The sequence below is a fragment of the Callospermophilus lateralis genome, chromosome 6, assembly GCF_048772815.1.
Source record: "Callospermophilus lateralis isolate mCalLat2 chromosome 6, mCalLat2.hap1, whole genome shotgun sequence".
Classification (NCBI taxonomy): Eukaryota; Metazoa; Chordata; class Mammalia; order Rodentia; family Sciuridae; genus Callospermophilus; species Callospermophilus lateralis.
This window is the reverse complement of record NC_135310.1, coordinates 87889598-88742157: the sequence shown is the minus strand read 5'-3', so window position 1 is coordinate 88742157 and position 852560 is coordinate 87889598. Positions and strand designations below refer to the sequence as shown.

Sequence of the window (852560 nt, the reverse complement as noted above, 5' to 3'; positions counted from 1 at the left end):
TGGAAAACGTGATGTAGTATGGACCAAATTCCTTCTAATAAATATTTTGGTGTAGATTCCTACTGTGGGGCTGTAACACATGTAGACACTGTGTACACACTAGGTTTTAATCCATAGACATACTGCCTGCACCAAGTGAATTATTTATTATTATTTACACATGCCAGAATTATCTGCCCATCATTCCACAGGGCACAGATTGACCACTGCTCACCAAACTGAGCAGGAGGAGCTGAAGCATTGGTGCACTTCTACTAGATTCCGTTCTGTCTTAGTGGCCAACAATCAAATGATTATAATTGGATAGTATCTTTCTATTTTGACCACTTGTCTTAACACTCCCCTGTGCTTTTAAATGAACTTCCAACTCATGTATGTAAACATGTTTAATAAAATTTACTTTTCATGTCAGTCGGTAGCCATCTGTGTTCTATGTTTTGCCAGGTTTCCATTGTGGGTTCAATGGTGCAAAATGGGAGCCAGACCATGGGAAGGGGAGGCTGGGATTTGTTGTCTGCTGCGGACATTTGACTTGACTTGTCACTGCACTATCTATGTCTTAATCTACGGCCCAAAAGGTACTTTGCATCACATACAAGTTTTCACTTTGTCAGCCTGTCTACGTGAGCACATGACTATACTTCTGAAAAGTGGCATTATTAAAAACAATAAATCTCAGTAAGAATCAAATGGAAGGTTGTTTTTCTGCTGCTGTCTGAATGTGTTAATAAAAGAGACAACTCTGTTGTCCAGTTGCCAAATCATTTCTGGTGATGTGATATACCAGAATATCAATGCCTGCACCTCTCATCTTAGTACCTGGTTCCCTTTTCCATCTGTTCCTTCTGGATCCTTAACTAGTTTATAGAATCCTGCCTTAGAGTATGCCAGCTTAACAAAATGATCAATGCATTCACTCAGTCATCTTCAATAGACTCTTAGGGAATAAACATATCTGCAAAAGTAGAACAATAAATTATTAGCTTTATTAATTTAATTTCATGACCTCTAAATTTCTCTAAAAGTGTATTCAAATGTTTCATAATCACAAAAATCTTGGTAAGCACTAACTTTATGTCACATTATAATAAAAAAAACCCTTGAGATCTAGTCTCCACTTTCTATAGACCATACTTTATCTTCATAAAGTGAAATAATTCAAATTTGAGACAAGGCAACAAGATATGACACCACCCATCGTTTATAGTTTTTAAAACAATTGATTGACTTTTACCTATGAAGTCATCCAATTGTTTGATCTATAAGATGTGAAATTGTCAATAAGGCCAGGTCAATGGGAGGCCAAAGCAACTGATGGTTCGTTTAAAAACTGTCAAGAGTAAATCTGTGAAATATGTATGCATTAAGATGGCACGTAACTTGGAGGGTGAGGGCACATCACTGAAATGGGGGGTAACTACAGGCAGTTCCAAAATGTCTAGACAGGAACAGAGAAGCAGTGATCTCATCAAATCAGAGAAAGCTGCACGGTATTGAGATTTCAGAGTCTATACCATGGAAAGGCAAAGCAATTTGCTAGGTCTTCATAGTTTCTTGCACACTCTTGACAACTCAGTCCTTGAAATCTCAGCCTGAGGTACATGATTTGATTATAGTTAGCCAACATTATTAAGGGCTTCAGTGCTCAGAATATAAAAATTTTAAAAAAAAATTGAGTCTGTCTTTAAAAAGCTCCCTATTAAAAGATATCATTATAAAAGAAATAATTAAGATGACATATTTCATTTGTATATAAAGGATAATGGTGTTATATTTAATCCTTCACATAAATTCCATGAGATCAGCACTATTCTGACCCCTACTTTACACATAAAGATACGTAGCATAGAGAAGCTGAGAGAAGATCATAGCTCATACTGCTGAACTGTAATAGCTGGTTTGACCAACTCAGAAGCCTGCCTGCTACACAATCTCTGTGTCCTCCCACAACTGCTGATAGTTGAAATAGAGCTAAAGATTGAAGAACCTGCCAGGTGGAAATAATTTTCAGGATAATTAATCTGAACACCAATCCATTCTTCTGCCTCAAGGCAGCTCTTGCCTTATCTGGTCTCCTATGTATTACCTCAATGGCTCTACCATCACCATGGTGGTGAGAGAGTGGGGAAAGGGGGCTGATGGGCTCTTCTTCACCTCCTGAATCCCCTTCCTAAGGTTTTTCTCCTCTGTGTCCACTTCTCACCATATTGCATTTCCAAACATCAAAAACATCAGAGCTGGGCACAGTGGTGCACACCTGTAATCCCAGCAGCTCAGGAGATCTAGGCAGGAGGATCACAAATTCAAAGCCAGCCTCAACAAAAGCAATGCACTAAGCAAGCCACATCACCAGTCCTATTTTGTATTTTATTTAGAGACAGAGTCAAAAAAATAGGACTGGTGATGTGGCTCAGTGGTCAAGTGCCCCTGAGTTCAATCCCCGGTAACCTGCCCCCCACCGCCAATCCCCCTAAAAGAAAACTACATTGGATGCAGGAACAGCATGAATAAAGGAGATGAAATTTCCTTTATCAAGGTCCCAGACTTATCCTTTGGTTTAAGTTCTAATTGCCTTTTGAGTACCCTTATGTGACTTCTTGTCCCACTGCAACAGTACCCTTCCATTTTGTATCTCTTACAAATCTACATTTGGGTTTGAACTGATCAGGCTGGAATTCTAGTCCAGTAGAGTTCTGGGTATTTATTATGACTTTTAAGTTGTTTGCTTCCAAAATAGACTTCACCACTCTTCATCTCTGCACAGCTTCCCTTATCCTCAGAGGCACTGAGACACCATCAAGCCTTTACACAGCCTGCCTAGTATTCCATCTGAGGCCTCTCTCGAGGGAGTAACACACCCAAATCTGCACACTTCCCACGAGTAAGCAAAATATGACCAATGTCATAGCCATAGCATAATGACAATTCTATGATTTTCCTTATTTATGCAGGTTACTCTGAACTCAGATCTTGAGTCCAAATCTTGTTGTTGTTTAATCACCACAAAGAAGAAAAAGTTATTATTGTGCTACTGTGCCCAAGTATAGCTGAAATTTTATGTTATAAGCTCTCAGTATGGGAAGTGTTACACACACACACACACACACACACACACACACACACACCTTGAATATGTGTGATGGTCTCTGGCATTCAGAGTCAGGTCTTCACTGCCAATAGAACTCTTTCTAACTATATAGACCTTCCAGCTTACCCCTCTTCTTCCTTCATCACTGACTTTTCCAAAAGGGTCTTTCCTACCCTGCAGCCAGTGCCCTACCTGCATCTCATTTGTTCCTCAGCATTAAGGTTTGCCAGATTAAATACAGGGTGCCCATTAAATTTGACTTTTAAACAAACAACAAATTCTTAAATTTAAATGTAATTGTTAATTAATTATTTATCTGAAATGAAAATTTAACTGGTCATCCAATATTTTATTTGCTAAGTCTGGCAATGCTACCCTATTGCCATCTGGTCTGTGTTCCCACCATTTGCTGAAATGATCTCCTAAATGCTATCTTAACTGCTGACAAATGCCAAAAAAAAAAAAAAGTCTTTTCTCAGCATGGTTATTGATTCTTCTGTGTTTACTATGGAAGTTTTCCTCCTTAGAAAATTTTCTCTCTTCATTGTCCTATTTTCTAACTTTGAAGGAGGATGGATTTTGTTCCAAATTCATGCTTCTTCTAATAGGATTCTGCACCCATACCTGTTGCATGTGGTTTTGCAGTACCTCAGTAGAGCATACATTTAGCCACATGGTGTATTTCAAGAAGTTAGTGGATGTGACATAAGCAAAGGCCATCCTCCATGGGAAGGACTTTGGGCAAGTAGGCACTGCTCTTCAACCTGGACCTTGAGTGAAGGACATGTGGGACAGACCTGAACCTAACTCCCAGCCTAAATCAAAGCTGCCCCAGTTGACCTCCAAATATGAGGACAAGATTAAAAAAAAATATTGTGTCCAACATTACTGAGATGTGGAGGTTTGTTACAGAGCAATACTATAGCAAAACTACTACGCCATCCTTCTTTATATCAGGTCCTCTTCAGCAACCATGAGGTATAATTATTGTGTGAGGCACTGAGTAAAATACCAAGCTGAGTAAGTTGCAGATTCCTGAACAATCCTTGTATTTGCTTACCACAAGATTCTAACCTTTTCACCTTTTTCTTCTCCTTTCACATTTTATTTATCTCAAGACTTCAATTGTTGCCTCTATCTTCATCAGTAGACCTACAAATTCTCCAACTAATAGACTTAAGTACCAAACTGTTTCGACATCTCCCAATGATCCAACACCTCAAACTGAACAAATATAAAAAGCTATTGATTATATACACCCAAAGTGACTTTATTTCTGCTGTGTACCACCATTTTTCCAGGTTTCGAAAGATAATCATGTGCCACAAAACAACATTTTAGAACAGCAACGGATTGCAAAAATGACAGTGTATACCACACAGCCTAGGTGTATATTGGGTATACCATTTAGGTTCATGTAAATACACTCAATGATGTTTGCACAAAGATGAAAGTCTAATAATTGCATATCTCAGGACATATCCTCATCATTAAGCAACACATAACTATGTTTGGTTATTATTGAGATGGATGATAAAAGTAGTGACAGAATAAGTAAGGAAAGTCCAGGAGGAGTTGGATAAGGATGGATCCCCTTTAGAACTTATCCAAAAAAATTTTTATTAAATGTTTTATACTAATAAATCACCAAGTAATCAACCCTTTAATGTCACAGAAAATGAAAGGAGTCCTGCTCTAAAGGAACCTGCAAGTTGAGAGACTGGTGTGGCTAGATTGTGAAAGCTTTCTTAAAGAAGTAAAAATTGGAGTTGAGATCCATGGGATAAAGAGGAGTATAAGATGTTCCTAGCAAAGGAAGCCTGTGCAAAGGCGAGAGACAGAGATAACTAGCACACTAAGAATCCAAAGGAGGCCACTGTGAATGAAATACTGAGATCAAAGAAGCTAGAAAAGCAGGCAGGGACTGACTATGTAGTGGTGGGGACAGTTTGCAACACTCTATAGCTCTTACCACTTATAACTCCTTTAATAAATGTGTAAACCTATCTTCTCAAATACTTGGTGCTTGGTACGTTTTAGGAAGATGTATTTGTTGGGGGAGGGTAACCACTATAAAAAGTAGGGCCCAAAATGTATCAGAGCCCCAACTCAATAAAATTCATTTCTTCCTGGCAAACACAATTGGGACAGTGAACAGATGAACATAAATGGCCCTTTTTTACACACTATTTGGGGACTCAGATGGAAGGGGTCCCTGGTGTCCCTACAACATGACTTCTAGGCTCTGCACAAATTGGCTTCAGTGTAGCCATCTAGACTAAGAAAGCAGAGGAGCATGCTCTGATTACCGGCCAGAACTGAAGTGTCATATGTTAACATTCCATCAACAAGAATTCAGTCACGTGGCTTCACCTCATTGTGAGGGAGGGTGTGAACTCCCAGAAAAACGAACATGGATTCTAATGCGCCATTAACAGTGTCTGTCCCAGTGAATGAAGGAATGAAGGAATCAAAGTACCAAGTAGTAGCGTCTGTCAGAGCTCACTTTGAATTGGAAGATGTCTCTGCTCAGGTCTAAAAAGCAGAGACTTGTAGTTGCCATCAGAGACTTTCAATCTCCCAAGAGCAACACAAAGATGAAATCAGTCATGTTTTTCTTTTTTCTTTTTTTCCAAAGGACGAGGATCAGTCATGTTTTTCTATGCATTTAGTTTTCTGATTCATTTGATGGAAATTGATACGTTATTACCCCTTCAGTAACATCTGAGGAACTCATTTCTTTTCCTTTGAAATACTTTTGATGAGAGTTTTCCAAATTATGTTCTAAAGAACTAAGAGATAGTCTTTGAGCCTATCTCTAGCAGTGGTGGGAGGAGGAGAATGGAGATAATAGACAGATCCCAGAACCTTTACTCTTGCTCCAACCACAGTTCTGAATTTTAATTTGCTTGGTATTTTTATTGAGTTTTGGAAAAGGTAGAAGTAGGTATGGGTCAGTCAGGCAAATTCCACTTTTGTGAAAATTTACGTGGAGACTAAGGGTGATTCTTTTAATCTAGTAGTATCCACAGAACCAATCTGACTCTGGCCTATATAAATCCCCTTTCCCAGGAAATTAGACAATCAGAAACTTAGTTGATAGAGAGTTAAACAATTAAACAAAAATCCACACATTGGAGGTAAGGTGGCCTCTTTTCTCCAAAGGTAATAGGAAGCCAAACAGCAGGTTGGTTATTAGCTAGCATCCTAAAATTCTGACCCCCATCATCCCCTCACTCCAGAAGCCTTTCGGCTACCAGTACAGCACAGGGCAAACAGAGACTGGAAGACAAATTAGAAATTCAAAATAATATATCTAGCAGCATGTTTTCACCTCCTGGAGGTTGTATAATTTTTGTGCATTTCCACTGCTTTATTAACAGGCAAATAATAGTTGTATTATATGGCTTTCCTCAATTTTCTGTTTCAAAAGTAATCTGTCTCTCTGCCGCACTAAGTAAATGCCAAAAGCTCAAAATTATACACCAGGGTTTCTCAGTCCCCACCCTCTGTTGGTAAAAACTAGTACCATAGGAAACTAATCGGTGTGGTGATGCTCCCTGGCCACAAGATGGCAGCAGTACTTCGTGCAGCTCCTGGATGACTCCAAAGACTGATTAACCTCAGGGGGAAATACTACTGTGGAAGTCTTGGGTGTGGAAAATAGATAGGACTAAGCCTTAAGGCTAAGGACAAAACTTACAGGAAATAGCGTTCTTCTTGATATAAACCATATGCATTAGAGCCTAAATATTTCATAATTATGAACATGCCCAAATATTTTTCATCTTTATCTCCATTAAGAATTAGTCAGAAGTCCTTATTGTTGAATGAATTCTGAATTTTGGCTCTCCTTCCTTAAGATTAGAGCAGTTCATTTTCAGTCACCAAATGTGCTTTGTCAGAGAACCCCTATCAGTTCATTTATGTAGTTGTAAATTATTCCTGTCCCCAGGATCAATGTCACTTACCCCAAACACCACATAGCCAAGTATCTGGACACTAGCACAGAGTTCAAGAATCACCAGCACTGAGGAAGATTCTCAAGGCCAGATAATCTTAACTGTTGAAAGTTTTGTGAGAAGTAGTATACTAGCTTCCTAGGGTTGCAACAAATTATCATAAAATTTGTGGGGTAAAACAAACTTTTATCATTTTACATTTCTGGAGTCCAGAAATCCAAAATGAAGGTGTCAGTAGGACCACATTCCCTCCAGCTTCATTGCCTTGTGGCAGAGTCAATCCAATCTCTGCCATCATCTTCATGTGCCTTTCTGCCTGTGCTTCTCTGTCTTCTCCTATTCAGTCCCTTAGAAGGACATTTCTCATGGGACATAGGGCTTGCCCTAAATCAGGATGATCACATTTCAAGATCCTTGCCTTAACTATGTCTACAAAGAATCTTCTCCCATGTAAGGTCACATTCTGACATTCTAAGTAGACTTATTTGGAGAGGGGCTATTCCCTGACATCTCTGTTCTCATCAGTGTTATAGAATGTCAGTCATTCTGGACAAAAGTCAATAAATTTCAGGTCAGAGCAGCAAAGTCTACTTGATTATGAATGTGGAAGTTTCTGGAGATGCATCATTGGTAAAGAAAGACCCTTTCCACAGATATGTCTTGGTGAAGCCTTCTGCAACTCCGTAACTTCTAATGTATGTGCACTCGTGTATTAATAAGAGTCATAACAAAAATATTCTAGCTTGAACTATAATAATGACATTCTAATTAGATTAATATCTTGTGGGGAACAGGAATATATGTGTGTAAAAGTGCTTTAAAGTATATAAAACCCTACAAGAGTGAAAGATGTGCTTTTCCCTCTTGTTCACTCGGAACCTGAGCCTTTCCTACTCAAAGCCCAGTCCTCTGAAAAGCTGAGAAGCAGCAGCAGCAACCGTAGCATCTTGGGAACTTTTCAGAAATACAGAACCTCAAGCCCCACTCCAGACTGACTGGATCAAAATCCACTGTTTAAAACAGTCCCTGACTAGACACTAACAAATAGAGATGTCCTACTCCAAATGAGCCTTGCTTGGCCAGTTTTATTTGCTAAACAGGACCCTCAATTTTTCATTCTTAGTGCTTCTTAAGAATACCCCAGGTACGAACAGTGGTTGGCACAGGGAAAGAAGTCCTGACCCCTTCTTTGGGCCTCAGTAGGGTTCAGCTCAGACGACTATGGAAGATCAGTGGGGCCGCACTGATTGGAGAACTGTATAAAATCCTGTGATCTTGACTCTGGCTCTTTAGTTGTGTCATTTTCAGACAACTGAGAAGAGAAACTGCAAGAGAGTGCCAGGTGTATTGGTTTAAAAAGAAAAAGAAAAAAGAAAGGTGGGAGGAGATAAGGAGGACAAGGAAGCCCATTGCAGAATCCTTTGATTTTTCTTCAGTGGAAATAACGATGACATTCATCTCAACAAGGTAAGACCCATGCCATGTGTGAAAGCATTCCTGCTTTGAGGCACCCAGATGAAAGGTGCTCTACAAATACAAAATGATGGCAGCAGGGTTGATATTTGACCAGGACACAGAGTCTCCAGTGTGGTCTCTTACTATTTAAAAGCCAAGAGCCTCACATGGTCCCACTGTGAGTTGTTGAGCTCTCTGGACGGGCCCTGGTTGCCAAGGAAACTGCTGCAGGAGCAACTGGGGCTGTCTGGGTTCTTGGTTGACTGGTGGAGCTGAAAGCAGAATCTCACATGAAAGATGTGTTTTCAGTGACAAGGACAAAAGCAAATCAGGGTTCCTGGAAGGGATTCGTGTCTATCTTCTCCTCCAAGGGAACTCATTGGGATGGAATCTCTTAGCAAGAAAAGAAGAGCCTCAGGAACAGCAAATAGAAGTTAGAAACCTTAAATCTGAAGATATGTGCTCTTTAGAGAGCTGTTATCTTTTGGACAGAGACATCTTGCCATTTCTCTTGCAGACCAACCTGGGAATGCAATGACTAGTCCAGCCACAGGTGACATTCCTGCTTTTAGCTGACACATCGCTCATTAAGGACCAGAGAAATGCAGTCCTGCCCTTTCCCTTTGAGAAAGGGATACAGGATTTGGTGTGCCTTACTCATGCACATCTGTGAGCTTTTCTTGACAGCTTCCCAATAGAATTTGTTTTTTTCTTTGCTCCCATGGTATGATATTCAGGCCTTTATTATCACATTCTATTGTAGTTATTTTGGGGGTATCTGATACTATTACCAGTCAAATAATCTCCTTGGGATCAAAGATTGTCTTTTTTTTTTCTACTGCAAGTGCCCAGCATAGTTCCTGACATAGCAGGCCCTCAATTGTTATTGAGTAAATTGCCCTCACTCGGTGAAAGCTGAGAGAAGGCAGGACAGACAGAGCCAAGCAACCATAAAATTTTCCAGAAAACCTCATTAAAGACAAAACAATAAAAGACAATTAAAGGCTTACTGGTTGCCACCAATTTACAGAGTGATTGCATCTGGTTTTAATGTTTCCTCCACCCTCACCTGATAGATGTTGTTGCCCACAATTACAGAAAAGAAACTGAATCCCAGAAAAGTTAAATAAGTGACTTAGAAGTCACAACCATGAGTCAATATTTCAACCTGATTTGTCTGATGCAAAGCAATGTTCTTAGTCATTGCACTAGACCATCTCACAGCTGTAAGATGGACCATGTAGCATCTTGCATAAGGTGTTCCCTAGATCGTGAAGGACACAGACCTCACATGGGGATGAAACCATTCTAGGTGAGAAGATGTAAGCTTAGGTTCCAGGCTGATCAGGATTCAACCAGAACCTAGTGATGTGTGCGCAGCATTGCCAGCCTGGATGCCTTGGGGGCCAAATCCAAGCTCCAGCAATCACTAGCTTTGTAGCCTTTGAAGTAACTTAAACACATTGTTCTTCAGATAGTGCATCTTCAGACTGAAGTTACATAATATTAATTTTCTAAAAGTATAAATTGTGAGAATTAAATTAGACAATATATGCAAACTTGCTTAGTACAATTCCCAGCACATGGTAAGTGCTTAATGGAGTATCATTATCATCTTTATTACCAATACATCCATTCTAATTATAGATATTCTTTTTATTGTTAAAGTGGTGTTTTTGTTTTCTGCTAATTTGGAGTGTCTGTGTGTGTGTGTGTGTGTGTGTGTGCGCGCGCATGCGTGTGTGCGCGTGCGTGTGTGCGCATGGGCGCCTGTGCATGCACACATGCCTGGTGCTGGGGATTCAACCCAGGACATAATACATGCTGGCCAATGCTCTACCCCTGAACTATATCCCTAGCCCCAAAGTGGGTTTACCTTTTAAGATTTACACATCATGAGTATCATTTCAGAATCACTTCTTTAGAGGCTTAGAAAAGACACAAAGGTGTTACCAAGAGAAGAGAGAGGATTCTGTGTGGTCAGTTGATATTCTCATCACAGCCTGCCAGCAAATCATTTGGGATTTGCACAAGTCGTTTGACATTTTTTTCCACCTTTGCGAAAGAAGGTAGTAAAAGTGAAGGAGAATTTATGGAAGCACTTTGAAAATGAAAAGGTATCATGCAACAGCTCTTTTTCCATGTTAATTAAAATTCACAAGCAACCATAAGATTTTCAAGAAAATCTCATTGGAGAGGTTCACTTCAGTTTTTCTTCCCTATTGAACATGAATAGCTTGGAATCTTTTCAAGTAGCCTTACTTTCTTACCTTTCTACTGTTCCTACCAGGTTCTCAGGGTCCCAGACAGGAGAAAAACTGGTATTCTTTCCATGGGACTCATTTTCAATTACAGTTTTTTAAGGACACAATTTGCATTTAATGTTTTTTGGTGTCTTTTCTAGTTCTATGAATTCATTGTCGTATGCTAATCCATGTCTTCCTAAGTAGAAGATTCTCCGTGGCCTGGGAAAGCCTTGGATAACCCACGAAGCACACTTTGCTGGTTACTCCATAACCACTAGTTGCTAGAGGTCATGGTTCGAGCTGATCAGCAGCTGCTGAGCAGGAGCCTCCTAAGTGCCAGCCTGTAGTATTTGCCCCTGTCTGCCTCCTCTTTGATGAGGGTCTTTTGTTCTTACTGCTTAACAGCCACCTGTAGCAGATCAATAGCTCTCCAGCAACTACTGTTTTTCTGGCTGTTATAAGACCATGGTGTTGAGATGTCACTGTCAATGTTTGTTTTAATTGGACTTCTTGGTAATACCCACAGAACACAATTTAATTCCCCTGTGGAGTGGTGGCCTCCTGATAGCTCCTTGGCCACCACTATTTGAGACTGCTGATTTTTTTCATTGTGTAGCATAAATGCAATTTGCTCCCAAATGTTCTTCAGTTGATGAATCTGTGTAAACAGAGATACTTCAGCTCAAATAGTCATTCATTTCACTCAATTAACACAACCTTTACCTTTTCAGCTATCCAGTTGTTAAGATTACAGTCCTGCTTGAGATTCCTGCTGCTTTTCCATAGGCAATTCCAGAAGGGCTGCAGTCTTAGACCGAATTGTCTGAACATGCTCAGCCTACCCAGGCTATGTAGCTTTGAATCAAACAGGCTCATCTTGGCTTAGGGAAAGAACCATAAACAGAGACAGAAATGCAGTTAAAGCATTATATTTAGCATTGCATATGCTTAGGTCAAAATCAGACTTCCAAAATAGCAGTGCCAGAAATCTAGCTTAACTCCCTGAATGCAGTTGAATCCTAAAGTGCTAAAATCTAGGAGGAGATATTCATTTTAGAGTAAGTACATAGGTCTAGAAAGATAACATGACATTTGAGCTCATAATTCCTGTTAGAGGCATGTACAGGACCCAGGTGTTAAGCCCAGTATGACTGTCACCATTGTCTTACGGCCTCTTGTCTTTTTGTGTGTGCTTTAGAATAAAGAAACTGTTCAAACTGTTCACAGACATTATCTCATTAGATTTGCACACACGTTGAATTGATTTGTATATAACAACCTATTAAGGGAAATGGAAGCATCCTGAACTGATTTACAATTTTCTGTCCTGTGCCTCTGGAGTTCACTTCTCAATTGGAAAGATCTCAATTTGGATCCATTCCGGAAACATCAAAATGCCAAAAATCACCTCTCCATGTGCACAAGGTAGCTTTGCTCTCTTTTTTTTTTTTTTTTTTTTTTTTTTTTGACACGAGCTCAGGGATTCAGAGTAATCTGAGCAGACTCAGTAAGAATTATTCAGTGACAGATACACAAAGGAAACAAGACAAAAAGAAGACAGCACATGAGAGATTTGTTTTGGAAGAGATTCTTTGCTTGTTTCTGGCTTCTGCTGATATTCAAAGGGATTAAGACAAAATGAAGGGAAAATTACTAACATAGCAGCCTGCTCACCTCAGAGGGTGCAGTTATTTGGGGTCTCTGCATTGCAGGAGGGAGTGCTGGCAGAGTCCCTAGGGAGTTCATCCAGCAGAGCCACACTTGCCTGGACTGCTGGTGGTGAGAAGGTCTGGGTTCCTATCCAGCCTGCTAGAAGCTTGGGTACGTCACTCATTCCTTCAGAATCTCTCTCCCCACCATGGACATGAGAGAGCTGAACCACATCAGTGGTATTAAACATTGTTATTATTATTGTTGTTGTTGTTGTTATTACTGTTGCCATTATTATTGTTTGCAGAAGCATAAGACTTTCTTCAGTGAAAATGAACAGCTTAACCTATCAAAGTCATTTTTTTTTTCTAATGGAATTATGTTCATGGTAGGTGGGTGAAAAATATTTCCTCTGCAGGCCCTCCCCTGCCCAGGCTCTACATGCTCTGTTGAGCAAGTCTGAAGGCAAGGGTCTGATTTCTTAGGGTCTTTCATGTCTCACCTTATTATTTTTCCTTCCATGTCAATTTGTCCTCTGTGCCAAGTGCCTTCTAACACATTACCAGGAGGGTGAACAGAATCCAGATGGTTCACCTCATCCTCTGATCTCCAGAGTTAAAATGAACATTGCTATCCAGATGGCACTGAAAAGAAGAATCCTGTGCCAACCCTACTACTGAGTGGTTTAAGTGGTTTAAGACTTGTGGCTGACAGGTAGAACTTAAGAAGTTTTTTTAAATAGACCTGTAAATGCCTTGAACTTTCTAAGCAACTCTATTTAAAAAGGCTATTTCTCTTATTAAATACAAAACATGAGCTACATGTAAATTGACATAAAAGTCCTGTTTATTAATAAGAATGATGTCAAATACATGTATCTCTTGCCAATAAAAGTGCCTGGGCCATTATTAGGTCCTGCATTTTCTGTCGGGACAAGAACCTTGTTGAGTGCTGGGCACTGGCATTTTCCCCACCAATCCTGTTACTTCCATCCTTGTTTTCTATATTGGGTGTGAAAAAAGTTGAGTTCTGTATTGTGACTTAACAAAGATTTTTCTAGGCAATAATAGGCCGAGTGATAACAGGTAGCCTTTCCCCAATTCCCATTGATTTCTTTGGCTCTCAGTCCTTAAAATGACTTTGAGGCTAGTAATTTGTAGATACAAATTGTCAGTCTTTTTCTGTAGCATCCCATGTTTCTCTATCAGCATTGCATGTATAATGTTTGTTATCACCTAAAATGTGATTTTTATTGATTTCTAAGAGGTTTTACAAAACAACCAATAACACCATTTTATAATATATTTGCCTTTTTTTTTTTTTCATGAAATGTCATGGGTAACATTGCCTTAAAATGATTGCAAATACAAGAAGAACTAACTGTGAATTCCCTGTCCTTTTAGGATTTTGGCAGAGGCTCCACAGCTTGTAGGGAAGGGTGTTAAATATCTGTATGTATACTCTAAAAGGAGATACCAGAGAAACGAGGCAACATTCATGAGGGGTAATTCAAAACAGTTTGGTCACATTTAACCCCACACTCTTCATCTAGGGTATTTACAAAAAAAAAGGAGATTGACTATGGGAAGTTTAGGAGTAAAGATTTTCTCTGGGGAGATTGTTACAATGCAGTGCCACCCTTTCGAAGTAAGGAAACAGAACCTTTTTTTTTTTTTTTTTCAACAGCAAGGCAGGTAAGGAGAACTTCCAGAGACCCACTCATAGGACAGCAGGCACTTGCCAAAACTGGGGAGACCAAGTACCCATCTTGGAGTAATGGCCCCGTAATTAGCTGACATGTAGGGACCTGACTCTCCCCTGGGGAATTCTGTAGATTCCCTCAAGGTAAGGAGACAGAGAGTGCTCCATAATTCACTCCTGCTATGGGTCTCCCTGCTGTGTACAAATTTACTGGTCTTGAATTGCATTGTGTATGGACAAGGTCATTAAGGATCCCTCAGACATGTCATTATTTCCCCCTGGGAATTAGGGCTTCAGGATTCTGAAAGCCTGTGAATCCGTGAACAACGTAAACAGAGTTCTTCATTTGGATACCTCCCACATGCAGGAGAGCAACCCCTGCCAGATTGCACCCTTCTCAGGCCCTTCCTTCTTCCTTCTCTTCCCAGTTTTTAATACAGCCTGCAGCAGCCAGAAGCAACATAGAGCGAGGAGGAGTTGAGAAATGCGTGGAAACAAAAGAAAAACGAACCATCTGACCACGCTCCCCATATCTACTATAGATTTCTGAGCCTGCATTAGGGCCACATCAGCAAAGAATGAGAAGCATAAACCGGAGGAGAGGTCTCATTATTAGATTGGCTGAATTTTTCAAAAACTTATGGAATTTTCAAACATAGCAAGAGAATGGTATAAGGAACTTCCTTGTCCTTATCACCCAGCATAAATGTCTATCATCTATTTATATCCGCACTCACACCCTTCCACATACTAAGTGAAAGCAAAACTGCACTGTCTCTTGTAACACCTAAAAATGAAGATTCCATTTCTATGTCAGTGCACTGGCGATGTCCAGGCCCTCTGCTCCCCTCAGTATCAAGCTTTGCTCCATCCAGTAGTAAGCATAAGATGTTCCCTTCTATGGTCATTCAAGTTCCCTTTTCTGGTTTCTATTAGGCACTAGCAAATAGTATTGTTTCAGTGTTTAGTGGATGCCCAGTTCGGAGAAGGCTCAATCCCCTACTCAGTACCAGCTAGGACATTCAAATGAATGGTGACATACATGCACCCAAAGGGTGTGAAAGGTTTATTACTCATATAACTGCACTTTCTGGGGAGATCATGGCAGGTATCCAAGTTGTTCTAGAATGAATTGAGCCAAGTGAAGAGTGATTCTAATTTTTATTGTAATGAGGTTGAGGCAAAGCCTAGGTGAGTTTCATGCAGCTCAAAGAAGATCTCCGTCCCTGTGAGTCATCTCAGGATGTCTATGCACCCCTCCAGGCTGGCTGAGACAGAATTTGTTGCAGACAGTAGTTCCTTCCAGTGAGGGGCGCTGTGCCAAGATGCAGAGGCTATCAGTGGTGTGGCACTCTTCCCAGGATCAGCTCTCACTGGGAACACTTGATGTACATCATGTATTATACTCTTCACAGAGGAGTTTCTAGGAATTTTTTTAAAAATATTTTTTAGTTGTAGGTGGACACAATACCTTTATTTTATGTTATTATTTTAATATGTTGCTGAGGATTGAACCCAGTTCCTCACAGATATTAGTTGAGGGTTCTACCACTGAGCCACAACCCCAGTCCTCTAGGAATATTTTATTCCCTATTTTTTTACTGTGTGTTCTTCCCTACCAATGGATGTTAGAAGCCCTAATTGGCCCATAGGATAAATAATTCAGCAAATCATCTAATAACAATGTCAGAAATCTACCTTAGTCTCTCAATGTTCAGTTGGATAGACTCATATTCAACACCAAAATTTTGGAATCAGTTCATAACCTGAGGAACTATTTAGGTCCTCTTAGGTTTTAAATGGAACACTGTAAATTCTATCAAACAAAATTGCCAAAATTGCTTCTTCTCTCCAGACTTTTTTTTTTTTTTTTTTGAGGAATGAGACCCATGTACCAAAAGTATTATGGAGCCTAAACGTCTCAAACTTCAAAATAGTTTCCCTCTGAAATTCATGATTTCTCAATGACTAAGTGCCCACTGTGATGGGACACAAGTAACAGTGTGCTGGAATCAGTTTACAAGAACTTGTGGTTCACTCCTCTTCTCTGAGGCTCATTGAGAACACTGCAACAGATTGTCTTAAGAAGACAATGAGTTAATTTTGATCACATAAAAATTCACTATGTTTTCTTTCCGTTCCTTTTATGTTTTTGATGTCATAGTTCGGTGATTTGCAGTCACATATCACATATTCTTTAACCAGTTATGATGGTTATAGTTAGTTACAATAGTTTTGTCTGAACATTTATACCAGAGATATAAATGAGATGTATGTCAAAATTATGTAGTATTCTCAATTTGACTTTATTTTTTACCATTTTTACCATTGAGTTTTGTACTAGCATATGTTTTCATGTTAATTAGCATCCTTTCATTTCAACTTAAAGAGCTTCCTTTAGCATTTCTTGTAGGGCAGGTAGAGAAGTGTTGAACTCCCTTAGCTTTTATTTGTCTGGCAATGTATTTTTCTCTCCTCATTTTTGAAGGAAAACTTCCCACTTGTGCCAGTCTTGATTGGCAGATGCCCTCACTGCCCCCAGCACTTTAAAGATATTATCTCTACTCCCTCCTGGCTTGGGACATTTCTGTTGAGGAGTGAATAATTGTCTTCTGCAGTTTCCCTTCTGTGTGGAGGGGTCTCTTGTCACGTGCTGCTTTCAGTATTATTTGTCTTTAACTTTTGACAATTTGACTAGAATGTGCCTTGGAGTATTCTTCTTTGGGTTGATCTTGCTTGGGATCCCTTGGATTTCATGAATCTGAATATTAAATATTCCTCCCAACTCACCTGGGTACTTGAAATTATGGAGAATATTTACCCAACAGAAAATGGCAAATGGCAACTGCTACTAATCAATGTTTTTTTTTTTTCTTAAGCCAGAGAATCAGTAATTCAAAACGTGTTAAGGTAGAATGGGGAGAGGGAGAAGTAAATGAAATGCCATAGACTGACTGTAGCAAAATAACCAGGGGGTGACAAGCAACTTGTGTAGATTGATACAGCAGGAGTAGGAGCCGTTTATTGTAGGACAGGAGGGGTATATATACATTCCACACAGCTTATCTTAATTAACATAAACTAGATACAGCAGTCAACCAATAAGGAATCTCCACACTTAATGGCTCGCTGGTGTTACTTCACAAACCACTCCCTCTGGCAAAATGCCAGGCGCCATCTTGACTTGTTTACAGATCTTAACATTGAAACTTTATTTTACCTAAACACCGCAAAAAGAAAATGCATAACGTTTAAAATGGAATGACTTGATTTTCTTCACATTCCTTAGCTCTCACTTGACTTATCTTATAGCCTTGCTCTTTCCATATATGAAAATAAAATGATGAATTGTGATATATCTTCATAATTTTAGGTTTGATATAATATATGAGGCAGTATTGCATATGATTGGGATTTGAGTCAGAATTCTGGCTCTGACACTTTCTAGTTATTTTCCCATTGGAATTTTATTAAGCTTGATATATCTGAGTTTCCTTATCAGAAAATGTCAATAATAAGAACCTTTAGTTTGTGGATTTATAGTGAGAAACAAATAAGATAATGCCTAGCATGTGGTGGGCACCCATTAGATATTTGTTAAATAAGTGCTGTTGGTATGCATGTAAACTCATTTTGTCAATGTCTGGTATATACCAAGTGCTTAATAAATATTAAACAATACAAAATTAATTTCAGTTGCCTAAAATACCTTCAGTAATAATTTATTCATTTTCATATATCTTTCCACATACATATTAGTCTCTTAAAATGATAAAAGTCAGGATCTGTTTTTAAAAATTTGACAAGTTGCCTTGAGATAAAATAACACATATTTATCTCTCAAAACAAAAGTCCATTCACTACTCAAACAAGTTGAAAAAAGAAGGAGAGGCTAGATGGAAGAGAGCAGACAAGAACTGTTGTACCCACATGTAACAGCTTGCAAATTCTAGGCATGCTATAATATATTTTCAAATAATATTCATTAGTCAGCCCTTCTGTGCCTATTGCTTTATATATTTTGATCACATGCTCTTTTGAACATACTTATGGTAATATTCATTTTTATATATTTAAAATTTTAAATTCATTTGAGTACTCCACTGACTACTTTAGCCCTTGTTATCTTCAGTTATCCTAGCAATTTAAAAAATAATTTTTTAAAAATTAGCTAAAGACTAAAACTCTGCTTAAAATTGCAACATTTTTAAGTATCCACATATTTCTTTGAGTGTCTGTCTTATCTGGTATTGGGGTAGATTTATGCCTCTCTATAAAATTCATTGGAGAGATTTGGAGAGATTAATGGTAGCAATAACAGTTACAGGAAATAGAGACAATAACAACTATTTGCTTTGGCCAAAAAGAAGGGAAAATAGAAGCAAATTGAAAACTCAATGCACTAGTAGTCAGCTGTCAGAAGCAGCTGTGCTTTCATATACCAGTGAGTATATGGCATCTTATAAATCATATTTAGAACAGAAACTTCAAAAGGAAAAGTAACCAGAATTAATGAAGGTCTATACAAATTTTTTTCTGATTGATATCCCCACCACCACCTCCATTTCCTGTTTCTTCTCTACTAATTTAAGTGTCAGCAAATGAATTGCCTGAGCAGTTAATAGCCCCTTGGGCATGAAGATCTCAATTAATTTGTCAAGGTCATGCCCTCACTATGTTCCTGCTTCCTCTTTAACAGGCCTGTGGGAAACTGTAGGTAAGTAATATGCATGTGTTGAACATGTGCTCAGAATTTTCTTGGGGTGAACACTACAAAAGTATAAAACATGGTGTCTGATCCCCAGAGTTCACAATCTACATAGGAAATAGACTTAGAAACATGCCCTAACACTAAACAATATTGTATTACACATATTTAAATACTAGTTATACACAATTCTCCAATTAGTGAAATAATTCAGACAGAAGAGAAAACATTGAGACTATAGACCATCATAGTTAAGGTACAATTGAATTGGACCATGAGTAAGGGATATTATTTTGCTATTCTGAGAAAAATTGAAGAGTTGTGACCTAGGAAAAGTGGGGGAAAAAAGTGTAGGAAAAGTGCCTGTCAACAGAAGACCAGCAAGGTTCCTGGAAAGCAGAAAGACAAGTTATTTAACCTATATTTCAACCTTATGGTGGGTATGATCTGCAGAATAATTCTATGTCTGCAATGGATTCACATCTCTCTTTCTCAGGGGATAGCTGATCTCTTAGTTTATATTGGAACTCCTAAGTATTGAGTTTTCTAGTGCCTTCTATGTACTTAATACAATCTGATTACATTGCATTTATATCATTTTTACCTCTGTTAAGTATGGATTTTCAGGAGACAAAAGATTAGTGGAAATATGCTCTAGAAAATTAGCTATCTCAAAAAGCACCCATATTTCTCTATTTAGTACTTAAGATGTGTGTGTGGGGGGATCAGAAATCTCCTTTTACCTTTTATATAATAGAGTGGTAGTAAATATTCTGATTGCTTAATTTAAATATATTATTTTTAATAAATATAATGGTAGAGAAAATAATTTCAAACCATGTAGCCACCAGCCCCTACTGAAATATCCGTAAAGGTGACAGTGTGTTCTTCCAAACCAAATTCACAGTTGATAGACGTTAAGATGCTACAATCAGGAGTATGTTCATAGTTAGAAGCACTTTCTTTTTATCATCAAATCTAGCATACAATTTTCACAATGTAAAAGAGACTTAGGGTTTTCATTTGCAACATCAAGAAACATTGAAACAGTGGTAAAGCTGAGAATATTGGTATAAACCATAAAACCAAGGATAGTTGACTTGGTCAGAAAAATAGCCAAAAATAAATAAAAATAAACTTTCACAAGTGAGTGAGCTTTTAAAGCAGATTTAATAACAAAATCATTGGGAAAACTTTATTCTACTTCATTATCACAGTTCACTTAACAGATGGCAATTATAGAAATAAGTAGAAACTTAAGGGCATATTAAAGTGGCAACATTTTGAAAGTTTTTTTTTTTCTTTTCTTTTTTTTTGTAAAAGCTGTCCAAAATTTTAGTGCTTGCCAAGTTTACATTTTAATTAACCCCTGTTCAGCATATTTTGTTCCTCGGGGTTCTTAGTCACATATTCACATTCACGTGTGCTAAGACTGACTCACTCAACCCATCCGCTCAGCATCATTGACCAGTTTCTCAAAACTCTTAAACTACAGAGGTCCTGAGTCCAAATAGCTATTATTGTTTTTAAGTCATTTTGTGGGATATTTTGACTTCTTCTGTAGCCATCGCAGCAATCCTAAGAACAAGGCCTGGGAATAGTAAAGATCTTCTGGTGTCTAGATCTGGGACTCAGCTCCAAGGGTCTTTTTGTTTTTATTCAGCCATTTCTGGTTTCACTCCCATATGCCCCTAAGTTGCTATTCCAGTTCTCCTCATGCCTCCTATGCTAGTGCCACAGATTCTTGAATTCTTGCTATTTCCATATTGACACGGACAGAGTTTTTGTCCCACCTATGTTGTTAACCCCCTAGGGCCAAATGAGTGTGACACCATTTTCACCTAACACCTCTACAGTTGTAACTCTTTCTTTTCATTTTACTTTAGTCTATCAGGTCGTGAAATCTCTTCCTTTGGAATTTACCCCATATTGTAAACTGCCAGGGAAGATTAAGAACCCTCAATTCCCCAGTCTTTCTAAGGTTCTCCTGTGTCCTGCCATCCCTTCTTCCCAGAACATATCTCCAGAGGCTGATGATCTCTTTAGCCATTTCTGCCTTGAGAACCTCCACTATTAAGGAAATTAGTTTAACAGAAAAATAGGCATATAAACCGATACTTGAACTCAGCACTATAAACACAGAAATAAAGAGTGTACTATGGGAACAGAGGGCAAGAAAGTGCTGATTGTATCTAAAGGTGTCAGTAGAGGCAAGTGAGGACATTCACCACAAGGGAGAAGGAGCACAGGATCTAAGAAGAGAGGGAGACATGGGCAAGCCTTGGCAGCCCAAAGAACACAAAAGACCCCATAACTGCAAGTGAGAAAGTTGAAATCCCTTCTATATTCAGGGAAATATTGGGAGAGAACACCAGGAAAGAAAAAGACCTCAGGTTTCAAATTTTCTTTCATGTTTGGTTTTGGAATTTGGGTTTTAAACATCAGGAAAGATAGCTTTCTGGAATAACTTAAAAAGAGAAATGAGACCAACCTTATGTATTTCAGAAAGATAACTTCAATGGCAGTGTTAGAAATGTTATGATTTAAGGGTGTTTTGATATCAAGCAACAGGAACAAATGGACCACAATGAACTAAAACAGGTATTTGTTGCAAATTCTGCATTACCTCACTTCATTGGAGAAATTGTTAGTTAACAATGGACAGAACAAGAAGAGCTACAGAAGTCCTGGACAGTTTTCCTTATGGGATATCACTAATGTAAGTTAGTTCTACCAATTCTTGATCACTTTGTCTTTCTGTTCCAAGAATGAAAAATTCATATTTTAGGGAAAAATTTTGATTTTTCCAGCTTGGATCAATCATTCATGTACAAGAAATGGACTAGCTAATAGTGAAATGACCATTAATTGTCCTATGAGAGCTGTTAAGATACTTTCTATGAGACGATAAGCCATTTACCAAAGAGAATTAAAAGCAATTGTTCTATACTAATATGAAATGCTTGAAATCAAGGAGGAAAATACAGAACATATTCTACATATTGAAAGGTTAATAAAATAGGTACTTGTCACTCCGTTTTTCTGTATGCTTAACAAAACACTGTTGAAATCTTAAGAACTGTTTGCTAATCTTGTTCCCAAAATGTGCTGTCCCCAACTGCGAACTGTTTGCTAATCTTGTTCCCAGAATGTGCTGTCCCCAACTGCCAAACTGCAGAATGTAACTTCCCTCCCTGCCCTCTCCAAGGAAAGTATATAAGCTCTGCTTAAGCTATTCTCAGGGCTCGTTGCTCTATCTCTTTTTGCTCTAGTGAGCTCTGAGCCCCAGCATGCTGGTCCCCAAATAAACCCTTTGCTGTTGCATGAGATAGTCTCTTGGTAGTCTCTTCCTCCAACGCTCGCCCAACCTTTACAATATACTTGCTAGAAGCAGTGTAATTTTGTAAGTAATCAGATATGAGAAGCAAATTAAGTAAACTAGAATAGCCCCTTTAGTTTAGATAGGATAATGGAATTACTAGTCATTAATATAGAAAACAGAGAAAGAAGAGAGGTCTGCCCTTAACATTTTGAATTTGAGATGCTCAATGCCTGTGCAGCACAGGCAGGAGAGAGACATTCATGGAGTGTTGAGATCTAATTTGGGAGCTTAAGTGAAACACCCACTCTGGATCCCTGGATGTCCTCACTTTTGATGGCATGCCTGGAAGCCATGGAAGTGGACGTCATCTTCCAGAGAGACCATGTAGAATAAGAGGAGAGTGAACATAAGAGTCATAAACTATGATTCATGACATAAGGAAGGGGTGAGTAAGAAAGAGGAGAAAGGATGTTGCATTTGTTATTTAGAAAATAGTGGTGGCTTATGAGTAAAGAGATGGCACAGTTGGATACAGAGATGGGGACACAGGACTGAATATAAATTAGAAGTGAGAAAGTAGAAGTAGAGGATGTAGAATGATATCATTATTTCAAGATGTTTGTCTAAAGAGAGAGAAAGAAAGAAACTTCACATTGTTTTTGTATCTGGTGTCAAAGGCAATACATACAATCATAGAGGGTAGAAAATCATAAGACACATAAGCTGTACACTTTAATGATAGCTCAGAAGAAATGAACATAAGCATATTTATTAAGGGAGGAAGAGTCAATTAAAAAAACAAAGAAAATTGATGACAAATATTTGGAGGAAACAGTAGTGTTAATGAAGGATTATAGGAAAAAAAAATACCTATTCTTGTGAAGAAGGAGGTCAAGGGAGACAGATGATTCTTTTCAATAAAGTGGCAAAGGCCATCTGCCAGGAAGGATGGGGTGAGGGGCTTAAAGTAAGGTGTTGAGTTGAAGAGAGTAGGGCCCTGAAAGGGATCTTTTCAAGAGTGCGGAACACAGAGCAACACAAAAGGCTCAGCTGACATTGAAATCAGACATTTGTGCAAACTCCAATCTGAAAAGCTTTAAGACTTTAGCAGGATTCTCAATCAAGTCTTCATGCAGGAGGAGAAAAGAGAAATGATTAAGGCAGAACTGTGCTTTCACAAATCAGGCAGGACAGAAGCACAAGTTGACAAAGCTTTGCTATTAGGAAAGACAATTAAAAAACATAGTATTTAAGCCACAAAAGGAGGGAAGCTACTCTTCTCTTCAGTCATCAATTGGAATTAAAGAGAACCATCAACAACCTATAGGACTTGGTTAATTAAAGAGCAGATTTAATGGAAGCGGGAGAGAAAGAGGAGGGTGTGGTTGTAGAGAAAAATATCAAAGTTGTTTTTATTTTAACATTTCAGAGGAAATAATATTGATTAATATCAAGATAAAGATAATTTCATTTAAAATGATCTTGAAACTGAGCTTCGTCTATGAGATGGTTTATTTCCTTTGGAAATTAAATTCCTCCAAGTTTGTGGCAGGAGTTGGGGGAGGCATAATGACTGAGTTAGATATTAAAATCCTCAAAGTGTGTGCAAGAGTGACTTGAAGGATTGTGCATGATTATGTTGCTTGGACCAGAGAGTAGTAGAGTTGCATGATACCATTCCAGAAATAAATCTCTGATGTTTAAAGTAATGTGGGAAAGCAATGATCCCAAAGGATTAAAGAAGAACAACATGAATGTCTTTAAAATGCTATGTAATTATTGACATTCCCTATTAATAAACACAGCATTATCAAGAACACTATTTTTATAACTCCAGTGTTTCATTTTATATGTCCATTTAACATGTGGAAAATAGAGTAATAAGTAAATAAAACTAGTCTTTAAATATGAGGTTAATGGAAGGTTTGCTGTCTTATGAGGAAACATATCTATTGGGGTTAAAATGGGGAGTTATGTTAGCAATAGAAAAATATTCTTAAAATTGCAGAAGACTCGTAGTAAGAGATTGTAAAAAGGAGGGGGAACAGAAAGAGCAGGAAGAGAAGGAGAAAAGAATGTCTTCCAGAATACTCCTAAGGGCAGGTAGCGTTTCACTCTCCTCAGGTCACCATTTCACTTATTAGTTCCTTTGAGGTTTCTGGGAGATGCAAATTGGGGCAAAATAGAACACCAGGCTTTCAAGAATTGCAAGTCCCAAAGGACCACAGCTCAACAGCAGCCGTGTGATTTCTGCCTGAGAAGGGCTAACTAATGTTTATATTGGTTATGTTTCATAATAAAATTTTCAAAATATTAGGAAATCTCTTGATCAAGTACCCAAATATTAGGAATCATTTTTCAGGAAAAAAAAAGGAAAATAACACATGAAAATGTCAACAAAAATTATCTCTGACTGGTGGAATTACAGGTGCTGTTTTCAGTAGCTTTTAAATTCTCTACAATGAACATCTATAAATAGCTTCTGGAGGTCATTCCCTCACATTTTAGTGAATAGCAACCTCGGGTAATACATGTACAGAACAGATACTGCTTGAATTACAATGGAATTACATCCCATTGAAAATATCTAAGTCAAAAATGCATTTAAGTCACCTAACCTACAGAACATTGTGGCTTAGCAGCAAAGTATACTGGAGAGCATTGGTTAACCCTCATGATTGCATGGTTGATGGACACTGTGGCTTGCTGCTACTGTCCAGCATTTTGGGGCAGTATTTTTATTTGTTTTAATTAGTTACACATGACGGTAGAAAGCATTTATGCACTTTGATATATCATACATAGATGGAGTATATATCATTAGCACAGGGAAAAATAAAAATTCAAAATTTGAAGTGTGGTTTCTACTGAATGCTTATCACTGTCACACCACTGTCAAGTTGAAAACTTGTAAGTTAAACTATCACAAGCCAGGGAATGCCTGTATTCCTTTTGTCATTGGAATAAAAAATAAATGCTCCTATGATTAATAATAACAATAAAAAATTAATGTATGTATGTAGAAAATTGTTCCTGGATCAATAGGCTGATTTTGCAATACCAGCCAAGATTTACCCTAACTTTACAGTGTTTATAATACTTAATGGAAAAGAAAAAAAAACCTAGTTCAACAAACTAGGAGGTATCTATGAATGGTAAAACTTCTTCATTGGAAACATATGGGACTGGAATTATAGCTAGACATGTTGAATCTTTATTAACATCTCTATGAGCACTAATAAACATAAAATTTACATGACCTGATAATTTAGCAAATAGATCTAGAAATTAAAGTCTTGATTTCTTTCAATATAATTTATCAATTATTTGCAAATACTGGCATTAAGAAAAAGAAAAAAATGGGTGCTGGGTGGTAGCTCAGTCAGTAGAGTGCTTGCTTTGCATGCTTGGTTCAATCCCCAGCACCGCAGGAAAAGAAAGAAAAGAAGGAGGAGGAGGAGGAAGAGGAGGAGAAGGAGGAGGAGGGAGAGGGAGAGGAGGAGGAGCAAGAGGAGGAGGAGGAGCAGGAGGAGGAGGGAGAGGAGGAGGAGGCAGAGGATGAGGAGGAGCAAGAGGAAGAGAAAGAGGAGGAGGAGGGAGAGGAGGAGGAGGCAGAGGATGAGGAGGAGCAAGAGGAAGAGGAGGAGGAGGAGGGAGAGGAGGAGGAGGAGGAGGAGCAAGAGAAGGAGGAGCAGGAGGAGGGAGAGGAGGAGGAGGAGGAGCAAGAGAAGGAGGAGGAGGAGGAGGGAGAGGAGGAGGAGGAGCAAGAGAAGGAGGAGGAGGCAGAGGAAGAGGAGGAGGAGCAAGAGGAAGAGGAGGAAGAGGAGGGAGAGGGGAGGAGGAGGGAGAGGGGGAGGAGGAGGGAGAGGGGGAGGAGGGGGGAGAGGAGGAGGAGGGAGAGGAGGAGGAGGGAGAGGAGGAGCAAGAGGAGGAAGAGCAGGAGGGAGAGGAGGAGGAGGGAGAGGAGGAGGAGGGAGAGGAGGAGGAGGGAGAGTAGGAGCAAGAGGAGGAAGAGCAGGAGGGAGAGGAGGAGGAGGGAGAGGAGGAGGAGGGAGAGGAGGAGGAGGGAGAGGAGGAGGAGCAAGAGGAGGAGGAGGAAGGGGAGGAGGAGGAAGGGGAGGAGGAGGAGGGAGAGGGGGAGGAGGAGGGAGAGGGGGAGGAGCAAGAGGAGGAGGAGGAAGGGGAGGAGGAGGAGGGAGAGGGGGAGGAGGAGGGAGAGCGGGAGGAGGAAGAGGGAGAGGGGGAGGAGGAGGGAGAGTAGGAGGAGGGAGAGGAGGAGGAGGAGGGAGAGGGGGAGGAGGAAGAGGGAGAGGTGGAGGAGGGAGAGGAGGAGGAGGGAGAGGTGGAGGAGGGAGAGGAGGAGGAGCAAGAGGAGGAAGAGGAGGAGGGAGAGGAGGAGGGAGAGGAGGAGGGAGAGGAGGAGGAGGAGGAGAAGGAGGAGGAGGAGGAAGAGGAGGGAGAGGAGGAGGAGGGAGAGGAGGAGGAGGAGGAGGGAGAGGAGGAGGAGGAGGAGGGAGAGGAGGAGGAGGAGGAGAAGAAAGGTTCAGTCGGACTGTTGCTAGGATTGTCATAAGCGATTCCTCCTCTTCCTGCTCCTTAGCCCTTGTGGATGTTTCAAGGGGATCTTTATGCAGATACTTTCCCAAGTGTTCTACATGTGCTCACACACTTCCTACAACAATAGGAGGTAGGTTATAGTAATATCCCAGATGGGCAGAAACCAAGAAACTGAGACCAAATGGGTACAGCAACTTTCTGGAAGGTGTTGTACCAGCCTGATTGAGGGTACTAGGGTTTGAAAACGGGCAACCCTACTACTGACTCCAGCACTTGATCTCAATTTCTGTTGTCTGAAGAATGATTTAGACTTTTTCCCCCATTATAAAAGAAATTATGGGGCTGAGATTGTAGCTCAGCAGTAGAGTGTTCACCTAGCATGTGCGAGGCCCTGAGTTCAATCCTCAGCACCACATAAAAATAAATAAAATGAAGGTATTGTGTCCAACTACAACTAAAAAATAAATATTTTTTAAAAGAAATTATATACTCATGAAAATGCATATGTATGCAAACATAAGATTTTAAAATATTTGGTTATATTTCTTCAGTTTAAAAAATAGAAAATACCTAAAGTAAAGCTATCTTTAAGCCCTTAGTTCTCTCCTGGCTCATTTTTCAAGGGCAAGTTTGTCTCTCCTCTTTCCAGGACTAATTCAATTTGTTCTCAAATCCTGGCTACACTATGGCCTCAAATGTATCACTTAATTTAGCATTTAAGACTTGTGTTATTTTTAAGGGTAAAGGGTTTATAAAGCCACATACTCTTCTAGGTAGAAAATTATTCCTGGATAAATAGGTTGATTCTGCAATGTCAGACAAGATTTACCCTAACTTTAAATTGCTTTTAATACAAGTATGGGAAAGAAAAACACAGTTCAACAAATAATATACATCTATAAAATTATATAACTTCTTCATCATAAATATAGGGGGCAGTATATATTTACACACATACACATGCATGCACACATATGTGCACACACATTTACATGGCACTCTGTTCTTCTTGACATTTAACCAGACAAAATACTTTCCATTATCTACTTCCACTTCTGGATTCTGATCATTACCTTTAAAACCAAACCAGCTTAGGACTGCCTCTGAGTTGAAAAGGGCCTACAGGATGGATTCCCCAAAGGTTTAAATGAACATTTTGCTCAGGAGAAATATTTCCTTATTTGCAGGGTTAACTCATTTGCAGGACTAAGTGAAGATTTGTAAAAAGGTTCTTTTTTGAAAGAAACCTGTAGATATGCCTGTATTTCTACTTAGATATCAGTTTCTTTAAGACATGAAGAAAGGGATCAATTTTACAGCTTTTACATACAGTATCAATCAGAACATTTCGAGAACCTGTTTATAGGATGAAATAATTCTTTCTAGGGAACTTGCTGAAATTCTTTCCCTTGATTGGGCAACCAAAATAATAATCCTACGTATTTGTCTTTTTGACAGTCTGACGTAAGAATTGAGTTTTTTATCCTCCCAAAAGAACAACATGGTGCCTTGTTACTGTGCACAAGCATGTTATTTTATAAAGGAAATATGGATTCATTAAAGTTTTGTCTTTCAAATCACTTTCAAAAGGAGTAAGTCTTCATTGCTTAGAAGATGTTTGGGCATTTAATTTTGTTGAGTCATGTAGTCTCTAGAAAAGAGAATTGAAAGAGACATTGAAAGTTTAGATGGATCTGTTTTAGAATGGAGGAACAACATTTTTAAGAGCTCAAGTAAAATAGTAGGAGACATCCAGCCTAACGTGGACATGGTTCAGTTACAGCATTGGGGGTTAGAGAAAGAAAATTTCCCAACAGTTTGTGTCCCTGATTAGATAATTGGAGAGAGATGGGGAAATGGTCTTGGAAATTCTCTTGATATGAATGTAAACCCTTTTTGACACTGTAGTGAGCCATTGCAGTAAAAATTTAAATTGCTTTTCAATTTTCCAGGATCTCAGATTTGTGGCAGGTTTTTAATTTTTTTTCCTGCAATGGCTTATTGAAATTGGCTTATAGGCTGCCTGGCTTCATGCAGGTGGTACCAAGCCATCAACTAGGAAAGCTCTTCCACTCATACGAAACTAAACATTGGAGAAGATGTCATCCTGCAGATAATGACTCTGATGGCACTTCCACCAAGAAGCAATTTTCCAATGAGGAATTTCACTGTGTGTGGCTTTCTGGGGCAGATGCAATGGTGGAAAGGTCTTAGGCAAATATAATGTATAATTCAAAGGTGGGGCACCCTACCAGAAAGAAACAGAGTAGATGGCTTCAGCCCAGCCTCATCAGCAATGAACATAGGCTGAAACTGAAAAATCACATCCAAAGGGAGGCCAGAGGATGGAAAACTAAAAGTCACAGGGAAGTGCTGGCTTTCTGCGAAATGACCAGGTTCTTTTTTGGTACAATGAATTCCATTCCTTAATTGAATTTAATTAATCTTGATTCTCTCCTGCTGTCTTGTTGGCATCTTTCCATAGTAACAGATAGTTAAATTTCACCAAGGCTGTGTCCTTGTAAGAGGTGGCCATTTTCTCTTATCCTTCTTATTATTGAACCACTGAAGACATAGGTGACATGTTACAAAATAAACTGAAATTCTTTCCCTTGATTGGGCAACCAAAATAATAATCCTATGTAAATGTCTTTTTTGACAGTCTGACATAAGAATTGAGTTTTTTATACTCCCAAAAGAACATGGTACCTTGTTACTGTGCATAAGTAACAAAAGTAACTTTTTTCCATGGTCCTGTGATATTTCTTCCCTAACTCCCTAGGATGTGGCCTTTGTATTCTCCTGTCCCAAATGACTAACTCATATCTCTGCTTGTCCATTTTCTCTACCACATAACCCTGCCCAAAGGAAGCCTGCTGACATTCCCCATAAGGTAACTATTGACATCCTCAGCTCAAATGAAGAATGGGTTCTTTAATTTATCCAAATAGCATGAAATGATTTTTAAACATCACCAACAGGTCTTGTTGTTTTTTTTTCCAGAATACATATAATTTGGATAAGAGTCATAATAGAATTATCACAGATCATTAGCAAGAAGAGCATTTGGACAAAAGACCCATCTTCAAGGACATCAGCAGTTTTTGACAGGGTGAAAATAAAAGAAATACTTCTAAAGAAGGGAGAAAATCAAATGGAAGTTATTCCAAAAGAGCACCATATGGCCTACAAGATGCGTGGGTATGGGAGACTCATGTGCTGAGGGAAACACAGATTCTGGAAATCCAAAATGAAACCCCTTACAAAGTAGGTCATTCCCATCATAATCAAAATTTAAGACCAAATTTCTCATCTCATACTTCTAATTTAATCTACTTCAATTGACATAAGTGTGTTTTTTTAAAAAAGTGAATTCAGTTCTCCCCTCAGCACAGCTTATATTTCAGTGTAGCTAAGTGACTTCATCCTAAGGATGACATCATGGAGCATATGGTATTCAATTATAACAACATATTTTCATTTGAAAACAAAAAAGATGCACTCACTTTGGAAGCAATGTATGCAAAATTACTATCCTTTACAATAAATGTCTAGCATTGGCATAAAAATTGTGACTTCTTTAAGTAAGGTTTCTCAAATTTGGAACTACTGACATTTGGGGCTAGGTAATTTTTTAAATAGTCTAGATGGTTTTTTTGTTTGTTTGTTTTTAGAGAAGCTTAAAAGTTGAGCAGAAAACACACAGAAAACGCCTTTCCCATATACCATTGTACTCGATAATTCTTTCTGTAGGGATCTGTCATATGCATTGTAAGATAAACATTTAAGAGCATCCCTGCCCTCTATCCACTAGACGCCATGAGTATCTTTCAGTTTTGACAACCCAAAATGTCACCAGACATTGCAAAATGTCCCCTTGTGGTCAAAATCACCTCTGGTTGAAAATTTTTATTTCAGGTTGGCTTTACCCCCATAGGAAAGAAAGATGGAAGCTACATGTGTCTTTCTTCCAGTCTCTTCAAGAGTCATCTTTTTTTTTTTTTTTTTTTTTTTTACACTTACTTGACCAAAATGAGAACTCAGCTAGATATTTTATTAGTGTGTGATTTCTTCAGATAAAACTGTTACCATTGAAGAGTTCAGTTTAGGTCCTGGTCCTGGGTATTCCAAACAATGAATTGAGCAAGACACAAACAAGTAACAGGAAAAGTACAGATTTACTGAAGGTGAAGGTGAGAGTACCACTCTGTAAGGTAGACTACCTGTGGTGGGCTGAGGGAGAAAGAGAGGCTAAAGGCCTGTGTCTTATATGCTGAGCTGTGAAACGTTCTCTTTCTTATAGGAACCAGATTGAAGACCTTACCCCATTTGCTCCATTGGTCACCTTGTGATACCCGATTAGAATATTGTCCAACTCCCCTCCCCCCATTAGAATACTGCTGGCCGGGAATTGTCATGGTAACAGGACTCACCATAAACAGGTGACTCCCCTCTCTGTCTTGTCCTCCAGAGGCATCTTTCTTGTACTCTGCCTCCACCATCTTGGCATCTCTGAACTCCTACCTAACAAAACCATGAAAAACTTATGAATGTTTTAGAAAGATGAGACAACTGGGGCAGGGGAGAAGGGATTGGAAAAGGAGACCAGAAATGTTCCTTAAGAAAGATCCTCAGCATGGTAATCCAACATGTTCAGAAGCTTAATATATTTCAAAGAATTATTAAATAATTGATCAGATTCAGAGTCCCAATTCAAGGAACAAAGCTCACAAAGTATTAAACAAGAACAACCAGGATAATTTGTTAATTTGCAATGAGGTGCAACATAGTAAAAAGGAGCACAGTCCAGACTGGCTCTCTCTGCAGGTTTCTCCAGTGGTGTAGCCACAAGGAAGCTAAATTGCCTGAGGGCACTTGTGAGCATGGTGGGAGGGGGGTGTCAAAATCAGGGAAATAAAACTTGGGATGTGATTTTTTTAAAGGGCCATAGTGTTTGTGTAGCCTGATATACCCCTCTCCACACTGACACCCTTCCCCTTCTCTGAGCAGCTGTGCAGGGAGTCATGTCTGAATTAGTGCTGCAAATTAATGGAGCTTGTTAAAATCAGATTCATAGTTTCTTCCCCCACCCCCCAAGATCCTAATTTAGTAGGATTGAGGTGGAGTTTTAACAAACATTCCAGGTGCTAGTGAAACACTAGCTCATTGGTACCTTTGCATCTAGTTTTGCACTTTTGCTTCCCTGGGGCTCTGAGCAATCCTAAGCTGGTTAACAGACTTTCTCTGTATTTCCAGGCATTGCAGTTGCAGCCTGCCAGCCTGAAAAAGTCAGTTTCTGTAGGTAATGATGGATACATGGTTATTGATTTTCACTTGAACAAAACATCAGCATATTTCCTCCACTTCCTCATTAGGAATGGAAGGCAGAGGGGAAGGACACCAAGTTCAACCCCAGGTGATACATGCAAATACTAAAGCAATGTTTATTTGTTTTGTTTGTTTGAAGTATTGTTGAAGGAAATTAACTTGAGAAGACTTTTATTTATTAAGAGAATTGAGACATTTTTGTTGCTGGTTTTAGGTTATTGTTTTTAGTGAAATTACCAAAGAGGAGAGCAGAATACTGAGTAATAGACATCCCCACTTCGCTTCCAGTCCCCTAATTACTAAACTGAATGTCCTGTTCTTCATATTATAAGCCCATCTGTCCATTCATTCTGTAAACACTTATTGAGTGTTTATTATAAGGCAGCTGTGATTTTCAGTTTTTCAGACATAAAATTTCTGCTCTGGGGTGCAGAGTTGTAGGACTGGGGCTCAGGAGGGGGCAGAAAAATAAACAAAGGGAAAAAAGGAACCTAACTCTAATAAGGTAAGGTAAAGGGTGGGAGTAGAGGGGAAGTAGGCAAGGTTTCTCAGAGGATGTTATATTTGAACAGAATAGAGAGGATAAGGAGGTGCTCATTAAGCAGAACAAGGAAGATATGACATTCAACAAGATTAAATAGGATGTGCAAAGACAGGGTGATGTGAGAGCCTGGTGCCTCCTGAGATCTCTCGGTTGCTGGTTTGGCTGGAATATGGGGTACATATGGAGATGTGGGATGTGATGGGAGGTAAGCAAAAACTACTCCATGAGGGGCCTTGAACAAAAGGCAGAGGATGTTTGACTTCGTGCATCAGTGTGGAAATGAGCACTTAGATGCATTTAGGCAGGGGAAATGACATGAGTGGGTTTATGCTTATGAGAGATCATTTTGTAGCATAGTGGGGGTTTTCTGGAGTCAGACACTGAAGCAGGGGCTGAGAGTCTGGCATAAAGAAGGAACACGAACAAGGATAAGACATAGGATTGTCAAGCAGTGTTGAACATCTTGTAGCAGTTTTAAAACTTTCATGCTTTAAATAATCCATTTGCTTTGAGGACTTTTTCTAGCAACTCTCAGAAACAAGTTGCACAGCAGAAAAAAGATGATAGTTGAATTAATTCACAGTTGTCATGTGAAAATTATTTAGACAAAAGGGGTGAGTATTTTTATAGGTTGAACAAGAGACATAGTGGAAGAGAATGATAGATGGGAAGGAAGAAGAAGGAAGAAGACTTCAAATAATATGAAGTCAATAAATTTGAAGAAAATATTTGCAATGGTAATAATGAAGTGAAAATCTAGGGAGATAAGCTGTGATAGACACTGGATATGGAAGATTGATATTTAAGAGGCAGAGCAATCCTAAGTGATGAGTCAGCATTGTAAGTGACCATGGTAGGAAATCCCTGCCATAGATAGATGGCATTTCAAGTATTTTTCTATCCATTACTTTCTCCTTTTATTTTTACCCCTGAAACCATAGTAGGCAGAGTGATGTCCATATAGATACTGTGTGGCCCCCTTGACCAACTGGATCAAATCATTTTCTTATCCTTGGGGATCTGAAATCAGAATGTCAGATACTCCATCTTGCTTGGATTTTGGTACTCTGGGGCATCATCATCTTTGCCTTATGCCTAGTTCAACAGGAAAAAAAAAAAAACTAGTAGAAGAGGAGAGGAGAGAAAAGGGAAAGAGGGCAGTGGGGAGGAGGAGAGAATGCAAGCATGCAAAGAGAAACAGAAACAAGAACTGTTAAGTTGATGAGAGAGAAAGTCTGATTTTCCTGTTCTCAATTCATTTCCTTGGACATTCTTCTAACAATTTATTTACTTGGTCTGGTCCTCCCAGAGTTCTTTGGGGAAAATATGTGCACTTACACTCTTAAACTAGGCAGTTCAAATCTAAACGTTATTCACTTATGGACTGGCTAAATGTTACTGTTCAATAACCGTCAGCTCCCAGGAAGAGGTAGAAGTACTCTCATATTCATTTGGTAAGGAATATGTATGGGCACCACCTTTTTGAAGGGCATTTGGCAAGAGCTGTGAACATTTCATATATATATATATATATATATATATTCCCTTTGACACCGGGACTTGGTGTTGCATACCATCAAAAGTACACAAAATTATGTATGTATTATTCTATCCCTTGTAATATTGTTTGTAATAGCAAAAACAAATTTGAAACATGGTACATACCCACAAATGGATGACTAGTTAGTCACATACATTATGATGTAATATTTGTATATACTACACAGTTCAAGGGTGACAAGGATCTCTATTTGCTAATATGTAAATGTTTCTAAGAAATATAAGTGAATGAAAAAAGAAAAGTACCCAAGAGTGAGTATGCCACAATTTTGTGTACTAATTTTTAAAGTGTATATTTATTTGTGCAAATGTACTTACAACACTTTCTGACTAGATACGCCACAATCTGCTTACAGTGATCAATTTGAGGAGAAGGATTTGAGTGAACTAGGGGATGGAGGAGAAAAGAAAATTTTCTGTTCACTCTATGCCTTTCTGTACTGCTTTGTTCATTTGTTTAGTATGTCCATATGTTACTTTGGCTTAAAGAATAAAATACGCCTACTTTCTAATATGTGTCATTTATATAAGGTTACTCAAAGTACTGATCCATGGCAAACTCAGGTAAATGTGTCAGAATGCAAACCAACACATTGCTTCCATTCCTAAATAGTCTTCCTATGAAAACATAATGCCTGCTGAACTACACCGTGTTTACTGATGAAGTCAATTTACATTCCAGGGCGAGCTTTTTATCCCTCTCTGGCCAGTAGCACACAGTTCTCATGGGTTTTACACTGATTTATACTTTAATATGATTTTTAGGAAAAATTCTCACTTCTGCTAAGTGTATTGTATGTTATGGTTCTTTTCTTGCTTTGGAGAATAATAAATTTTTAGAAATATGTTTAAGCTATTTTCTATAGCAGAATGTTTTCTGCCCCTAATCCAACAGACAGGGACCCATGCTGACAGTGACTCTACCATCTTTAACAATAGGTTTTAAGAGTAGTACTGTGTATCAGCATTGGCAAGAATGAGGATACAGTCCCCCCTAGGGCAATCAGGCCTTAGATTTTCAGTCCTTTAGTTGACAGCTCTTTCTTAGCAAAAAAAAAAAAAAAAAAAAAAAATCACACTATACGCAGTGATATAATATCTGTCAGAGAAATTTATATTTTCTTCTCCAGCACTGAAATGCAAAGAAATGGAAACTAAATGTGCTGTTCTCAAATAAGGGTTGATATAATAAGAGTTACAAATCTGACCATTAACTTTAAGTACATCTTTTTATATACATGGATAAAGTGCCTTCCTTACGAAAACTGTGAAGGGAAATCAGTCTATGACATTTTGTAAAGTGTATTTAGCTTGAGAAAATAGGGCAATGTGAAAACTGGATGATGATGTCATATGATACAGTTTGCTAACTTCCTCTTGAGGTTGACATGTTTTCTCATTACTTCTCCAGTCTATTCGAAGACCCGCACACCCGCCCAAGTGGTTGAACCCTGAACTCTTATTTAAATTCCATAACCCAAACTTGTCCATTGCCTGTGGGGAATCTGAACAATCTGAGCCACTTACAGAGATGAAAACTAGTTATTCTCTACTAGGCTCTTAACCAGGAAATGATGTAGAGTTGGGCGAAGAAGACAATGTTGGCCTCATACACACAGAGAAAAGAAGTCATTGGGCAAAGAGAAGAGAATAATAAAGGTGTCCCACAGAAAGCAATGATAAGGAGAAGCTATGTGCACTCTGACAGTGAAGTCCACTGAGGAAGTGTCTGCATTGCAAGGGATCTCCTCCTTGTTTCTGTATCCCAAGATCTCATATTCCTTAGACCCTAACGATTAATTATCCCTTCAAGTTTCATTTAATAAGCTCATTGTAGGTCATTTACGTTATTTGCAAAGAGGCCTTAGGATCACTGTTTATCATTTATTCCTTTCAAATTTCTTCCTCTTATGAATTAAGGGGTGAAGGAAAGTCTTCACTGGCCCCATACAATCTAGATGTCTATAACTTCTTCAAGTTAGGAACCCTTGATTGATTTTTTGAGCAGTTAACATATAGTGGTCTGTCTCTTTATTTTTCTTATACAGACCTATCTCTTGCAAGAATGTGTGAGGCATAAAACACACAGTTGGTAATTCCACTTTTAAAAATACATTTTCTGCTTTCTTACACTTTCATCTCTTAAGGCACTAGTAGCTTACCTAGTACTTTGCTAGTACTTATTAGTACTTTGCACATAACTCTCAATAAACATCCTAGACTTTAAAATGCATGAGCATGTACTTAATTTTTCATTGGAGGCGCTCTGCCAATTGTAGATTCAGAGTTAAAATGTCCTCCACATTTTTGCTGGAATGATAACCAAAATCAAATTGCTGATTTTTTTTAATCCGTAAGTTATAATATCAAACTTCTTTCCTTCCTAGGCTAATTCTATAAGGGAAGAAAAATGTATGAAAAGCAATAACTTTGATTCTGTCATTGTCTGAGATCAATTCTTTTATATGAATCTCAAGCATGAGAACACTTTTCTATGACTTACTTGCCTAACTAGATGAGTATTGTCCTAACTACTTTCTTAGGAAATAACCTGTACTTATTTCAAATATGCATCCAATGATTGAAAAGAGCATCAGTTTCAGAACTTGATATTATAGACAAACTCCTCCTATAAAACAATATTCTCTCCTTATTTCATTCAGAACATCTATTTCCTCTTTTCCCATTCTGAATTTCCAGGGAGTCTTCCTTTTAGCTTGAGAGACCCTGAGAAGGTAGCTATCATTTGTATGAACAGGCTGATTTCAAATCATCATAGGACTTGATAGAAACAGTTCCATCAGTAACTTTGGTCTGCCTCTACAGATGCCTGGCCTGAGATTAAGGTGTTAAAAGTGTGAGCTTGGGAATGAGGCTCACAGAAAGAGGAGTTTCAAATCAGCATTATCAAAAAATGTTCTCAGTTCATGCTAATCCTTCCCAGACTTTTCCATTTCTCCCCATTTATGAAAATATGGTAGCGTTATCTTTTCTAGGAGAACTAGAGATTTTGTTAAGAATAGAAGGAAATCAGAAGTCTCTGGACAAGGCAGGAAACATGAAATCAGCCCTCCTTTAGCCCATAGCTCATTCATTTTTATGATGCAGAAAGACCATTGTTGTTGTTCAGCATTCTTACCTTAGGTGACTTTTTTTTTTTAATGACATGAAACCCTCAACACTCATGGAGAAAGAGATTCTTATTTTCTTAGTGGGATTTTACATGAATTCATAAAATCCAGCCTTATGGTTTCCATCCTATTATCATCTTTTGCCTCTCTGTCTCTTTCTTCATCTGTCTCCCAAGCCTGATCTTAATAGGGATTAGTGCAATTATCTCTTCCTTTTCAGTCCTTTGTGATGTTCTCTCCTTACTTCCCTGCAGAGCTGCAGCAACATAGAGATAGTTGTGTGGATATCAAATTCATTTATTCTAATGAAGGCTTTAATTAGAATGTCACTTGCTCTCAATCTTATGCTAAGTGACACGGTTCTCAATTTCTAAATTTCCTCTCTTCCAAAGCTGACTCTTTCTAGTCTTTTATATTTTATTGTTTTGTGCAATCGATAGCCTATTTTAAAAATTTCAACTCTTAAAATGAACTTCTTATTGACCACTTAAATGTGATGGTAATATGCTTAATAATTATCTTCTGTCATTTATTTCCATCTTTAAAAATTAACCAGCATCCTAATTAGTTTTTTGTAAATATTTTTAGAGGATTTGAAGTACTTCAAAAGGGATTTGGGTTTAGGGTTCATTCTCCCAGCCCATTTTACACTTCTATCATTCTTCTCATATCTTCTGATAATTCCTGGTGTGTTCTTCTTCTTGTTATTGTTTTAACTTCTCTAAGTCTCAGTTTCTTCACCTGAGAAATTGAGGTTATTGTGAAATAATCGAGGTTATTTCACAATGCCATTCCAATCCCACAATGCTCTTCACTTTGTTAGTAAATCAATGTTTTCTTCTTATTGAAAACATCTTTGGAATTGTCCCCACAGAGGACTAGCCAAGAATATGTTTAAAGATTTTGATTGATTATTGATTAATTTCTCTAAATGTCTTTTTCACATAGATAGAACTAGATGGTTTGTGGACCCATGTGGGGCCCTATGAGGCTGCTGTACATAGGATAGATTGTTACTGCCATATTAATTTAGGTTATTTTTGCTACAGATGAATACATGCATGTTTTATTATCACCAATAGCTCTATAACTTCAGTGCCTCTCCTGCATATAAGAACATGTAGAGCCAAATTCATAGTCCAACATAATATGCCAGATGCTAAGGCTAAGGAAAGTATCTGTTTCTTTTCAGATGGATTTTGTTCTCTATTATCTTCAAATGTCTTACTTGAGGGTTTTAATTTGTAGGTGTGAGCAGAATGCAAGACTGAAATTCAATTCACAGTACAATCTTAAATTTCAAGCTGATAAATTTTCAGATTCTTGGTTGCAAATTAATCTACTCACTTGCAGTTGTTCATCTCCCAGTCTGTTGGCAGAAGCTATGAGTGGAAATTTCTTCCCCCCTATAGGCAGATCTGTCTGAGGACTAAAGAGCCATTTGGAGGTATTGAAGTGTGAGAACATGATCCCATAGAGGCTGCCCATGGGGAACCAATGTGGGCAAACTATCCAGAGGCTGTAGCAATTTATGCAAAAATCACCTGCTCACCTGTGCTAACATGGAACTGCTTTGCATAGGCAGATCCTGCAGTTTCCCCAGGCCTGCAGAGTTCCCAATCTTCTACACTCCAGGGAATATCCCCAGTGCTGAAAAATATATTCTTATGTTGAAAACTGCAGCTATTTGGTTTCTTTCTAGCTCAGCAGGCTTCTTTCTCAGGGCAAGAATTCTTATCAAGTCAAAGAAGCCATATACAAGTTAATAGCTGCAGTGAACAACCTATACAACTGCCCTATGGAGTGCTTTCCATAATCTGATTCAGGAAAGCTCATTTGGGTTCCAACTTTCACTTTGATCAGTCTCACCATCACCCCCAGACGTCAATATGTTGACCCCAAAACGTTCAGAATGTTGGTGCTAACTACGGGAACTCTTGATAACTTTCAAAATTTCACAACAGATAATATTAACTGAAATTTGTAACCACAAATTTCAATTTGAATTACAAATCTCCCATACAAAAAAATGAACTTGAATCAGTAAAGAGAATAGGGTGAAGGAGGAGGGGACAGAAACGGGGGCAGGAAATGGAGACTGAATGGAGTAAACCAAATTTCATGTATGTATGATTTTGTCAAAATGAACCCAACTACTATGTATAACCATAATGCTCTGGGGGAAAAGAAACTTGTTAGGTAGCTCATCAGACATGAATGGTGGGCAAGGAAAGGATAATCAAGGTCACTGAAAACCACAGGAAGCCTAAGCCTATCTAACAGACAAGCACCTGGAAGAGGGGGGCTTGATATCTCGAAACCTACCCAGACATAATTACATCCCCTTAAAAAAAAAAAAAAAACAAAAAAAAACAATCTATTGTTTCAAGATCACGTCACACCTTACCAGGTGTCCTAGAAGCTCCCTTACACAGAATCTATGTCACAACCCCCAATCATTCTGGCAACCAAAACATCAAGACCCTCACAAAGAAAGTTTTCTGAGGACTATTAAAAGGGAAATAAACCAATGAAGGGGGTGGAAGAGTGAGACAAAAACAGAGGGACTCAATTTCCTTAAAAACTCCAAACTCTGAACAGCACACCACGCACACCACTTGTACTTATACAAAAGAATAAGTACACTCTTCCAGGCAATCAATACAGTTCCTAGGCTATTGAATAAGGATAATCAAGCATCAAGAATCAGAGGGATGGGCAGAAATTGAGGTCTTGTTCAAATGCAGGGACCACACCAGGGGAATAAGGGTAGAAACATTAATGGGCCCCTTCAAGGCCATTTTCATATGTGAAGACCAGGAGTCTTACCTGTGGGAACATTCCAGCCAACTCTTCTTCCAGAGCAGCTGGGGGAAAATGGAAGGTGGGGGTGAAGCCAGATAGGAGTTATAAGAAGAATTAAAACTCAGAGACTAAAGCACCAAGCCAATAGCCTTAACACTTTTCCATTGCATGTTTAACAGAGATTTTTGACCAATGGCTTTGGTACTTTTTCAATGCTTCCTTAACATAGATGTTGTTCAGTGCTCATACTCAAAATCCATATGAATCCCTAGGCTAGCACACCAAAATGGATTTTCTAGCTATCAGTTCTCTTCTCACTCAAATAAATCCTACTCTGTTTACTCTTCCCTTCCCTTATTGTTGGATTTTATTCTTCAAATATGCAAGACAAGAACCCAGAAAGAAAGTGGTGAAACAGAGACTCTAGTCTCAACTCAAAACTCTTATTTCACTATCAGTCAAGTTAAAAGGTGAATCTGGGTGAGACTGTGGAAACTACCTTGTGACCCCCTTAAAACTGAAGGGTGAGAGGGTTGTGCCCTCCTTCTCTCTGAGGACCCAATCTCCCTTGAGTGCATGCCCCTTTTCTTTTTCCTATCCCTTCTAATAAACTCATCCCTGCTACTCTGAGCAATACGTCTGAAATATTTCTGTCATGATCACAATAGGGCAACAAAGGAGCTCTTCATCTGCCTTGTCTCAGCATAGACCCATACCCTGACACAAACTCAGTGGCTAAAATGGGAAATCAAGTAATGTTGATTTGGGGGTAACAATTAACAAAATAGATATTAGTCATTTTTAAAGAATTCAAGAATTACTTAATCACTAGCAATTTTTAAAAATAATTTTCTAAAATAAGTCTTCATTAGTATCAAAAAAGCATATTTAATTTAATTCATAAATTTTATTTCATCTGGAAGAATTTAGTTTAGTTTAGATTCAGTTGAGCTATGAAAACATCCAGGGATGATGTGGGAATGCCAATCTGGATAGTCCTTAAAAAATCAGGTCAGATCTAAAAGGTGATTAAGGCCCCACATCAAGGTTAAACTTAGGGCTACAGAGATCTCTGCTAAATTAGATTTTCAAATACTTATGTTAATTTTTATATTTTTGTTTGCTATATTATAGTTTTAGGAGAAAGGAGTACATTGTCAAAGAGATCCTATTGATGATTTTGAGGGGAAGTTCTAGGTCCATTACTCATTGAATTTACTGCCCGTCATACCAAAAGATAAAGATTACTGAATGCTATTTGGAGAAGTAGTTTTCTAGCATATGAAGGACTAAAACAACTATAAAATAGTCAGCTGTCCAAGTGTACCATTTTTTTTCAGCCAGGAACAAGAAAACAGCTTGACTTAGAAGGAGTCTCAATAGTGAGAATTATAACAAAACAAACATTTGATCTGACTTCTAAGCTGCTTTCCTCATAACATAAGAATTTTGTGACTTTATGTGACCATATAAATGAGGCCCATGATCTCTAATTTGAAACTACTTAATGGAACACCTGAACTGGAAAAAAAGGTATTTGATCACAGAAATATTCCCCATCTGCATATTCTGTAGCTGCTCTAAACCTCAAGATTGCCCAGGCTTCTAATATTCTGAAGAGGAGTCCAGCATTGAGAAACCCATTCACTTTCTGAGCAATTTTTTCCCATCTACTCCACAAATCAGTGAACTGACCACATGGAGACCAGCATTCAGCAGTGCATCTTGCTGAGTTTGTAAACTCTCTGCCCTCCACCCTGCCTTATTTATGTTCACAGCACTTATCACTGTCTGACATGATTTAACTATTTGTTTACCTCTCTCTTCCAACTCCTTGTGGAAAAAGTAGGAAAGCATCAATGTGTCCATTGCTCTAACTGTAGCACTAAGAAGAATGCAGGATACATAGAAGTCATTGAATACTTTTTGAATAAAATGAATACAAAAGCTTTGGTGAGTTCTACTTGTGAGTAGAACTTCATTGGACACTGAACTACTTGTGAGTAGTCATTCTCTTAACTTGGGAAGAATCAGAAAGCTAGCTGAAGTGATCTAATTTTCATGGCACTTTGGGTAAATGCCAATGAATGCTTAATAGTTACTTTCATTATTTAAAATATCTTCTGTTTTCTTAAACATTTGCTAGTGTTTGACTTTTTGTTGCTTTTTTCCCAAATTATTGTCAAGGCCCTAATTGAAAGATTTGAATCCTTAATATTAAAACCTTAACTTATTTAAATAAAATATTTTATTTCATTTATCAATTTGGAAATATTATTAGCACTTATCATCATAGACAATCCATTATCAAAATGGAAACATTCAACAAAGCTAGACTCTGGGATTCAATTACATTTTTCGTTCATTGGACACTAAACAGTATTTTTATAAAGTGCAAAAAATTATTAAAAACTGGCAAGGTAAAGTTTTGATTATCATTTTAGCTGATATAATGAGAATTCTTTCCTAAATTGGCATTTATTTAATATGAGATTTTATTTTATTTACCAGATATTATATTTTAAGAATTATGATGAAACAGAATAACATACCTAAGAGTACCTATAGCATTAAGTAGTGGTTTCTTGAAAGATAAGACAAAAAAATTCCCTATAAACCCAGAAATTCCTCTGTTTCTTTCCTGTTATTCTTATATCCAGTAGGAGCCATTATCCTGAATTTTATTACAATCACTTCCTTAATTTTTCTTTAAAACTTTATCAAATTATATATCCCTAAGAAATGTAGCTTATTTTTTTCAAATTATTATAACAATAGAATCACACAGTATACATTCTCTTATGTACTTTCCTCAATATTATACCTTTAAGATTTAAAACTGTTTATGGATATGTAATTGAGTCTATAATTTATCAATGAAAAATATATTGCATTATATAACTGATGGTAATTTGGTTTGTTTCTAGTTTTGTTCTATCACCAACAGTGCTGCAATGAATATTCTTTAACAGGTATTTTATTGTCCTGAAGCACAATATGTACTGGGGAATTAAATTGTTTATTATGATTTGAATAACATAATTAGCTCTCAAACATTTGTCCAAATGGTTTTGCCAATGTATATTTCCTTTTAAAAACATTTAAATTATATTTTAACTTATATAAAATATAAAATTTATAGTATTAAAGGGTTACCATGTTATATTTTAATACACCTACATATAATACAATGTTTAAACAGGTTAAACATATTATCTCCCTAAATAATTATCATTTCTTTACAGTAAAACTTTTCAAAATCATTTGTTCCAGAAGTTGTTATTCAATTTTTCATCACTGTGATCAAAATACCTGACAAGAACAACTTAGAATATGAAAAGATTACTTATAATCTCTAGACCATGCCCCTAGGAACCTGCTTGCTACAGCCATACCCCATCTGCCTACAATTTCTACCCAGTAGTCCAAATTATTCTAACTCATGAGATTACAACTCTCATAATGTAATCATTCCACTTATGAACATCCCTGAATTAACACATGAACTTCTATGGGGACATCTCATATCCAACCCATGGAAAAAGTATAAGTACATTATTATCTATCATCCCCTACTGTGCAAAAGCACACCAGAAATTCTTGCTTCTAACTCTAACTCAGTACCCATTGCTCAATATTCCCTTCATCCTCTCCCTAGACTCCAGTGACCAGGATTCAATTCTCAACTTCTATGAGATCTACATTTTCGGATTTGACATATGAGTTAGATCATGAGGTACCTGTCATTATATGTCTGTCACATTTGATTTAACCTAATCATCATCAGATCTATTGATGTTGTCATAAAATTTCAGATTACCTTCTTTTTTACAGCTTAATAATAGTCCACTATACCACATCGAACACATTTTCTTTATCCACTCCTCAGTTGATGAACATTTGGGTTATTTCCATTTCTTGACTATTGTGAATAAGGCTACAATGAACATAGCAATGCAAATGTCTTTTTGACATCAGTTTCATTTCCTTTATATAAATACTCAGTAGTGGCATTGCTAGATCACATTGTAGTTCTATTTTTAATTTGGTCGAGGAACCTCCATACTGTTTTCCATATGACTGTACTAATTTACATTCCTACCAACTTCCACCAGCTTTAGGAAAGTATTCCTATTTGCTCTACATCCTTATCCAACACCCAGGAGTATATGGCTTCTTAAAATCTTTCAACATTCTGGGTGTTGGTAGTATCTCACTGTAGTTTTTACGTGCATTTTCCCATGATTAAGGAGAATGGGAACATTTTTGTTAATTGGGCATTTGAATTTCCTCTCTTGTGTAGTGATTTTTGCCCATTTTTCTTTGTTTTTAATGTATTCTGTGTCAATGTATTCCTGGTATGCTGTTTTAAACAATTTCGTGTACTACATATATATTTTCTCTCTTGTGTTTGCTTTTCAATGGTGTTTTCTGATGATCAGATGTTCTTAATTTTAATGAGGTTAAATTTATCAGTCTATTATGAGGTTAGTAGATTTTTTGAGTCCTATTTAAAGATCATTCCCCACTCTAACGTCATAAAGATATTATTCTTTTTTCTTTTAAAATCATCTTTATTTAGTGGTTATTTTTCTTAAAAAATCATATTTCTGAGCATTTCTTTTCATTACAATAGAATTAGTACTACATTCCAAAACTGCATGTTAATACTTTGTAAGGCAATTTGCTTTGCACATTATAGTGAAGTAGATTGTTCCTTGATAGCAATAATTAAGAATATATTATAGTTTTTAAGGGAAAATTTCAACTTAGTTCTCAATTTTTTGGTACATTATAGTCATAAATAATAGTGGGATTCATCTGACATATTCATAAATGCATATAGCATAATTTGCTCCATTGCAATCCCCAGATCTTCCCTTTCTTTCTGTTTCTCCCTCCCCCAATCTTCTTCCTCTACTCTATTCGTTGTCTTCTATAACCTATCACTGAGCTACATCCCCAGTCCTATGAAGATTTTATTCTACATTATTTTATAAAATATTTGTAATTTTGATTTTCACATTTAAATCTATGACATACCTACAATTTATTTTTGTGTATAGTGTGAAGTAAGGAGCCCAATTTTTTGACCACATATGCTCAATTGTCCCAACTCCATTTATTGAAAATGTTATTTCCAACAACTCTGGGTGCTGCTTTATTATATATTAGGCAAATTGCTCTTTATCTAATCTTATTTCATATTTTCTTCCTTTTTTTATCTTTTTCTTTTTGGTACTGGGGATTGAACTTAGGGGCAATAAACCACTGAGCCATATCCATAACCCTATATTTTATTTTATTTAGAGACAGGGTCTCACTGAGTTGCTTAGTGCCTTACTTTTGCTGAGGCTGGCTTTGAATCTGTGATCATCCTGCCTCAGCCTCTGGAGCTCCTGAGATTACAGGAGTACACTACTGAATCCAGCTTATTTCATACTTTCTTAGTTGCTATTAATTGCTTAGTTCTTCATTTCTAGAGGTAGGAGCAGATCTAGGCACTGAGGAACACAAAGTTTATAAAATTTTATGCTCTTTAGAAGAAAAAATTAGTAAATAATGATGAGTTTAAAATTAAGCACAAAAATAAATGAGAAACTACAACAAATTATTTATTGTAGAAAGCTTATGAAAATATGAAATAATGAGATATAGGAAAGCAATATATTTTTATTAATTGTTGCTTCATATGTCTAGATCATTTTTCTCTAAAATGTTTGGCTACATTTATTTGTCTTCATATGTTGACAATGATAATTTTGTAATGCAATTTTCTATAGCAAAAGATAAAGTCCTATAGCAGAGTTAATAAAAATTTATTTTTAATTTTTGTAAATTTAGAAAAGTTTTGTTCATCTTTTCAAATCATCATTGGTAAAGACTAGAATAATTTAGAATTTCTGTCAAATTTGTACTAATTTCTAACCATTTTTTTCATATATGAGGTATAGATATACTCACCATTTGTGTACTGCTACAACTGGTGTCCTAAAAACATAATAATTTTTGTAATTTCTACTTGGCATAGTTCCCATTTAAAAATACATGCTGTACTTATTATGAATGCTGGATTTTCCAGTATACTGCTGTAACAAGAGAACTTTCATTTTAATTTAAGCATCAAAAGAAAAGAATTTCCTCCTTAATATTTTATATATGTTGTTGGAAAAATTCCACAGAGTAGCTCTGGTCTCACTATAACTCCTCCACCACCTGCACACTTCTGGTGCCAGATACCATAAGGCACATTCCTAGAGTGATCTGGCCCACTGATCCCAATTCTTCAGGTCACCACACTGGGTGAGTCAGCACAATGGACTTCGGAGTATTCCTGGAAGACATTCTTACAACTGAAGGCTAGGAATAAAGTAACCAAATATGAAAGTGACTCACAGCCACAAAAGTATGTTACAATTAACTAGTATTAAATAAAAATCAGTATTCCAAAGTAGGAAACAGAACTAGGCAGCAATTCCTAATTTCCTTACAATAGAGAAAGGAGGCAGTGAAAGAACAACTGATCTGAGAGGTGGGTGACAAAATGAATGCTCTAAGACCCAATATCACAAAATCTGAGACCTGGATAAGCTTGAAGATTGATGACTAGAATAGAACCCTGAAACTGGATCAGAGTATGGAAAGTGGGGAAAGAAAACAGAGAAAGAGGGAGTGAAAAAGCATATAAGTTCATCCCCTTAACAACAAATGCAAAGAGTTGACAAGTTTAAAGCATGACAAGGGCAGTGGTGTCCTTAAAGTAGATCACGCAGTTTAAAATGAAATCCTGAATAGAAAACCTTGCCAGCTCCACAGCTAATCAGTCACCCTCTAAATCAATACGGCATCTTCTCACCTCCAGATATATGTAGTGGGATCTCTTAAGAATCCATCAAGAAATAACTTGTAGGGAGATTGCTACTGGCTGAAAGTTGATGAAATCCCCTCCCCCTTACCAGGAACAAGGGGAGCAAAGTGAAGCAGCCCACCTGGGAAATGCTCACCTAATCTAGTGCACTGCACAGTCTCTGCAGGAGCCTCAGAAGACATGGAGAAGAATTCCACAATTATGGCATAGAAAAGAGAGCTCAAATCTACGGTGGGAGCAGTTTTGGACCCAAGCAGAGGAAAAGAAATTTATCAGGTTTGCTGCCACCACTGACAACTGACACTAAGCAGAGACACAGTGAGAAGCTGCCTGAATCCTAAGAAGCATAGAGCAACTGTACCCCTGATCATGGCTGCAGACTGTGTGGGGCTTATCCAGGAAGGAAGCTGCCAAGGATATCCAATGACATAGAAGGAAAATCCCTGAATTCTGACAGCAACTGGTGGAAGGCCAAGACCAAGAATTTGCCTAAGTCCCAGGAAGTTTACCTGGAAGGTGACTCATCATTACCATAGTCAATGGGAGGTTGGACTAAGTAAAAATTTGTGTGGGTCCAAGGCAGCAGAGAGCAATGGTACTCAGTCTGACCCATGGCCACAACTGATGAGTTTTAGAGTACTGTTTGGACACTGTTGGATTCTGTCTCAGTCATCACAGAGGGAAGTAGAGCCTATTTATAACCTGGGGCAGTGGAAGCTAGAACCCACGCAAACCAGCTGAGTGTCAGCCAGGGGAAACAGTTCTGTACCATATGTCTCCCACAGAGAATCCACAATCATAGGACCTGTGCTTAAGACAAGTATCAGGCTCTATACCACTGTGAAAAAGATACTATAGAGAGGAGTAGTGATCCACAGGTGCATGGTGATCCACAGCAATATAGTGACAGCCCAGAACTCTGCATTCTGAACTCCTTCACACAATAGAAATGACCAATAGACATAACACCATACCCTCTGAGGAGTCAGTCTTAGGCTCCTAAACTGACAAACCAGAACCAGCAGGTGGGACATTCATAGCTACTTAAGGGAATGGCTTCTGTGTGTCAGCATCTCTGGAGGGATTCAGTGCCAAAGAATGACTGACATCTTCTAAATGTCCAAAATCCCAATGAAATCTAAACCAAGATTGAACAAGAATTTTCTTTCCTTTGGCATGGTTTACTATAAATAAATCTAATGTTAACTTTGATCATATATATTACTCTTGATTGATAGTTGTTACCCTAATAACCAACATTGTACATTCAATCCATTGGAATGTATTTCTTCTAGTGGTTTAAAGCATTAATTGAAATAACTTTCTCTACCTTTGTTTTCCTAGCTCTGGTTTATACTTACTCCTCTTACCACTATTCTCCTTCTTACAGTATCTGCTACTATTTCAAATCCTACCAGCCATTTTATTGTTCTTTTCTACCTTGGACTGTATTATTGTTTTCTATTTTTCTTTTCTATTTTTTTCTTTCTTTTTTCTCTCTTTTGCCCAATCTTGCTCTTTTCCTCCTTTCACCCTCCATATAATGTTGTAGCAATTTTACTATTTTTAAAAACAAAATTTTGACTTATTCCAGAACTTCACTATAAGCTTTTACTTGGACTAGAGGAATTGTGGAGAACAACATCAACAAGTTTTTTACTTTTCATAAAGTTAATTAGTATGTGTCTAGACTCTGAAATGATTGTAGTAAATAGGGTTCGATGGGGCTTCTTTCAAAGTGGTGTTAATACTGGAATCAGCAGAGGCCACACATTGAGTTAAAGTATCGATATTCACTCAATACAGGACTCTTCAAAGAAGCTCATGAACTAGTCCTTTGCTTAAAAGAAGTGGCAACCACCCAAATATATGGGTAGACATACAAGCAATATGAAAAATCAAGGGAACAAACCACACCAAACAACCCATAACACTTCAACAACTGACTCCGTCAACATTGCAGTGGCTGAAATGTCAAAGAACGAATTTATAAAACTTATAGTTAAAATTTTCAGTGATCTAAAAGAAAATGTAAGTAGTGAAATTAGAAATACAAGAGTGAAAGACCACTAAATAAAGGGATAGAGATTCTCAAAACAAATCAAATTAAAAATGCAATGTAAAGCATCACCAACAGATAAGAACACTTTGAAAATAGATTTTCAGGCCTTAAAGACAAAACAAATAATCTTAAAAATAAAGTTTATCATAAAGAAAAGATATTAACAGACCATAACCAGACTGTTCAAAAACTCTGGAATAACATCAAGAGACTGAATTTAAATAGATGAAAGCTCTGAAATATAAAATGAAGGATGCATAATATTTTCAAAAAATAACATTAGAAAATTTTCCAAATCTTAGGACTGAGATGAAATTTCAAATACAATGTCCATAGAGAACTCAAAATAGAGAGAATCAGAATAGGTCTTCTTCAAGACACTGTGTAATAAACATGCCTAATATATAGCATAAGAATAGGATTTTTAAAACTGCAAGAGAAAATGACTGGTCACATTTGGATGTAAATCAATTTGGATTTCAACTGGTTTCTAAACCAAAACCCTAAAACCTAGGAGAGCTTAGAATAATATATGCCACACTATGAAAGAAAATGTGTACAAACCAGATTACTACACCCAGCAAAATTATCCTCAGAATTTAAGATGAAATAAAAACCTTCCATAAAAAAAAAACAGAAACTAAAATAATTTATACCCATAAAACCTGCATTACAGAACATACTCAATGAAATATTTCATGAGAAGAAATAAAAAATGAAAATGAAAACCAGCATAAGAATGAATTTTAGTAGAAGAATAGTCAATTAAAGGAGAATCAAGTCTGAATTAAATATTACAAATAAATAAACATGACCAGAAATAAAAATCATCTTTCTATAATGACATTGAATGTAAAAGGTCTAAACTTTTCAATCAGAGATATAGATTGGCAAATTGGATTAAAGCACAAGACCCAACAATGCATTTTTTGAAAGAGACACACCTTACGAACACATCCACAGGCCAAAGATGAATGAATGGGAAAAGTTATGCAATGCAAATGGTACCCATAAACAAGCAGACATAGCTATTCTCACATCAGAGTAAATTTTAAGTCAAAATTAATCAGAAGAGAAAAAATCTTAACAAATACAAAAAAATATAGAGATAATTTCTTACATCCTATCAGATCAAAATGAAAATTAGAAGCCAACGACAAGATAAAAAACAGAAACCACTCTAACACCTGGAGATTACATAACACATTTTTGAGTGACTAATAACAGAAAAAAAATAGGAGAGAAATAAAAATATTCTTAGAAAGACATGAGAATAGTGAAAAAAAATATCAAAATCTCTGGGACAGTATGAAGGCAACTCTAAGAGGACAGTTTATAGCACTGAGATTATATGTTAAAAAAGTGGCAAGATACTAGCTGGAAATTCTGGCACATGCATGTAATATTAGTGACTCAGAAAATTAGACAGGAGGATCACAGGTTCAAGGCCAGTCTCAGCAACTTAGTGAGACCATCAGCAATTTAGTGAGATCCAGTTTCAAAAAATTTAAAAAAGGTCTGAGGACACAGCTCAGTGGTAATGTACCTCGCGAGTAAATCCCTAGTACCAAAAAAAAAAAAAAAAAAAGGAAAAAAAAATAGGTGCCAAACAATAAATAATTAATCTAGTATTACACTATTACACCTTAAGGACCCAGAAGGACAAGAAAAAACTAACACTAAAATCAGTAGAAGACAAGAAATTATTAAAATGAGAGCTTAAATCAATGAAATTAAGAATAAAAATAAATACAAGATCAGTGAAAAAAAGAGTTGGCTTTCTGAAAGGATAAACACTTAGCCAAACTAACTAAAAGAAAGAGAAGACACAAATTGACAATATTAGAAATGAGAAAGAAAGTATAACCACAGAAACTACTGAAATTCATAGGATCCACAGAAACTACTTTGAAAATTTATTCTCTAATAAGCTAGAAAATCATGAAGATATTGACAATTTCATAGACACATATGAGCTACCCAAATTGAACCATGAGGATATAGGAGACTTAACAGATCAATATCATGTAACAAAATTGAAGCAGCTATCAAAATCTTTCCTACAAAGAAGACCCCGGGACTGGATGAATTGTCAGCAGAGTTCTACCAGACCTTGAAAGAAGAACTAATACAATCCTTCTCAAATTATTCCATAAAATAGAAAAGATGAGAAGACTGTGAAGTTCTTTCTATGAAGCCAATATCACCCAGATAATAAAACCAGACACAACAAGGAAAGAAAATGTGAGGCCAATATCATTGAAGAACATAGATGCAAAAATTCTTAATAAATATTGGCAAACTGCATAGAAAAACACATTAAAGAGATAGTTTGCCGTGATCATGTGGGTTTCATCCTAGGGATACAAGGTTGGTTCCACATACGGAAGTCAATAAATGTAATTCACCAAATCAATAGAGTTAAGAATAAGAATCACGTGATTATCTCAAGAGATGCAGGAAAAACACTCAACATTTACAGCACCTATTCATGTTTAAAACACAGAGAAACTAAGAATAGAAGAAACTTAGCTCAACATTTGAAACACTATATATGACCCACACATGATAATAAATGGAGACAAATTTCAAGCATTTCCTGTAAAATCAGGAACAAGACAAATATGTCTACTCTCACTACTACTAGTTAACATAGACCTTGAAACTAGCCAGAGCAATCAGGAGAGAGTAGTAAATTAAAGGGAAAGACCCCAAATTATCAGTTTGCTGATGACATGATTCTATATTTAGAAGACCCAAAATATTCCACCATAAGACTTAGTAAACTAGCAGGAAACAAGATTAAATACATAAATCAGTTGCTTTCTTATACTCTAATGATGAATTTGCTGAAAAAGAAATTAGAAAACTACCCCATTTGCAATAATTTCAAAAAAAATTAAAATACCTGGGAATCAATCTAGCAAAAAAGATGAAGGACTTCTACAATAAAAACTATAAAATTGAAGAACACCTTAGAAGATGGAAAGACCTCCCAGGTTCTTGGATAGTCAGAATTAATATTGACAAAATTGCCATACCACTAAAAGCATTGTGCAGATTCAGTGAATTCCTCAAAATATGAGTGACATTCTTCACAGAACAAAAAAAAAATAGTTTTAAAATTCATTCAGAAAAATAATAGCTAAAGCAATACTGAACAAAAAGAATAATGCTGGAGGCATCACAATAACAGACCTCAAATTATATTAGAATTATGTTAGCAAAACCAATGTGGTATTTATTGGTACCAAAACAGACATGAAGACGAATGGAATAGAATAGAAGACACAGTTGCTATTAGACAAAGTCACTAAAAACATGCATTGGATAAAAGTTAGGCTTTTTTAACAAATAGTGCTGGGAAAAGTAGATATCTATAAATAGAAAGATAAAATGTGACCCCTCTCTCTCACCCTGCACAAAGTCAACTCAAAGAGGATCAACACCTAGGAATTAGACCAGAAACTCTAAAACTGCTAGAATAAAATGTTGGTCCAACACTTGGATATGTTGTCATAGGAACTGGATTCCTTAACAAGACTCATAAAACTCAAGAAATAAAATAGAAAATCAACAAGTAGGATGGCATGAAATTCAAATGCTTCTGCGTAGCAAAGACAAGTAAGAATGTGAACAGAGAGCCTACCAAATGGAAGAAGATCTTTGCAATCTGCTTCTCTGGGCATTGATGTTCAGAATATTAAAAGAACTATAAAAACTAAACATTAAAAAAATGATAAAGGGGATAAAAAAAAACTAAACAGACACTTTATTTTTATGTTTATTAATTTCTGAACTTTTATTGGTCCCTTGTCCCCTGAGAGTCCCCTGTTCCTGCTGCCTCAGTGCCTCAGCACTTGGGTGTCATTGGTCTCAGACACTAATTTGCCATCCACAATCCTGCTGGTGGTCTTTTGCATGGTTTGCGCTGAGTTGCTGCTGTTCAGGGCATCATTGAGATTGAAGTCCTCTCTGTCTCCCAACAGGTGGCAGTAAGTGGCGACCTCAGCCTCCAGTTTGGCCCTGATGTTCAGCAGGGCCTCATGGTCCTAGGCCTGGCTCTGCCCCTCTGCCTGGGTCTGTGCAGCTCTGATTCCAGGTGCAACAGGACCCCATGGAACTTCTCCATCTGCATGGTGTAGCAGGCCTCCACTTCCTTCAGACTGTTCTCAAACCTGATCTTCAGATTTCTCATCAAGTCCAGGTTAATTTCCATGGACTAGACTGCGCATCTCAGCTCTGTATCATCTCAGCAGTTTCCATCTCGACTGGCTGCAAGGTGCCCACTCTGGTGCTCTCTTCAATTTGCTGGGATCAGTACTTGTCCAGTTCCTCTCGGTTTTTCTGAGATAGCTCATCATACTGGGCCCAGATGTCTGCCAGGATCTTGCCAAGGTCCTAAGATTTGGGGGCATCTACCTGCACTGTCAACCCAGAGCTGGCAATCTGGGCTTGAAGGCCTTTGAATTCCTCCTCTTGGTTCTTCATGAAGAGCAGTTCCTCCTGGGGGAGGCAAGGGTGGAGGGTGGAGGAGAGATGGGTACTGGGAATTGAACTCAAGGCACTCGGCCACTGAGCCACATCTCCAGCCCTATTTTGTATTTTATTTAGAGATGGGGTCTCACTGAGTTGCTTAGCACCTTGCTTTTGCTGAGGCTGGTCTTCCCGAGACACTGGGATTACAAGCCTGCCCTGTGGCACCCGACTTGCAGCTCCTCCTTGAGAGTCTCAATACCCATCTCTAGCTGTGACCAAGTGATATTGGTGTCATCAAGGACCTTGCGGAGCCCATGGATGTTGCTCTTCTCAGACTGGCATATGGCCAGCTCTGTCTCATACTTGACTCTAAAGTCATCAGCAGCAAGATGAGCATTATCTGCAGAACGATGCGGGCATTGTCCATAGAATTTGCAAAGATCTGAGCTGTCAGTTCTTCCATGGTCTTGAAGTAATGACCCCAGTCTCTGATCTGGGGTCCTTTCTTCTCCAGATGTTCTGGGATTTTGCCCTCCAGCCTCTCATTATCAGCCTCCAGTCCCCTCACTCTGTCCAGGTAGGAGTCCAGATGATCTTTCAGGTCTTACATGGTCTTCTAGCTCTGTCTGTTTCCCATTTCTGCCAGACCATCAGCCATCCATGTCGTCTGGAGCTGGTGGAGCTCCGACATCTGGAAGCCTGAGCCCCTGGCACCTGCATATACACCGGCCTGTTGGTGGGTGGGACCCAGTGGCTGGGTGACTGGATGGACCCCAGGGACAGATAGTTGGTGGAAAAGGTGATGGAGTGGGTGGTAAAGCTCACTGCTATCCAGTAGGAAGGTGAGAAACCAGGACTCAGGTTCTTGCCCTAAACAGACACTTCCTAAAAAGAAATACAAATGGCTCATAAATATATGAGAAGTATCTACTATCTCTAGCAATTAGATAAATGCAAATCAAAACTACATTGAGGTTTCATCTCCTATCAGAAGGGCAATTATCAAGAATATAAATAATAGTAAGTTTTGGAAAGAATGTGAGGAAAAAGGTACACTCATACATTGGTGGTGGGACTGCAAATTAATGCAAGTACTCTGAAAAGCAGAGTGGAGAGTCTTCAAAAAACTAGGAATAGAACCACCTAATGGATCCAGCTATCCCACTCCTCAGTACATAGCCACAGAGTCTAATAAGGGGATGCAGTCAAATCAATATTTATAGCAGCACAATTCACAATAGCCAAACTATGGAACCAACCTAGGTGTTTTTCAACAGATGAATATATAAAGAAAATGTGGTATATTTATTTACACAATGGAGTTACTCAGCCATAAGGAAGAATGAAATTATGGCATTTGCCTATAAGTGGATGGAACTGGAGAGTACCATACTAAGTGAAATAAGCCAGACCCAAAAGTCAAAGGTCAAATGTTTTCTTTGATACGTGGAAGTTAGTCCAAAATAAGGGCCAGGGTAGAGGTGGAAGGGGAGGAGTTGAAGTCCACCAAAATATAAGAAAGATCAGTGGAGTAGGGGAAGAGGATTGACTGGGAGGGAGGAGGGATGGAATAAGGCAAGAACAGTAGAATGAATACGATTTAACTTTCCTATGTACATATATAAATATGACCCAGTGAATCTCACTATTATGGATAGTCATAAGACATTAATTATTTTAAGAAAATACAAGAACAGAAAAATCAGTGGAGTAGAACTAAGGAAATAGTGGGAGGCAAGAGGGAAGAGAAAGAGAAGTACTAGGAATTGAATTAGAGTAAATTATATTTCATGCTTTTATAATTATGTCAAAATGAATCTTAATGTTATATATAACTAAAAAGAACTGATTGAAAATGAAAAGCATAGGCCAGAGTTGTGGATCAGTGATAGAGCGCTTGCCTAGCACATGTGAGGCGTTGGATTCAATCCTCAGCACCACATAAAAATACATAAATAAATAATAGTATTGTGTCCATCTACATCTAAAAACATATTTTGAAAAGCATTTTAAAAAATAAAACCACAACTTGACTTTTCCTCGTTCAAATTCCTCAAATGCCTGTAGCCCTTCCAAAGTTGGCCAGTTGATGTTGATCTACAATGGACGTTTAGTTCAGTAAGGAAAGACAAGGCAATCTTAACTGACTATGATTAAATTATCTTATTTAACAAATTTTCTAAAAGCACATAATCATGTGAACAAAGTATTAGTATATCTCAAGGTCTGAAAGAAGGCATTTCAAGCTCCATGGTAAATCCGCTTTTAACTGTACCTTGCAATAAGATTTAATAAGCTTTAGAAGCTATGCTTACATTTTGCTATTTGTCTTCAAGAGTATCTATATTACTCTTGGCACTCTGCATTTCTATGGAAATTTAGATTCAACTTGCCTTGTCCAGAGATACATATATGGCCTTGGACCGAGATTACATTGAATCTATAAGTCAGTGTTAGGAGAAAATTATTAAATCTTCCAATCCATGTGTATATACTCATTTACTGTTAAAATTTTTTCTATTAAATGTGCATGAATTCTTATAGAGAGGTGTTAGACATATTTTCCTCATTTCATTACTTTGGGATATATATATTAGTGTATGATATTTTTAAAGTAATTTAATTTCCTAATATTTGTTGCTGGTATAGAAATATGCAGTTATGTGTATGAAGCCATTTTGCTAAATTCTATTAAAACTGGAAATTTATCTGTATATTCAACTGAATTCTTTCAAAATTATATACTTTGTTTAAAAACAACATTTCCCTTCTGATTCTTATATTTACATTATTCACAATAACATGTATATAATAACATATGTATATATAATAATGCTTATATATATTTGTTTGTTTGTGTCTTATTTCAGTTGCTTAGCTCCTTAGTACCCAGAAGAAAGGAAGTAGCAGTAATGAAATTCTTGTATTTTTCTCAAAATACACTATTAAGTACAATGTTTCCTATAGAATTTTTCTTGGAGACATTCATTTCAACTTGAAGAAGTTATTTTTTTCCTATTTTTAAATTGTGAATTAATGAATATTGAATTTTGTCAAATGCTTTTCCTGCAACTGTTGATATGATATCATAATTTACCTCCTCTAAGGTCTTAATATGGGAAATTATGTTGATTGATTTTTGAACGTCAAACTAATCTTTAGCTCCTGGGATTAGCTCAATTTAATCATGTACATTATTCTTTTTATATATTTTCATGTCTTTGATAGTTTTTGTAAAGGATTTTTGCAGTCTATGTTTATTGGTGAGATTACTCTATACAATTTTGTTTCCTTGTATATGTGTGTGTGTGTGTGTGTACACATATATATACTAGGTGAGTGCTCTACCACTGAGCCACACCCCCAGCCCTCTCTGGTTTTATATTCAATGTTATATCATTCTCATAAAATGTCTTGGGGAGTCTATAATCTTTTCTTTACTACTTAGAAAAGTTTTAGCAAGATTCATATTATTTCTTTAAATGTTTGGGAAATCTCACTGACAAAGCCATTTGGCTTGGAGTTTTCTATGTGGAAATATTTTTTATTTGCTATTTAAAAATAGTTGTAGATAAATTATTCAGGTTTGATTTCTCATAACAGGTTTAGTAAGATATTGTACTTTTAATAGGACCAACTTTTGAATCCTCTGATTCTCACTATTGTGATGGCTTCTATTTCATGACTTGCATTTCCGTGGCTTAATTTGGTCAGGACTTCTTGAGAAGGCTGTTTACTTCACCTATTTTCAACATTATTCTTTTCTAATAAGTGTATTTTTAATAAAAATATACATAATTTTTGCAGACATCTAATATAGGGTTAGTATTTAAAATAAATAAGAAAGACAGACAACTCAATAGCAAGCAAACAAATAGCTCAATTTAAAAATGGACAAAGGACCAGAATAGCATTTCTCAAAAGAAGACATACAAATCACTGACCAGTATATGAAAAAAATGTTCCACATTACTAATCATGAGAGAAATGCAAATTAAAACCATAATGAAATGTTATCCTCTTAGAATGGTCCTTATAAGCAAGGTGAGAGCTAAAAAGTACTGCTTAGGATATGGAAAAATGGAAGCACCTGCACACTGTGGATGGAAATGTGAATTAATGCAACCATTATGGAAAATAGTATGGAAGTCCTTCAAGAAACTAAAAATAAAACGGCCATGTTATCTAGTAGGTCCGCTACTGGTTATATGTCAAATAAAATTAAGTTAGTATGCTAAAGTGATATCTACACTATCATGTTCATTGCAGCACTATTCACAACAGACAAGAAACAGAATGAACAAAAGTGTCCATCAATGGAGGAATAAAGAAGATGTAGTATGCACAATGGAATACTATTCAGTATTGAAAATGCAGAAATCCTGTCATTGGTAACATGGATGCACCTGAAGGACATTACATTAAGGGAAATAAACCAGACACTGAAATGAAAATATTCTGTGATTTCACTGATATGTGGAAGCTTAAATAATTGAACTCTTAGAAAAATAGAGTAGAATGGGAGCTGGGGGTTGTAGTTAAATAATAGGAAATTTCAATTAGAAGGAATGAATTCAAAAGATCTCTTGTGCAATGCAGTGACTGTAGTTAAAAATAATGTATTTTATTCTTGAACGTCACCAAGCCAGTATTTTTAAAGTATTCACACAACACAAAATATTATAAATATATGAGGTAATATAAATTAGTTTCATTTAACAGTTCCATAAGATTATATATTTCAAAACATAGTGTACATGATAAATACATATAATAAAAGAAAATACATCTTAAAATGTTCTCCAGGGAATGATTTATCAACAAACTCTATGTTTTGTAATGTTCTATTTTCATTATCATCCATTTGAAAACATTGTCTAATCCATTATAGTGTTTTATTTTAGCCATATACTATTTAAGGATTATTTCTTAGTTTCCAAACATGTATATTTCCTAGTTTTATGATGCTTTCTATTTCTAACATAATCACTTTGTGATAAAAAAATACAACTTATAATATTTCCATTAATTAAACATATTAAGCCATGTTTTATGAGCAATATATGCTCAACTTTTCTAAGTTTCAGTAAATGCTTGAAGAAACTGAATTCTGCAGTTAGTTTTATGAACAAAAAATAATGGACTATCAAATATATCCTCATGTCACATAATACTACCAAAGATGGGAAAAAAACTATTCTAAGTCTTTCTGATTTTTACTGTGCTATGTTCCTACAGTCCTTTAAAGAAGCTGTGGATGAGATGAGAAAGGAGCCAATTGTGTCGACGTGTCGTTTTTTCAAATTTTCTCAGCAGAGAGGCTCACAGCCCTGTAGTTATGTCCGATTTATGTTTTATTTTTTTCCCATGAGCCAATAGACAGTTTATTTTTAGAATTTCAAATGTCAGTAAATAATGCATCTGGGAAAGAAAAGTTTCTTGTTAGTAACACGCACCAATTAATCCATAATGAACAACTCTCAATTTGATGCTGTTCTTCAGGAAGGCATCTCAAAGGGTAGTGTTTGATTTTATACTTAATCTGGGCATTCACTTTTAGTTTAACACTATTGCAAAGAGCATGTTTTACTTTCCACAAGATATTCTAAGAATCTTTCAAAGGAAAATTCATTTCAAATATTTTGTATTGATAACATTTCAAGAACACAGTGGTGTCAAAACAGTGAGAATGTTGTATTAGAGAAAAGCCCAGAAAATCAAACCACCCTCCAACGTTGAATTTTCAAGGAATTCATAGAACTAGAAGCACATGAAACACATGACCCTCATTGATGTCCAGGCAGTTCAAAATATAGTGATAGAACAAGGTTTTCTTTAAATGTTGTTTTAAGTTGTCCAAGTTAAGGTAGGAATCCCTGAAGACTGTAGCTTCACTTTTTATTATGCTTCCTATTATTTTGAATGAAAGGTCTTGAACTATATCCACCTAGGCAGGTGGTAGTAATTGAGGGGTGGAGACGGAAAAAAAAAAGTGAAAAGAGCTATTCCTATTCCTTCCTTTTGTGGCTGTATGACCTTGAATAAGGGGTTTAACCTCTTTTGCCTCAGTTTCTTCTTTTGTACAGAAAATCATACCTACATTGCAAGACTATTATTCATTTACATGTGAGCATTCCTACACGTAACTACACAATACATTTGGCTCATTCTATGCATAGAGCTTTGAAGATCAATTATTTCTAGATTAGTGGTTTCTAGATTAATATTAAATTTTGGAGGAAGCCAAGCCTGTGACACAAGGGAAGGACTTACAAGTATTAAGAGGCAAATGGATCTGAGCTTTTAAACACAGCCAAATCTCTCCTGATAGCTGTTTCCCCAAAGCAACAATTTCCATTTAAATCTTCAGAAATATAAGGTGAAGTGCTTTCCAAATGACAAGGTCCACTTCAAGACACTACTGACTATTACATAGACAATATCCAGATAATCAAAATAGCATCCTAAGCCTCCAGTCAGACATCATTCTTTTCTACTGTGGTTCATTTTACTTCTGGTACAGACATTGTGGTGTCATTGGGTGGCCTGGTTCTTTTTACATGTCTTTCACATGGAAAGGAAGATTATTTTCAGACAGGAAAAGCAAAATGCAACTAATTTATTCATAATTGTGTTCTGTTCAACTCAGTGAGGATATTTTTTAGCTTTGTTCTAGAAAAATAAAAATATGGCTCTCTTTGACAGAAGGATTTGAGAATATTGTTCGAATGTCATCCAATCAATCATTGTGTTACTTGGGATGAGCCACTTAAGTTCTCTCTAGCTGACATACTTCTGTAGAAAGACTGATAGAAATGATCAGATTATTTTCCTCAAGAAAAACAGACAAAAGCAAAGTTAGGACAGTAAATGGTAGCTAATATGTATAGATCAATACCTATGAGCCAAGTACTATTCCAAGCATGTCTTAGGTAATTAACGTTCCATCCTCACATCAACTTTATAGGGAGGCTTATAGAAATCTCCCCATTTTCTGGTGAGAAAATCGAGGCACAGGAAAGTTACATAATGTGCCAGGAGTCACAGAACTAGTGAGTAGTAAGTATTCAAACCCTAGTAGTCTATCTCAGGTCCACACAATCATACCTTGTGTGGTATGATTTTCCAGTGAAATGACAAATAAAAGGTCTCACCTCCCAAATCAGCATTTAGTGTGTCAACAAAGGTGCCAAACTTGTGGGTGGTGGTTTAGTCATCTTTTCCGCTGCTGTGACTAAAGGAACAGACAAGAACAATCTTAAGGAGGAAAAGTTCATTTAGGGGCTCATACTTTCACAGGTCTCAATCCATAGATAGCTGGCTCCATTCCTCAGGGCCTGAGATGAGGCGGAACATCAGGATGATAGAGTGTGGCAGAGGAAAGCAGCTCAAGACATGATGATCAGGAAGCAGTGTGATACTCAACTGGACAGACACAAAATAGATACACCAAAGGCATGCCCCCAATGACCCATCTCCTCCAGCCACACCCAACCTGCCTTCAGTTATAACTCAGTTAATCCCTATCAGGGGATTAATTTACTGATTGAATTAAGGCTCTCATAACCCAATCATTTCACCTCTAAGTCATCTCACACACACCTCATATCTACACCATAACAGGTGGGAATTATTCTACCAAATGTTTTGTTTGTTTTAAGGTAAGGTATTTTCCTCATGTAAGCAAAGGTGGATATATGGTTGTTTTTGTCTTCAGACAAGAAAATCTAGTTCTCTGGACTTATCATGACCTAAAGAGGCTGTACGCTTTACAGTATAACTCCTGTGTGGTCCATCCTTTGAGGTCTAAGGATGTATTTTGTATGCCTTCTCATAAACTATTTTTTCTATGTCTTGGTTCAGATTGACTTGCCCACATTTCAGCATTACCCACCCACATAGTTAGAATCTTTACAAAGCCAATTCCAGCTGTGCTTCATAATATTCTAGCAGAACTCCCCCTACCACACACACACACACACACACACACACACACACACACACACACACACATAAACACAGGCACATCTTGCTTGAGGTTGTTTTATTCAACTGAACCCAAAGCACAAACTTTTGAAACAAGTCTGCCAGGGCTGGGAAGAATGGAAACTGATGCTATCTCACTTGAGTCTCTTTTTCTATTTCATCTCTCATTCTGCTATCAGAGTAATCTCTCTTGAGTATCAGTTGGCTTTATTGATTTTAATTTTCTATCACAGAAACTGAATGGATCACTTTCTTCCAAGTCTCCTTAATCTCTATTCCCTGATATCCAACCTTGCTATGCCATCACTGTTTTAAACCCACTTTTCATATGCCTTGTTTCTCTTGCTCAATTTTTCTATAAATACTTCTTGAGCACCCACCATGCACCAGGTTCTGAGATAGAGGCTGGTCAAGAGTGGCTAACTATTTGTCAGTTCTTACCAATATTTCCAAAACCTCATACTCACTCCTTCATTTCTACTAACATCACCAGAATTCAATGGTCTTTATTAATTTAGATCTATCTCCTCAGTTGGGTTATAGCCACTTTAGGCTTTTAACCTCTGTATCTGTCATCACCCTGAGTAGATGCTAAGTGAACAAAATAACTTAAAAAAAAAAAAGCCCTTAGCCTTATTAAAACTTCAATGTAACCAAGGTCTTCAACCTTTACTTAGAAAGTGATGATGAATTGTTTGGAAACTGATGAATTATTGTTGCCATCTGTGCAGATGTAAGTGAGGAACATGGAGTCACTTTCGCTCTTTAAAAACGGATGGTGTTGATGTGTGTCTGAGGACAGCGGGGGTGGGATACATGGAGAGGGAAGGAATGTACTTTTATGTTACACGACCCAGTCAAAATCCTTTGGTTTTCTACCTTAGTATCTTTCCTCCAGTACAAAACTTTTCTGACAAATTGTAGTTCTCATTTTCTGCATTTTCTCAGCACAGAGTTAAGTATTCTTTCTGTTAGAATTAGGAATCAACCCAGCTCTCTGGCCCCTGCATTATAACTATAAAATCATACCTTCTAAAATTCTCATTTTATGCTAGCTCAATCCTAGCCTGGTATGCATGTGTTTTTTTTTTTTTTTTTCATTTATTTTATGATTTCTCTAGTCATTTCCAACATATTATCATACTGTAAATACTTTGGCTTACTCATTTAATCAAAAGCCCACTTTGTTCATTTTACTTTGTAATTCAGTCTCAACACATCTTTTGCAGCACAATTGTTATGAATTTTCAATTTATTTTTTTATCTATTTTTATATCTGCCACTTCTACAGTGTGGCAAGATTTTTTTCTTAACTTTAAAAACATCATTTCCGAAAGAAAGCTGTTCTAAAATCTGGCTTTTTCAGCAAACTGAACACCCACACAATGAAAATGAAATGACAGAAGTTAGAGGTGGAAAAGATTCATAAGGTCACCTTGCCTTTTTTTTTTTTTTTAAGCAAATACAAAGATGTGTGTTCAATAATGTTTGAGTTTACATAACTTCCCATTTAAGCCTAGAGAATGTTGTTGCCCCTCATTATATGTACTCTTATCTATGGGTTTTTCTAGAAACTTATACTTTGCTATAGTTCACATTTTCATTGAAATCAATTTGTATCTGTGTGGTAGAATGGGAGGCTGACTGATTTCAAATTTATTTTGCCTTTTAAAGGATAATAATCACTTTGTATTCTTCTGTTTTTTGGAGTAGTGTTCTTATCTATTGCTTCATAACAAACCAATTCAAACCCTTAATAATTTAAGATAACAGTTATCACTTGTTTTTATTTTGTTGTTACTTGTCAGAGAAAGTAGCTCAGCTCTCTGCAGCTACAATCAGCTGGTGGCTGCTGGAGTCGACTTAAAGGACATCTCACACACATGGCTCTTCTATGGAAGCTGAGCAGGACTGCCGGCTGGAACACCTGTAATTGGCTTCTCCAAGTGTCCTGGGATTCCCTCACAGCACCATGGCTTGTTCCCAAGGTAAGTATCCCAAAATAAAGATGGAACCATAGAGTCCTGTATGTCTCAGCCTCAGAGGTTATGTGCACCACTTTTACCAAACAAAAAAGACCGTGGGGGTGCAAGTGGGATGGCGGTGGGGGTTAAAGGTGAGAATTAGGAGAAGTGGGGAAACAGGTCCCAATTCTAGCAAATTCTGTAAAGAACACATGGGATAAAAGATACTCTTACTGCCATCTTTGGAAAACACAATCTTCTACAATATAATCAGCTCTTTATTAGTTTTAAATGGATAAAGAATTCAAACTTTTAGCCTACATTCCAGTTTCAACCTATTTTCACACCGAACTACTCATAGGTGCCACTAATAGATCTATAAAACTGCAGAGTCTTTCACAATACTTATTTTGTCTTAATGTTTCCTGATTACGCCTTTAAAGTTGGATGCAACCAATGAAAAGCAAAAAGAAGAAAAAGACTTGCTAATTCATATTTTGAATGATGGGTCCTAATCATATCATTCAATGAGTCCACATTATTTTCTACTAGCTATGTGAACTTGAACTTCAGTTGATTTTCCAGGGCTTCAGGATGGTTAAATTATCCCAAATTTTCTTTAAGCTCTAAAGTTCTAGAATTCTGAACTCTTACATTCTCAGGTCTGAAACTCTATTTTCATTTGCTAAATAAACATCATTACCAGTACCACTAGATAATTATCCAAATGAATGTACATGTTTATTTTCTATTTTGAACCCCTTGAAAAACTATGAAATCAATTATTATCACATGCTGCCTCTTCACAAATAAAAGGATTATGTTTCTACTTCAAGTTGAGTTTACCCAAATTATACATATTATTTTTCTTCTCCCTTTTATCCTAGTATTCTAGGATAAAAGGGAGAAGAAGTCTCAAAAATTTCCCTTGAAAATAATAATACTATTCCAGCAATATGTCCCCAATAGGCTAGTTGATAACATCTTTCTCTGTCAAACACGAACCTCCGCTAACAGGATGAAAGAAAAAATCTGGATTCTTTCAGAAGCATGAAACTCACACAGGAAACTATCTGGTAGTGTGTGGGACATTCACAACATAAAACTAAATTGAAGGATTTATAAATAAACAGGAAATTCAAATCTCCAAAACATCTACCCAAGCTGTCTAAATCAGTGTCCCGCAAAAGTGACAAAACAGTGATCAACATATATCCTAGTATTCTTTGTCAGTAATAGCTCATTGTTTTCAGACTTTCTGAATAAAAATTTGATTAAGTATAGATTTCCTCTTTCTCTGTCAGTTCGATTGAGAATTTAATTTACACTTTCCTGCAATTCCTAAGAGATTTTCTCCGTCCTCCAATTCAAATGATTTCCCTTCCCTTGTGGTTATCAACAAGATTGTTTTTCTAATCTCACCTTTTTTTCCCTCCCAATCAATAAGTCCTCCCCCCATCTTTTATACAATGTATTATTCTAACAGCTTTTTTTCCCCTTAATTTTACTCCAAATCCAAATTACAATTCCCGATCAAATCCTTTGGGAATCCTCTTCTTATACGTTTAGCTCTACTTACAAACACGTGTACTGGCATGTGTTAAACACTGCGGGAATATTGCTTATCTTCCTATCATTGTCTTTTGGTAGTTCTAGCATCAGGCTTGACCATGTCTTAGTACTGACTTGTGGGAGCCAAGCCAAAAATGGCTGAGGAGATCTACAGCCTTGGGTCTCCGGAAGCTGCTGATCGAGGCCAAGTGCACTGCTGGAGTGACACAGGCACTCATTTGAGAATACTGGCTATGAGGTCTCTCTTCCTTTGCACCACCATGACTCAGGCTCTTGAGGGAGAAAGTCAAAAGACTTGCTGGCATTTCTCTCCATCCCATGTGTGTCCACACTCCTAGTAACCACAACATTTCTAAAAGCAACTTCAGATTTAGGGGACAATAGGGACCCATTACTGAAATCACCACTGTGCTCATCAAAACCTGTCACACAAATGAGCATTCGGAATGTGGTTGAACTCAACACCCTATCAGTGAATACTGTTTACTTAATGACCTTATCCAGAAATATGTGGCCAAGAAAAGGAGGAGAAAGAGCAGGGCTGCTCTGACTCCAGGAACCTATCACATACTGCACAGGAAGGCCACCTACCACAGCTGCCACATACTGCACAAGTCCTGCTGCAAAAGGTAGGCCAGATGCCCTTGCAAACCACTGAAGCCCTAAAGCTGCATTTTCCTTGCTAGAAGAGACTACTTACTGAGCAGCTAACCAGGGAAAATGCAGAGTTTCCCCTTTCCTCATTTAGCCCTTAAAGAAAAATGACTGTTTTCAACATATAGGGGAAAAGGTTTAAAAATTAAAAATCAACTTTCTTCTTTATACTTTTTTTCTTCCATCTCCCAAAATTACTCTATATATAATGACCAATGAGAATACATAGATATAATAGGATTAAAAATCTGTTCTTCAAATGTAAACACTCATAGTGTGAGAATCTGTCAAAAAGAAAAATAAACAAACAAACAAAACAAACATGATCTTCCCAAAAAGCATGGTTAAAATAAAAACAGAGGCGGAAAAATAGAAGATATATGCAGCATTATGGACCCTAATTAAAATTCAAGTCAAAAGTATATTGGAATAAGCCAATAGGTCTGGCTAATGGGTATCTTCATCTTATCATTAGATGAATAGTGGCAAGAAAATGGAAATAAAAAGGCATTTAGGAGCCTTGAGAAGTAGCTACATTTTAGATAATTGTCTCTTCTTCTATAAAACAATATGCTGCATGGTCAACATGTTTGCCTTGGTGGGAGGAGGATGGGTGGAATTTTAAAATAATTAAAATTGAGTTGTCACTTTATTGTATATGATGGGGATAGAACTTTAAAACCAAGATATTGACTTGCAGATGGGGCCCTAGGCTGTTGGTAACTTCTTGGCAACCCAAGATGTTTCTGTGCGGCCCACCCTACATGGCCAATGCTGTGAGCTAAATCAATGCTTTGTTCCTTAGAATTTCAGGTCTGCACTTAAGGAGGCAGACAAGGGCTGGCTGTACCTTTGGCCAAACACATACTCACTCACCCACAGACTTGAGTACATACAATCTCTATGTGTGCAGGTGAGATGGGGTAGAGTATAAATTCACACATCACAAGTAGTCATTACAGCACTTCTCTTCCTAGTACTAAGAGCACTTTGTTCAAACTTTAAGATTAAGTAGGGTATGATATTTACTTTTCAAATGTCAAAATCGCCTAAGTTTGTATTCTTGGATGGGTTTGAAGATTTTAGTTTTTAAGCTAAAAAAAATACCCCTTAACACTAATAGATGTCTCAATAGTCTGTCTTAACATGATGGATGAAAACTTCTTACACAAGACAATTACACTGAAACGATAATTCTGTTCACTCAGAATTCTAATCAATTTAAGAAAATTTTATTAAATAAAACTTCTTAAATAACGTCTAAGTTCTGACCTATGTTTACAAGATGATTTCAGATTAATTTTTAAGACCCAAATGTCCTATATCATGGTAACACATGTCAGCCTCTTTAGAGTGCCCAATATGTAATGGTTAGAGTCTCTAAAAGGAGGCTAAGTATAAAACTGAAGTTCATCTGTCAGTTGCATCCATATTTGATGTCTTCTATCTCGATCTTCAGCCCCAGCTTCTATTTATCCATTGTATTTGGCTATGAATCTTCCTGCAGACCAAGGAAAGCTGACCATTATGAAAATATTTCTATAAATAACAGAGTGTGTCCCTGGAAGTTTCCAAAGCTGCCAGTCTTTAGAATGAGGGAGTTATCTGGATTCTCTGAAGAGTTATGGAGAATGAAATACTCTTCCACCATCTATCTTTTCCACCAACTCAAATTTAGCTTTGTTGTAAATAGTTTCTCTCCAGTGCAGTTATTTTTCTCTACAAGAAAAATGTGTTATTTTTTTCTCCCTTAAAATGAGAAAGGCACTGGGGACTCCATTTCAGCTGTGTGCTTTCCATTATCTATGTGTAAACCAAAAAAAGCAACTCAACCTTCTCAACCCCTGTGTGGAAACACAGAAGACTGCAACATTTTATCTAAAAATAAAACATGCAAAGCAAAGGAGATGCCCAGTATTTATCACTTTTACATGTAGAAAATAGTCAGAAGTTTTCAAATTATAGGTTCCCCTCTAGTTATACCCCAACCTCATCAAGGCTCTTGGTCTAATTAAAGCTATTTATAAGCTATTAAGCACTTATCTATTCACAGTACCTGATAACACATGGTCCTAAATAAGAACCTAAATCTTTTCATGTTGACTGTAGATTCTGACATGATAGATCCTCCTGTAGGAAATCATAACTCGTTGTTCCAATGTTTGCAAAAACATCACGATATGGAGAGACTTATCCTTTTCCTATGTGAGAAAAAAAAAAAGATACTTATACACAGATAATTCATTTCCAAGACATTACATAAATAATTATGGTTGTCTGAGGGAAGAAGAGCATAACTTTGAGGTTTTAAGGAGAATTCTTGGACAAACTGAGTTTTTACTTAGGCCTTGACAGGCAGCTACAGAAAGGAAGAGCATTATAGGCAGCCCTGACATAATCTGGTGGGTCAAAGTCATGGAGGAGTTGAGAGTGAGAGTGAGTTAATAATTGTGAAAGGACAATAAGAGAGGGATATTGTGAAAATTAAAGTGTTAATTGGTAAATCAAGTTACTGAGACACTGAGCAACTCCTAAAATATATGAACTTTATCTTCATTTAAGTGATTGCTAAATTTTTGGAGCAGAGAAATACTATGGTCAAACTTTGGTTTTCAGGAAAATATAAAACCTATGAAAAAAATAATTGATTAAGTAGAGAAAATGGGAGGGGAACAATGTATAATAATTTTCCACTAAAAGAAAGGGATATTTGGGTGTTGTGGCCCATAACAACAACAATTTGGAAGGTTGAGACAGAAGGATTGTAAGTTCAAGACCAGCCTTAACAATTTAGCAAGACTCTCAAAAAAAAAAAAAAAAATTAAAAGGACAGGGGGTCTGGCTCAGTGGTAAACTACCCACAGGTTCAGTCCCTAGTCATGAAAAAACCATTCATTGATTTTTTTTAAAAAAATGTCCCCTTACCTTATAGAAGAAGGGAAAAAAAATGATACATACCACAGACACATAGACCATCTTGGTTGGCCACATGACACCCACCAGCAATGGCTTTTACTAGGAAATGTGTACTCATCCCTGCTCAACTTTAAATATCAATTCCTTTTTTTTTTCCTCCCTTGGGAACAGAGCAAAGATGATGTATTGTGCAAATTACAAAAGGTTAAGTAAACTCCATCTAAAAACAAACTGCCTTTAATGAGTCTGTTTTCTCCAAATGGTCTCATTATTTGTATAATAACAACCATTGTGCTTATTTGATTCAGTATGGACTTGTTTTGAGACATATTATTTTGAACTGTATTATAGCACTCTAGAAATATTTTCAAAAGTATTGCTCCTTGGAATCAAGAAATATGTCACTTGGCCATAAACTTTGAGACCAGCTGAAAATTATCAATAAAATGCATGCTATTATTCACAGGAATAATTAGGGTAATCATGTTTTAATCAAGCAGTCAGTCTTTGAGGTACGCCTTTCCCCTGATGGTTTCATTATATGGTCAAGTAAGATAAAAGATGCCGTCAGTGAAAGGTATATTCCCTTCTCCTAAAGTCAAAACCTTGGAAGTGAGGATACAGGAAGGCTAAAATAGCCAATTTATTAACAGGAAATTTTCCTCCTTACCAAATTATTATAGCAGGACATAACTTCAGATTTGATTTTAAATCAAACTTCCAGTTTGATTTTAAAAGCACTTCTCATAATAAAGTCACTCACTAGTTTTAATCCCATAAATGTTGCCTACTGATTAACTCAAGATATGCACACTCATCATTCACATAGTTCAAGAGACTGAAAGTATTAGTTTCTTGATATCCTGCAGATAATCCTCAGGCATTTATTGGTGATTTTATGGCTTTTTCATAGCAAATACTTTCCCCATACAGCTGCGGTGTTGTGTGTCTAATGCCTTCATATAGTGCAAGCTCTATAAAAATGAAAAACAAAACAAAACAAAAATCTTAAACTCACAGCAAGTCATCCAACTGTGGTCTACTGCCTATTTATGTAGGGATTAAAAATAATCTAAAATAGTTTTTAGAATTTTTTAATTGTAGGAAAAATATCAAAAGAATACGATTTTGTGACAGGTGAAAATAATATGAAATTCAAATTTTAGTGTTCATAAGTGAAGTATTACTGGAACATAGTCACACCCATTCATTTATGTGGCAGCTTTTGAGCTACAACAGCAGTCAAGCAGTTGGAACACAGACCAAATGACCCACCAAGTCAAAAATATTTACTATCTGGCTCTGTATAGAAAAATGTTGTTGAACCCTGATTCAGAGCATTCTTGAAACAGAAACTCAAGAGTTCCGTTTTTTTTTTTTTTAAGCCAGAAAGTATCCGACAGCAAAAAGTTTCCTTTAACAAGGTTTTGGGCTGTGTGACAGTAATGCCAAAATTTTCACATGGTACCTGAAAGAATGTGATTTTTAAATTATGCAGAAAAATACGGGTAAGTAAAATAATACCTGAAAGGACATAGTGTGGGCCTGAAATCCCTGCAAGGCTTAAGGAAACATACTGAATTACAGAATGTGTGCCTCTCTGCGTTTCTTTCTGGCAGGCATGTAAAACTGAACTATTTATAGTGAGGCAGGCAATGGATGAATGCATGTTAGCTAAAGAACACCTTAGAGAATAACAGGAACTGTTCTTTGCAGGAGAAGGGGCAGAAAAGGCTACCTTAAACGACCCAGAATAGAAATAATCATAAAAATTTGAAAACACGGGAGGGCGTGACTTGTGCCCCAATTTGCAAACTCTTTGTTTGGATTCATGCTGCTGATCCAATGTCCCTTTCAGAGTTCAAGGAGCAGTGTTGCTGTTTCCATGCCCTAACCTGGGACCTTAAATACAGTCTAACACCCATCGCTAGTGTTCCCAATGCCTTTTTCAAGGCATTTCTCTGACAGATTGATGATATTTTCATTCAGACAATGTCCAATTAACAATCTCAGTTGGTAAATATATGAAGTTCAGTTTACAGCACAAGAGTGCTATAAACAGAAGAGGAAAAAAACAACCTTGTGAGGTGTCTGGTTTTATTTGCGATTCCCTACAGATCAAGAAAACAGAACCAATCTAAATGGCTTTAGGCTTCCATGGCAGCGTGTAGTATTTATTGGCAAGACAGTACAAATCAAATGAGCAAATAAAACCACTGCTGCTGTGAGAAGAGACGCAGAGCTCAGAGGGAGCCATTCTCTGTCCTTCAACATGACACCATCTCTCTTGGGCTTCTAGAGTCCTGTGGATGTACCAATTTGAGCATATTTTAATATACATTACAAGAATTTATCTTTCCTTGTTTAAATCAAGGGACCAGTTCTGCACCTTGGAAATCAAGGGACCAGTTCTGCACCTTGTCTGAGCACTGCCTCTATGGGGTTTACCTGGCATTATAGAATCAGAACATGCTGCATTGGGGGACAGCTATAGCTCTGGGGCCAGCAGCATATTATTGCTTTGCTCCCTTGGCCTAGCCATTGCACTTTCACTACCTTAGCTTTGTGGTGTTTTCTGATTTTTGATTTGATTCCCCTAATTCATTGTTTTAGTTTATTGAATCTGAGCAGCTGCACCAAGTTTCACTCAAACTTTTCTTGCTATCTTCTATCCTTGCCTATAGCTCCTTATTTCCTGAATTTTGAAAAAAAAAAAAAGGAAAATATTTTTCTTTTGATGAAACAAGTAAATTGTTCTGAACTAACTGCATAGGTTTAACCTGATAGATCTTATTCTCACATCAGCACTTCCCCTGACCTTGAGTCTACTATTATTCTGAGGTTTCTTGTTTTAGTTTTCACAACAGTTTACAGTAATTGAGCAAGAAACATGGTATAATTTAGGAATTCACTTGTAGGTGTGGGTTAACTTTTCTTCAAGTGTAATCCCTCAAAGTCTTAATTTCCCACTCACATGCTCAGTTAGAGCTTTCACTTAGAGCCATTATTTCATTGTATGAACCAGTAACATTTTTAGAAATGTCAGAAATTTGATAATCACTACCTAAAATGTAATGAAGATGAAAAAGAGGCAGTAATAGGAGATGAAGTAAGTGCCAGAAGTTAGCAATCGATAAAAAGTACTCAGAACATCATTTGTGTCTCACACAATAGCAGACAGAGTCTGAATAGAGAGAAAGAATTTTGTGTCTATTGGGAGCATTAGATAATATGTAATCGTATAGAATGCTTAGAAAGTATATCAATCTTATTTTAGAAAAACTTAAATACAGTTTGTTTTTTTTAAAGTTGACCGTCATCTTTTTGCACTGTACACTCTAAAATAACACCTAGAATTGGCTATTTTAGCAAAATATCCAATACGTGTTGATGGGTAAGAATTAAATTATCTCTGGGAAAAGAGGGAATACAACATATTGAAAGAAAGTCATTAGAAAAATCTCTCTTCAAGTAATCAGTTTAAAAGTGGCAAACAGTGTGGAGGAGGGCCTATCTGGACAACTGCCATGCAAGGTGTAACCCATAATAAACAGGTACTTGAAAACAGTCATGGCCATGGAAGCCAGAGAACACAGAATTTGGAATGCCTGTGCAATTTTGGACAAGTCACTTAAATTTCCAAAATTTCAGTTCACTCACCTTTAAAAGTAGAGGTATAAATACTGGCCTCTCCAGAGGCCATTTTGAGAAAATGAGATAAACACATGCAAGGTTTTTAAACAAGATCAAATTATACTTTGGGAGAAAGCACATGAAGGCTATTTTGGTTAGATAAACTTTGATCCAATGCTATTAACATTAGTCATAGTCTTTACTTCTTGATTCACATGTTATATACCAGGCCCTCTGCTAACGACTTGTCATACATTTTCTCTAATTTATATGACAACCTTATAAAGGTGGATATTGTTATTACTATTCTGAGATGACAGAACACATTTTCTATTGTCTTATTTTCTACTTATATCTATTTTCTACTTATATGTCTTATCTTCTACTTATATCTGCTGGATTACAGTTGTAGGACTAAGTCCTAGGCTTTATCTTTTTTTTTTTTAAATTGGTTCATAATAGTTACACAGAACATTAGGATTCATTTTGAAATAATTATAAATGCATGGAATATAATTTGTTCCAAATCAGTCCCCAGTACTTACCCTTACCCTCATTCCCCCTGTCCTTTTCCTCTACTCTATTGATCTATTTATTTACATTTTTTTCCCCAAAATTAGTGTCTTGTGGATAGACATAGTGGTAAGATTCACTATAGTATATTCCTAGGTTATCTTAATCATCTTTCAAAAACTGACTTGGAGCTGCGTGTGCTGGTGTGTGTCTCTAGTCCCAGCTACTTAGGACTCACTTCAGTCCCAGCCAAAGTGAGAGGACTGCTTGAGCCCACTAGTTCAAGATAAGGCTGGCAATATAGCAAGAACATGTCTTAAGAAGAAGAAGAAGAAAAAGGAGGAAGAGGAGGAGGAGGAGGATTGGTGGTGCAAGAAGAGAGAAGGGAGTGGGAGAAGGGAGGAGAAAGAGGAGAAGGGGGAGAAGAAGGAAGAAGAACTGGCTTTGTTGTCACCTGTAGCCCCAGGACAGGCCCTCTTACCTTCTGTGAGAATTTAGATTAATCTCATAGGGATTTGTGGAGGGAGGGAGAAAGAAGACCTCTTCTGATTTCACATTTGTTTGTTCTAGTGTGAACATACTTTGCTGAATGCTTCACAGACTTAATTCCATAATTTTCAGGAGAAAGATTTTTTAGTAATTTTATTTATTTATTTATTTATGTATTTATTTATTTACTCTAATTAGGTATATATGACAGTGGAATGCATTTTGATTCCTTGTACATAATTGCAGCACAACTTTTCATTTCTCTGGTTGTACACAATGTAGCATTGCACCATATGTGCAATCATACATATACCTAGGGTAATAATGTCCATCTCATTCCACCATCTTCCCTGCCCCTATGCACCCTCCCTTCCCTCCCTCCCCTTTGCCCAATCAAAGTTCCTTCATTTTTCCCATGGCTCCTTCTCCCCATTATGGCCCAGCATCCACTTATCAGAGAGAACATTTGGCCTTTGGGTTTGGGGGATTGGCTTATTTCCCTTAGCATTATATTCTCCAACTCCATCTACTTACTGGAAAATGCCGTAATCTTATTCTTTTTTATTGCTGAGTAATATGCCATTGTGTATGTATACCAAAGTTTCCTATCCATTCATCTGCTGAAGGGCATCTAGGTCGCTTCCACAGTTTAGCTACTATGAATTGAGCTACTATAAATATTGAGGTGGCTGCATTACTATAGCATGCTGATCTTGAATCCTTTGGATATAGATCGAGGAGTGGAATAGCTGGGTCAAATAGTGGTTCCGTTCCAGGTTTCCTAAGGAATTTCCATACTGCTTTCCAGATTGGCTGCACCAATTTGCAATTCCACCAGCAATGTATGATTGAGTGTGCCTTTCCCCCCACATCCTCTCCAACACTTATTATTGTTTATATTCTTTATAATTACCTCTCTGACTGGCATGATATGAAATCTTAGAGTAATTTTGATTTGCATTTCTCTAATTACTAGAGATGTTGAACATTTTTTCATATATCTGTTGATCAATTGTATATCTTCTTCTGAGAAGTGTCTGTTCAGCTCCTTAGCCCATCTGTTGATTGGGTTGTTTGATTTTTTGGTGTTAAGTTGTTTGAGTTCTTTATATATCCTGGATATTAGTGCTCTATCTGATGTGTGTGTGGTAAAAATTTGCTCCCAAAATGTAGGCTTTCTCTTCACCTCATTGATTATTTCTTTTGTTGAGAAGAAGCTTTTTAGTTTGAATCCATCCCATTTATTTTATGTCTTGCCCTTTAATAGTCTTGTTAAGGAAGTCAGGATAAAGATTTGGGCCTACTTTTTCCTCTATTAGGTGCAAGGACTCTGATCTAATTCCTAGATCCTTGATCCACTTTGAGTTGAGTTTTGTGCATAGTGAGAGATAGGGATTTAGTTTAATTTTGCTGCATATAGGTAAAGTTTCCCCAGCACCATTTGTTGAAGAGGCTAAGAAAGAAGACGGGGACACCATGCCTTAGAACAAACAACAGGTGGCGAGGTGTTCTTTCGGTTGGTGTGCTAAAGCAGGATTGAGGACACAGCCTCCAGGCTTTGCCTTGTAAAATGTGCTAATTTGATGCTGGTTCAGGAGTCTCCACCTGAGCCCCCTACCTCATGCTGTAGAATTTTGTTATGAAACAAAGCAGAGGCATACTGTGTTGAAGATTAAAATCCTGGTGTTTAAAAAGAAAAAATCTGTCAGTCTTCAAAGAGACATGAGGAGATGTGTAGAGAGAATAATAAATTTGTGAATGAGAAAATAAATCCACAGATAGGTGTTATTTTTCTCACAAATTACAGAGGAAATTTCTCAGGCTCAGTTCTGATAAAGCTAAACAATGCCACAACTGTTATCAAGGCATCCCTTAAGCAAGCAGGGCCCATTGTGACATTCATGAACTTTCCAGTTTTGTGATCATTGGTCCTTCCCTCCATTAAAAAAAAAAAAAAATCAAAATTACATTTCATGGCTGTATTAGTTGAAAGACGAGTAAATTAAAATTGCATATTAAAATACTCTATTTGATCTAAAAGTTCTTTTTCTTCTGATTATAAAAGAAATAAAAACATTGTCATAGGCTCCTAAAAATATGGTGGTTGCTAGTGACTCCGTTTCCTATGTCTACTCTTGCCCTGATATAATTTACTTTTTAAACGATGAATATCTCTAACTATGTTTATAAAACTAAAGTGGTCCCTAGATTTCTTTTTAATTAAGTTGCTTTCATCACATTTTAACATTAAGATTTTACTACTTTGGTAAAAGGTAGCAAAATATGGGAATTTTCCTTTTATTTCTATGTGTGGGAACTAACCGTTGCAAGAATTTTCTTTCTGTTAAATTAAAACCTACCTATAAAGTTGTTTGAGCCTCATTGTTTGAGGAAGAAAAGATCAGATTTTTCCCAATTCTTTCTTGGTTAGTAATCTATTCTGTGTTTTTTCTTCTATGTAAGCCAATTTTCCTAGAGAAGTATTCATGTTCTTAATGTCTTTACTTTTATTAGCTGGAATTCATGCTTCTAAAATTTTTATCTGCTCTTAATCTGTGATTGTCTAATACTTTTCATTCTTAATGTCCATATGTTTTCTTTCTTTTTTCATTTCATTTGCTGTGCCAGAGAGGCAGGTATTTTAATTTTCCACCAAGTGAGATCTTTGAGGTTTTTTTTAATTCCTTTTAACTTTTTAAAGAAGTCCTTTCTTTTGTCTTGGGTCAGATGGTCTGAGGATGTGACTTGATGGTCCAGGTTTTAGAAAAGCCTGAGATAATAAGGCTAGTTTACCAAGGAAACTGAAGTGACAGATGAAAAGAGAGTCCTGAAAGTATCATCCAAAGAGAAAGAGAGATACTACAAGCCAGGTCCCCATCTTTCCTTACATCACATAAGCTATTAAATTCTTTTAGTTAAACATGCTGTTATGATAGGTAAATACACCATTTTCATATCCATGTTTTCATTTTGGGTACTTAGTGTAGTACCTGTTCTGCAAATCACAGATACTCAATAGGTGTTTGTTAAAACAATAAATGTTGTTAGTCTTTCAGCTTCTATAGGTGGTTACATATGTCTCCTTATCTCAAAACTCCAGCACTCAACAATTGATCTGTTTCATTAATTTTCTCCTATGTTATCAAATAACAAATAAAGATAGCAGTTCTCCTCAAAATTTCACTACTACAAAAGTTTATAGGGTTAAATTAGGAAAAATAAAAATGTGTCTACGGCCAGTTCAGTATTGGCCACCTATCTGAAGTCTGATATCTATCCTGTTCTTCTTTATATCCATCCCTTGCACAACTCACAACTTGAAAAGAGTGGAAAACATTGTGGCATAAAAACCAGATGAAGACATCTTATGGCTTAGTTTCTGCCATGAGCCCTGGAGGCTGCTGGAAGCCATATAGACGGTGTGTCAAGTTCCGGGTACAGACTAAATTCCTCTATGAATTTACTGTGGGGCCTGCACAGATCATCTTGCTTTTGGTTGTTCACAATTTTCTTATTTGAAGAAACAGAATTTTAGTCAGATGATTTCTAAGTTTAGTCTGATTTTGGGAATCTTTGCAATGAAAATGTTTCACCAAAATGAACCTCATTGCGTGATAGTTATAGGACCATAGTATTTCTTCTATTTGTAAAGATGATTTGATATGATATGCATTCTGAAATAATTAGTACATTCTGTATCTATATATACTCTGATGTTTGAATGGCTAAGAGTACTAATTTCGTACATGGCAAAGGGAATATTAGCTTGGAAAAATGATTTTTTTCCTATAGACCTCCACATTAAAATAAAGGACTTGGCTTCCAGGAAAACATCACTCAATAACTTGTCAAGAATACTTTTGGCAAATAAGGAATTAAATGGTGGACTATCACATACACAGGACAAGAAACCACTCTATCTGAGGTGTTTTCATTTTGCTTTGAATACAAGTTCCTTTCTCTACTGTTAATAGTGCAACTGTGCCCTCAGAATTCCCCTCATCCCCGGAACCAGATCAATCTTTCTCTTCTTTTTACTATACTTGGAAATTATTTTATGAAGAAAGATATCAAAAAAAAGAGGATATGTGCATGTGCAATCCTAGGCACTCTTATCAATTATCATATTTCATGTTCACACAAGCTTTCTATTCATATTATTGTATAATGAAAGAAACTGAACTTCAGAAAAGCTAATGGACTAATGAATGACATAACAAGAACTGAACTCCAGGTGTGTCTGACTTTATTGTATGTCACATGTAAGATTCTAGAAGGTAATGTTAAAAGATCCTTCCTTTGTAATTGGGAAAGGTCAATACTTTGCTGCATGCTTTACAGGACATTTAAGAACCTACTACCATATTCATGTAGGGAAATAGCATATTGAATCCAATTAATATGTACAATTAATACACATTTTAATCCTTTTATTAAAAGAACCAACACTTGTTTAAAAATATATTTACAAGTTGATTTTTGTTTTGTGAATTTTTACTCACAATAAAATAGTTACAATTTAGCATTTAATGATAGTCATAGATCATACAAAATACTATATTGTTTATGATCTTATTTAATCTTATACAAAATTGTGCATTAAGAAATATTATTACCTTGGGCTGGGGTTGTAGCTCAGTGGTAGAACACTTGCCTAGCATGTGAGAGGAAATGGGTTTGATCATCAGCACCACATAATAAATGAATGAATGAATCAATAAATTGATAAAGTATTGTGTCCATCTACAACTAAAAAATTTTTAAAAATTTAAAAAATAAATATTACTATCCCATTTCTAAGACTCTGAGAAGTTAAGTAATTTGATTTATTCAAGAGGTACAGTTAGCAGGTGAGCCAGCTGGAATTTGAATTCAGGTTCTCTGACTCAACAGCCCAATTACCCACAATGCGATAATGCCAGATTAAAAGGAGAGCTGAGGTCTGTGCTGGTCTTCTAAAAACTCACTGAGAACTTTGTAACAATTTAACTTCTCTTGACCTCAGTTTTTTTCCACTCTAAAATTAACTAGTGGATATAGAGAATTTTGAAGATGCCCTTTTATTTTTTTAAACATTCTAGAATTTCTCCAGCCTGAGGCTATCTCAAATGTACAAGGTCAATACTCTACAGATTTGTCTTTTATTTTTCTTTGAAAATAAAATATCCAGCAGCTCGGGAGGTTGAGACAGGAGGATCACCAGTTCAAAGCCAGCCTCAGCAATGGTGAGGCATTAGCAACACAGTGAGACCCTGTCTCTAAATAAAATACAAAATAAGGGGCTGAGGATGTGGCTCAAGTGGTAGCGTGCTTGCCTGGCATGCGTTTGGCCTGAGTTCAATCCTCAGCACCACATACAAACCAAGATGTTGTGTCCGCCGAAAACTAAAAAATAAATATTAAAAATTCTCTCTCTCTCTCTCTCTCTCTCTCTCTCTCTCTCTCTCTCTCTCTTTCTCTCTCTCTCTCTCTCTCTCTCTTTCTTTAAAAAAAATATAAAATAAGTCTGGCTCAGTGGTAGACTGTCCCTGAGTTCAAGCTCCAGTACCAAAAAAAAAAAAAAAAAAAAAAAAAGAAAGAAAGAAAAGAAAAGAAAGAGATATGGCCAGCAATCTCTGAATTTAAAACATCATGTGGAGATTTAATTTGGGAAGTACCATGGGTTTGACACCTCCCATGAAACAAAGATTGATAGAATTCCTGACCCATTCTGAATGATTGACTTCCTGTGCACGTTTATAATATTTTATTAGGGAGTATAATGCTATCTGGAATAGGGAACTTATAAAATTATTAGTTCTTAAAAAAGCAAAGTGAAAATGGCAGGACCTACATCAAACTCAGAATGTTCCTTCATATAGAAATATTTGGATAGGAAGTAGAATAGTTTCCTTCTATTCTCATTATCCAAATTCTTGGCTGTTGGTAGAAATCACAAAGCATAATTTTGTATATTTCTTCTTGTGATTTTATTTTTATAAATTATGAAATATAAACACGAGCTTTGTGAATATATGTTTGATGTGTGTGCCTTTTCCATCTTAAGATACAGAATATGTTAGTAGCACCTTTGAATTCACCTGTGCCTCTCACAGATCACATTCCCCCCAGTAGCCTCCTATCTGATTAATAAGTATTGAGGGAGTATGTATTCATTATTTCTTGCTTTTCCATTGTATGAACAAACAATGTACTATTTAGGTTTGCTTGTTTTCAAACTTTATAAACTATATAAACGGAACAATCATACTGTTTTCTTTCTCCTATGACTTGTTATTTTTATTCCCTTTTATTCTTCTAAGATTCATTTACGTAGAGTAGGTAATGTTGGCATTTTGTCACAGGTGAATAGTATTCCATGGTATTATCATACCATAATTTATGTATCCATTCTGCTGTCAACTGTGAATGGATCTGTTATTTCTGTTTTGTTTGGGGCATTTTATTTTTATTTATTTATTTATTTATTTAATTTTTTGTGGTCCTGGGGATTGAATGAACCCAGGGCCTTGTGCATTCAAAGCAAGCACTCCACCAACTGACCTATATCCCCAACCCATTGTTCTGCTTTTACAAATTTTTTTTTAACCTACTTTCTAGTATATACATGCAATAATTTCTCTACCACTTCTCTAGCACTTATATATGGGAAAGGATTCATGGATCTCATAACATTTCAATGCTGTTGTTAGGTTTATTTAATTGATAATTTTAAAAAATTTAGAGTCTGGCATGGTGGCACACTCCTGTAATCCCAATTGCTCAGGAGGCTGGAACAGGGGATCATGAGTTCAAAGCCAGCCTCAGCAACAGCAAGGTGCTAAGCAACTGAGTGAGACCCTGTCTCTAAATAAAATATAAAATAAGGCTGGGGATGTGGTTCAGTGGTTGAGTGCCTCTGAGTTTAATCCCTGGTGCAAAAAAAATTTTTTGATTAATCACTATGAATATTTTACATTCTATAACACAAACAAAGGCATCATCCTGTTGTACTATAAAATCTGGATTCCTGAGTATAAATTAATCATAATAAAAGTATATTATGGTCTTTGATTGTGGCTCAGTGGGACACTGGGTTTGATCCTTAGCACCACACAAAAATAAATGAAATAAATTTTTTTTAAAGAACATTGTACAGTTTTGAATCCATCCCATTTATTGATTCTTGGTTTTAGTTCTTGCGCTACAGGAGTTTAATTAAGAAAGTTGGGGCCTAATCTGACATGATGGAGATTTGGACTTACTTTTACTTCCATTAGGTGCAAGGTCTCTGGTTTAATTCCTAGGTCCTTGAACCACCTTGAGTTGAGTTTTGTTCATGGTGAAAGATAGAGGTTTAATTTCATTTTGTTAAATGTGGATTTCCAGTTTTCCCAGCACCATTTGTTGAAGAGGCTATCTTTTCTCCAATGTACGTTTTTGGTGCCTTTGTCTAATATAAGATAACTGAAGTTATGTGGGTTAGACTCTTTTTCCTCCATTCTGTACCATTGGTCTACACGTCTATTTTGGTGCCAATACCATGCTGTTTTTCTTACTATTGCTCTGTAGTATAGTTTTAGGTCTAGAATAGTAACGCCACCAGCTTCACTCTTCCTGCTAAGGATTGCTTTAGCTCTTCTGGGTCTCTTATTTTTCCAGACGAATTTCATGATTGCTTTTTCTTGCCGCAGCCCGGCTGGCTGGGCAAAATAGCCGGGGGTGACGAGCAACTTGTGTAGATTGATACAGCAGGAGTAGGAGCCGTTTATTGTAGGACAGGAGAGGTATATATACATTCCACACAGCTTATCTTAATTAACATAAACTAAATACAGCAGGCAACCAATAAGGAATCTCCACACTTAATGGCTCGCTGGCGTTGTTACTTCACAAACCACTCCCTCTGGCAAAATGCCAGGTGCCATCGTGACTTGTTTACAGACCCTAACATTTTCTATTTCTATAAGGAATGTCATTGGGATTTTGATTGGAATTGCATTGAATCTGTATAGTGCTTTTGATAGTATGGTCATTTTGTCAATATTAATTCTGCCTATCCAAGAGCAAAGTAGATCTTTCTATCTTCTTTAATTTCTTTCTTTAGCATGTTGTAGTTTTTGTTGTAGAGGTCTTTGACCTCTTTCAATAAATTTATTCCCAAGTATTTTATTTTATTTGAGGTATTGTAAATAGGGTGGTTTCCCTAGTTTCTCTTTCAGAGTATTTGTCACAGATGTACAAAAATGACTTTGATTTATGAATGTTGATTTTATATCCAGCTACTTTGATGAATTCATTTATTAGTTCTAGGAGATTTCTGGTGGAATGTTTTGGGTCTTCTAGATATAGAATCATATTGTCTGAAAATAATGATAATTTTAGTTCTTCTTTTCCTATCTGTATCCCTTTAATTTCTTTAATCTGTCTAATTGTTCTGGTTAGAGTTTCAAGAACTATGTTAAATAGAAATGGTGATAGAGGGCATCCCTGTCTTGTTTCAATTTTTAGAAGGAATGCTTCCAATTTTTCTCCATTTAGAATGATGTTGGCCTGGGTCTTAGCATAGATAGCCTTTACAATGTTGAGGTATGTTCCTGTTATCTCGTTTTTTAAGTGTTTTGAATATGAAGAGATGCTGTACTTTATCAAATGCTTTCTCAGCATCTATTGAGATGATCATATGATTTTTATCTCTGAGTCTATTGATGTGATGAATTACATTTATTGATTTCCGTATGTTGAACCAACCTTCCATCCCTGGGAAGAATCCTACTTGATCATGATGCACTATCTTTTTGATATGTTTTTGTATTCAATTTTCCAGAATTTTATTGAAAATTTTTGCATCTATATTCATTAGAGATATTGGTGTGAGGTTTTCTTTCTTTGATGTGTCTTTGTCTGGTGTGGGAATCAGGGTGATATTGGCCTCATAGAATGTGTCTGGAAGTGTTCCCTCTTTTTCTATTTCATGAAATAGTTTGAGGAATATTGGTGCTAGTTCTTCTTTAAAGATCTTGTAGAACTTAGTTGTGTATCCATCCTGTCCTGGGCTTTTCTTGGTTGGTAGGCTTCTGATGGTGTTCTCTATCTCTTTGCTTGAAATTGATCTGTTTAAATAGTGTATATCATCCTGATTTAGTTTAGGCATGTCATATGCCTCTAGAAATTTGTCAATGTCTTTGATATTTTCTATTTTATTGAAGTACAAAATTTCAAAATGATTTCTAATTATCTTCTGTGTTTTTATAGTGTCAATTGTAATATTTCCTTTTTCATCATGGATGTTAGTAATTTGAGTTTTCTCTCTCCTTTTCTTCATTAGCATGGTTAATGAATTACCAATTTTATTTATTTATTCAAAGAACCAACTTTTTGTTTTGTCATTTTTTTCTTCAATTGTTTCTTTTTTTTTCAATTTCATTGATTTCAGCTCTAATTTTAATTATTTCCTGTCTCTACTGCTTTTGTGGTTGATTTGTTCTTCTCTTTCTAGGGCTTTGAGATGAAATGTTAAGTCATTTATTTATTGGCTTTTTCTTTAAGGAATGAACTCCATGCAATGAACTTTCCTCTTAGTACTGCATTCATACTGTTCCAGAGATTTCCATATGTTGTATTGGTGTACTCATTTACCTCTAAGAATTTTTTAATCTCCTCCTTGATATCTTTTGCAACCCATAATTCATTTAATAACGTATTATTTAGTCTCAAGGTGTTAGAGTAGCTTTTTTATTTTATCATTGATTTCTATTTTCATTCTATTGTGGTCTCAGAAAATTCAGGGTAGATTTGCTTTGTGGCACAACATATGGTCTATTTTAGAGAAGAATCCATGTGCTAAGAAGAAAGTGTATTCACTCATTGATGGATAATATACTCCATTCAAACTAAAAAGCTTCTTCTCAGCAAAAGAAACAATCAGAGAAATGAATAGAGAGCTTACAGAATGGGAGCAAATCTTTACCACAAGCACATCAAATAGAGCACTAACTTCTAGGATATATAAAGCACTAAAAAACCTTAACAGCAATAATAAATAAATAAATAACCCAATCAAGAAATGAACCATGGAACTAAACAGACATTTCTTAGAAGAGGATATACAATCAACCAACAAACATATGAAAAAATGTTCAACATCTCTAGTAATTAGAGAAATGCAAATCAAAACTACTCTAAGATTTCATCTCACTCCAGTCAGAATGGCAGCTATCAAGAATACAAACAACATAAGTGTTGGAGAGGATGTAGGGAAAAATGCACACTCATACATTGTTGGTGGAACTGCAAATTGGTGCAGCCAATCTGGAAAGCAGTATGAAGATTCCTTGGAAAACTGAGAATGGAACCACCATTTGACCCAGCTATTCCACTCCTTGGTTTATACCCAAAGGACTTAAAAACAGAATAGTACAGGGACACAGCCATATCAATGTTTACAGCAGCACAATTCACAATAGCTAAATTGTGGAATCAACCTAGCTGCCCTTCAGTAGATGAATGGATAGGGAAACTGTGGTATATACACAAAATGGAATATTACTCAGCAATAAAAGAAAATAAAATCATGGCATTTGCCAGTAAATGGATGAAGTTGGGAAATATAATGCTAAGTGAATCAAGCCAATAAAAAAAAAAAAAACCCAAAGGCCAAATGTTTTCTTTGATATGAGGATGCTGATTCATAATGGCAATTGGGAGGGGGTGGAACATAGGAGGAATGGAGGAACTTTACATAGAACAATGGGGAGGAAGGGGAAAGGATGGGGCAAGGGAGTAGGAATAATGGTGGAATAAGTTAGAAATCATTACCCTAAATACAAGTATAATACACAAACGTTTTGAAAACATTTTGTGTACAATCAGTGTCTTGAAAAATTGGGCTCTATATGTGTAATATGAAATGAATTGCATTCTGCCATCATGTATAAGAAATTTTAAAAAATTAAATTAAAAAATAAAATAAAATTTTGGCAATAATATTGTACATACTCACACCCAAATTGCTTTAACTGCTGGGCATGGAGACATGCTGGTAATCTTAGCAACTCAGAAGGATGAGGTAGAAGGATCCCAAGTTTGAGGCCAGCCTGGGCAACTTAGTGAGATCCTGTCTCAAAATAAAATATAAAAAGGGCTGGAAGATTTAGCTCAGTGGTAGAGAGCCTCTGCATTTGACACACAGTCAAAAAAAAAAAAAAAAAACAAAAAAAAAAACTTTGACCAAGATATTAGCAAACTTGATAGATAATTTGTATGAACTATAATAAAATTGGCAACAAGGTGGGGGTGGGGGGAATATGAATAAAGAATGAAGAAGGTTGCAATGGGAGGCTATGTCTAGACAGTGCTGTAGTCTGCATATGGTTTGACTGTGTCCTCCCAAAGGTTCATGTGATTGGAGTCTGGGTCCCAAAGGTGATAAGTGTGCCAGGTTCCTGGAACCTTTAAGAATTTAAACCTAGAGAGAGGTTCTTAGGTCACTGGGATGTGCTCTCTGGAAGTGGTTCTCCCTTTGACTTACAAGAGGGTCGTAATTGAAGGGGCAAGTTGGCCCCTCTGTCCTCACTCTGCTCTGGTTCAAGATGTAATCACTTGCTTGATTCTGCACATGCTGCCGCTATTGCTATCTACCCCACGAGGGGATTAAAACCAAGGGGCAGCACTCACTGAGCCTGCACATGCCATTTGGATATTCAGCATCCAAAACCGTGAACTAAGTAAGCATTTTTGTTTTGTTTTGTTTTAAGTAGCTTGTACCAGATATTTCATTATTAGTGACAAAAAGTTGACTAATACAAATGGGCATGTATCATTTCTTTTCTATTAATAATTAGGAATTTGTATTATTTCAGCCCTTGGAAGATGACTAGCATTCTGTGAATTCTCTATCAATAATGTCAGCTTACAAATCAGGAACTCCACGGAAGGAATCTGTATTAACTTTGTCTCAGTTATTCTTCTCCCTTCTCCCCCATGCCTCATCCTTCCTCCTTCCCGTCCCTATTTCCTTCTGTTCCAGTTCAGTCATTATCAGTTCAAAGAATAACTCTCTACTCATACTCTTGATGAAACTCCACAAGAGTCACAATGTAAAAAAGAAAAAAAAAAAAAAAAGGAAATCTCAGGATTTTCTAGGTAATTGACATCCTAAGGAATATATTCTCAGAAAAATAAAAGAAAATACAGAGTTCACATTTATTTTATGAGTGTGTACTTTTTTTCCATTATGAGATCTTTGGGGAATCATTTCAAATGGGGCTCAAAAAGAATTCCATGAATGTTCCTCCTCAGTAGTTGTCCCTACCTCGTATGCCATGGACTTCCATGGGCACTGAGAGCTCTCTCAAGTGGACAGTGACCCCATGAATGAATGATGAAGCACAGTGCATCTCAGGGGCCTATAGACAATGGCTTTTCAAATGTGTGCAGATACTGTGGTGATGAGTAGAGGACAGTTGTATTTAATACCACAAGCTAATCCCATTTGGTTTCTTTATCCTTTTAATAATGAATATATAGATTTCAACTACTGTCAAGAAAGTGGGTGAAAGGAAATTTTTTGTATTAAAAACGGTTTTAAGTTCTGTAAGCTTGGTAACCACTGCATCATAACATACATCTACATCTCTAACATTGTGTATGTGTGTGATTAGTTATATAAGCATACACACCCCTCTCTATATAGATATATTTTATATCCACCTCCAGGATGATAGGAGGATATTAACAATTTTTTTTTCTGTAGAGATGTGCATTCCAGCTTTCTCTGAGACAACATTTTAAATTATTAAACAGAATATTTAACATTTGTACTTGAGTATCTTATTTGTAAACAGATAAATTAGACAGCACCATTATTCAACAGAATTTTTCACATTGGAAAGAGGACAAAAAGTCCCTTTCAGTTGCATCTTTGTAAACATTACTTATAAATCACTAAATAAATAATAGAGAATCAAAAAGCCTAGCTGATTAAATATGAATCAGAAAAAAAAAGGACAAAGCAACAGTTAAATGGTAGTAAGTATCTCCTCTTGATTATTGTTCAGGTTTTGAAAAATTAAAGTTCATCTAAAAAAAATTGATGACTGTTCCATTACTCAAAACAGTTTCTTCCAGACCAAAGTAATTATAATCAACCCTGAATATACATGTGAGTGTACTTATTTTTTCTTTGTTCAAACAAAATTTCCTTGAGTGGAAGAGACTTTTTTAAATAGCATAAAAATGACACCCCCTACATACAACTCAATTTTATAATTGAATTCTTCAAATGAAAATAAAAATAACAAGAATGATTCCTCACATGGCTAAGACTTAGCATAAGGATTTCTTGCTAACTCTCCTCAGAGAACTGTTATGGAAAATAACTAAACTGGCTTCTGACAGTGTTTTCATATATAAAACAAAAACATAAATGACAGTATGTTCATTACTGCTAATAATGAAAATATTGGTGTCTAAATATTTATACTCTGGGAAAACATGAAATGAGAGCTTGATTGAATATTTAAAAGTAGGGGATGAAATATAAAACATATGCTCATCACTGAAATAGGGTTTTTTTTAAAAAAAAATCATAAAACAATCAGAATCTAATATCCTATGTGTGGTTTCATCTTTTTTTCTAATGATACTTAAGAAAGAAAGTCAAATTGAAAAAAAGTGAAACAAATATACCAAGAAAAATGATGGATTCAATAAAATTCTTAATTAGATGATTTACAAGATCCCTATTTCCATAACTCCTCATGGGTCAGTCAATAAATAATATACTTGAGAGAGTTTGTATAAATAGTGTCTTGGCACCAGGGAAAGGTAAGATTAGAACTAACTCCTGGAATAGATCCTGGCAACCTCACTGAGGCTGAGAGTAGGGTGAGTTGATACAAGAGATTCTGTGCAGGACAGTTTATCCTTTGTATCTGCTGTGTTTATAGATGTGAAAATATAGATACTGTGGCGTACATACAGAAGAACAACCACTTGAGAACACCAAATTTTTTCAGGCTTGTAACACAATTATTTCTTGCTTTTGCCCTTTGGTGGAAACTTTCCTATTACCATATGGAAACAAAATGTTGCAATGCAAAGACAGGCTAATGAGAATTAGCTTTTGCCTCTTGGCTGTTTGGAGAATAAGTGTGGCCTCAGTAGAAGCATTTGGAGTCTTGGTAAACCCTGTTTACTATTATATAGCAGATATCCATAAGGTCAGACACACTATAGGAGACTAATTCTTAATCTCAGTGGTAATTCCTCTAGAGGAATTCATGTATTCAGAAAAATATAATTTCCTTCTGAACAGGCTATTCCCAGACAGTAATTATTTCTTATTCTGAAAGAACAATTGAAATCCATCTCTTTTTTCCTCTCAATGCTTTCATATTACCTCTGCATTGCAACCAGACCCCTTTACCTATCAGATATCTATCTAGATTAAATTTCTTTGTACTCTTTTATCTACTGGATTAAATTTGTTTTTCTCTCCTGAAGCAAGAAGATGTATCTTATTACACATTCAGATTTTGCTTGTACTTTAAAAATATAACCTTGATTTACTCATCATAGATTTGAGTAGGCATAATGCACACCAAGACTAGCAATGCTTCACTTACACTTTCTGGAAGAGTATAGACAAGCAAACATCAAACCATTTCTGGTTGTCTTTGGCATTTGAGGTACTTGAGTATAGCAACCATGCAGACTCATGGCATTGCAATTTAGAATTTGTCTAAATATTATTTCAAATTGTACCGTACAAAGCTAATATGAGCAAAATAATTTTATTTGGTTTAATTGAATGCACTTGGACAGAGAATTCTCTAATTAAAATGGACTCATGTTGTACAGTCCAGTAACTCTTCTGAAGTGATAAAAACTTTGTTTCTTAGAAAAATTATTCCCAAAGAATTTATTCTTAAAAAATTATAGAGATCTTCCAATGAGCACATGGAAGGGACACCTTACAAATAAAAGAGGTCTCCTTAATTGATGGATATTTTCATAGTATGGATTCAGCTCCTCCTAGGAACTCTTGAAAGAACTTCCATTAGAACTTTGGATTATATGTGACAGAGAATCTACTCAAAGGGAATCCCTCAAAAATAAATAAATAAAAAGGAATTCACTGGTTCATATAACTAAAAAAGTCCAAGGAATGGGGACGGTTTTAGAAGTGGCATGGTACAAAGGTCAGTAGACATCTCCAAGACCCTCCCTCTGGTTCATACTTCCTGTGCGTTTTTTTTTTTTTTTCTTGGAAGCAAGATGCCTATAGCCTCTGTAGCCTCACATTCTTCTAACGTCAAGTCTAACCGAAGAGTACTGACGCTAGTATTCCCAGCTGAGCACTCTGTTGTGTTTGATTAGCTCTGCTTGTGTAACCTACCCAATCAATTACTGTGACCCAGAAAACACAAGAATTGACACACTGTTAGCCTTAACCACATATTCCATACCTAAAGCTGAAGATGGAAGCCCATTCAGAATAAAGAGAAGAGAATGGGGGAAATGGAACTGTAAACTAAAGCCCTTTGCCAGAAAAAGAAACTATAGGGTTCACTATTGACATTGTTGGAACCCTATACCATCAGATCATTTCACACAATCTCATCTCATCTAGATAGGTCTGTCAAGGATATCTAAAATGTCAGAGATGGAAGTATAACATTATAGATCTAATAAGCCATCCTCTAATACAATGTATCATTGGCAAAATGATTGACTATACTGAATTTAGTGTTAACACTCCTTAAGTGAGTTGTTCATACCATGAACAGTATTTGCAACTTGAATTCAGAATTAAAATTTTATTTTATTCAAGTAGACAAAAGCTAATATTTGGGTAATTTGTAATTGCATTTATGTAAGCAAAGTCATTAAACTCCTCCCTCCCTTCCATATAAATAATTACATGATGTTAACATTTAATTTCTTCTATTAAAGATAAGAACATAGGAAAACCAAGGATTAGTTCACATATATGAGTGAAAGTAAATAAAGCACATTACTAGGTACAAACACTCCAAATATTACATTAAAGTATTATCATATTTGATATCATATTAAGTACTAATTTTGTGAACAAAAAGAACTGTAGAGATCATTTTAATGCTAAAGTTTCCTAATGAACATATTTTTGTCAATACACTGTCACCTTTTTCGACATAAAATAGTGCAGCCAGGAAGATATCATTCACATCAGCATATCTCTATGAAATATATTAATTTGGGGCTATTCTATAAAGAACTCTCTGCTTATCCAAGTAGATGAAACTGCACTTTAACTCAGCTAATTCCTTCACAGGCTCTTCATTGATTCCAAGTGTCATTGAGTCTCTCCACATCCCAACACATTGTGAAGTGCTGAGATACAATGATGGACAAGATAAGTGACCCACAACCACATGATGCTCTAATGAGAAAAACAATCCTACTATTAGACGAATGAATCCACTATTGCATGAATGCATTCATCAGTACAAATTGTAATTGATTTTTAAAGAAAATTTTCAGTACTCCTGGTATATTCAGTACACTCTAGAGACCTAGGGAAGTTGCCTTTGAGCTAAGAATAAGAAAAGGAATAAGAAAGACTCTGATAACAGCACACCTATAGCACAGAGCAAGAAGAAGGAGTTTTGACGGGGCCAGGTCATGCAGGTTTTTAGACTGCAAAGATTTTAGTCTTTATCCTAAACTTCATCCTAAAATTTATCTTAAAATATCTTCAAATAAAGGGTGACATATCAGATGTGCATTTGAAAAGTCACCCTGTTTTATGTGTAAAGAACAGCTGTGAATATGGTGTAAAAATGATATGGGAATGTGTAGAAAGCCAACAGAGTGGTCCCAGTAAGAAAAGATGATGATGGTGGCTTGTCCTCAGTGGCACTGTTGGAGTGGAGAGGCTTCATGACTGGAGTGGGAGGCAAAAACAAAATTAAGAGGACATATTGGCTCTCACAAAATTTTAAGAGTTGTTGAGTTCCAGAAAGTTTTTTTTTTTTTTTTTTTTTGCCTTAGTGTACTTTCTGAAAGATCTCACAACCTGTGTCAGTCTTCCTAACAAGACTCAATAAAGACTGCCATGCTTTGACAGCCATGTTCCTTGTTTATTGTGATATGTAAATACCTCTAGGAACATGATGCCCATGCCCTAGAGCTTTCTGCTTATTCCAAATGCCTTTTGGAGGGTAGCCTGAATTTCCCATCTTGTAAATTCAAGGCTCTTTACCCTTGAATGAACTCATAGACACTTCATATTTATTTTTTTAAGGTAACAATCAGGGTGCCCATGTGCTTTAAAATTTTCTCAATCATATCATAGTTTATTTCTAAATTTGTCATCCTAACCTGATCTGGAGTACACTAAAAGCTGGCAAATTTAGCTGATTTGACTTAACATCCTATGTGGTTATTTTTCCTTAAGCAAATGCAATGTCCTGAATTTAAAATTCTAATTTAGGCTGAAATGAGGTTGGAACAATTATATTCTTTGAAAACATCTCCTCCCTTCCTGTGTCTGATTTTCCTCCCTATCTTCTTCAGTATTGGCTTTCCCAGTCTCATCATAGTCTCTTATTCCAAAGCAATGGTCCCCAAATCATGATACAACCTTTGGGCCTTTTGCCTTTTCCTTCAGTTAACAAAAATCTCTAAGAGCTTAATTCTATCCAAATTCCCATGAAATATCACCAAGGCATCGTCCTCCAACAATTCAAATCCACATATCTGAAACCAAGTTAATCATCAGACCTCCCCAGATCTGTCCTCATACTTGCAGTGTTCGGTATTTCAGTCAAGGTTACAAAGATGGACCTCCTATAGCTAGACAACTCATTGCTTCACTCAGTGCCTGCTCCATCTCCCCAAGCTCTTACTATCCAGTCACAAGTTTTACTGCTCTGCCTGGTAAACCTCTTTCCAATCCATCCCTTTTTCCTGCCTTCACATATAGGGACTAAGTTAACACCTCTTGAGTTCTGGTTCACCAAGTTCCCATTGGAATCCTTTCCTCTAATCTGGCTTCCCTTGCCAATCCATCCTTCCCATCTAAACCATCTGTTAGTAAGACTGTTCTAATTATCTCACTTTTGGATAAAACAGTATCCTTAGAAATGTAAATGGTGTAAAAATGATAAAGTAAGGGTAAAGATCCTTAGAAATGTGCTCTTTGACCTTTCAGTTATATCACACACCACCACCATTCTCCCCTGGAATCTACTTATAAATAAGTCCTTACTCTGCAGTTAGATAACATGTTCATATCTATGCATTTGCTCTTGTTCTACCTCTACTCTTCACTTTCAAAAGTCGATACTAATTTCATTTCTCAGCATAGGATTTTCAGCATCAAGCCCACATATATTCCTGCCATTGTACTTTGTCCATTTATATACCTTTAAGAACCCTCAGATAAGCTTCCTGTAAATATTTGTTCATACTACATTCTCAACCAAGCCTTCCTGCATGTATTATCTTTTTGTCCTCTAGAAATTACCACAGAGCATGACATGCAATAAGTATTCAACAAGCATTTATTCAATTTGTGCTGATAACTGTAAAACTTAAAAATAGGTAGTGATATAATGAGTCCCACTATTATTTATAATTATAAAGCATCAATAAAAATAATGCAAATTTTGAGTAGTACTTAGTATGCGTTGCATGTTTCAGCAAGTTTAGAAGAAATGCAGACATATACATACACACAAACAATTAAAACTTGAGTGAGAAAACAAGTAGGTAAATATAAAAACTCACTATGGGACTTTGCAAACAAAATCACTTTCAAGTATTGTTTTACAGGACCAATAACAAAATACATTTCATGTCATAAACCTTCACCATTCAATCATATATAGTGGAGGTAAACATTTTACAAAAATCAGTTTTTACCCTTACTTTATTGATGTCTTCTGGCATTTTCCCACATTTATTTTATTTCTAAAATACTAGCTGAAATCCATTAAATTTATTTTATGGCTTATTTGGGGAAACACTACTTTAGTACTTTGTACCATATTTGATTTATACAGGTTTTCAGTCATACAGTTTCTGTAAATAATTAAGCATACTTGAAAAGCAAATAAGCAATTTTGCTAATTTTAGGGCTATTCTCACTATCAATCTCGTCATCATATTTTAATAATAACAAATGACTTGTTATGATCAGTTCTGACGTATCTCATAAAAATTGAAATCATTGGAAGTAGGCTGAGTGACTCTGAAGAAGGATTTGTAATCACTGACTGGACAGTTCCCATTTTCAATCTTCTGTGTTGAGTCTAAATGTTGAACTCGCATTTTGTATTGTAAAAGAGTTACAGTGGTCTGAGAGTGCTCTTTCCACAAGGTGTGGTTTCTTTTATGTTTGTTTATTTGTTTATCTTTCAAAAAACTGCATAAAATGTAAGAAAGGGCTAATTTTCTTGAAGTGAATGGTAAAAATCAATTCAATATATACACATAAGGAATCATTCCATAATATTGTTTCCTTTCTTTCCTATTTCTGGATAATTCTATAACTGTGAATAAATTACAGATAGCTCTCCCATAGCCACAGTGTTTGGCAAAGAAATTTGCAACATTTTAAAATCAGTTTAGTGAGCATATATCTGCCAAATTTTATGTTGCCTCATGAGAAGTAATAAATATTACACTTCATATGTCAGCAATTCAGTGCCCCATAAAGGAGAGCCTGTTCATTGTTTTTCAAAATGAAAGAGCAAAAAAAATTTCAGAGGGATTCAGAAAAATGGAGAGATATTGCCAATGTTTTGCTATAGAAACATTCATCTCTTTAAAAAAAATCTGTTACAGGAACTATACCAGAAATGGGGATATTTATCATGATATATGCCTTCACAACTAAAGTTGTGAATATTTTAAATTGAGATTTTGAAGAGCACGCTTATATAAATAAGTGTTTTGTTTTTAAATAATTCATTTTTCAAAATAAGATTTAAGATGTGTTGAGAAATTTGTCAAAATTAAATTTCTATCCCTACCCTCTGCTAAGTATAGTAGCACAGCTGCCATGAAGCCTATATTTGAAGGCCCAACTTGTATAAGTGGGACATGGAATGCCGTTTCTCAAGTAGAACTCGGGGTCCTCTTGACATGTTTCATGGCCATGAATATCTTTCCCGCATTTAGTAGTTCTACTAAAACCGAAATCTTGAGAATGGTGCAGAGGAAGGAAGTTATGAAATATCCATATTCATATGGGTATTTTTCTAAAAGCATTTGATGAATTGGAGGATTGTTTAAACCAGGAAATGTCAAAACTATTTATTGCAAATTTTCCATTTTGTTTGATGTACTAAAAAAAAAACCAAGTGAGGAAGACAATCCCACATGGGGTGGGGAGAACAAGTAGGATGAGCAGCATATCCACATGGGGAAAGGGGCATAAATCTTCACTGGTACTGCCCAATACAGAGTACAGGTGTCTAAATTGAAAGTGACATGGGGGGATGGCAGCTACAAGGATGTAGGGGACTGCTCAGGAGACAGCAGGGACAAGGGCCTGGAAAGGAGCATCAGAGCCTGAATGGAATGTGGAAGGCATCCATGCAATGAGACCAACAGTAGGATTGGTTATATGTTTGCTGATCAAATACGAAAATGTGCTATGATTGACAGGAGACAGGTTTGCCATGGTCAAGAGGGGAGGTACAAATAGGGAAAGAGAGAAAACTAGAATGAATCTTGAGAGAACAGCAGAGATATAAATGTGAACTTTTGTTTTTCCATATATTTATACATAGAAACAAATGTAGACGTATATGTGTTTTTATCAGTCAGAGTGCTCCACAGAAACAAAACCAAGAAAGTTTATCATAAGGAATTAGATTATGAGATTATGGAGATTGACAAATCCCACAATCTGCAATCAGCAAGGTGGAAACCCAGGAGAGCTGATGTGTTTTTAGTGCAAAGACCAGAGACTAAGAACCAAAGTATAGCTGATGTTTCAGTTACACTCTGAAGGCAGAATTAATGCAGCTCAAAAAACATAGGAGAGGATCAGATTATCCCATCCTTATGGAAGAGTAAGAATAGTTGTTCTACTCAGGTTGACAAACTGATTGGATAAGACCCACCTGCATTCAGGATGGCAAAATGCTTTACTCTGTCCACCAATGTGAAGTCTACTCATAACCAGAAATACCCTCACAGAAATGCCCAGAATAATTTCTGAAAAAACAGATGAGAAAGCCCTGTTATAGTCAAATTGACACGTAAAATTCAGTATAACAATGTGAGTGATCTTGTGTTCATGTTTCAAATGCCTAGCACCCAGATCTTGGTAACTAAATACTGTTCTACCTTAAAAGGAATTAGAGAAATGGCTTAATCCATGGCTGGGCAGAGAAAGTACCAGATGAGCCTGAAACATTTTATTATGCCATAAAAACTGCTTGAGGAACGATGAGGACATGTCAAAAGGACACAGGAACCAGCTCCAAGAAACACCCACTGGCCAAATCCAGGACAACGTGAACATCAAAGCAATTAATAAGAGTAACAGATTGTAACATCAAATGTAATAAGAACCACAAGCCCATACTAAGTTCATTAATTAATTAAGAAGTTGATGGGAGATGAGATATTTACATAATTTCAAAGTACATTCCCATTAAATATGAATTGATTACAGTAGGAAAAATAGTAACTTTCCAATGGAGAATCCTGGCAAACACTACCTTAAACAAGTGACAAACATTGACATCAATAGTAACAGAACAAATCAAATCATGTACTGGCTGATTAAATGCAAAGAAATAAAGACAATATCACTTCTATGGTATTCCCACGAGAAATAAAATACATTATAGAGAAACGCAAGACAAACTCACATTAAGGGATATTCTACAGAGTGAAAACTGATCTTTATCTTCAGCAAGATTAAGGTCATGAAGCCAAGGAAAGATGGAAGATCTGCTCCAAATGGAAGGAGAACAAAGAGATAAGCCATGGTGACTAAATGCAACATTTCATTCTGAACTGGATATTTTTTGTCTAAAAAGGACATTGTTTGAATAATTAATATAATATAAATGAGGTTTGAGAGTTATGGGAGTAATATATTTGTGTTAATTTCATGATGTTGACAGTTTGTGGTTATGTAGGTAATGTCTTTGTTTATAAAAAATACTTATTAAAGTACTTGAGATTGATGGGCTGATCATCATCTCTCAAATTCAGGGGAGGGAAATCTTTGTTCTGTTTTTTAATGTTTTCTCCATATTTTAACTTCTTTTTTTAAAAAATACGTGAATATTTTATTACATTGGCCATCAAATATCGTGTTTCCTTAAGAATATAGCTCTTTCCCTATATCATCTTCACTCTCACATCTGTTCATCTTGATATGAAATGTCAATAGTTAGTACAACCCCATTATTTTGTAATTACTATATGTATTTTTTAAATCTTAGAAAACATTTTCAGATTTGGATTTTTATTTTGCCCAAACCTTAACAAATAATGGTACTAGAGTATACCACATCATAGGGAGGACATTCCCAGGTGTCCTCCTTGGATGAGTCTCCTTTATTGAAACTTTGTGTGGTGAGCACTCCCTACCACCTCAGTGAAACTGCCTTAGCAATTGTTATCATCTCTGTTAACTTTCGTATTCTTAATCCTTAGTTGAGGTCTCTGCAGCCTAATGTACTCTTGGCCTCTGCTTCCATAAATGTTATCTCACTTGACTCTATGACCGGTTCCTTGCCCTCCTCTAGAAATTCCTTCTCAGTGGTATTCATAGACTCTTTTCCTTCTGACAGTCCCTAAAATATCCATGTTTTTCTGGGTTCTGACCTCGTCTTATCCAGTCCCCCATTGCTCACATTTCCTGAGTCATCGCTTCAAAGTCTTTATCATCACCCACGTGCTGGAATCAAGTCTTTATAGCAGGAAGGCCCCACTCCCAAGCACAGATCTGAAGAGCCCACTGCCTAATAGATGCATATACATTTGAGTACCTTGGGTGTCTCAAAATGAGTACAAAACTGAATCCATCGCCAAATTCTGTCCTCCTGGAAGCTCTCCAAATAGTGTGGTGCTATTTTTTTTTTTTTAAATCCCTCTCAGTGAATTGCATCACCATTTACCTAGCAGCCAAGCACACAACAAGATCATTTTTAACTTCCTTACTATTTATCAGATCCCTACATTTCTTTCTCTCCTTGCCCACTTGTAATGGTTCGGGCCACCATTATCTCTTCTCTGGATTTCAACATCATATTTGGTGCCCTGGATCAAATTAGACATATTTTCACCTTCTCCAATCTGTCATCATGATAATGCAATGACAAACTGTCAGTTGTACCATGAAAACTTCTGGTTGAAATTCTGTGTTGTTTTCTCATCTTGCCTTTGGGCAAAAAAAAAAAAAAAATTGTAAACTTCTTTGCAAGGTAGACCAAAATAGATTTTGGTCTTTGCATAATCCCATGCAATCCCAATACTCCTCACCTTTCTAGCTTCATCTCTTCTCATTCCCTCTCATTACTGCCAAGCCCCATGCAGTTCCATGATGAAGTCATGCTTCATCCAGCTTCCAGACTGGAGCACACTTCAGGCTTCATTTGCTTTCTCTTTATTCACCTAATTACCTGTCAGCCTAATTAAAAGGCAGCACATTTTCCAAAGAGCCTTCACTGACAGAGCCTCTGTCACTAGGTCATTTCTCGGAATCCTGATTGCCTCTTATTTCTATCTGAACACTTATCATACCATATTATTATTTTCTGTTCCCATCCTCTAAACAAGCCTAAAACCTTTCTGAGAGCTTTGCACAACTCAGAATAAAATCTAATTCCTTACTGTGATTCACAAAACTAGCTTATCTGATTCCTCTCTAAATTTCCCACCTCATATAGCACCTTTCTATTTCCCCCAGGGTCCTGAAGTAAAGTTAGCCTCTTAGCCCTCAGGAATAAGGTGTTCATTTTGAGGATTGCCTGCCATCCCTGGTCTTTGTGTAACCAGCTCCTCCCTTTCTTTCATATCTTTCCTTAAATATCATCTTAGCAGAATGGCTCCTTGACCACCCAGTCTACTGGCTTCTCTGTCACTCCACATTCTTTTTGTTCTTTGCATAGTGATCAGCACTGTTGAACATTTTTTCTTAATTATTAATTTATTTTATTGGAGTATTTCAGCCAGAGGATAAATTCCAGGAGAAAATAGATTTTGGTCTGCCTTTTTCTTCATGTAGCCCAAATGCCAAGAAAAACACCTCAATAATTCCTTGCAGGAATGACTTCCCATAAGATTACAAGATTCCAAAGAACAGACACTATCTCATTAATCTCTGGTTTTGTGGTATCATCCTTGGCATATCAAAGCTGTAATTCTATTAATTTACTCAACAAGTATTTCTATGTCCACATCCATGGCACTGGATATGGATACAAGTAAGAAGAACACAGTCCCATAAGAAAAACTCACTCTACCAGGAAAGACTCCAAACATAGAATTGTGACCCATTTTTCCTTAGTTGCCAGCTTACCAGGATCCCTATTTATTTTGCTCATATAATTCTAATGCCAAATGAAATCTAGCACCTTGCTGATTTTGCTAGGAATTCATCAGGGGCATAGCAGTGATTGATTTCAGAAGGCATTTGTCACCTCTTTCTCCAAATCCTGCTCTAAGCTTCACTCCTTGTCTCTTTGTGTTGTCTCACTGTGGCTGTTGCCCACTATCCCCTACAGAAGAATGTCCTCGCCTTCTACTAAACACAAAGCTGGAATGTATAACTGACCTTTAGTGAATATTTGGGAGTTTCACTAAAATTATATTTCAGAAGAGAAAGCAGTCTATTATTGAACAGCAGTTCTGAATGGTCACAGACTTTCCCCAGCTAGAAAGTTCCCACTGCCCTTTCTCTCCAGCCTGCCACTACATTTCTAGACCCCCTACTCCTACCTACAGTGATTTTTCTTTCAGAGCATTCCCATTTTTTATAATAAAAAAAAATGTAGCTTCCTTTGAAGCACACTTTCTTCCCTAAATAAGTTCACATATCTCATTCATAAGAGGTGACTAATAGGTTTGGCTTAAAGCAAGCAAGCAAATAAATAAATAAATAGATCTGTCCACTCCCCCTTGCTGGGCAGTCACCCATTTGAACAGAAGAGGACAATCATTTCCCTTAAAAATGCCTAAAATTGTATTTAGTTTAGATTGAATGCACTGCACTGCACAGCACAATTGACTCATTGAAACTGTTCACACTGAAACTTTTAAGTCTTTCACAAAGGTTGCCTTTCAACACCTCTCTCTTAGTCTGCATCTATTTAGTTGGAATTTTGACCAAAGTACAGACACGTATCGCTGGGAAGTTTCATCTTATTACATTTGGCCCATCATTGCAGCCTGTCAAGATCTTTTAGAATCTTGATTCTGGCATGCAATCTATTCACTCTCCCTGCCAAATTCATGTCAAGTGCAACTTACTTAAGTATGTTCTCCATCCTCACATAAGCCACCAAAAATGGCTAACAGGCATGTGCTGTTTTGTTATAGGATTCCAAGTACTAAAAAGAAGTTAAAAAAATCACCAAATGAGACACGTAAGGAAAAATATCTTTAGATTGAGAATGAAGGTCTCATGTTCAGGCATGTGTCTTATTTTCTTCTTGCCACTTCCTTTACTGTTATTTTGAGATATGGGCTGATGTGGTGGGAGAATAAGGCCTGAAATAAGTGGACACCATAAAACGTTTTAACATAGCAGGGTCAGAGTGAGGGTAAGGCAAGTGAGAGGTTGAAGACAGAAAAGTTCAGGAGGTCTTGCAAGAGCAGGATGGTATTTGCAGATGCTGGGAGGGGGTGCCCTCTTAAATTTTGTATCCAAGGTTTCTCTCTTGCCTTATCGTAGTCCAGGCCCCATAACGTTTAACTTCTGAATTTCTTTGTTAGAATTTGCTCCTTCAATCTGCGCCTGAGCTGGCATTTTACCACCTTCCTTGTTGTTAGCAGAAACTCCACAGTTAATACCCTTAGCAAACATAGGTCATGCTTGAATTTGTTCTCAGTTCATTCCTCTAGTGAACCAAGACCAAGATTACTGAAGAGAGTTCTAAACATCAGAAATAATAAAGAATAAGTGTAACCACTCTTTTCTGTTAAAAGCATAGACCAAAAATGCCATTTTATTATTTAATATTTTGTAGCCCTATATTATTATTGTTTTCTTTGCTCTGCTTCCCTCAGTCTTTTGCAATTTGGTCCATCAACATTGTCATTTCCAGGAAAGCCAAGTTCAAAGCTGATTGTGGCATTATTAGAAGGGGTCCTGAGGTCCTCCTGGCAACCCTGTGGTCCACATACTGTGGAGATATGTTCAGTCATGCTCTCTGGGGGGTCTGTGCTGCTACTCTGTATCCACACCTCTGCTCCCAGGACTGAACCCAGTGGTCATGTATCCCCAGGTCCTAACACTCCTCCCTTTCTTGTCCCTTATGTGCCTCACTGTCATACTGAGTGCTTGTGAAGTTTGTGGTCTCTGCTACAAAATTAAATGTTGCTTTGCCTATGCTGTTTTTATATAGCTGTTTGCCTAGCTCAATACGCACAAATCCCACCTAAGTTCTGTTCTCTAGGAAATTCAACTTCTTTAGAGAAGTCCCTCCTGCCTGGGGAGCAAAACCTGCTTTCCAGAATGCTTCATGGAGGCTAGAAAGTATATGTGTGGGGATGGGTGGGGGTTCACTGTTCCCAAACAGATATCCTGTTATCCCCCCTCCTCTTAGACTCATGTCTGACTTTGCCCTTAATTGAATCCTGCATTTTTCAGCTCCAAATTCTTAATAAATTCATTGCAGATAAAGCTAAACATAAGCCTTTCTATGTATTACAGACTGGAAATTTCCTCTGAAGTAATTCACCAGACACCACTTCTTGACCTCTTTCTTTGTTTTTATTTGTTCAAATTAGTTATACATGACAGTAGAATGCATTTTGAAACATCATACATAAATGGAGTATAACTTCTCATTCTTCTAGTTGTACATGATGCAGTTAAACCGGTCATATAATCAGATATGCACATAGGGTAATAATGTCTGATTCATTCTACCATCCCTCCTACCTGCACACCCCTCACCCTTCACTCCCCTCTGTCTAATCCAAAGTACCTCTATTCTTCCCCAGGCTTTCCCCAACAGTGAATTAGCACCCGCATATCAGAGAAAACATTCACCTTGGGTCTTTGGGATTGGCTTATTTCACTTAGCATGATGTTCTCCAGCTCCATCAATTTTATTCACCACTTTTATATATAAATGCTAAAATCACAAATATGCTAAAATCTCTTTTTGTAGATGACCCATCTCCTTTTTCTAAAGAGTGGCTTATTAAAGTTTTCACAGAGGTCTTTGTTTAGATATGAGACTCCATGCATCTTTGACCAAGTGTTTTTTAAGTACAGGTTAATTCTGTCCTGCTAGTTCATAAACTCCAGAAGGTAGGGATTATGAATGTTTTTACTGATGTAACCTATTTCTGTAATACCTAATAATTTCTGGCAACATAGTTGCTGAAGGAGATATAAGGACTTGGGAAAATATCACAAGAAAATGCAAGAATACAAAAATTAAACTATTAAGTTTTAATTCAGATGGGTTAACTTGAAGGAGAAACATAATCTGCCTTACATAAACTAATGTAATTGATTTTCTCTGAAAATCTACCTTGGTGGCTTGTTTTTGAACAATGGCAGGTGAAAGTGACAAGATGGCTTGTTGTGTGACTTGCTGCCCTTCAGGCTTTACATTTACTGTGTGTGTGCTCTTGTGCACAAGGAAAGTGATAAAATGCTTTATAATTTTATAACAAGTGCTACATTTACTGTTTTTCTCTGAATCCCTGTTTTCCACTATATTTTAAACTTATTAATCATGATTTTGCCAACTAAAGCACTTAAATAAATCACTGTTTTAAATGGTGAGGAGTAGCCGTGTATTGTTGCCATCTGCCTGGCTCCCAAGTACTTGCCCCTGGTTAGTTAGGTTAACTGTTCATGTCATTAAATGACGGATTCATTAACAACCTTTTAGGAGGAACAGTTCCCTATGGGCAGGTAACCTTTGTAAGGGAGGAGGAGGAGGGGCAAGGGCTCAGTCTATATTTTTCCAGACCCAAATCAGCTTCCATTTTCTGGATCCAACCCAATTTTTTTATCATTTATACTGATTGTCTTTTTTGTCGCTTGACCTCACTAATTAAAACAACGATCACCAAAAATATTCACACATAGCATTCTCTCTTCTTTGAACATGCCATGATTTTTCCTCTCTGGTTTTAATAACTTGTCTACATATTTATGGCTCCAAAATTTCAGAACTGAGGAATCCCCATGTCATCTATTTTAATTAATTGTCTTGATTTTCAGTAGACTCTTTCAATTTGGAGACTTTAATCTTTTAACTCTGAAGATTTACCTTTAACTGGTAATTTGATCCTTTCTCTCATCTATTTTTACATGCTATTGATCTTTAGAGACTCTATTCTAGTAATTAAATGCTTAGCCTCCTGGACTGTTTCCTTCACATCTTTAGGACCTTTGTTTTGTAGCTGTATGGTCTCGTGGATTATTCTTTTTCATCTTTAAATTCATCAGTGGCCTTTTTGGTAGTGATGTATTTCACATATTGTTCCTTTTGTAGTTTCCTATTCTTGTTTTGTGCATTCCAAATTTTCTTGATTCTCTGAGGATAACAGAAATATTTTGGGAATTCTTTCTTTTTTTAAAGTTAATTTTGATGTTAATTTATTTTGGTCATTCTTTCATATTGAAAGTTTTTGGTGCTTTCCTGGTGGCTTTTTTTTTTTTTTTAGAGAGAGAGAGAGAGAATTTTTAATATTTATATTTATTTTTTAGTTTTCGGTGAACACAACATCTTCATTTTATTTTTATGTGGTGCTGAGGATCGAACCCAGCACCTTGTGCATGTCAAGTGAGCGCACTACTGCTTGAGCCACATCCCCAGCCCCATCCTGGTGCCTTTTGATTGTTTATTTTTTTTACAAATAAGCTGATAAAAATCTGGTATTTTTATATTTGTGGACTGTGGTAATTATTAGACAAATACTTTAGAATAGGGGATGGGAAGACATGGGAAGACATTCAAGAGGCTTATGTTCTGTTTTCCTCAATCTGTTGCAGTTTGGTTCATCGTCATCTCCAGGAAAGCTAAATTCAAAGCCCATTGTGGCATAGTTAGAAGGGGTCCTGGGGTCCTTCTGGCAATCCTGTGTTCCACATGCTGTCCACACTGCTCATCCGTGCTCTCTGGGCGTCTGTGCTGCTACTCTGCATCCACACCTCTGCTCCCAGGACTGAAGCCCAAGTGGTCATTTATCCCAGGTCCCAGCACTTCTCCCTTTCTCTTCCCTCATGCTCCTTACTGTCCTTCCAGTTCTACTGAGTGCCTGTGGAGTTTGTGGTCTCTGTTGCAAAATTAAGTGTTGTTTTGCCTAAGCTATTTTTATATAGTTGCTTACCTGGTTGTGTATTCGAAAATCCTACTTAATTTGCTTTTTAAAAGGTAAGTATTTCATAGATATTTAATGAATGGATGATGAACTAATGTGCTGCAGTCTGGCTGGGCACAAATCACGAGCCACTCAAGCAGGAACAAACTTTTTTTCTGAACTCCACCAGAACACTCCACACACGTTTCCCGGGAACTCTCCCTAACGCCACCCTCGCAGCTCCATCCAGGAACACACCACACACCAACGGGAACTCCCACCACCGGAACTTCACCAACCAACTCGAACTCTTCAGGAATCCCTGTGAGAGCTCAACTGGAACTCAACAGGAACTCCGCGAGAACTCAAAAGTCATCATCTTAATGGCTCGCTGGCGTCACCTCTCAACCACTACTTCTAGCAATATGCCATGCGTCATCCCAACTCCGCTGTGGCCCTCAACACTAATAAGAATGAACCATGAAAGAACTAGAGATACAACACTCCAGAATCCATGATTTAATGACATGAACAGAAAATGGGGATTCAGAGAAAAACAGTAAACGTAGCACTTGTTATAAAATTGTAAAGCATTTTATCACTTTCCTTGTGCAAAAGAGCACACACACAGTAAATGTGAAGCCTGACGGGCAGCAAGTCCCACAACAAGCCATCTTGTCACTTTCACCTGCTGTGGTATGGACCTACCATTGTTCAAAATTAAGCCACCAAGGAAGATTTTCAGAGAAAATCAATTGCATTAGTTTACATAAGGCAGATTATGTTTCTCCTTCAAGTTAACCCACCTGAATTAAAACTTAATGGTTTAATTTTTGTATTCTTGCATTTTCTTGTGATATTTTCCCAAGTCCTTATATCTCCTTCAGCAACTATATTGCCAGAAATTATTAGATATTACAGAAATAGGCTATAGGGCTACATCAGTGAAAACATTCATAATCCCTACCTTCTGGAGTTTATGAACTAGCAGGACAGAATTAACCTATACTTAAAAAAAAAAAAAAAAAAAAAAAAAACAACACTTGGTCAAAGATGCATGGAGTCTCATCTCTAAACAGAGACTCCTGTAAAAACTTTAATAAGCCACTCTTTAGAAAAAGTAGATGGGTTATAAACTCCCATTTTTACCCCATATACAGATTGCAGAATCATATCAGTTACAAATTCACGTTTTTACATAGTGCCATACTAGTGTCTGAACAAATAATAATAAAAAAATAAAATAAAAAAAGAAAAAGAAAAAGGAGATGGGTCATCTACAAAAAGAGATTTTAGCATATTTGTGATTTTAGCATATATAAAAGAGGTGAAGAAAATTGATGGAGCTGGAGAACATCATGCTAAGTGAAATAAGCCAATTCCAAAGACCCAAGGTAAATGTTTTCTCTGATATGCGGGTGCTAATTCACTGTTGGGGAAAGCCTGGGGAAGAATAGAGGTACTTTGGATTAGACAGAGGGGAGTGAAGGGTGAGGGGTGTGCAGGTAGGAGGGATGGTAGAATGAATCAGACATTATTACCCTATGTGCATATCTGATTATATGACCGGTTTAACTGCATCATGTACAACTAGAAGAATGAGAAGTTATACTCCATTTATGTATGATGTTTCAAAATGCATTCTACTGTCATGTATAACTAATTTGAACAAATAAAAACAGAAAGGGGTGAAGAAGTGGTGTCTGGTGAAATACATCAGAGGAAATTTTCAGCCTATAATACATAGAAAGGCTTATGTTTAGCTTTATCTGCAATGAATTTATTAAGAATTTGGAGCTGAAAAATGCAGGATTCAATTAAGGGCAAAGTCAGTCATAGGACTAAGAGGAGGAGGGAATAACAGGATATGTATTTTGGAACAGTGTACCCCCCCCCCCCCCGGCCTCGCGCCCCCATACACATAGCATCTGCTTGAGAACAAAGGAAATCTAAAATATATAAAAGGGGCAGAACACCCCCCACACACTTCTTTGGATATTCAGGTCTGGGGTCCCTTCTTTGTGGAGAAGTCTATTTCTTCTATCCTTTAAAATAAAACTTGCTTTCTAAGCTTGCCTTGGCATTTCTTGGGTGTTCAATCTTCACATCTGGGGAAAGAGAATTAGCCCCTGATTGATTTTCTTTCTTTCTTTCTTTTTTAATACCTTTATTTTACTTATTTATTTTTATATGGTGCTGAGGCTTGAACCCAGTGCCTCAGACATGCTAGGCAAGCGCTCTACCTCTGAGTTAAATCCCCAGCCCTCTGATTAATTTTCATCACTGTCAGTATCATTTGCAACAGTGAACACTGGAAGATAATGAAATAATGTCCTGGGAGCTCCAAGAGAGTGCTTTTTCTTGACTACATCTCTGAATGCTTAAGTTCTATAAAATGATCCAACAGAATTTTATAAATTTTCAGACATATAAGCAATAAAAAAATAATATTGCCAAACGAGAAGGTGAAAAGAAGTTCCGTAACACCAGATATGTATCAGATTCAGAGAACAAGTGTGGACAGGAGCTGAAGAATAGACATAAGTATGTATCTATGAAGAAAATAATTAAAATGTGCAGTGACATGGGATGTTTAACTAAATCATGGTTCATCCACAGAGCTTGATAAATGTCATCCAAGACTATTTCTGGATATGTTCATAGTGTCTTAAGTTTAAAAAAAAACTGATTAGAAGATAATTTACCAATAAGTATAAGTATGTATGTGGGGCTGGGGATGTGGCTCAAGTGGTAGCCCGCACGCCTGGCATGCGTGTGGCCTGGGTTCGATCCTCAGCACCACATACAAATAAAGATGTTGTGTCCGCCGAAAACTAAAACAATAAATATTGAAATTCTCTCTCTCTCTTAAAAAAAAAAAAAAAGAATGTGTGTGTGTGTGTGTGTGTGTGTGCGCGCTCTCGCTCTCTCTCTCTCTCTCTCTCTCTCTCTCTCTCTCTCTCTCTCTCTCTCCCTGTCTCCCTGTCTCTTCATTTTCATGCATAGAAACATTATGGAAGATGGACTCTAAATTTTAAATATCAATAGTACAATGGTATTTCCTTTGGAATTATAAGTGCCCCCCATCTCCTAATGAATATACATTATCTTTTATGGTAATGACACAAAGACACATTTGATAGTAGTTTAGTTTGCTTTTAAGTAGCCTACATATGCTGCCTCTGTTTCTTCATTCTTTTCATATCCTCTTCAACCCTCTGCAATTTAGGTTTTTTTTCCCCAAGTCTTCATAAAAATTATTGTCCACTGTGGTAACAAATGGTTTTCTAGGAACAAAAGTCAAAGGAGACCTCATTATTATTCAATTTTGTCTTGATATTTGATTTATTATTAGTTGCTCTCCTATTATTTAATTTCTCTCTTACTTTGGCTTTCCTGACCCTATGTACCCCTTACTTCATTCCTGTTACATTATAACTGTCTCTATAATGGACTTTCCACTTTTGCCCTGTCCCTTGGTATTAGGGACACCAAATAGTGTCAGGGAATTCTGAGCATTATTTCAAGCCTACAGCTATGTAAGGAGCATCTGCCATAGACATGCTGGGACTCACTAAGTTGCTGGCCATAAGGAACAGCAGCCACTGAAATGCTTAATCATGGCTTCTTGCAATTAATAAAGAACTGTGAGGGGCACTAACCATAGGCATGCTTAGCAATAACTGGTTACAGTTGATAGAGAGAACAGCTCTATGGACATGCACAAAGAACATACACAGTTGCAATTACATCACCTCACTGGACATAATCAATGGACATTGAATTTCACTGGGTGTAACCAATCACCAACTTGGAACTGTATTTATATTTCTGGGTCTGCCATATTGAAGAGTTTTGATCCAAGGACATGAGTGAGACTGGCTGCCTTACTGTCCATCCCTGGACTGACTCCACCATTCCCTGATGTCCAGCCATCAGCTGGAGAGAACCACCAGTCAAGGACAAAGTTTGCTCTTTTGCTAAGAGAAGTCACGTGGCATTAGAGGTATTTTGGGGCTCGGGTTTCTCTAGAATTGTGTGATTTGCTTATAGTGTTTAATTAGTGTGCATTGAATGCTAGTTGGGGTGCTCCAGCACACCCAACAATTTTGCATTAATTGTTTATATGTGATGATTGGCGTGATCCAATATATGCTTGCATTTAGAGACAATCTGCCTCTGAGTAATTATTAATAGTGCCTCTCCTGACAAGCTATTTCTGCAAAAATTGTACCAAGTGAACCAGTAAAAGTTTTTAAAATTTCAAATATGAGCAATAGAAAAAATAGTCTTTCCATCCTAGCAAGTGAAAAGAAGTTTCCACTCTTCTGGACAGCCTAACACCTCCCCACCCCTCCCACCCCCCTACCCCCATTCCGTAAGCTGAACCATTCATATGCTGTTTCCCATGAGCTAAAATTTACCTACTGTACACCTCTGACTCTGCTTATGTAATTTCAGTTCTGATTTCTTTTATGGTCTCCAAAGCCTAATGGAAAATCCCAACCAAATATGTCCCTGTGGATGTGTGAAACTGAACTTATTATCTTCCTCTTTGCCTCCATGCAGACATAATTCCTCTTCATTTTCTACCTTAGTTTTACATATAGTTTCCCACATCGGATATCTCCATCTGCATTTCTCTCTATAACCACTTTACACAGGTGAGTATAGTGAAAACACTCCTGATTTCCCTGGGGTTGGCTCCTCCTCACTGTTTGTAAGCCATTGTTTTTGTTTAGATCTTTCATTACCTCCTGCCTCTTGCAAGGTATTAGCCAGCATCCAGTCAGGTCCAAATTCTCATACACCTCCCCAGACACTGCAGCTCACATATGACTCTAGAGTGTTCTTCCCCCACCCCCAAAAGATTTCCTGTTCATTCTCTTGCTCTTTAGCATTTGACATTTCTCAATTGTACTCTGTAAAAATCTCGTACCTGAGAAACTCTGTGGTTTTATTCTTCTCTCCAGTCAAGATTCAACATATTCCCCATTGTCTCCTAGAGTCTAGATTTCTCTGGGAATTCTCCTCTACCTGAAAAGTTCTGCTTTTCTGTGTGCCTTGTCCACTGGGCTCCTCTTACTCATCCTTTTAATATCAGCTTGATCTCTTCCTTAAGGAAATCTTCCCAAATCTTCTAATTTATGTTTATTGGAAAGTTTCTTTTACTAGATTATGAAGTCTTCATGGAATAATCTGTATTTTCATTTCTGTTAGATTGAATACAATGAAATGGTTGTTGGCTTAAAAATATCTATGTCATATACTAATTTTGTGTAGCCAGATCACAAACACAATTTTGAGTAATTTGATATATCCCAACACTAAACATAATACCTGGTACTTGAATGCTGATTATATGTTTTTAAAAGAATGAATACTTTCCAAAAAAGGGAAGGAGGTTGTTACTCTTGATGTTTGGGATTGAGATTTACCTACATGATTTAGAAATGTAAGAAGGGTTCCATTATTATGGTATAAGACAAAAAAAATTAACATCAGAAACTAAACTGTCAGCATTTAAGTCAAGCACAATAATGATCTCATCTATATGACTGTGTTTAAAGCTCAATCACAAAATCACTCTTAGCCAAAAAATCATTAGTTGAATATAGGACCTACTAAAAATCAAACAAAAAATGTACTAAAGCTCTTAATGTCTAAATTACAGAGTTCTTTTTATTTCTGTGGTCTACATAAAGAGAACTTACTCATATGAAAGAGAGAGATAAATTTGTTATTGAATAGTCTATCTTTTGGCTTCCTGTTGCTAATTTTCAACTAACAGGATGTGGTAAAAATCAAACACTGTTTTTAGTCATTCTTCACTTACATGGATGTTTAAAAGAAGACTACCTGCTGAATTGGGAATGAAAAAAGTATTGATTGAACATAGTGAAATCGATTGGACCTTTTAGTGTTTCACATCTGTTTGTTTCCTATTAACTTTCAAATGGATTGACTAATTTTGATCAAATTTCCTGCACTACAATTTTAAGTACCACGATGAAGGCCAATATTAGGAGAAATTTTCCAGTATATAAGATTTGTTTTCAGGAAACCCCCCATCTTTGGATTAGATGTGAGCAAAATCATAAAATGGATCCAGTATGTCTCAGATAACCATCTGTCTTTATCTACATTTTTCCCCTCTGTATGGTGTCTCTTTTCCTTCTTTCATAAGATCAGACACATTTCTAGTCAGAAATGGAGAAGTCTTAATACCAACATCAAAAGCATAAGCATCTGCCATGCTCAGAAGAGGTATATATGCAGAGGCAGGAAGGCTTTCCCACCACTCCTGAGAGCATTGCAAATTTCACTGTACTCTGTGGGATGTGGCACTGCAGTACTTATGAAAACATAAGAAACTGATTTAACTCCAATCTTCTATTTTGTCACCCCAAAATGAACTAAAACACTCCTATCTTGTCAATTTTTTAATAATTTAAGAATCTATAATTATATATCATAGCAGAATACCTGACATAGTTCATACTTGATAGCTGTTGATATTACTTTATCTCCAAAAGGATGCTGTCTGCCTTATCACTTAAAATAAGAAACAAAGCTTCCACACTCTGACTTAAGTCCTTTAAAACTTTTTATTTTGAAATAATTACAGGAAATACATAGGAAGTTAAGAAAAAAAAAAAGGTCCTGTGAGCTTTTCATTCAAATTATAATGGTAATATTCTAACTCTTCACTGTGAAATCCAGGAAACTGACATTGGTACAATCCACAAGATGTGACTTAGTTTTGCCAGATTTACTTACACTGATGTGTGCATATGTGTTTATGTGTGCATGTACAGGTAATATGAGAGTCAACAGTACATCTTATTTTAGCCCTTCTGACAGGTTTAGAGGGAGATCCCCTATGGTTTTATCCACTTGCTATCTTTGGGTTTGAAGTAATATTCCTTGGTCTATTCGTGATTTTGGTGATTCATATTCTTTTTTTTTTTATCTGTCTTGCCAGAGGCTTGATCCTATTATTCTTTTTGAAGAAGTGACTTTCTGTTTCATTGATTTATTCAATTGTTTCTCTGCATTTAATTTCTTAGAATTTATACTGTAATTTTATTGTTTTTTTCCTTATTCTTGATTTTAGTTTATTTTCCCCTTCTTTTTCTAGTTTCTAAATATGGGAGCATAGATTATTGGTTTGAGATATCTTCGTTTCTAATGTAAATATTTAGTAGTAGAAATTTTCCCCATAGGACTGCTTTAATTGCATCCCAATTTTTTTTTCCTTTTCATTCAGTTCAGGGTACTTTCTATCCATCAAGATTTCCTCTTTGACTGAATTATTTTAAAGGCCTACTAACCAAGAAAAGCCCAGGATCAGACAAATTCTCAGCCAAGTTTTATAAGACCTTCAAAGAAAAATTAAAACCAATACTCCTCAAATCATTCCATGAAATAGAAAAGAAAGGAAGTTTTCCAAACTCATTCAATGAGACTAGTATCTCCCTGATACCAAAACCAGACAAAGACACATAAAGGAAAGATAACTTCAGATCAATATCCCTGATAAACATAGACACAAAAATTCTCAATAAAATTCTGTCAAATTGCATAAAAATATATCAAAAAGACAGTGCACCATGATCAAATGGGGTTCATCCCAGGGCTGCAAGGTTGATTTAACATATGAAAATCAATGAACGTAATTCTTGACTTAAAGACAAGAATCATATGATCATTTCAATAGATGCAGAAAAAGCATTTGATAAAATACAGCACCTCTTCATGTTCAAAACACTAGAAAAACTAGGGATAGTAGGAAGATACCTCAACAGTATAAAAGCTATCTATGCTGAACCCAAGGCCAACATAATTCTAAATGGAGAAACATTGAACGCATTTCCTCTAAAATGTAGAACAAGACAAGGATGTCCTCTTTAACCACTTCTATATAACATAGTGCTGTAATCTCTAGCCAGAACAATTAGATGAAAGAAATTAAAGGGATACAAATAGGAAAATAAGAACTCAAACTATCACTATTTGCTGATGATGTGGTCTGACTCCACCAGAAAACTTCTAGAACTAATAAATGAATTCAGCAAAGTAGCAGGATATAAACTAAATACCCATAAATCAAACACATTCTCATACATCAGTGATGAATCCTCTGAAAGAGAAATTAGGAAAACTACCCCATTCACAACAGCCTCAAAAAAAAAAAAATTGGGAATCAATCTAACGAAAAGTGTGAAAATACCTCTACAATGAAAACTATAGGACATTAAAGAAAGAAATTGAAGAAGATCTTTAGAAGATGGAAAGATCTCCCATGTTCTTGGATAGGCAGAATTAATATTGTCAAAATGGCCATACTACCAAAAGAGTTATACAGATTTAATGCAATTCCTACTAAAATCCCAATTACATTCTTCACAGAAATAGAAAAAGCCATCATAAAATTCATTTGGAAAAATAAGTGACCCAGAATAGCCAAAGCAATTATTAACAAGAAAAGTGTAGCAGTAGACATCACTATATCAGACCTTAAACTATACTACGGAGTCATAGGAACAAAAACTGCATCATATCAGCACCAAAATAGGCATGTAAACCAATGGCACAAAATAGAAAACACAGAGAAAAACCCACAAATATACAGTTATCTTATACTAGACAATATTGCCAAAAAAATGCATTGTAGAAAAGATAGCTTCTTCAACAAATGGTGCTGGGAAAACTGGAAATTCACATGTAGCAAAATGAAATTAAACCCCTATTTTTCAATACGCACAAAAATCAACTCAAAGTGGATCAAAGACTTAGGCACTAGAACAGAGACCCTGTACATTATAGAAGGAAAAATAGGCCCAAATCTTTACCATGTTAGCTTAGGACCTGACTTCCTTAATAAGACTTCTAAATGCAATAAGTATAATTAAGAATCAAAACAAATGGGATGAATTCAAACTAAAAAGCTTCTTCTCAGCAAAGGAAACATAAGTAATGTGAAGAGAGAGCCTACAGAAGGGGAGAAAGTCTTTACCACTTGCATCTCAGAGCATTAGTCTCCAGTATATATAAAGAACTCAAAAAAAGCTCAACACCACGGTCCTCATAAGCAAGCAGGGGTGGCCATTCTCATATCGAATAAAATCGACTTCAAGACTAAGTTAATCAAAAGGGATAAGGAAGGACATTATATACTGTTAAAAGGAACCATTCACCAACAAGACATAACAATTATCAATATTTATGCACCAAATAATGGTGCTGCGATGTTCATAAAACAAATTCTCCTCAAGTTCAAGAATCAAATAGACCACAACACAATAATTATGGGTGACTTCAACACACCTCTCTCACCATTGGACAGATCCTCTGAACAAAAGTTGAATAAAGAAACTATAGAACTCAATATCACAATCAATAACCTAGACTTAACTGACATATATAGAATATATCAACCATCATCAAGTGGATATACTTTTTTCTCAGCAGCACATGGATCCTACTCAAAAATAGACCATATATTATGCCAGAGGGCAACCCTCAGTAAATATAAAGGGGTGGAGATAATACCATGCATTATATCTGACCATAATGAAATGAAACTGGAAATCAATGATAAAAGAAGGAAGGAAAAATCCTACATCACATGGAAAATGAACAATATGTTACTGAATGATCAATGGGTTACAGACGACATAAAGGAGGAAATCAAAAAATTCTTAGAGATAAATGAAAATACAGACACAACATATCGGAATCTATGGGACACAATGAAAGCAGTTTTAAGAGGGAAATTCATCGCCTGGAGGTCATTCCTCAAAAAAAGGAAAAACCAACAAATAAATGAGCTCACACTTCATCTCAAAGTCCTAGAAAAAGAAGGGCAAAACAACAGCAAATGTAGTAGAAGACAAGAAATAATTAAAATCAGAGCAGAAATCAACGAAATTGAAACAAAAGAAACTATTGAAAAAATTAACAAAACTAAAAGTTGGTTCTTCGAAAAAATAAATAAGATTGACAGACCCTTAGCCATGCTAATGAAGAGAAGAAAAGAGAGAACTCAAATTACTAACATACGGGATGAAAAAGGCAATATCACAACAGATGCTACAGAAATACAGAAGACAATTAGAAATTATTTTGAAAACCTATATTCCAATAAAATAGAAGATAGTGAAGACATCGATAAATTCCTTAAGTCATATGATTTGCCCAGACTGAGTCAGGAGGATACACACAATTTGAACAGACCAATATCAGTGGATGAAATAGAAGAAGCAATCAAAAGACTACCAACCAAGAAAAGCCCAGGACCGGATGGGTATACAGCGGAGTTTTACAAAACCTTTAAAGAAGAATTAATACCAATACTTTTCGAGTTATTTCAGGAAATAGAAAAAGAGGGAGCGTTGCCAAATTCATTCTATGAGGCCAACATCACCCTGATTCCGAAACCAGACAAAGACACCTCAAAGAAAGAAAACTACAGACCAATATCTCTGATGAACCTAGATGCAAAAATCCTCAATAAAATTCTGGCGAATCGGATACAAAAACACATCAAAAAAATTGTGCACCATGATCAAGTAGGATTCATCCCTGGGATGCAAGGATGTTTCAATATACGGAAATCAATAAATGTTATTCACCACATCAATAGACTTAAAGATAAGAACCATATGATCATCTCGATAGACGCAGAAAAAACAGTCGACAAAGTACAGCATCCCTTTATGTTCAAAACATTAGAAAAACTAGGGATAACAGGAACTTACCTTGACATTGTAAAAGCTATCTATGCTAAGCCTCAGGCTAGCATCATTCTGAATGGAGAAAAATTGAAGGCATTCCCTCGAAAATCTGGAACAAGACAGGGATGCCCTCTATCACCACTTCTGTTCAATATAGTTCTCGAAACACTGGCCAGAGCAATTAGACAGATGAAAGAAATTAAAGGCATAAAAATAGGAAAAGAAGAACTTAAACTATCACTATTTGCAGATGACATGATTCAATACCTAGAAGACCCAAAAGGGTCTACAAAAAAATTACTAGAACTAATAAATGAATTCAGCAAAGTGGCAGGATATAAAATCAACACGCATAAATCAAAGGCATTTCTGTATATCAGCGACAAAACTTCTGAAATGGAAATGAAGAAAAACACTCCATTCACAATATTCTCAAAAAAAAAAAAAAATAAAATACTTGGGAATCAACCTAACAAAAGAGGTGAAAGATTTATACAATGAAAACTACAGAACCCTAAAAAGAGAAGTAGAAGAAGATCTTAGAAGATGGAAAAATATATCCTGTTCATGGATAGGCAGAACCAACATCATCAAAATGGCGATATTACCAAAAGTTCTCTATAGGTTTAATGCAATGCCAATCAAAATCCCAATGGCATTTCTTGTAGAAATAGATAAAGCAATCATGAAATTCATCTGGAAAAATAAAAGACCCAGAATAGCAAAAGCAATTCTAAGCAGGAAGTGTGAATCAGGCAGTATAGCGATACCAGATTTCAAACTATATTACAGAGCAATAGTAACAAAAACAGCATGGTACTGGTACCAGAACAGGCGGCTGGACCAATGGTACAGAATAGAGGACACAGAGACTAATCCACAATGTTACAACTATCTTATATTTGATAAAGGAGCTAAAAGCATGCAATGGAGGAAGGATAGCATCTTCAACAAATGGTGTTGGGAAAACTGGAAATCCATATGCAACAAAATGAAACTGAATCCCCTCCTCTCGCCATGCACAAAAGTTAACTCAAAGTGGATCAAGGAGCTAGATATCAAATCAGAGACTCTGCATCTGATAGAAGAAAAAGTTGGCTCCGATCTACATATTGTGGGCTCGGGCTCCAAATTCCTTAATAGGACACCCATAGCACAAGAGTTAATAACAAGAATCAACAAATGGGACTTACTTAAACTGAAAAGTTTTTTCTCAGCAAGAGAAACAATAAGAGAGGTAAATAGGGAGCCTACATCATGGGAACAAATTTTTACTCCTCACACTTCAGATAGGGCCCTAATATCCAGAGTATACAAAGAACTCAAAAAACTAGACAATAAGATAACAAATAACCCAATCAACAAATGGGCCAAGGACCTGAACAGACATTTCTCAGAGGAGGACATACAATCAATCAACAAGTACATGAAAAAATGCTCACCATCTCTAGCAGTCAGAGAAATGCAAATCAAAACCACCCTAAGATACCATCTCACTCCAGTAAGATTGGCAGCCATTATGAAGTCAAACAACAAGTGCTAGCGAGGATGTGGGGAAAAGGGTATTCTTGTACATTGCTGGTGGGACTGCAAACTGGTGCGGCCAATTTGGAAAGCAGTATGGAGATTCCTGGGAAAGCTGGGAATGGAACCACCATTTGACCCAGCCATTGCCCTTCTCGGACTATTCCCTGAAGACCTTAAAAGAGTGTACCAAAGGGATACTGCCACATCGATTTTCATAGCTGCACAATTCACAATTGCTAGACTGTGGAACCAACCCAGATGCCCCTCAATAGATGAATGGATAAAAAAAAATGTGGCATTTATACACCACGGAGTATTACGCAGCACTAAAAAATGACAAAATCATGGAATATGCAGGGAAATGGATGGCACTAGAGCAGATTATGCTTAGTGAAGCTAGCCAATCCCTAAAAAACAAATACCAAATGTCTTCTTTGATATAATGAGAACAACTAAGAACAGAGCAGGGAGGAAGAGCAGGAAGAAAAGATTAACATTAAACAGAGACATGAGGTGGGAGGGAAAGGGAGAGAGAAAAGGGAAATTGCATGGAAATGGAGGGAGACCCTCATTGTTATACAAAATTACATATAAGAGGTTGTAAGGGGAATGGAAAATAAACAAGGAGAGAAATGAACTACAGTAGATGGGATAGAGATAGAAGATGGGAGGGGAGGGGAGGGGGGATAGTAGAGGATAGGAAAGGTAGCAGAATACAACAGTTACTAATAGGGCATTATGTAAAAATGTGGATGTGTAACCGATGTGACTCTGCAATCTGTATTTGGGATAAAAATGGGGGTGCATCCCATTTAAATCTAATGTATGAAATATGACATGTCAAGAGCTTTGTAATGTTTTGAACAACCAAAAAAAAAAATTTTAAAAAAAAAGCTCAATCAATAAATGGGATAAGGAACTAAACAGACATTTCTCAGAAGAAGAAATATAATCAATCAACAAATATGTGAAAAATGTTCAACATCTCTTGAAATTAGACAAATGCAAATCAAAACTACTAGATATTTCATCTCTAGTCAAAATGGCAAAATCAAGAATACAAGCGACAACAAATTTTGGCCAATATGTGGTACACTCATACATTGCCAGTTAGGCTGCAGATTGGTGCACCAACCTGGAAAGTGGTATGAAGATGTCTCAGAAAACTTGTAATGGAACCAGCATTTAACCCAGCTATTCCACTCCTCGGTTTATACCCAAAGGACTTAAAAAAACAGAATATTATGGGGACACAGCCACATCAATGTTTACAGCAGCACAATTCACAATAGCTAAATTGTGGAACCAACCTAGATGCCCTTCAATAGATGAATGAATAAAGAAACTGTGGTATATATACATAATGGAATATTACTTAGAAGAATGAAATTATGGCATTTGCCAGTAAATGTATGGAGCTGGAGACCATCATGCTGAGTGAAATAAGCCAATGACAAAATATCAAAGGCTAGATGTTATCTCTGATATGCAGATGCTAATTCACAATAAAGGGGAAGTTAGGGGAAAATAGAAGTACTTAGGATTAGGCAGAGGATAGTGAAAAGAGGGGAGGGGGTATCTGGGTAGGAAGGATAATAGCATGAAGATAGTAGAATAGTAGAAAGGATAATACAATAATACATGTACATTATTACCCTATGTACATATATGATTACACAACAAGTGTGATTCTACATCATGTACAACCAGAAGAATGAGAAGTTATACTCCATGTAATTATGATGTGTCAAAATGCATTCTACTGTCATGAATAACTAACTAGAACAAATTGTTTTTAAAAAGAAACACACTGCTTAGTTTCCAAGAGTTTGGGAATTTTTTATTATATTTGTGATATTGATGTCTATTTAGATTATATCATGACAGAATATAAATTTTGATTTCAATTAATTTAAATCTTTTGAAATCTGTTTTATGGCCTAGAGATGATCAATCACAGTAAAGGTTCTTTGGGTTCTTCAAGGAAAATAAATTTTGTTGTTGTTAAGTGGAGGATTCCATGAAAACCAATCAGATTCTCTTGATGGATGGTGGTGTTGAATAGTCTTACAGATTTTCTCACTAATTGTTCTATCCTTATTTAAAAAGAAGTGTTGAATTACCTAATAATAATTATGAATTTGTCCCTTTTACATTTCAGTTTTTATCAAGTTTTCTTCATGCACTTTGCAGTTCTGTTATGTAGTACATACACACTTAGGATTCATTCGTCTTTTTGGAAGATTGACTTCTTTATCATTATGTAATGCTTGTGTCTCTCCCTGGTAAATTTTGTTGCCATGAAGCATACTTTATGTGATATTAATAAAGTTATTCTTGCCTTAGTATTTTTTCCTTTTCTTTTTTTCGCAGTGCTGTTAATCAAACTACAGCCTCATACATGCTAGGCAAGTGCTCTACCACTGAGCTACACCTTCAGCCCCAACTCTGCTTTATTTTGATAGATGTTTATATTATATATTCTTCTTTTCATTTACTCACAATTTGCCTATAGTGTTGTGTTTTAAGATATTTTCTTGCAGTTAGCATATAGTAATGTTTTAATCCACTCTGCTAATCTTTGTCTTTTAATCAATTTATTTATGTGTTGATATTCAATGTTACTATTAACATTTTAAGGCTTAAATCTGGTATTTTGTTTTTTGTTTTGTTTTGTTTCTTATTTCTTTTTATGTCTTCTTGAAGGTTACTTTGAACATTCTTTAGAATTTAATTCTTATTTACATGTAGAGTTTTTAAGTGTATTAATTTCTATAATTCCTGCAAGAAGTAAATTATATATGATAAATTATCTGTCTATTTGTGTCATGCTTCTACCAGCTCTAATAAGAATATTGAAATTAGGCTTTCCTTTATTCTCCTACATCTATAATATTCATATCTTGAATATTTTCTTTCTCCTCATTACATACGTTCAATATTATACTTTTTCTTCAACCATCAAATACAATTTTGAAAAGTTAAGAGGAAAAAAAAGCCTATTTGAATTTTACTCTTTCTTTTTTCCTTTGTTTCAAGGTTCCTTCTTTTATCATCTCTTTGTGTTTGACAAAAAATAAATCATTCTTTTAGATTAGGTCTTCTGGAAAGAAATTCTCCTGGTTTTTATTCATCTAAGATTATTTGTCATGCAATCCCAAGTTATAGGTTGACAGTCTTTCAGCCGTTGAAAATATTGTTTTACTTTTTTCTAGCCTCATAATTTCTGAGGAGAAATCCATCATAACTTGAATTGTTTCCTATAGGTAAGATTTTTATTTCTTGATATTTTTAAATTTTTTCCCTGCATCTTAGTTTTCAGAGGTAAGGTTTTTTATTTCTTGATATTTTAAATTTTTTTCCCCTGCATCTTAGTTTTTAGAAGTTTGATTATGATTTGTCCTGGCATAGTTTTCTTTGGATTTTTCCTGTCTGGCATTTTCTTAGTGTCTTGAATCTATAAGTTTATGTCCTTTGCCAAATCTGAGAAAACTTCATCCATTATCTATTTGAATACATGTTCAACCCTACTTTTTTCCTCCTTCTCTGGGACTCTGATAGCATAAAAGCTATATCTTTTAATACAGTTCCCACAAATTCTGAAGGCACTGTTCATTTTCTTTTCAGTTCATATTCTCTTACTTTTTCTTATCATTTCTCTATTTCTACGTCCTGTGTTCAAGCTCTTTCTCTGTCACATCTTTTCTGCTGTTAAGTTTACCCATTGACTTCCCTTATCTTATTTTTTAGTTATAAAATTTTAATTTGGCTTTTTAGTGTTTTCCTATCTTTGCAGTCTTTCTATTTCTTGACTGAGACTTTCTACTTTTTCAATTGCTTCAATCTTGTTGAAACATTTTTATGAGGACTGCTTTAAAATTCTTTTCATATGATTATCGGTTTCATGTTGGTGTTGTCATCTGTGCTTGTCTTTCTCATTTAAGGCGAGATTTTTTTTTTTTTCTGTTTCTGTTTGACACGTGAATTTACATTTTATCTGGAAATTTTGGTTATTATGTTATGAGTCTCTGGAGCTTATCTAAATAATTTGCTTTAGCAGGTGCCCTCTGTCATTGTTAAATCAGCAAAGAGGTGGACACTACCTTAGTATCATCAGGGAGCAGTGAAAGTCAAGGTTGCCCACCTAGCTGCATGATACACACCAAAGGAGGACCATTTTTTTGCTTTTGGGTTGGTGGGAAGTTCAGTGTCCCTGCTTTACTTGTGCTGGTGCCACCCTAATTTGATGGGCATATAATGTCCCATTACTGCTCTTGGCAAGACTCACACTGCCACTGTGTGGGTGGGGTGGTGAGGAGCTTGCTGACACTGGGAGGGAAGGAATATCTGGCTTCCCACCTATCTTCCCTGACCCCAACTCAGTGGTGAAGGGAGCAACTTGGCTGCAGCTTCACAAGGGCAGAGATCTTGGTGCTCCACTCCATTTCTGCTATTGATGGTATGTATAGTTACAATTTGTCCACGGTGTTTGCTGATTTAGAGAGGGGTAATACTGTCTGAGAGTTGTTGTTTTTTTCCCCCTTGCTAGGCTTGCCCTTTTCTTGTTCTTTGACTGAAGAATGGAGACATTTCTTGGGTTCAAGAAAAAAAAACAACTCATTGGAGTTTCCATGTTCCTTTCTCTCCAGCACAGAGTGAGGGATGTGAAATGAAAAGGGAAACCCAGGGAACTCATCAGAGTCTCATTTCTCAGGACTCAAACTCATCTTCTCTCTTATCTCCACCTTTCAAATCCTTTCATATTTGTTAATACATACATGCATGTGTATATATACAGACACATAAAATCGACATAACTGTAACTGTATACATACACATAAAACCATGTATGTATATATGTGGAGATATCTATCTATCTATCTATCTATCTATGTGTGTGTGTATATATATATATATATATATATATATATATATATATATATATATATAAACCTTGCTGTATATATAAATACTTTCCCCAAAGTGTTTAACTTTTACTTATGAGGAGGAATAAGGAGATGTGAATCTATTCCATCTTGTCCCCACAATTTAACTGTATTTTTCATTTTACCATTAAACTGTGTTTCTCTAATTGTTAACAATGCTGCACATTTTATGTATTTGCCATCTGCATAGTCTCTTTAGTCTCTTTGGTAAATCTGCCATGTCTTTTGTTATTTTCTAATTGGATTATTTGTTTTATTTTCTCTTTATTGCTGAGCATTGTCAAGAAGCATAGCCTCTGTCAAATGTGTGGTTTGCAAATGTTTTTTCCCAGTGTATAGCTTGAATTTTCATCCTCTTATCAGTTTTAAATACTTAGACTATTAAAAATTCTTCTACAAATGTTCTTTAATTAAACACATGTCAGGGAGAATTGTTAGAGATCTTTTTAATTGCCCTTGCTAAGAAATCTCTGGATTAAAAAATAATCATTAAGAGATCAGTCTCCTAAAAGAGAAGATAAGCTCTAAAACTGCTCACCTGGACATCCATCATTTATTAGATGCATGGCCTTTGGAAATTACTTATTTATCAATTTCTTCATTTCTCAAAGAAAGATAATAATCGGAACTACCATATAGAAATATTATAAGTTAGAATGTTAAAATATGTAAAGCACTTTCTGGAACCTAGTAAGTACTTAAAAAATATTAGCTGCTATGATTTCGGTTGTCACCATCATCATTGCTTCTCAGTCTACTACTTGGTGCTGTACAATGGACCTTGAGTTTCAAGGAGCCCCAGGTAGTCCTTCCTTTGTCTAAAACATTCCTCTTTGGCAATAACTTTCTTTCATGCTATTTAAGAATCTGTACAGACTGATAAAACCCAATTAAACCTTGATATTAAATAATATTTTATATATTGGAGAAAACTCATGTTATTTGTATAGGTTTCTCACATCAACAATATTTTATACTTTCTATTATCTGGACTAAAAATCATACCTGATATACTTAGAATATATATATGTATGTGTGTGTGTATATATACATATGTGTGTATATATGTATATATATATTCTGAGGATATCATATATAATAAATATGATACACACATGCATATAATTCCAAAGTCTTAATAGCAAATAAAGAAAAACAATTAAAATGGACAAGAATCTAAATAGCTGTTATCTATTTATCAAAATAATACAAACAAATGATCACCAGGTATATTAAAAAATTGCTCAAAATCACTAATCAAGAAAATGCAAAAAAAAAGATAATGACATATTGCATCATTTTAGTAATAATGTCTATTATCAAGATGAGTAATTAAAACAAGTGTTGGGGAGGATGTGAAGAAAAGAAACTCTTGCCCACTTTTGGTTGAAATGTAAATTTGTACAGCCACTATGAAAAATAGTATGGAAAAAATTAAAAATAGAACTATCCTGTGATCCAGTAATCATTCCATTGTGGAGGAATATCCCACTCCAAAGGAAATAAAATCAGTATGTTGAAGAGACTTCTGCAGTTCCCTGTTTATCACAGCACTATTCATAATACCCAAGATACAGAAACAACCTGAGTGTTCATAAACTTATGAGTGGGGAAGAAAATGTGATATATAATCAAATGCTATTCATCCATAAAAAATAATGCAATGTGTGCAACTTGGGTGGAACTGGAGATCATTATATTAAGTGAAATTATCCAGGCACAGAAAGATAAATTCTGCATGATCACACTCAATGTGAAATCATGTAAGTCAAGAGTAGAATGGTGATTACCAGAGGCCAGAAGGATAGGATAGGGCCATGAGAAAAGGTTGATCTATGGATACAAATTTGCAGGTAGATAGGAGCACTTTCTGATATGCTACTGCACAATAAGCCACCTACAGATAACAATAATGTACTGTGCATTTCAAAAACTACAAGAAAAGATTTTGAAAGTTTTCACTGTAAAGAAGTGATAAATATTTGAGATAAATGTGCTTAATCTGATTTAAACATTATACAATACATACATATATTGAAGCATCATAATGTACTCCATTAATATGTATCAATTTAATAATTTTATAGATCACTTTAAAATAAATAAAATCACATATGATATTCTTAACTTTTCATTAAAATCTTTTTTATAATATAGCAGTATTAAATAAAAAAGTCATTATTTTCATAACTGAAAAATTAGAAAATAAGAAAATCAAGGAAAAAAGTTCCCATAACCCCATGACCTAAATTCTAAAAATACTTTTAGCTATTTCCTTCTAGTTTTAGTATTTGCAAAGTTTTTGGTCTCCTAAGCAGAATTATAACCCATTTTAAAAATTATTTTAGAACATAAGCATTTTAATGTCATTAATAGTAGTTTAATAAGATAATTTTATTTATATTAATCCTCTGTGAGAAAATAAACTAAACAAAGTGACATGAACAGTTTAATGTCTCTTCTCTCTCTTAAACTCAATACACACAAAACAAAACATACACATATTGAATTGTCACACTGTACTCCATAAATATGTATAATTATTATTTTAAGTTAAAAAATAAGTAGTTAAATTTTAAAAAATAATTTAATATAAAATCATGTAGGTTATGACAGATGAATAAATTTCAGCATTTTAATTAGAAAAATGATTTTAAAGTGGTGTGGTTGAATATGTTTTCTTATAATAACTAATCCATTGTTTTTACTCTTGTGAATTGACTTTTCCTATTTATTTTTGGAGCCTTGTGGTCTTTTGTGTAGGAGGCTATAAAAAAAATATACTCACCCTTCATCCGGGTCATAGGTGCAGATGTTCAGGTTGTACCCTGAACTAGAACACCCTGCAGAGAAGGGGAACAGGGACTGAAGTCTAATTCATTTATGTATGCACCTGTAAGTCTGTGCCCAGATATATTTTTTTTTCTTAAACTGCATTAAGATATTAGACATCTACAATTATGTATTAGGCTTTTCTATTCCAATTTCAAGCTTATATTTTCAAACTTACATGTCCTTTCTCCTCTAAATGTTTCATAAACAACAACTTTAAATATTTCAGCACTCCTTTTTTTCCATAGAAACAATGTGGGACAAAAATGTTGATAGTTAAGTCTTTAATTCATGTGGATTTATTCTGATGTGATATGAGATACTATAAATATGTTTCTTCCTATGTCAATAGTCACTTGTTCCTGAACTATTTAGAAAATAAACCCCTTTTCTTATTCATTTTTTTTATTTTTGAAATTCCTTTTTTGTTATACAAATAATAAAATATTTTTCTGAAACATTTTCACTCAAGCACCACTGTTTAATTATTGAAATCTATTTTTTAAATATTTGCTATTAATACACTTATAATACTCACCTTTTAAAAATTGTCTTTAGTATCGTATTCATTTTTTCAGAGAACATTGAAATCATTTTGCAGATGTGAAAACACAAGCTAATTAAAATTTTAAAATATAAATTAATTCAATAATTCTCCACTTTAAATATATTCCAAACTTGCCAGAAATGAGTATGTCACTTCGCTGATTCCTTCATGTTTTTTTCAGTAAGCCATAATACATGTGCTATCTAGTCTCCTCCATTAAATTTACTTCTAGAGGTTTTGTGTTCTTTAAGTTCTCCAAGCAATGTCTCTCATTGCTAATAATTTCTTCCAATGAGAGGAATGGAGTGACACTACCCTATGAAATAAGCCTCTCTTGGACACAATTCTTAAAGAAGGGAGTGATGACTGGTTTTCTCCTTTCTGTGTACCAGAATCTTATTATAAAAAATACTTATTTATGTATATCTGAATATGACCCAATAAAACCAATCATTCTGTATAAATAATATGCCCCAATAAAAATTAAATTAAAAAGAATGAGGAAAGTGCACTGTTTCAGATAGCTACTTGCAATAATACCCAGAAATGCTATTTATCTTGAAAATATATGAAGCAATTAATATTTTGAAGCTTGTTGGACTCTCTATATTAGGAATTTACATAAACAATGTATTCCATATATGTGTATGTATGGTTTCCAGATATACATTGGTTTTAGCTCTGTGTCTTCAACTTTTCTTCACTAATGGTGACTTGTCCCATTTGTTTTCTCTATTTTTGCTCTGGTACACTGTTAAATTCTAGTGTACATTGCTGTATTCAGTTCTGCATGTGCAATTCGCCCTTCATACACAACTAGCTGTATTGTGTGGCAATTCTGAATGCTCACCCCAACTTGCCTTTCACCTTCCTGTTTGCTGAATTCTTTGGGTGGGGCTTTCTTCCTTATTCCGAAACTGCTTCTCTGGCATGGTATAACAATTTAGACCAACCCAGGATCTAACCAGAGACCTCTATTTGTATAATGCCATAAGACTTTCTCTGCTTTTCTATTAAACATACCCTTGAAATAGTTGCTCATATAACATTTTATTATTTTATATACAAGATCATGAGAATGGGCCTATACTGTTATCATTTAATGAATAATATATGATTTGGGGATAATTATTAAACTACTTAATAATCAATCATTAAATATGACTTTTTCTCTTATAAAATGATAAATAATAAGTACTATATACCAATAAACGTTAGGATTTCTTTGAGTGGTTAATATATAGAATCATGAATTTTCTAGTAACCATATTTAAGAAGTAAAAAGAAAGAGATAAAATTAACTTTTAAGCTATGTTCTGTTTAGCCATTTTTAGGTTTCCAAGAAAGAGAATCAAGTTGGTCTCATTTGTCCCAGTTTGAGTAGTATTTCTATGCCAGGCCATTTAGCAGGCAATTGTTAAATATATTTGAAAGTGATTTTTCCAAGGTACAGATTTGATCTTGGTGTGGTAAGACAAATTTATTTGTCTTATCTACAAAGTAGCTTTACCTGGGTAAACTGCTACCTTTCCAATCTGTTATATGTAATCCTTCTGCGTTTTAACAGTTACTGAGAATAAAAATTTATTTCTGAGATGAATAAAAATTTATTTGCAAGGTGCATGAGTCAGTACTTATTCAATTTATACCTAGTGATATTTTATACAATGAAGTTACACTCAGAGGAGAGGGGGAAAATCCATATGAAAAGTTGGTATCTGTCCATTATCTAGATTTCATACTTCCATTTACCATCCTGAGATACAAAAATGAATTTTTGATTGTGAAGTCCTGGCCTTTGCTTTGCTTTACTGAATCATAATACTCCAATGGATGGAGAAAGAAGGCACTAATAAATTCAAAAATATAGGTTCTTGAGAATTTGTCTTACCAAACCAAGATCAAACTTGTACATTGGAGAAATCATTTTCAAACATGCTTAACTTGACTTCAGAAATTAAATTAGGACAAAAACCCAGAGTATTCTACTAAATTAGAATACATTCATTTGATGTAAATGTTTGACAATTATTTTACACAATTTTATCCACACTGTAAGACTTGATCAAGGTATATAAAGCAAAACAATGTCTGTATGGATTTTTAGGCCTTCTTATTCATGCTGGGCTAATTTTTTTTAATCTTCTGCAAGGTTCACAGAAAAGGGAATTCAGGTAAGTAATTGTCACACTTAAATATTGAAGTCTTTCAAGAATGATAATATGATTAAGGTGGTTTTAAATACTTTGCTATTTAAAATTAATCAGCTTATTTTAAAATAAGACTTTATTTTGGAGACCAATAGAATAACAAAAATGTATCCAACAATATAATTTCATAATTGCTGGGATAAATACATCAATAAGTTTTCAAGGCCAAAGTAATATAAATGCATCCTTTTAAAGGTCTCAAAATATATAAATGGAAACTAAAACTTAGTGAATTGATAAAATTAGTGAATTGTTGGAAAAAGTAAACCAACAAACTCTGGGCTCAGGGTAGCAGGTAGAAGAGGAAACTGTTGTCCTTTCCCCTGATGGCTCTTCATATCTCCAGAGAATGCCTGTGTCAGGAAAGTGTAAGCTTAAACAAACTGACCCACCCCAGAGGAGAAACTTACAGACTCAAACATCCCAAATCTCTATCGAAAGGGACAGTCTCTCTGATCACACTCATAGAGACCTTCCAATTCGCTCTTTTCCAACTAACACTACCTTGCAGAGATCTGATTTCCATTTTCCAATGTTTATTGCTAATAAGATCCTTGGGTTACCCATCATTTCACTCCTAGGTTTTGGATTTTTGAATTTCCCAGGAATTTCTCACTATTTCCAAATATAAAAGCACAATTCACACCAAGCTTATGTAGACACATGCCTTTAGATTACCCATAGAATTTAACCCAAGGCCACCTTTCCCTATCCTAGTAGAGATAACATCAATGAAGAGAGGGAAGAGATCCCTTTAGTCATCAAGGGACTCTTGAAGGTAGATTAAAATGACAAATTAAGACAGTCAGAAGTGCTAGGGTCAGAATTTGGTCATCAGAAGCATCCTGTCCTTTCTGTTCTCTCTATAATTTACTCCTAAAGGATATGTGGACATACAAGCCAGGCAAAAAGAGAACATAGGACCTGGAAAAGCCAAGGCCAGAACTCTACCTCCAGCTCTCCAAAAGGAATATGGATCAAATGAAATTCGGAGCCAGGCCAGGTTTTTCAATGGAAATATATGAAGTCTGAATATGGATCTTCTTCTAGTCACTGTCCCTGGTGCAAATGAAAAAGGAGATCTGAGCTTGTATGTTGTACACTACTGCTATGGCACTCCCCCTACAGAACACTGGTCCTGTTAGAGGCGGTAGCTCTTTCTAACTATAATGGTAAGGTCATCTTCTTCATTCCAATTTCTGGGAATGATTCTTTCAAACCTCTCTGGGTTAAGATTATTTTTGTAGATGTTTCAAGGAAAATGTAAGGAAACTTTTGTTTGAGGGAACTAGTGAGCACCTGTCCATCTTGCTGGTGGTCAGAGAAAATTGAGTTATCTTATTGTATTGAGTATGTTTCATGTATTTCCAATTACATGATTTCCCAGAAAGTGAAATTTGTTGTGTTCTGGCTCCTAGAAGGTAGAATGTAAATAAATTCACTAATTGATTTTAAAACGTAAAGGAACAAAAACACAAAACAGTAAACAGGCCCAGTTGAACTAGCAAGGAGATGACAACCCAGAGCCCTTTGAGTATGCTCAGCCTGGGCTATGGAGTTCCCAACAAGATTATTATTTCTGTCTAGAGCCTAACCACCTGTGTGAAGGGGAGCTAATTTGAGTGCCAGCTTACTGAGTCAGTCCTAACACATAAGTGAGCCAATATGGTTAAGGAAACACTTCAAGGTATAGATACAGGGAACAATTTCCTGAGAAAGACTCTGATAGCTTAGGAAATGTTAATAAGAGTTGACAAATGGTATTATATCAAATTAAAAATTATAACTAATTATAACAAATAAAAAAAAAGTTTCTGCCCAGCACATGAGAACGATCAATAAAGAGACAACCTACAGAATAGGAGAAGAATCTTTGCCAATTATTCATCTGACAAAGGATTTAAAACAGAGAATATATAAAGAACTTAAAAATTGAAAAGCATAACAAATAATACAGTTAATAAGTGGGTTTGGAACTGAACATACATATCTCAAAAATGAAGAAATATGAATGGCAAATAAATATATGAAAAAATGTTCAACATCTTTAGCTACAAGGGAAATGGCAAATCAAGACTACATTAAGATTCCATCTCACTCCAGCCAGAATGGCTATGACAAAGAATACAAAAAATAACAAATGCTAAAAAGATGCAGAAAGAAAGAAACCCTTGCACACTGGTGATGGGAATGTAAATCAGGTCAGCCTCTATGGAAAACATTATAGAGGTTTTTCAAAAGATAAAAATAGAACTACCATATAATCCAGCTATTCCAATCCTGGGCATATAGATGAAGAGAATCAAAGTCAGCATTCTAAGAGATACCTGCATATCTGTATTTATCATGATGCAACTCACAGTAACCAAATTATGGAATCGATGAGGCTAAATGTTCATACCAGTGGAAGAATGAATAAATAAAATATGATTACACACACACACACACACACACACACATATATATACATACATACAACATAGAGTATTATTCAGCCATACAGAAGAACAAAAGCATGTTATTTGCAAAAAAACAGATGAAACTGGAGAAGATTATGTTATGTTAAATGTGTCAGACTCATAAAGATAAGTATCACAAGTTTTCTCTCATATGAGACCTAGAGAAGAAAATAAAATAGATGACATGAAAGTAGAAGGGAAACTATTAGGGAAAGGTAAGGGAAGCAGGGGCAGTGTGGGAGAAAGAAACAGATCAAAATACATCATATGCATAGATAAAATTGTATGCATGGATGGAAAGTTACTTTTTAGGATTAATATACAACAATAATACAATTAAAAAATAAAACTCTTTGAAAGTAGAAAACACAACAGTTTCCTTAGTGGGTGAAAAAAGCAAACTCACAGGTGAAATGGGCACAAACCCTACAATTGCTGTATGGGCTGCAGGCTGCTAAAGTGTGGTCAGCCACCAGGGAGTTATGTCTGCTCTAGAATTGAAATATATCAGAAACAGGTGTCCCACCTGACTTCCTGGAAGGAGCATTTTTCATACTTCCAGACCTAGGTTAGCCCCCATTAGAAGGTGATTTATGCCAGCAATAATTGCCCAGGAAGGTGTGGGGAACATTGAGGATACCCCCAGACCTAGTGACCTCATCAGACATCCATGTAAGGACTTGAGGGTAGGAGGGATTAGTAAAATATTAATAAAGTTCAAGCCTTTTGAAAAATCATAATCATCACCTAGTCCCTCCATGTCTTATCTGGTAGAAGAGAATAAAGAGCCTTGTTATCATTAGTTTTTTTTTTTAATTGTTTTGATTAATGCCCTTCATCCTGCACAAGGAACATGTGCGGGGTTAAGAAGCTGCAGGGCATTCGTAGTGCCAGTGTCATCTCAATTCCTCACTAGCACCAAAATATAGGCTCACCAACTCAATTATCTCTTTGCTGAATTAGGCAGGAGCCCAGGACTTCCTCAGTGTAAACCAATGTCCTCTGCTCCCTGAACTGTCTCCAATCCAAGGGTTTATGTAGTAATTCTCATCCAAGAGTCCTACGGACTTTCAGCTGGATGCTACCTACCCACTTCTGCAGCCAATACAAGGTGTCATACAAACGTAACCCAAAATTTACATTCACACATTTTTCTATCTTCCTGTTTGTCTCTCTTTCTCTCCCCTATCCTCTCCCCTACCTTGAGCCTGCCTGTCTCTGAGGAGACATGTTCACTGTCCCTAGGCTAAGAAAGGAAAATATTTCACTGGTATAAAGTTGTAAGTCACCAGGGACTTATCAGTTCAAGATTCAGCACAGTGACTCAACCTAACAGTGAAAACAAAACCAGTGTTCAGTCTTCCCCAGGTAACAGTTTACTTTTATCTTTGGTCACACTGCCTGCTCTATACATTTTTCCCAATGACTTGAATCAAAGACTGTATGCTGAGGCAAAATACTGAATATAAACAAACTGTCTTGGCAATAGGCTTTTTTTTTTAAAGAGAGAGAGAGACAGAGGGAATTTTTTAATATTTATTTTTTAGTTATTGGTGGACACAACATCTTTGTTTGTATGTGGTGCTGAGGATCGAACCCAGGCTGCACGCATGCCAGGCAAGCGCACTACTGCTTGAGCCACATCCCCAGCCCTTGGCAATTGGCTTTTATCTTCCAAAGGATTGGTCACCAAAAGCTTATTATTATGGGTATTAATTTGCAGTGAGAACTGAACAAATTTCAGGGTGATTAGAGGATATGACTATGATTAACAGAAGCTAGAAAATATGTATGAAAAAGAATGTAGTGTTTCTATATACTTTTTCTTTCACTTTTCTTGGTCTCTTGAGAAAGTTATAATGGAAATTATGAAGAGGAAGCTATTACTGAGCAGAATATTTCGGGGAACATTCTGATCTATGGTCCCTCAGAGGAATTGATTACTAACAGCCTTTAAGTTAGAGTGACATTCAGTACATTTAAGATAAGACTCCTAAAACCAAAGTTTCTCTTCAATTTTACATATAAGAGATCTTATGAACACTCTGTTCATCTAAGCAATCATACTTCATAAGAACCAGACAGACTTTTAATTCAAAGTATATCCCTCTTGGAAGGGAATCTTGAAAAGCGATGAGGAGAAAGCTCTATCTCCTGGCTTAAGTGCTATTCAGCTCCTGGAAGGATTTCTTAATATTTTATTTTGTGCTTTACTGAGTATTTCTTGGTTCTCCTAATTCCAAAGAAGTGTTTTTTGTTGTTGTTGTTGTTGTTGTTCACCCTCTGCTTTTTCTTCCCTTGTCAAAAAGAAATATCACTCCCACAGTTGTTTCCTTCTTTTCTGCAGGGAGAGGGAATTCTAAAATTGTTTCATTGTGCCAGGTGGTAAGGTCTTTTCAACCTCTAATGAAATGCTGTTCGTTCGAAATTAAGCCATTGTCACAAGATGTATACTACACAGATTCTTTCCCATTTGTGAAGTTGACTTTATTCTTACAATGTACCTTTCAACACTCTGTTTCTAGTTGAGCATAGTTACAAAAAGTCAAATAATGTTCGGATGGTGTAGGAAGAGCTCAGTGCTCTGGCACAGAAAACTGCAAAATTTTTTCAAATGCTAAATATCTACATATATTTAGACAAACATAATTGTACATTCAAATGTCAAAGAAAAGCTTATTTACACAGAGAAATTATGGTCACTAACTAGATCAAAATTGGGAGGTGAATGAACAAATTACACAAAAGGGACGTTTACTCTTTCTCTTTCAAAGGAGTCTAGCTATTACCTATTTTTCAGAATCTATCATTGATGAGCTTCACAAAAATTAAGGAAGAAAAGGCTTAAGTACTCCTAGATCCCTGAAAACTGGTCTTCCATCCAATTTTAAAGCACTTTTAGCAATTGAGAGCACTGTTTCCAAATTTCTTTGGATTTCTGGTGTTCCCATGATCACTTAAGAGTCTCTAAGTATAAACATATCAAATAGCTGCTGCTGCCACCCAAAATGCCCACACACTATCTAATCATTCCTCATAGCAAGCCAACATGGTTCTTCTTAAACTTGGACCCATTGGTTCTAGCTTTGCCTTATTAAACTACACCAAAGTAATCTAATCCATCTTCTGTGTAAAAATACTATATACCAAAAGCTCACCCATCACGTAATATCCTTCAGGTCTTCTCTCTATAAAGTAAACATCCCATTTCCCTACAGTCATGTGATATGGTTTCTAGACCACTGGCTATTCCAAATACCTTACTCTGGGTACACCTCAGGAATCTCTTAAACTATCATTGGGCAGATGATTCCTTGTGAGGTCTAATTAACAAACAATCCAGCAAGACCACTTAGACACTTTCTATAAACCTAGCCTAAACCACAGGAGCTTTCTTGGCAGACATCTGCTCCTTATTCGTTGAACTCATAATCAGCTAAACCAAATGTCCTTTACCCAGAATTGTGCAATTTAACTTGTGAACCCAAAATGTAACTTTGCATTTAAACCTCTTACATTTCTTCATACTATACTTATTTCAGCAATCTGGTTTTTAAAGTAAATTTTTATTCTTTATGCTTTGCATCTTCATCTGACATATTAGTTATTCTTAAATTTTTTAATCTTTGAATTTGACGGATGTGCCATAGATATATTTTTCTGAGTCCATTTATGTAAACTGTTGAATGGAGGATGAAGGAGTATTTTGTCTCTACAGAAACCTAATACATTGACATCAATCTAGTGGTCTTTCTCCCTAGGTATTATCTTTGTGGTTTAACTACTCCAGCCTGATCTTTATAAATAACCACTCCCCCCTGTTGATTCCTTTTATTAGGGAAGAAATAGAAAAAAGTCCATCAGCACTTTACCAAGTTTTTATGAACACAGGTATTCAAAGCCATACTAACCTACACAACAATGATTAAACCAATTCATAACATTTATGAAGAGCAAGATGAATACATTTAGGATTTTGTTGTTGTTCCAGAGTGTTTTGCATGGTGTATCCTGTACCTGTATTATCCCAGCTAGCCTGTAGTCTGTATGAGAAAAATAAAAAGTGTATATCTGACCCTAAATCAAATTTCATGTGGCTTAAAGGGGTAAAGCCAGAATCACTGATTTCACGTTTTAGGAACAAAAATACTGGCTTACTAAGAGGTATGGTCATTGATAATATGATGCAGTGTCCTTAGTGGAGACAGGTATAATATAATGTTTTTATACTTAGATACTGAATTATTTCAGGGAAGGCAGACAACATATATCTCAATGCATTTTATTGTATATTGTATTAATGGTAGCAGCTATTCCATGTCCAAGAAAATAAAGAGGAATCCTCATTCTAAAGACAACCATTCTACCATGGTGTCTAACCCTGATCCCTCAACATCAGATACTGTCATACACCAGACCTCATATTCAAATCAAGTGCTTATAGCTCACATCTGATATTCTCTTAAAAGATGAGCATTTTACTAAGCCAAACATATATACATTTGAATTAAGATATTTATGTTGACAATTAAAATACCAATATACCAACGCATATTTGCATTTTAACAAAGTCTGTCAATGTCCTAAACCAAACAAACAGATATAGAAAGGTTAGGCTCCCCCAAGATTCCTTTACATTATATAAGAAAAGAGTGATATTCATTTACTAACATGCAAAGCCAGCAATGAAACCAGAGTCATGTGAGACTGGAAAGCCAAGTTATATATAGGTGACTCTTCCAAAGTAAAATTAACTTTTATTTTTATTTTCATTTAATGCATTAATAACCAGTCCTGTTAACCTTTTTCAGTTAGATCTAAATAGAAAAAAAATTGTTTAAAACCTGCCTGGTTTAGTAAAGAGCTGAGCTATTACCCCCAAGGTTCAGTTTTCATCTATACTTAAAACATTCTAACTGAAAACAAGATGCTAGAAAGATTTCAAAAGCAAGACTCAGAAAGCAATTATCCACCAAAACAATAGTAATAGCATCAACTAAGATTCTGTAGCAACCAGCCCTGACTGTCAGCTTTTGTTTATAAATCTCAACTACTGCCTCTGAAGCTACACCCATCTCTATGTTAAAATGTAACCGTTTCAAACTGGCACAACAATGTGTGTTCCCAAATAGAAATTTACCAAATATGTATTAAATGTTTTTAATTTTTTATTTTTAGTGCATGCATTATAGTTACATGTAGTGTATACATATTCTGTTTTGTGAGATTCCCTTTTATCATTGCTTTTTTCTCTCCAGCTTCTACATATGAGAGAAAACATCTGACCCTTGCCTTTCTGAGTCTGGCCTATTTCACTTACCATGATGTTTAATAGTGCCATCCATTTACCAGAAAATGACATAATTCCATTCTCCTTTATGTTTGAGTAAACTTCATTGTGTATATATACCACATTTTCTTTATTTGTCTATCAATGGGCACCTAAGATGGTTGCATAAGTTGGTTGTTGCTATGAATATTAATTTGCTGGTATCACTATAGTATGCTGACTTTAGATCTTTGGGATAAATATCAAGAAGTGAGATAATTGGATCCAATAGTGGCTCCATTCCTAGTCGTTTGAGGCCTTTCTATACTGCCTTCCAAAGTCATTGTACTAATTTGCAGTCCCACCAACAATATATAAGTTACCTTGTTCCCCACATCTTCACCATCAATTACTGCTAATTGTATTCTTTTTAATGTATTTTTAGTTGTAGATGGACAAAATACCTTTAGTTCATTTTTATGTGGGGCTGAAGGTTGAACCCAGTGCCTCATGCATGCCAAGAGAGCGCTCTACCACTGACCCACAGCCCGAGACCATTGCTTTTCTGACTTGGGTGAGATGAAATCTCAGTGTAGCTTTAATTTGCATCTCTCTGATTGCTAAGGATATTGAACAATTTTTCGTGCATTTCTTGGACATATACAATTCTTCCTTTGAGAAATGTCTCTTTAGATCTTTCACCCATTTATCGGTATTATTTTTTAGTATTAAGTTGTTTTGAATTAAGGTATTTATGTTGACAATTATTATTTATTAGTCCCCTTCTGGAAGAGTAGCAGGAAAAGATTTTTCCCATTCTGTAAACTCCTTTATCATGCTTTTAATTGTTTCCTTTTCTGTGAAGAAGCTTTTTATTTAATACCATCCCATCTATTGATACTTGGTTTTATTTCTTGAGCTGGAGGAGTCTCACTAAGGAAGTCAATGCCTATACAAGGGGTTGGAGTACTGATCCAATGTTGATGTTGTTTTTCCCAGCAGTTTCACTGTTTCTGGTGTGATTCCTATGTCTTTGACATATTTTTAGTTGATTTTTGTGCAGGATTAAAGGTAGGGATCTAGTTTGTTCTCCTACATATGGCTATCCAGTTTTCCCAGCACCATTTGTTAAAGAGACTAACTTTCCTGCCACTTATGCTTTGGCATTTTTGTCAAGGATCAGATGACTGTACTTACATAAACTTTCTTTCTGTGTCCTCTAGTCTCTTCCATTGGTCTTTATATCTGGTTTTATGCAAACACCATGCTATTTTTGTGACTGTAGCTCTGTAGTATATCATCAAGCATTGTGATGCCTCCAGCCTCCTCCTTTTTGCTCAGGATTATTTTTACTCTTCTGGGTCTTCTATTCTTACATATAAATTTTAGTACTATCTTTTCTCATTCTGTGAAGAGTGTTATTGATATTTTGATGAGGATTTAATCGAATCTGTAGATTGCTTTTGGTAATGTGGACGTTTTTTTGCTATTAATTCAACCCGTTCTATCCATAAACATGGTAGGGCTTTCAATCTTCTAGGGTCTTCAATTTCTTCAATTTTTAATGATTTTTGTTGTTGTTGTTGTAGAGATCTTTCACCTCCTCAGTTAGATTTAGTCCCAAGGGTTTTTTTTATTTTTTATTGTGAATGGAATACTTTTCTTGATTTCTTTCTCAGCATATTCATTATTAGAGTATAGACGAGCTATTTATTTTCATGTGTTATTCTTGTATCCTGCAACTTTATTGAATTTGTTTACTAGCTCTAAATGTCTTCTGGATGAGTGGTTTTTTTTTTTTTTTTTTTTTTTTTTTTTTGGTTTTCTAAGTTTAGGATCTTGTCATCAGCAAACATAGATAGTTTTCTAAATTATTTATTTATTTTAATTAGGAATATATAACGGAAGAATGCATTTTGATTCATTGTACACAATTGCAGCACAACTTTTTATTTCTCTGGTTGTAAAATAGAGGTAGTTTGACTTCTTTCTTTCCTATTGGTATCCTTTTAATTTTCTTCTCCTGACTGATTGCTCTTGCTAAAGTTTCAAGAACTATAATGAATAAGAGTGGTAAAAATGGACATTCTTGTCTTGTTCCTAATTTTAGAGGAAATGCTTTCAGTGTTTCTCCATACAATATGATGTTGGCTATGGGTTTGTCTTGTATACCCTTTATAGAATTCAGGTACATTTCTTCTAAATCTAGTTTCTTTGGTGTTTTTAACATGAATGGGTACTGGATTTTGTCAAAGGTTATTTTTCTTCATGTATTGAAATAATTGTGTGATTTTAAAAAATTGTTAATTCTATTTAAGTGATGAATTACATATATTGACAGAGACCAGTATTAAGCAAAGAGATTAAAGTAGTAATTTTAAAAAGCCTTCAAAGAAGGAAAAGCTCAGGACCAGCTGAATTCTCAGTTGACTTCTAGCAGACATTTAAAGAAGCACTAATTCAAATCCTTCTCAAAATATTCCATGAAATAGGATGAGAAGGACATTCCAAAATTCAATCTATGATGATAGTAATACCCTGATTCCAAAATCAGATAAAACTGTAAACCAATATCTCTTATGAACATACATGCAAAAATTTTTAATAAAATATTAGCAAAACACATTAAGAAGATTATATATCATGATCAATGGGTTTCATCCTAGACCTTGAATGTGTTATAATACTTTTAACTGAAGCACAGATGTATACTTGTTCACATAAAATTTTTGGAAAACTTTATTAGTTTCTAAAAAGTTTTGTAGTGTTAGTAAGTTTAACAATGAAAAGACTTGTTTTCAAGGCTTGGCATCAAGAGATTTTTTTTTTTTTTTTGTACTAGGGATTGACCCAGACTCCTTTACCACTGAGCTACAACTCTTGTCCTTTTTATTTTGAGATAGGGTCTTGCTAAGTTACTTGAGGTCTCTCTAAGTTGCTGAGGCTGGTCTTGAACTTGTGCTCCTCCTGCCTCAGCCTCCTGAGTTACTGGGATTAGAGTCTACAATTCTTGGTGCATCAAGTATTTGTTTAAAAAAATTATCATTAGAAATGTGTAGTATCAGGCTGGGGATATAGCTCAGTTGGTAGAGTGCTTGCCTTACATCTACAAGGCCCTCAGTTAAATCCCCAGACATACACACAAACACACACACACACACACTCACACACACACACATACACACACACACACACACACAATGTATAACTACAGTGATGCAGCCACATTAATGTTTATAGCAGCCCAATTCACAGTAGCTAAACTGTGGAACCAACCTAGGTGCCTTTCAACAGATGAATGGAAAAAGAAACTGTGGTATCTATACACAATGGAATATTACTCAGCCTTAAAGAAGAATGAAATTCTGGCATTTGTAAGTAAGTGGATGAAACTAGAGAATATTAGCTAAGCAAAATAAGCCAATTCCAAACAACCAAAAGGTTAATATTTTCTCTGATATGAGGATACAAATTCACAATAGGTATGGCAGAGCAGGGGGAATAGAGGTATTTTGAACTAGATAGAGGGAAGTGAAGGGAAAGGAGGCGGTATAGGGGTAGGAATGGTAGTAGAATGAATTGGACATTATTACCCTATGTGCATATATGATTACATGGCATGGGTAACTCTACAGCATGTACAACCAGATGAATAAGCAGTTATAATCCATTTATATATGATGTGTCAAAATGCATTCTACTGTCATATATAAATAATCAGAACAAATAAAAATATTCTAAAAAATTTAAAAATGTATAGTATCAGGGCTTGAGATGTAGCTCGGGCTCGGTTGGTAGAGTACTTACTTAGCATGCACAAGGCCCTGGGTTTAATCCCCAGCACCACACACATACAAAAAAGTGTAATATCAGAGTGTTATGAATATTTAGAATGAATGTTGAAAAACCATCTTAAGCTATTAACTCTATACATTTAATCAAAGCTAAACTCATTGAGATGAGTAGTCTATCCTCTATATGGAGACTTATACAAAAGATTTCACAATCAAGATCTCCCACAGGTGCCTTTATCCTTGCTTTTTAGAAAAAATTCCTTAGTCAAGATGGAGAATCCCAGACCTCCCTCTCTGAAACTCCCCTCTGGTTATCCTGCCACTGGTGGACAGAAAAAGAGCAGCTCCTATCTTCTAATGCATCATGTACGTGGAAAACCTTGTTAGACTATCCTGAACAAGGGTTTTCTCAAACTCATTAGGGATCCAAAGAGAATTCGAGAAAAGATTTTCACAATTTTTACTCCCCAAAAGCTCTGTTTCTGTGGGCTGTAAGGTCTGTTTGTGATAATTCACTACGTCTCCAGTCAAACCTTGTGTTTGACAGTGACCTTGGAGACTCCCCCTAAGGGCAACAGAAAAACAAGAATTTGGAAGCACATGTGTGAGTTCCAGTTATTAACTGCTTATAATACTGGTTAATTTGGCAAGTCACGTAAACTTTCTAAGTTTATGTTTCCTCATTCATGAAATGGGGAAGATGATAAGGCTGCCCTGCAGACTTGATAATGGGATTATAGGAGTTAGCCACTCCTGTGTGTGAGAGCATTTCAGAAAGTGTATTCTTTATTCTCATCATTATCATTATCTACAGCAGCTAAATAAGTAACTCACCTGGGTCATAGACCCTTTCCCATACCATGCTGCTTCCATTCCTTGTAAGCTTGAACTCCACACACACATTTAAAAAAAGGACAAAAAATAAAATAAGCCAAGCATCACTGAAGAACCCTTAAGCTAACAAGTGGAAAGCACCATTGGTCAAGAACCAGCAAGGTCTAGTTAAGTGACTCTAGTATTATGCTGCCAATGCATCATTTCATCACACATGGAAAGACAATAAAACCTCCAATAAAGTGATTTCTCATCCAGCCTTCACAATAACTTACCTTAGATAGAGCTGGTAGCACAGGCCCTTGACCATAGGTGGAGAAGCCAAACGTCTGCCCAGCTCACTGAGCTGAGAAATATAAAACTCTGGTCTCTAATTAAGGTCTCCAAACTCAGGCTTGAACTTCAAGGCTTTTATAGCCACTCATTACTTTTGTTTCTTACCACAAATCACTTATTTGAAGCCTAACTTTACTTATTTTGTTTCCGTAGTGTTGTGTGCACAGTGGATTGATACTATTCAGTGAAATTGGACTTGTTACATTTCTCAGAGGAGGACAGCATGTATGTAGAAGATTTTATTTTTTAGATAAACGAGACCAATTAATTTTAAAATTGGTTGTCAAAAATTGACTTTTATTGATTGAAAATCATTTTAATGATTGAAAGCCATTTCCCTATTCCAAGTAAAGGAAACCCTTCTGAGTTTTATGCTATCCGTAAGTTTTCAGCAGGTGCTAAGTTGATGGTAATATTAGCCTTACTGCTGATCATGATGGATTTGGCTCACAATTTACCAGATATGCAGCCACAGCATCATTTTAGTCAGCATCTCATACTACTGCAGTCTTGGCCTAAACTGTGAATTTCCTAAATAGCTATTATTTGGCTACATGCCATATTCAATTTAGTGTCTACACCATGACAATTGATTATTTTTTTCTGCTACCTTTAGCAGCCTGTGTTTACAGTATATGCCACCCTCAGTAATTTTTTAGTACAGGAGATTTGCCTATATAAAGACTCTGTAAACTTAGTAAAGATAGATTTTTGTACAAAGTCAGATTATTTAGAGATATATGTAAGAGTGTTCACAAATGCATTTATTAATATTTGATGCACTTAAAAAACCAGAGTAGGGGAAGCATCTGTGGTGAGATGAACATATGTAGCAAGTTTGTTCACTGCTTGCTTGAGACTTTTGATATATATATATATATATATATATATATATATATATATATATATAGTAATTACTCAACTCTCAACTTGTAAGTGTTAAATCAGATGAATATGTTAAGAAGCTCAGTGAAGTAGAGTAAGTTTGTATCGAATAATAGAGACTATATATGTGTATAGAGAAATGTGTTCCCAAGGCAGTTTATAGTTACCCTTTTTCAACCATGGGGAAAAAATCTATAGATATAAATTGTTTTAGTCATCACTAGAGTTTGCAAGAAAAGAAGGGGAAATAGATGATGTTATCATTTCTCATGACAAATCCTTCCTGATAAATTCTAATGTTAGTTTCCAAATATTATGCATATGTACTGTGATCAATTTTGCAAAGAAACACAAAGTGTTATAGGACTATGCTAGGGGGAGAATGAACAAGGTATGGAAGCAAATTTAAAAAGCAATTTGGGGCTTAAATTAGGATAGTGAAAATAGATGTATGGTTATTTAATATCATCTTTACTTAACAGAATGATGATATCATAACCACATGAGAAATGTGCCTCTCTTAAAAGTCTCTATTTTGACTATAAACTACCCAAATTTTTGGTTTTCAAATCAACACATATACATGCACCAATAGCAACCCTATCTCTCCAAAGCCTATCTCTCCATTATCATATAAAGTTGTACTTTATATCTAGTTATTTTTAGAAAAATTTCATTCTTTGGCAGCATTGTATGGAATGATTCTTTAGTTAATCTTAAACTTTCTGTATTCACCCTAAGTGTTACTCTTGTGCAAATGCTTTGCAATTATTCTAATAGAATATGTGGCTACTTTTCAAGATGCTCTATTAGACCAATTACTCATAAAAAATCTTTGTTGGCTCATTCCACTTCACAAGTGGGAGGCAGTTGGAAGTCTATCACTACCAGATGGAGTGGAGAATATATGCCCAGCTTGGGTAATGCTACTCTGACATGGAGGGATAGAAAAGTTTCTAAGAGACTTTCTAAAAGTGGAGGAAAGTGCTCACTCTCCAATTATTATCATTTGTTTTGTCTTTCTTATATAGATTTTGTAGAGGAGATTATATTCAAGCAATGTTTCCCACATTACCATCCCTAACCAAGGGGTGGCAGTAATACTGCACCAACAGTACTAATCAGTGTCCTGGCGTCCCTCTTTTGATAGTGGAGCCCATGGTGCCTCACAATGGCATCATACCTGTTGAAGATTGACCCTGCTAACCTCTGTTGCCACAGTTATAATTTAGAAAAGCACCTCATCTATGCTCTTAGCCCCCTGTAGCTTCCTATCCTCTCTATTGGTACTTTTACTGCCTCTCACAGTGGTCAAAAATGAGAGGTGCTGAGGGATCCATCTTGAGTCCCCCAATCCCTCCTCAGAGCTTCCCCATCTCCTCATGAAACACTGCTGACACCTGACCATCTGGTTACTCACCTTCCTCTGATAACAGTGAACTTGTTCTTGTATCACTCTCTGGACCACTCATCAGGGGTCAGACTTGAATTTCATCCTGATATGCCTCACTAGGGTGATACCTCTTCTTGGCATTGCTCCAAGATGAATTTGCACCTTTTGAAGATTCACACATCATTTTTCCTCTTACATTTTAGGGGTTGTGCATCCTCTCTACTGAAGAGAGCTAGGGAGAACTCTTCTTCAAAATTGACCTCAAAATTTGAAATGGTTGGTTTTTCTCACGCTTCTTGCATGAGGTTACTTTCTATGACTTTGTGATTTCCTCCTGCTGCTCCTCAGCATCATAATCTAATTGTGCTTTTTGTCTTTTGAATTTGTTTCTTTCACTGGAAACCTAAACTATATTTGCTGAAGAAAAGTGAAGTTAATTCAGCTATCTAGGGATTAAATATCAGCAGAGAAGTGGAAAGGAGTGAGAAATGGGAAAGAGATGGCACAGTGACACCTCTTGTGACACCTCTTGGGAGTTAACTATGAATGGTCCACGGCCAGCCATAGAAATGTCTGTCTAGGCTTCAGAACCCATGTCTCCCTTTATGGTGTCAAATTTCTCCAGAAACTAGATTGTAGCATCTTCCCTTCTGTATTTTAAAGTGTGAAGCAACTGCTGTTCCTGATATTGCAGAAGTCTCCAGTTGGTATATGGTGAGTTACTACTGATCTGCAAATGTTTGCTTTGCCCTCACAGTGTTGCTTAATAATCTGAACTTTACTGCTTTTGGACAGAGGGTCAGGTTTTATAGATCTCCAGCAATTCCTATGATAGTACAGCTTACTAACTTCTCTTATTTGAATGATCTGGTTTTTTGACCTCTCTAGACCATTGAGGTCCCATGAAAATCACAATTACCTTTTTCACTGCAAAACCACAAGTATGGGCACACCAAAGACAATCAATATCAAATGGATGAAAACAATTTGAGAAAATATCATGGGAGTAAAGAAACAGATGTAAATATATATCATAAAATTTACTTCAATAATAAACTATACTAAGATTTGACAGCAGCTATTGCAGCACCAATACATTCCTCAGCATCTCTATGAAATTTAGTTCCTCTCTCAATATTACCATATTTTCCCATCCTAGTTCAGTTAGTTATTTCTTATCTGTGCTCCTTCAGTACTATATTCTTAAGGCTTACAGTTCATAATAATAGCTTATTTAGTTATCTGAATTCTTCACCAATTCAAGTTGCAAATCCATGGATGAAATGATCAAGGATGGGTTGACAAACATATAGAAGGAGAATTTTGCAATATTCTGAATGAAACAGAATGAGGACGTAAATAAAAACAAAGGTTATGGACCTGAAAAAACATTATTGAAGGACATCTGAATTTGGCACTAAATTGCTTTCACTGATCACTAACCAAATTCTTGTCTTCATTATCTGTCCCCTGTCTGTCAACTTGTGAACCCAGAGATCCATAATGGCTCAATTCCAGGCAATGTTTTGATCAAAAAAAGCTCAACACTGTGAACAAAGATATCTTTAATTTTAATATTGACACAAGGCACAAGAGTTTGCTTGCATCTTTCTACAATCATGAAGACAATGCAGCTGTATAGAGTTTAAGGAGCATGTTTAGATTCCACATCTCTCTTGGTCTTTTCCTCACACTTGGCTGCAGTCTTTCCCTCGAAATTCTCCAAATCCTGTTCCTGCAGCTCTTTCCACAGCCTGCTCTGCCTCTTGGCCTTTGCAATCCTTTACTTTGTTCCTTATCCCCAGCCTTCATCAACGCTCCCTCCACCATCCCTTTTTATTGATCACATGATTTCCTAAAGCTAGTTGGGCATCTTTAAATACTTTTTCAGAGAGTGAAGGAAAGGGAATATTTACTGGGTAAAGGACCAAGTTCCCTTTGGAGGCAGATTGTAAAAGCAGAGCTGGATTCAAATTTCTGTCCCAACAATGTAACCAATCTCTCTGACTTTCATTTCTTGAAGATTAGGTAGTACAGAGTGGAATAAGGTGGTGGGAGAGAGATATGGTGGGAGATTGCTCAGAAGGCTAGTAGAACCAAGAGCATGATGTTGATGTGTGGCTTATGATATTCCAGTTTACACTTGCAAGTGTAAACAAAAAACTTTTTGAATCCTTGTCTCTTGTCTCTAAGAATATTGGAACCCACTGCAATTCTCTGAGTGTTTACTTGCATATTATTTTAAGTATCCATTACATTTCTCTCATTGAGATTATACAGATTTTTTTAATATGGCTTCAGTATCAGTATGAGGGCTCCCTGTAGATATTCTGAATCCAACATTGGTTTTCACTACCTGTGTTGTTGGTAAGACTGCAGACTGGCACATTATCTCTGGTATCCTTCTAATTCTTTCCTGACTTGAATCTGCATCCTTAATAGCTACAATTACTTAAATAATGCTTATTACATATCAGTGATGTTTTAAGAACTACACATTTATTAACTTACTGAACTTTCACAAAATTCCTAGGAAATAGATAAAGGCATATTTCTATAATACAACATATGACTTGGGGGTGGGGGGAACCTCATGTTTGTAGAGTTACATACTAATAACAAGCTTTATTGGAAAAATAGAGGACAGTCGAAATCTGTGCATCATAGTAATATTATCATAGCAAAATTATCAGTATTGTTATGTATTTGCACCTGCCTAACTGGCTTAAAAGATTTGTAATTATTTGTCTTAAGGGATTGTGATAATCACAGAACCCTTTTGAGTCGATGGTTTTCCTATAAGACCAAAGTATCCGAACATCAGTAACTAGGACCAAGCCTTGTCCTTCAGCATGGCAGATGTGAAGTCTTTTGACATTTCTCTCTCATTTCTAATGTCCAATAAAAGTCCATAAAAATTCCTGCAGAGAACATTCTCTCCATTCCTGAAAATGTTACTGAGTTTTTCCGAAGGCTGCAGGAAGTTTCTTCCTGACCATGACAGCTCATCACTGAATCTTGGCATGTTTGCTAACAGGACACCAGTTGTTTCAGTGATTTTTATATTTTCAGAAATATCTTCTCTTCTATGAAAAAGACATCTTCCCTCTGTGATGCAGACCAAAATCTATGGTGTTCTCACTTTTACAATTTCAGGCCTAGAAGTCAGAGCTGGTTTGGCCATAATAACTGCTTCAGACTCTGTACCCTACCCTTACACAAAGATCTATCTTACTGATCAATAACAAATCTTGGTCTTGGCTTCTGTTTGTGGTTTGTTTGTAATAAAGTTGCCTTAAATAAAATTTTGAACATTCACAGATTTCACGAAGACTTACTAAATTATGTTTTTTATAATTTTTGAGTTACATGTATTTCATTCCAGAAAATGGAAAACAAATAAAATTACACTAGAAAAAAATATTATCCTTAATAACCTCAAGCTCTTAAATAATGCTTATTACATACCAGGGGTGTTTTTGGAGCTGCACATTTATTAGCTTACTGAACCTTCACAAAAATCCTAGGAAATAGATAAACACATGTTTTTATGATACAACCTATGCCCTGAGGGGGAAAAGCCCATGCTTGCAGAGTTACACACTAATAACAAGTTTTACTGGAAAAAATAGAGCTAGGACTGTCAAAATCTGTGTTTCATAGCACTATGTACTGTAACAGTAAGAGAAATGGTAATTGGTACCTTTGGGGACAGTTTGGACAGCCCAGAAAGGCAGTGCTGCGTGGCTGGAGGGTCTCTCCCAGGAGAATTGCTGACTTGCAGATACTGGCAATCCAGATGGGCATGAAGCTCCCAGCAAACGGTGATACGTAAAGGCATGGGAGGAAGTGTAACCTGCCAGGAGCCAAAAACTACACAACTGGGTACATGCCAATGATGTCAGCAAGGCCTGGGAGTTTCAGTGGGAGAAGTTTTTGATTACTAATTCAAACATTTTACTTGGTACAGGCTTGTTCAGACTTTCTTTTGAGCCGGTGATAGATAACTTGTGTCTTCCTGGGAAGTTTGCCTATTTCATTGAAGCTTTCTAATTTGCTGGTGTGCACTTGCTTGTTGTATAGTTTTAACTTATAATCCCTTTGTATTTCTGGAAAATTGATATTAATGTTCCCCATTTCATTTCTGATATTATCATTTAATAATCTCTCTCTCTCTCTCTCTCTCTCTCTCTCTCTCTCTCTTCCTCTCTCTCTCACTTCCTCATGTCATCCTAGCTAAATATGTGTTACCTTTGTTGATCTTTTAAAATAATCAAATTTTGGTTTCATTGATTTTTCTTTCTTGCTTTTCTGTGTTGTACTTAATTTATTTTCATACAAATCTTTTTTTCTTCTTTTTACTTGCTTTGATTTAGTTTGCTTTTCTTCTTTTCTTTCCAATTTATTTGTTTGTTTGTTTGTTTTGTAGTACTGGGGGTTGAACCCAGAAGAACTGTACCACTGAGCTATACGTATACCCTTCACTCTTTTTTTATTCAAACTTGCCATCCTCTTGCCTCAGACTCTGGAATTGCTGGGATTATTACTATGCTCCACCATGCCTAGCTTACTTTTATTTTCTTTAGAAAGTTAAATTATTGATTTTTTCCCTTTTAATGTGTGAATTCACAGCTACAGATGCTCTAATGTATACTCATTTGGCTCTATCATAAGTTTTGATATATCTAATGTTTTCATTTTCCTTCATTCCAGATTGTTTTTCCATTTTTCCTTCTGATTTCTTCTTTGACCCATTGGTTATTTAGGAGTGTGTTATTTGCTTTCTGTACATTTGTTTGTTTCTAAAATATCCTTCTGTTAATGGTTTCTGTTTTTTAATTTTAATAAAAAATTATACATTGCATGATATCCAACCTTTAAAATGTATTGACACTGTGACCAAACTTATAAATACCTTGCAGAATGCTGCATGTACACTTCAAAATATGTGTGCCTACTGTTGTTGAGTTCAGTGTTCTGTAGTTATCTGTTAATTCTGGTTAGTTTATAATCCTGCCTAGTTGTTCCATTATTGAGAGTGGATTATTGATGTCTCCCAACTCTGACTGCTGAATTGTCTACTTCTCCTTTCAGTTTTGTAAGTTTTTGCTTTTCCATTTTGGTACTCTGTTGTTAGGTGAATATAGACATCATATCTTCTTGATCATTTTTCATCACTTTCATCTTAATAAATGTCCTTAGTAACATTCAGTCCACTTTGTCTGGTGTTAGTATACCCACTAACAGTTTGCATGATTCCATCCTCTACTTTCAACCTATTTATGCCTTTGATTTTAATGTGCCCAAATATGTCTACATGTAATAACATATAGTTGAATCATGTTTTTGTTGTTGTTGCTGTTTGATCTTTTCTTTTTGGTGTTGAAAATTGAACCCATGGCCTCACATAAATGTGCACTTTGCCCCTGAGCTATAATTCTACCTTGAATCATCTTTCTAATGAATTCAATCTGCCAATTTCTGCCTTTTAGATTTAATGTGATTTTTCTATGTGTCTTATATCTTTTGGGTTCTACTAGTTCCACATTACTGCTTTATTTAAAGTCATTTGTCATTGGGGAATGACAAATTAAAATATCAATGAGATACTACTGCATACCTATTAGAATGGATATACCCCCCAAAACCTGACAATAGCAATTGCCTGGCAGGATGTGAAAGATCAGGAACTCTTATTCTTGTGAACTCTTATTCTTGCTGGTGTAAATTTAAAGTTGTATAGCCACTTTGGAAGACAGTTTGGAAATTTCTTAAAAGTTAAGCACAGCCTTACTAAGTAATCAAGCAATCATGTTCCCTACATATTCATCTGAGTGTCTTGGATACATGGATCCACACAAAACCTGACATGAAAGTATTTACTGAATCTTTATTCATAATCATCAAAATCTGGAAGCAACCAAAATGTCCTTCAATAAGTGAATAAATAAATAAACTGTGATGTAACCATACAATGAAGTTGCTGTTTTTAATGCCCCCTCTGAAACTCATGCTGATATTTAATTGCCAATGTGGTAATATTGGAAAGTGGGGCCCTTATGAGGTGAGAAGGTCATGAGAACACTGCCCTCTTGAATGGATTAGTTCTTTTCCCTAGAAGTGGTTTGGCTCTCATGGTAGCTTGTTCCCCTTTATTCTTTCTTTATCTTATCTATGTTCACTTGTCCTTCCATCAGGTTTTGATTCAGCATGAAGGCCCTCAACAGATGCTGATGCTTGAAGACATTTTAGCCTCCAGAGCCAAAAGCCAAATGAATTTTTGTTGTTTCTAAATCATCCAGTCTGTGGTATTCTGTTACTACAACAGAAAATGGATCAAGACAGGAATATGGGGGCTGGGGATGTGGCTCAAGTGGTGGCGCGCTCGCCTGGCATGCGTGCAGCCTGGGTTTGATCCTCAGCACCACATGCAAACAAAGATGTTGTGTCCGCCGAAAACTAAAGGAAAATAGATATTAAGATTCTCTCTCTCTCTCTCTCTCTCTCTTTAAAAAAAAAAAAGACAGGAATATTATTCAGATACCATATTTAAATGGCTTATAAAACTTAAATCACAAAAAGAAAGACATGAGTAAATCTAAAATCAAAGAAGCCAACCTTAAAAGACTAATTATGACACAATAAAATCATATGACATTATATTATATGATATAATATGTAAATATATGACATAATGAAAAAAGACAAAATAGAATAATAGTAAAATATCAGTGATTTCCAGGAGTTCAGGGTAAGGTGGGATGGTTGAACAGGTGAAGTGCACGGGATTTTTTAGGGCAGTGAAACTACTCTGTATGAAATTGTAGTGGTAAATGTATGCCACTAAATATTTATAAAACCACAAAGAGAATTTCAATGTATGCAAATTCCAAATATTTTAGAGGTCAAATGATCTCAGGGCATTTAATACAATGTTATTGAATTAAAAATGTATGAAACAACCCTACTGAAAAAGTAGGGAAAGAAGAAAATGTGCTGACTTACGTAATTTTGGAAATGAATAGTGTCTTTAAAACTAAACACAAAGAAATTGAGCATATGCACTGTACTTGGTTCAATGAACTTGTTTCCCGTGAGGTATTGGTTAACAATTCTGAGACCATTCTGAGACCAGTGTATATATATTGAACATTAAGAAAGAAAGATGGTAGATGGTAGGAATTAGGTTCTTGTTATTGGAATGAGAGGTTACAGAAAATCAAGAAAAAAAGGTTATCATGATCTATGTGGCAAAGGATCAGTGTTAGAGATTCATGAACATGAGCTCACATTCAGTTTAATATGCATACAGATGGTTAAACCCAGAAATATTTGTATACATTGATACACAAGTCAGCATATATAGATTTTTTTTGTGCCATAATACAATAAGTCCTAGAAAAAATACTATCCCAGAAACTTTTATTGGAGGATGGTAACCTCAGATTCTATTATCAGTTTCCAATAAAGGAACCCAGTGCTCCAGGGAGAAATGGCTGAATCTAGGACTAGGGAAAAGCACATGCCAGATAATAGTGAATTATTCTAAAATGCTCCAAAATTTCCACAATAATTTGAAGGTAGTTGGTTTAATAGAGTCCCTTCTGAATTAATGTTTCCCTACTATCTAACAATGTGACTTTATTTGGAAGTAAAGTTTTGCAGATATGGAAACAGTTAAGATGAAGTCATAGTGGCAAAGGTGAGTCCTATACCCTGAATGGTGTCCTTATAAGAAACTATAAACCCAGAGAGAGAAGAACACCTTGTGAAAATAGAAATAAAGTTTGGAGTTATTAATCTATAAGCTAAGAAATTACAGCAACCAAAGGAACCTGGAAGGGACAAAAAGAACTTTACCTGCAGTCTTCAAAGAGAACCTGGCCGTGCCAACACCATTGTATTGGACTTATTATTTCAGCATCTCTAGAAAACTGACCTAGGTGGTATGTCAAAAGGGCCCAGTCAACTAAAAGAGATAACAATGGCCAAAACTGGAAAAACCTAAGCCACAAAACAAATAAATTAGTATTAGAATACAACCTAAAGTATTAAATAAATAAGCATTAATCTCTACTTAAGTAAATCAATGACTGAATAAAATACATGGGAAGAAGATACAAATCTCCAAATGATTAATGCAGACACTGAGGCCGAAGGACAAAGAGACAATCAGTGTAGGTAATAAATGATGGGGTCAGAAAGATGAAGGCTGATTCAGGAGGAAATAAAATGTTAATACCGTCAGGACACTTCCCCCTCCTCCACCTGTTGCCAAGGTGACCAGTCTCCTGGAAATTGTTCCTCCCTACAAAGAATTGTTAATGACTGAAGCCCATTGGGCCTCTCCCTTCCTTTCTGTCCAGGATCACTCCACCTTTGGCCCAATTTCTGGTCACTAGTCAAGCAGGATGGGGGAAGAAAGGCCATGAGAACAAAGGAATTTTAAAAAGTATAAAAGGGGCAGGACATCCCCCACTTCCTCGGACACTCAGATCTGGGGCTCCTTCTCTGCAGAGAAGACTATCTCTGTCCTGTCCTTTAAATACAAACTGCTCTCTACACTTGCCTTGGCGTTTCTCGGATGTTTAGCCTTCAACATCTGGAGAAAGGGGACTTGGCCTGCATTGATTCTCATCGCCAGTATCAATATGACATTTTCAAGGACCTAGATCACAACTCCCCACTCCTTAAATATGGGATATGCATGGGATTTTATTCATTAGAGTACAGTGTAGAAGTGTGCGTGTGTGTGTGTGTGTGTGTGTGTGTGGTGTTGTGTGTGTAACTTTACAGTAGGGAACCATAACAAGTAATTCTTCAACTAGGTGGTTAACAAATCAACAGATGTAGATTTAATGTGATATGGTGAAACTGACACTTTTCCTTTGTGACATTCCTCCCAAGAACATAATTCCAGTCTACTTAGAAAAACATCAGATGATTACCAATCAAGGTGACATTCCACAAAATCCCTGATCAGTTTTCTCAAAACGTATAAGGTTACATAAAAACAAGGAAAGTCTTGAGGATCAGTCATAGCCAAGAGAATACAAGGGATATATGACAATTAAATGTAATTGTAGTGTTGCCAAAAGCTCAGTCCTTGTCCCCAAAGCCAATCCAATAATGAGGACACAGTTTTGAGAAAAAAGGGGAAAAAAGTTTTATTGCTTTGCTAGCAAAGAAGAAACACAGGGAGCTCCTGTCTCAAAGGCTGTGATTCTGCCCATTAGCAGGAACAGGGGCTTTTAAAGAGGTGATTCAAAGGCTACTTTCCATGTGTTCTCTGTCTGGAGCTGTATTCACTTGTTAATATCAAAGACAGTCATTTCTGAGATCTTCTGGTATCATCCCCAAAGTCTGGATAACTTCTTTCATATAGTGGGTGTGAACTCAGGGACAGATAACTCTGCTTAGGATGGGGAAAAAGGGAGGGCTGTTTCCCCTGAGATTAGAGAGGGGGAGAGATTAGTGAGGAGCAAGGAGAAAGAAACATGTCTATTTAAAAAAATAAGTTGTATTGGCAGAGGAACCAGGGTTGTATTCAAAGCAAAAAGTAGACCACTGTTACAGTAGCCCTGATATTATACTAGAACAAGAAAAGGACACTAGGTAAAAGCTAAGGACTAGACAAAGGAGAATGAAGAGAAGAGAAGGAGGATGGGAATAGAAAAGACAGTAGAATGAATCTGACATATCTTTTCCATCCTTATATATGAATATACAACCAATGTAACTCCACATCATATGCAATCACAATAATGGGATCCTAATTGGAATAAGTTATACTTACTCTATAATGTGTAAAGACACACTCTACGGTCATGTATATTTACAAAGAACAAATAAATAAATAAATTTTCAAAACTAAGGAAATCTTGGGCTGGGGTTGTAGCTCAGTGGTAGAGCGCTCGCCTATCACATGTGAGGCACTGGTTTCGATCCTCAGTACATCATGAAGATAAATAAATAATTAAGTAAAAGTAAAACAATCTTAATTAAGTATGGATTTCATTCAGCTAATGATAATGTATCAATATGGTTAAATTATTAAAATAAATATCTTATATTTATGTGAGTTTGAAATAATTAGAGAAACTGGATGCAAAGTACATAGAAACTATAGGCATTACCTTCAAGATTTTTCTGTAAACCTCAAAGTATTCACAAATTAAAATGTATTTTAAAAATTTAAAGGGCATAGAGAAATCAAAAGCACACTAAAATTAATTTTAAAATAAGATAACAATTTAAGTCTTAATATATCAATGATTATATTACATAAGTATTATAATGTAACCACTGAAAGAAAAAGACTGGGAAAGTAGATCTGAAAACATGACCCAAATATATAACTCAAGAAACTCATTTCAAATACAATGATATAAGCTGTTTAAAATCAAGACAAAAGAAAATTTATATCATGTAAATATTAATCAAAATAAAGAAGTAGTGGCTCTAATAAAATTACATAAAGTAGACTTTAGAGGAAAGAAAAGTATTTGTGTTAAAAAAAAAAAAAAACACATGATATAATACTTACAGGTTCAATGCACCCATACATCACAATCCTAAATATGTATGCAAAAGTAGAGCTGCAAAATATGTGAAACAAATTGTTATAGAACTAAAAGAAGAACTAGACAAGTCAGTAAGTACAAATAACAAATGGAGACTCCAACACCCCTCTTCTAACAATTGATAGCACAATGAGAAGCAAGGATATAAGTAAAAACCTCAAACAAACAAAAGCAAAACAACAACAAAAACAACCAATAACTAAAAAGGTAGAATGTACATTTACAGAATACTCTACCCAAAATAATAGGTTTAAATTCACTCCAGTAGTCATAGAATATTTGCCAAGATGAATTATGTTGACTGTGAGCAAAACTCAACAAATTACAGAGTATGCTTTCTGACCACAAAGAATTAAATAACAGAAAGATAATGGAAAAATTTGAAAATTCAAAAATGAAGCTCTAAACAATCTTGAGTCAAAGGAATATCAAGAGAAGTTAAAACATTCAACTAAAAGAAAAGGAAAATAATACATCAAAACTTGTCATTATGTAGCCAATGCAGTTCTGAGGGACATTTATAGCCCTCAAATGCACATATTAGAAAAGAAGAAAATATCAAAATAAGTCTTCTAAGTTCCCACATCAATAATATAGCAAACTAGCCAGGTGCCAGGGTGCATACCTGGAATCCCAGCAGCTCAGGAGGCTGAGACAGGAGGATTGTGAGTTCAAAGCCAGTCTCAGCAATGGTGAGGTGCTAAGAAACTCAGAGATTGTGTCTCTAAAGGAAAATACAAAATAGGGCTGGGAATGTGGCTCAGTGGCCAAGTGCCCCTGAGTTCAATCCCCATATCCCCCACCCCGCCCCCTGCCAAAAAAAAAAAAAAAGAGAGAGAGAGAGAGAGAGAGAGAGAGAGAGAATGTAACAAACTAGAGATTTAAGATGGCAGATTAGAGGAAGACTGCATGTTCAGTTACTATGTGGCTCAAGATTCAAGCAGTGGGAGAACTGCTTCTCAGCAAAGTGGGTGAAAAGGGGATTCACTGAAATTTAATATTCGACAGTCAGAGTTCTAGAGACTCAGAAATTCAGGTGCATTTAATAAAGAAAAAGAAAGAGTACATTGGAGCTAAAGTAGTTGCAATAGCAATGGCAGCACTGGTTCAGCACAGAGGGAGGGACAACAGAGAGAAACAGAATGGATAAATTTGTCATGGAAAAAAACTATAGAACAGAAAAGAAACCTGAACTTAAATGATCCATAGGCTGCACCATGAACTGTGCTTGAAAAGTGCTCTGTGTTTCTCAGATTGCAAGCAGAGAGCTGAGAGAGGAGCCATCTGATCATAATGGAGTAAAATTAGAAATCAACATAAAAAATCCTACTGAAATTATAGAAACATATGGAAATTGAACAATACATTTTTGAACAATGATGGGTGATAGAAGAGATAAGGGAAAAAATTCAAAATTCTTAGAATCAAACAAGAATGGTAATGCAACATACCAGAACCTCTGGGACACTATGAAGATGATTCTAAAGGAGGTTCATAGTTATGAGTGCCCACATAAGAAAATCAGAAAGATCCCAAATAAGCAAGCTAATGATGCACCTCAAGGCCCTGGAATAACCTGAACAAACTAATTCCATAACCAATAGAAGGAAGGAAATAGTTGAGATCAGAATCCAAAAATCATGAAATAGAGCATAAAAAAAAAACCATACAAAGAATTAATGAGGGACTGGGGATGTGGCTCAAGCGGTAGCGCACTCGCCTGGCATGCGTGCGGCCCAGGTTCGATCCTCAGCACCACATACAAACAAAGATGTTGTGTCCACTGAAAACTAAAAAATAAATGTTAAAAAATTCTCTCTCTCTCTCTCTCTCTCTCTCTCTCTCTCTCTCTTATAAAAAAAAAGAATTAATGAACTGAATTGGTTTTTTTCAAAAGATAAAAAAGACTAATAAACCTTTATTCTAAACTAACTAAAAGAAAAAGAGAAAACCTACGGTAGTAAAAATAGAGAGAAAAAGGAGATGTTGCCACAGACATCACAGAAATACAGAGAATCATTGGGGATTATTTTGAAAATTATACTCCAATATAGAAGGAAAATATAGAAGGATGGATCTATTTCTACACATGTATCACCTGCTAAACTTGAGCAGAGGACATAGAAAACCTAAACAGACCAATAATAAGCAATGAAATTAAATTAATAATGCAAAGTCTTCCAATAAAGAAAACTCTGGGACCACAAGTATTCTCAGTTGAGCTCTACCGGACCTTTAAAGAACTAATTATAAAGCTCCTTAAATTATGCCATGAAATAGAAAGAGTTGGAACATCATCAAGGCTATATATGACAAACCCAAACCCAATAGTGAATGGAGAAAAGCTGAAAGTGTTCCCTCTAAATTCAGAACAAGACAAGGAAGTACAGTCTCACCACTTCTATTTTATGTAGAACTAGAAATTTTCTCCAGAGTAATTATACAAAAAGAGAAAATAAAAGAAATAAAAATGGGCAAGAAGTCAAATAACACTATTTGCAGATGATATGACCCTGTGTTTAGAAAATTTAAAAAAAACTCCACCAGAAGCTTGCTAGAGTTAATAAAGAAATTTATACAAGTAGCAGGATACAAAATCAACATACAAAAATAAAGAGCTTTCCTATACATCAATGACAAATTTACTGAAAATGAAATCTGGAAAATAATCCCACTCACAATAGTCTCAAAACAAACAAACATAGGAAAAAAACAACAACCTAGGAACAAATCTAACCAAGGAAGCAAATGACCTCTACATTGATAATAGAATACTGAAGAAAGAAATAGAAGAAAACACTAGAAGACACATGTTCATGGAGAGGCAGAATTAACACTGTTTAAATGGTCATATTACCAAAACCGATGTACAGATTCAATGCAATAACTATCAAATTACCAATGATATTCTTCACAAAACTAGAAAAAAATGGTTATTAAAATTCATTTAGAAGAATTAAAGATCAAGACTAGCCAAAGCAAGCAAAACTGGAGGCATTGAAATACTTGGCTTCAAATTATTTTGCAGAACTGCAGTAACGAAAACTACATGGTACTGGTACAAAAACAGATACATAGGCTAATAGAACAGAAGAGAAGGCACAGACTAACACACACAGACACAGTCATCTGATCCTTAGCAAAGATACCAAAAACATATTGGAGAAAAGACAGTATTTTTAATAAATGATGCTGGAAAAACTAATTATCCTTGTGTAGAATAGCAAGTCTAGATCCCTATCAGTCACCCTGAACAAAAGTCAACTCAAAATGAATCAAAGACCTAGAAATTAGACCAAAAACATTTCAACAGCTAAAAGATAGAGTCAATATTCTAATACAGAGGCATGGGCAGCATCTTCCTTAACAGAACCCATAAAGCTCAGGAAATAATACCAAGAAATAACAAATGGGATGGCATCAAATTACAAAGTTACTACACAGCAAAAGAAAATTAAGAATGTGAAGGGAGGACTGGGGCTGTCAGTTCTATCCTCAGCACCACATAAAAATAAATAAAGATATTGTGTCCATCTACAACTAAAAAATTTTTTTTTAATATGAAGGGAAAAGAGAGAACACATATAATGGGAGAAAATCTTTGCTAACTACTCTTATGGCAGAGGATTCATATCCAGAATATAATATATTAGTATCCATTAATATCAGGAACTTAAAAAACTTAACGTCAGAAAAACAAAAACCCAATTAATAAATGATCAAATTAACTAAACAGACATTTCTCAAAAGAATAAATACAAATAGCCAACAAATATATGGAAAGATATTAAAAATGCAAACCAAATCTACACTGAGGTTTTATCCTGTTACAAGAGTAGCCTTCAAGAATGTAAACAATAATAAATGCTGGAGAGTATGGGGGAGGAAACAGAAGACTTTTACATTGTTGGTGGGATTGTAAATTAGTATAAGCACAATGAAAATCAGTATGGATGTTCCTCAAAAGACTAGAAATGAAACTACCATATGACTCCAGGTATACCCCGTTATATCATGTATATATACATGATATGTTGCAAGGAATATGTTGCAAGGAATCTCACTATTAGGTAAAATTATAATGACTCAATTAAAATATAGAGGAAAAAACTACATGATATCATTTGATAAGTCTTTCAGGCTGTTTAAATTTTTACTATTTCCACTTGGTTTTCCATGTTATTATTTCTATTATTTCTATAGCTCTAATTTCCGGGTTACTCTTAACTTCTGCCATTTCCAATTCGTTGTTAAACCCATCAGTGAATTATGTTTAGATATTGATTTTTTTCAGTTCTCAAATTTCCATTTAGACTTCTTCTTCAGGTTCCTTTTCTCTGCCAAGATTCCCTATCCATAAATTCATTGACCGGTTTCCTTTTCATTCTTAAATTTGTCTATTTTAACATCTTCAAAGTTCTACTTTACTAAGTCCAACATCTGCATTATACTGGAGACTTTCTCTGAACTGTTTTCTCCCTTCTCTAGGAGTCACATTTTTCTATTCCTTCATAGGTAGAATAATTTTAAAAACTTATATTGAATACTCTGGATAATCCATCATAGATGGATTCTATTATTGGCTTCAGAAGAGTACTGATTTCTGTATTGGCATGGGGCCAATTAAGCGGGACTCAAATACAAATTTCATTTTCCTTGCATCGTCAAAACTGAAATAACACACTTTTCTCAGACTTGTAACTCTTAGGCTCCGTGAAATCTCTCTCATGCTTGCACAATTCAGAGTTCAACCAAAGATTTAGATTTTTTTTTTTTTTTTTTTTTTGTATATACTTTTAGGACTCCTCCTCTGTGAATCCTTCCTTTTTAGCATGTTTCCCAAATTCTCTAGTCATGATGGCAGTATCAAATTCCATCCTTTCACCCTGTGGCCAATGAGTGGGTTTCTGTTCCAGTTGTATTGTAATGGATAACTAACCCAAGCCTGGATGCAAAATAAGCTAAGAATACTGTCCTGAGAATTAGTGCCTGGGAAAGGGAGAGTTCTCCTCCACTTTCTAGTCAGCTCCTTGATTAGCCCCCTCCCCTCCTACCTTTTGGGTTATAAATGACTTCCCCTAGAATCTAACTGCTTTTCTTTAAAGTGTAAATGCCCCTGTCAAGGCTCCAGGCCCAAGGCTAGAGATTTATCAAAGGCCTTGTAAAAGGAGACAGTTCTTTCCTTTATCACACTAAATGATTCCAGTTTGAAACACTGTGTACAACTATGTATCCTTTAGACCAGAAAATTTATGACACTAGATAGGTTATAAATGTTATAAAAAACTGGTGATGGGCGCTCAGAATCTGGAGTCTGATCTCCAATTCCCCCACCTACCCCGAGTGTAAAACAAAGTTTGGGGGTTCTCCTCCTCTCCTGCTTGCTACTTCTGGACCAGGCTGTTTCCTGCAACACTATCTACCCAGCATTATAGCTCTTCAACAGATAAATAGGAGGGTGATAGCTGGGTCAAATGGTGGTTCCATTCCCAGCTTTCCCAGGAATCTCCATACTGCTTTCCATATTGGCTGCACCAATTTGCAGTCCCACCAGCAATGTACAAGTGTACCCTTTTCCCCACATCCTCGCCAGCACTTATGGTTGTTTGACTTCCTAATGGCTGCCAATCTTACTGGAGTGAGATGGTATCTTGGGGGGGGGGGGAGGGAAGGGAGAGAACTGAACAACAACAGATGAGGTAGAGAGGGAAGATGGGAGGGGAGGGGAGGGGGGATAGTAGGGGATAGGAAAGGCAGCAGAATACAACAGTCATTAATATGGCATTATGTAAACATTGTGAATGTGTAACTGATGTGATTCTGCAATTTGTATTTGGGGTAAAAATGGAAGTGCATAACTCACTTGAATCAAATGTATGAAAGATGAAAAAAATTTAAAAAAAAAACAGATAAATAGGAATTTTCCCAGTTTTCTTTTCTCAAACATGATTCCCCCTCAAGTTTTTGCCTTTTCTTTTACTTCTGTGCCTTCACATAATGGTTTTTAAGAAGTATTTTATACAGTGTTTTAAATTGTGGTTTTCAACACAGTCAGAACACATAGGGCAAATCCACTTTTACCAGAAGGAGCATTTGTGCACATGAATGTCTGATGATACCTTGACCCTTTTTTATTTCTTTAAACATATCAAGCACACAGATTCTCCATTTTCACTTGATCATTTTGATTCTTGAATATTTTATAGGTCTTCATTTTCTTATGTTCCCTTTTTTCTTTCTTTATTTTAATAAATTTCTTATTATGCACAATAATTTATTGGTACTTTTTGCACTTGGAGTTTTATCTGCTTTTAATATTTTCTAAAAAGATCCTTTTTAGGAAAAGAATACTCTTCTTTCACTTTCAGTTCTTTACTTGTTTGGGCTAGACATAGAAAATGACTTTCCAATTCAACTTTGTGGTTTGTATTTAAACTAAATAAATTTAAACTAAATTTGAATTTAAACTAAATTCTTACTTTTTTGGAGGAACTAAGTAGTAAGAATTTTGGTCTCAAATCATTTGGAAAGTTTTCTTCCCTTTATATAGAGCTAACTCTGTGGGAGACTGGTTTATTCATTTATATGGTTCACTGGTTAAGCAGGGGTATTTGCCTTCAGGGGTTCTAGTGTTAGAGTAGGACATCTTGTAAAGGTGTTAGTATTCATTTCCATGAAAAAGAAAATTGAATGATATTCAGAGCAGTCATGCTTCAGTGATTGCTTACTGTACTAAATTTATGCTTTACCATAGTTTTTGACTTTTTACTTTTCTTCAATTTCTGCTTAGCTCAATCGGTCATTTAGAAAGATGCATTTTTTTTTTAAGCCAGTTATTTAAATGCTTGATAAGTAAAAAGTATTTCAGGATACCTAATATGTAATGTCAGAAAAAGAAGTCCTTTATTCTAGTTCCAAGTAATTTATTTTTTAAAGTTTTTTAAGTTATTAGTTGTAGATGGACACAATATCTTTATTTTATTTATTTATTTTTATGTGATTCTGAGGATTGAACCCAGTGCCTCATGTGTGCTGAGCAAGCACTCTACCACTGAGCCACAGCCCCAGCCTGAGTAATTTATTCTTAATTATCTATTTACATTTAGATTTAATCCAAGTGTTGACAAGGTTGTGGGAAAAACAATTTATGGTACTTAGAAGAAAGGACCTTGAAGGTTTTCTTCAGGCTATCAGCCTTTATTACTGTGCAAAGAAAAAATTTAGCACTATGGATGTTTCCATAGTTTCCCAGGCTGATGCTGAATTTTATGTTCTTCTCTGAAAGATAAAATGTGCTTATCAAGTATAGTCATGTTACTGGTTTTCTTGGAACTATATTAATGGTACCATCTATCTATAAAAATGGCTAAAATTAAGGCAGACTGTTAACGGATTAAATTACATTTATCTCAAGAGCACTCCTAAGATCTATGAATTCAGAGAGGGTTGTAATCAGAAGAACATGATTCAACTACTTCACTTAAATGAAAGAAAACTTGAGTGGTCATCTAATCCAGTCCTTTCTCTTAAGCAAAATGACAATGAAATTGTGACAATGAAATCGTGCTCTATACATGAGAATGTATTCTGTATAAAGGTTTCCAGAAAAAAAATCACACTTTAAACATGTGGTTGTAAAATGTATTGTCTCTGATGCTAAAAGAAGCTTCTTTCATAGATAGCTTCAAGTCCATTTGTCTTTTCTCTTAGTTACCTCACTCATCTTCTGACCTACTTGGAAAAAAAAAAAAAAGATAGCTGTAAATATTTAGGAAAAAGTGAGAATAATCCCTTTCCTGTCTTTGTCCATTAAACGTTCAAAATGGCTGTGACTGTAAAAGATAAGTATGGCAGGTTTGGGGGGTTTTTTTTGTTTTTTTTTTTTCCCCTATCTGCTACTGTCATAGAATTTACTAAGGAAAACCCCTCACGTCTGCTCAAATTGGCCTGTGCATTTTTAAAGAAGCTTACTAAAATGTGTCTGAGAAAAAAAAAAAATCAAGATAGACACAAAAATCCAGCCTTTTTAAAGCATTCTTTTATTTCCCCCAAGTTGTTACCTTTAATAAAGTGCCTGACTTCAGCTATTAAATCAGTCTTTAGTTTATTCTTCACTAGGCAAGTTGATTCCTATATTTTATTTCATCTCTGCTCAAAAATCCAGTCTTCTTATCCTTTAATAATGTCAGTGGCTTTTCTCTAAAATCTCCTCAAGACTCTGCTCCTCTCAGGATGAGTCATCACCAGCATCCCTTTCAATCTAAAAAAAAAAAAAAAAAAAAAAAAAAAAATTATTTAGTTATTTGCTAACTCAAATTTCAGTTGCTATAGATTGCTGTTGCTGAAACTTTTAATTCTAGGCTTAACTTATAGATTGATAAGTATTTCAAAGTGTTGACAGCAATAAGCTGAATGTTTTCTGATACTCAGAAGTATTCCATCTGCGACAATACCAAAATGGAAATAGAGTCATAGGCTGAGTTGTACAAGTTTGGAGTTGATAGAAACATATGCATGTGGTTTTCTTAATTATGCCATCTTTTTTTTTTTTTTTTTCATTTTAAGCAAAGTACACATGATGCACCATTTAAACCACTTTAGGAGAGTTGTGCAACTCTCACCACTGTATGGTTCTAGGACATTTCTATTGCCCAAAAAGAAAACTTGTCCTGGCTGTCACTAATTTGTTGGGTCTTGTGGAAGTTATTGTTCAATTATTTTAACTTATTGAAGAGCTGCCTTCTTTCCACAGTCCCAATATCATTTTTTTTTTCATTTAGAAAATTCCATTATTAATATTTTTATTGTTGAGCTGTAATTTTTTTTTCTAAATATATATATATTCTGGGTAAAAACCCCATATAAGATTCAAGATCTATAAACACTTTCTTTCTCCCATTCAGTGGATGATTCCTTCCCTTTTCTTCTGGGATAATTCATAGTGCAAAAGTTTGGGGTTTTTTTGTTTGTTTTAATCCAATTACTTTTTCTTGTCAGTTGTACTTTAGATACTATGTTTAAGTCATCAATACGTAATCCAGGGTCATAAAGAATGATGTCAATGTTTTTCTTCTCAGAATTTCATAGTTTTAACTATTAGGTATCAGTCTATAACTCACTTTGATTTAATCTTTGTACAATGTAAACGAGGTAAAAATTCTCTTTTGTAGGTGGATAGGCAGTGGGCTTAGCACCATTTGTTGAAAAAACATTATTTTCATAGAATTGTATTGACATTTGTGTAGAAAGTCAGTTGATGATTAATGTTAGGCTTTATTTCTGATGTCTCAATTCTAACCCATGGATCTGTCTATCTTTATACCAGTAAGTACTATTCTGTCTTGATTACCATAGCTTTGGAGTAAAGTTTAAAATTAATATATGAGTCTATGGCCTGTTGTTATTTTTTAAAGATTGTACTGTATATTCTGTATCTTTTGTATTTCTATATAAACTTTAGAATCAATATGTCAATTGCTGCAAAAGAAAGGAAGTGGGATTTTTGGAAGGAATTATATTGAAGCTGAAGATCAACTTGGAAATTTTGCTGCAAAAGAAAGGAAGTGGGATTTTTGGAAGGAATTATATTGAAGCTGAAGATCAACTTGGAAATTTTTCAGTTCTATGAACATGGGCTATCTCCATATATGGTTAGGTAATTTTAAATTTATTTTAATAACATATTAGTTTTTAGAATGCAGATATTGCATTTAACTTATTAAACCAACCTCTAAGTTTTCTTTCTTTTTATATTATAAATTGTGTTTTTATTAACTTAATTTTCAGATTGTTCATTGCTAATGCTTAGAACCACCATTGGTTTTTGTACATTTATTTCCTACCTACAACATTGTTAGATCATTTATTATTTTAATAGATATTTAGGGGCACTTCTTAGCATTTTCTGTATAACAAACCGCATCAGTAGCAAGATAATCTTACTTCTTACTTTCCAATCTGGATGCATTTTATTTCTTTTTCTTGCCTAACAGTATTGGTTAAAACTTCCAGAACAATGCTGAACCGTAGAAAGAACATGTATTCTTACATTTTTCTTGCCTTAGAAAGGGATTAAGCTATAGGCTTTTTATATATTCCTTTTTGTGAGGTTTAGGAAATTCCTTCTGGTTTGTTGATTGTTTTTATAATGAAAGAGAGTTTGATTTGGTCAAATTATTTTCTACTTTTATTGAAATGGTTTTGTGATTTTTGCTTTTCTTCTCTTGATACTGTGTGTAACACAATATCATTTACACTGCCACCTGTAATGTACCAAGATTCCAATTTCTTGACACACTCATCAGCACTTGTTATTTTCCTTTTTTAAAAAAATTACAGTCATCTTAGTGTGTGTAAAATTGTGCATCCTTGTGGTTTGCATTTGCCCTTCCCTAGTAACAAATGACATTGGACATCTTTTCGTGTGCTTGTTCCCTATGTGTATGCCTCCCTTAAGAGAATGTCTACTTAAATCTATGCCATATATAAATTGGGTTGTTTGTCCTTTTGCTATTGACTTTTAAAGTTCTTTATATATACTAAATACTAGACTCTTATCAGATATATGATTTGAGAATATTCTCTTCCAAACTGTGAGTTGTCTCTTGATGGTGTCTAATAATATACTAAAGATTTAAATTTTGCTGAAGTTAAAAGTATCTACTCTTTTGGATTTTGCTTTTGCTTTTGGTATTATTACTAAGCATTCATTGGACAATCCAACATCATAATGATTTACTCCTATATTATCTTCTAAGAATTTTAGAAGTTGAATTCAGAGTTTTGATCCATTGGGGGAGTTAATTATTATATGATATGACATATGAGTCCAACTTTATTCTTTTTTTTTTCTTTTTCTTTTTAGGCAGTGCTGGGGATTAACCCCAGGTCCTTGCTCATGCTAGACAAACACTGTACAACTTAGCTACACCCTCAGCCCCCCAATTTCATTCTCTTTTTGGGAGGTGTACCAGGGATTGAACTCAGGGGCACTCAACCACTGAACCATTTTGCATTTTATTTAAAGACAGGGTCTCACTGAGTTGCTTAGTGCCTCCCTTTTACAGAGGCTGGCTTTGAACTCACAATCCTCCTGCTTCAGCCTTGAGCTGCAGGGATTACAGGAGTTTGCCACAGCATCCCAACTTCATTCTTTTGCATGTATATATCCAGTTGTTCTGGCACCACTTGTTGAAGTACCTATTTTCTCCCCCACTGAGTAATCTTGACTTGTCAAAAATCAATTGGCCAAAGATATATAGTTTTATTTCTGAATTTTTAATTCTGTTCTGTTGATTTATATATTTGTTCTTAGGTCATTATCAAATTATTTCAACTACTATGGTTTTGTACTAAATTTTGAAATTGATGTGTATGAAACTTCTGATTTCATTGTTTTTCAAAATGATTTTGATTATTCAAGATAATTAGCAATTTCACAAGGCTTTTAATGTGGACTTTTTTTCATTTTTGCAGAAAAAGAAAGCCATTGGAATTTTGACAGGAACTGCATTGAATTTGCAGAGCACCTTGGGTATATCTTAATTATGTTAAATTTTCCAATCTGTGAATGAAGAATGCCTTTCCTTTAATAGTTGTTATTTGATTTCTTTTAAGATAATGTTTTAGTTTTCAGTGTATATGCATTTTACCTACTTGGATGAATTTATTCCTAGGGATTTTATTCTTTATGATGCGCTTGTACAAGCAACATTTTCTTATTTTTTTTAAGCCATTCCTTACTAATGTGTTAAAATAAAATTTTTGTGTGTGTGAATTGATTTTGTATCTCACAACTTTGGGTAATTTATTAGATCTGATAGTTGTGTGTGTGTGTGTGTGTGTGTGTGTGTGTGTGTTCTTCACAATATGCTCTGTATAAGATCATTCCTTCTATAAAAGTAGAATGTTTTACATTTTTCTTTCTAATCTGAATACCTTTTTTTTAAAATTCACCTTACTGTTCTAATTAAAACTTTCTGTAAAATGTTACATAACCCTGGCAAAAGCAGGCCTTCTCTTGTTCTTGATCTTAGAAAGAATGGATTCAATCATTCAAGTATGATATTAACTGTGGGTTTTTTAAAAATACCTATTATAATTTTGAGAAAATTCTCTTGTATTCCCAGTTCATTGAGTGTTGTACTCATGAAAGTTTGTTGGATTTTTGTCAAATTTGTGTGTGTGTGTGTGTGTGTGTGTGTGTGTGTGACAATTGACATTATTGTTTTTTCTTAATTCTGTTAATGTGATGTATTATATTGACTCATTTTTATATGTTGATAAATCCCACATCATTTTAATTCATAACCTTTCTAGGTGATACAGATTTGATTGGCAAGCATTTTGTTGAAAAATTTTAGATCTATATTTATTAAAGCTTTTGGCCTATCATTTTCTCTTCTTCTGATGGCTTTAGTTTAGGTTTCAATGTAATGTTGGCCTTATGGAATTAAGAAATGTTTTATCCTCCTCTGATTTTTTATTAGTTTTCTCAATTCTTTTTACATTCTGCTCCTCTAACAAGATAATTTCAACTGTCCTATCTTCAAGTTTGGTGATTCTTTCTTCTATCTGCTCAAACTTGTTTTTATCTTTCCATAAATTTTTCATTTTAGCTATGAATGTTTTTTTTTCAGCTCCAGAACTTCTCTTTGATTGCTTTCTATAATTTCTATCCTTTCTTGATATTCCCACTTGAAAATAAATAATTTCTCTAGTTTTCTGGGGTTTTCCCCCATTGTTTTATTTAGCTCTTTGTATTCATGTAAGACAGTCAATTTAAAATCTTTGTCTAGTAAATTCAATATCTGGGCTTCTACAGGAACAGATTCTATTAATTTATTTTGTGCATATAAATGTGTGATATTTCCTTCTTTCTTTACATGTCTCAATTTTAGTTGATAACTTGAAGTTTTAAAGATTATGATATAGTAAATTAGAAAGTCAGATTTCCCCCTCTCCCCAGAATTTATTATTGCTGTTTGTTTAATGACTTTTCTAAACTATTTTTTAAAGACTACATACCTCCTTACATGAGGTTGCTGAAGTCTCTAAATGCTTGGAACAGGGAAGAGAGAGAGATGGAGGAATAAAGAAGAAAGGAAGGGAGGGAGGAAGTGGGGAGGAAGAAAGACAGAATTCTCCTAGTCTTAGCAGCTGGGCTCTATATGTTTGTTGTTGGGACAATTTACCTGCAGCCCTGCCTTGCTTAAATTAATAGTATATGTTACATTCCTCATCAAACAACATGTTATCTGCAAGAGAAATGAAGACCAAAATGCTAACAAAAAGAACATAAGTTACTCCAAAGAAGGTAAATGTGTGATCCTTCCACAGACAGGTTCCTGATCTCATGGGGATAAAGGTAATTCCCACTAACTATAAAATCTCTAAGAACAAATTCCTATTAGAATCAGTCAACATGAACCAGTGGGACCTTGGAAGTTAGATGCAATTCTTCTGTCAGTCAAAAGTCAAGAGGTGAAAACCTTCCTAGGAGCCCCAATAAAACCAGAAGGCATTACGGGCATGTATGCCATCCTTCTTCTCTCTGTGAGAGTATACCCTTTTTTCTTTTTCTGTCCCTTTTAATAAACTAATGCCTGCTGCTCTGAGTGAAATCTTTCTGGTATGATTGCAAAAACATGTGAGAGAGAGCTGCTGTGACTGTCTTGGCTCCCACAGTAGGCCCTCGCTTTGTAACACTTGTCATTTTCTTCCAATTTGCATGGAGTTTAAAGTCAAGGTGAGACTAAAAAATGACAAAATCATGGCATTTGCAGGGAAATGGATGGCATTAGAGCATATTATGCTAAGTGAAGCTAGCCAGTCCCTAAAAAACAAATGCCAAACGTCTTCTTTGATATAAGGAGGACAACTAAGAACAGAGCAGGGAGGAAGAGCATGAGAAGAAGATTACCATTAAACAGGGACGAGAGGTGAGAGGGAAAGGGAGAGAGAAGGGAAACTGCATGGAAATGGAAAGAGACCCTCATTGTTATACAAAATTACATATAAAAGGAAGTGAGGGGAAAGGGAAAATAAAAAAACAAGAGAGAGAAATGAATTACAGTTGATGGGGTAGAGAGAGAAGATGGGAGAGGAAGGGAGGGGAGGGGAGGAAGGATAGTAGAGGATAGGAAGGGCAGCAGAATATAACATACACTAGTATGGCAGTATGTAAAAAAGTGGATGTGTAACCGATGTGAATCTGCAATATGTATACAGGGTAAAAATGGGAGTTCATAACCCACTTGAATCAAATGTAGGAAATATGATATGTCAAGAGCTTTGTAATGTTTTGAACAACTAATAATAAAAAAAATGTACTTTGAAGTAAAGCACAATTCTTCCTTTCATGCTGTTCAGGGGAGACTCACTCATCCAAACTGACTGCTGACAACAAACGCATGTAATATATAATCATTGGAGAGTGCCTACAAAACCCATTGGTACTCATCCAATTCCAGTTCAATTAATGCATACAGAAAACCTACAGCATACTAGGTACTGTTCTGATTTCACAGTAACCATCTCATTCAACCCTAATGCCTTTGTCAAGTAAATATTATCTCTTTTAGAGATGAGAATATTGAGAGGTGGAAGTTGACCTATCTAGGTTCATATAGTTTCTGAGTAGTAGTACTGGTATTTAAATCCAGGTCTCTAGATTCTAAACCCAGGTCTCCAGATTCTAAGTGTTTTCTGTAACATAATAAATGCCATTTTTTAAATAAAGAGTACAAGTCTGTGAAAAAATAAATAAATAAAAAAAAAAGGTATTTTAAAAATAATTCTTAAATAAAAGATTAACCTTTAAAAAGAAAAAAGATAAAGTCAAGGTGAGAGCTTAGGGTCTTTTCTTTTCTTTTTTTTTTTTTTTTTTTTTTTTGAACATGATTCCAATCTTGGGTATAAACATGACCTTGTAGACTCCTGTATCACATTAGAATTTTTCAAAGCCCTTATTTCTCAAAGGAATCTCTGTTCCTGCCTTTCCTTCCAAGCTTTTACCAGACCTTTCAACTAATATCATTTGTCTTATGAGGCATCATGAAGCTCATTCGCCTTTGACTATTTTGATCAGTGCCCATTGTATAGCCATGTTGCTGTTCCTCTGCCCTGAAAGCACTCTCAGTTAAAGAAACAAAGGCAATTCCTTCACAATAGGCTTCAAGGAGATGCAGAACAGTTCAAAACAGACAACCACAATTCTTAGGGAAGAAGATCTGCTCTGCTGCCTCCAGCCTCAGAGTCTCCAGTGTGAATGTGAGCTGTCATCTTCAAGACCACTGGGGCAAGTGGAGATGGTCTAAGGATGAGTTAAAATGTCTCAAGATCTTCCACCAATTTTCATTTGTCTTTTTCTTTATTTAAATTTAAATCTTTCACTTTTTTCCAGAGTTCTGACAAAGTTGATTTTGGCAGTTTTTGCCACATTTTCCAGTGTTTTGGAGACAGGATGTGTTCTTGGGGTTCCCTACTCCTTCATTTTGGCTGACATTATTTCTACTATATACTTTTAACTGCTTTTCCCATGTGAATAAAGTGAATTTGATTAACTATAGAATTGAAGTGTTTTTTTTTTACTCAGTGTACTTTTATTGTATACTATTAAATGCTAAAAAAAATCCTTAAAAAGCAATATATGACCATTAATAAGATAGCCTGAAACTTCATCTGAGGAGTTTATATGCTTCTGAAAACATGGCAAATACCAAAGCTACTAGATCAGCTAACTAACACCCCATAGACAAGCATCAGCTTTTGTAAACAAAGATTTATGGGAACACAAATACACTCTTTGCTTTGTGTGTTGCCTGTGGCTACTTTTGAATTAGAACAGCAGAACTGAGTAATTACTACAAAGCTGACAATATTTATTATTTGACATTTACAAAAAAGTTTTCAAGCTCCTGAATTAAAGTATAGATATTGAATTTTAAAAAGAGAAAAACAGTCCCTCTTGTATGAGAGAGTGTGTATGTACATGTTATGAATATGTTGCACTTAAAATACATAGAAAAGAAAGAATAAATTATTAAGGGATACTTACTCGACTTAAACATGGGAATGAAATTTCTTGATATAGGAGCCCATATGGGGAAATATTGAAGAATTTACTTTCCAATTAAATGTATCTACAATTCAACATTTGTATATGATTCTGAAATTCTTAATATAATCTGCACATCATTCTAAAACTTTCCATATTAAAAATTATAACCTTTTGGCAATACCATGGCCCTAAAATTTTGCAGCACCAGAGAAGATGTATTTCAAGTTTACAGGATAGACTTAACCACAGTGAAGAGAAATTATATGTATTGCCCAGAGAATTACATAACTTATTGAAATTATTTTAGAAGCATAGCCACTTGAGAGTAGTCTAGATATTGACTGCTGTACTCAATACTATTAAAAATAAGCAAGTCCACCCAGAAAGACAAGGAAACTGGTGAGGATTATCTCATTGACCTCAGGAAAGAAAAGAATGTCATGCATATTTGTCATTAACATCATGTACTTCAGGGAGACACAGTTTCACTTATTGAAAAGAAGACATCAATATTATGATTCTACAGGTGCAAAAATTGGATCTAGGAAACTGAGAAAATTAGTACTAGAAAAGTCATTTTAGCTGCAATTCTCTTCAACACACCTCTCTAATCACAATATTTTTCACCTATGGGCACAGAAATCAGAAATAAACATTATCTCTTTGCACCCTAGAGAATTAGTACCAGCACTAAACAGTTTCCTAGATGATTCTCAAAGTCACTCAGCTAAAATCTAAAAGCAATTACTGGAAAAGTATCTGAGCTTTATATTGCCACAAACCTCTAGGAGCATAAAAAGTCACAAACTAATATGTTTCATATTGTCTTCCTTAAGCTCAAAGGAATTGCTGATTTAATTAAAACAAAACCTGTCTTTAGAACAAGACTCAAATAATCTACATATATAAAGCAATATGTTTCAACACCTAAGGATACTACATTAACTTTGTCTTTGAACACACTGGAAGAATGTCATGTAAAATCAAATTAAATCTCAAATGAGCATATTAAATTCTCATTGGCTTGAAATATTTCATTCTGTTTATGGACATGTTCCTTCTTGAGATGTTTTGGTAATTATTAAATAATTCTTGTGCCTCTGAAGGTGAATCTATTCCTCACATGTCTACACTGCTTTCCAATCATTTCTGTGTGGTGAAGTTTGTAACTGGAAACCACGGGTGATATAAAATTGACAGAGAAGCTGGTCAAAGCAAGCAAAATACTGACACCTGTAAAATTAGAGACAAGATACCTTAACTAAGTGGCAACTGACAGTGGATGCATATAAATGTTATTTTTGTGGTCAAATATTATTCAGGCCTATTTTGAAAGCCTCTGGTTAATTGGCAGTTCAGCTGCTCAAATTGCTAATAATAACATAACGAGTTTACAAATTTACAGAAGGTAATTTCCGTTGGACTTTTAAAATATAAATGTATACTTTTCATGAAGTTTATTTCTGTTTACTTTTACATTTGTCCTATAGCTTTGAAACCAACAACAGTGAACTTGTACTGCATTGTTCTATGTTCAGCTCTCTGCATGAATCCTTCACTTCACTCTGCAGGACCTCTTATCTCATCAGGCTTCATTTGATGTGGGAAGCAATAGCAAACCTGCTGGGCAGGGAAACTTAAGAAATGTAAGAAAATAATAAGTACAACAATGTCTTCATGCTGTTGATGCAGGGCCAGGATGCAGAGCTTAGAAAGGTACACTGTTGCTTAGATAATAATATCGTAATAATTTATCGGATAGAGAACATAAACTGATCAAAGTTCACCTTCAAATGAAAGAGAAATCACAGACTTCAAAGGTGGTTTTAAATCACTTACTGATGATTTACTAAGAATAGCAGTGAATTTGAGACAGAAATAGGATTTGAGATATTAGGGGAAGGGATATAGATACTAATTAATTTGGGGCTCTAAAATAAGAGATAGCAGAATATCATATACAAGTTATCCACATTGCTCACTGAATTTGGAGTGATGGGGGATTTCAATAATACTCAGAACAATTAAGAAAAGGTGAATTTGATGTGATTAAATACAATTGAGTTGCACAAAACTCATAAGGAATAAACTTGAGATGCTATAAAAGGCTACCTAACATTATTGGATCTTCCCTCCTGGCCCATTTGAACCAAGCATGAGATTATTCATTTTAATCAGCTTTCACAAACAATAGTAGTTTGCATTCACAAAAATTATAACTAAATATCATGGAGAAGGACAGAAATCCTGCAACTGTTACATTAACACTAAAAATAATGCATCAATAGAAACTGACAGACAAAACATTACTGATGTTTTTAATGATCACATTCTGGATTGCAGATAAGAAAATCAAGGTGCAAAGTGGCTTGTGAACATTTTGAACCAAATTTACACTTACATTCAGGACACACATATGCACACACACACACATATATCTTGGCCCTGAAGTGTCTCATCTCTTACATAAATTTTAACTCTGATTGTTAAACCCAGTGAAAAAGATCTTTCAGAAGCAATTGTTTTCACAAATTCAGCAGGTTAATCTTGTTAGAACATATGCAAAAAGCAAAGAATCAAGTTTCTGTGCAAAAATGCACTTAAAATTATCTGAGAAATAAAAATTAAAGTTAAAGATTAGCATTTTAGTAGATATATAATTTAATGTTCACATACGTACACGCCATTTTTTTCTTTCTCAGATTAATATTTCTAAAAATAAATAAGATAAAGATACACAATATGATAGAGAACACATATTATCATCTCCTCAATAAATATTTCCCAGATAAATTTTGTAATAAAGCACAGTAAGGGTCAGTTATTTTTCTTTCAACTTTTACACAACTTTCTATGTTTTTTCCCATAGATTTAGATCCAAAGAGAATCTTTGAAATATTCTAATTATCTTACTTCAGATGAACCAAGAATTTAAAGGTAATTTTATTGACTAAAAGTCACTTAGCAAGGTTGTGATGACTTCGACTGGTACAAATGTGCTGATTGGCATATGTAAATGCATTTTCTTACATGAAATCAAGAAGAAAATTAAAATTGTTGTGAGAGAGGTAGCCATCACAGGAGTTCGTTAAGTATTTTAAGATACACCAAAACAAATGCTTGCTTCTAATATAGAACTTTTTATATTTTCCTGTTTAACAAACCTTGCTTTCTCTTGGTTAATCCTCAGCATTGCCCAGTGCTTCCTAATTACAACTACATTTCTAATGCTATTTCTTCTAGGTAGAGAAATATTGAACAAGTAGTCTCTTGCCAATTTCCCAATCACTCATTTTGTAAAATTGCTATTTTTTTTTGCCCTCCTCCTATGACTAAATCAAACCTATGAAGTTCTACTGAAAAATTCCCCTTCATCTTATGTTGAAAAGTATTCTTCTTCCTGTAACCCAACGTACAATTGAAAAATTCGAACTGCTAATAAACAGCATGGATTCCTAGGTTGGAAAGCAGACCATCTGTGCACCAAACACCTGGATGTAGAATGAAGCCTCCCTTTATTAATGATTCAAAACATGAATATGAAATTGGAGAAACCTGGAATATTATCAGACGATCCACTGGAAGGTACTAATAAATTAAAATCCTCACACAGTGCCTCGTAAATGTGCTTCAACTTCTCTTCAGTTCTTCTTTGCATTCCCTTATATGTAGATTTGCCAGAGTTAGCAAACAAGTGTATAAGATGTCCTATATTGTGTGGGACATTCTCCTATTAAAATTTCCTCTAATATTTTTCTGGAATTAAAATTTAGCTGGGTATTCCTATATTTTATCTGGCCAAACTGCTTATGTGTAAATGTCTTTGAGCTATTTCTAAAGACAATCTGGACTTTCCTATGAGTCAATATGTAATTTTCACGTGTTTGGAGGAAATATTCAGTGAGTCACCATACCTAAGCTTTACTTCAAGACCTGACACAGAAACTTGCCCAAGAGTGTATGGATTACCAGTAGGCAAACATTTTCTCAAAGGATGAGGCAGCAAACAGTTAAGTCCTTAAAGACCAAACAGTCTCTGTGAAACTGTTCTATTGTTCTTTTGTAGTATAAAATGAATATGGCTGTGTTTTAATAAAACTTTACTTACAAAAAGAGTGTTAGACTGAATTTGACCCAGAGGGTTTAGTTTTTCAATCAATATCACAATTGAACTGGTATTTAGATGATATTCCAGTAACATTAAATTGATCTTACTAGAAAATCAGTCCAACCTTACTGAGTATAACTGAGCTCACAGAAATCATCAAAATAACAAGATTATTAAGGAGAATGGAAATCAGAATTTTAAATAAATACTTTACTGAATCCCTCTGATATTAAGGAAAGATGAGACTGAATATAGGATAACTTGAAACATTAACTAGAACTAATTAAATTTAGCACATTGTACTATCATATAGTTGATTAAACAGAGAAACACTGTCATTTAACCAAATTATAACTTAAAAATAATGAAATATTTAAAATTAAAAAAGGTGGTGAGGGCTATCAATTCAAAAATAAAAATTTGAATGAGAAAAATAAAACTGAAGAAGGCAAGTATAAAAGCATCTCATTACACAAGGGCAGCTGAAAGGCAGACGAATAACAGGATCTGGCTGGAAGGATAGATAGACAAGACTTGAGTAGCTTCCATGATTCATTGCTGAGCTGCAGTAACCAGAGAGGCACCAATACTGAACCAAAATGAATACAAGGAAAGTGAATATGGCATGCAAGAGGAAGGACAAAAACAGTCAAGAACCAAGAGAGGAGGAAACAGAGTGATATCTTAGGTTACCTCCCTGATGAGATGTATGGAAAAGAAAGACACAGATTTGTTGTTTCTGATCTCTTGCCAGCTGCTACTTCTTTACAATATGAGGGTTCAGTCAAAGATGACAGTGTACCTGACAACGACAGGAAAGCCCTTTTTGCTGTAAATGTGGTTTGCTCTCCTAGAGGTTTAGTCTGGTAGAAGGGATTCAGGCACACATTTAAAATCAATCATGCATGTGGCAGCCAATGATGTATATCAGATAATCCATTGAAACAAATGTTTCTCTTGCTAAATTTGAGACACAGATACAGAGATGCAAAAGCAAATTGAGCAGAAAAATAAATCACTTTATTAAATGATTCTTTTTCCCTTTTCATCAGCATCTAAACCAGAATAAACCTGATACAACAATAACTGTGCAAAAGATTGAAATGAAGAGGATATTGTAATTGGGTAGATATCCCCATGGTAATAGGAACAGACCACAAGCACTAAAGAGTGGAAAGAATGACTGAATAATGAATAAACACAGTACGTATTCTGAGAGCTCAGAATCAGTCTGATGGCAGTGAGGTGCACCAGAAGAGACACACAGGAGTCAAGTTATCAGAAATCACTAACATTTGATTTTGCTAGAACTCTATATTCTGTGAGATAAAATTCTACCCAAGTTAGAATGCAAATTTAAAGTAATGGCCCAAGATACCTTTAGCTACTGCCTAGTTATCAAAATGTAAATTGGTAACTGAACTATCTTAACAGCATAATCTGTATACTGCGATCAAAAAAATTTTCAAGGAATCTTCAACTCCTATGTGATTTTTCTGCATTTGTCAAACTAAAATATATAAATATATCTTTATTCTAATGAAGTTCACTAGATATCCTCAAAGGAAAAAGTTACCTTGCTGGACTCACAATCACTAACTTTTACTGAGCAGTTTTTAAGTATTAGGTATAGTGATAAGTGCATTGATGTAAGTTTAAGAACAATTTGGGGAGCAAATACAGAATTATTAATATTTCTATTTTCATATGAAAAAAAGTGTGGCCCAGGTATGTTAAGTAACTTTCCAAGGAACACAACTAAGATGTAACAGTTCAGGGATTCTACCATAAGCTGTCTTACCCGTAAGCTTGGGTCTTGATCACAACTGTTTGTGAAAAGATTTTCTCTATGCCCAGGTTGAAATTTTTGGTCCCACACAGCCCAAAGAAACAGCCAGCATGACTCTGGTTAACTGGCTTTTGTGAATAAAATTTCCTATTCTGGGTCACAAACATCTCTCATCTCTCTACTTGTGGTACCAGCTTCTACCTAGGAAAAGTGATCCAACTGTGTCAGGTACCAGGCATGAATTTCCAGAGGTGATTGCTGAGCTTACTGGTGAGGCAGGTGTGTCTTTTCTCTCTATCTTCAGTCTTTGGACAGCCCTAGAGAGATCCGTTCTTTGGTCATGGATATTCATAGAAAGTATTCCAGTTCCTGGATTTAATTAATCATTGATTAATCATAACTGCTTAGAACTGTTCTATTCAAAGTACTGTCCTCAAAATTGCAGAGCAGTGATATCTAGGAGCTTTCTAGAAAGGCAGCTTCTTAGGCTCCATCCTAGTCTAATGATCTCAAAATCTTTGGAGTAGAAGACCAGGTATCTGTAATTTAAGAAGATCACAAGGCAAAATGTAAACATCAAAGTTTGAGAAATAGTAACAGGATGTCCCACAGCCTCATGTTAGAAGATTCATAGGTCTGTGTCTAGAGAGCCTTCCATAACCCACAATCATTTCTCTAGAGAGCCCAGGGAAGCCATTCCCAATTTCAGCCAATTAGAAATTCCCCTAAAAGAGACAGATGTTGTTTGCAACAACACTTGGAAATGTCTCTTCTTCAAAGAGTCATGAGTTGCATGTTTTCCTTGGAGCCTTAGTTCTCCTCTGATTCCCAAAGTAGTCAATGACACAAAAACTTCACTGTGGAATCAGACTTCTCTCAGCTCCCAGTTACTCTTTGGTTTTGGTGTGCCTCACTGTATGAAAGAGCTCCAAGCTGAGAACAACGGAGAAAAAAAGAAAAAAAGAAAAAAAAAATGCATAGAATTCTGCTTAGTGTAAGGTGGTGACAATCATGATAGCTGAAAGGGAAGTTGAGTGACAAACTTGTGACAGGGAAACACTACACCTGCCCTCCATTCTTTCACTTTATATGAGCTGCTATGGCAATTTCCATTCCCTGAATACTAATTTAATATTTGAGGGCTTCATTTAAATTAAATGTCTAGTGCCAGAGTTCTACCCTGCCAAACAAGGGGCTTATAGTCTACTTGAAGAAATGCCATGGGTGCATAAATTATGCAATGATAATATAAACAAAACAAGGCATTGGACAAAATCACCAGTTAGTTATACTACAAGCTGTGTGGAAGCTGTACCTACACAGAAGCTGGGTATTCTTATTCATTATCATGTCCCAGAAAATAATCCATGATTAAAAAAAGAAAATTTAGCTTGAATTTCAGTCATCTAGAACCAGGGATCCTCAGTATATATTGCAGACTGATCCAAACTCTTGGTGTCTCAAAAAAAGGTTAATATAGATTTCCTTTAAATTAAAAATTAACTTTCTTTGCATTATTTATCTTATACTAAAGATTCACCACCACCTGTCTCCACATCTCGCTTTTTCCTTGTCTATCTCTGTATTGGTCACTGTATCCTTGATGGTTTTGCAAATCTCTCTTGTGATCACACAACTTATTTTAGATCTGGCCAGAGTTTCTTCAGAAGGTTCCAATCCTAGCACCCAGAATTTAAATTCATTCCACATCCTGGACAAAACAGGAATGAGAAACTTGTACAGACATACGTGACATGAAGGCAGATGCCAAACAATAGTGAGTGCAGGAATGATAGATGTCAAGAAGAGACAAAATCCAAGTAGATCAGAAATGAATCAATACATACATAAGCAGAAAGCTAGCTGATCAGGGAGAATAAAAATCCTGTAAAAAAAAAAAAAAAACTATAGGGCTTTACAAGATTTAGAAAAAGGACCTCAGTGAATTATGATCCATGTACCTGAAATTTAGTACTTACATTTTACAGTTAATCACTTATAAATAAATACAATAATTACACTTTATAGTCATTTATGAATAAATAGAATAATTATGAAGGTATATATCTATACTTTTAAGTAGAATGGCCAAAATCATTATCTCAACACTTGAATTATATTTCATTATATATTATATTATATATTTTTTATTCATCAATATTCTGTTAACATCAGGAAAATTATTGCATAAACTCTAAGAATTTTTCAAAAAGCAAAGATAAAGAAATGCTTTTTCAAGTGGTTATGATAGAATAAATGGTCCTTAATTTAGTTTTCAAAGGCATTCCTACATCTAATGGTTGATCTAAGCAGAAGTAACTGCTAGTGTGCAGCCTGGTGATCTTCTAAGGGAAACCAGCCACAAAAGTCTCCATTTTGGCCCTCATGAGAGATTAAAGAAGTTTTATGTTTTGCAATATTTTTCTTACTGGTTTGAAAGCAGAGAAGACATCACTCTGCCAAAGAAGTCAAAGGATACCTATCCCTTCGGTTTCTTGGCTATTAATGAATGTAAGAATGTTAATTTTGACTTTTTTCAAAAATAATTCATAATTGACCTTCCCCAGAAAAAGTATAAGTTTTATGGATAGTCTGGAATTTACTTCAAAATGTAATGCTGGTCTTAGGGTACTATCTATTTTAATTCTATAATGTGACCAGGAATTAAAGAAGGAAATAAAAAATTCCTGTAAGGTTTGTTTTGTTTTGTTGTTGTTGTTTTTCTTTGGTACTAGGGATTGAACTCAGATGAACTCCACCACAGAGCCACATCCAAAGTCCTGTTTTGTATTTTATCTAGAGACAAGGTCTCACTGAGTTGCTTAGCCCCTCACTAAGTATGGTAAATACCAGAATTAAGAGAGAGAGAGGAGAGAGAGAGAGAGATATTAGTAAAAGTAATGTTGATGAAAAGATTACTCCAAAGAAAAACCAAGTATGATTACCAGGATGGTCTTAAAATTCCCTCACATTGACTAAATTTTAGAAAGGATTCATACTGACTCTAGGCCCTGACCTTTTCTTAGAACATTTACTTGAGAAAACTTTCAATTATGACTTCTTTCACTGCCCTTTTGAGATATAAATTTTCTCCCAGCCTCTTGTTAGTTTTACAACCTAAGAATGTCTTTTTCAAGGACCTGGGAGTAATCCCTGTGGAATACAGTCATCAAGGAAGATAGTGATGTTTTCTCCCTGTTTTGGAGAAACCCTGGCGTACCAACTAGCAAACAGAGGTGGCCTAATCTTAGAGCCTAATTATAGAACATTTGCAAATTGAAGAATAACTAATTTAATGTGCACAACATATCCCATTGATCAGCCTCCCCCTAACATCCTCCAGTACTTTTCCTATAGTTCACTCCTGGACCTAAAACCCCTCCAGCTTTTTGTGATTTAGCAAAATGGAATTCAGACTGAGGTCTCTCTTATATTACAATAGTCTTGAATAAAATTTTCTTTACCTATTTAACTTTCTCTAGTGCAATTTTTGTTTTGCCAGAGGCCTCAAGCTAAGGCTAAGGAGCAGAAAACCAGGCAAGAAACAAAGGTCTGGGCAGATGCCATCAACAAATACACATTTCCAAGTGCCTATTAGCAAGAAGCATAGCATTTACAGTCTAACATAAATGTACAATAATGCATTGTCACAAAATTACCACAAACGACTTTAGTTCAGAGTTGAAAATGAACAATGGCTTGAAAAAATCAAGTTCTATCAAATAATTATAAACCTTTATGCTGATATGAGAAACCAAAGGCCTAAGAAACAACAATAAGAGTAAGACAAGAAATTTTTGACATAGCTAATGAGATAGGAAGATAGGTCACCCCTAGGCAGCCAGGAAAAGGGACTCAGAGAAGAAAAGGAGGAGAAAAGGATTGGAAAATCGAGCTTTTTTTTCTACATTTTTTATTGGTGCATTTAGTTGTACATATTGATGGGATTTGTTGTTACATAATTGTACATGCACATGATATAACATATCGTTTGGCCAAAATCACTTCCCAGCATTTCCCTCCTCCCTCTTTACCTCCCATCCCCTGGTCCCTTTTCTCTACTGATCGCCCTTTAATTTTTAGAGGATCCACCCCCACCTTTGTTTTCCTTTTTTTTCTTTCTAGCTTGTGCATATGAGAGAAAACATATAACCATTAATCTTCTGAGTTTTACCTGTTTCACTTAACATGATGGTCTCTAGTTCCATCCATTTTCCTGCAAACGTCATAATTTCATTTTACTTTATGATTGAACAAAACTCCATTGTGTATATATGCCACATTTTCTTTATCTATTCATCCATTTGATGGATACCTAGGCTGCTTCTATAGTTTGCTATTGTGAATTGTGCTACTATAAACATGGGTATGCGTGTATGGTGACTTTAATTCTTTAGAGTAAATACTGAGAAGTAGTATAGCTGGGCATATGGTGGTTCCAAGCTTAGTATTTTGAAGAGTCACCGTACTGATTTCCATAGTGGTTGTACAAATTTACAGTTCCACTAATATTGTAAAAGTGTTCCTTTTCTCTACACCCTCTCCACCATATTATTTGTATTCTTGATTCTGATTGGTGTGAGATGAAATCTCAGTGTAGTTTTGATTTGCAAGGAAATCAAGTTTTTGACCCCAGCTATTTCTAGCCAGAGGGACAGTTCCTTAACAGCCCTTAAGCATGACCAACCGCAAAAGGTGCTGCTTCCTCTTGTGCCAACAAAACTTCACCCTTACACTTGTGCTAATGAAGGCTTAGAAAACACTTTTCTCCAGATTTTACTGAAGAAAAAAAAATATAGAGAGTTGATTGGCCCCTTTATTAAATCCTATATTTATATTTCATCTCACCAATCAACTATAGGGACAAATTAAGCCCATAAAATCCCATAGACAACAGACACCCATTGCACCCTCTCTTGGGGCCCCTTTCAGGAGCTCTGCTTTCTATAATTCTAATAAATCCTTTTACTTTGTTCTCATTCTTGTATCCATGGATTTCATTTTCAAATATGTGAGACAAAGAACCAACCTGACAACACCATTTTCCATGTTATGCTAATAGAGTGGCAAGAGCCAAATACCAGGCATACATATTAGCAGAATTGTTGAGTAGGCAACATGGAATATTAAGCAGTGCAGAGACTAGAAGAGCTTGACTATCTTCATCTCTTATTTAGTATGTGGTCACCACAGGGAATACACACACACACACACACACACACACACACGTATGTGCCAAAGAATTGGAGGAGCCAGGCACAGTGGTGCACATCTATAATCCCAGCAGCTCAGGAGACTGAGGCAGGAGGATCACAAGTTTAAAGCCAGCCTCAGCAACTTAGTGAGACCCTGTCTCAAAAAAAAAAAAAAAAAAAAAAAAATATATATATATATATATATATATATATAGAGAGAGAGAGAGAGAGAGAGAGAGAGAGAGAGAGAGAGAGAGAGCACTAAGGATGAGACTCAGTGGTTAAATGCCCCCAGATTCAATCCCTGGTACAAAGAGAGAACTGGAAGAAACAAGGACATCAACTACCTGCTTTAATGATATCAACCCATAATTGCCATAATAAATGCTTCACATACCTTATACCATTTAGTGCTTCCTAAAATGGGGAAGATATTATTGTGCCCATTTATCTGATAAGGAATTTCAAGCTCAAAGAGACGACACAGTCAACAGAAGGTGAGACTGACATTTAAACTACAAATGATGAGAAAAGCCACATACTTGTGTGATTAATCTAGTGTTCTCAATTCTAGCTAAATATTAGAATCTCCTGGAGTGTGATTTAAAATACCAATATCTGGATGCTATCCCTAGACAATCAGATTTAATTGGTTCATAGTAAGTCTCAGGCTAGGTATTTAAAAAGTAAAAAATAAAATTAACTCTTCTCAAGGTGACTGTAATATGCAGCCAACTTTGTGGCCTATTGTACTAAGCTATTCTGTTTCTCTTCTTACCCTTTTTGGGTAGAAATAATAGCATAAATCAATACATTCAGAGACAAAGCTGGCTTTTCACTACATCCTCACCTCTAATTCACCTTAGAAAGTAGCAGTCTGACTTCCACATTCACCATCCACTAAAACTGCAACATGCTAAGGCGACAAATTAACTTCTACCTGACAAATCCACAGTCCTTTAATACTCAATCTTCCTGTATTATTTGACACTGTGATTAGAGGTTTCATTCCTGAAACCTCTTTTCCATTTTTAAAATATTCTACTATGGAATTGTCCTGTTCTCCCTGCTTGATTTTCTTCCTTGGCTCCTCATTCTGTGTTTCTCACCCTCTACCCTTCTCTTTCAATACATTTACATTTCTGCAATTATCTCAACCCACTCCTCACATTATCAACTCCCTCCTAAGGAATTCCAGGTTTTCATGTCTAGCCCAGTCTCTCTCCTATACCTCAATTCCACATAGCCAGTGGAGTATTCAGAATATCTTCACCTGCTTTGTTGGAGACCAAGGGTTCCTGGATCTTTGGAGTTACTGCCCAGGAGCAAGGGGTTACTTTTCCATACCATGCCTGTTGTCCTAAGCATAGTGTGTGTGGGGTGGGGTGGGGGGTGGCAGAGTACTCACCAACACTTTAGCTCCTGGGGGTGTGGTGAACCCATTCAGCCTCCCAAACTCACCTCCTGAGGCTCAGAGGGTGTTTGTCCTGCAGGTACTAAAGCAAAATCATTTCTTAGAACATTATTTATGGAACACTGAGAAAATAGAGCTTAAGAGACTTTTATTCTGGCAAGTCCTTTGACTGCTTCCAGGTTCCTCTATGCACAACTCTTCTACTAACCCACAAGCCCAAGGTGAAATTGCTCAGAGTCCCAGGTTGACTTGGCTGTTTTTCCTTATTCCAACTCTGTTCTCGCTCATTCCCTGCATGGGTGAGGGAATGGGTACCTATCTGAGGGATGGGCTAGCTGCAAAATAAAAGCTATGAAAGCAATATATCAGAAATAAAGACAAAAGGCAAGAATATTTTTAAAGAAGGGGCATGACCTGTTGAGTGGCCAGAGGGGACTGGCTTCTAACAAAGAAGATGCCTTCACTTGCTTCAAAGGGGATCTGTAATTATAAGATTTCAGTGTGGGAGAAGTCTTGTTTTGGTGCTTGCTTCTAGGTGTGGCAGGGGTCTTGCAGTAAACACGTGTTTTTTTTTTTTTTGTTATTGGTGAATCACTCCCATCTGGAGGCTGTGTTTGAACTTGAGGTGTGAACTAGATCAGGGTTCCAGAGTGAGTTGGGCATTCTCAAACCAGGGAGTTTCTCCTGGGAGTTCCCAAAACAGCAACTTCCCTCCCTAATGGCTAGAACATTGCTCAGTTCACACATGGCTCATAGATGACCCCCCGCACTTTGTATTGCTAACTAAAATTTGTGCATTCAGTTTTTTTCCACTTTAAATATTTATGTAAGGAAATATAATTTATTTCCCAATTAGTTATGTATAGTTTGTGTCTTTTCCCTCATTTCTGAGATCACACTTGCTAAAACATGCTGCCTTCAATAATGATAAATCTCTAGTTACATATTCCAATTTTGTGATAAATTAATTTTCATTGATTTTACTAAATAAGGTCCTACTACTCTGAAATGAATCACTTTGTTATTAGTTATTTTTAATTTTATAGCATTATGCTTTATGGTTATAACACTGGTGATAATAGTTATAATAACAGGTAAGCTATTTTCTTTAGTGATTTTTTTTTAGTTTATATTATCTATTGTTAGGTCATCATAAAAAAAATTTATGTAATTATCAGTAATATGTCACAGCACAAAACTATTATAGTATCCCACTCTTTATTTTTACTAGAGTTATGGATGAGTAACAACTTGAAGATACATAAATTAAGCACCTGACTCAGTAATTGAAGTCCAAGTTTATATGAATTACAAGCACAGGAGGTGCTTACTCAATATTAAGTGAAAATTGTATGAATATATGCACCATTTCATTTGCAGTAAAATGAAAGATTTTGCAATTTATGCTAGACAAAAATCCAATTAAGAAGTTTGCAAATCTAGCCATTTCATTATGGAACATATAAACTTTGTCATATTAAAAGTATCTCCCCTAGGAGAGGTCAAATTTTTTAAATCAATTTCAGTCATAATTTTTTCTTGCTTACAATTTAATATGCAAAGTGTGCGTCCTGGATACAATAACATTCAACAGATTCCACCTTTTGCTTCATGAGATTAATATAAAACAGTATTTTCACATTGCTCCATGTAAGGCTTGCTAAAACTTGCCTTTGAAGACAGAGATTCTCAAGGTACTTTAATTTTTTATTTCCAAGTTCAAGCAAAGTCTAATTAGACTACAAATTATCTTATCTAAAATTTTCAGTTAAAAGTTAGAGATCGATTTTTACTTGTCTTTGCAAAGTGGAAACACAGTCTAATATGTAAAATAAAAAACCTTGTGATAAATGTGACTGACTAATGGGTTACAGTTATATTTCTGAGTAACAGTTTTAGGAAAGAACAAGAATTATCTATCGTGTGCTAGCTCTGTCAGTCTCAGAAGTCAGGCATTTGGCCATTGCCCACCTTGTTGTGAATTTCTATGACTCACAAACATTTGCATTCACTACCAAGGAGTCTGTCACTTTGTTTTCTTGCAGACTATGGGCCACAGAAATGCAAGAGGAGACATAAATTCTCTGAGATGTCATTGCAACATCTCCATCTTTGGTTATGTAGCAGGAATACACATCTGAAATTAATAGTTTCTCATATCTATCCCTGTCTCACATTACCCCATTAATGTAATCTGAAGTTAAGAATGGAAAATTTTTAGTTTGATACAGAGAGAAAATATTAACAACAAAATAAAATAATTAAAACAACAGAATTTAAAGGGTTAAGGCTAAGAGTGTTGGTATTCATGTGTATATAGATTAGAATCTTATAGCCATGTGCTAAGGAAATAGAATATCAGAAGATGGTTCTATGGCTCTAACCAAAAGATGTCAGGCATAACGTGCCTCTTATTTATGAAACTGAACCTTGAGATTGCTAAGGTCTTTGTTTTCTGTGAGGAAAAAAAGTATTTGGAGACTTCTATTAATTAAAAAAATAATCTATCAAGAAGAAGGTGAGTGCTCTGCATTCAATCTCTGCAGATTCCCTCCATTCTAAGCCCCTATCCTAGGTGCTTCTCCTGCTAGGTTGGTACAGGAGTTTTTGTTTGTTTTTGCTTGTTTGGGGTACCAGGGATTGAAACCAGGGGTGCTTAACCCCAGCACCAAGTCCACAGTGCTTTTTTGTTACTATTTTTTTTTTTTTTTTTAAATTTTGAGACAGCCTCTTGCTAAGTTGTTCAGGGCCTTGCTATGTTGCTGAGCCTGGCTTTGAACTTGCAATCCTCCTGCCTCAGCCTTCCAAGTTGCTGGAATTACAGACATGTGCCACCATGCTTGGCTGATCTAGGTTTCTAGATGTTCCTTACAGCAATTTCTTATACAATGGAGTTAGTATGATATAGTGGCTAAGAACATGAATGAACTTTAGAGTCATTCAACATGGAACCCGCATCATACTACCTATTAGTCAAGTAACCTCAGGAAGTTCATTTATATTTTACCAATCTTAGGGGGTTTTCTCCCCATCTCTAAAGGGGAAATAATAATACCTAACTGCAAGAGTTGCTCACAGGATTGATTCAGAGCTCATGTGCAAAGTAAATTATGTCTTGCATATAATAAATATGTACATAGTAGATAGACTGCAATATTTTTGTATTCTTTGATGATTTTTATACTCTTTAGTAAACAATAGAGTTGGGAAAGAAAAGACTGAGCCCTTTTACCATAATGTTCTCAATTATGACTTATTTTCTATCCCTGTTTGATTTTCTAATGACCATTAGAGGGTTCTTCCCATTCCAGGTGGTTGATTTTGTAAGTTCAAAGGTGTGCATGAGGTTGTCTCTTTAGTTCACCCTCACTGCCCCCTGCAATTTTTATTGTGGAATATATCCAATCATCAAGGGGAAACTTTAATTACACTTCAAACTTTAATCATACTTCAACTATAAAATATTTCTAATCCTTTCAGAAGAATTACTAGTGTTCTTCCTAGTAGTCTCACAAAGAGCACAGTATGCTATTTATTATCTTTGGTTGCTTGTGTATATGTCTCTCTCCTTTGATAGCCTGTAAGTACCTTAAGGGAGCAGACCATGGACTACTTGTCTTTATTGAACTTAACAGTGTAAAAACAGTTTTAAAATACATACTTTGGGAAAACAAATACTGAGAATCTTTCTGCCAGTGAAGTCAGTTGGCATTTGGAGAGCCACCAGGGACAGAAAAGTATGGTCAGACATTCTGTTTGATTTTCTATAGAAATGCCACAGTGAAAAGTGGCAGGGCATTTGAGAGCCCTCCTGGAGTATTGCATTTTGAAACAGCAGTTTTTGAGTGTTCTTTTAGGATACTTATTTACTCTTGATATTTTGTTTTTCAAAGACTATGCATAGAATATTATAAAACATCAGTAAGCAGTACTTCAATTCATTTCTTTCTTTTTCCCCCTGAAAAATAGCAAAAAGATATCTTCAGTCTTTAAGATGTTAGCAATAAAATTCTCAAAATTCAAAAATAAATTAACTCAAACCCAGCTTATATTTCTAAAATATAAAAACAATAAATAATTCTTAGTAATCATATTCATATAATTATCATAGTGCAGTCAATTCCATTAGTGATAGAAATTTGAATATTAATTTATGCTTACTGGATATGAAAAAAACAGCAATCCTTATTTTTGGTAAAACTTGTTTTTTAAAACATTATTGGTGATCTTGCCACTGACTCTAATAAATACTTTGTTTACATAAATAAAATCTTTATGGAGAAATAATAAGAAAATAAAGTTCATTAAAACAACTAAAGTAACCATTTCAAGAAAGAATGTAGCTTGTCTCTTCAAATTAAGAATTCAAAGATCATTCTGCTCTCAAACATAGCTTCATATTAATGCAGAAACAATGCAGTTGGACTGCTAGAACAGGTTAACAATTAAATATAAGATAGGGAAGCCATTACTATCTTCATCTCCCCTAAATACAACTTCTCTATCACAATTTAAATGAACCTACAAGTGAACATTCCAAATTAAAATTAAAATAGCTTTTGAATTTTAACTCAAATAAGCCCAACTTATCAGTACATAAAAATGGTGGAGCAAAATGTATGGTGCATAACTCTGAAGACTAATGACTTGCAAAGATGAAAATAAAACTTTTAAGGTTAAAGCACCATAAATTTACTGGGCTTAGAAAGATCTAACCAAGCTTCATGTGAAGAAGTCATTTTCTGCAAATAAAAACTATACTGAGGTTTCATTTCACACTGTTCAGAATGTCTGTCACCAAGAATACAAATAAAAATAAATGCTGGCGAAAATGTGAAGAAAAAGAAACATTTTTGGTGAGATTTTATATTAGTACAATCACTATGGAAATCAGTATGGAGGTTCCTCAAATGACTAGAACCACCATATGATCCATTTCTTGGTATTTATTAAAATAATTAAAGTCATCATATTATAGTGATACGTGCATATCCATGTTTATTTTTTTATTTTATTAATCCTAATTTGTTATATATGACAGCAGAATGCAATTCAATTCATATCACACAAATAGAGCACAATTTTTCATGTCACTGGTTGTATACAAAGTAGAATCACACCATTCATGTTTTCATACATGTACTTACGGTAGTAATGTCTGTCTCATTCCACCATAATTCCTACCCTAATGCTCCCTCCCTTCCCTCCCTCCCCTTTGTGATATCTAAAGTTCATCTATTCCTTCCATGCTCTGCACCCTATCCCCATTATGAATCAACATCCTTATATCAGAGAAAACATTCAACATTTGGTATTTGGGGATTGTCTTACTTCACTTAGCATTATATTCTCCAACCCCATCCATTTACCTGCAAATGCCATGATTTTAATCTCTTTTTTTTTCCTTTTTCTTTTTAAAAATTATTTATTTATTCTAATTTATTATACATGATGGCATAATGCAATTCATTTCATATTACACATATGCAGGTCACTGATTGTATACAAAGTATTTTCACACCATTCATGTCTTCATAAGTATAGTTAGGGTAATGATGTCTAACTCATTCCGTCATCATTCCTACTCCTTTGCTCCCTCCCTACCACTCTCTCCCCTTTGCCTTATCTAAAGTTTCTCCATTCCTCCTTTGCTCCCTAGTCTTAGTCATCTTGAGTCAGCATCTGCATATCAAAGAAAACGTTGGCCTTTGGTTTTTTTGGGACTGGCTAACTTCCTTAGCATTATATTTTCCAACTCTATCCATTGACCTGCAAATGCCATGATTTTATTCTCTTTTAATGCTGAGTAACATGCCATTGTGTATATATGTCGAAGTTGCCTATCCATTCATCTACTGAAGGGCAACTAGCTTGGTTCCACGATTTAGCTATTGTGAATTGTATGCTATAAACATTGATATGGCTGTGTCCCTGGAGTATGCTGTTTTTAAGTCCTTTGGGTATAAACTGAGGAGTAGGATAGTAGGGTCAAATGGTAGTTCCATTCCAAGTTTTCTAAGGAAACTTCATATTGCTTTCCAGATTGGCTGCACCAATTTGAAGTCCCACAAGCAGTATAAGAGTGTGCCTTTCCCCCCCACATCCTCACTAACATTTATTGTTGTTTGTATTCTTGATAGCTGTCATTCTGACTGGAGTGAGATGAAATCTTAGAGTAGTTTTGATTTCTCTAATTGCTAGAGATGCTGAACATTTTTTCATATATTTGTTGATTGATGTATATCCTCTTCTGAGAAGTGTCTGTTCAGTTCCTTGGCCCATGTATTGACTGGGCTATTTAGTTTTTTTGGTGTTAAGGTTTTTGAGTGCTTTATATATCCTAGAGATTAGTGCTCTATCTGATGTGCATGTGGTAAAAATTTTGCTTCCATTCTGTAGGCTTTATATTCACTTTACTGATTTTTTTTTTTTTTTTTTTTTTTTTTTTTTGCTGAGAAGAAGCTTTTAAGTTTGAATCCATCCCATTTATTGATTCTTGATTTTAGTTATTGTGCTATAGGAGTCTTATTAAGGAAGTTGAGGCCTAATCCAACATGATGGAGATTTGGGCCTACTATTAAAGAAGACCTTAGAAGATGGAAAGATCTCCCTGTTCTTGGATAGGCAGAATTAATATTGACAAAATGACCATAAACCAAAAGCACTATGCAGATTTAATGCAATTTTTTTCAAAATCCCAATAAAATTCCTTATAGAAATAGAAAAAGCAGTCGTGAGATTCATTTGCAAAAATAAGAGACCAGAATAGCTAAAGTAATATTTAGTAAGAAGAGTGAAGCAGGTAGCATCACTATACCAGACCTTAAACTATACTACAGAGCAATAGTAATAAAATCAGCATGGTATTAGTACCAAAATAGACTTGTAGACCAATCGTACAGAATAGAATACACAGAGGCAAACCCACATAATTACAATCATCTTATATTAGACAAAGGCACCAAAAACATGTATTGAAGAAAAGATAGCCTCTTCAACAAATGATGCTGGGAAAACTGAAAATTCATGTGCAACAAAATCAAATTAAGCCCCTATCTCTCACCATATACAAAACTCAAAGTGGATCAAGGCCTAGGAATTAAACCAGAGACCATATCCATGTTTATAACAGCATAATTCACAATAGATTAAGTATCCATCAATGGATGAATGATTAAAGAAAATGTGGTGTGTTTACACAATGCAGTTTTAATCAGCCATAAAAAATTGAAATAATATTATCTGCAGGAAAATGGATAGTACTATAGACCATTATGTTATATTAAATAAGCCAAACTCAGAAGGTCAGGGTTCATATGTTTTCTCTCATATGTGGAAACTAGAGAGGAAAAAGGAGAAGAAAGGTGGTGGGGAGGTGAGGATCTCATTGAAATCAAAGGGAGATCAGTCAAGGAAAGGGACCAAGGCGTAGGAAGTGAGGAGGATGGGGTAAGTTCTGGAACTGATATTGGCCAAATTATAATGTTATATTGTGTGCCTGTACAAATATGAAACAACAAATCCCATCATTATGTACCACTATAATATACCAATAAAAATTAAAAAGTGAGACAGAAAAGATCATTTTTACTTTACTTTTGTTCCTCAGGGAGATCTGTTAAAGCATGGAGTTTGAAAACCAACTTCATTTTGCTTTTGAAAGAATTCCAAAATATTCTATATTTTTAAATAACTAGAGAGAAACTGATATCTATTTCAGATAAAATGTCTTTACCTTAAATTCTTAGAACCATGATTTCTTTCAAAATTCTTATGGCTGGTGACATTCTTATCAATCTAGTTTTTTTCCTTTAAAACAAATTCTGATGTTGAGATATTTAAACAAACTATTAAGTCTAAATATTTCCATAGCATCTAAAATTTTGCCAGGAAGAAATAATCCCCCACAAAAAAAAAAAAAAAAAAAAACTTATGCCTAATGCTTTCCAACAACATTTTATTTTTTTTTTATTTTTTTTTTTAAAGTGTACTCTTTTAGTTTTATTTCTACACATTTGCACACAGGATTCCACAATACCAAAAGTAGGTCATTTCCACAGTAGGATCATACAAGACATAATATCTTTCAAGTTGACCAACAACATTTTAAAAGCATAACATGATAGAAATAGTGGCATTTGGCAACTTAAAAAATCTTTAAGAGCAAACAATAAGGGCAATCAATTTTAAAAAGTACTAAATATGGTCAAATTAAGCAAACTATGTAAATAATTGTTTTATTTTATGTTATTTTCAAAAATTTAAGTTACTCAGGCTCACCTTGAGCTCATACTCCTTCACTATCAGTCTCCTGAGTAGCTGGAATTATAGGCATGTGCTAAGAGCCACAGCCAAGTAATATGATGCATGGCATTTTTGGTTGAAAGGTGACAGGTGACGCTAGCAAGCCATTGAGATGATATGATTATGTTAGGATTTGCATTCATATGGATATTGGACTCTTGCTGTCCACCTCAGCCTGCTACATGACTCCTAGAGAGTTCCCATTGGTTGGGGAAGTGCGGTAGGAGGGAATTCCGGAGGAGGAACCACCTCTTGGGTTCTGGGAGAACACGGCATGGGTCGATCCATGGGTCCATCGGGAATCTTCCTGGACGCATACGGAGCATTGGCGGCAGTTTCAAAAAATAAAGTTTGTTTCTGCTTGAGTGGCTCGTGATTTGGTGCCCAGCCAGACTGCGGCAGGCATGTGCCACCACACCCAGCTCAATAATAATTTTAAATGTCAGTGATCTAAATACACTTACTAAAAGATCTATTGTTAGAGCAACCCAAAAAACAAGAGGCAACTAAATGCTGTCTATGAGAAATCCATTTAAGATTTAAAGAAAAATAAATATTAAAAGTAAAAGAATAAAGAAAAATATATCATTTTAACACTGATCAAAATTAAGTATGAGTAGCTATATTAATTTAAGATACATTAGACTTCATAGCTGTTAGAGATAGGAAGAAGCATTATATAATGATACAGGGATCAAAACTTCAAGAATAAATAGCAATCTTTAATGTGTGTGAATATAAAAACAGAGCATCAAAATATATGAGGCAAAAACTGCAAGGAGAAATAGATGAATCCATTATTATAGGTCCTTAAGCATCTTCCTTAAGAAGAGCAAATTAAATGTCTTTACCTTAAATTCTTAGAACTATGATTTATGTGAGAATATAATTAGAAAAAGAAGAGCAAATTAAATCCAAAGTAAGGAGAAACAAGGAAATAATAAAAATCAGAACAGAAATCAATGAAATTGAAAATAGAGAAAATTCAACAAATCAAAACCTGCTTCTTTTAAAAGATCAATAAATTCAGTAAGCCTGTACAAAGACTAAGACTTGACATGTACTATTAGAAATCATAATGAAAACATTACCAAAAATACCATAGATGTTAAAAGGGTAATAGAAGAACATTATGAATAGAGCTATACCCATAATTATATAATCTAGATTAAATGAAACAATTGCTCAAAATTCCATTTTTACCAAAACTCATATATGAAGAAACTCTCTGAATAGGTTCTTCTAGTAAAGAAACTGAATCAATAATCAATAAGCCTCCAAACAAAAAAGCACCAGGTCCAAATGGTCCATTGGTTAATTGTACTAAACATCTAATGATGAAATTACATTAAAATTCTACAATCTCTTCCAGATGATAGAATTGGAAAAATACTTACTAATTCATTACACTGGGCAATACCAAAAACTAGAGCTCATTATAAGAGAAGAAAATTATAGACCAATTTCATATATATATATATATATATATATATATATATATATATATATGAATGACAGGATATATATCCTCATGAAAATAATAGCAAATCAAATTGAACAATGTATAAATGAGCAGGAGCTCATTCACTATTGATGGGAATAAAAAATGATACAACCCCTTTGGAAGAAATTTTTCAGCTTCCATAAAATTAAACATACTTGATCAGGAAATCCAACAGCCACACTCCTTAACATTTACTCACATGAATTGAAAACATATTTCCACACAAAATCTTGCACATTAATCCTGATAGTGTCTTCATTCATAATTGCCAAAACTTGAAAGCTACCAATATGTCCATCAGTAGGTGAGTGATAAACTGTGTTACATTCAGACAAAAGAATAACCTTCAGCAGTAAAAATAAATGAATTATAAAATCATGAAAAGACACACCTGGATTTTAATGCATATCACTAAGTGAAATACACCAATCTAAAAAGGCTACATGCTGTGTGATTCCAACTATATGTCACTCTGGAAAAGGGAAAACAAAGGAGACAATAAAAGGATTATAGACTGAATGATATTAAGTTGGAGGGAGGGAAGAATATGAGGAAAACAGAGGATTTTCAGGGCAGTAAAACAATTCTGCTCAATATTAAAATGGTGGATACATTTCATTTTTCTTTTGTGCAAACCCATAATAGGTAAAACACTACAAGTGAAGATTAATGTATATTATTGACTTAGGGTAATGATGTATCAGTGTAAGTTCATTGATATCACCAAATGTACACTGTGGTGGCACATGTCAATAGTGGAGGAGGCTGTGCATGTCTAGATCTTTTCAGTTATTCTCTGTAGACTTGCACAAGTGAATTGCAGAAAATTTGAAAATGATGGCTTTAGGAAATTAATACAAATATGCTTCTCACATAAGATATAAAAATTTATATACACATTTCTCTCTTTCTAGTTTGCAGACATTTTATTCATGGACCAATGACAACTGCAAAATTGCTGTCCAGATTAACATATCTCAAACTTATTTGATACTGAAGGCATTTGAAACTTTTATATAATATCAGATCCCCAACAGGACATCTCTATAACTCATTAATCATTATATATTGGCAGATACCCAATGGGAACTCTTTAATCTATACATGTTTGATGTGTGATAAACATTCAAAAGATTATCATTATGTGTTTAAAGGATAAAAGCAGAAGATACCACGTGAGCAGACAGGCAATGTCAAATCTTCCAACCCCTGGGTGTTAGTGACTGCCGCCTCTACCTTAGCACATAGATTAAATGGCATGGTTAGGTGCTACCACCTTTTGTTTCCTTAGGAATGTTCATTCCTAAGAACATTCTTGGGAAGTTTTCTTAGAGATCAATGCAACGCAATTAGTTCTTCAAAAATATAAATAGGATTGATAAACCCTAACTAAACTAACCAAAGAAAGAGAAAACCCAAATAAAACTGGATATGAAAAAGGAGATATCACCACAGACATTTCTGAAATCCAGAGGATCATTAAAAACTTCTTTGAAAACTTATTCTCCAAGAAACTGGAAAATTTATAAGACATTAACAAATTTCTATTCACACATGACCTACCCAAATTGAACCAGGAAGATACAGAAACTCTAAACAGACAAATATCAAGTAATTAAATTGAAACAGCAATTAAAAGCCTTCTGACCAAGAAATGGCTAGGAGCAGATGAATTCTCAGGTGAGTTCCACCAGATCTTTAAAGAAAAACTAACATTGGTTTTTCTCAGATTATTCCATGAAATTGAAAAGGAGGGAACACTCTGAAATTTATTCTATGAAGTCAATATAATCCTGATACCAAAACAAGATAAAAACACATCAGGAAAGAAGACTACAGGCCAATATCTCTGATGAACATAGATGCAAAAATCCCTAAAAAAATATTAGTAAACCACATTCAAAAACATATCAAGATGATAATACACCATGAGGAAGTGGGTTTCATTCCAGGGATGCAGGGCTGGTTCAATATATGCAAATCAATAAAAGTAATTCAAAGTACTAGAATCATATGATCATCCCAGTAGAGACAAAAAAGGTCTTTGATAAAATCCAGCACCCATTCATATTAAAAATTCTGGAGAAACTATGGTCAGAAGGAACTTACCTCAACATTATAAAAGCTAAATATAACAAACCCAAAGCCAACATTACACTTAACAGAGAAAAACTGAAATTATTTCCTCTAAAATAAGAAACAAGACACGAATGTCCATTCTCATCATTTCTATTCAGTAGAGTTCTCAGAACTCTAGCCAGAGCAATATGGCAAGAGAAGGAAATTTTAAAAAATAGAAATAGGAAAGTAGTCAAATTATCTCTGTTGATGACACAGTTCTATATCTAGATGACCCAAAACCTCCACCAGAAGACTTCTAGAGCTGATAAATGAATTCAGCAAAAAAAGAAGAATACAATATCGATATCCATAAATAAATAGCTTTCTTATATTCCAACAGTGATTCTACTGAGAGAAATCAGGAAAAATATCCCATTCACAATAACCTAAAAAAGTTGTGAATTACTCAAATCAAGGAAGCGAAATAGCTCTATAATAAAAATTATAGAGCACTTAAGAAAGAAATTGAAGGACTTAGACAATTGGAAGACATCACATGTTCTTGGGTAGGCAGAATTAATATTGTCAAAATGGCCACACTACCAAAAGCATTATACAGACTCAATGCACTCCCCATCAAAATACCAATGACATTCTTCACACAACTAAAAAAAAAAAGTTCCTAAATTCATTTGGAAGAATAAGAAACCCAGAATAACTAAAGCAATTCTGAGCAAGAAGAGCAATACTGGAGGCATCACAATGCCGACCTCAAATTATACTACAGAACTGTATATAAAACATGTTTTACATACTTTACTTGTTAGGGTTGGCTGAAATTATTTAGTCTCTTCTTCTTAAAGATGAAGAATCTTCAAGAAATGAAGACTACTAAATTCACTGCTCAATACTCCATTTGTGTTATATTTGATAGATGGGGTTCTCAGGATCTCTAATCCAATCAACCAATGACTTCCTTCTTCCCTCTCTACAATCATCATGGAGAGAATATTTTCCACATGAAGAAAGGGACAAAAATTATATCTCTACAACAAGAGTCATATTTACTTTCATTAATATTATATATAAAAATTAGTTGATTAAAATGTTCAAGTCAAGACAAAAATCATACAAACCACTAGTTTTAGAAAGTATGCATGACAGTTCCAGGGGGTCAAGTAGAAAACAAAGTGTACTGTGACCACAGATCATTCATAGACACAGAAGGTCAATATATGAAGCAGGGTTATCAAAATGCTTTTGTATATCCATATCCTCTAATTAATAGATGTTCTTTTTTATTTTTATTTTTATTATTAGTTGTTCAAAACATTATAAAGCTCTTGACATATCATATTTCATACATTTGATTCAAGCAGATTATGAACTCCCATTTTTACCCTGTATGTACATATTGCAGATTCAAAATTTCAAGTCCTGAAAGAGGACTGTAAAAGCTATCTATCTTCCTGTCGTGCAATAAATAATTTCAAAAGTACTCAAGTTGTTTGGTTTTGATTTAAGTGTATGCTGTTGATGTGAGCAAAAGTATATAAAAGTTGTGGACAAAAAATTGATGTAAATTTGCACTGTGGATACAAAAAAAAATTTCATAAAAGCAGAGCACTAATTTAGAAATTTGTTTGATTTTTATTTTCCATTGCACACCTTAGACTTGTTCAGTCTTTTTCTATGGTTTAATAATATATAATTTGGTACCCCAGTGCATCATACTTAAACAATCCAATCTTACAACAAATATTAGTTTGCTGAAGAAAATCACAAGGTAGAGACTAGTGGTCTGTGTTAAAAAATTCTCCAGCACTGTTTCAAAGGAAATACAGAGAAGGAAGCTACAAAGTGAAAGCAGGGACAACACACTGACAAATAGTTACTTTGCTGTCTTTTGTGTGAAGCAATTCTTTTATCCAAGAAAATGACATCCATTTTATTTTATGCTTTCAAAAAATTAAAACAACGGAATGCATTTACTCTCAGAATTTTTAAAAAAAGTAATTATTATGGTAGCTCTCACTTCAGAAAGTTTCACAACATCCTAATTCCTGGAAGAGGCTCAACATGGCGTTATCTATATGTTTATTCAACATAATATTAACTATAATGTTTATTTCGAAGATTGTGTGTTCTTCTAAGTGGAAAGTACTCTATGTGGAACTTTCGGTTTCTATTGTGTAGCTTGCCAAGGTGGTATTTATTTAATTAATGTATCTCACTTTTAAGGCAATTTTCTGACCCTGTGGAGCAAGTATGGAAGACCTCTTGGCTGCTTTGCTGAATGTTATTAGTGCCATCTGCTGCATGTTTCCGGCTACTGTAGGAGACTACTGTAGTTAATAGGGGTTCATGGAAATAGAAAGAGCTGATGTCATATTTATTAATTTTTAGTCCATATGTGGAAAGAAAACAGTAACGCTGTAATAGCTTCTGACACAGAAAACTTTTTAAACTATTTTGAAACAGTTACCAATAATGAATAACTATGCGATTCTTACACTAAAAATAAATCATTAATGCAGTCTTTTTTTCTCTGTGTAAAATGTCTATATGTAATAATTTCATCTGATAAGTGATTTGGCATTAACTTTAGCTCTTCTAAAATGAAGCTTTTATCTTTCAGATTCCTCAGACAAGTAATGAATCTATTGTATTTGGAAGCAGCAAAAATAATTTAATGGTACTAATAATAAAGTTTATTAAATGATATTCACATTTTTAACTAAAAGACTTCTTACTTAAAAAAGAAATAGGACAGGGCTGGGGTTGTTGCTCAGGGGTAGAGCACTTGCTTAGCACATGTGAGGCCCTGGGTTGATTCTCAGCACCACATATAAATTAATAAAATAAAGGTCTATTGACAACTAAAAAAAAGAAGAAGAAGAAATATGACATATATAAAAGGACATTAAAAAGCAGATGAAACCATTATTCTGAAGAGCATTTCCAAAGATAGCTGTTGATAGCTAAACTATGACCCAAGTGGGGAGAAAAGATTGCTTATGATTAGATTATTCTTAAGAGTAGTGGAACTTGTACCCAAGTGTGCAGCCCTGACTCCTTAGGCAACCACACCACTTTGCAGACATGTTCTTCAACTTTGCTGAAGACTGGTACCATTTTACTTCCTTATTTAGGCTTTCTTTTCCTGATATCACATCCATTACTACAAGATCTTTTGTGTAAGCTGGGCACAGTGGCACACACTTGCAATTCAAGGGGCTCAGGACTGGGATGTGGCTCAGTGGTTGAGTGCCCCTGAGTTCAATCCCCAGTACAAAAAAAAAAAAAAAAGATTTAGTGTGACAGTTGTTGTCATGCTCTGTGTCTGTCTTGGTTTCAATCTGTCTCTTTGTCCTAATTCTGAATCCTAAATTTCCTTAAGATTAAAGAAACTGGGTGTCCTCCAGTAACTTCATTGTTCAATGAGTGCTGTTGCACTATTACCACTATTACCTCACCTTCTGTGTGATTCTTTAGATTACTTGCAAGGGGCATGGCAATTGCAGCTACATTTTCTCCTTGTTGTAATAAGCATGATGAAGTATATTCTGTTGAGATATTCCATCATTTAATCCTAATAGTCCGGTTTATTACTTAAAATATCTAGGTATAAAATGCCTGAAGAGGATTGCCCTTTTGACTCTTCTTCCATCTGTTACTCTATAACAACTCCTGAGCTAGTTGTTCTTTTTGTCCCCAAGAATTGTTTACCCCTATCTACTGACTGTTCTTATCTGGCAGACAATTATAAAATGTTCAAGAATTCTATTCCCCATAGAGTTCTAAGATCAGAGCTTCCTAAAAAATACACAAGTCATTTCCTCCACATTGAAAATGAAGCAGACTCTGTGGTAATGCAAAAGGTATTTAATTATGCATAAAACAAATAATAGTTCCAAAATCATGAAGAAATTAGAAGCATTGGGGTAAAAGACTGCAAAGACAAATATGAACAAAAGCACAGCGACCTAATAACAAGTACATTGCAAAACTGCTCAGAGTGTTAGGATTCTTGAACGTATTAGTCATTTTTCCTAAAAACAATTGATTGGGCTTGATCAAAATCACTGTGAAAATAAAATAGTAGATTTTTCTTCTTTAATCACTAAAAATAAATGTTATTTTGTGTACAAAGATATTTGCAGTATTTAATGCCAGTGTGAAGTGTGTTCCTTCCTAGAAATTCTTGTCATACATATCCTTAAATGATTAGGAAAGGAGCTATTCTCTTCCTAGAATGTCTACAATATCTACTTTGCTTCTTTCCAAGATCCGCCTTTTATTAGAACTACCAGATAAAACCATTAGTTAATCATTGCTTTCTGTCCCTAATTTATCTTTCTCAAATTGCATCCAATGTCCCAGGCTTTATGCTCTGCCAGTGCCTCTTCTTCTAGGCCCAGTAATCTGATAAATTTCTTTCTCTATGCTGTGCAGACTTGATGTCTTTTCTTTTGGGAAACTACACTGTAAGAAGCAGCTTACAAACAGAGCAATGCCTTCAAAACGCTTGCACATGCACAGTAAATCTGGTCAGGGGTATGCGACAGGCCAATCTACTTCCTACTGGGATTTGTTTTGATTCAAGAATGGAGTTGGACATTTGTAAGTAACTGGCTCACCAAACCAAAAGTACTCTTGAAAATCATCAGGAACACAGGAGAAAATTGCTTCTGAGAGAGTCTTTCCAGTATGTGTGCTGTACATATAATAATGAGGTCTTTTCTCTAGACATTATTCACCCGAATAATTGCTCATGAGAAATTAAGAGTTAAACTGATGATTTAACCCAAATCTCCCTGGCTCCAAAACATATTCCAGTTTTGTAGAACTGAATATGAAGAGAGCTTTATAAAAACCAGGGACAGCTCCAGGACATCTCATGATTTTGTCAGTGAACTATCCTCTTATAATATCCTCTAATAATATCCTCTATTGACCAAGACTTAAAAGTCTTTTAAAAAAGCCTACCTTTAGTTTTATTTTTCCACCTGCATGTTCATTAACTCTTTAAAGCTATCCTTTAACTCAGTCACCTGCCTTCTTTACTGACATATTTCACATCTAGTCTAAATTGAGGTGCATATTATCCAAGAACATTATTGTTGTAACATTAATGTTCTAGGCCCCATCTTAATATTTAATTCAGTCTTTCTTTCCTGACCCCCCCTTCAAGGCCCTCCCTTCTAGAAACTCTTTACTACATCTTTTATCATGCCAACTCCTCACTTACACTTCTTTTCTACATATCAGAAGAGGGAAATCTTAAAACCTTCCAAACACAAAAGACCTAAAAAGTTATAGCAACAAGTTCAGTCAAGTGAGGTGAATACAAAATAAAATTTGCAGAAATAAGTTGGGATAAAATAGAAAACAGGTTTGGGATTTGTTTTGATTGAAGAATCGAGTTGGACATTTCTAAGTAACTGGCTCACCAAACCAAAAGCACTCTTGAAAACCACCAGAAGCAGAGGAGAAAATTGCTTCTGAGAGAGTCTTTCCAGTATTTTATCAAGCATAAGATATGTAGTATCTATCAACAAGAAAGTAAAAAGATACTCCAAAAGATCTTCATTCTTTGTTCAATCTAAAGTTGAAAATTGAGTTCTGTCTCACAAGATCCTACACTCAGCTCTACTCAGAGGATTTGCAGGAAGGAGTCTTCAGCCCTCAGGAGAGATTGGTAGATAATCTCAAACTCTTCTGTGACCACAGGATCTACCCTGCTAGTTAAATATCAAAGTCTGCTGTCAGTCTGTAGCAGGATAAATATTCTTTGCCCACTAAACGATGTTGAAACACTCAACATGCCAAGGGCGAGACCTTCTGTATATTTTTTCATCTATTGATTATAGAGAATATTACTTCAGGGTAGTGTAGTTGCTTTGATTTCTTTTATGATACATTTTGATCACAATATTCATTCTTTTATTAAATAAAGTGGATCAGATTTTCATGATATAAGCAGTAGTACAGAACAGAAAACTACTTGTCCTGTTTTGTTGTATTACATATAACCCAATAAAATTTAGTATTGAAAGACATCTATAATCAGACTTTTAAAATTATTAATTGATATGCCTAAAAATATAAGGAATGCTTCCTGTATAAACAAGGGTATGAAAATCAGAGTTTTCACTTTCCATAGGACAACTTTTAAAAGCAACAGAAATAAAAACAAAAACCTAAATTGAGGTTTTTAGTGAAAACACGAGATAAATACATTTGAGACTTAAGATTCATGTAAATCTGCCCCCAAACAAATATTTTACAATATTATAAGCTGTATGTAATAGTTTCACTTCTTCCAAAACTTCACCAACACCTGATATAGTGGGTCTTTTTAATTTGAGACATCAAATAGTGGTGTACTAATTTGCTATCTCAATATAGTTGGTGAAGTGTCTATTAAAATATTCTCATTTTTAATTAAGTAATTTTTTTTTTCTAATTGGGCTTTTTGGATTCACATTTTACAAAACCAATGATAATAAAGTCTTGTTATCTCATGAAAACTTTAGCACTTTTATAACTATACATGAGATTAAACACTTTTTCAAATGTGTATCAGTCATTTTTACTTTTTTTTTTAATAAAAGTGTTTACTCTTTTATTTCGTCCATTTTTTCTTTTGCATTTTTCTTTTCACTGTTGATTTGCAGGAGTTCATTGTATTTTACAGGGTTGCATCTTTTATTTTTAGCAAATACTTTTCCCATTGTGTGGATTATCTTTTAATAATTTTATAGTACCTTTTGATGAACAAAATTCTTTTAACATAATATTTATTGATCTTTTCCTTCGTGTTAGTATTTTTGTGTCTTATTTGGGAAATATTTCCCTTCCCAAAATAAATTATCTAAACTTACTTCTTAAAGCTTTATCTCTTTGCCTTTGCCTATGCCATTTAGGTACTTCATCCACCTATGACCTGCTGGGATATAGAAATCCACTTTATTTTTTTCCACATATAATTATCACATTGTTTATTTTTGTCCTTTTACAGTGCTTGCTACTGCTTAATCTGATGTCTGTAGATGCTTGAATCCATTCCCTTTTCTGTTCCTCAGGTTATCTTAATTATTCTATGTTGTATAATGTTACTAAGTTTTGATATCTAGTAAAGATATACACTAACTCATCACATTGGATAAACTGATATATGTATCACTTTGCTAACTTTTTATGCCCTTACTCATATCAAATCTTCCATGTGGGGTCATTGTTATTAAGTAAATGCTTTAGAATTTCTTTTTAGTGCAGTTTTGAGGTGGTAAGCACATTTGACTTTTTATCTGAAGATGTTCAGTTTGGAAAATATCGTCACTTTCTCTCTTAGACTTTGGAGGATATTGGTATTCTTCTGACTTTTAGCATCTTTGGTTGCTATTATGGAGTTGGCTGTCAGTCAAGTTGTTCCTCCTTTGGAGGCAATCCACCTTGATTTTCCTGTCATGTGTAAGATTTTCTCTTTGCCTTAGGTATTCTGCATTTCCACTATCATTTGTCTACATGTTTCTCCTTTTAGTTCAAATTTTATTAAGATCATTATCCAAAGTACATGTATGAAGACATAAATTGTTGTGAACACACTTTATATACAACCAGAAATATAAAAAATTGTGCTCTATATGTGTAAGAAGAATTGTAATGCATTCTGCTGTCATTTATTTTTTAAAAAATCAATTAAAAATTACAAAAATAAAAAAGATAATTGTAGATTCACATATAATTGTAAGAAATAATACAGGACATGTATGCTTTCCCTAGTTTTCCTTAATTTAAAAACAATTTTTAAATGACAGTATAAAGGCACAAGCATGAAATTGACACCCATATAATCCACTAATCTAATTCGGATTTTTCAAATTTTACTTGTAATTATTGTATTATTAGTGTTATGACATTTTATTGCATATGTAAATTTCCATGTTCATTACTCCAGTCACAAAAAATAGTTCCAATACCACAAAAATACTTCATGTTATACTTTTGTAACCACACTTATCTCCCTCCTGTAGCCCCTTGGGGAGACAAACTACAAAAATCAATTTCTACCTATGTTATTTTGGATCTTTTCAGTCTATTTCTCTCTCTCTCTCTTGGCAGTGACTTTTTCATTTTCAATCTTTTTGTCAAAACTCATGCTGCATTCTGAAAATTTTATTCTCACCTATCTTACAGCGCACTAATTTTCTTTTTAACTATTTCTAGTCAATTGTCAAATTATTCCATTTAGTTCTTCATTTACAGCTTAGGGTAAGAAGATTGATTTTATCTTATAATCATTATCTGTCTTTACAACATTTTTGTTTCTCAAACTTGTTTTTTTAAATATATTTATGACTCGTATCATAAGTTGTTTTATAATAAGTCTGTTAATTCCAATATTTGAATTTATTATGGTTCTCTTCCTATTGACTATTTTCAAGAAATGGCTTCTTCTGGTTCACTTTTCACATGAGAATTCTGCTCTTTTCAGACTGAAGATGGGTAGAAAGTGATTTTTTGAAGTCTTTTTCCAGGATCCAGGAGGCTGCCTGAACCATAGTTTGATTCCATAGCTGTTTCTTTCAATAGACAAATACCCTGTGGGAAAAAGCTGCTTTAGTTTTTTACTTAATCCTCTGAAAACTAAGATTTATTCTAGGTTTTGTCCAGGTAAGAACTGACTCTCTGATTAGTTTACTTATTTGGGGGGAAAAATGCTTTAAAGAGTTTATTTGGCTTTGTTAACTGTTATTTTAGAATGCTGAGAGCTCACTAAATATTTTACATTCTTGTAAGTTCAAATCACATAAAATACTACCTATTTGGATCTCTCTCTCTCTCTCTCTCTCTCTCTCTCTCTCTCTCTCACACACACACACACACACACACACACACACACACCCCTATCTTGTGAAAGGATTCCAGAGATGCACTTGTAAGAGAGTAGTAAAATTGTGGAGAACGTTTTTCAGAGTTACCCATGTATGGAGTCTGTGTTTTGTTATTTACTTTTGAGATTTTTAAAAAAGATGTACAGATTGCCAAAATGTCTTGGCACAAATACAAGTAAAACAGAATGGAGCATGGGGTGAACTAGAACAGATTTATTTTCCATATTAATCACATAAGTTCATTTACTACTGAAAGTTTCTAAGGCAATTGAATTTTAAAATAGATTAACTGTTATTTTTTGCTTTAGTTTTAAAAAATTATGCCTTCAAATTAGCTAAAAGAAAAGGTGATAATGGCTACTGTCATGTTCATCTTCAGTAGCATGCTGAGCTCCAGAAAATTATCAAATGGTATCTGTGGAGAGGAGAGAGAAAGAGGATTGCCCAACCCCAGAAAGTTCATGGTTTGATCTACAATTAATTCAAGGCAGATCTTTAAAAGGGACCAGTAACAGTGTAGTTGAACAGCAGTAGTTTAGTGGATACTAAAGGAGGCTCCTTGGTCTGCAATTATGCCTTAAGCAAGGAGTGATAGATCATAATCTCCTTAAGAGGAAAAAACTAAGACAACCCGAACAAGAAAAGATATGAGGATCACATGAGATAGAGGGAAAAAAACCCCAAGGCTATGTACTTGACAAAGATGTTCCAGTTTAAACTCTGTCAAATAAAATAGCAATGTTAGATAGTTAACAATGCTTACTTCGAAACACTAAGGCATTTTCACACAAAAGAATTGTGATTAAAAATTAAGGCAAAGAATGGTGTGTAATGTCTATAAGTAAATCCCATTTAAAGTAGCACAAGACAACAACTCAGATCAAATTATGCTTTATCTTCAAAACCTTTTAACTTTACACTTACAGAAATATTTAGATTAAGAAGTCAAGAATATTAAGATAATTATTCTGTTGTTTACCTTTTCTCCCCTATCAAAAATGAAATAGTAATATCTCCTTTTTCATCTGCAGTTTTGTTGATTTGGGTTTTCTCTTTCTTTCTTTTGCTTAGTTTGGCTAATAGTTTATTCATCTTGTTTATCTTTCCAAAGAACCAACTCTTTGTTGCATTGATCCTTTATATTGCTTTTTAATCTTAATTTCACTAATTTCAGCTCTGATTATAATGATTTCTGTCTTCTACTGATGTTGTAATTAGTTTGCTTTTTTCTAGGGCCTTTAGCTTTAACATTAAACTATTTATTGAGGATCTTTTTATTGTTTTAACGTGGGGAATCAATGCGGTAAACTATTCTCTTAGAACTACTTTCAGACTGTCCCAGAGATTTTGATACATTATATCTCTATTCTCATTTGTTTCTAAGATTTTTACTTCTCTCCTGATTTCTTCTATAATCCATTACTCACTCAAGTGTATATTGTTTAATCTCCCCAAGATAAAATGGTTTTTGTTTTTTATCTTCTTGTTGATTTCTAATTTCATTCCATTATGATTTGATAGGATACAAGAAATCATCTCTATCTTTCTGAATTTGCTAATTCTTGCTTTGTGCCCTAAGATACAATTTATTTTAGGGAAAATTCCATGTATCACTGAAAAGATAGTGAATTCAGTTGCTGATGAATGAAATAGTCTGTAGATGTCTGTTAAGTTCATTGGATTAATAGTAATTTTGAAATTCAGAGGCCCATTAAAAACCATTTTGAAAATTTATACTCCAAGAAACTGGTAAAGATAGAAGACATTGACAAATTTCTAGACACATATTACCTACCTAAATAAAACCATGAGAAGATAGAGAACTTAAGCAGATGAATATCAACCAATGAGATTGAAGCCCAATTAAAATCTTCCAACAAAGAAAACCCCAGGACCATATTGCCAGTTGAATACTACCAGACATTTAAAGAAGAACTAACCCCAATATTCCTCAAATTATTCCATGAAATTGAAAGAGAGATAGAGATAACACTCCCAAGTATATTCTATGAATTTGGTAGAATCCTAATACCAAAACCAAAGACATATCAAGGAAAGAAAATTCCAGACCACTACCCCTGATGAACATAGATGCAAAAATTCCTAACAAAATTTTAGCAAACTACATTCAAAATCACATCAAGAAGATAGTACACCATGATCAAGTGGGTCTCATTCCAGGGAAGCAATATTGGTTCAACATATGCAAACCAACAAATGTAATTCACCATGTATACAGAATTAAAGATAAGAATCACAGGATAATCTCAATAGCTGCAGGAAAGTGCTTTGAAAAAAAATCCAGCACTTATTAATGTTAAAAATGTTGACAAAACTAAGGATAGAAAGAGGCTACCTCAACATTGTAAAGGCTAGATGTAACAAATCCAAGGTCAACCTCATACTGAATGGAGGAAACTGAAAGCATTTCCTCTAAAACTAGGAACAAAACAAGGATGTCCACTCACACCATTCCTATTCAGCATCATTCTTGAAAGTCTAGGCAGAGCCATCAGGCAAGAGAAGGAAATTAAAGGAATACAAATAGGAAAAGAAGAAGGCAAATTATCTTTGTTTGCTACTGACATGAATCCTATATTTAGAAGGCTCAAAGAACTTCACTGTAAGATTCCTAAAGCTGATAAATAAATTCAGCAAAGTAGCAGAATGCAAGATTAACATTCATAAATCAATCACTTTCCTGTACTCTAATAATGAATCTGCTGAAAAAGAACAGAAAAACTATCCCATTCACAACCTCAGTAACATAAAATAAAATACTTGAGAATAAATCTAAGCAAAGAGATATAAGATGTCAAAAATTAAAACTAAAGCCAGGCACGGTGGTGCATGCCTATTATCCCAGGGGTTGGTTCTGAAGGTTGAGATAGGAGAATCATGAGTTCAGAGTCAGCCTCAGCAAAAGTGAGGTGCTAAGCATCTCAGTGAGACCCTGTCTCTAAATAAAATACAGAATAGGACTGGGGATGTGGCTCAGTGGTCAAGTGCCTCTGAATTCCATCTCCAGTATGCCCTCTCCCCAAAAGAAAACTATAGAATACCAAAGAAAGAAATGGAATAAGACCTTACAAGATGGAAAGACCTCCCATTTTCTTGTCATGGAATTAATATTATCAAAAAGGCCATATTACCAAAAGCATTATGTGGGTTCAATGCAATCCCTATCAAAAGACAAATGGCATTCTTCACACAATTAAAAAAATAGTCCAAAAATTAATTGGAAGAGTCAGACCCCAAATAGCCAAAGCAAACTGGAGCTGGGAGAGTGATACTAGAGGCATCATAATATTCTGATCTCAAATTATACTATAAGAGCTATATTAACAAAAACAGCATGGGATTGTCATCAAAATAGGTATGAAGATCAATGGAATATAACAGAAGACACAGAGATAAATTTCCACATAGATACAGTCCTCTGATACTTGGCAAAGTTGCCAAAAACATACATTGGGGAAAAGACAACCTTTTAAACAAATGAGACTTTCTAACAAATTTATCAAAATGCTTCATCTAAAAGAATGAAACTAGATCCCTTTTACCTTACATAAAAGTCGGCTTGAAGTAAATCAAAGACGTAGGAATTAGACCAGAAACTTTGCAACTGCTAGATGAAAACATAGGCTCAATACTCCAATATTGGCACAGAAACTGACTTTCTTAACAAAATTCCTGAAGCATAAGAAATAAAACCAAGAATCAGAAAGTGGAATGGCATCAAATTAAAAAAGCTTCTGCAAAGCAAAGCAAACAAAAGCTAAAAGCCTACAGAATAGGAAAAGATCCTTTTCAACTGCTCCTCAGAGAGGGGATTAATATTCAGAATATATAAAGAAGTCAAAAAATTTAATACCAAATATTTAAAAAAATCTAATTATTTGGGCAAAAGAATCAAAGAAACACTTCTCAAGAGAAGAAAAACAATGATCAACAAATATATGAAAAAAAAGTTCTACATTTCTAGCAATCAAGGAGATGCAAATCAAATCTACAGTGAAATTCCATCTCACTCCAGTCAAAATGACAATTATTAATATATTGTACTACAAATAAAAGCTGGTGGGATGTGGGGGAAAAGTTACATTCATACATTGTTTTGTGGACTGCAAATTAGTACAACCACTCTGGAAAGCAATATGGCGATTTCTCAAAAGACCAATAATAGAACCACTCTATGACCCAGCGATTCCACTCCTTGGTATTTATCCAAGAAACTAAAATCAATATACTATAGTGCTACAAGCACATCATTGTTTATAATAATGCGATTGACAATAGCCAAAAACTTGAACCAGCCCAGATGCCTGTCAACAGATGAATGGATAAATAAAATGTGGTATATATGCACATTGCTATAAAAAAGAATGAAATTATGGCATTTGCTGGTAAATGGATGGAATTGGAGAACATCATGGTAAGTGAAATAAGCCAGACTCAGAAAGTCAATGGTCAAATGTTTTTTCTCATTTGTGGAAACCATACAAAAATAAGGGGAAAGGAAGTGGGTATAATACCATGAAAATAGATGGGAACTCAGTGGAGCAGAGAAATGAGATTGAAGGGGAGGAAGAAAGGATGGGAAAAAAGAGGAATTGTGGCGCTAAATTGACCAAATTATGCTTTGTACATATATGAGTATATCTTTATGTATATCTACAAACCACTAAAAAAACCTATCAATAAATAGAAGAAAAACCAGTAAAATAGAGGAAGGGGAAGTGGAGGTGGGTGGAGAGAAGGGAAAGAGAAGTACTGGGTTCTAAAATGGAGCAAACTATATTCCACGCATGTATGATTGTGTTAAAATGATTCCTAATATTGTCTACAACCATAATGTTTTAATAAAAGCATTTATTTTTTATGACATAGTGAGATTCAAGGGTTTCTACACTGAAAAAAAAAATTAAGAAATTACACCAGGGTTGACATACAAAATCAGGCCTATTCTGATAGCCCCTAGTGTGTCTCATAGGACATAAAGTACTGGGTTTCTCCAGTTATTGTATTATAAATGTGACTTTTCCCTATAGCACTTATAGGAGATATTTTTTCAATTATTTTCATCAAATTTTGAGTAGATACAAAAATTTATGTAAAATGTGGATAAAATATCAAAAATGATAAAACAACACCCCCCAAAACAAATGTTTATCTGCAACCCAGTTTAAGAAATACATTATTTCTATCACTTTGACTTGTAAACACCATTCTCCCATCTCATCCTGTTTCATGGCCCTCATCACCATCCCAAAAAAACATAATCATATTTTCTGTTATCATTCCTTTGTTACTGAATATGTTTTTTTAAAATAATTACCAAATATGTTTGTATATGCAAGCAGCACATTGTTTACTTTTGGATGGTTGAGTACTGTATATAAAAGGAATTTCCAAGTACAACAAAATCTTGAATTTGGTTTTCTTTTTTTGCTCCTGAGTTTTGCCAATGTTGTATATGGTTTTAATTTATTCATTTTACTGCCATTTACTGTTCCATTGGAGGAATATTTATTCAGTCTACTATTGGATTATTTCTAGTTTGGGGCTATTAACAAATGACACTTCTAAAAACATTCTTGCACATATTTACTAGTATCCATAGGCAAACAGTGTTCAGGAATATGCAAGAGTGAAATTATTAAGTCATAGGATTTATACATATTCTTCTAAATTGGAAAACTTCAACTACTTTTTAAGTGATGGTTCCTATTTACATCTCCACCAAGAGCACACAGTGGTCTGATGGCTTCACACTCAAGGCAAAATATAATGTTCTCAGATTTTGAAATTGCTGCCACTATAACAGGTACAAATTAACTTATCATGGTCTCAACTTCCATTCTCCTAATTCTTGATGAGATTGAATGTCTTTCTATTTTCTTTCTGTTTCTCCCAGGTAAAATGACTATTCAGGCGAATCCTCTCCCACTTTGTTCTTTTAGTCCCATTTTATTGGATTGTTTATCTTTTTTCTTGTAGATTTTTGTGATATTTTAAATATATTCTAGACCTGGTTTTTTATCAGTTACATATACTGCAAATCTCTTCTTCTAAAATTAATGTGACTTTATTTATTTTACAGATATTTTTAACAGAAGTTCTTTATTTTAATATACCATTAATGCATTTTGAGAGGTCTTGTTTTAAGAAGCTCTTGCTATATTATTGGCATAAAGATAATATCCAATATTACTTTATTCAGATTTTTTGTTTGTTTGTTTTAAGTCACTAAGTTTTAATGCAAAAAAAAAAAAAAAGAGAGAGAGAGAGAGAACCAAAACAAATTTCACTGAGGTCTCTGTGACTTCATCTCCATCATTTCTTAACAATTATAGAGGTATTTTTTTCTTGACAACTATGAGGTGTGCTTTTTGCTTTTCTCATCACTTGACTCTTTTGCTTTATGTTCTAGCTATTTGTATTTGCATTTTCTCTCTCCTTGAGGGTTGAAGACTCTAGCATTCTTAACAGTATGTACCCAGGAACTTGCTTTATTTGAGGATATGCTGGGGAGTGACATTGGGGAAAAACTGCAAAAGATCCAACACCCCAGTCAACCGTGATGTCCTCTGACCTCCAGAAGTTACAAAGAACCATGTACTTTTCTACTTTTTCAAGGTTTTTTATTTTTATTTCTTTTTTTAATTTTTTTTACGTTTCGTGTGTTTGTTTCCTCATATGCCCCAAGAGCAGAGATTGTTAAGGCACTATGGGGTTCTGCATCATATCTGGCACAGGGCAGGGCTCATGAAATCTACAGTTGTCTGATAGAGATGATTCAGCACTGTGATGAGAATGACAGGCTAGAGCAAGTTTTATAAGAGGACTCATTCTGAAGGGAGAGGGGAAGAAAGCAAACATAAGAAAAATTCTGGATTTAAAATGAACTCAAAAAATGACACTTCTGCAGTGAACATTATATGCAACTAAAGTGAGCAACCTTATGTAGAGTTTACAAGGAGATAGGCATATATTTGGGAATAAGCAGAATGATGTGTTGGATGGAATAAATTGAATGTAAAGCAATGCCTAGATGTTAGACTGGGAAGTCCCCTTGGAAAACTTGTTCAGTGTTCTGGACCTAGCTTGTTATTTTGGATTCCTCTTTATCACAACTACAAAATATGTGTACCACTGCCATTTGCACAGGTGGCTTTGCTGCTGTGAGACTAAATAAGGCTTCTCTTTAGTGTCCTGGGATCCAGATCTGCTAGTGGATGACGAAGAAGGGAAAGGTTGCTAGGAGAGAGATACAAGGTCACTTAAAATTCAGTAAAGCAATTCTTTAGCAAAAGTGGTTCCTGAATGATAAAGAAATAAAAGTCTTTGTAGAGGTGTTAAATTAAAGCTTACCATATACTTGCTAGAAGGACCAATCATGAAAACCTGTCAAGATTTCCAAATTCTGGCTGGGCACGGTAATCCACAACTGTAATCCCAGGGGCTTGTGAGGCTGACACAGGAGGATCGCAAGTTCAAAGCCAGCCCCAGCAAAAATGAGGTGCTAAGCAACTCAGTGAGCCCCTGTCTTTAAATAAAATACAAAATAGGGCTGGGTATGTGGCTTAGTGGTCAAGTGCACCTGAGTTCAATCCTCAGTTACCTGCCTTCACCAAAAAAAATTCCAAGTTCTGGATTGGCAAAAAAGATTGTTCCTCTGGTATTGCCATGGATTAAGAAAAATCCATTTTAATTCATATCAACAGGAATCAAGATGAGTAGATCTTGTTCAGTGTTGAGATTTAGTATTCTCATTTTTGTTCTCTGTTCTCTTTGTGTGTGTGTGTGTGTGTGTGTGATAAATGGTTAATCATTATTATTTCAAGGAACTAAGGTTTGGAATCATTTGTTTCACAACAATGGAGGATGGAAACAAAAAGAAATCTCTACTTTTCCTCGGGCCACTTTTATAATGCAAAAATTATTTTTATGGTTAGGTTTAGGTCCAACACAATTTCTCACATAGTCATTCTAATGCTTTTTTCTTAAAATATATCTTTATCACTGTTAATATGAAATGCCAATTCATTATTTGAGTTACATATGTTTAATTCTGTTTCAGGGTACTCTTTGGATTTGTTGACTAAATTATTACAGCTTATAGCTTTACAATTATTCTTCATGATTTATTTACAAAGGCACATTTTTTTCAGGAGTATTTCAGCTATTTGGGGGCTTTTTTGCTTTTTTAATACAGTGTTGTATATATTTTGGGTTCAGTGAGTGTGTCATGCTCCTTAACAGAATAAAAAACAAACAACAAAATTTTTTAGCATTTCCACTAAATTTGTATTAAATTTAACTAAAGAGAAAATTGTTGTCTTTATACTTTGTTTTGTAAGAAGGTACTTTATCTTCTTATCCATAAATATGCTGTGTCTCACATTTAGTTAGGTATTGGTCTAACTTGGTGATGTTCAGTTAGTTTTATAACTTTTCCCATTAATGTCTTAGATATTTTTGTGCAATACATTGTTGGTAATTTTTAAAGCATCACGCTAAAGATTGTATTTGATTCCATTTTCTAGCTCTTTGTTGCTAATGTGTAAGACATGAAGTTTTCTTTATTGATTTAGGTATCTAGGAGTCTTGATAAATATGCAAGAATTCTTTAGAGGTTTCTGGCTTTTAAAATATTATACCATCTTGTGCAAAATGATAGTTTTACTTTTTACCTTTAAACATAATACTTCTTTTTTCTTCCCTTGCTGCTCTGATGGAATGCCCAGTAGAAGTTATCAGAACAGAAATGTCTAATCTTCAAAGAAAAACTGTCAAAGTTTTACCATTAGGTACACTCTGGGGCTTTCGATAATATCTCCAATTAGAGAAGTTTTCCACTTTAAATTTCTAGTTTGATAAGAATTTTAACACAAACGAAAGTTTCATTTTATCAAATTCTTTATGTGTATCCACTTAGATAATTATCTATGTCTCTTTAATTTATTAATATGGTATATACTTGAAACTAATCTTATATTAAACCACCTCATATGCCCAAATGATTGCACATTTGTCAGAATATTAATCACTTTTAAGCAATGCTCATATTTTCTTTAAGATGTTAATATCTATATTCGCAAGTTAGTTTGGGCAGTAATTTCCTTATACCGTCCTTTCAGATTCTGGAACATGATAAAATATAGGAATATTTCCTCTAGTTCTATATTTAAGAAGAGTTTGTTGAATCAAATTAATTCATCTATTGAATGTTTGATAGAATTTACAAGTTTTTGAACTATTTGGAAGGGTATATAAGAAGAAAGACTTAACTACCGATTAGTTTCCTTAACAGTGAAATCAATATTCAGACTTTTTCTATTTCTCCTTAAGTAAATTTTCTTTATATTTTAATTAAGTGTTTTTCATTTTGGCTAACATTTTTAATTCATTGGCATGATATGATAACAATCATAATATATCATGTAAAACTGCAAAATACCTACTTATGTATTTTTTCACTGCTCAATCTTACTAGAGTTTGTCAATTTTATCATTCATTTCAAATAATTTTTTACTTTGTTGATCTCTCTATTGTACTCTGTTTTCCTTTTACTGTATTCTTTTGTTCTTTGCCTTCTACTTTTAAGGAGAGTGAATTCAGTTGTGGTTTTGTTTTGTATTTGCTCAATTTCTTAAGCCCATCATTTTGAGTTGGTAAAAATGTTTCCAATACAACCATACAAAGCTAATTCCTTCCAAGAATCACTTTAGCTTCATCACATGTTTGATATGCACCAGTTCCACTATCCTCATGTTCTCAGCACTTTCTAATTTTCATTGATTTCTTCTTTGACCTATGTGTTTTAAAGAAATATTTAATTTCCAAAGAGTGAGTTTTGCTGAGTATTTTTAATCGCTTGTAACCATTTCACTGTAGCCAGAAAATGTGTTCTGTAAGACAACAGTAATTTTAAGTTTGGTAAATGTTGCTTTATGGTAACAATGTTTGGTTAATTTGATAAAGGCCATAAGTGTCCTTTGAATAGAATGAGCATTTGCTGTTGGCCCTCATCTTCTAGACAAATGTGCTAGAATCTCCCACTTTGATATGGTATTCATCTTTTCCTTTTTTTGGTTCCATGCATATATACACAAAAGCTATACTAAAGTAGATGTCAAAATGAGTGAGAATTCTTAGATATTTCTAGTAAATTGGATTTTTTTCCAGCATGTGCTCTCTTTCATCTACACTGATGATTTTTGTACTCAGATAAAATAGCTGATATTTACACAATTTTGCTGTTCATTTTATACTATTATTAAATCAACATAGCTTTTTATTTTATTGGCACATATCAATTATACAGAATGGTAGGATTCATGAAGATATGTGTATATGTATGAATATATATGTATATATATATTTTTTGATCAATCTCACTCCCTAATATCAGTCCCACCCTCTTCTATTTCCTCACCCTGAACACCATCCTCTACCCTAATTGTCTGCCATCTACTTCCATGGCATGCCCCCCTTTCTCCCTCTAGCTTCCATATATGAGAAAATAAACATATAATCCTTTTTTTTGTGAACCTGACTTATTTTAATCAAAATTATGGTCTTTAGGCCACTCATTTTTCCTGAAGATAATCTAATTTCATTCTTATTTGTGGCTGAATGAAATTCCATGGTGTATTTATACCATATTTTCATTATCATCTGTTGATGGATACCTGAGCTGTTTCCATAACTTGACTATTGTGATTGTGTTGTGATAAACTTGTGTATACATGTATTTCTAAAGTATGCTGACTTTAATTCTTTTGAATAAATACCAAGGAGTTGTATAGTTGTGGCATAGGGTACTTCTAATTTTAGCTTTTGGAGTAACCTCCATACTGATTTCCATAGTAGCTGTGCTAATTTACATTCCCATCAACAGTGTATAAGAGCCCATTTCACCCCCACATCCTCACTAGCTTTTATTGTTATTTGTATTCTTGATGATTGCCATTCTAACTGGAGTGCGATGGAATCTTAACATAGTTTTTTTTTTTTTAATTTATAATTTCCTGATGGCTAAAGATGTTGAATACATTTTCATATACCTGTTGGCCATTTGTATTTCTTTTGAGAATTGTCTATTTAGTTCATGTGCCTACTTATTGACTGAGTTATTTGTTTTTTAAATGTTGAGTTTTTTATGTATTCTGTATATTAGTCTTCTGTTGAAAAGAGTAACTAACAAATATCTTCTCCATTATGTAGGTTACTTTTTCACTCTTTTGTTTCCTTTGCTGTGCAGAAGCTTTTAAATTTGTTGCTGTCTCATTTGTTGAGTCTTGCTTACTCTTATTTCCTGAGCAACAAAGATAGTATTCAGGAATTATTTGCCTGTGCCAATAAGTTCAAACATTTCCACTACTGTTTCTTCTAATAGCTGTAAAGTTTCTGGATTTGTACATAGGTCTTTGATTCATTTTGAGTTGACTTTTGTACAGAGCAAGAGAAAGGGATCTGGTTTCCTTCTTTTACATGGGGATATCCAGTTTCCCCAGCACCATTTGTTAAAGAGGCTGTCGCTTCTCCATTGTGTTTTTTGGCACCTTCATCAAGAAACAGATGACTGTATGTGTATTGGTTTGTCCCTGTATCTTCTATTCTGTTTCGTGCCCAAAGTGTTTTTGTTTCATCTTGCCATTTTCAGGCAGTAAACTGAAATTTCAGATGGGGTTTTCATTTTTAATCAAGAAAAAAACTCTTTTTCTTTTAACTGTATCATTAATTATATTTTTTAGTTTTAAAAATCAAATTAGGAAATGGAATAATAATCATATAAAAGTTCAGATCAATTTCTCCAAATATCACAAAAACACTCTAAAACTCACATAACAAGTCACCAAACACTTCTGCATTATGTAGAGCATCGAAAACTCAACTTATCAAAAGTTTTAATGCTTTTCTTAATGATCTCTTTATGGAGATTACTGTGTCTAGTGTCTGTGAGTATAGGATGCAAATTAACTTGGCTTTCTATACGTAATAACAAATATGTACTATTCTACAGGCAAAGAAATTGTATGCTAAATATGGTAGGGGTATTATTTAAATTTGATCTAAGTCCTAATGCCCCAAGATAACTGGCAGAAGCAAATATAGAAATTTAAACAAGGAAAATAACATTAGCAAAAGACAAAACATTATCAAGAAAACAGCTGAGATCCTTCTGTAAAAATTTTAAAACCTCCTTACTGAACATACATAAAACTTAACATTTTTGCTTATGCATAAAGAAAGTAAATCTTTAGCAAAACATTTGTAAGTCATTATTTTAAATATCTAACTATTTAAATATTAAGAGCTCAGAAGAGAGGGACATATCTATTTGTATTTTATTTCTTCTTTTCTGTTTTTATACTTTATATATCATCATCTCTCTCTTTTTTTCTTTTTTTGGTTTATTATTTGTTTTGTTTTTTATAAGTATTTATTGGAGTTTCTCGTATGAGAAATTGAAAGTTAAACATTCTATTTATATTCTTTAATTGGTTACCTTAATATTGTCAGAATACTAGTTAATTTATTAAAATGTGAAAATATAAATTTTGCTTCATTACACAAGGATTATATTAAACCAGTGCTTCCTAACTTATATGTAATGATTGGATAGCATAGTTCTACCCTATTTAAAACCCCCAAAGAAGTATTTTTGTGCATTCATTGTTGTTAACATTTACCCACATATTTACCACTTTCCTTATTCTTCAGTCCCTTTTGCATCTTCCCTGTGGAATTGGTTTCATTTTGCCTGAAGTACATCTTTTGAATTTTTTAAAAAGGGAGTATTTTTCTATTACAAACTCTCTCTGTTTTTATTCATCTGACAGCGCCTTTTTTTTAAATTTTTCAAAGTTATTCTTGCTAAGTATATAAATCCAGATTAACAAGTGTTTCCTCTCATCACAATATTCCATTGTTTTCTGGCTTTCTTTTCTATAGCTGAAAGGGTGATTATCAATCTAAACACAGTTTCTTTCTCTCTAGTGTTTGTTTGCAAAAATTTTTTGGTTAGTCTATAACATTCCTTAGTTTAAATGAGAAAAAGATTTATGTTCACTTATTTTCATTTTTTCTGTTATGATTCATGAGTGTATTTGATGTTTTTATCAGATTACCAAATTTCTTTTTCAATTTCAATAGTGCCTTTCTCTGGTTCTGTACTTCTAAATTACTGATTATTTAGGTTCTGTTCTACTTATCACTTTTCTGCCATATTTTCTCTTTTTTTTTCTCACTGTGCCACATTTCAGATCAATTTTTCAGGCCCTTCACCTAGTTCTTTTTTTTTTTTTTTTTTTTTTTTTTTAGAGGATTTTTTTTTAATGTTTATTTTTTTTTAGTTATCGGCGGACACAACATCTTTGTTTGAATGTGGTGCTGAGGGTCGAACCCGGGCCACATGCATGCCAGGCGAGCACGCTACCGCTTGAGTCACATCCCCAGCCCTTCACCTAGTTCTTTACACTTCTCATAATATATAAAATCATCCCTTAAATTTAACCATTATTTTTATTTCAATATTTTTTCATAACTTTCATTTTATTCCCTTCCAAGTTGTCTAGTATAATTTTATACTACCAGTAATTATATTTTATTCCACTTTTTAAAGCAATTGTTTTTAAATTGCTAAGTGTAGCTATTGTATAGTCTGATAAATCTCATATCTAAAAGTCTTACTAGTTCAATTCAGTTGTTTATTTACCCTGCTGATGCTCATTCATGTTGACCTGTTTCTTTGGGTGGTTGTGATTTTGGCAATAAGTTCCCATTCACCAGAACTTTATCTCCAAGTATTCCTTGAAGCCTAACTTGATATTGAATAGAGCGTTTTCATTTTCCTCTTCTAAGTCCCTGAGGATAATATCAAACTCAGACACCTTCAAACTAAAATACTACTGATAGCCTTAAAAAAAAACCAATTAAAATGTTCTTCACTGAGTAAGAACAAATATATAAAAGATAGTCTTAATGAAAAATCATGGGGTACATAATAGATGATAGTCTTCCTTAACCTTCAAGTTAACTGATTCTAACCAAATGAGGTTTTCTGTAAGGACATTAGAGTTCATTTAAATTCAGAGAAAATCACATATGGGTTCTTTTTAGTTATACATAACATTAGGATTCATTTTTACATAATTATAAAAGCTTGGAATATAATTTGCTCTAATTCAGTCCTCAGTATTTTCCCTTTCCCTCCTCTCCTCCTTCCCCCTGTGCCTTTCCCTCTACTGATCTTTCTGCTATTTATTTACAGGGTTTCTTTTGTAATTAGTGTTTTGTGGATGTACATAATAGTGAGATTTACTGTGGTATATTCATATATGAACATAGGAAAGTTAGATCAAATTCATTCCATTGTTCTTCCATTATTCTATCTCTTCTCCCTCTCCCTCAATTTCATGTTTCTACTCCTCTGAACTATCTTCTATTTTTATGAAATCCCCCCTTTTCTTTTATTTTAATCCCCTTATCATGGACTAGCTTTAGCATATAGGAGAAAACAGTCAACCTTTGACTTTCTGGATCTGGCTTACTTCACTTGGCATGATAATCTCCAGTTCCATCCATTTACAGGCAAACGCCATAATTTCAGTCTTCTTTGTTCATTCATATATTGAAGTGCACCTTAGGTTGGTTTCATAGCTTGGCTTTTGTAAATTGTTCTGCTGTAAACGTTGACATGGATACATCATTATAGTATGCAGATTTGGGATCTTTTGGACATATACTGAGGAGTGAGCTAGCTGTATCATATGGTGGTTTTATTCCTAGTTTTTTTTTTTTTAGTTGTAGTTGAACATTTATTTATTTATTTTTATGTGGTGCTGAGGATTGAACTCAGTGCCTTGCATGTGCTAGATAAGCGCTCTACTGCTGAGCCACAACCCCAGTTTTTTGAGGAAACTCCATATAGCTTTACAGAGTGGTTGCACCAATTTATAGTCCCACCAACAATGTATGAGTGTACATTTTCCCCCCTTCCTTGCCAACACTTATTATTATTATTATTATTATTTGTATTCTTGCCATTCTGATTGAAGTGAGATGAAATCTCAATGTAGTTTGATTTGCATTTCCCTAATTGCTAGGCCCAGATGATATGAAAATCTGCAAATGTTTATTTTCTTACCTATTAAGAATAATTAGTATATATCACTCCCCCATAAATCTAGTGCAGTTTAATAACAGGAAATTATTCCTTCTTTCTTTTTTCCTTTAATTGAAGATCCAGTCCCCTGGAATTCTATACAGGGAGAATCACTCATTAGATTCTACCTTGAATAGCTTTATCTCCCACCACTATCTGCCTCCAGCCTCAACATTCTTTGAAAATTAAATTTTACATTCTTCTAATGGTTAGTAAGTATTTTCAGGTGCTTCATTTACCTGTCAAAATTATCTTTTTCATTAGTATTTTTTGCTTCTAAGTGAGAATAGATTATTACATTTTATTCTACAATGCCAGAACCAGAATGTCAATAGTATGTTTTTTTATTATGTTAGTTAGTATATGTACCTTTAATCAGATATATATGTGTGTGTTTATAAAAATATTTGTTCTGTACTATTCACTTAGAAAGCAATATTATCCAAATTGCAAGTAATGCCTATATCTGTGCATAAAATTTTATACTTGTGTTCATTTAACAAGCATTTTGAATAACTTAGTAACAGCAATACATCCTTTTCTGGCATTACGCACTAATAACTTTACAATAAAATAGACCTTTTCTTATTTTTTCATCAATGTTTTTGGTAAATTATGATCTTCCGGTCCTGATTCCAAGAGACTGATGACATTGAATATGATTTTGTCCTTAGGCTTTAGAATTCATAGTCTGAGATTTGAGCTCTTTTAAGGAAGCATTCATAAGGTGTACCTCTCACTATTTGCAGTGAAAATTGATCATGTGTTCTGACATGTAAGTCTCTTCTTAAAGTTCTTACTTTCAGGAATTCCTTAATGTAATAGTGTAGGACACCAAGATAGAGGCAAAAAAAAAAAAAAAAAAAAAAAAAGAATTAGGATGTTCCAATTTAAAACTTTGATTGAGGGGTGAACAACATCAAAAAAGAGACCCAACTAAGAGCGACTGGAGTTATGGAGCTGTGTTTGTTTTAAGATCAGCAGGTTAGCTAGAGGAAACAACATGTTGTTGGCAACTGCAGTACAATAAAGAAAAGTTCATCCAGGCATGGTGGAACACTCCAGTAACCCCAACGACTTGGGAGGCTGAGGCAGGAGGATTGCAAGAACAGGCCTGCCTCACTACCTTAGTGAGACTCTGTCACAAAATAAAAAGTAAAAGGACTGGGTATATATCTCAGTAGTCAAATGCCCCTGAGTTTAACCTTCAGAAGAAGGGAGTAAGGGAGGGAGGGAGGGAGGGAGGGAGGGAGGGAAGGAAGGAAGGAACGAAGGAAGGAAGGAAGGAAGGAAGGAAGGAAGAAAAGATAGGGAGGAAAAGAAAAGTCTCATAAAATACAGATTTTAACTAAGGCATATTAATAGACAGACCAATTTTGCATGGTTTGGGTATTGTCCCAATGATTAGTCTTGGGCCTGGTACCCCAGTGATGTCTTCAATAATGTGTATAATACAATATTCTCTAAACAGACACCTTTTAATTAATCAGAGAGAGCTATTGCTTTCTTACCTGAGAACCAGATCTGAAAGAGATTGCTACCAGGAACACTACAAGTAACAGAGGGCCCAATCATGCACAGCCTGGAAAAGTGTCGATTCTTGATGAGTGGTAGTTAGCTATTTGCATGCTTGACCTGGGATGAACACAGTTTGCCAACTGAGGTCTGAAATGTTAAATGAAATAAACCAAAAACTCATAATAGTCTGTGTCGTGGGGCCAATTTTCTACTTCCAAAAAAGTCCTATGAGAGATGAGGTCAGACTAGGGCTAGCAGGTCAACAACCAGAAGGAAGAGAATTCTGCTTTCTGAAGGAGGAAGCTCTCTGTGCATGAAAGGCTTTTGACAAGGTTCTTGGAAGTTTATCAAACCATCTTCTTTGGTACCTGAAATGAAAGCTGATGGAAGAAGCAGTTACCAGTCAGTACTTTAGGACTAGATAGACCAAGCTCACAGTTCTTTCTGAATCAATTCTAGTAGGAATTTTCAGCCACATAACCCAGGTTGGCCACTGGCAAAGATCACAGGAAGGATTTTTATTATTTTAAACTGCCTCAAAGTATTAACCAAAGTGTAGCCAAAGGGCTGGAGAGATGATAGAAAAGTTTCATGGTTTGGGGCCTTATAACTAATGCTGTAGACCAGATTTCTGCCTTTGGTTTCTATCACACAGAATTCATTAGCAGCTAATACACTGGCCACAGTAATTATGTTTGACAATAGCCTGAGGTTGTTCGGTCCTTAATGCAATCCCAGCACCCAAGTTTATATCAACAGGAATCAGATTACTAGAGTGGAGCAGCCTTCCATGAGTACATCCTCCTTTGAGTGTGACATCCCTAAATGTGGCTGTGCTAATTAATTAGAAAAGTGACATTCCTCCAGAGGCCAGAAGCCAGGATAATGAGAGTTACTGTAGTTACAGAACAAAAAATTTTTCTCTTCCTGTCCAGTTCTACTTTATTCTACTTCTGCCACTCTGTTTTCCTTCATCTTCTTTCCTTAATGGAAGATGATATTATTATTATTATTATTATTATTATTATTATTATTATTATTATTTTGTCTCAACACTTCTATATGATGTGCTCAGGGCATTTATTTTATTATTTTATTTTTTAAAATATTTTTTTAGTTTTCAATAGACCTTTATTTTACATTGATACATGGTGCTGAGAATCAAACCCAGTGCCCCACACATGCTAAGCTAGCGCTCTACCACTGAGCCACAACTCCAGCCCTGCTAGGGCATTTATTTGGAAGCATCTAACTTACCAGTCTACCAGAATCCAAATTTAGATCTGATAAAGCAGAGTTCACCTCATCCAGAAGTATCCACTTTGAGGTTGATTCAGTACTTTGATGAGCTTTGGCCAGGAGAGTAGGGTGTGTCCTGTGGTCATGAAGAGTTATACAGATGAAGTTGGGTAGTCAAAGGGTGAACAATTGTAGTCACTATTTGTTGTGTATTCATTCCTCACTTCTTTTAATTAGGTGTATTTCAATTCTTACTTTTCAATGAATTCAACTAAAATAATTTACAATGCATTTAAGACTGTACATGTGGTAGTTCTGGTCAATGAGAAATCCCACAGGAGGATATTATTTCTGAATAAAAAGCAAATTGCATTTTGCCCTTGAGCCTTCCCTATTATTCTGATCTGGAAATCAGAAACAGTGTCTGGAGATAGAAAGCCCATGATTATGAGCATAAGAAATCAAAGACACATGCTAAGAAGGCAGAAGTGCCAGACAGAAAAGGTGAGGCCTTAATGGTTTAGCAGAGGGTCACCTTCTCTACTAAAGACTTCTCTGCTTGAAACAAAGAAAATGTACTTAAATTAGTGTTTCAGGGAAGTTTTCTAGTTGCAGCTAAACACATTCTTTTTTATTATTTGTCCTAATTAGTTATACATGACAGCAGAATGCATTTGGCTCATTGTACACAAATGGAGCACAACTTTTCATTTCTTTGGTTGTACACAAAGCAGAGTCACACCATTTATGCATGTACATAAGATAATAATGTCCATCTTATTTCACTATACTTCCTATTCCCATACCTCTACCCTCACTCCCCTCTGCCCAATCCAAAATTCCTCCATTTTTCCCTGTCCCCCACACCTATTATGGATCAGCATCCATTTATCAGAGAAAACATTTGGCCTTTGGTTTTGGGGGATTGGCTTATTTCACTTACCATGATATTCTCTAATTCCAACCATTTACCTGCAAATGCCATAATTTCATTCTTCTTTAAGGTTGAGTAATATTCCATTGTGTATATATGCCACAGTTTCTTTATCCATTCATCTATTGAAGGGTATCTAGTTTGGTTCCACAGTTTAGCTATTGTGAATTGAGTGTAGCTAAATACATTCTTAATAGATATACTCATCATCTTAAGGTACAGAATCCCCCAGGAGCAAGACATCTATACTGAGAAGTGACTAATTCTTCTCTCCTGGTTTTTAAAGACCTTCATCAGTGTTTTTGGGTCTTTGCATTTGTGTTCTTCGTTCTTTCAAATGTGGCTGTCAGTAAAATTCCCAAATAAACAATACTGTATTCCTAAGAGCATTTACATGGGAGTACATTATGATTTCATTGTTAAGATCACAGTCTCTGGAGTCAGCCAGTGTTTAAGTTCCTACTTTCCCATTACTGCTTGCTAATCCTGAATAATTGATCAACAGTTCTGAGCTTATTTCTACATCTCAAAAATAGGAAGAACACTAATACTTCACATAATTTTTGCAGGACAAAATAAAAGAAAACATTTAGAAGGGTGTATATTGACTTTTTTCAACAAAGAGTTAAAATTTCAAATATAGAATAAATTTTAAAATGCATGAATTGATTCAAAGGGTTCTAAACTCGATCTCAACTCTAAAATTCAATGGCTATGTTAAATATATGATGTGTTGTAGGAGACTTGGAACAAAAAGTTCAATAAAAAAACAGAATAAGAAGTGAAGATTATTTAAATTCATGTACATAAGTATTTTTATATATTTATGTTAATGTTTACTTTAGCTTTGGAACTACTAAAAACACGATGATTTTATGCCTAAGTAATGTTGAATTTGCCAGTTAATCATGTTCCTTCACACACAAAAAAATTTAAATAAATATACAATTATATCAACATGTTGTAACTCCAAATTTTTTCCCTAAAATACTCTCCTTCTCCCACCAATAACAAAACTGTAAAGGCCTCTTTAGGTGTTATTTAGCATTTTCAGAGCACCTACTGGTGTAAGGTACTTTGCATGTGTTATATAATTTATTTCTTTTCCCAGAAATCCTTTTTATTGTCTTCCATTTTGAAAAATTAGAAAATTGTGGAGCAAATAGACTAAACAATATATCCAAGTTTATTAATAGGTTAAATAGAGTTATTAGATAATAAGAAGGTAAAATCTCTGATTTTTCCAGTAGAATTCATAACAGAAAATTATTTAACACATGTTGAATCATTTTTGTCAAAAGCAAAAATTGGAATGTCATTGAAGGAATATTAAGGAAGTAGGAATATTAAGGAAGAATTTTTAATTCAAATTTGACAAGTAATTTATTTTCCTTAAAATAATAACTTTCTTTTCTAGAAGAAAGAAGTTTAATGAGTGTGGTAAGCAAGTGAAGGTAAAAATAAAGTCAATATTTTGGAGGTTCTATGTGCTCATATGTCTATATATGTATATACATAAAAAATAAAGAAGTCCAGAAAATAATCATAAATTTAGCAAAAGAGGTTAAAACAAACTTTGTCATAAAACTATAGGTAAATTTATTCAGTAAGAAAATGTATTAACTCACTTTTTTCCTTTTGATATTTTCTCATTCTAACAGATTTCCTTATGTTGTTATGTGTGAAAATTACTTACTATAATACATTCATATATTATTAACTGAAGAAAAAAACAAATAATGTGGGTTTGATATAACTTGTGATTACCACAAGAAATGTGTTTTCATTAAAATTCTCAAAAAAATACAGTAACCAAAATGGAAATATTTGCATTAAAATTACACTCAAATCAAATGTCCAATGATTGAATCTCAGAAAATATCTCTAGTGAATTGGGGAATAGTCAGCTATATATCATAGTTATTCTAATTTGATGATTGGCACTTTATTACCATTCTTATCTCAAGAACTATTGTATAAATTTATATGGAATTAGATAAAGTTTGAATAAAGCTATGGAGTTATTTGTTTTTTTTTTAATTTATTTATTTATTTTTTCATCTTCCATACATTTGATTCAAATGAGTTATGCATTTCCATTTTTACCCCAAATACAGATTGCAGAATCACATCAGTTACACATTCACAATGTTTACATAATACCATATTAGTGACTGTTGTATTCTGCTGACTTTCCTATCCCCTACTATCCCCCCTCCTCCCCTCTCATCTTCCCTCTCTATCTCATCTGTTGTTGTTCCATTCTCTCCCTTCCCCCCCTTTCCCCTCACAACTTTGTATATGTGATTTCGTATAAAAATGAGGGTGTCCTTCCGTTTCCATGCACTTTCCCTTCTCTCTCCCTTTCCCTCCTATCACTCGTCTCAGTTTAATGTTAATATTTTCCTCATGCTCTTTCCCTCTGTTCAGTTCTTAGTTGCTCTCCTTAAATCAAAGAAGACATTTGGCATTTGTTTCTTAAGGATTGGCTAGCTTCACTTAGCATAATCTGCTCTAATGCCACCCACTTCCCTGAAAATTCAATGATTTTGTCATTTTTTAGTGCTGCATAATACTTCATTGTGTATAGATGCCACATTTTTTTTATCCATTCATCTATTGAAGGGCATCTAGGTTGGTTCCACAGTCTGGCTATTGTGAATTGTGCTGCTATGAACATGGATGTGGCAGTATCCCTATAGCATGCTCTTTTAAGGTCCTCAGGGAATAGTCCAAGGAGGGCGATAGCTGGGTCAAATGGTGGTTTCATTCCCAGATTTCCCAGGAATCTCCATACTGCTTTCCATATTGGCTGCACCATTTTGCAGTCCCACCAGCAATGTACAAGTGTACCCTTTTCCCCACATCCTCGCCAGCACTTATTGTTGTTTGACTTCCTAATGGCTGCCAATCTTACTGGAGTGAGATGGTATCTTAGGGTGGTTTTGATTTGCATTTCTCTGACTGCTAGAGAAGGTGAGCATTTTTTCATGTACTTATTAATTGACTGTATGTCTTCTTCTGAGAAGTGTCTGTTCAGGTCCTTGGCCCATTTGTTGATTGGGTTATTTGTTATCTTATTGTTTAATTTTTTGAGTTCTTTGTATATTCTGGAAATTAGGGCTCTATCTGAAGTGTGAGGAGTAAAGATTTGTTCCCAGGATGTAGGCTCCCTATTTACTTCTTTTATTGTTTCTCTTGCTGAGAAAAAACTTTTTAGTTTAAGTAAGTCCCATTTGTTTATTCTTGTTATTAACTCTTGGGCTATGGGCGTCCTATTAAGGAATTTGGAGCCTGACCCCACAATATGTAGATCAGAGCCAACTTTTTCTTCTATCAGGTGCAGGGTCTCTGCTTTGATATCAAGCTCCTTGATCCATTTTGAGTTAACTTTTGTGCATGGCGAGAGAAAGGGATTCAGTTTCATTTTGTTGCATATGGATTTCCAATTTTCCCAGCACCATTTGTTGAAGATGCTATCCTTCCTCCATTGCATGTTTTTAGCCCCTTTATCAAATATAAGAAATTTGTAATTTTGTGGATTATTTCTGTGTCCTCTATTCTGTACCATTGGTCCACCTGCCTGTTTTGGTACCAGTACCACGCTGTTTTTGTTACTATTGCTTTGTAGTACAGTTTGAACTCTGGTATCGCTATACCTCCAGATTCACACTTCCTGCTTAGTATTGTTTTTGCTATTCTGGGTCTTTTGTTATTCCATATGAATTTCATGATTGTGAATAAAGCTATGGAGTTATTTGAAGGATCTATATTCTAATGCAATCAAGAAATAATGCTTCAAGGAGCCCTCAAAACCCTTACCGACTGTCTATTCATCTGTTTCCCAGACGATCTGCTTCTTTCATTTATATGAGAATGAAATTTTTAGGTAGAAAGAATACTGATACTTTCTTAACCTTCTAGAATAGTAGAGATAGATCTGGGACTTGTCAACCTTTCCTGGTATCGTACATTGAGGGATTTTTCTCTGAGTAAGAAAAATGTTTTTCATATGTTTTATATCTACCATCATTTCCTAGGCATATACTAAAATAAAATTCTAAATGCAGAAAATAATAGTATACTGACCAAAATATTTTATGAAATGACGGCAAGAAAAACTCCCCATCTCAATACCTTTAAATGTTATCAAGGTTTTTCAACTTTGGCACTATTGGCATTTTCGGTAGGATAACTCTTCTTGTGGAAGATGTCCTATATATTGTAGAATGTTTGGTAGCATTCCTGGCCTCCACCCACTGAATACCGGTAGTATTGCTTTCCCACACTCTCCAAACTACCTAGCATAGTGCTAAATAAAATCATCTCTAGACATTACAGATATTCTCTGGGGACTCAAATCATCACTGGTGTAAAGAATTAATTCTAGATGAATGAAAGTTTATAAAACATGCAAGTTTTTGAATTATCAAGTTTGAGGCCATCTTTGTAAAAAATCATTCTGTATTTTTATCATTATGTATTTACGTTTGCTTTGAAAAGGGGTTCAAGCTTTTAAAAAATTACAGTAAACAACAGACTACATTAGGAATAATGTTTGTTCTACACTTTTGAAACACAGCAGGACCTCAACAATTTTTGACTGAATTTATGAATGGATAAATGAATAAAATTTCACTGGGAGACTGAAATATGAGTCTGGTCTAAACTGAAGCAAAATTTTTCATGATCCAGCTAACCACTGTAGAACTGAACTTTGACAGTTCTATCTTTAGGAGCCCAAGCAAGGGTTGGGGAGAATAGCCCCACTGGCAGACTTCGGGGAGGAAACAGTCTGCTAAGCAGAAAGGTGGGTTTTATTTTTGACATAGAGTTATTCAGTAGGTTATCTAACACACACACACACACACACACACACACACACACACACACTCACATACAAAACATGATGCTAGAGTCAAGATGACATCCTGAGATTCAAGTGGGTGGGTAGGTAGACAGCTGACATTGTGAAAGCCAATAAATCAGGAGTAGGACTCCATCACCATTGTGGGACCAAGGGCCAACTCTTGAGGATGACTGACAAGAAAAAAGATGAGTATTTTCCATGACAGTGAAGCAATCACACAACAGTGGAAAGAATTTAAGCATAGAAATGACTATAATCCATTTAACAGAGATGAGACCCTGGCTGAAGATAATCTTCCCTCATACTGCATGGATAGATTCATGATGCTCTGTAAGTTTTGTTGGACAATATTTTAAAGCATTGAACTTCAATTATGTCAATACATATGTTTATATGTTTATACACTAAACTGTGCATGCACAGACACACACACACACACTTGAATTTAAAATATACAAACTTTGGAAGATTAATTTGGAATAGGAATATCATTACTCTGAGTAAATGTGCTCCTACACTATAACCATATGAAGTGAGTAATAAGAATTCAAGGACTCATTTTAGTAAGAAGAGTCATAACAGAGATCTAGAATTTCATTCTATAAATTCAAGGACTTTATGATGACCACCAACCTTGTTGTTTTAAAACCCCTTGATAGAAGTGTCAGGAAAGTATTCCTAATTGAAGTCGGGGAGAAAGAGCATTGGCTATTCCAGGGAGGTGAATGAAGTTTGGACAGTTATTCATGCATCATACTACCTTCAAAGAGAAAAGGAAGCTGGATGAGAACCCCTATGCCTGGTGCTAGTATAATAAAAATAAAAGATGCATTGAAGAGGAGAGGAAATATAGAGTTGCTGGCACTACTACTCTCTCAGCTCCAAATAGCTTGGACAAAGATGTCTTTTACTTGGGGGATGTTATGGTTTGGATATGAGCTTTTTGTACCCCAAAAACTCACATGTGAGACAATGTGAGAAGGTTCAGAGGAGAAATGATTGAGTTATGAGAGTCTTAACCCAATTAATTAATCCTCTGATAGGGATTAACTGAGTGGTAACTGAGGGTGTGGCTGGAGGAGGTGGGAATTGGGGCATGGCTTTGAGATACATATTTGTATCTGGCAAGTAGAGAACTCTCTCTCTTCTTCCTGATCACCATGATGTGAGCTGCTTCCCTCTGCCACACTCTCCCACCATGAACATTATGATGTTCTGCCTCACCTGGAATATCAATGGAGCTAGCCTTTTATGGATAGAGACCTCTGAAACCATGAGCCCTCAAATAAATCTCCTCTACAATTGTGTTGGTGGGGTCCTTTAGACACAGCAATGAAAAAAACTGACTTAAACATGGGAGGAGGGGGCTGGGATAATAGCTCAGTGGTAAGTGCTCGCCTTCCATGTGGAAGGCACCGGGTTAGATCCTCAGCACCACATAAAAATAAAATAAATGTATTGTGTGTGTGTGTGTGTGTGTGTGTGTGTATATATATATATATTCCAGGAGAATATCTTTGCCATCACTACCCTAACATTAGGCAGCAGGCATGGATTAAGATTCCATTTCCTGGGAATAGGCTGGGGTAGTCATCCCAAGACTTTGCCTTGTAAATCATTGCCAGGATAGTAAAACCTAACACTGGGCAGATCCTAATGACTCCTACGCCCAGGGTAATCCTTGCAGATGTAGTCTCTGAAACATCCCTGAGCCAGGCAGAGACAAACATCCGTAGTCCATTGGACTTCTGTTCAGCCCCAGTCCATTGGACTTATGTGGCTGGTTGCAGGGGTCATTGGCCATTAGTCCACCTCAACAGTGGGCACTCCTTAGCAATGTGGGCCTTGGTCCTGTCCCAGAGCAATTTATGTCTTTGTAAGTTGTGAGCTCAGGATGTAATACAGCTTTATAGCATTGCTGGCCTCAACAATGGCCCAGGAGCTTATGGCTAGTCCATATATGGTGATTCTGCCTAGTCGAGCAGAATAACTCAGTGTCTAACCACAGGCCGTGAATGTAGATGAGGCACGTAGGCCAAATTCAATCCCAGGGAGAGGCTTGAGGGTATCAACTACTCTTTTCTAGGTACTCCCTCAGGTCATGTTGTACAGCACACCAACTATGAACTTTAGATAAACCTGGGCTTAAGTCATCCTTTAGTAGTGAAACAGTGACAACATTCCAATGGTGAACTGATGGCAAAATTGGACTTAGGTGTGATCTAGTGCTGAAATAGCAGAAATAGTTACAGGTTCAGAGAAAATACACAGCCTGCTTAAAATTTCTGGCAAGACAGGCACAAAGAGAGATTACAAAAACTGGAATGAATACATAAATCCTTAAATGCCCAAAGGACATTGCATACCAAGCAAGAGCTTTCAGGAGACCATGACCTCACCTAATGGTAAAAATACAATGGCAGAAACTTAACCAGATGGTAACCAGTATAGATGAATCCTCAGATGGAGAATTTAAAATGCTGTTTTATGGAAACTTAATGCATTTCAAAACACAAATAATTCATTACTCCCACAGAGAAACTTTTAGAAATGGAGAAAATTTCATGTAATGATACTGGAATCCTTAAACTAAATACATGCTCAGTGAAATTTGAAACAGAAGATATCAATAGCAGGTACAGGAAGGTCCAAAGTTAGTCAAATGTAGCTCAACCAAGACAGGTGCTGTGGTGCATGCCTATAATTTCAGCAACTAGGGAGACTGAGGCAGGAAGATTGCAAGTTGAAAGTCAATCTCAGCAACTTGGTGATACCCTGTCTCAAATTAAAAAGGGCTGGGGATGTGACCCAGTGGTTAAGCATTCCTGAGTTCAATACCTGGTAGAAAAAAAACTGTTCAATCAAGTCTTCTCCACGATATGTTATAATCAAGCTCTCAAAGATGAAAGGTAGAGAAGATGCTGAAGGCAGCTAGAGGAAAAGACAAAACACAGGGGTGTACCAATTTGCCTCACAGCAGACTTTTCAGAAGGAATTTACAGGCCAAGAGAGTGGCATGAGATATTTTGCAAGACTTAAGGGAAGAAAAACCCTGCCAACCAAGAATACTATACTCAGTAAAGCTATTTAAATATGAAGGACGGATAAAGACATTCTCAGACAAACAAAAATTGAGAGAATATGTCTCTAGCAGGTCTGTCTTAAAAGAAATGCTAAAGGTAGTGCTTCAAACTGAAAAAAAAAACAATCAATAAGAATAAAACATTGGAAAGTGTAAAGCTCACTAGTAAGAGTAATTATGCAAAAAAATTCAGAATGCTCTTATCTTATAAACATAGTACATAAACCATTGATATCTTTAATATGAAGACTAAAAAACAAAACTATTCAAAGTAATAATAATGACTGCACTGGCAATATGGAAAGATATAAAATAGGATATTGAAAATTTAACACGTGGGAAGAAAACGAGTACATGTCTAGAATTTTTATTAGTATATTTTCTGTTTCTTTTTTTCTTATTTTTATAATCACATTAAGTTGCTATAATTTCAAAATAGTTTGTTATAATTCAAAGATGTTTGTATTCAGCCAGACCAAAAAAAAAATGAAATCCTGTCATTGCAACAACACGAATAGAAATGGAGATCATTATGTTAAGTGAAAATAGGCACAAGAAGAAAAGTACTACATGATCTCCCTCATATGAAAGATATAAAAAAGTTGGTCTTGTGGAAATTGACAGTAGAATGAATGTTACCAGAGGCTGGGGAGAATAGGGAGTAGAGAAGGGTGGGGAAAGTCTGAAAAATGGATACTAAATTGTAATTAGAAATAAGGAAGTTGAGGGCTGGGGATGTGGCCCAAGCGGTAACACCCTCGCCTGGCATGCCCGGGGCACTGGGTTCGATCCTCAGCAACACATAAAAATAAAAAAATAAAGATGTTGTGTCCACTGAAAACCAAAAAATAAATATTAAAAAAATTTTCTCTCTCTCCTCTCTCTCTCTCTCTCTCTCTCTCTCTCTCTCTCTCTTTAAAAAAAAAAGAAATAAATAAGTTGAGTAATTGTAGACCACAAATGTGTCATATAGATAGCAAATGCTTTTGGATGTTTTCATCATAAAGAAGTAATAAATGTTCAAAGAGATAGATATGTTTAATCTAATGGTGCAATATATACATTCAAAACATCACACTGTAACTTATTAATATGTATAATCTTTGTGGTTTTCTGTATCAGCTAAAAATTTAATTTAATTAAAAATATATATATGTGAGATATATATATATATATATATATATATATATATATATATATATATATATATATTTATTTTAAAGAGGTGGGCATGTGGCACATGCCTGTAGTCCCAGCTAGTTGGGAGGCTGAATCAGAAGGACTGCTTGAGCAAAAGAGTTTGAGGACAGCCTGGACAACATATGAGGGCCCTGTCTCATGTTTTTGCTAAGGCCCTTACATAAAATATTACACATAATTCTCACAAAATCCCATGATCTAGATGTTATTACCCCCATTGCAAACATGAAACATAAATAACTTAATTAATATTTTTAAGAAAAATATAATAATATTTTCATAATCTAAGAACCACAAACCCCAGGTTTTACTAATTATTTCCAAGGGTCAGTGAATCTTTGTTGTATGCAAAATTATAAGCATGCTTTTTTATTTTTCTAAGAATTACACCAATTCTCAAATCTCTGTCATCCAGAGACACTCTAGAATCATAAATTCACAGATATTCTGGAGTAATGAATTCAACCATATTGTCAGACATCTAAAATATATATTTTAAAGAGAAAGGATTACCACTTGAATATAGTTGTTAGAAGCAGAGTAACATCCCAAAGCTATATACATTAAGGTTTCCTTTGTTTTGTTATGCCTGGTAACATTTAATAAAATATATATCCATGAATGTATAGCCTGGTATATTATCAGGTATAGTTGCTTTCATTTGTTTTTAAACTTCACAATAGTAAATACATGCTCGGTTAAATTTAAGTACAATAGTACCCTGGAAGCAATCATCTGCAAAATTTTAAGTTTCACTTCTGCGTTATCGCAAGGTTTACTCTTTTTTTATAAGTTCATATTTCTAATCTTTTGTGACTGTTAAGTGTTAACATTTGGCCAAATGTTAATAATTAGAAAATCTGATGTTTAAAAAATTAATCAGCTATCATTTCAAATTACAGGCTACTCACAGGTTGGATCTAAAATAAATCTTGATAAGCACGAATATAAGTAGCAGTAGTCAACATTTACTGAGCACTTAGCATGTGTCCACATATTTATTTATTCACTTATTTGTAGTTGTAAGTAGACAACATACCTTTATTTTATGTGTTTATTTCTATGTAGTGCTAAGGATTGAACCCAGTGACTTACACATGCTAAGCAAGCGCTCTGCCACTGAGCGACAGCCCACTCCCACATGAGTCCACATTTTGCTAAGGCCCTTACATAAACTATTACACTAATCCTCACAAAATCCCTGTTGTCTACATATTATTATTGTCAAATGCATACTTAGTGAGATTTAGGAACCAGGTCCCATAGTTTATGCTTTTCTGACTCCAAATTCTGAGCATATTTTAAAATATCTTTAATGCACTAATTAAAATAATAATAAGGTTAATACTACTACTACTAACAATGGTGATCAGTAGAGTACATCAAGCAGGTCAGGTAAAGGCAAGAAGAGAAGGAAAAAGAAGGCACTAAGAATGAGATAGATCAAAATTATGTTATGTGCATATACAAATATGGCATAATGAAACCCACTATTATGTAAATTACAATGCACTAATACAAATACATTTTTTAAATACTTAAATACTTATTGTTATTTATTTCTCCATTTTCAATTCTCATTACCCAAAACAATATTGTGTCTACTGTTCCCTAGCTTCTTCCTCATTTTTGATCTTCCTATTCACATTAAGAAACATCTTCTTCCTTAAAATAATTATCAGCTTTGTCCCTCTATTTCTCAATATGCTTCAGCCTTAAGTGCAAAATATCATGCAAAAGCAAAAACAATTACCTTGAAAACACATTGAAGTAATATTCCCTCTACTTCATTGAACTTATCTTGTTATATCTTCTCAAAATTTTACACAGGCAAACTGCAGCTTGGTGGCAACCCCACTTTCCTCTGCTCTTCCTGCTAGGCATATTAGCCTCTTGCTCTAAATTAGCTCTTTTAACTAACAAGATTCCTACCAGAAGTTTGGTTTGTTCTTATAGCATTTTGATCCTAACTCTTGCCATAATCTACAGTCCACCCAGAGTGCTGTAGAACTCAGAATGGCCAGAATCTCAAGCCTGTCACTTCTGTCATTGGCCTTCTCCTTTTGCTCCAGTAGGCTATTCATCCTGTCATTTTATATATGAGCCATGACTCAAAAGGGCAGGATGTGCTACTCTAAGAATCCCAACAAACAGGCACATTCTTTTGTTGAGTGGTTTTCAAACATATTTTTTAACAACCTTTCTACTAATATAATTTTACACAGAAACTTCATATATAAAAGGAAAAAAAACTAAACGTTGAAACTCCAAGAACTTGAAAGGCTCTGCTTTTGCCAACTCCTGACCTACCTGAGGGACTCTGAGTATCTCTTCTAGCTCTTAGCAACACATTTTGATAACCCTGTTGAACAATTTTTTTTCCTGAATGATCCAGTCAGTTCCTCAGCCTCTTATTATAGCTAAAATTAAGCAAAAATGTACAGTTTATCCATCACACATTTTTATTCATGATAATTTAAACATAATAATGTGTTTTGATCAACTTGAACTTTTTGGAAAATATTAGGTATAAAATGGTGTTTTTTTGTTAAAAAATATCATACTACATATACTCAGAAGATATTTAAGTTGTCTCAAACCTCACAATTAAAAGTGAAATAGTATAAATCAAAATTGTCACTCAATTATTCAAATGCCTATGCTAACTCAGCCAGGACCTATGAGAGGGATGAAGCAGCCATTCAGGTCTTGGGTGGATGAACATTGTATTTTTTGTCTAGAGTCTTCTTCAAACCCAAGTGCTGGCTCTGCTTGCTACTTCCTCTTCCCTATCTTCAAAATAACTATCCTCACTCCCTCATCTTCAAATTTTTTCTCTCTCCACTCAACCCTGATTTGTATTTCTATAATTCGGGAATAAAACAAAAGCAACTTCTTCAAATTACATTTTTCTTGATAAATCCAAAATGCCAAATTCTTTCCAGAATTTTTCTTTTAAGCTGGAGCTGCTAGTTTCCATATCTTGAGTACTTGTGCTCATTAGGGATGGGCCTTCAGGTTTCTTCCTTTTAAAACATATTTCCCTCAGGTAATCTTATCTCAACCTATTGATTTCACCCTATAAATATGTTAATGCTTCTCAAATTTAAACTCACTTCTCTGCAAGCTGCAGATCTGTTTATACAACCATCAATCCATCATCTCAACTACCAATTGGCATCAAACTCAATGCCAATTCAACTCAGTATATTTTCCTTCCCCAGATGAACTCCCCTTGAATCTTTCCTAATTATGTATGTGATACCACCACCCACTCAGACACTCATGTCTGAAAACTGGAAGTTAGGTTTAGGATATGGGCTTGGATTGTTAGGGAGCTCTCACTAACTTTCAACATAAACACTGTACCATTTTATCTTTGATTCCCCTGTCTTAGAGAAGTGTGTACCTCTCATGGGTGCTCAATCCACATCAACATTTTCTCTGAAAGTAGAAATAAGAGTGTGACATGTCTCTTGCTTAAGATTCTCCAGTGGCTCTCAATTTGTCAGGATAAGATCCAAAGTTTTGCCCAGACCCTTAGCCATAGAGTCCTGTCCTACTTCTCCTGCTTCTTCCTTACAGATATATCTTAAAAACGTAACTGCACTCCAGTAGAATCCTACTACTCATCATTCTCAAAGCATGATCAGCTCTCCAGATTGCATGTTTCCTCAAATGTCTTCTCTTTGAGTGCTCTGTCTTCAGTATTCATCAAAATCTAATTATTCTTTAAGTCTTAGCTCATTTATTACATTCTTCAAGAAATCCTCCACAGGTTCCTATGAGATTTTGTATAAACTTCTCTGAACTCATCACCAAATTATAATTACTTACTTGTTTATCCATCTCTCACACTAGTCTGTGAATATGATAAGGTATATTTCCCACCTCTGTAACAGTCCTGATAGTATTGCACCTGATGATTACCGATTGCCCATTGAAGGGATGAATATGTTTTGGGAGCCTCATAAAGGATGCTTCCCTAACTTGGAAAAATAATGGTAAAATGTAAGTACCACTAGAGGGCACAGAATTATAACAAAATTTTCCAGGACACTAGCTCAGAGGAGATCTTCTGTTTCAACTTACTCAGTTTCTAAATATATGGATCTTAAAAAGATCAAGTAACTTATTCAAAGTACTTCCTGAATGATATGTTTAAATAGTTGTCTAAAAGATAGTCATCCTGTCATACGAACATGCCAGAAAAAAATTAAATCAAGTACAGACAAATACAATAAATAGGGTTTTATTAATAAAACAGAAAATAATATTAGGAAAAATAAAATGTGAACATAATCTCAAGAAATTCATACTGTGAGGCCCAGGGCTGTTTTTAAAATATCAATAAAAATAGTATAAACACATTGAAACCCTTATAGCCACAGGAACAGTGAAAAGGAAATTGAAGCTATTTCTGTGTTTGAAATGAAACCCCCAATTTTGCTTTAAAACAACACAGAGAAACTTTCCAATACTTTTTCATTTGTAAAGAGAAACTACAAAGATGCAGTTATTTATGTTTTAATTTCAAAAGTTAAAATAAGATCACTAGTTAAAATCTGGGTTTTATTTTTGTGCTAAAACTTTGCTTTGTTTTTGTACTAAATAATAATAATAATAAGTTTGACTGTATAGTCTAAACTCTTGACAGTTTCAAAAATTATTAACTATCTTAACCTGAGTTTCTTCTCCTATAAATTGGGTATGATTGTAGTTTATGCTTTTGAAGTTATTGTCAGAAACAAGTGAAATAATTATTTAAGCCAAAGTACCTACCACATTCTAAACAAACACTAAGTGTTTGCTATTATTTTGCTTTGAAAAAAGTGATCAGCATAATATTTTAGTAATTCTTAGACAAATAAATTTTGGCAGCCACTGAAATAAAACAGAAATTTTGAGGCTCTTTTCTTTCCTTCCTTCCTTCTTTTCCTCCTTCTTCCCTCCCTCCCTCCTTTCCTTCCTCTTTCTTTCTTTCTCCATCTCTCTCTGGATCTCTCCCTTCCTTTCTTCCTTCCCTCCCCCTGTTCCTCTTCCTTCCTTATTTTTAAAGAAAAATTTGTTATAGGTGATTGTGATTTAATCCAGGCACACTTTACCACTAAGCCACACCCTCAGACCTTTTCTGGTTTTTGTTTTAAGACAGGGTCTCACTAAATTGTTGAAGTGCTTTCTTTTTGAAGCACTATTTCTCTGCTCTCCTACCAGCATTTTCCTTACAGCTACACACATCCACATACACATTTTTTTCTGTATCCTTAGCGAAAATGCTGTTCTGAAGGGGTCATACCTCATTCGCTGTGTGATGTAGGCCTGAGATTCTGATTGTGTTGCCACCTTTGTTCAATCTGACCAGCCTCAGAGGATCTCTGAAATTGTCCTGGATTCTCTGTTGGAGAGACTTCTTGTGAAGCTTGTATCATATCTCTTAAAGATAACAATTCTTGATTGACAACAAAATAGTGGTACTGTGGTACATTGTACTGATACATTTAAAATATTAGGAGATGAATATGGATTTCTAAGCAAATGGTTACAATAAGATACCTACAAAACATAGCATAAGAATCAACAAGTGGGACAGCATCAAATTTAAAAGCTCCTGCACACACAAGTAAATAATTAAAAGCATGAAGACAGAATCTATGGAATGGGAGAAAATCTTTTGAAGGCTAATCCTCTGATGGCGAATTAATATACAGAATATAAAAAAGAACTCAAAAAACTTAAAACCAAAATAAATAAATAGATAAATAATCCACCAGATCAATAAGTAGGCAAAAGAATTAAACACACTTTGTGAAAAAATAAACACAAATGACTAACATGAAAAAAATGTTCAATTTTCCTAGCAATCAGGGAAATACAAATCAAAACTGCACTGAGATTTCTTCTCACTCCAGTCACAATCAACAATACAGGAAGTCATCAACAATACAAATAACATGGGGAGAAAAGTAAACTCATATATTATTGGTGTGACTGCAAAATAATACAACTACTCTAGAAACATTATGGAAATTCCTTTAAAAACTAAGAATGGAACTGCCATGTGATCCAACTATCCTACTCTTCAGTATTTACCCCAAAGAACTAAAATCCATATACTATAGTAATACATCCATATCAATGTTTGTAACAGCACATTCCCATTAGCCAAGTTATGAAACCAGTCCACTTGCCCTTCAACAGATGAATGGATTAAGAATGTATGTATATATATATATATGTATATATATATATATATATATATATATATGTATATATATACATATACACACACACACACACACACACACACACACACACACAATGGAGTTTTACTCAGCTATAAAGAAGAATGAAATTATGGTATTTGGGCTAATAAATGGATAAAACTGGACAACATTATGCTGAGTGAAATAAGCCAGACTAAGAAAGTCACAAGTTTTGTCTTATATTTAGAAACCAGAGCAAACTAAGGAGAAAAAATAGGGAGTGAGTGGATAAGGGTAAATGAAAGACCAGTAGAGTTGAAGAAAATGAAAGAGGGGGAGGAAGGAAAGACAGGAAAGGGGAGGAAATGTGGAATGAATTTGACAAAATTACACTATGTGCATGTACAAATATACCACAGTGAATTCCACCTTTATGTATATCTATAAATCACCAATTAAAAATAAATAACTAGATGGAAGGAAGACCAGCAGAGTAGAGGAAGGAGAACAGAGGGAAGTAAGGGAAATACTGGGGACTGAAATAGAGCAGATTAAATTTCATTAATGTATGATTAAGTAAAAATGAACCAAACTCTTATGCATAACTATAATACACTAATAGAAGCATAAAGAAGAAAGTATAACTGCTTTGCTTATTGGTTTATGATTTGATGGAAGGGTAATAAAGACTAACAAGAATGATGTAGCTTAAAGGACACTCTAGTTAGAAGTTTACAGTCTTCAATTCTACTCCAAGACTACATGGCAAATTGTTGAACAGAAGCCAACCATGAATTTTCATTTTTGCAACAGTTGATTATTTTTTGCTCTAAGGTTTAATGATTCTGTTTATTCTTACTGCTTTGATTAGCCCAGGAATCTCACACCATAACAAAGTGCCCCTGTATTACTTAACAACAGCACTTAGATAATTCACCTGTTCATCAGAACCATGAACACCACTTGATGGTAGTGTACATTGTGTTGAAAGGACTGGGGGAAATTGGAGGACATGGAGAAGAAAGAAAGAGAGGAATGGGGTCACTGACATTTTTGTGAACCCAGATCAGATCTAGTTATCCTGTCTCCTTTGCAGGCACTGAAACTCATGTATTGCATTTTCAATATTTCTACTCCAGAGTACCTTTCAGAAGATAAATACAATAGGGTACGAAACACATTGAAATCAAATATTTCTAATCATTATGCTCAATTGAAATCACCTTCATACAGACTTCAGAGAGTAAGTTTCCAGGATCATTAATTTCAGAAAGGCATCACACAATTTGTAGAAAAGGAATGGGTAAAAGTAAGTCCCCCTCAAAGGATGGGAAAGGCCCATGTAATCACAAACTGTGTAGTAACAATTAACATATGCCTTTGAAAAATCTGGTTTTCATTACCTTTACCTTTACTTCTTCATAATGCTCTAATATGATTATATGAATAGACTATATACTATATTGTTTTACTCATGGATCACTATGCCTACCCTCTTTACTGATATTTCAGCCAAAAAAAAAAATAATAAAAATCGGTTTCCTAGCAACATCTGTATTCAAAGGAACAACAAAAGCTTAATCACCAACACTTTATTTTCCCCCAAAGTTAATTCCTGTCTATCCAGGAAAGTTAGTGGGTGGCAAAGAAAATATGGCACAAAGAATCTCTCGGAGAAGCAGCCTCACTTGGCCTTTCTTTCCTGGGAATGGAAAGATAGGAAGGTTATGGTTTGCAGCTAGACCAGTCTTCCCCAGTGGAAGCAGGCAGAGGTGTTTGATGCCAAATTGTATGCTGTTTTGTCTGACCACCTCTTTTGAAGATGCAAACCTAATGGAAGGAACGTTTAAGGGGGAAGCGAGGTTTCTGGGTTCCTAGCAACCCTCACACTAAGTATTGGTGAATTCGGTGAATACGTGGGCGGATCCCCATCTCTGTGCTGTGTGTCTAAGCTCTAAATCCCTACCAGTCAGCGGAGCTAATTTTTTGAAGGTTTATTGGCATTTACTCAATCAGCATCACAATTTCACTAGTATTATTGTTGCGCCCCAGGAAAGCATTATTTGAAAAAATTAAGCAGCTGGCTCTCCTCCAGAGAAACATGTCCCTGTGCCTCGCGTTCCCGAGACTTCCTGCCCAACTGCGATGTGAGATGGAAGTAACCTGACCGCTGTAGTAGAAGTCTAACAAGGAAAACAGCTTGGTTTAGAGGAAGTGGTTTTCATTTTACTGCCTGCGAAAAACCTTGGTTTTCAAGTTTAAAGCGGGTACACGAGTCATTTTAAGTCTCTAGATCCTTCACCCTGAAAGCCCCTGCACAGAAACTCCATGAGGAATCTAAATATAGGAACAGCGAACTCCCCCCGCCTTCAGCTGGGGTCCCCGCGCAGCTCTAGGATTGGAAAGCTCGTTCCAGAACGCGATCTGCATCTGCCCAGAATGGCAGGGCACGGAGCAATCTCTCTCGCACCTCCACAGTGCGTGGGTGTGAAGTGTATTAGGGGAAAGCAAGAGTGGCTCTGAGTGTTGGTGCCTGGCTCACAGTCACGTGGCACCGCTGCCAGCTGCACGGAGCTGGGAGCTAGTGCCTGCTGCTCAGAAGCTTGGGGGGTAAAGCGAGGTCCTGAGGTGACCAGGAGCGATAAGAATAAAAAATAAAAGCAATTCGTTTAAATGAAGCTATTACCACAAGCAGAAAATAGTTGCCGCAGGCGTGGGTGTCTGTACAAGGGGGAGTTGGTAGAGTATTTATCTCGAGGAAGGGCGGGGATAGCTGAAGTAAGACTTTTGCCTTATTATTGGTTTAGATTTAAGGAAGGAAGTCACACGGAACAACCCACCTTGCAACTATCTGCCACAGCGCTGTGGTGGAAGCTTAGTTGGGCTTAACTTGGTGATTGTTTTCTTTCATATTTGAAAGGAAAGCTACTCTCTTGGAAGAAGTCCCCAAGCCTGGCATCCTTACGCTGAAGGCGATGTTTTATTACCGACACTGTTTTTGAAAGCCAGAGGAACTGTGGCCTCCCACTCCACCAAAAGCGTGGGTGTTGGGCCGCCCAGGTGCCAGAGGTGGTGGGAGACCCACCCGTGGCTCCTCACTGCACGTCTCTAACCATGTAAAATACAGCATATGGGGGTAAGGTGGCGCGCCCTGGGCTCCCACTCTCTGGAACTCCTCTCCCAGACACTGGGGCCACTGTCGCCACTGCAGAGACTTAGCAGTTTTATGACTTTCACGGGTTAAAATGGAAATTTCTTGACGGAGGGAATTGAGTTCATTCTCCCAGCCTTCGCTGTCAGGCGGAGCCCCGGGCAACTCGCTCACCGCCGAGAAGCCACTTTGGAGTTTCACGCCCCCCCCCACTCCACCCCACCCCCGAGATGGGAAGGAGGTTCAGTTACTCGCGGGCATGCTATCGGATGCTAGGATGGAAAGTCACAGCCTGCAGGCTGGAGTGAGCCAAGGGAAGTCGGGTCCCCGACTGGCGGACTAGGCAACAGCTTCTTTCGGTTGTGCCCACTGAAATACGGAAGACTTGCTCCCTGCGCGGGAGCCCAGGCGCCACTGCCCGGAGTGCTGTCCCGCTCTCCTCCAACGGGCTAGCTAGTACCTGGAGGGCAGGACAGGGCTGTTCCTGTTCACGCCCCCTGAAGAAGGATGTCAGGACTTGGCACGGCGGCGGCTTAGCGGCGGGTGAGCGCAGCGACCTGCGTCTCCAGTTTCTCCACAGGGGCACACGGCAGACTTAACCTTCCGGACAGCTCCAGATCCCTGGGGAGAACCAAATCAAACTCCTGCCCCGGAGATTGGCTCAGGAGGCCGGTTCTCCGTGGGGGGAGGGGGAAGACAGTCTGGGCGTGGGGAGTGGAAGGAGAGAAGAAAGGGGGAGCCTGCGGCCGGGTGTGCGCGCGTGGGAGCGCGCCTAGGAGCGCCCCTCACACCCCCGCTCCAGGCCTGGGGCCGCTTCGGGAAGGAGGGAGTGGTAGCCGCGGGAATGAGAGGGAGCAAGATAAACCCTCTCAAAGTGACGCCCCAAACACTTCGGATTTCGAATTCGAAGCTAAAGGCTACTAGAAATTGAGAATCTTCGGCCTCCTCCGCACACCCCCTTCGGCCCCCGCCCCAAAGACCCGGTGGTTTGCTGGCTGCCTGCTTCCCGCCCCCGGCTCGGAGGTCTCTGGCACGCGGGCGCCCCGTCGGCCGCCGGCTTCCTCCTTCAAACCCGCCGGCGCACATGAGGCCACTGCCCCCGCCGCAGGCGCTGGCACCCCCCTCCCGGTGCCCGTGGTGATGCCATGCCCCGCCACCACGCGGGAGGAGAGGAGGGCGGCGCCGCCGGGCTCTGGGTGAAGAGCAGCGCGGCGGCGGCGGCGGGCGGGGGGCGCCTGGGCAGCGGCATGAAGGATGTGGAGTCCGGTCGGGGCAGAGTGCTGCTGAACTCCGCGGCCGCCAGGGGCGACGGCCTGCTGCTGCTGGGCACCCGCGCGGCCGCGCTCGGCGGCGGCGGCGGCCTGAGGGAGAGCCGCCGGGGCAAGCAGGGGGCCCGGATGAGCCTGCTGGGGAAGCCGCTCTCCTACACTAGTAGCCAGAGCTGCCGGCGAAACGTCAAGTACCGGCGAGTGCAGAACTATCTCTACAACGTGCTGGAAAGACCCCGCGGCTGGGCGTTCATCTACCACGCATTCGTGTAAGTACCGGCGCCCCCCGCGCGCTCCCGCCACGCCTGCTCCGAGAAGCCCCTGCGCCTGGCCCCCTGCGGCGGGTTTGGCGCCCGCGCCCTGACCTGACGCGCGCGCACGCGTGTATACACACACACACACACAGACACACACACACACACACACACACACTCGCGCGCGCGCACACGTGGTGGTTTTTATTTCTTTGCACGTGTTTGTGGTCTTCCTCCAGGAGCCTTCCACCTCCCGCAGCTCCACCTCTCCCACCTCCCACTTTGAACCTTCTCCCTGAGGGCACCCAATGAAGTGCCCTGCAGCTTCAGGCAGGCACGGGGCGGGATCCTGGCGGATGCGTGACTTCAGCTTAAACAGTAATTGGGAGTAATTAGGTCCTGAGATACATAAACTTCAACTGAGCCAGGCGCCCAGGAGTTGGGATAGGCACCGGGGGAACACGAGTCCCTGTGAGGCTTGAGAGTCTATGGGAGAGGTTAGGAGGTGATGGCAGGATTGGACCGGGTTGAGAGAGGAGGCAGCGAGGGCTGGGTCCTAAGTCCTAGGGGCGGAGCAGGGGAAGCTGCTACTTGGAGAAAGCTGCTAGGTTTTAAGTGCGCCCGGAAACACGCCTTACCACCACCACAGCTACCACCAACGGAAAATCTGTCAGTATGTGTAGCCCTTCTTGCCTCAGAGAAGGTGGTCGAGGCCTAGAAGAGGCTAGCGGCTAGCGGGCCAGGCGAAGCAACGCTCCGGCGCTGTGGCCAGGGCTGGTGGCGTGGGCGATGGGAGACCAGCGGCGCGGTAGTGGGGCCAAGGTGCTATTAGCTGAAGCGCAAATGAGCTGTCTTTGACCGGGATCAGGCTGTGGGTTAGGTCGGCGTGTAAGGCGCCAAGTCAAAGCCTGGGTTTTAAGTTAGCGTTTGCCATCTAACAGAGAATGCTTAATGAGAAAATGATTGGAAGCAAATGTTTATTTTTCCCTTAGGCATTTAAAACCTTTCAGTGGCTTTAAAGTTTACTACTGTTTTTCCCACAACGTCCATTCATTCAATCTCCTGTTAAGAGTTAGATTTATCTGGACACTTTATGGTTGTTTTCATGCTTTCACACTCTAATACATTCCTTTTTTTTTTTCTTCTTTTCTTCTTTTTCAGTGTCCCGCCCCAATCCTTTATGTTAAAATGATATATAAACATGTCAGCCTTAGGAGACCCTTAGGGAAAGTCGCAGGCACTCACTGATTTGTTCATTGTTTCCTAATAAAATATGTTTGGAATACACGAACTATGTTTCTTTTAGAATGAGGTGTCTTATCCGTATATATATATATATATATATATATATATATATATATCCCTCATCTGGGATGAAGCATTGGCACCAATATTGGATTTTTTTTTTAATAACGTGGAAGAAGGGAATGGTTTTGTAAAGAGGTGAACCTGAAATTTGACCACGTAGAAATCAGGAAAATTGGTTGAGTCTACAATCTGTGGGGCCCTGGTGTCTGGAAAATTTTACAGTCCCAGACTGATATGAATGTGTAGGATTAGGTAGAATATTCCAGCCAACTTTCCATTTTACAAAATACACAAGGAGAATGTTGTGTTGCATCATTATTACATTAAAAGGTATAACATATTATTCACTAATCACATTGATTTAGATGTGGATACTGTAATTAATGATAGATGTAAAGAAACACTCCTGACACTTTACATGTTCATCACCTCTGGTTTGATATGTAATTAATCCTATTATTTAATCAGCCTAGTAAATTATTTTGATGTGTCGTGTCAAGATACACTAAAAATTTTTAGCAGTTATGATGCTCGATTTGGCAGCAAATATACACTGTATGGAAATGATTTTTAACAATGGCTCAAAATATACATTGCTTTGAATTCTCAATATGATACATAGCATGTATAGCCTTTCAGTTTTGGTAAATTATACACTATATAATTCAGAGAGGGTTAGAGACAACTTTGATTGGACTACCTACTTTGTATCTCCTAAGCATTGTTCTCCAACATGTATGAGAATTTCTCACAGTGCAACATTTTCTGTTTAATATCCTGGTGCTTAACAAGTTTTTGTGGGCTTACAGAAATTTTACACATTTTGATGAATTATTTTTTAAAAGATTAAAATTTGGACACTTCTCTACTCATTAGGCTTTATCAGTCTAGCTGTGTCTTTAGTGGTAGGTAGGGAATAAATTGTTAATATGGTGTTGCTGATGTAAACTTTAGTGTTATACACCTCTAGAGACTGAAGCTGTAATTTCTGAGCAGTTAGATAGGGGTGCTAGATACACATCAGCATACAAATAGAATGGATAGTGTCATATTCTGGGAGATTGTATGCAACTACAGCAGACCCTGAGGAAAAGAGGCCATCATTGGCAATTGCTGCTTATGAGTTTGAATGAGTTTTGAATAACTGGACTTTATACATATTAAATTAATAAAGCAAAGTTGCTTTGATCTATAAGCCTAATAAGATCATTAATTATACAGGAAATTTTAAGAAAATACTTTCTAGAGAGGTGTAACTAACTAATTCTTGCCAGCCTGGGAATCTCCAAATCTTACTTTAATAACAGTGTTTGTAGCATATTAAGGTTCCTGCCAAGAACAAGTGCATTGTGATTAATGAGGTACTTCAGGGATGAATTTACTTGGTAGATCAGTGTTTTCATTGCCAAGAAACAAGGGTATGTTTAAAGTTATGTTTCAGGTAAAGATGATTTCTGTTAAATATACAAAAATCAACATTGTTATTATTAGAGTGTGGCTTCAGGAGTACATTCCTAGCCTACTGATTGCATGACCATAAAATATGACTTAATTTAAATATTTTTTTTTCAATCTATAAAGTAGTGGAGTGTAGATCTGTACCCTTACTGCTGTTTACTGGTCAGCCATGTTTTCTATCTGTTCCTCATAGTTGAGCTATTGAACAATGAGGTTCTTTCGTTGAATGTTGTTTGTCCCTTTTTAATTTCCCCCTTTAAAGGAAAGTTTTAGAATAATAACTGTGGAGGCAGAGAAATACATGATGGGGTTCCATATATAAATTTACATTGATACAGCAAAGATGGTTCTGAGAAATTACACAGCAAACAATGTTGTACAGATATATAACTCATAACTTTGTCAAATATATCTTTGGCTGGTTTTATAACATGATAGTATTGTGAGTAAACTAGAAAAAATAGTTCAGCTACTCAAGCTAGGCACCTGAAGTCATCATTTTTTTCTCATATTTCTCATATCATTTTTCTCATATTTGCTCTTGTTAGCCATCCAAACAGACATTAAATTCTGTTTCTTCACTAATATTTTTGAACATATTTGCCTCTTTATCTTGCTATTTCTACGATTTTTCCTGTTTCTCTAAGCCTTTTTGTAATATTAATAATTTATAATATTCTCCTAATCATTTGGCATCTGTTCATAGCTTGCTTTCCCTCTGATACCAGTCTTAATTTTAAAATGCAAACCATATCATATCATTGCCTTTCCTAAAATATTTCTGTGACCCATGTTATTTACTTATTCATTAATCTATTTATCCATCTATAAATTTTTGAATGTCTAATGGTACTAATTCACAATTTAATGAGACAGAGGCCTCCACTCTCAAGGGAAAAATTTCACCATGGGGCGATTACAAACATGAGAACAAGTTTGAAACAGTATTACTGGTGCTGTTACAGAGGAGGCAGGTTAGAAAGATTTGTGGGTAAAATAGAAGTGTAGGAGAGAAAGAAGAAAGCTCAGCATAGTCATTGAAGGGGAAATGAGGCATGAGCCAAGTTTGTCCAAATGAGTTGTTAATTTTCAAGTGGAAAAAGCAAGGGGGAAATGAGCAATCTTGGTGGAGAAGAGATATGGAATTGTGAATCAACATATTTACTGTTTTAAGTATGTGCAAGCTGAGGACAGCAGCAAGAAAAGAGGGGTTAGGGAAAGGCATGTATGTGACCTTTGATAGTCTCAGATGCTGTCCATAGAGGCTGGTTTTTATCCTATAGTCAGTACTGGTCAATGAATGGTAAAGGAAAGTTTATCATGGGAGCAATCTAATTGAATATGAATTTTGGAAATACCTCCATTTTACCAGTTTGGAAACTGAACTGGGGGATTCAAAATGGAGTTGGTATGGACTATAATTAGGTGGTAGCAGTTCTGAAATTTCCATTCATTCTTGCATTCTTTTATTCATAAATTTGTTCTTCAGATGTGTCTTGGCTCTCTAGTATGTGCAATGGACTGTTCTAGAAAAATGGAAGATGATTGCCTAAGAACTAAGGCAGTTAACTGTGAAAAAAGGGTTTAATAAGAAAAATGTTAAAGATACAGAATTGGCAGATTGTTTTCACCAGTTTGATATGTGGTATGAGCAGGATGACTCTGACCTGGATTATTTAGGGAGTGGAAGTGTGCCCTTCACCAACATGAAAGGCACATATTCATGAAAATAGAGTTCACGTTTGGGAATGACTTGAAGATATTTTTGTGTTATTCAGGTGGAGAGTATTAGTTTCAGGAACATAGCAAAGAACTAATCTCTTTCCAGTGGGTCTTGGATCAGCAACCAAAACTATTCCTGCATAAAGGGTATGCAATAAAGATAATTTTGAATGAATGAATGCATTTAAAATTGGAGGTTAATCTAAATGCCTAATCACACATTTAGATTTGAAAGCCTGTAGCAGTTTCATGGTAATTAAAGCAAGGAGCAGAAAATATGAAATAGTCTAGGAAATGCACTGGTGGAGGACAGTCTTGGGAACATTAACATCAAATAGTGAATGGAACAGTAAGACTCCAAAGAAAAACCTGGAAAACCCATGATAAAGCAACCCAAAGGCCAAGGAAAAAGCCAAGAGATCTTATCTTTCTAAAAATAATGGAAATTTTGGTTAACTTTTCATTGTAGTGGTCAAAATACCTTTCATAAACAACTTAAAGGAGAAAGACTTAGTTGGCTCATGGTTTCAGAGATTCCAGTTCATGGCTGACTGGCTTCATTGCTTTGGGCTTAAAGTGAGACAGAACATCATGGCAGAAGGGCATGGCAGAAAGGAGTGGCAGAGGAAAGCTTCTTGCCTCATGGCAGCCGGAAAGCAGAGAAAGAAGAAGGGACCAAGGACAATATATTCCTTCCATGGGTATGTCCCCAAGGACCCACTCCCTCCAACTAGGTCCCAACTATTACATTTTCTACCATGTTCCAATAATACCATCAATGATGACGTCCTCAGTGGATTAGTATAAGAAAAATGTTAAAGATAGAGAATTGGCAGATTGTTTTCACCAGTTTGATACGTCCTCAATGGATTAATTAATTAATGAGGTCAGAGCACAGTTGATATTATAATCACTCCCCAAAATACCCACCTCTAAACATTACTACATTGGGGACCAATCCTTGAACACGCAAGTTTTTGGGTGGCACTCATATCCAAACTATAACAGAAGATCATACAAAAAGGAAGTTACGGTTAGTAGTTTCTGCTGCTGAAGAAAGGACTAAAAATTTGGGTAAGACTTCACTGAACTGTTAACAAAGAAGGCCGCCGATGGCCTTTGAGACAGCAGCTTCAGTGGAGTGGTGGGGTAAAAAGTATGATTTCAGTGGGCTGAGGGGTGCTTAGAGGTGGAAAAATGGACACAGTAGTAGTGTCAGTTGAGCTGCAGATTTCTTGGAACAGCTCAGGAGAACCTCTGCCCATCTCTTTGGCCTCATTCCACCCACTCTTCTCTAATATGCACCCTGGTCCCAAGACTTACTAAACTTCTTCCTCTTATGTCTCACCACTATTCCTTTATTCATCTGTGTTCTTGGACCTTTCTCATTTCTTGCACTCTGGCTTTCCAACTCCTACTGGTTTTCGTTTGCTTGCTTGTTTTTAAACAAAATGCAGGAATGGCTTCCTTTTGGGTACACTTCTAGACAGTCTTCCAGGATGGGTTAGGTGCCTCTTGACTCAGATTCCATGGCACTCTAGAAGTTTCATCATAATGATGTTTCCTACCTACTGTGTTATTATCATGGGATACTTTCTCTGTCCAGCAGGAGGCTGAACTAAAATTTCTTACTTATCTCTGAATTTCAAGTACCTAGTAAGTTCTCTAGTATCTAGTAGATCTTCAATAAATGGTTGTTTAATGAGTGAGTAAATAATTTTCCTTGGAAGCCTTACACAAAAGAGATTTGGGTGAAGGATAAGATGAAGGAACTATTAAGTGTTTTCAGTTTAGTTAGAGGTAAGCTACTGATGATTCATTTAAAGGGAAAAGATATGGGGCTAGAAATAGGACACTAATACTCTGCTCCCAGCTTTTCAACTAAGTAGCTTTGTGACTTGAAAGAAGACACGTTAGACTTTTGGTCCTCCTTATCTTCACCTGTGCATGGGCACAACAATGTGTAGGATCCAACCAACCGAGATGGTGGAAGATATTGTTGAGTCTAATATGCTAACATAAATGAAATGAGTATTTGGAATAAAAAGTTTCCTAGTATAGTTTGTGTTTCCCCTCCTCATCTCTGAGCTGGAGGGTTGCTTTCTAACCAGTTGCTCTCACTTCACTCTGAACTCCCCAAGATCTATGCTGCATAGTAGCCAAGGTGATTTTTCCCAAGTCTTCCTTAAGAAGAACACATTCCTCCTCTTCTTGGGGGAGAAAGGTGTTTATTGATTCTCCTCTCCAACACACCCAATCATTAAAAGCAGGATGTTTCTGTTCACTGCCATATTACTGTCACCCAGAGCAGTGCCTGCCACATAGAATGTACTTCATGCGTGCCTGCTGATTTACTGAGGGACACCCCAGATCTCCAAAATACATTATTGGTTCCCTCGTGGAAGATGGAATTTCACCCTATTGGCCACTCTACCAGAATGCATTAGATCCAATGAATTGCTTTATTATTTAGATATATATTCTGTCCTGAATTATGTGTGTATCTATAGAAATTGATATTTGTATTTTATTTTTGCCCCTGCATTCCTTAAAAAATCACTGATTTTCCTTAAGTACAGAGAAATCTTATATAATTTATACAGCTTTCTATTAAGCTCATAATAGGAACATAAGATACTCCACATCCTTCAAACCAATCAGTTTTTAGAAATGCCATAATATTTGGGGACTACATTGAAATTATTAATGTTGAAAGTGTTAAGATATTAGAATTGGGACTATTATGGCCTAAAAGAAAAAAAAATGTGAAGAAAATTTCAAACTGGAATAAAGTCCTGATACAAGAAACAGTATAAACAAAGAAGACAGCCAGTAGCTTTTGATAATTACTTGCAAAGAAGTAATGCCAGTTTTAATTTTTAATTGCAAATGGCTATTTTGGCAGATGAAAAATGCCAGCAGAGCATGTTTTATCCTAGCCCAGTGGTGTGAAACTACTAGAAGCCCAATTGTTGAATAACCATAGCTCATCATTGTGTTTAATGGTTTGTCAATGTTTCCATTTTAATTCCTTTTTTCTTTAACCATTTATGAGTATGTTATTTGAAGTTTTATTTGGTTGCAACCTGGGATACAGATTGGCTGTACAACTGTATTTTTTGATAATTATTGAAATTATTTGATGGGTTTCAGAGTTTCCAGGTGATCTTTTAAATGCTTTGCAATGATTCTGTCTGATGAATGAGTTTCCTAAATATTATTGAAGTTATCAATTTCTAAACTTAAAAAATAGTTTGAGCATTTCCATTGCATATATATATATATGATATTAGTGCATATATCTTTCATAATCACACACAAATACACAATGTAAACACACACTATATACTTAAATGAGAAATTATGTCAATGTAAATACTTATATTTCCCTTTGTTTTGCTCTTCTTGAAGTAAATAAAACACTTGAATAAGGTATTCAAATAAGAATTAAAAATAAAAGGAGTCTTAAATGTACTTTTGATAATATGAAAATTATATCATTTGATTATATAATATATTTAAATATAAATGGATAAAAAGAGACACATTATTTTTCAAATTCAGCCACAGGGGCCATTATTTCTATTTATAGTACCTATGAGGTAATTCTGCAATCTCTATTTCTTCTTCAGTCAGAGGCAGGATGATTCTTTTTATAATTATAATGTTGTAATCCATCTTTTCTCCTGTTTTTCAACAGTTAATTCAGTTTAACATTTAATTAACTGCTATTATATGTACCAGGTAATGTGTTAAATGCTGGTGGTTCTAAATAGGGAATGAGATGGACTGAAGGAAATTCCATTGAGAAATATAATTAGGTTCAGATTCAATTATCAACTTCATTTCTATTGATTTGATTTCTATAAGCAAGTTGATTCCAACACCAGTTTCTTACTTTTCAAAGTATGAATAAAATATTACATCAAGATATTACAGTATTATATATGAGATCTATGCAAATATCATACACACACACACACACACACACACACACACATATATTCCGTAATTACCATAGTGGCTGTTGATTGAAAATGGAGAGAAAAATATAGAGATAATGGGGTAGAGGGATAGATTTCCATGTTAAAGGACTAGAATTTTATTCTTTAAGTGATGGACAATCTTGGAGAAAGATAGGACTTAGGTTATAATGTCATTGGATTCTCATTTCTATGAATGATGGCATAGAAGGACCAAACTGAAGGTTGAGGATCAGTTTTAAAATTTTTGTTCCAGCTTAAGCAAGGGACGATTAGAACATAGACTAGGGTAGTAAAGAAGGAGAATAAACACAACAGTAGAGTTGAAATGTACTAATGAATGATTGAATGTAGAAGAGGAAGAAGAAAGACAGATTGTTATTTCCAGTTTTTTGACTTGAGTGACTATGTGGAGAGTGGAGCCATAACTTAGATCAATACAGGTAGAGTTGAGGGGAACAGTAGATTGAGTTTAGCTTTGGAGATACTGAACTACTGAACTGAACTAAGTGCTTGTGGAACTTTCAATTGTACATGTTCAGTAGCTTGTGGATGATGATTTGAAATATAAGACTTAAACCACAAGGAAAATATAAAAGAGAAAGGGCCTTGGGTCAACAATGGATACCTGAAGAATACCAGAATTTAAGGGGTGAACACAGGAAATGGGGAATGGAATGATGTAGACAGCAATATATAAAGGAACACTAGACAAAAAGATGGTCAGGTGGTTATGGAAACCAAATGTGCTGAAAAAGTTTCACAAAATAGTAAATTATGAAATGTAGAGAGAAGTTTAGCGTGATTAATGCCAGGGGTCTACCATTGCATCTGACAAGATAAAAATTTTCAGTTATTGTTTGACCTCACCAATGTTAATCTTTAGTGAAGCCAGACTGCTGTTAGTTCAGAAATAAGTCAGAAAAAAAGGCGGGGAGGGGAATAGTGAACTTAGACCATATATTCAGATAATGTGAGAATGATAAAAGAGTGATTGGACATCAGCTAGAAGATAAGATTAAGAGGAAAATCAAGAAAGGATAAGGCTTTATTGCCAGTATAATAGTCATATTTATTATGGATTTTATGTTCAATGTGATTCTAAATGCTTTATAAACATCAACTTTTTTGATCTTCAGAATAACTCAAAGATGTACTATTATTATCCAATTTTTCCTTAAGCTTTTCCCTAATTTATTACATAATTTATTGCTTTCCTTTTTATTTTTTTAATCTCCTGTAGTTTTTATTAACTGGATCATGTATTTTAGTCCTTATTTATATTATTGCATTGTCCTCTAATTGGATTTTTTTAAGAAATGAAGGAATGAATTTCTTTTATATACCTTTATTTTATTTATTTATTTTTATGTGGTGCTGAGGATTAAACCCAGGGCCTTGCACATGCTAGGGCGAGCGCTCTACCACTGAGCTACAACCCTAGCCCCCTTTAATTGGATTTTTAATCATAGTTTGTGAGTATCTAAATAAACTAAAATACTCTTTTTGTGTCTTCTATGATATCTAGCTAGAGTTGTATTCTTTATTTTTAACCAAAATTCAGTCTTGCCACTAGTAGGACTGCTGTAATGTTTTAACATTTTCTTTTCCAAATAGGAATTTCCTTACATTCTCCAAGTTTAAATTGTAAGACAATTGGATTGATGATCTAAACAATAGTTTTCTTAATGCAATTTCCATGAACATTAAATTTCAAATTTATACCTTCATTAAAAAATATCTAGAATTCATTTCAAAATAGCAGCAGTTGCTCTAAGTATATCGCAAAATGACTGAATTTAGGACATATTTGCTTCAAACTAATTTCACAGGGTTTTCTGTCTTTCTGTAAAATGATAAATAGCTCATGTTTTGTTCACATTAGTAGAAATATATTCCATTCACTTTTCATACTGTCTCTCTTCCCTCCTACATATATATATATATATATATATATATATATATATATATATATTTCCTGAACATGTCTATTTTTTCTCATTTTTTTTAAATTCCCCCTTTCAATTAAAGTAGTCCTAGATTTTTTTTCTCTTCCTTTCTGTGCATCTGTCTTGCTGGAATGGTATTATTCTTTATTTATTTTTGTTATGTTGTATAGTTTGATTTCTCTTCCTCTGGAAGCTGTCTGCTCTTAATCATAAGATGCATTGATCCTCTACTCATGTCTTCTAAGTGTACTACCTAAGTAGACTGATACCTAATTTACACATAACTCTGTAGTAATTAACAGAGATTTTTAGAAAGTTGTGGGAGTTAGAAGTAAAAGGAGAGACCACTACATTTTTTGTTGTTGTTGCTTTTAGAGTTTCATTTAGGCTAAATTTTCTTAATCTCAATTCATTATTTCTAAAATATATGAGTACTTAGATATTTAGCAAGTAATTTTTTTAAAAAATCATGCTTCCCATTTTGAAAGATGGTAGATGGTAGAGAAATAAATTAGAAACCAAATTTTATTTCAGATGGAATTATTTTAGAAAAAGGGATGTTAAAAGTCCAAATATATTTGTAACAGATAGATAAATAGCACATACTTAAAAATGTTTATCACATAGACTTTTCTAGTCACTAGGAGTTTCCTTGTTCACTGAGTCAAGAAGTAGATCTGTGATCTGGCATTAAAGAGGTGCATTTTTTTTTTCTGTGTAATTGGAAGGTTAAAGCATGACCTCAAAATGCAAGTATAATATAGGAAAATCTATGAGATAGAAAGCCACTTGTCCCCTTTTCTAGTTGGAAATTTTTCAAAACATAGACTCTGTGAAAGCTATTCCCATAAGCTTTTGTAGATAGGAAAGAAGTTTCAGGGCTCCCATTCCTCTTACCCTGTTATTTTTCACACCTGAATGCATCAGGAGGATTGGATGGGATTGAGATTTCGGAGCCTTCTCTCCATGTTTGGAGAAATTGGATACATTTTGCAACTTTCTGACTTGTAAAATCAGAATGCACATCTTCAGTGTTTGTTTAATAACCTTAATTCAGGATATGTTTAGACCCTGTGGTAGAAATTATTATATATGTAAATTATTATTATATGTTTAGACCCTGTGGTAGAAAAATTGAGGAATTTTTATTCTGGAAGGATATTAGTTAACTATTTCCTGAGCCACAGAAACCATCTCTATGAATTGACTTAGAATAAAAGGAAAAATGGGCCTTTCTCTAGCGATATTTAGCTACTGCTTCTATTGAAAGGATTTATAAGGTAAACTCCAGGAGTGCCAGACACATTACCATTGGTTGCCAGTTCTCTTGACCCTTGGGGAACTTTGAAGCTGGGTGTTGAGTGGCTGGTGCAGGTGGTTGTTCTACTCAGGGCATTCCCACACAGACACCAGGCACAGGAGTTCCCACTTTAAAAATTCATAGTAATTTTTAAAGAGTAGTAATTAAACTGGTTAAACTAAATGTTCTAGTTAATAAAACATTCTGAGTATGTTCAATTTGCTCCAAAGTATTTTGAAAATAGAAAAGAAGCTCAGGCCACATCATAATAGTGTGTTGGGGATGATATATTTTTCTCCTCGAAATGGCTTATGAACAATAATAAAAACAAAAAGTTTGGTTTTTTTTTTTGGAAAAAAATCAAATCAAATGGCTGTTTATTTTCAGTGCATACTTTTAAAGCTTCTGATATGGTGAACATTTTTATTCTTGCACACAAAGGAAAATATTACCTAGTCTTCCAGAGGGCCTAGAATTCACACATTTATTTATTTTATAGTTGAGTGTCCATGTCCTTGGAACACTTTGGAAATACTTCTCCCCATTTGTTCAGCTACCTACAGGGATATGGAAAATGGCTTTTTTTCCCCTCTCCAGCTAGACAGTGGTACTTCCCAGGATAGCTAAGGTCAATATCAGGAATGTATGTTCATTGAAAACCCTAATGTGTACTTTCTCCATCTCTTTAAAACTACTTCCTTAACCTTCAAATGAGTTTTTGAGCTAGATCATCAGTCAGCTTAAAAACATGCAAAGTAAGATTGGTTTTAAATTTTTCATGCCAGATGATAAAATTCTATATGTCTATTGTTCTGCATTAAATGGATAAGGAAAAGAAATTGAACAACACAAATAACTTTTGGGTAATACATTAGCTTCTTCAGGATAGAGTTGCGAACACAGGAATAGTTTGTTATTATTCATGTAATCCTTGAAAAGAAGTGACACATTGTTAGAGACAGCAATTTTAGCATCCTTAAATGTTCAGTCAGTCATCCAAATATTTTTCTATAGAAGAAAGCCAGGTAGGTTCCTTTAGATTCAGATACTCCAATGGATAAACAGAAGGAGATAGGTTTGAGTGTTCTCAAAGGAGCCAACTACTCTAGTTTAACACAGCCCTACGTTAGTCTTGTACTGAGATAGATGTGCTTGAAGTTCTTCCAAAATCAGGACAGTCAAGAGAGTAGGAAAGGAAAATATCCAGTTATCATATTTGTGCTGATCATATTGACTTCTAGACACTCACTAAAGCCATGAGTTTGGTTTACCCAGGCTCAGTAGTTCCTGTTGTCTTCTCTGTAGAATGGCCTCAGTCTACGCCTGAAAATGGAAGTGAGAGTTTCATAGTATGTCTAGCAAGAAAGGTTCCCTTACATGGTTTCAATTGTTGCTTCCAGTGTTGGCCTTGATGAGTTACTTTATAAATTACTGTTCTTAAACTGGTTGGGTCATGCTGCAGAGAGCTTGTGGTATGGAGTTTTATCCCAGGCTTCAGGGCAGGAAGTAGATAATAAAAATAAGTTTATAGATGGAATTAGGGGGGCTGGGGATGTGGCTCAAGTGGTAGCGCGCTCGCCTGGCATGCGTGCGGCCCGGGTTCGATTCTCAGCACCACATACAAAGATGCTGTGTCCGCCGAAAACTAAAAAAAAATAAATATTAAAAAAATTCTCTCTCTCTCTCTCTCCATCTCTCTCTCCATCTCTCACTCTCTCTTAAAAAAAAATAGATGGAATTAGGCAAGGTAGCCTAGACAACCATAAAAAAGAATAGTCAATAAACTCTCACATCATGCAGGAAAAAACAGAATATTCCTCTAAGTCAAAGATAGATAACATAATTCACAGTTAATCACCAATGAGAGATCATAGTCCCTCCAAAAAATGTCAACGACAAGTACCTGTTCTTTGTTGTTGTTGTTGTTGATTCTTGTTGGTTTTAAGTCCCTTTCCACATTGCAATCTTAATATAGATGTTCAAAGCACATGGTATTACACTTAGGAGACTTACCCATGATCAATCTATTATGTGTTTTTATACTTGTTTCAAGGGCTGCATGTAAAGTTAGTGAATGGTCACTCTAGAATACCATCTGACAGTGGGGTAATGACATGGCATGACAAGAGCCTGGCCTGGAACATTCACTCTGGGAATCTGAAGGAAGGGAGAATGGGAAAGAGTTCAAAGGGAGAGCTGGACTTATTTGCCCTTGATTGGCTTCTCATAGGCAGAAGAGAGGAAAGAATAAAAATTGTTAGGATTTCAAGGAAGTGTTACTGTTACCATGCAATAGTTGCTTAATCCTGTTTTATGTATAGACAGGATACACAGGTGAACATGTAGCCTGTTTGGGCTTTGAGAAAGGATGGAAGGTCATCAGTTACCAAGGTAGAGGTGATGAAAGAAGAGATAATAAAGGTGCTGGGCGAAGAGTGTAGGATAGAAGTTTAGGGAACACCAGCATTTGGAGATGAGAGGAAAAGAGAGAAGAGAAAAACTAGGGCAATACAGCATCTATAGAAAGACCTGATCTTGATGGTGTGAAAGCATTATGGAGAAGGGAGAGGAATATAAGCATATAAAAAGATATGCATATACTAATGCAGAAAGCCAGGATTAAAGAGGAGGGGCCAGAACTTAGAGGGAAAACTTGGCCATCTAGGAGTGGATAGCCTCTGTAGTCCCATATGTTAGTAGAGCATCCAACTTCAGAGAAAACAAACAAACAAACAAACAAACCTGATGTCCTTAGGGTGGGGGGATGGAATAAAATAACCAGCAAGTAGGTAGTGTACAGATAAAGTCATCAGGTTCTCAAAAGGCACCTCTAGGCTGAAGGGTGTCCCCTAATGTATAATTGTATAACTGGAATGGGACTTCAGGAGAGGAGGTGATAAGGAAACTCCCCTGCAAGCTGGGAAATCTGGTGAGAAAGCAGTTCCGCAGTCTGAAATAGAGATACTGATAAGTGCAAAACACTTCTAAAAAGTTTGAGATAAGGCACCAAACAGTGTTGGAGGGAAGAAGGAGGAGACTGATTAGGCTGCATAATTGACAAATGGGTGAAGAGAGAGGAGAATGGTAGATTACAAAGTTATCACCAATGAGAGTAAAGCTGCAGAGAAAAGCTAAACATTTTTTTTTTCCTCTCCAAGCAGCTAGGGGTCTTTGCAAACATAAAATCCCCAAAGAGTGCTGCCCTATAAGGGGAAAGATTCGAGTAATTGAGAGGAACAAGATACTGGATGAAGAGAGATTGGGATTTAAGATATCTAAAGGTTTGGAGTGGGAAAAAAGAAAAAAAATTTGAGATGGCAGCATTGGGATGTGCCTAAAAGTAGTGCTGGGTAATAACAACATCATACATTGATAACAGCAAAGACCCTGGTGGAGCTTTGGCATCACCATGTAGAAGACCAGTGTATGAGATTCTGAGAATTTCTAGAACAGTAGTATGTGGGAGAAATTTGAAAAAGCAGACGGAGCCACAACCTTGGAGTCACAACTCTGCAGCCATCAAGGGAAAGAGAATGTCATGTAAGTCACACACACTTAACATGTATGACCTTGGACAAATTGTGAACCTCTAAATTATGACCATCTGATAAATGTAGAAATAATGAGACAAGGTATTAAAGCTCATTAATATAATTGCAGATGCAAAAACTGTTAGTTTTTCTACTATGTAACCAAATATCTTAATAACCAAAGGAGAAAATACCACAATAATAGGCACATGTAAAAAAATGCATTTAATGAATAAATGAGTGAATAAATGAATAAACATCACAAGTATTTTACAACAGCATTATATTTGGCACCAAGATTATATAGCCACACATTTACTGTTGTGTGTACAAACTCTCTGAGCTTGAGCACATATTTTCCCCTAGAAATCTGGAAATATAATCTCTATTTTTGAATGCATGGATAAGAACTCATTCTTAAGGTTTAAACTTGAAACCACTGTCAGGGACTCCTGCTTCAACACATTGAAGCAAAAGGATTGTAGAGCTGGAAGGATGCTTGGGGATTCTACCTAACACTGTCCCTTTTTACATGGAAAAACTAATCTGAAAAAGTGATAAATAATTTGCTCGGGATCAAACACTTACTTGGAACCAGAGTTGGTGATCAGGGCTTCCATTGCCTGTAATAAAAAGGAGTTCACTTGTAGGTTTGTGACTTGCTTTAATCTTCCTCTCCTCTCCTTGAAGGTGTTGTATAGTTTTAAAAATGAATACTTACGTTCATTTAAAATACTATTGTTTATTCAACTGCTGTATGAAGGACATTGTATAACAAACGTATTGGTACTTTACACTGTGTATAATAGGAGGAAAAAAATTCTCCCTCTGTGAAACTCCTAATAAGCAGCAGAAGATACTAATTTCTGTGACTTTTCTTCCTTCTAACGAAGTTGAATTTTGAACAAACAACTTCTCCTTGAGTTAAAGCATATATTGACTTGGTCTTGAAAAGCTTTAATAAATGAATAGATCAAAGAAGCAGCAAGTCAGTATTCAATCCATTCAGTCACAGCACTTTGATTTGTTTTTAGATATGAAAATTTTGTGAGAGTTAGCTCCAGAATTCAAACAAGTAGGAGTGGGAAAGAGTATTATAAACACACACACACACACACAATTTCATTACACTTTGTAAACTCATTAGGGCAAGGCAAGTGAATTTATCCAGAAATTTAAGTGAGAACAAACATGTGTTTAAGTGTGCCATAATAAATAACCCTAATATCCTATTTACAGGCTCTCAGAGCCTAGGTAACACAGTTAGACATGGGCAGGAACAGCAAGAAGAACTATCTTTCTTTCTTTCTTTCTTTTGTGTATGTGGTTAAAATTAATTTGAATTTAGTTTCTATGCTTCTTATTTTTCATTTTCTATATCTAATATGCTTTTATTGTTAATATTGTCATTAAAAAGTAATAGTTTTATTAATGAATTATGGGGGAGAAAAGAGGTGGTGGCTTTAAATTGTTAGTCTCTAAATGCCATTTTCTGCCTGGGTCTTTTAGATGCATAGACAAATTGAAATATACGATATGTACTTCAGCCATTATCTTTTGATCTAGGAAAATTTTGAAGCATAGAAATGATTGGAGAAATTAGAGTGCTCCTGTTTGTTCACGTGAACAATTCAGCATGCCCTATTTCTCCCTTGATTTTTGGATACCTGTAAGATTCTCTTTGTCATCATTGGCTCCACACTGATAGTCCTGAGCTACTTCATTACTCAGATAGCGTTGGGGGCAGGTAAGATGTAAAGAAGAGCCTCAATTCCCGTTGGCATGTGGCTATTACTTTTTACATTAAGGAAGAGGGTTAGTTTGACACTACTAGATAAGGAACACTTTAAAATAGCCTCCCTTCTTCATAGGCAGATTTGTACACACAGAACACTTACCACTGGCCAGCTGAGGCAAAGAGGAACCCTGCAGTTATTAAACCTGACCTTACCCACCAAAAGAAAATCTATTTGACCTTTGTTTGACATCCTCGGCATGGTGCTGCTGTTGCATAACATAAACTCACAAGCCAAATCTATACCTTGTGTAGTAATACTAGTCTAATGAAAATTTTCAATGGTTCCTAAGACAGCCAAAGCAGTTGGATATTTGTTAAGGTCAGAATTTTCTTTAAATCAGAGGCCTATAGTTACAAAAAGCACAAGAATCTTACTTGAAGCATGATTTTGTTGTTTAAAACATCCAGAAACTATGTAAAACTAAAATCATTAGCAAGTAGTTAAGTCAATAGTGGCAAAATCATCCAAGGGAAAAGTGCATCCTTTGAAAAGAATGAGATAGATATGCATGACATCGTATGGCCTGGTTTCTAAAATGAGTCAAGGTATAACATAGTGTGCATAGTATACAAATACAAGTACCCACTTTTGTAAATGAAACATACATACACAGAGTAGATTCTTGTTATTTATGGTAGTTAGTTACTGTAAGATCATTGCAAATACTGAATTAGTGAATGCCGAATCATTGCTCATAGTGGAAATACAGGATTAGGTCTTGAAACTGGGATCATAACATTTTCAATAATCAACGAATACATAGCTTGTTTTAATTATGTTTCTGTTTAAAGACACATTATTTAATACATGTTGTTAACTTTTTAATGTAATTCATGCCTGAATAAGAAGTTTAATTTACATGTATTTTCTCTGTAAGACACATCCCAGCCCTCTTGTGATTTGGAACATCGAGGAGCCTTTCAATGGTTGCACATGTTCCCAAATGTTTACTTTTAAATTTTTAACTGCTCTGCACATGTCTACAAATGACTTCAAAATCACTATATTGAATTTGAGGGCTACAAATCAATTTTGAATGGACAAAGATGCAAATAGGAATCTGTGAATAGTGAGTATTAGTGTGGGTGCATGCATGGGCGTGTACCTCCTCCCATATATACATGTACATAAGTGGAAGATTTTTGGAATGAATACAAGAAATCACTCCATAAAAGTTACCTTTGGGGAGTAGGACTGTGGGCAGGAATGAGATAAGATGTACCTGTTATTGTCCTCTCTGTTCTACATGACTTGTTTACCATGTATGTACCTTCTTATCCTTTGTCCTCTCCCACCACCGACATTGAAATTATTCTTAAGCAAGACTTTTACATTTTTCTGGGGTGCTACAATGACAAGGTTTTATTTGAGCCAAATTGAGCAGAGTGACTACATACTGAATCAACTCTGGAAAATCAGGTTACAAAATTTTGCAAATGAAGACTGTTTTATAAATACTAAGCTTGACATTTTAGAACATAAGCTCTTGTGGTAATCTGTGTCAAACAATATTTCCCTATTTCCCAGGACCCTGGAAAGTCATGAACTTTGGTATACTTAAGGTCTTTCAAATACACTTCCTTAAATTCTTACCACTAGTTGTCAGTGGTAATGATATAGTAATAATGGTGAAGTAATATATAAAATATGGCATGGAAATTATCCCTGGTAGATTTCAGTGTCTGGGTTCCCTGCACCTCCTTTATAGTGTCAGAAGAGGTGATCATTCTCTTGGTTTGGTCCCTGCTGGCTTCATAAAGGATTCAATTAAGAGTTTTTGAGTCCCATCTCTCCCAGGATATCCAGACTCAAGAACATTCATTTCTAGCCTTAGCATATGTAGTGTCTTGAATTATTTTTGAAATATTGTCATTCAAAACTCATAACTTTAGAGAATATTTAATTTTTGTTTAATGTTTCCTACCTTGCATGTGTCATGGTTTTCTTTTCTTTTGTTGAAAGACAAGCCTGAATACAAAGCAAATTCTGGCTTCCCAGAAAGACTTTTTCCCCCCATTCAATGCATACATTTCCACATCCCTCCAAGTACTTTCTGTGGTGTACTTTATCCCTGGCTAAAAGCAAGACAAAGCTAAGCTGACATTGAATAAAGAAAAATATATATATAAGAACATGCCCATATCTAATCATACCTTTTATACCCATTAGTGTTAATGGCTTTCTCTGGACTGTCAGCTAGATTAGTCTGTAATCTGAAATAATTTAATTGTTTGTATAATTGGATTTTTGACAGCAGTATTCATCTATCATTCTATTTCTTATCAAATATTGAAAATACTGTCTTTTAAATATGTTTGTATGCATATACACATACATAATCAATATGTGTGAAAACATCCCTTTGGAAAAAAAATCAACAAGATTTGTAAAGAATAACTTTAGCAACAAATGGCGACTTTATTTTAAGAATACACTTTGTAAATGTATGTTCCTCTAAAAATAAAAATAGTAAAATTTCTAAAACATTTACTTTCCTAACTAAATACAACAGTACCCACAAGTAACCCAGATTGTAATTATTGTTGATCTTATCTCTGAAAAGCCACAAGTGTTCTTGGGGAAAGCATATATGTGTCTGCATACTTTACTGTTGCACCTGTATAGAGAGTCTTAAGTAAAACTAAAGGGACCTTTTATGATCAAAATCTGGTTGGATGCCCCACCAGTTCAGGCTTGCTTTAGATTGAAGGTACCTTCTAGCTGGGAACAAATTCTCTGTGACTGATTTTGTGTCAGTTGCTCTATGTGTATGCAATGTGAGGCGCACTTTTGCCCAAAGACAAGTGCCCATCTTCAATGCATTGTTTGCTTTACAAACCACCATCTTGCCATGTCTGTGAACATTAAGGTACAAGTTATTATTACTGTGTATGCTTTACTCATATTTGAAAGGGTTCTTTTTTTATTCATCCTATAACATTCTTAAATGAGTTACAACCCTTGAATCCATGTGACTATCCTATTCTTTCCCAGGAAGAAGAGCTATCTACAAAACTGAACCATCACCAGATAGATGATGACTGGTAAGCATAAGCATAGATCAATCAGGCTCTGGTCAAGTCTAATAGGCTTGGGGTCCATTATAAATAGTTGTATTGAAATACCATCATCCACATTTATTTATGTGTTTTCTTGACTGTTCTCATGCCACAATAGCAGGGAGGGGTAATTGCAATAATGACCCATTGCTCCCAAAGCTAAAAATGTTTACTATCTGACCAAAGCTAGAAAACTACATTTTACATCATGTGTCCTTGTGTTGTAGGCAGGTGACTTATGGAAAACTGGGATGAAAAATGAGCACGGTGAGTTAATCATCAGTAGAGTTGAAATAGGAAGGATACCACTAGTTGGATTAGATACTTGGTTAAGTGAGGGAGAATGAAAGGAGAAGTTATGAAGGTAATAATTAAGCAGAAGAAACTTGTCTGGAGACAGTAGGATGTAGAAAAATTCCAGGAAAAATGCAGTGGTACCTCAGGGAGAGATCAGATGGCCGTGAGACAAAGATTAGCTTGTTCCTCAAGCTCCCTGGGTTTCTGACAGTTGTCCAGCCCACAGGTGTACTTACACAACTCTCCTCTGTCTATAGAAAGCAAGAAGCTCTTTTTTGAAATCAAGAGAGTAACTAAAATAGAACTTTATGTTTTTACCATCATGGGGCAAATTTATTTCTCTTATTTCTAAGTTCCTATGGGAATAAATGACTATCCCCATTTATTCCCCAGAACTCAGCATGGATAATAAGCATGAATAAACTCTATGGGTAGAAAATTTACTTGGTGTAGTACACAAAGAATCATGGCATTAGAAAACCTAAATACATTGTTGACTACAGTTAAGATACTGCACACACACACATCATGTAATTAAATAACAAATAACATTCTCTTTTGATTTGTTCATTCACTCTAAAATATTGGAACCCCACTAAGTGCACAGAACTTATAGAAGACAGCTCAATGGATGAGAACATATATATAACAAATTCCATTCCCAGAAAACAGTTTCCTAAGAAAGTTGAGACCAGTATACTAACAGCTATTAATAAATATTTATAACAGATTCATTATGTACTAAAAGCATAATGAAAGGCACCATGGATACCAAGATGGATGAGGATGAGTCGTTGACATTGGAGACACTGTAATATTGTGCATGAGAAAAATGGAAGATCACTTTTGCCATTGAGATCAGGCAGGCCATCATGGGGCAGTGGGTAGATGGGTACATGAGATATATTTATAAAGCCCATTGCAACATTGTTGATAATAGTGAAAAATGTCTATAAAAATAACAGGTAAAGAACTTGCAGTTCCATGTAGTAAATCACCATACAGTAGTTGAAAGGAATGAACTAGAACTGCTTGAATCAATATTGATACATATCAAACCTAACGTTGAATAAAAAATAAAGGTGCAAAAGCATTTTTATGGTGTGAGAAAACAATATGATGTTCAAAAACATAGAAATCAATACTGTATATTGCTTAGATAAGTATGTGTATGCTACGTAAGTATTTTTCTTAATATTAAGAATTGATAGATACGTAAGTATTTTTCTTAATATTAAGAATTGATAGATATAAAGATAATTTAAATCCAGGAGTGGGAAGAGAAAAATGAGATTAAGGAGGAGTAGGCAGTGGTTCCAATTCTTTTTTTTTTTTCCCCAAAGGTGATTTAAGCCTGAGGCAATACTGCAAAATAGGTGGGGGATACATGGAAATTCATTTTTATCATTCTCAGACATTCTCTGAAATATCTCAGAAGAGAAGAAAAGAAAAGCCTACATGTGTTTGTATGGAGGTAATCCCAAAGAAAGAAGCATGAGTGATTTTACTCAATCACCTGAACTAGATGATACTGTTTTACTTCTGAGTGCCCAATTTTATTGTGTCCTGAATTGTATCAGTCAAGGTTAGCTTTATAATGGAGCCAAGGCAGCACATCCTGTGGTCAAACTAATAATCAAAGCCTGAAGATAACTTTATTTGAGCACTGACCATGCTCTGTTGACTGGGGTACAGCTGGATACGTGAACAGCAGCAGATGGATGCTGAGAACTCTGAGTGGCACATAATTCAGAAATCTCTGGAAAGTAACTATTGGTGCAAAGGCTAAGTTTACAAAATCTTTTGGGGTCATATCCCCTTTAGGAGAAGTAAAACACACCTATGAACCTTAGACAATCATTCACACATGTGTGCATCTGGATGCTGGTGGCATACATTTCCATAAGTTCATAGACCATCAAATCTGAGAACCTTGGTTTAGAGCCTCATGTATAGACATTGTCTTGGTTAAATTTGGTCAAGTCTTCTAGTGGAGATAGCTAAAGATGAAGTTTCTGTGTATATACTCAGGACTCTGGAGATGGACCCTGCAGACTCAATGAAGTCTGTTCAACCCAAGGAGACTTCATAAGCCAATTGATTTAGATACCCAGTTAACCACTATCCATCTTAGAGCACAAATGACCAAAATGTACAGAATCTGTCCTTACTTACTACAGTGGTTTTGTAATACTTGAACACTTCTTTAAGGAATGGACATGTTGGGCATAGAAAATCCTTCAACCATTTTTTGTCACCTCATGTGCCGCCATTTAGGATGGTGTAATTTAGCTGAAGCATTTTATGTGAAAAGGAAACTCAGTCAGATGACAAGTAAATTCTTGGCTTTAAACCCGACCACCAATACAGAATATGACTAAGGAATGAAACTTTTAGTGAAAGGTCACAGACAACATGGACTTCACACATTTTTATTCACCAGGTGGCAAACAGAAATGAAATCCCAGAAGCTTGGTTCGTTAAATAAATACTGCACTGACTGACATATCCAAGTGTATTTAATACAGACCTCCTTTCTCTGCAAGTGCTGTGCCTTTTTCCTGACTTACATATTTTTTTGTTCTTGACTCAAATATTTAATGACTTTTCTAAAAGAGTAGACTTAATTTTCCACTCTTCGGAAAGGGTATTTTTGTTGTTAATTGTTTTGGACAGATGACTAGAATGTACTTACAGGAGATAGAAACTAAGTTTCCTTTTGTGGCCTTCTTGTGATCCAGTCTGCATTAGATCATTCAACTAGTAACTGTTATTCTAATGATTTACCCTAACCATATTTTGTTCTCTGAACTGGCTGACTAGCTAGCTAAAGTATATAAAAATAGTGATTCATGGCTATTTTGAAATAACCAATATAAATAGGTGCAGTCTGGTTATGCCATCTTTTAAAACAACTTCCTAGTCAAGTGAAATATTAAAAAAATTACTGCAAATACCTTGAAGTGTGTGTTTCAAGCTGACTTTCAGATTAGGTCCACATTTATATAGCTGTGTGAAAAACAAGGAAAAGAAACCAGAAATTCCAGAATATTTTCAAACTGGCTAAGACATCTTGACACTTTATTGTTTTTTTCTGCCAGGAGAGTAAATGAGTGGTTTGTCTTCTGGGGAAAAATCCATTTAAAAGAGAAAATACTTTAAATTCTTACCTTTGTAGAGGAAAAGATAAAAGAGTACTTCTTAGAAATTGGGCGAGCTGTTATGTGTGTACATGGGAAAGCTCAGTGCAAGATGCTGGATAGTGTCTTCTGTATGGGTAATTAGTTATCCTAATTACCTGGAGATTGATTAATCTACTGGAGATTGATTTCAGGAATCCCATGAATACCAAAATCTGCTAATGCTCAAGTCTCCTAGTGATTGTATATAACCTATACACATCTTCCTGTGTACTGTAAATCATCTTTAAATTACTTGTAATACCTAATTCAATGTAAATGCTCTGTAAATTTTTGTTTCACTGTATTGAGAATAATGACAAGAAAAAAGTTGATCGTATTCAGTATGGATGCAATTTTTGTCTAATATTTTCAATCGGTGGTTAATTGAACCCAATATGCAGAATGACTTTTTGAGGACCCACTGTATTTTCTTTCCTTTTTCCATTTATTATTAATTTACATAATGAGCATTGGTGATATGAAGTTGAAAGAACCAGTCCTTGCCTTTGAGTAGCTTCAGTCCTAAGGGAGAAACTTCAGGACACAACAGTGTGGTGTCACCTTAGAGGTGCTGGAGAATGCAGTGTGCAGTTAACTAATTCCATGGAGCATGAGGGAAAGAATAGACAGCCTGGTTGAGGGGACAGTGAGAAGGAACAGAAACAGGCCAAATGGAAGAGAGAATATTTTGTCAATTACATTTGTGAATTGTAAGTTTTACCTTCTGTGTGGAAATGAGGTAAGAGGCATGATTTCTGCCCTTATAGGCTCTGGTTCTCTTACTTTCATTCATATATTTAATGAAACTGTTTCTTTTTTATACTGAAATCACCTGATTACCTTTTAATCTGTTCAAAAGTAGGAACATTCTGTCTCTATAACTAGTGTTTAATATAAGACAAGGCATCTGGTGGGTGAAAAATGACTGCTCTTTTGGTTGAACTGAATACATGAATGAAAGAATGAATGGATGGACAGATGGATGAATGGATAGATATTCTGTATTTAGAAAAAAATGTACTTGGGCTGTGACTCCTTCAGTGGAAAAAACAACACAGGAAATAGGAAAAAACTGTAACAAATGAGGTGTGGCAGAACATAAAAGAATTTTTACTAGAAACACTCTGGGACTTTATTATAAATTAGAAATTTTTTCTTCCTATGTCTGGACCTTCCAAAATTTCACATTTATGCGTACACTAATACACTTGTTAAATTATTGGATTAAAACTTCAATTGATTTAGAAGAGTATTCTTTCATTGAGATTTTTTTTAAACTAGTAATGAAAGTTTTCTGATTAAAACACTAATTTTGTGATGTGAAAATATATTGTTTAGTTCATTGGAGAAATCTTAATTCTGTTAAGCCCCTTAAAATGCCATAATATATCAAAGAGTACACCAATGGAGGAAAAATAAAATAGCTCTGGAGACACAAGGAGAGCAAGCAGGCAGCTGGAATTTTTGGGAAATGTCTGTGGCATTTGGGTTTACTTTTAAGGGAAAGAAAAATTTTCCATTAAATTTTATAACACAATAACATTTTAAAAACTTACATTCAATAAGAACTTTTATAGTGCTGATGTAAAATTCAGATTATATTTTACTCATGAATTACAGATTTATTTTTTGATGAGAGTGGATAGTGTAAGAAACAGGCTTTTATATGCTTCTTCCACCTCCTTTAATTACCTCCTCCTCCTGTGTCAATGCACACACTCACACACGAACACTCACACCTTTTTATTTTTATTTTTCATGGTATCTATGTGTAAACAACACCACACCACATATAAATTAAGAAACACTCTGAATATTCACTGGGACATTAAAAGGAAATCAAACAAAACATTCTGTAATGTGTAGGCAATTTTAAGTGCGGAGATAGAAGCAAAGAAGAAAAAGGGGAAAAAAAGTGAGAGAGGCTGTCTACTCTTGTGTCTTTTTTAGTTAGATGTTTCGGAAGATGAAGAAGTTTTAATTATGTGCTTCCTTAGAAGAGTGGGATAGTAATTCCTCTGAATCATTCTCTCCAACTTTGAGTCCCACTCTTATTTTTCTCTCTTTCTTCTTTGCACCCCAATTCCTCTTTTCTTTTCCTCTTTTTTTCCCCTTCCTTCCCTTCTCTCCCTTCTTCTGTTTCTGCCTTATTCAACCTGGGTATTATTGGATCCTTACTGATCTGTGTCACAGCCCACATCTCTCCCCCTCCATGAACAGTGTCAGGGACTTTGGAAAGGCAGAAGACATATTTGTTAATATCAAATATGCCGTATTTCTGTATTCTGGTTAAACCTTAGGCTAGAGAGGAAAGAACACTCAATCTTAGTCAGAAAAGAGTTCATTTCAGCCTCACAAGTTACTTTGTGATTTTAAACAAGGAAATCTTCAGGTCCCAGTTTCATCATCTATAAAATGAGAATGATTAGAGCCACATCCCTAAAGCGTGGTGAGGATCACACGAAATGTGATATAAAAAGCCAGACTCCCAAGTGGAGCCTAGTGCAGTTCCAGCCCTCCGTGCTCTTCACAACAGCATTCTGGGTGTGCTTCCTCTTTCAGTTGGTACTATTTATTCAATCACAGGTACCCATAGATGCTAAGAACCACACTAGTAGCTGCATACTGCTAGTTTGTTTATTCCCCAGGAGTGGCTTTGATTTATTTTGAAGAAAGAAGTGTCCCTTGGGTTTTCATTACAATGTGTTTCATCTGCCACATTTTCTGAAACTTCCATGTCTTGAAGCCCTTGTGTTGGTGTTTCATAACCAACCTGCAGGTTGTCAGAATCAGTGGAGCAAACCATTTACTCCTTGTCTTAGATACAAGAATGATTCCTTTTTTCCCTAGTGCTTCAATTTTCTGCTGTAAGGATCCTTCTTTGTTTGAGTAGATTCTTCATCACTGCCTGCATTTATAATTTTTATCTCCACTTCTAGTTATGATTTTTTTTTTTGTAGATGTGAATTTTCTTTCAGTACTCTTCAGAGAGGAAAAGATAATGGATGGCACTCCAACGAAGAAGCTAAAATAATACCTTTTTTCATTATTATCATATTTTGGTGATTTTAGCAACCTCATTAGTTTATAGTTGTGGTAATCATTCATAATGTTTATTAAAAATAGTTATTCAAAATTATTGCACTGATCTCAACCTCTGAATAACACTTGCCAACATAACCTTTTCTTTTAAGAGAACAAATATGTTCTAAATAACAGTTTATGTTGCTAAATGCGGTTAATTCTCTTGCTAAGGATACCCATTTATCAAATTAAAGTAATATTATCTTAATATTTTTCAGATACAATTATTTCTAAATATTTATTAGAGAAACTACTAGGGGAAAATTAAATTATAGGTATTATGTACTTAATTCTGAGATGGAAACGTCTAGAAACTTGCACACAAGACAGTTTCATATATAATTATATATCCTCATATTCAATAAATATTTGAAGGACTTCTCATTTGTAAAATATGAATAAAAGTAGCATCTTCTAATTGAGTTACTTTGAAAATCAATAAAAATGATGCATGTAAAACTTAGTGCAGCATCTGGCATATGGTGAGCATTTAGTGAATAATAAATATTATGTTATAAACATAGCCCAGAATAAGACCCTAGGGACATAATAACGGGAATAATTAACATTTAAATAAAAGAATACAGAAGGAAATAAACAAATAATTTTATTGTGTATATCATGCGATACAGAACAGGAATAGAAGGGAATTGGAGTTCAGGGGAAGGAAACTGGAAGATTTTGGAGGCTCAGGGTAAAAACAGACACACTAAGTTGTGTTCGTTATAGACTGAATTTAAAGTAATGGAGGTCACTGTGGTGAAGACATACTGTAATAAACCTCATGGGTTGAAATAGATCTTCTTTGCTGCTGTTGTTATTCATCTGGTTTTTCAAAAGATTTTTATAGTGGGCCAACTATTTACCAGATACTGTACATAGGTGAGAAACCTAGAATGGAAACAAGTTAGTTTGCTAGTTGATTTTCTGAGGGAAGGTTAGATATAGGGAAGAATGTGGTAGGCATGGCTAATGATCTCCAATACAAGAGAAAAAGGAAGAAGTCCCCAAGGAGGTAACCTAAGAGGTTGTGAACATACCAAGAGAGTGCAGTGTCAGGGCAAAAGACAACTTCAAATAATTGTAGCTGTTCAGAAAAAAATCACTTTTATGTGAATTTATTTATTTTTTAGAGTTTATATCATTCTTCGTATAGAAAATGAAGATAAGTAGATTTTTCTTGGCATTTATATACCTTAGTTACAGATGAAAACAACTACAAGTATCTATTTATTCCAGCATGAAATAATTTCATAAAATTAAAGGTATTGAAGCAGTTACTCAATTAATAATGAAAACTGTCTCATTATCTAAGTACTAATTAAGGATGCTTGAATACTGGAAGATGCTTAGTTCTGCAATTTTTCTGCACAATTTGTAGCAATCCAGACATATTTCTGAGAAACAATGCTTTTATCTTTTTTGTTGTTATGGTTAATATCCAGGATGCTTTTATTTGTATATTTCTTAAGAAAAAAAAAACTGGGTGTGCTTCCTCTTTCAGTTGATACTTATTTAGTTTGATGCAAGTGTGCAAACAAAAGGTGAAAAATAGGGGAAAGTCTTCAGAATAAACAGTGACGGACCTCAAGCTTTAGAACCCCACACCCAGTCACTAAAGGAAACCTCAAATACTGCTAGATTCAGTTCAAAGTGACAAATGAGTATTGAGCACCCATTTTTGAGCAGTATGTTAGATTCAACAAACCACAAGCTCACAGTCTTTAAGTGTAAGGAGATAACTATGTAAAGAATTTATGACACCAAGGAGGGTTTGTGGATCGCCATAAGACATTTCTGAAGGACTGTGAAGATTCACAATATGTTGACAGACCAAGGAAAGGTTCATGGTGAAAGCAGAGTTGGAGAGGAATGAGGAGTCGGGATGCAAAGGGGTGCCATGCTCTCCACCACGGGAAGGACACCATGAGTGAAGACGTGGAGACACATGTGGTGTGCAGTGTTGGGAGGCAATTATCATTCTGTTGGCTAGAGAAAACCAGACATGAAACTGGGGGGTTAGTAGGAGATTGGGATACAGCGTAAGGTGTGAGTACATACTGTTAGTACTGTTGTGAGGGAATTCTGATTGATTTGGTAGGCAATGAAAAGCCATTAATGGGTTCTAAGTGGGAGATAATATTACCGAAGCAGCGATTCACAAGACTGATATAACAGCAGTGCATAAAATGTTCTGGAATGAAGACAAATAGGAATTTAGGAAACTGGAACCTTTTGTTATGTCTTAGCATTTAACGAAATGGAGTGGGATGGAATGAAAAGGAAAGAATCTATATATGGATCTTCCCAAATGCTAATATTTGGAATCATTCCATATATTTAGAACATATGTCTGTGTTTTAAGTTTTCACATTGCCCTCGGATATTGGCAGATTGAGCTGTGGTGTGATTTGGCACAGATGATCTCAGCTGCAGAACACTACTTTTGTCCTGTATTGATGGTGTCTTCTCAATTTTATAAGGCCACCAGAATGGATGCATAAGTAAAATTAGTCACTGTTTCTACACTGCTTGTCTTGGACGCTCACACAATCAAATTTCATCAGGGATTCAGGACCTTACAAAATAGTATTGTGTCATGAATTGGTTTTCCCGGGGAATTTTAGAGGCTTCTTAATTACTTTAGAAAGGCAGCTGCTCTTCTCACCCACTATGAGTTGGACATTCCGTGCTTGTCCTCTGGGCCAGTCTTCAAGTGCCTCTCTACTTGGTATTCCATAGGGAGCAACTGGTATGGTTGAAAGTGTGTTGCTTTATTTATTTTTCATAAGGCTCAGTTTCCTACTCAGTTAACAGAATAAGCTCTGAGTGAAGAATATTTCAGTTACTGTTATCATGCTGTCTATTTATCTATTACATATTTTCAACATTAAAATACATTCAGTTGTGAATAAAACTTTTAACACAAATAACTATGAAATTAAAAGTCTATGTCAACCATTTTAGCCTTGATTTTCCCCTCCTTTTCACCTAAGAAAAAATAAATTCGGTATTCTACATCTATTCATGTAATAAATATCATAGACTCAATTTCCTGAGATTTATACTCCATGAAATTACTTCCACCATACAAGTGTATATAGACTGTGGGTTTATATTTCTTGCTGTTACACATTTTGGCCTGGACCTAATAATTTCCATTGACTACTATATCTAGAATACATATGGCTCTGTCACTAGATGCTTCAAGACATTATTACACAATATCATAAAAATATTATTTTATTTTTAACCCAAATCCTGTGATTGAAGGTACATTTTTTTAGCCTAAAGAATAATGAGTGGGGAAAACCCTGCTTTCTAAAATCCATTCCACAAATTAGTCTTATTTTCTACTCAAGTACAATAAGAAATCAAGTCATATTTTTTAATTAAGTGAGGTCTTAGAAATGTGGTTATAATTCTCAGTATTCAAGAGAGAAACTTCCATATTTGCTTATCCTCTATTGAAATCAATCCCCTGATTAACTCACCCACTTAATAAATAGGGCTTTTTCAGTGAAATAGATTTCAGTATTATAATGTACTTTCTCAGAATGAAAGAGGTTATTTTACTTCTGAAGGTGTTGGAGTTTGCCTTATGGACTGTTCATTCCTAAGGAAAGAAACAAGGTCTTGTTCACCTACAGCAATTCCTGGGAGATGCTAGAGAAATTTTCTCAGTTTCAGAATGTGCCAGGACTATTAAAATTCTTTCCTCATATTAAAGCCCATATTAAAGCCTTTGTAGATCGAAATTCATAGCTTATTTCCAAATTATGTTATTATATAGTTACAGTTAACTTTTATATTTTATATTTGTCAAACTTATGTAAGAATTTAACGCAGTCTCTAAAGTTACATTGGTTTATCTTTGATATTCTTAAATCTGCTCAAAAATCTGAGATTTTTGCCTCACAACTTGTCTAAGTACACATTTTGGGGGAAGGTCCTCAAATTTGATACTGTCAGGCCACATTAAGATATAAATGGTCATCAGACTTCTTGCAATATTTATTTATATTTTAATCCACAACTTAGGATTCCACTGTCATGGCTATTTCTGGTATCCTGGGCATATGTAGATCAGAAAGTAGGATGGACAGCAAGAAGTTTTCCTGAAATGCCCCAAATCCTTTTCTTTTTCCTTAGAAATGGATGAAGATCCAGTCTACATTCCAAAATGTCTGTTTTTTAAAATTGATTTAATTTTTTTAAATACGTGATGGCAGAATGCATTACAACTCTTATTACACAATTTTCATATCTCTGGTTGTATATAAAGTATGTTCACATCAATTCATGTCTTCATACATGTACTTTGTATAATGATGTCCATCACATTCCACCATCATTGCTAACCCCCTGCCCACTTCCTTCCCCTCCCATCCCTCTGCCCTATCTAGAGATCATCTATTCCTCCCACACTCCTACTCCCTACCCCACTATGAGTTAGTCACCTTATATCCAGAGAAAACATTCGGCATTTGTTTTTTGGGGAATGGCTAACTTTACTTAGCATTATCTTCTCCAACTCCATCCATTTACTTGCAAATGCCATGATTTTATTCTCTTTTATTGCTGAGTAAAATTCCATTGTGTATTTATGCCACATTTTTAAAATCCATTCACCTACTGAGGGGCATCTAGGTTGGTTCCACAGTATAGCTATTGTGAATTGTGCTGCTATAAAAACATTAATATGGCTGTATCCCTGTATACTGTTTTTAAGTCCTTTGGGTATAGACCAAAGAGAGGGATAGCTGGGTCAAATAGTGGTTCCATTCCCAGATTTCCAAGGAATTTCCATACTTCTTTCATATTGGCTGCCCAATTTGCAGTCCCACCTGCAATGTATGAGTATGCCTTTTTCCCCACATCCTCACCAACACTTATTGTTGTCTTAATAGCTGCCATTCTGACAGGAGTGAGGTGAAATCTTAGAGTAGTTTTGATTTGAATTTCTCTAACTGCTAGAGATAATGAACATTTTTTCATATATTTGTTGATTGATAGTATATCCTCTTCTGAGAAGTGTCTGTTCAGTTCCTTGGCCCATCTATTGACTGGGTTATTTAGTTTTTTGATGTTTAGCTTTTTGAGTTCTTTATATACTCTACAGATTAGTGCTCTGTCTGATATATGACAGGTAAAAATTTGCTCCCAAGATGTAGTCTCTCTATTCATCTCACAGATTGTTTCTTTTGCTGAAAAGAAACTTTTTAGTTTGAATCCATCCCATTTATTGATTATTGGTTTTAATTCTTGTGCCATAGGAGTCTAATTAAGGAAGTTGACTAGCCCATAAAGTTACAATTATCTTATATTAGACAAAGGCACCAAAAACATGCACTGGAGAAAAGATAGCCTCTTCAACAAATGGTGCTGGGAAAACTGGAAATCCATATGCAACAAAATGAAATTAAACCCCTGACTCTCACTATGCACCAACTCAACTCAAAGTGGATCAAGGACCTAGGAATTAAATCAGAGACTGAATCTATTAAGAAAAAAGTAGACCCTAATATTCATCAAACTGTCTGTTTTGAAAAGAGGGAATCTTTGGAAATAAAGCATGTTTGTTCTATAGATTAGATACATTTATTTATGTCAGTTTAAATCCTCAATTGCATCATGTTAGTGTTGCAAAACAGCTCAATTTTAAAAAAATAAGGATATATGGAACTGAATTGGGGGCTGAGAAGGAAGTAATGAGTTCCATGAGGAAGTGTCTTTCCTTGTATAGTTCTTCTTCCAGTGTGCTTCCCCATTCCATATTCTCAATCTCCTAAGAACCTAGATTCCTGTAGGTTCATCTGTAAAGTCACCTCTTTTCCAAAGTTCATTCAGAAACTTCATTTAGCCTGTGACTGGTTCTACCCATGTGCTTCTTCAGCACCCTGGGAAGGTGGTTAGTAGAGTACATGGTAATTTCTCACTCAACAATGTTAAATAAGCTCCTCAGGACTCAGGCTTTGTCTTTTCCTCTTCATTTCCAGTGTCAAGTGACTGAATATCCAGTTGAATAAATACTGAGTTATTAGAGAATATAACTGTATGCCTACTTCAAATTCAAGGAAGTTATTTTAATGTTTGAATCTTGCAATTAAGCAGTGATAGGTATGTCTTAGAGATAAAGTCAATATCTGTACACTAAACTGTATTCCCAAGTATAGGCCACTTCCTGTAATCTTACACAAATATATTTCATGACAAACAGTTCTTGGAATTGTGAATTTTTAAAAAATAATCTGTGTATTCAAAGAGTGTGATTTTTCTAAACATATAATAACAGCCAGACAATGTTAGTGTGATGCACTAACAATGTAGCAATTATTCACATATTTAAGAGTTTAAAAAAAATCTCTCTTGGGGAAAAATAGCTTATGTTATGATTAACTGTTGATTTGGAAGTGTCTTCTTTCAACTTGCCATATCACATTTGAACCCCATTATGCACAACATAATCAATAGCAACTCTGCTTTTAAAGCTCTAGTCAGACTTTACCTTTTGTTTTTGCAACTACTTCCTTGACATCTCCAAGGATATCTGATAGGAATCTCTATCTGAATGTGTATGAAACCAAATTCCCAGTTGTCTTCATTTCCTTATTACAAACCTACAACTGTATTATTGTCCCCATTTAAGTATCCTGTCACTCCAAAATCTGTCCTCCAGTCACTTAGGAAGACAAAAAAATTCTTCCATTAAAAAATTAATGAATATATTCCCCCATCTTATTTCATTTCTACTGCTATATCAAAATAACACAGCCTGGGTAATTTGTAAATAATTGAAACGTATTCCTCACTGCTCTGAAGGCCAGGGCAATCCAAGACAAAAGTTCCAGCAGATCTGATGTCTGCTGAAGGCTATTTTTCTTCTTCTAAGATGGTGCTTTGCTCCTGAGTCCTCTGGAGGGGATTAAACTCCACTTCTTCATGTGGCAGAAGGAACATTGGAGCAAAAAGGAAACTGGAGTGCTGTTTTAAAACTCCTTTAGAAGAATAACACCATGCCATTTTTCTTTTTTTGCAGTGCTGGGGGAGCAAACCCAGGGCCTTGTGCACGCTAGACAGGCATTGCACCACTGAACTGCATTGCCAGCACTAATCTTGATTTAAGGGCTCTGCCCTCATGACTTTTTGAAAGACTCACCTCTCAATATTTTCCTGTTGGTGACTATCAACCCAGGAATTTTGGAGGATCACATTTAGACCATAATACCCCCCACTAGAAAATCCAATTTTGAATTATCTTGACTCTTTCCTACAAAATCCAGGTCCAGTTAATAAAGCATCTTTGATGCTATCTTTCTAGCATTTTCATATGTCACCACTCCCTGCACTCTTATCTTGGTAGTTACTTTGATGGTTGCCTACCCAGCTTTTCTGCTTCCATTCTAGTCTCCTACAATTTGTTCTTAATTCTAAAGCTAGGGTGTGCCTTTTAAAACCCAAGATAGATCCTATATTTCCTCTGTTGGAAACCTTCTTGCAGTTATCACTTAAATGTTATGAGCATTGGTAATAATAACTTAGCTAATGTGTTGATCACTCACTGTGCAACAGATCCTATGTTAAAAGTATACAAACCTATTCTTGTTTTATCCTTACCACAACCTTTTATTATTCCTGGCTTATACATGAGAAAACTGAAGTTTGGCAACATTAAATCACTTTCTCAAGATCACTTGGATAGTACAGTGGCAGAACTATGCTTTGCCTCCTTCCTTTGTAACTATTTAAATAACCTCTTAACATGACATATTATAAACAAAGTCTATTTTATAATCCATTTTTATAGAAGAATAACCCAAAATAATATGCACTATATATATATATTCCTTAAAATTTTCAAAATTCAAACATAATAAGTGTACATATTTGTGGGGTATAGTGTGATAATTTGGTACATGTATATAATGTGTAATGATCAAATCAGAGTAATGAGTATTTCTGTCTCCTTAAACATTTATTATTTCTTGTATTATCATTACATTGCATTTGTAAATTATGTTTTTCATGAGAATCAGCAGGAATTACAATGAATGTAATTATAGGCAGAAAAAGAATTTACCAAATTAGAAAGTATTAGTATATTATGTCAGACTAATATGATGAATGTAACCAAAGTCATAATAACCTTTATATGAAAATGTAACAAAAACACTATTAAATGTATAAAAGGTTCATTTTTGTTGTTGACAATTTTTTTTTAAATCATATTTTTTAAATTTAAACAGGTATAAGTTCCATTTACCGTCCAGTCCTAATATATTTCTTCATTTCCAATATTTTTAAGGTACCTGGCCTAAATAACTGTCCAAAGGAAAGATATTGTAAATAGTGAGAAGGACATTTTATATATATATATATATATATATATATATATATATATATATATATATATATAAATAGAGAGAGGGAGAGAGATTTAATACTCTTACCAAAAACTAAGCCACTATTATGTTACTGAGTCCTTATTTTCTTAGGAATGTATAATTCTTCATGATTTATTATTATTTATATTAAAATTATAATTATCATATATTCTGAGGTTACTAATTGGCTAACAAAATAAAGTTGGCATGACTTTACATATAAAAATATTTTTAATACTTGGATAATGTATTTTTAGTCTTTATATACAGGCTTACCAGCTTTGTTAGCATGATCCCCATTTCAGATTTATATAATCAAACTCATCAAAAGAGAATGCCTGCCTGGAGGTGCTATTTGTAAATCAAGTGTTGCTCTTGGAAAAATGCTAATTTACTTACTATCCAAAATATTATCAAATTATTCTAACATAGTTAAAAGCACATAAAGGATTTTTTACCCCATAGGAGTTGGTTTCTTTACATATGATTCTGACTTAGCTTCATTTTTTTATATTGACTTATGCTTGGAAATTTAAAAAATATCGGTCTGTATTTTGAATGATTCACACACCATTGTGGGTCAGTCACTTGAATAGTGATATGATGAGCTTTAGAGATGTGAAGATTTAAAAGGCAGGTGTGTGACGTGGCAAGTTTTGTTGGCATTTTCATTTGGTCAGATTATTTAATCTCTGTATGTTTGTTCTTCCTGGGTTAATGTATGTAGAGTACTCAGCATACTACTTGCTAATAATGAGCTTTTTTTTTTTTTTTTTCGGATTTGTAGAATTGTGTCATGGTTTGGAATGAGCTTCTTAAGATGAAGAACTGAACTGCTCCCAAAGTACTTATTTATTCTTACCATCCAAAACCTGACATAGTACAGAGTGCCACGTTCCAAATGGACACACGACAGAAGTACCTCCATGCATGTGGTTTCCCTTGCATTGGACCTTTGTTCATTCAGTGCTTGCTTCATATTTCCTTCCCTATTATAAACCTCTCCTTTTGTATAATCTTTCTTCCTGTTTCTCTCTTCATCTCATGCCTAATTCCTGCTGAGAAAGTAGTCTTTATTATCACATCTTTTCCTCTCCATACAGTTTGTACACTGAGCCTTATTTTTTTGGGTGAAGTTGAGAAGAATAAGTTATTTTATTATGTAAGCACATTTACTTTAGTCACAATCACCATTTAACATTTTTAATGATTAAAAGTTCTAGGCATGAATATAGATATTAATATTCTAGGAATAAGAGAAAAATAAAATTTTATAACTTTGTTTTGCATAATAAGACATCTACAGTTTGTTTCTCTTTTCTTCTTTTAAGTCTCAGTAGCGGGGCAGTGATGTGATGACATAAATAACTTGTCTGGAATGTTTTTATTTATTGAAAAGCAGGTGTGCAGCAGCTACTAGATGGATAACCTTACACTATGCCCATGGGAAACAAAAAAAAAGAAATTAAAAATTAAATAATGCTCACAAATAATCAAACTGCACTATCAAAGCTATCAGAAACATGGGTTTCTTCCTGGGAAATAACATTTTTTTATATACCTAAGGGGATATTTTTCTTTTACCTTTAAAAAAGCTCTCAATGTCATTAAGTAAATGTAAGATTTTGAACAATTTAGAAACTGAATTGCTCTTCATTTTTCTAGGGGCTTACTTTGTTGTTATTGCTGTCATTGTTCTGGTTTGTTTAAACCCCTCTACTTATTAGTAAAAGAGAAACAAGGAAAACAATTTTTGACAGCTCAAACCTAAAACTAGGATGATCTGCAATAATTACCAAACAATTTCTGAACTTACAAGGGCATCTAGAGTGAATTTTGTGTTGCTCTTTTAAAAACCTTTCAAGATGGGATATTGTAAAGGTCTTCAGGAAACAGCATGCATGGAACAGTAGTAGTTGCCTAATCATTAAAATAGTCGTGTTTCCAAGGAGGCTTAAAGTTTCATTTCATTAAGATTTGTCAAGGATTGAAGCATCACATATTGCAATTATAATCATAGTTGGTATTTAGCATAATTTACTTCTTAAGGGATATCCTTTTGGGTCAGTAGTTTAAAAATATTTTATCTTCTGCATATAAATGAGGACACAGAGCTGTGCCAAACTGTATTTCTCTTGAGTCCTCTCCCTATTCTGCTCTTCACCACCCATGGCTTCCACTCTACCTTTGTGTTATCCCATCAGCAGTAGCAGTTCCAAGCATGGAGGTGATATGATTCCCATGAAGAAAATATAGAACAGCAGAATGGGGACAATTTCAGGATGGCAAGTCCTCAGCACCTTCAAGATCAAATAACATTTTTTATTTAGTTTAACCCCGCTTTCCCCCACCCCCACCCCGTGCCACTCATTTCTTTTTAGGTTGCTCTAGATTCTCCTAGAAGTATTCTGTAACTACTAATACTGACCAAAAATGTCATGGCTCATCAAGGAATCTCGCAACTTACCTAGAATTCACTCTTGAGAAACTTTTCCTCTCCGTCTGAGGAACAGAGAGCTCTCATTGGTGGGCTGCCTTGCATTATTTCATCACAGTCCAAAAGTGGAATCAAAAGAAAGCCTCATGAGCCATCACCACACCTGAATAGTGTAAGAAGGCAAGCAAGGGATGGTCTAATGGTGGGTCCTGTGGAAAACACTGCTTTGGGTGACATGGAACAGTAATACTGCTCTTCAGGGAGCAATGTTGTTTGAAGGCTTCTTGTGTGGCCTGGAAGAGGAAGCCTTGAAGTACATGGCAATCACTTGAATGTGGCTTAATATTACACTATAGATAGTTGGCATAAGACAGCCAAGCATATTTTGGTTTGGTACTTGACATTTAAGAATTTATAGAAGACCATTTTTGTAGGGAGAAAAATAACAGAATTTATAAAGTTTCTAAGTATTTATATGAAAGGAAATTTACCACAAAGTGAATGAAACTTAGTTTTATGTTTCCTCATATGCACAGCCCCTATTATTTAAAACTCAGTGGTCATTATTATTATTACACATATTATTAATTTCATAAATTTCCCCTGCTGAATGCATACAACATGAAGTAATTAGATATATACTTTATCAGGGAGATAACCAAATTGTGCTTTACTATGCGCAAATATATTTTTAGAGTAATTTTTAGAATAAAACAGAGTCATTTTAAATATCAGACCATATATTGTTTATAAATTAAAATATGATAGTATTTGTATATTACCTGCAGTAACAAACTTTCAATTTTTTGGCTATGATTTGAGGATAAAATTCAAAGGTTGAATGTTCTCTCTGATATATGGATGCTAACTCACAATAAGGGGGGTGGGTAGAAAAGAATAGAAGTACTTTGGATTACACAAATGAGAATGGAGGGAAGGGTGAGGGAATGGGAATAGGAAAAATGGTAGAATGAATCACACATTACTTTCCTATGTTCATGTATGAATATATGACTGATATAATTCCATATCATGTATAACCAGAAGAATGGGAAGTTGTACTTTGTTTGTATAATATATTTGCATAATACATTCTACTGTCATATATAACTAAAAAGAAAAAATTAAAAATCCATATGTATAGTAGGTAGTTTGAAATTACCAGTCTAAATCTCTGTTTTCATCATTTAGATCCACACGATTGCCAAGAATTTCATGAAAGAGAACCAGTACCATTTTTTTAAACCTCTAGCTACCTTTATGTGAATTATTCAAATTGCATATAGCCAGTAAGAAACCACTTTCCAAATCAGGATTCATATGAAGTCTTCTGAACCATGTTAACTTCACCCAAAACAATCAAGCTGTTTCCTTTTCATGTAATTATATTTTTCATGGATAGTTCACCTTTTCACATTTCTACTCATTTTTCCTCCTTGGCACACATCACTAAGAGCTGCCTGTGTAGGGGTGGTTATGGCATGCCAGAAGTTATGTAACCCACACCCTTGAGGTAATATCCAGGCAGCCACACTGGTATATACTGTCAATTGGGAGACTGCTTCTTAACCACATTGAATTGCCTTCAGAGTCACCTCATGAGTTACATAACAATTTCCATCCCTGGGCTTCTGGTCATGAATGAAATTAGCCCAAACCTTTGACCCACTATACTTAGCACTCTTGGCTTTTAATGATTTTATATTTCTTCCGATTATATAAAAAATTTGAGCTACAAATTCCATAAATGGGTTCAGCTGTGGGAGTACAACAGGAGTAATTTCATAGCTTCTCCATATGATAGTGCCTTATCCATGAAGATAGAGAACACCATTCTTTAAAGATTGATGAAGTTTTTACTACACTTCAAAACATAAAATTACATATTCATTTTTCAGAAGTAACAATAAATAAAAAGTAGAGGCATAATCATGATATTAAAAAGGACTTTAATGTTATTAACAAAAAAGTTCTAAACTCTAAACTTGTATTTATTTTACCAGTGTATAAAAAGAAAATTACAAATGAATAAATGTATATATCGATTTTGTGAGAAAGTCATGCCTTAATTCAATGTCATTATGTTGTCAACTCATCTTTACCAATGACATAAAACAGAACCCCTTAAAAATGAAATAGTTAAGCTGGGTGTGGTGGCATGCTCCTGTAATCCCAGTGGCTTAGGAGGCTGAGGCAGGAAGATGGCGAGTTCAAAGCCAGCTTCAGCAACACTGAGATGCTAAGTAACTCAGGGAGATCCTGTCGCTAAATAAAATACAAAATAGGGCTGTGGATGTGGCTCAGCGGTTGAACTGAGGTTCAATTTTTGGTACCCCACCAAATTAATTTTTTTACCAGATTTAATTGGCTGATAAGTGATTTACTTCTTTTTAATTTACTTAAATTTGTAACCTTGGATTTCATTTGTACTTTTTAAAAAAATTATTTAATTTCCTTTTGAATAACTTAAGTATTAAAATTGTACATAATGATTAATGTATAATTACTTGATTCAAAGTGCTTACGAATATGCCAGAAGGTGATCTGAAATATATATTTGTTCAACATTAATATGAAGTTATGAAAAATATGTTAATAAGGTAAAATATAATTATTTTATTATGAATATTTGCACTTAATTTTTAAAGTGTATTATTATAAATTTAAAGTATAGTGAAAAGCCCAATAAAAAATTTTGTAAGTGTATTCATGATATGGAGATGAACTCTTAATTCCAAATATATATATAATTAGTAAATTTTTATTTCTGTTTTCCACAATAATATATTCCATTGTTTATAGATACTGCAATAAACATTTTTAAAATATTGGTCATGATCAACCATTAAATATGTCAATTAGACAATTTTTAGAAAATACACACTATTATAATATTAGTAAAGAAATTAATAAGATACAGTTATGAAAAAGATATCAAAATAGCTTCTCATTAGAAATGTTCACTGCTTGCTCTACAACCTTCTGCTCCACATCAGTTTTCAGTTAAGTGTAAAGCAAACCTTTAAGCAGGCTTAGCTCAAAGATTGATCTCATCAAGTAAGAAAAGTGAGATGGACCACCTGTCAAGTCAGACATCAAAGCTGATTGAAGCCTGACATCTGCCTCCATGCTGGATTTGGGCACCATTAAGTATACTATTGTAGAGTTGTATTGTTCCTTCAGACTGTTGTCCCAAATTCACCCTTCATCTCATTATCCAGGGAAGTCTGGCCTTTGCCTTTGGTTTCTCTACAGAAGACTGCAATTGATCAGTTTGTTTTGAAAGCTGATAGTTCAGGCATAAGGAAAATTGAAAATCACAATTAGGTAAATACCACCAAATTAATATTGGCAGTAAAACCTGCCAATATATGCTAAAATAAGTGGATAGAGGGTGGAGGAGAAACAATATTTGAATATCTCCCCCAAGAAATTTGTTAATTACAAAGGAAAAAACAGAGACTTTACAGTAGAGAAATTCAACAGGAACCATGTGGTTATCTGGATAATGTCACCAGTAACAAGATACACCTGTGTGAGATGATCAACATTAATTTATAAGATAGCTCTATCATGCCCCTGATATGATGTAATAAGACAATGAAATCATGTATCCTAACATATGAAGGCATTCATGTTAGTTATGTGTAAGTTAATAAGAAAATATCAGAAAATAAACCAAAAGTGAGCAACATTCTACAAAATAATTGATCAGTAATATTCACAACTTTCAGAGTCATGAAAGACAATGAAAGACTAAGGAACTGTCACAGATTGGAGGAGTAAATGCAATGAGGAATTTTATTCTGAAACAGATGATCATTAGCAGAAAAACTGAAATTCAAATAAATCTCTAATTTAGGGACTGCTAGTACAATAATTTCTGGGTCTGATAAATGTCTAATTATATAAAATATATTAGAAAGGCTAGGTGAGGATTACATAGGAACACTCTTATATGCCCTATGATATGGGGCATATTATTTTTGCTTCTGTAATTTTATTTATTTATTTATTTACTTACTTAGTTACTTACTTACTTGCTTATGGTAATGAGGATTGAACCCATAGACTTATACATGCTGGGCAAACCCTTTATCACTGAGCTACAACACTGGCCCTTTAAAAAAAAAAAATATGTCTGACACAGGATTTCTCACAGGGTTGCTAGGGCTGGTCTTGAACTTACAACCTTCCTGCCTCAGTCTCTTGAGTAGCTAGGGTTGCACTATACCTGGGGTTTTTTTTTTTTTTTTTTCTGTAATTCTTGAGTAAATGATCTCAAAATTTAAAAGTTTTTTTTTTTTTTTTTTTTTTTTTAATAAGAGAAGTTAAAATAGAGAGGTCAACTGGGAGAGAATAGGCCCTATAGCTGTCCCTAAATCTGTCTGTGTTAACTCGGTACACCTTAACAAGATACCTTAGTGGTAATAAACAATAGAATCAATGGCTTAAACAACATAAATTCATTTTCTCACAGTTCTGTAGGTTAGAAGTCCCAGATTGAGGTGCCAGCCAATTCAGACCCTGCTTTCTTTTTGGCTTGTAGACAACTTCTCATGGTATACTCACATGGCAGAGAAAGAGTATGATATCTCCTTTATTAGAACTTGATCAGATTCCCCACCTTGTGACTTGGTTGAATTATAATTTCCTTCATAAAAGCTTTTTTATTAAGTTTGTAACAGCAGGTAGCCTTTACTTTGGAAAAGTGGGATGAATCATTTGCTGAGGGAGCAAGGAATGGAGGTATTGCGGAGTCTCATAGGGAGTCTAGGTGAGGGTTTGTAGGACTGTGTGAGGGCTTAGATGTGTTTCTTGTCAGAATAATCAGAAGTGTTTCCCACAGTTGTATCACCAGGATTTAGATAGTCTCAGTAATTAGGAATACTCAAGTTTTCACAAGCTTTATCCCAAACCAAATGCCTTGTGTTTTTTCACTGGATTTTGTTTTCTAGAGAGAGAAGATAACAGCACTGAGTACATTTTTATTCATCACTTTAAAATTGTGTTGCCTCTTGAGCTTAAATTTTCTAATATCATTTATTCAAGAAATTGCATCAATTTTGTACAAATGTAGTAATTTCATCTTTATACATAACAAAGTATATGAGGATTATCAAAAAAGTAACCATGACAACAGGCTTTCTTGCAACAGGCATGCAGATCTTTAGCAGAAAATATTTTTCTGTGGTTCTATGTCTCACACACACACATGCACATGACCTGAAAATTTTATATGTACATGGACATATGTTGATAAGTTTTTTTAACATAAGAAAGACCAACCAAGGTTCATTAAGATTGTATCATAGACATGAGTATGCAGCCTAGTAGATTTAGAAATAAATGAGAAAAGTTTTGGTGTTTGAGTTCTGGCTTCTAGTTTGGAGTTATTCATGTTTCAGGAAACTAGGACCTCCTGAGCTTTCCATTTCCTCATCTGAAGAAAATGTACATTCCATTCCCTGCCATACCTACCTTAAAAACTCATCAGAATCAAAAGACATTGTGCCCAAGAAAGGATTTTGTGAAGTGTTATATTTATTTCACTTGTTATTTCATTACCACATTAATTATTACTTTCTAATATTTGTTACTTTCAAGTTCCATAATTAAAGGTGATAGGAAAATGTCTGGAGATATCAGTGTTAAAATAATAAAAAAAAGAACAAGTGGCAAAAAACACCTGTGAAAGGTTAAATGAGCTGTAGCAATTATGCATGAGGAAGAGATGCCAACAGGTGATCTAATAATTGTGTTCAAGCACTCCTGAGAGATAATAATGATGAGCAGAATGAGAAAGGTCGGCATGAGCTATTTAGGCTAATTTAACAAGATAACTTTCCAATAGTGAAAGAACCCTTCTGGAGAGGCTATATGGTGCTATTTTGTGACAGCTCTCCCTTGAATGGGAGCAGTTCACTACCAACCTGAACTGGAGAAAGGGACTTGACTCCTCAGGCCCAGAGCTGCCTTTCAGTGTTGTGTCCTGTACTTCCATATAGATCTCGGGTGCTGTGATAATGGAAAAGGGGACTCTTATTTTCCGGGCATGATGAAAAAGAAGCAAATGATGGAAACCTACAAACGAAATACACAGCCTCAACTGCATTTCCTTCCTGGAGAAAGTGTCTAGTTTTTATTTTAAAATGTTGAAAACAATTTTATTTAATGAATATTTTAAATAGTAGAACATACTTCTTTCCAAGATTATGTTCATTAAAGTGATTGAGATGGGAAAGAAGACAAGAAAAACCGAGTGGACTAGGAAAAGAGAGGAGGAAGGAAAGGAGCCTGGGGCAGGGGTGGGGATTCAGATGGGCAAGCAGGATGACATGGAGGGAAGGGGAAGGAGGACATGGCGTTGGGAACAGTTCCAGTTTAGTGCAGGGCTCACCCCATTGTTCATGTATATTGTGGGGCTGGGCAGTGTCACCCTTCATGTCCTGCCTCCGCAAACAGGAGTTAGCTGGTTAACCTCTGACACCTTTACTTTAGTTTAATAAAACTTAAGAGGGCCACTAGAGTAGATACTGGAAATTGTTTTTCTAGACCATGTCAGCAGTGACAAAGCAGTTTTATCCAGATTCCATCAAACCAAAGGTTCTCCAACCAGAAGGAAGTTCTCCATTTCATTTCCAAGGAGAGGAGAGCATGACTCACTTTACACTAAAAGCACTGACACATTATTTACTTTACTCTAATGAAGCAAAATCTTATTTCTAACCTTAAAGACTTAAAGATTAAAGCTATAGAATGAATAAAATATCATCACTGATCCTTTTTTGAAGTGAGGGAAGAAAAATCTGTATATATCTATTCAGCAATCTGTCACCTGCCTACCTATTTATCTGTCATCTATCAGCCATTCATCTATTTATCTATCTTGTCACCTATCTTGTCATGTATCATTCAGTGTTTTTCAGAAGAAATTATTTTTCACTTTCCCAAAGTCTTGATAATAATTACATTTATTAGGTAGATGGATTAGAGAATGGATTCAAGAGATGACGCTTGATGGAAATTCTTAACAAAGTTGGAAGTGGGAGTGGCACATTGTCTTTTGATAATCTGAGAAAAGACTTTGCTGTCCACTAATTTTGACTCCAATTCATGGAATAGCTCCGTCTTGTTTAGTGAGGAAATAACATGTGTGAGCTTAACTTTGTGGATGCCACTAATCTCTTACTTTACGTAATGCAGTTATTACATGACAACTATTTTGTAGAAAGTTCTTTGCTAAGTTGTGCTTTAGATTTTTCATTACCACTATAGGTCAGTCTTTAAAAAGCCCAGTAGTTATTTTTGCTTTGCTCAGATCTTTCTGAGACAAACAAAAAACAATGTTTTAAAATCTTCTCTGTTTATATTTCCCAGAAGATGTTATATATTGATACCTGGGGACCACTTGTTTTTCAAAATTGAGTATCCAAAACAATCTTAGGGATACATAAGACTTAGTCATGAACCTACTTGTTAGATTATCAAGTTAATTATACTTTCTATCCAAGAGCTTTCCAAGAAATTATAAAATTGTTGTCTGTGTAAATGAAATTTTAATTCCCAGAGAAAATTAGAGAAAGCGGTCTCAATTATTTTAATTTATCTTGGAATTGAAATAATGTTTAAATTAAAACATTGTGCCCTTGATTTCTATTGTAGAAAGTCAGTGTTTATCTATGGCCCCTGATTTCAATTTTCAATTCTGGCCCTGATGTCTGCAGTCTTGCTTCTTATTTTGACAAACAACAGCCATCTGAGATTAACCACCAGTGGTTAGGATGGAATGACTGGACAATAGTGAGAACTGCCAGGGAGATAATAACCATGAACTTCCTTGGCATGCTTCTCATACCAGATTTGTGAAGGAATATGTCACAGTTTTCCAGAATGACCCCTAGTGAAACACTACCTTTATGGAATTCATCTCCTTTATTTCACTAAAGGTTGCATTAACCGAGCCTTCGCATTTTATGTTCCTGAAGCTTCGTACTATTAATTTTCAGGATTTTCCAGTGATTATATGAGATGAGAGCAATGATTTAGAAAATTGATCCATTCTAGAATTAAGGGAGTAAATTACTGGACATTTTCACCTAGTTTACTATAATAGTCTTTTCTTTGTTTTTAACATATACAAACTCTGAACCTCTTACTGATTTTGAAAAGGTGTGCTGCTCCTATTTAACTGAAAATTTTAAGTAAACAGAATTTTAAGTAAATTCTGAGAATTTATCTTTGGAGCTATGACCAGAAGATCTAATTTCATTAATTCTTACATACATCTTCTGACTTTTGGGATTGCCTCTGTGAGACAACTAAGCTGCCTTCATCTGCTGTTCATCCTACTTACCAGTCCATGAATAGGACTGGTTATTCTCTACTCTTATCTTGAATACAAAAATACCTCTGAGAATGTGAGCTAGGAGTAGGAGACTTGTGTGGGAATGCAGTCCTTCCAGAAAAACTGGAAATTTTGTCTTTTTTTTTTTCCTGTATTGTTTAAATATGGTTTGTTTGTCCTCATAAAATAATAGAATAAAAACCCCATCATAAAGTATTTCACCCTAGTATTAACTTTGTTTCACCAATCAGAATGCATCCATGGCTAATATGGAGGGACCGTGTCTTCCTGTTGTATGGTAAATCTATAATGAGTCAGGTTGGTAACCACATCCCTAGATTTGAAGTAAAGTTTTGGAAGACGCATTCTCAAACTTTTTTAAATGAGGGAAGAATATATAGATTCCTATTTGGAAATGGTAGAAAACAAGACTTGCAATTAGAAAAAATTTTCATATTTCTTTGATTGTAGTTGTAACATCAATTGACCATCATCATCATCGTCGTCGTCGTCATCATTATCATCATCATCATCATCATCATTTGCATGTTGTATGGTGCTGGGGATGGAATCCAAGGTTTTGTGCATTCGAGGCAAGCAATCTACCAACTGAACTATATCCCTAGCCCAACAATACTTTTCAAAAATGCATTCACTTAATTTTTTTATTGTACTTTAGTTTTTTCCCATAAATTTGACATTATATTTGCAATATAGCTATAATACTTGTTATACTAATTTTGTCCTGATTCTTTATAAAATGATAATTTTTAAAAACCTCTTTGAGGATATGAAATCAAGTTGTCTAAGACTTTTTTTTTCCCTTTTCATAAAAAACCTGCAGAATAATATAGGGTTAAATGTTAAGGGTTCTGAATGGTCTAAATCCAAAGCAGTGTTTTGGATAACAGGGAGTGTTTAGGACTGTAGCTTACAATTGCTTTTTTAGTTAGTATCTTTCTTTTCCATTTATTTTTGAGTAGTGGTGTATGTGTCTGCTTTCATAACAAACTTAGGATTTTAAGATTATCCTCTTAGATTACCAAATCAAATTAGTTCAGTAATTGTGGTCTCAGTTCATTTCACTTCTTAAAAATGGGTCAGCAAAAACTCAGTTCACAGAATCAATGCACATCCTGTCACAGGTCAAGTAAGCCAGGGCTTGCTCACATCACTCACTCCTGTCCAACACATCAGTAATCAAGGTGAAGCTCCCGGCCTTGCAGGTACCTTCTCTCACAAACAGGAGCACCAGCCTTCAGCCTTAAGATCACATATGAGATTATCTCCAGGAAAGGAATGGTGCTTGTGGGATAGTGCCCAGATGATTTGGGAACCTCAGGAATGGAAGGTTTAATGATAGGGTGACATAAAGTAATATTTCCCCAGGAGATGGAGGGATGTTGTGTTTAAATTAGTGTCAGTGCTTGCCATACCATGAACTTTTCTAAACTACTTATCTTAAGTGTAATCTGTGTTTAATGTCAGAGAGAATAAGTATATCTGGTATTAATGTTTTATTGATAGTAAAACTTACTTTCACTAAACGTTATCTTATAATTGAGGAGCTTGTCTATTTCTAATTCTAAATACAATATGTCTCAGAATAAGGTTTTCAGGTTTAGGTTCCATGAGGTTTAACCTTCATTTGTGTCTGTGACACCTTGCACAATGCTAAGGAATTCAACTGAATGGGAAATACATTCTGTGTAACTATGTTCAAAACATTAGGGAGTACCCAGAATTACTTACAGAATAGATGTAATGTCACTTAACAGTGAATCAAGCAAAGTTGAATGAGCAGACTGTTTGCCTCTTTTCATTTTTCATTACATTGACGGATGCCACATGTCTATTGTAGGTGATTTTTTTTTCCGGGTGACTGACAATTATTGCCATTATTATCTGTAATACAGCAGTCCTCAGATAGCAGCTCTTCTGCTTATAAGCAGCTGAATAAGATATTATGTTTGGCTTTGTTTATGGAAAAAAAAAGATTTTATGAACTTGTAGTTAGAGGCCTGTTAGCAAAAAGGATGAATGGTTTCTTGGAATTATAATTTGAATATTTTGAGAGAAACTGACAAAAAGTGTCTTACTGTGGGCTGCATTGGTTTGTGACCTTGCTTCTCTAGCTGAGATCCATGCAATCTATCAAAAGCATCACTGGAATGAGAAATGATCCTATAAAACTGCATTAAAAATAACTAAAAAAAGAAGAAGATAATGATGATGATTTTGATCATGGTGATAATAATAATGTCAGTTTATCATGTGCCTAGCATTATATTAAAGCACTTTAAATACATTAAAATATTGAACTCTTAGAACCCTATACTATTATTCTTATTATAAGAATGGAGAATTTGAAACCCAAGGAGACAAAGAAACTTTCTCAAGGGCATAACTAGGGGAATCAAGATTCAAATCAGACAGTCCAACTCCAGGTCTTGTGGTCTTAGCTACCATATTGCTACACATTATTGTCCAATTATTAAATAAAATCTTGCATCAATGCCACTTCCACATGCATGATTTTGAAAAATAAATAAAAAATAACGTTGGCTATATGAATGTGTACATTGTTTATAAAAATTAGATTCTTTTTCTTCTGGAATTTTCCATGGCATTAAGTTATTAAAAGGCCAAAATATAAAGCTTGGCATTTTTGCAACAAATGTGTATTATGTTCTAATAAGTGTTTACAATATCTTTGGAACAACATTTAATTTGCAAGGTTTTTTTTTATTAATGTGCTCATTTAAGTAATTATTTCTTCACCACTTTGGGTATATTCCATGTTTGATATTCTGCTGGCTTTAAGGAACCACACAATATAATTCTTATTTAATCCCATTTTGCCTCCACTTTGTTACAGAAACAAAGACAAAAAATGAAAGATGTGAAACACTTCTTTTATCTTATTAGAAAACCTGATAAAATAAAAGAATTATCTAACACATTTTTTTTTCAAAATTTAAAATTGACAGGAAATGTTGTTTAGAAGTCTGTGGAAACCAAATTGAAATTAACTTACAGGGATTTCGAAACTTGTTTTGCTAATGTGGTGTCACTCAGGAATTCACCGAACCTCATAAGGTAAACTCACAGGCATGTTTGGGAAATGATGATGACAGGCAAGAATTTTCTAGGTAGAAAATTGAGATATAATCCACATAGATACAGTTCATCCTTTTAAAGTATAAATCTCAGTGTGTTTTCCTACATTCAAGGAATTGTACAAGCAACACTACTATGTAATTCCAAAATATTTCTGTCACCCCAGAAAAGAAGTCCTAGATCCATAAGCAGTCACTATTCATCCCAGACCACCAATTCCCCAGCCCTAGGCAACCACCAGTCCATTTTTCATCTCTATGTATTAGCCTATTCTGGATATTTAATAAAATGAAGTCATATAATGTGTGGTCTTTTGTGCCTTCTCTTTTAGATGATTATTAAGACTTTTTAACATCTGTTTTAATTGTTATATATAACAGTAGAATGCACTTTGATACAGCATATGTAAAGGAGTGTAATTTCTCATTCTTCTGGTTGTACATGATGTAGAATCAGGCATATATATGACATAGCAGAGTATCCATTGTGTAGACATACCACATTTTTTATTCATGAGTTAGGTGGTGGATGTTTGGATCAATATATGTCATTCATGTTAAAATTCTGAAGAGTGGTAGATAGAATAGAATTCATGCTACTTTCTTACTGGAAGGAAAAATTAAAATTCATGACTTCTCTCTCATATTAAACAACATTAGAGCCTATTTTAAAAAGGATACTTTTAGAAAGAAAACCCCTGACTTCTGTGGACATTTAGCAAGTGGCAATAGCAGAGAGGTCTCTAGATTGCAATTGTATACTGCCAATCACAAGCTGCTAGAAATACTGTTTACTGATTGTACATTAAAGAGCTGAGTGGAAAAGTGTGAAGTGGCTGTGAATAATTTGCTCGGCCTGTTACTTGCTTCTGTAAACCATGATACATGTTGAGTGACCTGTGTGTTTATCACAGGTCACCCAGAAACACACAAGTCCTGCATGTTGGGGAAATTACAGCACTGAAGATGTGAGAAACGAACATGGGACTTGCTGTGTGATGATACTTGTCACAACCCTCATAATAACAATAACAAGAATGTATGACAGCCAGGTGCAGTGGCACATGCTTTTAATCCCTATAGCTCGAGAGTCGAAGGCAGGAAGATTGCAAGTTCAAAGCCAGCCTCCATAAAAGTGAGGCACTAAGCAACCCTGTCTCTAAATAAAATACAAAACAGAGCTGGAGATAGAGCTCAGTGGTCGAGTGCCCCTGAGTTCAATCCCTGGTACTCCCCACCATCGGGGGGGGGGGGAAGAAGAGTGGCTGTCATTACTTGAATAATTATTATCTGCTGGGCACTTTGTGACTATGCTTTCCCTCTTAATTTCACAACTCTCCAAGATAAGTTTTATTTTTACCATTTTATAGATAAGGAAAATGTATCACTGAATAGAGAAGTGCTCTCCCCTTGTCTCAGAGAGCTAATTAATAGCAGAGTAGGAATTCCAATACTGACCCAAAGGCTGTCTCTCTCTCTCTCTCTCTCTCTCTCTTTGAACCAGTTAAGATCTGGGGCCAGGAGTGTTTAATGTCAAGACTATAGACACCACATACATGCAACATTGACGAGATCACAGCTGCCCCTATAAGCTTATCACCATAGCTTATCATCATTATGCATGATCTTAGGACAGTCACAAGATGTGATTGAGTTTTAATGGAATTAACTCATGAACCATCTTCTTTCAGTAGCTTCAGCGCCCTTGTCTGACTTATAGAATCTTGAATCACTCTACAATATTTTTAATTTTTCTTGAGGAGTCAGTCTTTAGCTGAACCTTGGACTTGCTCCTTGCTTGCCTTGGAGAATGAGGGAGTTCTTAGCTAAGGGGGAAACTGGAAAGTTCCTGGAGTTCCCCAGGATTTCAGGATTTCCTAGAGTGTTAGGAACTAACCTCCTTCAGATTCACTGACCCAGATTTCCAGACTTTGGAGAAAAGAACCTCAGTTGACACATAGACACATTATAAAATGTCACCTTATATTTTAATGCTTAAGCAGTTCCATCTATAACATTAAAGGAATTAGACAAATTCCTCCCATAATTATGTTCTTTAGCTCAGGACAGTATTTTTTTTAAAAAAAGACATTAAACCCAGTGCAGTGGTGAACACCTTTGATCCCAGTGACTCAGGAGGCTGAAGCAGGAAAAGCCACAAGTTTGAGGCCAGTCTTGGCAACTTAGCATGATCCTGATTCAGAATAAAACAGCCATCCTGCTCCTTGGTATTTTCCTAAAAGATCTAAAAACTTTTTAGATTATCTTTTATACAGCAATGATACAGTCACCTCGCTGTTCACACCAGCACAATTCACAATAGTTAAATTATAGAATAAACCCAGGTGCCCATTAATAGAAGAATGGATTAAGAAATTGTGGTATATGTGTACAATGGAGTTCTACTCAGTCATAAAAAAAGAATGAAATTATGGCATTTGCCGGTAAATGGATGGAAATGGAGACTATCATGCAAAGTATCATGCTGGGTTTTCCCTGTTGGCCCCATGCTTGAACTATCCCTTCTTCCCCATCTATCCCATTCTTCCTGTCTTTCCTCCAGTGTTCAGACATCCAGTGGCTGCTGGCTATTTGAGGGACTGTCCATAGTCCTTCACACACACCTTGTCCTCTCTCAGTGCCTCAGCCTTTTTATTAAATGGACTCTAACTATGAAGAATCATGAAAATATCGGTTCAAACTGATTTTTACTGAGAGTAGACAACTCCCAGTATCTCTTGTTACCAGCAGGAAGAGAGTTGGATATGGGAGAGGAAATGCATCTGAAGTCCAATGAATCTTGAATCATCTGAAGTCCAATGTGTTCAGAAAGAGAGAAAAAAGAGGCTGTGGCCCCTCCCCACTTCACCTCCAAGAGGCTCCTCATTTTCTGGGTTGGGAGGAGGAGCTGATCAGTGCTTCACTTATAGACATCTCACTCCCTGCCTCTCTGGCACACATACAGCCCCTCCTCGAAGAACTGCTCTGCTTGCCACCGTGCATGACCTCAGTGTCTGCCTTGTCTCAGATGCAACAGATGGAAAATACTGTCATTGACATACTTGTAGTCAGAAGAGGGAGAAATCTACACACATATTCCTAAGCACTCCTGTCCTCTGGTCTTTATGTGAGCTTGAAGCAAGCTCGTTATACACATGTGTCACATGCCCAGGGATCGTTCCTGCACATGTGTTAGCTGTCTCTTAAGAATGCTCTTAAAGATATGAAAAATTGTGCTCTATATGTATAATATGAATTGTAATGCATTCTGCTGTCATATATAACAAACTAAAATTTAAAATTTAAAAAATAAAGAATGCTCGTACTGTACCTGCTTACCAGTTTACACAGTTAGGATGAGTGATTATGTCAGAGTGTCCAGATTAACACTGTTTGGAGCTTAGTTATATAATTATTAACAGGCTTTTCTTTAATGTTTCTATATAACTCATCATTTTCTGTTCTCACAGAAAATTTTACTTGTAAGAGAAACTTTAGTATATTTTTCTGGAAATGAGACTGAGTCTTAGAGTTTACTGTTCTACGTGACCATTGTCAACACACAGGCCTCCCAGTTCCAAACCCTTAAGTAAACTTTGTTCATATATGTCTGGTGTTATCATCTATTATGTACATGGCATGATCACCTGGTCTCTATAAAGCAAAGAAAATAACCCCACTGTGGCTCTCTCAGCACTCCTGTTCTGAATGACCATGTATCCTCCAGCCGTATGTACCAAGGTCCTTATTTATTTAGCATCCTTCCTAGGTCACAACTTGGATCTTTCGTTTGCACTAACAGAGACCACATCCTATATGTCCCAACACTGGAGATTACTGACAAGCTCCTAACCACTCTCCAAACCAAGTGAGAGCCTCTACTTATGAAGTATTTTGGTTTCTTCCCAATGTGTTACTTGACATTTGACTGGAAAATTCCACCCAGTGTGACAGTAAAAGTGTACAAAAACGTCAAACAGTGTCTTTTGGACAGATCTGCCTTTCCCACACATATTAATATAAGGCTTCTAGGTATTCTGTTCTTCCTCTACATAATTCTTTAAAAGCATTTCCCCTGGGCTGTATTTCTTGACCTAGAACATGATCCTTCCCTCTGAAGATTGTTTTTACACAGGGCTGCAAGCAAACAAGCCCAGCAAACACATAGAACAAAACAAGATAAAAGGTGATAAATATGAGATGAGGTAGGGAGGTATAAGGTGGACATTGTGCAGAATAACTGAATTCAGACAAATTCTAATTTGGCTTATAAAAATCTATTTTATCTAATATATATATATATATATATATATATATATATATATATATATATATACACACACACACACACACACACACACACACACACACACGGCAAGACTCTACCAACTGAGCTATATCCCAGCCCCCTTTTTATCTACTTTAGTAACCTGTACTTAAAAAATCTGGGCCTAAAGAGTTGAAATGAATCTAGTAATTTCTGAGATACACAAAGTTTCTGACTAATCAATAGTTTTCTTAGAATAAATCCCTCAGTTTTTGAAGCTCAATTTTTGATTAGCAAAATGATATACATTCCATCGCATATACTGCTCTTTTGCTTTGACTGTGTATATATTCACACAGATACACACACACACACATAACATGAAATTAATAGGAACCCATTGGTTAATATTGGGAAGTCACCTACTCATTCTTGTCCCTCCTGACAACTGGTTTCCTTCCCATTAGTACTACTATCTTGGCATTTTTGGTGCCCTTCAGACATGCTATATGAAAGCCAGGTGTGGTGGTGCATACCAATAACCCAGAGACTCAGGAGGCTGAGAAAGGAGGATTGCGAATTCCGGCCAGTCTCAGCAATTTAGCGAGGATTCCCTAAACAAATTAGTGAGACTGTGTCTCAAAATAAAAAATAAAAAAAAGGACTGCAGATGTAGCTCATTGGCAGGGTGTCCCTAGGTTTGATCCCCAGCACCAACAAACAAACAAACAAACCCCCCAAAAAACAGATGTTATCTGCATTATCATTAGAAATATAAATTCTACTTCTTATCATAAATTTTAGCATATCACAAAATCATATATACTGACTTTTGCCTTAGCAGTACATATAACACTGCTTAATTTATTTTTATACTACACAAAATTTCATCAAGCAGATTTATACTAATTTATTTAACCAGGTTTCAGTATTTTCAAAATTGCATATCCTATTTCTCAGAAAACACTTAGATGAATGTTATATCACTTGTGTGTTAGTGTGTTGAGAGGAGAGCTGCATATAAGTGTCTTAGAACAAAACAAAGGTGTCTTAGAACATGATAACCAAATGCTATAGGCTGGAAAGTTTAAATAACAGGACATTTATGGCTCATAGTTCTACAGACAAAAAGGCCCAAGATCAAGATACTATTGTGTATGAGCCCTCTTCCTAGCTTGTAGATGGCCATGTGATAACATGTATGCTCACATGTCCTCTCCTTTCTGTGCAGAGAGAGCCCTGGTATCTCTTCCAAATCCCACTACAATGATTCCACCCTCATGACCTCATCTAAACCTAATTACCTGTAAAGGTCCCACTTCTTAATATTGTCTCATTGAGGGGATTGACATATGGATTTTGAGGGGATGCCAGCATTGAATCCATAATATAACTGGATCAAAGAGTGTAAAATGTTAGTTTTTTTTTCATTGTTCCACATCGGGTCCTACCCTTTTCCAATGTAAGAGTAAGCTTTTGAACCTTTCCAACAATTTTTGGGTCCTTCTTGAGCTGACAGGTCAAAATGGTAGGACAGTATAGTTTTAATGTATATTTTCTTGTTAATATCTGAGGTTGAAAAATAATTTTTATGTTTAGTAACTATCAGGACTTTCTTTTCTGAGAATCAGCCAGTTATGGTCTTTACTCATGTTTCCATTGTGTTAGTGATCTTTTCCTTAGTTTCTAGGAAACATGTATGTGTCTTTTGTCACTGATATAAACTTTTCAAGTTTTTTTTATATTTTAATTTTTGTTAATGAGATTTTTTTATGCTGAATCCAAAAAATTATTTTCTTGTAATGAATATATCCAGGATGACATTACAAATTACTGCTTCCATCTTTACATTTAGAATATTTATAACTTTATTTTCACTTTTAAGTCTTTGGTACATGTGGGATTATTATGCTATGCATTCTGAGATAAGAAGCAATATTTTTGTTTTATTTTATTGGTCTTTTTTTTCTTTTCATGAGTCATGTATGTTCACTTTCAGCATTTCTTCACATCTATCTTTTCTTATTTGCTGCTTTTTATTGCATATTGTTTGGAGAAAACAGATGAAGCAACAGGTCAGAATTATACCTCAAAAAAAGAATTTATAGAATCTCTATGATAGATTTGTAGATGGAATTTCCTCTGACAAATAACAAAATGAGCTTTCGTGACAGAACATGTGCAGCCAGTTTTAATTGTCATCAAATCTGTTTAAGTTGTTGTTTATTTCTTAGCAATGCTTTATATAGTTGAATTTTCTGGATAACTTTTCTGGGTATAGATGGGGTATGGTCATACATAAAAAATAAAATATAAAATGTTTGCAGAGACATTCTTCATACCCTGATTAAGTTTGCATATTTATTGATAGACAATATTTATCATAGTTATCCAACTTTTTAATGTTATTTAATACTACAAAATGTCTATAATTTTAAAAAATGCTAGTTTATTTTAAAGTGTCAGTTTGTGGTGCATTGTTTTTTATTGTATTCAAGTTGCCCAAAATTATAAGATAAGTGACCTCCCAAAATACTTCATGACAAAATGGTGCACATATAAAAGTAAAATTTTAGTTGGATGAAGTGGCATATGCTTGTAATCCCAGCAATTTGTAAGGCTGAGGTGGGAGGACCACAAGTTTGAGGCCAGGCTGGGCAACTTAGCAAGACCTATCTCAAAATGAAGCTTACAGGGTGGGAGGATCTGGAGGTGTAGCTCAGTTGTAGAGTGCTTGTCTAGCATTCACAAGGCCCTGGGTTTGATCCCAAGAACCCCTTCCTCCCTCACACACACATTTAGAGAGAGAGAAATTTTGTAGAAATAAAGAGTTTTGACCAATAGTAATGTCACATTGTCGTTAAGCATTCTTTGCTCATTTAAAGTTCTTCCAATTGAGAACTGAATTTACTTATGGTCTGTCTGCAACTAATTTTGTAGTTTAGAAGGAACTTCATAGAGACATCTCTCTGGAGTCCTCTGGTTAGAATACAAACCACGCAACAACTCCATCTCTCTCTAAATGTGTGGAACTCTAACGTCAGAAACAGGAACAGAGTGAGTGAGGGCAGTGACGGGGGAAGTGACTAATGGAATGGACCTTCAGTCACGATTCTAATTCCCCCGTGAGCAAAGCTGGCCTTCACACAGGAAAAACAAAACAAAACAAAATCTCCAACAAAAAGAGACATTCCACAATCTCAGGCAACATCCCCAACTCATCCAGTCCTCTCACAAACATGACCATTCATTCAGAGAGAATTGGGTGAGAGAGCATCAACCCAGGAGGTCAAGGAGCATCCGGTGGATGGAGGTCCAGAGCAGTATCCTTGCTAAGAGTAAAATGCATTTGTGGCAGACCCACGCCAGATTCCAGTCCCCTCAGAAAACACTTTCCAGAGTTGATAGACTTTCTCAGAACTGAGAATTTGTGTTTAAATAAAACTGAACATTAAATATACTCCTGCTTACATGTCAAGTATTAAGCAAATGTTAGTCTGTTTTCATTGCATTAAGTATTTTTGTGAAGCAGTAAAATTTACATTCATGAAATACACTGCAACTCAATGACATTGCAAGCAGTTTTAAATTGGTTTTAATTGTGTTTAGTTTTTCTAGTTAAATACAACAGGTTCTGATAGAACCCCAGTGTGGCAGGAAAATGATAAAGAAAAACAAAACAAAATCACATAGTAAGTTGTCAGTATTCTGGTTCAGTAACTGATCTTCTTTTTGAAGACTTCATTAAGAGTAAAGAGATACAAGATTAAATTTATAATGTGAATTTCAAAACTCAATTGGAATAGCTTATAGAAGCATGAAAATAGGCTATTTCGGCAGAATATTTTTCTCAAACAATCATATATAGTTGCTGTTCCAGGTCTATTAATATAATTTAAAGATCATCCTCATATTTACAAATTACTTTCCATATATTTTTGACCTATTTTTGATTCTCTGTGCTTTGATTCCCACTCTTCTATAAGATAAATAACATTGGATAGAGATACATAAAATTATCTCCCTGACTAAATTGTGTGTTCTATGAACAAAAGGTTTATATCCTATTTAGAGTTTGGATAGAGCACTAATAAAATTTCATTGTTGAACTGAATTGACTTAAACAATGTAAAACATTGGTGTTAACAATTACTTGGCATCTTCCTACAAAAGAGTTATAATGAAAGAGGCAAATCTTGTGAAATATCAATGTAAGAGATGCCCTTAATGATCCTGATGTCAGCATTCATTTCTCACACACACACAGGGCTCTGAGACTCAGCCTGTGACATCTACAATCTGTTGTCAAAGAAGCCTAACAGTCCAATATCTTAGATTTCTTAAGGTACAACATTAGTGGAACTGTAGGTATTTTTCTGTAGTATTTTCATTCTTCATAGGAAGGATATTAATGTTTATGGTACATATGAAATGTTAGAGTACTATACATAAATTATTTAAAAATGGGGGTTTTTTAGTTGTAGATGGACACAATAACTATTTATTTATATATAGTGCCAAGAATAGAGCCTAGTGCCTCACATGTGCAAGCCAAGTGTCCACCACTGAGCCACAACCCCAGCCTCTAAAAATGGGTTTTAAAGAACATAAAGGAAGTTATATTTATCCTTTTTTCTCAATAATTTTCCTTAGCAAATGTTATTTTCATATAATAATTCAAAAATATTCATAGTCATTAGCTTTTTAATCATTTTATTTACTACTTTAAGAATAGATAGCAAATTTGCTCTGCCTCTTAGAATCAGTTCTTAGAAACTTGAACTCAAATTAAAAACCAGTGAATTCAAAAAGAGCTACAGTTTCAAAGTACTTGGCATAACATTTGAAAAAATTACTATTTCCTTCACCTATTTTTCTTTCTATTTGTGCCAATTAAGTAGTTCATCACCATAGCCTCAATAATAAGGATATTTAAAGTTGGAATGCTTAAATCCTATTTTTGCAAATGTCACTTAGAAACCTCAATTTATAAACCCCATGTTTTATGAAATATTGTGAACAAAACTCCTAATGTCATTGGTATAGTACAAATGAAAGAGGGTCTTATATTGAGCAATTTTCCAGTTTAAGACCTGCCTTTTACAATTGCTCTGCAGTTGACCCTTCAGTCCTATTTTGAGTAACCAGATGAAAATAAAGTTTCCATTCAAGTTGTGGTTGCTAAGAGCAACTGGTACAGATGCCAAAAGATGAATACTCTACCTTCTTAGTATAATGCCTACTTTGTAAACTAAATAAAGAGCTAAATTATAGAGAAGAAAGTTATATTAATGTGAAATATCAGGGAAGGAATAGAAACAGGAATATTAGAGATGTGGAAATAAGAAAAAGAATTATTATTGGCACATTTTTGTAACTGCTAGGCAGTTTGGATAGATTTCCTAATCTCTAGGGCACTCTGTATTTCCACCTGTCATACCTATGAAATTAGCATTGTTCACTGGGGCAAGTCTCTCTTTTTGTAACAAGAATTTATGTCCTTAGTTCTTAGGGGATTTTGAAAAATGAAAACAAGATTTCTATGAGATTGCATAGGGAAATATTTGCCAACTTTTTTAGCTTGGATTTTCAGGCAAAATTATTTGTGTCACTACAACTGCTTTATGATATCTGAGAACTTGTAGTGGATAGGGTCAGTTACCTCTAATTGCATTTTATGAACATGTCATTTTAATGAGAGAGACTTCATATCGAATGTTATATCAGCATTCATAATTTCTGTGGCCAAATAGTGCTATTTTTAATATAGTCATCTCTATGATTACAAGAATTCTTTTAAAAATGAACCTTTTCTTCATTGTGTCCTAAGCATTGCTGTTCTTGAAGGGTGAGTTCATTACTTCTTTATTGGCATCTGCTGTATGCCAGGTGTTCTGCTTATCTACAAGGAGCTCACAGACTGGGAAGATGGAGAGAAAATCAAGTAATTACATATAAATATGCTATGAGTTACAGTCAAGCCATAGACTAGATTTTATATACACATAGAGGAAGAAAATATTCATGGAATAAGTCAAATTTAGCTTGCATAATGAGCTGAATATATGAGAACCATTTGCCTGCAGCAGAGTTGCTTCCTCGATGACCAGGGTTCATGTGATTGGTCTGTTCTATTGCACGTCTCTTTCCTCCCTCTCCAGGTCTGAAACTAATTTGTTGGTTAAAGAAAGTAATTCAACTTGAAGAATAGTCTTCCTCGTGAAGTGAGGATCCTAGAACGTGGGTTCATCTACACAAGGCTTTGTAAATGCATTCTACATGATGAATGTTTTTTTTGACATTTTCTAAGATGACAGAGAATGGACTCTGTAGGTAGGCAGTTTGGAATGGCTTCTGCAGGAAAGCAAAGACTACGTTCCAGGCTTGTCAAGACAGTTTTGACTGAAAGAGACCTTTTACCCTGGTTTAAAATAAAATCTGCTTATCAGACTGATGAGGTCTTAATGCACTTGATCCTGGAAATATGGGCACTATAGCAAGAAACAGATGAGTGAAGAAGGGTTGAAGAGGTACTGCCGTGATATGCTGCAGGGTTATGAGATTAGAAAACCATATAGGGACATACATTAGATGGATATATATGTAACACTAAGAAATTTGGTCTTTATCACACAGGTCAGAGGAGCCATGATATTTTCAACAAGAGGCAGATTTTTTAAAGTGAATAATTCTAGTAGCAATGTGAAGAATTGGTTTGGATTTTTGAGACAGAGACTGAATTTAGAGATATACATTTATGGGCTAGTAACTTATAGTTCATAATTAAAATTATGGGAATGAATGAGAGTACCCAAGAAGAACATGTAGAATAAAGAAAATCAGGAAGAAGGGAGTAATTCTCAGAAGTTTATGTGATTGATGAAAAAAAAAAAAAGAGGAAGAACAAGCAAAGGAGACTGAAGGCATATTTAGAGAATTAGAAGATGTTTTAGGAGTGAAATGAGGAGAGCATGTGAAGATTAAGGAATTCATAAGGAACATTAAATGCTGCCAAGGATTAAGCAGAATGAGAATTGAGAAAGTATAATGGATTGGAAAGGAAGGTTGTTTGAACCCTTGTGCTGTTTGGGTTTACTTCATGACATTTTGGGGAGACATTTGCTAGAAGAAAAAAAAAACACACTGTTACTGTCAGAGTAAAGAATTCCTTGAAAGTCGGAGTGTGGGGGAAATTAATGGAGTAAAAGTTTTTCTTTGGAGGTAGAAAAAGAAAAGATTACAGAAAAATGAAACTAATCATATATCAGTTAAAAAAAGCCCTAATCATAGAATTGTAAAACTGGTTATGACTGGTTGCTTAAATTGTGCCATCACAGGCCAAGACTCTGCCTAAACTAGAGAGGTGGCTATTTTCATTGCTTATATTGAATTGTAATTATAAACTAATAAGAAGAGGTATTACAACTAGCACCCCACTGATTTCATTTTGAGAAAAACATATATATTAACTGTTTTTAAGACTTTTCTTTCTGCCCTCCCCATACCATAGATATTTTACAATTGGCTCTCAGATTTGAAAGTAGAATTGAAGTAAAGAAAGAAATACAGCTTCAGAAGTTTTAGTTTCTGAAGATGTCAGAAATTCATGTTTTCTTGTATTTATCCTCTTCACTGATTTTTGTAGAACATTGATTAACTTAAATTTTTAAGATTTAATTTCTTCCTTTGGGCCATTGCACATAAATGCCAGCTGCCTTCTGCCAAGCAAAAACTAGGACAGCCCCATTCCAGACTACCTTGTTTTAAGCTGCAGGGTTACTAAGGAAATAGTGAGAAATTATACATTTTGATTGTGTAAAATATGGATAATTTTTCTGGTGATTACCCTTTTCCATATTTTGCAGCGTATCATTTCCATGAAAAAATAGAACCCCAAAAGTATGCAGCATTTGTGCGCCTTAGATGGAGCATCTCCACTGTGACCCTCAGAAAGGCCAGCACCAATTGTGTCCTCTGCATGGACAGGAGGAGTCTGTCTGCAGATGCGCTAGCTGCATACCTTAAAATTTCTATCATTTTGTTCTGAGGGCTTGACATGGTAAGAACCTCATACATCCTCCTTATGTGTTTGTCCTTTCATATCATGGATTGAGAGATACAGAGTTTTTGTGGCAGAGTTAGGTGAGAGAGCCTAGACCTAGGAAGTATTCCTGGGTTCTGATACTGACTTGGACCCAGATTAACTCTGTAGTTGCTCATGGGCACATCAGTGAAGCTTGATGAGTTTAATTTCTTCACTTATATGATGGATTCATGCCAGTCTATCTCAGAATGGCTGTGAGGACCCAAGGAGGGAACACCTGGACATTGAATCTACACTGTTCTCTGTTCTAGGACAAGTGTTATTGAGATGGTTGTACACATCAGTGATCATTGTTTTAAAACATGAGTTTGCATTTCATGACTTCAATACCATTTCAGAAGGACATTAATTTCTATATAAGTTCAATGTTTTCATTTCTCACTTTCCACTAATTTTTTAAGCTCAATTACAGAAAATAATAATTATTTTTCTACTTTTCTCTTATATAAAATGAATTAACATTTACCACATTTTCTCCAGATTTTCTTACAAAGAACTGAAATTTATCAATGATGTTGGGGGTCCCATATCCCCATTCTATTCCCATTTCCCCCTCTGTAATGACATTTTCTTTAAATGGATGTCTGTTCCACACATGCATGTTTTTGTATTGTCACTACATGTGAGTTTTTCTATAAACTATATAATAAATATAACATGCATATTCACCTGTGTACACATACACTTGTTTGGGGGGGATTTAAAATTGTATTTATTTTTGTTTCATTCAAAAATAATGTTTTGAAAAATTTATATACATTGATACATATAGTTTTAGTTTATTTTAACTTGAAAAGAGAATGCAGGTTTTCAAGTTGCCACTAGATAGGTATTACGGTTTGGATCTGGACTTTCCTACTAAAGCTCATGTGATTGCCCAATGCAACAAGTGTCCAGAGGTGGGTCTTTTGGAAATTTATTGGAACATGATGGCTCAGATCTCATTAGTGGATTAATCTATTCGTAGTTGAACGGACTATTGGGAGGTGGTAGGCGCTGTAGGCAGATGGGACATGGCTGGAGGAAGTAGGTCACCGGGAGCTTTCCCTTGGGACTATATCTTGTCCTTGGCCCTTCCTCCCCTCTGTCCCACTCTCTCTCTCTTGTTCCTGGCGGCCATGAGCTGAGAAGCTTTTCCACTATGCTGTTCTGCCTCACTCAGGCCCAGAACAACGAGGCTGCAACCATAGACTAAAACTTTTGAAACTTTGAGCCAAAAATGAACCTTTTCTCCTTGAAGTTTTTTGTGTCTAGTATTTTGGTCACAGTGATGAAAAGCTGGCTAACACAGAGAGTCAACTTACAGAGTAATTTGCAAATATAGGACAAATTTGAAGGAATGTGTATCCTATGAGCCAGCAATTCCACTTTTCTGTGTAGTCTTGAAAATTTATCATGTATTTGTACAAAGATGTCTAAAAAATTGTTCATAGCAATAGCTATAAGAGTAAAATGTGGAAATAATCCATGGGTCCTTCATGAGTGAAATAGACAAATAGCAGTACACTGTGCAGCAGCTAAAATAACATTGTTATAAAGCAAATTATGATAATTTTAGAAAAATTAGCAAAACTATTAACGACATGTAGATCTAGTAAAATGCTTGATAAAATCTAGGTGTGAAAATTTTAAATATTAGACACTTTATAAATCAACTTATTTTCTTTTATACCCCGTTCATCATAATTTAAAACAGAAATAGATTTATTATTTCTGCTTTAAATCAATGTATTGGGCTTGTATGAGATAATTACAGTAAAAAAAAAAGAAGACATCTTCAAAAGTGATTCACATTAATAAATAGGCAAGATCTACTATTTTTATGCAATGCTAGGTGGTAACTCTGTATTATCTCTTAGTGGATCACAATCAATATCCTTTGAATTAATGTTTACCCCAGCCCCATTTGTGGAAGAAGCTATCTTTTCTCTGATGTATGTTTGTGGTGTCTAGTATGAAATAACTGTTTATAGGTGGGTTTTTCTCTGTGTCTTCTATTCTGTTCCATTGGTCTACATGTCTGTTTTAGTGCCAAACCCAAGCCATTTTTGTTACTATGAGTCTGTAATATTATGGAAGGTCTGGTATGGTGCTGCCTCCTGTTTCACTTTTCTCACTAGAGATTGCTTTGGCTATTCTGGGCCTCTTATTTTTTCAAAATAAATTTCTTGATTGCTTTCTCTATTTTTAAGAAGAATGTCATTGGAATTTTAATAGGAATTGCATCAAATCCATAATAAATAAATAAATAAATAAATAAATAAATAAACAAACAAACAAATAAATAAATCTCTTATAGATGGTCTGCCATTCTAGATTCCACCTAACAACTATTTCAATAACTTTATCTGCATGCCAGTCTTCATTCATTCATTTGCTCAATGAGTAACTATTGAAAGATCTTATCAGAGCCAGAAACCCTCAAGAGTGCTGGTTCTATTGTGGAGAATGTGGTCCCTGCTCTTGCTGAGCTCTAGTCAGGGTGAGAGACTGTTTGGGGCTGCTTGAATTCTGAAGGGTCAGTGATGTGCAGTGGAGCAGCAACAGTACTAATAATTTCTTAATTCTTACTGCAAAATAAGATTGGTGCTCTAAGATGTCAGATAGTAACATTATATAGCATGTTATAAACTATTCTCCATTACTATATTAAATACAATCTAATGGTTGAAAAATAAATAAATAAATAAATAAATAAATAAATTTGTGTTATCTAGGATGTTCTCTGCTTTAGAAAAATCTGCTGTGTTAAAACATGTACTTAATAATACAAAGCATATTTTTAGGATTTTCTAAAATAGGAGTATATTTGGATTTACATTGGGAAATACCTTTACTTAGGAAAACCCATAGCACCTTAAATATGATTCAGTATGGCAATTTTTTTTTCTCATTCTTTAAAAGTACATCTACTACATAAAGAGGAAAGGTATATCTATAGGTCAAAAGGTAATAAAATTAGCACTGAATACTGATTGACACTTCAGTACCAGATAATAATTAACAACTTTATGATAAGATGTACTGAAGCTGAGGATGCTGAGGATAATCAGGTTACCATTCAGTCTTCCAAAGCGTGATACCTATTTGTAGTCAAGCATGGCATCATCGTGATTTACTTCCATATTTTGCTAAGATCATAACTGTGAAGCTGAGGTAATATTGTTTTAACTTATTTTTCGAAACTGTTAAATCAGGTAATCATTGAAGTCAAACAGTATTTAGGTTTTTTTCTTGTCACTTGCTTGCTTGAGACAGGGTCTCACTATGTTGTCCAGGGAATGAGCTTAAGCATTCTCTCAGCCTCCACAGGTATGCACCCCCTAACTGGCTGGTGTTAAGTTTTTTGATTCCATTTAATTCAGAATCACTGACTCACATTTTCCCTGTAAAGTAGTATTTCAGAGAGCATTGAATCCATAGCTCTAATAGGATGGTTGTTTTAACAGGTCATTCATTTTCACCAAAGATCTTACCAATTATGCATTTTTAGGCACTATTTGAATTGTGGAGGGAACAAGTGGGATGCAGGGGTCGGGGAACAACCATGTAAGATAGTTATACAATCTAATAACTCATGGTTGGCCATAGCTTGGTTTATTTCAGTGGTTTCTTCTGCTGAAATTTGAAATAGAAATTCTAAATTTTTTTTTAAAAAAGCATTTTTCTCTAAACCATAGGCAAAGAAAGCCAAGGGAGGGTGATAAAATAAACTAATCCAAGATGGAATTTAAGAATCACGAAACTTATAACAAAATAAGATTTCTTAGACTTGTGTGAAAAATAAAGCAGGAAGTGATTAAGAAATATTTGATGCTGACTGCTAAAATTATCAACACAAAAAAAGTTTTAAGACATGGATACAGTTACTTCAGTTTTACATTGATGTTTGCATTTTGAACCATTTTATTAGTCACAGTGGTCACCTTTTATCTGTTTTATTAAAGGGGTTCTTTTCAGTTTTATTGAGGAATAGTTGACAAATGAGCATATTAATTGGTTTCTATGGTGATTAATTTGCAATGTGTACACATATCAAAATATGAAGATGTACCACTAAATATGTATAAATTTTATCAAAGATGTTGTTGATAAAGCAAAATTCTTTTAAAAAGTGTGTTCATAGATATCTGTAAATCAATTTCTGCTCAAAAATTACTGAAGTCAGTATTTTTAGGAAAAAGTTAGTCTTTGTTTTAAAACCCTAATGTGTAAAGCATGGCTAAAAATGAACACATTTACATATTTTTTGTTTTTGTTTATGTTGCAATTAAGGGATTCTCAAAGCACTATCTGAACATGTTGACAGATGTTTTTCTAAATGAAAGATCAAACGTTCCATGATATTCAGGGAATAGAATTCTGGTTGTTTTTTGTTTGTTTGTTCTTAGTTTTTATTATAATTAAAAAGGCCAAATAAAATTAATGATAACACAATGTCATAATTAAAGAGCATATTGATTTCTTATTGGAAGTGGCAGAAGGCACCCATTTAAACACTGTTTTGGCTAAAACTTGTATATAAGGATAGCTCTTTGGAAAAACTAGAGGTAAGAGTGCTCATTAATGGGAAAAATCTAGATCAAGTATTAAGACAGAATCTCTGAAATTTTAGATTCAGATCCACTTTTAAGGAATAAGAGGGGAAAACAAGGAAAAGTTGCTCTGGATTTCTTTTTCATATGAGGTAGTATTTATCATATAATATGAACTTGCATTTAAATTAACAATGATTAAACATTCCATCAGTGATTAAATGCTGACAAACTGTCATTTAGAAATTTACAAAATGCTCCAGTGAACAAAGAGAGTATAATAATTCTTTTTATTCATGTCAGCTGAGTAAGAACTTTCTTTTTTTTCTTGATCCCCCCAAATTTATGATTTAGGTCAAAAATTTTGTTTTTGCTATGGGAGTTATATTATCCTCCTTAACTACTTATATCAAGTCAATTAATTAGAAGATTGCCAAACCTCCCACTTTGTTGTGAATTATATAAACACCCAAACTGAAGAACAGATGATAGCTCTGTTCATCTTAAGAATTTATAATTTGATGAGTTGAAGTTTTATTTAATTTAAGAATCCTTAAACCACATTATTTTCATTCTTACCACTTACTTTGGTTTATGTTGAGATGAAATGACTAATTTGAACTTTGATTAATTTGAAAATTTCGCTTAATTTTGATCAGGCTTAAGTATTCTTATTTTGGAGTACTATTCATTACTTACACCATTGGTTTAAATTTCTGTAAGCAAAATAGTTAACATTTATTAAATCTGTGTTTTAGACATTATGCTTTCCATGCAACCCACTTTAATTTTCATGCATAATTAGTTATTTCTTAATTCTTCTTCTGTAAAAAGGGCATAAGAGTCAGATCCATTTCAAAGGCTTGTGGACTAAATGAGTTCATTTATATAAAACACTTGAAACAGCATAAACACTCAATAAATGTAAGATATTAATGCCAGCTATTTTGATAATCAGGGCAGTTATATTTTGTCATATTGTTATTATGTTTAGACATACTATTCTTATTCTAATTCTCAAAAGTACGGTTACCTCAGGCAGCTAACTGGCGGTAATTGGCAGATCTGAGGTGCAAATTGATTTCTGTTTGGTTTTGGGGCCCAGTTCCTTATCTGCACCCCAAAAGCTAAATAGCTGTAACAATTTTGCTTCAGTTTAACATATTCCAAATTTTTCAAACAATTTCTGCCATGATTAACCTCATTCCTATGATCATAGTTCTTGCTCAGGCCCATTTAACTCTCTCCCACTGAGGTTTTTTGTTTTGTTCTTTTAAGATTTATCAGGTTTAAGCAGTGGCTACTTTTACAATATCTGATTATGTGGTTTTCAACCAGTGTCAATTGCTAGGTGTCTCTTAATTAACTTTACTCATAACAATAAAATAGTACAATAAAGAGCTAAATTTTAAAAATGGCCTTTTAAATATAAATTCTAGAAGATCCAAGATAATTCCTAAACAAACTTCTATTCACTTTTACAATCATATGTGCTTCCTTGAGAAGGAAAGCAAGAGTGGAGTTGCAACCAGTTCTCTGGAAACCTTACACAAAGCACAGCCCAATAGTCTGCACATGCCCAAGAGAGGGTTTTGCATGTCATTTATTATGACTGCCAGGTTGAAAGACTGACCTACCAACCCTCAGCTAAATCTCTGTGGAGGTTTTCAGGTAAGAACTAAGTAATATCCAGAATTATATTCTGTAAATTCAGGAAAAAACATTGTTTTTATTCTTCTATCATATGACTACCTTACTATTTCCTAAATTCATTCATGGTTTCACTCATTTCAGAACAATAGCAGCAAGGACATCAGCAACAAAATTTCGAGGTTATACTCTGATGTCAAAAATATGAAGGGATATTTTAGTAGCCTCAGTTACTAAAATGACCCTCTGAAAGATAAATAAATTATTTTTGGTGCACTTTGTAGAGTAGGCTATTTGTTAAATACCAGATCAAGGTAAAAAAAAAATCTACAATTAAAGCTTTTGTATTACAAATTTTTTTTTCATTTTTTTTATTAGTTACACATGACAGTACAATGATCTTGACATTTCATACATTTGAATCAAATGGGGTATAATTTCTCATTCTTCTGATTGTATGGGTTGCAGAATCACATAGTTATACATACAGCAATAATAATGTCTATTTTATTCTGCTGTCCTTCCTTTCCCCCTTTCCCCTCCCCTGCCCTCCCCTCCCATCACTTCTCTCTACCCAATCTAATGTGACACACTTCTTTTTTTTCCCCTCTCATAACATCATACATGTATTCTGTATAATGATGAGGGTCTCCTTCTATTTTCCATGCAATTCCCCTTCTCCCTCCTTTCCCCTCCCAGCTCTCTTCCCTAACAAAGCAATTGGTCAGAGTTTTTTGTTTGTTTGTTTGTTTGTTTTGTTGTTGTTGTTGTTGTTTTTTAATGTAGTAGAGCAAAGGCCAAGTGAAGAGTACATAATGTTTAAGGCTTTTTACCCCAGCTTCAGACACTTTTTTTTTTTTAACTTTTGAAAAGTTAAGTTCCAAATATAATAATATCACATTTACAAAAAAATACTCAAAATTAGTAAAAAAAATTTGGTAATTTTATAAATAGTAAGTATACATTTTTTAGCTAGGAATAATTTTGTGCTTCCTGCATAGCAAGAAAAAAAAATCTTGTTGGCTGGTTTTTGATGAAGCCAATAAATTCTGTGTTACATGACACTATTTCAGAGAATGTTCAACAAATTGTTAAAATTTTTCCCACAGCACATTAATATTATAGAATACAGTAATTCAAAGGAAATACAAATTATTTTTTTGTCATTTGTCTTAGTTTGTACATGTCCTAGAATACCCTTTCAGAGGAGAGTTAACATGCACAAAACAAATGACTTTTCAATAAAGATACATTATGAGGGTGAAGTTGAGCAAAGATAAAATTTGAAAATCTGTTTAGCAGTGTGAAGGGCTGCTAGGATAAAAAGTGGAAGCCAAATACAATCACCAATTCATGTGGCTCAAGGGAAATAACATGGGCATTTTTGAGTTATTGGCTCAGCTTAAGGAAATACAGGTTCCTTTTTCTTTTTTTTCTTCAGGAGCATATGAAAGGGTTTAGGAAACAGGTACTTTTTTTTGCAATTGATAAAAAGTATTAAATTCTTGGAATGTTGCAATAAATAGCTATGGTTCAAGTAGAGAAAGATGTGTTTTCAAATTTCAAAGAACAAAACTCCCTTTGTTTGGTTCCACTCTCTGTGGAAATACTTTAAAACTCAGCCTGAGGACTGCACAGCATCAGATAAGCAGTGATGTTGTTCTCCCCTGTCCTCTACGTGTGACCTGTTCACATAGAATTTTCAACACAAACATAGGTTCTGATTATCAGGTTGTGTACAATTCCCCAGAATTTACTGCAAATGAAAAAAAAATTGTGACTTTACAGAATGATTTCACTCCATGAAGCAACACTTTTGGCAGATCCAGGTGAAATCATTCATATTTATTATCATTTCAAGTGTCTAGTCTCTTCCCTTCCTTGGGTTCAGTGTTGATTTTTCTAAAAAATATTTTACTAATCTTTCTCATCTTCTCCATCATTGCCATCTCTGACCTGCCTTAGGCCCTGTTCAACTCTGTCCCAGTCTCCTACTGGATTGTTCCACTCCATTCTGTCTTCTGCACAACCACAGGGTGGTTTACTTAGGATGCAGATCTGTAGATGTCACCCGCCTGCTGGAGACCTGCATTGGCCCCCTGCAACCAGCAGGCCCAGGACAAGCTCTAATCAGGTCAGACTACACCCCTTGTGGACAGGAGCAGTCCTCATTTCTCCATGCACTCTACCTCAGACTCTAAACTCCATTCCAGCTACCTTGAACTTGTGTTGTCCTGCTCTTCCCAGCCATCTGCCTTTGCCTATGCTGCCCTTAAATCTCTCTTTCCGTTTACTCTAACTTCTCCTTTTAATCCCAGCTCCATATCACCTCCTGAAGATATTGCTTAGGTAGCCTTTGCCTCTGCCCTGGGCATATCTTAATTATTACACTTATGCTTTGTTTTGTAATTATTTGTTAAATGTCTGTTTTCCCCAGGAGATTGTTAATTTTTGAGGAATAAGAATTATGTCATACCAATCCAACAAAACCAAAAGGACTGAAAATAGCTAGTTAAACCATTACTTTAAAAATATTTTATTTGGCCAGAGCTAAGGTACCCAAACTTAAAATTCTTACAAAGAAGCATTTGCAGACAAATCAACTCAGTCTATAAAGCAACAAATTCAGGTGGTTTAGATGTACTGTATGTCAGCATTTTTAGATATTTTCTCATTTGTTCTGATTTTTTTTAAAAAATATGTTTTCCATTTATCCAATTCTGTTTGTAATATGTGCTTTAATTTTCAGCTAAATTTTAAGATTGTACATGGGTCTGAAAAGGAAGTCATTATCTAGGATGAGGACATTTGATATATTTACTGTTCCTATGAAACTTTTAAAACTGCTCATTCTAGGAGACTTCCTCTCAAAATAAGGTTTAAAAAAGGAAAATTCAATAAATGATTTTGTGCCTGCTTTTAAATGTTAATATTTATGCTACATTTTTGCATGTCTTAAAATAGGCCCAAAACATATTTTCTATGAAAATAAAAGTGAATTGTAACTTACTTCTCTGAATTCTTATAATTGCACATGAGGTGTTGTTTTAAATTTTTAAATTTTTATTCAATAGTTTCAGATATGTTTTAATTAGGTTTTAAAAGAAGATTATTTCCTGTTTACTTATTTGTACAAACATAATCACAAATGTTAGAAAATTATTTCTTGATGTTTATGGAGTGATAGTGGAAGCATGTGAAATTTAATTTTTAAAAATGGTTTCTAAAACTCATAAAGACCAAACTGAATTATTTTCAAGTTCATTATTTAAGCTCTCACATAATACATTCACAACATTCATGTTCTTTTTATGCCTTTATAGACTTCTTTTTTCTCCCCAATTTCCCAGTGAGAACCCTGCAGGAATTCATGAAAGATATGCTTAATAAATTCTTTTAGACAAATGTAATAATGACTTTCTTCACTTAGTGTAATATATTAAGAATTTTGCAAAAATAAAATCACATGTAAAATGAAATCTGATAACAATTTTATAATTTGAGGGTGCCTTCTTAATTAAAAGAAAATATAATATGAGCTTAAATTGTACATACACCTTGTTTTTGCTTTTTAGAAATATCATCGTAGCTTTTCTGAAAAATTATCGTAAACAATGAAATGTTATTTCTTTTCGTATAATATGTATAATTCTTTCTTTTGGGCGTAAGAAAGTATTTTTGCAGAGTTTCTTTTCATAATTTTCACTTTTTAAAATTTATACATGACAGTAGAATCTTTTTTGATATATTTATATAAGCATTTAATATATCTTATTCTAATTAGGATCCCAGTCTTATGGATGTACAGGATAGTGAGATTCACTGTGGTGTATTCATATATGTACAAAGGAAAGTTATGTCAGATTCATTCATTGTCTTTCCTATTCCTATCCCCACTCCTTTCCCTTTATTTGCTTTTGTCTAATCCACTGAACTTCTACCCTCACCCCTTGTTGTGGTTTAGCATCCACATAAGAGAGAACATTCAACCTTTGATTTGGGGGATTGGCTTACTTAGCATGAGAGACTCCAGATCCATCTATTTACTGGCAAATGTAACAGAGTCATTCTTCTTTATGGCTGAGTAATATTTGATTGTGTATATATACCACATTTTCTTTATCCATTCATCGGTTGATGGGCTTCCAGGTTAATTTCATACCTTAGCTATTATGAATTGTGCTATTTTAAACATTGATGTGCCTGTTTAATGTGCTGATTTTTAAGTCTTTTGGGTAAATACTGAGGATTGGGATAACTGGGTAAAATGGTGGTTTCATTCCTAATTTTTTGAGGAATCTCTATACTGCTTCTCAGTGTTGCACTAATTTGCAGTCCCAGCAACAATGTATTAGTGTACTCTTTTCCCCACATCCTCGCCAACATTTACTATTACTTGTATTCTTGATAATTTCCATTTTTGTTGGAGTAAGATGAAATCCCAATATAGTTTTAATTTGCATTTATCTAATTGCTAGATATCTTGAACTTTTTTTTCACATACTTGTTGACTGTGCATATTTCTTCTTTTGAGAAGTGTCTGCTGGTTTCTTTGCCCAATTATTGATTGGGTTATCCATTCTATAACTAGAACTTTTTAAAAACATGAAATGGTATTATTTGATCTTTCTGTATCTTTATCCCATTGTACATCTCTGGATTCAGTAATAATACATAGAATATGCTATATCTTTTCCTTTTTCTTCCTCTACTTCACTAATCTTTTTTATTTTAAAATGATTATAATGCTATTGCATTAAGTCTATAAATGACTTACAGAAAACGTATTACAGTAGTTTTATCATGTACCTCTCAGTTCCGAAACTTAGAAGCAACCCACTGCCTTCATAATAGCTTAGCCTGCTTTTCATGTTATTTCTGGATTAACTTTTTCATGGTGTCTTTGTTCCAAATAAACTGAACTAGTCAGTATTTCTCCAGGGATTTCTATTCCTTACTGTATTTGCTTGATTTATTTCTCCCACCTGATATTCTTCCCTTGGTTTTTGTCCAATCCCATCTCTCAGCCTCATAAGGAGTAGGTGGTATTCTTGATACATGCTTTTGGAGGTGTCCTGATTACTTATTTACTTTAATCTATAGGACAAATTGTGACCACAGATATTCTGCTTCATCAGAGTTCCTTGTGGGTCAGTCATCAATTAGGCTAAAGAGCGGATTCTAAAGCTAGAATATAAATATGCTTGTACAGTCAGTTTACTACTTTTCTCGATATTTAACAAGTATGAATAGGACAGACTGCATTTGCCAAGGTATAGATAGAAGAATTACCTCTACAGAGTAAAAGAAACACTAGTTGCTTCCTTGTGGAGACTACTTTCTTAAAAAGAGGACAGTTTAGGTTCAAACTGAAATATTGCTGCATTTTTGTGTAACAATTCTTAAAAATAAGCCTAGAGGTTTTACTGTCAAAGGATTTTTTAATAAAATATAGACAATAAGATAAATGAAAATTTGTAAAATCTAATTTTTCTCCTATAAGATTTTGTGTACCCTTTAAAAAAATAAGGTGGGGGAGAATTTTCAAAGCAATTATCAAACTTAGTTTGATAATTGACATAAACTACCTGTCAGGTTTCATACCTAAATTGCTTCAATCTGGGAGGTAATTTGTTATATTGTTTAGTGTTGACAGGCTCAAATTCACTGAAATATATTATCAAAATACAGAGTCTAGTTCAAGATAATTTTAAAAATTTTTTTAGGTATTGTTGTCTTACAAAAAAAAAAAGGTTGGTGTGAAAAGTTGAACAAAAGAATAGAAAACTATTAAAATTAACTATTATGCTTGCCTAAATTGATATGAAATACATATTTGACAAATGTTTACTGTGTGAGGAGCTTGTTTAATTTACTTTGAAATTTAGGTTATATGTGACAGCAGAAATCAGAAATATTAAACATTATAAAAATTAAGTTTAGTTAAAATGCCACTCATAATGTAGTTGCAATTTCTCTTTGTATATGAATTTTGTTGAGTGGTTCAAAACAGAAACACCTAATAGGTCATTTTAAATATAGCTACTATGATCTTATTAAAGCAGAAACATAAATACACCAAGTAAAAACTGTGAAATGGAAAGAATATTTCCTGCATAAGTTTCAGGAATCTGGTAAATTTCATATCTTATCAAATATCTTATTGCAATTGAAATTTAAAATATGTCTTTTTTAAAGTAAGATAAAAATGATGTTTATATTCATCTGTTAGAGATTTCTTTGTGTTTCCTCTTTCCCAGAAACTGTGGTACACACTCAGAATGAAGAGATGAATTATAGCTATCAATCCTCAGAGATTCATAGTACAGAGAGAGTAAAGAGAGCTATAAGTGAATAAATGCAATAGAAGTATTTAACATATAGACGTGTGTAAGGAATATAGTAAAAGCACATAGACATCAGCCTTACTTTGCCCATGAACTTCTGGTGGATTCTAAAAATAAATAAATAAATATATATATTATAGTCATTTGAATGCATATACTTGTAGTTAAAAATATGAGTACATATCTGAATACATATGTGAGTATATATATAAACAAGCTTTAATCAGTTTATGAATATCAGTATATAACCATTTTTTCTTATTTTTTTCTATGCCTGAATTACTTTTTGATATTAGATCAAGTTAATGAGAAAGCATTATTAACTGCTTTAAGCAATAAATTCTCTATTTTAGTTAATTCCTCATGTGGCAACCTAAATTGGTGTCATGTTAGCCTTGAAAGCATCAAGGTGCCTTTCTCTTGATGCATTAAGCCAAAGCATAATTAACCAAGGGAAATATGACTACTGCAAATTCTTGTAAAAAGAAAAATACAGAATAGCTTTCTACAGTAAGCCATACCACCAGTGATTATAAAGTACATATTTATCTGTTCCCTTGTCAAAAAGAACAACTCTTAGAGCCACATGTAATAATTTTCTATGCTCATTCATATTCATAATATGAAGACACCCACACCAACATAATCCCTCTACCTGTATTATACTTAGGATACTTTTAGGGAAAATTTGTTAACTTAATTGTTTCTTGACTTCCATGCCAAGAACAGAGATGTCTAGTTAACATAGTCATACAGGGTCTCCAGTGGGAATGACAGTTAACTACTTCATAAAGACTTTTTAAGATTTTCATGCATATTACCAAAGCCACTGACTTTTAAGTGTATTAACCATTTCCATTACTGAATGCAAATATTTTGCATCTCATAAATGTGTCCTGTCCCACTAGAGAACTGTGTTGATGAATATTCCTTTAAATGTAAAGGCAGGAGGTCTTAATTAAATTAAGAAAGATCAGTATCAGTTCATCTTGGTAATAGAAGTGTTCTGTATGTGACTGTTAATCTCTATCTTCAGGTTTTATCCAGTTCTGGAATATATCTATGTTTATCTATATCTATCTAGGAATTATTTTAAAGCGACATACTTTATACCTTGATTCAGTAGGATATGATATGAAGTTTATGTTTGTTAAGTGAAATTAAAAATATTGAAAATCATCCAAAAATAGCTCTTGAGAAAAATTATAGCTAAGATAAAATGCTTAAGTGTTCAATTCATTCCATGATCCTTGAATCTCCTAGAATTTAAATTATACATTTGTCTGATAATAACTAATTTAGGATAGAATTTTAGCTAGATATCAATTATAATTTTATATGTGCATGTTTAATCATTAAGCAGACACAGAACATCTTAATAAATCTGATGAAAAAGATTTTGTTTCCACTAGAGCAGGTGGACACGTCTTCAGGGTCCACAGTCAGCATTCGACTATGCTGGCTTTGTGTAATCAGCCAGCATATTCAAGAATCTGGCCCTAACCTGGTCTTTTACCCAAACTCAGCTCCCAAGTTGTAGTTCTTCTGTCTTTAAGATTCAGAACTTCCAGGTCAGATCTAACCATAAAGGATGAAATTACGGCATTTTCTGGTTAATCAATGGAAACTGGAGAACATCACACTAAGTGAAATAAAATCAAGGGTTGAATATTTTCTCTCATATGTGGAAGTTAGACCAAAATAAGGATGGTGGGAGGAAAAAGAAAAAAAAAACCTAAGGGAAAGAAATCCCATGAATATATCAGAGAGATCAGTGAATTAGAGACAGGGGATTGAGGAGGAGGGAGATGGGACAGGAAAAGTGAAGAACAGTGGCATGAATTTGACCAAACTTTTCTATGTACATATGTGAATATAGCACAGTGAATTTCACTCTTATGTATATCTACAGGGCACTAATTAAATAATGATGAATAAATAGAAGGAAGACTAGTAAGAGTAGAGGAAGGGGAATAGGGAAAGAGGAAGGGAAAGAAAAGGGAGGTATTGGGGATTGAACTGGAGCAAATCCTATTCTGTGTTTGAATAATTACATCAAAATGAACTCCAATATTATGCATATCTGTAATGAAATGCTAAAAAATAAATTAAAATAGAAAAAAATTTTAAAAAGATTCATATCTTCCCCTCCATTTCTCTTTAATCCGTTCTAAAAATATAATTCCCATCCTTAATTCTTAGTTATTCCCATCATTTGTGGTCCAACTGCTAAGGGCTCCTCACTACTCTGGACAGTCTCTGAATCACTGAAATATCTATTATCAATAGGGGACATTTAGATTCATTGATAAGGTCTTCCATTGTAGTCTGATAATATTGTTACTTACCATGGACTCCATTTTTATTTTTAAATTTTTGGACCCTTCTTTTTAAGAGAAGAATCCATGACTTAGTCTTCTGTTGCTGCCCACGTAGAACACAAAGAGACACAGGTGCTCAGTAATGCACATTAAATTAGTAGATTACAAAGATCATTATGAAAATTATATGTCAATGGTCCTCAGTTAGGAATGATTTTGACTCCCCCAGGGCACATTTGGCAATGTCTGAAGACATTTTTGATTATCAGAACTGCAAATGAGTTTCTACTGGCATCTAGTGAACAGAAACCATGGATGCTACTAAAGGTAACCATCTGCCAGTGCACAGGGCTGCCTCACAACAGACGGTTATCCCCAACCTCCAAAATGTCAAGAGTGCCAAGGTTAAGAAATCCTGCTTAAATGGATGTGGAATTTGAGTGTAAGCAATGGAAGATCTTATATATTTTCTCCTTTTCCTCTTCCTCTTTCTCATTCTTTCCCCAACCCTTTCCTTTCCCCTCCCCTCACCCTCCCCTCTCATCTTCCTCCTCCTTCTCCTCCTTCTTCTCTCTTTCTTCTTAAGGAAGATCAGAAAAATGTTCCAGAGATAGCTAGATGTGATTTGAAAACTTAGTTCTTTAAACCTGCATTTGGCTTCCAACAGAAAAAATTCAAACTAACTCTATACTGTATTTATCAAAACACAGAGGGACCACCTTAATCCTGTGATAAGCAGCTATCCCGTTCTTGCTAAATTTACTCTATAATCTGGGTTGTTCATCAGTCTTTACTCTTTCTTATTCATACAACTGCCTGCTCTAAGGTTGTGGTTTTGTTTTGTTGCCAATGTATTTACTTAAATTCTAATTACAACTAAATGACAAAACATTTATGTATTTTATTTTTTTCCCAAATAGTTGTTCATATTAAGACATATTTTGTATGTATTAAGATGTGAAATGGAAAGAAATAGAGAAACATTTGGAAAAAATTTGAAACTTATATGTTCTTAAAGATAAGAACTAATTTGGAATTTTACCCTTTGGCAAAAAGAAAAAAAAGTTATACTTGAGATAATTTGTTTAATAAAGCAAATACTTTTCCCCCTTTTCTCTAGGTTAAGAAATAAATGAAAAGGCAATAGATATTTTTACCTTTTGGTTCATGCACTTTTCAACAAGTACTCAGATTCCTGTGAGGGTCTTTGGAAGAGAACAAACACAATTCTGTAAGGATGCAAATGTAACATATACAGTTTTAATTGGATTGCATCTCTTTTTGACCAATACCAAATAATAAATTAATTATAATATTGATTAGTTTTCCTTATTTTTAAGATTCTTTAATAATAATAATAGGCATAAAAACATCTACTTTCTTAGTAATATTTAGTTTAGGATAGGAAGCTTTCCAAATTTGTGCTTTTATTACTTTGTTTTTAACACATTTATTTCAATCTACACAAAACATTCAAATAATTTGGTCCTGGTATCCCATTCATTGGTGAACTTCAGTATCATCCATATAAATAACAATCTGGGATTATACTTGGTCCTTGAAGGGGAAATATTTCTAGAAATAAAAATACTGTTATTCTGTCTCCTATAATTTTCATAGCACTTTGATGGCAGTTTTATGGTCCCTAACAGAGATTTGGCCCAGAAAAAATATGCTTAAACTGAGGGCGTACCCCTGCTAAACCAAAATGAATTGTGAAATAGCTAGAAATGCTACAACTTCTCTTCATGTTCTGCAAATTATTTCAAGATGTTTTCTATAAACTTTCACTATTTTTGCTTTTTTAAAAAATTCATTCAGCAAATATTCACTGAAACCATACTATGTATTTGACACTAGGTTTTATGTGCCTGGCACTGGTGAGCAAACCAGACATTCTTCTTGTGCTATGAAGATTAGAATCTGGTGAAGCAAACAAATAGGAACCAACTAATCATACAAATAAACACATTTGTTAATTCATTCAAAAAAATATGTATTGAGTGCTCCCTGAGTTCTGGATCTGGTCTAGACTTGTAAGACACACTGCCTGAACCCATTGAGATGGGTTTTTATTCTGGTAGCAGATAAAGTGATATACAAATACAAAAACAATAGAAATTATCATGGCATGGGATACTATGAAGAAAAATAAAACCGTGCAAGGACATGTAGAAAGTGTTAGTATTTAGGATAACATGTTTGAAGACACAGTGTTTGGGGAAGGCCTCACCAGGGTGTGATATTTGAACATAGACCTGATCGAAAAGCTCTTGTCCTGCCCAGAGAAGAGGCAGGAAATACCTGACATGTTGGCACATTAGCAAGAGAAATGAAGTGAGTGAGGGTAAGAATGGAAGGAGATTAGATCATAGAGGTAGGAAGGGTCCAGATCTTGTCCATGGTAAATACTGTTCATTATTACAAACTCAGGAGAGTGCACTGCAACAAACACTGGATGTTAAGAGAAAAGATAACAGGGATTATACACTCCCTCACCTGGGAAGCTAGGGAAAGTTTCTCTTATGGAATGAAGTGTGTCTCCCCCCTCCCCCAAAACAATAAAAATTCATTTAATTCCCAATGTGAGTATATTTGGTTATAGGATGTTAAATGAAGTTATGAGGTTGTAATGGTAGTGCCCTAATCCAATAGGACTGGTCCCTGCTTCTAAAGAGAAGAGGTGTGGAGGATGTGTTTATATATAGAAGAAGCTACATGAGGACTCAGTGACAGGAGGGTCATCTGCAAATCAAAGATAAGAGGCCTCAAGAGAGACTAATCCTATCTGCACCTTGATCTTGGACTCCCAGCCTCCAGAACTGTGAGAAAATAAATGTGTGCTGTTTGGGGGCACCCAGACTGATTTTTATTTGTTTTTTGTTATTTTTATTGTGAAACCAATAGTAAACAAGTATAATATCTCTGAGGAGGTGACCTTTTGGTTGAAAAGTAAAGGTTAAATGGGAGCTAATCGCATGTAAAAATGTTTAAGGGAAGAGCATGTGTATAGGAGTCTACATTTGGAAAGTGTTCAGCATATTTGAGAATTTGAAAGAAAAACTTTTGTCTAAAACTGAAGAGTAATCGTGAGAGCAGCATGTGGAAAGATGAAAGAGGTGAAGGAAGCCAAGTCATGTCAGGCTTGATGGGCTCTGTGAAGGGTTTTGTTCATTAGCCTAAAGGGGTTGACAGGATCATATTTGCATTTTAAAAACATCTTCTGGCTGTGAAGAATTGGAGTAGAAAAGAAGTGGGTTCAGAGAGCTGAAGCAGTCTAGACAGAGATGATGGTGGTGGAATTGGAGCGGAATGGATTGGTAACTATGAATGAAGCTGGCAGAAGAGGGATTGCTCCCACATCTGTTTTTTTTTTTTTTTCTTTTTCAAATAGAAGGAAGTCAATGTCATTTTTGAGGTGAAGAATACTACTTATAATTTTACCTGCCACCTGATCAGTTCCATTTGGAACATGGTGAATTTGAGGTGCATCTGAAACCTCCAAGTGGAGAATCTGGAACTCAGAGAACAGATTGAGACTAACGATACAAACTTGGGGGCTAAAAGTATATGTTAGTCATCAAAGCCTGCTACGGTATAAATTCTTCATAGACAGGAATTTAATGTTTTTTTCACAGATTTAGCCCAAATGCATGGAACAATGCTGACATACAGAAGGCATTCATTCTATACCTATCTGTTGAATGAATGAATGAACAAACGAATGAAACAACTAACTAAAGAGGGCTTGATATGAAGAAAGAAGCAGACTTTGAATGAACTGGGAGAATGTCAACATTTTTAGGCTGGGTAGAAGGGAATGAGCTTACAGAGAAACAGCAAAGGAACAGTTAGAGGAAGAAAGCATTACAGCCTGATATTTGGAAAGCCAGAGAAAGAATGTTTTGAGAAAGGAGAATTTGTCCTTTGGAGTGAGTGACATACAGCAGCAAGCGTAGCACATGAATGAACACTTCTGAATCCTAACAGCTAGATGGGCTTTAAAACACTTGAACCTGTTTATCAGAGTTGTCAATCTTTAAGTCTAGGAGGATGTGATTTCTTGTGTGTAAGATTTATTCACATAATAGCCATTTGGAACTACCTTTGAAAACACATCTCTGACACATTCCCAGCATGGGTGCATACATAATTACATCATCATTCTTTGTATTAAATTATGGTTTCAGTGACAGTTGGAAAAAATGTGCTCAACTAATAGAATACCGATCGTTTTTCTTGGCAAGTTCACTTGGAGTATTCTCTCTGGACAAAAAGGCAACGTTTTATTTTCCTCTCCTGTCCTTTCACTTTACTCTGTGCTTCCCTGTGTTTTGGCACCTGAATTAACTTTGTGTATAACTACACGATAAATCATAATTAAGATCTTGCTGAAAAGCAAAAAATAATCTTATTTTGCCACCCTTGTAACTGTTTTTCTTTAAAAAAAACAGATGAACTGATTAAAAGAAAAAATGATTTTCTGGTAAGGACTGTAATTAATTCTCAAGGTTGCGAATGTAAATTGTCTAACCCTGGTTGTTCTCATATGGTTCTCTGCCTTGCAGCACAGCTGTGGGTCCTTCTGGAGACTGTTCTGCACACTCATGAGCATGCTTATCTCATAAATAAATTGGGGTCACAGCTCTCAACCTAGAGATTAAGGGTGTTTACTAAAAAGTCCTGCCAGCCCCTCTCATCTGAATGGCCTCTTCCTTGAGACAGATAATCCACTTGGGCTTTTAGATACTATTATCTGCAGTGGAGACACTAGGAGAAGAGCCATTAATTATTCCTTGGTTTAAACCTCAATTGTACCATAAATATTTAGTTTAAAGAATACTACTTTCTCTCCCTCCTTTCCATATTTTTCTTCAACGCAGTTTTTCTACTTGATATTTTATTACATGTTTATCACTTATTTGGCTTTGGTAAGTCTTCCCTTGCAAGATAATCTGCATAAGAACTGGAATACTGTCTCTTCTCATTTGCTATCTCCCGGACCCAAAACAATGCCTGACATATTGTAGGTGCTCAGTAATATTTATAGAACAAATAAATGAATAGATGCTTAAAGTCTGATGGCAAGAGGTAAATATAAAAATGTTGATTGGGTTTGCAATTTAGTTGGAGATGCAGCTCCTGATAACAAGTCAAAGCCAAACAAACATCTTTGCTTGCTAATCTCTAGCTGACTTGCTCCAGCCTCAGATTGGATGTTTCCACATGAAAGTCAAACAGGTACTTCAAACTCAAAAGTATTTCAAATGCAGTTCTTTAATTTTTCCTTTATTTCACCTCAAACCTTGACATCAGTTCCTCCTCGAGGCTTATCCTTATCTTTGAGGGACGTGTCACTTTCACGTGCTCATTTGAGTTACAAAATTTTTTTCTCTCCTCTCCATCACATGTCCAAACAGTTGCCAAATTCTGTTATTTCTGCTTGTACAATGTGTTTCTATCTACCTTCCAAGCTACTTGTCTTGGTTCACAAGGTGACTTCTTCGCTTTCTGATGCCTTCAACCTGTCTTTCATCCAGTCAGTATTCCATATTGTCAGCCAGGATTTGTTACAATGATATGATAATTAGTCAATGTGATATTCACTGATCAATAAGCAAGTCTCTTTTATGTGTCTATTCTAGGCCTAAGCAATAAATACTTCAAGTCCACGTAGGACTTCTTGTCTTACACAGTAGTGCAGAGATTCGATAGGCTTATGTCAGTGCCCTTCTCAAAGTTGTTCAAAGACTTTTTGTCTCCAGCAGAAGAAAACTTAACCCCGATATTCCCAGACCATTATGTGTGAATCCACTTACTTTATCATCTTCATCTCAGACCAGTCTCAAAATCCTAAACACAAATGTTCTGTAGACACCTACTGTGTCCTTTCCAGAGAGGTATGCGCTTCATCCTGGGTTGTTCCTGTTTTCTTTACCCCTTAACTGGAATGAAGTTCGCTTTCTCTTTATACACATTAAAAAAAAAAAAATCACATTTATTCTTGGAAGCCCAGCTTAAGTGTCAGCTTACCTATGAGCCCTCACCCTGCTACAGAATTAGCAGAATTAAACCTTTCTGTTTGCTTATTGACTCCATTTATTCCTCTATGAGAGCATTTACTTCTGTGGAATAGATTTTAAGTGCCTTAGAGAGATGCTCTGAGTGAATTTTTGTTGTTGTTGTCGTCTTTAAGGCCTCTTATTACTAAATCTTAATCTCTACCTAATTACCTGTTTGAGGTATCCAGGTCATACCCATGACTGCATTTCTAAGGAGTTTCCAGATTCCCTTCAGTATGTTCTATGAAGTGCAAGCCATGGTTATGCAATGCTATATAGTTGTTTTGCTGTTTTTCTCTCTGAAGTTCTCTGTCTCTGATCTATAACAACGAAGGAGTTTTCTGCAGCACATTTGGTAGGAAGGTTCACACCCTCCTTGGAGTTCAAAATGGAAATGAATTCTCCACTAAACTGAAAAAAAAAAACCAAAACACTTCATAGCACAGTCATGTAATGTCATTAAATGCTTTGCTTTCCTTTCCTCTCTGATATAGCTCAGGAGCAGTCACTTGTGTATTCCATGCTTAATATAGTGTGGGTTACAAAAGGACATGAAAATATCTTTTTATGGATATTTATGGATAGTGGTTGCCTTGGGTATTGTTTGATAGCTACTGTGCTTTCACTAATGACCATCAGACTCAGAGTTTAATTGTCAACTGCTACATTTCAGAATTCCTTCTTATACTGGCTAATTTCCATCAGTTTCTAAATGATAACTGCTAATGTCAAGTCAGTTCAAAAATAGCAAAAACTCTATTTCTCCTTAATATCCTGAGAATCATATTCATGGGCACCAGGGAGTCTAGGCAATAATTCTGATAGATTTCTTTGCCATCAGATTTAGAATAAACAAATTAATGCTAGAAATAGTTTTCTAACAGGAGATAACAAGGAAATGGGCAAACAAAAAGTCAACGTTTCAATGAGGAAAAATGCAGTCTCAGTGACCAGATTAGTGGTTTAATTTTTTTCTTTTGTAAACTGGATGGAACTTTTTAAATGTAGGCAAGAATTTAAAAATTATGCAATCTGACTAAATACTTGTCCTTATCTTTAAATAGTTGTCTTTCTACTGGGGCCAAATTTGATATTTAAATGTGTTTTATTACAAAGTAGCACTTGCAAGATTATTTGCTAGTGACTATTTCTTTAACTGGACTGAGGTAAGTGTGATTCATCTCTAGAGGAGCTAGTTTCAGGCAGGTCATTACAGGGTGGGTGTGGAGGATTAACTCCAATCCCTAAACCTGCAATGAGATCACTGAAGAGCTCGCTTGGTGATTGTGGTGCACAGTGTGGCCATGTGCCGGAGTATGTTCATGGTGCAACACACTTCCCAAATCTCTGGGCCTGACAAACTTTGGCTCTTAAGCACAGTTACAGAGCCTTGTACACTGTGTGTATATTCTTAATAAAAATTTTTGTCTTTTGATAATTACAAAGACTTTCTTGGTACAGAGATTCAGAAAAGATCATGATGTGTAGGTTGAAAACCGAGACATGAGCAGAAGGAGCCAATTCTAAACTTGGTTGAAGTCAGCTCCTGCCTTCATATAACATTGAACATCTTTGGTTCCTCATTAAAACTTAAAAAGGACAGATATGTAATTTACTTTGAAATATAGTGAAAGCATTTAAATTTTTAAAAGTCATAAGATTACATTTATAAAGTATCTTTAAATAACATTTGGTTTATAAAATACTGTTGTATTTTAATGATGATAGGCTAATAATCTAACAGCATAAAGTTCTAGTGATATTCTATATGCTAACAATGTTCTTGAAAAGAATAATTATTTCACAATATCTTAATATTCTAACATCATCTTATTTTTTATCTGTGTTAAGAAATCTCACATCTAAATGACTTTTTCCAGTATATATATATATATATATATATATATATATATATATACACACACATACATATATGTATATATATATATATATCAAAACTTAAAATTTTGTGATTGATTTTTAGGATATAATTACTTTTTTAGTTATGTGTAAAATTTTGGACATATATTTGAGATCTTAACATTTTTAGTTTTATGGGAACTGGTTTGCACCATGGATAGGTGATAAGTTCATTTTAATGTTCTCACACACATATGTCCTCAAAACTTTTGTGCTCTTGAACTTACCATATCCTTTCTGACCTTCTATTTAATACAAATCCTTTGTAACAGATAAGCACCTATTTGAAGACAATGTTATCATACTTTTAATAATTGATTACTATAATTCTATAAATGTCACCTAAAAAAGAAAATTCTTTTCTAAGGAACATCCAAATGATAAAACACCAAGGAGATGTGCTATCTGAGACTTGATATAAACAAATTACATAACAAACTATATATGCCTATTTGGAAAAAAAGACTTTCCGCTTAGAGAAAATGATATAAAGACTTAAATGTGGCCCAAATATTACTATATTAAATTTAAAGACACAGATGAGATCAAATGGGTCAAATCTTCCTTCCTGTTAGACCATCTAGAAGATATAGTTTCCATTGTGTTTTACATTTTGGCATATGTTATCTGCTTGTAGTGTATTTTAGTATTATCATTAAAATTATGTTTCTTTTCAAAATGTAGAGTTTTTTGGCAACATCTTACATGTGATTTCTTTAGGAGATAAAAATAATATAATAATAAGTTGATGAGATAAGATTATTCTTTATAAATGTATCTTTAAATGGTAAGTACGAAATACTGAGATCCAAGAGCACATACTTTTAATTTAGACCATGGGGATTTATCTTGACAATGACCAACCTAATAAAATTTCCAGTGGTTCAAATGGTATTGGTATTATTCAAAGATATTCTGAAAGTGTAGCTCAGTGATAGAGCACTTGCCTAGCATATGCAAGACCCTGAGGTCCATCTCTAGCCCAGTAAACTCTTGTTTTGGATTTGTCCTCTGATCAAATTACGAACCACATAAAAACTCCTAAGATGTTATAGATGTGTCTTATTCTTAGCCTAAATGTTGTTGTCCATCTTGATTATTTATATTATTTATCATAAAGGACTCCAAATGAATGTTACAGCACCCTAGAAATGAAATCCATCCTTTAAAATTATTCAAAAGAACAGAATACAGTTCTGAAGGAAATTAAAATGTGATTTTGAAATATTTAAATGACTTTTTATGAGAATAAATGTATAATCTCACAAAGTAACTGTTTCATGACACATGTAGGCTATGGTATGTGTAGTGTTATTGGTTTACCCATTGATTTTGAATGAAATACTATGGTAATACGAAAACTATTCTTAGCATCAAGGAGACATTTGAAATTTTTCTATTTTGTTTTAAGGTAATTTGGTGGAGTATTCGTTTGGCTTTTGCAGAAATGAAAGCAGTGGATAAATCCTTGTTTTAGGGGCTTCTCCTTGATCTTTAATTGCTAACTTCATCAGAAGCTTGCTTTCTTTTTAACCAGTTGATCTGTGGTGTCATATTTGTAAAGACTGCATCTAAGCCACAGGATTAACTTTATTTTCATATCTTGATGTCATGAATAAGTCCACATCTGTTTGCTTCACTGGCTGTATATAGTAGGTGTTTAATTACTGACTGTTGAGTGGATATTAGATGTCAGACACTCACCCAATCCTGTTTAGATTTCCTGAAATTTGAGAGAAGTGTTCAACTTTGTTGAGAGGAGAGAAAATTGCATTTTAACAAAAGCAACCTTCAGAGAACAGATTGTAGGGTTATTCATAAGTGACACACAGACCTCTTTCCACTTCAACCACTGTTATCCCAGTGCCATCTCAAAGCAGCAACTTAAATCTCTTTGTGCATTTGATTATTGCAATGTTTAGTAGGCACATACTACATGTAAAAGAGTGTTCTAGGGACTGGGAAAATAACACTACACAAAACAGAACTCTTGTGGGCTTTACATTCTGTAGGGGAGAATGACAATGATTCTCAAAGATACTATGAATAATTGTGAGCATTGTTTCTGATTATTGACCAAATGTGAGTAATGGTCTCTGTGTGGTGGAGTCTCACTGGCATAATTTGATGAGCTTCTGTAACTATGTCCTAGCAGGAAGTACTGGTTATCCAGATTTGAGCAGATCTAGACAAGTTGGATGCCTAATACCTAATATTCTTTTACTGATATTGTAAATGGACTGTTAAGAGGAATAGTTGACCACCCTAGAAACTCCTAGATTTCTCAGGAGTTATCAAATAACATAGGAGAATATTTTTGGATGATATGTGCTTTAAGAATATAATATCTGGGCTGGGGATGTGGCTCAAGCGGTAGCAAGCTCGCCTGGCATGCATGCGGCCTGGGTTTAATCCTCAGCACCACATACAAATAAAGACGTTGTGTCTGCTGAAAACTAAAAAATAAATATTAAAAAATTCTCTCTCTCTCTCTCTATATCTATCTATCTATCTATCTATCTATCTATCTCTCTTTAAAAAAAGAATATAATATCTGTGAAGTATCAGTACCTATTTAGGGGTTCATCTTTAATAAAGGCAGTGGGCTTGGGGGCTGTTGGTTTTAGCATTAACCACATATTCAAAGGGTAATAGGCACAACATCAATTAAGTTATTACTTAAAAATTCCTCTCTGTGAGGCTGCCTATAGATTTTTTACCATTCATCTAAACCACAGAAATAAAAATTTAGTAAATACTTTTGTTTGTACTCTTGAATGAGTTTTCACAAAAGCATGAAAAAGATTCATAATACTCAAGAGATATTTGAAATTTCATTTATTTTTTAATTTCATTTATTTATTTCATTCTCATCATATTCCTAATGTGAGCAAATGTATCTAATATCTTTTTTTATTAGCTACACATGACAGTACAATGATCTTGACAATTCATATATTTGAATCAAATGGGATATAATTGCTCATTTTTCTGATTGTACAGGTTGCAGAATCACATTTGTCATACAGTCACATGTATACATACAGCAATAATAATGCCTATCTGCTGCCCTTACTATCCCCCCTTTCCCCTCCCCTCCCCTCCCATCACTTCTCTCTACCCAATCTAATGTGACACACTTCTTTTTTTTTTTTTTCTCATCACAACATCATACATGTATTCTGTATAACGATGAGGGTCTCCTTTCATCTTACGTGCAATTCTCCTTCTCCCTCCTTTTCCCTCCCACCTCTTGGAAAATCCCATCAACCCTTAAAACCCATCAACCGGTGGGTGTGGCTACCAGCATGGTTCTGTGGCTGATCCAGGTACCCGGTTTCCAACTCCCCCACCCTTAGCTGCGATAACAAAAAATTTTTCCCACAAGCTTTTGGGGGGTGTAGCTATCAATGCAAAACAACAACTGTACAGGTACCTGGTTTCCATCTCAGAGACTAGAGTAGGGAGGCTACAGGTGGAAGCTCAAGTCCTTTCATTTATTTTAAAAAGCCATTTGTTTATTATTCACTCAGGTTTTAGAATACAGTAGCACCAACAGTAGTGGGAATCCTGCCTCGGAGTCTTCACCAGCATGACCTCACATGACTCCTCCCAGTCAAAGTCACATTACTCATCACTAGTTGTGTATCTCTATGACGACAAGGATTGTACTTTACATGTGTTTCCTTTTCATGCTCGGTGACCACCCCAAAGCATATACAATACCTCATATGTGAAGCACCCTTGCATCTTTATGAATTGAGTTTGGAGAGAAGCTGTGAAGAGCCCTTTCCTCTTTGCCTTATGTTGTTAAAAATTTGCCATGAGTGGCTCTTCTGAGAAACACACTTTTTCTAAATTCCTTTAGAGAGCCATGTTCTTGTAAGAGATTTCTTCCAAATTGATCTCTACGAGGGTACGAATAGTTAATCACGTTCTGAATGTGTGCCTGGTCCTTTGCGGGGCGAGTGCTCTGCCTGCCTGTTTTCCATCAGCAGTTGGTGGCATTAAGCGGCAGCTGCCTTCTCTTTATCTTGCTTTCTACTTGCAGATTTGGGAGGTAAGCCAGGTCTTGAGACTCTTCCCTCCTGCTCCTTCTTATGGTCTTATCTGAAATCCTTTTGCATATTTGTGAAGCTGAGAAAAAGGACTAAACAGAATGACAATTTCTCCTCTCTCCCCAATAAGAGTCCCATTTTAGTCCTGGTTTTGTATGTGCTCACATTTTATCAGTTGCTCTTTTTGAATTGAAATGTGAAAAATTCTAGCTTTATTTTCTAAAAATAACTCCTAAGAAATAGTTTAAACATGGTTGAATTAAAATGCTTTCATTGGAAAAAATGCTATGGGGATCAGAGAAGGGTGTTTGTTGGGCATTTATTTATTCTCTGGTTGAATAACTATTGACTGAGCATCTCCTATTTGTTAGGATATGTGGGATGCAAAATGATGAATAAGACAGAACTCTATTTCCTTAGAACATGCAATCTAAATGTAAAAAATTGTAATCTTGCCCTGAATCGGCAGGAATCCGAACTCCTACTTGGATGCTTAGACCCCTACTATGCCAAGTGTTCTGATGGAAAAATGTTATTCTGTTTTCACATTGAGGAGTAGTTTGAAAGATAACAAAGTGTGCATTGAGGGGATCAGTAGAGGCAGAGACCTGTCAAGACATTAGGCATCCTTGTGGTTCCATTTTACCTGCTGCTTCCTCCACTCAGAAGACCCTCTCATGAGTTCCTCTGATTGCATCTCAGATTTCATAAGTAATAATAAAACAAATGATTTTCAATTAGCCACTGTTCAGCTACATGTGAGTAACATCTCATTCAATTATAAGAACAATGAGATGATGAAGAGATTTTACTAGTGAAAAACCTGGGTATTGAATGTTCAAGCTAAACTAGGATTCAAAGCCACCTTTGTGGGACTCCAGGGCCATCCACTTTTAAAGTTATAACTTTGGTGCCTCCTACTTAGAGATCCTTCTCTGTGAAGGTGCCATCTGTTTTGGGCAATGGTAGCCCAATAGGCCCTTTTTGGGTGGCTCTCAGGTTCCTCTCTTAGGTTCCTCTTTTGTCTCCCTCAAATAACTCCTCAGGAATTGGACATCACTTTGTTCCCCTATTGGCAACATCTACAGAATACTCTAATGTCAGCAGCAGTTTTCTGGATCTCTTAAGGCACTTATTCAAGGACTGACGCTCCAGACTCAGAGCATCCTGGCTTGATGCCATACATCCAGAGTCTGTCTCCAGTATCCTAGACTCCTGAAGGTTTTGATAAGAATTTCTTCTGTTCATCATGATCCTTCCCATACCTGATATGTAGCTAAACTCTGGTGGTAAATCAGTAAATGTTGAGTCAGCATTAGAAATATTATCTTCGCCTGTCCACACAGAAGGCAGCGCTCCTTATCATCCTACCCTTTGTCCTTTAGTGGGAAACTTCACACATTTTGCTGTTGGGGTATTGTGTTAGCTTTTAATAGTTTTTCTACCTCCAGCATTGCCTTTATAGTGCACACTTCTCTTAACCTTCTGGTACATTTGCTGCTTCTAATCTGCCATGGAATGGATCATCATATTTTACATGGCATTTGCAGATTGTACATAAAATAAGAGATGACAGACCTTCCAGGGAAGGACTCCTATGTGAATTAGTGCATCCATTTACATTTCTGAATCTGTTTCCAAAAACTTTTGCTTACTCCATGTCTTTCATCTGTACCATATTATTATGTCCTTGAATTCTTGGTATGATTACTAAGGACATTACATTTGTTGTAGGGTATGAATCTCTTAGGCTTTTAGAGTTTGCTGTTGGAGTAGTACTCACACTACAAAACTGTGTGTTGGGCTGGGGATGTGGCTCAAGCGGTAGTGCACTTGCCTGGTATGCACAGGGCGCTGGGTTCGATCCTCAGCACCACATAAAAATAAAATAAAGATGTTGTGTCCACCGGAAACTAAAAAATAAATATTAAAAAAATTCTCATTCTCTCTCTCTCTCTCTCTTAAAAAATAACTGTGTAGGAAACACATAAAGGCTGCCTGGTTGTCTCTCTTTTCCCTCTTTTCCTCCTCCCTCCCTCCCTTCTGTCCTCTCTTTCATCTCAGGTGGTAGTATGAAAAGTTGGGTATTTAAAGTACTTTTGAAATATTGGATTTGGGAAGAATTTTTGCAAAAAAAATCTGTGATTCAATACATTGCCATTAATCATTACATTCTCTTACAACCCTTCATGCTATTTTGGTGCAGATGAGAGCTCTCCTATCACAGCTAATTTGAATTCATTTTTCAAATGAGATTTCATGAGCTCCTATGCTAAAATTAAGGTCTGTTATATCTTCTGCACTTCCTTTGTCTGCTAACGTTGTAATATGATTTTTAAATAATTGAGTTACTTCTGACATGCTTTCTTATTTAGAAACTTGGGCTTATTTGTAAGTCTTTTATCTCTAAAGATGTTTCTATATTTTATGTAGATGTTTTCCCTGTGGTTGACGCTCTAATTATTTTAGAGACTTTGAATCATTCATTTTTAAGCCATATAAAATAGCTACATGCGATCATGGTCACATGATACAAGAATGCTAGGAAAAACTGGCAGTAATTACTACTTTTATCATTAGAAAAGAGGAAGGCAAAAATCAATATAATACCTATGAGAAAAAGAAAACAAATACTTGCATATAATAAATTGATGCCTTGGAATTTACCCTTTATTATTACACTTAAAGCAAAGAAAGATTACCTTCTCTTCTTTTTCCTTTGGCTTCTTTTATTCAAAGAAATAATTTTATCAGTAATGTAGAGAACTAAATTTACCTGAAAGGTTACTGAAAATTTCCCCTGTGACCTGTTGTAATAAAATATTCTTTTGGTATTCTTTCTAGAATACAAAAAAAGGCAATCACAGCGGTTGTAGGCTAGAAACTGCCGAGTAGCTCAATGCATTCGAAAATTGTTCATTTTTCTCTGAGGAGACTTTCTGACTTAGACTCAGATGTACATCACAAATGTCTTTAGTATTAGAAATGGAGAACTCATTTGCTCTGTTGAGAGATTTATGCCCTTTGTTCCTCCATGACCATCGTGCATGAATGCCATGCATGACAGAGAAGTAAGAGTCAGTGCACATTGAAGCTCATGCTACTTTATAGACTTGGTGACATGTGATTTTACTCATGAATAAGCAATAGCTCATGTTTGTGCAAAATGTGCTCTCTCACTGTGGGTCTCTCTCAACTAAAGTCAGACACTTGAAATCAAATAGAAAATACATTGTTTAGCTTATTTGTAAACTTCAGTGCAGAAATACAAGTTATATTTTACCTTATAACCTGATTGCATTAGAGATGGAAAAACAATATAAACAACTCAATATGATCCTAATGCATTGACACATCTACAATGAAATTAACAATCAATCTTAAAGAATATACTAAAAATTGATTTATTATATGCTAAAGTAAGTATGTATTTTTAAATTAGTTATACATGACAGTAGAGACAATTTTGACATATTTATACAAAAATGGAGTATATCTTACTCTAATTAGGATCCCGGTCTTGTAGATGTACATGATATGGAGATTCATTGTGGTATATTGAGATATATGTACATAGGAAAGTAATGTAAGATTCATTCCATTGTTTTTCCTATTCCTATTCCCCATCCCTTCCCTTCATTTCCCTTTATATAATCCACTGAACACCACTGAACATCTATTCTTTCCCTCCCACAGGATGTATTTTTTTTCTTATAATTTTTCCTATTTTTCATGCAAACATAATTAATTTTTAGAAATTCCATAATTCAGATAGACATTTTAATGCATTAACAAATTAAAATCTGGTGACAAAATGACATTAAATTATACTATATTTTATGTTTCTCATATACATTTAGAGAGAATTTTAGAAAATATGTATGTATTAAATCTATAAATTTTTGATACGTTTAATGAATTGAAACAACAATAATTTTCTCAAAAACTTATTAATCATATTAATTGCTATTTTGAAATTTTTCAATAATTAATATAAAAGTAGCATATGTGGTATGACATGACTTTTCTCTAATAAGTATGGAAAGAAAAAAATGTCCTTAAAGAATTATTTTTAAATGTGGTATATATACACAATGGAATATTATTCATCATTAAAAGAGAATAAAATCATGGTATTTGCAGGTAAATAGATGGAGCTGGAGAATATAATGCTAAGTGAAATTAGCCAATCCCCAAAAACCAAATGACGAATGATTTCTCTGATTTAAGAATGCTGATTCACAATATGCTGCAGAGAGTGGGAGGGATGGGAGGATTAAATAAACTCTAGATAGCACAAAGGGGAAAGGAAGGGACAAAGGGGTAAGAAAGATGGTGGATTGCAATGGTTATTATTACCCTAAGTATATATATGAAGACATGAAGAATGTAACTCTACTTTGTGTACAACCAGAGATATGAAAAATTGTGCTCTATATATGTAATATGAATTATAATGCATTCTTTTATCATATATAACAAATTAAAATTTTAAAAAATCATAGAAGTAGAGAGTAAACTGAACAGTGATTACCAGAGGTGGGTTGGGGAGGTAGCATGGGAATGGGCAGGTGTTGATCAGGTGGGTGCAAAGTTTTGCTTATTCAAGAAGAGAATAAAATTTAGTGATTTATTGCTGTAACAATTCATTGTATATTCTAAAGAGTAGAATATATGCTAAAGGAGAAGATTTAAATATTTTCACCACAAAAAATCATTATGTATGTGGAGTGACAGGTTTTTTAACTTGCTGATTTTCCCATCCCCACAATGTAAACATGTCTCAAAACATCACATTATATCCCACAAATATATACAATTATTTGTCAATTAAAAATAAAAATGAATTATTTTAATCACCAAAGACAATACCATCTATTTTTTTTCTTATTACAAAGCTCCAATTTGGAAGAGGATATTTGAATTTTACAGTGAAAATAATCTGTGAAACCAACCATGCCTTTATCACATAGTTTACTATATAACCCAAAGGGATACATCATAGCCATAGCTTTCTTAGCATAGTTTCCCAAAATTCCTGACTCTCAAAAAAATCAATTCTATTATGAAAATTCTCATCTCACATAATGTAAGAAAAAGATTTGAACTTCAGTAAAAAATAAATTAACTGACAGGAATAAGTGATACTATAAGTGTATCAGAATAACAGGTATGACTAACTATAGATAAAATTTTATTTTTAATATTGCCACATTCTCACATTTCCCTTTATCTAATCCACTGAACACCATTTAACAATAAAAGACTTCCTTTCATAAAGTTTAATGTTAAATATAAACAAAACGCCTTTTAAATTCTTGTCAGAGGTGACTCAAATGACAAACATAGGCAGATCATTGGATGATTAGAAAAATATATGAATGTACAATAGATTATGAAATGTTATTGAACAAATACAAAGAAAATTCAGTGCTCTCTTTTTAACATTTGTATTAGTGCATTGTCATTTTGCATAATAGTGGGGTTGTTTAGACATATTAATGAATGCATATAACATAATTTCTCCATTTTAACCTGTACTGCTCTTTTGTAGAATGAAGGAACACTGAAGAATAAAACAGAGGGAGGATGCGAAAAGCAGGAGAAGACACGAAGGGAGACCTTAGGTTCTAAGGCATGTTTATAAAAAAATAAACTCCTCAGATTACACTTAGTTGTGACCTTCAGGAAAGTGATTTAAAAAAAAATAGAAGTCAGTTGATTAACTACTACAGTGTAATAATTGAATACTTAAACTGAAATGTTTCCTTGATATGGAGCCAACGTAACCATTAATACTTAACTGTGGTGAACCATATTTCCTAGGTAGCACAGCAGGGTTCTGGTGTGACCTGCCATGGATGCAGGATGGAATAGCAGTGTGCTTTGTTCTTAGCAATAATATCTCACATAGAATTACTTTTAGCTCATAGAATAGAGATTTCTCCTTTTCATCTTGATCAAAATTTTGGGGGAAATAAAAATTGCAGAAAATGTGAGCCCATCTCTGAGGTAATGGCTTCCAGTTTATGTAAAATTTTCATTTCATAATATCTAAACATTACTCTTTTTAAATATTTATTCATTTATGTATCTTTAGTTTTAGGTGGATACATTAGTTTGTTTTTATGTGGTGCCGAGGATTGAACCCATTGCTCATGCATGCTAGGCGAGCACTCTACCACCGAGCCACCACCCCAGCTCCCTAAACATTACTCTTAATACTAAATAAAATGTTCTCATATAAAATCCAATTATGGTTGTATTCATGTATTCAACATACCTCCCTCTCAGAGAATGCTCCCATGATTCTTTGTGGGTAGTCCCTCTAGTTCATAGTTTTTCTAGATCTTTTTGAACTTTTGTAGACACATTAATTGAATAGAAATGGTTTCCAAAAAATGCCTCCAAAATAAGTTGGAGTCAATATCTAACAACTGCTATTCCTCAATAATTCTTCAAATTCCCGGATTGGTATGTTAGTTAGCTTTTGTCCCAATAATAATGTTCAACAGATTTACATAAACCTGAGGGCCATTCAGGAAGCATTTGTTTCTTCCTCACAGGTTGTTTGGGTTGGCTAGCGATTTATGTTGCACTCAGTGGGGATTGGCTTTAAGTTGAAAATTGCATGTAGATCCTCTGCACCTCCTTCAGTCATCTTTGAATCAGGAGCTACATGAGACATCCTTACAGAGCAAAAAGCAGAGTAAATGCATAAAGTCAAACATGGTAAAAAACGTTTTAAAAGTTAGCTTATTTGTTTCTAATTGACAATACATATGCATATATAGGGCATAAAGTAATGTTTTGATCTATATATGGTGGTCACCGTGCAGTGCAATACGTCACTAAAACATTTTTCTTCTAACTGAAACTTGTGCTCTTTGATCAACATCTTGTCTTCATCCTGTCCTCATTTTGTCCCTTCCCCTCTCCCAACTTTTGGTAACCACCTCTCTACTTCTACAAGATTAATTTTTTTTTTTACATTGTACGTGTAAGTGAGATAACAGAGTATTTGTCTTTCTTTGACTGGCTTTTTTCACTTAAGCATAGTGTCTTTCAGTTCCATCCATATTGCTGCAGATGAGGGAATTTCCTCCTCTTATTCACAACTGTTCAGTATTCCGTTTCATTTAGGTTGCTTCCATATCTTGGTTTTGTGAATAGTATTGAATTGAACAAGGGAGTGCTTATATTTCCTCAATAATTCTTTTGGATACATACTCAGTATTGACATTGCTAGATCAGTGTTTGAGGAAACTCCATATTATTTTACAACATGGTTATAACACTTTACGTTCCTACCAAATTATATGAGGTTTCTCTTTTTTTATGCCCTTACCAACCCTTATCATTTCCAATTTTGATAATGACTATTTTAACAGGTAATATCTCATTGTGGTTTTGATTTGTGTTTTCGTGATGATTCTGCACAGCAAAGGAAACAACTAATAGAATGAAGAGACAACCCAACAGATTGTGAGAAAATATTTGTAAACCATACAGCTGATCAGGGGTTAATATACAAAATGTATAAAAAGCTGAAACAAATTAATAGCATAAACAAACAAGCTAATCCAACCCTCTTCTAATGGTTTTTCAGAGATCTCCCTCTTTTTTACTCCTCCTTCTTAAATTATTCTAGGTGCTGCTCATAGTGGTATAGAGATTCTGATAGTAAGAAAGAAGGTGAGAATGAACTTCAGGAAGGCAACTTATAGTCCTTGACATAAGGAGTAAACATTTTTTTTTCTTTCATTTTCTTCTCAAGTGTGTTGACAAGAAATAAGGATAACAAGAGGAAAATGGGAAAATAAATCAAGTGAGTACAGTTCAATTATTTTTAATGTCTTTGGATCCTTTAAGACATTCTGTTGCTCAGAAAAACTTTAGTTGTAAATCACTACTTTGCTATGGAGGTTTCTCAAATGATTAGGAATGGAACCAACATATGACCCAGCTGTGCCACTTCTCAGTATCTATCCTAAAGACTTAAAGTCATCCTACTACAGTGATATATGCATATTCATGTTTATAGCAGCACAATCCACAATAACCAAACTATGAAACCAGTTTAGGTGTTTGTTCATCAACAAACAAATGCATAAAGAAAATGTAGTATATATACACAAGGGGATTTTATTCAGGCATAAATAAAAATGAAATTATGTCACTTGGAGGAAAATTGATGGAATTAGAGACCATTATACTAAGTGAAATAAGTCCAATTCAGAAGGTTAAGGGTCCTATATTTTCTCACATACATAGAAGCTAAAAAGGAAAAAGGAAAAGAAAAATGGGGATAGGTCTCATGACAATCAAAGGGAAATCAGTAGAAGAAAGCAACCAAAAGGTAGGAGGTGGAGAGGGATCAGGGAAGTGCTGGGGAGTGATTTTGGTCAAATAATATATTGTGTGTTGTGTGCATGTACAAAGATGTAACAACAAATTTTGTCAGTCTTTCCAACTATAAATGCACCAATTAAAAAATGGGGGGGGGGAGAAATCACTGCTTTTATTTTGTAGTTTCTCAATGTAAAAATGTTTTCAAGAGTAATAAATCACATGTTCTTTTCTTCCTCAGAACTGAGGAACCTCAGTAAGGTGTGCAAATTCAATCCCACAGAAGACATACTTTTACAGGGTCAACAAAGTAGATTGAGACATAGTTCTTTCCTTGAGTGATGTACTGTTGAGAGCCACAGTAGAAGGGGCTCCAGCAAACTTTCAGACTGCCAGCTGATGATTGGCTCACAGCGGCCCCAGCAACACCTAGCTGATTGGCTCCTCTGTGGAGATGCTCATTGAGCTGTTTCCCTGCCCTTTCAGACTACCAGCTGATGATTGGCTCACAGCGGCCCCAGCAACATCTAGCAACATCTAGCTGATTGGCTCCTCTGCAGTGATGCTCATTGGGCTGTTTCCCTGCCCTTTCAGACCACGGAGCTGCTCATTGGGGGACTTTTTTGGCTCCGCCCATGCGACCCAGCCAATCGGCCTCAAGAGCAGGAGGATTGTGGGAGGAAGAGGCTGGGTTGGGGTGTGTGGCTTGTGGGAAGCCGGTGGTGGCAGTTGGGCTCTGAGGGTTTTTTCCTGAGGAGTGGTTTTGTTTGGCATGTGTGGTTCTAAAAATAAAGTTAGTTTCTTTTGACAAGTGGCTCCTGAATTGTGCCCAGCCAGACTGCGGCATTTGGTGGCCCGTACGGGGAACGAACCCGCGACCTTGGTGTTATCAGACCTAATATTATATCTTTTTATTTACTTGAGTAATGTTTATTTTCTGCATGAACCATGATTTCTCCTGTGAGCCATTCCAGCATAAGCTGTGAATATGTATTAACAAATATATACATTTCTATTTTTATAATCCATAGATATGCCTGTTTTAAATAATGTATATGTTAAAAAATACATCAGGAAAAGCCTTAAGGCAGCCTCTATTTAAAACTTTTGTTGCTGTCTTATCCAAATGTATTTATAAAAGTTTGGTAGGTCCACACATTGATAATAGTATAATGCTGCAGTCTGGCTGGGCACAATTCAGGAGTCACTTGTCAAAAGAAACTAACTTTATTTTTAGAACCACACACGCCAAACAAAACCGCTCTTCAGGAAAAAACCCTCAGAGCCCAACTGCCACCACCGGCTTCCCACAAGCCACACACCCCAACCCAGCCTCTTCCTCCCACAATCCTCCTGCTCTTGAGGCCGATTGGCTGGGTCGCATGGGCAGAGCCAAAAAAGTCCCCCAATGAGCAGCTCCGTGGTCTGAAAGGGCAGGGAAACAGCCCAATGAGCATCACCGCAGAGGAGCCAATCAGCTAGATGTTGCTAGATGTTGCTGGGGCCGCTGTGAGCCAATCATCAGCTGGCAGTCTGAAAGTTTGCTGGAGCCCCTTCGGCTGTGGCTCTCAACAATGTACAATCTAGTATAGGAGACAGATAAAGAAGTACTTCTAGGGCAAGGTGATGAGTGATTTGACAGAGGTGAGCACAAGGTGAGAGGGGATACATACAAGAGGCACCTGACTAAAACTGGGTAGGAGAGCTGTATCAGGAGGTGAAAACTGAGCTGAGTCCCATAGGACTTGTTGCAGGATACAGTATGGATTGGATGCATATGTGTGGAGGGAAAGAGATGGTAGGAGGATAGAACTCACTGGGTATTATAGAAAGCCTGCCCAACAAGAACACAACTCGAGTGAATTCTTAGAAATGAAAGAGAACTCTTTCATTTATGAGCTTTTCCGGCTCTATATACATTTCCAACTGGGAGTGACTGAAGAGATGAGAGTGGACAGGAAGCCACTAGGACTAGATCATGAAGCTACTTGTGCCACTAATTAACTTTTATATTATTCTTTAGGGGAGGACTTGGAGGACTGGATGTAGGAAGTGATGTGCTCAGATACTCACAGAGACATTGGTGAGAATGAGTTGTAGATCAGCAATATCCAAAGAAAGGGTAGTAAAGAGGCACATTTGGTTTAGGCAAGAAATGTTGAGGGTTTGAACAATGCAGAGTGGGCAGTGACAAGTCCTTAGGAGGGAGGAATCTATAGACTTGGAGCTCACGGAATCAGTAGGGAAGAAAATGGAAAAAATAAAGAGGGAGATGCCCTAGTTTCTGTTCTATTTACCTATGTGAGATGCATGATTATTCACAGAGATCTGAAACACAGGAAGTGAGGTAGATTTTTGTATGGTAGATAAGGTTTGTTCAGTTTATGAAAGATGAGTTTAAGGTGCTACTTAGACATCCACATGGGACTAATGAGAATTTGAACTTGGGGAAAATATCTGGACTGGATAAAGGAATTAAGGGTAGTTTCTGCCATGCCATGACTAAGCAAGGGTGAGTGTATAGAATAAAAAGAGGACAGAACTCTGAAGAACACAACACTCAGAATGAAGAGGATGAATGAATAAAGGAGACAGAGAAGGAACCAAAAATAAGTGGAGTAAAATTAGGTGAGAACAGTATTTAGAAATTGAGGAAGACATTTCAAATACTACAGGTATCAAACAAATTAAGAACCAACATATGCACTGAATTTCACCACAAAAACAACAGAGAGGACCAATGTAAGATAGCTTTGGTTGAAAGATAGTGGTGAGGAATGAATGAGCACTGAGGAAGATAAATATAAAATGCTTTCAAGCAGTGATGCTCATTGTATTAGGGAGAAGCAAGACTTTGTATCCATTTTTTACAATGAAGAGTCTTAGCCAAGCTTAAATGTTGATGAGAAAGAGAGATACAAAGATGGAGGTAATACAGGAGAGAAAGGCAATATTGAAGTGAGCTTCGAGAAGTCAGAAGAGGAATTTGGAGCATATGGAGAAACCTTGAAGGAAGGAGGAACAGATCTCTGCAGTGTCAGGGGTGGGAAGGAAACCTAGATAGGCATGATTAAGAGGCTTTGGTACAGAGGGAGCAGCAAGGACAGCCACTGTGATTCCCAACAGTTTCTAATGTTAATTAAGGTGACAACTAAGTAGGAACAGATTGTGAGGTTGGAGACTTCAAATTTGTAGTTCCTCTATTCTATGTATTTGTGTCATTTTCTGCATTAGTGCTCCATAATTCAGGTACAGGATAGATGAGTGGGTAATCTGATTTTCCTGTGGTTGAAATTCTTCCAAATGTGTCTGAAGAAAGGACAAAGACTTGCTGGTTTGGGCAATAAGATGGCTAGATTGGAAAGGGAATGAAGACAGAAAGAGATCAATCGAAGAGATCTCAGTCACACATAAGATTAGATTTTGTTGACATTTTAAAAATTAATGGTTGGGTGTGGTGGTGCATGCCTGTAATCCCAGCTACGCTCAGGAGGCTGAGGCAGGAGGATCGCAAGTTCCAGGCCAGCCTCAGAAACTTAGAGGGACCCTGTCTCAAAATAAAAAATTTTTTTAAAAAAAGAGCTGAGAATGTTGCTCAGTGGTTAAGCACCTCTGGGTTAAAAGATAATAATAATGATAGTCAAAATGAGGAGAGAGCACTGGAAGTTTGATTGCAAAGGGGCTTTGCAATACTTTGATATCTTTCTCAAGTTCAAGACTGAAAAGTGATATTTAAGTGAATATTAAATTGTCATAGCTTGCTCCATAAATTAGTTCACTTCAAATATGAATAGTCAAATATTATCATAAGATATTCATATTTAAAGCACTTTCTAAATGGCTTAAAACATAAAACTTTAATCAAGTCTAATAATTATAGCTGATTCCATTTGATGTTTGAAACTTTTAGCTGTGCTCTGGTTTAGAATCTCCCTTTTTGATATCCAGTATCAGTCATTCCATTCATAGGCATATAGAGACCAGCAAAATTGGTGGTTGGAATTACAATTTACACATCATAGACTACAATAACTTCAGACCCCATTAGATCATTTGAATAAAATTTTGTATTTCCAGGACTGTGTTACTGGGTTAAAAGCATTGTTATAATATTTGACTTCCCAGTGTTTCTCTTAAAATAATTATTCCTCTTAATGTTGAATGGTTGCTGCTCATATATTTAATTTCTTAGTACGTACCAAAGTGTCTTTAAGCTTACCTTTTTATAAAAAGTGACTGACATAACTATTTTTTCATTTCTTGTTAAAACTCAAACTTTTGAGTTTGTGAATTTCAAGTACTGTTCAGCTTGTTGATCCTTTAGGTTTAGAGTTCAGTTTTTTGTTGATGACTTTTAGTTAGAGTCCTCTTCTTTTAATAAAACTAAATTATTTTTATTTTTAAGGAATTTATGAATACAGTCTTTTTGGATGCTTTGAAAAATAAAGAAGTTTCTATATATTTTGTTATGATGTATCAAGTAGAAATTTAACTCATTTTGCCATGTTTTCTTAAATTTTATCTTTTATTCTAATTTGATATATATGACAGCAGAATGCATAACAATTTATTTTACTCATATAGAGCACATTTTTTTCATATCTCTGTTTATATACAAAGTATATTCATACTATTTGTGTCCTCATACATCTACTTAGGGAAATGATGTCCAACACATTCCACCATCTTTTTTTACACCCCTTCTCCTCCCAGTTCTCCCAGCACCATTTGGTTAAGAAGGTATCTTTTCTCCAATCTATGTTGGTTTTTTTGCCATGCTTTATATCATTTTGAAATAGTATTTAGTTGAATATTATTATTTTTGTATCTATTTAAGCTAAGTAACTGTAAGAAAGGAAAAATTTTTTTGGTGGTATGTATATACTCAATGTAGGAAATTCAAAAAATATTTCTGACTTTTTTCTTTCTATTGTTAGTAATTTAAAAAACATGAAATTAATAATTTAAGATTTACTTCACATATACATACACATACACATATTTTCCAATTCAAATTTTTAATACAAAGTTTGTGACCCTGGAGGTTTTGGTAGAACATATCCAAATCCATAATATATCTAATATCTTTGAATCTTAAATTATATTCCCAGGAATGTTCTCCAAGGAAATATTGCACAAGGAGAAAAAGTTTGTGTATAAAGAATTTTAGCAGTGTTATTTATAATGTTAAAAATTAAAAAACAATCTAAATGTCCAACAATGGGAACATAACTAAGTAAATTATAGTATAGTAGTAGTGTTGATTATTATATTGGCAAAAAGATAGTAAAAAAATTAGTAAGAAGGAATATGTATATCTTCTTATGAAACAATATTAAATGAGAAAACATAGAAAAAACATAATAGATTAGCTTTTTTGGCAGGGGGCAATACTAGGGATTGAATTCAGGGACACTCTAACACTGAGTTACACTCCCAGCATTTTTTAATTTTTATTTTGAGACAGGGTCTTGCTAATGGACCCAGGCTGTACTTGAACTTGTGATCCTCCTGACTTGGCCTCCAAGTTTCTGGGATTACAAGTGTGAACATTTATATGTAGATAAAAATTTTAAGGGAAAAAATTAAGTAGGCAATATGTAAAGGTGAAATTCTTATCATTTTATTTTTTAAATATTTTAAATTTTTGCAATGATAAGTGTATGTGTGGTATAGAGCTTTTAAAGTATGTTAAGCTGAGTGGTAAATAAAAGGAGTTTTATCTTAGTAGATTACTGATTTACCTTTAATAGATTATAAGCACTATTAAGTAGTGGTCAACTTTTACCACATGTTATTTATTATTAATGAAATATTTATAATAAATAAAGGGGGAAAATGGTTGGCTACAATAGACTCACAAGGCTTGCACTGCCTCTAACAGGACAATAAGGTACAGAAGTAGGAAGATGTGAATTTTCATTTCCAGAAATACAGCTGACATTTTTCTCTTTGAGAGCCACCATCAGCTTCTTGGGGATGCCCAAGAGAAGGCAGGAGGGAACATTGGGGAGTGATTTTCATCCTATTCATCCTGAGCCATTAGTAAGGCTTGAGATTAATTTAGTGCATAGAGAACTACCTATTTACTTTTGTTTATTTGTAGTAGTATCATTTATTTTAGGAAGTTTTTCTCTTAAAAGTTCAATTAAATGCTAACAATATCACCTTCAATATGGACTCTGTTATAGTTTTATAATCCTGATAGGTGAGTCTTATTTCTTGAAACTTGTCTTTGTTTTATTTTTAAGGGAAAGTAGAGGAGCCAGAAAGGGAGAGGTGGATGGACAGAAGGAGAGAGAATAAAAATTGTACTACTCATTATCTGGTAAAATATTTGGAAAAATATTACCTTAGAGGGGAAAAAAATCATCTGTTGACAGGAGAGGGCTGAAGAAGCTGACTTTGCAAGTCCCTAGGATTCAACAGCCTCAGACCCCAGTAGCCTCACTCACCTGGAGGAGCTCTGAGGTAGCTTTCAATTCTCAGAGACTTCCTTATAGATTTCAGATGTTCTAGTATATAAGACAATTTTATTCTCTAAGTGACTATGAGTATAGCAAAATATTTTGTCAGGCTTTAGATTATCAATCTACCCATTAATATTTTTAAATATATCTAATATAATATGCAAATAAAGTGGTAAGACTTTCAGGTCACATGTTGCTTGAAATACATTGTTTTTTTTTCATTTTTTTTAAATTGCCTTTTCTATTGTTGTATTGACTTATTACATTACTTCCATGGTCAATTATAAGAATTTGCATGGTAGCATAGAAAAAAAATATTTTTTAAAAGGAATTAGTATAACAGTTTCCAGTAAGGAGTGGATCAATAAACTGTGGTATGTCCAGAAAAGGGAATATTAGTCAGTAATAAGCAAGCTATCAAGTCATAAATAGACACAGAGGAGCCTTGAATGAATATTCAGGGCAAGAGGCCAATATGAAAGGGCAACATACTGCATGAATCCAACAAATGATATTTTAGAAAAGAAAGAACTACCTGGACAGAAAGACTAGTGGATTTGGGGGGTCCAGGAGGGAGGAAGGTCTGACTAAGCAGAGCACAGAGGATCCTCAGAGCACAGAAACTTTTCTGGTAGTATAATGGTGAATACATGTCATTACATATTTGTCCACACCCACAGAATAGACCATAGCAAGAGTGAACCCTAATGTAAGCTAAAGCCTTTGGGTGATGATGATGTGTCAATGTAGTTTCATCAGTTGCAGTAAACATTCCACTTTGATGGGGAAATCATCACAGTAGGGAATACTGTGACAGGGGATATGTGGGCTCTGTTCACTTTCTGATCAGTTTTTACAATAAACCTAAAATTGATCTAGAAAATATGATTTATTTTTTTCAAACTTTTAAAAGAAATTAAAGATTAATTTCTTATGAAGATTATTCTTATAAAGACTAATTGCTTATGAATTATGAAGAGGATAAACTTTGGGCATTCTAGAACTCAGTTCTTTATTAGTTACAGAGTAACTGCTGAAAGTCTATAACAACAGTGCTACTTTGCAATCACTGAAGCTGCCATTTGTGATACCGTGTGTAGGGCTGACAAATAAGACACAAGGGGAAAAAAATCTCAAAATTTACTAGTCTGTCTGTCAACTGCCTTTGTACGAAGTACTCATTTTGGTTTTATTCTGCTTCATCTCTATTGCTTATAAACTTCTTTCATTTCATAAATAAAACTCTGAGCTTTTGCCACTTCACTAAATTTCATTTTAAAACCCATTCTTTTTTAGAAATGATAATACATACACCACTTTTACAAACACATTTAAAGAAAGTCATGGTTCCCTAAATAATTTGTTTCTCTATCAGAGAAGGCAACAGAGCTACAGATGGTATGTTCAGTGAGCTGAGAATTTAGGACCGAGAAGCTATTAATTTTCACAGCAGCTCTTCCACTAACTATTTTATGGTCCCAGGAACCAATGTCATTCAAAGTCTGCTTCACATAGTATAAATCTATAAAATGAAAAATAAAGTTGATTCTTATATTTTAGGGATATTTATAGCACTACATGTTTAGGCTATTCTATTACTGGGTAACAAATTACTGTAAACAGTGGCTTTCCACAACATAAATGTATTACCTCACAGTTTCTTTAGTCAGGTATCAAGGCAAGGCTTATTTGGATTTTCTCTTCCATGACCTTCAGTTGAAACCAAGCTCCTTACAAGAGAAATTGTTTTTCTAAAATTTTTATTACAGTAATCCCATAGCCTTCTCAGTAAGTTTTAGTGTCTTCCCTGGATAGTGATGTCTGAAGAAAGCCACTGTAGTTTTTCCAGATACCTTCAGTTCCAGAATATTTATTGAGTACCTCTTGTTTTTAAGTTCCAGTCTTTGGAAATAAGATTGAGTCCAAGGCCGTGACCTCAGGGAATGTATGATCTACTAGTGAAGCAGACTGGGGAAAGATGTTAAGGAGACCAAGCTGGAATCATTTTGAGAGGAAGAAGGGAACTCAGAGTTACTGCCAGGATTAATTTGTCTTGAGAGAAACTTCCCTACTAGTGAGTAACTGGAAATTTCTCTGAAGATGATAGATTTGCTATGGATAGCTGTTGTATTCAGCAACTTATAAAGCAGTCTGCAGAGGTCATCTGAGTTGACAAAGGCCACTTGTTTGGGCAAAGCTAAAACAAGATTCTCAACGAAGGATCAAATCTAAGCAGCAATTTTGTGATACTGTAGAAGATGCTAGGGGGAGATCTCAGGCAAAGGAAATGCTGAGGAGGTACAGCCTTATTTTATAGGGAGATGTTTATAGGGAGATCTTTTATAAGGGAGATCAAATTCTGATTAAAGTGATGATGATTTTTCCCAGCATAGTTACGCAGATAGAAAGATTCTAGGAAATTGGATTGTATGCTATGTGAAGCTTTTGTGCCATTTTATGCTTTGAGTCTGAGATAGAACCCTAAGGACTTCACTTGCTAAGTCCTGTCGGCTCTTGTTTCTTTCTCCAGTCCTTTAACAGTGCCTCTGATTATGACTTTATGGATGCTTCAGTTCGGTATGGTTGAGGAGGAAAACCTAGAGATTATTTTGATTTGGGTGATTGTGGAGATCACATTTCAGTGCTTGAAGTATAATGAAGTTTGGTGCTAAGGGGCTCTAACAGGCTCTCTTTTCAGGGAGGGTTTAAAGGGGTGGGGATAACGTTGGCCACCCATAAATGAGGGAGGAATGTGCCTAATGGGAGTTCATGTTGAGGCACTGATGTCTTGTCCTTTCCCTGAGTGTGGGAGAGGAAGCTGCATAGGCAATGACTTGAACCTCAGTTGACTTGAGCCTGATGTCAGATTGCCCAGAAAATGGATTCTCAAGGGGAGTTCGTGGTTAACGTCTCAAGCATGGCGTCAGATCACACAGTGTTTCCTTTTCTGTGACTTGTCTAAATATCATGAGTACCCAAAAGGCTTTGCAGTTCAGTTAAAGAGATGATGTTCCCGGGCTGGGGATATGGCTCAAGTGGTAGCGCGTTCGCCTGGCATGCGTGCAGCCCGGGTTCGATCCTCAGCACCATGTACAAACAAAGATGCTGTATCCGCCAAGTACTAAAAAATAAATATTAAAAAATTCTCTCTCTCTCTCCCTCTCTCTCTCACACTCTTTCTTAAAAAAAAAAAAGAGATGATGTTCCTTGACTTTCAACCACTTTTAGAAGTTAGCCTATAAGAGAGTCCCAAAAGTAAATGAGGCTCTTTCTCACTTAAAGAAGTAAAGATGTGAATGCCTCCTAGGTCCATGTTTCTCAAATTTATATGAGCATATAAATCACCTGGAGGTTTATTAAAATGCAAGTTCTGATGCAATAGGTTAGAGAGGGAGAGGGGGTGAGAATGTGGAGAATGCGTACTTCTTAAGTTTCCAAATTATGCAGATACTGAGCATTAGAATAGGGAAGATCTACCTTAGATGATGTCACAGAGCCACAAGAGTAGAGGAAACAACTTATGCAGCTGAAGTAGGAATTATAGAACTCTTCAGGAATATTTAAAGATCTACAAGAAATGAAAATTCAAAAAACAAATACATTTGTAAAGCCAGTTTTTGTCTTCACTAAAGGATGTGTCATGAAAGAACAAGAAATGAGGTAGTTACTAGAGAAGTAGAGACTTGTAGCTGTTATCCCTTAACTCTGAAGGGTACGGTCTTCTGTTCTGTTTTAGGGTCACTCAGTGCTGCCTCCCAAACCCCACACCACAGCTTACTCCCATCCTTCCCTCCTTATGCCCTGCCAGTGACCTGTGCCTACCACTGGCTCTTGATTGCTTTCATACAATAGTGGAGCAACTGCAGGTTGGCTTGGGGATGAATTCTAGACTTGGCTCTCAAGTATTCTACAGTGATTGTTTTTTGGGTGCAAAGGCTTTAATATCTCTAGGGATGGAATGATGGTGGAGGGCTGGTTAGAAGGTAGTTTTTGTTTTATCTTTATAGTCATTTGAATATTTAATGTAATGTAATTCAAGCTCACCAAAATTTGTATCTCTCCTAAACTTAATAAAATGAAACTTAATTTGAATTAATAGAAGCTTTTGTAATGCAAGCTTGGAAATAGTTTTCAAAGTTTACAGTGGTTGCAAAAGTTCTACTGGATCTGCTCACATGCACAAATGTTTCTTCCCTGCTCCTCTTTCTATTGCTATTTATATCAGCTGTTCTACAGGAGATCAGCTTTCTTCTCAGTATCTGATATAAATAACCACAGTTCTCTAAGTATGATCTACTCAAGATTTCCAGGTAGCTAATGGACTGATATATTGTTATTTATATTCATCATTTGGTTTCTGTAACTAATATAAATTAATACTTTTTCATGTAAAATGCAATAAAAGTTGCACCTGACCTCAATGATGTTTTTATAAAAAATGTCACTATTAATGAACAGGTAAATGGAGTTTGTACACTGCAGTGACATTCAGAAATAAGAAACAGGGGTAGTCTTTGATGCCATACCCTTGAATTGAACTTTTCCCTGAGAATTACATCCAAATTCAGAAATGAACATGATGTACTCAACAGGGTGCAGCTTTCTGATTTGCTCTGTTTTTTATGATATCTTTCATACCTAGCAAGTGTAGGCACCTGTTTATTTTTATGCCCCTTACACTGTAACTAAAAGAAACACAAAATATTCTTGCTTATTTGAGATAAAAGGTGTAATATAGAACTCCCTTTTTAGGGGTGAAATCAACCAATATATTTTTTAGCTTAAAATTTCCCATGTTAAAGACAACTCAGTCTAGCTTCTACATAGAATTTTTCAAAACTGTTTGATCATTTTAAACATTTTAGATGTATCTTGATCTAAAATGTACCCTTGACTTTAGGTAATGTGATGGCAGTCATTAAACCCTTCCAAGATGTAAAGATCAAAGTGTGGAATAGAAATACAAATTTAACTATATCAATATAAACATTGATAAATAAGTAAGTGAGTTTAAATATTATTAAACCTACCCAATGAAATGTTTCATAATATAACTAATGCATTTTATTAAGTATTTTTCATAACATTAGTCATTGAACTGTAATTTAATTATGTTAATAGAATTTTAATGGGTTTAAGATATTACCTTTCAGCTTCATAATTCGAATTTTAAACTGAATTTATAGTAAATAAAAACCAGTTTTATTTTAATTTTTCACTGCATAATTATAGTGGATGAAAGTAGAATAAAAAGGTAATTTGTCAGGTTCAATTTATTAATGTCTCCGGTAGTGACCATACCAAGATTATACTGCAATAAACATAAGCTCTTTAAAATCTATCTCCCTCCCTTATTTTAGGATTATGCTTATATAACTTTATATCTATTACAGGTAACCTAATTAAGGCAACACTGTGGCTCCAGATTCAACTTCTGATATGTCTTTTACCAGCTCTGTTCACAATGAGCCTTAACTTTCTCTTTGGTGAACTGATGTATCTAATCTGCGCCTTGTGTACACAGAGCATTGTTAACTGAGGTAAAAATAAAGTATTGGATGTGATCTAAGCTTTTTGTTACTGTATCTTTCATTATTGACTAGGTCTTTCTGTATTAACAAACGGAAAAACAAGGCCCAAATCTCAGTGAACATAAGCCTAGTCCATATGTAGTTTATTTTTCATGCTTCATATCTGCAGGCACTTGGCTCGTTGTGATCCCTGAGAAGCAGGCCAGTGAACGCTCCATATTAGCATGTGCTTTCACAATCACCAGGTCAGGGGAAAGATGCTGACAAATCACACCCTGTCAATTAAAATGTTCTTGCAGAAATGACACTCCTAATTGAGCTCACATGTCATTGGCCAAAGCAAATAACACAGCCACACCTAATTTCAGAGCAAGTGAAGAAGTACGGTTCTACCGTGTGTCTTATAAGAGAGTTGGGCACACTTCTGATGAACTCTAATCATTATCATGGTGTATAAATGTGGAATGGTAATCTGTTTATCCTGAGATGAATTTAGTGAAGAAATTATTTTTGCCTTGCAATGATAGGACTGTTATATCATTTTCTGCTATCAATTATAGATATGGGCAGCCAATATCTGAGAAGGGAAGATGTTCTGATATGAAATAAAGATCAGGCATATGCACTATTATATTTCTAGTATGAGAAACATAAGATGAGAGAGAGATACACAAATGAAGTAGAAAAGTGGTAAGAAAGACAGAGGGACACCTGACTTGCAGGTGAATCCTATAGCTATAGTGGGGAAGGGTTACTGGGAAATGTGAGATAAAGATAATATTGAAGAACGGGAGGGATATTGATTTTCAGAGAGGATATGAAAAACTATAATACAGAGAAGTAGAATTCACACTTAAATTCTGATTTCTGGTCCATTCTTAATGAGCACATTTATTTATTTATTTATTTTGCTAAAATATCAGGACCTTTTAATCTAATGACTCAGGTTTTCTGTGTTTCTGTTCCTGTTGCATTTTGTCTTATCGCTTTGCCATTTAAAAGCCATGAAAGAAATTTTGGAAACTATGTCTCTTTCTATGCACACAATTGCTCCTTAAAAGTAAAAAGATCAGTTAGGATATTATTGGCTCCTTGGTCCTTCTTTTGTCGCCTCTAGTCAATTAATTGCTTGAATTGGGCTTTCTAGATTCAGCTCCTCTTATAATGTCAAATCAATAATGATTAAATGTCTAAATCAAGTGAGTGTAGCTGTGACACTTCTTGCAGTTTCTAGGAGCCACCCCCAAAGGTTCAAGATTGTCATTCAACAATAGCATCAATCAAGGCTAGGATGGGTTAGTGAATTTTCAGCTTTTACTCTTTTTTTCCCCCAAAGTTTAACCTGAATTTATGGAAACAATAATGCAACTGTGTGCTCTCTCTTTTTTGTTTTTTAATAAATTTTTAGTTGTCGATGGACCTTTATTTTATTTATTTATTTATTTATTTATTTATTTATTTATATGTGGTGCTGAGACTTGAACCTAGCATCTCACACATGCTAGGCAAGCATTCTACCACTGAGCCACAATCCCAGCCCCTAGCTCTGTGCTCTTTAAATTCAATGTATATTTTGTTTTGAGATTAAAGCTGGTTTTTTAAAAAAATATTTTTTTTCAGTTGTTGATAGACCTTTTATTTATTTATATGTGGTGCTAAATATGTATGTGTACTTTCATATCTTTTTTATAACTAGTGTGAGTGTGAGTTGATCACAAATATTAATTATTTAAATATAAAAAATTAATATTAATTAATTAAGTTAGTTAATTAAATATTTAAAAATACTTCTGAATACCATTAACTCCATAATGCATCATTCAAAGATTCTCAAATCTGACTTCAACCTATGTTGAATACTTATTTTCTATACTGAGCCCAAATCTCACAGATGGGTTCACTAACTAAATTCTGTATGAAATAGAATCATATTTGGCCATATAGTGTAATTTATATTATGAAATATCAGTATTGTGACTTTTTTTAAACTGAATAGGCTTATAAGGCATTATGTTATGACCTTTTGAAAACTTAACTATCCTTTAAAAAAATCATTGTTCTACAGCTAAGTCTATAATCAAAATATACTGTTATTTGATTTTATTGTTGATAAGATTAACAAATCACTAAGGACATTGATAATTCATTGAGAGTTATTTTAGCTGAGTAATGTTCAAGAAGCCTGCATTTCCAAATAAATTATTTTAAAATTATCTGAAAACTAAATTTCAAAATGACATAGAAGTTAGTTTCTAGAAAATTTTTATTTCTAAGTAATTATTACTTATCAGATTTCACAGATTATCCATTTCAGGGCATGTTTTCACTCTGGATAAGTGTAGTGCATTTAAACTTACATAATACTCTTTAGGCAATGTGCTTGGGAGTTCCCTTCTAGGGTTTGCCAATGACTCATGGTAGCCATGTTATGTGCTGCTTTGTCTCCATATATTAAAAAGTATATAAAATTTATATATAATTTGCCATGTACCATTTTGGATAGCATTTTGACACCAACATATACAGATCAAGGTTTTATAAAATTTAAATTCCAATCTATGTCCATTTCAATTAAAAATTGTAATCACTGAAGTAATTATTATTTTAAAAAGGTTTTTGCCTTTACCTTCTTTTTTTTTTTTTTTTTGGACAGTATTGTCCTTGTAATTATAATTTGGACCATGAATGGTCAGTACTTCTTGACAGGCTACTTTAATTTATATTTTTGCTTTTAATTAGATAGTGTTTCTGAAGAAATAAATAAAGAAGATTCTATGAAAAGAAAAACCAAATACCCCAATGACATGTCAAAAACAACCCTAAGTTGATTGCATAAATGGAAATAAAAATATTTTTAAAAAATATTGTCAGTGGCTGGTCAAGGCAGGATTATTCCCTATGTGGGCTATTTGTGCCTTGTATTTTTCCATCCACCTACCTGTGGTTGGACCTTTTCCCTGCCCATTTTCTATGGAACAGAAAGCAGAGCAAGGCAAGAGAAATAAAATGTAATGAAGTTCAAATCCTTCCTTTTGGCTACTTGTGAGCAATTGGAGGCAGTGGCTCATTGTGAGATTTAACAGCAGGTATTGCCTGAACTGAAGTTTGAGGAATATTAATGGTTTCAATTTGTCCACACAATTCCATGGCTAGATGTATCTGAAGATTAAGTGATTAATCAATGGTATCTAAAAGCATATTTATGAATGAGAATAATTCCTACCTTCAATTAAAAAATAAACACTAAGATAAGACACCCCTGGTTAGGGGACTTTAAAATGTAAATAAAAATCACCTTTCTAGTTGGCTGGATAAATTGATACTCTGTCTGAACTTTGAACAGTATTTCAATCTAAATACCAGAACAAGGATTTGCCTTTAAATGAAATGCTTTGGAGTGTTAAGAATTCTTTTTGTAGTTTATTCAAACTTCCCTGAATTGTAAGGTTCTATCATAGCAATGAGCAGTGAAGAGAAATATGAGGAGGAAAAAAATAAATATGTAATTTAGAGTTTGTTCAGGATCCAAGAGTTAACTCCCTTTATTCAAGAAAGTTGAGTCATGGGCAAACCACAGGTGGTCAGGGAGTGGGTGAACCATGACACATCTGTTTCTCATAAAACCCTACTGTGCCATTCTAGAGCCTTTACTTTTTCTGAATGAAATACATTCATGTGTGAACATGTCAGAGCCAGTGCAGGAAAAACATTAGTTTTGCCTGGCACACTATGCACTTCTGATTTGCCCAAGTGCAATATACTTGGGCCTTCTTGTTCCCTCGGAAAGTGAACTTTCCTGGGACGTCTGTGGTTCCAACAGGGGCTGTTTTTTCTCATACGTGGTGCTATGATGAAATCTCTTCCTAAAATCTTTAGAAACAAATGGTCTGATTTAATGAGATTTTAATTGAAAGTAATTAATAAATACATTTTTATTAGTATAAACCTCAGATCCCTTCATGAGGGTAGAAACAGCAGCTGGAAACTCCTTAAACCATGCAAGATTAAGTTATGAGAAATGTACAGTCATTTCTCAGTTAAAGTCATCAGTGTTCCTCAAACTTGACAGTGTAATTGTACCACTTGAGGATATTGTTAAAATGCAGATTCTGATTCAGTAAGTCTGAGGTGAGCTCAAGATTCTCATTACAGGCTTCCAAGTAAGTCTCTGACAGAACCTAGGACATGGGTCTTGGACAGGAAGATACAATCAAGCAGCTGATATTAAAGCCAATTTGAGTTTATCTCAATTTCATTCCATATCTTTTCCTAGTTTTTGTGAGAACAGTATTTGCATTTATGAATAGGTTAAGATTTAACAAACAATGACAACCACAGCCAATGATTACACATCTACTGTATTAAAGTTTATGGTCAGTAGTTACTTCCCTTCCTGAGATAGCTCTATCTTATATAACCAACCCACTTTATTCCTAACAAGCCATCTTACATGTTTAGTAAATGTGTAGATCACACACTTACATGCTGAAAAGGACAAGAGAGTTTTATGACAAAGAATTTTTTCTAAGGAAACAATGATGTGAAATGGAAAGTCCCACCAAACTACAATTTGGAGTAACTGATCATTTTCTTGCTTCATCTGTCCCCTGCTTAAAGAGAAGTCACTTTTATTTATTAACCTGATATGATCTTTCTTTACCAACTTAAACAACCCTGTTGATGGTATCCACTGAGTTCTTAAGTATGACAGTATTCTGAGAACATTTAAAAAAGCATTATACTAGTATAAGAAATCATTTTAATATATGATGTAAAAAAAGTGTTCTGTACAATTTACTAGACCACACTGTCACTGAAGACAAAATTATAATATACTTTGTTTTTATAATCCTGTATCTTTGGTTATTTAGTCCATTGTTGTTACCATGGGATAATTTTTAAAAGTTCAGATGATCAGATGATTAATGAATTGGCTAACTGAAAAAGAAATAAAGTTGTAGTACTTAATGCTAACATTTAAATATTTTAATCTGTCACTATGAAATACAAGGTACTAAAACTAGCAAAAAAGTTATTATCTAATTTTATGTCATGGGCCACTTTGGCAATCCTATGAAGCCTGGGGAAATATTTTTTATATAACCATTTAACATGCATAAAACATTACAATGAAATATTTAAATGAAAATGATAAAAATATTAAAATAATTCTTTACTAATATGTTAAATAACAAGATTTAGCAGTAGTTCTATCTAGTAGTTAATATAATTTTGAAGAGATGCTGAGTATATATTACATTTGAGATATATTCAATACCTGTGATGTAATTTAAAACTAATCTGTGATTTCTAGAGGTGCTAATGCAGCTTTGGTTTGTACCTTAAATATCAGAGTTAGTAAAACTAAAGGTGTAATTGTTTTTGTCTGAGTTCTGGACATTAGGTTATGAACACCTAACCTAAATAAGAGTAGATATTAGAATTATGATATAATATAATCTTTAAGAAATCTCAAAATCCATACCCTTATTTCCTTCCAAGCAAGGTTTAGAGTACAACATATTATCTTTTGTTACCATTATAAAAGGCTTGCAGTTCTGCCAGATAGAATCAGGTAGTTTTATGATGTTTGGTAACTACTACATTAGTATACACAATGTATGGTATGTCTTAATTTAACACAGGAATGCAATACAATATAAAAGGATGCTGTTGATTCTTGATTCATTATCTGGTGCTTTTGGATTTTAATACATTATCCTTAATGGAATTTTCTAACTTTTACCTCTTCCTTGCTCAAAATTACTTCCTTTACTCAAAATTATATTAATGTTACTTTGAAAGAAAAGATGGTGCTCTGAGATTTGACTTAGATTTTTTTAAAAAAAGCATTTAGCTAAATATATCCCATGTAGTTGTTGAAGAGAAAGAAGGAAAAATTCTAAGTTATCTTTGTTAAAAGTGTTACAACCCTTGGTTTCTTTCACATTGCTTCAGATTTAGTTCAATGACAGCAACCATTAGTAACTGTCAGCAAATCCCTTTCAGAGGAGGGAAAGAGTGACTCACCCTTGATCACTAGCATGTCTCCTCCACTGCATCTGAACTGCCAACCAAGACTTTTTCAAAGAAGGCCAAGTTTGACAAGTACTAAGAAAATCATAGAAAAAGAAGAGCTGCTCTCAAGGAACCAGGTCTTAGGGCAAGTAAACAAATATGCAGATTTATAAATAAAGTGGCGATCAGAAGCAAACAAAATGATCCTGATGACAGTGGAATTTGGGAGCTGGGAGGGCAATTATTCCACAGAATTCTTACAAGGGGTTGCCAGAGACTTACAGAAGTATCAAGGATACTGTTGTTGCAGGTTGATCTGTATCTCCTAAAAAAGATACGTTGAAGTTCTCACCTGATATCTGGGTGAATGTGATCACTTTTGGAAATACAGTCTTTGCAGATATAATTAAGAAAAGGTCACATTGGATATCAGTGGAACCTATCATTTCTTTCACTTGTGTAATATCATTACAAGAGAGTGAGATATCCAGAATCAGACACAGGCATGGAGGGAAAGCAGCCACGAGATGACAGAGACAGAGACTGGAGTGACGCACTACAAGGCAAAAAATGTTAAAGATTCTTGGGAACTGCCAGCACCTTGGAAAAGGTAAAGATGAAGTCCTTCCTCTTGCCTTCAGAAGGAATAGGACCTTCTGACACACCTTAACCCCAGACTCTGGCCTCCAGAACTGTAAGCAAATACTTTTCTGTTGTTTGAAGCTGCTCAATTTGTGGTAATCTGGTATGGTATCCCAGGGCAACTCTGTGGTTGTAAATACACAAAGTGTATTCACACCAATTCATGTCTTCATACCTGTACTTTAGATAATAATGTCTATCATATTCCACCATCATTTCTAACCCCATGCCCCCTTCCTTCCCCTCCCACCCCTCTGCCCTATGTAGAGTTCATCTATTCCTCCTATGCTCCTCTCCCTACTCCACTATGAAGCAGCTTCCTTATATCAAAGAAAGCATTCGGCATTTGGGTTTTTGGGATTGGCTAACTTCACTTAGCATTTTCTTTTAAGAAGGTTTAGGAATTCACTACAACTACCAACAGGGCAGCATCCTTAATTTTTGTCTCAAAAGCAGCTCATAAAATTATTAAATAGTTTATACTACTTAAAATTGTCATTTTGAAAGTTAACAAGAGTCAAATATCATCAATTTTGTATGGTTAACCTTCATACTTGCTCCTAGAATCAGAAATGTATATTTTATCATTGACTTGTTTTATGAGAAGATATTTTTAAAATGTAACATAGTTGTCACTGTGGTTTAGTACAAAAAACAACGGATCAATTCTCCAATTTTTTGACTACCTACCATTTCTAAGCACATTGTAAGGTACATTAAATACCTTGATTCTTTCCTTATTATTAGAGTCATTTTAGGAATTAGTGATGGTCAGAATGCTTATGTAAGTTTCCCCAAATCATCAACAGTAAATGATTTTTTAGTAGAAGAATGAAGCTCAGAATATTTACACAAATTTCACCAAATCATTAGCTAGGGGATGATGGTATTGGGTTTTAAGTAACTTTATTGTTTGTTTGGTTTGGCTTTAAGTTTTGGTTTTGGCTTTTACTACACTCTATTGCTTCACATAGGGGTAAGCTCCTCTGTAGTGTGACCAGAAGTCTTCCAGTGAAAAATCAAATTTTTGTTGAGCAAGTGACTGTAGTGACCACCAACACAGATATTGTCCTCTTGCTTATAAGCTCATATTTGAGACAAATACAAAACACTAATTACAAGCTAATTTTTTACTGAAATTGTGCTATATGCAATGAGAGAATATACATTTGGGTTCAGAGTGTATAAGCGGAGGAATTTGATCCCCAGGGCAGGAAAAATGACCTTAAACATTTAAACTAACAGCTTAAGAGAAGTAGGAGTTAACTGGTAATAGAGAGGAGAGGATTTTAGGCAAAGAAAATAGCCTAGTGAAGATTTTGGTGCTCCTTAAGTAATAAAAAAATCTCAATTCCATTGAGCTTAGAAGTAAAACCAGGATCTTAAAAAACATACTTTCACTCAGGCTGTGCCCCACATATTGATATCGAAATTCATCTTCAAAGTCAATACCAAATATTTTTTGTTTTAGTCTATTGCACAAATAGGATCCTCACACCCTGATGACCTGTTAAATCCTAAATTGTGCAAAGTTCATACAGACAAACTGGAACAGCCAGTTCATGTTTTAAATAAAAGATTGGACTAAATTCTTCCAAAGCTCTGTTTCTGTCCTAATAATCTATAATATTGTGTTTCTGGGTTTTTTTTATGGCAATTGATATTGCAAAATTTAATACCTCGTTTTATTAGAAACAGAGCAAAGTGAACATGTACAGTAACAAAGGATTGGAAATGAATGAAGAGTCATTCTAGATTCTGCTAGATTCTAGAATGCTTCCTAAGGAAGCAGAGAAAAATCATGACCCTGTCAATATTGAAATGTTATTAATAACGTAAATAATTAAAATTTAGTGCAATTCTTACTTGCTGAGATTTGATAAAAGAAAAAATTAAAGCCTAACCAGCTCCACAATTGAGCCATAGAATATTTCCATCATCCCCCAAATTCCTCTATTCCTCTTCTCCCAGTCCTCATTGCTAGCAATCACTGGTCTGATTTTTGGTGCCATAGTTTTGCCTTTTCCAGAATATCAAATAGATGGAACTGTATAGTATATGGACTTTGGTGACTGATTTTTTTTTTCTTTTTTACTGGCATAATATTTTTGAGATTTATTCATTTTGTTGTTTCATTTCATTATTCCTTTATATTTTCAAATTGTATACTATTTCATGGATATACAATAATTCACTTTTTAACCAACTAGCAGATATTTAATTTTGGTCATTATAAATAAAATTGGTATGAACATCCCCATATACGTGGTCCTTTTGTGGATATTGGATTTGGACAGATACACAGGAGAGGGAATCTTTGGGATGGTAAATGTGTGTTTAACTTTATAAGTTAAAATTTTAGCCACTCCTGTTGAAATATAATGGTATCTAATTATAATTTGATTTTTCATTTCTCCAATATCTAATGATAACATCTTTTCATGTTATTATCTACCAAAAACTCTTCTTGAGTACACACATTTTAAATACTGTTCTTATTTAAAAATGTTTTGAGTTGTTTGCTTTATATTGTTGAATTGTAATGGTTCTTTATAAACTCTAGAAGGAGGGTGTTTTATGAGATATGAGTTTTGCAAATATGTTATCAAAGTGAGTAACATGCCTTTTAATTTTCTTAGTAGTGTCATTCAAAATTGTGTAGACTTTGATATTTCCTGCTTATGCATTCATATGCTCTACAATTAAAAGATAGATGGCCTACTTGCTTGCCCTTTCTTTCCTTCTTTCTCCCTCCCCCTCTTCCTTCCTTCCTTCCTTCCTCCCTTCCTTCCTTCCTTCCTTTCCTTTCCTTTTTTTCTTTTGTGTATACTTTGATATTTTTTCATTTTCCATTGGCTAAGACCTCCATCATGATGCTGAATAGGAGTAGTGAGATCAGTCTTACCATGTTCCTGGTCTTGGGTAAAAGCATTCATTGTTTCACCAGTAAGTGTGAAGTTAGTAGTAGGTTTGTTTTAGATACCCTTTCTCAAATGGAGGAAGTTCCTTTCTATTCCAAGTTTGCCAAGTTCTTTTCCTTTCCAAGTTTGTATCATAAAGGATGTTGAATTTTGTCGAAAGTACCTATATTGAACCAACCTTGAAATTCTGGGATAAATTCACTTGGTCATAATGTGTTCTCTCACTTAATTTTGACTGCTAAAATTTGTTGTGGTTTGTGAACATACTTCATATTAATGGTTCATGACTCTGGACAACTTTGCTTTCCAGAAGATATTTGGCAACATCTGGAGACATATCTGGTTGTCACATCTGGGAAAGGGAGAGGACTTTCTACTGGCATCCAAAGGTAGAGACCAGGTCCTGCTAAATATCCTAAATTGCACAGGAATGCTGCACACAACAAAGTATTGTCAATAGGGTCAAGTTTGAAGAGATCCTTCTTTCTAGGATTTTAAATATTTTAAATTTATTTAGATTTATTATTTTATGATCCAGAATATTGCTATCTTGGTGAATATTCAATACATACATGAAAAGAATGTTCATTCTCTTAATTGGGAGGAATGTTATATAAATGTCAATTAGGTCATGTGGATTGATAGAGTTCAAATCTTCTGTATTTTTACTGAGTTTTCTATTTTCTCTACAGATTACTGAGAGAAGAACATTGAAACTATAATGGAGCATTTTTACTCTTGCTTTCATATTGATTAGTATTTGCTTCATGTGTTATGAAGCAGTGTAGCTAGATACATTCAACTTTATGTGTATTCTTAAAGAATTGACTTCTTTATTATAATGTAATGTCCCTCTTATTCCTAGTAAAATTTCTGCTGAAGCCTACTTTCTTTATTAATTGTGTAGGCTCTCAAGCTTTATTTTGTTAGAGCTTATGTGGCATATTTTTTAATTCTTTAATTTTTAAACTTTGTCTCTCTATTTACAGAATGCTGATTGTTTGTGTATCACATAGTTGGGAATTTTTAACTCTTGTTGAAATTTTCCATCTCTTAAATGATGTATATAGAACATTAACATCTAATGTGCTTATTTATATGGTAAATTTCAATGTAGATTATAATCTACCACATTGCTAATTGTGTATTGACTCATATAGTCTCTATTCCTTTCTTCTTTCTTGTCTTATATTAAGTCATATTTTTATGACTACATTTTTTTTGTACCAAGGATTGAATTCAGGGGCACTTTCAACCCCTGAGCCACATTCCCAGCCTTATTTTGTATTTTATTTAGAGACAGGGTCTCACTGAGGTGTTTAGCACCTCACTATTGCTGAGGCTGGCTTTGAACTCACAATCCTCCTGTCTCAGCCTCCTCAGCTGCTGGGATTACAGGTATGTGCCACCATGCCCAGCTTTTATGACTACATTTTATCTCCAGTATTAGCCTATTATTCACTTATCCCTTTAAGACTTTTAGTAGTTATTATAAGGTTCACTGTATACATCTTTAACTTATCATAATCTACCTTCAAGTAATTTCATGTCATTTCATCTCTAGCATAAAAACCTTACTATACATTCCATTTACTCCTTTCCATCCTTTGTGTTACTGTTATAATCCATTCCTTCTCACAATACATTGTTATAATGTTTGTCTAAAGACATTTTCTTTAAAAAATGATTAAAAGTAAGCAAAATATCTTTTATATGGACCTTTATTTTTACCATTTTCAGTGGTTTTTTTTTATTTGTACAGTTCCAGATTTCTATCTCGTGTCATAGAGATAAGCTTTTCTTATAGGATAGGTCTGTTGGTTTTGTCTCTGTCATACAGAAGCATTCATTCACCTCCTACATGTCTCTGCCACAGCAAGGACCTCTCTCTAATATCCTGCTCTGCATATTTCTCACGAGCACCTGATGAAGGCCCATGGAAAAGAGCTTATAAGTGTGGATTACTTCGTTTCTAGAGTTTAGCTAATTTCTTCCTACCCACAAGTGTAGAGGCTCCCTCCTTCTCTCATTGCTTTGCAAAAGTGAAGTAGTTTATACATCATTTTCAGAGAGCTTGTAACTCTTTGGAATTTAGCTGGTTGTCTTGACCCTCAGCTCCCTAATAGCCTTAAGGAGAGTTGTGATTTTATATATCTTCTGGCTTCTGTTTATTGTTTGAGGAAGCAAAGTTCTTGTGTCTTTCTACATTCTCTATTGATATAGAGCTCCCTTTTTTCACCTCTTAAATAAATATGTTTTAGTTAATTTTAGATTGAAATGATTGGAAACATTTCAAAATTCCATTCTGCATATCTTAAAATGGAACTTTAATAGCCCTACGTTATCTTATGATCTTAATTGTAAATTAAAAGGTGGCTATATGCCACCTTTTAACAACTTATAGAGCTTTATTATTATTATTTATCATGGCTCAAAGAGTAATTTCCACATAAGCATTAAAATCATTTCTCTAAAAGCAGGTAACTGTGAAAGTGTCATGTGTTCCATGGCTTAAGCCTGGGAGTTACATGGAGCTGATGGCAGGATGAGATGAACCTTATGAATTGCCTAAATTCCTACTTACTACATTTACTTGTTTTAATTTTTACAAATATTTATGTTGGACATATTCATCATTCCATGTTCATATGTGCTTAAGTAACTGAAATACACAAACTTGGTTGAAGTAAATCCATTTAAAAGAATCATTGTTTTTAATTCCTTTGAATCTAGGCTCATACAAAAACTAAAATTTCAAAATTCCCTTAAAATTGTTCTGTGCCATTTAGAATTCAGGCAAGCTTCCATATTGAAAAATGCCTTCCAAGTTTGTGGAATTGAATATACATTTCAAATATAATTAATCATTGATGCCCATGAAATACTTTCACCCTCATTTATGCAGGGATCACATATTGTGAAGAAATTTACCATTATATATGGACTAATATGAAAAGAAACTAGATGAAGTGCAATAAAGCATTCAAACTGAGTTTTTAATGTAGTGTGTTCATATGTTAGCCCTTGAAAAAATATGAATCAGACATAATCATAAGTAGCAATAAGTTAAAATGCACAGTTTACCAAGTGAGGCACCTGAGGAAAGCGCTATTCATTTAACACTGTCTAATCAGTGTGCATTTAAGCATCTTTCAAAGAAAATATAGAATCTTTCATGTATAGGCCTTTGTTATTTTATTTTTTATAATTTTTTATTATGAAAAAAATAGTGAAGTTAGAAAAAATAATGCTTGATTTAAATCCATTTCTAATAACAGAAGAAAACTAATAAGTAATTGATTATAAAGCTACAAGCCTTATCAAGGAAATTTTCTTGCAGTTGGAGGAGTTTTATATTTGAATCAGAGCTATCCAAGAAGTATTTATTTTCCAGGTACAGTCAGGTATGTCAGTGGCTACAATAGCATGGTCTCTGCTTCCAAGTGGCTTTCACTCTGGGAAAGGGACATGCAGAGCCATGAGTTCAAGTACTGCAAGAGGCAGGCTGTAGAAGCATTGTCACGGAGATCTGCCCTACAGCCAGGCAAGGGCTACACTGAGGATGAGGATCACTGGAGGAAGAAGATAAAAAAGGTTCTCCTCTTCTCTTCTTGTAGTATTCTTCATAAGACTGTGGCTTCAGAGCCAAAAAGTTTTCTTATTATCTTTAAGAACATGGAATTCCTTGTGAAATTCACTTATATCTTCTCAGCCCTCAGTTTTCTCCTTAGCCCTCACATCTCAGTATGTTTTTGTTTTGCTGTTCATGTGGATGCATTTCAAAATAATAATATTTTATAAGTAATATTTTAATTGTTCAGATATTTGTCTTATATTTGTGTTTCAAGATTTTAAGGCATTTTTACTAGAAGATTTTAGTAATTTATGTGAATGAAGCATAACTGTTAAAACATGTAGCCACAGGGGAGAGTTCAGATTAGAACTGAGGAATCAGATACAAATTTTCTCCTAACTATATACAAAGAGTTTAGGTTGAACCTGAATTCAAAACAGAGTAAAGTTGAAGCCTGCATTACGAGCTAGCATATAGAAAGAAGCCAGCCATCAGGAAAACGAGAGAAAAGGCACATGACAAACTTGTGAGTAGAACTGCAATTTGCAGCAATTTTGTAATGTATTTATTTATTTTTAAAGTTATTATTATTAACTCAATTTATTCTTAAATGATTATAAATTCATATTAATTGTACAAATTAAAGGGAAAGTGATATTCCCATACATGCGTACATCACACATGCATTGATAATGTTTGTCCACTTTTCTGCTGTCTGATCCCCTTTTTTTCCCCTCAAGACCCTCCCTGGTCTTCAATAACTCCTCTTCTACTTTCAGGCCCACATTTTTTTTTTTTTTAGTTTTCACACATGAAAGAAAATATTTGTTACTTATCTTTCTGCATCTGGCATTTTCTTATGATGATGTCCTCTTCTTTGATCTATTTTGCTGCCAAGTGACAGGATATCATTCTTCTTTATGGCTGAATAATGTTCCTTTGTGTATATAACATAATTTCTTTATCTGTTCTATATCTCTATATACCATAATTCTTTATATGTTGATGGGCATCTAACCAAATTCCATGTCTACATATGTGTGTGTGTGTATGTGTGTGTGTGCCATCTGTGTGTGTGCGTGTGTGTGTGTGTGTGTGTGTGTGTGTGAATTTTGTTTGGCTATATACCCTGATATGGGATAAATGGATAGGATAGTTCTGTTTTTAGAGGAATCTCCATACTGTTCTCCATAGTGGCTATACTAATTTACATTCCCACCAACAGTGTATACATAAGAGTTTCTTTTTCTGTACACTCTTGCCAACATTTGTTTGTTATAATAGCCATTCTTACTGGGGTGAGATAGTATCTCATTGTAGTTTTGATTTGCACATTCCTGATGGCTAATGATATTGAGCATTTTTTCATATCATTTCTTAGCCATTTGTATTTCTTCTTTAGAAATTTGTCTATTCAGATCATTTGCTTGTTTTTTTATTGGATTACTAGTTTGGGGTTAAGTTTCTTTTTTACATCTTAATGTATCCTGGATGTAATCTTCTGTCAGGTGGAAAGTATTTTCTCCTATTCTGTAATTTGTGTCTTCACATTCTTGTTTCCTTTGTTGTACAGAAGTTTTTAGTCTGATGAAATCACATTTGTCAATTTTTACTTTTGTTTACTGTGCTTCAGAGTCACATCCAGAAAAGTCATTGCCTGTACCAATACCCTGAAGTGTTTCTCCTATGTTACCCTCTTGTAGGTGCAGAGTTTACTATCTTACATTAAAGTCTTTGACATATTCTGAGTTGATTTTTGTACTGGTTGAGAGATAGGGGTCAAATTTCAGTCTTTTGCCTGTGGCTCTTCAATTTTCCCAGCACTATTTTTCAAGAGGCTGTCCTTTCTTCAGTGTATATTTTTAGTACCTTTATCAACAATCAGTTGGATGTAGATATGTGCCTTTATTTGTGGGTTCTCTATTCTTTTCCATTGGTCTGTGAATCTATTTTTATACCAATACCATGCTGGTTTTGCTACTATGGTTCTATAGATTGTCTTGAGATGAAGCATTGTAATACCTTCAGTTTTGCCCTCTTTTCAAGATTGCTTTGGCTGTATAAGGTTTTTATGTTTCCATATGAATTTTAGGACTGTTTTTTTTCTAGTTTTCTGAAGAGTGACATGGGTTTTTGATGGAGATCCAATTGAATCAATAGATTGTTTGGGGCAGTCCATTTGAATAATATTTATTCTTTCAATCCAGGAACTTGGGAGGTCTTTCCACATTTTAGTATCTTTTCCAAAGATGCTACTGCTTTTTGTATGTTGATTTTTCTACTCTGCTTCTCAAGTGAATTCGTTTATCAGTTCTAATAGTCTTTTGTTAGTGTCTTTATGATTTTCCATGTATACAATCATATCATCTGCCAACATGGACAATTTTACTTCCTACTGTTCTGTTTTTATGCCTTTTATTTCTTTCTCTCACCAATTTCTGTGGCTAAAAGTTCAAATATCATATTGAATAAGAGCAATGAGAAGGACATCCTTGTCCTATTCTGATCTTAGAAGACATGCTTTCATTATTTTTTCTCATTCAGAATGATACTGACTATGGGTTTGTCATATGCAGCCTTTGTTATAGTGATCTATGATCCTTCTATTCCTAATTTGTTCAGGGTTTTTACCATTAAGGAGTGTTGAGATATATCAGAAACTTCTTATACATCTATTAAGTGATCTTGTGATATTTAATCCTTGATTTTATTTGTGTGGTATATTACATTTATTGATTTTCTTATGTTTAATCATCCTTACATCCCTGGAATGAGACCAACTGATCAAGTTGTTTGATCTTTTGATGTATTGAGTTTGATTTGCAAGTACTTTGTTGAGGACTTTTTTACATCTGTGTTCATCAGGGATGTGGGTCTATGGTCTTCTTTTTCATTGTATGTTTATTCAATGATTTTAATCACCTTGGAATGTGTGCTCACTTGAGTGTATATTTTCTGTTGTTTATTTATTCATATTTACTTTAGTTTGTTATTTTAAAGAAAATACCAAACTATGTGTCTGTAAGAAGTAGCCATGTCAGGCTCGGTCTTGCCCACAGTTCTTTCTAACTGGATTGGCCTAAAGGATAGAATCTAAGGAATCAATGTATATTAGAAAGAAGTGATTATTAACATCACCCAAGGTGTTCATAAATTTCCACATGAATAATTATGAGAGAGAATCCACAGAAACTAGAGATTTAGGAAGTGGGAAGGAGATCATTGGTCTTCAAGAACTCTGTATTGGAGAAAACACCTTAAAGCCAATAGGAAACCACAGGCCATGTGATGCTCCTTATTTCAGATACACCTGGCTCTTCTGTTTTTATATTTATTCTAATTAGTTATACATAACAGTAGAATACAGGGCTGGGGATGTGGCTCAAGTGGTAACGTGCTCGCCTGGCATGTGCACAGCACTGGGTTCGATCCTCAGCACCACATAAAAATAAAATAAAGATGTTGTGTCCACTGAAAACTGAAAAATAAATATTTAAAACTCTCTCTCTCTCTCTCTCTCTCTCTCTCTCTCTCTCTTTAAAAAAAACAGTAGAATACATGTTGACACATCATACATAACTGGAGTATAACTTCTCTTTCTCCTGGTTGGACATGATATAGAGTTACACCAGTCATGTAATCATATATGCTCATAGGGTAATAATGTCTGATTCATTGTGCTATCCTTCCTATCCCCATATCCCCCTTCACTCCCCTCTGTCTAATCCAAAGTACCTCTGTTCTTCCCTACCCCTTACTGTAAATTAGCTTCCACATATCAGAGAAAACATTCAGCCTTTGTAAACCTGGTTCTTGAGTCAGAAAAACAGAGTTGGATAGAACCCAAAACCTTAGGAGATAAATGACCTCCTGGGAATATGAAGATGCTAATTCATGAATTTTTTTGATCTTTAAGTCTGAGGTAAAAAGATATAACTCTTAACAAACAAATTTCCTTTTCTTCAGTCCTTTTCCCACTCCTGTTATAAGCAAAAAACTATTATGGTAGAAGAATGATCAATTCATGTTGATTTTGGCTCAGGTTAAAGGAGGACAGTATGTAAGTTCAGCTTCATGCTATAACAGTCTGCCTCCTGTTTTTATTTAGCTCTCAATAGAATAATGACTATGCAGCAGAACATTTTGGAGTAACTGTGTCTATTAGAGGCACTGCCCTGATCTTACCTGTACACAAGTGGAAGACAGTGTCCTTATGGGCATGTAACCATGCCTCCTAATTTACATAATATAGCACCAGTTTATACCCTATTTGTTTTAAAAATATCTTGATTTCGATGAAAATGTAATTGTCACTCTGCTAATGAGCCACTCCTCTAGAGACAGATTCTCTCCAGAAGGGAAACTACATATCTGAACATACCCACAGATAGTATTAAATATTACTAAAAAGTGAGCTTTAAATACTTTATAGTCACATTAAAGAACTAAAAAGGCACAATATAAAGAAAAGAATAAAGCTTCACAAATGTGCCCACACACACCATTCAGCAATCTTTTTTTTCCAAATTGAAATACCTATGAGTCTTAACAGTATAATAAGAAAAGGGAGAAGAGAGTAAATAAGATATGCAAATAAGACAACCCCTACTAACAGGGCAGAAGGACAAGAAGCGCAGCTCTTACTAAACAGAATCCACTGAAACATTCAGCACTTCTGCCCCAGGATAAACAGGACTCTTCTGAGCAACCAATCTCATAAGAAGGAGAAAGGAGCCCCTTTCCAGATGACAAGCTTTCTCTTCCCAATGAGGGTGTGTGACTGTTGGACTTCGTCTACACTTGGTAACTTTTATTAATAAACCAAGTTCAGCAATTCATGTGGTACTAGGAAAGGATCTAGTTGGAAGAGTAGCATTAGTATTCCAGATTTAGGTCTAAAGGGGTAGCAAGGTCTCCTGGGTAAGGTTTTAAGAGCAATTACAGCTAATTAAAAAGACAGGCTTGTCAGCACCTGAACAATGTGGAAAAAAAAAGTCAGTGATTTGGCTTTTGATTTTTAAGCTGCACCCAAGTTAAAGCTGCATATAGCTGTTTTTTCAGGAGTGTGTATATGTGTGTGTGGAGCATGTGTGTGGGGTGAGAGGGTTAATAAACATAGATACAGTTCAGCTATGGAATAAAAGTGAAAGGCATTCTTAGTTGCTTTCAAATCCTCTAAAAATAGCCACAAGTCTCTCTGCCAAAGCTAATATAGACAGGATTCCCATGGAAACCCTCTGGGCTAGAAGGGGCGGGCATTATTTTTTCACCAGTTATTGGTTAGATGACTCTTATCCATGTTCTATAACGTGGAGACTTATGAAGCAAACACTAAATGTAACTGCTTATCTGGTCTGCTTATCTAAAGGAAAGGGTACAGCAGTGTCTAATAATTCAAAATTGTCATAAGGAAAGCTTTGTAGAAAAAAGAAACATGCCACCTTGCTTTATGTTTTGTGCATGTGCTTGACGTTGCTTTAGTTTGGAACTATATTTTTATGTTATTGGGCTCATATTTTTTATCTGATAGCTGGTCTCAGATGTGCTCTTAACCCAGTTCTAGTGGTGAGGGGGAGTTTGTAGGTGATCCCTTGCAAAGGTAGCCCTTGGGCAGTCTTTATTATTTTCTTTATTTTCAGATCATGGTTAAGAATTTCAAAGCATATTACATGCCAAGAATGATCAATTTATTTCTCTTTCCTCTAAGTATTTTAACACCTTTGGAAAAAGTATTTAAACACAATAATTACCTGTTAAAACTACCCATTGTAAAAATGCAGAAACATGAAGAATTTAAATATTTTTAAACTTCAAAAGCAAAAATATAATAAAATCACAAAAGTATTTTCCATGTATGTTTCAATATAAAAATCATGATAATGACTAATTAACAATCATTTTTTAAAAAATGATATCAGTATTATCTTAGTTTTTTTCTTCTTTTACTTTCTAACAATGTGTTTTATAAACCACATTAGAAATTATAATTACTATATGTACATGAACCTTACCAACCTACAAAACACTTCCATATAAGACAGATTTAATCATCATAAATGTAAAACTTAAAAGGTTATAAAGTTAGAACTTTTATAATTATTTGACACTTACAAAATAACCATTCTTAACATGTTATTTTTATTTCCTCATATGGTTAATATCATTTAACCTATAAATGTATAAGATACTTTTGCAGCAACTACAATATGCATGTTTTCTGTCTTAGTATTTACATCTTCAAGTAAGGATTGGGATGCAATACCCTGAAATATCATAGCTCACAAAATGTACCTTAGAGCTCTATTTTAGCTATTCTCATTCCCAAATATCAGCAGTAGTGTCTAGAAACAAGCCTTTATTTGCGGAAGTCACCAAGGTTCCCAGGTTGCATCTGCAAGTTTCCAGGGCCAGGTGCTAAAAAGGTCTGGTTTTCCTCTCCTGTCTCCTTGGCCAAGAGGCTTATGCAGAGAAGCTTGTGAGTCCCACACACAGCGCTCCTCATCACTAGAGCCTGGTGAGGGGCACATCCGGGAATCATTTTCCTTCTTCTCAGCACCATCTTCAGGAGATATTCACTGTTTCCCAAGGGAATACAAGTAGAGCATCTGACCTGTTTGAAATGCCTGTGAGTGTCCCACATCTGAAGAATTTTAAAAATCACATTACATGTTTGTCGGAAAATAAAGGGTAGGACATCACAATCAGGAAATAATGCTTTGTTTGTCAACTTACAGATTTAAAATGATTGTCACATTGTTATGGTTTGGAGTGAAGTGTCTCTCAAAAGCGCATGTGTGAGACAATGCAAGAAGATTTAGAGGAGAAATTATTGGGTTATGAGGGCATTAACCCAATCAGGGAATTAATCTGGGGGACTGAGTGGTAACTGAAGGTGGGTAGGGTGTGGCTAGAGGAGGTGGGTACTGGCGACATGACTTTGGGGTATATATTTTGTCTGTCTCTTTCTGCTTTCTGATCATCATGTGAGTCACTTCCCTCTGCTACACTCTTCTGCCATGAAGTTCTGCCTCATCTTGAGCCCTGAGGAATGAGCCAGCCTTCTATGGACTGAGACCTCTGAAACTGTGATCCCAAATAAACTTTTCCTTCTCTAATTGTTCTTGTCAGATCTTTTAGTCATAGGAGTGAAAAGTTGACTAAAACACACGTGGTTTTACTTTTGTCATCGAGGCAAGGAGAGAGGGTATGGGATAAAAAGTGCAGGTCTTCAAATTACACAGAGCTGTGTTTGAAACATAGCTTTGCAACCAACTAGCTGTGTGACCCTAGGATCTTCTTTTTTGAGGAATTCAGACCCTACATACATTTTGATTGATGGCAACACAGTTTAGGATATGAGATTTGACTGTTTATCATTTTAATCAGGCATCAGCATTCACAATGGTCAAACATGGCTTGGGCACTGAAGGATTTTGAAAACATCAAGAGCAAAAGGTGGTGTCTGATGGCCAAAGTATGATATTGTTGTCATCTACTATAAAGTTAATTTGGAATAGCATCTAAAGTCAGGCAGTGTTTCCTAGGTAATAAAATCAACACAAACTATTATCCTAAAAGAAGAGGATGACATTATGTCATGATTAAATGAAAAAGTAATACTATGCATTGTTTGCAACTATTTAAATAACCTCAAATTTACTGCTTTGAATTACAGATTATTTAAGTACATTACATTCATCCATTTTAGTCAAATTTCCTTTTTATGCTTTCTGCTAAATTGGCCTATCATTGTCATTTGAATCTAGTTTAAGTATTTAGTCTTATCTCAAGATATAAAAGCAACTGAGTAGCACTGAACCATTTTAATGGTGCTTGTAATAAAAACACATGCACACACACACACACATACACACATGCACCCCATACCACACACACATCTTACACAGTTATGTTGTTAAACTATTACCCAGAATCAGATGTTTTTATACAAAACAATAATAAAAATCTTTTCATAAATGGTAGATTTTAGTTTACATATAAACTGTGAACAATATAATATATTACTTATTTATTGTAATAAAAATTTATTTATCAATATATTTATTCTTACTATTTTTCTGAAAAAGCACGGGTGCCCTAGGCCCTGGGTAGGTCACGTCTATAGCACATAGAGTAGTATTAACAAACCTTACGTTGATTATTTTTTTAAACAGGCTTAATAGCCCCACAGGCAGGATGTGTTGGCCTTAAAGGGATGAGTTATTATAAACACTATCTGTGTAGACATTTGAAAGAAACAGCGTGGGAGTTAAAATTACAGGTTCAAGAACCTATTTTTCGTCTTTCTCCCACACATATACTCATCTTCTGTCATATTCTTTCCCAAAAGTTTGCAAATTTCTAGTGTTTTTCAATAAATTCTTCCTTTAAGTAAATGCATAGTTTCAGTTACAGGTCATTGTGATGCCCTTTATTGTCTTGTGTCAAGATTCTTCATATGAGTGCTTAAAAATACAAATTCCTATGATCTAGTACTTTACTACCAGAACAAATTGTGCTATCAATAGAAAGGTATTCATTTCACGTCTGAGGCCTTATTATTAAAAAAAAAAAAGCTTTATTTTTAAAAATAGGCTTTACAGTAAAAAAAAAATAGTATACATAAAACATAAATTTTTTAACCTAAAGGAGGACTCAGCTAGTTATTTCTCTCAATTCTACAATATTCTAGATCAGGTGTGCTAAGTAAGGAGAGAGGAATCCTAATGGGGAATATACGTGGAAGAACATTTTCAGTGTTTCATATTTCTAAGAAGTTTTTTTATGTGGGAAGTATAAGATATTTGAAAGAGAGGGAAAAAATGACCTGAATTCTGGATCTACTTTTTCCTTATCTTGTATCCTTAGGAAAGTTATTCAATCTTTTTAAATTCTGTCTTCAACTCAGTATACAACACCAATGAAAACAAGTTTGTTTGTTTGTTTGTTTTAAAGAACATCCAGAACTCTGTTTTATAAAGTGAGTATAAACCCTTAGTTATTGTGTAAGCATAAGTCTTATGTTCATCATTTTAAAATGCTTTTTATTAATTATTATAATTATACATGATATTGGGGTTCATATTTACATATTGTTTATGCATAAAATATAATATGCTTCAATTCAGTTCTCAGTACTTCCTCTTTCTCTACCCTCCTCTCTCCTATTCTTTCCTTTCGTCTTGCTCTATTGATCTTTCTTCTATTTATTTTCAGTTTTTTTAAATTGGGACTTTATAGATATACATAAAGTAGAAATTACTGTGATGTATTTATAAAGGTACATAACATAATTGATTCAATTTCATTCTGCACTTCCTCCCTTTTCCTGTCCCTTCTGCCTCCCCCTCTATCCCCTTTCTCTATTCCACTGATCTCCCTTCTACTTTTATGGGATATCCCCCATCTTTTTTCCCCCTCATTTTTCTCTAGCTTCTGCATATAGAGAAGATATTCAAGTACATTACATTCATCCATTTTGACTTTCTGTTGACTTTCTGAATCAGGCTTATTTTTTCACTTAGGATGGTGTTTTACACTTCTATCCATTTACCAGATAAGGCCATATTTCATTCTTATTTATGGCTGGATAAGACTTCATGGTGTATATATTCCACATTTTTTTAATCCATTCATCTGCTGATGGGCACCTGGGCTGGTTCTATGACTTGGCTATTGTGAATTGCACTGCTGTAAACATTAATGTGGCTATATCACTGTGATGTGCTGATTTTAGTTCTTTCGGGTAAATACAAGGATAGACAATTCCAGTAAGCCTAGCCACTGGGAAGGTTGTATTTTCCAGAGTAATACTCAGAAAATGTTGTCATTAGTGACTTATAATCATGAGGAAATGCTCTGCTAGTTTATCTGAAAAATTAGACCCAATTGAAACTACATTTATTTGGAATGACAAAAACAAGAAAACCAAAAAGCTTTGTCAGCCTAGCCCAATGACGCACACCTGTAATCCCAGCGGCTCAAGAGGCTGAGACAGGAGGATCAGAGATCAAAGCCAGCCTCACCAAAAGCAAGGCGCTTAGAAACTCAGTGAGACCTTTTCTCTAAATAAAATACAAAACAGGGCTGGGGATATAGCTCAGTGGTTGAGCGCTCCTCAGTTCAATCCCTGGTAACCCCCTCCCCCCCCAAAAAAAAGCTGTGTGAAACTTTATCAGAATATATTCCTCTGATGCTTTAGCTGGAAATTGGTGTTTGATATCAGATAAGGTGAAAGAACATAACCTATTTGATGCAACAAATAAATACAAAGCACCTATCATGTGCTTACTATGGAAAGTGCTAGGGGTGAAATTTTTAATAAGGAAAACACAAAGGCCTGATCTCTTGGGGTTTATATTCTAGTATGTATGAGTCAGGGGTAAAGACAAAAGAAGATAGACAATCAATCATGAACAAGTAAGCAAAATATCAGATAAATATAAGGGCTATGCAGAGACTCAAAACAGAGTGATGAGTCAAAATGACTGGTGTCTTCTTTACACTGTGGTCAGGAAAGTACCTTCTGATAAGGTGATATTGAAGCTTAAGTCTCAGTCACCAGAAACTAGCTCTGTAGAGACTGCAATAAGAATATTCTATGAAGAGAGACCAGCTAGACAGAAAGAAAAGAAGCAGGAAGGTCCTAAAAGAAAAAGCGTGAGCTAGGGAGAACTAAGATACTGACAAATGCATAGGAGGCAGCTCATATCAACCTTCCTATGACACAAGTACAGAGACTGGGTTCCATTGTAAGCATGGAAACTTATCACTTGGGAGTTTTAAACAGAAGAATACCTTGATCTGATTAGTATATATAAAACACAATGCTATCTGCTCTGTGGAGATGAGATGTAGGAAGCAAGTGTGGAAAGGGAAGGCCTATTAAGAGACTGTTGAATTGTTAGGCGAGAGACCAAAGTGGCTTTGGCTAGGATGGTGGTAATAAAGACATTTATTCCTTCATTCTTTCATTTGACACTTATTTACTAGTGGTGTGCTAATGCCAAATTCTATCCTAGGTGTTAAGCTTGTAGTAAAAATCAAAAATAAAGGACCTGCCCTCCTGTGGATTAAATACAGTGGAAGATATAGACATCAAGGGAATGAGGAGCGCTGGGGCTATTTTTAGACAGGCTGCTGGGGAAGATCCCTGGGAAGACCTAAGCAAAGGAGCAAGAATGACAGCTGGCTGGAGAAAAGACTCAGACAGGAGGATATGGAGACCCTAGGATGGGACTATATTTGGAGCACAATTGAATAGGAAGCAAGTGCCAAGTCAGGGTCTGGAGGACAAATAGAGACCAGGTCATTCAGGGTTACATAGACCACATGAAAAGTTCTTGAAGGGTTTTGGAAGTGGGGTGACTTGATCTGATCTATATTTTAAGCTAATTACTGTGGCTGCTGTATGAAGAAAAGACAGCTGATGTGATGGGTAACAGAAAGGAGGCAGTGGAACCTGTTTGGAGACTGATTAAATGTTTGCTTTTGGACATGTACAGTTTGAGATACTTATTAAATAATAAAGAGGAGTTATCTAATAGACAGTTGTATATATGAAACTTGAGTTTAGAGTAGAAGATGGAACTAGAGAAATTAATTGGCTTATCAAAACATGCAGGTAAAATTTAAGCCATGGAAAAGTGAAGTTAGGAAAGAATAGATGAGGAGGCTGTGGCTCAGTGGCAGAGCGCTTGCCTGGCATGTGTGAGGCACTGGATTTGATCCTCAGCACCACAAAAAAATAAACAAATAATATAAAGGCATGCTCTTCATCTACAACTTCCAAAAAATAAAAAATAAAAAAAGAAATAAAAATTAAAGAGGAGATGAAGAGAATTAATTTACAATGTGTTTTGAAGATAGAGACAAAATAATTTGCTGATGAATCACAGAAAGAAAACAATCAAGGATAAACTGTTGGCTTGAACAACTGATTGGATAATTGTATCAATCACTGAGTTGGAAAAGCCTGGAGAAGGAACAGTCATCACTTTATAGGAAAAGAATCAAGAGTTCTCTCTCAGTGTATTAAATTTGAGATGTCTGTTAAACATGCAAAGGAACTTGTTTAATATGCAATAAGGTATTCAGAACCCAGAAGGGGTGACCCATATGTTACATCAGGCAATGGTGTTAGGACAACCGGATAACCACATGAAAAAGAATGAAGTTGAACCCTTACCTCATAACACATGCAAAAATTAAGTCAAAATGAACCAAGACCTAAATGTAAGATCTAAAATTATAAAGGGCTTAGAAGAAAATATAGGGGTTAAAAAGCATGACTATAGATTTGGCCAAAAAAAAAAAGTTGTTAGACATGATACCACATGCATGAGCAACAAGAAAAAAAAGACAGATTGATTGGATTGATCAAAATTTAAGACTTTTTTTTACTTCAAAATGTATTATCAAAAAAGTGAAAAGGCAACCAAAATGGGAAAATATTTGCAAATAATCTACTTGATAAGGGTTTAGTATATAGAATGTATAAAAAACTCTCACAACTCAATAATGTAAGACAGCCCAACTTAAAAAGTGGATAGAGGGGACTAGGGTTGTAGCTTAGTTGGTAGAGCAAGCGCTTGCCTAGCACGTATGAAGCACTGGGTTCAATCCTCAGCACCACATAAAAATAAAATAAAGTTATTGTGTCCATCTACTGTAAAAAAGTATTTTTTTTAAAAAAGTGAGTAAGGGTAAGTAAACATTTTTTCAAAGAAAATATAATATGTATATTTTCAGGTGCTTATTGGCCACATATAAAAAATGTGTTTGATATGATAAGCCATTAGGCAAATGCAAACCCAAGCTATAGTGAGATACTACTTCATCCCAACTAGCATAGCTATAACAAAAAAAAAAAATCTGATAAAGACAGATATTGGGAGGATGTGGAGAAACTGGAATCCTCATGTACACTGCTGGTAAAATAAAATTGTGTAGTAATATTGAAAATTACTCTGGTAGCTCTTTAAAGTCTTAAATGTATTACCATATAACCTTGCATTTATAATCCTAGATATACACCAAAGCAAATGAAGAAATATATCCACACAAAAACTTGAACTTGAGCACATTCACACAGTATTATTCATGATAGCTGAAAGTGTAAGCAACACAAATATCTATCAACTGATGAGTAGATAACTCATCAGTTATCATATTCCACCATATGACTACTAACTTGTAGTCATATGGTGGAATATTATTTAGAAATAAATAGTAATAAAATACTAATATATGTTGCAACATAGATGAACCTTGAAATAATATAAACCACAAAAGACCTCATATAGTGTAATTGAGTTTATGTGAAATACCCAGAATAAGCATATCTGTAGACACAGAAAATAGGTATGTGGTTGCTTAGACCTATGGTGGAGGGCAGGGCAAAATTAAAAGGAAAAGGTAGAGAGGTGATGATTTTTTAAAAAGATTTTTTAAATTTGTTTTTTTTTAGGTAGACATATCATACAGATATGGAGGATAACTTCACATTCTTGCAGTTGTATTGTGTTGTGGAGTTACAATGCTCATGTATTCATATATGAACATAGGAAAGTTATGTCTGATTCATTCTACTGTCTTTCCCATTACCATTCCACTTCCTTTTTTTCCCCCAATTTCCCCCTGTCCAATTTGTTAAACCTCCACCCCACATTCAGAACATTCAGCCTTTGGTTTGGGGAATTGACTTATTTCATTTAACATTATAGTTTCCCATTCCATCCATTTACCGTCAAATGCTATAATTTCATTCTTCTTTAAGGCTGAATAATATTCCATTGGGTATATGTACCACATTTTCTTTATCCATTTATTGTTGAAAGGCATCAAGATTGGTTCCATAACTTAGCTATTTTGAATTTAGTTGCTATGAAAACTGATGTAGCCACATCACTATAGTATGCTGATTTTAAGTCCTTTGGATATATACTGAGGAGTGGGATAACTGAGTCAAATGGTGATTCCATTCCAAGTTTTCTGGGGAATCTCCATACTGTTTTACAGAGTGGTGCACGAATTTGCAGCCCCACCAGCAATCTATGAGTGTACGTTTTCCCCCACATCCTCACCAAAATTTATTGTTACTTGTATTCTTGATAATCACCACTCTGGCTGGACTGAGATGAGATCTCTGTGCAGTTTAATTTGCATTTCTCTAATTGCTAGAGATGTTGAACATTTTTTCATATATTTGTTGACCGATTATACTTCTTCTGAAGTATCTGTTCAGTTCCTTTGTCCATTTATTGATTGGGTTATTTGTTTTTTGTTTTTTTTTTTTTTTGGTGTTAAGTTTTTGAGTTATTTATATATCCTGGAGATTAATTCTCTATCTCAGGTGTGTGTGGTAAAGATTTTCTCAAATTCTGTAGGATCTCTCTTCATGTTCTTGATTGTTTCCTTTGTTGTGAAAAATCTTTTTAGTTTAATACAATCCATTTATGGATTCTTGATTTTATTTCTTTCGCTTTAGGAGTCTTGTTGAAGAATTCAGTTCCTAAGCCAACATGATGGAGATCTGGACCCACTTTTTCTTCTACAAAATAAAGGGTCTCTGATCTAATGCCTAGCTTCTTGATCCACTTTGAGTTTTGTGCAGGGTGACATATAGGGGTCTAATTTCATTTTATTACATGTGAATTTCCCATTTCCCCAAAACCATGTGTTGAAAAGGCTATCTTTTCTCCAACGTACGCTTTTGACGCCCTTGTCTATTATGAGTCAACTGTATTTATATGGGTTCATCTCTGTGTCTTCTATTCTGTACCATTGGTCTTCATGTCTGTTTTGTGCTAATACCATGCCATTTTTGTTACTGTATCTCTGTAGTATAATTTTAAGGTCTTGTATGGTGATGTCTCCTGCTTCACATTTCCTGCTGAGGATTGTTTTTGCTATTCAGGTACTCTTATTTTTCCAAAAAAATTTCATGACTGCTTTTTCTATTTCTGTGAAGCATATCATTAGAATTTTAATGGGAATTTCATTAAATGTGTACAGCACTTTTGGTAGTATGGCCATTTTGACAATATTAATTCTGCCTATCTAAGAACATGGAAGATCTTTCCATCTTCTAAGGTCTTCTTCAGTTTCTATTTTAAGCATCCTGAGGTTTTCATTGTAGAGGTCTTTCATCTCTTTTGTTAGCTTGATTCCTAAGTATTTTTGCTATTGTTGTTGAGGCTATTGTGAATAGGATAGTTTTCCTAATTTCTCTTTCAGTTGATTCATCATTGATGTGTATGAACACAGTTGATTTATGGGTGTTAATTTTATATCCTGCTACTTTGCTAAATTCATTTATGAGTTCTAGAAGTTTTCTGGTAGAGTTTTTTGGGTCTTCTAAATAAAGAATCATATCATCAGCAAACAGGGATTGTTTGAGTTCTGTTTTTTCCTATTTGTATTCCTTTAATTTCTTTCTTCTGTCTAATTGCTCTGGCTAAAGTTTCCAAGACTATATTGAATTGAAGTGGTGAAAGAGGATATCCCTGACTTGTTCCAGTTTTTAGAGGAAATGCTTTCATCTTTTCTCCATTTAGAATTATGTTGGACTTGGGCTTAGCATAGATAGCTTTTACAATGTTGAGGTACGTTTCTACTATCCCTTGTTTTTCTAATGTTTTAAACGTAAATGGATGCTGTATTTTGTCAAATGCTTTTTCTGCATCTATTGAGATAATCATGTGATTCTTATCTTTAAGTCTATTGATGTGATTAATTACTTTTATTGATTCCCATATGTTGAACCAACCTTGCCTACCTGGGATGGGAACAACTTGATAATGGTGTGCTATCTTTTAAATATATTTTTGTATGCAATTTGCCAGTATTTGATTAAGAATTTTTGCATCTATGTTCATCAGGTATATTGGTCTTAAGTTTTCTTTCCTTGATGTGTCTTTGACTGGTTTTGGTATCAGAGTGATACTAGTCTCATTGAATGAGTTTGGAAGGGTTCCCTCCTTTTCTATTTCATGGAATAATTTGAGGATGATTGATATTAGTTTCTCATTGTAGGTCTAGTAGAACTTGGCTGAAAATACATCTGTTCTGGAGCTTTTCTTTGTTAGTAGACTTTTGAGAGTGTCTTTAATTTTATTTCCTGAAATTTATCTGTTTAAATTTTCTATGTCCTCCTGGTTCAATTTGGGTAAGTCATATGTCTCTAGAAATTTGTCAGTGTTGTCAAGATTTTCTATTTTATTAGAGTATAAATTTTCATAATAGTTTCTGATTATCACCTGTATTTCCATTGTGATATCTTCTTTTTCATCATGAATTTTCTCTCTCTTTCTCTTCATTAGCTTGGATAAGAGTATATGAATTTTATTGATTTTTTTTCAAAGAACTAACTTTTTGTTATGTCGATTTTTTTGATTCTTTGTTTCAATTTCATTGATTTCACCTCTGATTTTTTTCCTGGCTTCTGCTGCTTTTGGTATTGATTTGTTCTTCTTTTTCTAGAGCTTTGAAATATTATGTTTCTATTTTTTTAATGAGTGAGATCAATGCAGTGAACTTTTCTCTTAGTACTGCCTTCATAGTTTCCCAGAGATTTTGATATGTTGTATCGCCATTCTCATTTACCTCTAAGTATTTTTGAATGTTATCCCTGACTACTTCTGCTATACATTTGTCATTTAATAGCATGTTGTTTGGTCTCCAGGTATTAAAGTAGCTTCTATTTTTTATTTTATTGATGATTTATAATTTTATTCTATTATTATCTGATATGATGCAAGGTATTAATCTCTATTTGTTAAAAATTTGCTTAGAGTTGCTTTGTGGCCCAAGATGTGGTCTGTTTTAGAGAAGGATCCATGTGCTGTTGAGAAGGAAGTGTATATAGTTATTGATGGATGAAATATTCTATATATGTCTGCTAAGTCTAAGTTAGTTGTTGTATTTTTTAGTTTTATAGCTTCTTTATTTAGTTTTTGTTTGTAGAATCTATGCAGTGGTGAAAGAGTTGTGATAAAGTCACCCAGTATTATTGTGCTGTGGTCTATTTAATTCTTGAAATTAAGAAGGGTTTGTTTGATGTACATAGATGCTCCATTGTTTGGGGCATAAATATTTACAGTTGTTATGTCTTATTGATGTATAATTCCCTGAAGCAGTATGAAATGTCCTTCTTTGTCCATTCTGATTAACTTTGGCTTGAAGTCCAGTTTGTCTGATATGAGGATAGAAACCCCTGCTTGTTTATTATATCCATGTGAATGATATGTGTTTTCCCATCCTTTTGCCTTCAGTCTGTGGTTGTCTTTGCCTATGACGTGAGTCTCTTGGAGACAGCATATTGTTGGGTCTTGTTTTTTAATCCAATCTGTCAGTATTTATCTTTTGATTGGTGAGTTTAGGCCATTTACATTCAGTGTTATTATTGAGATATGATTTTTCTTCCCTGTAATTTTGATTTATTTCTGGTTTTTAATTTGAATTTGTTTTTCCAGTGATTCACTGTTCTTTTAGTGTAATCCCTCCCTTTGCTGGTTTTCACTTTTATTTGTCATGAAATATCCTATTGAGTATGTTTTGTAGTGCAGGCTTTCTTGTGAATTATTTTAACTTTAGTTTATCATAAAAGGATTTTATTTCATCATTAATTCTGAAGCTTAATTTTCCTGTATATAGATAGTATTCTTTGCTGGCATACTTTTTCTCTCAGAGCTTGGTATATATGGTTGTAAGACCTCCTATTTTTGAGTGTCTGGCTTGAGAGATCTTTCTCTCAGAGCTTGGTATATATGGTTGTAAGACCTCCTATTTTTGAGTGTCTGGATTGAGAGATCAACTGAATTCTGGATTGATTTCCCTCTATGTATTTCCTGTCATTTTCCTTTGGCAGCCTTTAAAGTTGTATACTTATTCTGTATGTTAAGCATTTTTATAATAATGTGCCTTGGTGTAAGTCTTTTGCAATTTTGTACATCTGGGATCCTGTAATCTCCTATATTTGATTTTCCATTTCATGCTTTATGTTTTAGAAATTTTCTGATATTATTTCATTGAAAAAAATTGTGCATTCCATTGGTTTGTATCTCCAAGCCTTCATCTATCCCAATAAATCTTAAATTTGATCTTTTCAGATTATCCCATATTTCTTGGAAGTTCTGTTCATGGTCTCTTAACATCTTTTCTCCACTGTCAATTTTGTTTTCAAGATTATACATTTTGTCTTCATTGCCTGAAACTTTGTCTTCCAAATGATCTAGTATGTTGGTTATGCTTTCAATTTGAATTTGTAATTTGGTTTATTGATTCCTTCCTTTCAAGGATTTCTGCTTGGTTTTCTTATGCAGAATCTCTATCTCTAATTGAAGTCATCTTTCACTTCCTGTATTTTCTCTCTAATTACCTCACAGATTAGTCTAACTAGGTACATTCTAACTCCTTTTCTGACATTTCTTTCACTGTGGTGTCGATGGATTCTGTTATTCAAGTATCTTGGTTTCTTTGGGGTGATTTGTTCCATTGATTTTTCATGTTGTTTTTTGCGTCTACCTATCTAACAGTATGGATCTGAAGTAGTTGAGTTTTTACCCTGCGGACTTATAGTATCCCTGAAGATTTCCAGTACCTCATTGTTTAGAGGGAGACAAATAGTAACAACTACCAATGCAAACATTGTACATCACTAAAACAAATAGTTCCTACTGTGACATCTACAATGTCAGTTATCACAATAAACAGAAATGATAAATCAGTTATTGCCTACAGTAAAAACAGCAAGTTTGTAAAAGAGTTTACAATTTCAAATGGTGGACAGGGAGAGATCAGAAGTGACATAGGATGTGATGGTTATGGGGGAGGAGGAGAGAAGGTAGAAGTAAAAAGTTAAAGGAAGAGTGAAAGAGGGAACAATAGAGATTGGCTGTGAGCAGATGATAAGTGAGAAAGAGAATCAAAGGAAACAGGTGAGAGAAAAACATATATATTTCTATATCTACATAGTAAAAAAAATTTAATTAAAAATAAAAATAAAAGAATTCAGAACAAAACTGAAATATACTAATCAAACATCTTACTTCTCCACAAACTGATCCATGAAAAATAACTGACTTAAAAAATGCTAGACATGAAAAAAAAAATAAATATGAGTATGTATAATTGTCCATGAATCATTAAAGGTCACAATTAAACAGAGAAAAAAAAAGAGAAAAAAAATCTCAATGAAAAGTTAAAGAATACTTTCCTTTGGAGTTCAAAAGATTTTCAGCTTCTCTTCTCAGCAGTTTTAGGAGGTGTCATCTGGAGTGTGATGATCTACCCTCTGGATTGCTGGAACGACGGAGGGAATCCCATTGGAGAATTCCTGGAGGCAAGGTTTAGGCTTAGGTGGGCTCCAGGCTCTTTGCTGAATGCCAGCTGTTCTGGATATTTTAAGTCAGTGTACCTCCAGGGCCTAGCAATTGCTGGTCCACACTGGAAGACTGTATGTACCCCAGGCATCCACCCTGGGTTCCACTCATGTGGTGCAGGAGCCAATTCTTAGTTCACGACATCGCCTGCAGACCCCTGGTCTTTGGTACAGTCTCCAAACTTAATTGTTCCTGCTTCTGCCTCTCTGAATTCCTGGCCAGATGTGTCTTTCCTAACTAGTTCTGTAAGCAGCTGGATTGGAGTGGGGGAGGGGGTTAGAGTTGGGTGGGTTTCCATATCCAGTTGTCCCCTGTGTGAACCTCTCTCCATGTTTGATTTTCTCCTGTTTACTTACGCACACACTATGCCATGCAATGTGTGTTTAGTGGGTCTGCATTTCAGGCCAAACTTTGTCAGTAATTGGCTCTCTTAGCTGCTGGCCTCCATGTTGTGGCTGCAAAATGTTCCTTCTTTGTCCTCTGCACACCACCTGGAGACATGGCAGCTTCTTTCCCACAGAAGGATTTTGTGCAGTGCACCTTTCAGTTTAGTTGGGCAATGTCCATACCCAGATAAATCTCAGCCTTCCTAAAAATACTAGTTCCTTTAATTCCCATATCCCTCCACTTTGCTCGCAGAGGATTTGCAGTGGCTGGGGCTTCTGGACCAACCACGGCAGCAGCTGTGGCATTGGGGATTTCTTCCTTATTTTATTACATCCAACTTGCTGAGTCCCTGATATGTTTTGAATGCCCAGTTTAAATTCTAGTAATGTCCCCTCACCCTCTTTGCTTTTGTTCACCCACTTTGCTGAGAACCTGCCTGTTTGCTTTCTTGGTTTCATGCCATGGAGCAGTTAGAGTAGTGACTTCCTGTATTCCTGATGAAATGTTTGAAAATGGAGTATGGTGATTCTTGCACAACTCTGAATATATGGAAAAAAATAACATTTAATTATACACTTGAAGTGGATGGTCTTATGGATATATTAATTATATCTCAATAAAAACATAACTCCCCAAAAGTGAGAAAAAACAGAGCAACAAAGTGGGGAACAAATCAGATGGGAGTAGAACTAAAGAAATGCATCATCAAAGTTGCTGACAGTGAGCTTCTAGACAGGGGTAGTGGTCAATGGGGTGAAACGTGATAAAGGAAGTTGAATATGAAGGGACCAGAGGATTGTCTACTAATTTTAGCAATATAGCAGCAATTTGTGGAGAACTTTTCTGCTGGAGAAGAGGAAGAAAGTCCAACTTGAATGAATGAAGGAGAAAAAAAGGAGGCAAGGAAGGGAAGATAACTGATGATAGCTTCTTCAAGACATTTTGCTTCAAAAGTGAAAAAGATATAAGACAGGAGCTATATTTCTTTTGTTTTAGAGGTTTGTTCTCTGATGTGGTTGTTCTAATAAAGAAAGAGAAACCAGTGATACAAAAGGGAGATAAAAAATAATCGCCAAAGCAAAGTCTCAGAGAGAATGAGATCCACAATCCTGGTGGAAGATGGATGAATCTTGGAGAGTAACTGTGACCACTGAGCCAACATAATTGAAGGGAAGCAGGTCATGAGTACAAATGAGTGACTCCAGTTATTACATCACAGTTATCACAGTTTGATACATGAAGGTTAGTGGACTTCTTCACGGATGTCTTGTTTTTTAAAACATTGCTTCTGTCTATGTGAGTGTGTGTGTGTGTGTGTGTGTGTGTGTGCGCGCGCGCGCGCTTTAAGTATCTTTTAGTTGTAAAACCCAATTTTTGGTTCTCTGTAATCATGTCCCATTCTGGGACTATCCTGCTTGGCTTACATTTACAAATATTTCACTGTCCACCTCATTGTTGGAGCTATCTGTTGGGCTTTAGTCAACAATTCTTGTAGTGCAAAAGGGAGAAGCATTTTATCATGTGGAAAAGAATTCCTTTCTAAATAACCAGTTACCCTAGCCCAGAACTCCCCAAATACTCTCCTTTCTCCAAATATTTTTTCTTTTCCTAGTTCCACTCATGCAGTACTCAGAGGATAAGCCACAGGAGAAGTACAGAACAGAGCTAAATAATTTTAAGGCAAAACAGATATACTATGCCATGCTAACACATGATAGGGAAGCAAATGCACATATTCACAGATTTGTTCATATTTTCAAAAGCAATTTTGGGTTTTTTTAAAGCAATATGGGAATAAAATCAGTGATATAACATTAAATTCTATGCACATAATGAAAAATACCTTTAAGATAAATGTTTTGTTTTGAGTTGTTTGATAAAATTATAACCTATTCAAGTAAATTTATGTATGATCAAATACAGAATCATAGATACATTTCCAAATGTGAAGAGCTTTCTGTTTGTCGACTCTTTTTTATCATCCTGGGAGATTTTTAGATAAAATGCAATACCTAAGGTTCACTCAAGATCAATTAAATCAGAAATTTGGAAGGGCACCTGAGCATAATTTTTTTTTTAAATCCCTCTCCAGATTCCATGTGCAGCCCAGGATAAAAACCACTGGATAGATCATTGAGACTTTTTTTAAAAAAATAATTTTAGTTGTAGATGGTCACAATGCCTTTATTTTTATCTATCTATCTATCTATCTATCTATGTATTTATGTGGTGCTGAGAATCAAACCCAGTAACTCAGGTGTGCTAGCCAAGTGCTCTAGCACTGAGCCACAACCTTAGTCCTCATTGAGACTTTTTGAAGAATGCCCAACACCATTGCCTGACCTTGTGTTCTGGACACTGTGAAGTGCCTACTGTTGACACATGGAAGGAAAACAACACTACAATTAATCCTACACTTTTTGAAACTTTTAATGTCATAGCTTTGTTTGAAATTAATTTGTATAAAAGACAAGAAGTTAAAACAATAGATGTTTTTAATTGATTTGTTTCAAGATGGGGAAGTAGAATAAAAAATTCAGCAGACTTCAGAGATGCAAAGGACTCCACAGCTGTTAATTTGATTGAAGTGGGAAGTCAGCCAGATTATTTACAATCTGTTTTTAGGCACTGTGCTGACAGGTGTTGTACCTTCCATCACACCCTCCTGGAGAGGGCTTGCCTAGAGTAGATACAAAATTTAAAACCACCTTCAACAAAAGGAGCAGAAACCTATAAATTTATAAGTGGAGGCAACAGCATGGACACCCTCTAATATTATATCAAGCTACATTTCAAAAAAACTAAATGGGAGATATGGCTTAAGATGAATTTTAATGGTTCATCTGACTTAAAAATTATTTTAGAGAGAAATAAATTCTAGAATATATGTGTGTGTGTGTGTGTGTATCACGTCTTTTTTAACAACAATTCAGAAATGGAGGAAATAAGAGAGGAAAGAGGCAGAGGATAAGTAGATGTAACGCTGGACATGATGAGCATGGGCCTCAGGAGACACCAGAGAAACTTCTCACTGTTCTGTCTTTGTATTAAGTAGATTAATGCTTCAGTAGATGATTGTGAGAGTTTCAGTGATAGCCCAACAGGTAGATTTACTTCAGGAATCTGATAGGAAGAATAAAAGAAACTAAATATTGTAATCTTTGAAGGGAATAAAACACAATACACTAAATATTATGATGTAGGGAATAAAATTATTTTAAAAGCAGTAAATGTATAATGTCTTGACTTATTTACAAATTGACAGTGTTCATTATGAACTCAATAATTGTTTCAGGTAGAAAAGAACCACATATGTGGGTCAGTTTCATTTTCCTTATTTTGGGGTGCTCTATTGCATGTGGACGTTATGATTTCTTGTATACAATTATGATTCATTTAGTACTTCCATCTGAATATCATAGAAAAGCTGACAAGCTAAACATAGGTACTGAAGAGCTAGTTTTTGTATATGATTATAAAATTGGTAATATTAACCTCTAACTGAACTTTGTCAAAGTATATGTGCCACAGGAAAGATCCCTTCATTGAATTATTGGTCCACAAACTTTCACTGCTCACTAATATGCTAAATACTATATCAGGCATTCAGGTACATGGATGAAAATGAAATACCCTCAAGCTCTCAAATGACCCTCAGACTAGAACCACTTCTAGGGGGATAAGGGCTTAAAATCAAAACATGGCAATAAATCCAGCGTGCTGGAAGAAGTTCTTACAGATCTTTAGAAGGAGCGGATAAAGGAGGACAGGTGAGAATGGAAGAATGAGAAAAGGCTTTGTTGAATGTAAGGGGGTTTAAGTGTGGCCAGGAGGAGGGGAATGGTGAGGTGGGAGGTGGGGGAGGACACTAACAATAACAGGTCTCAAAAGGTCAGTAGGTTTTCAAGCCTCAGACCAGATGAAAAGGTATTAAATCATTTTAACTCAGGAAAATAACAATATATTTTGATTTGCATTAAATTCAGACTTAATTTTTGCAATAAAGGACTTGAAGAATGAGAGGACATTTAACCTGTTATAAAACCAAAATATTTTACAGTAACTTCAAAATGGTTTCTATAATCCCACCAATACAATTAATTACTTTTTCTTCACACTCTTATTAGCACTTGTTATTTCTTGTCTTTTAGCTAATAACCATCCTAGCAGACGGGAGATGCTATCTCATTGTGGTTTTTATTTGCATTTCCCTGAGATTAGTGATGATGAGCACTTTTTTATACTTATGGACTTTTGCCCCCCCTACATATGCACAAAGAGTAACATTGTGAGATGCTGGACATGTTACTTGACTACAATAACCATTTAACAGTGATATGTATATTAAAACATCATGTTGTACAACTTAAATACAAATAACAAAAATTGCTTTCAGTGATAAACAATTTATAAATAGGAACTTATTTTTCAGGCTTCATTAAAACAAGATGTACAACTTTGATAACAGATTTATTAGTCCCTGCAAGTTGAGAAGCATGGAAGGGAGATATAGAGGAATAAAGAATAGGATCTATGGATGGAATATATATGGTAGGAAACAGGACTTTGAGAATCCCTAAATATTATATGCAAAAAAAAAATATTTATTTGTGGAGATAGCCTATAGTCTTCAACAAATACTAAAATGATTCATAGCTTCAAATGGTTAGTATTTTGCCTTAAAGTAAGACTTATTTTTATATATTTTACGATGTGGGGGTTTTGCTCATTCAGTATCATTTTTATTCTGAGTCTCTGAAATGTATTGTACTATATAATTTGACCCTAAGTTAGTAAATTATATACCTTAAGATATATTTTCTCTGATACACTTTTATTTTCTAAATAGCACACATCTTTTAGAGACTTCATTGCAGAGAATACATTGATGCAAAACATTATACACAAAATTTCAATGTAGGCTTGAACTTATAATCAACTATTTTAAAAGCCTTTAATAGCTTATCTGATGGCAAAGTGCAATGAAAAAAGTCTTAAAGTTAATTGTTGAAAGGAAAAATCAACAGATTTCAGAAAATGGATTCCAGTACATAACATGTGCATAGTTCACTATAAAATGTCACATGGTTTTAGACACTAAGCAGCAAAATTATTTCTTATTCTGATAAAATAAATGGTTTCATAGAAGTGAAAATTGCTTTTGTGAAGACATTGGTATTCTGACAATATTAACATGAATGCTCAGGAAACTGGCCATTCCCCACCTGCCTCTCTCCAGAATTGTTAAAATTATTTAATGAGATAAGGTAGGGAAGGTAATGTGCAGGTAGCATGTTATCCAATGTCAATTTAAAACTTAACTAAATATCACTAGATTTATGGAAGAAATGTACAGCATCCCTATTTCAGAAAAATAAATAGATAAATAAGTGACAATGAGACCTGAAAACACCAATGAAGGAAGATGCCGGGAGAGCTTTTTCATAAGAACTCAGCAGTTACCAAAAATTTTGTCTCTATTGAAAGGAAAATGTACGTACACCAACTACACCTGAATTGTGATAGTGACCTACTGAATTTCCAACAGGTATTTTAAAATTGAACTCCATTACCAAGAATATCTTATGTCAATGTCACGGATCCTCTAGATTTTACCTTATTGATGTTGCACTTATGAAACATGATATTGAATTAAATAATAAACAAAAATGATACTTTATAGAAACTATTTGCTACTCTACATGTTTACATTTCAAGTCTGAAGTATTCTTTTCATATGTGAAAATATGTATTTAAAAAATGGAAACCTATTTTTCCACTTTCTTAACAGTCAAGATATTTTGCAAAAGCAACATTAACTCTCCAAAATGCATATGAAAATGTAAAGGACCAAGAATAACTAAGATTTATGGCAGGTTTATAATACCCAATGTAATGCCTATTAAAGAAGTATAGCATTTGGGACCATGCAGTGTTGGTGCAAGAATAAATCTCAATAAATCAGTGGGACAGAATAGAGACAGATCTACACATGCAGGTCATTTTATTTATGACAAAGTTGACACAGTGGTACAGTTGGAAAAGGATTTTTTCCCCAATAAGAGCTGAAAGATCAATTGGATAGCCTGAGGAGGGAATCATGAATCTTTTAATCTTTATCAAAACATGCACAAAAAGTCAATTCTAGAGGAATGGCAAATCCAAGTATAAAAGTTAAAAAAAAAAAACCCTTCTACAATAAGCGTAGGCAAACTTATTCTTAAGGGGCAAATAGTAAATATTTTAACTTTGCAGATCATGCATGTCTGTTTCAATTACTCAACTTTCTGCACTAGTATCATGAAAGCAACTCACAAACAATATGTGAGTGAGTAAGCCTGTCAGTTCCCTAATAAAACTTTATTTACAAAAACAAATGGCAACTGGATTTGGCTTGAAGGCTATCATTTTCCAACCCCATTCTTAGGATATCTGTCTAGGAATAAGCAAAAATTTCTTAAACTGAAACCAAAGGGTGATTTCAAAAATAAAATTTGGTAAAATAGATTACATTAAAATTTTAAAAACTGTTCATCAAAAGATGCTCTTAGGATTGTGAAAGGCAAAACCCACAGAGTGGAAGAAGATTTCTAAACAAGACATTCAACAAAGAATTCATATCCATAATATATAAGTGTGTGTGTGTGTGTGTGTGTGTGCGCGCGCGTACACACACACACACACACACACACACACACTACAGATTAATAAGAAAGACAATCCTCCAGTAGAAAAAAAGAATAAGAAATTCTGAATGAAAGTTCACAAAAGAAACTCCACAAAGATAATATCTAAGTGGCACTTAACATATGAAAAGGTTCTTGGTTTCAATAGTTGTCAGGAAAATAAAAAACATAACTTCAATGACATCCTACCATATTCACAAATGAAAAAGGTGAGCTATTCCAAGGATTGTGAAAGAATGTAGAACAAATAGAACTCTCATGGTCAGAGTGCAGATTGGTATAGCTCCATTGGAAAACTTCATCATCTACTTAGATCATAGGATAATTTCATTCTTTGATATAAAATCAACATAATATGTATTTCACTAAAAGCCATATGCTTAAATGTCCATAGTGGCAATATCCCTATTATTTCAATGCTCATCAACAAAGAAAACATAAATACATGTGGCATATTCACACTGTGAGTAATTTAGATATACATTCATGTGTAGTATAGTCACACTAAAAGACCTTCAGTTATACAGCAGTGAGAATGAAACACACTGTGATATATCCCCACAGAGCAATGAGAGTAATCTACAATTGACATGCAGCAACATGGATGAATCTGTCCTCAGCTCTATTCCTCGTTAAATATGGAGTGAAAGATGCCAGGCCCAATTAAATACATGTGATAGAATTATGTTTGTATGAAGTTCAAGGCAAAATAGCCTCTGTGTCTGGAATTGAGGCTCATGATGCAAGAAGTGGAGAGGACACAGTAACCAAAAGGGTACAAGCACAAGGAGAGTTCCCAGGTGACCAATAATGTTTTATTTCCTGAGCTAGTTACTGTTTTCGCAGAATTATTGTTTCTAAAAATTAGTTGAAAATGCATATTTTAGTGCAATTTTCTGTGTACTTTGTACTCTTCTGTGGTTTTCTGTTCAGGGGCTTCAATCAGCTGAAGAGAATTAGAATAGCGACAGGATGATGAAAATAATGGTTCTTGGTTCCCTGTCCCCATTCCTGTTTCATGTTAATTTTGTCTCCTTTTACTTCTGTTTAATGTGTTATTTTTTTAAAAAATCACAATATATAGATCCATGCAGGTATAAATAAAATGATTAGATACAGCCATACTGGGGGAGAAGACAAATCTCCCATGCAAAAGAATTTCAAATAATTTATATAAATACTTTGCCCTCAAGGAGGGAAGCATATACCTACCCTTTAGAGGAAGGCTGCACATGGGGTGACTTTCTTACAAAGAGTACAGTATGGAAAGAATGGAAAAGATTGACATTACAGCGGGAAACCTACAAATACTACCTCAGCCAGGTGATCAAAGCAGACAATATGCAACCTTGATAGGATGTGATGAAAATGGCTCTTTGTGACACTGGTCTTCCTCCCAAAATCACAACCCCAGACTAATCAAATGAATATCAGACAAGCCCAAACTGAGAGATATTCCACAAAATAGTTGACTCAGTGCTTCTCAAAATCATGAAGTCCATCAAAAATGAGGAAAACCTGAGAGCCTGTCAGAGGCAAGAACAGTCTACGGAAATTGACATCTAAATATGATGCGGTACCCTGATTGAGATCCTGGAACAGAAAAAGGACATGATAAACATGATAGGAAAAGTATAGATAAACATGAAGGATATTCAAATTACATTGTGATGTTAATAATAATCTCTCAATATTGTTTCAATAATTACAATAATGGCTCCTACTTAAGTAAGATGTTAAGGATAGGGGAAACTTGGGACAAAGTTTGTTAAACTCTCTGTAATATCTTTTCAACTTTTATGTAAATACAAAATTATCCCCAAATTAAAGTTTATTTAAAATAAAAACAACCCACATAATAAGTATTGGTTACACTTAAACTGGAAAACGTGACTTACAATACTAAGTTGCTAATGATAATAAAATATAAGCGCAGGAAACAATGACTAGTTTTATAATCCTGTACCCAATTATAATGCAGTAATTATCCTTTGCCTTCTCTGAAAGTTTGAATGGATTTCTGGTGATTAAACTTTATGAATAAGAATTACTTCTGTTTACTCCAACATATTAAGGTGGGAACTTTATGAGCTATTACTTACAGATATTTTAAATTAAACTCTTTATATATCAAACTTCATGCAGAAGAGCTGAGTGATGAAATAGGGAATGTTTTGTTAGTAATTACTGACTATTAAAAATTAATTTTCACTCCATTACACTCTTTCAACAAATATAATAGAAGCATCATAGAATGTTGGAACTGAAAGGGACATTTAAGAGATTAGTTCAGCTCCTTAACTTTATATGAAGTAACTGAGTACCAGAGAATTTGGGACTTGCCCAGGGTCATAATAAATTGGTGGGAAAGCTGGAATTCACTTATTCATTTGAACGAGAATTTACTGAGTATTTATTATGTTTCAAGAACTGTGATAGATGTTAGAGATTTTTTTAAATGAGTAAAACTTTATCCTTCAGCAGGAGGAGGTGGGGAGCAGGGAAGGGCAGGGAATTTGATGGATGAATATAGTATCGTGTGGAAGCAAGCCAAAGGTTATGGGTACAGGGTGCCTGGAAAATGAGGGAGCAGATCACTTGATACAGCTTAGGTATTTGGGCAGGATTTGTGCAGGTGAGAAGGTTAGGAATAGATACTTTAAGCACAGCTCATCTCATGAGTCAAAGGTAGAAGAGGTAAAATAATGTACAGAAAACTTGATTCTCTTCCCAGATTCCCTCTTTGATAGGCAGCACAGTCATCCACAATCGCCAAAACTAAAACAGGGTGTTTCAGGTAGGAATCCAAGATGGCACACTTATGGGGTATACTTGAAATTTATGGTGGGCTCTCTGTAACTTAGGAGAAAAGAAAACATCATTGGGAGCAATTTCTCTTGGCTCTTCAAAGAATTGCCTCAACTATCCCTATTGATTACGCATGCATAGTGCAGGAAGACTACTATAATCTGTACATGAAAATTGCCCGAAAAATGTTCATCTCGGGCTGGGGCTGTAGCTCATTGGTAGAGCGCCCGCCTCGCACGTGTGACGCACTGGGTTCAAGCCTCAGCACCACATAAAAATAAATACAGACATGTGTCCAACTACAACTAAAAAAAATAAAAAATAAAATGTTGATCTTAAATCTCACCCCCCCACACACACACAGAGACTGGATATATTAATTTCCTTGACTGTAGTAAACATTTCACAATGTGTACATATATCAAGACATCATATTGCATATTGAAGGTACATATAATTTATATTTGTCAATTATACCTCAATAAAACTATAAAATATTTTTGAAAAAAGAAAATTCAACAAAATAGTCATAAACGTACCAGAAAAACTAGGAGAGCCTTATCCCGGAACACAGAAGTTTATATAATTTTAGAATGCTCACTTACATTGCATATCGAAGAGGAGCCTCTAAAAACAGTTCCTATAAAAAATGTCTATTAAACTTAGCAGTGAACAGGATGAAGTTGACTTTAGTGAGAATGATTTCAGTGCCGTAACTGTCCTTAGTTGCACTGAAGTGGATCGATGTGTATGCAGGTGGTAAAGTAGAGACTGCTTTTCTCTACTATTCTGTGAAGGTTTGTATGAAATCAGGAAAAAAGCAAAAAACAGTATCCAGCAGGAGAGTCGAGGGAGTCTCTTGTCTGTTTAATTTGGAATGCTTAGTACATTTGTAGGCTACAAGGAGAGCCATCCACTGGAAAGCAGATGTTGATGAGATAGGGCAGGAGCAGAAGAGTCCTGGAGTACCAAGGATAGGGCATGCAGAAGAAGAGCTGGCATCCAGCATTTGAAGGGGTGTTTCCTTTTCAAACCCAGAAAGGAAGGACACAGTCAGCACAAATGGATAAGTGGACAAGTTTGTTGAGGGGAGAGAAAGAGGGAAAAGGAGAGGAAGTGAGTCCCCCAAACAGGGCACTGGGGTACTAGGAAGGAGATCATGCTTGAAGACTAATTGTTATTCACTTAGTTATGTACATTTTTTCTAGCAAGGAGTAAGGTAATCTGCTGAGAATGAGGTTGAATAGAGTCCTAGGAGAACAGTGAGTATTTGGATGAAGATGAGAAGAGTGGGCAAGGGAATGACAAGGTTCAAAAATAAGAAGATGAAACTGAAGGTATTAAGAGTGGGAGACTCTTAATTTGAGGCTGCAATCTGAGGGCTTGTATGATTTTCTTTCAATTGTGATCAGCTACCAGAATTTTTAAAAGGTATTTTTGAAGAATTCTTTACTATATATTTGGCATTATGCATCACAAACATTGCTTCAATCCCAGTAGGCAGGCACATTTAGTACTCCAGTTTACAGGTTAAGTAACATCTCCAAGGTTGCACAGTTGGTTAAAAGGCAGAGCACAGGTCTGTCCAACTCCAAAACATATGCTGTTAACCATATGTTACATTCCTTCCAAGGAATTGGAGCTTAAAGAATTGATAAGACATTTTGTCTAACCTCAGGGAACTCCTAATGCACAAAAGAAAATATACTAATAAATAATCACAAGCATATGTGATGAGAATTAATGCTCAAAAAGCAAAAAGCAAAAAAAAAGAAAAGAAAGAAAAAGAAAAAAGTTCACCACTCTTACTAGGTTCCAGGGAAGCCTTTTCAGGGACCCAACACCCCCATCCTGACCAGAGCTGAGTCAGTATTCACCAGTGTACAGGGAGTCTGGGCATCCCAGACCTGGGGACTGTGTGTTTGACAGAAAGGAGGCATGAGAAGGCACATGTTTTTGCTTTTTGCAGCAGGGAATGGAGTGACCATTGGGTGAGGAGTAAGAGACTTGGAAAAGATGAGATCAGATAATATGAGGCATTGTGTCTACTGAGAACTTACTTTAATAATCAATTGGATGGTATATAAGATTTTATAGAAGAGAATTACATAGGATTTGACTATGAGAAACAGGACCCTGGCAGTAACTGGCAGGATGGGTTCCAGAACAAGGGGACTAATAATTATAATAATTACTAGCTGTCACTCTGAATCTGGCACTGTGTGAGTGGTTTTCATAGATTCCATGATTTAATCATAGAAAACTCTATGAGCAAAGTACAATTATTTCCAGTTTGCAGGTGTGAAAAAACCAAGACCCTGACAGGGTAAGTGATTTGCCCAAGGACTCACAGCTAAAAGAGGTTGAGGCAGAACTGGAACCCAAGCAAACTGGCTAAGGCAGGATCTTGGTTAGAGAGCTGTTAGGATGACCTTGGGTTACAGATGCTGAGGATGGAATGAAGGCAATAGCAGTGGAGCTTGTAAAGAAAGAACCAGCCTCAGATTTGTATCCTTGAGGCCCGTGTTCTTTCCACTATTTTCTTATTTTTCATAGTTTTGTTTAAATACAAAAATAGATCTTATGACATCTGTAGTGGGGTGGATAGTGCCCCACCCACATTCATGTCTGTGTAGAACCCCAGAATATATTTTAATTTGGGAACAGGGTTTCTGTGGATGTAATTGGTTGTTCATATTAGGTTAAGAGAATGGGCTCTAAAGCCAATGATTGATGACCTTATAAGAAGAGGCAAATACACACAGATAAGAATATCTAGAAGGAGAAAGAGACTAGAAAATGCAGTTACAAGCCAGGGAGCATCAAGGATGCCAGGACTCACTTGAAAGTAGGAAGAGGCTGGAAGACTTTGCCCCTAGAGTCTTCAGAGGGAACCTTAATTTCAGACTTTTAGCCTCTAGGCTGTGAGAGAATAAATCCCTGCTGTTTGAACACATCAATTTTTTTTTTTTTACAGCAGCCCTAGGAAACTCATTTATTCAAGTTAAACTTCCAGTTAGAGCTATATTCTCATGTATTTATAATTGCATACAAAACAAGTAAGGTTTTGAGGGAAAAAGCCCACTCACCATTGATGGTCTGATGGGCCCACCATCCTTATCTTTACTACTGTTCACTGTCTTTTGCCTGATAGATAAATATCATTTGGATTCCAGGTGGCAAACCTGGCTTTCACCAGTACATTGATATTGTTTCCTACGCTTTCAGTATTTTGAATTACAAGAACAGAATTTTCTTTTCACCCTAGCTTGGCAGAAACATGAAGTTAAGACTTACTTGATATCCAGAACAACCACCTTTGAGCTTGAAAAAAAAGACAAAAGTGCTCAAGCCTGCTTTAGAGTTGTCTTTAACACTGACCCAGGAATTGTCAGTCTGCACTTTTTCAAGACTGGAAATATCAGGAGCAGTTTGCAAAGTGCATGATAAGCCAGACAAGCAATGCAACAGGAAGGGAGTCTTTCACATCTTATTTGAAACACTGAGTTTTCACAATATAGAACTATAGAATTTTAGAGCTAGCCAAATCAAATTGACATGTCATTAATAGGAGTTAAAATCACTTTAATTTCTATCAAAATAGTGGCATTGATGACTTTAACCCAATGTCATCTGTCCTTTTCTCTGCCAACCACTTTCTTGTTGATATGGCACATAACATTAGTTACTTACTTCACAAATGCTTCTGGGTTTGCTTCTCTTTGCCGTTCATTTTTTTTTTTTTTTTCCACAAATAAAAGCTGGACACAAATGTGCCTGAGATTTTCTAGGTGCCCATTCAGACTCATAAGTCACAAAGACAACCCTCTGTACACACAAAGCCCCACAAGGGTTAAGGGATATATCCTGAGGGTAGAAAGGGAGGCTCTGTGACCTGAGAAACTCTGCTCAGAACATCCCTGCATCTGCCCTCCTGACCCCAGACAATGCTGTTCACGCCCTGCTTCACCATGAATAGGAGTATGTTAAGTTACATGTGCACAAGGAAGTGATTACCCTATCCTCCAGAACACAAATACACTGACACAAAGCATGATCCACTTTCCTTTTAAAATTCACTCCTGAAATGTTCTTGTGGCTGTTTTGATGAACTAACAAAGACGAAGGATGCAAATCTTAGGGTCAGTGAGAAGAAGGTTCTTGACATTCAGGTTTCATTTGAAATGTCTCCTCTTCAGAAAGATCCCTGTCCCTCTGCCAACCATTTTTATTTACTACAACACTTACCTGGTTTTGTTATTTTTAATTTTATTCTGTCTTTTGCAACTCGCTGACTCTTATCTGCTTTATCCACCTTCTACAAAACCTAAAACTATACCTGCTGTTAATCAAAAGTTTGCTGGATGAATGCAGCCTAGGTAAGGAGTAAGGATTCAAAGAAAGGAGCAGTGACAGGTGATAAGTAGGATCTGTAGCAGAGAAGTAGAAGCAGGGACTCTGTTGAGATCCTAGGGAAGAAACTTTGGGTCCTGTGCAGAAGGGATTGACTTTGGAGTCTACAGAGACAAAGAATGAAGGCATTCAGAGCACAAAGTAGCTGCCAGTTGGGGTTGGGGGTTGAGGTGAAAGGGCTAGTCCTAATAGTGTGTCCTTCACCTGGTCATGCAGGGAGATGAAGGGGTGTAAGCTAAGCAATTCTAGAGCTTGTCTAACATGTGACAAGTAAATAACACCCTCAAAAGAGGAAATTGATGATTTTATCCCTTAGCCCTTGTGGGGCTTTGTGTGTGCACAGGGTTGTCTTTCTGATGAGTCTAAGTAGGCACCATTTTCAGAAGGTTTACAATAAAAACATACATTATGAAATCCTGTATTCTTGCTAACATATAAATGCCTAATGGAAAACGACATTATAAGATAGCACGGGTGTGCAGCGCGATAGTATGGTGGGAAAAAAGAACCTAATTTGTGCTTTGAGGCAAATTAGCCAAACTAAAATACATGAGACACACTCAAGCAACTCCTCAGGTAGAGTTACCTGGCAATGGGATGTGCCTTTGCCTGTCCTCTCTGCCTTCAAGGCCACACCACTTCACATAGCAAACAAGAGAAGCTTATTTCACCCAATGCATCCTAGGTATTTATTGCCAAGTGAAATTTGTGGAAGAAAGCAGAGGATATTGTTGTGTTGAAAGAAAAGTAGAAAGCTGTAGCTGTATCAACATTACCCAGTGTCACCTAGTTACATCAAAAGTTCTGAATAAACAGCTCCGGGGGAAAAAAGACATTTTCCTTTTCTGAGTTCATATGTCCCCGTGCTGTTGTCTGGGCGTCTTTTCAATTTTCCTTTGTTGACTTGGCTGCTTTTGGATGGAGGCTTCTTTTTCTTATCTGTGGGGAGGAAAGCTTTTTTAACAAGAGCCTGATGACTTTGCCAGGATGACAAGGCTTGTGTGGATTTGACCATAGAACACAAAAGGCTGTGTAGCTCAAAGGAAACTGAAATGTGTCCCTGTGCCCAAGGGCCCACCAAATGGGAAGAGGAGATCAACATTCCAACACAGGGAGCATTGCACCCTGGTCCTGCCTCATGGAATAGGTAGCCATTTTACCCTCCCTCCAGTCCTCCACCCCTACCAAGGGTCTGGGCACCCATTTGGCAATTTAAGCAGCATTGCCCAAGACAAATGTAATGTAAATCCTATGGGTAATTTTAAGTTTTCTATTATTCACATTTTTAAAAAAGACAAAAAGAGGGAAAATTAAATTTAATAATGTAGTTTACTTAAACCAGTATATCCCAAATGTCATCACTTTGACATGATGATTGCTATTACATATAACAATTACAAGTGGTTGATCTTACATTCTTATTTTCATGGTACATCTATGCAATCCAGTATGTGGTTTTGTTTGTTTGTTTGTTTGTTTGTGGTGCTGGGCAAGCACTCTACCCACTGAGCTATATCCCCAGCCCCAGTATGTGTTTTAATATAGTCAATTTGGACTAGCCACATCTCCAACAGTCAAGAGCTGCATGTGGCCAGTGGCTGCCATAGTGGAAGGTACTACTCTAGATCTTACAGATCAGAGTGACTCATTATAAAACTTGTTAGTTATGCCTAAGTGATGCCTAATAGAGTTCATGGCATGAGGTCAGGCACAAAGCTGTCTGTATGAAGAAATCCAGCTGCTTTCCTGTCAGTTCCCCATTGAAGGCATTTGTCTTAGTGATTACACCACTGACCAGAGTCTAGGTCTCAGCCACATGGGTTTAGAAAAACTTGATTTATTCAAAGTTATCTGGTTAGATTTATTTCAGAATCCTCCTCCTGGTGACCAAATTCTGAGATTGGTGCGTAAAAATGAGAATCTCAGTCTATTTTCAATGAAACATATCAGGAGATCTCTGCATTTTTTTTGTCTTCTCCATAGACCCTGGTTGGACTGCCCTGGCTTGTGAGATAAATCCAACTCCTCTCCCATCTGTTTTTGTGTAGCTGCAAACTAAGAATGATTTTTTTACATTTTAAAATTTTTGAAAGGAAAGCAAAAAAAAAAAAAAAGAATAAATTTTTGTGATAGCTAAGAAATGCACAAAATTCAAATTTTATCATCTATAAAAACATTTTATTGGAACATGGCCACACTCATTCATTTAAGTATTATCTATAGTTGTTCTTGTACTACAATAGCAAAGTTGAATAATTTCAACAGAGACCATATGGCCCACAAAGCTTGAAATATTTGCTTATCTGGCCCATTTCAGAAAATGTTTGCCAATCCCATGTTGTGTATGTAAATCACTTGAGGAGTTTTAAAAAAGTACAAATATCTAGTACCCCCAAGTAATTCTGATTTAGTAAGTATCTGAAAGTGGAGCCTACCTATCAGTCTTTAAAAGAAATGAAAACTCCTAATACCTTATAATACCAATCTATTTTGAAGACCAGCAGGTTATATGGAAAGCATGGCCTCAGGTCAAGGAGTCAGGAAGGCAGGGTGAGGATTTATCCTTACCATCAGTCTGTACCTGTCAGCAGTGCGGCCACCTGAGCCAGCATGCCAAGGCACATTCTTCTGAGTCAGCGCTCATCCTGTTGGTACTCACCTCTGTGACCTCGATGTTCCTACGTTTCCAGCTTAACTAACTCCTCTGCTGATTGACACCTTCTTCCTGTGCATTCACCAATTAATCCCGTCTTACCAGCCTGGGGCCATTGTTTCTCTCCAACATGATTGTGTTTATCTTTTATGAGTAGCTATTAGCTACCTTTGTAACTGGTTCAAGACCAATCTGATTTTCTTTTCCAAATATTTCCTGGTTGCCTCAATGCCTGTGCCTTAGACAACTTCCACCTCCATTGTTGCTTTGCTTGGGTACCTGTGAGTCTTGAGTCTGACATGCACCAAGCTACTGAAATGTTTGGTGATGGGTTTATTGGTGGTTCAATGAGGAATGAAAGAGGAGAAAAGTTTAAAAAAATATATGGAGGAATTTTGCACACTATGTATTGTGTGTTGAGTGAGTTTAAAATTAGAATGCCCAGACTTGAATGTCATCTGTGTTACTTTCCCCAGAAAACCCCATTGGGAAGATCCCTTGCCTTCCTAAGAACAAAGCTTTAAGTGCTTTGGGATACCACTTCCTTGATAGGATAGTATGAAGAGGACTTACCAAATGTAGTAGCACCCAGTGTAGTGGCTGACCCATTTTTAATGGAAAGCATCCTGCTCCTCCTTGCTTTTGCTGAGCTACCACATCCTTTTGCATTTAAAATGTCCTAATTGTTTATAGTTATAAATAGCTTGCAATCATTTATTAAATTATGCAGTTGATAGCAATATTATTAAATATAGCTTGGTAAAAAGTTTTTATTATTTGTACATAAGTTTTATAGTACAATGTAAAAAATAATTCCAGATAATAAAATTTTATAATTAGCCATGACTCTCTAATAATTGATTTTTGCCATAACAAAAATATTCATATAAACCTATTCACTTTGTAGGCTCTATTCCTTTTTGTGAAACATTACATTTTATTTTCTCTTAAAAGGTTTTTAAAATTTTCAGATGGGAATTTACTTCATTTAAACCCATGTCATATATTTTATATGCTTAGACAAATATAGTTCAACCTAAAAAAATGTCTTTTTCTATTTGTTGGTTCTAAACAGTCATGCATACTGAAGGATCAAAATCTTCTGACCTTAATTTCACATTGGAACCACCGGAGGAGATGCTTTTATGCTGAGGCCCAGCCCTGCCTGGGTCACAGACTCTGAGGGTGGAGCAAGAGCATCACCTGTTCTCTTGTAGATGATGCCAGTGGTCAGACAAGGCTGGAAGCCACTACTTTATTCCACTGGCTGTATTTAACATATGAGGAGAAAAGATGCTGTAGGGTCGTGAAGGACCCACTGCTCCTCGGATAATCTGGAACTGAAACCCAGTCCCCCATCCAGGTCTGTGTTCCAGGCTCATCCTAAGCCAAGAATTTTATTATTTATTTATTTATTTATTTATTTTTTAAATGTACTGTTGAAGCCTTTTTTTTTTTAAGAGAGAGAGAGAATTTTAATATTTATATATTTTTTTTAGTTTTCGGCGGACACACCATCATCTTTGTTTGTGTGTGGTGGTGAGGATCGAACCCGGGCCGCATGCATGCCAGGCAAGCGCGCTACTGCTTCAGACACATCCCCAGCCCTAAGCCAAGAATTTTAGACTGTGTGGTTTTCTTGATGCATATAAAAGCATCACTATGTGGAATATTACTTAAATTAATTTAAAGTGTGAACACATAGAAAATATCAGTGATAGAAGAATTAAAGTATATGTGTTTAATTCATTTCTAAAGTTAATTTCAGCACATTTTGTATGTTAGGTGGGGTGACTTTCATCTTTAGGTCACTTTCATGAGGTAAATATAATTCTTTTTCCAGTAATACTGGACTCATTTAATATGTCTTCATATGTTATCACACATCTTTGAATGCTATTTCATTATTAAAATATTCCTAGTGGCTATCTCTCTTGTTAGAACTTCCCAGCATTTATTCCTCATTCTTTGAATAGCTTCCTTGTAATTTTTCTCTTGGACACTATGAGGAAATTAATGCACAAAAAAGCCAATAGACTTTTGTTGGGTCACACAACTAGTGGCTGTCAAGGTCAAGAAATGAACCTAAATCATAGAGCATTTAGTCCCATCTTCCTTTTCCCTTCCTAAAAATAGAATATATTATTTGTACAGTCCTTTACCTTTTATGATTTTTTTTCCCTGAAGACATTAATATCTCAATTTATTTGAGTCAATAACTTAATCATATCAATGGCAAACTGAAAGATAAATGGAGAAGCTGGAGAAAGATACATAAAGAGGTGAACTTGTAAATGGCATGATCTGCACCATATAGTGAAAATTCATCTAAGACTTCTCAGTAGGATTCTGTAGACCATTTTCCTGATACATGTAGTAAGTAGAATGGAGAGGGAGGTATTTTGTTTTGCTTTGCTTTTTGGAGGTGCAGTGGAAAGGACCCATTGGATAGGAAAGATGAGCACAATGTACTCACATTTCACAAAGGGCATTTTATAATGAATTTGGATGGGTCCCAACACAAGAGAATAGAAGAAGAATAGTATTGAGATGAGGGGATCCTGCAGTGGCCAAACAGAATCAGAACTTGACTTGACTTGTCAAGATAAATACTTGATATAACTTGCATGTTTGTCCAGAACTCATTAAAATGTTGATTTAAACATTAACAATTTCTCTAAGCAATACAGTTGGTGCTTAAAACTCTACACTAACAAATTTTTCTTTATGCTTTCTTGAAATCTAGGTTTTTTTGTGTGTTCTATAGAATGATAGTAATCACAAGCAAAGCTTCCATGGTAGTGAAAGTTTCTCCATACTAATAAAGAGGCTAGGGAAGCCCAAGGATGCCACAGATAACATCACAAGAAATAGAGGGCAATGGAGATGAATTTAGTGGCTAAAACATTAATTTGAGCTGCAGATTAAGTATAGAAAAATAATTTGTATAAATTTATTTTTTCTGTTTGGAAAACTAAAGTCATATGGAAAGCTAAGTAAATTAAAAGAATAAATTACAAGCATTAAACTTAAAGAACAAAATTTTTAGATCCAAAGAATTATATTCAGTGTTCTTCATTCAACAACAACAACAAAAAAAACTTGAGCATCTTTTATATGCCAGGAATTATTCTAGGTGAGGTCTAAGAATGATAAACAAGACAGACAAGGATGTTGCCCTCAAGTGGCTTGCTTTCTAGTGGAGGGAAGTCATCAAAAAAACAATCATTAAGTCAATAAACAAGATGACAGTAGTTTTTTTAAGTGCTCTAAAGAAAATGAACAGGGTATGGTCTTGGAGAGTATTTTAGTCAGCTTTTTGCTGCTGTGACTAAAGTACCCAACCAGAACATTTGTAGAGAAGGAAAAGTTTATTTTGGGGGCTCACGTTTTTTAGAGGTCTTAGTCCGTAGAAAACCAGCTTTATTCCTTGGGGCTCAAAGGTAAGGCAGAACATTGTGGTGGAAGAGTGTGGCAGAGGGAGGCAGCTCTCGTGGTGATCATAAAGCAGAGAGAGAGAGAGAGACAGACTCCCCTCTCCAGATACAAACGATATATCCCATAGCCCTCATGCCCCCAACGGATGGCTCCAGTCACATCGCACCTGTCTCCAGTTACCACTAAGTTAACCCCACCAGAGAGTAATTCACTGATTAGATTCAGGCTGTATCCCAACCATTTCTCCTCCAAACCTTCTTGCATTGTCTTGCACATGAGGTTTTGGGGGACAACACATCTAAACTATAACAGAGAATGAGAAGGACCACACACAGCCAATGGTGGGCGAGAATGGATCCTTCCATAGAGTCAGGGAGGACTTCTCAGAAGAGGTGACATTGGAGGTGAGATCTGAGGCTGAGGAGGACACAGGATAAACTAGGGGAGGACCATGGTAAGCAGAGGGAGTGGTGTGTGTGTGTGTGTGTGTGTGTGTGTGTATAGATATAGATATATAGGTATATATATGCTCTAGAGAGCAGCTTTGCATGCTGTAGGAGAACTTAGGCAATATTCACACTGCACACACATACACACATATGCATACACACACAATGATGTGAATGAAGATAAAGTGCAACAGCTATATTAATATCCAGTAATCAGGATGGCTAAATTTCCTTGATGTTATATTTTAAGGTATTCTAACTCTATTCTTTCTCATCCCCATTCCCTTTCAACATCCCAAGTATACCCATCTAACTTGGGGAAGAATTAAAAACATTGTCCTCCAGAGAGACGCATCTTTATCTCTAGTTCAGAATATCATAGAAAAAGCCTCCTGCCTGTGCTTGGTCAAAAGGTGGTTTTTATAAATTCATCTATTTGAAAACTACTTAAAGTGTCTCAGGAGGACTAGAATGCAGTAACAACAACAAAAAAAGGTCATTATATTTTGAGGGGGTTTAAAATCGAAACTCCCAATAAATAGCTTTTAGATAGCATTGAGTACAAAAGTTTGTTTTAAGCTTCGCTACTTACTCATGGCAGCAAATAAAGCCATTGAATATGTTTGCAGCTCTTTGGTTATTGAGAAAGATTTATTATTTATTTGTTTTTGTTTGTTTGTTTGTTTGTTTTTGTGGTGCTGGGGATGAACCCAGGGCCTCGCACATGCTAGGCAAGTGCTGTACCACTGAGCTCATCCCCAACCTCCAAAACATTTTTATATTCCCAAAATCTTTCAACTTGTGTGTTTTTTTCTTTTTTCAATATCTCATGTTCTTGTCTGTTTGTTTTATCACATCCATTTATTTCAGTGGACCACTGTTCATAAAACTTCTCAAATATATTTTTAAATTTAAGCTTCTTATTATTGATGTTGTTTCTGATTTGGCAGGGGATATCTTGCCATGCAGTTCTTTTGAAGCATAATAAAATGGTACAGGGATTGTCTTGTGTGAGTATTTTGGAATCAATGTTTTTCTAAGTGTTCTACAAGTAAATCAACTCTTGTTTGTTTGTTTGTTTGTGGTGTAGAGAGTGAACCCAGGGGCCCTCTATCATAGAGCTACATCCCAACATTTTTTATTTTGACACAGAGTCTCCCTAAGCTGGTAAGGCTGGCCTCAGACTTGTGATGCTCTTGCCTCAGCCTCTAGAGTTAGCTGGAGTTACAGACATATGCCATCATACCTAGATGGTAAATCAACTCTTGAATGAAAAAGATCTTTAAATGAATGTGGCCCTTAAAATGGCTATATTCTGGAAATCACAAAGTCATGAATTAGAGCATTTCTATAATGGGTCATGTGTTTTTATGTTAATTTGCATTTCTTCCAATTGACTTTGAGATTCTGTTACAATTCATCCTGCCTCTGGTATTTTATGTGCCTTAAAACTTGTTGCTACTGTATAATAACTAGGAGAGAATAGCTGCAGGGTTCCAATTACTCTGGCAAAGAAACCTTATTACATTGTCTCCGACTAAGCATGTAATTAATGTCTCTATTTCAAGGCCATTTTGGCACATTCAAAAGCCCAAAGACTATCCATACATATTTAGGAATGCATAGGAACACTTGTGATGTCTTCATTGCAGCAAAGGGTAATGCCAGAGGAATTTTGGAAGAATGTGGTATACATTAGCATGGGTTGCAATATTTTATTATAACTAAAGATGTGGTTCAACATTAAATGTATATTTCTAAGAAATCTCAATGAGGATAAGATCAACCTCATTCTAGACAGTTTTTTAAATGGGTGAGATGTTTGTTCCCAAGTAATTTGTGTAAAGCCTACTGTCTGCAATACACTTTGAACATCCAACTGGACATTTATGTAAGTAGAAAGTCTGCTTAAAATCATCTGAATTCAACCCTAACTCCATTTTGCAAATAAACACAAAGTATTTTTGCATAATTTCTATACCTGCTGAGTCTTGTAGGAATGTAGCTGATGTACAAACCAAGATTCTAAATATGTCAAAATATACTCTACTGTCATGTATAACTGAAAAGAACAAATAAAAAAATGTTTTTAAAAAGAGACAACTATAGTTAGTTTTGTTCAGAACTTTACAAAGAGTTGTTCATCATTTAAAAGAAAAATCATACCATGGATGGCAGCACAGCTTGTGGTATTTGAGCTGCCAATAAAATATGCCTATATTATTATACATTTGCAGCATTTGCAGTTGAGAGGATTCTGTGTTTAGGGGCCATAATCCAACAATTTAATCATTTCTCTATTCAAGAAAGAATATCATGCCCAAACATTTACCTACTGAAATATGTTTTATTATGAATGAGTTTCCTTAATTTTCCTTGATATTACATATAGATTTGTAGGGGAGGAGGTTGTGTGCTTAGGCAAGTTATATTATTGTTGGAACTTCTTTCCAGGATATCAGAGAGGCATCATTAGGAGCATTCAGTGAGACAAGGTTAAGAACACTTTGTTTAAATATATCATTCTTCCAAGCAGAAGGGGGATGATGTATGTGTGCATGCGTGCACTTCAGGAAGGAAAGGGTACAAGAGAATTGGCCTTGATTTCAGCCCCTATTGTGTGTCAGGCCCTGTGCCCAGCCCTTCTAATCCATGATCTCATTTTTTGTGCACGGTGCTGAGAAATGCCATGTGTGCTTTGAATCTCATGGCCCTGTAGTGCCACATTCAGAGCTGAATTTTTGACATTTGGAAAGCAGAGAATAAAAGGAGATGAGCCGATGAATATTCTTAACATTGCTGGAATGTTAGAATTATTTAAAAGTTCTGTTAAATCAGTGGCAGTCTCAGAGCCTGATTTATGGTAGTTAATGAAATTTTCACAGAGAAATATTACCATGAAATTTGAAAAAAAGCATAGTAGATGCACACAGGAATTCATATGCATATGAATGTCAGTGCACGTTGGTGCCTCGTGCTTCCTATTTATAGCTTGCGGGACACATCCGCAAGTGATAAATGAACATTGAAACACTACACATATGTTTATATCCACTTTTAGCCATGGAGTTGTTTGAAAAAGTGTTATCTCCTCTGAGCCAAATCCCAGGCATTTGGAAAGAACAAAAAATTTAAATTTTTTAAGATGAACCAAAGAGAAGAAAAAGGAGGAAAAAAATACAAACTGACATATACAGCAATAGTAAATCTGACAGAAAATTATTTTTAGCAGAACTGTATTAGAAATAAAATGTATCAGAATTCATTAGTTATCCTTTGTTCCTTGATTGTAGTTCTTAAAGACTGACACAAGGACCTTTCTGCTACATAGATACTGCCTCTAGACTTTTTATCCTTGAAGATACTTTTATTTTTAATAACATTTCAGAGTTGTTAATTTAAAGGATATTATAATTTGGATAAGTGACAGATTTCTTTCAGTTTTAAAAGCTAGAGATTAGTATTTAATGAGGAATGTGTGTCTGCGCATCTAATTTTTTACCGACCAGAATATTACTGTGAGAAGGAATTAAGCAAAGTAGGTGGGCCTGAGTTTGAAGAGAGTATACTTGTGTTGAACAGGTGGCATTCTGCACCCACTACAATAAAATTGAAACTGTCTTTCTTAGGTTTATGTTGGTTGCAAATTGCAGATACCTGAATAAACTGGTTTGAGCCAGAAAGAGAGAGAGAGAGAGAGAGAGAGTGAGAGAGAGAGAGAGCGAGCGAGCATATGTTAACTCACTTAACTGAAATGGCTGAGGACCTTGCTTGCTTTGAGCACAGCTAGATAACTCATATTTTGTTATCAGGTCTGCCTCTCTCTCACTGCCCCCTGCCCTCTCTCCCCATCTCTTGATCCTCCCTGCTTTCTCTGAATTCACTTTTCACTCTAAATAGACTCAACATGTTGGTCAACAGACACCCATGCCTAAATTATCCTTATCCAAGCAGAATAAAACTAAAACAAAAACTGGGATGTGTTTTATCCAACCAATTTGGGTAACATGTCCAATGTTATGATTTGGAAGTGAGGTGTCCCCGCAAAAGCTCATGTGTTAATGCAGGAATGTTCAGAAGTAGTGATTGGACTGTGAGAGCTATAACCTAATCAGTCCATCCTAGTTTGAATGCCTGAGTGGCAACTCTAGGCAGGCAGAGCATCGCTGCCCTGGAAGGGTATATCTTCTCTGTATCCCCTCCCTGTGCCCTGATTCCTGGTAAGGTGTTGCCTCACCTTGGGTCTAGAGCCATGGAGTCCACCATCCATGGACTGAGGCTACTGAAGTCATGAGCCCAAGATTCATTTTCCCTCCTCCAAGTTGTTCTTATAAGGTATTTTGATCACAGTGTGGTAAACATGGGTAGCTAAAACACCCATGAAGTAAGTACTGGGGGCTGGGGGATATTGAGTGGTCAGGTCAAGGTTTAGTGCCTTTTAAGTGGGAAACGGTGGTGATGTCAGCTCCACCAGAACTTGAATCAAATCTACTGAGACTGAAGGAGGTGAATTTTAACACCCTTCAACTGATGGCTACAGGCGGCCTAACCTAGGAGGAAGTGCCAGATACTGAGAAAATTTGTTTTACATATACTACAGTCATATAGATTCTAAATTTGTTCCTCGTTTTCTTCAGATGTAAGAAAGCACAGTTAGGGAATGACAGAATTTTAGAACTAAAAGAGACCTTGTAAATTATGTAGTTGAACATTATCAATTTAAGCATTTGGAGGGAGTATGTTCATCTTTAAATTGAGTCTTGCTGATTGTAAGAACTGGTTATCTTATATCTATGCAAAATACTTGAGGAGAGTAATATAAAATATGAATCAGAATTTTATTAAAAGTATTCAGCATATATCCTAAAGACAAATTTTGAAATTACAGTTTGACATAAACTATAGGAATTATTAACAAATATTAAAATTGAAAAAAGCCATCTTTTCCCCTTCCCAGCTATGTTATCATTTCTAAAGTTTCTATTATTATTGTAAATTGTTACTCAGTCTAAAATGTTTAATGAAAAGTCATTCTAAATTTTCATTTATATTTTTGGTTTTTCTGACCAATATCTGTCCTACTTACCACAGACAAGCACAGTTGGTATGCCCTATTACAGAAAATAATCATTCAACCAGTGTATCTGAGTGTATAAATATTTATATCTACTATTATAAGCAAGCCATTATTAAATATAAGTTATGGAAGCAGTTTTAAAATATTATATATTTATATGTTTATGTTTTAAAAATATATTTTTAAGTTATTGCTGAGTTCCCTGTACAGAGGAAAAGACAACTGACCCCAAACTCATGATCTCCCATTATTCAAGGTTTTATCATTGTCAGTGTTGACTCCACATTTGAAAATTTTGTGGACTGTCTATAATCCCTCTGCCCAACCCTGACAATGATTTGAAGCAGGTGCCATGTTTCACAGCCAGCCAGGACAACAGGGGGCCAGAGGAACCTTTTTAATGTCTGCATCTGGTCACCTCAGCTCAATAGAGCTGGTGATAATGAGGACGAGGTCAGGGATTTGACCTCTCTCAGAATGCCCTAAGCGCTCTGGATCTGAGGCCACAGACCACAGCACCATCTCTTTCATTAGGGGAAAAAAAATCTTGAAGAATGTGGGTGGAGCAACACAAAACAACCCTCAACCCTAGGAGCATTCCACAGTTTGCTGACCTGTGCTAGTGGCCAGACTCTTCATCCCAAAGGCATTCACATTAAAAAGGAGACATACAGGATGACTGGGATTTTTGCTGACCCATGGAAGCTTATCTAAGGTTTCAATGTAATTAGATGTCTTTGTCATATTTAAGACAGTAAGATTAAAGTTTTCAAGAAATACTGATTTTAAGAATTCCAAAGGTCAAAATCGAAACACAAATATATATGGTAATAAGATTAAAGGGTAGAAAGAGCTGATGGTGAATCTGTTCATTGAATATAATGAGATTATTCTCAGGCAGATGAGTCCTTAAACAAGAAAATGAGCTCTACAGAGTAAAGATGTTATATTGCAATTTCCATGAACACATTGCCTTTGTATTTTGCTAATATGTATTATTAATACCAATTATTTTTTAGAAAACAGAAATACTTACTATAATCTCAACAAAACTTCATGAAAGTAACTAAATTCTTGTTTAAACCTAAATATATCTATAAAACTACCTTATTAACTATTTCAGTTAGTTAGAACAGCATATAAAATAAAAATTCATAATGATTTTGAACTTTACCCTTTTTTAAATATTTTTTTTAGTTGTAGTTGACCATTGGACACAATATCTTTTTTATTTTCTTTGTTTATTTTTATGTAGTGATGAGGACCGAACCCAGGGCCCCTGCACGCACCAGGCAAGCGCTCTACTGCTGAGCCACAACCCCAACCCCTATATCATTTTTTAATTTATCTAAATTTTAAATATAAATTCTCTTTGTTATAATTACATTGATAGATACTCCTAATATGCTATCAGAGCTCAGCCAATTAAGTTAATGCAGTCTTTAATAGGTTATTATAGTGACATTATTGAGTTAAATTGAAGTTTTAAATGTATGAATAAGATACCTATCAAATTAGGAAATTTAATTAGATTTTTATAGTATAGTAACTTACTCCATTAGCTATCAGATTGACTTATAGTATGAATAAGTAATAATAAAGTAAAGGTCAAATTTTGGCAAATGTTATACTTCGGATATTGAGTATTTGCTAAGGCCCATGTGTTAAAGGATTGGTCTCCAGGATGGCAGTTGGGATGGGTGAAGTGGGTGGAATCTTTAGGAAGGTGATACCTTGCTAGAGGTCATTAAGTCATTGGAAGTGTGTCCTCCAAGAGGATTGTGGATCCTGGTCTCTTCTTTCTTTTATGCTGCTCTTATGAGCAGTTTGCTATGTCACATACTCCCTGCCATTGCCATCCCATAGTCTACCACAGTCCAGAAAGCAATGGATTTGCCCAGTCATGGATGGAACCTTTACAATTGTGAGCCAAAATAAAATTTTTCTCTTTATGTATTAATTATCTTAGGTATTTGTTATAGTGATGATAGAAAGTTAACAGCTAGTATTTTTAGCTGGGAAAAAAACCCTACATATTAAATAATCTATAGATAACATTAAATCATTATAATTCCATTTGAAATTTTAACTTCTCAATTCTTAATTAAAATTAGACCTTCTATATTCAATGTTAGTGATCACTAATCAATTTTTAAGTGCTAGTAGTATGAATATGACGATATATAAGATGCTAAGCCAGTCACTGTGGGGAAACAAATATAAAAATCATTGATCTTGGTCTTAGGTTCTTGCTTCCAAGGTACAAAAAAGAAAAAAAAAATAAAGTTGTGCCAAAATGCTGTGGCTACATGTAGCCTATTTGCCTATTTTTTGCATCTACTGCCCTGAGTGCACACCCAAGGACAAGGCCATAAAGAAGTTCATCATTGGAAATTTAGTAGAGACTACAACTATCAGAGTAATTTCTTTTTTTAAATGTTTATTGATCTTTTTATTTGTTTTAATCAGTTATGCATAATAGCATCATGTTCTATTCATTGTACACAAATGGAACATAATTTTTCACTTCTCTGGTTGTACATGCACCATTTGTACAATCAAATATGTACCTAAGGTAATGATGTCCATCTCATTCCACCATCTTTCCTGTCCCCATGCCCACCCTCTTCCCTCTGTTCCTCCCCTTTGCCCAATGCAAAGTTCCTCCACTATCAGAATCATTTCTGAAGCAAGTGTCTTCCCAAACTCTGTATGAAGCTGCATTACTGTGTGACATGTGCCATTCACAGCAAGGTGACCAGGAACCAATTTTGTACAGCCAGGAAGGGCAGTCACCCTACCCCATGGGGTGCTACCTCTTGACCTCCACCAAAGCTCATGTAAGAAGCTGGACAGAAGAAAAACTATCCTCTGGAGAAAATAAAAAATTAGATTGAAATTATATTTTTTAAAAAATCATTGATCTTCTTAAAGAATTTATAGTCTAAAAGGGATAGATACAAGATATAAAATATTTAGAATAACAAGGAACAGCATAAAGCATTTAGTGATACTCACTATGTGATTTAGAGATGCATGCTGTAATAATTCAAAACCAAAGCAAAATCATTATGAGAACTGAGTTAGATCTTGAGAAATGAATATACTTCAGATCCGTGCAATGTGTCTGAAAGTTCACACATATATCCAGATACTTCTTTTTTATTTGTTCTTTTTAGATATACATGTCCAGTAGAGTGCACTTTGACACATTATACATACATGGAGTGTAATTTCCCATTTTGTGGTTACACATATTTCCTTAGGTGTAAGCGCTCTGCATCTTTGAAATATCTTTTAAGCCAGTATTTCTATTTCAAGCATGAGGTTTCACCTAGGCCTATTGTAATTCATCATATAATTTTTAAATTGAATATTTGCAGGTGAGATAAAGAGATTGATCAAGCCCTCAGTTCATGGAACACTGATGTTATTAATCTGAAAATTAACTTCCTTTTCATACAGTATTTAATTTAAAAATTATTTGTCTATTTTATCTTCTATTTTCAATGCTATTTCTCTATATAGGTACCCTTTGTGTATGTTTAATGTAGGACCTTTTACTATATCTAAAAATTTTTATGTATTCATATATATATATATATATATATATATATATATATATATATATATATTACTGTAGTTAACCAAGTTAATACATCAAACTAGTCATTGTACATGACTTCTGCTTTCTTGATCTGCCTAAGATTTTCCCTGCCCCAACACATAACTTCATTAAGTTTAAACCATATGCATGGCTTCAATAAGAGGATATCATTGTGAACTTAACTGAGCTGTATAACTCTACTTTGACTCATGATGAAGACACAATCTGTATTTTCTACACCTAGTCTAGTAACATTTCTTTGAGCTCAAACATGAAAACTCCAAAATTGAATGTGAAATGAATATGAGGAAGGGCTGGAAACTAGTTAATGGATAGTAGTCTTTAACTCTCAGACTTCCCCCAAAGTCCTGCTCCTGAAGAAGATTGATGATCAGCATTCAATGAGCATGTTTCACATGCCAGACCCAAGAGCCTTTCATGTGTTCACTTCACACAGCAACCCTATAAAACTTCCAGAGAATGGAATAAAGAGTTATATTTCTGATCTCCAGAAGATCCTTACTGTATCAAAATGTTCTAATTACTGCATGTTTGGGGCCATTTAGAATAATCCCAATTAAAACACAGAATAAAAATCCAACCTACTTGGACTATTATCACATTATCATTGTGCACTTTGAATCATGTATTCTTAATAACCAGATTAATAAAGAATTATGAGAGAAAACCTACCTTTATTTGCACCATACCATGCTCTATAATTTACATTTGAGTTTCAAGGAGTGCAGGCACACTTCTTGATGAAGTCTTTTTCTACCTCTCTCATCCTTTACTGAAGCAAAACAATGGTAGCAATTTTTTATCACCCAAACATTTTATACAACAAAATAGACGATTCTGTATTTACTTAATCTGTTGAATTTAACTGTTGACTCAGCTCCGCCAGCTTTTTAGCAAAGCAAAACTCAGCCTCATGATTATTTTAATTTCTAAAGAATTTTCTTTTTGTTAGTTTTAATTTCATTTTAGTAAGAAAGAACAATGTAAGACATTTCTGAAGACGAGATTTTTGTCTATTCCTGAATGAAAGGTACTTGGCATAGAAAACCTTAGCATCCATACAATAATCCACATGTCCACGAGTACATGTCCTGTCACTAGTTGAAAGCAAAGCTGAAACCAGAACTCAATTGCCCTACCCTCCTATGCCAGCTGCAGCCCGGTCAGTACACCGCATCTGGTCTCATTAGTGCCCAGTCTTATAAAACCCATTTCTCCTTGTGAACTCTTTACTCATTTAAATGTGCATCTCTGCATTGAACTTCAGGAACTACAGCATGACCGCTGTATGACGGTGAAGAACCCTATTTCCCTAGGCTGCACCAGTGCCAACATTTCTGTAGATAATTAGGGAGCTTTGCTGAGGGATTGCACCTGCACATTTGTTCTGGACTCTAACTGCAGTATCTGACTTTATTCTTGAGACAAACACACAGACCATTCTCAGTCCAACCACAATCAATATTTGTCTTAGGCACGGTCTTTGTTCCTATTGTCATTACTCCCAGGGACTCTCCCTATTTTAAAAGAAATCTCATTTCAGGAGTAAAAGGGAATATGGGATGCCATTGCATTCAGGCTTACTCAACACTTTAATCTTTATGTGTAAAAATCTGAATATTAAACTCAAGAAAAGTCTGGGCCAGAAACAGATACTTTGTGGGGGAAAAAGTCACCACATGATCTCCTTGCTAAGACCTTAGAACTGTGCCTTCCAGAATCTGGTATGGGGATTGCCAAGTATGTACATTTTTCCAAGGACTTTAACCATCTTAGGCTTTTCCAAGACTTTGTGCTTAATGGTTTCAGTTTCCAAAAGAAGAGGTTATACCAGAGAGCTCTGTCTAGAGTATCCACACCTACAGACTCTGGATGTATCCTGTAAAGTGAGTCACATGCCAAATTTCCCCTGAAAATTTTGGAGCTTTGGCTATGTTGTGTAAATGCTTTAACTGTTTTATATATTTTTAAGAAAGATAAAAGATATTCCTAATATTATGAATCATAGATTACCACCACTGGAAAGCCTTGGTCCTATTGCATTCTCACTAGAAACCTTTTACTTAGCTGATTTTTTTTGACTAAATGCTTAATGCCACAGTTTTTCTCATTTCTTTTTATTTTCCTGAAGTGGCTCTTCAGAGATCTTCTAAGAAAAGTTTTTCTTTATTCTTAGAAATAACGATTTTGTTTGTGAGTAATATAAGCCCAATAATCTTCCAATGAATAACTTAAGTAGATATAAATAGATACATTTTAGGAAAGGAATAAAACACAGCAAAATTATAAAACAGAGTGTTGAATACAAGCAAAAGGATTTCTAGGTCAAGTTTATATGACTTTTGTCTTCTGGGTTTTCAAGAACATTACTGGTTACTTCTTCCTGGTTCCTGAAATCTGCAACTGTTGACAGAGACTAGAAGAAAGATAGAGGAAGTGGAGTGCAAAAATACCTTGGATTTTGACTTTCTCTCTTTCTTTCATGGTCTGCTGCAGTTTTAATTTATTAATTTTCATGACACTGAATAAGTTTTAGTGGGCCTATATAGAAACTGAAATTTGCAAGAGTTTTCTTTGGCCCCTAGTAATTGGGGTTCTCAGCATAGAATATTAATTTCTTAACTACATTTAAAACCCTAAAAGAGTATAGATGCATCAATCCAGACAGTGTTGGTAAAGAGTTGTCACAAGAAATATGGAGTAAAAAAAGGTAAAAAAAAATTCAAAAACTAGGTAAAATAGAAAGAACAAAGTTTGTTAATGATCCCACTGAGTACCGCCACTCTTAATATGTTACCATTTTCTTCTGATCTTTTTACAATGCACATGTCTTGTCATTTTTGTCATACATGTTCTGCCTACATTCACTTAATTTTGCAACATTATCATCTAGCTGTAATGCTGAAAATTATTCACAAAACTTATTCTTAATGTCTTGGTAATCATCCATCATGTGGAAGTTCTCTAATGATTAACAACTTGGTGATTTCCCATTTTTTACAATTACAAATTGCATAGTGGTGAAGAACTTTGTGCTAAAACTATTCTTTGTATGAGTATGTGTGTGAGTGTGTGCATGTGTGCGTGTGTGTGTGTGTGTGTGTGAGTGAGAGAGAGAGAGAGAGAGAGAGAGAACCTAAGGTTATTTCCTTAGGATAGACTTTCAGAAAAGGACTTATTGGTTCATAAGGTTATTTCCCCACACATCATAATTTTGACCAAACATTTGTAGAAACTTATAGTTTACACTTTCTCCATTTTTTCCTTTCTGGTGGCTTAATTAAAAAATCTCTTTACAGGATACTGGGAGGAGATTTTCAAGTACTAACATAAGAGTGGATTTTAAAAAAGAAGAATTTGCCTAAAACTCTTTGGTGATGAAACTTATCTGGTGTGCCCTTTCAGTGTGATATAATATTAAATATGGAAATGTTAATATTAAAAGAAGCACTAATTAATGGCTGAATACCACTGATTATCATTAGTGAATTGCATTATTATATCCATGGATAGAACTCTGAAGCTAAAAGAATTTAGTATCAACTAATGAAAAATAGCTCTCTCTTATCCTCTTTTTGTCACTCTTGCTTCTGTTTCATAGTAATGGTTGTACAGCTTTTCTAAGCATCTGAGAGAAAAGGACAAAGTATATGCCTTTTTTTCTTCCATAATGTTCATCCATAGCCATTAATCATTTTTTCACATGCTGCTCTCGACTTTGAGGAAGACTGTGAGCTCCAGTCCAGGTTTAACAGTGCAAGAAGCAGAGAAGGAACTGACTTGGGAAAATAGGAGTGTAAACCCAGTACTATAAAGTAAGAGGTAAAATAAAAATTATGGAAAGTGTAGGACACACATTTAACCCCCTAGTTACAGGTATATTGGCCAAACATCTCAGAGTCCTGATATGTTTGGACAAATTTTACCTCTCATGGAGGCCACCCGAGAGGACTTCAAGCATCATTTTTCTCTGCATATTGCCTTATTTTGCTTCTTGTTAATTTTTTCCCTCCAATTTTGGTTTTTAAGGCTTTGGCTGAACTGACCCTAACTCCTTATGTAAACTTTGTAAGGATTCATTTTCTTCTTTTGAATTTCATATATTAATTTTCAGTCCTATTTTTCCATTATAGGGGAATAAGATTTACAAATAGCTGTATTGTTTGAAAATAAGTAATCAACATTACTTTGTAATAATTTGCTTTTCTATGAATAATGAGCATTCAGGAATATAAAGAGCCTTTGTCTCTCTTTTTATTATATGTTTCACTTCCCAAAGATATTTGAAAATGAGAATTCTCTCTCAATCTGCATGGTAAGGATCTCTCTTCCAATTATTTATTTATACATTTTTTTAATATCAGGGCATCCTATAGATCTAGTTTTACGGGTTGAATTATTTAATCAGGGGAGGGAATAGTATTGAAATAGTGTAAATTTTGATATCTGAGTTCAATCCTAGCTATACCTTCCCATTACATATAATCTTCACAGCATATGGCTTGGTTCATAGTAAGTACTAAGTAAGTTCATGGTGACTTCACATTTACAATGTGTATATCAATACGATAGGTATTTCAAAGGTGTAATTGACTTATGCAAAAGTTATCTTTCCTTTCAAAGGAATTAAAGATGATTAGACTATAAGTAATGAATTATCATCTACAACCAACATCTTTTCATAGAAATTATTTCTGTACTTATTAACTTCTACCCTGATTTGTTTTGGGGTGAAGCTCTGGTTCTCAAAGTGTGGACACATCACAGCCACCTGAGGGAGGGTGCCAAATAAATGCCCAGGTTGTACCCCACATCATTGAATGGTGAGGCTTGGCAATGGTGAAGCTTGCCAAGATGCACAGACCACCGAGGCACATCATTATAGCCCAGCATTTTTGTATGGGCTAGTGGTGTTAAATTTCTAACATGGCTCTTGCTGTTCTTGGACCCTCACCAACATCAGCCTTGCAGAAGGAGCATCTAAGATAAGATCTAAAGAATAGTAAAAAAAAATTGCTCCATGTACGAGGCTGGGATAGGATGTGGAAAAGTGCTCCAAGCAGAGAAAACTCTAAGTGCAAAGGCCTGTAGAAGAGGAGACATGGTCTTTGGGGGTAACTGGAAGAAGAACAGTGTGGCTGTTTTCTAGGAAGAAAGGGAGGCAAGCAGGTTAAATAACTTGGATCTCATCCTGAGGACATGAAATTGCCACAGAAGAATTGGCAAGATCTTAATGTGATCAAATGTATGTTTTAGTGACAGCAGACTGACTTTGGTACAGAAACCAAAGGACAGAGCAAATAGCCATCTTATCTGGGCTAGTGGCAGAGAAAATGGAGAGGAGGACTGATCTGACAGACACTTAGGTATATATGAGGACAAAGAAGTAACTGAGGAGAATTTTGAATATTCAACCTCAAACGACTAAATATATGGTCCAGACAAGAAATATAAAAAGAACAACCACTTTGGGAGTGGGAAAAGTAGAGGCATACAACATAAAGAAGCAGAAACTGGGTTGGTTTCTTTTTGTTTGCCTGGAATATTCAGTTTAATACGTCTATATCTACCTCAGCCAAATCAAAAACATCTTAACCTCCATGTCTCCATGTGAGGGGTAACTGTCATCAAAGCTTATTGTCTTTTAATTAGTCATAAATTTTCTCCTATTTATTATGTCACTCATTCTGACAATCCACTGTATCTATTTAAGATAAACTGATTTAAAACTAGAAAAATAAAAGGCCCTTCTTAATTGTTATTTTTAAGTCTTGTGCCCCGGCACTTACAAGTAGCCTTTCCCAAGCCAGGTGGTGAGTGAGGAATGACCGTAAAAGTGACAACACATTTTTTGAGTCATATCCATGTTAACTAGTGAAGCCTAGAACACAGGACACATATAAATACACTCCTCCAAGTGGGCTGGATGCTGACCGTGTTTGATGGAAACTCTACACTGAGCACTTCTCTACAATTTGATCCTAATGATGTGAAGGCAAAGGAGCATTTAGTGACAGTCTGCCTAGATAACAGAGACACACTGCTTTCTAATGCTTCCTCTCACTTTCACTTTTTTTTGAAGTTCACAGATGTGCCCTTGATGTGGTCTGGGTATTTTTGTGAACTGCTGGAAAATTTCACTCACACACTAATGGTTCCAATGAACACAAAATACCTTTTCCAGAGAGCAGTTGCCAATAAGCAGTATTTTTAGAGGCACATGTCACAGTTTCTGTTTGCCTCTGTTGTGACTATTAATGGGCTTTGAATGATTAAGAAATAGCCTCTGATAAAAGGCATTACCCCACTGCTTCATTACATAGTATGGAGCTGTAAATGTTTACTACACATCGGGCTCAAGCTAACATGTCATTAAACTGTGTTGCAGTTAAATCAGTTCCTAGTGCATAGCTGTTACTCCCTTGAACATGTTTGTCATATCCCTGTGTCTGAAAGAGCAGATTGTTTTTTTTAGCTTCCTATAGCTAAATGTCCCTTAATAGTGATGTCATATCATTTATGCATGCTTCCTTAGAGAGGTATTTTAGTGAGCTTTCTGAACAGTTTGATGGACTTTGCCCCTCACTCAAGTATCCCTGTTTTCAATAGTTTTCTCTGACGTTTTGAGAAAAGGAATCCTTTCCAGAGAATAAAAAGAAACTGAATGAAACAGGTACATGATTTTTTATTCAGATACATCACCAGGACTAGTTTTCCTCTGGAGACCGGAGAAGTCAAGTTTCTGGTGTCTGATCAGAGAAGAAACCTATTTTCCTTTTCCCTTGTAAAAATGGTGAGAGTATCGAAATTTTTCACTGCCACCACCCCTCCTGCAGCCAGCTCTGCAAAGAACCTTCCTGTTTCTTCTACTGTGTCTGGAAATGAAAAAGGAAGTGCTCGCTTTTGACAACACTCCCAGCTACTATAATGTTAGTACTAGAAATTATGACTGCTAGCAATTAGAGGGAAAAGTCATTCAGGTGCCATTTTGGCTTTCCATAAGCATGGCTATAAAAATAAAGTGCCTCTTTGGACATGCTTAGTCACTATTTTGGGGTTAAAAAAGAAAACAGGAAAAAAACTTACCTGAAACATAAACATGTGTTTTTTATTCTGACATACAGTGTTAACATTGTTTTCCACAGCTACAACTCTGAAGGGTTAGTACCTTTTCATCTGTCTCTTTTCTGAAACAGTGAACAGTTATGCTACTAACCTAGAGATGCTAAGAATATGCTGTGTCTGGTTCTCCTTGGTACTAAATATCCACTTGTGTAAATTGATGTTTTTCATGATGAAGACAGGAAAGTACGTTCTTGTCTTAAGCTCACACAAAGCATCATTGCACGTATTGCCACTCAAGCATAGATCTCTCCAGGTGGCTCCAAAATGCAAGGGGAGTTAGGACTTGCAAGGGTCAGAGCCTGTGTGCAAAATAAGCTGCCATGGTTGGCATTAAACGTTGATTATTTCCTGTGCTGGGTTTGCTGCAGAGGAAAATTCTGTTGATTAGTTCTGAAGAGGATATTTCTGGTAGAAAGGAAGAAACGTGGAGGAAGATTTTATTCTTTCCTCCTCTCCCAGAATGCTTTGCTTATGCTTTTTGAATCAGAAGAAGTTTAATAAATTCTGAATTCCAGAGGATAAATCATGAAGATTTATTTGATGTCATCTGCTACTCAACTTCTTTGCATCCCCTTGTAGGAAAGGATCATAATTTATTTTCCATATATTTATAGATAAATATACTATAAATGATATTTCCAAGCATTTCTTTTCTAAAACAAAAAATTCCATATTCCAAGAGCAGTTTTCTTTAAAGAGATTCTTCTGAGAATTAATCTTCCATACTCCCACATCTCTGTGGCAGTAACAGCATTTCTCACGGTCGGCATGTGTTAAGAGTTATTTAAGGATGATTCTTTCTGCCCCACTAGATTGGGAGCCTGTGGGTGCTAAGATCCAAGTGTTGTTCATCCTTGGTCTCTTGGATGTGCATAGACCATCATTTTACCCACAGTAGGTGCCAATATTATGTTCATTTATGTTTATTGAATAAAAGCATATTGAACAGGGAATATCATGTACACTTACTAAAAAGTATTTACTGTCAGGACTGATTTCATGGCAAAACCACTGTGTACTCTCTCTTGGATGTCTTGATAAAATTGTGCACACAGAGTACATTTGAACTTTGTTGACAAAAATTATTGCAAAAGAGCTAAAAAGCCATATTGTGTGACGAATATCACTCCTGACCAGAAATGGAGGCAGAGAGGCTTATTAACTGTATGTGGAATGGAGCTAGGTGAATTAGACTGGCTTCAGAAGCTAGATCTACTCAGAAACCCATGTAAGTGGCACACTAAGTACACTCAAGCTGTATTTCTTGCTGTAAGGAACAATTGCAAAGGTTTTAGAAACAAGTAAGAGCAAATTACAAAATAAGTGGCAAGCTGAGGCTTACCCTGGTATATTCCTTCGTGACAATTACCAAATCAAAAGGAGGGGCATTTTAAATTAGAAGCATTAATTTTTTTATTTATGTAGACTAAAATTCCCATTTCCCTGAGTGATTAATAATCTAATGAAATTTTATTTAAAAGATGATGTTACAATGTAGCACACACTGGGGGATATTCCATGGGAGATTACTTTCTTAGTCAAATAAGCACTAATTCTTATTTTTTTTATTTTTATTCCTTAATTAGAGATGCTGTTTTTTCACCTGTAAGGAAATATGCTATTTCATCCCCTTAATTTTTCAGTTTATTGTATTTGTTTATATCAGTTACCTATGACCAAAGTGAACATGGTGAGAGAGAGAGAGAGAGAGAGAGAGAGAGAGAGAGAGAGAGAGAAACCAAAAGCTTGTTTCCAGAATTCTCCCAGCCTGAAGGTCTTACCCTGAGAATATGTTAGACTTACTAGGGAAACATTTATTTTCAAAACCTAATCAGGTATAGTTATTGGTTAGTAACAGAGATATGAATTTACAAGGTTTTTCATCAGTTACAAGTTTTTCATCAGTTTAGTAGCATGCTACATATATCTGGGAATAGAGGAATAACTATTTGTACCCAAATGAGTCTCTTCCTCTACTTTCCACAATTAGTAGACTTTATCTCATGTACCACTTTTTAAAGTGAAAATGTTAATTTGAATTACCTTATACTAAAGCATTCAGGAGCAGTTACTGGGCTTGCTGATGAGTTGTTCTAGCTTCTGACTATACGGAGCCCTTGTTAGTGCCACTGTAACCAGAGTCTGTGGGGCCAGGAAGAATCAAAGCAAAAAAGAGGGCAGGCAGGGTTGCTGCCAGAATAAGAGCAAGTTTAGCACAGAGCCAGGCCCAAGGCCACAGATAGACTTCAGGGTGAAGGGCAGAACCGAAGCAAAGTACAGAGGGTGGAAGACAAGATAAAACATGACTTGGTGTTACACAACAGCTAAAAGAGCAAAAAAGTGGTGGGTTCCCCGGGTGAGAAAGGCAAAGCTGTCATCCCTGAAGGTGGTGGTCCTGTCCACCACAGAGAGGAAATGCCTGGACTCTGTCAGATAGGATGAATTAGCTACATGCCACCGCACCTGTCCACTGCAGTGTTAATGTCATATTGACTCCCTACAGTTTGACTTCCTGGCTTCAACTCTTTACTAATTGTGCTGCTTAAAGGAGATACTCAAGATCTCTAGGCTCCTGTTTCTTTATAGGTAGAATAAGAGTCACACAACTATTACCATTATCATAGGTGCCTATAGAGATTACTTGGTAATATAAAATACTCTAACTCAGCCCTCTAAGAGCCATACCTGACACAGGAAGTTGTTGAGCATTTTTACATTATACTATCTGTTGCAACTGCAAGTGCATGCCATTAAACTCTAACTTCTGTGTGACTCTCTTCCTTCCATTTGCCACCATCTTTGTTTCCTTGTTGAATCCTTTTTAGTTAATTAATTTTTAAATTTAAATTCAATGGTTTACTCATGTGGCACATCTCAGCATAGAAGTATAATTCTGATCTTTCTTTTTTTTTTTTTTTTTTCACCTTGTTAGTTGACAAAGGAGATGTGAACACTACCAATCCAGGGCACAGTGACAGTAGCAACTTTTTCTTGATTGTTTTTGTGTGTCTTTCCTTTGAAACAGAATATCCTTACTTAGCAGTTCTTAGGAGACAATTTGACAGAATAGAGCCTTTAATTAGAATTTTAAGTAGGAAACAATTTAGTGTGCTATTCATAATTTTGCATCAATTTTCACATAGAATCTTGTCAACTGAATTCAGAAAACAAGGAGTACATCTCAGACAGGGGAGTGTATGGAAAGAAAGTGGAAAAGTGGACCATGGTCAGGAAGTGTGGTATTCAATTTTCTATCAGCCATTTTAAAATACATGGAAATGCATGAAGTCCCAGTGTTTGGTGTTCTAGAAGATGAAAAGAAGAATCAGACAGTTTTGCTTTCAAGAGGCCTACAGAATCATTTGGGTGTCATGTGACATGTATATGGGGTCTTCAGAACCTCAGACACCCTTCATACTTGGGAATGATGAATTGCTTGCTTTTTCTCCACAGTACACAACAAAATAAGGAAATGTAGTAAAAGGTTAGAAACACATTTTCTAAGCATCTCAAGACAGCTATAAAGTTCAAGAGGTGAAAAGAAAGGAGCAATAAGGGAAAGATATGGAAGGGCAAACACTTGAGCTGATTGTTCCTTAATGTTCAGGGTCTATGGCTTTGTGGGAGAAAAGCTGTGAGCAAAGGGAGCAAGGAGGGACAAAAAATTAAAATGGATCAGCAAATTTAAGTGATGAATAAAATGAGAGTTGAGAGTTGAATCATTTGGCAATGAACTTAGAAATTAGAAGGCCAGTGCAAGAGGCACTTAGGAGATAAAATTAATATGACTCATTTTGAGCATCTAAACGACAGATGATGGTGCCATTAGCAGAGCCAGGCAACCAAAAAAAAAAGAGAGCTGGATTTACAGGGGAGATGATGAGTTGAACTTGGGGCATATTAAGTTGAAAGTGCTGGCAGGATACTCAACACTGGAACTCATGATAGAGTTCCAGTGGAGAGAGCAGTCACATACAGGAGAAAACTGAAGCCTTGGAATTACCACAAAAAGAAAGTGCCTGGGAACAGAGGATTAAGGACACTTCCCTAAGGAACATCCCATTTATGGAGTAAAAACATACAAAGAGGTAAGGGCAAGAAAGGAGGTGAACACCTTGGAATGCTAAAGAAGTCACAGGGAGAGGAAGTGTTGGAAAGGAAAGACCAGACAAGAATTTTATTGTTGCAAATAAATGTGGAATCTGAGAAGAGATGCCAAATTTGGTGACTAAAAGGAAACTGGTGACCTTTCATGAGACCACAAGTATAGTGAGGGCCAAAGCTGTGCTATACTTGATTAGGGGAGAGAATAGGTGTTGAGAAGATAGAAGCAATGAGCATAGAGGACTTAGTTTGGGGGATGTTTGGTAATAAAAGAAGAAAGAACTTAGAATTATCTTCCTTTTTTAAAAATTTTCATTATTGGTTGTTCAAAACATTACATAGTTCCTTGAATCGAATTATCTTCCTTTTACAATTTCCTTAAACGTCAACAGCTTCATTTGGAAAATTAATGGACTAGTAAAATTGAAGTCACTTCCTAAGAACAGAGAGATTTCAACTAGCCTATAAACTGAAAGCAGGACTCCAGTGCTCTGGAGAGAGTAAAAGTGAAAACTAGACGTGTGTGGTGGGAAATCACAAAGCAAACGGGAAATATGGGATCAAGGTCATAACTCATGTGTTCCAATTTTATAAAGTTCATGTTATTTATCTAGATTATTGTCATCATTAGCATGGTCTCCAAAACAGCTCAGAACTGGCCAGAAGGACAATCCCAGTGGTGGATGAGCCATTTTATGACCCAGCCATGTGGTCATGCATAAATGTAGCCTATCTTCCCAAGGATGAACTACCTGATCTTTTTTTTACCATTATCTTAGTAATATCAGATAATAGACTAATTTACACAAGAGAGTTCCTCCAAATTGAAAAGGAAATAAGATTCTTAGTAGTTCCTTCAGCAAGGAGTAGGAAGAAACATCTTAAAACTTGCCTTGTACATGAAGGACAGGAGTCAGGTACAAATATTTCACTGACCAGAGAAATGCAGGAAGATATTTAGGGTATTTTTCAAGTTCTGCTGGGATGCATTTAATACCAATGTTAGTTAGGCAATATAAAGATTTGCATACTTGTACAAGAAGAAAAGAATATATTCCATCTTTGTTTTTGTTTTTGGTACTGAGGATTGAACCCAGGGGTGCTTTACCACTGAGCCACATCCTCAGCTCTTTGATTTTTTTTTATTTTGAGACAGGGTCTCACTAAGTTGCTTAGGGCCTCACTAAATTGCTGAGGCTGGCTTAAATTTGTAATCCTCTTGACTCAGCCTCCAGAGCCACTGGGATTACAGGCTTGTGCCACCTTGCCCAGCTGCAGACTCCAACTCAAAAATAAAATCACATTCAAATATTACAAATGAATATGGTAATATGGTTGCTATTAATAATATAATCATCAGTCCTAATAGAAATGGTGAAAACATATCTTTCTACTTGCTACTATGTCAAACTGAGAAATGGTAGAGGTAAATCTCAATTCTGGTTCAACAATTGTATAGTTCGCAGAAGAAAACTGAACATAGTATGTTTGTTAAGTGCCTTAAACACAAAATAATTTTACTGTATATTATCCAAAATTAGATTCTAAAAATATTAAACAGACATGATGTATTGGCACAAATACAAAGGAAACTGAAAATTTGGTTTTAAAGTCAGGCTAATTCTTCAGAAGAATGTATTAAAATTGAGAACAAGATTAGGATTACTCTATGCAATCATGAAACCAAAACTGAAGCTGGGCATCTTGAAGTTTTCTCTGATGAGTTCATTGTTTTATAATTAAGGAAACTGAGGCCCATGGTGTTCTAGTACCTCATTAAATAAATTCCTGCAGATGAATCAAACAAAATCTATTCAATAAACAATAAGACACATTAAATTGTGACACATATTGTTTATTTATCCTTGATTAATTTTTTAAAATTCTAAGCTCAGTTTAAATAAAACTTAATTTATAGGCAACATAATTAATTCTTTAACAATATCAGAGAGAAATATTTTCATTTGCTTAGACTTGTATTAGGTGTGAAGAAATCATGATTAATAAAAAGAAAGTTTCATTGAGAAGTTATACATCAATTTCAGCATAGTTAAAAACTTGCTTTCTCTGTTTATTAGAACATAAATCCAATTCAATAAATTTCATGAACATTTATTAGTATGGCCTGCATTAAAGATATTTTTATAATTTTAAGAAATTGCTATTTGTTTATTACACAAAGTAAACATATTCAAGAAGAAAACTGCTTAGGAAGGGTATTTTTCTCAATGTAATACATTTTAGTTGTGTTTATGACTATGTGACTCATATAATTATTGGTTTTGTGAAAGCTAAGATAAGCTAATTTGAAATTTACATAAGCATTACTATTAATATTTAACTAAAAATCTATGTATTAATTTAAATATATGTCATTTTATTTGCCTTTTATAGAAGTATAAATATTATGCATATGGGTGAATCTCTTAATCCTTATGAGTTAACAAGTATTTGAGAGTTGTAATTTGGTATATAGAGACATATTTTGGAATTTTTACTAGCATAATCAGTGAATAAGTCTTAAATACATAATTATTAAGGTATTTTAAATATATTTTATATTCTTAAATACTTTAACTTTTAAGATATTTATATTTAACTAATATTTATTTTAATTATTTAATAAAGAAGAATTATTTTAAATAACAATTTACATTAGTATAATTTCCTGTTTCTCAGTAATTTTTCAGTTGGATCCATTTGTATACTTCTCAGACCTGACATGTGCTCTGAAAAGAGCTGATGTCTGTTATGTGTTCCTTGTGGGGTAGAAAGTTCTTCCTACTATCAGTACTCTGATGCCCATTACTTTACAATTTGAAAAGCTCGGAAGTTAATAAAATATGGAATAGATATAGGGAATTAATATTTATCCAGCAATAAAGTTACATAAAAATCAGCATATCTATGAATAAAAATAATGGGAATTTAAAATGAAATAATAATATTTTATAACTTGATTCGTATTTTTCATAATCTAAAGCTTTTTTTAAAATACAATTGCTACTAAAATCAAAACTTTAATATTTCTTCCAAAATTAAGAATGATCTAATATTCCCAAAATAACCCAAGGAAGAAGTATCTAAAGTGAATCCATGGTGAAACTGAGTCCTGAGAGTGGATTCCCTTGCTTCGGGTAGGATTACTGTCCCTCACCTCCCAGCTTCTAGCCCCAGCCCCAGAGACTCCTTGACTAACAAGCTGCAATAAGCAGTCACTCCTTTTTGGCACATCTCACTCCCTGGAATAACTTCTTACCTATCAGGTTTTGTCATCTCAGCTGTTGGCCCACTGGCTCTAGAGCTTCTCTCAGGGTGACCTAAGCTTCCGGTTTGTCTGCCTGTTGTAGCAGCACCTGATTTCCATTTCCTGGGCAGCCTGTTGCCTTAAGAGTAGAGTTCCACACTTGCTTTCTGCCTCTAAATCTTTTCTGTGCTTCTTCTCTTATCTCCTCTGTTTCCATTCCTTCCTCTGCCTATCAGCTCCCCTTTATGAAATCTCTTCTGGCTGGGCATTGCACTACTCCATTTTTCTTACTTTCCACATCTGGTCCTTGAGTCCAGTGTACCAACACAGGCCCAGTAGAGGCTGGCGCTTTGTCTCTGTGCCATGAAAAACCTGTCTCAGATCACTTTTCTCTAGGGATACCTGTTAACTTCTCTAGTTATAGTGTAGAGAAGTTTAGGTAGACCAGTAGAGGACCTCATGGTTCCCATGTGAGGGTCCAGATATTATTGTCATTAACTAGTTATTTAGAGAAAGTGAGACGCAAAGAAGTTTAAACCCTTGGACAACCCACCCAGCTGTAAGAAAGAGGTGGAATTCAAACTCAGAGACTTAGAATGCACAAGTCTGGATTTTTAAACATTAACCTTGACTTTCCAGGGTAGGCTCTGGTGTGGAATCTGAAGAAGTCTACTAACAAATCCAGTCACTCTTTCCATGTTACTAGCAGGTCTTTCTTTTTCTTTTTCTTTTTTGTAAGTAGATTTAATAGTTTGTGAGTTTGCACATAAATTCCAAAATGTTAGCATAGTCTTTAATAAGTAATGTATTTGCATTTTGCTATAGTAGGAAGAATAAAATAAATTTAAAACAGAGTGACAGAGAAGGCCTAGGGGAAAAGCACAGAGAAGATGGCAGTTTTTTTTTGGCTCTCTCTTATATCAAATGAAAGAGACTCACAAAGAAAAGACAGGCAACCCTCAAAATATCAGTGAGATGTATCATTTCTCTCTATAGTGAGGCACTGCCTCTGCTCACCAGTAGAGCCTTAGGGCCATAACACATGTAGTGTTTATGAATTTAGCTTTTATAGATGCATTATAAAAATTGTCATTTTCCAAATAGCATTTTGTATGTTCATCTTGTGCTTACAAGAACATTTTACGAGAACATTTATAAATTGTCTCGCTGGACATTCATTGGGCTTCTGGAGAGAAGTTGATGTTCAGATAAGGACTGTGCATGTTGTGACATAAGTAGAAGGGCAGAGAAAGGAAAGTGGCAGGCATCACCAGTGCCCATGTGACCTCAGAGGCTGCTGGAAGAGGGAGATGCTGAGATAAAAAGACTGATAAAAACCACCAACTGTGAGGGACAGATGCCAGAGATGGGTCGGGCATTAGAACAATTTGTAAATGGTAGTGGGTATTCAGCCTAGCTACCAAAGATTAGTGTTCTCCTAAGCCATCTGAAATTTGTGCACAAAAGCTACTTTCCACTAAAACTCCCATTCCACAAATTCCTCCTCTCCCCTGAAGAGCCATTTCAAGGAAGAGATTACCAGATATCCATCCTGGGTTCTAATTCTCTTCTCTCTAACATTTCAACACTTAGAGACAATGATCTTTTTCCTTGAGCTCAACTGCAGCATGCATATAAATGAGAGACAAATTTACTTGTCTGCCTCCCAAATTGCCTTTCATTGAGTTCTGCATATTATGTTCTGTCACTGTGGAAGGCATTTTGAGCTAAATATTCAATCTCGACTGAAATGCCACAGTCATTTATCTCTTTTTCTGAAGAGTGTTTATTGCAAGGTGGTCCACTCATGATTTTTCAAAAGATTTTTTTTTTTAAATATATTAGTGGTTTCTCCACACCTAGTAATTTCTGAACTTACTGTCCTTTTCAGTCTTCCCTCCATCTCCTTTGCGTCTGTGTTTTTAGAAAAGACAATGATTTCTGACCTAAACTATGGTATTCCTCTTCTGTTCATTTGTTGGGTCAGGGTCCCAAGTATCTTCTCACTGTGGTGCCCCCACATCACTGTCAAAAGGGACTGTTTAGTGATTTCTAGTGTTTCTTTCCAGGCCCTTTTGCCATGCTTCTCATTGCCTAATAAACCAGGAACAAGGATTCAGTCTGTGTTCATCCTCTCGTCACAGCCCTTAAATAGCCCTATCTCCTCCTTACTGCTGCTCTCAGAAAAGTTGATTTCCTGGTCAGCCTTTTTCCCAAGGACCTTGATGCATAGTGTGCTGCTTATAACCCTCCTTTTTCCCTTAAGGAAAATCTAGCCCCTACATATATCCTTCCCTGACCAACAGGACATTATCAAATCCCCAAAATGACTAAGAATGCAACTCCCAAACCGTCCCATCCCCTAATACCAATTTGGCATTTTCTCCTGTGAAACATTGATATTTTTCAGTCAGGGACTTCTTATATGCATAGTCTTTTGACTGAATGCATTCCTGAAAACCTTCCACTAGATACAAAAGATGTTTGTAATAAACACTTGAGGATTCACTGATATAGATTTTATATATATATATATATATATATATATATATATATATATATATATATATATATATATAATCATTGAGCAATGTGCATGATTTCCTTGCAACTTTTTTTCCAAACACCTTTCCTTATGTGTTGTCTTCTGAGCTTTTTCATAAGGATGGTCTTTACCATGGTGTCCAGGGATTAAAATCACCAGGTGCATTAAGAGGAAAGATGTCCGTAGGATGATTCTCTAAAGAAAGCTTACTTTCTTAATCTGTACACATGGGAATTTGCAAGTGTTTCAATTTCTTTGTTTTTTTCCTTAAATAAATTTTATCTTCTGTCTGTTATTACTGACCATCTAGCACTTATGAATGGGACAACCAATCAAGAACCAATCAAGATATAAACTCTTATTTATTATTTCCTATTACTGTTATAACAAATTATCACAAAATTAGTTGCTCAAGACAATACATATTATTTTATAGCTTTGGGGATCTGAAGTCTAAAATAGGTCATGTAAAGCTAAACTGAACATTTATTCAGAGCTTCATTCCTTCTTAGGGATCTAGGGAATAATTTACTCCCTTTCCTTTACCAGATTCTAGAGACATCTGTATTCTTTGGCTCATGACCCTACATCACTCAGACTTCTGACTCCAGAAATTTTTCCTGACTGATTCACCTGACTTCCTTTTTTAAGAACTATAATGATCACATTGCGTCCATCCTGGTGATTCAAGATAATCCCTCCATCTCAAGATCTTAACTTTGAATCATATCTTCAAAGTGTTCACAGGTTCCAGAAATTAGAACATGGATGTATTGGGGTGGGGCATTATCCTGCTTATCCCACTCTACATGATTATAAACTTGAACCTTCATATAATATGTTTCATACATTTAATTGAAAATAGACACACTAATACTAAAATGAGGAAAGGAATTTTTTTTTTTAAGATCACACCAAACTTGGGAGTGCCTTCAGTTGAAACTATTGTTCTCGTCGATTACGTTATATCAGTAATCTATGGCATTAAAATTAGCAAGACCTAAATTTTGCCAGAGGCCATTCAATACAAGGACTTATAAGAAATTCCTAGAATTTTCACTTGTAAGAATATATCTGTCACATTTCTGAAAAATTCTATCTAGTGACATTTCTTATCCCTATCCTTTTTTTGTAGCACTAGTATTTAGACATAAACATTTAGCCCTGTAACAACCTCTGAACCAATCACAGCTGCAGAAGGGAGCCCTGCAGTTGTTGGCAGGTGCTGGGCTTGCTGGAGTCCCTGACTCAGTTCTTTTCAGGGTCTACCAGATGTTGCACACTTCTTTGCACTGTGCTCCTGTGATACCACTGAGGTTGCACTTTATATTCCAAACTGTATGCTAAATGAGGGGTTCAGAAATAAAAAAACATTGAACTAAAAACTTTTTACTAACTTTATAAGCCAAAATATGCATGTATAGATTATGTGGATTTATAAAGACACTACATTCAAAAACATTTCATATGGAGAAGTCTGACCAGTTTCAAATCAAGTAGTGTGATATGCTTCATCCACTACATTTTCTTCATAATGTTCATAGATACAAAATATTTTGATGCATTTTTATTAAATTCACTTTGATATTTACAAATTACTTTCATTAATAAGTACCATTTTGAATGTTCTCTTCTGAAATTTTTGCTTTTATCCAGGATCCCTGTATTCCAGTGAGAAGACATTAAACATTAGAAGTTCGGCTTTCGTGTTGTTTAGGAAAATTAGTTTCCTTTTTCATATAATTACTAACACTTGAAGATTATGAATCATAAACTAATTGCAAGTTTCTTAACTACCCTTTTGGAAACAATCGAGTAATAGAAAAAAATGGCCTTCAAATTTGATCAGTTTTTGACCTATATGAAATCAAGAAAGGGAGACTGTGAAACGATGAAGAAAAAGTGAATTTTTAAAAAAAGAAAACAAAAGTTGTAACTAAATTGGAAAATTGTTAGTTTTACTTCACATATCAAAGTATTTGATTCAGTGGTACATGGCTGTAGTCTCAGAACTTATGAGGCTTAGCCAGGAGGATCACTTGAGCCAGGAGTTTGAGATCAGCCTGCATAATACAGTGAGAACCCCATCTTTAAAAAAAATTACACACACACACACACACATATATATATACACATATATACACACAAATGCACATATTCAATAAGTTTTATTTATATTATATGTTCTTGATTTTTTCTCATAAGTTTTAACTTTTTTACTAGATAATTACTGATATTTTCTGTTGCCTAAGTAATTAAAGAGTCTGCAAAATTAACCTGCCTTTCAATTTACACATGTATTTATGGAGGTAAAAATCAATATTTTTACCCTAGAATAGATCATGTGCTTTGCAGTCTGATGGTAAGAAGCAAACATATCTCAGAGGGCCAAAGCCATTTCATCTATCAACAGTGCTCTGCAGGCAGGTAAGGAAGGGTGTCACCTCACCTAGATATAGACTGCAAGCAGCTTCATAAATACAATTATAGGGCTGGGATATAGCTCAGTTGGTAGAGGGCTTGCCTCAAATGCTCAAGGCCCTGGGTTCAATCCCCAGCACCACAAAAATGGGGGGACAGGATAAACCTGTGTTCAGCATCTCCCCCATCTTAATTCTATAGTTAATGATGTTGGGATACAGAATAATCACCCCACTTGTTTCCAAGATGATCCTGTAATAGTACTAGTTTGCCAGCATCTAGAACTTTCATTATTTTTAAAGCGCCTTTGTAGCCATTCTCTCCTTTGATCCTCACAACAGTTCTAAGAGGTAGGCAGGAGATATAGTAATATTCCCCTTTCGATATGAAAAACATCTTCAAATTATCAGCTCTTCAAGGACCTCGGGTAATGTCATCATATCACACCAAGCCTATGTGAACTTTGCTCTAAAAGTAAACTAGGGGAACAAAACAGGTTTGCTTGGTGCACATTTGACATATCCTGACTTCTAACTCAGGTATAATGTTTACCCTCTCCTTCAAATGTCCTATGCCTTTGGATTATTTTCTCTCATCACCCTTCTAAAAACTATTCTGCAAAGTGAATGACACCTACCCTCCATAGTCAACCTGTTCCCCCTTACTGTTTTCTTCTTTCTTTTTCCACAGCACTTATTTTTGGGTTGTTTTTGTGGGTGTTGTGTTGTATGTTTGTTTGGGTACAGAATGTTTAATCCAGGGTGCTTTACCACTGAGCTATACTCCCAGACCTTTTTTTTTTTTTGGTACAGGGTGTCACCAAGTTGCTGAGGGTTTCACTACGCTGCTGAGGCTTTCCTGGAACTTGTGATCCTCCTGCCTCAGTTTTCTCAGTTGCTGGGATTATAGGCATATGCCACCATGCCCAGCTAATTATTGCTTTTGAATGTGCTGTATATTTCATGTATCTAACATCCACATCCCCAACTAGAATGCAAGTTCCTTGAGGGTTAGGATTTTCGTTTATTTTGTACATATCTCCCCAGCACCAGAATAGAGTCTTCGCAAAGGACATGAAGAAATGCCAGCTTGAGTCAAAGGGTGCAGACTTGAACTAGGTGCAAGATCCATCAGCTGGTGCTCTACTTGGAAAGTTCTCTCTTATTCATAGGTGAAGGTGAGAAGAGTCTTAAAAGCAAGATAGAGACATCTCATCCTGGCCTTAAGTATCAGCCCTTCTCAGGAGCTAGAGGACTCCACTGTGCCACATGTAGAACATTAAGGGCCCTCAGTAAGCTGAGTTTGGGAGCAGGCCACTTGCTCAGGAAAAGGGTGTCCTTCAGTCCATTCCTGGGCAACCAACAAGCAAGTATCATTTCTGTTTGTCTACTTACATTGGCACATAAGAAGGCATTATATTTTTTGAAGGTATGACACGAGTTGTTTGTATATTAAAGTAAAACAGTGTCATTGAATGCTTTAATTATAATTGTGCAGGGACAGCCTCAGACAACTCAGCAAATAAAGTGGGAGATTTGGGATCTAGTAGGCTAACCAGTTGTCCAATCATAACTACCTTCCTGGGGTCAGCCTTCAGTGTTATGCCAGTAAGCAATCCTACTTCCCTGGCTGAAAAGCTACTCTGATTCCCACTTGCCTTCATTGATCCATGGCAAAGAACTTTAGCCCCAGAGAATGCATGCTGAACATACCAACTGAGGGAATTGAGCAAAACTACGAACTCCAGAGATAAAGATACCAATTCAATCTGTTCTGTCCATCAAAAGATACCTATACACATAGATGACATGAAGAATAATTCAGTCACTAGTCATTCTTCCTGTGAGATTAGTCATCAGATCCCCTGATTAGCCTTGTTAATGCCTTGGGGAAAATCAGATAATTATAATGGGCTAAACTTAGAAACAATAGTCATTTTTGCGGATTAGTAATAGTGAAAGTCCATGTCTGTCAGAAGCTATAAGAAAATAATAAATAATGAATAGAAATATGATATGCTTCTAATTAAAAAATGGATTTTATTTCAGCTTCCTATATGCCTATCTGCTTAAATATAATCATGTTTATGTTCAATGTTATCTCCTAAGTATTTCTACCATGATCATAAAAAATTTTGAAAGTGTTCCTGCTAGTAATAAAATCAACAAAATTAATTGATGTGTGTATTTATACACATATATACACACATTATACATATGTGTATACATATGTGTGTATATATATATATATATATATATATACACACACACACACACACACACACACACACACACACAGTCATACGTTGCTCAACAGCAGAGATGCATTCTGAGGACTATGTAATTAGGCAGTTTGTCTTTCTGCAGACATCATAGAGTGTACTTACACAAACTATGATGGTTACAAAATCACTAAGCAATATACCTTATAGTCCACTGTTATATATGCAGTCCACCATTGACCATCATTATGCTGTGGATAATTTGTGAATGTGTGTGTGTTTGTGTATGTGTGTGCATTATATTAATGTAAATTAAGTCAACTATGGTGTGGCCCATGTCTACTTGTTGCATCCCACAGTCCTATGACTGACTATCCAGGAATGCTGTCACATACTTTGCTTCCAGAGACCCAGTGTGTGTACCTTTCTTCCACAGAACCTCCTATGGAGAGGCTCTTACCAAGTAACTTTTGCTTACTACAGTATGTGCATGATATCTGAAAAAATAAGCAGCAAATGTATTTGTTTGTAAAGTGGAATTTTCTGCTGTCATTAGGTAGATTAGAGATCATTTTGACCCAAGGCATTTTTTTTGTAGCTCATACCATGTAAAGGAGCCTGTTTGGTTCCATTTATAATAGACTTTACAATAGTGTTCAAGTTCTCTCCCTCCCCCCCCCACTTCATTTATTCATACAACACATTTTACATTTTTATTGAGTATACTCTATGTGCAAGGCACAGTACTAGGAACTGTTGGAGAGGTTTTATACCCATAAGACACATACCCAACACTTTATAGTATGAATATGCCGATGAATAATTTGATTATTCTACAGGTAATATAGGGTTCAAGAAAAAAGTAAGTTTCTGTTCCAAAACATCAAGGAGCATTCAGAGAGGAGGTAGCATCTGAACTGACCATAAGATCAATAAAATAAAGTTTAGCAAGCAGAGAGAAGGTGAAGGGAAAACATTATTAAAAGCACATTTGTAAACAACCATGGTGGGGCACACCTATAGTCTCAGCTCTCAGGAGGCTGAGGGAGGAGGATTGCAAGTTCACAGCCAGACTGGATAACTTAAACCCTCAGCAACTTAATGAGAACCTGTCTCAAAAAAAGAAAAAAAGAAAAGAAAAGAAATAAAAATAAAAAAGACTTGGGATGTAGCTCAGTGTTAAAGCACCTCAGAGTTAATTTTTTTAAGTCTATTTGTAGGAAAATGAGTAGATGACTGAGACCAGGCAAATTTTGAATGAACATTTTTTGTTTATTCAAACAGAATGTTTCTCTAACAAAGTGATGGGAGTAAAGCCTGGGGAGAGGGATAGCTGGGTCAAATGGTGGTTCCATTCCCAGTTTTCCAAGGAATCTCCATACTGCTTTCCATATTGGCTGCACCAATTTGCAGTCCCACCAGCAATGTATGAGTGTCCCTTTTCCCCCACATCCTCACCAACACTTATGGTTGTTTGTCTTCATAAAAGCTGCCATTCTGATTGGAGTGAGATGAAATCTTAGAGTAGTTTTGATTTGCATTTCTCTAATTGCCTGAGATGTTGAACATTTTATCATATCTTTTTTGATTGATTGTATATCCTCTACTGAGAAGTGTCTCTTCAGTTCCTGGGCCCATTTATTGATTGGGTTATTTGTTTTTTTTTTTTTTTTTTTGGTGTTTAGCTTTTTGAGTTCTTTATATACCTAGAGATTAGTGCTCTATCTGACATGTGAGGGGTAAAACTTTGCTCCCAAGATGTAGGCTCTCTATTCACCTCACAGATTGTTTCCATGCTGAAAAGAAGCTTTTTAGTTTGAATCCATCCCATTTATTGATTCTTGGTTTTAATTCTTGTGCTATAGGAGTCTTATTAAGGAAGTTGGGACCTAATCCCTCATGATGGAGATTAGGGTCTTCTTTTTCTTCTATTAGGAGCAGAGTCTCTGCTTTAATTGCTAGGTCCTTGATCCACTTTGAGTTGAGCTTTGTACATAGTGAGAGATAGGGGTTTTATTTGTTGAAGATGCTATCTTTTCTCCAATGCATGTTTTTGGCACCTTTGTCTCATATAAGATAATTGTAATTTTGTGGGTTAGTCTCTGTGTCCTCTATTCTGTACAATTAGTCTACCAGTCTATTTTCATGCTGTTTTTTTTTTATTATTTCTGTGTAGTATAGTTTAAGGTCTGGTGTAGTGATGCCACTTGCTTCACTCTTCCTGCTAAGGATTGCTTTCTCTATTCTGGGTCTCTTATTGTTCCAGATGAATTTCATGATTCTATTTCTATGAGGAATACCATTGAGATTTTGATTGGAATTGCATTAAATCCTGTATAGTGCTTTAGGTAGTACATCAATGTTTATAGCAGCACAATTCACAATAGTTAAACTGTGAAACAAACCTAGATGCCCTTCAATAGATAAATGGATTAAAAAGTGTGGCATATATACACAATGGAATATTACTCAGCAATAAAAGAGAATAAAATCATGGCATTTTCAGGTAAATGGATGGCATTGGAGAAGATAATGCTAAGTGAAGTTAGCCAATCCCCCCAAAAAACAAATGCAGAATGTTTTATCTGATATAAGGAGGATGATTCATAATTGGGCAGGGAGGGATGCATGAAAGGAATAGACAAATTCTAGATAGGGCAGAGGGGTGGAAGGGGAAGGGATGAGGCAGGAGGTTAACAAGGATGGTGGAATGTGATGGACATCATTATCCAAAATAAAACACAAATTGGTGTCAACATACTTTATATACAACCATAGATATGAAAAATTGTGCTGTATATGTGTAATAAGAATTGTAATGCATTCCAGTCATTTATTTTTTAAAAATTAATGAAATTTTAAAAAAATAGAAAAAGAAAAAGAAGAAAGTGATGGGAAAGTGGGAATAGAGGAAGATTTGTGGTGGACAGATCATGGGCAATTCCAAACATGGGCAGAGGGTCTTTAGATTCATGTATTAGGAGGTAGGGAGGGCCATTCAGGATGTCTCAATAGAAGTAGCCTGATGTCAGAACTCCTTTTGTAGGGTTAAACTGATACGCCAGAAGATTGTTGCATTAGTGAGGTAATGTGGGACTGATTTCAAGAGTGATGGGCAGGTATTAGTGAGGGTGAAGATGAGGCTAACAAAGAAGTGAGAAACAAGGGTAACTGAGGTGTTAACTACAGTGTCTCTTAGGACTTGTTAGAAGCCTGAATGGAATCAGAAAATCAGAAATAGGACCATTTCAGCTTTCTACAGATGACGAGCTGTCCATGGGGAAATGTCCTGCAGGAAGTACAAAAGACAGGATTGGGCACAGGAGAGAATCTGAGCTTACGGACATATTTGGAAGTCTTTTAGAGAGAGGAAAATTGATGAGATGTGGCAAGGGATGAGATGCTAGAAAGGATGAGAGGAAGGTGGATAAAAGAGCAGAATCTTGTTTTTACCTAAATTTTAATGATCATCCCTCGCTTTTACTTGTTATCCCTGTTTTGGATGACTACATTAGTAGCTGTCGACTGAGACTGATTTTGTTACCAGTGTGGGAAAAGGAGAGTGCAATTGCCAATGACATCCAATGGGTAGAGGCCAGGGATGCCACTCAGCATCCTGTAATGCACAGGGCAGCCCTCCCCAGGAAAGAATTATCTGTTCCCAAATGTCTATAGTTCCAAGGTTGAGAACCTCTGCTCTGTGTTGGCAAAAAGAAATTCTTTCAGCATGTTGTTTAGTCCAACAAACATTGTCTCCCAAATGCACTTGTCTCCTATAAGAATCAAAATTAGAAATCCTTTTAGAACCAAATAAACTCTTCTAAAAAGGTCTCCAACTCTTTCATCACTTTTTTTCCGTAAATGAAAAACTCTTCTCTTTCACTCCCCATATATGAAAATCTATATACTCAACATAAGAATGAGAGTTAGGGAAAAATTATTTTCACAAAAGCAAGCAAGAAACTCATCCGCTTTGCAAATAACTTCAACTGAACACATCTGTATATGGGAAAACCACTGGTATAAGCTTACATTTTTTATTAGTTCAGCGTATTCAGAAATATGCATGATCAATAAACAACACAACTATATGCTTGAACAGCTCCACACAGTCTGCCCATGAGTCTTCCTGCCTCTTGCCAGTGGTGGCATCAATTTATACAGGCTGTCTTGGGGTTGTGCTTCATCATGCAGGTCCCTAGGGTTTTGCATTTGAAAAAAAAAAGATTTTATTTTTGTAACGTTTCTTAAGAGATACTTGAGTCATTGGATAACATTGGAACAATAGGTAAATGTGAAGGAGTCAAAATATCCCTGAGCCACTTAACTTCTCTGCATGAGAGCAGTTGAGTACCTTGCTGCTGGGAGGAACTTGTGTTTCATCCTGTCCATTTCTACATGTCAGTCACATTTGTCGTTAAAGTGAATCGCCAAACATTTTCTCCTCAGTTTCCTCATATGTAAAGTGGGGATGGAGAACGTGCCCATCTCACAGAGCTATTGTGAGGCCTGAGTGGAGCAAGCACCTGGGATATTAGAGATCATACAGTCACTGTTAGCATTCACAATTAATCAGAATGACTATGATTAAAAAGCTAGTTGTAAGAATTAAAGGAGAAAACACCTGAAACATGGCAGGTGCACAACAAGAAGTATTATATCAATTTTCTTCTAACCTCAGAAGTCTAAAAGTTATATGATTTTAATATGTGATTCTAAGTTATCAGAGCTGAAAACTACAAGAATTTAAATATTCCTCAGACCCTAGTCTATAAATTATTAACCAAAATCCAAAAGAAGTGGAACCATCAGAATGACATTATTTAGCATTGCTGAGCCTGTCACCAAACCAAAATTTTCATCTTTTATCATATTTTATGCTTTGAACAAATATGTGCCACCACGCATGTAAAGAGATCTCTGTGAAACACACACACATATACAAATCATTAAATATTGCTTAGCATTGAAAAAGAGGCTTGTTCACTGGGATACCATTTTGCAAATATGTGTGTGTGTGTTTAGGGAGCTCTATATTGAAAGTATTGATAAAATTTTAATTTTCATTTAAGTTTCTAACTAATGAGATTGAAGATTTTGTTTGTTTGTTGTGTTGTCTGTTTCTAAATTGCATGGGAAGTAATTTTTAAAAAATTCAAAATTGGAAAGCAATAAAATTTCAAAGATGACATACTGCATCTTTTTGTTTTAAGAAAAAATTCTTAAAATCCATCCTTAGGATGGAGTTGAAGAATATCATGCTAAGCCAAGTAAGCCAATCTCAAAAAAATCAAAGGCCAACCAGAGAAATGAAAAGTTGTGCTCCGTTTGTGTATGATGAACCAAAATGCATTCTGCTGTCATATATACCTAATTAGAATAAATAAATCTTTAAAAACTCCTTCGACAGGAAAATAGAAAATATATGTGACATATTTATATGATGGATCAACTGTAAGTTATTTAGAAGAATGGCGTGTCTATATTTGTCCACATCAATAGATCTCAAAGTTGAATGAAAGAATCAAGTTACAAAATAATGTGCAAAATTATCATAGTTTTGTAAATTAGTAAGAAACATTATATAATATTATAAATGGATTTCAAATAACAAATGTATCAGGCAGTGGAGGTATGGCAATGGGTTGGGGAAGAAGACAATGACTCAATTTTATCAAAAGTTTTGTAGTTCTTTTATAAAGTCAAATGAATATATAAGAAACAAAATGACAAAATAGGAACATTTGTGAACTAGTGGGTTGAATATGTGTTTGTTATATTATTCTTTGTACTTTTCTGTACTTCTTAAACTTTAAGAGAGAGAGAGAAAAAAAAAGAGAGAGAGAGAGTGAGAGAGAGAGTGTGTGTTTCATTAAATGGGGCTTGTATAACCCTGAAATAAGGATAATTTGCCAAGACCTGTACTTCCCAAAAGTAATTCTTATTTCCAACCAGAACTTTAGTACTAAATATTATAGATGTTCATTTGACGTGGAAGTATATACCTAAATAGGATAGTGATTTAGGCTTTTTGAAGACAAACTCTAAAAAGAATGCCTCAGAAAATGTTAGCAGGAAATGGTTTTTGTAATTTGAGTAAACCTGATTGTACGTAGACTGACATATGTCAAGGGTGTGACACAATTAGTTTTGCAGAACATGAAGATGTCTGTTGTTAAGGTCAAGGCACAATTAAATCCTACACTGTTGACTTAAGGAACTTTAGAATTGGTCCTCCGTTGCAAGATCCTTCTGGACTTGCTTCTCATATGTGGAAATTAAGTTGTTATACTGCTTGGAAAACCAAAGCAAGGCCTATAATCTTTTCTTAACTTGCATATATAACCTCCGTTAAGGCACATCCCAAACAATATTCTAGCATTGCTATTTGTGTTATATGACTCTCAGAATATGGAAAAGGAACCAAAAATTATTTCTCTTTGTTTTCCAAGTACCATTTACTTTATATCCTTTTCCATCTGCTCCCATCAAACAAACAAAACAAAAGCTGAATTGAATTGAGCCAGTTTTGTTTTCTGGCTTTGTGACTGTATATTTCATATTTTTTTTTACAAAGTTATCATCATATCTTAGTCAACCTTCATTTCAAATGTGTGATATCCCCAAACTCAGGAATGTGTTCATAAGGTGTTTTCTTTTTTCTTTTTTTTTCTTTACAGCTGAGGTACAAAATTAATTTTCTTCAAACACTGAAGCGTAGACCCAGATCAAGGACAGTCAATAGAACCAATGATTTCTTTCTCCCTACCACTAACCATAGTCATGATGCCTTACATGTTAAAAGCATGCTTCCCTGCCAAACCTAAAAGCAGCCTCAGAACCTTTCTCAACATGATGATCTGTTAATCAGACTTAATACATGAGAAGAAACCTATTTAATCTTACTGCAGATGTATTCTAAAATGTATAGATAGAATGCCTTTTTGCTCCCATAGCCAAGCTAATTAAATATCACATTAATCATTTTGGTTAAGACCACTTTTTACCTTTTAATTTTCAGTAGTATACTACCTTCAGCTCTCTGGGAAGAAAAATTATGTGAATCTTATATCACACAATAATTGTGTTTTTTCATCAATAAAATTTCACTTTTTTTCAGAAGGAGCAATTTTTCAACAATATATTGTGTCAATAACAATTTATAATCATACATGGATTGAACTATTATTATTAATTAGGATGGAGTAAATTATTATTGTGAATTATGTTATTATAATGTTTTGGACACTGTGCTAAGTGTCAGACATGTAGTTCTTTTTATCTTTGCAATAGCTTTTCTCAGTAGATATAATTATATAGGTGAGATCACTGAGACTTAGAAAGATTAGGTAAATTGACCAGTAACACCTGAAAGTGGCAGAGTCCAGCTTCAAATCCATGTACCAGGCCCTTTACCCTTACCTCTGTGGTCAGTGTTATGTTGGAGTCAGCTTCTACTGGCTTACAAGAACCAACCTGTTGGATTTTGAGACATTTTGCAAGCCAATTTTTAAGCTTGACCATTGTTAGAAATTAAGTTACATGGGCTGGGGATGTGGCTCAAGCGGTAGCATGCTCGCCTGGCATGCCTGCGGCCTGGGTTCGATCCCCAGCACCACATATAAACAAAGATGTTGTGTCCACGGATAACTAAAAAATAAATATTAAAATTTTCTCTCTCTCTCTCTCTCTCCCTCTCTCCCTCTCTCCCTCTCTCCTTAAAAAAAAGAAAGAAATTAAGTTACATAATTTCTATCTTTTATGTTCTCTCTGGATAATGCATTATAAATTGGAGATACTGATAAATAACCATGGAATTCATGTGGCCATAAGATTCATAACTGGCATTCTCTTTATAAATATTCTGTATTGTATTTCCTGCAAGTATGTTAGAATAGGGAACTGAAAGGAATTGTCTATTCTCACCTAGGATTTTTAAATAATGTCTTTTAATTCACTTTAATATAAATCTTCAAATGAACTACTTAGCATCACCTGGAGATTAGTATGAGATAAAATTTTCAAGTTGATAAAATTATGTCATTCGTTCATTCAACAAACCTTTGATGGAATGCAACAATTAAGTAGAGTAACTACTATTTATTAAGCATTATGTACCAAGTTCTAATATACACACTTTAGTTACTCTATCCTATAAAAACAGAAACTGCATGAGGTAGTTCTTATTGTTATTCCCATTTAAATTATGAAGAACCTATTGTTTGGAAAGTTCAAGTTATTTGTACAGATCAGAAGCTAGATGACTGTTTCTTAATTATGAGCAACCAGTTGCCTAGTACCTTTCCTCTATATTTAACAGCTATTCTGGTTGTCCTGTGAAAGGTCAGAAAAACATGTCATGTAGGCATGAATATTAAAGAATATTCAGCCCTATTGTAAAAAAAAAAAGCACATGGGAATTATTATATTAAAAAGTTGAGTATATATTCACACATACACACACACACCCCAAATATAAAAGACCTACTTCTCAGTAATGTTGAATTTCCTATGCACTATGGTTTCCTTTCACAAGTATAAAACATCCATATTATTATTACTGACAAAATGGATTAAAGAATATACTACAGATTGAGTGAATGTGGCTAAATAGAAACCTGAAAATATATAGTATGGATAATAAATTTTTTGATAGCCCTTTCACTATTTCTTCAAATATGGGTCTCTATTACCAATTCTCTGAATAGGGTGTCATCATCCAATACTTCACAAGCTCTTTTCCTACCCATACCATCATTGATTGAGTAATTCCTTTACTTCTGTTGAAGTATGCTACAAAGTTCTCATCAAAGTAATTTACAGAGTAGATCTCTGTATTCCCTGGGGTAGTGGGTAGTTGTTTGTAAAAGGAAGTAGATAAATGAAGTAGATAAATGTTCAGTAATTACTCACAGATATTCCCTATCATCTTTACTATGACTAACTAACACAGGTAAAACAAACAAACAAACAAACAAAAAAACAACTTAATGATAGTAGCTTAACAACACTGCTTACAAATTGTATCACTTTCATTTTCATGAATGAAATGTACACTTTGTTTTGTCTATAATATGGGATAATTAACAATAGCATATTCATCAACATTTTACCATTATTTACCAGAAACACCTTGCAATAACATATATACTAATATGGTCCGTGGTTCAAGTGGCTCACTCTAGGTTTAGACAGGACATGGTCTACTGTGTGTAGCAGCCTTTATCATGTGAGCATGTGATGTCACTCGTACACATAGCTACTTGATACCATCATACCGTGAAGCCTCTGGGCTGCTGATTCACCCCCAATGGAGGACTGTGTTGTACATTCGTCCCTCATCCTCACCTCCACTGAGACACGGACTTCAAGTACCCAGACCACTGCAAATCAGTTTGCTGAAAGTAACGGCAGAGAGTGCTTTTCTGTAGCATTGTAAGTCACAGCAATACTTAATATAGAAAACCAAGAGAATCTAACTTAAATCCAACCCACTGCCCCAGTCACCGCCACCACTTACAAACTAAATCCTACACGTCTTCACATCCTCCCTTTTCAAGCTCACTGCAAATTGCTCTGCAATAACTTTTTGCAAAACTGCCATTAGTTTTATAAAAGCACTCTTTGGATCATGAAGCTTTGATGGTGAAGACCAGCAAAGTACTTAACATATTGAGTCAAAACTTATGTCTAGCTTCAAAGGACCTTGTCAGCCTGAATCTACCTCATCCTCCCAACTTCCTGTACTGGTATATTTTGGGCATACTCACATTCATGTCCATACCCTATTGAGCCTGTCATGGATATACCACATCACTCTGCATTCAGACTTTTTTTTAGGGGGTGGGGGTGGGGATACTGGGTATTGAGTTCAAGGACACTCAACCACTGAACCATATCCCCAGTTCTATTTTGTATTTTATTTAGAGACAGGGTCTCACTGAGTGCTTAGCGTCTTGATGTTGCTGAGGTTGGCTTTGAACTCACGATCCTCCTGTCTCAGCCTCCTGAGGCACTGAGACTATAAGCATGTGCCCTTGCACCCAGCTGCATCCAGATTTTTGCTGTGCTTAAGATATTGAAGGGAATGCCTCTAGATTTCTGAATTCCTTCTAATATTTATTCCTTGCAAAAGTATAATTATCAAAGGTTATGTTGCTACTATTCACATTAGCCAAAAAAATGGAAACAACCTAAATGATAAATGAATTTTAAAATGGGGTACATACACACAATGGAATACTATTCTGCCATAAAAAAATGAAAACCTGTCATTTGCAGTAATCTGGGTGGGTCTGGAGATTATTCTGTTAAGTGACACAAGCCAGGCACTGAAAGACAAGTACAGAATGATCTCACTCCAGTGTAGAATCTAAAAAACATTGATCCCGAGAGACTGGGGAAAGCAGAAGGAGGGAGTGGTGGGGAAAGTATGATAAATGGATACTAAGTTATAGTTGGATAAAAACAAAGAGTTCTGGCATGCTATTGCACAGTAGGGTGACTACAGATAACAATAATGTAGTATATGCATTTTAAAAAAATTTTAAATGCTATTTTGAAAGCTTTCATCTTAAACATTTGATGAATATTTGAGGACCTATATATGTTTATCTTGATTTAAATATTACACAGCATATACATGTATTGAAACCTCATTTTACTGAATTAATACATACAATTTTTATTTTTATGTATCAGTTAAAGTAAATGTAATTTTCAATGAATATAGTGCTATATTTCTTCAATGTTGTTTTATTCACCTTAAATTCGTAGGTCTTTTTTCTGTACCCACATTATACCTAATTATTCCTTAAAAATAATATATGTGTGAAAATGTCTCTTCTCTTGTTTAGATGTATAGTAATAATAACACAGTTCCAGTAATTATTTATTAATAAAGATTTGAAATGCATACATCAAACTAATAAATTAGTTCTATACATTTATTACAATTATTATGAAACACTTAAGGGATGTTGATAATCAAATAAAATACAGCATAAGATACATACACTAAAATTATGATGATATTAAATCACTTTTAGAAGACTTTTTGTGAATCTGGTTGTCAAGAGGTCCCTAATTGCTAGCATATTGCTTCTTGATTAATGTACATAAAGTATAAAAATAATCAAAATCAAAAGTAATTTAGGAATAGAACAAATAAGAAATATCATTGGATTAGCAAATTTTATTAACTGGAGATTTTCACACATAATGAAGCAAGGATTCCTGAGAAACCAGGCTGAAAACTTTTGTGGTGTAGGAGGGCCCACTGTAAGAAAAATGTTTGAAAGTTGAAGTGATGTGGAAAGGAGTGCCAGTATCTTGACATCATCTATGGAAACGACTTCCAGAGAGAGAAACACTTTTCTCTGTTAATAAGTCCATTGTCAAGTCTCTGCTGTCCATTCTCCTTTGGCCCCTGTCTATACAATAGCTGGAAAGCATTTGCTCTGCCCACAGGGCTGCATCTCAATCACCATGACAAGAACTGACAACTAGGATTCATTAAAGGCATACTGTGTACTACATACAGTGTGCTCACTCATGAGGCCAGACAACCTGCAACACGGTTATCATAACTCATTTTTTCAAGGAGGAGTCTGGTGCTCAGAAACACTACGTAGTTTACCCAAGGTCACACTGATGGACATGACAAGATTGGATTATGACACACATCAATCTAACTCTCACTCAGTGTAGAGCTGGTAACCTCTGTGTGACAATGCCTTCCAGAGAGGATGAGCTCATCTAATAAGAACACACCCTGGGAACGCTCTCTGCAAGGGTACAAGTTATAGATGTGGAAAAGCTTTGAAAGCAAGAGAATGCTGCTGCAGAGAAGCGAGGCATTGTTCCTTCCTGTTGGCTCCTTTTTCTTTGTTTTTTCCCTTATTCTGTCTCATCACACTTGGTAAATACATGAGTCATCCTGAAAATGTGCACTTTGCTTTAGTTTATTCATTTCAAGATCTATTCTATATTGAAATGCATTCTTTGGTAACTGAAGATAGAATTACATAGTAGAATTATGATAGAATAAACCCCTCTAATTCCAGTGCTATAGGGTAACTTATGCTTTCTATCAATCTTACTTTCTATAAGGATTAACCAGAATACAAAAACATAGGAATCGGCTAATACACCTGATTTAGGTCTTTACTTTCCAGTACTGCATAAAAACAAAATTATACTCATTGAGCTAAAAATCTCACTAAGCATAAAAAATTTAAAATAAAACAAATTGTAAAGTAATCTGTTCTATAGAAATGGCATGCCTAATCTTTTCCTAAATCACATGAAAGTTGTGACATTTTGTGGCCATTGGCACAGCTAAATATAAACAGATTATTCTGTGCCTGCTCCCTGTGCTTTTGCTGACTGACACAACAATTAAGGAAACAAGTTTCCTTTGTAAATTACAGCTCCATGCAGCTTTGAGTAAGCAAAAGTGTACATTAGAAATATTTTTAGCTTGACACGAAACTTTCCAAAGGCTCTTAATTAAGCATTTAAGTCCAAGAAACTATAATTGCAACTGCCAAAATAACTGGGAAATCATACCTTTGGAGGGATCAATCTTAAACTAAAACTATTGTTTGGAAAACCTTATGGAAGGGCCTTATTATTCTTCAACACCCTCTTAAACAGAAGGCTATTTCTAATATTACCCACCTTATGACAAATTCAGGCACACTGTTTATATGTAGGAGTAAATACAGCAAGTATGTAAACACATACGAGTGAAGAGTGACTGCAAACCCTGGCCACTTGTGACTAGAGAACAAACCTCTAAAATCTTGTCCCAGTGAACTCGAAAGCAAAACTTTAGATGTACACGTACCTGCAGGTGAGACATGGATTCTTGCCATAGAATTCAGCTATTAGAAATAACCCAAAGAGGTCTTATTAGAACATTGCCTCACTTATAACTTGATCCCCAAACTATTAAATCTCTATGGATGTGCCACATTTTCAAAAGAATAGTATCTTAGTGTTGGGCAGAATATTTCTGTAGAGCTCACACTTCCAATATTATCAAATGAAGATGATATACTTTATTATAATTTAAATGCTAAGAGCTTTTGCATGAAAACATCAGTTGCTTTAATGAGGATGTTCAGAGCCACTAGCATATATCAACTTAAAATAAGAGCCATCTAGTTACTCTTATCACAGCAAGTCATGTTATGGTCATAGGAATATGTTTTAAGATTTTTATATCCATGCAATTTTTATTTTTTTATTTTTTGGACCAGGGATAAAGATTGAACCCAGGGGCATTAAACCACTGTGCCCCATCCTCACCCCCTTTTATTTTTGATTTTGAGACAGGGTCTTGCTAAGCTTCTGAGGCTGACTATGTTGCTTGGTGACCAAGCCTTCAACACATGGCCTTTGGGGGATATTTAAGATCCAAACTAACTGGGTGTTGTGGTGATACCTGTAAAATCCTAGTAATTCAGAAGGCAAAGGCAGAAGGATAAAGTTTGAGGCTGGCCTGGACAACTTAGCAAGACTCTATCTCAAAATGAAAACTAAAAAGGGCTGAGCACTCATGGGTTCAATCCTGGTACTACAAGTAAATAGATAAATACATAAATTAATTTAAAAATCCAAACCATAATGTGGAAAAAAAATAAGCCACAGCCTTTACAATGCAGCTTGATATTTTTATAGCCCCACAACTTTTTTTTTTTTTTTTTAAAAAGGGGGATTTCCCTGCCTGAGTAGTTACCTTCTTCATCAAAACTTGTCTCTGAATGTCATTTGGCCATTAAGAATTAGATCTACCCTCAAAGGGCAAAAAGGTGTCAACTGTCAAAGTGTTCAGGTTTTGTTACAATTTATTTTAATCAACTCCCAAAATGTGTTGAGTAATGAAGGTATTATTACAAAGGTACGGTCTTCTGAATTGGAAGCACTAATAAGAATCCTATTCATTTAGATAAATGGGCTCCTTAGAAGACTTAAAAATGGAGCTTGTGCCTTTAAATCTTTGTGTGAAAACCTCTGCCTTGTTCCTTGGCCTGTGCTAGAGAATAAGGTGGAACAGAGCATAAGGAGGATAGCTAGTGACCTTCTCTAGAACATGTGAGATTGATGTCTTCGGAAAAAAAATTCCTTGTCCTCCAGTAGAATCTTTTAATGATGATAGAAGGCTAGTTAACAGCAATTTACCAGAAGAGTTAGAGTAAAGGATCTTGATTGAAAGTTGGCCTGAGGCAAAGCTTAAAATTAAAAACTTTGGCTTTTTAACCTTTACTAGATTCTTCCTACACCTCTATTTCCTCTTCTAATGAGCTTACCCCTCCACCCCAGCTTGACATTACATTTATAGCCAACAATTTATATTTGCATTTTACAAAGAAACTTTCAGAAAAGGAAAAGCAGCCCAACTCTGCCTGGGAGGAAAGCCTCCATCCTCTGCACCCCTTTCTCTTTACCAGAGAGAAATCGATGGAGACTTCTAAACCAAACCGTCTCTGAAACTTAGAAAGGCTGTCATCAGTGACCTTCCTTAGAGGAGGAAAGCTAAGCAGCTTCAAGATTTAAATTAAACTTGCTGATATAATCAGAATAACACATCACAAGTTGTAAATATCTAAAGAGAACCTTGCTAGAAAAGACAACTCCAGCAGAAAATCATCCAGTGTTCAAGGAAATATCTTAAACTAGCGCAGTCCATGTCCCAGAAGAGGCAAGTGTTCTACAGTTGGGGTATTTGCTGGGCACTTGAAAGACCATCAGTAGCCTCCTTGTGTATTATCTTCATAATAAACTCTCAGGAAAACTTTTTAATACTGATAAAATTGACCATCAATAAAAAATATTATGTTGAAAGACATTAACATTGACTAATGCTCATTAATAACAAGAGTACTCACAGTTAACAAGATTAAAATTAAAGTTTTCTTTTGCAATATGGAATGAAGACAAGGAGATTTTGATCTGGCTTTGTCACTCAAATAACTCTTCTTCACTTTCCCCAAAAGTCTAACTTAAAAGAGATATGGCCAGAAGGAAGCTTATAAAAACACCATTTCAGTCTTAAGATCCCTGATAGACATGTTAAACATCTCTTCTATGTTAATCAGCTTTATCACTGTGGCCAAAATACCTGACAAAGAATGACTGTAAGGAAGAAAAGTTTATTTTGGCTCTTGGTTTCAGAGATCTGAGTCCATAGTTGACTATCTCCACTTCTCTGTCCCCCAGGTGAGGCAGAGCATCATGGTAGAAGGACCCATCAGAAGAAAGTTTCTCAGCTCATGGTAGCAGAAAGAAGGGGGTGGTGTAAAGGGTCATAGGGAATATGCATCCTTCCAGGGCATGCCCCCAGTGGTCCTACTCCTCTACCCATGCCTCGCCTGCCTACAGTACACCCAGTCAGTCCATTCAAACTAGGGTGGACTGATGAGGTGACAGTTCTCACAATCTAATTATTTCACCTCTGAGCATTCTTTCATCCACAAAGGAGCTTTTGGAGACGCCTCATATCTAACCCATAACACTGTCCAAATCTGTTCCACTATAAAACAGCCAACAACGACTACAAAGGAGTGACATGCCAATTTAAATAACCAGCTATGCATCAGAATTTGAAATTGAAATTGTTAAATTTAAATCACCCCAAAGTGATCATTAAATATTCAAGTAAATAGAGGAGGACAAAAACAATGATCAGTGTTATTAAGGTGTGGAGGAAGATGAGGGCAGATATTTCTTTTTCTTTATTAAGTGTGATTTTATTTTTGATGAAAAATGGAAGATTTATCACACACAAAATTGGAAGACTTATCACACACACACAAAAAAATTCACCAATAATAAAGTAACTAGAGATGCATACCGTACAGTAACTGACAAAGCAAAGCACAGGTTGCAACTGAGTGAACACTACTCTTCCAGCCTCTGAAGGCAGATATTTCTGATTCCTCAAAAGGCACACTATTCTAAAGCAGGTGTGAAAGATACAGATGAATCATGATCTAGAGCTGTGAGGCTTCATGCTAGCATGTGAAAAGCCATGGTGTGGCAAGACACTAAAAGCCCACCAAGCATATTCAGAGGAAGAGAGTAGGGAGAGAGGCCTGAAAGATTCCAGAAACTTCTTTTTACATAGCCTTTCATGTTTGAAGAGGGAGAGGCCCTCTTTGAGTGTCTCATAGGCACTGGGAGTCTTGGAATCATCGGTTCTGTCGTGCATTCCTACAGAACCTTCCCTTCCACACTCTGTGGGAGATTTATTTCCAGTAATTCACAAATAGCCCAGAGTCTCCAACTCCTTTGAATTTATAATAAACACTCAGAACTAAATCTTAAACACTCTGATGTTTAAAAACATATTTCTGAATCAAACATATTCTTTATCCAAATGTGTTGGTCTACAGGGTCTGTGTTTTGATCATGTCAATTTTTGCTGGTTTTCTTCTTGTAAGCTTAATCAATTTATGATTTCTTTTATGGCAAGAAATTGTATAACATCAGGGTTAGTTACCCACATAAGAAAATATTTATTTAGAAGTACTTGTGATTTCTAAAGAGGTTTATTGTCAGATGAGAGATGAAAGGCTGGATCTGTCTAGAACAGTCAATTTCAGAGAGACCAGAATTGCCATTCAAATGAAATATGAGTCAATGTCTGGACTTTTGTTCCCATCTAAAGTAGTTTACTTATCTGAGGTGGCTTGCACAGTTGGCAGGACCTATAATGACATTTATTTCAGAGTTGCTTGAGGTCTGCTTTCTGTGTAAAAAGAGTGGTGGATCCGTGGTCTCTGCACTCAGACTCTGATTCAGATCCATAAAATGGTATTCATTGTGAGCCTACTAAGGGCACAACAGAAGCACTCCTTCAGCTTCATTGTGACACCTGGCAAACCTATCTCCTGGATGACTCTTGCCCCCAACTCTCCTGTGGGAATAATAATTTTTCACACTTATCTAGTTCCTGGAGATGCTGTGAAAATTGACAAGTGAATGCTTATGAAGTGTGTGAAATCCTCAGATGAACAGGTCATATAAACATTGTAGACTGTTGCCTTTCCAGGCCAAGGCCTGGAGCCTCTCTGCAAACCAGTTTTTCTTGGGTGAGTGCTACTTGCTGGAGGCTCACCTGTTCTGGAGTAGTGCTATGCCATATATTAGTAAGTATCTCCAGCTCATGGCCCCATGGGAGACAAGTATATAAAGAGCAAATTATATTTTCCTCAAATATGAACTAAATGTCTCCTAATCTCTTCCATTATTTTTAAATGAAAAAAAAACTTTGTGACTCATTATACATTAAAAAGAAAGAGAACTTTGGTCCTTGCCTAACAAATATTTCTTGTATTCAGGAAAATTTTTGCAAAGACATTCAAAACCCCAAACTAAGTGATTGCTTAGAAGTTGGCTCACAAATAATTGAAAAGAATAATTTCTAAAGTTCGACTGTGTTCCAAAATAATTTAAGAAGATGTTGCATTAATACAATATATTATCAGATTATCACCTCTTCAAGTAGTCCATTAGAAAACAAATCATATGAAGACTTTAGTGGACACACTGAACATCCTGCTGAAAGTCTCTGCTATTTAAACTTGTCAACATACATTGGAAATTATTAGTTCAATGACACTTTCTGAAAAATACAATTTTGTGCCTCTTGTAATGTGTGTCAACAGTTAGCAGTATTCATTAGCACTCAGCAGTCAGGAACTGAGCTCATTTCCAGCTGTTAATCTGGGACCAACTCAACAAAGACGCCTATGATCTAAACAAGTCTGGCTACTGGACCTTCAATTTACTATATGTCACAGTTTTCTGAGTAAGCTTTATTTCCATTCTTTAAATACCAAAACTATCATCATTGCTTGCAATTTACTGAAAAGATCACTTTCTGAAGACATTAGTATGTTGAAAACAAAATATAAAATCTTAAGTAGATTTCAGGTTAATTATATATATATATATATATATATATATATATATATATATATATATATATATTTGTGTTCCACCTATCTCTCTCTACCCTCAATAGTCATTTACATAAAACATAAGTTATTCTTTAAAGACTGTGGGAATAAAGTAATACATCAAAAATTATCTATGCTTACTAATGGGGTTAAGAATATATATGATTAGTTTTATAAAATTATATTTTGCAGAGCTGTTTCTCCTGAAATTAATTGAGATGCCCCTTCCAGAACATACTCATATTTATATATAGATAAATACAGATAAATTTCACCATTTTAAGATAGATAGAAAAAGACAGATAATGTAAATACAGATAGAGATGAAGATAGTCCGCTACATACATAAATACACATACACATAGTATTAGTTGATTATGAACTACTTCTTCCATTTCATGTTTTTCCCCCCAGTAAAACTAGTTATTAAGTAATAGGTTTCTCTGCAGCCTTCCTAATAATATTTAAAATGAACTCTTTAACAATATTAAATAGAACACAAACAATAATTTAAGCATGAGTAAGTAGGACATATTCATTGATATTTATAGAAACATAGAAGTCTGCATATCTTAGGAGTATGCTGAAAGTAGCTCATACCAGCTGATGAGAGCTGGATGTAAAATTTTCAGGAATTTTGTGATCCAGGTGTAAGTCATACACATTACTGAATTATTCATTGTATAAGTTTATAATTAAATAAATTATATTAAGAACAAAACAATAAAAATTCATCACCCTATTTTGTTTATGTTCTTGAAATTATGAATTGTATCTGCATAATAGAAATCTTAATTAAATCGTGAGCTACTGAGCGTTTTGCTCCAAGCTCAAGTTCAGTGACACTTCATTGGAAGCTTGAAATTAGCCATAGTGGAGGTATTTACACTACAGAAATCAACAAATTCTACACATGAGGAATCCCCCCAACATACATACTAACAACCTTGCCCCCCAACCCTGGTGAATTAATTGTTAAACATTCACTGGCACACCACCTACTTATTCTAATGTAATGATCGGATAAATATTTAATTCTGTTGATTCTTTATAGGGATTTATCCTTCTCCTTCTGACAGATTTTAGTCCAAAGTAGGAAAAGGACAATATTTTATATTGCAATGAAATGAGCATTTGTATTATATTCTATAAAAAGTGCTTTGAGATTTTGTGATTTCAAGTCCTCTTACTAAACTTCAGGTGAAATCTTAGACAACATTGAAAATTTCACCTCAAGAGTAGGTTGGCAGATTTTTGTTCCCTTCTATTCCATCAGCCCTGCCTGATGTGCTCCAGGATTGAACAGCCTGTCCTATGTCTCAGATCAGGACTGAAGCTCAGGTGGCATCCACTGAAATGAGGAAGGAGAACAAGTTTGGGAAAGACTCTTGGTCTAAATGTAGCTCACTAAAGTAATTCACCAGTAGTGTCCTTTTCAGCAATATCCCCAAGTCTTCCCAATTCAGTTTCCACTCATTTTTATTTTGTAATATATTGTCATGTTTCATATATTTAGAGAAACATGCAGTGAGAATATATACACCAAACCCTTAAAGTCAAGTTGTATTTTGATTGACTTCCACACCTTCTGAATGCAATTAATTTCTCTTTTTGTGTAAACCACTTCCAAGAAGGCCACAATAGACCAGACCGAGCCAGTACATACTTTTAGTAAGTATCTCTGCAATGAGATTACCAGGATATATTTAAGGGAAAAACCATAAGAATGTTTTTTAAAACTCTGCATGCAGCATTACATGACATCTACCAAGTACATTTATGAATATACCACTCTAAATTATACCTTTATATCTATAAATCAGCAATTTTAAAAACTATAAACAAATAGAAGGAAGACCTGTACAGTGGAGGAAGGGGAAAGGGGGAGACAGGAAGAGAAGGAAAGAGGAAATACTGGGGAGTGAAGTGGGGCAAATTATATTCTGTGCATGTATGGTTTATGTCAAAATGAACCCCAATATTATGGATAAATAAAATGCACCAGTAAAAACTCCTAAAATTAAAAAAAAGAACAATATCCAAGCCAGATGTGGTGGTACATACCTGTTATCCCAGCTGCTTGGGAAGCTAAGTCAGGAGGATTGCAAGTTCAAGGCCAGCCTCAGAAACTTAGGCCCTAAGCAACATAGTGAGACCTTTCTCAAAATTTAAAAATAAGAAATAAAAAGAACTGGGGATGTGACTCAGTAGTAAAGTGCCCCTGGGTTCAATCCCTAGTATCAAAATAAATAAAATAAAATTTATTTAAAATAAATAAGTAAAAGCAAAACCCAGGCAAAATTTCCCCTTCCAAAAAAGATTTAAATTGTTTTTGTTGTTATTGTACTCCCTGATATTTGTGGGTTTGTTTTTATTAACATGTATTAATTGCATATAATAATAAGCTCCTGTATACACATATATATGGCTAGCAATAATCAAATCAGGGTCAATAAGCATTACCCTCTCCTCATCATTTCCAAACCTTTATGTTTGGAAATTTCAGCTCTTTTAGATTATGTAGTGACTTCTAAAATACAGAACAGATATTTATAACAGTAGAGAACCAATCATGCTTATCTCAACTGGTAAGATTAGAAAAGGGAGGTGCATGAAGTGAATTTCTTTATAATCTGGTTGTATTAAAATTTCAACTTAATGGTACATATACGATACTTAAAATAACTTCACTTAGGCAACCCTAAATATGGAATGATCATAATATTATGTGTGGTGGCAAAACTGTTAGGTAATTAGGTAACTTTATTTGAGGAAAATTTTTCCTTTTGCTCTTAATTATGTATTCATTTGTGTAAAAAAACATTCAATATTGCTTTAAAATTCTGTCATAGCTTTTTTAGTAATCCAAAGAAAGTTTACAGTGTCTATTATTAATTCTTAAAAGAGAATAAATGTGAGTATAGGTTAAAGGATTCTTTTATTATATTTAATTCTTTAGTCCCTTGAGATGCTGTATTTTTTATTCACCTCTTTTATATTGACAAATCATTAACACAAATATTAAATGACTTCCGAAGAAATTGATAACAGCCTCCTTCCCTCCCTCCCTTCCTCTCTCTCTCTCTCTTTTTCTCTGCCTCTCTATATATGTGTGCGTACACACACACACACACACACACACACAAATACACACACCACGTTATGTGAGTGATTAGAGCAAGTGGACTAATTTATCATGCCAGTTGAGAAGTGTCCTTTATGAGTTCACAGGCAAACAGTTCTCCACTGACATTTTGTACCGTAGATAATAATACTTTTCCTTCATGAAGAGGAACAAGCAGTGCTGTGCAAGCATCACTTATCAATGGCCATTGTTTTATCATCAATTATCGCACATTAGAGAAGAAGCAGCACCAAGCTTTACCCAGTGTAAATTATTATGTTCTCACCAAGTTCTCACCATTATTAAGCTTTCAAATTAAGTTCACACTTTTAATAGGAAGATAAGAACCTATGTCATTATAGGCCAAAAATTTTTTTTTATCAATTCCAGCATTTGTAACAGGATAAATTAAAACTATTTTAAACTTGAATATTTATTTTTAAGGAACATGAAAGCCCTGATTAAAATCAACTAGCTACTAAAAAAAATGAGTTCTAGCTACAGTAAATGCATTATTTTATTAAAATGCTGAGTTAAAACATGCAATTATTAAAATAAATTGCAATGCTATCTAAAAAGATAATCAGTGCTTTCATGTCAGTATGCACATGCATGCCATACATGCCCCTGAAATGAAAAAAGTAATTGGGTCTTAATTTTATACACCACAGTCCATTGTATTTGTAGACAAATCTAGAACACAAACATTTCATTCAGTTTGGTAAATGATTTTCAGTAATTCTGATAAGACACCAAGGAAATGATGTTCACATAGCTTAATATAGTTTGGAATGGCACTCTGATGAAATTTTGGCTAATGTTAGACTAGGGGTATAAAGAACTATTATGGAAATCAAGGGCTTGGAAGTAAGTGGCTTATGAGTCAGGAGCATATTAAGTGGTAGAAATAATGAGTGTTACCAGCTGAGATATAAAATCCACCATGCAGATTTCACCCTCTGGTATAGATGAGATTTTAAATTAGATTTTAGCTAAAGGTCCATTTTCTGAAAATCTTAACTAAAAATGTTGCATCAAATTTGTCAGTACAGGCAGACTCTCCATATTCATAAGTTCTGTTTCTTTGGATTAAACTAACTACAGATGGAAAATATTTTTTTAAATGCCTATACCAAACATGTATAGATTTTTTGTCATTAATCCCTAAACAGTGCATCATAAAAATCCTTTACAATGCTTTTACATTGTATTATGTATTTTTTGTATTGCATATTATACATAACCTAGAGATGTTTTAAAGCATATAGGATAACGTATGTAGGTTATATGAAAATATCATTCCATTTTATATGAAGGACTTAACCATCTGCAGATTTGGGTATCCACAGGAGAGGAGAGTCCTGGAACTGTCCAAAAATACTAAGGGATGACTGCATATAGTATTGAGTATGGTCCATAAGTGAGCCTTTTAATCTCATCTAATGACACATGATAACAGACATATGTAAATTAATAAGGAAAATTTAGATGAACTTTCTTTTGATTCTAGTTCACCCCTTCTTTTAAATAAACTGATTTCCCAAAGATATGTCATAGAAATTTTTAAAATTAATGAGCCAAACTACAGACAGGTCTTACTGTACATAGTTCTAATATTCACAAACTTAAATTACTAAAATCCAGTCAAATAATAGTAGACCCCATAATATAGAGTCAGATTTCTGTTACCATAGTATATGAGCTATGAGGAATTGTATAAAACAAAACCTTCACTGGTAGTTCTTCTGTCCACTGATAAGTGTGTAAAGGACAAATTTGCATCATCACTGACCAATTTCAGTTTGATCACTGCTATTCTGTTATTCAGTCCACACACATACATCCAAGTATAGCTTTATTGTTTGCTTGTCCCCCATGTTTAAACCATGGAGTCTTCTTCCACAAATGGTTCATCCAAAGAGAACCATGGACACAATAAGTAATAATGCCAAAAAAGAAATTTAAATCAAACATAAATGGAGTTATGGAAGAAATAGACATGTAGCCAGAAGAATTTGGGGATGGCTAATCTATTAACACACATAAGGAAACTGGTCATGATGAAAATGATGACAATGTCTCAGAGAAAGGGACATTAGAAGAAAAAAATCCACATTAAAGGAACTCTCAGAGGTAATGCATGCCATGAACATTCAAAGGACAAAATGTTTCAAGCCAATCCAGACTTATAAAGGAGAATGACAGTTTTTCAAGTCATAGAAAAGTTGCTTGTTCCATATCACTCAATATTGATGGTGGCCAAACCATGTAGCTAAATTTAGAGGGCAGTCAGATGCCTCCCAGGGAAGAGATCAGTGAATCATTCAAGGTTACTGAGAATGGATAACACCACACTCAACTGGGACCACATTTACATAACAGAGAGAAAAGACAATGTATAAGATCTACCCCCCACCAATGTGATGGTGGTTCCTTGGCCAGTGGCTTCACTTGGCAGCCAATATGGGTGATGTAGTAGTACATATTCCTATTTGAGCTGCAATAAAAGGACCCCAGACTTTGACCCCTTCCTCGTGGAATCTGAAATACAGGAAGTTCATGGCATGCCTGAGGGCCATAGACACACATGCCTAAACAGAACCAAGTAGTATACATCAAGCCCAGAATAGGGAATGATACTCCTTCACAAGGCAGCGAACCCACCACAGGCTTTGAGGGCTCTTAGTCTTCCAATTAGGAAATGTTCTGGGCCTAAAGCCAGTCTTATGTGGCAATGCAGGTAGCAACAAGCTGTGCATGACTCTCTTTCCTAGTAGTAACTATATGGCCAGAAGAAAACAAGCATTATTCAAAATACTTTGTTTTTTTTCTTTTTTCTTTTTGATTGACACATAATTATACATATTTATGAGATACAATGTGATACTTAGATTTGTAAGTACATTTTACAATGATCAAGTCAGGACATTATATTAAATGAATAAACCAGGCACAGAAAGACAAGTACTGCATGATCTCACTTGTATGTGGAATCATACTATTCTTAAGATTTTTTTTTAACTTTTATTCTCAATGTTTTTAATATTTTAAGTTACAGTGTACTGAACAAATGTTAGTTTTAATTGTTTCATTGCTTTATACATTTATAACTAACCATGATAGCATTTTAATGTTTTTATTTTAAAAAACTTAAAAATTTATGGATTAATCATAATTTTGCCCATTGATTACTATGATCACTTTGCATGGTTTCCATCTCAATCATTTTCACAGTGCCTCACTACTATGCAAAGCAAAGACTACCTGCCCACTTCTAACACTGGCATCTTCTACAAGAAGGACATCTTTACATACAGAACAAGTTCACAAAAGCCTTTACAATTGCCTCAACTCTGGCCTTGATATTCTATCTTTGGGATTAAGCACAAACTGAAAGACCTCAGAGTATATATTAGCATCTGTATAGTAAAATAATTTGTATGTATTGCATATTTACAAGTCAAGGAGAGAAAATAGCACCCAAGAGAGTCACTCCACTCGTGACCTGAAATAATGGGACTTCTCAGTATGTGCTGTATCGTCCAACTTGATTATTAACAGTTACTTTGCTAATAGACCCCTATGTTGCAGGAGAGGATACACAAGAATATGGCATAGATCTCACTCTTGCAAAAGTTTACAATTTAACTGGAGAATAAAAAATATACTCATTAATTTACTCAATAAACATTCTTGATGCCTACTATTTACCAGGAATTCAGCAAACTCCTGGGATACATAAGAAAACAAAATGCATAAAGAATTCTACCTCACAGAAGCAACTCCAGGCATGACAATTAGAAAGCAAAGAGAGAGAGAGATCCACTAACCAAGGACCAAATATAAACCCCAGAGGCACACAGACAGGGATCCACCTCCTCCAACCACATGCTAACTCCTTACATTTACAACACAGTTAATCCCTACCAAGGGATTCATGTACTGGTTAGGTTAAGGCTCCCATATTTTAATTATTTTACTATTAAATTTCTTGAATTTTATCATACATGAACTTTTGAAGGGCATTTCAAAATCTATTTTTATTATTTCTTTTTAGATATACATGACAATAGAATTCAACTTAATATAATTATGTAAGCATGGGATATATCTTATTCTGATAAGGGCCCCATTTTTATGAATGTACATGGTGGTTGGATTCACTATGACATATTAATATATGTAAATACTATCTCATAGAACTTGCATTCCTCAGTGATAAGAAAGATAGAAGAAGGAAAACATGATATGAATCAAAATGGAGAACAAATAGTAAAGGCTTCAAAGGCTTAGAGAAGTCTTTGGAGAGGGTGGAATTTAAGCTGAATCATAGCTAGTAGAACTATAAATGGAGTATGCATTTGAATAAAATTATTCTAAATTTTTCCCATGGCATTTAACTTTAAAAATAGTCTTTTGCTTTGAAAATTCATACATACATATAGAGGAAAAATTTGCATGCTTTAAAGTTATGCTTTAAAATTGTTTCTATATTTAGTTTAAAATATGTATATATGGAAGCATTTCTAGTAAGGTAGATATTATGAAGTTTTCTTTGCTGATTAAATTCATGACAACTATTGAACAAAATCATTTATATTAGTCAAGTTCTTCCCTTTCAAAAGGCATGGTTCAAGAGTGATGCTCTTAAATCATCCTTTCTCAATATGGACAAACAACTTCATTCTCTAGATGAATGTATATTTTTGGTAAAAACTGAGAATGGCATTCCTAGAGAAAACTCTAATTCCTATATTTGCAAAATTTTCTCCTTTCAAGGAAAACACCACAGAATCACATTTTAGATAGATAGATAGATAGATAGATAAAATTTATATATCATTGTCTTGCTGCAAACAAGACTGGCAGAGCAAGTTCAATTTCTGTCACAGGAGATGGGTTCTGCTTGGAGAAAAAGAAGCCTGGAAAATGGTTACTCTCTGCAGCATTGACATAGACTATGATCCATATTACCCATTGTTTCCATTTGAATGACTTTATTCCTTATAGATACATTCTTCCTCAATATTTATATCTCTATATATGAAGCATATATACATATATATCATGTATATGAAGCATATAGATAGAATCATTCATAATCATAAATCTTCAAAATAGCTTTTCACTTGCCAAGTTAGACCTAATGTCTAAGATTTCCAAGTTCTGAAGTTGAGAAATATATTTAATCATCAAATATATTGCAAAGGAACGCTCTCTTAATGCCATATACATTTTTCTGTTTAATAACTCCAGTTCCCTTTTCATATCTACCTTAAACACCAATAGCCCCCAAACCATGAATTGCTTGGTGTTAAAAAAAAAAAAAATCTTTTTTTCCATCTCCAAGAAACCATTGACCTCCCTCCATTGGCCATTCTTGGATTCTGGTCATTTCTATTCCATGGATTCATAGACATTTCTTTGGAAAAAGGTATTAATGTAAAGGCCATAGTATAGAGCTTCACACATAGTAGGCATTTAGTAGTGATTATTGCATTCCTTTGTGATCCTTAGCTGACTGAATATCAGGATGCTTTTGTACTCTGGCTAAAGTAATAAGGTTTTATTTTATCATATAACTGGAAGCCCAGAGACAGAGTATATCTAGAATTAATTCACTGGCAAGAAATATTATTCTCCTTTTCTGTAATCCTCTTGTCCTTGCCTTATGTTTGTAGAATGGCTACAAGAAATCCAAGAACCATCTCTTCACAGAGTATCAATAACAGGAAATGGGAGAGGGATTTCAGCTCTTCTTTTTCAATCTAGCAAAAAATTCCTGGAAGACTTGATAGCATGCTTTCTCTCAAGTTCCATCTGCCAGGATGGATTTTATATCAATGTCTTGCTGGAAACAAGATTGACAGAGCAAGCTCAACTTCTGTCACAGGAGATGGGTTCTGTTTGTAGAAAAAGAAGCCTGGAAAATGGATATTCTCTGCACCATTGACATAGACTATGGTCCGTATTACCAGTTGTTTCCATTCAAATGACTTTATTCTTTATGAATGCATTCTTCCTCAATATCTTTATCTCTACATCCACATAAATCCATTAGTGAATACAAGTTTGTAAGAAAAATACAAGTTATTTTGTATTTTCACAGTGAGATCAGATGTTCCCATGTTTCAGTCGTTGAATACCCTTGTTTCAACAACAACAACAAAGCCATTTCTCTAACACATGTAAATTTTGGCATTGAGGGTGGACCATTCTTTCATCATGCTAATATATTTATATTTTCTCAAGTCTGTTGAAAGTTAAAGCCTTCAAAACATGGGGGGTTTTTTGCTTACCAACATTTATTTTTATATTTTCAATGTCATATTTCTTTCCTTCATAGTTAATGTTTCCATTTTTTTCTTTTAAATCATCTGGTCTTATATTCCATATACTTACCTTTCTTAAAATAGCTTTCTTATATAGTGTATCTCTATTAGCTGAACGATAATATCATTTTTACCAACTATGAAAATACATGACTTTTTAAAAATTCTGGTTATAACCATCATCCATATCACATCACCCATGTGTCTCCATTTGAGTCATGACTTCATCCTTCATGTTGACATTTTCTTCCAGGGTGCTCCCTTCCAGAGTACCCTCCAGTTCTGTATTTTGTGTTCCTTTCCTTTCTAAAGTTCTCAATTATGGCAGTACTTACACAAATCTACACACGTAAGAAAATTTTATAAAATTCTACACACATATTCAAAAGGCTGCTAAAAGTGAAATCTGAGTAAGTTCTGTAGTTTAGTTAATTATATTGTTCTGATGGCAATTTTCTGGTTTTGATAAAATACTCTAGCTATGTAAATGTTATCACTGAGAGAAGCTGGATGAAGGGCACAGAGGACCTCATACTAGTTTTGCAACTTATAAAGTTTATACATTGCTCAAAATGAAAAGGTTTTCTTTAGAAGGTGTTCCCTAGTTCCCATCTCTCTGCAGATTAGCCTATTTATGCTGTGTAAACATAAAAGATTTATATAATGACTGTATAAACTTCCTCATTAAAATTTCCAAGCTTTTCCCTATGATAATAAAATTTTATTATAATAGAGTCCTATGATAATAATAAAACTTTTCCTTTTAACTCCATATGCTCTCCTATTTCATAATGTTCTGAGGGGGGAAAAATCCCATTGAGGCATTTAAAATATCTAAAGATAGAAATAATACTGCTTTTTTAACAGTAAAGATTAATTAAACTTCCTTTAATATTTAGAAATGGTTAACAACAATTTATAATTGTTTTCCCCACATTTTTTGTTTTTCTTTCTGTTTGTCTATGTCATACATTGCTTTTTCCAATTGCCATATTCTTCTATTTTTCTCAATTTAAACTCTGTACTCATTTTTAATATCTTTGTACCTGACTCTCTTACTCCTGATTTTTATTTTGTTTTAATTGAATTTATTTTAACTGATACATAAAAATTGTACATATTATTGAGTTTCCATGTGATATTTTGATACCCATATATATTATATATTGTACAGTGCTTAAATGGGGTTAAACATATCTGTCTATTTGATAATCACTTCTTTATGGTAAAAAGTTTCAAAAACATTTTCTTTTAGATTTTTGAAATGTACAGTACTTTACTGATATTATCTGTAGTCATCCCACTACACCATAGCACACAGGAACTTCTTATTTCATCTAACTGTAAGTTAGTACCCATTGATCAACTTTTGCCTATCCTTCCCTTCCTTCTACTCCTGCCAGCCTCTGAAAACCAGTATTCTAGTCTCAGCTTCCACGAGATCAACTTTTTCCCTCTTTCTTATATTTTATTTAAAGACAGGGTTTTTCCAAGCTGCTGAGGCTGGCTTTGAACTCATGATCATCCTGCCTCAGCCTCCAGAGCCACTAGGATTATAGGAGTGTACCACCATGCCTGGAGAGATAAACTTTTTTAGATTCCACGTATGAGTGAGATACAGACATGTCTTTCTGTGTCTGGCTTATTCACTTAGCGTAAAGATCTGCAGCTCTGTCCATGATTACACAAATAACAGGATTTTGTTCTTTTTAATCATTGAATAGGACTCCACTTTGTATATGTGACACATTTTTGTATACATTCATCAGTTGACAGACACTTAGATTGTTTCCATTTCTTTTGTCAATAGTGCTACAATGAATATGGAAGTGCAGGTGTCTCTTTTACACACTGATTTAATTTCCTTTCATACTATAGTTCTATTTTCAATATTTTGAGGAACTTCCATACTATTTTCCATAATGGCTATGCTAACTTATGTCTCCACCAAGAGTAGGCAAGATCTCTCTTTTCTCCACATCCTCGCTAGTACTGGTTATCTTTTCTTTTTGATAATACCCATATTTCACTATGGTTTTGATTCACAGTTCTGATCATTAGTGGTGTTGAACATTTTTTACATGCTAGCTGACCATTTGCATGTCTTCTTTTGAGAAATAACTGTTTAGGTCTGTTGTCCATTCTTTAACCAGGTAATTTGCTTTTCTCCTCTTGAGTTTTTGGTATTCCTCAGATATTTGGCTATCAATTCCTTGTTAGATATATACTTTGTCTTCTCCTGTTTTGTAGGTTGTCACTTCACTCTGTTGATGGTTTCCTTTGCTATGCAGAAACTTTTTTGTTTGATGTAGTCCCTCTATCTATTTTGTTTTCTTTTGTTTCCTGAGCTTACTGGTTCTTGTCAAAAAATCCTTGCCTATTCCAATGTCCCACTTGTCTTCTTTTGCTGTTTCTTTAAAACTATGCAGTATTTTTTTTTAATGTTTTTCCTCTGTTTGTTGTCTCTGCCCTCAAAAAGCAATCACTTTCTTCTCCAAGACACTGGTTAGGGCACCAAAGAAAATGCGCTTTCCTAAAAAAAAAAAAAAAAAAGAAAGAAAGAAAGAAAGAAAAGAAAAAAGAAAAAAAAGAAAGAAAGCCAATGGAGAGAAAAAAGACACAGGTACAGTGATTCAAATATTCAAATAAAATACAAAGGACATGAGAGTATGAGGGTGCTACTCCTGAAGTCACAAGCATGGTGACATTTTCCCAGCTCTGTTCCCAGACTTACTCTAATTTTATCTTCCTCTGAAGTCTTTTCTCCAAGGTGACCCTTCAATCCTGCTTAAGCTTTATCCGAAATCTGATCATTTCAACAGAATCTTTCTAAGTACTAAGTCTTTGACGGAGAAAAAGTTTTAAAGGCCATGGTATTCTGGAATCAGAGTCCTGACTGCACTGGCTCCAGCCAAAGAGGTGTGAAGAATTTGGCTTCCTTAGCCCTTTGTAAGCTTCAGATTCCTCATCTGTAAAATGATGGAAGTAATAGTAATGGGAAAAGAAAAATAAATGGGATATAAGAGCAGAAGAGCTCTTCTGAAGCATACATGAGATAATTCATGGAAAGCACTTAATGTAATACTAAACAATTAATCAGCACAGTGTGTGTTATATTTTTCCTTAATAGATTATCAGAGTCAATGTCTTATAATCAGTTTATTCATTTTCTGCTATCATAAATTTAATCACCTAATATCCATTTTCCTTATAAAACTCTATCCCCCCCCCCGAAATAGTTCCTCCTTCAGAAACATTATTATAGTTTCAACATTTGGGGTAGGAATTTAATTCCTGTGATCCTTATTTTTTATTTGTCTTGCTGTTAATGTATTTATGGCTCACCACTCTTCTGCTATGGGGTGTGTGTGGGGGGGACTGATAAATTGGGAAGGTCTTGAACTGTTACTTTTTGCTCATTTCATGGAGGCTAGTATTGATGTACACAATATTAGAAGCTATATCTGAAGTTTCCTGTGGAGATTGAGGTTAAGAGCTCACATTTTTAGATAGCAACATGAGTATTGCTATCTATTAATTACTTCCAAGCTGCTAGATTTGGAGAAGTGGCCACAAGGCAACATGAAACCCTTCAAGAACAGGACCAGAATATGGAAGTCCAGCCAAAGAGGGAAGCAATATGTGCCTTGTGAATCTTCCTTTTTAATAATGACTCAGGAAGAAAATAGGTGATTGTAATGATGCAGACCAACCATCAATATTCCAAATACAGAAAAAAAAATAGAGATTCCTTTAAAGGAGAATTTAAAATACAAATAAATTCCCTAGTGGGCCAGTACCAAAACTAGAAGAATAGGAGGACGAGTGAGATATGTAGAGAATTAGAGAATGAATTGTGAGTGGAGCCTCCAGTATCTCAGGAGTATATAGGCCAAAAGAATGAATTTACCAGAATGGCCTTAATTCAAATTTTCTTTTTTAAAATGTTTTTATTGATTTTATTTTCTAAATACATGACAGTGGAATGCATTACAATTCTTATTACACATATACAGCACAATTTTTCATATCTCTGTATATAAAGAATGTTCGCACGAATTCATGTCTTCATACATGTACATTGGATAAAGATGTCTATTCACATTCCACCATCCTTGCTAACCCCTTGCCCCCCACTTCCCCCCCACCAGCTGCCCTATCTAGAATTTGACTATTCTTCCCATGCTCTTCCTCCCTACCCCATTATGGGTCAGTCACCTTATATCAGAGAAAACATTCAGCATTTGTTTTATTGGGATTGGCTAACTTCACTTAGCATTATCTTCTCCAACACCATCCATTTACCTGCAAATGCCATGATTTTATTCTGTTTTATTGCTGAGTAAAATTTCATTGTGTATATATGCCAATTTTTTTTAATCCATTCATCTACTGAGGGGCATCTAGTTTGGTTCCACAGTTTAGCTATGGTGAATGGTGCTGCTATAAACATTGATGTGGCTGTGTCCCTGTAGTATGCTATTTTTAAGTCCTTTGGGTATAGTCCTAGGAGTGGGATAGCTGGATCAAATGGTGGTTCTATTCCCAGTTTTCCAAGGAATCTCCATACTGCTTTCCATATTGACTAGAAAAGGTTTTCTTTAAAAAAATCAGTCCAGATTCCTTCTAACCTACTGCAAAAGTTCCTCTTGGTGTGTTTTGGGATGCCTTTATCAGAAACCACTCGATGGTAAACAGAGGTGAATGTAAAGTAATTGAACCCAAGCTTAAAGGCCCCTCACCGAAGATTCATGGTTCCTTGTACAGAATTCTCTGTTGTAATTGCAAATCCTCCTGAATAAAGGCTCCCAAGGTGCATATGGTCCAGGCCCCCCAAAATTTTCATCTAGGCCCAGTTGTCAAAAATATAAACACATGTCTTTAAATGAACTCTAGTAACTATTTTCTCTTGGGATCTCTCCCCATAAAAAAAATGGTGTAGATCATTTTCCTGCATTTGGCAAAAAGTTTTCTCAGCCTACGAGTAGCTTCCTGGCCCTACTAAATCTTTGGCTTCCATGTAGTTCTGGCTGGCACTGGTGCATCATCACGTCTGGCTCTATCTGAGCTTTCAAATCAAACCCCTGCAAGCAAGTAACGGATTCCTTCTCCCCATTCTAAATTCCCTGCAGAGGGGCCTGATGGTCCAGTTCAAATCAGTCAGCACAGGCTGTGCTAATTGAGGGAGGGACCTGTCATGGGCTAAGAGAACTGCTCAGGAGGCAATGAATGTGGTGTCTCCTGTACTTAAGAAGGAAGTTGACTCAGTGTTCTCAATTCACTCAAGATAATACTAATAACTGAACAGGGAAGAGCAATGGCAAGAGACTTGCTTTCTTATTATGATTCACAGAGTGCTCAGAAGCCATGGTTTTCCTGCTGTGTGTGTGTGTGTGTGTGTGTGTGTGTGTGTGTATATATATATATATATATATATATATATATATATATAAATAATTTTTTTCAAACTATAATTTTCAAATCTCTTTGGATAATACTCATAAGCTCATTCTGATATTTCACCATCCTTATACTCACAACATCCTACCAGTGACTCCATTGTGCTAGAGGGAAAAAAACCTAGACAATGTCTTTTACATATGTAAAAATAGCACATATTTTTGTTTTTCTCTTTGCTGACTACTTTTGCACTGTTATTTATAGGAACATACACAAAAAAAAAAAAAGAGAAAATGATCTTATTTTTCTGGAGAACATAGCTTATGACAGACTAATTGACTGGGTTGATATTATGTGTATAAACAACTCTATAAGGTATAAAAGATGCATTTCTTGGGGCTGGGGATGTGGCTCAAGTGGTAGCGCGCTTGCCTGGCGTGCGTGCGGCCCGGGTTCGATTCTCAGCACCACGTACAAATAAAGATGTTGTGTCTGCCGATAACTAAAAAAATAAATATCAAAAAATTCTCTCTCTCTCTCTCCTCTCTCACTCTCTCTTTAAAAAAAAAAAAGATGCATTTCTTAGCAAGCAGTAATATGTGTGATGTCTACAGGAAAGCATGCCCTCAGACTTTTAAGAAAAATGGGCCTTTTCTCATTTCCTTGTTCGTATGTCCAAATTACAGCCACAAAGAGACTATAGTCTTTTCAGACTCTTAAATGTTAATCCTTACAAACAAATCACCAGGTAGCTGAACATAAACAAGGTTAAACAAGTCTCCGAAGGCCAGATGTGTCATCCTAACACCATAGATCACACTTTACAAAGAAGAATTTCTTTGACCAGTTGCCTTTTTTTTCAATCATGTTGTTTTAGTCAGTTTTTTATTTGGAGCTCATGGTTTCAGATGTCTTAGTCCACAGATGGTAGTAGACTCTACTGCTCTGAGACCCAGGTGAAGCTACACGTGATAGTGGAAGGGTGTGGTAAAGAAAAGCAGCTCAGGACATGGCAATCAGGAATCAGAGAGCTCCACTCACCAGGGACAAAATATAAACCCCAAACGCATACTCTCAGTGACCTACCTCCTTCAACCACACTCTACCTGCCTACAGTTACCACCCAGTTAATCCCCTGTCAGTCCACTGATTGCAACTCTCATAATCTAATCATTTCACCTCTGAACCATTTTGTGTTATCTCAACACATGAGCTCTTGGGAGACACCTCATACATAAATCATAACAAACACATTCCTAGAATTTACTTTTTTAAGATTCCTAATTTTGCATGTGATTATGCAGTACTTTTTTTCATTGAACAAAATTTTATTGAAAATACCTCAGAGGGCTTTCTTAACTGCTAAGAAAGCCCGCTAGATTACTAGTCTAAAAAATAATCCAAACTATTTTTTAAAATACTTTATGGTAGATAAGGGGGAGTAGAGAGATCCAAACAAAGTTAGCTTCTATCTGTACAACAATATAGGACATTAGAATCCTTCAGATATAGTTTTTGGAAACAAGTATTTCTTCAGAATTTTTTTTGTTAGAGTGTTTTATTTGTTTAAAGAATAAGTGATTTAAAACTATGATTGAAATGGATAACAAAAAATTATAACTGAAAATATTAAATATTTAATTTCTTATTACACAAATAATAGTAAGTATTGCATATTATAGGTAAATCATATAAGTATGAATTTGGTGGATCCAAAAGTATTGCATATTATAGGCAAATCATACAAGTATGGATTTGGTGGATAAAAAAAATGAAAGACAAAGATACAGGGATCCATTATACATGAAGTAGGAGAAAGTGGTAGCTTCAAATAGGAGAAAGTGGTAGCTTTGAAGAGGCTTTGAAGAAAGCTACCACTTTCTCCTACTTCATGTATAATGGCTTCCTGTATCTTTATCTTTCATTTTTTTCCACATTTTGATTGGCATTGCAGGTGCCCTCTGCAAAGTAACTCAATGCCCAAATATCAAGACTATATCTGAATTCTGCTGTATCCTGTATCTCAATATATCATTTTACTGGTTGCTTTAATTTTACTTATAGTGGTTTTATTCTTCTGTCCTTTTCTTTGTATTCCTGATTTCATTCACACTGGCCTTGTCCATATCTTAGGAGTGCTAACTCCAATGCTACCTGTCCCCCACCCCCAGTTGCATTTCTTTTAGTAATCAGTAAAGTAATAATGGCTCATCAGTATTACTCAGGACACAAAGTTCCCTAGTGAACTTATATAATCAATTATTAAGTACTATTCTAGCAGCCTTACTAACTTCATGCCAATCCCCAAATCCCAAACTCTTTTCCCAGAATCAGCATTTGCTCACTAAGAAAATTTGGGTCAGCACACAATCTTAGTTATGCTCCTTATCTTATCTTTTCTTTTTACTTTCCCCTTGTTATTTGCCAAATAACCTAACAGTCTTATAAGGTGACTTTTATTAAATATTAAAATGTTGACAGTTATCAAAATTTGAATGGATTTGATTTTGTGAAGCCACACAGAATTATTTGCAATCAGTAATAACATCAATGCATAGTTTCATTTCACACACACATACACACATGCATGCACACACACACACCAAGAGTGTTAGTGTAGTGTAGTCTTTAATTACTTGGACTTCTTTTATTTACTTACTTTTGTGAGTCTTGATAATAAAATAGTTTTGATTTTGTTGTTATTGTTTTAGGCTTATGCTACCTTCAATAAGAGGACATGGTACATATTTCAGGGAAATGAGAAATGGGAAATCCCAGGAATTACACAGAACTTTTCACAACTGAGTCAATATTTGAACATGATTTTCATTAGCACTAATAATAGGTTCTGCTATTTGGGGAACTATCCTCATGATAAATAATTTTTGTCCTTCATTTATTAAGCACTGGTTGAGAAATTTCTTCTTTGAGGGCCTACATTTCATGAGTCGTATTTCTTCATTTGATTCTCATAGCATCTTTGGAGGTGGATATTATAACCCTCACTTTGCAGATGAGAAACTGAAGTCTAAAGTAGTGAAATAACTATACTATGCTTAAAAGTTGTCTATGGAAATCTGGGTCTGAATCCCAAATCTTCCAGATCTTAATCTCAAGTTCTTTCCATACTATTGTGTCCTCACACTTCTTTGCAATGTTCTCCATATAGACTCCATTATAATTCAAGCATGGGTATATCTAGAAGTCATCATGAAAATGTACATTGAAAAATATTCTTGGCCAATATATAGAAAATTAATATACAAAGTACTTCATAGATATAATCTCCTTTATTCACCATAATGAAAGGTACTAAGTGGAATTAGTGAATTCAGTACACAATATTGAACCTGTCTCAGGGTCATACAATGGTCCTGTCACCACCCTACTCTCTGTAAGATTCAGTGCATTATCCCTTTGATAAGATAATCCCTTTACAGAGTTCTTTTGATCATAAGGGATCCTGGACAGGATGTTTTGCCATTCAGAAAATTAGCGCTACTGGGATGCCAGCTGGAGATGTCATGAAAGCTTGGCCCCAGTTCCAAAACCAACAGTGTATTGAAATTAGAACATATTACTTACATAGTTTCTGGCTACATACTTTTCAACTGACAACTAGAAGTTACTAATAACATCCTGCACACATATGTACTCCTGGTCCTGGCAGATTCCAAGTGTGTAGCAATCATTTTGCTCTTCATTGGATGCTTTAAGGTCTTAGAATCATTAATGTAGAGTGATGGGAAGAAGAATTTTGTTTTACTGTAGAAAAACGCTACTATACACAATGGTATATTCCCTATATGAATGGAATTTGCAAAGCACATCACAGCAAAAGTGAAATAAAGCATGGCTAGTGTTCATAACAGTGCTGAAACCAAACAAAAAAAACTATGAATTAAAGATCTAAACCAAGCTATATACTCCTTTAGCCACTTCCCGGAGCCATATTGCCTGTGTCAACTTTCCTGTAAAACAGAAAGATAATGATAAACACTTTCAACATATACTAATAGCTGAGAGATTTAAATAATATAATCTTAATTATGGCAACAATACTTCAAAATACCTACTATTATTAAACCCATTTTATAAACATGAATACTAAGACTAATTAAATTAGAAAACAGCCAAAAGTCACATGATATAAAATGATAATCAAAACTGAAACCGTAACTATCTGATTCTGGAGGCTCTGTGTTTAGAAATTTATTAGGCCATCTCAGAGTTTCCCCTCATGCTGATTTTAGTTCTTTCTACCTTGTTTATTTGAGTTATCTCCCTTTTGATCCTCCTATATGAGGATTTTAGTCTCATCTACAAAATGAAGCCAAGATAGATGATCCAGATGTGTGCTAGTAGTTAGTAATGTTTGTCTCCAAATCACACATTAGTCAAACCCTTTAGTTCCAGTTAATTCTTGCCATGGAACCACATTGTCAGTCAATTAATCTAAAAGCATGAAAACTTTCAGAATTCAGACACTGCTATGGTGTAACTATATACTGCTGAAGAACTTTATAACCTTTATCATTGACATCTTCAGTACCTCTCAAGATATACTTAGAATATCCTTCCTTATATGAAAACTACTTAAGCTTTTCCATTTTTGCCACCTCCTCTTTCTTTGTATGAGTTCAAATTATTTTGTCCCAAACTATATTTTTTCTCTCTAACCTTTACAAAATTATTCTAATCCATTAAGCTCTGACACTGCTATAGCTGATACAGGCATTGATTGCTTACTAATTAATAACTGAAAAATACATGTGAGTATATAGACTTGAAGGAAAATAGTTTGAAATTATGTCTGTGAATCAGAATTTGCTTTATGTAAAGAAAGAAGTTTCTAAACCCCAATTGAATTAAATATATCTCACAAAATCATCTTAGCTTTTGCTTTATCAGAGTTCCTCACAGCTTTCTTTATAATCCTTTCTTAACACAACTTTGGCTTTGTTCTGATAGTTATTTAACCTGGAACTCTTGATAGTTAAAGCCCAGAGTATGTCTTACTAGCCTATTAAAATTCTCTGTAGTCGTGGAGTGCTTTAAAAGAAACAGAATGGTGGAGAACAATGGAAATTATAATTTCACATTGGTGAAACCAGCCTGGACTAGTGCTGTGTTTCATTTAGATATTTGAAGAACAATATAGATAAATGGAAGTATGTTCCAAACAGTCAATAGAAGATTTTAAAATAATTCATGAAGAAGAATAAATGAAGAAACTCAATATATGTAATCCAAAGAAGGGAAATTGCAGAAGGAATACAGTAACTGTTATCAAATAATTGGAGAAATCTTGTATAGACTAGCAATTTAGACCTGTTATCTGAGACTCTGAAGAGCAAAACCAGGACCAATCCATGGACCCCCACAAGAATTACATGGACTGTGTCCTGCACAAGATTGCCCAGGAGATAAGTGGGATGAAACTATATTCAAGCCCTGTGGCCTGAATTCAGCTATGAGATATGGAGGTCCTTTTTAAAATTGGTCTATCTAAAGAAAATTTTTTTCTAACTTGTACATAAGTACTGTGTTATGTTGGCCCCAGTGTTTTAGTTCATAGAATAAAAACCTTTCTGTTGGTCATTAATTTTATCTTTATATATATATATTGGGGGATTGAACTCAGGGGCACTTATCCGCTGAGCCACATCCCCAGCCCTTTTTATATTTAGAGACAGGGTCTTTCTCTAAGTTTCCTAGGGCCTATGTGGCTGGAGCAAGCTTTGAACTAGGTATCCTCCTGCCTCAGCCCCCTGAGCTACTGGGATTATAGGCATGCATGACCGTGCCCAGCTGGCCATTAATTTTATAAGATAAAATGAGCTTCCTCAAACAACAGTGGGTTCTTGAACGTCTGTGACCCAGAAATTGGATAACCACTTGAGAGAAATTTCATTCTAACCATGAGACAGAGATGAGCTTCAATTCTGACGCTGACAGCAGCTGTTGAGAAAGTGGGCCTTACTGGAATGGTGCAAAAATGCCTTCAGTGAAGGCTGTGACAAGCCACAGGTGACTTTGCAGGTGATATCAAGGAGGACCAAGTCAGGGTAATAGGAAAGTGGAGCACAGTCAGGGGAGAGACAGGAACCCACAAGCTCTGGCAGCCCACATCAGAAAAATAGTGCCTGGAGGCAGCAGAACCCCCATACAAAGGTAGTATCCTGAGGGGAAGGAGGCACCCCCACTTCCTAAAAAAGGAATGAAGATGGAAATCAACTATAAAACACAATGACAGGAGCTCAATTCTAGTCAGGACTTAGTCTCTGATACTCCTGAAATACCGTGTTAGGATTAGTGCTTACTTGGAGAACAGGATTTCAATCTTTCCAAACCAGAATTCCTTTCATCCTCACCATCTGGGCATTTGAGCTTGGGGCAGATATTTGAGCTGGTAAGGGTCAGGTGACTTTTATCTGAAGAGGGCAGCCTTGAGAGAGCAGGGGACTGGGAAACATGGAGTTTCTAATATTTAGGTCAACATTGTAACCAAATGGTTTTTCAGGTGTTCTCCAACCCTAAAATATCCTGATTTTATAAGGATACATGCACTTTTCTGCACTGAAGGATGGGGTTTTCCCCCCATTTTTACATCTGCTTCAGGCAAACCCATGAGTTCCTTTTCTTCCATAGGCCTCCTTGTCCTAGCCCTTACAGAAACCGAACATTTTGACACAGCCTTTCTGACATTCACTTTAAGATGTAAAATTATTTTTTAAAAAATTCAAGGGGGTGGTGTTTTCAAGTAATAAGCACAAAAGATGTGCATCACCCCTGTGCCATCCTTCAGGATGTGCTCCATGATGTGAGTGAGGCCCAACACCAGGTCAAGGCTGGACACAAGTTGCAGAGCAATTCCTGGATGCCCACAAGCCAGGGCTATGGTGATGGTCAGAGGGACAATGTGGTGATTTTTGTGCAAAGAACTCCATATTTTCAGAAGTCGAGAATTCAATGACTTTCTTTCTAGGGCATATCAAAATGTTCTCTTTCCAAAATTGCTGCATTAAAAAGTCCACACCATCAAAATGGTTCTATCAGAATTTCACCTGCACATGTTTTAGAGTACCACTATTTCTGAAGTACTGGCATTTTGACTGTAAGTCTACTTGACTACTTCTTATAAAAATGTTAAAATTTGGAATCATGGTAAAATTATTACCTTACGTGGTCAGATACTTGGACTTTTATTATGATTAAAATGACATCAGGATGAATAGCTTGCATGATTTGTTTTTCTCTTAATATCTCGATGTTGATATTCAAGCTAGACAAAAAATAAATATATAAATACAAGAAATTTCTTATGCCAGATATTTAAAGCCATCATCATTTTTAAAACCAATTTATTATAATTCTATTGTTCTAAAAAAATTATATTACTCCTTTGCCCTTTTATCTAACATATAATCAGGTAGAAATTTTATACCCAGGGAAAAAAGTTATATGAAGTACAAATAATCCAACAGTGAAGATTTCTTACTTATATCATCATAATGAGTGTAATTTATGTTTAATGCATAGGCTTTTAAAAGTTAAATACTCAATAGAAAATTATGATGGTTATTTCTCTGCTGCTTAATTTTTTCTTTTACATTTTAATGATTTGAGGATGATATCTTGAAAAGCTAGCACTTCAGGTAGATAACCCTGAGATTCCACACACGGGGCCAGGAATGAACTGACTTTGAGTACTATCATAGTCACTGGATGAGCAACCTCTATACCCCAGCCTAAGTACTCTACCCACTATGTTCCGTCATCACCATACACTTCAGAGACAAGAACTGTCATCCACATTTAATAGACAGTAAGTTACAGCAAAGAGGGGATTTATTAATTATTTTTTAATTTAGAGGAAGAGATTATTTAAATATTTATCATATCTTTAGTTTGACTTCTAATTTTTTCATTTGACCATGTTACATATTCTGAATCTGAATCTGCAAACCTATTCTGGGAAACAAATAGAAGGAGATTGCTAACTGCTGTTTTTTTCCTGCTATTTTCCTGTCTTTACAATGCATTTACATATTTATGTTGTAAATGCTGTTATGATATGGCTGCCAACTCCCTCATCATTGAATCTGTTAAATAAATAAGTGTGTGTTAGAATCAATTGATAAAGAAATAGCTACTCAAGCTGAAGCTTTATTTTACTTGGGTATAACTTCCTTGCAGTAATAACTAGAAAAATGAAACAAAAATATTCACAATTATGCTTGGCAGATAAATCCAAAAAGAATAATATTTCATGTAAATGTAAACTAAAAATCACTTTGTTAATTCATTAAATACAGACTAATAAAAGCCAGAGTGAAATCAAAGAAACTGCCCTAGGTTCCACAGAGTGCAATATGATTCTATAAATGAAGTTGCATCTTCCCTTTGTCCCACTCCACTGAGTATGAGTCCAAGGATTCTCTCTACCGGCAGCATCTGGGGACTGGCCCAGCATTCACCCACAACTTTTTTCCCCCTTCAAACAGGCCATTGAAGAGAAGAATGTTCATTCTGAGGGTGGTGAGAGAAAATTTAATCTTTTCTTCCTCTGGTCTGAATGGGAAGCTCCTCTAAAAGAATGAGAAAAAAAAGGGCAACTGCCAAACAAACAAATCTAGGTTTCCAGGAAATGGCACAAGCTTCTTATTAAAGTTTCCCCCAAAGTCTAATTACCTGCCCCAGTATCTATTTGCAGCCCCAAATAGATCTTCAATAAGTATTTAATGACTAGAAGGATGAACAAATAAATGGATGGATGGATAAATAAATGAACAGGTAGACAAATGGATAGAAAAGATTTTAATAGAACTAACGGTATCTAAGCATATACCTTCTGTTTCTCCATATACCTCTCTCTCCCGTCCCTTTACCTCCTAAAAGAAGTGATCTGGGCACATGTCTGAGTCATGATCTAATGTGTTATTAACCTGCTTCTAAAATTAAGTTCTGAAATTTTTAAATCATTTCTTATTTTAAGTTGAAACATGGAGAGTTACCTCTGTGATAACGTCACTCTTGCTTATTCGGATCCCAGAATATTTGTCATGAGAGGATAGGAGGGCAACTCATAGAAAATGGAACAAAAGGGTAGGTATGCTATACATATGGCCATTATCTGTCTGGAGAGTCTCAGAAGAAAAAAAAATGCTAGAAACTACTCTGCAGTAGTAATAATAATAGCTGATACTTGCATAATTTGAATGATTTCTACATGCCAAATACTTGTCCAAGAACTTCACATGTACTGTTTCACTTGATCTCAAAAGCTGTGATAGGCAGTACTGCTTTCTCTCTTGTGTAGCCACATACCATTAAGTAACTAGCAAGGCGCACGCAATGAGGTATTGACAGAGCTGGCATTTGAACCCAGGCTTTCTGTGCTGTGACCTTTGCTTTGCTGCTTTTTAGCGAGGAAATGTTTTCATTTCCAATTTGTGCAAAAAATGTGGAGGTTACACTCCAAGCAGCCCTAAAGAAATACTCTCCATTACTGCTATGTCTGAGGACTATTAAGAAATTGTGTTCTATGATAAAAACTGGGAAAATAAATGTTTGTAATTGGAATCCATATTTTACATTTAATTATTATTATGTAAAATTATTCACTCATGCAGGTATTGAAGAGTCTATTCCTGTAGACTTAACCAGACAGCTCTTCTAATAAAACAGGATCTGAAAGAAATGTATGACTTTCCTGCTCTGAAAGTCTCCAGAAATGAGAATGCTCAAATTTTTCTTAGATATCCCTCAGATGTCATACACACTTAGGGAAATAATTTTCATTTTTATCTAAAACTTAATTATATTTTTCAATAGTTTATATTTAGATAATATTTCTATTTTATCTATTCTGTCTGGCATTAACATTACAAAAACTTAAGTAAAATGCACTGATTGAAGGTGATATTCAAGTTTTAATGTTTTAGTTCTATTTATTGGAATTTGTAAGTACGCACTACACCTGGGGTAATTTAAGAATAATTATTAAAGTTTATGATGATGTTACTTACACCTGTCACAAACATGGTATATCTCTTCTTAAAAATATACCATTGATTTTACAAAACCTCAAACCGCGGTAAATAAAACAGTTCCGCAGGTATCTGTACAGTCTGGGGAGATTTAATTTGACCTCATCAAAAAGCTTACTCTAATACAATCCTCCAACCTTTTATGGACAGGGAAAGAACAGAACTGCTTACATGGTATTTCTGCTTCCAGATATCAGATGTGATTTATTACTGAGTAAAGCAGCCGGCACCATGGTTTTAACTGGCTTAGAAAAGCCTAGCTGTACTTTCTTCTTAATCATGTTAGTAGCCATTTTAGTATTTAATTACATTTTCAGAGCATCTCAACAGAAGAGTGTTTTTAGTACATTAAAAATAATCTAGAAAAAACATTTTTTCTTCTTGATATGAGCCAAGTATGTTTCCTCAGACCAGAAGCATTCTAAGATAGCAAATTAATAGATACATGTTTATACTTTTAAATTCTTCCCCTATATAGGTGCATACATGTCTATTGCAAAACTTTAGTGACGACAGTATGTTGATATAAAAGTTGAGAAATTAATGTATAAACCATTAAACCCAGTAATGCATGGATTTTAAAATGTATCTTTGGATTAAAGCTCCTTATTACAAATAAGTAAACCTAAATCTAATTGACATTATATTTAATGTATTAATTATTATATCCCTTCAGCATTAAAAAACATAGTTTACATCACAAAAGAGAATGCCTCTCCCAGTATGAAAGAGAAAATATTTTAATAAAATTATTTTTCTTTGCTGTATTCAGAGAGGGGAAATAAAGGAATATCAATGGTTTTCGTTTTCTGGAAAACTTATTATGACTAATTTTACCAAGTTGGTTAGATAAGGTAGTTCCTATATTATTTCTTTAGGAAAAATTTCATAAAGTGAATTTGTTTATCTTCCTAGAGGAAAGAAGTACACACTGAATTGCTTAGAGTAAAGAAGGCAGTAAAGTCGTAGAAATGGGGAGGAATGAAGTTCTGGGCCCTAGATGTCCTATCAACACAAATATTTATTGCAAATGACTTAATAATCTCATAATGAAATTTCCAGGGAAATATATTTTTACTTCTATTATGGTTTATATATTAGATGTCCCCAAAAGCTCATGTGTGAGACAATGCAAGAAGGTTTAGAGGAGCAATGATTGGGTTATGAGAGCCTTAACACAATTAGTGAAACCCTGATGGGATTAACTGAGTGCAAACTGAAAGTGGGTAGGATATGGCTAGAGGAGGTAGGTCTTTGGGGGCTTGCCTTTGGGGTATGTTTTATGTGTAGCAGTGGAATCTCTCTCTCTCTCTCTTCTCTCTCTCTCTCTCTCTCTCTCTCTCTCTCTCTCTCTCTCTCTCTCTCTCTCTCCTTCTCATCCTGTGAGCCATTTCACTCCACCACACTCTTCCACAATGTTGTTCAGCCTCATGTCCAGTAGTGAGGAATGGAACCCGCTATTTCTGGACTGAGACCTTTGAAACTGTGAACTCCCAAATAAACTTTCCCTTCTCTAAAATTGTTTTTGTTGTAATCTTTTAGTCACAGCAGCAAAAAAGCTGACTAAATCAACTCCTGTTACCAAAATCACTAAAAACACCTGTATTAGCTAGTTGGGAGGCTGAAGCAAGAGGATTGCAAGTTTGAGGGCAGCCTGGGCAACTAAGTAAGACCTTGTCTCAAAAATTAAAAAATAAGAAAGGCTGGGGATGTCGCTTAAGCATTGCGTGCCCCTGGCTTCAATCCCCAGTACCAAAAAAAAGAAAAAAAAAAGTATATATACAGTAAAACCAAAACCAAACCAGAGAAAACAAAACAAAACTATTCTTTCTCAAATCTAATAGGAGTGGCTTAATAAAAAATAAAAAGAACCAACTAGTCTCTTGTCAAATTACTAATAATAGTATTAATAATAACATTTGTATCATAATAGCTACCTTTTGAGCGACAGCCACAATCCAGGAACTGCTAGGTACTCCATATATCCCTGTTCTTCATGGCACCCTGAAATGTGAACCCCTCATCCTCATTTTATAGAAAAGTCAAGTTTTGTAACCAAACAGCAGAAAAAGAAATCAATTCCTACTCCATGTGCTTCATTAAAATATAACTCCCACGGGCTGGGGTTGTGCCTCAGTGGTGAAGCACTTGCCTAGCATGTGTGAGGCACTGGGTTCAATCCTCAGCACTACATATAAACAAATAAATAAATAAAGGTCAATCAATAACTAATAGAAATATTTTTTTAAAAAAATATAACTCCCAGGTCTGGGGCTGTAACTTAGTGGCAGAGCACTTGCCTAGCATGTGTGAGGCCCTGGGTTTGATCCTGAGCACCACATAAAAATGAAACAAATAAAGGCATGCTGTCCATCTACAATCCCCAAATTGAAAAAAGTCTTTGGAAATTATAAAGTCTTCTGGTTCTTTATTTAAAAAAAAAAAAAAAAAAAAAAAAGATATAACTCCCGTGAAATACCTGTATTTAAAATTTCACTAAAGAAAAAAAAAAGATAGTATGATAAACAAATTTCTCAAAAGAGCATAACAAGGTTTAAAGTCAAATATTATTTTCTTTTTTGGGAGATGGGAGTAGTACTGGATATTGAACCCCAAGGGGCTTAACCACTGATCCACATCCCCAGCCCTTTTTACTTTTTATTTTAAGACAGGGTCTCATTAAGTTGGTTAAAGCCTTGCTAAGTTACTGAGACTAGCCTCAAATCTGTGATCCTCCTGCCTGAGCCTCCAGAGCCACTGGGATTACAGATGTGTGCCAAAATGCCTGGCAAATATTATTTTCTGTAAATTTTGCTGTACATATTTCTTCTAATAACATTACCATTAATGAAAATGCTTTAGGAATCAGGTTCTGGAATGGCCTACAAATCTCACAATATATTCCCTTTGAGTATCTTCATTGTGGGAAAGATAGTTTTTGTCTGGTAGGGATGAATTTCATTTTTAGAAGCAGCCTGAAAGCATTTGGAACCTTGTTCAGTGCAAACGGGATGATTGAAGTGGTAAATGTAGTATTACTCAAAACCCCTTGAAGAAAACCGTCACAGCAGCATCACGGTAAAGTCAGCCCCAGCCAGCCAGCCAGCCAAGCCAGCCCTTGGCTTTGCGTTACACAGTCTGAAGGTGCATCACAAGTTCCCCTCCACAATAAATTAGGCTAAGTGATCTAATAATATGAATTCTCCATGAATAATATCATTGATTTTACAGGAATAAATCAATATTCGCTTAACTTAGATTTTGGCAAGTAAATTTTTCTCCATGTTGGAGTTCTCACTGCAGACTTTCTGGTTTATTTCCAAGTTTTATTGGAAACAACATATTTCATCTCCAGGCACTGTTTTCCTCAAATTCACATTATTTTGTCCATTTCACTTGAGAGAATACAATAAATGTCAAGTCCTCACTCTGTTTGCTCATCATTCATAATGAGTGAGACATCTTGGAAGAAATTTCCTTAATTCTTACATTGTTTTGCTTTGAATGAAAATGTTTATTATATAATTGTAATGACTCAGCCACCATCTTCACAGTTAATTTAAATTGCTCAAGTCTATGTCCAATTTACTATTTCTATTGGTCCCACAAGTTCTTCATTTATTTTTACTTAAATCTTTATACCAGAAATATATTAATTGATAAAAATTTAAAATATAATAAATAATATAACAATCACCAATGTGCATGATACTAACAAATACTTCTGGTTATAATAATTTATGTTTTTTGATAAAATTTCCGATAAAATTTTATTGCCCATCTCAATTCACATTTTTATATTTGTATTCCTATTTTTGTGGCAATCCATATATATATAGATATATATGTATATGTGTATACATATATATGGATATATGATGTATAGAATTATTTATGTTATGTTTCTTAATTTGTAAAAATTATATTGTATGGCATATTATTTTCCATAGACTTTTTAAATTTAACCCAATCAGTTGCCCCTTTGATGTCTTGGGAGAGATGGTTTTTTTTAATATAGAAAATAATACTGTTTAATAACTGTTCTTTAATATCTTGTTTAATAGAGTTTAACTTTAAAACTTAACTTTTCAAAAGATTTTAAAGCAAACTTACAAGTTCTATTTTACCTTTTTGTGTGTGTCTGCCAAATACTATTTTGTTGAACTCTTGAAAGAGAAATAAAATTATTTCATAAGCCACTGAAATTTTGTGGTTGTTTATTGTAACATTTGCTGTACCTTGTTTGTATGTCTCAGAGCTAGGCTATGTTATAATAACAAACCACACCAAAATCTTCAATATCTCATTGTTTTAATTCATTAATGCCACTATAACAGAATCCCATAGACAGGGTAATTTATAAAGAAGAGAGATTTCTTCCTTATAGTTTTGGAAGTTATGAGATTTAAAATCGAAAGTCACATCTGGCAAATCCTATTTTTCAAAACTAGCAATTTAATGAATAAATTAAAATAGTTTTACATGGTTATTGAATTAATACTCACTTTGTTTATGCATTTAATATATTAAAATCTCCAAATATTTGAAAATATTTAAAGAAAATTTAGTCAATCTCTCTTAAACATATAATTTAAAACACAAATTTGATATATCTAATTTTGGCACTTCAAATACCCCGGAGGCAGATTCAAATACACACAAGAACAACAAAATCTTCCTAAACACTAAAACACTGCTTATAAATACAAGAAACCTAAATAAGTACTTCTAATAAATTAGATTGACTTGAAAATTTAAAAACTGGTTTAAAATTACATTACATCTTTCTATATATTTTAGTAAAAATCCCTTTTATGTGAGAATCCCTTAAATGCCTCTTTAAAAAGCAGCATAAATACAAATTATCAAAACAATTTGGGGTCATTACTACACTTGCACTTAATACAGAAGTATTAGTACTGGGCATTTATTGTATTTCCTCATCTTCTATATATGCCCATGGTGTACATCAAGTGCCAAAGTCATTTGCCATGGAATTAAAATGACCATCTCATAATTGCTGTGAGATTGAGTTCAGTTTACAGAATTAAGACCTTAGTAAAGGCATAGATTGATTTCATTAGCTAGAGATTTGACCAGAACACAGGAACCTGGGCCTATTTAGTTATATGGCAGATCATTGAGATTTTTGTGTTTTTTTTTTCCACAATACCATCTGCTGCTCTGTTAACGGGTCTTTCAGGAAGAAAGAAAAGCTTAGCCCATGGACATCTCTTGTCACCCTCTCCCATTCCTTTTTTAACATCTCATCACATCTTTTCCCATAACTTCTTCCTTAAATTTTTATCATATGATTTTTCCTAATGGGACAAATGCAAATAAAATTCAAGTATTTAATTTCAGTTGGTAAATGTGTTTTCTGTAGACAACACTGGAAATCTATAGATGCCTTTGCTTCCACATACTTCATTTTGAGAAATAGTTGAAAAATGTGGGCTTGGACAGAATCATTAAGTACTTTTGGGGTTCTCAGACTGTTACATCCCCAGGAGGCATTTCCCCCTCTGCTCCCAGACATCTTTGGAGGCACTCCACTTTCTGGTAACTACTTATTTTCAATACAGTTTTCTTTGCCTACTTCATGACAGGGAATTAATTACTTGTCAAGGAGTTCTTGCTTCCTGGAATGTAGAGGCCAAATCTGGACAGCAGGGGTGCACATCCCATTGTCATGAATGAGAACTGAGATAGACGTCGTGATATTTTTCCAGACTGCTTAACAACAGAGCTAACTTTTTTTTGAAGTTCAAGTTCATGTGCATTCATGTAGTTCATTTTACCTTTAGATTCAATTTTATTCGTCTGTTAAAATGGTTTGCTCTAATATAAACTTTCTTATATCGTTTGTTCCTTTTCTATCATTCTTTCATTGCTCTGAATATGCTATTTTATAGGTTGTCATGTCAAATTATATGATTAAATTATGAGAATGTCTAACTTTTCTATGAGTAGATGTGTTTTGCTTAGAACTTATAACCGTTTCAGCTGCAATTGGGTCTTCTCTTTCTTTACATAAGTCATAATTTAACAGTCATTTTTAGAAGAGCATTATGTTTTTAAAACCTTTTCCTGTTATACCATATAGTTTGACTTTTAGAGACAAATCTATAAACACACATAGCTTGTATAAATCTCTGTTGTCGTGTGCTAGAATTTCTTTGGGATAGAAGTCTGATAGAAAGTATAATTATTAGGTTTTATATTCTGTTCACTTTTAACTTTATTGGATTTTGATGAAGCACCCTTTAAATGGATTGACAACTTGCACTGTTACTAGGAATATATGAAATTTCCAATTTCCCCTCATTCTCATCGTACTTGATATTATCAGTTGTTTTAAATTTTTGCTACTTCTGATAATGAAAATGGCTCAACTTCATTGTTTTTAATTTCAGTACCTTAATTACAAGTAAGATTGAATATCTCTTCATATGTTTGCAACTTAGAGTTCTGTTTAATGAATTTTTTGTTCACTTCCTTGACAATTTCTCTTTTGTATCTTTTTCTAAAAGATGTTATATATTCTAGATATTTGCTCTTTGTTATATATGTTACTACATATCTTCTCAGGCACCTTACTTTTCACAATGCAGTATTTTTATTATAGAGAAGTTGTATGTTTCTATACAGCCAATTCATCAGTTTTTTTATTATCTTGTGTTTTTGTGTCTTATATGAATCTTTTTCATCTTGCCCTAATATAATAAGGATACCTCTAAGAGTTTTGATTTATCAAGTTTATTTTTCATTTTTATATCTTCAAATAATTTTGGAGTTTAGTTTTATATATGGTATAAAAAGCAAATCTAATTGATTTTTAGAAGCAAACATTCCCAAACCATTTCTAGTCCATTTTCCTTTTTTTCTCTAAATTTTATATATACCAAGGTCCATATAAGTTCTAGAGGGCTTCTGAGATATATAGTCTTTCCTGGAGTGCTTCTTTTCATCTATCCCTATGTCCAGTATTTTTTTTTAAGAGAGAGAGAGAGAAAGAGAGAATTTTAATATTTACTTTTTAGTTTTCAGCGGACACAACATCTTTGTTTGTAGGTAGTGCTGAGGATCGAACCCGGGCCACACGCATGCCAGGCGAGCGCGCTACCACTTGAGCCACATTCCCAGCCCCAAAAACTTCAGTCAGTACAATACTAAATAGTAGAATTAATCATTTGCAAAGAGCAAATGACAAGAGCTTTTTTTTTTTTTAAAAAAAAAAGGATAATTGGATTAATAGATGTTTGTTGGAAAAGAGAGAGTTAAAGATGTTGATAAGATTATATTTGAAACTCCTGGCTGCTTAGACTACATTACTTCTTGAGACTCTTCCCAGTTGGTGATTCTGCAGTTTGATCTTTATTTTTATGGTTTTTTTTTATAGTATACTCAGTGATAAAATGAAGTAAAGATATAGATGGATGAATTTCTCTAAAGGTTTCTCATGCACTTGATTTTTTTAATGAACATAACAGAGGAAAAAAAGAGTATACTTTCCCATTAGGTAATAATTTTATAAGATGTACAATTGTCACTTCAAAAGGCAAAATGTCCCAAATTCAATTTTAAAAGACCAATTCTCTTAAAGATATATTTAATCTCTGAATTTTGGTCCTGCTGTACAAAGAGAGCATCATGTTAAAAGTGGACGTGGGTGGTTCTGGGATTCATTTGCATAATTGTTAGTGGTGCAGATCAGGGTACCGGCATCAACTAGGAAATAGTCTTTTTAAAAGTCCTGAAGGGCAAAGGGTGTAGCTCAGTGGTAAGCATATGCTTAGCATGCTCAAGGCCCTTTTTTCCATCCCTACAGCCAGAGTCATAATCATAATCAAATTATCAAAAGCCTGAACTTGGTTAAGCATATCTTGAGTGAACTTCTTCTAAAGACATCAGATGTCCTAAAAATAAACAAAGATGTCCCTAACTGCAGTGGAAAAAAAAAAATGAGAGAATTCATCAGTTGATCATGTGTTCAGGGAAAGCTCAAGACTCCATCATGATATAAAGCTAAGAGAATTAAATTTAAAAGCTCAGAAATATTGATACTGTTATTTGGCTCATCTTCCACTTTCAAGAATTCATTTTCTCTAAAAATCAGTGCTTTAAAATTGTATTTTTAGGGGTCTGAAGTAATTATGTACATTCATAGGCATATTGATTTATTCTTTTCTTTTTATTGGCACCCAACACACACTTTTAGGGATGGTTTACTTCATTTCTCTGCATTCTGCTGGGTTGATGTTGAGTGTGAGATGTCTTTCCAAGCAATCAAGGGAAGTTTGACAACACTGTATATGTCATTGCACTAGTGTTATGGTCTTTAATGTTGGAAGCAATTTTTTTTTCATGTGGGAAAAATAAATCTATATCCCATTTTGTTTTCAACATGATTTAGATGGAATTTTAACATGACTAACAAGTTGTGACTCATGTGGTTGTTGGTCTGTAATTAATCATAGGCCTAAGATCCATCAAAAACCCACTCTTGTGTGAGACTTCCAGCAGTTGTAAGCCTTAGGCTCACCATTCTTCCTTCTCTACCCTCGAGGTATGTCAGGTAATCATTGTCTGACCAGAGGGGCTGAAAATAAGAACAGCACCTGTGCTCTGTGCTTCTCAAAACATTTAACAAGATGATTTTTTTCTTCTTACACTGTTTTTGTCTATTTTCTTATAACACCATTTCTTTCTAGAATAGTTGCTGCCTCCCGTTCTCAAATGAACACTGTGTTTTTCTTAGGTGTACTCTCTTTGTAAAGCAAAATGAGAAATAATAATGTGAAAAGTCCCAATAAGACTACCTTACCTGCTGAGCTCATGCTCCATTAAAAATCCCCAAAGCAACCAATGTTGGATTTTATAGACTCCTCTTGAAAATTCAAAGGCAAAACTTTTTAAAGTATTTAGAAAAGAAAAAAGAAAAAGAAGGAAGAGTCCAACATGAAACAAATGCACTTAGGATGGAGCTGTCATGGAAAGAAAGAACTGATCAGAATAGAACATTTGCAAGCAACAGGGAGAGAGAACATCAGAAAGAGCGTTGTGTGTGCATAGAGCCTGGGGGTGCAGGAGAATTGAATAGAAGGTTCCCATTGCTACCTCTGGGAAATCTCATGCTGCACCTCATCACACAGCTGGCAGCGAGTGAGAATAAGAGGAGACCATGCAGCCGCCTGGGCTGTCAAGAAAGATAAGGAAGTGAAAAGAACAAAGACAACAAAAGGCTAGAACCTAAAATTAGGCAGATTAAGAGGAGTGGAGGGGGTTCTTAAAATGTCATAGAAGCACAATAAGGTGAATAAAGTACAATTTACTACTGAAAAGATGTCACTGGTAAAATTAAATGCAACTAAATATTGCATAGTGATTACTATTGCTATTGCTTGCTGCATATTAAGAATCAATACCCTAAGGGCACATACAGTATGTCATCTTCATTTTCTCAGAATTCATGTGATGAGATGAATCTCTGCCACACCAAGTAGATGTCTGAAGATCTGACTCAATTAAAAATTCTGACACATAAAAACAACTGGGGTTTGAATTCTTTTGCCAAAACGTTTCACACAATGGCGTTCTTACCTGAGTGTACTCACTTCTCAATCCAGGACATAGAGTACAGCCTATGATTGGCTCCATCTTCAAGGATGCTTTGCCCGCTTTCCTTTAGTTATGTTAAAGTGAATCTCTGAAGTCATATGTAATATTAAGTCTATAGCAAAATGTAGCCATTACTGGAATTTAATAGAAAGATTATTTAAAATGTTTAAAGATTAGGTCATGAATATCTTACTACACTACTCTTTTACTATATATAAGTTACTTCTCTCAACCTCAGTTTATTCATCCTTAAAATGAAATAATAATAGCAACAAATTCATAGGGTCATTTTGAAGATTAACTTCAGACAATAAACATAAAGCATTTATGAGAAAAACTAGGCAGTTTGTTGAACTAGCAATGATTCAAGAAATGATTGCATTTATTATGTTTAACTTATCAGCTTCTTAATATACCATTCAATTTAGACAACTTCTGTACAACTAATTCATCAGTGCATAATAAATAATGGAAGCTGAAATATATTTTTGTCTGAATAAATTAGTACATAGTAAAACAACAGCTCCTGTCCTCAGGATGAATGCAGTCAACATGGAGAGATAGCAAATATAATTGACAATTACTAAAGAATATACTGTTTTAAAATGAGAAATTTGGAACACTGTAAGAGGGACTTATCTTTCTAATAATATGATCAAACAGGTACCCTGAAAATCCCTCTTATAACATCACCTTAAAAAATGCATAGCCAAGGTTACAAGAAAATAATGAAGCTCCTCAAAGGCCAAAAAAGGAGGAAAAATCCTGACTCCAAAGAGAAGACAGCTTTTGCTAATGCCTCATGGTCCAGAGCTTAGAGTACCTATGCACAGGGGAAAGGAGACAGAGCCCCAGGGGCTAGTGAGAATATCCCACCAAGTAGAGCAAAAGCTATGTAAGGACAAGTGCTATGGTTGAACAGGAAAATGAGGTGGGGGAACCACTTCACAAAGGGAGAGACTAAAGAAAGCAATGTGCCTCCACTTTGACCCTCACTAGAGAGAGGAAAGAAGTTTCCAAAAAGAAATACAAGCCAGTTCACCAGTGAGTGACTTGGGTTCACTCTACTGTGTGCTCCTGAAAACCTAATTTCCACACCTGACATAAGCAGAAGAAAATTCTCTCTGAGAGAATACACTTTACACCAGGACCCCAAGAATTCTCACAGATAAATGCCAGTGAGCATGAGCTGACAATGAATGAAGGTCAGTGACAAATGACAATCAGATGATTAAAGATCGTGTCAGAGTATCAAGCAATTTCAGAGCATTAAATAGGCAAGTAAAATCTATTTGTAGAAATAAAAGATCATTCCACATATGGATGAGGAAAAAGGGAATGCTTTCCAGGCATCATATCATATTTGAAAGAATAATTAATTAACCTGTAAAAATTGTAGTGGGTGTGAATGTGTGTATAGTAAACATGAGCATGTTACACACAGCTGAGGTATCAAGGGAAAGAATGAAAATGTATGAAAGAGGCTAAGAGCACATTTAATCAGAATTCTAGAAAGTATGAAGTACATGGAGAAGAGGAAATAGTGCAGAATAGGTTGTTGAGAAATTTGTAAAATTGAAAGACATCAATTAGCCAAGTCAAGCAGTCAAATTTATTCCAAAGTATCTAATGATAACAAGTCCATACAAACTATAAGCAAACTATAGAAATAGAAAATTTTTATGAGAAGCTAGAAAGAAAAGCAGAAAACCTAGAAACGAATGACAATTAGACTGAAAAATTGACTTCTTAAGACAACAATGGACTACAGAAGACAGTGAAATAATTATTTTAAAGTTCTGAGAGATAAATTACTGACAAGTATAATTGTATGTCTTCCAAAAACAGAGGCAAAACAATTTCATTTTCAGTCATTCCAAAAACTAATATCCAAAACCTAAGCTAAAGAATTATTACCGAGAAACCCTCAAACATGTATTTCCCTAAAATATGTACCTAAAGAAAAAAGCAAATTATCCTAGAAGGTCTGTCTTATCTGAAAGACAAGAAAGAATGATGAACATAATTTGTAAATATAAGCAAATAAATGGGGGGAAAAGTGAATTATCATGGTGTTAAAAAAACTACTAAAAATAATAGCTAATAAATTTTGTGGGCATTATCAAAATAAGAAAAAATCCAAGGAAGAAGTAAAATTTCCTCAAAGGAAGATCTGAAATGCAAGAAAGTATGATGAGCAAAGAAAAGAGTTAACATATAAGTAAATCTAAATGTTGATTACAAATGACTGAAAATAATATTTGCATATTAAATAAAACAAGTGAAAAATGGGGCAACAGCATTTCAGTAGTTGTTAGGGCATGTTCAAAGGTCATAATTCCAAGAGAAAGTAAATATATTGATTAAACCTTGTTAAGTTAAATTATGCATATTAGAAATGAGAGTAAACACTAAAATAATAGAATTAAAGAATACAATTCCAAAACTAGTGGACTGGAAAACTCAGAAGACAGAGAAATCTAATTAGATGAAAAAGAATGACAATGAAAATTTGTGCTAAAAATAGCAAAAATGTACCACTTACTTTATAAGTGAAAATAGACTAAATAGTCAAATAAAAGACAAATATTGGCAGATAATAGATTTTTAACTAAATATATTATGTTTAAAAGAGCCATGATTAAAAATACAGTTGAACCTTGAAAAACACAGGTTTGAACTGTGGAGTTCTTTTTATGTGTTGATTTTTTTCAAAAAAATACAATTGAAAGCTAAGAAAGTAAAAGTTAGATGTCTTGAATGCATAAAACATATATAGATAGTAGTTTATTTGATCATTTACCAACATTAAATATACATTAATACATCAAAACTTATGCATACACAGACCCTACTTCACATCATTTGCAATTGAGAGAAATGTAAACAAAGGTAAAGATGCAATATTAAATCATAACTGCATAGAATTAGCTAGCACATACTACTACTACTGTAATAATTTGGTATCCACATCCTATTGCTATTGCAGTGAGATCAAGTGTTGGGAGTATCCTCTTAAGATAGCCTATGACTTCAGGTAGATTGCAGTGAAAAGCCATCTCTTGTGGTTCTCAAGTAATTTTCACCATATACAATACATAGAACATACAAAAGTGTGTTAACTAACTGTTTATATTATCAGTAAGACTTCTGGTCAACAACAGGATATTGGTAGTAAAGTTTTAGGGGAGCTAAAAGTTATAGTAGGTTTTTCAAACATGTGGGAGATCAGTATACTTCCTAAGTTATTCAAGGGTCAACCATATGACACACTAATATTGGAAATAGAATCTTGAGAAAATATACACAAAGAAAACTAAACAGATGAAAGTTGGTAGACAAAATAATATTTAAGACAAAAAAAGAAATAAAGAGGGTTAATACATAAAATGAAGCATTAAAAATTGGCAGAACTATAAGAGGACATTTCAAATCCAATATGCTAAGAAGTAGAGGGTAAGTTTACGCATCCCAGGCAGTTCAAGGAATTTTCTAAGGAAAATTCTTCAATGAAGAATTCTTGTGGGAAGGAGAGGCCGGGTGGTGGGAGAGGTTGAGGGTAGATGACATTAGAAATAGCCACTGCCAAGCACAGCAGGGTGGATGTGTGGCCTTGGTTGCCCTGTGGGAGGCTGAGTGCCCCCGCCACAATCCATCACTGCTGCTATCTGAATAAGTAGAATGCTCCAAGGTACCAGCATCAAAACCATTCTGCTTCAGTTCTCACTCTTGATGTAAACAGCTATGTATTTCAGAAATTATCAGATAGAGATCTTCATGTCTTAGGCAAAAGTGAATCAACTTTGGACCACACATCACATAAGCACATCACATTAGAAGACTCTGGAAAGACTGTTGAGCATCAAGATTGACACCAAACATCTGGTCCTTGTAAGAGAACATGAAGCTCTCCTAAGGGAATTCTAGTAGTTGTAATAGAATGAACTCTAACCTAGTATGTACAAAACTTCGGGGTGAGATTATAAACCATTGTTCCCAATTGGAAGAATTTGGGAAATGGAAAAAGTAGAGACAGGCAAATGCTACTGCTGATTTTATTTTTGGGAATTTCAAGAGCAAGTGAGCTTCATTGGATCAAAGGCAGTATTCTAGAATGGATTATTTAATAGACGAGCATAAGTATTTTGAAAAGCAAGTGTCCTTGGGATGTATGAGCTCACCAAGAATAAGTCACCCCAGACTTGCTTATTTCCCAGTTTGATAGATTTACTAGAACTATAATTATGGTATTATAGTTAAATATGATTCAGTAAGCAGTTGGCAAAATCGGTCACAAAAGTCTTCAGAAACGTTTCAGTTATTTAGTTGTATATTAACAATATGTATAAATGGTTGGATATGAACATATTTTAAAAGTGTCAATTCAGATACTGTAGAGAATTACCAGAACTGAATGAGGATATTTGGATAAAGCACACTCCATACCCAGATAACCCATGATTCCGAAACCCTTTCTTACCTGATTATTATGTTACTGCTCTTAATCATGGGAAAAAGCTTTAAAAGGGTGACAAATTAAAGTGATTTTAACAAAACACCTGTAACTGAAATTATCTGCTCTACATGACCTTCATTATGGTTATGTAATCCACAGTTATGTAATGAATGCCTTAAAAATAAGTAAGTCGTAAAATGTAGCCACTGATGTTAGACTGCAGCACTGATCTAAGATGTATTCCCACTACTTTGTCCAGTTTTTGCCAAAATGAAGAACTACATTAACCTATCCAAAGACTCTAGAGGCTTAATTGTAAAGCAGAATAATGTAATTCCTACAATTAAGCAAGAACATTCTAGAATTCTCTATCTATCTCCCATTCACCTCAGAATCTGGTAGTAATCTAAAAGGCAAACAAGTTTGGATATCCACACATTTGCAAATAAACTTTCAGGAGTTCTCAGTCTGGGGGTAATATTATTGCTATGTTAATATCATGACTGCTTTATGGTCAAGTTAAAAGAAATTAAACATCATTTTTACTGTTTTTAATGGTTTGTCTTTCTCATTAGATTTACATCCTAATCTCCACATAAAGTTCTACTTTACCATATGTATACATATATACACTGTCAAGGAATAACAGAAAATTATCTTCCCCTCTCCCACAAAAAGGAAAGCAATTAACATTTCCTAGGTGCTTGCTGTATGGAGGGCACTGCGTTTTGAGTCCCTGTGTTCTTTCATTAAACACAAAGGCTTTCTTCAGAAGGTCAGAAGTCAAATCCATTGGCAGCATTCCCTTATGCACATCTGGAAATTTTAAACTCAGTACTACTCTTTCACTTTTAAACTCATACTGCTCTATCTTAGGGAGCCAGGAACATGGATCCTCAATTGCATGACAGGTCTAGTATAGGCTGAGCCCAATCAGGTAAGTTGCAGTGTCGGGACCTGCCAGTCTCTTGATTTTAAATGAAAGCCCTGTGGCAAACACAGGGCTTCCCTCTAGCTGTGAGGAGGAATGTTGCTAATTCACACCTGTGGTGAAAGTTCACACAGACACCTGTAGCCAACAGCTAGGCCATTGGCTTAACTACAGTGGAGGTCCTCTGGCAGATTTGGAGAATTTATGCAAATGTATCAAAACTCTAATGTTCTACAACAGGAGAATTTCCTCTACCAATCCTAAGAATTAAGATATTTGAAACTATTATTCAGTGAGAAGCAAAGCTTCTTCAGCTAAAAAGCAATTTGCAGACTAACACACATGCCACAACAAGTTTGTACTTTGTATGAAACCTGCCTTTACAAAAAAAAAAAAAAAAAAGCAATGCATTTATATTATGTCTTGTCTCTATTTTGAAACACAACATCAATAGCAGAAAATATTTGCTTTCCAAACTTCATTTGCTTTGAATTAAAATATCAGGATTGTTGTTTTTGTTTTTTTTTCTGCAAGGAAAAGTACAGTGCCTTTAACAAATTCTATTGGTAATCAATCATGATTGCTGATGGAATACATGATTCAAATGGAACATATGAACACTATATCTGTAAAGTTATAATAGGAAGAATAACCTATGGGCAACCCACGGAAAGAGAGTCTGGTTTTGTTTTTTGTTTTTGTTTTGTTGTTTGGGGGGTTTTGCCTACATCATAATTTTTCATATTGAGCAAAATTTTCCATCCTTGTTTATCTCCAAAAAATGAAAATAAAAGTCTTAAAACAACTCTCTGAGCATAGTGCAATCAGAAGGGGAAAGTAGGGTTGAGTGGAAAACAATTAGCCTTTACATGTGAGAGGAGCTGGAAAGCGCTGTATGGCCATCAGAGCACATGGGAATTTGGAGACAGACTTTAAAAATACTGGAGACTCAGCTGCATTGGAGTGAATGCATCAGGCTTCTGTACTTTTTTTTTCTTAAAGACTAACTCTATACACGTTTTTTCTTTGTAAAAATAAGACTTAAAAAAAAAAAAAAAAGAGGAGTGACAGAATGTTTCCTCTAGTAAGTGGGCATCTACGGCAATGGACAGGGAGCCTAGCTGTCCTCAGTAGAGAGAGTGGGAATCAACAGGGGACTTGAGGAAATGCTTTTGCAAGAAGTCTGAGAAAATTTTGGCACATACCCTCCCAATCTAATCTGAAATTCAATGCTTTAGGAGAACTAGGTGCCATATTAGCATTGTGTTAAACCAAATTCTGTCCTTTTTTTTTTTTCTCTAAGTAAACACTGACTTTGTGTCTTGTGAGAAAAATGCAATCCTTTGCCTGTGAATTTGTTCTATTGGCCACTGTCAGGTGTTTATCCACACAATTTTGTTATCCAGGTAGACATTTTCAAGGAAGCCCACTAAGGTTAAGTGGGCAATCCAAGATCATTGCTCTATTTAATTAATTTTCTTTAAGCATCTACTATGTGCCAAGCATAGTGCTTAGCACAGTCAATAAAAGTATCACCTCTACTTTAAGCTCCTATTTACTGAAACTGCATCAAGGAAGCTTAATTTTCCCAGGTCATCACAGAACTCTAACCCAAATCTCCTGTAACTACATCTTTTCTGTACTTAGGAGACTTTCCTCCTCCTCATCTGGTCCTACTCTGGTTAATAAAGCAGTTATTCCCGTTCTTCCTGAGTTCCAGTCTTGTATAAGTACTAGGATTGTGAAACACTTTCACATAAGCATTTTAAGTGTTTGGCCTACAAATTGAACTGGAAATAGTTTGTTTTAGAATTTTGAAGTATAGGATAACTAAAAATATTCTCAAATACTGAAATTTAAATAATCATTCTGCCAAAAAACTCCATCTTTTCTGGGTCCCTTTAACATTTATCATCTCTGTTGACTCAAATGAGTCAAAGCAGTTATTCTGACACTTGAAATTTTACTTTTAACGTTTCCCAGGAAACACCGTTTCTATTCACCCCTACCCTCACGTGGAACCAGCTAAAGAGGAAATACAAGGAAACAGCCATAAATATGCACAGTTCCCTACTGCCTTGATGTTTTCCCACTTCTCCACTGCCATTCAACCCAACAGCTGTCACTGTTGCCTCTGTAGGAATTTGGGTCTTGTATGGCAACTTGAGTGGCATTGGGCTTTGATAAAAGGTCATAACATCTTTGTTAGAAATGATGTGCAAATTTTTCCATGAGGTTTTGTCTCAACTTTTTATTCTGAAAGCAAGAAAATCTGCAAAACAAATTTCTTTGTAAATCAAATATTAAAAGGTGATAAAAATGAATTGCCCTCTAGCTTTTGTCTTGGTTGACAATTCTTCTGGGATAAGGTTGATTATTTTTATAATTCCTCATGGAGACTTGTCAGATCTGTCTGATTAAATGAAAACTAGCATAAGGAGATTGTATAATGGATGTTATTCATATAAAATCATTCCTTTTAGGGACTAACGAAAATTTGTCTTACATAAAGGGAAATTCAAGCACTTTACCTTGGTTGTCTTATTTTCATTACTGAAAATCATATTTTGAATCCTGTAGGATAATACCCATATTTTAGAGGAGCAATTACTGTCAGAGAGAATAAGTAACATGGTCACACATTTATTAGGTGGTCAGATAGAAATCTGAATTAGATCTTCCCCAGAAACTAAAGCCCAAACTCTAAAACAATAGGACACAGACTCCTAGTTATCAATGGTTCTCTTCATAATGGGAAAGGACACACTACACCTGTTACTTGGGGATGCCCAAGAGAAAACACACACACACACACACACACACACACACACACACACACATTTCATATGTTTCAATTCAGTAGATTTAAGGTGGAGCCCTGGAGGCTACATTTTTGAAAAGTTCCACGGAGGATGGTAGAATGTGATGGACATCATTGTCCAAAGTACATGTATGAAGACATGAATTGGGTGTCAATCTACTTTATATACAAACAGAGATATGAAAAATTGTGGTATATATGTGTAATAAGAGTTCTAATACAAAAAAAAAACACAAATTACACATATAAAGATAAAAAAAATAGTTCCACAGGTGATTCAGATGCTTATGCCTAGTTGAGAACCCCCATGTACATAATATGCTACTTTAACTTAAGCTGGATAGTGAAATGACAAAAATGCCTATCATAAATTCTGGCTAACAACTCAGAAGCATGCCAGTGAGAATTTCATATATGTATATGAAATATATATATGGAGAACCAGGGTTAGGAGGAAGAGTCATTGAGACTTTGAATTATTCATTACCATGTACTGTATAATGAACTCAATTTACATGTTATTCAACCACGGAGGATATTTTTATAACCTATCCATAATAGGCCTAATGCATATATTTAATGTTCAGCTATGTGCACTGATACTGATAGTCTTTTTAAAGAATGGAAGAAGGACTTCAGAGGCTTTTCTTTTACATCCAGGTCAGAAAGTTTTTATATCTACTCTGGAAAACCTAGTTACTTAGTCGATGAGGTCTTTAGTAGGTGGGTTGGACTCATACTAAACTCTAGAGATTTGGCATTACAGGAAATTTTTTGTTTTAAAACAATGTGCTTAAGTTATAAAACCTCATAGGTTCAATATAGTCAATGGATTGAGTTACAAAAGTCCATTTCTTAGCAAGTCTAGTCAATTATAACAAGATTATTTATACATTATAATACAGTACCAATGAGAGTTTGTAAAGGGGTCATAATGTAATTGCAATGTCATATATTTGCCCTGAAAAATACTTAATAACAATACTTCCATAATTATTAAACAGTATTTAAACCAGGCCTTTGAACTGGATACCTATACTTTGTATAAATGCAGTACTAGAAACAATAGTTTGAAAGCAAGTTTTAACTTTGTGTACTTCCATAAAGGCACTTAATATTAATTATTTACTCATAAACTGTATTGAAGATGATTTTTACTAAATGTTTAGAGGAAGATTATTGAAGTGAATCACAAAGAGATGCTTATGTATCTTTAAAAATCTTTTAAATGTTGTGGTTCTCAAACCTTAACTAATAATCAACTGAGGAACCTGTTTAACATGCAGATTTCAGGCTGTAATTGCAGAGATTTTAACTCAAGATGGTCAGAAATCCAGGAGTCTATATTCTTTACAAATAAATATACAATAAGAGGCAGAAAAAAATGTATCCAGTTATCCAATTGTTGTACTTTTTGCTTGTAAAAATTGTCCTATGATTTTTAATAATACACACTTCAGCTCAGTGTACTAGTTTGGATGATAAATCATGGTCAACTCAAGTGTAGTGTACCCAGAATTCCCTAAAGTCTCCCAAGATGTAAAAAGCCATGCTCCTGGCATTCTTAGGACCCTACATCCACAGACACTGGAAACTTCACCATCTGTCAAAATTTAAGCATTTTGGAGGCAGGCACAGCCGCGCATGCCTATAATACCAGTGACTTGGGAGGCTAAGGCAGGAGGATTGCAGATTCAAAGCCAGCCTCAGCAACTGCGAGGCTTGCTAAGCAATTCAGTGGGAGCATGTCTCTAAATAAAATGTGGCTCAGTGGTCCAGTGCCCCTGAGTTCAATCCCTGGTACCAAAATTAATTATTTAATTAATTAGTTAGTTAATTAAAGCAAAGTAGAAATTACCCCAAAAGAAGCCTCTTGCTGGAGAATCTTCAGAGTCTTATTGTTTTTCAGTAAATTCTCCTTAATCTATCATATTCCAACCTTACAGTCATCTTAGGAGGTCATTCAGAGTAAAGTGGAAAGTAAGAGAGTCAACACAGAATGCAGAGCACACTTGGATAAAGATGAGATGGACAGAATATTCTAGGAGTAGAAGGAGAAGAGGTGAAACTATAGGCTGACCCACTTTGAAGCTCAGGATGAGAAGGAAAAGCACTAGAATTATACTGCTTCTGTCATGGGAATCCCTGGAAAATAAATTTATTTTAAAAATGAGGCCCAGTCAGGCCTGAAACTATTGACTTTCTTTTTCTTGGTTAACTAAAGAGAACTCATATGAAAATACTTGATAAACAATAAAGGCTTATGAACCATTATCAGGGTCACTGGAGACTCAAGAAAAATAGAAGGCAAAAGACAAAAATAGCAAAAGAAAAAGCAAAAAGGAGAGGAGGAAGTAGGAGAGGTGAGATCAAGCTATGGCTTCATCAGCACAGGCCCTGGCAGTGGAAGTAGAGGCCACAGCCTAAAACTCGTGGCTTTGTTGTGGGGTGAATGGATGAAGGGAGAACATTCCTAAGGCTAAGATTAAGATTAAATGAACTTCCTGGGAAACATGTTTGTCTTATCATTGATAATGTCTTAGCTGTGTGTGGTGGCACACACCTGTAATCCCAGTGACCAGGGAGGCTAGAGCAGGAAGATCACAAGTTCTAGGCCAACCTTAGCAACCCTGCAAGGCTTTGTTTCAAAATAAAAAAATAAAAAAGGCCTGGGGATGCAGCTCAGTGGTAAAGTGCCCCTGGATTCAATTCCTATTACAAAAAAAAAAAAAAAAAGAAAGAAAGAAAAGAAGAAAAGAAAGAAAGAAAGATAATGCTTAATTTTCTAAGTGAGGCTTTGTTATTACCTTGTTTACACTAAAAAGTTCAGTAAATCCTGTCCATACTACCAAAACTGAGCAAGGCTGGAGTATTCTCCTCCAATACTTTGTTCACTTTCAATGATAAATTAAATTATAAAGTTCAAGTAGTAACAATTTGCTATTTAAATTAATATGTGTGCACAGTTTGTTTTCTGTTTGTTAATGGGTAATGACACGAAAGGGAATACATCTGTATATTTACATATCGAGACATTATTGGGTAGTTAACTTTGTGTCTTGACTTTTCATTTACCTTTTAACAAAAGCATTTTATCTTGGCACTTGATGTTCTCAAAAGTTATCTTTAATAACCATCTGCTCTTCCAACTTGTGCATGCACCACAATTTCCCAGCAACCGTCACCCTTCCTTGGTAGATTTCAAGATTCTTTTCTGTTGAGTGTCACTGTGTATTTCCTCATCTCAGATCATTTACTAAGGATAGACTCAATAGTGTATGAATACTGAGCCAGGCATCATGAGCATTTTTGAGGAACATAATGCATATTTCCAAAGTATTTTGGAAACAGATTTTTCTGTCTACACATATTCTGCCGTGTAGAAAATTGTTTATTTATAACAAGTTTATTTTGACAGTAAAATATTATATATCTTTTTCTTAATTTGCTTTGATTATTAATCAGGTGAAACATATTTACCCATAATTTTTCCTTCTTTGTAAGTTTTCTAGTTGTGTTACTACCGATTTGCTAATTGGGATCATAATGTTTTCCTTAAAGATTTGAAATTTTAGAGTCTATGTTATATTATTATGTTATATTTATTCCGCTAGATTGTGGTGAACCTTTGGCTCACACAGATGTTTTAAAATTTTATTATTTTTACTTTGTTGTTCTGCACATGCTTTTTAAAGTCCACCCTCAAATTGATTTTTCTATAACTAATTAATTAGGTTTATTAAGAATGAGGGGCCTAATTTTTACAGCTAACTACAATATAGGTAGGATTTCTTGTTGGTGAATGCAGTGAGACAAAAGATTTCAATTGTTTTTCCTTCATAAATAACCACTCGTCCTGCAATAATTTGTGCATCCTTCCTTTCTCCACTAACTATGGTATTTCTTTCTTCTATTATAGGTAAAATAAGTTTTGTGTATATTTCTTTCTAGGTTATCTACTCCCTTTATATATTTACCTATTTTATGACATTGCATACCATCTAAACTATTAAATTTTATATTTTGATAAAAAAATAAACTTTCCAAACAGTTTGTAACAGATTAAGATAAATAATTTTACTTCATTTGGAGAAGAAATTCTAACCAAACTTTTCTGCAAAATATGTCACGTAAAGTTTCTTAGCAATTCAGTAAAGACTTTTCATATAAGTGAGTTTTAGGTACTTTTGTTTTTAAAGAGAAGGAGGTCACGTGAAAGATACAGTGTTCCAAACCTACATCATTAAGAGAATAAAGGCTTAGTGATACCTTCCTCTGTTAATTATATCTAACCATCTCTTATTCTGTGACACAGTAAAAGATGTAGGCTTTTTCTTTTCCTGAGTGATTAGTACATACAATGAACCATGATAAATAATTATCATGACCTTTGAAATTTTAATATATAAGAACATTGCCACAGTGTTATTTTTAGAAAGATTTCTTAAATTGTTTTTACCTAACCTTTTCAATGACATACATCGTAAAAATGCTTAGCCTTTGAGTTAATTCTAAATGTAGCTGAGTGTGGGTTGTATCTGTCTGTGGAGGGGAAGGCCTCTGTGTGCGGGGTGCAGAGTCCTACACAGAATTGGTTTGGATCTAGAAATCCAAGAAGAGTCTATGGCTCCTGGATCCCATTTCAATCCTCTTTCAACCCTATCCTCATGACTTTCCTCTATTTCTGAACCATCATTTCATTGCTTCATTAAGGCAAAGTCATACTATATTGTCACCATTCATGTTTTTTCTGGTGTTGGAAAGTAAAAATATTTCATGGCCTAGTCTAAATCAGTAATACCGATAGACATATATTAACAAGCAAAGACGATTTCTTCCACAACTACCTTCACCAAGTATGTGCATCAGTTCAACATTTCTACCACCAAGAATTTGCATTTTTTATCTTTATTTTCCCCTAAGCATTTAAAAACATATGAAATAATATACCTTGTCCATATGCACATTTTCCATACTCATTTAAACTATGTCTGCAGAAAGCATTTATCAAACAGAAACTAAACATATGGACTTTCTAAAATTAAGAAAACCTTTTTGGAATTTGAATAGACTTTTTGAATAGGGCTTGATGCAACAAGCATCCAGGAGATCAACCAAATAGAGGAAACAATTTTGTGCTAGGGAAGCAAAGCTCTGTAGATCAATATATGATAATAGGTAGAATTATTTAATTTTGTGGTCTGGAAGAAAATGAAATGAACTTAAGAAATTCTTAAAAATATTTCTATCTTATTTTATAAAATTAAAGATATCTGCTGATTTGAATATGCCACCTGTTCTTTACTCCAAAATTCAACAATTTCTTTTTATAAATTGAGAAAAATGCATCTAATTTACAAATAGTTTCCATTCTCTGCAGTTAGAAATGTATGCATATAATTTGATAATCCTACGGAATTGAATATATAAAATAGAAAAATCCTGAGACTGACCTTACTTGATGACCATGCTTGTGAAATTTAAAATCTCCTGATATTTTTTAATTGAAACAATAATATTTCAATGGAGAAGTTTTCAACGGCTAAAGCTATAGAGGCATGGCACAGGCAGATTTTAAATCACTTGAAAGAAAAATGTATGTGTAAGGGAAAAAGTTACAGGTAATAAGATTTAATGGTTGTGGGAAATAGACAAAAACTGATAGTGTTCTCTAGAGAAAATAGCTTTAGGGCAGACAAGAGAAATGAAATGTGATAGTGAGTGAGGTTTTAACAATAACAGAAACAATAATAACAGAGAAAAGAAAGGATTGAAGAGAAGATTAAATCAGAGGGTAGTATATAACTAATTCCAAAACTTTTTCCTTGATCAATCTGATGGGAAATTAAAGCACCAAGAGTAAATTTTTCCTAAGTGAGAACAATGATCTTTGGCAAGAACTGGTTACATTGCTTCCATGGTTGCGGCTCAAGAAAGGTGGACGTTGTAGCAGCTTAGGTTGAGAGCCAAAGGGATGCTTTCCAGCCAACTCAGAACTCTTTGCTCCTAATGGAAACTCAGTCTTGGAGAAATAATATCCAAAATAAGCTGATAGGGTCTCCATGCTCCTATAAAGAGGTTTCTCAGCCTCTCAATGTAGAAGACAGAATTTTAAGCAAAGATATCTAAAGGAATATATGGGAGATTTCTAAATGAATAGACTGACTACAACTAATGCAGAAAAGATAACATTTCAAAAGGATAACCATATGCAATTTTATCTTCATCAGGATTAAATATTTAGGACATCCCCTCAGAAGAATGTTAGACATCAAGTTCATGTTTACTAGAAAAAAATGTGATTATCAGTGAGAATAGACCCAGGTTGTTCCTTTCTGCTGTTCAATGTTACTGAACTTCTTTGAAGAGTTATATCTTGAATAATAAAATGTAATAAAATATATGAATCCTTTTCTCAAATATTACTTGGTGGGTTTTTTTTTTATTCACTTTGTTTTTATTTGAATTGTATGGTACACCACATTCCTGACACCTGTTTGTGATACAACTAACTGCAGGAAAATGATTTGCTAATCTGATTCTTATTTATAATACTAAGCTCTAAGATTCATTATGATTTTATCATTCGAGTAAAATCATATTCTAAGAAAATGCCAAATTATTGAACTTGGTATAGGCAGAAACTGGTTAAGGACAAATATGAGGATTTGATGAAAGTGAAATGATTCTAGGATCAATGGATTGTAGGTCCCAGAGAGGAATAAATGTTAATTTCTGAGCTAGAAAGGAGAGTAAGATGATTGAGACTAAGAGGCTCTGGGATGTAGCTCAGCAACAGAGTGCTTGCCCCGCATGCACAAGGACCTGGGTTCAATTGTCTACACCCAAAAGAAACAAAACAAAATGTTGAGACAAGATTTTGAAAGCAACTCTCTAAAAAAATTCTTGAATTTAGAGATAGAACATTAAAGTTGGTTACTTTAAACCTTGTCATATTACAATTGAAGAAATAAAACCATGAAAGCTAAATATATTCATTGTTAGTAACATAAAAATGAACTGTCTGCCAAGTTCCTATGACAATTACATAGAATATTATAAGAATTGAATTTTTATTCCGGTCACCTGTAGACCGTTCCCTCATCTATTCTTCTTTACCTGATTAGCTATTAATATGTAGACATACATAAATTTAAACCCTTACCTTTGTAATCCTTTGGAAAGGAATTTGTGTGAGAGGTTGATTAATTATTGTCCCTGTTATGATTTGGATCTGAGATGTCTCCCTAAAACTCACATGTGAGACAATGTGAGAAAATTCGGAGGAGAAATGATTGGGTTATAGCTTTTGCCAAATCAGTAAATTAATCCCTGATAGGATGAAATGAGTGGTAACTAGAGGCAGGTGGGGTGCGGCTAGAGGAAGTGGTTCATTGGGGGTGTGGCTACGGATATATATTTTGTATCTGGATAATGGGATCTCTCCCTCAGCTTTCTAATCATCATCTGAGATGCTTTACTCTGTCACACTCTCCTACCATGATGTTCTGCCTTACCTCAAGCCCCTAGGAATGGAGCCAGCCTTCTATAGACTAAGACCTCTGAAACCGTGAGACCTCAAATAAACTTTTCATCCTCTATGATTGTGCTGTTTGGTCTTTTAGTCACAGTAGTGAAAAACTGACTTAAACAGTCCCCTGTGTACAAATATGTTTTCACCCCTTATCTAGATCTCCTACTCCTCTGAGTCAAATACCCTTGAATTCTAAATGTTATTGTTCTGAGCCTCTTGGACAATTTGCTAAATGGGAAGCTGAAGCAGGATGAAATTAATATGAGTAGCAATTTTTATATAAAATGGTAAACATGAGTGTGACTTAGTACTCACTCAGCAACACTGAAACAGGTACAGAGATTCCTTAGCTTCCCATTGGGTGACTGCCCGAAGAAGCTACAGATGGAAGAAACATGGTCTTAAACGCTTGCAAGTGGGGAAAGGTGAGAGAAGCCTGAGGAAGGAAACTCACATCTGGGGTCTGTGCCCACAATCCCAAATGGGCCAAGGTCAGGGTTGCTCACAGCTTTGTTAGCTATACTAAGGAGTTTTAGATTGTATCCCTGAAATAATAGAAAGCCCATGTGAAATTTACAGCAGGGAAATGATAAGACCAGATTTAGGTTTTGGAAAAAATCCTTCTAGCTTCAACGTGAGAAACAGAAATCACTGTGCGATAGATAGAATAGTTGTGACCATAGAAAATTCATGTTAGCACCCTAACCCCCAATGTGACAGTACTAGGAGCTGGGACCTTTGGGAGGTAATTAGGACCTCCGGGTAGAGGTATCTTGAATGGGATCAGTACCCTTTGAAGAGACCAGGGAGTGAGCTGCTCTTTCACCATATAAGGATTAAATGAGAAGTCACTACCTACAAACTCAGAGAAGGGTCTTCACCAGAATCCCACCCCATACACACATACATACATCCTGGCCCCTGATTTCAGATGTCCGCCTCCAGAACTGTGAGAAATGAGTTTCTGCTCTTTATAAGTCACCCAGTTTACGGTACTTTGTTATTATAGCCAAATAAAAAGACAAGTGATGAGCAGTTAAGTGGTGAAAAGCCCAGCACCTACCATGGTGCTTGGCAAATAGGAGGTGATAGGTAAAATATTGCTGAGTATGTGAGGTAGCAAGAAGACCCATTATGATGCTGTTGCAGAAATCCAGGCAGGAGAGGGGTTTCCAGGTCAGCCTGATAACTGTCAACAAAAGTATACCAAGTGTCCAATCTGATTCTGCAAAACTTAAGAACATCATTCATATGTATTTGTGTTGTATGCTGAATCCAGAGTAAAGAAAAAGTTCTTGATTCTGTTTGTCAAAACAGCATTTCACTTTTAGCAGTTTCCTTTCCTTAAAGATGCTGTGCTCTTTCACCGCTGAAGCTGCATTACTTCTGAGCTGGCAGTTTTGCTGATGGCTTCTGTGCTCTGGAAGCCTTGCCCATTCATTTTCCACTTCTCCATTTGGCAGTGCACATTTCTGCCCTCATTCTTCACGGCAAGGTTCAAATACACAAGCTTTCTAATTACTAACAACCAGGAGAGCAAGAAACTGGAAAACAAACAAGTAAGGATAGACAGATGCACACCAGGTGAGTTTACACGAGAGCAGTGTTTCTCTTCGTCAATGGCACTATCTTCCCAAGTGTTGACAGACTGAGCTTGGACACGATCCAGAACACTCACTCTTACTGAAAACAGCTAATTACTTGGGGGGGAAATCGTGTGGACTGACAAACAGGGCTGTGTACACAGAGGCAAGTGGAAAAGACTTGGTGGGTTTATTATTCCATAACTTTTTCATAGTGAGTATTAATGGATTACAGATATTTATTGAATTTATAGAAAATGTCCACTAGTGAACAAAGCTTTCTACCACCTTTTAAGACAGAATTTTTTTTTATTAGTTTCAGAGCTGTTTGTGATTTTCCAATACTGGAACCTGTTTCCCTTTCTACTGAGTTTACCAGAGAGTTTTGTAGCCTCACAAAATGAAATGCAAGATGCTCAGACTTCGTCATCTTACTGATAAGGGTTTTAAAATCATAGGATGCTTCAGCTTGGCAACAGTAGTCAAGTTGTTAACCTCTTCTGACCATGAAATAAAGAGGTGCTTGAGGGGTTTAATTAAATTGTTTATTTTCTTAAAAGTGTAGCATAATACCAGACACATAAAAGGAACAAATTTTCATGACTATTCTATCAAATGAAAAAAGTTCTCAAAAGGTATCTTTGTATCTTTTGTTGTGTTTAGAAACATTAGATGAAGTAAAAATAATAGAATCTCAGAGAGAGCCACACTGATATTATTTGAATTCTATAGTACTACATGGAATATTTCATTAAATTTTTTAAAAGTGACACATACTTTTGTATTCTTTATTTATGATATATGTAAGAAGTTAATACTAAATTAAGATGTTTGGTGTATTAGCTGCAGTCTAAAATTATTGTTATATCTTTCTGCTTTTCTATTTTTTTAACGAGCAGATTTGAGTTTGATCTTATTCAGTGACATTAGTGATGCTAAAAAAGTCTAGCAAACTCTCCAGTTACCCTCTGAGGTAAAATTTAGGAAATTCAGGCCTAATATAAACCTTTGAGGCCACTGGATCACTATGAGGGTTTAGAGTGACAACAGCATCATGTCAAACTAGGTATTCTTTAGAGCAGTGGTTCCCACTGTACCCTGAAGATGCCTAGGGGACTTGAAGTCATGACAGGAATGGTTGTATCCATGGAAAGTCATATTAAGTATGATTAGAAAAGATAATCAGTGTTAAATGCTCTATATACAGATACAGCAGTTTTTCAAAAATACACAGATGCCATTGTGATTGGAAGAGAAATTCATCAGAAGGCATTACTGAATTTGAGTAGTGTTTTGTTTTATGCTTTTTCCCACTAATATTCGTGTATAATCTGTCTGCTCCCATGTGAAAACTTTGGGCATTTTAAATGGTGTAAGGAAAAAGAAATATATTTTCTTCTCATCTTGGGCTCATGGCTCAGGCTCCCATAAAACAAAACACAGATTAATAAAGAAAAATATATGAATTTATTTAAAATAAATTCTCCTGGCATGGGCACCTTCAAATGAAAAACGAAGAACTAAAGAAATAGGTAAAGTGTATTTTGGTGCTTAGGTTTGATGAAGAATGAACAGTCATGAAGAAATAATTATAAGGTAAAAGGGCATGCAATATATGGGCATGAACTAAAGTCAAGCTTATTTGTATTTTTCTCCATGTCCCTGTATTCTCAAAGACGACTGTGCCTTTCCTCTGGGTGCAGGGAGAGAAGCTCTGGAATGAGGGTTTTACAAGATGTTTCAGGAGAGAAGAGCAAGGGAAAGTCAGAGAGTGACCTTCCTAGGTCTGATAGCCTGCTTTGGCATAAAAAGTCAAGGGAGATGGGGAAAGCAACCTTTTGCATCTGCTGTTTTGTCTGATGCCAATGCACCATATTCTGGGGTGGACTTGAACTTGAAGTTCTCTACTTGAAGGTCAGGGGCTGGGAGTTATTCACATGGATATATCAACTTGGAAGGGAGAAACCAACTGGTACATCCAGATGGCATTTGGCAAGGTTTCTAACTCAGTCCAAGCTGGGGAAGAATGTAACAAGGAATTTGATAAAAGAGTATAATAAAGATACTAGAGAAAAACTAAGAAGGTTGCATAGGCTTATTTTTTTGTCAAGAGAAATACAGTTCTTTTCAGCCTGCAGATGTATTGATTTATTAAATTACTAGAATGGGACACTTCAGGGTGGGGTTCACAATGCTCAACAGGAATGCTCAATAGATTGGTCTTTCAGGACCAGACCACCCTTGTGAATTCAACCTCCCCAGCACTAATTAAGGAAGGGTAGGATGGAGGAGCTGGTCTCCTGCTTTGAGGGACCACTAACTCATCTCCCATGCTACAGGGCTCTTTCTTGCCCATTTTAAATGTGAAAATAAAACTACAATGTAAAATACAATGAAAGCATATTGTACAAAGTAAAATACAACAGAAGACTTTTTATTGCTATGATTAAAGAAGCATCAAGGTCCTAAAGAGATGAAGAATAAATTTCGGTTTCTCTACCAAGGGTCCTGTGAGGCTAAGTCAATGTTTGCCAGCCGTTAGTGATACTAGAAGAGCCATTGGCTGAGTCTTTACACATAGGTCTCAAGCCAGAAACTTGGACAGTGGTGTATTTATAGATGGGGGGTGGGCGGGAGGTGTGGAAGAATGCAAGCTCAGCATATCTCCTAGTCAAGGAAATATGCAAAACCCAGAGCAAATAAACACTGCTGCCTGGCTCCGACTCTCTCTCCAACCCTCTCATAGAGAATGTTGCCTTTTCTATTTCTCCGATGTGAGGAGAAAGCTACAAGAACGTCTAAGAATCAGAAAATAGAACCCATAAATTTGAAAAAGTGAAAGGATTTGGGTTATTTGGTCAAGAAGAGATGCCAAAAAGATCAACTTAATAATGGCTTTTTAGCAAACAATATGTTGCAATGAAGCTGCAGATGTATTTTTTTTTCCCCACTAAGGCAAAGTAAGGAGAAGTAGTAAGAGTTGGAAGCAGGATATATTTAGATTAGATATGAGGAAGGATTTCTCAGTCATAAGGAGTGTGTAGCTTGGCTGCTTAGGATATGGTCTGACTTCACAGATGTTTTGCCTCTTATTTTTAAAAGTTTAAACAACTATTGACTCTTTACTCCCAAATAGAAAAGTCCATATTTTTTACTCCTTTAGAAAAGCCACCACAGGGACCAGAAAAATGAGTTAAATGACTTCCACGTTGAGTAATTTTCCTTAACTGCCCCCAAATGAATATTACATGAATCTCCTTGAAAATAGCAAGTTTTGTCCTACGTACTTAAATTTCATAAAATGTTATAATTAAAAATAAAAAATATATGTGTTTAAAGCTTTAAAGAATAGCAGACCTCTACTGTGTGTGCTTCAGCTATACACAAACACGCTCATACACACAACACACAGGCACAATGACTGAGGTTTAAGTACTGTTAAAAGTCTCCAACCATTAGAAAAATAACAAGTTTGTTCATTGAACTTCTCTTCTCACATCTAACCTTATGTAACTATTTATGTAGAATCCTGTATTTGAATACTAACACATTAAAGAAGCTGGCTTGAAAGGTGTGATCCATGAAATACATAGACATTATAAAAAATCATAATCAGTTCTAAAATCCTCACAATTTGCACCGAGTGCAAACAGAGCCCCAAACATGAATTTGCTAGTTGAATTCCTGCGTATACTAGAGATTTTCGGTGCCTTTGGTTTTTATCCCCGATAGATAATCTTGGGGAATTGACTCATCACTATATAATTGGTCTTTTGGGGAAAATTTTCATTTATAATGTTAAATCACTAAAGCTAAGCTCTCCAATGACAGCGCAAAATTGTTGGAAGTTTCTTTATCTATTCTCATTTTATGCTGTGTCCAAGCCACTTTGTTGTGTACCCAGGACTAATGGGTATTAATTTCTAAAACAAAGCAAAAACAATTCAGGTTTCACCCCTAGTACAACATGGATATAGCCTAATACCTACATATATCATTCCTGCCTTAAAATATTGAAGATTCAACTGATATTAGCTCATGTCCCCTTAGACTTTTCATAGGAGTATAGCAGAAAAAAAAAAAAAACATCTAAGTGAGACAGGGAGAATAAGAAATTAGGATTGTGTTAATATAGAGGAGGTGTGCCAGGCATGGTGTCACAAACCTCTAATCCTAGTGACTTGGGAGGCTCAAGCAAGAGTATAGCAAGTTTGAGGCCATCCTTAGCAACTCATCAAGACCCAGTCTCAAAATTAAATTTTAAAAAAGGACTGGGGATGTAGCTCAGTGGTAGAACACTTGCCTGGCAAGTCCTGGGTTCATTTTCTAGTATCACAAACCAGGGGTGGGGGAGGATTACTTTGAGATGCCAACAATGCCAACTCATTCCTACTTACAATTGGGAGTTTCCTAAACACTATCTGAGAAAGAGAGCATGAACATATTCAGCTTGACTATTCCACTCAGGTTTTCCCTTTCAATCCTGAAAACATGGATGAAATAATCCATATTCTCAAGTAAGAAATAGAAAACATTTTTTTTTCTGTTTTTACGTCCACTGAGGAGGAAATGAATTCTCTTTTATATTTCACCCTCGAGTAATTTTCTTCATCACTAAAGTCTTCTGCAATTATTTGATTTAATGATTTTGCTTTTATTTACAAAGAAAAAAAAAAGATTGATCTTAGCTGGACATAGTGGCACAGGCCTATAAACCCAGAGGCTCAGGAGGTTGAGGCAGGAGGATCTCAAGTTCAAAGCCAGCCTCAGCAATTTAGGGAGGCCTAAGCAACTTACTGAGAACCTGTCTCAAAATAAAAAGGGTTAGGGATGTGACTCAGTGGTGAAGTGCCTCTGGATTCAATCCCTGGTACCAAAAAAAAAAAATTGAGGTTAGTAATTATATTAATGATGACATATGAGTAGATTGAAGAAATGTTCTATCTTTATTTTACAACCGTTGACTTAGCCTCACAGGACCCTTGGTAGAGAAATCAAAATTTATTCTTCATCTCTTAAACTTGAACAAACATGAGAAATATGTAACCTGTCAGTATCCTCATTGTCTGGGCCATAGCTTTTCAATAGTGGGCCAGCTCCAATGGTCAAGCAATAGCTGCAAAGAACCAGGAGAAATGTACAGTAGGTTATCTTGGGGAGGGGCCTCCCACTGCAGCCAGTCAGGATGCTCCTCCCAGGCACCTGAATTACCACTCCAAGACAAACTGGAGAAGACCATGGGTTAGGAAGACTAGTGATGTAGAGAAGGAGGCAGGAGGGAGTGTCCCAATGTTGCTCAGTGAGAACAGGAAACCAATCCACATCCCTATCCTTGCTGGACCACTTCTGCCTTTGGCAGTATTTCTCAGTGATAAACAATGCCTGTAAAGGCTTGCTCAACTGATGGAGGCTTCAAATCCTATAGTCACTTCTACAGAGTGGATCTGTGAGGCAGGCACTGTGCTGAAGCACCTCCCTGCAGATGCCTGATACTTCCATGTGAATATTCTTTTCTTTGTCCTCTTCCTGAACCGTGAACACTTTTCCTGACCATGGAGGAATGAGATTTTAGTGTTCTTATGCATTCACAGAAATGCGTTCTTCATCCAGGAAGAGAGGCTAGGCAAAAGGAGCCCAGGATGCTGAAGGAAGAACTGATATAGAAAAAAGGTAGGGAGGGGACAGTGGTTAAAATTGCCTCGCAGTCTAACCAGGGACACCTCTGCTGCTGCTTATCTTCCACAGCATGTGGTACAAATAAATTAGACCAAGTAAATCTTGAGAAAGCATGAGGCTAGAAAAAAATTACCAATACTTATTTCACTCTTACTTTCCCTTTTATGTTGTAAATTTGAAATATTTTAAAAGAATGAATATAATAAGACTGAAAGACATTAAAAAAAAAAAGCTCTTTGTTAAACTGGGAACATCAAGGACCTGCAGAGAACTTAATCTATTATAGATTCTGGGAGATTTAAGAGCTCCATTTCCATGGAGCATTCTACCTAGAAAGGAAGGCTGTGACGAGGGAAGTCTGTGGCCCACCCCTGACCTCACCCTGCAAGTTAATGTTAGTATTACTGACCAGGTTCTTTAATCGGGATCAGGTTCCCACAATCTGGAAAAGGAATTGAATTATTTGTTAAGGTGTTTTTGTTTTTTTTTATTGTAAGATGTTATTCTTACAATAAGATGTTCTGCAGCATACCAGCCTTGGCCCACTAGTTGCAACAGCACCCCCACTTCTGAGTTGTGACAAAGAGAACTCTCTCCAGACATTGCCATATTTTTCTGGGGAAGAAGGAGGGGACTTATAGGGAAAATCTTGTATCCAGTTTAAAACCACTGATACAGATTCAGTTTTCCAAACTGGGTTCCCTGCATCTCTGTGCTCCATGAAAAAGTAACATCATGGGAACTGGCAAATGCTCTCTCTCGCTCTTAAATTTTTTTTTTTTCTGCACATCAGCATATTAAAGTCTCTTAGAATTCCTGCTCAGCTCTGTTTAAATCCAAGCCAAATTCATCAAAGCATAGGAATCTTATTTTCTAACATCTTATTTACTAACATCTATTAGTATTTTATGGAACTTTTGTTTTGAAACGCTCCTTGAATGGGCTTTGATTAGTATAGAAATTAGTGGAAGAATTATTTGATTGGTTCATGTACTCCAAAGCTCTTAACCTGAAAATAACTATTTTTGTGAATGTGTCTGAAGGTCATGAGAGAGGAGTCTTTATGAGGAGAGACAAAATTTATTCCTCCCAGAACTTTAAGAATTTGAAGAAGACTCTCAGAGGAATAGAGAAGAGAAAAAGATGGAGCCAATAATAAAGTCCCTGATCATGACTTCCAGGGAAATTGAGTGCTGGCTGCCCTACATTCCTTTTGCATACAGAAAATCACACCAAACCAAACAAATAATACAATGAGAGGGAGATATGTGACAATACCTGGCCTAGATAGCTGCCAAATGAAACTTTGGGGCCATGGGGCTGATGGTGCAGCTCACTGGTAGAACACTTCCCTAGCATATATAAGGTCTGGATTTAGTCCTAACACTGGGAGTGGAGGGAAAGGAAGAGAAACTTCAAGATCCTATCTACAAATTGGGAATCCCTATGGATTTTTATGATACTATAATATAGTATAGCAAAAGAAAAAAAGTCATGCAAATAAACTCAAGTAAATAAGTAACAAGTATGACCTCCAGAAATGACTTACTAAAGACTAGAGTTGGAAACCAGGAAGATCTGGGGGACTGAAGTGCTGTCTCTTCTCCTCTTTTCCATTCCTCCTCATTCTCCTTCCCACCTCACCGCATCTCTATCTCTCTATATACATGTATTTCCCTCCCCATTTCTTTTTTTCTCTGCATAGACAGACTTCTGCTTCCTGGTGATTTTGGTTCTCATAACTTAAGTGAGCAAGTGACTTGTTCTTCCCTGTGGTTAACTTTGGCCCAAAATCTAGATGACAAGTTTTTCAAATGGCCTGAATGTCCATGGTCAACCAATGACCAGCTGGCCCTAGATCAAGTGTTTTCTCACGGTCCAGTCATCTAAAGCCAGGGGAAGAGGATACAGACACAAAGTGTTTATAGGGTCATAGAGAATACCCATTCAACAGTCTGTAAGGGTTGAGGCATTTAAAAAAAAAAAGTCCTGGGTAAGCAGAAACCCTGAAACACATCTATCACAACCCATTGCTCTTTGGTTTACAAGGGTAGTTCAGACATACACCATAATAATAATGGTAACGAGCTAACGAGCATTCATTCAGCAGTTAAGTGCTAACTTGCATCTATGTCAGGCATTTTCCCAAGTGCTCTTTGGTCATTTGATCAATATATTATAACAACATATGTGGTGGATAGAATTATTTTTCCTATTCTGCAGCCAAGGAAACAGAAGATCAGAAAGATTTAGTTCCCAAACAACTGATAAATGAAAGAGCCGGGATTCAACGTTAGGTGTCTGGCTCAGAATCTAGGCTCATAATTACTCTGCTTAACTTCCTCTCTGGAAAAAAATATGTAAATATAAAATACAACTTCAGGCAATTAGATACCTCAATTTTGGCAAATTGTCTTGTGTGGGCTGGTATTTCAGAAAAAGTACCAACCAATATTAAACATGCCTATAGTTATAGATCAGTCATGTAATCTGTGTCTAAATTTCCATGCTCCAGATGAATGTGTTCTATGGGAGCTCACCAGTCATTTACCTCAGAGTTTGTCTGTTGCTTGAAACCAAGAGCCTGAAGTTCACCCACTATCTACCCCAAACCAGAATTGAGTCCCAGCTGTTCATTGAAGCTGGTTTGTGGCAGTGCTGTCTTCATCTCCACCTATGTAAGAGGAGACGAGGCATGGTGGCACTCACTGCAACCCTAGCAACTTGGGAGGCTGAGTCAGGAGGATCACAAGTTCAATGCCAGAAAATAGGCTTATCTCTGATGGTGTTTTGAGCTTACCTCTCCTCTTTATAGTTAATTAGAAAAAAAAACATTCTTTTATATGTGATAGAGCATTCTGAACCAGGATATTGGAATATACACCTATAAAGATCAGTGACCTCATGCAGATCATTTTTATTACCCAAGGCTCACTCTATTATTAATAAGGTGGCCATTAATGCTACTTCCTAAAAGACTTCCACCAGTCAGGTATTATTTCAGAATCAAGTCGCTGTAACCTTTAACATTTTCTTGACATTTATTTCAGCAAATAAAAAGGTCACTGCACTTTTCTTTTTCTGTATTCTACATTTTTTTTTTCTTAGAATAATGTTAATCGTCCTCATCCCTTACCCTATTTCGGTCTGTCTTTCAAAAGTTTTTTCTTATGAAGTCTTAACAAGTCCTTTTTCTTCTTGGTATTTAGTCTTTTTTTTTTTTAAGTGCAGTGATACTGCTACACACAAAAATCTAGATAAATCGACCACCTTCTTTAACTTTGAGTCAAGGGGTTCTACTTTTACCAAACTATTTATCAGGCTTCCAAAGAATTTATCTGAAACTCTATGATTTATTTGCATTCAAGTGAGACAAAAATTTTCCTTTAAATGTTATTCGGAATGTCTTGGATTAAACTCATTTTAACAAACATCTATTGAAATACCTGAAACATGAAAAATCAAATGAGGTTGCCTTAGTGGACTCAAGGAATAGTGAAAAAGCCTGACATGAAGGGCTTGAGCCAAACTGGAATGTGGGGATAAGGAGAGGAAATTGGAACAAGTGTCACAGTAATCAGCCCAGGTTCCAAATTAAGGAAGATTTCATAACATGAGGAGTGATCCACATGTTATAAGATCGCTATATCAATGCTTGTGTTGAAAAGAAACAGCAATATTAGTAGTATTATATTAGAAAGGTACCAGAAAGCCTTCCCTGGAGGACAAGATACAGGAAGTGCGGACCAAATGGTCACCTATGTGGACAAAGACATGGAGACAAACACACACGGCAGGTTTAGAGAGTGCTGTGAAGGTTGATTAGGCTCAACAGCACAGTAAACTGCGGGGCAGGGCACTGGAGATAACTGACCAGTTGCATTTCTGGAAAGCCCACGTGGACAGTGAACAAGAGAGCAGAGCCAGGAATATTGGGGTCTGAGTCCTTGCTCTGCTACTCACCAATTTTGTAACCTTGAATCTTAGAGCTTCAGTTTTTTTCTCTATAAAATTGTGAAAATAAGAGAATCTGCTTCACTAGGTTATGGTAAAAATTACATGAGTTAAACCATGGGACATTCTCAGAAACATGCACTATTTTTTTTATCTGATCTTTTGTTCTCTAGAATCTTGAATTGAATATTTTGACAGAAAATTCCCCAATGATGCGAATCAAAACTCATGGAATCACTAAACCCAAACCTACCTTAGCTTTGTGACTCTAATGTAGTAACTTTGTCAGTTAAGGATGTAAGGAAGTATTTTAAGAAACCCTTGACGCTGTTAAGAATGTTCTAACCAGTGATGCACACCTGTAATCCCAGCTCCCCCCGAGAGGCTGAAGCAGAAGGCTGACAAGCCTGGGCAACTTAGCAAGACCCTGTCTCAAAATAAAAGATAAAAAGGGCTGTGGGTGTAGCTCAGCAATAGAGAACCCCTGGCTTCAAGTCCCCTGTATCCTACACACACTAAAGAATGTAACTCTGAAGGGGCAGTGGGAGATCATGCCAGCAAAGTCTGTGCACTGACATCTTACTAAACAGTGGTAATGATACATCACTACCAACTCACTCGCAAATTATCAGAGGTACCAATCCCACTTCTGTCTTAAGACTGACTTCATATTTATGGCCATATTTTATGTATAAATGGCCTAAATAATATAAGCATAGAGCAAGCAATCATCTAATTATAGTGGATCTTTTAATAGGAAAGTATTGTCTTATCTGTGGTTGATCATTACTTAAATATTCTATATTTTATATGATCTTTATTTTTCATTTAATTTTTAATAGACATGAAATTATATATATTTATGGTATAAGACATGATGTTTTTTATATGTGTACATTGTGGAATGACTAATCAAAATAATTAGCATATTCATTACTTCACACAATTATCATTTTTCATGGGAACTATTTAAAATCTGCCCCTAATAATTTCTGATCATATTGAAAGTACACAGTTACTAACTCTGGTCACTATGTTGAACAATGGATCTCCTGAAGCATATTCATCTTCACTGAAATTTAATTTCTTGGGCAAATTTTTCCCCAACCCCTCCCTACCACTGGCTACTTTCTGCTTCTAATAGTTCAATGTTCTGAAATTTCACTTTTAAGTGAGATCATCTCTTTCTGTGCCTGACTTATTTTACTTAGCATCATATCTTCTAGGTTCATCCATGTTGTTGAAAATAATATAATTTCCTTCTTTTTAAGTCTGACTAGTATTCCATTTTATACACAGAGCACTTTTTCTGTGTCCACTGATGAGATACTTAGTTTAATGTTATATCTTAGTTATTGTGAATAAATTGCAATGAATATGAAACTGCAGATATCTTTCTGACACAATGATTTCAAAACTTTTGGATACATACCAAGAAGTGGAATTGCTGGATGGTGTGATAGTTATATTTTTAAGTCTTTTAGGAACCCTTATTCTGTTTTCCATAATGACTGTAATAATTTACACTCCCACCAACAGTGTGATGGGGCTTCCTTTTGTCTAAATTCTTGCCAATGCTTATTATCTCTTGACTTTGAATAATAGGCATTCCCACAGATATGAGGTGGCATATCATTGTGATTTTAATTTGAATATCCCTGAGGATTAGTGGTTCAAAACATTTTTTTTTCATATCCTTCCTGGCCATTTGTATGTTTCCTTTTGAGAAATGTCTATTCAGATCCTTTGTCTATTTTTATTGGGTTATTTGGTTTTTTTGAAGGGTGTTTGGATTATACAATATGTAAAGAGAAATATAAACATAGCCCTTATCTTTGAGAATAATTTTGAAGAGTATGGTTTCCTTTTCAAGTTAAGATGAATCTGGAAAAAGGAATTGAAATAATTCAATAGGAGTTTACCAAAAAATTTTTTTTAAAAAAGAACATTTTGCTAGTATTTCATGAGTCACATAAGTAATATTCAACTTGGTAGATTTTTATACTATTTTCCATTTTAATTCCTTTTTAAAAATAATTTTTAATGTGAAAACAAGTTTTATTATAGTTCATGTTCTGCTAATAATTATACATCTTAGCATGCTCATCCGAGATCTACCAGTCATTTTCATGACATCTTCCAGTGTAGCTGAGAGATGAACTTATAACTGATTATTTTAGTTTTTAAGCTTGAAGAACAGATTTCAAAATAACACATTGAACTAATCAGAGGAAACTACAAAGCCAAAATAGCAATTTTTTCTGAGCAGAAATTAATATTGGAACTATCAAGTCAGTAGTTTTATATAAAAGTCAAAACTAGAGTCTCAAAATTTCAATGTTGAGGTCTTTGCTTCTCTGAAGATTAGTAAAGGTGCCTTCTTAAGTTGGTTTCCTGAATTATGGGCATCATCCTGTCCTTCAAACCCAACAGCTAAATTGTCCTCAACTGCTAATTTCCAGCTCTGTGATCAGTGCAGTGTATGATTTTGAAGTCTGCTCTTCATGCTCAGAGCCTTCCTTCAGAAGGTAGAGCCTTGTCTTCCCTTCCCAGGCCATGAAGGATCCTTCTCTTCTCTCACCTTCCCTCACCTTCCCTCCTCCCATACGAATATACCTTCATCCCTCTGGCCTCCCTTGAAGGGTGAGCCGCCATCCTGATAAAATATTTCCTTGGATATGAAATTATCAGTACTAAATCTGGGATAATTGGTTTCATGGCAAGAAGTGGTGAGGGGAGAGGAAGTGAGGGACCCCAGCAGTCCCTGATCTTTCTTACTTTCTTCCAATATTCTACAAACCTGTGCTCATGTCTGAATCAAATTTCAATTTATTTAGTTTCTTAAAAGAGTATTCATAGGAATGCCAAGTATGGTGATGCACACCTACAATCCTACCACTCTAGGGGCTGAGGCAGGAGGGTCAGTTGAGCCTAGGACTTTGAGGTTAGCCTGGACAACGCAGAGACTCTGTTTCTAAAATAAAATCATATGAAAATAGAAGAAAGAGTTCTTAATATTCAAATAGTTCTATCATAATTCATCATTTTGGGGCGTGATTCTCTGAATCTTATCAATTAGCCATTTTGTGACAAACTTTCTTTTTTCTTTTTTAAAAAATGTTTATTGGTTTATTATAATTGTACATAACAATGAGACTTATTCTGCCATATTCACACATGGACATAACATAATTTGATCCATCACATTCCCCGGTACCTTCCTTTTCCCTTGTTTCCTCCCTCCCCCATCAATGAATATTTTATTTGATAATGTATAGCAGGAACAGAGGGACCTACTGTTGAAAATTATCTTTCACTAAAACATTAGCACCTCTTAATAAAGGGAATGATTAAATAATTTTTCAGAAATGTATATGAATAAATATGCCCAGCACTCTGGATGAGGATGTTCTCCAGTAACACGCTGTGAATGAGTGGTGAGCTATCAGTGCCTGCAGAGCTCTGGTAATCTAGAGGAGTTTCCAAACGGAGCTCTTCAATCCAAATCTGTCGACTCAGTAACGATGTTTATAAAAATCAGTCAAAACAGCTATCTTGCATCTGAACCACTTAACTAAAAGCTTTATACCTCAACTGGTTGATTTTGAATCTTGTAATTATATCTCAAAGAGGCCAGCATGATCAGAATAGATCTACAAATAGTCATTCATTTATATGTTTAACCATTTCACAAGTGAGCATCTACTCCCTCTTAAGCCATACTCTAAGCAAAAAGAGTCTCAGCACCTGGCCTCATGAAGTTTATAATACATTGTTAGCATAAAACAAACAAATAAATAATTACATGAATACATACTAAAACTCATGATAAGGGCTTTGGAGAGAAAAGGTACACGGAGAAAAGGAGAAAACAAGGTGGCCCTATTGAATATGAAGGCTGGCTTCATCCAGGCAGAGGTGAAGGGTGATTCTGGGTAGAGAGAACAATGTGTCTGAGGGAGAAGCTGAGTAATTCAAGGAACCCGAGAGAGACAATACAACTAGAGCTTTGCAAGCAAAGGGAAGCTACTGCTGAAGATGACAGAGGACTCTGAAAGCTGAAGGCAAAGGCTTGTCTCTTCCATGCATTGTAATGAGAAACCATCTAAGGGTTTTATACTGAGATGCTTAGATGTGTGGTCCAGTTGATGTTGTATAAAGAATACTCTGCCTCAATGAGAATAGACTTGAGAATGCCAGAAAAATAGTAGGGAGCCAGAAGAGTCTGCATGTCAGCAACATGGTGAGTCCAGGAATTATTCTCCTCCGCAGTTGGGCAGTGGGGATTGAGAGCAGAGAGGGTCTGCTTGCCGGGTCTCCTGCCCTCAGGGATGCAGCCTCACTCGTCCTCTTGCCTGCCAGGGAAAATGATAAAGTGCTCTGCCCCACAGAATTTTATTGGTGTGGGACACAGATCTGGTTAGAAAAGATTGATTAATATTACAGCTGCTAGAAATTATCAGCTCATGAAAAGCTACCCAATATTAAAAAACCAACATGCTTACATTGTTTATGGGAAACATCTGTCCACAGTCTACTGAGGCATCATTTCTCCCTGCTTCTCTCCTGTCTGGCATTTCATTCTGATTTCTAGACGGCAGTCTATTGTTTATCTTAATCATTACTAATGATCATGTAACTGGCTATATAAGCAGTATACCTAGTAACTCCCCAAGACTCAGATTTTATCAGCAGACAAGAAAAACATCTAAAGGGAGCCAACGATCTTAATGTTCCTTAGAATCTTCAATTTAATTCTTTGTAGGAGAAAAAGAAAACTGTAATTGTGAAAGTTCAAAATCTTCATATAATATTTTAATGGTGTGGCTTAGAAGATTTGTATTTTTATTAAAAACAAGTAGAGACAAATGATGGGCAAGTTTCTCTCTGCTGTGGAGACTTCTTGCATTTTAAGTGCAGCAAATCATTTCTAATACTCAATACATGTTGAGATAGAGTTGAGATCCAAAGGCTTTGCTTAAAAAAATAAAAATCAAAGTCTCACAAAACATTGACACAAGGAATTAAATTTTACAAAGCTGGCTAACTTTGGTCCCACTGGGGAAAAATTTATGGTTGTTTCAGTAGTACTTAGTGGTTCTTTATTAGCCATGTGGAAATGCTAAAACTTTTACTACCAGAATTCTGTAGTTTTAATATGTGGCAAATATCCCTGGACTAAGTCCCACTGAGCTTCTCAAATACTTCAACTATGACAAGCTTATATTTTATTTTTCACAAAATATGACTTGCTTTGGAAAACTGACTTGATTGTGCTGCAAATCCAAGAGACAGTCATTTTATTTACAATGAATTGTTTATGTCATGTGTTCTCTTGTGACTTCGAAGATCCTAGAGAGTCCCCCATACAAAGGCTTTCATCGAATATGATTCACAATGAGACTAACATGATCATTTTTAGATAAAAAATTTGATGTCTCAAAACAAAGGCATTCCGGTTCAGAGAAATGAGAAAACAGAGTAGAACATAAAATGTTTAAAGATCATCATGTTAATGGTGTAGAGGCCAACTCAACCACTCTATATTTTTCTTGAATGCTGCATACTTATTTTGCTTTTGTTAATCGAATTTTCTAAGATTGCATTGAATTTGTCAATTTTTATTATTTTATTAAGTGTATATTAATATCAATCTGGGCTAATACATAACCGAACAATTCAAGTGTTTTTTTCCCACTTGCTTTTACAAATGATAATTCTGAACTCATAGATCTCTAGGCACTATTCCTGGTCACAGCAGGTATTCAAAAACCATTAGTTCCCACACTTTTATCTGAGGACATCTAAGCATTGGAGGAAGAAAATGTGACCTTTGAAAATTTTAGGACAGGAAGCAAACTTATGAAAAGAAAGAAAAATAGAAAATTTACATGTTAAAAATGTGCACCATTTGAAAACTCTTTTAGCAATAAAGGTGTTTTCTCTATTAAAATCAGACAGGTTAGCTTTCATAAGAAAAACCTGATTCCTTTATATTCATTGCTTTAACCTGTGTCAGATCCTTGGATACACAACAGATTGTGAAGTTTCCAGTTTGTATCACTTTAAATGGCCCAATAAGAAGTATAATTGGATAAAAGCCAATTACATATATTATTATATATAAGTTAACTAATATAAACTTAATATTTTTGGGGGGTAGGGATACCAGGCATTGAACTCAGGGGTATTTAACCTCTGAGCCACATCCCCAGCCCTGTTTTATATTTTATTTATTTAGAAACAGGGTCTCACAAGTTGCTTAGTGTCTCGCCTTAGCTGAGGCTGGCTTTGAACTCATGATCCTCTTGCCTCAGCCTCCCAAGCCACTAGGATTACAGGCATGCACCATTTTGTCCAGTTTTAACTTAATTTTAATATAAAAGAATGTAAGCAGAAGGCTTCATATTGGTAGCCTGAGAAGTCTTTGTTTTATTTCAAAATAAGCCTCAATTTAGAAAAATGAAATCCCTTGGATAGATGGATAGATACAGCTTGAGGTAAATAGGTATGGAGTCTTGCCACAGTCCAGCTGCAGTAAAATAGCCGGGGGGTGACGAACAACTTGTGTAGATTGATACAGCAGGAGTGGGAGCCGTTTATTGTAGGACAGAAGCGGTATTTATACATTCCACACTGCTTATCTTAATTAACATAAACTAGATACAGCAGTCAACCAATAAGGAATCTCCACACTTAATGGCTCGCTGGCATAACTTCACAAACCACTCCCTCTGGCAAAATGCCAGGCACCATCCAGACTTGTTTACAGACTCTAACAGAGTCTAATATATGTCTATATGTGTTTCTAAAAAGACAGATTATTTTTGATTCAATTGCTATAAAATTACCATTAGAATAAATTGCTTATATACCCAGCACAGTTCCCTATCCTGAAGGTACCAGTAGACTGTTAATTTTCCATTCATTGATTTTTCACCCAGTCAACAATATCTATTAAACATTCTGTGCCATGCATTTTGTCAGGTTTTGGAGAAAGATAAGTAGGCCTTGTTCCCTGTGTTTAAAGACTCACAGGCATCCCAAGGCTTGCTCCCAGTCCTGAGTCATGTATCGAGAAATATAGCAGGATCATTATAATTATATAAATAATCAGTTCCACAAATGAATTTCAAAACCCTAACATCACAAATGCTTACTCACAATGGTTGTAAAGCCATAAGCACGTTTTTTAACTTCTCAATGCATTGAGGAGTTTGATTTGTAAAACTATGATACTGAAGTTGAGATACCTTCTGGATTTGTAGCATTGAACTGAGAGTGGCTACTGATTAAATAAATGCCCTGTCAATGTTCATGAGGAGAGGAGTTAAAAGATTATATAGGGTTAACCAAAAGAAAGAGGAAATGGAGTTCAGTGGAACAAGACCGATGGACAATGTGAACTGCCCACTCCTCCTAAGCTTCCCAAAGACACATAAAATGATTGCCAGAAAATGCACTCTTGGTTGTTGTCTGGGCACAAGGAAATATCTGGCATAGTCTCTTATTCATTAAAATCCTAAATACACTAATTAAGAACATTGTAGTTTGGAATTACAAAACCAATTCCATGTGTTTCATGTGGTTTTAAACTGCAAAGTTGTCCATTTATAAGCCTGCAGTTGTGCCAAATGGAATGCATAGAATACATTAAGTTGGACCAGAAATTTAATAGTATAGAGAAGAATAGTCTAAAATAAGAATATACAAAGTCCAGAACATTAAAAATGTTAATTTTGTCCAGGATGATTTAAAATTAGTGCAATTTGCTAAATATAATTATTGACAAAATTAATAAAGAGTATCAAGAAGATATTGATAGTTAATATTACTCACAGTTTTGTGATATGAAATACAATAGGCAAGAACTGCATGTTATCTTTTATTTATACAAGACTCATGTAATTTAACTTGCTTTTTTTTGGCCATAGCTATCAGGAAGTTTTTTATCAAATGTGATTGATGCTCAGTTATGGTAACTGATAACTATTTGTTCTGATTTTCTTACATTTGATTTTTTTTTTTTGTTCTATGTTGATTTTTTTAAATTTTTGTTGGATGTTGACAGAACTTTATTTTATTCATTTATTTATATGCAGTGCAGAGAATCAAACCCAGTGTCTCACATATACAAGGCAAGCGCTCTACCATTGAGCCACAACCACAGCCCCTATGTTGATATTTTATAAGTGAACATTTAAAATTTTTTTCTTTAAACATCTTTGCGAAAAGAGAGCATAGGAAAAATGCATAACTTTGTATCAACACAAAGTTGAACAGAGTTCATTCCTTTTGTAAGAGTTTGACACACCTTCATCACAGTATTAATTAATTTGTCGGATCTTTTGTAACAAAGTAAATAAAGACAAAAAGACATCAACCAGTTAATTAAAATATTTCAACAAAGCAAGTTCATCTAAGAGGAGCAGCTATGCTCTATTATATTAAAACTTACAAAGGGAAGTTTTTCTTTAGATATAAAATATTATCCCTTTATTCCAGAAAGTCAGTTTCATTTGACTTGTGAATGTTAGCCAACCTTGACTTTTTAAATCATCTTGAAAATAAACAGAACATTTGAGCCATGTTTTCTGTTAACTAAGTAATAAACTTGGAGGGTTTATGCTAATTTTCTGAAGTCATTAATATAATTCAGTTAATCACCTTAGTTAAGACATATGGGCATTTTGCCACTGGTCCTTGAAATAAGGTTAAATAGATCTAATTTATGTTAAACTTTAATTAACCATATGCACTACTACGTGATAATGTTCCTGCATATGTTGCTTACGTTAATTGCTTTCATAAGTTAATTACTTCAACACACTTTGGCTTCTGTTCACTTGAAACATAACAAATGTTCACACCAGCTGTGGAAGTGATTGAAGGCAATAAATGAATGAGTAAACCATTGGTTTGCTTGCTTAAATTAAACCTGCTATCTCAAGCTGTCCTATGTCTTAATATATTAAAAAAGACACCTGAGAGTCAATGATCATGTAATTTCTAATTTAATCATTGATTAGTCATACATATTTAAGTAACAGAGACATTGGACCTTTACGTTTGTTAACTAAACTCTGCTCACGGTAGGTAACTGGGTCATCATTGACTATAGCTTACATTTATTGTAATGGAATTGATTTGTACTTTTATATAAGCAGAAATACATCTGGACCTTGTGCAAAAATATACAAACCATCATTCCTGATATCTTTTTATTACCCACTTTAATTAGATACTAAAGTTTGCATTTAGAGAGACAATTCATATAGACAAATGACATTTTTAAATAATAGAACACATCTTTTATTAAAACCAAAGTTTACTTTTTGATTACATTAGTTTGCCTCCCTGAATCTGTACCATGTTGGCCAATGTTGTGTGACAATAAATTACTTCCAGAACAAGAACTGTATTTTCCTTAAATACCCTTTGAATCGCTTTTGTTAAAAATCAGATTTCAGGATGTCTGGTTAAAAAGGTGGGTTGAACACTGGCATTACCCTCTGACCCTCTTCTGAAGCTCAAATAAAATGAGTATAAAGAGTTTTTTTCAAAGACCCTAAATCACTGGGACACAGGAAATAAGAAAGAGAACACAAAACAAGCCTGGACAGCATATGGACAGGGGTAACTGACTTAGCAAAACCTAGGAAGTTAATTCCTAAGTCAGCAGCTAGGAAAGCCAAGAAGCAACCTGATTTATATCGCAGCCCAAAAGGCTCTGAACTGGTGACTGTGGAAGGGCAAGAATGGGGGCTCTACCAAAAAATTTCTTATAAGTTTAAGAGGCAGTTAGGCCCCAGTGCCCCTCCCTACATCCACATAACCAGGTAGTTGACCCTCCCATACTTCGTCAAAAATTAGAGGTGCATTCTCCAGAGAGACTACAAGAGAGGGCTTCCAAACTGTGGTCCTCAGACTAGCTGAGTGGTGAATACTGGACCAAAGCAGGCAAGTAAAATAACGGTTAATACATGACAGGTATGCTCACCCCCACATAGCTCCCAAAGCACTGACAAAAAGATTCGACCCTCTGGGCACTCAGAACTTTCTCTGGGGAATTTCTGCAATCCAAGAACAGAGACCTGCCTCCACAGAAATAAGGCTGGAGACAAAATGCAGAAAGCACATAAAAATCTTAAAAGTCCCTGCCAGGTCTCCTGACACCAAAGTCCATCTACCTCACTGTGCTCCCAGTAGGCTTCTACTCTCCTCACTACTTGGCTCAGCAAAGGACAGAAATTCTATGGTCCTAATAATAGAAACATTGAACATGGATCCAACCCAAACTATGTCATGACTCTATTGAGAGAGTGAGAGTGGGGCATGAAAAATGTGTGTGTGTGTGTGTGTGTGTGTGTGTGTGTGTGTGAGAGAGAGAGAGAGAGAGAGAGAGAGAGAAATGAAGGTGGCAGGGAGAAAGAAAGCTACATACTCATCTTCCTAATAGGATGTCGATAGATGATACCTACATCAATAACCAAGAAACAGAAAATAGGCATGCTATTTAAATTTTCCCTATTAAATGAAACTTAAAAGCAGTTGGCTTAGGGAACTATGTGACTCTGTTATATACATGCTACACTGACAAAAATAAAGACTACATTAAGATTACATATAATAGATGCTATATAGTTCTAATTTGAAAAACGAACTTCAAAGAAAAGTAAAATTAAAATCTGTTTTTCTTTCTTTACCAGTTTCCTAGACTTAATATTTTATAGCTTACTTTCATGTACAGCCTCTAGACTCTCTGCTATTTTAAGACCTATGCAGCCCTAGGAATTATGCCCCATCCTACATCATATCAAATAGCCTAAAATGCATCTATATCTTGTGTTAAATATAAATTATATGTAGTATAAAATTCAAGGTTTTTATATTTTGCATTTTAAACTATTATTGATTTTAAAAAAACTTATCTGCTGTATGAGTTGTTAATATTATCAACTTTTCTGTGTTTTACACTAAAACTGCTTTCAAAAATGTTTCATGAAAGTTCACATAAGTTCAAGTTTCATGAAAGTTCAAGCCAGGCGCAGTGGCGCATGCCTGTAATCCCGGTGGTTTTGGGAAGTCAAAACAGGAAGATCGTGAATTCAAAGCCAGCCTCAGCAAAAAGCAAGACACTAAGCAACTCAGTGAGACCCTATCTCTAAATAAAATACAAAATATGGGGATGTGGCTCAGAGGTCAAGTGGCCCTGAGTTAAATCCCCCGTAACCCCCCAAAAATTTTTTTTAAAAGTTCACATAAACTAGTATATAGCAGTATCTTTCTCAACAAAGAATATAAGTCTGTCAACTTATGATGATTTATATGAAACATAAATTTACTCTGTTGCTTTCAAACAAGTTTGAACATGAAAAATCTAGTGGCATTCTTAACTGTCCCCAATAAAGCAGCAAAAAGGAAAAATTTGATTTTTAATAAGCTAATATATTTTAGCATATTAAATACAAATCACCATCTGATGCTCAGATTGGAAAGAATTCTGAAAAGGATTTACTATCTTAAGAATTTTAAAGTTTTAATCACATTAAGATTTTACATGAAGAATTAGCTGAAATTAGATGAAAGTCCTGAATTCTGGTGGAATTGCACTTGTAATTCTTACAGGATGGATATCCCAGTCTGTGGGCAGTGGGGTAGGAGGTGGATGAGTTGGGAAGTAACACTCGTCTCCTTTTGGACACTTGTACCTTACCACTGGCCATGTTGTATAAGCTTAGTCTTTGCTGTGAGTACCAATTAGTGATCTTCTGTCATCTGTCACAGGTAATTAATTCTACTTGATTGTTTCAAGTTAGCTCTAATGAGATGGCCATTATATGTCTTCTTCTCTATAAGCCTAAATCTTGAGATTTAAAAAAAATCATCATCATCATGCTTCAAAAATACAATGTGTAAAAAAGTGCTTCCTCTTTGAGTTACAAACTTTAAAGTGATTGCATTGAGGTCATGCATCTCTTCCTAATAAAAACAGTAACTGTTCATACATAATTTTATAGTTTTCCTTTTCCTTGATTCATCATTGCTATAAGCCAATCATTGTTCTTGTTTTTTAAGCAAGGTCTTTGATCTCATAGAATTTTTTTCTTGAAAGAGGCAATGTAAACAATACACAATTAGGTGGGTGACATGGCATGCACCTCTAGTCCCAGCTACTTGGGAAGCTGAGGCTGGAGTTTCACTTAAGCCCAGGAGATCAAGACCAGCCTAGGCAACACAGTGAGATTTTATCTCCAAAAGAATTTTTAAAATAATAGTTAATTAATAAAAATAACTAAGCAAGCAAATAAATTAATGTATAACATCTTCCATTAAAAATATATCCCAGGTAGTCTGAGTAGAATAAGGAGTAAAATAGCTTTTTTTTTTAGACTAGAACGTATTCAGAGTGCAGGGGGATCCTTCTTTAGTTTGAGTGGTTGGACTTCTTGGAAAAGGTGACATTTGAAAGGGAGACTGAATAACCCACTCAGCAAATTTCTGGGGACAGAGCCAGTACAAAGGCCCTATTTAATTATGGCAATCTATATATTTAGCAATGTTGATGCTGGTAATGGTGAAGAGGAAGAAGATAGTGGTGGCTTTGGTTGTAGTGATAATAACAATAGTGATGATGCTGATAATAATGGTGGTAGGGGGGATACCTTACTTTTACAAATGAAATTCAACAAAACCAAATAAAATGCCTATGGTCACACAATAAGTAAATTATATAGCTCCCCAAACCTCAGTATCTAGTGACAATGAGATTGCAAAAGTGACCTGAACTTTGATCTTTTGACTGTTTTATTAGAAGTGCTCTTAGAGAACTGGCATATCTTTACAGGAAACCCTTAATTTCAAAACTCCTTTTTAAGCACTTCCCAAACTATGGAAGCTAATGCTGTCCTGAAGGACCCAGTCCTTCACTGTGATCACAAGTTGCTCTTCTTTTTGGAGGGTCTTCATGACCTGTATAGCTCAACTATATTGTTTCACTTGACTGATCAACAACACTACTAATTCCAAAAGCTTGATTTTAAGCAATTCACTGACTACCCTTGCATCTTTACTTTGGTATTCCCAATTTCACTAAGTCTTCAATCCATTGGAACCTCTAATCCAGGGACCCTAAGACTTTATTCACCAATGCCCTCCTGTGCTCATTCTCTTCTTCTAACTGGTATAAATTCCACAGACCTTCACTATGACACTTGCAACCCCCACTCACAACAAGTCTCCAAATTTTGACTAAACCCATAAATTAACTTTCTCCTGTCCTGTCCCTGAGAAGTTAAATTGCATTTGAGAAATCTCATGCTGCTGGTCTCTCTTTAAATTTATTACCATATGTCATAGACAATTCCTCCCTCCTCTGCAAAGTGTTTCTCCCAATACTCAGAGGTAGCTCCTTCAGGTCTCTCCTTGGCATGCTTAGCTGTGTCCTTTTACTATATCATTCTTATCAGTATTTAAACATGATCTAATATCTCCCACTAAAAACAAACACTTTGATCTTCTATCCCCAAGCAGTTTATGCCTATTTTTCTGTTCTTCATAGCAAATTTCTCAAAGGGATGTCTCTCCCTTCTTATCCCCCACCCATTCTAATTCACTCCCATTAAACTTGAGTCCTTACCTCTTCACTGAAACTGCTTCAAATTCAATTGAATTTCCTCTGTTTCACATTAGTACTCCATACAGATGATAAGCCTCCTTCTTGAAATTTCCCTTCCTTGCATTCTACAGCTTTGTGTTCTCCTGGTTTTCTCCACTCTCCTGGAAGAAACTTTTTCAGACTCCTTAGTGGTTTCTATTCTCTAACTTACTTTATACTTAGAACTGTTCTGGGATGTAGCACAGGAATTTATTTTAACATGTGCCCTAAATAGTCCTCCCTAAATGCCATGCCTTCAAATACCATCTGTATGCTGATATTGACTCTCTTATTTGCTACCCTGAACTCTACCCTGAACTCTAGGCTCACACAACTAAAAGCCTCTTTGACATTTCCACTTACTTTTCTGAGAGTCGTCTGAAACAGCGTGGCCAAAACTCCAGAGTTCATAATGTCATCCCCCAAATACTCCTTTTCCAGCAATGCACTTCTCGGTGACCTTCCATTCTTGATTCTTTCCCTTTCCTTGCTCCACACCCAGTCCATCAGCAAATCTTGTCATGGTACTTGAGTCAGTCCATTTCTTTTTATTATTATTATTATTTTTTAGTTGTACACAATACCTTTTATTTTGTTTATTTCATTTTTATGTGGTGTTGAGGATTGAACCCAGGGGCTAGCACATGCCAGGTGAGCGCTCTACCACTGAGCCACAACCCCAACCCATCAGTCCATTTCTTTAACTCTGTTACTGCCTCCTCCCTTCTGCTGTCATCCCAAGCTTCCATCTTTTTTCGGCCTGGATGGCTGAGATAGCACATTAACCTCTCCCCCCACTTCCACAGTTGCCCCAGATCATCCATTCTCCAAACAGCAACCAAGATAATTCTTTAGAAATATAAATCAGAATATGATTCTGTTTTGCTCAAATTCCTCATGACTTTCTTTTGACCTTAAAATAAAATCTCAACTCCTTATCTTGACCTGTAAATAAAAGCATTATGTGGTTCCTGGCTTTTTTTTTTTTTTTTTTAAATTATCTTCTACCACTTCCCTTCTCCCTTACTAATTTCTAGCCATGGGGTTTCTCTCATCTTCAAACACATTGTTTGTTTTAAACACATGAAGTCTTTGCTGAGCATTCCATACAGAAGGCCCTTCACACATGGTTTTCTTCAATCCATCTTCTCCATTCAGGTCTCCTCTCAGGTGTCCTCACCCTAGAAAGATTAGTTAGATCACTGTATCTAAAATCATCTCCTTGGCTATTTTGTATCCCATTACCCATTTTAACTTTCTTCACTATGTGTGTCATTCTCAGAATTCTTTCTTACTTATTGATTTTGTTGTGCATAATCTGTTTTCCCACTGGAATGTAAGCTCCAGAGACAACGTGTTTATCTGACTTATTCTGGCTTTAGTGTCAGAACATGACACGGTGCTGATTCAGAGTAGACACTCAACAATACTTGTTGTAAAGACATTGATAAAATGAATGAAACAAAGAATGGACACTTCAACTTTAATGCAAAGTTTAATCCAAAGATCTATGTGAAGCGTTTTCCTAAAATAAGAAAGGTATCAAAGAATTAGATGTGTTAAAATGAGTCACATGCAAAGTTTGGAACTGAGAAATTTATCATTTTTACATCATCTAACAAATGAAATTATAACCATGACAAATATCATATTTGGTGCTCTTTAGCTTAGTACCCAAATTAATATACTTTAATTTATTTGAATTTTTTTTTTAGGGATTTCAAATTGAACTCAGGGGCTATAAGTACCAGCTGTATCACTCAACTACACTCCCCCAGCTGCTTATCTAATTTTTTAGTTAATAAATATGCATAACTCATTAAAATATAAATTCTATAAACAAACTCAGCTTTTGTCAACACTCTTTCTTGTCTCCCTCTTGCTCCAATTACATTTCCACATTATTTAGTCTGCCTAGACCTTGGCTTTTTAGTCCTTGAGCTTGGAGACTTCCAACTTTTGAACTCTGGCTCCATCTTAACTCTACCATCATCAGATGCATTCTCATTCATTTGTTGCTTGTCTCTACAACTCCCTCATAGTTCCATTTGTGTGCTTTGCATAGTTGAAATAGAACTGTCGCTGTAATGTAACTGGGAATGTGAGAGTCTCCAGAGAGCTGAAAGTATATGCAAAATAGCTAACTCATAAAACGACTATTCACATTGGTAAATTATACATACAATTTAGGGTTTTAAAGGAATAAAGAAACATTTTTATTGTAGTAATTTGTAACTAATGCACCATAAAAAGAAAGTGTTATTTTGGGTATCCAGAGAAATTTTTAAATTCTTTAACAGTTCCCATCTCCTTAATTTTTTTTGGATATTCAAGGGTAATAGGACTTGAAGGGCTTGTATGATATTCTGTAAGTCCAGAACAAATTCAGCTGCCAACTGAAGCCCATTTCACTAAGGAACTATGTCATCCTTTGCTTGAACCAACAAGAATTTGCCCTTAGGGACAGGGTAACCAACTTTCAGAGGCATGTGCCAACCAGAACCACTTTTAAAGGAAAGTTATGTTTGCTTTCACCAGAGTCATATGTCCATGGAATATAGCACACATTGCCAAAATAAAGATAATGGAGATCAAGTTGAAGTATGTTTTAATAAAAAGTAATTTCTTTTTCTTTTGTACCCCTGTTAGTAATTCTTTCCCATCTCACTTTGGTTATGTAAAAGTGACTGAGTCCCTCATTGTTGCCCACAATGAAGGGCAAGATTAAACAACCAGCCACAAAAAGGGGTCCTCAGAAAGCTATGTGCTCTCAGATTTTCCAAATAGCATGAGAAAACATGTGTTTTTAGAAACTCCAAAGAATTTCTTCAGTTCTACATGTTAGTATGTATGTATACACATCATTTTAAAGTAAAAATATTTTGTTGTTCTATATCAAATAAATTCATGGTTTAAAGATAATGAAAGTTTTAAGTTCTATGTAAAAAGTCCAAATGTATTTGTGTAAACCTCAAGTATTCTCAATATTTTATCATCCTATTTTAACAATAATGGAGTGAAACCAGCTATGTAGTCAAAAAAGCATAACTTTATCACTTACAGTTGGGAGATTTGAACATGTCACTCATCCTCTCTAGGTCTGTTTTATCATTTTCAAAAAGCATCATCCTGACCTGAACTCTCACAGGTTTTTTGATGAAATGGGATGATGCCAGATTAAAGTGCTTGGTATACAAATGGAAAGTTGGATTTAGTGAGCAGAAAGTGCTACATCCCTAGTATCCAATTAATTTAGAAATCGATTTAATAAACTTTTATTGAGTGCCTACTAGGTGCCAAGAATTTCCTGAGGCACTGGGGCTTCAGAAATGAACAGGGCTTCAGAAATGAACTGAAAATAATTTAGCAGCTGCATGAAATCAAGTGAGTATGAGATTTCTACTTGGATTGATAGAAATGATTTAAGATAAAATTGTAGTAACTTTCACAATTCCATAAATTTACTAAAAATCAGAGTTGTACATTCAAAACAGGTGAATTTTAGGATATGCATACTATACCTCAGTAAAGCTTTTTAAAAATGTAACACACCCCTACCCTCAAGAAGCTAGCTTATAGACTAATGAGGAAAAACAACATGTAAACAAAGAAGAGTTGTGAGGGTCAGGAGAGAGATGGATGTTGTTGGCCTACATGACCAAAATTTTAAATGATTTGAGTTGAAAAAGCAAAATTAAAATCCTGCTAACATTAGTAATATTGTTTCAAACTCAGGACAGATTTTATGCTGTATACAGACAAACAGTATCTGAAATTTGCAGAAACTCATTAATCCTTGTACTAAATTTGGCATGTATGAGACTTTATTTTAGGAAACAAGGCCTTGACATGTCTAGAAATGTTGCCAGTATTGTTGATTTGATGTCCGTTGATCATCACAGAATCCTCAGTGCTGTTTGGAGAGCGGGTGGAAGCCAGGCTGAAGAGGAACAGCTGAGCCCTGGCACTCTAGTGCACTTGAGCAGGGCCCCTCAGGGACACTGACTGGCTGAGCTCCCAGATTATCACAGCAAGCAGGATGGAAGTGGTGGGCAAAGCAGAGACTGCAGACCCACCACAGCCAGGGCCTCTGCTTCTACTCGGAAGGAATGAGTCTGCAAATCCAACCCAGGCTTTCTAGCCCTGCACATGATATTTTGCCCTAAGGAAAATACAAAGGAAATACACCTTTGCTCTGGGTTTAAAGTATGGATCTCATATCATCCAAACTTTCTTATATTTCCAGTAGTTGCTCTGCTTTAAATCCTAAGCCCTCAAACAGCTTTTTCAAGTTTCAGACAGGTCCTCCTTAAAGAGGCATTTCTCTTACTACTAAGTGACTGCCTCTCTGAACAGGTAATGGATATTATCTTCTTTCAGCCTGATCTGTACACCTCAAATGACAGGAGATACATACGTGTTCCTGGTTGACCCAGTTATACCTTCTTTCATTCACTCAGCAAATATTTATCAAGCCTCGCTATCCATTTAAAGTTACTCCAAGCCTGAAAATCAGACTGCATTGAGTACCAATACATAAACCTACATGCTCTTCTCACAACGGAACCCCTGGTATTCTTCCTCTGATGACCCCTCAAGCATGTGCCCCCTTAGCAGAGAGAGGTTCTAATTCTTTACATTCATTCCTGTGGAAGATGAGTAAAAGTTGAAAATGAGAAGGAAGATAAAAAGCAACCATCATTTACTGACTGGTTTTCTCAGTTTGGTAACTAATAGGGAAAGCAGCACAGGAAAAATGCTATTCTCCATGGTGTCTTTCTCTCTGAGTCATCTTACCGTTACAAAGAAATATTCATTCTTCTTAAACTGCTTCTCTGGGCCTCAGTTTTGTCTCTTATAAAATGAGGGCATTGCATTCATGACCCCCAAGGTCTCTTTAAGCATGAACATTCTTTGAAACTCTGAATCATACCCAAAATTCAGCCCTTAGTTTCACAGTAAGAAGTGGAAATTTGAAGTAGAGCCAAATGGAACTGACTATTCTCGACAACAAAACTTAATAGTTTGACCACTTCAACTAGAGGAAATAGTTTATCAAGCTGTATTACTTATGCATTCAGTCAAATTATTAAAGTTTCTGCAGGAAACTTTTTGCCTAGCTCTGACATTTATTTTCATGCGTAGAATGACTGTCGCCCCCAATCCAGCCTCCATCTTATCTGACTAGAGCATCTCTGCAGCTCACACCCCAGCTGGGTCTGCAACAGTCACGACCGGTGATACAACACAGGGACTGTGGGAAAGCAGACCAGGATTCTGGGATGTGAGTCAACACTCCACATGGGGTCAGAGATGATGTGAGTGTATATGTTCAGGTGAACCATTTTAGTGAGATTAATAAAGACCACGCATTTGCTCACTAATCTGTTTGCTCTATGAAGAGACAGTTTAAGGGCATAATTAGAGCTGACCTCCATATGATTCACAGTTTCTGCATGAACTGGCTCCATGGCTCTTAGCTTTAGTGTTGCCTGTTGGCAAAATGGGAAGAACAATAGGGTTGTTTTAAGGATTAAATAAGGTAAGGTAAGTAAAGTATTTAGAAAAGTACCTGGCACATAATCAACACTTAGTTTTGTTATCTGTGAGCTATCTGTTATACCTCCGGGTGGGAAAAAAGTTGAAATTAAACCACAAATAAAAGGACATTTAGATGAGTGAAGAAAATGTAATATAGTATGAAGGTCATTGGAATAAGATTATCATGAGGCTAAAATGTTTATAAAGCATAGAGGCTAAGGTATTTTCCCCCTGCACCCCACCCCCCATGTGCCTTAACTAATGGTTACTCATCTCCTTCTCTATATCATGTAGTCTGTGGATTCTGGTGATATAATTGGAGAATAAACCAACTGTCTCTTGTAGTCTAATGAAGGAGAAAAGTGTTTATCGGATCACCCTGTTGATGAATGCATAAATACAAACTTTAGATAAGTATCCTGAGCCTATAGAACACTGCTTTGTAAGGTCATGTGTCTGAAGCACCTGCCCTCTAAGATGGTGAGGACAGTGAGGGCAGTGAGGGCTGTGACCGAGCTGACCAGGATCCAGGCTCAAAGGGATGGAGGACATTCTCTGCAAAGCAGTAACTCACACAGACAACTATGTTCAGAGTAGTTACAAGAATGTGACTGGAGCTCAGGGAGGCACACAGCAGTGCTACACCTCTCACTGGAAAGATCTGGCAGAAATACAGTAATATCTAGTGAAAAGTTGCTCTGCCTTAGAGATAACCACATAGGATTGTGTGACGTATTTCTAAATAAAAGTTTGAATTTACAGAAAAGCTATTTCTGTAAATATCAAAATCAAACCTATTTCTATTATTCTTCATAAATTTGTGTTAACATAATTATGGATAATCATCCACATACCTAGCCAAACATTCATCAAAGATTTTATGATTATCTAAAAAAGCAGAAGTAGAATCATACTTGACACCCCTGCTCTGGAACTGTCAGGGAGATACCAGAGAAAAACTCAAAAATATATTTCACAGATAAAAAATTAAAGAGATTGACAGATAAAAGAGGTAAAGAAATCATAACCTCAGTTGCAGAGAAATTCTTTCAGTATGCTAATTGCCTTCTAACTTTTCAGATTATTTGGGGGAATTTGAATATAGAATTCATGCTTCAGAACTGTCACTGAGACTTCTAAGTAGAAATATAGGTTTCTTTAAAATGATTTTCCTCAAGTGTTCATTGTGGTCCTGGGGGCCTCTCAGGTAATATAGAATGTGCATTAAGAAGGAAGCACTGAGACCAAAAATAACCAGTTTAATTCACCAAAAAGTTCATGTCAGCCTTCTCCTGTATTTATGTGTATCAAACTATTTGGCTGATTTCAAAAATGAAAATGATTATAAGTATTAATGGGAATAACCATTATAGAGTTTCAGTCTTCTGCTTTATAGTGTAGTTGGCATACCTGATTAGGTTTTCACAGGCTGTTTAATCTCAAAAAGTTAAATTGCTCAGAGGAGAGATTTGCAAATTAGATAACAATTTGTATCCTTTCATGATCATTTCTCTATAAAGGCAATTTTACATTAAACAAACATAGTTTCTTCTCATTTACCATTTAAATATAGCCTACACTATTTTCCCCACTTATTTTTTTTTAAATTTAATGTATGTTTAAGCATTTTTCAAAAGCACTAACCTCTTACATATCCAGAGAACAATGATGTTGACCTTGCTTATGCCATATAAAATCTGCATGAATACATCCTAAACTATAGTTCTTGTTGAGGCTCCACCATTTCAGATGGAGAATTCAACATAAAGAATTGGGTTAGTGTCAAATGAATGCAAAGCTGGTCCCAATGAGACAAGGTTTATTTTTAGTTACTAACACTTTTTCAAGAATAAATTATAGAAAATAGCAATCATTTTTTAGTGTATTGGCTCTTAAAATTAATCAGGAGTCTGTATTAATAATAGCATATTTTTAAATAACCTACAGAAACACCTGTACTCATTCATCAGAAATCTTAAAAATGATATTCTAGTCAAAGAATGCCAAATTACCATTAGAAAATTTTTGAATAAATTCTAGGAGCAGTTTATTACTAAGAGTGATTTGAATACCTTTTCAGTATATTCATGCTGGGGAGATACAGTGGCCTAAAGGTTAACAGCATAAGCTCTAGAGTTAGACAACCTGGATTCCAACCTTAGTTTTAGTAATTACTAGCTGTGTGATCTTGAGCTAGTTACTTCTCTGTGCATCACTTTTCTCATCTGTAAAATGGGAATAATAGTAATGCATCATGATTGCTAACATTTATATAGCTCCTACTTTATACCAGGCGCTGTTCTAAGTGTGTTTGCCAGAGAAAAAGAGAGAGGGGTTGGGGGGAGTGGGGAGAGAGATTGATTGCAGGGCTGTACTATTCTAGGATCAGTTATGCATTTAATTTTCACAAGAACCCTATGAGGCAGGAAGTATTATTTTCCCCTTTGTACGAGAAGGAAACTAGAGGCAGCTCAGTTTCAGAGCCTGAATTTAGACCAACAGTTGTCTAGCTCTGAAGTGTCCTCAGTCACTACTCTACAATGCCTAACATACCCAACACTATGGGGCTGTTATTTAATGAGATTAAACCCACAAGCCATTTAAACCATTATGTGGTTCTGTCAAATATCCAGGAAACATTTGTGACTATCAGAAGTTTATTAAAATTTATATACATATTCTACTATATATTCTTTTGTTGCGTTGAATGTTCAATTTTCCACTAAAAGTTTCTTTTTTATGCCACTTTTTAATAAGTTTTGTGAGATTTCATAAGATTATCTTTGAACCAATACATATCAAAAGGCATCACACATTTTTGGTTTCTAGTAGCTTCATACATCAGAGTATGAAATGATGGAGGACAATTTTCAAAAAATATTCATTTTTCTCTATAAATACTTATGGAGCACCTACTCTATCCCTGGTATTATTTCAAGACCTGTTGTAGGACAATTGGCAGAGACTAAGACAAAATCCTGTCCTCACAGAGTTCACTTCCTACTCAATGATTTTGTCATTGACTCAATTCAAACTTAAGCCTTTAAGCTTGGAAAATAATGGCACAATTAAAACTGAAACATTCTACTGTTAAATATTTGGGACATTAGTAGAAAAAAATGTATTACACAGCCAAGTCCTCTCTGTCACTGGCTCTTTCTCATACGCTTAAGAAAACTGCTTCAGAGCCAACCTCTGGAGAAATTTCATCCCATGTGTACAGATGCCCTTAGATCAGCAGCTCCAGGGCAAAGCAATGGTGCTCCAGGACCTTGAGAATTGTGTCGGTAAATAAAGCCCCATCAGAAAAGATGCACCAGTATGTGTGCTCCAGTGGCACACAAGTGAATGCTTCATAAGTCACCCATTCTCCTCCTTATGACGTGGAAAAGGGCCATCACAGTCACAAAATAGAAGCTTCAGTTTTCATACTCCCAAGAACAGAATTTGACTCCATCTCATTTCTTCACAGTCTCTCTCTCTCTCTCTCTCTCTCTCTCTCTCTCTCTCTCTCTCTCTCTCTCTCTCTCTTGGCAGCAGGTATTGGACTCAGGGCCATTTAACCAGTGAGCCACATCCCAGCCTATCTATCTATCTATCTATCTATCTATCTATCTATCTATCTAATATCTATCTATCTATATCTATATATCTATATCTATATCTATCTATCTATATAGATAGATAGATATTATTTAGAGACAGACTCTTACTAAGTTTCTGAAACTGGCTTTGAACTCCATAGTCATCTTTTTAAACATTTTTTCCTGTCCTGCTACTACTGATTTTTTGTAAAACAATTATGTTAGTGAAAGATTTTAACATGTATTTATGTCCCTTGGCTAACACTGAATAACAATATAATTATCCAATATACTTTTTTCAATCATTTTATTATTTCAGGGGAAATTAGTTTATAAACAGATGTAGCTCCCTAAAATTTTAAAGGAAGAGCATATGTTTCTTTTTTAATTTTTATTTTTAATTGACCAATAATAACTGTATATATTTATGAGGAGCAACATGTTATTTTGATATGTGTATACACTGTGGATAAAGTATATCAAGCCAATTAACATATCCATGTTTCTTTATTCTGCAAATCTGGTAGTCTATTCTAAAGAGATTAAGGAGAAGAAAGGAAAGTTATATAAATTGACCACTCACAAATTGATATATTTAATCTCATATAATTCTCACAACTCTGGAAGTAATAATGTTTAACCTCCATTTAACTCAGTGCAAATAGAGATTCAGGAAAGCCTGTAACTGGCCCTTGTCCACTGAGATAAAGGACTAGACCAGCTGTGTCCAAAAGTCATGTCTTTGCCATGAAATCACAGTGTTCTCCATCAGCAGAGATCATACATATGACTATAAGACCATCACTGTTCTAGAGAAAGTGATTCTGAATAGGCTTTTACACACTCTGTTGTACACATATTATGCTAATATTAGCATGAAGAATCCTCTAAATGTGTTCATAAGCTCCATCTAAACACATTGGCTCAATAGCCACGTGAAACAATTTTAAATCAATTGCACCTCTCAGATGAAGTGCAACACTTCAAACATTACTTGATGATTTCATTAAAAGGAATAAAAATAATCAGCATAGATGATTTTAACACCTTTACCCATTCATTTTTTTTAAATTTTTTTTTAGTTGTAGATGGACATAATATCTTTATTTATTTATTTATTTATATGTGGTGCTGAGGATCGAACCCAGTACCTCACACATGTGAGACAAGTACTCTACCCCTGAGCCACAACCCCAGCCCTCCCCATTCATTTTATGACATACTTTTTTAAAGTCATCATCATCATTAATGCACAATGTAATTCCTAGAAGAGCAGCATATAGACTGGAAGCCATAATTGAGATACAAGCAAGATTTACTGCTTATTTAATAGGTCATGAGCCATTAGCTGCAATTGAAATGCCTCCTTTTTATGTACTCATTAGAAAAAACTTTGCATTCATTTGTAAAAAGAATGGAGAAAAATCAAAAGTCATGAATATTTTTGAACAATTTTGAATTTATGTCTCCTGAGAAGCTAAACATACACTTGTTTCTTCCCTACCATTAAATCTAATTGGAACAGCAAGAAGAAAAGGAAATAAATATGGAATTGCTTATTGGCAAAATGGTTTATCTTGTTGTGATTATATCTTGTCTATAAATAGCAACTGGCATTGGAAATCATAAAGTATTCCAAGTATGTTTATCTCATAAAGTATGGGAGAGGGAGCTTCCTTGCTCTCATTTTCCCCCATGAAAATGAAGTACCACCAGATGATGTGCATAGAGTTCCACAGCAAGTGGCAGAACTGCCCCAAATTTGAGACTGATGATCTTTTCTTTTAACTGATTTTTTCATTGATTTTTTTTAAAAAAATAAATGACAGCAGAATGCATTACAGTTCTTATTACACATATACAGCCCAATTTTTCATATCTCTAGTTGTGTATAAAGTATGTTGACATCAATTTGTGTCTTAATACATGTACTTTGGATACTGATGTTCATCACATTCCACCATCCTTGCTAATCCCCTGCCCCTTCTTTTCCCTCCCACCCCTCTGGTCTATCTAGAGTTTCTCTATTCCTCCCATGCTACCCTTCCCTACCCCACTATGAGTCACCCCCCTTATATCAGAAAAAACATTCGGCATTTGTTTTTTGGGGATTGGCTAACTTCACTTAGCATTATCTTCTCTAACGCCATCCATTTACCTACAAATGCCATGATTTTGTTCTCTTTTATTGCTGAGTAATATTTCATTGTGTATATATGCCACATTTTTTTAATCCAGTAATCTATAGAAGGGCATCTAGGTTGGTTCCACAATTTAGCTATTGTGAATTGTGCTGCTATAAACATTGATGTGGCTGTGTCCCTGTAGAATGCTGTTTTTAAGTCCTTTGGGTATAGACCAAGGAGAGGGTTAGCTGGGTCAAATGGTGGTTCCATTCCCAGATTTCCAAGGAATCTCCATACTGCTTTCCATATTGGCTGCACTAATTTGCAGTCCCACCAGTAATATAAGAGTATACCTTTTTCCCCATATCTCACCAATATTTATTGTTGTTTGTCTTCATAATAGTTGGCATTCCGACTGGAGTGAGATGGTATCTTAGAGTAGTTTCATTTCTCTATTTGCTAGAGATGATGAACATTTTTTCATATATTTATTGATTGATTGTATATCTTCTTCTGAGAAGTGTCTCTTCAGTTCCTTATTGATTGGGTTATTTGTTTTTGGTTTTGTATTTGTGTGTGTGTGTGTGTGTGTGTGTGTTTAGCTTTTTGAGCTCTTTATATACTCTAGAGATTAGTGCTCTATCTGATGTGTGAGAGGTAATAATTTGCTCCCAGGATGTAGGCTCTCTGTTTACCTCATTGATTGTTTCTTTTGCTGAGAAGAAACCTTTTAGTTTGAATCTGTCCTATTTATTGATTCTTGGTTTTAATTATTGAGCTATAGGAGTCTCATTAATTAAGGAAGTTGGGGCCTAATCTGACATGATGGAGATTTGGGCCTATTCCAATATTCCTTTTTTTTTTTTTAGTTGTAATTTTGCTTTTTTTTTTTTTTAGTTGTAATCGGACACAATAACTTTATTTTATTTATTTATATGTGATGCTGAGGATCAAACCTAGGGCCTCGTACTGTACTGCGGAGCCACAACCCCAGCCTTAAATTTATGCTTTTGATGCCAAGTCAAAAGAGGAAGTTTAGACTACCTGAAATTATCACCATCATCAACATATTTACTAAAAACTATACTTCACAAAAGAAGGGCAAAGTTTGGACTGGTAAACACATCTGAGATACAGGCAAGACTCTATTTACTAGATCATGTGCCATTTAACTAACATAGAGCAATTAAGTATGTTCTCATCTACTGATCTGAAATATCTGAAACTCACTAGCATATTTCTAATGAAACAGCATTGAAAATGTTAAAGGGTTTATTACTCTCAATATAAAATCCTAATGGAATATTGACCACTTCCACATTCAGAAACACTACCTGTTTATCTTAGTATTTCAAAACAAAAAAAAAATGTGATTTATCTTTTCTACAGTCATCATAGCCTTTATCTCACAGTCCATTCATCTATATATAGTTACCACATTTTTTTCTGAAAAATATTAAATAATGAGATTTATTATTGCAGCCAAAGAAGATATAGCTACTTGGAAAGTTATGCAGATAAGTGACATGGAGATAGCTGATAATTCATTTTGTTTTACAATTAGCTTCTGTACAATTTAGATACAGTAAAAATATAAACCATTAAAAAATAATGGCTTTTTGAATCTTAGGGATCCAATTATACAATATTATAAAAAGGTACCAGCACACAGGTGTTTTATAAGAACACCCAAAAATTTTTTTTAAAACTCAATTAACATAACACCACTTTAGAAAGCAATTATCATCTCTCCTACCAACCCAGAGTCAGATTTCATGGTCAAATACTTAATTTTAAAATAATTGCTAGACTGAACTTTGTTTAACAATACTATGAATTTACTTATAGGAATTTTGTTAAGGTTTCTTGAGGTCATTCCTGTGAGATTTAAAAAAAAAAAAAGTATTGGCTTCACAAAAGGCCAAGATGTTTTTAAACCAGCTGGCTTACAAAGCTCAACTGACCTGTGGCTACCATACAGTTAAGAGTTATGAGAACAACTTGTTCTGCTCCTTCCAGGCGACTCTCCACATGGAATAAGCATTGGTATCTTTTTAGATTCATATACACACCATTTTGTTAGGGTTTGACTTCTTTTCTCTTATGGAATGAGCAGGGTTTTTTTTAAACTGCATTTGTGGTCAGTATTAATCTTTCCTCTCAATGTATGTATTACAAGAAAAGAGAAATGGAAACTGAATTTATGCTGACTTTATATACTTGAATCTACCCCCATGTAATTTATTTTTATATTTCTGAAAAATATTTCCTTAAGGGTTTTTTTATATTTCAATAGTTAAGTTACTTGTTATGCTAGTAGGATAACACATGCCAACAATTCATTTTAATTTTCTTTAAATAGATTTGAAGGAAAGCCTGAAAGAGCAGGAGTTTATGAAGAGATGAGATATTATATATGTTGACCTTAATAATCAATGTTACCAACATTGTCTTCTTGAAATTCCTTAGGGGAGAATAATAACCAATCCATGGATCAAAGCAGGTTTTGACAACCAAGAAGTGCACATATTCTGGTTGTTAGGGCCCCTACCAATCCCCTGCCCCTCCCACCCCCCGAAAAAACTTTCTTTTATTTTTTTTCCGTACTCTTCTCTGGTTAGTGTATTATTTGTTATTGGGTCAAAAATTAAAGAAGTTTTATCTGACTGTCAGTGTTCATATTTACTTATGTCCATTCAGGAAAAGGCAGAAAAGAACACTTATTTTGGTCACATTAAAATTAAAGTAGAGGGCTGGGGTTGTGGCTCGGCGCTAGAGAGCTCGCCCAGCACATGCAAAGCTCTGGGTTCAATCCTCAGCACCACATAAAAACAAATAAATAAAATAAAGGTATTGTGTCCAACTACAATTAAAAATAAAATTTAAAGAAATTAAAGTAGAATTCAGACACAGGCTTTGACCCCTTTCACATGGGTGCCCAAGGCTGAATAGTTGAACCTTGGCTTACCATGACACTATGCAAATTTTCTGCCTGTGTCATCTCACTGGAAGTATGAATAGTACAAGTGTTATTTCCTCTCTTGGAGATATTGTGACACTTGGTTTTCATGGTCTGGAGCCAAAAGGTACAAAATAGAATTACATGTGGCAAAAAGCATTTCTAAATATGTCAAGTGGAGCAGGACACTTGGACCCACCATGTTGGAACAGGGCCTCCTGTGTACAGTGAAGGGCAAGAACAGCTGTAAATATCTTTGTATTTTTGTGTCTCTCTCATTTCTTTAAAATAGATTATGAAACATCAGCACCAATTAATGTGAGTTTTCTGAGTTTAGATTCCATATGTATATTATTATGTTAATATTGCTAACTGTAGAAAAATTTAACTTCATTGATATAGTTTTAAAATATTCATATTGTATTCATTTTCATATATAGCACAAATCAGAATGTTAATATTTAGTTTGGGCATTTTTTTCCTCAATGAACTATGAACATTTCTTTAATAATAAGTAGTCTTTCTATTCTTTTTCATCAATTATGATAGGAATAAATCTAACTGCTACTTTCAACAAAGTTACACTAGAAAACAAGTATATCTGCCTTACCCTCCCAACTATTCCAGAAAAAAATCCTAAATTTGTTTTTAAAATGCTTTTAATTTAATGCTATATTTAATTATGAGGAAAAACAAAAGTTAAAAAAAAAACACTCTACTCTCTCAAGTGTTTTCTATTCAAAACCCTCTTGCACAATCATTTTATTCAAAATTCTCTACCCTTTTCAAATCCCCACAAGAGATGCAAGAATTTGCATTTGTTCTTTTAGGAGCAGAATTAGTATAAGGATACCACAGAAATTTCTCTTGAATATTTTTTTTTCAGCAAATATTCTGGTTATTCACATCACTAAAAATCAAGAATAGCTAAGAAAAACTAAAAACTGTGCTTGCAAGGCCCTCTAAAAATTTCATCTATTATTGCTTTTTAAAAATCTCTCTTGATTATAGTTTGTAATAATAACTGGTAGAATATTCAGTATTATTTCTTTGTGACATAGTAGTAGCAGCCAATCTTGGTAAACAAACCAATTAAAAGATGATCTGTCATCCACATTTCATCATTCCCAATACTGATTCACTTGTCTGGAGTTAGGATGCAGTCTGAAATTACTGAATGGAGTTGATGAGACTAATACTTCACCAAATAGAAAATTAAAATTGTTGTCTGAAAACCAGGCAGAAAATCCTCCTGATTATTGCCAAATTATGTGATGTATGAAAGAAAAGTGCAACTGTTTGGTAAGAATCCAACTGTATGGTCTCCGTTCATGAGTCACAGCAACCACAGGTTGCAGCAGAGCCTCTCAGCTGTCACTGCCTCAGGTGACATAGGCCAGCTGCTGTCCCCTGTACTTACCTGGTGACAGTGATGACTGAGATAGTCTCTTGCTGCAGCAAAAACCACACTGACGTTCTCAGTGAATCCACAGTTCTGTGTGTATTTGGAGAAGGGGTGAATTCCAAACATAGAGCACTAGAACAATTCCAAACCATCTAGAATTCTAAAGATATGTATCTGTGATTTGGAGAAGGGCCATATCATGGAAGGGGAAACCCCAAATATTGACTCTTTTGCCTACTGTGATGTCATAAGGATTAATCATCCAAATGTAACTTTCTGAGCTCTGTAAAAGGTCATGTGAAATTAAGTTGCTATTAATGATTAGATTACATATCTGATCCCAAGACTTCAAAACAATCCTGTCTAGCCTTTTCTATTGCAGCTGCTTAGATCTGAGGAGGCTAATTGATTTTCTGAAAACTGAGGTGATTTCCAGTTCCTTGGCTTCTCAAATCCTGAAAATTCAATGTTGAGAACTTGAATATTTTCACATGCAGAAGAAGTATTTGAACATGGGAACAAGAATGTGCATATTCTCCCAATGATCATAATTTTCATTTTTCTTATTTTTCTAGTGTCCCTTTTCCCAAAAATATTTCTCTCCCTCTCTCTTTCCCTCCTTGTCTCCCCTCCTCCGCCCTCTTTCTCAATTTAACACCTTAGCCTTCTATTATAGAAACATCCCCTAAGATATGTAACCTGTCAGTAATTCTGAAAGTTTATATCTATGTGTGGTTTTTATTTGCTGATCATGTTACTTTTTTTTCCAATCCACAGACATTTCTCAATATCCCAGATAACAAACATTTTTAGGGATGAATATCATATAACAAAAGACAAAGTTTAGTTCATGCCAAAGTTGATCTCCTTCCTGAAGAGTGTGAAATAATGTACTTTTAGAACTTCATATTCTATGCAAATTCATTGAATTAAAAGATAAATTGAAGAACCTAGGTAGAAAAGTAATTAACATTTTATCAAATACCATTAGGATCATTTTTCTGTAATTAGTTTGACTTATTAGTCTAGTTAGATGTGAAAGGATAGTGTTTGTGCCTGGCACACCAAAGTCATTAATTAAGAATCATCTGTGGATGCAGGGTGTGAAGTGGCCATTACAAGTTTACCAAGTTGGGAGGTAAAAAGCATGGGTGGTGAAACGGATGCAAAGAGGAATGGTTCAGTGAAATCAGTTAAGTACTCTTGATGTATCAAAGAACCAACTTCAAAGTTCAACATCACATCTGTGTACATACATATATATACTCGGTGTTTTCTCCCTTTTACTTGTGCCAACAACATTTCCATTCCATTTAGTGTAAGATTTTTTTTCATTTCCATATGTATCATTTGCATCATTGAAAATAAATTTTATTAGCCATGATGCTAGATTCAGGACAGGATCTTGCATTGTATATTTCTTTGACATAGCTCATAACTTCTCTTTCTAGACCACAATATTCTAGAAGATATAGACCTTGCAACAGTTTTACAAAGCAAGAACATATTTTATGGTAGTGTGAAGTCACCTTAATAAAATGGGAAATTTCACAAAATACCGTAGCTCTTTATAATGCTTAATCCTAAACCTCAATCCATTTGGTAAACTATGTTCCAGCTTAAACTGAATTTAGATATTGAGATTCTCAAAGCCAATTATCTTATTCCACCTTATTTGAAATTCTCTATCTCCCAACACTTCTTGGTAATTTTGTGATTAGCAAAGCTTTGGAAGACCTTTCTCAAGAGTCTTCCCTTCCATTCATTCCCTCTTTTACCCCTGCCAAAATCATTCCTTAACTAGGACGGTTCTCTTTAAATAGCTCAATTTTGTTGTTTTAAGTCAAAAGTCATAAATCTGTATGCTACATCTAGATTGTAAATTCCAGAAAAAGGAATCTGCTCTCTTTCCTGATTTTTATGTTTCTTCTGAAGACCCAACAATGTCTCCTAAATGCAATATAAACTTCTTGAAAACTTTCCAGGAGGCTATTTTCATTTGATCCTTTTATCCAGCCTGTGATTATTTGTTACGAACCTGGTGTGCATCATGCATGGTGCTGGGCTCTAGAAACTCTGAGTGAGTAAAACAGGTCTAATGCTCAACCTTATGGATCTTACAGTCCTGTAATGAAGTTTAAATAGTGAGAATTTCTCCTGACCCACATTTTATCCAGTGTAGATACATGTATTTGTGTAAAACATTTTGATTAACTGATATTTTCCTAAGTGGACATCAGCCTTACTTGCAGCAACTAACCATACACCAAGATTTGTCTTCTTCCAATCCCAAAAAAGCAAAGGCTGAATGTTTTCTTTGATATGAGGATGCTGACTCATAATGGCGATGGGGATGGAGGAGGGGAGGGGAGCATGGGAGGAATAGAGGAACTTTAGATAGGGCAAAGGGGAGGGAGGAGAAGGGAGGAAGCAAGGGAGTAGGAATGATGGTGGAATGAGTTAGACATCATTACCCTAAGTACATGTATGAAGACACAAATGGTGAGAAAATACTTTGTGTACAATCAGTGACTTGAAAAATTCTGCTCTATATGTGTAATAATGAATTATAATAATGAATAATAATAATGAATTGCATTCTGCCATCATGTATAACAAATTAGAATAAATAAATATTTAATTAAAAAAAAGATTTGTCGTTTTATAAATAACAATTTCAGTTGGAAATTGTGAATCATAAGACTTTTCCAGCCCCCAGAGTAAGAGCTAGTAATTTATCCTTTGTTTCTCAAAGTAGGGGTTAGTAACTGAATGATGACCAAAGCTATTTGTATTGGGCTCACATGTATTTTAGTTGCTGTCTTTCTTATGTTATAGGAAATAACATCAACAAATTATAAAGTGTTTAAACAGAACTGAAATGCAATTACACTTAAATCCACTTTAAAAGAATCATACTAATCTGTCATCTCTTTTCCTCTCTATAGTGTAAGACCTTCTCCCTTAGGGTAGCCTCCTCCTCCAGCCCCTCTGGACCCATAAGACACTTCCATGCCCATCTGTTCTTGTAACTAAGGAATCTCATACAGGTTGTGCCTGTTTCAAAAATACAAAGGGGACACTCATTTTTTCAGTTACCTGTGGAGATAGGAGCAGGGCAAAGAGTCAGGAGTGAGATGAGACTTCCTCATATATGTACATTACAGAGTTGCAACTTCTAAAGTCTGAAAATGTATTATCCATCCATAACAAAGCTGAACCCGAATTACTTAAAGAAAATAAAGAGAAGTAAAATGGTGAGAAAATTTAAATATCTCTCAGTACAGTCAGTATTTTATCTTTCTGGACCTCAGATGTTTCTCTGGGTTGATTTGAGATTCCAATCAGTCACACACCAACAAATATCAGTAGCAAAACTGAGCCAACCAAAGCTTTAGCCACCTAAGTTCAAATTCTTTGGCAATCTTTCAGAATTTTTCTTTGGCAGACCTTAGTACCACCAAGTAAGAATATGCTGTCTTCGAGTTCATGTCCAGGTACTTTACCCATCTTCCTTATTCGTGACACTAAGACCATGTGAGCTTCTGGTTCCAACTATCAATTTGTGTTAAAGTGTCTCACCTGAACAATCAAGTTTGTTACATGCAGATCTGTATGGCTCAGTTCTGTTAGAGAAGAAACTGTGTGAATTGAGCCCAGAGGTTTGAGGGGGAAAAGGAGAGAAGGATCCAGAGGCTTGCTGGATTTGGAGGTTGATGCAGAAAAATGAGTAAAAATAGTACAAAATAATGCAGCAGGAAAACAATTTGAGATAACTAAAGCAGCATCCTGTGCACCCACTTAAGAAAGTGTCATTAGTGCAGTTACACTTTTATGGATAAGGAATTAACTTAGTATATAAATGTATTCTCAGAGTTTTTAAGACTTGTGTGGATGTTTATATTGATAAAAACTCTCACTTGCTGATATCTCTCATTGGTTATAAAATGTTACCCTATAGTCAAGGGTAGCAGGAATTTAAGTTGAAAAGCATGATACAGCTACAAAATATGCTTTTCTAGATATACAGCTCTTTCCCAGGCTTGGCACAGTCAGTGGATTTAAATGGTTGGTTCCATCTGTGTGATAAAATTGTATTTGACATCTGTTTAAAATAAGCACATGATGCTTGAAAAAGAAGGACAACCCTTAGTATTGAACGTGACAGAATCTGGGGGTCATAGTTTGTGTGTGTGTGTGTGTGGGTACACGCACGGGCGCAAGCCCATGAGCTCACACAGTTTACCAACCTTGTCAGCTGTTAACTACCTTTTTATCTGGATCCTGTTAACTTGAGATTTGTTCTTAGTTCATGGAAAAGGTCTCCCTTTGTTTTCTTCCTTCAGATAGGAGAAGTCTCTTGGCAGAGTTCTTCAAAGGCAGTTAAGTCAGTAGCATCATGGAAATTTGGCAGTGAGCTGAGTACTAGGGCAGATCTAAACATTAGTTTAGGTTATTTTCACAGGCAATTGTTCCATGATTTTTCATCCTTTTATTTTAGCAGTTAGCATAATCATTCACGAGCATCCTTTCAAAGTGAACCCGCTAGTCCATTCTTATCATTGTGTAGTCTGAGTAATTTTGAAATTTAAATTTAAATTGGATACATAAACATGGCAAAACATGAATAAATCATTGAAGGGCCTCCGAATTGTTCAGTTTACACCTTTTTAAAACTAATACAAAAAGTCAAATTCAGGTCTTTGATTAAATAAAAAATTGAACAACTGGATTACTTTGATGTATTTCATCTCTAGTCATTTTGTTCTTTTGCCTTTTAAATCATTTTTAATTGCTTTGAGTATTGCCAAACGGCCTGTTAACTCTAATCCATTATAACTACAAGTAGGTGCTTTGTGCCTCTAATATAAAGAAGAAAACACATATTCTAGGTGATTTAGTCCACCTCATGTGGGTTGGATTACTTAGAAAGTGGAATAGGTTGATACAGAAGGAATTAGGTTTCAGTCCTTGAATAATGGCTCATATATTGACAAATACAAAATGGAATTATTTTACTTTTTGTGTTTTGGAAGCACTATGATCTGCCAAAATTATATGAAAATGGGTCTTCTGTGATTATGTCTTCTAAAGGTGTGATGCCAAAACAATAGTTCTCAAAATAAAACACACCTTAAACAATTTTAGTGCCTAAATTCTTTAGCCTGTAATCTCATGTCATCATTTAATCAAAACTTTTCCATAGCTCTCAATTAAAAGGGAAAAAAGAAAGGAGTGAAACTAATGCATCATGTTAGTTACATTCTGTGCTTTGCATTTGTATTTTTGTGTTAAGTATTCTACTACTCTCATTGTTTTGTGTAATACTTATAATAACCCAGTGACAATATCTTCATTTTACATATTTTTAAAAACCTAAGGATCCAAAAAGTTGCTAAAAACTGTACAGCAAGTCAATTACCAGAAGATGATCCAAATGAGAGCTAATACAAAAAGTCAAATTCAGATCTTTGTCCTTTAGCTAAATCCTTTAGCAACTTCATAATTAAATTGCCTTTAGTGTCAATTGCCTTTAGTATCTACCCCTTCTTTGTGTGTAGATACCCCTCAAAGATAGGAGAGATGCTTCAAATAACATCTAAACAAAAACTCAAGTCATTATGGTTCATTGTTGGGGGATGATTTTAAATTGGTGGATTTAGAAGTCCCTTTCTAGATTATTTCCTGACTGAAATTTTACATGTGTAGCCAATATATTCAATAGATTAAAACTGAGATCACCTGGATAAAGAGGGGAGGAACAGGTCAGGCTGAACCTCTGAAACCCACCATGATGGGCTTTTGAGATCTTAGAGGGCAACTGATTTATATCAGATGTTCTGAATGAGTAAAAAAATTACTCTCAGGAGACCATCCAAAGTTTCCTCAAAAGTCAGAAGCAGGTGTCTGGAGCCCTAGGTGCTCAGTCCCATTACAATGTCCAGATTCCCCAAGTCCAGGCTTAGCTCTGCATCTACAGTATAACCTTGAGTGCACAACTTAACCACGTGGATCTGAGTTTTCTAAGTTTTGATATCAGTGAAGGTTGACCTGGGCAGTATATCTCAACTTTGGCTCTATATGTGTAAGAAGCTTTTTTAACACCTAGGCCCTACTCCCATGGATTCCAATTTACTTTCACTGTTAGATGACGCCTGGACATGATTATTTTGTAAATACCCCCCAGATGATTTTAATATATAACCAGAATGGAAAGGCACTGGTCAGGGTGATCTCTCTCTCTTTCTTTCCATTTCTAAACTGATTTTTGTCATTGGAATGCTAATGAGTAAATTCTTAAATATCTCAGCCATCCTATTTCATAGCATTAGGAGTTTAAGGAAGGTCATTCTTAAAAATGTCAGTCTTTTTAGTGTCCATGTTATTCGTGGATTGGAATTAATCACATGACTGGTCTTTTCCACAGAAAACTTGAGAGGAAGGCTAATATCTCAAGGGGTTGCCCGGGAAAATACTTCCATTGTGTTATCCTCTTCCTTTCCCAAGTCATGTCAATGTTTTCTAACAATCACTCTTAAAAGCCATGTCTCACATACTGCAAAAAAAAGAAAAATCCCAAGCCCTCTTTCAGAATGACTACATTGTTTTACTAGATTACTTAGGGCAAGTTCTGTGTCTTATGAACTCATGTGTCCCCAGTACCTAACTCAGTGAGTGCCCAACACATAAATTGTCCATTTTTGTTGTTTATGTTCATTTTTATTTCTATTTTCTTTTTATAATTAATGAAAGGTATCAATTCCATCCAATAGAAATTTGAAAGCCAAATAAGGTTATATGACAAGGTTACCCTATGAAGCCTCCAAGTAACCATTACAGGAACACAATTTGACCATAATATAAAACAAATGGGCAATTGAAGTCAACATGCAGGAGTCTCCCATCTCCCTTTCCCAATTTTGCTGGTTGGTCAAATAAGTGTATGATCTGATAGAATAACAATACCAAGGATGTGGGTTATTTCAAAAAGCCTATTTTTAATACATCACTAGTAGAAGCACAAAACTATTGTTTTGTTCAATTTATAAACACTTGTTTCACAATTTTTTATGTGAGGTTTAATATCCTGCCAGACTATCCCCCAGAAGCCCAGTCTGTATTTCCTCCCAACATATCCACTAACACAAAGCATTTTCCTCTATCAAAAACTTGCTCACTTTTGAGGTTCTCACTTTAAATTGCCTGTAAGCTATTAAAGTCAAACACTGCCTCTATACTGAATAATATGGTAAGGGAATTTAAGTTATTTTACACAAATATATTAAGGTACGACAAAATATCAAAACCATATGAGGCCTCACACATGAGTACCCAATAAATATGTGTTCAATTGATGTTAAACAGGCCTTACACTAAGGTTAAGAATCAGGTAATAATTCCAATGGCATTAATAGGAGAATTGCCCTAATTGGTACCATTGAAACATGCTTTTTTTACGTTTTTAAAGTGCAGTACATTATCTGAAAACAGGAAAACATATGGCAACCATCCATTAATACCACATTAGTTAGAGATGATATTGTTCCTATAAGACACTAGAACCCATTTTCCTAACATCTCCAACTAATGTAAAACTTCATGAAATCCTATATACATGCTACCTGTTTACTACAAAGTGAAGGAGGTTTGGAAAGTGTTTATCCTTCTCTTTTCTCCTATATGCTTTCAAGTTATATTTTAATACTCAGGATATTACCAGTCAGCCAGTACTCTTCACTTCCCCTTTTGAAAATGTGAACTTTAAATCAGATTTTTATTGCAGGAAAAAAAATGAGTTTAGTAATCTCTGGTCTTGTTGTGAAGCAGAACATGCATCCATCAGTAGAATAAACTGCATTTAGCTTTCAGTATAGGCCCGGACAATAATGAGCCTCCAAATGAGAGCTAGAATTCTAGATGTTCTGCCTGGGAATCTTGCCCAGGGCCTTTTTGGCTCTCGTTTCTGCTGTTTCATGTTTGCTATTTCATTTCAATGCATCAAATTAACACTAACTTTCATATTTGGGCAAGAAAGGGAAGATTTTTGTAAGTTACTAGAGTTAAAGAATTCCAAAGAACTCTGTAAGGAGCATAATTCCTATTTGAGGTCTCAGGTTTCTATATTTCTAGGAAACATACATATACAATATATGGGTAACCTGCAGACATTTAACATACATCCTTGGTTCTAGAAATTGTGCTACCAACTAAGGAGGCAATGAAAATATTTTGGGTGACATGGTTTAGTACAGTATAGCTGAATGTAAAAAGTAAGAAGCAATATTCATTTGGTTATATAATGTGCTGGGTAGCCCTGAGATTCAGACTTGTTAAAGAAAACAAGAATTCTTCCTCATAAATGGGAGGCATGAATAAATCACACTTGTTCATTTCAGAGTTCAAAATGCAAAATGATAGTTTTGTATTTTTCATTTTCTTTTTTAAGCAAGTTGCTTTGGAGGAAACTCAGACTGAAATTCTTATTGAATAAAAGTTTATAAACATAGGGATCTAGGAGATGCACAGTACAATTCAAATATAATTACAGGAATGACATCCCAAAGCACAAAGGTAGGGGAAGTATATTGAATGTTTAAAACGTATAAGAATTTTTTAACTATACTTTTAGCCATAACTTTTTTTCATCTAACTCTCTGTTGTGGTTTGAATCTAGACTGTCTCCCAAAGCCTCATGAGCTTAAAGGATTGGTCTTCAATGAACAATATCCACAGGTGGAGCTTTAAAGAAAGAATTGGATCATGGAGGTTCTAACCCCATCAGTGAATTAATCCATTTGATGGATTCATAATTCAAATGGACTGATGATTGGGAGGTGGAACCCTGTTGGAGGGAAGTAGGTCACTGGGGGCATGCCCTGGAAAGGTTTATCCTGTCCCCAGTACTTCTCTCCTCCCACTCCCCCACCTTCTTCTCTCTCCTTCCCTGCTGCCAAGAACTGATCTGAGCTGCTTTTCTATACTACACTCTTCCATGATGTTCTACCTCCTCTCTGGCCCAAAGCATCGGAGCCAAGGACCAGGGACTGAAACCTCTGAATCTATGAGCCAAAGTAATTATTTTTTCCTTCGAGTCATTGTTATCAGTCATTTTGGTCATAGCAACAAAAGCTAACACAGACTCTAAAATGAATAAATATAATATGGAGTGATTTTTGTGCTGCTAAGGATCTTTGAAAGCATGCCATCTGTGGGTCAGAGTGAAAAGGAATGGTTTGATGCACACTATTGTGTGTGTGTGTTGAGTCTTCCTCTGTGAGAGGCTGGGATTACAGTGAAAGAAGCTTGACCACACAACCCTTCTGTTGGCATTGTCATAACCTCTGACATAGAACATACTGTCAGATATTAAGAATTACAAGCATAAGACTAAATGGCGAGAAAGTACCCAAAAGATTCCATAGCATTAAGTCACATTATCATTAGAACAAAGATCTAACAGTAAGCAACTAAGAGGCCCTTTTAACATTTCATGATGTCATTTTTATGAAAATATGTATTTATCAAATTCCTTATTCATTTTTTCTTAACTTTTTGATAGATACTTAAATGTTTCCCTCAATAGTACATTCCAGTGCTCCTTTGTACATTATTTTTATACAAAAATATCATCATAATGAAACAAAAAAGTGACTCAACCAAATGGCTAATAATTTAATACACTTCTGAAGCTGATTTGATTTTACAAACTGAAACTTTATCATACTGACCCACATCATCTATTTGTGGACAAGAATATTACAAATTAAAAGTTAAATAGCAAAATAAAATATATGTTTATAATTACATATGGAACTATAAGACCACGGTATGTTTTAGGAGAAGTGAAATAGACTGGAGAAGGCACAGCTAATTGGACTTGGGACAGGCTGAGATGGAAAGATAAAGTATTTTAGGCATGAACTTGAGAAAGAATACTAAAGTCTGAAACTGGTGAGACCCACCTGGAGCACTTTGCATGAGGACAACAGTGGTCAGAGGAAAAGAGAAAGACCCTATCTGGGTCATGCATGATGACCATGAAAGGCAATTGAAACAATGTTCATTTCTGGAAGCCTTAGGGAACCATTGATGACTGTCAAAGGGAGAAAGTGAACTGAAAAAAAAAAAAAGGAGAAATATAGGAGCAGTTTGGAGACTATATGGCAGCAGAGAAAAGGGGAACCAGAGAGAATAATGAAGAGCCAATCACAGCATCACATTGTGAGACTATTGGAGCCTGCTTCTGGATGGATACAATTTAATTGCTTCTCAATGTCATACATTGTTCATCTGCAAAGGTCTTTAACCTTTTTTATTATGTAATACCCACCTACAACCAATAACTATCTTTCATTCAAAAATCTTGTTATCTGAGGATTTAGATGTATTTTAAAGGCATTATTCTTTTTTCTCTCTAAAGCAATGAAATCCATGTCTCACACTTTTCTGAGAAAAAAATGTTTCATCCAAGTTTTAATGCATAAACAATATGCATATTACAAAAACAAAACAACAAAAAACAAGCCCAAGTTAGTTTAGATATTTGTAAAAGCAAAAAACAGGTTTTTTTAGTTGTTTAGTTTATATGACTGAAATATTTTCAGACATTTTGCAGTTAGCTTTCTTTGGAGACAGGATATTGTTTTAAAATGCAAAGTGGAATGTTTTGGAAGGTTCTTTACCTTTGATAACTAACAAGCAGAAAGTTAATCAATGGAGATGGGAAAGAAACCTTGGTTGACTAATGCAATACTTGGGCTGCATATAGGGACTTTACACTTGTGAATAATCTGTTTAGAACTTGAATGAAAACTGGAGTTAGCTAATATATTTACTTCTATTTTTCGCAGAGCAAACTTTAGACTTATTATAATTAAATTTATTATTTAATTTTTGACTATTCTTTCTTACTGAATGCCATAGAAAACCAGTTGACACCTACATTTCTAATAATGTGAAAATGCCTAAAGTCTAGAAGGAGTATTGTTTTAGCAAAAATACCTTACTTAAATGATAATAGAAAGCATTTACTTTAAAGCCCGAATTGAAGTCTTCATTTAGATTGCTATAGCTATTAATCACAGCTTTTATTTTTAAGATGGAGAGCTTAGTATATTTCTTGTCAAGTCAGTCATGATGAGTTTCAGTGCCTCATTTGAGCTCCCACAATTTTTCATTGTTTAGGGAAATTAAAAAGAATATATATTAATTTAAATGAACTATAATGATGTTGTCTTTTGTGGTATTATGTTAGTTCTCAAGTCCATGAGTGCCTTGGCAGCTTTGTATTCATTCAAATCAATAAATAAATACTCGTCATTGTGCACTGATAGACTTTTAAACATAAGCTGTGAAATGTTAAAAATGACAGCATCACCTAAACTCTTCATTTTACTCTTTTTGGTAACCCTTGCAATTATATATGTATTAGTATAAGACTGTGATCAAAGGATTTATGTTAATTAATATTAGGAGCAGGCCTCATTACTTTCAGGTTCCTGAGAGTTTTTGCAGCCTCTGTAGTTTTGCATGTTTGTAACTCCCGTTTATTTTTTGATTCTAAAACAAATTCCCTTTATCAAGTGAAAATGTGCAGTAAGATACAAAAGACATTATTTGTATGTGAACTATAATTACTTTTTAAATTTCTCATACTCTGCGTTTAAAAGAAAGTATTAAAAGTTTGTATTTTCAGGCTGGGGCTGTAGCTTAGTGGTAGGGTGCTTGCCTCAAATGTGTGAGGCACTGGGTTCGATCCTCAGCACCACATAAAAATAAATAAATGTATCTTTAAAAATATTCATTTAAAAACCAAGTTCATATTTTCTATGAATTTACAACAGCAATACCATTACTTACTCTTAAGATATAGGAACTTGTGATGTTTAGGTATTTATATTTTGAAATTTATATTCAGCTTATACTTACAGTTGACCCTATTTTTCATGGATTCCATATTTACAAATTTGTTAACTCAATAAAATTAGTTTGTGAGACAAAATCATCATCATCATCATCATCATCATCATCATCATCATCGTGGAATCTTCATGATCATTCAGAGTGGTGAAAAAAACAGCCTCCTAATGCTCCCAGCTGAGATGAATCAAGGTGACACCTTGCTTTCCCGTTTTAGCTCTCAGCCTCTAAACATGCATGCTTTTCAAGGCCTATTTACTGCTATGATTTTTGCATTTTTGTGCTTTCTGTTGATAATTTCACTACACAAAATAGTCCCTGAGGGCTATATAATGTTCTTAAGCACCAGAAGACTGTGATGTGCTTCATGGAGAAAATACATGGTAAGCTTTTTTCAGAATGAATAGAGTGCTCATTTTTGCTGTGAGTTCAATGTTAATGGATCAATAAAGATATTAAGTATATTTTAATAAACAAAAACACGCATTAAACAAGCTCATGCATTGATCAATTCCTGAAACTGTTGTGGCCAGAGGATCACAGGGCCTACCTCTGTATTTTCCCTAGGAGTGGTGGTTTGGTATTTGCTAACTCAGTATTTGTGACAGCATTATAAAACATACAACTGCAAGTAATGAGAATGAACTGTGTTCTTTTACAGAAGTCATTTTCCCAGTATTTCATCATGAATTATTGAGGCCTGGTGGGGAACATGAAAAATGTGTGGCCTGAGCAGATGTTCTTATTGCTGTACTAGCCACTGATGCTAAGCATCAAACAATTTATAGGCAAAGTGTGTCCCCAAAATCTTCAGAGTTATTAACCATTGGAAGATCATCTATTTTATTTTTAAACCCAAACCTCAATAGTTGGCCTGCTATTAAGGTTGAATTTACTAGATTTAGACATTGTCATTTAAAATTTTAAAAAGGGCTCATAACTGGGTTAAGTACATACAATACAATAATGCTTGAGAGCTAGCAGCACCTAACAATATGCTTCTATAAAAAAATAGAGAGTAATTTGCTTTGCCTATGTATGAAACAATTTACAGCACACTTTTATGAGGAATAATACATGGATTTAGATTTTTGTGGAAGTGTTGTTTGAGCTTACGCAGATCAACCTCTTGATTTTACAGAAAAGAAATGCCAGTCCCAGGGAGGTTAAGTGCCTGCCCTAGGCCACCTGCTAGGACAGAGCTGGGGAGGTGTGACCATCCAGTCCAGTGCAAATACTTCCTTCCATCAGATCTCCTTTCCTGTGAAGTCCTGTCAACTAGTATAGAAAACAGCATATTTTTGGACTACTTTGAGATATTATCCCAATCCTACTAGAATTTCTTCTTGTTATTGTATAAATATATTAGTTTCTTTCTTCATTAGTTTAGGCATATTTGTAAAGAGAAGTCAAATATTACCAGTAAGCATAGTATCAGAAATGTTATTTCATCTTTTCATTATAAAAAGGAAAGCAACATTTTGGAAGGTACACTTCCCTTAAATTTATGGTGACACTCAAGTAGTTATACTAAACTGAACTTGCATTAGGAAAATAGAAATTCAAATCTGTTCAATTAGAAACTCATGACTGTATCTCGAGCAGGAGGATGAGCTGTGGTGTAAGATAGGGGCATATGCTTTGAGAAGAATTTCCTCCATACAGACTATGCCTGGGAACTGGACACTTCCTCTGTAACTCAATAAGTAGCACAAATGATTAGGAAGGACTACCAGCAGCTGATTTCAATAAAACCCCTCTCTTGTGCCTTGAATGTTTACTTATAGAGGGAGTTGGAGACATTAAGGAATAAGATATGATTCATTTCATGTATTGTAGAAATCAGAGGAAGAAACAGAAAGATATAAATTGATGAGGCTACCTGCAACTTGTGATTCTCCTTCCTCAGCCTCCCAGAGTCACTGGGATTACAGTTATATGTCACTGTGCCCAGCCACAAAGATATATTTAAGATAATATTTTCTTTTTATTGTATATTTCATTATATGGAGCAAAAATTCAGTTTGGCTTCCTCAGCTATGACAAAGGAGAAGGCCCACAGTTATGAAGTTTTCCATCACATTCTATTCATACATAGGAAATGAACTTCCATAAATGTAATGATATTACTCTTAGAGTTTCATTTCTACCTTTTTTATAACCCTCTTTAGGATAAAAACATTTCAAGGGCTGAGGTTGTGGCTGAGTGGTAGAGTGCTTGCCTCGAATGTGTGAAGCACTGGGTTCAATTCTCAGCACCACATATTAATAAACAAAGTCGACTGACAACTAAAAAAAAATATTTCTTACCCTATAAAAAATTAATCAATAAAATTTTCAAGTTCTTGTAGTGATTTATCTCCAGTGCCCATACCCTTCCTCTGTAATGATTTAGCAATATAGTGAAAGATAATGGCTTTATGTAATTTTAAAATGTACATTTAAAACAAAGGTGTCAAGTTATTTAATTAAAGATAAAGAATCAGTGATGAAAGTGGTGAAAGATTTGTGTACATTTATCTTTTAATATGTCTCATTCCTTTTTTACTTACCTTCAATTACATGAAGTAATCTATGAGTATTTATTGAGTACTTTGACATTTTCAAAACTATCCTATGCACTACCAGGATATCAAAGGAATGAAGAACATAGCCTCTGCTTTCAGGAATATAGTGTTTCTAATGTTTAAGAAACATTAAGTGTTATTTAAGATATCATAAGAAGGTGAGTAGGATGATGTTCTTTAAACCAAGTTTTAGAAACATGGTATACTAAAGTCTTCCTCTAAACCTTCACCATTCACATTAGGCATTTGAGGTGTCTCAGAAATCCTGTGACAAAGAGACACAGTGACTGTCATTAAATCCAGTACTTCTTACATGTATTTGACAAGGCATCTTTTTCTTTGAGGCAAACCTATAAAAATCTCTTGGTATACAGGCATCCTATGGGAAATGGTTGGGGGAAATGCTGAATTAGAGAACCATGCATGAAATTTTATTATTAACATTTTAAGTCCAAAACCAAAGTTTTGAAAGTGTAGAGAAAAGAAAAATCATTATAATCTAGGCTGGTGAAGAAAATAATCTCAAAGGTTAGATTTCAGAAGAAACAAAAATGTAGTTAAGAAAAAGAAAAATATTGGTCCAACAAACAGAGGTTGTATCTCCCAAATTGTTAACACTGATTATTTAGATTACTGGAGGCAAAAGTGCAGACAATAATTACTAGGAACTTTGACTAAGTTATACATCTCTCTCTTGTTATGTGCTAGTTTTTCTAAAAAGTGAGACTTATTATAATCAGGAGATATTTTTATAAAACTCACTAAGTTTATCTATCAGATAAGTTAATAATACCTTTATTAAAATAATATCTCTTTATTTTCATAACTATGCATATATGTATAATAGTTACCAAAAAAATGTGCAGATACAATAGCTTGGCCAAAAATAAATTGAAGCATCAAGGTCAGCCTGTGTTTTGAACTTGAGTAGCACCTGCTGTTTGTTCATCTCTCAAGTGTGACTGACTTCAGGAATGAGAATAAACAATGTACTAAGTTTTCCTTTTGGCTAGTCACCTCATGGGTATGTGCTGACTCTATGACTGAAACTAAGGAGTTGAGGAGTTAGCTGAAAATAACCAACCTGAACATCTTAATTATAGTTTGGCTTGTGTAATAACTTTTAATTGTACCTTAATTTCAAAGTATTTAGTTTTTAAATTAGGTTTTGTTTTTAAAATGGAAAATTTAGGTATTCCTTAATAGTTAATAAACTACTTATGCCCAAAATACAGGATATGTTTTTAATGTGAAAACATAAACAGATTTAAAAGAAACTAAACTGATAATCCTCTAGATAAAAGAAATGTTTTATAAATATGACCTTGGAAAACCATTTTCCCCCTGAACTCCTTAATAAATTATTCTTTTTGAATCTGGGAAGAAGATACACTTGACCTTTCTGTTGGATATAAATATGTACACAGGAAAGTCTGAGGATGATGCCAGCATACACAAGGTTAAATCATGTAAAATTTCTCAAATTTGACTCTTTCTGACCCCAGTAATGATGATTTCATACAGTTGAACCAGATGGTTTAACTCACTCATTAGTTAGTGCTCCCTCTTCCCTTGTGTGGAGAATTTGCCAATTGTATTGGGGTAGTATTTTGATTCTCACCACATTCCCCACTTGATTCAGAACTCTGTCTTTGCCTTCTCTGCTTGTATATCATTCTGTTCTATCATTCTCCTAGATATTACCAGACTGCTTATTTATGTTAATTCATCTCTCAATTGGAAATGCACAAACATGAGACCATAAAAGGTCAAAGAGAGATCCTGCTTGAGTTCAGAAACATATATGTAGAATAAGTCAACTATTGCTGCCCTTCCCCAATTGCCAAGAATCTCTATTTCTATTTCTAAAAGAATCTCTATTTCTTTTACTCTTAATACTGTCTAAGAGTCTCTCATTGACCCCAGAAGTTCAGGTGCCTAACAGGACTCTATCTAGATGGCAGCTTCTGATTGTCTGATGCCCTGCCTGTCAGGAGTTGTAAGTCCTGCATAGAAGATGGCTTTTCCTGACAAATGCTAGAAAGAAAATATTCCTGCCCCCCGCCATAATCAAGCAGGCTTATTACTATCTTGCTTCCTGTATTTCTCTCTTTGATGTCCCCACCACTATGATTACAGATCAAAATGAACACCAGCTTTATGGATTCAGTATCAGAAACTTCACATGACTGACTGTTCAATAGTTTGTAACCATGTACATGTATATAATACTAGCACAATAACCCAGAATTTAAAAAAAAAATCACAAAATGTTTTTTCCATATCTATTTTCAGTGAAACCAAATCTAATTATCCATTTGAGGAGAATTAAGTGTTATAGGAGATGCTAAATATGTTCTAATGAGTTTGATAGCTGAGATTTATAGAGGAAAAAAAAGGAAATATTTTAGTCTGCTTTTGTGTCACTGTGACCAATATGCCTAGCAAAGAATAACAGAAAGAAACAAAAGTTTATTTTGGCTTACAGTTTCAGAGTTTTAGTTCATAGACAGATTCCACAGTTCTGGGCTCAAGGTGAGTCAGAATATCATGGTGGAAGTTCAAGGAAGAGGAACTCAGCTCAGGATAGAACAACAAGGAAGCAGAGAGAGCTGAACTCACCAGGAACAAAAAATAAACTCCAAGGCCACACCCCCAGTGACCTCCTTCCTCCAGTCACATAATTTATCCACTAACTAGGTTATAACTCACATAATCTAATTATTTCACCTCTGAAGATTCTTGCATTATCTCACACATGAGCTTTTGGGGGATACCTTATATAGAAACCACAACATTCCACCCAAGGCCCCCAAAAGCTCATGTCCATCTCATAATACAAAATACATTTAGTCTATTTCTAAGAGCCCCCAGAGTCTTAACAGTTCCAGTATTGTCCAAAAGTTCAGTCAAAGTCCAAAGTCTCCTCTGAGACTCAAAGCAAACTCTTAGATGTTTTTCCCCATAAAGATCAAAACAAGTTACATATATCCAATGTTATATAAAGGCACAGAGTAAACATTTCTCCCCAAAGGGAGAAATGGGGGCATAGAAAGAAGACATATGACCAAAGCAAGACTGAAATTCATCGGACAAACAAGTCCTGTAGCTCCACATTCAGCATCTAGGGCACGTGGCATCCTGATGGTCTCTCAAAGGGCTTGTCTAACTCCGTGGCTAATGATTTTTCTGGTTACAGCACACATGGCCTTTCTCTTGGCTCGTCTCTGCTTAATTCCTTCAGCTTGTGTTAGCAGATGTCCCATGTTACTCAGATCTCTTAATCTCGAGGATCTCCACTGCAGCTTAGCTTCCTTCTCCTATCTTCACACATTGCCCATTCTGGGGATACCCACAGGGATACCAACCTGCTACACTTTGCCTGGCCTCCCAGACCTTCCTTTGGAATCTCAATGGAAAATTCCATGTTCCCCTAACTCCAGCATCCCATGTTTCTGCAGAACTAGCACCATGTGTTTGCTGCCAAGGTCTGTTGCCATTTTGAGCAATAGCCAAGCTTCCTGATACCATGACTGCAGCAGCTTATAAGTGACTGTGTGGTTGAGCTTGGGGAAACAACTTCCTAGTCTCCCTAGTGCAAACAGGGTGACCCATTGGTCTCTTCTCAGAGGAATTTTTACTTTTACACCCTTGAGCCTGAGATGAGTGTAGTTCTTGCCAATCCCTGAGATACCCTTGAGCCATCTTTCTTATTATTTATGGGTGAAGAACTTACCATCTCTTTAGTGTTTTATCTTTAACAACCACACCTTCTTTAGCCTCAATTTTTCACACAGTTTTTTGACCAAAATGCAAGTCTTTCAAATCCTTTTGCTATGTTTTCTGCTCCTGACTATCACAGTAAACTTGAGTAAAAGCTGTGAGCAATATCCATTTTACCACCTGAATGTTGTGCTGCCTTGAAATTTCCCCCTCCAGATAATTAGTTTATCACTTTTAAACTTAGACTCACAGAAAGTCTTAGGACATGGGTAAAATTTAGACAGCTTCATTGTCAGAGCATAACATGATTGGCCTCTGGTCCAGTTTCTAATAGTCCTCCTCCCCTGAAACTTTCTGAGTCCAGTCTTTACTGCACACTGTCGTTATAGCATTCTGGTCTTTGGAGCTGTCGCCAGAATTGATCACTAAGCTCCACTTACAAGATTCTGAAGTTTTTCCAGCCTGCATGTCTAAACTTTTCAAAATTCCTACCCCTGGAAATCAGCTCCAAACTCTTCTGAACCACATGGTCTGGTTTGTCACAGAAATGACCCCACTTCTCGGTACCCATTTCTATTTTAGTCAGCTTTTTCGTTGGTGTGACCTAAAGCTTTTTTCGTTGGTGTGACTAGGGTCAGATGGAATTTCAATGTAGTTTTGATTCGCATTTTCATGATGGCTAAAAATATTGAGCACTTTTTATATGTTTATTGGCTATTTGTACTTATTTTAAGAAGTATCTGTTTAGATCAATTGCCAGTTTATTAATTGGACTACTTATTCTTTTGTTGTTAAGCTTTTTTAAAGTCTTTATATATTCTGGATATTAATCCACTGTCAGGTGAATAGCTGGAAAAGATTTTCTCCCATTTTGTAAGTTGTGTTTCAACTGTTGTTTTCTTTGCTTTGCGTTGAAGCTTTTTAATTCAATGTAATCCAGTTTGTTAGTTCTTTTTTTTTTTTTTTAGAGAGAGAGAGAGAGAATTTTTTTAATATTTATTTTTTGTTTGTATGTGGTGCTGAGGACTGAACCCGGGCGGCACGCAAGTTCTTGCTTTTGTTTCCTGAGATGTTAGAAGTCCTCTTCAGGATGTTGTTACCTGTACCAATATTAATTGTTTCTGCTGTTTCTTCTAGTAGTTTCAAATTTTCGAGTATTACATTAAGGTCTTTGATCCATTTTGAGTGGAGTTTTATACAAGGTGGAAGATAGAGCTCTACTTCCAAACTTCTACATATAAATATCAGTCTTCTCAACACCTTTTGTTAAAGAGGCTAGCTTTTCTCCAACGTGTTTTTGGCACCTGTGTTGAGAATCAGTTGACTGACTGTAGATGTCTGAGTTTATTTCTATTTAATTCTACGGTGTACATTCCTGTTTTTATGCCAGAATCGTGCTTTTTTGTTATTATGTCTCTGTAGTATACCTGATTAGTATTTTCAGATCAGGTATTGTGATGCTCCAGTATTTGTTGTTTTCTTTCTTCTTCTTTATCTTTCTCTCTCAGGGTAACTTTGACTCTTCAGAGTCTTTTGTGGTCTCGTTTGAATTTAGGGTTGTTCTTCTAGTTCCGTATTTTGATGGAGACTGTATTGAGGCTTATTATTGTTTTGGTAGTATGACTATTTTAACAATATTAATCCTTCCAATCCATAAACATGAGAGGTCTTTCCGTCTACTAGTGTCTTCTTCAAATTGTTTCTTCAGTGTTTTGTAATTTTCATTGTAGAAGTTCTTTGCCTCTTTAATTCAATTTATTCTAGGTATTTTTGTTATTGTTTTTGATGATGATGATGATGATGTTATTGTTTTGTTTGGTTTTTTGCTTTTTGAGACTATAATGAATGATAAAGATTGCTTTCCTGATTTCTTTCTCAATGAGTGCATTATTGGGTTTATAGAAAAGTTATTGATTTTTGTATGTGGCTTTTTCTATCCCTCCACCTGGATGAACTTATTGATCAGTTCCAAGAATCTTTTGGTGTAGTCTTTAGGACTTTGTAGGTATAGAGTTGTATCATCTGCAGAGATAATTTTAAATTCTCCTTACCTATTTGTATCTCTCTCATATCTTTCTCTTACATACTTGCTCTAGCTAAAATTTCAAGCATTGTATTGAAAAGTACAAGTGGTGAATAAATACTCCTGTCTTCTTCCTGATCTTTGAGGAAATGCCTTTAGTTTTTCCCCACTTAGTATGATGTATAGATTCATCAAATGTAGGCTTTATTATGTTGAAATATGATCCATGTGTAATTAATTTATTCAGAGCTTTTATCATGAAGGGATGTTGAATTTTATGAAATGCTTTTTCCGAATATATTGAGATGATTATGTGACCTTTATCCCTGATTTTATTTATGTGCCATATTACACTTATTGATTTGCATACATTGAACTATCCTTGCATCCCTCCCTGGAACAAAACCAACTTGATCATGCTCTATAATCTTTTTAATGTGCTGTTGATTTCTACTTACATGTATTTTATTGAGGATTTTTGCATCTACGTTCACCAAGGAAACATTGGTCTATAGTTTTCTTGTTGTTGTGTCCTTATCAGATTTTGGTGTCAAGTAATTTTGCCTTTGTAGAATGAATTTAGAAGAGTTTCTTTCTGTTCTATTTGATGAGGTAGTATTATTTCATTAACTAAAAAATAAAATATAAAAAAAAGTCAGATAAAATTCTATGGGGAATCATCTGTTCCTGGTTTGGTTTTTTTGTGTGTTTTTTTGTTTGTTTGTTTGTTTTTGTTTTTGTTTGTTTGTTTTGGTTAGGAGATTGTTATGGTTTGGATGTGAAGTGTCTCCCCAAAGGGCCTGTGTTAATGCAGGAATATTCAGAGGTGACATGATTGAATCGAAAGAGCTGTTACCTAATCAATTCATCCTACTTTGAAGAGGATAACTGTAGGCATGTGGAGTATGGCTGGAAGAAGTGGGTCACTGTGGACATGCCCTGGAAGGGCTCATTTTTTCTGGATCTCCTCCTCCCACCCGCTGCTTCCTGACCACCATGAGGTGAGCTGTTTCCTTTACTCTGACCTTCAGCCATGATGTTCTGCTGACTGGGGACTCAACCTCTAGAAACATGAGCCAAAGTTATTGTAGGTATTTGGCTTACAATGATGAAAAGCTAGCACAGAGATTTTATTGCTACTTCAATCTCATTTTTTATTATTGATCTATTTAGGCTTTTTACATTGTCTTGGTTTTAATTTCTTTAAGTCATATGTGTTCAGAAATTTGTCCATTTCTTCTAGATTTATCTAGCTTTTTGGCATATCATTTTTCAAAATATTCCCTAATGAGCCTGTTAATTTCAATGGTATCTGCTGTAGTATTCACTTTTTCATCTATTTTATTTATTTGGGTCTTCTCTGCCTTTTGGTTAGCATACCTAAGGGTTTGTCAATATTTTTTACCTTTTTAAAGATCCAACTTTTTGTTTCATTGATTCTTTGTATTTTTTGTTTAGCCTCTATTTAATTTATTTCTGCCCTTATCTTTCCTTCTATTAATTGTGGGTTTAGTTTGTTCTTGTTTTTCTAAGACTTTGAGATACATCTCTATGTTATTTGAGATCTGTTTTTCAAATGTAGGTAATTGTAGTTCCCTCCTAGGACTTCTTCCACTATATCCCACAGGTTTTGTCTGTTGCATTTTCATTGTAATTAGATTTTGATTTTTAATTCCCTCTTTATTTTTTCAGTGACCCACTATTCATTCAAAGGTGTACAGTTCAATTTTCATGGTTTGTATACTTTCTATAGTTTCTCTTGCTGTCAATTCCTAGTTTTATTCCATTATAGTTTGAAAGTAGAGAGAAATTGTTTTGAATTTGTTTTGATTAATCACATACAATTATCAATATATGTTCTATTTTGGGGAAAAGTTCCATGTGCTGATGAGAATTCTGTAGATGCCTATTAAGTTCATTGGATATATAGAGTAACTAAACTCTAATGTTTCTTTGTTGATATCTTTGTCGGAATGACCTAGTTATTGGCAAAATTGTGGAGTATTGAATTCACCCACTATGATTGTTTTGTGGCCTATCTCTTTCTTTATGTCCAATAGTGTGTGTTTTCTAAAATTGGGTGAGCCAATGTTCAGTGCAGGTATATTTATAAATGTTATATCTCATTAATGAGTCATTCCCAGTATATAGTGATTTTCTTTGTCTCTTTTGATTTTTCATAGAGTACATTTTGTCAAATATGACTATGGTTATTCCTGCTTGCTTTCAGATTCTGTTTGCTTGGAATATTATTTTCCATCCTTAAACTTTTAGTCTGTGTATGTCTTTTCAGAATATTGTTGGGTCTTGTTTTTCAATCCAATCTACCAGTTTGCATTTTTAAATTGAAGAATCAATACTGTTTGCACTCAGGGCTATTGTTGAAAGGTATATGCTAGTTCCAATCATTTTGTTGTTTTTCTTCTGGTTGCTTTGAATATTCTGTTTGTTTCTTCCTCCTTTATTTGTGCTAGAAGTTTGATGGTTTTCTATATTAATAATGTTTGATTCTTTTCTAATTCTTATTGGCTTATTTACTCTTCAAGTGAGATTTACTCTTTCTTGTGCTGTCATTACTGTATTTAGATTTTTTTCCTCTTCTGAATGTAGAATTTTCCTTAAGTATTTTCCATAATTCTGGTTTGGTGGTCATGAATTTTCTAAGTTTATGCTTATCATGGAAGGTATATTTCTTCTTTGATTCTCAAGGATAACTTTACTGGGTGTAGTTAAAAAGTTGGCAATATTTTCTTCCAGGATTTGAAATACATCATTCCATGGTTCCCTAGCCTTTCAAGTTTTTGTTCAGAAATATATTATTATTCTGATTTGTCTTTAAATGTGACTTTGAATTTCTCTCTTGCAGATTTTTTTTATTAGATCAATATAGTCACACATAGTAGCTGTGTCTATCCCAACAAAATTGAACATGCATGGAATTTTATTTCAGTTCACATTCTCCACCCGACTTTTCTATCTCTTTCTTCCCCATTCTCCTTCCTCAACCCTACTGATCTTCCTTTTGACCACCAATTTATTTATTTTTGATTGATTCTTTGTACTTATAAAGGTAGAATTCCCTGGTAATTTATATATTCAAATAGCATGATTTTTTTAAAAATTAATTCTTAATTTCCTTATTTTTCCCATCCTTCTTCTCGCCTTCTAGATCTCCTTCTGCTTTACTGATCTTCCTTATATCTTTATAATATCTGATCCTCCCCTCTTTCTTTCTTTTTTTCTTTCTTTCTTTCTTTTCTTTTCTTTTTTTTTTTTTTTTGTACCAGGATTAAACTCAGGGGCACTCAACCACTGAGCCACATCCCTAGCTCTATTTTGTATTTTATTTAGAGACAGGTTCTCACAGAGTTGCTTAGCACCTCAACATTGCTGAGGCTGGTTTTGAACTGATAATCCTCCTTCCTCAGCCTCCCAAGCTGCTAGGATTATAGTTTCTTTCCCTTATTTTACTTTGGCTTCTACATTTGCAAGAAAACGTTTGACCCTTAATTTTGTGACTGACTTATTTCACTTAGCATGATTTTCCTCATTTACATCTATCTACCAGAAAATGCCATAATTTTATTCTTCTTTTATTCTTCTTTATGGCTTAATAAAACTCTATTGTGTGTGTGTGTGTGTGTGTGTGTGTGTGTATATACACACACAAATATATACCACAATTCTTAATCCATTCATCTATGAACAGGCATCTGAGTTAATTCCACAATTTGGGTATTGTGAATCGTGCCAGTCTTGTAGCTTTTAATATTCATTCTTTCTTCTGTACTTCTGCTAATTTAACATAATGTGTTATGGAAAAATTCTTTTCTGGTCTCGTGTGTTTGGGTTCTAAATACCTCCTGTACCTCTATGTTTATGTCTTTCCTAAGATTGGGAATTTTTCTGCTATTATTTTACTGAATAGGTTTTCTATGCCTTCAGCCTGTAGCTTTTCTCTCTTTTCTAGTCTTATTATCTACATGTTTGGTCCTTTAATGGTGTCTCATACATCTTGTATTCTGCTCATTCCTTCTTACTTTTTTCTCTATTATTGTCTAAATGTGATAATTCCTCAAACTTGTCTTCAAGCCCTGATATTCTTTATTCTGTTTATTCTAGTCTACTGGTGAGGCATTCAAGTGATTCTTTAATCTGACTTACTGAGCTTTTCATTTCAAAGATTTCTGTTTGGTTCTGTTTCAAAATGTCTAATGTTTTATTGAATTGCTCATTCATATCCTGCATTGTCTTCCTTAATTAATTCAGCTGTTTATTTGTAACCGCTTAGAATTCATTGAACTTTAGAATAATCACTCTTTTGGACTCTTTGCCCAGAATTTCATGCCCTCCAATCCTTAGGATGTTACTAGAGAATTATGAACATTAGCAGATGTCATGTTTTTCATATTTCTTGTGTTTCTATATTTATATTTGTGCATCTATCATGATGCCTATCTCATCCATTTTTATATGAGGGCCTTCTTAGTAAGCAGTCTTCTCTTGATGGTATGTCCTTGAATATCAGGTTATTGTGTAGTGTTGAGTTTAATTCCAATTGGACTTTATAATTAAATTTCCCTGAAGCTCCTTTAGCCATTATCAGTGGGTTTTTACACAATGTATAATGTGTCAGAGACTGAAAGACCCACTTTTTCTATAGGTATCACAAGAGTGGGATCCCTCTGGTAATTCAGACATATATGGTATAGTCAGCATAACATATGGGGTGTACCCTCTGTGACTGCAGTCTTTTCAGCAATATGAGATCTGTTGGGGTCTGGAAGCACCCTATGCTGAGGTCTCTCATAAATATTGAGCCCACAACTCCTGTTCGCTCTCTCTGTTATTGCTATGGGTTGAATGTTCAGAAGCAGGCTCTCAGTACCTCCCCATCCCCCACCATCTACCCACTTGGGAACAGTTCATGATTAGAGACTTTTATCTCTTCTAGTTTTAAAGTTGAAGTGTCTGAGAAGGCTCAAGCAGGGGTAGGTCATGAATGGAATAAGGTACAGTTTCTCTGAGCTGAACTGGGAGTGTAGCTCTGGGGCCCAGCACCTGCACAACATACTCAAAGTGACAGGTTCAGTATGTAGAACTGCATATAAAGAAGACAAGTGACAGCAACAACAACTACTACAATAAAAAACAGATGAAGAAAAAAAGTCCAAATAAAACAACCACCACTACTGCAACAACAGAAGAGAATGGGGCAAAAATAATATAGAATAAGCTAAAAAGCTTAAAAAGTAAATTAAATTGATTTTTAAAAAATTAAAAGGAAGAAAAATGAGAAGGGGAAATTTTTGAAAGTAAAAAGAGAAAGTTAAAATTGAAAAAAATAAAAACAGAAGTGAAGAAAATTTTAAATAAAGTAGAAGCAAGAGAGAAAAGACACACACACACACACACACACACACACACACACGAGCAATAACAAGAAAATCGTCAATAAAAAATTAAAAATTTTCTCTTTACCGAGGTGCTCAATGGTGTGGGCAAGAATTAATGATGGCAATGTGTGCTTGATCAGATCTTCTTTCCTTGTCTTCTTAGACTGTGTGCCCCTTGGAAAAAGTGGAGGCTGGGGGATATTCACCCCCTTCTTTATTTTGCCGTGCTCACCAGGTGACCAATGGCAGAGATTTGTGGCCAAAGCTGCTTCGAATGCCTGCCAATGCCTGCAATGCACACAAAAACAAGTTAAGGAAAAACCCAAAGCTCCTCAGGCAGATTGACTCCAGAGCTCCTTGGGCTACACAGTCACATAGTGGAGCAGATACCCTGTTGCAGTATGTTGAGGACATTGTTATCTTTTGTGCTGCATACTATACTCTGAGTTTGAAAGACAATTTGGAATTGCAACTATCTATGCTGAGAGGGATGGAAGCAGGCTCCACAGGATGCACCACCTACAACTGTGGTGTTTTGAGACTTAGCTCCCAAGCAAAATTAACACTGACTGCTCATTCTCCTGATTGCTGCTGTGGGCTTCTTGAACCACTAGTCTTAAAGGGGAAGCATCCTCCATTCCCTTCCACATTGCAGTCCAGTTTCCCACAGGATAGTATTCTTAGTGGGTTTGGTCCCTTGTGACCAAACTGATTCTCAAGACAGCCGTCCCCTGAGCCAATGTAGTAATATTGCCATGGGGACCTAGAGACAGAAAAATGCAGAGCCCTTTGACTCCCAGAGCCACAAGCTCATAAAGGATCTTTTCAAAATGACTCCCTGTTTTATCACCATGAGAATTTTCTGACAAGTGCAGAAAACGTCTCTAGATTCAGTTTGCTACACTGTCTGTTTAGGTCTACTGTCTGTTTAGACCATATTTCAGCAAGGTGCTGATTCCTATACCAGTGGTGCTCACTGGGACTCTCCCTCTTTTCACCTCTCTCCCTGTCCTCTGATTAATGCTGAAGTGCTAATTTTACCTCTGTTCCACTATCCCAAGTCTCTGGGTTTCGCCAAATCTCTGTCCACTGATGTGCTTCAGCATTTTCCCACAGGCACCCACCTTGACATGCAACTGCTCTCCTGGTGTTTTGATTCTATCTTGTGGAGAAAGAGGCAAATGTTGGGTGCCTCTCATCCACTATCATCTCACTCCAGGTCACAATTATTCATATGGCTTTTTGATAATGTCAAAACCTATACTTCCTTTCTAGCTACTGGTGAAGACATTTTCTTTTTTAAAAAATTTTTTTTATTCTAATTTGGTTTTTTGACAGAAGAATGTATTACAGTTCTTATTGCACATTTGGAGAACAGTTTTTCATACCTGTAGTTGTATACAAAGTATATTCACACCATTCATGTCTTCATACATGCACTTTGGATAATGACGTCCATCTCATTCCACCATTATTTCTAACCGCTTGCCCCCTCCCCTCCCTTGTCACTACTTCGCCTTATCTACAGTTCATCTATTCCTCCCATGCTCCTTCTCCCCATCCCACTATGCATCAGCCTCCTTATAACAGAGAAAACATTGGGCATATATTTTGGGGGGATTGGCTGACTTCACTTAGCATTATATTATCCAACTCCAGCCATTTACCTGCAAACGCCATAATTTTATTCTCTTTTATTGCTGAATAATATTCCATTGTGTATGTATACCACATTTTTTATACATTCATCTACTGAAGGGCATCTAGATTGGTTACACAATTTAGCTATTGTGAATTGTGCCGCTATAAACATTGATGTGGCTGTGTCCCTGTAGTATGCTGTTTTTAAGTCCTTTGGGTATAGACCAAAGAGAGGGAAAGCTGGGTCAAATGGTGATTCCATTCCCAGTTCTCTAAGGAATCTCCATATTGCTTTCCATATTGGCTGCACCAATTTGCAGTCCCAGCAGTAGTGTATGAGTGTACCTTTTTCCCCACATCCTCGCCAACACTTGTTGTTTGTCTTCATAATAGCTGCCATTCTGACTGGACTGAGATTAAATCTTAGAGTAGTTTTGATTTGAATTTCTCTATTGCTAGAGATTATGAACATTTTTTCATATTTTTTTACTGAATATATAGTATATAATCTTCTGAGAAGTGTCTGTTTAGGTTCTTGGCCCATTTATTGATTGGGTTATTTGGGTTTTGTTTGTTTGGTTTTTGTTTTTTGGTTTTTTTTTTTTTTTTTTTTTTTTTTTTTTTGGTGACTAGCTTTTTGAGTTCTTTTAACCCTCGAGATTAGTGCTCTGATGTGTGAGGAGTAAAAATTTTCTCCCAAGATATAGGCTCTCTATTCACCTCACTGATTGTTTCTTTTGCTGAGAAGAAGATTTTTAGTTTGAATCCATTCCATTTATTGATTCTTGATTTTAATTCTTGTGCTATAGGAGTCTTATTAAGGAAGTTGGGGCTTAATCTGACATGATGGAGATTTGGGCCTACTTTTTCTCCTAATAGGCTCAGTGTCTCTGGTTTAATTCCTGGGTCCTTGATCCATTTTGAGTTGAGTTTTGTGCATGGTGAGAGATAGGTGTTTAATTTCATTTTTTTGCATATGGATTTCCAGTTTTCCCAGCACCAATTGTTGAAGAAGCTATCTTTTCTCCAATGCATATTTTTAGCACCTTTGTCTAAGATAACTGTAATTATGTGGGTTACTATCTGTGTCTTCTATTCTATACCATTGGTCTACCAGTCTATTTTGATACCAATACCATGCTGTTTTTGTTACTATTGCTCTTGGTATAGTTTAAGGTCTGGTACAGTGATGCTACCTGCTTCACTCTTCTTGCTAAGGATTTTTTTTAACTATTCTGGGTCTCTTATTTTTCTAGATAAATTCATGACTGCTTTTTTCTATTTCTATGAGGAATGTCATTGGGATTTTGATTAGAATTGCTTTAAATATGTATAGTGCTTTTGGTGGTATGTCATTTTGATAATATTAATTCTGCCTATCCAAGACCAAGGTAGATCTTTCCATCTTCTAAGGTTAGTGAAGACATTTTCTAACACTTGTCCTAACCCTTACCTTTGTCACTCTGAAAGCCAACTATGATGCCAGAAAGCCAATTTTCATATTCTTTCTATCAAAAATTTAATGAATACACAGACTTATAAGGGCTTGTATTTTTATTTATTAATGAATAGATGAATATCTGTTTTTCATTAAATATACCTTTGAATTAATACAAGTCAACAAGTAATCATTGAACTACTTCTTTATATAAGGCCCTGGTGGCTAATATTTATACCTAATAGGCATTCAATGAATTTTTCTTAAATTCAAAGGAACAAGACAAAGACCTTCTCTCAGGGACATTATAATCTCCTCATAATAATACCATGTTCTTGTTCAAAGCTTTCATTTCATCACAGTCATAATCAAATCGTATCTACAGATAGCAGGTATTACATTTCATTTTATAAGTGGAGAAATTGAAACTAAGAGGAGATTTCCCAAAGATTCTAAGCTAGGAAGTGGTGAGGCTCAATTGAACTCCAGGACTTCTAATGCTTCATATAATGCTAGTTCCACCAAATTGCTCTTGTTCAGTAAATCAAACTAAAAGAGAAGTACTCTAGCCAGGCATGGTGGCACACACCTAATGACTTGGGAGGTTAGGGTAGGAGGATCACAAGTCCAAGGCCAGTCTCAGCCACTTAATGAGACACTCAGCAACTTAGCGAGATCCTGTCTCAAATTAAAGTCGTAGCTAGGTTCAATCCCCAGTACCAAAAAAAAAAAAAAAAGAAAGAAAGAAAAAGAAGTATTCTAGCAAAAGAAAATAAGAGCCATTCATTCACTCATTTATTGACTCACAAATGCCCCAAATGGGTTGAAAAATTCAACCTACTTTCTGCAATATGTGTCCCTCAGTTAATAGTTTCTTAGTGATAGGTTACTGGTTACCAAAGTCATATCATATTGACAGGGTTATAAGTTCTTAAAGTTGGAAAAAAATCTTTAAAATGTTTTATGTTACCCAGTTAAAAGAAAATTTTAAAACTTTGAGGTCATGGGAAATCTTTATACCTCTCTCTCAATTTTGGTGTGAACCTAAAATGGCTATAAAAGAAAAAAGTCTTGGGGTGGGGAACTTGAGGTCAATAGTAATTTTTTTTAGAGATTCCATGAATTTTTTTCAAGCATTCAATGTTGGACAGTTTTTCTCAGAAACATTTTAAAAGTATGTATGTGTGTTTGTGTGTGTGTGTGTGTGTGTGTGTGTGTGTTTTAAAGTATTTGCATTTTCAATTGGAGACAAAGCATTTTGTAGAAACCCTTTAAAAGACTAAACTCTTATGAAAATTTATTTTGAAAATATTAAATTATTTTGTTACCAAAGCTTCTGGAAAACTTTTCAAGCACTTAGAATTTTACAGTGATACAGAAGTTGCCTAACGCTCTTTATAGATAGTATTACCTGGTTAATCTTCTATTGCTTTTCTTTCTTCCTTCTTTCTTTTTTTTTTCTTTATTTTTTAAATTTATTGGTGCATTCCAGATTAACATAATAATGCGATTCCTTGTGATATATTTGTACATGCATATAACATAAATTGTTCTGTTTCATTACCCCATATAGCCGCTTCCCCTCCTCCCCTCCCTCCTGAATCCCCTTTCTCTTTCCTACTGGTCTTACTTCTATTTTCTTGTGGTTTCTCTCTCCCCTCCCCCTTTCTCTCCTCTCCTTCTTCTTCCTATCTACTCCATATGAGAGAAAACATATAACCCATGGCTGTGAGTCTGACTTATCTCACTGTGAAGTTCTCCAGCTCCATCCATTTTCCTGTGAATGCAATAATTCAAATTTTCATGGCTGAGGAAAAGTCCGCTGTGTATATATACCACATTTTCTTTATTCACTCATCTCCTGATGAACACCTAGGTTGGTTCTATAAGTTAGCTATTGTGAATCATGCTGTTACAAACATGGGTATGCATGGATCACTATAGTCTGCTGACTCATTCTTTAGGATAAATATAAACGAGTGTTATAGCTGGGTCATGTGGCATTTCCATTTCTAGTCTTTCAAGGAACCTACATATTGATCTCCCTTAGTGTTTGTACTAATTTAAAAATCCACCAACATTATATAAGTGTACCTTTTTTCCCACATCCCCACCAGCATTTTTTTGTATTTTTAATGAATGCTATTCTAACTGAAGTGCAATAAAATCTCAGTATAATTTTGATTTGCATTTCCCTGATTGCTAAAGGTATTGAACATATTTTCATATTTTTTTTGTCCATTTGAATTTCTTCTATTGTTAAATATCTGTCTTATCCATTTTCCCATTTATTGGTTGGATTATTTGTAAAGTTTTTTCCTTTTACTTTGGTGTTACATTTTTTTTTTAGTTCTTTATATGTTATGGGTATTAATCCTTTGACAGAGAACAAGCTGACAAAAATTTCTTTCATTCTGTAGGTTCTCTATCTTCATGCTTTTAATTGTTCCCTTTGCTATGCAGAAAGTTTTGAATTTGATGACACCTCTTGTATTAACCTTTGTTTTTATTTCCTGAACTTTAGGAGTTTTATTATGGAAGTTGATGCATCTATATATTAGAGTGTTGAACCTGTGTTTTCTTCTAGCAGTTGTAGTTTCTGTTCTAATTCCTAGGTCTTTGACCCACTTCGAGTTGACTCTTTTGAAGAGTAAGAGACAGGGATCTGTTTTCATTCTCCTACATATTGCTATCTTGTTTTCCCAGCACCATTTTTTAAAAAGGCTGTCTTTTCTGCAACAAATATTTTTGGCACCGTTGTCAAAGATCAGAAGTTTGTATCTGTGTGGGGTTTTCTTTGAGTCTTCTATTCCATTGGTCTTTATGTCTACTTTTATGCCAGTATCATGCAGTTTTTGTTACTATAGCTTTATAGTATAATGTGGGATATTGTAATGCCTCCAGCTCAGCTCCTATTGTTAAGAATTCCTTTGGCCATTCTGAGTCTTTTATTCTTCCATATAAATTTTAGGACTTTTCTTTTAGTTCTGTGAAGAATGCCCTAGGTCTTGGGGTTGTGGCTCAGTGGTAGAGCCTCGAATGCATGAGGCACTGGGTTCAATCCGGCACCACATAAAAAAATAAATAAATAAACAAAATAAAAGTATTGTGTCCATCTACAACTAAAAAAATATTTTTAAAAAATATTTTTTAAATATTTGGGGATTCATTGGATTGTAATAAATCTGTATGTCACTTTTGGAAATATGGTCATATTAATTAATTAATTCTGCCCAGTCAAGAACATGGGAGGTCTTTCTATCTTCCAGAGTTTTCTTCATTTTTTTTCTTCAGTGCCTTGTATTTTTTGTTGTAGAGGTCTTTCCCCTTTATTAGATTCATTCCTAAGTATTTGGTCTGTTTGTTTGTTTGATGTTGTTGTTGTAAATGAAATTGTTTTCCTGAATGCTTTTTCACTGGATTCATTATTTCTGTATAGAAAAACTTTTGGTTGTTGTGTGTTGATCTTGTATCCTGCTATTTTGTTGAATTTGTTTATCAGTTCTAGAAGCCTTCTGGTGGAGTATTGGATTGGGGAGGGAGGTCTTTTAAGTACAGAATCATAAAATCTGAAAATAGTGAGTGATAATTTGCCTTCTTCCTTTCCTACTTGTATCTTTTTTATTTCCTTCTCTTTCTTAATTGCTCTGGCTTAACTTTCAAGTACTATACTGAATAGGAGTAGCGAGAGTGGACATCCTTGTCTTCTTCCTGATGTTAGAGGAAACACTTTAAGTATTTCCCCATTCATTATGATGCTGGCTATGGATTTCTCATAAATTCCTATTGCTTTTCATTCAAATATGGTTTTCCACCAAGCAGCACTAATCAAAGAAGACAAAGACCAAATACTAAATACTCCTCAGATCAGCTCATGTTCATTTTGTCCAATAAAAATGACAAAACAGAAATAATAATGGGAATGAGAACTTTAGCCCTGCCAGAGACATTTCAAAATATGTAACATCTCTTCATCTACCACTATTCGTCCTTTGGTTAATTTTCTTTTAATTAAAGAGAAAAAAGTACATACATTTTTCCCTATGCTTTAAATTTATTTTTGAATAATAATCTTTAAATCCACAATAAATGACAACATAAAAGATTATATTCTTGATGAATTCTTTTTCACAAGAACTTGAGTAGAAAGAAGTACACACTCAATGCCTTTCTAGGGAATGAACTATAAAGCAGAGTAACCATTATCTCACCAGATGAAAGTGAGAATCGTATTTTTGCCCTTTACAATACTCTAAAACCGAGAGCTAGCAAACTACAAGCATTGGACCAAATCTGGCCCCCCACCTGTTTTCATAAATAAAGTTCTATTAGAACACAGTCACACCCATTCATTTACAAGCTATGAGGCTGGTTTCGCACTATAACTACAGGGACAAGTTGCTGTAAGAGAGACAATACAGCTCACAAAGCCTAAAACATTTACTATCTGGTACTTTGCAGAAAAAAGTTGCCCTTGGCTGCTGTGAATCTTTGTCCTTTCCTTTCTCCTCTTACAGATGTCAGTAACTAGTAAGAAAAGACATAGCCCAGATTCTTATTGCAAGAAATGGAAATAACACATTTTTTTCTGGATCATGCAGGTAATATTTCTGGGTCCATGCCATTCTTATGCATTTTGAAGGGCCCAGGAATCAGAAACTATTTATGGTTCTTCAATAGTAGGGTCTTTCTGACAACAACTCTCTGATTAAAAGCAAAGATAGAAGAGTACCCCCCCCCAAAAAAAACTGAATTTTTAACTGATGAAGACATTAAGGTTTACTTAGTGCATCCCCAACACATACTGATAAGAAAACTGACTTATGTTTCCATTGTAAGATAGAAAAAAATTAATGAAGATATAAAAATAAGTGCTCATGAAAACTGAAAATTGGGGGCAAAATATCTAGACAAATAGCACTTTCTACTTGTACATCTTCTATCACACTTAATACGTTTTAGTTTCAACAGTGCACAGGAAACAATAACAAAAAATTTACATAAACACTTCTAGAATTTTCAGTTAATAGTAAAATATAATATATAGCTACTTTGTTTTTCTTTTTTCCCCCTCAATGTCCTTCTACCTACATGGAATGGCCAACTTCAATATTTTAGTCACAAAAAGGGAGCAGGGGATTTTTGGTGTCTGTCACTATTACAGCAACAGGATAAAACACACCCTTTCCCTACTTACCAGACCTCCAAGGAGTGTCTACAGTGTTTAAAGCTGACTGAATATATTTTTGGACAGAGGAAGTACGTGTTGTCTAGGATCTGTCATTGCTTGCCAACTTCTCTGGTCTATAAAATACTTCAGTGACTCTAAACGTGGAAGCTGACTTCCTACTTCCTTTCAGCTCTGGTCACTGAGATCAACAGGTGCCACTGTAGGTCAGTCCCTAGAGATCCATCTACCATCTCTAATCCATGGACAGTTCTTACACGTGTAATAGTTTCAGAGTTTATGGTTATTGCTCTCTGGAGACATCTGTCTGCTGGGTTTATTTTTTCCTGATGTACCACATCATAAAGTCTACTGCCAACAGCACTTTAACTTCTCAAGATCTTGTTTTCTGCTGTTTTAGTCACTTTACTACTTTATTTCTGAGACTAAAGAAAGTGGAAAAAATCAGTAGCAATTGTGCACTCCATAGGCCATATACATAGCATAACCTGGCTTGATTCCAAGTTCTTGCTCTTTGTCAGCTTTTAAAAATTCCCACTTCATGACAAGATTCATATATATATATATATATATATATATATATATATATATATATATATATATATAATTAGAGATGCACCAAGATTTTCCATGAGTTGTGAATACTCTCAGAAAACCTTTCAAAGAAAATATGGATTAAACAAGTGGATTATAGGAATCTAATCAGTTTATAATAACCAAATTTATGATTGATTTTTATTACCAAATATAAACTATAATACTGAATCTTAAAAAGCCTTTAAATAGCTTTTCAGACAAAACAACACCAAGCCTATTTTTACTTTTGTTTCCAACAATATTTAAATAAATTTACTTCAGAATTTTAATTTTCAGATAATATATGGTAATCATATAGTCATAAAAAATTGCAATGAAGACATTATTTGTCTAATAAATTTCCAACCCTTTTTAAGGAAAAATGATTCAGGCCAGACAACTATTGTCAAACATCTTTTAACATGTTTTCAACACTTACCATGGCTCACTTTCAGGCATAAACAGACCCTTCAAAACAAAGCATGGAAAATTTAATCCACAAAGAGTCATATTATCAAAACTATTAGACTGTATTATTTTCTAGGGTGTCAGCACTGACATTAATCTCTTTAGAAGGTGACTTTAATGGAAACACATAGATTCTACAAATGTCTCTTCCTGACCCTCACAGATAACTTTTATTTCGTTCATGGCATAATTAGCACATTGCTCTGAGGGGGCCCCTTCCTCATCTTGGATGGGCAGATTGTCAGTTCATTAGCATAGCAGCCTAGGTCAGCAGAATTACTAGGGGTCGTTTTAATGAGGAATTGGAATCTCTGCCTGGTCAGTTTAACCAAGGCTCATTCCCGAGTAACTGCTGCCACCAAGCAGCTTTGTGTAGGGCAGCTTCATTAGGGCTCATTCACTTAGGGAAGCTCGAACAGTTTCCCAGGACCTATAGTCATGAGGGGCTAAACACAGGCCCAGCTCACCCAAGCTATTATGTATGGAGAAGACAGGACAAGCCAGCCTTCAGTGCTTCACCACACACATTCAAATACAGTTCTCATGACATCACTCTTCATGCAGCTTTGCTTAAACCGGGTCATAATCTGAGCATTGCTAATCTTGCTGGGCTTGTTTCATATTTTACATTTTCACACGTCTTGCTTTATAGACAGAGATTCTAAATGATATGTCTATTTAATTCATTGTCATAATTATGACCTATGTTAATGAAAACTTGTAAAGATTTTGTATTAATTAGCATTTTTCACTCAATTTGGTATCATTATTATGTTAGGTCACAGGGTTATCAGTCTGATGCTCTCATTTTTTCCTTAAAACACTACAGGAGAGGCAATGAGCATGGCAAGGAGGCTGTGTGCCTGTGCCAGCAGCAGACAGAGCAGCAGTGTGGGATCAACTGATGTCTGACTTGCTGACGTGACTGCAGGCAGGGGAAGCAGCACACAGAACCATGAACTTCCGTAATTATATCCCATTATATGTTCCATCATGATATAGTGCAGAAAACAGAAAAGAGGCAGCCCTGCCCAGAGGGTCTACTCAGAAGAAATGGAGGAATTAATGTTCTTGAGCAGATCTTAAACTCTAAATAAAGAAGTTTGGATGAGATAGCAAGAGAGGAGCCATAATTTTTAAACAAAGAATTGACATGATAAAAGCAGTCCCTTAAGGAGCAGGGTCTGCAAGATCTATGCAGGTGTACTCCGACTGCACCATGGCTTTGGCTTCATAGATAAATGGTATTTCAGTTTTCAAACTCAGTAAATGCCATCTTTTCAGTGAGATACTCCCTGACCACTTTGTCCGAATATTCAACTCTGCCCACTTCTGCATCTTATCCCTCCCTGCTGCAGTTTCCCCTCCTTCACAGTTATCACTCTCTAACAGTATACGTTTTAATTGTTTACATTATTTATGTCTCACCTCTCCTGCTAGAATGTAAGTTCTATAAGGGCAGGGATTTTGTTTTATTCATAACTAGAACTTTAGCACCTAGAACACTGCCTGGCACATAGTAGCCTCTAAATAATACATGTTACATGAATAAGTGAATTAACCAGTACCTGTTCCAGGCCTCATTCTTGATACTGGGAGTAAAGTGATTAAAAAAGAGAGACAAGGTTTCTGCTCTCATGGAGCTTACATGCTAGTAGAGGAGACCAAAATAAACTTGTATGTAATTCCAAATGGTGCTATGTGATCAGAGAAAAACACAAAAGGATAAGAATATATAACAGCAGGCAGAATGTTTTTCTGTTTCATGCATTGAATACATGACAATAGGAAAGGCTTCATTTTAAGTTAATTATCTCTGAACAATATGCACTGGTTTTGAACATCAGTTACATTTCTGAGAAAGAGCACAGAAACAGAGTACTTGCAAAGGCCAAGACCCTAACTATGATGAATTTCAGACCTCAGGCCATTTAAGAAATAATGCTGTTGCCTTGTTCTAGTCAATAAGACCATCCTTAACCATTGCGTTCAGCCATCTTGTAGGATAAGAATGTGCTTTAAAAAACAAAAATTGTGAGCTGGAATGTAGTTCAGCGGCAAAGCCCTTGCCTCGCAAGGAAAAAAAAATTATTATCATAAAATGGGCTTTTAAGTTTAATTTTTAAATTATATTTAATTTTAATTGATACATAAAAACACAAAAAAATGTTTTAATGATACAACTTATGATGTTTCAATACATTTATACATTATGTGATCAATTTAATTTTGAAAGGTCACATCCCATTCAGATCAAGTGAGTGTCTTCAAGAAGCTCTGACTGATGACGGACACCCAGAGGCAGAGTAGTGACAGGTCAGGCTAGACCTTCCCATCCAAGGCCTCTTCTCAAGAACATAGACCGACATGGACAGAAGAAGCACAGAGATAAAGAAATAAAGAGGTTATTTTTAAAAATAAATAAATAACAGCAAAAACAAAACAATTGAAACCCTAGACAGAGACCAATCAGAGAAACTGGAAAAAAGGAACATAGAAATAAACCAGTCTTACCCAGAAATTCTCTGAAGAACTCAGATTTTTTTGCCTCTGTATTTTTAAACAAAAAAAAAAAATGGAAGCTCTTTTAATCAAGAACATACTTGTGAAAAACACACACTTGTTAAGAAAAATTTTGGATGGGCTAAGCCAGACAAACCACAACTCATCTCCCTCAAAAATCTCCTTTTCTTAAAGACAGAAACCAGGATTAGAGAAGAAATGATCAAGTGATCCTACTTCAGAGGTCATATTGTTAAAATTATGCAGAGAATCAGAGCTGTTCAAATCCAAAACTATTCTTTCTTTTCCATCAAAAAGCATGATTTTCAGACTAAAAAGGGTTTATTTTTTAAATGTTATTAAGAGAAAATGAAAAATAATATGGGCAAACTCTTTTTTATAATAATTTTTTATGCCTTCATTTTGTTTATTTTTGTATGTGGTGCTGAGGATCTAACCCAGTGCCTCATGCATGCTAGGCAAGTGCTCTACCACTGAGCCACAACCCCAGCCCTGAGCAAACTCGTGACCATTAATGAGTTCATATTTCTGGACATACATTGATTACATTATAAGGCACTGAAGTATTTATAAAATGGAAGAACTTTTATTAGAAACATTAATAAATCTTGGAAAAGTGTAATGGCTGCCAAATGATCAGAGGGAAGAAAATATTCTGATTGTCAAAAAACAGTAAAATAGGAAGCTCTGGACTTTGTATACTAATAAGCTCAAAAACAATTCCTAGAAATATCTCAGACAGAATATTAAGCCAATGGTTTATAAATGTGGGCAAACAACTGTGGTTACTAAAAAGCTACACAAGTTTGCCAAAAGCAAGAAACATTAAGTGATATTCATTTCTTACTTGGATAAGTTTACCAGCATTGCTATATCAGGGAAACAAAGTAAAAGATCTTTATTTCAGGAAAGCACTGTAAATGTTTTATAGAATCCTGGTGAAGTAAGAAGAAAAAATCAGGCAGGATGATAGGATAGTCCTGAGAACATGTACCTGGTATGATGACTTCTCCAGAGACAAGCCACAGTACTTATAAGAAAATCCTGGGGCTGGGGATGTGGCTCAAGCAGTAGCGCGCTCGCCTGGCATGCGTGCGGCCCGGGTTCGATCCTCAGCACCACATACAGACAAAGATGTTGTGTCCGCCAAATACTAAAAAATAAATATTAAAATTCTCTCCCTCCCCCCCTCTTTCTCACTCTCTCTCTCACTCTTTAAAAAAAAAAAAAAGAAAAAGAAAGAAAGAAAATCCTGAAGACAAGTACAAGACATTTGGAGGTTCTTAGAGTAGGATGTTGATAGTTCATGTATATAAAAGTAATAAATATAAGACTTTTTAGAAATCCAAGTAAGCAAAAATCAACTCATTTTTTAGTTTACTTTAAATAGATTCAAAGGGTGTCATTTGACTATTTTAAAAGAATGCAACTTTAAGCTGCATCAATACTCTCAAGGAAGAGTAGTAATAAAAGCACATATTTATTGGTTTTGTGCTTAGTCATTCAGTCAAGCATATCCTGTATGCTCTGTATCATAGAAAAAAGATTTGAGGATATTAACAAAATATATATACTGCAAGTAGATAAAATAATCTTAGGTCTGTCTTCCTACTGAACTGAAATCCCCATCAAGAGTACAGACAATATCCGAGTTCCCAGTGCCTGGTACAGTGTCTCTAAATATTTATGACTAATAGAATACAGGGAAGATAAGATGATGATAGACTAGTAAAAAGCAATCAAAAGTAAAGTTCACCAAAAACGCATACAACTGTGTTAGTAATGGATCCGTGTCATCCTTAACATGGGTTGCAGAGTCACCTCTGAGCTTCCTAAAAACGCAGGCAAGGAAACAAATATGTTAAAGATTACTTTTCCACACTAAAACATCTTCGTTTTTTCCAGAAGCAACATATCACAAATTCTTGCAATAAAATACTGACAGAAATTTCACATGGAGGCCTCACTGAGCAAATGCAAAGTGAAATACTAAGAAACGCTTAAAGTCGAATGAGTTGGCTGAATACTCTCTCCTCCTTCTCCAGGTAGTGGCAAAGAGCTGGGGTTTAACTCAGTGATAGAGATCTGCCATAGCACGGAGATATCAAAACGGGTAATTACTTTAGGGACCAAGGTAGGGAGACCAGTGCTCAGGTTTGCTCCAGGCCCTGTGATGTAGTAGGAAAAGTAAAGAAAATAAGTGACTGCATATGCTGGAGATAGTCCTTTTTGAAACCAAACTTTTGCTAATAGCTGGGCAGTGGAAAGTTTGAACTTGTGTTTCCTGGCAAGAATCAACAGTGCAGCTATTTTATGTTGGTGATTAAATGCCAAATCTTTTGCTTACACTGGAGGATGATGATGGGTCTGAGTCTCACTTGGAGGGATACAATAATAAACTGGGCAAACTTAAAGAACAGTGACAAGGAAAGTGACAGACCTGGACATTGTTTCAAAAGCAGACAGCAAACTGGGCTTGGTATATTTTATCTGAAGACTGATGGGAAAGCCATGATATAAAACCAACATTGTTTATCTGAAGAAGCATCTTAAGGAAGTGGGAGAACACGTCTTCTGTGGGTCAGAGCCTGACAGAAGGGGAGTGAGTAAGGTCCCAGATAAGAACAGTTGACTCAGAGGAGAAAATAGCTTTCCAACAGTACAGCTGTCTGCAACAGCCCTGTGTTGCCTTAAAGTGGGAGGAGGGTTCTAGACACTGGAAGGATTCAAAGAGAAACTGTTTAACTGACTATCCGTGATGTTTTTAAAAATAACTCCCGTCTTGAAAGGGAGGCTCAGTCAGAAATCCATCTATCACATAGATGCCCCCATCCTGGAGGAAGAATCTGGCTGAACATGTCCTAATCTGGTGTCAGTGGGATCCAGCCACTGCTCTAAGGGAAGCCTCTTGAATGCTTATGGATTTTCTTGTCATGTTCTAGCTCAGATCCTTTTGCCTCATCTTCCACAGAAACATACTGAGCAAGTGAAAACTGCTCTTTCCCACACCTTCTAATTTCCCCTTAACGCTACATCTAAAATGCAGCCTTTCATTTTTTAAAACTGTCAGCTTGTGACCCTATTTTTAAAACTTCACAAAGATTTCACTGATCATTCATATTGATTATGGTCTTTATTAATATTTAGGACTCGTTGTACTTAAGCAGAATTGTGCAGCATTTTCAGTCAAATATTCTAAATCACTGTTAAGATGCCAAAAATGTCATGCTAAATTTTTATTGCTTTGCAATGGAAAGTGGGGTGTGCTGTGAATAGATTTCAGGTGCAAAATGCACTTCTCTTACAGAAAAGTTACTCAGAAAGGACATTTACAAACTACCAAGTTTAGAAAGACAGATAAATTTAGGATGCAGGAAGCCCTTTCCTCTGATGATGAGCTTTTGATTTCACCAGGCAGGGTGTCTTCTAGGCCAGTGCGTGTCCGTCAGCAGGTCACTGTGGTCACCAATACCAGCAGGCATACCACCAACTCCAGCCATCAAAATTTGTGGTGCCTTAGCAAGGTCTCCTATCAAATGTTCTAAAGTGCATAGTTGATCAAAGCAATACTTAGAAATTTATGAAAAGTCAGATGACAGGCTGAATTTCCTTTGGAAGTTATTTCTAAAGAATTGCTCTCTGCAAGGGCTGGAAATGTAGCTCACTGGAAGAATACATACTAACACGTGCAAGGCCCTGGGTTAAATCCCCAGCACTGCAAAAAAAAAAAAAAAAAAAAAGACTTGTTTCCTTCAAAGATTCTACATCTACTTCTTGTTGCATCCTTTATTTTAATCCCATGATTCCTTTCCTTTGAAGACACTTAAGATCTCCCCTCCCCCAAAGCCCTCTCAATATGTATAACTGACTTACATGGCAAGTTGCATTATGCAAAACTTATAGTTCACCAGAATGTTGCAGAGAGCATCTTCTGGGTAGAAATGTATGGCCCCTTACAGCTAAGCTCAATGGGATGGTTACTTTATTTTTTTTTTAATTTGTTCTTTTTAATTACACATGACAGTAGAATGTATTTTGACAAATCATACATACATGGAGTATAACTTCCCTTTCTTGTGGTTGTTCATGAAGATTATTTTAAATACCAGCTCTATCTCTTCTTTCTTCATTGCATCATTCACAATTGTTTGAAGATGGCTAGAGTTCTGAGTCTGTGAATGACAACAACATAACTTGTTACAATTCATTTAATGAAGCATCAACAGAGCTTTTTTCTTTTTTTAAATATCTTTTTAGTTGTAGATGGACACAATATTTTATTTATTTGTTTATTTATTTATTTAATGTGGTGCTGAGGATCAAACTCAGTGCTTCATTCATGGGAGGCAACTGCTCTATGGCTGAGGTACAACTCCAGCCCAGCAAAACTTTTTCTAATGCTTTATTGTGAAGTTGTTTTAATTCTAGCTAAGTGAACTTGTGCTTCAGGTACAAGCTTTGGGAGCTGGACATCATCTAATCCACAAGAACCAGTGATCTTTCCAAGTCAAGCTTCTTAACAAATTGATCCTGACAAACTGATTCTTAATTAACCCACAAGAAGAGTTGATGGTGGTTTTCTTGACTAAATTTAGAAAGCTTTTTTGTTTTTGATATTCCCTTCTTTTCTTCTTACACCAATCAGCGCCTTCCAAAAAAGGTTTGGATGAAGGTTTGGATCAAAGTGAATTTCCTCAGAAATAAAATATGAATGAATGAATGCTTTAGGCAAAATAAAGGCCAATAACTGTTAGAGAATGGCTTTGAAAGAATATACATCATATGATACCTTAGGATTCATGTATAAAAGACAAAATATCTATATTTGAAAAACTGATCATAAAACTTACCTGGGTAAATTATTGATGGCTGTCAAAATGGGCTATCTTCCTGCTTCCAGCCCCGACTTCCTAATCCTCCACCAAAGGCATCTTCATTGTGTGTGCAGTAGACCTTCAGCAGTTTGGTGAAGCCTATTTCTCAGAAGAATTTTTATTTATTTATTTGTTTCTGGTGGTACTGGATATTGAACCCAAGGGTGCTCTGCCATTGAGCTACATCATCAATCTGCCTTCATTTTTATTTTGAGGAAGAGTCTGGCTAAATTGCAATTCTCCTACCTCAGCCACCTGAGAAGCTGGGATTATAGGTGTGCACCATCATGCCAGGAAGAATTATGTTTTAAAATGCATAAAATATATGTGATCATATAAGAACATTTTATATTGAAATGCTATTATTGAAATATTAAACATATTTTACATGCTAAATCATATCCTTCTTTCTACATGCATTAAAAATAGCCCTAGCAAATAGTCTAATGACTACACAAATCTCAAAATAGTGATGAGCAAAATCACTATTCAGTAGGAAAAAATATGATTTTATCTACACTATAAAATCAGATATAAAAATATTTAATTTCTATCAGTGACAAAGTCACAAGTGCTATGGATACTACCAGGATTTGTGGCCATGGGTTAGTGCAAAATAAAGATATTGTGGTTTTCTCACCCATGTGCACAACACCCTAAATTTATACACAGATTCCTCTGATGATGAGCTAAGTCCAATGACTCTTGCCACTGTTCCCACTTGTATTCAGCCACCAGAGAGAGGCAACAGGGTGATGGCAGGTCACCAGCATGCAAATATACACATATGCACGGGACCTCCAGAATCAATGATGTCAGTAAAGCCCACTCACATCACTGTAGTGCACCACATCACTACCAATGAGCCCAATGTCTGATTATCACATCAGAAGGGCCATTGTGTCAAATCAGTGCCTTCTCCAACCAAGAAGTCTGCCCCTGAAAATGTTCCCAAGAGCTAACTCATAGAAGAATGAACTGTTTTTCTCTATGATGTCATTCACCAAGTTCAGAAAGTGATCCTCAAATATCCTTTACGCTTCTTTACCAAAACTTTATACATTTGGTCTGTACTGTTCTCAGGATAATAGGTTTTACACATTTATTTCCTTTGGGGGAAAAAAATGCATCCATATCTCCAACCTAACTCTGTGCCCAAAATTTTGATTGACATTTCCATGTGGATGTCTAAACCTGGGTTTGTCATTTTGTCCCCCAAATCAGTTTCTCCTCCTGACTTTGCTAATTTTTCTCTTCCTAACTTATCAGGAGCATCACCAATAACTATGTATGCAAAGTTCCCAGCTGCCACGCCCCTTCCCAATCTCCACTCCCCAGTTCACAGCAGCCCTCTAAGCTGCCTCTAATCGATTCTCATTTCTACTTTGCTTGTGTAGGGGTAAATTTCCACAAGAGAAGTTTCTGGAGACACGCATTCCAGAAAGAAGGTACAATAGAAAAAGGCAGCAAGCCAGAAAACAAATAAGGCAAATATTTGCTCCCTGTTTCATGGAACAAAAGTAATCAAGCTTGCAGCACAGGGTGAAACAGGCAGCTGAATTGGAGTCTGGAGCCATGTTGGGGAGAGTTTCCTCTCATTAGAAACTCTAATGATATTAGTACTCTGTCAAAATTTATTCAATGGCTCCCATTGTCTACTGAACTAGATACAGACCCTGCCCTACAAGCCTCTCATTTTTTTTTTTTCTGGCTTGCTGCCTTTCTTATATCGTACCCTCCTTTGGAATGTGTTTCTCCAGAAACTTCTCTAATTGAAATCCTACACTTCAAAGACCATCTCAAATATCATCTATTTTGGGAAACTTTCTGAGTCTGCTTCTACCTTTGTTACCTTTCCCAGTTGAGTAAAATCCCTTCCTTCTTTCTGTCTCTGAAGCATTTTTCTTAGTGTTTATCTGCTTCTGCCTTTTGTTATGATCCAATATGTTCACCTTGTCCATCGCATTAGATATGTACTTCCTAAGTGTGGGTCTGCTTAATTTATCTTTGTACTCTGTTGTACTTGACATAGTGTCTTTCACAGTAAGAAGAGAATTCAATACATGTTTTCAATTGAAATTAAATGATTCCTATGCCAAAAAAAAAAAAAATGGATTTGCAGTACTGACCTCTCTGATGCTTTTCATGTATGAGGCATTCACTAACTCTAAATCACTGATTAATTAGTAAATTCTTATGATACTTTGCTTGCATCTGAGCTTGATTCACATGATCTCATGGACTAGAGTGTTCCATCTTTCTAACTATTTTCCTACATAACTCCTGCTAAGCCTCCAGGACTCAGTTTTCCCAGAATTTTCTCCAAGAAGTCTTCCCTAACCCCAGTTCAGGCTTCATGAGTATGCAATCTGTATGGTCCCATGGAGTCCCACACTTAAAAGGGTGCTAAACTTGGATTCATACTCTGTTGTTTCTATAATGAAATTCTTAATTTTTAGCAAAATGCCCATATCTTCATTTTGCATAAGAAACCACAAGTTTAGCAGCCAGTCCTGCCTAATCCATCCTTCACCACATGCTCCCATCATCCCCAGTACTTGCCCTATCATTGCAATCATCACGACGAACTTTTTTGTTTATATCTGCTTTTTTTGTTTACATCTGCTCGCTTCTCTGTATGTTCTGATAGACTTGATATTCTGTAAAGGAAAAAAGGAAAGAATGAATTTTGTTCATTGTTACATTACAGTTCAGACTAGCATTATATGTTTAATCAGTATTTACCAAATGGATAACTAGATGAATGATAAAAGGAAGGGTGAGGGAGAAAGGGATAAACTAATGAACATATTTGTCCATTCTTGGGCACCAGAGCAACGGAGGTCTTTGGCTTGCAGTCTTCAGATGGGCCTCTATAACAATGACAATACTAGTACAGAAACTACTCTCATTAGAAAGGAAGGTACTATTAAATCAAAAAAAGAAAATTGGAAAAGTGGTAAAATGAAGCGGAAAGACTAAGTAGATCCAAATGTTAGTGAGGAAAGAACTAGCAAAAAGTTCTGTTTTGGACACAGACATAAGAGATTATGAGCCTACCACTGAGATCTCTTGGAGAAGAATGATATTTTGTGATTAAACAATTGGCCATCTCACTTTTTTCTAATGTTTTCTGGTAAACCTGGGCTCAAGGAGCATATCCAGATAATGGCCACTCATTAGAGAGGAAACATCTGTCATCATCCTTTTTAGATGCCACATCCTGTTCCCAGCCACCTTAATGATCCCTGAGTTTTATTTTCTCATTGGTAGTTTGACAGTGAGGTAGGTATGAAGTTTTGACCATTAGTTTACAATTTCTAGTCTATTGGGATGAATTTAATATATAATCGAAAGTATCCTGATTTGTTAGATGTGTAAGTCAAGGATCAATGAGACATTATTAATATTGTGTGCTAGGTTTGTATCACTAGTAGAATCCTTCCCCTTGGAGCCATTTTCTATCTGGAACAGCAACTACTTCTGTCTTGTTTTAAAGCACTAGAGGGGTAGTCTCCAAAGTCTTTCTGAGCCAAGAACATGATCACCATCCTCATCATGTACACGGAAGCTCATCCAGCAATTCAATGTGAAGGCTGACGGCACATAGTGCTCAAACTCTCCTGCTACACAACCTTAGACTAGTTACAAAAGATTCTTCACCCTCAGTTTTCATAACTGTACACTGGAGACAATAACATTTCTACTCCACAAATTTGTGAGGATAATGAGGGAGAATGCAAGTACAGGGGGAGTGCAGTGTCCAGCCTATAGGAAATGTTCTGTGAATGTTAGTAATTATTATCATCATGCAGAATATGAGCAATTATGTACTTTCACTCTAGTTATCTGTTGGGATAGATACAAAGAAATAAGTAATAGATGGTATTTGTCAGGGTCAGCAGATTTATTCTCTTTTTTTAGCGAACATTATTTATTTATTTTCATTACAATTTTTAATACACCGTTATATAATAATTTATCATATCTCTGATTATATATAAGGTATGTTGACACCAAATTCACATCTTCATACATGTATTTTATATAATGATGAGAGTCTCCTTTCACCATCCATGCTATTCCCCTTCTCCCTCCCTTTTCCTCCCACCCCTATTCCCTATCTAGAGGTAATCTTCCTCCCTTGCTCTCCCTCCCAACCCCATTTTGAGTCATCCCCCTTATATAGCAGATTTATTCTCTAAAGGGCCAGATAGTAAATATTTGTCTTGCTGGTCATACTGTCTCTTTTGCAATTACTCAGTTTTGCCGTTGAAACATGAAAACAGTCACAGACAATACATAATGAATGGCAATGGCTGGGTGCCAATAAAACTTTACTTACAAAAACAGGTATGAGGGGCCAGATTTGTTTCCCAGACCATAATTTAGCTAATCCTTGGCTATAAGCCATTAGGCACTCTCAGTGAAGGGTGGTAGAAAGACTTATAAGACTTTTCAGGGCAAGCCAAAGAGAGGCAAGAATTAACTCCACTATTACAAAGAACACAAAAATTTATCTTTCAAAGGACCTTATTATATGAGTTTCTCAGAGATGAGTAGAAGTTGAAATTGTTCCAAAGCAGGTAGCTTGGGTGTTTTGTTTTGTTATCTTGTAAATTGACTTTGAAACAAAGCCTTGTCTTTTATTAGACATTTTCCTTAGGAACTCTACTCCTCCCTTGATTCTGCAAGTTCCATCTTTCTTGAAATAAAAAATCTATAGATGGATTGGTCGGATATGGTTGCCCCTGACTTTCACTCCCTAGCAGTATCCATGAAGTCTCTCATGATTGCTAAAAACTACAGGGGAAGAGAGCATTTTCTAATAACCTATGAGGAGACAGAGCACAAAGGTCATTTTTCTGTTAGTTTGACTACAAGGAAATTGAGATGCACAGGTAGCAGAGTAGATCACCCTTCCCTTTTCTATTCTTCTTATTCATATAAAAGAATGACAAATGAGAATTCATGAGCAGTATCAGACTTGAACAATGGGCCAGTGTCCTGGTAACAGTGACTTAGAATACCTGACTTTTTGCCAAAGCTGCCAAACATGACGTGGATACTGCTTCTTTGATAAGAGAGTGGCTGCAGTCTGCTCGAGTAGGAAACATGACCACTCTCTCTCTGAACCTTTCTCAGGATCCCTGCTTGGAAAAAGATTTGTATTGGAAACTTGTAGATTCTTAAATGTGAACACTTAAACACAGCATCACACACACACACAAATTCACACATACAACCTTTTCTTTATCAATAAAATTGTTAAGGTGCCCCATTTACACGCTATATCATACTGAATTTTGATATTCAAAATGGCTAGTGTCTACTAGGGCTTTTATGATTTAACCTATGCCTTTTCAAATGGGTCTGGTGTTTTATTCTTTCTATAATGATAAGGCAAGTTTCTTATCAAATTCCTCTTTTTTACTGTTGTTTTACAGTTTCCTCCTTGTCTTTGGTTGCTTGATTTTGTCCGTGTTTTCTACCATCCCTGAGCACACGAAATTGGCCTCAAGTTGCCTCTTAATTCTGGTAAGTGAAATACATGAACAAGAATATGTATAAATTTTATGTCATATAATAATAACTGTCTATAACATTTATGCTATGCATTTTATCCTACAGAAATATCTAGCTAGAAAAAAAAGAATACTACTAAGAAATATGAAAGTTTCAAAGATCACTAAAGCATTTGCCCACCAGTTTAACCTATAGTCAATCCTCAGGAATATACGTTTAAATTCAGGATTGATATTATAGAGCAATAGCTTGTGTTATAGGCACATCATAAATAGAAGGCAGTATTTCATAGTAGTTTTAATTTTGTTTACCTATGCTAAAAAAATTATAAGAAAAGTTAGTATCCATGAAGTATCTCATTATTGCTAAAAGCTACAGGGGAAGACAGCATTTTCTAATAACCTCATTTTAGCAGTAGCTAAGTATAATTGGCCAGGAACTGTGAGAATATGGCACCTCATAAGAAAACAGAAGGCTCCTTCATGTTCTTTTCAACTGACAGATTATATTATGAGTTTTGCTGCTAATGCAGTTACCTGGTGAAAAATTCTGCAGTTTGCTCTGTTTCCATTTTGCTGTCAATCCTCAACCACACAGAATTACTTGATTCATTTTAAAATGGAAAAAGACCCCAAGATATTTTAGTGTGAATTATTCTGGGTCTTTTAAGCTCTTATGCCTTCTATTACAACTGAACTGTAGCTCTGTATACTCAAATCACATATGATTTAAAGTTTGATTCATTTATATCCCTTTTGGCCTGCTCACTTCGTCCAAAATTATCAGAATTGACAGTCTCCGAACCATCTAAATGAACTGAAATAACTCAATTCTGTAATGCTACTGGACAATGGAGGAAGGAGGGGAGCCCAATTAAGATGGTTTGTGTGCCCTAATAAACAGAGTTTGGTTATACACAGCAATAAGCATTTATTATAGAAGAAAAGTTATTGCTATGAAGGTGGAAGCTGAAAGATTTCAACTCACATAACCTGAGAAGAGGGAAGATGCTTTTCTTACCTTTGCTTTTAGATGGCTAGTTTATGCTTGAGGTTGGCAAAAAATCATCAAGTCTTTGGGTTCAGTATTAGGGGAGAAAGTATTTTTTGAGTCTGGAACAAATCTATCTCAATTTGTTTCCATAAAAATTGTGCTCAGCAGTATATTTCTAATGTTATGGTTATTGTTTCAAAACCCAAGACAGAGAACAGATAGACCAAAGAGCACATTGGAGAACTGTTCCATTTACAAGGTTTACATTTGGGTAGCAAGTGGGCTTTTAGCCTTGTCCACCCCTTTGATTGCAACAAGTGATCTGAGCCCAAGGTCTAAAGCACAGCTGGTTTTATATCCACATGCAGAACTGCCAACAAAAATTTTAGATTGAAAATATAAATCTGATTTTCAGACTTGGGAACATGAAAAACTGGATCCACTATATGACCATTGATATATACTAGGAATAAGTAAATCATCATTAGGAATCTCATAAAAAGGTTTCTTTCATAAATCAAGAATCCAAAATACATGGGAAGGAAAGAGAAAAATACTAGGGAGAAGTTCTGGGGAGTGATATTGGCCAAATTACATTGTTATATTGTGTGCATGTACAAATGCATAACTATGAATCCCAGAATTATGTAAACTATAATACACCAACAAAAATATGACAAAAATAATTCAAAATGTTAGATTGCATCCTTCAAATCTCCAAAGTATATATTTACTCATTGCTAATTAATTTCTAAAGACTCCAAAGAAACTCTTAAAACTTCAAAGACCAAATTGACTAAAACCTTGACTTTTTAAACTTTTTAAACAACTGATCAAAATTTAGTAACTAGAGTGCATTTTAATTGATAAAATATAGACATTGTCAATTATTTTTTCCAAGTCAGGGAAAATGTTATGTTGCCCATGCTACTCCTTGGGCTTAAGTGATTCTAGGCTGGGGTTATAGACACGCACCACCACACTGAGCTTAAAGTCATTTTTGTATACTTTGGGATTCATTGTTGTGAACAAACATCAGAGTTAGAATTACATATAAATCACACATCACTATTGTGTATTTTTCATAGCCTGTCCTTTTAAGGTTTTTTTTTTTTTTTTTAATTTTAAATGTGCTCAGAGATTTCCTATAATTCTATTTCTGGGAAAATAAAAGGTACCCATACTTCTGGCAGGGAGCAGACTACAAGCAAACCTGGCCCTCAGACAAACCTCCCAGGGCCCCTCTGACACTCACTCTTTTCCACCCAGTTGTTTCCTTGAGGGCACCAAGGTATGGCATGCAGACCATTTGGATATTGTCTCGCTCACCTTCTGAGGCCCTGTGAACACTTCAGCTCTCCATCCCACAGATTAAAGAGGCTCTTGTCATCCTCATCCAGAATTATATGCCCAAAGCTACTTTGTAAATTTGAAGCTGCATATTTACTTCAATTACAAGCCAGATTGATTGCTGCCTATGCTAATTTGCTCATCCATTCTTTTCAGTTGGGTAAACTAAGGTTTCATTTTATATACCCACTCCCTTTATTTCTTTCCACAGAAATAGCAATTTGTGAATTTAAGAATGTGATATAGTCTCTGTAGCCAGGCACCATGAGTCCAAATTCCATTGCTGCCACTTTTTAACCTCTGTGATTTTGGGGGAAAAAAAATTCCTGTATCTTAGTTTTCTCATTTGTTAGAAGTGGATAGGAGACAATGTGGTAACACACGTCCTAATCCCAGAAATTTGGGAGGCTGAGGCAGAAAAATCACAAGTTCTAGGCCAGACTGTGCAATTTTCCAAGGCTCTGTCTCAGAAAAATAAAAAAAAGGTTTGGGGCATAGTTCAGTGGTAGAGAGCCACTGGGTTCAAAACTCTCCCCCCAAAAATAGATAGGAGGCCTAAGGTGGGGGCACATACCCATAATCCTCCAGTGATTCAGGACTCTGAGGCAGGAAAATTGCAAGTTCCAGACCAGCCTCAGCAACTTAGTGAGGCCCTCAACAAGTTAATAATACCCTGTCTCAAAATAAAAATAAAATAACTAGAGCTGGGGTTGTGGCTCAGTAATATAGAGCACTTGCCTCACATGTGTGAAGCCCTAGGTTCAATCCTCAGCACCATATGAAATAAATAAAATAAAGGTATCGTGTCCATCTACAACTAAAAAAAAATTTTTTTAATAAATAAATAAAAGAAGTATAATGTAGCTCAGTGGTAAAGTGTTCCTGGGTTTAATCCCCAAAACAAACAAACAAAAAAAAAAAGTGAATAGGAGGATTTGGGAAAGAAGACAGACTAAAAAGCACCAGGACTGGATCTCCCTACCTAGACAACAATTGCACTGGCAGAATCTGATGTAACTGTCTTTGGAACTCTGGGTTCTATTGACTGCTTTCAATTTCTAGAGGAAGAGTTGGACAGTAAATTATAGTCAATTTCAGCTCTAGCACAGTAGCAGCTACTGGTCCCTCATCCCAGCCCATAGAAGACAACTGTGCCCGTGTTCCAGAAACATCCTGAACACTGCTTGTAGGAGCCAGGATGGGCAAAAGGATTCTGTCCTTCAAATATCAGAGACATGTGCTATTATTGTTGATTACTGCTTCTGATCACAAAAATTCAGACAAAAGGTGGCAGCTGTTCTTCTTATGCCTCCTATATTATTACAATCTCCTCCAGCCAAAGGGTCTTTAATAGAACTTGAAGGGTAACCTCCTCTTTATTTTTATTTTTCCTCTTTTTGAAACCAATCTACAAAGATAAAATTTTGCGTCAGCAATAACTGAAAATAGTGGGGATGAAGAAGTAAATTAGCAAAGTTTCATGTTATCAAAGTTGTGCTGGTATAAATTCAACTTAGAGTGATATAACTTTAATATGTTAATAATCCCTATGGTAACCACAAAGAAAATTATTACAGAATATACACAAAAGGAAATAAGAAAGAAATTTAAACATTTCACTGCAAAGAAAAAAGAAAAAAAGAACTAAACACAAAAGAATACTGTAATGTAGAAAATGAGGGTCAAAAAATGCTTTAAAGTATATAGAAAATAAATAGCAAAATGACAGAAGTAAAATTTTTCTTATCATTAATAACTTTAAAGGTAAATAGGTTAAAGTTCCCAATCAAAAGACAGTGATTTGAAGAATGGATTAAAACAGGATTAAATTCTATGCTGATAACAAGAGATTCTACTTTAGATCCAAAGAAAAAAAATGGAAGTAAAAGGAGAAGAGAGCAGAGGTGGCCACCATACCAAAATCTGACAAAAAAAAAAAAAAAAGCTTTAAATCAAATGTGGTTTTGAGAGATAAGAATAATGTTGTGTAATAATAAAAGTTCTGATACAAGAAGAAGATATAACAATTATAAATATTTACATACATTATAACAAAACATCAAAATATATGAAGCAGAAAATAACAGAATTGAAGGGAGAAATAAACAGTGCTACAATAATAGTTGGAGATTTCAACACTCCACAATCAATAATGAATAGAATAATCAGTCAGAAGATCAGTAAGGAAACAGAAGGCCTGACACAGTGAACAAACTAGACCTAGCAGACATGAACAGAACACTCTACCCAACAACACGCGCACACACATCTTCCCCAAGTACATATGGGACACTTTATAAGACAGACCGTATGTCAGTTCACAAATTAAGTCTTAGTAAACTATAAAAGATGGATATCATACAAAGTAGCTTCTCATACAATGAGATGAAGTTAAAAATCAGCACCAGCAATAAAACTGGGATATTCACAAATTTGTGAAAATTAAACCAATAACCTTACATGACCAATAGACCAAAGAAGACATCATGAGGACAATCAGGAAATATTTAGAGGTTTGAAAACATCAAAGATCAATTCAACAGCCTAACTTTACAACTTATGGAAAAAGAACAAGTTAAACCAAGGACTAGCAGCAGGAAAGAAATGATAAAGGTTAGAACACAGACAAATAAAACAGAACAGGAAAAAAAAATAAAACCAGTGAAACAAAAAGTAGGTTCTTTGCAAAGATCATCAAAGTCAATAAACATTTAGCTAGATAGACTAAGAAACAGGGAGGATTTGGCAGAAACTCAATGATTCTATAATAATAGGAAGGATTATAAGAGAATACTAAGAATAAATTTAATAAATGAAACAAATGAACTCCTAGAAATACAAAACCTACCACGACCAAATCATGAAGAAATATAAAATCCAAATAGACCTATCAAGAACTGGTAAGGAGATTCTGTGAATAGTCAAAAATCTCCTGAAAAAGAAAAGCTTGGGGATCCAACATGGCGGCGGGCACGGAGGTATCAAGCCTCTGACCTCTCCAGCTGCTCGGGCATAGGGAGTCTTAAATCCTCTAAATGCCGTTTGCTCAAGATCACTAGGCATTGCTGAGCTAACGTGGATCTGGGGCTGCCAAATCTAGGCTCCCGTTCGCCTGCGTCTCGCAGACAAACTGCTCAGGCTCAGTGCTAAAGAACCCGCGGAAACTGCTTCTCGGTCCGGGTCCCACCGAATACTGTGGAGGTAAATACCAACTGAGCCTTCATAGGTAGTGGCAACAGGATTGAGACGGGGCTTGAGAGGGCTGCTCAGGACCCACCCGTTGCTTTGGTCACCCGGTAAAGGAAACAAAATTCTGCCATTCGCATGGGATACCAACATGGCAGAGAACTGACATCATCAGAAAGTGGCAGAGGAGATAACTTCATTGATACCAGCGGCGACAGGTGTGTAATTCCCTAGCCCCCCCCTCCATACAGCGGGGAAACCTCAAGGGCCCCTCCCAGCTCTCCCGTGAGCTCGATAATCAGACCGAGGGATTCAGGAGTGGCGCGGGACCCATGGCACAGGACCCCGGGGCAACAACTCCCACCAGCGCAGGCAACTGAGGTCTCTTGCACCAGCTCCTGGGGGCGTGGCTACCGGAGGGCAAGCAAAATACGCCGAGGGCTCTCAGCCCCAAGCTCCACAACCTTAGGGGCTGAGGGATTGGCAAGCAGGGATAGTGTGCCCAGTTGTTCAAGAAGATAGGGCTCCCGTGTGCAGCAGATCTGTGGTGAGCGTCACCTGTGAATGGGGCCAGTGGCAAGGTGACTAGACACAAGAAATGGCCTGAGGCACTCAGGAGTGGAGACCCGCCCAGTCAGAGAGGAGGAACTGCTGCACAGTGATTGGCTCCCACACACTGGGAGGAGAAGCTTGGCCTGGTGGGCACAGCTGCACCTACTGGAAGAGAAGTTAATCGAACTCTAAGACTGCATTTTTAAATTTTTTTTAATTTTTAATTTTAATTTTTTTCTTTTTTAATTTTTTAAAATATTTTTTGTATTTTTTTCATTTTTATTATCACTTTTTTGATTATTTTTTTTAATTTTTTCTTTTTTTTATTCTCCATTTTTTTCTTTTGTCTTTTCATTTCTTTTCAATTTCCTTATTCCCCTTTCCTTGAATTCTATCTGTTTACTCTCATTCTCTTTAGTGACTTCTTCCCTTCCCTTCTAATACCTTTCCTCCCAAGCAATACGATGCTGTTTATGTGTAATTTACTAAATATGTATAGGTCAATGTTCCGAGGCGTTATATAGTGCTACCAAGACCTTAACTTCCCCCAAATACTCCAGACCATCCTCCTGTTAATATCCCTCGTCAGTAGAGCAATCTTCCAAGGTTGCCAAGAGATACCAACCTCAATACCATCACATCATTCGACCTAAATATAAGTCCCAAGACCAAACCGCAGACCGCTATATGCCATCAGAATCCGCACACAGTTTAGGAAACGAATGAATCTACACTAAAGTGCAACAAAACTCATCATCTCTAGTAATAGTCTCCCATCACAAAAGAGAGACCCCAGAGACACACAAAACCCAATAAATTTATAGGAGTAAACAGTAACTTAGCAGTCAAACAGAGCAAGAACTAACATAAGCAGCATGAAAAAGCAAGGAAGAAAAGGAATCCAAACAACACAGGACAGCCTAAATATACAGGAGGACCTAGAGGCATCAGAAAAATGGCCAAATAAAGAACTCAAAGAATACCTTAGACAGACGGAATGGAATCTTAGAGAGGATATGAGACAGCAAATTCAAACATTGAAAGAACTCAATGAAAATGAAATACACAAGCAAACGAAAGAAGCAAATAAGCATCTTTATCAGGAGATAGAGATTATTAAAAAAATCAAACAATAATTTTAGAAATGAAGGAAACTATAACCCAAATTAAAAACTCAAATGAGAGTATCACCAACAGAGTGGAGCAAGTAGAAGCCAGAACTTCAGATAATGAAGACAAAATATATCATCTTGAAAAGAGTCTAGCCAACTCAGGAAGGACGGTAAAAAATCACTAGAAAAACATCCAAGAGATATGGGATAACATAAAAAACCCAAACTTTAGAGTCATCGGGATAGAGGAAGGCATAGAAGTTCAAACAATGGGAATGGACAACCTGTTGAATGAAATAATTATAGAAAACTTTCCAGACATAAAAAATGAAACGGATGTACAAATTGTGGATGCATACAGGACACCGAGCATACAAAATCACAGTAGACCAACGCCAAGACACATTGTTATGAAGATATCCAATATACAGAACAAAGAGAAAATATTGAAAGCTTCAAGAGAAAGGAGGCAGATTACATTCAGGGGTAAACCAATAAGGTTAACAACAGATTTTTCATCACAGATGCTGAAAGCGAGAAGATCCTGGAACAACATATTTCAAACTCTGAAAGACAATGGATGCCAACCAAGAATTTTGTACCCAGCAAAATTAAGCTTCAGGAATGACATGAAATAAAAATCTTTCATGATAAACAAAAGTTAAAAGAATTTGCAGCCAGAAAACCAGCATTGCAAAGCATCTTGAGCAAAACACTACATGAGGAAGAAATGAAAAACAATAACCAAAACCAACAGTGGGAAGTACCTCAGTAAGCCAGAGAGCAGGGGGACAGCTAATCATGGAGAAACAAACCAAATTAAAAAAAAAAAAGATAAATAATCAAACATGGCTGGAAATACAAATCATATATCAATAATAACTCTAAACATAAATGGCTTAAACTCACCAATAAAGCGACATAGGCTGGTAACATGGATTAAAAAAAACAGATCCAACAATATGCTGCCTACAGGAGACACATTTGATTGGAAAAGACATACACAGGCTGAAGGTGAAATGTTGGGAAAAAACATACCACGCACACAGTCTGAGTAAGCAAGCAGGGGTGGCCATCCTCATATCGAATACAATCAACTTCAAGATTAAGTTAATCAAAAGGGATAAGGAAGGACATTATATACTGTTAAAAGGAACCATTTACCAACAAGACATAACAATTATCAATATTTATGCACCAAATAATGGTGCTGCGATATTCATAAAATAAACTCTCCTCAAGTTCAAGAATCAAATAGACCACAACACAATAATTATGGGTGACTTCAACACTCCTCTCTCACCATTGGACAGATCCTCCAAACAAAAGTTGAATAAAGAAACAATAGAACTCAATATCACAATCAATAACCTAGACTTAACTGACATATATAGAATATATCAACCATCATCAAGTGAATATACTTTTTTCTCAGTAGCACATGGATCCTTCTAAAAAATAGACCATATATTATGCCATAGGGCAACCCTCAGTAAATATAAAGGGGTGGAGATAATACCATGCATTTTATCTGATCATAATGGAATGAAACTGGAAATCAATGATAAAAGAAGGAAGGGAAAATCATACATCTCATGGAAAATGAACAATATGTTATTGAATGATCAATGGGTTACAGAAGACATAAAGGAGGAAATCAAAAAATTCTTAGAGACAAATGAAAATACAGACACAACATATCGGAATCTATGGAACACAATGAAAGCAGTTTTAAGAGGTCATTCCTCAAAAAAAGAAAAAAACCAACAAATAAAGGAACTCACACTTTATCTCAAAACCCTAGAAAAGGAAGAACAAAACAACAGCAAATATAGCAGAAGGCAAGAAATAATTAAAATCAGGGCGGAAATCAACGAAATTGAAACAAAAGAAACTATTGAAAAAATTGACAAAACTAAAAGTTGGTTCTTTGAAAAAATAAATAAGATTGACAGACCCTTAGCCATGCTAACGAAGAGAAGAAGAGAGAGAAATATCACAACAGATGCTACAGAAATACAGAAGACAATTAGAAATTATCTTGAAACCCTATATTCCAATAAAATAGAAGATAGTGAAGACATCGATAAATTTCTTAAGTCATATGATTTGCCCAGACTGAATCAGGAGGATACACACAATTTGAACAGACCAATATCAATGGATGAAATAGAAGAAGCAATCAAAGGACTACCAACTAAGAAAAGCCCAGGACCGGATGGGTATAGAGTGGAGTTTTACAAAACCTTTAAAGAAGAATTAAAACCAATACTTTCCAAGTTATTTCAGGAAATAGAAAAAGAGGGAGCTCTTCCAAATTCATTCTATGAGGCCAACATCACCCTGATTCCGAAACCAGACAAAGACACCTCAAAGAAAAAAAAACTACAGCCCATTATCTCTAATGAACCTAGATGCAAAAATCCTCAATAAAATTCTGGCGAATCGGATACAAAAACACATCAAAAAATTGTGCACCATGATCAAGTAGGATTCATCCCTGGGATGCAAGGATGGTTCACTATACGGAAATCAATAAATGTTATTCACCACATCAGTAGACTCAAAGATAAGAACCATATGATCATCTTGATAGACGCAGAAAAAGCATTTGACAAAGTACAGCATCCCTTTATGTTCAAAACACTAGAAAAACTAGGGATAACAGGAACTTACCTCAACATTGTAAAAGCTATCAATGCTAATCCTCAGGCTAGCATCATTCTGAATGGAGAAAAATTGAAGGCATTCCCTCTAAAATCTGGAACAAGACAGGGATGCCCTCTATCACCACTTCTATTCAATATAGTTCTCAAAACACTGGCCAGAGCAATTAGACAGATGAAAGAAATTAAAGGCATAAAAATAGGAAAAGAAGAACTTAAATTATCACTATTTGCAGATGACATGATTCTATACCTAGAAGACCCAAAAGGGTCTACAAAGAAACTACTAGAATTAATAAATGAATTCAGCAAAGTGACAGGATATAAAATCGACATGCATAAATCAAAGGCATTCCTGTATATCAGCGACAAAACTTCTGAAATGGAAATGGGGAAAAAAACCCCATTCACAATATCCTCAAAAAAAAAATAAAATACTTGGGAATCAACGTAACAAAAGAGGTGAAAGACTTATACAATGAAAACTACAAAACCGTAAAGAGAGAAATAGAAGAAGATCTTAGCAGATGGAAAAATATACCCTGTTCATGGATAGGCAGAACTAACATCATCAAAATGGCGATATTACCAAAAGTTCTCTATAGGTTCAATGTAATGCTAATCAAAATCCCAATGACATTACTTGTAGAAATAGATAAAGCAAACATGAAATTCATATGGAAAAATAAAAGACCCATAATAGCAAAAACAACTCTAAGCAGGAAGTGTGAATCAGGCAGTATAGCGATACCAGATTTCAAACTATACTACAGAACAATAGTAACAAAAACAGCATGGTACTGGTACCAAAACAGGCAGGTGGACCAATGGTACAGAATAGAGGACACAGAGACTAATCCACAAAGTTACAACTATCTTATATTTGATAAAGGGGCTAAAAGCATGCAATGGAGTAAGGATAGCATCTTCAACAAATGGTGCTGGGAAAACTGGAAATCCATATGCAACAAAATGAAACTGAATCCCTTTCTCTCGCACAAAAGTTAACTCAAAATGGATCAAGGAGCTTGATATCAAATCAGAGACTCTGCGTCTGATAGAAGAAAAAGTTGGTTCTGATCTACAGACTGTGGGGTCGGGCTCCTAATTCCTTAATAGGACACCCATAGCACAAGAGTTAATAACAAGAATCAACAAATGGAACTTACTTAAACTAAAAAGTTTTTTCTCAGCAAGAGAAACAATAAGAGAGGTAAATAGGGAGCCTACATCATGGGAACAAATCTTTACTCCTCACACTTCAGACAGAGCCCTAATATCCAGAGTATACAAAGAACCAAAAAAATTAAACAATAAGATAACAAATAACCCAATCAACAAATGGGCCAAGGACCTGAACAGACACTTCTCAGAGGAGGACATACAATCAATCAACAAGTACATGAAAAAATGCTCACCATCTCTAGCAGTCAGAGAAATGCAAATCAAAACCACCCTAAGATACCATCTCACTCCAGTAAGATTGGCAGCCATTCTGAAGTCAAACAACAACAAGTGCTGGCGAGGATGTGGGGAAAAGGGTACTCTTGTACATTGCTGGTGGGACTGCAAATTGGTGCAGCCAATTTGGAAAGCAGTATGGAGATTCCTTGGAAAGCTGGGAATGGAACCACCATTTGACCCAGCTATTCCCCTTCTTGGACTATTCCCTAAAGACCTTAAAAGAGAGTGCTATAGGGACACAGCTACAACAATGTTCATAGCAGCACAATTCACAATAGCTAGACTGTGGAACCAACCTAGATGCCCTTCAATAGATGAATGAATTAAAAAAATGTGGCATTTATACACAATGGAGTATTACTCTGCACTAAAAAATGACAAAATCATGGAATTTGCAGGGAAATGGATGGCATTAGAGCAGACTATGCTAAGTGAAGCTAGCCAATCCCTAAAAAATAAATGCCAAATGTCTTCTTTGATATAAGGAGAGCAACTAAGAACAGAATAGAGAGGAAGAGCATGAGAAGATCACCACTAAACAAGGATAAGAGGGGGGAGGGAAAGAGAGAGAGAAGGGAAATTGCATGGTAAAGGAAGGAGACCCTCATTGTTATACAAAATTACATATAAGAGGAAGTGAGGGGAAAGGGGGAAAAAACAAGAGAGAGAAATGAATTACAGTAGATGGGGTAGAGAGAGAAGATGGGAGGAGATGGGAGGGGAGGGGAGGGGGGATAGTAGAGGTTAGGAAAGGCAGCAGAATACAACATACAATAGTATGGCAGTAGGTAAAAAAATGGATATGTAACCGATGTGAATCTGCATTATGTATATAGGGTAAAAATGGGAGTTTATAATCCACTTGAATCAAATGTATGAAATATGATATGTCAAGAGCTTTGTAATGTTTTGAACAACTAATAAAAAAAAAAAGAAAAGCTTGGGACCTATGACTGCACTGATGAATTCTGACAAATATTTAAAGAACTAATAGCAATTCTTCTCAAACTTTTCCAAAAATTTAAAAGTGAGGTAATACTTTCTGATTCTATGGAGTCATAACTACTTTGATACCAAAGCCAGAGATACTACAAGAAAATTACAGACTAATAATCCTGTGACCATGGATATAAAAATAAAATCAACAATATATTAGTAAACCAAATTCAACAGCATGTTAAAGAGATAATATACATAACCAAATGAGATTTAATTCTGGACAGGAAGCTGGTTCTACCTGTTGAATACACCACTTTAAGGGAACCAGCCATGTTATCTTTTTAATAGATGCAGAAAAGGCATTTGACAAAACACAACACCAATTCATGATAAAAACGAAACACTCAACAAAGCAGGAATAGAAAGAAACTACCTCAACATAATAAAAGGCTTATATGAAAAACACACAACCAACATCATATGCAATGATAAAAGACTCCAAGTTTTTCCTATAAAGTGAGAAACAAGACAAAATGTCTGTTTTTACCACTCTTATTCAACATATTACTGTGAGTTCTAGCTAGAGAAATTAGACAAGTGAAAGAAATAAAAGGCATCCAAATTGAAAAAGTAAAAGTAAAATTAATTCACAGATTATGCAATGTTATATGCAAAAAAATCTTCCATAAAAAAACTATGAGATTATAAGTGAATCCAGCAAAATACCAGGATATGAAGTTGACACACAAAAATCAGTTTCATTTCTATATACTAATGCTAAGTGAAGTTAACCAATCCAAAAAAAAAAAAATGCCGAATGTTTTCTTTGATATAAGGAGGCTGATTCATAGTGGGATAGGGAGGGGGAGCATGGGAGGAATAGACAAACTCTAGATAGGGCAGAGGGATGGGAGGGAAAGGGAGAGGGCATGGGGTAATTAATGATGGTTGAATGTGATGATCATAATTATCCAAAGTACATATAGGAGGATATGAATTGGTGTGAGTATACTATGTATACAACCAGAGATATGAAAAATTGAGCTCTATGTAATAAAAATTGTAATGCATTCTGCTGTTATATATAAATAAAAAAGGAGAAAATATTTGCATGTCATATATCTGATACAGTATTAATATTCAGAATATATAGAATTTCTAAAACTCAACAGTAAAACAACCTGATTTAAAAATGAAAAATTCACCCAAACAGTGCTGAACTGCTCAACTACAGACTTTATACTATATTTTTTGTTAATGAGCAAAGAACATCAATAGACTTTTCCCCAAAGAAGATATATAAATGTCCATAAGCACATGATAAGATGGTCAAGTACAAATCAAAATTTAAATGAGATACCACTCACACCTATTAGGATGGCTACTATCAAAACAATCGAAGCTGGGCATGGTGGTACAGGCATGTAATCCCAGCGACTCATGAAGCTGAAACAGGAGAATTCCAAGTTCAAGGCCATCCTGGGCAACGTAGCAAGATTTTCTCACAGTAGAATTCGAAGGGCTGAGGATGTCTCTCAGAGGTAGAATACCCCGGGGTTCAATTTCCAGGAAAGAAAAGAGAGGAGGGGAAAAAAGAAAGAAAGAAGGAAGGAAGGAAGGAAGGGGGTAGAAGGGAGGAAGGAAGGAATTACTGAATGTTTGCAAGGATATGAAAAACTGGAATACTTTTGCACTATAAGTGTAAATATGAAATTATATAGTCATGGTGGGAAAGACTATGACAGTTCCTTATTATGTAGCAAATTCACTTATGGGTGTACAGCCAAAGGAACTGAAATCAGGATCTTGAAGAAATATTTGTATATCCATGTTCATAGCAGCATTATTTACAAAAACTAAAATGTGGAAGCAAAACAAGTGTCCATTGAGAGATAAAAGAATAAGCAACATTTATTACAAACATTCAACTACTATTCAGCCTTATAAATGGAAGGAAATACGGACATGCTACATATAGATGAACCTCAAATGAAATAAAGAATATTGTCACAAAAAGAATATTGATGTATGATTCCACTTACATTCGATAACTTAGTCAAAGATCATCAAGGTAAAGTAGATTAGTGGTTTCAAGGTGCTGGGGAAGTGAGGAATGGGGAATTATTAATATGTGTAGTGTTTCAGTTTAATAAGATGATAGCAATGATTACACAACATTATGCAATTATAAAACCACTGAACTGTATTTTAATATGTTAAGGGGTAAATTTTACATGTGTTTTTATGACAAAAAAAAATGAGAAAGAATTAAATGAGATTTAAAATTCAAAAAAACTGCTAATAATAACATACCCTATTTCATATATTTATTATTAATATTAAATAAATTGAACTCTTAGAACTGGAGCCAGCACAGAGAAAATACTTGGAAGGCTAGCAAGTGTTACAATCCCTGGCTTTTTCATATATAAGGACCTAACAGACACAAGGACAAGTGAACTGTGGAGTATTTTTAAATGCTACATGAGAAAAAATATTATTCTTTTATAGTGGAAACATCTTTATAAGAGTCTTCTTACCACAATCAAACTCTGTTAATTGTGGCACTTTTCTCCACAAACACACTCATCTAACTAAAGTGGCTCAATGGTACATGTATTCACAATAACCACTTATTTCTGGTGAGTAATGAAATGGATTTTTATTGTTGTAGCTTTGTGGTAAATGTATCTGATAACAGTGCTCATGGTTTCATAAGCTCTTCTCTCAGTGTCTACATCTGTTGAGTGGAGCATTAGGCAGGGATCACTCCAGGTCTGATAGAGTTGCTGCTCTGCCTTCCCTCTGGGAATAAAATTTGTGAACTTAAGAACATGTCTGAGGGGGCGCTGGGGCTGTGGCTCAGTGGTAGAGCACTCACCTAGCACGTGTAGGGCACTGAGTTAGATCCTCAGCACCACATAAAAAATAAAAGTATTGTGTCCAACTACAACAAAATTTTTTTTAAAAAAAGAACATATCTGAGGCTGTGTATCCAAATTCCAAAGACAATTTGAAGCTAATGATAATTTATTTTGCAAAGTTGTCAAAACCTAAAGGGAGCTAGCATTTAAGTACATTTTATTTACCAGGCTTATTGATTTATTGTTTAACAACAAACAAAAACACCTTACAATGTGTTATCCTCCCCACCCCCATTTTACCAAATGGCTAGATATATTATGCAAGATAATATACCAAGTACATAAAAGAGCCATGATTTCTACCTAGACCTTGATGACTAAAAGCCCAGGATATCCTCAAGACATTCAGCTATTTCTCCTTCTCTTGGTTCTTTCAAGATTGACAAATGCATCTGCCACCACTCAATGAAGCACTAAAGTATAAGATGTCTTTTTTGTCCCCTAATCCTCAAGTGATGCTTACAACACTTTTACCTAAAATAAGATAGTTTCATTTTTCATAAAGAGATCCTGTTACTACCGGGCAGGATGGTACTCCTGTAATCCCAGCTGCTCTGGAGGCTGAGATAGGATGATCTCAAGTTCAAAGCCAAGGAACTCATTGAGATCCTGTCTCTAAATAAAATGCAAAATAAGGCTGAGGATGTGGCTCAGTGGTTAAGTACCCCTGCGTTCAATCTTTGAGAAAGAAATAAAGGAAGGAAGGAAGGAAGGAAGGAAGGGAGGGAGGGAGGGAGGGAGGGAGGGAAGAAGGGAGGGAGGAAGGAAAGAGGGAGATCCAGTTACAAAGTTATCATGAAGGGGTTATCAGTTTAGACCAGTGGATGTTCTTTGTATCAGGAATTCTAAATACTATTTTGCAAGCAATCAACAGCCCAATCCACCACACAATCAAGTGTAAAGTTTTGTCTTCTAGCCTCAGCTCACATCGCTCAGATAAGCATTAATCTATTAAATTTAACTCCTGTATTTCCAGGTTAGACTATTGTGGAAAATTTTGCCATGGCTATTTTTATTTTAGTAGCATGATGTTGTATGTTTTAGCATTTCATTTCCTGTGTTCTTGAGAACAGTGCTGTTGGTTAACATCTTGCCTTCCAGGTTACTTTCAGGGGTTGGGGTTTAGCTCATTGATAGAGCAGTTGCCTAGTACCTGCAAGGTCCTATTTCAATTCCCAGGACCAAAAAAAATTAATTTTAATTTGTTTTATTTTAGGCTTTTAAATGCAAATTGTTCATCACATTGAAAACAGACAACCTCTTCATTTAATGAAAGTGACAGATATTATTTGCAAAATTTTCATCAGAGGGGTAATTTCTAAAACTGCCCTCCTATAAGTAATAGAAGGAGTACACTATCAATTTTTGTAAAATAGAGAATGTGTCATGTATGTGCTCCTCCTGCTGTGTTAGAAAAACTCCAGACTCAAACATATCATGCTAAGCATTTGGATGAGTATTTGAATGCATGGTCAAGTACTCAGGTTTTCCCAAACATCTGGTTGTTTGACACCTTCTAGATAGAGCATATGCATATTTGCTGCTTATGCTTCATGTAGCAAAGCAAACATAGATTTGCTGTTTCCTTGCATAGTGAATCAGTTCCTGAAATGTGTACAAATCCAATTTAAGCAGATCTAATTATATCTTAAGTACACTAGTAGAGCTTAGATTTTCACTAGAAAATCTGTAGTGAATCCCTTTGTAAAAATGAAGAGTTTCCTTGAATAGCTAAAACAACTATGTAATTAATCTGTGCTACATGTTTGTTTTCTTTTTTAATTGGGAGTATGTGGGGTTTTTTTTTAATTACTATGTCACTATACACTGTATAACATGGTATCGAACAACTAAAGACATTGTTGCCATTTCCTGTCTACCAGTATTAGATGGGGGAAGGGAGAGAAGAATCAGCCACAAACACATTTGCCAGTCCTTGCAAAGTAGGGAAGGTTGCATATGATTTGATGCAGAATACAATTACATTATTCTTTACATTTAAAGTTCCTGGTACTAAACATTGTAAGAGAGGATAACAGTGTAAGGCTAAGAATCCATTCAAGGGTATTAAATCTTATGTTTGTAATAGAAATGATAGAGTATGAGATATTAAGCAATCACATATGAGAAATAAGTGATGCCTCTTTAGGTTTCTCACATCCCTATAATTTACTGTAGAAAACTCTCAGAATATCCCAATGAACATTGAAAACTGCAATTATTTTCCTTTGCTTTTCTTTCATCAAGGAAAATGCAAATAAGCTTAAAATGATTCATGGAGACTAACGACCCTCATCAATCTGCTGATAACTGAAAAGAAAAGGCAGGAGTAGTTAAACACCTACACTGAATCTTAACTGAGGGATAATAATATAGTAAGTCAGTTTCCCTGTGAAAAGTACTTCAGATGTGAGAGGGAAGAGTTGTTCGAGTTTAAGAAAATGAAATTGTGTCTGACAAAGGCAAGGACTGGCACTGCTGCCTGGTCCCACACTGTCAGCTCACAGTCTTCATCATGCAGCTGCCTCCACTGAGACCTGAAAGTCACAACCAGGTGAAGTCCCAGCTCTAAAACAAAACAAAACAGAAATTTCCTGTGTATAAGGGTATGTCATTCAAGAGCCAAGTGGTGGCAGGGACAAACTTCATTGAGCTTAGTGTTGGTGGTGCTCACAGTATTCAGAAGTTTCCGTTATGAAAGCAAGCCCTTGACTTTGTCTGCCTCCATACCAGCAAGGCCAAACATCAGGAGCTGACCTATTTCCATTTCCTCATTTTGAAAGGGGTCCTTCATCCATGTTTCAAATACTTACACTAATGCTTTGTACTCTGCAGCATGTGTTTGGGACCATGAAATAAATTTCCTGTCTATGCTATGCCATTACAGGTAGAAGGGGGCAGTACTAAGTAGCTTCCCTTATATTTTGCTTCCAAATTTAATTGTATTGAATTTTTTCTTCCCAATTAATGATCTTGATTACTCACAAAGAGAACTTTGCATGATTTATTTTAAAGCCTTTTTTTTAAAGACAAGGAAAGACACTTCCACATTTATGTTGCAAATATTAATATCTAACCAAATGATCTAGTCCATCACAGAGCCTCTCTACAATATTTGTTTCAAGGATGAACAGCCCAGCAGACATCCTTAGCATAATCAATGAACCACCCTCAACCAGGTCTACACAGATGCTTAGCTCTGTTTGAGCTCCACAAAAGTATATTTAGCTGAGAGAAAAAGGAAAAAGGTAATCTTTACAAGATTGCTTTAGAAAAAAATCAGAATGCAAGACAGTTGGAAATAGGAATAACACCATTCCTTTACTACCACTCCATCCTTAAACCATTCCCACATTGGAAACTCCAAACACCTCCTCCTTCCAAGTATAAACTCTTTCCTCTTTCTTTAGCACTATTTTATATTTCTTTTATTATTCCTTTATTTAACAATATTTATGCAGTTCCCAATATGAACAAAGCCTCTTTTAGGAGCTGAGGATATAGTAATGAACAGAACAGTCAAAATCTCTTATCCTCTTAGAACATACATTTTTTTGTGAAGAAGTTATACAGTAAACAAGCAAATAAATAAACTAGAAATTACAGTAAAAGGAAAGCAAGACAAAAGAGGAGATTATGAAGTCATATTTCATAGTCTTTTTGAAAAAAAAAAAGTCCAGTGAAAATGGGCATGATTATAGCAGAACCTTGAATGAAGTGAGGCAACAAGGTTTGCAGAGATTAAGAAGAATATTCTGGGCAGATGGAGCTTCAAGGAGAAAAGCCCTCAACAACAATGTACCTGCTGAGACAAGGAAAGACAAGACGACCACAGCAACTAAAGGAAAATGAGCCAGAACAGAGAGTATAGAAAAATGAAGCACCTATTAGACTATAAATTTCTTGAGGATAGAACCCAAAGTTGATTTAGCGTCAGCATTTAATACAGTAGAATTGGGTGGCAATTGCAAAATGCTTGATGAAAGAAGATACCCAAATTTAAACTAGCCAACATTGATATTGAGATCATCATAGTATCATGGTTGTGGCATTAAATTTAAAACAAGCCAGATGTAGCACATACCTGTAATGCCAGCAGCTCCAGAGGCTGAGGCAGGAGGATTGCAAATTCAAAACCAGCCTCAGCAATTTAGCAAGGTCCTGACTCAAAATAAAATATAAAAAGAACTGGGAGATATACTCCATGTTTGTATAAATATGTTAAAATATATTATATCCCATCTGATTCAAATGTATGATATGTCAAGATCATTGTACTGTCATGTGTAACTAATTAAAACAAATTTTTGAAAAATGTAATCATAAAAGAAAAAAAATAAATATACTCTACTGTCATGTACATCTGAAAAGAACAAACAAATTTTTTAAAAGGCGGGGGTGGGGGAGGGGGGTGTTGGGATGTGGCTCAGTGGTAAAGTGCCCCTGGGCTCAATCCCTGGTACCAGGAAAAAAAAAAGTTAAAACAAGATATAACACCTGACTTTAGAATGAACTGAGTAGAGAAGTTATAGGGTGGATGCCATGTAGGAAGCAGTTGAAGTCATTCCTATAAAACTCAGTGGAGCCCTAAACCAAACAAACAACCATGAACCAAAACAAGGCCACACACTAAAGCAATATAAGCAGGTTGGAGGTTAAAGCTAAACTGTAAGTCTGTCTAATTGATCTGTGCTTTTCAGAGAGTCAGGAGGGCTTTTCTCCTCGTAATTGAATTATTCTGCCTCTTTGGTTACTATCCAGCTGCAAGTCACTTGCCTCCTGTTAGACAGGCTGCTTATCTTCTGTGTGGCTCCATCTCCCTGTTGCCCCTGTGGTTGGGACCCGCTATCATGCTGGGGACCTGTGTATCCAGACTGGATTTCCAAGGTAGTCTCTGATCCTATGGAGTTCCATCAATTTCGGGTTATTTCCCTGAGTCCTGCATATCCCCGTCCCTAATTTCCCCAGGCTCAGTTCTTAACTCGCTGTGATTCTAATTCAAATACACGTTAAGTGTTTCCTACACTCCAGCCCCTGTGGTGGGGACTGGAGTCACAAATATGAGCAAGACATGGCCTTGTACTGGAAGAATTCATTTTCTAAATGATGTTACTATTTACAGCCTCTGATTCTAGAGAAAATCATGGGTTTATAAAAAATAATGATGAAATTAGGAAATGAGAGAGAAATGAGTTTATCCTCTTAAAAAAATTCCCTAAGACATATCTGTGCGAGTCAATAACCTATCTCATCATCTTTTTCTCCTGCAGATTACAAATAAGATGATTTTAGAAGTTATTTTTTCAATATATATTACTACTATTACTACTAAATCATGCTCATAAATTAAATATCAGTTTGGTACTGTACAAAACCAACAGCTAGGTAGGGTGAGTTCCACTGTTTCTCGTGCAGACACACACCAGAGTCACAATTAAGGTGAGAAGACACACCAGGCCTCTGCAAAGCAGATTAGAGAAGAATTTTCCAAGCTGTAAATGGGCAGCTTGACAAACAACATTACAGGCTGGATTCAATGAAAATGCTGCAGACCTGGCCTCCTCCAGGCCTATAAATCACAATGAATCCACAGAACATTACTGGAAAATGGAGAACAGAAAAGAGTCTGTGCAAGAGTTACAGGCCTCCAGCCTTGGCTCACAGAAGACTAATTGAGGAAGATATAGGGCTGCAAAATCTCAGCAACATGAGAAAACCTGGAAAGCCCTCCTTGCAAAAGAACACCGAAGAACAGCTTTAACCAAGAAATGGAAACTGCAAGAAGTAACAATCCTCAGAAGAGGCCTTGAGGATGCATGGAAAGTGGCTGCAGGGCAGGGGGATGACTAACTCTTATTCTCATTTCCTACCCCTTACCCTCCTGAACACTATTTTTCTTTTCTTTTTCTTTTTTCTTTTGGTGGTGGGGTAGGGGTAACCAGGGATTGAACTCAGGGGAATTCAACCACTGAGCCACATCCCCAGCCCTATTATTTGTATTTTATTTAGAGACAGGGTCTCGCCAAATTGCTTAGCACCTTGCTGTTGCTGAGGCTGGCTTTGAACTCACGATCCTCCTGCCTCAGTCTCCTGAGAAGCTGAGATTACAAGCATGCATACCCTTGCCTTGCTCTGAACACTATTTTTCAAATCACATGGAATCAAGAACAAATGAACATCAAATGCAACCTTAAAAAAATAAATTCTGCTGGACATAGATTACACGCCTGTAATCCCAGCAGCTCAGGAGGCCAAGGCAGGAGGATTGAAAGTTCAAAGCTACCCTCAGCAACTTGCAAGGCCCTGAACTAATTAGTGATACCCTGTCTCAAAATAAAATATAACAAGGGCTGAGGATGTGGCTCCGCAGTTAGACACCCCTGGGTTCAATTCTTGGTACAAACAAAGAAAATAAAAAGATAACAGGCGCTCTTGTGAAGAAGAGAAGCTGGTGAGCATTTCCATTCTCTTTGAATTAATGAATATTCACTGGAGAAGTTGTGAGTTGGTCACACATCTATGAATCTGGAGAATTTTCTGCCCTGAGCCAGTCAGCACATCTGCTTATCTCCAGCAAGCTGAGTCACTTGTCTCTCTAGTCTTGACCTGTAGCCCAAAGCAGGGGAGAATTGGATTCCCAGGGTCACTGTTGCCAGACAAGGATGGCATAAAACTGGCTGAGGCAAGTGGGCTGTGTGATGAGGTCAGGAAGCTTGTTTGTTTGCAACATCCTAGAAAGAGCTCTAAGCTGGAGGTCAGCAATGTGAAACATCAGGCAGTCCATTCAGAGGTCCACCACTGTAAGGACAAACATTTCCTGGAGTCATCTCTGCAGAGTGAAGGAATTTTTTTATTATTATTTTGAGCTCCTCATTGATTCATTCATTTTTCTATTTGCCCATCAGATATTCAATCTGCAACTACAAAACCTGCTATGGCCAAAGGCATGGCACACATTCTATACCAGCTGTGTACTGAGATACTCATATGTCCCATCCTTGCCTGTGATGGATCTTAAAAGTATTTTCCTAGATAAATCAAGCAGACAATTTGCAGTATTATGCAAACGTAGGCCTTTACAACTTTTCAGCCATTGTCGATAATGACGTCAATGTAACATGGGAATAAGGAATTTTTTTTTTTCCCTCCTGTTACAGCATCTGAGCAGAAAGCACTTTGTCCTAGCTGAGTGCAGCAAGACTGTAGAAGTGAAGTCTTCTCTATTTTGGACACTTGCTCTGCCTTGGAATTGACTTTTAAAACCATTCTCCCTACTCTTTGTACAAAAGGCATGAACATAAGATGATAAACAGAAATGATCCATTTTTAGTGTCACTACATTTTAGCGTCACTACATTGAGCTAGCACTTCCCTCTACCTACAGTCCATGACAGGTGCCCTTGACCATAACCCAGCAGCCTGGACACTTCCTGACATCCAAACTCCTCACGCCTTCTTCACTTCAATTTAAGTGCAGGCCAGGATTGCTGTGTATCATTAGAATTTGACATCTCTTTTTAACTGTATTTTTATTATGATTGCTGTTTTTCTTGTAACTCTGTTTAGAAGTTCCACATTTAGAGTGACTTGCCCTACTTTAATCATAATCCCTGTACTGGGCTGGGGATATGGTAGTGGGCTTGCCTGGCATGCATGTGGCCCAGGTTCGATCCTCAGCACCACATACAAAGATGTGGTGTCCGCCGAAAACTAAAAAATAAATATTAAAAATCAATCTCTCTCTCTCTCTCTCTCTCTCTCTCTCTCTCTCTCTCTCTCTCTCTCTCTTAAAAAAAAATAATCCCTGTGCTGCCTATGTGAAATTTTGCCTATATCCAGTCTTTCTGCTGGGCATAGTGATGGTCACCTGTAATCCCAGTGAGTTGGGAGGCTGAGGCGAAAGGATCGCAAGTTTGAGGCCAACTAGACAACTTAGGAAAGCCCTAAGCAATTTAGCAAGATTCTGTCTCAAAAATTAAAAAGTACTAGGGATGTAGCTTAGTGGTAAGGTGACCCTGGATTCAATTCCCAGTTAAAAAAAAATTAATAAATAAATCTTCAGGCTTTTCAGCAATGTATGTATTGTACCCCATCAATGTTTAAATAGATGGGTGCATCATGCTTATTCAAAAGCAGACATTATATTCTCCTTGACATTGGTCTTTTCAAGAGAAAGGGATTAGCAACACAAACTAAGTTTGGGTTGTCATCCTTATGTCAAATAAAAGGATAAAAGCCTATATCAGATCATAGTTTGAAGTACAATTCATTTAATCAAACTTTTCTACACTCCCCTATTAACCTGTGTTAAAGAAATATTTAAGCTTTACAAACATTCAATTTTTTTAAATTAGCCTAACTTTTAATAGGGGAAACTTTCAGGTAGCTTAGATCAAAAAAATAATAATATATGATACTGAAGTTAGAAGCAAATTTTAAAATGCCATAGAGCACATTGACAATGTTTTTATAAAATTATAAGACAGTCGCCTTTTTTTTTTTTTTTTTTTGGTACCAGGGCTTGAACTCAGAGGCACTGAGCCCCATCCCCAGTCTTATTTTGTATTTAGAGACAGGGTCTCATTGAGTTGCTTAGCACCTCACCATTACTGAAGTTGGCTTTGAACTTGAGATCCTCCTGCCTCAGCCACTGGGAGATTTAATAATTTTTAACTTCCCTTTTCACTTTAAGTATTTTGACATCTCAAGTGTGTAAAACCTATAACATTTGGAATATATTATTTTTTCCTGTTTTTAATCTACAGTAAAATTTCAAACAATTATCAGAAATAAAAGGGTCACTTCCTTACCTTGCCACATACAGGCTTCTCATATCCTGGTCTTCCTACAACTCTGGCTTGATTTCTGTACCAGTTTCCCCTGGATGTCCATGCTTGTACTAGTACTTACACAGGTGCATGCATGTGCACACACAAACACATATTCATAGTTACATTCTACACTCCAGCATCACTAAGTCGTTTATGCTTTACATGCACACTACCTGTGTGCCTTCATGATGCTCGTTCTAGTGAAGGCCCAGTTCTACCACTTCCCCTTGCCACCTTGGTAATCCCTATTTGTGTTTAAATTCTCAGCTTCTACCTTCTCTGATTGTAAATGTTCTCTGATTCTCCAGAAATTGTTAAACTTCTTTTGTGTGTTCTGGGGTCCAGCACAGCTCAGAAGGATTGGTCTGTAGCAGCAGATAGTCTTTAAAGGCATTCATTGCACCCTAGTACCTCTGATGGTTTCCATACATGTTTTATTTCTGCTAGACTGAAAACTACATAAGAATAGGGACTGTATGTTAGTTGTCTTTATTTTCTAGTATCTATCACAGTGCTAGAATATAGAACATAATAAATATGTGAAAAATATTCTGTGGCCAGAATATAAGCTTCCTAACCTGACCATCTAATCTAAAGAAGCCAGCATGTACTGTTTTAGTGTCACTATAATATTTACCACTACTTGGTATTTTCTTAAGTATTTGTTATTCCATTTCATTATTGTTTTCTGTCCCCAGAATATAAGCTCCTTAAGAGTCAGCCCTTAATGTTTTGTTCACCACTTTATCCCTCATACCTAAAATAAAATATTCAGGGCCTAGAACAAAAGAAATCTGAGATAAAACTATAAATTGCATGAAATGAATGACTAGATTCAGGTTTTGCTCTCCTACACTAAGACCAAGCTTTTTAATAAATTACTATATAGGTTCATTGCCTCCAAGGAGACATTAAAATACTCTGGTTTCAATTAATCTTGTAATTTTAGCAGTATTAAATTCCAAAAATAATGTTTCTCTCATTTGGAAGACTATAAAGGCAAGTATGATTAAGTAATGTAGAACATAAGTTTCAAAATCTAAAATGAAGTAATTATTTGCTCATTTTTACCTCTTTATTTCACTCTTTCTCATTTTCTTCTGAGTTTAATTTACCCTTCTGAATCTGGGCTAATCAAGCATTTATGTTATTATAGCAAATACTCTTATCTAAAATCAAAGTTGTCTGATCATTAACATTAAAGAATAATAGTATAACATGAGTCTGCAGCCAACATTAAAAATGAACAGGATGATATAACAATAATTACTGCAAAGACCTACCTAGCCAGTTACTCAATACTAATATATTTTAATTAAAAACTCATTTAGTAATGACTAAGTCATTCACTAATGATCTCTAGAGGGAAAAAAAAGTCTCCAAATAGCTTCCTATGATAACATTTTAGATTAGCTAAGCCTAATCAAAGTAAGATGTAGTTATCACTCCCCCCTCAGATTTCATGCAGTACTTTATTATATTTCACATTTGATGCATATTCCACCATGCATGAAACAAGCAATTTCTGAGCAACTGCTCTGTTCTAGGCTCAATGCCTGATCTCATTCCTGATCTTAGTCAAACTTAAATGAGAGAATCAAGAAAAATAGAATTAGAGGCTATGTGATTCATAAATATGATAGGATAACAGGAATGTATAAAAGGACCAACTGGTTACAACAGAGGAAATGATTCATTGTCCACTGGGAGTTGGAGAAACTTCCAGAGGTGGGGACATTTAAGCAGGATCGAGCATCACAAAGATCTGGATCTGTCTGACTAGATTTTAAGGAAGCCATGTGGTTGAACCAAAGCTCAGAGGACTGTTTGTACCAGACATAGAAAAATCTAGGTTTCTAAGTACAATCGTCCCACTCCACCCCTGACGTCCCCGCGCCTTTATCTGTAGTTTTGCTTTCTGTGGTTTCGGTTATTCACAATCAACCACAGTCTGAAAGTATTTAATGGAAAATTCTAGAAATAACTCATAAAGTGTTAAAATGTGTGGCATTCTGAGCAGCATGTTGCAATCTCTGACTGCTGAGGACATGAAGCATCATTTTGTCTAGTGTATCTACTGTGTATATGCTACCTACCTTTCTTAGTTATCAGATCCACGCTCATGGTATTACAGTGCTTGTATTTAAGTAACCCTTATTTTACTAAATTATGACCCCAAAACACAAGAGTAGTGATAGTGAGAATTCAGATGGGCCAAAGAGAAGACATGAAGTGCTTCTTTTAAATGAAAAGGTAAAAGTTCTTGACTTAGTAAGAAAAAAAATCACATGCTAAGATCATGTGCCTTTAATTCACCTCACTTAATCTCATCATACAGGCATTGTATCATCTCAAATCATCAGAAGCAAAAAGGGGAGTAGAGAAAAATAAGATATTTTGAAAGAGCAAGGGAGACAGAGAACCACATTCATGTAATTTTTATTACAGTGTATGATTATAGTCGTTCCATTAGTAGTTTTGTTGTTCATCTTTTACTGTGCTTAACTTTTAAATGAAACTTTGTCATGTATTTGCAAGTATAAGGAAAAAAACAGTATATATAAGGTTTGCTACTATCTGCAGTTACAGGTACCTAGAAGGACACATTTCCAGGGGATAAGAAAGACTACTATGAAGTCATTTTTTATTTTATGCTGCCATGGAAATTGAAAGGAGATCTTCCAGTATGATAACCTGCTCAAATTTGGTTTTGAGAGGTAATCCTGACTCCTTTGGGGAGGATGACTGGCATGGAGAACTGTGGAAGACAGGAGAGAAAGGAGGCCAGCAGCTACTTAATTAGCATCTGCACTAAAACAGAATCAGAGCAGCTGAGAGGAAAGGCTGAGATCAGGGCACATTCTGAGGCAAAGTCAACAGCAAAGGCTTGTGAGGTTAGGTACTGGATGTGAAGGACTGAGGGTGAGGATGCGGAGCTATTCTATTCTGTCTTTGAAGTGTGATCAGGTAGTGATGCCATCAACCAAGACTGAGAATATGGAGCCTTCAACAGGTTCAGAGGAATTCAGGCTGGTTGAAGATCCGCTAACCTGACTCACTTGGAGACCATCAGGAAGATTAGAAATATTTATCTGTAGCCCAGGAGATGTGGAAGTCTGTATGTGGAGAGAAGAAGATGAGCCTTGAGAGGTGGGAAATGAGAAAAAATGGATGAGAATGTAGCAGCCACCAATATAATAAGCAAACTACTCTGAAAACAAATCCAACATTAACCATCTTTTATTTCATGTCATGCACCTAGAAACCTAGTGTCCACACTTCCTCTGTTAACATTTAGACTTAAGACCCTTCATCAGGTGCCTCCCAGAACATGGCTTACCACCTGCATCTCAGCCCTGGCATTTGTTAGAATCTCAGTTTATAGCAGTCTTCATCCATACTCTTGGGGTCCTACATGATAGAAGCAAAATTCGTGTTTTGGTTAGCTTTTTCACTACTCTGTGGCTAAAAGATCTGACCTGAACCATTTTAAAGGAGGAAAAGTTTAATTGAAGGCTCACAGTTTTAGAGGTCTTAGTCCATAGAAGGCTGGCTCCATTCCTCAGGGCTCCAGGAGAGGCAGAACATCATGGCAGAAAACTGTGGTGGAGGGAAGCAGCTCACATGACAATCAGAAAGGAGAGAGAGAGAGACTCCACTCTCCAGCTACAAAACTATATACCCTATAGCCACGCCCTCAATGAACCACTTCCTTCAGCCGCACCCCACCTGCCTCCAGTTACCACTCAGTTAATCCCATCAGGGATTAATTTACTATTAGGTTAAGGTTATAACCCAATCGTTTCTCCTCCAAACCTTCTTGCATTGTCTCACACATGAGCCTTTGGGGGACACTACATCTAAACCATAAAAATTGGGAATGAAGTCTTATTTCTTTGCATAAGCTATGGGTTGACACTGCATTGAGGACCCACTGGAATTAATTTTTAAAAGCAGATTTTTAAAAAAGGTTTACCAGGAGACATTATTTAACTTAAATCTAGGATTGAAATTGATGAAGTTGTAAGATGATTAAAATCACATGCTGCTACCCAGTTTCTTGCTGGATGGAGAGATGACTTCCCCAAGAAGTATAACACCTTGTAAAACTTAGTTTAAATATACAAGGGCATATGGGATCAGTGCTTTTCAGGAATCCAGCATCCTCCTCAAAAGTCACTTCTCACTTCACCATCTTTCCTGCTCCCATACCCCGTCCCCACTTCTCCCTCCCCTTTGCCCAATCAAAGTTCCTCCATTTTTTCCATGCCTTTCCCTATTATGGATCAACATCCATTTATCAGGGAGAACATTCAGCCTTTGGTTTTTTGGAAATGGCTTACTTCACTCAGCATGATATTCTTCAGTTCCATCCATTTACCTGCAAATGCCATAATTTTATTCACTTTTAAGGCTGAGTAATATGCCATTGTGTATATATATATATATATACACAATGGCATATGTGATATATATATATATCACAGTTTCTTTATCTATTCATCTACTGAAGGGCATCTAGATTGCTTCCACAGTTTAGCTATTATGAATTGACCTGCTATAAACATTGATGTGGCTGCATTACTACAGTATACTGATTTAAAGTCTTTGGGTATAAACCAAGGAGTGGGATAGCTGGATCAAATGGTGGTTCCACTCCAAGGTTTCTGAGGCATCTCCATACTGCTTTCCAGATTGGTTGCACCAATTTACAATCCCACCAGCAATGTATGAGTGTGCCTTTTCCCCCACATCCTCGCCAACACTTATTGTTGGTTGTGTTCTTGATGAGATGGACATCATTACCCTAGGTATATGTATGACTGCACATAGGATGTGAAGCTGCATTGTGTACAACCAGAGAAATGAAAAGTTGTGCTGCAACTGTATATAATGAATCAAAGTGCATTCTGCTACCATATATACCTAATTAAAATTATTTAATTAATTATTTTTTAAAAAGTTAAAAAAAAGAAATGTGCTGAATTTTATTTAAATATGAATAGATCTCAATATTATGGAACTATTTTTCCTAATTCTTTTTTTTTTTGTCTTCACACAAATATATTTACATGAATGAATTTAGTTGCATTATTCATAAGTGCCAAAAAGTAGGGAAAATAAATGTTTTCCAAATTATGAATGGAAAAACAAAATATAAAATATTAGCCATTAAAAAAGAAAGTACTAATAAATGCTACAATATTAATATACCTGGAAAATATTGTGTTAAGTGAAAGAAAGCCAGTTAAAAAAAGCCACATATTATAGGACTTAATATGAAATGTTGCAGAAAGTCAATTCCAGAGAGATAGTAAACAAAACAGTGGTTTCCAGGGAATGGAGGGAAAGGCAAATGCAGAGTGACTTAATAGACATGAATTTCTGTTTGTAGGGGTGAAAATACTCTGGAGTTAAGTAATGCTGATTGAAAGGAAAGCGAGGAACCAGGAGGCAGGCGAGTGAAAATGAAAGACTGAGATCAGGCTGAGATATACTTGAGAGTATATTTGTCAGAGCTGACAAATAAAGGCATATCTCTCCATAGAGTGAGAGGCAAAACAGGCTTGGGTTTTCGGACTTTTATGGGGAAGGCTCAGGGATTACAGCTGGGTGAATCCTAATTTGGTGTTTGAGGGTGGGGTTGGTATGAGAGAGTCCTGAGCCTTTCTCACAAAAGCCCTTGGGCAGGAAAGCAACATTTTTCTTAAAATGGTGGCTTTCCTTTAAGATGGCCATCGCGATGCTAAGCAAGGATCCTACAGTGATCATTCTGCATCTGGTAACATACCAAAGTTTACACTATGAAAGGGAGTATTGTATGGTAAGTGAGTTATTTCTCAATTTCAAAAGACATAGTTCCTTCTAATCAAAAAAATTCACAGCTCAAATACACAGAGAAAATAACACAAAGAAGTTATGACTTGCAAAACACGTGTAACTCAATATATAAAAGTTTTGGTGAGTTGTGTCATACTACCAACAGATGAAATAAGACTTGTTCTGAGTATTTTACATGTAAGCAGTTCATTTAATCCTCATAAAAAGATTTTGAGTTAGGTACTAATATTACAGTTTGTCAAATGAGGAAATCAAGTCATAGAGTGGTAAAGAAATTTTCCCAAGTTTACAACCAGGATTTGAACTCAGCCAGTCTGGCTATAACACTCATACTCTTAAAGGTAATGGCATTTCTTTAGAAAATGAAAGTCACAATACATACATAAAGATTCCTACTAATGAGTTTCAGTTTGTGGGATTGTTGAGTCTTGGGCTGAAAGTGCATCTAGCACTACCTCCTAGTTCATGTCTGAAGTACCCATACAACATCCTGCCGGGATGAGTTTTATACCTGGCCATGCTGCGTACTGGAAGAGGTAGCTTAGTCTTCCCCAGAAAGTTTATTCCATCTTTGAATGGCACTGACTGTTTGAAAGTTCTTGTCTGTTTTAAGACTCTGTATTGTCTAAGACAATAAGGCTAGTAGTCAACAAAAACCTCCGTCATTTAAGAAGTACAGAGTCTTTCCTAATTCTTAACAAATAAGAATTGTTTCTAATTCAATAATTTCGAGAGATAAAATGTGAACAATAACTGTTGTATATATTTAAGTTTACTTTGTAACTTTCAACTATAGAAAGAGGAAAAGAAAGTGATCATGTGAAATGTTAATTATTGAAATCAACATGATGGAACTACATATGAGTCTATAGATATTGGCTATAAAATATTTTGAACTTTTTTATATATTTGAATTTTCTTAATAAAACATAAAAGGTTTTACTTTTCTATGAAAAATATATATAATAGAATAGTTGTTGATGATAAAATTTAATAAAGTTTGTATTCTGCACTTAAAATCATATAAAACAGATACATAAACAAAAAAAAAAAGAAGTTCTCTTTCCAATAATCATTGAGTCAATCAAAATTGCCTTCTACCGTATCATAGATAGAAGAAGGTCCTGCCCCTTGAGAACCACTCACCTAAGTTGTTATGAACGGTAAGTAGTCGGTCCTTATTCTTAAGCCTCTGCCAAAAATAAGTCCGATCCTATACCCAAGCAGCAAATGCCAATATAGGAGTTCAGTTACCACCATGAACATCTGCATCATAAAGACAGAGTAATGCAAAGGATAAAAGTGGTTAAATAAACAAGCAAAAGACCTAAGTTTACCTACATATACAAACTTCCCTTGAAATAATAGCTGGAGACAAAAAAAAAAAAAAAAAAAAAAAAGTTTGGGATTTTTTCAGGAGATAGGTGCAGGAAGGCAAAGAGAATTAATTGCTCTGAAAAATCTCCAAGAAAAAAACATCTGTCTGAAATGAGGGATCTCTCTTTCTTTTGACTCAGTAATATTCAGAAATATAGAGGGATGAAATACAATTTTAACATAATTTAACCTAGCCAGACCCAGGATTCATTTTTATGTTTCTGTCAAAATCCAACAACTTTTCAAAAAATCATAAGATGGAAATTTGCAACCTCTATAGTGACTAGCCGTTTTTCATAAGACAGACATTTCAGGCAAACAAAAACAGTAAATTCTGTTTCCAACTGACAAACTATTACCATAGAAAATAAGCATGCTCAGCTTATCTGAGTCAGGTCCTGGCCTATGAATGTTGAGTGCATTCCGTGTGACAATTCATCCCAGCCTCTGACCCACAGCACAGTGCTACTCAGGACGGCATCTCCCCTGGGCACTGAAGGATCTCAACATGAGGGAATAGTATCAATGCATGCCATATGCTTTTCTTAGCACTTGAGCACCCAGCATTCAATTGAGAATCAGGGAAAGGTACTAAAATTTTGTCCCTGACCTCATTAGTGTTCTCACTGTATGGTCACTCCTTTACATGCATCCCCAAAGTCAGACAGTCTCAAAATTGTCCCCAACTTTGCCAGAAAAGGGGAGACGATAATGTTCTCACAATCTTCATGGTACTTAGAGACCTCTTGGCCAGCTATCATAAAATTTAGATTTTTTTTTAAATTATTTTACCCAAACTGTGGCAATATAATCAATGCTCTAGATTTCTCAATTTCCAGAATAATAGTTTGTTTTCTTTCTCCCCCTGTCCCCAGGATAGAACCCAGGGCCTCATCCATGCTAAGAAGTGCCTTTCCAGTGAGCTACATCAAGAAGAATGTGAGCCGTAGAACAGGATAAGCAGGCATTGTAGGGTTTTATATCCCACAAATTCATAAACAAAAAACATCTCAAGTATTCTGAATTTCCATTTAAATTTATCTTAGAAACTGTAGAAATGAAGTGTGAGAGGACTCTTTTCTCATGTACTATTGCCCAGTCCTTTAATGCCAATATACATATCAAGCCTAACACTGTCTCCCATCTCCTCAAAGCCACTCTCTGGAAGCTTGTCAGTTCAGGGCCCCATTGAAGACAAGGACTGAGGAACCGTGGGTTAGCACTTGGCAGTGATCAGATTATTGAATATTAACAATTATGGAAACTAATGAGGATATGATATATTTTCAAGCTGCTGCTTTTAGCATGTATGGGGAATGCTTTGTTCTTAGCTTAGGCTCATTCCTATTTTCCTGCCCAGAATAGACCTACATATATAAGTGCTATCCCAATTGCCCCTGCTGAGGGGCAAGAGCAGCTGTGTGGTGACAGAGAACCCAAACTGGCTCTTCTTGGGCTCTTCTTGAGACCGTTGTCCTGGGGCGTATGCCTCATTTCCATCAGAATAAAAGCAAAATTCTCAAAAGAACCAAGGAGACCCTACAGACCATGGTCCTCCATTCCCACCAGTCTCACCCTGGCCCCTCTCCCTTATTCAGTCTCCTCAGCCACCCTGGTTTCCTATTCTTTATTCACACCCCAGAGCTTTTGCTGCAACTGATACCTCTGCCTAGATGCCTCTTACATTAAAGAGCTGCTTGACTCACTCCTTTAACAACTTCAATTGCCTCCAGAAAGGTCTACGTTAAATCTCCAAGTATTTAAGACCGCCAGCTCTTCCCAGCACCATTCTTTCATCAGTCTCTAGAGTAGTCATCTCCCAGTGTTCTGTAAAATGTAATTGTTTTATCGTCTACTTTCTTCCACTGGAAGTACCAAGTGGGCAGGGATTTTTCACTCTGGTCACTACTCTATCCTTATAATCAAAAAAGTACCCCACACCTAGCAAGCACTCAACAAACATTTAATGAATGTATTTATTTTATTTAACAGTTTATAAAGTGATTTCTGTGAATCAGACAATGGTTTAAAAGCCACACAAACATTGACTTATTAACTTATTTGAAATCTGATAACAAACATTAATAAAGAATTTTTTTCTTTTTTTTTTCTTTGTACCAGGGATTTAACCCAGGAACACTCAACCACTGAGCCACATCCCAGCCCTTTTTTGTATTTTTAGAGACAGGGTCTCACTGATTTGCTTACAACCTCACTAAGTTGCTGAGGTCAGCTTTGAACTCGCAATCCTCTTGCCTCAGCCTCCCAAACTGCTAGTATTACAGGAATATGCCACTGCAACCAGCTAATAAGGGATTTTTGTCCCTATTTTATAGGACAAAAATGAGGCACAGAGTGGTTAAGTTAAATTGTACATACCTCATAAGTGGCAGAGTCTCTCCGTGCTCCTAACCCCTGGGTTCTGCTAAATGGAAGAGATAGTGGAATTTCCATTTTCTGCACTTTATCCTAAGCATCCTACTATGATAATATCCCACTATTTGACACTAACCTAGTTTGGTCATTGTTCTGCTGGCCTTCTGCTTCCCCGAAACTTGCAGCTAAGCATCCAGGGGCCAGTATCAGAGAAAGAGGCAAGTAAGTATATCAACTGAGGCAAGGGTATGTATCTTTTTGTAGATCTATGAAAAATATTAGATCAGAATATTCAAATTCAGTGCAAAGAGCTAATGAACACAGAGCTTTAAAAATGAGTCTCAAGCCCCTTGAATTAGTATAGACTCTTCCTTCTGATCCAGCTTGTCATGCCCCTTCTAGGCTGGAGGCTGCCCCCACAGATCACAGGGGCCTTGGAGCTACCTTTGGGGCAGACTAAACACATTTGCATTCTGATTTATGCAGCTATCTGTAATTTATTGAAATGATAACCTCAATGTTTAGAAAATATTTAAGAAGATTGAAAGGGGGTAATTAGAATTTGGGAGGAGGAATATCTCTTACCAGCTTTCCATTGAGTTGATACTTAGGGAATCTCTGCTAATAAACTGTTGCCAAATAAAGATCCTGCTGGGTTTTCTTTAATTAATGAGATGGCTTGGTTGTAATTATTCCATTAATTGTTTAAATGCAAATAACTGCTATTAAGGATCTTCAGAAATGTTTGCTCTCAAATATGTTAAACTTCCCCCCTTGTCCTTTCATTTCTGTTCTTAATTTTCCTAGTGAAACCTCTTTTAATAAATAGTGCAAAAATATGTGTTACCCAAACTCTAGTGGAATTGTTGCAAACTCTGAACTAGTGCAGTCTGAATGGAAGTGATGAATTGTGTTTGTGCTCTTGAAAAAGATAAGAAAAAAAAGATAAGAAAAAAAAGCAGAGTAAAATATTGGAAGAATGACAGAATAGGGACTTTCAACAGGATAGATAGTTCATTCTTTCTGATGAAATGTCAGTCTTGGATATGGAAAGCTCATCTTTGAACACTATGTTCTAGTAACTCGCAGACACTCTTTATCACGGGGAGGGTGCTTTAGTGTAATTCTATTCCCTAACTGCAAAGATAGGGCCTAGAAAGTAGAGGCAGCAGAGAAGAGTCTCTCCCAGTCTCCACGCCTGTAGAGATTCTTGGGATTTCTGTCACCATAAATGGCTATGATGAATGCAGCTGCACAGGCAGGTTACCTACTAGAAGTGGGCCTGACCCAATCTCTTCCAGAGAGGATTCATGGACTGGCCTGGGAAAGGAAACCATGATGGAAAAGAGGGTTGCAAATGAGAGAGAAGAGCTGTTTCCAACCAAGGAAATTTCCCAAACCCTCCTTGGTTCAAGAGGAGAATCCGCCCCTGTAAGTTCCTTGCTCCTTTTTCCTCCAGCCCACCACCCCACTGACACTAGTCAGGCTGTAAACTTACTTCCAGTGCATGTTGCTCCAGGACTTCTTTTGTCTAGATTTTACAAAAGGTCAACTTGACACTGCTGTATCATTTTACCTCTATTCAGGCATCCAGGCTGCTTAGGAAATGGTAAGAAGTGCACTTTCTCTCTCCAGTGCATTCTTCCCTGGGGCAGACTCCGACTTCTAAACGAGAGTTAGTTTTGCCCAAAGTCGACTTCTTGTTAGTGTCCTGTAAAGTCAGTCAGTATGTGCGCCTATATTTCCATGGCTTTGATCTCTAATTGTGTACAGGATGCTTTATTAGTCAAAACTGTGAATAATTTCCTCTCATATAACATTATACTACTACTTTGGTCTCCAGAGCAAGTGTCAGGTTGCCAGATAGGAATAGGCCTACAACCAAATAAAAGAGCAGGAGAGCAGAACAGAGTTTCAAGTTACTGTGACAGATAAGTTCCTTCCTACACTAAGTGATTTTCCAAATCAGTCCAAGTGATGGCAATTCATCCTATTGATGGAGGCCATCTCCCGTCAGAGGCTGTTTGGCAGGTGCTCATAATGGGTGCAAGTGAGTAGCTGTGTAGTAATTAAGATATGTTGATGATATGAGTTTGGCAGCAATAACATCCCAAATACTATTATGAGCAAATAAGAGTGATGGCTTCTGTACAAAAGGAATCCTCTCTGCCTAAGATAAAAGTTACACAGCAAGATGAGTCAATTTCTCTCCAACAAGGAAACTTCAGAAAAACAAATGGGAATCAGAAAGTGATGTGGTGAATAATAACACAACAGAGAAATAGATTGTGACTGAAACAATGCACACCCCATGTGTTCCCTGTATTCTTCTGTCAGAATAATTCACCATTAAATTAAGTTGACAAATATTTGCTAAGTGTGGTGTCTTATATTTAGGGATAACCAAACGTAGCATTCCAAAAACCTGAAAATTTCCAGGTAGTTTACTGTTTATAATATCATCTCAGTTTTTTTTTAATTTGGTTTTTTTTTTGGGGGGGGGGCGGTTTGGTGGTGGGATCGAACCCAGGGCCTTGTGCATGCAAGGCAAGCACTCTACCAACTGAGCTATATCCCAAGCTCCCATCTCAGTTTTTTTTAAAGAGTAGGTATAGAAGACATACTTATTCTTAATCTATTGTTTAATGATTCAAATGAACAACAGGCAAAAGAACTCATTATATTAGTTCTAGATTGTCTATGAGCAGGCCCGTCATCTTACTCAATTTAAGAGTATACTTGATTTATAGCCTAACCAATCTTGAATAACATTGATGGATGACTAGAAACAATTAGAGATATAAATAGATATCTCAGAATCATGACAGATTTCATAAAGAATATACTGTGAAGACTCCCATAGTTAATAAAATTGAAACTTTTAAAATAGATAGTCTTATATATATTTGAAATTTCTTTGAGGTCTAAATGTTCAAAATGATAGAAAATGTCAAATGTTCCTTCAATTTAGAAAATGTTATTAACCCATTTTGTTCCATCATTCCAGATGTGGGACACCTATAAAAACTTAAATGTAGCATATAATATAAAATTATATAATAAATAATGTAGTTAAATAATAATAAATTATAACATAATATATAAGCCATAGATTATGATTTCTGACCTATTTGCATGTATCTATATTAGTCCCAAGAATCAAAAACTAGGGACTTAATTGTTTAATTGAATATTGTTACACTACCATTTATGCATGTACTTTGGGGATAATAAAGTGTTTTATGTCAATCTGAGCTTGCACTGAGAGCTAAAGTGCACTATTTGTGTATTCTATTAATAGGGACACCTGTGGAGTCTCATTTTTGAATTTTTGTCTCTCTTGTTTTTCTTTTTTTATTTGTTCTTTTAGTTATACATAACACTGGATTCCATTTTGACATAGTTATACAAGCATGGAATAGATATTGTTCTAAATCAGACCCTAGTTCCACTCCTTCTCCTTCTCTCTCTTCATCCCCTGCTCTTTTCTTTTTGTTGGCCTTTCTGCTATTTGCCCATAGTTATTTATTTTTTTAATTAATATCTTGTGTATGTACATGATGGTGAGATTCACTCTGGTATATTTGTATATGCACATAGAAAAGTCATCTCAGATTCATTCCACTGTCTTTCCTTTTCCTAACCCCTGCTCCCTTCCCTTCATTCTCCTTTGTCTACCTCACTGAACTTCTATTCTCCAACCCCTCTTATTGTGTGTTAGCAGCCACATATCAGAGAAAACATTCAGCCTTTGGTGTTTGGGGATTGGCTTATTTCACTTAGCACAATAGTCTCCAGTTCCATCCATTTACCGGCAAATGCCATAATTTCATTCTTCTTTAAGGCTCAGTAGTATTCCATTGTGTATATGTACTACACAATCTTTATCCATTCATCTGTTGAAGGGCACCTCTGTTGGCTCCATAGCTTAGCTATTGTAAATTGGGCTGCTATGAACTGACATGGCTGCATCACTGTTGTATGCTGATTTTAAATCCTTTGGATATATACAGAGGAGTAGAATCACTGGACCCCACCCACCACTCAGCAACTTCTGATTCCAGCATGCCCTGGGTAACCCTTGGTTCTCTCTCCTATGAGGCTTGACTAACCAATGATTTATCTGCCCTCTCTCCTGTTTTTCTATATGAACCTAGTTGACTGAGTCCCAACATCAAATTCTGAAAGCTTTTGTGAAGTGGACATACAAGACAGTTCTGATTCCTGCTGCACTCCAGCACTACCTCGCCCATAGCCTTTTCAGCCCTGAAAGCCACAAACCCAGGTTTCTATTTCTTCCAGGCAATGCCTGCTGTTTTCCCAGTATACCAACAAGCAAAGTGTAACTCCAACTGACAGCCCTACCTCTGAGATTCTCAGGACTCACAGGCCCTGCCTTCCTCTTGTATGAGTAAACAGAATACAGGCTGCTTCTGTCTAACCTTCAGGAGCCACTTTGGCTCCACCCTGAATCTTCATTTTCTCCAAAACCCAAGACATTTGGAGATTCTTCCTAAAACATGCATAAACAAAAAGAATAAATACCTGTTACTTCCTTTCCCCCTTTCTTAGGCTATCCTCAACACAAGCATAACCACTGGTGAAAAATCCTATCATTCTAGTAAAAAAGTAAAAAAGAAGAGATATCATTTAATAACCCCAAATGGAAATAAAATTGGTCACAATATAAGTTAGAAGAGGGATATTCAGCAGTTAATTGTCCTATAGCTTGATCAAAATAGGCACACACACTGATACCATGACATCTGGTGGTAAGAACCACTCACCCTCTCATTGTAATTAGTGTCAATAAAGCAAAGTAGGCAGGTTCAAAAAATTACAATTAACATATTCAGATTTTTTTTAATGTCTAGCTAGTTGTTTTTCAGAATTTTGATCTTAATGGATTAATAAAACAGTATGTTAATTGGGTTTCACTAAACCCAAAGCCTTGAACTGAAAGCATCACACGCAGTGAGCGCCTGCCTTAGTTAGAGAAGCCACAACAATGGGAAAGGGGTTCCTCTGGAACCACCACCCCAGCAGCACTCAGGGCACTGCACTTCGTGAGTTTTCTGGTTGTAGGTCTCACTTTCCACCACTCAAGAGTGGTAGAACACAGTGTTCATCCGGCATGTTTATGGTAACAGTATACATTTGCAAAGTGAATTCATGAGAAGCAGAACACCCATAAATAAAATGAAACTTGCAGAGTATTAATTATATGGAAATTTGTAAATACCCTAAAGGAAGGACAGATTTTTTGGAACTCAAAGTATAAGACCAATTTCTTTGGTCCAGAAAAGGGCAGCTCTAAGAACAAAGATGTAACTCCCAAGCAAGAAAAGTTCTCCAAGAGCAAAGCCCAGTCCTGACTTGACTCAGCCCCTCAGTAGCTCAAAGACTGTCCTCCCTCTTGGCTTGTCACAGGTTTCTGCCTCAGCCCATGGGACAAATATCACCAACAGGAGAAGATAATCAGATGGCGGGTGTGCACTGGTCTTACAAGCCCAGGGGTGTCTCTCTCAACTGAAATACATCATTTGTTGGGTTCAAGGAATTCTATTTAAATTTTTATAAATATCTTAAATTCTAATTTTAAATCCTTATAAATAAGAAAAACCCATTAGCCTGGTAGGTACTTTATTAGAAAACAAAAATAATGGTCTGGGGATGTTCAGAGGTCGAGCTCTTGCCTAGCAATGTTTAAGACCATGGGTTCCATCCTCAGTACTGCAAAAAACAAAACTAAGAAAAAGAATGGCCTAATTTTATTTCTGGTAACAATGTTCATTTTAAATTGTCAATCATATAACATGAGGGAAAGCTTGTACAATTCTTAAGAGAAAGAAGAGTCTATATGTTAATGAAAAATAGACAAATCTGCAATTTAAATCAAACAAAAACTTGATTTGTTTATTTTGGAGATTTTTTTGGTGTTTCCATTTTGATCTGATTTAGGGTTCTCAGCTACTGCTCTAAGTTGAACTGGTTAATTTGTGATTATTTCACAAAATTATGACAGAATACATTATCTGGGTGCAGTTCAAGCTGTAGCAACCTATTATCAATTTTGTCCAGCTTATAATTCATGACTTAGAGATTTAGTTCCAATCATTCTATATGCACATATAGTTAAATGCACACATCCATAATATCAACTTCAAACCAATGAAGGTGTAATTAGGTTTTGTGAGGCTGTTTCTGTTTTCATGGAGGGAAGAGGGAAATACGTGAGAATCTCCATTGCATGCTTTGCCAACTGAGGCTCCTTCCCAGAGGCCACCGCCACAAACTGTCCTCATGGATCTATCCTCCCTATGGTATGTGAAGGCCTGAGACATCCACTCTGATGCAGATGTGACCAGGATATAAGTGATCACTTGGGTGACTAACACATACTAAGCAGGCATGATGGCATCTGTCAGCGACCAACCATCCTAAGTGTGTAAAATCACTACAAGAGAGGTTAGAAGTCCTCATTGTGGCATCCCAACTAGTAACGGGGGCACACAGGACCAACTAAGATCAACTCCCAGGGTAGGGGCAGGGACTAGGGATGTTCTAGTGTTCTCATATCTTGTAGTGCTATCCTTCTCCCCAAAAGGGGGACACCCACTTCCTGCCTCTGACTCACATGGTCTTAACATGTGGCCCCAATATCTGATAAAAACCTGGCCAGTTCTTCTTCAGTAACAAAGTGTAAATCCAACATTTGGAATGGGGCATTTTCAAACTTCTCCCTTCCGTATTCTCCTCTGAAGAACTTCTGGGACAAATGAACATTGCCCTACAGATATGGTTAAGCAAATCGATTTTCAGAAGAATTGTATTTTAACAGGTGTGAAAAACTTAAAGGAATAAATCATGTTTAGGAAAACTTTTAAAATAAACTAACAAAAATGGGGAAGACCTACAGAGGCAATGGATTTTCAAACTAATTCACCTATCAATATCTTCCTAAGCCTTCCAGCTGGAGAAGCTAGTCCCAGTTACACTGTCCTTCAAAACTCTCAGTCATTGCTTCCGAAGGTATAAAGTATCAATGTTCCTTCGTACTGTGTTCTACTTTCCCCATCTCCACTTAGCTCCCTATACCACCCCCTGCAGTGCCTGCTGCGCATCTTGGTAAAGTCCTCTTGTATTCTTATCACCATCAACACAGTGCAGGCATGATTCTGAAAGTATTGATGTGTCTTCAACAGTAAGGCAAGTCAGTCATTCTTTCAAATTCTCTTCCAATACACTAATAGTTAATGTATCTGTAAAAAAAAAAAAAAAATAAGGAAAACTTTGAAAACCAGATTGATGCTGGTATGTGATTGATGCTGGTATGTTAGTAAGCATATTTTTGAAATATTTTTCTGCTCTTCAGAGAAACAAAATACAGAAAGCTGATTTACTTTTATATATCTCTTTCTACTTTCTGATTAAAGCCAGAAGCCATTTCTAGGTCTTAATTTCATTTCCTTGATATGTATTATACTGGTGGAATTTTCTAAATTACAAAAAATTACAACTGCAACTCTTCTGACTGAAACTGTTCTTTGCAATTTACAATGTGGTTTACAACACAAAGTCTTTTCCTGCAGGGATTGTGTGAGGAGGCATGCTGGCCTGCTAGCCCTGTGCTACTTTAAGTATGTGCACACACACAAAAAAAGGAGCAAAAATAGCTGGAAATTGATTATGTTGATATTGTGGATAAAGGCAATAGTTCCAATTTTGTATGTCTAATTAGCCACAGCTCTTCAAGAATTGGTGCAAATGTCACGGAGCTCATAATGGTGGCATTTCATCTTCACAAAAATACCATTTGATGGCATAACATGGGAAAAAACTAATAGTCACAGCAGACAGCTTGTATATTAGACAAAGGTCACTGTGTTTTAATGAACAGTGCTGTTAATTAATGAGAAAACAACTAGAACATGCGGTTTTAGGTATTGTGAATTTGTACGGGACAAAAAAAATCAATCAATCTTTACCTAAAAACCACTTTAAGCAACTAAAAAATAAAATAACTTCAAGAATAGAATTTAAATCTCAAGTGAAACAACAGTTATATCTACCAATGAAATAGTGTCAACATTCTCTGGTGTGACATATGAATAAGCTTATTTAATATCTAGAAAATATGTTTAATCTTAGATTAAACCTTAATGTTTATTAGTAGCCTTAATAAACATTCTAGAAAGCACTCGGGACTAACTCTACCATGGCCTCTTAGGTTTCTTAATTTCTACATGCATTTCCTTGTCTTTAAGAATAGGAAAAGTATTCTATGTTTTCCCAAAATTATGGAAGGACTCATGAGAAAGCACTATTTCTTCAAGATCAGTGATAAAAATAACAAACATTGCCTTTGGTTTTGTAGAGGGCTGCCAAAGCCAAACTTCTAGCAGCTTCTATAAAATAGAAGTAGGATAGAACCAGTATTAATAACACTGGCTTTACATTACAGCTTTTCTCCAAGTAGATCAAGTACTCTGAATATAATTCACTAATCTCTTCAGCAGCCATTTAAGTAAATACTATGCAATTTCTTGTTCAAGGAGAACAAAATGAGAGAAAGTGAACCAATTTATCCCAAGGTACAGCAATGAAAGCATCAGAATCTATCTCATTTCTGGCGAAATAAAGATCAGAATAACCACCACTAATCTAAATAGTTTCAACTGAACCCAACAGATTTCTAACTCATTTGAAAAGAAAATAAGGAGACCTAGGGAAAGGGGTGATTTAGAGAGCACCACTAAACCAACACACAGTGAGATCAGATCTAGCCTCTGGACATGAAGCAAAACATATTTCCTTGGCTAGATCACTGGTGATGGTTTTGCATTGAAATTTTTATGGATATAATTGTAGATTCAAAAGCAATTGTAAGAAATAATAAAGAGATATCATGTGTACACTTTACTCAGTTTCCCCAACTGATAACCTTTTGCAAAACTATAGCATAATATCCCAATCAGAATGATAATATTGACAAAATACACAGATCTTATTCTGATTTCTTCAGTTTTACTTATACTCGTGTGTGTATTTAGTTCTGTGTAGTTTTATCACATGCAGAGTCAAAATGCTCAACCATTCTGTCACCACAAGTTGCCCACCTCCTCCCTCCCATCCATCCACCCCTTCTCCCCACCTGACCAGCTCCTAGCAATCACTAATCTGTTCTCTATTTTTAAATGTTTTCATTTCAAAAAATGTGATACAAATGGGACAATATGGGACCTAACTTTTAGGATTGGCTTTTTTTCACTCAGCATAATTCCCTAGCAATTGATCTCAATTGTATATATCAATATTTCATTCATTTTGTTGAATAGTATTCCAGGGTATATATGTACCCCACACAGCTGATGAAAGATATCTGAGCTGTTTTCAATTTCGGGTCATCATGGATATATTTGCTATGAACATTCATGTACAGGTTTTTATATAAGCAGAAGGATTTTTTTTCCTCTAACATAAATGCCCAAGAATACAATGACTGAGTTATATGGTAATCATGTTTTATAAGAAATGGATAAACTGTTTTCTAAAGGGACTATACTGTTTTACATTCCCACCAGAATGTTTGAGTGATCCAGCTTCTCCACATCCTCCTCAGCATTTTGTGTTGTCACTATTTTCCGTCACTATTGTCTGTATTAGACATTCTGATAACTGTGTAGTAATATCTCATTGTGGCTTTAATCTGCATTTCCTAATGGCTAATGATGTCAAGTATCTTTTCACGTGCTTATTCATCAGTAATATATTTTCTTTGTTTTCACATTTACTAAAAATATCCTGTTCATATCTTTTGACAATTTTTTTATTTGAATTTTTTGTTTTCTGTTGAATTCTAAGATTTCCTTATATATGCTAAATACTAATGGCAGATATATGGGTTGCAAATACTTTCTCCTAGTATATAGTTCATCTTTTCATCTTCTGTACATGGAATTTCACAGAGCAAAAAATTTTAATTTTGATGCAATCTAATCTATCAAATTTTCATTTTTATAGTTGTTATCTGGGTGTTAAGTCTAAGAACTCTTTGCTTTGCTTAGCCCACTCCCCAAAATCTTTTATGCTTTTCACCAAAAAAAAAAAAAAAAAACTGTTTTCTATATAAAAATTAAGCCCAGGACTCTTCTTAATTGACTTTTCTTTTTATGTACCAGGGATTAAACCCAGCGGTGCTTAACCACCAAGTCTCATCCCACATTTTATTTTGAAATAGGGTCTTACTGAATTGCCAAGGCTGGTTTTGAGCTCATGATCCTCCCCACTCAGCTTCCCAAGCCTTTGGGATTTACAAGCATGTGCCACCACTATACTATGCCTTAATTGATTTCTGTACAAAGTATAAGGTATAGATTGTTTGCGTTTTTTGTTTGTTTGTTTGTTTTGGAGGGGTTGTTTTGTTTTGGCATCATTGTTGTTTTTGCCTATGAGTGTCCAGTTCTCCAGCATGTGTTTGAAAGGTTGTTCTTCCTCCATTGAATTGTTTCTGCAACTTTCACAAAAACAGTGTGTCAGTGTGGACCAATTTCTGAGTTCTCTATTCTAATCCACTGTTCTGTATGTCCATACCTCTCCCTATACCATCCAATCTTGGCTACTGGAGTTTTGTAGTAGACCTTAATATCAGCTAAAGTGATTCCTTTTGCTTTATTATTCTTTTTTAGGATTATTTTAGCTCTTCTAAGGCCTGTGAATTTCCATATCATTTTAGAATAAGTTTATTTCTTGGGGCTGGGGATGTGGCTCAAGCGGTAGCCCGCTCGCCTGGCATGCGTGCGGCCTGGGTTCGATCCTCAGCACCACATACAAACAAAGATGTTGTGTCCGCCAAATACTAAAAAATAAATATTAAAAAAAAATTCTCTCTCTCTCTCACTCTCTCTTAAAAAAAAAAAGTTTATTTCTATCTCCCAAAAAATGCTTTGCTGACATTTTGAGAGAAACTTCATCAAATCTATAGATCAATTTGAGAAGAATTAGCAACTTTAAGTATGTCAAGTTTTGCAATTTATGAAAATAGTATCTCACCCCACTTATTTAGGTCTTCTTTGATTTCTTTCATCAGCATTTTGTAATTTTCAGCACATATAAACTGCACATGTTTTACTAAGTATAAATTTAATTATTATTTTTATTTGGAATAACTGTAAATAATATCATGTTTTTAATTTTCACATGCTTTTTGTTAGTATACAGAAATGTGATTGACTTTTTCATTTTGGTCATATATCCTACAACTTTACTGAACTTGCTTATTAGTTCTTAGAGTTTCTTTGTAGATTCCTTGAAATTTATTGATAATCATGTTATCTGCAAATAGAGACCATTCTATGTTTGCCTTTCCCAACTGTGTGCCTTTTATTTGCCTCTTGCAAGGACAATGACTTATTGAACAATGTTGAATAAAAGTGTTGAAAGTAGATATTTTGCCTCGGTCTTGATTTTAGAGGAAAGCAGCCAGTCTTTTGCCATTAAATATGATATTATCTGTAGGGTTTTTATGGTATGATTTATCAACTTGAGATTATCACTCTCTATTCCTAAATTGTTTCGAGTTTTTACCATGAATATGCATTCAATTTTGTCAAAGACTTTTTTTGCATCAATTGATAAGGTTTTATTTTTTCTTCTTTAGTTTGTTGATATACTGCATTATACACATTGATCTCAAATATTAAACTGTCCTGAATACCTGGAATAAATTCTACTTGTTTATGGTATATATATTTTTATATATTGATGGGTCCAAATTGCTGAAATTTTGTGAAGATTGTTGCTTCTAATTTCATTAAAGATATTGGCTTGTTGTTTTTGTTTTGTTTTGTTTTTGTATCCTTTAACCAAATATAGCGGCACACACCTATAGTCCCAACTACTGAAGACACTGAAGCAGAAGGATTGGTTGAGCCCAGGAGTTCGAGGCCAGCCTGGGCAACATAATAATGAGATCCTGTCTCTTTAAGAAAAATGAATCCAAAAGTACTTTCTCCTTTACTATTTTTGGGAAAGAATTGTGTGAAATTGGCATAATTTTCCTTTAAAATTTTGGTTAACTTCAGCAGTAAAATCTTCTGGCCTGGACAGTTCTTTTTTGAAAGCTTCTTAACTACAAATTCAATCTCTGGAGATTATAGGACTATTCACATTATTTGTTTCTTCTTTATTGAGTTTCATGGATTTGGTCAATATCTTCAGATTTGTGATTTTTTTAGCTAAATTTATTCATAGTATTTTTTTTTTTTGAGAGCTGTAGTATCTACAGTGAGATCCTCTGTTACTTTTCCAATATTGGTGATTTTTGTCAGCTTGTGAGAATTTTACCAATTTGAAATTCACAAAACCAAAACTTTTGGTGTCAGGAATCTTCTTTTTGCTTATTTTCTTATTTCATCAGTTCATGATTTATCTGCATCATGTCCTACTTTCTGCTTTCTTTTACTCTGTGTTTCTAATTTCTTGAGCTAGGATTCTAGATTGTTTGAGTCCTTATTTCTTTCTTTCTTTCGTCCTTTTTTTCTTTCTTCCTTTTTTTTCTTAAAGACAGGGTCTTGCTATGTTGCCCATGCTGACCTCAAACACAATTCTCCTGCCTCACCTCCTTGCAAGTAACTAAGATTACAGCCAAATACACTGTACATGGCTAGACCTCTTCTTATTTCTAATACAAATATTTAGTGCTAAAAATTTCTTTTTCAGCACTGCTTTAACTGCATCCCTTATATTTTGGTATGTTGTATTTTCATTTTCTTCCTCTTCTATGCATTTTGTGATTTCCTTTAAGACTTCCCTTTGACTAATGAATTACTAAGAAATGTGTGGTTTACTTTCTACATGTTTAGAGATTTGTCCTTTCATTATTGATTTTAAGTTTGATTTCACTGTGGTTTGAACACAGTCTGTATAATTTCATTTTTTCAAACTCTTTGGAATTTGTTTATGACCTAGGATTTTATCTATCTTGGTACCTATTCTTTAGAACATTGACAAAGAATGAAAAAAAAATCTGTATTCTGCTGTTGTTGGGTGGAATATTCCATATCTGCCAATTAGAGTCTATAAGTTATTATTTTATTCAAATATTATATAAGCTTGCTGATTTTCTTACCACTAGTCCTATTCCAGCAGTTCTGAGAAGGGGAAGTGATGAAATCCCCAAATAGGATTTCTATATTTCTCCTTTCAACTCTACTAGGTTTTGCTTCCTGAGGTGGAAAAAAAAAAAGAATGTTGCCATTTTTTCTCTGATCTCTTTTAAAAACAAAACCAAAAAAAAAAAAAAAAAAAAAAGCAGCAACAAAACTGAAATAACCAAAACTCAGAGATGCAAAAGCCAAATGTTTTCTCTCATATGTGGAAGCTAGAGTAAAATAAAGTAAACAGGGAGGGAAGGATAGGATAATAAAAAGGAAAAATCAATAGCATAGAAGAAGGAGATGGAGAGAAACAGTAGAGGGATGGGTAAGGGGACAATGCAGAATGATTCTTTAAAAATCATGCCATGCACTTATATATAAATATACCATAGAGAACTTCACTTTATGCACAGGTAGAAAGAACCCATCAAATATGAATAAATAGACAGCAACAAGCAATATTTTTGAACAATGGGCCCCAAGAAAATAATTTGCAAATTAAATCTATCCTGCCTTACTGCACCATAGAAATAACACAGAGACCTTGGCATACTTTCCTTGAGAACAATGGTTATACATCTATTGGTGCCATCTGTTTCTGTGAAAAATAAAAATCATTACATGGTACTACAGGGGGCTCAGGTGACATTTCAGGTTTTCTTGTGTCTCCTTCACAATATGATGTCTCACAACCAGGGTACCAAACTTCCTGGCATGTGTAGGAGTCAAGGGCAGGGATAAAGGAAAAAATGGACCTTCCATTAAACTTACATTGGACCAAAGTACAGCTAAGTGGGCATTTTAGGCCTTGGCATGGTTTCTATATGTGGAAAGATGTGCTGGATGAAAACAGATGATCAGACACCTTTTGAAACCTTATTAAACAAATAGACTCAATTACACAGATATGCTTTCAAAACAAAAACAAAACCAAAGGCTGAATGTTTTCTCTGATAAGTGGATGCTGATCCATAAGAGGGGTGACGGGGGGTTGGAGGAAGTTTGGATTGAGCAGAGGGGCAGGGATGTAGAGGGGGAATGGTGGAATGAGATGGACATTATTACCCCTATGTATGGGTATGATTGCACAAATGGTGTGACTCTACATCATGTACAATCAGAGAAATGAAAAGTTGTGCTCCATTTGTGTAAAGAAGTTTTCAAAAATGAATTAATAAAAAAATATCTCTCAGTTCTTCAATCAGTAAATATATTGACCAGAGTTTTGGTGATCTTGCATAAAGTTGTCTTCAGATATTTATCCTGTGAGAAGTTCTAAGTCACTGTGAGTAAGGAGTGATGATATGGAATATTTGTTTCCCATCATGAGAAATATTTGCAGAATACTTAGTACAAGATAACAGAAGGATAGAATGGTGTCTCTACTAGATGTTTCCAAAGTGCAGCACATCATCACACGCTCTAACTAAAGAAACAGACATTTGCCTGAAACTTGCAACAAAAATGCCATTTTTATAAATTTGGTAACAGTTTTTGTCTTGGGAGTGGGATGAGAGAGTGAGGAGTGGATTGCAGTCTTTATATAATGCTCTGTATGTCTGTGATGTTTGGAAGTTTCAGTAAAGAGTATGTACCACTTTTAAAATTAAGCCATTGTAATAAAAATCAATTAACAAATGATGTCTACATTGTAAATGCTGAGTCAATCTTGTTTAAAAACTAGAAAGGTAATTATTCAAAAAAAAACAATTTTAATAAATTCATTACCTGTCCCTATAGGAACAAGTGGCTCTGCTAAGTTTGCTCCAGAGATACTTTCCTTTTTCAAATTCCATTCGGTTTTTTTCTTCTATGACTGACTGTTTAATGAGCCACTTTAGCTGGCCTTTCCCGAGGGTTAACTCACAACTCTTCCTAAATAATCTCAAAGTCATTTTGCTGGCGCAGGTGTTGTTTTTCAGGCAGCTGTTGCCAAAGGGCAGCATAATAATTAACAAGCTTCAGACTCAGAGGATTCAGGGTCTCATTTCTGGCAGTGGATATACGTGCCACACACGGTGATGCTTTAGAAAAATCAGTTTTATAAGGAGATTTTGACACTGTAACAAAAGAGCTCAGTTACTCCTAAATATTTACTTCTTGTTCTCCGAGAACAACTCTTAAAAGCTTAAGGATTGTGTCATTCCTTGCACAAAAGGAAGCTTTGTTTTCAGTAGAACTTGCAATTATATTTTAGGGTCTACTCTTCAATTCAGCTATTTCACGTTACTAAATAGCTAACATCAGCTACACTATATATTACAGAGGAGACAGAAACATTATTTGGCATGCATGTTTAGTGTTGAAACTGATTCTTAAATGTTCAGTGTTAGTGACTTGAAAAGGAATAGTTTCCCATGATAGTAAATGCAGACAATATGAGGATTCAATGTTCTTCATGTTTAGTTGGTGGATATGGAGGATATGTCCAGAAATAGTCACAGAGATTCCTATTGTGGTTTGCTCCATGGTGCTTCTCTCTGACGTGTCTTATCTGATATTTTAGGAGTTCGTGATGATTGTCGTCTTTGGCTTGGAGTTCATCATTCGAATCTGGTCGGCAGGTTGCTGTTGTCGGTATAGAGGATGGCAAGGAAGACTGAGGTTTGCCCGAAAGCCCTTCTGTGTTATAGGTGAATATGAAAGTCCCAGAGCCTGGATTTATGAACTGCATGCTTGTCTCCTGTATTGGAACATTTGTTTAATATGAAATATTTATACCTGTGGAGTACTTCGCACAAACCAGATATTAGTGTTTTAAGTGTTAATTCATTTAATCCTCCTCACCACACCGTACAATAGATTTTTTTTTTTTTGGGGGGGGGGTACTGGGATTGAACTCAAGGGCATTGAACCACTGAGCCACTGAGCCAGCCCTATTTTGTATTTTATTTAGAGACAGGGTCTCACTGAGTAGCTTAGCACCTCACTTTTTTGCTGAGGCTGGATTTGAACTCACAATCCTCCTTCCTCAGCCTCCAGAACTGCTGGGATTACAGGCATGTGCCACTGCACCAGGCTAGATATTTTTATATCCACATTTTACTAATGAAGAAACAGAGGCAAAAAAGAGGCATGGTAAGGTACAGAAAGTCTTACAGGTAGTGAGTGGTCAAACTGGGATTGAAGCCAAGTTATCTTACTCTAGAACACACATTCATATCAAATAAGTTATATTAATAACTTGTATTCAAGGTAGTGTTTCCTTATATTAGACAAGCATTAACTTCAGTAAGTATTTTAAAAATTCAGAGTTTTATTCAGCTATAAAGTAAAAGGTAATTATGTCATTTATAAGAATGGATGTGACTTGAGACCATTATGTTAATTGAAATAGGCCAAACTCAGAAGGTCAAGGGTTGAATGTCTTCTCTCATAGGTGGGAGCTACAAAGGAAAAAGGAAAAGAAAGATGGGGGTGGGTATATCTCATGGAAATCAAAGAGAGATCAGTAGAGTAGAAAAAAGGGACAGAGAGGGAGATGGTGAGGAAGGAGGGAAAGCACTGGGGAGCAATATTGGCCAAAATATATTGTTTATTTTGTGCATGTATAAATATGTAACAACAAATTGCATCATTATGTACAACCATAATGCACGAACAAAAAAAAATGTAGAAAGACAAACTATTTCACGTCTAAAATAGGGACAACAGGTTATGTTCTTGATAGGCTGGAATGGATACTATTGTATTTTTTCTAATAATGCTTATCAATTAGTATACTTTAAGAAAGATTACAAGTATGGTTTACTTTTTGTTTTGATGACTTTGGGCTTAAGTGTCTGGTTCACCCCATTCCACAATTCCCAAATAAATAGCAGATCTCTGCATATCCCTTGCTACTGTCGTTCAGAGGGACTCCATTCTACTGGGTTCTGACTTGAAATTTTACTTCTCTATGAAGACGCACTCTGGAGTTAATGTCTTGCATCTCCCAGGAAGATAATCCAGATATAAAAACATCACAAAATTGAAAACTCTCTATATTAAATCTATTATTATTATTAGACAGCTAAATTTGATTTTCTTGCTCTCCTATCTCTTGTGCTTAGTCAGTCATTCAAACTCAAATGCTAAAAGTTCCTGTGAGGCTTACTTACTTCAACTATTTCCAAGCTGAGAATGTGGAGTTTTAATTTACAAGGTAGTATAGACTATCTTATTCACCCTCAATAGGTTTTCCACTTTGTTTTAGAGAGTGTGAGTCATCATCTTAGCTTCCTCCTTTACTTGTGTTCCCTGTGGTGGGGACAGAGTGGATTCAAGCAGGAGACTGACACCTCATTCATGAGCACTATTAGAAATAAACCTTTATTCCCCACTTACTTTACAGTAGGCACACTTTACGAGAATGCAACCGTATTTATGAAAATTTGGGTTTTAAATAGTGAATATAGTGAAATTCTAAGTAAAATTAACCTTAAAAATACAATGTTTGGCCTTCATTAATGCAGTCTATTTGCTCAGCTATCTCTCATCTGCAAGCAAAAGCTGCACTTCATTTTGGAAGTCATTGTGCTGAGGTAGGAGGAAAGCAGGTGGTAATTTCCAGCCTTGTGGGTCCATCCAGCTCCAAGACATATTGGTGAAGGCATTTGATTTTTCTCCCAGGAGACTTTTTCTCTTTCAAATTCTCCACTCAAGCAACATAATGAAGGACTGCAACTTGATGTAAAACTACCGCACAGCAAGTACTCTCTGGCCCAAACAAAACAATTCACAAGGCAGATGGTTAGCCAAGATTCACTCAACTTCTACAGGATAAGGTCGGTTCATGGATGACTGCAGGAATGTTCCATTCCAGATTTTAAAACCAATTAAAAATTGATTTTGTTCCAATTCCAGAGGCAATGCCAATGTATTTCTGACCTACAAGCTAAAAAGAAAGTTCTTTCCCAGATGCCTGCAGCCTTTTGATAGCTGTTTTCAGGGATGGGAATATAAGAACATCGTCATCCTTTAATCTTTCTCTTCATGCCTCAGATCCTGCAGGTCTTGTTCTAAAAATGTTATCTGTAATCTTACTTGCTTTTACACCTATCAATAGTGACCTCACAAATCTAGTATGACATTGTTTGGGCATAATTGCAATTTTATTAAGTCTCCAGGCCTTTTCTTCCATCTGGTATTTTATATCAAGTAAATTAATTGCTTTGAAAGAAAATTTCAAGGGTAAATAATGAATTATCATTAAAACAAAGACCAGATATGTACTTACAGTTGGAATAACCATGCCTTTTTTCAAACAGACATATCAAATGTCACCTGTTTGAAGATAGGAGATTAGACTAGATGACAGTTGAGGCCCTTTCTAGGCTTATTTAGTTGGTCCATAAAAATGCTTGATAAACTGGTAAAAATGGTAAAGTGAGCCCTATAGTTCCTTTGTTCGGCCAAATTTATACTAGCAAAATGAAAAAAAAAAAAAGGAATAGCACATCTCTCTCTCTCTCATCTGTCTATAATAGCTGTTCTGAGTGGGAGTTGGAAATGTAGCTAAAACTTCTTAAGATTTCATCTATTTGTAAGATTTGATTACTCTGAACAGGCAAAATACACACCCAAATATTTTTAGAATTCTTGAGGATTCAAGAAAAGAACACAGAAAAGACTGTGGTAGGCTGGATATTATGCGTTCAATGTGGGAAGTGCTTTCTGTAAAGTATGCCAGTGTTATGCCTCCCCACAATAGAGGACCCTTCTGGACTGCCCACCCTCCTCAACCCTAAACTTGAGCCAAACCAAGAATGTATTTCTAGAATTCATTGACTTTTTAAAAATCATACAATCATCATATACTTGTTTTGGGGAAACATTTTAAATACCTTTGGCCTAAGGGAAAAGTCTGTTTGATTCTTTTTAATTAGGAATTTTCTTTCATTACTATATTGAATTATTGCTACTTGGTTTGAATTGAAAATTAGTAAAAGCTTATCTAGAATATAAAATTTTTTCCTTCTACATGAATTCAATTTATATAACCCCTCTAGTATTCTTCATAATAACATTTCTACATCTGCAGGCAATGATCACTGCATTACTAATTTAGAGAGTCAAATATATTTTGTAATGGCTTCTTGAACTGCGCTTCACTTACCTGGGCTGGGTGCTATATGATTTTTCTACATTCAAACACAAGTCTTTCACCCCATAACATCAGTATCGAGAATGTACAAATTATCTCAAAAACTGATTTCATAGTCATTGTTTTTTCCATTTTTTTTTTCCATTAATGACCTACCCAGAAAAATAGTACCAAAGGCTGATATTTAGATCACAATAATGAGCCTGAGACATCAGAAAGCCAGCAAATTACTTCTAACAGTGGCTTTTTTGGAATTCCAAGGTGACTCCTTCTGAAGACAGATATAACAGGGCCATATTTTTTCAGTCTTGCAGTGTGTCTCAGTGAAGCAGAAAATACCAGCCTGTTATTAATCTTGGATCACTATTTGATGCTAAATGTAAGCTGATTTCGTATTGCTATTTTAAGTTTCCCTTCAGTGTAGTATTTCCACAAGAGGATAAAGTAGGCAAACCACAGCATGATGTCTCCCTAGTGAACTGAGCAAAGATATCTTCAGCTTGAGATAACAGTTCCTCAGAAAGTACCAACAAGTGTATTTCTTTAATAGAAAATGTAGCCAGTTTCTAAGTTGACTAAAAATAAATAAATAAAAATTTCATTGAAGTCAACCACATTACAGGCTATACTAGTAAATCTATGATTTCATCTTTTTTTTCTTTCTTATTTGTTCTTTTTAGTCAGAACATACAGAAGAATGTATCTTGACATATTATACATACATGGTGCATAGCTTTCCACTCTTTCTTTGGGTGGGGGAGTTACCAGGGATTGAACTCAGAGGCACTCGACCTCTGAGCCACATCCCCATCACTATTTTTGTATTTTAGAGACAGGATCTCACTGAGTTGCTTAGCACCTCGCTTTTTGCGAAGGCTGGCTTTGAACTTGTGATCCTCCTCTCTCAGCCTCCCAAGCTGCTGGGATTACAGGTGTGCACCACCACACTCAGCTTAGCTTTCCATTCTTGTGGTTGTACATGATGTGGAGTTATACTGGTTATGTATTCATATATGAATATAGGAAATTTATGTCTGATTCATTCTACTGGCTTTACTATTCCCATTCACCCTCCCTTCCTTCTATTTATTCCCCTTTGTCTAATTCAATGAACTTTTATTCTTTCCTCCCCCCTCCACCTTATTGTGTGTTAGCATCCACATATCAGAGAGAACAATCAGCCTTTGGTCTTTTGGAATTGGCTTATTTCATTTAGCATGATAGTATTCAGTTCCATCCATTTACCAGCAAATAACATAATTTCGTTCTTCTTTATAGCTAAGTAATATTCCCTTGTGGTGATTTCATTTTATTAAAAGGAGATTTTAGCTGATAATGTGTTCAAAAGTTAGATCAGAGACTCTCAGAATTGCCATTGGCTTATAAACTAAAGATTCAAGACATTGTATTTCCACTTCTCTGCCTTCTCCATCTTCTCTTCTGAGAAATCTGCTCTTGAACTGCACCATTTTCTACATTCTCAAATCACTTTTTACCTTTAGTAAAAACTATATTCTCCAGTCAGATGATAGACCGGACCACATGAGGACAATAAAACCTTGTTGATTGACCACAGAACATTAAGCCTTTTCTCTTCTTTTAGGTAACAGTAGCTGCTGTTTACTGAGAACTACTATATGCTATTTACTGCTCTAACTACTGTATCAATATTATCTTATTTAACACTATGTAAGTACCATAATATCCCATTTTATAGATAAGGAAGTAAGGTAGGGCTTAAGAAACTTGCCCAAAGTTAGAAAGGTAGATGGCAGAAGTACTAGGATTTCTTTTTCATGATTTCATTCTAGAAAATTTAACCAGCCCAGTTATGAAAAATAAATTGCCCTTATTGCTTGTTAGAAATTTAAAATTAAATTTAATTAAACTTGTTCATTATCACCAACTGATAAATAAAGAACATGGTACTTTTATGTGATTTAAGATCTTTGAGTAAGAAAACAGATTTAACAAAATAACATTAATAGCAATATCGACCTTATTTATAGCCACTATGTCAAATTACTTATTATTGCTTTCTAACCTGAATGAGAAATTGGGGAGTAAATAGACTTATATGTCCTACATGAAACTACATATGCTCTTGAGCAGTGTTATCATGAAGTTTCCTTGGTATTTTCAAATTGAAGACATGTTCAAGGATAAGTAATGTTACTCCCAGAAATGCCTTCAGATATTTCTTAACACTAATGAACTATTGGTAATTTAAGACATTGTTGACCATATACACAAACTTGAACTTATAAGGTAGTTTTATTAACTGATACGTTTTGACCATACAGAGAGTATTTTTAGAGGAAAATTAATAACCAAGGATTATTTCCCGCTCCTTCTATAAACTATGATATATTTTACTAATATTTTATACTATCACGTGTTATATAAGAAAATCCATTCACAGAGTACTTATGTGCCAAACACAATCATGGTGCAAAGAATACAAAAACAAACAAAACATGGTCCCCACCTGTAAGAGTCTAGTTTCCTGTGCCCTTAAAGAAAGGCAAAATCAGAGAGGAGAAGGCTAATTATGGTGATACAGAGGAAAAGTGATAGAGGCTGAAATAGTGATGGTAAATGCTGTAGAATATCATGACTAATTGCATAAGACAACGGAGCAAAAGATAACTCCCAGGTTTTGAACACAGTCATCAAAAAAAAAAAAAAAACATTTATACAATTTCTACTATGTACACACATGGTTCCGGATGCTGGGGAATGAAACCGTGAGTAAAGGCGACCTTTGATTAGGTGATCCAACAAAGTCTTTCTATGAAGTGGATACTCATTTAACCTCAAGTCTTAAAAGGCAGCCAGCTGTGAAAATATTTAGGCACATATATTTCCAGGACAAGGAAGAATAATTGCCCAGATTCTTGAGACCTGACAAGCTTGGCTTGTACAAGGAGGAGACATAAGGTATTGCAGCTGGAGCTCAGTGAGAAGTGGGGAGAATGTTAAGAGGAGATAGAGGAGACAGGTTGAGGTACTGCCCTGAGGGCCATGTCCACCAAAATGCAAGGCAGCTTCTAGGGTCAGGTCACCAGGCAAATCTCTAGGAGGTTGCTGTCAAGCCCAATATAAATGAACATGTGGCTTAAAAACAAGGACATTAATTAGGCAACAAAAAGCATGCCTACTTGTACTTCCTGTAAGTAACATGAAATGCATTATCCATTCTGAGGAATAGAAACATAAGTTATAAGGGAATAATAATTCTGAATTTTCCATGTGTCTGTATTTCCTTCCTTAGAAACATGAATTTTTCAAATTTAAAAATAAAATGTGTTATTTCCTATGAGCTACTAGAATTATAATGTGATGGAAACTTTTTTATAGCCCCATTGGTAGCTATCACCAGAAAGCAATTCCTGAGAATAATTCTTACCAAAAGACTGTTCCAGACTCTTATTAGTTATAATGATTGCAATACAGATTTATTTCATTAAAGATTATTTATTTCCTTTGAGAAATTGTCCCTTTTTGCCTTGAGATGTTGTCTGAAAACTTATGATCAATAAGAAGCATTAAACTGTCACTATGGGGTAAATTTTCAAAGTGGTGCTTGGAATTTGCCTGTATGAGTCCCATTAACTTCAGTGAAAGTCCTACAGTTAAACTGCGGCATGAGGCTTTGAAAATGTTCTATAATATGTCTTTGCGATGTTTTTTTTTTCTTTAATAAACATCACAGTGCACAGCTGATTGCAGTATTTAAGAATGTGGATAATGTACTGTGCAGTAGGAGGCTTTTAAAATTAGATTTTAAAGCTTCATTTCTATTAAGAGTCACAACAACAATATAAATACATCTTTAATTCTTCAAAGAGTACCTTTCTATAAAGGAATTTGGAGCTCAATTAGAAAATGGAGCTCATAAAGCAGAACTATGCCCCTCTGAGACATTGTTTATCTCACTCTATAGATGGAAAAATTGAGGCACCATGAAGTGGGTGCTTTGTCCTCAGCTATAAGCAGCAATGAAGCTAGGAATAGAAGGCTGGCCTCCCAGAGCTCACTGCTCTGAAGCATTGCCTCTCGTTAGAGTCAAATTTAATTACAGTGTAATCCGTTTAATCTACACATGGAAGAATAATGAGGGAGCAGGAAAAAATGAATTTATTAACAGATTAGTGTTACATTGAGTGCAGCTTTCTTTTTAGTGTCCAGATTTTCAGCACTTTCTAGAAAATGTTCAGAGCCATGAAAGAGGTTATCCTAATTCCACTGGCCAGAATTGGTAAAGGACTCTTGATTTTCCTCACTTTAAGGCATAAGTAAAGGTTCTACTTGAAAATGCTACAGAACCATCTTCTTTGTGAGAAATAAAAACTAAAAATATTATGGGAGGAAGAGTGCATAATTCCCCTTCACACCTCTTATGGGTTAAAAGAAAGAACTACAGAAAGTTAAATGTTCAACAGCTTTTAGGAACAAGATGAGTGTGCCTTTCTTTAACTTTGGGCTTTTGATCACTTTTCTACTAATTCACCATAGTCCATCCAATGTCTGTTTATTACATCTACATCTTAGAAAAGGTACTATAGTTTAAAAGCCATATTTAGATAAGAAATCTTTCCTTGAAATTGAGCAAAACAGAAGGTCAGGAGATGGACTACCTTGTGTTACATCAACAGGAACAAAATTTTATGATTTTAATTGTGAATCATATTTATGAGTTACCCCACATAACTCTCCTAGCAATTTTATTAAATTTGCAAGATATTGTGAGAATATGTGGGTTAAAAACAAGACAAAGGAACAAAAGATAACTCCCAGGTTTTGAACACAGTCATAAAAAAAAAAAATTTATACAATACCATATCTTAAAATACCGAGAGTAGTATTAAGAGTATTTTCAAAGGTCATACAGTATCTAAGCTAAAGTGCCAGGAAAGAGAGATTTGCTCATGTCATATCTTGATTTCTTTTCATGACAGCCCCCCACCTTCTCTCTCTGTACCACCCATGTGCAGCACAGGAACAAAGTAATAAACCATATGATGAAGTCTGAATCCTAGTCACCAAATCTCACTCCTCCCTCTAGGAGACATTACCTAAATTCTGAAAGTAAATATCAGCATCAAAAAAAAAAAAAAAGTAATTCCCTCCATACTCTTTTTCCCAAGATCTGGCCTATATTTTAACTTTTTATTTTGAAATAACTTTAAACTTACCTAGAAGTTACAAAAATACTACAGAGAATTACCAAGTCAAAGGTCCCCTTCACCCAGCTTCCACCAATGATAACATGTCACTGAAACGTAGTGCAATTAACCAAACCAGGAAACTTATGTGAATATAGACTGTTGACTAAACTATAGACCTTACTCAGATTTCATCAGTTTTGACACAAACTCAATTTTTACATATATTCCTATGAAATTTTATCACATGTACAGATTCATTTACCTACCACCACAATCAAGATACAGAACTATTCCATTGTCCTAAAGAAACTTTGGAAGCTATCCCTAATATTATCTTTTAGAGTCACTCCCTCCCCCAAGTCTTAATCCCTAAGAACCTCTATTTTCCAACACTATAATTTTGTTATTTTTTAATGTCATGTAAATGTAATCATACAGAAGTAGGATTACATCTTTTGAAATTGTCTTTTTCTCTCAGCATGATATTCTTTAGGTTCATTCAAAATTGTCATATGCTTCAATAGTTCATTTCTTTTTATTGCTGGATATTTTTCCATGATATGGATATAACACAATTGTTTATCCATTTATCCTCTTACCCGCTAAAGGTCATTTGGTTTGTTTCTAGATTTTGGCCTATTACAAATAAACCTGCTCTGAACATTCATGTACAGTTTGTTGTGTTTGTTGCAGTACTGGGAATTGAACCCAGGGCTTCATACACACTAGGCAAGCGCTCTGACGATGAGTTACATCCCCTCCCCTCATGTAGAGGTTTTTGTATAAACGTAAGTTTTTATTTATCTAGGGTAGATATTGGGAAGTGAGTGACATGGTGTTTGTTTAACTTTATCAAATATAGCCAAACTGTTTTCTAGAATGTGACCAATCTTTTTTAAACATAGGCTTATAATATTTGATGGTAGTAAATTATATCTATGATGATTTAAATGACATTTTTTGCAGTGCTGGGGATCGAACTCAGGGCCTCAGGCATGCTTGTCACTGAGCTACACCTCCAGTCCTTCAATGACATTGTTTATTTTCATAGAAAAGAATGTTTGTGATGCTTTTTCAGTTTTTCTATGAAAGTTATTTTAATAAGCAAAAATTGATGAAATTAATATTTCACATTCAGGTCAAGATACAAACAAAAATATAGCCCATGAAAAAGCAGCTCTTGGGCTAGGATTGTGCTCAGTGGCAGAGCACTAGCCTTGCATGTGTGAGGCACTAAGTTTGATCCTCAGTACAACATAAAAATAAATAAAGGATTGTATCCATCTACAACTTAAAAAATAGTTTAAAAAAAGAAGCACTTCTTCATGCTCTGATAAATAAATGTAAAGTCAATGTTTATGTAGATTAATTGTTGAGAGACCAATTAATGAAAAAAAAGCCAATACCGTACAAATTCCTGAAGGACCATTGCTTAAATCTGACTCTACTTTGAAGAAAGTTCTTACTCAAGCAAACTTTCCTGAGACCAATACTAATTATGCTTGCCTGATAAAGGATCCACATAATCACATTTGTTAGCGCCTCTAAGCTGGACTCCAACAGAGTAACATGCATAAAATCGCCACCAAGGCCCAATGGTGCTTTATGGAGAGTTGGGCCCAATATTTATAGTTCTTATATGTTCAAAAAAGAGGTCAGGGGAGGGAGGGGATGGGAGGTGGTATGGGGGTAGGAAAGATAGTGGAATGAGATGGACATCATTATCCTAAGTACATGTATGAAGACATGAGTGGTATGACTCTAATTTGTGTATAACCAGAGATATGAAAGATTGTGCTCTGTATGTAAATATGAATTATAATGCATTCTGCTGTCATATATAACAAATTAGAATAAAAATAATTTTTAAAAAGGAGAACATAAAAAAGAGGTCATTTGTTCTTCTCAAACACATCTAAGAAATTCTCCTATTCTTTTAAAATTAAGAATCCCCTAGTCTTATGTCTAAAAGTCTACTTTTCCTCCAAATTTTCTTTGATATTTGTCGGTGGATCTTTCATAATAATCAACACAAAAGTCTTTTTCCTTCAAAAATTAATAATATCCCTATTAGGCCAAATTTATGAATTTCAACTTCATCTTCATTCTGGTTATAGAAATATTGGAAAAACTGATCACTTACTTGGAAAGTGGTAATGTTAGATACCTATCTATCTTATCATATTATAAGATAAATTCCCAAAAAAATCAAAGATGCAAATCAAATAAAGTCAAAAATATGGTAAAGCAGAAAAAAGTAAACTCTCTGTAAACTTGGAACCAGACACCCCTTTTTAACTATAACTAAAAATACCAAAGGAAACACTGATAAATTAGGCTATCAAATAAAAAAAAAAAATACTGCCTGATAAGCAAAACAAAACAAGCAATGTCAAAAGAACAACGTGGAAAAATATTCTCAACTCCTACGACAGACAAAGAACTAATCACCTTAAGAATGAAACAGTTTTAAAGATCAAGAGAATCCAACAACTCAGTACAAAGTAAAAGATGAGAAGTGGAAATGAATAGAGAATATACACACACACCCCAAAGAAATACTTGCATGCCTCCTAAACATACTCAGTCTCACTCTTAAAGAAATTCAGATAACATTTTCTTATCTATAGATAAGACTGACAAAAATCTGCAGTTTTGACCACACAGTTTTAGTGGGAATGTGTGGAAATAGACATATATGCTCTTTCCTGCTAAAACTACACAAGTACTTACACTTCCACCCAGGAATCCCACTTCCCAATAGCTCCATCCATTTACAGTAAATGTTCATTATAACTGAATAAACCAAGTTACATCTATACAACAGAACACAAGGAAGAAGATCTCCCTGTAGCTGTAGAAGGAACCCAAGACGTAGTAAAAGGTTGCCTGCAACCCTAGCTACTCAGGAGACTGAGGCAGGACGATGTTTGAGCAACTTAGGGAGACCCTATATCAAAATAAACATTTAACAGGGCTGGGAATGTGGCTCAGTGGTAGAGTACCCCTGGATTCAATCCCCAGGACTTCAATTATTATTATTATTTAAGGAATGTTGTGTATTGTACCTAAAGGATATTGGGGTATTTAGAGGATTTTTTTTAAGCTTTGTTTTTGACTGATTGTTAATTAGAGCTTGACTCACATTTCTTCTAGAAGGACTTCCCTGGCCTTGACTAGGATAACTGCCCTTGCAATGTGTACTTGGCATTTCTCCTGTCATGACACTTGTCATAACCCATGATTGTGGTTGCACATTGTGGTGTTTTCTCTGCCACCTGACCTTTTTACCCCTGTGTAAATAGAGAGCATCTCTCTTGTGCACACCTTTCATACCTTCTCCAAACACTTTACTATTGTATACTCAGGTTCTAGCAGTTTCTACCACATGAATGTGTAGTGGATGAATTAGAATGTTAGAAAATGGTTGGCTGCTAGACATTCACCTGAAGAACCTCTCCCCCCACCCACGATGCCAAGCCCCCCAAGCACAATGTGGAAAGGACAGTCAGCATGAGCCAGTGAAGGAACAGCTTGTGGCAGCTATGCGAGCAGTGCAAAGCGAAAAACAGCACCTTCCCCTCTGTCAGCAGGAGTTGTCAGGCAAATAACTTTTGCCTCCTTTTTTGTAATCTAAATGCTTCAATTCTCTAATTTGCTCATGTGGATGTAATTTTTTTTTTAAATAAAGTGCTTATTTGGCAAGCTTGTAAATTCAGGCTCTTTCAGGAGGTTCTCCTCCTATGCTGCCTTTTTGTCATTTTTTTTTTCACTTCTGTCTTTTGCAAAATGCTTTAAATATCTGATTTTAGCCCCTACCGCAGACTCCAAATCTGCTCTTGGAATTTGGAGATCAAAGTACTGTAGCTAATCCTTAGGACATTTGCCATCTTGTGACTTGAGAATCCACTTCTTATCAAGTTTCTGTGGTTTTCTGGAGTATTTACTGATCATCATGTTAAAATGTGCACATCTGAAACTCGTTTTGAATTACGTTTTCCTGCTACTTTTCCATATTTAGTTATTGGGAAAATGTCCAGCTCCTGAGTGGTACTGAACTCTGTTAGGCCATCTCCAGCCTCTTTATAAAGGATGCCTAGGTTTATTATCACATGTTTCCAATAAACCTTGTTTTTTGCTCTCCTTTAAACAGAGCGTGTCTTATTCAAAAAGCTCACAATGGTAGGAAAGGAATTGATAATGAAAAAAAAAAGTATGCAAAGGAGGATTTTTCCTGGTAGCTTTAGGATTTCTTAATGACAGTGTATTTCAGTTTGAGCTATTGCTTCAGGGGTTGGCTACCAGGAATTCTAACACTGTCTCTTGAAGCAATTTTCTGCATTATCTTGTAAAGACTCTCTGAGACACTGTTTCTTTCCTTTGAAGCTCAGATAAGAACAGTAATACCCTTGTAGGGTTCGTAAACAGTAGCACATGAAAGCAATTATGAAATTAGAAAGTTCTAAAAACTGTCCTTTCGTGTCAAAGATGGAAAATCTTAGCAAGGATTTTATAAATAAAGATGGAACATCAATGGGTAATTAAAAAAGATCTATTTGGTTAATAATCTCACTAAAAATAGGTAGATATAACCTATCTATTGTCAAATGGCAGCAAGTAGGTTTTTCAAAATTATGATGAATGCCAGGTATTTATCTGCAACTTGTATTTACTCAAATTAACTTCTTTAAAGCACTATCTTTTCATTCTTCACAGAAGGAAAAGTCCATTTTCACACCCCAGCGTTTATCCCTGAGGATTAGTCGAGTGCCTAAATGGTATCCATTTCTTATTTCTGAAAATAAGAAATTGTGCATTAGAAAAGATTAAGAGAGCCAGGTGAACTAGGTAATTCTCAATTTCCTCAGATTATACTTAAAATAAATTCCCATCCTTGGGTGTCTTTCACTTAGACGCATTTGAGCTCAAGTGTCCCCTCCATTGCAAAACTCTAATAGAGTCTCATCAAAGAATCTCCTGTAAGATACCTTTTCAAAAACTTTTAGTTGTAGGTGATGATTAATTATAACCTGCATGTCATCTGAAAATAAGTAGCAGGTTTCCCAAAGAAAGATTACATATTCCAACACTACTAAACACAGCCGGCCACCAAGATGCAGAGTCACTCATCATTCAACTGCTGAGTGCAAGTGCAAAGAGGGAGAATTGAAAGTGAGGAATTTGTGTGTTACTCTGTAAATTTAAACCCTTTGGGATATTGTTTGCCTGTTCGTGTATAAACATTCAGGTTATGACCCCTAAAATAAGATAGCCAAGCATTGAATTTCATCATAGGCTGTCAGGGGATTTCCAGTAGAAGTTTCGACTTTGATCATTCACTGGTAGCAACTGAACTTTTTTTTTTTTTTTTTTTAGATCTGTAGTCAAATACTAGTCTGGGGCTGTATTTAGGAATCAAAACTGACTGAAGTTTTGCAATTTGGTAGATATGAAAATAAGTGCTAAAAGAAAATGTTAAACACCTGGACACTAAAGGAGGACATTGAAGTACAAAACTGCTGCTTCTAAAAGCCTGTCTTGGGCCAGGGCTATGGCCAGAGCACTTGCCTAGCATATGTGAAGCACTGGGTTCGATCCTTAGTACCACATAAAAATAAATAAATAGAATAAAAAGTTATTTTTTAAAAAATCCTGTCTTGTACTTTCTGTATAAAAGAATGTAATGTAAAGCCACCCTGTCATTGCCTTAAACCATGTTTCAAATCATCAAAAAATACACACGACTTCTCATCCCTTTGATTTATTGAGGACTGATGGAATTATACCCAGGTAATTTGCTCAGGATGCTGTATTATGCCTTAAAGAGGATGTGTTTGCCTCCTACTCAAAATGATTCTCAGGGGACAAACACTTCTTTCCTGTGTTATAAAACAGAAACACAGCTTCCTTACATCCTCCGGTCTATAACCCACATCTGAAATTAAATGTTTGCAATCACACTTTGAAGCAATAGTTTCAGTTGATCGCTGATACCAGACAGGATTAGTCCTGGCATTAAAAAGCAAAAATTTATTGCCTGGATACACACACAGTGGCACACACCAGTAACTCCAGCTACTAGGATGCTAAGGCAGGAGGATCACAAGTTCAAGGCCAGCCTGGACAACTCAGTCAGACCACTGTCAAAACTAAAAACTAAAAAAGGGCTGTGGATACAGTGCTATGGTAGAGCACCCCTGAGTTCAATCCCAATACTGGGGGCAAAGGGGGGTGGGGTGGTAAAAAAAAAAACATATTGCAGGCCTGACCTCTGCCTTGAACTCCAAACTCGGCACCATCTACCAGATCTAGTAGGCATCTCAAGGCTGAAATATACTGTTAATTTTGCCCTGGAAGAGCAGTCCTTTCTTACCTCTCCTCCCAAAGTGTTTCTCCATCTTGGAAAGCAGCACTTTGTTCATACAATTGTTCAGACCCAAAACCCCAAGGGCAGCCTTAGCTTCTCTTCTTAGTCTCACATCTCACAATCAGTCCTTCCACAAATCTCGGCCTCTTCATCTTCATTTCATTTCCTAAATCCAACTACCCACTTTATCCTCACTTTTGTCAAGCTCATCTCACCCTCTGCCCAGACCACAGCAGTGGCTTCTTAACTGGCCTTTTGGCTTCCTCACCAGCATCCAGCCCCTTCTTGATCTGTTTCCCAAAGGGAACCACCATGATTTTGTAAAATACAAATCTGATTCTGACTTAACCCAGAAACCTTCCATGGCTGCTATCACACTTAGAGGGACATCTAACTGAGTGCGATGGCACACACGTGTAATCCCAGGTACTCCAGAGCCTGAGGCAGGAAGATCATGAATTTGAGGCCAGCTTGGACAAAATTGTGAGAACTTGTCTCAAAACGAAAGAAAAAGAAAAAATAAAGCAGGAAAAAAGGATATCTAAAGTTATTACCAAAATCCCCATGATCTTACCCACTCCTCTTCCCCTTCCTCACTCCACTCAAGCTCACTTGATCTTGCTTCCTGTTAAGCACACAAATAGTGCTTCTGCCTCAAAGTCTTTGCACATTTTGCCTGGAACACTTTCCCTTTATAAGTGGTCCCGGCCACCCACTCCTTTACTTCATTAGGTCTCAGCTCAAATGTCATCTCCCCCAAAATGCTTTCTCTGACCATCCCAGCTTAGACTGATCCACTCACTTCCTTCATTCTGCATCGTATTTCTCCAGGGCCCTTGTTGCTACCTAACATATTAGTTCAACATCCACCTAGCCATTTAGAACACAAGTTCCAGGAAGGCAGAAACCTTTTCTCTTTTTTCATTGTCCTCCTCCTGGTGCTTGGCTCATAGCAAACATGCAACAGAAACTTTTTTTGAATGAACTAATGAATGAAAGAATGTTCTTTCCACTTAATTTGAGAAAAATTATTTGCAAAACACTCTTGCTGATGCTTTATCATTCAACCAGTGTCCAAAATGAGAAATGTACACTTAGAATTCTAGAAATTCAGATTTAGAAAGAATCCTTGCCCAGTTCCCTGTTCAGTCTATCTCATTTTAAAGTGTGGAAACAAACCTGAGAGATTAGTGGTGGAGAACCTAGACAATGGCAGAACCGATAGCTAAACCACACACACTCATGGGTCAATGTTCCTTAGGCTTCCATACACATCTCTGTTTCTTTCAGAGAGTTAGAATCATGCATACATAGGCAAGTATAATATAACCACAAATTTTCAATTTCTCCTTATCCTGCTGCTCTGTTAGTACAACACCTGCCACTTGATACCCAGGGGACAATACAAAATTGTAAGTTCTTGCAAAAATGGGCCCACATAGACTACACAGGTTGACCATTCTGATGTCCCATTGGGACAACCTAAAATATAAAAATGTGTTAATTATACAATTTTTACTATTTTTTATCTGAGTAACAACCATTTGTAGGTAATCAAATTCCCTATTCTTAACAGTTCACTTCTTGGAGTTTCACATTTAAGCCTTATTGTTGCCTACATGCCTGTTAACTGGTCATTTTCTTAAGTAAAATTTACCAAAAGAGAAGCATGGAATGAAACACAAGTACTCTGGAATCAGACAACTATGAGTTTGATTCTTGATCCCTTTTACTAGCTAAATGACCTTAGTATCAGTTTTCAGATCTATAAAAGTGTAGGGAGAGGCAGATATAAATATAGATAATTCTTTTGTGTGTGTGTGTGTGTGTGTGTGTGTGTGTGTGTGTGTGTATTGAAAAGTTATCATGATGCCAAGCACACTAACTCAGACTAATCACTTTATGGGTATTATCTCATTTAAGCCTCACAGCTACCATATGAGAAAAATGGTTCTACTCTCTATTTACAGGTGAGGACTCCAAACTCACCAAAATTAATAGACCCAAGATCAAACAATTAGGAAAGGAGAGAACTAGGAACCCCTATGCTGTCTTACACGAACTCCACACTCATAACCTCTGTGCCTTTTTGAAGGGCAATTATGGAGAAATAATGAAATAGAGTCTGTGTACTGAGCACCCTCAAGGCCTCATATATCAGAGGTACTCAATAAATGTGTCTTATTTCCCTTCTTTTTCCCCACAACTGACTAAATAAATTACCTTGGCCAGTGTGCTAACCTTCCAGAACCATAGCTTTTCATTTTAAATAAATAATAGTTCTCCCTTTTCTCATTACAAAGTAGTACGAACTTACTATAGATCATTTTGGACAAAAGACATACATGTAAAAAAAAAAACTAAATTTTACATAATCTCACCACCCAAAGATAATCACCATTAACATGAAAGAATGTGTAATTATAGTACTCATTCTACTCATTCTCATATGTAATATAAGAATACATAATTCTTTTGAGAGGAAAAAACTTGGAATCATCTTATGCATTCTGCTGTATAATCAATTCTCTACATAGTGGCATATTGGAAACATTTTATCATCAATATTCTTATAAACCATGATGTTTTGTCATAGTAATAATAAGCCAGCTAAAATTTATATGTTGGTACTTGTTCAATTCTCAAACAACATAGTTACTTTTATTACCCTCACTCTACAGATAAAGTAAGCTATAGAGAGGTTCAATTAACTTAATCCAAGTGTCCAGCTAATAACAGGTAGAACCAGGGTTAGAATCCAGGTAGAAGAACTCTACAGTCCTTGCTCTGAAAAGGAAAAACCATGTTGCTTTCCATTAATCCACTTTTATTAGAAATCTAAGTTGGTTCTAATTATTATATTATTAATAATAGTGTAATAAGCATTTTGATGCATACCTTTATTGGCATCTACAATTTTTCAATAGAATAAATTTTTTCAATAGAATAAATTCCTAGAATTAAAATTACCAAAATAATAGATATTCGCATTTTAATACCTTTGGCAAATAATGCCAAGTTGCTCAGATACACACCAAAAAAGAAAGAAAACACTTTATCATTATAGAAAAGCTTCTTAAAAGAACTTTCTGTTCTCCTCCTTTCCAATATTAACATGATTTTAAACTTTGTTAGCTTAATAGATTAAAATGGTAATTTATTAAATTTCAAAATTAGAAACTGTAAAGAACCTCCTTCTATATATTGATTGGCCACATTTACTTATTCCTGAGATAAATTTGTATTTATACCTTCTATCCAATTTTCTTCTACCATGTCTTCCTATCACTTTTTTTCATATAGTAACTATATTAACACTTTATCTGTTATCACATATATTGCAAATTTTTTTCAAGTTCATTTTTTGCATCTCAGCCTGTGTGGTTTTTTTTTAACATAGGATTTTTAATTTTTACACATTTGTGGCTTAGATTCTCAACTACAAAATGCAAAAAAATTCTAGTTCTTCGTTTATTACTATAAGAAAACAAGTCTACAAATAATTCCATTTGAAATGTTCTGAATATCTATAGTGTAATAATTACTAATCTAGGTAGTGATGGTACAAAAAATTAATAAGCACTTCCTCATACTGTCAATTTCTTATGGTTCACTACAAAGGAGACCAGAAGTGAACAGACTACTGCTGCAACAGTGAGCAGTAGTAGTGCAACAGCTGGAGAGTACCTCAGAACTTTGGGCACCAGTGATGTGAAAACAGGTTTCTTCAATGAATTGTGTTGAGTTCCAGAAGCAAATAAAAGTTAGCCAGAAAGCAAAGGGAAGCACTTTCCAGGCAGGGCAGAAGCATTTTGTAGAGCCTTTGAATGACAGGCAGCAGAATTTGACGTGATTCTAGGTATTGGAACTTCAGGGATTTTTTAATCAGAGAAATCTCTCAGATAAACAATCTATTCTCTACATAGTGGTATTATAGTGACACTTTAACATTTTAATCTGTCAGTGGATACAAAATGATTTAAAAAGGAAAGACAGAAGATAAAGACTAGGTCAGAAATTGTAGAAAGGGCCAGGAAAGAAGTAACATAGGCCTGAACTAGAGAGAAGACAGATGACTTCTAAATGACATGAAATCCAGAAATCTGATTTTTAAAAAAATTAAAGAAGGGCATAAGGGGAGTAGTTTTGCCTATTACACTAAAAGTTTATAATGTCCTGGGTGATACATGAAGATTCTTGAAACACACTAAACAGCAAATTTTAACTACTACTATTTTTAGCATTAGCATTCCTTTTCATTGTCAACGAGAAAGAGAAATAAGTATTCTGATACATTGTTCATGAGAATTAGTACAGTCATTTTGAGGGCATTTTGATATCTATCACATTTTGATATCTATCACAATTCAGAATGTGCCAACAATTCAATCTCTAGGAATTTATACTTTTTAAAAAATCCATAAAAATAAATGTACAAGCCTGTTCATCTCAGCATCATTTTAATAGCAAAATTCAAAGTAAACTAAAAGTTCATTAATAGCTAAGTTGGTTGATTAAATACGTTCACTTCCTATCTTCTATCTATTTGTAATGTTTCTATATTTTGTAAGAGCTATTACTTTTATAACATATTTCATTAAAATTATTCAAATTTTAGCTAATAGTGAGGCCACTAAAAATAGCTCAATTACCTGGAACATAAAGGGAGTGTGAGAAGAGAGATAGTTTGGGAGAACATTGTATTTATTGCACTTATGATTTTCTCAGAAAGAACAGGATAAAATGAATTTAAAGTGCAAGAAGGACAAAGGGAAATGAAGAGAAGGTAGGAGGATGGGCAAAGGAAAGAGTAGAATGTATTGGACATAACTTCCATATGTTCATATATAAATACACCACCAGTGAACCCCACATTGTGTACAACCACAAGAATAAGATCCTAATTAGAATAAGTTATACTCCATGTATATATAAAATGTCAAAGTACACTCTACTGTTATGTATATCTAAAAAGAACAAATAAAAAATAAAATTTTAAAAAATGCAAGAGGAAAATTTTTCTGATCTAGAATAAATTACAAAAAAAAAAAAATTGAAAACCCTGACACCTCCGGAAATTTTCGAGGAATCAAAATGTACTTCTCTGTAGTTTACCTCTAGAAAATTTATCTGCCCTTACTAACTAATAGTTTAAACATGGTCAACCGAGTTTTTCACAATCCTTGTGATTTAATTCTTCCACCTGTGGTTTAGTTCTAATGGATGCATTATGTAGTATAATTGTGACAATGAAACATAGCTTTTCAAGGTCAGATGTACAACTGGCTTTGCTTTAACCCAATCCTTGGGTCCACCATTGGTGGATTTTGCTAGGAATTTGCCTTATAAGAAGAACTTTTTGGTATTTCAGCAACTAATACTTTTAGACAGGATCCATGATGATCAAAACCATTCATATTGGTTTTACTGACTAAATAATACTTGAACAAAGTTCCAGTGGAGTCTAATAATAGGCTCTTTCAAAATCCCTTTGTGTCTTACATATCATTACAGTATTTATTTTATTCCAATCCTTGCAGTCTCCTCAAAGCTCAAAAATTCATCCATAAATCATTCTGATTCAGTAGGTTTGTGAGTCTACTTCATAATACTGTATAAGACTATATTTCACATTTCTACCAGGGTACTTATAATCAATAACTACTTCTTCGTTTGTCTCAACTTGTTCACATCTGTCTCCTTTGGAAAAGGCAGATTTTAGGGCTCAAGGATTGCATGTTTTTTATGCAATTTAGAGCTCCTACTTATTTATTAGCAGTTCTATTTCTTTCTCTGGCCCCATTTTCTCTTGATACATCTATAAAAGTACCATCTGTTCTTAGCATCACTTTATTTCTGTTTTATCTTCCCTGCACTCTCTCTTCTCTGAATGCTTTGTGTGATAACGATTTATTCTTAATTTGTTTTCCACCTGCCTTCACTGTCTTCTCCTTTCTCTTCCCCCAACCCATCCTGTCCTGGATTCTCTTTCTCCACAAAGTGGAATAGCATAACTCTTAAAAGCACAGTTTTTGAGTCAGGTAAGGACCAGCATGACAGCTTCTGGATGTTGGGCCCACTGCACACCTCAATTTCTCCATTTGTAAAAAGGATATTTTTAATACTATCTGCAACATACAGTTGTTTGAAGGATTAAATAGAATAGTGTATATTAAGGTTTCTCAGTCTCGATAGTTCTTACATCCAGTGCTGAGTCTTTCTTTGTTCTAGGGATGTTTCTAAGCTGTTCAGCGACAACCCTGGCCATTAACCACTATATATGCCAGTAGCAACTTTCTCTCCACTTAAGGCAACCGAAGATGTCAAATGACCCTTGGGAGGCAGTCATACCCCCTTCAGAACCACTGAAGTACATAAAAGATGTAACATATTACCTGGTACATAGCAGGCACTTGATGGATAGTCAGATAGATGAATGAATGGTCATTTTGAACATAGGGTCTAATATAATGTTTGCCAATCAGTTAACTACTTAATACATAAATGGATAAACAAATGAACCTGAAGCCACTTAAATGACACTGAGTACTTTCTAATAGTATTGTATACTCCATAAAGCATCTACTAGCAGATGAGCTGCAAGGGCTATCTATAGTTTCTACTTTATACTAAAATGTAATATCTTCACAAAACACAAGGCTCCTACATTTCAAAAAATATTTTAGATGATTAACTACTTGCACATCATAACCTACCCTCACGGTTCAATGCATATGTATTCTAAATATTAATGGATAATAACCATACTTATCTTTCATTAAAATTCAGTACTAAATATTGAAGTGATTCTTTAATTACATAAGTATTTTAGGTTGATACTCCAGTTATTAAGCCATGGATGTGTAGGAGAACAAAGCTCAAGCTACTTTTAAGTATTTGTTAATCTAAACTCATTCTATGACTTTCACATTGCAGGAACTATGCTAGGGCCTTGGGATCCAAATGTTTAGTAATCCAAACCTGTATTATTTAAAGTGTCATACCACAAAAGCAATAAATATATGAACGTGAAAGTAAAGGTTACTCATAGATTTGAAAACATTAGCCTAGGAAATACTCCAGGTGATACTGACAGCAAAGTTCCAGTGGATGACTGGAACCAGCCCGAAACATTTTTGCAACTGCATCCACTGCTTGCCATTTGGGTGCTCATCTATGATTTTCATTTTCCTGAACTCTGACTTTCTCATCTGATCTGAATTACAATGAGGGTATTAAATCAAATTCGTTGTTGCCTCTACATATTTGTGACTTCAGACATTTAGACTCTAATTCACTATGGGAATAATTTCCTAAATTGTCTCTAACATTGTTCCTTTTACTTTCTATAGTTTTTCTCTAATGAATTAACTTCAGAGCACTCTTTTCCTGTAGCAGTCTATCAGATCAGTAGTTAATTTTTTTTAAGTAATATAATATATGATTTGTATGCCTCATTTTTATATCTACAAAATGGGACCTGTAGAATGCTTAACTCATTGTATTTTGCTAAGGATTAAGAAAAGTAATGTCTTAGAACTATAGAAAAATGCCAGGCACAATAGTAATTTTTCAGTGCTGTATTTTCTGTACCTCTACTAGCTATTAACTTATTTCTGCTGTTCTAAATATTTTGACATAGTAAATGAAGGATTTTAATGCTTTCTCTCCTTTGCATTCTTGGGAGGCTGAAATATTACAATAAAATTTTAAAATTGTATGTATTTGTGTATATATATATATATGTGTGTGTGTTTGTGTGTGTGTGTATGCATTATGTATGTGTCGATATATATATATATATATCTCAAGTAGGCCACATAAGAAACACTTTTTTGTAAGTAATAAATAATAAGTCCCTCCACATAATAAAAATCATGAGCTGATTTGTGCCGAACTCTAACATTTTTTTCTATTTTCCAAAGATATACTCATTTTTATAAAATTCAAACACTACATAAATTAATAATTTGTAAAAATAAAAGTCCATTTATCTACCTACCACCCCAACCCTCTACCCCTACAGATAATGGTAATAATCTGTATATATTCACATGTTTTTCCCAGTCATATACTAATATATATTTTCTGAATAATATTACATTGTATATTCTGTTTTACAACCAGATTTTTCAAATGTTTCATTAATTCATCATATTTATACATCATATGAGAGTTCATTTTGACATATTCATACATGCACAGAATATAATTTACTAGGGACATCTCTGTCCCTAGTACTTCCTCTTTCCCTGCCCTCCTCCCTCTCCCTGTTCCCCTTCCTCTATATTACTGGTCTCCTATTTATTTATTTTTTTTAATTGGTGCTATATAAATATACATAAAGATAGAATTCACTGTGGTGTATTCATTCATATACCTAGCATAATTTGGTCAATTCACTCCTTTTTCCCATCCCACCTCCCTTCCTCTCAATCACTTTCCTCTATTCCACTGATCTTCCTTCTGTTTTCATGGGATTAACCCTCCTCTTTTTTCCCCCCTTATTTTCCTCTGGCTTCCTCATATGAAAGAAAACTTTTGACCCTTGACTTTCTGAGTCTAGATTATTTAATTTAGCATGATATTCTCCAGTTCTGTCCATTTACCAGCAAATACCATAATTTTATTTGCCTTTATGGCTGACTAAAACTCCATTGTATATAACACAGTTTCTTCTTTAACCTTTCATCTTTTGATGGGCACCTTGGCTGATTTCATAACTTGGCTACTGTTAATTGTGCTGCTATAAATACTGATGTGCCTGGATCATTATAATGTACTGATTTTAGTTCTTTTGGATAAATAACAAAGAGTAGGATAGTTGGGTCACATGGCGGTTCCATCCTAGTCTTTTGAGGACTTTCCCTAATGCTTTCCAAAGTGGTTGTACTAATTTGAAGTCCCACCAATAGTGTATGAATGTACCTTTCCCCTGCTTCCTCAACAGCATTTATTATTAATTGTATTCTTGAGGTTATTATTGTAACTACAGTGAGACGAAATCTCAGTGTAGTTTTTATTTGCTTTCCCTGATTGCTAGAGATGTTGAACATTTTTTCCAAATATTTGTTGGATATTTGCTTTTCATCTTTTGAGAAATATCTTTTTACTTTTCACCCACTTATCAATTGCGTCGTTTGTGGTTTTTGGTGTTAAGTTTTTTGAGCTTTTTATATGTCCTAGATATTAATTCCTCGTCTGAGGAGTAGCTGGCCAAGATCTTATCCTATTCTATAAGCTCTATTAATACTCTTGTTTCCTTTGCTGTGCGGAAGCTTTTTTATTTAATGCCATCCCATGTTTTGATCTTTGATTTTATTTCTTGAACTTTAAGAAAGTCAGTGCCTGCACCAATATATTGAAGTGTTGAACCTGTGTTTCCTTCTAGCAGTTGCAGTGTTTCTGGTCTAATTCCTAGGTCCTTAATTTACTTTGACTTGACTTTGGTGCAGAGTGACAGGTAGGGATCTAGTCTCATTCTTCTGCATATCGATATCAGTTTTCCTAGCACTGTTTGCTAAAAAGGCTATCTTCTACAATGTGCATTTTGGGCACCTTTGTCAAGTACCCTAAGACTATATCTATGTGAATTTTTCTGTGGGTCTTCTATTCATTGACCTTCACGTCTGCTTCAAGGCCTATACTATAATACTTTCATTACTATAGCTCCTCAGTATAATTTGATATAAGATATTATGATGACTCTTGCGTTGCTCCTCTTACTCAGTACTATTTAGCTATTCTGGAACTTTTACTCTTCCACATGAATTTTAGAACTGTTTTTTCTGGATCTTGAAAAATGTCATTGGTATTTGATAGGGATTGAATCTGTATATTGCTCTTAGTAGTATGATCACTTTGACAATATTAATTCTATTTATCCAAGAATTCAGGTGATCTTTCTATTTTCTTAGATCTTCTTCAATTTCTTTTTTAATAAATCCAGAAGTTTGTTTAATATCTTTTAAGTTATTGATGGACCTTTATTTTATTTTTATTATTTTTATTAAATTATTTATTTACCGAATTTGTTATACATGATGGCAGAATGCAATTAATTTCCCATTACACATATAGAGCAGAATTTTTCAAGTCACTGGTTGTACACAAAGTATTTTCTCACCATTTGTGTTTTCATACATGTACTTAGGGTAATGATGTCTAACTCATTCTACCATCATTCCTACCCCCTTATTCTCTCCCTTCCCCTCCCTCCCTTTTGCCCTCCCATGCTCCCTCCCATCACCATTATGAGTCAGCATCCTCATATCAAAGAAAACATTTGGCCTTTGGTTTTTTGGGATTGGCCTACTTCACTTAGCATGATATTCTCCAACTCCATCCATTTACCTGCAAGTGCCATGATTTTATTCTCTTTTAATGCTGAGTAGTGTTCTGTAGTTTTCATTGTGTATATATACCAAAGTTTCCCTAGCCATTCATCTACTGAAGGGCATCCAAGTTGGTTCCACAATTTAGCTATTGTGAATTGTGCTGCTGTATACATTGATGTGGTTTTGTCTCTGTAGTATGCTGTTTTTAAGTCCTTTGGATATAAACCAAGGAGTTGGATAGATGGGTCAAATGGTGGCTTTATTCCAAGTTTTCCAAGGAATCTCCATACTGCTTTCCATATTGGCTGTACCCATTTGCAATCCCACCAGCAGTGTATGAATGTGCCTTTTTCCCCACATCCTTGCAAACACTTATTGTTTGTTGTTCTTGATGCTGCCATTCTGACTGGAGTGAGATGAAATCTTACAGTAGTTTTGATTTGCATTTCTCTAATTGCTAGAGATGTTGAACATTTTTTATATGTTTGTTGGGTGATTGCATATCATCTTCTGAGAGGTTCTGTTCAGTTCCTTGGGCCATTTATTGATTGGGCTATTTGTTCTTTTGGTGTTTAACTTTTTTGAGTTATATAACCTTAGAGATTAGTGCTCTATCTGATGTGTAAGTGGTAAATATTTGTTCCCAAGATGTAGGCTTTCTATTTACCTCACTGATGGTTTCTTTTGCTGAAGAGAAGCTTTTTAGTTGAAATCCATCCCATTTATTAATTCTTGATTTTAATTCTTTTGTTGCTGTTGTTGTTGTTTGTTTGTTTTGTTATTTTTTATTATTTTTAATTCTTGTGTGATAGGAGTCTCACTAAGGAAGTTAGGGCCTAATCCAACATGATGGAGATTTGGGCCTACTTTATCTTCTAATAGGCACAATGTCTCTGGTTTAATTCCTAGGTGCTTGATCCTCTTTGAGTTGAGAGATAGGGGTTTTATTTCATTTTGTTGCATAAGGATTTCCCAGCACCATTTGTTGAAGAAGCTATCTTTTCTCCAATGTATGTTTTTGGCACCTTTGTTTAATATAAGATAATTGTAATTATGTGGGTTAGTCTCTGTGTTCTCTATTCTGTACCATTAGTCTACCACTCAATTTTGGTGCCAATACCATGCTGTTTTTGTTACTATTGCTCTGTAGTATAGTTTAAGGTCTGGTATAGTGATGCCACCTGCTTTACTCTTCTTGCTAAAGATTGGGTTTTAGTTATTCTGGGTCTTATTTTTCTAAATGAATTTCATGACTGCTTTTTCTATTTCTATGAGGAATGTCATTGGGATTTTGACTGGAATTGCATTAAATCTGTATAGTGTTTTTGGTGGTATGCTCATTTTGATGATATTAATTCTGCCTATCCAAGAACAAAGAAGATCTTTCTGTCTTCTAAGGTCTTCTTTAATTTATTTCTTTAGTGTTCTGTAGTTTTCATTGTAGAGGTCTTTCACCTCTTCCATTAAGTTGATTCCCAAGTTTGTTTGTTGGGGGGGGGGTTGTTTGTTTGTTTTTGTTTTTGTTTTTTGAGGCTATTGTAAATGGGATAGTTTTCCTCATTTCCCTTTTAGAGGATTTGTCACTGATATACAGAAATGCCTTTGATTTATGGGTGTTGATTTTGTATCCTGCTACTTTGATGAATTCATTTACTAATTCTAGAAGTTTTCTGGTGGAATTTTTTGGGTCTTCTAGGTATAGAATCATATCATTGGCAAATAATGCTAATTTGGGTTCTTCTTTTTCTATCCATATCCCTTTGATTTATTTCATCTAAATGTTCTGGCCAGTTTTTCAAGAACTATGTTAAATAGAAGTGTTGAAAGAGGGCATTGCTGACTTGTTCCAGTTTTTCGAGGGAATGCTTTCACTTTTTCTCCTTTTAGAATGATGCTGGCCTGGGGCTTAACATTGATAGTTTTTATGATGTTGAGATATGTTTGTGTTATTCTTAGTTTTTCTAGTGTTTTGAACATGTATGGGTGCTGTATTTTGTCAAATGCTTTATTTTTGCATCTATTGAGATGATCATATGATTCTTATCTTCAAGTCTATTGATGTGATGAATTACATTTATTGATTTTCATATGTTGAACCAGACTTGCATCTGTGGAATGAACCCCACTTGAACATGGTGCACTATCTTTTTGATATGTTTTTGTATTCAGTTTGTCAGAATTTTATTGAGAATTTTTGCATCTATGTTCATTAGAGATATTGATCTGAAGTTTTCTTTCTTTGATGTGTATTTGCCTGGTTTTGGAATCAGGGTGATATTGCCCTCATAGAATGAGTTTGGAAGTGATCCCTCTTTTTCCATTTCATGAAATAATTTGTAGAGTATAGGTATTAGTTCTTCTTTAAAGGTCTTATTGAACTCAGCTGTGTATTCATCTGGTCCTGGGCTTTTCTTGGTTGGTAGGCTTCTAATGGCATCTTCTATTTCCTTGCTTGAAATTGATCTGTTTATATTGTGTATATCATCCTGATTCAATTTGGTCATCATATGCCTCTAGAAATTTGTCAATGCCTTCAATATGCTCTATTTTATTGGAGTACAAGTTTTCAAATCATTTCTAATTATCTTCTGTATTTCCATAGTGTCTGTTGTGATATTTACTTTTTCATCATGCACATTAGTGATCTGAGTTTTCCCCCTCCTTCTTTTTGTTAGCATGGCTAAATGTTTGTCAATTTTATTTATTTTTTTTTGAAAAACCAACTTCTTGTTTTGTCAATTTTTTCAATGGTTTCTTTTGTTTCAATTTCATTGATTTCGGCTTTGATTTTAATTATTTCCTGTCTTCTACTACTTTTGATGTTGATTTGTTCTTCTTTTTCTAGGGATTTGAGATGATATAATGTTAAGTAATTTATTTGTTGACTTTTTCTTCTTTTAAGGAACAAACTCCATGCAATGAACTTTCTTCTTAGTACTATGTTCATAGTGTCCAAGAGATTTCGATATGTTATATCAGTGTTCTCATTTACCTCTAAGAATTTTTTAATATCCTCCTTGATGTCTTCTGCAACCTATTGTTCATTCGGTTGTATATTATTTAGTATCCAGGTGTTGGAGTAGTTTTTATTTTTTTATTTTATCATTGATTTCTAATTTCATTTCATTGTGATCTGATAGAATGAAGGGTAATATCTCTACTTTTTTGTGTTTGTTAAGAGTTGCTTTGTGGAATAATATATGATCTGTTTTAGAGAAGGATCCATGTGCTGCTGAGAAGAAAGTGTATTCGCTTGTTGAAGGATGAAATATTCTATATATGTCAGTTAAGTCTAAGTTTTTGATTGTATTATTGAGTTTTATAGTCTCTTTGTTCAGCTTTTCTTTGAACAATCTATCCAGTGGTGAAAGAGGCATCTTAAAGTCATCCATAATTATTGTGTTGTAGTCAATTTGATTCTTGAACTTGAGAAGAGTTTGTTTTATGAACATAGATGCTCCATTGTTTGGGGCATATATTTTATAATTGTTATGTCTTGTTGGTTAATGGTTTCCTTGAGCAGTATGAAACTACCTTCTTTGTCCCTTTTGATCAATTTTAACTTAAAGCCTATTGAATTTGATACAAGGATAGAAAGTTCTGCTTGCTTCCACAGTCCATGTGAGTGGTATGATTTTTCCCAACCTTTCACCTTTAGTCTGTGGATGTCTTTTCCTATGAGATGAGCCTTTTGGAGGCAGCATATTGTTGGGTGTTTTTGGTGTTTGTTTGTTTGTTTATTTGTTTGTTTGCTTGCTTATTTGTTTTTAGATCCAATCAGCTAGACTATGTCTTTTGATTGGTGAGTTTAGGCCAGGGTTATTATTGAGACATGATTTGTATTCCCAGATATTTTTGCTTATTTTTGTTATTTAACTTGACTTGCTTTCTCCTTTGATTAGCTTTTTCTTTAGTGTAATACCTCCCTCTGCTGATTTTCATTGTTTTGTTTTTCATTTCCTCTTCATAGAATATTTTGCCAAGGATGTTCTGTAGTGCAGGTTTTCTAGCTGTAAATTCTTTTAACTTTTGTTTATTATGGAAGATTTTTATTTCATCATCAAATCTAAAGCTTAATTTTGCTGGATACAAAATACTTGTTTGGCATCCATTTTCTTTCAGAGCTTGATATATGTTGTTCCAGGATCTTCTAGCTTTCAGGGTCTGGGTTGAAAAATATGCACACAACTTAATTGGCTTCCCCTGATATGTAATCTGATTCTTTTCTCTAGTGGCTTTTAAAATTCTCTCCTTATTCTGTATGTTAGGCATTTTCAGTATAATATGCCTTGGTGTGGATCTATTGTGATTTTGTACATTTGGTGTCCTGTAAGCCTCTTGAATTTGGTTTTCCAATTCATCCTTCATGTTTGGAAGATTTTCTGATATTATTTTGTTGAATAGATTGTTCATTCCTTTGTTTTGGAACTCCATGCCTTCCTCTATCCCAGTAACTCTTAAATTTCGTCTTTTTATGCTATCCCATATTTCTTGAATATTCTGCTGATGGTTTCTTACCATTTTCACTGTGTGGTCTACATTTTTTTCAAGATTACATATTTTGTCTTCATTTTCTGAGATCCCATCTTCTAAGTGGTCTACTCTGTTGGCGATACTTTCAATTGAACTTTTAATTTGGTTTATTGTTTCTTTAATTTCAAAGATTTCTGTTTGGTTTTTCTTTAGAATCTCTATCTCCCCATTGAAGTAATCTTTTGTTTCCTGTATTTGCTTATGTATTTGTCTAAATGATTTTTGATGCCTGTATTTGCTTTCTTATATCATCCTTTAATTCACAGAACATTTTAATTATGTACATTCTGAACTCCTTCTCTGTCATTTCATCTGCTGTGTTGGCCATAGATTCCAATAAAGTGGTATCTTTATTTGTTTGGGGCACTTTCTTCCCTTGTCTTTTCATGCTGCTTGTATGTCTTCCTTTCTAGCTCTGTAGATCTGAGGTGTTACTGTTTTTACCATATAGGCTTCTAGTGCCCTTGTAGGGTTCCAGTACTTCTCCTTTGAGTAAAGGACAATGTTAACAGATCCCAATGTAAACAAAATACCACCTAAAAACAAATAGTTGTCATTAAGATGTTTACAGTTTGGTCACAATGTACAGGATTGGTGAATTCAATTATTATCTACAATATAATCAGTAGGTTTGTAAAAGGGTTTACAGTTTCTGATGGTGGACAAAGAACCAGTGGTGAGGGGTAGGAAGATATGCTGAGGACGTATGAGATGAGGATATAGAGTTATTATATTTTGGGAAGTGTGAAAGAGAAATCTAAAGAAGAAGTTTAGTAGCAGGAGAATAGAAAGGTAGCAATTTGGGTAGACAAGTAAAGAGGGAAGACAGTAGAGTACATAAGACAAAAACACATATATATTAAGAAAATTAAAAATGTTAAAATAGTAAAAATTGGAGAGAGAAAAAAAGAATATACAACACAACTATAATATACTATTCAATTGTCTCTCTCCTCAATATCCTAATTCATGCAAAGTACTTGGTTTCACATATGTTGGCGATGTGAGGGCAGAAGAATAAAGAGGGAGAAGAAAAGAAAAAAATCTCAAAGGAAGAAACAAGGATTGTCTTGGTTGAAGATCAGTGTCTTTCTTGCTTCCCTTCTCATCCAATGGTGGGGTTGTTTGTTCTTAGTTGGTATCTCCACCCTCAGCATGGTGGGGATTACAAGGGTGTGAGGGTTGGTCTTGGGTGCAGAGCACCTGGAAGTGGAGTATGGCACCCGCTGGTCCCATTCAGAGACTGCACCTCAAGGATCTCCTTTGGGGTCTCCTCCTGTGATGTGGGAGCCAGGTCTTATCTCCTCATCTCGCCTGTAGACCTAACAGTTCCTGCCCTCTAAATTAGTCTCTAAAGTATATCTCCCTCACTCTCTCCCTTTCCTAATCAGGAACCTTTCTCTCCGGGGGTCTTGTGTGTTGTACTCTGGTGGCTGCGCACCTGTCATGGAGGACTATTTTGTATTGGGCAGTCACTCTGCTTAGTTAGCGGCTGCTAGGGATTGGAGGTGATTAGAAAACTATGGGTACCTGGCTGTCTGGTATTCAAAACTGGTAATTGCACATACTAAAGATGGTGATGGAGGTGAATCAAGATGAAGGCAGCTGTTTTCAACTACGGGGTGTCAGATCGGGTGGGAGGAGCTGGGCGATGGCACCGTGCAGTGCACTCAGAGATGAGCTCTCTATGGCATGCAGTCTTGTGGCTATCAGCTTTCTTCAGAGCCTGTGATGTCCCCAGGTGCAGGCAGGCTACTCTGAGTAGGGGAGTACGGCAGTAGCTGCTGAGTCCCAAGATGGAGGTGACCAGGGGAGCTCCACATTGGTAGATGGGGGTCCACACAGGAGTGGCAGCCAGAGTTCCTGCATGTGGGTAGCAGCTGAGTGTCCTTTGTGGGAGTGGTGTCCAGGAATTCTGCACCAGTGCTGATGCTGGTGATCCTGCTAAGGCAATGCAAGACCTCCGTGGGCAAGTAGTTGGGAGTCCTTTGCTAAACTTCTTCAATTTCTTTCTTCATGTTCTTTAGTCTTCATTGTAGACATCTTGCAACTCCTTAGATTCCCAAGTTTATTTGTTTGATTGTTTGTTGAGATTATTGTGAATTAAAATAAATTTTCCTGATTTCTTTCTCAGCATATTCATTATTGAAGTATAGAAATGCTGTTTTTTTTTTTTTGTTTTGTTTTGTTTTTTGTGGTATGTTGCTCTTGTGTTTTAGTCAGTTTTTGCATCATTGTGACCAAAAGACCCAACAAGAACAATGTAAAGGAAGAAGGAGGAAAATTTTGTTTTGGCTCATGGTTTCAGAGGTTCAGTCCACAGAAGGTCAACTCCATTGTTCTGGTTCTGAGATGAGGCAGAACACATAGAAGAAGGGCATGGCAGAGGAAAACAGCTCAAAACATGGCAACCAGGAAGCAGAGAGAGGGCTCTGCTCACCAGGGGCAAAATATAAACTCAAAAGTCACACCCCCAGTACCCGACCTCCTCCAGCCCCCCACTATCTGCCCACAATTACCACCCAGTTAATCCATATGATTTGATTAATCCACTGATTAGATTATTCTTATCATAATTTGATCTTTTCACCTCTGAAAATTCTTGTCTCACATAAGGTTTTGGGGGGACATTGCATATCTAACCCATAATATCTTGTGTCCTGCAAATTTGCTGAATTTGTCAGTTCTAAAAGTCTGCTGGTAGAGGTGTTTTGAGTCTTCTACATATAGGAGCATGTCATTAGCAAACAAGAAACTGAATTTTATTCACTGAAAATATGTTCTCAGTGTCTGTGACAATCCATTTAGTTCCTTATTATTTCCAACAGTTGCCTAGAACAGGAACTCAAGGATGCCTTTGGGGTTCTCTGGCACCTAGCCACAAAGTTACATAGAGTTTCGATCTGACTGGGAAAAGCCCTTTGAATGATGCATACACTGTCAATCTCAGACCCCCTTTCTTCATGCACTGGCCCAGAAAGGGGGCACCCATACAGTTCAGAAGATGTTGACAATTGGCTCCAAGAGACCAGATCTTTCTGAGTGGAGGGGAAAGTATGAGCTGAATGAATTATACACATTTACACAATAGCCAGTCCTGAGAATTACGAAAACATGACAAATGCAACACCTTTGAAGTGGAACTGGTTCCTTGGTGAGTGGAAGTACAGTAATGCACAACTCATTTGAAACAGGAAAGAAATTTTGTTTGAAGATGTTAAGGTCAAGCTAAGGAATTAAAATGCCACAGGTGGTCATTCATCCCCACTTCATTTTGCCACTTCAAAATCTATTTCTCATCACTCAGATATTTATTCATGGGGTGGTTAAGTCCTTTTTTATCTTTTCTATGTTTTCATTAGCTGTTCTTTGACTCTTTCTTGCTTACCAAAGGGCAGATATTTTTAAGCCAAATGTCAACATGTCAAACATTAAAGGTCCATTCCCAGGAAATGCCGTTTGTTTATAATTACATACTTTATTGTAACAAATGTAATATTATTCAATTGTGCGCCAGACTTTCGGCACTGACAGACCAGGTATAAAGAATACTATATAGAGAAGCCTGAGTATTCAGCTTAGTGGAGGCCTTTGTTTAACAATATGCAAAACTGCAGACTTCACAACATTAGGAATTTGGAACATAAAAGAGATACAAAGTGTCTGGCAAGAAAATAAACATTACACCAAGCAAGCAGCATTTTACACCTGGATTGGTTGTCCTGCCTCTACCATATGAACCAGGGAGAGGTGGAGATGATAGGGGCTGAGGCAGGAGCTTCTTTCTGCAGACATGAATGCTAATGAACTCAGAAGTATTTTGGAAGACTGCCCCACAGTCAGTGTGGAAACACTGAACTGCCTGAAAGCCATTGATCAGTTCATTAGAGGTTACAAAGTATGTAGTTCAAAATTGCATGGGTAAAGCTCAAGGTGACCAAAAGTCAGAACTTAGCATTAGGTGAGTCCTGACACTCTCAATCACTAGGGGAAACCCAAGTAGCTCTAGGAAAGGCTAGGGTTCAAGATCTGTTTATCTATTTGTGCCTCAAACAGGCCCAAGTGAACCTTTTGGAAATGATGTTTTGAGAAATAAAAATTCTTAGTCATGCAACTGATGGCTGTCTCAACCTTTTTCTTTCAGATACCATTGTTCTTATTGCTTCAATAGCAGTTGTTTCAGCAAAAACTCAGGGTAATATTTTCGCCACGTCTGCACTCAGAAGTCTCCGTTTCCTACAGATCCTCCGTATGGTGCGCATGGACCGGAGGGGAGGCACTTGGAAATTACTAGGTTCGGTAGTTTATGCACACAGCAAGGTAAGATTTGTTTTCTGGGTTGTAGAACAAAATTTTTGAAACACTTTATTGATAACTGTAATAATATTTAATAAACCTATCACAAGCAAACTTAGTCATTTTAAAGATAGTTAAAGCAATTTAGGGACATGGTCGGTAATGGATTATTTAAAGAACAGCATAAGTATCTAAAAAGTAGTAAAGTAAGTGAAATTATGTATAGATTTTCCCCCTTTTTTCAGTTTTTTGCTTCTAAAAATCTTTCATTCCTTTTATATTTAGGAATTAATCACAGCTTGGTACATAGGATTTTTGGTTCTTATATTTTCATCTTTCCTTGTCTATCTGGTGGAAAAAGATGCAAATAAGGAGTTTTCTACATATGCAGATGCTCTCTGGTGGGGCACAGTAAGTAAAAAAAAGACTGTTTTTACTTATTGGATATCATGAAATGTTTCTTTTAAAAACAATGTAATGACTCCTATGAGTGGTTTCAATGAAAATATAAACCTCTGAAAGGAAGGCATGTGAAAATATATATTACTTATAATTGTCTTGAGAGCTTTCAGGCCTCTGATGCAACAAAGTTAAGTTCTCTCATAAATTATTACTATTTTTTTCCAATACTGGGATTGAACCCAGAGGCACAGCACCACTGAGCTACATCCCCAGCGCTACTTTTATTTTTTTATTTTGATACAAGATCTCACTAGCTTTTTAAGTCTGGCTCTGAGCTTGTGATCCTCCTGCCTCAGCCTCCCAAGTAGCTGTATCATTAATGTTTCTTGAGGATTAGGTTGTTGCCAAAATAAAAATACAACATTTTTCAATGGTGGTTAAAAACTGACAGGCTTGTTTGTGCATTTTAACCTTGGGGAGCACAGATTTACATTGTCATTTGTTGCATTTATCTTCCACTCATCAAAACACTTATTTGGAGTTAAAAAAGTAAATGGTAGAAATGGTGGCAGAATGTGATGGACATTATTATCCAAAGTACATGTATGAAGACACGAATTGGTGTGAATGTATACTTTGTATACAACCAGATATATGAAAACTTGTGCTCTATATGTGTAATAAGAATTGTAATGCATTTGCTGTCATATATAAATTTTTAAAATAAATAAATAAAATAAAATATCCAGAAAAAATAAATAAATAAATGATAGCTGAATGAAAGTTAAAAGAGTAAAATAGATCACAGAAAAAAAAACAAAGAAAGAAAAAGAAGCTGGTAATTCATCTGTGAAATCAGCAATAATATACATTTGATTTCAAAAATTTAAATTCAAAATCCTACTTTTCCTTTATATTTTTATTGAAAAATAATTTCCTAAACAACTAAAAGTAAAATCATAATATAAATAATAATTAAACAATTGATAATCATTGTATTCAATTTATTTTTTTAATTAAGTTATTATCATTAGTAAGATATTACCACCAATTCAAATATCTATCCAAAGAACAAAGGCATCTAAAGATCAGGAAAATTTAAATGATGTACAAATAGAAGCAAACCTGGATTTTTCTATAATATTGGAAAGAAGTCAGTTGAAGCTTCACTAGACATAATTTATTTCTGTCTATAGACAAAAATTATTTTGCATTACTACTTGTTATCTACAACTTACAGAGTTGCAAATAGCTCAAACCATGAAAGGTGCAGAGTCCCGTAAAATCAGAATTAAATAAGCTGGATCAAATAACTGAACAATGGAAAGTTATCCTTTGAAGTAAAAAATTTCCCTACATTGTAAAGAATTTATAAAATAATCATTGGATCTTGTGCCCTAATAAGAAATTCACAGGACATAAGAGTGCTTTATACAATATATAAATTACATTTCTTTTTATTATTTTAAGACATTCCAAAGGGAAGTTATATGGAAATACAAGCATTTATAATTTTCTTTTTTTTTCTTTTTTTTTATTGGTTGTTCAAACCATTACAAAGCTCTTGACATATCATATTTCATACATTAGATTTAAGTGGGTTATGAACTCCCATTTTTACTCCAAATACAGATTGCAGAATCACATCGGTTACACATCCACATTTTTACATAATGTCCTATTAGTAACTGTTGTATTCTGCTACCTTTCCTATCCTCTACTATCCCCTCTCCCCTCCCTTCCCATCTTCTCTCTCTACCCCATCTACTGTAATTCATTTCTCTCCTTGTTTATTTTCCCATTCCCCTCACAACCTCCCAAGTGGAACTCTTAAGAATGGATTTTAATGTAGAAGAGTACTACTGCTAAGTAATTGCTGCGTGGATCAGAAGAGGGACTCGTTCACTGTAAGACTCATTGTAGGACAACTCATTTCCAAACAAGATCATAATGAGAATCACATAAACAGAATTAAATGTGTATGGATTTTTTTTTTAAAAAGGACCCATTTATTCATCAGACTAAGAGAAACATTTCATTTCACTTAACTAAAAGGTCAGAACTTTTTGATGTCCCAATTACATGGGAAATATGTTATGCACATGCTCATTGGAACTTAATGGATGACTTTAGTCATGAAAAAATTCAGTCATGTTGAAACTCCTGCTCACTGAATGATCCCTAGTGGGAAACCCTTCTTGTTACTTACTTTGTAATCAGATGTTAAATGTATTCACCTAGTTCTTTCGAGTGATTTCTAAAAAAGAGAGGCTATTTGTTCAAAGGTGCCATTTTTGTCTGTCAAAGGGCACTTTGCAAATGTACATTACACTTTAGGAAGTAGAGCTCTTCCATTCTCAGAAAAAAAAAAATATATTATAATTGGACTTTACGTATGTTTCCTTTTTGAGATACAACCACAGAATTTGTTTATGACTATCTTTAGCTCCAACAGGAAGCTTATGATGAAATGGTAGAAAGGATAGAGTTAAAATGTTATAAAACTCAGGGGAAGTATGTTCCAAATGATCCAGTGAGTTTAAAAGGTCGTTTTTAAAACATGAGGTTGTTATTTCAGCATCTGGGAGGGGTATTGCTGTGCCAACCTCACTTTCTGGCCCTGTGCTGAGCTAATCATTATGTGTCAGAAAAGTATCTGAGTCGTCACCAAGGTTGCAATTTTTGGTTGTGGAATAAATGTTTCTCTATTAAAGACTTGTTTGTATAAAAGTTGAAGCAGGAATGCTGACTTGTTAGCAGCATCCTGACCTTAACCTTAATAACCTCATTGCTAACTTTGGTTTTTAAACAAAGTGGTTTACTGAGTTATCTTAGGAGACAGGTAAATATTCTGGGGCATGTTTTTAGTAGCACCTCTCTTATTTCCTCTGTTTCATATTTGCACCAAAGTAGTATCCCCATCAGTCAGCATACACCAGGTTGTGCTGCTGCAACAACAACAATAACAAAAAGCCTAAAATTATCTGGCACTGGTTTAGAAATTGCTGGTAGATGGTGAGAAAACATTACCAGAAGCAAGAATGTTTCTCTTTCCTTCTGCCTTGGGAGACAGACAATGTTTGAGCTGATGGCTGCTCCATCTGCTAGGCTCTCAGAGTGAGACGAGAAGCACAATCCCAGCTGATCTATAATGAAAAAAAAAAAAAAGTTTTGTTCTTATCTGCCACAAAATTTAGCAGCATAACCTAGCTTATGTTATATGGAAATATAAGCATTTATAATTTTCTAAAGAATTTCCACAATCTTTGGTCCAACAAAGAAAGATTCTTTTATAAATCATCAATTTATTTAAATAAATTGATGATTTATAATTTATTTATTTATTTATGTTAGTACCAGGGATTGAACTCGGGCACTCAGCCACTGAGCCACATCCCCAGCCTTATTTTCTATTTATTTAGAGACAGGGTCTCACTGAGTTGGTTAGCTGGCTTTGAACTCTCAATCCTCCTGTCTCAGCCTCCAGAGCTACTGGGATTATAGGTGTGACCCGGCATCAGTATAGTTTTTGAGTGCTAGATTGTTGCAAAATAAAAATATATCATTTTCACAAACATAGATGAAAATACTTTTTGTTTTTGTTTTTCGTTTTTTGTGGAGGACAGATTGAAGTTACCAATTGTTCATTATGCCACTACTCATCACAGGTTCAACAGCAAGATGTAGAACTTCCTACCAGGAACAAGGAAAAATTGTCAGGGCTGAATTAAGCAGAACTTGGCATATTTGTGGGTTGTGTAGAAACAATAAAATGAATAAAAGTCAGAAATACATTCACCTAAAGATTATGACTTCTTAAAATTACCTGTGTAAATGTCTACAAGACTGTGCCATTGGTAACAAAGCATTCTGTTGCATTAATAATTTGGCTTCCAACTCCTCTTCACGACCCACAAGCAATAATAGACATTTTGAAAGGAAAAGAGTGGAAACGCAAAAGAGAGCAGTCATCTGACATTCTTAAAATACTTTTTTATATGTGGAGAGCAAATGAAAATCATTACTTGTGGTAGGATTAACTATGTAAACTGAGAAAACAGAGGCTTTTCTTTCTAGTGAAGGGAAAGCAATATCCTCCCAGCCTTTGAGGGAATGGCTTGAATTTAAGCTTAGTTTTTGCTTCTCTTGGATAATTCTAATGTCTTTCAATTACTGAAGCATTCATGTGCACTTTTCCCATTTGGTCCAACAAAGAAAGGTTCTTTTATAAATCACCAGTAGCATTTTTTGAGTGCTAGATTGTTACTTGGTCTGCAGTGATTGGGGAATTCAGCCTGGCAGCTCTCTGTCCCTTTTTCCACTAGTCTTCCCTTTCTCTTTATTGCTAATAAGAAGCGTTGTATTGCGTATTAAACAGTGTGTAGGAAACTCTTAATATATCTCTTACTTAGTCACCAGGTAGTTTCTTCTGCCAGAGTAACACACATAACAGGTTTTCAAAGGTCGTAATCTGTGACTTTCAGGGGAAAGCAACATATTTTCAATGATTTCCATTTCAGTAGTACTCTTTTGACTGACATTTAACCTAAACAGTTTTCTAAATGCCTTAATTATGTTTCCGTTTAAAAACTCTAGATTTGATATGAGAGTAAAAATTTTCTTACATATCAAGCTTCAAATGAAAGAAAAATTGTTGGTCCACAGCATTTTTTTTGATACTGACTCATTAATGAAATTGTTTGACACCTAAAAAAAAGAGAGAGAGAGAAGCAAGAAGACTTATTATTTCTATTTATTGTAAAAAGAATATACAGTAGGTCTCAGTGTTAAATGAAATAAATTTAGACTATTATACCATATGTTATATATTAATAAAAACTTTCATGAAAGGTTTGTCTAGATAATTTTTTAGTAAAATCGTCCAGATTGGCCAGGCATGGTGGCTCATACCTATAATCCCAGTAACTCAGGAGGCTGAGACAGGAGGATCACAAGTTCAAAGCCAACCTCAGCAGTTTAGAAGCCCTCGACAACTTAGTTAGACCCTGTCTTAAAATGAAAAATAAACAAACAAAAAAGTATTGGGCATGTAATTCAGTGGTAACACACTCTTGGGATTTGGGATCAATGCTCAATACAAAAAAAAAAAAAGTCTAGTTTGCATGTAATGAGCTCCTAATAACTATGGAAGTATCAAAATTAAATAGGAAAATTAAAGAAAACATCCTGAGTTGGAGTATTTCTAAGTACTAGGCTTTGGGAGTGGTGGGGGGAGAACAAGAAAAGAAATAAAAATAAATAAATCCCCTTTATTAAAAGAGTACAAAGTATCAACATAAATTGCCAAAATATATTTCATTTTCTATAGACACATTGTGCCAGTGAATTCCAAGTATTAAATAGTAAATTCCTTCTATGGAGGCAGGAGTATCATGTGTTCAAAGCCAGCCTCAGCAAAAGTGAGACCCTAAGTAACTCAGTAAGACCCTATCTCTAAAAAATACAAAATAGGGATGGGGATGTGGCTCAGTGGCCAAGTGCCCCTGTGTTCAATCCCACCAAAAAAGATTATGAGAACTGTCCCCAAAACAAGTTTTGGGGGAATACTGTGGTGTGATCAACACTGCTCATAGCAAATAACAATTTTAAGAACTTTGATCCCTGAAAACAGCTCCATACTAGGGAAGGAATGCATCTAGTTAACAGATTAATTTAGATAACAGATAAAGGGGCTTTCTACCAAGAATGTAGCAAGTGCCCAAAGATGGCAGCTATTGCAGGTCTACACCAGCACTGTTGCAGATGTTCAATGGAAGGGTCCTTATAACAAAAGGAACAAAACAAAACTATAGGCTTTGTTGCAGACTCACCATTTAAGCACAGAGGGGCTTGGGAATTGGAGATTGTGATGAAAAAAATGTTCTGGGATCTGAAATGAGCAACTAAAAGGGCCTTGTGGCAGACAGAGTGGCTAGTGGAAGTGACTGTTAGATGAGGCACCGGCCACTCCTGGAAAAGAGAATCTTCTGGTTGCAAGGTGGAGCTCCATTTAATGTAATTTTCTGTTATTTTTCTCCTTAATTGCTTAAGATTTATTCTGAATAATTTAAGAATGGATTTTCCTGAAGTTATTTTCTATTATTAACTCCTCCTTTCCTGGCGTTATTTTTTCTCTCCTTTAGATTTGCTTTAAATTTATTCTAAAATAACTTGCAATTGGGTTTTCCTGAAGCAATTTTTTCTGGTAATGACTTGTTCTTGAAGGCCAGTTTTTTTTTTCTTTCTGTTTGCTGCTATTCTTGTAATGATCATACGGTTATTGGTTTAAAAGAAAGATGCATGCAGCAGCAGATAGTGTAAATCTGATCTTGAGTCAACATCTGCATACAGATTCCACTTGAGTCTATGTGCTTGAAATTATTACCTCAGGTATATAGAAAAATTTTCATCAGCCACATTTAGCATCAAAAATCATGCCAAAATCCTTATAGTCTTTCTCAAAGCAAGCTTTGTATGTAATATTTTATACTCAACAACTTGACATCCCAAATATGCCCTTTTATTCCCCTTCAATAAGGCTTTCCAGCCATCATTTCCCTCCTAGGAAACATACTGACTGAGGCTTGTAGCATACCAGGTGCTCTTCAATATCCACAGGATTCTCTTCTCACCATTGTCTGAATGTTTGCAGAGTTCAATGTGTTCATTTCAAAATATTTTTACAGCAGTTGTATTTAAAATATAATGGCATGCTTAAGTTTATATTGTTGCATAAGTTGATGATATATGGTACAGAAAGAAAGATGGATGATCCTATTAAAAATGGAATAGAATGCCTTAGAAAATTTCAATAAATGCAAAATTCTAAATACATACATATATATATATATATATATATATATATATATATATATATATATATATATCTGTGAAACCTTGAAATAGCTAGGACTCTAAACTTAGATATCTCCACTGTATTCATGCTCCACTAAAAATACAACTTATGAAAAAAAATTAAAATTAAGAAAAACAATTTATTATGGGTGAGGTTTATGCAAAGAAAATGGAGCATAAGTTCAACTGCAAACTATGCTTTTCATCAAGAATATTAGGAAATAAATATACATTTGTGGGTTTTAAGTTGAAATAATATATTTAACATATTTACCTGTTTGTGATGATGTACTTTAATCAAATTTCTAAGTGGCCAATTAATCATCACAGAAGTTTCAATCAAGAAAGCTTCTCTTTATATTATCATGGTGTTAATACATAATATCAGAAAATCATCTCACCTACATAGAATACCAGGAATCTCTCATAAGAACATTTATTTTATTTTACATTAGTTCAATTGCACTATAGTTCAGTCCATTCCTTTTACATTCATTTGCTTTACAGAGTAAAAGTTTACTGTATCGTGATTCACTTTTAACGCTATATCTTGGAAGGGAATTAAATGCCTTGACTCAGGAATTATCAAAAATGTATTAGTACAGGGAGAACCCATTAAATGACTTATTTTCAGTTCCTTCTACCTTCCTGAACCCACCCAGTCCCTGTCATTCCCACCCAGCTCACCTGTATGCAGTCATGAAGCATCCCCAAGACTAATCCAAAATGAACAGAGGCACTGGATTTGACTCCAAGATGAATGAAGGCATTGGATTTACCACTATCCACTGTGCTTAGTTCTTGAACCCTAAGTTGTATGCACATTTAGAAGTGGCAAGGAATTAACACAGGGGTGATGAAGGTATCTTCAAAGAAAATATATTACTTACTCTATTACTTTGTCAGTGTGGGATCCCTAAAGAAACTGGTATTTCAAGGGATTTCTTTTTTGTTATAATAGTACTTCATTATTAGATTTCAGTTTTTCAAAATCAACCATTTCTCTACAAGTTCAAGCAGTCCACATCACTATGTTACCTGTATACTGTAATTAATAATCACCATCCGCCCTTCTGAGTTGGAGTCACCAATGAACTTGGTGTGGGAGCTGCTGCATACAGAGATGATAAGACACAATAAAACTCATCACACCACGTCAAGCTACAAAGGATCTTGGAGATCTGTGAAGAGTTTTCCAAGAAGATAAATCAATTGCTCCATCATCTAATTCAACTGTAAAGTTCAGGTGTGGTCTCCCCCCCCCTCCCCCGAACCCCTGAAGAGCTTACAGGTGGCCTCAAGTTTCTCTGAAACAAACCACTGTTCCAGAATCTCCCCCCAGTGTCCTGAAGGGTCTTCAGGGTCTTACATGGGCCAGCCTTCCTCTGACTCTGAACCTACATGAAAGTAATCCTTAATGGGCACATCCAAGGAAAGATTCATGAGATTTCTGAAAGACCGAAGTGGTTTATTGTTTAGGATAAGCACACAAGAGGCTTCTGCTTCTCACTTCATGTGCGAACGATCAACTGATTGACATTAGCAAGGCCTTTCCAGTGCTTGGAAAAGAAAAGAAATAGAATACAGCTGTACTGGCCCAAGGAGACTTACTGGTACTTCAAGGGAAGCTTCACCTGAAAGTACAAAAAGAAATTGGTTATCTCTATGCAGGGCTCAATCCAAAGACGGCTTTATTGAATGCAGCTGGTCCTTGCCTTAGAAAGCTGGCAGCTAGATCAACCAGATGGGTCATTGTGAATTCCTGGAGAAGATTCACATCTTTTAATTCTAAGTGCACCTTAGAGACTTCATAATTCGTCTGGTGCTCTCAGTTCACACAGCGAAGCCCAGTTGCCCCCTTTGCATCCACAGAAGTGAAGTGATGCGGTTTTTGGGCAAGAAACAAAGGCAACTCCCACCACCTCCCTCCTTGGCATGAAGGAGACAAACTTCCACCTGTTGCCAAATCCTTCCCAGGCCTACCCTAGAGACAAAAGGCCCCTGTGCGGTCAACCAAGAAATTCTCTGTCCTAGCGACATCAGAACAAAAGAAGTTGAGGAGGTCAGGGGGTCAGCTGCTGGCTCTTCAGGTTTCTGCACTCTGAAATGTGGTCATCCAAAAAGCTGGGCCCAGAGTCCAGGGAGAAGGTAGGAAGAGTCTTCACCCAGCCAGCGGGACCCTAGGCGGCTACACTGTCAGCACTTGAACCAAGAAGAATAACTCAAATGTGTTATTTTTTAGGTCTTTCAAACCATGAGAGAGAACATTTTTGCTGTAACCAAAACATGAAATTTCACCTTCAGTAGATAATTATTAATAAGCTGTTATAAAAAATATTTTGAAGAAAAGTATAGTAGACTTAGTAGATTAAAATCTTTCCCACATATTTAAAATTAGAAATCTATAATAAAATCGCCCCCTTTATTTTGACATTCTTAAAGAAATCAAGGGTCCCACACTGACACTTCTGGTGACATATGATTAACTTGACAAATTCCATCTCTCTGACCACAGATGACCTCTTCCACTCCAGAAGCCTCTTGTCAACTTGAATTTGATGCCCTCTCGCCCTTACAGCCCCTTTCCAGGGTGAATTTCTTCTTAATTCGACAGATTACCATTGAAAGATTTTTTTTGAGGAGAATAAGAAAATGGTACTTCTTGCAAGTATATAAAGAAGGAAATAGAGGAAAACAAGAATAAAAACAGAGAGAGCAGATACTGTAACATTCTGGCCTACCAGGGTGGCAGTGGAGACAGAGAGAAGGGAATGAATTTTCAATAACTGAAATAAATACAAACAAACAACAGGACTTGCTGATTATTTCAGTGAGGAGGGGCATCCAGAGAAAGGAGTAAGTAGGATGCTTCCAAGGCTTCTGACATGAGCCACTGGATGGATGGTAGTACTCTTGAATAAGATGAAAGGGGAAACATTTGGGAATTCACAGACTGGAAGAAAATAGGAGTTCAGTTTAATGACTCTGTGATATCCAAATAGAAATATCAACAGATAAGTGAATTTAAAACTCAGAAGAGTGGCTTGACTTAAAAATATAAATCTGATGGGTTCAGCATAAAAATGGTACCTAAATCCATAAGAACATTTAAGATCACCTGGGAAAAGAGAGAGAGAGAAAGAAAGCAAGAAAAAAGAAAGTCCAAGAAGAATAATTTTTAAAAGACCTAAAGTCAAATCTTAGGAATCCAATGCCCAAAGATGTAAAGGAGTAGGAGGGAGCCACAGAAGATGAGCTACCAGAAACACAGGAAAAACCATGGAAGTGAAGAGAAAAAAAGTTCTCCTAGGAAGGATTTCCTGCTCAGCTGAATGCTTCTGCAAGGTGGTATCCTGGAGTCTATCTCCTTTTATTGTTTCTGTCTCTCAGAATGGTACCCTCCCCTTCAAAGCCCAGGTAAGATGGCATGGCATGAGCAATCACTCTCAGAGCTCCTTCAAAACCGCTTACCCACAAGATGTTGGTACCTTTTCTCAATCATCATTCTCCTGATTCCCTATTACTCTGTAACATCAGGAATTTCCTGATCCTCTGTAACAGTCCCTCTCTTCTCCAGTAGGGTTTCATTTATATAGGCTTTTAAATTGTTTCCTATTATTGAAGAACCATATTTTTCTTTCTTTTCCATCCCATAAATATCTCTTTCTGTCCTTGAACCTTTTCTTTTCTTACTTTGTAATGTCATTTATGTGCAAAGCTTCAAGGATCATTCTGTGCCAGATTTCAAAACCCAAATATCATGCCAAACCCAATCTTTCTCAAAATCAAGCTCTCATTCTCAAATTTCTGCTAGACTTGACTACATCCGTCACACTGACATTTTAAAAACCATTATTTGCAAAAACAAACTCTTCACCTTTACTCTAAAACCTTCTCTTTTTCATTGTTGTATTTTTTATTTATGCCACAAACATCTTGCCACTTGAACTTTTAAAATCATTTTTTAGTCTTTCCCTTTACCCCAGACATGCAGTAAACATATTTCTATTGAACTTCCTAAACATGTCTCTCTACTTTTCATTTCCATACAATCTCTTAACTGTTTTCTCCACCTCTCATTTCTCCCTGCTCCAATCCACTCTAAACATTTTCTGCTAAAATTTCAATTTCTAAAACCAATACAATTTCAATTTACACTGCCTTAAAAACCTTTTGTAAGTATTTCCTTGCTTTAAAACAGGAAACAGAATTCTTAACCCACCACCTAAGGTTTTTTTAATTCATTCAGTGCATATCTATTGAGTGACTACTACTGTATACCAGTCACAGTGCTTGGATTCAGCTGTAAGCAAGACACATTCTAGCAGGGAAACCAGCGAACAAGTAAATTTAATCAATATACTATTTAAGATATTGCTATCATCTATAAATAAAAATGAATAGAATACAAGACTCCTAAAGCTCAAGAAATAAAATCAAGAATTAATAGATGGGATGGACTCAAACCAAAAAGCTTCTTCTCAACAAAAGAAACAATCAATGAGGTGAACAGAGAGCCTACATATTTGGGAGCAAATTTTTGCCACACACACATCGGATAGAGCACTAATCTCCAGGATATATAAAGAACTCAAAAAAACTTAACACACACAAAAAAACAAGCCAATCAATAAAAGGGTTAAGATGAAAATTTGATCAACACATATATTAAAAAATGTTCAACATCTCTAGTAATTAGAGAAATGCAAATCAAAACTACTCTAAGATTTCATCTCACGCCAGTCAGAATGGGAGCTATTAAGAATACAGACAACAATAAATGTTGGTGAGGATGTGGGGTAAACATTACACTCATACATTGCTGGTGGGACTGCAAATTGGTGCAACCAATCTGGAAAGTAGTATGGAGATTCCTCAGAAACTTGGAATGGAATCAACATTTGATCCAGCTATCCCACTCCTCAGTCTATACCCAAGGGACTTAAAATCAGTATACTATGGTAATGCAGCCACATCAATGTTTATAGCAGCAATTATTCACAGTAGCTAAACTGTGGAAGAAACCTAGATGCCCTTCAATAGATGAATGCATAAAGAAAATGTGATACACACACACACACACACACACACACACACACACACAATGGCATATTACTCAACATTAAAAAAATTAAATTATGTCATTTGCCAGTAAATGGATGGAGTTGGAGAATATCATGCTAAGCGAAGTAAGCCAATCCCAAAAACCAAAGGCCAAATGTTCTCACTGATAAATGGATGCTGGTCCATAACAGGGAGACATGGGAAAAAATGGAGGAACTTTGAATGGGCAAAGAGGAGGGAAAGCAGAGAGGGTGCATGGTGGCAGGAAAGATGGTGGAATGAGATGGACATCATTACCCTAGGTACATGTATGACTGCACATGTGGCACAAAGCTACATCATGTGCAACCCTAGAATTGTAAAGTTGTGTTGCAATTGTGTATAATGAATCAAAATGCATTCTGCTGTCATATATACCTAATTAAAATAAATTAACTAATTTTAAAAAGAAAAAAATCTTTAAAAAATGAACAGAGTAAAGATTTAGGGAACAATTGGCAAGGAAAAAATCTTAATAAGATGATCAGGGATAGTCATTTTTAGATTTGTTTTTTATTTTTAATTGACATATAGCAAATGCACATACATACACACCCTCAATGTATGATAATCAGAGCAGGTTAATTGCTGTTTCTGTTGTTATGGACACTTATCATTTTTTTGTGTTGGAAACATACTAAATTCTTTCTAATATTTTAAAATATTTTATTGATTATTGAAAGCTCTAGTTATTCTCCTGTGCTATAAAACATTAGAAGTTACTCCTCTTATTCAACTGTACCCCTGTACCCATTAATCAGAGTTGGTCTTTCTGTGGAGCTGACAGTAGAGCAGCTACCTGAATGGAGACCTGGGAGTAAGAGAAATCCACAAAGAAAATAGCAAGCGCAAAGACCCAGAGGCAAGCAAAGGATCAGTGTGCTGATGAGCATCAGGGCAGGCTTAATGGATGCAGTATGAGATGGAGAGTGATAGAAGAAGATTGCTGAGAAGTGGGAAGAGTCCCAATCATGCAAAACCCTGAAGGCCTTGGAGGGGAGCTGGGACTTTGTTCTAGGGCTATAGGGGTCCCTGGAGCTGATAGACCATGGGAGAGACACGCTTTGATTATCATTTTCAAAGACACTTCCTGGGGCTGAGGATGTGGCTCAGTGGAAGACCTTGGTTAGCATGTATGAGGTCCTGGATTTGATCCCCAGAATGGTAACCCAAAATAAAAATATATCTTGAGCAAATCTAGTTAACCCCCTGTTCTACTAATGCTCTTTGTTTTTGTTATATGTTGATGGATTATTGTTTTACATATTTATGAGGTACAAGGGATGTTATGATTTATGAATATAATATATAATAATCAAGCTAATTCATATATCTACCACCTCAAACACCTCAAATCATTTTGGTGAGAATTTTGATATTTACTCTCAGCAATTTTGAAATATCCTATGCACTGTAATTAGCCATATTCACAACATTGTGCAATCGCTCTTTAAAGAAAAAAAAACAAACAACATTCCATTCTCCCCAACTCACACCTCTGGTAACTACTATTCTACTCTCTGCTTCTAAGTTCAATTGTTTTAGATTCCACATTTAAGTGAGACCATGTGGTATTTGTTTTTTTTGTGCCGAGTTTATTTCACATCATCTCATTTGATGCAGAAAAAGCCTTTGAAATATTTCAGTATCATTTCATGATAAAAACTCTCAATAAATTAGGTAAAGAAGAAAGGTAACTTGATATAATAAAGATCAAACATGACAGTCCACAGCTTACATTATATTCAGCAGTGAAAATTTGAAAGTCTTTCCTTTAAGATCCAAAACAGAGCAAGGATGCCCCACTCTTGCCGCTTCTATTTATTATAGCACTGGAAGTCCTTGCAATTGGGTAAGAGAAAGAAATAAAAGCCATCCAAACAAGAAAGGAAAAAGTGCAATTACTACTGAGTACATAGTCTCATACGTAGGAAAAAACTCTAAAGATTAAACACACACACACACATACACACACACACACACACACACACACACAAAACCTGTTACAATGAAAAATTCAGTCAAGTTGCAGGATACAAAATAAACACACCCCACAGTCCTTCTATTGTTAGCTTCTATATGTTTACAACAAACTTTCTGAAAAAGAAATTTGAAAAAGAAAAAGAATATTGCCATTTGCAATAGCCACCAAAAAAATGAAATAAAAACTTGGAATTTTTGAATAAGAAGGTGAAAGACCTATACACTGAAAACTATAAAACAATAATGGAAGAAACTGAGGAAGTCACTAAGCCTTTTCAAATCCATCATGCCCCAGCCCAGAGAACTACTTATACTTTTCAAAATGTACTGTATGTTCTCACCCCTGTGCCTCTGGTCACCTGTTTCCTCTCCCCAGAGGCCACTCTTGATCATTTCTGTCTTTCAAAATATTACCCCTCCTTCAAAACCTAGCTATGATTGACATCTCCCCAGTAAAACCTATTTAACCTCCACACCAGTAACAATCAATTGTTCTTAAAATCCCACATCAAGTTATTTGAGCCTCCATCACTATCCTTGCCTTGCCCTATTTTTGTATTTTAATTATTTGTGTGTGACACACACCTCCCTTAATATCTTAGGCCAAGAACTGTGTACCTCTCATATTTGTTCCACTACAAATCATGACGTGTACCTTGCACACACCAAGCCTTCAGGAAGTGCCTGCCAAGGTAATGGATGGACAGCCTTAATTAACATAAATTATTGTTTGGGGTTCTGATCCAGTCCTAAATCTGCAGTGCTATCATTTCTGTATCACTGATGATTATCTGCTTACTTAAATAACCTTTCCCTGAAGACACTTAGAAAAGATGGAAAACTGTTATACGGGAGGAACAACTATGTAGGTTATTCCTTTCCTTAAACAAAGCAAAGTTCTGTTATGCGTCATGGAAAATTAAAGCACAGTAATAAAATGCGCCAACAAGACTTGTTGAGTAATGATTTAGTGGAAATGTTGCTTTGTCTCCTGTTCATGGGTCCTAACTTCCCTCTCAAGTACTTAAGCTGAAAGTTCTGTTTATTTTGTTTTTAGATTACATTGACCACTATTGGCTATGGAGACAAAACTCCCCTAACTTGGCTGGGAAGATTGCTTTCCGCGGGCTTTGCACTCCTTGGCATTTCTTTCTTTGCACTTCCTGCCGTGAGTATCTTTGCATCAATAAAGCAGCTTCAATTAGGTCTTAGAGGTTTGGTGGAGTCAGCTTTCACACATTGGTATGCTTGGGAACATATCTATGTCACTGACAAATTTAATTTTTCTAATATAATGTTGACTTTTCTAAATATATCTAGGTGGATAATTTATAAAATATGGTCTTCCCTCAGAATCACTTAGACATTAATACCAGCTAGGTCTTTATGATCAAATAATAATTCAGATGGCATCACCTTTTCAATCAGCATGCTCCCGAAACATTTTAAATATTTGTGAAGATTTAAAGATGTCTTCATTTTAAACCGATTGTTTTGATTTGGTTTATAACATGTGCTACTAAAGAGATGGCTATGCACAAGTGGAGATTCATTTGAATGAAAAACATATGATCTCAAAGGGTTTTAAATGTGTCCAATGATTTATTCTCTGTGTCACTGTCATTGATTTTCTTAATGAGCTGTTTCTGCATCTTATCCCACAAGTTTCTGATTATTCTCTACCTAATGAATGAAGTTTATTTTTCTGATCATTTTATCCTCTTGTTTCTTTGCTGGCAGTTGAAGGAAATATTATAGTTTCTGTTTCCAAGTTCTAACTTTTGTCCCCTCTGCCCGGGAGGTGGGGGAGGCAGTCAGCATAATGGAGTGTTGAGGTGGTAGTCTCAGGTGTACCTGAAGAACACAGCCGTGTCCTCCAGACACACACAGATGCCATGGCACAGTCTCTGCCAAGGAGAAACTTGAGAGCGACCCTCCAAAGAAAGCCAAGGGAGTGGGTCAGAGTGAGCTTTCCAGTTCCACCGTTTATATCATGGGGACCCTCCCTTTCCTGTTAATAAATGCAAAGGGCATTCTTGGTCCTTCTGACAGCCAGTGCCCAGCTCCATATTGACCAGCTGGTTCTTCCTCAGAACACTCAAACTCACAGAAAAGAGATTTAAAAGACTGTGCACATGTTTGGGCATTAGACCTGAGTTTGAATTATTTGTCACATACTATATGACTATATTGGTTTGCTACGGCTGCTATAACAAGTTTCCACAGACTGGTTGTCTTAAATCATAGAAATGTATTGTCTCACAGTTCTTGGAGGATAGAAATCTAAAATCAAGGTATTGGAAGGATTAATCCCTTCTGAAAGCCATGAGAGAAGCATCTGTTTCAGGACCCTGTCCTTGACTTGAGGACAACATCTTCTTCTTGTATCTTTATGTCTCCCATGTTTAAATTTCTTCTTCTTATAAGAACATCAGTCATGTTGGATTAGGGCCCACTTGAATGACCTTATTTTAACTTGATTACCTCAGTAAGGTCCCTATCTTCAAATAAGGTAATATTCTGAGGTTTAGAATTTAAGACTCCAACATATCAACTTAGGGGGAACATAATTCAGTTCAAGGAGTGACTTTGAATATGTTTCTGCCTGGATAAAATGGAGGAAGAATTATTGAACCCAGAGAAATTTTGTGAAGAATAACCACTATGAGATAGTAGAGTGAATCAGATATAACTTTCCTGTGTTCATATTTGAATACACAACCAGTGTAACTCCACACATGTACAATCACAAAAATGGGAAGTTATACTCCATGTATGTATGTATGATGTCAAAATTCTACTGTCATGTGTAACTAAAAAGAACAAATAAAACATTTTTTTAAAAAAGGGGAAAAAAACAACCAATATGATAATGTAAGTCAAGGGCTTGTTATAAAGAAAACTTAAATGCTACTTCCCTTTACCTCATGAATATAAAAAGACATGTTTCCTACAAGATGATGACATCAAAGAGAATTTTAAAAAAAAATTCACTTATCCAAAGCCAACTCCTCTGGCAGTCTGAACAATCCAGAACAGGGCAGAGACGCACTGAACAATTAGATTCCTGCAGGAAAATAACTTAAGAACAGTGAAACACAGTTTGTAATTTTTGTCCCTAAAATAATGGCCCCAAATATCTGCTTCTTTTGTGTTTATAGTTACCCTTAGCTAACATAGATAGCAGATGTTATTAAATAGATAGGGGTGTATCTGCTGTCTGTAGCAAAGCCACTTGAGACCTAACTCATAACCCAGTCTTCTTCATCATTCTAATAAAATGACCCATATAGTTTCACAATTCTTTAAGAATTAAAAACAACAAATATAGAGGGAAAGTGATAGAACAAACACTACAATGGGGAGAAATGGTGAAAGGTTAACAGCAAAGGAAGGAAAAGAATATCTATAAGAAGTGAGCAGACCTAAGTGTTCAAAGTGTGAGAAGACCTGGGGCCAAGCAGTGTTAGGGTCAACCTGCCCCTGGAAGCTGGCTGCCTCCAGCAAAGTGAAACGCCTCGTGCCCACTGTTGCAGGGAGTTTAAGCTGTGTTGCTCTTAGGTTAAAGGTCAGAGACTAGCCATTCCTGGGAATGTTTCTGGTAAAATGATTACAATTTTATATGCGAATTAAAGTAACACAGGAAACCTGAAGAATTTGCTCACACAGAACAGAACATGTCTTAACAACGCCAAGAAAAGTTGCCTCTGTTATGGATCTTTTACTGCAACCTGGCAGGAGGTGCTGAGTTATCATTTTGTTATGTGCACCTGCCAGCCAACAGTGTTGTCTGACTGAAATTTAGGAGGACACATTGGCATTTTGCTGAGAAAGTTAGAGATGGATTGTGATCACTCCAGTTTCAGGCTTTTCCCACCCAGTAAACTTGAAGATCCCCCATCTTACCTTCAATGCTGAAGGAGTGTCTTGCACATCAAAGAGTCATACAGGTCATCCTGTGTGACTTCTTCTGAGGCCCTCTCTATGCCTAGACTAAAGAGCTCACAGAGACAGCCCCTGCATCCTGGCATCACCCTGATGAGCAGGTCTCTCTCCTCTTTGGGGTGCTCCCTCCCTCCCACTAATACTCCTGCTACAGGTATCTTTTTACTGATGAAGACATTTTTGCAGTTTGAATTGCTTGAGACATTCAGCTAATAAGTTCAATGCAAGGACTAGTTCTGTTTGACTCAGGACATTAACCTTTCAAAAAATAAATATTAACCTCTATAATCATTAACAATATTAACAAATATAATTATTATATATAGTAAAATATTAACAACTGTTAAAAAGTCTTTTGGCAGAGGTTGTTTTCCAAGTGTAGGATACAAATTAGGCTCATTTAAGCTGGAAGATAAGGAGGGATAAATATTTAAAATGTTTAGCAAAACATTTTTTCTACTTAGTATTTATGTTGCACTACTCAGACTAGTACTAAAACTTAAAACCTAAAAAATTAAGCCTTGTTTTCCTAGAAAATGAATGAAAACAAAACTCATTTTCTAAGAATCTGTATTATTGGTGTCAGTATTTGAAGGGATAGCACATATGTTGAAAGATTAAGCTATGTTGTGTGTGTGTGTGTGTGTGTGTGTGTGTGTGTATCATAACAGACTTTACTTAGCAGACTTCTATTTAGGTGCACTGAGCTGTATACTTAGAGAGAGGTGGAAGAAAGTTGGAATGGAGCCACAGTGAGACAGTGAGCAGACCTGGTTTAATAACTGCTGTAATGTACAATCTGACGCAAGAGATATGTAGCAAACAGTTGCCACCTACTAATATAGGTTTCTAAGCAAAGCCAACATGACTTTCAGCAAATTTTAGTCTGTTTAGTAGATACTTAAGTTGTGCCATATAAGGCCTGACTTCATTTTCTAAACTCATAACTACACAAGTGCTCAAAACTGGCAGTTATGGCTATTAATTCAACTTCTACAAAATCTATGTTCCATAAGAATTGGTTATATACAATATATATATAATGTACATACATCTAATACATATTATAAATAAGTGCTATAAATTTTGAGGTTTTATATTCTCTTATATGTTTATACTGCATGGACAGTAACATTAAAAGGAAAATAAATCAATTTTTCCTAAATAACTTTACATAACAAAAAAATTAGGAATTACAAATGACTAGAGTTGATCTGGATTTGGAAATGGAAAGCCATTTGTATAACCTCCAAGTGGAGGTAAATATTGTTTAAATCTGCAAACCAGATCACAGAAACCAAGTTATTCTAAAGCTTAGTTTGTATAATCACAACCTGTATGAGATGGAAATCTTAGACAGCATGAGGCATGCACTGAAAAAAAGAGATGGAAAGCAGAACCTATGATGTCATTGCTCATTACATGGGACAGTCATTTATCTAATTAGTAATGGAGTAGGTCATTGCTCATTAGTAGCAAATAGTATAATTTTATAATTGTGTATTTTAAACATGATTGCATTACTGATTGTCTGGTTATTGTCACAGATGTACTCAGAATTGTGGAATCTCAAGATAAAAGGTTAAAAGCTATCTAGAGCCCAAAAATATCTTAGCCAAACTGTCACCCAGTCAAAACTTAACTAACACCTCCAAGAGATAAAATAAACCCACCACCTCTCCAGACAGCCTGAATCATCCTTGAATTACTTAAAAAAAAATAAAGAAAAAATAAAGAAAAAGAAAGCAACCATTCCTTACCTATGGCAAATAATGACTTAGTGCTTCTAAGATGTCCATCTCTAACCTAAGGGTTAGACTCCTTGAAGTTTAATAAAAAGCTAATAATTTATAGCTAGCAAATAAAATCCACAAACTTGAAAGCAGTGGAGTTCCAAGTCTCATACCAATAAAGTCTAGAGTATAGACAAGGCCCAGAGACTGAATGTAGCAATCTCTGAAAGCCAATGCAAGGCTGAGACGAAAAACATCCTGATTTCACAAATGTTAGACCAAAGCAAACTGAAAGGAGAGGGGAACATCAAAGAACCAGTATTTTGGCAGATCAAGATGATAAGCAGACAGAAAGAAAACTAGCCAAATACTAACATAAACATACTAATCTTACTAACCCCAAAATCTGAATAGGTGAGCCAAAACCAAAAGGTAAGGAATGCTAATAGTGTGAGATGAAAACAGGAAAATAGGAGTGTGCTTTGCAATGACCCATGTTCGTGTCTCTATCGTATAGACAGGCAAAATGGAAAACCTCTTTCTTCAAAACTGAGTGCCTATTTGTCTCATCTGGATAATTTTCCACTCTCTTTTACTTTATTTGTAAAATTATAGCATCATGAAGGATTATAACCAAGACAGACTTGAAACACGCCCTCCCCCATTTCATGGATCAAGAATATATAACTTCAGAGTTTTGTCAAACGGATAAAGTCCTCCCTTATCCACAGCAGCAAGATTTTAATTCTCTCAAAGTCAAAATCCAAAATTCTTGTCCTCAAAATGCTATCACTAGATAAGACCATTCACTCCAATTTAGACACAAAGAGATGTCACCGAGAAGGCCACACACACATACACACACACACACACACACACACACAAATTAATAGCAAATTATATTTGTGTTTATGATGCCTATTAATATATCAGCAAAGACAAGAAAAGGCAAACCCTAGTTGATTTGCTAAAGAACAGAAGTTGTTATATCTCTTGACAATGTTGCCTAACAACTTGCCATTAGCTGACGCTATTATAATAGAGATAAATAGTGTTTGTTTTAGTAAGTAACATGTTTATTCTGGACAGGTTACACACTGTTTGTCTTCTCAGACTCATTTTAGCAGTTTTTTAAATACTTGTATTATTTAACAGTACTTTTGAAATTTGTTTTTAAAAGTGCTATTTTTATATTTTGTTCCAGGGCATTCTTGGCTCAGGTTTTGCATTAAAAGTACAGGAACAGCACCGACAGAAACACTTCGAGAAAAGAAGGAACCCAGCTGCCAATCTCATTCAGGTAAATGGCAATTCAATAGGTAGACCACAACATCTGTCTCCATCAGTGCTGGATGGGTCATTTTCAAATCTCTGTGCTTCTTTGTTTTGTAGAGCTACTATTTTGTCTGCTTTTAAAAAATAAAGTCAGGACTTAATGAACAGTCTTGGGTTTGGGCAGGTATTTCCTCTTTCCCAACAGAAATATATTTTTTCAGCAAATGATCTAAGCATTATTCAGACTAATTAACCTTACCAGCAAGACCTTGTAGAAATGAGCAGTTTGGTTTCTCCTGGAATGACCTAATGTGTCTTACGAATGATTGGTGAAACATAACTGATCATTAAGTAATGAAACAGAGCATGGCCTTGTTCCCTGCGTGACAGTTAGCTTCCTCCAGCCAGATGTATGCCCAGGCTGAAGAACAACAGATGTGTTTAGAGTGTCAAAGTATAGTGCCCGTGAAATTGCTTTTAATGTTGTCTAGGGCAATCACTTGAAAGAGTTATCTTATTTTAAGAGCTGGTGGGATTATGGGTTACATCCATGATGGAGGATATGAAATAATATTACTTGAGGCGAGCTCATCATATATTGATGTTATTAAGCATTTCGTTTTCTTTACGATAACTCAGAATTTGCTTTAGCATTAAAAGAAATAAGCTATCCTTTTGCTATCCATATCTTTTGGGTGTGGAACCATCCTAGAACCAGGTTAAGAATCACAAAATATATTTTTTGCCAGACTCATAATGTGAAGTTGGTACTTAATTATAAATAATTCTATAATCTAAAGTTTTTTCCCACTCTGCCAGGGACTTAAGCTCCAGAACTTGTAAACTGGAGGTGTTTGGGGTGGCAGTCCCAGGTACTTGGAGGCTTGTCTTCATGTAATAGGAAGCAACCACTTGAACCCTTAGCCTTGCAGTACCCCCAGTACAAGAGGAACTAGGGAAAGGAGGGAGGAGAGAACATCGGTTATACCATGAAAGAGATCTGTTCATGTCTAATGGCTAAATAAGAACATTAATTGTTAAATCAGCCTATTCTGCAACTATTGACTCAAAAAAAATGGATCTTTCCACATGACTTCTAATACAAACCACTGAGAGTGTCTACTTTTTTAAATTTCCAGCTTTAAAAGAGCACAAAAGAGAAAGAAAACTTAATTTTCTTAAAGGAAAAGATCCCCTAAATACTAAAAAAAAATGTATGAGCTGATGCCAAACAAAGATCAGCAGAATGAAAGGAGGACACACACAAAACACCCAGCCCCCAACTCCGAGCCTTTCATCCTTTAGCACTTCGCCACACTTCTAATAAAATCTTCTCTTTACATATTCTTCTCTTTAATATCCCTTCCCTCTAGAAACATGTTTCCAATCTGTGAGTGAAAGGTTATTTGATAGGTTTCTTGCTTCCATCTGGGCACCAAACCCTGTCCTTGTAAGGAACCAATAACACATTTTACCTCTTACATCTTAAAACCTCTTAGAATATCAACTGTTTTGTTAGCAAGTGAGCCGTTGTAGGAATTTCTCTGCATATATCAATTGTGATGCTATAGGACTATTCTGCCCAATACAACAACCACAGACTCCATGTAGCTACTTAAATATAAATTAATTAAAATTAAAAATCCATTCCTTTGTAGTACTAGATACTTCTCAAGTGCTCAATAGCTTTAAGTGACTATTGGATACCGTATTACATAATACAGATGTGGAGAAAAACAGCAGGAACTTTTCTGATCTGACTTGTCATTATCAACTACTAAACTGTGCAAAAACAATTTCCAAATGAACTTAAAAATAAATTGCTGTTTTCCTGCATTAAATCACTGGAGCAGGGCATTTATATGTCCACAGCCTAACTAAGGCAAGGCCTGCAGCACAGGTAACCTATAAAAGGTGGAGAAGATGCTGATTGAACAGATTTGCTTGGAGGCTTAGAATTTTACTTTATGGAACTTGGTTATATAACATATATCACAATCAGCAATTAAACTTGTAAAAATTGAGATAAAAATAGAGCAAAATCATGAATTTTTTTACTTAAATTTCCAAAACTAATAGAAAATACAGTACTTGAAGTGTTGAAGAACACCTTTAAAATATAATCATAGTTTCATAAATCAAAATAGAATTTACTAATTTAAAAAGTAACTGCTCACTCATTCAAATGCAACTTATTTATTTATTATACTTAGGAATAATATAACTATTAATTCATTGCTTCTCCTTGATGTAGTTTTTGGACAGAATTCAGGGCGTTAGGCCTTGATTATATCTTGTAGAAATTTATTTTTAAGGATGCACTAGATTGAAAAGCAAGCCTCATTTGCTGATCATTCATTTTCTTACCCAATAAACCTGACTTGATTTGCTGAACATACAAAGCATCAAGACCCAAAGCAATCTCATTTGTTTTAAGCCAGAGCCACTCTCATCCTACAAGGGCAAGTGAGATGCCCAGATTGCTTTGTCATTTGGTTGGTGATAGAACTAAATTAACCAGCATTTCAGGGTTTTAGGGAAAAGCTTAAAACCCCAGAAGTTTGCAGCAAATTTAGCTGTGTCAATATCTTTGCATGATTCATTTAAATTAACTTTTCATTTCAAGTGGAGCAGTCTGGGAAAAGAAATCAGCTCTCAGTAACGTTTTGAATACCTGCCCAAATGTCACAACTTTTATTAATAATGCCTAAGACTCATGAAGTGCTTTTTAGTTTGCAGAGTGCTTCTAATACACAATGTTACTTGATCCTCAAGATAAGCCTAGGAAAATCTAGGACCCAAATTCTTGCTGTCTTAATCCAAATCCATTACTCTTCTGAAAAAGCAACCTTGCACCTTCATATAGGCATTTTTGAGCTTTGGGGTTAACATTTAAAGACTCTCCCAACCCATGTCAAAGTTTTGCCTCTGTAGAAGATGGACCAATTCAGGGTACAGTGAAGACGGTTTCCTAGAAACAGAAGCAAGGGAACTGAATAAAAGTTTGAGAAATCAATGCTGATAGAATTCATTTCCTTAAAGGAGTCAACTAAAAAATGTTGCTTTTGAGGATGCTAACTTGCCTAAAAGAAAAAAAAAAAAAAAAAAAAAAAAAATATATATATATATATATATATATATATATATATATATATATATATATATAAACTGGCTTCCTCTAATGGCATAACTTGATCTTTACCAAGTTATCCTAAAGTAAGGCTGCCAATCCGTAAGCTCAAGCCACTTATACAGACTATACATCTTTTTTAGTGCTTCGACCATAAATAAGAACTGAATCAGGAAAAAATTCCATATGTTAAAAAAAAGTGACAGCAGAGAAAAATAATAGGGAAGATAAGATTGTGAAAATCTCCAAGAGGGCACCTTAAATAGAGTACAGGAAAACTGAAGAGGGGCGATTTTACCTGATAAATATTATATTATTCTCCAGAACTGGGTGTCAGAAGTGGCCACCGTAAAAGAGTGCATAAAATGCCCAGCACAGTAAACCAAAAACTTCATACCAAGATTATCATAATGAGATATCAGAACACTTCCAACAAAGAAGATCCTAAATGACTTCTGAGCAGGACATATCCACAGGAACAAGAATCAGCATGGCATTGAATATCTATCTCATTAGTAACTCTAAAATTAGAAGACAGTGGAATAATACATCCAAAATTATGGAGGAAAATTACTTCCAACCTAGAATTCTATCCCCAGCCAAACCAGTCATGGAGAACAACAGTAGCACAAAAGCATTTTTAGACATAAAGATCTCAAAAACTTACCTACTATTTTTTCCTTACCCAAGAAACTACCTGGATAGGACTGTCCTTCCAGAAGAAGATAAACCAAGAAAGGAAGAGACATGAGATTCAGGGAATAAGAGTTCCATCTCTACAGCGATAAGGAAGGGTGAAGCCCCCCATGGCAACAGGCACAGCAGGCTGGATAGCAGAGTGAGCAGGAGGCTAAGTGATTCAGGAGAAAGATCTTCAAGGACACACAAAAACAGAACTGACAGATTCCACCATGCATTTGACGAGAGAAATTTTATAGTTCTGTAGGAAACAGCAGGAATGTCTTCATAATAGTTACCTAAAAGTAAATCAATAAACTAAAATAGGGCAGTGATAACTCAAGAAAAACAAAAAAAATTATAGAGAAAAGAATGAGTATTTATAGTCTGTTACATTGCTAAACTAGGAAGAGTAGTTACATGCTTACAATAATGAAAACACTAATAACTAAAATTGTTGTAAGAATGAGAGGAGGGGAAGGGGGCATATAAGTGGGCCATGTTATTATCTTTCATGATAGGAAGTTAATTGATGATGCCTAAAACTGAAAAATCAAGAAATAATAGTATGAGCATAATCCTTCAGAATAGAGATTCTTGGTCTAGGGTTGTAGCTCGGTGGTAAAGCACTTGCCTAGCACATATGAGGCACTGGGTTCAATCCTCAGCACCACATAAAAATAAATAAATACAATAAAGGTATTGTGTTTATCTACAACTAAAAAAAATTTTAAAAGAAAAGGGATTCTTAAAAATAGAAATGACAGCCAGGCTTGGTGGTACATACCTGTAATCCCAGCATCTTAGGTGACTGAGGCAGGAGGATCGTGAGTGCTAAGCCAGCCTCAGCAATTTAGTGAGGACCTAAGTAATTTATCAAGATCCTGTCTCTAAATAAAATATATATTATTTATATATATATAAAAGTTCTGGGGATGTGTCTCAGTGGTTAAGTGCCCCTGGGTTCAACCCCATTACCAAAAAGAAAAAAATAACTTCTATACTAGTATATCTTTGTATGGTCAGCTGAAACCTTCTGAACTGTTTCCAGAAATGGTCAAGCTTGCCATAGGTGTGCTACTTCAGATAGAGCAACTAAATACTTCCAAAGCTGAATTATATTACATATACTTTTGATCACAGAAAAAAAGTTCAAATTTTTTTAGCTACCTAGAGCACCACCTTCACTTGATAACTAGCAAATTTGGTTCTTACTTTTCTTCTTGTTAACTTATCCTTTGGAGTAGATACACCATGTAAATCAGCCTTGGGAAAGTGCTGTTTTTCTCTTGCCAACCACTATGTGATTTGGGTTTTAAAATGTAGGAACATTAGGTACTGGATCCTGCAAATGTGGACTTGAATTTCAGCTACTAGAAGCAATCAGCTGAGATGGAGGGCAGGACATAGTTATTAAGAATTCTTAGTGCAATGGAGTTACACTTCTCTCTGCCTTTTTAACTGTTGACTAATATCATCCCTGGAATAGATGCCACTTGCCCCTTCTGTACCCCTAATTTACAAGGCATTTTTAGGAGAACAGTAATGAAGGGGAAAAGAGCTTAGCTGTTGAGATCAATTTTATTAAAAAGAGCAAGAAGCCAGGTTCTATTGTAAAAAGAAAGAAAGAAAAGAAAAAAATCTTCAATTTTCTCAGCATAGCCTCTTTTGGCCCCAATTCTCTATAACATTAACAGATAGTGCCTTGGTCCCATTTTTTGTTGTATTGTTGTTTTGGATTTTTTTTCCCACTGGTTTCAGATAATGCACAGACCCTGCTGTATACATGTAGTTCTACATGAGCTCTGCTTTTAGGGTATCAAGAGCTTACATATATATCATACCTGCCACAGAAATTATTGAACTAAAGCAGCCACCTATGTCCTGACAGCCTCAGAGGATCTCTAGGCCTCACCACTACAGAAGCTGCAATAACAAAGTCAATGGATTTTCATTGATTATTCTAGTCACCCTAAAAATTGTATATGTGGTTGCAAAAACTATCATTTCAAGTTGATAGGCTAGTAATTGCTTTATTGTCTATAAGATGACAAGATGCTTACCACAAATTTCCATAGATTTATTGGTTAAATCAACATGAGCCATGAGAATGAAGCTTCAGGCAAGGAATCCTGATTGAAAATATAAAAACCTTTCTTGGAAACATAAAAAAGTCCCTCAGGTTCTACTATATATTTTTCTAATTTTTCATGTCATTTCCTGAGCATTTTACTGAAGTAAATGTGCATGCAGAAAAGACCACATTTCCTACAAGAACTCAGCACCTGCATCACCAACACTCAGATAAGCAGAGCATGACCTCCTGTGTGCCCTTTCTCAGTCACTGTTGCACCAGGGTAGCCACCGGGCTCCCTTCTAAGGATAGATTAGTTTTCCCTGGTTTTTGTACATAATGGTAAAGTATTCATTTCTGTCTTGTTTCTTTCACTCAGCATTATTCATATGACGTTCACCCATATTGTTGAGCATAGTTAGAGTAAACTATTACCATGTAGTGTTCAATTGCATGACCATACTACAAATTTCCTAAGGCATTTTCAGCTTTAGTTTATGAAGAAATTAGTGCATATCTTTTGGTGAACATATATAAGCATTTCTGTTAGGTATTTACCTAGGAATGAATAACTGTATCATAGGAACTGTATATGTTCACTTTAACAGATCTTCCAGACAGTTTTTCAAAGTAGTTGTGCCAATTTTTTACTTTTTATTCAGCTTACTTTTATTCAATGATATGCTGCTCAGGAAAGGGAATATAATTAGATCACTTTTTTCCTTCATTGTAGGTTTCAAAATCATGACTGATGGTTATATAGCAGGGATATGACCCATTTAAATGAATTTGCCTCACAAAATAGAATACTCTGAGTAATGAATCATAATAAAAACTTTTCTCTGAGGAGATTGGAGCAAACATTTGATCATTAGAGATGCTTGCAGGGCCATTGCAAACAGATAAATTTACCAAATTCTACATGGGAAAGTAAGCTCAGGCAGTCTCTCAAATGGACAGTTCAAATAGAAGGTCGTTCAACCACAGTGATCAAGCATTTAGTAAAATCCCCACTGGAAGACTGTCACCAAGAGCCAGGCAACTGGGGGTGCTGTCTCAGCCCCACCAAGCTTGTATAAATCTCTTCATTTATATGAGCACTTTTGTTCTCATCTACAAAATGGGGATCTTAATCCACACTTTGATTGTAAGGATCATATGAAAATATCTCGTATTATGAATGTCAGGAATGATTGCATGAAGTAGACAGAGCTTATGTTTTTACATCACAGAGATATAAATATATTCTTAGTTCATGATATTAAACCTTTAAGTGTTTTCCACTTATATTCCTAGAGATACATCCCTCCCAATCTTGTTTTGGCTCTGTTCTGGTTATCACTATTTTCATTTTTAGCAATAGAACTACCTTATGGTTCATCTTCAGGGACTTCGCTAATGAAATCATTATCATACCCTGGAGTCATTAGTTTACTAGTTAGTTTGCTAGTTGCATAGTGGATTTTGGTAATTCTTTGCCTCTATCTTTTCAAATATTGCTCAAAAACCACTCCCTGGAATGCATATCTCTGCTTAGGTAGTTTATCTAACTAGTATCTTGAATATCAGTATGTATTGAATGAGTTACTCATTGCTGATTTTGTTTTTGGATAATATAGTATTTTTCCTAACCAATTTAAAAATTGAGTTATGATATACTTTTTGACACTTTTGCATTTTGACGCAAGTTGTTTTGAAAATTATTTTGATGTAGCAGAATCTGTGCAGCAGTCAGCTGAAAATACCAAAGTAGACTTCTTCTTCCTTTGGGCATTTATTAGGGATAAATATGACAAAGAAAAGACTTTTTTTAGTTTGTTGATGGACCTTTATTTTATTTATGTATGTATATATATATATATATATATATATCTGACATTCGAACCCAGTGCCTCACACATTCTAGGTAAGCTCTCTACCACGGAGCTAAAACCCCAGGCCCAAATAAAAAATTCTTAATGTGCATAACTTAATATTCCACCTGTTATGTCATTCTATTTCCTTCTCTTTTTTGTTTTCTTTTTCATGTCCCCTCGTGTGCCACATGCAGTGTGTTTGGCGTAGTTATGCAGCTGATGAGAAATCTGTTTCCATTGCAACCTGGAAGCCACACTTGAAGGCCTTGCACACCTGCAGCCCCACCAAGTAGGTATCTATGTGACAGCTGGTGCTATAGTTGAGTCTTTTCAAGTTTGTTAAACAAACCTTATACACGGAGAATGTCAATTTTTGGTTTGTTATTCTCTATTGCTCTTAAAGAGATTTATACCCGTTTAGCAACTTAAGCACAAAACTGTATGGAATCAGTATCATTCCTCACATGCACAGGCCAGGATTAAAGATTAAAGGAATGTAAACTTTTATATAGACTTCTTTCTGCTATTTCATGCTTTTTCATCTCATAAAGTCCACCAGAACCCTAAAGGAGAGCATCACAGTCCCTGAAAGCAAATTATTTATCTTCTACTCATCACCTATCTTCAGGAGGGGAGTGCCTTAAGAGCAATATATCACCGCATATTTAAGTCTGTCAAAGTCATTGCTCATCTGGATCCACTTACAGGGTGGTTCGTGAGCTTTCAGTTACAGATCAAACTAATATCAGCAGGAAAAAAAAAGGAACGAGAAGAATTGAAGTCCAATAGAATTAGAAATTTTAAGTGAGGCAATGGGACCAATCAGATTAAAATTTGGAACTAACATTCAAGATTTTAAAGTCATACTATTACTGCCATTCCTATTTCATTGGCCAGAGCCAATCATCCAGTCATGCCAAAACTCAAAGGGATGGGAAAGTATAACCCTACCATGTACCTAGAAGAAGGAAAGAACCTGAGTCATTTGAACAGAATTAAGGATTACCACAAGGATCTTTCATTTTAAAAAGTCCTCAGTCCTAGAATCCTAAACTCCAGTTCAGCTCACAGAGCACATATTAAATCATAATTGCCATCTAATTAAAGAAGCTCTAACTGAAGCAGCAAAGCAAGTAAGTCCTGACAAAGACTCCCTGTGAGTCCCTCAGCTTGATCCGAGGTGTCAGTCCTTCAGATTGTTCCAAAGGTAGTAGATTGTTCATCTGGCTTAGTGTTTTATGGCACTAGCCATTTACCTTCATAGCCCAACAAAACCTTAGTCTCAATGGCTTCATGGGATTCAAGGGGCTCACCACTGTGACTCAGAAAGGCCATGTTCTTATTGATTGGGAAGGGAGAGAGGCAGCAGAAATCTTCATGACTTGCCTTTGGGCGTGGCTGCTGTGTGGAAGCAGCACCATGCTTAGTGTTAGGGTGCATCAACCCAATCATGAACTAACAGGATTTATTAAGTGACTTTCCTGTCTTGCCCTATCCACAAAGAAAAGGACAAGAGTGTCAAGGTGGTTCCTAAGTGCTAATGGAACACATATCCTAGAGGTCAGTAGCTAAAACCATCAGCACCTGGGACAGAGATAGTCATAGAAACACCCCCCACCCACCCTTCCTTCCCACACTGCTCCAGGATTTTAGAAAGGATGGAACCTTATCAAGGACAGAAGCCTGGATGCTGTTGAGTGAATGTACAGATGAGATTCCTTTCTTCATTTAGATCTTGAAAATTTAGTTGAAGTCCTTTTATTGAATAGTAGATCCTTTCAAGCTGTTGGTATAGAAATTCAAAAAAAAAGGAACACAACTCTTGTGTCATCTATTCCTTGGAGTATGAGGTAAAATGGGAGTTATATAGACATTATATTTCTTATCTTCTTAAAGATTCTAGATAAAGATAAAAGAATAAGGTTAGTAGGAAAACTGATAAAGGGTTCTCAAATAACAGAAGAGAGTGGTCTATTGCCATATGGTCTATCTCACTTACTGCAGTTTGGGATTAAAAGTCATTCAGAAGCCTAGAAAACCCAGGCTGCATCAGTTATTATTTTACTCCTCATTTTTTTCTTTTCCTCTGATATTTTCCATTTAAAATGGGAGTGGAAGTAGAGAAGGATCAACATCTGTGCCTGCTTCCCCTCTGTCCTGTTGTGCCCCTCAGCCCATGTCCTCATTCACCTTTCCCTGCAACCTCATTGGCCTCTGAGTCTCAACCCCATTTACTGAAGAGCATTTATATGTCCTGAATGCCAGCAGCCTCTAGTGCAGTTTATACAAACCTGGGTATCTGAACATCTCTCTTTCCAGTGATGCTTCCTTGTTCTCATGGTTCTCGCTATTGATGTTATTGTTGCTCTTTCAGTTGGTGTTGTGATGGAACTTAAGGGCTACTCCCCAAGAATAATATTCATTGCACAAAAAAACGTCAAACGCTTGCCCACAATTTTAATATATTCAGAACCTTTGCTTTAGAAAGAAAACCTAGTCAGGCTTCTAGGTTCTTGAGAATAATAATTTACAATGACTTAGAGGGATATTTTTACATTTATAATTAGCTGGCTTATTGAATGCAGAGTAATGTTGTAAGAAAAACAGCAAAGCTTTTGTTATTTCTATAGTTTGCCCTTCCTTTATCAGCAGCTAAGAACTTCTGGAGAGAAACATAGTATTTCTATGTATCCATTCAACAAGCATTCCCTGAACACCTGTTGGGTGCCAGGCACTGTTCTAGGCACTGGGGAGTCGGAGAGAAAAACAAACATGATTGAACCTCAGGGCTTAGGAAGTCTATATGCAATGGATACTGGAAATAAATTAAAAAGTAAAATACAAAACATGTTAGATAACAAAAAGTGCTAAGGAGGAAAGAAAAATAAGGAATTTAGGGAGTATCAGGGGCTGCAATTTTAAATGAGAAGTCAGGGGAAAGAACACATTACTAACATCATCATCACCAGCAGCAGCAGCAATGGTAGTTATCACTGAAAATCAGCAGCCCCGTGCTCTGCTTCCCCACAGTTTTAGAAATACAGTGGGACGTTGTGACTCCACAAGCTCCTCCCAAGGAGTAGGATGAAAGAGTCTAAGAAACAGAGGTGTCAGGGAGAGAGGCAGGCAGCGGGGACATGCCGCACCCACTCAATTCTGCCAGGGGTGCAAACCAGCAGTTTCCTACTCTCTCTTTTTCTGGCCTGGTTGTCTCTTATGTACACCTTGGAGAGCTGAGATGCTGCTTCAAAGTGTTGTTCAGACAGAAGGATTTATAGAAGGAAAGGTTTGCCTTGATTTTTCTTCTCAGAGTGAGCAAAAGCTATGCAAAGGGTGAAACGTGGGTAAATGTGCTATTTTAGAGGATGAGTCACACATATTCTATGAAGCTGTAAGGAATTATCAAACTCCAGGGATGCCACAAGTTTCCTTAAGAAGTCAGAAGTTAGAGACTAACATAAGGCCTTCCCATTCAGTCATGAGAAATACGAAGACCCCCAGGGAAATGAGGTGCCTACCAGAGGCCCAAGGCTCATTTGCTAGGAGTGGTGACTCTGCACCGTGCTGCCTAGACCTGAATTTGCTCCCATGAATTATTAAAATTACTCAACAGTAGACTAAAAGAGTTCTAATGTTTTGTTTTGTTTTGTTGTTTTGTGGAACTGGGAATAGAACTCAAGGGCACCCAATCACTGAGCCACATCCCCAGCCCTTTTTGTATTTTATTTAGAAGTCAGGGTCTCACCGAGTTGCTAGTGCCTCACTTTTGCTGAGGCTGGCTTTGATTTCACAATCCTCCTGCCTCAGCCTCCTGAGCATTGGGATTACAGGTGTGTGCCAGCATGCCCGACACTCTATTACGTTTTTTATGTATCTTATTTATTCCAAGCGAATTCATATTTTATACTATAGAAAAAAAAATCTACCTCAACAAGTGGCTGAAGTAAAAGGCCACAGTTACTGATTAATGAATCCAAATTTAGAACTCAAACGTCTCCCTAAGGCACAGAGACTGGAGCTCCTTTGTAACTAGCAACTTTCTAATGCCAGTCGGATCAGAACCACTTTTTCTTACCCATGAATAACCTTGGTTAATGAAGAGCTTTGGGCTGTATGTGGGCAGTATTGGATTTGCTAAGTAAATGTGCTATCTCAAATCTGTACCACAAAGAACATGTGTTGGAAAGTTGGGTATATTTATTATAAGTGAATGCCTTTGTGGCTTGTATTTGAAAAGGGCTACTTAAAGTACTTGATTTCCCCAGTCTCCAATTTGGCCATTATCAAGTGCCGTAAATGTATTCACCGGTTTATCATCATTTCTCTTCTGTCTGCACGCACCTGAAGGAAAGAACAAGGGGAAGCATCAAGCAGGTTTGTGATTTCTCTTTTGCTACATGTTTGTTTATAAATCTGATGCCTAACAGATGTTTTAAATGTGTCTCATGAGTAAAATCGATCAACAAATTCAAGATGATTAAAAGTGACCTTTCACAAGATTGCCTGCAAAGTTTGCTGGGTTTTATTGATTGTTCTCCCTTTGGGAGCAGAAGCATCTTTCCCTAACTCACTCACTGCTTTTAACAATCTGCAGGACATAGAACATTGGGTGTGGGGAGGATTATGGTCTTTGATTACTCCTTGCTACCATCTTCCCGGTCTTATCCAAGTATTCAAATACAGTAATCTAGATAGTTAAGAAAAGAAAAGAAAAAATTCTGATTGTTATGGGCTCAGAAAACAGTCTAGGATACACTTTTCTTCGTTAGAGTCCTTCTTTGGATGTGAAAATTTTTTATTTTGTTATTTTTTTGGCTAGAGGTAAGAACCATTTCTCTAGGATATCCCCAGAGCATTCAGCAGTGAGGTTTACTCGGGTTTTATACTTCAAAAGAAGAACCCGCTCCATCCTTCAGGAAGAAGACAGCCCTCCAAAACTTCTCCAAATAATTCATGTTCATTTTTGTGTGTGTGCTCTGGAAGGAAGTGCCTGAGTAGAATTAGACCTAGAGGGACTAGAAGATAAAACAGAACATTTTTATTTGTTTTAATGAATACCAGGAAGGGTCTAGATTTAGGAGCAAAGCCCTGAAGGACAGAGCCAGTGGACCCCCAAACTGATGGTGTAAGGAGTGGCAGAGTCTAAACAAGTGCCTGGGAGGAAGGAAGAGGTACAGTTTTCTTCCTATTATTGCCACTTGTTTCAAGAAACAGGAAGCAAAAGCATCTCCCCCACACACACCTGGAGTTGGCTTCTAGGTGGGAGCAACTGTAAATCCAAGGATTGTTTCTTTAGCCTTGTATTGTTATAATAATGACACTAATTATAAAATATTTGTGCAATATTTAAATTGGTTTAGAAATTTCACTTGGGATAATAAGGCTGTAGGCTTTCATTTCAAGACATGAATGCATGCATCTACGACAGGAGACAGATATGGTAGGACACACAACATCGAGCACTCCTTTGGGATACATGGGTCTGTACAGGGATGGCTTTAAGGATCCTCTTTTACTTGATAGCCACAGAGTTAGAGAAGGGGACATTGATGTTCCCAAGTGATACTTTTCAGAAAATGTTAACTGCCTGAAGAGTTGTTCTCTTCCACCTTAGAAATATTTCTGACCAAGGAGAGTTCTAGTCATTAGTCTCAAAACTCTCTTTGCATAAACACTGGAAGGGACCAACAGACAAATTCTAATCATTTGCCCTTTTTCCAGGTTCTGTGCAGACCTTTCCATCCTTCTATTGTGACAAATTTACTTGGAAAAAAAATTATACAAAACAAATCATGGCCACTATAAGCCATTTTAGCCTCTCTGGTAATATTTTTTAAACTTCCCTTGTCTTTGGAGTTATCTACTTACAAATTATCTCCAAGGGTGATTTGTCTCCAGTTTCTAAGGGCAGCGACCACCTTTGGCATGAATTACAGCACTATCTGAGAGTAAGATCACCTATCTTGCTTTCATCCTCCAAAACAGAGCTGTTGACAACCAAAGGGGAAGTTTATAAATCCTGTAGAGGTGAGTGAATGAGTGTGACCTCCATGGCAGGGCTTTGTGGGGGTCACTTCTAGCCGGTAAGCTTTCCAAGACAACAAAGAAAAGATAAGATGAAAGTGTCACTATTGAGCTTCTGCTCACTAATCCAAACATGAGTCTCCTCGTCAGCAATGCAAAAAGACTACCAATCAAATTTCCTAAATTTCACATGTATCTAATTAAATGTATTCTGCATGTTTGGGACTGAGGTTGTCAAAGATAACTCACCCATGAGTTTGAATATGTACTGCACCACAGAAATGAGTTTATGACTTAGAAAATTTCTTAATTCCCTGCAGTCATTGGACACCTGGCAAAACTACCTCAAAACAAATCTCATACTACTTCTTAGCTAGATACCTTACTCCATCCTTCTTTCATCATACATTTAGGTCTCCTACCTCCAACTGTCTGTTGCACCACCTGTGTAAAGTTATACAGAGAATGTGCTCAATTACTAATTCTTGGATAGAGTAATATAATGTCACTGACCTCGTGTGAGGAGAGAAAACACAAACAGAAATGGAAAATGAGAAATATTTTTAAAAAGAGAGAAGATGATCAATTAAAAACATTGAAATAATCTGAAGGAACTAAGCTAAAGGCTCTCATTTTTTTAATTGACACATAAAATTTGTACATATTGAAACTCCTATTTTAATATTGCCTTAGCTTTCACCTTGTGCTCCACAGGCAATGGAATTTATAATGCTGCATAATGAATGCAGAAAAACTATTGTAATGACAATAGCAATAACACCATCTTATAAAATAACACATTTGTCCTTATCCAAGCAAAATAAGCATAAAGGAAAATGCATTTATAATGAGAGTTCTCCCCTAGAGAAGAGCAGCTCTGGGTCAGGAATACTGATAATTAGTGCTTGACCCATTTCAAATGAACCAATTAGCACCACCCAATTGCAGAGTTCTGTTACTGTGCTTGGGGGCCCTTGGGTTATTGATAGTGATTCAGGTAAAAAGAATAGACAAGTCTCAGCCCAAGTAGGAACTTTCAGATATCTCAGATCATGGGATCTGCCCAGTCTTTCCTTTTCCTGGAATGTCCCCAGCACCTGACACTCACAGCCAGCACTGTAGACTGGGCCATCCACAGAGAAGCTCTTCTCTCTGCAGAATGGATGGAGGTCAAACACATTCACATAACCCTTACTTAATTATATTCCCTGCTTTGGAGTGTTCCTGGTTTAAAAAAAAAAAAAAAAAAAAAAGTCTTTCTATACAGAAGTTAGGAAGTTAAACAAAATTCATCTGTGATTATCTCAGGCTAAGAAACAGTGTCATATTGTTTATGACAGATCCAAAATTTTCAAAAAAATACAAACCATCGTCCCAAGAAAAGCTTTTTAAATATAGCTCAACTGAGCAATAGTTAAAATAATGTTTTTTTAGCTCTCTTTGGTACAGGGTCGGATACAAATTACTGTTAGTCTCAGCTGACCCTGCTGTCTTCTTCCTCAATTTCAACCATGAAAACAATTTCTTGAGCATCATTTTAGTACTTATTTTTCTTCCCATGAAAATAGTTTTAATCTCATAATGAGATGGCAAATGTGCTTATTGATTTTATTCAAATTAATCATCTCATTAATAATCTTTCCAACCCATTTTTTTAAGTGGAACAGTTTTTCTCTATATGGTATAAATTGACATTTTCAGAGAATGGAATTTACCTGTGAGCCTCTCTGGCCACTTTAGTCTAGGATTCTCACCTTGAGGTCCTATATTTTTTCCTCCTTGACCAGGTCATCAGATAATGGTCAGTGAGTCGCATCACATGGTAACAGAAGGCTTGTACCTCTTCTTACCTGCGTTTTTAATGCTACAAGAACAAATCATGCCATCTGAGATGTGAGGGATTACCTGCCATCCTCTGCCTCCATGTACCCTGTCTGCTTAGTCACTAATGGTTGGGCGGGTGCCAGCTTCATAGTTACACTGTCTTCCTTAGCAGCTGTTTTCAAAGCAACACTAGAACCCCCTCAGACTTCTCAGCACACTATATAAACTGCTTTCACAGGTACTTGTGAGACTTATAAAGATGTATGTCTTAAAAGTTAAGGCACAAATAACATTCTTTCATTACATGAAAATCTTGTGCTATAGTCCACTGAGTGCTTTGTCCAAACAGCTCCAGCATGGTTGTTTTATTGGGTTCTGAGACTGTGTGTGGCTCCTAGGATAGAACTCTAGAACACTTTTGGAAGAAATTCTTACACATCTCCTGCATTTATTTTCTGCACTTATTTTCCATTATTTACATTTTCTTTCTTACGTGTGCAATGAATGATCTGCATGTTTTGTTAAACTAAGCTCGATAAAACTGGACTTTATTTTTTCCAGCACTGTCAGCTTGAGTCATTATTGGGAAAATGTTCAATTGTTTAAAACAAAAATCTTTTCAACACCATCTCTCCTTCGGTTCACATTTATTGTACATTATAATGTACAATAGTGTATATTATAATGTACACTTCACCGAAAGGAATTAATTCCCTCTTTAAAAACATCATAGGATTTAAAATAAGAAATTTTTTTTCAAACTAGCAACCTAGACTCTTTTCTTGTCTTTGTTCATGTAGTTATTTGACAGTTGGTTACTTATATTATCTTTAACTGCAGGCATTTTGCAGAAATCAAAATCTTTTTTTTTTTACATTTCAAAGCAATTAATGTTATCTACCTCATTGATTTCTATAAATATTTATTCTTAAAATTTCTGAAGTATTTTATTCCTCAATCATTTATACTATGTTGTATTGATATTTACTAGGGGGGTTGCTATATTCTAAATTATCTGTGTTCTTCTTTTCTAATGAAACAGATGCTAACACATAGACTACCATCATTTATATTGCCTATTTCAAACCTAATTATTTCAACCTAACAATTAAAAGCATTGAATATATTTCAAGCAGCACAATTAAAGTACATAGTATTTACTGCTTAAGTAGTTTATGTATTTATATATAAAACGCAATAAAGCCAAGTGGCTTTGTTTTTAGAAAAAGAAAGAAAAAAAATCCCTAAGCACTTCCCTGGTGGTAAAATGCTTAGTAATGTGCTGCTCTATTTCCCTCACTCCTAGTAAGTTCTGTAGTAATAAGCAGAAGCTCTTCAGAATGTACACTTCACGGAAGCAGAGGTACCCAGCATCCCAGCTATTGACATGAGATTTGAGAATGCCAACTAACCTCAGGTGCATGACCAGGCTACACCGCCACCCCACCTGAGCCCTGTTCACAGACTCACTACTCCTAGGGACTTCTTGAATGAGATTTTTCAGCCCGCTTGTAATTTTCCTTGTTGCCTGTTGCCTGCTTTGATACTCTCCACCACTGGGACGAATAGGCAGGGTCCCGCATAGTACTGGCAGTCAGCCCCTTGGCGCCTCCTTGTGGTTGGACTACTGCTGAGCTGCTGCACGCCTTGAATTGTTATGGCTTAGTTGCCATCTTGTGCCTGAGGCGAGAAATTGTAGAATGCTTATCCTATGAAGGGCTAAAACCCTAATTAAGTATAACAATAACTACAGCATTCTGAGTCCCAGAGGATTACTGTGGGGTATGATGCCACACAGTCCCCTGGCAGGGAGCATCCGGTAATTCACTGCATGCTGGGGCTATTTGAATAACTTGTACATCTGGTTCTAGAGGGAAAAATTCCCTTCCAGAGCAGTTGTGCAGGCTCCCCTGAGCACGGTCTTCAGCTGGGAATGTGGGATTGTATACTAAGAAAGATGGTCCAATCAATGACCATGGTGACCTTTTGGTTACTTTCTCCAAAGAGACCTACTTGTTGGTCTCCTGGGGATCATCCTTGGCATTCTTCCTAAAAATACTGTTACATAAATCTTCCTCAAAAATGATACTTCTAAATGTCACAAGAAAACAGGAAAATAATGGAAACTTTAATGTACCCATTAAGAGTCTATATTTTTAATCAATGTGTGTTTTCAATAACAGCTACTTAATCAGTTTGTCATCAAATCAAAATGCTGTGTTGATTTCCAAAGGGGAAATGAAGCAGAACAACTAATAAAAGTGGGCTTTTTGTGAGAGAACACAAGAACAGATCTTTGTCTTGTGGGGGAAAATGAATGCCTAGTTAAAAAGTTCTGGGTTAGGGTCTTATTTTTACCTTTCAGACAATTCTGACAAAAGAGAAAGTGAAACATTACATTTTCTCCAATTTATTGTGCAATATATTGAGTTTATTTTAAAACGGTTCTTGAAATTTTCTAAAATATTAGATTTAAGCAAATATTCATGTAGTTTAGAAGTAAAAAAGGAAAATGGCAACCATAATTTATTTATACCAACTTTAAATGATTTGAATGGATTCAAATCCATTAAGATTCAGAGAACATTGTTCCCACTTTCCATGAATCCATAGAGATAATCCCAAAGTGTTTCATAGGGACAGTTTTTTAATATATTTTATCAGAGCAATTTTTAAATATTTTGTTATTGTAAATAGACCATGGTGGATTGGATGTTGGTACTTTCGTTTTAGGATTTTCCTTTAACATTTTTAGAAATTGAAATGCTTTAAAAGTAACAAAATGAGGCTCACATTAAATAGTTGCATGACTTTTATTAGTATCTTGTTCATTTAGTTGGCATAGGAAAGAGGTATCTTGAAAGTTTGAGAAAATAATTTAATATTTACTGAACCCAACCTTATATAGGAATTAGCCTCTGTTGGTTCCAGAAAAGATAAGATCAACTATAGTGAGGACTTCTGTATTGATAGCTACATCTGCTTTTCTTTCACTAATCTAAATAAAGTTGCAGATAGGAGCATATGGTCCCTGAACCAGATCATCATAAATTTAAATTATGGAGCAGGTGTGTTGAAATCAAGAAAAAATCTGAAATTTTACTATTAAAAAAAATTAAGAAAAGTAGACCTTTGGGGCACTATCCCTTTGATGGATTTGTTTAAATAATTGAAGGTTTTTGGATGACACAGAGAAACTAGTCTGAGAATAAAAAGATGCAGTTTTATGATGTTATTGTTGCTCTTGTTTAATGTAATCTACCATTTAATCACACATTTGTCAAGTACAGATAAACCTTCCGACTGATGGTACTGTCGTAAAGAACTCTTGAACTCACCTGACCTCATCACAAAACTGCCCAGCCTGTTCTCTGCATGTGCCTTCAGCTAGTCATGCTAGACTTTGCTGTGTCTGCATTTCAGAGGGAGCTGTCAGTTGCATGGTCAACTCGTTTATTGTTACCAGAACTCTCTGACCACCCCAGTTCATGAAATGATTTGTTTCCATGTAAACACACATAAAATGCAGTGCATTTTTAGAATATCATTTGTTAAGAAACTAGGCATGGAAAAATAAATGTTACTGTTTCTTGTTAGCTATAAAACACATATCCACTAAACACATTTGCTGTTGGCATGCTGCAGTTGGGGACAGTGGACACTGCGGTAAGTGGAAAAGACAAGGCCTCCACTTCGTCTCAGATAATCCTTATCCATGAGAACACTGCCTTCATCCCCCACAAGGGCTGCAGCATGACTTAGAAGAGCTGCTCTGGGTGACTCCCCCATAGATCCATTGCCCCATTATTTCTTCAGTCCCTGCTGAATCCTGGGCCTCTCACATTGATAATAGTGTTTTGCCTGCTAACAACTAGCACAGTTACTTAAAGAAGCAAGAAAACAAACAAAATGGAAGCATACTTCCTGAAAAAGTTCTTTTGATTCCCACAAAAATCCTTTAGTTATGTTGCCGTTTTCATCTCCATGTCAGAGATGAGATTCCAAAACTCATGTCTCTTTGGTTCAACCTTACCTTTACCGGCACATCACACCACATCTCTTGATTAAAAAATGTGTGAAGATGCATCTGGGATTTTGTTGTTGTTAATGCTTCCTTGATCCGTCCACAACAATTTAATCCTGGCCAGGACCAGAGAACTGAATGTTTGAACAAATATAATTTACCAGTAGCTGCCACAGCAAATCAATAGCCTGTTTAATAGCAGGAAATTGTGTTAGTGAACATTACATCTCATTCTGTTAATCAGTCATCTCATTCATTATATGTTGAGGCTGTCCTATCTTGGTGTTTTTTGTCTCACACGAATGAATGTAAGCATAAAAGAAATGTAATGTTAAGTGTTGTATGTTTAGTATTGTGAATGCAGTGCTACCAACTGCTATGAGATTGCATGAATGTATGGATATCATAATCTTGCCTGGAATAAAAAAATGCATGCTGAATGTAGGTATATATGTAACTGTCATCCCTGTTTTCCTGTAGAACTGTTTAGAAATTACAAAGAGATATGCTCTCAAACAAAAAATAAATGAAACTCTTTTTAATTTAAAAGTTGAGGCTAACGCTAAAATCACCTGACAGTTTTTAAAGTGAATTCCAAACCAGTTCTTGTTTATCTCCAGTGTAAGTGTGTACAAAATGTACCTGGTCACAGTCATTTCTATGATGAATCCAAGAAGGGTGTGTATGCCTGTGGAATGAGACTGATCTCACGTAAATGCAAACATATTAAATGAAGCTCAAATTTTCGATAAGGATAAAATACATTTCTGTGTTCCTACTTGCTGAAAACACTTTATCTATAGAAATACATGACCATATACAATTTCATCCAATTATGTACCCAAGTGAGATTAAAGAAATTGCTTGAAATGGAATAATCATGCCTCTGTTCTCCACAGTCAGAAGCTAAGTTTTAAGGAGCGAGTGCGCATGGCTAGCCCGAGGGGCCAGAGTATTAAGAGCAGACAAGCTTCAGTAGGTGACAGGAGGTCCCCAAGCACCGACATCACAGCCGAGGGCAGCCCCACCAAAGTGCAGAAGAGCTGGAGCTTCAATGACCGCACCCGCTTCCGGCCCTCGCTACGCCTCAAAAGTTCTCAGCCAAAACCAGTGATAGATGGTAAGCTCTGCTTTTCCATGACCATTTTTAATTTGATAGGCTATAGTGAGTGAGATTATGAAGTAATTAATTCTCCATGGTACCACTTGAAGATAGAAGGAAACACTCCAGAGAAAGAAACTGCTTGTTTGTTTTGTTGGAAATTTATTCATTGCCTTGGGCAAGCGTACAGAACGTAAGTTAACTTTTGGAAGCGACTTTGGCAGTTAAATTCGCATTTCAAAGAAGCCACTGGACAGATCTGTAGTGCAGTGGTAGAGCTTAGCATAGGCAGAGGCCCCAGGTTCCACCCCCAACACCACCAACAACAAAAACCAAAAAAGATTTTATTAATTTTTCACTCATATCTACAATCTATTTATTGTGAGATCAGCGTGGCTATCTTTCTGACATATATTAAGTCTGACCAGCAAAGACTTAACGGACAACCTGGTGCTCTGAATATCCTGAAACATGAGCAGAGTGTGACAACACCTTTCTAGTCAATGAAGAAGGTGCTCTTCCCCTTCCTCACCCTCACATTCTCCATCTACCACAGGTCAGACCACTGCCTCTCTTCCTCAGAAAAATTCCTGCTGAAAAGTCCTTAAATCTCCCAATGATAAGTAAAAGTCAAGTTCTTCTCTCAAGCGTAATTAACCTACTTTATTTATCATATTACGTGGCAGATGTATACTTGCTAACACACTTTATTGAGTGCCACATCATTTTCATGTTTATGAAACAAAACGTTTATTTTTCATTTAAAGATTAGCTTGTTTTCCCTTTTAAGTGTGCCCTCTGGGATCTCTTATACTGGGCAAAGAACCAAAATCAAATAGCATCTGCCATTAATGCATAAAAAATGCAAAGGCTATCAGTCCTTCTGTTCTCGTTCCCTAGAATAACCTGTATTTTCCCAGGCCCTGAAGGCTCAAGGGATAAAATTAACAACCAAGGGTCATAATCAACAGTGATCTCAGGCTCCCTGCAGTGAAATCCCTGGAACCTCAGCCCAGGGCCCCATCCAGTTTACCCAGAGATCTTTGGGGATATGCTTCCACCCTCAAGTGAGTGATGCAAGTCCCCTCTTCACACTTTTCCATCTCCACAACCCCACAAGGGCTACACTCTCCAGACTTCTAGCTGCTGACCTGATGTGGTCCCTCCTGGCAGAGCTTGTGGCTCCCACCTCAACTTCTGTACATGCTGATCCTGCCATGCTGTGCCTCCACCTGTTGCTTTGCTAAGGTGGGAAATGCCTCCTCCTTCAACACTGGACACTCCTCCATCAAGCCACTTGGAATGTCCTGAGTCACTGGTGGCAGAGATTTTCAGTGTCCTCTAGTTTCTACACTTTCCTTCCTTGGAATTTGGCTAAAAGCCCTTAAGCAGCTGAGTATGGAGTTACTGGTGACAAGGCTTTATGCTGCACTCGAAATAGATTCACTGAATATAAATGTGTGCATCCTTTCTGAAGGTAATTCAGCAAAATATATCAAAGACTTTACAAATGTCTGAGCCTAGACCCATCTCGCTCCCCAACTCTACTTCTAGAATATAATTGATAGAATGTAATAATATCAGATATGAGAAATGAATTATTCCATTTTTGCTTACATATAGGTATGCATTGTACATATAGATTTGTGTGTTTACAGGGAAAAGTCTGGAAAGACAACAATATATGAATACTAATCTTGAAGAGGTGAGATCCTAGTTATATACCATTTATTCATTTTCTTCATCTATATCTCCTAATATTTCTACAATGAACATGTAAATTTTTCATAATAAGAAAGCAAAAGGATTTTGTTGTTGTTGTTAAAAAATAATTCTTCCTTGCACACACTGCCCTCTCACCCTGCTGTACTCTAGGGCCCTGGGACCAACCAATACTCACAAACCCCCGTCCTTAAGCTGATTTTCTCCCATGTGGTAGAGGTGGGGATCAGCATGCACTGAGTGCAGTCATGGATTGTCAGATGAGTTTTTGACATGTTCTTTTACGAATATAGTTTTATGAGTTTGCTTGGACTTTTGTAGCAAAGCACTACAGATGTGGTTGTTTAAACAACAGAAATTCATTTTCTCACAGTCTAGGAGCTAAAAGCCCAAGATCAAAGTGTTGGAAGAATGGTCCCATCTAAAGGCTCTCTTCTTGACTTTCAGATGGCCACCTTCTCTCTGTATCCTCAGTCTTCCCCTTTTTCCTGTCTGTGTCCATATTTCTTCTTCTTAGAAGAATACTAAGCATATTGGATTCAGGTCCACCATAATAATTCATTTGAACTTCATTACCTTTTTAAATATTCTATCTTCAAATGCAGGATCATTATGAGGTGCTGGGGATTAGGATTTCATCACATGAATTGGGGAAGGAGGTCACAATGCCTCCTGTGACAGAGCTCCTGTTCCCCACATCACAGTGTCCCTGGTAAACTGAGGTGCATTCATGTCTTCATCCCTGACCCTGGGTTCATAATGTACTAGAAACACATTAATTATACATTACAATGGGTCTGTATTCTAAAGTCGGCTTCAGCAAACATTCAGCTCCTTGCTGTGACATCCTTACAGTAGGCCGATTCAAACATAAAAATTATAGAATATGGATTCTAAGCATGGAAAATGAATTCTAGTACTGTTTGGACAGAGGGAAAAAGAATTTCAAAGACTTGATAGAGTCAGCACTATCTATCACAGTATTCCCAGTATCTGCAAAGATGTCTCAGAGGTGAGACATAAAAACAGATGTCTTGTCTCTACCATTTCACAAGTTGGAGAGGCCTCCTGTCACTCACTTTCTAGATCATTTCATACAAGTGCAGTTCTGTTCGGTTGGAAAGGAATTACTGTTCGCTGGCTGATGCCCATCTCCATGGATTCTGAGCTCCTCAAGTAATGAGAGGACTGACTACTGATCTGCCGGAGTACCTTCTGGCTGTCCACCTGCAGGAGATGGTGGCTTCTGACTGCTCATTTAAGCCAGTAGTCCAAAATCATTACCTCTGATTAGCATGATATTGAGTCTTAGAACATTGGAAATACTTTTTTAGAGAAAAGAAAAAAAAAACTGAAGTAGCTATCGAGTAAACGTAGACTTTAATTATACATTTTTATTTTTAGTGCCTCTCCAGGCTTTAAGTAGTTCTAAAATCCACTTACTCCCCTTAGAAAATAATACAGAACACTACAGTCAACTCCCAGTTATTCTAGGTCCTTTAGTTCATTCACTTCTGCAGTTCTTTTCTTCTACTTCTCTCTTTTCTTTATATATATTTTAGGCATTTCATTGCCCATTAGCATGCTCAAGGAGATTGAATGAATAAAAGAAAGAATAATGGAAATTCAGTTTAGCCTGTAAATTAATAACCAAAGCTATATTTCAAAAGTAATGGGCCTATAACCAAAAAAAAATACTATAAAGGAAAATCAAACAAATTCAGAGTTAATCTATAAATATAATAATGCCCTCTAAATCTGATACTCTTTACCACAGATGGCAGTATTTTGTAATTTAATAGCTCTTTCAAAAGCTTATTAGATATCCATGTTGCTTTTCTTTGTTTGTTGTAACTTTCAATGAGATTACTATGTTACACTTTAAAAGGACACAGTTATCTCCTAATATTCCACCCTCATGTCTATCAGAGAAGTAGAAAGTAGCAGGCAGATGATGGAAACCAGAAAGATACAAAGGACAAAAGAAGAAAGTTAACTTTAAGGACTGGTGTGATATTACCATAGCAAATTTATTTTGATCAATATGATGTGATTGGTAGTTTTAGTTCATATATCCTGGAATAACAAACAGAAAGTCAATATTTAAGTATTTGAGCCACTTTGTGTAATTTTAGAAATTAAGTAGCACAGAAATGATATTTTATCATGAGTACATAAGAACAATAATGATAAAACTTATTGAATCCTCTGTGACAGGCATGTTCTAAATGCTTTTTCCCTGTTATCTCATTTGTTTATCCCTGTATTTATTTATCCCTGTACCCCCATGAAGTTGTGACATTATTATCCCCCTTTTATGCATGAGGAAACTAAGACCTAAAGCTAAGTTGTGTGTTCATGTAAAGGACCCACCGTGCACACCAGCCCTCCTTCAGGCACATTGTAAGTTGTACTCTAGGCAGTCACATCAATTTCCCTTCAGCATCTTTCATTTCTTCCCTTCCTTCCTGCCCACCTTTCACTCTTCCATCTTCAGTTGGTCCAGATCCTCCATCTCATGCAAGCCATTTTACCTTGCTACTGCTCCACACTGTCTTGCAGCCCCAGCTGCCATACCTCTTAACTGCATCATCTTCAAAGGATGCCAGAGATAGAAGATTAGGCAAATTGGGGAAGTGGCCTTTTGTTGACCCTTCTCTGTTTTGATCAGGTATCTAGGAAGAGATCCAGGATAATAGCTATGCTGGTCTGTGTCCATTTACCCAGGCAGGGAAGCAAATGATGAGGTTATCTGAGGTCTGTTTCAAGATGCAAAAGGTAATAGTGGGAGATGGACAGCTGTTGTCAACAGATGAGCAAGTGGAAGGTAGCAGATTGCAAGTAAGAAATAGCAAGCCAAAATCTACATGAGTGAAACTAAGGTAGAGCTGGGGAAAGTTTTCAGATTCTGGGTTACTAGTTTGCTATCGAGGAGAGCTATACTCTTCAGACCCTGCTGCACGTGGGAATGCCTTTCAGAACAGCGCTTAAAGAATACAGTAACTTGGATACAGAAGGACAAGGAGGTAACTTGAGGTAGGTCCACTCTGTGGTGCTTAGTAATTTGATATTAACTTGAGAGTTCTAGAGTAATTAGCATCTGTTAGTTCCAGAAATGTTCATAAATTTAAAAATATAACTCACACATAGATTTAAAAATGTAACTCACCAGTTCTCCACCCCCACTCCATCCCTGGTACTAGGGATTGAACCCAAGGGCTCTCTAACACTGAGCTATACACCACCCCCCAGCCCTTTTTATTTTTATTTTGAGACCAGGCCTCATCAAGTTACCCAGGCTGGCCTCACACTTGTGATCCTCCTGAACTCAGCTTCCCAAATCACTGGGATAAAAGGTTTGCACCACTGTGCTAAGCATCTCTAGGATTTTAAAGCATAAAAGCCAGATTTAGAATCCTTCTTTCCCCCACCCCTTATTCTTTCATCCCATCATTTCCACAAGACAACAAACAGACTGGCCTAAGTCCTTGAATTTTAAAAGAAGGGTACAGCAGGTAAAGGAAAATCTAGACAAAAATAAATATTAGTATTTTGATCATGTAATCCCTTCTCCTATGCGGTCAGCACATTCATTTCCTGTCTGCATCGCCATCACTGAAGGAAAGCTGGCTCATATGCCTGTTCCCCACCTGCTCTGCAGCCCTGCAACACCCGTTCCTCTACCTATTTTCCTTAGTCACTCTCCCTTTTGACATTAAGGATAACTAACCAGATCTCACCTAAAAATAGCAAGCTGGTAGAAATACACCATGTGGGGTGCCAGAACCCCCAAGTCCTCTGGAATATGGTCAGTTCATTATTTTCTCTCTTCTTTAACCTGGTCCTGGGTCCACTGGTCTACTAAAACCCTTGCTTGAGACTATCAGTTTAAGATCACTGAGGATACTGATAAAAAGGAGGCAGTTTAGCGCAATTGTTTTGACAACTGCTGTATCTGGACTGACAGTTTCCTACATCCACTTCTCAAAATCCTGGATATCTTCTTCCAAGCAGCATCTATCACAAAACATCAACATTTCACGTGCCTGATGAATGCACATGGGCTTTGATCTTCTATAATCTTCTTTTATGTTTGTTTTCCAATGACATCTTCTTCCCTCATGCTTTTCTCAGTCTTCCCAGGTGACATTTTTGATGTTTCCACAAAATGCCAAGCACTGCACGACATGTAATGTTTTCCCTGACTTTCCATAATGATGGCCCAACTTCATCCAGATCTTGATTGTCATTTTTTTCTTCTCTATATGTTGTTTCCTGGCACTTTCTGAAACTGCCCAATAATGAATCTACATTGTGATGACAGAAACCCTATAGTTCAAGCAGCATTCTATTAGAGCTTCTAGTTAGCCAGTTTGTACACATTCTGTGTCTGAGATTCTGACCGAGGAGCGTACTCATTCCTGTCAGCTTTGTTTGTAACAAAACCTGAGGGTTTTCTTTAATGATAAGGACAAAGAGGGCTTATTGAGAATGACTGGATCTGAATTCTGACAATTCACATGCCACATTTCACTCTGACTTCAACTTGGGATCATAATTCTTTGCAAAAGCCCACTAGGTGTATGCCTTAGGATTCTAACTCACGCTTTCAGTTCTTCACTAAGTTATTAGTGGAAACCATTAAAACCATTGCCTGAATGAATTGTCTCAATTCTGGCCCATGGGTGTTTGGTTTCTGGGTTGTTGTTGGTAGTGGTTTTAGCTGTCCAGGTTCTTCATTTGGTTGATAGGTCATCAGGCATTTCTATATTCAGAGATGTCTCCTAATTCTCTCCTGCTTGTCCTAACTGTTCTTGCCCCCTAAGCTCATCGCCAGTGATCTGAAGCTTTTATTAATATTGTGATGGGAGAAGTTACAGATTCCAAAGACTAAGTGTTTATTTTCTGAGAAAGGTTGTGTCTTTGTCACTTTGAATTGCTATAACAAACATACCATAGACTGGATGGTTTATAAACAGCAAACACTTCTCACAATTGTGGAGGCTGAAAGTCCAAGATCATGCTACTGGCAGATTCTTCATCTGGTGAGGGCCCGCTTTTCCATGCTGAAAGGGGCAAGGCACCTCGTGGGTCCCTTTTGTAAGGGTGCTAATCCCGTTCATGAGAGCTCCACCCTCATATCCTGTTCACCTCCCAAAAACTCACCTTTTAATGCCTTTGCCCTGGAGGTGATGGTTTCAACTTATGAACGTGTGTGGAGTGAGGTGAGGGGACGCAAGCACTCAGACCACAGCAGGTTGCTCCTTCCTAACTTTTTGTGCCCTATTCCTAGCTCTTCATTACAGGGGAAATCTTTTCTGTTTTGATTGGACTGAAGTTCCTCCTAGCTTTCTGCTCTCATCCAAATGCTCCTTGTGTTACTGAACAGGACTTCTGTCAGATTTCTCTAGGTTCTGCCCCAGTGTTTCTTGTCACCCTATAGTGTCACTCTATCTCAGAAAAAAAAAAAAAAAAAAGCTACTTGTTTGAAGTATGAATGGATCTACCTCCTCCCTTCTAGCAGGAGCTAAGCTCCCAAATGACCTCCAAGTTTCACCTTAAGCCACACCTTTTGACTTTTATAGAGAAACCCAGATTTGTGAACTGGAGCTCACTATTTTGTTTCACCGGCAAAATGTATATGTGCATGTGTATACTGCTGCTTTAAAATGAATCCAAATGCTGTATTAGTTATCTAGTGTTACATAACAAATCCCCCCAACTTAGTGATTTCACACACACACACACACACACACACACACACACACACACACGTTTGTAGTCTGAGAGTTTCTGTGTATGGAATCCAGAAGCATTTTAGCTGAGTGACTATGGCTGAAACTCTCACGAGGTTACAGTCAAGCTCCTGGCTGGAGGTGCCGTCATCTCAAGGCTGAGCTGAGAGAGGGTCTGTTTCCAAGTTCACTTGAGCATTTGCTAGCAGGACTCATTTCTTCACTGCATCAGCCACTCAGTAAGTTGCCTGAGTGTTCACACAACATGCACCTGGCTTCCCCCAAGTGAGAGATAGAGTATCCCAGAGAGAAGTTGGTCTTTTACAACCCCGCCTTGGAAGTGTTCCACCAGCACTCCTTCCACATGGAGTTGATCACACAACCAACCCTGACACAGTGTAAGAGACTATCCAAGGGGAAAATGCTAGAAGGTGGGGATCATTGGGGGCCATCTTAGAGACTACCACAAATGCCCTGTGATCCTATATATCTCAAGTTGCAAATGTCCACATTACCTGTTGTTTTCCAGGAACCCTAACCATCAGCTCCTCATCCCTTTCAAATATTTCCATGACCTTGCCTCCCTCTAGAAGCATTAAATCTTGTGACCTCATGTCCAATATCTTTTCTATTCTATCAGAAAAAAAAAAAATCAATTCACTCCCTGGTCCTCAACTTGGATCGTATAATAGCTATATGATTATATTTGACTGTTAGTTGCCCCTTTGAAAAGTAATGTTAACAAAATATTGAGCATAGGATGAGTGCAATATAAATAAATAAGTTAAATTAAATGAGGCAGTGGGAAACTAGAAACTCAGTTGCAAAACCAAGGTGTTCTAACTTCTAAGCCAGCACTATTTCTTGAACAATGTACGGCCCCCTTTCAAATACATCAAGAGGCTAAAGGTAATTCTGGGTAACTTCAAAGGGTAGAACCAGAACCAAGAGCTGTGTGGTATCAATTTTTAGTGCAATATAATGATGGTCTAGCAATCAGAGACCTCCACACCAATGGAATGAGTTCCATGATTGGAAGCATTCAAGCCAATCGTCAAGAACTTGTAGACCCATTCTGAGATCAAACCAGATAACCTAAGAAATTTTCTTCCAGGCCTCCGTTCCTATAACCTGCTCTTCTCATCTGGTGGAAAATAACTTCCTTAGTCACTATCTCTTATCCTTCCAAACTGAGAAATGGAAGAGGGAATGAAAGATTGACTGAGGAATACTGGAGAAAATTCTTCTCTTATTACCCTGGTTTCAGGTTACTTTGACACACACACACAAAAAGTGCTTCCCATTGCTTCCCACCACTCAGTAGTCCCTCTTTATTTCTTCCCTTTCCTGTATTAGTGTTAAGCCACAATATTCTGAGAAGTGTGAAAGTGTGTCCCACCTATCAATGAGGTAGATGTATGAGATCCACAGTGACCACTCATAAAATTTATATAAGCCCTCTCTTTGCAGATTTCAATCCAAATCAGAAGTACTTACGAAATGCTGCTCAGGGATAGCATTTTCCTAGACACTTAGAGGGCAGTGAGTAAATACAACTCCACCTCAAGGAACGTGTTGTTACAAATTTTACTGCCCGGACCCCACCTCAGCTACAGTATTGCTTTGCACTGGGGAGAACAAAAGGCACCTTCCTCACACCTCAAACTTCATACTTTTCAGAAATAACCTGTGGGTGACCTATGAAATTTGCACAAAATAAGCACAAAGTTAACCATTACACAATCACAGAGTCTAGCCCATATTTAGGAGAGGCACTTTTCAGCGGCATGGTGATTTTTCATTCATCTGTCTCAAATTATTTCCTTCAAAGGCACACTTAGTTTTCTGCTTCACAAAGAGAAACCAATATGACACAATTTTAAAATTATATTTAATCGCATTCATGGTGTGCTCTACTTGGTAAAGAGGGAGAAGAAAATAGTTAGGTAAAGGCTACGATCCTTTTTCTTCAATGGACGACTAACACAGGAAAAAGACAAGTAACCCAGGCTTTGCTTTTTTCTATCTGCAGTATGAAACTTTGTCCCAAATTTCTTTTATTTTATATTCAACATTAATTTTTTCCTGTTTTTCCTTCTCTTGCCATCATCTTTTTCCTCTGTTGCCATGCACAGCACAAAACAGTTCCCTGAGTCCAAAAATATAGAAAACTCAGAAAATACTGCCTGGGGAAAATTAATCTCTGTACCTCCAGTTGCAAAGAATCATTTGCACATGAAACCCTCAATCCCCACTAGTGAATGATTTGCATCTTTCATTCAACTAGAGCAGTAGCAACTGGTGCATCACATCATTCCATTGGAATTGGTAACTAATCATTTCCAAAATTGTTTCAAACCTCTGTTCCCATGATTTTGTTTTGGCTGAAAAATATCATGGCCCCATATCTCCTCACATTCTTATCAATTGTCTGCTCCTGCATAACAAACTCCCCCCACCCACCCCCGGATTTAGTGGCTTAAAACAGCAACCATTCATTTAGCCTGCAATTCTATTAAGCAATTCTTCTGATCTTGGCTGTACTCACTCACAGTCTGTGATCAGCTGCTGAGCTGACTGGGGGCTGCCTGGCCTAAAGGAGCCTCTGGTGGGATTACTCATCTCTCCTCCACATGTTCTCTCTTCACCTTCCATCAGGCTGGACTGGTTCACACGGAGGGTGGGTTTCTAAGAGCAGTACAGATGGAGCCTGCAAAGATTCTTGAAGCTCAGGCTCAGTCACAGTACACAGTCCAAAGGATCCTGTTGTACAGAGCAAATGACACGGACAACCCTAATGCAAAGGATGAGAAACAAGAAAACAGGAGAGGAACTACAGGTACCTTGGCCAGTCATATGCAGCTGACTCACTTTTTGTATTTTCAAATCCTACTTGTTCTATGAAGACAGGGATTGAACCCAGGCTCTTTCTTCCACTGAGTTACATCCCCAACCCTTTTTATTTATTTATTTTTTTAATTTTTGATCAGATATATTTTGTAGTCCTCCCTGAAAATTCCCTTTACTTTCAGAGCCTGAGAAGGAAAATAGCACCGTGAGCAACTAGTGTCTTCCAGGAATTTACTAGACATTTTCTACTGGTTCATGTAATAGTCACATAGCCATTTAGCAGATAAGGAAATTAAGATTCAGAAAATGCAAATAACTTGCCTATGTACCTCAGTGTTAATGCCGAAGTTGAGTTTTGAAATTACTTAGGTCTCATTTCAAACATTTTTATGTTCTATCATGCTGCTTTGCATCTTTTTTTTTTTTGCATAATTTACATCAATGAATGAATGAACGTTGATGTAAATCCACTATATATGTAGTGTTATGGAACAATTTGTCTTCTTTTGCAATAAATGTGGCATATCTGCTCAATCCATGCCCCTTTATCACTGTTTACCCTTCATGTGCCAATTAAGTAATAAACCAGTAATTTCCTTTTTGTTGTTATTGTTATTGTTTTGTTGTGGTACTAGGAATTGAACCCAGAGCTTTATACGTGCAAGGCAAGTGCTCTGTCACTGAGCTATATCTTCAGCCCTCCTGTTATTTTTTTAAAGCAACAGTTTTGTTACCATGCCTGGTGAAGCTGGTTCAAATGATATCAGGGTTGATATGTTGGCATTTCCCGGCAGTATCATATTAGTCTAATAAGATTTTAAGGTTGAGAAAAATCATCTGATCTATTTAGAATTCCTCAAGAGAGCTGATGAAAGAATAATGTCGATTTGTGATTCCACAGTGTTTTTTGTTTTGTTTTTGTTTTTGTTTTTTGGAGGGGGATACATTATAAAGCATGACTACTTTGATTAAGGCTGGGTATCTTTGAATGTGATTCAAAGGAAACAGATCTCATGCCTCTAAAGATAGGAGTAAATAAGACCCTGTAAGTCATTTGCCATTGACTCAGAGTATTTCTGCTGTGGCAAAACATTCTGAAATTTTTAAGTGTAAAATGGTAAATGTCTAAGTTTAGAATGGCAAAAGTTATTGATGTCTTCTAGTGTGATCTAGCCCATCACTGACCGTGTGAGGGGCTGTCATATGATGCTCAGACTTTGGAGCAACAACTGTTGTAGTGGTCCCAATGGAGTTGGCCACTTTGCCAGGATTTCCTCGACATTTCTTCTAATAAAGATGGTCCTTCTAGACCATCTTTTACCTTTGCTTTTGTTACAAACACCTTGATGATTTGTTATGGTTAGGATGTGAGTTGGCCCCCAATTTCTCATGTGTGAGACAGTGCAAGAAGGTTCAGAGGAGAAGTGATTGGGTTGTGAGAGTGTTAACCCGATCAGTGAATTAATCCCCTGATACGGATTAACTCAGTGGTAACTAAAGTGATAGAGTGTGGCTGCAGGAGGTAGAATTTGGAGTATAGCTTTGGGGTATACATTTGTATCTAGCAAGTGGACACCTCTCTCTCTCTCTCTCTCTCTCTCTCTCTCTCTCTTCTGATCAACATGTGAGCTGCTTCCCTATGCCACCCTCTTCTGCCATGTTATTCCACTTCACCTTGAGTGCCAAGGAATGGAGCCATGCTGTCCATGGACTGAGACCTCTGAAACTGTAAACCCTCAAATAAACTTTTTCTCCCCTAAAATAGTTCTGGTTATATCTTTTAGTCACAGTGATGAAATAGCTGACTAAAACAATTTGCAAATAAAACTATAAAATCTACAAAAACTGATTCTTATGCCAGGTGCCTTGGCACATGCCTGTGATCCCAGCAACTTGGGAGGCTGAAACAGGAGGATTACAAGTCTGAGGCCAACCTGGGCAACTCAGAGAGACCCTCAGCAACTTAGTGAAATCCTGTATCAAAATTAAAAAGGGCTGGGGATGTAGCTCAATGGAAGAGCATATGACATATCTGCTCAATCCATGCCCCTTTATCATTGTTTTTGATACTAGGGAGTTCAATCCCTAATATCAAAAAAAAAAAAAAAAAAAGTTTTATGTTTGTGAGTAAAAAATGTTTCCACAAAGCTGTTTCATTTGGGAAGCCTTAAGACTGTTGTGAATTCCCAAAAAATTTCATGAAAATTGAATTAATCAGACACAGTGGCTAGGATCTTGGTTTTAGAGTAAAACAGAACTTGTTTCAAATCCTAGAACCCTACTAATTTGAATAACATAAGGCAAATGACTTAAATTCATTGCTCTTTCTCTCTCTCTCTCTCTCTCTCTCTCTCTCCCCACACACACTCTAACAGGAATAATACCTACCTAGCAGGATGTGTGAGTAATAATGAAATATAACATGTATAAAATTCTCATAGAATGCCCAGCATAGTATAGGTGCTTAATAAATTGAATGCAATTATTATTTATTAATGTTAATTTCTACACTAACATTGATGAATGAAATCCGAAATTTAATTAGTTTTCATGTTTTCCTCTTCTTTCTATCTGTGGCAAATGGAAGGTTAAAATGTAAAAGCTCATACAAACTTAATTTTTTTAATTCCTTAGAGTGAGTTTTAAAAGTCTTCATATTGAATAATTCATATAATCACAGAAAGAATGAAGTTATCTTCTTATATCCCATTATCTTACTATTTATCAGGAATAACTGACTTTATTAAAGGTGACAGGAATAGTTCTGTCACTCTGGGAGGGAGCATTGGTTTACAACATGATAGCACAGTGCGTGACACATAATGGTTACTTAGAAAAATTTATTTTGAGCAAATAAATAATGAACAGATTATGAACAAATAAATGATTCAGTATTTACTTATTTAGGAAACAATTAATTAAACTTTATTCATAAACATTTCTTTGTGGGGGGGGCGGGATTGTGGCTCAGTAGTAAAGCACTTGCCTAGCATGTATGAGGCACTGGATTCAATCCTAGGCACCACATAAAAAAAAAAAATTAATAAAAGTAAGTAAATAAATGTATTGTGTCCATATACAACTAAATATATATATATATTTTTTAATTTCTTTGGGGTTATAAAAAGCCCAGTCAGGACTGAGCTGCATTACTGAGTCAGAGAGTGTATTAGTAAAATTATTGGTGAACCATGGAATGCTGAGATATTCTATGAAGATATTGGAGTGATTTTAAGAAAATAATGAAATTCCTGTATAGCTTAATTTGTAACAATTTTTAAAGAACATATAAAAACTAGTTAGTGTTCCATTTGAATAAAGATAAAGAATATAGTAACATACAATGAAAAAGAAAACAAAATTTTTATATTTTTACCTTTTATGCTAATGGCATTTACTAAGCCATTTTTATGGTATGATCAGCAATTTTAACAGTAGGGACCATATTAATTGTTTTTGAAAACTCTCTAGTGCTTCATATCATCAATCAAAGCAGAAAGACTCCTTTTAATTAAGCGCCAAGAACTATTCCATGAAATTTTGCCAGCATTTCTGCTAGCCAGTGAGGTTAATTGACAATCTTTAATAGAGAAGCTTAGAGAAATTCATATCATAATTAACATAATTTAAGATGCTGAGGATGCATGAATTATCCCTAAACAGCATCTTTGATCTTTAAGAGAAAACGCTCAAGTGCAGTACTATCTTACATAATAGATCCCCTCATTAGTGTGAATTAGTATTTCTGAATGTTGCTAATTGGCAAACCTGAGAACAAACACAATAAAAATCAACATCACTAATCATCAGTGAAATGCAAAGCAAAATGACAATGAGATATCTCCTCTCTCTTCAGTTAGAATAGTATCAAGAAAAAAAAAAGATAAAAAATGTTGGTGAGAATGTAATTATTATACACTGTTGGTGGAGATGCAAATTAGAACAGCCATCAAGGAAAACAGTATGAAGGTTCCTCAGAATACTAAAAATAGACCTACCTTATGATCCAGCAATCCTATTACTGGATACAAGCCCAAAATAAATGAAATCAATATGTAGAAAGATATGTTCGTGCCCATGTTCATTGCAGAATTTTTCACAATAGCCATGATGAGTAATAAACTTAAGTGACCAACAATGATGAATGAATAAAGAAAATGTACTCTTCATACACAATGGAGTACTAGTCAGCCAGTTGCAGCAACAGGGATAAGCCTAGAGGACTATATGTTAAGTGAAATAAGCCAGATAAAGAGAGATCTTGCTCATAATGTGGAATCTAAAAATGTTGAACCCATAGAAATACAGAGTAACATGATGGTTGCCAGAGACAGATATGGGGAAAGGTAAGTCACAGGACATACATATAATTACAGCTAGACAAGAAGAACTAAATCAACAGCTCTAGTTACAGAAAGATGAATGTAGTTACTGATGACACACTGTATTCTTGAAAAATGCAAAGAGAGTGGATATTAAGTGGGTATTTTTAAATTTTTTAGTTGTAGATTGACACAATACCTTTTATTTTATTTATTTCTTTTTACATGGTGCTAAGGATTGAACCCAGCGCCTCACATGTGCTAGGCAAGCACTCTACCACTGAGCCATAACCCCAGCCCAATATTAAGTGTTTTGTACCACAAAAATGACAGTGCATTTAATTAGATTTAACAATTTCTCAATATATACATGATCCAAAACATCTTGTTGTATGCAAATATATATATACATGTTATCTGTTCAAGCTTTTAAAAGTAAATAAAATTAAATAATTAAAAATAAATAAATAAATAAATAAATAAAATGTCAAATAATATAAACCCTTTATAACAGAATATGATGGCTTAATTTCTCAGCTCTCCCACTCTATCACAGACTTCCTTTCCAGAGGCAACTGTCTATTGTTTTAGTTATTTCTTCTGATATTTACATATCTCTATATTTTTCTAATAATGTGTATAGTATTAATTCCTAATTAATCAATTTTGAACATTATATATTTACTCCCTACTCTTGTCACTTAGAATTTAGCCCTTTTTTTACTGTTTTCATTCTGAAGATTCTCCCATCCTTTCAATATAAGATACAATAATTTTTAATAAGTCAGAATGCAATGTCTGTCTTATATATATGTGTTGCATTGTACGACAATCATTTACCTTTTGCTTTTCTTGTAGTATACTAATAATACCTCATTTGTAGTTATTGTTGTTTTCATAATTCTCTCATATCCCAATAATCTCTCAGTTAAATCTCCTCAGGGTTCATTGCATCCGAAACCAACAAGTTTCATGTGACCATTCTTGGGAACCCATCCTGGAAACCTCTATCCTTCTTTTAGCTCAGTGAGCCGCTCTTACACCTACTGCATAGCCATTACCTTTTAAGTTTCATTTTCTTCTACATTGAATTATCAGCTCAGAGGTTATTACAGTTTTGTCTGTTTAAATGTACCCCATTATATCAGAATATAAAACTCTAATACTTTTCTCATATTAAAAAATGGTTTGATGACGGAAGGCAAATAATGACAGCTGCCAGCATGCCCATCCCTTGCTTCACACTCATCCCACTTCAGCTGAGTCCCACCCCACCTGCTGCCCTGTGTCACACAGTGATGTCCTTCTCCATTGTCTCTGGCTCCCACTGTGTCTCAAATGCCTTTGGCACCTGTGTCCTCCTCTCTCTCAGTTTTCCGTCCCTTGTTGATGATGTATGTCCCCCCACAAATTCCTAATCAGTGCCTAAAAAGCAACTTTTTTCAGATTTTCATGTCTTAATTTTTTTTTTCATTCTGGAATGACTTTATTAATTATTTTTTCTTTTTATTTATTTGTTTGGCAGGAGGTGCTTTTCTGCTTTCATTTTCCCTGTTGTCTCTTTTTTTGTTCAACTATTTAGGCATTTGGTTAACATCATCATCCAAACCTCTTATTTTTTTTTTAATTTTAATATTTATTTGTTTTTTTTTGTTTGTTTGTTTGTTTGTTTGTTTGTTTTAGTTTTTCGGCGGACACAACATCTTTGTGTTTGTATGTGGTGCTGAGGATCGAACCCGGCCCGCACGCCTGCCAGGCGAGAGAGCGCTACCGCTTGAGCCACAACCCCAGCCCCAAACCTCTTATTAAGGTTTTCATTTCTGGGATCGTTTCTAAGGTTCTTTGTTGTTGTTGTTGTTTACTAAGAGTTCCTTTGTTTTGGCATCCTATTATTTTTGCCTGGATATAGTATCTTGCCTTATATCTGAGAAAATAATTTTGATAGTGTTAAGAATATTCTTTTCCTTGGTTTCTTTGAGTTGCTTTTGTTCTCTATTTTTGTATGGGGACTTTTTCTCAGATATTGAGTAAACCCTGGGTGCCTCTTCATAAATGAAGTAGGAAAGACTAAGGAGTGGCTGAAATTTTTTAGTTCATTACAGGAACTTATTAACTTTGATTTTTACCACAGGTTGATCTGAACAAGTCATTTCTCTGGGAGTTCCTAGTATCTTTAGCACTTTCTTCGGAGACTGGTCATGTTCCCTAGAGAGCACTTATCCAAACTCCTATCTAGGGATCAAGGGCTTGTTATGTTGGGGAGCAGGTGGTAGTGTGTTCCCAGCATTCAGTCTACATAAGGTCAGCTAATTCCCCAGCGTTTGTTTTAATATCTAACTTTCAACTGTGGCTGATGACTCCTCATCTAGAGGAGTCAGAAAGGATTAAGTACAGTCTTCCTTTTCATCGTTTTTGCTCCTTTCCGCCTAAATCCAAAGATACCTAATCCTGCCAATTTCCAAGGCTTTTGAGTTCTCTAAAGTGTAAATCTTGTTTTCCCCCGTTTGGGCATAGGACTTCTTCTCTGGTATCAGCTAGTCAGTTACCTAACTCATCCACCTGCTTTCCTCTTCCAAACTTACGTTGTTGCTGCCTCTTCTATTTGGTCCTTCAATGGGTTTATATTTTTTATCTTGTCACTATATTTTAGTCGTTTTTTTCAGAGGGAGCAAAATTAGATGTGCATTCAACTCACCATTAGAAGGGAACTTCTCTCTGGCTGGGGCTGTATCTCAGTGGCAGAGCACTTGCCTAGAACATGTGAGGCCCTGGGTTCGATCCTCAGCACCACATAAAAATAAATGAATAAAACAAAGATATTGTGTCCATGGATCACAGATGTATCAGAAATTTCCTTACAACTAAAAAATATTTTTTAAAAGGGAACTTCTGTCTTAATTAATGTGTATGTGCGCATGTTTGTGTGTGCAAGATTATGATATCAAATGTGTTTCATATTGTGGATGGAGTTCAAGAAACTTTGAAAGTTAGTTATTATTAGGCCAAGCCAACAAAAGGTAATCAAGTCCAGTGAAAAGCTAATCATATTTCCTCTTTAGTATGAAAGTGGCCCATAGATCTGAAAGAGTTTTAGAGATATATGTTGTCATGTTTTTCAGAAAGTGGCATTCACTGGAAATTCTAGGTCTAACTTTTTTAAAAATATTTTTTAGTTGTCAATGGACCTTTATTTTATTTATTTATATGCAGTGCTGAGACTTGAACCCAGTGCCTCACACATGCTAGGCAAGCACTTTACCACTGAACCACAACCCCAGCCCCTAGCTCTAACTCTTTTAAGGCGGGGGAGGGGAGTGGGGGGAGTGGGTGCTGGGCATGGTGGCGCACGCCTATAATCCCAGTGACTTGGGAGACTGAGGCAGTAGGATCACAAGTTGAAAGCCAGCCTCAGCAACTTAGCAAGGCCCTAAACAATTTAGCAAGACCCTGTCAAAATAAAAAATTAAAAGGGCTGGAGATGTGGCTCAATGATAAAACATCATGGATTAAAATCTGTGGTACCAAATAAATAATAGATAAACTAGACTTCCTCTGATAGTGTATTTGAATGGTCTTCTTCAGTTCTGTTTTGGGTACTAGGACTGTTTATTCTGAGTCCCAAATTTTCTGTTTCTTGTCAACAACATCATAACACTAAAGAATAAAATAAGCAGGAAGCCCAGTTAAGTCACACAATCTCTGTCAATCCATAAACTGGAATTCTGCTAATGTTTGCTATTTAAATTGCATCTACTTTGGTAAAAAGCATACACAAGAAAATGCAGTTACCTACTTAAAATATTAAAATTAGCTCTTTATCTAGAATATTGCTTTAAAAGATCAAAAAGTTATTTTATTTTTAAACTAATATTTGCTGCAGATATGAATGCTTAGACTTTTAAATAAAAACATTTTTCTCTCCACTTTCCAGAATGTTTTCCAAATATTGGGTTATTTTAATTCTCAGCCTAGAAAAAAATTAACGGAAACATGTTCACAGATGTATCAAAAATTTCCTTACAACATTATCTTTTATGTCTGTAGGAGCTCAGTGAAATGATTTTTTAACTCTTAATAAGAAATCACTTATAATTTATTTACTCCAAATCAGATTCAGAATTGAAAAAACAATGGCCTCATGACTGAAATTTCAGTTTGTCCCCACAGTCCCACAGTTCCAACAATATAAAGTACTGGAATAAATATCTCATTTGGAAAAAGACACAGGAGTCAATTATCCAAAAGTGATATGAAGTAACACTTTATCTCACTATAATATATTTACATATTCATTAGTATCATCTTGTTCCTAAGGAGAAAAATCACTCTGAATGGTCCTCATTGTTATTGTAATATGAATGATAACTAGTGAGAGAGATTCTCCTATGCTTTTTGTACTGATGTTATTTTTTTTTTTACAAGGATTGAACCCAGGGTGCTTTACCACTGATCCACATCCCCAGCCCTTTTTATTTTTTATATTGAAACAGGGTCTTGCTAAGTTGCTTAGAGTCCCACGAAGTTGCTGAGGCTGACTTTAAATTTGTGATCCTCCTGCCTCAGCCTCCTGAGCCACTGGGATTACAGGCCTACAGCACCGCACCTGGCCCTAATGTTAAAATTCATCTATTATTTACCAATTATAAACTTTATAGACCAAAGAATTTAAAGTATACCTACAGGTAGCATTTCTAACTAAAAATCAAGGTGTGGTAGACAATATTTATTCAATACATATTGTCTGCGTTCTACAATAGAAGTTATTCATTCTTTTAGATTAAACATCTTTTTCTCCTTAAGTATTTTCATGAGCCAATGTGGGTAAATCCTACTCAAAAAAAAAAAAAATGGCACCCAGAGATTGCCAAACAAAAAGGGAAGGATGGACGAGGGCGGGGGGGGGGGGAGAGAGCAGGGCAGGGGGTTGAGTGTGTAGACAATACCACTTAGGACACTTTCCCATGGTGTTTATGCTTAAACAGCCCCTAGAAAAACCACTGGTAGCTTAGCATAGCTGAAACATGGGACAGAAAGACCATAATGAGTTGTGGCTGAATGGGGGCTTCTGAGCTATCAGAATAAATTTCTTACATGGCACTCAGAGATGTTTCATTTTCAGTCTGTGTTGAGTAAATGACTTTAACATTAACCATCAGCTGATGCAGAGGAATATGCCAAAATTTAATAGGATTTTCCTCAGAGTGTTAGAACCACAGGCAAACTTTTTCTCATTCTTTATGACTTAATTTAAAATTCAAGGAGGGAGGATGGGGAGAGATTGGTAGATAGATACAGTGTTACAGTTAGGAAGAATAAATTCCCATACTCTGTGGCACAGCAGGGTGAATATAGTTAACAGTAATGCACCATATATCTCAAAATAGTTGTGAGGATTGTTAAATGTACTTATTATAGAAAGAATAAAAGTTAAAGTGATGGGTAAAGTAATGACCCTGATTTGATCTTTATCCAATGTAAACCTGCCTCAAAACATTACGTTGTACTTCACAAAAATGTACAAATATTATGTGGCCAATCAAAAAATAAAATTATATTTTTAAAATATTAAAATTTAGATTTTCAAAGTTTCTATAATGAGTATATATTATAATGAGAGAAAAACAGTTAAAATAGAAGTATTTGAAAGGAGAAATTCTACAACAAAAATACTGTATTTTCTATAGGTTTGTTTTTTGTTTTTTTTTTTTTTTTAGTTTCCGTATTAGAGGTGCCTTGGGAACCAAGTATGTCCCTTAGTGACCTAGCAGCATCTATCAGAACAGTAAAAAAAGGCCCTAGCCAAGAACATAGTGAAATGAAATTGTGCTTCTGCATCAGGGTCCAAGCAGTTACTCTAAATTCTAGTTGGATTAAAGAAGTTAATCCAACTAGACTAGCACATGTCTAAAATGAAACTTCTAAATTTAGGATGATATTTAAGGTATTGGGAAATGATAGCAGAGGGTGGGGTGAGGTGGGGAGGAGAGCAGTTGAGATACAACTAGCAGCAGAAGAAGGAATACTTGGAAAATAAATTATAATTCATGACAGAAAGTAACCAATTAGTCATCACTGCCATTAATAGCAACCATTTTAATGTGTGTTCCCCATAGAATAATGAAACAGAATCGTTGCATGCTTCATTTAAATTCCAAAAATAAAAATATATTGTGGGCTTCTAGCCTTCACACTCTTATTGTGAGAAAAATATTACAATCCTGGTTGCTTTTAAGTTCTGGAACTTTTAAATATTTTTTCTTCATTCTAATTATTTTTCTAGTTTTAAAATACTCTGTCAAAAAGTATATATTATCAGGAGCCATGGGTGTGGCTTAGTAATAGAGTGCATGCTTAGTATTCATGAAACTCTGGGTTTAACCTCTAGCAGTGCCCCCCAAAAAAATATATATATTATTTTTTTGATGGAAAAATGTTCTTAAATTCTTTAAGGAATTTTAAATCAATTACATATAATTTTTAATTTCATGCCCCAGTAAGCTAACCTATTTTGTTGTTTATTAATCTTTTAACTCATTGATATGTAATAATTACATATTATAGTGAGGCTCATTGTGACATATTTGCATATGCACACAACATAATAATCTCACTTTTCACATCATTGTATATAATCAATGTGAGTATTTGGTTTCATATTATAACTTAATCATACACTTTTAAATAGTTTAATGTTATTACATACTTTCCATAATTATCTTTTTTAGCTGCATAGTACACTTCCATAGCCAAATGATGTAATTTATGATAATTCAGTTTTCTACTTTGGGACATTGAAATTTATATGACAGTTTTCTCCAGCAGGCAACAATACAGTAAACATTATTGCACTAATCTTTCTTTTTGAAATTATTTTGCAAAGAAAACTTCTGGAATAAAATTATATGATTACTGATTACAATTTTTTCAAAGTTTTTGTTGCCATAAAAATCTGTTTCAATTTTTATTGCCACCAGCAATGTAAAAGTGTACAAAATTCACCTCAATTTTCTTATGAACCATTATTATTCTTTTACAAATTACATAGCTGACACCCATACTTTTAATTTATAGATTTTTATGTCTACTAAAGTTTAGTAGTTTTAAATCCTTTTTTATTACTCCAAGTCTCTTTAGGATAAATATAATTTTCTTTCTTTGCAGACCTAGGGATCGACTCAGGGCCTCTTAAATGCTAGGCAAGTGCTCTACCACTGAGTTAAACCCTGAGCTCTACTCATCTCTCTTGACTAATGTATTTGTACTTTTATATTTTGTATCATGATTCATTCAAATAAACTCCTCATACATTTATAGGTATTAAGCCTTTTTATACTTTGTGAATTTTTTTCTTTCCTAATCAAATTTTTTGGCATTATGGTTTAGTCACTCAGAGTAGTAAAATTTTCCATTTTCTTGTTCAGAGTTCTCATTTTTCTCCTTTATAATTTCTTCTATTGCCCCAAACCTGAGGACACCATCATTTTTCCACAAAAAAAAAGCAAGTAAATGTTTTATGCTATGTTTTGGGAAAATTTTTATTTTACTTTGGTATGTGGAATTGTAAACTTCTCATTTATAAAAACAGCAGTGACTCCTTTAAAAGAAGAAGAATGCCAAAGCCTAAAAAGAGTGAGGTTTCAGATAGTAATGGGACAAAGACAAGAACTAGACTCCAGAAGGCTGAGGGCTTCAAGCTGAATTAAATGATATTAGAATATCATGATAGAACAGACTTTTTATTATTACTGATTTGTCAAGGGATGTTTTTTTCTATTTTTTTTTTAAATGATGTGGTCTTGTCCTGTTGTTGAGGCACCTATATAGTCTCAAATTGCTCCTCTCAAAATATACCAGTAGCACCAACACAAAAAGAGAGCAGATCAGTCAAACCCTCTTCAACTCTGGTTGAGAGAAACAAGAGGATGTCTTCTCTTCATCTACTATCATGGCTTTGCTGTTGGCTGCCCTTGAACTACTTTGGAGAGCTTTAACAAGAACTCTGATGCCTGGCTCTATTCTTCAGTTTCTAATGTTGGTCCTGAAGGCATTCTGTGTGATGGTATTTTTTTTTAACACTCGCCAGGTGATTCTAATGTGCAACCAAGGTTGAAACCCACTGTAGTCATTTCAAGAAATGCCAAAAGAAATAGAATCTGTAAGAGGAGGGGTCTAAGAAAGAACTTGAAAATTCCTGTCCTGCTTTCAGAAACGCCTGAATCTGGATGGCAAATTTTCATAAGGGAAACTGAAAAAAAATGGTCTTTGGACACAGCAGAAGTTTTTAGCATATCATCTTTATCACCTAAGGGCCAAGTGGTTCTCTCCAAACACTATGAAAAATAGCAATTTTAAGTAGCATTTTTTCCAAAATTCATATTAGATTTTCCAAACTGTATCACGGGGAGGTTTGGGAAACCATTCCGGGAACACTGCTAATTCACAGGAAACAGGGCTGGGATTATAGCCCAGTGGTAGGGTGTGATCCTAGCTCCATCCAGAGCCCCTCAAAAAATAAATAAATAAATAAATAAATAAATAAATAAATAAATAAATAAATAAAATAAATAAAAAGAAAGAAGGGAAGGGAGGAAAAGAGAAAGGAAGGAAAATGAAAAGAGGGAGGGAGGAAAAAGGCTACCGGAAAGGGATGGAGGAGACAAAGAATTACATTTTATTCTTTTTCTCCTCCGTGCCAAGTATGGACCATGCATGGGGTAGGCCACCAGGAATAGGGGAGCACCTCCATTGCCATTTTTGCCTTTTATGACTAGATGTTGTGCAGATCTGTGCTCACGTGAGCTTATGTTCCCTTAACCCACATCTCCCAAAATGCCAGGGCAAAAAGCCAGACATCTGGTTAGGGGGCAGAAAGCCAGCCTCAGCTGAAAATTTAGTCCCACCCAGGTGTTTTAGTATTCACAGAAGGTTTAAAGCCCCTGGTAATCATAAGAAAGACATTTAATTGGGGCTCGGGATATGGCTCAAGTGGTAGTGCGCTTGCGTGGTGTGCGTAGGGCACTGGGTTCGATCCTCAGCACCACACAAAAATAAAATAAAGATATTGTGTCCACCTAAAACTAAAAAATAAACATTTTTTAAAAAGAAAGACATTTAATGTGTTATTAATCTCGCTGAAAAGAATATTGACATCTCAAGATACTTAAGAAACAAAGATAGCAACTTCTTTCCCATTTTTCTGGCTTCGAAATAAAGAGGACAAAAATCTGTAATTCAGCCTCTGCCTCAACACATGCCAGCAAAAATATACTTCCTCTTCATTTGCTCTAACAAAACCCACCAAAATTTAAAAAAAGAAAAAGCAGGACTGAGTGTTTAATTTATGCATTGAGTAATCAAGTTATAAATTGTTACAACAAAACTCCCCAATAAGATGCATTTTAATGTAATACAGTTGGTGTCTGACTCCCATTCCTGTCCAGCCTTGTTCCCAAACAAGAGGAATAGATGAATCTCCTGTTGGGAATAAGGCAGTGCAGCACTGACCTAGCAAGTAGCTGTCCCATAACCATGTGGCATGTTCCCAGCTCCACTTACAGTCAGTTGTGAACATTAGTTTCAGTATCAGCACTGTGGTAGACACCTACTGAAAAACCAGTTTTTCATTAATCTTACAATAAAAAGGCCCTGCATTTTATGCTAGTTAGCCATTGAGACCTTCATCATCATGTTATATTTGGTTATACTGTCTTCACGAAAAAAGATCATCAATATAGGTATCCCAGGATCTGCCTTCCCTGAACCCATTCTAGTGTTCCTCAACTTCCTAAGGTATAAGATAGCTATTTTAGGTACCTCTCACTAGAGTTCAGAGGAGGGAAAGCAGTCACTTGCCTCTGTTTTGAAGGACAGCATAGAACATTCTCATGAATTCTGTACTCGTACGGAGAATCGTCACAGAGTGTCTTATTGGATATTTCCTTTGTGTAGCCAATATCTGGGCTTCTCACAGGGCTTCATAATAGCAGCTGGTCACCTCAGCTCTGTCCACCTTCTTCCCTGATTGTGAGCACCCCCTCTACCTATCTTCCTCTTCTACCCCTCATACAGTCTCCTGAAGTTCCAGAGTATGTGTATTTCCAGGGATCCCTTAGAGTGTGGACTGGCTCAGCACATGTCCATGGTAACCACACTGCTCCAAATTGGATCCTTTGTCCATGATGTGAAGGAAAATATAATACAAGAGAAGAAAACACAGCTGCCAAAAAGAGACAAGGACAAATCTGGAAGGGGTCAGAGGTGAAGTTCAGGATCAGGTAGCTCCAGACCCCAATTACATGGGTTTAAATTCTGGTTGTATCATTCACTCTCCAAGTGTCCTTGAGGGAGTCTCCTTACCTTCTATTCCTCACTTCTATAATCTGTAAAACAGGACAATAATAGTACACACCTCATGGGGTTTTATAGCAATCAATTAAAGTTCTTGGTACATAATTAGATTTCTCTAAAAAGCTCTTATTACTATTATTATAATAATCATTACTGTCCTAGAGTGAAGAATTGGAAGTGGAAAGTGGTGAATAGTTTCCCAAATGCATTAGTTTCCCACGCTACCACAATAAATTGCCACAACTTGGGTGACTTGAAGCAACAGAAAGGTAATGTCACAATGCAGGAGTCCAGAAGTCCAAAATCCAGGTATTCCTAGGCTAGTTCCTTCCAGAGTCTCTGGAGAAGAAATGATCCTTAGTTTCTGGGGGTTGCCAGCAATCTTTGGTATTCCTTGGTTTGTAAATGCATTGCTCCACTTTCTTGCCTCTGTCTTTTCTGTAACCTTATGTCTTCTCCTTTTCTCTCTCCCACAAAAACAATTTCATTGTATTTAGAGTCCACCCAATGTAGCATGCTTTTATCTAAACCTCACCTTTTATTACATCTGCAAAACTCTCTAAATAAAGTCAGACTCTGATGTTTCAGGTGGACATAAATTTTGGGAGCAAACCTAATCACCCCACTATAGCAACTAAGCAGGGTGAGATCAAATCAGAGGAAGAAACCATGAACAATTTCTGAAAGAATGTCATCCCACCATGGGCATGATGTTTCAGGGCTGTAATGGCTGTGTGGCATGGGTGGTCAATCAAGCAAAATGAGCCAGCCACCCTCAAGGTCATCACTGAGTCAGAACCAGCTGTCAAACAGAGTTAATCATGAGCTATCATTTAAACTGTAGCCAACTTCTCTAGAGAAAAGTTAAAGGTATCCAACTCATCCAGCAACACGTTATAAGCTCTTTACTCTGTCTCTCCTAACATTATGTGTCACTATTGAACCCTGAATGCATTCCGACACTGGGAGATGCAATATAAAGTGTATGAGCTTTAGAGCTTCAGAGAAATTGATTGTAATGCCATGCTTTGCAATTTACTATCTTCACTTACCCACCTTCATGGCCTCAGACAAGGCACTTACTCTCTCCAAGTCTCAATTTCTGCATAACACCATCACCAACTTGTGGAGCTATTCCATGTAAGAAAATAATGTATGCAGAAGCTTCATCTAAGGGCTGGCATAAATCTCAGTGAGTGGTTGATATCTGCCTTAATCCATTTGTGCTGCTGTAACAAAACACCTGAGTCATGATGGTGTGAGGGGGAAGGAAAAAAAAGAGAGAGTGAGAGAGAGAAATGTGTCACAGTAGATTGGTAGAGAGAGGTGATGGGAGGGGAGGGGAAAGGAGAGAGGGATAGGGAGGGCAGCAGAATACAACAGACACTAGTATTGCTGTATATATATACGTGGCTGTATAACCAATGTGATCCTGCAATTTGTACACATGGAAAAATGAGAATTCATACCCCATTGAATCAAATGTATGATATGTCAAGATCATTGTATTGTCTCGAGCAACTAATAAAAAATAAAAATTAAAAAAAGTAAAACACCTGAGTCAGGGTACTTTATAAAGAACAGAAACTTACTGCTCATAATTAGGGAAGCTCAGACCAAGGCACCAACAGGTTCCATGTCTGCTGCGGAATGGGGTTCTGCTTCCAAGAGGGTGCCTTGTTGCATTCTGCAGAGACGATGAACCTGTGTCATCACATAGTGCAAGAGACAGAAGAGCCAAAGGGCCTCACTAGTTCCCTCCAGCCCTTTTATAAGGTTGCTAACCTTACACATGAGGAGTCTGCTGTCCTAACTTAACCACCTCCCACATTGGTGATTAGATTTCAGCATAAAATTTTCAGGTCATGAATTCTGACAATATCCCAGTTACTGTAACTATTTCGAGGTGATAGTTCCATCTCTCCTCCTGATTAGGAGAGAAGGCCAAAGGGACCATGAAGAAGAACTATGACGACTCATCCACATACATATCCCATCATCTCTTCCCCCACCACCACCTCCACTCCAGCACAATGTAAATGGAGTGAATACACAGTGAATATTACAGGAACTAAATGACACAGCAACAGCATTCCAAGTACAAACTGTCTCAAGGAATGAACCTCCAATAGCCTTTTGGATTTTGAAGCATCCAGGACAGTGCATAAACAAAGTCTCTCCCTTTCTTGGCTTACCAAATGAACACTGCACAGAGCAAAGGCAACACAAAGTAGTGTCAGTGCTGTAATACAGGTCAACACATAGAATCTCAGACCATATAAATCCAGCATTTAGAGGCCACACAACCTGTTTCTCATGAGTGTATTTTTATTATTTAGTTTACATGTGTATTACTGAGGTAATACATATTCATTGTAGAAATTTTAGAAAATATAGCCAAGCAAAAAGAATAAAATCACTCTTAATCCCAGAGAAATATGAAGACTTTTTTCTTTAACAATATATTGTACAATGAAACCCACTGTTTTATACAGTTATTATGTGCTAATGGTTATAATAAAAAATAATATATCATTACAGCTTCCTAATATTCCGTAATATAAACCTATCCATATTCATTTATCCCATCCCTAAATGGATGAAACTTCAAGGAATTTCAACTCGTTTTCAATATTTTGTCAGTGGAAAAAAAATGCAAATATATGAGTTTACTTCTGATTCATCTTACAAACCTTTAATGATTTGCTATTTATTATAACTCTTCCCCTTTTCTCAGTGTTGAACCCTAAAATAAATTTGCTTGATTTATGAGGAACTGATTTTCTTATCTAATCTGAAAATCTGCTCTGAGCTTTGGCTGTACTGTCTTCAGCAAGCTCTCTCGGCGCCTGCCTGTGTGCAGTAACAAGTAGCCAGCATTCCTGGGTCTGGCTGCTTAGCTCACTTGTTCAGGGCATAGGGCTCATGGGGTCAATGTCACGGGATTTGAGCTCTACATATGCAGGCCAGTTACATGTCCAAAGACTGTTTTCTAACTCCAAACAGCTGTTGTTTAAATTCTGGCTGTTAGTTTCCAAGGAACTGTGCAAAAGAGTATGGGTAGATGAACACAAATACTCACCACTGTCTTCCCCACGAAGAGCAGTTCAAGAAAGTATTCATGTCAGATCACACAAAACTGGTAAGACTATAGAAGATGAGAAAGAATAACGCTGGGAAAAGAGTTGCTGACCTGATAAGTACCTTGGTTTATAAGCTTAATCTGTGAGTACCTACTGTTCCTGTGAGATAATTCAGCATCATGTTTTTCAATTGCTGTCGTTGGGGTTGACTGGCATTTTTCTCTTGCAGCTGACACCGCACTTGGCACTGATGATGTATATGATGAAAAAGGATGCCAGTGTGATGTATCAGTCGAAGATCTCACCCCACCACTTAAAACTGTCATTAGAGCTATCAGGTTAGTGAAAATTTGGAACCAAATGATTCAGAGGCAAACCTCTGATTATTTGAATGACTATGTTGCTAAGTTCTACTTTAGCAGGTAAATCTCCTAGAATAACTACTTTTCCTAATCATTCACATGCCTATTAAGTTGTGAAATATTTTTTTCTAAATACAAAATTCTATAGTGTGCAACACAATATATGTTCTAAAAGGTGAAAAGCCGGGCCATCCTGGAGAAAATACAGAGGAATCAGCATGCTGTGTGTATTTGTTCCTTTAAGGACATTTCGTTTATTGATGCAACTGGATTTTTAAATGGTACTTAGGATGTGATGCTCCAGTCTACATTCTGTATTTTGTATCAAAGATAAAGTCCTCTGGGTTATTTTAAAAGAGATTGAGTTCTGAAAATGAGAAACCCAAATTACAATGCAGTGACTTGGTCCTGTCTTCTGAAATGTAATTGTTAATGATTAATCTTAACTTCACTTCTTCTATTGATGGCAGAAAGCTAAGAATGCATGCAAAGCAACTTAAATTTATATTTACAGGCCCCTCTTCCCCTTCACAAAAAAAAAAAAAAACACAAAAAAAAATTTCAGAATGTGGACTAAATGAACTGCTGCATTCTCAGCCTGTCTCGTCAAATTCCTCTGGGAGAATTTATATCTGTAAGGGAATGCTGAGTGACTGTAATTCCAAAAAAAAAAAAAAATACCTCTGATATTTTTTGGCACTTTCTGCCTCTTACCAAAAAGCAGAAGCAAAATTTAAAATATTCAAAACAGCTTAGCTGTTCAGATGCTTTATCTAATCTCATGTCAGCATGACTGATTATGCCTGTTTATTTGGTCAGTTAGCATCATGTTGGACATGGCTTTCTCTGTGGTTGGGAGTCACTAGAAAAGCAGAAATGAATGAAAAGATTTTGGTGAATGTGGGGACAAAGAAAATCATGGTATGGTAAAAATACATAGTGCACATTTTTTTTGTTTAACCTATCTTTAACAGCAACCTCAGAAGAAATTAAGTAAAGCCTAGTTATTTCCCAATGGAACCATTCAAGAATCAAGTCCTACAGGAGATCACACCTTCCTATTTGGCCTGGAAAATCTCAGATTATGCCTCTTCTCTCATAGTAATCGTTAATAATATTCCCTGTTTTTCTCAAAGTATCCCAGTTTAGTCAACCAACTATATTATTATCCTACCCTAGGGAAACTAGAAGTCTTGGATGATATTTAAATCCAGAATATGTAGTGAAATGATGTCTGAAAACCTTAAGTTAAAGAGATACAGAGGATCTAGAAATGCACTTTCCAATACGGAAACCATTAGTCACCTGAGACTACTTAAATTCGAACTGATTGAACTGGAACACAATTTAAAATTCAACAGCTCAGTCTCACAATCTACATTTCAAGTGCTCAGTACCACAGGTGGCTAGTGGCTACAATATTAGACAAAGAAAATATAGAACATTTCTTTCACTGCAAAAAAATCTGTTGGACATTGGTGGTCTAGAAGTCACCTTGAGATTCCTTACATGCATTGATTATATCCATGAAAGATCCTAAAGTGAAGGGGTGAGGGGACAATTCACTCTTCAAATTAATCTAACTTGCAACAAGAATAGAAAACTTTATCTAGTGAAAGCAGATTAGTTTTCCTAAAAGTCATATTTAACCTGGTCTCTGTCATTTCCCAAGACCTTCTGAAGCTTTCTGCTTTTGCTTCACAACCTATAAAATGGATTGTGAGCTGTAAGAAAGAAAATGAAATAGGTTTATTCTGCTAGCTAAGCGCTTTAGCAACAGTTTAAGATTTACTTTGCTCTATCTTCTTGAAACCTGACTGATTTTTGTAATGTCCTTTGTAAAATTCCCTTGATTTTCAGAATTCTTTCATCATCCTTATTTTTAACTTAATTGAATTATTTATCTGTCTATCCTTGTTGTGGATTTCTGAAACTTTCCTGTATACTATGTGACACTTGAGGAGGATGTTTTTCTCCGCCATATCCTGATTTTGCTTAGTGGGTCTTTTTTTTATCATTTTCGTAGTTTCAGCTAAAATTATTGGATTCTATAAAAATCTAATAACTACACTAAATAGTTTAATAACTTAATTGGAAGTCTTTTATTCACGGTAGTACTTAATTTCTAAAGATATGTAATTAAAAGACCAACCCATATAATTAACAGTTGTGAAAATAAGTTTGCAGGTATAAGTTCCTAAATCATATGCAAAAGTGTTTTTTTTTAGAATTTTAATTACATAAATAAGATCAGCAGCATCAGTTGACTGAAAGATTTTTTTGCCAGAAAATGTCCACCTTTTGCAACTCACAATAATAGTTTACATATACATTATTAATTCAAGTGCAAACTATATATTATAATCTCTAAAATAACAACTTGTCTTGGCATTTTCTTTGTGTTTCTTTTGATTGTTTGAATACTTAATACAAGCACTTGAATATGCCTTTTGTATTCCAGTAGCTCTTACAATAATAGGTTTTCTTATCTAAAATGTGTAATAGAAAATATGTATTCCACTGCAAGGATGATAGTATAGAAAATGATATTACTACACTTACAAAGTAGGAATTCTCATTTTCAGTTATTAATATTTATTAAGTATCTAACCATTCTCTACTTACTTTTGAGAGTGAAAATTTTCAGGCAATGAGAATATTAAGACCACTCTGGGGCTGGCGTTGTGGCTCAGTGGTATAGCGCTTACCTCACACATGTGAGGCACTGGGTTCGATCCTCAGCACCACATAAAACTAAATAAACAAAATAAAGGTATTGTGTCCATCTACAACTAAAAAAATTAAAAATAAAAAAGACCTCCCTGAATTTGTCTGGATTCTATTATCCAAATGCACTTTCTGCCTTTTTAATGAATGATGTCACTTTTATAGTACATATAAAATAATGACTATTCTTAGACTATTGCCAAAATATGTCTTTTACTCAGAAAAAAAAAACTTAAGTTTTGTATTTTTTCTTTAGAATTTTCAGGTTTTTCTCAAAATAATATTTTATGAAAATGTACAAATTTTATGGAATATTTTTTCAAATTCACCTCTGAAATTAGAAAGAAATTTACTTTTTCTTTTTTTTTTTTGGTGCTGAGATTCAGCCTTGTGCATGCTAGGTACTCTAACACTGAGCCACATTCCCAGTCTGAGATTGTACTTTTTTTTTTTTTTTTTAGTACCTGGTATTGAATTCAAGGGTGCTCAACCAATGAGCCACATCCACAGCCCTTTTCAATTTTCACTTTGAGACAGGGTTTCATTAAGCTGCTTGGGGCCTCTCTCTGTTGCTGAGGCTGCTTCCAACTCCTGCCTCAGCCCCCTGAGCTGCTGTGATTACAGGTGTGCGCCACTGTGCCTGGCTTCAAGACTCCATTCAAACAATGTTAAGTTTGTTTTCCTCCATTCAGGGAAATTAGTATCTAAACAGAAAGAAAAAATTAGGAAGGAAGTAAACAAATCAATCTAGACATTCTACAAACAAATCTAGAGCATTCATCATACCTCCTTTACCCTATCTCATAGTAGGACAACAGTTTTCCTATCACTGTTTAAAAAATATAGCCCATAAATTGTTTGGGTGTGTTATTCTCAGGGATTCTGAATTCTCTGAGTGGATACTGACTGTGACTGTTCACACTAGGAGTTGTCACTGTAGGTCACCACCTAAGTATGAGTCTTGGGCAAATTTTCGCATGAAACATTAACATGCTTTTTTAAAATTTGAGATAGCAAGTGTTTGAAAGTTATATCCAATACAAGTAAATATTTTTAAAAGAGCCCAAGAATGACTTTTTAAAATACAAAAGAAATTAGGTAACTTATTTTCCTGTACTAAACTGGTTAGGTAGTTTCTTAGATATGTACACCAAGGCAAAAGGTAAGTATGGTAACTTCATTAACAACTGTTCTATCAGCTTGCTTTATACTGCCATGTTTTCCACCATCTTCAAGATCACAATATGATGCAATTTATTTTCCTTGTGAAGATAACCAAGAATACCAGTGCAGATACTCATTATTCTCAAGAGAAATGAAAGAGAAGTTATTGATTCTATCTGGTTCTTAACTTCTCTTAGTACCTTCATGCTATAATCACCATGCCTCTCATGTTTTTCTACATGCAGCCTTTCATTTCCCAAGTCACACCAGCCTTTTAGAGAAGCAAATAAATTTTTAAAAAAAGGTCTAGGGTGAAAACTCAAAGAATTGGGGGAGGGCGTGTACCAGAACCCGGGGGTACTTGACCACTGAGCCATATCCCCAACCCTTTTTATATTTTGAAACAGGGTCTCACTAAGTTGCTTGGAGCCCCACTAAGTTGCTGATGCTGGCTTTGAACTCACCATCCTCCCACCTCAGCCTCCTAAGCAACTGGGATTATAGGTGTGTGCCACAACAACCAGCTCAAAGAAATTTCTTTCTTTTTTTTTTTTTTTTTTTTTTTTGACTTAAAAGAGCATAAGTTTATTTTCTCACAGTTCTGGAGGCTAGAAGTCCAAAATTAAGGTGTCAGCAGGGCTGGTTCCTTCCTGAGGCTCTGAGGGATAATCTGTTCATCTTCTTTCCTAGCTTCTGATGGTTCTTGGCAATCCTTAATGTTTCTTGGCTCATAGCTTATTTCTACCTTCACATGGCTGGTGCTTTCTCCCCCCACCCTCACTCCCTCTCTCTCTACCAATTTGCCTGCACCTGTCTCTGAAAAAGACACCAGTCTTTGGATTTAGGGCCCATCCTAGCCTATTCTGACCTTGTTTTAACTTGATTGTATGTGCAAGCCTCCTAATTGCAAATAAGATCAAATTCATAGGCACCAAAGGTTAGTTAGGACTTGGACATATCTTTTGGAGGAACACACTTCAGCCCAAGGGGCAAGGAATAAGCTCTTTTTTAGTTGAAGCTGCAACTGATTTTACCCTGACATCACAGATTAATTCTACTCTACTACCCCCCTCCCCATTGCTGTGTAGGAAAAGTGGTCCACAAACAGTACCACCTCTGTTGGGCCGTGAGTGGCTCATATAACCCCTCTGGGCCTGTTTCCTCGTTGGTGAGAAGGGTATGACACTAATATTGCCCTAGTAGTGTTGTGGAAATGATTAAATGAATTAACATTTGCAATGCACCTAGAGCAGTTGCTGTCACAAGCTAAGAACTATATAAGTACTAGTTGTTTTCACCTTTGAGTTGTTTGGGCTCTTTGGTGTCTCCTCAGTATGCTGCCACCTCTACTGCTCATTGTCTGCTAAGAAAGTGGATTTTGATCTTTATCTCTCCATGACAAGTCACATAAAAGGAGCAACTTGCTGCCTTCCCATTGACCTTTTAAAGAAGTCAGGACAGTAAGAGGTAGAAGTTACCTCTTCTCTCACCCTCCTTCACCCTTTCAGAGTCCTGACTAGAGACTCTCTGAAGTTCCTCCCAGAAAGTCAGTGCATGCACTCAGAAAATATGTATTGAGCCTCTACTCTGCATAGAGATAAACATTAGCAGGAAGGAGAGAGAGCCCCACTTAAAGTCCTGAGGGGTTAGCAGAAAAGTAAAGAGTCAATCATGATGCAGAGCCACACATCTCTACAATGATAGAAGTCCAGGAAGTTCTGGGTCAACATAAATCATCACTTCTTTGGTATATGGCATTCAGGAAGGCTTTCTGGAAAGAGAGAATGAATGGAGAGGTCTGGTAAGATTCATAGATCCGAGGTTATTAAGGAGGGGAGGATTAAGGAGAGAGGGAATTGCAATTGCAAAAAGAAGTGAAGGTGGCATTAGAAAGTATGTGTTAGCCTGGCACCTGGGCGCATGCCTATAATCCCAGTGGCTCAGGAGGCTGAGGCAGGAAGATGGTGAGTTCAAAGCCAGCCTCAGCAACAGTGAGGCTCTAAGCAACGCAGTGAGACCCTGTCTCTAAATAAAATGCAAAATAGGGCTGGGGATGTGGCTCAGTGGTTGAGTGCTCCTGAGTTTAATCCCCAATAACCCATCCCCCCAAAAAAGAAAGAAAATATGTATCAATATATGGTGGAAACCTAGGAGAGCTGAGGTGAAGCTGAAGAAAGGACTGTCATAGTGAACAGGAACATAAGGAAATCTTTATGTTTTATATTTATCAGACTGGTACATTGCACTGCAATCTATTTTTTACACTACAGAAAGTCATCATTCTTGTTTTTGTTTTTGTTTGTACTTGAAATTTGAACCCAGAGGCATTTTACCACTGAGCCACATCCCTAGCACTTTTTATATTTTATTTAGAGACAGGGTCTTGCAACATGCAAACTTTGGGCCTTACTAAGTTGTTGAGGCTGGCTTTGAATTCGCAATCCTCCTGCCTCAGCCTCCCGAGCTAGTGGGATCACAGGCATACACCACCATGCCCAGCTGTCTTTCTAAATTATAAAACAAAGAACAAATCAAAAAAGACATGTTGTTACAGTGCCTGGATCTGCTGGGGCCTGAGCCACATAGTCATGATGGATAATAGTGGAGGAAGGATTTCAGAGCTTTGTGGACATTAAAAATTATAAGATTTGGATATATACTGATGGGAAAGGATGGAATGAAAGAATAGAAGGAGGACTGGGGTTGTGGCTCAGTGTACAATGCTTGTTTAGTATGTGTGAGGCATTGGTTTCAATACTCAGCACCAAATTAAAGACAGATAGATAGATAGATGATACATAGATAGATAGATAGATAGATGATAGATAGATAGATGATAGATAGATCAACAACTAAAAAGATTTTTTTAAAGAGTGGGAGGAAAAAATATGTGGGACAAACATGGTAGCCATCAACACAGAGATAAAAGGCTTATACAAGTCTCACCCCAGGAAGTGAAGAGAAGATGGTCCACATAGAATTCTAAGACTCACAGACATGGAAGGAGCTACAAAAGGAAGAAGGCTCTCAAGGGGACCAACTCAAAGCAGCAGATAGGTGGAAATCAGAAGATGTGGTGAAAGAGGACCCAGAGGAGGAACATGCTTCAAGCAGGAGACAGAGGTCAACTGCAATAAGCACTGCTAGGAGGTCAAAGAAGACAAAAAATAGGAAAGTCCTTTGAAAGTGGCAACAAAGTCCTTTGAAAGTGGCATCAGGACTTTGGAGGAAAATTCAGAGAGGTGAAAGGATTTGAAGCCAGATGTAAACAGAAATTAAATTATCAGAAGCTTTCACTCTAATATGAACATAGATGAAGTGTCAAGAATTTCTTTGTAACTAGGGAAGACTCATCGACTCTTCTAAAAATAGCTCAGATCTGATCAGAGCACTGAAGAATCACTGATGACATTTCAGAGTTTCCAAGGTGGATATGCAAATCAAACCCTGCTGTTAATCCTGGCTTGGATGCTAAGGTTTTCCAGTTTTCTTGCCCTGCTATTCTTCCTATTCTGAAAGGCAAGCTTAAGACCATTGTCTTGACCCTTCCCTAAAATTTAATCTCAACTCTGACTCCTTCTTGAATCTCACTTTATATGTCAGACAAGAATACTCCACAAATAGAGAAGAGGCACATGTTTGCACATGTTTCTGCTAAATCTACAAGCTGTTTAATCATCACCAGTTCTTAACTTTGCTGATGACATCTCTGCTATTCTAGCAGAGGTGATGAGTCTTTTTTTGCAAGTCACTATTAACAGCGAGGTCTATGACATATTACAGTAAAAGATGCTACTAGAAGAGCATTTTATGGATCATTTAGTACATATTGTTTAAATCATTTAATACATTCCCTTGAAGATTCTTATTGTTTGCTTTTGTTTTGAAGATAATTACATGTAACCACATTTTTCTCTGAGGCTACATTGTTTCCACAAAAACACACTTGGTAACATCTGAGATTTTTAACCTTTCAATTGGGTATAATTTAAAATGAATCTCGTATTTATTGCCATGACCAAAAATATTTAAGAGTAACTAACATGTATGAGCACTTTATTTATTTACTTGTTTATTTCACACTTTAAAGTTTATGAAGGATTTTATACTCCTAAGAGAACAAAATCACAAATTTAGTTATCACAGAATCCTAGTGGGAAAGTTAACCATTTACAGACTTGCTTGGATCTGGAAGTTTTTGCTTGGGTCTTACTACTCTTACCCTTTTGAAAGAAAATCTAACAAAATCTACAGTAGAGCCTGCAAATAAGGGACCATAATAACAATCAAGAAAATAACAACTCCACTTCCACTGGTGGAAACAGTACAGCCACAGAACTTGTCCTAATGTCCTAAATCAGGTAAATGGGTATCTGATTGTCCCTGCAGTGAGGACGCCAGACAGACTACAGAGTTGGGGCTAATGTCTCTATTAAAAGCCAAAAGCAAGAAAATGAGACTGATCAGCAGATTTAGCAACTCCTGGGGTTCCTTAGTTACTGGCTAGCAGCTCAGTCCGAGATGAAGAAAGGGTGGAGGAGTCTTAGCTATAATTCTTTGGCCTTATTTTATTTTATTTGTGTGTGTGTGTGTGTGTGTGTGTGTGTGTGTGTGTGTTAGAGAGAGACAGAGAGAGACAGAGAGAAAGAGAGAAAGAGATGGGGATTGAAACCAGGGGTTCAACCACTGAGCTTCACCCCAGCCCTTTTCTTTTTATTCACTTTGAAATAGGGTCTTGATAAGTTACTAGGGCCTGCGTTGCCAAGGTTGGCCTCAAACTGGCCATCCTGCCTCAACCTTCTGAGTTGCTGGGGTTACCAGCATATACCACTGTGCCCAGATTTTGGTGTATAATTCTTTAGTTTGTCTTCAGGATCTAAATACTGTGTACAAAAATGTAAATTTGTATTTTTGAATTATGTTTATATATCAACAGGAAAACAACATTAATACATTCTAAAAAGTCATACACATGCCTTTAATAGTAACCCAAATTAGCCAGTTCTGTAGCCCTAGTTGTCTGCTGAATTTGTTCTATGATCAATATCCCTGAACTAATCTCTAAAAGTTGGCAAAGATTTTATGGGGGAGATTCAGTGATGGAAAGGCCCTAGATCATCTCAAGAATGAATCCTGGGGGGCTAGGGATGTGGCTCAAGTGGTAGCATGCTCGCCTGGCATTCATGCAGCCTGGGTTCGATCCTCAGCACCACATATGTTGTGTCTGCCAAAAACTAAAAAATAAATATTAAAAAATTCTTTCTCTCTCTCTCTCTCTCTCTCTCTCTCTCTCTCTCTCTCTCTCTCTCTGTCTCTCAAGAAAAAAATCTGTATTGAGTATAAGACACTATTAAAAAAAAAAAAAAGAATGAACCATGGTACCCTTGGTTTTAAGGGAGCTAGACACTGTATTTCTCATGAAGAGTCAGAAATCAGAAGATAGAGTTTTGCAAATGAGAGAAGAATATGGATGCATATTGGTAAAGTAAATCATCCCAATTAGCCAACATAAAACAAGGAGAGGGACTGGGGAATTACACGTCTACCCCAAAACATAAGATCTGGCATCATAAGACCACTTTGTAGCCTTGAGAAATTTAGTAATATCCCCAGAGATGAGGGTGAAGAGCTAGTAAAAGACAGTTCACTCTTCCATAAATGGTTGCCTACCACCTCTGCCAGTATGGGCCAAATCTTCCTTTCCTGCACTCCCATGGTAACCTGTGCTTCCCACAGTCCTGTATCCACACTAGACTGGAAGTGCTCCAAGATTTATTTCTTCATCAAAGTATCCCTGCCATCTAACACATAGGCTAGTGCAGAGTAGGTACTCAATAAATGTTTGGTGGATGAGTGAATGAATGGATGGATGGATGGATTCCCAAGTCCTGCTTATCAGACATATGGTTGTCATCACTTGGAGAAACAGCCACAGGGAGCTCACATGGACAGCTCCAGGCTCTGGGTACATGAGGCCCTCAAATCCTATCAGAATTCATAGTTGCAGCAACTGTTGTCTCAGTGGGGCTGAGTACTCATTGACATCATGTGGGAGGCCTCCTCAACTCTGCCCACTCCCTCCTAGAAGAGCTGGTGCTCCTCCCAGCCCAGCCCAGTGCCCAGCACAACAGCGTAGGTGCTCATGAATATGCATTGAAAGAATGTATGAATCAGTCACCTTGGCACTTCCTTCCCTTTCCAACAATCCTGTGAAAAATTAATAGAACTTCTTCACTGCTTGCATGAAACTTCAGACCTCATCAAGGAAGCGGAAAACAGGAAGCTTTGGGGTTCTGATTAGAGGCCTGACATCAAGGCACGTTAACACTTGGCCCGTCAGTATGACATGTGTGACTTAGAAGATTTATGCAAACTGGAAAAGTCATGATCGATTCTTTGAATGGGAGCAGAGACTTTCCACCCCCAATACCCTGCACCACCGCCCCAGACCCACCTCCTCCTCAGTGGTTCTTAACCTTGACTAAATGATTACATATCTTGATGATTTTTATTTTAAAAATCTCTGGGCTACATGCTGAACTAATTCAAATAGAGTTTCTGGAGGTAAGACCTAGGCTCCCTGGGTGATCCCAATGAGCAGCCAACCTTGGGAAGTTCTGCTGTCTTCACAGTCAATCAAACTGCCTCTTCGGTGCACGGTCGGCTGAGCCCTCTCCACCCTGCACATGGTTTGGCTGCTGGCCGGACCCATCCATCTGTTTGGTGGTGGCAGCAGGCACTGCTGCTTCTGTTTTCTCATCATTCTTAACTCTGCATATTCATATGCAATGTTTTTGCCCTGATTTAGAGGACTGGAACAAGACTTTTGCAAGATTTTATAACTCATGGCAGCAAAACAAATGCACCTACATTTCCTTAGAAATGCACATGTGTTTGTGTATATATATAGATATATTCTACCCGGAGTTTAACTTTAGTTATTTCTTCGTACTCAGAAAATTGTATGAGCAGAGTTCTTCAGTTTCAAGTTGACAGTTTGGGTTTGTGATGAATCTTTTCCACCCTCTAGTGGTACTACAGGGGCATGTCGATTTTGTTTAATAGGTTTTCTAGATTTCCTATCCTTTTAGTTATCAAAAGAGACTTGACAGTACTGAGTTTGGCTTTTTGTTCTCTACTGACCAGATGATGCTATTTACCCTCGTGAAAAAAAGAAGCCAATGAGTGTATCAGTCACTCCTTAGCCTCTTGATGGCTCTACAACAGACCATCTAATTATTCCAATAGTACAGGCCTTTCACTTCACAAAGGTTTATTAAGCACCTGCTTGTGACAGCCACATATGAACCCTAGCATATTCAAAGCATCTTAATACAATAAAGTTTCTTAAGACAATAATGAGTATTATAATTAAGAGCTCAACACTGTAACCAAACTGGTTCATTTCCTAATTCCATACTGACTTTATATAAGCTCTCTATTTACATTTGCTACTGACTGGGTTACAATATCATTTGTTCATTACTTGAACTTGAACTTGTTTTGGCCTTTCTCCTTACTTCCTTATAATGACATTTTATTGTTTGTGATTCAATTGTTTTGTGAGATCCTAATTACAGTAGCAATCTAAGAGAAAAGAATATTATTATTTTCATGATTTTCAGAAGCAGTTCTATTTATTTTTCTGCACTAGGCATGTTCCTGCTCTCAAACATATAAGCATTTGTTTTATTTTAAGAAGCTTCTTGTACCTGTGGAGGAGAGTCAAAGGGTATGTTGTTTCTGAAATGTGCCTGAAGAACTTGAATCTAACCTAAGACATTCTTTTTAGATTTCTACAAAAGTCTGCCTTATCGCAGAACAAAAGCTTTAAACAACTATGCAATAGTAAATCCTCATTCATTTCTTCAGCTAGCATTTACTGAACTCCTAATACTTGCCAGGGATTGTGCAGGATGCTAGGATAAAAAACACAGTCCCTAGCAGGGCACAGTGATGCACTCCTGTAATTCCAGTGGCCTGGGAGACTGAGGCAGGAGGATCCCAAGTTTGAGGCCAGCCTGAGTAATTTAGTGAGGCCCTGTCTCAAAATAAAAACAAAAAGGGCTTATGATGTTGCTCTGTGGTAAAGCACCCTTGATTTCAATCCCCAGTACCTTCAAAGCAAACAAACAGTTCCTGACATTAATAAATGCCAGTGGGTGAAATACACTGCCACATATTTAACTACATGATAGCCCGCTTGAGGGCACAAAGAAAGACTATCTACCCCAGTGGGAGAAGCTGGAAAAGACTTCCTAAAGAAGCTTATGATTGAAAGATATAGGGATATAGCTCAGTTGGTGGAGTTCTTGCCTCACATACACAAGCCCTGGGTTCAATCCCCAGCACCACGCACACACACACACACAAAAAAAAAAAAAAAAATCAAGAAGCTTATGATTGTGCTGAATCTGGAATATTTAGCAGTTGAAGTGGAATACAAGGAGAGAACCCTGAGGAATGAGCACTTTGATGACAAGAAAATCAAAAAAGAAAAGAAGTGGGCTGGGGAGATAGCTCAGTTGGTAGAGTGTTTGCCTTGCGTGCACAAGGCACTGGGTTCAATCCCCAGCATCACAAAAAAATAAAAAGAAAGAGAAGAAGCAGTAAATAAAGTGATAATTGATTGAATGGTGTTTTTGTGGACCTACAAACACTTGCTGAAACCTACATTCCAAAGAGGAAGAGAAAGGTGAGGAGGTAAAAGGTAGACAAGAGACCACCACTCCATGAACATCCCTAGAGGGTATGCTAAGGAATCTGATGTTTACCCAGTAGGTCATGTAACCCAACAGAGGATCCTAAGAGGGAGCAACATGGTCTTACTTACATTTTGAAGTTTTTATTCCAAGGCTATAACAGGTCAGATGGTCGAGTGCTTGCCTTGCATGCAGGAAACGATTAGGACATGCTCCGTTGTTCCTTATATAACAAGTAAAATGTCAGGGCCATCATTCTTTATATAAATTATTGATTTCAAAAAAATATTTATGTCTTTAAACATTCCCTCTGCAAACATAAAACATAAAATTATGAGTTAAATTTTTCATCTTAAACTTCTCTTTTTTTTTTTTTTTTTTTTTTTTTGAGACACTATATTGCCCAGGTTGGTCTCAAATTCCTGGGCTTATTCCTTTTTCCACCTAGGCCTCTCAAGTAGCTGGGACTACTGCTCCATCGCACCAAGCCTGGTTTTACCTCAAACCTCTTTTCAGTTTTTGTTTTCAACCCACAATACAGCCAGCTAAGAAAACCTATTTGATCTCCATCTTAGAAAGCTTAATCCTTAGTAAGATGGACTTATGCCCTCAGCAGCACACTAGGACATGCTTACCAACCAGCTCTCCAGGAAAACAAAGTGCTGGTTTACATCTTTGCCAAATTTCTGTCCCATAAATACTTTTATAATCACTGGTTTCAAGCTTCCAATGGGCTATCCCTAATCCTGGAATTGAAAAGAGATGTGCAGCATTATATCATTAGGTAGGATTTCTACCACAGTGATACAAAGATGGAAGGAACAATGTAGGATCATAAAAGCAATATTAATAAAATAATTAGGAAATGGTGAGTTTTGAGTATGTATTGTCTTTGTTTTTAATACAATGTATTTGACTGTAAGTTTATAAGATTTAAATTTTAATATTGGCTATATTTAACAACCTTAAAAATTCCTAACAATTTCAAGAATCAGCTCTTAGGAGTCAGTACCAGCCTACTACAGCCCATCACTGTATATATTACTCTTTTCCAAAGAATTGAAATGATAGTTATTAATTCAGTTTTCACCATTTCATTCTGGTACATAAAGTATGAAAATATGTAAATAAAGCACATAAGACAAAGCATGCCTCCTAAGGAATTGTATGATATGTAAGAAATAGTAAGCTATTTAGGAATTTTTAAATCGACTTTACATAACTATCATCATATGGCTATACTGAAATAACATAAATGGTAATCAGTTTCTTTTTCAATATTGATCAAAATGATAAATATTGATCAAAACTATAAAATGGATTTTCATTAACGTGGCTAGCACATAAATAATAAGTTGTCTAAGTAAAAGTGAAATTATTTAAGGGCTATATAAAATATGAATGAGGGAGAAATATTGTCTGTCAAAATGTACTTCTGAAAGAAAAAGAGAAAAGCATTTTGCAAACTTCATCTCATAAGGGTGAGATATATCCAAAATACATTAGGAACTTTAAAATTCAATAACACTACATATATATAATATGAATTGAAATGCATTCTGCTGTCATATATAACTAATTAGAATAAATTTTAAAAATAAAATAAAATTGAAAAAAAAATAATACCAGCCATGTGTGATGATGCATGCCAGTAATCCCAGCTACTCAGGAGGCTGAGGCAGAAGGATTGCAAATTCAAAGCCAGCCTGGGACTGACAAGACCCTATCACAAAATATAATTTAAAAAGAGCTGGGGAGGTAGCTCAGTGGTAGAGCACCCCTGAATTCAATCCCCAGTATTGAAAAAATAAATAAATAAAACTCAATAACAAAAATCAAATCATCCAATTTAAAAATATAAGTAGATAGTTCTCAAAAATTAAACTCAAATAGTTAACAAATTTATGTAAAAATGCTCAACTTCATTAGCTTTCAGGGAGATGCAAGTCTAAAACCACAATGATCCAGGTACAGTGGCCCACGCCTATAATCCCAGTGGTTCAAGAAGCTTAGACAGGAGGATTACAAGTTCAAAGCCAGCCTCAGCAATGGTGAGGCGCCAAGCAACTCAGTGAAATCCTGTCTAAATTTAAAATACAAAATAGGACTGCAGATATAGAGTTCAATCCTTGTACCAACCAAAACTAAACAAACAAACAAAAAAACACAGTGAGATATCATCTCCCTCCAGTTAGAAAGGCCATTATCAAAAAGTCAAAAAATAATAAATGCTGGTAAGGATGTGAAGAAAAGGAAAAAAGGAAACTCTCATATTCTCATATAAGGTTGAGGGGAATGTAAATTAGTACAGCTGCTAAGGAGAACCATTCCTCAAGAAACTAAAAATAGATCTACTATATGATACAGCTGTCCCATTTCTAGGTACATACATTCAAAGGAAATTATATCAGCATAGCAAAGAGACCTGAGCCACCATGTTTGTTGCTATATTATTTGCAATAGCTAAGATACAGAATCAACCCAGATGCTCATTAATGGATGAATGGATAATGAAAATGTGACACATATACACAATGGAATAGTATCCAACCATAAAAAGGAATGATATCTCATCATTTGCAGCAAAATGAACGGAACTGGAGGACATTATGCTAAGTGAAATAAGTTAGACACAGAAAGACAGATACCACACATTCTCCCTCAAATGTGAATGTTTTTTTCTTAAGTCAATTAGAATGTATAATAGTGACTACTGGAGGCTGGGAAGGGTGGGGAGGAGTACATATATGCAAGTTGGCTAACAGATACCCAAACACAAGTAGATAAAAGTAACGTGTCTACAGAACAGTGGGGTGATAAGTTTACAATGTTTTACAAAGAATAAGAAGAGAGGATCTAAAAAGCTCCAATCACAAAGCAATGATGAAAAAATAGAAATATGAATCTCCATGATTCGTTTAGTACAGATACTGAAATATCACAAGGCACACCACAAATATGTTCAGTAATTACATGTTAATCAAAAATATCTTCAGATGTTTAAGGAGACAGAAATATTAACTATCCTGACTTGACCATTACATACTGTATACATGTATAAAATTATCACATTGTACACCATCAATTCATATAATTAAAATAATAATTTTTAATATCATGCTAAGTGAAATAAGCTAAACTCAGAAACCCAAAGGTCAAATGTTTTCTCTCACATGTGGAAGCTAGAGTAAAGGAAAGGAAAGGGAAAGGGAAAGATAGGATAATATAAAGAATCAATCAACGGGCTGGGGATGTGGCTCAAGTGGTAGCGCGCTCGCCTGACAAGCTTGCGGCCCGGGTTTGATCCTCAGCACCACATACAAACAAAGATGTTGTGTCCGCCGAGAACTAAAAAAAATAAATAAATATTAAAATTCTCTCCCTCTCTCCCTCTCTGTCTCTCTCTCACTCTCTCTTAAAAAAAAGAATCAAATTAATAGATGAACAAAAGGAAATCAAGTAGAAGAAAGAGAATGGGAGGGGGAGGGAAGATAGGAGGGATGGAGTGGGGGATCATGAAGTGAAATCAATCTCCATGCATGTTTGAGTTTGTCAGGATGAACCCAACTACTATGTATAACTATAAGCTCTAATAAAATAAGAACAATAATAATGTTAATTTTTAAAAAAAAAGAGAGAAGCAACATGCAACTTTGAAATGCATTGTCATACAGAACTCACACAACACCTGACCAAGAAATAAGTGTGAGGCTCTTTAGGGGGGAAAAAAAGGTAATTCAGTTTGGAAGAGTAGGGGTTCACTCTTGCCACTGGACAGACATGCCACCATTGCCTGAGCTACAGTCAGTGGGAACATGCTGACTTGTGCTGAAACTTGTCCCTTCACTGCCACAGAGGGAAAGAAGGAACTGCTGAAGGTCCCAGGCCCACCTCTTACTTCTCCGGAGTTGATGCCATGGGAAACCAGGTCATGTGGGCATGAGAATCAGACGGTGTGAGGCGGATCCTGGCTTTACATTGTGCTGGTTGCAAAGGGGCAAGTCACTTAAATTCTTTGAATCTCAGTTTTCCTGAAATATAGAAGACAAAAAAGAATATCTTATCAAGTACAGCTGAAGACAAAACACACAACACACTTCACTTGGCAGAGGGTCCACTGTTCTAATTAAAACCATAAAACCACCTAGGGATGTATGAAGACGAGTTTCTTTCCTGCTCACCCAGGGACAAATAGCCACTTTGAAAATAGCAAAGAAGGATTCTGGACTGTTCAATTAGATCTTCTCCCAGTTTTATTGGTAACATGATCCAGAATAGAGGATGTTTTCTGTATTGGTTCCCGTCCTTCCTCCTGCTATGTCAAGAGCTACACTAAACTCCAAACACACAATGTTGAAGAATAGCAGTGGTAACAGCTGCAATAGAAGTAGTGATAGTTTAAAAAAAAAAAACTAACTTATTATGCACTGACTGTTGGATAAAAGATAGGCTTCTGCCTATACTAATTGACACTTTGGTGTAGGGGAACATATTTACATAGTAATTGCTTGGGTAGAATTTTCACAGGTTTTTGCCAACCCCAGAAACTGTGCCCCAATGGAACCTAAATTGGCAAACAAATTCATAAGCAAATCTACATATCAAAAAGTTAAATTAAAACAGATTTCTGTTACTTTCTCTGAATAATTCTGTCTAACTGTCTTTGGGGTGTGTGCAGGGGCAGGAGAGAGCTTATTCTGAATAAAGTAGACATTGGTGAAGAAAATGTGGTCAAGAGAGGGAGTAAGAATATTACAGATAAGTGATTTGACAATAGTTGGGATATAATTAACTTGAAGTTAACAATACAAGGTAGGGTTTGTGCTCTTTAACTTATAAATCAATTTAGATTAGTTGAAATAAGCTGTCACTTAGGATTGGTAATGGATATTTTCTTTTTAAACTCTAATCTTCCTCATCTTTCCACTTTTCACCAAGGAACAATAAATTTTAGCCTGGTAGCCATGAATTTGATAATAGGAGTGTATGAGTCTTTAAATAGTTGAACAACACCAATAGGTATATATAACATTTTCCTGCAACAAGACTGCACAGGCTAACTTAAGTTGACAATGCTTCTTTGCTTTCATCAGGAATTTTATGAAGTTATTGCAGTAACTGGTTATCTTAAACAGATTAGCTATCATTAGCACCATGGAGGTTACTGATGAAATATTGTTTCAAAACCAGGGGCTCCTGTTAAGGGGAGGGAGGCATTGTAATAAAAGACCTCTGGGGCTGGGGTTATGGCTCAGTGGTAGAGAGCTTGCCTAGCATGTGAAAGGCACTGGGTTCCATTCTCTGCACCGCATATGCATAAATTTAAAAAAAAAAATCCATTGACAACTAAAAAATATTTTTTTTTAAAAAGGCCTCTGCTTCTTAAAAGCTTAGATACCAAGCTTAGTTGCTAAGTGTGTTATGTTTGACATAAAATAACTTAGCTAATACAGCAATATAATGCAGAAATAATTTATGAAAAAATTCACAAATTTCCATGCATTAGTGTACATTGCTTCAGGAGAATAAAAGAGTTTTCAAAACACATTTGTGTTCCAAAAATGCATGTAATTACATAAAAGTCCATTTGAACAGCCTAGGTGTTACATCTTGGACTTGTGGGATCCCAGGGAAAGAGTACATTTGCATTTCAACTATAGTTTTAATCTGAGGTTTCAATGGACAATACTTAATGCTTAGTCTTTTTTTTTTTTTTTTTTTAGTGTATTGTTTCTACTCTTAAGGTGTGTCTGACAAGGAATATTCTTAGATTGTCCTCTGTAATCTCAGTCTTATATATGACATTTCTGTAGGGGCTTAAAATAATTTGATGCATGACTTTTTCCCTCCAGTGTTTCTTATATTTCTCAGTAAACTATTTTGGTCCCTTCTTTTAGCAAAGTCATAAAAATTAATACATAATGTGTTGTTCATACAGAATTATGAAATTTCATGTGGCCAAACGGAAATTTAAGGAAACATTACGCCCATATGATGTAAAAGATGTCATTGAACAATATTCTGCTGGTCACCTGGACATGCTATGTAGAATTAAAAGCCTTCAAACACGGTAAGCAACAAAAACGTTATCCATTGTAAAGGAGCAAGCCTGAAAACCATCTAGGAGCAACTTCTCTTTCTCTGGATTCCATATTCTTAGTTTATTTTTAGTGGGCAACTGGACTTTTGTTTTAATGTAGATTTTACTTTGCTTTTAACATAGATGTAAATCAGCCACTAAAAACCTCCTGCCGTCTCAGTCTCCTTATCTGTAAAAATGGAGAGAATGATAGTGCTTATCTCCTGGGGTTATTCTTAGTATTGAACAATTTAATATATGTAACTCATATATGTAATAGCTCTGGCACTGTGTGTTCAATAAAAGTCAATGACTGTTATTGATGTATGAATTATTGCTGATGTTGCAATCACTTTGTTATTTTCAAAACCAATCAGTATTAAGCTAGTCTTTTTCCTTCACTAAACTTTACCCAACTATCTAGCCAAGGAAGACAGAACTTTCTCTTCTCTGACCTCTTGCAGCACTCTGTCTAATACAGAGCCAAGGCCCACTCATAATCTTGGTGTGATAGACCAGAGAGTTGAGACTCAACCCCTGTACTATTATTTGGTTGCAACCGTACTCGCCCGGCTGTCCTCTTAGATAGGGCCTTTTCTTCATTGCCGTCAGGTACAGTGTTAGATAAATGTTTTTCTTCCAGTGAACTCTTATTGAATGATTGAAATGAATGATCAGTTCAACATATTAATTCCAACCACATGTGGTTGATTATGGCATCTTCAAGCCAAATATTTAGTCAATTCAGGTTTTTTAAAGAATCTTGCTTTATATTCAGACAAAACAACATTTGTGATTGAACAGCTCTTAAAGTGCAAGGACCTGGGATCAAATGGTTTTTGCGTCCCCACAGAACACCTTAGCTTAGAGTGGATCATATACCAGAACTTTAGTAAAATGCCTGCTGATCTATTATAGAAATCACAACTTGCACATTCATTCAGCAGATAAATTTTGAGCCCATGATGTTTGCCAGGCATGCTGGACATTTAGTGATTAATAAAATAATGACCCAGTTCTTGCAGAGCTTATAGTTTAATACATTAGATATCATAATAGAAAGTAGGCACTGTCTATGTTTCTGTGCAAGCAAAGCAAACTGGAAAATTGAGTCAATATCCCTGATAATTCAATTCTAAAACAAACTTTCCACAAAAAGAGGAAAGTGATTCCCATTTCAAAGAGACTGATCAAGTCTCCTTGAAAATTACTTTAACTCATTGTTTTATAATCTCTGCCTAGGCAGCCATGATCTTACAAGTCCTTTAATAGAACTATCTGATGATTTTTACAAAGTTGAACTGCTACAGAATTTGTAGAACTAATCTAGAATTTCTACCTCATGTATATTCTCTCACTCAAATTCTAAAAGAAAGAGACTGTTGCTTTCTTATCTGCTTATCATCCAATATCAGATATACAATGAATCTTTAATGGACAATCTGTTATATAATACAAAATCATCATAGTTATGATTTTTTTCATATTTTGAAGTGGTTGAATTAAGAAACTGCCTGGTCCAAGGTAGAAATAAGCAAGTTACTTTGTTTAAAAACAGTTTTACCTCCAGAAAATTACCCATAGGTGACTTCATCATGGACCAGAATATTGAGAAAATTAATCTCATATGTAACCTCATGTTAAGAAAATAAGCACATCAGCCTGGCACAGTGGCACATGCCTGTAATCCCAGTGGCTCAGGAGGCAGAGACTGGAGGATCACAAGTTCCAGGCCAGCCTCATCAACTTAGTGAGATTATAAGCAACTTAGACTCTGTCTCAAATAAAAATTAAGAAGGGCTGGGGATGTGGCTCAGTGGTAAAGGCCCCTGGGTTCAATCCCCAGTACCAAAAAAAAAAAAAAAAAGGAAAGAAAAAAGGCATATTATCTATAACACACTCAACTTACAAGAATTAAAGATACTTGTATCTAATTCTTCTATTGAAAACACTTCACTCTGGCCTAGGACAATTTTCATCTTCAGTGTTAATAATCAGATATCCTCTTTCTCTGGTAGTGTTGATCAAATTCTTGGAAAAGGGCAAATCACATCAGATAAGAAGAGCCGAGAGAAAATAACAGCAGAACATGAGACCACAGATGACCTCAGTATGCTCGGCCGGGTGGTCAAAGTTGAAAAACAGGTACAACTCAACCACACTAATTAACTTCTAAGCCAGATTTTTTTTTATCAAAATAGATTACAGGCAATTGGATCTTTTGTAATGATTGACATATTTATAAGGAATGAAAATAGGGCAAAAGAGGTTGCTTAGTAGTAAAGCACTTTCCTAGTATGTATACACCTAGGGATAAGGGATAGATAGGTAGATATAGATATATATATATATATATATAAAGATAGATAGATAGATATTCTCTTAAATATATATATATATATATATATATATATATATATATATATATATAATTTTATATATATTTTCCACAAGGGATATAGATAGATAGATATTCTCTTAATAATACATATATATTATTTTATATATATTTTCCACATATATGGAAATATAGTTTATATATTTGTATATATAAAGGTAAAAAAAATAAATGAACAAAATAAAGAATGAATGGTGTTAAACTTCCTCAGTACATTGACAGTATTCTCCAAAACATCTCTTTGGATTTCCATATAAAGAATATAAAATTTTATCTCATTGATTAATACTTAGCTGAAGCAACTATAGATTTTCAGTAGTAAAATAGCAAAGATCTACTTGTCCTTTGTGTTTTGGTTATTTTTACTGGTCTTTAGGTCACTCTTTTTAAAAATAAGGTAGAACCTGTGATAACACATTGAATTTTTGGTAACTAAGAGTGTAATCTTTTCATATAAAAACAATTTTTCAGGGCTGGGGATATAGCTCAGTTGGTAGAGTGCTTTCCTCGCATGTATAAGGCCCTGGGTTTAATTCCCAGAACCACAAAAAGAAAAAAAAAAAAGAAAAAAAAATTCCAGAAATCAAATTGTTCTCCCAAAAGAATCATAAATACTCCAAGTATTAATCCTGAAGCATTTTGTGCCTTTATTTTTAAACTCAGACTCACCTGGATTGATACTTAGGTCTTAATTTCACTATAGAATAAATTCCTTATTAAAATGCAGTCAAGTTCCAGAAAGTGGATCAATGGGGCTGGGAAAGGCAATCTGACTGGGATGGGGAACCTTCAAGTCACATTTTTATAATTCTTATATACCTTTTCAGAACACCAATCATCCATTTTAAGGAAGTGGAGGGGGCTGGCCAATGGAAATTATATGGAAGCCAAAGTATCTCTCCCTCCTTTTAACCTTTCCTGCCCCATCACTGCCAGATGCTACATTCACTGAGTCCAAACTGCATTTTACTTTACACTCTATTTAATTTATTTTGTATTGACATACTCTGTGATTTTAATTCCAGAAGTGAGATTCATTCTTCATAGGAGGTCGTCCTCATATGTAACCATTTCCCTCCTTTTAGGTCCAGTCCATTGAGTCCAAGCTGGACTGCCTGCTGGACATCTACCAACAGGTCCTCCGGAAAGGCTCTGCCTCAGCCCTCACTTTGGCTTCATTCCAGATCCCATCTTTTGAATGTGAACAGACATCTGATTATCAAAGCCCTGTGGATAGCAAAGACCTGTCCAGTTCTGCGCAGAACAGTGGCTGCCTAACCAGATCAGCTAGTGCCAACATCTCACGAGGCCTGCAATTCATTCTGACGCCAAATGAATTCAGCGCTCAGACTTTCTATGCGCTTAGCCCTACTATGCACAGTCAAGCAACCCAGGTGCCAATGAGTCAAAGTGATGGCTCCGCAGTGGCGGCCACCAGCAACATTGCAAACCAAATAAATGCGGCACCCAAGCCAGCAGCCCCAACAACTTTACAGATCCCGCCTCCTCTCCCAGCCATCAAGCATCTGACCAGGCCAGAGACTCTGCACCCAAACCCTGCAGGCTTACAGGAAAGCATTGCTGACGTCACCACCTGCCTTGTTGCCTCCAAGGAAAATGTTCAGGTTGCACAGTCAAATCTGACAAAGGACCGTTCCCTGCGGAAAAGCTTTGACATGGGAGGAGAAACTCTGTTGTCTGTCCGTCCCATGGTGCCCAAGGACTTGGGCAAATCTTTGTCTGTACAAAACCTGATTAGGTCGACAGAGGAACTGAATTTACAACTTTCAGGGAGTGAGTCAAGTGGCTCCAGAGGCAGCCAAGATTTTTACCCCAAGTGGAGGGAATCCAAATTGTTTATAACTGATGAAGAGGTGGGTCCCGAAGAGGTAGAGACAGACACTTTTGATGCCACCCCGCAGCCAGCCAGGGAAGCTGCTTTTGCATCAGACTCTCTAAGGACTGGAAGATCCCGATCATCTCAGAGCATTTGTAAGGCAGGAGAAAGTACAGACGCCCTCAGCTTGCCTCATGTCAAACTGAAATAAGCTCTTTGTTTTCTTTCTAGGCATAGCAGTTCCTTTAGCCATACATATCATTGCATGAACTCTTTTGAAAGCCCTCCTAAAAAGTTGAAATTGCAAGAATCAGGAAGAACATGAAAGGCAGTTTATAAGCCCGTTATCTTTTAATTGCATGAAAATGCATGTTTAGGGATGGCTGAAATTCCGAGGTGCATCGACATTAACCCACTCATTTAGTAATGTACCTTGAGTTTAAAATCATCAGAAACCAAACACTGCTAATGCTATGGGGTATATGAAAACGTCAAGATTAGGTGATTTAGAAGTTTCAACACTGTACTTTGAAATTGTGGAAGAAAACACCTTCAAATTTCAGGCATTTCTGCTTTGTAACTAAATACGAAATACATTTTCAAAATTAGGCCATAATGTGTATTTAAACATAATGGCTCTCAATAGCTGCTAACAAGGTAGCAAGTAAAACAGAATTTGGGAATAACAGAAATGGCTGCTTATTTCAAGATATATTTGCCAACCCATTTCTATTCAGTCATTTTATTATTAATGTAATTTGAGTGTCAGTTTGTACGCTTTTGGTGATTTAGCGCTGTGGCAAGCAATTTTGCACATCATTTTCATGTTGTTCTTTATGACAAGAATGTTTTTCATTTAGAAAATGTGCAAATAATGAAATTCAGGACCAGCAGGGCAAATAGACTCACTATCTGACATATTTGACTTTATGGAAACATATTCCCTGATGGCAGATTCAACTCTATATGAGTGGTCAGCTTCTATACACATGCATGAAACACTGAAAAGTAGAATAGCCAGTGTGACTGGGCATCTCTGCAATGGCACCAACCCCAGGTTTGCCAATCCTGGCCACGTGAAGGGCAAGTGTGAGGAGCTATTGCCATTTAGCCAACACACAGGTAGGACCCTGGGGAGGGGGACAGTTAAGTGGAACTGAGAGAAAAAAAATGCTTAAAAAGAAGCCAGAAATAACACCAGGAAGTAGACAATGTTCAGAAAATTACTTCTCCCTTAAAAGGCAGTGAGAGGGAAGGAGAGAAACAAACCAAAATAAAAGAAATCAATTTTTTGGATAATGAGTATTGCTAGGGAATTCAACTGCCTAAGCATCCCTTATTCTTATATAGAAACAGAGAATTTTGCAAGTTATTTATTTTTTAATATACCCTGAATGTCTTTTGCTATTATGTCTTACATTTTTGCATATGAAAGGCTAAAACTAAAGGTTCCTTTACTTTTTATACTGTAGTAAACACTTTGTATTGTCCCTGAGAATGTTGTCCCAAATCTGAAATTACCAGTTTGGTTTCCTTGTATAAACATTCACAATTAAGAAGCCAGATAGCACTGCAGGGTCTGCTAATCACCACACTTAATAATATATCAGTGCAGCAAAAAGATCAGGGAAAGGAAATTTAAAATGCATTTAGCAGAAAGTGAAAAATGACCAGGTGCTGTGGCGCATCATATTCCCAGCAACTCAAGAGGCTGAGGCAAGAGGGTCGAAAGTTCCAGGCCAGCCTCAGCAATTTAGTGTGGCCCTAAGCACCTTAGTGAGACCCTGTCTCAAAATAAAAAAAATTAAAATAACTAGAGATGAGGCTCAATTGTAAAGTGCCTCTGGGTTCAATTCCCAATACAAAAAAAAAAAGAAAGAAAGAAAGAAATGCAGACTGGTTTTTAGAAACCTAGCTCTCTCAGATGGTCAGAACCTGGGCCAAAAGCAAAGAGAACATTTCAAATCAGTTAAACACAAGAAAGGAAAGGAAGAGCTTTTCCCCTTGGCAAACCTCTGAGCTGCCTCCAGGCAAACTTCTCCAGCAGCCAGGAAAAATAACCAGGAATAGTAACTGGCCATTCAAAGAAAAGAGGACCTGAAATCCAGCAATCCTTCCCAAGTCACCCCTAGCAGAAGCTTCTCTATCACTGACTATCTTTTCTTCTTCCTGGATTGCTTATTTATTCCTACCACTATTTTGCTTTGAAATTTCACTAGGCCTTACCCAGCACCCATCCCCAAGTAAGCCAGTTCTGATCTCTACCTAAAAATGCTTTTCAAAGTTTTTAAAACTTTTGTCCCCTTTGATAAACACTGAAATTTTAAAAGCTTCCTCTTCTCACCCCACTTGGATCCTAATACAATCCCTTGGAGTGTATCATTCAGAAACTTCTTGGCTACTGGAGATACACAGAAGATAGAATCAAAATTTTACACTCCAGTTCAAAATATTTTGTCAAGCTTTTAAGGTTATTATTTTCATTTTCCAAACATAAAATGTTAGTCAATTATTAAATGCAAATTTTCATCTACCCTTGTCTCTACTCAACCCGAAGTTCTGACATATCTTCCCAAGGACATTGCACACACACACACACCCATCCACAGACCTAAAGCCAGACACCTACCCTGTACTCAGCAGGTTCTCTCCAAATATTAGCAGAGGAAGAAGAGGGAGGCAGCGCCTTTCAGGTAGCACTGATTCTTGGACATACTCTGTCCCAGGTTGAACCCCACTGGCAGCAGGAATTCTGAATGTATCAGGGACCCCTTCTTAGGCCTTCTTAGGCCTCGAACACAGAACAGTTGATCCAGCATTGCTAAAGACTGAAGATTCAGAAACAATGCCTAAACACATCACTGAGGTCTTAATCATAGCAAAATGTGATAAATTATATTGTGGAAAACTTTTATGCATCGAAGCCATGACCATCTTGTCTATCTTACTCTCGCACAAAGAAAAAATCTCTTGGATGTTAAGATAGTTGTATAATGTGAAAACTGTAGATTGTCTGTTGTGTCGCTCTATGGAAATGAGAGGGGTCTCCCATTTACACTTAGCAAAACCCCATTGGTCAATCCCAAATGGTGTCTTGAAGCACAATTTTGCTGAGTACTGAGTAGCCACAAGCTTTCTCAGTTCAGGTTTGTCGGCCTTCTTCAACATGTAGGCTTGATCAAGCTAATAATTAATTGCAAATATCCCATGTATGAGGTTAATTAAAAATTTTTGCTATGTCTTATCTAAATGTTTCCATTTTGTTCAATTAAATTGATATCTGTAGATGGCAAGTTTTGTTTAAAGTAGGACACTTTCCTCATTTTTTAAGTCCTTATCTCTTATTCTAAGGTGCCTTTCTCACCTCCCACTGACTCAGTGATTTCGAAAGTTCTTAATTTGAAAGTCAAACAAGCCTAATAATGAGAAGGAAATCAGGCACTAAGTGATTAAGTCTCCTACCCATGTGAAAAGCAAACCGCAAAGAATGAAGAAACCTGGGCGACCAAATATATGGATCACTTCATTCAATCACATTGAAGAAATATTGCAGATATTAACTTAACTCCCCAGAAGCTGATATTTTTTGCCTTAAATGACATGGTTGTGTTTTTGTAAGAGAAACTTAATATAATTATGTGCATTTAAGTGAGCAATTCTAAAAGTCATGTACGACAATGCAATTGTCTGTTTCCTGAAAACAAATAAATCAGGAATATGGTATCCATTTCAAGCTATCATTAAAATGTAATTTCCTTTGCTCTCTTTTACTGGGATTATTTGTTTTAAAGTAAAACATTAAAAAGATATCTATAAATGGCTAGTGTAAACATTTTATCTGGAACTAACTGGTTGGTTCTGATCTCATTGATCCAAGTTAACCAAACTGACTACGGTTTTGGTACTGAAATATAAAAATTAGCTTTTTGTAATGTTGCTAAAGAAATCATTGGTAATTTGAAAATGGAGGAGATTTTCATGTGCTCTTTAGAGTATTATAAGAAAAATTCATTTGCTATAGATCACGTAAGCTTTGTGTTAATTACAAGTTGAGTATCCCTTGTCTAAGATGTGTGAGACCAGAAGTACTTTGGATTTTGAATTTTCTCAGATTTTGGAATATTTGAATATACATAATGATACGTCTTCAGGATGAGATCCAAATCAGAACATGAAATTCATTTATGTTTTATATATACCTTATATGTAAAGCCTGAAGATAGTTTTATACAAATTCTTTTTTTTTTTTTTTGTACTGAAGATCAAACCAAGGGCCTTGCAAATTCTAGGCAAGCATTCAAGCATTCTATCATTGAGCTATATCCCCAGCTTTTTACAAAATATTCTTAATAATTTTGATAACAAAACAAGGTTTCATGATATGGAATTTATATAAGTACTCAAAAAGTTTTGATATATTCTGGATTCAAGCTTTCAGATCAGGAATTTGCAGGGGAGGGGCATGCTGTGGATTGAACTCAGGGATGTTTTACCACTGAGCCACACCCCCAGTCCTTTTTATGTTTTATTTTGAGACAAGGTCTCATCAAGTTGCTTAAGACCTCCCTAAGTTGCTGAGGCTGGCCTAGGACCTGTGATACTCCTGCCTCAATCTTCTGAGTTATTGGGATTGCAGTTGTGTGCCACCACAGCCAGCCAGATTAGGGATATTTAACATGAGTGATAAAAAGGTTTGCTAAACAAGTGATAAGAAATGGAAACCAGGTGAATGCCCAAATTCTGCCATTTCTGGTTACTAAGAACTACTATTTTTAGTACCTAACCCTGTCTTACCAGGGAAGGCTCCTGCTCCAAATGGGACTATATCTCTGTTATTTCTGTTGTGCTAACAACTTTCTGCTAGATGTCTAGGATTAATTCCCGTGGAATTATTCTCAAGAAGTCCCAGGATATTGGAACTCTGAATCCAAAGCCAGAAAGCCCTAACTGGTGTTACAGACAGGGGGAAGAACAGCAAGGGACCTTGAAGGAGGAAGGAGCTTCCCATTATGGCTCTAAAAAGATCAGAGGTGTGTCTGTTCAATCAACCACTAGACAAGTGAAAATAAAAATGTGTACAGAACATGCTTTCTTACATTTACAACTTGTAAATGTAAACTGATTCCAAACATTTTTAGAACTACTTTGTAAACAGTGACATCCAGCCCTAACTCTTAAAAGCAAAACATATTTTACCCCAACCATGGATTTTAAAAAATGTAGGTTTCTAGACCTTAAAGTGGCAATTTTTATTAGCCTGGTTTCAAGTGCCTCAATAATCAGACACAATTATTTCTTTAAAAAATTTTAAATTTTCATTAGCTATAACAATACTTCTCCCTCTCACCAACCTAATTCCATATTATTGAGGGTTTTATTATATTTCAAAGCAGATGTTTTTCAAATACATTATGTGTACTGCCCTGGAAATCACAGCACCATAAAACTGTCAAGTAACAAAATTTTTCTTTTCAAATAAATAGAAAAACCCCAAAGAACATTGGTTTAATATGTTATTCTGCCCACTCATGGTTCATGTCACTTCTGCCATAATTTTGGGTGACTACTGGAAGTACATATGCTGTTGAAGAGATGTCAGGGTTCTGCGGCTCCCATATGTGGTAAGAGCACTCACTTCTACTTTTAAACATTTCCACCTTTATGCTTTTTCTCTTACCTTAAGTGACTTTGCGTACTAGCTTTTTCTTCCTTGTCTTTGCCTGCATTGTTATGACTGGCTTCATAGATTTCCAATCCCTGCAGATCCTTATAATCCCAAATAACTAGGCACTCATATTCTCCTTGCTGCAGCTGGCAGGGCCACTTGCCCTAACATACATCATGAGAATGGCATGCCACATAGACTCCAAAAGCAGAGATGCTTTGGGGAACCAATGGAACTCCTCACCTGAACCCTCAGGGTAATGCTCTGATGCCCTCTCCTGTTTCCAGACATTCCACTGCTGGGTGGCAGGGGAGGCCTCCATCACTACTCCAGGATGGGAACTCTTTGCCTTTAGAGAGACTATTTCTGCTCTTGGGTTCCCAAGACCATGGTTGTCCTATTAGCTTTTCCCATTCCCATTGTTGCAACAACTAGCTCTCGCTCTTTCCCCTCATATGTTTAGCTTCTGGTTACCAGCAACTTTCCAGTCTCCTCCCTTCCACTTCATTGAACTCTATACCTCATCTTCACACAGCTCTGTAACTAGTAACAGCATTTCAGTTAATGACGAACCACATACAGCACAGTGGACCCATAATATTTAAATGCAGCTGAAAAATTTCTATCACCAATTGACATCATAACCATGATAATGTGGTAGCTCAATGAATGCATGTTCATGGTGATGCCAGTATAGACAAACCTAATGCACTGCCAATGGTACAAACGTATAGAGCATACAATGAGGAATAGTACAAAACATTTGAGAATGATAATAAACAACTACATTACTAATTCATGTATTTACTGTATTAAACTTTTATTATTATTTTGAAGCATACTTCTATTTATAAAAATGTTTACTATAAAACACTGATATATGATAATGCAGCAGCCTCAAATATGTTCTGTTTACCATGCTTCTTGGTTGCATCAAAAGGCCACATTGAATGACTGACCTAAACACATCCTGTGATGTTTGCATGATGAAATTACCCAACAGCCATTTCTTAAAACTTAAGCCATCATTCCAGGTGTGGTAGCACATGCCCATAATCCCAACAACTCAGGAGCCTGAGACAGAAGAATTGCAAGTTCAAGGCCAGCCTGGGAACTTAGTGAGACCTTGTCTCAAAATAGAAAATAAAAAGGACTGAGATGTAGCTGGGTGGTAGAGTAGAGTTCAAACCCCAGTACTAAAAAAAAAAAAAAAAAAAAAAATCCCATCATGAAGGTATGTGTGACTGTGCTTATAAAATAAATGATAGAAGAAACTTTCATTTCCACAGCATCCATATACTAAACATGGCAGTCAGACTCATCCCCACCCTTCACCACAGAAAAACTGCTTTATGAATTCATCCACGATCTTCTACAAGTTGATTCAATGGACACTCACCCTTTGAAGTCTTTCTATAGTAGTTGACACCATAACAAGAGCTGGAGATGTAGCTCAGAAGTAGAACACTTGCCTAGCATGTGCCAGGCCCTGGGTTCAACTCCCAGTAGTGCAAAAAAAAGAAGAAGCTGCAAGTTGACACCACAACTCACAACTGCTCTTTATCTTAAAACGCTCTCATCTTTCTGAATGAAAGTTTGTCTCTAAATATAAAGGGGGAAAATGTTTTTCTGTTCTCTCACTCAACAATTCACACAGAAGGCTCCTATTTCTCCCCACCAACAACCAATCAATCCATTCTGCAGCGGACACCAGCTGAGCCTCTTCCAGTTCTACTTAGTAGAACTCCAATCACCCTGGAGACAGCATCAGATCCCACAAGCTGATAGCTCAGTTCCACAGGACTGCCCCCGTTTCAGACGTCATCACAAGTAATAGTGCCATAGGTTAAAACTTACACCTGCTATAGACTGGAATTCCTGCTACCCTGTCCTTAGATTTCACTAATTCACAAAAGTCAGAGAAACAATTTATTTACATTAGCTAATTTATTTTAGTGGATAGTCCAAAGAATGCAGTTGCCAGTTTATTTTAGTGAATATTACAAAGAATGCAGAAGAAGAGATTCATAGGACCAGGTTATGTGGCAAGGTAAGAAAACTCCTCCAAGAATCTCCATATGCTTGGCTCTCCACCATCTCCCAGAACTTAATCATTGTGGGTGTTTTTGTTTTTGTTTTGTGGGGAAGGGCGTAACAGGGATTGAACTCAGAGGCATGCAACCACTGAGCCACATCCCCAGCCCTATTCTGTATTTTACTTGGAGACAAGGTGTCACTGAGTTGCTTAGCACCTTGCTTTTGCTGAGACTGGCTTTAAACTCGCAATCTTCCTGCCTCAGCCTCCAGAGCTGCAACACCCAGCCAATCCTTGGCTTTCTATGGAAGCTTTATTACATTATGTAGACGTGATTGATTGATTGAATGCTTGGTCTTTGGTGATCAGTTTAACCGTTAGCACCCCTGGGGATGGAAAGGGAAATTAAAAATTCCAACCATCTAATCTCTCTTGTCCTTTTCTGCCACCAGTCCCCACCCTAAACTATCTAATCCTATCTTCATCTTCTTAGTAGTATACAGAAAACACTAATGGTTTACAGGCCTGTAATCCCATCGACTAAGGAGTCTGAGGCAGATTGCCTCAGCAATTTAGAGAGACCCTGTCTCAAAAATAAAAGGGGCTAGGGATTCAGCTTAGTAATAGAGTACCCCTGGTTTCAATCCCTAGTACTGAAATAAATAAAAATAAAGATAAAACACCCTCACTGTGGAGATTCCAGTGTTTCAGGAGCTGTATGTCAGGCGACCACTGGACAAAGACCAATATCAGAGTCCCCTACGAGTCTGGCTTGCTCATCTTTGACTTCTCCAAGTTCTTTATTGATCTTTGGCTCATGACAGTCTGCATTCAGTGGATTTCGTTTCAACGTCTTCTCTTTCCTCCTCACACTCATGCTCTCCCCAGGGGTCTCACCCATGACCTCAACTATGAGATGATCTTAGCTAGTCATGAGTCTCCAGCTCAGATCTCCCTCCTGCTCACACATAGCTTCATTAGAACACCGTGTCACCTCAAAAATCCTAGGGCAAGATGATTTGAGAGCAGGAACATTATATTCACAAGGTGCCTTTGGCTTCTCACACTGCCTGCAAAAGGCACTCTATATGTTAAAGAATAAAAGTATCTTGTTGGCTCAGGGCTTTTTATTCAGCTCAACTACTTCCAAACTCTTAAATTCAGAGGCCTTCAGCCAAGTGATTGTTGTGAGCGGCTTACTTGAATAATAACTCAGAGGCGGATCTCCATCCCCAGCAAAAAATTGTCACACCCCTTAGATGACACCCACACCTAGACTTTGCCCATTTAGCAAGAAGACTGATTACCCCCCAGACTTTGCTGTAGACTCTAAAGGAAAAGGGAGACTATTCTCCCTTCCCCTGCCCCTGAGCCCTAGAACACTACATTCCTGCTTCCCCCTTCTCTTGGCTCTTTCCTACCAGGGCCAGGCCCATCCTATGGAGTCTTGGCTTACAGTAACAACCCATGCCTAGTGACAGCCCCGTATTATGTCAATACGTGATTCCCAGTTATTTTCTCACTTGATCCATCTTACCAAAGGTTAATGCACCAGTTAGGATGGATTTGGCTATAGGTATAAAATAAAAAACAAAAAACCCTGGCTGAAAACATGTGGTAGCACATGCCTGTGATCCCAGGGACTCTGAGGCTGAGGCAAGAGAACTGCAATTTCAAGGCCAGCCTGGGCAACTTAGAGAGGTTCTGCCTCAGGTTGCTAAGGCAGACTTTAACTGAAACCTGGAGGAAAAGGAAGACATGGCCGGGAGCCCTCTTGAGCAGGATGCTGGCTCCTGGTATGGAAAAGATGTTTAATGAATGGTTGTGGCCCCATGCTACTCGGGAGGTGAAATTTGTGCCTTGATATGGCAGACAGTGTCTTCTGTCTTTGGTTCTACAAGGATGACCTTCCAGACAGTCTTTTTCTTATCTAGGGACTTTCTTATATTCTTATACTAGAAGTCCAAGCAGAGTACAGTTTGCTCAATTACATCATCAAGATTCCAGGTTCTTTCTGTCTATGTTGTTTCCTTATCAGTAAATATAGTATTGGTGTAGCACAGAGCTGTGGGGTTGGGTTTTGTTTTGTTGATTCTAGGGATTGAACCCAGGGGAACTCGACCACTGAGCCATATCCCAAGCCCTATTTTGTATTTTAATTTAGAGACAGGATCTCACTGAGTTGCTTGGCACCTCACCATTGCTAAGGCTGGCTTTGAACTTGCACTCCTCCTGTCTAAGCCTCCTAAACCACTGGGATTACAGGTGTGGGCCACTGCAGGAAAATCAAAATTTCAAGACCATCCTCAGCAACTTAGTAAGGCACTAAGCAACTTAGCTGACTCAGTCTCTAAATAAAATATTTTTAAAAGGGCTGGGCAAAAGAAACAATCAATGAGTGACAAGAGAGCCTACAGAATGGGAGCAAATTTTTACCTCCCATACATCAGATAGAGCACTAATGTCCGGGATATATAAAGAACTCAGAAAACTTAACATCAAAAAAACAAACAACCCAATCAATAAATGGGCTAAGGAACAGAACAGACACTTCTCAGAAGAAGATATACAATCAATCAACAAATATATGAAAAAATGTTCAACATTTCTAGTAATTAGAGAAATGCAAATCAAAACTACCCTAAGATTTCATCTCATGTCAATTAGAATGGCAGTTATCAAGACTATAAGCAACAATAAGTGTTGTCCAGGATGTGGGGGAAAAGGCACACTCATACATTGCTGGTGGGACTGCAAATTGGTGCAACCAATCTGGAAAGTAATATGGAGATTCCTTTAAAAACTTGGAATGGAACAACCATTTGACCCAGCTATCCCACTCCTCGGTCTATACACAAAGGGCTTAAAATCAGCATACTACAGTGACTCAGCCACATCCGTGTTTATAGCAGCACAATTCACAAAAATCAAACTGTAGAGCCAACCTAGATACCCTTCAATAGATGAGTGGATAAAGAAACTGTGGTATATATACATAATGGCATATTGTTTAGCAATAAAAGAGAATAAAATTATGGCATTTGCCAGTAAATGGATGGAATTGGAGAATAGCTTGCTAAGCAAAGTAAGCCAATCCCAAAAAATCAAAGGCCGAATATTTTCTCTGATAAGTGGATGCTGATCCATAATGGAGGAGGCATGGGATGAGTGGACGAATTTTGGGTTGGCCAAAGGAGAGGGAGGGATGGGGGGGAGCAGGGGGATAGGAAAGATGGTGGAATGGGACAGATATCATTACCCTAGGTACATGTATGATTGCACAAATGGTGTGACCCTACTTTGTGACCCTACCAGAGAATTGAAAAATTGTGCTCCATTTCTGTACAACGAATCGAAGAGCATTCTGCTGTCATGTATAACTGATTAGAACAAATAATTTTTTAAGAGGGTGCTGGGAATGCGGCTTAGTAGTTTGGCACCCTTGGGTTCAATCCCTAGTACCAAAAAAATTAAAAATCCCTAGTACCAAAAAATTTTAAAACTACCTAAGGTAGTTACTATTATTATCTTCATTTCATAGATGAGAAAAATCAATGCACTGTGAAATTAGTAACTTTCCAAAGATCATAAAGTTATTTAGCAGTAGAGTTAGGATTTAAACTGCATGTAGTCTCACTCCAGTATTGGAGATATCAAATCCTAAGTTAACTCCTAGGCTCTGACATTTCAGAAACCATTAGAAGTCAGAATTACAACATGGAGAAAATAAATGTTAATTTGATAATTACTGGTTTGAAACTTAATTGAAGGAACAAATACTCTTTTTGCAAGCTTTTTTGTTTGTTTGTAACTGGGGATTGAATGTTGAGGCACTTTACCAGTGAACCACATACCCAGCCCTTTTTTATTTATTTATTTATTTATTTTTCAGATGGGTCTGAGTAAGTTGCTTAGACCTTTGCTAAATTACTGAGGCTGGCCTGGAACTTGGGATCTTCTTTCCTTGGTCTCCTGAGTCACTGGGATCACAGGAGTTCATCACCACACTCAGCTTCAGGCATTTTTTTAAGAAGTCTTTTCTCTGCTTTGTGAACACACAAAATTTTAAATTGCCAATAAGAAGTAAATATGACATTTCCTTTGAGAATAGTGTGGTTTGGTTGTTCTTTTCCTCCAGTTAGGTTGGTTGTTATTGTTGTTTACTGTGAATCTGATCTAACTTTTGTTTAGCAACTGGCCATGTAAAAATCATATAGTTTGCCAGATTTGGTGGCACATGATTATAATCCCAGCAATTTGGTGAGCTGAGGCAGGAGGATCACAAATTTAAAGCCAACCTGGGCAACTTAGCAAGAGCCTCTCAAAATAAAGTTTTAAAAAAGGCTTGAGCTGTAGCAAAGGCCTCTGAGTTAATCTTCGGTACCAAAAACAAATAATTTTTTTTTAAATAAAAAATAAAGCATGTAGTTAGCATTTTTTAAAAATACATATTTTTAGTTGTAGATGGGCACAATACCTTTACTTACTTATTTTTATTTTTATGTGGTGCTGAGGATGGAACCCAAGCCTCACAAGTAACAAACAAGTGATCTCCCACTGAGCTACAACCCCAGTCCATAATTAACATTCTTGTTGTCTTCAAAATATATTCCAAATTCCACCACTTATTGACATTTCTACTACTCCACTCTGGTCCAGGACAACACTGCCTTTCCTCAAAAACTGCAATGGCTTTTGTAGAAGATATACTCCTGGAGAAGGAACAGGTTTGACAACGAAATGTTCAAGAAAAGGCATGTTTAGTTTGCCATAACCTTGGATGGAAAGATCCAAATGTATTTTGGCATTCAAGAGAAAGTTCTGAAGAGGAGAGTCAGAAAGACTTACTAGTCAGCTTATTCATACTTCGAAGGACCTCAGAATCCTTTGTTCCTAGAAAACCACCCCCTCAAAGCCCACCTTCAAAGCTTCTGGAGGTCAGGGACAATGCTGGCTACTTCATGTTCACCAGGCTTGGCTGGGTTGTCCCCTTGCCTATTCTACCAGGCAGTGAAACTGAGAACATCTTTGGTTTCCATCTGGACCTCCCAACTTCTCACTCTTCCCTGTTTGCATTTTAAATTCAGAAGAATCCTGAGACTTCTAGGAAGATCCCTTCTTTTCAGAAGCCCTCCCTGCCCCCTCCCCACCACCACCCCTCCCTCCACTGCCCCTCCCCCGTCCCGTTTTTTGTTCATCTGAGAGCCTCTGGTCTGAGAAAAGCAGTTCATTGAAAGATGTCTTATATCTGGCTTTTTCCCTGGGCTGGGCCTCCCCAGAGGCTGTGGAAGCCACCCACAGCTCAGCACCAGGCTGAGACTAGACCCTACTAGACTAGATAAGCTTATCAAAAAAAAAAAAAAAAAAACAGGCAAAAGTATTACATATTAGGTAGCATGCTTTATTAGATATCTTTGCCAGTGGAAAGCTTTCCAACATTTAGGAAACTTCCTTCAGATCCACACCTAGAAGCTTGAGAGATGAGATGAGCCACAAATCAAAACTTCTATCACTCTTTCATGTTTTTCTCAACAGGGATAAAATAAGACTTCTCACCTCTCACTTCCCAGAAAGTCAATCCTTTATTATGGATACAGCTAATTCCAAAACAACCTAAAATAACCAGGCAATTGGTGAGGGGAACCCTGAGATGCCCCCACTCATTCTGACGGCCAATGATAGACCCAAGGTATCTGATTCCACGATGGTGGTGGCAATCAGTTCCTGACTGGTCAGGGGCTGGCTCCGGACACGCCATAACATCTCCAGGCCTGTGGAGGGAATAATTAGAAATAGTAAAGTAGAGCTCATTACTAGGGGGCTGCAGTGCAGGTGAGGACCCCCCACAGGAGCATTATGGGAAAGACAGTCATCCTAACCCAGGCCCCCTCAGACAACCCATTCATGCCTCCTCACTACCTTTTCCTCACAAAAATGGTGTGACTTTGTCCCTCCACTTGTAGTGAACTCTGGGGAGCACCTAGATTCCCAACCACCTGAGCAATCCTTCAATGCCACAAAACTGTACCAGGACTATCACTTCATTCTTAACCACAGTTTAGTAAGGATATCCACCTTGGTTCTGATAGCACCAATCCCGGCTCCCCAAACTCCGGATCATACTCAGCAGCCACTTTCTTGCTCTAGGTGGTCCAACGACTATAACTCGAGTCTGGCCGGTGGCTGTGAACCACGGCTCCAGCTGAATGAGGGTGTGGCTATGTAGCTCAATACTACGAAGGTATTTATCTCCTTGACCTGTGAACACAGGAGGGGAGAGACAGGAAAAGTAAATGCCCTGTACTGGGTGAGACAAAGAGGTGGCCTTGAGAGTAGGGACCTGGGACAGAGGAGGAGAGAGAAAGGTAGGAAGGGAAGGATGGGGAAGAGATGTGGGCAAGGGCTACCTACCGAATACGTGCTTCTCTAGGTCTTCTTCCATGTAAAATACAAGTGGAGATTGAAAGTTTTCAGGTAAGGTCCACCACGCTTTCTGGCCAAGAGTGCTCATTTCCAAATGGCGCACTGCTCTTCTTGATTCAGAGTAGAGTAAGTCCAAGCAACTGGCTGGAAAATGTGAAAAAGGCCTGGACCCTGTGCTATATATGGGCACTCAAACAACCCACCCCCTGACACACCCTAGGGAGGGTCTCCTGTTACTGTAGCCTTGTGGAGAAAATCCAGTCCAGCAATATCCCATTTAGTTCTTAATCCCTCCATTCGAAATTAGATTATCAATCAGTGCTTGCCCTGGCAATTCCCAGGGATCCAAAATTTTCTTATCTCTAATTTCAAAGGATTTTGAAGCAGATTCATTGAGCATCAACCAGGTCAAGGGTTGAGGGATGGAAGGTGCTAGAACAGGAAGTCTCCGAGTGGCTCCCTGAATTTTGACAGGTCTTGGCAGTCAATCAACGACTATACATGTGCAGAAAAACAAAGCTGGGTTATTTAGTATGCTGTACTAGAGAATCAGAAGCCAATTTTCTAAAATGTGACAATTAGATAATTATTTTAGCAATCTTCATGTAGGAGGTAGGGAGATTGATGTAATCTGAATTGTAGAGTATTATCTTTACCTAGTTTCAAACAGTTTCAGAGTGGTCTTTGTCCATCAGGTTCCATCACTGTGACTAAGTGGTCGTGACTGGTTAAACTATTTTTTAAGAGCCAGGTGCAATGACAAACACCTGTGACCTCAACGATTTGTGAGGCTAAATCAGAAGAATCCCAAGTTTGAGGCCAGCCTGGGAAATTTAAACAGACCCTCAGCAACTTAGCAAGACCCAATTTCAAAGTTAAAAAAAAAAAAAAAAAAAAGTACTGGGTGTGGTGCACATGCCTGTAATCCCAACAACTTGGGAAACTGAGACAGGATTGTAAATTCAAGACTAGCCCGGGCAATTTAGTGAGACCCTAAGCCATTTAGCAAGACCCTGTCTCAAAATTTAAAAATCAAAAGGGCGGGGTGGGGGGGCGGGTTTACTAAGTGCCCCTGGGTTCAATCCCCAGTACTGAAAAAAAAAAAGTGAGATATTTATATTTACTAGGGAAGATTATCTATCAGCCTCAGACTGTAAATTCCTGTCTGTTTTTTCACTCTTAACCCTCCCCTTTTGGCCCAAAACAACAAAGGCTTCATGGTTTGAATTCGCCAGGTTTAGATCCACACCACTGTCAGAAGTCATTAACAAGGTTACTCAGAGAACCCAGCCTACAGCAGTGTACTGTTGTCTCTCAGGCCTTTTGTTGCAAAATGAGATATTGAATGATCTGAAAAGACAACGACTGCACAGGAGCATTCAGCATATTAAACACACTGATCAACTACATAGACATTAAAAGCTAAATGACTATGAATCCTATTAAAACACAGCAAACACATCAAAACCAGGCCAAGAAATCACAGTCCCAAATCCATCTAGAGATCCAGGGTATCTTTTCTTTTAATGGAGCCACAAAACTATCCGACCTGACCAATAATGTTCTAAGAATGTGCTGCAAACAGTGTTTGTGACCAAAGTTCTTGGCTAGCCAAAGGTTTTGCAATCACCCATAATTGCCTTGAAACTTAAGTTGAAACTAGTTTGTAGAGGTTGTGTCATTTGTAACTTCTGCTAAGGGCCAGAGACACGTTTTAGACTCCATTAGTTGCACTATTCCTGCCACTGGATTGGGAGCCGATGATCTCTCCTGGGAGCCCTCCTCCACAGTCCAGGCTTGCCTCATTTTAGGTAACTAAGTATATTTCTCAGAAAAATATAGTTTCTTATAAAAGTAGGTGATTAAAATTGAAAAATATTTTTAAAGTTAATATGTTTTAATATTTATTAATAAAATATTCAAAAAGCTGCATCATATCACATAAGATAGGTTTGTGTAGTGATCGGATGAAACCCTGATGTCCACATGAACCGTGGTAGTTTAGTGTTACACAAACTCTATGGGGGTAAAGTCTCACCTATCACAATGAGACTGGGGTGCTGGGCACGGTGGTAAATGCTTGGAATCTCAGTAACTCAGGAGTCTGAGGCAGGAGGATCAAAAATTCAAAGCCAGCTTCAACCACTTAAAGAAAGGACCTAAGTACCTGATCATGACTGTCTCAAAATAAAAAATGAAAAGGGCTGGGAATGTGGGTCGGTGGTCAAACACCGCTGGTTTCAATCTGTGGTACCAAGGAAAGGAAAGGAAAAAAAGATGTGTGTGTGGATAGATAGATAGAAAGCCAATGAGGGTGAGGTGACCAGTAGTCCCTCAAATGTGAAGATTTCTAGAGTGGAGGCTGGGGAGTCACAGAAGATAGCATACTAATGCTTCAAGGATGCCCTCCATTTTTTGTTGCAATAATGTCAGCAGAAAATTTGGGGATCAGTGTCCAATTTTAATAGAGTAAAGGTTAAAATTAACCTTTAGGAAAATTCAAGTTACAGAGGGGCCCACAAAAGAGAATTTGCCTTTTAAACTGTGGAAAAGAACAATTATTAGATTTTTGTTAGTAGAATCAGATGAAGGATGAAAAATTTATTAACCAATTAGTTTTAAAACAATAGATAGAGTCTGATAAAAACACACAAGAAAGCTTTGCTCTTCCTTAGGTGAAGAAAAATACTAGAGTTAAGAATAATTATGAAGATTTCTGAAACACACTTGAAATTTTGTTGGCCTCTGGAAGCCACCAAAGAATGATAACAAGTAGAGCAAAAATTTTTAATTAGAAATTTTTTTTCTTGTTTTATTCTCTTGGGTAGAAATATCTGTTTGATGCCAAAGTTAGTTTGTTTCTGAAAGATATTTAAGAAACTTCAGCTTATGGTTTCTGAATGAAGTATTTTCCACTGAGCCCAAGGGTAGATTTTCTCTGACTTTTAGAAGTTTAGTTTCTTCCCAAAAACTTAATCTCCAGATTTCTAATCATGCAGAGATTAATTATTTAAAAATTTAAGGAAGATTGTTTTTACTACTGATGAAGAAAGTTAGTATTTAGAAATGGGAGCTTGTACCACTCCTCAGTATTTAGCCAAAAGAATTAAAGTCAGCCTACTATAGCGTTGCGTCTATCTCCACGTTTATAGCAATGCTATTCACAAGAGTCAATTATGGAACCATCAACAATACGAATCCACCAAAAATAAATGCATTTTTATAATGTGGTATATATACACAAAAGAGTTTTATTCAGCCATAAAGAAGAACAAAATTAAGTCATTTGCATGGATGGAACTTAAGAGCATATTAAGTTAAGTGAAATACAGAAGACTCAGAAAGTCAAATGTGTGTTTTCTCTCATATGTGACACCTAGAGAGAAAAAAGAATAATTTTAAGTAGAAGGGGAATCTCATAAAAGTATAAGAGAACAGGAAGGAAAGGAGAGGTACTGCGGAATGAAGTTGACAAAATTATGTTATATACATGTACAAATATGGCACAGTGAATACCACTATATGTATAATTATGATGCACTAATAAAAAATAATTTTAAAAAAGAAAGAAATGTGAGCTTGTGATACGACAGAGTACACTTTCAGAAGTGTATTTCTAAATGTCTGGAATAGCCTACAGATCCCAGGAGGAGCTGATTGTATTGTTATCAAGGTTAACAGCAAGCCTCAGCCACAGATGTCTTGGAGAGTATTCTCAACTTTAGTTTTAGAATTCATTGTTTTCTTTCTAGTTTTCCTAAATATTCACTTGGGACAGTGAAGGTTAGTTATTAAAATAAATTTTGGGGCTGTTCTTTTGTAACAACAGCAGGAAAATGTGTGCCCCACATCACTGAAGAATAAATTAAAATTCTTCAGGTTCAGAATAACAATCAAGCAATCTAATCATCAGAACTTTGATCTGATGCATATCCTTGACCCATCCTGGAAATAAACAACAGCCAGAACATATTTGCAAAACATCACTGAGGCCACTGCACTGCTAATGCTAGTGTTTAATTAGTATAGCAGTGAACTGTTATTTCCTCAAGATTCTGGGTCACTGCACTTTGAATGAGTTTCCACTCTTTTATATGGCTAACCCCCCTTTTTTAAAATTTTAGTGTTTTATTGTGTTTTACAATGTAACGGTCTTTCACTGATAGAAATGAAAAAACTAAACAGAGTCCTAACAGGTAATTGGAAAACTGAAATTGATAATGGAAAAACAAATGCTACCAATGAAAACAAATACAAATGGGGAAAAAAAATACCAGAGGGACTTTAATTGCCAGGAATATAGGATAAAGGGAAATCCATGCCTTTAATCACAGCAGCTTAGGAGGCTGAGACAGGAGGATTGCAAGCTCGAAAGCCTCAGCAACTTAGCAAGACCCTGTCTCAAAAGAATAAAGAGGGCTAGGGATGTGCTTAAGGGTAATGTGCCCCTGGGCTCAATCCTCATTATCCCCCACCCCAAGAAAAATCAGTTAACATGCGAGAATGTTTTAATATTTATCAGGGAAATAGATGAAACCTTAGTACACAGGCCTGCAGATGGTCACGGACGGCCGCATAATACTGAGTGTCTCAAGGGTGGCTGTGTCACTGTAGTATGCTAATTTTAAGTCCTTTGGGTATAAACCAAAGAATGGGATAGCTGGGTCAAATGGTGCTTCCGCTCCAAGTTTTCTGAGAAATCTCCATACTGCTTTCCATAATGGTTGCCCAAACTCCCAGTTCCACCAGCAATATATAAGTGTACCTTTTCCCCCACATCCTTGCCAAGACCTCTACAATAAAAACTATAGACTGCTAAAGAAAAAAATTGAAGAAGACCTTAGAAGATGTAAAGATCTCCCATGCTTTGGGATAGGCAGAATTAATATTGTCAAAATGGCCACACTACCAAAAGCATTACACAGATTTAATGCACTTTCTATTAAAATCCCAATGACATTTCTTATTAAATAGAAAAAACAATTGTGAAATTTGTTTATAAAAATAAGAGACCCAGAATAGACAAAGCAATCCTTAGCAAGAAAATTGAAGTAGGAGGCACCACAATACCAGACCTTAAACTGTACTACAGAGCCATAGTAACAAAAGTGGCATGGTATTGGCACCAAAACAGACATGGAGACCAGCGGTACTGAATAGAAGACCCAGAGAAAAACTCACATAAATAGAGTTATCTTGTTCTAGACAAAGGCACCAAAAACATTTATTGGAGAAAAGATAGCCTCTTCAACAAATGGTGCTGGGAAAACTGGAACAACATCTCACTCTGCACAAAATTCAACTCAAAGTGGATCAAAGACTCAAGCACTAGAACAGAGACCCTATGCCTAATAGAAGAAAAAGTAGCCCAAAATCTTTACCACGTAGGCTTAGGAACTGATTTCCTTAACAAGACTCCTAAAGTATAAGGAGTAAAATCAAGAATCAATAAACCAGATGAATTCAACCTAGAAAGCTGCTTCTCAGCAAAGGAAACAATCAATAAAGTGAAAAGAGAGCCTATAGAATGGGAGACTATCTTCACCACATGTGCCTCAGATAGAGCATTAATCTCCAGGACATGAGGAGAACTATAAACACTTAACACCAAAAATCATCATCATCATCATCACCACCATCATCCAAGCAGTAAATGGGAAGAGGAACTGAACAAACACTTTACAGAAAAAGAAATACAATCGATCAACAAATATATAAAAAGCTGTTCAACATCTCTAGCAATTAGAGAAATGCAAATCAAGATTTCATCTCACTCCACTCAGCATGCCAATTTTGAAGACTATAATTAATAATACATGTCTCATCTTAACAAAGTGAAATTCTAGATGTATTTGTGTTCATGTCTTGAAAGTAAAAATATAAATCATTATTAGATAATTTCTAATTTTGATTTCTTCTGTTTTGACTGATCCTTAGTTTAATGCCATTGTTATGAAACCATCACATTTCAAACATCTTTTAAACATGAAGCTATTCCTTTATTGATGAAATCAAACACAATTACAGGAATACATGTGGTCATAAAAATTCAGAAACAAAAATGAGATTAGTACAGGACAACTTATTTGATCTCAATGAAATGATATATCTCAAGAATGAATGCATAAATTCACATTCTGGAACTGCATGCATTAAACCAATACATTTATGTTTAAAAATGTCTAACATTTTGAGGAGGTACCAAAGTTTGTTGAGAGTATCCATGTTTTCTGGTTGTCATGTGATCAGGAGTATCATCAATTCAAGCCCCACAGTGAATATAAATACCAGTAGACAAGCTACACAATCATCAACTTTCTTGACTTCCAGAAATTTAGCCCTTAACTTTTAATATCCACATGCAATTTTTTCAATGTATTTGTGCTCAAGGACATACTGAAAGTAAAATGTTTATCAAATAATATGAATTTTATAAGCCAGTGTAATGGAACATACTTGTAATCCCAGCAACTCTGAAAGTTGAGGCAGGAGTATCACAAATTTGAGGCCAGCCTCAACAAATTAGTGAGGCCCTATGGAACTTAATGAGAAGCTGTCTCAAAATAAAAAAGGGCTGAGGATGTAGCTTAGTGGTACAAGTGCCCCTGGGATCAATCTCCAGTGATGTATAGTGGTGATTTACATTGCCATAGAGAAAGAGTAAGTAGCAGCTTATGGTGACTGACAAAACATAGTAGGAAGCATGCTCAGCTGCTCTCTGTTGTAGAGAACAAATCCCAGTCTTTAATTTCTGAAATAAGCTTCTGCTCAGAAACACATTTCAGTTCATTTCACCTATCATTTCCCACATGTCGTCCACTTGAGAATTGATGATGTCAAGCCCAGGCACAGTGACTAGTACACCAGATGGCCAGCAGGGACAACAGGAAGATTTCTACCACCACCTCCTGAGACCACCCTTGGCCTAAAGGCATCTTCCTTCCAGCTTCCTTGTGTATGTCCTACAAGGTTTCTTCAGGTCATCACAGCTGATTCTATAAATGCGGAGACTAAACTAACTTTCAGACTGGAGTTACATGTACGCCAGATATAGGTAACCACATGGTAAAGCTAAATCTAGTCCAGCTCTAGAACCAGCTGTGAGTGCATCTTGTCATGGCTAATAACTTCCCCTTTACTCCAGCTTTTGTGTTTCTTCTAACCACCTTCAATTTCAGCACATCTCTAAAATTTTGACTCAGGATGAGAAGGGAAATATGTCTTGACTTGTCATAAAGTTGAAGAAGAAAAATAGAAAGATGAAATAAGAAAGAAAAATAGGACAAAGTTAATAAGAGAGAGACAGAAAGGAAATGTGTAACAAATCCTCATTGATATCTACCCATAGGTAATTTGATCAAGAGACATTGTAAATATAAAATTTATCTTTTCTTTTTCAAATTCTTATCACAGAATTGCTTCACAAATTAAATGATAATATTTTCATGGTGGATGACTTTAATTCTTTTCAAAAAGAAACATTTCCTTAGGGTTCAGGCAGTTCTTTGTTGCAAAAATAGCAGATGTAAACAGTTTGACAGTTGGACACCAACTAAGCCCCCCAAAGGCAGGAGGGGACATTATTTTCTATAGTGTCAAAATTAAAATGTGTCCATTTTAAAGTATCATAAAGAGCTTATGTGTGGCATTTTGACTTCTATGTAACCTCTTACTGACCCCAGAGATAACATTATCAAAATGATGTTCATAAAGTAGGCAACTAAAAGAACCTTAACTTTGTACCCAGTTTGGTACCTCTCACTATGAAAAGAAATTCATGTATGAAGTATTTTAATTACATTTCAATAAAGAGTAATCTGTATGCTTATTATAGCACATTCTTAAAAACCCCTTACCAAAATTTTTTTGGGGGGATACCAGGGATTGAACTCAGGGGCACTGGACCACTGAACCATCATCTCCAGCCCTATTGTGTATTTTATTTAGAGACAGAGTTTCACTGAGTCACTTAGCACCCTGCTTTTGCTGAGACTGGCTTTGAACTTGAAATCCTCCTAACTCAGCTTCAAAGGCCCCTGGGATTATAGCCATGCACCACCGTGCCCAGCTCTTACTAAAAATTTTAAGAAAAAAATAAAAACTTTTAGATGTCTTTAAAAATATTTTTTGCTGTAATAATTCCTAAAATGCCATTAATATAAATTAAGAACTATGTTTTTAAAGATAAAATTATTTTGGTACTTAAAAAAACAAACACACACAGAAAAACACATGTACAGACCTTGAAAGCTCTGATCTTGAAACTATTTCTACTCTGATAACTGTTATCTCCAGGCTATGTGATATATACTGTAAAGACACTTGTCTCTCAGCTTATTTATATTGATTCGTGAAGCCAAATGACAGAAGACATGTAAGGTGATTGGAGCAGCACAGAAAAGACCTAGTTCAGGCCACCACCTTGTAATTTTCTTATGAAGCCCTAGGTTTCTGAAAACACGCATTTCAGCAACATTTTGCTCTCTGAATTAGTCAAAGTTTCCCTCAAAATGTCCCACTTTATCACTTTACCTGCAAAAAACATGGTGATAAGACAAGTTCAAATTCATAGAATATTATTTAAAAAATATACACCCCATGATTCCCCAAGTAAATAAAATTAAAGATAATTTTTCCATTTAAATATGTTATTTCTTTTTTAAACTTGGTCATGGTAAAAACCAATGTTTGAAACTTTCCCCATCCAGTTTGATAAATGTCAGTACATTATGCTGTGCTTCACTTGATGTTCTATTCTCAGTGGGAAAACTGATCTACGAAAGAGAGAGGTTTTTATTATAATACCTTAGATGCTGTATCACAATAATTCAGCCATCAGGCTTCTTTGTATGGGAGTTATGGAAGCCACCTTTTCACCTAAACATTATTGAGAAGCTTACTATCACTCAAATGCTTGTTTGAAAAATAATCTTTAAATAAATTTAAAATTTGAAAAATCCTGGAAAGTAAATTCAATGAAATGCATCGAAACAGTCACTGTTCAATCCACAGAAGTAGTTTTGGTCAATCATCAAAGTCAACAGACACAACAGGCTCCTCTAAGCACTCGATTATTCAACTTTATGAATAATCCAGTAGAAGCCACCTGGTACAGAGATCCACAACCTCCTAGGATCCCCAAACACACTTCATCAGGAGAGACAAGGCTTGGTGTGCACAGACCACCTCAGCTGAAGGAAGCCATCCATTCAGTTTCCTCATTCTTCCCTTAGGGTGCATGAGAGTTCCCTGTCTTTATGCCTTCCAGTCACATTGCCCCCTCAGGGTACATGGCTACCTGCTACTGCCTGCTAGAGACACTTCTCATCATTATGCCAGTTTGGCAAAGTACAGTTTACCTAATTAGCTATTCCAAGGATGAGGCAAAGATGCTCCCTAGGCTTGTGCCATTATTATGGATCTGATGTCCTTCTGGCATTCTGTGAATTTGTCACAGGAGGATTCAATTCAGCATCAAATCCTCAAATGTTTCTGGAGCTTGAGGAAATGTCACGGACCACCTGTCATGTCCCTCCATAGATAAATTTAAACTGAGTAAAATCAGCATCAAAAGGCCTGGGAAATGTTGGCTACTTCTGATTCATCTCCATTCATTTGGCCCTTCAGTTTCTTCTACTTATTTACAATGACTTACAGAAGATCCTTCCAAATTACAAGGCCTGATTCAGAAGACTGTTCTTGAGCTAACTTACTTCTATATCAATAATACCAAATGCTCTCTGTGTCTCAAAATTTCAATGACTCATATGTGTTCCAATATTTCATGAGAGGACCCAATCTTGTGGTACCTATTATTTCATGTTATTTTATCTTTAATAGAAGTTACTTTTATCTAAGTATAAAAGGATTTAAATTAGTTTTATCAAATAAAGCTATAAAAAATGGTATGGAAGAAACACTAAGTAACCTAGAATATCTCACACTCCAAAGAAAACCACTGCAGCATTTCCAGCTCTGGGAGTAGCAACATCAGTATGTGAGTGGGCATCTTTGTAACTGAATTCAGGAGAGCAAACTAAAAGAGGGGAAAAAGCTACCATTGAGAGTTACAGCCAGCCCTGCCCACCCCTCTCTAAGGGGAATGCTTCCAAGTCTCAATCTCAGGAGGTTGAGCATACATGTTCCCTACCAAGTGGACACCTACCCACCTCATCTTGGAACAGAGTACCACAACCCTACCAAACTGTCTCCAATACATACACACACACACACACACACACACACACACACACACACACACACACAGAAGCAAATAACAGGACAAACCAAGACCCTTTCTCCCATGCTCCCTTTAACCATGCAGCCTCTGTACTTTTCATTCTGATGGCTCTATTTAGAGACTGACTTGAGATTACATATATTCTCATAGCTGAAAACAACCATGGAAAGTGAAACTTTCAAACATTCACTGTTAATCACCATGTTTCCTCAAAAACTCCTTAAAGCCAATATACCAATGAAATGGGAGTTTGGGTTTTAGGAGAAAAATGGATGGAAGATATGAATAAGGGTATTCAGCTCCTGACTCAAGGAAGTGGAGAAGTGGAGATGCATTTTCCATCTTCACCACCATAACACCCCAAAACTGGAAAGAGATTGGGAAGGACAGTTAGAATGAACAAAGGTAAATTTGCCCTCTCTAAATTGCCCACGCCCCCAAGGCACAATAAGTCCTCTCAGCAAAAGCCAAATGTAAAACCTGATCTAGAATTACAAAGAAGAAATGGTTTTGAATTCACTGGGAATAAATGATGCATTTTCCCTCCATAAAGAGTAAAAACCTCAAAACCCAATTTGCAGATAAGCTTCTCACATAATTTTAATGATCCATGAAGTTATCAGATAGGTTATCTGATAAGCAGAGTTTTTTATTATTATTAATGTAGTTAATGGACTAGATGAAACATTTTTTTTTTTTTTTTTTTTTTTTTTTTTTTTTTGCATTTCACACTTTGCCTCTTCCGGATGTGAACTTTAACTCCGATTTGCCTAGTAAGATGCATTTAGACCACAGAGATCTTCACTTCAGAAAATAATATAGAGATTAATACTATTGCCTTTTTCTCTCAATTCAAAATTTTCTTATCCAAAGCTAAAAATATTCTTGGTATTTGTTCACATTTTACTGCATTTTGTACATTCAAGAAGTTTTCATTGTGTAACCTAAATGCTGCTCTGCATATTTGTCTAGAGAGCTAGAAAAATCTATACACTTTGAACACAATGTATGTGATCATAATGATAATTATAGGACTGCAATGACTTTTAAGTAAGCAATGTATAGTACTGGTAAGAATATTTGATGATATTTGAGTAATTCTTATTTGTTAATGAAAACTAGGCATAGCTTTGGGTGTGTGTGTGGGGGGGGGATTCTTCTGTAGCCACTCCATTTACCCTGGAAGTATTTAATGAATTTGTGTATACTTAAGTTGCTGTAATATGTGAGTACCTCAAAATATATAGCAGTTAAGTTTTCAATAACCACAACCTCATTTTAATATTGGGCGTCAAAGATAAGATGTTTACTTCCTTGGAGATTAGAACTGTGGTAATCAGAGCCTGGGAAGGGAGTAGAAAAAGAGGAGTTGATGAGAAGTACAGGGGTGCAGTTGGATGAGAGGAGTATCTTCTAATATCTATAGCATAGTGAAATAACTATGTTTGACAGCAATTAAATATTACAAATAACTAATAGAAGTTTTCGAATATTCCAAGCATAGAAACAGATAAATATCTGAGGTGATATGCCAATTAAATTGATATAATCATGATATATTTTTACACATTTTTATACACATCTTGAAATATCACCTGTGTCTCATAAGTATGTACAATTAGCTGTGTCAATTAAACATCAGAATATATACTTTTAAAAAAAGATTTATTATTTCTTCTTTTAATTACATGATTTGTGAGAATCCCTAATTTTTTTTCCTAGTACTGTGGGTGAACCCAGGGGCATTTGGCCAATGAGCTGTATTTCCAGATTTTTTTTTTTTTTTTTTAGCTTTTATTTTCAGACAGGACCTTCTTCCTAGGCCGGCCTTGAACTTGAGATCCTCCTGCTTCAACCTCAATTGCTGGGATTACAGGTATAGGCCTCCACATCTGGCAAGAATCCTTATTCTTATTGTGAGGAGCTGGCTCTACCTTTACCTGTAGTTCCTATCTCTGTGTGGGGTAAACACTAGTCAGTACCTAGGAAGGCTATTGCCCTGGCAGTGAGGTAAGGACTCCAAAGAATGTGAGAAGGAAGAAAATGGAGAGGAGTAACTGGCTGCTTCCTTTCTCTCTAATCTTCAGGTGAGAAATAAAGCAGAGTGACCTTGATTATAAAGTAGAAGAATGTACTCATAAAACTTCTGAAGAACTTCACCTCTGCAGTGAGCAAGCAGCCTATCCCATATGTTCCCCTGCTTGTACATGCTGTGCAGCCCTGTATTGTATCCTGGCTTGCCACCACCAAGGAGCACGTGAGTCATAAAATATCCAACCCCTATCTGTTGAATCCTCAAAGTTCCTTCTTTGGGACTGGAAAACCCCTGCAGCCCAGGGGGTTGAACACTGTATTTCTGAATGTGTACTTTTTTTTGATTGTTGTTTCTCTTAAATAAGTATACTTAATAAATATTTGCATGGAAAAATTAACAAGGGAAATAATTTACAAGCATTTTTGGGCATTACCATACCTTCAGAACTCTGTTCCAAACATGTGTTATATCAACTTATAATAAGAAGTTAAATTATTTGCTAAACTATAAGCATCATTCTTTGTGATTGATACACCTAATACAAACAAACAAAAAATAAATAAATTCCCCAGGGCAATCTTTGCCAGTAGGAGAGAAATGTTACAACTTCTCAATCTAGATCACACGCAAAAGCTGAGATATAGATTTCAATGTCACATATAAATCTAAAATCCTTTGACATGATATATGACTTAAATATGCATTTTAGCTTCACCTTTCAGTATCCCTTAGGCTGGCAGGTAGACAATTATTGCAGGGGTGGAGCAATTCAGAATAAAGTACAATCCAGGTTTTGTAGCCACAGGTAGTGTGGTTATGAAAGTTTACCCTTGTATCAACAGAGAAGCAAACAAAATTTAGGGAAGTTATACATTGGAATTATGTATTTCCATTGTGTCTTTAGAATAAAGAAACTCTCAGGACTTGGGATGCATGTAGCTGGCCGGTAAAATGCTTGCCTACCCAGGAAAAGGCTCAGTGTTCAATTCTCAGTACTAAGAATAAAAACAAATTAGAATAAAGAAATTTTCAAACTTTGCTCATTTGTATTATTAATGAAATGTCCTCTGATAAAATGATGCTTTGTTTTCAACCATAGAACTCTTTTAAGTACTAAGAGGAGTAGGACTCAGTTGAGCAATAAGGACCAAAGTGATAGCAGAGACGTTATTGTGATCCTTAATTCCAGTTTATCTTTTCCACTCTACTTGTCAGGGAGTGAAAAGGAGTCTGTCTAGTACACATTATTTGTGAAGATAGAAACTAACTTATAGAAGTACAAAAGAAAACGAATTCCACTTTAAGGACAGTCATGCTCATATTTTCACAGGAGAAGAAACATGGAGGTAGCATAATTAATAATGACTTAAATGGATCATTGGTTTAATTCTTTTTAATGCAGAAGCTTATAAGATAGACCCATGTCATCAGTACAAGAAAACAATTTACAGGAAAAGCATATATTTTACAGTGAACATTTGTAGATTGCATACTGGGATAATTTGTATATTGCAAACAAGAAAGAGTTAAAAGGTAAAAAACTACTAAATACATGTTTGTTTTTATTCCAACCACAGAAGAGATTGCTGAGCAATCTGTCATAAAACTTTACTTTTAGTTTCCAAACTTTTCCTTAAGCAAGAAGAGATGGCACTGTTTGGAAATGGGAAAAGTAAAACTGAAAACATCTCAAAATAAAATTCTCTGTAGAAACTGCCTTTTTCCTGGGTAGAGTCGTACTACAGGCATCCTGCCAGGGAGATAGACTCCTTGCCACCTTAGCATACTAGCATGAGCATATATAAATGAATCCTTCTATCACACAGATGAAAGCTGAGCAAGCTTACAGGCGACGAAGAAAGGTGTGCAATTATTCAGAGCACTTATTTCTTTCTAAATGAAGCACAAATCCCATTGTAGTGGTTTTGTTTGGCTAACAGGGTCATGTGACTCCGTGTCCATGAGTTTCCAGAGGGCTGTATTGATACCCTTTTCCCTGGAATCCATGCAGTACAGCAAGGCCATTTTCCCAGAAGTAATAGTACCACTAACTCTAGACTGGAGAAGGGATGATGGTCATATGCAATCGAAGCAATGTCCTCCTCCAGTGACAACACCGCAGGAGCACTGTTGGAAAGAAACAGAAATACACAAGGTCTGATTTGCTTCTGCCATGTACTTGCATATTTTAGATATCTAAAAATTTTAGTGGATATTAACAATGTACAGAAAAACAGAATAATCTCCAAGTAAGGCTTATTTGAGGTTATCTCTCTGTCTCTCTGTCTCTCTCTCTCTCTCTCTCTCACACACACACACACACACACACACACATGCACGCGCGTGCACGCGCGCACACACACACACACACACACACACAAAATCTTTCAGAATGCTCAATGAAGGAAACCAGCCTTCCTCAGCCTTAGGTTTGACAGAGGTTTCAAAGGCACACACTGGACAATTACTGCAATGCATGAGCCTTGGGTCCATTTATAATATATGGGAATTGTCCTAGAGATTCTGAGTATGATGCACATGTTGATAAGCTAGCCAACTATACATCAAATAGGCCATATTGGAGATATAACCAAAAGGAATGGGGTCCTTAGGGAGCTTTATATTCTATCTGTCTTCTCTAAGCCTTACCCAGGCTCTAAGGTAAAAGATCTTAAAATATTTTGTAGCAAAGTATTCCATTAATTTTTTCCCCAAATGAAGTCTTTACTCAGCTGTTCAACACATACAGCAAATAAAAGTAAAACTACTTAAGTTGAGTGTGAGTTTGGGAAGGAGCTTGCCCAGGCCAGGCTTCTTCCTGTCACTAGACCTGAGGCTGGTGTGTGTAGCTGGGGCTTCAAGAGAAAGCAGTTGGACATCCATTATTCTTGTGGTCAGTCAGAGTTGATCTAACCAATGAAGGAGCAGGACTCATAGATGTGAAAAGTCTTATTGTGCTGATTTCTATGCCAAATTTTACTCTGACAATATGATTTTCAGAGTGATTTTTAAATGTGGGAAATTCAATCAAAATTCCCTCAAACAGTAATGATTTGCTATTAGAAAACAAGTAGAACAAATCTTAAAGAACAAAGAATAAAGTATAGAAAAGAAAATGTTTGCTTTTAACAATGGATACAGTACCATGGAAGAATTGGATAAGCAAAACTTAGACAATAAATCCAAACCTTTCAGTAGAACCCAGCTCTCCCAGTGATATATAAACATTCCAGAGACCATGGAGATTTTGAAATCACTGCAGAGGGAATACAAATACAGTTTGTAGAGGTTAATTAGGGCATTAGAGGACAATATTTGCATTTGGAAAGATTTTTTTAATAACTGGATTGTAGAAACCTTTCGAATAGATTTCTGAGAGAAAACAAATGAGTTTTTGGATTTAAATTTAAATGGTTAAAACAAGTTTATCCTAATGTAACATGCCTTAGAATAACTATGAATATCATCATATATACTGCCCAAAATACAAGAAACAATATTTTTTCTCCAATTGAGGCAACTGGAGAATTAAAGCATATAGAAAAGAGTTTTTTTAGTTGTGTGGAAATTCTTGAAAGTGATAGATGAAGACTGGTAGCTTCAAAAGGGTTAGACAAAGCTGATGTCATAAAGTCTACTTCCAAATGCTCAATGGCAGTAAATGTACTTCTCTCCAAACCCTAAGAGCAGCTCAAAGATGTTATGTATTTCATCATTCCTTTTAAAAAATGATACTTATATCACCCTATGAGATAGTCATCTGCTCTACTGCAATTATTCTGAGAATCAAGGAATCTATGACAAAGGACTTGTCATTCATCCACTTAGCAAACAGATACAAGGCAATGTCACTATCTGTAACAGGTGTTGAGGATAAGCAGCAAATAAGATATAATCTCTGTGAGAAATGCACAGTTCAAGGTAAAATAGATATAGAGATCACGTCAGCATGATATAGGTATTCTGAGAAGTAACTACAACATTATCTTTGGAAAGATATTTAAGAGGATGTTCAGGAAGGCTGTGTCATCTATAGGGAACCTAGATATACAAGTTGGCCAGGAGAGGAGAGGGATGAAAGGATGTTCCAGTGAGAGGGGACACAATACGCAAAAACCTAAGGGCCAAACACAAAGGTCATGTTAGAGGCTCAGGAATCATTCAGTGTCACTGAAGTAAGAGTTAGAGAAGGGGTGTTATGATACTGTGCTGATGACATAAACAGAATCTAGACAATGAAAGGCCACAAAAAGCATGTCAGGGATTTGAGGCATTATCATGTACATACATAGTGAGACGGCAATAAGGCTTTCAAGCAAAAACTGATTTTTGCTGGATCTGAATATAAAACATTGTTCGGACTGGAAGTGGAGAAGGGTGGGAAGGTGAGCAAGACTGTATGCAAGGAGAACAGTGAAGAGGGAACAGTTCTTCAGTAAGAGAATTCAAAACTTCATTGGGACCAAACAGAGGTAGCAGAAGTGAGGACACAGAAAACTGCCCCAATCCAACTGGTCTTTATGAGGCCCAGCAGATAAGACTTTGCAGCAGGAAGGACAGAGACCAAAAGAAGGAAAGTAGGAAGCCTTCTGGGTTTTTGGTCTTGGAATTGGGTGTCCTTAAATGGGGAATACAGGCTGGATTCTCCTTGATGAATTTAGTTTTTAACATGTGGAACTTAGGGTTTCTGTGATTCCCCAAGAGAAATTCTTGTGTTTTCTCTATTATTTTCTTTACTTTTTAGGTACTAGGGATTAAACTCAGGAGCATTCTACCACTGAGCTACATCACCAACCTTTTTCATTTTCTGAGTCAGGGTCTCTTTAAATTCCTGAGGCTGGCCTCAAACTTCTGATCCTCCTGCTTCAGTCTCCTGAGTAGCTGTTATTATAGTTGTGCACCACACACCTCTTGGAACTTTTGTTTTTATCATGATCCTACTTTGTTCAATGTAACTGCATTAGATGAAATAGGACAAAGTGAAGGAAAGATTATATACTGAAGGCAAATATTGATGAGGAAAAGGGGGGTAATTGGAAAACAAACCACTGAGCCAGTGAAATAAAATGAAATGCCAGGTACAGAGGCTCACACCTCTAATCCCAGCCACTTGGGAGACCAAGACAGAAGGATCACAAGTTCAAAGCTAACCTTCACAACTTAGTGAGACCCTGTCTGAAAAATAAAAAGTAAAAGGACTGAGGAAATAGTCCGGTGGTAAATCACACCTGGGATCAATCTCCAGTACCAAAAGGGAAAGAAAAGAAAGGGTAAAAAAGACACTACTCAGTGAAATGGAATTACAAAATCATAGTATCATAAGTATTGTGAGTAGTTTTCCTCATTTACAAGATTAAAGAAGCAAGCAACACCTGAATTGCATGTTGACTATATAAATTCATGTAGGCAGAGGATGAACATCTGTGTGTACACAAAGAAGTCAGTGGAAACATGAGGCTCTTTTTTGTTTTGTTTTGTTTTGTTTTGTTTTGTTAGAGAGAGTGGGAGAGATAGATAGATAGATAGAGAGAGAGAGAGAGAGAGAGAGAGAGAGAACTTTTTAATATTTATTTTTTAGTTCTCGGCGGAGAATGTGGTATGTGGTGCTGAGGATGGAACCTGGGGCACATGCATGCCAGGTGAACATGCTACCGCTTGAGCCACATCCCCAGCCCAGAAACATGAGTTTAATAGAAAATAATGTCAGACCACCTACCTGACATGAGTAGCCAATAAGATTGGCTGTCTTGACTTGATTGACCTGATTGGCCTCAGTGTCAGTGTTCAGATCTTAGGGACATATGCACATCTCATATTGAATATTCTGAGATTTCTTGACAGGAGATTTTTAGTGACGAAATGTTCCGGTTCTGAAAGACTACCGTTATTATGCATGAAACTTTGATGGTCTATTTTTTTAACATCATGACATACGCAGAAGGGAAATATTCTTAAGATTTAATGGATTTCCTTTTCCATGTAATATATACTAGATAATTGTCCAATCTTGACAATGTAAAAAATAAAATACAAATAACAGAAGTTGAAAGAACTCAGAAGAAGAGTCAAAAGTACTAATATCTGTATGTTATAAAGCATAGAATTAAAAAATGAGTGTTTTTGATTGATGGAACAAAAAATAAAATCATGAGTACTATTTAATGCTCAAATATAAGAACTTAGGAACAAAATGATAGAAATCTTGTATGCTATGTCACCTAAAGTTTAAAATATAGCTACCAAATCATCACAGTGCTTGGCTGCAGTCATGACAATGGTATGAATGTGTGTGAACAGAGATTGTGTCAATCAAAATAACATACCTTTAAAATGCACTATTGTGTTCCTAGAAGTCAAAGGAGACCAGTACACTTGTGAAAGGATCACTCAAAATACACTGAATGAGAAACTTCGCTGAAGGTCACATGCACTCCATGTGTTATGGATTGGGGTTCTTGATATGTTCTGTTACAGAGGCAATGGCTGTCTTGGAAACATTAAATGAAAAACATGTTAGGAGAGATCGACTACCTCTGAACTGAAAACCATTTATGGAGCACAGAACAGTTAGGAATTTGCATGACTCAAACAGGTCTTTCTTTCTTTTTCGGGTCCCATGACTGTAGGGCATTTATAGTACAGGCCAGCTTCTATTCCCAGGCGAGGTGTTATTTACCTCGGATTTCACTCTCATGTTGTAGAAGATGGGGAAGAAGGAAAGGACAATGCCTGTCTGAAATAGAAACCAGATTAGGGTCCTTGAAATGTTCTGTTACAGAGGCAATGGCTGTCTTGGGAATAGTAAATGGAGAGAATATTAAGAGAGAAGGATTACCTCAGAACTGAAAGCCATTTTTGCAGCAATGAACTGTTGGGAATTGTATGTCTTACAAGGGTCCTTCACTCTTTCTCAGGGTCCCATGACTTCAGGGCATTCACAGTACAGGCCAGTTTCCACTCCCAGGCTTGGTGTTCTTTTCCTCAGATTGCACTGTCATGATGTAGAAGATGGAAGATGGAAACGCCAATGCCTGTCTGAAGGAGCAAGTGGATTTGGGTTCTGGAAATGTTCTGTGACAGAGGCAATGCTAACTTGGGAACAGTAAATGGAGAGCATGTTAAGAGATTACCTCAGAAGTGATAGCCAATTACAGAGCACTGAAGTGTTAGGAATTGGCACGTCTCAAGCAGGTCTTTCTTTTCTTCTCTGATTTAGGTCTTTCATAGTAAAGGCCGACATCCACTCCCAGGCATGGTGTTCTTTTCCTGAGATTTCAGTGTCATGATGTAGAAGATGGAAGAAGGAAACAACAATGCCTGTGTGGAGCAGCAACTGGATTAGGGTTCTGAGAAGTTCTGTGACAGTCAATGGTTGTCTTGGGAACATTTAATGAAGAGCATGTTAGCGGAGATGTATGACCTCAGAAGTGACAGCCAATGAAGGTGCACTGAACTGTTAGGAATTGGCAGGTCTCCAATGGGTCTTTCTTTCTTCTGGGGGTTCCATGACTTCAGGGCATTCAGAGTACAGGCCAGAATGCAGTCCCAGGTTTGGAGTATTTTCCCCCAAATTTTACTGTCATGCTGTAGAAGATGGAAGATGGAAATGACAATGACTGTTTGAAGCAGCAGCTGGGTTAGTGTTCTTAAAAACTTCTGTGACAGAGGCAATGGCTATCTTGGGAACATGAAATGGAGAGCATGTTAGAAGAGACATATTACCTCTAAACTGAAAGTCATTGATGGAGCACTGAACTGTTAGGTATTTTCAGGTCTCCAATGGGTCATACTTTCTTTTTCAGGATCCCATGACTTTTAGGTAAAGGCCAGCTTCCACTCCCAGGCGTGGTGTTCTTTCCTCAGGTTTTCAGGTCATGATGTAGAAGATGGAAGGTGGAAACGACAATGACTTCTGAAGCAGCAACTGGATGAGGGTTCTTGAAATGTTCTGTGACAGAGGCAATGGCTGTCTTGGGCACATCCCATGGAGAACATGTGAAGAGAGATGGATTACCTCTGAACTGAAAGCCATTGATGGAGCACTGTAGTGTTAGGAATTTGCAGGTCTCAAATGGGTCTTTCTTTTTCGTTGTCCCAAGACTTTAGGGCATTCATAGTATAGGCCAGCTTCCACTCCCAGGCGTGGTGTTCGTTTTCTCAGATTTTACTGTCATGAGATAGAAGTTGGAAGATGGAAATAACAATGCCTATCTGAAGCAGCAATTGCATTAGGGTTCTTGAAATGTTCTGTGACAGAGGCAATGGCTGTCTTGGGCACATTAAAGGGAGAGCAAGTTAGGAAGGATGGATTACCTCTGAAGTTAAAGCCATTGATGGAGCACTGAACTGTTAGAAAATTACATGTCTCAAGCAGGTCTTTCTTTCTTTTGTTTTCCGGGTCGCATAACATTAGGGCATTCACAGTAAAGGCCAGATTCAACTCCCAGGCATAGTGTTCTTTTCCTCAGATTTTGCAGTCATGATGTAGAAGATGGAAGGTGAAATCGACAATGACTTCTGAAGCAGCATCTGGATTAGGGTTCTTGAAATGTTCTGTGACAGAGGCAATGGCTCTCTTGAGCACATTAAATGGAGAGTGTATCAAGAGAGATGGATTACCTCTGAACTGAAAGCCACTTATGGAGCACTGATCTGTTAGGAATTTGCATGTCTCAAGTGGGTCTTTCTTTTTCAGTGTTCCATGATTTTCGGGCATTTATAGTATGGGAAGCTTCCACTTCCAGTGGAGGTATTCTATTCCTCAGATTTTATTGTCATGATGTAGAAGTTGGAGGATGGAAATAACAATGCCTGTCTGAAGCAGTAACTGGATTGGGGTTCTTGAAATGATGTGTGACAGAGGCAATGGCTGTCTTGGGCACATTCAATGGAGAGCATGTTAGGAGAGATGGATCGCCTCTGAAATGAACGCCTTTAATGCATCAATGTAGTGTTAGGAATTTTCAGGTCTTAAATGGTTCTTTATTTCTTACTTTTCTGGTGTCCCATGATTTTAGGGATTTCATAATAACGTGCAGCTTCCACTCCCAGTTGTGGTGTCCTTTTCCTCAGATTTTATTGTCATGATGTAGAAGATGGAAGATGGAAATGACAATGACTGTGTGAAGCAGCAACTGGATTAGGGTTCTTGAAATGTTCAGTGACAGAGGCAGTGGCTGTCTTGGGCACATCCCATGGAGAGCATGTGAAGAGAGATGGATTACCTCTGAACTGAAAGCCATTGAGGGAGCACTGTAGTGTTAGGAATTTGCAGGTCTCAAATGGGTCTTTCTTTTTCGTTGTCCCATGACTTTAGGGCATTCATAGTACAGGCCAGCTTCCACTCCCAGGCCGTGGTGTTCTTTTCCTCAGATGTTACTGTCATGATGTAGAAGTTGGAGGATGGAAATAACAGTGCCTGTCTGAAGCAGTAACTGCATTAGGGTTCTTGAAATGATCTGTGACAGAGGCAATGGCTGTCTTGGAAACATTCAATGGAGAGCCTGTTAGGAGAGATGGATCGCCACTGAAATGAAAGCCTTTAATGCATCAATGTATTGTTAGGAATTTTCAGGTCTTAAATGACTCTTTATTTCTTACTTTTCTGGTATCCCATGATTTTAGGGATTTCATAATAAAGTGCAGCTTCCACTCCCAGGCTTGGTGTTCTTTTCCTCAGATCGCACTGTCATGATGTAGAAGATGGAAGATGGAAATGACAATGCCTATCTGAAGCAGCAATTGCATTAGGGTTCTTGAAATGTTCTGTGACAGAGGCAATGGCTATCTTGGGCACATTAAAGGGAGAGCAAGTTAGGAAGGATGGATTACCTCTGAAATTAAGCCATTGATGGAGCACTGAACTGTTAGAAAATTACATGTCTCAAGCAGGTCTTTCTTTTGTTTTCCGGGTCGCATAACATTAGGGCATTCACAGTAAAGGACAGCTTCAACTCCCAGGCATAGTGTTCTTTTCCTCAGATTTTACAGTTATGATGTAGAAGATGGAAGGAGAAATCGACAATGACTTCTGAAGCAGCATCTGGATTAGGGTTCTTGAAATGTTCTGTGACAGAGGCAATGGCTCTCTTGAGCACATTAAATGGAGAGTGTATCAGGAGAGATGGATTACCTCTGAACTGAAAGCCACTTATGAAGCACTGATCTGTTAGGAATTTGCATGTCTCAAGTGGGTCTTTCTTTTTCAGTGTTCCATGATTTTCGGGCATTCATGGTATGGGAAGCTTCCACTTCCAGTGGAGGCATTCTATTCCTCAGATTTTCCTGTCATAATGTAGAAGTTGGAAGATGGAAATGACAAGGCCTGTCTGAAGCAGTAACTGGATTAGGGTTCTTGAAATGATGTGTGACAGAGGCAATGGCTGTCTTGGAAACATTCAATGGAGAGCCTGTTAGGAGAGATGGATAACCTCTGAAGTGAAAGCCTTTAATGCATCAATGTAGTGTTGTTAAGGTCTGTAAACAAGTCAGATTGGCACCTGTTATTTTGCCAGAGAAATGTTAGAGTCTGTAAACAAGTCTGGATGGCGCCTGGCCAAATGCCAGAGGGAGTGGTTTGTGAAGTAACAAAAGCGAGCCATTAAGTGTGGAGATTCCTTATTGGTTGACTGCTGTATCTATTTTATGCTAATTAGATAAGCTGTGTAAAATGTATAAATATCGCTCAGATCCTACAATAAACGGCTCTCACTCCTGCTGCATCAAGGTACACAAGTCATTCGTCACCCCCCGCCCCCTGCTTATTTTGCTGAAGCCGGACTGCAGCATAGTGTTAGGAATTTTCAGGTCTTAAATGGCTCTTTATTTCTTACGTTTCTGGTATCCCATGATTTTAGGGATTTCATAATAAAGTGCAGCTTCCACTCCCAGTTTGGTGTTCTTTTCCTTAGATTTTATTGTGATGATGTGGAAGATGGAAGGTGGAAATGACAATGACTTTCTGAATCAGCAACTGGATTAGGGTTCTTGAAATATTCTGTGACAGAGGCAATGGCTGTCTTGAGCACATGACATGGAGAGCATGTGGAGAGAGAGGGATTACCTCTGAAATGAAACCCATTAATGGAGCACTGAACTGTTAAGTATTTGCAGGTCTCAAGTGCGTGTTTCTTTCTATTTCTGGGTTCCATGAATTTAGGTATTTCATAGTAGAGGCAGTTTCCACCCCAGTCATTTTTTTCCAGATTTCAGTCAGGATGTAGAAGATGGAAGATGGAAACCACTATGCTAGTATGAAGCAGCAATGGATTAGGGTTCTCGAATGGTGTGACAGAGGCAATGGCTATCTTGGAAATATTCCATGGAGAATCTGTTAGGAGAGATGGATTACCTCTGAAATGAAAGCTTTTAGTGCATCATTGTAGGGTTAGGAATTTGCAGGTCTTAAATGGCTCTTTATTTCTTACTTTTCTGGTGTCCCATGATTTTAGGGCATTCATAGTAAAGTGCAGCTTCCACTCCCACTCCTGAGGTTCCTCTCCTCAGATTTTACTGTCATGATGTAGAAGATGGAAGATGGAAACAACAATGACTGTCTGAAGCAGCAAGTGCATTAGAGTTCTTCACAGGTCTGTGACAGAGGCAATGGCTGTCTTGGGATCATTCAATGGAGAGCATGTAAGGAGAGAAGGAGTACCTCTGAAATGAAAGCCATTGATGGAGCTCTGTGCTGTTAGGAATTGGCATGTCTCAAATGCGACTTTCTCTCTTTTTTTCTATTTCGGTGTCTCATGACTTTAGGGCATTCATAGTAAAGGCCAGCTTCCACTCCCAGGTGTGGTGTTCTTCACCTCAGATTTTCAGGTCTGATGTACAAGATGGAAGATGGAAGATGGAAGATGGAAATGACAAAGCCTCTCTGAAGCAGTGGATTAGTGTTTTTGAAATGTTCTGTGATAAGCCAAAGGCTGTCTTGGGAACTCTCAGTGGGAAAGCGCCCCTTGAGACTTCCCAGTTGCTATGGGAACGATCTGTTGAAACAGAGGTTCTGTGACACTCATGGAGTCCTTCACTTCTTGACCATGAGGTTTGGATGCCAGGTGTGGGAGTTAGAAGTTTATCAAAGCAAGCTGGTCATCATAATCAGGTTGCCCCTATTTATGACCCTGTTTTGCTTGCTTTGCACAAACTTTCTCCCCAAACCCCTTTCATTGATCACACTGAGAAGGCTTGTGGTCATTGCACTCCACAGTGTGATAGCCTGTTTGGGTTCCATCTGCTGCCACCTGCAGGGTGGTTAATTGAGGAAACCAGATGAGAGGCCATGGGGGATGAGAAAAGTCAGAAATCCAAGGGGTGAAAGAGCTGGAACTGGGTGTCGATTACACTCTGGTAGAGTGCAACGGTCAGGAGCCAGCTCAACACGTTTGTTATTTAAGTTTCATACTTAAAAGGTGTTTTTGTGAGAAAATTTGTGCAAAGCCATCAAAACCAAGGTCATATGTATGACCAGTCCAATTATGAGTGGCAGCTTGTGCCCATAACGTTCCACCGCTGAGCCCTGCCACCTGAACCACAAGCTCAAGAACTGAATAGCTCCCTGGGTGGTACAGGTGGAACAGGTCTTCACCCAAGAAACTGGGCAGTCTTGACCAGCGCCTTGCATCAAGAATTCCCAGGAGGGGCATCACCTCCCGGGACAATTAAAGAACCCCCTAATTTAGTCACTGCTCCCAACAACTGCCTAGATGTTATTCTATATGTCCATCAGTGTTGAGGAAAACACTTCAAGTTGCTGTTAATTTATATCCTAATGACTGGCTTCCAGTTGGAGCTCACTGGCAATTTTTGAAGCCATGATTTTAAAAGCCTTCGATTTCCCTGATCGGGGCTTGATGCGGACCCCGTTCAAAGCCAGTCTGGGAAGTTTACATACCTCGATCTCCCACTGCAGCAGTTTCTCGGTGTACCCATCTCCATGGATGCAGAAGAGCAGAAAGGGCGTCTTGTGCATGTATTGGCAGTTGTTGGCATCTAGCACCTTTCGGATTTCCCTCATGATGTCACTGGGGTCCATGGCACTAGTGATTTTCATGCTCCAGGTGAAGTGCAGGGAGCGAGGTTTTGCTTGTTGGTTGTCCTTTCTCTGCTCAGCAGTGACATGATGACTTGAACATGATGACTTGTATCTCGGGGTCTTCCCAGACTCAGTTGGAGGCCTCCTTGTGATTTTCGATGTAAACTTGGGAAAAACACCAGTGGTGCCTCTTCTTTGAGTCTGGGGCAATGCTTCAGCTGGATGGACGCAGCTGGGTGAGGCAAGAGGACCTTCGTGTGTTGCAGTTTGGGATTCCCGGGGCTGGCGGTGGAACATTCGACGAAGGGCACTGGCTCTGGGGAAGCAGGTGCAGCCCCGGGTGGAGGTACTTGGGACACTGTGGGTTGAAGTCACTGGAGGGCTCTGGGCAGGGAAGGTGCTGTTGTTCTGCCCATTCCGGCTCACTGAACGTGTGTCTGCTTTCGTTGTTTTGCGGCAAATGTACTTACTCCACAGTGTCCTCCCTCCAGATGGTGTGCTGCTCTTGTAGGCAGCAGGCATTTTCTTGAATTCAGGAGTCTCCAGCTCCTTGGGACTGGTGGTGATCCCAGGTAGGGGCCTGGCTGGAGAAATTCCCTTTCCTCCCACAGCACTGCCGCCGGATTTCTGGGAGGCCATTTGATGTTCTCTGAGGTGACTCTGGGCAGTGCTGGTCGGATATGGCCCAGTTCCAGCATGGTCCAGGGACTGTGTCTGCTTCTGAGTGGAAACGCTTCGCTGCACTTTGCGGTGAGGAGGCCAGCTGGTGCTCTTTCTGAGGACCCTGCTTGGCTGCAGCTCAGCCAACGAGATGTTTCTGTGGGAGATGGCCACCTCTGGACCAACAAAGGGTTGGAGGACATCAAGGCCTCTGTTGATCCACCTATCTCCCATAATTTCGGCCAGGGTGCTTCTCTTAGTCGGATTGAGCACCAGGAAGCGTTTCAGCAGATTTTCACACTCTGGTGACATGTACAGAGGGATTTGGTATCTTCCTTGTAGCACTCTGTCTCTAAGTTCTCTCGCATTGGCCCCCACAAAAGGAAGCGACCCGGTGACTAGGGTGTACAGAACCACGCCAAGACTCCACACATCCACTTCGGGCCCCTCGTACTCTATGTGCTGGAAGAGCTCTGGAGCTGCGTAGGGCGGACTGCCGCAAAACGTGTTGAGTTTACACCCAAGTGTAAACTGGTTGCTGAGTCCAAAATCGGCTAGCTTAATGTTCATCTCTGCGTCTAATAACAGATTGTCCGCCTTCAGGTCTCGGTGGGCGACCTGCTTTTGGTGACAATATTGGACTGCAGACACGATCTGCCGGAATATAGATCTTGCCTCCTCTTCCTGCAGTCTTCCTTTGTTGGCCAGATAGTCCAAAACTCCCCCTCCACTGGCGTACTCCAGGACCAAACAGAGTGCTTTTTCGCAGTCCAGAGCTTCATAGAGCTTCAGGATGTGTGGGTGGTCTAACATCTTGAGGATTCTCACCTCTCTGTACATCATTTGGAGGACCTGTGGCTTCAGATGTCTCTTATCGATGATCTTGATTGCCACTTCTTGACCTGTGAGGACGTGACGGGCCAGCATGACTTTGGCGAAGGTCCCCTTGCCGAGGGTTTTCAGTAGTCTATACTCTCCAATGCGAGTCTGTTTACCTGCAGAGGAAGCTGTGGATTTGGGGCGCTGTGCTCCAGAGTGCCCGGTCTGGGAGGTGTCTTCTGCCCGTCTAGCTCCATGCGAGGGGTGCATGGTTTGACCCAAGTTGATGATCGATGGGTCTCGGTGTCACTGGAAAGTTTAGGATTGGTGAGGGCTAGGCAAGGACGGGGGCGGGGGGGGGGGGGGGGGAAACAAGGAGAGAGTTGGAGATGGGTTGGGGAAAAAAACAGCCACAACTGCCTTTTACCAACAAATATCGTGCCCAGTTCAACAACTTGCTCTGGGAACATCGAAGGCCAAAAGGCAAATGAGGAGTGGTTCTAGGTCCACTCATTTCTAGGATTCTCATTCTATTGTCTCCTAGGCAGTCAATGCAGTCATAAAGGTACTGACTGCATAAAGAGTGGTCATATGCACCCTAAGTGGATCAAGGACCCAGGCGCTTACTCTGTCTAAGGAACTTGACAGTTTGGGGGTCAAGACCTGATGAAAAAGAAAACTAATTTTTTTTCCAGAAATATTCAGCTGGACATAAACACACTTGACAATTCAATTTGGATGGTGAAGTTGATTGGTGGAAGCACTGGGGTTGTAAGAGTGGTCCACTTCACCTTTTGAATATAACCCTGGCTGCTTATTTTAAAAGGGAGATGTTTTTCTTTTCCCCTTCTCCCTGTCTCCCTCCCTAACCTGGGGGCAGGGAACAAGATTACCTTGAGTGATCTGTTCTCCACAGGAAGGAGAAGTCACCAGAAGAACTAGGAAGTGATGATCTCCCAGATAAACTAGCTAATCATAACACACCATCAGCATGCACCTGGGAACCCCTGGTCAGGGCACACCTGGAGTGGAGCCTTTGAATAGTGTCCTTAAAAACCCTCTGTTTTCCCTGATGGGCAGAATCAAATCTTCTGGCACAGGAGTCCCCTGTGTTTCCCCTTTGCTGGCAAAGCAATAAACCTCCTTTTACCTTGATCTCAAAACCTTCTCCTCATTATTGCATGGCCATCAGGGACAAGGCCCAAGGTTTTTGGTAATAGGTCAGGGACCCAGGCTCTATGTATTGCTCATTTGCTTTTTTTCCCTAGTGTCTTTCAAAAGTTTTCAAACCTCCTTTATTCAATCATTGTAGGGGCCACAATATGCAAATACTAGTTTCACCTCTCTTCTTTGTAAAAGTTGTCTTGCATTTCTGCCAAATACCTGTATTTTTCAAGGAGATTATTAACTTACTTCCGGTATTGAACATTGTAAGCTTTTTAATAACAGTAAAGCGACAAAATAAAATGCATCACACATGTGGCCACTTAAGACTTACAAGTCATTCTCAAAATAAACCCGGATGCAATTTCAAGTGCAGCCGCACTCCATCTGCTGAAATTTTATATCTTACCCTATGGTATGATTTTTGGAAATTAAGTCATTTTTTGAACAAATACAAAATATTCAAAAATGGGCCTGGCATATGGTTTGTACTCATCAAATACTTGTGGAATAAATGGTTTACCATTGCTTTGTATTCTTAATTACCAGAAGAGTCTGTGTGTGTGTGTGTGTGTGTGTGTGTGTGTGTATGTATGGGCACATGCACATCAATGCAGCATTTCCTTGTTAATAGCAGTCTTCTTGTCCATATTGAATGCTTTCACACATTATATTCTAATAGTGCTACACACAACTGGTGTCAATGTAACAGTGGTCCACCTTGTGTTTTGAATAGAGCTCTTGCTGCTCTGCCCCTGTAACTCATTTTTTAAGTAGATATGTTTTTTTTCTCTTCTTCTCTCATTGCTCCTCCCTACTTTCAGGGGGAACAGGATTATTTTTTCCCCATTTCAGGCAGATTTCTCTCTCTTAGAGTTCACACCCACCAAAGGAAGGAAGTAATCCAGACTTTGGGGATGGTACCAGAAGATCTCAGAAATGATTCTCCCAAATTAACAAGTGAATTACAACTCCAGACAGAGAACATGTAGAATGTAGCCTTTGAATCACCTCTTTATAAGCCCCCTGTTCCTGCTGATAGGCAGAATCACAGCCTTTGGGACAGAAGTCTCCTGTGTTTCTCCTTTGTTAGCAAAGCAATAAGCCTTTGTTTTCTTTTTTCTCAAAACCGTGTCCTCCTTATTGGACTGAGCTTTCAACCATATCAAGATGCTACAACAAATTCAAAATACATACTATTTGCAATTAGTAGACAGGTATCATTTGAGTCTACCAGATTTGTACAATAACTATTAAATATTCTCCCCCATTAAGTGGCTGATACTGTGAATACTTTAACCTTTTCTCAGTGACTCATGTTCACCTCTAGCAACATCAATAAATGTAAGATTTCAAGCCTTATGGGCCTTCCATAAGCTTCCATCAGCTCTCAATAGAGGTCTGACACATTGTTTAGTTTTGTTGGTTTGTTTTTTTTGTTTTTTTTTTTTTTTTTTTAGTGCTGTGTTTTGGTATTAAACACCCACTGAAAAACTTAGATTATTTGTCTACATTTTATGTTGTGACCATATAATATATAAGATTTAAAGTGAAACATTTTGAGAGTTAAAAGGGGGGGGCATAAGAAGTAGTCAACAATAAAATTATACATTATTTGGAACATTTTATATGGGCTGATGATTAGCTTTATCTTCTCAGTATGCCTATACAATGGTATAGTTAAAAAGTAATGATTCTAGTAAAACAACAGTTCCATTTAAAACAAGTAATGGTTTTATTTACTACAATGTTTCTAGTCAAAAACTCATTTAAATAAAATATTTTATGCAAATTAAAATTCCACAAGTTCATAAGTACCAAAGTGTCTTTAAAAAAGATAAAATCTTTATATTGGCTATAAACTCTTGGAGGAAGAATGATAGCTCTTTGTATACATCCATGTTCTTTAATCAGATTCTTAACCTCATGTGTTCCTTAATCTCATGTCAGAGATATTTTTTCTGAAGAATATATTTTTAAAGAAGATCTCATTTAAAAATTTCAGTGCATTTCCCACAATCCTGGTCATGCTTAAATTTTATAATTAACATTTGCCTATATTGATTTTCTCAGTTGACTCTTTTCAGCATATTATATTTTTAATCAGGAAAACAATCTTTCTACAATTAGTGATATACCTGTTAAACTCAGTGAGAATTATTATAAAGAATATCTTAAATTCAAGTTTTTTTTTAAATGTGTATATATTTTAGCCAAGTATTTTTATAGGTCTCCCTTCTCTTCAAAGGGCCTCTCTTCATATAATGTTTTCACCATGCAAAATGGGCTAACATGTTATCTCTGTTTATGATTCTTTTTACAGTAGGACCAAATTTAGATGATATAAAACTATAATCTTTATTTCCTGTCAATAAGGCTGTTATGATTTGATTCTGTGTCCTTTCGAAAACTCACGTTGAAATTTAATGTCATTGAAAGAATATTATGAGGTAAGTTTGTTGAGGTGATGAGGCTCTGCCCTCATAAGTGGATTATGCTGTTATGGTGGGAATAGGATTTCATAACAGGGTAAGTTGGTGCCCCCTTACCCTTCTATACCCTCTGCCATGGGATGACCCGGCAAGAAAGTTATCACCAAATGCTGTCTCATGGATCTTGGACTCTCAGCTTCCTGAACAGTAAAATATAAGTTTCTGTGATATGTTGCTATCACAGCACAAAATAACAGAATCTGTAACTTTCTAATTAAATATAAATGTCCGGAGTTGGAACATGGCTTGGGTGCGGAAGGAGCAAGCCCATGACCTCCTCAGCTATGCTGGCAAAGAGAGACTTCAGAATGTCTGGATGCTGTCTGCTCAGGAACGCCTAGCAATGTTGGGCTGAGGTGGTACCTAAGCAAGCAGTTTGAGTGTCTCAGAGGCCACAGTGTGCTCAGGTAAGAGGGAATCCAGGCCACCTGGCACGTGGATTTACTGGCTGGTTGATTTGCGACCTGCCACCGACCCACCAGGTCTCAGTGCTACAGAGACCCTTGAGCAGAGTACAGAAACAAAACTTTGGAGCTTTGGAGGGTCTTTTGAGTGGTGCCAACAGAGCCTCCATGGTCCAGCGGACCGAGAGCTGAGGTAGGATTTAGGAAATACAGACCAGACCTACCCTTCCCATTGGACACCCTGGAAAGGAAACCAGGGTCCACTATGGCAGAGTACTGGTGTCACCAGAGTTGGGGGGATGGATCCCTCCACAGTGGAATTGGTGACCACAGCGCTGACAGCCGAGGCCTTTTTCACAAGCTCCTGGGGGCGTGGCTACCTGAGGGAATTAGGTAAAATTAGCCAATGGCCCACAGCTCCAGTGCTCCACAACCTTGGGGTCTGGGTGAATGGCAAATAGTGAGAGTGCCCAGTCTTTCAAGAGAACAGGGCACCCAGGGGGCTATAGGCCTGGAGTGTAGCTAGATCTGTGGAGAATGCACCCGTGAGTGGGGCCTGGCGGGCTGGAGAAGCATGGGTGGAGGGGTGGGGGGCCGCTGGTGACCAAGAACGGCCCTGGGCGACCAGGATTGGTGAGCCACCCAGCTGGGGAGGAGGAGCTGTCTCACAGGGATTGTTTCTTGCATCTTGAGTGCAGAAGTTTGGCCCAGAGGGCACAGTTCCACTTATTGGAAGAAACTCTTAAGACTGCATTTATGTTTTTTGGGTTTTTTTTCAACTTTTAATTTTTTCCCCTTTTCCTTTATTCTTCCTATTTTTTCTTTGTCTCTCTCTCTTTAATGACTTCTTCCTTCTGCTTCCCCTACCTTTCCTCCCAAGCATTACGACTTCAATTATGCGTAATTTACTAAATGCATATAGGTGAATGTTCCGAGGTGGTCTACAGTACTCCCAAGTCCCTAGCTACCCCCAAATACTCCAGTCCATTCTCCTGTTATTATCCCACTTCAGTAGAGCAATCTTCCAAGGTTGCTATGATATACCAACCCCCATACCATCATATCACCCGACCCAAACATAAAGTCCTAAGACCAAACCGTTGATCGCTATATGCCATCAGAATCTGTATGTCATTTATGAAATGAATGTATTTGCTTTAAAGTACAATAAAACCCAACATCTCTAGACATAGTCTCCCATCACAAAGGAGAAATTCCGGAGATATACAAAACCAAAACAAATTTATAGGAGTAAATAGTAACACAGCAGTCAAACAGAGCCAGAAAATAACACGAGCATCATGAAAAAACAAGGAAAAAAAAGGACTATAAACAATGCAGGACAGCCTAAATCTACAGGAGAACCTAGAGGCATCAGAAAAATGGTCAGATAAAGAACTCAAGGCATACCTGACACAGATGGAATGGAGTCTTAAAGAGGTCATTAGACAGCAAATCGAAACAATGAAAGAACACCTCAACAACGAATTACATAAACAAATTCAAGAAGCAAATCAACAACTCTACCGGGAGATAGAGTTTATAAAAAAGAATCAAACAATAATCCTAGAAATGAAGGAAAGTATAAACCAAATTAAAAACTCAAATGAGAGTATTGCTAGTAGAGTAGATCAAGTAGAAGTCAGAACATCAGACAATGAAGACAAAATATATCATCTCGAAAAGAGTCTAGTCAACTCAGAAAGGCTGGTAAGAAACCATGAGCATAACATCCAAGAGATATGGGATATCATAAAAAAATAAACTTAAGAGTCATTGGGATAGAGGAATGTATAGAGGTCCAAACCAAAGGAGTGAGCAAACTGCTGAATGAAATAATTTTAAAAAACTTTCCAGACATGAAAAATGAAATGGATGTCCAAATCCTAGAAGCTTACAGGATGCCAAACATACAGAACCACAATAGACCAACTCCAAGACACATTATTATGAAGATATTCAACATACAGAAGAAGGAGAGAATATTAAAAGCTACAAGAGAAAGGAGGTAGATTGCATTCAGGGGTAAACCCATTAGGTTAATGGCTGACTTCTCATCACAGACGCTGAAAGTGAGAAGATCCTGGAAACATGTATTTCAAACGCTAAAAGATAATGGGTACCAACCAAAAATATTGTATCTAGCAAAATTAAGCTTCAGGTTTGACAACTAAATAAAAATCTTTCAAGAGAAACAAAAGATAAAAGAATTCACAGCCAGAAAACCAGTACTGCAAAGCATTTTGGGCAAATCAGTAAATGGGGGAGAAAAAAAACTAATCAAAGAGAGAAAAACAAACCAAATTAAAAATGAATAAATAAATAAACAAACAATCATGACGGGAAGTACAAACCATATATCAATAGTAACCCTAAATGTTAATGGTTTAAACTCACCAATAAAGCGACATAGGCTGGTAACCTGGATTGAAAAAACAGACCCAACGATATGCTGCCTCCAGGAGACTCATCTGATAGGAAAAGACATGCACGGGCTGAAGGTGAAAGGTTGGGAAAAATCACACCATTCACATGGTCCTTGGAATCAAGCAGGGGTGGCCATCCTCATATTGAATAAAATCGACTTCAAGCCTAAGTTAATCAAAAGGGATAAAGAAGGACACTATATACTGTTAAAGGGAATCATTCACCATCAAGACATAACAATTATCAATATTTATGCACCAAACAATGGTGCTGCTACATTCATAAAACAAACTCCTCAATTCAAGAGTCAATAATTATGGGTGACTTTAACACACCTCTCTCACCATTGGACAGATATTCTAAACAGAAGTTGAATACAGAAACTATAGAACTCAATAACACAATGAATAACCTAGACTTAACTGACATATATAAAATATATGAACCATCATCAAGTGGATATACTTTTTTTCTCAGCAGCACATGGATCCTTCTCAAAAATAGACCTTATATTATGCCATAGGGCAACTCTTAGAAATTATAAAGGTGTGGAGATAAAACCATGCATCTTTTCTGATCATAATGGAATGAAATGGAAATCAATGATAAAACAAGGAAGGAAAAATTCTACATTACTTGGAGAATGAACATTATGTTACTGAATAATCAATGGGTTACAGAAGATATAAAGGAGGAAATCAAAAAATTCTTAAGGATAAATGAAAATACAGACACAACATATTGGAATCTATGGGACACAATGAAAGCAGTTCTAAGGGAAATTCATTGCTTGGAGTTCATTCCTCAAAAAAAGAAAAAACAACAAATAAATGATCTCACACTTCATCTCAAAACCCTAGAAAAAGAAGAGCAAAACAACAGCAAATGTAGTAGAAGGCAAGAAATAATTAAAATCAGAGCTGAAATCAATGAAATTGAAACAAAAGAAACAATTGAAAAATTGACAAAACTAAAAGTTGGTTCTTTGAAAAAATAAATAAGATCGACAGACCCTTAGCCATGCTAACGAAGAGAAGAAGAGAGAGTACTCAAATTACTAGCATATGGGATGAAAAAGGCAATATCACAACAGAAACCACAGAAATACAGAAGGTAATTAGAAATAATTTTGAAACTTTATCTTCCAATAAAATAGAAGATAGTGAAGACATTGATAAGTTTCTTAAGTCATATGATTTGCCCAGATTGAGTCAGGAGGATACACACAACTGAAACAGACCAATATCAATGGAGGAAATAGAAGAAGCCATCATAAGGCTACCAAGAAAAGCCCAGGGCCGGATGGATATACAGCAGAGTTTTATAAAACCTTTAAAGAAGAACTAATACCAATACTTTTCAAGTTATTTCAGGAAATAGAAAAAGAGGGAGCTCTTCCAAACTCATTCTATGAGGCCAACATCACCCTGATTCCGAAACTAGACAAAGACATTTCCACAAAAGAAAACTACAGACCAATATCTCTTATGAACCTAGATGCAAAAATCCTCAATAAAATTCTTGAAAATAGGATGCAAAAACACATCAAAAAGATTGTGCACCATGATCAAATAGGATTCATCCCTGGGATGCAAGGCTGGTTCAATATATGGAAATCAATAAATATTATTCACCACATCAATAGGCTTAAAGATAAGAACCATATGATCATCTCAATAGACACAGAAAAAGCATTCGACGGAATATACCATCCCTTTATGTTCAAAACATTAGAAAAACTAGGGATAACAGGAACTTACCTCAACATTGTAAAAGCTATCTATGCTAAGCCTCAGGCTAGCATCATTCTAAGTGGAGAAAAATTGAAGGCATTTACTCTAAAATCTAGAACAAGACAGGGATGACCTCTCTCACCACTTCTATTCAACATAGTTCTCAAAACACTGGCCAGAGCAATTAGACAGACAAAAGAAATTAAAGGCATAAAGATAGGAAATGAAGAACTTAAATTAGCACTATTTGTGAATGACATGATCCTATACCTAGCATACCCAAAATGTTCTACCAAGAAATTTCTAGAGCTAGTAAATGAATTCAGCAAAGTGGCAGGATATAAAATCAACATGCATAAATCAAAGGCATTCCTGTATATCAGTGACAAATCCTCAGAAATGAAAATGAGGACAACCACCCCATTCACAATATCCTCAAAAAAAAAAAAATACTTAGGAATCAACCTAACAAAAGAGGTGAAAGACCTATACAATGAAAACTACAGAACCCTAAAGAGAGAAATAGAAGAAGACCTTAGAAGATGGAAATACCTTGTTCATGGATAGACAGAACTAACATTAAAATGGCGATATTACCAAAAGTACTCTATAGGTTTCATGCAATGCCAATCAAAATCCCAACAGCATTTCTCACAGAAATAGATAAAACCATCATGAAATTCATCTGGAAAAATAAAAGACCCAGAATAGCAAAAGCAATTCTAAGCAGGAAGAGTGAAACAGGCAGTATAGCGATGTCAGACTTTAAACTATACTACAGAACAATAGTAACAAAAACAGCATGGTACTGGTATCAAAACAAGCAGGTAGACCAATGGTACAGAATAGAGGATACAGAGACCAATCCACAAAATTACAACTATCTTATATTAGACAAAGGTGCTAAAAGCATGCAATGGAGAAAGGATAGCACCTTCAACAAATGGTGTTGGGAAAACTGGAAATCCATATGCAACAAAATGAAACTGAATCCCTTTCTTTCACCATGCACAAAAGTTAACTCAAAACGGATCAAGGAGCTAGGGATCAAACCAGAAACTCTGCGTCTGATAGAAAAAAAAGTTGGCTCTATTCTCCATCTCATGGGGTCAGGCTCCAAATTCCTTAATATGACACCTATAGCACAAGAGTTAAAATCAAGAATGAATAAATGGGACTTACTCAAACTAAAAAGTTTTTTCTCAGCACAAGAAACAATAAGAGAGGTAAATAGGGAGCCTATATCCTGGGAACAAATTTTTACTCCTCACAATTCAGATAGAGCCCTAATATCCAGAGTATACAAAGAACTCAAAAAATTAAACAATAAGAAAACAAATAACCCAATCAACAAATGGGCCAAGGATCTGAACAGACACTTCTCAGAGAAGGATATACAATCAATCAACAAAAACACGAAAAAATGCTCACCATCTCTAGCAATCAGAGAAATGCAAATTAAAACCACTCTAAGATACCATCTCACTCCAGTAAGATTGGCAGCCATTATGAAGTCAAACAACAAGTGCTGGCCAGGATGTGGGGGAAAGGGTACACTTGTACATTGCTGGTGGGACTGCAAATTGGTGCAGTCAATTTGGAAAGCAGTATGGAGATTCCTTGGAAAGCTGGGAATGGAACCACCATTCGACCCAGCTATTCCCCCTTCTTGGACTATTCCCCAAAGACTTAAAAAGAGCATACTATAGGGATACAGCTACATCAGTGTTCATAGCAGCACAATTCACAATAGCTAGATGTCCATCAATAAATGAATGGATAAAAACAATGTGGCATTTGTACAATGGAATATTACTCAGCACTAAAAAATAACAAAATCATGGCATTTGCAGGGAAATGGATGGCATTAGAGCAGATTATGCTGAGTGAAGTTAGCCAATCCCTAAAAAACAAATGCCGAATTTCTTCTTTGATATAAGGAGGGCAACTCAAAATAGAGCAGGGAAGAAGAGCATGAGAAGAAGATCACCATTAATCAGGGACGAGAGGTGGGAGGGAAGGGGAGAGAGAAGGGAAATTGCATGGAAGATGGAAGGAGACCCTCCTTGTTATACAAAATTACATAGAAAAGGATGTGAGTGAGGGGAAAGGAAAAAAAACCAAAAAAAATAGAGAAATGAATAGATGGGGTAGAGAGAGATGATGGGAGGGGAGGGGAGGGGAGGTGGCAAAGGAAGGGGATAGGAAGGGCAGCAGAATACAACAGACACTAGTATGGCAGTATGTATAAATGTGGATGTATAACCAATGTGATCCTGCAATCTGTACATGTGGTAAAAATAACAATTCATAGCCCACTTGAATCAAATGTATGAAATATGATATTTCAAGATCATTGTAATGTTTTGAGCAACCAATAAAAAAAATGGTACTAGGAAGCCCTTCTAAAGTCTCAGAAGACAAAAATAAAGAATAAAGAAAATATGACTTCAGTGCTTACTATCTGCTGGGCTTAGATCTAAAAACCTTGATATAACATAAAAAATTTTCATGTAATGGTGACAAGACTGGCAAGAAATTTTAAGTGAACACCTATATTCACAACGTTTGAATGAGATTTAAACCTAATACCATCAAAGATAGTTCTAAACCTCTCTCATAACAATGTACCAATTCAGGCAACATACACTTCATTCAATTATTCTGTAATTCTGCAGTAGTAATACTTTTATAATTCTCTCTGATTTGAAGTAAATGGATGTCTTTTTTTAAACTAATATACTCCAATAAAAACACTGAATAGATTTCTAAAAGTCAAAACATAAATGAAAATACATTGTAGAATCTGGCACTTATATCTATTCTTTTTTTTTAATATTTTTTTTTATTGGTTGTTCAAAACATTACAAAGCTCATGGCATATCATCTTCCATACATTTGATTCAAATGGGTTATCAGCTCCCATTTTTACCCCAAATACAAGTTGCAGAATCACATCGGTTACACATCCACATTTTTACATAATACCATATTAATGACTGTTGTATTCTGCTACCTTTCCTATCCCCTACTATCCCCCCTCCCCTTCCCTCTCCTCTTCCCTCTCTACCCCATCTGCTGTGGTTTAATTCTCTCCCTTTTTTTTTCCCTTTCCCCTCACAAACTCTTATATGTAGTTTTATGTAACAATGAGGGTCTCCTTCCATTTCCATACAGTTTCCCTTCTCTCTCCCTCTCTCCCACCCCACTCGTCTCTGTTAAATGTTAATCTTTTCCTCATGCTCTTCTTCCCTGTTCTGATCTTGGTTGCTCTCTTTATATCAAAGGAGACATTTGGCATTTGTTTTTTAAGGATTGGCTAGCTTCACTTAGCATTATCTGCTCTAATGCCATCCATTTCCCTGCAAAATCCATGATTTTGTCATTTTTTTAGTGCTGCGTAATACTCCATTGTGTATAGATGCCACAGTTTTTTAATCCATTCATCTATTGAAGGGCATCTAGGTTGATTCCAAAGTCTAGCTATTGTGAATTGTGCTGCTATGATCATTGAAGTGGCAGTATCCCTATAGTATGCTCTTTTGAGGTCCTCAGGGAATAGACCGAGAAGGGCAATAGCTGGGTCAAATGGTGGTTCCATTCCCAGCTTTCCTAGGTATCTCCATACTGCTTTCCATATTGGCCGCACCATTTTGCAGTCCCACCAGCAATGTACAAGTGTACCCTTTTCCCCACATCCTCGCCAGCACTTATTGTTACTTGACTTCCTAATGGCTGCCAATCTTACTGGAGTGAGATGGTATCTTAGGGTGGTTTTGATTTGCATTTCTCTGACTGCTAGAGATGGTGAGCATTTTTTCATATACTTATTGATTGACTGTATGTCTTCCTCTGAGAAGTGTCTGTTCAGGTCCTTGGCCCATTTGTTGATAGGGTTGTTTGTTATCTTATTGTTTAATTTTTTAAGTTCTTTGTATATTCTGGATATTAGGGCTCTATCTGAAGTGTGAGGAGTAAAGATTTGTTCCCAGGATGTAGGTTCCCTGTTTACCTCTCTTATTGTTTCTCTTGCTGAGAAAAAACTTTTTAGTTTCAGTAAGTCCCATTTGTTTATTCTTGTATTTAATTCTTGGGCTATGGGCATCCTATTAAGGAATTTGGAGCCCGACCCCACAATATGTAGATCGGAGCCAACTCTTTCTTCTATCAGGTGCAGAGTCTCTGGTTTGATATCTAGCTCCTTGATCCATTTTGAATTAACTTTTGTGCATGGCGAGAGAAAGGGATTCAGCTTCATTTTGTTGCATATGGATTTCCAGTTTTCCCAGCACCATTTGTTGAAGATGCTATCCTTTCTCCATTGCATGCTTTTAGCGCCTTTATCAAATATAAGAAAGTTGTAATTTTGAGGATTGGTCTCTGTGTCCTCTATTCTGTACCATTGGTCCACCTGCCTGTTTTGGCACCAGTACCATGCTGTTTTTGTTACTATTGCTCTGTAATATAGTTTGAAATCTGGTATCGCTATACCGCCTGATTCACACTTCCTGCTTAGAATAGCTTTTGCTATTCTGGGTCTTTTGTTTTTCCATATGAATTTCTTGATAGCTTTATCTATTTCTACAAGAAATGCCCTTGGGATTTTGATTGGCATTGTGTTGAACCTGTAGAGAACTTTGGGTAATATTGCCATTTTGCTGATGTTAGTTCTGCCTATCCATGAACAGGGTACATTTTTCCATCTTCTAAGATCTTCTTCTACCTCTCTCTTTAGGGTTCTGTAGTTTTCTTTGTATAAATCTTTCACCTCTTTTGTTAGGTTGATCCCCAAGTATTTTATTTTTTTTGAGGATATTGTGAATGGGGTAGTTTTCCTCATTTCCATTTCAGAAGTTTTGTTGTTGATGTACAGAAATGCCTTTGATTTATGCGTGTTGATTTTATATCCTGCCACTTTGCTGAATTCATTTATTAGTTCTAGTAGTTTCTTTGTAGACCCTTTTGGGTCTTCTAGGTATAGGATCATATCATCCACAAATAGTGATATTTTAAGTTCTTCTTTTCCTATTTTTATGCCTTTAATTTCTTTTGTCTGTATAATTGCTCTGGCTAGTATTTCAAGGACTAAATTAAATAGAAGTGGTGAGAGAGGGCATCCCTGTCTAGTTCCAGATTTTAGAGGGAATGCCTTCAGTTTTTCTCCATTTAGAATGATGCTAGCCTGAGGCTTAGCATATATAGCTTTTACAATGTTGAGGTAAGTTCCTGTAATCCCCAGTTTTTCTAGTGTTTTGAACATAAAAGGATGCTGTACTTTGTCGAATGCTTTTTCTGCATCTATCGAGACGATCATATGGTTCTTATCTTTAAGTCTATTGATGTGGTGAATAATATTTATTGATTTCCGTATATTGAACCAATCTTGCATCCCAGGGATGAATCCTACCTGATCATGGTGCACAATTTTTTTGATATGCTTTTGTATTCGATTTGCCAGGATTTTATTGAGGATTTTTGCATCTATGTTCATTAGAGATATTGGTCTGTAGTTTTCTTTCTTTGAAGTGTCTTTGTCTGGTTTTGGGATCAGGGTGATGTTGGCCTCATAGAATGAATTTGGAAGAGCTCCTTCTTTTTCTATTTCTTGAAATAGCTTGAAAAGTATTGGTATTAATTCTTCTTTGAAGGTTTTGTAAAACTCCGCTGTATAGCCATCCGGTCCAGGGCTTTTCTTGGTTGGTAATCTTTTGATGGCTTCTTCTATTTCTTCCTTTGTTATTGGTCTGTTTAGATTGTGTGTGTCTTCCTGACTCAATCTGGGCAGCTCATATGACTTAAGAAATTTATCGATGTCTTCACTGTCTTCTATTTTATTAGAATATAATTTTTCAAAATACTTTCTAATTATCTTCTGTATTTCTGTAGTGTCTGTTGTGATATTGCCTTTTTCATCCCGTATGTTAGTAATTTGAGTTTTCTCTCTTCTGCTCTTCGTTAGCTTGGCTAAGGGTCTGTCGATCTTATTTATTCTTTCAAAGAACCAACTTTTAGTTTTATCAATTTTTTCGATGGTTTTTTTTTGTTTCAATTTCGTTGATTTCTGCTCTGATTTTAATTATTTCTTGTCTTCTGCTATGTTTGCTGTTGTTTTGCTCTTCCTTTTCTAGGGTTTTGAGATGTAGTGTGAGTTCATTTATTTGTTGGTTTTTTCTTTTTTTGAGGAATGAACTCCAGGAAATGAATTTCCCTCTTAAAACTGCTTTCATTGTGTCCCATAGATTCCGGTATGTTGTGTCTGTATTGTCGTTTAACTCTAAGAATTTTTTGATTTCCTCCTTTATGTCTTCTGTAACCCATTGATCATTCAGTAACATATTGTTTATTTTCCATGTGATGCAGGATTTTTCCTTCCTTCTTTTATCATTGATTTCCAGTTTCATTCCATTATGATCAGATATGGTGCATGCTATTATCTCCACACCTTTATATTTACTAAGAGTTGCCCTATGGCATAATATATGATCTATCTTTGAGTAAGATCCATGAGCTGCTGAGAAGAACGTGTATCCACTTGATGATGGTTGATATATTCTATATATGTCAGTTAAGTCTAGGTTATTGATTGTGTCATTGAGCTCTATAGTTTCTTTATTCAGCTTTTGTCTGGAGGATCTGTCTAATGGTGAGAGTGGTGTGTTGAAATCACCCATAATTATTGTGTTGTGGTCAATTTGACTCTTGAACTTGAGGAGCGTTTGTTTTATGAACGTTGCTGCACCATTATTTGGTGCATATAAATTGATAATTGTTATGTCTTGTTGGTGAATAGTTCCTTTTATCAGGATATAGTGTCCTTCTTTATCCCTTTTGATTAGCTTAGGTTTGAAGTTGATTTTATTCGATACGAGTATGGCCACTCCTGCTTGCTTCCGAGGGCCATGTGAGTGGTATGCTTTTTCCCAACCTTTCACCTTCAGCCTGTGTATGTCTTTTCCTATCATATGAGTCTCCTGTAGGCAGCATATTGTTGGGTTTGTTTTTTTGATCCAGGTTACTAGCCTGTGTCTCTTGATTGGTGAGTTTAGACCATTAACGTTTAAGGTTACAATTGAGATACGATTTGTACTTTCAGTCATGTTTATTTATTTATTTATTTTAGTTTGGCTAGTTTTTACTTTTTGGTTGTTTTCCTCCCCCTTTACTGAGATACCTCCCTCTGTTGGTTTTGGGCACTATTTTTCATTTCCTCTTCTTGTAGAATTTTGCCCAAAATGCTCTGCAGTGCTGGTTTTCTGGCAGCGAATTCTTTTAGCTTTTGTTTATCGTGAAAGATTTTAATTTCATTGTCAAATCTGATGCTTAATTTTGCTGGATACAGTATTCTTGGTTGGAGATCATTATTTTTCAGCGTTTAAAATCCATTGTTCCATGATCTTCTCGCTTTCAAAGTCTGTGATGAAAAATCAGCTGTTAACCTAATTGGTTTACCCCTGTATGTAATCTGCCTCCTTTCCCTCGTAGCTTTTAATATTCTCTCCTTGTTCTGTATGTTGGCTATCTTCATAATTATATGTCTTGGGGTTGGTCTATTACAGTTTTGGATGTTTGGGGTCCTGTAAGCTTCCAGGATTTGGCAATCCATTCCATCTTTCATCTCTGGGAAGTTTTCTAGGATTATTTCATTTAATAGGTTGTCCATTCCTTTGGTTTGAAGCTCTGTGCCTTCTTCTATCCCAATGACTCTCAAATTTGGTTTTTTGATGAGATCCCACATCTCTTGAATAGATTGCTCGTGAGATTTAAGCATCTTTTCAGTGTTGACTATGCTCTTTTCAAGTTGATAGACTTTGTCTTCATTATCTGATGTTCTGACTTCTACTTGATCTAGTCTATTTGTGATATTCTCATTTGCATTTTTAATCTGGTTTAAGGTTTCTTGCATTTCTAAAATTACTGTTTGGTTTTTTTTTTAAGATCCCTATCTCCTGGTAAATCTCATTCTTTGCAGTTTGAATTTGTTTGTTTAGTTCAATTTCGAAATATACTTTCAATTCTTGGACTTGCTGTCTCATGTCTTCTCTAAGATTCCGTTCCATCTGAGTTAGGTATGCCTTTATTTCTTTCCCTGTCCATGTTTCTGATGCTTCTAGGTCCTCCTGTAAATTTAAATTGTCCTGCATTATCTGTAATCCTTTTTCCCTTGTTTTTTCATGTTGTTCACGTTACTTTCTTGCTCTGTTTGACTGCTTTGTAACTGCTTTCTCCTATACATTTGTTTTGGCTTTGTTTATCACTGTTGTCTCTCCTTTGTGGTGGGAGATTATGCCTGTAAATGTTGGGCTTTATTGTTCTTTAGAGCTGATTCATTCAATTTATAAAGGGCTTCGGGATTTTGTATGCATATAGTGGTTTGTTTTTTGTTCTTAGGACTTTAGGTTAGGTGCTATGCAGGTATAAGGGTTAATATGTCTAGGCTACTTTAGAAGATTGTTCTACTGAAGGGGGGTACTAACCGTCGATTGGATCAGGGTGTTGGTAGTAGCTAGGCGTTTAGGAGCACTATAGACGTCCTCGAAACATTCACCTATTTGCATTTAGACAGTTACACAAAATAGAGGACGTAATGCTTGGGATGAAAGTTGGGGGGAAGGGGAAGGAAGGTGCTCTTGAAAAGAATGGAGAGGGAGATAGATAGCATAGAGGAGAATGGCAGGAAGAATAAAACTTGGAAGGGGAGAGAAAGCGGGAAAAAGGGAGAGAAAAAAAATGAAATAAGAAATAAAATTAGGTCTTAGAGATCCATTTTCTTCTCTCCCCGTAGGCAAAGCTGTGCCCTCCGGGCTGAGATTTGCCCTCAGTGTGTCAACAGCAATCCCTGTAAGGCGGCTCCTGGGAGTCTCTCAATCCTGTTGGTCCAGAGCCGTTTCACTTCTACGGCCCCTCCTCCCCTTCCTCCTGCCAGCCAGCCAGGTCCTGGTCACTGGATGCAGTTCCCCAGGGATTTGGTTACACTTTCAGCCCCACCGAGTGCTCTATTTCCCTAACGACTGAGCACTCTCTCTGTCATTCATCTAAGCCCCAGTGCTGTGGAGCTGTGGTCTGGGAATCAATAGTTTAATTTTTCCAGACCCCTTTGGTGAGCACTCCTTCGGAATCTGGCGGCTAAGACCATTGGTGTCGCTGCTGGTGGTAATGGGAGTTGGGGGTTGAGGATCCCCTCTGCTTCCCTCAGTCCCTGCAATCAAGACCGCTCCACTGGCGGTAGGAGGAGTTGGGGGTCTGGGGTGTCCTCTGTTTCCCTCCGCTCCTACCGTCAAGCCCTCTCAGTTGGCAGTTGGGGGAGTTGGGGGTGGAGAGTCCTTTGGCCCTTACTGTCACGCCCACAAAAAGATTATGAAGTTTCCCGGTTGTTTGTATCTGATGTGAGTGGGAACCACACACCTGCTAAAGTAGAATCCGCTGGGAAGGAATCTCTTTGGCCGATCTTTGGTGACTTCCCCTCTCTGCTACGGCGGGCCCCTGGCTCCTTGCAGGAGTGACCGAAGGGAGAGGTGGAACTGGCTTGTCTCTGGTCTGACACAATCTCTGGTTTTAGATCCCAGTTCGCTAATTCATAGAGGCTTGGTTAGATTTCCTTCCCGTCCTCTCAAGGGGGGGAGCCCTTTCCCGGGTGGGCAGGGCCGTTAGCAGAGCCGGAAGGGCACGGGCCTTCTGTCGGGCCAGGCGGGGACCCTTCTGGCTGTGCTGGGCCGCCGGGGGCGCCCGCAGAGCCGGGCAGACGGCGCCCGCGTGGCTAAGAGCCGGGCGGGGTGACCCTTCGCAGAGCGGGCAGGCCGCCAGGAGTGCCGGGATGGCGGGAGCTGTCTGCCGGCCGGGCAGGGACCCTTCTCGCCGAGCAGGGCCGCCGGGGGCGCTTGTAAAGCCGGGTGGCTGCAGCCTCGTGGCTAAGAACCAGGCGGGCGGGGTAGCTGTTTGCAGAGCAAGAGTGGAATGGCGGGAGCTGTCTGCCGGCCGGGCGGGGACCCTTCTCGCCGAGCAGGGCCGCAGGGGGCCGCTTGTAAAGCCGGGTGGCTGCAGCCGCGTGGCTAAGAACCAGGCGGGCGGGGTGGCTGTTCGCCGAGCGAGAGCAGGGCCGCCAGGGTAGCCGGGATGGCGGGAGCTGTCTGCTGGCCGGGCGGGGACCCTTCTGCCGTGCTGCTCTGGGCCGCCTGCCGCTTGCAGAAGCGGCCGGTGGCCGCGGGAGTGGACTCTGCGTCCGCGCTGCCGGTCAAGTTTCACTTGTCTGGGGCAAACTGTCACGTCTAATAAACTTACTAATTCTCAGCAGGTCTCCTTTCAACGGAATTTTGCTAGAAGATCCTCAGTAGGTAGAATGTAGCTGTTTTAATGGGTGTTTCTGATCCCGTTAATGTGGAGATATTGAAAGTGCTGCTTCCTCGCCGGCCGCCATGTTGGATCTCTATAGTTTCTTTATTCAACTTTTGTTTGGAGGATCTGTCCAATGGTGAGAGAGGTGTGTTGAAGTCACCCACAATTATTGTGTTGTGGTCTATTTGATTCTTGAACTTGAGGAGAATTTGTTTTATGAACGTCGCAGCACCATTATTTGATGCATAAATATTGATAATTGTTATATCTTGTTGGTGAATGGTTCCTTTTAACAGTATATAATGTCCTTCCTTATCCCTTTGGATTAACTTAGTCTTGAAGTCGATTTTATTCGATATGAGGATGGCCACCCCTGCTTGCTTGCGAGGACCGTGTGCATGGTATATTTTTTCCCAACCTTTCACCTTCAGCCTGTGTATGTCTTTTCCAGTCAGATGTGTCTCCTGGAGGCAGCATATTGTTGGATTTGTTTTTTTAATCCATGTTACCAGCCTATGTCGCTTTATTGGAGAGTTTAAACCATTAATGTTTAGAGTTACTATTGATATATGGTTTGTACTTCCAGCCATGTTTGATTATTTATCTCTTTTTTTTTAATTTAGTTTGTTTCTCCATAATTAGCTTTCCCCCCTCCATCTGTCTTTACTGAGGTATTTCCCACTGTTGGCTTTGGTTATTGTTTTCATTTCTTCCTCGTGTAGTGTTTTGCTCAAGATGCTTTGCAATGCTGGTTTTCTGGCTGCAAATTCTTTTAGCTTTTGTTTATCATGAAAGATTTTTATTTCGTTGTCATACCTGAAGCTTAATTTTGCTGGATACAGAATTCTTGGTTGGCATCCATTGTCTTTCAGTGTTTGAAATACGTTGTTCCAGGATCTTCTCGCTTTCAGCGTCTGTGATGAAAAATCCGTTGTTAACCTTATTGGTTTACCCCTGAATGTAATCTGCCTCCTTTCTCTTGTAGCTTTTAATATTTTCTCTTTGTTCTGTATATTGGATATCTTCATAACAATGTGTCTTGGCATTGGTTTACTGTGATTTTGTATGCTCGGTGTCCTGTATGCATCCACAATTTGTACATCCATTTCATTTTTTATTTCTGGAAAGTTTTCTGTAATTATTTCATGTAGCAGGTTACTCATTCCCTTGGTTTGAATCTCTGTACCTTCCTCTATCCTGATGACTCTTAAATTTGGTTTTTTAATGTTATCCCATATCTCTTGGATGTTTCTCTCGTGATTTTTAACCAGCCTATCTGAGTTGGCTAGACTTTTTTCAAGATGATATATTTTGTCTTCATTATCTGACATTCTGGCTTCTACTTGCTCCACTCTATTAGTGATACTCTCATTTAAGTTTTTAATTTGGTTTATAATTTCCTTCATTTCTAAGATTATTGTTTGATTCTTTTTTATAATCTCTATCTCCTGATAAAGATGCTTAACTTCTTCTTTTATCTGTTTATGTACTTCATTCTCAATGTGTTCTTTCGCTGCTTGAATTTGCTGTCTCATATTCTCTTTAAGGTTCCATTCCATCTGTCTAAGGTATTCCTTGAGTTCTTTATATGACCATTTTTCTGATGACTCTAGGTCCTCCTGAATAGTTAGGCTTTCCTGCATTGTTTGTACTCCTTTTCTTCCTTGCTTTTTCATGCTGCTCATGTTGCTTCTTGTTCTGTTTGACTGCTGAGTTACTGTTTACTCCTATAAATTTACTTGATGCTTGGGAGGAAAGGTATTATAGGGGAAGAAGTCACTAAAGAGAATGAGAGTAAGCAGTAGAATTCAATGAAGGGGGAATAAGAGAATTGAAAAGAAATGAAAAGACAGAAGAAAAGAAGAAAGAGAAAAAAGAAATAGAAAATTAAAAAAATAATAATAGTAATAATAAAAATGAAAATTAATATTAAAAAAATAAAATGAATTAAAAAAAAATTTTTTTAAAAACAACAACAAAAAAAAAATTTAATAAATGCAGTCTTAGAGTTTGATTCACTATTCTTCCAGTAGGTGGAGCTGTGCCCACTGGGCCAAGCTTCTCCTCTCAGTAGGCGGGAGCCAGTCACTGTGCAGCAGCTCTTCCTCCCGGTCTGGGCGGGTCTCCAATCCTGAGTGCCTAGGGCCTTCTCTTGTGTCTAGTCACTTCCCCACTTTTCCTCGAGCTATGCCCCACTCACTGGTGATGATCACCACAATACTGGCTACACGCCAGGTCTGCTGCTCCTGTGAGCCCTTTTTTCATGAACGCCTGGGCACATTCTCCCTGTTTGCTATTCCCTTGGACCCTAAGCTTGTAGAGCTTGGGGCTGAGAACCCCAAGTGAATTTGCTTGCCCTCTGGTAGCCACGCCCCCGGAAGCTGGTGCAAGAGACCTCAGTTGTCAGCACTGGTGGTAGCGGTAGCCGGGAGTTCTGCGCCACGGGTCCTGCGCCACTCCTGATTCCCCCGTTTGGGCAGGGCTGTTCGAAGTGCTGGGCGTGCGGGCCCGTTCTCCGGGCGGGGCCTTTCACAGAGCCTGGTGGGCGGGAGCTGTTCACATGAGGGGGGGGGCGGCGTCGTTTGCAGTGCCGAACCGCCAGAGGCTGTTCACAGAGCCGGGCCAGTAGGGGCCCAGGCAGGCAGCGGCCATTCGTATGTTCGCTGCAATGTGTGGGCAGCGGCAGTTCGGCGGCGGCCGGCGGGACTGTGCCCCTGCTCCGCGTTGCGGAGATTCACTCGTCTGGGACAAACTGACCCCTCCAATAGACTTACTAATTCCTGGCAGGTCTCCTTTCAGCGGAATTTTGCTAGAAGTTTCTCAGCAGGTCGCATGTAGGTGTATTAATGGGTCTCTCTGATCCCATTACTGCGGAGGCATTGAAAGTGCTGCCTCCTCGCCGGCCGCCATTGTTCTTTAATTTCTTACCATTTTGTTGCTGTTGATGTTTGTTTGTTTGTTTTAATAAACCAACCCAATTGCATATCTATTGCTTATACAAACATTTGATTTTTTTTCAGTCTCATTAGCTGGCAAGTTTGAGTGATGGGAAACAATTCAGCTTTTTGAGCTTATTTAACTTGTGGGAGAAGGTTATTCTAATGATAAATTTAGATCGCTGGTAGCACAGAATGTTTGACAAACTTTATATTTTTAAGTATGAATCATTAACAAGCAATATTAAATACTTTTTTTTAAACTGGAGATTGAACCCAGGGGCATTGTGCCACTGAGCTACAACCACAGCCCATTTTATTTTTATTTTGAAACGAGGTTTCACTAAGTTGCAGAGGCTGTCAATCCTACCACCTCAGCCTACTGAGGTGTGTTTCCAAAATATTTGTAGAGAGTGCAAATAGCTCCCTAACACCAGTCAAATAATGCTCACTCTCCCTCCCCAGAAAGGGAGGCAGAGTTGCAATACGAGTTCATGAGAGTTCCTCTTTTTCCTGATGGAACCATGGAGGGTTTGAGGGTACTGAAGAAATCAACACATATATGAAAAAATGTTCAACATCTCTAGTAATTAGAGAAATGGAAATCAAAACTACTCTAAGATTTCATCTCATGACAGAATGGTAGTTTTCAAGAATACAAAGAACAATAAATGTTGGTGAGGTTGTGGGGAGAAAGGCACACTCATTCATTGCTGGTGGGACTGCAAATTGGTGCAACCAATCTGGAAAGTAGTATGGAGATTCCTCAAAAAACTTGGAATGGAACCACCATTTGATCCAGCTATCCCACTCCTCAGTCTATACCCAAGGGACTTAAAATCAGCATACTATAGTAATGCAGCCACATCAATGTTGATAGCAGCATTATTCACAGTAACTAAACTGTGGAAGAAACCTAGATACCCTTCAATAGATGAATGAATAAAGAAACTGTAATATATAAACAATGATATATTACTCAGCATCAAAAGAGAATAAAATTATGGCATTTGCCAGTAAATGGATGGAGTTGGAGAATATCATGCTGATTGAAGTCAGCCAATTCCAAAAACCAAAGGCTGAATGTTCTATCTCATAAGTAGATGCTGATCCATAATAAGGGAGAAAAAATGGAGGAACTTTGATGGGGCAAAGGGAAGGGAGAGGTGGGAAGGGACATGGGGGTAGGAAAGATGGTAGAATGAGATGGACATCATTACTCTAGGAACATTGTATGATGCACATATAGTGAGATGCTACATCATGTACAACCATGGAAATGTAAAGTTGTGCTGCAATTGTATACAATGAATCAAAATGCATTCTGCTGTCATATATACCTAATTTTTAAAATTAAAAAAAAAACTCAAAAAAAGTTCCTGCTGTGCCAGAAATCCTTAAGAAAAAGTGATACAGAATTCAGGTATGACAATGTGAGGGGAAAAAAAAAAGAAGTAGGTCACATTAGATTGGGTAGAGAGAAGTGATGGGAGGAGAGGGGAGGGGAAGGACAGCAGAATAAAATCGACATTATTATTGCTGTGGGTATATATGTGACTGCATGATCAATGTAATTCTGCAACCTGTACACTCATAAAAATGAGAAATTATATCTCATCTGATTCAAATGTATGATATGTCAAGATCATTGTACTGTCATGTGTAACTAATTAAAACAAATATAAAAAAAAGAAAAAGTGAAAGCCTGGTTTATTTCACTTAGCATGATATTCTCCAGTTCCATCCATTTACCAGCAAATGCTTTTTTATAGATGGGTAATATTCCATTGTGTGTGTGTGTGTGTGTGTGTGTGTGTGTATATATATATATATATATATATATATATATATATATATATATATATCTCACATTTTCTTTATCCATTCATCTGTTGTAGGACACCTGTCTAGGTTGGTTCCATAACTCAGCTGTTGTGAATTGAGCTGAAATAAGTCAGTACCAAAAAACCACATGCAGAATGTTCTCTCTGATATGAGGATGCTAACCCACAACAAAGGAGGGTGAGGAGAGGAAGAATAGAAGTTCATTGGACTAGACAAAGGGGAATAAAGACAGTGGGGATGGGAATAGAAAAGACAGTAAAATGAATCTGAGGTAAACACAATAAAGGAGTCCTAATTGGAACAAGTTTTACTTCTATGTATGTATAATATGTCAAAATACACTCTTCTGTCATTTATCTCTAGAAAGAACAAATAAATAGATAAGAAAAGTGAAGGAATTTCACAGTGCTGAGAGCCACAGCCCAGTCGGGATGGCGCCAGAAGGAGTGGTTAAGAGGTGATGCCAGCGACCCATTAAGATGATGATAATTAAGTTATAATTGCTATGCCTGGATGATGCTGGATTGGGACAGGCTGTGTATTGAGTTGTATATGGACCCCTGCTGTCTGGCAATAGGGTGGCTCCAGGAATATGGTGGTTCCTGCCGCCTTGGGCACCCGCTACTTTGGAGTTCCCGTTGAGTTCTCGGGGGTTCGGAGGGAGAGAGGGTGCAGAGCCTGGTGGAGAGCTGGGAGAGTTCCCGGGGAGAGTTCCCGGGGAGTGTGCATGGAGTGCTGGTGGAGTTCGGCAATAAAGAGTTGCTGTTTTGAACCTACAAGTGCTTCGTGGCGACTCAGTTATTTGTGCCCAGCCAGACTTCGGCATCACAGAGCTGAAGGTAAATCACCCAAAAAGAAGTTTGCCCAAAAAATGTTTTAAAAGTCAAGGAGGAAACTTATCTATTAAAAAAAAAAAAAAAAAAAAAAGCCAATCATTGCCACAAAGATTATAGGCACATGTACAGAATGGAGATTTGAATAGCTAGAATGGCTAGAAAATATGGCAACTTCTGTGTACCTTATTATAATTAACCTGTGTATCTTATTATAATTAACCTCAGAAAACCCAATTTTTATTTTGTCAGAACCAAAATTGGCATTTGTCATCAAGATCAGAGGTATCAATGGTATGGGTGCAAAGGTTATTAAGGTGTTGCAAATTCTTCTCCTTCACCAGATCTACAATGCCACCTTCATTTAGCGCAACAAGGCTTCAATTAACATGCTGAGGATTGTGGAACCATATATTGCATGGGGGTATCCAAATCTGAAGTTAATGAATGAACTAATCTACAAGCATGGATATGGCAAAATCAGTAAGAAACAAATTGCCTTGACAGATAACGCTTTGATTGCTTGATCGCTTGGTAAATACGGCATCATCTGCATGGAGGATCTGATTCATGAGATCTACACTATGGAAAACACTTCAAAGAGGTAAATAATTTGGTGTGGCCTTTCAGGTTATGTTCTCCAAGAGGTAGAATGGAAAAAAAGACCACCTATTTTGAAGAAGGTAGAGATGCTTGTAACAGGGAAGACCAGATCAAGAGGCTTATTAGAAGGATGAACTAAGGTATCTACTGTGGTATTTTTTTTAATATGGTGGTTTAATAAAACAGTACCTGTTCTCATTGTAAAAAAAAAAAAAAAAAAAAAAAAAAAAAACCTTAATGAGAGCACTAATGCAGGGGCTTTAATTTATCCCTAAAGTATATTATGAATGTCACTAATTGACAACTGATAAAGAATTTTTCTTTTTTAAAATCAATGTATTGACTTATTTTTTCAGTTTATACAAAAGAGGATCTTTTTAAGTTTAGAACTACACAATCATCTTATTATAATTAACCTCAGAAAACCCAATTTTTATTTTGTCAGTTTTCTTTATGTTATTCTGTTTGATAACCAAAAGAACAGTTCACAATATGTTTGAATTCTCAAAATTTAGAGAGTGTCAACAAACTTTAATATTTCTTTAAAAAAATACAGATGATAACATTTTTATATGCCTTTATTGCATTTACTTATTTTTATGTGGTGCTGAGGCTTGAAACCAGTGGCTCACACATGCTAGACAAGTGCTCTACCACTGAGCTACAATCACATTCCCAAAACCTGAATATTTCTATAATTTTCCCTTTATAAATTATCAGAGCAAATATTTTTGTCAATGATGGTCATTCCAAGAAACCCAAATAAAAGACATTTTAATGTTTTGATGATTTTGGACTTGGAATCTAGATTTTAGAAAAGAAAATAAAAACTTTTTTTATGTTACTAGGGATTGAAATCAGGGCCTCACATTCATCACCTAGCTATACTCTCCCCCACCCCACCCCAAAATAAAAAGGTATGTCTCAGACTAGAGTACTAGTTGGTTAAAATGATAGAAAATGTATAAAACGGAGGTGTATTTTGAAGTTAGAGTGAACAGGAATTTCTGATTTCAAGATTTGGGGCAAGTGTCTCCAAAAATGTTTCTAAAAATTAAATTAAGGACTGAGAACTACCTCAGTTTCTTTCTTCCAGTTCCCTCTGCAGAACCCTGAAGATCAGAAACAGTTGCAATTTGAGGCCTCACCTAGAACAACCTCCTGGGAGGTACTCAACTGAGGTAAGCTTCCACCACTCCCATCAAGGGCCAAGTAAGTTGGAAAGCCAGGTGGGACCAGCCTGTGGCCATGGAAAGTCTCCTAAATACCCACATAATCATTTTTCATTGCAGGTTGCTGTGCCAAGAGTGGAGGCAGCCAGGGAACACTCTGGTACCTCCTCCTAGTCTTCTCCCCAGGTAAGACAGTGGGAGGAGCCACCTCAGTGGTGACTGTATGCTTGAATCTATCAGGATTTTCTTCTCAGAATACTTGGATTTTGGTGATGGGAGACGTAGACCTGAGAAGGGAGCCCCTGATGACCTTTTCTGAAGACACACGTGCACCTCTTGGGAAAGTATTTTGCAAGATTTGAAGCCTGGAGTTTTCCCCTTTCTTCTTGCTATCTATCTCTCCCATCTCTTCTGTCTCTCCTCTATCTTCTGCCCCATTCTCATTCAGTTAATTAATCTCTCTCTTTTCCTCCTTTTCTCCCTTCCTCCATCCTAAGCCCAGCACAAGATCCCTTCTTCCTCCTGGAGAAGTTTACCTTTGCTCAGAAGAAAGAAGTAGGGTAAAGAGAAAGATTTCTTTCTGCTCAGGAGTAAAAACAAAATGAATACAACCTCAGAAAATTAGTACATAAAGAATTTAAATTGAAAAGGGGAAGTTGATAAGAAGAGATGAGATCCAGACCATCCTGTCCGAAAGGAAGCATCCAGTTTGACTTGATCTTGTTGCCAAAGCCCTGTCTTTCACTCAATTCTTTTAAATGCACAAAAACTAAGCAACAATGCATTCTGCTGTCATTTGTTTTTTAAAAAATAAAATTAAAAAAAAACTAAGCAATAATCGAACCCATTTTTTTTTTTTTTTTGGTGCCAAGGATTGAATTCAGAGACATTCAACCACTGAGCCACATTCCTAGCCCTATTTTTTGTATTTTATTCAGAGACAGGGTCTCACTGAGTTGCTTAGCACCATGCTTTTGCTGAGACTGGCTTTGAAATTGCAATCCTCCTGCCTTAGCCTCCTAAGCCACTGGGATTATAGGCATGTGCCACCCTGCCTAGTCCAACCTACTTTTAACTACTTAATATTATTACTTTCATTTATTTATTTATTTATTTGGGGTACTGGGGATTTAACTCAGGGGTACTTTACCACTGAGCCACATCCCCAGCCCTTTTCATTTTTTATTTTGAGATAGGATTTCAAGAAGTTCTTGAGAGCCTCACTAAATTGTATAGGATCTCACTAAATTGCTAAGGCTGATCTTGAACTTATGATCCTCCTGCCTCAGCCTCCCAGGTCACTGAGATTGCAGGTATGCACAAACACACCTGGCTGCTATTGCTTTTAAGTACCAACCATCTGCCATTCTGTTTCCATCTGTCCTGTAGAATATTTGATTTTGTGAACAAAAAAAAATATTTAGAAATAAAGTATTACTTTCCGAAGTTTCCTTAGTATGGTCTTTATGTTTGGAAGTGAAAAAAAAAAAAAAGGTGAAGTTTCAAAATATGTATAAGTCGCACCTACGTTATCAGGAAGCTTGAATTTTTATTCTGAGAACAAATCTAGTTAGTGTACATATTGATATACAAACTGTCTAACTTTTGTGTTAAAGATAAAAATAATCAGATCAACATAGAAAAATTATCTTTCAGGAATAAAATCACCTGTCAATGTATTCATGCATAATTATAAAAATGGTATTACCCAAAGTGCCACAATAGGACCTGAAACATAGAGTCAAGATAGTGTGCAGTGGGTAACTTAATGCTAATTATGCACAATCTTTGCTACCTCATATTTTAGAAAACAAGGGTTGCAAGCCTAAAATTGGAGTAAGTAAATGTTTTATTTAATATATTCATATATTTATTTAATATATTCACACAAAGTACAGGATTCTTAACAATCTTAGGTTTTCCTGTCTCCTAATGATATGGACTCAAAGCAAGACAGGCACATCTGAAACCAAAAGTATCAATACTTTTCTGATAGCAGGAAAATATGCTAATAAATGTGCACACAAATAAAATATAGTTTCTATTGCCTCCTACATGATATTTAGATTTTTTTATACTTGGGCAAAGAAACAGACCATCTGTGAGAAGCATCTTCAGATTTACAGGTTTCATTTATTATGACTTCTCAGATTTTTGTCAGAAGTTCAATTCATTTTTTTAAATTTTTTTATTTGTAGATAGACAGAATACCTTTATTTTATTTATTTATTTTTATGTAGTGCTGAACATTAAACCCCATGCCTCACACATGCTAGGCAAGTACTCTACCACTGAGCCACAACCTCAGCCCCAGAAGTCCAGTTCTAATTCCATAGCTCTCCCACCCTATCAGTCTCTGGATGACAGTTAAAAGTTTCAATCTTCAATGCAAATAACTCAAAAAACTTAACTAGAAAAATAAATAACCCTATCAATAAATGGGCAAAGGAACCAAATAGACACTTCTCAGAAGAAAAAATAAGATTGATCAACTCAGTTGGTAGAGTGCTTGCTTAGCATGCACAAGGTCCTGGGTTCAATCCCCAGCACCACCAAAAAATATATATATATTAAAAAAAAGAATGGTCAACAAATATATTGTTTAAATGTACCACATCTCTGGCAATTAGAGAAATGCAAATTGAAACTACGCTGAGATTTCATCTTTAGTCAGAATAGCAATTATCAAGAATACAAGTAACAATAAATGTTGGTGAGGATGTGAGGGAAAAGATACACTCATACATTGCTGGTGGGACTGCAAATTGATGCAACCACTATGGAAAGCAGTATGGAGATTCCTCAAAAAAGTAGGAATGGAACCATCATTTGACCCAGTTATTCCACCCCTTGGTGTATATCCCAAGGATTTTAAATTAGCATACTGCAGTGACACAACCCCATCAATGTTTATGGCAGCACAATTCTTCTTTCATCATAAAAATGGATAAAGAAAATGTGGTATATCTATCAACCATGGAATATTACTCAGATGTAAAGAAGAATGACTTTATGACATTTGCCTTTATCATGGAAACTATCATGCTAAGTGAAATAAGCCAATCCCAGAAAAACACAGGTCAAATGTTTTCTCTGATATGTGGAAGCTAACCCACACTAAGGGGGCAGGGAGGAGAAGAAGAATAGAAGCTCACGAATTAGACAAAGGGAAATGAAGAGAAGGGGGGGGTATAGGAAAAGAGAGTCAGTGAAATTAATCTGACATAACTTTCCTATGTATATATATGAATACACCACAGTGAATTTCACCATTGTGCACATGCACAAGAAATTAATTTTAAAAAAATAAAATAATATAAAATAAAAATAACTATGGGTAAATGGCAGAAAGATCAACAGAGGGAAGGAAGCAGGAGATGGGGAAAGGGAGGGGACAGGAGAGGTACTGGAATCCTAATTAGAATAAGGTATATGCCATGCTTATATAATTATATCTAAATGAATTCTACCATCCTGTATACCTAAAAAGAACTGATAAAAATCTTAAAATAATAATTTAAGACAAAAAAATCTCAATGCTCATATTGAAAATATAGGGAAAAAGATTCATATACTGGTGATGGAAAGTAACTTCATGTCTCATTTCAACTTCAGATATTAGTTTAGATTGATTATGGTAATCCCATTACCCTTGCCAGGTGATTGGTTTAGGAAATGGTACCTATTGTGATTTTGGAATGAGACAAAACCTAGAGAAGTCTCCCAGAAGAGGTTATCTCACTTCTGAAAAGAGATTTTAAAAAGAAAGAAAGAATTGAAGAATTTGCCTCTTCTCTTCTCCTGGTAGTTGTGCCAGAATGAGAATTGGTGACAGCAATAAGCATCTTGCAGCCGCCAGCCTGAAAGGGAAGCCAACACAGGTAGAGAAACTGAGTCAGAGCCCTTAACAAACCATGCCTGGACTTCCTTCTATTGGCAATAGTTCCTTCTTTCTTTCTTTTTCTTTTTCTTCCTTTTTTTAAACCCCTGGTACTAAGAATTGAACTGGGATACTCTACTACTGAGCTACATCCCAGTCATCTTTACTTTTTATTTTGAAACAGGATTTCACTAAGTTTCCCAGACTATTCTAGAAATTACCATCCTCCTGCCTCAGCCTCCTAGTTGCTGGTATGAGCCATGTGCCACCACACCCAGCAGCAATAATAACTTCCTGACATCCAATTTGACCAATATTTTCTGTTAGTTGCAGTTCAAAATGTGTTACTTAATACCTGTTCCTTTTCTATGCTATTCATTTTGATAATTGGGCTCACCAATATTCTACTTTTTGAAGGAAGGAGAATAACTATACGTAACCAGTATTTTTTCACATAATATCTTTTTTTAAAAATTTAGTTGTAATTAGACACAATACCTTTATTTTATTTATTTTTATGAGAATCTAATCCAGTGCCTCGCACGTGCTAGGTGAGCACTGTACTGCTGAGCCACAGCCCTAGCCCCTCATTTAATATTTTAAGATCAAAAAGCACCATGTAGGGCTGGGGATGTGGCTCAAGCAGTAGCACACTCGCCTTGCATGCACGGGGCACTGGGTTAGATCCTCAGCACCACATTAAAATAAAATAAAGATGTTGTGTCCACTGAAAACTAAAAAATAAATATCAAAAAATTCTCTCTCTCTCTCTCTCTCTCTCTCTCTCTCTCTCTATCTATCTATCTATCTATCTCTCTCTCTCTCTCTTTAAAAAAAAATTTTTTAAAGCACCATGTATGTTCCATTTGTGTACAATGCATCAAAATGTACTCTACTGTCCTGTATAATTAATTAGAACAAATAAAAAAGAGAAATGTAAAGCATAGTGTATCTTGATCAGTTTGATTTATAAGCACTTTCCAAATGATATAATATTGACATCAAATATGTCACAATTGAAATGCATATGTAGTAGTTCTGGCTCGATTGAGCACCAGAAAACTAATGCTGCAGAAAAATCCAATTTATACATTAAATGGTGAAGCTCTTTAGTTGGAATTTTTTTATTGTGCATCTTGCTGGGGAGAAACTCTATTAATGCAACTAGAATGAAAAACTTCAGTGCTATTTCTATCAAACCTGTGAACTTATACTGGGGCCAGGTGTAGTGGCCCATGGCTGTAATCCCAATAACTCTGGAGACTAAGGTGAGAGAATTGCAAGTTTGAAGCCAGCCTCAGCAACTTAGCAAGACCCTGTCTCAAATAAAAAGTAAAAAGAACTGGGGGTATAGCTCAGTGGTTAAGTCCCCAGCATTAAAAGAAAAAAAAAAAAAAAAGAACCACTATAGAAATTACACTGGGGATAAGTCCAATAAAGGTAATGAAAGTAAAAAAAAAAAAAAAAAAAAACTATACTTATTGCTAAATCAGAGAACCTATAGTAGAGAAAATTATTATAGGTAATCTATATGGGAAAGCAATTGTTCCTTTTCCATAAACCTGTATGGGGGCCGGCAGGGGTGGGGGAGTAACTTTTACATATAATCCAAGGGAAGTTTCAGTCCCATCTCAATTTATTAAATATCACTGAATGCACACCAGAAAAAAAATACTCTATAAACATAATCAAGGATAAATATTTCAAAGTCATTTCATCTTTTTTTAAGTTAGAACTTTTATTTAGTGAAAAATTGCAGTCTATCTGGTTAGCATTTTAACAAATATTCAGTATTCACTTAAAAACTAACTGCTCGATTACAAAGACAAGTATTATCATCTTTTTGTGATCATGAGAAAACTTACATTTAAATAAATTGAGTTTATTACCAATATATAGAGAGAAGCCATAGATTCAGATATTTTGCACTCAAGGAAGCACAAACTCTAACAATGAAATTTTTGATTAAGTTACATACATCAGCAATCATTTTGTTAAAAAATTTTTTTTACAAATATCAGATAAGTTCTTCTTGGTAACTTGGAACAATAGTTAGGCAAACTTATCTTTCTTTTTTTAAATTTTTTTTTAGGCAAACTTTTCTGTAAAGGACAGAAATTAAATATTTTATGCTTTATTTTCATGTAGTCTCTGTCAAACTATTCAACTCAGCTATTATAGTACAAATGTAGTCAAAGATAACTCATAAATGATGGGTACAACTGTGTGCCAAGAAAATTTTATTTATAAACACAAAGTGAATTTTATATAATTTTATGTGTAATGTAATATTATCCTTCTTTGGATTAAAAAAAAAAAAAACATTTAAACTGAGTATGGTGGCACATGCCCATTATCCCAAAACTCAAGAGGCTGAGGCAGGAGGATCACAAGTTCATGGCCAGCCTGGGTAATGTACCAAGACCCAGTGTCAAAATAAAAGTAAATAAATAATTAAAAGAGCTTAGGGTGTAACTCAGTAGTAAAGTACCCTGGGTTCAATCCCCAGTGCTCCCTCAAAAAAATTTTAAATGTAAAAATTATTCCTAACCCACAGACTGTACAGAAACAGGCATGAAAAAGAATTAGTCCTATCCAGGTACTAAATATTACAAAACTTCAATAAATAAAAGACTACATTTATTAATGTAGATATAAAGAAATATCTCAATGGCATAAAGTAGAAAATCCAAAAACATACTCAAAGTATATATAGAAATTTAATATTTAAAAAGGATACAATTCAGACTAATGTGGGAAAGATCGCTTAACCAATAATGTTGAGATAAGGAGATAAACCATTAAAAAGTGAATTTAAGCCATACCTTGCAGCTAAATCATATTACATCTCAGGCATATCAAATATCTAAATGTGGAAAAGAGAACCTAACTATACCAAAAGAAACCATAAGCAAATATTCTCTAGTCGTGAAATGAAAAAGTCCTTACCAAGAATGAAAAAATCCAGTGACTATAAGTAAAAAGGATTAATGAATATCAAAAATTCGTACCTGACAAATACCACCAAAGTGAGTAAAAAACAAACAACAACCAGGCATGGTGGGGCACACCTGTAATCTCAGCTACTCAGGAGGCTGAGGCAAGACTATTGCAAGTTTGAGGCCAGCCTGGGCAACTTAGTAAAACCTTGTCTCAAAGTGAAAAATACAAAGGATTGTGGAGGTAGCACAGTGGTATGGCACACTGGGTTGAATCCCCAGGACTGAAGGGGAAAAAAGACAAACTGGAAGAAATATTTGCAATTCATATTACAAATAAAGCACTAATTTTAATAATACATCAAGAGGTACTACAAATCAATTACAACCTAATGGACAACAGCCTAAATAGTTAATTCACAGGGCCACCTCGGGAATTGTTCCTGAGAATTCACTTCCTGTGTTCAGTTACTGAGGCAAGTAGAGGCCACTGCAGCCACAGTTCTGGGGGCCCCTCTACAGCTCACACAAGCAGCAAAACTTGGTGCCATCCACATAATTCTGATTTTGCCGTCATGCAGAACGCACGACTTAAGGGATTATTGGAGACTTCCACTGAGATTTCAAAGGACAGCTTAGAAAGCAGTGTGTCACAGGGTAGGAGACCCTTCAAACAGTCTCTGAGACAAATGCAGTGGTACATGCCTTTAATCCTAGTGACTCTGGAGGCTGAGGTAGGAAGATAGCAAATTCAAGACCAGACTCAGCAATTTAGGGAGGCCTTAAGCAACTTAGTGAGATGCTGTCTAAAAAAAAGGGTAGGGGGCTGGGCACAGTGGCGCACACCTGTAATCCCAATGGCTCAGGAGGCTGAGACAGAGGATTGAGAGTTCAAAGCCAGCCTCAGCAATGGTGAGGCGCTAAGTAACCCAGTAAGACCCTGTCACTAAATAAAATACAAAATAGGGCTGGGGATGTGGCTCAGAGGGTGAATGCTCCTGAGTTCAATCCCTGCTACCAAAACAAAAAGGGAAGTGGGGAGAGGGGCTGTGGGGATATGGCTCAGTGCTAAAGTGCCCCTGGATTCAATCTCTAGTACCAAAAAACAAACAAACAAATGAAAAGGGGGGAAAAAAAAGACAGGATGATACTAGGAAGGTGGATTCCTTATTGAGATAAACTGCAGGCAGCAAGCAAAACTAGTACAATATGGCTATGTGGGGTGGGGCCGCCCAAGCCCTCAGAACTCACATACTCCACTTACGTCCCAGATATAGAATATGGAAACTTAGGATCCAAAGTTTGCCCTGCTGGGTTTCCATATTACTTTGGTCTGATCCTTCCATCCTATGTCCCTATGTCTCCCTTTTAGAATGGGAATGTTTACTCTGTACCATTGTATCTTGGGAACATATAACTTACATTTCATTTTGTTTTGTTATTGTTGTTTTGCAGATTCTCACAGTTGAGTTTGCATTAAGTCTCATAGAAGACTTTGAACTTGGACTCTTGAGCAATGCTGGAACTGTTAAGATTTGGGAGATTCTTGAAGATGGACTTAATGAAGTTTGAGTTCTGACATGTGTTTTGGGACCCATACGCAGAATGCTATCATTTGGATAAGGGCCCATGTGTTGAAGGTTTGGTCCCCAACTCATGGAACTACTGGGAAATGGCAGAAACTTTAAAAGATGAGTCCTAGTGGAAGAACTTTAGGTCACTGGGAGGATGTCTTCAAAGGGTACTGTGGAACCCTGGCCCCTTCCTCTCTTTCTCTCTCACATTGTGGCTGTGAGGTGAGCAGTTTGGCTCCCCCCCCCCCCTCGCCCCCAGGCGCGCGCGCGCGCGCGCGCACACACACACACATACACTCCATTATATGCTACTTTCGTTATTAGCACAAAGCAACAGGGTCAATCAATCATGAACTTCTATCCTTTAAAACTGTGAGTCAAAATAAACCTTTTCTCTTTATAAGTTTGTTTATCTTGAGTATTTGTTATAGTAATAGAATGCTGACTAACACAGGGATAGTATCAATGTATCCACCTCATAGTGTTGAGTGAATATTAAATGAGCTAGTATACTTAAAGAGCTTAAAACAATATCTGCTGCATAGTAAATGCACAGATACTGAAAGCTCAGCTCTTGTGCCTACTGCAATACAAGAACAGGACTAAGGTTTTGTTTTATGGTTTTGTTAGCAAAGGAGAATGAATACACAGAGGACTCCTGTCCAGAGGCTATGATTCTAATTGCCTGGGGGAACAGGGGAATTTTAAAGAGGGGATACAAAAGGCTGTACCTGTCAGGGGTTATAATTAATTTTCGACCTTGAGAGATAGCCATTTCCTACATCCCCAGGTGCCAAGTCTGGATTCCTTCATTCCTGTGGCCTGTGAGCCAAAGGACAGATAACTCAGCCTAGGACAAGAATAAGATTAATCTCAATTTCTCGATGGCAGGGGACAAGGAGAGGAGAAGAAGGGAAAAATCATGTTAGTTTTAAATGAGTAACAGTGGCAGAGCAGCAAGGGTTTGATCAAGGGCATGCAGTGAACCCCTGTTACACTATGTGTTAACCCTTTCTGCCCTTTCTCTCTGCTCTTCCTTTACCTTTTTTCCTACTATAGCATTTTTCCTACTATAGCATTCCTGTCCCCCCATCACAGTGGATGTTTACCATTGATCTACATTCCCAGTCCTTTCTATTTTTTTTATTTTGAGACTGGATCTTGCTACTTTGCTTAGGGTCTCGCTAAATTGCTGAGCCTGGCTTTGAACTTGTGATCCTCCTGTCTTGGCCTCCCAAGCCACTGGGACTACAGGTGTGTGCCATAGTATCCAGGCAGCATTACTTCCTTTTCCTTACTATTTCCTCACTATGCTTCTCTTGAACGTGAGCCCTCCAAGAAACTGCTGACCCAAACCAGTCAGCATTTCATGCCATTATTTTAAATGACTTCAGAAAAATACAAACATAGCAAAGCATAATGGTTCACATTTTAAGGCTGGTAGACCCATTTTGTCTTGAGATGTGTCCATAGAAACCCATTTTTCTGTTTTGTTGTGTATTTTTTCTTAGTTTGAAATGGCCCCAAAATCAATTAATAACAGAATGGAAGTCAGGGTATCTGGTTTAATTTTTCTCATTATATAGCTAAGTATCTTGTTTTCACTAGTTTTTCCCCAACTTCTTTGGAGTTCAATTTCCTTATCAGTAAGATATTCTTAGGGATGAACTTTAAAAAATGGGCAAGATGGAATTGAAGACCTACCAGATAGGATGCTCTCTACAAAACCGTAAGTTACTGGCTCAACCAATGGGGAAATTATCACACAAAGCAGATAGCTCAAGGAAGATAGAATTCAGGAATTCAGAACTGAGCATCTCAGTGATGCCAGCCATATAATAGAGCAATTTTCCCCCAGAAGGTGTTTAAAATTATTTCCTCCTCCTCCACCAACTTCTTACCTAATCTTCTCCCACCCCACCTTTAACAACCCATTTTTCTTCACAAGATATTCTAAACTATAAAAGAGCCCTCTGTTGTGCCTCCTTTCCTCTGCACAAAGTAATCTGTCCATCTAAAAAGAAAACACATATGCTGGCCCAAATATTCCCTTTGATATGAAGAGAAGGCAAAGGAGACCCAGATGGAGGAGATGACAAAAGGGTCTACTGCCTTTTGTCCCACTGTACCCCTTGTCTTCTTATAAAAACTGCCCCCACCCCTAGCCCAGGAAAGGTCTCCTCTGCCTTCCTCAGGGTCCAAAAAAATCTCTGTGGACTGAGCTTTGCTTGAGCTTCTAGCAGCTGAACCTTGGACTCCATAACACTGGGCCCCAGGTTTCACTGTGCCCTTCACCAGACTATCTAGACACAAAGCAGGGGTCAAGTTATCAAGCTAGGCGTAGAAGTCAGATATAACAGAGCCCTCATAAGGAAATTAACAAGGGGCTTTAATCATGCTTCTTCCCAGTAAAAGAAGAAAAACTGGGCGTGGTGGCACATGCCTATAATCCCAGCCATTGGGGAGGCTGACACGCGAGGCTGAACACGAGTTCAAAGCCAGCCTCAGATATTAGTAGACCCTAAGCAACTTAGTGAGACCCTACCAGGAAGGCCTGGGAATGTGACCCAGTAGTAAGTGACCCTGGGTCAATCCCCAGTACCAAAAAAAAAAAAAAAAAAAGACTTCGATTCCCCTGGTCAAACTGGTCAGACTTCCTGCTCCATTCCTTTAAGCTTACCAAGTTATCTTTATCATCCAGGGTGTTCTGCAAGCTGGTTATCGAACCTTAGATTGCTCAGTGCTCCACCAGAAGTCCACTAGAGCCAAGAAGTCTGAAAACCTTTATTTTTATCCAAACTTGTGAAACTACCATCCCTCCCACCCCCGATGGACTCCTCCTAAGCCCTTTTCGTTTATATAACTGGTAGGTTTGCCTGCTCGGGTAATACAGGTTCGAGGCTACGCGCCGCCTTCTCGGTTGCTATATTTTCGATTCAAGCACCGGTGCTCAGTGGTGATTGCTGTTTGCTGCACCTCGGGCACGGGAATCTGATTTTGGTGATTGGTAACCCCAGAGGAAGGAGGTGGGCGTGGCGGCGGCCCACCAGGTGAATGAGCTGCGGCCCGGCATCACCTCTCTGACCCCTCCAGCGGACCTTCGAGAGGGAGCCCAGGCAGATATAGCCGTGACCCCGCCAAATGCGTAGGGCTGCAGCGCAAGGAATCCCCGGGACCCTCCTGGAGCACGTTCTGTGCTGGAGCCTAGATGCAAGTGCAGCCAGCTCCAGGCCTGCAGAGCCCACTACCCGCGCTGCCGGAGCCCAACTGCCCCTCAGGAATCCGCGGAGAGAAGAGCCTGTGGCGTCGACCCAAACCTGGACGCCCTTGGAAACTAGGCTGGCAGAGCTGCGTGATCAAAGATCTCCTGGCTGCGTCTTGGATTCTAGCGGTTTCCTGGGCACCCAGCCGGACGAACTGCCCCTCGTCGTGCTTTGTGCTCACTCCAAAATTGGTGAAAGATCCTAAGGTCTCTTGGGAGTCTGACCAGGAACATCGCCTGGGAAAGACGCCTTCAGCACTTCAAGGGGGTTGAGAGGGGACATTATGTCCTCAGGGGACATTAGATGTTCCACATTCAATGAACAGCCTCTTAACGCATCCGACAGTTGTCTGTGGAATACCATCTGCCACTTAGGCCAGGGGAAATGCGTATCCTTGGGTCACTGTTATTTCTTCCAATGGGTTTCATTTTATCCCTGTTGGTTAATGGCCTCAAACAAGAATCAGAAGAATTTTTTTATATATATAAGAGCATTAATGTAGGCAGGGAATGCTCAAGTCAGTACCAGCAACTAAAATTTCAACTTTGAGAACTTCTTTAGTATCCTTATCATCCTAAAATATATGGCATATCAGCTACTTCAGGAAAAAAAAAAACAAACTAGGAGTCTTAAGCCAGAGCATGCTCAAGGAGGCAGATTGACCACTTGGGCAGAGCTGTGTTTTCCCCATTGATGAAAAAGGCCTATGGGCACCTAGGAACTACTAGTAGTCTGAGACCTAAAGATATGAAGACTATGACGCAAGCATGTGCAGTGCCTGATAGGTTCTCCAGAACAGGAATAGGTAGCAACTCTAGGAGCATTCCCTTGGCAAGCCCAGTCCAAGATATACAGAGGCAGAAAGTAAGAAAGGGATCCCAGTTCTGGGATAGAAGCAAGTTACCACAGTGGAACAAGGGCCAGCCAGATATAAGACAGTAAAACCAACATTGACCCGGGGAAAGGGCAAAAGCCTAGAATAGTTCTCTTCAAAGATGATGTGGCCTACTGACAAAGGAGGACAGTGATATCTGGCCTTTGAGTGGGCAGGGTGGATTTTGGAATGAGCCTGCAAGCTCAACTAGACCAAGACTTGATTAGTCTAGTTTCTGAGGCTCCTGGAGGCAGAATCTCCCCGGAGAAGGCCGCGTGCATGGCATTGGCGGGAGTTTTGGAAATAAAGTTTGTTCCTGCTTGAGTGGCTCGTGATTTTGTGCCCAGTCAGACTGCAGCAAGTTCTGCAAAGGCCTCTGGGGTATGGAAAGAAGATAAATTGTCCCCAGGAACTCTAAGACAATTATAATGTTAAGGAAAATGTAAAAGTACAAATTCTGTACCAAAGAAGGAATTGAATGGGTAGAAAAGAAGTAAAAGATCACTGTGAGCTAGGTCTGGGGGAGGTAGGAATGGAGAATAAGGATTGTCACTAGAGGATTTAAATAGGCATTTTCCAGTATCTCAAATCTTTAGCATTCACAACATAGTCTTAATAACTGGGCTGAGCTGGGCCTGGTGGCACACACCTATAATCCTAGTGACTTGGGAGGCTGAGCAGGAGGATCACAAGTTCGAAGTCAGTCTGGGCAACTTAGTAAGAGCCTGTCTCAAATGTTTAAAAAATAAAATGAAAAGTGATGGGAGTGTACCTCAGAGGTAAAGCTTTCCTGGATTCAATCCCTAATACTAAAAAAATAAAAATAAAAAACTTTTAAGTACTCACTTCATTAGCACATATATTAAAATTGGAATGATACACAGAATAATTAGCATGACCCCTGCACAAGGATGACATGCAAATTCATGAAGCGTTCCATATTTAAAAAGGACACTACTCAGAAGGATCCTGCTCAGATAGAGCCTGCTCACACAGAGGTTGTTCAGAAGGAAAGCATTCAGCTGGAGCTGCCTCCTTCCATAGGATCCTCATTATTATTATTATTATTATTATTATTTTACTTGTCAATGCACCTTTATTTTATTTATTTATATGCAGTGCTGAGAATCAAACCCAGTACCTTGCACATGCTAGGCAGGCACTCTCTACCACTGAGCCTCCACCCCAGCTCCAGATCCTCCTCTTTGTAACAAGCCAATTCCCAAAAAGACTCCTCCTCAAAAAGGTAACAGAAAGTAAAAGTCCAATATGCATAATGAAATGGCACAAGCCCCTACTGAAGTTGCCTATTAAAGGTGGCCAGCTTCTAAAGGAACACAGAAGCACACAGGAACTTTTGGCACCATCACCAATGCTGCCAAAGGAAAACTTAAGAGGAGGCAAAAGACCAAACATCATTCTCTGAAGATGAAGGAAACAAAGACCCTCTTCTGCAAGTGGGAGCAGAAGAGGCTGAGAGGAGTGTAGCTGATGCCTGTACCAAGGCGTCTACTAGTGTTTCATTTTCTGGACAAAAGTTGAATATACCAGAGGGTGAAACTTTAGATGATAAGCATCAGACTGATTCAGCTGTGTTTTGTGATATGGAAATGGACACTGATCAGAACCCAACAGAGAATCTCCCAGGTAAAGACTCAGCAGTTGAAGAAGCAGTTTCCCCATGGCTTCTTCCCCCACCACAAGAGGAAAACAAAGTGGTTTTCTGCACTGGCTTCACCTTCTGTTACTATGTCAGCAAATGAGTCCCAGGAAATTGATTAAGATGAAAGCCCCCACAGTCAAGATGGAAGTGACCTAAGTGACAACATGTCAAAGGGTAGTGAGGATTCTGGACTGCATGGAACTTTACAAAAGATGTAAAGGATGTCTTGGCAGTCAAAATGACTGAAGGAGATTTTGTTTGTATCTTCTTGTGATCATTCTTTTAGAAAGGAAAAAAATTATAGCAAACCCCTCAATTACCACTGGTTAATGTGTACTTCCTTGAAAAAGCAGCTAAATGGCAGGAGTAATTAAACTTTGGACTAGGTTGCAGTTCTTCATTTGTAAGTGCTATGACTTTTTATGTTCATTTATAGTAGTGGAACAACCTTTTATGATTGCTTTAATTAGTGTCCAATGTTGATTTTTAAGAGGCATCCTTTTTCTTAGAACTTCGTGTATAACTATTGATTGTTGTATAAATTATAGCAAATCCAAGGTAATTAGTGTAGTAAAACCTGCAGATATGTAAATCTATTTAGCTTATGTATTCAATTGAAATGAGAAGGCCCTGATGGGATAATAGTATTCAATGGCTTTGTTACAACTTGTCAGTTTTTCTCTCTGTCTTATATATCACTTTAATTTAAAAATTGGCTTAATAACAAATTACTTGAACAATTTGAATGCTTTATATAAAGTTATCACTTTAAGAATTTTTTCAAATATTTATTTTTTAGTTGTAGTTGGACACAATACATTTATTTATTTACTTACTTACTTACTTATTTATTTTTATGTGGTGCTGAGGATCAAACCCAGGGTCTCCCATATGCTAGGTGAATGCTCTACTGCTGAGCCACAATCCAGCCCACTTTAAGATTTCTTTAGAAATGAAAAAAAGACATTTAAATTGAAGAAAAATTCACCCAACAACAGATATCATATTAGTCCAGGTATTTACTTTCTGAGTTTTGATCAATATTTTTTGTGTTAATCATCATGATTTTGGTGTATTCTTTTGTTTGGTGCTTTAATAACTTAAGATGTTGCACATTTCTTGTAACCTATGCAGTTATACTGTTCTAGAAATAGCATTTGTGGTGATCAGTAACACTTTATACTCATGTTTATTTTGACCTCATTGGAGGGATGATTTTAGGCTTGCTTGCAAAAGGCAGTTTTCTTTTTTGCAGAATAATAAGTGTGTGCAGGTTTGTGAGCAAACAAAACATGCAGGTTCAATCCATTCGTTATGATTTTCTTATGTCTTTGTCAGAATCTGTATTTCACATTAAGTTATTTATTTTGAATGAATATAGTAAATTCACAGAGCTCTCTCTCTCAATTTTGCAATAAATAAACCACTGGAATTAAAAAAAAAAGTAGGCTGTCAGTTGGGCATCACCATAACTGCAAAGGAGATCTACCCTCTGAGAGTACACTTGGACAATCAGTCTGAAATGAAAGAAACTTTTTTGGTATAAGGTGGAAGTTTTGTTAGCTTAATTATACTGTATGAATTGAGGGTTTAAAAATACCTTGTCATCAATAGCTAGTAAAATATTTGTCCTAATAAAATACTTCTAAAAACAGAAAACAGTTTTATGGGCACAAATGCTCATCTCTTTTGTACTCTTAATCAGCTAAGAAGAGCCCATAGAAAAAAGTAGTGAGAAAAAATATGTCATGTGTGACAATCAAGAATTGTCTTCAAGTATTAAGTGCAATAATCATCATGAGAAGCAAAACAAACTTTGAAGCAATATAGAGGATGAATAATCTGTCCTGAGGAAAAATCCAAAGATCAGCTGTGACCAGTGTGAAGTACCTTATTTACTTACAGAGAAACTCTACCAAATGTTAAAATCTTTAGCAAAATAAGAGAAATGTTGGACCATAAAGTCATTTTTAATAATGAAGTAGCCGAGTGAGTTCTTACTACTTGCCAGATCTTCTAAATTCTTTACTTTCATTAGTTCAGTTCATCTTTGCTTATCAAATTATAAGCACTACTGCATAAACATGTGTCATTTGCTATAGGAGCAGTTACCAAGAACCTGACTAATAAGCTGAAGAATCTGAGCTGACTTAAGTTCATCTGTATTTTGACAAGGGTGCCAAAAGCATTTAATGGGGGGAAGGACAGTCTTTTCAACAAATGGTGCTAAGAAAACAATATCCACATGCAAAAAAAAAAAAAAATGAAGTTGGACCCTTACCTTACAAAATATACAATTTTTTTTTTTAGTACTAGGAATTAAATCCAAAGGCACTCTACCACTGAGCTATATCCCCAACCCTTTTCATATTTTTTTATTTTGAGACAAGCTCTCCCTAAACTGCTGAGGATGATCTTGAACTTGCAATTCTCCTACATCAGACTCCTGAGTCACTGGGATTACAGGTGTGCACCACCACACCTGACAATGCTAGCCTTCTTAACTATTGACATATTTCTTACTACTGTCTCATTTATTTATTTTGATTACTATAATATCACATTATTACAAACTGATCCTTTTGTAAATTGACCTTAGTGGTCAATTAATGAATGATTGCAGTGTTTTTCAAACTGCAGGTTGTTACTCATTAGAGGATGGTGAAGTCAGTTTAGTTGATGACAATCAATACCCTTTAGGGGCTGGGAATGTAGCTTAGTGGTTAGAGCATGAGCTTATCATGTATGAAGCCCTGAATTCAATCCCCAGCACTACAAAAGAAAAATCACTATCCTGTACATCAAATCAAATAGAATAAACGTCTATTATTTGAAGATACCTAACTGTAATTTAAAATATATTTTTAGGGGCTGGGATCATGACCCAGTGGTAGAGTGCTTGCCTGACATATGTGAAGCACTGGGTTTGATCCTAAGCACCACATAAAAACAAATAAATAAAGATATTGTATCCATCCACAACTAAAAAAGTGTAGAAACTACTTTTTAAAAATAAAATAAAATATATTTTTTACTATGAGTCCAAGTTTTTTAAAAAACATAAGAAACATATATGGGGTATTCAGATCTTATATTAATAAGTAATCATTAAGAACTGGAGTTGTGGCTCAGTGGTAGAGTGCTTGCCTGGCCCTTGGTTCCATCCTCAGCATAGAAAGAAAAAGAAAGAGAGAAAGAGAGAAAGAAAGAAGGAAGGAAAGAAGGAAGGAAGGAAGGAAGGAAAGAAAGAAAATCCATTGGTAACTAAAAAATATTTTTTAAATAAAAATTTTAAAAAAGAAAAGAAAACTGTCAGCCACCTACCCAGGAGGCTTAAGTAGAAGAATCCCAAGTTTGAAGGCAGCCTAGGAAACCTAGCAAGACCCTACCTCAAAATAAAAAATAGAAGGGATTATAGATGCAGCTCTGTGGTAGAGCACCCCTAGGTTCAATCCCCAATAGAAAAAAGGAGGAGGAGGAGGAGGAAGCCATAACTAAGGCATTCTTAACTACTGACAGGGAAGTTCTTGCTACCACTAAGCTACATCCCCAGCTGTTTTATTTTTTTGAGTCAGGATCTTGCTAATTTGCCTAGGCTGACCTTGAACTTGTGATCCTCCTCCCTCAGCCTCCTGAGATGCTGGGATTATAGGTGTTAACTGGATTTTTTTTTTTTTTTTTTTTTTTTTTGGTACCAGGAATTGAACCCAAGGGCACTGGACCACATATCCCTAGGCCTTTTTTTTATTATTGAAATAGAATCTCACTAAGTTGTTCAAGGCCTTGATAAATTGCTGAGGCTGGCTTTGAACTTATGATTCTCCTGCCTCAGCCTCTTGAGTTACTGGGATTATAGGCATGTACCACCACACTCAGCTTATTAACTGGAATTCTTAAAAAGTAAAACCCATTATCAGAAATTAGGATAACCTGGGATATAGCTGGGGAAAGTGCTTGGTGCTTTGATCAGCTCTTGGAGTAAGGGGGTGCTCTGTGAGCTCTACCTAGCAGACTGTGCTTCTGCTTAGTTAAGCAGAGGCACCCCAAGTTGAGAACAGAGAGTTGTCACCTCTTCCCCAGGAGATATTCTGCAGCAAGCATGGCCACCTTGAACTGCCCTCAGACCCAAACTCACTCACCAACACCAGGGACTTGACTCACTCTCAAGTCTCCAACCAACACAAAGGGTGTGGAAAGGGAGATTCTGTTGCAGTGCTGGAATGCTTTTCTCACTAGGCAAACAGGAAGTCCTGACAAGCCAGCTTCTCAGCACCATCTACCACCCAGCACCAGGCACAAGCATGGAGCTGCCAAGCAATCAAAGCTTATAAACAGGGCCTGAAAGTAAAGGGGTCCGGGTAAACAGAACAGTCTTAGGTTGGCAGCATCTCCATGGCCCCACATGCAGGCACCAGGCTGGTGAGATGTATCCAGACTTGGCCCACATGCTCAGAAGCAGAGATTCCAATTCGCCCTTTACACCCAGACAGAGAGCTTTGCACCCTAGGACAAAGGCCTCCACCATAACCCTGGGAACAGCCTTCCCAATCACATCCGAAGAACTCAAATAATCAGAAGCAAGGCATAATACTCCTTTGCTAAAGATCCAAAACCCAAGTCACTTTCAGAGTGGGAGCAGCATCAAGGGAGAATGCTGAGGCCATGGCTTTAACAAACTTGTGACTGCCATGAGGCAGACACATTCCCACAGGCAGTGTGCCAGGCATCCTGGCTTTGAATTCAGGTTCCTCTATAACCTTTAAACCAGCTGACAATGCCACAGGGTGCTCATTTCTGAGTCCACCTCTTGAGTTATAGAAGAGGTTTTTGTTTCTCTGCATCCACCAAAGCTCTCTTGCACAGACAGAAGAAAGACAGATGGACAAAAGGCAAAGGAGAGAGCCAGGAAAGAAAGAACGTTAAAGTGCACATGAGTGACATTCAGGAATATGGCCAAGTTCCTGGACTGAAGCAGCTGTGGTGGCTCTGTGGTAGCATGCACTCGGTACACCTCCACAGCATGGGCACCGTGGGAGCAGTTGCTGCAGTTTCTGCCCCTTCTCCCCAAGGCAATTTCCTGGTAGAATTTCTTTGGGGGTTTGTGGAGCTTTGAACTACTGCTTGGAAAACCAAGAAGCCTTCCTTCCAGGCTCAAGAGCAATGGGCAGTGTAGCTCTTCCTCAAGGCCCAACTTCACAAAGGTGGAACACCCAACAGGCCTTAGGCGTCTATACTTCGCCCAACCTGTGAATTCTCTGATGCTGCATGAAGAAGCCAAGATGATGGAAGCTGTCCCATAGCACTCTCACTCACAGAAGGCCTCTCCCCAGTGTGCACAAGCTGGTGCTGGAGAAGGAAGAACTAATGCTTGGAAGACTTCCTGCAGACTGCACACACATAGGGCTGTGAACTCTTTCTGTGAAGCTGTGCTAGACAGTCCTTCAAACTGAAGGCCTGTCCACACAACTCACTGATGAAGGGTTTCTCATTAGTCATTCCTCTGGTGGCACAGGAGTTGGAACACCACTGGAAGGTCAGGCCTCAGTGGAAGCCCTCAAGGACCTGGTCCCTATGTGCACTGTTTGTCAGTTCAGGGGCATCCTGTACACCTCACAGATAAATGCATGATCTTCCCCAGGGCTCCTGGGCTGATCCCTGAAACCTGGCCATTGCCTGCAGGTTTTGTCTGTTTTCCTCCCTTCAGTGGTCCCAGGAAGCTGCACATTACCCATGGCTGGGAGGAAGCTCTTCTTGAGACCAACTCCCTTCTGGGTTCTTCTCTGCAGGTGAACTTTCTCATGAGCCCAGGCTAGCTGATCACAGCATCTCTTTTGATCAATAGGCTTCCTTGACCCTGGGAAGGAACCCCTCCATGCTTCCTGAAACTCAGGTCTGTCCCAGTCTTCAACCTAAGGCTCATCCCACTGTTTCAGGTGAGAGAGAAGATCTGGTGGGGGCTGCAAAATCCCAAAGCAACCAAGCTTCTAAAGTGGTCCAGGATCATGGCCTGGTATAGGGCCCTCTGGCTGGGGCCAAGACACCTGCAATCTTCTCTAGAGAAGTACACAGTCATGTCCTCAAAGGTCACTGGCACACAAAACACACATGGGCTCCAGAACTATCCACTCTCAGGACACATCCAAGAGGACTGAAGTGGTCACTATCTGGGAAAACACAGGTGTCAGGAAGTAGAGGGTCTGGAGTCTGACAGCCTCTCAGCAAGTGGCAAACCTAGAGCTACACCCCCTCTGCAGCAGGACTCATGTACTCATGTATCAGTCCTCTGGGGCAGTGCAGGTGGATCCAGGCTTAAGCTGGTCTGAGGAACAAGGGCTCCTGGATCTGGCTCTAGAAGATACAGCTGTGTCCCACAGGCCTGGAGCATGGGTAGTGGTGGGCACCCAACCCAGCACAGGAATCCACTAGTGCTCTCACCCTGCATTGCATGGACTTCAACT

General features: G+C 36.1%; 2 protein-coding genes, 1 non-coding gene and 3 pseudogenes across 5 annotated transcripts; 3 read left to right on the top strand and 3 right to left on the bottom strand.

Moving 5' to 3' along the window:
• Positions 1–52832: 52832 nt before the first annotated feature.
• Positions 52833–149092, bottom strand: LOC143401932 (keratin, type I cytoskeletal 18-like; annotated as a pseudogene).
• Positions 149093–238890: 89798 nt separating this feature from the next.
• On the top strand, positions 238891–768784 carry Kcnq5 (potassium voltage-gated channel subfamily Q member 5). Of its 3 annotated transcripts, XM_076858501.2 has the most exons (15): positions 238891–239282; positions 588087–588177; positions 637440–637566; positions 671571–671746; positions 672008–672133; positions 687123–687233; positions 692948–693043; positions 700951–701045; positions 705104–705130; positions 709911–709967; positions 713528–713748; positions 742019–742127; positions 760683–760814; positions 762842–762968; positions 764307–768784. In XM_076858501.2, the coding sequence occupies exons 1-15, from the start codon at positions 238891–238893 to the stop codon at positions 765267–765269; spliced, it is 2850 nt and encodes a 949-aa protein (XP_076714616.1). In that variant the 3' UTR covers positions 765270–768784. The 3 variants fall into 3 exon arrangements, with proteins under 3 accessions (XP_076714616.1, XP_076714614.1, XP_076714615.1); XM_076858499.2 differs by lacking the exon at positions 709911–709967; XM_076858500.2 differs by lacking the exons at positions 705104–705130; positions 709911–709967.
• A 9587-nt stretch (positions 768785–778371) lies between these two features.
• Khdc1l (KH domain containing 1 like) lies at positions 778372–779290 on the bottom strand. Its single transcript, XM_076859486.2, has 3 exons — positions 779170–779290; positions 778834–779016; positions 778372–778529 (listed from the first exon to the last, which is right to left on the bottom strand). The coding sequence occupies exons 1-3, from the start codon at positions 779267–779269 to the stop codon at positions 778372–778374; spliced, it is 441 nt and encodes a 146-aa protein (XP_076715601.1). The 5' UTR covers positions 779270–779290.
• A 24935-nt stretch (positions 779291–804225) lies between these two features.
• On the bottom strand, positions 804226–806241 carry LOC143401930 (MAP/microtubule affinity-regulating kinase 3 pseudogene; annotated as a pseudogene).
• Positions 806242–827188: 20947 nt separating this feature from the next.
• Positions 827189–830876, top strand: LOC143400905 (large ribosomal subunit protein uL30 pseudogene; annotated as a pseudogene).
• A 14401-nt stretch (positions 830877–845277) lies between these two features.
• Positions 845278–845385, top strand: LOC143402722 (U6 spliceosomal RNA). Its single transcript, XR_013091783.1, has one exon. It is a non-coding gene; the product is annotated as a U6 spliceosomal RNA (small nuclear RNA).
• Positions 845386–852560: the final 7175 nt, after the last annotated feature.

What these genes read in the sequence shown, in the direction of transcription:
- Khdc1l (XM_076859486.2), bottom strand. Translation starts at nt 779,269, where the DNA reads ATGAGCACTCTTGGCCAGAAAGCGTGGTGGACCTTACCTGAAAACTTT. An exon ending in CCTAGAGAAGCACGTATTCG is followed by an intron (nt 779,017 to 779,169) that starts GTAGGTAGCCCT and finishes CTGTGTTCACAG; the next exon opens with GTCAAGGAGATAAATACCTT. An exon ending in TTGGTGCTATCAGAACCAAG is followed by an intron (nt 778,530 to 778,833) that starts GTGGATATCCTT and finishes TTCCCTCCACAG; the next exon opens with GCCTGGAGATGTTATGGCGT.
- Kcnq5 (XM_076858501.2), top strand. Translation starts at nt 238,891, where the DNA reads ATGCCCCGCCACCACGCGGGAGGAGAGGAGGGCGGCGCCGCCGGGCTC. An exon ending in CAAGGGGAAGCATCAAGCAG is followed by an intron (nt 705,131 to 709,910) that starts GTTTGTGATTTC and finishes CCTCACTCCTAG; the next exon opens with TAAGTTCTGTAGTAATAAGC. An exon ending in TACACTTCACGGAAGCAGAG is followed by an intron (nt 709,968 to 713,527) that starts GTACCCAGCATC and finishes TGTTCTCCACAG; the next exon opens with TCAGAAGCTAAGTTTTAAGG.